The sequence below is a fragment of the Microtus pennsylvanicus genome, chromosome 6 (genome assembly GCF_037038515.1).
Source record: "Microtus pennsylvanicus isolate mMicPen1 chromosome 6, mMicPen1.hap1, whole genome shotgun sequence".
NCBI lineage: Eukaryota > Metazoa > Chordata > Mammalia > Rodentia > Cricetidae > Microtus > Microtus pennsylvanicus.
This window is the reverse complement of record NC_134584.1, coordinates 66,838,388-67,875,731: the sequence shown is the minus strand read 5'-3', so window position 1 is coordinate 67,875,731 and position 1,037,344 is coordinate 66,838,388. Positions and strand designations below refer to the sequence as shown.

Below are 1,037,344 nucleotides of genomic sequence, written 5' to 3'. Positions count from 1 at the left end.
GCAAAGGGCATTGTCTTTTACTATTGAGATCAATAAAATCAAAAATATTAAATCAAAGCCTAACATTAATAATTATCAGAAGAAACACTCATCCTGATATTTGTGTATTTTAGATATATTCATTGAAATATGTATTTGTTCTAATCTACATGGGAAGTAGAAAAAGACAAGATCTCCTGAGTAAATTGGGAGCATAGGGATCATGGGAGAAGGTAGAAGGGGAGGGAGAGAAAAGGAGAGGAGCAGAGAAAAATATATAGCTCAATAAAAAAGAAGAAAACACTTAAAAAAAAGAAATTAAGGCAAAGAATGATAGAGGAAGACAACAGAAATCTCCTCTAGCCTCTGCTAAATGTGAGTCCCTGCACACGTGTGAACAAATGCACAAATGTATGAAGTATCAAGCAGCACCAATTTAAAAAAATATGTATTTATATGCAAGATGTACAGCCCCTTAAGTTCAGGAATTCCAATTATTAATCATTTTAACGCTTGCATATTTCAGATAACGACTTCAGAAGGGTAAATAAATGTAGTTGTAAAGATGTCTACTTTTTAAACAGTTTTATTGAGATATAGTTCACGTACCATACAGCTCACTCATTTACAGTATACAAGGCTTTTAGCTTATTCACAGATGTTTGTAACTATCACCCATAGTCAACTTCAAGATATTTTTGCCATTCTGAAGAGAAATGGTGTAGAATTTATCTATCATTTCCCTATCCCTGCTATTTCTTTTCAATATGATTTTGACAAACAAAAAATTAGAAATGGTTCATGTGCCTATTTTCTAATACTTCTTATATGACTTTAAAGACTCAGAAAAACGAGTGTAGTTTTTACTAAGAATACACAGTAAGTGGGGTGAATTTTTATATTCTAGGATGAGTCTGGGAGAGAGTGGGCGTTTCTTGTCCCTTAAAGGGACAGAGCAGACCATTAAGAAGTTTGTGCCTTCGTTAGTTTGCTGACTGACTTGAGAAATACCATTAGCCAAGTAGTTTAAACAATAGAAATGTGTTCTTGCAATTCTTTGTGCCAGAAGTCTAAGGTCAAGATGTATCGTGATTTGGATCTGAAATGTCTTCAACGGCTCATTCATTTGAACTTTTGATTTCCATCTGGTGTGGCTGGAAGGTTATGGAGCCTCGGAGGAGGAAGTGCATCACTGGTGGTGTATCTCCAAGTTTTAGAGCCTGTCCTCACTTCCTGTCCTCTCTATCTCCTAAGTGCAGACCCAATCTCCAGATGTTCCTATAGCCACTCCTTCCTTCCCAAGGTGAACTGTGTGTTTCTCAGCTGAACCAAAATAACTTCTTCCTTTCTTGAGTTGCTTCCTGTCAGGTGTTTGATCACAACAACAACAACAAGAATTAGTACGAGATGTTAGTATGGCTGATTCCTTTTGAGAATGCTGTTATTCATTATCAGCAGCTATCTCCTCCCTGCCTTCTCATGGACTTCCTTCCTCTGTCCCAGTTTCTTACGTTAAGGACCCGACTCAAGCTGGATTTCACTCACCTGATTACCCTGAAAGACATGCCTTTCACTACCGTCACATTCTCTGGGAATGGAGGCCGCAGGTATATGATCTTGGAAGAAAGGAAAAGGCGTCAGCCCGTTGTCTACACTGCTTAGTCTTTAAGGCTTTACCTCTGTACTTGAGACTCCCCTGATAGGGTTTCTGAATAATGGTTTTTTTAACTTTATTGACTCCTTATGGATTTCACATCATATAATCCAATCCCACTTATCTTCTTGTCCCCTGGAATCCACCTTCTGTCCTTGCAACTACACCCCCCACCCCCAAACAAAACCAAAGCCAAATAAAACAAAGAAACAAACAAGCAAACAAAAGAAGAACCTTGCCTTGGAAGCTGTAGTGCAGTCTGCATAGTCACACAGTCAGTCCATCTGCATAGTCACACAGTCAGTCAGTTTGTCTTCTGCATAGTCACACAGTCAGTCCATCTGCATAGTCACACAGTCTGTCTGTTCATCTTCTGCATTGTCACACAGTCAGTCCATCTGCATAGTCACACAGTCTGTCTGTTCATCTTCTGCATTGTCACACAGTCAGTCCATCTGCATAGTCACACAGTCAGTCCATCCGCATAGTCACACAGTCAGTCCATCTGCATAGTCACACAGTCTGTCTGTTCATCTTCTGCATTGTCACACAGTCAGTCCATCTGCATAGTCACACAGTCAGTCCATCCGCATAGTCACACAGTCAGTCCATCTGCATAGTCACACAGTCAGTCCATCTGCATAGTCACACAGTCAGTCCATCTGCATAGTCACACAGTCAGTCCGTCTGCATAGTCACACAGTCAGTCCATCTGCATAGTCACACAGTCAGTCCATCTGCATAGTCACACAGTCAGTCCGTCTGCATAGTCACACAGTCAGTCCGTCTGCATAGTCACACAGTCAGTCCGTCTGCATAGTCACACAGTCTGTCTGTTCATCTTCTGCATTGTCACACAGTCAGTCCATCTGCATAGTCACACAGTCAGTCCATCCGCATAGTCACACAGTCAGTCCATCTGCATAGTCACACAGTCAGTCCATCTGCATAGTCACACAGTCAGTCCATCTGCATAGTCACACAGTCAGTCCGTCTGCATAGTCACACAGTCAGTCCATCTGCATAGTCACACAGTCAGTCCGTCTGCATAGTCACACAGTCAGTCCGTCTGCATAGTCACACAGTCAGTCCGTCTGCATAGTCACACAGTCAGTCCGTCTGCATAGTCACACAGTCAGTCCATCTGCATAGTCACACAGTCAGTCCATCTGCATAGTCACACAGTCAGTCCATCTGCATAGTCACACAGTCAGTCCGTCTGCATAGTCACACAGTCAGTCTGTATAGTCACACAGTCAGTCTGTATAGTCACACAGTCAGTCCGTCTGCATAGTCACACAGTCAGTCCGTCTGCATAGTCACACAGTCAGTCCATCTGCATAGTCACACAGTCAGTCCGTCTGCATAGTCACACAGTCAGTCTGTCTGCATAGTCACACAGTCAGTCCATCTGCATAGTCACACAGTCAGTCCATCTGCATAGTCACACAGTCAGTCCGTTCGTCTTCTGCATAGTCACACAGTCAGTCCGTTCATCTTCTGCATAGTCACACAGTCAGTCTGTTCGTCTTCAGTTGCACACGTCCATTCCCACAAGTCACTGGTCCGCCTCAAGGCCTCTGGTTTCTGCTACACCACCAATGGGCTCTCACTGGGGCTCCTCTTGGATAACCTGTTGTCCTGTGCTGTGGAGGTCCTGCTGTTTTGGATCTGTAGGTTTGTCCCTTCACAAGCTCCAACAGTTCATAGAAGTGGTAGATGCTGGGGTGGGCCAGGTCAGAGTCCTGCTTCTGGGCCTGGGTGGTAGCTGGGTTGGTCAGCCTGCCAACTCTCCCTCATCATCACAACCCAGCAAAGCTGCCCAGCATGGCCTCAGCTAGTTCACTGAGTGCAGCCTGCAGCAAGGAGTGGGGCCAGCGCCTCTGCTCTGGTTTCCTCAGATCCAGACCATCCACACTCACACCGCCAGGGGCAACTCTACTGTGCTTCTCAGGGGAGATGCAGGGCTGGTTCTCTCTCTCTCTCTCCCTCCTTCTACCCTTCCTCACCCTCTCAGTTGCTGTAGGAGACATGGGGCTGGGAGGTCAGCTCTCCTGCTCTCAGGCCCCCAAGGGATGGCTCACTGGTGCCAACCCCTCCACCCTGACAACAGGGTCAGCTCTAGTGTGCTGCCCAGGTGAAATGCATGCCTGTGGCGAGGAGCGGGGCCTTCTTCCTCAAATGCCAAGGAGGAGAGCAAGTTCTCCCCTGAGGGACAGGGCCAGCTCAGCATAGCGTGGCTCCAATGAGCCCTTATGCTGACATGGCATCATCACAGACCCCCGCTGTAGCAGGACCACAAACCCAGACATAGTTCTTGGCAGCACTTTGGACCCAGACATCATCATGGCCTGGTAATAGCACAGACCGCCCAGATCAGCATGGTCCCTGGGCACCGACCTGGTTCCAGGTGGCTGACCAGACCCTGGTCATCCCCACGGCCCTCAGTGGTAACAGGAGCCATAGACATCAACCTCGGGCCTGTCTTCTGTAGGATTACAGACCCAGCTATGGCTCTTGACAACAGCCCTGGGCCAGATGACACTATGGCCCCAGGTGATAGTGAAAGTTACTCAGATCAGCATGTCCCTGGTGGCTGGATGGCCCTGAGACCACAAGTTATGGTCCAGACCCTGGGCATCTCTGTGGTCTTTGGCGGCAACATGGGCCATGGCCATCGATACAGATCCTGGCCAGAGCAGGACCATGGACACAGACATGGCCCTTGGCAGCAGCCTAGACCAGAATGTCTCCATAGCCCCAGATGGCTCTGCAGGCCACCCAGATAGGCATGGGCCCAGTGGCAGCATGACCCTCAGATACCTACAAGGCTCCCAGGAAGTGACACAAATCACAGGCCCCTGCACAGCCCCCAGCGATAGGTGCCACAAACATCTACAGATGTCCTCTCGGCTGCTCCAGGGTTCCACACCAAGACCTGGCCCTTCGTCATAGCCCAGGCCCAGATATGAAACCGTTCATGACACACCGTTCCTCACACCATCACCTCTCCAGATCGGCCCAATAACCATTCTGTCTCTTCCTTCTTTTCAACTTCACAACCCTGGTCTCTCTTACCACAATAGTGCCTGTCTCCCAGGTGCCAGGGCTCTTGGTTGGGTCACAGGTGGCATTTGATTGAGTCCTGCCCACCCAAGCTGCAAGGTATGGCATGGAGCTGCTGCCTTTCCTCTCTCCTGTGCTTGGGCCTAGAAACCTCAGGCAACACTTGGTATAAGGGTGCTCTTGGTTAATTGTTGCCCCCCCCCCCGCCCTGATACCAAAATGTCTAGGGGAGCCATCTACGTCCAATGCTGATTCCCCCATAATCTGCATGTCTTTATAAAAAGCCAGTTTTTTATTTGCTTTCTCTGTAAATACTTCTGCTCTTCCAATAGTATTCTTGAAAGGGGTTTGTTTGCTTTTTGTGTTTCACACATTTTAGCTCACCACTTGGTATATATGCTTACTTAATGCATTTAACTCTAGAGATCTGCCTGTGTTTAGCTCACCACTTGGTATATATGCTTACTTAATGCACTGAACTCTAGAGATCTGCCTGTGTTTCCTGAACATTGGTCTATTCCTGAAGATCATCATTGTTTGCATGTGTAAAGATGGTTTCTTCTGGGACTTCAAAATCCTTTCAGATGGCTAAATTTCAAAATATTATCCCAGGGTACCAACCCAGTTAGGACCATCAGTGCTAGAAGCTATAATACAAAGGTTCCTGTGCAGAGTTTTGAATTTCTACCTGACATTTTGGTCTGCTTCAGATCTACTTCCGCCATCTTGCAGATGGACAGTTGTTTGGGTGGGAAGTCCTTCTGTATATGTGTTGCTTTTATGGGTTAATGAATAAAGCTGCTTTTAGCCAATGGCTTAACAGAGTAAAGCCAGGCAAGAAATCCAAACAGAGATGTAGAGAGAGAGTAGGCAGAGTCGGGGAGAAGCCATGTAGCCACACAGGAGACATATGCCCTACTGGAGCTCACTGGAACTTTGCCAGCAGGCCACAACCTCATGGTAATGCACAGACTAATGGAAATGGGTTAGTTTAGGATATAACAGCTAGTTAGAAATATGCATAGCTATTAGCCAATAAGTATTGCAAATAATATAGTTTCTGTGTGATTATTTCAGGTTAGGGCAGCCAGGAACGAACAGCTTCTGTCAACAAATTGATGCCCAATGTTTGCTAATGTACATCCATATAAAGACTAGAGAAGTTTTAAAAAAAGAAAGAAAAAGAGGACTTTTAGACTCACAAAAACAGGAGCCAAGTGCAGCATCTTGGTAGCTGCATTGTTTTTTTCTGGATGGGCTTTGTTTGCTGGTGGTGAGGCACCATGGCTCCTTTAAGAAAAGTCTTCCTGATTCAGCATTAGAAAAAACAAACAAACAAACAAAAACTTGCAGTCTCCAAATGGTGACTTCCTGGTTGGTGCTGCCAGCACAAACACTGGCTCTTTCAGGAGGCTGAGCATTTAAAAGGGTTTGTGAGCAGAATGCTACAACTTACTTAATGGCAACATAGACCCACTGTGTGCCTAAAAATGAGGGGGTGTGCCTGGCTCTCAGAGGCATTGAACATGTGTCTGCCATATTGGACTAGGTGGAGTCAACAGGCAGGGCTGCAAAGTTGGTCCTAACTACACCCGCTTAGTATTTGGGGATGGGGGGGAAGGCGCTCCTGGTCAAAATAATTACAGATATGCATGCAATAAAGACAAATTCAGATGGAAAAGACATCTACATTGGTCACAGTGTTGGATAAATGTACATAGGCTTGGGAGAGAGAAGAAAAAGAATACAGGGAGTTATAAAAAGAAGTAAAGCATTTTTTTAAAAAATAAAACAAAGTCTCTAAAGAGACAGAGTACAGATAGTCATAGAAAAAAGGAGTAAAGAAAAATAAGCCACATAAAGATGGAATATACACAGAGAGTCTGGATTATACATATTATTGTGTTTTCTTTGAATAATTATTTGACTGTGAAGGAACTAAGTACACAGAGAGATTTTATTGTATGGGCTGCTAAGCTAAACCAACAGATATACTTTAAAAGTATCTTGACTTCAAAATTTGGGTCTAAGGATATGTTGCTTTGGAAAAGAGGTTCTGCTTTTGTTTCCACAGAGGATGAGAACCTAGATTTCCTCTAGACTAATGTGGTCTGATAGACCAAGATCTCCCCAAAGGTCTCCATGAACTCCCTCCCCACCAAAACAAAAACAAAATAAAAAAATAAAAAACAAAAAAAAACTTTGCTCAAGAAAAAGTAGGGAAGCATTTTGGAAAGAACTACACCTAAATTCTCAAATATTGTTTATGAATGTTTGTTTACATTTAAAGGGAGATATGATATAGAGATGAATACTTTGCATTGGTATAGATTTTGGTTTACTGATATAAATTTAAGGTCAGTTTGGTTGTAGGTATATTTCTGCTCATAATGAAGCTATTATGTTTGTGCAGCTCATTTAAAAATGTAATGTATAATTAAGAAACACAAGTGAATAGATATCCATCTATAATAGTCAAGATTGTAGTCATGGTAGTTAGGTTTTCTAGATGTACAGAGATATATTTCAGATGGATAGTTATTCTTCAAATCTTTCAAAAACTTCCAAAATATGGCATTTAAAATCTTTTAAGAACTTGGGGGGGGGGAGAACTTAGGGCTTTTCTCAACAGTAAGACACATCTGCTCCTGGCAGGACCAATCTACTTTAAGGGGATGATGAGCATTGAAGAGGCTCCTTATGGAGTTTGCTAGCCATTTGGGCAAGAAACTGCTCTTACCTGGACTGCTTGATAGTAAGTTGTATGAACTGGACATGCAGGACCCACAGAAAAGTGACTGCTGAAGCTGCCTAAAGAAGGTGAGACAGTCCTTCAGAGTTTTTGCTTCCTGAAAGAGTCTGCCAGACATTCTACAGGACACAGAATAAAGCCACTGATGGACTTTGCCCTTACAAGGCAGAACAGATCTTCAAATTTCCTGCTTCATGGAAAAGTCTGCTGGGTACTTTGGGCTTGTAGGCTAATGATTGGATGCCTCAATGTTACAGGAGAACTGTCCATGAAGCAAGATGTCACTGTCAATTCTAGAGTTTTGGAAGTTGCTTACAGTACACTTTCTGTTAACTTAGGTAATATTATATAATATTAATATTATATAGGTATATTATAATGGAATCTTTGATGGAGTTGAAGAATAGAAAGTCATAGTTTTCCCTAGTTATGATAAAATATCATATAGATATCAATATTATAACTGTAATTCTTGCTTGATGCCTGTTTTGTTATATGAATTACTATGATGAAGTTAAAAGATGCCTTTTTCTTTAAAAAGAAAAGGGGAAATGGTGTGGGAAGTCTTTCTGTATATGTGTTGCTTTCATTGGTTAATGAATAAAACCAATTTTGGCCAATGGCTTAACAAAGTAAAGCCAGGCAGGAAAACTGAACAGAGATATAGAGAGAGAGTAGGCAGAGTTGGGGAGAAGCCTTGACACCCCTGCAGGAGTCTGCAGGAACTTTGCTGGTAGGCCATGATCTCATGGTGATGCACAGATTAATGGAGATGGATTATTTTAGGATATAAGAACTGGCTAGAAATATGCTTAAGCTATTGACCAAACAGTATTGCAAATAATACAGTTTCTGTGATTATGTTGGGTTTGGGCAGCCAGGAACAAACAAACAGCCTCTGTGAAGTTTTTCCTCTGTTAACAATGGGTAAAATGTTAACTCTGACTGTTGACTATGCAAGATATCTGGATGGAAAAGAAGGTGGAAGCAGCAGGAAAGACAGTTAATGTGTCCATCCTTCCAGAGTGTGCTTCTCTGTTACTGCTGCCTATGGACCTCAAGCTGGTGACTTCAGCTTTCACACACAAGCTGAAGTACTTCACCTCCCCAGGGAGCTAGACTTTGGCATCAGACTGGGTTGCATCGTTCATCTCCTCATCTCTGAGACTTCCAGCTTCTCACATTAAACGGTTGCTGCATTCTCTGGCTCTCCAGTGTATGGAGAGATGTTTTTGAATTTTTGTTCAGCCCCAAGTCATATAAGCCAGTCTGAGAACGAACTGCTTTTATTATATACCTATGCTGTTAGCTCTGTCCCTCGAAAGAACCCTGACTAGTGTCCTGGCTGGTTGTGGAGAACTAGCAATGCCTCTTCTCTAATCTAAGCCTTTGAAACTGTTTGAGGCTTTCATGCACACATATAATGTTGGGGGAGGGAGGTCAATTTTCTTCAGGAATAAGGCCCCACATCTTCTTTGAAACAAACACAAAGCTAGTATTTGAAATACCTTAGCAACTTTTCTGCTATAGCTTTAAAACGAGCAGCATTCTGAAAGCATTTCATCTCGTGGCTTCCCACAGCTGAAGGAATGGAAAGCAGAAGAGACAGGGCATGATTCCAGTTCTGGGTTCTGGACTGTGGAGATGGCAGCTGGGTCTGCCTTTCAGGTCTCCTTCAGGTTTGGTGGAGACTCACTAGGATGGAAAATGCTGAAGAGACTCCTACTCTTGAAGGAACAATGGGGCTTCCCAGCCATCCCAGAACTATGAGCAGCTGGTCACTGGATCTGGCCTGCAGCTTTGATAATGTCTCTCTTTGAAGCCAAAATGATTCTTTGGTTTAGTCTGGGAGGTTCTGGAAGTGAGTATCATTCATTAACAGGGCAGAGGAAGGTCATTTTCCTTCAGTGATGTGGAATGAAAAATCAAGACTAGATAGATTTGAGATTCCAGGAGATCTTTTTCAGGTATTTTACAGCACAGAAGATAAAATAGACATCACCAAGTGCTGTGCTGTGGGAAAGGCATCCAAGAAGTAGTCTAGGATATAAACAAATCCCGTGCCTCACTGCAGCCTTACCAAAGGCTATCCCCCCAAGTATTGTTGTGGAATAAAAAGACAGTGTCATGGCTCACTTGTAATGCTGCCTGGTTAGGAAATTTAACTAGTTTAGAGTTAACTGATTTTGTTTCAGTTTGTCTTGGCCTCGTTCTGTTACACAGCCCAGCGCAGGAAGAGCTGGCACACTACACGGTCCCTCTCCAGGCAGGAATAACACTTCACCCACAGCAGGTTGCATTTTTCTAGCTCGGAGTGATCTGATAAATAGCGGCAGACGGAGCTGGAGTCTCCTCAGAGAAATGGCCTGTCCCACAACCTGTAGGATTGATCCCTCTGCATTTTGCATTGGCTTCTTTTAGCGACAGTAACTGAATCTGGCAGGGAAACCGGCAGGAGAAGCGAGCTGTCAGCGCTTCTAAGCTGCTCCTTTGTGCGTGTGGTTCGGGAGCTGAGTCTTCGTAGTGATTGCTTTCCTGTGGAAGCTCAGCCCTGTGGTTCCCTGTGGGAATTAGACCTCTGCAAAGTGTTTAGGCTCTTGGACTTATATGTGTTACCCGTGGTCCCCACCCTGTAGAAAAGTCTCTTTTCAAGTATTTCTTTTAAGTAGAGTCTCATCATATAGCCCTGCATAGCCCGGAATTCAAAACATTAGATCAGGCTGGCCCAAACCCAGAAACAGCATGTCTCTGCCTCTGCCTCCCAAGTGCTGGGATTCAAGGCACAGCCCTACAAGAAACTCTTGAAAGTTAGTTTTTACTGTTCTTAACATGAAATGTAGTGTCTTTCACATGGCTCTCTGTCCCCAGTGTGTCGTGGCCCTGCCGTCCTCTGCCTGTGTGGGCTCATCTCCTTCTCTGGGCTCTCTGCCAGTGGGCCTCTCCCTCTGAGCCTTCCCTTCTTGCCTGTCTTGAATAGTGTCCGTTTCCCTTAGGGCCAGCTAGCATGTCACCTCTCAATGACATCTGCGAAACACCTTGTTAACATACTTAGTTCCCCTGACGCACTCTCTGCTGCTACTTAGCTTGGCTTTCGTCACAGTGGCGGTTACAGAGTTCTCTCCCACTGTGTCAAATTGCCTCTGTCATTATCTGCTTAAAATCTTCTAAGTTCCACAAATTCTGAAGTCACAGTTTATATTTTCAACTGCTGCATTTTTAAGAGCTAAATCCCAGGTGTGCCACAATCATTTAATAAGTATTTATTATCATATTAAAATAAATGGACCTATATCCCATAACACCTTCAAATCACGGGTGGCTTTTACCTCAGGTCCCTTGAACAGCTTAAAATAAAACTCCTTAACAAGCTACCAGAAAGTGAAGTATACCAAGCAGCCGGGCAAAACTCACTCGTATTCCACATGTGCTTGTCATAAACTGTTCATTTGTAAAACATACCTTGAAAACCCCTATTCTTGGCAGACTAACAGTTTGTTAATGGAAGGGCTGGGGTTTTGCTATCGAAGTAAAACGCTGCTACATAGAGAGGTGTGAAGGGCTCCCCCACACGTGTTAGCGAATAATCCAATCGTCTGCCAGGATACTTCGTCGTATTTAGCACACGTTTAGCGGCCCCAAACACTATTTTATTCTAACAATAGTTATGTTACTACTAACAAGCCGAAACGCCCTCATCTCTAAATCCAGGTGTTTGGAATCGAAATGTAAATGATGGAGCAACCAGTTACAACAGGATCCAGTTTGGAAACCAGCCCTCAGGTTTTTAGTTCAAACCAACCACATCAAATTGAAGGCCAACGGAAGAGGAGCAGCTCAGTCTAGATCATGGGCTCCATGTTGAGCAGGCCAGGATGACATCTTAGTCTAGTCAGGAGCCCTGGGTTCCATGGCCGAGCTGGTCAGAACAGCACCTCAGTCTATGTCAGAAGCCATGGATTCCGTGGACAGGCTGCTGTTTTGCTGTGGAGCCCAGACTGGTTTTCTTTTTTTCTGTTTTTGAGATAGGTTTCCAAATATCCCAAGCTAGCCTCAATCACACACACACACACACACACACACACACACACACACACACACACACGGCTAAGAATGACCTTGAACCTTGAACTTTGGATCTTCCCGCCTCCACCTCCAGAGCACTGGGATTACAGGAGCAGGCTCTACTCTTGCTTTATCTGGATGGAATGCAGGGCTTTGTGCAGCCAGGTAAGTACTCGGCCAACTAAACAACAGACCCAACTCAGGCTTTACATCTTACACTGGTTATTAAAGCCACCAATAAAAAGGGGACGTGTAAACATTATATGAAATTTCTTCCCACTGTGAGCAGCACCCTCTTACCACAGCAAAATGAAAAAGCTGCAAGAGACTTCAAAAGAATTTTTGCTGTAATCCTCATAAATGACAGGTTTCCATATGTTTTATTTATTTATTTATTTAGATAGCATCTCGCTGTGTAGCACTGGCTGGCCTGGAGCTCACTATGCAGAACAGGTTGAAATTCAGAGAAACTCACCTGCCTCTACCTTCTGAGTGCTGGCATCAAAGGCTCATACTCAGGAAGCTGAAAGATTTTAGAAAACTATTATTATTGCATTAAGTTTTCCTGTGTTCAAATTCAATTTCTTTGAAGATGAATTTGAATTCATTTCAATTCAAAATTCAAAATGAATTTTATTTAATTTTATTAAAGAAAACTTTAGTAGATATCATTTCTGATTTTGAACACTAGTGGTTATTACTCACTTTGAAAAGCATTAATCTGACTTATTTTCTGGGTCCTGATGGCCTAGCATTGTTTTCAGGAAGTTCAGGAAAAAAAAATATTAGAATGTACTACCATCCAGTTTAAAAAGCAATCACCACCACCACAACAAAAAAACCCCAGGATCTGATATATATACCATCAAAGAAACAAATAAGTTTCATGTGTGGTTTTGCGATGAGGTATCCGGAGTTGAAAAGGAGAGCCCTCTGCTCCCACAGCAATGCTGAGCGGTGTGCAGAGCATGTACTCGCATCCCCAAGACAGATGGACACACTGCCCTTCAGCAAAACTCCCAGGTTCAAGCGTGGGAAGCCCCATCGAAAGGAAGTAAAGGTTTGACTAACGGTGTCAGCATGAGGTGTTCCTCTCAGTGGGGAAAGAAAAATGCCTTGCCTCTGGCTGGCGGGGATTGGTCTTGGATCAGCAAGTACACAGCATGAGCTGGCTGGGATACAAGGGTTCCGAGGAAACACTTTCCTTGGTGGTGTGGTGACATCTACCTGAGAGAGAGGGCGGGGCCAGGGGCCTCCGGGACTAAGTGGGTCAGAAGGAATTTCTAGCAGCAGGCCAGTGTGACTCAGGAAGTGCCGAGCCACCACAGACCTTGAGCTGGTGGAGAGCTCAAGCTTTTCCTTGCCTGCTGCGCCAGTGGGACCTGTCACAGGGCTTTCTGCGTTCTCTACTTTCCCATGTGGTTTAGAACCAGGCGGACTTCTAGGAACCAGGGGACAGGATCTGCTGGTGTGTGCTCAGGAACATCCATGTTCTGGAAAGCAAAGCACTTTGGAGCCTTGGTCCCGGTAATTCATGAGCTTTCTCTAGTTGCTGAGTCCAGGGCTTCGCAGGGACACAGTGAGTCATAGAGAGGCTGGGAGGGGCGCATCTCCAGCAACCTAAAACAGCTCCTTGGCAACCTGAACCTTGGACAGAAAAGTTTCCCTCTGTACTTTCCTCAGCCTCGTCCACAGCTTAAATTCCATGTCCTCACAGCATTCACTTCCAAGCTGGTTTACTGTCTGACCCGAGTGACTGGCTCTTTGGTGATGTTAACTCTTCGGGGGCTGGTAAGAGACCTTATCACCTAATTTAGAATTTTAGTTTGTTTTGGGGGTGAAGGGCAGGGATGCGAAAATAGAGGCACTGGACTGAGAACTGAGCGCTGATAGAAATCTAGCAGGTAGCCGCAGATCTAGGCAAGACTCACTGTCTTCCTCTTAGCCCCTTCTCAAACAAGCAAAGGCCAGGAAAGCAATCCAAACAATTTAACTCGAAACGCCTGTGCCTGGAACTGACTGGTGAAGTCTCCTCACCGCTTTTGGATTCGGCTAGTTGTTCAGCCCCTCTGGGGTGAGAGCTCAGGCTAGGGCGGGGTCCTGAGTCTGGTACCCAGGATGGGATCCCCTCTGGAAAAACTCTTAAGATGCATTCTCAGGGTCCACCCTAGGAATCAGATGCTCATGTGATCCTGAATCATTCTAGACTTGAAACTGGTCTTGAAGCCCTGTGAGCCACCTCATAAAACAGCTGGGTCCTCTCTGGCACTGCCTCTGGGAGAGAGAAAGCTGAGTCCATGAAGGCGGACACTTAGCCTGAGCATAAAGATTTCCCTTGGACAGCCACCATAGCACTTACCCATAGGAGTTTAGAAACTGTATGAAGTGCAGAAGCCTCGTTAATCCTACGTTTTCCTAGTGGGATGGCCACCTGCTGTTGAAGGTGACACACTCTGGTGGCTATGAATCCCTCAGAATGAGAAGAGCACACTGCTCCACTTACACAGTTGAATTATAACTTCTGCTCAATAAACGAGATAAATTAATGCCTGTCTAGAAAGAATTCAAGTTCTTTCAAGCACAGTGAAATTCGCCTTTTAAAATGGTTAAAAAAAAAAAGAGCCCTCCATTTCCAGACCAGCCACTTAAAAGCTAGCTAAAAAGTCAACATTTATCCTAAAGCAAAGAAGCATGCAAGGCCTGAGACTCACTAGCTAATAAGCCTCGTAAGAGCATCTGACAGAAGGACAGACCCACAGATCTAGGACAGACCTAGTTCTGACAGAGGTCAAGCTCAGTGCACGTAGAAATATAGTAAGGATAAAGTCCGTGTTTTAAGGATTACTCGAAAAACAAAAGTTGCCTCCCATCAATTACAGGAATCAAAAGCAAGTATGTTTGCATCAGGAAAAGGCATTTATTTATTTTTGAACATGTGTGTGTGTGCTTGTATGTATTTATGTGACTATAGTTTATATACATCTGATTATGGCATTACATAATGGATGTGTAGGTGTATGTACCTGTGTGCCTTTCTCTGTCCTCTACTTTATTCCCTTGAGACAGGGCGTCTCATTGAGCTTGGAGATGGCCGGAAGCAGCGAGTCACACTATTTCTCCTATCGCCATGCCTCACAGTATTGGAGTTAGAGGGGTGCACAAGTCTTCACCAATTTTTTTTTTTTAAAATAGGTGTTGAGACTCAAATTCAGGTGCTCATGTTTGCAAGGGAAATTTAAGCGCTGAGTCATCTCTTTGGCTCCAATTAAACAAAGAAGTTCATCAGTCAGTTCATGTACTACCAGTGTATGGTTAGCCTGCAGAAGGCCCTATTGTCAATCCTCAGCATCAGAAAACAAATAAAACCCCAAGAATATACATGTAAAAGTAAAAGTACAGAACAAAATTACAGGTAGATACTGAGTACACAGCAGAACCTACCTTCTTTAACTGAAAAGCAAGGAAGGACAGGGTAGAGGCTGCTCTTAAATTTGATGTCACCTCCCTCCCCAGTCACTTCGTCATCTGCAGCGCCCTTGTTTATTTTCTCACGTCTGCACGCCCTGAGCTCTCTCTGCCCACGAAGAATTCAGAATCACTGTGGGAGAAGAGAACTCTGACCCACAAGGAAATGCAACGATTTGGTTATTTACAAACTGTGTCATCTTGAAGAAGATATTAAAAAATATCAAGAGCCTGCTTTTCATTTCTGCAGAAGAAGTTTTCTTGTTAACAGCATTCATGGAAATTATGAAGATAGGGAACAAAGCAGAGAAGCACAGACACATTCATTTCTACATCTTGTTTTGCTTTTTAGACAACGTCAATATGTTAATTTCAGATGCCCTTTAAATTCAACATGTTCAAAAACAAGCAAGCGATCAACTTCTTCATAAAGTCTTCCCCCTAAAAACCATGCTTGTAAGCCATACTAGTTCTACTGAAGCTAACGTGCATAACTTCCCTACAACGGGGCAAATCCGGGGACATCACAATCATATTGCCTTTGCTTCTGTTCCTGTGTCTGGATGTCCACAAAAGCCAGCAAATTATTGTTTTCCTGCCTCTGGTATCACTTTACAATCAGTCTGCTGTTGATAGGTCTTAGACACTTCTAGAACTATACTGCATGGCTTGGCTCCTAGCCCCAACCTTAAATTTCATGGGTCTTAGAAGTTGTTTTAACATAAGTTAGCATAAGTTGTTTTACATGTCCTTTTCCAGAAAGTGAAGATGATGAAAGTGTCTGTTTCATGAATGAATCATTTAAAGATTCAATGATAAGGTCGATCTAAAATACATCAGTAAGGGCAAATAGTGATAGCTGATACTTTTTTCTATTGACTAGTTAATCTCATCATAGCATATTTTGTTATTTTGTGGTCCATTCAAACATTTAAAGTCATCAGCTGACAATTTCCTTAGAAGACCACCTAAATTCCCTTGTGTAATTGGTCTTTCGTTTGGGCTACCAGCTCCTCCCAAAAACAACATGGAGACATTATTTATGAAAGCTTGACCTATAGCTTAGGCTTGTACCTAGGCTCTTATAACAACCCATTTCTACTCATATTACTTCCTCTGCATCCAACTGGTGTTCCTGCCTTCCCAGAGCTTTTTCTATCCAGAAGTCACTGGTATAACTCATACCTAGCTATTGGCCATTTAACTTTTTGTTAAACTAATCACAGGGACACATCTCCAGACAATGTAAAGGATTATTCACAATACCCTTGTCATTGTACGTGTCTACTGAGCACATGTGGAGTTTAGATGACGATTTGTGGAAGTCAATTCTATCACTCCATCACATGGGTTCCAGGAACAAAACCCAGGCCATTAGCCATGGTGGCAAGAGCTTTTGCTTGCTAAGCCATCTCGCTGGATTCCAGGTATTTTAAAGTTTTCTTCTTTCTTTTTCTGGAAGATTCAGACAATTAGATAGGTGGAAATGTATATCATAGTATACCCAAAATAAGCTATATGATGATCTAGTTCAGTGGTGTGTAACAGCGTAAATGAATTCAGACAGATTGTAATAATATATACAGCTTTAATGGGAAAATAGACTTACAGAACCACCGGTTCCTGCTGAGAACAGGGAAGCAGAGAGGGCTGCGAGCTCATGCTCGCTAGATTTATAAGTAAACATTAGCCCGAGGCGAACACGCCCCCTAATGGGCTGGGCTTATCCCTACAGTGGTGCACACCCATAATCCCAGATATGAGAGACTGAGGCCCAGAAACCTAATGACTGCCTGAGCAACACGACAAGAACCAAGAGCTTAAAAGGTGATAAAATAAAATACAGTATGCATGTCTAAACAGCAAAAGAGAGAGAACAGCATCTTTGCTACACTCTGATGGATACACACTTATGAGACACAGTGAGGAACTTTTCAGATATTCCCTAGTGGGTAGGCTGGTCACACATCGTATTGCACACTGAATGTTTACATGTATTGTCTAGCTGCATTGCTTGCTGTGTCCCCCTTTCATTTTTTTCTAATTGAAAATAATTTGTTTCCATGCTGTATATTCGGATCATGATTTCTGCTCCTGACTCTTTCCAGATCATCCTATCTCCCCAAACAAACAATGCCAGCTCTTTATTTCTCTCTGTTTTTCAAAAAACTAATGGGCAGACAAACAAACAAACCCCACAAGAGAAGTTAGCTCTATTCCACTTCCTGGTGCTCCTTTTCTCCTCAAATTGTACATTTTGAGGTCTGAAGCGACAAACTTCACAAGAGCAGGACTGAGCCTTGGCTGGAGCAGGCCTGGGATGGTGAGGCCTGGGTGGACCAGTAGCGAATCCAGACCAGGGAAATTCGCAGAAACAGGACTGGGCCAGTGATATAGGCCCGAACAGGCCTGAGGCAGCGACCTCGGCTGGAGCATGCCTGAAGAGGCAAGCTCCACAGAAGCGGGAGCAGATTCAGACCAGGGATATTTGCAGAGGCAGGACTCAGCCAGCGACTTGGGACAGGGCAGACCTGAGACAGCAAACTGCACAGGAGCAGGTATAGGGAGCAACTGTTGAGCAAGTGGGCCAGGGCCAGAGACGGCTGCAGGTCCGGGTGTAAACCCCAGGATCTTCAAAGGAGTAGGCCTGAGCCAGGACCCCTGTGGGGCTGGGCTTGAGTCTGGGACTTCCTAGGGAGTAGGCAGGAACCAGAAACCTCTGTGGGTCCAGGCATGAGTCTGGGACCTCTGAGGGAGTAAGCCTGAGCCAGGCCTCTGCAGGTTCTGGAGCACCTGAGTCTGGGACCTCTGATGGAGAAGATCAGAGCCAGAGACCTTTGCAGGACCAATCCCAACCCAGGGAACTCTGTTGGGGCAGATCCAGAAACAGGTCTGAGCTGTCAACCTAGACCAGAGCAGGTCTGAGACAGCAAACTCCATGGGAGCAGAACAAACCCCGGGAGCACTGAGTGACCTCTGATAATATGAGGTGACCAACGGGGTAACTAGAACTGTGGCACTGACTGTACCACAAGGAACAACCATCTGCCTTTATTCCACTGGCACCTAGAAGATTAATCACGAGAGTCACAGATAGCTCCAACCACACCAATTAGAGGAAAAGATGAGTAGACAAGGTAAGAACACATGCAACACCACAAAGAGCAACACAACACCAGTAAAACCTAAAGACCCTGCAATGGCAAGACCCGAACAACCAAATTTAAATGAAGCAGAAGAAAATGACCTAAAAAATGACTCAAGAGAATGTTTGAGACTCTTAAAGAGGAAATGAGAAATTCCCTCAAAAAAATGGAGGAAAAGACAAAAAATTGGAAGACATCAGCAAATCTCTTAAAGAAAACCAAGAAAAAGCAATCAAGCCGATGAAAGAAATGATTGAAGACTTGAAATCTGAAATAGAGACAATAAAGAAAACACAGGACAAGGGAATTACAGAAACAGAAATCATGAGAAAACGATCAGGAACTACAATTGCAAACATAAGCAGCAAAATACAAGAGATGGAAGAGAAAATCTCAAGCACTGAAGATAAATAGAGGAAAGAGACTCATCAATCAAAGAAAACATTAAATCTAACAAAAGCTTAACCCAAAAAATCCAGGAAATATGGGACACCTTGAAAAGATCAAACATAAAAATAATAGATATAGAAGAAGGAGAAGTTCAATTCAAAAGCACAGAAAATATATCTAACAAAATCAAGGAAGAAAATTTTCCCAACCTTAAGAAAGATATACCTATGAAATTACAAGACGCATACAGAAGACCAAATAGACTGTATAAAAAGAATACCCTCACCACATAATAATCAAAACACTAAACATACAGAATAAAGAAAGAATATTAATAGCTGAAAAAGGAAAAAGGCCAAGTAACATATAAAAGCAGACCTATTAGAATTACACCTGACTTCTCATTGAAGAAAATTAAAGCCAGAAGGTCATGATCAAGAGTTATGCAGGCATTAAGAGACCATAGATACCAGCCCAGACTACTATACCAGCAAAACTTTCAATCACCACGGAAGGACAAAACAAAGACATTCCATGAAAAAAACCAGATTTAACCAATACCTAGCCACAAACCCAGCCCTACACTACATTCTAGAAGGAAAACTCCAACCCAAGGAAGTTGGCTACATATACATAAACACAGACAATTGATGGTCTCATAGCAGCAAATCCCAAAGAAGGGAAAAATGCACAAAGTAACATCACCAACAATGAAAACTAAATTAACAGGAGATAGCAATCACTGGTCATTAATATCCTTTAATGTAAATGGACTCAACTCACCTATAAAAAAGATACAGGCTAAGAGATTGGATATGAAAACAGAATCCATCCTTCTGCTGCATACAAGAAACACACATCAATCTCAAAGACTGACATCACCTCAGAGTAAAAGGTTGGGAAAAAGTTTTCCAAATAAATGGACCTAAGAAACAAGCTGGTGTAGCTATCCTAATATCTAACAAAATAGACTTCAAACTAAAATCAATCAAAAGAGACAAAGAAGGACATTTCATAATAGTCACAGGAAAAATCCATCAAGAGGAAATCTCAATACTGAACACCTATGTCCCAAATACAAGGGCACTCTCATATGTAAAAGAAATACGTCTAAAGCTTAAATCATACATTAACCCCTACATACTAATAGTGGGAGACTTCAACATCACACTCTCACCACTGGACAGGTGAGTCAGATAAAAACTTGATAGAGAAATAAGGGAACTAACACATGTTATGACTCAAATAGACTTTACAGACATCTATAGAATATTCAATCCAAACTTAAAGAAATATACCTTCTTCTCAGCACGTTGTGGAACCTTCTCAAATATTGAACACATACTCAGTAACAAAAAAAAAAAACCTCAACAGATACAAACAAAATTAGAATAACCCCATGTATCTTGTCAGATCACCATGGCTTAAAACTAGAATCCAACAGCAATACTTGATGTGGGAGTGTCATATATCAATCTGTTGATTTCATTCGTTAAGCAATAAAGAAACTGCTAGGCCCATTTGATAGGCCCACCCTTAGGTGGGTAGAGTAAACAGAACAGAATGCCGGGAGGAAGAGGAAGTGAGGTCAGACTCGACAGCTCTCCTCTCCAGAGCAGACGCTAGAGAGAGACGCCATGCTACCTGCTCCAGGGAAGACGCACGCTATGAAGCTCAGACCCAGGATGGACTTAGGCTAGAATCTTCCCGGTAAGACCGGTGCTCACAGATTGTTAGAGATGGGTTGATTGGGATATCAGAATTAGCCAGTAAGGGCTAGAGCTAAGGGCCAAGCAGTTTATAAAAGAATACATTGTCCGTGTAATTATTTCGGGGCATAAGCTAGCGGGGCCGAGCCAGGCGGCTTGGGGTGTTGGGGATGCAGCCCCGCCGCCGCCCCTTATTACTACAAATACTAAGTCCAGAAATCCCACAAACACATAGAAATTAAACAATGCTCACCTGAATCACCAATGGTCAAGGAAGAAATAAAGGAAGAAATTAAAGACTTCCTAAAATTCAATGGTAATGACCACACAACATACATAAATTTATGGGACATAATGAAAGCAGTGTTAAGAGGAAAGTTCATAGCACTAAATGCCTACATAAAGAACCTGGAAAAATCCCAGACTAGTGAATTAACAGAACATTTGAAAACTTTAGAACAAAAAGAAGCAAACTTACTCAAGAGAACTAGACATCAGGAAATAATCAAATTGAGAGCTGAAATCACAAAATAGAAACAAAGAAAACAATACAAAAAAAATTAATGAGACAAAGAGATGGTTCTTTGAGAAAATCAACAAAATAGGCAAACCTTTATCCAAACTAACCAAAAGGTAAAGACAAAATATCCAAATTTAGAAAATCAGAAATGAAATGGAGGACATAACAACAGACATGGAGGAAATCCAGAGAATCATCAGGTCATATTTTAGAAACCTATATTCCACAAAATTGGAAAACTTAAAGCAAATAAACAGCTTTCTGAATATTAACAAAATTATATCAGGACCAGTTAAGCAAATTAAAAAGAACTATAACTGCTGAAGAAATAGAAACAGTAATCAAAAGTCTCCCAAGCCAAAAAAAAAAAAAAAAAAAAAAAAACCCAGGACCTGATGGTTTCAGTTCAGAATTCTACAAGATTTTCAAAGATGAACTAATACCAATACTCTTTAAATTATTCCACACAATAGAAACAGAAGGAACATTGCCAAACTCTTTTTATGAGGCTACAATTACCCTGATACCCAAACCACATAATAACATTACCAAGAAAAAGACTTACAGACAGATCTCAGTCATGAACATTTATGCAAAAATACTCAATAAATACTGGCAAATCGAATCCAAGAACACATCAGAACCATCACTTACCATGATCAAGTCAGCTTCATTCCAGACATGCAGGGATGGTTCAACATATGAAAATCTGTCAATGTAATCCACCATATAAACAAACTGAAAAAAAAAAACACATGATAATGTCATTAGATGCTGAAAGTTCTTTGACAAAATACAACATCCCTTCAGGATAAAGCTCTTAGAGAGATTAGGAATACAAAGAACATACTTAAATATAATAAAGGCAATAAACAACAAGCCAACAGCCAACATCAAACTCAATGAAAAGAAACTCAAAGCTATCCCACTGAAATCAGGAACAAGACAAGGTTGACCACTCTCTCCATATCTATTCAATATAGTACTTGAGATTCTAGCTAGACAATAAGACAGCAAAAGGAGATCAAGGGGATACAAATTCGAAAAGAAGAAGTCAAGCTCTCACTACTTGTTGATGATAATATAATTTACATAAGTGACCCCAAAAAGGAACTTCTACAACTCATAAACACTTTCAGTAATGTATCAGAATACAATATTAACTCAAAAAAAAAATCAGTAGCCCTCCTGTACACAGATGATAAATGGTCCGAGAAAGAAATCAGACAAACAACACCCTTCGCAATAGACACAAATAGAATAAAATATCTTGGAGTAACTCTAATCAACAAGTAAAAGACTTGTATGACAAGAACTTTAAATATTTGAAGAAAGAAATTGAAGAAGACACTAGAAAGTGTTCTTGGGTAGGTAGAATTAACATAGTAAAAATGACAGTCTTAGCAAAAGCAATCTACAGATTCAATGCAAGGCCCATCAAAATCCCAACAAAATTCTTTACAGTCCTGGAAAGAACAGTATTCAACTTCATATGGAAAAGCAAAAAGCCCAAGATAGCCAAAACAATCCTGAAAAATAAACAAATTTCTGGAGGCATCACAATCCCTGACTTCAAACTCTACTACAGAGCTACAGTACTGAAAACAGCCTGGTATTGGCATAAAAATAGACAGGATGACCATTGGAACTGAATCGAAGACCTGGATATTAATCCACTCACCTTTGAACCTCCTATTTTTGACAAAGAAGCAAAAAATATCAAATGGAAAAAAGAAAGCATAGTTAACAAATGGTGCCGGCATAACTGGATATCAATATATAGAAGAATGAAAATAAATCCATATTCATCACCATGCACAAAACTCAAGTCCAAGTGGATCAAATACCTCAATATGAAGCCAGCCACACTGAACCTGATAGAAGAGAAAGTGGGAATTACACTTAAACACATTGGCACAGGAGACCACTTCCTAAATACAACCCCAGCAACATAAACACTGAGAAAAACAATTAATAAATGGGACCTTCTGAAACTAAAATGATTCTGTAAACCAAAGGACATGATCAACAATACAAAATGACAGCCTAAAAAATGGAAAAAGATCTTCACCAACTCCACATCAGACAGAGGTCTGATCTCCAAAATACACAAAGAACTCAAGAAATTAATCATTAAAAGAACAAATAATCCAATAAAAAATGGAGTACAGACCTAAACAGAGAACTCTCAACAGATGAATCTAAAATGGCTGAAAGACACTTAAGGAAATGCTCAACATCCTTAGTCATCAGAAAAAATGCAAATCAAAACAACTCTGAGATTCCATCTTACATCTGTAAGAATGGCTAAGATCAAAAACACTGAGGACAAGTTATGCTGGAGAGGTTGTGGGGTAAAGGGAACACTTCTGCATTGCTGGTGGGAGTGCAAGCTGGTACAGCCCCTTCGGATATCATTGTGGCAATTTCTCAGAAAATTAGGAAACAATGTTCCTCAAAACCCAGTAATACCACTTTTGAGTATTTATCCAAAGGATGCTCTACCATGCCACAAGGACTTGTGCTCAGCTATGTGCATAGCAGCATTGTTTGTAATAGCTAGAACTTGGAAACAACCTAAATGCCCCGTGACTGAAGAATGGATAAGGAAAATGTGGTACATTTACACAATGGAGTACTACACAGCAGAAAAAAATAACGACATCTTGAAATTTGCAGGCAAGTAGATGGAGCTAAAAAACATCATATTGAGTAGAGAAACCCAGATTCAGAAAAACAATTATCACATGTACTCACTCATAAGTGATTTTTAAACATAAAGCAAAGAAATCCAGCCTATAAATCACAATTCCTGAGAACCTAGACAACAATGATGACTCTAAGAGAGACATACATGGATCTAATCTACATGGGAAGTAGAAAAAGAGAAGATCTCCTGAGTAAATTAAAAGCATGGGGACCTTGGGAGAGGGTTGAAAGGGAGGGAAGAGGCAGAGAGGGGAGCAGAAAAAAAATGTAGAGCTCAATAAAAACTAATTTAAAAAAGCCAAAAGATAGGGAGAAAACTTGGCTCAGCCCTCTCTATGTGCGGTTTGAACATGGGTTTTCCTTTCCTGAATTTGTCAAACAAAATTCATCAAGTTATGCTATTAACCTCCAAAATGAAGATTTGTACAACAAATAAATGGGTCCAGAAAAATCTAAGATGATAACCATAATCCCACAAAAAAAACCTCTTCACTATACAAATACAAAATGAGAAGCCATAATATATGCAAGCAAAAGGCCAGTAAGAAAAAAATGTTCAAACAAAGCAATATGAAACAAAAAGTCTACAAATATACCACTGAGTTTGCTTTCTCTTGGCCATCTGGCTGTCCATGGGGCCACTGTGGAGTGCGGTTAAGGAACACAGTGAGACTTCATTGGAGAACTAACCTTTCCTTTGCAAGAGGGTGTCAGTTGTAGGTGGCTTCAGGGTTAGGGACGGGTGATAGAGTCCACTTCCCCTTTTCAGTGTTGGAGCCCCATCTGGCTCTAACCTGTCCTGTTACAGTCTTGTCTCTACAGTTTCCTAAGGGATCAATCCTGTTGTGACTGGACATTGTTTCCTTGAGTCCTCCAATCTCTCCTCTTTGGCAGAGCTCCCTGACCCCTGAGGGCAGGGGTTTGTTGAAGACTTCCTCTTTAGGATGAGTGTTTCAAAGTCTCTCATTCTCTGCACATTGTCTTACTGAGCTTCTCTGTGTTAGCTTCCATCTACTGCTGGAGGAAGATTTTGTGATGAGGGCTGAGTGAGACACTGATTTCTGGGTACAGCAGAATGTCATTTTATTACTATGCCCCTTCCACAGGACAGACATCTTAGTTAAAGCCATACATTTATCTTACGTCTTAGTGTGGTTTTCTGTTGTGTTAAAAAAGAAACAGACAGACAGAAAATCAATCAATCAAACAAACAAACCCAGCAAAGGTAACTTAGTAGAGAAAGGGCTCATTTAGCTCACAGTTGCAGGTGTCTGTCCATCACTGAGGAAAAGACAAGCTGGCAGGGACTTGAGGCCACTTTGGTCACCGGGTACACACAGACAAGAGCAGGGTACACACAAACATAAACTAAGAATGTTTGCAGGCTCTTCTCCTTTTCATCCAGTCCTAGGTATGGCGCAGGGCTGTCTCCCACCTCAATCAGTCCCACCAAGAAATTCCCTCAAGAGGTCTTCAAAATTCCTCACTGAGACTCCCAGGTGATCTAGCCTATTTGATTTTATTTTAATTATTGAGGCTGAAGAATTGGTTCTGTGGTGGAAAGCTCTGGTTACTCATCCAGATCACCTGCGTTCAGTTGCCAGCACCCACATGGCAGCTCACAACTGTCTGTACCCCCAGCCCAGTGCCCTCTTCTAATCTCCTCAGACAGCAGGCATGCATGCAGTAAACAGACATACATGCAGGCAAAACATTCACACACAGGAAATTATAGAAAATTATTTTTAAAAAATTCATAAAAGTTTTGAAATTTGTTTATTATCAATGTGTGCATATGTGTAGTGTGTGTGTATGTGTGGTGTGTATGTGGTGTATGTGTGTGTGGTGTGTGCTGTGTGTGTCTGTGTGCACATGTGTGATGTGTGTCTAATATGTATGTGTACTTACCCATGTGTGCAGGTGGAGGTCAGACAAAAACTCTCTGGAGTCTGGAGGTTTGCTCTTACCTTCACCTCTCTAAGACGTGGTTGTGTGGCTTCTGCTGTACAAACATCCTCCAGGGTAACTGGTCTTCCAGCTTCAGGGCTTTCTTCTCTCTCTGCCCATTTTCTTTCTGTAGGAGTGCTGGGATTACAGTATGCACTATTACATCCCCACTGCAGAGTGTGCTACCGCATCCCCACTGCAGTGTGCACTACCTCATCCCCTCTGCAGTGTGCACTACCACATCCCCACTGCAGAGTGCACTACCGCATCCCCACTGCAGTGTGCACTACCACATCCCCACTGCAGTGTGCACTACCGCATCCCCACTGCAGTGTGCACTACCTCATCCCCTCTGCAGTGTGCACTACCGCATCCCCACTGCAGTGTGCGCTACCGCATCCCCACTGCAGAGTGCGCTACCGCATCCCCACTGCAGTGTGCACTACCGCATCCCCACTGCAGTGTGCACTACCGCATCCCCACTGCAGTGTGCACTACCGCATCCCCACTGCAGTGTGCACTACCGCATCCCCTGCTGCAGTGTGCACTACCACATCCCCACTGCAGTGTGCACTACCGCATCCCCACTGCGGTGTGCACTACCGCATCCCCACTGCGGTGTGCACTACCTCATCCCCACTGCGGTGTGCACTACCTCATCCCCACTGCGGTGTGCACTACCTCATCCCCACTGCGGTGTGCACTACCTCATCCCCACTGCGGTGTGCACTACCTCATCCCCACTGCGGTGTGCACTACCTCATCCCCACTGCGGTGTGCACTACCGCATCCCCACTGCAGTGTGCACTACCGCATCCCCACTGCAGAGTGCACTACCACATCCCCACTGCAGTGTGCACTACCTCATCCCCACTGCAGAGTGCACTACCGCATCCCCACTGCAGAGTGCACTACTGCATCCCTCTCTGCAGTGTGTGCTACTGCATCCCCACTGCAGAGTGTGCTACTGCATCCCCTGCTGCAGTGTGCACTACTGCATCCTCCACTGCAAGGGTTCCAGGATGCAGGCTTCTGTGGCAAGTGCTTTTAGCCACCGAGTTGTTGTGATGTCTCTCATTCTGTTTTTTTGATAGGGTGTCATGGATTTCAGGCTGGCTTCAAATTTACTAAGTAGCCAAGAATGGCCTTGAATCCTGATTCTTTTGCCTCTACTTCCCGAATGATGACATTACAGGCATAAGCCCCACACCAGGTTCATGCAAGTTCCTAAGTAGCCCAACATAGCCACAGTGGAAGGATAGATTCTAAAGGGCCCAATATAGTCACAGTGGAGATGAACTAAGCCATATTTCTGTTCATTTCTCTGATAATCTGTAACAAGAAAAGTCTTCTCAAACTTTATGATTTGACGGCTCTTCCTTAGGCATAAGCTTCTTAGAAAAGAAGGGGAGACTTATGAGGTGCCCCAGGAGGGGGAGTATGGCAGGGAGCTGGGCCTCAGATGGACATTGTTAGCTTGCATATATAGGAGGGAAACTTTCAATGACTCTAGACAGATGTCACCAGAACTAGCTTTAGTTTGTACTAATTCTTTGTCATTATTGTTTCCATGAAACAGAATTACTACTAAAATAGACAGTGGTCGTGGATTTTTATCTGTTTACCTATTTACTTTCAAGACAGGGTTTCTCTGTGTATCCCTGGCTGTCCCACAACTCCCTCTGTAGGCTAGGCTGGCTTTGAACTCACAGAGATCCGACTGGCTCTGCCTCACAAGTGCTGGGACTAAAGGCGTGCACTACCATTGCCTAATGACTTTATTTTTAAATTAAGACACTCAAACTAATGGGACTCCATTCCCTATTTGGACATCATAGAGTCCAATAGAGGAGATGTTCTAACACATATATGTGATGTCCGTGAGAATGACTTCTGTGAAGGGCTATACAGAAGGTTTTGTGTGTGGAATACAAAAGAATCCACAGGTCCGACTTCTCCAGATTCTTTGCAGTGCTTGTCCCCTAGGCAGTAGGGTGTTGAGAACTGATATGCAGTAAGACTAGTGGACTCAGAAAGGGGAGGCTCATCACCCTCAGCATAGACTAAGTAAGGAAGAGATGGGGCGAGTGTGTCATAGCTGCAGTAACCATCCCACCTCCTTTAACTTGATTTTGCAATCAAGTAAGGCAGCCAGCTCTGGGGGAATAGTGAAAAGGTAGAAGGGTTGAGCTAAAAGGAAATCCTTGATTTGAACACCTTGCTTTTGAGCAGCAAGTTAAAGCCAATACAAGTTCTACTTGCCTTTTATTTTTATTTTATTTTAAGATTTAGTGGTGTGTGTGTGTGTGTGTGTGTGTGTGCGCGCGCGCGCACACACAGGTTCTCCTGTCCTGCACTGTTGGTGCACGTGCACTGTGGAGGCTGGAGGTGGATGTTTGGGGTCTTTCCCTAAGGCTTTCCTTTTATGTATTTGAGACAAGGTCTTTCCTGAGCATGGAATCAGCAGTTTGGCTAGATGGGTGGGCCACTGTGCCCATCATCCTATCTCTGCCTCCCTGTGCTGTGAGTTCACAGCCTTTGTGTGGGTGCTATGTGTCAGAGTCAGCAAGCACTTTGCCCACTGTCCCAGTCTCCTGGTCTTTTGTCTAGTTCTCTCTTTTATGTTACTAAAACTGGACTTCTTGTTCTTGCAAATAGGTAAACAGGCAGGGAAGAAAAACTAAGGTGAACAACAAGACAGAAGAAAGGAACACAGCGCAGTTTAGGAAAGGAGAGGGTGGTGTGCGCTCAGGAACGATTAGCATCTTTGGTTTGCTCTGGCTCAGTTTCCTAATCAAGAAAACACAGGAAGAATCACAGTAAAAAGCCTTTAGGGAAACTAGTGCCATTCTTCTTGTCAAGTACATAAAGTACAGAAAACAGAGGTGACCAATAATTGCATTGTTAATGTTGTTATTAGACTTGGAGGTCACAACTTGTGCCCCCAGTCAAATTCATCTACCAGTTTTCAATAACCCAATTAAAAGAGCCAATTTAAAAGTGTGAAGCAAAAGAGAAAAAAGGGGGAAAAAAGGAAAGAGATTTTAATGTGGCCACACTGGAAAGAAGGACAAAGAGAGCCAGTGAAGCCCTAACATCCACCTCCAGTGTCCTAAGATCAAAGTTTAAACAGAGAGCCAAAGATGAACACATTTAAGCAGTCCTGGGCAGGGGCCAGGTGAGCACCCCCAACAGGGTCTGTTTTATGATTTTTTTTCTTGGCGGGTCCCGAGCAGCATGCAGTGTGTTTTGTCTGCAGGTCCTGGTGCCTGGTCCAGAGCAGTGGGGACCGGGCAGGAGGTCCTGAGAGCTGCCAGCCCCAGGCAGGGCCCAGCCATGTGGTGCTGGGCTGGTCCCATCTCCCAGCGGGCCCCTGAAGATGCAGGTTCCCAGCTGTAGGCGGGTGGGCATGCAAGCAGATGGGAGACATGTGAGCAGACACATTGTATAGATCAAAATTTGATATTTATTACTTAGAGGGGGGGAAGGAAAAGAAGAGGAGAGAGAGAGAGAGAGAGAGAGAGAGAGAGAGAGAGAGAGAGAGAGAGAGAAGGAAGGAGCAGAGAAGTGGGAAGAAGAGGCAGAAGCGAAGCTGCCTCTCCAAGAGGAAGATGGAAGAGAGAGAGAGCTCAGGCCAGAAGCTGAAGATCATCCTGGTTCATCGGATGGGGGAGGGAGTAGGCATGGCTTGTCTCTTAAAGAGACAAAACCCATAACATTCCCAGCTTTATTTTTATAATAAAAAGCAGGAGACTAGACACCACAGTTTGACAGAATTGGGGCAGCGGGTTCTCAAGACTGCTTCCTGCTTATTTGTGGGTGTTGTCTTTGGGGGGAACCTGAGAAGGCTAGGTGTTGGCTACATCCTAACATAGCTGGTCTCTTTGCTCCCGACCAATGTCTGTGGCATGGAAATGTCTGGTATCTCTTATCCTGTTTAAGGTATTGGCAGAACAAAGAACAAAGTTAAATTAAGGAAAAAAAATGTTAGGACCAGGGGACTGAGTGGGGTATATCTGACCTATTTAAAGTAGATCCTTTAATTAGGCTCCCCAATTGTTAAAAATGCTGCAAGATCCCCGGTGGGCTCGCAGAGCAGCTAGTTCCACGCAGAGACAGCCAGGGCAGGCTGGTGCATGGTGGGCGGGCTGGTCCCAGTGAGGGGGACAGGTGTGAGCAGGTGGCAGGTAGAAGGCACATGGACAGACACATCATAGAGAATAGAATTGGATATTTATTACTTAGAGGAGAGAGGAAGAAAGAGAAGAGGAGAAAGACAGAGAAGGGGGAGAGAGAGAGAGAGAACACGCCAAGAGGGGACAGTGAGAATCTAAGAAGGTGAGAGGAGAGCAGGGGTTGCTGGGGGTAGACGTGGCTTGTCTCTTAAAGAGACAAAAACCATAACAGTCTGTGTCTGCGCTTCAGTCCTATAGGGAAGGTTGGGACAGGTGTTAAGACTGAACTCTCTCTCCAGGGACAAGTTCCTCCTCTATGGTCAGTCTTTTATTTCTCTCAGCCTGAGATTCTGGGGGAATTCCCTTGTGTTTGGGATCTTTTGTTTTAACAGTCTGATTGAGAGGCATGAGGGAGGGTCTTTTTGGAACATATTCTTTTCTGCCAAACTGATCAATTAATATGCATTAACAGAAGACAAAAGCAGAGAAATATAAAGATTCATTCTTGAAATCATTTTTGTATCAATATTCCTTTGATCAAAGATAAATCCAATTTAATTATTTAAAAAATGAGAGACAAACAAGGTGTTGGTGGCACATGCCTTTAATTCCATCACTCAGGGCAGGGTGGGGGTGGGGCAGAGGCAGGCAGATCTCTGTGAGTTCAAGGTCAGTCTGGCCTACCAAGGACAGTCAAGGCTACACAGTGAAATCCTGTCTTAAAAAATAACAACAACAAAAGAGGGAGGAATGAAGGAAAGGGGGAGAGAGAGAGAGAGAAAGAGAGAGAGAGAGAGAGAGAGAGAGAGAGAGAGAGAGAGAGAGAGAGAGAGAGAGAGATCATAATCCCAGGACTGTTAAAGCATATTACAGGGATATTTTGATTCTTGCCCCCTGATGACTATATTTTGTGTATAGAGATTTGGGCTATTGGACTTCAATAATGAGTCTGGAGTCTCCCCCCTCCCCTTGTGCATGCAAGACTGTGTCTGTGTGATGTTATTATTATCTTTGGCTTGTTTTTCAATAAAAATGGCATGAGTCATCAAATAACACAGGACCTTTTGCAATGGAGATAATTAGAAAGGAGGCAGAGATGGGTCTCCTGAGTTGACATGCCCTCCTGAAGAGACACACCCTCAATCCCAGGGGTTATTTGATGCCAGTCTGGAGCAGCTGCCATTCCAGTTCTGGATGCAGCTGCTTTGTTTTGGGGTGGTGTAAAAGTGCAATGACCAGAAAAGGAGAAACCTTTTCAATTATAGGTGCCCTGACTTAAAAATTATACTATTTCCCACTGAGCTTAACCCTACCGAGCGTGAAGACAAGTCTGCAGCCAGTCAACGAGAAGTGACTTTGGTCTACCCAGGAAGAAGAATGAAGTCGGTGCAGCCATCTCTCCCCTTCACACAGTTTTCCAGGGAGCAACCATTTATTCTGAAGGCCTGTGAACAAGGGTCAAACACTAAGCAAAAGAGACCTTCATCTTTGTGAGTCCTGAGGAGATCATCCTGACGACTTTACTCCAGCAGCTGGTCATATAGTTTTCAGATACCATGTTCTACCTAAATTTAATTGTGTAGGATCACGATTGCACACACCATGTGCCATGGGATCAAGAATCCCAAGTTAGTCTTTCCCAGATTGTCTCCCAAACCTCTTTGGGTTCAGTAGAGTTCTATCATTATACAGGTACCATGAACAGATTTCTTCAGTGTCAGACAATTGTTACAGAAGATAAGTCATGAAAAAGAAACTCAAAATATTTAGTTCAGTTTATATGTTCCTTATTACATATCATATTCTGAAGAATGGTGTAAACACCAGCACCGAGCCCTACTACATCAGAGACTAGCTTCATTGTCCTGGGTTAAGTAGGCATTTAAATAACTCCTACAGGGCAATTCTATGATACGATGACAGAGACTGTGCCCACTTACTTACGTTCTTGACCATTTAACAATGTCTAACATGAAGTAAAGGTCATACAATAGTTTGTATTCTAGGAAAGAATGAATACAATAATTGATCAGTAATACATTTTTTCCTAGAAAACAAAGCAAAAGCAAAAGGTTAAGATATGAATGTGATTTGAGTTCATCTTTGACTTTGGCAATTTTTTTTACAGCTTTGTACACATCAAGCTAAAATATTGACTACTACACTAGCTAAAAGATAGATATGACGATAGAATAGACAAGGTGGAGGCTCTAAAGATGAATTCCCAGGCTCTTTGATGTTCTACCCTTCAAAGAAGGTGGAGGCTAGTTTCCCTTCCCTTGACTGTGACCTGGGTTTGATGACTGACTAACCAATAGAATATTGTAGAAATTTAGTCTATGACTTTGAAGTCATGGGAGACATTGCAACAGATCCACTGGGAAAACAGTAGCTCAACCCTGAGGGATTAAGGAGGTGCTGTGGAGAAGCCTGCCCTGCCATGAACTGATGTTTCTTGGTAACAGAAATCTGACTTGAGCCATCTTGGATGAGGCTCCTGAGTCGTGATAGCATGGCTGCCCCTCTCTCCAAGCTAAACTGCTCCCAGATTACCAAGCCTTGGGGATTTGTAAGATAATGAGTGTTTGTGGCTATAAATTGCTAAATTTTGGTGGATTTGTTATGCAATGATGAAGAACTACTACAGTTATCCAAGATCCCTGACATGCACAGACATTTTTTCTAATTGAACCCAGGACATAATATAGACTATATAATCTCCAGTGCCCCTCACTCCATTTGCATTTTTTTTTATCATTGAAACAAAGTCTCGTTAAATTGCTTAAGTTGAATTCATACTTCCTATGTAGCCCAGACTGGCTTTGAACCTGAAATCCTTGCGCCTCAGCTTCTGAAGTCACTGTGATTAGAGGGTATGGCCCTATCCCCAACTTTGGCTTCCATTAATCCACAGTGTAGTTAGAAAGTTAACTTCCATGTGCACAAACACCAATCTAATTGAGAAAGGTTCTGAGTGGACTAACAGATCCACAGGACCACACTGTGCAGTGAGATTCCAAAGGGTGACACACCCATATCCCAGCACATGAAAAGTCCTCAGTGAAGAACCTTGGAGTCCGGCAATTCACATATTTGCAATACACAAAATACTTTCCCCCTCAAGGTAGCCTGTGAGCTTGGCAGTGAGTACTAACTGAGTCATAGTTACCAGTGCTTAAAGAACTGGTAGAATCTGACAGGCAGAGTGAGAAGATCTAACGCCAACTGATGCTCAGGCATCTTCCTCTCACTTGTGGTGTTACTGTGGAAGCCAACTCTGTAGCTCACACACAGCCTGGACCTTCGAGTGGAGCCTTGATACTGTATGTGACATGCCACTGAAGCACAATCCTGAACATCAGAGCAATCACCCAGAGCTCTCTATTCTTGACTTTCCTGTGAATCTATTTCCTGATTTTTTTTATTGCTGTATATTTTGTTTTCCTTCACTCATACCAGAAGTGTGCCTCTGATTTTCATATGTTTGAAGTGACCCAGTTGTGAAAAAAAAATTTGGATTAGAGGCAAAAAGCCCAATTCAAATTAAAAAATCTGTAGCAATCTTAGACTCATTTTTTTCTTTAAAAAAATGGAATTGAGACTTCATTGGGGCTATAGTTTGGCCCTTGAATGCCCCAGAAAGGCTGTGTGTTTAAAGGTGATGGCCCTATGGTAGATCCATTAGGAAAAGGCCCTAGTAGGTCACCTTTGGCCCTTAACATGGCACCCTCAAAAGAGCTGATCCTCTCTTGCTTTTTGTGGCCATTTGCTGTAGCACTTGCTTCACAAACCCACTATTTGGCCATTTCAGCAGGGATCTAAAAGGGGTACATCCATCCACCCTTATACTGTAGCCACTAGACTGTGAGCCAAAGTGAATTTTGATTGGTGAATGATAATTACCTCAGAAATTTTGTTATATGAGAGAAAGCTGGCAGTGGTTTGGTGTAGGAGGTTCTTCTGTCTATGTGTTGATTCCATTGGTTAATGAATAAAGAAACTGCCTTAGCCTTTTGATAGGGCAGAACTTAGGTAGCTGTGGAAAAGAGAAATGAATGCTGGGAGGAAGAAGGCAGAGTGAGGGAGCTGCCATGGAGCCGCCAGAGTCAGACATGCTGAATCTTTCCCGGTAAGCCACTGGCACACGGTGATACACAGATTAATAGAAATGGGTTAAATTAAGATGTAATAGTTAGCCAATAATAAACTAGAGCTAATGGGCTAAACAGTGTTTTAATGAATACAATTTCTGTGTGATTATTTTGGGTGTAAGCTAGCTGGACAGCTGGGACAAATAAAGGGGCCTACTCCCCCCAACAGTGGTTAAAAGTGAATCTTTACTATAATCTAACATATGGCATTATTATATCACTTATTTTGAATTTACTAACTTTAGCAATGATCTGAAATTTACCTATTGGATACAGTAATGAAATCCCAATGGCAAAACATGGCTTTTTTTTTTAAACTTAAGTGATTGTCTTTTTCCTAAATTGAACAATTTTCCAGAGAAATGGCACAAGTGAAATAGATTATATGCAACATCTGTCTAGCTCATGTTATTACTTCTTTGTGAGAAATTTTGTCTTATTACTCACAGAAGATTTTTTTTAACCTTTGGAAAAGAATAATCAACAATTTCCTGTAAGTAAAAAAGCCAGGGGAAATTTTTACTCTGATCTAAATGATTTCTTCACTTTTAGTTATAACAACTACTATTCCTCATCCAATAGGAAAATCTGACCCAGTAGAAAGCTTTAAATTAATTGTTATTTTAAAATGTAGCACATTCCTATCCAACCAATTAAAATGGGAAGGGTTTCAATGGCAGCATTTGTGTAATTTAAACTGAAGGGACTCTCTATTCCCATAAACATACAGAGGATTCTGGTAGGGTGACTCAGTGGTAGAGCACCCCACTAGCACATACAAGATGGGGTCCACCCAGCACTGCCGAAAGGAGTTAAACAGAGCACAATGGTGCAAGCCTGTGGCTGCAGCTGTGTGGTGTCAGCGAGAGGGAAAAATCACATTCAGCATCAGCCTTGGTCACTGCAAAGCCCTGTCTGAAATTAAAGAATTTCACAAAAACACCAGAGGTAGGTGTGGTGGTGGAGAGAGAACTTGATGGATAAGTGCTCACTGTGCCAGCAAGGCAACCTAAGTACAGATCCCAGCAGCAACACAAAATCTTCTGGAGTCACATGATCCAGTGATTCCAGCGCAAAGGGATGGCAGGGGAGGCAAAGGGACAGAACGATCACTGAGGTTGACCAGCCAGCAAGCCTGGTGGCACAGAAGTAAAGATAAAAGGAAGAAAGCTAGATTCAATGAGAGGCCTCACTGTAACAGAATAGAGAGTCATAGAAAAAAAAAAACAGTTGCTGTCATCTTCTGGCTTCTTCACACACGTGCACAATTGCGTGCATATTTATATGTGCACAGGTGTGTGCACACTCTCACACACGTCTCCTCTTCAGGATTCTGCGCACACATGCATAGATGTGCGCACACTCTCACACATAGGCATCCTCCTCTGGCTTCTGCACACATGTGCACAAGTGTGTGCACACTCTTACACACAGGCATTCTCTTCTAGCTTCTGCACACAATGCACAGGTGTGTGCTCCCTGATCATAGTGTGTCCTATTCTAATTAATTCAAGTAAGAACAATTTGCTCTTCTGTATATGACTACATATACTTCTGTATATGCTGCTAAGTAGTTGAGAAAACCCAGCAACCCCATTGTCCTCTATGGCCACTGTGGACAATCTGAGTTCCAGAAGAAGCAGAGACACCTCTCATGGTGACTCTATTCTCTTCTTTTAGAGCCAGTGCTATTTAGCATTTTCATAGGACCTTTCTGATTTTTAATTCTTTATTTAATTTTTGAAAATTTCATGCATATAGAAAAATGTGTTATAATTATATTCATCTTTAACCCTCCCTCCCTGATGTGGAATTCCCCTCTGTATGCTATGAATATGTTCTATTGCCATTGGTTAATAAAGAAAGCTAATGGCTTAACAGAATATTGACAGGCTGCAAAAGATATATAGACAGAGTCAGTGAGAGGCCATGTAGCTGCCACAGGAGAAAGATGCACCAGAACCTTGCCAGTAAGCCACAGCCACATGGCGATACACAAATTAATAGAAATGGGTTAATTTAAGATATACAAGCTATTTAGAAAGATGCTTAAACTATTGGCCAAACTATATTGCAAATAATATAGTTTCTGTGAGGTTATTTCGAGTCTGAGCATCCGGGAATGAGCGAGAGGCCTTTGACAACACCTCTCTATAGTTTTGAACCCCCTCTTTGAAACTAGTTTCCCTCTTCCTTCATTTCTTGTCCTCCTTTGGGCCCACTGAGTTTGATTAGCACTTCCTGGACCATGAACACAGGTTGGAGGCTAGTTCTTGGAGCGTGGGCAAATCACCATTGTCTACAGCACTGAAGAGAATCGCATCTCCTCCTCACCAATGGTTAGTTGCCAGTACCTCCTCAGGAAGGTTGGGCCCTCCTGGGTACCTCTCCATTTGTGGTGGATTATTGAAAGTGTTAGGTTTGTATGGCCATTGTGCAGGTATCCACAGCTGCTGTTTGTTCAAGACTACCTTTTATGCCCTTCCTTCAGGTGTGCGGGTTGTAGGAAAGGTTTGGCACCCCTCTTTCCCAGCTCCAAAACCTGCACTTAGGCTGCGTGTCAGTGCAGAGGAGTAGGGAGTGCTAAACTTTCGTCTCAGGAAACTGGTAAGAATTTTAAATCTATGGCTCTCCAAAAAATTATTGGATTCATTTTTATTTTAAGAAAAATGAGTTTTAGGATAAATTTTCTCTAGAAGTTTCTTGACTGTAGCAATTGTTGTGTCTTTAACACTGATGAGTGAGCAGCTTCATTTGCTTGTTTTCTATAGCAGTGGGTGGGTTTGGTTTTGTTTGTTTCTGTTTAGTTCTGTCTCCCCAGTGCAAAGATTTGAAGTATGCACCATCACACTTGGCCTGGGAGTAGTTTTTCATGACAGACAGGCATCATTTTGTTTTCTTTGCTTACAGAGCCCAGAGAGATCAACACCCAAGGACTCTAACGTTTATATTAGTCGCTTCTGTGCTGCTGTGACCACAGCATCTTAGAGAAAGAACTTACATGAGGGAAGATTTGTTTTGATTCATGGGTTCAGAAAACTCTAACACTTCATGGTGGGAAAACAGCAAAGTTCATGATGGTGGGAGTTCACGGAAGAGGCTGCTCACAGCCTAGCAGAGGAGAGAGTGGAGAACAAGGCTGGGCAATATTCAAAGGACAGTCTCCATAGTAACCTACATTTATCCTCCAGGCCCCATCTCCTGAAGGTTCTACAGACATCTAAAACAGCATCCAAGCTCAGGGACGAGACATGATCTTTTGGGAGACATTTTGAAGTCTCCCAACTTTGGAAGTTGTGATGGTTTATCTTAGTTGTCAACCAAAAGTGGTTTCGAAGAGGGAACCACAGCTGAGAAGCTGCCTCTGTGAGATTAGCCTGTGGACATGTCTGCAATGTTTTCTTGATTTCTAATTAAAGCAGGAAGGTCTAGCTCAGTGTGGGCTATGCTGAATTGAACATGGCCTGTGAGCAAGCCAGCAAGACATGCACCTCCACTGTCTCTGTTTTAGTTCCTGCACTGAGTTTCTGACTTGGTTTCCCTTGATGATAGACTGTCATCTGTACGTTGGCTAGGGCTCCCTCTCCCCTAACTTGACACAAGCTAGAGTCATCTGAAAGGAGAGAAAAATCAACGGAGAGAGCAAGAGCGCCTCAGCAAAATCAGGCTGCAGGCAAGCATGGAGGGCTTTTCCATACGAATGATTGATGCGGGAGGGCCCAGCCCATTCTGTATCACGCCACCCCTATCGTAGGTGATATCAAAACGTAGGCTGAACAAGTTATGAGGAGCCGGCCAGTAACCAATATTCCTCCATGGTTTCTGCTTCCATCCTGGTCTTCATATTTTTGCCCTAAATTCCCTCAGTGATGGACTGAACACAAACCTTTCCTCTATAGCTGGTTGTTGGTCACAGTGTTTATCACAGCAGCAAAGAAGTCAGCTAGGACAGAAATAGTTGATGTCCACATGAAACTCAAGACAGAGTGGTAAGAGTGAGCAGGCAATGACATACAAGGCTAGTGAGAATAGCGGGGGCTCGAAAGAAATGCCAAAGAGACAAGTCTGAGAGCACAGAATGGCTGGGATGCTAAAAGGGGTGAGAGTGCATTAAAACCACGCCCTGGATTCAGTTGCTCACCCAGAGCAGTGCAATTGTAGGAGAAAGGTGGGAGGGGGTCTCTTATGACAGACTGTAGGGGTTCATCTACAGGACACACAGCTCCCTGCATTTCCTAGTTCCTCTAGCACATAGCCCGTGCCCTTGACTGAGTAGTCAGTCAATGGACTACTCCATCCAAGGGTGTTGCACGAAAGCTTCCGATCACTCACTCTTTCTAGTCTACTGGCTAGTAATGAAGGATGCTAAGAGCCTCGAGGATGGTGTTGCCCAGGATGGGAGGAGACAGTGCTCAAATAGGAAGGTAAAGCAAGAAATTATGTGGGTGGGACTGTGTGAAATCACTGCAAGTTGAACTTTGGTTATTAGAGCTAGTTGTCCCTTTTGGCACGCTATTGTCTTGGACAGTATTATAACAATTAAATAGACAAATGCAAAAATGGAAAATGTTACTCAACAAGAGGGTAGCGGTGGGCAGACATGACAAAACAGATGGCACTGGGCACAGAGGCCCTGTGAGTCGGGAAACATGCTGTAGATGTGCTGAGCTAATTTTAGCAGCGAGAGAGATGACTCTAAATGTGCCGTGATCGGCATAAAAGTAGGTTGACTTATTTTTGACAACTGTAATTAAAGCTTGTCATTATCTATTTCACACAAATAACTAAGGTACAGTAATTTATTAGGAAAGATGAAAAGAAAAGACAGCCACTAAGTTCTAATATATATTGACAAATATACAGCTGTCGAAAGACTTTCCAAATGCTAAAGTACACTACGCATACACACCATGGGGAGACCCAGGAGAGGCCTGGCACGCTGGGCTTGCTGAGTGGAGGAACACTAAAATGATGGGATGTGGAGAATTCTTGGACTGTGTGTAACTCAACGTGGGGCATGCTGGCCTGCAGCTCCGAGGAATGGCAGTGGGAAACTGCCTTGGCCTTTTGGAACTTAAACATAGCCATCAGGTGTCACTTTCTACTAGCCAAGAGAGAAATGTAGTGCAGGTTTGTACAGTTCTCTGAACTTACAGAATCATTGAAGGGATATTTTATAGCCACAGTTTGCTTTGAAATATAGCATAGTTTTTCTCTCTGAAATGTGCAATGAATCCCCAAGTCTGAGTAACACCCTAAATGTCACTCTTCTGCAACTGACTGCCTTTACCGATCACACGCAACATTCTTTTCAACACCAACATCCTGACACCAATCAGAGAAAAGGCGCCCCTTTGCTTCTCATGGTTAATAGTAGGCATTCCCTGTGGATGCAGGTTCCTCTTTCTTTCTTTCTTCTGTTGTTTTTATTGAGCTATATATTTTTCTCTGTTCCCCTCCCTCCTCCACCCCTCCCTTTCTACCCTTTCCCATGATACCACGCTTCCAATTTACTCAGGAGATCTTCTCTTTTTCCACTTCCCATGTAGATTAGATCCATGTGTGTCTCTCTTAAGGTCCTCATTGTTGTCTGGGTTCTCTGGGATCGTGAATTGTAGGCTATTATTTCTTTTTTGCTGTATGTCTAAAATCCACTTATGAGTGAGTACATATTATAATTGCCTTTCTTGGTCTGTGTTTCCTCACTCAATTCTAGGTCTGGGTTCCCTCACTCAATATGATGTTTTCCAGATCTATCCATTTGCCTGAAAATTTCAAGATGTAGTTATTTATTTCTGCTGTGTAGTACTCCATTGTGTAAATGTAACACATCTTCTTTATCCATTCTTCAGTCGAGGGGCATTTAGGTTGTTTCCAGGTTCTGGCTACGACAAACAATGCAGCTGTGAACATAGTTGAGCATATGTCCTTTTGGTATAATTGAGCATCTTTTATGTATATAAGAAAGTGGTATTGCTGGGTCTTGAGAAATGTTGGGAAAGTTTTCTTCTATGATTTTGTTAAATATATTTTCTGTGCTTTTGAGTTTGACTCCTTTTCCTTCCATTATCTCTTTTATTCTTAGGTTTGATCTTTACATGGTGTCCCATATTTCCTGGATATTTTGTGTTAAACTTTTGTTAGATTTAACGTTTTCTTTGACTGATGAGTCTATTTCCTCACCATATATTCAACACTTGAGATTCTCTCTCCCATCTCTTGTATTCTGCAGTTTAGTCTTGCACTTGTGGTTCCTGATCGTTTTCCCATATTTTCCATTTCCAGAGTTCTTTTGGTTTGTGTTTTCTTTATTGTCCCTATTTCAGTTTTCAAGTCTTAAATCTTTTCTTTCACCTGTTTGGTTGCTTTTTCTTAGTTTGCTTTGAGGGATTAGTTGATTTCTTTTAAATTTTGTTTATCTTTTCTTCCATTTCTTTGATAGAATTTTTCATTTCCTCTTTAAGGGCCTCAAACATTCTTCTAAAGTTATTTTTTTTAATGTCATTTTCTTCTGCTTCATCTGTATTGGGGTGCTCAAGTCTTGATTTTTTAGAGTCACTAGTTTTTGTTGGTATTGTGTTATTCTTTGTAGTGTTGAGTGTTTCTTTCCTTATCTACTATCTTTTCCTCTAATTGGTGTAGTTGTGTCTGTGTCTCTGGTAATCACTCTTCTGGATGCCCGTGGATCAAGGTTGCTTCTTGTGGTAGAATCAGGGCCACAGTACCAGTAACCCAAGAGGTCATGTGACATTCCCAGAGTTTGCTCCGTAATCCCAGAGGGCTTTTGATCTTGCTCACATGGAAATCACTTGCTTAGGCCTGTTCTTGTGGGTGTTGCTGACTCAGGCCTGCTCCTGTGGAGGTCGTTGACACAGGCCTGGTCCCATGGAGGTGGTTGGCTCAGACCTGTTCCCATGGAGGTCACTAGCTTGGGCCTGCTCTGGAGGAGGTCACTGGTTCGTGCCTGCTTCTGTGGAGGTGGGCTGGCTTGTGCCTGCTCTGGAGAAGGTCAGTGGTCTGGGTCTGGGACTACTCTAGCAGAGGCCACTGGCTTGGTTCTGGTCCTGCACAGGTCACTGACTTGGGCCCCATCCCACAGAAGTCACTGGCTAAGACCTGCTCCCTCAGAGGTGGCTCCCTCGTACCTGCTCAGTTTCAGAGGTTCAGTCAATTATCATCATGGTAAGGAGCATGGTGGCATATAAGCAGACATGGTGCTAGAGAAATATCTTACAGGCAACAGGAATTCGACTGAGTTTCCTCTTTCTGCCTTCTTTTCTACAACCATCACAGATGTTGAGAAGCTGTTTGAAGTTCATAGGTAGAGGGTCCATAGTCTGCAAGTCCACAGCTGGTTGAAGTTCTTTAGTTGAGGGCCCAAAGTGTGTAGCACCTCAGTATGGGTGGTCCTGAGACCCACAGTATACAAATTCCGCTCACCTCGTCAGCACGGACAGATTACACTAGGATGTCCCTGGTACTAAATGTGGGGACTCCACAGTTCTCAAACTAGGAATGCTGCCAGCACCAGCTGTATGGCTAATTGACTGAGCTAAAGAGTAGGTGCCTTAAACACCGCTTGTTTTCAACCCAGAGCTCAAAAAAGTCTCCATGAGCCTTGTCAAGTGACACAAATGATTTGCAGAAATCATGCAAAACACAGAAAAACCAAAGAAGAATTAGAAAATCCCAATTACACTTAATCACTTGTTCTATCTATACACGGTTTTGAGAGTGTAAAGATGTGTAAAATCTATTGTTTCATTCATTATACACATACAACAATAAAGAAAAACTTTACTATATATTTACACTATCAATATGTAAATTATGTCAAATATTTTCAATTTTTATGTTTACTGTGTGGAAGCATTTATATTCATTTAGTTCCATTATATTTGTGTTTGGTAGCTTTAAACCTTGAGTTGTATTATTCTAATTGGAAATATTTATATTTTTAGTTAGAAATTTTTATTATATGTATGTGTTTTGGGTCGGTATGCTTGTGAATGCAGGTGCCTATGGAGATCAGAGGCATTGGGTCTTCTGGAGATGGAGTTACAGACTGTTATGAGCTACCCAATGTGGGTGCTGGGAATTGAACTTAGGTCTTCTGTAAAATTAGTATGTGTCTATATGTGCTCTTAACTGCTGAGCTGTGGTAGTTTGGATGTAATTGGTCCACATAATTTCATAAACCTAAAAGTCATAGGGAGTGGCACTATTAGGAGGTGTGGCTCTGTTGGAGTAGGTATGACCTTGTTGGAAGAAGTGTGTCACTGTGGGGGTGGGTTTTGAGGTTTCATATACTCGGGGTACAGCCCAGTCTGTGAGTGACTTCCTGTTGCCTCTGAGTCAAGATGTAGGACTCTCATCTCCAGTACCACATCTGCGTGCATGCCACATTGCACCCTGCCATGAGGGTCTGAACCTCCGAACTATAAGCGTGTTACCACAATTAAATGTTTCCTTTATAAGAGTTGCTGTGGTCATGGTGTCTCTTCCCAGCAGTAAAAGCCTAATTAAGACAGAAATCCTCCTAATTGGCACTATTTTTAAGAACTAAAAATATTCTCTTCCAGATGTCTTCATAAGAATTCTTTTCCTAAATTGATTTCACTTTCCTAAAGTGTTTATGGTGGAAGAATGTATGTGTGTGGAATCTGTTTACCTTACCACTATAGCTTCTGTTTACCTGTCTCCTGCCCTGCAAATGGAGCTTTAGAGTTATGAGGGAGCACTTTGCACTGCATCTCATCAGCATTGTGGAAGGATGATATTAACCTTATGCTCCGTATGCTCTATGTTTTTTGCATGGAACCAGAGCCCATAGTAGAAGTCTACCTGGTTTAGTAATGAATTTAATAATTAGACACTGTGATTCTTTAACGTCTTTCATGAGTCAGTTATTGCCTGAGGTTAAGCACTGGTTTCTCTGCTTTTCCTGTAATAAAAATGATAAATAATAAGAATCTTTAATGTGCTGGGTGATGGTGGTGCATGCCTTTAATCCCAGCACTCATCACTGAGTTTAAGGCCAGCCTGGTCCAGAACTGCCAGGGGAATACACAGAAAATCTGTCTCAAAAAACCAAAACCAAAACAACAACAACAACAAAAACAAACAAAAACAAACAGACAGACACAAAAGAATCATTAGTGGTTTCCTATTGCATGGGAAACTTTGGCACTCTCCAAATGTGTGGGTTTGGAATATCACATAAATCACTGGTAAATATGCGATGACGTGCTGAGCTGAATTTTCTCTTCGCCTTGAAGAAGGCAGCAGAGAGCAATCCTTGCCTCCATTTCATGTTACAAGGTTTAGGTCTAAGAGGGAAAATAACTATTGTTCATTCCAAATTTTACTAAGCCTTGGACTCTACATGTTTTACTGTGGCACCACGAGCCAAGTTGACGAAGTCCATGGAATATATTCTATTGCAATAGGCATTAGTCTACTTTGAAGGTGTGATATTCAGCAAGCATGCTTAAGAGGAACATGGAGTCTAAGCACAAAACACTAATGAAAAATGACTTGACATCCTTGACATCTTCAGAGATTTCTGAATTGTGCTTGAGATTTGACTGACTACCATCAAAATCCCGTGCCAGTCGTTCTCTAAGCAGATGAAAACTGATAAAAACAGTATAATGTCTGCAAAATGACAGACTCTTGACATAGTAGACGGATGGCCTTGTATTTTAGAGATAGTTTTTAAACAATGTACAAAACTCACTAGACTTTGGATAGGGCTACGTGGTCACAGCATGGTGCCCAGAAACCAAGAAAACATACAGCATGTGGTATGCATTATGTTAGCAGGAAATTTGAATTTGCACATGTATATTCAAGGCATGCTAAGTTTAGTGGGATTTGGAAAATCAGTGGGTGACGCTAAAGGGCAATCAGTGTCTAGGTAGATGACAGTCTACAGTTGTATCACGAATATTTCAGTCTCTCAGTAACTCTCTCCTCTTCTAATCATGTCACCTATTTTCATTTTTTTATGCATCTTGTCTTCTTGACCTAAATATTCAGAGTCCTGAAGAAGTAGCATGTTTATCTTTGTTTTTGAGGCTTGTTCAAATCATTTCATATTCCTCTCTAGCTCCCTCTTCCCTAACTCTCCCTCCTCCCTCTCCTTCTTCCCTTAACCCATCCTTCTTAAGACGTTCACCCTGTAGTACTGGCTGGCCTTGAACTTGCCAGCCACAGTCTTCTGGCACCAATAACTTATGTGGGAGCCACCATGTCTGATTCTAGCTCTCACTTTTTAATCCTTGCATATGTATATGTCATTTCAAAATAAAATGTCCACTGCACAGACTTAGCCTTCTGTGAATATTAGATGCTTAAATGTCTATTGTATGAACTACATTTTTTCTGTAGTTGTAGAGTTTATGAGTGGTTGTATTTATTTGTATAAGCTCCTTTGTTTTATATTCAGGGAAGTAATTTCCTTTATAGGACTTCCTAGTTTTCAGCAGGCATTGCCTACTGGTCTGAATTTCAAAGAAAACTGAATGGTTGTTTGATTGTTAATCCCTAACAACTTTTTTTTTTTAAGAAAGTATTTTATGCACCCCAGGCCGGTCTCCACCTCCCTATGGAGGCAAGGATGAACTTGAATTTTTTATTCTCCTGCCTCCACCTCCTGAGTGCTGGAGTTACATGTGTGTTATTGTGACTGCTTTTACAGTCCTGGGAATCAAACCCAGGCTTTAGGCATGTTAAGCAAGTATTCTGCTAACTGAGCTACACCCCCAGTCTACTGCTTGCTAGTTTTGAGAAAGAAAAGAGAGGGAGGTGGAAAAAGAGGAGGAAACAAGAGGGGCAGAAAGAAGAGGGGGAAAGGAGAAAGTGGTTGGGAGAGAAAGAGATAAGAATGGGTGAATATCTGAATTCCACTAAGTGACACAAAGAAGGATCATCCCATCATTTCTATTGCCTGTCTTACACCCAAATCATTCACCTAAGTCCATAGAAACATGCTTCTTTCTGCCTTTGCCATTGATGCACATTGGCTAAGAGGGAGTCTTTCTACCAGATCTTTGCACATATTTGTTGTAAAGAAACTGCTTGTTGGTTCTCAGCCAGGCTGCTCAGCCCCGAAATAATCACATAGAAGCAATATTATTTAAAACACTGCTTGGCCCATTAGCTCTACCTTCTTATTGGCTACCTCTTACATCTTAATTTAACCCATCTCCATTAATCTGTGCATTACCATGAGGTGATGGCTTACTAGCAAAGTTTCAGTGTGTCTGTTTCTGGTGGAGGCTCCTTGGCTTTTCCTTTACTCTGCTCTTCTTTCTCCCAGGATTAATTTTGGGGGGGTTTTCATGGTGATCTTTCAGAGGGTTGTGGTCCATAAAATCATATTAGTCTGGAAGCAATCCATAGGCTCTCACTCTCTGTGGAAACAAAAGAAGAGCCTCTTTTCCAAAGCAACATATCCTTAGACCCAAATTTTGAAGACAAGATACCTTTGAAGTATATATGTTGGTTACTTAGCTCATTCACAGTCCAAAAATTAAAAGAAAACACAATAATATACATAATCCAGACTATCTGTGAATTTTCCTTTTTTCCATGGCCTATTTTTTTATTCCTTTTAATCAATGACTGTTTGTACTCTGTTTCTTTAAAGACTTTGCTTTATTTTTGTATAAACCATTTACTTCCTTTTATAACTGTCCATATTCTTTTTCTTCTCTCTCCCAAGTCTATGTACATATTTCAAACACACTATGTCTCATTTATTTTCATTTTCATCTGAATTGTCTTTATTGTGTATCTGTAATTATTTTCTGACCAAAAGTGCTTCTTAAAATGCTAAGCCCTTCTTATGAACTTAAGTGGCACCATTGCTAGGTGAAATATGGCACTGTCTGCTCACCTCACCCAGCTCAGCATAGCAGAGCTGTGTGCTGCCTCTGAGCAGCACACACCACCCCAGTTCCAAGTATGCAGCAAGTCTATGCCAAGCCATTAAACAGTTTGTAACACACTTCTTACAAACCCCATTTAAATGCTCAGCCTCCTGAAAGAGCCAGAGGTCACGCTGGCAGTATGGCCCAGAAAGTAGGCATTTCAAAGCTGCAGAATCAGGAAAACCTCTCTTAAAGGAGCTACAGCATGCCACCAGTAAACAAAGCCCATTTGGGAAAATAAATGCAGCTAAACTTTTTTTTTTTTTTAGTCTCTAGAATTCCTTTCCAAGCTCTCTAAAGTTTTAAGTGGATCTTAGCCTTGTGCGCCCCAATGTGTTGTAGGGGGAACTGCTTGTTGGTTTCTGGCTCTTCAGCCCCGAAATAATCACACAGAAACTACGTTATTTAAATCACTACTTGGCCTATTAGCTCTAGCTCCGTATTGGCTGACTCTTACATATTAATTTAACCCATTTCCATTAATCTGTGTATCACCATGTGGCTGTGGTTTACCGGCTAAAGTTTCAGCACATTTGTCTTCAGCAGGGCTACATGGCTTCTCTCTGACTCTGCCTCCTTTCTCCCAGCATTTAGTTTAGTTTTTCCCACCTAGCTAAGTTCTTCCCTGCTATAGGTCCAAAGCAGTTTCTTTATTCATTAATGGTAATCACAGCATATGGGGGAAACCTCACATCACATATTTACACAAGTCCTAGGGGACCAAACATACTGTTCTACACTCTCTTCAAGCAAGTATCAAATGGTATTTTAAGATTCTGCTGATTAATATATAATCTGTATTTCACTACTCAATGGTCAGAACCTGAGAGAGGGTAGTATGAGGAAAATTTATCAAGTATTTCCTGGTCAAAAGTAGTAGAGACGTGCACCAAAGCTCCCAGATGAATATGCAGCACTCTGTTCCTCTCAAAAAAATTAGCTTTAAGGCGGCCGGAACACCGGGCGCGGCGGAAGGCGGCCGGAACACCGGGCGCGGCGGAAGGCGGCCGGAACACCGGGCGCGGCGGAAGGCGTCCGGAACACCGGGCGCGGCGGAAGGCGGCCTGAACACCGGGCGCGGTGGAAGGCGGCCAGAACACCGGGCGCCGGAAGGCGGCCGGAGGACGCCCAGCGCAGCCGGCGGGGACCCACTGGGACCAGAGCGGCAGCAGAGGACACAGGCTGCTGGCGGCGGGAACCGTCCCAGCAGCAGAAGCAGGCTGCAGGGACCACACGCAACACCAAGAACAGATCGCCCCACTACAATTAAACCAAAGAGGTAGGCCTTCGGTTGGGGAGGTCCCTGGCAAAGGAGGAGCCGGGTCCTATTCCTGAAGACCTTTCTGAGGGGAGAGAGGGATCTTGGCCCCCCCCCCCCCTCCCCCCCCCCCCCCCCCCGGCAGGAACCAGGAAACAGAGCAAGGGCATTTTGTAAGAGGAGCCTCTGGCCAACAGGGAAACCTGAACCAGTTTTAAAAGACCCCTTAGATAGCATCGATAGGAGGAGATGGGCAGGCGCCAAGGAAAGAATTCACCCAATAATCTGAAAAACAACATGAAAACACCAGAACCCAATGATCTTACAACAGAAGGTCTCCAACACCCTAACACAGAAGAAGTGGAAAAAATTGACTTTATGAACGCAATAGAGTCCCTTAAACAACATGTGAAAAATGCCCTTATAGAAATGGATGAGAAGTATAACCAAAAATTTGAAGAAATGAGTAAATACATACATAATACCCTGGGAAACCAAGAAAGAACGATCAAACAGGTAATGGAAACAGTTCAAGAATTGAAAACTGAAATGGAAGCAAGGAAGAAAACACAAACTGAGGACCAGCTGGATATGGAAAATCTAGGTCAACGAGCAAAGCCTACAGAAACAAGCATAATCAATAGAATACAAGAAATAGAAGAAAGAATCTCAGATTCTGAGGACACCATAGAGAAAATAAACGCTCTGATCAAAGAAAACTGCAAAGCCAACAAATTCTCATCACAAAACATCCAGGAATTATGGGACACAATAAAAAGACCAAATCTAAGAATAATAGGAATAGAAGAAGGAGAAGAGTCACAGCTCAAAGGCCCAGAAAATATTTTTAACAAAATTATGGAAGAAAACTTTCCCAACATAAAGAAAGATATTCCTTTGAATATTCAAGAAGCATACAGAACACCAAACAGACTGGATCAAAGGAAAACATCCCCTCGCCATATAATAATCAAAACACAAAATATACAGGTTAAAGAAAGAATACTAAGAGCTGCAAAGGAAAAAGGCCAAGTAACTTATAAAGGTAAACCGATCAGACTTACACCTGATTTCTCTATGGAAACCATGAAAGCCAGAAGGTCCTGGATAGATGTACTGCAGAAGCTAAGAGACCATGGATGCAAGCCCAGACTACTATACCCAGCCAAGCTTTCGTTCACTATAAATGGAGAAATCAAGACATTCCAGGATAAAAACAAATTTAAACAATACGTAGCCACGAATCCAGCCCTACAGAAAGTAATAGAAGGAAAACTGCAACCCAAGGAATCCAACATAGCCAACACTGCCTACAATAATTCAGGCATCTAGCGACCCTTCACTGGCACAACTCAAAGAAGGGAGACACACAAATTCTACTTCCAAAAATAATAAGAATATCCGGCGTAAACAACCACTGGTCATTAGTATCACTTAATATTAATGGTCTCAATTCACCTATAAAAAGGCACAGGCTAAGAGATTGGATAAGAAAACAGGATCCAACATTCTGCTGTTTGCAAGAAACACATCTCAACCACAAAGATAGGCATCTGCTCAGAGTAAAGGGCTGGGAAAAGGTCTTTCAAGCAAATGGTCCTAAGAAAAAAGCAGGTGTGGCCATATTAATTTCTAACAAAACTGACTTCAAACTAAAATCAATCCGAAGAGATCGAGATGGACACTTTATACTCATAACAGGAACAATTTGTCAGGATGACGTCTCAATCCTGAATATTTACGCCCCTAATATAAAAGCACCCACGTATGTAAAAGAAATATTACTAAAACTCAAGGCAGACATCAAACCACACACACTAGTAGTAGGAGACTTCAATACACCTCTCTCAGCAATGGACAGGTCAATCAGACAGAAACCTAATAGAGAAGTAAGAGAACTACTGGAGGTAATGAAGCAAATGGACTTAACAGACATCTATAGAACACTCCACTCAAATAGGAAAGAATATACCTTCTTCTCTGCAGCCCATGGAACCTTCTCCAAAATTGACCACATACTCGGAAACAAAGGAAACCTCCACAGATACAAAAAAATATCAGTGTCCACCTGTGTCTTATCAGATCACCACGGATTAAAGTTAGAATTCAACAACAATCCTACCTCCAGAAAGCCGACAAACTCATGGAAACTGAACAGTCAACTACTGAACCACACCTGGGTCAAGGAAGAAATCAAGAAAGAAATTAAAGTCTTCCTTGAATTTAATGAAAATAAAGGGACAACATACTCAAACCTATGGGACACAATGAAAGCAGTGCTAAGAGGAAAGTTCATAGCACTAAGTGCCCACTTAAAGAAAACAGAGAAAGCATACATCGGAGACTTAACAGCACACCTGAAAGCTTTAGAAAAAAAAGAAGCAGATGCACCCAGGAGGAGTAGAAGACTGGAAATAATCAAACTGAGGGCGGAAATCAACAAAATAGAAACGCAGAAAACAGTCCAAAGAATCAATGAAACAAAAAGCTGGTTCTTGGAGAAAATCAACAAGATCAACAAACCCCTATCCAAACTAATTAAACGACAGAGAGAGAACACGCAAATAAATAAGATCAGAAATGAAAAGGGGGACATAACCACAGACACAGAGGAAATTCAGAGAATCATTAGATCTTACTACGAAAGCCTGTATGCCACAAAACTAGAAAATGCAAAAGAAATGGACATTTTTTTAGATAAGTACCACATACCAAAGCTAAACCAAGACCAGGTGAACGATTTAAATAGACCTGTTAGTCGCGAAGAGCTAGAAACCGTTATCAAAAATCTACCTTCCAAAAAAAGCCCAGGACCAGATGGTTTCAATGCAGAATTCTACCAGAACTTCCAAGAAGAGCTAATACCTATACTCCTTAATGTATTTCACAATATAGAAACAGAAGAGTCATTGCCAAATTCCTTTTATGAAGCTACAGTTACTCTGATACCAAAACCACACAAAGACCCAAACAAGAAAGAAAATTACAGGCCTATCTCACTCATGAATATCGACGCAAAAATTCTCAATAAAATACTGGCAAACCGAATCCAAGAACACATTAGAAAAATTATCCATTATGATCAAGTAGGCTTCATCCCAGAGATGCAGGGCTGGTTCAACATACGCAAATCTATCAATGTAATCCACCATATAAATAAACTGAAAGAAAAAAACCATATGATCATTTCATTAGATGCTGAAAAAGCATTTGACAAAATTCAACACCCCTTTATGATAAAAGTCTTGGAGAGATTAGGGATACAAGGGTCATACCTAAATATAATAAAAACTATTTACAGCAAGCCGTCAGCTAACATTAAATTAAATGGAGAAAAACTCAAAGCCATCCCACTAAAATCAGGAACACGACAAGGCTGTCCACTCTCTCCATACCTCTTCAATATAGTGCTTGAAGTTCTAGCAATAGCAATAAGACAACATAAAGGGATCAAGGGGATTCGTATCGGAAAAGAAGAAGTTAAGCTCTCGTTATTTGCAGATGATATGATAGTATACATAAGCGACCCCAAAAACTCTACCAAAGAACTCCTACAGCTGATAAACACCTTTAGTAATGTGGCAGGATACAAGATCAACTCCAAAAAATCAGTGGCCTTCCTATACACTAAGGATAAGGAAACAGAGAGGGAAATTAGAGAAGCATCACCTTTCACGATAGCCACAAATAGCATAAAATATCTTGGGGTAACTCTGACCAAGGATGTGAAAGATCTATTTGACAAGAACTTTAAGTCTTTGAAGAAAGAAATTGAAGAGGACACCAGAAAATGGAAAGATCTTCCTTGCTCCTGGATTGGGAGGATCAACATAGTAAAAATGGCAATTCTACCAAAAGCAATCTATAGATTCAATGCAATCCCCATCAAAATCCCATCAAAATTCTTCACAGATCTGGAGAAGACAATAATCAACTTTATATGGAAAAACAAAAAACCCAGGATAGCCAAAACAATCTTATACAACAAAGGAGCGTCTGGAGGCATTACCATCCCTGTCTTCAAACTCTACTACAGAGCTACAGTATTGAAAACAGCTTGGTATTGGCATAAAAACAGAGAAGTCGACCAATGGAATCGAATAGAAGACCCTGACATTAACCCAAAAACCTATGAACACCTGATTTTCGATAAAGGAGCTAAAAGTATACAATGGAAAAAAGAGAGCATCTTCAACAAATTGTGCTGGCAAAGCTGGTTGTCAACCTGTAGAAGAATGAAAATAGATCCATATCTATCACCATGCACAAAACTCAAGTCCAAATGGATTAAAGACCTCAATATCAGTCTGAACACAGTGAACCTGATAGAAGAGAAAGTGGGAAGTACTCTACAACACATGGGCACGGGAGATCGCTTCCTATGTATAACCCCAGCAGCACAGACACTAAGGGCAACATTGAATAAATGGGACCTCCTGAGACTGAGAAGCTTCTGTAAAGCAAAGGACACTGTCGCTAAGACACAAAGGCAACCCACTAACTGGGAGAAGATCTTCACCAACCCCGCAACTGACAAAGGTCTGATCTCCAAAATATATAAAGAACTCAAGAAACTAGACCGTAAAAGGCTAATCAACCCAATTATAAAATGGGGCATTGAGCTGAACAGAGAATTCTCAACAGAAGAACTTCAAATGGCCAAAAGACACTTAAGGTCATGCTCAACTTCCCTAGCGATCAGGGAAATGCAAATCAAGACAACTTTAAGATACCATCTTACACCTGTCAGAATGGCTAAAATCAAAAACACCAATGATAGCCTTTGTTGGAGAGGTTGTGGAGAAAGGGGTACACTCATCCATTGCTGGTGGGAATGCAAACTTGTGCAACCACTTTGGAAGGCAGTATGGCGGTTTCTCAGGAAATTCGGGATCAACCTACCCCTGGACCCAGCAATACCACTCTTGGGAATATACCCAAGAGAGGCCTTATCATACAACAAAAGTATATGCTCTACAATGTTCATAGCAGCATTGTTTGTGATAGCCAGAACCTGGAAACAACCTAGATGCCCTTCAATGGAAGAATGGATGAAGAAAGTATGGAATTTATACATATTAGAGTACTACTCAGCAATAAAAAACAAGGACTTCTTGAATTTTGCATACAAATGGATGGAAATAGAAAACACTATCCTGAGTGAGGTAAGCCAGACCCAAAAAGAGAGACATGGGATGTACTCACTCATATTTGGTTTCTAGCCATAAACCAAGGACATTGAGCTTATAATTAGTGATCCTAGAGAAGCTAAATTCGGAGAACCCAAAGAAAAACATATAGGCGTCCTCCTGAATATTAATCTTCAGCAAGCGATGAAAGGAGACAGAGACAGAGACCCAAATTGGAGCACAGGACTGAAATCTCAAGGTCCAAATCAGGAGCAGAAGGAGAGAGAGCACGAGCATGGAACTCAGGACTGTGAGGGGTGCACCCACACACTGAGACAATGGGGATGTTCTATTGGGAACTCACCAAGGCCAGCTGGCCTGGGTCTGGAAGTTCCTGGGATAAAACCGGACTCTCTGAACATAGCGGACAATGAGGACTACTGAGAACTCAAGAACAATGGCAATGGGTTTCTGATCCTACTGCACTCACTGGCTTTGTGGGAGCCTAGGCAGTTTGGATGCTCAACTTACTAGACCTGGATGGAGGTAGGGGTTCCTTGGACTTCCCACAGGACAGGGAACCCTGATTGCTTCTCTCGGGCTGGGGGGGGACTTAATTGGGGGAGGGGGAGGGAAATGGGAGGCGGTGGCGGGGAAGAGACAGAAATCTTTAATAAATAAATAAATTTAAAAAAAAATAAAAAAATAAAAAAAAATAAAAATATTTTTTTAAAAAAAAAAGTAAAAAAAAAATTAGCTTTATTTCATCTCCTTAAAAATTGTGTGTGTGTGTGTGTGTGTGTGTGTTATATGAATGTGTCTGTGCGTGTGATGAGGTCTACACCACCAGAGACTAGAGTTCAGTGTTTGATGCTGTCTTTGTTAGGGTTTCTATTGCTTCAATGAAAGACAATGCCCAAAAAGCAAGGTGGAGAGGTAATGGTCTATTAGGTTTATACTGCAGTATCGTTGTTCATCAGTTAAAGAAGTCAGGACAGGAATCCAGAGGCAGGGCAGGATCAGATGTAGAGGCCATGGAGGGGAGTTGTTTACTGGCTTGTTCCTCGTGGCTTGTTCAGTCTGCCTTCTTATAGAACTCAGGACCACCAGCTCAGTAATGGCACCACCCACATGGGCTGGGCCCTCCCCATTGATCACTAAATGAGAAAATGCCTTACAGCTGGATCTCATGGAGGCATTTCCTCAGCTGTACTCTAGCCTGTGTCAAGCTGAACACAAACCAGACAGTACAGACGTCTTCCTCAATTTCTCACCACTGTGTATTTTGAAACTGGGTCTCTCAGCAAAGATGGATCTTCTTGATTGGCTAGGTGGGCTTTCCAGCAAGCGCTCATCCCTACCTGCCCCCCATTTCTGTCTCTGTCTGTACCCCCACAACTCCCTCCCACACACAATACTTGGATTAGAGACTTGTCTGTTTTATGTGGGTTCTTAGTCTCCAAACTCAGGTCCTCATGCAGTATAGTAAAACCTTCCCCACAAAGCCAGCTTCTTTGCCCCTAATTTTGGTTTTACTAGTGTTCTGACCAGCACATGCAGCTGTCCCTTTACTCTAACTGATGATTAGGAGGTGTGACCTTGTAAGAGATATGTAACTTGGGGTGGACTTTGAGGTTTACAAAGCCTATGCTAAGCCCAGTCTCCCTCTGTTTCTCTGTCTTTCTCTTTCTCTCTCTTCCTGATGCCTGAGGATTAGGAGGTAAAGCTCTCAGCTCCTGCTCTACTGTCTTGCCTGTCTGCTTCCCTCCATGATGAACAAGGACTATTCCTCAAAAGCTGGAAGGAAGCCCCCAAAACACTTTCATTCTAAGTCTTGGCCATGGTTTCTCGTCAAGCAGTAGAACAGTAATTAAGACATTAGCCATGGTGTGTGCATGAGAGACAGGAATCCATCAGTGGTGTAGGCTTTGGTGCAAATGGCATAGCAGCAGTCATCATAATTTTCTTGCTCTTACCTTCTAATAAGCAGGCAGCTGCACTTCACCTTACTATAATCAAGCTTTTCTTATAACCCATATTTATAACGCTTCTGAGAATAGCATTCTTACTACAATAGGGCTTTGCTTTGGACTAAACCCTTCACCCTGAGACTGACAAGACCAACCCCAAATAGAATGAACCAGATCATTCTGAAGTAGGTCAGTTTTCCCAAAGTACTGGAGATTCACAGTAGCCAATTACAAAGGGCCGTGCAATCTTTCCTGGCACCATACGGACCTATCTTCTGCTTTGATTTTTCAAGGACAGAAACCTGAGGTAACTCATGCTCAGGAATTGTGTTTGCAAATTTTGCTATTTCCTTCTTCCTGCTCAAGCCACCTTACAAAGACAAAGTATTGCCATGCCTAAAACATCCCTCTCTGTTCTGTAGACAGAAAGGTGCTTCACACAGGATCACTAAGAAAAGATAATTTGATCTTCATATCTGTTGAAAATCTAAACAAATATCTGAATTTTCCCCACAGTATGAAGGGTATGCATAAAACTATGATTTGAGGGCTGGAGAGATGGCTGGCTGCTCTTCCAAAGAACCAGAGTTTGGTGCCTAACCCCCATGTTGAGCTGCTTAGCACTGCCTGTAACTCCAGCTTTAAGGGATTTCACACCCCTTCTGGTCTTCACCACTACCTGTACTACCCAGGCAGAACACACACACACACACACACACACACACACACACACACACATGGGGGGGAGAGAAAGGGAGAGGCACACACAGAGAAATGCACACATTAACATATATTAAAAAGTCTTAAAACTATATGATTTTTCAAAAATCTTTCTTAATAAATAAAAAAGAGAAAATGAGGAAAGAGTGAATTGAAGAAGCAAAGACCCCAAGGTTTTCCCTTTTGGTTTTTACTCTGTGAACAGTCTTTCAAGGGAACTTTCACAGGATTAAACAAACATTTCCTTTCCTTGATAAAAGTTTACAGCAAAAACAATGGAAGAGACAAATTAGAAAGAGGAGCAAGGGCCTGGGGAGATGGCTCAGCATTTGTTCTTGTTGAGGACCTGAGTTTGCTTTACAGCATCAAAATGGTGGCTGAAAGCCATCTGTAAGTCCAACTCAAGGACCCAGTGCCTGCTTCTGGCCCCATGAGCACTGTATGCACAGGGCACACAAACACAAATACAGGCAAAATACCCAGGGACATAAAATTCAACAAATAAGCCAATCTTTTTTTTTTTAAGAAAAGGGAACAAGAAGGATGAATAGAATTTATTTAAATTAGCCTTTAGTTCAAGCAGCTGATGAGCAACAGACTCTGCACCAGTCAACTGGGATTGTTAGAATTTTATTTATTTTTTTTACTCTGAATTTAAAATAACTTTTAAAAAATTAGGTGCTTTTCCAAATAGTTGTCCTTTGCCAAAAGGAAGGTCTACTTCTCTGTTATTCTTTATCTTAGTGACTGGCAAGAAGTTGTGACTTCTGGATGATAATATTTTCTATTGTTTTGAGGAATCAAATACAGCTGGACATGGGAAGGTGTTGACAAGAACCATCAGTTTGCTCCTAACCACCGTGCACCAGAGCATTGCTTGATTATGAATGTGAGAACACTGTGCACCAGAGCATTGCTTTATCACGAACATGAGAACACCGTGCACCAGAGCATTGCTTTATCATGAACATGAGAACATTGTGCAACACAGTCTTGCTTGATCATGAACGCGAAGACACCATGCAACAGAGCATGAACATAAACATGAGAATTATTCTCCCCCATGAACCGTATGTTGCCTGTACTCACTGATTAAAAAAATTGCATGTTACCTAGTATAGAGTGTAATGTTTTGGGCACAGGCAGCTTAGATCAACAACAGACTACAAATGCACACATCTAGAGCCTCTCACTGTGGGGCATGATGGGCAGGAAGGTTGTAGATTTGTGTGCATTAAGTATTCCCTACTGGTGACCAACAGGCTATGAACAGTGGTGACATGAAGGGCAAATGACGTCTGCTGTACTTTTGTCCTTGGTTTGATAGTCTCTGTCCACATAATTAGGAAACAATTTTATGCCAATACCAAGCTGTTTTCAATACTGTAGCTCTGTAATAGAGTTTGAAGTCAGGGATGGTAATGCCTCCAGAAATTCCTTTATAAGATTGTTTTGGCTATCCTGGGTTTTTTGGTTTTCCATATAAAGTTGATTATTGTCTTCTCGAGATCTGTGAAGAATTTTGATGGGGATTTCATTGAATCTATAGATTGCTTTTGGTAGAATTGACATTTTTACTATGTTGATCCTCCCAATCCAAGAGCAAGGGAGATCCTTTCATTTTCTGGTGTTTTCCTCAATTTCTTTCTTTAAAGACTTAAAGTTCTTGTCAAATAGATCTTTCACTTCCTTGGTCAGAGTTACCCCAAGATATTTTATGCTATTTGTGGCTATCGTGAAAGGTGATGCTTCTCTGATTTCCCTCTCTGTTTCCTTATCCTTAGTGTATAGGAAGGCAACTGATTTTTTGGAGTCGATCTTGTATCCTGCCACATTACTAAAGGTGTTTATCAGCTGTAAAAGTTCTTTGGTGGAGTTTTGGGGGTCGCTTATGTATACTATCATATCATCTGCAAATAACGAAAGCTTAACTTCTTCTTTTCCGATACGAATCCCCTTGATCCCCTTATGTTGTCTTATTGCTATTGCTAGAACTTCAAGCACTATATTGAAAAGGTATGGAGAGAGTGGACATCCTTGTCTTGTTCCTGATTTTAGTGGGATGGCTTTGAGTTTTTCTTTGTTTAATTTAATGTTAGCTGTCGGGTTGTTGTAAATAGGTTCAGTAGTTGACTGTTCAGTTTCCATGAGTTTGTCGGCTTTCTGGAGGTAGCATTGTTGTTGCCTTCTAACTTTAATCCGTGGTGATCTGATAAGACACAGGTGGACACTGATTTTTTTTTTGTATCTGTGGAGGTTTCCTTTGTTTCTGAGTATGTGGTCAATTTTTGAGAAGGTTCCATGAGCTGCAGAGAAAAAGGTATATTCTTTCCTATTTGAGTGGAGTGTTCTATAGATGTCTGTTAAGTCCATTTGCTTCAATACCTACAATAATTCTCTTAATTCTCTATTAGGTTTCTGTCTGATTGACCTGTCCATGGAGAGAGAGGTGTGTTGAAGTCTCCTACTACTAGTGTGTGTGGTTTGATGTCTGCCTTGAGTTCTAGTAATATTTCTTTTACATAAGTGGGTGTTTTTATATTAGGGGCGTAGATATTCAGGATTGAGACGTCATCCTGATGAATTGTTCCTGTTATGAGTATAAAGTGTCCTTCTCGATCTCTTCTGATCGATTTTAGTTTGAAGTCAGTTTTGTTAGAAATTAGTATGGCCACACCTGCTTTTTTCTTATGACCATTTGCTTGAAAGACCATTTCCCAACCTTTTACTCTGAGTAGATGCCTGTCTTTGTGGTTGAGATGTGTTTCTTGAAAAGAGCAGAATGTTGGATTCTGTTTTCATATCCAATCTCTTAGCCTGTGTCTTTTTATAGGTGAATTGAGACCATTAATATTAAGTGATATTAATGACCAGTAGTTGTTTACTCCAGTTATTCTTATTGTTTTTGGTAGTAGAGTTTGTGTGTCTCCCTTCTTTGAGTTGTGCTGGTGAAGGGTCGCTAGATGCCTGAGTTATTGTAGGCAGTGTTGGCAATGTTGGATTCCTTGGGTTGTGGTTTTCCTTCTATTACTTTCTGTAGGGCTGGATTTGTGGCTACGTATTGTTTAAATTTGTTCTTATCCTGGAATGTCTTGTTTTCTCCATTGATAGTGAACAATAGCTTGGCTGGGTATAGTAGTTTGGGTTTGCATCTATGGTCTCTTAGTTTCTGAAGTACCTCTATCCAGGACCTTCTCGTTTTCATGGTTTCCATAGAGAAGTCAGGTGTAAGTCTGATCGGTTTACCTTTATAAGTTACTTGGCCTTTTTCCTTTGCAACTCTTAATATTCTTTCTTTAACCTGTATATTTTGTGTTTTGATTATTATATGGCAAGGGGATGTTTTTCTCTGATCCAGTCTGTTTGGTGTTCTGTGTGCTTCTTGAATATTCAAAGGAATATCTTTCTTTATGTTGGGAAAGTTTTCTTCCATAATTTTGTTAAAAATATTTTCTGGGCCTTTGAGCTGTGACTCTTCTCCTTCTTCTATTCCTATTATTCTTAGGTTTGGTCTTTTTATTGTGTCCCATATTTCCTGAATGTTTTGTGATCAGAATTTGTTGGCTTTGCTGTTTTCTTTGATCAGTGCTTTTATTTTCTCTATGGTGTCCTCATAATCTGAGATTCTTTCTTCTATCTCTTGTATTCTATTGATTATGCTTGTTTCTGTAGGCTTTGCTCATTGACCTAGAGTTTGCATATCCAGCTGGTCCTCAGTTTGTGTTTTCTTCCTTGCTTCCATTTCAGTTTTCAAGTCTTGAACTGTTTCCATTACCTGTTTGATCGTTTTTTCTTGGTTTTCCAGGGAATCATGTACGTATTTCCTCATTTCTTCAAACTTTTTGTTATACTTCTCATCCATTTCTATAAGGGCATTTTTTACATGTTGTTTAAGGGACTCTATTGCTTTCATAAAGTCATTTTTTCCCACTTCTTCTGTGTTAGGGTGTTCAAGTCCTTCTGTTGTAAGATCATTGGATTCTGGTGTTTTCATGTTGTTTTTCAGATTATTGGGTGAATTTTTGCCTTGGAGCCTGCCCATCTCCTCCTATCGATGCTATCTAATTGGTCTTTTAAACCGGATCAGGTTTCTCTGCTGGCCAGAGGCTCCTCTTACAAAATGCTCTCACTCTGTTTCCTGGCTCCTGCCGGGGGCCAAGATCCCTCTCAGCCCTCAGAAGGGTCTTCAGGAACAGGAACAGGCTCCCCGTTTACCAGGGTCCTTGCCAACCAAAGGCCTACCTCTTTGATTTAATTGTAGTGGGGTGATCTGCTCTCAGTCTTGCACGCCGGTCCCTGCAGCCTGCGTCTGTGCTAGTCCCCGCTGGTCCCGGCCGCCTGCGGCCTGTGTCTGCTGCCAAGCCAGACCCCGCCGCCTGTGGCCTGCATCATCTGCTGCCCTGCTGGTCCCGGCCACCTGCGGCCTGCTCCATCTGCCACCACCTGCATTGTCTGCCACCACCTGCATCCTCTGCATATTTTCCACTTTTAAGAAGCCTTCAATGGGCGCCATTCTGTAACATGAGGGCCAGGCTTGTTTGGGGCTTCTGTCCTCCCACCAGGTCCCACAGCTGGCAGGCCCCCAAAAAATCACACAGAGGACTATACTAATAATAAACTCATTGGCCCATTAGCTCAGGCTTCTTATTAGCTCTTATAGCTCATATTAACCCATTATTCTGATCTATGTTAGCCACATGGCTCAGTACCTTTTTCAGTGGGGCAGGTCACATCTTGCTTCCTAGGTGGTTGAAACAGGACTCCCAAGGGAGCTTCCTGCTTCCCAGAATTCTCCTAGTCTCATTGCCCCACCTCTACTTTTGCTCTGGTTGACTTGCCTATACTTCCTGCCTGGCCAATCATTTTTTCTCAGTAGGAGTTTCTGTAGATGTCAGTTGGCATTCTGAGAGAGACAGTCTGAGTTCCATAAGAGATTAGAAATTAAAACAAGATTTAGATTCTCCTGAATAATGCTCAGATGACCTATCAGCTTTAAAATGTATTTTACTGTGGTAGATAACTTGTTAATAAATTTTGGGCATAAAATATATTATTGATTTATATTAACAAAGTTGAAAGTTGTGATATTGCACTTATGCCCACTGATTCACAACGTCTCATCTCCCCCTCAGCCTCTGCACCAGCACCCCAGTCTTATACTGATTGACTATTTTAGATGACTCACATACAGGAAATCATGCTGTATTCATTCATTTGTTCATGTTATTCCACTTAATAATGAATTCAAAAAGTCAACAGAGAATGGAAGAAATACTTGCAGATCATGTATCCAATAAGGTTAATGCTTAGGTCTCTACAACTCAAGAGAAATAAATAGATATACAAGCTAGGCTGTGGTGGCATATACCTTTAATCCCAGTACTTGGGAGGCAGAGGCAAGTGGATTTCTTTGAGTTCAAGGCCACCCTGGTTTACAGAGTGAGTTTCAGGACAGCCAAGGCTGTTACACAGTGGAATCCTGTCTTGAAAAACCAAAAAAGAAAAAAAGAAATAGATATACAAATCTTAATAACAAACCTAAAAAGGGACCTTGAACTTAAATAGATATTTCTCTAAAGAATGTATACAAGTGGCCAACATGGACATGAAAATGTTTAATGTCAGTATCTACCAGTGACAGGCAAACTAAGATGTAACCTGAGGGCTGTCAGAAGAAGGTAACTGACAGAAGGGTAAGAGATGGCAATGGGGTATGAATACAACCAAAATACCTTATACAGATGCATGAAAATGTCATAATGAAATCCATTATGTACAAGTAACAGATACTAACAAGTAAAAAATGAAAAATGAGAAAAAATTTTTTGGTCTATTAGTCAAACTGAGATTTTTGTACACCATTGGTAGGAACGCAAAATGGTGTGTGCATCTTCTACTTAAAAAGAGCCTAAGTGATCCAGTAGCCTGATCTCTGGATATATATATATATATATATATATATATATATATATATATATATATATATATATATAAAAGAATTCAAATCAGGATCTGAAGTGACAACTCCACTCTCATGTGCATCACAGCATGAATCCTGCTGTGAAGATATGGAAACACCTAGAAGCCCACAATGTAAAGATAAACTTCATGTTCACACATAAGGTGATTCTACTTTGCAAATGGAGAGATAGAGTGCAATAAATTCCCAATTAAGGTAGTTGCCTAGCTTTTCAAGGCTACTTGAGTAAGTCAGAACACAGATTCCTGGAGGATGGAATACATGCATTTAGTGGTGTGTATGGGCTAGGTAGTGTGTGTGACAGCTGATAGCATCTGGGATTTTCAGAAAAGTAAGATTTATTTTCTTTTAGGAAAGCTATTGTATGGGATTTTATGGGATAAGATTTAGACAAGTGAGAGATACTGAGTGTGAATAAGGTGATTGTATAGCTAAGTTTATCAATAAAGAGATCACTTATTGAACTGTCCTTATTACATTGGCTGTTGAAGAGCTAGAAAATTCAAAATATGGAAGTATCCTAGTCTTCATCAGCTAAGAACTTCTTTCAGCATGGCTCTTGGGCAATGAGGTTCTTCAACTGCTTTGCAAATATATATTTTCTGGGGAAGCCCCAAAATTAAAATAGAAGAGATGGAGGGCCCTTGGGTGTTCTTTGTTCCAGGTTAGGCTATCTAGGTGACACCTACTCTAGGTAACAAACACTTCTTTATCTGACTGGGGCCTACCCTCACACAGAAGTACCTAGAGTCCTTAGGGATAAAGACAAGGAGCTTCTCAAGTGTAAACACAAGGAGAAATGCTTTGAGAGAGACATTCCTGAAGTTGTATCCCCAGTGTATTTAAGAAGCTATGGTCAGAATTGAGAGATACGAAAAATGCTATCAAGTTTGAAATCACCTTGAGAACACACTCAGAGGGAGAGTGTCTGCGCTGTTGAAGGGAGGTTTCCATCACTGTCATCACTGTGTATGGACCCTACCTGGTTCATCACTATCTCACACTACATTTCATCTGCCTCTTCACTTGCATCCAAATAGGAAAAGACTTCTCAGTTTTAATATTCTAAAACATGAAATTTAAAAAGATATGGGTGCTGGTGGTTAAATCTCAAACCCTGGTGTTGTGGAATAGTTGTATGCTGTATGAATATGTATTGCTGTCATTGGTGTAATAAAAAAGCTGAATGGCCAATAGCTAAGCAGGATAGGCAGGATTTCTGGAGAGAGGAAGAGGAGGGAGGAATCTAGGTGCCCAACTTCACCAGTAGATTCAGAGTAAGTTGGATGCATCATACTAAGAAGGAGTAACTAAGCTACATGGCAGAATGCAGATAAAAAAAAATAAGAGTTAAGTTCTAAGAGCTGGTTGGGAAAAAGCCTAAAGTAAATTCAAGCTTTAATAATTAATGATGTCTCTGGGTCATTTCTTGAGGGATGGTGGTTTAAAGACAGTTCAACAAGAAAGCCTGCTACACCCTAGCAGCAGGGGAGCTGCTACAGAAACTCCACCTGTCTTTCAGAAGAAGAAAGAAACTGAGCGAGATGGGAAGCATACCTGCTTTAAAGCGATGCAGATATTTTGGAAAGAGAACATGTTAAAATTACATTGTGAATGTCATCGGTGTTACTGACTTCTCCACCTTGCAATGTTCACTCTCACCTTTGGTTAGATTTGCTCCTTCTAAACAGGTGATCAGCTCACAGTCTCATCTCACACTGTGCTGGGACATTAGTGAATGGCTGCTGCTGTTGACATATGAGGCTTATGTGTCCTGGAACCTGGTTTCTGAGAGCCTTGTTTCTGTTCTTCTAGTATATTAAAGACTCATGCTCAACTATGGGCAATGATCTAAAAGAATCAGGGGTACCACAATGGAGCTATTCTCTCTCTCTCCTCTCTCTCTCTCTCTCTCTCTCTCTCTCTCTCTCTCTCTCTCTCTCTTTCTCTCTCTCTCTCTCTCTCCCTCCCTCCTCTCTCTCTTTCCCTCCCTACTCCCTCTTTCTCCCTTTCCCTACTCTGTAATGTCAAATTGCCACATAATCCATTAAAGCAAAATTTAGCAGTACTGGTGACATAGTATAATTTGCAATGTTGTTCAACCATCACTTTATATCATATACATATACTCACATACATATTACATGTATGTTTTTTCTAAATTCTGAAAACATGTAGAAATGAAAATAGCTATTGATCATAGCCTTTGGAGAAGTTTTGAGTTCTAGGAACCTGATAGAAAGTGATGCTATTGAGTATGGGTGGTGGATTAGAGATGTTGAATCCTCATCACCTAATGCCAAATTCAATAAAGTTCAATAACATTGAAATGGCCATTAATTTAAAGCATTTCTCCTTGTGGTTTATGTATTTAAACCATATCTTAGTTGCTTCAATCCTATCATGACACAGATGGCTGGACAGCGCTCCAGGCTGAAGGATCATAAACTTGTCACTTCAGGTGAATTTAGTTTAATTACCATATTTTCTAAAGTTCCTACAAGGTAATGTAAGTTAACCAAAGCCATTGCCTCTGCTTTGTATACTCCTTGATTTTGTTGTGGAGTTTTGTCTTCTATTTCTGAGAACAACTGCTTATCACAGCCCAATGTAAGAAGGATGCAGGGGCTTTGAGAAGAAATGAAAACCAAGGTCAATCAAGATAAATAGTGCAACCCATGTTTCAAGTCACATACACCATACTTGACACCCAGAAGGAACACAGTGGGGTTGTAAATGGAGCTCCAAGGAAATCATTACCATAACAAAGTTTCTTAAAATTTTAAAATAATGTTACATTTTTCTTTGGGATGATGCTTAGTTTTCTTAAAAAAATATGTAAGAATTCCAAAATCAAAGGTCACAAAGCATTCCACGAGCAACTTTGTTCTGTTTCCAGCACGTCTTCTGGAAACACAGTAAATGAAAGCATCTTGTCTACAACAGTGTTCTGGGAGAGATTTCCTGATTTCTCATTGCAAGACAAAGAAAGACTAAAAATCACAAACCAAGAGAATTTTCTCCAAGACAAACTGTACTGTTTGAATGAACCTCCTCTCAGTTTCATGAACGACTGTGGTGGAGTTATTTTTAACTGGGGACAGAACATTCATTCTGGAACATGTTCAGAACCTTAAGTTTGTTGAAAGCAGAATCTGCCTTGCTGATGAAAAAGACATTGCAACCTCAGTGTCTCATCCACACTCAGGTGCAAAATCCTTCACAGATCACACAGTACTTTTCAGGACTCAAAATCATCTACATGGGGAGAAGTGTGGACTTTGGATTCCTTTCAATCACTGCTAAAAGAAACATGTGCGAGACACCATCAAGAATACACACTTTGTGTTTCTGCCCATGCACATTTATTTATAATAACGAGCCTTGATGATACCAACTGGATTCTATTGCTTTTATTGATTAGTACTTTCATTAAACAATGTTAGCTGAGTTAGGATGATTAAGAAACAACTAATATTTTTGAACTATATGCATCATTCTAATTTATAGGAATGATCTGATTTTTTATGATAGCAGTCAATTCTTAAATCGTACAAATACTAAGCAATGTATATTCCAGGCAATGATCACGTCTCTGTAAGTCACTCAGTGTGACTAACACACCATTGCTACAGTGCTGTAAGCGCTTACAGAGTTAAGACAAAAGTCAAGGCAAATAGGAAAATTATCCTCTTTCTAATGGTTAGTGCTAGCGAGGCTCTCAGAGGTGTGTGTCAGCAATGGGTATCCTCCTGAGTTCCACAATCTGGGAGTCAGTCAAGGTACCTCCCTCCTGGCTGCCTTGTCCAGATTCATTGTCGCTGACACTGAGACCAGCACCTGGAATGAAGAAGAATGAACACTTAAGTACAAGCTATTAGTACAGAAATTCTTAGTGGTCAAGTCACATTAAACCAAAACATTTTATTTCTATATTATTAAAAGTCCAGGCTATTTATTTGGAATAAACAGCAAATACTTTAAAATTACAGAATCATACTTTAAATTGAAGCTACTTTTGCAGCTTTGAGAAGTTCATATTGATTTCTAAAGGTATAATGTTGGGCCTCTCATGTTTTCATTTTGTTTTAAGACAGATTCTCACTATGTTGCCCAGGCTGGCCTTAAATTTACAGCAACCCTCCTTCTTCAGCCTGAGAGTTGATGTTACAGGAGTGAGCCAGTACACTTGGCTTTCTCTATTTTTCTTGTTGCCATGTAATAGACAGGTATAATTTGTAATAGAAAACAGGGGTTCTCAATGAAGGGTTTATCAATGTAGCAAATCAGGCAAGTTAACAGACTTTTCATTAGTGGGGTAGAAAACATAACGACCAACCCCTGGAACTTCACTGAGTCCAGTAGCCCGATGTGGGATGCTCAGTGTTTCTTAGTCTGAGAAGACAGACAGACGTACAGGAGGGAGTCTCCACGGTGTCCTATCAGTGCCCCAAGGAAACTGGCCCTGAAGATTGAGCTTAAGGACACGTGAATAAGACAGTGCAAACATTCTCATTAGAAACCCAGGAAACTAGCTGTTCTTAACAGCATGCAACACCTCAAGCTTCTGTTTTGAAGATTTTTCTACTAGGTACTACTTTCCCCTTCACAGTGCACATTTTAAATAATTATAATATATAATTATTTAAATATATAATAAATTATTTAAATATATAATTTAAAACTATACTAGGTTCTTTTCTTCTCTAATATGGGGACTGTATTTACTCTTGTGTTCTGTCTTTACATATACACAGGCATGCACACGTGCACACAGTGAGGGAGACAGAGAATACAGTGGCCACAGAGTAGGCTGCTACCAATGGCCAGGTAACAGATCTTGGTGCATCCGCCACTGCTGACTATTCAACTTGTCAGAAAAAAAGTCAAATAAGAAGCCACTAAGTCCCTGCCAATTCTTCTGCTGGTAGCTATGGGAAGGAGGTTGCTTAGCTTCAGAATAGCTTATGTGGGGAAAGAACCAGGAGTCCATGTCTACTCCTAGTCAAAGCCCACCTTTCCTGGTCCCATCCTTCACACCATCTGCCTTATTCCTTCCTATGTTTCTGGGTCACATAAATTGCTCACCCCCTGCTCAGATCCCCTAGCTCTTTCCAGATATTTTCTGTTTTTGCTCATGTCTGTTTCTCTTACTATTTAGGTACTGGCGAACTCAACAGGAGATCTATATATACTATTAAAGCACAGCCCTGCTTGCTCAGTGTTCTTCCCTTCCTGTTCTCCACCCCTTTTATCTGGCTGCCTGTGCTGTGCTATGAACATCAGTCCAAGCACTGCCCCAATGCCTGTAGAAGCACCATGATTCGCTTTCCAAATGTCGGCCTTTCCTATGGATTGCATCCTTCCCATTGCTCTGGTTCACACTCATAGAAAGTACTTAGTTCATTACAGGTGTTTGGTATATATCTTTGGTGTGTACTCAGAAACCACGTTATGAGCCCACCTCCATCACTTTGTGGCTGGGCAGCCCCATAAGCAAAAATTGAAACCAGCCAAACATCTAGGTCACATCATAGGCATGGTGCAATCAGCAACCAAGTGTTAGCAGAATATCTTGTGAACATATGACTTAATTTATTGTATATATACACTCCTGTGTGGGAGTGTATATACACACATGTGTGCATGTTGTAGCTAGAGGCCAATGTTCGGTGTCTTCCCTTAGAGTGCTCTACCTCCTTTTTCAAGACAAAGTTTCTCACTGAACTGAAGCTTACTGATTTGACTTGATTGGCTGCCCAGCAATTTCCAGCATCCTCTTGTCTTTGCCCTAGAGTTACATCCATTTTTCTGCTGTGCTAAGCTTTTATGTGGGGCTGAGGACAGAACGCAGCTTCTAGTTTGTCCAGCAGCCACCTTACTGACTGAGCTGTCTCCCAGCCCTTAAAATAGCTTTTAAGTCAAACAATAAAGTACGCCCCAAACTGGTGTTTACATCGCCGACCTCAGGGAACCTAAGCTCTGCCACACCCTGATTAGTGTTTCCCATAGACAATTCTTAATGCCACAACACTTGTATGACTTGATACAGGAGGAAATGGAGAGGCTCAGTTCCTTGCCGAAGACTGAAAGCAAGGAAACCACAGAACTAAGGTTTTGATGTGGGGTTTTCTGATTTTGTGACCCACTCGTAATTTATGTGGCTTTCCCCCAGTTAGACAATGATACAAAGCACATCCCCTTTTCAGGAAAAAGACATAGAACATATTCATAAACTCATATTTTATCTTTTAATTATCAACTAGCTAAAGTTCAACAGGATAAGGAAATCCTTAAATAAGCTAAATAATAAACAATAGCTTTGTTTATTTGTGTTCTGAGAAAGGGTCTTAAAGTGCACTTTAGGCTTGTCTGGAATGATGTCTCCTTTCTGGCTTCCTGAATGTGGGATTGCAAACATGGATGATGATGGCCATCTTAGTCCTTGGGTTTGTTAGTTCTCAAAAAGAAACTAAAAACTTCTTATAGGAGTCTGCTTTCTAGACCTGAGCCATGCTGACTGGGTGAGACCATATCAGCAGTTCTGATTGACATTTCTGGGATGGCTGAGGGTTTCAAATGCTTTTTCAAGTATTTCTTGACCATTTGTGTTTCTTCTCTAGAGAAATGTTTAATCAGTTAATTAGACTATTTGCTGGCTGGATGACAATTGTGTATTTAATTTTTAGAGCTCTTTATAAATGCTGGATATTAATCTCCTTCTTGATGCCTAGTTGGCATCCCCCCCCCCCCCATTCTATAGCCGTCTCTTCACATTGATGACATTTTCCTTTGTTGGGCAGAAGCTTTTATTTCATGTCATCCATTTGTCATTTGTTGAGTCCATATTAGATGACTCTTGTCTACGCCTGAGTTGGAGGGCTTCTATCTTGAATGTCTTTTCCTCTAGTAGTTTCAGGACTTACATTTATGAAGGCGTAAGTCACAAACAATGCCACACCAGTTTGGAATTATGATTAATAGGGTGGTATTTATTTAAAGGGGAAAAAACTTACAGATCACTGTCAGCCCTCTGCATAACCAGGAAGGAAGTCAAGTCACCGGCGGAGCAGGAAGTGAAGAGAGAGAGGAGAGGGAAGTGGCCGCTTTTTTAAAGGGAGAGAGACCACGCCCCAAGGGGCTGGTATCTCAGCGGCGATAGGCTGGAGGAGTGGGAGGACCTCCCGTAACACCTCCCCCTTTTGTTTAAATAAGAGAGTTCTAAACCTACTATGAAATTATATACAATAAGTACAAATATCCTATTCTAACTAGCTTAGGTCTTGTATAATAAATAACTTGGCCAAGTCATGAGAGAAAAGTAACTACATCTATATAGTCTTCAACCCCATCGAAGATCTGAGAAGGGAAATAATGTTACCTGGTTAATTAGGAAGTTCAGTAAAACAACTTCCAAAACATGCAACAAATCACAGAGACAACTAGCTACCTAGGCAATCACCCAAAGTCACATTAGCAGTGTTGAAGCAACCAACTTTGGCTAAGGCCTAACATAACTGACACACCATTTTCAAAGGCAAGCAACTTTTCAAAACTATCTTACCCTGTCTTGGCAGGATAAGACAGCCCTGTTTTATCCATTGATGCATGCTCTGTATCTTTGTCAGTGGTTGAGGTATGGGCATTTCTTTGCCCCAAGGCCAGTTCTGCCAAAAGGAAAGGCTCCAGGTGGAATGTCTTTGGTGCTCAACATTCTCTCGGGAATAGAGTGGTGTTGCCAGGAGCAATTGTGTCTCACTACCACAAAACTCTGAGTTAGATTAAAGGCCATTTTCTACAGCTCTTTGAAGAAGTTGAAGACTATCTATCTATACTGAGTATAATCTCTATATATCTAAAGAACCTGATTAGTCTAATTATAAATGACAAACTTAGATGACTATTAGTCTATATAATTCTCAATATCTATCTAACTTAAAGATTAAGACAATAAACAACTGTGAAACAAATGAGGACAATGACCTCCAAATATAAACAATGTACAAATATACATTGCAGTAGGTAAATATATATCAATACACAAACATTATATAAGTATCTTAATCAGAGGTAGAAATGTACACTGCAATATGATAAATATATACAATATATATATGTCAATACATAAAAAATGTTTTAAACAGAGGTAGAAACATGAATGCATACAATAGTCAATACAATTTAACTTTGTATCAATATACAAGAATCTATACCAATATATTTGTCTAAAAACAGTAACTCACAATTACAAATCTATTATCCCATCATCCCTCTTTTTTTTTTTTCAAAATGATCCCTGAGCTTATAAAATTCCTCCCCCAACCCTCAATCGTATACTAATTATAATCAACCCCTAAATGATGTCCCTAAACCCAAGGGCAAACTTTACTGGGAGAGGGGACGTCGTCCTCTAGAATTACTTCCAGCTGTCATGGGGGCGACGTTCTTTCTGGGGGATCCTGTGAAAGTAAAATGATGGTTAAATTTCAAGATCAAGTCTTTTAATATTGCCAATAGTCTCTGAGTATTTTGTGCAGGTCTGGCCAAAATGTTGTATAAGATGTGCACCATTTCAGCTAACCAAGTTGGAACTGTCTTGTGCAGCTGGTACCCAAAGCAGGTCTTGTTGTAGCGCTATCAGTATCATGACGTCATATCAACCAGGTGGAGTTGTTGTTATGGGGCCCCATCTTCTTCCTGGAAACTTCAAATGTCACTTCAGGAAAAACTCATTGTTCATTATGAAAAACTTAAGCATTAATCATATAGACATATATATATATTCAATGAAAGACATGATAGATATATTCAATGAAAAGTATGATAGATATGAAGAAAAGCAAAGATGTTTTCTAAACTCATATTTCTTTCTGTCCCACATCATGGCTCTTGACATGAGACAGAAACTCCAGAAACTCTGGGTTTTTCTCTTACTAACAGGCTTGGAATTGGAGAGGGACTGAGCCAGAGTCCAACTTCAAAACCAGCTTTATAAATTTAGAAATATGGTTTAATATTACTTACACAACCCATTCAGTTTTCTTGATATTTCCTATCGGGCAGGTATTTTTCCATCTGTCAGTATCCAAACATCCAGGGTCCCTTGAATTTCTCAAAGATGAGTGTTTTCCTGTGGAGATAAGAACAGAACCCTGCCCCCATTCTATATGTTTTTCTTACCACCTGTATGAATATAATCATTGTGGATGAGTTGTCATTTCTCCTTTCCAAGAGGTTTCTCTTCTTCAAATCGAAACTTTATTAATTTTGATGGTATCCACAATTTTTCTTCTCCTGTGGAAACAAGAGCAAAACCCCTTCCCCAACGTAGCACATCTCCTGGCTTCCACTGAGAGGTCAGCACATCTTTGAAATAAATCGGTTGATTTAGTTCAGCAGACTTTTCCATTATCCAATGTCTCTCTGCTGCTGTCGTTCCTTTCTCATTAGCGTTAAGAAAATTCAAGGTTAATAAAGCATTATGTAATCTATTTCTGGGGGTATTTTCGGTCCCTTTCTGTTTGTTCAGCATATCCTTTATAGTACGATTTGATCTTTCTATAACTGCCTGACCTGTAGGATTATTTGGTATACCTGTAATGTGTTTTATTTTATAATAATCAAAAAAGCGTTTCATTTTCTTAGATACATATGCTGGACCATTATCTGTCTTTATTTGCGCAGGTATACCCATGATGGCCATAACTTCCAATAAATGTGTGATTACTGAATCAGCCTTTTCTGAGCTCAGGGCAGTAGCCCATTGAAAACCTGAATACGTGTCTATGGTGTGGTGTACATATTTTAATTTACCAAATTCTATAAAGTGGAACACATCCATCTGCCAGATTTCATTTCTCTTAGTGCCCTTTGGGTTACTCCCTGCAGGCAACGGTGTTTGATTATAGAAAGAACAAGTAGGACATCTCTTTATAATGTCCTTAGCTTGTTGCCAAGTAATGGAAAATTCTTTCTTTAGGCCTTTACTATTGACATGATGCTTCTTATGAAATTCTGAGGCCTGCAACACACTTCCAATCAATAATTGATCAATCTCAGCGTTGCCTTGGGCTAGAGGACCAGGCAGACCTGTATGGGACCGGATGTGTGTTATGTACATCGGACAAAGCCTGTTCCTGATTATGTCTTGTACCTGGATAAACAATGAAGTCAACTCCGTGTCATCTGGTATAAATTCAGCGGTTTCAATATGCAAGATAACTCTTTCTGCATATTGTGAATCTGTAACTATATTAAGAGGTTCTTTAAAATCCCTTAGCACCATAAGAATGGCATATAATTCTGCCTTCTGGACAGAATTATAAGGGCTTTGTTCCACCTTACTCAATTCATCTGACTTGTAACCTGCTTTCCCTGATTTATTTGCATCAGTATAGAACGTACGGGCTCCAGTTATTGGAGCATCACGTACAATTCTAGGAAGAATCCAAGAAGTTCTTTTTATGAGGTTAAGTCTACCACTTTTGGGATAGTTGCTATTAATTTCTCCCAAAAAATTAGCACAAGCTCTTTGCCACGGTTCATTGTCTTCCCATAACTTTTTTATTTCTTCAGTAGTAAAAGGCACTATAATTTCTGCTGGGTCTATACCTGCTAGTTGACGAAGTCTCAGCTTACCTTTTATAATTAATTCAGAGACTTTTTCCACATAAGTTTTTAATTTTTTACTTGGTTTATTAGGTATAAATATCCACTCTAAAATAATATCTTCCCTCTGCATTAGAATCCCTGTAGGAGAAATTCTGGAAGGCAATATGACTAGGATGCAGCTAAGATTTGGGTTCACCCTATCCACATGTGCCTCCTGTAATTTTTCCTCAATCATTGTCAGTTCCTTTTCTGCTTCAGCTGTCAGTTCTCTTGGACTATTCAAATCTTTATCACCATCTAAGGTTTTGTTTAAATGAACTATTAGATCAGGTGTTATCCCAACAGCTGGTCGTAGACTGGAAATGTCTCCTAACAATCTTTGGAAGTCATTAAGAGTCTTTAACCGGTCTCTCCTAATTTGTGCCTTTTGCGTTTTAATTTTCTCTAACCCTATTCTGTAACCTAGGTAATTAATAGAATTTCCTCTTTGAATCTTTTCAGGGGCAATTTGTAATCCCCACCTAGGCAAGACTTTCTTTACTTCTTCAAACATCCTTTCTAAAGTATCTTTATTTGAATCAGATAACAAGATGTCATCCATGTAATGATAAATAATGGACTTGGGGAATTGTTTACGAATTATTTCCAATGGCTTACTTACAAAATATTGGCACAGTGTAGGACTATTGAGCATACCCTGTGGGAGGACAGTCCATTGATATCTCCTATTGGGCTGAGAATTATTATAAGTAGGCACTGTGAAGGCAAATTTTTCTCTATCCTTTTCTTGTAACGGTATAGTGAAAAAACAATCTTTCAAATCAATAACTATAAGAGGCCATCCTTTTGGTAACAGAGAAGGCAAAGGAATTCCAGATTGTAGTGAGCCCATAGGTTGAATTACTTTGTTGACAGCTCTTAGATCTGTCACCATTCTCCATTTACCAGATTTCTTTTTTACAACAAACACAGGAGAATTCCAAGGGCTGGTTGATTCTTCAATGTGGTGAGCATTTAGTTGCTCCTGCACCAGCTGTTCCAATGCCTGTAGTTTATCTTCAGCTAGAGGCCACTGTTTGATCCATATTGGCTTCTCAGTTAGCCATTTTAAAGGTAGGGCTGTTGGTACCTCTAAAGGTTTGGTATTTGCTGTATGTTCTTGTACAGCCTGAATGGCTAGTGACCTTTTTCCATAATACCTCATCATATCTTTCCCAGAATTATGAGTTCCTGGAACTACAGGAATGTTAATCTGGGTATTCCATTACTGTAGCAGGTCACGGCCCCATAAATTTATGGCAATATTGGCTATATATGGCCTTAGTCTTCCTATTTGCCCTTCGGGCCCTATGCATTCAACCCATCTTGTGCTTTGTTTTACACGAGATAGGGTTCCAATTCCCAGGAACTGAACATCTACCTCTTGAAGAGGCCAATTCGGATGCCAAGATTCTGGGGTAATGATACTTACATCCGCACCTGTGTCTAATAAGCCTTCAATAAAAGTGCCATTTATACAGACTCTTAGCTTTGGTCTTTGATCATTAATAGAAGTCTGCCAAAATATACGTTTACTCTGTCCAACTGGGTTTTTTGACTCATCCTCCACATGGATTTCATCATTTAGACCAGTATTACTTTTTACAGCAGAAATTGGAGCTTTTAATTTTCTTGGTGAGGCACGTTCTCCACTGTGACTGGGAATGACTGGGCCACTGTTGGCTTGGGGGCCTGCGAGAGGCCCCTCAAGGAGTTTCCCGACGGTATCGGGTTGCCTTGTTTGTCTGTTGTTGACCTGCATTCATTGGACCAATGTCGGCCTTTACCGCATCTCCTACATATACCTGAAGGCCTAGGTCTCCTATCTTTGTCATTCCCAGAGGAGATAATATTCCTAGAAATTCTGTGCCTGCAATCCCTTTTCAGATGTCCTAATTTACCACAATTAAAACACCTGGCAGTTTGATGTCTCCTCATTGCTGTGGAAATCGCTTCTCCTACCCAAGATTCATCGTTATAGCTAAACGTCTCAACATTCATCGTATGCTGAATCCATTCATCCATAGGTGCTGATCTAGACTTTAAAGGCCCAATTATCTTTTTGCATTCTATGTTTGCATTCTCAAAAGCTAGAGATTCAAGAAGTATTCGTCTAGCTTCTGGGTCTGTTACCCCTATGTCCAGAGCCTTAATTAATCTTTGCAAAAAGTCAATAAAGGGTTCTCTCTGTCCCTGCCTAATTCTGGTATATGATTCAACCCTTTTTGCTGGATCTTGTATCCTATTCCAAGCATTTAAAGCTGCTTGGTGACATAGACACAGTACTTCATCATCATAAAGAGCTTGGACCTGTGGATCAGCATATTCTCCTGCACCAAGAATTTGATCTTGGGAAACCTCAATACCTTTTGCTCTTCCTTGCTGTTCCATATGTTTGGATTCTTCTCTGAAATAAATTCCAAACATCAAGGAAGGTCCATTATCTAAAACTGCAGACACTAACTGATGGAAATCATGGGGGGTAGCTCTAGCATTAGAAGCCCAAGTCCTTATCATTTCCTTTACGTATGCAGAGTGCAAGCCAAAATTAACAATAGCTTGCTTAATTTCTTTTAGATCATTCATTGCTATTGGCGTCCATCTAGCTTCTCTGACTCCCTTTGAGCCTTTAGAAGTTGACGCTTTGTCAGAATTAAGTATAGGGTATGCTGCTAAAACCTTTGGTAAGCCAGTTCTAATAGCTGGTGTTGGCATTGTATCCTGTCCTTGTGCCTTATTACTCTGTTCACCAGCTCCAATCATTTCTTCAATCATTTCAAGTCTTTTTATTATTGTCTCTTTTGAATCCTTAATCTCCTGACCTGCATGAGTTTCTAGTAAAGATTGTATGGTTCTTAGGAGTGCCATGATCTTCCTAAATGATAGAATATGCAAAAGAATACTAAAACCTAGTAACCAGTAAATTAAGTTATCCCCATAGTCATATAAACCTTGCATGATATAACCCATTGTATTGGTAACCAGAACAGTAAAATTCGCGTTAGAAACGGGAACTGCCATATTACCTATTATCCAGCAGGTGGCGCTGTTGCCAAGTCTCGACGAAAACACGGTCCTGTTTCAGAGTCCGCCTAGTATTTGTTAAAAACTGGAAAATGTAAGTTGCTCAACAAAGTAAATGTAATTAAATCAATTCCAGAGATGGAACCAGAAACCAGAATCCAGGGGTAGGGAAGAGCAACCTGGAAGCCGCTTATGCCTCCACGTGACAGAGTCACCCTGAGGGGTTGCAGCTTTCAGCAACCACGTGCTCTGGTTCGCGCCACTTAAGAGCTGTGCTTGCAAGGGAGATTTGAAAACGACTCAGAAAAGAGCAAATCACGCGGGCAGAGACTTCGCGGGCCTGTGGAGTTTAAATCCACAGGCAGCGGCTGAGGAAGCAACTGCTCCCGCCAAGCTGAACAAGCGCCCGCCAAGCCGAACTTGCGGCCGCCAAGCCGAACTTGCGGCCGCCAAGCCGAACTCGCGGCTGCGAGCCGGGAGAGGTTCTAAAACCAAACGTTGGGCGCCAAATGAAGGCGTAAGTCACAAACAATGCCACACCAGTTTGGAATTATGATTAATAGGGTGGTATTTATTTAAAGGGGAAAAAACTTACAGATCACTGTCAGCCCTCTGCATAACCAGGAAGGAAGTCAAGTCACCGGCGGAGCAGGAAGTGAAGAGAGAGAGGAGAGGGAAGTGGCCGCTTTTTTAAAGGGAGAGAGACCACGCCCCAAGGGGCTGGTATCTCAGCGGCGATAGGCTGGAGGAGTGGGAGGACCTCCCGTAACACATTTAGGTCTCGGATCTATTCTGAATTCATTTTGGTACAGGATAAAGATATGGATCTAGTTTCCTTTGCATACAGACATCTAGTTTTTCAAGCATCATTCATTAATAAGGTTATTGTTTGGTCAATGTATGATCTGGATACATGTCAATACCATGGCTGTAGCCGTATTCTATCTATTGTATTCCATTGTATATGTCTGTTGTGGAAGTTTTGTGCTGCTCTTGTTATTATGGCTCTACAGTATAAGTTGAGATTAGCTATTGTGAAGTCATCAGAATTTCTATTTTGTTGAAAAATGCTTTGACTCGTGTATTTTGTGATTCGTTATGAATTTTAGAATTTAAAATATTTGTTTATTTATTCTTGAGAACTTCATATACATCCACAACCTATTTAGATCTAATTCATCTTTCTATTCCCTTCCTTCCAACTCCTACCAATTCCCCACCCAAATTCATGTACTCTTTTTTAACCCACTGAGTCTAATTAGTAATGCCAGTAATGTGCATGGATATAGGACAATAGCATTTTTGAAAAATAGTTTGTGTATAATGACATTAGAATTTTGGTGAGGATTGTCTTGAATTTGTAGATCTAATCTGGTAACATATTAGTTCTTTCAGTCAATGAACACAGGGGTGTCTTTCCCTCTTCTAGTATCTTCTTCAATTTCTTTTTTTTGATGTTTGAAGTTTTAATTGTAGGTATCTTTATCTCTGGTTAGTTTCACATACTTGTTCATTAGTTTATTTACTTCGAAGCCACTATAAAGTGATTAAATTGATTTTTTTTCCTCAGCAAGTATATTACTGGAACATAGCAAGGCTCCCTGCTTCTATTTGCTGTTGTTATAATCTGCCACTTTTTTGGAAGTGTGTAGTCTACCCAGGAATTTTCTAACATACAATTCAGTTATGGGTTCACCATGTCTCTATTTGTGCATCTATGGTTAATGATGCACTATTCACAATAGCAAAGTATGGAATCAGCCTTGATGTCCATCTAGAAATGAGTGGATACAAGCGATGGAATTTTTACTCAGTCATACAGGAGAATGGATAGAACTCAAGATCCTTACCTAAAGTGACCTAAAGGTCAGAACAATAAAGACAAACACAGCATGTTTCTCTTTCATGTGGACTCTAAATATACATGTTCTTATACATATATGATGTGGAAACAGACAAGGTAAGAGAGAAGGAAGAGGTATACAGAAAGAAGGGAAACAGACAGCATGAGGGTAGAGGAGAAGGGGAGGAACTCTTTGTGAGGGAAGAGTTTCAGCCAGAGGGAAGAAGTGATGGGGCAGATAAGAATAAAGTATAATGACACTGTATATGAAAATATAACAAACCCATTTTTTCGTATGCTAACATCCCAATTATTTTAAAGTCCACGCTGTCAAACTTTTTTCTAGACATATATACTGTATCTCTACATTTTTGATATTGGCTCAAAAACTGTTAAAATGCTGTGTAAATCAAGCAAAAACACCTTGTTAGGCCAAATCCGGACTACAGGCCAATGTTGAATTCTACTGTAGAGAGAAAGCATGAGGGTGGCTCTTTTATTTGACCATATCCTATGATGGAATGTGTCCAGGGACTGATGCTTGGTTATTATAGCATCTTTTCCATAATATAGAGAAGCAATGTTAGAGATTGCTATTTTGATCTCTTAAAATATTTTTTCCCAATGAGTTTAGGGAACTCTAAGGAATGCTAAGCTAAATCTCTAAGCAAGTCATTCCATGCATTCCTGAACCAAATACACCCAGTACTTGTTATATATAGCCCACAGATCTAATTTAATTATGTTCCAAGAATTTATCTTATTTCAGTGTTTGAACATAAAGATCTAATGGTACTGCCTACAGAACACATTAGGGAACCTAATCATAATTTGTAAACCCTCTTTCAGTCCCAATTCTACTCAATGTTTTATGTAACCAGTCATTTCATTCTCACAAAAACTCATTTCTGTATTTAGTTGCCTTTCTTATTTGCTAGAATTTCTTGGTGTGACCCTTTTCCCTTCTGACACAGAGGCAAGCATCATCTAGGGTGTTCTTGTTTTCCATCCCTTCTCTTTTCTTCCCTTTCTCTCTAACGTCTCTCTTCATTTCTGTTCCTCTCTTCTCTCTTCTTCCCCTTTCTTAATTCAGAGTTAATAATTCCCAAAACTACCAATAAAATCTCTACTCTGATGTATTTCAAATACTACCATCTCCAGTGGTACTTTGAACCTTATGAATACTCAGGAGGAATGTTTATCGTCAAGGTACTCCAGTTTCCCTCAGCAAACCACACTAACGAAGCTCTGTACCACTCATTCAGGTGAGAAACAAATCTCTATCAGTCCCTGTTCTTCTTCAGGGCCTGCCCTCTTCTGTTCTCATTGGCCTTTTCTATGTGGGGTCTTATTTTCATGACCCTGGCCCACTCTGAGGTCTTTGCAGCCTTTCTGATACTGCTTATAATTTACTCTTTATACTTTTTTAAAAGTTATTTTTTCTCAAAAAACCCTCCATGGTTCACTATAAATGCCCAACTACTTAGAACTACCAAACAGCATTTTAACATTATGCTAAACAACACCAAGGGTTCTGTACTCCCCAAAGGAAATTTCCACTAACTGTATTCCAGAAGTGCAAGGTTAAATTCAATAAAGTAGGTCTTTCTACAGCACTTTTAGTGAGGTGGGAGTCCCTTCCATGTGCTGTGATTACCATTAATGAATAAAGAAACTGCTTTGGACCTATAGCAAGGCAGAACTTAGGTAGGCAGGGAAAGCTGGAATAAATGCTGGGAGGAAGAAGGGCAGAGTCATGGGCTGCCGCCAGGGATAAACGTGCTGAAACTTTGCTGGTAGGCCATGACCTTGTGGTGATATACAGATTAATAGAAATTGGTTAAATTAATATGTAAGAGTTAGCCAATAAGAAGTTAGAGCTAATGGGTCAAGCAGTGTTTTAATTAATACAGTTTCTGTGTGATTATTTTTGGCTAAGCTAGTCGGGCAGATGGACAAACAAGTAGCTCCCTCTTACTACACTTTAGAACTGTCAAAGTGCTAATTTGGGCTGTGAATCTATAGTCTCCCTGAAGCACCCTGGCAGGGGTTGCTCCCTGAGGACCAACTACAAGCAGCCAGAGGGGTGTGCTCGCTTCCACTTCTCATTGCTTTGGTTGCAGACAGTGTGAGCAACGCCCCTGTGAGACTGTCTCAGCCTACTCGGGCCACTGTTCCTTCTCCTCCTATATGATGTTCTCCACAAACAAGCTTCACACTAAGGCTGAAATTTTTCTTTAGACTCCTTGAGTGTGTAATGCCCTTCCTCCATTCCTTTCCTGTTTAAACACTACACATTCTTCAACTGAGAGAGCTTTGTCCCTTGATTACAAAACTCTACAATTTTCTTGATTATTTTAATTCTTCTTTAACTCTCATGTCTATTCCTCCACAACAGTCCCAGGTTTCGTGTTTTTCATCCATTTGATCATTCATGTTTTGAAAGGTCCCTCTGCTGTCATTTGAGTATCAGTACCTATTGAGTATGAATGGGTGAGTTTGTTCTCATTTCAGTTGGATTTGTTATTTCTCAAAAGAGTACGAGGGCAGTGTGGCATTCTCGGTGTGGGCATAGGGAGGGGCCGGGGGACAGTGATGTGCTTTGTGGTCTTACTGTTCTTAATAATGAGACCATAATATGGAATACAAATTGAGATATAGTCCCTGGGTTGCTCCAATCATTCTCAAGATGTAAGAGATTAACTTTGTGACGACAAAAATACTTTACCAAAGGAATATCTGGTCATAGAAAAATCAAGCTACTTTACATGGAAACATTTTTAAGTAAGCATTTAAGAAGCTTCTTCTTTGCAACTGTATCTTCTTGCTTTTTAAAAACGTCATTACTACTTTTACAATAGGAATACTTCAAATTTTTTTTGAAAAAGAAAATGTTTAAAAACTGCTTATAGGACTTGAAAAACTCTAAAATGATTAATATTCACAATAGAGTTATGGCACATTATGTATCTAAGCTAAACTACTGTGACGGTTAATATTCATTGCCAACTTGATCAGACTGAGAAGTAACCTAGGCCCCTAGCAAAGCACTCCTTTCAGGGTTTCTGTAAGGTCATTTTAAAATCAGGGGACTCACTCTGGCCTAGTCAGTAGTGTCATTCATTGATATTTTTAAAAACTGAATGAATATCCAGAAGGTGGAACCCAAAAACATGATGTTGGTAGCATGCCTTTGAAGAGGACGTCTTGACCCTGGCCCCTTCCATCTACTCTTTTTATACTTGGGTTGCCAGACAGTGACGATATCTCCTCATGCCTTTCCCTGATATTTCTACTTTGTCCTGGGCCTGAAAGCAAGGGAGCCAGCTGACCATGGACTGAAACCTCTGAAATCATCAGCCAAAAAAAACCACCCTTTCATGTTTTGGTCATGGGTCTGTCACAGGGGTGTGAAGACCACACTGTCACCAATGTGAACATTTACACATGAAAAAGAATGGCATTCATTAATGTTTTTCCACTAGCATGTGACCTTCAGTCAGATTTCTCACTTTCTCCATTTTTAGGTAATGTGTTGGGGTCTTTAGGATCTTATTGCTCTCTATACAGGAATTATCCACTAGGGTTATAGATTGAGTGGAACTGAACACACACACACACACACACACACACACACACACACACACACACAGAGTCAATAAAATACGACATGTGATTGTACACCTTGAAAACTGCAGACATATACATGTTTGTTGCATGACTTCTGAATGTATATGAAATACGTCTTCATGAATAACATTCTTTTTCTTTTTTCATTTTTTTACATATCAGAGGCAAACTCCTTCAGCGAGCTTCCTTATATTGAATCCGACTTACTAAGTTCTTGGTGTTCTAGCCAGATTTTAGGACACAGATATTTACATTTAGTTAGGATATGTTGTTTTCTTTGTTAAAAGCAAATCGTAAATTATTTTTGGCTGTGTTATATTTGATGCTAGGAACAGAATATCCTAGGGCTTGACTGGGATCAGACACGGGTCATGAGAATCAGGACATGCCGTGGCTGACAGTGTGTTTGCACTCTCAGGGAAGGGGAGAGAAAGGAACAGGCTTGCAGGCTGCCAGTTTCTAATGCCAGTTGTGGGTTCGTTTATACATACCAGTTTTTAATGCAAATATCAAGTCATCAAACTCTTGGGACTCTTCATCGGCTACCAGGGAGCCCTGCCCATATCCTCCAGAAGAAGGGAATGAGGCTCCATTCTGGGGACTTGTCTTCAAAGCAGGACTTGCTTGGCTGGTCTGCTGGAAGGATGCTCTCTCCCAGTCAGATGGCACCTTTTGGATTGGGGCAAGAGCAGAGGAACGTGACAATTGTTAACATGAATGTACGCAGTAATTTTGAAGCCCATTTTTGCAACAATTTTTTTGCATTTCATTAAAAACTATGGATGGCCTATTGAATTGTTTTTATGAGCTTGCATTTTGTGTTTGTGCTTCAGAAAAGCATGCCTCTCCTCAAGCTAGTATAACCTCATGATTTGACAGTTTCTCAAAATCACATGTAGATTGCTATGATACCATGTATGGGGAGATAAAACTATTTCTCTGTTTATTTATTGTAAAATGTATATTAAGGAAATTCAGAAGAACCCTCCAAATTATTAATCTGAAATATATTTTAATTGGGGCCAGTATACAAAGAACACATTGAACTAAAGGGAATTTATCAAAATCCTTCTTTGCTTTTGACTATACGCTCAAAGGAGTTCTGTTCTGAGACGATTAAATGTATTCCTGCCTTTCTAGGTTACTGGCAAACCAGGTTAGTGGCAAATGAACCCTTAATCCTTCTTTTCCCCGCCCTTCCCTGTTTTTGCTGGCTTTTTAGACTGTCTCCCGCAGTCTCTCATTGACAGCTGGATCACAGCCAATTTTGAGCCTCTGAGGAATGCAGACAGACTTTAAGCTATGCAGTTGTGCAACACCCCAGAGGAACACTCAAGCAATGGCTCCAGCCCAGGAACCGGAGGGTCACAACAGCTGTGAGGGTCTGCTGAGACTTCAGGGACACTTCATACTGAGAAGAGGAAACCAAGAACCTCAGAGATGAACTTGAGAGAAGGTGAAACCTCAGATGATCGTCACCACGAGTCCAGGCATCGAGGACAGCATTGTTCTACAGAACTGTTTTCAGTGACAAGAATAGTTCATATTTAAGTTCTCCGATACTGCAGCTTCTGGGTACATTTGTCCCTAGGACATTTACAGTGTCACTGAGTAAATGACAAACTAGATCTGTAATGCTAGTTACTTTCATTCAGCCACACATAGTTAAAAGATATTTCACAAGACAGGTCAGAGCTGGACAAATGCTAAATTGGTAATGATTCAACAAGACCGATGGATCTTAAAAACACTCCTGCTGGCCTTTTGGTCACTAGTTATGATAAAATAACTCAGTTTCAAAAATATATGGCATATAAAATGGTACCAGATTTCAATATCAAAGTACTAAAGACATATCTCAATGTTTTTCTTTCTTAAAAAAATTGAAGATTTGTTTATTTTTATGTTATGTGTATGAGTGCTTTGCCTGCATGTGTGCTTTGCACCATGTGAATGCCTGGTCCCTACAGAGACTAGAAGAGAACATTGGAACTGGAACTAAAGTTATAGACAGTTGTAAGCCACGGGTAAGAGCTGGGAATTAAACCTGGGTCCTCTGTAAGAGCAGCAAGTGTTCTTAACTGCTAAGCCATCTCTCTAGCTCTGGCATATCTCAATTTTTAAACATCCTTCTTCAACTTATTCATCTGATAGACAAAATACATTCTTTTTAATCTGCATTTTTATTTATCTCCTACCTATGATCCCTGCCAACCATTTTTATCCAATGTATGCTTATCCATTCTGAATTGATAATTCTTTATAGTATTTTTTTATTCAAATAAAAAGGCTATACACAGTAATGACATTGTAATCATTTGCTTCAATTTTAAATGGACAGGAATGAGAGTACATCCCACATAAGGTATCTCTGGGCAGGTAGATTACCTATCATCTATTTATCTATCTATCCATCCATCTATCTATCTATCTATCTATCTATCTATCTATCTATCTATCTATCTATCTATCATCTGTCTTTCTGTCTTTGTCTATCATATCTCTAGCAACTGTCTAACAATTACCTATCATCATCTATTTGTCTATCCATCTATCATCCTATCAATATTTCTTATTCAATAAAATGTTTCTTAATTTCATGCATTTGTATGAAAGTAAGAAACACACCTGCTTCTATCATTCACACGGCATGTAGCCAAGCACATCACGAAGCTGCACAGTGGTGAGGGCTGTGCCTTACAGCCTTTTCTAGGATAGATGTATTCAGGTGTGCTTAACAGTCCAGACTAACACTTTGCCAAAAGGCGGGGGTGGAGGGTATGTGAGTCAGACTCAGGAAATCAAACGTATATGGACAGAATAATGTAGCCAGCAGTGGGAGGCAGATTTTGTGGAGGAAATCCCGCCTAGATTTTTCAGGAGTGCCACAAAACAGCCTTTGAGCTCTGCTTTAGACTGACTGGTGGATTTAAACAGAAAGGAGTGCCTGCCTGTTTGCTTCTCTTCGTCGGGATTAAAGAACTGTGCGGGGAGAAGCAGATGAGGATGTCTTTGAGTGTGATTTTAGGGAGAATGGTATTTTAAAAGTGTTTCTTAGACATTTTCAATTCCTGTCATATCAGATTAGAAGGTTTGGAAGGAAATGACGCATTTTGCTTTAATTTCTCAATAAAAATGGCTGGTCCATGTGGCTCACAGGACAGAAAAATAACTAATTAAGATCCTTCAAATGCCACCGCACAGAGGGATGGGCTCAAAAGTTGGTTAGCATCTTTTGTCTTCACTTTTTGTCAGCAGGTGAGAGGGTGTCAGGGTGGGGCCGGGGACACACCTCTTCCATGGCATTGATGAGGTTCTGTGTAGACTTGTGCATCTCTCCAGCTGCAGGCATTCCGCTCCCGGGAGTGAAGAAGGCAGTGCTAGGTCCTGGGTGACCGTTCATTTCCACCGTGTAGCTGGCCTTCATGGGGCAACATGTTTGGTTGTGTAAAATGAAATAAACCACAAAAACATAAAGTCCCTATAAAAAGAAAAAAGCATTGGTATGTCAAAGGCAGTCTGGCCAGCAGAGCTGAAGCCTAAACACAGCAGTAAGCTAGCTAGTCATCTTCAGGAGGCTCCAATCTTACTCAAATCTAGGAGCAACGGGGTGTGCCAGCAGTCAGACTAGAGGCCACGCTGTAAATTCCAAGTCACAAAATGATCATCAATGCTGCTTAGGAAGACTGGGCGCTCATCAATCATTTTCCTCTGAATATATTTAGTAACTCTGGATGTAGCCTACTAACGCATGAAACAAATTACAGAAATTTATTATTGAGCTATATTCATCTTGTTTTAGAAGGCAAACCTCCTGTCCTTTATTCATCTCCCACCGAATGCCTATTTAGTAATTGAGGTATTCCACTTACTTTCTGTGTATCCGGAGAGAGCCAAGTAAGTGCCACTTGACACCCTGTGTGCACCTCACCTACTTATGTTACTTGGAGCCAAGTCACTGCATAGGGAGCATGGATTGTTTAAGATTTAGCAATCCATGCTTCTCCATAAATGTTTCCCAAGAGCGACAGCACTATCTCGTGCATTCTTCAAAAGCCGTTAGCCCTTCAAATCCCTCAACAACGTGCTCAACCTCTTGATAATTGCTCTGCTTCCGTCACAAGAAGGGACTGGTTTTTGTTTGTGTTCTGCTCGTTACACTCCTTTTCGTCATGATTTCCACACGTGCTCTACTGTATGACTGCTCTCCAAAGCAGTGTGTGCCTCGCCCCACTCTGACATTTTATTTAGACAATAAAATACCTTAAATGTGTCCTCGGTGGTTTTGGTATTAAAATTTTTAATGCAAGGAAGAATATCTGTTACTAAAATTGTTAATCAAGAAAGGTAAAAATAAACTCAGCTAATTAAAGAAGAAATGGAATAACATATAAAAATTTTCCAGAAACATAAGTAAGTGTCCATGCTGTATAGAGTTTGTACTCTCCATGGTTCTAAGGTACTGAAGCTCTAGCAACTGTACACACCCAAAATATCTACCTACTGGTATAAATAGCAAAATGTTTCTTAGGAAACACCGTGGCCCAGCAGTCACAAGCAACGATTTACCTACGTGAACCGAGGGGACAGAGTCATGCTACACAGGTCAGCATTTGGTCTCTTTAGGTCTTGGGAGGACCGTGAGGGTCAGGACTGTTCTCCTACTGGGGAGACAGCTTCTCAACTGTCTCCACAACTAAGCACGTTTACAAAGCAGTGCTGTACATGGTAAACATATTTTTTAAACTAATTGCTGTAATCATCTCACAAGAGCAAGCAGAAGCATACATTTCCTTTTGAATTCGGTTCAACGGTTCTTTCGGAGAGACATTCATATTCCAAATTACGTAGGCTCCGTGATTTAGTTTCAAGTACACATTAATAGAAACAACATCTTCCTGAAAACACCCGTGCTCATCCAACATTTTTCTCACACAACTAGCTTCTCACATGACTATGACCTAATTACATTGGCCACAGCGATAGACAAAACAGGAAAAAAATTAAAGTGTCAGCCTTAAAAACTGTGCAAATGTTACTGATTTATTTTTCAGGGTCACTGTAAGTGTTGAGAAGTGACAGGTTAAAAGCTGGATAAGGAAACCAAACCCGTGCTTGAAAACCCATCTCTAAGGACCCATCTGTTAAAGCCCAACAGTCTTTCTCCTGTTTGTTTTCAAACGCAGCCTTTCGTGTGCCAGGAAACGCTCTGCCTGCTGAACAGAACAACATTCGCAAACCACATTTCTTTTTCTTAAAAGCATGGAAGTATACAGTAAATATTTTGAGACTTTTAGACGTGCCCTGGGAAACACAAACATGGCTAAAATAAAAAGGAAAGGATGCAGATTATCTTTAAATGACTCTTTCTTGGTCTGGGCCAAGCTGTACAAATAGAGAAGAGGGGCCTCCATTATCCGCTGTCCTCAGTGGTGGAAGTTTCTGACCTCAGGGTAAAAACAAGTTCCCCTTCCAACCACTGAATGCTGAGTGCAGGCTCCTGCTGCAGGGCTGTGTGAAGCCACTTCAGGAGTCGCCTAGACTGTCAGGCTGTAGAACGGTGCACATTCACTGTGTGTATTGCCAGGCACTGAGGTGCGAGGATGAGGCATGCGTGGTTCTGACGCTCAAACTGCTCACAAATGACAAGATATCCCGCCCCCACCACGGAGCAAGTTCCTGTGCTCCAGATCCCATCCACCTGCACCTCCTGGCATTCACAGGGAAGCCAATTCTGTCTGTGTGTTGCTGTTTTATTTCATTGCCCTCCTATAGTCATGAAAATGCTTTAAAAATCTTTATACCTGGATTGACTATAACATCAAGCCCCATTCTATATTTCTTTTGATCTAGGAATTTCAGCTTATTAGTGAATATTCAGTGAGCCACAAGTGAAATCATATAGTCTAAAGGATTATATATTCTCATAACTCTATTTTTAAAGATTTATTTATTATTTGTATGTGCCTTCATGGATTTATTTGCATCCCATGCATGTGGAAACCCACAGAGGGGAAAAGAGGGTGCTGGCTTCCCTGGAACTGGAGTCACAGGCATTCCTGAGTCGCTACGTGGGTGGTATGGAGCACAGCCAGGTCCTCTGCAAGAGCAGGGGGTGTGTGCTTAACCACAGAGGAGTCTTTAGGAAGACCAGGGAAGGCAAGGATCTCAGCTGTCCTCGCCACCAGTTCTGTGAGTTCTTCGTGTCCCAGGTCACAAGTTTAACAAGAAGTGCTGGAAATAAATTAAAAAACAAAAAAAAACTGGCTAGAACAGGAAGGTGGGAGGTGGCTTGGCTCCTCTCTTGGACACTCTCCTCTCAGGCCTTTCTCCAACTTCTTCAAAGCATAAAGATTCCCGGCTGAGGGGTGCCGCAGGCTTCTCTGTGAAGTAGTGCCTCTCCCCTTTCAGAGATGGGGTGGACAAGGCAGCACCAGCAGAATTAGGCTTTCTTAAACCCACACATTTGGAATATCCAAGAAATCTATTAAACTGCAAGTTCTGAGACAATAAGAGGCAAGGTTCATCTCTCTGTTGTGTTTGAAAGAGTGGTTCTCAGTCTTTTTAATGCTGGGACCTCATGTTGTGCTGACCCTCAACCATACAATGATTTCATTGATACTTCATAAATATAATTTCGTTACTATTATGAATCATGATGTAAATATATGTTAGGCAGGATATCTGATATGCGACCCTTGTGAAATAAGGGGATTCACAAGGGGATCACGACCCACAGGTTGAGAACTGATGGTTTATAATATAGTCTCTGACTTAAAGGAGGGACTTAAGAAATAATTGATAAACCAAAGACCAAGATTTTGAACTGTCGTCAGCAGGAGAGAGTGGGAAGGCGCGAAGACCGAGGTGGGCCTGAGGTACCAGCTAGGTTCCGCGCTCTGATTCTTTTGTAACTATAGCTGGACCATTTGGTAGTGGTTTGGCCAGTGTCTTCTACCGTTCAGTCTTTCCATTCTACATGCCCTGTGCAGAGGTCATCTTCCTGGGAGAAGGAGCAAACAGTCGGGGCAGGGTGGGGCGTGGCTCTTCCGGTGGGCGTCTCTTGGGAGCCGGTTGCTTTGCTATACTGCCTGGCTGTGTCCCTTCTGCGGAGACTAGCCGCGCAGTTTCCTATGGTTCCTTCCTGTGGCTAGTTTCCCCTCAAGGCCTCTGCTCTCCCTCTCACTTAGGCAGACACAGAAAGCCACTGTGATCCCTTCTTTCTGGACTTCTTCTAGGACTGTTCTAGGACTCTGACCAGCTATATTCTGAATCACCAGTAACATGGCAGCAAAGAAGATAGAATTTAGCAAATAGCAAAGCTAGAGACAAATACAGGGTTTCTGCATTTACATATATTATTTTTTTACCAATGAAAGAAGTAGGAATCTCATCCTTAATTTCTTCATTTTGAAGCTTTTACTTTTTACACTAAAAATTGATTTTGTTAGTGTTTATACTTGTAATTAGATCTGTAGTTCAATCTGTACATCAAATAAACAGAGAAAGGAAACAATGAGTTCATTCTGAGGACTGTTGATTAGCCAGGGTAATTGATACTTAGTCATGTAGGGAGCAAACACTTATCGCGACACTACCCAGTATGGGGGGGGTGTGTCGGGAGGGGGTCCATCAAGTTCTGCTCTAAGCGGTCTAGTGTAAGGAACTTTCAGTTCAGAACTAGTACACTGAAAAAAAAGTGAGCTGGCTTCAGGCATGTCTGCAGCTCTGGTTGACTGCAGGTCTTCCCTTTTCAGGTCTGTTCTAAACCCAACAATTCTTAGGAACAACAGTCTGAAAAGTTTTTAATCATAAATACTTAGGAGGCAGATAATATGTCCTTCCTTTTATCCCTGCCTGTAATTTCAGGGTACATTCCTCTGCGTGTCATGGATGAAGAAATATTTGGTCAGTATTCTCACTGTGATAAATATTCATGAATCAAAACATAATTATTAGGCCATGGCTCAGTAACCTCTTCTTGAGGTGAGCAACCTGCACTCTGCAGTCTTTCTTCTCAAGTCCTTTGTGGCTGAGCCTCTCTCCTTTCCATGATATTGCTATCAGGTCTCAAAGTTCAGAGCACAAACCAATCATGAATCTACTTACCAGGAGGCAGACATGAGAGAGAAACTATAAATTAAATTTGCTCCAAGTTACAAGAACACAAACTGCTGATACCACAAACCCCAGGAGTCCTCAGGTTGGAATAGTTTCCAAACTACAAAGTAAGCTGTGTGGAAGGACCGAGGGGCAGATACCAGGGGAAGTGGCCAATCGGGGCCTCGATGGAGCTCACAGACACAGAACAAGGGTGAAATCTGAGAACAAAATGACAAGCTGTAATCATAAAAGGGAGGAAAGAACTGAAGTGAGCTGTAAATGAGCGGAGTATTTTGTTTTCTCCAGGGATGAGTGCATTAATAGGTTATCCATCCCAAGTGGTCATCTCTAAACACATACACACAAGAGCACCACTAAAGGGACCCAGCAGGCTCTCTTTTCTAAATGCCATTATTTCTAGATAAGTAAAAATAATTAGGAAAAATAATGAATTGGAGTGGGCTTGGGAAGGACACTGGATGAGTGGGAGTAGAAAGGAGGAGAAATGATCTAATATATAGTACTGGGGCATAAAATTCTCAAGCCGTTGACTTTTAGCAGCCTGTTCTTTACTAATGAGAGACAGAAAGGGAGTGGACCTGGAGGGAGGGGATAAGGACAGGGACTGGGAGGAAGGGGAAACTATAGTCAAGATAGATTGATTATATAGAGAAAAGAATCTATTTTTAATAAGTGAAAACATTCAAAACTATAAAATTCCAAATTGTACTGTAACTGTCCGAATGTTAGTATGAGGACTTTAAAATTAACACTTATTAATTAGACACACTCCTGGGTTTCACTGCGACATGCCACACTTGCATGTGCTTTGTTTGCCCCTGTCCCCTTTCTTTCTATGCTCTCTGGCCTGCTCCCCCAACCTCCCCTCACTCTCTTCTTTCCTCTCCTGGATAGCCATAGAAATAATTTTTAAACAATTTTAAATGTCTTTTTTAAAATTTATCTTGTGTGTACGGGGTGCCTTTTGCCTGCAAATATACTTGTATACCATCAGCGACCAGAGGAGAGCGTTCAGTCCCTTGGGCTACAGATGGTTGTGAGCTACCATGAACTCAGGTCTTCTGGAAGAACAACTAGTGTTCTTAATTATTAAATCATCTTTCCAGCTCACTTATAAATAGGTTTTGATTTTTTTTCCTGAGGCAATATGGTGGTTTGACTGAGAATGACCCCCAAAGGCTCGTATATTTTAATGTCTGTTTCCCTAGTTGGTGAACTGTTTAGGAAGGATAAGGAGGTGTGGCCTTTTTGGAGGAGGTGTGCCACTGGGTGAGCTTTCAGGTTTCAAAAGCCCAGGCAAGGCCCAGGTGCACGTGTGCTTCTGCACACACACACACACACACACACACACACACACACACACACACACTTCACTATCTCTGTCTCCATCTGTCTGTCTGTCTCTCTCTGTCTCTCTGTCTCTCTCTCTCTCTGCTTGCTGCCTATTGGTCAGGATGTGAGCTCTCAGCTCCTGCTCCAGCACCACGCCTGCCTGCCACTGCACTCACCTCATAATGGTTAGGCCTAACCCTCTGAAGCTGTAAGCAAGCCCCAATTAAATGCTTTCATTGATAAGCTGCCTTGGTCATGGTGTCTCTTCAGAGCAATGTAACAGTAATTAAGGCAGACAGAGTCTTACTAAGAAGTCTAGGCTAGGCTGAAAATTGCTATGTAGCCCAGGCTGGCCTCAAACTTGATTCCTCCTGTGTCAGCCTCAGAAGTGTTGTAGTTACTGTCAGGAACTTAGCCTAAACCTTTCCAACAGTCTCCACCACCATCCTTCAAGTTGCCTCAACCGTTAGTGTGTAGAGTCCTACGTAGTCATTCTGTGGAGTAAACTTAGACAGTGGTGGTGACCTAAGAAGACTGTCACTATGAAGACGAGTCAGGAACATTGAATAGCCTGGTGAAAGTGGAGAAGAGAGAGAGGAGATCAGTTGCCTGTGGCAGCAAACTAAATTTCTTACAAGTTTGAAGTGAACATGTCTGACATATTTGAAGTGCCAGACTGGAAGAGAGGAGAGCAAGCAAGGCCAGAGGCCTAAGTGTAGAGGACAGCTGTGGGGTAGGGATACCTGAGCCATATGAGTACATGATGTTCATGACGAGTCCTTTGTTGTTTTGCTTCTGGAAAATACTCTGCAGAGAAAGCTGAGAACACAGGACTAAAGAGCTAGAGGACACAACAGAAAGAATTACCAGGGACACAAACAAGAAACACCTAACTGGTCGATCAGGTCAGGACAGAAGACAGCCACAACTGTACAGATGCAAAAAGAAGGTCTTGTTCTACAGGCATGACATGCTCTGTGTTGTCATAAACAGATATCAAGGAGGAAGTGAACGAGGCATGTGTTCAGGTGCAACTGATACAGCCAGCCAGAGCACAGCGACCACAGCGAGGCTGATGGTGGGAGGCTAAAATACGGAATATGCTCAGTGCTGATAAGAAGGTATCTTTCCGTTAGGAGGGTAACCTGAATCAAGATTGCATATCCTTCAGTGTGATACCTAAGTGGGCACTTGTGGTTGGTTTTACTCCTCTAGACACTACCAACTTCGGTCATTCTTGTTCTTATTCACAGTGAAAGACTGTATAGCCCAGAGTTGAAGTTCTTGAAAGAGCTGACTGAACCAGGTTCTCCATCTGGCAGGAGATGCGGAGGGATGTTGTGCATCACCAGTCATCTGATTTGCTAGAGCACTGGAGGTGTCTTCCCAGAAGCGTCAGCCCTTCTCTGATGGACATGAACCCACGGAAATGCTCAGTATTGGTGTTCGTGATTGATATCTGCCACGTAGCTGCTAAAGACACATATCCTGGGCTTCTAGATTTTATATTGTTTTGTAAAGGAAAAGAATCATATAAATCAGCTTTAAAGAAATGATTTGTTTCATGATAGTGGGGTTAATTAAATATCAAACCCAACTTAAGGCTTTTGTTTTTCAGCATTTCTGCATGAATCAGTTGGAACACAGTGACAGACTCCAGGAAGCTCCTAACATGGGGCAGCTGCCACAGCAGCCCAAGGAGACAGCTGACAAGTTTCACTAGCAGATAAATATTCCTTAAGCTAGAACCCTGGAGACTCCACACTTGCAGATGTGATACCATACAAAAGAGACATAAACAATAACTTTCAATTAATAACTAGGATATTATATTATGAGATACTATTTGTTAATATCTTAATGACAAAAAGAAAAAAGGAAGAAAATACAGAGATTAAAAGTTTTTTTTTTTTTTTTTGGTTTTTCGAGACAGGGTTTCTCTGTGGCTTTGGAGCCTGTCCTGGAACTAGCTCTTGTAGACCAGGCTGGTCTCGAACTCACAGAGATCCGCCTGCCTCTGCCTCCCAAGTGCTGGGATTAAAGGCGTGAGCCACCACCGCCCGGCAAGATTTTTTTTTTAATAGTAAATCTTACCACTCGGAAGTACACTTTCAAACTTGGATATTAAATTCCTGAAAACTAGATTCCGTAGATTTTTCCCAAAACCTGTTAACTATGTGAAGACATATTTTTCCTTTGTAATCATAAAAGAAAAACAAACAAATAAAACAAAACAAAAAAACCAGATAGAAGGTTGAATTTATGGCTTAGCAATCACTAGAGTGACCTTGTATTCTACTTTGCTTGTGGCTATCCTGACTTGCTTCTGGTTCCTCAGCGAGTGTGCTGAGTCAGCATCTTTCTTCCCATCACCACCCAAACATACACACACACACACACACACACACACACACACACACACACACACACTTGTTATGATGGTGATCTACATGGAAAACTAGCAACTGCTCCCCAAAGGCCTGGCTTATCCATACTATCTTAGTTTATGCAGGACAGCTGTCAGTTACCCCAACTTTAAACAAAATCTACATTTTAGCCAGCTTCCTTCTACATAGGAATGATCTACAACTGAAAATTCTCTACTGCCAGTCTTGATTCGGTCACCGAGTTAACCTGAGATAGATGACCGTCCAACCTATAGGCTGGGAAGCAGTAGGTGTGCTAGCCAACTTTATGTTAGCTTGACACAAGCTTTGAAAAATGAGGGCAATTGTAGGAGTTCCCTGGTAGAGTTTCTGGGGTTACTTACGTACACTGTCATACCATTTGCGAATACAAATGCTTTAACTTCTTCCTTTCCAATTTGTATCCCCTTGATCTCCTTTAGTTATAGCTCTAACTAGAATTTCAAGTTTTATATTGAATCAGTATGGAGAGAGTAGACATTTTGTTCATGATTTTAGTGGTATCACTTTGAGTTTTTTTTCATTTAATTTGATGTTGGCTATATGCTTGCTGTATATTGCTTTTATTATATTTAAGTATATTCCTTGTATCCCTGATCTCCTCAAGACTTTTATCATAAAGTGGTGTTAGATTTTGTCAAAGGCTTTTCAGCATCTAACAAGATGATCATGGGTTTTCCTTTTTCTTTCAGTTTGTTTATACGGTGAATTACATTGACAGATTTTCATATGTTAAACCATTCTGCATCTCTGGGATGAAGCCAGCTTGGTCATGTTGTATGATCTTTTTGATGTGTTCTTAGATTCAGTTTGCTAGTATTTTATTGAGTGTTGTGATTCAGCTGCCCTCACTCCCCCTGACCAACAGGGGGATTTCCTTATGGTCTGTAAGTGACAAGGATGTTTGTGTTCCTTCTGGCTGGTGGGTCTCCACAGAAGCAGTAGAGGTATTAAGAGGTTGCTGGGCAAAATAAAGCTTGCTGTTCCTCCACCTGAAAAGAAGCCTCCGTGTCTCAACCCGGCACCCCCCCCCCCCCCGCCTTGCCAGTCTTGGCATCCAGGCCATGTAGGCGGGGTAATGTGGAGATCTGGAAAGTGGGGAATCCATGAAATGGGTTGCTCTGTCTGCCAGCTAAAACGAGGAGCGTATTGGGAAAGGTAGTGTTTTTATTTTTCATCCCCAGAGATACTCTGAGGGACATCCTCCAAAAGACTAGCTAGTATAAAGAAGAGGCAGGAGGGTGAATTGAAAGGCCTTAAAAAGTAACTGAAACTCTTAAAGCAACAGGGCAAAGAAGTAACAAGGAAGACAGCCAAAGATTTTGTACAGGAGGGGGTTTAAATATTCCAGACTAGGAACAAGCCAAGTCAGAATAAAAGGATATGTTTCTTCATCCCTAGAGATGCTCTGAGGGATGCCCTCCAGAAGACTGGCCAGTAGGGAAGTAAGAAAGAGGAGGCAGGAGGGTGGATTGAAGGCCTCAAAAAGATAGAATGTGTACAGATGTATGTTACTGTGTTGATTGTGTTGTCTTTTGTGTTCTGGGCTGGAGAAAGACATTTGATTCTGGGAACTGCTAAGAAAAGTATTTTGACTTTAAAATATGGGCCTAAGGATTTGATGCTTTGGAAAAGAGGTTCTGCTTTTGTCTCCATAGAGAATGAGAACCTGTGGATTCATTGCAAATTTATGTGGTTTGAATCACCGACGCCCCCTGGAATGTTGATGTAAAATACCCCCAAGAATGCAGCACCCCCATCAGCAGGAAGTAGTCAGACAGGTTGATGACGCCCAAATTCCCTAAAAGATTGTTAAAATGGGGCCCCCTCAATGGTTCTGGAGCAGGAGCAGTGAGCCTGCTTCCCTAAGTTCTGCTCCACTCCATGCAGCAGTTTGGACCCAGACAGAGTGTGGGACCCAGAGCAGAGCTTTGCTAGGCATGTTGCCCCGGCCCAGTCAGTGCCCAGCCTCACCACGGTAGTGTCAGGAGTGTCAGCAAATATGGCAGCAAGTGCTATACTATAGAAGATCTGCAGAAGAGAGACCTTGGAATCACCACAGCTGTGATAGCCGTTATTGCTATCTCTGCCATCACAGATACTGATGCCTGAGTTACTCTTTCCCAGAGTGCACAGACGGTTGAGATTGTCAACCAGATGACTGAAAGAGTCAGCAATGCTTTGGACATTCAAAATGATCTTAATGGACACGTTCCATTGAGCATATTGACCTTGAACAACAAGTGGCTCTGGTTCAGGAGCAAGTGGACTATCTTTGGACTTTTCAATGGCTAACATGTTCTAGCTTTTATCATGTTATGTGCATTATCCTGGCACTGTATTGCATGCTTCTGCTACCGTTATGGAACTTAACCATCATAAGAGAGGGGTTTGGAATACTGCTTTTGTTAATTTTACCACCTGGTTAGTGCATGCTAGATGGTTGCAGCACTGATTTGGCTCGTTGGCACTGTCAGTCCTAAGGATACTTGGTTTAGGGCTATGTGTCTGGATAGCCATGGACGGGTAATACTTTGGGGGCAGGATGCCACCTAAGACAGGGAATATTAGAGGGCTATTCCCCATGACAGGCAAGGTATTCCACCCAAAGTAACAAGACAGGTACAGTTTAAAATAAAACAGAGGGGAGTTGCTGTGATCCAGCTGCCCTCACTCCTCCTGACTGGCAGGGGAACTTCCTTGTGGTCCGTAATTGACAAGGATGTTTGTGTTTTTTTTCTGGCCAGTGGGTCTCCACAGAAACAGTAGAGGTATAAAAGTTTCCTGGGCAAAATAAAGCTTGTTGTTCTTCCACCTGAAAAGAAGTCTCCGTGTCTCAATCCCGCCCCTCCCCACTCCCACCAGCCTTGGCTATCCAAACTGTGCTGGCTACAGCAGTTGAGTATTTTTTTTTTATCAATGTTCATGAGTGAACTGAGTCTGTAATTATCTTTCTTGCTTGAGTCTTTCTTTGGTTTGGGTATCAGGGTGATCAGGGTGACTGTGGCCTCATAGGAACAATTTGTCAGTGTTCCTTCTATTTCCATTGTGTGAAATTATTTGAAGTGTATTGGTCTTAGCTCTTCTTTGAACGTCTGGTAGAATTCTACACTAAAACTGTCTGGCCTTGGCTTTTTTTTTTTTGGTTGGAAGATTTTGGTGACTGTTTCTATTTCCTTAGGGATTATTTGTCTATTTATATTGAGTTAACTTTGGTAAGTGGTATCTATCAAGAAATTTGTCCATTTCTTTTAGATTTTCCAATTTTGTGGAGTACAAGTTTTTGAAGTATGGCTTAATGATTAAGCGACTCCAAAAACTCTACCAGGAAATTCCTACTGATGCTAAACTCCTTTAGTTAAGTATTAGGATACAAGACTAACTAAAAAAATCAATAGCTCTCCTATATATAAATGATAAACAGTTTGAGAAAGAAATCAGAGAATCCATACCTTTTACTATAGCATCAAATACACTAAAATCTTGGTGTAACAAATATCTTGGTGTAACTCTAACCAAGCAAGCAAAAGACATGTATGAGAAGAACTTCAAGTCTTTGAAAAAAGAAATTTAAGAAGATATCAGAAAATGAAAAGCTCTCCCACACTCATGGATAGGTATACTAAAACTAGCCATCTTACCAAATGCAATCTACAGATTCAATGTAATCCCCATTAAAATCTCAACACAATTCTTTACCAACCTTTAAAGAATAAAACTCAACTTCATATAAAAAAAACCCAAAAAATCCAGGATAGCTAAAGCAATCCTGTATAATAAAGACCTTTTGGAGGTATCACCACCCATGATTTCAAGTTCTAGTAAAGAATTATAGTCATAAAAACTGCATGGTATACACATAGGTGGATCAATGGAATTGAATCCAAGAATAAGACATATATTACACACCTTTGGACACCTGATTTTTTACAAGAAAGGTAAAATTTTCATTATATAATGGAAAAAAAACCATCTTTAACAAATGGTGCTGGCATAACTGAATGTCAGCATGTAGAAGAATGCAAATTGATCCATATCTATCACCATGCAAAAAACTCAGGTCCAAGTGCATCAAAGACCATAATATAAATCCAGATACACTGAACCTAAATAAAAGAAATTGGGAAATAATCTTGACTACTTTGGCACAGGAGACAACTTCCTGAATAGAACACACTTAGCACAGGCACTAAGATCGACAATTAATGGGACTCATGAAATTGAAAAGTTTCTGTAAGGAAAGGACACCATCAATAGAACAAAATAGCAGCCTAGAGAATGGGAAAAGATATTCAGCAACCCCACATCTGACAGAGGAATGATTTCCAAAATATATAAAGAACTCAAGAAACTAGATATCAGCAAACCAAATCTAAGAAGAGAGTTCCGAACAGAAGAATCTCAAATGGCTGAGAAACTTAAGGAGATGTTCAAAATTCTTACCTATCAGGGAAATGCAAATTAAAACATTCCAAGATTTCATCCTACACTTCTCAGGATGCTAAGATAAAACCACAGGCAACATCTCATGTGAGAGAGGATATGAAGTAAGGGGAACACCTCTCCATTGCAAATCTGTACAGCCACTCTGGAAGTCAGTGTGGTCGGTCCTCAGAAAACTGGGAATCAATCTTCTACAAGACCCAGCTGTCAAGGACCCTTGCTGCACTATATTTGTAACAGCATTATTTGTAATAAACCTGGAAACAACCTAGATGCCCCTCAACTGAGAAATGGATAAAGAAAATGTGGTACATTTACACAATGGAGTATTACTCAGAGGTAAAAACAAAGGCTCCAGGAAATTTGAAGGCAAATGGAAGAGGCTAGAAAAAAACATGCTGACTGAGGTAATCCAGACTGAGACAAACATGTTAAGTGGATATTAGCTGTAAAAATAAAGGATAACCATGCAACAACCCACAGCCCCAGAGAGGTTAGGAAACAAAGAGGGTTCATGGTGGAAACACTCAGATCTTCATATGGTGTAGGAGGTCCTTTTGTTTATGTATTGCTTTCATTGGTTAATGAATAAAGAAACTGCCTTGGCTTTTTTATAGGGCAGAACTTAGATAGGCGGGGAAAACAGAACTGAATGCTGGGAGGAAGAAAGCAGAGTGGGAGAGGGCTGCCATGGAGCCTCCAGAGTCAGACATGCTGAATCTTTCCCAGTAAGCCACTGCCACATGGTGATATACAGATTAATAAAAATGAGTTAAATCAAGATGTGAGAATTAACCAATAAGAGGCTAGAGCAAATGGGCCAAACAGTGTTTATTTAATACAATTTCTGTGTTGTTATTTCTGGGCTCAGCTAGCCAGGCAGCCAGGACAAACAAGCAGCCCTTCCTTTACAACAATTGATGCCCAATGTGGGGCTCAAACCCATGACCCTGAGATTAAGAGTCTCATGCTCTACCGACTGAGCTAGCTGGGCTGGTTCTGTGGGAACACATTATGTTCCTTCAGCCTTCCTAGGAAGGGAAATAGAAGAAATTTTGTGAGTGGACTAAGTGTAAGGATGGAAACATGAGCAAACAGGTTTTGGGGGCAGAAGGATTCAGAAGTACAGAATCCTGCAGAAGAGGGGGAGAAATGATTGTAGGAGCCAGAGGAGTCAAAAATAACACGAGAAGACCCACCTAACCTGGGCTCATAGGGACTCACAGAGACTGAACCAACAACCAGGGAGTCTACATGAGACTGACCTAGGCCCTCTGCATATATGTTACAGTTGTGTAGCTTCATCCTCTTGTGTGGCTCCTAAAGTGGAAACAAGGGCTGTGCTGATTCTTTTACAGGCTTTGGGACAACTTCTCATATTGGGTTGCCTTGCCCAGCCTTAACACATGGGAAGGTGCTTAATTTTACTGCAATTTAATATGCCATGCTTTGTTAGATCCATGGTAGACCCACCCTTTCCTAAACAGAAATGGAGGAAGAGTGGATTGGGGAGTGGAAACAGAGGGAAGAAGTAGAGGAGAGGAGAGAGGGGAAACTATGGCTGGGATGTAAAATTAATAAATGAATGAATTTATCTTAAAAAATTAGAGCAAGTTTTTAGGTTGGGAGCCTAGGCCCCAGTCCCTTGCATCTATCCCAGCCCCCAGCCCCAGCAGGCCAGGTCTGAGCCTCCCCAGTGGTCAGGACCACTCCCCAGGGTAATTAAGTGATCCCCCAAAAGAAAAACACGTGGTCCCGCTTTCTTCCACTTGGGGGTTGCTTTTCTGCAGCTTCCCGTTTCCCCCTCAGGGGCCACCCAAGAGAGCAGATCTCCCATTAAACCTGGATATTTCTTAATTTGGCTTGTTTTGATTTGGCTTGATTGGGAATATTTGCATCATCAGAGAGCTCGCTTAGGAAATATTCCTAACACAAGTGATAACTGATTTGTTCTATACAGGCTCGGTGACTGCCCAAATGTGCATATACCTGAAGCCATTTCATTAACACATTTTTCTCCCAGAAATCTGGCAATTCTTTAACTGGGGTTCTCTCTTTGGTGTCTGTTTCTATGACAAATTCTGAGTAAATAAGGTATAAAGGTTTGTAACCACAGTTGTAATAAACCGTTAACTTGGAACAAAGTCATTTATAGTGACTGCCATTTATATTCTGTGTCAAAGAAAGAGCATGCAGTCTTGTAAGACATCAGAAGCACAATGAAGCATGCCTGCTTCTGATTCTACTGAAGAATTACAGAAACTTAGGATTTTAGTGTACCCACTGTTTCTCTTCCCTATGGATTTAGGCATATGTGTTAAATCAACAGGATGAGATAGGAGTTTTTTCAATAAAATGATACTGAAGCTCTGGCATATAAAGCTGAAGACAGTAACAGACTGAACAGTTCCCTTTCTCCTTAGTGGTAGCTACGGCACCACAGGATTATTACCTAACTGATAACAGGCCATTTTAGCCTGCCATGTGAATACAAATCCTTTGCTGAAATTTCAGTCCTGAGCTAGCAATTCTCACTCACAGTAGATGACCAAAGCCAGCAGGATCTTTAGAAGTGTGAAGATAAGCACATTTGGATAAAGGTAACCTCTCTTGCGGGATCTCTGGATGGGCTGACTGCCATCTCAAAGATTCTACTTACTCTTGTTTAAATCTTCTAACAGTCTACAAAATATTTTCATCCTTCATGCTATGAGCCTTCAGTGAGGCTCAGCAACCTCTTCTCTTTGGTGTGTAATTCTCCTGAACAGGTTTGTACATCTGAATGGAGTGTTCGCCTTGCACATCACTGTATGTGAGCACTATCACAGCTCAGGTGGATGGATGTGCAGTCCTGGGAGACCAGGGATGTGTGCAGCAAAATTAGTGTTCATTAGAGTTCATGATCTTCATCACCTGTAGAGACTGAAGTCATCAGCATGACCCAGGACATCTGAAGGGAGCCCTTCTCCCTCTTTTCCCAGCCCCAGCATGACCAAGGACATCTGGGACCCCTTCCCCTTCATCTATCAGTTCCAGTATTGATGGAGGAAGGTCATTGGTTAATAAAGAAACTGCTTGGCCTGATAGGTTAGAACATAGGTGGGTGGAGTTAACAGAACAGAATGCTGGGAGGAAGAGGAAGTGAGGCAGACGCCATGCCCCTCCTTTCCAGGGCAGAGGCGATGAAGCAAGCCGCCAGGTCAGACATGCTGAATCTTTCCCAGTAAGACTGGTGCTACACAGATTACTAAATATGGGTTAGGCAAGATGTGAGAATTAGCCATTAAGAGGCTAGAATTAATGGTCCAAGCAGTGTTTAAATGAATACAGTTTGCGTGTTGTTATTTCAGGGCATAATATAGCCAGGCAGCAGGGAGCCGGGTGGCAGGAATGCCAGCCCGCAGCTCCCACTACACAGTATGACCCAGTACATCTGAGGGGCTCCTTCTCCCTCCTTTCCCAGTCCCAAATCTAACCCTTCAACAAACTGAGTCAATTTCATCCCCAAATATCTCTCAAACCTTCAACTTTCTTCAAATCCAATGCTAAGAGGCTAACAGAAAATCACTCTGATCACATCCTACCCGGAATCTATCTGTCTCTTTCTTTCCTGGAGTTATAAAGAGCTAAATTTACGACAGGCAAGCCTCTGCATGACCTGAACCCTACTTGCTTTGTGACAACATCATTGTTATTATACTTTCACTGCCCAAACTTAGCTACTCTAACTCTAAATTCAAGTAGGCATCCACATGAAGGTTTCGGCACATCTTTTTTTTTCAACCAGCTCACAAGTATTTTTCACACACTGGCCACTGTGCCCTTGCTCTGGAATTCTCTGCTGGTTTGAGAGATGCTTGGGTTGAGTAATAAGTAGCCCCCTCACAATGCCTTACACATGAGCTTCCAGTCTATGCTTTCAGGGCCCTTTGTATGGCTCTCATAACAATCACAGTTTCTTGGCCTCTTGGTCTGAGGTTCCTCTTTTTCCCACCCCCCTCTTTCTCTCTCACCCTCCAATATGACCCAGGTCAGTCTGGACTTTTCCAGATGTCTCTGGCTGTACTTTCCTTCATATTCACAATAAAACCTCTCAATCATTCCTAGGAGTGGTTATGTCCTCATTTTCATTCACAGGTGTATTTACTTTCCTTTTATTCTTGAGGGAAAGACAGTTCAGTATGGTTGGAACTGGGCAGAAGTTAAGTATAGAAAAGATAGATGAAGGAGAGTAGATAAAGCAGGAGGCAGGACGGACTCAGATGAAGTGGCAGAGTTTGGCAAAGGTGGGTTTCAGGAGCAAGGCTATGAAGCTGACCTGGATTAGGGAAAATCTGCTGTTGGAAGTAGGATATTTAAGGAGACATTCATGGGTATTGAGAACAAAACTCACAAGACAGGAGATTAAAGGATATAGACAAGTCCTATTTTGTCCCTCTTGGGTCTGAGCTGTCTTCATTGTAATATTCAACAAGGGTATAGTACTATGCACAAAGATCTGAACCAGGGATCCAGATTTTAGGGATCAGATCATGAATTCGTTGGTGTTTTCTGAGGTGGAGTATTGTAAGAAGTAACGTAAATCCAGCAGTGATGGAAAATATGGTATCTAGAGTTCTTAGACATTTCTAAGTGAGGAGTCAAAAGTCGGGTATAAAGTAATATAATTTCTGATTTTGAAAATTAGCATTGCACCATATACAGAAGAGTAGTATGTTGCATGTTATACAGTGAGTCTCCTGAAATATGCTCTATTTAGCATTGTTATCGTCTGACCAACATCTCTCCATATGTCCTCTCCCTAAGGACCTTAGTCCTGATGACCCTTCTGTACTTTCTACATGATCAACTTTGTAGATTCTACATTATTGAGATCATGTTACTTATTTTCTGTGTCATTTAATTTAATGACCTTCAGCTCCTTCAATGTTGCTGCAAATGACAAGGTTTCATTCTTTTCTATGGCTAAATAATAGGCTGCTATATATATTCACCACATGTCTCATTTCACGTTTAAAGCTGTTTTATTAGCAAGTATTACTTATATATTATAATGGATTTGATTGTCACATTTATATAAATTACACAATGTATTTAAATCATATCCATTCCCCTTACCATCTAATATCCCCATCCACACCCACTGACTCCATGTCCCCTTCCCAATACCCTCCCTCCACTGTCATGCCTATTTTGTGTGTTATCAAATGAGTTTCATTAGAGTTGCTTGAACTTGGGTGAGAGTTTGTTTGCAGGAGTGTGGGCACCTTAACAGGACCTACAGCATTAAAGAAAATCTCTCTCCCTCTATCATTCATCGCATATAAATCCTGGGGGGGAGGTGAGCCCCTCCCCCTTCCTTGATAAGCTGATGATTTGCCCAGTTTTCATCATATTTCCTCTATCATTCATTAATCAGCTCACAGACACTTGCCTTGCTCCCATTACTAGGCTGTTCTGAACCGTGCTGAACTTGGCACGGGAATGCAGATGCTCTTCTATATCATTTTATCTGTAGTTTGGGGACCACATGGTAGTTCTCGATTTCCGAGGCAGCCCTGTAAGCACGCTCTGCAATGGTTCTACTAATCTGACTCACGTCAAGACGCTGCAAGGTGCTCCCATTCACCATGCCCTTATGAGCATGTATTTCAGGCAGTATCAATAAAAAACATTTCTTGCTGGGGGAGGCTTTCATTTACATTTCTTAAATCATGGGGGATGTTGAACATTTGTGCATCTTATGAGAAATGTCTATTTAGGTCTCCTGCCTGTTTTCAACTAGGTTGTTATTATTACTGTTACTCTTGGTATCTTGATATTGTGGTGCTTAAGTTCGTATATGTTTTAGATAACAATGTATTTTTCAAATATACACTTGGCAAATATTTTCTCTTATGTCTCTTTACTCTCTTGAATGTTTCCTTTGCTTAGAGAGGTTTTACAAAATTCTGTGTGGGTGTCTCCCCCACTCTCTGTGTGTGCAGGATCATGCAAACCATAGCACCTATGTGGAGATTAGAGGACAACCTGGGTACCAGTCCTCACCTACCTGAGACAGGGGCTCTTGTTCACTGACACATACACCAAGCTACACATACACTGGTCTGCTCCGGGTTTAACAAAAGACCTTATCTAAAAGGAATAAGGTAAAGAGTAATATAGTTGAAGATCTGATGTACCCTGGCTCCATGGATACACACACACACACACACACATCTACATCACATACACTACACACATACATACATCCTAAAATCACACAAAACCAAAGCACCCACATAGCAAGGTTCGGTAAGGGTGTTTAACTGTTCTAGAAGACATGGTTAATTTTCCGGTTTAGGATTGAAAACATTAAGAATGATCCCTATCTGTGCCGTTTAGAGTGTCAATGCACATTCCTGCTAGCTGTTAATAATGGAATGGCATTTGCTGTGAAGAGTCGCACAGGCAACTGCATTCCAAGGTCAGCCAAGAGTTGGCTGCTCTTGTTTGCAGAGCTGCTCAGGATTGGAAATGCATGCCAACACACCACCACGATGCCAACAGGAGCCTACAGTTGCAGTGCCCAAGACTTTCACCGTCTCCCTTGTCTTCTGCCTCTGTTATGGGCTTATCACAGAGCCTTCCAGTGGTGGTCATGCTGTGGCTCAACAAAGCTTGTCTCTGCTGTTTTATAGAGGGGTTAGCACAGAGTCTGAATGTTATCGCTACTTTTGGGTGCAAGCAGAGAGACTGTCTTAGAGTTCTTGGGATTTTGACTTCGGCATTTTGCCTCATGTGGATCAACTTGGCTGCCTGGTTTGGGGTCTGACTTTAAAAAGGTAAATGAAATGCCATGCTCACATTTCTTTGGCTGGCTGCATTTCTCCAGTGGCAATGAAAAAGAATCTTTTTCATTGGCAGATTCTTGGCTGTATTATGATCCTCACTCAAGTGTTCAGACAAGGCAGGACTGGAAGTAGACAGCAGCGCTGCTGTGACGCCTTCCCCTCTGCCTGGCCTTACTGACCCTTTGACTCCCGAGCACCTACTCAGTCTCAGGGCAGCAAGCAGCATGAGGGTGAGTGAGCAAGAGCATGAGCCAAGTCTCGCTGAATGGCTATGACCACAGTGTCCACCCTGGTGCTGCCCGAGAGGCCTGGCCTGCTCACCCCACGTGCTGTGCACTGTGAAATTCCATTGGGCCTGTAGGGTTGTGGGAGGCCCAGCATGGAGCTTAAGGTCAGCAACTCACCTTCTCTAAGGATGCCAGCTCTTGACTCTTCCAGACAGGCCCAGTGTCAAACAGACTCCCTGACTTTTATCAAGTCAGAAATCGAAGTCCGAGGTTGCTAATGTGCTTATGTTTATGGACAACATTTACACAGTGTGCAGGCCAATTAGAGCTTACCGGCAGGTAGCGCTCAAAGTGGCCAGCTGTAGCGCTACCAGACAAGGAGAAGGGAACGACACTCTTTTGACTCTGCCTTCTACAAATTTCCTACACTGAATTTTTTTTTAAGTCAGAGTTGTTTTAAAATTCCTTGGACCCCACTTTTTTTTGAGTCTGAAACCAGCCCAAGATCCCGGGGTGGCCTCAAATGGTCCACCCTCTAGTCTTGTGGCTGACCTGAGTGGGGAGGAGGGAGAGGCTGGACTCTTGGGTCTGTTCTGGACTAGAACAGAATGCAGAGCTTCAGATCCCTCAGGAACACAAGCCCCAGAGCAGGCACAAGTCCACTTATTCTTTACAGAGAGGGAGAAGTCACACACCACGGGAAGTCGGCTGTGCTCGGTGCAGTAGTGTGTCCATACAGAAAAGGACACGAACTGTGGAACATAAGAGACAAGGCTTTGGAGGGCAACGTGATGCCCACTCCTCAACGCCCAGCAAGAAAAACCATGGAAATCAAGAGTGCGAGTAGTGGCTGCATAGCTGCAAGGAAGCTCAGAATGCTTGCCTGACCTTGGCCATCCCGACACCAGGCCACTGGGCATCCCCACCCAGCCGTGAGGAAGCTCAGAATGCTTGCCTGACCTTGGCCATCCCGACACCAGGCCACTGGGCATCCCCACCCAGCCGTGAGGAAGCTCAGAATGCTTGCCTGACCTTGGCCATCCCGACACCAGGCCACTGGGCATCCCCACCCAGCCGTGAGGAAGCTCAGAATGCTTGCCTGACCTTGGCCATCCCGACACCAGGCCACTGGGCATCCCCACCCAGCCGTGAGGAAGCTCAGAATGCTTGCCTGACCGCGGTCATCTCCACACCAGGCCACAGGAATCCCCACCCAAGTGCCCGACATGGAGACAACAGGCTATTTTCGCTGCAAGAAAAAGCCAAATTATCAGATAAAACATAGTACAAGTTAAATGAACCCATCATCAACCCCACCCCAGCTCATGGGTGTGTTTCTTCTTTATTGTGTGAGAGTTGAGCCAGAAGTCTGAAGAACCAAGCCAGGACCTGCACTTTTGGCTTGATCTGAGCTCTAGTTCAGAAATGTGCACAGTGCTTAGTATAAAAGCAATCCTCCCTTTCTGGGGGTGGTTGTGTCCTCCCTTCCTCTGTCTTTCAGTCTGTCCCACCTCCCCATTTTCTCTCCCTCCTTTCTTTCCCACCTCTTTCTCCTCCTTTTCTCTCTTTCCCTCCCCCCTCTCTCCTCCCTCTTTTATCCCTCTTTCCCCCACATCTTTCTTGTGTTTCTTCTTTCTTTAGCAGATTTTTTTTCCCCAGAGAGGAAAAGATGACCCCAGGCTCTGAGCTACATGTGATTAAAGTTGTTCATTTACTTGTGATTTGAAAAGAAAGATGAAGCATGATTTAAAGACATTTGTGTCTGGAAAGAGTTGAGCAAGCTGAAGCTGCAGGACACAGCAACCGGTTAAAAATTGCCAAATTGTCTCTTTATTTTCTACAAAATGTCAAACATTACTCCTTTGCTTCTCTAAAGGTCAGTATGGTTTAAAGTGAAAAACCCCAATAACTTGAACCATTGACTTGTTATTGAACTTCCTTAATGTTTTATCCACCAGAAAGCAAACCTATGAATGTTTCTTGCAGCTCTGAAGTCAGAAAGATGAGATCGCAATGCACCTGATAACTTTCTGTTCCTTTTCTTGTCTCTCAGAGACTTCCCTAAGCAGAAGATTCCATTTCACGGCAGCCTGTTTCTGATTACTTTGTGTGGTGTTCGGACGGGGTGTCACAATTTCCCTCTTATGCTCTTACTGCCCTTCCATATTTTCGGACAGATTTATAACTACACAAATAAAGTTCTTAATGAATACATCTCTTAGTGGTATTTCCCAAATGGTATCCATGACGTCTCTCTTCCAGGAGAGAAGTCGGTTCCTTTTTAAATCTCGTGAGGGGTGACGAAGCACGCATCAGCACATGTAGACCCAGCAGAAGAAAAGGTACAGCTTGTTCAAGCCATTGTTGGTCAGTAGCACTGTTTGCTCTGCCCAAGCATATTGAGACCTCACTCTCCAGAAAAAGAAAGTGGGAATACCGATCATGAGCAGGACACTGAGTTCATCTTTCCAATAGAGGGAAGCGAACACATAAGTAAATAAATATGTCTACAACAAGCAAGCATGATGTATCAGTATGAAACAATACATGTCTACTGAATGCATCTTCTAGTCTGCTAGCAAATTCTGCGACTACAGGCCAGGGCCTGACTGTCAACTGTGACATGGCGGTGACCTTTTATGCAGAAGCTCATCTTCTGTGGCTTCTCACTGTCGCTCCAGTCTTTCTGCTTCTCCCTCCCTTCTCCAAACCCTCCAGCTTGCATCCTCACTGGCACTGAACGCCCACTGAGGGTTTCACAGAACAGATTTCAGAAATGACTTTTGACAGGATACAGACACAGAGAGAGAGAGAGACAGACAGACAGAGAGGGGGGGAGAGGGAGAGAGGGGGGCTTTTGTGCTCCTAGAGAGGCAATGAGCACATGAAGCTTGTGAGCCACATGCCTTGGGAACAGGAACAAGTCCTCCAAGGCTCTGGTCCAAATCCCAGCTCTATAACTCACTAATCATGTCATATGGGACCAGTCGCAAGCATTCGCATGCCTCCTCCTCCACGGTAAGGTGAGGTCAATGGCAGGTGTTCCAAGAGATTGTAGTGAAGACTAAATGAAGCAAGATGCAAAAACCTCTTTAAAGTGTGGCCATACACAGTAGCTATTCAAGTAGGTATTCATTGTGGTATTATTGATATTATTCATGCCTTAGACTTTTCAGTCCTAGAATTACCTAAACAGCAGACTTGTCACTCACAGTTCTGAGGCTATCAGAGTCCAAGTGGCAATAGTCCACCTTTCTGCTGAGGTGGTGTCTGATGTAGACAGGCAGGGGCTGAAGACTCCTCCAGCCTTTAGGGCACACTAACTGCACTCAAGACAGTGGACGCTTACACCGAACCACCTCCTACAGGCTTCATTACCCAGTCACAATGGAAATCAGGCTTCAACTTGTATTTTTGGAGAACACAAACCTATATTTTAAAAATCTTTTTTTTTTCTACTTAACTTTTAAGTATTCTTCTTTTACCTGAATTATGCATTTACTACTGTCAGAATTAGAAGCTCCTTCATCTGTCTGTCTGTCTGTCTGTCTGTCTGTCTGTCTGTCTGTCTGTCTGTCTGTCTGTCTATCTATCTATCTATCTATCTATCTATCTATCTATTTCTCTATCTCTCTATCTATCTTCTTCTACCTATCATCTATCTATCCATCCATCCATTCTACTCAGCCCCTGGTTAATTTCTCTGCATAAACAACCAAACTGACAAAAATGCCTGCTTCTGAGAAGTTGAGATTGTAGCAGAATGTGGGATGTAGGTGAAGTGGGAAGAACAGATGGTAACACAAATAAATACGAGAACATTCTACAGCCTGTTAACTATGAATGTGAAGTTTGGGGAAGTGAGAACCCTGCTGAGTCAACAGGTAGTCAAAGCTGCCCACTGAGAAGCCCAGTGTGAAGGGTCTCTTAACTGCTAATTTGACAGGATCTAGAACTCAAGCCTCTGGGCATAGCTGTGAGGGAGTTTCTAGGTTGGGGAGCTAGGCTAATTGAGGTGAGAAGACTCACTCTAAGGGCAGGTCTTGCCTTTGTTGATTTATTCAGAGTAGAGAATTGCAGCTATAAACATCCCCGTCAACTGTAGGGGAATCTTTTAAACTCTGAGGCTAGCTGTGTGAGAATACTTGCCTTTATAAAGGATGAATGGGCTGGAGCGATGACTCAGTGGTTAAGAGCACTGATTGTTCTTCCAGAGGATCACAATTTGGTTCCTAGCATCCATGTTAGGCTTCTTTAAAATACCTGTAGCTGGAATTTCACATTATCTGACACTCTCTTCTGGCTTCCACTAGCACCCACATATACATGGTGGACGTGTGTGCACATGTGTGCGTACAGGCAAGCAAATACATAACTAAACCTTTAAAATCAACACGTATGATTTCCTTTGTGGACGATGTTAGTTATGTTTCTACTGCTGTGCCAAAATCACTTGAGACACTTGGCTCGTAAGAAAGTTTTATTTTGCTGTGTGTGGTGGCACACACCTTTATTTCTTGCACTCCAGAGGCAGACAGATCTCTGTGAGTTCGAGGCCAGCCTGGTCTATAAGGCAAGTTCCAGGACAGCTAGGGCTGTTATACAGAGAAATCCTGTCTCCAAACAAACAAACAACAACAAAACCCAACCAAAAAAAAAAGAAAGAAAGAAAGAAAAAAGAAACTAAAGTTTTATTTTGTTCACAGTTTCAGACCTTTTTGGGTTCCTTGACGGCTCTTGCGTCTGTGGGAGGAAGCACACCATGGCAGAAGTACACTGCAAAAGACACTTGCTCACTCATAACAGCTAGGAAATGCAGAGGGGCATCAGGGACAGAGTCCTACAGCACCTTTCTAGGGCATGCCCGGAGTGTCCTGACTGTCTTCCTTCTGGGCCCTAGCTCCAAAGTTTCCAGCACTTGCTGTAGGGCCACCAGCTGGGAGCAAGCCTTGAATGCGTACTTCTGAGAGATATTTAAGACATTAGCCAGAAGAGGGGGTCATACAGGACAACACTACTTACACCAACAATAGCCATGAACATACAGTCATCCCTCTGTGTGCGGAAGATTGCTCCAGGATCCCACTGAGCACACCACAGTCTGCCCATGCGCAAATCCTTCTTGAGAGTGTTTGCATATAGCTGACGCACAGCCTCCCATATTCCCACATCACCGCTAGATTACTCACAATAGCCAACCCAAGGTGTAACCTGTGCAAATAGTCTGGATATTACATTGTCTAGTGGAAAATGTCAAGAAGATAAGTATGTCTGTGTTCAGTACAAATATGATTTGGGAAGAGTATTTCCTGCCTGTATTGGGTGAGTCCCGGCATAAAAACCCGTAGAAGGATTGAAACTCCGTGTCCTCGTAGATGTAGTAAAGCCTACAGTTAGTGCCACCGCAACAGAGAGTTACTGGGGGTAAATGACCTGATCACAAAGAATGCCCAGGGAGAATCCACAGAAGATTACAGCAGAGACTTATGTACTTAGGTCAGAGGCCTCATTTCACTTCCAGGTACAGTGATATCCCAGCTCCTAGTAAATGAAATCATGCTGGAAGTGCTTAGCCCCATGCTTGGCACACAGTAAGCACACAGTTTAAAAAAGTAGCTGTATTATGTAGGAGGAGGAACAGGACAGGTGAGGGAAGAGCATGAAGAAGAGGAGGAAGAAGAAGGGGAGAAGAGAGGAGAGCCTGATGCTCTTAAATAATTCTCTAGATTTATTTTCATTAAAGTCACTTTCTGTTAAGACTTTCAGTGTAGACAAGACCAACAAACCATAAAACATGCATTTCGAGGCACACTGGCTGGATGACCAAACACTGTGCTCATGCTCACGTGTGGAACAGGATGGATGATCCTATTCCCACCCCCCTTCAACCATGCTAGTATGCCCTTACATAATACTTCCCAAACCTCTCTTTGGTTGGTCAGGTTTAACCATTCACTTCCTCGATAACTCTGGGTACACACTAATTTACAGCAACCTCTTCTGGTTCTAGCCCCGTAGCCTGTCTGCCCACCCCCTTCGCCCCCTTGGCACCTTGTTCTCCACTGCCTGGAGCTGTTCCCTAAACAGTTCCCTGAAGATCCACTCTCCTTGTTCCTCTGTTCTGCCAGTAAAGCCCATAAATCTTAATTACAGGGCCAGCACACGATCCTCAGGAAATTCTTGTTAAATTCCATCTCGCATTTGAAATGTCCAATGCCCCCACTCCCCTACGAGTCCTCCTGATCTGCAGAAATCTCTCATGGAAATGACTAACAAATTCTATCATCCTCAAGATGGCATTTTCAAATTATTGACACACTTCATCATTTTCCAGTGTGTACTACCAAAACAACGTTTATATTAAAAACACATTTAATTAGCCAACATTTTCTCTAAGAACTGTGCTGATAGCCAGCGGCGCTGTCCCGCTTGGAGGAGCTGAACTAGCTAAAGTTCATGCTTGACTCAGATGACAGACTGAGTGTGGGGTTAGGAGAAATGAGGTCAACCCCAAGGCAGTCTGGTGGCCTTGAACAGAAAGTGAAGTTGGTGCCTCAGTCAGTACACTTGGTCTACTGGAAGGATATATTTTTTCTTGCGCCAAATGCAGCCAATCATGGGCCGCATGTTTACTTTGCTTTGAAAAGTTGTTTTGCTTCTTGTGTGTTTTTTTTTCCTTGTGGAAGAAGTCCAATACATGACATAAACTCTGTTTGCAACACTGAGCTGGAGGCAGGATTGTTCTGTGACTTGGCTCTGCCATTTCTGTGCCAGTGCTGTAGAAAAGGGTGAGGGACTGAAAAAACAAACAGAACCAGGCCTGGGAACAACGAGGGAAAGGCCATTGCTCCCAGCAGCCAGCATCAGACAAAAGTAGGGTAAACTTGGATTCTCTAACTTCAGAAGGAAGGCATTCAGCGTTCCAGAGCATCCACAGGTGCCTGCTTTGTAGATCAGTTTCCTGCTTTCCAAATTCCAGTAATGAGATAGTGACTACCTCCAGCCAAAGATGATGTCACTACCAGCATGGAAGTCCTGTTGTTACCCACCCACCATGAGCTGTTTGTCACTGTTGGGATTTACTCTGCAGGTAGTGATCAAGTTGCTCAAGAGGATCAATCTTGTTAGGGATGTGAGTTATTATAAAAAGAGGCCATGCACGAAGTTGATTGATGACTAAGAAAAGTAGTTCCCTGGCTGGATAACTTGTCAGTGGAGTGACTTGCAGATGAATCAATAGCAAATTGGATTGGCAGTTTGAACTCACGACACGAAATCAGGAAGCTGGCTTTACAGCAAGTACCAGGGTTTGTCCCAAATCATTTAATCTTATTTGTTTTCATAATAAAAATTTGGGATGCTTTCAAAATCAACAGACTGCCACATTGTTGATTCAGAGCCTAAACAATCCACCTCTTTCCTAAAGTCAAGCTGACTCTAGAACTTGCTAGAAGGAAACCAACTTCGCAGTTCTGCAGAGGTTTTTGTGCACCCTGAAAGAATCGCTCATAGCACTGTATAAAATCTAATCATGCTGCTTTGTATTATAGCTTTGAATGATCAGCAGGGTTCATTTGGGCCTTCTGCTGTTGTCACTGGGAACCGTGTCGCTTGTTTAAGTCAATACTTTTGATTCCCTCCTGCTTGATATCGTTTAGTATTGTGCTGCAGGAAGATTTCAGTAACTCTGGCAGCAGAAGCTTCTCCACTCCTCACAGTTGATTTCTGACAACATGATCCTAAGGAAGGCACCATTTTCTGCTATGTGTGTGGGTTAGGAGAGACAGAAAACTATAGGTGGAGACAGTCTGTCAACAAAATGGCACAAGGTGAGGCAACTATGTTCACATAGTCCACATATGTCCTGAGAGAGCTGAAAAAGGTATTCTAGACACAAAAGAACGGAGTTTAGCGCAGTTTCCTGGTGGTGAGGAGGGGCACTACGGGTCCTTTAAGAGAGGACTTCCTGACAGCACTGGAAGCTCTTTAGGGGAGGGCTTCCTGGTTTGTGCTAGTTGCACAAACAGTTTCGACTCCTTCAGGACGCCGAGCACTTGAATGGGGTCTGTTAGCAGCTTGTTACAAATTGCTTAATGGTGACATAGACCCACTGTGACTCTGGAGCTGGGGCAGTGTGCCCGGCTCTCAAAGGCAGCAAACATGCCCCTGCCATGTTGGACTGGACAGAGCCAACAGTCAGGGGCAGCGGAGTTGGTCCTAGCCACATCTTCCTAGCATTACAAAAAAAAGGCACTCCTGGTCAGATATGCATGCAATAAAGACAGATTCAGATGAAAAAGACCTCTAAATGGGTTACAGTGTTGGATACGTGTACATAGGCTTGGGAGAGAGAAGAACTTTTTCTTCTGTATAGACAGTTATAATATAAAAGAGTACAGACAATCATAGATTAAAGGAGTAAAGATAATAAAATAACCATTAAACATAAAAACATAAGAGTAAGAAAAATAAGCCACGTAAAAGTGGAATATACACAGAGAATCTGGATTATGTATATTATTATGCTTTCTGTAAATTTTTTGATTGTGAAGAAGCTAAGTACAGAGAGACATTTTATTGTACAGGCTGCTAAGCTAAACCATACTTTAAAGGTATCTTGACTTCAAACTTTGGGTCTAAGGATATGTTGCTTTGAAAAAGAGATTCTGCTTTTGTTTCGACAGAGGATGAGAACCTGCGGATTCCTTCCAGACTAATGTGGTCTGATGGACCAAAACCCCTGAAAGGTCTCCATGAACCCCCCCCACAATACTTCATCCAACAAAAAGCAGGGAATCATTTTAGAGAGAACTACACCCAAATTCCCAAATATTGTTTATAAATGTTTGTTTACATTTAAAGGGGGATATTATATAGAGATGAATACTTTGCATTAGTATGGATCTTGGTCTATTGATATAAATGATATAAATTTAAGAATAATTTTGTTATATGTGTATTTCTGCTCTTGATTAAGGTACTGTGTTTGTGTAGCTCATTTAAAAATGTAATGTATAATTAAAAATACAGGTTAAAGGGCTGGAGAGATGATCAGTGGTTAAGAGCATTGTCTGCTCTTCAAAAGGTCCTGAGTTCAATTCCTGGCAACCACATGGTGGCCCATAACCATCTGTAATGAGGCCTGGGACCCTCTTCTGGCCTGCAGGCATACACATAGACAGAATATTGCATATATAACAAATAAATAAATAGATGTTTAGTAAAAAAAATACAGGTTAATAGTCATCTATAATAGTCAAGCCTATAGTCTTGTTAGTGAGGTTTTCTAAATTTACAAAGAATATTTCAGATGTATTGGTATTCTTCAAGTCTTTCAAAGATGTACAGAATACGGTATTTAAAATGTTTTAAGAACTTAGACTTTTCTCAGTAATGAGGCACAACTGCTCCTGGCAGCACCAATTTACTTCAAGAGGATGATGAGCATCAAAGAAACTCCTTTTAGTGTTTGTTAGCCATTTGGGCAAGAAACTGCTATTGCATGGACTGCTTGATGGTAAGCTGTATGAACTGGACATGTAGGACCCACAGGAAAATGACTGCTGAAGTTACCTAAAGAAGGCGAGACAGTTCTTCATGGTTCCTGCTTCATGAAAGAGTCTGCCAGGCATTCTTCAGGACACAGAAGAAAGTGACTGACAAACTGCCAATATATGTGGAACTATCTTTAAAATTTACTGCTTTATGGAAAAGTCTGCCAAATATTATGGACTTGTAGACTGAAGATGGATGCCCCAATGTTACAAAAGAACTTTAGGTCACTGTTCAGGAAGGGAGATATCTCTGTCAATTCTAGAGTTTTGGAATTTTCTTACAATGCACTTCCTGTTTATTTAGGTAATATTATATCCTTCTGGAGTCTTTGATGGAGTTGATGAATAGATATTTATAATTATAGTTTTCCTTAATTATGATAAAAGGTAAAATAGATATAAGAGTTGTAACTGTAATTCTTCCTTGGTACCTGTTTTGTTATATGTAATTTTACTATGTCAAAGTTAAAATCTTCCTTTTTATTTAGACAGAAAAGGGGAGGTGATGTGGGATTCCTATCTGTATGCTGTGAATATATTTTATTACCATTTGTTAATAAAGAAGTTGAATCAGCCTATGGCAGGTCAGAATATAGTCTGCCAGGAAGAGATAAAGAGAGAAAGTAAGTGGAGTCAAAGAGATGCCATGTAGCCATCGAAGGATATAGATGTCCTGAGATTGTGGTAAATCACAAGCCTTGTGGTAAAATAGAAAATAATAAGAATGGGTCAATTCAAGATGTAAGAGTTACTTAATAAGAAGCCTAAGTTATTGGTTAAGCAGTGTTGTAATTAACAACATTTCTGTGTAATTATTTTGGGTCTGGAAGACAGGAATGAACAAGCAGCCTCTGAATACAAGAAATACTGCAGTACATTTTCATTTGAACTGTCAGCCCTCCTACTGTAAATAGGAAAATAAATCTTAGCGCTCATAGTATTGCAGGGGATCATTTGATGTTACCCCCATGTAGGGTTGCTAATCAGCTAAAGACTTTTACTCCTGTTGGGATGGCAATAATTATTGTGGTCGATGTAAAGTAAGCTCATGTGTCTACGTCAAGTCCTACTGTGAATATATGGTGGGCTCAGACGATAAATCCTAGGAACCCAATAGATATTATAGCTCAGACCATACCCATGTATCCGAATGGTTCTTTTTTACCTGAGTAGTAGGTTACGATATGGGAGAGGATACCAAAGCCAGGGAGAATAAGAATATATACTCTGGGTGCCCAAAGAATCAGAATAGGTGTTGGTAGAGGATGGGGTCGCCCCCTCCGGCTGGGTCAAAGAAAGTGGTATTCAGATTACGGTCTGTAAGAAGTATTGTAATTCCTGCGGCTAGAACAGGGAGGGAGAGGAGTAGAAGGACAGCAGTGATTAGGACTGATCAGACAAATAGGGGGGGGGTTAATATTGTGTTATAGCTGGTGGTTTTATATTGATGATTGTAGTAATGAAGTTAATTGCCCCAAGGATTGAGGACACACCTGCTAAGTGTAATGAAAAAATAGTTAGGTCAACTGATGCTCCAGCATGTGCTAAATTGCCGGCTAATGGAGGGTAAACAGTTCAGCCTGTTCCTGCTCCGGCTTCTACTATTGATGATGCCAGTAAGAGGAGAAATGATGGGGGTGAAAGTCAGAAACTTATATTATTTATTCAGGGAAATGCTGTATCTGGTGCTCCGATTATAAGTGGGACAAGTCAGTTGCCGAAGCCACCAATTATCATTGGCATAACTATGAAGAAGATTATTACGAACGCATGGACTGTGACAATTACGTTATAGATTTGGTCATCGCCTAATGGGGTGCCTGGTTGACCAAGTTCTGCTAGAATTAGGATGCTAAGGGCTGTCCCTACTATCCCTGCTCAGGCCCCAAATAATAGGTATAGGGTCCCGATGTCTTTATGATTGGTAGAGAATAATCAGCGGTTAATGAACATAGGTAAAATGGCTGAGTAAAGCATTAGACTGTAAATCTAAGCACAGAGGATAAAGCCTCTTTTTACCAAGCCTTAAGGTGATGATCACATCGAATTGCAAATTCGAAGGTGTAGAGAACTGAATCTACTAAGGCTTCTCCATCCCCCTTTCTGATAGGCGGGAGAAGTAGATTGAAGCCAGATTAGGGTGTTTAGCTGTTAATTAAAAGTTTATAGGTTTAAGTCCTATCAATCTAGTAGAGGATTTAGCTTAATTAAAGCAATTGATTTGCACTCATTAGATGTAAGATGTAGTCTTGCTCAGTGCCATGATGTTATTTAGGCTTTTGTTGTCATTATTTATTCCTCCTGTTGTATTTTGTGGTATATTTTCTATGAACAGAGTAAGAGTGTATTTGTATATTAAACTATCAGATAGCCTTGTCATTACAATGTAAGGGAAAAAATGGAAGCTCTATATAAAACTGGCCTTGACTGCCACTTTGGTTCTGTGGACTTGAGCAAGTAATTGAGTTTTCTGAGCCTCTGTTTTCAGACCTTGGAGATGGCTTCCGTAATAGTTCATTCATTCAAGATCCATTTTCATTGTGGAATGTTTTACATTCTTTAGTGATTATTGACCCAGTCTGATACATAAAACACTGGACAGAGGATAGAAGCGGTAGTAAATGGAGCCACTCCTTGGGTTATCTCTTCATGTTTGTAATAGTGATACACAGTTTCTTTGAAATAAAAATGAGAAACAGAAAGCATCTGAAGAAAAAATAAAAAATAATAGAGCAGTGTATTGATGTAGGAGGTCCTTCTGTATTTGTGTTGCTTTCATTGGTTAAATAAAGATACTGCCTTAGCCTTTTGATGGGGAAGAGCTTAGGTAGGCGTGGAAAAGAGAACTGAATTCTGGGAGGAAGAAGGCAGTGTGGGAGACGCCATGATTCTCCTGCCCGAGACGAATGCTGGTTAGACTCATGCCGGTAAGCCACAGTCAAGTGGTGATACAGATTATTAGAAATGGGTTAAATCAAGATGGGAGAGTTAGTCAATAAGAGGCTAGAGATAATGGGCCAAGCAGTAATTTAATTAATACAATTTCTGTGTGGTTATTTTGGGGCTAAGCTAGCTGGGCGGATGGGACACATCCCACTCCTCATACTACAGTGTATGAATGCTGTCATCATAAAGCTGCTAAACATGCATCACACAGACATGTACACACACAACATAATGAGTAAAATATTTAAAAAATGAGAATGATTGGACACAGCAGAAAATAGATGTTTTAAGGAAAAGAAAATGATGGACTCCAGTTGGAGAAATTCAGTCAGAGATGGAAACAGGAAAAGACAACTGCCCATGGTCCCAGACAAAGACAAGCTCCATCCAGCTCACAGAAGCTCTTCTGCTACCATTTTCTGGACGACATTATCACTTATGAGATGCCCATTGGTGCTATGTGCTGAAACGCAAATTCCCCTGCACATCTGCACAGTCTTCACTCTGTGTGAGGTGGCATGATGGTGGCATGCATGAGGAAGTTGTTGAGTTATGGCCCCCTCTGAAGAAAAGCACACCCCAGACTATATTTTGTTATAAGAACTTATGTGCTATTCATGGATAGAAAGTTCTATGTGCTCTTTTCAGAGTCATGTTAGCGGAAAGGGCAAGAGCATCCATGATTACAATTTGTATTTTAGCTGGATATTTTGATACTGTCTCTCAACTTACAAGAAGCCAGCAATCATTATTACAATGGTCAAGAATTTTACAGGAATTACAAAGAATTTTTACAAAGTTCTCTAAACTGTTCTAATAGATCACATAATAATGTGACACCAATAATTACTCCTGTTACCCTTCTTGTGGTGATATCTTGTTTGTACAAATAAAGCTTGTCTGAAGATTGGAAGGTGGAGCTAGCTACTAGCTAACCATAGAGATCTGGAGGTCTGTGCAGACAGACAGGAAGTGATATGGCTGGACCTGTAGTGACATTTTTCTCAGAGGACTGGTTTAGGAGAAAAAAACCCTCCCTGAATATTGGTCACTCATTCTCATGGGTTGGGGGCCGTAAAAGAATAAAGGAGAGAAAAAAGAAAGCCAGCTAATGGGTCCATCTTGCCTGTGCTTCCTGGCTGCTGTGAAGTGAGCTGCCTGGAACTGTTCTCTGCCTGCCAGGAAGGCATGAGGCCTTTGAATACACAAACCCAAAGAAACCTTTCTGCCTCCAGATTGGTTTTCTTATTTTGCCACAGCAATGAAAGTCTGACTAACACTACCATACAGGGTTTAATTTTCCCACTGTAATATATACAGTAAGGAGATACCCACAGTGTGTGGCAGTGACAGTGAAGCTAAGACCTCATAAGCCATGTGATTACAAAAGTAATAACCCATCCATGGTTTGTTGCATCTAACAAATCACATAGGATAACCAGCACCTCATTATAAAACATGTACTATGTTGTATGGCTTTGTCAAGTGCAAGTAAACAGTGTTCCTAGAGCAATAAAGGTAAGGCAGGTCATGCCAAGGTGTTTGCTGCTTTAGGTGCATTTAATGCATAGTTGTGACCCCACCATGAGTCAGTATATGGATTATTTATATTACTTAGCCTTCTCACTGACAGCATTTTTCTCCTTATTTTTCACAGAAAGAAAAAGGAATGCAGAAAGTTTGCCTCCTTCCAAATGACAACCAGTGACTGAGAATCATTGTCTGTTTGATCAAATAAGCATCTAATTATTAATCTATTCATTATTGACTTGCTGTATTATTGTATAATTATCAAAGTATTATAAACATAGCTTTTGAGTTATCAATTTCAGTAAAAAATAAAGATTGAATATCAAATGTGTTTTGTTAGTTTCAATAAATCTAAGACAGAGTAAGGTCTCAGGGAACACCTGCTTAGGGAACATCTACACAGGGAACACTATCATAGGGAGTACCTGCATAGGGAGCATTTGCATAGGGAACACCTACACAAGGAGCACTTCCATAGGGAGTGCCTGCTTAGGGAACATCTGCATAGGGAGCATCTACACAGGGAGCATTTCCATAGGGAGTACCTGGATAGGGAGCACCAACATAGAGAGCATCTGCATAGGAATCACTTGCATAAGAAGCATTCACAAATGAAGAATTATGAGCCAGAAGCCTTTGGGGACCATTAGCTTCTAGAAAGCCAAGGTTTACTTCCCAGCCCCAGTACTTGCTCTTGATGGCCTGCTAGTCTAGAGATGCCTGAGACTCCCTCAGGTCTCAGTCTTTCAACCTGAAACAAGAATTCTAGAGAAATTTTGAAAAACTTACCAAAAAAAGTCAGTGTTCATAAAATCTTTCTGGGTACAAGTCATTGTTCACTCTTTTTTTCTTTTCTGAAGTTTTATAATTGATGCATAAAGTTCCAGGTGAGTGAGCTTGACTCTGCTCACTTCCAGATGGAGAAAGCAAACCTTGTGTCACACAAGTCACACAACACAACAGGCCAGATCTGTGCTTCCTGGTTTTTAGTGGAAGGCTCTGCCGCTCTGGTCACAGGTTCTGAAGATCCAGAATTCCTAGCAGGTTCCATTCTTGCTCATCTTTGAACTACATGGTAATAAACTTGTCAGTGTTTATAGCAACCTTTAATCAAAGACTTTCTTGGCCTCAAATGAAAAGGACTATAAACAAAACAAAAACTGAGAAGTGACTTAGAAGGTCAGACTCTCTGACTAAGGTCTGTAAAATGATTTCAACAACCCAGGATCACAAAGTCAGAGAGAATCTAGTTCTATGATGAAAATGTTCTTGGTGCTTCTGTGGGAAGCAAGAATAGCCCATGTTTTTACAGAAAAAAAAACCAAAAGGACAATAGCATATCCTAGAAGATAAAAATGAAGAGAAGCAAGAAACATGTTTGGACATGGACAAGAGGATGCCTGATGATCAAGAGGAAGGGGACTTGCTCAGGGTCTCAGGATTCTGGATGCAGTGTCTGGTAAGTAATACGTCTACAGATGAAGATGGAATGTAGAAAAGAATAGGGGATGAGAGAGTTCCACAGCTGTGTACTTGGTGGTGGCACCAAGGAAGTAACAGACACTTAGGATATTTAGTGGTAGACTGGGGGACAAGCACCACTGTACAGTAACAAGAAAGAATCAGCCTGGGGACTCTTGGAAGCAATGGAAGATGATACAAGAGCAGTCTTAGATTGGGCATTCATGAGATCTTGCTAACTTACGCTGATTCATGAACTACTCTTGGTGTTTTAAACAAAGTCACATTTCAATCAGACTTTATATTTGTATTCTACTTACTTTGGCAGTAAAAATGTGCACACCAAACTTGGGAGAGAAAAGCACACGGTGAGATGAAATGCCAAGGACTAACAAAATGTGGCTTTGTTTTAGTAGAGATGACCTTCTTTTTCCTTGCACTCCATTTTTTCTCCTAAAATATTTGATTCATATAAAATTTAGAGGCATTTAAACAAAAACAAAAAGGAAAAGGAAAGAAAAATATGCCACAGACTCTGTCCAAGGAAGAAAACACTTAATTTCAGTGCAGGAGGGAGATCAAATAGTTGCAAAACTCCGAGGCTCTCGTCACTTATATGTAAACAACAACACACTAAGCAGAGGAGAGGAGAATGAGGATTTTTTTTAAAGACAGGGTTTCTCTGTGTAATCCTGGCTGTCCTGGAACTAGCTCTGTAGACCAGGCTGACCTCAAACTCACGGAGACCCTCCTGCCTCTGGATTAAAGGAATATAGTATCACTACCCAGCTATAATGAGGAATTTTTATGAGCACGTCTTATTCATCCTAGAGAAATACTTAGATGATAAATATAGCAACACAGAAACCACACTGGTTCAGAGACACATTCTAAGATTTCTTGCATCTGAAAATCATGTCACATCATGCTACATCATGTTACATCATGCTACGTCACGTCACATCATGGTAATGACACTCTTCTCATCACTTGACTCTGAAGTGGATTCAGACCTAAGACTACACGGAAGAGTGGTCTAGTTCCACCTGACAGGATCCTGCCAGTCTTCGCTGAATTGGGACATTATTTTGCTTTACTGAAAACTTTACATCGTTTAAATCATGCTGGCTTAGAGGAGAGACATTCAAACACTGTCTCAGACTCATACTCAATGGAAAGGAACTTACTTTCCTAAATGTTTCTTCAAAAATTAAAATTTCTTCCTTAATAAATAAATAAATTAAAAAAAATTAAAAAAAATAAATTAACCCATTTCTATTAAAAAAAAAAAAGAGGTACTGGGCAGGTTGGCATGACTAAAAATGAATGAGTGAGATAAATATCCCTAAAAACACAGTTAAGTGGTGTGGTCTGCTGAGGTAGATAAGGCTGTCCCCCTACTCTGACAATAGGGAAACTAGAAGGAGAGGTAGGCCCCCAGAATTCCCTCAGTACCAAGTATGTGCCTCCGATGTCTAAGAGAATGGAGATGGGCTGTCCTGATACTGTGGTGTTTACCCATGGCTACCTGTTACAGATGACGGTTGGGTCAAAGGAGCCCAGAAAGCCTCACTCATCCATGGACAGACCTAGAAGGTCAACTTGGGAATTTTCTGGGTTTGAGGTTTCCATGCCACTATGTACTGAGAACAATCGACTGCCCAATATCCTTCCCTACGGCATCTTGGACAAGGTCTTGTGGGACCAAGATGAGGATTAGGGCATGCTCTGACCCAGTGACCAGTTCTACCACATTTGAAACACAGGCCTGGTGGTTCTTGAGCCCCAGGGAACAAGGGAGCAGCACAGACAGCATGGATTGGCTGTCTGTTGCCTTGGCCAGTCGGAGGGCCCTGGCTAGCACGCGACAGTGATGATTGTGGGCTTTGTCATTCCTCGCATTGTACACCTTAAAAGCCAACTCTAAGACATCTGCCTGCGGGGTCAAGGGGCCTTTCTCCAAACATCTAAATTTAGCCTTAATGTCAGGGTAGCACTGAGAAAAAAAAAATGAGTCATGAGGAACTGTCAAAAAAAATTAAAATTTCTTTGGTAATAACAAATTTTCAAATGGAAAAAGTTAAGAAAATATAAAAATATTTTATATTTTCCTGTAAAGGCAACTTAGTTGGCTTCTTAGGGGAAAAGGTAGATCTTTAAATGATGAATAAATAGGGTGGTTTTCTTAAACATGTCTTAAGCATCATAATAGAATTTAAGAAAGAGAAGTACATTATTAATAATGGGAAGATTACTGGGAATGAGTTATTCCTAATACAGATCCAGATTGCCCCAAACAGATCATGTAGCCTTTGTGCTTTGTGTTTTGATGGTTTGCTCTCACTTCCAGGACTGTACTCTGCGAGACATTCAAGCACTCGTTATAATGGCTTCATAGGAAGTGGTTTTGTCGAACTGCATGCTAAGGTCACACAGTTGAAAAATTCAGGGCCAACTCTGGTGAAAAACATCTTCAGCTTGGGATGTCGCCCACTTCTGTGGTGTATCTGGGGTGTAACTACATTATCAGTTAGGGAGCGTCTATGTTTTTATAGAACAATGAAGACTGTAGAGACAAAGACACTTGAGAAGCCTTCACATTGGGATGAGCAGTCAAGGGAACATATCCATGAATTGTCTTTTTTAACATTTTTATTTTTAAAAACTATCTTTTCTCATTTTAAACACCAAATCCATTTCCCACTCCTTCCCCTCCTCCTGCTCCTTCCACCTTCCCCGCCTCCCACCCTATTTTACCCCCATCCACTCCTCAGAGAGGGTAGGGCTTCCCATGGAGAGTCAACAAAGTCTAGCACATTGCTTTGAGACAGGACCAAGGCCCTCCCCACTACATCTAGGCTGAGTAAGGTATCCCTCCAGAGAGAACGGGTTCCAAAAAACCAGAAGAAGCAGTAGGGATAAATCCTGGTCTCACTGCCAGTGTCCCCCAGTCTGCTCCAGCCATACAACCGTCACCCACATTCTGTCTTGTTATTTCATAGCAATTCTTCACAAAAGGTGATAACTTAAAAGTAGGCATAGGGAATTAGGTAATAGCAAGAAATATGTATAAAATCCATATCCATGCAGGAAGATGAAAACATACATTCACAGATAGGACCACCCCATGTACAGGTACAGAGGAAAAATCTTGGGCAGTTTATTGTGCCTGCCTATCAACTGTCTTCACAGCTCATCACATAGATTCCTTTAAGAAAGACCTCCTTTCATTAGACAATCAACAATCACAAAATGAGGCTATGCAACTCTAGCTCCTGCTGGTCTCTAGTCTTCAGTCCTCGCTAGGACCAGAGGCATGATCAACCCTAAGCCTGTAGCACAGGATGCGGTCACAGCATCAACAGTGGGATGCCTATGCACACAGGAGTGAGAAGGCAGACAAACAGAAGGAGACAAGAACAATGACTGCTCAGAGCCTAAATCCTCACTTCATTTTAGGAGACCAGCTACATCTGGAGCAAGTCCTCCCTGTGATGTGCACCAGAGTGATTCTGTCACTTCACAGACTGTTCAGTCCTTGGCTATTGTGAGTACACTATGCCTTTGCTTTCTCACTGCAATGACCAATTAAATAGACAGAAATAAAACTAGGATTCTAGCATTTTCCAAAAATATTAGCCCTCCTCTTCATTTGCTATAATGATAATATCAATAGACATTCATAGAACATATCACATCTCAAAGATCTCAGCAAATAGTGGAGTTGGGCTCAGGAGTCACTGAGTATCTGAAAGCATCCCCAGTCTCTGTGTTTACCTCAGTGTATGCTGCCTTCGGGTATTTTCAGCCAGGCTCCTCTTGGACACGAATAACGTGTGTCAGAGGTGCCAGTGCTTGGCTTTCTTATAGGACTGTGTGAGTCTCCAAACGCTTCATTGTCCTCCATCAGGTGAGTTTTGTCTTTTTTGATTTTATATTACTGGGGCTAACCCTATGGACTCACGTGCTCTAGACACTCACTAGCTGTAGCAGCAGCACACATTCTATTCTCCATTATGAAGGTGGAATTAGTTGGGTAATAAGCAATTACAGTTAAAAGCACAGGCTCTATAGGATGGGAAAGGCAATGAGGGGTGGGAAAGAATAAGACGGGCGTTGCCATGGAGCCAAGGACATGCATTAACTTCATCTCCTTCCTTTTGGGGAGTTCATCGTGTATATGAAAGTCATATTCATTTTGCTATTCTTTTTAATATTGATTTTTGTTACTTTTAGTCACGTGTGTGCATGTGGGTATATGCACATGAGTGCAGGTACACACGGAGGTCAGAGGCGCGGAATTCCCTGAAGTCGGTTACCAACAGTCATGAGTTTCATTTATCATGTGGGTCCTGAGACCTGAATTCTGGTGCCCTGGCAGAGCAGCAGGTGCTCTTGGTCATGGCGCCACCTCTCCGCCCTGTTTCTCCTTTCTTAATAAATGCTCTCCAATGTCCTGAGTAGGGAACAGGAACTTTACTCACTAATTTGATTTGTTGTGGAAGGTTACTTTTGTTAAGACTAGCAAAGTTACAGAATTAAGGAAACAAATGGCATACAGCAATTTTGCAGGGACATTTCTCTGTGAATAATAACTGTAATGTGAGGCTGTGATAAAAACAACAAATCCTTAATGATCTAGTAGTGTTGTTACTGTTGTTATGACATACATCAAAGCATGCGATGCCCGGATATGCTGGGAACCAAACTTAGGTCTTCTAAAAGAGCAATGAGTGTTTTTTTTTAACTGCTGAGCCATCTTTCCATGTATTCTTTTTAGCAATCTTTAGCAGTTCATTTTGTTTCTAGGAGACATAATACTATGTTGGGTCTCCCTGTGAGTGCTTGATTCAAGCAATCAAAATGGAAGTAATACAAACATTCTGGAGATAAGAGAGGGAATTGGGGGTTAAAATGATCAAAATACATATTAACATTATTTAAATGTCACAATGGAACCCATTATAGTCTATAATTAATGTCTATTACTAAAAATATATTCTTTAAAAAGACCTAAAAAATCTTTAACAAGGGAATGAACTGATCACGATGTCCACATCTTTCTATCAAGTATTACATTTCAAATCAACTATCATTCACTGCCTTTGCAATGATTGATTGTACAGATGCTTCTAGACTTATGACTAATTATAACCCTACAAACCCAGGCTAAACAGGAGACAGTATAAGACAGAATGTATTCATTACAGATTAGCACAGCAGCTCAGCAGCATGGTGCCCTGTGGAGCGTCCATCACTTGCCCTAGAGACAACGTGGATGATCTGAGTAGCCATGGAGCCACAGCTCCTAGACACTGCTCGGCACTGAGCTGAATGGTTAATAGCTAGGCAGGAGGTATAAGTGGGACTTCCGGACAGAGAGGAAGGAGGAAATGAATTTTTATTTATTTATTTATTAAAGATTTCTGTCTCCTCCCCGCCACCGCCTCCCATTTCCCTCCCCCTCCCCCAATCAACTCCCTCTCTCTCATCAGCCCGAAGAGCAATCAGGGTCCCCTGCCCTGTGGGAAGTCCAAGGACCACCCACCTCCATCCAGGTCTAGTAAGGTGAACATCCAAACAGCCTAGGCCCCCCCCACAAAGCCAGTACGTGCAGTAGGATCAAAACCCAGTGCCATTGTTCTTGACTTCTCAGCAGTCCTCATTGTCTGCTATGTTCAACGAGTCCGGTTTTATCCCATGCTTTTTCAGACCCAGGCCAGCTGGCCTTGGTGAGTTCCCGATAGAACATCCCCATTGTCTCAGTGTGTGGGTGCACCCCTCGCGGTCCTGAGTTCCTTGCTCATGCTCCGTCTCCTTCTGCTCCTGATTTGGACCTTGAAATTTCTGTCCGGTGCTCCAATGTGGAACTCTGTCTCTGTCTCCTTTCATCGCCTGATGAAGGTTAATATCCAGGAGGATGACTATATGTTTTTCTTTGGGTTCACTTTCTTATTTAGCTTCTCTAGGATCACGAATTATAGGCTCAATGGAGGAAATGAATCTTGACAAGGGAGAGAGGCCAGTAAGACTCAGAACACATTTATGTCTGACACACAGAATGGAAGAGGGGTAAAATCCACATGGTAGAACATAGATTAACAAAAATGTGGGCTAATTTTAGTTATAACAGTTAGTTAAAACCAAGCCTAAGTTAAAGGTCATGCTTTCATAATTAATAAGTCTCCACATTATTATTTGGGAACTGGCTGGTGGGCCAGAAAAAGAATGACCACAGGATAAAATATACCTGCTGTTTTTGTGCTGATATCACATTTATATGACGCCTATGCCTTGTCATCTTGTCGATGGGATTATTGCGCTGGTCAGCTGTTGAGTATGTGACACACAGTACCTCACAACAGCTGAATAATTAGCAATTAGAGACACACTGTTAATTGATCTTAGTGGCATGCTGTGAAGTGCTGAGGCGATGATGATTTGTTTGTGTGAAATAACCTTAAATTAAAATACCTGTGCATGCCTAGTGTCACCTAAGGGACAGAAAAGAGGCGAGTATGTTGTTACACACCTACCAAGGTGCTGGAGAGATTAATGCATTTGTTTCAGTTTGTTTTAACAGACATTTTGTAAAGCAAATAGGGCTATCCTCATCTCCAAGAAATCAAATGCTCACAAAAGCAAAAAAAAAAAAATACTAGGGCAGGATTTACAGCTAGTGCAGCGTTGTTTAACAGGCTATTTCATGCACTCTCAAAGCAAAGGGGCAAGTTTAGAAGGAAAACTCTCACTTGCGTAGGAAAACAGTGACATAGAACTGGTTCAGTCTGAAGCATTGAAGACAAACCTTCCTTGATCCAAGTGTCTAATGAAGTCTAAAAAAGAATCAGTTTAATTTTGATTCATGCCTTTTAATCTTTTTTCTCAGTAGAACTGTCCCTGGGCTGAGAAAGCAGACCTGTTGACAGGTGCAGGGACCTTTTGAACTAAGTGCCCTGATCTGCGCTTCCATGGTGATACTCTATCTTTTCTATTGCTTTAAAATATTCATTCATTCATTCATTTATTCATTCATTCATTTAGTCTTATTTGATTTTTGTATACTTTTAGTTTTATTTGGTCTTTATAATTTAGAAACAAAATCCTTTACAAGTTTTAATGTTTTTAACTGAAATAGAAATCATCACCAACCCTATCCCTTTCCTCCCTTGAGCCCCTTTCATGCCCAAGTTTATAACCTCTTTTTCTTTGGTTATTATTCTTACATACATGAATATATATTCACACACATGTACACGTACACACAGCACACAGAAATAAACTTGTTGAGTGTTTCTATTGTTTATGTATATATGGTTTTGGGTCTGACCACTCTGCATTGGACATAAGGGGCTCATCTCTGGGGGAGATAATTCTCCATCTCCCAGTAATAATTAGCTACTTACAGGTATTCTTCTAGGGGTAAGATACTGGAAAATTCTCCCTTCCATGTCAACATCTCCATCAATACCGCTATTGTTCTGGTCTTATTTATGAAGCTGCTTTTAGGGCAGGCTGTTGTGGGATGTGTGTACACTGTGAAGATGTGTTGCTATGATCAGTGTAATAAAAATACTAAATGACCAATAGCTAGGCTGGAGGTATAGGCAGGATTTCTGGGGAAAGAAAGGAAGAAGAAGAAGAATCTAGGCACTCAGGAGAATCCAGGAGACATAGAGAGTACAAGATGAAAGAGAGGTAATTCCACATGATAGAACACAGACAAATAAAAACGGGTTAATTTAAGTTATAAGAGCTAGTTAGGAACAAGCCTAAGCTATGGACTGAGCTTTTCTTATTAATAAGACTGCCCATGCCATTGTTTGCATGCTGGAGGGTCAAAGATAGTTTGACAAGAAAGCCTGCCACTACAGACTGCTGACAGAAGATTTCCAAGTCTTCTGGCCCTTCCAGTCTTCCTGCCTTCTCTTCCGTGATGCTCCCTGGACTACAGATGCAGGACCTATGACGCACATGTGTCCACTGGGGCTGGGCTTTCCACTCTCCATCTCTATATTGCGTCCGATCGTGGTTTCTTGTGAAGGTCTCTCCCTCTGAGAGTTTTAATGAGGGGTGAGAGCTACACTTATTCAGGAGAGCCACGTATTTATTCTCCTGGTATGTGTATATATGACGTGTGTATGACAGTGTGGGTATGCATGTGCCGTGGGCATGCATGTGCAGCTCAGAGTACAATTTTGGGAGTAGATTTTTCCCTTCCACTGTGGGCTCCAGGGACTGAATCCAGATTCTCGGATTTGTGTGGCCCTTGCCACACAAACATCTTGATGACTCTTTCTAATATTTTCTTCCAATTTTTGAAATAGGTATGTGGTGTCTAAACATTAATCTGTGAATGACAGATTATATTCTAAAGCCCTCTCCGGAAGTTTATTTAATCTTGATGCTACACCAAGCATTAAGTGTGTCTCATCTGCTGACTGTGCAATGCTTCGTGCACAAACATCCCTGAATTACAGTTCCATCAGTGCATGTGTCCCAACAGTTGTCACTAAATTCCTGATGAACTGCAGTGCTTTTAGTAGCTCCGTTTATTAATATGAATTTTGTTTCATTTAAAAATTTATGAGATATTTGTTGAAATAAATCCATTTAGATTTGCTGGCTCTGGCAGACTAGATAATATCAGACTAACATCACTGCACAGAACTGTGTAAGGTGGAGAAGGGGTTCTAGACACATATATACTATAACAAAATGGCAGAAAGCATTATAGAGACATCAGAATAGCTAGTCCAACATCCTAGAGAGAAGGAAGCTCATTAAATAGGGCACCCTGTGTTTACCGCTGTTTGTTTTTGTTTTTGTTGTCTCTCTAAAGAATGTTCCAATTCTGAGTCAGAGGACTGGTTGATGTACAGAAAGCAGAATATGCACCAGATGTCTCCCAACAAACAATGTTCAAACGGACCAACAAAATAAGAGTAGACATAAGGAAGGAAAATTCCAGATAAAATGAGACCTACAGGACCTTTCACCATGGCTAAAGCTGCTTGCTGAGAGCGGAGGGCTGGGAAACTGAGCAGAAAGCAGCTGCCTGGAAGTTAAAGAATTCATGAAGCTCACAAGGCTGAGAAGTGAGGAGATGAAGACCAGGGAGTGCCAGGCAGGAGAAAGACTTTCACCTGAGTTTGTCCCCAGGAGAAGAGACAAACTAGGTGACCGTCACAAAGCCTGAAGACAGGTTCTACGGATCAAGCCATAGGCCCAAGCCTTCCAAAGGAAGTTCTATTGTGACAAATCGAAACATTTCTTTCCAGAGGTTTACAGAAACTGCCTGCTGTGGGATTTACACTGCTAAAGTTGTATTTACTTCTACCTTTGCCTTTCAGTGCTGTAGGGCGGAGGCTGAGCCAGGTCCTGCCCCGTCTATCTGCACACCCAACACAAAACCATTTCAGCTTTATAAATCATTGCTCGAATCATAAGGCGCTGGTTACATATTTAAGCAAGACAGTACAAAGTACACAAAAGCTTTGTGTTACAACTAAGATTGATGGACCAATAGCATCTCTATGAAGGGAATGCACTGAACTTATTCGGAGGAGTGCCAGTGGTCCAATGGGAGACTCGAAGAAGACCGAGATAGTGAGCTCATCCCTTTGGCCTCAGTTTTGATTATGCGGCTCACGGGACAAACCTTTCTGTTCACTGATTAGTTTACAGAGTTTTACATTTATAAAATATGGTATAGTTTACAAATTTATATGATATATGCATGCATACATATTTTATACAACACTTTTACAAGGACACAATTTAGGCCTAGAATCATCACTTGTTTAGAAAATAGACAACTATTTCTCAGATACATCAAGTAGGAGAGCAGATTAAGGTTAGAGGACTGGGGTGTGTAGCTGAACAGGAGAATTTGCCACGGACACCAGAAGCCCTTGGTTCAACCCTGATCACCCAGTGATGGGGTAGAACTGAGTTTGCTTAGCAGTTGTATGCTCATTCTAGGGGACATGGCAGTCAAACATTAAAGTTATTGTAAAATGTGCAGAAAAATATTATAAAAGACAACCCTCCCCCACACTAGAATTTGAACAATATAAAAAGGTAATAAAGTTTTAGACCCTGGGAAACATATTAACAATAAGAGGACGAATCTGACTGACTACATAAAAGCGCTCTCATCCATCACTGCTTGCTCGGCTTTCCAGAACTTTTGACGGACAACATTTATTTGCATCTTGGTTACTGCAAAGCTGCTAAGCTTGCAATTTTGGGTATTACAGTGTGCTGTACTGTTACAGTGAACTGAAAAAATGTGGGTATAGAGGACCCAGAAAACACAAAAAAGGAAAACAATGACAAAAACAGCAACGAAACCATGAGGAAAAAGGCTAAAGGATAGAATGGCTGCGCTGAGGCAGGGGAAACTGAGGCACCCGTTTTAGAAAGACAGAGTCAGCTTTGGGAAGTTCTGTGTGGCTACGTGTGACCACGTGATAAATATTCCCCTACTCCACTCAGGGTTGCTCACTGGCAACCCAGCTTCGGGAGCACATACCTGGAAAACAGAGCTCCTGCCAAAGTGGAAAGCCTGCAGCTTTTTGAGAGTCACACATTGTCAGAAGGAGTGAGCAGCTTACATAAACAGACATTTTATCAGACCAGATGGTACCAAACTCTGGAGAGCTTGGGGAGAAGTGACAGGGGATGTTAAAATACACCTGCTCCCCTCGGCTTCTGTGTATTTATTTGAACAGTTATGGGGATGTTCGGGGTGCTCTGAAGAGTGTGGAAGGTATTCATTAGACCCTCTGAATCTTACTCTACAAGACAAATGGACTCTGTCGGTCCTCTCCCCGCCCCCCTCCAAGTGAACTTGACACACACAGCTCTGGGATAAATCAACAAAGAGATGAAAGATGAAGAGCCCCAGCCTCCCTGTCTTCTCCATGTTTATTCCAGGATTTTCTGGGAAGAGGGAGGACTGCTTCGCACTCTTCATGAATAGTTCATGTGCTAGTCTCTAATGGAAACGAAGTGACATTTCTTATTACTGTTGGCTTTTTGGCTATTGGAAGGCAATAGTGAAGGGAGTGTCTTGAAACAATTAGTTCTCTGTAACTGATTATTTTAACAATGCACATTTCCCAAGAGCTGTTTATCCTCCAAAGAAAGCAGTAAGACTAAATGTGTACCGTATCTAAGCAGACACCTGCAGTGAGCTGCACAGGATGCTAAGTGAAAATTCCAAACAAAGGGTGGGGGAGGGAGGCTTGATTTTGTATCCCATTAGTCTATTTCTCTCACCATCCAGTAAAATTTTGACAGTAAGAAACACAGAAGCAAACCTAAACTAAGTGACGTATGCCAGACTGACTCTAACTGGTTCTTATTAAACACAGAACCACATTGTAGATCCCAGTCACTGCTATGATTTGCTGCATTTAATGATAACTCTGGCCTGGGCATTCTCCAATCCAAGTGGTACAGTGTTGTGTGCAGGAGAAGAGCCATGACTTTGCAGACACTTTCTGTGGCTAAAATCTGGGGCTGTTTATGAGATCTGTAGAAGTATGGAACAGATTCAGTAGTATTTTAATGATGGATGGGGTCCTACTTATGCCTTCCAGCCAAGTATCAGCCTGGTAATTATTCCCCTTCATTGTTAAACAAATTTGGATATACTCTGGCTCAAATATTTCAAGAAACCAGATCTATAAATAGTAGTGTGAATCGACTAAGAAATGACAAACTCATGCTGGAGAGATGACTCATAGGTTAAGAACACATACTGCTCTTGTAGAGTATCTGTGTTCAGTTCCCAGCATCCATATCAGGTGGTTCACAACTGCCTGTAACTCCAGTTCAGGCGATCCAACTCTCTGGCCTTCTCAGCCATCTGTACTTACATGTACAGACCTCCCCTGACATCACAGAATTTAAAAAACCTTCTTAAAAAGAATGTCAAAGTCAATTCATTTTACTTTTAAAATAGAAGTTATTGCAATGATATAACAGGGGATTAAAGAAATGCTGTCTATTATGAATTTGGCGCTGATAACAGACACCGAAGCTCCTAGTAGTTTGACAACAGCTGTCCTTGGCTTCCTCAAAACTTGAATTAATGAACAAGGAGATTTAGAAAGTATGTACAGTGGACATCTGTTATTTTGGCCTGATCTCTCCTATTGGGAAGAAAATCCTTTCTCCTGATACACCACTGTTTTAGGATCAATTTGACCCTTTCCACCATTGGACTCAGTACATGGAACCAGTTCGGGCCTGGCTTGAGCCCGGGCCACCATGTGACTGGTTCCTGTCTGGGATGTGAGTGGGGTGGAGCAGCATGGTCCTTCCTGAGATTGCTAAGGAACAAGTTGTTTTCTCACTAGAGCTGGGAAGTTGTTGGGAGGTAAATCAGGTGGTAGGTACCATGCTCAGTGAACTGAGAAAGTCCAGCCAGAAACACGGAGGGAAGCGTCCTGAGATCTACGCATGATGGACAAGTAAGGGAATATTGCTTTCTATTTAGCAGCCTTGGAGTCCTGACTCTGACACAAAACAAAGCTCAGTGGACAATTGGGTCTACCCACAGAGGATCATGGGACGGTAGCAAGACTAGATATGACATGCTTGCATCTTTTCTATTAGTTACTGAAATAAGGAAAAGATTCCTGGGGTCCAAGGCATTTTTTATTTTTATTCTCTATAGTTTGCTCATAATACACAGTGGATTAAGAAAAAACCCACACATAAAAAAGTCCAAGAAATATAACTAATGGTTATAAACCAAAAAGAATTTGAACATGAGTTCAGTTCTTAGAGAAATTTCTAGGGTTTTTTTGTGTTTTGTTGGTTTTTTTTATAGTTCATGGGGAACTGAGTTTTAGACATAATAACTGATATAGTTAGAATGATGATTTTATTCTAATCTTACATTTGCATTTTCTTATTATGATTTAAAATATATAAATTTACATGTATATATTTCCAAATGCTCAAATATATTAGTAGTGTGACAGTCCAACTTGGATCTTTCAGTCATTAATGTATTTCCAACAGGATTTCAAGTGAAAAAGGTTCCTTACTTAAAATGTATCAAACAATACATAAAAGAAATACACCTTTTATTCATTGCTCTCACAGGACCCATGACATCTTAATAATCCAGATTTTAAAACATAAGGCAGGAATCCCTGAGCAAAATATACAAGGCATGGTAGGCATGCCTGGCAGTGGTGGCACAGGCCTTTACTCCCGGCACTCAGGAGGCAGAAGTGGGTGGATCTCTGAATTCGAGGCCAGCCTGGTCTATAGAGCAAGTTCCGGGACAGCCAGCACTACACAGAGAGACCCTATCTCAAAAATCTAACCAACCTACAAAACAAAGCAAAACAAACCAAGGAAAGCACAAATACACAGTATAATTTTGTGGTCACAAAAACCCAACAAACTATAATTTGGGGTCACAGAAACTCAACAAAAACTAAAGACAAATCATTGAGTCCTCATGGAATGTACCTGAAAGATCCTATTATTCTATAGGCATACAGCGTGGAAGTGCTTAAGTTGAAGACTCAGGGGAGTTTATAAATTAAATTGACTCATGAAATCCAGAGAAACGACCATTTCAAATGCCCTCTACAAGCATGACTTTGAAGACTGATTTTACTGAGTCTCTGATATCAAGACTGCATGTTCCAGGTGCTCAGAACCACACAGTACTGTCACACAGGGTCTTTGCTCCAGGAATGTCACAGAGAGGAAATTAGCTCATTAAACAAGAGTTTGCAATAGTTTTAGATTTTACTTAGCTTGCAATAAGGACCTTGAAAAGAGATAATAATTTTTCTATCTTCTGATGAAATCCACCATTGTACTTAGCACAGCTGTTTCAGTATGTATGTATGTATGCAAGTATGTAGTTCAGTAGACAACATGGGCTACCACCACAGTCTTACAGTTTGTATTATCTGATGAAGTGCTTCTCAGCTTTCCTGGTGCTGTGACCCTTTAATACGGTTCCTCAAGTTGTGGTGACCCCCAACCATAAAATTATTTTCGTTGTTATTTCCTAACTGTAATTTTGCTATTGTTACTAATTGTAATGTAAATATTTCTGGAGGTAGAGGTTTGCCAAAGGGGTCATGATCTCCAGGTTGGGAAGGCAGCTAGCTGATTTAGTGACTTCTGATTGGCTCCATTACAAATGCAAATCCCACAGAATCCTACTGATTTCAGCTCTTGAGCATCTTCGAATACAGCTTGAGTTACTTTCTACATACAAGTTGCTCCCCGCTTTTCATGTTGTGCCCCCTCAGGCTTTTAACTCACTTTTCTACACACGTGACCCTGCAGCTCGGCCTAAGATTGGAGGCTGCTAGATAAAATGCAGAAGTCTGCCATGTCTACCACTGACGGGAGCAGATTTTTCTAGCTGGCAGGCGATGCCTCTTCAGCTCCTGCTCCTCTTGCCTCAGCCTGACCTTGCGTAGAGCCAGTTTTATGGTTGTCACTTTCTCCCTCATTTTTTTTCACAAGGATCAGAAATCTCCTCTGTGAACCATCCGTTCTTCCTAAACTATAAGTCTCCTCCATTTTTCCCTGCCTTCTCCACTCAAACTATGGCCCCTAAATCCCTGATTCGGCTTCACTCAGAAACTTGTCAGAACTGAACATTTTTGGAGCCCACCCAGATGTTGTAAGAACAGCTCCAGGAGTGAGGTCCAGTGGTTTGCTTATTGGTAGCCCCCTTCATGTAGCTCACGGACCTTGAATACATAGAAAGTTCTGAAGCTACCCCATGAAGTCAAGTTGCTCAGGTGTGTGTTCTCTTCCTATTGGCTTCTTCACTGCCATGGAGTAGCTACTGCATCTTGTTGAAGCTCTCTTTCCTACAGCGATAACAAACTCGTAGCCTCCTCCTCCTCTGTGCTCTCTGATCACTCCTTAGCAATCGCTTTCACCAGCATCTCCACATACCCAGTCACGGAAAGGTTGCTGTAATTAACAGTGTCACTAAAAGCTCTCCCAGCTCTGCTGCGTATTTCCCAGAACCATGGTCTTCATGTGAGGAACGATCTTCACATCTACTTACCATCTAAGTCAGGAATTTCTCAGTGATGTTCTTCTGCACTCTTCATTCTCATATGTAACCACTAAGCAAATCTCAACAGCCCTGAAACCTGTCACTACCCCAACACCTGAAGAACAATGTCAGAATACCGTAGTTCAGATGACAACAGCCTGCCTGCTCACATTGGCTCTTCTCAGTATTCCATTCTAAACATTTCTAGACAGTCTTTGAAAGGGCAAACGTGAGTGTATGAACATGTCATCCCCATTCAAAGGGAGAAAAAGTTGACAATAAAATCCATGAAGTCAAAATAATCCAAACTCCCAAGTCTGAAGCCTTCATTTTGGATAAGGCAGCTGGTGACCGTCCTGAAAGAGTGCAGGAGCTAATGGTATTCAAGACAACCTGCCCTTTCTGTCTCCTCTTTCATTTTTCTTCCCCGTTCAACCCTTTTCTTAATCTAGACAGTGTTAATCACTTTCTTCTTTTACAACTTTGGGTAACACTGTTTTCTCAGCCTGAAAGAGCCCATAGATAGCCACACATTCTTCATTTGTCCTAAAAGCATGGGGGTGTTCTGGATTCAGGTAGGGGCAATAAAGCACAGCACATACAATGTGACGTCACATATTCTGTCTACACAGTGTCTTAAAAACCACCACCATGCATGCACCGCTCTGCAACAAGTCAGGAATTCAGGTTTTCAATGTTTCCCAATTTTAAAGGCCTGCAGCAAATATTTAAAACTCTGAATCACCCCTGGATCATTGGGCAGCCACCAAATCAAATGCAAGTGCAGATGTTGTGACAGCCTTCTCTGAGGTCACAGCACCGCAGTGCAGATGTCGTGACAGCCTTCTCTGAGGTCACAGCACCGCAGTGCAGATGTCGTGACAGCCTTCTCTGAGGTCACAGCACCGCAGTGCAGATGTCGTGACAGCCTTCTCTGAGGTCACAGCACCGCAGTGCAGATGTCGTGACAGCCTTCTCTGAGGTCACAGCACCGCAGTGCAGATGTCGTGACAGCCTTCTCTGAGGTCACAGCACTGCAGTGCAGATGTCGTGACAGCCTTCTCTGAGGTCACAGCACTGCAGTGCAGATGTCGTGACAGCCTTCTCTGAGGTCACAGCACTGCAGTGCAGATGTCGTGACAGCCTTCTCTGAGGTCACAGCACTGCAGTGCAGATGTTGTGACAGCCTTCTCTGAGGTCACAGCACTGCAGTGCAGATGTTGTGACAGCCTTCTCTGAGGTCACAGCACTGCAGTGCAGATGTTGTGTCAGCCTTCTCTGAGGTCACAACTTTCCACTCAGCAGGGACCTCCTTAAACAGGTAACTAAACCCCTAAAACAGCTTCAAGAAGTCCCTGGAACTGACCAGATTCACTAGGCCCTTATCTGACACAGTAAACAGAGCACAGCTGCAAAAAAGACTCCAGAAACCAAGCTGATCTGCAAAAGACTGTGTGACCAGACTCCACTGCCTGGGAGAAGCAGAAACCAGCTGCACTGCCTGAAAGAGGCTTAGACCAACTGAGGCAGCTGGAAAGGACACTCTTCATCCTGTTGAGCCGTCTGCGGCCCAAGCAGTGTGCTCCAGGTTCTCAGCTTTGGGAGCTGTCACCCAGACTGGGGTGATGCAGCTGTCTTTGAGTAATTTCTGCTCTTATAAGTAACCCCTCACCCATATTCCTTAAGTAACCCCAACAAAAGTCATTGGTTCACTAAGTCTGAGTTTGGTGGCATTCACAGTTTGGTCTGTTTTGGGCTGCCTGCCTATCTGGGGTGAGTAGATGACTGTGTTTTGTCTCCCCAGGAAAATATTTGTTACACAACAGCAGGCTGTTAATGTGGACTCTGATCTTATTTCTGCTAGAACCTAGGTGTCCAAGGCAGGGCCTCTGACCTAATGGCTCACCATTGCATGCCATGTTGATTGCATGCTGGTACAGGCATGGAAATGACTGTTTTCTCAGCTCCCATAACACCCTGCTCATACCTGACACTGCATAACTTGGAGCTAACTATTTACTTATTTCAATTGTCAGTCCTACAAGGGTATGGCTGTCTTCTCTAGGTATTGATAGTACCGGCGACCTTTTGGGCAGTGTATGTGCTCCAATGTCCTATACAGAGATGCCTATGTTCCACCATTTCTAAACTTTAAGGTTGATGGAGGAAGGTCATTGGATAAATAAAAAGAAACTGCGTGGCCCTCATTGGTTAGAAGATAGGTGGGAGGAGTAAACAGAACAGAATGCTGGGAGGAAGAGGAAGTGAGCTCGGACTCCACAGCTCTCCTCTCGGGGGCAGACGCCTCAGAGAGACACCATGCTCGCTGCTCCTGGGAAGATGCACGCGATGAAGCTCCGACCCAAGATGGACATAGGCTAGAATCTTCCCGGTAAGTGCACCTAGGGGCGCTACACAGATGATTAGAAATGGGCTAAATTAATATGTGAGAATTAGCCTAGAAGAGGCTAGATAGAAATGGGCCAAGCAGTGATTAAAAGAATACAGTGTCCGTGTAATTATTTCGGGGCATAAGCTAGCCGAGCAGGCGGCCAGGGTGCTGGGAACGCAGCCCCGCCGCTCTTATTACTACATAAGGTCACTTTATGGTTTTCCCTTCCTAACCAGATAATGTACTTTGATTCAATGCCATCATGTAGGCTATACTCATATTAAAGAATTTGTCTCCCCTTCCTCTTTCTTTCTTCCTCTTTGAGACTAGGTATTAACCCGAAGGTCTTGTGTGTGACTCTAATTTTATGTATATATGCATATATACATTTTTTACAACATGGCGCACAAAATAGTAACTATGTAAAAGTATTCTTGGTAATTTCATGACTTTTTTTTTTAGTCTAAGGGCTCTTTTTTACTTTGGAAAATAAGAAAAATGTATTCATTTGTTCCATTTGATAATTTCAGAAGAAAAGTTTTCCCATTTAACAAAAGCACTAAAAATCACTAATAACTTTTAGTCATACTACCCAAATATATTTGTAAAATTAACTTAAAATTGCCACCATTAGACTCAAGAAAGGATGAAATCATTTTTTAGTCGCTGAAATATTCTTGTATCTAAACATTAGGGTTTAAGCGGAAATTGCTTAAACATCCATTTAACTACTCAATTGACCTAATGTCTAGACACAGCTATGGCCCATTTATGTGCATCGGTCCTACATGGTTGCTATCTGATCATAACTAACCATAAAGAACATATTTTGGCAGTTACTTAATATTGCTGAAAATAAACAAGTAAATATTTTCCTTTTCAAGCGTACATGATGGGTAAGTTGGAATTCCAGACATATTTCAAATGTTAGCTATTTGGCCCCCACCACATTTTTCTAAGACTTTGTACGTCACTGTGCACGCAAACTCATCTGCAAGTAGACTCTTACTTCTTGAATGTTGACACTTGAGTTTTGCATTCATTAGACGTGTGTGGCCTTGGAAGGCTTGCCTTACCTGCAGGCTATTGAAAATGACAAAGAGAACCAACATCCAGACGTGTCTGTAGGCCATATGCAGTCCTCCCCAAAGCCACGTCACAGAAATCAGGGCAAAGAGATATAAGATCAGAGGAATTTCTGGAAAATATGAAGAAGACAAAAACTTGAGGTTCAGAAGACCACATGAACACACATGAACAGAGAACTATTTTGGCCTCCTTCTGCTGGATGGTTTCAGTCCTAATATCCATCCAGAGAACAACCCAGGAAATCCTTCTCCTGTGTGGTGCAGAGAAGGCACAGAGTTCAACCACATTGCTCCTGGTTTTCAAATGGGTCTGCTTGTCACTTGGGGAAGGGGAAGGAAGGACTTTGTCCCTGTGTAGGCTACCACCTGCTGGACCGAGTGAGAAGTGGCATAGACAAGTACAAGATTTCCTGAAGAGTGAGGGGTAACCCTGAGCTCCCCATGAACACTCTCCAAGGCAGCATTTGAATCATAAGCTTTAAAGTTGTTTTCTGCGAGTCCCTGAGATGTAAGCAGATGTCCCAGGAAAAAGATGAAGGCATTAACTGGTAAGTACCAGCAGGGAGCGTTGGCTCTGTCCACCATGCTCCCCTGCAGTTGTTCCACAGGTTTCCATATTAAGCACCCTGCACAGTGTGTTCATTTTGCCACTGGAGCACCGCAATGTCTTTTTATTGTTTTTGTTGTTGCTGCTGTTGTTATTTCTGCATGTGTGCATGAATGTTTTGCCTGCATGTATGTCTATGCAACACTGCAAGCAGTGCCTGTTGAGGCCAGAAGAGGGTGTCAGGTCCTGTGGAACTGGGGTGACAGACAGGGGTAAGCCACCATGTGGGTGCTGGGAATTGAACTGTGTCCTCTGGGAAGGCAGGGATGCTCTAAAGCACAGACCATCTCTCCAGAGTTTCTAATGCTTCTTCAAGATGGACTGATTCTGCGTCAAGGATGCTATTGCCACTTCCACGTCTCTTCTTTGATTTTGGGAGAGGGGAGATGATCTGAATTCTCAAATGTCTTCACAGAAGAGATCTTAATAGTGATATACCAATCCATGTACAATTTGGAAATTGAATGAGATCTTAAAGCAGCCATAAGTAAGTATATTTTCAAGCCATTGAAAGGCATTATAATGGACTACACCACAGGAATTCTCAGGACAGTCCTGATAATCCACCAGCAGAACATAAAGTCCTCACACGCTGTGAGGTTTGAATAGTTAAACATGATTTGAGCAGTTTGAAATTTTCATTTTGTTCTGAAACAACCTCAAGCTAACAGAAAGTTGCAATGACAGCAGGGTGTTGTGGGCCTAACAAGTTGCCTGGACGTTGTCAACCTCATCGTCTTCACTCTTTAAAACTAGGAGTTGTATCTTCTTTGAAGGCATTTTTGTATATAGACACAGTTTCAAAAATCAGGAAAGCTGCACCAAAACATTACTAGCACATTCAAGTTCCATTTGGTTATTATTTTTAAATTTTAATTTATTATTTGCGTGTGAACATATGTATTTTTGAGTATTTGTAGATGTAGATATGAACATAGGTGTGTGTGTGTATATGGTGTGTGTGCCTGAGTAAGGCCACTTGCATGTCACAGGTTGTGTGGAAGCCAGAGGACAACTTTTAGGTTGGCTTTTCTCCTTTACAGTGGGTACTGGGGCTTGAACTCAGGTCATCAGACTTGTATGGCGAGCAGTTTGCACACCGAGCATCTCACCATTCAGTTGTTCTAACAATTCCCTTTGTGCATCAGAGCCAATGCTGCATAGCTGACATCTCTGTACTGTCTTAACCAAAACGGGTAAGAAGATCTTTGAAGCTGACATATTTATTGGTTGCAGGTAGGTAGCTTTTCTTGTAGAGAATTGTGATGGTTAGCTTTATATTTCAACTTGACTCAATTTAGCATCTCCTGGGAAGAGATTCTCAGTGAGAGATTATTCATATTGGGTTGGCCTGTGTTCATGTCTATGGAGATTTGTCTTGATTACTAATGTTAGTTGATGTGCGGAAGAACCAGGCCACTCTTGGGGGTGTCATTGCCAAGGCAAGGGGCCTGGCCTGTATCAGTGGTTCTCAACCTTCTTAATTCTGCAATCCTTTAATACAGTTCCTCATGCTGTGGTAAAAGTCCTGGTTTCTTTTACAATAAAATAGTATTTGGATTCTGTGATCTGTATGATCTACAGCTAGAAATAGTCACTTGTCTTTGGTACAGCTAAGGTGTCTCAGTAGCTAACAACTCTCTCTCTCTCTCTCTCTCTCTCTCTCTCTCTCTCTCTCTCTAAATCCTATATGCATTTACTCCCTCTCACACCTAAAGTAGTTTCCTGTTATATAACATATTTATTGATAATAAAGGTTTCTTTCCCTTTGTGGAGGCTAACTCCAGTGGATAATCCCAGAATTCACTGATACTGCTTCTGATGGTTTCCAGAGGATACACTCCAGATGCATGTCTGAAAATGTGCATAGTTTGTCATGTTACATGCTTATGGTACTATTGATGACCTCTGCAGTATCACTTAGAGAAAACACTGACTGATGTCTTTTTGACACATTAACATTGCCAGCATCACTATTCTCGCACTTTTGCGCCACCATTAAGTGCTACTTGAACCCAAGAAATGCAATACTTGGGCAGTCGCCCTGAGAGCCAGCTGAGAGCTTTTAAATGGCTAACGAACAGGTAGTGCACACAGTGTGGATTCCCTGGACAAAGGAATAATTGCGTCTCAGCCTGTGCAGAACATTATGGCATGACATCTGTTGTGCTAGTACATATGACGCGCAATTTAAAACTTGTGAATTGTTCATTTCTAGATTGACTTTGGTATAGGGAAATGAAACTGTGGAAAGTGAGATACTACTAGGGCTGTCAACTTTAAGTGTTTATATCTAAGTAATGAAATTTCTCAGTTCATGTCAATACTTTTACTGCCAACATCGCAAACATTAGTCCTGATTTTCTCCCTTTCCACATCTTGTGACTGGGTTTTCTGTCGCTAAGTAGTCCGTTCCCCTGTTGTTTCCAATAATCTTAACTATTCTATGCACTTTCCTGTATGGATTCTCGCTCCTGATGCAGCCATCCTCACCTATGCAGAGACCTTCCAAACTCACTCCGAATTCTGTGCCATACCCTACTGCTCACCAGATGACGCCAGCAGTGACTGGGTTCTCGTGGTCAGTGTTTGAGTACCTGGAGGTATATGCATGACCTTTCTCTGAACCAAGTAGTGGGTTTTAGGATGGAATTGTTGAGAAACAGAAAGGAAAAGAAAAAAAGATAGGAACAGATGCAGAGACCCACAGACAAACATTAGGTGGAGAGAGCAGGTTGAAGGTCTCCACCAGGTTCCTCCCTTCAGAGCTTTAGGGGACCTCTACAGAAGAAGGGCAGGAGGAACCGTGGGAGCCAGAGGGATCGAAGACACTAGGACGGCATGACCCTGGCTCATTAGAGCTCACAGATTGAACTGGCAACTTCTGAACCAGCATGGCCTGATCTAGGTGCCCTGCATATATGGTATGTTTGTTGGCTTGGTGTTTTCTGTCAAGGAGGGGTTGGGGGGGACTCCTAACAGTGGTAGGTGCTTGATCTTTCCTCCTACTGGGTTGCCTTGCTCAGATTTGCTGTGAGGGTTTGTGCCTAGCCTTCTGGTATCTTGTGCCATGTTCATTTCCTGGCAGGCCTGCTCTTTTCTGGGTAGAAACAGGGGGCATGGATCTGGGGGAGAGGAAGGTGGGGGAATTGGGAGGATTAGAGGGAGAAGAAGCTGTCATCTGAATGTATTGTATGAGAAAAGAATAAATAAAAAAAATTAAATGTTATCTGTTTAAATACTAGGCAGTTTAGAAAGAACTCACTAGAGAAATGAAAGTTTTGCAACCATGTTTAACAAGTTCAATTAATTGGTTCCTAAACAATCACCAACTTCTTTGTGAATAACATTTTATAGCATTAAAATCAATTCTATTTTTTTAAAAAGAAAACAAGAAAAAGAGAAAGAGAAGTGGCAAGAGGTAGAAAAATCAGATGTTATTTATTTGTTTATTTTTAAAAGAAGAGGCCTTAGCGGGGGCTTTGCTGATATTTTGCTCAGGTACATTCATAAATCCTCAGAGTTATTAATAACTTCTAGGGAAAATAAGATAATATAAAATAGATTAATGTTGATGAGTAATTTTTTCACTAATGTCTTGTAGTTAAACAACAGAGAATATGTTCTGATTTAAATTTTAATCAAAGTTCTCTTATCTTCCCAATGAAATCCTACTTAAGAGTCTGAAGCTCCGATGAGTACAGGGAGCCGCTCATCTTTCAAAGATTCATCTTCAACCCTACAAGTGGCATTTTAGTTTCCGCGGTGTAAACAGGAGTTCTTATCTATGGCTCTGTGTGGCGCACAAAAGGCCATGCACAATTTTCAGGGCACAACTAGGATCCATGTTTCCATGATTTGGTTAACGTGTTCTTCTAAGTACCCAGAGCTAAGCAAGCACTGTGTGCCAACAGAACTTAGTGCAAAAGCCAACAAAGCACACTGGGGCTGTCTCCTAGAGATACCCGCAGCCCATTTCCTTCTGTAAGCAGTGTGGTAGCTTGGCGCTCCAGAGCAGAGGCTCTGCAAGGAAAAAAGCCTGTCATAAATAACTTTGCACTTAGCAGCATACCCCACGCTGGCTTTCCAGCAGAGCAGCAGTAATTAAACAAGGGTTTTAGATGGAAGAAATATCCAGAGGCACATCTGGATTTTGTGGGCTTTAAGCCTATAAAACTGGAGGAGGGGGTACTTCTTTAAAAAACACAATTGCAAGTCTGTAATTGGGTTATACCATCTTAGATGGTGCCCATCCACATGAGAGGCTCTGAAACCCAAGCTTCAACAGCTTTATTGTTAATTTGCCTCTGAGGAGCCACCTTTTAAATTCTCTGGAGGCTCAGTGAAAGAAGAATACAGGATGGAGATGGAGGCTGAGAAGCATGTTGTTAAATGGCTACTATTCTACCACAAATTTAATTTGACAAGGTGGACATTACTGTTCCCTTTAATGGAAATAACTTTAATTTCACAATTACTAAGCTGGGTTTTTGCATATAATAAATTACTGGTAACTTATCTCTTGCCTATAGTCAATGTTTATCAGAGAAGACACTTATCACCGGTAACTTTAGAGACAACTGGTATTTAGAGATGGCTCTGTTAACATAAAGCAGAATAATTTCAATAGAAAGAACCCTTAAAAACAGAGTATTCTACACAAGGAATGAGGAGATCTATATAATCAACAGTGCCATGCACAGTGCACGAAGAACATTCACAGCCCAAGAGCAGCAGCAAAACTTCCAAATGCTCTGATTCCAATAGGGCGAAGGGCTGAGAAATAACTAGATAACTATCTAAACAACTATCTAAAGAGCCAATAAACATGTGAAAGATACTCAGCATAACTAGCCATGGAGAAAAAAACCAAAACTACAAAAAACTCTAATTCATACTCATTATGATAGCTGCCACAAAAAATGGGAAAAGCGTATGTGGGAAGATGGGACAAAAAAATGGGATAAGCAAGTTGATAGAGACAGAAAGTACATGGGAGCTACCAGGAGTCAGGAGCAATAAGCAAAGAGTTACTATTTGGCAAACACAGGGTTTCTGTTTGGGATGATGAAAAGCTTCAGGATATTTTGATAGTGCTGATGGTTGCATAGCACGGTGAGAATTGGTGATAATTAACTGTATAGTTAATGATGCTTAATGATAATTAAGTGGATACTGAGAACATTTAAGTGCTAAAATTTTAAAACTTCCCTCATGATTCTTTGTGGATTTCACATCATGCATCCTGATTCCACTCATCCCCCACTTGCTCTGCCCTCTGCCTTTGCAACCTCCCACCCAAAACAAAATTTAAAAGTAAAACCAAAATAATAACAACAAAAAAAGCCCACAAAAATAATTCAAAACAAACAAACAGAAAAGGCTCAGCTTGGAAGCTCTAGTCTGGCACAGTATACTCTTTAGTGCATACATCTTTATTAAATACTAAATATATATATATACATATATATAATTATAATTACAAAGAGGGCAAAGGCTGTTAAGTCAGGTATGTGTAAAAATAAAGTTCCACCCTTGTGGAATGAAGATACAAAGGGGAGTGAGTGATGGGGGAAGGTTTAAGTGAGGAGAGGGTGAGAGAGTAGGAGAGATGGTGGAGAAGAGATAACCAACACTGAGGTTAAGGCCATTAAATATGCATTTGTTTATCTGTGTAATATATATATATATATGCACAGACAAACAGACAGAGACAGAGAGAGACAGAGAGAGAGAGAGTATAAAGGCAAGATGGAAGTCAGGACTACTGGGTAGTAGTGCCTTCAGAACACGAGAAAGCCTTTGCACTCTGAATTTGTAGCACCTGTGATTGCCTACACAAAGTCAGTCAGCACTCCAGCATGGGCAGGTGAGGGACACAGAAAGCCCCACCCCTAGCAGAAGAATTACTGGCAACTGACAGGAACGAGAGGAGAAGGGAACCAATTCTCTTCATCTGTGTGGCCCACAATGTTTTTTCACGTTCCAATGAATGGCCCTATGCCCATGTATGTATGGGTAACACAAATCGGACTCAGTGGGTTGTAGAAAAAGAGAAGAGGAAGACATAAAGTTGGGTGAAGGATTTGAGGTTGTGCGGGTCCAGGAGAAGTTGGATGAGGGATAGTTACGACCCCAAAACAGTATTCATGTATAATATTTCCAAAGATTAAAAGACATTTTATTAGGAAAAAAATCAAATTATTAAAATGCTGAAATACTTAAATTAGCAAGATGTTACTAATGTGAAAAGAAAGCATTGTAAACTTTCTTGGGAGTTACTTGTTGAGTGGGGGAAACACAGAAAGTTCTGTGTTAGAACTGCTGCCACTATGAAACGGGCTCCTCACCTGAGTGCAGAGGGGCTGCATCCCATCTCTCCATTTGGTTTTGGGTTGTGGTGGTGGGGTGTGCGATCTCATCGCATTTAATTGGGGTTTGAAGAGAAAGTCCATTGCTTTCCTTGATATTACCCCGTGAAGCTGTGTGTGCACTGACAACAGGCATGGCTTTATTTGTAGAAACAGCACCTTGCATGTGTGAGGCTGGTGTTTGTAATGCGTTTGCAAACTTCTTTACCTCACTGACATCCAGATTTTTGCTTTGGGATGTGCTGCTAAAACAGACTCATCAACAGAAAACGATGAGCATGGCAGTGAAATGATGGGAATTTAAGATATCTGTGGTGTTTTCCACCAGAGCACTCATCTAAATCAGAAAACCAGGTACACTGAAAATAAGAGGTATCAAAAGATCTTTTTTTCTAAAGCATGGTTGCTATTCTGAAATTAACAGTATTTGGATCCAGGGATGCTTCTGTGGTCTGATGCACTTTTTGGTGAGACTATGTTGTGCCCGGAGCCTCCTGACTCTATTAGCACTGATTCCACGGCACACAAGCGCTCACCAGTGCTCTCAAACATGCCTAGAAGCATCCAGGCCTACACAAAAGTGCAGTGCAGTCATGTCTCAGAACTGTCAATCAGCATCAGGCCACTACGTGGAGTAGGTTAAAAATAACATTTATGGGTAAGCTTTGGAAATTGTTTACAGAGACAACCTCCAGCACATTTGGTCAGTTTATACCCTTAATCTTTAACCACAAGTCCTAAACATGGTTACAACTTTATAATTTCCTTCTCCTTTCAGTTCTTCTGCAGCAAAACCCTAAATGCTTTGGAGAAGCTCCATCACGTTCAAACTGCACCTGAAAATATTCTGTTCAACCCACTGAAAAATAGACCTCTTACAGCAGGATAATGCCCATGGGTACAATAGTGGCATGAATATTATGAAGGAGACCAACTATTTAAGGCCAGTACCACAGAAGGAAACTCATTCCTGGCACTGTAAATCTCGCCCACAACCTGTGGTTTGAGAGCTCAGAGGTCAAGGGATAAACCTAACTACGATTTTTCTGTTAAATGGGCAGAGTATCAAACTGATCTCTAAATTTCTATCTCTATACACATAGATTAGTGCAGTTAGACCTTATTGGTGAAGTTTCTCTGTGTAGTGAGTGATGGTTAATGAAGAAACTCAGACTGATCAAACTGTAAAGAATATGTATCTGTGGAATACTCAGCTACAAATGGGACATATATGCCATCTAATCCCAAGGTTCAGGGTTCATAATGGAAAAAGGAAGCATAGATACTGTAAGAGTCTGACCGCAAGGGGTGCACCCACCCACTGTGACAGTGGGGATGATCTATTGGGAGCTCACCAAGGCCAGCGGGACTGGGACTGAATAAGCATGGGATGAAACTGGACTCTCTGAACATGGCAGACAATGAAGGCTGATGAGAAGCCAAGGACAATGGCACTAGATTTCGATCCTACTTCATGAACTGGCTTTGTGGAAGCCTAGCCTGTTTGGATGCTCACCTTCCTGGACCTGGATAGAGGGGGGGGGGTACCTCGGACTTCCCACAGGGCAGGAAATGGATTGAGAGGAGGGGGAGAGGAGTGGGAGGAGGGGGAGGGAAATGGGAGGCAGGAAGGAGGCAGAATTTTTTTTCAACAAAAAATAAATAAATCAAAGAGTCTGAGGTTAGGTAGAATGGGGCAACAGTGTCCACTGGACATGACAGGACCACTGCACTCATTTACTCTTAGCAGCTGTGGATGCCTGCACTAGATGTATACAGTATTGAGGTAGTCAACACTGAGAGAGAGAGAGAGAGAGAGAGAGAGAGAGAGAGAGAGAGAGAGAGAGAGGTGTTGGGGCAGCTCTTGAGATTTTACTGATAAATGAAGAAATTTAGAGAATTTATGGCTCTTGGGGAGGGAGGGTCAGTTTCTTGAAGGGTATAGTCACTGGTAGGTTGACCACAGTCCAGTGGATGGTCCTACATTTGGGATATATCAGTAGCATAAGTTGTACTTGATGAGTTGCTTAAAAAATTAAATAAGGAAGACACAAAGTTGGGGCAGGGTAGGTAAATAGGGGTAGATCTGAGATGAGTGATGAGGGGTGGGTGATTATGGTCAATAATTCATTGTATGTTATCCTTAAAGAATTAAAATATTATTATTTCTTTAAAAATACTCTTTCTGTAGCTTCTCTTCTCTACCGTCGACCTTCTGACTTTATTTTTAAAACTCCATAGCATTTATAAGCACCAAATTATTCTATAAGTTATGTGATCATTGATTTTATATGTTAACTTGACTGGGAAAAGAGAGACCTCAGTAGGTGCTTAAACTTTCTGGGGTTGTCTTTGAAGATGTTTGAGAGAAAGGTGAGCATTTAAATTGTGGATAAGGCAGATAGACTTCCCCATTGAGAGAAGGTATCACCCAACCCACTGAGGGTCTGTGCAAAGCACAAAGGTAGAAGAAGGCATAAGCTTATAGCTTCCCTCTGCCTGACTGCATGATATAGAGCATGCTCTTCCTCTGTCCTCACTACTCCTGGCTTCCAGATCTTCAGACATGGACCAGAATTCTAAACTCTTATTCTTATGCCCTTGACCTATACCACAGCAATCCTGGGTCTTCCATTGCAGGTGTCAGATTTTAACACTTCTCAGTTCTCATAATAAAAGGAGCCACTTTGCATTGTATCTCTTTCCCTGAAGATGTCTGTCTGTCTGTCTACATACCTTTCATGCAACTATGTCCTGCCATAATGATAATGGACTAACCATCTGAAACTGTTAGCTAGCCTCAACTAAATGTTTCCCTTTAAAGGAGTTGCTGTGACCATGATGTCTCTTCATAGCAATAGAAATTTCTAAGATAGAAGTTGGTACCAGGGACTGGAATATTGTATTGTTTGATAGGCTGACCATGCTTTTTTTGATGGACCTTGGGACTGTGGATTAGAAAAACAGTTGACTGCCTTAAGTGCTGCTTAATGGGCCATCCTAGTAGGAGCATGGAAGACAGTGGAGCTGAGTGTGAGTTGAATTGAAGTGGATCAAGACACTTCAGAGAAAAATGTTAGCATGTGGCCTAGAGACCCATATTGTGATATTTTGGTAAAGAATGTGGCTGCTTTTTGCCTTTGTCCAAAGGTTAAACTTTGGACAAAGTTTTGGATTAATTCATTGGCAGAGGAAATCTCAAAACCATCTAATATAAACTGGTATGTGGTTATTAGTATTAACTGTAATGGAGATTTATAATGAAAAAGAGCAAGCTGAGCAAAGAAAAATAGAAAATGTATAATTTGAGGAGAAAAAGATCACCAGGAAGTGGAATGGATCTAAGTCCTGTGTTAAAGGAAATAAACAGATTAAGAAATGGAAAAAGCATAGTGGTGAGCTCAGGGCAAGATCCCACCCAGCTAAGTTTACAGCCTATAGAAAGGAATTGAGAAAAGCTTAAAGGCACATGTGCTTTTATCCCAGCACTATGAAGATAGAGCCTGACAGATCTCTGAGTTTGAGGCCAGCCTGGTCTACAGAACAAGTTTTAGAACATCCAAGGACAGACAGTGAAGGAGGCTGTGGAAAATAGAAAGCTAATGAAGATGTAGTTCAACAATGGAGTCATGTTCCAACCCCAGCAAATAGCAGAACTTAGCAGTTTCAGCCACGTCGTTCTGGCTTTAGAGTCAAGGATATATATATATATATATGTAAAGGTGTTAGGGAACCTTCCTTCACAACTAAGAAAAACTTCTGAGGCCAGGCATGTGACAGGGGAGTCCTTGCAAGAAGGCCTAGAAAGATCGTTGTGTGAAGCTGTGAAGGTGAAGCCTGGATTACCTTGGAGACCTCAAGATGTTGGAGATGCCAGGACCATGGAAAACCAGATGAGAAAAGCTAGAACAAGGAGTGGAACCAGCTCAAGAGAAAGAAGTGTGTTGCAGTCAACAAAGCTGAAAGGAGTTGGAGATCTGAAGAGCATTTTGTCCTCAGACATGAAGATGCAGAGTTTGGAATTTGCCCAGCCAGTTTTTGGTCTTGCTTTGGTCCAGTATTTCTTCATTATAATCCTTTCCCTATGTTTTGGAAAGGTAATGTATATCCTGTGCCATTATAAGTTGGAAATATATGATCTGTTTTGTTTTTGGCCTTGTTGGAGGAAGTCACTCTGAAGATGGGCTTTGAAGTCTCATATATGCTCAAGCCACCCCCAGGTCTCAGACCATTTCAAGATGTACCCAGGACTATGGCTGCCTGTATACCACCATGTCCCACCATGATGATAATGTGATGGAGGAAGGTCATTGATTAATTAAAGAAACTGCTTGCCCTGATAGGTTAGAACATAGGTGGGTGGAGTAAACAGAAGAGAATGCTGGGAGGGAGAGAAAGTGAGCTCAGAGACGCCATGCTCCCCTCTCCCGGGCAGATGCAATAGCTCTGCTCTCTGAGGCAGACGGCGATGCAGCCAGCCACCAGATCAGAAATGCTGAATCTTTCCTGCTAAGCGCACCTCGTGGTGCTACATAGATTATTAGAAATGGGTTAAGAGGATGAAACTAATGGGCCAGGCAGTGTTTAAAAGAATACAGTTTGTGTGTTGTTATTTCGGGGCATAAGCTAGCCAGGCGGCCAGGGTGCCGGGGACGCAGCCCCGCTGCTCAAATTACTACAATAATGGACTAAATTTCTGAAACTGTATGCCAGCCCCAATTAAATATTTTCCTTTATAACAATTGCTGTGGTCATGATGTTTCTTCACAGCAATAGAAACCCCAACTAAGATATCTATCTATCTATCTATCTATCTATCTATCTATCTATCTATCTATCTATCTATCTATCTATCTATCTACCTAGCTTTCGCTCATCTATCTTGGATATATACTGCCTGTTGGTTCTTTTTCTCTGGATAAGTTAAATACATTTGTACCTTGTGAAACCCTCTACTGCACAAGGCTATGAAAACACTCGCAAGTGCTTAGTTCTGCACCTTGCTTACAAAGGTGGGGGCTCAAACATAGTTAAATTAGTAATCAAAAGCCAAATTCTAGTTCAAGTCTTTGTAGGACTAGTTATGGTACAGTTAAAATAGGTAAATTCACCTGGCTAGTACTTATTTATCTCGCTTTCTACTAAAATGAAAAGGAACAGACACAAACACGGAGGGGGGGAGGGAGGAAAGTGGAGAGGAAGAGGGAGAGGGATGGGGGAAGAGGGATGAGAGGCTTTAAGATGGAGAGAAAACATGCCAGAAAAGATTGTGGTTGTGGTTTGTAGGCAAAGCCACTTATTAATGATATCCTCCCAATGACAGATTCCTGTAATTACTTTTTATTTAAATTATACTTTTTATTTATTTTGAGAGTAGGTAAATCCATGCTCTTGTGCCCATGTGAAGATCAGAGGACACAGTAGACAGTCTGGAGACAGTCTCCAGGCTCACCATCAAGAACCTTTACCTTGTAATCTATCTTTCCAGTACAATTACTTATATTTTAATGGAAGAGGGGAAGACAGAAAAGGGGTGACAAACATTGACCACTTCTCCAAATCAGCCCATTTCATTTAAGATTTCTATAATCATATGCCAATTCCAAGACCACTGAAGGAATCAGATCTGCCATAGATACCTGACCTTGAAACCCTACCAACCACAAATCACAGAAAGCAATATGTTTGTGAACTAGACATTTTTTTTTGAGACAGAGTTTCTCTGTGTAGTTCTGTCTGTCCTGGAACTCACTTTGTAGACCAGACTAGCCTTGAACTCACAGAGGTCTGCCTTCCTTCATAAATTTTAACATGTTTTCTTCCATTCTGTTCACTCTATGCTGTGTCAAGCCATCACCCCTTTCTATCACATCCAATCCTCCTTGAAATGCATTGATAATGATACTCACCAGTGGCTGATGGTACACAGTCCATTAAGTTTGAAATGGGAATCGAGAGGAGGTCATACTCTAACTTGGGCGAAGGAAGCCTGAGTGCTCGAGTCTGTAGCACAAGCCTACACCTAGCATCTTCAGGCATAGATAGCTTATATTATGGATGTGGGAATGATGGCGTGGACAGAGCTATGCAGGTGACATGCTGGACCACAGGACAGAAGTAATTCTAGCTTCTTTACTAGTGGACTTTGCAGGGTTGAAGAAATGGGAGTCTATTCCCAGGGTCTCAAGTTCTGCTGAGAACCTAACCATCATGGCCTTGCTAACTATAGAATCCGGTCTTGCTAGGATGTTAAAGGAAAGCCCAGTGTCACTCCTGTTTGAATGTGATTTATATGGACTGAAAAATGGTGAAAGCCTAGAATTATGGTCTTGCCTTGCAAAAGTTATGTATAATTTTCAATTTGCAGGCTGTAATTTTGAATCTAAGGAGAATAACCAAGTTATACGAGACATACCCACACCGACCTTGCAAAAACTGTTATTAGAGTAATTCTATTTGAACCATGTAGTTCAGCGTTGCTGGATAATACTGTGCTGTGTGCGATGGAGCTGTTGGTTATGTCTGTGATTGTCAAGGAAAGGCAAAACATTCTCTTTTCTTCCTCTTGGAAGGACGGGAAGGGAAATTATCATCTGGGCTTACAACTGAAATAGTAATTTTCTATGAATGTTTTGCCAAATGAAAGTGACAAAAGTTTTTAGACATCAGAGTTCTAAAGCAAACGGAAGCAGCCGAGTAAACACTGAAGGTTGACTGATCCTATTTCTGTTCATCACCATTTACTCCGTGTTGGAGCTTGAGATGCTCTTTTATAAAGACGCCCTGGTACCAGGAAGCAATTCCTTACGCTCAGCTGTTGGAACACCAGAAATGTACAACATATTTTTTTTTATTTTTATTCTTTCTAGATGGCCTCACAATATTTATAGAATTAATTTACAAACTAAGCATCCATTAGTAATGAGTTAAAGTTATATATAGTACACCACAAAGCAATCATTAGGATAGCAGGCTCAAAATCAATGTCAAAGTCTTGAGTTAAATAACAAAACATCTCATAAAAATTAACACTAATGATAATTTTGTGCATTCAAGAAATTTTTTTTGTGGGTTGTCAAATATGTCAGTTCCCCAAAATTATTTTCTGATGGAGCCTCAGTCTGGATAAATGCCAATTTACCTCATTACTTGTTGCTTTAACTTTGTACCTTAACCATCCTACTAGAAAACACAATTTTAATTTTTTTAAATTTCTACTGCTTTGTCACAGGGATCTGCCTGCCTCTACCCAAGTGTTGGAATCAAAGGGGAGCCAGCACACTCTCACCTGTTCCTTCTTATGGTGACTGACTATATTTCCTCTCCCATTCGCTATTAGAGTACAGAGAAATTGCCTCTCCTTAGAAATAATGCTGGATTGCTCAGAAAGTTTGAGTGCATTACTTTCTGTTGCTAAATAACTATGCCTATAAGTGCAGAAAATGCACACCACACCCACACAGAGAACTGTCCTCAGGAATGTACAGCTAACCACAGAGCAATCTGTGTTACATAAAGCCTTGCCGTTGTCCAATGGCACAACACACAGAGGTAGGGCAGGGATTTTTATGTACAAGGAGTAAACTAATATCTCATTGCTCATTCTTACTTGAAATCTCAGAGAATAAAAAGACAAAATAGTTGTGTTGAGAAAAAAGTCCAAAATTGAACCCCCTGTATATGATTTAATGGAAAGGATGCCATTAGAGCAAAACAAAGCCATGAATCACTAGGCATGGTGGTATGCCTTTATTCCCAGCACTGGGGAGGCAGAGGCAGGCAGATCTCTTACATTCTCAGTCAACAGGTCTACATAGTGTGTTCCAGGACAGCATAGAGAATGAGAGACTACTTCAAAAACACAAAACAAAATTTGGAGCGGGAGAGATGGCTCAGTGATTAAGAGCACTGGGGGCTCCAGAGAATCCAGGCTTGATTCCCAGCTCCCATGGTAGCTAACAAACGTCTGTAACTCTGTTTGAGAGCATCTAGTGAGCTCATTTGGCTTTCATGGGCACCAGGCCTGCATATGAAGCACAGATATACATGCAGTCAAAATACTTATACATAAAAAAATTAAAACTAATCAATTTACACAAACAGAAGCAAAACTCAACAAAAACCCTAACAAACACTTGTTTTGACAACGCTATGTATTAGTGAGTAGATACTTTCAATATGACCTGCATTCAAGGATAGCTCATTAAACTTCTCTTTCTCTGTATGTCCCTGTCACATGGAACCTTTTGTTGTTGTTGTTTCAGATATTAATTCTAGCATTCTTTTCTCCCATCTTCTTGAATTTATCAAGAAATTCAAATCATGGTTAGGCTGGTCCATATGTAAGATAGATGTTATTGTCTGATTTGTGTGTGTATCCATGTACACGCAGGTACTTGGCTCTAGTGGACTCAGGAAAGCATTGTGGAGAAAGAAGTTTATCTTCAGTCTTGGCCTTGAAGGCAGACAAACGTGTAAATATTGAGGTTAAAGAAATAAGAACAGCATAAAGAAAGGGGGAAAGGCAAGTTTATAAATCCCGGTAGAATGTTCTTTGGCTACAGGTAAAAGTTCACAGGAGTGAGTAATGAGAAGAATCTCACAGCAGTGGTCCAGCAACGTGGAATGATTTTTCATTACATATAGAGCCATTTAACACTTGTAATAAAAAGAGGTATCCCATGAAAGAGTGCTTAATCCCATAGGAAAGCCAACAGGCTTATGGCGAGCAAGCAGGAGCAGGGTCAGTTCATTAGTAACCATGACAGCAGTCTGCGTGGGTGACCACAAAGGCCCGAGGCAAGGAAGAAGAGCATCTCCTCCACTGTAAGCAGTGGCAGGGGCAAAGAGACAGAACTGCAGGAGTACCCCCATCAGGGAATGAAGGTGGATGGTGGGAACTCAGCACCAAAGACGCAGAGTCAGTAAGTCCTCAAACTCATGAGACCAGAATTCCTGAAGCCACAGAAGTGCCGATGCTTCCATCGTGATAACCATCCACCCAAGTGAGTGACTGTGACCAGAGAGGGAAGGAAATTATGCAGGTGTTCTGGATATGTAAACAAAAAGACAGAAAAGAACAAGAAACATAAACAACATTGAGCTCAGAGGAACTGAGCAAGGCAGACAAAGACAGGTGAAACCTTTTATACTTCCCGAGGATAACCTATCAGAGAGAAATTGGGGTGGATATATCTTAACAGCATATGAAAATGTGTGTGTGTGTGTGTGTGTGTGTGTGTGTGTGTGTGTGTGTGTGTGTGTGTAAACAGAGCAGGGATAGAGTTAGCAGATTTTAAAATGACTAGTCACCATGATATGGAAAGCAGACACGATGATCCCGGAAGAAAAACCCACTTTAGATTTCCTTCACAAGGAAGAACCATTAGCAGAGGGTGGGTAGGTAGAGGAAAACATCACCAATACAAGGGAGATGGGTTTTCTGAAGAGGGGTGGCTGGAGGGGTGGCTCTCAGTACTGCCTTGAGCAGGAGAGATTAAGGATAAACAGATGAGAGCGGAGCAGCTGGGTTTGGTGTGCAAGGATCTGGGTGATGAACGAGTCAGGCTATGGTGCAGAGTGTAAGGGCCTGGGTGATGGATGAGTCAGGCTATGGTGCAGTGTGCAAGGGCCTGGGTGATGGATGAGTCAGGCTATGGTGCAGAGTGTAAGGGCCTGGTGATGGATGAGTCAGGCTATGGCGCAGTGTGCAAGGGCCTGGGTGATGGATGAGTCAGGCTATGGTGCAGAGTGTAAGGGCCTGGTGATGGATGAGTCAGGCTATGGCGCAGTGTGCAAGGGCCTGGGTGATGGATGAGTCAGGCTATGGTGCAGAGTGTAAGGGCCTGGTGATGGATGAGTCAGGCTATGGCGCAGTGTGCAAGGGCCTGGGTGATGGATGAGTCAGGCTATGGTGCAGAGTGTAAGGGCCTGGTGATGGATGAGTCAGGCTATGGTGCAGTGTGCAAGGGCCTGGGTGATGGATGAGTCAGCCTATGGTGCAGAGTGCAAGGGCCTGATGATGGATGAGTCAGCCTATGGTGCAGTGTGCAAGGGCCTGGTGATGGATGAGTCACACCGCGGTGTAGCTGTGAATAGCAGGTGTGATGGATGAGTCACACTGTGGTGTAGCTGTGAATAGCAGGTGAATAGTACACACCACTGGGGGAACTTGATGGTGAAGGAAGAGGGAGAGGCAGGGCAGGAACTTGATAAGACAGCCACATTATGAACAAGCTCCGGGTAGTGTAGAGCGATGCACATCTTTGGATTGTGGCTAAGGTGTAGAAGACAGAGATTGAAGCTGGAAAACATCAGTGGAAAATTCAGCATAAAACTAGTTTCAAGAGAAGGAAAACCAGATGGAAGACGCGGAAGCGAGGGTGGTTTTCCTGAAAACATCAGTGGAAAGTTCAGCATAAAACCAGTTTCAAGAGAAGGAAAACCAGATGGAAGACGCGGAAGCGAGGCTGGGTTTCCTGAAAAGCAGCTACTTAGGTAAGAAAGGAGAGCAGTGGTGAACAACAAAGGATGGTGGCCAGATGAAATAAGGGAAACTGAGGGTGATGGCGCCATATTGTTCTTAATTTCTTGTAGAGGTGGAAGGCATTAAATGCAACGCTTAATTGCAGCTGGCTCTGATTCAAAGACTACTTAGGAACCAATTAAAGAAAATCCAAAGATTTTGGGGAAGCTGATATGGTCCAGTTAAGGTTGCTTAGAATAAATTAGTATCCATTACAGAGCACCTCTGATTGGCTGACAGATACCTTCTGTAGTACTTTCTTTTTAATAGTTTCATTTCATTACTTTGCTGGTACTCTGTATTACTTTCAGTTATTAAGTAACTATATCTGTAAATGCAGAAAATGAACATCACACCCACATGCAGAGCTGGTCTCAAGAATATAAAACTGACCACAGAGCAGTGTGGTACATGTACTGTATGAAGGCTTGCCCCTGCCCATCGCCCACTGATCATAGGGCAAGGGGCACCTGCCTTCCATCACAGTAATCACAGAAACTGGGAGGCAGAGGCTGGTGGGTCTTTATGAGTTCCTGGGCAGAATAAAGACTGATAAAGAGTACTGGGGTACTGGGTGGCCTAGACCAGACCAGCAGTGGACAAACTACTTAAAAAAGAAGGCAAATTGGTGAGGGAATCAAAGGATTAAGGCAAATATCTCTGAAATCTCCAATTTCAATGGACTCTCAGAGGACAGAGAAAGGTCCAGAGAAAAGAGAGTCACCTGGAAGACCAAGGGCAAATGGGAACAGGCAGAAGGAAGGATGGAGAGGAGGATGGAGGGTGATCATGAGAGCAGGCACCTGCCACAATGGGAGGGCAGAGGGTGGCAGCAAACGGAGGGGTCTGAAAACTGGACACGTGGAGGCAGAACCACAGTGTCCCAGGATGTTAGCAGAAAAGTTATTTTCAGCTTTCTGTTGAGTGGAACCGTGGTCCTGTGCAGCCATCTGACAGAAGGCGCCCCTGCTCCTATTTCCTTCCTAATAAGCATTCCAAAAGAATGTCTGCCTTTGGGCTCACACTTCTCCATTGGTTCAGTGTGCTTTTCTTCAGAAACAACACGTGGCAAAAATGCCATGTTCCTGTTTGATTCTCTGAGTATTATAACGTGTAAACTAGTAAGAAAGACATTTAGAGCACAGGCATTGTGCCCCCAATAGGACCCAACTGCTCATTCCCAGATAATTCATCCCCAGTTTGTACCTTCTTTAGTAATAACAATCCTGTTTTCCTTTATTCCTAGATTTGTCTTTAATATTTTATTATTCAGCCAATTTCAAGTCTATTCACACAAGCCATCATTTCAAGGCCGATTTCTATAAAGAGCAATGTAAACACTGAAATCATGAGTAGAAAAAATTTGAAATAATAATGGCAATAAAAGGTGCATGGAAAAAGTTACAATGGAATCTGCGACTAAGGACCTGGCAGAGCTGGGCATTAACAGACCCATTGGAGAAGCTTCCAGACATGTTCACTACCGTCTCAGAATACAAACTCTCCAAGATAAAACAGGCTCAAAACCCTGATATTTCTTCTGAGTTTTATACGTACTCATTGGCAGTAGTGTAAATTCTAATTCTGGATAAACATATTTTAAATATAAGGAACTGTCATTTTCTTAGCTAGAAATTAAATGGAAGAGTGTTATCATCCATTAAAAACTGCTTCCAGATAAAAGCAATAAAAAGGAATAACAGTTTTATAGTGTTTTCAAAGATTAGAAAATGATGACTCACTGATAATTTAAAAAGATAAGTGTAAAAGGATAAATGAAGAAGAGTAAATCCTCCTAAAAAGTGGTGGATGCCACCAGGAAAACTTAAATTTAAATTTTTTTTTATTAAATTAGACATGAGCAAGAAGGAAATACATTGAAAGCCAGTAGGTACATTATGGAAAATGTGGAACGTTTCATTGGTTCTCTGGTCAAGTGTGATCTAACAAGGTACACAATGTGGCAGCGCATTAGGAATCTTCTTCAGTCATGAAACTACTGGATAGCCACAGATGCTGCTGTCATTGTGTACCACATAGACTATATCGTCATTAACCTGCCAAGCCCCGAAAGGTGGACAGCAAGGTATAAATCAGTTACAGGACTGGTGAGATGCTTCAGGAAGTCCAGGTGCTATGCACACACTTGACAATATGTTTGATGCCCGGATCTCATAAGATGACAAGAGAGAACCAATTCCCAAGAGTCATTCTCTGGCCTCCGCGTGCACACACCATGGCCTAGATCCTTGCATAAGTACAGTATGCTGTCCCACTTAAAAAAATGAGATAGTGTTCCCCACTCTGCCCTCTTCTGAAACCACCATGAGTGAACTTAGAAGGCAAGAGTGAGCAGAGCTGTATTAATCCACACGTACTAGGAATTATACCGCTTCGAGGCAGCAGCAAGGGTAAGAATGACTCTAGTGTGTGAAGTTCACTGCAAAAGTCGCAGGACTGCCACCATTAGATTATTTCAGTGGCAGGCTCAGCTGGCGTATTAGAATGCTTCAACACAGAATAGAGATAAACAAGAACCAAGGAGCACCAGTCTCAGGACAATGGCAAGAGTCTTAACTGTGAGATGATGGGAGATAGGATCCAGGTGTCATGGACGGAATGTGTCTTCTAGCCCTCGAGTTCACATGCAGTGTGTGGTACCCTAGAGCTGGGTCTCCAGGAGGTAACTATGATGGGGTCAGTGGAGCTCCCACACTGGAGCTATTGCCTTAGAGGGGGAGACACAGGAGGAATCTCTTTATCTCTTTTGTGAGTGCACAGAGGGCCATGGCAAGAGAATGGTCCTCCACATCCAAACCAGCTGGCCCCTTCAGAGTGGACTTGTGTAACTGCGAGGAATAAATGCCTCTTCTCAGGATCTACAGCCCGTGACATCCTCATGGCAGCCAGAGCTGCCCAATCCTCCAGGCATAATCACAGGGAAAGGAAGGGAAGGGAATATATGAGAGACTCTTAGAAAGTATGGTAAAGAAAGGATCTCGTGGTATTATACCAATTACATACTGAACAGTATTAAACTAATAAAAAATAGAACAAATTTCAAGCTCTTAGTATAGTCTAGAGATTATGAAAAACTTACAGATGTTGGCATTTTATCAATCAAACAGTTCCATAAATCAGAACAGTAGCATAGCAGCTTCATCAATTAGAAGAATATGGAGGAAAACTGGGTGTTGCAGTAATAGAACAGAGGGAAAGGTTTTTGTTAAAAATAAAAAAATGAAGCAGTAGATATGAGATACCTTTGAGGTCTTTTAGGGAAAGAGAATGTAGTGGTTATTTTTATGGACATCTTCTAAAACAAAGGTTTACAGATTGGGATTATCAGTGAGAGTTTTGATAGCAAAATGCTAAGGGGTCAGTATAGGTGCTGGCAGCATGGTGGCTCTGCAGATGAGCTTTCTACATCACTGTGGTGACTCTGCAGACGAGCTTTCTACATCACTGCGGTGACTCTGCAGACGAGCTTTCTACATCACTGCGGTGACTCTGCAGACGAGCTTTCTACATCACTGCGGTGACTCTGCAGACGAGCTTTCTACATCACTGTGGTGACTCTGCAGACCTTGTACATCACTGCGGTGACTCTGCAGAGTGTGTACATCACTGCGGTGACTCTGCAGAGTGTGTACATCACTGTGGTGACTCTGCAGACCTTGTACATCACTGTGGTGACTCTGCAGACCTTGTACATCACTGTGGTGACTCTGCAGACCTTGTACATCACTGTGGTGACTCTGCAGACCTTGTACATCACTGCGGTGACTCTGCAGAGTGTGTACATCACTGTGGTGACTCTGCAGACCTTGTACATCACTGTGGTGACTCTGCAGACCTTGTACATCACTGCGGTGACTCTGCAGACCTTGTACATCACTGTGGTGACTCTGCAGACCTTGTACATCACTGTGGTGACTCTGCAGAGTGTATACATCACTGCGGTGACTCTGCAGACCTTGTACATCACTGTGGTGACTCTGCAGAGTGTGTACATCACTGTGGTGACTCTGCAGAGTGTGTACATCACTGCGGTGACTCTGCAGACCTTGTACATCACTGTGGTGACTCTGCAGACCTTGTACATCACTGCGGTGACTCTGCAGACCTTGTACATCACTGCGGTGACTCTGCAGAGTGTATACATCACTGCGGTGACTCTGCAGACCTTGTACATCACTGCGGTGACTCTGCAGACGAGCTTTCTACATCACTGTGGTGACTCTGCAGACGAGCTTTCTACATCACTGTGGTGACTCTGCAGACCTTGTACATCACTGCGGTGACTCTGCAGAGTGTGTACATCACTGTGGTGACTCTGCAGACCTTGTACATCACTGTGGTGACTCTGCAGACCTTGTACATCACTGCGGTGACTCTGCAGACCTTGTACATCACTGTGGTGACTCTGCAGACCTTGTACATCACTGTGGTGACTCTGCAGAGTGTGTACATCACTGTGGTGACTCTGCAGAGTGTGTACATCACTGTGGTGACTCTGCTGAGTGTGTACATCACTGTGGTGACTCTGCAGAGTGTGTACATCACTGTGGTGACTCTGCAGAGTGTATACATCACTGCGGTGACTCTGCAGACCTTGTACATCACTGTGGTGACTCGGCAGAGCTTGCTCACCTGTGCTTCTCATCCCAACTTCATGCAGAACTTTCCCCAGTCTTGCATTGCCTGGATTTTCTTGTCTAACTATAGGGATAATAATAGTTCTCTCATTCATGTAAACTTTGGGATGAAAGCTTTCTCTGTGCATAAATTCTCAGCACAGTGCCTGGTGGGTGATCAATCCTAATGGTAGTGGAGATAATGATAATGATGACCACGAAGTAGAACTTCATGAACTCAGAACTCACACCTGTCGCTTAGAGGCAGGCCCAGTCCATTCACTACTCTTGCATGCTTTATGAAGTCCGTGCAACCAGAATATATATCCATTTGGTTATCTGATGGTGAGCTACCTTTGTTAGTCACCAATGAGTAAGTGAGAGTGGGGAAGAGATGGATAAATAAAGATACCCTGAGGTAAAGATATTCAGGCAAAAGCACAGTGGGGAGGGAGTGAGGAGTGCATCTGGGAAGAGTTGGAGGAGGACTAAACCCTTCCTGGGAATCTCTCAAAACACTAACAAAAATTGTTTAGTTGACTAATAAAAAGATATTCAGGAACTTGAGTTCTAGAAAGGCCTAGTCCCCTAGTCCCTCTTTCTTGGTTACAAGTATAAATTGGGGATTTGGGCAGAATTTTAAATGTCAACCCTTTTATTTTGTAAGTATAGGGGATCGCTGAGACTATCATTCTAGGAAGCTTTGCTTGCTTGTTTATGGTGCTGTGAATTCAACCTAGGGCCTGTGATAGCAAGCAAGCTACAGTGGAGGTATACCTAACCCTGTTCTAGCAGTTTTTAGTGATTAATGTCAAATTCCAAGAGCAAAAATGGAAAAGGAAGCATTAACTGCACATCAGATTTTGTGTTCAAAGATTTCTGATTTGAATCTCTGAGGACTGAGGTCATGGAGGAGGAGCATCCATAATGTTTCCTGGAACATTGGGGATTTTCCTCACCGCTACTATCAAAATGTGGGAAGGCTGAGCTGCACTCACAAAGACTCAAGTGAACAGACGTCCATTGTACGATGAAGAGCTCTGGGGTTTTCCATAGCTCTCCAGGCATTGTTTTAATCTTGTTTTAGCAGTAAAACTGGGAGGAGACTGCAAACAAGCATTTCCATGCCAAGGCCAGGGAAAACCTGTTGAGTTGGTTGCTCTGGATCCCAGGCAAGCATCCAGGTACTGTTCAAGACAAGATGACTCTCTTTGCCTTAGTGTAAGCCTCACTGCTGGAGTGATAAAAATAAAAAAATCAGAAGGTATTTTTGAAATTTTTCTTATAAACCATGAATGCTTCTGCAAGTAAAACTTAAAATGGCAGTAATACATATAATTTGAATTAAAAAACATGAGGGTTTTTTTAATCTAATTTTTGCAACTATTTGTAATAAAGCAGCATAAACTTGTTATTTAAAATTAAGTCATTTGTCACACTACTGCAACTGCCCTTGGCAAGGTTTTCTGTTCTGTGTGGCTGGACCCTACAAGATAGCTTCTTCACACTCATCCAGAACCAGGGCTCAGATACACTTTCAGAATCCTGCAAAATGGCTAAACATGTCTCTCCACATGCTGGCTTCCCATTGGCTAGCTTGGTCTTTCTATCCATGTGGTCGTCTCAGGATAACTGAACATACATGTACATGGCGGCTGATATCCAAGGTAAAGGCAGTTAAAGCTGTTAGTCTTCTGACAAGCTGGACCCATTGTGTGGCAGCATCACTTCCATGAGATTAGTGTAAGCAAGACCACAGCCAACCCAGATTTATGGAAGGGAAGGAGAGTCTACCCCTTGCTGATAAAGGAGCTCCCCTGTCTGAGAAGAGGGGAACAAGGAGTCCGCTATCTAGAAGATGGCAATATGGAGTGTTCTGTTTATCAGGAGCTATTTCTTTACTCTTACTCTTTTGGATTTCAGCATGGTTTTTGGAATGCTGATTTTTTTTTAATATTAGTAATAAAAAAGTCATTTAACTTTATTTTTAGTTTTTTGTCATTTAACTTTAAAATGTGATAAAATATTTTACATTCATCACAAGTTTTCAATGATTTCCATCACAGTACTGCAACTTTATCTTAACTATTATTGTTCACTTTCAGGATAATGAGACTGAGCTGTAGGAGGGCTGCTAGCATTCTGCCATAATGATGCTCCCACTCAAGAGAACTAGCCATGGCCATCCAGGGACTTCTAAAACACTTCAGAGTTTCAGTGTGAGTGGCCAAGGGGCTCCAGCCACCATTCCCATCCAAGTGCTAACCACGAGCATGCTTAACCTCTGAGATCAGACCATAGCAGGTGTGTGCAGGCTGGTGTGACCTTAGACCCAAGACACTTGCCCAACTTTGCATCTGTATTAAAGGCTCTGTGGAGAGTTTATGGCAAAAGGACTTGTAATCACCTACTTCCTCTTTTCATTCCAATTAATTTTTCTCTCTGCCCCATGAATCTTTCATCACCTAGGAACTGGCTGATGAGTCAGAAAGCAGTCAGCGACTTCTAAGTATGTCTGAAAGGAAAGACCCATTTAAAACTGCCCGAGAGCAAAACCAAACCTGAAAATTAGAGGCTTTGCTTGAAAAGCTGCTTGAGACACTGGCATTCAGTTTAGTGTACATTTCTGACTCATTCTTGCAGCACATCTCGTCCACTGAGGGAGGAGGAAGCTCAGAGTCCCACAGAGAACCACTGACCTTCGAGAGTTAGGTTCACACAGGTCAACTACAGGGCCCCTAAGGCCACGCTGCTAGGCTGTTCCTGGCCAGCTCAGGAGGAAAGGGATAGAAGATGATTATCTGCTGTTCCCAGGGCATTTCACTTCCTGAGAGCTCTCCCCCACCTTCCCTTTAGATTTCACTGAGTTTACTTGAAAGCAGCTTGAAATTAAGAGATGTCAGAAACAAAAGAAGTCACCCAAAGTGTCAGATGTGAGGAACTGATTCGCAAATACAAGTTGTTGGGGAAGCCTTTCCTTTTTTCGGGTTAGCTATTCCATGAAGGAAGTGATTGGGCAGTGCTAAGACTGTAGAAGACTACAGGCCAAACGAAATGATCTGACCCTTCAGTTATGCAAATATACCTGACGCTGGTATTAACTATATGATGCAGGGGAAATACAGTTAAACTCTTAGCTGTCTGAGTTACCTTAGGAGGTAGTACTGCCTTTGCATGTTAAAATTGTAGTGGGCTGTGCTGGGCCTCCTGGAGCGTGACTACATACACTCATCTCCGGCAGGCAGTGTCCAGGACGGTGCGAAAAGCACCAGCTGCTTGGAGAAAGAGATGAGGGTGCCAGGTTTTGTGTTGTCTTTGAAACTTAGGTTTTCAGGAAATTGCATATTTGCTCACACCATAGACTTGCAAGTCCTGAGTGGGACTTGTCTATTTACAGTAAGAGTACAGAATATCAGAAGCAAGGAAAAGATGTTCACAATCCGGATTTCCAAACTACAGACACATACATGTTCAAATGATCTTAGTATTTTGAGAATACAATGATTTTCAGTAAGCCTCTTAGCTCTTTTAAATAGATTTATTTCATGTGTATTTATACCTATTCCATAAGATTCTGAAGCTTTATCTCTTCAGATTGTGCCATTTGTGGTTCCTCTATTCCTATCTTCCATTGGTGGGCCTATCCTTATGTATCCTCAGCCTGTTTTGTATTTTCTCTTCATTTGTTTTTTCTTTGTGACACTGGAGCTTTCCTTTAGGATCTATGCATGAGCTCTGACCTCTCTGCTGTGTTCAGAGTTATCTCAATACTCATATAGTTACCATATAGGTAATGTACTATTCCTTATTTCTGAAATGTCACATTTGCATTCCCTATTGATTGATTGATTGATTGTGTTTAAGTACTCCCATGACTATCATCTTTCACATCAGAAGATCTAGGTACTAAATAAGTTCTTCTCTGCAGGGTGCCTAGTCTTAGGACTCAACCCTGCCTAATAAAAACAGACAATAAGTAAACAAATGGATGTGGGTTGATTATTAAAAAATATAAATCCCATATTTGAAGAAAGGTCAAGTAGGCTGCTGTGATCCCCGCACATAGGAGGTGGAGACAGAAGGATCATTTGAGTTTGAGACCAGCCTGAGCCACATAGAGGGAAACCCATCTCAAACAAATAAAGAATAACCAACAGACAGATCACCACAGCCATAATGGAAAACATTTTTTTTTCCCGCAGGTCAGTTAATACAGTCACCTTATGCCAAGCAAGTCTTCTCCTACACTACGCCCCAGAAGAACTAGATGAAGACACTCATCAATGCCACAACCTACACATGCTGTGGGACAAAACTCTTGTCCACTATAAGGATTTGTCACTTGCATTAGTGTAATAAAATGCTCTTTGGCAAGTAGCCAGGCAGGAAGTATAGGTGGGCTGACCAGATTAGGAGAATTCTGGGAAGAGGAAAGGTGGAGACGCAGTTGCTAGCCAGACACCGATGTAGCAAGATGAGAATGCCTTACTGAGAAGAGGTACCAATTAGTGTGGCTAAACATAGATAAGAATTATGGATTAATTTAAGTTGTAAGAGATAGTTAGTAATAAGCCTGAGCATAGGTCAAAGAGTTTATAATTAATATTAAGCCTCTGAGTGGTTATTTTAAAAGTCGTTATGTGACCAGGCGGAAACCTCCAGTTACATACACATACATGTGTGTTCATACTAGTACTATTTATATTTGCCTCGAAGAGAAATCAGCCCAAATGTCCCTCAACCGATAGGAAAACTTACTAGAAAGTCCTTATGATAGACCATTGTTTGGCAGTAAAAAGGTACTAGATACTGTTACGTCTGGAGCATAGCCCCAGCCCCTGGCATCCATCCCAGATCCTGGCCTGGGAGTTGCATTAGTATGGACTCCAAATCCCAGCATGGTCCTGACCCCTCCCCAGAGGTCAGGACCACTCCCACAGTGTATTTAAGTGGGCTCCCAGGGGAGAAACATGTGGGTCCGGGTTTGCATGTGCTCTCCACTTTCCTGTCTCCCTGCCATGTGCTTGGCCACCTGAGAGTGCCATACTTAATAAGACAATGGTCATTTTAATTTGGTTTGATTTGACCTAATGGGATTTCTTTGCACCGGCGGAGCCGCCCCTCCCTTCTTAATTTTTTCTTAACAGGCATAATAAAAATGCTTGTGTGATGATATGGATGAACTTGGAGTACATTATGCTAAGCTAAGAAGTATTACATGCAGGGCCATGTGTTCTAGAACCCTACTGTATGAAATGTACAGACGACATCAAGACTGATGGGGAGCAGGCTGCTGAGTGGGTACTTGCTGCGCAGGAAGGTGGGAGGACAGGCGTATCTAGTGTCGAGGGTGAGGCTTCTCACAGGGCCACGAAGACGTTCTAAAGTTAAACTGCGGTGCAGTCCCACAATGGTATAAGCATGCTAACCCTCATAAAACTGGACAACTTGAACAGAGGAACTTGCGGCAAATGAACCGTGCTCAGTAACACTTTCCAGAATAAACAGGTAAACTGGAAAGGGGATTTGCTGAGTGGTTGCAGGGTCCTAATGTGCTTTTCACTGCTTCCAGTCTCTCAGGGTCCTCAATGCACCCATTTGAAACTCTTCTAGGCCTCTCCATTGGAGCAGATTCATGAGTTAAATTCCCCATTTGTTAACTTTTAAGGTCTATGCGTGTTAGTTTTCCTTCTGCTTTTGAATAGAAAACATTTGCTCCTTTACTCTATTTTCTTCAACCTTTTCCACAGAAATGGTTCTGCTGCTGACTCCCCTAAACAGTCCTGTGGCTTTCAGAGCCCTCAGAGAGTATTTCCATGCCCTGGTCCTTCATTTTCCACGGGGACATTATGGCTACTTGGATATTGTCTCTGACTCCGAAGAGCTTGGCCCTGGTATGTAATGAAACGTGATTGTCTTCTTGGGTTGACATATTGCTGCTTTCCCACGCATCTTTCATGAAAGATCCATCGTCTGTAACTTCCCCTTGTGGGTTAGAATCTCCCAGGGTCCACTTTACCACCTGAGCAGATGAGAGTTTGCATCCACATCTTTTGGTCTCAGGAAATACTAAGGTTTGGGCTCAGATGACCATTTTATGCTTCTGTTCTGTTTCTGAGTCACAAAGATACATTTATCTCATTTTTAATATTCTTTGATTAATATGTTATCTTTAGCTACTATCTATATTGAGTAGAGTAATAAGGTAAAACACTAATTTACAGTGCCACTTTAATTGGATATTTTAAAGGTCAGCACGATCCAATTTTAACAAGAAGATTGAAGCGAAGTACTAAATGCTCCAGATTAGAGTAGGAAAAAATTGCTTTTTTTAAAGATTTGCAATATATGGAGCACATTACATTAAGTGGAATGACAGTGGGTTTCAAATGCACGATTAAAGAGTAAAGAGCAAATTCGAACACAGTTCTGAGACTCACAGAAGACAAGGGCATGGAACAATGAGTGCTAATTATACACTATTTTTAATGAAGTATGGACAGACAAATCAACAAGACAAATCATTTCGATTCCACCTTTGTTGATGCAGCAGCACCTATTCTTGTGATGTATTACATGGGGTACCCACTACTAGAGTTAGAGGGTTTATACTACCTTAATAATTTTCATTTCTTCAATTATTTAAGGATACCAACCATGTTCTTGCTATCCAAGTAAAGAACCCAGGGATGTATAAATGAACCTTGAGTATTCCTTGTTCTCAAGGAATATTTGTATAAAGTTAACCATACAAAGCTGAACAAGGCATAGACCCATGCTTTGACAAGGGCTGTGGTAACTACACAAATGAGGACAGTCAAGGAACAGGGAAGGACTTATTTCCATTCACAATGATGCTGCTAAGAGGTGATCCCAGAGTGTCACAGAGGAAGTGAGGTGCTGAAGGGTCTCGGGTTTCTATCAGGGAATGGAACAACAGAGAAAAAGAGGTGCCGAAGGGTCTCGGGTTTCTATAAGAAATGAAGCAAGACTGAGAGAAACTAACTTGAGTTTACACCATCCTAATTTGGATTTGGGGTTACTTTCAGACTTAGTGAAGATTCTGGGGGTGTGATTAACCACATCTATCTCTCATCTCATTCATCCAGAAGCACTCATCTCATTGAGCAGGATTCCTGACAGCCCAAAATACAGCTGCATCTGCTAATTTACGGAAAAGAAAGGAGACTGGCGTGGTCTGGATGGAGGGTGAGTAGCACTCATTTACGGGTGAGCAGTGAGTTACGGGGACTCTTGTAGACTACACAGACTGAACTTTTGTTTTGGGCACTGAGGAAACTCAACCTCAAAAAACTGGAGAGTGAAATATTTGTTGCGTAGTTTTGAAGTACGGGCATCTGAGTCGCTGAAATGGAAAAAAAATATGAGACTAGATAAAAATAAATTGATCAGAAAGATGTAAGGAGCCCAGACATGAAACAATAACTTTTCAGATTAGATTGTCATTAGAAATAGGGGAATCAAGAGCCTGGAGGTGGTTGTACACACCTAGAATCTCAGCACTAAGGAGGCAGAGGCAGGTGGATCTCTGTGAATTTGAGGGCAGCCTCATCTACAAAGCAAGTTCCAGGACAGCCAGAGCTATTACACAGAGAAACCCTGTCTTCAAAAACAAACCAACAAAAAATATGAGGGAATCAGAAACGCCATAAATGTTTTGCTTTAGAACGGCTGCATAAAGCCACGCTTCTGTTAGTGTTTCCTTGTAGAGTGGGCCTCTAGTCGATACAACTGAGACAGGACATCTGCCATCATATTCAGTGCACGGGGATCTGGGGTCTAATCAGCAGAGCACAAGTCTAAGGTGTACTGGGGAGACAGGTCTTCAGAGGATTAGCTGGCTCCGTTAGGTCTTCATATGATGTTAGATTTGCAGAATCACAAATGTTAAAAACACAGTGTTTAAGTAACTGCTTCTGTCTGTAGGTGTGTGCTTATTGTTCCTATTTAAGGAAGTTCCTAGGAAAGCCTATTCTAAGGACAACAAAAAGAAAATCCGACCATAAAAACCTGTGCAGAGCATGATTCAAAGGGAAAAAGTGAGCTACAGGAAAAGCCAGTTTGAGCTGGAAAGATTTGCACTCTAACCAGACATGTGTAGCCACTTACGAGGCTGTCTGGTCACGCGTGTTTGAAAGCGTTGTCGGAGTGATCAGAAAGCCTCAGGCAAAGTCCAGAGCTCTAGAGCACCCGGAGGTTCGCTTGATTGACTCTCAAGTCTCCGAATTGGCAGGAAGTGAAATGACTTCACAGGTTGAATGCAGGTTGTTATTGCCTAAGTTGGGGAAAGCCTGGGAAGCGATTCCCGAAGCCAGTGACTCACCGGCCTGAATGCTGACACATTAAGGGAAACTGGAAGCAGCAATAAAACTCCCAGGCCCCTAGGATGAGTACTGCCAGGAAGAACCAAGCAGTAGACACCAAGGCTTAGCTTAAATCAAGGCTTCAGCGCTGAAAGCTGAACCTAATTACACCCTTCTCTTTCATTTAAAATCAAATCAAAACAAAACAACAACAACAAACCCAGAAGACAGAACTCTCCATGGCTTTTCCTCCCCCGCCCCCCCCCCCCCCCCCCCCCGCTTGAGGAGTTCACATTTCTAAAATGCAAAAATAGTTCTTTCCTAACCTGCTGCATTTGTCCGTCCTCTGAAGACATCATCATAACCTTTCCACTGTGGCTTTAGCTGGTAGGCATGGATGAACACCACAAATACCACCACGAGGCACATGAGAGGAACAAGAGCAGCCGTGAAGAGAGCAGCATAGATATTTGGAATGAAGCACCTGGAAGAGAGCGGGCAAGCATTAGCTCAGATAAACACAAGGTAAAGATATACATCCATACTTCCTCTTCTCATCGCTTCGCCCCAGCTCTGTGACTGGAGATGCTGGCGAAAGTCAGTGTCGCCTTAACAAATTAAAGCTGTCATAGAGAAGAGGAGACACAGGTCTCCCTATGCGTCACTGAAGAGGCTCTGAGAAAATGAGACAGTTCCAAATAAGTTTGCCAAACGAATCTGCCATTGGCATCCTCTAAACTTCAGATCCAGAGAGCGTGCCTGTCACTGTACAGGCTGTGTGGGGAGGCATAGAGCCAGTGTATCTCGCCTTCAGACTAACAGTGGTATTCAGGTCTACATTTTGACCAACAGATTTAGGAATATTTAGCCTTTTCACGACTTCATTTATCTTTAAAATAAAATTTGCAACAGTATCCACAATAGAAGTCAGCTATGAAAATTAACTGAATTAGTTTGCTACGCAGCTAGAAAATTTTTAAGAAACAACATTTATCTTCTTTTTACTAGCTCCATCTTCCTAGACAACTCCTGAGAAGCATGCTGGGGATATGGGGGGTGGGGAGATGGTTCAGGTGGAACACTGTTTTCTATCTTTGATCCTGAGAATGCACAGAAAGGCTAGATATGGTGGAATGTGCTTGCAGTCCCAACCCTGCAGAGAAGGAGACAGGCAGACCCCCTAGGGCTTGTTGGCTAGCCAGCCTATCCTAATTGGCAAGATGTAAGCCAAGCCAGCCTATCCTAATCAGCAAGATGCAAGTCAAGTTAGCCTAGCCTATGGCACGTTGCTAGCCAAGCCAGCCTATCCTAATTGGCATGCTGTAAGCCAAGCCAGCCTAGCCTATGGCACACTGAAAGCCAAATCAGCCTAGCCTATGGCATGATGGTAACCAAGCCAACCTATCCTAATCATCACGCTGCTAGCCAAGCCAGCCTAGCCTAAGGCACACATAGCAAGCCAAGCCAGCCTAGCCTATGGCATGCTCCTAACCAAGCCAGCCTAGCCTATGGCATGCTGCTAGCCAAGCCAGCCTAGCCTATGGCATGCTGCTAGCCAAGCCAGCCTAGCCTATGGCATGCTGCTAACCAAGCCAGCCTAGCCTATGGCATGCTGCTAGCCAACAGGAGAGGCTTTCTCAGAGAAGATGGTCTTGAAGAAGAGCACTCAAGGAGGCCACTGGTTTCCGCATGTGCACACTCCTCACATACTGCTTGCTACAAGTTTGAGGATTTTTCCACCTTGGCATGACACTGTTTGGTTTTTGAACGTTTCTTTTGTTATTTCTCAGCTGCACTTCTATAGAGTAGCAGTTTCCTGTGAGATGAAACCTTTCATCTTGGAGGAACATTTCTTAAGACGTTAAAAATGTGTCTCTTTTATTTTACCCAGTTTCCTTTTTTTTTGATGTACAATATTTTTAAAACTATGTTATATTATAGCCATAGTAAACTTTGAAGAAAAGTCGAGGAAAAATACATTTAAAAGGAAATCTGAAAATACAAAATCTAGATAGTTAGATTTTGTAAATGCTCATTCTTGCAGCTGGAGAAAACCATCTCTACCAAAAGTTTAAAGGAAAAGGCTTGGGAGATGGTTCAGTAATTGGAAAAATATACTTTGCTTCAGAAAACAGAGGACCCATATTTGGTTCCCAGCATCCTTGCTGGGCTGCTCACAATCACCTCTAATACAAGCTCCAGGGGATAAATGTCCTCTTCTGACACAAACTAAAGTTATCTGAGAAGAGGGACCTCAAATGAGAAAATGCCTCCATCCTATTGTTTGTAGGAAGTATGTAGGGCATTTTCTCGACTAATTACTTATGTGGGTTGTGCCACACCTCACCAGGTGGTCCTGGGTTAAGGAAGAAAGCTGTTGAGCAAGCATTGGGAGCAAGTCAGTGAGCTCATTTTCCATGGTCTCTGCTCCAGTTCCTGCATCTAGGTTTCTGCCTGGAGTTTCCTTCCTGACTTCTGCTCATGAAGGGATATAACCTGCAAGATGAAATTGATGTAGGTGGGTCTTCTATCTATATGTTACTTTCATTGGTCAAATAAAGAGACTGCCTTGGCCTTTGATAGGACAGCAGCTTAGATAGGTAGAGTAGACAGAACAGAATGCTGGGAGGAAGGCAACGAGTCAGACACCATGATTCTCCGACATGATATGGATGCAGGTTAGGATCCTTCCCGGTAAGCCACCATCTTTTGGTGCTACACAGATTACTAGATATGGGTTAAAGCAAGATGTGAGAATTAGCCAATAAAAGGCTGGAACAAATGGGCCAGGCAGTGTTTAAAGGAATACAGTTTCTGTGTAATAATTTCGGATAAAGATAGCTGGGAGCCGCTCCTATCACTACATGAAATAAACGCTTTCCTCTCCAGGTTTCTTTGGCTCATGGCAGCAACAGAAATCAAGCTAAAAAATCCCCCACACAATCATATACATAATTAAAAATAAAAATAAATCTAAAAAATAAATAATCATAGAGTTTAAACTAATCAACATTGTTAAGAGCCTTACTCAAGTGAGGTAAGTGCTTGCCTTTGGTGAAGGGAGGTGGATAGTGTCACACTGGATAAACATGTGCAAAGGGAATGGTCTTGAAATCTTGTAGCCCTCAGGTATAGTGGGCAGCAGAAAGAGCTGCCAGTCAGATGTCAGAGGACCACAGCACTCCTCCTTAAAAGTTGAGGCCCATGTTGACTGTGTGGGTGATGAACACGGGCCACTATCAGGAGCCTGCCATCATGACAGGTCATGTGGGAGCAGATTCTGAGGAGACAGAAAGGAAAAACTTTAGGACTGTGCCCTTTTTGATCCTGTAGCTGAATGGACCCAAAGTCACAAGAGGAAGAAGACAGCAAAGGGGAGTCTTGGAGCAGTGACACTTGGGGAAGTCTTTGTGCTACGGACACACCCAGTGACCTCTGGCCCTCTGGAGGTCCACTTTGCCTGTGGACCAATGAAACAAGGTGTTTGTTGTTTTCTGGGCATCTGTTTTTAAGAATTAAGAAATTCTTATGAAATTTTGCAGATAAAGAACTAAGTATACCCGTTGGCTGCTACAGTAGAATGTGGGTGTCAGAGTGTATTCCCCACCTGCCAATGCCATGGCATTCTGTATGGAATATGCCTAGGTAACATCACAGTAGATTTAATAATTATACCCAAATTCAACTGTGATAACATTTTTTCAAGTAAAAAGAAAGGTAGTGCAACCCTTGTAGGTGGTGTCCTTCATCAGTATCGGAATCCTCCAGTGTCATCTGTCACTCACGGGAAAGGCAGTTCCTAGCTGTTGGACATCCATGTTATAAAAATCAGAAGATAACAAAACCGCTGCTTTCAGTACAGAAATGTGTTCAATATCAAACCTGTAATGTTTGCTTGTTTGATTTACTCATCAGTCTTTGACCCAGATGAAATTGGGCTGACTGTATAAAGCTAGGTTCAGAAGGATTCTGGCTTTGTGTTATCCAAATGAAATTCTTAAAGAAGGAAATTCATTATTCTGACATTCTTCCACAAACGCAGCGGTTTTTGAAACATACCCTAAAATTTGTCTTGTTTACTTCCATTTAGTGGTTAATGTTAATTTGAGTAAGGCCCTTAACTATGTCAGCTTAGTTTAAACTCTATTATTATTTATTTTAAAGATTTATTTTTATTTTTACTTATGTATGTGTATGGATTAGGAAGTCCAGAGATACTTCTGACACATAAACATTTGCAAATGAAGCAGGGTATAAGATAAATACCAATGGAAATGACAGACAGGACCTGCCACTCACGACACAGCCTATGGAAGAGACTGGGGAAGGCTAATCCCAAATTATAACATAGTCCTGATTTCTTGTTTTAAGGTTTCATTTAACTTTTTTTTTAAAGCATTATTGTTAGGCCAAAATTATCTCAGAGCCTGTGCCTCGAGGCCTGTAGGACAGAGAAAAGCCTGGCTCGAGTTTGAAGGATAGTTTCAAAGCTACTGAGGCGGGATGAGACAGCAAAATCTAGACAGACGCCCCTCCAGCCAGAGGGAGGGCTTGGCTGTCTCTCACTGGCTGGAGGTAACCCCATGTCACACGATGTCACTTAACTTATATAAGCTGATGCTCACAGTAATAAACTGAGGTCCTGCTTTGACTTGACTCTGTATCATGTCTGATTGTCCTGCTTCATGGGGCTGCAGAAGGGACAGATAGCATACTCACCTTTCCCTGGGAAATAAGGCTAAGGCCTGGTACATTTTTCAAATTTTCTGTGCAAAATTATATGAATGGAGTTTTTAAGAAAAATTTTTGTAAGAAAAATTATAACATATATTTTTAAAGGGCCAAAGATAAATGAACTATATTCTGTTCTTTAAAAAAACAGTCTGCTGACCAGAATTGCGCCCATGCTAAAGAAATAATAACTAAATCTGGTAGCTCTGAGTATTTGCTAACAAGAAAGCAGTAGGACACGTGTGGATGTGGTGGCAGAATACTGTCTGAACTAAGCTAGGAACAGCTTCTGGAGAGAGTGGGAGGGAGGCTAAGGAGACTGAGAGCCATGCATATATCAGGGCAGCTGATTAACATGCTGGCAACTACTACATTAATAGATCTGGCAGAACCTGGGAAAACAGATGAAGGCCATGTGGGCTTCAGTCCTTAAAAAGGGCTGGCAAAGTGTGCTTTTAGAATCCCCAGCTCCCCAGCTCCCAAAGACTCTGGTGGCTGTCTTTCTTGGGGCTCTGGGCATGCTTCTAGGTTTGAGGTCTTTTAGTCACTTTACTATTTTGCTTTTCCCATTTAAACTTTCCATGTTCTTCCCCCTTTATTCTTAGACAGGGCCGGTGCTTCCTGTCAGGAGACCACACAAAACAAGTCCTTGCATGCCATTAGTTTCAGATCCTCCTCTTCCAAGTGCCCCCTCATCATTCACAAGGCCTGAGATCATTTTCCCGTTTAGTGAGGTTGTCAACTCCACCAATCAGCAGCTCTTTATGTTTCTGAAATGTTTTTACCTGTGCCACCTAACTCAATTTTTACAAAATGTATGTATGTGTCATGGGTCTTTGTTGTTTCCTTCTGTATGATGTCAGCTGAGGCAGGGGCTCAGTAGCATCTAGAAGAAAACATACTCTGCTTAGTGGCATTGACCTCACTGGGATGGCCAGAGGGAACTCACTGTTCTTAAGACTGTGGTTTGAGTTCACTGAAATTATATTTTATCGAACAAGCTGACCCCGGCCACCTGGGGAACATGAAGACATCCAGCTGGCTGACATCTGGGTCACAGCTGGGCTACATAGGTAATGAAACAGGATGTAGGAGATGTAAGAGTAATAAGTGTTTGTCTCCAAAGTACTTCTGAGTACTTCACGGCATGTCAGTGATTTGCGCAGGTTCCTGTGCTGACTCCTTGGGTATCAATCAGGACGCCTTGAGACGGTGTCCATCGCAAAGGCCAACCTGCTGTCTCCACCATCTTTCCTTCCTGAACTCACATCAAAGCCTCACTGTTCTGGGAAGTAATGGAGATGCCCTGTCTCTTTCATCCTATAAATCTACAGAAGGTATAATAAACCCAGAAGAAGGATAGTCAGTATTCAATATGGATAAATAGTTACCTCTACTGAAAACTTTCCTACTTTGTATAGAAAATTTCTGCTCTCTTGCTTTGTCAGGTGAAGAACAAAGACGTTCTCCACCATGTAGCTGCATATCAATTATAAAAAAAAATCCAAGTCAATACTTAAGTTCTCCATATTTCTCTACTTTTGTGGCCAGCTTACTTTCTTTCCAAAGATGATGCTTTTATCTTGCACACCTGTGGATTTATGCATATATTAATGTGGATGAATCATTTCCCAGACCATCAGAAATGACAAAGAATGGTAAATGATAAAAACACTATAAAGATGTTACTTTTTTATTCTATCCCATATTTAACCCTTGAAAAAGGAATACATTTATGAAGGCCCAAAGTTAGGAGAAATAATAGTTTGGATTTAAGTAGCTGTCAGGAAGGAAAATATATTACTCTGGCTTTCTGTTGCAAAGCACACAGCAATTTTCATAATCAACTTAATTCTAAGATATACTTTACTTAATGTTTAAGCCTTATTTATTTTGGGTGTTATTTTGTTTTTCTTTCTGTTTTGTTTTTTGAGATAGGATATCCCTATTAATCTTTGACTGATTGGCACTCAATAAGCAGACCAGCCTGGCCTCAAACTCCCAAAGATCTATCTGCCTTTGCTCCTGAGTGATGAGATTAAAGTCATGCATCACCACAGGTGGCCATTGGGGTTTTTCTGGGACAGAGTTTGACTCTGTGGACCACACTGGTTGTAATTCACTGTGCCGTAAGTATATGATCCTCCTTTTTAACCCTCCTCAGTGCTGCAATTACATGTGTCTATCCCCATAGCTTGCACAAAGTTTAACTTCTCAACCAAAATAATCTTAGGATTATATTTCAGATAAGCCTTACATAGTGAAATTGGCCACTGGTATAATGTATGGACTTCAGAGGGTAGAGGAGAATGAAGTACTTAAACTGAAATAGAGATTGTTTCAAATGTTAGCTAGCCAGTGCCATTGATAGTAGTCACTGCTATCTGCAAGACTGGATACTGTAGGATATTGTATCCATACATGAATTAGACACAAAACAGCATCATAACCTTACTAGCTGTATTGCATATATGAGGGAAATGCCACCCACGTTATACAGGTCAAATGGTCTGTAGCAATAATAGGCTCACTATTTCTTGTGAAGTTTGAAAATTAGTTACAAGTTGCAATAAAGATAGTGATAAATATACCACTTCTCATTTAAGGACAGGAACCATTTTTGTTTTCTTGTTCTGCAGAAAGCTTTGTACAGTTCGGCCCTTGTTTGTGTCTTAGCACTCTTTGAAAGCCATTCACTTAAAACCATGTGGGGAGAAGTCTGTATTTCCTGTCTGCTCAGCTCATTAAAGCCTACCCAGCTATCACCCAGGCCCAGAGCCAGGGCTATGAGTCGGCCTACCCAACATCCACCATATCTATGAACTGATGGAGCTTGTGAAGGGAATGGACCTATGAATCCAAAGCTGCAGGATCTCCACAGCACAGGACACCAACAGGATATTCAAGGAGCCCCAGTGAGACATTATCATCACTGTTGAGCCAGACCAATGACTGTGTCAATGAACACTTGCAAGGAAAGATGAAAGGGTAGACTAGGAGTCTCAACGGGCCACACTACAGCTTCCATTATAAGATTTCTTTTTCTGTTTTTGTTTTGTTCTGCTTGGCTTTTGATTTTTTTTAAAGTTTGTTTTGTTCATGGGGTGAGGTTGCAGGGGCAGAATAAAGACTCAAGGGGATGGGGAGATAAGTGAGATCAGGATGCATGATGTGAAATCCACAAAGAATCAATAAAAGGGAAGAAAAAAGTTCAACTAATATGTCAGTATCAACCACATACTAGGAATATTGCTGGCAATGGGAGGGCCCATAAAGCTGGCTAAGTTATGATCCATCAAGGGGCAATAACCACAACAGAAGCACAGCGCTTCTGAACGTAGTCTCATCCACCAACAGGATCAGCACCAACTGGAAATTTGTGAAACATGCCAACACTCGACCCACACAGAGCTCCTGAGTCAACTCGTTTTCACAAGGTCCCCAGGTGTGTCTTCTCTCCTCTCTCTTTCCATATATAGAGAGATAGGTGTGGACATAGATAGAAAAAAAGTTTGAGAAGTATTTTTCTAGTACACCCTCCTGGTGTAGGTGGTCCTTCTGTTTGTGTGTTGCTTTCATTGGTTAATGAATAAAGAAACTGCCTTGGCCTAGTTGATAAGGCAGAACTTCGGTAGGCGGGAAAGATGGAACTAAATCCTGGGAGGAAGAAAGGCAGAGTAAAAGAGACACCATGGAGCTGCCAGAGACAGACGTGCCAAATCTTTCCTGGTAGGCCACTGTCACATGGTGGTACACAGATTAAACTGGGTTAAACTGAGATGTAAGAGTTAGCCAATAAGAAGCTAGAGCTAATGGGCCAAGCAGTGTTTTAATTAATACAGTTTCTGTGAGGTTATTTCGGGTGAAAGCTAGCCGGGCGGGTGGGATGAACAAGCAGGCCCTCATCCTCCAACACCCCTGAGACTTAAATTAGTCAATCGTAGTCAACAAGTTAATCATTACCTCTTTTTGACATAGTGGTCAAGGGACCGTGTAATCCCAGGGGTCCCAGAGCTTGTGATGCTTCTAGCAACTCAAGAACCAATAGGAAAGCATCAGGAGAAAGAGAAACTGAGACCAAAGAGTCTGAAAATGCAGGGTGAACATTCTGACTGAAGACAGAGTAAAGCTCACATTAAACCGGTGAGCATACAGAGACTTGGAGTGGTGGGCTGGGGGAAGTGGTGCTGGGACCTGGTGCACATACAGGAAGGCGGCATTCATATTTCCCACACCTTTCCAGCTTCTCAAGGGCCTTTCTCTGTGTCAGTGCAACTGATATACTCACTCTGCCCTACACAGCTCACACCTCCATGTGTGAGTACCACAGACACACTCACCTGCCCTACACAGCTCACACCTCCATATGTGAGTGCCACAGACACACTCACCTGCCCTACACAGCTCACACCTCCATGTGTGAGTACCACAGACACACTCACCTGCCCTACACAGCTCACACCTCCATATATGAGTACCACAGACACACTCACCTGCCCTACACAGGTCACACCTCCATATATGAGTACCACAGACACACTCACCTGCCCTACACAGGTCACACCTCCATGTGTGAGTACACAGACACACTCACCTGCCCTACACAGGTCACACCTCCATATATGAGTACCACAGACACACTCACCTGCCCTACACAGCTCACACCTCCATGTGTGAGTACACAGACACACTCACCTGCCCTACACAGGTCACACCTCCATATATGAGTACCACAGACACACTCACCTGCCCTACACAGGTCACACCTCCATGTGTGAGTACCACAGACACACTCACCTGCCCTACACAGGTCACACCTCCATGTGTGAGTACACAGACACACTCACCTGCCCTACACAGCTCACACCTCCATGTGTGAGTACCATAGACACACTCACCTGCCCTACACAGCTCACACCTCCATGTGTGAGTACACAGACACACTCACCTGCCCTACACAGGTCACACCTCCATATATGAGTACCACAGACACACTCACCTGCCCTACACAGCTCACACCTCTATGTGTGAGTACCACAGACACACTCACCTGCCCTACACAGCTCACACCTCCATATATGAGTAGCACAGACACACTCACCTGCCCTACACAGCTCACACCTCCATGTGTGAGTACACAGACACACTCACCTGCCCTACACAGGTCACACCTCCATATATGAGTACCACAGACACACTCACCTGCCCTACACAGGTCACACCTCCATATGTGAGTACCACAGACACACTCACCTGCCCTACACAGCTCACACCTCCATATATGAGTACCACAGACACACTCACCTGCCCTACACAGGTCACACCTCCATATATGAGTACCACAGACACACTCACCTGCCCTACACAGGTCACACCTCCATGTGTGAGTACACAGACACACTCCCCTGCCCTACACAGGTCACACCTCCATGTGTGAGTACACAGACACACTCACCTGCCCTACACAGCTCACACCTCCATGTGTGAGTACCACAGACACACTCACCTGCCCTACACAGCTCACACCTCCATATATGAGTACCACAGACACACTCACCTGCCCTACACAGCTCACACCTCCATATATGAGTACCACAGACACACTCACCTGCCCTACACAGGTCACACCTCCATATGTGAGTACCACAGACACACTCACCTGCCCTACACAGCTCACACCTCCATGTGTGAGTACACAGACACACTCACCTGCCCTACACAGGCCACACCTCCATGTGTGAGTACCATAGACACACTCACCTGCCCTACACAGCTCACACCTCCATGTGTGAGTACCACAGACACACTCACCTGCCCTACACAGGTCAGTTTCTCTGACCCATGCCTCTGTCTTCACATGCCTATGCACTGATGACCCAAAAACAGCCATTCATCCAGCTCACCTTGGACACATCACTGGACTCTGCTATGAAAATAGACTGAGCCAGCCAGACTTTGGCTCTTGGAAAAACCATGCATGATTGATAAACAGGAAAGCTAGTGTACAGTAATGGGAATGACAATATTGGATTAAATGTACAATTAATGTATAGAAAAATCTTGGAAAAAAGAAAGTTGGGAAAGAGAATTTGAGTGGAGGGAGTACAGATATTTGTAACAACCCGGAGTTGAGAAACATATTTGAGAGACGGAAGGAAACACTGACTCCAGGGGTAAATTCCTGCCTGTTAGATCTTTTCCTTTTTCAGAATAGCATATGAATGCCTAGGTTACAATTCTCTAACTACTCCCTCCATCCACAATTTAACTCACTTTGGTGGGACTTTACATGTAATACAATGACCACACTTAAAATATAGAGAGAAAGGGAGAGAAATCATAATTTTATTGTTGGTGGATTTTGAGAGAGGGTCTCATTCTGTAGCTTAGGCCTCCCTTGAACAACCCCCTGATTCAACCTCTATACGAGGATTTAGACAGGAGCCTCCATACCAAGTTCATCCAATGTTTCTTTAAAAGACAATGTTTTTGCTAGAAAGAGACTGGAAATATGTTTCTTTAATTCCAGCACTTGGAAGTCTTAGGAAGGAGGCTTGTGAGTGTGAGGTTTGCTCAGACTATAGTGAAACTCTTCCTCAAAATAACATTAAATATAAATAAGTAAATGGAATACGACAACAGAGAAGGCATGGCGCTTGAAGATGCAGAGGCACACCTGCCCTTGCCTGCCTTTGCTCTGTGGTATTGTTGGTAACTGCCTTGACAAGCATCCCAGAAAGAAGCCAGAAGACCAAAGGGCAAGACTCAAGCATAGGGATGCATGTAACAGAATTGCCCACACCAGTCTCAATATAAAAGTAAAACATTTAAGTACAGATAGTTACACAGATGATGGTGGACCCGAAGCATTAACAGGTTAAATGTAGCTGATAAAAAGCAGTCTGAAAACCACATGCTCAAAAAGGTTTTTCCACTTGAGTAAACTGTTCCCTAGAGTGACGACACTTTGCTAAGCAACTGGACAGAGCTTGCCAACTTTGCCCCAGGTAGGTTCCAGTGAACCAGTCCCTCAAGAATTTCATCAGGAAAGGGGTCAAGCTGACTTCTTATTTTTTGTATTTACTAATTCTCTCTGTTCTCTCATAAAACCAAACCATTTGGCACTTGAATATGTCACTGTCCTAGAGCATTCAACGGTGCCCTGCTGTTAACCCTTAACAACCTTTCTTAACAAGCTCCTGAATAATCACGGTAATTTCTTGTATTTGATGATGGTAGAATGATAGGTATTTATAACTTTGTGAACAAGATTTACAGAGGTGGCATTAATGTTATAAATATTTACTTATCTCTATTATCTACCTTCCTTCTTTTTCCCTTCCTTCCTTCCTTCCTTCCTTCCTTCCTTCCTTCCTTCCTTCCTTCCTTCCTTCCGTCCTTCCTGTCTGTCTGTCTATCTATCTATCTATCTATCTATCTATCTATCTATCTTCTATCCATCTATCTATGTATCTACCATATGTCTGTCCATCCATCCACCCATTCATCCCATGCACCTTTCTACCTCATCTGATTTCATAGGCTGTCTGGATTTTGAGCCTCTAAACATGACAGTCACATAGCTTTGCCTGAGGTAAGTACACACTGCATGGGCATGGTATAGTAGTTTTGCGCTCAGGCTAATGTTACAAAAGCAATGACTTTTGGAATTTAAAAATTTTATATCCATTTTCTACAGGTCCAGTTTTTGTTCTTTGACTTTAAACCTGGGATTTTATGAAGTTATTAAAGATGGCTGCCCTCCCCTCTTTGGCGGCATAGCACCTCCCAGCTCAGCCTGCTCGGGTGCTGGGACCGAACCCGAATTGGGAGGGCAAAAGGGAGAGCTGTAGTTCCTTTGTCTCCATAGCCTGCTTGCAGCAAGCAGGGTGGGCCCTTTGTTTGTGAGCTACCCAAGCAGCACGGAGTTTCGATCTGGGCACCGGGAGAGCCATCATTGGGGTGAGTGAGTGCGGCGGCAGTGGGGAACAGGGAACTCAGACGTTCCTCATCCCTCCTCCACTTCCTGGTCATCCTGCAGGGGCTATACTGCCCGATACCTCCTCTCTCTTCCTATCCCACCCAGCTTACATCCAGAACCCCCTACCCCCTGTCTCCCTCCCTCCCTCCCCTCTTTGGCGGCATAGCACCTCCCAGCTCAGCCTGCTCGGGCACTGGGACTGAACCGAATTGGGAGGGCAAAAGGGAGGGCGGTAGTTCCTTTGTTTCCATAGCCTGCCTGCAGCAAGCAGGGTGGGCCCTTTGGTTGTGAGCTACCCAAGCAGCACGGAGATCCGATCTGGACACCAAGAAAACCATCACTGAGGAGTGACATCACTGGGAAGGTACATCAGTGGGCAAGAAGACCTGATCCTGTAAAAGAAGATCCATAGGGGAGTATTCGGAGGAAGAGATGGGCAGGCGCCAATGCAAGAATTCACCCAACAATCTGAAAAACAACATGAAACCACCAGAACCCTGCGACCTCACAACAGGAGGACATGAACACATTAATCAAGAAGAAGTAGAAAAAACTGACTTTATGAAAGTGATAGAGGCCCTTAAACAGCATATAAAAATGCCCTTATAGAAATGGATGATTAGTATAAGAGAAAGTTTGAGGAATTGAGTAAATCAGTGAATGATACCCTAGGAAACCAAGGAAAAACAATCAAGCAGATAATGGAAACAGTTCAAGACTTGAAAACTGAAATGGAGGCAAAGAAGAAAACACAAACAGAGGGCCGGCTGGACATGGAAAATCTAGGTAATTGAATAGAGACTACAGAAACAAGCATAACCAGCAGAATACAAGAGATAGAAGAAAGAATCTCAGATTCTGAAGATAACATAGAGAAAATAAACACACTGATCAAAGAAAACAGCAAGTCCAACAAACTCTCATCACAAAACATTCAGGAAAAATGGGACACAATAAAAAGACCAAATCTAAGAATAATTGGAGTAGAAGAAGGAGAAGAAGTGCAGCTCAACAGACCAGAAAATATACTTAATAAAATTATAGAAGAAAACTTTCCCAACCTGAAGAAAGAAGTACCTATGAAGGTTCAAGAAGCATACAGAACACCGAATAGGCTGGATCAAAAAAAAAATCCCCTCGCCATATAATAATCAAAACACAAAGCATACAGAATAAAGAAAGAATATTAAGAGCCGCAAAGGAAAAAGGCCAACTTACTTATAAAGGTAAACCTATCAGACTTACACCTGACTTCTCTATGCCCTCCTATACACAAAGGATATGGAAGCAGAGAGGGAAATCAGAGAAGCATCACCTTTCACGATAGCCACAAACAGCATAAAATATCTTGGGGTAACTCTAACCAAGGAAGTGAAAGATCTATTTGACAAGAACTTTAAGGCATTGAAGAAAGAAACTGAAGTGGGATACCAGAAAATGGAAAGATCTCCCTTGCGCTTGGATTGGGAGGATCAACATAGTAAAAATGGCAATTCTACCAAAGGCAATTTATAGATTCAATGCAATCCCCATCAAGATCCCATCAAAATTCTTCACAGATCTGGAGAGGACAATAATCAACTTTATATGGAAAAACAAAAAACCCAGGATAGCCAAAACAATCCTATACAATAAAGGATCTTATGGAGGCATTACCATCCCTGACTTCAAACTCTATTACAGAGCTACAGTAATGAAAATAGTGTGATACTGGCATAAAAACAGAGAAGTTGACCAATGGAATCATATAGAAGACCCGGATTTTAACCCACAAACCTATAAACACCTCATTTTCGATAAAGGAGCTAAAAGTATATAATGGAAGAAAGAAAGCATCTTCAACAAATGGTGCTGGCACAACTGGATGTCAACCTGTAGAAGAATGAAAATAGACCCATATCTATCACCATGCACAAAACTCAAGTCCAAATGGATTAAAGACCTCAATATCAGTCTGAACACACTGAACCTGATAGAAGAGAAAGTGGGAAGTACCCTACAACAGATGGGCACAGGAGATTGCTTCCTATGTATAACCCCAGCAGCACAGACATTAAGGGCAACATTGAATAAACGGGATCAACTAAAACTGAGAAGCTTCTGTAAAGCAAAGGACACTGTCACTAAGACACAAAGGCAACCTACTGACTGGGAGAAGATCTTCACCAACCCTGCAACAGACAAAGGTCTGATCTCCAAATTATATAGAGAACTCAAGAAACTGGACTTTAAAATGCTAATTAACCAAATTAAAAAATGGGGCACTGAACTGAAGAGATAATTCTCAGCAGAGGAAGTTCAAATGGCCAAAAGACACTTAAGGTCATGCTCAACCTCCTTAGCAATCAGGGAAATGCAAATCAAAACAACTTTGAGATAACATCTTACACCTGTCAGAATGGCTAAAGTCAAAAACACCAAGGATAGCCTTTGCTGGAGAGGCTGTGGAGGATGGGGTACCCTCATCCATTGCTGGTGGGAAGGCAATCTTGTGCAACCACTGTGGAAATCAGTGTTTCGGTTTCTCAGGAAATTCGGGATCAACCTACCCCTGGACCCAGCAATTCCACTCCTGGGAATATACCCCAGAGATGCCCTATCATATGACAAAAGCATTTGTTCAACTATGTTCAAAGCAGTATTATTTGTAATAGTCAGAACCTGGAAACAACCTAGATGCCCTTCAATGGAAGAATGGATGAAGAAAGTGTGGAATATATACACATTAGAGTACTACACTGTGGTAAAAAACAATGACTTCTTGAATTTTGCATGCAAATGGATGGAAATAGAAAACACTATCTTGAGTGAGGTATCCCAGACCCAAAAAGATGAACATGGGATGTACTCACTCATAATTGGTTTCTAGCCATAAATAAGGGTCACAGAGTCTACAATTGGTGAACCTAAAGAAGCTAAATAAGAAGGTGAACCCAAGGAAAAACATATAGTTATCCTCTTGGCTATGGAAAGTAGACAAAATTGCCGGGGAGAAAATTGGGATCTTGGGGGTGGGGTGGGATGGGGGTAAGGGGAGATGGGGAGAGAAAAGTGAGAAGGGAAGGAGGGGGGAACTTGGGGAAACAGAAGGATTGGGATAAAGGAAGGTTGGACAGGGGAGCACGGAAGCACAATTCTTAGTTAAGGGATCCACCTTAGGGTTGGCAAGAGACTTGACCCTAGAGTGGCTCCCAAGAGCCCATGGTGATGTCCCCAGTTAGTCTCTTGGGCAGCCGAGGATAGGGAACCTGAAATGACCCTATCCTATAGCAATACTTACGAATATCTTGCATATCACCATAGAACCTTCATCTGGTGATGGATGGAGATAGAGACAGAGACCCACACTGGAGCACTGGACTGAGCTCCCAAGGTCCCAATGAGGAGCGGAAGGAGGGAGAAGATGAGCAAGGAAGTCAGGACCACGAGGGGTGCACCCACCCACTGAGACAATGGGGCTGATCTATTGGGAGCTCACCAAGGCCAGCTGGACTCTGACTGAAAAAGCATGGGATAAAACCAGACTCTCTGAACATGGCGAACAATGAGGACTGATGAGAAGCCAAGGACAATGGTTTTGACCCTACTTCATGTTCTGGCTTTGTGGGAGTCTAGCCAGTTTGGATGTTCACCTTCCTAGACATGGACGGAGGGGGGCGGACCTTGGACTTTCCACAGGGTAGGGAACCCTGACTGCTCTTTGGACTGGAGAGGGAGGGGGAGAGGAGTTTGGGGGAGGGTGAGAAGGGTGGGAGGAATGGGAGGGAAATGGGAGGCTGGGAGGAGGCGGATACTTTTTTTCCTTTTCTCAATAAAAAAAAAAGATGGCTTAGAAGGAGCGAATTGATGTGACATGTTAGCAAAAATGTTACTTCCTTTTTCTAAAAAAAAAGTTTATAGGCATTGAAGTGATCTCTATCAAATATGCCTGTAAGATTCTTGTGTATACTTTATTTCTCACCCCTGAAAAGCTGAGAAAGAAGGGTATGTGATCTGTACTTCCTCTTGGAAGTACATGTGTGCCACCCAGTATGTATGTGTTTGAGGAGGAAACAATCCAAAGTGAAGTGTTGACTTCTCAGAGGGAGGAATCTTTTTGTAGAAGGATAACTCAGGTATTAATTAATCGGTATATTTCATAGAATAGTAAGCACATTAGAGTATTTGGAAGACTGGTCCTCTAAACTCCTCTGCTTACTTCCACTGCATTCCACACAGGATTGTTATAATATATAGAGCACTTACTCACCCATTTTAAGGGTGGCAATGAGGTAGTTAAGTCAGCCCTGCTGAAATTGACTTCAAACTCTGTACTATGAATTTTAAAAGGCCTCTGGTATTAGTGGTACAAATACGTATTTCAGCATGCATATGCACTGCACAAGGATCGAGTGAGAGTCATTTCGGTAGCCATTACATTACATTACATTACATTGCTGTCCCTCTGTATGGCTTGAATGTCTCCCAGAGCTTAGATATGATCGGAGCCTTGGTTTTCAGGGTTGTGGTTACAAGAGGTGTGGGGAGTCCTACATGTCACTGGGGATATGAGCTGGTTAATATGTGGCCTTTTGAGCTCTGGACTGAGGATAAGAGGAGCAAGTCCACCGGGTTCTCTTTTTCTCCTGCCTGTCTTCCCCCTGTGGCTCTCTGCCATGGTCTGTACCTCAGAGCCCTCACTATGCTGTGAGGACACGGAACCTCCAGAAGAAGTTGTCAAGTAAATTCTCCTTCTTATGTAGCCTCCTCAGGTATTTGTTAAGCATAACAAGAAGCTACTTACTGTTTACACTTATCGTTTCTTCATGGGAGGCACTCAAAATCCTCTTCCGGCTATTTTGAAATCTCTACCACACGGAGGCTCTGTATTTGTCAAACCGCACCACAGAACCCCGGAAGCTGCCCCTTTCCTGAGCTTGGATGTTCACATCTACTGACAAGTCACATTTCTGATTCTATGAGGTCTTCACTCATAGGAGATAGTCACTAGGATTCTATTCTTCTAAAACCTCCACTGCTTTAGATTTCCCACGTGAAGCTGTTATAGGCTGTTTCTTCCCATATTCTTTGCTTACATTTCTTATAGTGTCTATGTCCTACCACACTGTTGAAATGATGGGATTTCATCCCTTTAAATAAATGCATAATGTTCTGTATTCCTTATCTACTCATGTACTGTTGAACATTTAGATTGATTCTGAAATTTCGCTACTGTGAATAGTGCCACAATAAGTATAGGGGTGAAGCTGTCTCTTCCATATACTAATTTCCTTTTCTTGGAATACGTAGTGAGTAGTGAGGTGGCCAGGTCATATGGCATTCTAGATTTAGGTTTGGAGAAACCTCCATATTAATTTCTACAATGTCTGTGCTATTGGCTTCACTGCCAGTAGTGCATAGGGTTTTCTTCCTGTCCAAGTGTTGCCAGCATTTATTGTTTCTTGTCCTTTCTGTGATGGAGGAAGGTCATTGGTTAATTAATAAAGAAACTGCTTGGCTTCATAGGTTAAAACATAGGTGGGTGGAGTAAACAGAACAGAATGCTGGGAGGAAGAGGAAGTGAGCTCAGACTCGATAGCTCCCCTCACCTGGGCAGACACGATGAAGCTCCGACCCAGGATGGACGTAGGCTAGAATCTTCCCGGTAAGCGCACCTTGGGGTGCTACACACATTATTAGAAATGGGCTAGTCCAGGTGCGAGAGTTAGCCGAGAAGAGGCCAGATATAATGGGCCAAGCAGTGTTTAAAAGAATACAATTTGTGTGTTGTTATTTCGGGGCATAAGCTAGCCAAGCAGCTGGGAGCCAGGCTATGGGAAGAGGCCCGCAGCTCCTACTACATTTCTCTAACAATTGCTAATGGAGCTAGATCATATGTCAATATGGTTCTGGTTTTCTCGTGGTCATTGCTGATGACGGATAGCTTTTCAAACACACACTGGCCCTTTGCACATCTGTTTTCTTATGTCTTCTTTTAGAAATGCCTAGTTAAGTTTTTAAAAATATAATTTTAAAACCAGATGACGATTTTTGGCTTTTGCATAAGCCATCACATATTCTGGCTATTAATCTTTGTCAGATGAATAACTCTGAATGGTTTCCTTCCACTTAGTAGGGTGTCTTTTCACTATGCTCTATGGGGGCTCTTCAGCTTTTCTTGAAGCAGTTTCGTGGTTTTGGGTTTTTATTGAAGACTTATTGCAGTTTTAGTTGATTTTCCTCACTCATATGAGATCAGGGATCGGGTTCACTCTTCACTATGTGGATACACAACTTTCCCACAACCACCACCTAGATCATTTGATCTGGGATCAAAAACTATATCTTAGCAGTAAGAAAGTACGATGAAATGCTAAGATACTCTTCCAGTATTTGAGGAATAGCTAAGAAATGTCAAATAGGTTAAAGTATAGCTCAGAACACCTAGGGGAAATCTGAGTAGATGTCATGGATTCATTTCAGAAAGCAAAAGCGAAAGTGAAACAAAAGACTGATGTTTGTCCACATTCTGGGGAACAGCCTGGTGTTCTCTAAAGCCTGGGTACCAAAGAGACTGAATCACAAAGAAAAGAAGCAACATGTAAAAGTCCCAAGGTGCACAGCTTCAATCAGACGCTGTATAGACAGGTGCCAAGCAATCTCCCTTCTCTTTATCTATAGAAAAAACGATCTTGCTGCAGAGGGTGCAACCTGGAGCTGACAGAAGCATCTACTCAGTGCTGGTATGAGTCTGAGGTGCCCCCACCTGCCACTGTGTTGGAATACTAATCCCAGCTGGTAGTGCTTTCTGGGGGTTATTAGGACGGTTAAAACAGGCCACCAGGGCCAGTCAGTGGTTTCTGGGGCTTCTGGGTTGGGTCACTGTTCTCGGCTGGGTTTGTGCGTAGAAGAGGGGTGTCCACCGTAGTGTCCTGCTTCAAAATTTCTGGCACCGTGCACCAAGTCATTCTGCATGGCCTTATTAGCAGTTGTGGGCTGGTACTCACAGGGACCAGTCATGGTGCCAAACAAAACTTTTCTTCAGGAAAATCATTTTGGTAGGTGTTTAGTTAGAGCAACACAAAGGAAACCAGCCCACTGGCTGACTGGGAAATTTCTGCTTACAGGAAAATAATGATTGATATGAAGGCTTTGGAAGCCAGCTCTTTGGAATAGTCTTGGACCACCTATCAGCTCCATGATGGGCTGGTAGTCTTCCATACCTCAGTTTCCTAAAATATAAAATGAAGATAGGCATGTAGTGATTCAGACTGACTGAATCAACACCGGAGGCCCTCTGTAAAATCTGAACATGGTCTTTATTAGCACCCCTGACGGAAATGCAATGTCCTTATTCACAGACTAGAATTAACATTGTTGAAAAGATGGATAACCTTGTTGAAGGGAATGTGACTATCTCTTGCATTTGCTTGTGTATCAGGGAAAGTGGAAATCTATGAATTTGCCAGGAAAATGGTGTTTGAGCTGATCAAGGAAGACTTCGTGAAACAGAGCCTGAAGCCCTTCACAGCTTCACAATTCCACTCTTGGATTCCTCAGATCCAGCCACCATCAGATTCTGCTGCACAGGGCTGACTCATACGAAGTGAACCATCTGTCTGGAGCCGGAACACCTCTGCGGCGGGGAGGGGGGAGGTTGCCCTCTGCTGCTTTCCGTATGACTCACATGTTTCTGCAAAGGCCACTTTGAGTCCTGCTTCTAATTTGAAGACCGAGGGCAGTTATGGAAACTGAAAGGAGCAAGGCCAACACCCCATGTCACACCAACACACTGACTATGCTCCCTGGCCATCAGCAGCAGAGGGTTCAGTTCATGGAACATTGAAAGGAACAAGGCCAACATGACATGATCACACCACACACTGACCATGCTGCTGGCCCAGGACCATCAGCAGCAGTGGGTTCAGCTCTCAGTCACCGGCTTTTCTAGCTGACACCCCCAGCCCCTTCCCGCCCTGCAACCCTCTAGCCCAAAGCCTCCAAACAGGACAAAGAGTATCTTTTGAGGGGCTTACTGTTGGGTATTTCATGATATTGTCAGCAGGCCAGCACTGGAGGCTCTGGTCACCCTGAGTTCCCCACTCCAAACAATACAGCATGCCCTTCTTTTAGGAAAAAACTAATAACAGACTCTTAGAACAGGCTTTACTTTGGCTTCAAGAGTAACAAATACACCCATAGATGACTTTAGTCTTCACCCCTCATCAAGGACACTTCCCTTTGTAATGCAGAAAACCACAACCAATCAAAACAGTGTGGAGCCCAACCCTAATGGACATATCTACAAAATACTCCCAATGCCCAAGGCTCAGCAAACATTTTGGAAGAGTGCGCAGAAAGATTATAAGAGCTCATAGTTTGTATCTCCTTCTAACATCAGAAGCTATGCCTGCAGAATCTACCAACATTTTCACCCAAACCTGAGTTGAGCAAGGATTACACTGGGAAAGAATCCTGAGGCCTCAACCCTATACAAAGCACCTCACACAACTTAATAAGCCTAGGAAAGGGAGAGGTGTCCATCCCTGAGAGGGTCACACCGGCTAGGTGTCTAGTGTCAACCAGTCAGCTCTGAAAACACGCACACAAGCACCATGACACTGACTGGCCAGGGTGGCATACACAAATCCATATATGTGTGCAACGGCAGCTAACGAGAATAGACTCCATCAATTCGAAGGAGAGCATGGAGGTATATGAAAGTTTAGAAGAGGGGAAGGTAAGGGACAAATGTTGTAATTAAATAACAATTCCAGAAACAAACAAAAGACATAAGGTTCCGGAGATCCTGCCCCAGTACCTGACTTCTAAACTCCAGGGCCAGAGGTGTATTGGAGTTCTGGAGAACAAGTCAGAAAGCGTGAAAGAGAGACATCCCCACTGCTAATCTAAACCCCTTTAAAGACAGTGCTGTGCAGGCTTTATTTTACTCTGCATGTGAATCTCCAAGGCTACCAGCTGTAATAAATCACACAATTAAACACTCAACAAAGTGCCTCCAAGGTCAATCCTCAGTACTAATGACCTCACTGAGGTCATGCTGGCTTCTCCCATGAAACTGACACATTATAGATTTGCAAACTATAAACCTCACGTAAAGCCATGCATTTTATTTGGTGAGAGATGTGACGAAGGCACACAGAAGGAACAGTGACTCCAAACAGACATTCTGCCACCCAGAAACCTGTCCCCCTGAGGCTGCCACCACCCCCAAATTGACCTTGGGCAAACAATATTTTATCATACAAAATTTGTTTTGTCAACAGGATATTCCTGTTATTTCCATGCCCTGCAGTTTCAACAATAGGATCTTGGGGCAGTGAAATGAAATGGGAACATCAGGGTAACACCGACTGCTAAGCGGCCTCATGGACATGGACAAAAGCACACTTGGTTGAAAGTTGACTTTAAATCAGAGGCTGCTTCTTCGTGGACTTTCTTAATTTCTTCTCTTTAAAAAATGTATCATGATCCAATATTAATTAAATAGTATTTGCTGAAGTTCTCACTCGAGGCCAACTCCTTAATCTCACACCTCTGCCATTTGGGAGGACACCATGCACTTTCTGATTATTAGATCTCCCCAGTGTCAGGGTGGCCCTTCCTGACTCATTGCCTGGCTGTGCAAGCCAAGGGGCCTGGAAAACTGACTTCCTCTGAGTCTAACCATTGTTGTTTGAGGATTCTAATGCCTTCTCTCCCGAACACAGCCTAACCTACCTGCTTTTGCATATGATTAGAGATACACCCCAGCTCACACTGTTTTAGGCATTCTGAATTAAAGACAGAAGAACACGATTTACAAAACAATAGTTAGAAAGAAAGCAGCCTTAGAACGCGAGCTGTGCTGTAGACAGGCCTGCCTTCAGACCCAGCCTACTGTTCATCAGCCCTGGAGTCAGAGTGAGTGAAGCTATCTTTCTGAGCTTCTGAGCTTTGCTTTACTTTTTCTGTAAATTTATTGGGAGGATCAAGTGAAACACTCAGAGAGGAAGGAATGTTAGAGCCAGAGGCAGTAGGTGACCACAAGGAAGCAGTGTCTTCCGGACTCACATAGGGTGACATGACGTCACTAGACCTGTGTAAGTCCTAGCCAGACCAAACCCAAGCATGAAGAGGGAAGCTGGGCATGAAGTTCCGCACCTATTCACAGAGCTGTTGGCAACTGTTGGCTGCTGGGAGGAGAGGGGTCAGTGTTCTCTAAGAGTGTATCCCCTGGAAAATCAACCACACCCCTGTGGAAGGCTGCACGTCCAAGAATATTTGAACAGCACAAGTTGGCCTTGATGGGGCAGGAAAAAAGACACAAAGTTGGGTGGGAGGGTAAGGAGGGGGATCAAAACACGTTACATGAACATCTCAAAGACCTGAAGGGTCACGGTCACCTGAAGCTACAGCACGCTGGGACATGTTTAACGAAGGACCACCGAGTAAACATGAAATAAACACACACAGAATGAAGTGCTTATCACAGTGCCTACCACATAGAAAGGACAAGACAGACATTAACTAACAACAATACAGACACGTGAGACTTAACTACCTTGCCATATCTGCTCACATCCAGAAACCAGAACACAACTGCACTCACATTCCATTGTACATGGCACCCAAATGTTTAGTTAATATTGTGTTTTTAACCAGCAAGTTTGCTAGATGTTCCCAGTCATCACCACCTCTGACCTGGCACCTGGCGTCCAATACCATTTCTAAGGACAGGCCACATGTGTCTTCGAGCTTTAGCAATGTCTCAAATATGAGCTCTATGTGGTATTTGAAAATAAAAATTTTAAATGTAATTTAAATTTTAAATCTCTGCTTGATTCTACCACTGACCTCCAAAACTGCCTAGATTAATTCCTAAGGTAAGATGTTGATTAATTTTTATTATTTCTTTTGTTTGGGGGATTGTAATTATACCATTTCCTCTTCCCTTTCCTCCCTCCAAACCCTGTTTTAGTTAGGTTTCCATTGCTATGGAATACACCATGACCACTGCAACTCTTACAAAGAAAAATAGTTAATTTGGGCTAGTTTATAGTTTTAGAGGTTTAGTCTGTTATTATCACAGCAGAACATGGCAATGTGCAGGAAGACGTGGTGTTGGAGAAAGAGCTGAGAGTCCTACACCTTGATCTGCAGACAACAGGAAGTAAACTGTAACACTGGGCATGGTTTGAACATAGATGAGTACTCAAAACACACAGTAACATACTTCCTCCAACAAGACCACACCTCCTAATAGTGCCACTTCCTATGGGCCAAGCATTCAAACACATGAGTCTATGGGGGCCATTCCTATTCAGCCACCACGCCCTCCAATATACTTCTCTCAACTTTCTTTCAAACTTATAATCCCTTTTTATTTTTCATTGATTGATGTTCAGTATTTAGCTACCAATCAGTTTATAGGTCAAGTGGGTTCATTGCAGTTTTTACAATTTGTTTTGAGGCAGTGTTTCTCTGTGTACCCTGTGCTGTCTTGGAAACCACTTTGTAGACCAGGATGGCTTTGAACTCAGAAGTCTGCCTGACTCTGTCTCTTGAATGCTGGGATTAAAAGCATGCACCACTATTGCCCAGGTCAGGTGTGTTTATGCTGGCCACTATGAAGCTCAATTAATAAAAACTCAGAGAAAACGGGATTCAACCTGAAGGTCAGAGAAGCAAAACAGCCAGCTACTGTCTCTTACCTCGACCTCAGTCTAAAGTGGTAATCTTGCCTCCAGAAATCTCAGAACGAGACTGAGAATGAGAGCTGTCTCCTCCCATTTTATAATCATCTCTAGGGCTGGGATTAAAGACTTGTATCGCTCAGTTTCTATGACAACTAGTGTGACTACCTAATATGGATTAAAGGTGTGTAACGTGGGATGTCCTTCTGTATATGTGTTCCTTTTATTGGTTGATGAATAAAGCTGTTTTGGCCAGTGGCTGAGAAGAGTAAAGCTGGGTGGGAATCTGAACAGAGATAGAGATAGAAGAGAGAGAGAGAGAGAGAGAGAGAGAGAGAGAGAGAGAGAGAGAGAGAGAGAGAGAGAGAGAGAGAAGGCAGAGTCAGAAAAATAGCTGCTGAAGGGGAAGGATGCAGGAACCTTAGCAATAGGCCACAACTTCATGGTAATGCACAGATTAATAGAAATGGGTTTGTTTAAGATGTAAGAGCTATTTAGAAATATGCCTGAATCATTGGCCAAGCAGTATTGGAACTAATATAGTTTCTGTGTGATTATTCAGATCTGGGTGGCCAGGAAACGAATGCCCAGTCTCCATTTACAGGTGTGTGCTACCACTGCCTGGTAAGGCTGGTCATTGGAGCTTTTTACTCTCTGATCTTTAGGCAAGCTTTATTTATTAAAATACAGATGAAATGCCACTGCGCCACTAGCTGAAACTATGGCAGCACATGAAATCTCAGTGGCCTTCCAACAATGCCAAGGTACTTGAAAATAGGACCTTTCTAAGTCATGAATGAATAATGTGTTCCTATAAAAGCAACTCTAGAGAATTTCTTTGCTATTTTTACCATGTTACAGTAATAAAACAGCTGTCTAGAGCAGTGGGTCTCAACCCTTTCATTTACAGGGTCACATGAGATCATTGGAAAACACAGGAAATTACATAACGATTCATAACAGTAGCAAAATTACAGTTACGAAGGAGCAATGAAAATAACTGTATGGTTGGGGTCTTCACTACATGAAGAACTGTATTTAAGAGTCACAGCATCAGGAAGGCTGAGACCACTGCTATAGAAACTAGAAAGGGTGCCTATTCCAGACAGTTAACCTGCAGATGCTCTGAATTTGGAATTCCTAACCTCTAAAAGTATGAGAAATAAATGCTTGTTGCTTAAGCACTCCTATCTATATTTTTTGCCTTAGTAGCTCAACTAGACAAAGATTATTTCCTTTCATGTTATTTCAGTATCTGAGCAACAGCAACTACATCTGTGTGATATTTTTTTTCTTCTTCAGCAAAGAGGTACTAAGTCTTCCTTAGGTTTCTTTATTATTTATATTAACTTGTAAGGCTTCTCAAGATGTTTACCAAGATATACACCCAATATATAAAGTACGTTTAAAATGAGAAAAATGAAGCAAAGAAAAAGAAACTAATATGGAGCCAGAAGTGGGGTGCCGAAAATGCCAAATGCATCTCACATTCATCTCTGGTTGCTCACCTGAGCCGTCCCTTCTCCCAACTGTGACATGCAGGTCTTTTCTTTTTAAAATGCTATTACTAGTTAAATATATATATATATATATATATATATATATATATATTAAATTTTTCATTATCTTTTTATTTATTCTTCTCTCATACCTTACATACTGATCACAGTTTCTCCTGCCTCCACTCTTCCCAGCCCTCCAGCCTCAAATTTGGGGAGAGCCCCACATCCACTCCTCCTCAATTGGGAACAATGTGAGAGAATAGTCGTTCCTGTGAGATGTAGTGGGCAATGTTCTTAATCTCCTACTGTGTAAGATGGAGTTCTGACACATGGCTACTGTTTAGATGTTTGTTAACTTAGTAAACAACATTCATAAGCATTCTAATAGCCACTTTTCCATATGAATAGAGCCGGGTAAGATAGGTTTCATGGCCTAGAAAGGATCAGCATTGGTGTGCAGTGTGTTAGGCTTGGTAACAAAGCTACCTGAAGAACTGTGGTAACAACGAAAAGAATGAGGAGCCAGCCCGGCAGTGGTGGCACACTCCTTTAATTCCAGCACTCGGGAGGCAGAGGCAGGCAGATCTCTGTGAGTTCGAGGATAGCCTGGTCTACAAGAGCTAGTTCCAGGACAGGCACCAAAGCTACAGAGAAACCCTGTTTCAAAAACAAACAAATAAACAAGCAAACAATAACTAAAAAGAATTAGGAGACTACTGTGTACAGAGAGGTAGATGGTGATATCGAATTTGTTAAATAAAGAATAAAGTAGAATTGAGAACACCTGTTCCTTTAACAGCCCATATGAAAATGGGTGAGACAGTCTTGGGAGCCCTATTCCATTCCCGGACAATGACAAAGAAAGCATAACAGTAAAAAAAAAAAAAAACAGCTTTATTTCCCCTTGGTTCAGGAATCATCTGTGGTGCACACTTTAAAAGGGAAGCAGGGCTGAAGATTTTCAGGAAGATAATATAATTATGATTAATTTTTTGTTCCTCTGGGACCATAAAACTTTCAAGGCCAATGATTTGTGTATGTGTATACCGAGATTGGAGGCAGAGGCCAAAACTAATAAACACACAGAATTAAAATTTATTCAAGATTTGTCAAAAGATACAAGGACTGTAATCTCCTAATTTTAGAAAGAGGACCTAGAGCGAAAGGCGCATCGCTCTGTAACATTCCGAATGCAGTCTGTATAAAGAAAGATAATCATGGAGGAAAGCCCGACAGCTGTCATACGAGGATTTCAAAGGCGCCCAGACAACGTTGTGATCACAGCTATATCAGGAAGGAAGCGGTTACTGAGCCAACTTTCTTCCAGGACCCTTCAACCAGTGATGACAAGACAAGATACAAAATTTAGATCAAAACTGAGTGAAGAGCTCAGGATGCAGAGCCGGAAGCAGGCTCACTGCCCCTCACCTCTACTGTCTTTATTAGCCACTGATGAATCAGACTGACCAGCCTAAGAAAGCACTGGAAAAAACCAGTGACACACCAGTTCAGGGGGGCGCATTCCAGACTTAGATCTTTATCTCTTCTTAAAACTAGAGATTCCTCTTAAACAACAACTAGAGTTTGGCATAAGTTTTTTTAAAACAGACACAGACAATAAAAACCTTATATCTTAATGCTAGATGTTGTAAAGAAACGTGACACTTATTTTTCAATACTATCTGTCTTAGTTAGGGTTTCTATTGCTGTGAGTCACCCCGGCACTGGAGAGGAGAAGCTGTCAGAGGAGCAGGTGTGATTGGCATCTGGTGTCAGTAACGTTTTATGATGGCCTTTAAAATCTTACTATATGTTATATTGTTGTTCTGATGTCCAGTTTGTCCATTTCCCTTAAAAATCTTTCCCTTCAGCAGAGCAGTTGTGGTGCACACCTTTAAACCCAACACTCGGGAGGCAGAGTCAGGCCAAGTCTGCAAAGCAAGTTTCAGGACAGCCAGGGCTTACCCAACCTGTCCCAAAAAACAAATCAAAACAAAAATTCCCGTAAAAATAATTAAGAAACAGCAGGGATCTGAGCTTTATATCTGCCTGAGGTTGACATCTTTCCAATCTGATTCCATTTGATTTCATTATAACTATCTTCAAATCTCAGAATTTGCCAAAGCAGAAGCTATTCATAGCCACCCTGAATGATAATGATAATATGTGTGAACATTCATATAGGACCATTAAATGTAACATGCATGCATTTAATTCACTGGTTGATTAACTTACCTCAAACGGGCTACCTTACTCTAAGTAGTCCACTTGTGGAAAGTTTGAAAATAGGACATATTTTTAATGCTGGACTAATTTGATGGGGTGCTAAGCAAGAAAAGTCCACTCAGCATAGACTTTTACGACATCTCCATTAGTAATGATAAGCAGAGGTGTGAATTCGGAGGGACCCTCGGGACAGACTGTGCCATGCATGAGCTGGAAGCAAACCGAAAGGCCCACACATCAACGCTCTAACAGCAGAGGAGTCCCAACCAGCCTCACCGTCATCTCAGAAAGACAGTTTAGGACTTTTGATGTCCTCTAAATGCCTCTAGGCTCTATTGTTAGTATTCCATCTCAATTATTTTACAAGGACTCAGAAAACAAACAACTTTTACAGAACCTTTTAAAGGTCAGCTATGACTTCCTCCAAACTAATATACTTCCTACAGTCTCAACCAAAAATGCCCCACAGTGCTGGTAAAGGAGAAGACCCCATTATCAAGAACAACTAAGTGGGCGAAAAATTGAGGATAATTTAGTTATGCTTACTACTAAGGTTCATAAGGATAAACTAGTGCTGTCTCATGTATACATTTTGTTAAGGGAAAAAAAAACTTGCTATTTTCCCAAGAATTTTTTAAAAGACTTTTTTTTTTTTTTTTACTATTTATTTATTTTCCCTGAGGCAGGGTTTCTCTGGTGCTTTGGCGCCAATCCTGGAACTAGCTCTTGTAGACCAGGCCAGGCTGGCTTCAAACTCACAGAGATTTGCCTGCCTCTGCCTCCCGAGTGCTGGGATTAAAGGCGTGTGAAACTACTGCTCATCTTGAATTTTTCTGAAGTCTTTAAAGCATAGCTCTCTCCAGAATACATTTTCCCTGACCTCAGGGTATAGCTCAGAAGACAGCCTCCAACTGCACACACAGAGCCTTGGCCTTGATTCTCAGCACACTGGCAAATATCAGTTGAGCCAGCTCAGTAATTTTTCCTGGTTTAGTATTAGTTTTTGTTTGCTTGTTTTTATTTCTGTTTCTATTATAGAAATGCAAAATGTACCACAAATGTTTGTTGTAATGTGAAAGTCACACAAATAAACCTGGATATTTTAATTTCCTTATAAATTAGTTAATATCATTCCTCTCTAATGGTTTAACTGAATTGCCCTCAGATAAAATAATCCTGTGTTGGAGTTAGAAAACTAGAAGAATCTAAAAGAGCTACAACTTTTAGACATTTTTGCTGATTTATACTATTCTACACAGAAGTGTGTTGTTGTTTGTTGCTGATGAGCCCAAGGCATGAATATCAAGGATTTGATTCAGAGACACTAACATATTCATAAAGCTGAGAAATTACATGTTTTTAAAGAGAATGGATGCACAGGACAGTCAGAGAGAGGGAGAACCAAAGACTAGAGAGGGGAGAGTTTTAGTAATTTATCTCATTTTCCTATAGGGAGAGGCAAGGGAGAGTAGAGAGAGGGGAGAAAGGAGAGGGGAAAGGTAGGGACAGGAGGAAGAGGAAGAGGGAAGGGGAGAGAGAGTACTGAGTGAGAGGGGAAGAGAGAGGGAAAATAGAGAGAGTAGGGATTGGGAGAGGAGAAAAAGGAAGAGGGAAAAGGGGAGGGGAAGAGGAAGGAGGGGGAGGAGACAGAGGGAGGGGTAAGGAATAAGAGGGGAGAAAGAGAGGAGGGGAGGGGTAGAAGGAGGGAGAAGAGAAGGGGGAAGGGAAGGTGCTAGAGACACTCTGTCAACCCCTGGAGTCAGGGACAAAATGAAGTCTGATGCTGACTCTTCCTAGCGACATTCACCCTGACAGTTTGGCAGGCTGCTCTTGCAGCAAGCAGGAGAAGGTCGCTGGGTTGAGTAAACCTACACTTTAAAAGTTTACTGGAACAAAGTCTCACAAACATGTTTGTGGTGCATTGTGCAAGAGAGAGCTGGCATGAAATGATTCTAGCTGTTCCCAAAAGAACCTTCTAGAAGGTCGGAGGGTTGTAGCAGAGAAAGCCTAGATATTACTGACTTGCTGGAGACTACAAATATAAAGGAACTCTCTAGAAGATAGTTCCACCTCATGACTGTACCAATGAAATAAATATGCCAGCGTTTTCCTGCCTGCTTTTCCTATTCTTCCTCCTTGTGTTCTAACCCTGGAGAGCCAGAAATAAGGATTAGTTAACAGAGCTAAAGAGAGAGTACAGAAAATGACGCAAATCCACAAGCTCATACCTGCTAAGTACTAGGCATGGGAGAAACAGTCATTGCAGTGAAATAGAAACAGCTCTGACAATTCTGTTGGACAAGTCACTGAGATGGGCTAAGGTAGCAACTGCTAAGAATATTTAGCAGTGTGAAGAGGCTTTTCTGTATTTTATTTAGAAGCAAAGACTTCTATTGGACCTATTATAGAGAAAGAGATTTGGCAGAAGGTCAGTACGATCACCTTGTATACAATTTTCAAAGAGTTAATAAAAATACTGTAACTTAAGAGAATGAAGTTGGAATAATACAGTAGTATTGTTTTATGATCAGACTTCACCAGTCAGACATACTATTGAGATTTAAAAATAGAAAGACCTGGATCATTACTCCTGTTATTCAGCATTGACTGCCCTGGCTACCAGCTGAATGCATGTCAAAGGCATTGACCATCAGCTTCATGTAAGAAGCCAGTGGGGACTCCCTGTCTCAAAGGGCACTCAAACAGTTTCTCCAGGTCTACCAAGCACCTTCACATATATTTTCTACCTTTCTAGATAGCTGAAGGAAAGTTAATTTTTTAAGGACAAAGGTACCATTGGCTGTGGAAATTTGTTTATACTATTTCTAGTATGGAAACCCAAGTCCCAATCCTGATCGCTGACCTCTCATGTCAGGATGATTTTACTGTACCATGGTCAACAAATGTTGACCGATGAAGTCTAAGATAGGCTTTTTATTCCCCACTGACTTTCATGAAAGAATTTGGTCTCAGATGCATCTGTGCTGCAGCTACTTTTCTGAGGGTTCCAGGAGATCCTTGCTGCTTCCTTAAGGGACACCATAGAGTATGAAGGAGAGGAAGAGAGAGAATTTCTTTAATTTTTGGTCAAAAGATTACTCACTAAATATGAGCACATACATATTGCATTTTCTTTAAGATATATTTTTTTAACTTATTCTTCTCTCACAGGTTACATCCTGACCTCAGTTTCCCCTCCCTCCTATTCTCCCTCCACATCCCCTCTCTCCCCGATCCACTCCTCCTTTTTCCTGCAGAGAATGGCAGGCCTCCCAGGGATACCAACCAAACATGGCCTATCATGTTGCAAAACACTGTATTCTTTTAAGATAAATATCTGGCAACCGGCTAATATGCATGTCCACTATTTATGGAAAGCCTGAAAACACAGCTGTAAGAAGAAGTTCTTATATTTGTAAGATGGCAAGAGGCAGGCAAAATACACCCTGGCCGTTGGACAATCCTTGTTGAAAGCTTTCGATGGAGCTGCTTTGCCCACACTGGCCTTGGGCTGCACTCCTTGGCTGGACTGTCCCATTTTCCCCAGCTATCTAGTATGCTGTCTTTGTTCCTAAGTGCTTGCCCACAACGTCCCAGTCTCTTCTCCTCTGACTCCCTGGCTGCAGCCACTCACTCTGACCTCCCTTGCATTGGGATTTCTGTAGAAGCTGAAGAACTAAGTGTGTGCTTTGATCTCTCATCACTTTTGTAGTTTTTTTTCCTCATAAAGTTTTTTGAAAATAAGATTCCAGCTTTAGTGTTTTTCTGTTCTGCTCCCTGCAAAGCCTATTGGTGAATGATAATGACTCAAGACGTATTTGTTCTTTTATCTTGAAAGAAGTGACAAGCTGTATTTTAATGAAATTTTAAAAGGCAAAGTCAATTTAGGTTTTATTTACAAAAAATATACAGAAATAACAATATCAAAGCCCTTGTAATTCTGGTGTGGATTAGAGTACCTTCATGTTTTTGATGTTTTGACATCACTGTGTAGATTAAAGAGCCTCTGTCTACTTCTACCCTCAGGTATGTTCCAATAGTTCTCACAATTCGCTGTTGAATGATGCAAAACTGAAACTGAGACAGTCTTTTCTTATGTGAAATATGCCCCTTTAGGCACCTACCAAGTGACTGCAACTTTAAAATGCTGTTCTTTACCAGAAAATAGAGGCCATTGTCTTGTTTTTGTTGGAAGAAATTTAAAAACTATACCATTTTATCTTTCTGTTTTAAGTATGTGTTTAGCTTTATTTGTATTGGAAACACAGCTGTCATGGACAACTGTCAGGCAAGGTTTGCTACGCATCGCTCTCCGGTGTTCTTATGAGCGTTAGTGTCTTTAATGTCCCTCAATCATTAGCGACAGACCCTAAAAGTAGCATCTAGTATGGAGTGGGGAAATTGTGATTATTTTGTGCTCTGAGGAGTTTTCACAGAAATATTCAGGTAGCCGTGGAAATACATGACTGTACACACACACACACATCTGTAACAGTTTCTTCAGTGCCTTCCATTTAGATCCCTGGCACTTCTGTGAGTCTAGAGACACAACCCTATGTAAAAGAGCTCTCTGAGTGTACATCCGGAGAGGAGAGGTAGAGCACAGAATGGAGTTAACATGTGATATTGAGTAGCAGCTAAAGCACCATCTTAAAAAACAGCAAAGGGGCTCTACAGTGAAATTGATGAGCAGGGAAGAACTGTAGGAGGAGCAACATTTGCAGGGACTTTGTCCTGAGAATACGACAGCTACTGAGCTAGGGAGGTCCATAACTGATATTCACTTGTATAGGAAAACTTAGTTTTCTCCAGTAGAGTCTCGTGGGGGTGTGGAAGACACACTTCAAGGTAGGCCTTAGGTCCAGGAGTAGATGCTGACACAAAGCGTACTCAGTGGTGTTTTGTAGATGTTTGGTCTCATCTTGCTTTGTTCAGGCATTTTTGTTTTGTTTTGTTTTTATATTTGGTTTCTGTTTTGTGAGAAGTTTTTGATGTGAGTTTCTTCTTTTGTTTGTTTTTTAAATAGAGAGAAAGAGAGATTCAGAGTTGAGAGAAGGGAGAGGCAGAGAGGGTCTGGCAGGACTTGGTAGAGTAGAAGAGAATGACAAGAAAATACTGTATAAAAGAAGTTTTCAAGAAGAAAAAAGAAGGGAAGAACATTCCAGAGAGAAGGAACAGCAAGTACAGAGGCTTTGAGATAGGAAACTTTACAGAAATATCCAAGCATCCTAAGCACTCCAGAGCTACCTGGAATGTTAAATCCAGAATAATCTGGAGAGGGAAATATGAACATTAGCATCTCTGCTTCTCAAGTGGAGGAAACCAGGACACAGAGGTGAAAGAGCTGCTCAAAGCCTGAATGGTGGGTGTGACTCAGTCCCTCCTCTCACTGCCACAGGCACTGCATCTCCACATAGGAAAGGACACCATTTTCCCACCCAATCCTGCTGATCCATGAGAAAGGACAGCTCTCTATCTTCTTCAGTTTCTGTCTCCAGAGTCTTAAAGCTTTTCATTGTACATGTCTTTCACTTCCTTGATTGGATTTATTTCAAAATACATTTTGGAATCCTAAATAGGACTGTTTCCTTGATTTCTCTCTCAGTGTGTTTGTCATTTATATGTATGAAAGCTATTGATTTTGTGCAGTACTTTTATCCCCTGCCAATTTCCTGAATGTGTTGATCAGATATAGGGGTTTTCTGGTGGGTGCTTTACATCTTTTCTGAATAGAATCACACCATCTGTAGATATATACTTTGACTTCTTCGTTTTCTAGTCCTATCTTCCTCATTTGTCTCTTCGCTGTAGCTAAAACTTCAAGCATTCCGTTGAGCAGGAGCAGTGACAATGGACACAGTGGGGCAGCTGCACATATTAACTTGACATTGCAACAGCATGTACAAAGTCTGTGTGAGCCCAACAGACCAAACTCCAGTGTGGATGGGGCACAAGATCTCACCTTTAGCCATGAAGTTACTTGAAAGGAAAGAGACGGTTTACTCTAATACCTAGAATTACAATCATCCCAAACTCAGAAACCTAGAAGCCAGCATTAAAACACAATTATAGCAGTCAGAACAAAATGTCTCCACTGAAGTTGAGCCCTTACGACAGCAGGCCCCGAGAAATGCAAAATAGCTGAAGTACAAGACAAGGACTTCAAAATAGCTTTTATGAATATGCCTGAAGGTCAGAGGAAATGAATAAATCCCTTAAATCTATGAAAACACAAGCAAACTGTGGAATAAAATGAAGAAAACAGTTCAAGACTTGCAAGTGGAAACAGAATCAATAAAGAAAGCCCAAACTGAAAGAAAACTGGAAATGAAAATTGTAGGAACTCGAACAGGAAACACAGGGGCAAGCTTCACCGAAGGAATACAGAGATGGAAGAGAGTGTCCCAGGCACTGAAGACACCGCAGAAGCAATGGAAGCCTCACAGGAACTACATACGCCTTTCCCAGATGGTGACCAGGAAGCTGCACATACACACTCTACTGTGAAGAAAGCGACTATACAAGGCTCAGACTGCTGCGGAGCAAACACTGAGAAAAAATGCTTGAGATTTCCATGTACTCAAACTATAGTTTGTTTGTTCTCTTTAAAAAAGAAAAAAAAGTCTAGAAATCAAATTTTAGGGACCTCAATAAAGAATTGGAGCACAACAGTGAGCCCTTTCTTCTTCCCTGAGTCACATGACGACCGTCATGGACGCTACATTCTGGGGTGCCTCCCAATTACGGTCCACAAGGGCAAGTTTGTTAAAGCCCTGACATACATCATTTTATGACTGTATAAAGGAAACAAGACCAAGATTGTTTGCTAATGTGTAGAGTATTATTTTTTAAAGGCTGCTGTATTTTAAAATGCTGAAATTTTATTCAGATTACATTACTCTGTTTTAATATTTAAAGACAGCTTTCTGAAACTGGATTTGCTGAAGCCCCAAATGTCTACTGCTTAAGCAACGTAAGATTTGTTTAGAAATACAAGGTGATCGGCTGCCTCCTCCTGTGTATCCAGCAGACAGCTCTGGCAGGGCAGCAAGTGACAAAAAGTATTTTGGATGCTGGTGGAAAGGTGTTAAATTTTATGTCTCAAGTATAGTGTAATATTATTAAAATTCATTAATACAGTGAAACTTATCAACTTTTAAATTTACTATTGAAAATAAAAGATTTTATGAAACAAGGTCATCTATTAATAGTCAACTGATTTCAAATGGACACATGCAGGGTCCAGTGAGAGCTCTGAGCTGAGTAAATGCATCTTCCTGGGCCTAGAGGTGCCTGAAACTTAATGCTTAGACTACAAGCAAATCAGGGAAACCCATCAAGAGTATCAAGCTTAAAAACTGTGTGCGGCCTTGACATAGCACCTAAATTTCTTCATCCTTAAAATCACTTCCCAATCAAGAGCTAACCTGAGTCTTACTTTTCTAATTTACATGAAGATTAGGGAAAATAAATGCTAAGCAATTAAGCATGGTTTTAATGCCACATATTTTATTTGTTTCTAAAGTGTTATGATAAAAATGTCTAATCAATCTCCCACCCATTAGGTTTCTCCATGTAGCCCTGGGTAGACAACAAATTTCAATCTGTCTCCTTCAGAGTTCGGGGATTACAGGTATGTGTCACTATGCCCATTTAATAACATCTCTTGATGTCATTCACCAAGTGAAGTTAATAATTTTAATATGGCCTCTGAAAATTTCTTAGATTCAGAATAGTTTTCACTTTTAAGTAGGTTTTAGGTAGCTCAGTTTCTGCAATAAAGAACATATTTTGCAGTGAACACTAAGTGAGCTTCAGTTTATTTACCATGTAAGTTATATCAGGAATGGAGAAGAGAAAGCTGGGTAGGGGAGGAGTCTTGCATTTCTTTTCTTAACCCAAATTCAATGTCCAAGTAACGGGTTTCATGCGTACATTTAAAATATATCTGACATTTTAACCTGTTTTTATTGAGCTTCCTCGTGCTCTGTCCTTCCCCATTGGATTCAGTATTGAATCTGTTCCTAAAGGTGCAGTGTCTGTGTGCTTTCTCTTCAGTATAGCAAGGCTGTTATAAACCTTGTATTTCACAATTACTGCTAAAATGAACTCTTAGTTGATGCTGACGGTTGAAGGTAGTGAATCAAAGGACTAAAGAACTACAGATAACTGGAAATCACAGCCACAAATTACACTGTCCTTGTCTTTTACTTGAATGAATAGCACATCTAGATTCTATTCACTGAGAACACGATGACTAGGAAGTTGGCAGCCAAGGAGTCTGCTATGGAGGAAGACAATGCCAGGATAAGTAAAATATCTGGTATTTCCCAAACAGATTCCATTCACAGATAATGCACAATTGCATATATACAGAAGTGGTCATCAACACAATTCGCTCAGCAAATGTTTCAGAATATATTATGTATTGTCTTCTGATATGTGGATATGTATAGAATGCAGCTTCTCTCCAGGAAGCCTGAGTCTTCTAAATGATCACTCTTTTCTGAGCAGTACAGCACACACACCTTCCCCACACACAACAATAACAAGACGACAGATCTCACAGCAAGACTGAAATTCACTCAATTATTTTAACACTTTCACCTAAGAAAGAATATATCTCTAATACAAATATTTCACATGCCAACTTGAATTTCTTTTATATTCTTTTTTCTTGAGTACAGATGCAATTTTTTTTACTGAAATTAGAACAATGCATACTCAATGCTAAATTTATTTTCCACTCAATTTTATAACATTACCTTTTCAACACGCCTTACAGAATATCATGTACATTCTTACTCTGTTCACATTTCTATTTTCCACCCATTAGTTACCTTTGTAGAGCTGTTTGGAATCTTTTCCAGTTGCTTTCAGTCTTTCTCATTGGCTGAGCACTTTCAGCTCAGATATAAGGTTTGAATTGAAGGGTAGTAAACTATTGACATCAAATCATTGTTCTAGACTGTGTACTGTTTCCATATTCATCTGGAAATTTTCTTGTTTAGAAAACATTGTCACCAGATGAACAAGCATCAGATGATGTTCATTCTCTCTACTGTGTGGATTATTATTGCATTGTTGCCTTTCTTTACCATATATTTCTATGTCCTGATGAGTCTTCCAGGCCTGCAATTCTATACTGCCCTCAGATTGGACTCATTCTATGTTGTTGCACTTTCTGAACTGATTTACTCTTTGTTGGTTAGGCTCTGAGTCATCTCCTTTTCATGTTGCAGAAAATGAGTTAGACAGGTAGCATAGGTGAGCACAGGTGAGTTCAACAGTCAGCCTTTCAGCTGTGGGCACCATGCTTGGCTGAGTCGGGATTCAAGTAGTCTTCCCTGTTCTTGCAGCACAGCAACATTACTTTTGGCTGGCAAATCTGAGGGGTCATGCCAGCTTGAAACTACCAGCAGTTTCTTTTACTGGTTCAGGAAGAAAGTCTATCTAACAATGAAAGTGAGGAGGACTCCGGGAATCAGGCCTGAGTGAGGCTGAACCCTGAGGAACTCTTCTGTATCCTGGCTCTCCTAGAACTTCCCCTACTACTCTGAGGGTTTTACCACACAGTATATATTTCTTAGGCTAGCAGGAATTACATTTTTGTCAACTTCTATTTGAATTTTCAGGAAAGATGATTCTCATGGCTTCTTTCTTAATCCTCTGAATTTAACGTGCTTGAATATTAACTATGCAGTCAGAATACCTACGGGTAATAAGAAAATACAACTACAAAAAGAGACATAAAGCTCATCAGAATTCACAAAAGGGCTTCATCAATAATGACACTATGTCCAAATTTAAATTACATGTGACTAAAAATGATCACGCAGGTCAGGACATTTAAGAAAGGTCTCAACTCCCTAGTGTTGTCATGAAGACTAAATCCAAAGAAAGACTCTGTCCAGCTCCTGCTGTTCTGAGCATTCCAGGAGCTTCTAGCCTTGTAATCTGTCCAGTAACATAGCGGCCCCTCATTTGAGAGGGTCTGTCTTCACCCAAGACACTGGTTTTCCTATGTAGCTTAATCCCTACGTGCTGTTAGGCCTTGTTTCAAAATGCCATTTCCTCCTGGACACTTTCTTTGATTTACTGAGAAATACTGGGAGCAGAAGGGCTCAAGCAGATGGCGAAAGGGCAAGATGAAGAAATGAGACCAGGGGAAAGTTGAACCAAACGGAAATACGCATGAAGAAGCTTCTGGGAAGCCCATGGTCCTACAGTCCAAGTTCCAAAACCAAAATATGGATACAGAACATTCGTAATAGAAAGGAACAGGACAGGATAATGGGAGTGAGAGAATTGAGCGGGGCTGGATATGGCGGGAGTGGAGGAAAGGAGAGGTGTGGGGAGCGACCAACCTAAACTAGGGGTACAGAAGGAAAACTTATGAAGCTAATTAAAAACGTAACAGACACTACAAGGGGAATTTGAATAGAGGTACCCCACATGACCAGTGCTTCTTCCAGCGGACTTAGCTTACTATATAAAAGTTTCAGTGCTGTGCACAGACTGCTTCCTTGAGTCAAGGAGGCCCCAAAGGCAACACAACCACACCGGATATAGCTGGCCCTCTTGGTTATCACCACAACTAGATAAGGCCTGTTGCTAAAGACACTATGCACTTGGCTACAGGACAAAAATGAGCCCGCTCTCTTATTTCATCATGCAAGGTAGTGCTACGCAGACTGCTTAAGGAGAAAAGAAAGCAATGGTCTTACCTAGTGCCATAATTCTGACCTAAAAGACAAGATGTATCTATCGGCACAACAGAGGCAAATGCTTATGGTGGTAATAAGTCACTCTCTTAATTGCCCCGGAGACCTACCTGTTCCATGGGAGGAAATTCATACCTGGTAAGCATGGTCAAAACCCATGCCTAGGGAAACCATAGTGTTTTGTTATATGGATGTATCGAACTGCCTTCCAGATATTCACATTTCCACCCATACACTGTGTTGCTTTCAGTCTTGTTCCAAGAGGTTTCATTTGCAGTGGTTGCTAGTCAGGTGCTAGCAGGAGGTCACTATGAGTGTTCCTTCATAGGCCTTACAGAGTAAAAGGAAAGAAGAGGCGGAGAGAGGGCTCAGAGGTTAAAAGAACTGACTGCTGTTCCAGAGGTCCTGAGCTCAATTCCCACCAACCACATGATGACACACACCCATCTATAATGAGATCTGGTGCCCAGAACACTATATACATAATAAATAAATTTAAAAAAAAAGAAAGAAGAGGCAAAACTAAAGGTACATACCTTTAATCCCAGCACTCGGGAGGGAAAGGCAGGTGAATCCCTATGAGTTTGAGGCCAGCTTGGTCTACAGAGCTAGTTCCAGGACAGGCTCTAAAGCTACAGAGAAACCCTACCTCAAAAAAACAAAACAAAACAAACAAAAACAAAAAAAGAAACCAAATAAAAATTATTATTATTATAATTTTTAAAAGAGAAATGAATGTTGGCCCATAGCTCCCACTCCTTTCCTCCACTCCCCCCTCCTCACCCCTGTTTCATCCTTTAATTCCCATATTCTGTCCTGTTCTTTTACATTACAAATGACCTGTATCCCTTGTTTTGTCTTTTGAACTTGGATTACAAGATCATGGGTTCCCAAGAAGCTTCTTCATGCAGTATGAGCTGCTGAGGACATGGGGTGGGCAGAGAGAAGGACGTGGGAGGGGGTGAGGGGATAATTGAGAAAGGACAGACTGGGTGATGGAAGGTCAGAGTGGAAGAGAACTATTGACCAAGAGTGTCAGCATGATGCAGAATCTGTTGCAAGCCCTGTCTCTTGACCTTTAAAAGTTTCAAGGTCAAACAAAACACATATTACATTGTTTCATCAGCCCCCCACTCTGTGCCAGGAGACCTTGGCAGGACACAAAAATATAAAAGGGGTGTGCGCTTCTTTTCGAGTGTGTGAGGGATGGAGGCAAGTATCGTCAGGAAGCTGGAGGGTAAATGGAGTAGGGGAGATGAGAATAAACATGGAGAGAACACGCTTCCTCACAGACACTGGTGCGGGCCCTCTTCCTGTCCTTCCTGGGGGGAGCCCTCTTCTTGTCCTTCACGGTGGGGCCCTCTTCCTGTCCTTCCTCGGGGGAACCCTCTTCCTGTTCTTCCTGTCACTGGGAGTCACACCAAGCTGGCAGAACCTTAAGGCATGAAGGACTTGATAAACAAAAGCTTAAGAAGCCAATTGTCCTAGAGACACATTAACTGGTGTTAATAACCTACCAGGACACACCTCCCACTTGAAATGCCTCTCTTTTTCAGTATGCAGAAAACCTTGCCTTGTGATGCCCTTAAAGATGATTCCCATGAGTCGGTGTTATGCAGATTCTAAATGAAATATGGCTGTAAGACAGACCTGTTGAACAGAAATTTGATGTTTCTACCTAGACTTATCTTGCTTGGTTTTCATAAGCTTCGACAAGTCTTAGGTAACCTCTTGGTTTTCCTGAGATTTGGTAATCAGCTAACATTTTGGAAGATTTATGGAATATAAGCAACTGTCGTTTGATATTCTTAGCATCCAACCAAACATGAAATATAAAGTAAAAAAGAGAGTATCTAACAAACCTATAGTCAGTAGGGAGTATTGATGTGACAAACTTTATTCTCTTGTATAAAACTATGGAAATATTTGGTGGCAAGAAATAAAAATAAAGTAGATTTTAAGTGAACTATATGTAAGGTGGCATCATGAATATGAAACAACATGAGGGCCAGGCGGTGGTGGCGCACACCTGTAATCCCAGCACTAGGTAGGCAGAGATGGACAGATCTCTGTGAGTTTGAAGCCAGCTGGTGTATAAGAGTTAGTTCCAGGACAGACTCCAAAGCTACAGAGAAACCCTGTCTCGAAAAACCAAACAAACAAACAAACAAAAAAAAAAACCCAAAAAAAGCAAAAAAGAAAAACAGAAAAAGGAAAGAAAAGAAAACAAAAGTAAAAAAAAAAACCCAACATAAATAATTTTTGAATGGTGGTAAAAATGTGAAGACTAAGGTAACACCTACAAATGTGAAACTCGGGGTATTTTCTATTGCTCAGAAATTGATTGATCAAGTTAATGAAACAAAAAATTTGTAAGGAAATAAGTAACTACAGAATTAAGAGATGCAGCTAAATATATTTAAGTATAATAGAGCTGAAATAAGAACTTACTGATTATTCAACTAACAGTAGCAGAACAAGACAATAATAAAGATATAAACCAGTATTGATGAAATAAAAGCAGCAGACCCAGATGACCCCCATTTCAACTCTGCATTGCCATGGCTACTACCTCACTGCGAGCGACCATCCTCTCCTGCACTGTTGTTTCAGGGGCCTAAGTTTTCCACATCAATGGCATTCACACTGCGAGCTCTGAGTCACGTGGCCTCTCCGGACAGGCTCAGAACTGTATAGTTCTGAGCTCCTCCCTTCCTCTCACGGTACACAGACTGCACTGGCCTCTCCGGTCCTCAGACATGCTCAATGTGCTTATACCTCGGGCTTTCACAAGGCCTGTTCATCTGCAGGATGATTACTTCCCAGATACCTAACACAGCTAATGGTCCCACTTCCTTTAAATCTGTTCAAATCTCATTTCTCAGTGATGACTCTTGTGTGTGTCCTGAAGCAGGCTCTCACCTCCATCCACTTTTTTTCCTTACCTTTGTCACCTATGATTGATGCATTTTCATATCTGTGTTTTCTTTCTCAGTGCCTGGTAAATTCTGTGAGACCAGGGACTGGATCTGCTATCTTCTTCCTTCCTCCCTCACTCCTTTCTTTCTCTCCTTACAACCACTTGAAACACAATCTGTCATACAGCTTACTCAAGCTTTTGATTATACAAAAGAAATGTAATTGTTTATAGAGCTGTTTTTTTGCTAGAAAAGTCATTGAGGGTCTTTGGTATTATTGACTGTCAAAAAGAAAACAAGCTGCAAAATGTAGCATTAAGAATTGTAGGGGGACCCAGCCAATCAACTTGCTTGTAGGGTGGGGTCCCCCGAGGATATTTTTTACTTATAAAGATTGCGGGCATGCTCCCCGCCTTCCCTTCTGCTTCCCTGTTCTTCGCTGGAACTTCTGGTTCTGTAAGTCTATTTCCCAATTAAAGCTGTATATATTATAACAATTTCTGTCTGAGTTCATTTAAGCCACTACAAAGAATAAAAAGGGAGTAGTACTTTAGCCATAAAATAATATGAATTATGTCATGCCAATGCCAATGAATTCGAATACTTAGTGAAATAAAATATTTCTATAAAAACTTCTAGTGACTCAGTAAGAAGAAAGTAAAAAAGACTAGATTAAAAAAAAAAGTATGTCATTAAAAAAAAAATTATAGCAAGGCCGGGAGGTGGTGCCTTTAATCCCAGCACTCGGAAGGCAGAGGCAGGTGGATCTCTATGAATTTGAGACCAGCTTGGTCTATAAGAGCTAGTTCCAGGACAGGCTCCAAAAACTAGAGAGAAACTCTGTCTCAAAAAACAAAAGCAAAACAAAACACAAAAGAAATTATAGCAAAACACTGCTCTGTATCCAAGGAGTCAGTAAGGTCCTACCTTTCAAAAATTATGTAAGTTACCTTTTGTAACTAACAAAACTTCTTTAAGATTCTTTTACAAGTTTTCAACATCTCACTTTTTGTTGCTATCACAATTGTATACCAAAAATACCAAAACTACATGAGCTAGATTCATAAAAAAAATCATTCTTATGGTTTATATCCCAATATTAGTAATCAGAATCTAAGAGTGCACTCAAGTAATTAGCATTTATTGAAAGGTTTCAAAGATCATTTATTATTAGGTTAGGTTTCAATAATATAATAATATAATGCCACTATTAACATATTAACGTTAGTCACATAGTACAACAGTTTAAAAAACAGGCTGGTGCAGAAAGAATCCAGTCCAATAAAAGGAAGACCCTGTTCACACATGGACTGGAATGTGAGCAGCCGAGAAGAACTGGGGAGAGTACTTGACAAGTGCTGGTGAAGAAATCTCCTGGAAAGATTCCTGTTTAACAACGATTCACAAACTATATTTCAAATGGTAACTTGTCTAAGAAAGAAAAGTAAAGCTTCAAACATTTTTGAAAGGCATATAAACATTTACAATAGTGGAATGGATGATTTCTTAATCAAGTTTTAAGAATGATATTGGTTAATATGACTGTAAAACTTAACACATCTAATAATTTTAAAGTACTCAAAGGACCAGAGAGACTAGAACAGACACTTGCAACATATAGTTGACAAAGGATTACACTCCTTAGAGTATGACTCAATTAAAAAAATATTAAAGAAGCAGTAGCTGTGGGAAGCAACAGCGGTCACATGCTAGTGAAGCTGTGGGGACAGGATATGGATGGTGGGTTCAAGTCACTGCAACCACCATCAAGAGCAGCTTGACAGTCTCTACCCATGTACGGTGTCTCTATGTGAGATTCAGCAATTTCACTGGTCCTGATATGATCTGGAAAACTGCATACAGGGTTTTGCTATGCATTTTCTCAATCACTGTCTCTAACTACAAAATTTTCAGAAAAAACTTCAGGTATCTACTTATGGCTAATAAACGAGAGTAGCATATGTCTTGCATTCAGATTTGACAGAGAGAAAAGTAGGCATGAATTAATGGTAAACATATCACTTGGAATTTCTCAAATATTTTTCGACTAATTGATCACAAAAAGATAAGTAAACACACACAAATTTATACTCAACATAGCCTACGAAGAGGATTAAAATGGGCAATAAAGATAAAGAGATATCTCTGCACCATGTAGGACAATAATGGAGGCTCGAAACGTCTGTTTTTACTCTTGGTCTTCCGCTCAGGTGGTGTTCAGAGAGGCCAGATGTCAGTGTTAGAGCTACTTAATCTGAAGTTGGTAAATATCGCCGAGTTAGGCTTGGTCTGCATGTTAGACAGGTACAGTCATGTAAGACGAGCGTCCTTACAGGAAGTTCAGAGGTAGGGTGAGATAGCTCAAACAGACCGGTAAAATGGAAGAATACCAAATCCGACCTGAGGGTCTCTAATGTAGCTTGAAATGCTTTGGAAATGCAGCCCCAACCACAAACAAAACAGAAGCTTGTGTTGAGTTTCTGTGGATGTCTGGACAAGAAGGAGAAGAGACCAATGGAGCTACTCTAGAGGTGGAATTGGGTCCTTTCTTAAACCACAGGGCCTTAAAGGAGAGAGAAAAGCGGCCATTCTCCAGCTCTCTTCCTTACACTGAAATCTATCTTGTCTTCTTTTTTAAGTATGAAACAAAATCAGAGTAAAGCTGAAATTCAGCCATGCATGGGGTTAAAGTATCCCAGCTAAACCAAACCAAGTCTGAAGCAGAGTAGTAAACGGTTGCCTTGTGTTCCCTAGCCTACAAAGTCTGCCAGTCCTGATCCAGAAAATATTCTATTAGCAACAAAGGAAAGTCTGCAGGCTTGGAAAAGTTTAGAAGCCGGCAGGCTCTACAAAAGTTCATTGTAAGATTCAGTATTTACACCAGCAGCGCTACTGTCAACTGATTAAAGTTACTATTGTACAACACAGGAAAAGCAATGCTCCCTGTTTATCTTTTGTGACTGTTCACTCTTAGTGCTGCTGTGGGAAAAGAAACTCAAACAATGATAAGCTTCTTCCTGGTGAAATCCCAACCAAACATTCTGGACCTGTGTATAAAGCTCCACAAGTACAGGGACAGCAAAATCAAACTGTCTCCTCCGCCACGCAAGTGAACCTTCTCAGTCAAGTCCTTTCCAATTTGTGTTAAGCAACACACAGTCATCTCTCTAGCATCCACCTCATTTCCACATAACACACAGGCAGACTACACATATAACCCTTTCTCTTGCTATCCTCCTCGATTTCCATCCTCTGCAAGGTACTGGTCATCCTCCCCAAGCAGAAGATAAACCCACTGTCTCAATGGTTTAGTATTATAACAGACTGTGTAACACTGGCTCTTTAGGGATTTGAGCTATAGGTTTTATGATGAGCTTCTGGAATCTGAGGACTCAGTTGTATTTATGAGTGCCTGATGCCCAAGAGAGAGTTCTGAGCTTCTGTTAGGTTGTCAAAGAGGTTAGCAACTATTATTTAACACACTGATTGCTTTACAGGTTGGAAAGTCAGACCTTAGAGACTGTTCTTTTCCTCAAGTTAGAAGCAGGCAGAATGGGGTTGATTTCTAGGCCAGTCGGGTTCTCATCCTTTCTTCACCAAAGTGTAAAAGAAGAGATGAGATTGTCTTTATGAGAACATCTGTTCTTATTTATAGCTTAATCATTTTATCAAGACTTCCAAGGCTCCACATCTGTTATATGCCACACCTTTTGGTACTTTCCAATATCCACTCGGCACACAGGACCGTCAGCTCTCAGCTGAGGAATGAGTATGCTCAACATATGCCAGTCAAACTCCTTAAGTCATCCCCTATCAAGCACTTTCTCCTCTGTGACTGAAATCCAAGGAGGTGCCAATCTGAAGCCACACCAAGCAAAGGCAAGGTGGTGGATGCTCACCTCCGGTTCCAGTGTAAAACCTGGAAAGTTTTCATTTTCAGATCCTCTATGTCAATATAGGGAAAGAGAACAGAACCAAAACAGAAAACCATATCATACAATTAAATGGCAAAGTTAAAAAATAATGGCTCATGGGCTCAGTGGTTACATCTGCTTGTTTCCCTTGCTAAGGATGAACTGAGAGCCCCACAACCATGTCAGGTGGCTTGGAACCACCTGGAACTCGAGCTTCAGTGGATCTCAGGCATCTGCACTCACATCCATGAGCACATAATTTTAAAAAATGGATTAATTAATAGTTACAAAATCCCAAAGCAGTTAAAAGACTTTTGCCTTGTTTTTTTAAAAAAGCATTATTTTGTGCTCTGCAGAAAGGGTTGTGTATTTCATCTGCTGGCATGCCATTCAAATTTAAAGTATTTGCAAATATTTAATGTTGCTTGTAAGGCATACACATTTCAAGTGGGATTTTCTGACGGAGCCATAGCGTGAGTTACAGCCCTGGCCTGAGAGCTGGAATAAGGCCAGGCACAACGTTCCAGCTGTAGGACTTCCTATGCATCTTCTGTAACTGCTCTGTGGGTCAGATGTTTCCCTTCTGAAATCTCTCATCATCATACCTGGTCACAAGGGCGTCTCCCTCAGGGTGACACCTGATAGTACACACTGCAGTAAGCACTGTTGGATAACATTTACCTGGTTATCACCTTCCAAGGTATCTTGCTGGAAATGGAAGTGCCTTTGTAGGCTGAAGTGAGTCTACCACACTCCCTCACCACACCAGAGCCTTATTCTAACAAGGTACCCTTACATTCAGGACTTAGTTTTTCTGTGGAGAAACAAGTTTGACTCAACGTCCTGTGAAGATGTGAGCATTTTGCCGTCCCATCTCACCACTAATTGTTGCTAATGCCTCTTGTCCCAGGCTATGTCCCTGTACTCAGAGTGGAGGTGTGGGGACCGAGGATACTTCTGGCTGAGTCTGCAGATTTTCCAGCAATTAGCTAAAACAATCCATTCTCATAACTTGCTCTTCCTTGCTGTCTCTTGCAGCAGATCAAAGATACTATATTTTCAAAGAGATTATATTTCTTGATCCAATTATATGTTCACAAAGGCAACTGCTTGCTTTTGTTTTCTTTATGTCAAATTGTGTGTTCTTTTTGGCTACGTATGCATCCATTTTGCTAATTTTTGTGAACAAGCTTAACTCTCTGGCTCAGTTAAGTCATGACTTCAAAATCTTCCTTCTGCCTTAGGTAACATTATTGTTTCTTCGGTTGCCTGCTCCTGAATATCCCTACCTGCATGATTTTTATGTAAATTATTTCCCACAGTGGAGAAAGTTGGGAGCTGTGTTTCAGAGCAGCACAGTGAAGTCGGGAATGTTGAAGAGGAGGAGAGCTATTAGAGTAAGAATGAAGTGGTAACTCACGCATGGGAGAGCTTTTCATTTATTTTTAATTACATTTTTTATAGATTATATTTTGATCATTTCACCCTCCCCCAACTCCTTGTAGATGCTCCCCACCTCTCTATACATCTAGTTCTGTGAGCATTCCCTCTCTCTCTCTGTCTGTCTCTGTCTCTCTTCCCTTTCCTCCCCCCCCCCCCTTCTCCCTTTCTTGTTTTAAGGTTTGGGTCAGAGATACTTGCTGTAGGAAACCAATCTCCTTGTCCTAAAAAGGAGCTCAACAGCTCCAGCTCCAGCAAACCTTTTGGCTGCTGATGGAAAACCCTAGTCTTTAACTCTGGCTCAGTTCCAAGCGAAGTCAGTGGGGAGCCCCAAGGACTGCAGGCAATTTGATGCTTTTCATTTGGTAAAAGTTTGCTGCCAAAGCTATTGCATCAAATTACTGAAATCTTAGTGGATGTAAATTGCCTCAACTGTCATTTATCCTGGTGAGAAACGTAAAGGGCATGCTTCTCACTGAAAGGAAAGATTTAGCCTATTATGTAGTAAGTAAAATTCTAAAGCCCAGGAAAAACTCTCTTGGTATGGTTTGGGACAAGTGAATTATACATAAATGTGCATCTTTACCAAGTGGAAAGTTTCAGTGGAAAAGTACCTCTCATAATTAAACACATTCAGGGACATTAGAAATTTTACTTTATGTGTTTTAATCACTGCATGTATTATATTCTTTCAATGTGTGTTCAATCGAGAACTGATTTTAGCTAAATCAGGAAGGAAACAAAGCAATGCTGGTTTACAGAAGATGTGCAGAGCAGTTTAACACACTCAATCCTTTTATGTCAATAGGGAAAGGAGAGTAGTTAACATAAAAATTCCTTGGGGGAAGAAATGTGCCTTACCCTCTCTGAAGAGTGGTTGGAGGCTGGGGGGGGGGGGCTAGAAGCAATGGGAGGAGTGGAGGGAGTGGAAACTGGGATTGGTTTGTAAAAATAAAAAGAAAGATAATTTATTTTCTTTTTGAAATAAAATAAAATAAATTCATTGGGGGTTGTTAATCAAGTTGCTTCCATTTCTACACGAAAGTATTACTAACCCTCGCTCTTTTGCTCTGGAGGCTGAAAATGGACAGTTCTTCAACCTTGGTTCTCTTCTCCATCTTGGAACCACTGACCCCTTGGTGAGGCTGGAAGCACCCTGGAGGCCATGACTAAAGTTATCAAGGAACTCAACCAGCTCAGACTAGGAGCCACTTTAGGCCTGTGTGTTTGGAGAGTTGGAACCCAGTACTCATTGGGAAGTGATGGGGCCATTCTCATGCCTGAGCCTTAAACAGCAGTCTCACAGATTTCCTTAGAAATCACCTATGGAGCCGGGCAGTGGTGGGGCATACCTTTAGTCCCAGCACTCCAGAGGCAGAGGCACACAGATCTTTGTGCGTTCAAGGCCAGCCTGATAAGAGCTAGTTCCAGGACAGGATCCAAAGCCACAGAGAAACCCTGTCTTGCAAAACCAAAAAGGAAAAGAGAAGAAAAGGAAGGAAGGAAGGAAGGAAGGAAGGAAGGAAGGAAGGAAGGAAGGAAGGAAGAAATCACCTATGCGTCAGCATCAGTATTTAAACTTTCCATGTGATCTGAGTGTTAAAGGTTGAGAAGGACTGGCTGGCTCTACAGATGAAAATCAAAAAAAGGGTTAACTTTATTTTGCAAAGTTTGATCATGAAAAAGTACTATGTATTATTATGTTTAGGACCTGAAATATTTTCCAAACATCTTCGAAATTTTGTTAGTTTTGTTACTACGCATCTCCCAAAAGTACGGAATACAACTAGCTCTGACAGCCTTTCTCATACTTGGGAGAAAGCACGTTTAGAATTCTGGGCCCCTGGCTCACCAACACAGCTTGCAGGGGCCCAAGATTCTTTGCTATTGTGAGACAAAAGCTACGCAAAGAAATGTGACTTATATTTCCACACTGGATACGATAGAACACTTCCAAAAATGCCTTTCACTCGGTATTCTGGCAACTAGACCCCAAGCTGTTCAGGCCAGTGAACCTGAATCAAAACCCAAACAAAAGGTGGAGATAGAACATGTAGGTATTCAGTTGGAGAAGGTAGCCACCTTGCCCCATAGATGTTCAGTTGGAGAAGGTAGCCACCTTGCCCCATAGATGTTCAGATGGAGAAGGTAGCCACCTTGCCCCATAGGTGTTCAGTGGAGAAGGTAGCCACCTTGCCCCATAGGTGTTCAGTGGAGAAGGTAGCCAGCCACCTTGCCCCATACATGTTCAGATGGAAGACGCAGCCACGTTGCCCTGCTGTCCGATCTCTGCTCCCCTTCCCTCGCCAGGGCATACCCTTCTGTGCCTTTCTACCTCTTCTTCTCACTTGTCTATCACTTTGCTGTCACAAGCTCTCATCTTTAATTTGCGGGGAATGCCTCTAAGCAATCTTCATGTTCAGACTGTACAAAGCTTCTAATAAACTTATCTCTTTCCACATGTATGTCAGTGTTTTTAATTATTAGAGTATGTTAATATTTAAAACATTAAAATAAAATTCATTATTTGCAAAATTTCACGTATATCTTGTTTATAAGGATGGATTCTATAGGAGCATCAATTCTCCTTTAAATCATTTACTCTTAAGTTACCTTGCAGAATTTTTAGTCAGATGCAAACCAGTCATTTCTATTTTAAGTGATATAAAAGGAAGCAAGACTGGAAATAATGGACAACTTAAAAATTATAAAAAAATATCAATAGGCCTACAAATTTGCTTTCAAAGGTCCTAAGATTTCACAATGGAATTTAATTATTATTTATCTCTTTGTCTTCTTTAAATGTGGTATCTTAAATAGAATTATGAGGAGCTTCAGGCTAAACTGTTAACTGTGAACCTGTTGGAGCAAATGCATCTCTCACATCTAGGGAAACTAAATTATTATATTCATCTGGAAAAAAAAGTGTTCCCCATGAGTAAGCAGTCTTACTTGTGGACCAATTTTTGTTGCTCCCAAGTGGGGGTTGTGTTTGCCAAGTTCCCACTCTCCAAGGGTAGAGACAAAAGCAGGGTTTGTGAGCCCGGAGCAGGTGTTTGTCTGTTCAAGTAAGTACAGGCCAAGCAAACACTTAGGTGTTTGTGTTTAGCTTTGATTACAGGGATTACACAAATAAGAATGTAAATATTTTCAACATCAAGAAATAGTTGAGGCACCCCCCTCAAACCTTAACGTCCACAGAAGGACCTGATTTGATGTCCCCAAATCAAATCTGAAGCAGACTTGAATGTCATTGATTCAGATGCAGGTCTGACCATGCCTGTTATCTCCATGCTAGTCTTAAAATAAACTACCTATTCACCCGGGTATATTGTGAAAAGCCAGGGCAAGGCTCACCATGGTCTGCAGCCCTTAGGAAGCAATGGTTTATGGGGGTAGTCCCATAACTTATATTTGCTGGCTTCTTTTAAAATAGGTGGAGGATTCATCCTTATGGCAAGTTCCTTGGTAACATGGAAGGTGATGAACTAGAATAGGAGCATTCCATGATGTGTGTAATATGTGGTCTCCATTCTGTGTGACTTTAATCATGTCTCTCATTCATTTATGGGCATAAAAATTATTAGTCTCATATTTGATTTCTCCACCAAATATAAATAAAGCAGAACTCATTAAATCATTTGATCTGTTTCCAGGCACCCAAGTTGGATTTTTCTATGTTTAAGTTTGTAAATACAGCACCATAAGATCAAGAAAGAGAGTGGGCTTCAGTTAGAATTCAAGTCATATTGTGCTTGTTGGTAAGTGTGGCTCAGCACCTTGTGACTTTATATCTCAGAGTTCCAAAAACACCAGCTATGATGGTGGTGATTGGCATCTTCAAATCTGGCTGAACTGCAATTGGATAAAACACTTTCCTTCATGCTCATGTCCCGATAGTATATTTAGAGAGTTAAAATAACGACTTTAAGTTTAACCCTGGATTTAGATTTGTTTCTGATATGGGAAGAAAACTGCACTAAATTTGCTTTGAAACTTGAAAGTTTGTAAAATGTTCTCAAAAACAAACAAACAAGCAAACAAACAAAAGCAAATTTCATCATTTGCTGGGGATAATTAAGCTTAAAGTATTCAAAGTTTGACATACATCTAACCAAGTGACATCTACAAAAATATTTTTTTGATATGACTTAATACAAGTAGAGCATGAGCTAAATGCGCTAGAAGTCAGTACATCTTAAATAATATTTCCAAGGTTCAGGTATCAAGGTCGTGGTGTTTAATAGCCTTTCACACCCCTCCTTCTGGTTCCCTTCTCTTCCAAGGGTCTGCCCAGCGTCTCAACATCCACCCAGCTCCTAGACCATCACACCTAGGTGCCTGCGCATGCTCTGATTTAAGGCCTTCATGACAAATGCGAACAAGAGCAGTGGGTCTTCGCACATGCTTAGCTCTATCTCACAGTCTACAGATGCCCGGATGGATTTCAGGAAATGGTGTGAGGGAAAAACAGCTCAGTCCAAAACACAGACATGACTATGTCATTTCTAAGTTACATAATCCAGCCCAAGTCACTAACAGTCTGTAACCTCTACTTTTATTGGCAAATGCAGAATAGCAAGAGTTCCTTCACTGGGGGCCAGTGTGCACAAAAGTACTTTCTAAACTGGAAAGTCGAATGCATATGTGAGTTTTCACTTTTCTAGTGACCTGCTGACCACATGGATGAAAGTCAGTGAGTGTATCAGTATTGCGAAAGTCACGTGGTCTAGAGGATGAGGAAAACGGAACTGGACTCTGTGGGCTCAAAGTTAGCATATGAAAGCACAGTAAGAAAGCTTTCAACTGAGGTTTGTCTACAAAACACGCAGACAGACAGCGGGGTCATTATGACCATGAGGGAGACACTGTGATCTCCCTGCTGTGCTCACAAGGCACATAAATTTATATTATAACAATATTTACTTTACAGTGTTTTAAAGACATGATAGATACTTTCATTGACAAGGTATTGATGGCCAGGTACTTGGTGAGGAATTTTAATATTCTGTCTGCTCAAATTATAATTATACATGGAGAAAGAGGTCTGAGGGGTTAGAAAGGGGACAGACGAAAGGGAATATCCAGACAAATGAATGAGGAAATATTCTGTGACATGAGGGTAGATCCCTCTCTACATATCTAAACAGTCACAATAAAAGTCAACATCTTACATCTAATGAGTGCAAATCAATTGCTTTAATTAAGCTAAATCCTCTACTAGATTGATAGGCATCCTTTACTGGGAATCCCAATTACAGTCCATCATAAAGTCACCAGAGTCCTATGAAAACGGGATCACTGACATCCAATCTCTTTACTTAGAAATTAGGAACCTAGGTGCTACCACTAAATATGTTTTCACCCCTGAAGGTTCACATGCTGGAAAGTGTAACGAGGTGAGATCTACGGGAAGATAATTAGGTGCCTCATGAGAGGTTAATGGTGGCCTGAAAGCGGGGGGGGGGGGGGGGGGGGATATCCTGTGACTGGGCCAGTTCTTCAAAGAACGGGCTGTTACAACGCCGCCTGCTTAGGCCCTCTGCACATGTCTACACATGCTTCCATTTCTGCTCCTCCATGTTGTGACACAGCCAGAGGCTCTTGTCATGGTAAAGGTGCTATGTTGTAAGAATTGTAGACCAACTAAACCTTTAACATTGGAAATTATCCAGACTCAGGGCTTTTGTTTTAGCAATGGAAAATGCAACACTGGAGAAATTAATGGCATAAATATTCAAGATATGGTTACCTATTACAATGTAGCCAATAGCACAAAAGTATTGTCATGGCTGGATATTGACTCAAAACACAACTTCTACTGAGGACTTTTGTTGGAAACTCTGGAAATGAGAAAAACCTATCTGTAAGGATCAGAAGCCGCAACAATCAACACCTTGAAGTGGCCAGCTATCACGTTGCCATCCTGAGGAAAGCATCTTATGGAAATAAGTGGATAAATTCATGACGTTGGCCACACTTAGATAAGTCACAATGCAGTGACATCTTGAGCTTCCAGGTTCAGCAATGACTGAAACCAGCCATGTACAACAACACTATTGATGATTAGAGCTTAAGCAATGCCGGCTTAGGTTAGATTTCTGGCATTCACACAAACTCTGTGCAACTGAATTTTGCTTCACTAATATGAAGACACTGTCAGAACTGCCATAAATGTGCTATGGAAGATGGGTTTGTAAGGGAATCTCTGCGATTCTCCTGTGAGATACTTAGGATTAACTTCCTAATGCATTTATATGAATGAATGGCTGCATTTTCCCCTTCAGTTGATTTAGAACAAATGTAGTAGGAAAGACATAAATTTATCTTCTTCAGAGGAACAAAAGCTGCCTTTCACACTAAAGAACCCAAATCAAACACACTGAGTAAGCCACGATGAGCTAGCCAGTAAGCCGCTCCCTCCATGGCCTCTGCGTCAGCCCCTGCCTCCAGGTTCCTGACCTGCTTGAGTTTCTGTCCTGACTTTTCCTCAGCGATGGACTACACTGTGGAAGTGTAAGCCAGAAAAAAATCTTTCCTTCTTAACTTATTTTTGATCATGGTGTTTCATCATAGCAAAGTAACCCTAACTAAGACAGATATTACACGACTTGACACACAAAAATATTCACATGGTACATAGGAGAGAAAAGTACATGGATGACGACACAGGGGAATGGAAACAGCCACAACATTAATTAAGTAGAAAGCAATGTACAGGAGAGAATCAATTGTAATAAAAATGAAGGAGGGGGGCTAGAACTCATGGGATTTAGTCTCAAAGCATGTACAAGATTTCTTAAATATATTTGAGAAGAGATTAATTATAATTTGTTAAAACAAATAATATATAAACGAGTACAGAAAGGAAAGTGAAAGCCATTCGAGGAAATACTAACATACATTTCAACTCAGCTAGAACAGACAGAATATCTACCAGTTACAGGATTAACCGAGAGGTTCTCTCTGTGCACAGAGGGAAATGAGACTTCACTGGGCAATCAGCGGGAACTTAGTCACCCCAAGAATGGCTGGAAGCCTAGGATCCTGGTCTGATAAAGGAAAAATTAAAGGGCGTCAATCTTTCAGTATTCCAAATCATACAAGTGTGTGGTAAAAGAAAAAACAGGAGAAACAGGTCCCTCGTGAGGAACACCATGTAGAAGAATGGTTGAAAACAACGTGGTAGCCCTGCAGCATGGAGGGCGGGGAATGGAATCATGTGGGTGCAGACCCCTAGGAGAATTCTCAGCATTTGAAGATAATTGTGGCTCATTTCCCAGAAAAGAAAACCTTTTAGTCTAAATGAATAAATCAGTTAATTGCTAGTACAACCAACAGAATGCAATTCCAAGCTAATAAAACAGGTTTATCAAATGTGAAGCTGTTTCTGTGAGTCCAGCTCCTCCCCTCCCCTCCACTTTACCAAGGGAAAAGGGAAAGGGAAGCTAAGTCACTGAGAGATACGCTGGTAATGAGGCCAGTGAGGGACCAGAGAAAGCTCAGGGTCATTGTGCTCTTTTACCAGTGAGGATTGTTGGACAAGCACTCAGCATGCTAAACGCCAACTGACCAAAGGCTTCACAAAGGTAAATACCTTGAATGTTATAGTATTCCAAAAAGATAAGGAAAACCATTGAGTGAAACTTCCTCATAAACATAAATGCACTGAATACTCAGAATATTAGGGGGACCACAACTAAAGGAAAATAAAAGAAGATGAGCACAGAACTCTGAAGAGAATTTGGAACTAAGAAAAAATATACAAGAACTATAAAAGAATTCTTCCTGTCAGAATATGACAATAGATAGTTTAATTACTTTTTCTTATGGTTGTGACAAAGCTCCTATAAATCAGCTTGAAGGAAGAAAGACTTCCAGTCTCCCGTGGTTTTAGAAGGTCCCGACTCTCGTGGCCAGAGCACACAGAAGAGCCCATTTCAAGTCAGAGCCCAGAATGAGGCTGGCAGAGGCACTCCCCTGCCTTCCTCCTCCTGCTTGTGCTGCCTGCGTGGTCCCTGGAACGATATTTAATGTAAGGAACAGATTCCTAATAATACCAATTCTTAAAATCAAATTCTGTTTCTTAGTATATAGCATGGCAATCTCAGAAGCAGGATTTTGCTTGAGAACTAGTAAATCAACTTTAAAAGGCAAGAACACGTTCAGGATTTCCAGTTGATAGAGTCCAGCAGAATAAAAAAGGAGCCGAGGAGCCTGGCAAAAGCTTGAGTGAGCTACAGATTGTAGACTTCTGTAGAAGCTTCCCAATGCGAGTGAGGCAGCGAGTTAGCATTCTCAGAGAGATCAGAAAGGGTCTTGTATTACAGAATAAACATTTAAAGTATCAATTTTGAGTATTTTTCTCATATCTAACAATGTATTTGGTCTAAAATATTTTATTTTAGTCTTGGCCCACTAAAATATATTTGAACAAATGTAACTCGATAACCCTATTTCCACATATTTCTGGACTCAGAGGAAACAGAGGCCTCTTCTGAGATTTCTAAATACGTATGCACCAGTCACACAAGTCAATGAAATTATGTCTCGAAGTGATCTGATCTCCGAGAAGAAAATGTGTGTTCTAACCCAGCCTTTGTGTGCGATCAGAGCTTCCTCTTCCTTGGAGGATGTGTGCTCAGATTTAGGTGACTCTTTTGATCCACCCAGCTCTGCTTAAGGAACCTCCGCCTCCTCTCAGGAACAGTGAATGAATCATTATTAGCCCCTCAGGAAGCCTAGGATGCATTCAGATTTCTGTGTGCCTGTTTGCTCTGCCACTGACATCTACTTCCCACACCAACAAGCCTTTTCAGTTTGATTCTGTGGGGTGGGGACATGCACAGATGGAGATCAGAAAGCAAGACTTTTAGGAACTCATATTTAAAACAATTTTATATGTGACCCACCATGGGCCAATTTATGAATGAGATGGTAAGATGTTGACAGTCTTATTAGGGTGATCCTGATCTTTTCAAGATACTTTTGCTTCTGTGATGCCTTAGTAGACCTCAGAAATCCAAACCAGTTGTAGTTTTAAATACTCATGAAGGCTGGAGAGATGGTTTGGCCATTAAAGGCTAAGGCTTACAACTAGAAAGAACAGAATCAAGTAAGATGTGAATTTGCAATTCCTGTAGCCATCACCAACCTATCAAAACATATGTAAGTCCTTGATTTTCTGATTCTTTTTTTGAGATTCAGTCTCTATATCTTGTCTTGGCTGTTCTGGACATCACCATGTTGACCAGGTAGACCTCAGATTCACAGAGATCCACCTGCCTCTGCTTCCCCAGTGCTAGAATTAAAGGTCTGTGCCACTACACAAAATTCTAATGATTTTAGTCTGTTTCCTTGACTCCATATCCCTCAAGGGACACACACACACACACACACACACACACACACACACACACACACACACTTATCCACCTGATTTAATATGTTAAGATTTGAGCACAGCTTTATGGGCATGCATTATCTAACTCTGGTGCAGGCATGGCTAATCAATATCTCATTTTCTATTGCAAAATAGAGTAAAAAAGATAAAAACAAAACCTTAGAGTTAATTTTTAGAAAACATGTTCACAAGTTACAGCCTTAACAGAAGACAATTTACAAACATTTTCCAGCGTTTGATGTCAATCAGTATCTATCATATGGCAGAGCAAATGTTAGCTTGTGTGCACATTTAGAATAAAACATAAACTTCACCTTGAACTCTCCCAGGAAAATCTTATTTCTTGTTAAGGGTTCTCTGGGTGAGTGAGTCCTGCAACGCTTCAGCACTCTGTGACTTGCCTTTCCTGATTCTAGTTCTTTCCAATAGGGCCACTAAGTGTGGCCCATGCCCGTGGGTCAGTTATAATGCTGGGATTTTTGCAACGTTATCTGAGGAAATATTGACAGTTATGACTCCAGACCTCCGCTCCTCATTATTTCACAGAAGAGCAATCGCTTTGTTCATGCTAAGAGTGGGACGTCATAGCTGCTCCTTGACATGAAGGAACGAGTCATGCCTAAGCGACCTTGAGGAATAGACAGAATTCTGTGTGTTGCTTCTATGGAGAATACAGCTATAGTTCTGTGTGACCTGAAGAGACAAGAGACAGGCAGCTGTGTAAAAATGGCAATAATTCACCTGAAGATAATACTAGTGCTGACAGAATTTGTGACTTGATTTATCACAAATGCGACACTCCCACCCTCTGAATATAACTGCTGTGATTTAGCTACACCCATTTCTAAGGAGCTACAAACGGTGCCCGTATGGCATTGGCTGTGACCAGCTTTCAGGAAAGCCAGGCAGTCAGTTTCCCAGTTGCTGTTAAACTTGAAAATGTACAGAGCTCTATTTGTCTAATCATATTGAGACATAAGGTGAATGAATTGCATCACTCACCACCTCCCAATGGTTTTGTTTGGTTTTATTACTTCTCACTTGTATACTCTATTTTGTATAAACCCTAGAACACATTCCATTATGTACACTTTTCTTTCCAATGTGGTATTCAGGGGTCTGCATTTGCCAATCATGGTGGTACTACAACACAGAAATTATTGTATCTTACGAATCAATAGTTCTTTGCACCACCAGTCAGACATTAAATAATAGCATACTAATGGTGGTGGTTGTGGGTCAGGCCTAGAATTACATACAAAAGTAAAGTCCCAAATGTCAGTTTTGTTGTAGCTTTTCAAAGAAAACTACAAGAACAGGCAATGCTTGGACTAGATATTGAGAGCTGAGTGATAAACCACAGGGAGCAGGCAGCACTCACCACAGTGAGCATAAGGGAGAGTCCCAGAGCCATGTGCTGCAGATGTTCTACTCTGAAATATATATGGGCAAGAACTAATGGTCAGCTCTGTTGCCGTGGAGCTGTAGTTAAGACTGCATTTGCCGATCATGGTGGTATTACAACATAGAAATTAATGTATCTTATGAATCCTGACATTTGTCTAATGAGTTAGTTTGTATTTCCCACTACCCATGTTATTCCCTCTGGCTCAGACAGGGTTCTGTCCCTTTCCACTTTCCCCATTTCAGCCCCTCGACTACAGCAGTGACCCTCAACCTTACCCAGAAAACACTGTGCTTTTCACATCTGCTCTGCTCTAAGGATGTGAGGCTCGGCAGACAAATCCCAGATGGGGAGAGGTACAAGCATCTTTGCCATGAGCAGCTGCGACAGGAGCAGTATGGGGCAGGGAGAGGTGATATAAAAGTGAGAATAAATTAAATGAAAATCTGAAATCCAAAACAGGGCACTCATTTTGGGGGGGTCAGATTTTGTATTTTAGATTGGGGAATACTAAATTGATGAAGTCAATAAAATATTTCAAAATCTGAAAACTCAGAATCTGAAACACTTCCCCTATCACACATTTCAGATCGGGGACATCCACTGTGTAGATAAGAAAGACCAAGAAGGACAGGTTCTCAGAATAGTGCTAAGTACTGAAGGCTACATGACTGGAACTAGTGATCAAGTACCAGGAGACCAGTCTTCCTCACCAAATGCATGAGCAGAGGTGGATGCCCCATAAAGCTACAGAAGGGACTCTCACCAGCAGAACCCCTTCACAGGCTCAGGCAGAGCCCCTAGCAACAAGCTCAAGTGGCCATAGGTTTTTGATCAATTTAGAAAACTAAGACATTTTATTGCAATCCATAATGACCAGTCTCTTTTCACTCCCAAATTACCTTTGTCACCTTTCCTGAAGCAGGTGGTAGAGTAATTAGTGACTGAAGAGAGGATCAGGTTCAAATAAATTTGGCTAGAGCATGTAAGACACATTCACATGAGATGCTGACACTTTCATTTATAGACACAGAGAATCACTACTCTCTGGACCACGTCTCAAAGCAACAGTGATGAGGACGAATGGGGACAGAAGTCATAAAGCAATATGAAAATGCCCAATGAAGTATATTGTAGAGGCCACGGAAGAGAAACAGGATTCAAATGCATAGAGCCAGAAGAGGACCCAGGAAAAGAGCTTCTGCTTGTTGGACCCTCTTCTGTCAGAGAAATACTGGGAATACAGTAGTAAATGTTTAGTGTATTCATTTTAATGTAGAATCACATCAGAGCAAAATTGGTAAAAATTCTGTATTTGATAAACAAGGATTGTAACAGTACTTCAAACATCTGTGATAATAAATTTCACTTCATTATGCTTTAAGAAATAATGTTCTATTGCTCAAGTTTCTCTATGTAATGTGTTACAAACAAAAACCATATTAAGAGATAATAAGAAAGAAAAGAAAGGCTTAAATGATCTGAAAAATAGTATATAGTACACAGATATGAAGGGGACGAGGTATAACAGGAAAGGCAGTTTAAGATAAGAAAAGAATGGGAGGATAGAGTGGAAGAGGAGTCGGGATGGGGGTGGAGATGGCTCATAGTAAGGATGTTTGAAAGAGCTTTGTGAAAACTCACTATTTTATAAGCTTTGTGTGTGTGTGTGTGTGTGTGTGTGTGTGTGTGTGTGCTTGTGTTCATATGAAAGAGTTTAATTGGAATTACCCTGCACAGGGGATAATGCTCAAAAGTCAAAGGTTCCAAATTAATAGGTCAGCGCCAGATGTGAGATGTGTCCTGTTGGTCAGGTCGCATTGGAAATTTACAACACAATATAAGCAGTTGCCATTGTTCTTGCCCACCAGAACTTGACAGTGGGACCCTATCGCTGAATGCACCACATTCTTTGGTCACAAGGCAAGGAGAGATCAAAGTGGTACTGACCATGGAGCTCTAGATTTCATGGTAACAGAAAGAGTCCTACCCAGCTGGGAAACAACCAGTGTGGCAAGATATACCCATGGATTAAATTGGGGCAGAGATGTTATAGAGTAACCAACTGCCTTCTGGTTGGATTTAAGGACCATTCACAGGAGTTGAATATGCTTGATGTTGAAAATCGAGCCAAGAACTCATGTGGGAAGCTCACAGGCCAAGGAATAAATCCATGTTATTATGTTGCTGTCTTAGTTAGGGTTACTATTGCTGTGATGAAACACCATGATCAATGCAACTTAGGGAGGGAAAGGTTTATCAGGCCCATACTTTCATATCACTGTTCATTCTAAAACAGGACAGGAACTCAAGCAAACAGGAACCTAGAAGAGAAGCTGTTGTAGAAGCCACGAGGAGTGATGCTTGCTGGCTTGCTCATTGTAGCTTGCTCAGCTTGCTTTCTTATAGAATCCAAGACCGTCAACCCAGGGTGGCATCACCTACAATGGGCTGCCCCTCCTCCACCATTAACGACTCATCAAGACAATGCCCTACAATCAGATATTATGGAGGCATTTTCTCAACTGAGGCTCCTTCCATTCAGACAACTCTAACTTGTTTCAGGTTAACATAAAACTAGCCATCACAGTTGCTAACTGGATGTAGTATCAAATTCCCTCTGAATATATTCATAGTGCAGCTCTAAGGCCTCATCAGAGAAGCTCCTTTGTGCAGTAGATAATGATTAACACAGAAACACACAACCCGTCAAAGTGCAGTAAATAAGTATCTGTGGAATATGATAGATTGGGACATCTATATTGCACTCCTTCTCAGGGCTCAGGAACCATTCTGGAAGAAGGGAGAGGATTTTCAAAAGCAAAATGTTGTAGAGGACCAGAGCAAAGCAGTATTTTATGGAGATGGCAAAATTGCTGCAGTCATGAACCGAAGCAGCTGTGGTTGCTCAGGGCCTACACACAGATCAACCCAATCAGTATTCGAACACAGAAGGGGGGTGGCTCATGAGTCCCCACCGCTAGCTGAAGAGTGACTGACAGTTGGTGGCTTGTGGTAGGAGTGTCATATAAGGTGGTGGGACATGGGGGTAGATCTAGAAAGAGGCAAGGGGAGTAAATATGATCAAAATATATTATATATGTATGAAATTTTCAAAAGAATTAATAAAAATACTTTAATAGGAAGAAATCATAGAGACAAAAACCATGGAGAAAAACTTAGATGTGTGCCTAACAGATAATACTAAGACAATCAAGTCATTTCTGAATTTTGTATGTTTGTAGAGTTAGTTGGATTGTTAAATGTAAAATTGGTTTTGATTTTTTTCTTTTCACAAAAGTATTTATTTTTGTATCTACTTTCAAATTTATGGCTCTGTAAGCTTTTTATTATGGCTGGTTCTTCAAGACATAGACGTCTCTGTCCCTCTGCAGCTTTGATCTGTCTTTCTCTATTTTCTCCCACACAAATATCACAGGGATGATACTATGTGCCCAGTATAAACTACTGTAAGCATATTTACCAGCTGGATTACTTTTAAAGATCTAAGAAATTTAAATAAAATAACAATTCCAAGAAAATGAAGCATGTTTATCCTGTAACACTATTATTCTGGACACGCTTAAGGTGTTCCAGCTTGAAGAGCATGCAAGTTCAGGGTTTAAGCAGCTATTAAGGCCTAGAAAAACACTGGTTGGGAGCAATAAATGCGTTGGCTGTGGTGTATAAGGGCTGAAACTTTTTCAAGGAACTTTAAGTCTCTGGGGAGTATTAAGTGGGTTTTTGTTTTAACTGAACTGTTTTAAGCTGAGTGTCTGGGCACATTTGTGATCCTAGCAGGCAATACTTAGGAGTACTGAGGAGGAAGCAGGAGGACTAGAAGTCCAAGATTGCCCTGGGCTATGTGGAAAGTTTCAGGCCGGCCTGGGCTACCCGAGACTCTTAACCATTAAACAAGCTTTAATGATGCATAGAAAAGAATTATGAGAGGCAAATAATAAAATAGATGAGAGAATCTGTCTCTAAAGATTCAGTTGTCTGTGGGATGGGAAGTGAAAGGCGAGAACAGGCTCAGTGTTGTCTCAGAATCAACAGCCCAGGGCCCAACAGGACATAAAGAAAGCAGGCAAAGGAGCTGCTGGAGAATTGTGGGTGATCTAGGCTGGAGAACTGTGAACTGTGGGTGATCTAGGCTGGAGAACTGTGAACTGTGGGTGATCTAGGCTGGTGAAGTATGAACTGTGGGTGATCTAGGCTGGTGAACTGTGGGTGATCTAGGCTGGAGAACTGTGAACTGTGGGTGATCTAGGCTGGTGAACTGTGGGTGATCTAGGCTGGAGAACTGTGGGTGATCTAGGCTGGTGAACTGTGGGTGGCCTAGGCTGGTGAACTGTGGGTGGCCTAGGCTGGAGAACTGTGGGGGATCTTGGCTAGAGAACTGGGAACTGTGGGTGATCTAGGCTGGAGAACTGTGGGTGAGCTAGGCTTAGAGAACTGTGGGGGATCTTGGCTAGAGAACTGGGAACTGTGGGTGATCTAGGCTGGAGAACTGTGGGTGAGCTAGGCTTAGAGAACTGTGGGGGATCTTGGCTAGAGAACTGGGAACTGTGGGTGATCTAGGCTGGTGAACTGTGGGTGGCCTAGGCTGGAGAACCGGGGGGGATCTTGGCTACAGAACTGTGAACTGTGGGTGATCTAGGCTGGGCACTAGAGGAATATGGCTGCTGATGAGGAGTAAAAGCAAAACACAAGCAGATTTTTGACAACAGTAGATAGTAATTGCTACCAAACTGGAATGACAATGTGTTGATATAATTTTAAAATACATTTTAAAATATCTATTAAATCTTTAAAAGTGTTTCGTGCTTTATATTTCTGTTAGTAAAAGGCAATTTTGTATTATCCATGAAGTTTTATTTGATATTTTAGCAACAACTAGAGATTTCTTTGTCACTTTCTTTTCTCCCTCCTCTTCGCCCTTTACAATTTGCTTACTTTCTCTCTGATTCAGGGACAGTGGGCAAGGACTCTCCCACCAAACCACACACCTATAGAGTAAATGGGATTAAAAAAAATAGGTCAACTGAACAGCTTGTTGAGCATTACTCTAACACCAGCCTTGATAACTCTGTATTATAAGTAAATAAGGGACATACAATATAGGTAAGTTGAAACAGTCACCTCATGTCTCCCTAGCCAGTTTGACAATTCTCCCCTGGGACTACACTCTTTTTTAGTACTCATCTTTAGCCTTAGAATAGAGAGCAGAGCTATTGAATCAATATGGTATATATTTATTTAACCAAACACAAATTAACTCAGCCATAACTATTTCACTATTTTGTCCTTAAGAAACTCACGAGAGAGGATGACAGAAGTCGTGGTGTCCACATACTCGCTCATGTAAGTACAACACGTATGTGCGGAACTGTACAGCTCTTACTTTATCCTTACTTTTTTTCTCAGTACCCTCAAGGAACTTGGTAACTGAGCTGTTTTAGGATTTTTTTTAAGGACAGGAGGACTCAATTAAGTGTATGAAACTGGGAATGGTTTTTGCTTTGTTTTTAGTTTGTTTGGTGTTGTCAGACTGACCCACCTTTGACATTACTTAATGTTACTTCAGCTAGTTTCTTGTATTTCAATATTTACTCAAGCGTGAAAGAAATGTAAAGATATTTAGACCACTACATACTTTCTTAATCAGTTGGCTTCTCTAAGAGTTCAAATCTTTTGCAGGTAGCCTTTACTACCCCTCCAACAAAAGATTCTTTCTGTTTGAGAGCAAAGCACAGGGCAGAGCAGGATGTCAGCATTGTTCTAGTCCAACACTGCCAGAACTTTCTAAGAAGGACTACAACAGCCCAGGATAAAACCAAGAATGGACAAATAGGATTATATAATATCCAAAAGTTTTCACATAAAAAAGATGTAGATTCAAAAGTCATCCCACAGAATTGAAGAAAATCTAGGTTAGTATGCATCAGACTGAAGATTAATATCTAGACTATATAAAGAATACAGAAACTAAATGTCAAGAAAGGTAACAATCTACTCTAGTAAAATGACAAGGAAAAGACATATTTATCAAAAGATAAGGTAAAAGTGTACCTTTAAATGTAAATTAAAGGAACACTGAGTCCATCTCTCTCTAGTCAGAATGTCCATCTTTAAGAAAACATGTAGCAGAAAATATTTCTGAGAATATATGGAAAGGGAACCCTTACACACTGTTTGTGGGACATAAGTTAGTTCAAACACTATGAAAATCAGTAGAGAGGTCCCTCATAGAACCAATACTACCATATGACCCAGCTGCAATCTGTGTACAAACTGAAAGATTCTAAACCAACACGCCATGCAGTTCAATATCTGTGCTTACTGCAGCACTATGCAGCCATGGGATAGAATCAGTTTATGTACTTGTCAGTGAGTGAATACAGATCCAGACTATCATTTGTGAATCTTAGCCTTGATATAGGGATGTAAAAAAAAAATCACAAAATTGCTGCTGCGTTGGGGGATATGAAGGAAACTGGTGGCAGGGATGGAAAAGCAACAGTAAAGGGGTGAACATGGCCAAGCGCAGGACACCTGTACTAAACGTGCGCAGTGAATTTAAGCCAGGAGGAAATATAGAAAATAAAGATAAAATGGTAATGGGCTCCTTGCCACATTTTCACCCCTACGTATCTACTGACTACTCCCCATTACAGGCTTTCCTTGGGCTCGCCTTTGGTACCCTGAGGAGTCCATTTCAATTAGATTTTTAGAGGTACTGCCTCTAAATTTTAAGAGGTACTGCCTCCAGTCCCCAGTTCATCATTTTCAATTCTAAGTTTTTCTTCTTCTGACACTGGTCACTGTTCTCATACTACTGAGACTTTTCTTATGTTAGGGTTGTCCATGCTGAGTCCATCAGCAAGGTACATACTGATGTTGATGACAATTTCCCTTTCTCCTTCTTAAAATAATTCCCAGTAATTCCATTTGAATTTAATTTTTGCAACTTTCATCTGCTTCTTATTGCCCATGTTTGTAAAATATTGTTTTAGTCTGTTTCAGTATTGATATTCTTCAATTTTAGGGTACACATGAATTATGAATGTAATTACCATGTATATAAGAGATTCCATAAAACAACTGCATTTTCTGCTGGGAGTTCTGCAACTCTCTTTTGAGAACTAAACAAAATTATGTGAGTTAATTTGCTTCATTTCTTTCTCTAATTTTAAAGAAATCTTCAAATGTTCAAACAAAATATCACCAGTACTCCATTTCAAATAGAACAGAATTTGTACTTGAAATTTGGATTTGAAAGTAGCTATGGATCTATGGATTAGCCAAACACACAGGATTTAATTCCAGGTGTGCTAATGTTGGTCACAACTTGTCAAAGTGTTAGGAATAAGTGATTGTTGGTTGCTTAGTCCTAAACAAGACATTTGTAACAGGCATCACCTCCTTTAAGGCTGAGGGAGCATTGTGGGCTTGGGAACAGGAAGAAAGTAAGAGTCAGAAGGTGTGGCAGAATGCTGTCAACGCTGTCCCCTCGACCTGATATAGCCTGTGTTCCCATGGTTCCAACACAACAGTGCTTACCACATGGGACTGTGGACCCATCAACAGTCCCTCTTGGATAGAGGAGGGTTTGTGAGACCTCAACACCCCCAGAAAAGCTTATATGCAGTTCATGGTTTCTGTGGGGAGACGAGATAAAGTTCTCAGTGGTGTAGCCATTGGTAAGTTGACCTTGTTCAAGAAAAGAACTTTCCATCCATGCTCATGCAAGCAAACCTAATTAAATGCAACGAGGCTCAGAAATACATAAAATCAGAAAAGAACTTACTGACAAGAATATCAGAAAAGGGGGGAGAAAGAATAAAGGATATAATACATATATACATATACACATTTATGAATAAATAAACTAAGAAAAATAAGAAATAATGGAAATAAGCAAAATTCTCTCCAGATAAAGTTGTGTGATGGCTTCAATTAAAGAGAAAAAGGAAAAAGAGAGACACAATTAACAACAGATATTGTGTTGGAAGAGTGGGGGAACAGCAATGAAAAGCCCAGTGACTGACACGGCAGGCAAGCTGGAGAAGCTGGGACACGCATGGAGAAAAGCAGAGCGAAAGTTACCCACACATAGACACACACAGACACAGATACACACAATCTTGATTATTACTGATGTGGAAGCTAAAGTGTGATGATAAATACATTCCTTTGTTTTACTTAAATTATATTCAACTAGGTAAAACTGAAAAAGTTTACTGGCCATAATCCACCTTATTTGTAGACTGACAGGCTCACCGAGAATGTTTAGCAACACACACATTATCAAAGCAAGTTTACACATTATAAAAGGAAAATGTGAAAATATGTAAGCAAGCAAAAAGGTAAAGATGAAATGCAGTTTAATGGAAAACTAAGATTAATTTCTGTAACATAAAATGCCTGAATTTTTATGCAAAAGAGAATAGCCAGAATAAATAATAAGTTATTTAATATCATAAGGAATAAAACAAATGAAGCTTACAATTAAATTAGGAACAAGTAACAAATATTGGGGAAGAAGGAAAAAATACCTACAACAGAAATTAAAGTGAAGAGAATGCAAAGTTGGGGAAAGCAGGAGGTCAAAGATGCCAGTGGCTGCTGAGGAAATACAGAATCCTCTAACATATAAAGAAATGAAATGATGTTTTAGAAAAGTTAAAGTTTCTGGATCATACATATAAAGAAAATATAGCAAAGATGGATAAACTTTATTATAATTAAAAAATTTAAGTCATGCTGGGGTAATTGTTTTCATCAAGGACTGCATAAGTGGTAAGGAGATCCTAACAAATCAATAACAAAAGCATAAAATGAGTGAAGAATATGAAAAACTGTTAAGAAAATGAAACATAGACAATACAGATGCAAAAGTAGCCTAGCACTCCTTGATCTTCTAAAACTCTTTACAAAACTGGGCTACATATGCAGTTACTTTGTTTAGTTGTTGGGAGATGTAGAACGAAGCGTTCACTGCAAAGCTGCACGAATATGAAAAATAGAAACAAAAGAAAACCTAACTTGACAAATGTTTGCTTGGTTGCTACTCTGGGTGTGTCTGCAAGAGGTGTATACTTGAAATTAATATTTAAATTATCAAAATGAGTAAAGCAGGCTTTCAGTTCAAGCACAAGTGAAACTCACTCAGTTAAAGGCTGTTTTGTTTTGTTTGCTTTTTGCTTTTTTTTAAAAGGATCCCTGTGTAATAGAAAACTCTTCTTATTTGTCATCTTTGACTTGAAATACTATTTTGTCCTTTTTTGAACTTAACTTCAACATGTGCTCTTAGGTTCCCAGCTGTTGACCCACCTGCTGGATTTTCAGAACTGATGCTTCCCACAGTTGCATAAGTCAAGTCCCCGTAACAGATTTCTTTCTGTTCACACAGGCACACTCTGTAGGCCTTTCCCATGGAAACCCTGACAAACACGCCACGTTTGCCTGTGAAAGCTACAGCACTAATGAGAATTATAGCCAGGCCTGGCTGGATGCTGGGTGTTGCTGACAAGCAATGTTTCCAGAACCGAAGACACTTAATGAGATGCTAACATGGTAAATTCAGTATTTCCAAAGATGCTACTCTTCAATCTATGACTTCAGTTCAAGCAATTGGATGTAGAAATGTAACAGCAAGTGTACTGTGGGCTCCGTGAATAGCAAAAGAGGTGGGAGCGGAAAGAGTATGCATGGACGGAGAAATGTACACTACACCTGACAGTTCCTGCCATGGGACTGAGACAGACCTCACTAGACTTGCTGATGTCATTCTCCTGATAATTAGGATGCCAAAGCAAAATAAAAATGATATGAAACTCCTTTATCCACATTCTGTTTCACAAAGCAAAAACATAAAATCAGACAAATACAGTTCAATGACGAGAAGTGCTTTAGGCTTGAATGATAAAGACACATCTAATTCTTATTTTAAAATTATATCCTCTCCTCTTTCAACAATTTCTAAAGCAAATATTGATTACTCTTGCAAGCAAGGGCATGGCCTAACTTTTCAGAAGGAACAGCTGGCCCACACTGACTCCTGCACAGCCCCAAGACCACAGTCAGGGAACCCTGTGACTCAGCAGTGGTTTACTTGAATTGTATCATATCCTGCTTGGCAAACTGTTTGTATTTGTGTGCGTTTCCTTTCACATTACAGACGTGTATAATAGAATTTCCTGTATACACAACCCCTTGCTTCTCAAATGACATGCAATTAAACATTTGTGGTTGCATGGACATTTTCAGTTTGCCAAATGAGGGTCTTTGAACATAAAACACTGTCTACTGGGCACTGTCCTGAAAACAAAAGATGGCTAAACTTTTCATTTTATTCATAAAATGTTTCAGGAAAATCAGATGATACAGGACCTCACAAACATCACTTTCCTTGTGTCTGCCTCCTGTAGCTTACAATCACCTATTTTGTAATCATCTGTTCTACTTGTATTTCCAGTGCATATGAAATTAGCACTTTGAAGTAAGAATAATCAAGAAGATATACTTAGTGTGGTCTCTGGTACATCATCAGTGAAGCCATTGAAGCATAGCTATTAATTTAAGACATGAATATTTATGGAAATACGAATATAGTTTATAGCAAATATATTGCATGGGTAAATATTTAAAAATATGGCAGAGTTCACAATAATGTAAAGAAAGAGGCCCTGTCACAATTAATGGTTTGAGTGTAAGAGGTTCATTCTTTTGAAAAACATTTTGGTAATTTTCTGTTCAACAGTAAAACAAATATATAATATCTAGCACAATACATTTCATGTCTACAATTGCTATAATTTAGTAACAGTTTGGGTATGTCTCTCACCAAAGAGTATGGGTGTGGGTGACTTGGTCCCTAGGGTGGCAGTGATGGAAGGCAGTAGGTAAAATCCTAGCTGAGAGTCTTTAGGTCAGCTGGGCACATGTCCAAAGAAAGGACTGGGAACTTCTGATTCTCTACTGTTTTTTGTTAGTTTTGATTTTGTTTTTTTAGGTGGCATTTTGTTTTGTGGCTCAGATTGCTCTTGAACCGCGTGGCCCAATGTGATCTTCCTGCCTCCATCTCTCAAGAATCTGGAACCACAGACTGGAAACTGCACCCAGTTTCTGACTTCTGTGTATGCATTAACATCACGATATGATACAGCCTAAAAGACTCTTGCTGGAGGTGAGCAAGTTTCACCCTCTAGTCTGAAAACGGGGATAAATAAGAATCTTTTGTTTATGAAATTAGATACTTGAGAATTTCTAGTAGTAATTAAAAGTGGGATAAAACATAAAAATAGTTATTCACACGCTATAAAGAGAAATTGGAAATATCAAAATTTATAAAGGAATTGATCTTAAAAACACAACAGAACACTGTAAGAAAAATACATTTTAATATGGAAAATTGTCCAATAAATAAAAAGCAAATTGCAAAATAGTACAGTGATGTTCCATGGAAAAACACTGTTTATAGACACTCATTCTATGGCATTCCATTGCACCATTCTGAACTAAGACAGCACAATTAAACAGTGCAATTTTAGAAGCATTTTCCCCCTTCTCTTTTATGATGAAAATAAAATGAATTCCAATTAGGATGACAGAGGTTGCTTAGTTTCAGAAACATCAGAACATGTTTATAATTCAAATGACAAAGATCCTTGCAAAAGAAAAGATCAAACATGACAATAAAGTTTCAGAATAATGGGAGGAATTAAAACAGCAAGCAATTCCTAGGAACCCATATGGCCAGTGTGTAACTTGTGTCTGCTGAGTTACACACAGCTACTGCTTATGACAAATGCCCATCACAGACCTTGAGGTCAACCTGTAACTGTTATTCTGTCTTCTGTGCCAGTCACCAAACACCCATTTTCCCAACATTCACCACCTCACTTAGGCTATTCCACAGTCTCATGACAAGTATATGATTCTTCTATCTAATGAATCTATTACATTCATGACACACTAGAAAGTGGAGAGAATTTCAGGCTTACCTCTGGCCATGGGACCCTATTTATTTATTTATCTATTGTATTTTTTATTGATTTTATTGAATTCTACATTTTTCTCTATTCCCATCCCTGCCTCTCCCCTGTACTTCAACCTTTTCCCAAGGTGCCCATGCTCCCAATTTACTCAGGACATCTTGTCTTTTTCTACCTCTGATGTAGATTAGATCTATGTATGTCTCTTTTAAGGTCCTCATTGCTGTCTAGGTTCTCTGGGATTGTGATTTTTGAGCTGTTTTTCTTTGCTTTATGTTTAAAAAACACTTATGAGTACGTGTGATAATTGTCTTTCTGGGTCTAGATTACCTCACTCAAAATGATGTTTTGGTGTAGGAGGTCCTTCTGTCTATGTGTTGCTTTGATTAGTTAAGAATAAACACCTGGCTTGATCTATAGCATGGGAGAAGAAGGGCTGAGTCAGAGAGATGCCATGGAGCCATGGCCAGAGTCAGACATTGCCGAAACCTTGCCAGTAAGTCACTGCCATGTGGTGATACACAGATTAATGGAGATGAATTAAATTAACGTAAAGAGTTAGACAATAAGAATTAGAACTAACAAGCCAAGCCATGACTTAATTAATACAGTTTTGTGTGATTATTTTGGGGCTAAGCTAGCCAGGTGGTCGGGATGAACAAGCAGACCCTCCTCATACAAACTGGTGCCCAATGTGGGGCCAACTAAATCCACATAAAACCTGAGAGGGCTTAAAAATAATTCTAGAGAACAAAATTGTAAAGTTTAACAAAGCTTCTTGCTGTTTGCTGGCAGTGTGCTGCAGCTCCTTTAAGAGAGGTTTTCCTGACTCAGCAGCAGCAGCATAAGGAAAGTCACACTGTTTTGAATACAGGCTTTCTGGGATGTGTTGCCAGCATGACCATTGGCTCTTTCAGTAGATCAGGTACTTGGATGGGGTTTGTGAGTAGAGTGCTACAGCTCTCTTGAAATGGGGTGGTGTGTGCGGCTCAGAGGCACAAGTGGCTCTGCCATGCTGGACTGGGCGGAGCAAGCATGCAGTACCATATTTGGTCTAGCAATGCCGCAGCTTAATTTTTAAGAAGGGCTTAGCATTTTAAGAAGCACTTCTGGTCAGAAAACAATTACAGATATGCAATAAAGACAAATCCAGATAAAAAAAGACCTATAAATAACTCATAGTGTTCGATAAATGTATGTAGGCTTGGGAGAGAGGAGAAAAAGAGTATAGAGAGTTGGAAAAGAAGTAAATGGTTTTAAAAAAGTCTTTAAAGAGACAGAGTACAGATAGTCATAGATTAAAAGAAGTGAAGAAAAATATCAGCAAATAGTGAGAGTTTGACTTTTTCTTTTCTAATTTTTATCCCCTTGATCTCCTTAAGGTGCCTTATTGCTCTAGTTAGGACCTCAAGAACTATATTGAATATGGAGAGAATGGACAACCTTGTCTTGTTCCTGATTTCAGTGGGATTGCTGGGAGTTTCTCTCTATTTAGTTTGATGTTGGCTGTTCGCTTACTGTATATTACCTTCATTATGTTTAGGTATGTTCCTTGTATCCCTGCTCTCTCCAAGACCTTTATCATGAAGGGATGTTGTATTTTGTTGAAAGCTTTTTCGGCATCTAATGAGATGATCGTGTGGTTTTTATTTTTCAGTTTGTTTATATGGTGGATTACATTGACAGATTTTCATATATTGAACCATCCCTGCATCTCTGGGATGAAGCCAACTTGATCATGGTGGATGATGGTTCTGATATGCTCTTGGTTTCGATTTGCCAGTATTTTATTTACTTTTTTTTTGCATCAATGTTCATGAGTGAGATTGGTCTATAATTCTCTTTTTAGTATTGTCTTTCTGTGGTTTGGGTATCAGGGTAATTGTAGCCTTGTAAAAAGAGTTTGGCAATGTTCCTTCTGTTTCTATTGTATGAACAATTTGAGGAGTGTTGGTATTAGTTCTTCTTTGAACATCTTGTAGAATTCTGAGTTGAAACCATCTGGTCCTGGACTTTTTTAGTTGGGAGACTTTTGATGACTGTTTTTATTTCTTCAGCAGTTATAGGTCTGTTTAATTTGCTTATAATTTTGGTAAGTCATATTTATGCAAAAGTTATACATTTCCTTTAAGTTTTCCAATTTTCTGGAGTGCAGGTTTTTGAAATATTATTCTCTGTATATCCACTATGTCTATTGTCATGTCCCCCTTTTCATTACTGATTTTGTTAATTTGCATATTCTCTCTCTGCCTTTGGTTAGTTTGGATAGGTTTGTCTATTTTGTTGATTTTCTTGAAGAACCAACTCTTTGTTTCATTGATTCTTTGTATTATTTTCTTTGTTTCTATTTTGTTAATTTCAGCTCTTAATGTGATTGGTTATTTCCTGCCATCTAGTTCTTTTAGGTGAATTTGCTTCTTTCTGTTCTAAAGTTTTCAAATGTTCTGTGAGTTCATTAGTGTGGGATTTTTCCAGCTACTTTATGTAGGCATTTAGTGCTATGAACTTTCCTCTTAACACTGTTTTCATTGTGTCCTATAAATTTGGGTATGTTATGTGGTCATTTTCATTGAATTTTAGGAAGTCTTTTATTTATCTCTTTATTTCTTCCTTGACCCATTGATGATTCAGGTGAGCACTATTTAATTTCCATGTGTTTGTGAGCTTTCTGAAATTAGTATTGCTGTTGAATTCTAGTTTTAAGCCATGGTGATCTAATAAGATACACGGGATTATTCCAATTCATTTGTATTTATTGAGGTTTGTTTTGTTACTGAGTATGTGGTGGTCAATTTTTGAGAAGGGGGAACCTAAATATAAATGTTATGAAGTCATAGAGATTAAGTATTTCTTTTCACTAATGATACTACTAATGATGCTGTCTTCTGTGTAGAGAAGGATTTGATGTGGAATGATAGAATGATTGCTGAATGTATTACCAAAATACAGGATATGTGGAATCAGTGGGCCTGTCATCCTGTAGAAAGGGTGTTCTGTGAAGCTAGTAGTGGCTAATGCTTGACTCACAACACTCAGGAGGTCTACTCAGGAGGTTCTGTGAGTTCAAGACTATTTTCAGCTAAATAGTAGGTTTCTGGGCAACTTTGGTTACTTGAGACTGTGTGTTTTTTAAAAAAAAAAGTGTTCAAGTAGGAAGTGTTTAATGCAAAGAAAGTGAAGGAGAAGTTTTTTAGTAACTATGCTGTTAGTTGCCTGATGTGTGTGTGTGTGTGTGTATGTGTATATGTGTGTGTATGTGTATATGTGTGTGTATGTGTATATGTGTGTGTATGTGTGTGAATATATGTGTATGTTTGTGTGTGTATGCATGTGTGTGTATGCATGTGTGTGTAATTTAGAATGTTAAATCATTCACAAATTACTCTCACATTTGTCTTCTCATGGCAACTTTGATTAACTGCAGTATCTTGCTAACAGAGTAGTTCTCAACCTTCCTAATACTGCAACCTTTTAATACAGTTTTTCATGTTTTGGTATATTTTTTGTTGCTCTTCATAACTATAATTTTGCTACTGTTGTGAGTTGTAATGTACTTATCTGATGTGCAGGATATCTGTTTTGTGACCTCTGTAAAAAGGTCTTGACCCACAGGTTGAGAACCATGTGCTAGGGGCTGTAACACTACACTACTGCTGGGGCACTGGTAGCCTATGAAAACCCTTGGAATTACACAAACTTGATTGCGAAGAATATACTCTAGATGAATTTTGAGCTGTCAAAAGTTGTTCCTTCATTATTTATGGTTCCAGCTACCAGCAGTTAACAAGGAACTCGTCATACTATTCTGACATTAGCTAAGTCAGGTCACTTGTGGAAAATTCCATTCTGTGATCCTCTCATAAAGAAGTGGTAGGCATTCTCAGTTCTCAGCTCAAAAGAGGACATCTACATGAAATGGACTTGTTTCTGGGTAAAGACAGATGAACAAAATTGCTTTTACTTGATTTGGAAAGTTTAAAGGGGGTGGACTGTACAGAAGAGCTAGGACGTTTTAGGGGAACTCCACAGGGCAACTCCCAAGAGGAATGCTAGCCATCCTCTACACAAAAGAAGAAAACCTCAACTACTTTAATAAAGTAATCAAAACACTGTTATATGAAGCAAAACAAACAAACAAACAAACAAAAAGGCAGCTTCACAAAAGAGAGCTACCGACCAAAAGGACTACAGAATAGACGTGTGGAAGTACTAAGGGAAGTGATAAAGTAAAATAATCCTACCACACTAAAGGAGATAGTACACAACACCCAAGAAGCACAGCACCCACATTTTAATTCTTGTTAGCCTAAAAGTCTACAAACTAAAAGAAAGTAACTAACAGATCTAAGGAAAAAGAAACTTTCTTAATTCCTCCATCTTCAGTACTGTCTTGTGAATGCATGTTGAGTTTTATAAAAAGCATTTTATAAGGAAGAATTTTGGCATTTTGGAATTTTAGGTGGTTTCATTCAATATTATCACAGACCACATTGATATAAAGGAGACTAATCAAACAACTGACTTCAAGGTTTGCAAAAACGCTTTCATAAAGTTCAATATCCATTAGCCATAAAACACCAAAAAATAAAGAAGACATTTCTCCACTTTATTTACTTGCTTTATTTTACTGAGATCTAGACTAACTCATAGATTCATGTAACAAAGCATCAAGTATTAGAATTGTATTTCAGTTCTGCTATGTGAACTTAGATAAGACACAACACACTTTTACTATATATCCTAATTCCCTTGAAGAAATATTCATTAAATGAACAATCTATGCATATATTATAAAATTATATTATTTAAGGTGGAAAATGTTAGTCATGGTTTACCAAATGCAGAATGGGGCAGGGAGGCTGCTATGCCAATGAAATCATGTAAGAGAAATCAACTCAGAACAGGTGTGGGGAAATTTTATGCATATTTCAAGATGATAGTGTTATAATATTAGAAATCCCCAGGAGCTCAAGCACACTAAATAAAATAAGTTCAGAAAGGATAACAACAGGCTCAGCCATTAAAGACTAGGCTTCCAACCAGAAATGTACAGGGTGAACGATTTGCATACAGAATCAACGACCTTCATATTACACAAACCATCATAAAGAACTTCAATCAAAATGGGGGAACGCTTGTGTGGATTGAATGCGGGAACACTCGTGTGGAGTGAATGAGGGAACACTTGTGTGGAGTGAATGAGGGAACGCTTGTGTGGTGAATGAGGGAACACTTGTGTGGAGTGAGTGAGGGGACGCTTGTGTGAGGTGAATGAGTGAATGCTTGTGTGAGGCTCTCACAGACCTGAAATTGGGTGTGTCACTTTATAAAGTTCCCGTGGTCCACTTGTAAAGAGCAGGATCCAGGTTATATACATTCAGATTGCAGCTGGGATGTTTCTTGGGGAGACAGATGAACAGCCTGAAGAGCCCAGGGTGTTGCTGAGACTGCGGGGCTGAGACTGTGGGACTGGGTGTGGAAACAGTTGAGCACTAGCAGAAGGAAATGAGCCACTGTTGCACAAAGTCCAACACTGAGCATGTTTACAAGTAAGTAGTTTAGGACGCTACAGGTGTTTGACATGATCTGAAACATGATGTGCTTGAAGTATGTGCCTGATCTTTAGGGAAACAAGTGAGATGCTCCCATCTCTACAGTTCTGTAGGGGACCAGCTATCAATGTGTACCAGGAGGTATCTGAAATCACCCTCCATTAACTAATTTATACTCAGTGCACTTGGAAGTCACAGTTTCCTTTGGATTGTTTTACTGACTGCTTCATAAAACAAGCTGAAAAGCATGATGGGAGGCACAATTCCTCTTTATTTTAGGATGAATGGGTGGGAAATGCTAGCTAAGCTTCCTGTTTGTGTGTGCTTGTGCTTGTGCATGTGGGTGATGGTACACCTCCCAGCCCAGCAATCCAGGAAGAGGTGGTGACAGCATTCAGTTTCTTAGATGATACCTGCTCTTTCAATCCTCAGAAATCAGGTAAAAAAGCTCCCTGCATTTATAAGCATTTTTTAATGATTCACTTTTAATCAATTTATTGAAAATACTCTCATAAGGTATCATATGTCCTACAGAGCACAATTACTTCTACTTAGTTCTAATTTAGATCATGAAGATGTATACTCTTATTAGTATCATTTTTCCTAATACAGCTAGAAAAATTAGATTGTTTCTGAGGACTGAACAATTTATAAGACAGATAATTCAGTTTAAGAGCAGGAAAATTAGGTAGGCTAAAAATTAATATTTGTTAAGAGAATCTAAAGTAGATCATAAAACTTGGTTTCTAGGAACTTCGAGCATAACCATAACTCAATAAATATTTATCGAATGCCAATTGGCACCAAAGAGAAGAAACCAGCACTTTGAAAGTACAAAACAACTTATCACCATTACTACATCATTTTTACTGTTATTGATATTTATTAACATGTTGGGCTCTGGCTGATAAGAGGAAGAAATACTAAAATACTAAAAATACTAAAAATACTAAAACCTGTGGCTGTACTGGTTACAGGCTGCAGGTGAGAACCTATTTTTATTATAATGTTGAATGGACACAGTGCTAAAACAGCTCAATAAAAATGAATGCTTACACTGTATTCTTCTTTGTTTCAGTTCAGAACCCCAGTCCGTAGAATGGTGCCTCCTACATGCCTGGTAAGTCCTTCTTCCTCTGTTAATGGAATATAGACAACCCCTTACAGGCACAGTGAAAGTTTGCCTCCGAGGTGATTGTAGATCCTGTCTGTTAACAGTCATTATTAATCAATCACAAAACCATAGTCTTCTTGTGACTTTGACTCAGTCCTGTATTTTGTATGTTTTTTTTTTTTTACCTGCAGAAGCAAAGGGCCAGCCCAAGAAAAATATTTGATGACTTTGAAAGACATCCAGCATCAACTATTCAATAGGGATGCCCTCCAGATGCTATTGGTAGTCAATGGCCATCACTCAGGGGCAGATTTGCTTGCACCCACTGTTATTTGAGCTAAGTATTAATTCATCAGAAGACACAGGGCCTTCTTTTACTAACTTTCAACAGGGAAATTCCCCAGAAATTACAGACTCATCTGTCTCAATGACAAAGAATCAAGTGTAGGTATAGTTTAGATATTCGACATTCTGAAAGCACATTTCCACTTCGTGACTCTAGGCCTATCTTTAAGTGAGGTTGTGTGAAGTAAATGAGCTCCACAAATTCATTCGTCATGCCAAATTAGACTTTGATCTTTTGTGTGCAAAAGACTAATTTCTTACAAGATTTTGTGACTCCTGTAGCATTTAAAATGTTTAGATATTTAGCATTGTTTTATGAGCTCCAGATATATCACATATATTTTGACTAATCATTATTGGATCAGGCATGGAACATAACGAAGGAGAGCAAGAGAGGGAGTACAGAGAAGATGAGGGAGAAGGTGATGAAGGCGGAGAAAAATTAATTACATACAGAAAAGAGGAATATATTATACATACATACACATGTATACATACATACATTATATATATCATGAAAGCTTTTCCTGAAATTTTGTATTTTCACTTGTATAAATTTATATACTAGGCTGTTAAATAGTTTCCTTTTCTTAGTTAATCTATTCCACTCAAGGATAAGTTAAATGCTATATCATTCATAAGTTTATTAAATCGTTATATATCTGTGATTAGTTAGTGATGCCCAGGCTGAATGTCAAGTTACAAAACTGACACAAATAAGCATTTTTTTTGTATAGTATCATTAACACAGCCGAAAGATTCATGAAACACCATCAGAGGTATGTGTCACTCTGAAAATAGCTACTCACTTAATACATAAGTTGTTACTCTGGAGAAAAATAATGACGTACTAAGTGAAGGAAAATATAACAATATAAACAATGTAAACATTAGATACTGTAACACACGTGAAGAAGTTCATACACAAAGGGCAATGAAGGGGGTGGCTTGGAGGACTAATCTGGGAAACAGGTCAGCAGCAGTGCCGAGCAGTGGGACCTGCTGAACCATGATCTGGAAGTTATGATGAGCAACTAGAACTAAAACACCAACAATTTGGCAGAATATCACAGCGTGAAGCCATTACGAGTCGGGAAGTGCGTCAGACAACCCACCACCCCAATGATAAGAGAGGCCAAAGAACAGCAGTGATCAGGCAACCCCCCACTCCAAATATAAGAGAGGTCACAGAACAGCAGTGGTGGTAAAATAGGAGATGACTAAGATCAGACATGCGCTGGACTGGGAATGGTTCACCACTGTAGGATGTGGGCAAGAAGAGACATGGCTTCAGATTAAAGGCTGGGTGCTTGTGGGATAGAGGACCTTCATCAGAACACCGCTCAAGGATGTTCCAAGCCTCGTGAGGGTGACGTCTTACTGGTATATCTATTAGTTGTACAGAGTAATGGGTTTCATTATGCCCTTTCTGCGGATAGATATGGCATATTTCCATCATATTTCACCCAACTCTCTCATGTACCTGCCACCCCTTCTCTTCAACCCTTTCTGCTTTCCCAGTGGTTTGCACTCTACTTTATGATCCCCTCACCACTAGTCTCTACTATGAGAGCAAACACATGACTACTGCCTGTCTGCATCAGGCTTTCAGTGAAGATGACAATCTCTAGTCCTACACATTTTTCTGGAAATGATATGACTCATTCTTTTGAGATGAGTAATGTTCTATTTTTTTCTGTATAGCACATTTGCTTCATCTCTTCACCTGCTGAGAGGAACTTGGGGGTGATTCTATGATGTGGCTGTTGTAAACACAGCAGAAATACTACAGGCATGCCATTGTATGACGTGGCTGCTGCAAATGCTGCGGCAGTACTACAGGCATGCATTCTATGACGTGGCTGTTGCGAACGCTGCAGCTGTACTACAGGCATGCCATTGTATGACGTGGCTGCTGCAAACGCTGCAGCTGTACTACAGGCATGCCATTCTATGACGTGGCTGCTGCAAACGCTGCGGCTGTACTACAGGCATGCCATTCTATGACGTGGCTGTTGCGAACGCTGCGGCTGTACTACAGGCATGCCATTCTATGACGTGGCTGCTGCAAACGCTGCGGCTGTACTACAGGCATGCCATTCTATGACGTGGCTGCTGCAAACGCTGCAGCTGTACTACAGGCATGCCATTCTATGACGTGGCTGCTGCGAACGCTGCGGCAGTACTACAGGCATGCCATTCGTTGCCTCTTCTTCATCTGACATGAACTTCTTCTGGGAGAGTCACAGGACTGGGATAACTGGATAACACAGAACTTCTGCTCTTAGGTTTTGAGGCAGCTCCAAGCTAACATTCATGGTTACTGAACTAATTCATATTTCTACTGGCAATACAATAGTGTTCCTTTTTATTCTCTTACAGCCTCAGCCACATTTGCTCTTATTGCTTTCTTGTTGATATGAGTTGAAAAAAAATTCCACATAGATTTATATATCTTTTTGTTTGTTTGTTTTATGGGTGTGTGTTTCTAAGGATTTATTATTTTTTAATTCTAGATATTGTATAGCTTTACATCATTCTGAAAGATACATTTATAATATGCCTGATTATATGATATACAGGCATTAGTTTTAGGCTAAAACAAAAAAGCCAACCACAGGAGGTTATTATAGAAAAAGATAGTAATCACAATAGCAGTTAATAATGCTTCTGAAGATACACAGACAAACATAGTTAGAGAACATTATATTTTCAGTTATTCACTGATTAAATCCTTCATTAAAACATTACTTCTGAATCATATAAATTATTTATTAAAAAATTTGGTTTGCGCTATCCTTAATCAATGTGTGCTATTAACCAATACATTACTACACAGATATATACACTACCTATCAATATCAAAAATGGAAAGGATGGATTGCTGGGAGCTTATAAGCATTAGCTAAATGAGATGGAAAATTCATAGAAACATGATAATTTATAGAATTCTAAAAAACATTAGAAATAGAAAATATAAATAGTGAGATATTTTAAAGAAAATGTAACTTTAATTAAAAGCCTTCCTGCTAAGAAAGTTGTGGATGGTTCCATGAGCACTGTCTTCCAACATTCTGAGGAAGACGTGACCTCAGACCTCCCATTTTATGAAATCAATATCACCTTCATTTCAACAAAATCTTAGAAAATCAGCAGCTTTCACATACAAAAGCATTAAAGATTTAATTACAAAAATCTCCTTGCAAGCAAGAAAGACATGTATAACTGCCAAGCCGTCATCAGTCAGTGGGTAACTGTCTTGCATATCACACAACCAGTTTCCACCATGGGATCTCAAGCAGGCATGTTGTGACGCGGCTATGCAGGTTTCCAGGGCTTTACTGCTAATAAGAACTATTTTCTGCCCTTATGTTGAGACTGAAGTTCTACTGAAAAGCAGAGTTCCTTGGATAACAAGGAAGAAAGTTGTATGTGAATTAGGGAGAAAAGGAATTATAAGATTAGTCACTTTGGATCTACTAATCTATGGCATTAAAGCCAGATATAAGTTAGTGTACTGTTCACTTACTACAGCTTAGCTACTCTAAGATATCACTCTTCTTTAAGTTTGAGAAGGTAAGCATTTTGAGAGTATGTTCATTTGGATGTTCTTGTGTAGCTCTTATCTCTGTGACAATCCTCTAAAAAGCAGTAAGAGAGCTTCTCGTGGGCTCCCATTCATCAAGGCAGGGAAGATACGTAATGCATTATTAAAACCACCCCTAAAGAAGGCCTGTCTTGCCAAAGAGTTCACATAAGAAAGGAGTTGCCATCAGCCACCAGCTCTTTACTCATGATTGATTTGTGTTCAACAAAGGATGATGCAGAAACTTGAAAAATTAACTAGCATTTCAAAATTTAATAGCAAGATATGTATATTCTTCTTTTGAAATGACATTGATTGCCATCTTCTAGAGTTTACATAAACAAAACACAATGCCCTAAAGTAATCAGTATGAGAGGTTCTTCTTGACCCAATAAGAAGACAAAATGATCAGGAATATAATAGCAAGCCAGTGTGTGCCTGTGCATTTGAACACATGTCATATGATTTGCCACTGGCCAAGTATGTCACCACATTGTGTCATGGCTGTGCATGTGTAGAACACATGTGTGTACATCAATAACAAGTACTTATTACCTATTTAACTGTTTAGAAGCAACAATGACCTTGCAATGACTTCTATATATATAGTGTTCCATTTTTCAAACATTTTCATAGGTACAAAGTAACTGATAATTTCACAGAAACTTGTGTGACAAATGGGCGATATCTTTCTCACAAACTTGCAAATAGGTTATTTCTTTTAGAATTTTACTTTTTTCTCATTTTCATTAGAGTATGGAAGCTGGTTAAGCTTTATAATCATAAAAGCTTTTGTTTTATGGTTTGCTAATAATGGAGATGAGTCATCTTCAAAGAAGTAATATACAAGGTTCAGAAACAAGTCATGCATGTGTGTATATTTGTATGTCTTTACACATGCTTGCATACACGCATGTGTCTGTGTGTGCAAGTCTCTCTCTGTCTGTTTGTGTGTGTGTAGAAGTATTTGACTTTCAGATTACAAAGTGTTAACAAGAATGTCTAGTAAAGATCTCCTTGGGGCCATGTTCTTTATAAATCCTCTCCTTGTTCTGACAATGTCTCTGGTATTTAGGCATCTATGGGCTGATGGTCCCCACTACTCTCTCTCTCTCTCTTGAAAATATGCAACAGCATAATTTTTCATTGTTTTTTTTTTAACAACTCCAATGGACTTGAAAACCATGCATGAGTACACCATTTTATTGTGCTGAGAAAGTGTGATTGTGTTATTGCTTTAGGATTCCTTGAATAGTAAGTCTGTGTTATAAATGAGAATCTCTTCTTTCTGTTAAGGCAAAGTCCATCCATCCATCCTTCCATGGTCTCAGCTCTGCAATCAATACATGCTTGGGAGATTAGTACTGGAAAGAGTCAACAAGCTGTTTCGAGAGAAGTCTGCAAGATTTAAGAAAGCAAGAGAAGCTAGCAACCAGAAGGCTGGTTCCAACACAAACAGTGAAGTCGGTTTTAAAAGCCTTCTCCCCAGTTCACAAGAGTGGAGTCAGAATTGCAAGCAGACTTTTAAGGTTGTCCTTACTATCTCTTCTGCTCTGTCAGTGTCTACCACTCCTGTTGAAGATGTCCCACAGGAAGACAACAGATTGGGACAGTCACATAACTGCCATTCTCCTCTATTCCCCAAGCTATACTTTTGTTCTTATTCAAGGTCTTTAATGCGAAGGGCAGAGAGAGTTGGGGTTGGGTGTAGGGCTTGGCACTAACCATGAACGAGTAACTGTTCCCTGGATGTACACTCACCCCAGCTATCTCACCTCCCAACCTCTCCATGTTTCCTGATTTTGTTGGAGCCTATAATGCACCACACCATTCTTTATTTAATATATGCTCATGTGCTGATTGGTGTTTTCTTGTTTTAAAGAAATACAGACAACTCTGTACATAACATTACTCCACACACAAAGGCAGCAGACTTCCCCAAATGTACCAAAGAAGCTAGAAAGACTATGAATCCTAGATCAAGACTCAAACCAGAAATAAAACTCAGAACACTTTTAATCTTTTTTTTCCCCACAGAGAAAACTTTGATTTGTCCTTATAAAGCACCATTGAATTTCACCCTTATTCCTTTCAAATTTGTCTAATCAACAATAAACATCAGACCACTGAAAAAGTTAGAAAAACAATAAAGGAACAGAAAATATTTCCAAATAATATAAAATATAAACTTTAAATGCAGCATTTCTACAGTTTATTGTGGCAACTTACAAACCCTTTGTGAACTCATGGCAGCTTTATTTTTGTTTTAAGCAAACAGATTTATTTTTGTTTTCAGTAAATCCAGATAAGATTTTTAGCTTGAAGATTAAGATCTTTGCATAGTTTTTTCTGAGTCTGGTAGATACTTGATTCAAGAAATTACAATTGCAAATTTCTTATTATAAAGTCTAAACGTGCATTGTGTTCTCTGCAGGTGAAAGCTCAAACCTGTTACCTGAAGATGGAGACACCAAGATGGGATGGTAAACACTTCGAGAAAAAGGGGAAAACTCTATTCGAGAAGAAACTAAATGGGCTTTATCCTTGACATGTGAGGTTAATACCGGAATTTTCCATTGATTCATTATCAAAATGTTCACGGTGATTTGATTTGTCATCTCTTACTATTTGTCTGGTCTGGGTCAACTGTTATGATAAGATATAATCTACTGTTGGCTACTAAATACCTCTCACCAGAGAAAACTGCTAATCCAGAGGCAACTATTTCATTTTTAAAGGAATGAATGACTAGACAAAGGACAGCTTCAGAAAGTGGGCAGGAAAGCACAGGTGTGAAATGCCTGCACTTACACCCTCTTCCAGCCGCATCCCTCTCTACCAGTACAGTTACCAGTGAAAGTACCAAAAGCCCAAGACAGCAGCATGCTGCTCGGGTATACTCACAAGTCACCGTGGATGAGTCCATAGATCTGCGGCATGTCCCGATGATAGACTCCTCTCAGAATAACTATGAGAAGAATCACCACAAAAGACGGAAGACCCCAGCTCAGAAGGCAAAAGAGCAGGTATCGTCTCTCGGTGTGTTCGTCACTCATCACCAGCACGTACCAGAAGTTCACGGACTAGGGAAGGAAGTGATATGAGCAGGCTGGGGTTAGTGGCACAGGACGCAGCTCTGCTGGTGTAGACACGCAGGGTCACTAGCAATGAAGGGGAAGACCAGCTTCATAAAAACAGTTTAAGTTGGACTATTTTTAAGTTACAATATTCCTTTATTTCAGATATTCAAGAAATCTGCGGCATTTTTAGAAACTCTGGGAACATGAAAAATATTTAATCTAACGGCCCTTTTCTTTTCCCTACTATGTTCTACCTTAAACTTTGTCATGATCTTCTGAGTGTCTGTAAACATGCCTCTGAAAAAACAAACATTGTCTGTCACCCAAACCACTTCCCATAGGAACAAATTCATGATGAGGATGAAGAAATAATGCCTCTGAACTTTCAGAGATTTTGACAGCTTTTATACATGAGCGCCTAATACAGGGGAGAGCCAGGCTCCATCTCAACAGTGTGTGCACGCAGGACTACTGAATCCAAAACTCAGTGTGACTATGAATGGAGAAAAATCGAAAAGATCGCAGTCTGTTTGCACTTTCTTGTTCACTTACTTGACTAATATTTTCCAAGAACATAGTGAATTTCAGAGGTCAGACTAGCCACTGAGGATGCATCGCCGAAAGGATGGGATGTGATTTACTATTCTGAATCATAGATTCTAACAAGAGGGCACCAAATGAGTAAGAGAAACATTTATTTTATATTAAAACCACATCACATATCTTCTAGTTCTTAGGATAAAAGTACACAAGGGGCATGTGCCTTGAGTTAGGAGGACATAGGGACAGATTAGACCGATGGAATGTGGAAAATAAAGCACATAAATGTTGTCATTGTCCCCAAGCACCATAACAAGCTGTGTCAAGGCCAGATCTAGAAGTTACCTATTCTGTCTTCTATCATTTTCTTTCCTCGATTGCCTTACTTAGCTATTACTAAGTACAGCAATGACAATGGCTGTCACAGCACCCCATTATATCTCCTTCCTACAAAAGTCACCCTCTTCAAGTCAATGTGTGAAGTGTGGGTATACATGACTTCACACACATGTTCCTGAGGAGGACCAGCTCTGGAAGGGACAGCATCTGTACGCTCTGCTTCTCTATCATGCATGGTTATTAGAAAGATGCAGTGAGGGCTGGTGTTGCAAACTGCTGGCACACACGTGGTTCCCACCGGAAAATGTCACCAGTTCCTCAAGTCTCCTGGAAGGATAAGGACGAGCATAAATAACTCATTCCCCAAACTCAGAATGCCACAGTGTAAGCCCTTTGGAGTGGAAAACAAGTGTGTTCATGCTGCGGGAGGCTTTTAGATGCTGTTTACTGAGGCTTCTGAGCAAGATCCTATCTGCACCATTTCTGTCTTGAGGAATTATACTAGGCTAAACTTGGGAAGAATAAAAATATTTGGTTCCTTGGAGATTTTTGTCTTTGAGTTTATTTCCTTATCTTTATGCACATCTGCATATAAATGCAATTATAAAGCATGTTTTGAATTGTTGTTTATGCAAATTTGTTCTAACTTCTCTTTAAAAGTGATTAAGGCCAAAGCTTGTTGTGTTACCCCCACCCTCTGTGCACACTTCCCTCTACACTAGCATAGGGTGTAGACTCAAACCAGCGACTGCTGTGTACAGGATGCTGATGACAAAAAGTCACCCAAGTTAAAGGTCACTCCAGACGCAACAGTTGTGCAATATACACTCTAATACAGGATGTGTCTATGTGCATTTGCACAGTAGGTCAACCTGCATGCACTGCAGAAGGGGCAGGTGTCCAGATGGAGGGATGTAGTGAGTGATGTCTCCATTCATTCAGCTTGGTAAGGCTTGGGGTTTTCTCTGATGTCTGCTTTCACACAGACGGTAATTTCTCACGGAGTATAGCTGAGCTTTCCAGGAACATCTCAGCCACAGTCTTAGATAAGCGGAGGTAAGAAGTTGAGAGAATTGTTTTCTAGGCTCATCGGTGCAGGATTTCATAGTGTCACTGGATTCTCAATGACTTGATTCAGGAAAGCTAGCTCCGTGTCATAAACTTCTGTCAGTCTGAAAAAATGTAAATACCTTCCTAACAAGATCCAATCACTGAAATATACTATGAAGAAAGCATTACATTGTATATCATTTTTCACCATATACATTGGAAACAGTATTTTAAAATATTTTAATTATTCTTGACAACCATGTGGTCCATGTGTAAGATTTTCTCTGACTCATTCAGTTTTCCTGAATTTTTGTCCTTTCTTTCTTTCTTTCTTTCTTTCTTTCTTTCTTTCTTTCTTTCTTTCTTTTTTCTTTCTTTCTTTCTTTCTTTCCTCCTTTCTTTCTTTTTCTTTCTTTCTTTTATTCTTCTTTCTTTCCTCCTACCTCTCTTTCTTTATATACAACCAAAAATAGTCATGGATTCCTCATCCTCCTGCCTCCACCTCCCAAGTACTAATATTAAAAGCATGACATTAGAGTCACACTTGACCTTAAGTTTTATTTTAATATATTCAGGTAGGCATATTTGGAGATGCATGCCTAGGTCATGAACTTCCTTTCCTAAGCCCTGTCTCTCATCTCCCCCAGCCATACACAGTACTGGCCCAGAAGCTCCATGTGCCATGTGACCCTGTTCAGCTGGTCACAGCTAGTTTGGATAGAAACCTGGATTCATCTGGACCAATCTCCTCATTGAATCACCTTGGAATCCCATGATCACCTAAGCTGTCCATGAAAACTGACCTGCAGCAGCTGTGCTACAGCAACGTCTGGAGAGAAAGTGTTCGTAGGGAAGGCTGGACAGACAAACTGCACTCACAGTTTCAGCTGAGTGAATGCTCTTATCCACTCACCACTCTCATGATTCGGTACTGTTTCAATCAGTTTACCTTAGTTTACTATGTCTTCTAAAGTAACTGTGTGTGTGTGTGTGTGTGTGTGTGTGTGTGTGTGTGTGTGTGTGTGTGCACGCCATTCTTTAAGCTTAAAGATAGACTGAGAATTTAACCATCTTCCTGTCCTTAAACTCACAGCTCCTCTTCTGTAATATGATGTAGATTGTTGAAGTCACATGTGGTGGGTGGCTCCTCCTTTGTAATATGTAGAGTGTTGAAGTCACATGTGGTGGCTCCTCCTTTGTAATATGTAGAGTGTTGAAGTCACATGTGCTGGCTCCTCCTTTGTAATATGTAGAGTGTTGAAGTCACATGTGGTGGCTCCTTCTTTGTAATATGTAGAGTGTTGAAGTCACATGTGCTGGCTCCTCCTTTGTAATATGTAGAGTGTTGAAGTCACATGTGGTGGCTCCTTCTTTGTAATATGTAGAGTGTTGAAGTCACATGTGCTGGCTCCTCCTTTGTAATATGTAGAGTGTTGAAGTCACATGTGCTGGCTCCTCCTTTGTAATATGTAGAGTGTTGAAGTCACATGTGGTGGCTCCTCCTTTGTAATATGTAGAGTGTTGAAGTCACATGTGGTGGCTCCTCCTTTGTAATATGTAGAGTGTTGAAGTCACATGTGGTGGCTCCTCCTTTGTAATATGTAGAGTGTTGAAGTCACATGTGGTGGCTCCTCCTTTGTAACATGATGTAGAGTATTGAAGTCACATGAAGTGGCACATGCTTCTAACCTCAGTACTCAGTACTACTCTGGGAGCAGAAGAATCAGGAATTCAAGGATACCCTCAGCTGTATAGCCTGTTTTCGGGTAGCCTGAGGTATATGGGATCTTGCATTAAATAAACAAATAACCCAAGACTAATTATATTTAAGATTTATTTACTTAGAAGTTCATATAAACATTGATATTAGCATCTTGTGCATAAGACCCTTATTTTTTCTTTTTCTTTCTTGTTTTCTTTTCTTTTTTGATTTTTTCAAGAAAGCGTTTCTTTGTAGCTTTGGAGGCAGTCCTAGAACTAGTTCTTGTGGACCAGGCTAGCCTCAAATTCTGAGATCTGCCTGCCTCTGCCTCCTGAGTGCTGGAATTAAAGGCATGGGCCACCACCACCCAGCTAAGACCTTATATTCTTATCTTTCCATAGCCAACAAACACATGTGAGTAGAGATCCATGCTCCAAGAAAAAGAAAATATAGATATGTTTGTTCTCTGTCCATATTTTTATGGTAATATTTAGTAAAGAATGAGAGGGGTTATTCATACATAAATTGATGAAGCCTAACTAGGAGCTGTGGCAGATTAATTTTTGTTTATCTTGTATACAAAACCAGATTTTATAATATCTGGTTAAATGTATTGCTTGTAATCTTTGAGAAAATCAAATAAGTGAAAATGAACATATTTTTGCACCATTTTAATTGAGTTTAATAACCATTTTATGAACTAAAATTTCCTCCCACATGTTAATATGTGTGTGCATATGTGTGTGTGCGTGCATGTGTGCATACATGCATGTGTATGTATGTGCACACTTTAAAACCTTTGTTTGGAAGAAATTTTAGAAGACTTGATTTTACTTCATCAAACCTCCTATTAAGAGGAACACAAGTTAACTAGTGAAAACTTTAAAATATTAAATGCAAAACATGAGTTTAACCAATATTTATAGAAAAATAAATATAGACCTCATGAGTTAACAATATACATCAATCTAATTTAATTCAAGTAATTTTGTGCTGTATTATTTTAGTACTCTCTGTCTCTCCTCCCTTTGTCTCTCTCTGTCTTCACCTTCTCACATAAGAACTACATTCCCAGAATGAGTAACTGGGACTGCGAAACTTTTAATCAATTCCATTTAAAGTACAAAAAAACTAACTAAAATACCCAAATAAGATTTTTTAGATTGAATATACATAAGAATAAATTAAAGACTGTATCTATAAGCATATTGGTTACATTACTATACAGAGAAGTATCTACACAAAAAAATCAAAAACATTGCTTTAGGTATCATAGGTCAGAATTATGGTTTTATATATTCTATAAACACAAATTCATTAGTTCATTACTATATCTTCATATAACCATTAGTATGTTAGAAAAGTATAAAGGAGACATGTCATTTATTTTAGGCTAAATAGGCTATTTAAACTCTATGAATTTCATATGAACAAAGATTTTATCCAGGCTGTGTATAATACTTGGTTATTAATTATTTCACTAGAATCACTAAACTGATGTATAGCATTACATGTAATCTGCAATCACACAAGCTACTAATTCTACCCACCACCATGTGTTCTTAATCATTCATTTTAGATGCAAATCTAAAAAATGTTCCCACATGTCCTTCTTCCCTTTTTTTAAATTATTTATTGCATTAAAAGAATTGCAAGGCTGTTGGAGGCTTGATAATTCAGTATTTCCTGGGTATGTCATTTTTATCTTGGTAATTATCAGTCTGTTGTCTTCAATACTTTTGAAGTTCTGTCAAATTAAATCAATGACAAAGGAAAAGCATGGCTAATTTTAGCATTCCTCTTCCTGTTGCCATGCTCCAGCCCTTGCTACTAAGGAATTAAGATCCTGTATGTTTGTTTCTCCATTGTCAGGCTACATGGAGAAATTAAGGCAGAAGATATAAATGTTCAAGCATAGTGATTTCTAGCCTATTCTACCAATTTAAGAATGCATTCATCAAGGACGTTTTACTTTCAAATTAAAACATTATGTTTGAATAAGCTGTGAACTTAGGAATGAGAGAATGAGATTGTAGAGACAATGCAAGACTCTCCTGTCCTCTGTGAAGGAAGCAGGTTGCTCTACAGTGATTTAACATGGTGAAATGATGGTCATAAAACTGAGCCAAATGAATACAAAAGCAAAGTTACATTTACCTCTACAGTATGTGGATATTGCAAACAATCACAGTTTATATTATAGTTCTTCAGTTAACCCATGATCTGGTAATCCAATTGGAAGCATGTCTTATATGACCATACATAATAAAAACATAATATTTAGGAATTCTATGGATACTCTCTAAGTAAACAACTATTGTTTATAATACAAAGAACTAACTACCATTAACCAGAATTAATTAGAGACTACAAAATAAATTACAAAATAGCTATATTATAGCATAGAAGAGAGTAGAGTTAAACACTGTAAAAGTAAAGATTCCCAAACATAAATATATATACATTCACATAAAAAGTATATACAATCACAAAGATACACATGTGTGCTTGTTTACAGATTTATAAATATTTGTCTACTCATGGGGTATTTGTGGAGGCATACACAGGAAACCATTAGCACTGTTTACCTTTGAGCATGGCATTGGGGATAAAGCAAAAATGTCAAACATACAAAATAGCAAGGAAGATGTACAATTGATTTGACATCACTGTGACTTGTTTTTATTTTGTAATATTAGTATATGTTATCTCCAAAATGAAAGAAAATCCAAACAACTAGTCAGCAGCATAGAGGAAAGGCATTCCAACATTTGAAATTCTCGCTGTCGATCTAACTTAGAGTAAACATGACCCTGGCATCTTAAGAAAGTGGGAAATGATTTCAATGTTCACACTGAGTGATCTTACATGAAGAACAAACAGAAGGGCAGGACAGTCATCCTTGGCCCAATACGGAATTGGTGAGTTGTTTGTTTCAAAACCAAATAAGCAAACTTTGCTATTGTTATATTCCCACCATGTTGTGTGACTCCCCAGCAAGAGAGAGCCAAGCCTGAAGAAGGGAGTAAGGTTGTTGGTGGGAGAGGCAGGGCTGAATAGGCATTTGTGTGCTAACCTAGAGATCAGAGATTAGCCTTGCTAAGGCTTTGTGGCTGGTGTGTGCCTCTCCTAAAATCAGCCTATTCCCACGAAGCAACCATATCCCCTATTCAACGAAAGATATTAATTACACTGCAATAGTAGAATATTCAACATCTCTGCTATTTTAATCACACGTGAGCCTCTGCAGCCCTAGAAGTGAATGTGCACAGCGTACACCCTGAGCCGGGCACAGGGCCACCTTTCTGTATGGATTAGTTTCGTATTTCACAGTTTTCAAAGGTGGTGAAACTGTAACCTGATTTGCAAGATAGGCTGAGAGATGTGATATAATTGTTTATCAATGAGAGGTTCCTCCTGGCAGTGTAAATGTAATCTAACTTTACCATCGGGTGTTACAAACACGTGACAGAAAAGTAAAGTGCGACCATTTACAAATGCGTATCCTGACATTGAAAATGTGGCCCAAACAAAATACCCACCAGTCTGCTAGTTTAAAATGTTTGTTTTAAGGGCATTTTTTATTATCTCTATTTATGCGCATCCTAATGAGTGTATTGTGAGCGTATACATGTGTTGAGGTCAGAGAAGCACTTATTAGAAGCGATTTCTTCCTTTTAACATGTGGGTTCAGTGCTTGAACTCAGGCTCAGTCTTGACAGCAAGCATTTTGCCCATTGAGCCAACTCTCGAACTCAATCTGATAAATCTGGTGCTTTTAATTTTGTGACTAAAGATTAATAATGAACTCATTATCATCACGTGACCCATATATAGCATTTGATTCCCTCCTGTGGTGGTAAAAAAAAAAAAGAACAGGAAGAAAAATTGTCAGAGTGCTAACATTCTTTCAAGACTTTTTAAATTTTTCATTTTTTCATTTTATATGTGTCAGTGTTTTGCCTGCATGCATGTCTGCACACCATGTATGTGCTCGTGTTCAAGTTTTTAATGAAATTTGCCTCACAGGATTGGACGAATACTAGCCCATCTTACTGCATAGTGATTTTTAAGACTGACTTAGACCTTTAAAATGAGTTTCAGGACACAGCATTTTATAAATGGAAAGTACAGATTGGCAAAATGACATCTGACCATAAAACAAGTTATTAAAAGTAACCTGCCTACAGTTCAGAAGTTAATGGATTTTCCCTGTGGTCACACCACAAACCATGCAGGATGCGTAGTGCACCATCTGAAATGCATTATACTCACTGCCACTCGCAACCGCTTCTCTAAACCGTGAGCCACACAGAAACACAGTTAATCTACTAAATATGCATCAGCCACAACCACATTTCCTTGCTGACCAGAAATTCAGGCAAGGAAAAAACAGATTTCCATTAACTTTGGTTAAATCTTATATAGCCTCGGGTTTAATTCCCCGGAAACAGGGATTCTACGTGAAATACATGCGAAAGTCATTTCTCTGTTTGAATATGACTCACTATTTGATTCACTGTGCTTCCAAAATAGTCTCTTCAGCTCCGAGAGTATTACTGGCTGTGCATGCTCTTAACCTGAATGACATTTTCATTTTTAATAGTTTTTGCTCTGGTTCTGCCAAATGCAGAACCCTGGTCCAGGTTTTATCTCCTGCGGGATCTCTCCTGGGATTTCTTTCAGAAGCATCTTCCCAAACCCTTTCCAAGAAAGAACCTTCTGATTCCTCACAAGCTATAACGTGAACTGTGAACATGGTCTGTGTCCCTAGGATGACTACACTGCAGTCACGGTTGCTTTCATACTGTTACTCATGTAACCTAGGTCTGTGTGGTACTCTGGTCACATGCCACATTGTCATTGAGTTTATGTTAGAGTGAAATCTCCAGCATTTATATTATATTTCAACAGTGACACTGTCCTTTTATTATGCAATGTATAAGTACTGGTTCTCATATTTGTTCTACAGGGAGACTTACACCAAAGGCTTCCTGCTGTGACTATCCTGTTATCTCTGAATATATTCAAACCTGATAAGAAGTTTCCTGTGTTTTCATCTCCATCGTTAATCAGAAACTCAGAATATGTCAGGGACAGAGACAAAGGCCTTCAGAAAAACCACTGAAGACTCAGTCCAGGCCAATAGATAACCCACCTGCACAGTCATTTACCAAAACCTCCAGCTTAAATCAAATCCTAAAGTAACCTTGCAATCAGGAGATCTAATAAATTTATTCTAATAAGGAGCTATTTCAGCTTTGTTTATGGCTTAGATTTATTTTTAAATCAGTTGACAGAGATGTTAGAGATAATGACATTTTCCAGATTTGGGGTTCTGAAAGATCTATAAAGCAGTAATTCTATGAGTAAGAAATTATCATCCCCATCTGCAGATTAAGAAGCATACCTTGGAGAGAGGAAATAATTGGATTGAGATGTGCAAAGAGGGGCAAGGCCAGAGGCCTATTCAAGAATCTTCCTCCTCTCTCTCTCTCTCTCTCTCTCTCTTTCTCCTTGCTTCCCTCTCTGCTCTTCCCCTTCTCCCCCTTTCCTTTCATAACCCACTTAATAAATATCCAACCTTGATGGAGGAAGGTCATTGGTTAATTAATAAAGAAACTGCTTGGCCTGATAGGTTAGAACATAGGTGGGTGGAGTAAACAGAACAGAATGCTGGGAGAAAGAGGAATTGAGCTCAGATGCCAAGCCTCTCCTCTTCAGGGCAGATGCAATAGAGTAAGCCGCCAGGTCAGACATGCTGAATCTTTCCCGGTAATACTGGTGCTACACAGATTATTAGAAATGGGTTAGTCAAAATATGAGAATTAGGCAGGTAGAGGCTAGAGCTAGTGGGCCAAGCAGTGTTTAAATGAATACAATGGTGTTGTTATTTCGGGTATAATACTAGCTGTGCGGGGAGCTGGGCAGGATGAAAAGCAGGCCTGCCCGCAGCTCCTTCAACACAACCTCACTCTGCATAGTGTGCCTATCTGTCCCTCTCTGCATCGCTGTCATATCTACTGCTGTTGATCACTGGAAACTTTTGCCTCCTCACTGCTCTTCCTCAGCACAGTAGCCATTCTTCATCAGACACTCACACCAGATATGGAGAATTCAGGGACTGTCAGCTCCTGCATTCCCAACAACAAATCTATCCCCAAATTCTGCATTAATGAAAAGAAATACCCAGAGCTGTTCACTTTGTTTCTCCTGACACTTCTCTATTTGGTAGGAATGTCCCATCATCTTATGGTACAGTTAACACTAGTAACTGGTATTCCCAGTCACTCTTTCCTACCTCCAGTTAACCACAAGCAGGAGTATCTTCCTAAAACCAAAATCTAATGACACCATTCCCTTTCTTCAACAACTTCATTCCAGAGAATGCAGTTCAAAGGGCTTATTCTATAGGGCCCATATTCCAAGTTTCTTCTTCTACACCCTTTTGCTTTCAGTCATGCTAGATTTGCCTCGTTTTTCCTAACTGTGCTCTCTGGTGCAGCAAAGTTACTACACATTCTTGCATTTACACCCTGGGAAAGGTGTGATGGCTATATTGGGATTATTTCTCCTTCAGTATGGAGAACACCCGGCACTGAGGCCACCTCGGGATCCAGAGTCATTGGAGGCAGCGGTGGGGAGTGAATGAGCAACCAACCTGAATGAGCATCCAGCTGAACTGGCATAGATACAGGTAATGTGTCACAGCAGCCACGGCAGCGCAGCTCTCATCGCCGAGCTGGGGACTTGCGTATGCAGAAGCCAGGAACACAACCTGAAAGAAAGAGGTAGTTCTATTTTAAGTTGTGCTAAGATTGATGAAGACTGTCCAGAAAACAAGCCACTTTCTCATCTGAATCTGTAACTGAGAGAAAGGCATGGCTGGCCTGTTGCCTGACTCACATAAGAGCCAACCTCAAGGGCAGCGTGTGAACTTCCGTACATCTAAGAACCCATAAAGGATATAACATTGTGTGCTATGTTGCTGCAAGGCTCTCAATAGCAAATTCTCAAGAAACCACATTCTTGTCACTGCTGGACCAAAACCGGAGCTTTGAAAGCCATTTATTCCAGCGAGGCAGGGAAGAAGCAGTGTGGAAATGCCATTCCCAGCGAATGAGACAGGGACATCAAGCAGAATCTTTGACTTTCTTCCCATCTTCCACCTCCTGTCAGCTAGCAACATGCAGAACAAATAAGCTTCAAGTATGCTTAAAATTTTCTCAAAATTACCTAAATGGTGGGGATTTAGTATCACCTTCAAGCCTGTGTTCAATGTCACCCTTACATAGAAAATGACTGCTTCCACATTATTTAAATTGTATCTCTTTTCTCTCTTTCCCCACACATTTGAATCTTAACTCTTTTTATAAAATGAATCCTCATGTCCTTCTACCATACTGTAGATCATCATCATCTTCTTCATTATTTCACTGACTAGAATATAAGGACAGAAATTTTTACTCTTTGATTTTGCTGATGAATTTCAAACACCAGACCTTTGGCACCTGGTAGAATTCAATATACACCTGTTGAATAAATGGTCAAAGCAAGTGGAAGACCATTTTGCATTATTCCATTATAGACTACAATATCAAATTTTATAATGGGATATACAGTTAGAAAAAGAAAGATTGGTGCAACAATATAATACTATAACTTCTGAACAAATGAACTTTGTACTTAATTTCTTCAACAGTAATAGCAAAGTTGGCAAAAATTAACGTGTAGCCCTTTTATATCCTAGAGTTTCAGAATTATTTGTAAAAATGGAGCTTCCTAACTCAATTTTTTGTTTATTAGTCCCAGGCTTGGCATCTTCACTCTACAATGTTACAGCCAGCAAGTGCCAGCATTTAAAGTATAAACTATAAACTCACTTGTAGATGGAATGGCGGGCTGCGTTTCTGCCCAGCTCCTGCACGGCTAGATTTATACCCAAAATAACAACACACAAATTATATTCATTTAAACACTGCTCGGCCCATTATTTCTAGCCTCTTATTGGCTAACTCTCATATCTTGATTAACCCATTTCTATTAATCTGTGTTGTGGTGGCTTACCGAGAAGCTTTTAACCTGCATCCATCTCAGAGAGGAAAGCTATAGCGTCTGCCTCACTTCCCTTCTTCCCAGCATTCTGTTCTGTTTACTCCACCTACCTAATTTTCTCTCCTATCAAAGAGCCAAGGCAGTTTCTTTATTAACCAATGAAAGTAACACATAGACAAATGACCCTCCTCCTTCACTCACTGTACATTGTTTCTTAATAATCTAGAAGATAGGAGTTCCCCCCCCCCAAATTAGCAACAAACTCACGCTGCCAGAACACAGTACACAGCAGTTTCTGAATCATGACGGCTTGTTCTTAGAGCATGTTTAGATTTTCCTAGACTTCAGCTTCTGTGTGTAACTTCCAAATAATGAAAAACATATTTCATAAATTTAACCTTGTAAATTCCACAGAACCTCACTGAACACCTTCTAGGTCCTGAAAACTGGGTAAGACTTGGCCGTTAAAAAAATCCTCAGAAGTAAAAGTCTGTATAACTCCACCTCCATTCCCAGAATCCCTGTGACAATTTGCTTTTGTTTTTAAGCACACTGGCCTCTTTCTCACCGACTCTATAAATGTACCTGCAACAACACCAATCCTCTCAATCTTGGACTCTGAAGGGTAGAACTTTGCAGAAATCTGATGTTTTCTTTACACTCAACCTGAACAGTTTGTTATAAAAAATAACCACACAAATTTTAACTGAGAATGTATATTTAGTTTGCAGATTCTGTGAAACTGTAAATGGAATGCTGATTAAGTGTATTTTCCTAACATTTTTCTTAGATGCAATCAAATCACTGAAGGTTATTGTTTAAAACTGCCCCTGCTTCCAGAACATAGTTTTAACACTACAAATTCCACTCATAGGGTGTGCTATCTTCAAGTTTTTTTAGATTTTGGATCCATCTTCCTAAGTTATAAGAACACCAGTACAATTTTGTGACCCATCAAAGCTCTTTCAATTTGCTCTCTGAGTATTGAAAATTACTTCTCACTGTGTGAAAGAAAATTAATAAGATAAAAATGAGCTGCCTCCACCTTTAGCAAAGAGGATCTCAAAATACTTCAAAAGCTTACATGTCGTGTCAATAGACCTGCCCCAGATAGTTTATTTAAATACTGAAATGAAATTAAGCAAAATAAAACATAATCTTCATGCATTAGCAGTTCACAGAACCTTAAGACTATATAATCTAAGAACAGATGGGCTCTGAGCTCTGTGTTTTCTACAACACAATAAGAGATACCAGAATAAAGATTATTTTCTTTTTTTTTTTTTTTATTCCTCAAATTCTTTTTTTTTTTTCTCGTTGGAGATTCTTTTTTTATTTTATTTTTATTTTTTTTTAATTTATTTATTTATTAAAGATTTCTGTCTCTTCCCCGCCACTGCCTCCCATTTCCCTCCCCCTCCCCCAATTAAGTCTCCCCCCCCAGCCCGAAAACAACAAAAATGTTCATAGCAGCATTGTTTGTAATAGCCAGAACCTGGAAACAACCTAGATGCCCTTCAATGGAAGAATGGATGAAGAAAGTATGGAATTTATACATATTAGAGTACTACTCAGCAATAAAAAACAAGGACTTCATGAATTTTGCATACAAATGGATGGAAATAGAAAACACTATCCTGAGTGAGGTAAGCCAGACCCAAAAAGAGGAACATGGGATGTACTCACTCATATTTGGTTTCTAGCCATAAACCAAGGACATCGAGCTTATAATTAGTGATCCTAGAGAAGCTAAATAAGGAGAACCCAAAGAAAAACATATAGGCATCCTCCTGAATATTAACCTTCAGCAAGCGATGAAAGGAGACAGAGACAGAGACCTAAATTGGAGCACAGGACTGAAATCTCAAGGTCCAAATCAGGAGCAGAAAGAGAGAGAGCACGAGCATGGAACTCAGGACCGCGAGGGGTGCACCCACACATTGAGACAATGGGGATGTTCTATTGGGAACTCACCAAGGCCAGCTGGCCTGGGTCTGGAAAAGCCTGGGATAAAACCGGACTCTCTGAACATAGCGGACAATGAGGACTACTGAGAACTCAAGAACAATGGCAATGGGTTTCTGATCCTACTGCACGCACTGGCTTTGTGGGAGCCTAGGCAGTTTCGATGCTCAACTTACTAGACCTGGATGGAGGTGGGGGTTCCTTGGACTTCCCACAGGACAGGGAACCCTGATTGCTTTTCGGGCTGGTGGGGAGACTTAAAGATTATTTTCATAGCTGCCCTTTGAGAACAATTCAGTTGAACACTGCAAAGTCAAAGAAGCAATTATTCAAAGGTACTTAGTTTCCCATGTGTTGACTCTTTCTGTACTTAAACACTTGTTCCCTTTAGAGCACCTTGTTGGGCAAGATGAGCACACAGAATACCAAAGGTGACTTTGTACTATGTGCCTTACCTTGTGCATAAACATAAAACTTATCTATGAATAATGTCACATTATATGATTTTATCTCAATTTAATAAATAATAATAAAATAGGGGCCTGTAGGATAATTAACATGTTTGTAGATCATTACACATGGTTTAGAGTCAAAGGGGAATTCAGAATCTGGTGTGCCTATTTTAAGACCAACAGTTTTAAGTCTTCCTAATATGACTTGATGTTGTCTGCATGGTGGAACCAGATACAAGCCTCATCTCAAACTGCTGAAATTTTATTGATTCTCAATTTTTCTAAATTCATGGCTTATGGTAACTGAAAATAATGTCAAGTGTCATATTGACCATTGCTATTCCTATCTCTATATTGTTATAACATATGTACATCATAACAAAGGGCAGAAAATATAACCACCTACAAGGATGAATTGTTGTAGAATATTACTTTAACCATGTGAAGATGTGTTACCTTTTTGTTGCAGAATATTACTTTAACTACATACATTTATTTATGCTGCATTTGCTTAACTATGTAAAGTTGTATTGCATTTGTTTTTCCTTGCCTGCCTAAGGCACCTGATTGGTTTAATAAAAAGCTGAATGGCCAATAGCTAGGCAGTAAAGAGATAGGCAGAGTTGGCAGGCAGAGGGAAGTAGGAAAAGGAATATAGGCTTGAGAGACAAGAGAGAACAAGAGAGAAAGAGGGGGAGACACCCAGGGCCAGCCAGACAGACATGGAATAAACAAGGAAGCAGGACACACAGAAAGAAAGAAAGAAAGAAAGAAAGAAAGAAAGAAAGAAAGAAAGAAAGAAAGAAAGAAAGAAAGAAAGAAAGAAAAGAAACCAGAGGCAAGATGTGGATGAAGAGAAACAGCTTAATTTAAATTAAACAAAACTAGCCAGAAAGAAGCCTAAACTTAGGCTAAGCATTCAGAACTAATAATTCTCTGTGTTGGGGGCTGGCAGTCTGAGAAAGTCTGCTACAGTGCTCAATATTTCGTTCATTTAAAATAAAGTAAAACTCTGTTCTGCTGGTGGATGACAGCTCTACCGTGCCAATGGGGAGAATAGAAATAAAGGTGTCCCTGATTGCTGCTAAATAAAATCTAATAATAAATATTGAGTTTTCTGTTTGTCTCAATTCTTATTATTCCTTGAGATGCATTTTCCCCCTTTCCCATTTAAGAGTGGAAACTTACTTTTCTCCGAATCCATTCTTTAACATCTCTACTCTCTTGCCTGTCCCAAGCCTACTTAGTTTTGATAGGGCCAGTTAATTCCACCTGCCTACACTAATCATTGTGTTTTCTAGATTCTCCCATTTTAAACGGGAGGACATTGGTACTAACCAGCCAGCTGTAGTTCTTTCTTGTAGTAGGCGGTCTATAATGGAAAGCAGCTATATGCATAATGTAATAAAATGTGACAAGTGTTTCTAACAGAAGAGAGTGAGTCTGAGGGGAACACAGAGGATGGTTAGCTCTGTGAGTAGGACTCAAGGGCCTCTGCAGAGGGAATCCTAAATCCTGCCTGCTTCCTACTCATTTTCTTTAAACTCACTGCCTGGTGCAACTCTCTAATCTATGTGCACCTTCTGTTCTCCAAATACGCTCCCGTTGTTTTTCCTTATTTACACTAGACTTTCTTTTCCATCTTTCCTAGGCACCATTTGTCAACCTTGACATTAGCTCATGGCTGTTTACTTCAACCAAACATTGTGGATGCCAGACAAGGGCTCAGCCACTTAGCTAGAAACTCTTGGTCTCCATGTTTCTTAAATATAAAAGAATTAGATGCCCAACAAATTTTAGTTCTTAGGTGAAGAGAACATCAATGTCTCAGAACATTGTCTTTCTAAGAAGAAGGGGAAATCCTGGTCATGGCACACACACTTAGGGAAAAGGCCATTTGATGATATGGGAAGATGGTGACTAGCCAAAACCAAGAAGGGAGGTCTCAGACATGTTCAAATATGCAGACACCAGGAACTAACCCAACACATTTCCCTCTGTAAAGAACCAAGATCATTTCCTTCTGTCCTTGCTGTACTGGGAATGTGTTCTGGTAATAGTGATTGAAATTTGTCAAATTCTATTTCTATGTCAAGATTATCATTATTTTCTACTTTTGTTTGCTAATGTAGTAAGTTACATTGATGTTTGAATACTAAGTCAACTCTACAGCTGGACAGCTGTCTCTTTGTTGAGATGCACCAGGCTCTTATTGACTAAACTGCTGAGGGTCACACTAGTTCTGGTGATGAGCACTGGCTGATAGGACACGACTTCCCAGGCAGCACAGTCTAGTTAATAGTTTTCCTTCTGACTGCTGTCATTATTAGCAGACACCTTATATTTACAGACCACACAAGTCTCACATTTCATTGCTATAACCCTTGCTTGGACACAGTTATCTTTAAAACATACATAGATAATAAAATTTCCTCCGCATTTGCCTTCTGATTAGTTTTTCTGGTGCTGCTTGTGTACACGTTAACATTCCCATCTGGTAGCATCCCTTCTGCCTGAAAGATTTCAGTCTTCCCACTGCTGGCAATACATCCCTTCGCTTATGTGCTTGAAATATCTTTATTTCACCTTCATGAGAAAGCAATACCTTTAAACTATTATGTTGACCATAATAACGGTCGTAATAGTGACCATCATAATGGCCAACATTGTTCTCCTTCAGTTCTTAAACATGAAACTATACTGTCTCTGTGTTAGTATTATTTCTAAAAGGAAATCACCATTGATTCTTATATAAAATCTTTGTTTCTGTATTTGTGGCTGTTAAGTTTTTCTCCTTGTAACAAACTTTGAAGAATTTTATCATGACAGTCTTATTTAGTGCCTTTATATTTCAGGTTGGAGATTACTGGTTGGATTGTGGTTTTACAGCAAGCTTGGAAATTTTTTTCCCAATATTTTTCCATTCACACTCTTTTACAGATGTTGCTGAACCTCAATTACACACACATACCAACCCTTTTCGTTTTCCCTACAACTCTCTAATATTCTCTCAGTCTCTATGACTTTCAGTCTTTCAGGTTTCAGTTTTAGAAAATTATATGACTATGCTTTCAATTTGACTGATTTTTTTCTTTCATTATTTCTAGTCTGTTAATTTTACTTGGTATATGTTTAAACTTTTAGATCACATGTCATAACTCATGTGTGGGTTTGATTCATTTTAAATATTGTTAAAATATAGAATTCCACTGTCATTCTTCTAAATTTCTTCTTGTCTACCAATTACAACATCAGCTAACACTCAGTATCAGTTAATTTATCAGCGTGTCATATTATGGGGTATGTTTTTCTGCCTCATATCTTTTGGTCATTTTACTTGGATTCCTATGAAATAATCCCCTTGGGCCCTTCTCAGTACCCCCTGTTACAATCTGTTGTGACGCCCGCTGTGCTAAGCCAAAGGAAATTATTCCCTGTGGCTGACACAGGACCATTCTCTGTGCACTGGGAAGCCATGGGTCTGCTGATGAGTATTCTGCCTAACCACCAGGGCTTGCCCCGACTCTCACCTAGTCTCCAGTTCTGGATCTGCCAGCATCTACACTCATACTTCTTTATGCCATAGCCTGAAAAATCTTATGATGAAGGTCTCCAGGGAAATTAAGCCCACTTTATTTAGCATACATCAGAGACCACTTGCCTTCATTGACAGATGTCAAATGCTTATTAGCTAGATTCAAAGCAGAAATCTACTTGGTATTTATTATTTTGAATTTTGTTTAAATATTTTGTATTTTAACTAAAATCTCAAAAATTTCCATGATGTTCAGATTTGAAAAAAATACTTAAATAATTATTTCCATGCTCATTACTGGTGAATTTTGGCAACTCACATTGCCTAAACTATGTAGCTTCTATTAATCATAAAAAGTTTTATATTTTTCAATGTTAGCTAATAAATAAGTGGGTCAAAATATTAATTTCCAGGATAAAACTAAATTTTTAAGTTAGAAAATTACATATTTTGACCTTTAAACTATCCTGTTTCTGTTTTTGTTTTTTCAAGACAGGATTTCTCTGTGTAATAGTCCTGGCTGTCCTAGAACTAGCTCTGTAGACCAGGCTGGCCTTGAACTCACAGAGATCCACCTGCCTCTGCTTCCTGAGTGCTGGGATTAAAGACGTGCTCACTCTTAAACAGCAGAGATCCATCTGAATAGGATTTGAAGGTGGTTATTTGTCCATAGTTGCCATGGTAAAAATACAATGCTAATCAACACGGCAACAGGTTTCCAAGGCACATCCTGCTTGTTCCTGTCCCTGAATCCTCATCCCTGAACATATGAATGCACACAGGAACCTAGAGAGGGCACTGGCCTCTGACTAGTGCTTTCACTGTGAGGATACTAGGTTGTTTCTTGTCTTCTTACTATAAACAGCAATGGAAATGTACAAATGTATATAATAATAAATAAATACAATAAATAAATTCCTGGCTATAACTGAGCATCAGAGGCACATAGATATTGGGGTGCTCCCTTAGTACAAAGTCAGATAAACATGCTTGTTTTAGTAATGTGGCTTAAAGAAAGTCAGTCAATCACATTTGCATTAAAAAAGCAGTTAGCTCATAATCTTGTGGCATCCCTTTGGTAGCATGATAGCAGTAGCTTCCACTCACAAATTCAGCCGTATTCAAAGGTGATTTGACAAAGTATAACCAACTGACTATACGAGAATAAACCAAAGGTCTTTTCCAATATGTTTAGGAGGTATTTTCCTTAAGTTTTATTTCTTCTTTTATCTTTAGGAAACAATTTTATCTCTGGAAAAACAGGATTTTTATGAGTCATTCATTAACTTCAAAAAGACGTAGACTAGATTTCTCTATCTGGGACACAGCCAGAGATGCGCTAACTTAGTCTCCTGCGCTCCATGCCCTGCAGCCATTACTCCATTCTGTCCTTTAATACCTATGCAAATAAGTGGACCCTGCTTCCAGTTCAGGTAAAGAAAACTAAGACTAAGCAAAGAAAACTTTTCAAGGTTACAGACCTAAGATATGACAAACTTTAGTCAAGTGTGTTGACTCCAAAGCCTGTGCTCCTAATCATGTCTAAAACTTAAAATGATGCTAGACTCTACCCCAAACATCACTGAGACCACATACTTCCTGTTTGTATAGGAGGTTCTCAAGAAATAGATTAAATCCTTTCACTTGAAGAAAGAACACATATAGAGGTGGGGCGAAACAATAAACAAGATGGTTTTAATGTCACAAAGTTACAAATGAAATTTAAATGTAGTCTTGGATTTTCAAAGTTCTAATGATTGTGAATGACTGACTTTAAAAGTTCTGTAGAAACAATAATCTTCTATACCTGTAGATCACAGAGAGAAAGCCTTCATAAAGACATGGGCTGCTGAGCCTTATGCTTCAGTACTGTGGTGGCTTAAATGACAATGGTCCCCATAGGCTCATATGGCTGAACACTTGCTCTGCAGTTAGTGGAACTGTGTGCGAAGGATTGAGGGGTGTGGCAGTTTTGGAGAAGGTGTGCCACTGGGAGGGTAACTTGATGCTTCGAAAGCCCAGGCCATTCCTAGCTAGCTTTCTATTTTTCTCCCCCAAGCTTGGATCAGAATATGAGACCTTAGCTACTACTCCAGTGCCATGGCTGCCTGCCTGCTGCCATGCTCTCCGTCATAATGGTCAAAGACTCTAACCCTTTGGACCCTGAGTCCTCAAATTCAATTCTTTCTTTCATAAGTTCTCTTAGTCATGGTGTGATATCACTGCAACAGAAAAATAACTAAGAAAATTACTTTCCATATGAATCTGAAAACTTACATTATATAGGATTTTGTTGCTGTTGAATCACTACTGAAATAAAGCTGTGTTCATTTTCAATTTATTTTTTGTTATCAATATATGTAAATATGTATATGCCTCTAAATATCTTAGATAAATAACTCAACCAAGAATGTAGAAGTCATTTAAAATTATATGAAAATTTACTTGGAATATAAAATATATTTAAATATATTACATTTTTAAAAAATAAAATGTATTTTTTTCTATACCTTAACTTCAAGGGTATGATCTCATTTCCCTTCTCATTCTAGTCATGTTTTAAACTAAGGACCCAGAATTCCCGACTGCCATGTCCAATAGAGTTGACAAAGAAGGCAACACGCATCAACGATTAATTTTATTGCTTTATTATTTGTGGGAGAATAAATTTTCAAGCACAAATATATTATTGTTCTCTATGAAGGGGCTCAAATGAGATGAATTATATGAATATATAAATATATATAATTTGAATATAAGAGCAACCTTCCTTAGAATCTTCTTTCTCATTCTTTTCCATTAACACACACACACACAATTATTTATTTGTGTGTCTCTGTATGCATGCTTGTGCGAGTACTGTGGAGTTCAGAGATATGTACTGTGACACACACACACACACACACAAACACAACATAAACAAATGTAATTATAAGCAAACACATTTAAACATTTTAGAAGAAGAGGGTAGGTCTGAAACTTTGAGCCACTCTGTCACAGTAAGCATGGCTCCTTTGGAGTCCTTATTTACATGAAAATGGTGAGCTAGCAGCAGAAAATTATCCTTGTTCTCAACTGGGAAATTATTTGTGGATTGATAGAATTGCATTTTAAAGAATTATATGTTATCAAATGAAGTCATGGATTCCTGTGACTTTCTTTATAGGCATGAATTGCATTTCAACTTCGTGTCAATTGTTGGATAGGAAACATCAGGATACTTACAATGACCTAAGTTATTAAAGGTTTGCAAACAGTGTGTTATATTCTATAGAAGATTTGTGAACTCCAAAACTGTCATAAACTGAGAAATATTGTGTGTGCACTTGGCAGTGTTTTGCACATTTGGCCATGTTTGGACACCAATACATGAGGACGGAAGTAACCATCACTTAGAGGGTTTCTATGGTGTGGCAGTAGACATTCTGTCAACTGAGAACAAAGCTGGCGTCCCTTATTCTCATAGTCTTTCAAGGACTTTTCTCCTTTGCCGTAGAGAAGAACAAACTCATAGGTAATGGGTGACAAAATCCGGGCAAAATTAAGATAAATAATTATCAAAAATTTAAAAATACATACAAGTAAATATAAGCAAGTTGAAATCTCCATGACCAGTTAGGGTGCACATCCCTTGGGGAGACTGATTCACCCTCCAAACAGGCATTAATTGCCTATAGTTCTTTATCTAGGGGTGGGGTATTGTGGGATTTCCCCCTTCTACCTTGGTGTGTCAACTGGTGTTTCCATTGTTTAGGTCTTGGGTAGGTTACCGGACTGTTGAGAATTCCTGAGTGCAGCTTTCCTGTCCTAAATAGAAAATGCGACCTCAGTGCAAGCATTCTGGTCCTCTGGTTTTACAGTTTTTCTGTCCCTTTTCCTTTGTTCTTCGCTAAGGTTTGGTTTGAATTTCAAATCTGTTCATTTTATTACTAGTACCATTAAAAGTTGTTTGCTTAAAGCATAGTAACAACAGAGCAACCGTTCGGAGTTCTGTTCTCTAAGGAAGTGTAAGTTGGATTAACTTCATGCAAATGCTAATTGTTAATGGTAAATAGAGACAAGGGGGAGAGAAGATTCCAGCCTATAGGCTCTGTTCATGACAAGTAATCAACTTCGAATTGAAGCCTGTCTTTTCATTCCACGGAGTATGTAATTCACAGTGCATCTATCCAGTTACCACTGCTGGCTTTGTTTCTTGGCTACTGTGAATAATGCAGCAGTTAGTACGGATACGGAAGAGGCCAGCAGAAGGGAAGAACAGCATTGGAGTGGACCAAGAACAGCAAAGACTAAGAGACACATGATGATGAAACTCGTTACTTTATATGCTAATCTAAAAAAGAAAGATTTTCAGATTATGCTAGTATGGATCTTAACTATCTACACACAGCTAATATATTAAACATTTATTTGCCAGGCTGGTGCTAGTGGGAGCTGGTGGCATCTTTAAGTAGTAAGGACTCTAAAGGGATCAAGACATTGCCCCTTCCTCCTCCTCTTCCTTTACTAGCCATGAGGTGAACATGCTGCCCAGCGCATTCTCCTGCCATGATCTGCTGCCACATGCTCCAAGGCATGCAGTCGAGAGAGTAGAGGCCAACACAGGCAACCCTGAGCCAAGACAAAGCGCCTCTCTTTGTAACTTACTTATTTGTCACAGTCACAGAGAGCTTGATGATGAGCATTCACCACTAGAAGGCCAGAGTTTCCAACATTTAGGGGCAGACAATAATTACAAATCTTCTTCATTTTTCGTCAATAAAATAAGACACAGGAGTCTTCAAACTTGATTTTACTTTTAAAATTATCTGTAATACCTGTCCTAATACAAAACAGAATAAACTCTAATCCTCATACCTTCTATACCATGTAAGCAAACCTGCTCTTTCCCCAGATCCAAATGACTATTATGGAGTCTGTAAAAGGCATGATTCCTACTCAGAAAGAGACAACAGCACACGTGTAGGGAGGCGCAGGCACAGGTGCAGGCATAGGTGCAAGCACAGGCTCAGAAGGCGCAGAAGGCGCAGAAGGCACAGAAGGCGCAGAAAGAAGGCGCAGACCTCCTCCCCTTTTCCCCACTGCTTCTGCTTTTACCATAAATGTTATGATTATTTCTTGTTATGAAGATGTAAAACCAATATAAAATAAGGGTAAGACTTCTCACTTTAAATAATAGTAAAATATTCAGTATTTTTCAATGAATTGCATTATCCATAGGAGAAAATCTACATAAATAAGAGGATATTTCTTGTGAATTAATAATTTATGATTATGGGAACTTGTAATGGATACATCCTGAAGCACTGCCACTCTCTCCAAATCTTTAGATGAATTTCTTCAGTCTCCATCTAATATTCTCCCACTGCCCTATCATTTTATAGAAAAATCAGTGATACCACTTACTGAACAAGTTACCTCCCTTTTCTTTTATCTTGGGCAATTAGTTCTCAAATTCTGTCTGACGGACTTTGAAAGACCGCTTGACTAAGCCAGTCCCTCCACACCTTTCTATTCTTACCCTTCCCTGGACTCCCTTCTGTCTACAATGAATAACCATCATAACTAATTAGTGTTAAGTAGTCTGCCAATGTTCATGTATACTAGTATGTTTATCTATGGCATGTGAGTGTGTTCATTCTTGTGCACATGTGTGTGGGAGCTTCTATGTGGACCTGTGGGAGACAGAGGTTGGTGATGAGGTCCTCTTCAGTTGCTATCCATCTTGTCTTTTTAGACACAGTCTCTTCACCGAACTTGGAGCTCTGCATCTCAGCTCTATGGGCCAGGAGTTCTGTAGCTATACCTGTCTCTAGCCACCTCCACTGCGGTTACAGAGCCTTGCAAAGCCATGTTTAAACCCGGGGTTAGGGATCTAAACTCAAGTCTTCGTGGTTTTGTGAAAACCACAGTATTTGTTGAGATTTCTCCTCAGACATACTTTAAAGGAGAGAGAGAGAGAGAGAGAGAGAGAGAGAGAGAGAGAGAGAGAGAGAATGAAACACTTATTTCCTTTTCTGTTTTCTTTTCTTCTAAATTCCCTACTAGCCAGATGTTGGACTCCCTGGCCCGATTCTCTTTTTAAAAATATCCTCAGACTTTACAGCATCTTTCTCTTTGCCTACTATGTCAAGCTCATGAAGAGAACCGCTCATTTAAAATGTTTTAAATTGTAGTACAACACATACACACTACACTTGTGCTACAGAGAACATTTCTAATGTCCGGTAAGGTTACCTCTGTCACTTGTAGCCTTGACCATGAACCTAACATGATCACCACACAGGCAAGCACTGCTACCAGTGAGTTCTGCCTCTTTTGAACTTCAAATAAATGGAAACCAACAACATGTACAGTTTTGTGCATGGTAGATTTCCCTTGTCATATATTTGTGAGATTTGTTCATGTTGAATTCCAGTGATAAATTTTAAAAATGTATTATTTATGATATATATATATATATCACAGATATATCAGTGGTTTACAATACATGGTTACCATTAAGAAAGCTGCATTAAGTATTTCATGTATCTTTATTTTATGAATTACTTCCTTTCCAAATTCAAATGTAGAGGAAATGTGCTTATGTGTTTAAAAGTTTATATGTAGCAGTTAATTAATATTTAATAGCACTTAATAGTGTATGCTATCTGTTTTCATTTCAGTCACTCCAGTTGAACAGTTGTTTATCATAGTGGTTCATATGTGTGTGCGTATATATATATATATATATATATATATATATATACACACACACACACACACACACACAGTTCATATATGTATATTTATAAATAGATATACATACACACATATGGTAAACATACATCATTTTCAACATTATCACTCAAACCCAGGGCCTTCGGCATGCTAACCAAATGTTCTATCATGCTAGACAAGTGTCTTATCACTCATTTACATCTCTAGCCTTGGTTTCATGAAGCAGAATTTTGGTATGTAGCTCAGTCTTTGAACTGGTTTTTAGCTTAGACTGGACAGGAATTCCTTCCTAAGTTTTCTAGGTGTGAAGATTACAGGTGTGCATCACTAGGCCGAACTCTCACCCCGCCTCCAGAGATAAATACCATTGGGACATTTTAGTACTCAATCCATATGTAATTTTGGATATTTTATATTCTTATTCACATCTTTCTTCATATTAGGTTGTATGTAGGGAGTGAGGAAATTGATGAAGTCCTGAGTGAATGTGTCCTGTTGATATGGGCACCGACATGTCAAAGGCACTAATATTTTCAGACTCAGGGAACTGACAGTATCTTCTGGGTGAGGCTCCAAGGAATGGCTAAGCCTTGCTCTGGTTCAGGAACACATGGTTGTGAATGATTGACAAGTATGTGCAAAAACTAGCAACTGCAGTCTCTTCCTCTGTGATGACTGCAACCCGAGACTGCTTCCCTACAGAGGCCTCCTACCAAGGCTAGCTAACTCCACCTTCTTCTTCCTCAGTCAAAGTGAACACGGCCCTTCTGATCTCAGCATTTCCGTACACGTGCCTTCTGTCTGTCCTTGATTTCTAGGACCAAGCTGTGCAGGACATGGCAGTTGTACTTAGCTCATTTGCTTCTATAATATTAAGATTTCAGGCTTTAGCACCAAAGAGCCCAAGTTTCAAATTTTAACACCACCAGTCGTTAAAATAATAGTATTATAGAAACTAATTAAGTTTCAAACTCTAGTATCTATATAATTAAATTGAAGTTAATAATAACTACCTAATAGGGTAACTATTTAATATAAGTTCTAACATATTTAGTATATGCCAAACTTTTCTATTTAAGGTAGTGGGTCTCAACCTTCCTAATGTTATGGCCCTCTAACTAACTATAATTTTTCTACTGTTATGAATTATAATGTAAATGTCTGATATGCAGGATATCTGATATGTGGCCCCTGTGTATGGGACCTATGACCCAGGAAGGTCATAACCTGCAGGTTGAGAACCGCTGATTTAAGGAGATATTTGGTATAATAAGAACATGACTATTGCATCTCAGGAAGTCTTGAGTTTTATCCTTGGTAAAAATATGTTATATGGATGCATCAGAAAAGTTCTTTAAAAATGTATATAATTTTATTTTACTCAGTGGCACCAAGTTTATTTAAATCAAAGTAGATATTAACTTTATCATGCCATAAAGTCACATCAGTGCTAGTGATGCCCCTGCAGGAAGACAGGGCATGTGTACGCTTTTACCCTGTAACATCACCTCTGTGGACCATATGCATACCTTCGTTGACAAAACATGAACTTTCAGGCAGAGTGCCTTGCTCATCATCTTCCTTATCCCCTGTGGGACAGCTTTCTTTCTCTACTCCTCCTCTGATGTTCTATTGCTCTGAGTTTCTTCCGGAGTGTCTCTCATAAACCCATTTCCATCTCCTATAAAACTCCATGCAACATAAATCTGTATTTTAGATTCATTCTCTCTCTTGAAATCCACACTGATATCTTTAATAACCATGCAGCAAATAATAACCATAAATAATAAAAATGATTATAGCCAAACCTCAAATCATTATTTTTCCTCCCACAAAAGCTCTACCTTTCCCTTTCCTCTGCTGGAGAAATGTCTATACTGTGGTAAGCCCTCCTGGCTGTGGTCCCTAGACCATCTCTGCTGTGTCATCTGCTGTGTGACCTCAGCATCTACCACGTTCTGCCTGTGGATCCTCACTCTGCAGATCCTTCTGCAAATCAGGAAGCACTCTGTGTGTTCTTTGTACATATTCCCCTCTTTTCAGAACATCCTTCTTCTGGGATGTTCCTGCATCATCTTATATACATCAGTTCAAATGTCATCTCCTTGGACACAGTCCCCTAACCACATTGTTTTTCTGTCTTATCAGCTTACATATTTCTCTCATGGCTTTCATCACAATTTCAAAGGATTATCATAAGTAGCCTTAGCATTTAGCATACTGTCTGACTCAGAGTAGATGCTACCAAAATACAAGGGAGTGATGCATTGCCCACCACTTCTCATTAGCACTGTCCCTAGTTGGATTAGCTTCGCTTTTTTTGAGGGGGGGGGCTACAAGTTTCATGCGGGAGAATTGTCTGTATTCTGCCAATCATGTTTTAAATAAATGCTGATTGGCCATGCAGGAAGTATAGGCAGGTCAGCCAGACAGGAAGTAGAGGTGGGACAATGAGAACAGGAGAATTCTGGGAAGAAGGAAGCCCATTCTTCCCAGTCCTGCCCAGACCACCGAAGAAGTAGGATGTGATCTGCTCTGCTGAAAAAGGTACTGAGCCATGTGGCTAACATAGATAAGAAAAATGGGTTAATATAAATTACAAGAGCTAGTACAAAGCCTGAGCTAATGGGCCAATCAGTTTATATCTAATGTAGATTCTCTGTGTAATTTCTTTGGGGCTTACCGGCAGTGGGAACTGGGCAGGACAGAAACCCTCATGTTACACAAGTTCAATGCGCACTGCATTAAAGTACACTACGTATTGGACAAAGTTCTCCTAATGAAATTTCTTACCCATGCCTCAGAATTGACCAAATACTTGAATCTAACATCCATAGCGATCCTGGGTCCTGCTAGCTTAGAATCCCTGTCTTGAATCACAGTCATGTTGAATGAGAAGACAAAGCATACGTGAGTAAGGCAGACAGTAGGCTGCAGCTCTTTCTTCCCAGTGGCTAGAAATCAGTTTCCTCTCTTCCTACTGTAATGATTGGGCTAAAAGACTAAATAGAAAAAAAAAGGAAAAAGGAAAGGAAGGGAGGAGGGAAGGAAGGGATGGAGGAAAGGAGGAAGGAAGGAAGGAAGGAAGGAAGGAAGGAAGGGAGGGAGGGAGGGAGGGAGGGAGGGAGGGAGGGAGGGAGGGAGGGAGGGAAGAAAGGAGAAAGAAGTCTTCGCAGTAAGAAGATGCTCCGTTGTGTAACTGAGATGTACCCAGGCACCCAAAGTCTCTTCACTCACAGCAGTAGGATTTCTAGTACATTATGACACATGCAGCATTTTAAATATAGGTTCGTTTGGGGATTTAATTCAGAAATCAATCTTGGGTCCTTATGCTTGCAAAACAGCACTTTACTCAACAGAGATATTTAAAAAATCAGAGATGTCTGAACTTCACGCATCACTATGGTGTATATGATATTCCCAACAACGTAAAAGGATTAACAAGCTTTTTTGTTTTGCTTTTTTTTCTTATTGTTGTTTACAGGGTCACCTGCAGCCCAGGATGGCCTCAAGCCTGCTAAGTGGGTAACAATGACCTTGAACACATGATCCTTCACCTTTCCATCCTGAGTGCTGGAATTACTGGCAGGAGCCATTACACTAGCTGTTTCACTGCATGTGAGGGAAGCAGTCTGCCAGAAGAGCCATGCCCCCAGCTATACCCACATTACCAAGTTTTTATGCTCACCAACATTAATGTTCCCCAAATATTAATATACTCAGCTACTTTCTATTTTAATCATACAGTAATTTTTTACTTATAAATATTAAGGAATTTTGGAGTTTCTTTGTTATAGAAGGTTCTTCTATTTGTTGCTTTCATTGGTTGAATAAAGAAACTGCCTTAGCCTTTTGATAGGGCAGGACTTAGGTAGGTGGAGTAGACAGAACTGAATGCTGGGAAGAAGGGCAGACAGAGAGCTGCCACGGAGACGCCAGGTCAGACATGCTGAATCTTTCCCGGTAAGCCATGGCCTCGTGGTGACACACAGATTATTAGAAATGGGTTAAATCAAGACGTGAGAGTTAGCCAATAAGAGGCTAAAGATAATGGGCCAGGTAGTGTTTAAATGAATACAGTTTCTGTGTGGTTATTTTGGGTGTAAGCTAGCTGGGTGGATAGGACCAAAAGCAGGCCCTCTCTCCTTCAACATTTCTTTTCTCAATTTTATGCGAATAAAGTCATGTTTTAATCTGGAGTGCTCATTTTCCTACGGGCAGAACTGCATGGTTTCTTGGCAGCATTTAATGTCTCCAAGAGGATGCTTCAGCGGTTCTGTACTGTTACAAAGTGTCAAAGCTGCTAACAAACTGCTGGCAGTTTGTCATGGAAGTAATTCAGATAGCTAAGTTAACTTCCATAGGAAGTAACTGTTGTGCCTTTATACCCCTGTGGGCAAATGCTGTCTATCTGAAGTGGAAGTTCTATTTCAATATTAGTTACTTTAAACATAAAAGTGAAAACTGCACTTAGAAGTTCTAGGTTTTTTTTTTTTTTGTTTGTTTTGGTTTTTCGAGACAGGGTTTCTCTGTAGCTTTGGTACCTGTCCTGGAACTAGCTCTTATAGACCAGGCTGGCCTCAAACTCACAGAGATCCGCCTGCCTCTGCCTCCCGAGTGCTGGGATTATAGGCATATGTTTAGTCACACAGCATAATATACAATGAGTACTTACTGCCTGTAGAATAACCAGAATATCTGAATTTGCTTATTTCTTTCCTAAATCTCTTATTAACATCGGGGAAATAATTGGTATTTGAAAGCAATACATATTTCTCTTCCTTTTTTTTTCAGATATTATCTAAATAAAGATGAGGTACAGGCTTCTGGGTTAGGTTAGTAGGCTAAAAGCTGCCTCTGTGTGACTCAGAATAATCATGCCAAGAAAAGCCAGACTCTATTCCAGGAAGAGAAAGGGAGGAAGAGCTTCATCACCTCACTGACAGGGACAGTGAATCCGACAGTGCAAAGTGAAAGACCTGTGAGAACCAGTAGGCCAAGCCACACTCAAACAAAGAGCAGCCTCACCCAGTGACTTAGGGGCAGGGTCCATGCAAGAGTCAAGGGCTCATGGAGCCTTATTCCAAGGCTGCAGAGGGCCTTTGCAGTTAAGCAGTATATGACAGGATCTGAGTCCCTCCAAAGAGACCCTGAGAGGCCATGCTGTACAGTGGTGAAAGCAGAGCCTAAGTTGCAAGGAGACCCCGGGATGTTGAAGATGTTAAAACTGTAGAACATCAGCCAAAAAAGCTGCCTGAACTAAGTGGAGCCAATCTAGGAGAGAGGCTATGTATGCAGGAATTGACAGAGACAGTGGGGGTAGGCTATCTTTTGCACCCCAAATGAGTTTGTAATAAATGCCTGACATGGAGCTGTATGATTTGGCATTTGCTCTACCTGTTTGAAGTCTTGCCTTGGTCCAGTCATTCCTCGCTGTGCTCCGACTCCTCTACCCTTTGGGATGAACGTGTTTACTCTTTGTCATTATGTGTTTGGGGTGTGTGATTTTTTTTTTGATTATACAAGGTTTACAGTGAAGAGTTAGCCTAAGTATCAGAAGATTGTGCACATATTTGTTTCAACAGTGTTGGAACTGCTAAAGACCATAGGGGCTTTAAAGGTTAGATAAATGCATTTGCTTATTAAAAGGCCATGAGCCTACAGGGACAGAAGTTGAAAGGTTATGGCTTAATATTGACATGTTTGCATGTCAAATTGGAAAGGGGCATATTTTTGATGGTTAATATTGTTTGTTAGTTGGAAAAGATCAAGAATCACTTAGACAAACTTCTAGGCACCTTAGTTTATAGAAATATACTTTCAAACTAGTGCCTTCATTACTATACTCTTGCTATGAAGAGAAACCATGATCAAGGCAACTCATAAAATATAGTGTTTCCCATAAAGCAAAGAAAACCAGCCTATAAACCACAATCCCAGAGAACTTAGACAACAATGAAGACCCTAAAAGAGACCTACATAGATCTAATCTACATGGGATGTAGAAAAACACAAGATCTCCTGAGTAAATTGGGAGCATGGGGACCTTTGAGGAGGATTGAAGAAGGAGGGGAGACGCAGGGAGGGGAGCAGAGAAAAATGCAGAGCTCCGTAAAAATCAAAAATATATAGTGTTTCCTTGGGAACTTGCTGACAGTTTTAGAGGATTAGCCCATCACCATCATGGTGGGAAGCGGACAGGCATTGTGCTGGAACAGTAGCTGAGTACTTTACATATTGGTTCTCTAGCAAGAGGTACCACTGGGTTTGGCTGGACTTTTGAAACCTTAAAGCCCATCCCCAGTGACACACTCCCTCTAGCAAGGCCACACCTCTTAATTCTTCCCAAACAGTTCCATTAACTGGAACCTATCTGGGACACTCTTATTCAGACCACCACAATTAACTTCTAGTTCTCAAAACTGACATATAGACTATGTAGAAATGAATAGAATAGACTCGAAGCTTCTGACTCCCAGGAGTTCCATGATGGAAAGGTAAATCAACAATTCAATACACAACTACAAAAGTGTAGTGCAATCGAGGGGAGGATTATACTACCTCCTCTGGAGCACATGCACTGCGCTGAAGAGTGTCACTCTAAATTCCATGGGCACTGAAAACCTCAGGAGGAGATTATACTTAGAAATAATCTTCCCAGATGTCATTGGGTAAGATGAGGGCATCCTAAATATAGGGGTCTCTAAACTCAGTAACTTCTGGCTGTGTGAAAACGTGCAGGGGTGGAAGAGCTGTAGCTGTAATCCAAGTAAGACTGAGGATTTGGGCCACCACCAGGAGCCAGCACTTTGGTGATGAAGGAAGGAATCTCACTCAGAGATCTTGGGGCTAGGTTGACTCTGATGATGCCTCGATTGGGTATCCAGCTGTCTAGAGCACAGCAATTTGTCTCAGCAGCATCACTTTGCTACAGAGCCTGAGGACACTTGCAGGTGAGAGAGCCTTAGGAGCCTTAGGTTATGGAAGGGTTTACTGAGGAAATGGCATGGTAACTGGAGCTTCTTTTTTTCAAGACAGGGTTTCTCTATAGCTTTGGAGCCTGTCCTAGAACTAGTTCTTGTAGACCAGGCTGGCCTCAAACTCACAGAGATCTGCCTGCCTCTGCCTCCCAAGTACTGGGATTAAAGGCATGCACCTTGCTGTAACTTTTAAGGAAAAGAAAGTGATAATAAATGTGCCAAAGTCCCAAGTTTGTAGTAGGAGGAGCTGGCCTCCTACCGCCACCTGGCTAGCTTAATCCCCGAAATAACCACAAAGAAATTATATTAATTTAATTACTGCCTGGCCCATTTTATCTAGCCTTTTCTCGGCCAACTCTCACATCCTGATCTAACCCATTTCCGTTAATCTGTGTATCACCACGAGGTTGTGGCTTACCGGGAAAGATTCAGCATCTCTGACCTGGTAACTTCATGGCAGCTCTCCTTGTTTGCTTTCTTCCTCCCAGCCTTCAGTTCTGTCTACTCTGCCTAATTGCTGCCCTATCAAAAGGCCAAGGCAGTTTCTTTCTTCAACCAATGAAAGCAACACAAAGACAGAAGGACCTCCTACACCACAAGTTGAAGTATTTATCAGTTCAAGAAGCCATATTAGGTTCTAAGGTCAGAAGTAACAGAATTTGGACTGCTTCTCAGTCTCTGGATTCCAAGACTAGAGGCTAGAACTTCTCCATTATTTCCCAGTTATGAGAAAATCCTTAGAAATGAATCAAACACACACATAGAGTTCAATTTCCTAGGCAATTAAAAGTACAGGGTGTGGAAGCCGGGCAGTGGTGGCGCGCGCCTTTAATCCCAGCACTCGGGAGGCAGAGGCAGGCGGATCTCTGTGAGTTCGAGACCAGCCTGGTCTACAAGAGCTAGTTCCAGGACAGGCTCCAAAACCACAGAGAAACCCTGTCTCGAAAAACCAAAAAAAAAAAAAAAAAAAAAGTACAGGGTGTGGGGCAAGTGTCATTAGAGTGACAGGGGTCTCTTTAGCTGAAGCACCTAAAGAAAGATGGGACCAGTTTAATTAAACAGCAAACTAATTGCATATTTACCAATCTCTTCAGCTCACAGTTGAGAAAAGGGAGGAAGAGGCTTTCCTGTTCAAACTTACCCACAGTCATAGAATGCTTCTTGTATCTCTATCCTGAATAAAATGCTGAATGCTTCCCCTTCCTAACCTAATTTGTCTGCAATGCCATGAGATGAAATCAACCTCTACGTCTTGATTCTTGTGGGCAGTTGAGCATTTGAACACTCATCAACAAGGATTAACTTTGCAGTCTTCACCTTGACCTTACTCTGTGTAGTTGTTTCAAAATCAGCACCCACTACCAGCCTTAAGGAACACGGCAATCTTCTATTCATATAATAACTGGTTCCCTCTCATTTTGTTTTCAATTCTATCCCTCTTCCAGAGAATGACTCAAATTATAATCTTTTACTTAGATATACATGTACTATTTTTCTAGAACCAATCTTTTTTCCTGGGTTTGCTACTCAGAAATTTAATTGAGTACTGCATGGCATTGTCAGTTACCTGCCAAGTATACATGTTCGGCCAAACATTAAGATTCTCATAAATGTCTTTGCTATCATCTTAGCACTAGGAACTACAACACACATGGTCAGCTTTCATAACATGTTTGGACAATGCTGATGCCAATCACTCATCAGGGAGAAACCTTGGCAGGTCAGAGATCCTATTCACTTAACATTAGACTAGTTTTTGTTTTGTTTTGTTTTTGCTTTAACCCCTTATTTTTAAACAATCCATGACTCAGTGACTGCTTATCAAAGAACTGAGAAAACAGAGCATAGCTTTCTTGTGAATTTCTGTTTGTTCTGAGAAATTTTAAGGAAATACTTTAGTTCCTAAAATTAAAGTGTGACTAGCCTCATAGCTGTGTTTACCCATGAAGTTACAACAGTATATCATGTCAAACACTTATTCAATGAAAAATAGAGAAAAAGAACATGTTCTAACATTACATCTAGGAAAGCAGAATAAACAGTAACTACAATAACTTCCTACAATTAATGCTATCTATCATCATATATTTACAAACTGGCAATTAGATTTACTCAGTTTGCCGTCGAAGCAGAGTAGGGAAGAAACACACAGTGTTAATAAAAATCCCACTGCAAAGTCTCCCGCTCAACTGCATCAGCTTCTGGGTAAGAAAGTACACCAAAATGAGTATTTAAAGGCAATGTGTTTTTACAAAGATGTTCATCACCTTGTTATGCTCTTACTGAATCCAAGAATTATTTAGGTCTGACACTGTCTTTCATTATTCTCAACAGACTATGACACCGGCTGAGTGCCAAAGAATGGATAAAGAAAATGTGGTACATTTACACAATTATTACTTGGTTGTTATAAACAATGACATCAGGACAATTTCAGGCAAATAGATGGAACTAGAAAAAAAACTCATCCTGAGTGAGGTAGCCCAGACTCAGAAAGACAGCATGGTGTGTGCTCACACAAAAGTGGATACTCGATGTAAAGCAAAGGATAGCCAGACTGCAATCCACAGCTACAGAGAAGCTGGATAGCAAGATCCTAAGAGGGACCAATGGATCACCCTGGAAAGGAGAAATATATGAGCTCTCCTGGGTAAACTGGGGGCAGGGAGGGCAGTAGATGGGAGGAGATTGGGGATGGGAACATGAAGGGACAAAGGGCATGGTCTAGTTGAGGGAGGGACAGAGTGGGAGAACAATGAAAGAGAAATCTTGATGGAGGGATCATTATGAGGTTTAGGGAGAAACCAGGTGCTGGAAAATTTCCCAGGATTCCACAAGGATGACCCCAGCTAAGACTCCAAGCAATAGTGGAGAGGGTCCCTGAACTGACCTTCCCCTGTAATCAGATTGGTGAATATCCTAACTGTCATCATAGAGCCTTCATCCAGTAACTGATGGAAGCAGATGTAGAGATTCACAACCAACACCAGGTCAAGCTCCAAAGATAGGGAGGAGGAATTATATGGTGGTGCGGGGGAGCGTGGTCAAGATTACGACAGGGAAATCTAGAGAAACAGCTGAACCAACCTTGTGGTAACTCATGAACTCTAGACCCACAGCCGGGGAGCTGCATGGGACCAAACTAGGACCTCTGCCTGTGGGAGACAGTCGAGTGGCTTGGTCTATTTGAGGGGCCCCTGGCAGTGGGACCAGGATCTATCCCTGGTACATGAGCTGGCATTTTAGAGCCCATTCTCTATGGTGGGATGCTTTGCTCAGCGTTGATGCTGGGAGGAGGGGCTTGGTGCTGCCTCAACTTAATGTTCCAGGCTTTGTTGACTCCCCATGGGAGGCCTTACCTTCTCTGAGGAGTGGACAGGGTAGGCTTGGGGGAGGGGTGCTAGCAGCAGGAAGGGTTGGAGGGACAACTGTGGTTGGAAGGCAAAATAAAAAAAAATAAAATAAAATGAAAAGGATTGCTAAAGAGAGAAAAAGTAACTGGTGTTGGCTCAACAACAATCTCATCTGGTGAATTCTTTACTATAAGGCATCATGAGAAGAGGGACAGAAGGCAATGTTTATAACTAGTAAGGATCCTCAGGCTTTCCATGAACATAATTACCATGGAAAATTGAAGATGCATCATTACATTCTTTTTAAAAATATACTCAAGCTAATCCTACATGGCTTCCATGACACAGAATGTGAAAAATGACATATAATTTATTTCTCATGCATCACCTGAACTTAGATTATCACAGAGGGTCTTCCCTAGCATTGCTGAATCTTCCAGTTCCTGTGGATGTCTGTCTGGCCAAGTGCTTGGGCTACACATTTTTCTTACTAGTCTCCACTTTCTGTATTTTCAGCTAGGGCACTGAGCTGGCTGCAGCTCTTAGAGCAAAAACCACCTAGAAGTTTTAAATGGTATTAGATTGCTCCCTAGTAGTAGTAAAATCAAAATCAATGAGACAGAACTGATTTAAGAATGATGAATTTGGAACATTCTAGAAGCAGGGTAGCTACCCTCATGCTCACCCACTATAACTCACTCATGCCTAAAGACTATTATCATCTTTTAAAAGTGGTTATTTCATTGTAAATCTTCACAAGACTGATTATACAATGTGAATCAGCTCACTTCTTTCAGACAATGTTAAGCCAAACTTTTGAGGTTAATTTTCACAGACAGTTGAACGCAATGTCCATTCTTTCAAGCAAGCAAAGGCCCTTTGTGCACACTGTGGTTTGCAATTAGACATTAATCTGAGTGAGGTTAGGATGTTGAGAAAGATTATTGCTCCTCTGCACCATCTTAGTGGAAATTCTTCTGGGGCATTTTGCTCTTCATTTTTCTTTAGGAAAATATGGGAACAAAATGACAACTAAAAAACAAAACGGAGGATTTTTTTTTTTTTTTGCACCAGTATTCACATTTATATCCTGGAGGGGAGGGAGTTGTGAGGAAATGTGGGAAGCTCAGCTACAGCAGATAGTTATTTCTGTGTCTCTGTCATAGGAAAACAAGAAGTTTGTGAGAGCATTAAGCCCAGACCCACACACCCAGATGAGTCTCTAATTGGCCATTACAATTTTGAAAGGAGGTTCTCTTCTGTGGAAGGCACTCCCTCTTTTGGGAGTTCCTCCTTTCCATTGGTCCCACCTCTTCTCACCCCACCACTGCTCACTAGTACTGGCTCAAACCAGCTGGCTTCAGCCTGAAGCATATTCGCTGTCCTTATTTCTTTTCTTGCAGCAGCGGCAGCTCCTCTGTTCTTGTTCTGCTAAGAATGCGGCACGGCTTTTTGCCTTGACAGCGTGTGCAGTCAACCCACAATCTGAAATGCATTACAGCATATCATTTAATACCTATTAATATCTCAGTTATTTCTAAGATTTATCTGAAGTGAAGAGAAGCACGTGCTCTCTATCTGTTTCCATGTCTGCCTCTGTGCCTTTTGTCCAGCTGCAGTAACTCAGTAGCTTCAGCCCTTGGTTAACTGTTGTCCTGTAGAGCTGTTCTTACTGTCTGTCAAGTCCTACCAAAATATCAATGTAAACAGTCTAACAAGAATCTAAGAGAAGTTCATCCAGTTATCTTAAGCTTTTTCTGCTTTCCACTGGGCAGTCGGGAAGTTTAAATAGGACGGACCGGAGTTAAAAGCACAAAGGGAAACCTGGAAAATGTCACTCATGCGGTGGCACAGTTTCAGCAGATGCTGAATTTACAATTATGTTTTGCTCTGAATTGGGTGCCCTTGTCACCCAATTGTCCAAACTAAAGGGAAATTCAAGGCATAAAAATCCCATATTCTAATGAAATGAAAATGAACAGTATACAGTCACCACACAGCTAGCACTCTAGACTTCCCGTAGTGTGGCTTTCAGTGTTAAAGACCGGACAATCTGTTATGAGTGAGGTGGTAGCCTCTGACTATTATATTACTAAGTATGAATGTGTGGGTATTTATGTATGTGCACGCATGACTATCTGTGTTATGGAAACTAGAGTAGGAACAGCAAAAGAATAAAAGCAATGTCAATGGCTAAGTGAGTCATTTTTGGTCAATACTTCACCAACTTGTGCTTAACAATCTAATAGAATCTACCAAGCTAAGAGGCAGAGAGAACACACTTGGCTTTAACAGCATGCATAACATCAGAGAAAATCAGCTCTAAGTATGCCCTGTTTGGCTAGTCAATGGCTAGAGGGCTGGGCTTGTGTTCATGTCTTCACTGCCAACACTTCCTATCGCCTTTCATTGGTCTTCAGGTGTACATTTATGGTGTTAGCAGCCTCTAGGGGCCTCTGACATGGTGAGCTTTCCCTTCTGAGACATTAGACACCTTTCCTAGCTACACCTGAAGCCTGCTTCTCAGCTCTGCCCACAGTTTAGTTTTAGATTTAATTTTAGTTTTAGAGACTCCTTTTTAAAAGTAATTTACTGTGACCCAGTCATAACAAAGTATGCAGAAGAGCAGCCTATCCAGGCCCAGTGTAGATATTTAGAGTTAAAAGAGCATTGCCCTGAAACAGCTAGCTCATCTATGCCCTTTGGCAGTTCCAGACAAGCCCAAAGAAGAAATATTACAATCACAGCTGATCCGCAAACTCAGAATAACTGCTCAGGAGCTAGCTGGGATTTCCAGAGAAAATAGAATCACCTAGAGGATATTTGCTCTTTGTGCAATATTGTAAACTTCAAGTCTGCTCTGATGTGGAAATAAAAGTCATTTCCGTTTGGGGTAAGACAGAATCAGGTTTGCATCCAAGTACTTAAAAGACAGATACTGGGACCTTAAACCCTTTAAATTCTTACCTTAATTAATTGCAGGTCCTTTGGTGGTCTGCTGGTTTCAGTAAATGCTCAGAACTGTTTGCAGGGATAGGTCATAAAGTGAAAAAAAACTCAACAAGGACATCTTCAGAGGTCTGAGGAAAATGTGGATACCATGCTGTAAGCACGGGATGTAAGTAACCTCTCAACTACACAAAGAAGTGAGGTGGGCACCAGAGTCTCCTACTTATATGGATGTTCCACTGGCCCTTAGCTTTGCAAAACTGGATAAACGTATCTAACAGCTCTTAACCCTAGGGGAAGAATCTTTCATGGGATAAAGTTTGCATGAAATTGGGCACAAATACTTTGAGAACATTATTCAAGTGCCAGATGTCATTATTATTCAGTGAGCTGAGAAACAACAGAAAGTCTGCATCTGGACCATACTGACATTTCCACTGTAAAAGTTTCCCATGGATTTTTAATATTACTTCTAGGTGAATGGAAGAGATTTTTTAAACTTATCATATTTTTCCATATTTGCTTTTATAGAACTTTATATCCTTGTCATTGAGAATGGTTTAACCACACCAGCATCAATCTGCAGTGTCTCCACAAAGAAGAGGGACATTCACAGTGAACAGACAATAATCAGAGAGCCCGGGATGGAGCGCCCATTCCTCACCTTCAGTTTAGTGTTGCATCTGTTAGGTTCTGGGATCTGAATAATGAATTCAAATTAGCTTAATCACTATTGCTCAAAACTTCATTTATCCCAGCAGCAGATCAGGAAAAAAAAGTCAGCATGTTAATTTAAAAAAAATCCCAAATGTTATTGAGGCATCATTCCTTACAGAGCTACCTAGTTAGTGAGAGGAACACCAGTCCACATCCTATTCTTACTGAAAAGTGAGCATGGCCTTTGGCTACTGGTTTTTAAAATGTGATGCTTAGTTTGCAATGGAGAATCTGCTCCACTGTAACTACATTAGTTTAACTTGCTTCTAAGGTAAAAGATTTGAATGCATTTTCTGAAACTGGTACCTTTTATTATAGGCAAGCAAAATATATTAAAACTTCAGAGTAATTTGTGACATAAAACAGAATGGGATAGGCAAGCACACACATGCACACGTGCATGCACATACACACACAGTGTTTCTAGCCTTGGATATGGCTATTAGGTGGAAAGGCAATTAAAGTGGTTAGTAGAAGCACCACCGTACATTTCTTACCTTTACTGTGCACAACAAATAATGCCAGGATTCTATCTTTAGCAACTGTTTCTATGACTAACACAAATTTTAGCCTGCAATAAGCTGCAACGGAGATTCTGAAGATTAGAATATAGGTTTTGTGATTTGTCTGCAGCATATAGCCAGTGAACAAAACACTGTCTGACATGCCACGATTGCCTAAAAAATTACATGTGTGTATGAGTGGTGTGTGCGTGTGTAAGTACGGTGTATGCATGTGCATACGCACATACGTACAGCTGCTCAAGCCTGTATATGCAGTGGCCAGAGGAGGCCTTTGGCATCTTCCTCTTTCACTCCCCACCACAAGCTTGCTGTTTAAACTAGGCTGGCTGGCCTACAGAGTTCCTGGGCTCCACCTGCCTCTGTCCATCAGGGCCTGGCTTTTACATGGGTGTCGAGGACTCAAACACAGGACCTTATCTTTGTGTGCCAGATTCTGTTCCAGCTGGAATTTCCCCTCAATTTCTGAATTAAAGGTAGTGAAGAATGAGCAGAAGGTCTGAATGAGCAAGAGACCGAGAGCTAGAATAGACCCAGAAATCCCTTCTGCATCTGCCCAACAGGGACGTTTGCAACAGTCTGATGCTTTTTGGACACTGAATACTACTAGCTTCACTGGAACCTTTGCTTCTCTAAAGTATACCGTTCACTGCATTTGGTGGGGTCACACCAGGAAAAGAAGAAAGGACAGAAGCAAATACTTATGGAGTGCATCTGTATTTGAATTGTTCATATTTTTGCTAATTAATTTTTATTTTTAGTGTCCTAGTGTATTAATTTTTATTCCATTTCCATAAGCACACTTGATTGTACTTGGCCCTAGGCACCATTATGCCTCATTGCACTCCACCATCAGTGTGTGTTTCAGTGGGGTTTCCTCTTGGAGCTACTGTGACCTGGAACTGAAGTCCTCGGCAGTGTGACTGAGCAACAGCCAGGCGCAAAGCCAGCCACAGGGGCTTTCCCTTGATATTTTCTGTTAATTATGGCAAAATCAGTTTTTCTGTCCCTTGTAGTTTTGGCACTTAGTGCTTTGAAAACGTTCACTTTGGTTAACTAGAGTGTTTCTTGTTCCAGAGACTCAGTTGCTTCTGTCCTTTCTTCTTTTCTGCCTGGCCCACTTTCTTGTGAGGTCTCACAGGTTCCTTAGGCTAGGCTCGAGTTCATTATAGGCATGTTCCACCACGCCTTGTTGAAGCCCCTCTCATAAAATAATCTGGCACAAAATTTAAGATCTGCTGCTGATGGCCTGAGATTAGTGAAAACAGAATGATCAAAAAAAAAAAAGATCCAGGGTCTTTACCATATACACAGTGCAGAAAGGAAATTATAATATTCAAATCATGAAAAATAATAAACAGAACAGCTATGGGAGAAAAACTAAATTAATGAAAGGGATGTGATCACTAAGAGAGCCACCGAGAGTGCATCTAAAACTATGATAAAATACTAATGATACAGGGGATCATCCCAACCAATCATCAGACAGAGGGAATGGGAAAAGGTCATGAAGAATTATTGCTAAGAATTTTATAGAATTAAAAATAGTCACACAGCCTGAGTACTAAGTAGAACAGAAGGTCAGCCACAGAAGAACAAACCTTGACCTAGGCAAACTGTAATGAAACTGAACTACCTTTAAAATGACCAGAGGGGAGCCTCAACTTGCACAGCCTTTGTCAAGACCTTCTGGCTTCTGCAGTTTTCCAGACATGACACAGCATACCCCTATGACCCAACTACTATGGCCTGGAGGAATATGATCTAGAAACAAAGACTGAACATGAGCAAGACTTGGCAACAATAATAGCAACCGCAACAGGAGGTGGTTACCGTGATGTAGTTCTAGGCTTCATAGACAACCTGAGTTATGGCAGTGACCTGAGCTAAGAGGGGCATATGAATCCAGAAAAGGTAGGGAACCACACAGGTAATATGAGCAGACACCAGGAGACCAGGGAGCTGTCGCCACAGTTTATGTTTCAGCAATTGCACAGACTGGAATGTGTTTCCCAAGTTCAGTACCGTGACCAGGTTACAAGAAGAGTGTGAGAGATGCAGGTGTGTGGTTGAGGACAGAGTAGGTTTGATGTGAGACCTGGAGAGATGAATGCAGAATGGATCTGAGAGAGTCGGTCCTCCGTATCATCGCACATGTTTCTGGAGACCACAATAACCTCGTAAGCCTGGAGAAGGCTGAGAAAGTGAGCCTTCCCCAGGAGACTCAAGCCTGAGACACCCATACTTCTCATAGCACCTTCGCTTCGGCAGAAATTAGAGTTGGGCAGAATAAATGAATTTTAAAAAATAAGAAAACAAAACCAAAACAGAACAGAGAAAAAACGCTTCCCTTTCAAAAACAGATCGGGAAGAAAGACAGGATATTTACCAGTTATGTGGAGACTTAACTATCAACTTAGATTTTTCATACCAAGCCAAACTGCTATGAAAGATTAGAACCAAAACAGACTTTTGTCTGGACAGCCATTAAGATATAGGCACCATCCTTCCAAAGGACCTGGGCAATGAGTTGTCTAGGAAGGAAACTTTACTCAGCAGGGAGGCATCAGCAGAAATTGCAACACAGCAACTGTGCGCAGCAGACAGCCACAGTAACTTCTTGCAACAAAAGGAAGTTCTATGAACACCATGATCATGGCTACTGAAAACTGAATAGGTAGGAGAAGAAGGGAGAGAATTGCTAGCTGCAATGCTCCCAGATTTATAGCAATTAATATATATATGTTAAGTTTTATCAGTGAACATTAATAAGATCTACAGTTGCAAAATGATCATAGGAAAGATACTAAAGAAAAAAATTAAGTCAACAAAACAAATAGAAGTAAAAAGTGAAAAAAGAAAATATAAAAATCATAAAATGTGGATGCTTAGCTAATATCAGTTAGCACAATGAGTGCCAAAAGATTAAACTAACACAGACACTACTTGATTTAATGATAGAAAAGTAAAACCTAATAACAGCTTTACCCATAGATTATTGCATCTCAGCCCTCATCAGAGAAGCTTCCTTTTGCAGTAGGTGGTGATTAACAGAGAGACCCACAACTGGTCAACGTGCAGAGAATGCAAGTGCTCATACCAAAAAGGGATGTCTATATCACACCCCTTCTTCACAGAGTTCAAAGACCACAGTGCAAGAGGGTGTAGAAAGACTGTGAGAGGCAGACATGGTGGATGATCACAGCGAGAAGGCATCCTCCACATGCAACAGGGTAGTTCTACTTGTGTGTCTGGCAGCGATACCAAGCATCCTCAGTGGGCTTACGGGGCAGGAGGGGAAGAACATGTGACATTGGGAAGGAATCATGGTGGTACTGAGAGTGAAGAAACTGGACAGGAGAGAACAGGGAGCTAGTTCACTTTTATCAAAATACATTATATGCATTATGTAATTCTCAATCAATATTAAAGAAGCTATAACCTCTTTGTAAATCATTTGTATTTAAACATATACTGATTGAAAATAAAGTACAAAAGAGATGTACCATATAACTATATATATCTTAGTAATAAGAATATCACACAATATATACATCTTAAAAAGCGCTGAGAAAATACAAGACATTAATAGACCAGGAGTTGGGGGCATGGATCAGTTGGAAAACCTGATTGCCAGGCAAGCGTGAGGACGTGGGTTTGATCTCCAGTACCCACTTTAAAAAGCTGGGTGCAGCAGTGCTTGCCTGTAATCAAAGCTGAGAAGGCAGAGACAAAGGGATCCCGGGTGTTGCTGGCCAGCCAGCTCAGTGAGTGAACCTGCTGCAAAAACTAAGCTCCTGGGTCAGTTGAGATGGCTCAATGGATTTTGGCTGCTTGGACTCAACGGTTGGAAAGAGGAAACTGATTCCTGAAAATTGTCTTTGATATCCACATGTACAACATAGTATGTAGCCCACACAGATACACACAGACATAAAGAACAACCCTTAGTGGGAATAGAAAGATGGAAAACAACAGAGGAAGATACCACATGTGGACCTCAGGTGCACAATTTGCACATGTACATGCACACATACCTACACACACACACACATGAATACCTAAACATTACACGTGAACTGTTATCAATGTACTCTGCAAATATATTTCACTACCCTTTGTGATATTGGGAGGAGAGAATAACGAGGATTTCAACTGTCTCCCTGAGATAGTCATGGGTAGAGGAGATAAAACACAAGTACTCTGCTCTGAAGACAGAATAATTTGAGAAACTAGTGGAAAATACTTACAAAAATTAAATACTATAGTCCACCTAAAATTTTAAAAGAAAATTTAAAAAGAAATCAGATACACTTTATTTTAATATAATACTATTAGAAATCAACAGCAAAATTAGTAAAAAAACTGGTAAATTTTTAAATTTTTGAATGCATTTCTAAATTAATTCAAAATAATAAGCATGAAATAAAGTATGTAGAATTAAATGACAATGGAAGCATTAAATACCAAAAATTCAAGGCAGACATAGTAATGAATAAAGATGGATTTATAGACTAAATTGTACTAACAAAACTAAAAATAAGAAATAAAAATGCAATCAGCTAAGTAAATAGAAGATAAAAATATAATATAGACAAATAAATATGAAGAAAAGATAGTGTTTACTAGAAAACGCAGTTAATAGAACCATCAGTTTATTCATTAAATATCAACAAAATGAGTAAAACCTTAAGTAATCATTCTGCAGGGAAAGATGAACAACTTAGCTCTAAACGGGACATCTACATCACAGCTCTTCTCACCAGGATCAGGGACTGTAAAAGCCAGAGGCACTGAGACAGTGTCTCCAGATACAAGAGGGCGGGTACACACCTGAACTCACAGCATTTGTGACAACACCCACAAGACACAGGGAAGCTCAGACCAGATAGAACCCCAGCATGGAGGAGGAGGTTGACAAGAAGTCCCAGCCCTAGCTGAGGAGCTACTAGTAACTGGAGCTACTGGAAATTCCAGAACGCTTCAGGGGTTGGCTCCTCACCTAGAGGTATTTGGCTCACTCAAATTGGACTCCATGGATTTAAAAAAAAAGAAAGAAGATAAAAATTGTGTGGGTAGGAAGGTAAGTGAATCTTGAAGGACTTGAGGAAGGGGGAGATGAATCTGATTAAATATATGAAATTCTCAAAAATATTTTTAAACAAATAAAGATTTCTGAGGTTCAACTGATGGCATTCAGAATATCATAAAGAATAAATAATTTTGGACATATAAACTTGAAAGTAACAGATACATAGATTTATGTTTAGACTTGAGTGTGTGTATGTGTGACAGAGAGAGAGAAAGAATACCTAATTTTAGCAAAATTAGATAGAAGATAAAAATCAAAACCATTCAGCAATAATTAGTACTATGATGAACCAGAATCCAATTGCTCTCGATCTAGAAGAGCTTGGAACAACACGTTGCTGCCGCTCCTCAGCACAGAAACAGTGACTCATCTGCTCAGTACAGTTCCTTCTGAAATCATTATAAATGCAGATTGCTTTGCTTCATCCAGGGAGAGGACCATCAGAAAGCTCTGAAAAACTTCACACTCAGCAAGCATTAGAGGTAATCCCGGTTGACACTAACATTCATCTTCTGAGAAGGCTGGCCTTCCAGTCCTGACACTGAGACACTCATCTGCAGACACTCAGTACCTCCCTAATCACGGGGAGCACTGAAGTCACAACAAAACTTGCCATGGGCACAGACATAATTAAAGAGCAACAACAAACCTATGATCAGGGGCCCATCTTTAATTTCTTTCCTACTGCCTTTCTCCTGCCCTGGTAATTTCTTGTCCTATGGGACTAAACTGCACCACTCTGGAGCCACTTGCCTGCTTCTCTCTCTCTCTCTCTCTCTCTCTCTCTCTCTCTCTCTCTCTCTCTCTCTCTCTCTCTCTCTTTCTCTCTCTCTCCTTTCCCTCCTTCTCCTCTTCCTCCTGCTCCTCCTCCTTTTCCTCTTCCTCTTCCTCCTCCTCCTTCTTCTTGAGGTAGAGTACCAAGTATCCCAGACTGGGTTCAAAACCTATGGATCTAAGGATGGCCTTGATTTTTTTCTTTTAATGTAACCAAAATATTTTTTAATACAGTATATTTTGATCATGGTTTTCTCTTCCTCTAGTTTCTCTCAGACCACCCCCAACCCCGACAACTTTATGTTCTTATTCTTTCCCTTTCAAAGAAGAGGGGAGAAAATATAAAAAACAAAAGAATCAAAAGAACCAAAAGAACAAGAAAAACAAGAAGTATAATCCCCCCCAAAACAAACCCTGAAAATCAAAATTAACAAAAGACTAATAAGACAAAAACAATGCCAAAATAAAGCAAATGAAACAGAAAGTCCACAAACATGCCACTGAGTTGCAGGCCCTCTTCAAAGCTTGTTCCTGACATTGTAGGTACATATGAATAGGAGGAATTTCTTTAAGTTCTAAAAGTAAAACCAAGCGTCTCCCCTGTCTTAGAGAGCAAAGGTCACACAGGTAGCTTCCAGCTACTTCCCTTAGCTGTCTGCTATTAGCTAGGGGTGTCAAGGGGCCAAAGGATGAAGAGACTGCGGGGGGGGGGGGGGAGGCAGGGAAATGCGAAACCCCAGAAGTATTTGTCCTTCTCTTTGAACAACTTCACTATTGATAAACAATACTATTTTCTGGAAGCTGAAGAGATGATTCAGCAAATAAGAGTGCATGTTCCTGTAGACGGCCAAGCTCCATTCCTAGGACCCACATCCGGCTCTTCACAACAACCTGTAACTCCAGCTCCACGGGATCCAGTGCCTCTGGCCTTGACATGTATGCACTCACAAGCTCATACCCGCCCCCTTGCGCAAACAATTAAAAACAATAGAAGTATTTTAAAATAAAATAATATTTTCTTCATACAGAAAAGACTGAAGCAGAAATGACAGGGTATGTGAATTACTGATTCTGACTTGATAACAACTGAAATGCCTGCTGTTGTGGCTCCGATGCCTTGGGGATTTTTGATAAAGACTGGGAAAGTTTTCTTGCCCCAGTGGATACACTTAGTAGTTCAATGTTCACTGCGATAGAAGATAATTAGAACCACTACGCATGCTAAAGATTAAAGTAAAAGAAAAGAAAAGGAAAGCTATGGATCGAAGGCTTGTCTTGTAATGTTGACATTGTGCAGTTTTAACACCAAGGTGCATTATCGTGACATAGTGACTCTGGGCGGGAGTCCAGTGAGGGAAACCGTCTCAAATCTGTTCTCCTGTGACCTTATCGCTACACTGAGACATACAGAATGCTTTTTAAAAATTCTTTATTTTGTTATGTGTATGTGTGCCTGAGCAAATGTATGTGCACCATGTGTGTGCATAGCTCTCAGACATCAGAGAAGACAGTGGCTCATCTGGGACTGGAGTCACTAAGGGCTGTGGGTGCTGTGAACTTAAGACAGGTGCTCACGAAAGCAATAAGTGCTCTGAACTACTGTGCCACCTCTCCAGTGCCCAAGGACTCTTATAACAGTAAAGCACCCAAGAAAGGTCAGGAGAGTGAGGCACTCATGCTGGAACTGCTGACCACAGCAGGGGGCTTGCTCGACTCTTCGTGTGTGTGTGTGTGTGTGTGTGTGTGTGTGTGTGTGTGTGTGTGTGTGTGTGAAAAGCACAGAGGTATGCTGGCTGCTACAAGACAGGAAAAGAAGCCTCAAACAAAATCTATCCTTCTAGTGTGCTGATCTTAGATTCCCCAGACTGCATGTTGGTGAGACATGCCTTCCAGATCATAAAACCCCAGCTGTCCGTATTTTATTATGTTTAGGCTTGGTAGTCAGACCAAAGAAAACAATTGACACACAATAGCAATGCCACCATCACATAGAAAGCAGGGGAAACAGAGAGAGATGGGAAGTGTGTTCCTGTACTCTCAATGTCCCTCTACCTGAGAGCTGGAGCAACTCTTGAGGAAGTGATCTAATACCAGGTGATGAATCAGAACACAGGACACATACAAAGTGCTTGGGAGTGTAGGGAGAGTACTTATCTCCTATGATGTAAGGGATCAAGAGATGCCAGCAGTTTACAAAACTGATAAGCAAGACGGGCTTGAAAAGACATGTACAATTTGTCAGACTTGAGAGGCTATGTGACATTACAAGGTTCTGAAATAAACAAGGGGTTTTCCCCTCTCAATTTCCTTTCCATCTCTACCCACCTGACTCTCTGAGTGAAATTAACTAACTGCCCAGGAAGGTATCAGTCAGAAGGCAGAATGAAGAGAACCAAGACATCAAAGCTCCAGACTAACATCCAGTAGGAGCAAACACACCCATCTTAAAGTAGGACTTCAAGGCAGAAGAAGAAAAGAGAGGAAAGAAAGAAGAGAGACTTCCAGCTAGCTCCCCAGAGCACAGGCAGATTCGGAGAGCCTGGGGCCAGGTGGGTGGGACCCATGGCTGCATTTCCTAGGACATTTTCTGGAGTAGCAAAGCAGCAGCAGTTTTGTGGTTATTCGTGAGAGCTGCTCCAACCTCTCGCAGTGCGGAGTTCTGCATCCTACACACCACAGCTCAGCTATGGCAGAAGCTGAGACTATCTCCATCCCCCAGCAGAACTGGCCTCATTCTGTGAGGTATGGTTCAATATTTACATCAGTCACAGATGGCTGCTTTGCTTGCAATTCCCACCTCAACCAGTGAAGAGGCACTCCAGGTAGAGGGCCCCAAACAAAACACAAGAGCATTTCACCGGAGGGCATTTTCAGGAAGCAACCAGCAAGTGAACCAGCGAGGGCTTTGAATGCCGAATCCACAGATCCAATTAAAGACAAGATTGCAGAGAACCTCCAGATACTTGTGACTTGAGCTTAGGTGTACAGGCAAAAGGGAAAAAATACATATATGGAACCGCGTAATGATGTAACGTGGCTGACACTGGACAACAGAGACTGGGAGAACAGTGCGCTAACTCACGGAATAACCAGAGCTACAGAATTGCTGGGGTGGAACAGACGTTGTGACTCATGTGAGCAACTGGATGAATCAGCTTCAGAAAGCGTTGGCCGACAGAGCCATCATGTTCTGTCATCAGGACCTCAACACAAGTTGACACGCATTTCGCATTATCCCCTACGCTGCCATCAGCGAGGAGCCTTAACAGAGCGAAACCTCCTCAATTCAGGCAGAAACATTATTTCTTGTCTAGATAATTACAGAGCAACTTATATTAGTTTCCCCTTAACCCATGCACTACCCAGCCTACGCTTCATTCGGAGTTCTCCTAATGGGTCAATTCCTCTGCAGAGAATGTGCTGGCATTCTGTGTTGCTGGGGGAGAACTCTGAGGTCCCCTCCCACCTCACTGACTTTACGGCCATTGCTCTGTCTTACACTCTATACCATGGTCTTTTAACGTCCCAGGAATAAACCTCTAGGCTGTACTTGCTTTTCTGTCTGAAGTCTCTTCCAGGGCTCACCTGTGGCTTTCTTCTCATTTCCTTCAGACCTCGAGTGATACTTTCTCAGACTTCCTTTGGCATCCCTGTAAAAAGTGTCTCCACTTCTTCGTTCCTGTCCAGCAGCAGCATTACCTTTGCACAACACTTAGCCCTGCCGGTGTACATCCCTGCCTCGCTACACCCCAGCGGGATGAGTGCCACCACTAAAGGGTCTCTGTGCACACTGCCATTGGCAGAAGGGAAGTAACAAATGGGTTTCAAAGGATAGAAACTACTCAGGTTTGGACAGCAGGAACAAACTTCAAACCAACGGAACAATTTTGATCATTTCTGGCATGAGTAATGAATGCAGATTCATTTTGCTTGTGGATCACGTACATGTGTGGCCAGCGATGATGCACTGATTTTCACGGACGACTAAAAGTAATGCCCTCTTAGTCACTTGCCTTTGCTGTCTGTTTGGGTATGAGGGTTGGAACTGACTAAGCGCCTCATAGGCTTGGGTATTTGAAGACATCATCTCCAGATGGGGAGTTTGTGGAACCTTCAAGAGGTGTAGCCTTCCTGGAGGACGCACATCTTCAGATGTGGGCTTTGAGTGTTTACAGCCTCTCACCACTCCCGGTTTGCATTCTTCACTTTATGTGTCTGACTGCAGATGCGATCACTCGGCATCCTGCTCCAGCTGCCTGCTGCCATGTGTGCTAACCACTAAAAGTTCTCCCTCTGGAACCATAAGCTAAAATAAACTCTTCCCTAAGATCCTTCTGGTAGTGGTGCTTGAGAACAGCAACAATGCAATGCATATCTGTGCACATCCCCCCACCTCACACACGCACATGCATACACATTCACACACATACACGCATACATATGCACACACATACACGCATACATATGCACACACATACACACACATAAACACACAAACACACGCACATACACATGCACATGCACACACACACACATGCACAGATCACCACACAGAATGGCACACACTAACACCTCTCTGAGAACTTTTAATCTGAAAGCTTTCCCTAACAAAGATCATTGTCTACTTTCTGTAGCACTACATTTAATTGTGACTTAATATGGTCAATCATTCACAACTGACATACTCAAGATTTACATGTTTTTACATATGAGAAGAATAAAGAGACTAGCTGAACTTCAGCTGACATTTGAGATGAAATGCTTTTTCTAACAAGTAAAGCATCTCTGCCCAAAATTACCTGGAGAAATGGGTATCAATGAAAACACTTCAAAGTTGTTTGGATTGTTTGCCTATAAACAACATAAATCGACTATATCAGCAAAAAAAAAAAAATAAAGGCTAGATGGAAAACTTTTAGAAAACCAGGTGAGTACTTGCCTGCAAGGTTACTGGGAAAAGTCCTGTTGCTGTGGGAAAGAGCCTTTGGGAAGAGTACCGTCTAGTGGCCAAACTTATATAGACATGAGGAAATGGAAAATTACCTTTTACGTGAAGATGAAATGGGATACTTGGGAAATCATGCCATTAATGAAAAAAAGTCACAGCCTTGCAAACTCATTTCCTAGCCAGTCACCACTTCCTTGAATTCTCTCACCTGCTAAAATAATTACACATGGATTTATCCACAAGGAAAATAAGCTGAACACCACTGCACTGCCTGCAAAGTCCCTTCTAGCCAGTGGAAAATTTACAGCTCTATGAGGAAGGAAAATGAAACAATAAAGTAAAACAAAGAATAAAGAAAAACATGAAGCTGGCAGTCTTCACAGCTCTGTGATGCCGGCTTTGCACTTTGACCCTACGGGGCAATTTTAGTCACCAAGTATTCAAATTGGTTTTGAGATTTCAGGTGTCTAAATTTGTATGAATCCAATTTCTCTTTCTCTCAGTCTCAATACACAGAAAAGGATTTTCAAGCATACACCCAGCTGAGCTTCTATTTCTCTCAGTTAATTATCTAGGAAATATGTTAAATTATAAACTAGAAGTGAAGCAGGAAAATCATGGAAACAAAGAGCCTGGAAGGCGGACACACCTGCATGTCTGTTTTCATCTGCTCTTTCTGCTTCAGTTGTATCAGTACAGTAACGAAAAGGTTCTTCCTTACACTGGGTAAGTGATTTGAGAATTTTGAAGCACTCATTAATTTGAAGAAAGCAAATATCTAACCTAGAGAAGTTCATCGACTGGAAGGTTAAATGGAGACATGAACTAAGAAAAGAAAGTTGAAAAGAAAATTGACAGAATACATGTCTCCATTACATGAAATAGATCCATTCTCAGATTCTGACATTTTAGACAGATGATCCATCCCATCCCTGCCACCTCTCTCTAGGACTTTACCATGCTCCCGATAATGTACTTTTATCACACCAGCCTCATCCCACACTCTTCAAAGTTTGCTTCACATTTCAGCATCTTATGCTGATGTTCAATTTTATTTTCCAGTATACATGAAAAGCTCTGCCTGAGCAGCCTTCTTTTACCAATGCTCTTTGTTCTCAAATATTCTTCACCTACCAACAGTGTCATCTGCTAGTGCCCAGCTCAGGGTCATCCACTCTGGGATGAAGGGAGAGGCCCCTTCTCTGACCTTTCACTGTGTAAATTCACACACTATGGATGAAAACTGACATCTTCACTAAGAACTCTGTTTACTGTGTTCTCAAAGTTGAATACAGTCCTCCTCGGATCCAGCATAGTGCAAGACCATGGGGGAGTGTGCCACAAGTGTTTATAGAATTGAATATACTCATGAATTTACTCCTATTTTGAGAGAAGTTGCATTAAAATCCAGGTTAAATTCTGGACTTGAAACTGCAATGTCTCCCATTTCCATTAGATGTGGTCAGTTAGGTCAGAACAATGCTAAATTGATTAAGGCAATAAAATGTAATGATGCAATAAAAATAGCATCTATCTCCCTTTTAAAAGATTAAGAGAAGTTAAAACACAGCCATATGAACATGCCAACTTGCTGAGAACAATACATTGGGGACTGAGTTATGAAAATGCATTTGCAGAGGCTCCCTACACTGAAGGATGTGCCCATATGCACTTTAGAGGACTGGGGAATAGGAGCCTGGTCATTGAGTCTATGAAGGGAATGGCGCTGGCCCTCCCATTCACTGCATTCAGACTTCTCAGAAAGGACCCCGTCACATGATTCTGACAATGTGTTCATTTTGTTACACCAGCAATCAAAGCAAATGTTGGCACCAGTGTTTCCAAAAGGAAAACTGAACACTTGATCAAGAAGTTGCTTTAGCAAAAGTCTCATCTCTGCCCTCAAAATGGTACTGTAACACACATGTTCCTCCACTCTAGCTTTTCCAGATGAGACAACTTAAAGAAGGAAGAAACAATCAACAAAGGGTCTTAACAGGGCGGGGCACTCAGATGGAAAACCAACATCTAAGGCTGAAACTAATGCATATTTTAAGTTTAGATCAGTTTCTTTAAATTCATCTATTAAAAGCAGAATGTGGATGAACAAACAGCCTAAAGATTGTTTCCCTAAAAACTACGTCTCATCAGTCTTATATATAATAAACCTATTCTTCTGAGGAAGTCTCTCTGCTGTTTGGAATTACTGTAAAAAGCATAACTTTGGCTAGTCATCCCTCTGTGTCCTGAGCTGCCTTCCCTAGCACCTTGGGCTTCCTTACCCTTTCTCGAAAGCTTTGGTCCCCTCCCTGACACTACATGGTTGATCTCCAGTCTGCTTCAACTCAAGTGACACAGTTTCCATTTGTTCCTTCTCTCCTTTACTTTCCTATTCTAGGCAGCTGCTGACATTTGCAGCTTTCCTGCCCTCAGGTTTTCCTTTAAGCTCTAACATCACTGCCCTGTAGCTTAAGAAAAATTCTCAGGCTTTCTGCATTGCCCAATCATCAGAATATTTTTTAACACTGCACAAGAAGAAACACAGAGTTATCGATATGTTGCTAGCAACTTAAATAGATAGAATTTAGCATAATCTATATTGACCCAACTGATGATTGAAAGTTATTTAGAAAAATATGCATCATCATATATAACAAAATGAAAATGACAATTTATGCATTATATTAAAACTTTAGATTTACACTTTACGAATATTACATCACATCCTTTTATATTTATTTTATTTTGTACATATGAGTATTTTACCTGAATGTTTTTGTGTGCACCACATCACACCCATAGCAGTCTGAAGAAGGCATCAGATCCTCCAGAACTGAACAACAGATGGTTGTGAGCCACCATGATGGTGCTGGGAACTGAACCCTGGTCGGCTGAGAGGACAGCCAGTGTTCTTAACTACTAAGCCTTCTCTCCACCCCCACCCTTATATTTATACTGAACTATATATTTGAATCTATTTTTACTTTTTTAAATAAATTCTTTTAAAATAGATTTCATGGGCAGTTTCTAACTTCTGGTATAATTTTACAATGTATATTAAAATCTAGAGTTAACTTCTGTCATTAAACTGGTTTATCCTCGCTTATAAACAGATCTCACTTATAGAATTTGCTTATGAAAATGGTCTTTCATATAATGGATCCTTTATAGGTGTGCCAAAAACTGTGATCATAAACTACAAATAATCCATTGCCTTATGTGAAATATGCATTGTAACACTTCTATGTTTAAAAGGCCCTGATCTTAGATAGCAGGAAGACCGTTTCTCGAGGAAACAAGCCAATTTATTTAGGGCTGAAAGCACTTAGATTCTAAATATGATTTTGTTGATCGCATATGCCCAAAAAATGAATGACAAAATACAAATTAGATCACTCAGTACACACATAAAGAAAGAGCCCATGGCACAGGCTTTTTGGACGGTCTTGAGCACTCCAAGATACTGTTCCCACATTGGAAACTTTAGAGGCTATAGAAGGTTACATCAAGCATGTGTGTGTGTGTGTGTGTGTGTGAGAGAGAGAGAGAGAGAGAGAGAGAGAGAGAGAGAGAGAGAGAGAGAGAGAGAGGGAGGGAGGGAGGGAGGGAGGGAGGGAGGGAGAGAGGGGGGGGGAGGGAGGGCAGTGTGATAAAAGCTGAGTCTAATGCCCGAGCCATCAGCAATGCTAGAGACCTTGGGAATTCATTCCATGTGTAGATGCTGACTTAGTAAGTGAGGTTGGGGCCAGTATTCTGTATTTCTGACAGGTTTCTGAGGAAAGAGAGCTGCTGGTCTGCCGACCACATAACAAAGAATAAAGGTTCGATGAGAGTATGTTAGGAAAGCTATTAGCAGGTACAAAAATTTCACGGGACAGGGAGAAAAAGAGCTCCTGAGAATGGCAAAACACTTGGGTGGACGCGGCAGGAGGATGGTTCCTAGGGAGCTGCAGGCTAGTCTGAGCTACATAGTGAATTCCAGGCTAGCATGAGCTATAGGGACCTTGTCTCAAAACAACAAGAGAAAAGAAAAGAAAGAGACACGGTGGGAGGAGAGAGAGAGGAAAGAGTTTTACAGAAATGGAAAGATTTGAAGTTTAAAAACAAAAAAGGAAATAACAACAGCACACTGTGTACCAAAGCGACAGTGAGATAGTGCACATTCAAAGAGAAGGATTTCTGGCCTAGTGTTAAAGGTGTGGCCAGAACTGTAACCTCATCACGTTATGGCTGTGTGCATGTATGTCATGTATCATGGAGAATACCCTTAGAGGAAGTTCAGCAAGCCCAGCAATATTTTCATTTTCCTGAAATTAAATAAAAGAGCAACAATATTGTAAAAAGGTAATTCAAATATTAGAAAGGGGTACACTGGAAGAAATAAGTGAAAAAGGTGATGGGGTTTGAAGTCGTTTAAGGAAAGGCTGGTGAAGCCCATGGCAGTTCAATGCAGTAAAGCAGTAAGTCCTGAAACTTATTCAATGAAGCCACATATGGGACAGACATAGGAAACAGCACTTAAGTTCATTCTCTCAGGCTTCTGGGGTGTAGAGCTGTGACATAGGGGGACTTCCCATTTACAGCTCGTGGCTCTTGGAACCCTTGCATCCAGCACAATGTGACTACAAATGAAGACAACCATTTGGCTCTTGCTTGAGAATCTTCTTTTGATCCTGAAGAGGCACTGCGCTTTGGACACTAGCTATAAGGGCAACCACGCAGTGTGCTTTTGAAGATGAAGGACACAGAGTGCTCTAAATCACTGAAGTGTTTATCAGAGCAGAGTGGTCCAGTGAGCTGAAGCCCACACCTCAGACTTCTGCAGGAGAAAACACCCGAAGCAAGCCAACCAAGCCAAGCTAGAACTTTGTGGGTTTCTTATAGTCATCACATATATGTATTATTTTTCATGCTCCAACAGTTCTGCTTTGACTTTTAGCTTCTGGAAAATTTGGACATGGAAGCAGTTATAAAAGATTAAAACTACCAGGAAGCCTAAATTTAACAGCAGACCAGAAGTTGCATGTTAGGGGAGATGAGAATAAACCCATATTTTTAAGAATAATGTTTATGGTTTGTGAGGATATCCTGCTGCAGGTATTTAGTAGGTTTTGAGACAAACAAGTGTAGACTGAAAAGGCCACATGAGTCAGGGAATGCCTAGGGAAGGGTGTGAGTAATAGAAGAAGGACCAGGGTGAGGAGGCTCCAGGAAACCAAACCACAAAGGGGAGAGGATCCTCATGAAACCATGTCAGACAAAGAAGCAAAATAGGCACAGACCAGAAACACACAGTGATATCATTTATGCAAACATACAAAAATGATATGACATATTCCCAGGAGTGCACACACACATTACAGATGCCCAACGCTGGATAGGGGAATCCTCTGTCTGGGCAGGAAGGACCATACACATTCTTCTGAGAGTGTGCTTTATTCACAAGACAAGAAGGGTGCTTATGAATGCTCACTTTTAAAATAATTGACCTGGTAAAACATATCTATCTATAGATATATAGACAGTTCAAGGTAGGATATGCTAAACGGCATCAAAATAGGTAAGAAATGGAAACTCATTGTGCCATTTACCAAGAAGCATCTCACTAACAATATCCACAAGAAGAAACTTGGAAAGTGTATGAAAACATGGGTTACTTTTCAGCAAATGCATCTATGTTCTAACATTTCCACTGTTATTTGTTTTTCAGAAAACAATGTAACTGCTTATAACGAGGAAAACAGCAGGGTTTTAACTGATCTAGTTCACCTGATAAAATACCTATTCCTTGATGCACTTGGCCCATTTCAAAAATGCTTTAAAAATGTTAAAACTTACTGGAGACACACTGCTCATGAATGGCATTAGACAAAGGTAAAAAAAGAGACCCCTTAGCTACAGTCAGTGAAGACATGGTAGAGAAAACACTGATGAAGCACAAAGATGCCTTCACCAGACTGGCACCACCACCTTGATGTAGAACTTTTCCAACATTTGGAAATGTGAGAAATAGATAGCGTTTGAACTCCCAAGAAGATCTACTGACAACTGACGGTTTCTGGGAATGCACAACAGTTTAAGAGTGTGGTCCCTAATGGGTCAACCTGCTCAAGCTGCTGGCCCCACAGGACAGGGACAGCACAGATTGGACTCGTTGTTCTTAAAAAAAAAAAAAAAAGGACACTAAGGGGGTGGAGACAGATACAGGAGGAGCTGGGCAGGGGTGAACATGATCAAAATATGCTATCTGAAATTCTCAAAAAATTAAAAATTTATAAATTTTAAAACCATATTCTTTAAAAGATGCGAAAACCACATAAAATACATGGTATTTTGTCACAGCAACAATACAGACTAAGAAAATCTCATGAAATATTCTATTTTTAAACCATTTTCCTACTTAGTGATGCAAATGCTTGGATCTTGAACTGTTATTGGTATTCAATTATTGAATACACTCAGGCAAATGAAACTCACCTCAGTCTCATAACTATGGCGAATTTAGCAAGAAAGCAGACTGTTTGGAAGAGAGATTTTAATTTTGAGGTTCCTGTTGTTTTTTTTCTCTTAATTCAAAGACCATGAGTGTCAGACATCTTTGCAATCCCAGCATTCAGGGGACTGAAACAGGAGGATCACATGTCCGAGGCCAGTCAGAACACACGGTGAGCTTCTGCCCATGAAGCAAGTAAATCCTGAGAGATAATTTGGATCTGTAGAAACAGACTCCATAACAGACCAAAGGTAGCTGCAGGTATACTCGACTATTTCATCCGGAAGTCTCAGATCCCACTCTAACAGAAGACAGCCTGTTTCACCCACGGCGTATGAGGGTGGAGATGCCACTGAGACGCAAGCACAAAACAAAATAGGAATAGGTTCAGACTCAGGACAAATAGGAATGGCTCACCAGTCAGTTCTGCGGTTGTTATCACGCCCCAGTTCTTAACATGAGGTTGAGAAGGGTGCTGTTAGTAGCTGAACATGTTAAATACCAGAAAACAAAGTTTGGACCTGATATCTAGGGTAGACAGCTTGCGATACTTTCTAAAGTCAGAAAACAAAGGATGAGCAAAGGTTTAGTGATACTTTATTTGTATTTTAATAAACAAAGCTTGCCTGAAGACCAAAGTGCAAAGCCGAGTGGAGACGTCTGTGAAACCCATAACCACAGATCCAAACACACAAACAAGGGCTGGGCGCTGGAAGATAGTGTAAAACTTTAAGGGCCTGCTTCAAAGTCATATTTTTTAGATAGTAGCTCACTCTGTAGCCCATGCTGGCTTTGAACTGGTAACGATCCTCCAACCTTAATCTGAAGTGCTGGGGTTATAGATGCCACAACCTCCTAAAATAAGTTATTAAAATAAAATATTACAAACTTTCTAAAAAGCTTAAAGTGTGGTATAAAGATACGCTAGAAGAGAAAGTGGTCTGTAGGAGCAAATAGGACATAAGAATAAGAGACAGTAATTATCTCGGGAAGCACGCCTGTTTCATTATGATGAGACAGGGCAGGAATGGTAAGTGCTGTCTACGGACATCTGACGTTCTTTCCCAGAAGGCTGAGAAAAGGAGTACCATCATGTTAGACCCTAGGCTCATGAACACTTAGTGTGATTTCCTGAAATGAGCAGAGGCAAAATAAGGAACCTTTGTAAAATATGTTAACTGAATACAAGGTTAGACATATGAAAGGCTGGCTGAGAAAACCATGGGGTGGGGGAAGGGAAAGAGGCAGCCCTGAGTGTGTGAAGTCCCAAGTAGGGGGAGGGAAAGAGAGTGGGGGAGGGAAAAAAAGTGGGGGAGGGAAAGAGGCATCCCTGAGTGTGGGAAGTCCCAAGTGAGTGTCTGCTCTCAACACGTGCATTACCATGTCAACTATGCTCATCCCAGTCACGTGGCAATGGCAAAGATTTCCTGTCGTCTGAGTCTGACGCTGACTGTGTGCACAGAAGGTCCACCGTAGCTTCCCCCACTGCATGTCTAGGGCCTGAAGACCGCTCCTAACTAGATTAGCTAAACCTGTCTCCTTGATTCAGCTGTACACCATAGACCATGCCCATCGTGAGCAGTGACTCTACCTCTCTGTTCAAATGTATATAATAAGTACACTGAGCTTTCAGGCTCCAAAAGTTTCCCCAGCAGAGGGCCCAGAGCACCTGATCCCAACTTTCTGTCCATTTGTCCATATGTCTGTCATTGCTTCATTCCTTCAGTGCTCCAGCTGACTCTACCCTTGGATCAGTGCTAGGTATGGTATTATGATGTAGTAAAACTATCATATATAGTATACACTTACATTCACTGATCTTATTTATTACAAAACAACCATGCAAGCTTATTATATACATTCTAAAGAAAGGAAAACTGAGGCACAAGGATACTAAGTGTCTTTGGGCACAAAATTAGAAAAATAGTAACTGGCAGATCTATATATCCAACAGTTTTATCTCCATTCAAAGTCTGTAATGTTTCCATTCATCTTTGCTACAAACTTCCCATATTGAGCTTAGTGACTTGTAGCTATAGAGGAAGCAAGGGGAAATGACAGAAGAACACGAAGACTCGCCTGATGAAATAATTACCAGGACAATAAGAGCAGTTCTAAGTTCTGAGAAATAGATAGTTACACCGCTTCTCTCTGGATAAGGCTTTTGTTTAGTTGAATAGACACAGCCAGCCGTAAAAACACTGCAGGCTTCCTGAAACTGAAGAAAAGTTTCCTGTCTGATCGTAAGTACTAGAAGTGTCCCAACTCTGGACGACTTCCACCCAGAAGTAGCACCTGCCGTGCGACTGGACTGACCCAACTCTGACTGGAACTGCATCAGCAGAACAGACATAGCCAGCCTTCTCAAGGGTTCTGGTACAGAGCTAGAGCTCAGAACTGGGAATCCGAGACGCCTCCTCAAATCCAGTGTCGTGTTTCCTAATAAGTGGCACTTCCCCTCCAGTCTGTTTCCACTTCTGAAAAATGGAACAGTAAAATATCCCTCCCTAAGAGCTATGATGAAGATTAAATGATACAAAGCAGACAGAGTACTCCTTGGAGGAAGGACTTCACAAATGCTCAATTGCAATGATATTAACAGCAACACTGACGCTGATACAAGCAAGACAAGAATCAGGGGGCAGAAGGGAGACTACTGAACATCTAGATATTTTGGTACTTGTGAGCCAAAGACTGGTTTTGGCTTGGTAAGGGTTTCTACAGCGAATGGTGAATACTCAAAAAAGCTGGTTCTCTCAAACCAAGGAAACATAGACTTTAGGAAAGTGTAGTTGGTTACAGCTGTTTATTGCCAACTGTTGTTTGGATTCACTGCAGTATTTATTATTTTATTATTATTTATGCAGCCATTTTTATTTTAAGTATTTTGGTAACGTGGCTGTCATAGCATGGTAGTTAATTTTTGTCCTTTATATCTCGAGATTAATTCACATTTTTAAAACGTTAGCACTGATTCAGAGTGATCACCTGTCTGTATAATTACAAAGGTGGTGCTCTGAGCGCCACTGTGACCGTCCCCAAGGAATTGCCTTCGTTCTATGAAAAACAGAGCAATTTGCTTAATTCTGTCACCCTCATTTTTAAGAGCCTGGAAAATAATGAAGGTTTAAAATGTGTTTAGCAAATAATAATTCTTGCTCCAGGAATATTGTGATTGAGAAACCTGATTTTTAATACGGCAGCACTTGCTACATTCATTCTGAACACAAGGGGCAGTTAGGAACAGCAGGCTTGTTCACTCTTCATGGTTTGTTCTGGAAATGACCCAGCAAGCTCAGGTCTACAGCACCACTATTTTCAACCAACTTACAATTAAATATTCAATGCTGTAGGAAAGTTTTAACAAATGATGATGCTCAAATAGCAAGTCATACTTAGGGAATATGTAACTAGAAAGAAGTATGCAAGACATTTGTTATGAAGTTAAATCAATTAGAATGAGAATTGAAGATGGTATACTATTTACAGTGTGCTTGGAACTTTATAGAACATATTTCTTCAGCACGTGCACATGGAATCGCCAGCAGAGAGCCTGGAAATTCAGTACTAGGGATTCGCCACACAAGATCTGCCAATCGCTTGACATAGGTTGTCAAGTGTCTCAAGTTTTGGAAGGATTATAGAAAAGTTAAGCTTCTTTTAAATTTCAATTAGTATTATAATGCTAAAAATTTTAAAGTATCTTTACGTTTTAAATAGTAATAAGTCATATAATTATCCAAGTGTCATTTTAAATGAAATTAAAATTTGCCACATTTAATCCGTGTTTTAAAATATCAACACTGCCCTGTTAAATATAATGCCTACTAGCAATTAACATACTGGGATGGAATCAGGAGGGAATCCCATGGATATAACAAAGAGAGAGGACAGTGACAAGGACTATTCAATGAGAGCCAAAGGCATTCTATCCAAACAAGCCACCAAAACATCTCACCCTCTTCCATTTCCCCATGTCCTGCTCCTGGGCCACACCTAAAGAAACCCACACATACCAACACAGGCATTTACAAAATTATCATTGTGAAACAAGTCATTTCAGCCCAACCTTGCTACTCCAAATGGATTTTTTTGTTGTTGTTTCAAGGACCAGAATGTATGAATAAATAATTTTGGTAAACACAGCCCAAGTCTTAACATCAGTGCCTCCATGTTTACACAAATTAAGTATGAATTCATGAACCAAAGTCACCAATCTGTTGTTCGTAAGATACTTATCTCAGTACTTTATCTGAGGATGAGGCATGCCCATGTATTCCACTACCCAAGGGAAAATCCAGGGACCCAAAGCTGGGCTCTACCTCCCTAGAGAATTCCTCTGGGGGTGGGGAGCTTCCAAATACCAGTCAGTTCCCAGCAGCCCCCACTTGCAGCACACAGGTCAGGGGATTAGAACCCATCCGGTTTCCTACCAACCCCACAGCCAATGTTAATTTTTGAAAGGATGTTTTGAGTTTCCCGAAGAGATTAGTCTCAGACACAAAGGAAAAGCAAACAAGGTCACTAACCCTGTCACGCTCAGTTCAGGTGGCTCACCCCCAGACTTCTGACCAAAGGGCGCAGAGATTAATAAGTAATTAATTAGTACTTAGTAAGTCAGACATAGGTTAGATGGCTACTGAGTTCATAAGCCAAAATCCACAAGTGCTCCAGTAAACAAACAAGTTCCTCTAAACCAGATCGCTGGTTATTTTTAACTTTAATTACTGTTCACCAATGATAATGCCATATAAACTATAATTTAAAATAAGTTTCATAAACTGCATTTAAGTAAGCATTTTCTATATAACCACTGCCACATACTACTAATAATAATTACTATAAAAAGTCTGCTTTTGCAGAAAATTGGGAAACTAGAAGGCAGTGAGAAAAACGGCATATTCTGGTCATATCTGTTTCATTCATTTCTAAAAGCTAAAAGTGGAAACCACAGGGAAACTGTCACAAACATCACACGTCTTCCAGATTTGGGGGACACCTGTGCAGAGATGTAAAACCTCTTCACTCATAAACCTTAGCGTTATCAAAGAATGCTGGGCTCCTAGGAGATCCTGAAGGTAATTAAAATATATTCCAGCATGGTGCTGTGGGAAGGTTAGCAGAGATTCCTGCTGTCAGGTTGTTGCTGTCTCAATAAATTCAGACAGTAGACCTAACGGTCTTATCAGTGGTCACGTGACATACGAGTGTAGCCAACAGGACGTGGCAGCTGCTAGCAACTAAAAATAAGTGAAAAACATCATCACTATTGATCAAGGTCCACTATTAAACATCGCTATAGATCAAGGTCCACTATTAAACATCGCTATTGATCAAGGTCCACTATTAAACATCGCTATTGATCAAGGTCCACTATTAAACATCGCTATTGATCAAGGTCCACTATTAAACATCGCTATTAATCAAGGTCCACTATTAAGCAAAAGAATGTTGGTAAAACTTTAGATTACTTTTTCTTAACAATGTATTTTTATACAACTTGTTTGTTTATGACAGAGGGGTAAAGTAGGCCAGGCTGGCCTCCAGCCAAGGATGGCCTTGATCCTCCTACCTCGTCCTCCTGAGACTGCTATGTTACAGCAATATGTCACCACACGTGGGTTTATAGTTAGCTACATCTCACTCTGCACAAAATCCAAAACTCTTACTCTGGAGTTAGGCCTGAGTAGTGTATTCCCACTTAATACATACATAATCTTGGACACGTAACAACAAGAACACCCTTTCAGATTTAATAAAAATCAGTCTAATCATCTTTAAAAACAGGCCCAGTCATCCAGAGGTATGTTTAAGGTTTAACTGGAAGTGCTTCCATGAACGATTTGGAAAGCTGTTGGCACAAAGCATAGCTTCCCTTAAGAACAGTTCTGGGGCCGTTAATACAGCGCGGGGGTGAAAGGAGCTTGCCACCAAACTGGAGGGCCTGAGTTTGATTCCTGGGACCTATACTGTGGAAAGAGAGAACCCACTCCAAGCTGTCTTCTGACCTTCATATATTGCAGAATAAACATAAAAATAAATAAATAGATCTTTTAAACTTAAATTTAAAAATTGTGTTTATTCAGCTAACCTTAGAAATGTGGACAGTCCTTACACTGCCCAAGCAGTCAATCAGTTTGATTTTCAGGGTCAAGTCAAGCACGGTAAGAAGTTTTTACTAAATTCCTAAAATTCCTACCTTGGTGAAAAATATTCTGCAAAGATTCACATTGCAAAGGCAAGGCAAAAGTAGCACATTACAGTAAGAAATCAAATGTGTTTTCCATAAAGTAAATATGTGTATGTACCTTGAAAGCCACTTTTTATGGCCTTGTTTTTCCCTGAGGACCCTCTTAAAGCTCATTTCAGAATGAAGTTTCAGGGAAAGGAAGCTTGTCCTTTGTGATTATATTTAGAAAGCCACACAGCCATGGGAAAAGACGTGGGAGTTGTGATAACCTCACTCCTAACTCTCAGGAGAGCACACCTAGGTTTCCACACCAAATCCAAATTCACTGCAATAAAGTAAAAATAGAACACAGAGGTATCTCTTTGCACTTTGCTATTCAGCTTAATTATTATCAGATTCCTAGCAGAGTTGTCATTGGCATCCTGCAACTCCACGTGTTTATCAATCATTAAGTTAAAACATTTCGTACTTTGATTATTATATGGCGAGGGGATATTTTTCTTTGATCCAGTCTATTTGGTGTTCTGTATGCTTCTTGAATATTCAAAGGAATATCTTTCTTTATGTTGGGAAAGTTTTCTTCCATAATTTTGTTAAAAATATTTTCTGGGCCTTTGAGCTGTGACTCTTCTCCTTCTTCTATTCCTATTATTCTTAGGTTTGGTCTTTTTATTGTGTCCCATATTTCCTGAATGTTTTGTTGGACTTCCCACAGGGCAGGGAACCCTGATTGCTCTTTGGGCTGACGAGGGAGGGGGACTTGATTGGGGGAGAGGGGGAATGGGAGGCGGTGGCGGGGAAGAGACAGAAATCTTTAATAAATAAATAAATAAAAACATTTCATACTATATCACTTTTAAAAGTCAAACTTTTAGTAAGACTACCTGGCTGCATATTCGTTACAAGTCAAAGAAAGTATTCCTCCAAAAGAGAATAGTTTCAGATGCTAATACAAGAGAAGCTCAATAAAGCCCAGAAAACACAGCTTACACTTTGGACTATTGGTATCAGTTGGTTCTGTGCTGAGTAACTACAGATAGTGTAAAAGCTAGGCTTCCATTTCAAAGCCAGGGCAGGTTCTGAGTGTTGTTCCCACCCGCCCCAGCACCTGACCATTGGGAAGGCACTGACTAGATTAGCCCTATCTTCTTCAGCTAGAACGTGTTTACCTGGGGGTCATGTTACCCATGGCTCAGTGAGGCACAGCATTTACACAAATGGTCAGCACCCCTGGTGAGTTTTATCAACGCTGAACAGGGTTGAGAGATCGGCAGAGACAAACATCCAGGCATGTGCACTGAGGCAGAACCACCTACCAAGTGGTTAAGAGGCTTTTAGAAATATAAAAAAAAAAAGTAAAATATAAAAACAAATCAATGTTTTATAGACCCTGGGAAAAGAATTTTCAGTAAAATACAAAAGTTTAAAGCATTCCTTCATTTAATTTTGTAATTCTTTACCATGGAATAGCTCGGGATGTCAGTTCTGTTTTAAGTAGCAGAACTGATAACTAAGCAAGGCAACATAATTTGGATTATAAAATTTTTGCTTTAATAAAAATTCCCTAAACAGTGGAAAAAAGAGGCTTTTAGCTTTTAGAAAGGCAACTTCTGCCTCAGCGTCTTCACGTGAAAAGCAACACTAGCACCCGCTAACTCCTAGTGCAGTTGTGGTAATTAAATAAGTTTATGTTTACATCAGTGCCTGGTGGACAAGCAATTAACGCCATCGCTGATGACTTATTATTATTAGGAAACACTCAAGTTCCAGGATAGGAAAAGTTCTCTTTATTCTAGGTTGTTTCACAACAATTGTTCTCATTGGCTTCAATCTAGACAAGCGTTTTCAAGGTCTACATTTGTCTAGCTTTGTTTTCCATGTGCTGCAGACATGAAGGGTAAATGTTTATTTCAAGTCCCACCACTGGAGAACCAAATCTCCACTGTAGAGAAGGAAATGCGGACAACGTAGAGTAGAGAAGTGGACTTCATCAAGTTTGAGAAAAGGAAAAGTGGAGATAGAGACCCTTGACTGGCGCCACTCAACAGCTATCTGCTGCGCATCTTCCTTAAGCCGCCTCCTGCCTCTTCCGCCATTGGCGATGCACCCGTTCGACTGTGTTCTGCTCCCAGTGCTGGCCATTCGCCATCGTCTCAAACAACCCATTCCCACGGTTGTGCACTGCAGAGGCAGAACGCCATGCCCTGCAGCTTCCCTTAGGAAGCATCTCTACACACACGTTTAATGTTTCAGTGTGTGTTTCGGGCTCCTGAAATCAGTTGCCTACAGCAAAGATTGTACTCTGACTGTTGTGTTCCTGGCAGGCAGCAGATGCTGCAGCTATTCCTGCATGTCCTATGTACAATCTGTCCTCCCTTTGAGCTACGGGAAGACACTGTGTGGGACCAGGACTATTTTAATCAACTTCCTGGGAGGACAAGAGGGAAAGTCTATGACATTGTTTCTGATTTCAAAAGCTCATAAACATTCAGAGAAGTAGGAAGGTAAGATAGTGGAAGCCAAAATAAATACAGGAAAAGGACATGTTTGTAAAAATTATATTAAAATTTAAAGTTTAAAAGTCCTTGTTTTAAATAAACTCAAATGAATGTTTCAAAGTCTAATTTTGTGTGGCTCATTTTGTAGAGTTTATACTTATGAAAATTACCATCAGAAGAAAACAAACTTCATTTTCTTTCCATGCAAACCAGCCACACAAGGTCTTAGTTTCCAGGGACCTACAAAGGAAAGGAACCCAGATTGCACCTTTAATGAACGCTGTGTAAGTCAATATAAACGATCACGGGCTCAGCATGTGAGGTCTGAATGGGTCAGACCAGGAGCTACAGAGCTACATCCTAATGTTTGCAGAATACGAAAGGGTCCAAAAGCTACATGCCTGGTTGTCTGTTCACAAGGGTCAGCATTTGTCAATGCAGTAAAGAACGGAGCTAAGGTGAAAGTAGAATTCTTGTTCTTCTGCCCACCCCTCCTTGCTAAAGAACTTCACTTAAAAGAGCTCCACGGATTTGCAGCTCTCACACGCTTCTGGGTGAAGCACCCCCTGTGTTGAGATTCTGAGTTCTCTGGTAACACTTCCTTATTAGGTTTATTTGTAGAATGGGCAGAAAAAATATTAATTAAACACTATGTTTAAAACAAATGAATTATGATCATTCAGACAAGCCAATGTTCTTCTTCTCTCTCGTTGTAATTACCAAGTTCAAATACATAAATCAAGCTGTCCTGGAAGTAGATGGAAACGCCGATAAGGAACTATTGTCCCTGTAAAGAGAGACTGTTACAGTGCAGCGCTGGTGAGAAGTTAAATTTCTAAGTTGGTAGAATGCGGGCAAATCTTATTCTTGTTATTAGGGACAAAGGCATGAGATGTGTGCCTTGTGAGTGTGAGACAAGCGTGCGCGAGAGTGCTGTGAGCGTCTGTGTCTCCTTTAGCAATGACAACTAACTTCATCCACCTCCACTCACGCTCAGTATGTTGAGGAAATAGCCACTGGACCTCTTTACACTAGAAAGCTTGGTAGGTCGTTCCTTCAAGCAAGAATCTAATCATGAATAAATACAATTCTTTCATTAGCTTCCTCAGGTTATACTTCAGAAAACTCTAAACACATCTTGTCATTCACATATGGAAACTACCCAGTGCAAAAATTATCTGTGCTCTAACAATTTTCAACTACATAACTATAGAAATATCTTGGCCACTAAAATATTTTTGAGCATTTCATCAAATGTGGATATTGTTTGCATAGATAATGTAATATTTACATAGGTATCTCAGTATGGTAAAAGTGAACTTGAAAGGGTAAATGTGAAATTAGCACAACCTGTGCATATCAATGGTAATCATGATACACCTGGTGCTTATATGTAGGATATGCACTAATGGCGAGATTCTTTGTCCAAGGCATTTGGATTTACTGATATTTCTGACAGTCTCTTTGGGAATTACTGGTTTTGTTTGTACCTCATTAAAATACCATCACCCTTTTGCTCAAGCTGCATTGCAGAACTGTTCTTGGGTCTAGAAGCACAAGCTCTACCTCATGATGGCATTCTGAGTGGCAGCTTCAATTCTAGCTTCTGGGTAGAGATTTTCTTAATGTAAAAAATAAGTCTGTTATTTGAGTGTTGTTTTAGATAAAGCTAGAAATGTTACTTGCAAAACTGAGCACACACAAACTGTAACTGCACAAATGCTGGAAATGAACAACAGCATCCTTACGGTTGACCCTACCAGGCCATGAATTAGCTCCTTACCAAAGTCTATGACCAACTCAGCATGTGGCCTTCTGGCATGAAGAGTAAGCCAGGTCAGTTCATAATTTAAATACTGGTATTTTAATACATTTCACTTCCTTTGCATCTTAAGTGAAATATTTTTCTGAAATTTGAACACATTGACTCATCATTATAACTTTCCATTTTCTTGTGAATCACCTTATTTAGTTTTGAACCTAAATTATTCATTTTGATGATCACTAATATAAAGAATAAAATGCAAACTTCAACCTTTTCTGGATGCTTTCCAGTCCAGTCCAGTTTTAGCTAATTTCTTTTTGGTATTCTTACAGATATTTTTAGTACCCACAGTGAATGTTTTAGATCAAGCAAAGCAGTTGATAGCACAAAACAAGAAGCTGAGCAGATACTGAGATTGTAATGGCTTGGTTTGTAATGCTATCAGTGCAGTAGGTCAGCAGTAGAAGCAGAGTAACCCACACAGTAGGTCAGCACTAGGTACACAATAATCCACACAGTAAGTCAGCACTAGATACAGAGTAATGCACACAGTAGGTCAGCACTAAGTACACAGTAATCCACAGTGTAGGTCAGCAGTAGGTACACAGTAATCCACACAGTAGGTCGGCAGTAGAAGCAGAGTAATCCACACAGTAGGCCAGCACAAGTTACCCACAGAGTAGGCCAGAATTAGGTACAGAGTAATCCACACAGTAGGTCAGCACTAGGTACACAGTAGCCCACACACTAGGTCAGCACTAGGTACAGAGTAATCCACACAGTAGGTCAGCACTAGATACAAAGTAATCCACACGGTAGGTCAGCACTAGGTACAGAGTAATCCACACAGTGGGTCAGCACTAGGTACACAGTAGCCCACACAGTAGGCCAGCACTAGGTACACAGTAATTCACATAGTAGGTCAGCACTAGATATAGAGTAATCACACAGTAAACCAGCACAAAGAACAGAGTGTTGTCCAGAGGTCTCTGTCCTGCCTGGTACCCGCAGTCATTAAGTCCCAAAGAAATCACACAGAGGTTTACATTAACTATAAACTGATTGGCCCATTAGCTCAGGCTTCTTATTAACTTTTATAATTTATATTAGCCCATTATTCTTGTCTATGTTAGCCTTGTGGCTTGGTACCTTTTTTGACAAGGCAGTCACGTCTTGCTTCTTTTGCAGCTGGGTCACACTGCAGATTGTGTCCTCTTCCCAGAATTCTCCTGCTCTCATTCTCCCGCCTCTACTTCCTGCCTGGTCACCCCGCCTATACTTCCTGCCTGGCTAGTGGCCAATCAGCATTTATTTAAAATATAACTGACAGGATACAAACCATTGTCCCACACCAACAGAGTAACCCACACAGTAGGTCAGCAAAAAGGAGTAATCCACGCAGTAGGTCAGCAGTAGATGAAGAGTAACCCACACAGTAGGCCAGCACTAGGTACAGAGTAATTCACACAGTAGGTCAGCACTAAATACAGAATAATCCACACACAGTAGGAGAGCAGTAGTTGCAGAGTAATCCACACAGTACTAGGTGCAGAGTAATCCACACAGTAGGTCAGCAGTAGATGCAGAGTAATCCACACAGAACTAGGTACACAGTAATCCACACAGTGGGTCAACACTAGGTACACAGTAATCCACACAGTAGGTCAGCATTAGATATAGAGTAATCCACACAGTAGGCCAGCAGTAGATGAAGAGTAATCCAACTACAAATCAACCCAGGTAACAGGAGTAAGACGAGGAAGCTTGGACCCTCAGCTGGAAGAAATGAGAACATAGAGATCCCAGGCATTCGGAGATCAAAAGCAGAGAAATCGTGCAGGCCAGGGGTGAGCACAGTGGCAAGGCTTTCAGAATGGTCAAAAGGCCAAGGAGCCAGGAATCGGAGATGCACTTTAGCACCGGTTGGTGAAGGGACAAGGAAACAGATGTGAGACCCAAGTAACAAAGCAATTTCACACTGCAGCAAACTGCTGTCACAGCCAGGAAGTTTCTCACAGGTTTCCTACTGGACGCTTTCCCAGGACAGTCTTTGTGACCCCGTGCAAAGCAGCAGGCAAACAGCAGTGACTAGAGAACGGGTAGAGTGACATGTGGAGACCTGAGAAATATTCCCTACTCTGGAGAGTACGGCTCTTTAACCTGTACACTGCCGAGATGCACCGTCTTACTGGGGCATCCTGTCCCTGTCGTCACTAAAACCCCACTAGAGTCCTGCCTCTTTCCCTAGTCCCTTTTTAATAATCTCAGTGTATCATTCCCTAAATTTCTAAATTAATTATTATATCCTCTAAGCTTTTTATTGCAACTGCATACAGCTTGCTTGCTTTCTCTTTTTCTTTTCTTTCTTTTCTTTCTTTCTTTCTTTCTTTTTCTCTCTCTCTTCATTCCTTTGTTTCTTTTCCTATCTATCTGTCTGTCTGCCTGCCTGTCTTTCTGTCCGTCTGTCTGTCCATCCATCTATCGGTTTTTCAAGGCAGAGTTTCTCTGTGTAGCCTGGCTGTCTTAGAACTTGCTCTGTAGACCTGGCTGGCCGTGAACTCAGCAATCCACCTGTCTGAGGATTAAAGACATGTGCCACCACCACCCAGACAGTTTTTTTGTGTTTCTAACATTATCATGTATCACTTTCCTCAGGCTTCCACTGCCCAGAGATAAGAATTCATGTTATACATGTTAACAATAAATGCTTCTTAAACATTCCCAACTGTCCTCAGGATAACAATAACTCTTTACTTAGGCAAATGCACAAGATAATATATCTGCAAATAGCATATAGTTATATGATATATAATTTACCTTAGATTTTTATAATCAAACTCCACTCAAACTGAGTTCAAAATAATAGTGATGAAAAAGGCTTCTGATCAAAATACAACAGATATAGATCTCCTCACTTATGTGAGATGTGAAGGATCAGAATAAGAAATATTGGACACTGGTCATTATTACACTGACTATCTGTAGGTGGATTACCATGGCATTCATTTATTAATTTATTAGTAGATCCATAAACATGTAGAATATTTCTATTGCTGCATACCTAGCAGACCCTGTGAAAGATTGCCAGAGGAAGTGACAAATACAGACATAAGTAGAGCATCATCTCTGTCTTAAAAAATCCCCAAAGAATAGAAAGCATTTCAGCCATCCCTCATGAGGTCCAGAGACATCCAGCCACTTTAGGCTGGGAATTGTCTCAGTCTGTTTCTGTGGTAATAAAGGTACCTTAGGGTGGGATGTCCCTAAGAAGAGAGGTTTGTTTAACCCACAGCGCGGGTGGCCCACTGGCATGGCATCAGGAACTGCGTTTCTGAGAACAAGAACACATGCCCAATAGGGGTCAGGCATGTGCAGACGAGAGATTCAGAGGAGGAAGCAGTGTGTTTTTTGGGGAACTGATCCAGTTCCTGGAGACCTGACCCACATCTACAAGAAAACATTCATCCTTTTTATTGTTGCAGCAGTGGGAATTGAACTCTGGTCCCTTTGCATTCTCAGAGCCCTAGCTCTGAGGTACAGTCTGAGTCCAAGAAAAACCTCATGATGGGGGAGGGCTATGAGCAAACGTGTTCCATGAGATCTAATTTCCTGAAGATTTGATCCCAAAACATTGCCAAACTTCTAGAGGAAGTGGAGGACCAAACACTCTCTCAAGCTATGGTTTGCACAAGGGGAAGCCAATACAGACAGGGAGAAGATGCAGCTTCTCCCTGGAACACTCCACAGAGGTGAGTGCCAGGAAACACCTGGAGCTTGAGGCTGGAAAGAAGAGGTGGGAGGAGGGACCAGAAAGTAGCTTCAAGATAAAGCATATATTGTATTAAGAAGTTTAAAAATCATCTGGAAAATGCTGATGGGCCATGATAAATTTTTAAAGAGCAAATCAGTAGACTCAAACAATGTTCCTTGGAAAAAATATTTATTAACTTAAGTAATTGTTTAAATTCAGACTGTTACTAGGAAACTACGGGGATCCAATATCAGAGTTTATTCTTCTGCTTTCAAAGTTAGCTATTATTTTTAGCATCATTTAATTTGCGAACTCTTTGGGAACACGATAAAGAACATCTACTGCTAAGGTCAAGATGGCAGTGACCAAAATACTAATGACATGCCATAGGGTGAAGTGACACTGTCTCCTAGTCAGATTTCTCAGATGTGTTTTAACTTTTAACAGGTTGTTTATTCAGCTCATCTCCACTGTTTTCCAAGACCACAGCCCACAGACAGAATTCACCTGTAGCATCTTACCTGGTCTAGATAAACAACAGGGCACTGGAGAACATAAATCACATATGATGTTATCATCTATTATTATTATTATTATTATTATATTCAAATTATTTATGTCTCCTTGGATCCTCAATCTTTGAACCTGCCTTTTTGACACCCAAACTGTGGAAACTCACTCTGATCGGCTTGCCCACTGGTTGAAGGTACATTCTAACTTCTCCATAAAGCAAAGAATATATTACAAATGACCAAAAGTTCAGAGCATGATCCAAACAAAATAGCATGATTCCAAAATAATAATTAATGTTTCTCGAGTAACGGGGAAGACAACTGTGACTTAAACTTCTGGAGGAATAGTATAATTACTCTTTGAAGAAGTAAACATGCTTGTATTAGCATCTTGAGTGTGCAGGATAAAACAAACATTAAGGCTTTGTCTTCATCTAAAAATCAATGAGTAATGTACTATAATATTACAGTAATGGAAATATCTGGAGTAAGATCTTCTCAAGGAATACAAGAAGAATGAACATTATTTTTTAAAAAAGAACAAAGGTTAGAAAATACACTTTAGCACATAATCCCACATTGGGGAAAGGATCGGTCTCTTATGATCTAATAGGATTTTTCCATTCTTAACTTGGTTAATCTTAGACACAAGGCAAATAAATCATTGATGCTTTACAAAATTCCATGGTGATACTCAAATGAAATTAATTCCCATTGCTAAACATGGCTTATAAAAACAATATTAAAGTCAACTAAATGAGAGTTCTAGATCTGTTGCTCCAGCAGAATGCCAATTATTTCTGAAAATAAAGGGTTTCTGTCCTTTCCCACACAGGCTCTAAAACAAACGTGGCTCTCTAGCATCGAGGGAATATGGTGTGGGTGGTGGAATGACAAGGTAGGATGTCAGTATAGTGGAGACTATGGAGTGGTAAAGAGGCCAGCACGCACCACGGAAGGCAGATTGCTCTGCTGTGAAATGGCCAGGTGTTTAGAATAATACTCTGTTGTTCCTTTAAAAATGAAATAAAAAGAACCCACTTACTGGTAAAAGGTGATGAAAATTCATATTGAACACAGTGACTACATTGGAATAAAAAAAGTTAGTGTCATTTAAAATATTTATTTTAAATATATATCATTAATTGGCCTCCAGGAACTAAATACCAAAGACAGACACTACTCATGCAGATGGAAAATGGGGTTGAGACTTGTAGAAGAACATATTACTACCATGGAGGCCATAGTCTTTTTGTAACAAAGATTTAGCACAGGGTACTGAGGAGGCGGTGGGTCTGCCTGCACTGGGCCAGCAAGCTCTCGGCACTTCCCTCCACCTGATTAAACTATGTGGCAAGAGTCTGGTCTTTGCTCAATCAGAGAAGTTTGGTGAAAGAACAAGGATGACAACATCTGGTAGAAAGTTCACGAAAGAGGTATAATCTGCAACCGTCCATGGAGAGATGATGAGAGAGAAAGAGAAAAAATAATGGGAAACAACATAATTATAGGGGAATTAAACAAAGAGGAATTCTTAAAATAGAAATAACTCTATAATTTGTATATTGGGGGTAAATCAAAGGTGAAGTGACTCAAAATTCAAGCTAGGACTTGTCAGACTTGTCTTTGTTTACCATGTATATCAGACCCAGTGACACATGCTGTCTGTGTTATCTCTGAATATGCTTCAAACCCGAACCTCCTGTCCCACTGCAAACACCCTGGTTCAAACTACCATCACCTTTTACATGAACCTGTGCAAGGTCTCTTACCTTTCCTCCTAATTCCTCCTATACAGATACCTGCATACTTGCAGTTAGTCTCCTGCCCACAAGCTAACCCTGTATCAATGATGTATATCACATGCTGAATAGGACAGAAACTACCATCAGCTATTAAACCTTCTAGGGTCCGGTTCTGCTTCTCTACATTCAGCCCCGTAGATTCTCTGACCTTGATCCATGACTAGTTGCCCTGGGTTTCCTGATGATTCTCAGACAAAATCCCAGATAACAGTTATTTCATACAGGACAGACCTGGTCATGTACTTTTAAATCACATGTCCTCTATCAGGCGAATTTTCTGCTCAAATTCTACTTAAATTGAATTATATAAAATTGTATAATTTTATATATGGGAATAATAGTTGCTTATCTGATTACAGAACAAAAATAACAACATAACAAACTTATGTTATAATTCATCATGAAGACACTAAGAACATGTGTTCATTGCTCTGTGAACATTCAGAATCACAGAAGCAGCTGATGTTCGCAGGTGTGCACATTCTCTAAGAGGAAATGGATAGCAGAAGCTTGCTCATCTTTCCTATCACACAGAAAACAGTATGCATTTCAACAAACAGACAAAATAAGCAACAACCCATTGTATGTGAGAGTTCACAGGATTCCAGAATAGGCCCCAGAGCCATATTTCACCTATGAGATTGTCAGAATAATGGGTATTTTAATAGACATCAATTGAATACCAATGACACGGCAAAGCGTTGAGCTCTGTTTTATCTCATTGAAAAGATACTTTATTTTACTTCATTTTGTATATATTATTTCTTCATGTTAATATGAGCAATGCAAGTATGTTTCTTTGCCCTTGGAGGCCAGAAAAACCATGAGATCCCCTAGAGCTGAGACTCAGAAGTTTATGAGCCTCCTAGTGTGCACGCTAGGAAACAAAGTCTGGTCCTCTGTAAGGGTCATGCATGCTCTTAACCACTGGTCATCTCTCCAGCCCATTTGCCTCACTGAAATAAAAAGTTTGTGTTTGGGCGGGGGGGGGGGGGGGGTCATAGTAATAGCACAGACAATGTGAAGGGGCCTAAGTATTAATTTTAAAAAGCTCACACTCTAAACACAAGGAGTGCTCAACTGCTACAATTCATAGCAGTCACCAACTGAAACTGTTAAATATGCAAATAAACTAAACAAAAGTCAAATCGACTCACTCATTCCTAAGGAAAAGGTTCTTGGGTGCCAAAAAAAAAATAGAGACAACTGAGATAATATGGGGCTGGGAATATGAAACCACAAAATGTCTGGTGAATTCAGCACATTTGACTGATATTAATTCTCATATATCACTAATTGAATTTGACATTAGACACTTTCTTAACCAAGCATTAAAGCAAAGCTACTGCCCTGATGTATCCCACATCTATGGCTATTTATAGGAAGGACAGGAAGTGGGATAGACTTCGAGCTAGTTTGTGCTACTCACATCACCATGGGACCAAGTGATGGCAATGCTTTTGCCTTACGCAGATGGCCATGGACAGGTAGGGATGACTATAGAGCTCAGTTTGAAGAGCTATATCAAGAGTGAATGACTGAAACTATAACAAAATATCAAAATGATGGGAAGACTTACTGAGGGAAAATGGTCTCTTCTGTAAAGACACAAAATTCTGCAGGATGAAAAAATAGTATTTGGGAAACTAAACTAAATGATTTAATATGAAAGATATCTATGTCTTCATAAATTTGAACATGTTTTAATTCCTTATGGGGAAAATAGGGAGACTAAGTAGAAATCCCTGCACTTACCTCATTAATTCCAGCTATCCTTCTTTTGCAAGAAAGACTTCATACTCAGATGCCAGCACTGCTCTGGCAGTCAGCCGGTGCATGTAAGCATAGACGAGCACACGTCCAGGCCAAACGTTGTCTGTTCTTAGCATGAAGGAACAGCTGTTATAGGGAACTCAGTTAATAAAGCTGTCTGGAGACCTTTATGACATCAGAAAGCTGGACTTCTGTTAGAGGTTTTTGATTTTTAAAACACAGCAAATGATACATTAAAACAAAAACATAAGAATAGCCCCAAATCTATGGTGTCAAACAAAATATAAGGAATTTTGATACTGTGTTCAATTTAGTTAGCACTGTTTGTGTTGGGGGATGGCTTACTTTGAGTAACATGCTCCACTACAGTTAAGTTGTGAGCCCATCTATTAATATTTTATCCACTACAGTTAAGTTGTGAGAACATCTATTAATATTTTAAGTCTGTATTAGAGTTTTGCACTAAGCTACAGTTGAGCTTTTCTAAGATTGTATCAAAAGATGTTGAATGTGTAAGTGGATTTAATTTTACACCAAATCCTCCTGTTTACATCGCTTCATATTAATTGTAAAGTAATACTAACTTTTCAAATATGTTTATACCTAGAATATTAGAAATATGTTGAAGAGTGTGAACATCATAATAACAATCTTCAAATGTACAATACTATGCTACTCTAAGGTCTGGAAAAATAAATATTAATTTCATGTTTGTTACTCATCCTTGTGAGTCATCATTTCTCTTTGATTATTTAAAACATAGTCTTACTACATTGTAGCCTAGGCTAGCCTTAATGTCAATATTCTCCTGCCTCAGGCTCCCAAATTTGCAATTACAGGTGTTTTCTGCCACAGTTGGTTTCTTGTGAGTAGATCTCATGAGTAAACAACAAAGTCAAGTTCTTTGCAAACAGAACAAATAACCAATAAAGATTATTCTCTGTTTATATGAAAATCTTATAAGTAATTCAATGTACCTCAAAAATTAAGTTTACATTAAACAAAATTTTTTTCAAAAATTATCCAATTCATTCAAAGAAAATACAAGGTTATTTTCAACTGCTATTGAGAAGCGTTCGAAATGTACTTTGAAGAGCTATTATTTAATTTTTTGTAACACTACTATGTAATCATCTCACAGTTACGTAGATCCTTCTAGGATGGATTTTATGGGCTACGAAACATGCTAAGTAGTTTTACCATATAACCAAACATACCTTCATAGCCATTCTTTAAGATGGCCCAATGATTCCTGATTACTGGTAAACTCGCATCATATTTCCTAAGAGGAGAACAAGCTGTTGTACACCACAAGAATATGGAAGGGATGATATGTGACTTTGAGGGCAATGAACTTTGTTTTCATGCCCATGTTCACTCTGCCTCAACATTCTCTGACATTGGACAGGACAGAATACTGTCTTTCAAAAGGGCAGAGAGGAAGACCCTGAGACCTTCTGACCACAGAGCAAGCAAGAAACTCAAACCATTGGTGAATTATCCCCTAAGTAAGCCATTGTGGAGTTTATAGCATGGGCAAGCATCCATTCAATCCCAGCCCTCACTGGAAGAACACATATCCCAGCCTAGACCAAAACTGCCCACTAGCTTATCCTGGCGTCTCCACCTCTCCCATTATGTGATGCAATATATATTCACCATTTAAGACGTGACATTTTGGTGCCATTTACTGTGCAGCTATAGATGATTAATACAAACATATTCTTGCAATGCTTTTCTCTAACACCTTACCGGCCCTAACATCAACTTTTAAGCTTTGATTAAAGGCTACAGTCAAACATAAACTGTGTTTTAGACATTTCTTAAAGATGTGAGTGAATACATACATATCATTGGGAAATTTATATCACTTTAAGAAACTCGGTTTGAAGTTGTCCTTGCTATATCAATATACTTAAGCAAAAGGAGTGTGCGTATGTGCATGTGTAAGTATGTGTGTGTGTATGTATGTGCGCACACATGCATGCGTGTGCAAAAATTCATACATAGAGTTCCAGCAACAACAGTCACCTTTCTCACAGAAAGCAGAAGATTTGCTGACTAGATGTGGGTGAGGAACTAGAGAGGATCAGAGTCGCCTCATGATGGCAGAGAGAATGCAATCACAAAGGCAGATGCTTATGTCAAAACATATTTTAAATGTGCATACTTTGCTTTTGCATGGAACACACATGAGACTATTTTAAAAGCCTAACTGATTATTATACAATTTTCCTAATTTTCAAATTTCTAGGTCTAAATGGTGATGAATTTTTACTCTGGTATATCAGAAATTAAGAGGCCAATTGTCTTGATTATGTTCTACTCCAATATCATTAGAAAGTAGATAATTTTTACCATTTTGGAAAATTTAAACCTAAGAATATCTGAAAAGTCAGATTTCTTCCCAAAATAAATATAATTTGTTCTATAAAAATAATAAAAAATAAATTGTGATTTTTTTACATTTCTATGGAGTCTTATAATACTGAGAGACAAACACTTCAAAGCAAAAGGGATGGCTAAAACTGTGACTAAGAACTTAAGTCCAGGTTAGACCTGGGACTAACAACCTAAGTCCAAGTTAGACCTGGGACTAACAACCTAAGTCCAGGTTAGACCTGGGACTAACAACCTAAGTCCAGGTTAGACCTGGGACTAACAACCTAAGTCCAGGATAGACCTGGGACTAACAACTTAAGTCCAGGATAGACCTGGGACTAACAACTTAAGTCCAGGATAGACCTGGGACTAACAACCTAAGTCCAGGATAGACCTGGGACTAACAACTTAAGTCCAGGATAGACCTGGGACTAACAACCTAAGTCCAGGATAGACCTGGGACTAACAACCTAAGTCCAGGATAGACCTGGGACTAACAACCTAAGTCCAGGATAGACCTGGGACTAACAACCTAAGTCCAGGATAGACCTCTAACTAACAACTTAAGTCCAGGATAGACCTGGGACTAACAACCTAAGTCCAGGATAGACCTCTAACTAACAACTTAAGTCCAGGATAGACCTGGGACTAACAACCTAAGTCCCGGATAGACCTGGGACTAACAACTTAAGTCCATGAAAAAGTCAATACCACTCCCTGAAAGTAGCAAAAAAAACCTGGCTTTAGAAAAATTCCCAGGAATCCACAAGGATGACTCCAGCTAAGACCCTAAGCAATAGAGAAGGTGCCTGAACTGACCTTACCCTGCAGTCAGACTGATGATTATCTTACATATCACCATGGAAACTTCGTCCAACAACAGATGGAAACAGAGGCAGAGAACCACATTGGAGCACTGGACTGAGCTCCCATAGTCCAGCTGAAGAGTAGAAGGAATGAGAATGAGAATATGAGCAAAGAGGTCAAGACCATGAAGGGTTCATCCACTGAAACAGTTCACCTGAGCTCATGGGAGCTCACCAACTCCAGCTGGACTGGGAAGGAACAAGCATGGAACCAAAATAGTCCCTCTGAATGTGGGTGACAGTTGTGTGGCTGGGGCAGGCTGAGGGGCCACTGGCAGTGGCACTGGGATTCATCTCTACTGCATGTACTGGCTTTATAGGATCCTATTCTCTTTGGATGGATACCTTGCTCAGCCTAGATGTAGTAGGGAGGGCCTTGGACCTTCCACAAAGCAAAGTGCCTTACCCTCCCTTAGGATCAGAGGGGGATGGAGAAAGAGGGTATGTGGAGGGAATGGGAGGAGGGGTGGGAGTGGGAATTTGGATAGGTATTTTTAAAAAAAAAATCTAATGCATTTTTAAAAAGAATCCTGGTATATAAATATAACTTGCAATTCTAATTTTCAAGTTTTTTTAATATAGACTAAGGATAAGTTACATAGCTCAGGTCATCACATATATAATCTGGCCATGCTATAATCAAGATTTCTATATTAATTATAATAATTCTATATTAACTATTTTTACATGTATACCAATGTCTAACCAAATCAAAAACTGCATAGACACATGGAACTGGCTTCATGATCAATAGTGGTTGGGGTTGATGATATCTGTCTCCTAGTATTGACAAAAATCGCTTCATTCATTAAGTGATACTATCTTAAACATCATTCTAAAAATTGAGAAGCAAGGTACTTTTCCATTACACCAAAGGAAAGTGTTATTGATACACAGATACTTCTTAAGATGCTTGTCCTGATCAGTTTGCAGCAGGTGGAATACAACTTAAAAATGTGTCTTATTCATCCAGCCTCGTGAGCATGAGGGCTTAGTTCATTCACTCCCTTAAACATGCTCAGAGCAGCTTTCGGGAGCTCCACATGGGACAAATCATCTGACACAGAGCCCATTTCACTATGAAGCTCTCGCTCTCCCAGGTGATTTGTTGCTGAATGTAACGCAAGAGCACAGCCAGCGCAGTTACTGAGGAGGGCTGGCTATTCGCTATTGTGACTATTTCCTGGTGGAGGCTGGAGCTCACCGCCACGGAACAGCATCTCCACGAGCTGTGACGCCCAAGAAAGAACATGATTCAGAATCTGAAGTGAGGCTTTCACTGTAACAGCACTGCTTTTACTCAGTGAGTCATGGAAAAGCAATCCCCCCTGCCTGTCTACATCTGTCCAAATAAACTGGATAGGATTGTTATCTTAATTTCACTACTTTAACAACTAAATTCTTGCAATAAACAATTTGTGACCATAAAGTAACATACATATACTGGCTTTCTTGGATGTAGTTTACTAACAAGCAGAGAGTTGCTCTCCCCATGACAGGTGGTAACTGCTCAATGACATGTATCCATTGCTGGTTTCTCTGAATGCATTTCGAAAACAGTGAAAAAGAGGCAAGTCAGCCACAGGGATATGCCTAATCAAAAAGAAGGCTGGATCTGGGATTCATGATAAAATTTAAATTTATATTTACTTAAAAATTTATAAAATCTTAAATTTTGAAAAGGAAAAAGTAATATTCAAGTAGCTACTTGCATATTTCAATTTAAAAACTACATTTTTTCTTCTGAAGGTGCCTAAAACAACAAAATTTTTTAATTATTTCTTTTATTTTTTTAAATTATAATTATATCATTTTTCTCTTCCTTTTTTCCCTTCAAATCTTCCTCTATATCCCTTTTTCTCACTTTCAAAACCATGGCCTCATTTTTCGCTAACTATTGTTACATACTTAAAAGTACACACACACACACACATATTCTTAAATGCATAAATATATTCATCTCAGTTTATATAGTATTACTTGAATGCATGTTTTAAATTGGGGGCGTTTAAAGAAATATAAAATTACAGAAGCTAAACCTCTGTCTTTCATTGTATCCTTGTCCTTCCTGCTGGAGGATAAAATTGAGTTTCTTTACATTTTAATTTCATCTCCAGGAGTACTCATTTGTTTGTAAGAAAGTCTGTTATTTGTCCATCTCCAGAAAGCCATTTTAAAAAAGCTTTTTCAGCTTTACTCTTTATCAGAGAATGAAAATTAAAATAGCAGGGAGATATCACACAGTGAAAGTAATTAACAGCCTACAGATACAGAGTGCTGGCAAAGGTGAAGGAAAGGGGGAATTCATCTGACACTAACACCTTACAGAGTAGCTTCAGGCAATATCTGCAGAGGATAATTTTCAGTAAAACTGAAGATCCGCCTGCTCTATGCTTTAGAAACTATTGTTCCAGGAATCTGACCATGAACGAGTGTCAGTAGAGGGCTGTAAAAGCGTCATACTAACAAATACAATAGTTAACAGTTGTGAAGAAGCTCTTGCATTATCCTAAGTCTTTCATATTTTCATTCTATTGTCCTTCCCTTTGAAATGCCCCTTTCCCTACTTAACATATGAGCAAATCGAGGCACAGAGTTTGTGCCTTGCCAAAGATGCTGAACTGGTAGCTGGTGAGCCACAAACACAAGCAATAAGTTCAAAGGTAAAAGTCCATCCACACAGGAAGGACACACTGTTGTAGCATGGTCCCGTAGCACAGAGAGGAACAGAGACAGGAGACAGAACGTGAAAGACATACACATACTTGACTGTATGTATTTCAACAACTTGGCATGGAACGAAATGTTTAAAAAATAGAAAAAAAGATAAAACACTTAAAGTTATCTTGATTGGCTGATTGGTTTCCTGCAGTTAAAATAGTTAATTCCATCTTAGACTATGTAAAAAACAGATACATAATCAAGATCAATAAAAGAGATCTCTTGGGAGCAGGGATTGATAACAACTACTATAAAGTGTCAATATTGTGAGCTCACACTAATCAGCAGGACTAGAATCTGTAGTGAGCACTGGGGTAGGGAAGGTTTGACAGCTGTAGTGAGCATGCATGATCTCAACTAAAGGAGCGACCTTGCTTGAGTGTACAAGGGGAGACAGTGCACACCTTGGCTCTCCACAGGCTTCCTGTCTAATATGTAGCCTTACCTTTTTGACTCAAGACAACTACTGTCATATTAAACAAATAGTATCACATGGGGATGAAGAGATGACTTAACAGTTAAGAGGCTTAGCTGCGTTTATAGAGAACACGAATCTAGTTGCCAGCAACTGTATGGTGCAAGTCAAAACAGCCTATACTCCATGTCTGGGAAACTCAACACCTCTTCTGGCCTATATAGGCATACACACACACACACACACACACACACACACACACAATAAAATAAATATCTGTTATATATAATATGAATGTATAACTCAAAGACTATATGGCTCCACTTAGCTTTATTATACTATATAGGCTCTCAAGCACATGGGTAGTTACTAACACCAAATGCAAATCATAAATTCTCACTGAAGAATATATAAAAATCTGAAAATCTGATTATCTTTACCAAAGGGTGAGTAAATGATAAAAAGTAAAAGTTGAGCACTATTGTCCTCCCTTATAAGTCCAATAGCAAACATGTCTTTAGTGCTGAAGCGAAACAGCAACAGGAAAGGCACACCACTAAAGAATGCACATCCTAGCAATGGTTTTGAAAAGGAATATCCAGCTTAGGGATATCCTAACATAAAACTAGGTCATATAAAGCAATGGCGTTGAGTTCGTCTTCATGCTCCAAATAGGTCTTTCCTGTGTGATGATTAAGGGGGCGCAATGCTGACGCTGTTCACTGAGATCATAACCTTTACAGAATATCGTTGCTTCCTATAAAAAGCAGTTAATATGCTTTCTTTAATTCTCTGGTGAGAAAGGACAGATCCAACGAAGAGTAATGTCTGAAAGACCAAGGTTAACATAGGCACGAACACACAGGCTCAATGCTAGTTTTCATGGAAACTTAAAGAACAAACAAGCAATGCTTATATTAAATGTTAATTACTCTTAATCTTAACTGTTGAAAAAATGCTTTAGGTTTAGGTGTGGCAACCCCATTTGAAAACTTGTTGGCACTCTGGTGTAGACCTTGCTGTGATTTCTTTCCAACATTGGACACACCTTGCTCAACAGGCAAATGACTCATGAGGCCATGATCCAAGATGTGATATTCAGCATTTAAGTTGCTAATGATATCCAAGGTGTAGCCACGGCATCTGCTATGGGAAAAGCAGTGGCCAGACGTTGGAAAGGAGGATGGTTTTGTGAGAGGATGACAGAAGGACTGAGAGAGGAGTGTCAAGTGGGGTAACGAGGAGAAAGGCCACAGGGGACTGTGGAACATGTGCCAACATCAATAACTATTTCTCAATGTTTGTACCATTTAACCAAAATAAGCCAATCGTAGAAGGTGAAAAGAGCAGATGAGGAAAGAAGGGAACCAAGTCACGGATGTACAAACTAAGCAAACCTGTCCTAAACTGTTACAGCTGACAGCTGAAGCACAATACCCACCATCAAGCAACCTGCACTTTTGCAGAAAATGAGAATTATTGGTTTTTCCAAGGTCCAGAAGTGTATTTATGCAAATCAGTCCAGTTTGTGTGAAGAATATGCATGTTACATACTTTGACCTATCACAGGATATTGATATATTTGTTGGAGGTAGTCATTTTAGTGCAAGCTTATCCCAACCTGTATTTCTATGCCTCGTTGATACAAACTTAAAAAGCATTTTGCTCTGTAAGAGTTCATATGCACTAATGAGCAAGAACACAGGTGGTTTGAGTGATGAAATAATGTTGTTATAGAGTGGTATGGCGACCAGCTTCCACTCCAAGTTCATCTTTCCTTTCACCATTTAAGATGGCTTGATGCAATTCAATTTTCCTGCCTAATATAAACAAGACCACGTGTTCATTGAGCTTTGATATTGTAATGACTATCACACATTTATGATCACACAGAACCTCAGAGAGAGAACACACAACACGATAAAAATCTTGTGCACGAATTTCAAAACTTGAAGAACAGCAATTAGCTTTATTTGTTTTGACACTCTTCCTCAGGTGAGAACATGCCTAGTTTATCTCTGTATCCAAGGTCAACTTTGTGTGGTCTTCTGGATTTTTTTTAACATAAAGAAATGGAGTTGGGGAGATGTCTCGGAAGATATGAGCACTTGCTCAAAAGGGGAAGGACCTGAATTCAAATCTCTAACACCCATGTAAAAGCAAAGGAAGAATATACTGGCCTGTAACCTCAGTGTTGGTGGAGTGGAGACAGAGGTCCTGTGATATATCTGGCAATCCAACCAAGCCAAACAGCAGGCTGTGGATTTAGTAAAAGACCCTGTCTCAGAATACAAGATAGAAAGGGATGCAGGAGGATACCTGATTCCTACTTTGACCACTAAATGAATGAGTATTTCTAAATGGTTCTACATACATACGTGTGTGTGTATGTATGTATGTATGTATGTGTATATATATATACATATATATATGACACAGATATATGATATATACACAGAAGAGAAAAATTGTATTAGGAACAATGAAGCATTTTTTAAACTATTATACCTCTAATTATGCAACTAAAGGAAGGGCACTGGGGTGGTTAATGTTAAAGATTTATTCTAATCTTTACATGAGCACGAGAGAAAAGGGATAGCAAGAAATTGGACTGAATATATCTGGCTTCAGTCCTTAAAGCTTCAGTAACAAATTATTCTGTGAAATCTCAATCAAATTCTATTTCTCAAATAACACTTACTAATCTTACATTAAAAATTAACAGTATAATTCTTTCATAAATATCTATCTAGTGCTTATCATCACCAGACATTATGGCAGGAGTGATTTAGAGCAGTGAGGAAAACTCTACAGACCTTGCCCTCATAGTGTCTATAAAGAAATAGTTACAGCATGCTGAATGCTGTAGAAGATAGGAAAAAGGACCCAAGAAAATCCATGTGTTGAGGAAGTGGGAGCATTTAGTAGACTACAGAAGGGAGATTCTATACAAGCAAGCATTGACTAATCCCTTAGAGGATTGGAAATAAATAGATTACAAAGAGCCAATGCTTAGGCAAAAGTACTTCAGTCACACAGATATGGAAACTTCAGGAAACAAAGGTAAGAACAGTATGACGATGCCCTTGCCCTGGAGGAAGTGGATGCAAAGTAGCCAGGACAAGGGTAGCTTGCCATGCTCAATCTTACCAGACACTAGCATGCTCAACTGAATTTAAAACATGATGAGACACTATGTAGTATACACACAATGGAACATTATCCAGCTATTAAGAAAAACAAAGTTATGAAGTTCACAGGTAAATGGATGGAGTAGGAAACAATAATTCTGAGTGAATAACTCAGATCCAGAAAGACAAAAATCACATATTTTTCTCTCATTTGTGGATGTTAACTTTAGATTTTCAAATATGTATGTTTCATTTAGAATATTTACACAAGTCAGGAAATTACTAAGTGGCCATGTCAGGGGTTAGGGAATCTTTCCAGAGAGGGGAGATAGATCACAGTGCCATAAAGAACAAAAGAGAAATAAAAAATAGGAAAATTTAATTTGGTTGGAGCAAGGAGGGCAGAGTAGAAGAAGGAACACAGGAAGGGATAAATAACATAAAAGATCTTGCACAAAACATATAGAAACCTACTACTGTAGAAACTTTTAAACACACACACAGAGATAGAGAGAGACAGAGACAGAGAAAGAGACAGAGAGAGACAGAGAGAATTAAAACGGAGTTACCATAAATGAGGTGACAATGACGCTAATAGAAACTACATGCTAATGAACAAAAACTCCAGTGCCAGGAATGAATTACTTCTTTAGAAGTGTTGCCCATGAGGTCCCACACACTTCCAAACATTACAGGCTATTGAACATTCGCTTGGTTACCTTCCAGAACTTCATGGTAAGACCCTATTGCTGAAGACAACACATATTGGAATCACAGAACATGGGGGAAATCAAGCTGGTACTCAACTGCATCACTCCTGGCTAGCTTTCACAGTGCTGAAAGGTACTATGTACACCATCAGAGAAATCTTACCATCTGTGAACTCTCTGAGCTTCAATAATGAATAATGTAGAAACACATGCCCACTAGTGCAACAGTGGCACAAACATCATGGAAGTAACCAACCATTTTTAAATGTATTTAAGTCACACTCCACAGAATAAAACTCAAACCTAATACCATTATGGGGCCAAGAACCTATATCTAGACAAATCATATGCCCAAATGGGGAACCTACTGCTATGTCTTATCATTATAACCATATGTTATATATCTATCTTTTGACTCTTACCAGAGAAGCTTCTGATTGCAGTAGATGACAATCAAAACAGAGATCCAAAACTAGTTGAGGTACAGAGAGCAGGAGGGTGCAGAATGTTCAGCCCTAAATAAAATATCTACATTGCAACCCATCTTCCCAATACTAAAGGATCATCAAGATTTGTAAGAGTGAGAGGGGGTAGATGATTCCAGGGAAACAGTATCATATGAACACAGCAGGGTGGCTGTACATATGAACTCACAGACATTGTGACAGCATATACAAGACCTGTGCAAGCTCAAGCCAAACCAAATGCCAGAATTCTGAGAGTTAGACAAGAATTCTCTCCCCCTGATGAGGAGCTATTGGCAAATGATAGTTGCTGGGATAGAGAGAGATAAATTTTTCTAAGAGTGTGGCTCCTGCTAAGTCAACCATATTACAGTGAAAGATTACACATCCAGGTATATTTGATCAGCACAAATTGGTCTTGATTTTTAAAAACACATGTATACCCCCACAAAAGACACAAAGTTGAGTGGATAGAAAAGAGAGGGGTAGATATTGGAGGAGGAAGTGAAAATGATCTAAACACATTCTGTAAAATTTTCAAAATTACATACTGAAAGCAAAATAACAAAATATTTAAATGGAGGATGTGCATGACATTTTTGAAGATGACAATAGTTTATAAATACATATTAAATCAATAGGGAGAAAGAAAACAAATAAGGTTGACCAGAAGCCTGCTTCAGTAGTTTTCTATGGTATGTTGCCATGTAGACAGAAGGGGGGCAGAGTTAGAAAGAAGAGAATGGAATCACAGCATAATCCAGAGGTGGAACCAAGACTTTCAAAAATCAGATATGTATTGTTAGTAGGTTGGGCATGCACAGAAGAAAGAATCAATAAAGCCTAAGACACTCTGTGAATGATGGTCCCAATTACAAACAGATGAGATAGAGACTTTGCAGGAGATGGGTTTCAAGGGAATATCAAGTGCACAGTTAGGACATGTTGAGATGGAGTCACCTGTCATACATCCAAGAGGAGCTACCAGAAAGCAAGAACATATACAGGGCCAGAGCTTCAAAGAGGGAACAACAGTAAATCTAAAAATTTGCAAGTCATGAAGCATAGAAAAACAGTTAAAGCTTAAAGCTATGGCTAATGATGAGATCACCTATGGAGACAATGTGGCGTAATGTCCCTATAATTTCTGTTTGTAGAAACATTTCCTGATTCAATACGTTTTTCGTGGTGACTAGTAAATGCATTTTTTATTAAACTCTCAAGATGAGACTTAACCCATTGGTTAAATCCTGATATGGTCAGGAACAAAAGTAAGCCCAGGCAAGATCAGAAAATTGTAGCAGTTAGTAGCTGACCAGCAAAAACTGGGAATTGCAGCCGATACCAACCTGGTGAGAATAATCTATGCATTTTCTGTGGCAGGTTCAAAGATGAAAAGACAAGACATCTGACAATTAGGCATTGCTTGTAAAAGTCTGCTTTGATTCCCTTGAAGCAAGTTCTTATAAACCAGTGCCAAAGAGCATGACTGTAGATTGTTGAAATGCATTTGTTTATGGCCGTTCAGTTTTGTGCCTTATTACTATGAGCAAAAAGTGGACAGCTTTAGCTGCAGCATCGTTTGTACCTCCTAAGCACAGTTTCTTATGCTGCTGCACAAACCCTAAAGAGGGTGCTGAGATGGGCATCCCATGTGCTGCATTTGATGGGATCCCGATAACGCCACTTCAAGGCTGCTGTGGGCATGGAAGAAGGAACCCCGCTCCCTTTCTCCTTCATGCTGAATGCAGAAAGCCGCAGGACCCCACGACTTAGGAGTGTCTTAAACCATGAGACTAAGACAAGAAAAGAAAATACATATGAGGCAGATGTACCTCAGTCTTCTTTCAACCTTAACTTCCGTCACCGAATCCTTCCCAGCAGGTCTCCAAACCATTGTAACCATTTAAGGTGACACCATCCAGTGTCATTTTGTGTCAAAACTCCAGCTTCAGTCTCCTCTCGAACCCCCTACTCTTCGCCCAGGCTTGTGTCAGAGCCAGCTGACACATCAAACCATTACACAAATATGGCTTACCGTTTCCCACAGATGCAAAATTTCAACAAAAGCTTCTGCGGTGAGAAACTTTTAATTTGAAGGAGGTTGTCTATCATTAAATTACCCTTCTGTCTCCATGGAGATCTATTAAGGATGAGGAAGATAATATTTGTAATCCTGAAACAACACCATGCAGATTGCTATCTGTTTCAGTTGTGAAGTCCCAAGAGCAGCTTAAGAAGTCTGCCTTAATCACCCAGGAGCAGGCAAACTTTGTAAGAGCCTGCCAAGAGATTGTAAACTGTACAGAAAGCTGATTGCATATTACATAATAGCTGAAAGAAATCTTGAGCAAGTACATCCACGAGTTTCCCTTGTGAAAAGTCTGTACAGAGCCAAATACTTTCTTCATTAAACAGAGCTAGAAGTAGTCCTTGCATATGGGGCTACAAATAAAAAACAGGTAGGTATAAAGCAAATAACAATAAATAACATAAATGAACATAAATGTAGAGGAGCCAAACATAAAGGAACACTGGAGGTCCATTGCAAGCACTCATCTTCATTTCTTTGAGAAATACTATGAGGTTATACATCCACCTCTATGGGTCAAACGCAACACACAGGGCTGGAATAAATTGCTTAAAGCACTGGACAACAGATTACCACAGGCTAAGCAGCATTGATTACTGTGAAAATAGAGGAAATAGTAATTAGGATCTTCAGTGGTCCCAAGTATCCCCAAAGTAAGTGGTTGCCCAGGATTTAACTACAGGATCTAGGTCTGTCCTTTTAAGCAGGACAGACCCTGGCAGATGGGGACAACTGGTCACCTTAAACAAGATGATAATTTGCTATGTGTTTGGAGCTCAGGAACAAAATACAATGACTTCACAGGGTAAAGTTTTAACCAAAAGTTGAAATTTGATGTTTAGTTTGAAACAAACAAACAAACAACACGAGACAGCATGCGAAGAAAACACAGTTATCATCAGAACACCTCCAAAGAGCAGCTGGAGTGAGGGCAAGGCAGTTGATTGCCACATGGTGGACATCACCAGCACATCTTTTCAACATTTCACATTGTTGTCTGGGTTTCTGCCCTCCCACCAGGTCCCACAGCCGATTAGCCCCAAAGAAGTCACACAGAAGTCTATATTAATGATAAATTGATTGGCCCATTAGCTCAGGCTTCTTATTAACCCTTATAACTCATATTAGCCCATTATTCTAGTGTATGTTAGCCACATGACTCAGTACCTTTTTCAGAGGGGCAAGTCACATCTTCCTTCTTCTGAGTCTGGAGAGGACTGAAGAAGGAGCTTCCTCTTCCCAGAATTCTCCTGTCCTCATTGACCTGCCTCTACTTCCTGTCTTGTTGTCCTGCCTATACTATCGGCCTGGCTACTGGCCAATCAGTGTTTATTTAAAACATGATTGACAGAATATAGACAATTGTCCTGCACTATCACATGATACTGAGAATGTGTATTAAACATGCGAGGGGTTAAAGAGAGGGATCCTACATCATTTAATGGCCCAGCTGAGAGTAACATCTTAAAAAACAAGAATGTTCATGTTAAAAATGATTTATTAGTTTTATATTTCATTTCTTGATGTTGTTTCTCATCTTCCACATCCTTTGGAAAAACAGCAGGCATTCATTTTCCAGATATGACATGCAGACACCAGAAACCTCCATCTGGGCACGGATGCAGCTTCACCAACTGGAACAATAGCCTTCTCCAAATGTCAAAGTGGGACCTATCACAGAGTCCCCAGTGAAAAGTGTAAAGGCATGTGCACAGTGCAAAAGTCAACTTAGCAGTGATCTGAATGACACTTATATTTAAATTTATATTTAAATCAGAAATTGGGCAAGTTACTCATGTCCATCTCTGTGAAACTCTTATAAAACTACAATCCCTATTTCTTTAAACAGCATAGTCCATAACATTTATTTCCTCTCTCATTCAAAGAGAATGAGAAAGATACAAAACATAGATGAAGAAGATTTGCGGGTCCATAAACTTCAAGGTGCATAAAAAGCGGCCTGATGGTCAGAGAGCACATTAATGTAAACGGTGTCCGCTACACCTACAAGGAGCTTTCCTGAACACAGGAACTCCATGTTTTTCTTGCCTTATTCCTTAGTGTAAAAGTTGGCATACCTTCGAATGTTAAAAAAGAAAAGCTGGCCCTGCTCATGCTAGTGTATGCTTCTTGCCTCTTCTTTCATATCCGTAATCACTCTGCAGATTTGTTTTTCAACATCTACATCCATACATTGAAATAAATTCTAAATCCTATAAATTTCTTATTCACTCTCCACCTTTCTCTGCATTCGCATGGCCTGAGTCCACCTCTTATGAAGTAGTGGAAAAACACAACATTTAAAAAAAAAAAAACTCTAAACAAAAAAAAAACTTTCCTAAGACTTTTAACAAAAGTTTTTGATCAGGCAAGCCTATTAAAAGGTAACACATTTAATGAGCACTTAACTAATATTATTAACAGCTGGATAATTAAAACCTTTAATAAAAAATGTCAAACTAGCAGGGTCATAATTTCCAGTAACACTAGACAAGTTGACGTTGCTGTTCTTTTTGATTCTTCCCTTTTAATTTGATTAAACCAGAAATAACAAGCAAATGTAAGTCCTTCCTGGAACTCATCATTTAATTTATTTTCCAGAATTGTACAGGTAGGATCCAGCAGCTTCGGACACAAGGTAGGATGTAAGAAATGCAGACTGCTCCACCAATTATCAAGAGAAGATGCCACACAATGATCCTGCTCAAATGTTTTTTATAGTGTAGTTGAAAGAGTCTAGTTGTGAAAATAAAGTTGGATCATTGAGAGGATGGAGTATTTCCTCAAAAGGCAGAGGCCATGAGAAGCCCCCAACACAGTGCATCCCCTGGTCAGAGATGGACTGAACAGGAAAGGTCATTTCTAAGGTCAGTCTATTGTGCGTTGCTGGCTGACTTACAAAGGAATAGGCTAATCAGACAGGAGCAACTGGAGATGACTCTATTTTCTTGGCACATTACTGGCATTATGAGGAACAGTGACACGTTGAGGTGGTAGCTATCATTAGGAAACTGTTCCGAGTGAGCAGCTCTTGAATGATCACAGAAGCAAGGCTGAGATGTGATTACACAGTGAACCTTGTGGTCAGGTCACTTCCCTGGCCAAAACTTTCAATGCTCAGAAAGGAAGATCTCAGCTTGCAAGTCAAGCTTTCCCAGCCTTCCTGGGCCAATCTAAACCTGCTCTTCCAAGTTTCCCCCCAATGATCTCAGTAAAGAGGATGGCATCAGCCACAGTGTTCCACTCTGGGGTGTACTGAATAGTCTCTAAACTTTATAAATCCCAAATGATGATGTTTGGGGACTCAAGGGGCTTAAACATCTTAAAATAATTCACTCTAATTAAATTAAAATTTAAAATTGAATAGATGCTATTGGTCCTTTGGGAAAATGAAAGATAAAATAAAAACAATTAAGAGAACAGCATAATGAAGAAAACTGAAAATATAAAACTCAGATGGAAATGGGGAGAAGCTGCTTATCTTGTGATGAGAGGAATACAGTCCCATAATGAATAGATTTAACTTGCACATTTAAAGTAAAAAAAAACTAAACCTAAACTAATAAAATAACTTATATTTTGTTCCTATAGTAAATACCATCTGTTTTATGTTTTTAATAATTTCTTGAGATAATAATTACATAAGTGGCCTTCTTTCCTTCCTTCTCTCCAGTCTCTTCCATGTACCCCTTGCTCTCATTGATATTCATATCCTCTTTTTTTAATAGTTGTTAATATATGTGTGCATTCGTAAACACATAAATACAACTTCCTCAATCTGCATAGTGTTACTTGTGTGTATGTGTTCAGGGCTGGCCACTAGGTACTGGGTAACCAATTAGCGTGCTCCTCCCTGGGCCACCATTTTCAGGGCTGGCCACTAGGTACTGGGTAACCTATCAGCGGGCTCCTCCCTGGGCCACCATTTTCCCACTCTAACGATTCCTTAGTTGCCTTCAGTTCTGTATCTAAAGCTGAGGTCCTGTGAGCTTTGCACTTTTCTTTGGCAGCTTAAAAACTTGGAATGCTCTTTGTTTACTGAGTCTTTCTTTGTCTTCAAAGTACACAGATGATTGCTTCTAGAGTGTAAATGACGGGTGGGTTTATGTGTGATGCTGGAGGCCTTCCTGTCCTGTGTTTCTCAAACTACTTCGGAACAATGGGGTTAAGTGGGTGTCTGGGAATCCACTCTTGTTGTAGAGAGAGCTGTGGAAATGGGGCTGAGCCTTCAACCAGCTGTGCTGGTGGGCGTTCCCATGACTCCCTTCTGCATGCAAAAGAGAAGAAGCCAACAAAAGCCCCATTCCATACACTGCTTGGCCTGTGACCTTATTTCCCCAGCACCTTTCCCCGGCCAGTCTCCACTTAGCAGCTGAAGTAGGCTCACCCCAGGGAAAGAGTCGCTCACAGCTGCTCAATGCTTTCCCCTCTCATTTGTTCCAGTCTGTCAACAGGAAGAGACTTAACAAACAACTATGGAGAGTCTTTAACTGGGAAAATGAGTAAGTACCCAGTAACAAAGACTGCAAGGCCACTGCAGGACTCTCCGCAGCTTTTTCCATACACCCTCTGTTTACCTCTGCCTCATGCAATCTCCTTCCTACTCCTGAGATCACGGTGCTGTTGAGGACGCCATCATGACTGGGCTGGAACCAGTCTGTTAGTCTACTCTCACATGGAACTGATAAAAATGACCATGAGCACTGAGGTAATTTTTGGTTAGTCTGTTTGTTTGTTTAATCTCACATGGGGCTTACAAATGACGGTGAAGATGGAAGTCATTTTAAAAGCACGCCTCTGCCTTCTAGTGACCTCCAAAGAAGTCATTAAAAAAATGCTGCTTAGAATGGCATTCTAATTAACGTTTGGAATTGTGTACTTGCTGTCTCTCTGGGGGAGTCATGAATTTCTTTTCTTCTGAAAAAAAAAACAAACAATAACAATAACAAAAACCAGCTTTCCAATGTTGCCCTGAGCTGCTTATTTTAGTCTTTGAATTCCAAGTTAAACGAAGTAGTAAACAATCTTTTCTAAGTTGCTTCCTCTCTCATGGTCACCACTGACGCACACACCAGCCTGGGGGGAGGCCTCCAAGGATTACGCAGCAGGCATTAGACGCAACTTGGCAGCCACTTGTAAACTCCAAAAAGAGTAAATCAAATATCAGCAGTGATTGCGAGGCCGAATTGCTTCCTCTTTCCCAGTTTCTCACAAAACTATCTGACTCCAGCTTCCCCTCTCCAAAACAGCAGCCGGCTCCGACGGAAGTCTGTTCCCTCAAACTTGCTTCTATTTAGGAGCAACTGCTTATATTATTTTTCTCAAGCCTATTAATAACTTAGAGAAAAGAAGGGCACATGGTAAAGCTTAAACAACAGCACAAATATCTTCCTGTGTTATTTTACTATATTTTTGTGTGCTGTGAATGGTGTCTTTACTGCAAGAATATGAATTAATGGTGAGCTGACAGCGCAATCCCACTGAAAATATACACATATCCAGGAGGGGTTTTTTTGGTTTTTTTTTTACAATTTCATTGTATTTCTGCCTGAAATTATTTCACTAGGGCTTATATAATAAAGGACATATAAAAGTAATTTTTAATTATTATTTTATGGGCTTTTAAATATTACAAAAAGTAAAAGTTGTACAGATTAAGCATTTGTGGGTCTTTTTTATTTATTTTTTGTATTAAATACATATTTAAAAAATAATTTCTTTTACTTTTCCTTCCTTCCAATATCTTTCATATTATACTCCTTATTCTCTTTCAAATTCATGGCCTCTTTTTTCATTAATTGTTTCTACAAAAATACATGTATTATGTTTCTGTGAGTCCTTGGTACACGGTCTTGGTAGAATAAATTTGAAGTAGCATTTAAAAATATTTAGTTTATACCTGATTGCTTCCTGTTTCTTCACTGGAAATAGTAACAAAGAATTTTTTAAGATTGTGTAAGACATTACTATTTAAATATAAATCTACCTCAATGTATAGTAAATGCTTAATTTCTAATAGATGTTAACTCAGTACAACAATAAAGGACCAAAAATTAAAACAAAAAACAAAAAACCCTGTCATCTTACTCATACCTAATAGAAAAGCTTCCAGAAGTAGTAAAAGATGGGCACTTTGGGCTTTTTAGGTCAGTTAATATGTTTCTAAGAGAAGTGCTTTTTAGACACACATACATATCAGTGGGGCTCAAACTCTCACCAGTAATACTTGGAAGGCCTTCCTACTTTTTGTTACTTTCCTTAAGGCAGTTGTGCTTGGGTGTGGAAGTGTTCAGCACCACTTCCAAGTCTGCACGGGAAGTAGATCCCTCCCGCAGCAACTCTTTTTTTTTTTTTTGAGTATTCTGATTTTATTTTTTTTTAAATTTATTTATTTATTAAAGATTTCTGTCTCTTCCCCGCCACCGCCTCCCATTTCCCTCCCCCTCCCCCAATTAAGTCCCCCCCCCAGCCCGAGAAGCAATCAGGGTTCCCTGTCCTGTGGGAAGTCCAAGGAACCCCTACCTCCATCCAGGTCTAGTAAGTTGAGCATCCAAACTGCCTAGGCTCCCACAAAGCCAGTGCGTGCAGTAGGATCAGAAACCCATTGCCATTGTTCTTGAGTTCTCAGTATTCCTCATTGTCCGCTATGTTCAGAGAGTCTGGTTTTATCCCAAAATAGAAACGCAGAAAACAGTCCAAAGAATCAATGAAACAAAAAGCTGGTTCTTGGAGAAAATCAACAAGATCGACAAACCCCTATCCAAACTAATTAAACGACAGAGAGAGAACACGCAAATAAATAAGATCAGAAATGAAAAGGGGGACATAACCACAGACACAGAGGAAATTCAGAGAATCATTAGATCTTACTACCCAAGAGAGGCCGCAGCAACTCTTAACCAGTTGAACCAGCAAGCCCTTGCAGACCAAAGATAATCCAGGTAAAACAATTCCTCTGCATCACTGATCCTACCCAGATACACCGTGTACCTCTGCCTTTACTAATGGCTGCATTTTAGTTATGAGTCTACCAAATGAAGGCAGCTCATCTTTCATTATAGCTTAAGTATTCTCATCTTTATCAAAATTATCCTAAGCCCCACTCCTTACCTAAGGAAAAAGAACATTTCTATTGGAGTCTTATGAGTATCTGGGGGTGTGGTTGATGATTGCAAAACCCAGATCAAAACTCGCCCAGTTGGCTAGTCTGACTTCCTGAGATCAATCACCACAGCACTGACCCTCTACAGAGTGAGGCTTCTGTGCCATTAGCACCTATACAACTAAACTTAGGTAATAGCTAATATTTTGCTGCCCTTCCAAAATGAATATTTATTCATCATTTCCCTTGGCAAATTCATAGTGGCAAAAAGACTCAACACTTCCAGTTTTTGTGAACTTCCAAGAGATAAAATTTTACTTCTTAAATTTTTAAATATTTTTGGATGGGTAGTAGAAAGTTATGATTGTTATATCATTAAGACAGCTTTTTAAAGAAAGCTTTCAGATACTCATGGGCTAAAAGACTTTAGAAAGTGACATTAGACACAATAAATCAAGAAATTCACAAAGATAAAATGACAAAAATATAACAGGATTGCTCATGATATATGTTGGAATATTTAAACTCAGCCAAAATTCTAACCTACCACTAATTCCTTACTTCCTTACTTTAATGGCCTACGTTAATTACTTTGGCATGACATACATTTGTTAGTTATTTATCAGAATCACCTATTATACATAGGTAATTAACATTCATCATGAATGTCTATTCTTCACACACAATTTTCATTGCTATGGAATATAGGAAAATGTCTTCTATATGCTGCCAAGGTTGTTCTCTCATCTCAAACCTTGGCCATAGATAAGGAATTGTTAAAGATGCGTTAAGAACAAAGTTTCTATGCACAGTCTATGTCACTGCACTTCAGAAATATCAACAGGCACTACTTGAGCCACCTGTAGCAGCATCTGCCTGAACCCAAGAAGCTGGTTTCAGGGTGAGCAGCATTCCCACCAGCTCACCTTTCACCACCCCACCGTGGGCCTGTGCCTCTGCTACCTGCTCCTATGGGCTTCGGAATGAGGCAGAGCCCTACGAGAGAGTCTGGGAGAACAGCAGTGATGTTCTGGATTTAGATGTTCAGAATTTCGATTGTGTTTTAACATGAAAAGAAGTTACAAAGTACAATTAAGATCTTCAATAGTCAGACAGATTAGAGATACATGGGCCTTGGCTTGACATATGAACATTTTTTTTTCTGGTAAAACTAATTTTGGATTAAATACATTTAACTTAAAGATATGTAATACAACTTGTTCATTAAATGTAGATTACAGAACTGCATTTAAGAGTAGGAATAATTTCTATTTTAAGGCTGTTGTTCTAATTTGCCCTTTTAAAGAATTGGGAGCAGAGGAAGTATGGGTATTTTTGAGACAATGGTGATAGGAGAGGTTAGATTGTTGAAGGCTATTCTGATGGACAAGTCTGTAACATGCTTTAACTTCACTGATTGTTGAAGGCTATTCTGATGGAGAAGTCTGAAATATGCTTTAACTTCACTGTTTTTCTCATTTATTTCACCAGCCAATCTGAAAGTTTATTATGTGCCAGAAAGTTTTTTGTGGACATTAGAAACAGCAGCGAAAAAAGGCAAGCAACTTTTGATCTAGTTGAGTTGATAATGTGGGGTGGAAACTGGAAAGGAAGGAACACGAAATTCAACACAGGAATAGGACAAACCAGACCTTAATAATGATATGACTGAAGTTAACAACAAGGTGACTTTGTGGGCCAGGGACAACTCAGAAACTGGCACTCATCCCTTTCTGGGACAAGGGCAAGATGGAACTGGGTAAAAGCGTGATTCCAGAAAAGGCACAAACTGCCCCTGATGGGGCCTGAAGCCAGAGAGAGGTTCCTCTGTCATGTGCAATAGGAGGCCACAGGAGAGTTTTGAGGGGACAATGATTGCAGCTGATTTTGTCTTTAAAGAGATTTCCTCCAGATGTTGAGAAGGAAAAGGTCTACAAAGATGGAATCCAGACGAGCTAAAAGGAATCAGTCAGGAGTGTGCTTGCACATACCCATGAGGTGTGTGAACCTCAGAAACCACCTTTAAGCTCTGTGAGGCAGAGACAGGATTCCAGGAGCTTTCTAGGCAAGTAGCCTGGCGGAATTGGTGTGCTTCAGGTTCAGTGAGAGTCCCTGTTTCAAAAATAAGACAGGGAGTGATAATAGTCTTTATAGGCTTACACACACACACACACACACACACACGAGCAGGAAGAAAAGGAGAGGGAGGAAAGACAGAAGAAGAGAGATCAGAATGTAACCACCGAGAACAGTTTGGAGGTTATTCTAGAAGGAGACAAGCTAGATGAATCTGAAATGGTGGGAATTGAGAGAAACAGATGTGACTGGACTATACTCTTTAAGGACAAAGAAAGTTCACTCAGTTCTCCGATATGCTTAAACTCTTCAGGAACGTGCTTTTAAAAGAAATTCATATTCTGAAAGCATTAGGCATAGGTAACAACTGAGAAACCCACCCTCCAATGTTCCCTTCCACTCAGCTCTTTCGAGGGGGGCATGACAACGAACGGAAGACAGCACAGCCATCACATTTCTTCCTTTGCAAGCTGAAACCCCAACATCATTTGCATATGCTCTCGTCTGCAGAGGAAGTTTGGCTCAAACCCCTCTTGATTGTTGACATGTAACCTACAAATGTTTCAGTTTGGCAACCATATCCACTCTTAAAACCAAAACATGGTGCGTGAAACCAAGATCCTCCCTCCTGGCAGAACACAGAGTGTATGTTCCTGGTAGATGGCATGCTTGGACTCAGCCAGAGTGGCAGGCCTATAGGAAAAGCTGTTTTGTTTTTATGACTTGTTATTTTGGTTTTTACCTTTTGGCATAGTACGTAATATACAAAGGAGTAGTCTCTTCCCTCAGGAGCTTAAAGTCCCACTAGATAATAGCCAACTAAACACAGGACTCTCTCTTGGTAGAGCAAGTAAGTCAGGATTCTCCCCCTTCCTGGGGCTTGCAAAATGGAATTCTAGAGTCCAATAGTGTAAGGGCTACTGATTGAAAAGCCACAAAAGAGAGCCAGGTCCTATAACAGTTTGGTTACAGGCACAGTGCAGCAAATAATTAATTAGAAAAACCTGTAACTCTTCTGTGGGAGTGGATAAAACAAATCCCCACCTGGACTGTGTCTCACAGAGTACAATAAATACTACATGGAATTACATATATTAAGTGTTTTCCATAGTTTTCAACAACATCAAATGCTTAAATGTATGCCTCTAGATTTTAACAATATATGTTTATTTCAACTTTCAAATGTGTAGATACATACACAAACCCACTCCACATATCAGTACATATACATGCATCGTTTAATAGAAAGGACTAATAAAAAATCTAACCCATTTGAAATGTTCAAGAATTCAACACCAGCGATAAGGACACAAACACATGAAAGGTATTCTGATTTGAAGGAAATAGCTTATTTGAAAAAGATAACAAAATCTGTAGTAATGTCTAATTATACGCAATGGAGATCAAGAAGAAGGCCTCGTGGCCAGTATGACAAGAGGGCTGGGAACAAGCCTGCTAGAACGAAGTATTAAGGGAGGAAAGAAGGGACACGCCTACGAAGCTGTCACAACTGCTGCATCTGATTAAAGAAAGCATCAAGTAGAGAGGCACAGGCTCTAGCTCCCCAGGGGGACACACAGAGCCTCTGGGTGCCAGGATGCAGGGGCTTCCCAAAGGCCACTGCGTGTCGGTGCACAGCAGTCAATCCCTGCCCATCTACTGCCATTCAGCCATTCTGAGATCTCATTTTATGGTTACTGAACAAGAGTAACTGTCTGTCTCCCTAATGGCTCCGCAAGATGGGCTTTCTCACTATTTTGCCAATGATTGTTTTTCAATTTAGGGATGTTACTCATGTGTCCTCCTAATGCCAGAACCCAGATGCTTGCATATTTGTTATTTAAAGTCCTTTAAAGCTATCATTAAAACTTCACAAAACATTTTTTTTCGAGTCTTGTTAGAGACATCAAAAGAAGTCTTTTAAAAGTCAAGGATAGTTTATGTTTCTGAGGCTGTAATAGAAGATTCCAAACTGGTATTTTCTGGTAAAGTCTGGATTTGCCTCACGAATTTTCCTAGTAACAAAAGCCATGTTTCAAACATGATAAAGTCACCATAGCCTCATTTGGATTATTACTCATGCTTTCTGTTGCTTTGCTCTCTCGGCACTTGGGAAAGTTTGGATTTCCCAATAGTGTGGCCATGGGACTATTTTTATACCTTCGGTGTCCACTTGTTTTCAATTTAGTGAGAACAGTCTCTGTGAGCTGAGTTTTCAAAGCTTGTTGAAAAAAGTGAACTGGATTTTGTTATTGAAACATTCTGAGAAAGACTTGATGTGGAAAAGAAACACTCAAGATAAATACGGTGTGTATGTATTTCCTTCTTGAAAATGGTACTTTTATCAATATTCAAAATGATGTCATTTTTTACTTGAAGGATCCTAAGTTCTCAAAACACACTATACAGTGTTTTTGTTATAAAAGCTGTATAATATATTAACGAATAATATTAGCAAAAATGTTGGAGTTTTATAAAAATGTGTTCTTGTTTTTGTCTTTTCAAGTCAGGGTGTCAATACGCAGCTCAGGCTACTCTCAACTAGAGATCCCCCTGCCTCTGCACCATGAGTAATAAAATCGCAGACGTGCGCCATGACATCCACCACAATCACAGAAATTTAGATTGGAGAACCAGGGCAAGTACTACAGCTTTCATTCCGCCCGAGCTACGATGGAATTATAGGCTTGGCACACACGTAGGGAGTAATTTATTATCACTTTTTTTGTTAAAAATTAAAGTGATAAAATTGTATGAGTAAAACACTGGAGCGAAGAGAAAGTTACTAATTTCTATAACTCTTTCACAGAGCTGCTACAGGTCATGTCTTGTCTAGAAATTATTATCAAGGAAGCATGGAGCTGTCTCCTGGTGGCAGATGGAGGGGCCAGTTTTCCTCAAAGAGCTTCTTAGAGCAAAGCTTCTAGGGGAGAAGGAGGAGGACGAGGAGGATGAGGAGGAGGAGGAGGACAAGGAAGACAAGGAGGAGGACGAGGAGGAGGAGGACGAGGAGGAGGAGGAAGACGAGGAGGAGAAGGAGGATGAGGAGGAGGACGAGGAGGCAGATGAGGAGGAGCAGTTGCTTGTCTCTCCTCCGGAGCAGCCCCCACCCGCAGACAGATTTCTCCCGTGTTTGGAGTGATGGTCTCTTCAGTCTTTAATCTTTCCTACTTCCCACCATGTTTTCCACAGGTTCCCAGGGACTTGGTTCTTGTTGAACTTGAGAAATAATCTCCCACGGAAGATCAATCATTTCCTTTCTTGATTTCAAAGTGGTCTTTATATTCTAATTATCTGTAAGCAGCTTTCATTACTCCACACAACATGGCATATAAAATCTGGGTTTCCTAACTACCTGGACTTCCATCGAAATCCCCTTTTCTTTAACATTCTTACGATCTTCTAGGCAGGCAATGAAATCTTTCTAAGCCTTGCTTTCCAATATGTAATGTAGGGATAATTAACACCTTGAGGTCCTAGGAGGCAATAACCACGAAAGGCATTCTGTATCCCAAAGACTCCTCATAGGATTTGCTTTACAGCATCAAGACATCAATCCAGCCAATAGCATAGCTTCTTTATCAGCTTGAATGTAACTATAGAAACATTAAAACCCCCAAACTCCAAACTGTGCTCATTCCCACATAAGGACCTTTCAGCAAAGCCAAAGAAAATGGCCGCTCCATACCCACCTCAAGGAAATGGCCACTCCTTGCCCACCTCAAGGAAACAGCTGCTCCATGTATACCTTAGGAGCCTCCTCCTTCAGTGATACATTAGATGAACTTCTCTTGTGAGGCAGCATTGCAGAATGGTCACAGCATCAACTGGAGGCTGTGCCAGTTCTGTAGTAAACTCTGTATAACGCCGTTTTTCCATCTGATAGATAGCAATATACTTACTTATCGCATATCCTTACCTTATATAATATTTAGTGATTATTATATTAATGTTTACTAAATAAGATAAAGTCTGCAGTCTATTCTTGTTAGTTGTTTAAAAGAGAAACAAAATCAAGACTTCCGCAATGCAAAACAATGTCATTTCTATCAGTTTTTATCCTTGAATTCTGATTTCCATCATTATTGTCTAAGTTTCCAACCAATTACAGCAGATAACAGCAAGTTTCCCCCTTGGGGCCTTTTAAAGCTAGTCTGCCCAGCTCTAGCCTTTTATCTGTCTTAATCAGCTTTCATTCAAACCCTCACTACAGCGTTGCTCCACAAAACAGGACTTTTTCACGGTGACACCAGTGGAGACCCCAGCTCCACACAGACCTACACAGCATGGAACTCGCCCACCTTCCGACTTCCCTACTTCTCAGCAGGCATCTGTGATCCTACCCAAGGGATGTTCACCAGGCTCACTACACTGCCATACCTTTATGGTTACTCTCTTCCTGCCTTCACTCTGCCTCCAAATCAAATGCACACATCAGCATCCAGGCTGGGCTCCACTCCACTGCAGACACTGTACGCAGTGAGGCTGTGTCTTCTTACCCTATGCAGCCTTGGACAGAGCACCTCGGAGGAAGTCATTGGCCTCCCAATTGCTCTTGTTTTAATTTCACTACTGGATTGTTACATGTGCGTGTGATGATCTTTCTGCCAAGCAGATGAGTTGCATATAGCTAGGTTAAGGGATAATGACCATGATAAACCCAACTTAAACATGCTTCCCTATCTAGTCATGTCTATTAAGCCAACCCTTATATGAAGAAAAAAAATACAGTTAAATATCTCTGAAAATGTCTGTATAAAAAGGTGGATGCAGTCCAGCTGTTCAAAATGAAGGAAGAATCTGGAAAAAGTAACTGGCTTCAACTTTCTAATACTGTTTGTTGCATACAGCAGAGACTTACATTATGGCCCAACCTAATAATAAAAGCAATGAACTCAACCTTGCAGGAATCCTCCTGACTCAGCTCTTAGAATGCTGAGGTTACATGTGTAAGCCATCATACTTAGCTTAGTCATTTATTATAGCAAAGAACTAGTAAATTCCTCTAAGTGTGAAATTTTACAAGAAAGGATCAAATCAAAACTTCATGTGTGTCTCATATAAGCTTGCATAGAAAAGTCTGTCTTAGTCTTGGAAGGAAAAGAAACCAAAAGAAAACAGGGGGGAAAAAACTAAAAAAGAAAACAGAACAAAAGCAGAAAGCAGAAGCATGGTCACAAGAGACTGAGAGGGTAGAAAAGGAAAACTAAAAAGAGGCTAGATAACAGGTGCCAAGATGCAGGAAGTTACCAAGGTGCAGGAAGGTGCCAAGGTGCAGGAAGGTGCCAAGGTGCAGGAAGGTGCCAAGGTGCAGGAAGGTGCCAAGGTGCAGGAAGGTGCCAAGGTGCAGGAAGGTACCAAGGTGCAGGAAGGTACCAAGGTGCAGGAAGGTACCGAGGTGCAGGAAAACGGGAGGAGTCAGCTCTGTTGATGCACAGCATCATAGAGTAACGACAGCCTACGACACTCTGCTACACATTTCAGACTAATAAAGACAAGTCTGAGGAGCCCCACACAGAAATGATATGCAGAGGGACTTACACCCATCTCCTAATTATTACACACTATGGGCATGCACTGACTCACACCATCCCCACAAATATGAACAAAAGTTATGGATCAATTAAAAGACAAAAAAGTAACATGAGTAGCTGGAGGGGTGGCTCAGCAGTTAAAACACTGGTCATGCAAGCAGAACCCATGTAAATGTTATCTGGTCATGAGGGTCACCTATAATTCCAGTCTTGGAAGGAGGAGACAGAGATACCCAGAGGAAGACAGTTGGCTAACAAGACTAGCCCTATTGGAGAGCTCTGGGTTTGATTAAGAGACCCTGTCTCAATAAATAATGTAAAACAGGGATCAAAAAAATTGCTGAGCCAGGCAGTGGTGGCACACTCACACTCAGGAGGCAGAGGCAGGCGATCTTTGTGAGTTCGAGGCTAGCTTGGTCTACAGAGCAAGTTCCAGGACAGGCTCCAAAGCTACACAGAGAAACCCTGTCTAGGAAAACAAAAAAACAAAAGCAAGCAAACAAACAAAAGCAACAATCAAAAAAAAAAAGATTGCAGAAATCAACCTGAGTCCTCCACATGTCCATACAAGTACACATGAAAACACACGTGTGTACACATGCATTCTGTAAGCGCATATGCAGAAAAAGCAAGTTAACATAAGAGACCTTCCTCCAAAGATAAGGTAATGATAAATAGCTAAAAGTAGTTTTAAAGACATTTTACTTCTTTTTTTATTCTTAAATAAAATGAAAAGTTGGTGGGCTTTCTTAAGATAATTGTCTAGTGCAGAATGAATGCTGCCATCTTAGGTTCAGTAATAATGATGACGACAGAAGCAGCAGCAACAAGCAGAGGCCTGGGGAGGTCACTCCTGGCTGCTGCTGGCTGTTGATGAACGGGATGAGGCAGCCCCGACTACTGGCTCAGCATCTGAACTTGATAGGCTGCTTATGCTACAGTTTAGGAAATGCTTGGTCCATTTATATCTGCACAACATGCAAGTCACAATGTTCTGAATGACAATCTTTGGTACAGTTTAACTTCCCAGTTGAGCGGTGGTGGCACATGCCTTTAATCGCAGAACTCAGGGAGGCAGAGGCAGGTGGATCTCTGTGAGTGCAAAGTCAGCCTGGTCCACAGAGTGAGCTCCAGGATAGCCAGAGATACACAAAGAAACCCTGTATCGTCTCGAAAAACCAAAAAGGTTCCCAGTCTTCAAAGCAAGAACTAGTTTTTATTCTAGTATCTCTTAATATTTTCTTTTCTTTTTAGTAGCAAAAGTAAAGACAGCAAAAGTCAGATTATAATAAGTGAGTAGCAAAAAGTTCTAACTAAGGAAAAACCAGCTCTTCTTACAACTGACAGACAGATAGCAAACAGCCCGACAGCCAAATGATGATTATCATGCTAGAGATGATAGATAGATAGATAGATAGATAGATAGATAGATAGATAGATAGATAGATAGATGATAGATAGATTATATACATACATAAATACATACATACATACAAGCATACATATAATTGGGAGACAGAGTTTCTTTTTAGATATAGCATTTAGGGCCCTAATTGCATGATCTTTTTTTTTCAGTAACAGTTTCAACACAACAGGTCAAGTTGCTTGGAAAAATTAGGCCCCGTCCTACCAAAAGAAACCACTGGTCTTGGATCACATGGCTTTGGCGTTAGAGATGCAGTGACCCTCAGAAACTTGAAAAGACATTAGGTACTCAGAGTTAAAACACCAGAAAGCTCAGATTCAAAGGGAAAGCCTTTCAGCAATATGCGCAATCTGGATCCTTCCTGGGAAGGAGACATTGTCCAGTGACCTTCCTAAGAGTTGCAAAATGAGAAGCAGATCAACTGTTGCGGATCTCTATATAACAGTGCTCAGAATTAACAAGAATCTTCTTCTACCTTCATGGGAGAAGAGAGGCAAATCTAGTATCCATGCACAATCAACGGCTGGCAAAAAAATAAAACAAAAACCACTGAAGTATTTCATCTTCTAAGCTCTTCCCATTGGCCAGTGTCAATCCGTACAGAGGCTCAATGGGACTTGGAACAGCATCCACTCACATAAAGGTTCTACAGACAAATTTGTTATTCCGCTTCAGAAGACAAGGTGAAAAAAAAAATGTTTCCCCGTTGGCAGGTTTTATTAATCTGAGTAAACACAGTGTTATCTTTCTGTTCTTTTTTTAGATTTGGGGAGTTGCTTTTCCCGATAGAACCCCTGGAACTGAAAGCCCTGAGCAGCAAAGGTGCCCTTTGTCCCTGCCGCTCACAAGCCTGCTCACAGCACACACAGGGCAATGTGATTGTAAGATAAATGTTCCAAAGATAGAACTTGATGTTTCTTCCCAGGAATATCTGCCAAAGCCATGAAAGTCTGTTGGCTCTGTTTCCCATCACCCTGGAAATGGGTGCTCCCACACCTTCTTGCCATTTTATCATTTTCTTGAAGATAAATGAGAAAATACAACTTGACACTGGAGAAAAATACATCCCTTTTGATAAATTACTAAAAATATAAACCGCATCTCAGAAGTTCTATGATATCCCAAGAAACACAAATTTCTGTATCAGTAGTGGGCACTTTACTATTAGCATAAATGTAATGCTGGAAAATAATTCTGCGACCCTGCATTTTAAAGGACTGCGGGAGCAGCAAGGCATTTCCAAGAACAGGTAGATAGAAGCTGTCTGCTACTAACCTACACACGCATACAAATGCATTCACTCTGATTTTAAATACAAGGGACAAAAGGACAAAGCCAGGCACCCACAAACGTGTGTTTGTTATGTGGCAAATTCTCTGAGCCCAACCAAAGAAATATTTTTTTTATGTTATTTTTTTTAATTTATTTATTTATTAAAGATTTCTGCCTCCTCTCCTCCACCGCCTCCCATTTCCCTCCCCCTCCCCCGATCAAGTCCCCCTCCCTCATCAGCTAGAAGAGCAATCAGGGTTCCCTGACCTGTGGGAAGTCCAAGGACCGCCCACCTCCATCCAGGTCTAGTAAGGTGAGCATCCAAACTGTCTAGGCTCCCCCAAAGCCAGTACGTGCAGTAGGATCAAAAACCCATTGCCATTGTTCTTGAGTTCTCAGTAGTCCTCATTGTCCACTATGTTCAGCGAGTCCGGTTTTATCCCAGGCTTTTTCAGACCCAGGCCAGCTGGCCTTGGTGAGTTCCCGATAGAACATCCCCATTGTCTCAGTGTGTGGGTGCACCCTGCGGTCCTGAGTTCCTTGCTCGTGCTCTCTCTCCTTCTGTTCCTGATTTGGACCTTAGATTTCAGTCCAGTGCTCCAATGTGGAATATATACATATTAGAGTACTACTCAGCAGTAAAAAACAAGGACTTCTTAAATTTTGCATACAAATAGATGGAAATAGAAAACACTACCCTGAGTGAGGTAAGCCAGACCCAAAAAGAGGAACATGAGATGTACTCACTCATATTTGGTTTCTAGCCATAAACAAAGGACATTGAGCCTATAATTCGCGATCCTAGAGAAGCTAAATAAGAAGGTGAATCCAAAGACAAACATATAGGCATCCTCCTGAATATTAACCTTCATCAGGTTATGAAAGAAGACAGAGACAGAGACCCAAAGAAATCTTTGAAAGCATTCTTCAGTTCTTACCTAACCCCAACTCCGCAGTACTTATTTGGGTTTTTTTTGGGGAAAAAAATCTTCTACTGCCACCTGCTGGCGTATTATGGTCAATTAAACTCAAAGAGAATGACCCACTTGGATTGAATCATTAACATTTGACTTTTTTAATTAATTTTTCTCCAAAATGTATATTGATCATATTTCTATATCTCTTTCTCCCCACCTCTTTACCCTTCAAACTTTAATCCAAGAACAATCTATTGATTCTGCGCATCTTCCTCCATTTCTGGATATAATAAATAGGTAGCGAATTGATGATACAATATTCTATATATTTCCAAAATTAGAAAACAACCAAACTTGAGCACACTTTTCAGACCACCTGATTCACAAATACATGACTCTGTATTACTTCAAAAAGGTCAAGAGGGATGAGACCTAGGTCTCAGAGGGTCGTGTTTGACTAACATGCCCAAGACCTTGGGTTCAAGTTCCAACAAAGCATAAATAAGTATGGAAACGCAAGTCCTTAACATCAGCATGCTACAAGTGGATGCAGAAAGAACAGAAGTTCAAGGTCATCCTCAGCTACATAACAGGTTCAAGGTAGCCATGCTACATGAGATCCTGCTCCCTCTTACACACACACACACACACACACACACACACACACACACACACACACACCACAATCAACTAAGTCCTGAAGAAGAAAGGTCATGGAATGCCTGTATACCCAGTATTCACAAGTAAAACTCCTGGAAAAACTAACTAGAGACGTTTTATTCCTTTAGCAAGGACCATTGCTCTTTTTCTCCAGTTAATTTAAGCTCTAATGATGTCTATTTTGTAAGGATGGAGGGTCCAAAGTAAGAGCACCATGGCTGGACTTGTAATGACCCCAATAATACAAATCTACAACTTTACTACAAATGCTTCAGGATTTGGAATGTGTAGAAGCCGTTATTTCTGGAGACATCTCCATTTCTCATTTTGGAGCTGGAAAGACTCTGCTGGAACCCTTGTTCATGAGCACATCTCCCCCACATACACACATAGTATTCAGAATAAAATAAGTATTTTACTCCCAGACCACAGTTTCCCCTCCGTCTACTCCTCCCATCTCTCTCCCCCTCACCTCCCATCTCCCTCAGATCCACTCCCTGTCCCCATCCCTTTCCCTTCAGAAAAGAGCAGGCCTCTAAGAGACAACAACCAAACATGACCAAACAAGACACAACTAGACAAAATGAAAGCCCTCTTGTGGAGGCTAGACAGGGCAACCCAACAGAAAAACAAGAGTCTCAAGAGCAGGCAAGAGTCAGAGCATGCCTGCTCCCACAAAAAGCACTAAGCTAGCAGCCACAACACATATGCAGAGGCCCTGGTGCAGACCCATGCAGGCCCCATGCTTGCCACTTCAGTCTTTGGGAGCTAAAAATAAAATAAATATTTAAAAAGTTCTTGCCTGGATAACTGAGAAAAACATTCACTTTAAGTTAGACAGTATATCTAAAATTCCAAGTAGCTGGTTAATATGTTGAGAAAACAGTACTTCTATGAAAACTACACCAGTTCTATACTGCATGACTTCCAACATGAAATAACTGAAACATTACCTTGGGTAAAATAAGCTATTGAAACATATTTTTTAGTTATTTTGTGCCACAAGTCATTCCTTACATGATTTTTATGCCATATTGTTTTATCCATTCTAAAATTATGCTGGAAGTGTATACACTTGACTAATCTTTTTCTTCAAAATTGGTATAAAACCCAATTTGACTCTGTAGGCAATGTTCTAACACATAGATTCTGGTCTTCCCTTCTCATCCCCAGACACGAGCAAATTTGTCTGCTAGCATGCTTAAGAATTGTCTATAATAATATGGTGCTATAATTAAATCTTATATAAATGCTGCTGCCAAAATACCACCAAAATGGGTGGTGACTACAGCCAAGGAAACTCTAATTACAGTAGGCAAGTTCTTTACTGTGTTAGATACAAGAAGCCTAGGCAAGATCAGACAGTTAGGACCGGCTCCTGGGTAATGTAAATTAACTGTCAGGTTGATGCAGCCTCCTTCTGGAAACAGGCTAATTTCTATAGTCTGTACATTCTTTAAAAATAGAACCTGGCTGGGCAGTGGTGGCGCATACCTTTACTCCCAGCATTTGGGAGGCAGAGGCAGGCGGATCTCTATGAGTTCGAGACCAGCCTGGTCTACAAGAGCTAGTTCCAGGGCAGGAACCAAAGCTACAGAGAAACCCTGTCTCAAAAAACCAAATAAAATAAATAAATAAATATAAAAATAGAACCTGGAATACAACTCTTAATTTTTCTCCGAAAACAATGTTATGAAATTTAAAGAACAGTGTCACTCCTGGAGCAACAACTATAACTACAGAAATGTAACAGAATGCCAGTGTTCCAGATAGTTTTCCATTTTAGCCCTCTGGCATTTCAATAAAGCACAAGAGTTTGCTAAGTACCAGTGTGCAATGAAAGATTTATACAAGTTGAGTTCATTCATATAACCAGCCGCCAGTCCAGAAATCAGTCATTCTGAATGGCACACTGCCCAGGTAGCCAAGAACCTGGGACTAGATAGGCCATCGACCTAGGGGGAAACCAAATACTACTGTTCTTCTAAAAGAGTGGTTCTCAACTTGTGGGTCATGACCCTTTGGGATTGAATGACACTTTATCAGATATCATACATATCAGATATTTACATTAAAATTCATAACAGTAGCAAAATTCTCTCTATATAGAGTTATATATATATTTACATATATAGATAGGTTTTAAAAAAGAGGCCATGAATTTGACAGTGAGCAAAGGAGTATGTAACTAAGTTTGGGCAGAAAAAAAGGCAATGAAGAAATAAGGTCATTGTAACTTCAAAAATAAACAAATAGTTTTTAAATACACATTCTGAGCCTGATGTTATCATTTTTGAATGCTTCCCTTCTTCTCCACATTTCTCCAATACAAAAGCAAAGAGCTAAGTCGAGAAAAGTTACTCATGGACATTGAGTTGAAAGACCATAGAAGAGGAGACAAGGGCATCTTATGACGAGCCAGAGTGGCCGTCTGCCTCCTACCTGCGTTCCTAAGCTGGCTGCCATCATGTGCGTCAGCAGTTTGGCTGCCAACATGGAGTATCTGGCACAGAACATGTGTGAAACAACAGCCAAGCCGAGACCTGTGAAAACAAAAGATCCCTCGTGAGCTTTCCTGAGCCATGAAGAGATGATGTGTCCAGAAAGAAAAATCTCTGCGACAGTTCAGGACAAAAGCTCCAGCCTATATACAGCAGAGCATAGTACCTTTGGGAACAACTGTGCTGAAATCGCAACATATCCCGTTTTGCGTGATAGATATATACCATCTTCTCATTTATCAATTAACCCAAAGGACAACTTTAATTCTCCAATTATTTATGATTTGTCTGCTATGTAAAGAGGAAGGTAAAAATAATTAACATTATAGTTTTAATAAGCATTTTATTTTCTAAGTTGCTATTAGTCCATTTTACTGTTTAAAATGTGCTATTGCAACCTAAGTTTAAATCTGGTTTATTTTATTTTATTTTAGACTAATTGGCTTGGGTAAGCAAAAATATTTAGAAAGGTGACTAGAACATTTGGGATTGTGAATGATCCCCCCCCAAAACTGATGTTCATAATTACCCATTTTCAGCTAACAGAAGCATTCTCATGACCACAGCAGCAGTAACGATGAACTTTAGATAACCCTCAGTTGCTGCATGTCAAAACCAGGAGAAGTTTTGTTCATTCTTCCACAATGAAATTAAGAATAAAAATTTCCATTTCTAGCTGGCCTTTGGCCTTAAAATTGCAATTCCTCTGCCTCAGCCTCCTGAGTACTAGAATTATAGCCACGCACCATTGTACTAGAACTTGAAGGCAGACTACTTTAAGAACATTTTCTGCCTTAAAGTTTTCAGATAGGAATTGAATAAACAGTGATCACTCGTTTGTTCATTTGGACTTTTTACCACATGTTTTTGTGGAGCAGATGATTTTGTGTAAGAACCATTGAAGCATTACAAACGCTGGCATGCATAGACCACCAACCATGCGGAATCCATATAGTACCTCATTTACTATCAGTGCCCCCTTGCCAGATACGAGACTTGACACTGTTTTAACATTTTGTTGTCCCTTATATTCTCTGGAGCTTTGCAGTGAGTTTCCAGGGCAAACCACAGGAAGAACAAAAGAGTTAACTGTCTATAAAACGCCTACCCGGGGTCTTCCAACTGGTTTCTGTTCAGAAATGCTACTCAGAATTCTTTTTAGAAAAATAGTTCAATTATATTTTATATTTCAGTAGAGTACAGGAACTCCCTGTAATGAGGAACAGGGCTTTTCGTCTAGAAGCTCCTCCAGGAAGTCTGGAGCAATCCACTCTTAGCACAAGTGCCATAGCATCCCGAATCAGGTGTGCAGGTGCTGGGGCTGCCTCCAGAGCAACCCACACAGGTGATAATGTTTCCACAGATAGAGGTTAGGCAGGTTTTATGCCTTCCCTTTCTTCTTTACCGCCGCTGCTGCTCACAACCCATCACTGTCTCCTTTGAGCCTCTAGGATATTTGTAAGTTGCTCAAATTCACGCTTATGTGTGTGTGTATAACACAATAACTTCAAAGAAAGCCCTAACCACATTTTTCTCCTCAGTATAAACGACACAATCACAAATATGTATTTACTGCAAGTTCCCTGGGTTGGGCAGTAACAATGCAAGGCAAAGGGCTGAGTCCTGGCCAAGGGAGGGATACATACATTTCCTGCTCACTCTACTTCGGAAGAAGTATTTATTCAGTGATATTTTTCCCTCCTCATTTGGTCATCAATTCAGCATTGCATTCCTGGTCCACCATAGGAGCTTAGCACAATTAAATGGGATCAGCTTATAAATATATGATTGAGTATAAAAAAGCTTCGTTAAAATGCTACTATAGTCCCTGATTGTAGTTCAGGAATCAAATCCTAGGACAAAAGTGGATTTTATTATGGGCAGGAAAAAGTGGAAGGTGTGCAGAATTTACTAACGTTTCAACATAATGTGTCACAGTTATCTGGCCATGCTGGCTAGTTCCATGTCAACATGGCACAGGCCAGAGTCATCTGGGAGGAGGAACCCTCCACTGAGAAAAGTCCCTTCATCGGATTGGACTGGAAGAAAGATTGTGGGGCATTTTCTTGACTAAGATTGATGTGTGAGGGCCATCTCACTATGAGGAGTACCACCAAGAGCAGGTGGTCCTGCGTCATACAAACAGGCAAGTTGAGTGAGCAAGGGAAACCAGGCCAGTATCTTCCATGGCCTCTGCTTCAGATCCTGCCTCCAGGTCCTGCCTTGAGCTCCTTCCCTGTCTTTCATTCATGGACTCCAGCTCTGAGCCAGAATCATCACTCTCCTCCCCAAGATGCTTTCGATGGGCATTCTAGCACAGCAATCAGAAGCTGACTAGAGCACCACACCGGTTCATTCCTCACTGAGAGAATTCGCATGAGAATCTTAAACAAGCTGTGCTCTAAACTAGGCAAAGCCATCTGGCTTTGGACAGGATATAGAATACTTAAGCTTTAAAGAAATAAATATTTTAGTTATGGAGTTTCTAAATCACTATATACAAATTTAAGTATCACTAATATCCAAATTTAGGAAACACCCTTTCCTCAGTCTGGAAAGTGATATGTTCAGCATCCATGCTTAACATTTACAAGGAAATATTTTTAATTGCAGTTCTTTGCTCACATTCCTTACTTAAATATTCAAATCACAAAACATAGAATGTGTAATGATAGAATTTCTAAAATAAAGTATAATAAACTATAACAACTCCATATATTACCTAAATATGCACTCCAGAGTCTTTAAGGTTTTATTTCTTGGCAATTATACAGAGAAATAATCTGTTGCCTTTTTTTTTCTAGCCCTGTATGGAGCACATATTGAGCTGGAGGAGAAAGAACCTTCACTGCATCCGCTGACACTAATGATCATCTACACATCGAAAAGGAGGAAGAGGCGCTGTTCTTCACAAACAGCAACATCGACGACACGTGACAGAGGCCAGCTCTGCAGCAAAGATATCCTTTGCAACTGTCAGACTTGACCACAGATCTTAAGTATACACACAGTTTTGGAGTATTTATGTAAATATAAGCACATGTGATGTCTGTATTGAGTAGGCAGAGCCAGGAGACATTGTTGCTCTTCATCAAATTTTACAGGTAAAAATACTCCCCTGTCTCTGCAATTTAGCCCCACACAAGACAAATGTTAGTAAATTTTCTACAAATTTTTCTTTAAAATATTTACGAATTTTGCATTTTAAAGGGGCAGTCTATCACCCTATTTATACCTACTTCCTCTTTAGATAAATCCAAATGAGATCAGCTTACTATTACCTCACTATTAAGTCACGTATTAGCTCTTTCACTTAGGTTTTTTCTTATCTTTCTACCTCATGCTACTTGTGATTATAGGGTTTTTCTACTGTATTGTTACAAATCGCAGCTGAGTTGATACTTCTTTAGGTTTCCCCTCTGTGTAATGTGCTGGGGTTAGTGCTACTAATAAGCTAAGGATAGTAAGGAAAAGCAGCCAAGCCTGAAAAGATCTTCTTCAGTAGGGACAACTCTCAGCATGAAGTACCTTGGAACACACAACTGTATGTGTTAGGGGATGGGGGATGTTGCCAGAGACACAAGAGCCTTGATAATTAAGAAACTGAAAACAATAGCTACTCGCCGTTGGAAGTTTTTAAATTTAAATTTTCATAAGTCAAATTAAATAGAACTTAAATTTCAGTCATATTTCAAGGATGCATGACCCCATATGGCCAATATCTCACATATTAGACAGTATAAAATATTTCCACTATCACAGAAAATCGTAATGTAAAGAACTGTTAATTCTTCCTGAGTGATGAAAGAATACACTGTATTTCAGAATTTGTATCCAAGTTGACTGAGATAATATGGTTTGAAAGTACGAAGCTGGTGCATTGCAAAAAACCACATCTGTTCTGAAACACGCTGTGTGTTACTTATTTCTTCAACAAGAAATAGAACTGACCTGGCTACATGATGTGTTGGGGTAACGGTAGTGCAGAAATTTTGCGAATGGCCACCAATGACAGTCTAACCTGAGACCATGCCATGAGAAGAAGCCAGCCCCTGATACTACCTGGAGCACTAGGACTCAGAGGCTGGATACCCAGAGACCTGGGATAGAACAAAACACGACTGGAAACAAAATGAAGGTTCATGTAATAATGCCCAGTGATATTCTGCTGTGCTCATAGATTGGTGCCTAACCCAACTGTTATCAGAGAGGTTTCATTCAGCAGCTGAGGGAAACAGACACACAGACCCATAGCTAAGCATTATCTGGAGCTAGGAGAATTCTGCTGAAGGGGATGGGGAAGGATTGTTAAGAACCACAAGAAAATCCACAGAATCAACTCACCTGGGCTTACAAGGACACACAGAGACTGAACCAACAATCATGGGTCTGACCTAAGTCATCGGCAGATGTGTTATGGTCTAAGCTTTAGTATGGAGTCTGCCTTGGCATACCTGAACACTGCCAGTCTGATGCTCAAGGTCTTTATGCAACTGAGAATAAGTCTATAGCTATTTGTTGTTGTACCTAAACAGCTTGACAGACATTCATAAAATCCAACTTCCTATAACTAAAATAAAAAAAGAAGGCTAAATATGTTGAATAGAAGATAATTTTTAGCATAGGGTTTGATATGCACCAAAGTTGTGGACTGCTGCATAGCTGATTCCATAAAATATTTATTTTAAAGAAAACACAATTTTTATATGTATTGGTTTATATCATCCCAATATTTTAACTGTATAACCTAAGTTCTAAAGCACAATACAACATAAATGGCTCCCTTCCTGTTATCTAATCTCTGTCTCATGCTGTATCCCAGCTTTTCATGAAAGCATGGCTTGTTCTGCAAAGTTCAGAGTCGACCCTCCATAAATACTTGCTGTATGTATTAATGATTAAGTTGATGGGAAAATGATGAATCATAGCACACTCACATCTTACACAAAGGAAATGTGGGAAAGTTTCATTTTCACATGTATTTAAAATTCATAACTTGAAAACCCTGCCACTGACCTGAGACGCAAATAAACCCAGAAGAGAAAAAAGCTTCATTGTATGAGGACGAGCGGTCAGTCTTGGCGTAGATGGCATACACAGACATGTGTGAACAGGCACATTCCACGTAGTCCAAAGTATCTTCAACTACTTTGCAAAATTGGCTGTCAGACAACCAGCTAGAACAAAACACAATAGTCACTGTTTTTTTAGTAATATTTCAGAGATGTTCAGAGTGTTTTTAGAGGAAAAATAACTAGCTGAAATCAAGTGTTCTTTACTCGGGACTTAAGCAGACTACACTTTCCAGAAGGAACACCGGAGGGAATATCTTGTCCAGGACATGACCTGATAGCTTCCATCAAGACACCTAAGAGTCGGTGTAAAGACCAACCACACCTGCCAGAGCATTTGCTGTACCAAAGAAGCTGGTCTGCTCAGCAATGGTGTAGCTTCCTCGACCATCCTAAAGCAAATTTGTTTTTTTCTGTCATTCAAAAATTCCCACGGATCAACATAGCTACGGTATGTGTGAATACCAACAGATCAGCACAGCAATGGTTTTTATGGATCCCAACAGACCATCATGGTCATGGCTTGTATGCATTCCCACAGATCAGCACCGCTGTCTTACGCAGGGCTTCTATTGCTATGATGAAACGCCATGACCAAAACACAAGCTGAAGAAATGAGGGTTCATTCAGCTTACTCTTCCATATTGCTGTTCAATTACCAAAGGAAGTCAGCACAGGAACTCAAATGGGGCAGGAGTCTGGAGGCAGGAGCTGATACAGAGGCCATCAAAGGGAGCTGTTTACTGGCTCACTCCCTGCTTTCTTACAGAACCCAGGACCAAGAGCCCAGGGATACAACCGTCCACAATGGGCTGGGACTTTCCCCATTGATCACTAGTTAAGAAAATGCCTTACAACTGTGTCTTACCGAGGCGTTTCCTCAATGGAAGCTCCTTCCTCTCTGATGACTCTAGCTTGTGTCAAACTGACATAAAACCAGCCAGTACAGCAGCCACTGTGGGGGGGGGGAGGGGGGGAGACTAACCTCTCCTCCTGCTTTCAATAGTTTTGCATTTTGCACCACACCACATGAATTATGAATTACTTGTATGTTGTAGTGGTTTGAAGGAGAGTGGTCCCCCACAGGCTCATATATTTGAATGTTTGGTGTCGGAAGGACTCTTTGAGAAGTATTAGGGGTATGCCCTTGTTCAAAGAGGTGTGGCTGGTGGGATGAGGGGTGTTACCATGAGTGTTTTGAAGTTTCAAAAGACCATGCCAGCCCCCACCCCTGCCTACATCTTACAGATAAGATGTAAGCTCCCAACTTCTGCTCCAGCACCATGCCTGCCTGCCTCCTACCACGCTCCCTGGCAGGACAGCCAGCGACTCTGACCCTCTGAAACTGTAAGCAGGACCCAGATTAAACGCTTTCTTTATAAGTTGCCTTGGTCGTGGTGTTTCACCTAACTCACCAGCACCAACATGGCACACTTGGCTGTTCCCCCTCACGAGCACACTGCTGCTACCATGGCTCAGTCATTGCTCAGCGTCATATCACAGACTGCCAATGTGGGAAAGGTCAGAGTTCAAGGTTCTAGTAGTTTCAGGAAAGTGTTACTTCTGCGTACACTTCAAGCATAAAACTATAAGTTGAACCATCACATATAGAGAACATTATGTATCAGGTTTAAGATCCAGCATCACACATTAGGAATTTCTGTTCAAAATATTTTATTGAGGAGAAAGAAAGACTAACCCAAATAGATGAGTTGGTTTCCCTCAGGCTGAAATTCAGTAATAAACAGAATTTCATGGCTGACATAGACAACAGACCCCCTCTTCCAACAAGAGCAGACCCTACAGCATTGACTAGGATTTTAGTGACAGTTACTTTCTCGGGAACCTAAGTCCAGAGGCCAAAGAGACTCTAAGAAACATTTAACCTTTCATTGCTGTGCTGTCTGGGTTTATTCCCTAAAGGAGTCTGAGTTAGCTATGAGCAAGAATTCTTAAACCCTGCTGATCCCTCTAAACACAAGCCACAGCTCCTGAATCGCAGGGGCAGGGTTGCAGGAAGAGCTTCCTTTTATGTGTAACAAATTAACTGAGAACTTCAGCAAAGTTAATCTAACCAGAGAGTAACTCAAGATACAGCGTGTGAGAATATCTATAATGAAGAAGGAATAACAAACATCCTGCACACATAGTTCAGCTACCAGCAGGTCCCCAGTGGAATGATGCTGGACTATTTCTGTTACTGATTTACCTTACTTACAGGGGAGATTGCTCCTCAGCCTGAAGTCTCACCTGAGGCTACCACCTATGCTCAACACACACAGGTGTGCTGTTTTCAGGTGTTTCCGGATGGTAAGCACCAAACACTGTTCTTATTTTTGTTGTTTTTGTTTTTCTGTTTTGTTTTTTTTAATTAAGATTTTTTTTTATAATACAAACTGTTCTTAACATCTGTCAGTCCACACCTGGCTGCAGCCGGATTCCAGAGGAGACAGAGAGATGTCTGAGGAACGATTCTAGGCTCAGCTGCATAAATCCTGTAGAGAACCTCGTTGTTGCTAGACAGGGCTTGGGCACTCCGACCTTTCACATTCAGGGACAACACCTGTAAGGTCAGAAGAAACAGAACATTTAATGGTGATTTTCCAATAGTGATATGACTTGAGTCTCCCTGTCAAAACTGAACTTCGTTTTGCTAATGCCTAGCACTATAGTGTTTCTTCAGTACCTTTAGCCAGCTCTCTTACTGAATGCAACTCTGACTGGCTTCCCACTATCACAGTCCAACTCTATGGCACTCGCTGTCTGTCTTTAGCTGACCACACCCCCTGTAAGTATCACTGGCCGTCCTCCTGAGAAGGTAGGTATATGCCAAGACATTGTCCTTATACATACATACGTACTCCACAAAACATCCTGAAGTCAAAAATACTACAAATGGCTTACAGAGAGAATAATGTTCATGCTACTCCTGTGTTGCACCCCAAAAAACCAGCTAAGCTAAAGTGTTCTAAGTGTTTCTGGTAAAGGAGAAATAAGATAAAATATCACATCGTTTTCAATGAGAGGTTACCTTGTCTTTTAGGGCAGGAAGATTGTTTCCTGCTATGAACCACTGCTGGCTGCTGTATTCCACAAACTGGACTAATGCGCATGCCTCTTTCCCGGCTGCCATTTCTGCATCAGGAACATCCAATAACCTCTCTGGAATTTGAATATAATCGCCTTCCTTTCCTTCAAACCTGTGTCCATTGATTTGCTGAGGGTACCAGCGAAGAGCCAATATTGACAAATATGGGCAACTATCAAGGATGGTTTGGCTTCTACAAGAGAAAACAAGCCTGCATTGAGGTGGCAGGTATTTGTATCTGCATACCCAGCTGTATTTGTATCAGCATACCCAACTGTAGTTGCTCAAATGTTTAAATTGAGGATTTTTCTCTTCGTGTACAGCAATGACTTTACTAATCCCAACACTAAATCGCCATCTGCTTTTGGTTTCCTAGCGATGCTTACATCTTTCTACATCCCTTTGCTTGATCTTTCTTGTAACCTAAAACAGGAGTAACTGGAAACTGTTACACGGTTATCACAGTACAAGCTGTGGCTTAGAATGTACTGTTTTGTGTTAGTCACAGGCTATGGTAGAGCAGGCTGAGGAAAGGATATTTCCACTAGAGTGACACCTTTTTATTTAAAATCATAAGGCACATGTATCTAATCTATAGTTACACTTTTCAGGTGATCCATACCTTTCCAGGACATCAGAACCTTCTAATATAATCATCCAGCTAGTAAGAAAACAGATCTGACCTAGCTAGACGCAGACTAAGACTCCTAGCAATACTGGAGAGGGCTCCTGAACTGGCCTCCCCTATAATCAGATTAGTGACTGCCCTAATTGTCATCATAGAACCTACATCCAGTCACTGATGGAAACAGATGCAGTGATCCACAGCCACGCACCAAACCTAGCTCCCAGAGTCCAGTCAAAGAGAGGGAGGAGGGATCCCATGAGGAAGGCAGTTACGATCATGATGGGAAAACTACAGAGACAGCTGACCCAAGCTAATGGGAGCTCACTGACTGCAGACTAACAGCCGAGGAACCTGTGTGGAACCAAACGAGACCCTCTGATTGTGGTGACAGTTATATGGTTTGATCTGTTGGGAAAGGCCCTGGAAATGGGACCAGACCTTATCCTGGGTTCATAAACTGACTTTTTAGAGCCCATTCCCTATGATGGGATACCTTGCTCAGCTTTGATACAGGTGGGAGGGGCTTGGTCCTGTGTCAACTTGGTATGCCAGACTTTGTTGACTACCCAAGGGAGGCCTTACCTCATCTCAGGAGCGGATGGGAGGTGGAATGGAGGAGAGTTGGGGAGGGTGAAAGAAGGGTAAGGAGGAGGAACTAGGGTTGGTATGTAAAATGAAAAAAAATTTAAAAAGAAAGAAAACAGATCTGAATAACGGTCTTGATGGTTCCGACATTTCTATTTTTTTTTCACACCTTTTAGGAATAATAAGATCCTATGCTCAGTTAAATTGCTTTCAAATCTCAATGTGAGTTGAACTCCTGTGGACCTAGTTTAAAGTACAGGTGCCATGCCAGCCTCACTAAGGCACAATCCTTACACAGGGAGCATACAAATGGTTCAGTGAATGGGAGTCTGTAACTGTTTTCTTTAAATTTGTAATGAGTTGTTCCTAGCATAATCAGCTTTGCAATAGCGAGCAGATACCAAGATAATGTAAACATGAAACCTGCTTTCAACAATGTGGACATGTAGGACACTGGGAGATGTATCTGTTCAATGGTAAAGGTTCTATCGGTCACAATGTACACAAAGTATGTAGAGAGTGGATCAAAATGATACCTTGCTACCACCTGCAATGTGAGCAAAGGGTCAGACAGGGCCAAATGAAAGATGTAGGAAATGGCAGAGTAAAGGGAACCTTCTTCCCCAGCTGCTTGTCCTTTTGATAACAAGTCTCTTCCAAGGCTTGACCGATAGCATTTAAAGTGTTCAGTATCAGTTGTATTAACTACACGCCAGGGCAGTCCTCAGGCTCAGCCATAGCTGACCAACAATAAACAGATGCCATGATCCTTATGTAGTTGTTTTTGTCTTTTATGATTTTGTTTTGGCTTGACTGGAGATGTGGGTCTTTTTGAAAAAGAAAAAGAACATGAAGTTGGATAGGTAGGGGGTGGGGATGATCTAGAAGGATTTGGCGGAGGGGAAAGAATATGATCAAAATATAGAATATGAAAAAATTTTAAAGTAACTTTATAATGTAATGAAAATGAATAAATAAGTAAATAAATGCAGTGGTCAGTGGCTTTGATATTCTATTCTATCTTATCCAGGATGCTAGGTCTCTGGTCAAGCCTATGTAAACACCTTAATATTTATGGGCCCCACATACCTCAACAATACCTTGTCAGTCTCGCCCCTCTGCCCCCACCCCCATATCAAACACAGTTATAGCTCAGCCAGAGAGCCCCTCCCTGGGCACAAAGCCACAGAAACCAGAGAACTTCAGCCACCCAGCTGAACAACACTCTATTAACCAGCTCCCAAGACACTCAGACTAGTCAGAGTCTTCATGGTTCCTGCCACTTTGTAAGAGAACAACACACACAGTATCTTACTCCCACAAGTACCCCAGATTCTCACCCCTTTTTAACTGCTGAAAAGAAACTGCTGCTAACACCTTAACCTCTTCTTTGTCCTCTAAATGTACTCTTTTTGCTAAGACCACCATCTGTTTCATACCGACTGAAGTGGGGAGGGGCGCATGTTGGCTGGCAACCCTTTACAGGGGTACAGTAATCATCCTCAGGGCTAATTGCATTGTTGTGCTTGATTTCCAAGTGGTTCCTCTAGATTCCATTGTCAATATTCCAAATATATCCTGTGGTCTCAATGCAAGCAACTAATCTATGTCAGAGGTATCTGTAGCCAGGATTGGAGACATGTAGACGGCACTAAGATAGATTAGCACAGCATTTATTGCAGGTGGACATGGAGGAACCATGTAAGGACAAGAAAGAGGATGTCCCAAAGAGACTCCTGTGAGATGTTGCTGATTTTTTGCTGATTCCCCCATTCAGAAGATGCATTAGCACTTGTAGCCGAGTAAGCAGATGTTTCGCAACTCCACCATACCCGGGAGTGGATCTCTAACAATAATTTGGGCTGGAAGGTTGGGAGGGGCTATGGAATTAAGCAGGTCTATGACTGAGCATGAGACTCTCCATAAACTACTCATGTAAACTTTGTCAAGGTAAGCAGGACCCTGAACCTCAGTTTCTGAATCTCTAAACAGAAATAATCAAGTCCTAACTCCACCTTCCAATAGTTCACCCAAAGGGATGATTTGTAAACTATACATACAATACACACCATTTTTTATGAAGGGGTATGTTGAACCTTATAAAATTTTCAGTATCACACTGTTTCTATCTATAAAATGCCCATCCATATTATTCAGTTTAATGCAGTCTGGATATAGCAAGGATATAATTAATATCATCAACGATCTCCGTATTTTAAAACTTGTATTTTATAAGTAATTTACTATTTTTGAACTTCATGTGTCTGCAACCAAAGAACTAATATTCAAAGTTTTATTTGATCAATTGATTTCTTTGTTAGTTTACAGAATTCATTATTAAAATGATTCATGGATCATGACTTACTAAACATGGATGATGATTTTAATTGAAATAAATGATAAAACTGATAAAGTTTATATAAATATCATTAACCAAGTGCCCAATAAATGCAATAAAATGATACTTATTGTTTTGAGGTAGAATATATGAACAACATGAAAATCAAGATGGATTTTAATTTCTGCCCATGTTCTAATGCCCATAAATTTTGGCTGTCAAATACAAAGAAAACATTCTTTGGACTACAATAACACAGTTTAGATTGTGAAATTAATTTCTCGCATTACTGTGCACAAAATACTAACCTACGGCTACATAACTGATTCTGCATCTGATAATGACCATGGCTACATGCTATTTGCTCCCCTCTTGCTAGCTTCCTGCAGTGGAACTCCAGCCACAGAAAACCCGAAAGTGTGAGAGTTGCCTCCTTGTGAAGAAATATCTTAGCTTTGGGGCAGCAGGAACCCCAACACAAGGCTGGGAACCGACATCCTTCCTCAGAATGTGCTTTCCCCTGACTGAACGACAGCAAGAGAAGACAAGACAATGTTTTGTTTTAATCTTGAAGATATTTTGCAACAACAGCACCAAGTGCTGGTGGTACACACTCATTTCTCTGGCAGGAGATGCTGCCTTCCTCCGGTAAGCTGTTCCATTGACCAACAGAAGCAAAGCACCAATCACATCTCAGTGATCGACTGGCATCATTCACTGCCTCGGAAGCCATAAGGATATGCAGTTTTGGGAACTAACAATTTTACGAAGTACTTACTTTTCGCCAGGAGACCCACAGGTCACATCAGTCAGCAGAGAAAAGGCAAAATGCTCAGTCACCTCTGCGAAGTGGCTGAATCCCCTGGTGTCCTTGCGCCTTGGGTTAATCAGCTCACAAAGCAGTTCATATAATAGAGTTCGGCTTTTGATACTGAAAGCTTGACTTTTCCCTTTCACAGTTATCTGGAAGAAAAATCTAAGCATTAAAACATGTATTAAACAGATGACTTCTTGGATTACATATAATATATATACTACATATCTTTTTCATTAATAATCATTAAGAATGATAAAGATGGAAATATGAAGAACTGAGGAAAAATGCTAGCAAAGTTATATTTTAAATATACCCATTTCCATCTAAAAGGCATGGGTAATCATTGACAAATAAACAAAATAATCATTAAAATACTTTCTATATAATGATTCCTTAAAGTCCCAAATAGTGGTGTGTATCATTTAAGTTAGCAACAATAGTTAACATCATGAATTAAAGTAACTCACATTTTTACATCTACCCCAAGAATTCTTTATGTCTTTGATGAACAAATAAAGCAATAAATATATCAAAATATGATTGTAACAGAAATAAGATTTCTTTTAATTATCTGCACTTCAATGAACAAGTAGTGACCACCATATAACATTAAAGATCAAAAGCACACCAAGTTAGATGATTCTATTCAATCAAGAACACTCAAGACATCCTGGCACACTGCCTTTTAAAATGTGACTTTCTACCTTAAAGGACTGAGCTGCTATTTGAAGAACAAGGACAATATTATATTTTGTTCTTTTATATTCTAATATATCTGGAAAATGCCAGACTCCAAAGTCATCAGTTTAAAATCGTCCATTGTGCCTGCTGCCAATACACACACTACCAGTCCCTCTGATTTATTGTATATGTTTAGTAATAAACTCATGGCATCATTGAGATGATTGCCTTTTTTCCCTAGCAGGTAAGCTTAATAATGAAATAACTCATGTTATCCCTATTTTTTTTTTGCAGCTTTGTAATCTAGCAGTTTCAAACTCACACCCAAACTCAAGTTCTGAATTTATAAGACTATCCATCTCAATAGAACAGTCCACAGGGAATGCACAATAAAAATAACACTATTTGGTAGTACGGTTACAAACGAAGAGAACGTACCATTGGGTGCGGAGGCAAAGAGACCAAAGCAGACAAATGAAACACAAGCTCCTGAGCATCTCTTAGGCCTCAGAGAGGGAACTGACATAGAAGACAATCTCTTAGGCCTCAGAGAGAGAGCTGACATGGAAGACAACCTCTTAGGCCTCAGAGAGGGAGCTGACATAGAAAACAACCTCTTAGGCCTCAGAGAGAGAGCTGACATAGAAAACAATCTTGAGTCAAACCCCTAGGACATAGCAACTCACAGCAAGTGAGGAGAACATAACAGGTCTTAATGAGCACCACAAGTATGTGTGTTTACAGATGCAGAAATGGTTTTATATTTGAGGAAATAAAAAAAGATGTAATAGATAATATTACTCCCAGAGCTATAAAATTACAATGGAGACAGATGAGAAGACACCAGAAATGGAGGAATGAAAGTTCAGCTTGACATTAAACATTTCTGAAAGAAAATGACAGAGGAGAAATATGTGTAGAATTTTAAGGAAATAAGGTTTATACTCAACAATTTGACAGCTACTCAAACTCTGATTTATGCTCAAGGGAAACAAAAAGTTTAATTACACAGAAAACAATAACAATACATCCCTCTACTGCAAGCTTAGAGAGGTCACTGCTACTCTTAGCAGTTTACAAAACTTCTCTGATCTCAAAAGTCATGTGCCGAGATCTTATCATCATTTTAGTTCTAGATAAAGAAACTGAGAAAGAACAAAAACAACCAACTTGACCCAGGGCACAAACTTAGTGACTGACTGAGCTCAAGACATGATGCCAGCCGCCTGCACCAGCTTGCAGCATCCCCTACTTGTCAGAACATAACAGCACAACTAGAGTTAGTTCACCGGAAAGTCTGTAAAATTGAGTGCACTGCAAATCAATGTGAGTAAGTTCACAAACTAAATCATATGTAGAAATAACTACAGGCAAAAACATACATTATTAAGAAGTATATGATAAAACAAAAGGTCATTTGTAAAAATAACAGAAAAACCCAAATTATCAAAATTCATTCACAAAGAAATGAAGACCTGAACTTCACATGGGAAAAACACTAAAAAGTTATCAGGTCTGCAACTAAGATGGAGAACCATTTTGGGTGTGTGTAAGTGGGTAGTTCTATCAGACTCCAGAGAACATGTTTTCTCATGCTTTTATGGGTGTTCCAGAATACAACATCAGAACTCCTGACTCAAGTTCTACCAAGTTCTAATGACCAGAGAAATAAACTTAATGAAATAAAAAAATATAGTACCAAATCCCAGAGGGGCTTGAAGTCTGTATTGTTATTAAGGCAACTGATAGCACCAGAAATAATTTGTTTTGTTCCATACCTAGAAAAGTCAGGGGCCAGAATATTGTTATACTGAAGACTGTCTGAGCCCACACATGGGCTTATTGAGAAAATCTTCATAGTAAATCTCTTAAAGATGTTATTCTTTTTAAGCACAACATTGTCTTATCCAAACAAAATCTGGTCCAATGTGCAGAATTTCCATCTATGATTCATCAAAAGGACCATCTTGTCGGACAGATACATCGTCAAAGAACTTAGAACCAGAGAGAAAACAAAACTTCCAAATGCCAAATATATTCACTTAAAACACAAGGTCACATAGCATTTTACCCAGCATGTGGAAGAGCTAGTCCGTACTGAAGCTGAAATGGAGCTGCTCTGATGTTTTTAACTTCCTGTGGAGGTTACAGCATAAAGTACAGTTGGTTCTGTTTGAATTTCAGACAACAAACAGTAACTCTTAGCTCTTAGTGATTCTCAAATGAAGTGTTAATCATATAATTACACTTAGAATTTGTTGCTCACCTGAAGGTCATAACTAACTAATCATCCTTTATTTTTTGTTTGCTAAAGTCACGACCTTATTTATATGTGATCATCTTCATGTCGGTTAATAACTCATTAACTGAGTGTATCAGAAAGGAAACACTCTGATTCTGTCATCAAGAAGACAGCACACAGTGTGCTTCCACTAACCTCCATGGCCAGCCTCTGCATACGCAGGCTGTGTAACACTGACTGTCCCTCCCGCTGCCCATCTTCAGGGAATGCTGCTGTACTAAACATTGCAGGTCGCTGTATATACGGCATTTACATATCCACACGTGGAAAACAGAGAGCAAAATGGCAGTCAATGGCATCTTTAGAGTTTCTTTTTAATGTTGTGAAAATAATATTGTACACAACTCATTGCTGACTGAGCCACTAGCTCCACCTTAATAGCTGTTATTTTTTCCAATTTCTGTTATAATAAGAGTTCTGAAACAAAGCTTTATATCACACACATACTTACACAAATGTTCCCATTTGCTATTCTAAAATGCAATGCTCACTAGGTGCTCGTCATGAGAGAACCATTGGAAGCTGTGATGTAAGCTTCTAGAGCTACTCAAACTTTTATCCAGCAAAGGTAATTCCTTATTTAATAAAGTATATAAATATTCAAAATAAATAATGCCCTTATGCCATTGAGCTATTTGAAAACTTTATTGAAATAAGTATTGATTACAAGCATGGACCACCAACACATAAGTATTGACTTTTTTTTTTTTTTTTTTTTTTTTTTTTTGGTTTTTCGAGACAGGGTTTCTCTGTGGCTTTGGAGCCTGTCCTGGAACTAGCTCTGTAGACCAGGCTGGTCTCGAACTCACAGAGATCCGCCTGCCTCTGCCAGTATTGACTTTTTTAAGACAAAGTCTCACTAAACAACTCAGATTAGCCTAAAACTATTGCTCACCAGCCTCTGTCTCCTGCCTCCACCTCTTGTCTCTACCTCTAGAATATTGGAATATTAGCATGTACTCCCTCATCTATCTATCTGTCTGTCTACCTATCTATCTACTTACTCATTTAGTTTTCTGTATAGCAGTGCTTTGTCTACATATATGTCTGTGTACCATGAGTGTGCCTAGTGCCTTGGGGCCAGAAGAGAGCACAGATGCCTGTACTAAAGCTATGGCCAGTTGTGAGTCACCATGTGGATGCTGGGTTTGAACCCTGGTCATCTGGAAGGGCAGTCAATGCTCTCAACTGTTGAGTATCTTTCTAGCCCTACACCATATCTCATTTTAAGTGTTGCCTTTTTACTGGTAATACATGGCTTTAATATATAACTTACTGATGAAAAAAGAGTAGCAGAATTCCATTCTGTCATTTTTTTTCTCTAAAATATCTGAAATTTTCTTCTTTCCACTCTAAAATGTGGTCATTACTCACGGTTTCTCTCTTTTCGGTCAGGAACAGGTTACTATTGGACCATCTGTCTCATTTTTAGAAGGTTAGGTATCACTCTTGGCATGAAAGCTATCTAGAGTGTTCTCTGCATAAAACAGCAGCTCTTCTCTGTACTTTACAAAGGTTTGCTGTAGCCTCTTCTTACCCGATATGCTTTACAATTTTCTCCTCTACCCTTCATGCACTGTGCTTTGAGAAACATGTAGAGTAGGAATGATATCTTAGGAACACACTGTAAACATTTTCCATAATTAAAGGTCTCTATGTAGAAAATAAAGCACCTGTGGGTTTTTATGCATGTACTCAGAACTTTATGCATGGATGTAAATACATTAAATATTATCTTGAAAAGATACAAAATAAGGCTTAAAAATAAAAACAAGCTATAAAACATTTTCCCTCAATAATAATGTTTTTTAGGTATTTTTCCATTTATGATCTTGAACTTTTATATCTAGGTGTGCTTACATACCTAGTAGAAGGGTATAAATAAATAAATCACCTTGTGTAACAGCTGACTATGGAAAGTCCATGAAAGTTGATGTCCAAAATTATTTGGCCATTCATTATTCTCCCTTCTCAACAAACATTTGCTATTTCCCAAGAAGAGCAGAGCAGAGGAGTGACTGCTCATGCTTCGTGCACGAAAGGACTAATACAGCTTAGAGTCCTGCCCGAGCCTTCTTCTGAACCCAAACCCTAACGCGCAAATGGCAAAAAGAACCCAGTCAGTCTCTGGAGAGTCAGGAAGGACCTGTCAGCTCCAGCATCTGCTGCCGTCTCTGGAGAGTCAGGAAGGACCTCAATCTCTGGAGAGTCAGGAAGGACCTGTCAGCTCCAGCATCTGCTGCTGTCTCTGGAGAGTCAGGAAGGACCTGCCTGCTCCAGCATCTGCTTCTCTGGAGAGTCAGGAGGGACCTGTCCTCTCCAGCTTCTACTGCCTTTCAAACTCTGGTTGGATTCTGGCTGCGGCAGCTTACTCATGGTTCTCCAGCTTAAGAGCCAGGATGCCAAAGAGGCCTCACTCAGTGAAAGCACAGTGGCAGGTGGGTCGGATCCACTTTTATGTTTATATTTTATTCTGATTTCATAGTAATGGGCATTATAAGAGGATATGGTATCTGCTGTCTTGTAGGCTTTATGGCCCTCTTACTGAGCCATGCCTCACATCTGCAAGGATGCCCTACCTTCTCCATTAAGTGCATCACAGCACTGAGCTGCTCATCCGTGCTCTCTGTGGTTACTCTCAAGTTGAGATTGTGCAGGACTCTGTTGAGAACATCTTCATGTAGAGGCTGATGCAGCTGATCCGCAAGCCCCCAGATAGCTTGGGAATCCACATCTGAGACAAGAGTGATGTTGGCAGTCCCATACACTCGGTCGATTCTGGCACCACCTTTTGGGTCAAAGAGCACAATCTGGAAGCGTTTGGGAAACACATTGAAAGATGCGCTCTCTGGTGTTAAGACAACATCCAGCGTAGCACTTCTCTGGCCAGGTTCAAAGACCAGTGTGCCTTCTGTTCTCACAAAATCCTTCCCAGAAACAGCCGGAGAGATGAGGACACGACCGATTGTTTCAGCGCTCCTCAGCTCCTGAAGAGTAAACCCAGACAGGAAAATGAGACTATTATGCCTCTAAGGTTATCCTAAACCATTCTTATTTCTCGAACAAATCCTTCTTTTCAGTCAAATAACTGGCAGCAGCTACCCTGCCACTAAACATGGCCTTTCTACTTTTAGTAACTGCCCTCAATACGCCGCAGGGATGGCGAGGTTTGGGAACAGGGGCTCTGCTCTGAAACTAATCAAGGAAAAGTACTAGAAATGAAACAAACACTGCAGTCTAGAAAAGGATCCTCAGGTATGAACACAGAAAATGCTGGAGAACTAAGCTTGGGGGTAGAGAAGAAACATTTACATTTTAATCTCTCTTAGAAAGTTAGGGGCAGGGAGATCTGATGGCAAAAGTTGAGGTGGGAGAGAAGGAATTGTCTCTTTCTTACCCTTCATTATGGAGATGAGCTATTGGATTGGTTTCCTAAGTAATATACATCTAACTTTTCAAATCATACTGTTGCAGAGGTTTTAGAAAGTTCAGAATGAATACTCTAGCCAGGGAAAAGCCAAAATACTGTGTCTTTATTTAATACTATCTAAGGATTAAAGCCCTAGTTTACTTCAGCACATATATTGGGATTAGAATTGATAGGCATAAGACCTACACTCCTAGAACCCATGATTCTGGCAGAGGATACACAGTAGAAAACTATGTAATTAACGGTATGCTGCTCATGGATTTCTATGAAGGGAAGTAAGACAAAGTAGAGACAGAGACACAGGATGAGGTCATGGGTCCAACTGTAAATCAGGCTGGACATATGGAACCTCAACAGAGGCCTCATTAAAGGACTGCCTACATGTTAACCCCAGGTGACAGATCTACATCTAAGGAGAAAAATCTCAGGCAATGAGAATAGCAGTTTAAAAGGCCCTGTGGTGAGAATAGTCTATTATAGGAAGAACTGGAAGGCCAGTATGAACGGAAGAGGGGAGTATTAGACACGGGCGTGAGGAATGGATGGTCACAGCATGTGTGCCATTAATTGAAATGTAGCCAGACACCACAGAATTCAAACAGGAGAGTGGCCCACTTTTTAAGAATTCCAAGAATGCTCAGAGGAATATGTATGCTTATGTATAGTAAGGTTAAGCTCCGAGGTAGGAAGAAGAAACACAAGTCTCTGAGACAGCTCACTCAAGGAATAGATTAGTAGAAAGAGCAGAAACAGCCAGATTGGAACAGAGTATGAATGCAGTTAAATAGGATCTTCTGACATATTCAGCACAGGGTGGGAAGACCATGAGAACTGAGGATGACATCGTATTGCTGGCCTGGATGGAAAAGTTACTCTATAGATGGCAGGAAAATGCATGCAAGATATTTATGACATACACGAAGTTTGAGTGTCCCCTAGACATTTCACTGAAGATGCAAGTTAGGAAAATCCGAAACACAAAGGAATGCCCCCCCCCCACACACATGTATTTATAAAATCAGAATCATTAACACTATTATGATAATAGTCACAATACTATTTTCTTTTCCTAAGAATCTTTCATAATCCCTCAGTCCCTGCCTGCCAGTCCCTCGTTGCTCTCAGTCACTAAATTCTACATTTCTATGATGTTGCGATTTTCATATGTGAATGGAATTGGAACTCTATAATTTGGGTGATTTTTTTTCTTTCACATGATTAGGAGATTACACTGGCTGACATGTGTCTTGATGGCTTGTTCCTTAACACACCAAGTAGAGGCCCACGGTTTATCTAACCTCTTGCAAACTGATGGACAGTTTTATTCCTAATAATCTACCAGTAACATCATGCAGTCTGATGCTCATCTCTCTCCAGTCCTCTGACACAGTGCGCAGAGACTGGGGCCCCTAGAAAGGATATGAATCTACACATACACACACACACACACACACATTGTGGACAACATTGAAGTAAAGTTTTTCTGGCATGTTTGGCTGGAGAATACAAAGATTTTTTTTAACTAAAAGCTTTCTGTCTTGCTCAACTGTCCCTTTGCTGAACCTTGCTCTAGAGAAAGCATATCTGCATGGTTCTATCTTGGCTCCTTGCACTACAGACTGCATCCCTACAGGGGATTTTCATTCCTTGCACTACAGACCGCATCTCTATAGAGGTTTTTTCTTCTTTGCACTTCAGATAGCATATTCTTGGAGGGGGGCGGTTCCTGCTCTTTCATTATAGACATTATATCTGTATGGGGAATTTTGTTCTTTGCACTACAGACAGCATATCTAAATATTATTTGATTTTTTTCTTTTTCCATTAGTGAATCCATACAACAAGCTCTTCACTTCGAACGTTTGAGTACAAGGCAAAAGAGGAAACTGTGGAACTTACTTCTCTATGGACCACTTGGGGCCCAAATCCCTACTCATCTGATTGCTCCCCTGTAGTTTCAGACTCACCTACTATTGTTTCTACACAATTCCCAGGGCCTGTAGTGCTGAGCAGGGAAGGGCATATCTGTTCCACATTAGAGAAACCAAATCTGCATTTATAGGAAAAGCTTCAGATTCCAGTTTTCACTTGCATGTTAAAACTGTAACACAACATTGGTATCACAGCACCAAGTCTGTGACCTCAGGGCAGTGTGGACAGTAACTGGACTAGCAGGTGTGTCTGCGTGCAAACATATATCCATCTATCGACCCTGCAAGTCTCTCATTTGGGCATGTGAACTTGCTCATAAAAGCGCCTCAAATATCTTCATTATATGCTCACATGTCTAGTTTCCCTTCTTCTGCTCATGACCTAATGAAGAAACACTTCATGGGAGAGGTACAAGCACAGAACACACATTTTCTAATTTTCCTTTCCCTCAGAATCATGCTAAACAAAATACTAAAATCTCAACATGAATGAAATTGCTTCTCTCTCTGTTTGCAGTACTATAAAATTGTGAAAAATGGAGTTTATTCTTAGGGTCTCATTTAGCATGAATAATAAAAACCCAGAGACAGATATTGGGGTTCAACCTGAAGATCAGAAAAGTAAAGCAGCCAGCCAGTTGGCTCTTACCTCTACCTCAGTCTGAAATGGCGATCCTGCCTCCAGGAATCTCAGAATGAGACTGTGTGTGAGAGCCGTCTCCCCCCGTCTTATATTCTGCTTTGGGGCTGGGATTAAGGGTGTGCACCACTACTGCTTCAGCTTCTATGGCAACTGGTGTAGCTACTGGGATTAAAGGTGTGTGTCTCCACTGCCTGGTCTGTAAGGCTGACTAGTGAGGCTGTTTTAGTCCCTGACCTTTAGGCAAGCTTTGTTTATTAAAATATGGTCTCACACAGCAGAGAAAGGTCTTCTGGTATCTGATGTCTCCTAGCAGGTTTCCAGGGCAGCTTCCCACCCCTGACTCTAAATCTATCTTACTCTATCACACAAGCCACACGTCATCACATGAGCCACACTACAATGAATATTGAATAAGACTTTGAGGACTAGATGGCCAGACATGGAGGCTTAAAATGAGGTGTATAACAATCAATGCTATGCACAGTTCTAGTTTCCTATCTATTTAATTCCTGGCGCTAAAGAAGTAAAGGAGGAAACACAGAGGGCCAAAATAGGCAAGCTATAATCTCCAAAACCATGCTTCAAGAAAAATAAATAACATTTTTTTTAATGTATTAGAATTTTGCTGGTGAAACAAGTAGAAAAAAAAGAGCACGTAGGCCTTGATCTCTTCTTGTTCTCAGTGTTCCTCTCCTGGGCCCCCATAAACCAGCTAGTCTTGCACTGCACACCACATGGAAGGACGGAAGGGCCGTGAGCACCAGAGCCAGTGCTCTACAACACATAAGATCAGTTAGTATTTAAAGATCACAAGGGGCCGGGCGGTGGTGATGCACGCCTTTAATCCCAGCACTTGGGAGGCAGAGGCAGGCGGATCTCTGTGAGTTCGAGGACGGCCTGGTCTACAAGAGCTATTTCCAGGACAGGAACCAAAAGCTACAGAGAAACCCTGTCTCGAAAAATCCAAAAAAAAAAAAAAGATTGAAAGGGGAAAAAAATCAGAACTAGTTTGAATATAAGTTGCAGGCAACCTCTGTTTTTTTTTTTGTCTAAGTTTCGTAGAGGAAGCACTTGCTGAGAACCCAGAGATGTGATGGAGCAGATTTGCATGTGATGTCTGGCATCAGACACAGCTCTGCCGAACAGAGCAATCCAAACAGAAAGCCTAGAATTTTAAAACATGATTTCTTAGTTATGAGATAAAAGTGTGCTAAATAAACAGCAAGGTACCATGGTATCGTGAGAAAATATTGTTTAAATCATTGTTTCATTGTACTCGTTATGAATGAGAAGAATCTGAACACACGTGACTTTACTTTTCATGCCCACCTGGGTACTAAAGTTAACAGACATCATCATTCCTGTCCCAGAATCTCTGGCCACCTGCAAACTGATCAAAGTAGCCTTCTTCTGAGCCACTGCCAGCCGAGATCCCACAGCAAAGGAAATGAGACCCTGAGGTCCCTCCGGCCTGGACACTTTAATCCGAGCGAATCTGGCGCTGTTGTTTATAGCTGCCCCAGCTGTGACGTCATACAGCTCCACAAAAAAGTGTGTTTCAACGTGAGGCACCTAAGAGTGAGGAAAAGAAAGACGTAGCTATTACAGAGTTCAATTTCTACAAATTTCTGTCACTAGGACATGCTGTAGCTCATCTGCAGCATTATAGAAATGAATATATTCATGTATTCACATACTCATATATATGTGTATGTAACAATAACTGTCAAAGAAAACAGAGTTTATCTGCTTGTGAGTTTAGGGGAACATGAGAGGGGTTGGAGGGAGAAAAAAGTGATATAATTCTATTTCAATTTAAGGTATTAAAAAGAAATACATACTTAATAACACATTTTATATAATTATAGAACTAAATTCTATTAAATCACTGTGGCAACTATTTTATTAACATAAATTTTTATTGATGCTGGGGATTTCCTCTCGTGCACTCCAATCACAGTCATTTCCCAGTTCTTCCATGTCCCACCTGCCATCCTCGTGCCTGCCCCTCACAAAAGAAAATTAAGAAAAGAAAAAGAAAAAGAAGAAAGAAAAGAAGAAACCCACTTTACTCCTCCGCTTCCCCGCCTCTGTATCACGTATTCCTTTGCGGCCGTGGCTCTGGGAGGTGCAGTGTGTATACAGACAGCACTCTCTTTGCGCAAACAGCTCTCCTTGCAAACGTTCATTGCAATGACATGTTGTGAGTTCAAGGCCTCTAGCTTCTGCTGCACCATCAATACTGGGCCCTCCCGGAAACTTCCCTTGGATACCCTGCTATTGCCCCAGTAATGGAGATCCTGCGGCTATGGCTCTTCACTCCACACGCTCCAGCAGTCACAGATGGAGCAGATGCTAGGGTGGGCCAACCCAGGGGCCTGGGCACGAGTGTGCAGCTGAGTTAGTAGGCCCAGCCTCCACCAGGACCACCCCCCTCAGGTAAGGGTCGGGGCCAGCGCTCCCATAGGGATGGTAAGGGGTGGGATCAGCTCTTCCAGACATGGTCCTCACCTGCTACTTGGCCTAGATGTCACTGTGTCCTCTGGTGACAGAGCAGATCACTCATATTAGTATGAACTGGTGGCAACATGGCCCTCAGATATCAACATGGCCCAGATGACAGCCCAGACCTCAGGCATCTATATGGCCTTCGATGGTAATATGAGCCATGGACACCAACACAGACCCCAGTCACAGTGGGGCCATAGACCCAGACATGGCCTTCGACAGTAGCACAGCCCAGACATCACATGGGCCCAGGTGGCCACATGGGCCGTCCATATCAGCCCATTCCTCACTGCCATCTTCAGCTGGGATTCTCTCCGTGGCACACAAACCGTTCCATTTCCCCTCTCCCCCATTTCTCTACCACACATCTGTTTGTAGCGGCACTTACCTGTCTGGGCTGCTCGGGACCTGGCTATTCTTTTTTTACTGCTTTCTTTAAAACTACATTTTCTGAAAGTGAGCTTCTCTCTGTAAGATAAACAACTGTGGTGGTTGGCATAAGAATGGCCTCTGTGGGCTCATGTTTTTGAATGCTTAGTTATCAGGGAGTGGCTTGAAAGGACCAGACGGATTGGGAGGTGTCACCTCATTGGAGGAACTGTATCGCTAGAGATGGGTTTTGAGGTTTCAAAAGCCCATGCTAGACCTCGGCGTTCTCTTTCTGTCTATAGATGAGAATGCTGCATTCAGCTACTGCTCCAGTATCTGCCTACCTGCCATAATGATAATGGACTAAACCTCAGAAACTGCAAGTCAGCCACCCAGTTAAATGCTTTATTTCATAAGAGTTGCCTTGATCATGCTTTCTCTTCACAGAAATAGAACCTTGCCTAAGCCAAGATCCAAAGACAATGTACTTAAACTTAATAAGCAAATGTTGACTAGATAAAACATATTCAGACAGCCAGCTAGTTAAAAAAACAGTGAAAGCAAAAACTATTCAAATATTTTTCAAAATAGGTGGATCTCAAAATATGGCAATAAAAGATAATATCAGGTTTCATAAAGATTGCATAATTATATACACATATATATGATATTTTAAGTATAAAAATAACAATGTTATAGTGTTTACTCCATGTGGTTAAAAGATATTTACATAAATAGTCAAAACTCAGCACATCACACATGATAGCAGCCACGTCAACAGTGATGTCAGGAGAAAACCAGGGCAGAGCATGGAGTTGAATAACAGCACAGATTGCAAGAAACGAATGGGAGAAGAATTCAGCTTCATAAGATCTACTTATTTGCACTTACTATTGAGACAGGGTCTCATGCAGCACAGGCTACTCTTGGACTCAGAGTGTATCCAAGGATAACCTTGAGTTCCTGCCCCTCTTTCTGCTCCACTGCTGAAGTGTTAGGATTACAGGTGTGCACCACCGCTTCCAGCTATGTGATGTAGGGGACCAAACCCAGGGCTTTGCTTGTGCGAGGCGAGCGCTCTGCCATCTGAGCTACAGCTTCAGTCCAAGAGTTTTTAAGTTTTTAAAACTTTAAACAAATATGAGGATATATTGGTAACAAATTCTGTAATTTCATATAATTTTCAAATTCTCAAAATACATTGTATCAAATCAAAATTAACTCTGCTCATGCTACAGCCTTGTTTTTCCCCTGAAATCACTCATTTTCTGAAGCCTGAATTGTTCTTCATAACACATTGTCAATCGTCTGTTATTACAAATGATTTATTCTTACAAAATAAAATCTGAGACATTTAGCAGTGTTTGTTAGCATCTTGGCATAGCCTGCTAAAAGTGACTTGATGTGTTTTCAAGTGCACGTGTCGCTGTCTAATAATACATTAAGCATATTTTTATGTGCCAGCAGAGCCTAATCCATCCTTTATTCATGATCATTTAAATGATAATCATTATGTCATGAAACAAACATCAAATCCTTCAGTATTATCCAAAAACGTTCTATCTTGTTCTATCTTTCATAAGGAAATGCTCTTTTTTTAAGGAAATGTTCTTAATTCCATTTTCAATGTCAAGAATATGTTTAGCTGGGCTGGAGAGATGGCTCAGCAGTTAAGAGCATTGCCTGCTCTTCCAAAGGTCCTGAGTTCAATTCCCAACAACCACATTGTGGCTCACAACCATCTACAGTGAGGTCTGGTGCCCTCTTCTGGCCTGTAGGCATATAAGCAATTAGGATACTGTATACATAATAAATAATAAATATTTTTTAAAAAAGAATAAGTTTAGCTCTCCAACAGCACACAACATTCTTTACTTTGTTGATATGCTGTCAGTATATGATAGAATGTGGAAATAAGTATATTCTTTCCACGTAAAGAAACGATAGTTGGCAAGTGCAAGAAGCTGAAGCGGTAGAGAAAGTAAGGGCGACTTACTCAGGAGCTAATATCCTTAATGGCCGTGGGAACAATAGTCTCTTTGAACTAAGGGTTCGGCATATCAAATTCCAATAGACACTCTTGTCTTTATTTTCCAGTAAAATATTCCTTTTTCATTGTGATGATGATTAGAACATTACTTATAGCCACTTACCACCAAAAGAATGTGCTGGAATCTAAGTAAAGAACTATCTAAAAATTGAATAGTGTACAGATGGGTGCCTACATATAATTAGACTACAGACAAAGGAATCTTCCAGTCAGACAAAGAAATGCTCTATTCAAACAATTCTATTGAGAAATAAGACTGAAAGATCATATCTGAACCTCTGCAGACTTCAACATGATGGGAGACCTCTCCTGAACCCATTGCACACTAACTGCGGGAGGCCCCTGTACTGGGGAGCCGGTTGCACTTCAGGGTGGCCTTTCCCCCTAACTAGGATAAAATTCCTCTCTCTGGGCTCAGAATTGCTCAGAAACAGAGAAGTAAAAACAATATCTTACCTAAATATTTTTCTAAAGGAAATTTGCATCAATGTCAAAACGTTTCATTTAGTTGAAGTAGATTTAGCGGTTTAAGAGCGTGCCTGCTGTCTTGTTTTTTACTGTTGTTACAATAAATTAAGTTGACAAAAGCAAGTTGAGAAGGAAAGGGGCTTCTGGCTCACAATTCCAGTTACAATCCATCGCGGGGATGGTGTCAAGGAGGTAAGAAGGTGGAGCAGCGAGGGACATTGCATCCACAGTCGGTGTAGAGAGCATGAGTTAGTGCGTGCACTCTAGCGCTTAGGGCCGTCTCTCATCTTCATTTGGCCTACACAGAGGGACTGCTCACCTCCCAGGTGGCTCTTCCTACCTCAGTTAATAGAATTAAGAAAAGCCTTCAGAGGGGCCCCTACATGCCAATCTAATCTAGACCCTTCCTCGTTGAGACCTCTTTCTAAGATCAAAACTATCCTACTTCTTAAGCTAAATCTTGTTTTATATATTTTGTTAATGTAGAACCATAAAGTAAATCATCCGGGAAAGGGTGAATTGACTGAAATTCAAAAGACAGGTTCTAACCTGTCTAAGAAATTGATTAGGCAAGTCAGTTAAATTCTTCATAACTTGAAAATGAATGAACTGAATAAATGAGCAGTTGACTACAGGAAAAAAGTTAAGAAGTTGAGGATGAAGAAACTGGACCGAGGGAGATGGCACTTTAATCTTACGTCGCTGTATGGACAGATGTGTTTTCTGAAAACCTTCATGAGTGTTGCTGCAGCTACTCTAGAAGTCTAGACTCCCTCAGGCTCCCGGCCAGCCCTTCTTAGTAATAGCACCATCAATCATCTTTCGGGGTCAACTCCTTGCCAAGAACTGCACTACTAACCTTCACTCGTTATCATAGCATTTGCTCTTCCTAATGGCCCTTTATTAACCCCTGTTAGCCTCAGGAAGCTGAGCAAGGCTAAACAACCCATCCAGCATTACCTAATTCATTAGTGGACGAACTAAGATTTGAACCAGGGACTTCTGTCATCAGAGCTTAGAATCTGAACCACCGTACAGACTGCTAAACAAGCTCCTTGTGACTGAAACCACTTCTCTGGAAAGCACTGCAGACGAGTCTGAGGCCAGAAGGCTAGGACTAATTGTATCTGCCCACAGGCACATCTGCATAGGCTCCCAACCTCACTGCAAAAAAAACCATGGCTGCTGTTTCCTGGCACACACTGCTAGCTCTCAGTTTACAAGAAATAGAATCCAAACTTGAAGAGCCAAATCCATTTTAAGTAATAAAGCATAATTTGTGAAAATGCATAGCAGGTTATAGTGTTTTATTGTTTTCTTCTTCTTAAGAACACAGTCATAGCCCCCTCCTTTACTCCTGAGATGGGGTCTATCGGCCCAGCCTGGCCTCAGACTGTGTTCTTCATGTCTCAGGCACTGGAGAACTTGGATTAAAGATCTGTGTCTCCACTTTCAGCTCGTTCTTGGTTTAAATTTCCTTTGACTGATATAAGAGTATGCCAACCTTGCCATTTAATCACTGGAAAGACAAAGAAGACAAAATATTTGAAAATTTTATCTTTCTTACCTATCCAAAACAACTTAAATATGGTCTTAGGGCCTTGCTCTAGTTAAGACGATGGTTCTCAACCTTACTAATGATATCACCCTTTAACACATTTCCTATGTTATGGTGACCCCACATAAAATCATGTTTTTGTTACTTAATAACTGCAATTTTTGTAAATATCTGTGTTTTCAGATGGTCTGAGGTGACCCCTGTGACCCAGAGGGATCACAACCCACAGGTTGAGAACCATGGAGTTAGGAGCCAGTCTAATGCAGTTAGAATCCTCTGCATCATCTCCCACACGGTGACACTCATGCAAAGAGGACAAGCACAGAGCAGCCAGTCTCTGCTTAACTTACCTTTCAGTCTGCGGGCATCGCCACGAAAAGTTAGAAAGATGAATGTGACTGAAGTGTCAAGAGCTAACACCCTGAACAGTGAAGCAGCGGCTGCTCATTGCCATGCGGCACAGCGCTGTGCTAACAGCTGACGGAAACCCCACTGAAGCAAGGTGAAACACAATTACAGCATGAAAAATACTAAAATAGGACTCTAGATCTGTCCAAATACTAGATTTTTTTAGCTATGATCAGCCAAAGTATTTGGACATTTGCTCAAAATCACTTCCTTGTAATTAGTTCATAAACATCAATCTCTAAAATGCTTTATGATCAAACAATTTTTTGAACCTCGGGCAAGAGTTGATTAAATATCTCAGATTACGAAAAATTGGGATGACTCTGAAATCATAACACCACCATAAGGCAAATACGCTTCCAAAAATTTAAAAGTAATACAAAGATAAAAGCTAATGATATGCTTAGTAGCCACAAGAGAATTATTTAACTTAAAAAAACCTACAGCTTAGTAAGGACCTAAAATCAGTTAAAAGTGAAACTACAGTAGTATCAAAATATAAAGTCTAAAAAAGTGTTGGTGAATACTGGTGAAATGGCTCAGCAGGTCAAGACAATAGCCATCCACAGAAGCCGAGCAGCCAGAGTGCCGTGAGAGGAATCCAATCAAAAGGTCAAAACTGAGAGACTCTACTGGACAGTTAATTTCTGGCTTCCATGTTAGTGATGCATGTGCCACCCCTAATCACTCAGACATGCAGCAATAATAAATACAAAATTTCAAAGTTGTGAGACACTAATGAATACTGTTTTATTAATGTTAATATGTAGGAGAATGTAAATATAGAGATATTAGGGACTTCTGTTAAACATGTGTTCATTTATTAAGGAACCGTCATCAAAAATATGCTATGTATTCACTTATATGTGGATATTAGCTACTAAATCAATGACAAAAAAAAGGTACAATCTGCGGAACCACAGAGGTTACATACAGAATAAGGTACTAGGGGGACAGGTGGAGCTCCCTAGGAATTAGAAATAGAATTTTTATGGACACACTGGAACAGGGGTGACTTGAATGGGAGAATCAGGTGAGAAGGGGAAGAGGGAGGTGAGGGAGAGAATATGGGGAGGGACAGTTTAAATTAAGAGCTATTTGAGGAATAGTATGGCAACCTAGTACAGTAGAAGTTTCCATATACATACGTGTGCACACGCATGCACACACAGAGACACAGAGACACAAAAAAAATCTGAATGATATCACCAAATAATGGGGGAGACAGAGCCCAACTGGACATCTCTTGCCACCAAATGACACTTCCAGTTCTAGGATATGTGTTACATCTAACTGAGCTGCTGGCCAAAGGAGTCTGTCCCATGGAATCCCCCAAACAAGCAAGGTGGTTGCCAAGACTCATAAACTGATGGCAAGGCCCCAGTGTTGAAGACAATACCTATACAGTTCATCGAACATGGAGAAATCTAGCTGGTGCCTTACGTTCTAGCATCTTTGGTACAGGAAATTACTCTTCACATACCAAAGGATAAATGGAAATACCAACCCACTGGTGTCCTACCTGCACAATATGTTAGTGCAATGGTGGCACAAACCTTGTGCAAGTGACCAGCCTGTATCTGATTTGACTTGAGGTCAAGTCCACAAGATGAAACCCATACCCAACCAACACTGCTTGGGTGACCAAGAACCTCAAACTGGAAAGCCACAGCCAGACAAGTGAAAGACTTCAGAACTCACAGCCCTAAATGAGATGTTTCTGTTAAATCCCTCCCCTTAAGGATCAGGGGAAAGGATCCTGCAAAAGAGGAGGAGGCAGAAAGAGTGTATGAGTCAGAGGGGATGGAGGACACTCGGCAAACAAGACCTTCAATTCAACAGAAGCAGCACACAAGAGCTGCAGAGGCTGAGGCAGAAAGCACAGTGCCTCCCAGGTCTGCATCAGATGAACTCACAGGTCTGCTTCAGATGCACTCACAGGTCTGCATCAGATGCACTCACAGGTCTGCATCAGATGCACTCACAGGTCTGCATCAGATGCACTGGTCTGCTTCAGATGCACTCCCGGGTCTGCATCAGATGCACTGGTCTGCTTCAGATGCACTCCCAGGTCTGCATCAGATGCACTGGTCTGCTTCAGATACACTGGTCTGCTTCAGATGCACTCCTAGGTCTGCTGCAGATGCAGTCCCACAGGAAGGAGAAGTGGACACATCCCCCATCCCTGACTCAGAAGGAATCCACAATTGATGACCACCTGCAAATGAAAGTTTACTTCTCTCCCAGGGAGTCTCACTTAGGGAAAAACTACTCTTAATGGCAGGCAGTAGTAGATTTTTGTTCTTTTTTTTAATATATATATAGCGCAGGTCTTTTGTACACACACACAAACACACACACATATTACAGCTTTCGGTTTTATGTTTTTATGGGATTCTTGAGTGTGCAAATGGGTGAGTATTTGTGTCTATATCTGTTTATCGGGCCTATTCTTGGGCTCTTTTTCTCCTGTTTGTTTTGTACTATTCTGATGTATTAGTTTCTGTTCTATCTTTTATTTTATTGTATTATATCATACTATGATATTGTTTTCCCTTAGAAGCCTGTTTGTTTTCTAATTAGACAGAAAGGGATGGGAATGCACAGGAGAGGAGGTGAAGGAGCTGGAGGGGTAGCGGGAGAGGAAAGTGCAATCAGGAAATATTTTATGAGAAAAAAATCTATTTTCAATAAAAAAATAAAAAAGAAACTCATCATTGCTCTTTCTTCATTTATGTAGATAAGAAGATTGCATATAAAGATTTATTTCTAGGAGAAGCAAAACTGATCACCACCTGTGAAGCAAAAACAAGTGAAGCAGAAATAAGGGCGGCAGTTGTCTCTTCCAACACAGCAGAACACGTGGGGCTAAAGAAGAGCAAGCTGCTCTTCCATCTCCGGCAGGCTGCCCTCCTGGATACAGAGAGACAGAGAGAAGCAACCTCACCCTGGCAGAAATTCTAACGGGACTTTTATACAGTTCGCACTGTGGAGTTTAAAGAATAGATTAATCTGGGGACAAACAGCATACTGAGAAAATTATCCTTGAGGGCATGAATTAATAAAGAAAAAGTTAGTGTTCCAAGTGGATTACTTGATCGGCATTTCCCATGTGAAAGAACTAGAGGCAGGAACTAGGTCTCACAGCCCAACCAGAGCAAAGTGGCAGTTACCAAGGGCAGCTTCGGCCATCAGTGACAAGTGGTCCTTCTCAGTTCCTGAACAAACATTCCACAAAATATAAAAACACGTACGGAGACAGACTTAGACGAGATTAGTATAAATAACTATTATGGCAACTCTCAAACAGTGAAAAAAGGAGAAATAAAAAAACTAGAAGTTACGATGGCGTTATCTTAAATCAGGCTGAAGTGTCGAGAACAGCTTCGAGGCAAGTATGTCCATGTGTGCTTTCTCTGCTATATGAAGTTTGGGTTAAGGCAGGAAAGCCATTATGCTTTTGAACATTCATATCACAATCTGGCGGGCAATTTTTTATTAGCTATTTTAATTTAATAAATATGCATCAAAGAATGAATAGTACTGAGTGTACCTTAGACATTCAAGCATTCGAATCTCACAGAGAGTGGATAGAAAAGCTTATTAGATTACCAAGACGGCATTGGGTCATTGTGCCAATGGCCGTTTGGATGGTGCGGACTGTCTTGGCAGTGGGGTCAGTGTCTGCCTCCCAGAGCCACTTACAGCTGAACCAGTACTCATTTATCCAAGGATGTACCAAGTAGGCTTTCTGTGCCTCTTTTTATAAATCAAAACTCTGCTACCCAAGATATGTGAAAAGAGAATAAAGATCCTTCACGTACAAACAGAAGAAGAAATGTTTGTGAATAGAATAAAATCAAAGCTGTAACTAGCTGTAGTAGAGATACTAATCCGTCTGACACACGGCGAGTGGCTGGGTCAAAGGTACCCTAGAAAGGGCAAGAAGCAGAAACACAGAACGCTCTATCAGTGAAAACTGACAATGGCATCCATTTTACATCTGATGTCTTTGGTCTAATAAGTATGTTATGGCTAAATATAATCACCACATGATGCGTAAGTTTCAATAACTCTGCTCTGATATGGAGAATTCTAAAGTAAAGGCTAGCAGTTCATCACACTTGCCTTCTCTGGATTGAGCTCGAGGTGGATGAAGCATCTTGTCTGACCCACTGTGCAAGTCGTGACCCCCGCCACAAAGCGCAGTTCATCAATTAGGTTCAGTCCCTCTTTCTGGAGAGTGGGAGCCGTTTGGTTAAGTGTGACTCGCCAAAAGACCTGCACATCTTCAAAGGCTCTGTATACAAAACAAACCCATGCAAGCAGTGAGAGAGTGACACACAGTCCCTGGCAGCTGTGCTAACTGTCCGTCCTCCTCCACAGACTTCTAGAAGATAAATAGAAAACTACAGCTAGCTGTCTCCATAGAGTTCTCTGATGCACACTGGTCGGTAATGAATCAGTGAGGAAAGTTAAGTAAAATTCTTTCTGTCCAACATAACAAAAATATGCAGACAAAAGGTAGGGATAATCTCTAACTGCAAGCAAATGGATATTATTTGTCTTTTCTCAATAATCTATTTAGAGGACAATACTACTCCTAAATACAGCTATAATCATAACATTTAAAGCAAAACGATGTCCTATATTTTGACAGAATAGGCCCCAGGTGAAGACATTAATCCATACAAGTAAGTGTGTATGCGCTGAGACCCAAAGTCTCACTACAGAATCCGGCTGCACGGAAGGCTCCGGTGCTGCCAGTGTCTCTGGAGCTCAGTGGTTAGAATCAGTCATCTCAGAGTGCTTATCCTGACAAAGTGACAGCCTAAATCATCTGCCAGTGATTTAGACGGTGTGCAAAGTGTTCGAGGCACTTCTATGTTATGGTCAAAACCCCAATGTGTCCAGTAATGGACAATGACAGCATCTCCAGGCTAGTGGGGGGCTTCGGCCAGTAAAAGCATTAGTCATCCTAGCCTGTGGACTTGAATTTCATCCCATGGGAGAACAGTGACAACTGAAAGTTGTCCTCTGACCGACCCATACCATCAGAGGGGCACACCCCACACCACAAGTAATAAAAATGTTTTCAATTATAAAAATGTATATTAAAATTGACTAACTAGCTTGCAGAAAACCTTCTATCAACACTCACTCTGCCCTCATGATTCTGTATACAAAGTTACATCTACACACTGACATACGTGCGCATATGCACATATCCAACCACACACACACACACACACTTACCTGTTTGGCTGCCTTGTGACAGCTAGGTGCTGTCTGCTCTCACCAGCTCCTTCCCTCAGTTCCAGGCCTCTTTGGGATTCCTCACTGAAGCCTATGATGCCATTGTGGAGGTCACTCCCTGGAAAGGAAAATGAGGGCTCTAATGCACCTAGGAACTGATGACACCCTCCCCCCCAGTTCCACAATAGTCTTCATAGCCCAGAGGAATAAATGAGAAGTTCACAGTGGGAGGGGAGAAGTATAATATCTAAGTATAATACCTTTTTCTAAAACTATTCCCAAACAAGACAAAACAAAATAGAGGAAGATGAGGCAAAAGTCCTCAAATCGAGGCTGGACAGGATTTTCTAAGGAGATTGCACAGCACATTTAACAGCCATTTGCAGTATACATGCCACAGAAAACAAACTCCATCAGAGCAACGACTGTCTTGACAGCTGTGCTCCCGGGACAAAAGCACCAGCTCCTGGCAAGCGGTTAATAAGTATTTGTCAAGGGAATGAACTATGTAAGTAATTCACCTTTTTTAAAGTGGGTTGACTTGACAGTTATTTCACACACTTCCTTCTCTGCTCCAGACAGAGAGAGAGAGAGAGAGAGAGAGAGAGAGAAAGAGAGAGAGAGAGAGAGAGAGAGAGAGAATGGTTATGCAATTCCTGAGAATCGGGAGTGTTAGAAGCTCAGATTATAGGAGATGATAGGAACCATTACACACACACACACACACACACACACACACACTGTCTCTCTCTCACACACACACATTGTCTATCTCTCTCTCACACATTCACACTCTTACACACATACACTTTCTCACACACACACACAAACTCTGTCTCTCACACACACTCACACATTCACACTCTCACACATACACTCTCTCTCACACACCCACACACCATGTGTGCACACTCACACACACACACACACACACACACAGCACCCTGACACAGTGACTGCGTGTCCTGCCAGCACAAGAGTGAACGTGGATTAAGCCAGTATCCTAACTACTGTACGTGCTGTCTTGTTCCGAGTATCCCAGTTTTTCAAAATGATCCTAGAAGGAAAAATCCTAAAGCAATCAGCCTCAAACACAACTCGAGCTCGTTCTCTCTGCTCTGAAGAGTAAGAAAACGTGGATACACGCATCATGGACATTCGTTCCCCTGTGCTTTTCATCAGCTAGATTTCCAACCCTCATTTTCATCAGTTAATCATTATAATCATTTCTTAGCTGAACATCACAATATGATGTTTTCTCTTTGGTATTAATTCTTACCCACACACCTTTGGTTCTCTTCTTTCCTGGGCGTTTACACTTCCCTGTTTTCTTTGTAGGGCAATAGCCACTGATAGGTGCTGTAGGAACTCCTTCAGCCAATAGCCTTGAAAATGCCAGCCCACTTTGGGCGTGGTCTCATATACTATATATGCAGATGTAAAGCGTCTGCCAGGCCCTTGGCTGCTGGAGTTGGTTCCAGTTCCCCACACATGTAGAGGACTGTGGATCTCTACTAAATTCTGTGAATTTAATCCCTAATAAATACGCCTTTATTATATTCCATTCTGGGCAAGTGTGGATTTCTTTCGCACAGCAACAGATCTTTCACACAGCAACAGAGAATGTTTAATTAACATTCTATTGTCACAGCTACGATAAATTTGAGCTACATTTTTAGTGAGGTGGTTTTAGATGTGACAGATTTATCACTTGGCTTATTTTAAAGTTTTAACATTTAAATGGGAAAAGATTATGAAAACTGGTTGAGGGTAAGAAGAATCAATAAAGTTAATGATCTAATTAAAACAGAAATATTATTAAGAGAAAAGGCCAGGTTATGACAGACTAGATGGAAAGATAAAAAAAATAAAAGACCTTAAAATAATGCAGTCATGTGGACATTACAGGTGACAGTATCAGGTGTGTTATATCTCTTGAAACTAAAGGACAGGAGTCTATTGCATCCCATGCAGATGACAGAGAATCCCACACTGCTCAGACAATTGAACATCCCATGCAGGTGACAGAGAATCTCACAATGCTCACACGTTTGAGGGGCACAGAATTGGTATCTGGGCAGACTTGGTGTGTCACATTGCCTGATAAATGCAGAAGCAGATTCATTCCAAATGCCATCCTGACCATGAAAGAGCCTTCTGCCAACCAGCTACCCAGGGCTAGAGTCCTTTCTATTACACAGAAACTAATGGAGCACTGTTTGGAACAGCAAGGAATCTCAAAGGAACCGTTTTTATTTTCACTGGACTGAGTAGACCACACTAATTAATAGATATTTTGGCTGTCAGCGGTGGTCATATCTGAATGGCTATAATAAAGCAAAATATTTAAACCATAGAATGTGAGTGTGGTGCTTAATTCCAAATTAATTTTAGTAGAAATATACAAATCAATTAAGCCAATATAAAACGCTTTCAGAAATGAGTTAAACTTTACAATGCTCCCAATAAACTGTTGGAATAGGAATGGTATTAATTATAATTAGTGAAAAGTTGTAGTATAATATTAATAGGAGAAACACTATAAAGGAAGTTACTATGACATCATAGCATAAATACGAGACAGCATTGTGCTCTCCTGGTGAGTCCTGAGAGTGCGCACAGCATATAGGTAGTTAATAGCATGGTATTGTATACTTTGAGATCGCTAAGAATAAACCTCAGATGTTCTCACCATGGAAGCAGTAAGTAATTGAGATGCTATATATGTATGTTAACTTGATTTAATTATTTGAAAATTTATTCAAACATTTCATTCCATGTATACACAGAATGCGAAGGTAATACATAGTCAAAATAAAACAAAATCATGAAGTGGCCTCGTTACTACTTTAGTTAGTAGTTGACAAGCTGATCTACTTTTTCTTTTTTTTTTTTTTTTTTTTTGGTTTTTCGAGACAGGGTTTCTCTGTGGCTTTGGAGCCTGTCCTGGAACTAGCTCTGTAGACCAGGCTGGTCTCGAACTCACAGAGATTTGCCTGCCTCTGCCTCCCGAGTGCTGGGATTAAAGGCGTGCGCCACCATCGCCCGGCTTGATCTACTTTTTCTAATGAAATATATAACGTTATTTCAAAGACTAAACTATAAGTTACCACCAAATCACGATGTGTGAGGAACTCCTAAAATAACTAAAAATGTAAGCTGCTGTTTTATGTATGTGTATATGTGCATATATGATATATACACTTATATGTGAGAGGGGAGGAAATAAAGGCTGCAAGGCATTAACTGTTCATTTGCTTTAGATCAAAAACCATACACAATTTTAAACTATATAACATAAATGGATAGGACTCTGTATGTGTGTATGCACATGTACATTTGTGTGTGTGTGTGCGTGCACATGTGTGTGAGTGTATCCAACTAGTAAAATGATTATATAAATAGTGTTGGGTCAAAAATGAATAAAAGACACTAATTTTAATCTAATTCATAACAAATACAAAGAATTTCTTGACAATGGCTTCTTTGTTTTAGGACTGATTACTGAAAATGGCTCAAAAATTTAAAATAAGGTTCTAAAACAAGATAAGCAATTGTATGTTTGGACATCAAACCCAGCATTTTTCTAGAAAAATAGTGTGGATTTAAAGACTTTTCTCTATGTTGTGAAACTACAGACTTGCAGACCATGTGCCTGACTCTTTCTATGTAACACACAGAATATATTAGATTATAAAACATGAATTTATGCTATAGTTCATCACTTTAGGAAGACAACTAGCTGTTGTTGCTATTGTTATTTAGACAGGATTTACTTTGTTTCCCTGGCTGACCTGGAACTCACTATGTAGACCAGGCTGGTTTTGAACTTAGAGAGCTCTGCCTGACTCTGCCACCTGAGTGCTGGGATTAAAGGAGTGTGCTACCATGTCTATTCTAAAGGAAGACACTTTTAATGAGTTACACGGGAGTCAAATGTCTTAGGTTGGAGTTCAGACAGACTGCTCTTCTTACAAACACTGCATTATATGTTCTCCGTCCTATGCCGCCATTACCTGTGATAATGATGACAGCAACGTCTGAGAACCCAGAGCTGTCCTTTCCTCTCACAATCTGCGCTCCCCCTCGAGGGTCTGTGAGGAACACATAGAAGAATTCCTGCCCCTCAGGTTCCTCATCATCGAGAATCTGAACCGATATTTTATGTTCTCTTTCCCCGTCTAGAAATGTAAGGGTGAGCGCCTGTTCTTCAAAGTCTTCTTCTTCAACGGCCCACGTTAGGTTGGCAACTCCATAGACATCCTGGAAGGGCCACACATTGGGTTCCTTCTGAACACATCTTCCACCAAAGGTCTTCGCTGTTACGCTGACATTGCCTGTGAAGCCACCAGTCCTCTGGATGAGGATTTCTGCAGTGCTTAATGTGCTATTCTTCCTTTCCTCTGCCACATAAATGACGGGAGGCCCAAGACTGAGTATCCCATAGACGGCATCAGGAACAGTTCCTGGAGCCAAGTCCGGCTTCTCGGACAAGGCAGCAGGAGTGGCGACAAGCTTCTCGGGGGTGGCAGGCACACCTGCTGTCTCTGTACCAGTGGGAGACATCTCAGTGGTGTGTGGGATGGCAGTCACCCTGCTTGTGCTCGGGTGTGTGGTGGGACTTGCTTCAGCGGCAGGAAGAGTGCTGTCAAGCGCCACCATCACGGCTGTCGTCGGGACAGAAACACCCACTCCAGCTGGGTCATCATTGTCCAGTATGGTGACCACTGCCACACTGTGATCTAGATTTAGACGAGGACTCCAATTCGCATCACCCTTTCTCAGTCCCCTATTTTCTACTGAAGTAAGATTAATGTAAAAAGTTTCTTCTATCTCGGGAAGCTGATCATCAGTAATGGTTATTTCAAAATCAGCCTCAGCTTGGAACCTTTGAAAAAAAACTCGGCCATTCTGAACGGGCTCAAAGTCTTCCAGCGGCTTGGCACTGCCTGCAGTCGTTGAGTAGGAGACCGTGATCAGATCACTATGAAACCCAAACAGTCTTTGCACGTGTATTCGGATCCTCTGTGCATCCTCCGACACTGTGAGATTTCTTGAACTAGGGGAAAACTGGAAGACTCCCATGGGTTCGATTTCAGCAGTAGCAAAGCCTGATCTGGAAAAAAATGAAATCATGAGAGCTGGTATGATGCAGAAAGGCCACTACAGAGTTCTTCAGCGCTTGGCATGCTGCCCACCCCTCTAAACACTCTAGAGAACCTGTGCACCTTCAAATCCGGGGGCCATACTTCCACACTGGTAAGGAAAAGCACAAGGGAGGCGCGAGCAGAGGCTGCAGAGGCGGGGACAGGACCTAACAGATTAGGGAGGTGCACGTCTGAGCGCCGATGCCGTTACACAGGAGCAGTGCTCTGAGGGTAAAGGAAGGGGTTCTGTGGCCAGGCCAAAGGGACACAAACCTCTAGGATGCAATGAAAGCTGGCTTTCTCTCACAGGTACCAAGCAGAGCTATTTTCCTATACTGTAAGCAAAATTCTTGTGTTTTCCAGCTCTTGATAAGGAAACTATTCTCTCACAAAATATAACAAAAACTTGGATGCAAGTTGGAAGAAATATCATTGGTTGAACAATTTATCCTTAACTCTTTTCTATGCATTTTTATTGGTGATAATTACACCAGAAGTTATATTTCGTAGAATACTAGCCTGCTCCTGACCACAAACATATTTTCTTTGGATAGCATTTATGAAAATTACATATAAATATGCTTATATTTATATATTGATAGGTCAGATTATCAATTACATGCATTTGGGTGATTTTTTAGTTGCATACCTCATGTCCTTCCGTCTCCACTGAGAAGCTTATAAACTACAGTGAGGAGGTCAGACAGTGCTCCGAGAACCTGAGTCACATACTAATTTGGTATGTAAGATATAGAGCTCATTACATAATCTATCTTGTCCTGGTCAGTGTTTTGTCGACTTGATGGAAGCTAGAGTTCTTGGTGAAAAGGAACCTCAAGTGAGAAAATGCCTCCATCAGCAGGCCTGTGGTCAGGTCTTGGGGCATCTTCCTGATTGATGATGAATTGGGGAGGCCCCAGAGCACTGGGAGCAGTGCTACCCCTTCCCTGTGGCCTGGGGCTGTACAAGTGTGCTGAATACGCCATGACGAGCAAGCCAGTAATCAGCATTCATCCATGGTTCTCACTTCACATCCCTTCCCTGACTTCCCTCAGTGGCGGCATGTGACCTGAGATCAAGTGACATAAACCTCTTCCTCCACATTTCTTTTGGGCATGCATTCTATGATATCAATAAAAAACCAACTAGAATACCACCTCTCTGTTCCTTTCCTCAGTTATAAAATGGGACACATAATGCCGAGAATGCAGTGGAGGTAGCAGAGCAGGGCGGCTTACAGACATCCCTGGATTTAGGGTAAGCACCAGAAATCTATTTGTCATTTATATTGGTGCTAAAGATCTTTAAATTTGTTACCTGAAGTATTTTCTTTGGACTAATAGTATCTTAAATGGGATTATGTATAATCGAACCATTCCTGTCTCTACAGATAACTATTCTCGATCTGCAGACATGTATGTAACCATTCTTGTACTTACGTGAGTCCATTGCTGTGTCTCTCAGGCCTGTCCGGAATTCTGGCAAAGGCCATGCCAAAAAAGAGCAAAGTCAACTGTGTTTAGGTAGAACACAGTTTTCTGAAAGTATACTGGGTTCTATGTAAACAGCCATTACAGATAAATAGCACCACTAAATAGAATTAAACAGAAACGAGCCACTGATTTCAGCAAGTTAACTAACTGTGATCCTTTACGAATATTTTTAATGGTGTGGGGAAATACGAGTTTGCAGCTCTTCCACAGAGGACAGCTGCTTTTCGAAACAGGAAGCTGCATCATTAGTGAATCTGAGAGTCCCAGCATCAGTTCTGAGGCTGGAGGTCAAGGCGAGCTCACTGCAAGGCAGAGAAGGTGGGGTCGCTAGGGAAAGTGCTCTCCTCCATCTCTGGCTGCAAGCCATGAGTTGCTCCACACCAGAACTTCATTTGCCTCTGCATCAAGGCAGAGCACCTCATGGTCTCTTGTTCAGGTCTGACGGAAACACTGCAACATAATTTCCTCAGATGGTGAAATTACCCTGGCCGTACCGAAGCTGCGCTCCACCCGCAGTGTTGCTCCTCAGGCCTGACAGGTGAAGGACAAAGGCCTCTGGCCGGCCAGGGCTGGGAAATGCCCACAGCACCATTCCCTTCCTCCGTTCTCCATGCAGAAAGGAAAGACTCCCTGGAAGAAGAACGATGGAGAAAGGTCTTACCACTGCTCACATCTGTCTTTTAAATTCTATTCTATGTGCATGGGTATTCTGCCAGCATGCATGTCTGTGTACTGTGTGTGTGCAGTGCTGTGGAGGCCAGAAGAGGACATACATGAGTCACAGGCAGTTCTGAGCAGTCCAGTGGGTGTTAGAAATGGAACCTAGGTCCTCTGGAAAAGCAGCCAGTACTCTTAACCACTGAGCCACCTCTCTGGGCCACTTGAGCTTCTAAAACTGAAATTTGACACTAAAACACATTCTAAAATGTCTTCTTTTCCAACATTTGATTTGGTTCCAAAAAGATAAAATGTTTAATAAATGGAATGAGAGATAAGTACATTTATAGATATTTCCTGAGGCTGCATAGCCCTGTTTCTCAGTCTCTGCTTCCTTCTTTTTCCCTTCCTCTCCCTCCTCCCCTCTGTCTTTCCCTCTCCCCTCCTCCTTCCCCTTTTCTTTCTTCTTTTTCCTTCTCCTCCCTCTTTCTCTCCAATTACCAAATCAAGCACTGTAAAGAGAATGGCCAGAATTGTGTTAGGCAAGTTTTCCTGTAAGTTTGGTGTTAAGATGTGGTTTAAATTCTAGACATTGCTATCACAAGAATTTGGGTAAAACATTACAATATGTGTATTTTACTTTAGATTACTTTATAAGAAAATATCATGAGTAAGACAGATTACAACTCTTAAGAACAGCCAATCGATTTAGGAATTATATTTATTATTCATTAATACTCAAATGTTATTATAAAATCTCAAAAGAGTAATCTAATTGATTTAAAAATATATACCCACTATTTGTGATTTCCTTTTTTGTTTAACCAAATTATTATAAATTCACTAAAACATTTTAAAAATTTACATTCAAACAAAGTCACACACAACAGGCACATAAAGAAGATTCCTACATAGAGACTGCAAGTGCCTCATTATACATGGGTGGACAAGCAATGCAAATGATAGAAAGGACAGAAGAGTAACAATGAGTAATGTGGAAAAGAGTGGCTGGAATGCAGGTAAGAAAGATAATAAACTCTCTTTAATTTATGGGATGAGCCAAAAAGAAAGTAGGAAGCATCTGGCATCAACTTAAACTCAAGTATATGGAGTGACGCCTGCCCATTTGTCATAAATGCTGGAGAACACGTGATAGGTGCAAGCTGTGTCTCTTTATTACTGTGTCTGACAAACAGGTTACTGAAAGTGACTTTTAACAAATTCCTAAAGCATTGACAGAGCCGTGTGCTTGCTCTTCCTCAACTGGACCTGGCATTCGAGCATTTCAATTTGATTGGAAAGTTCCTCCCTTCCTCGCCAAGGAGTAGATATCACCATAGATATGCAACGGAGCACTACCTCACCTGGGAGCACTGAATTAGGACTCACACAGCTATGTCCAGAGGAGGAATGACCCTGGACAGCCATCACTTTTACAGCACCCTGCAGCTGGGCTAGAAGAGCCACAACTCACCCAGTGTTGGCGTCATGTTGCCGATGACAACAGGCTCAGGGATGTCTGACCCAGGGGCGTATCCTATGGTCCAGGCCACAGACAGCCTGCCGTATGTGCCCCTCCTAGAAACCGTGACTTGGCTTGTGCCGGCTGTGATGTCCAAGAGTTGGAAAGCACTGGATTCAAATCCAACCTGAAGAAAGATAGGCTTTGAGGACTCAACTCCTGTCTAAATGCTCCTGGGCTCTGAAACATGGGTGAAATAGTAACTCCGCTTTGGATAATACAATTTATTCCCACATATGATAAAATATTCAGAAAAGAAGTACTTAAAAAAATCTGATTTGAAATTTCATTCTGCCCATCCTTCAGATTATAGTTTCTAGCTTTCTTTTTAAATATGTAATGGTTTGAATTATAAAATATCCAAAAAATGAATGTAATAATAATTAAATGAAATCAAAGCAAAAGAGTGCAAATTACATTGCTTTAAAAGTTTGTGGTGGCTATGTGTCTCTCGTTTATTCATCCTTTGAAGAGGCTAACTCACTAGATTGCGGAGGGTCACACTGAACTCCCAATCTCCCTGCCTCAGTTTCCAGAGTGCTTGGATAACAAACATGACCCACATGGCCAGTTCTTAGAGAACATTTTAGTGTGGCTTCTTAACTGGAGTCTTCCAGTCTCTCTAGAACTGAGAGTCGCCTCTCACAATTTTAACATTCCCGTCCTTCCTCCTCAAAGGAAGAGTGCATATTAAGGTTTCTGGTTTATTTTGTGAGGCACATTTGATATTGATATTTCTGTGAGACATATAGCACACTTGCTGTCTGTCTATTTGTTCCACTGGAATGATTATGCTCCACACAATCATCAAGGAAGAATCCATGTTGAGGGGAACTCTTCCCGGGTATATGATTTAGAGCTGAAGTTCATTCTAATCTGTGGTTTATAGGACATCAGCCTGATTTCCAGTCTCGTCCTCTCTGAACGAATAGCTCAAGTTACATCCCCTCGCCTCATTCATTACAATGGAAATCTAGTTATCACTAAACCAACATTGTAGATGAAGACATACCTTCCCTTTTAAAGTTCTGATGGGGCACATCTGCAAGTGTGGATGTCCTGAGAGACACTTCTGGAGCTCCGTAGCAACACTTTGGAAGCCAGAGAGCAACAGAACTTTAAGAGTCCTCTTTTCTATCTGGAACCAGGGCCCTGGTTACTGTGGCCCTGGACCTGGATCATACTGTGTAGAATTAGCTGGTCACACAGCGATCACCTGACTCTGCCTCCTGGGATTACAGGTGTGTGCCACCATGTACGGTCTGTTTTGGTTGTTTGTAATGTTCGTGGACTCCATTAGAGGCAGAATAAATTCATTCACAGTGGAGAAGTCCAGGAGGCAGCAGCTGAAGGACATCCACCAGTGACCTCAGACCATCCACATCCCCCCATGCAGTCCTCTGCCCCATACCACACCCCTGCAAGGCCAGGCTTGCCCTTGTCGCTGGGCCCCTTCTGAAGCAGTGGGGCAGGGCTACGTCTCAGAGCAGCTTGGGAAAACTCACGTCGCAGCCCAACAGCACCTTTTTTTTTTTTTTTTGGAAGGAACCTAAAGGGAAGGTTTTAGTTTTGTTTCTGGCGGGCCTTTGAAGTGACCCAGAATCATCTTTTTCCACAGAGATGGTAAACGACTCGCAGACTCGGGTTAGAACACTCCCCCACACTGGCGTGCATCAGCACAGACTTTCTGTCAGGCAAAGTCCAGATATTAAACGTGAACACTGTCAGCAGATGAAAGGTTCTACACTGCTTCATTCTGATTTTTAATTATTAGCATAAAATGCCTCAATATTAAAGGTTTAACATCAACACTTAGAAATTTTGGCTTTAGGTGACTGGTCCTTTTAAAAGGACCTTATATTCTAGACCATCTGTACAAGATAAAAATCTTTCAACACTGCTGAAAAGGCACATAAATCTTCTAACATTGAAAATTGACAAATTGTTTTTATATAATGGATCTTTTGATATTCACAGGTCTATTTTAAACTTGAGAAAGTTTAGAACTTTAAAATCCTAAAAACAAAAGCAAACAAACCCCCAAAATACCTTTCATAGTCTTCTCCTGGTAGCTCAACCATGCTTCCATGGACAGGCCCACCCCAAACACATGCGCAGCACAAACTGAGTTTGGTAAATTTTAAAAAGGGGGACAGGAAACTGAGTGAGTGGAGAGGTGAGTCATATAGCTTGTGGCATTATGGGGAAGGAGAAGAGAGCGAACATGACCAAACTTCACTGCATTCAGCTCACAAAGAAAAAGAACAAAAAAGCATATAAAAATTAATTAATTAATTCTTGAAGACCTTAGTCTTCCTGTTCGTGCTGCCCTCTTGTGGTTGGATGAGAGAACTACATCCAGAGCCAATTACCTGGGAATTGGCAGCTTCCTCGGGAACGGGAAGGATGGCAGATTTTGCTTCCTGGAGAATTGTTGGCAATCCATAGAGAGGTTCACTCAGAAGCACCACAGACACCAGCTGCACAGTGAAATTAGAGCCCAGGGGTAGAAAGACCTGGAAACAAAGGTTAGACAATCTTCAGAGTGAAACAGAGGCATGAGGCCTGGGTCACAGCACACGGCCTAAGTTCCGTGAGTAGAAGGCAGTTCCGTGGGTGCGGGCCTTCCAGGTATTTTTAGAGGGTGGTGTGCAGCTGTGGTGGTAGAGAATAAACACACAAACTTACAACATGTGCGAAGAATGGGACAGGAAGCACATAGTGAAGTGAAGGCAGCTAGCCCAGGGAGACCCACTTCCTCCCTCTCCATTAAGCAGTAACAAATGATTCTAAAGATAGCCACCCGGAATGGACGGTGACATGGATTGTCATTTCAATACTTTGTGCAAATAAAAATCATAAGCACTGGTGCTAGATGATGCATGTCAAAGTTTAGCATCTAGCAAGCTGGGCCATCCTGGGCTCACAAGGCCATCCTGGGCTCACAAGCTGTTGACAGACTAGGGCTGTCTGGAACCTGCGGTGTATCTTCTCATCCAAACACGGCTATGATGACGGCTCAGCCCAACTCAGTACCAAACCAGGAACATTCCTAAAAACATTGCATCTTGCCTGTGGAGCATCACAGCCTTTTCCCACCGTGAACTTCAACATAATCCTGCCCTTAGACCCACAAAACAGCATTGCTTCAAAACATGCAACATAAGAAAGTACAGATTTCATTCTCTCAAGATGACATTCTCTAAACGAAACGTTTGGGTCAATGCTAAGCAAGCAAACCACAACATTGTAAGTCCCAACAAAGACATTCACCTTTCCCAGAGGTCCCGTTCGCATCTACATCAACCAATGGCTGGGCAGCTAATGGGGCTTTATTCCAATTTCATGACGGATAAAGGATCAGGTGGTATTGTAAAGTACCAAGTCATTTATGTGACCCTTCCTGCCTAGGCCTGTTCAGTACACACAAGACCTGGGGCAAATGACATTATAGTTGAAAATGAATCATGTTTGGATTATATATGTTAGAATATATTTATATGTACATATAGATATACATACACACAGACATATATATCATGTTTGATAAACGTTGCATACAATTAAAAACCACTTAAGAGCATGCTATAGAGATGGTACCATGCATCCTGCCACGACAATGGACTAAACCTCTAGGATTCTAAGCTAGCCTCAATTAATCTTTCTTTTTCTAACAGTTGCTGTGGTAACAGTGTCTCTTCACAGCAATAGAAACCCTAACTAAGACACATGCTAAGTACAAATTCTTGTAATAGGTGTGCTGTTTGTCACATAAAGGAGCCTAACTGTCATGGGTCATAAGTTTGTATGAAACGTGGATGACATGAATGGAAAACTACTACACTTCCTCTTGAGTGTCTCATGGTTTCTTTCTGCCCCCTTTCAGATCCTGGGAGCTTTGATCAGATGTGCATATTCAAAGTGTAGCACTATCTTCAATTAAAGCTTGCCTATTTACAATACTTCTAGGCAGACCCATGGCATAGATTGGCAATGGAAGACATGTCATGCTGTCTATGAGTCTTCAGTTCTTCGCCAGTCTCCCGAATGTTGGACATGTCCGTCCACCTTCCAACCGCTTCTGCAGGAAAGAATCTTTAAGCAAGCAGCAAGTCTGGCCTGTCTCTTCTAGTCCTCCCTTAGCTGACGGAGCAGACCAGCATGACCGACATCACTCCAGGGCTCAGTACATCACCGAACTGTGCTGGGTGCTCCCCACAGGCTTCAGAATTCACTCTTCCCCCTTTCTCCACCGAGACAATACACTACACTCCCCATGACCTGGAGATTCCCTTCTAGTTTCATGATGCAAGCTTCTGATTTTTCTCAAGGCTCTAATCTAGGTATTTTCTGAGCAGATTTCTCAACCATAAACTACAAACACCATCAAGTAGCAGGTGAATGAATTAAACTAGTGTCTCTCATCTAACAGAATGACATGCATACTGTCCTTGCGATGATTTATAGAGCTGCTCATTCACTTCCTATGCGTTTAGACAGGGAAGACTGCCAGGATCTTCTAGCAGACTTCGATCAGGGCATGGTGTGTGTGTGTGTGTGTGTGTGTGTGTGTGTGTGTGTGTGTGTGTACACATGTGGCAGGTGTATCTGTGTGGGGGCATCTTATGTTTTTTAAACTGTTACTTTATTTTGAGCCATGGCCTTTCTGTATGTCCCTGGCTCGTCTGGGACTCACTATGTAGATCTCACTGGCCTCAAACTAGCTGAGATCTACCTGCCTCTGCCCTCCAGGACTCTGTTGTTTCTTTACTTTCATGGGGATGGAAAACACATGTATATCACTGCTCCCATGTGAAGGCTAATTCTCCCCTTCCACCATGCGTGTCACTGGGATTAAATTTAGGACATCTTAATGACAATGCCTTATTCCCCGAGCCATCTTACCCACCCCAGTCCATGCCCCCTGTGACAGATAAGTCTGTTAGACTCTTCCTCAATAACACCTAGACAGCCACGGTCAGTTTCACTGCTACAAATCTCTAGTTACAGAAGCAACGCCATCAGGCTTCAGTTCCCAGTACCCTGACCATTGCACTTCGTACTTACTAAACAAACGCCTTCCAAATCTGGATGGAAATCTAGCTGCTGATTCTGAATGGAAATCTGGTTCTCCATTCAGACCCTGCAATGCATTATGCAATAATTACTATGCATTTTCTAAGGCAGTTTTACGACTACCTTTAAATATTAAAATAAGCCTTTCAAATGATTAGGGGTTACAAAGGGCTCTCCCAATGGAGTACTGCTAGAATTTTCAGGAATTTGAAATAGTGCTACATACCTGATTCTTCAAGGGCACCAAGTCTACTTTATATGGGGTGCCATCTTTGATCACCAGCCGTCTCTCTTCATCTCCAGTAGCCACAGGGTCTTCTTCATTATCAGACAGTATTTGAAATCTAACGGCCACATCACCAAACATCCCGGCAAGGCGGGTAATGTTAATCTGGAGGGACCTGCTGAGGTTCTGCCCAACTAGTACTGACTGCCGATCTGAATACAAGGCAAACACGCCATGTGGGTCATCATTGGCAGACACGGAGAACCACGTGGTGCACTTTTCCAGGTCCAATTCTGCACCGCCCTCCACAGAAACCAGCTGCACGGCATATTCTTCCTGTATCTCAGGGATATCATCTGGCAGCAGTAGGACATCAAAGCTTGCTTCACTCTCTCCATCAGCGATGGGGAAAAAGCCACTGGTAGAAAGAAAGTCTCCAGTGACATCGAACTCGCTGCTCAGCTCCCAGTGCACCTGGGATGAAGAGAGGACAATCAGAGGTTACACAACTCAGCGTGTGGAGCAGGAAACCTCCCAGGTACATTTCCTCTGTGTCATGCAAAAAAGGCATGCAAATTACATGTTGTTACATTTAGACAAACTGGGAACTATATACTAATTCGGAAAGTACATTAGGTCCTTTCAAAGAGAATCTGAAGGACAGAGTGTTTGTTAATCTTATTATTAAGATTATTATTATATAATCTTCTAAAAAAAAGACCAAGATTTGGAAAGATAAAGAGAATCAAGTAAACTCTAAGTGCCAGTTCCACACAGACATCATTTTGTGAACGATGGACAATATTTCAAAGCCAAAAATCAGTATATGATGTATCCTAAATCATCCCTGGACATACACCCGGAGACCTGCGTACCATACTGGAGAGATTCTTCTATATCCGTGTTTATTACTGCCTCATTCGCTACAAGGAATTGGACCATTAACAGATGAATGGAAAATAAAATTCTGTGTGTGTGTGTGTGTGTGTGTGTGTGTGTGTGTGTGTGTGTGTGTGTATATATACTATTAAGCTTTAGAGAAAAAAGTTGAACTTCTGCATGAGAACTGGTGAACTTAGAATGTATAATATCAAGCAAATCTTTATATACAGAAGCTCAGGAATTAAAAACACACGCTTTCTCTCATGCGTGGAACCTAGCCAATAATACATGCATATATGTAAACAAATGCACACATGGCTATAGTAGAACATGAAGGAAAACAAGAAATGCTAGTTATTGGGGTGAGGAAGGGCTGAATACAGGTCGTGGTTGCTAATTATGAAAGAAGGCAAAAAGTGGATTGTTCTCCCAGTTCTAATTCTGACGTGGACTTTTGTTCTTGTTTGTTTTGGTGCTGGGTAAGCACACAAAACATCATTGATACTGAAACTATAACATTGAGCGGGATGCTCCACGGCTTCCATTCTGAACGCCCACTTTAACTGTAGTTATACAGACTTTGGGTCAGGTTAGTTTTGGCATGGGATGTTTTTATTTGGATTGCAAGTTTAACAGTAAAGTTTCTAAAAGCTTTCGAAGTAAGTATATAACTCATTATTGTTGTTGCTTTTTAAATAAATATTTTTAAAATAATAATAATTAATCATTACTTCACAAGGGCTGTGACCAGATCACAACTTTTAAACGAAAACAAACGAACAAACGTAGCTCATCTTCAGCTCAGAGGAGAGATGATCTGTTTATGGGAATTTCACAAACTGCGAAACGTGGCATTAGAACAAACAGATCCCCTTATCTATTATAGCCAAGCCATCAGAGCTCCCACAGCCACGCCATCAGCGCTCCCACAGACACGCCATCAGCGCTCCCACAGGCAAGCCATCAGCGCTCCCACAGACACGCCACCAGCGCTCCCACAGACACGCCACCAGCGCTCCCACAGACACGCCATCAGCGCTCCCACAGACACGCCATCGGAGCTCCCACAGACACGCCATCAGCGCTCCCACAGGCAAGCCATCAGCGCTCCCACAGACACGCCACCAGCGCTCCCACAGGCACGCCACCAGCGCTCCCACAGGCACGCCATCGGAGCTCCCACACCATCGGAGCTCCCACGCCATCGGAGCTCCCACAGCCACGCCATTAGAGCTCCCACAGACACGCCATTGGAGCTCCCACAGACACGCCATCAGCGTTCCAGAGCCACACCATCGGAGCTCCCACAGACACGCCATCGGAGCCTCCCACAGACACGCCATCAGAGCTCCCAGGCGCACAGATGCAGGCTTCACAAACAAACATGGAATGCAGTTCTTTAGAAAATGTTTGCTTACATAGAAATGTTCTCAGAGAAACAAAGCATCGACAAAGATGACAAGCAATTTACAAAAATCACTGTGGGACTTAAGAAAGGGAGCTTCTTGTTAGAGTAAGTGAGAAAATACAAAACACCTCAGCCCTTCATAATAATGAAGCTGATGGCTCTGTTCACTGTACCTAATTTAATTTAGAGAGCACATTCGGGGCTGGTTCTCGCTGCAGACTGCAAAGGCACTTCAACCTCTTAGTTCCTCTGAAAACTCTAGTAATTTCAAGTCAGCAAAGTCTTTAATTAACTAGAACATAAAGTTTCTCTGTTCCCCTAACCACATATGTGAGGCAAGCTGAAACTCACTCAAGAAAATCAAATAAAAAGCAATACCATGATCTCTCCAGAGACACCTTTGGCTCTTGTGACAAGGAAGGAAATGGATGTGGGTCCATCCAACGGCTGCGGCTCTGAATACATTTTCTTAGATAAAGACTCAGGAGCGAAATGAATGACTCCATTGGGATCGCCAAACTTTTGTACCTACCAAACATTAACAGGACGTCAATAGAATATAGGATAATGACAGAATCTAACAGATTAACCCTGGGATAACCAGAAGGAATTCTACACGTACTACTTGAATAAAATCTACCAATCCATTTGAGGTGAAAAAAAAAAGTCTTCCTCACTGTACTGACTATTGTCTAGATACAATCCGTTCCTACTCTCCAAAGAAAGAAGCGATCAGAAAGGGTATCTCAAGGAAGTCCAAAGGGTAATTTCAGGCCGGCGTTTTAGCCACCATATGCTTCCAACATTTAGCCAGGTGGTGTCGTTCAGATGCCTTCTATGACATAGAGCAGACAAAAGGCCCCGTGGCGGTCCTTGTTACTTTTGATGCTGAGAATCAAGCCCGGGAATTGCGCATGCTCACCAAGTGTTTTACCACTGAGTAATACTCCCCAGCCCCCATGCTGTTTCATTTTATGCACCAAATGGGCAAGGATATGATGTTAACTTGTCTAAAACACCGTTCTAGATATTGCTGAGAAAGTCTTGTAGATACAATTAACTTTCAAATCGCTTGTTTCTAAATAAAACGTATTATCCTCAATAATGTGGGTAGATCTCATCCAATCAACTGAAAGACGGAATGATAAAGACCGAAGATTGGAACCTAGAAGCCATGCTTGAGTTTCCTGTCCCTGCCATGTGGAATAAATACCAAGCCCACTGCATCTCTTCCATGTTTCCTGCCTACTGACCAAAATCATACATTCCTCCCTCCCTCTCTCTTTCCCTCCTTCCCTTCTTCTCTCCCTTCCCTGTCTGCTCCCTCTCTATCTCTCACCATACATGGTATACATGTGCATGTGTGCCTGTGTGTATGTGCATGCATGTATGCATGTTTGCAATGAGCACGTGTGTGCAGGCATGTGTGTGTTTCCCTTTGGCTCTCTTTCTCAGGAAACCACTAACAGATTCAGACACCAAACAGTGTTTTCAGAAACAAATCTATCATTTCTCTTTACCGGTTTTCAAAGCCAGCCATTATTGTCCCCAGAGCTCCCCCCGCTGAACTGTATAACTCATATGGAAGATGTCAGAGTCAGGCCAGAGCCAACACCACATCACTGTGCCAAGTGAGCAGGAACCTCTAGTCCGACTCATTAAACATTAAGAATTTTTTTTACAAGTCTGATGACAAGATACTCTATTTACCACAACACAATAAATAACGCATCTCTATATATGTCAAATATTCTCCCACACCAAATTTTCTCTAATATTATAAAATAAGCAATTTAGCATTCTATTAAAATCTCAACAAAAATTATCAATAATGAAGCTATCGTGTAATTAACTAGTATAAAAATGAGAATATTTGACTCATGAAAATTACTAAAATTTTATGTTATTGTTTATTTTGAGACAGGGTCAGTTGTATACCAGGCTGGCTCCAAACTCACTATGTAGCAGAGGCTAACCCTGAATTTCTGATCCTCCTGCCTCCCCTCCTCAGTCCTGGGAATCTATTATAGGTGTAATCCACCACAGCTGGGCTTTGGAAAGCTAGGCTCAAAGCCTGGGTTTCACACATGCTAGGCACGCAGCATACCAGCTGAGCCACGTCCCCAGCCAGCCCTTCCGAGGGTTCTTGCATTTCTGTTCAGCATTGGCGTGTCTCAAGCCATAGGAACAGCTTATGGTAAAACCATTAGATCCAAACGTTTGTGGCAAAGACACTCAGACTTACTGTTATCGTGACAGCTTTCGCTCTGGGATCTAACCTAGCATTTTTCAAAGGCGTAAGCTGCACTATGAATGTTTCTTCAGCTTCAGTCTCCTCGTGAGGACAAACGGTGACAACGATGGTTCTCACACTGCCGTCTCCCTCCCTGAAAGAGACTGTGCCACTCACAGGATCCTCAATGTCTCCATTCTGCGGCGGTAAGGCTTCTTGAGAATTGGGCCCCATTATCTCCCAGCTCACCTGCAAGGCATGATCAGTGTTAAGCAGGGGATTTGTGCACTATGTGCGCTATTAGAAAAAGCACGCAAAGATGAAACTATTCTAGGACACGCTGGGCTAACTTCTGACTTACCTGAGATGAAAATAATATTTTCAAATAAACACTTGAAAATAGTATCTAGTAATTTGTAATCATTTCAGAAAAACAAAATTGTATTTTAAGTATTTATATTACAAATATACGACATTGGTAAAGTTTAAGAGTCCAACATTGTCCAGCATGTGCTTGGATTCTGCCGATCAGAGCATGGTAGCATAGACACCAAAACTGAAATTTCTGACCTGTAAAGTTTTTTTCTGAAGATGCTTAAATTCTCATTATAAAATGAGTGCAAGTGTTCATCGGTTTGATCAGAAACTATTATTCGGATATAAAATACATGCTTTAGGTTTCTATCCTTCTCATTTGTTTTGTTTTCTTATCCTCTGGAGGAAAAGGACCATGCAGTTCCTTTGGCTTATCACGTTCTGCTCTGCAGCATTGGCCACTCCCTCCCGCTGGAAACCACGCCCCTTCTTTCTTGCTTCCCGCGATGCTTACAGGACTCTGCCCTCCTGGTTTCCCTCCTTACTCCCCAGCCTTCCTGTCTCCGATCCCAGCTCTGCAGTCTTCACAGCTCTAGCTCTATCACAGGCTCGGGCTTCAGTGGCTCCCTACACATAAACCCCTGCCATACCTGGTCATCCCTGGCCACCTAACAACAAGCAGACTCAGTCTCCGTCACCCCTCCATGGCCTTGCCCAGCAGGATCTCAAATCAACATATACAAAGCAGAATTCTTAAATATTCGCCGCAGCCATGAAACTTTATAAGGCTGGCACCACATTCCAGCTGCTTCTGGGAGTCACCCATGATTTCTCTCTTCTTCCTCCTCCATCTTTGACCCAACAACCTGTCCACATCTTGTCATCTCTGTCCCCGTCACTCCTGACTACAGGACAGAAGCCCTAACCACCCTTCCTGCTTGCACACGGCTCCACGGACTTCTTGTCAGCCATAGCTGAGCCACGCAAGTGCAAACAGGGTAGCGCATTCTCTGGTGAAGCCTCCTTAATGCCGTGCTGGCCACACGCGTGATGTCTCAGCCGGGTCCTGCACCAGTCCTAAGTCCTGCGTCATCAGTGACCTGTACACTGTCTGACCCTTTCGTTTAATGCCCAACGACGTGGACTTCTTCCAACAAGTCAGGTTTGCTCCTCTGCAGGATCCTTCATTCCTTTCTCCCAAATCATTACAGACTGGGTAACACAGGTCATTCAGACGGTGTATCCCAACATTACAAGCAGAATTCAACACAATTGTAATTTTAAAAAAAGAGAGGAAAAGAAAAACATCTAGTTTGTGACTATTCAGGTTTATGAGCACTGTGAAAGCAGGGATGACGTCATTTCCAAACACATTCTCTTCCTGTTAGACTGACTGATGATTATCACAGTCGTTTATGTGCTTCCTCATTTGCTGCTAAGAGTCCCTGAGAACAGATTACTGCTTCTACACTTCTACAGACTTCATCAGGCTCAGGAGCCACTCAACACTTTACCGTAATTAGCAAATACTACAAATAAATAAACAAACAAACATCTGGGGAATAAGAAGATCCAACGTCATAGATTAAACATCAGAATTACTTTAACATCAGAGAAAGAATGCCCCTACCTGACTCTCCCCCAAGAGTCCTCCAGTCCGCTGCAGTACCAAGTGTAAAAACATCGTGGAGTTGGGGTTAGGAATCAAAATTTTGCTTTGGTTGAGAAATCTTATGACACCGAACGGGGAATCACTCTTGGTAATTGTGATTTTGCTCACTAGGTGGCGCCCGAGGATTGCTCCATCAGAAGCTCCAGTGAGCAGAATTTCAAACTGTTCCTCAAATTCGCTACATGGCAAGAAGGAGCAATCTGTGAGTCTAAACATATTAAAACGCCTGAAAAATCCAAATAGCTAGACATTTCCCAAATTGGCCATCCATATTCAAGGCACAACAGGCACACACCAGGAGAAGGGTGCTTAGAAAAAAGCAGACTCAACATGAAGCTCTCAGGACCCAGACATCAGACTTTTAAACTGTGGAAGGATACAGAAACTGGACCCAAAAATGCTGCCACATCCTTATCAGGCTGTGTAAGGAGCAGAAGTTAGGGTTTTTTATCTGAGAAAGACACGAGGTATACAACCACAGTGCCGTCTTCTTTCCTGGTACCCCCTACACTCTCTCTCTCTCTCTCTCTCTCTCTCTCTCTCTCTCTGTCTCTCTCTCTCTGTCTCTCTCTCTCTCTGTCTCTCTCTCTCTGTCTCTCTCTCTCTCTGTCTCTCTCTCTCTCTCTGTCTCTCTCTCTCTCTCTCTCTCTCTCTCTCTCTCTCTCTCTCTCTCTCAAGTGTTGTCAGCAGGAATGCTCGTCATCAGGCCCAGGTACCCACTGCTTCCTCTATGACCAACCTTGCGCTGCCGTTGACGATGGAGACATTTATAAAGCTTAGGTTCTGCCCATGCTGAAAGGTGACTGTGCTGCCGTGCAGTACGTAACCTCCTGGGACAGCAGAGAAGCCCCGGGACATGAAGTCAGCTGACACGTGGCCATACGTTCCACGGAGCCTCAGCACGGGGATCGTGATCACGCGGGCATCTTCCTCCACTGTAACGGAATGTGCAATTAGCCGGGTTACTAGAGAAAGCAAAGGACGCTCGCACGACAGAGCCAGACTGTAGTAGGCAACTCAAAATAATAGTCCAGTGCTCACGCGCATGGTTTTCACAGTTCATAAGTGAAATTAGTGAAACTTTTAAAAATTAGTGAAAGCTTTGTCCCTTTTATCTTTTCATGAAGAATATAGTTTGCCAGATGTTAAGATTTAAAATGACTAATTTTTAAAAATGTAAGCAACCTATGAGCACTCTTTCTCTTCATGCTGTGCACAAAGAAGAAACTCTTGCTTGAGACGGTGGGAGATAAACACAGGGTGTCCATAGAGGGGAGGTAATCTGGATCGCCTCTGCACATTCAGCTGAAATATAAACAGTGCATGTAAGGCAGCCTTACGCTATTTCTATTGTGGGGTATCTTTCACATTTATATTGTGTGTGTGTACATATACATATGTGTGCGTGCGCTAATGTGCACGTGTGTGTGTATATGTGTGTGTGCGTGCGCTAATGTGCATATGTGCATGTGTATATACAGATACATACTTATATTTGCATACATGGCACATGTGTGGTACTCAGAGGCCAGATCCCTTCTTCCTCCAGCTGGGTTTCCAGGTTTGATTTCAGCTTTCAGGCTTGGCAGCAAATGCATTTACCCACTGGGCTATCTTGATATCCCTTGTATGAATATTTTTAAATCTACATATATAAACTATTGTAATGTTGACCAGAGAAAATTGGAAAATACCAATATTCATGTTTGATTTCAATTCCAAAATTCAGATTCAAATTTTAAAAAGTATTTCCTAGCAAAAATTCCTCCCCGAAGCAGTAAATTATTGAGAAATGGGCAAATAGAAAAAAATCGTATTTATTTCTTAATGCAAACAAGCAACATCACTTTATCAGTAATGGGTTGAAACTCACAAAATAGTTTAAGTAATAAGCCACGGCTTATCCAAAAAGTCCAGAGAAAGCATGCAGGAGGGGGTTCTGTTCAGGGTTTAAGACAGCTAGACAAGGAGTCTGAGGAGAGGCGATGGAGCCCATGAACGATTTGCAAAAACGAGGTAATACGTTTATTTTTAAATTATGTATATTTTTTAATTTTTGTTTAGACAGGGTTCGCTGTGTAGCTCTGGCTGTCCTAGAATTTGCTCTGTAGACCAGGCTGGTCTTGGACTCACAGAGATCCGCCTGCCTCTGCCTCCTGAGTGCCAGATTAAAGGCGTGCGCCACCACCCACCTTACTTCTAAATGATATTTACATTTTGCCATTGAACAGAAGCGTATTCTAGAAAGGTAGTCCTCTCTTTCTGCCCAGAAAGGAATGTAACCAAGCATTTTATGTCCTGATAGCACATAAGGGAACTGCGGCCCTGGGCAAGCCTGAGAGAGGGGCTGAAGCCTTGACCAGGCCTAGGTCTGATCTGCAGCTACAGCACAGGAGAATGCTCATTTCGATGGTGATATTCACCAGAGAGTAAGTAGACACTAAGCTATGATCATACCAAATTAATTTACATAAACATGAAAGTTTTTCTTTTTTAAAAACTAGATTTATTTAATTTTTATTCATGTAAATGTGTCTTTGAATATGCAAGGCCAGAAGAGGGCATCAGATCCCCTAGAGCTGGAGTTCCTGGCAGTTTTGAGCAGCCAGATGTGGATGTGGGAAACCAAACTCCAGTGTTTTGCGAGAGTGGCGTGTAGTTTGGTTTTTGGGAAGAGAGAATATTAATTGAAAAGATAGCTCCATAAGACTGGCCTGTAGGCAAACCTGTGGGGTGCTATCTTAATTAATGATACATATGTGAGACCCAAGCATGAGTGAGGTCACCCCTGGGCAAGGGAGTCCCAGATGGGATAAGAAAGCAAACTGAGCAAGCCAGGAGGATGGTCAGCAGGCAGTGTCCCCCACGGCTTCGGGATCAGCTCCCCATTCCAGGTTCCTGCCTTGAGTTCCCTCCCAGACTCCTGGATGATGGACTGCAGCCAGAAGATGCCGTAAACCCTTTCCTCCTCAAGCTGCTCTGGCCAGGGGGCTTTATCTTGGCAATAGAAATCCAGCTAAGACAGGCATCAAGCAGCCTTAACCACTGAGTCATCTTTCCAGCCCCTTAACGATGCTATAAACAGACATATTTGAATCATCCTTGAAGTTTAAACACCAATTATTCTCCTAGCAAAATACAGAGATGCAAGACTCCCTAAAAGTAACTGAAAATAATTTTTAATGTAGGGATATTTTGTGATCATACAAAAGAGTACATATAAAAACTCAGAGAGAATGCTGTGATCATTAGGACCAGCCGAGTAAGCTTACCTGAGATGGCCGTGTACTTCGGGTCAAATTCAATGACGCCCTCCACATTATCATTTTCCATGATTATGATCTGAACAATGGAGACGTTTCCAATTACAGGAGGCTGATCTAGCTGAAGTCCAGTCTCTTGGATGGTAAAATCATAGCCTCTTCCAGAGTCATAGGAAACAAAATGAAAACATAACAAGATAACAAGCATGCGCATGTGTACCATGAATATAGCGGTCTTTCTAGCTCCTATACCTAGTGCAGTACTGCACAGTGAAATCACGGCCTTACGCATGCTAGGCAAATGCTCTACCCCAGAGCTGGAACGAACTTAAGCTGTCTGGTGTGAAGCAAGGTTTTTATGTGGCTCCCAAGTATCGGCGCTTACATAAAATAAAGGCTAGTATAAAATTACAAGTTTGGGCAAAATAAAAATAATAAGGCTACAAGGCAATGCAATTAATTATAATCAATATCTTCCAATCCAGTCCTCAGCTTATTTGAATAACAACAACCTATTTGTGCAAAAGACTCAGACTGATGTCACTCCCATCAACGAGCTTGGACTTCCAGGTCCTTATGGCATTTCAATTCCTGAAGTGAAAGAATTTTTTAAAAAATACATGACAGTTCCAATCCTTCCTTCAATTCCCAAATTTTTAGGTGGTGCTCATAGGTTCATCTTATACTGAAATATTGAGATCTGCTAAATACGATCGCCGGCGAAGCGAACTTAGAGCAGCACACGCTGAAACACTAAATGGGAGGAGTAACTGCGCTCCTCGGCACCAGATCTGCCGTGGACTGCCTGGACAACAGAAGTCCCACCAAAGCACCAGTTGTCTACCGAGAGGCAGTACAGGAAGTGCACCGTATTCTACTGCCCCCTTCGTGTCAAAGGAAGCCTAGTAATTATCGGCAAGCAAAGACTGTTTCCCACAATTCACATGGAAATTTATCTCTGAAAGAGTAGTCAAGATAGCAAAATCTCTAAGTCCTAGCTCATCAAAGTCGCAAACACGCTGGCCCAGGTGGGGAGCTGCTCTTTCCACACTGCCTTCAGGGAAGCAAGACTGAGCAAGGGAAGGGACTGAATTCCCACTGCCAGGCACTGAATCATTTCTTGAAGATGGAAGACTTAGCTCTCTAAGGCTAAGAATGCACACTCTGCATATGCTTCTGAGTGAAATACTGAGTTGTGAAAATTTATATGTGCACTGGCTGGTTTGTGTGTCAACCTGACCCAAGCTAGAGTCATCAGAGAAGAAGGAGCCTCAGCTGAGGAAATGCCTCCATGAGATCCAGCTATAAAGTATTTTCTCACTTAGTGATCAATGGGGAGGGCCCAGGCCATGTGAGTGGTGCCATGCCTGGGCTGGTGGTCCTGAATTCTGTAAGAAGGAAGACTGAGCAAGTCATGAGGAGCAAGCCCTCCATGGCCACCGCTTCAGCTCCTGCCTTTTGGTTCCAGACCTGTTTAGCACCTGTCCTGACTTCCTTCAATGATAAACAGTAATATGGTCATATAAGATAAATAAACCCTCTTCTCCCCAACTTGCCTTTTTGGTCATGGTATTTCGTTGCAGTTATAGGAACTTGAAGACAGTATGTAACTAATGGATATATATTCTAATCCATAAGAAAACTTCCAGTCTTCTCTGAATTCATGCATTGTTCTAGGAAAAGGTCCCCTCCTGGGCCCTTTGTAGACTGAACAGGGATGACTGAGTCAACCAGAGCAGTTCACTGTGTTAGTCATGTCTCCTACTTTGTCAATTAAGCCAGCTTCGGAGAAGACACAAGCCTCAATATGATGAATTTTGATTCTTTATTGAAAACATGCTGCACAAGTTTTGTCAACTACCATTCGATTTTTTTCCCCAGTTTAAACTGCTATTGGGCAAGGATCGATCTCATTGACCCACCGGGAAGGCAGCAGAGACTTTGGTATACCAAAGACATCTGCTTCCCACTCCACTCGTTCAGGGGTCCAGAAGGGCCACCCCAGATGAGCGCTGCCCTGGAAAACAGCTGGGCTAATGCCACAGGAGCTGAGATGCCCCAGCAATTCCCTGGCTTTGCCGGACAAAGGCACAGAACAGGAACATGCTCTCTCAGCATGGAGGTAGGGGAGTAAAGTCCAGAAAATTAGGAAAGTTGCAGTCTGTCTTAATTTCTCTGTTCAGTCCTGGCCCAATGTCTTTCCCCCCTTGCTTTCTCCTCACGCCCCCATTTCCTTTCCTTTACCTTCCCTGGAGGTCCACTTTTGTAAGGGAGAGAGCAAACTCCTCCGGGCCTTCAGCAAGGTCGTCGTCAAGGATTTCAACATGCAGACTTTTCGCCGTCTCTCTGGCTTCGAAGAGGAGCTCCCCTGATGCGGGAACGAAGTCCCAGCCTGCCTTGGCCGTGTGGCTATCAGTCTCATGCCAGACTCGCACGCGTCCGAAAGAGCCACCGGAGCGGACAACTGTGACATTAACCTGGAAGAAAATCGCTTACCTGTTTAATTTGAGTGTTTAATCCACTGAACAAATCATCTCTAATTAAAGATTCTTTTTACTGGGATTATGCTGGAATTAAATTTAACTCTATACATTTATAGAAATTACATGTTATAATAATGATATCAGAAAGAAATTAATCCATTGGGGGAAAGCTTTAGAAAAGAAACATCAAAAGCATTTTGATGTCTGCTCAGCACACTACAAACAAAAGGAGCAGTAAGAGCTGAAGCTGCCAGCGCCATACCCTCTGCGCTGCTTCTGAGACTCGAAGCTGCTCATGTGAAAATGAGAACCGGCCATAAGGGTCATCACTGGCCACCATGGTGACACTGGCGGTGACGCTGGATTCATTCAGTGCCCCACCCTCACTGACTCCAGTCAGCTGAAACTCATAGGAACACTTCTCCTCAGGGATGTCGTCATTCAGAGCCTGGGGAAGTTACAAAAACAAAAAAAAGGCATAATGTAAGGAAGTGTCCTATCCACAGAAACAGCCACGGACTCTGTAACCTCCCTCCGATTCTACACATACACACACACAAACACACACACACACTCATGCACACACACAAACACACACACACACTCATGCACACACACAAACACACACACACATACACACACACACACGCACACACACACACACGCACGCGGGCTAACAGATGGCAGTCACACTGGTACCTGAATGACTACGGTAGCCTCAGACTGTCCGTCCTGCATTGTTAGCTGTCCTGACGTTTCAGCAAACTCCCCCAAGGAAGGAGGAACTAGCCTCCAGTACACCGTGATCTCCCCTGAGACCCCTGGGCCACGAACAAGGCTACAATACATGGATATACATTTAGTACATTTTTAACTCATGGTATTCCCTAAATATTTTCTGTGCCTTTCAACCAATTTTCACTCATCTCAAGAATACCATGCTTTTAAATAACCTTGCCGATCAATTGTAAACCAGGCAAAAGTCTTAGAATTCCAAGGGAGAAATGTTATAATCCCTAAACTAGCATATGTCTACATCGACAAAAATGAACACTAAACCTGAAGGTTTAAAGAAACAAAAATCAGCATTTATGAATTTTGTTTCACATCCACATCGACTAGGAGAAGAAGCCTAACAGGTCCTCTGAAGAACAGAAACACCTGAGCAGCCGCATGGAAAGGAGGAAGTCCAGACCAGGTATGGACTTCAGACAGCAGCATAAGAAAATCTCCGGCCCAGCCCAGCTACTGCACTGGTAACTGCTGCTTCGTTTCTCGGAAGAAAATGTGGAGTCGAGCCTGCCCCAGTGACACTGACTCAGTTGTGAGGTGGACTTAGAAGCAGGCGCTCTTAAGCCTTTTGCTGGAAGTGACTTTCTGTTAATTTATTAGCTGGAAATGCAACCAAATCTTTTACGTAGACCTGTTGGCTAATCATCTTTTTCAATGTGGAAAATTTTAGTAACTCCCCTCATTTTTGTGTGAGCATAAAATTGTTGTGAAATTAGTGAACTATTTTTTAATACTGTTTTCATTTATTTTACACGCCAACCCCAATTTCCTTTCCCCCACCTCCCATCTACCAACCCCCCACTACTCCTCCTTGGCCTCCTTTCTGAAAGGGCAGGCCTCCCACGGGTTGACCAGGAGTCTTAATGAATTAGCAGCTTAATGATGCTATGTGCTGAATTTCTAGGTTTTCCATCCACAAAACTTTTCCACTTACAATCGTTAACTTTTTAATGTTTAATATCTGTATACAACATATGTTATATCTTGGTACTGTCAAACTAATTCATACCCTTAGAACTTGCTAGCAGGAGAAGACTGCACCTTGGTGCTCTTCCTGACTAAAAAAGAAGGGTTTTAAAACTTGTAGCTATGCTATGCTATATTGAAAACTTAAGTTTACATTTTTTTTTGCTTAAGTCAGTTTTTGCTGCTAAATTCATCAAATGTTTTTCTCTGTAACAATTACTTAAATTAGCTTATCTTCTTTTCACCTCAAGAATACATGAAGCAAACCTTTTGATCAATAAATATATATGTTTACTCCTGAAATAAATGCAATTTTGCTTTGATTTACCATACTTTTCTACATTTGGGAATTTTTGGATGCAGGATCTCACACTATGCAGCCCTATGTGCCCTGGACTTTGCTATGTAGACCAGGCTGGCCTCAGATCACAGACAGCTGCCGAGAATTGGGATAAAAGCTCTATACTGTGTAGTGCATACGGAGGGAGTGACTCAGCGTGGATGCAGTGCCCGATGAGGCTGCCGATTTTATCCCCGTGGGTGCTCCTGGCTGTGGGCTGTGCAGTTCATCCCTAAAAGAACAAGACTACTTGTGTTCTAGCTACAAGACAGCTTGGGTAGAGATTTTAATTTTGGCTTGAGGGTTGTTCTATTCTCCACACAATTCTTACCAGGACATAATGTGGTAATGAGTATTATGCATGCTTGAGAATGGTGATCAAGGCAGTGTTCTTAATCTTCCTAATGATGTGACCTTTAACACAGTTCTTCATATGTGGTGAATTCCCAACAGTAAAATAATTTTGTTGCTACTTCATAACTGTAATTTTGCTACTGTTTTGATTGTAATGTAAATATCTGTTATGTGGGCTGAGATCCCTTGCTCTAGGCTAATTAAATTAAATAAAGAAAAAGTTCCTAAAATCCTCACCTGATGAAGGCAGTGCCATTATATGTTGCTGAGGGTTCCCCAATCATGACGTGTCTAGATGATGAAGCAATCCCCACTTCTGATGCGGCGTTATCTCCTCGAATGATTATCGATGCACTGCCTAAGTTAGATCATATAGTCCATTTTGATGCAAACATGTAAATGCACACACACACACACACACACACCAATTAAACTAAGATGGCAATACCAGCAGGTTTGCTCTGATAGCCACCTTTCACTAGGAGGGTTGAAAGGCACACGGAGGCACTGGAGCATCTGAAGAGTTTCCCATGATCACACTTGCAGAAACAGCCAGCAGACACTTGGCAAAAGCCCCACTCTCTGGATAAGCAAGCTCTCCTCTACCGCATGCCTGAACTGCTCCTACAGTGTTCACCCTACTGCTTTGGCTGTGTGGCCTTGTCAGTGGGATTCTTGAGGGCCCTTTCTTAACTTTTAATTTCCTGACTACTAGTCAAGAAGCTGATCACTTACAATTATTGAAATGTCAATTAAATCATCTAATAATTTGAGAATATATATAACAACTTAACCGTACTTTGATGGGGATTATTTCCAGGAGCACACACTGGAATTTCATAGGAAACAAAACCAAAAACATGAACAGATTATTGCGCATTTGCATTCCTTGCAATGGCTTAATGAAACCAAGGGTGCTTTGTCATCTGTAAGTACGCTGCAATGGGACAGACACACATAGGCTTTGTTATGCTGATTTCGGGTGTACCCTGCTGCAGTGGGACAGACACACATAGGCTTTGTTATGCTGATTCCGGGTGTACCCTGCTGCAATGGGACAGACACACATAGGCTTTGTTATGCTGATTCCGGGTGTACCCTGCTGCAGTGGGACAGACACACATAGGCTTTGTTATGCTGATTCCGGGTGTACCCTGCTGCAGTGGGACAGACACACATAAGCTTTGTTATGCTGATTCCGGGTGTACTCTGCTGCAATGGAACAGACACACATAGGCTTTGTTATGCTGATTCCGGTGTACCCTGCTGCAATGGGACAGACACACATAGGCTTTGTTATGCTGATTCCGGGTGTACCCTGCTGCAATGGGACAGACACACATAGGCTTTGTTATGCTGATTCCGGGTGTACCCTGCCCCATGGATATATTCCTACTTTGTGCAGAGTCATCCTGTGCAACACCAGCCCTGTCACTCTCATGAGATGTCACTGACCTAGTTTAAAACTTATGCAGGATATGGTGTCTCGATAGGACTATTTCACAGGTTGCCCAATACCATGGACTAAAATGCAGGAAGAGTAACCAACTACCTTAGTGTTATATACACTTCTGAGAACGACCCTGGGCACAGCACCCACTGGCAGTCTCAGAGACTTGTTTAGCATGAGTCTCAATGTTATAAAAGGACCGTAGAACAATCATTTCTATTTTAGAACTTCTCATCCTTTCTGTTGTTATATTATTCATAGCAAAATGAAATAATTAAAGACTTGTCTTTCCTATAAAGATCTAAGAACATGGATACCTGTTTACGAAAATTTTAAATGGTCAAGTGATTAATTTTAGATAGAAATAGATATATAAGCTATAATAATCACACTTCATGTGGTTTTTAAATTATGCACTATATGATTACTATAAAGACATAAAATAATAATTCTTGGGGCTAGGCACATGGCTCAGCATTTAAGAGAGTATGTAGCGTTTTTACTGAAGACCTGAGTTCAGCTCACAACTCTTGTAGGGCAGCTCATAACTCAAAGTAACAGAAGCCCTGGTGAGATCAGTTCTTCTGCCCTGCATACACACTTCACTCCCATGCACATACCCACATGAACACACACACAATTTTCAACTTAAAAATTAATTATTCTTTATTTTGATGTAATGAAAAGATTTTTGCTGGTGTAGGTGGTCCTTCTGTCTATGTGTTGCTTTCATTGGTTGCATAAAGAAATTGCCTTGGCCTTTTGATAGGCCAAGACACTACTCATTCAATACTAACTATTCAACGGCTCACTACTGTTTAATCATTTAGTGCTCATATTTCATTATATTAACAATACTATAATGAACAGCTTTACATTAAAACAAACATAAAATCCCTAAGTATATGATGTTTGATCATATACTGTATAAATTGAAAGTATTCTATTACAATTTTAATTTAATTTTATTTATTTATTTTGATTTTTTTTTGGTTTTTTGAGACAGGGTTTCTCTGTGGCTTTTGGAGCCTGTCCTGGAACTAGCTCTGTAGATCAGGCTGGTCTCCAACTCACAGATATCCGCCTGCCTCTGCCTCCCGAGTGCTGGGATTAAAGGCATGCACCACCATCGCACGCCTTTTTAATTTTAAGAACTTTGCCTATAAGACAGATAAATATATACTTACATTAAAGTACGCTTTTAAAAATTACAAAACCCAGCACTGCCTATCTTTGTAACTACTGGTTTTTGGATACATTTAATTTAGAAAATTATGTGAATTTTTCCTACCTTTGATTGGAGATATTTCTATCTCATCAGTTCCTGTCAGCTCAATGGTGAAGCGCCTATCCTCCTTCAGTGTGCTGTCTTGAAGGGTACGCAACGCAATGACCTTTTGGTATTCATTCTATAGCATTTAAATTAGAGGAAACAGTTTCAAAAAATAGTAACGAAATCAAATTTTGAATGTTCTCATTAGAAAAATAATATTTACGCACATAAACTGTGTAAGAGCCCATTTTGTCACCTATAATTCGGAATTCTATGCAGGAAGAACTGCAATGTAAAAATTATCTTAACTACAAATTTTATTTTAGTTTCTTGAAAAGAAAAGTGAGAAAAAATTAACTCTTAAGTTTATTGAAAAATTTCCATCATTGAAAACCCAAACTTGTAGAGCTAACTGTTCCCATCCCAAAGAGACCAAGGCCACAGGGCTGATACACACAAGACACCGTGCCCTGCACTCAAGGGAGAGATCATTCCCTTGCACAGTTCTTGGGATGTCTGCTGCCCACAGCCCTGGCTTCCCCAGTGGTCGTTTTGGTGGTGCCTTCCTGGTTGGCAATCCTGCATGAAAGTCACAGCAGGAGACTCTGGAGTCTCTCTGGAAGCCCAGTGCTTCCTTACAGGTCATCATTTATCTGTTTCCACGTACCTCTTGTTTCTTACTGAACATATTCCCGGATATTTTACATTTTCCTGATAGGAATTTTTATCTTTAACGTTGTCACAAATATACTAACTTTATGTATCAATGATATCCCTACTGGAGAGCACATAGCTCTTCTTTTTTATATTCTGCTTGTCTCTCTTTAACTCTCCTTTGAGGCCTGCCTTCCACTTTGTTAGATGACTCTCCACCTCTTAAGTTGCCCTGTGGTACCTCATGCTGCTGTAGCCATCTGTGTTTCCCCCTGTGTTTCCCTCTGTGGAGCCCATTTATCCTTGGATTATTACGGAGGCTCCACTGTTTGCATGGGCGCATTCATGTTCATCTAACTGCTAGCTTACTTACTACTTTAATAAATACCACCACAGGTATTCTTGCACACCCTTATCTGTGCATTCAGATGTTTCTCTGAGGTGCCCCAGACACTGTCCATCCTTAGACAGTAAGTTTGTCTGTTCTCCAAAACTCATTTGCAGTCTCAAATCGACTTTGGGGTACTTTTTGGTTGTTACTAGATATATGACTGTTATTTGAAACCTAGAGTTGCTTTAACATGTTTTTGTGTTAAATAAGAACCACAGCTCACACCTGAGTGCAGTTAATGTCGCACACATATGGCATTTGCTGTTCATGTTGTGTAACTGCCTTCCTGATGCTCAAAACAAAAGATCACAGCGCTACAATGGGACTCACTTTAAACAGAGAAATTATGAATCCACAGATGAGGAAAATGACTTTAAACATATTCTATGAAGAGGACATTTGTTTGCGTCATGAGGTGGAAATGACTCCATTCTGTCTTCCCTCAGCAAGAGTGCACAGGATATAAAACTGAATTTTCTATCACTCTGCCTGTGTCAGCAAATGACTGTGAAAACATCAGGCTTGCTGACCAAGGAATACGAATCCGCAAATGCAGAAGTACTAACAACGCTTTCGTGAATCATAAGAATCTACGATATTCTGTGTACTCACACTGCCTTCTAGGAAACCTGGAAGGCAACTTTTCATGTCACAGAGTCTCCAGTTCTCAATAGAATTAAAAGCCAGTAAGAGGAGAGACAGGCGGACACTCCAGCAGTTACACATTGTTATAACTGATAACAACGGCTCTGGCACGAAAAGCCAATGGGGAAGATGAGGTCAGAAAACCTCTACTAGGGATTCAAAATTTACTTAAGTACAAAGTTTCTTAAAAAAACAAAACAAAACAAATCTCACCTAACCCCTCAAAAAATTCTCCTTAATTCAATCAAGAATTTTCAAAGATGTTTGATATTTGATTTTATATCCTTTCAGGGCAAAGATTCCCATGAATTTTTATTATTTATATTCTACACAAAAGCTCTATGGGAGCAGCAGCTTGGGGATGACCACTGTAGGTGATTTCAGAGAGGCAGAAATACAAACTATTACTGGCTTTGCAACTTCAAAGTTATTAAATCTTAAGCACACAATGGAGGGAAAATGGGTCTCGCTACATTGAGAGGAAACGGCCATTTTCATTAACTCTTTGTAAATATCATCTATTTTATTAAGTACTTCGAAGTCTCAGGATATCAGCCTGCTCACAAAGAATATTTCCCATAGTCCTTAGGACTTGCCTGGTCAAACATTGCTGCTCTCATTTTGTACTTTGAGAACCAAATGTGATCAACATTAACAAATTTACTTAGCTCCACACAGTGCTCAATAGTAGGAAGAAGATTGCAGTTAGTCTCACTAGATGTAAAATTTGCCTGTGGTTCCTTCCTATATTACAAGAGAAGCATAGCTAAAAGGAAATCTGTCATAGCACAAAAGCAGGCAGGAAAGAACTTCAGAGAATACAGCACACAGCAAGTGGTGAGAACGGAAGGACAGATATTAATCTCTGAACTCCCAAAGCCATGACGGTACAAAGAGGTTGTAGAAGTGGGGAGGGTTAGCAGTAAATGCTGAACAACACGATGCATTCACCCAAGATTTTGTTGCTGTTTTTGTTTTGTTCTGTTTTTTTGAGATAGGGTTTGTCTGTGTAGCCTTGGCTGTCCTAGAACTCATGCTGTAGACCAGATCACACTCAAATTCACAGAGATCTGCCTGCATCAGCCTCCCAAGTACTGGGATTAAAGGTGTTTGCAACCACCACCCAGCTTTAATCAAGGTTTAAATGCAATTTGGTTAGCATGGAAAGTAAATGTTTAATTTAAATTGTAATATACAGCAACAACTTACAGAACAGATGCTGAGCATAAATTTCGTGTGTGGAAGAAGGTACATATGCTTTGAAAGAAACTATCAATAGCGGTCGTCACAAGAGGAGTGGAGGGATTTTGCTTCTTTTCCATCCCTCTGAACTTCTGCAGTTCATACCAAGAGCACGTAGCCATTTGTTTGTTTTACTTAATAAAAACATAAACATGGAAGAGACTCTGAGCTGGACTGACAGTGGGCTGATTGGGTAAGATGTTCCTTCTTCAAGTGTGTAGACACCACAGGGGCACAAATGAACAAGAGACTAAGATGACGGTAGTGAGGGGGCACCACTGCACCCCAGGACTTCGAGGCTTCCCACGAGAACACAGTGGGAGAGGGCACCACTGCACCCCAGGACTTCGAGGCTTCCCACGAGAACACAGTGGGAGGGGGCACCACTGCACCCCAGGACTTAGGGGCTTCCCATGAGATACAGGCAAGACTTCATATTTTTCTAGAAGCTCTCACATAATTAAAAAAAATACATTCTCTGTAAACTTGGATTCATCATAATAGCTCTATATACTACACATGACTATAGGTGATTGACAATCTTAAAGATGAGACTGCAAAACCAATTCTCATCCACATGAAGCTGCACACTGTGAAGTGGAGGCAGAGAACTGATGGGAAAGGGAAGGAGCTGTCGAGAGCAGCACATCCAAAGGTTGACACTGCAAGAGAGAACCTGGGTGCTCTTTTCAGAGGCACAGGGGTGCGAGGGTAGCAGGAGCGGGCAGAAGGCAAAGATGACTAATGAGAAGAAGGACAGCCGTGCCAAGAGCAGAGACAGTCCTCCTGAGTGTGTCCTACCTCACATCTCTGCGGTGGATGCCTGAGGCGGTATCTCAATCGTGTTATCAAAGTGTCAACGGCTTTCAAAATGTAAGTCTGTAAGTTTGAGATTCTCTTTCACATTATGTGACTATGGCGTGCATTTAACACGTTGGCTAGATGTTTGTAGATTTGACATTGTCTTAAAGATTTGCACTATCAATGTTTTGACTCATTGTGAAAGTTCTTCACACTTAGGATGGTAAAAATGCAAATTCAAAAGTAAACAGAAAATCCGACTCAGTGATAAAATGTATGTAATGGCCGCAGAAAGGTTGGCATTAGGAATGACGCACTGATGTTTGGGTGGTCTGGGTGACTCGAGCTGTTCAGGCAGTAGGGGAATGTGAAAGATGCTTGGGACTGTGTTACAGAGACGGGGTCTGAATCTGCAATCAGATACCCTCCTTCCTCCCCTCTCCCTCTTTCCTTTTCTCCTCCCACTTCCTCTCTGTGCACATGAATTAAAGAAAACAGAAATAATATTGAACACTAGCATGTGAATTCCTAAACTACACTAGTCTGTGAAAAAGAAGAAAAAGTTACAGGAAATGGAGCCTGACTGTACCTCATCAAAGAGAAGTGTCCCGTTCCAAGGACTGAGAGCATTTTTGGCCTTCTCTTCTAGAGCCCAGTGAATGGAGACAGCTCCTTTCCCTCCTGGGGACCGGATGACTGTCAGTGTCACATATGAATCCGGGTCATCGGACAAAAGGGATTCATCAACCGTTACCTGAAAAAAATAAAATCCAGTAAGGTGAACACATAAAAAAATGGAAGAGATAATCCATTGTTTGTGATCAATGTAGTTTTGAATTTAAAATTCTATTCATGATGTACCAACAGGTGGCAGGGAAAAGGCTTCTTCCAGACCCACTTCTCTACTTTCCTAGACATTAGGCGACTTGATATTTCAAATTTCTCTTGCAATTAGGTGCAGCAAAGCGACTGCATTGTCAATAGGATATTGGTAGAAGAGATTGTAGCTGCTAGTCCACTCAAACTGCCCCACAATCCTCCACATCTGCTCTTTTCCCATGTGTAGGAAAACAGAGAAGATGCCCCGAGCCTTTAAAAAGCTAGTAAGCAGAGATGGGAGGAACCCTATGCCTGGGGTGCCACTTGGAGCAAAGGGGTCCACAGCTATCAGAAAAATAGGCACACTACTGTGAAACTCTTGCATAAAGAGGCAAACACTTATAATAAATAAGCTGAGATTTGGGGACTCTTTGTTATAGCATATAGGTTTCCCAAATAATGCAGTTATAGACTATCTTCTGAATGGTCAGTCTTTTACCATCTTTGGTCATTGAAATTTTTATTTAGTTGGTTGGCTCTATCGGAAGAGAAGGTATTTTAAAAGCAATTTTGATTGGAGGGATGGAGAGAGAGTCCAAATTAATAAAATAGTTTTGAACATATAGTCTCTCCCTCTTTCTCCCTCTCCCCCCCTCTCTCATTCTTTAGATTTTTTGAGTGTTCACTGTGCACGAGTGTGTGCATTCCTGTGTGTGAAAGCAGGTGTACGTGTCCCACTGTGCAGCACAGCAGTCAGAGTACACCCTGGGCACTGGTCCTGGCCTTCCACCTTGCTTGGGACAGGCTCTCTCTGTTGCTCTGCCACTGCATACACCAGGCTGGCTAACCAACAGACTTCCAGGACTTTTCTGCACACACCTCCACCTCTCCATGTGTTGTGATTTGAATGAGAATGGACCCTATAGGCTCATATATTTAAATATCTGGTCCCTAGTTAGTGGAACTGTTTGAGGAAGGATGAGGAGGTGTGGTCTTTTCAGAGAAGATATGTCACTGGGAGGTTGGCTTTGAGGTTTCAAAACCTCATGCCAGGACCGGTCTCTATTTCTCTACCTCCAGCTTGTGAATTAGATATAAGCTCTCAGAAGCACCATGCCTGTCTGCCTGCTACCTCATTACCACCGTGATGGGCAGGGACTCATCCTTGGGAATTACAAGCAAGTCTCCAACTTTTCTAAGTTTTGTTTTGTTTTTTTGCTTTTTCTTCTTTTCCTATTTTTGGTTTTGTTTTTTGTTTGTTTGTTTTGGTCATGGTGTCTCTTATCAGCTACAGAAAAATTAATAAGACACCATGACAGTACTGGGATTATAAATGTTTCTACTACAGATTTGACTTTTATGTACTCTTGGCATTTGAATTCGGAGCCCTCCTTGACTCTTCTCCTGAGCCACCTTCCCCCTTATTATAGAAAACTCACTATATGAATTTCCTAGCAGTAGAATTTCTTATTCTTAAGTTCTTATTAAAAGATCTGGTATGAGTGAATTATGTATGTTCACTTTAGGCAGCAAAGGCCAAGGGAAATCCATACTACTCAGTTATACAGGTTTGAAATGTAACACAATGCTTTCCATTTTGAACACAGAAACTTACCAAACAAACAGAACAAACAGAGTCTTGTTTTTGTGTTTGTTTGCCTGTTTTTTTTTCACTAGGCTCCATGTTATAATCAAGAAGAGAGATTTGGAAATAACTGGTATTTATTACAGTTTTATTGTGCTATTTTTTGCACAGTTCATTTTATTTAAGCCCCAGAGAAATCATAGAAATTCCAAGATCAGACACATACACATATTTGGATAAAAAGAGTTTCAAATCTAACTCAAGTGTTTTGCCTCCACACCAAGTACTGTTCATGTCACTCCATAGGCACCAGAAATATTTTATAACAATGAAGAAAGGGATGAATTATAAACAACTTGCATGAATATTTTCTGCTTAGCTTTGAATATGCATGTAATATCCCATGTCTATGTTCTTACACATTGCCCTTGTGAGCACTTTAATCTTGTCTGGTTTATATTAATAATCTTTTCTCAATGTTTTCGGTTTTCTTTCTAATCTGTCACCAATTAATACCGCTCACTGTGCACAATATTATGTTTCACGTTCATACTGCAGAGTAAAATGCTTTGTGGTAAGAAAGACAGGATATGAGGAAAGCAAAGGCCAAGGACTGCGTGACAATCGGTACTAATTCTACCAAGAATAAAAATATCAGCTGCACTTCTGAATGCAAATCCTACATGTGCGTATGCTACACACAGCAACTCATTCGAATTTTGCGAAAAATTACAATAAGACATGGTTGTCTAATGTTACTTTTGGAGTAAGACAAATAGTAACTAGAGGCTCGTAGATAAATTCTCCAATCATGCTTAAGTGAGGTTTAGCATAATAATGTTAATAACAGCAGCTAAGATAAACTGCATGCCCAAGCTGAAAAAGTCTTTACTAACAGAAGAACTGAACAACAAACCATGAAATAATTCTTATCCATAAAATGAGGGGTGGCTTAAATACAGATTTCAGTGTACAAGTTCAAGTGCAATGATGTCATAAGCCAATGTGTTTTGTAAGCTTTCACCAGTTGAAGACTTAAGCAGCTAGCCCTGTTCAAGTTTTAAAAATTAAATTACAATTAAAATTAAATTAAATTAAAAATAATCATGTATACTAGAAGACACCAATTAGTATATTACATATATGCCAATATTCCTAGAAATCTTATGTGATTGGAATTACCACAAAATAATAACAATGTTTACCTCAGAATACAGGATTATAGAAACACCATTCTCAAACAGTTCCTGTCCTCTAGGTGTTAGCTTATTACAAGTCACTCAATGATTTCTGCTTGATTCTTTCTCCAGGCAGAAAATGTTTTATATTTAACTTACAGTCTTCTCTTCGAATGCAAATATTCCAAGTGGAGAATCATTTGGTGGTATGGCAACAGTCACTACAGCATCATCCCCTAGTCGGCCACCACCAGTCACACTTGTTAAGCCGATGCTGAATGTCTCCACGAGTTCAAATTCACTATCATCAATTATAGTTATTTCTATCAGAGCAGTGACCTAGGAAACACAGGAGAGGGGAGGGAGAGTTAGAGAAGGGGGTAGATGCAATATAGTAACAATGTTTCCTCTAATATATTTTAATTATTTTAGTTGAATGAAACAAAACACAGTAGAAAAGAAAATAACAGATTCTTCCACATTGTATCCATAATACACTTAAAATAATGTATATGTAGTACTTCAATGTTAGAAATTTAAGAGCTATTATTTTCAAGATAAATTACATATTTAATAAAATATAGGTTGTTCTATTAGTGATGTAAAGGTAATGAATTATTGAACAAATTTTCTAAATGGCATGCAGTTTCTAACAATCATCACACTAATATAAAACCCAGTATGCATGATATTAATTTTGCATGATAGGAAATGGGATCATAAAAGCAATTACTGTGTGTAGCAGAGACAGTTCAGTGATGGTCAGAACATATTGCTCTTTGAGAGAATCCAAGTTGGCTTCCAGCACCCAAGCCAGGTGATTTATAATCACCTGTAACTGCAAGGGATCTGATGCCCTAACTTGGTTTCCTCAGGAACCTCACACACGTGTACAAACCAGTAACACGGTCATACAAACATGCATGACATTCACATCATTAACCACAAGGAAATATAAAACTATTTTGAGGTTTCATCTTAGTACAATCAGAATACCTATAATAAAGGAAAGCAAATAATGATAAATACTGGTGAGGATACAGGAAAAGAAGAATCATATATACTATCTGTAGGTATGTAAGCTGGTTTACACACTATATAAATCAGTATGGAGATGCTTCAAAGAGCTAGAAAGAGACAAACATATGACCCAGCTATACTCATGAGAATACACCTCAAAAACTCTATCTATATTATACTAAGGAGATACTCATGCATTCATATTCATTGTTAATCTAGTCACGAGAGCCAGGACATAGACCCTGTCTAGATAGCTATCAATGGATGGATAATGGAGATGTACAACACCAACGTGATGGAATTTTATTCATTGACAGAACTGGAATTATAAAACTTGTATGGAAATGGAACTAAAAATACACTGGGTGAAACTGCCCAGGCGTAGAGAGATGAGCTGTACAGTCTCTCTAACATGTGGGCTTGGTTCAGATTCTGAGTAGTGTGTTTAACCTGTAGTGCCTATAATAGAAGGCCGAGAGATAGAAAAGGACTGCTAAACAGTGGGGGGAGGGACCTGAAGGGAACAAGAAGAGAACACATAAAATCGTCAGGATGCAGAGACTGGACGGGGGGAGGGGAATTTAAGAGCGGAAAGGTGTGGGGTGCAAAGAAGAAGGCATAGGAGAGAGGAGTAACCAATGCCAGAGCACATGAAAAACACTGAAACCCTGCTGGTTTGTAAGCTTATTAGATGGTATAACATTTTAAAAGGAATTGGAATTGAGATATCCAGTATAGGTGTCACCTCGAAGTCACCACAGGGTATTAAACGTTCCATACCAGGTGGAGACTACCTTCCTTCAAATTGTTGGCTAGGGAGGTCTCTAAAACAATACAACCTGTGGTCACCGTTATTGGTTGTCCACCAGGACTTGATGGTATGAACTTATCGCTGAAGATGCCAGCCACACATTATAGATACAGAACACAGAAATCCAGCCACACACTGAAGACACAGAACATGGAAATCCAGCCACACACTGAAGACACAGAACACGGAAATCCAGCCACACACTGTAGACACAGAACACAGAAATCCAGCCACACACTGTAGACAACACAGAACATAGAAATCCTGCCACACACTGAAGACACAGAATACAGAAATCCAGCCACACACTGAGGACACAGAACACACAAAGCAAGCTTCCTCTAAGTAGGAAATCCCTGTCCCTCTGGCTAGCTTTCACAGTACCAGAGGTGCAAGGCAGAGGCCTTGGAAAGAAGAGCTGTCCTCAGTTCTGCCTTGAGGAAACCATGCTAACTGCAGAACTGACCCACAGTACTGTTCTGACTTGGTGAGACAGGGCTGATTAGGACAGAACCAATCAACTGCCTCCTTATTAGATTTTGAGGCACATTCCCAGGGAGAAAGCCATGCCTGGTGGTGTCCACCTGTCCAAGAGCCTGCAGCTGTGGCCTGTGAGTAGAACATACTACTATTCGCTAAAGAGACATTTAAACTGCTCCTAAAAACCCAGATGTACAACCATGACTTAGTTCTGTTCTCATCCAACAGCAAGAAGCTTCTTAAAACAACAGGCAGCTGCCAGTCAAAGACTCAGAACTGGTCAGAACAACAAAAACAGATGCTAATATAAGGTGCAGGCCTCTGTACATATGTACCTCCCCTTCCATGCTCAGGGAGCATCATGGATGAGCGGGAAGAAAGATCTTAAGAGCCAGAGGATCAAAAGGCATGCCACGGAATGATGCTGGGTATAGCATGGCTATTGTGCTCACAAACTCCCTAAAATGGGATCACTCACACAAGACCTGCACAAGATTAGGCCATGAACATTTCATCACAGGTGGGAGAGGGACCAAAGTCCCAGCCCTCCCTGAGGCACTATTGGTAATTAATGGCTCCAGGGGAAGAGGCTGTCACTTTCTTCAGTGGTGTTGCCAATGAAAAGTAACCCATGCTGAAGGAAATAACCTCCCACCCACACTCATGCAAGCAACTTGAGCAAACTCGCTGTGTCACACACAGGACAGGATACAAAGTAACAGCAGGACTTAGTAAGGAAGAAAAGTTTCAGTGCACCGAGACTGAGAGAGAGTAAGGCGTATTATTTAATTATGTAACTAATTCTCTATATAAATTTGTAACTACTCAGTTTATAAATTAAAAATTAATAAATATAAAACAATATTAATTTATGAATACTAAAAAATAAAATAAATAGAGGACCTACATCTGGGAAGAGACTAGTATATCAGGCATTTAAAAAAAAAATGGTTAAGAACCTGTAGTCAATAATAAATGAGTTCTATTATTATCTACTACCTAATGTCTATTTCAATGGAAGAGAAGTTCAAAAGGAGCTAGGGTTCTTGTCTTTTAGAATTCTCTCTCTGTAGGAGGCAGAAAGAGTGTAAGAGCCAGAGATGATGCTGACTTCAAGGAAACAATGGCTTCCAGGCACAGCAGGACCAATGCACGTTTGAACTCACAGAGATGGTGGCAAAATGCACAAGACATACATAGGTTTAAGCCAGACAGAGGCCCAGAGCTGAAAGGGAGAAGTGGACACAGGTCCCTACCCCATCCAGGAAGCTATCTACAACTGAAACCTGCAGATAAAGAAAAAGTTAGTTTCCTCCAATGGAATCTTACAGGGTAGATTTCCATGCTTCAAGTTAGGACCCCTGCAGATGAGAAGTTGGCCAACACAAAACAAACTCAGTACGCTTTGTCTCATTATGCGTTGGGCCATTTTCCTCATATTAATCTTTTGCTTGTTTACTTTGGCTTCCATTTTTGTGCTTTTGTATGTGTTTCTTGATTTTTGTTTTTGGTTGTTTTTTAAAGAGAGGAAATCATGTGGAATTGAGTGAGGTAGGGAGTACCTGGGAGGCACTGGAGAAGGGAAAAATGGGATTAAAATATATTGCATGCATTTTTTTCATTAAAAACTAAAAAAGAATTCTCTTCCTGTGATTATTAATAGACTATATAGTAATTAATAATGATTAAGTTTCACTTGATAAAGAAACAGACTAGAACGCATTTATCATTCACTAATGCATGTTTACTTGGTGGATGCTCACAAATGCTTGAAGCAAAGCCAAAACTATCAATAAATCTGTTCATAACGAACATACTTGTCCATCCGCAAACTGAAGAATCCCCTGAGAGGGCTGAAAGTCTTCTGGGCCAGCACTGTCTGGTGCTGCTTTCCAGTGAACGTTCACGGTCTCAAAGCTTCCGGCCAGCCGGGTGACAGGAACTTGAAGAATATTCAAGGGTGGGGGCAGTTCATGAGCAGTAACTACTCCACCAACACCCTTCAAAAAGAGCAGACATTGAAAAGCAGGCCAAGTTCAAAACTCTCCTAGGCAATAACTTGTTCAATATATTATTCTCACGTGTGTAAGAAGTACTTAGAACTTACAGCAATATGCAATGTAAAACTTGTGTAATAAAATATGTAATTCTGTGCTCGGCTCAGAGAACTAAAAATGATTCATAATACAAATTGAATACTTATCTTTGTATACATGTCTACAAACAAATCCAATTACTTTGCAAAAAATTGTAAAAGCACTGACCAAATCATCAAGGATCAGCCTAACTTATAGTACTATAAATACGAGAAGCTGCATCTCACTCTGGCAACGTGAAACGTGAAGATCCCTCTGGGATCATCATTTTCTGCAATCATTATCTCTGCTATTTCCATCCTTGGCCTCCGCACACGCGGTTGCTCCGCAGGGAAGTCGGGGTTCACCAAGTTTACTGCAGTGATGGTAACGATGAGGCCTTCCTCCAGTTCAGCAGCCTCATCCTGGGAAGTGGAAAGAGAAGATGTTTATGTGGTTGTTTGGCTCCTGAGATGATGCCAACTAGGCTGGTCTCAAGTCTGTGGGCCTGGGTGGCCCCACCACAGTCTCTGTAGCAGCTGGAGCTGCAGGTATCTTCCTCTAGCTCCAACTGATATTTTTAAACAATATTCCATCTCCATTGTAAACCTGATACTTTTCAGCAAGCAACTAACTTGCTATACAGGACTGGCGCTTCTGTCACATGAACATGATTTCTTGCCATATTTTAATACATCCAATACATTCTCAGGGTGCCCTCAGCATCTTTGATATCTTCAAGACTGATGATGACCTCTCAAAGGTACCACCACTGCCTTAGCAAATGTTTGCAGTCCTGTCCCACAATTTTGACCTTACTCTATTGAAGACATCACACATATACAACATTCTGAAAGAAATTTAGGAAAATTTGATAAATTTACAGGTATTTTAAAAGTGAAAATTAGGGCTGGAGAGATGGCTCAGAGGTTAAGAGCACTGACTGCTCTTCCAGTAATCCTGAGTTCAATTCCCAGCAACCACATGGTAGCTCACAGCCATCTGTAATGAGATCTGGTGCCCTCTTCTTGCCAGCAAGCATACAGACAGACAGAACACCGTATACATAATAAATAAATAAATAAATCTTTTTTTTTTTAAAGAAAAGTGAAAATTCTAGATATAAATCTAGGTGTAAGCAAATATCAGTTAACTTTGAAAAAATACTTTATTTGTGTGAAAGTAATAGAAACTATCAAAATGTAGAAGCAACATACAGAAATATAAAAGGACAGCTGATCCCTACCCTCTCCCCCGCTATGGGCTTTTCCTCTGGTCCTCTCGACAGGAAAGGTAACTGATAGCCACCAAAATTTCTAACAGGAATACAAATATTACTGCATCTACTTAACGACACATGATATGTTTACAGTGTCTGATATATACTGTCATTAACCGCACATGTTGTTATTTACAAACGTACTACTTAAGCATTTTTTGGCACTGCATATCAAACCCAGGGCCTTATCATGCTAGGCAAGCTCTTTAGCTCTGAACTGCAGCCCAGTCCTGATATCACATGTTACTATGGCGTTCTGAGCACCAAGATGGTACTAGCACCTCTGATTTTTGTCTCCTTTTTCATGTGTGTCTCCCTATTTGGTCCCTCTGTGTTTCTGCATCTCTAGCTCCCTCTCCTCCTTACACAGAGAATGGGAAAGGGAATGAGATGTAGCCAGCAAAAGTTGGACCTAAACCATCTAAATGTTCTTCTTATTGAAGTCATTGCAGTATCCAACAAAACAATAAAAATACCTAGACTTGTTTGGTGATTTAAATCATTCCATTATTAAAGCAGTTACCCAATTATCTTTGTAGTGTGCCCAACCAATCAGACACATAAGGAATCCAAATTCAGTACTTCAAATGCATCCGAATCATTCCTACTCTAAAACAAACACAATAAATACACTGCCTGTCATATTTTCATCTAATAATAAAATGTTTATTTTTATTTTTAACTATTAGGGAATTACAGTTTTATAATTTTAAACATCCTAGCTAATCTCATATATTTATTATAGTCTATACTTACTGGCAAAATGGCAACCTCAGCATGAGTTTCTTTTACGTCTTCTTTCATTATTATCATTGAGTCTTGCAACACATAATCTTCATTCTCAGTAGCTTGATTATTGATGGGCAGTAAGAAGTTGGGTTTTGCTATCAAATGAATGGAAATGTCCCCAAATAGTCCTTTGTCTCGAATGACACGTAACTGAAGAACAGTGGTGTTCTCTAGGAGATAAACGTGCCTCAAGTTAGGAAGCTGTTCTGTGCTCTGCTAATGTTGTTCCAAGCACCTCGGTTGAACACATGGTGTCTAGACAGTAAGGAAGCAGACATAACACAAGGACACCATCCTATGGAGAGTCCTGTTTTGTCTCCATTGCCCCAAAAGCTGTGTTCAAAATCGCCATCCACTCCCGCCTTAATCTGCTTCAGCCTCTGTCCCCACTGCAGCCTCCAGTGTTTTACAGGTCACACACTGGAAGAAAGCCTGAGGGAGCCATATAGAAGTGAACTATGGGGGTACAACACAGGCGATAATTGCACAATCCTCAGAAATTTCTTGAAAATGAGTACCTAAAAACACATAATTAATCATTGGACGAGTGATTTTAATTTCTGTAGTGAGGTGTCAGTCACAAGGTTCAAAGTGTCTCCCAGAACCTATTATTTTTCATTTCTTAGTTTAAAATAATTTGTTATATAAAACATTAAAAATATTTATTAGTATTCCCACCAGTTTAAGCTTCTAAAAATTGCGCTTATTATCAAAACAATAATGAAATTCCTACAAATTACTATGTTTATTGACTGAAACTGAACACATTATTTTATTAAAGTTTATATTTTTGGGTCTTGCACATTCAGATAGACAAGGGCCCAGAAATATAACTACATATCACATTTCCCATCAGCTCTGTGATAGAAAGGAATATGAAATCTGTACATTTTTATCTGAAATTTTTCAAGCCATTCTATAAATTTATCTTAAATATATCTTATATATAACCTTTTATTTCGATAGGTTCATTGACCATAACCTATTGGAATGTTTATTCAGCAAAGGATGTGAGAAGTTAGTTAGGTGAACATTTCAGCTCTCTAAGGAGGTAAGGATTGGCCACAGCACACAGCACAGGGTGAAATCACTGCAGTTACTGTTCAAGGTAACATAATTAAAACCACAGCACCGGGTCCATCCACACTGTAGCTGACTGTTCCCTACACCAACCAAAAATACAGGGGAAATCTAGGTGTGGCAAGGGGAGAAGTAAAGAAACAATGAAAAGGGAGGTAAAAGCCAAAGCCTGCTGCGAAAGCAGCATAGGAGTGACATCAAAGCATGCTCCTGGAAATAAGATGTGCGTTAGTAACCATCACTGCAAAGTGACTCCATAATTATACAATTTAAAATATATTAAAAGAAATATGGCCTATCAAACTGAAGACACATGAAAAAAAGAAATTTCTATTCCTTTCAAATATTATAATCAAAATGTCCAAGAAACTTTTTATTAGAACTTAAGAAATCTTTACCAGGAATTACCTGTGGGCTCTGGTACTCTAGTGAAGAGAGAATCAGTATGCCAGCCAACCACGCCATAGGGCGAGTCACTGGGCAGGATGGTTAGCATGGACTTGCTTCTGTTCTCATCCACAGTAGCACCTTTTGATGGATCTTCAATACCCTCTGTGACAATCCGAGTGAGTGCCACAATCACAACCTCAGATAGCTCTGGCAGATCGTCCGCAAGAACAGTCAGAGTAATTGTAGACAGTGCCTGGTCCTCTGTGAATGAAATCTAAAAAGAAAAGAAAATATATATGTATATGTATATATATATATATATATATATATAGAGAGAGAGAGAGAGAGAGAGAGAGAGAGCTTTGCTCATATTGGGATGAACATCATGCCATAAAAATGTCAATTACTTATTTTCTTTTAACATGACCACAATTTATAAACCAAAGATGATTCTGCAACGTAATATGATTTTACAAACAAATCAAATGTCTTTTATATTAAAACTAGAAGATTGTTTGAAAAAAGTAAAGCATTTCAAAAACTAGAGTTAATACTTGTAGCCAAATTGTCTTATCTTGGTGCCTGCTTTTCGTTATAATATAAAGGACAAGGTCTCTCAGGAATATAGATAAATAGATAGATAGATAGATAGATAGATAGATAGATAGATAGATAGATAGAATATGTAGATCTCTGGAAAATAAAAAACAAGTTTATAAATTTAAATGTTTTTATCCTCAAAATTTTTGCCATAGTTGATCTTGCAGATGGATGCATCATGTAGCAATGACTGCTGATTCAAGGGAGAAGAGGAAGACGGCACAGATGGAAGTTACAACCTCCTCCTTTCTCTGCTCCCATTGTCTGGTGTCAGATTCAAATGTGCTGAAAGCATCTGATGTCCTTGCTGACCGGGATCTGTCCACTTCTCGATGCTATTCCTACACCATTCATCCTAATATCCATTTCCAAATCAATTACTCAAACTGTCATTGCAGGCTGAGGCCTCCAGCTCTCCTATGAGCCAAGTCTGTTTTATACAAATGAAATGTTATTGGGATGCAGTCAAACAGACTTGATTGAGCAGTCACTACCTGTAATAACTTCTCTATATTACCTGGTACAACTGTGCCACAAAAGCAAAGTAGGAAGAAAGAGAAGAAGGAGAAGACGAAGACGAAGAAGAAGAAGCATAAAATCTGAAGCATTTATTATGTGACCCTTTACAAAACCAATCTGCTGACTCCTACACTACATAAAAATAACTCTTTCAAAAAGAATGTGAAGGAAACAGAGAATTATAAATTTCAAATCTTAATCATATTCACATAATAAACTAGAGAGATATAACTCAATGCACACAGAAACAGAGATACAGCTAGTAGTTTTTGTAATTTGCATAGAATTGAGTGTTAAATACAAAAGACTGCTAAGACATCCTTAACACACTGAAGTGCCCATCACCTTTGAAATGGTAAGAAACTAGAAATGTTGAACTGTTACACACTCTTTTTCCAGGAGATAATTTCATAAAAAGCTCCTTTAAATAATTCTTCAAAGAAATATTGGGATAAAACACATGAGGTCGCCCTTCCCACAAATAGTTAACAATAGGCTCTTTGTGAATCAACTGTCCTGTTGGTCATTCTGATACATATTTGAGGCAGAGTATCAACCAATGTTACACTAATCTGCGAGATGGATAATGTGAGTCTCAGCCCAGACACCTTGATGATCTCATCCTTCAACCAGTGGGAGCAGCACATTCTGTGTTTCCGTCTGGAGACAGTCCTCAGCTTCAGCAAATGGTGCCAGTCAAGGTCGACCCCACCCAGAGGCACCCTGGGACCAATAACTCCGGAAAACCAATGGATCAGGCCTGAAACTGGAATGGCAGCCAAGGACCAGCTTAGACACTGACCTCTCGCCCAGAATCCACGGAACTCAATCGTCTTTGGATCTGTTGGGCACTGAACACTAACGTGCTTGAGCCCACAGACCTCCAGAGAACCTGAGAATGCTAAGCACACAAGATTGTCTTTCCAATGGGAAAGAGGAAAAACCTGTTCTTCCGCCCAGAAAGCTGAGAATCGGGGAAAAGATGAACTGCCTGGTGATGTGTGTTATCTGTTGGGTCATCAAGCTCTTCCGACCAAGACCTGAGGTGGCTGTGATAGCCAGGAGCTCCACAAGTTCCCCCAACCAGGACCAGAGGTGGCTAATAGTCCAAATGCTCTTATGCTATCTGTATGGCGGAAACCGGGCCAGACCCGTAGGCCTCTAAGTTGGCACAGTTAGTACATCTCTAGAATCTGTCTTCTTGGAGGAAATGACACCTAGTTGAGTTTCAGTGTAATTATGCTTCCCTGTGCAATGGAAATTGTATCACATCAGGAAACAGGTTTTTTTCCAAATAACACTGGGCTTAAACATATTGGAAATAAACTACCTGTTATGGGACACCTGGAAGTCTGATCCAGGCTGATGATCTCCTCACGTGCTCCGCTTCCCTGTATGACACAGAAGGGACCCCTCATGGCCCATACTTCCTCCACATGAGCCTGCCTTCCTCACCTGCAGATGACTAATTCATGTAAGCTTCCTGCCCAGGGCTCTCACCTCAAGGTCTGCTCTCAGCAAACATAAACTGCGTGTGCCCACAGCTTTCATGGGCCGTTTCTTCTGCCTACTTCCCATAGACTTCCCACAGACTTGTCCATTAAGTACTGTTTCTGCTTTTTCCTATGTCTTCACACATTTCCTTCTCAGTTTGCCTCACTTGTCTTTCAGATACTGCAATGTAATTTGTTTAACTCATATACTGAACCTCAAAAGGGTTCATTTTATGTACAGATAGCTTTTCTTTTAAAGGAAAAAAACTAGCCTTAAATTGTATTCCACTCTATGGTGATAAGTGAGAATCCAATGTTTATATGGTCAAACTCTAAAGTTCTTCCAACAGGCAAGAAATGGTGGCAAGCATCAGTGAATGATAACCATGATTTATCAGTGTCTTCTATAGTTCTATAAATTACGTACCACTCCGGAGGTAGGAAACACATCACTGATGCTTCCAGCTGCTTCCCATGCTACAGCGACGCGACCATGTGTTCCTTTTAAACGTTCAACATTCAGGGTTACCAGGCTGTCTCGCTCCATTTCCTCCACTTGCTTATGCAAGGAATTCTGAAAGACACATGGAAAGGCACAAGGGTTCCTTGAAACAGAGAAGCAATTTCTTCCTTGTTTTGCATTGCCACATATTTGCCAAGTTCAACATGAAATGTAGGGGAACAACAGTAGTGGACAGGTGTAATGTGTCCTGCTCAGGCCTGTAATGCCCAGGAGGCAGGAAGACCCCAACTACAGTGCCGGGGTCCCCACAGTAAGTACACAAATAACCTGAAGTCACAAGACACCAGGCATCTTACTGCGGTGTTTTTATGTTTGTCTTCCTGACACATTGTGCTCAATGGGCAGATATTACTCTTATACCCAGCATATGTTTCTTTTTAAAGTGACACACATAACACTGAAAGGTTTGTAAAAAAAAAAAAAAAAAAAAAAAAACTGGAATGGCAGGAAAACCTTCTGCCTCTGGGGAGAGGCCCCCTGGGTCTCCCTCTCCGATTAGCATATTAAGACTTAGGCCTAGAAGTCTCCAGTACACCACCCAAAGTCAACAACACGCAGAGAACTGAGACACTCTTCTCTGATCACTTGTTAATGTGTCTCACACTTAAATCACGTCCTGTGAATTATTCAGTTAGCTGACCTGTGTCTTCTGGTGCCTCTCCTTTCCTTAGCAGTGGTCTATGCAACTGTCTTTCCTACCTAAAAAAAAAAATCCCTCTGTGTGCTGTCTTGATTCCTTTCTTTCCACCTGTCCTTCCTAGCTTTGGTTCTTTGCTTGGATCCTAATGTTTGCCACTCCGTGACTATCACTCTGCCAAACACTTGCAGCACCTCACGCTAGCTTTTTTTTTTCGTTTTTAAATTTTTTTTCCGTTTATTTATTTATTAAAGATTTCTGTCTCTTCCCCGCCACCACCTCCCATTTCCACCCCCCTCCCCCAATCAAGTTCCCCTCCCTTGTCAGCCCATAGAGCTATCAGGGTTCCTTGCCCTGTGGGAAGTCCAAGGACCACCCACCCCCATCCAGGTCTAGTAAGGTGAGCATCCAAACTGCCTAGGCTCCCACAAAGCCAGTACGTGCAGTAGGATCAAAAACCCACTGCCACTGTTCTTGACTTCTCAGTAGTCCTCATTGTCTGCTATGTTCAGAGTCCGGTTTTATCCCAGGTTTTTTCAGACCCAGACCAGCTGGCCTTTGTGAGTTCCCGATAGAACATCCCCATTGCTTTTTACAGAACTTTTTCTCAGAAAGAATACTTTCACACATGTCCAGCTACTACGCGCCATAACATGACCTTATCACCCACACAGTCCAGGCTTAAGAATTGTACAACTGTGTTGGCTAAAAATCTCCCATAATGTTTTCAGTAAGTTGTGGTTTTGCATTCAGCCATGTTCATAGCTAGTGACATGGAGCTGGACACAAATCCCTCCCCAAAGCATCCTTGATTTCTCAATAAGACAATCATGTTGAGAATAAAGATGCTTTTTAAAAATCTTTCCTGGGGCTGGAGAGATGGCTCAGTGGTTAAGAGCATTGCCTGCTCTTCCAAAGGTCCTGAGTTCAATTCCCAGCAACCACATGGTGGCTCACAACCATCTGTAAAGAGGTCTGGTGCCCTCTTCTGGCCTTCAGGCATACAGACAGAATATTGTATACATAATAAATAAATAAATAAATAAATAAATAAATAAATATTAAAAATCTTTCCTGTAGGAGTTCCCATGTATTTTTAACAATGGCCATCTAAAGAGACCCCTCCAAAATGCTTATAGAAATGTTAATTTGAAAAGAGCCAACCCAAGGAAATTTCATACAGCTGTTCAGTGTTATGTTTCACGTTTCAAAGTAACAAAATTGTGTTCAAGGCGATAAATAATTCACAAAACATCAGATTTTAAAATATGCACATAATTTGTTCAGAGAAGATAAGCCTTTCCCTGGCTTCATGCTCTTCATTACCGATGGCTAGTAAGAGGAGGCCTCCATACAGCCAGAAGATGTGCCAGAAATTCTACTCTGCCACATCCAAACGGCGGCTGTCCAGACACAGGCCAACTGCACTGAGTGGCTCTGCTGAGAAATTCTACTGAAGGGCTTGCAGGAACTCCCAATCCTGCCCATAGGCAAGGATGAAACCACAGGGGTTTCCTGTATCTAGACCAGCTACCTGAAGAGAGGCTGTGGAGGGAGGTTGGGAAGAGGCTGTGGAGGGAGGGTGGGAAGAGGCTGTGGAGGGAGAGTGGGAAGAGGCTGTGGAGGGAGGGTCGGAGGGTGGGAAGAGCCTATGGAGTCTGTCCCAGCTCAGGTTCTCAGCTCATTAACCCCAGCCTTGCCCTTCACATATTTCAGAAGCACCAGGAAGGCCTGTGAGTGCACAGGAGCAGGCTCCACCTCCTTGTCCGGCTGTAGACAGAGCAGACGCTGGCTCATGCACTTTTCAACTTTAATGAAAAGAAACAGATAAATGATCCAGCTCTAAGTGTTCTTAAAAAAAAATGCAGGACATGAAGGTTCAGATAGTGGGCACCAGTGGTCAACCACACAAGCCCTTTCTGCTACCGTGTCATTTGGGGAGGGACCTGAAGAAGTTAGGGGAAATGTGAGCATCTTGGACAGAGGGACCTCCCCAAACACACGGTTCAAATCTTAAAAGTTGACCCCCTGTCCACATGTGACCACTGAATGCTCGTGATTAGATGGTCTCGAAATGTAAAATGTATACTGCAGTTGAAACACAAAGCAGCTCAGAAAATGTTAGGTATTCAGCAATGGTCTTTTATGCGTGTTGAAATTACAGCATTCCGGCTCTACGGGGTTAAATAAGGCATACTACTTAAGCTGGCTTTCCTTTTTTTCTCTCTCTTAATAAATGTGTTTACTAGGAAACAAAACTAAAACTTTTCCTATACTTGTGGCACATTCTATTCAGCCGTTGTCTGCTTTTCCCTTTATTCCAATGGATATTTTGGGCAACAGTATGATCTGCCCCCTACAGGCAGATGAGGACAATTCATGCACAACCCTCATCCCCTCAACCAGCTTTTCCTACAGTTGTCCCTAAGGAAGTGAAGGGTAAACTCACGCTTTCCACAGATTCATCATGTGATAACTACTGAATTGTCACAGTGGCTTCAGAACAATGTCACTTTCCATTTAGAGTATGTTCATTATACCATAGCTAGCATGATCCTTTTCAACAGCACATCACGGACAGGAATGTCATGCCACTTTCTCAACACCTCCTCGTGTTCCATCCCCCAAAGGCTAAATTCACTGTCACTGAGAGGCTAGTGCCGGTGCTAACACAGCAGGTCTGGCGGGTAGCCTGAAAGAGCAAAGCTCACAAGGCTGACCATCAGCTGCTATCTAAGAATTTGGTTTCCAAGAGGTCCTTTCCATTCCCTGACCTGATAAGTAGTTCCTCTGTACGAAGTTTATATAAATAATACAGTCTATGGTTTATGCTGGCATTTGTGTTCCCTCTGCAATCTGTTTAGGCAAGTGTGAGGCAGAGAATGACCACATGACCAGCTTGCAATGAGAAGCCTGACTTTGAACCTGTACTAAGATTCTCTTAATGGTCAAATTCTGTAAGTGTTACAACAATACAACTCATTGCTAGGGAAATTTGGCTCGATGCATTCTTTGTAACTCCATAGCTAAACAGCTCTTGGAATCTTACCCCTGGTTTCTTCTGGGATTTACTTATAAGTATTTCCTGTGTGTGTTTTTGTGTTTATACATACATATGTGTGTATACATAAATATTTGTTTATGTATCATATATGTGCATATAGTACACACATAATATATCACATATAGCATATATGTGTAATATATGATGGAATCGATGTAATTATATATAGCATATGTATATACTATATAATATATATATAATACATAATATGTGTGTGTGCGCACACACAGAGGCACAAGACTGGACACGCAGTACTGTGGACATCCCTAGTGAGTCACTGAAGCTATAGATGGTCATAGGGCCTTGAAAGCGTCTCTCTGTCACGGACTGGACTTGACTAGGAAACAGCACTGTAACAATCACAGGAGGCTTTGCAATGACACATGCAGAGGTGCACTGGCCCAGTCTGAGCCATGGTGACACAGAGGCAACCAACCCATCAGCTCCAAGTCCACCTTTGTTGTTGCTGTGTTCCTAGTGCTTAAAGCCATCTGAATTAGACCTTCCTCTTACATGGGAGGTTTTGGAGAAAATACGGCAGCTCTGCTAGTATGACAACTCAATACATCTGAATGTATGCTGAAGACAGTAATAAGTAACACAATATGAATGTCTTTCTTCTCATTGGTAAAGAAATATAAAGCCCATGTAAATGGAGAACATGATTTTTAAAGTTCCTTCCTTGAGAAAACGAGGCAAAGGCATCTACATGTGCACAATGTCTGTACAGTTATAAGCCCCCCACTAACCCCATCTGATGTCACATTCATATGTAACATGCATGATAGACACACGATGGAGTGTATCTAGATCTGTTTCACCATTACCCTCTGATTCAAAAGTTTCTTTTTCTATACAATGGTACCTGAGCAAAATACTGGGAAAAGACCAAATAGTAATGTATTATATTCAAGACAACTAAATAAGCAAGAACAGCGGGGACGTGGTATTCCAGAATCCGGCATCTAAGTCTAGAAACTGCAACGTCAGAATTCACCTTAGAAGACAGGATAAGAAGTGCGACTGAGGCAAGGGAGGGAAAAGACTGAAAACAGGCCAAGCGCCACTCACGCCCTGACAGCTGATTGACACCAATTTGTCAGTCCGACAACTCTGACTTCAAAGTGTCGTCTTCAGTCACTCTACCTGGGCGAATGCTATAACCCCGTAGGCATCATCATTCGAGAGGACAGTGACTCTCACGTAACCACTGGCGCCAATCTCTGCTCCTCCTTTTGGATTCTTAAGTTGGACTCTGAAGGATTCTTCTTCTTCCGGAACTGTGTCGTCAAGGATGTTTACTGCTATGATTGCCTCTCTGTCACCAGGTTCAAACATCAGTTCACCTAAACTAGCATAAGAAGGCCATATAAAAAGAAGTCAGTGATGACCAATGAATGATATAACTCTTATCACACTGAGTAATGCTGTCTTACAAGCATCAAAACATTTCAGAAGCAAAGTTTTCATACAAAATATTTATATAATACTGATTAACTTGGTAGACTAGATACTAAAAGTATGGATAACGAGCAGATTTCCAGCTTGTTAATAGCTCTTAGATTTTATGTAAAGCAGTAACTCAATCAATGAGATGGAGAAATCCGGTGCCATACCAAGCTGTGGTTAGATTAAAGGCATTGAACTTACCTAGGAATAAAGTCAGACTGGCTGGAGATGTAAGTCAGCTCGTAGAAGTGCGAGTGAGAAGCTCCCACTAAAGCAATTAAAGTTTTGCTTGAATTAAGCGACTTCACTGTAACAAAAGCTGCATCATGAGCAGCAGGTGCTTCCAGAACAAAGGAGAACTCATTCCGCTCCGAATTCCAGCAGTAAAGAGAAGACTGATTTTGGCCAATGAGAAGTATGTGGACTGGAAGAAGGAAAGAAAAGGAACAGGACTGAAGCCTTCACTGCCCACGCAGGCTCTCTTCGTGGCTCCAAAGCTAAACCTTTCCAACTCTCGAAGCTCCAGACTCATTTCTAGACTAAAGCAAATATGTTTTTTGTTTTTGAAACAACAAGATATAAGAAATTGCTGAGTGTTGTGCACTGACCAGTTCAGCTTGACAAAATGCACACATCTGTTCAAGAAAATAAAAGTTATTGGTGGATAAAAATGAAAATGGATTTGGATTCATTTGTGTTCATATCTAAACCTATATGAAAGTAACTTTTCAAAACACAAAACCCTCCTTATGCCAGCCCCGAATATTTCACTTTCCTCTTTTCTTGTCTAGTCGCCACCACACACATTTATAATCACAGCGGGAGCAAATATGAACAAGAGCTTGAACTCGTCTTGTTCCATAGTCGAAGCGTGGCACATGGCACATGGTCAATGAGCTGCCGCACAGTATTCACGTTCGCTGTTGTTTAAATTTTCCCCTATTTACTTTGTCTATACCACAGTGGGTGGCATGTGCATGCCAGGGGCGTGTGGAGCTCAGAGCACAGCTCTCAGGAGCTGGCTCCTTTCCACCACGTGGGTTCTCGGATAAAACTCAGACTGCTGGCCCTGGTGGCAACAGCTTTATTCACTAAGCATCTCACCAACACAAGTTTCTAATTCCAATATTGGAGTTCTAATCTGTATATCCGTTCTTAACTATTAATAATTCCTGTAGATTGAGGTTTTCTTATTGTTTAACATTTGAAGTTTTCAATATTAAGTAGAAGCAAAATACATATTTTCCACTTGGCAAATTATTCAAGATACTTAATCAATCCAAAGAATATGAACGAACTTCTGACACTGCGAACACACTCTGCTGGGGCACTTTTGATGCTACCAGTACTCATACTTTAGTTAATTCACAGCGATGGTGCTTTTACAGCTACACAGGCTAGGAAAGAGGTGGTTTCAAATGCTACCTATAATAATAACCACTCTTCAGACATAGATGGAGTGGGGCTGGGGAACCATAGAAAAATATGCAAATTCTAGTGCTGACTGAAGCATTCCAGAGCAGAAGGCTGGGAAACAAGAGTCAGCACTAAAATAACATGAATTCGGAAAGGCTGACAACCTTCTCATATGTTAGCCAATGATTACAGTGGGAAACCTAACAGCCTGGCTCTTACACATCAAAACTCCTGGTCATTACTATTTCATTACTGTTAAATCTTTAATTAGATTAACTTATTTAGGTACTGTTGCATGTTACTAACAGTTGCATAAAGGCAAAGATTGGGAAAATGTTAACTTATTAGAATATTTAAACGGCAAATACTTTGCACAAAGTTTTGTAAAATTATAGATGTTCCAAAAATAACAAACTCTACCATGACATTTAAAAACCTTCCCTTTTAAAGTAGTGAACAAAGAGAACTGAGTTATCTCTATGTCTCTCTGTTTCTCTGACACCCTTTATTCTTCTCTCCTTCCCTCCATACCTTCCCACAAAAGACGCTCTAAGTCTTAGGATAAAGATTGCAATCCTTCAATTGCTCCATTTAATTGACTTAATTAATATTTCTTTGTTCATGCTTCTTGCCACTGTTCCCTCACTGCTCGTGTTTGGATTACATTGGGCTCTTTCCAGTTTTTTCCAGAAGTGCATGCTCACTCCACTACCTGGCCTCTTTGTAGGCTTTGAAGGCTTTGCCTGGAGTCCATCTTCAGCTCAACTCTTTGCCTCCTATTTAACTGATAATTCCTAATCCCGTGATTATTGAAGAGAGCTTTGTAGATAGGTCATAAACCAGCTCAAGTCTTTGCCAATATTTTATTAAGTTATTTCCTGGAAATTATCTGTTATAGTTCCAATCCTATTTGTTACACACGCGTGCACACAGACACATATCTCTTTATCCTACTACACACTACATTTTGCAAGACGTGATTTGAGCTGGCCTTGTTCCCACAGGCCCTGCCACTGGGATTACCACCTTTAAATCTATTTACTAATGAAGAAGCCCCCCCGCCCCGCTCAAAAACAGGAAGGAAGCAGCAAGCTTGTATATTCTTGAAATATTCGTCCTGTTCATTTTCCCTCTTCCATTTTCAGAAATCAGTCGTCGAACTAACCACAGAGCAAATATGTGAACCTATGCCCCTGGCTCCAATTTAACAATTTTAATAAAACATTTGACATATACAAAATAAGAAATCCTTTAAACATTCTTTAATGCATACTTTCAGCTTTCAGGGATTTATAATAGCTATTCTCAGTAATTTCCTACAGTCTTTTCATGCGCCTACCACTTCAAGTCACAGAAACAAAAGAAACAGAGACCTCACAATGGGCTCTTCATAAAACCTCTGGCAGAATTTTCCCTGAGTTCTTTTGGAAAGTGTGCCTATTATATTTTTTTAAGAAAATCTTTAAAAGGAATTCTATAACTTCAATTAACAGCCCATGTAGTACACTTCTTCCTTAAAAACACTCATTAGGCAACCATTGTGAATACCAATAACGGACTTAAGTAGACAGTCCATCCATTTGAAAACCTGAGGTACAAGAAAAGCAGACATTCAAGGCCCCAAATTAAAGGATAGCTAGAAAAAAAATGGAACAAACATAACGAAAGATACATATTCAGTAAATCAATTGTTGAGTGAATAAGAAAGCTAGTGTTCTCGTACACCACAGGATAGCATGACAATGCATGTCCACATCTGTGTGAGCAGAGCAAGGATGGTTCAGGTCTGAGGGTACAGTGAGACAAGTGTGGAGGCTTACACTTACATAGGCATACAATAGACCAAGTGAAAATTAGGGGGTATATCAGGAATGCAGAGTCCAGGAGGAAGAAACATGGAAACAAAGGAAATTATGGTTTTTTCTCTCTTATTAAGAGATCTTGGCTAAATAACTAAACAAACAAACAAAACCAGGGAAAACCTCTCATTCAAGTTCAATGGTAGAGGAGCTTGCTGTGACCTTGCCTAAAGATACAGAGCCTGACAGAGAAAGAAAGAACTAAATGTCCATTACGAAAAGAAGCAGAAGCAGACTCATGAAGTTTGTGCTAATCCTCCCAGCCTCCTATCATTTCCTCTGGATGTCTTAACTGCATAATTTCACCTGTCTTCCAAGCATAAGAGTCTCTGAAATCTACATGTCTGATCCCCCAATTCCCCTCCACACCTCTAATCACCTCAAAGTGTTACCATTGCCATAAACCACAGCCACCTAAAACCCGCTGGTGCTTGCTTCCAATAAATGAATTCTTCCTACAGTCTTTCTTATTTTCAATACTAATAGCCTCATAATTGCCAAAGTGTGGGAGTTTTGCTGCCCACATTTGAGTAGTCAGAAATCCTCATGAATGCTCATTGTTAGATCTCCTGTCCATAAAACTGTCAGGCATCTATAGTCCCTCCCAGCTCAGGACCTTCTTTCAGTTGGACTAGGGAGTTGTAACACATTTCATTCATAATTCTCACACAAAAGCTACATGACACCATCAGAGAAGGGCTTTGATCAGCGTGTGCCTCTGAAACGCCTTTGAAGACTTCTCTGCCTCATCCATGCTCAGAGTACGAGCCAGGAACTAAGAGTTCTGAGACACTTAGATAGCCTGTGAGGTCCAAACTGTTGCTACAGGAAACCAGAGAGGTTGTTTGACTGCTTTCCTTCACTCCTGTTTCCTGGGTCTATGTGGCTGGTATACTATGACAGAATGAATGCAGATGCAGATATGGGAATCCAGATGCAGAAAGACAGATGACACTAATTTCCCTCCTACAGGCTAGGACCCTTTATATGAAATATGAAGGACAAGAATGTCTCAGATTTCAAAAACTACATGGTCAAAACGTACCGAGAATTAATCCCAATTACACACATAAATATACAAGCATTGTGGTACACACCTTTAATCCCAGCACTTAGGCAAAGGCAGGACTCTGTGAGTTCACGGCCAGCCTTGTCTCCAAAGTGAGCTCAGAGGCAAGCAGAGTTATGTAGAGAGACCTTTTCTCAATAAAGCGAAACACCCCAAAACCATAAAATTCACATTCCATCTTATAATATTGGTGAGGGTAACCTTACACAATATTTTTATTAATTTTTATGCCTAAAACAAGGTATTGTGTGCATAATTTTTCACTGTCACATAATTTCCGATTTTCATAATAACAGCACTCGACCTGCATGAAAGTCTTAAAAGGTTGAACTCCTCGAAAAAGAGCTTACAATGGGGCTAAGGGGATGGACCAGAAGGTAAAATCACAGCATTTGCATCATAAGCCTGCCAGCCTGAGTTCAAGCCCCAGATCCCATGTCGGGTGGCTTGTTTCTGTAGACTCAGCGCTTTCCAGTATGCTGGAAATATAACTGTCTTTACATCTCTACATGCAACTGTGTCACAGGCTCACCACCAGTGAACACACATGTGTGCACATACACTAATAAGGAAATAAATCTTTAAATAAATATGTAAGTGCAATGGTGGTTGCCAGGGTCTTCCATTGCAGAAAATGGAAGGAGGTTGATCACAAACTAGATCTTCAGCTGTTGATAATTTCTGGAGAGCTCGCTGTACAGGGTGGTAACGATACTACTAATAATGACTTGCAAACTCAGAAGATGCTAGAAGACTAAATCTTGAGTTTTCATCACATATACACAAACAGAAATGGTGAAGTGATAGGCCCTAAAGCTTACTGAAACGATGATGTCACATATGCTTCAAAGCATCCCATGGTACACAGTACACGGTAAGTATAGACCATGCTTCTATTTCACTCATACTTAAATACAGAGAGAAAAAAACAAGTAAACAAATTAAAAGTTACCTAGATATTACCTAATAAGCCAGACAGAAGTGCTTTTGTGAGAATTGTTTTCTTACAAGGGGTTAAATAAATAACTCGGGCCAGGAACACTTGCTGCCCAAGTGAGGTCCTGGGTTCTGATCTTAGCATCCACATAAAGCCAGGCATGATTGCACACCACCTGCACTCCCACAAGCCGAGCTCTGTGGAAAGTGGAGACAGTTATATCTCTGCGGCTTGTTGACTGCCCACCAAGCTTCAGGCTCAGTGAGAAGCTCATTCTCAAGGGGAGTAAGAGAACAGGACAACATACATCCTCATTCAGTTTGTACACACATGTGTGCACACACACAAGTATACACACCTGCACATACATGCCACATATACATTCACACAGCAACAGAGACCCAAAGACAGAATGCAATGCCCTTTTCTGACCTTCATAGGCAACAAGCACACACACACAAGCAGGTAAAACATATAAAACACACACACAACATAAAATTAATAAATCAGAAAACATCAGTCTTTTTGAAACTCTGGACTTCTGGATAGATTGTTATAAAGATCTGATATTATATTCCTAGTAAATTAGCCTCTGAGGGGGCTGGAGAGATGGCTCAGTGGTTAAGAGCATTGTCCGCTCTTCCAAAGGTTCTGAGTTCAAGTCCCAGCAACCACATGGTGGCTCACTACCATTTGTAATGACGTCTGGTGCCCTCTTCTGGCCTGCAGACATACACACAGACAGAATATTGTATACATAATAAATAAATAAATAAATAAATATTTAAAAAATAAAATAAAGTAGCCTCTGAGAACATGCCATTCTATCTAAAGTCAATTAGAATGGAGTCAATCCAGGTTTCCACACTGTGTTTAAGCTGGACAAGTAATTGGAAAGTTCTTACCTATTCCCGAAGCTGGTGTGAAGGAATGGATCCTGTTAACAGTAGCAAAGTCCAAGGACTGGAAATATCTGAAAGATGACTGCCCCATCTCCCAGGTGAAAATGTCAACTGAATTCTGATTCCCTATGATTAAGAAATAAAAAGCAAAAAATAAATAAATAAATAAAAAAAAAGAAATAAAAAGCAACAAGCTGTACAAAGAAAATGCCAAAATTACACAATAGAACTATATAATAAAGCATTAAATTCTGTTGTAAAAGGAGCAGCCGGCTACTTCCCACCACCTGGCTCCCGGCTAGCTTTTCCCGAAATAATTACACAGAAACTGTATTCATTTAACACTGCCTGGCCGATTAGTTCTAACCTCGTATTGGCTAACTCTTACATATTTTAACCCATTTCTAATAATCTGTATCGCCACTTGACTGTGGTTTACCAGTATGAGTATAACCAGCATCCATCTTGGGTCGGAGAGCCATGGCGTCTGTCTGACTCTGCTTTCTTTCTCCCAGCATTCTGTTCTGTCTACTACACCTATCTAAGCTGCTGTCCTATCAAAAGGCCAAGGCAGTCTCTTTATTTAACCAATGAAAGCAATACATAGAAAGAAGACCCTCCTACACCAAAACTCAATTAAAGAAAATTTACCATAGAATATATCTATTTTAAGAATTCAATTTGGCAGGGAACACTGCAAGCACTTTCTGTTTTTATCATGTTAAGCATATATAAACTAAGACACACCAGGAAGCATATTCTGTCACTGAAGCACACATACACACTAAGACACACCAGGAGACATATTCTGCCACATGCAGCATACATACACACACACACCAGGAAGCATATTCTGTCACATGAAGCACATACATACACACACACATACACTAAGACACGCCAGGATACATATTATGTCACATGAAGCATGTACACACACACACATACACACATAAACACTCAATCACACCAGCAGACATATTCTGACACATGAAGCATGCACACATACACACACACACACATAAACACTCAGACACGCCAGGAGACATATTCTGTCACAGGAATCATACATTCACATATTAAGGCACATCAGGACACTTATTCTGCCACATGAAGAATACACACACACACACACACACACACACACACACACTAAAGCACACCAAGAGACATGTCTGTCACATGAAGCACACATACACTTGTTGCACAGTTTTTAAAAACCCAGAGACAGAAACTGGGGTTCAACCTGAAGGTCAGAAAAGAAAACAGCCAGCCACAGGCTCTTACCTCTACCTCAGTCTGAAATAGTGGTCTTGCCTCCAGGAATCACAGAATGAGACTGTGTCTCAGAGTTGTCTCCCCCATCTTGAATTCCTCTCTACTGCTGGGATTAAAGGCATGGACCACTACTGTCTGGTTTCCATGGCAAACTAGTGTGACTACTGGGATTAAAATTGTGTCACCACTGCCTGGTGTGTAAGACTGACCAGGGCAGCTATTTTACTCTCTGAACTTCAGACAAGCTTTTTTTATTAAAATACAAATAAAATATCAGTACGTACACACTGAGACACACAGAGAGACATATTCTGTCACATGAAGCACGTATGCACCAAGACACACCAGGAGACATGCTCTGTCACATGAAGCACACACACACTAAGGCACACCAAGAGACATGTCTGTCACATGAAGCATACACACACATTAAGACACAGCAGGAGATGTGTTCTGTCACATGAAGCACACACACTAAGACACACCAGGAGCCATGTTCTGTCATATGAAGCACACACACTGAGACACATCACAAGAAAGAAAGGGATGAAATGTGTACTCTTATGCAGATTGTATTCTGAATCAGTTTTATAAAAGTCACTAGACACTATCTGTTCTATATATTTCCCATGACACTCCAAGCACAGTCATATAAAATTATAACTTTTGGAAGACTGACTATAAAATCTTTATACACTTTTTTGCATTACCCATCTACTCCTCATCTTATAGGAATTTAAGTTTAAAATGGTGGCTCAGAACAGCACACGATCACAGGTACAAAGTCTAGGTGGTTCAGAACAGCACACTATCACAAATTCAAAGAGTACAGTGGTTCAGAACAGCACACAATCACAGGTATGAAGTCTAGGTGGTTCAGAACAGCACATGGTCACAGGTATAAAGTCTAGGTGGTTCAGCACAGCGCATGGTCACAGGTATAAAGTCTTTTTTGGTAAAATGTATTTCTAACTGACTTTACTGCTTTCAATCAAGAAAGTCTACTACTCATCAAAAGATAACATCTTACATAAAACAGACAGCATAAGCTATATGGTTTCAGTTGTAACTGTAGATACATTACAAGCACCATATTTCCTCACCTAAAAAGGTATTTTTGGCAAAAACTAAGTAAACATCATCGCCTGAAGCCAAAGCCTCCACTTGTGTAATCCCGCTGACCGGCACGTCTTCAAAGTTAGTAAACCGACTGCCAGACCACGTGAATAAAAGGGCATTTCGTTGGACGTTGGCCTGGGAAACGGCTAAGAAGAGAGAGCCTCCTCTGCTGAACAAGGCCATGCCTAGGACACCTTGGACAGGCAACCTCTGATGTAAGACAAAGATGCTTCCATTCCATCGGAAGACCTGCAGGAAAAGTTCAAACACAAAGCTCTTACGACCCAGAATTCAGCACCTGAGGCAATTTAAGAGGGTCATAGGCCCACACTCCTGACCTTCTGTTTAGTTAGGAGTTTAGTGATAATAAAAACGCAATAAAACCGAGCCCCCCCCCATTTCTTTCTCCATCCCTCTTTTCTGTGTTGTATATGTGTGTGTGTGCATGCGCGTGCACGCGCAATGAATAAAAGAGAAGTTATTTGAGAAGAGATCAGTATAAAATATAGAGAGGTTTTGGCAGTAGAAAAAAAATTAAAAAAGTGAACTAAGTTTAAAATACAAAATCCTTGATGCCTTGATTTCTTCACCAGATTTCAAACAACAGAATACAGAGACATCCAATTAGAGAATTAGAAAAAAGATGTTTCAAGTCTGAGGTATGTGGACTGCCAAGTGCAGTCACCTCAAGGACACACACAATCCCAAAAGACCCACAGCTCAGTCACCATCGGTGTGCATGAGAGGCCATATTAACTAGTTATCTTCTTGTTATGATAAAGCACTAGAGAGAAGCACCTTCAGGGCAAGAGGAGTTGATCACAGCTCAAAGTTCTAGGGTAGAGCCCCCCACAGTGGGGAACGCGCGGCAGTGGGAACTGGAGCCGCGGGTCACACTGCATCCACAGCCAGCAGATGGAAACGATGCTCATGGCACCTTTTCCTTTTCTGTTTCATCCAGAATTGCAGCCTGTGGAACGGTGCTGCTGGACGGAAGGTGACCTAATCTAGATAATTCCTCACAGTCTCACCCAAAGGCTAACCTTATCTTGATTCTGTCAAGTTGACAGTGGAACTCAGGCCAAGGAAGGGGAGATTTCTTCACATCACAGAGAGAGAAAGAAAGTATTAGGGAGGAGAGTTTTCTCTTTAAACTGGGCAGGATTTGAATATGATGCTCACTGTAATAATCCCTATGAGAGGGAAGGGGCAGCATGGGAAATGATGAGAGCCCATGAAGGCAAGAAGGGCATTGGTGTGAGAGGCCAGGCTTCCACAGTCATGCCCCACGGTGATGGGAAGGAGAATGAGGCTGGATTTCGAGTGCTGTGGGAAGTAGTAAGCTTCCTTCTAGTCGACTGCATTGCAGGAGAGCCCCTGGCTGGAAACAAAAAGCTAACAAGCATGTACGGAAGCCTGAGTGACAAAGAAATACCAGGCAAGCACTGAGATGACAAGATGTCGGTGCCAGAGCAGTGTGAGATGGGTGGCGGGACCCGAATGCCCACTCGCAATGTGAGTCAGGAGCTTCAGTGACACCTGTTGAGTGGCGATTCCAATCCATAGTGATTCCCAACTCAATTAGACTCTGGTCAAATGCTCGTACTATTATTAGATTTGCTCTATTTCCTCAAGAAAATCTATTTTAACCCTAGTCTTCAAACACTAACTATGTATGTTCAAAAACCACTCAGTATGATTTCACACTACCACTACCAAATCATGCCTTTTGTTACACAAATCCTACAGACCATAAAGGAACTGATTTTATTAGCATGCTTTAGAAGAGAGAAACTTCACATCAAGAGAATCGCACCTGAGTTAACTCAGAATCATTTCTTTGACTTGCAATGATGAAATAATCTTGACTGCCTGAGGTGAAATGTCGTACTTGACAGCTTCCAGAAATGATGATTGTCTGGACCTGCAGATGAGTGGGAATAAACATTAAAGGTCTTAGTAATGGAGCAACGGGACGCAATAGCAGCAGGCATTAGTACCACCCTATGATCTGAGAATGTGTTTAATTTATAGGTTATGCATTCCTAAGTCTAAACGGAAGCCAAAAAATGCCTTGAATTAAGACATTTGCTACAATGTGGATCAATTGCAAAATAGTTCATTTTTACTTTAAAGTAGAACATATTTCACCTTCCATTTTCATTAATCTTATGAATTTGAATTGCACTTAAGTAAAGAATCTACAGAAAAATTAAAAATGTTTTACCAGGAATAATTTGAGTCCAGAAGTGAGTGTGTACACACTATTAATTGAAGGCTTTTCTCCATTTCTCTCCCCGTGAGTAATGACAAGGTAGGGAGAAACACCAATATTAAAGGCCTCACAAGTTTTAGGACTTTGTATATTGAAATCCTAGGAAGTACAAATGATATTAACAATTAATGCTATATCAAAATTTTTGCATCCATTTTATTTTGTGTACCATAAAGCAAAAAGTGATGTTTACCTCAACTGGAATGAAAGTCCCTTGCCATCGGTAAACAGCTAAGGATGATTTTCTTAACATTACACCATACACTGAATCTTCGACAGTAAAGAAACACCAGCCAGATGCAGTCTGGTCAAACAAGCTTTGAAACACAGAAAAGACAATGTCCACTCCCCCTAAAACAATAAGATAAATCATTACTTATGAGTATATAATCACACTTGAACCTTATCTCATTTGACATATTATGTAAAGAAACTAGTGAGCATATCAGAAAGAAAATGATGGTGATTGTGTGTGCCTGTGTGCATGTGTGCATGTGTGCCTGTGTGTATGTGTGCCTGTGTGCAACTGTGTGTGTTCATGTGTGTGCATCTGTGTGCGTCTGTGTCTTTATGTATGTGTGCATATGTGCATCTGTGTCCATCTGTGTGCATGTGTGCCTATGTGCTTGTATGTGTATTCATGTGTGTGCATGTGTGTATGTGTGCCTGTGTTTGTGTGCCTGTGTCTGTGTGCATGTGTGCTGTGTGTGTTCATGTGTGTGCATATGTGCCTTTGTTTATGTGTGCCTGTGTGCATGTGTTCCTATGTATGTGTGCATGTGTACCTGTGCGCATGTGTGCTGGTGTATGTGTGTGTATGTGTGCCGGTGTGCTGGTGTGTGTATGTGTGTGCATGTGTACCTGTGTGCCTGTGAGCCTATGTGCCTGTGTGCATGTGTGTCTGTGTGCTCTGTGCCTATATGCCTGTGTGAGTGTGTGCGTGTGTGTGTGTGTGTGTGTGTGAGTGTGTGTGTGTGTGTGTGTGCGCACGCGCACACATGCACGCACACACGCTGCATGTTCAAGTGAATAGACACTCGGAAGCTTGAAAATAGTATCTAAAAATAACTTTTTAAAGTAGTGATATTTGATCTATATCCTACAATCTTTTCCAAGTGCATTCAAAACTAAATGCTAAGTAAATATTTTAAAGAGAAACATGCTAAAATAACTTCTCTCAAAAACTGTCAAAGGACAGCTGAAATTTGAAAATGATAAATATGTCTTACATAAATATGCTAATGGTACTACCAAACTTAATCTCACATTTCTAAATGTCTGCTCATCCAATGGTTTCTTGGGTTCTACTTTAGAAAAAGACTTCAGAATATCTTTGCAGACTCGCTTACGTCAAATCACTTCATGGTTTTATCAAATTGCTATAATTTTGTATTTTAAAACCCCTAATTAATGAGGAATCATTATTTAAGCTATTGATCAAAGAGTACTGCAAATAACATAGTTTACGCGTGATTATTTTGGGGTCTGGGCAGCCAGGAAATGAACAAGTGGCCTCCTACTACACTCCCCGGTCATAGTCTGCATCCTTTCTTCCCTTCTATACAAACAATTCCCTCCATGACATTAAGACAATATCTATAAACTATAAATATGGTCATACCACACCATTTTTGTTCATATCTTTTCAGTAAGCCTAGGATGAACATTAGCATCTAAGAACTATTTTTCAAGTTCTTTAATGACCTAGCCTCACCTAACTAATGAAGAGCAATATTCTCTCTTACCTCTCTGTTCACTGTCATCCAATGCCTTCTCTTAGATGTCTTAGCAGCCTGTCACTACTGTCTCCAAATTCTTCCTGTCTAGTTCTTTGTATCCAATCTCCATTCATCAGTCAGTCTTCATTCAAACATTGGTTCTCTTTGAAAGTACTCAGCTAGTATTTTTATTTTATGTGCATATGTGTGTTTGTTTGAATATATGCCATGTATGGGTGCCCATAGATGTCAGAAGAGAGTGTCAAATCCCCTGAATCTGGAGTTTCAGGCAGTTGTGAGCTTCCTAACATGGGTGCTAGGAACAAAACCCAGATCCTTTAGAAGAGAATTAAATACTCTTAACTATGGATCCATCTCTTCAGCCCTCACATTTACTACTTCCAATTTTCCCTTTAAAGCATTATTATCATTTGCAATGCAAATTTATTTTTATTTCCTATATTTATTTCTAGAGATGTCTAAATTCTAAGCTTTGCAAGATGAAATGCACAATAAATATTGTGGATCCAATAATAGAATCAAGTCCTGTTCTGTTGGCAATAGACCAGTAATATACAGTTCATGGAAATAAAGCTAAACGTACTCATGCCAAAAGCTGTTTCAGACACTGTCTCCCACTGCACACTCACAGGCAAGTCAAGGCCATTCGTACGTGAGACATTGAGGTATATACTCCTGTTGTATTCTTCAACATCTATAGAGGTAGCACTAAAAGAGAAACAAATGGATTTTGGAGAGCAGAAAAAGTATAAATATTTAAATATTCAACATACATATACACTGCCAGATTATTACTCAGTAAAGTTTGTACACCCTTAATGAGACCCACAAATTTATGCACTGTAGAGACTAACTCTAGTATTCCAAAATATTCACTGATGGGTATTTTTAAATAAAAAATACAAATGTAACACTCCAATGGTCTTATCATAACAATGATTAAAAGTCTATCACATTGCAATATATAGTCAAATAATGTTGCCATTCTGAAATCTCTTCTCACATAACTCAGTTATCTGATGAGAAATACATGAAGTAAGTAATGTTTAGCTTATTAATAAAGTTACATCCCTTAATTAGTTTATGAAATGAAAATATTTGTCCACTCCCAGACATTTAAAAACTACCCAGAAATTAGTTTTCTTCTACATCTCCTATTTTGCTTCAAAATGGCAATGTGTTGTACAGCCCATACCTATTCTCAATGGCAGCAATACTAAATAGCCCCAAAGGGGCCTGGTTTTGCAGAATTGTTATCAGGGTTTGAACATGGGTCCCTAGTCTAGCGCCTCCAGTTGGGTTAAACAAGGTGCAAACAAAATGCTCATCCATTTCTGGTTCTGTGTCTAATATGGCAGAGATGTGCAGGGCCTGGAAACAAAATGAAAAAATAAAGTTACTACAATATCATTCTTCTCGAAACAAACATGTGGAAAATTTACTAAACATTTTGACAACATGTGTTTTAAAACATGACTTCTATTTACATTCGATTCTTTTGATGACTCCAATTGCTTTAAGTTACTTCCTTGGGGATTTTCAACCCTGTGATCTGCTGCCCTAAAGTGTCTGAAAAGCAAGAGTTGATGGCAATGACAGTGATTGGGGATGGAGAGATGGTGCCAGAGTTCCTGCTGTGTATTTCAGGGTACCCAAACTTAATCCCAGCACCCACATCAGGGAGTCCACAGCTGCCCATAACCCTAGACCCAGAAACTTTGATGCCCTCGTCTGGCCCACAGACACATACAGAGCAATACGTATGCATAATTTTAAAATAAAAATAAATCTTTCTTAAATTTTCAAAACAAATCAAAAACTGACTACAATGTTAGTTTGCATGAGCTGATTTCTGTGACCTTTTGTCCTATCCAGGCTACATAATTTCATTAACCTCATCCCAATCTGTAAATGGCTGTCAAGAAGCAAGGACAAGCAGAGTGGGTACCAATTAGGACTAATCAAATGTTCTGTAATCTCAGCAGTGGAACCAGCACAGTAATGGGAAAGAACCAGCTACGGATAGGGAGCAATCATGTGCTCCCACAGTGCCCTGTGGAAGACATCAACATAACTACAGCACGATCCCATCTACACGGAGCAAATGACCAGGCAAAGGGACTCTTAACTTGAAAAGTTAGAAAGCTGCATTCTTTGGAAAGGCCTAAGGACAGAAACAGAGGCTTCTGGGTGGCCGTTATTTAACTTCTATGAGTGGTGGTTATATGTGCACACATGTATCTTTAAAGTCATTTACCCCTTGCTTAGTGACTGGATACCATACAGTTTACATTTTAAAATTAAAACATGGGAAATTGTTAAGTTTGTTCAAAATTTGTTTAATTTGTTCTACCAGTTAGTATTTCTACTGAACATATCAAAGTAACTTAAAGTTATAAAAAGAGATATAAGGAAAGGTAAAAATAAGATATCATTTGAAATATGAAAGAATGCTTTCTAAAAGTAGAAAATGTGGAAAAAAAGTCACAGCATATTCACAGAGCTCTTAGGCTTTAAACTTTTACAGCATTTTAAAATTGGGGTGATCTCTAAACAATCAATCAAGGATTTTAGATTTTCAAGAACATAAAAATACTGAACTTGGAGAACAATGCTGAAGTTGACAGGAACACAAAAGGACTGAGGATGTAGCTGAGTTAGCCAGCAGTCAAAAGACCCTGAGTCCAACCTACATCACAGAAGACAGAGACCCCTTCAGTTAGCAGGTGAACTCTAATGTGAAATCACTGTTGGTATACTCATGTAGTGCTGTGTTTGGCTCTCAGATGTGCAATTTAATGTAATCAAGTATTTTTAACTGTACCTAAAAATTCAAAGTTGAGGGGGTAGAGAGATGGCACAGTGGGTAAGAGCATTGGCTGCTCTTCCAGAGGACGTGGGTTCAATTCTCAGCAACCACATGGCAGCTCACAACCATCTGTAATTTTATTTCCAAAAGACCAAATGCCTCCCTTCAGATCTCCAAAGGCACCAGGCATACATGTGGTATACACACACATATATATATAGACGAACACCCAGAAACATAAAAATAAAATAAATCTAAAGAAGATGTTTTTAATAAAATTGAGTACCCCAAACCATAAAATGTTAGTATTTACAGAAAAGGAAGGTTGGAAGGTATATGAGTTTTGTTTTGTTTTTGAGTATAGATTGCATTCATAACTAATTTCAAATCCAGCATTGTTCTCAACTGCTCTGATTTCTGTATTTGTATCTGTAGTCCAGAGCAAGCAGTTATGCCTGTTCACTAAAAGCGGCAGACAAGGATGGAAGTTTCCTTTAGCTTATGTTCTTACAGACAGTAAAAAGGAAGAATACCATTTATGGGTATAATTTCTAAAATGTGAACCGCACATTTTTTTTCGGGGGGGGGCATTCAAGACAGGGTTTCTTCGTAGCTTTGGTGCTGGTCCCGGAACTAGCTCTTGTAGAACAGGCTGGCCTTGAACTCACAGATATCCGCCTGCCTCTGCCTCCCGAGTGCTGGGATTAAAGGCATGCGCCACCACCGCCCCGCTGTGAACCACACATTTTATTCTCCCACACTCCCCTACCATATCAACAGTAAATGTCCGTCATCCCCCCCCACCTCTGTGTACACTTTACAACACTGTAATGAGAGCCCCGCACTCTAGTGCCTTTGCACTAGAGAGAGTTTTTGTTTGGTTGCACTTTGCTTTGTTTCTTGAGAACTTGTAGCACATTTCTAAGAAAATTATTTTAAAATACTAAATATAATCTTCAGTTTTCATTAACGATATTAAAGATTCATACTCTACCTTGGCCCGAACACCTTCCTCTAGAACAATAAAGCCTTTGGAAGGAATCAGATCCTTAGATTCTGTTGAAGAGTTGACTTCTGTCACAACATACTGAACTGCCACCGTTCCAAACAGACCTTGTGCAGGCTCCCGAATGATGAGTAACACAGCAACACTCTCTTGAACGTAGAGAGACGTTGGTTCTCTGAGGAAAATGTGCCCAGTGTTGTTAAAGGACAGAACCCCGGGACCATCATCATTTGCAAGGACAGTAATCCAAGCTGTTGAAACAAAAATATTCAGGCAGTAACTGAAGAACAGATGTGTTACAAATCCTAAAGACAGTGCGTTCACAACGGATTGTTTAATCATCAATCACTCAGTTCTCACCATAGCCATTTTACTATCCCCACGTTACAGAAACTCTAACAGAATATGCACAGGTGCTCCATAGAAGTTCAGAACCTAGAAGGGAGCAGAACTGTGGCACAAGCCAGGAAGACAGTTGCAACTAGTCTTATGCTTATTTTTATATTCATTTGTTAGGTGGGGAGAGCACACGTCATGGTGTGTGAATATGTAGACTGCAAACTAAAATTAATCAAAAGAGATGGAGAGGGACATTTCATGTTCATCACAAAAAAAAAAATCCAGGGCTGGAGAGATGGCTCAGTGGTAAAGAGCACTGGCTGCTCTTCCAAAGGTCCTGAGTTCAATTCCCAGCAACCACATGGTGGCTCACAACCATCTATAATGAGATCTGGCACCCTCCTCTAGTGTGTGGGCTTACATGGAGGCATGTTGTATACATAATAAATAAATAAATAAATAAATCTTTTAAAAAAAATCCATCAAGAAGAAGTCTCAATTCTGAACATTGGTGCCCCAAATACAAGGGCAGCTACATATGTAAAAAAAAATCACTAAAACTTAAATCACACATCAAACCCCACACACTAACAGTGGGAGACTTCAACACCTCACTCTCACCAATGGACAGGTCTGCCAGATAGAAAATTAACAGAGAAATAATGAAATTAACAGATGCTACGGCTTAGAGGGCTTGGCAGATATCTATAGAACATGACACCCAAACACAAAAGAATATAACTTCTCAGCACTTCATGAAATCTTCTCTAAAATTGACCACATAATCAGTAACAAAGCAAATCTCACCAAACACAAAAAGATTGGAATAAATCTATCTTATTGGATCACCATTCCTTAAAGTTAGAATTCAACACTACCACAAATCGCAGAAAGCATACTGTGGTGATGTTTTGTTTATGAGTTAACAAATAAAGCTTGCCTGAAGACCAGAACTCAGAGCCAGTCACAGTAGTCAATCATACTGGCCAGGCAGTGGTGGCACACACCTTTAAACCCAGCACTCCAGAGACAGAAGCAGACAGACCTCTGTTTGTTCAAGTTACCCTGGGTGACACAAAATTGACCCAGTCTAAAAGAGAAACAGAGCTCACACAAAGGTGATCCTAGCACTTGGGATCACATGCCTTTAATCCCAGGACTAGCGAGGTGGAGAGGGGAGTGATGTGGCTGGGTGGAGAGAGGAATGCAGGTGGGAGGACACAGGAGCACAGCACAGTCTGAGGTTTTGGAAAGACAGATGCAGACTGAGGACGCAGTCATTCTGAGGATGTAGTTTGAGGGCAAAATTGTTCCTTTGATTTGGACATTGGTAGAGGTAAGAACACTCTAGCAGCTGGATGTGTTGCTTCTCTGATCCTTCAGCTTTCATCCCCTGTTAGTTGAGTATGAGTTTTTATTATTAAGACCAATTAGAATTCATGATTTACAGCCTACAAACTCATGGAAACTGAATAATGCTCAACTGAATCATCACTAGGTCAAGTAAGAAATAAGAAAGAAATTAAAGATTTCCTAGAAGTCAATGGAAATGAATGTACAACATGCCCAGACTTATGGAACATAATGAATGCAGTGCTAAGAGAAAAGTTCATAGCACTAACAGCTTGCATAAACAATTTGTAGAAATCTTATACTAATGACTTAACAAAATGAACGCCTGAAAGCGTCAGACAAAAAAGCAAACACATCTAAGAGGAGTGGATGGCAGGAAAGAATCAAACTGAGGACTGAAATTAATATAAAATAGAAACAAAGAGAATACAAAGAATCAATGAAACAAGGAGTTGATTCTTTGAGAAAATCAACAAGATAACCAAACTAACTAAAAGGCAGAGAGAGAATATCCAAATTAACAAAATCCAAACTGAAAAAAATGGACACTGAGGAAATCAAGAGAATCATCCCTGCACTCCCTAAAGTTGGAAAATCTAAAAAAGTTGGACAAATTTCTTAATAGATACCACTTATCAAAAATTAAATCAAGATCAGATAAACAATTTAAACAGGCCTATAACTCCTAAGAAAATAGAAATAGTCATCAACAGTCTCCCAACCAAATAAAACCCATGGGTTGGATAGTTTCAGTGCAGAATTCTACTAGAACATTAAATAAGAGTTAATAACATCACTCCTCAAGTTATTCTACAAAACCGAAACAAAAAGAACATCGCCAAATTCTTTTTATGAGGCTACAGTTACCATGGATGCCCAAACCACACAAATACTCAACAAAGAAAGAAAATTACAGACCAATTTCCCTTATGAACATTGATGAAAAAATACTCAATAAAATACTGGCAAACTGAATCCAAGAACACACATCATCCACCATAATCAAGTGGACTTTATCCTGGTGATGCAAAGACAGTACAAAATACAAAAATATCTCGATGTAATCCACCATATAAACAAAATGAAAGATGAAAAACATGATCATCTCATTTGATGCTGAAAAAGTCTTTGACAAACTCTGACACCCCTTCATGATAAAAGTCTTGGAGATATTAGAAACACAATAAAAGCAATATACAGCAAGCCAACAGTCAACATCAAATTAAATGCAGAGAAACACAAAGCAATACCACAAAAATCAGGAACAATACACGGCTGTTCACTCTCTCCATATCTATTCAATAGAGTACTTTAAGTTCTAGCGAGAACAATAAGACCACTAAATGAGAAGAGGGATAAAAATTGGAAAAGAAAAAAATCAAAGCACTACTGCTTGCAGATGAATCAAGTATACATAATTGTGTATAGTGATAGTGTACATAAGTGACCCCAAATTTGACCAGGGAACTCCTGCACCTGAGAAACACCTTTAGTAATGTGGCAGGATACAAGATTAACACAAAACAATCAGTAGCCCTCTTATATACAAATGATAAAAGCAGACAGACCTCTGTTTGGTCAAGTCTACCCTGGGTGACACAAAATTGACCCAGTCTAAATAAGAAACACCCCTCACAATAGCCACAAATAACATCAAATATCTTGGGGTATCTCTAACCAAGCAAGTGAAAGACCTGTATGGAAAGAACTTCAAGTTTTTGAAGAAAGAAACTGGAGAATCTATTAAAAGATGGAAAGACCTCCCATGCTCATGGATTGGAAGGATTAACATAATAAAAATGGCCATCTTACCAAAATCAATCTACAGATTCAATGCAATCCCCATCCAAATTCCAATACAATTGTTATGGATCTTGAAAGAACAATACTTAACTTCATATGGAAAAGCAAAAAACCCAGGAAAGCTAAAACATCCTGTACAATAAAAAAAAAAACTGCCAGAGGTATCACCATCCCTAATGTCAAGCTCTACTACATTACTATAGTAATAAAAAAAATAGCATGGTATTGATGTAAAAACAGACAATTAGATCAATGGAATCTAATCAAAGACCCAGACATAAATCAACATACCTATGGACACCCTGATTTTTGACAAAGAAGCCTTAGTATAATTTTTTTAAATGGAAAACGTAAATAATCTTCAACAAATGGTGCTGACATAACTGGATGGTAGCATATAGAAGAATGCAAATAGATCCACATCTGTCCTCATACACAAAACTCAGGTAGACCAAAGACCCAGTTATACTCTGAACCTGGTAGAAAACAGTCTTGAACACATTGGCACAAAAGGCAACTTCCTGAACAGAAAACTAGTACCATAGACACTAAGCTCAACAATTAATAAATTAGACCTCATGCAACTGAAAGGCTTCTCTAAGACAAAGAATACCATCAAAAGAACAAAACAGCAGCATAGAGAATGGGGAAAGTTCTTCACCAACCCTATATCCAACAGAGGTCTGATCTCCAAAATATATAAAGAACTCAAGAAACTAGACATCAAAAACCTAAATAATCCAATTTAAAAATGGAGTACAGGGGGCTGGAGAGATGGCTCAGAGGTTAAGAGCAGTGCCTGCTCTTCCAAAGGTCCTGAGTTCAATTCCCAGCAACCACATGGTGGCTCACAACCATCTGTAAAGGGGTCTGGTGCCCTCTTCTGGCCTGCAGGCTTACATGCAGACAGAATATTGTATACAAAATAAATAAATAAATAAATATTTTTAAAAAATGGAGTACAAATCTAAAAAAAAAAAAAGAATTCTCAACAGAAAAATCTCAAATAGCAGAGAAAAGCCTAAATAAATGTTCAATATCCTTAGTCATCAAGAAAATGCAAATCAAAGAATTCTGAGATTCCATCTTACACCTGTCAGAATGGTAAAGATCAAAAACACAAATGACAGTTCATGCTGGACAGGATGTAGAGTAAGGGGAACACTCCTCCACTGCTGATGGGAGTTCAAACTTGTACAGCCATTTTGGAAATCAATATGGTAGTTTGTCAGAAAATTGAGAATCAGTCTACCTCAAGACCCAGTCATTCCACCCTTAGGCATATACCCAAACGATGGTCAGTCATACCACAAAGATACTTTCTCAACTAAGTTAACAGAAGTTTTACATGTAATAGCCAGAACCTAGAAACAATCTAGAAGCCCCTCAACTGAAGAATGGCTAAAGAAAATGTGGCACAATTACACAGTGAAGTATTATTCATCTATTTAAAAACAATGAAATCAGGATATTTGCAGGCAAATAGATGGAACTAGAAAAAAATCATGCTGAGTGAAGTAACCCTGATGGAGAAAGACAAACATGGTATATTCTCACTCATAAGTGGACATCAGCTGATAAGTAAATAATAATCATGCTGCAATCCACATAGAGAAATTAGGTAACAACGAGGGTCAAAGAGGAATGCGGACCATAGATATCCCTAGGAAGTGAAAATAGAAGATATCTCTAGATATATATGTTAGATTAATAGAAGAGAATTATTATTAGAATAATTACTAATGTTTACAGAGAGAGCAGGTGTAGATGGGAACATCAAAAACTGCATTGGGATGATGGATGGAAGGGAGTACTGAAAAAGATGACTGGAAGTGGGGAGCATTTCAGGGTCAGGTAGAAACCTGATGCAAGGAAAACTCCCAGGAACCTGCAAGGATGACCCCAGCTAAGACTCCTAACAATAGTGGATAGGTAGCCTGAGCTGACCACCTCCTGTGATCAGATTGGTGATTACCCATTCATCAGAGAGCCATATCCAGTAAATGATGGAAACAGACACAGAGACCCACAGGCAAACATTAGCCCACACTCAGGGAATCCTGCTCAGGAGAGGGAGGAAGGATTGTAGGAGCCAGAGGGGTCAGGGATATCACAACAAAACCCTTAGAAACAATTAACCTGGGCTCATAGAAACTCACAGAGTCTGAACCAACAACCAAGAAGTTTGCATGGTACCAACATAGGCTCTCTACATATATGCGACAACTGTGTAGCTTGGTCTACTTGTGGGACACCTAACAATGGGAAGCAAGGGCTATCCCTAATGCTTTGGCAGGTTCTTGGGAACTTATTCTTCATACTGGGTTGCCTTGCCAAGCATTAAAAAAGAGGAGGTGTTTGCTCTTACTGCAACTTGATATACCATACTTTGTTGATAACTGTGGGAGGACTGCCCCTTTCTGAACAGAAACAGAGGAGGAGTAGATAGAGGGAGGGGGATAGAGGTGATGTGGAGACAGGAATGGTAGGAGAGAAGGAAGGAAAAATGCAGTTGGGATGTAAAATAAACACAGAAAATTAAAAAAAAAGCCAATGAAATGCTGTCTTTACAAATTAGGGTAGTAGCTTATAAATTTCAGAAGAAAAGTAAATTTATATAAGTATCTCACATATTATAATTAAGTAATCATATAAAATCAAAATTGTGCAAATTTCATAAGAATATAGTAAAATAATATACATTGTCTGGGTTAATTTAAGTTATAAGAGCTAGCTAGGAATATGCCTGAGCTACTGGTCAAACAGTGTTGTAATTAACATAGTTTCTGTGTGATTATTTGGGTCTGGGTGTCTGGGAAATGAAAGCACAGTCTCCTTCTACAAATGGCAACAACATGGTGCAACTACATCCACATAAAACCTGAGAGAGCTTAGGAAGCAATTCTAGACAAAAAAGAACAGAGTTAAGCATGGCTTTTTGGTAGCAGCATTGTCTCTCATGGGTTCTGTTTGCTGGCAGCGAGCAGAGGTGCAGCTCCTTTAAGAGAGACTTCCTCACTCAGTATTAGCAGCAAAAACCTCACAGCTCTTTTAAGAGGCTCTGCCAACAAACACTTAAATGGTGTTCATCAGCAGCCAGCATCAGGCTTCTTGGTGGTGGTATGGATCTAGAAAATTTACAGAGTTGTGGTTTAAAAACACACACACACACACACACATGACTCCCACCAGTAGCTCAACCATGAAGCTAGACTCTCACGAAGCCAAGGAGTGGGGTGGATCTAGCCGCCAAAGCTGCAGCTTTAATCCTAGGTATATCAATTAGCAAATTAAAGACTCATGTGATCAGAAAAAGAGAGATATACATTAAAAACAGATTCAAGCAAAAAAGCCTATAAATGGCTTACAGAGTGTTTAAAATATACGTAGGCTTGGGAGAGAAAAGAAAAAGGATAGAGAGTCCTTAAAAATTATAATCAGGTATGGTGGCACATGCCTTTAATCCTAGCACTTGGGGGCACAGAGGTAGGTGGATTTCTTTGTGTTTCAGGCAAACATGGTCTACAGAGTGAGACCCTGGACAGCCAAAGAACACATAGAAACCCTGTCTCAAAAAAAAGAAACCCAAAATTTAAAAATAAAAATAAAAAAATAGAGTTTTTAAAAAGCCACAGAAAGATGGAAAATACACAGACATTATTAATATTTTCTAATTAATATAGTTTGTGATGATATGAACATGAGGAATATGAAAGTTTATTCAAGATGTCACCAATGCCTCCTGTACCACAAAGTGCTCAGAACTGTACTTCTATTCCTTTCCATTACAACTTCAGCACCATGAAGGGAGGGGCCCATGACCACAATCCATGCCATGCCATTACTGCTACCCAAAAATCTGTGGATGGCATCTCAGGAAAACTGTAGTATCACGGTTGTAGAGCTGTCCAGATACCATCTCACAAACCCTGCTGGGATGTAGGTAAGGACATCCCAGAGCTGAATGGGACATTCACTGGAATGGCTTTCTGTGTTCCTGTCCTCAGTGTGTCTGTTGTGAATGTGACCAGCTGCCTAGAAATAGCTGCCAGACTCAGTGACATCAATAAAGGGAAATAAAAGGTGCCACGGGGTCCCCAGTAGTCATCTTGGGCTATCCTGGGGATCAGGTTATATCCTGAGACCTAACAGTGACACTTAGTCTTCTAATTTTCATTGTGGTAGATTTGTCCTCAATGAACACTCTGACAATCTCCATTTACTGCTGAGACAATGAATTTGGATCCACTAATATGGTGGTAAACTTTATGGTCAGTAAAACTTCCAAGGACTATGGATCTCTGGACCAGTCACCCCATCAAGAGCAGGAAAGGAAGATAGAGGCATTAAGCTACTGGGAAGTCTGTCTCAACCCACTGAGCATCTCCCCTCACAGTATCCATCCCAGATGCCCAACTCTCCCTTCTCCTAAACCCCCCCACACAAATGCCCCAACAGACCATAATACCCTCATGAATGTGATGTAATATCAGTCTTAATACTGAATTCTAATCTGTTCTATCTCTGCTTTTGAAAGACCCTTCCTTGCTACTTTGCTATTCTATTTAATTCTTGAATAAGAGGTCAGGACCCTGGAAAAATCCAATGCAAACCCTGACCACAGGTATCAGTCCTCTTAAATGCTATGTATGTTCCTCCACAGAGCTTCTGCCCCACCCACTTACTCTAGCTGTTTTTCAAATCAAACTCTCATGAAGCTCAGGCTGGCCTTGTGTTTCATACATAAGCTAAGGATGTCCTTGAATTCATAATCTTCCTGCATCTACCCTCTGAGTATTAGGATTACAGGAGGAAGAAGACATGATGACAACAAGGAAGAGAAATAAAAAGAAGGTGATAATGGGAAGTTAGGAGAGGGACACTGGTATGGGATGTTATTTTGTATATTTGTTGCTTTAATTAGGTAATGAATAAAACTGTGTTGACCTACAGCAGGGAAGAAGAGAGATAGGTAGGAAAACTAAACTGAATGCTGGGAGAAAGAAAGAGGGGTCAGAGAGACATCATGTAGTGGCTGAAGGAGACAGACACCAGAGAACCTTACTGGTAAACCATGAGCCGTGTGGTGATACATAGATTAATAGAAATGAACTAACTTAAGATGTAAGGGTTAGTTACAAATATGCATGAGCTAACTAACCAAGCAGTGTTGTAATTAATAAAATTTCTGGGCATCCAGGAAACAAACAAGCACCCTCTCTGGGTCTACATGGTGCCCAATGAATGTTTGGGGCTGATGCCCACACCACATACTTCAGGTCTGGGTGCTTGTGTGCCCATTCAAGGATGAGAGAAACATAGCTGAGACCATGCCTGGAGTTCAGCATCCCCCCAACCTGGGCAGGCAACAGGATTGGGTCTGCTAGGAGTACAAAGGCAGGAGAGCATGGCAGATTCCCGCCACCATATATAGAGATATTTCTAGGCTACACACTGTGCTGCATAGCGGATTTAGCTTTTACTCAGATGAAAAGGGTTTATATGCTATATACAGTGCTACCCAGAGTTGAGGTAGAGAGGACAGCCCTACCAGCAGTCCCAGAGCCAGCAGTGAACTATCTCTGGCATATTAAAAGTCTAAGAGATGCAGATCCAGCATCCAAGGCCACTGAAACAAAGCTGCTCACCATTTTAAAAGCACTCCTGGTCAGAAAATTATTACAGATACACAACAAAGACAAATTCAGTTGGAAAAGTACTATAAATGGGTCACGGTGTTGGATAAATGTATGTAGGCTTGAGAGAGAGAGGAAAAATAAAAGAAAGTAAATGGTTTTAACAATAAAACAAAGTCTTTAAGGAGACAGAGTATAAACAGTCATAGATTAGAGGAATAAAGAAAAATAAGTTATGTAAATATGGAATACATAGAAATTATAGATTATATGTATTATTGTATTTTCTTTGAATTTTTTGGCTGTGAATGAGCTAAGTACAGCAAGACATTTCATTGTCTGGGCTGCTAAGCTAAACCAACATATATACTTTAAAGGTATCTTGACTTCAAAATTTTGGTCTAAAAATAAGTTGCTTTGGAAAAGAGGTTCTGTTTTTGTTTCCACAAAAGATTAGAACCTGTAAATTCCTTCCAAGTTAATATTGTTTGATGGACTAAGATCCCCGAAAGGTCTCTGCAATCCCCAAAATTACTTCATCTAACAAAAATCAGGAAGAAATTTGGAGAGAACAATGCCCAAATTCCAAAATATCGTTTATAAGTGTTTGTTTATATTTAAAGGGGAATATGATATAGAGATGAATACTTTGATTTGGTATGGATCTTGGTGTATTGATACAAATTTAAGGTCAGCTTTGTTGTAGGTATATTTCTGTTCTTTATTAAGGTATTGTATCTGTAGCTCATTTGAAAATGTAATGTATAATTAAAAAATACAGGTAAATAGTCATCTATAATAGTCAAGCTTGTAATCATGTTAGTTAAGTTTTCTAGATATACAGAAATATATTTTAGATGGATAGGTATTCTTCAAATCTTTCAAAGACTAACAGAATATGACATTTAAAATGTTTTAAGTACTTAGGACTTATCATGAAAATGAGACACATCTGTTCCTGGCAGCACCAATCTACTTTAAGAAAATGATGGGCATCAAAGAGGCTCCTTCTGTAGATTTTTAGTCATTTGGGCAAGAAACTGCTATTTCCTGGACTGCGTGATGGTATGCTGTATGAACTGGACATACAGGACTGACAGAAATATGACTGCTGAACTTGCCTAGAGGTAATAGAGTCACTTACGGTTCCTGATTCATGAAAGAGTCTGCCAGACATTCTGCAGAACACAGGAGAAAGTGACTAACAAATTGCCAATAGAGGCAAAACAATCTTTCAAATTTTCTGCTTCATGGAAAAATCTGCAATATACTATAGTCCTGAAGGCTGAAGATGGATGTTGCAATGATACAGAATAACTTTGGGTGACTTTCCAGGAAGTGAGAAATCTCTGTCAATTGTAGAGTTTTGGAAGTTGCTTACAATGCACTTCCTATTTACTTAAATATATTTATTTATTATATCCTTCTGGGGTCTTTGATAGAGTTAAAGAATAGATCATTGTAATTATAGTTTTCCTTAGTTATAATAAAAGATAAAGTAGATACAAATGTTGTAAATGTAATTCTTGTTTGATACCTATTTTGTATATGAAATTTTACTATGTTAAAGTTAAAACCTTCCCTTTTATTTGGACAAAAAAGGGAAAATGGTGTGGGAAATCCTTCTTTATATGTGTTGTTTTTATTGGTTAATGAAAAAAGGTGCTTGGCCTACAGTAGGGCAGAATAGAGCTAGGCAGGAAAACTAAACTAAATGTTGAGAAAATTAAAGCAGGTCAGGGAGACACCATGTAGCTGCTGAAAGAGACAGATGCTGAAGAACCTTACTGGTAAACCATGAATCTCATGGTAATACATAGATTAATAAAAATGGGTTAAGTCAAGATGTAAGAGTTAGTTAGAAATATGCATGAACTAATTGGCAAGCAGTGTTGTAATTAATACAGTTTCTGTGTGATTATTTTGGGTCTGGGTAGCCAGGAAACGAACAAGTAGCCTCCATCAACAGGACATGCTGGAGGAGAGGGATCCAAGGGGAAGTGGGAGGGGGGAATGTGGGTGGATACAAGCATATCTCATTGTAAACGTATATAAAATTGTCAAAGAATAAAAAATTATAAGTACACAAATAAGTTTTCTTGTACAAAACTCCTTAGATCCATGAGATGTTCTCTGTCACTATTGTTTTGCCCTTGTTGAGCAGTTATCACAGTATCTAACCCACAGTGAAAATATCAAACCATTCCAACTCAAGAATCAAAGCTCTCATGACATGTCGGAGACTTCAGTACCTCCTTTTCTGTGTATAAGTCCTGCAGCACTGAAGCAACACTGGAAGAACTGTCATCATTGTTCCTTTCATTGCTAAACAAAACCAGAGCAGAACTCCAATCCCGAGAAAAAAACTACACATTAAGTAAAACTACAGTAATTAGAAAATCATTTAATATGACTCCTAGTATCAACCTACTCTGACTTTGTTTTCATATACACAAATGCACAGGATCAACTCGTTATCACTGACAGGACACCTAAATGTAGGACTTGGGAGGCTTTATTTATGAGGTTCATAAAGAGCCTAGGAAGAGGCTCATCCCTCTTGCCTCCACACTGCAGAAGCCAAGACAGGAAAAAGGGGACTGTGGGAAGGAAATGACTAATTACCGATTGTATTTTTCCCCAGCTCTAATCCAGGGGAAGGGTTTGTTAATATCAACTGAAATCTTTCATCTCCTTCTGGAATGTCATCATCCAGGATCACAACCTCCACAGGTTTATTCCTTTCTCCATCAGCAAAATGAAGAATCTAGTAAAAAAGATAGAAGAAAAGACCATGTACTTAAATAGACTCTGAGTTTTCATAAAATGTTTAGAAAGCAATACCATATAACTCTTGATGTGGAGAATAAGCTATTATAAGGGCTGTGGAGATGGCTTAGCAGTTAAATGAATTTGCTCTTCTTTCAGAGGACCCAGGTTGGGTCCTTAGAACCTTTACCATGCAGCTTGTAAATTCCTGAAAGTATAGCTCCAGTGATCTGACACCTTCTTCTGGAATCCTCCTGGCACACATGTGTGTGCAGACACATACGGTTTTACAAATCTTTTTTTGTTTAAATCGAAAATATTGCAAGTTAAATTTACAGAGTAGAAGAAAGCAAACATTTGGTTAAGGAATGAAGGAGATAAACAGAAAAAGATTTTTAAACCTATTTTAAGGGCTTGAAGTGTCTTAGTAAATCAAAACAAAGAGAGAGCAGAGTGAAAGTTTTCCAGCAGCATAAGATACACTCTGGGAGAGTCTAACGATTAACATTGTTAATGCATGGCCTAGTAGTCTTCAGAATTCAATACTGCGAAAAGTAGTGAATTCGGAGTGACATTTAGAATAACATTGAAGCTTAATTCAAAGGCTTATTACAGCAGAGAGAACCATACAGTATAGAAATCTTCTCTCCGCTCTCAGTATGGAGTAGCGTACACAGTGGTTGTTAAATTAATTTATTCATGAAGATGCACATCACTACAATTCTCATAGTACAGTGCTGAGAAATGACATCATAGATTATGCAGAGCCTTACCTGCGGACTGCACATGTAATCCAGCCCCATCTGGGCCTCTAGATTCTGGGCATACATGAACAGTGAAACCTCGCCAAGGGCCTCTCTGGTCCTCTGGGCTACCAGGGTTACAGTGCCATGGGTTTCATTCACTTCAAATCTGGGATCAAGAGAACAGATTCATTTTTCTCTCATAACTTGTGTTTGGTAATTGGGAAGAATCCAGAATTAAGAAAGGAGCTTACACAGCCTTGGTTTACCTGCTACGCTGCCATTCAATTACACCTTGGGCACCATCATTGGCATCAATGACAATCTGCGCAGTCAAGCCTTCTGAGTCTGATAAAACAGAGATGTATTAAATGACTATAAGTTAATATAATGTCATTTAAACTATAGTTAAAGACACTGTCTGGCATAGAACTTAAGAATGAGGCTATGTAAATTTTCATATGTAGGTATATAGGTAGTGAAAGGATGTTTAAGAAAATAGAAAAGCAATGCTGGTGGCATTAGAAAAGGAATACTATCAAGAGTTTCTGATGTATAACTATGTCACTAGAACAACACGACATTTCAAGCCAGAGTTGTTCATTTTGAATAAATGAAACAGTATTTACGTCTCTATTGTATTTTAGGAGGGGAGAAAGTGGTACTAGTGGGAAGAGTAGGAAAGAGAAGAAAAAATAAAGACAAACTTAAAAGTGAGGTCACAGAAAATACGTGTGTGAATGAGCGACACAGAGAGAAACACGAATACAGGCTACTACAGAAAGGCTTTGATAGAGTGAAAATTAATGCAGTTCTCTTATCTGTGTTGCATTTCTGTCCACAGTTCAGTGGACTACACATAGCTGCTCTTCTATACTGAAACATTAGTTCTCCCCCTGGGGCGTGTGTGTGTGTGTGTGTGTGTGTGTGTGTATACTCTATCTTTTACTTAAGTACAATTATCATAGCTGCTGAGGTGTACAAAGAAGAAGACCAATTGTCTTTAGACTGAAGAGAATAATAATGTTCAGAAGACAGTATGAAATCAGGATTTATACCCTATGGACATTCTATTATTATTATTATTATTATTATTATTATTATTACAGTCAGACATTCTAAAATCACAACAAATGGTTACAATATGTGTGTGTATGGACTCAACATATTTTATTTGTGAATATATATGTATATACAAATTCATATTTATTAATGTCATAACAATAAATTTAAAAAAGAAGCCATGAATTTGAGGGAGATCAGTCAAAAGGCTTTAAGAGGGTCCGGAAGGAGGATAAAGAAGGGAAAAATGTTGAAATAAAATTACAATTCCAAAAATAAACAAAAAAATTTGAAAGGAGAGTTAAATCACAGATTATTAAAATTAAACTTTTAGTTTATAAGAAAAAAGCAGCTCTTTCATGTTCTGGTTGTAATTCGAAGTATGTTACTAGTTTCTTGTAGTTCCCATTGGCTCATGGTTAAAATGGGGATGTGAGAAATGATAGCACTACCACATAACAATCAGAATCAGGACCAGACAAGGAAGAGCTCTATTCAGACTGCACTAATAGGAGCTATGAAAGATGAAGTACTGTGTTGTTCTCTTAGCATGAACGATAGCAATCTTATATTAACACTTGTCATAAAGAGCTTAGTCATCAGAATAATCTAAAACTAACCAATGACATGTAGAAAACTCGTTACTATTTTCAAAGTTGTTACATTAGGCCTTAGAAAAGAGTCCTCAGGCCGCAACACCTGTCCAAGCTTTCTGCTGTTCCTCCTTATCCGGGCTCACTTTGTCCCATAGACCTATGTCCATGGCTGGAGCAGCGGCACGGGCTGACCTTGAGGCTACTCACTGCCACCTCGCACACATCACACTTGCCAGCAGGACTTGGGTGTATCTTATGAAGGGTCTATGTAAGTTTACACCAAGATTCAGGTTTTACCTTTTAGTCTGTAATAAATTATGTTTTCCAAAAGCATGAAAAGAAAAAAGATCAAAGGTCAGAAATGCAAGAAGCAGAACACACAAAAACACGTGTTTAACTTAAAAGAAAATAAAGTGGACAGCTTAGGAAAATAGCTAATTGTATTTTAAGAGAAAATGAAAGAAAAATACATTTGAAAGAAGTACTAATACTTTGCGGACTGCAGATCTGGCTCTAATATAGTTGTAAAATTCAAAAAGCATCACAATAATTAGTCTTTCTACTGCTTTACACAATTATAATGATGTCTCTAATTGTAACAAGTCTAAAATATGCATCTCATTTTCACACATAGCTAACAATAGCAAACCTAACAGGGAATATTTCTGATTTTAAAATGCCGTCACTTCATTTTACTTGAAGTTAGCAAAGAGTCACAAGAGAGAGTCACCCTACCTAGTCTGGGAGGAAATGAAGTTAGAGGAGCCATAATGAGATCAACATGAGTTAAATTCACCAAGAAATATTCTTTTAGCTCTGGTATATCATCCTGCAAAAATTACAATCATTAAGAAAAAGCTTTAATTATTTCAAAGGAATTATTACTCATAAGATGTTTTAAGTTATATTACAAATGCATATGCATAAACAGCAAATACATAATAGAAAACAAAGGAAAAATATTAAAATTAGAAAATGTAACTATAACAGTGTTAAACTTATATATGGCAGTTATTAGGTTGAACACTATGAAACCACCTCAAAATTATAACACTTTAAACACGGTTTACAACCAAATCAGCTACCTAACTATATGAACCTAATCACTTTAAATACAATGTAAGCAAGAGGTATCCAGTTCCCTAATACCTGCTGTTCAGAAGGAGGAACGGGTGCTGTGGAAGCAATGTAAGCTTTGCAGCAGGAAGCTGAGGGCAACTTCTGGAAATCTGAGGCGAGCTGTTTACGTTCCAAGGCCTCAAATCTACCGTGTATTCATGGAGAAGTAATAACCACACTGGTATTGTTTGTGGGTAATCATTAAAAATAGTGGATGCAGGATATCCTGCTTCGAGGATCCTTCGAAGTAATAGTGATTATTATTAATCGATAGTCCCGCATGAAAGTGATAGTGATTATTATTAATCGATAGTCCCACATGAAAGTGAGAGATTATTATTGATAGTCCCACATGAAAGTGATAGCGATAATTATTAGTTGATAGTCCCACAGTCAACAATGAAAACAAAGAAGCTGCACGAAGCACAGAAGTAAAGCCCATCTCGGAAGTGACTTTTAATCTGTTACACACTGACATGACAGTGCCTTTCGTTGGATTTAGTTGTCTCGTGTTTCATTGGGCCACAGAACAACTATCCTCACAGGGTATATAGCTTATATCACTAATAATATTGTAAAACTATAAAAAAAACCTGACAGAATAAAAGGTTTTAAATCAAACTTGAAAATGCAAAATAACAGAAATGTATCTTCAAGTATATAGTCATTCTCACTTCCATACCATCTTTACCCTTTCTGTTTAGAGTATTCTTTCCATAACCTCATAGAAGTGCATTTAGATAGCTGAACCCAAATCCCCAAACAACACAAGATTTCACCATGTGAAATTCACTTAAAGTGCAATTTCAATCACCACCGATTACTTTACATTTGACCATAACCTTTTTTTCTGCCATCAGCCTCTAGAGAGTTTGCCATTCTCTCTGATTTAACTAATCTCACCCACAAAGATTATGATCTACGTGAATCTGTGGGTTCAGGGAATCCTTTGGCATTATCAAAATGCTCCCTTGGATCCTCTTAGGCCAGAGTCACTTTATAGGAAAGGGTCCTAAGGAAATTATCTGTCACCCAATAGTTCTATAATAAAAGACATAGCAGCAGGCTACCCAATCTAAACACAAATGAAAACTCTGGGGGATCTGAAAGAAAAAAAGTCAGGGAAAGCAAGAAACCAATTTAAAGTCGCCAGCAGGGGAGACCAACCAAATGAATTCTCAAGATCTCGAAACACTGCAGCGTTTTCAAATTTTCCAAAAAAAAAATGCAATTATTAAAAACAATAACATTCAATATAGAGACAAGTAAAGGTGTTATGTAATCTTAATCATCATGAAAATTGCTACCTCTAAACACAAATTTATTAGAAGCCTCTAATCACATTTGCTGTAGATAGACTATTCCATCCATTTCTACTTTTCCTGCGATTATTGAGACCTAATATGAGATCACGGAAATAACATACGTGTTTACCTCAAGAACAGTGACGTTGATGGCCGCCGTTGTTTCCCCTTCTTCTAACACCAGAAAGCCCATCACAGGGACAAAGTCAGCCTCTGGCTCCGCTGGATTTCCGTATGTCTCGTTTTTCAAACTCAGTATTCCAGAAACAGTGGCATATGTGACATTGATAGCTCCTAAGGGAATTGGTTGTGAAAAGATTTTATGATTTCCCACAGCTTTGTGAACTCTCTCCTTTTACCGTGAGTCCCGTGAGTGGCCCCAATCCCTCAGTCTTTCGCATGCGTACACCTGTCCCCTGTGTTGCAGCACAGGGATGGTGGACTGCTGCCAAGATGCAGGCCCCTGCCTCTGGACTTGCATTTTGCTAACTGGAACTTGTTCTGGTCAATAGTACAGGTGAAAGTGGTAATGTGGGGATTTTAAGACTATACCCCAGGGGCCTGTATACTTTTGTTTGCGTTATTCTATCTTGACTTATCCCAAAGGGATGATGAAAACATGAAGAACAGCCACATAGAATGAGCCCAGCCTAGGAGGCAGACCCCGAGCAGCCCACTATCTGCCCTGGGACTTAGAGGGATGTTTGATACACAGCATTTCTATGAAAACAGATAAATCCTTTGATAAAAGTAGAGACGTTACAAAATACTATCCTGAACATCATTTTCCTTAATGGATTTAAAACAGAATTTGAAAAATAAATCTTTTTTTAAAGGCCCTTCCCTTGACATTCCGTTTACCACTCATTCCCACAAACCTAGAGATCCAAATTCTCTGTTGATGAATAGTTGAAGCGTTGTGTTAGCCTCCTGTAACAAAACAAATCTTGAGGAGAGAGCAAAGTTTAGAACGCCATGTGGTTCATCGCTGGCCTCTACTGTCAGGACAGCTGCGTATCCCTGGGCATCAAGCAGAGCGACTCCCGCAGGCAAGACTCCTAAATATATCAAGGAGCCCATCAGGAAATCGAACACACCTTTTCAAAAACTTCAAAATCCTTAAAATGCTACATAATTGCTGGGCCCGCTGAGCCTAGCCAGTCCTCAGGCCCCTCCGAGAAATCAGCAGGCTGAAAAACTAACAAGCATCCCATTTCCTTCCACACAACAAATTATGAACTCTTCTGTGTGGACGGTATTGTCATTACAAACTATACTGGTTGTCTAAATTATAGAAAGTAATAGACAGGAAACAACCCACCCAAGCAATTTGCTCAAAAATGGCCAAATTTAAATTATCCATAAACAGCAATTGGTACAAAATCTAAATTGGTTTCCTAACAGAGAAACAAATTCAGAAATTTTTATCTTTAGAAATATATTTTGTTCAATAAATATACAACATGTCAACAAACCCTGCTTAGGCTGAGGTAGGAAGATAACTCAAAGAACATGAAGTTGTGGCCAGCCTGGTCTACACAGCAGGACACAGTCTCAGAAAACTAACCACTGCATAGCCGCTCAGCATCTGACATGATTGCTAAGCTTGTTTGTGGATGAGTGCGGGTGGGTTCCTGTGTGTGTGTGTGTGTGCGTGCGTGCGTGCCATGACAGTGCACATGTGGACATCAGTGCGTTTTTTTTTCCTACATACTTGGGACAAGGTCTTTTTTTTTTTTTGGTTTGTTGAGATAGGGTTTCTCTGTAGCTTTGGAGCCTGTCCTGGAACTAGCTCTTGTAGACCAGGCTGGCCTCGAACTCACAGAGATCCACCTGTCTCTGCCTCCCAAGTGCTGGGATTAAAGGTGTGCGCCACCAAGGCCCAGCTGGGACAAGGTCTTTTGTTATTTGCCATTGTATGTGCCAGACTAGCTAGCATGTAAGCTCCCAAGGATTCTCCTGTCTCCATCTCGCACCCTGCTGTAGGCGTGTTTGGGATTACAGGTATGTAGAACCGTGTCCAGCTTTGGTTCTGGGTGTCTGCGCTCGGGTCCTCGTGGTTACACAGCAAATACTTCGCCCACTGAGCCACCTTCCCAGCCCTATATAGAAAAATTTTAGGATAGTTTTCTCCAGTACAGAGAGAGAAGTGTTTCCATGTCATCCTAGAGGTTTTCTCAACAAAATATTTCTGTGGGACAGATAATATTTAAAGTAGCTTTTTCTAAAAGATAGTATCTCGCTTTATAGTTTCGGCTTGCCTGCAGTTACGGTGTGAACTGAACCTCGCAATTCTCCTGCCTCATCCTTCTAAGCACTGAGATCACAGATGTACAGCACCATGCTGGCTCCAACCTAACTTTCTTTAGATTGGCATAAACATACTTGTTAAACACAGTGGCAGAAGTTACCTTGTTTCTTTCCGGTCTGAAATGAAAACACCAAAGAAAAGCTCAAAACTGAATTCTAAATTACCTTGTGTCTTGACATCGTACAGAACAACATGGTAAACTTCTTTCTCCTCAGGAATATTGTCATCCAACAAATGTACAAATATTGTTTTATTCAGTGTCCCCTACGGCAAACAGAGAGAAATAACCTCGGTTTTGTGGTTGCTGCATGGAAACTAGCTCCTGCTTTCATTGTCCTTCTACTGATGCTGTGCAGTCAAACACAGCTCCATCTGAACCAAATGTTGCCTTAGAAATTCACTAAACAGAAACCACTGACTCGTGGGGTAGCGGGCTTACAGCATAGAGACACTAACCGGAAATTGAAATTTAAATCTTTATCAATGACTTTATCAATCAACAGGAGAAAGGATTAACATGAAGAGATCTTTGCAGGAGTAATGATAGAAAAAAATGAGAAAACAAAACTTTTGCAGGGTTCCAGTCATTAGATGCTCAACCCAGTGCACAAGGTGATAGCAACTGGGCTTTGTCTCCACGTCATAGCAGTGGAAACAAAGACAAGCTAAATGTCTCAATGGAAAATACAAACAAGGTAGGCATAGAGCGGGCAAAGCGATGATAAATACAGCTTAGTGGTGTTCATTTTTTACTCTGCTTTCCTCAAAATATAGCATTTTCTTCTAAAAATGTATGGCAAAACTTTCCTTCGTGGTGCTACCTCAGAAAAGAAGAGTTGTCCTGTGAAGTTAGCAAAACTGACTTCAAGATTTTGTCCAACAATTTTCCACTCAACAGTGACATTTCCTCGACCAGGGGGTGTTCTGATCACATGGAACTGCAGGATTTCTCCTGCAAGTAAAAGACACAGGTTAACAAGCGCTTACTGGAAATGAACGTAATGTTCGAACTCAACAGAACCCAAACTCGGCACACAAATATTCTGGGTCCTTTTCCAAGAATGTAAGAGAGCGATTTGCTCTGTTGTGATTTTTCTGGGTGCTTTACCCATGCTTGTTATTCATTAGCACAGAGATTCTACTTTCTGTGGGTAGAACTTCAGGAAATACAAGGTGTATCACAAAAGTTGAGAAAGCAGCTGGTGAAATGGGAGAGAAACGTGTAAGCATCCCAAACCATGCACCAGAACATTACATCCGCACGGTCAGAGCTAGTAAGGACACGAGAATTCCTTCCTGCGTTTGTTTCCCCAAGGACATAAATTCCTCACACCAGGAGGCAATGTGATTTTACACAATGCATGCATGAAAATGCTTGCAGATACCTGAAAATCACATTTGTTTAGGTTGCAAGTTGCATATACCACCAAGGTTTTTTTTTTTTTTAAAAAAAGGAAACACAAAGAAAGGTGTTGACTGAATCTGTCCCTTTGTCATTTCATCACGGTTACGTTATAATTCCCTAGTAACTACACAGCTGCATGCCTTTCTTGCCTTTTTTTCAAATGCAACATTTTATAAAACAGAAGAAAATTCTCAGGGTCATTTCTTTAAAATTGGCAAAGGGGCATTAGGAGGCTAGTTGGAGTTATGCTGATGGCTACATGGCTTGCTAAGATTATGCTCAAGTTGCTAATTCTGAATAATGATAAATACAAGTTGCAGTACACTATGAACAAAATCATGGAAGTTAAGATGAAATAAAAATCAGTGTCTTATTTTAAAAGGTTTTAAGAACACATGCTTATTTGCAATTTGTAGCACAAAAGTGAAGTTGAAATCCCGAAATATTCATCTAACATGCGATTTCACAGCTTTTGTGTGTATTGGGCATCTTCCGACCCTTTCCAAAATAGAGAAGAAATAAAATATGAACACCATGTTATAATTTTTCCAAACTACCACATTTTAAACTTCCAAATATAGTCAATGAAAACACACATTTCTTTCTCTTTAGTTTCATTTCAGGCATTTCTGGAGAACCCCACTTAGGGTCCTCATATATGCTATGCCAGAACACACTGAGCTACAGCTTAGACCTCAAAACATTATTTTAATATAAACCTCTTAAATTAAAATATCATGGCTCAATTCATGTAAACAATTACAATTATGAATAAAACAAATTAAAATTGTAATACTAAGTCTAAACACAAAATTTTATTAAAATGAATTATCTGTGGGCAAAGCAGAAAGATTTTTAAATACTTCTGAAGCATTTTAATACAAACGTACTTAGTCTTCATGACTTGAGTAGACTATGTATCTGATTGTGTTCTTGTTTTACACATAGGAATTGAAGATCATGAAGAGAATACTTCAAAGACTTAAGAATATCTGAAAACATGCAATCGGCCACAGTTGCCTGAACATCACTGAAGGTTTCCATGTGTATAGTCCACATGGAAAAACACAAGCACGAACTTCTAGAGCCCCCTTGTTTGCAGCACTGAGAGCTGCTTTCAGAACATGTCTGTATTGCAGGCAGAGAGCGCTGCAGTTATCAACATGCTTCATGGGCAGCGTCAGGGATAGGGTTTCTAGAGTCATGATGTGCAAAGTTCTCAAAACCACAAAACCTAATACTACCTCAAAAATGGTGGTCATTTCATGAAGTGTGAAAAATGCAAAAGGAATACAAACGGCAAGAGAATGGATAGGCCAATGATATCAGTGTTGAAGGGGATCCTGCACTCTTAGTACAAGACTGGGGTTGTTTGCCTGTAGACAAAGATACGGGAATAAAGGCACCATTCTGTGATGAAGACAAAAATAAAATGCAGAGAGGAGAAAAACAGTAAAACCATCCCTTCAACCCTGCCTTGTGTAAAATACTTAGCGTCTAACACTGCACCATAAGCATCTAAAGTCATCTCTTAGCAGAAACACAGTCTAAAGCTTGACATTCAGCACCCAACAGGAGTAAGAGGTATTTCTTCTCCATATAATCTCAAAGATCTCAGAGCTTTAACCACACTAGGGGCAAGGCTAGCATGAAAATTTTTCTAAGCTATAGCAACAATGAAGGACATGGTTCTGCCTTTTACAGGAACATTCCCAAGACCCAAGGCCATTGAAATTGCCTTCTTGGAAAAGTAACTTCATATGTGTTGGAGGTGACCTTCACAAGGTGGCACTCAAAAAAAAGTCACAGGAAAAGGAAAAACAGACCTAGGAAGGTTTTGACTTCTAAATCTGGCAATGAACCGAAGGGAAGCCTGAGGAGGGCATGCGCTGACTTCCAAATACAAACATTTCACGGGATCCTGAACCACCTCCCATAACTTGCTGAGGCATGATCTCCCGTGCGAGGGTCTACACAACACTGGAAAAATCATCTGATAGGAAGTCCACACAGCCAGCAAAGGCTGTGTGTGTGTGTGTATGTATTGAATGTTTATTTTGAAGGCCATTTTAAAAATAAAGATATTCTGAGGAGGAATGCAGATTCTTCTCATTAAGTAATTTGGTTAGTGAATGAAAACATAGGAACTCCGCTCTCTCCACTGCAACTCCAGCAAAAAATTTTAGTCCCTGAAGGGTCTTACAGTCCTAAAACAGAGGAGAACCACGGCAATTAATGCATCTCACACAAATCTACAGTCACAATCCATGTTTGCTTTTCTCCCCGAGAAATCTGTTTTCATCTTTAGACTGTGCCTTGAATTTTTGTCCTTTTTTTTTGTTGTTGTTGTTGTTCTCAAGATAAGATCATAGAAATTCAAGGGCATTTGCTGGTTTTCCTTGGCAACCATAGCAATTCCCTGGGCTCACACAGGCTCACTCAACTGTGTGATCTGAGAAAGCAAAGGCTGGAAAAGATTGCAGGTCCTCTGTAGGTATGGATGACTTTTCCACATTTGCCACATTTTCTGTCCTTCTAGCACCGTCTTTGAGATGGAACACACAGCAAGTGAGCTCTGCCCGTGTGTTTGTCCCTCCAGCATCTGCTCTGACTTGGTGGCTGGCCATGCAACAGATCGCCAAGCATCAGTTTCCACCAATGCAGTCATCTCCCACCTAGGAGGCCTTGAATCAAGGAGACCATACTCAGAGTGGGGAATTTCTGACTGCACTTGATTACTGATTAAGTTAGTTTAATTACTATGTCCTCATCATTGTATTTGTTGAAGACACGCGGCTGTCAGAACCAAAACAACTACAATACAGTTTTCAAGTAAAAGTTATCCAATCCCCAAAGATATAGGTTCTGGGGTCTGCAGATTCTCTAAGATGCTATGGTAGCCACCAACAAGGGGCTTCTCTGATGAGATGCACTCATCTATGGGCATAACAATTCACTGAAGTAAATTAGCACTATGACCCTGTAGCATAGTAATATTAGTAGTCTCTCCCCTAGGAGCAATGACGATTTGGGTCACTATTGAAGTCTTTTCTTCCTGGGTGTCTTTTGAACCTTCTCCTGTCACAATGACTTCCTTTCCAGTACCTTAACCTGTTGTTCCAATGCTGGTAATGTGCTTTTTCTCTCAGTCCATGATGCCTATGAAAATCCAGCTTCCAGTTCTAATTACAGATAGGGCAAGATTCTCTTCCAGATTTCCTTCTTTCAAATAGACACCACTACTCAGAGTGTAGGATATTGTAAGTGCTATCGCTGTACTTCAGGGTGTGCAATATCCTACACTCAGCACCATAGGACTGCGGCTAAAATGAAGAACTAATGGGCGTGAATCTGGCACAGATAACACTCCTTAAACTTGTCACCATTATTGAGGATTCTGGCAGTGGCATTTTAACTTACACTACAAAGAACTTTTGATAGCAATTTGTCTTTGCAGTAGATTTATGACAATTTATCAGTTACTTTTATTCATTCTTTGAGTGACAAGATGCAATTCTAAGCCATTAATAAATGTAAAGAGAGTCATAAAATGGCTCACAGGTTTAGATTAGTTCAGCAGACTCGCCAGCTGGAAGTCTACAGTGCAGAGACAGACAATAGTTGAGGCTAACATATCCACAAATTATGAATATTTTCACATAAGTTCAATGTTTCACTGTTTAATACTAATAAATACCAAAATATACACACTATGCTTGCCAAAAGCTAAGCCCTTCCCAGTTTATAGGTCACTTGCTCCTCCCACAGAACTCTCTAAAGTATGGACTGTTTTGTGGTTTAGCAGATGAGAAGGCCAGGCATGTCAGCCTTGAGGCTCCCAGCGCTCCCAGCAGTGGGGCGTGGTGAGCTAGGTCGCAGTATGTGTGAGGCCCCGACACCTAGCAACGCTAGGTGCTCTTCTTCTAAGTGCTGCACAAACTAAACACATGGTTCAACAAAAGAAGAAAGAAACACAAGGCAAAAACGACATCTGTGGAAATCAGAATGTGTTCAACAAGAAAAGGGACGCACCTTCAAGGCCTATGACAGATCTCGAGGCTGTCTGAAAGCTGACAATCCCCGCCACATTGTCATTGGCCAGGATGTTCACTGTCACAGTGTCAGCGCTCGGCAGGATTCTGCTTCCGCCTTCAGTGTGCACCAGACGAACGAGGATGCTTTCGTCATCTTCTGGCTCGGGGTCATCCAAAATCGTCAAAGTGGCCGTTTTTGTGGTTTCACCTAAGTTAAAAAGTTCAATCAGTAAAATACCAACCAGAAAGGCCAAAACTAACCTTTAATTTTAGGAGGTAAGTAAGAATGTTTTGATTAAAACACCCCAGTACTGTGAGCGGCATTGCCACCACCGTAGTAGACAGTGTATATGCTGCGTTACTTGATTTCTTACATATAAGGCACTGTAAAAGCCTCAACATAGACAGAGCCTGGAGGACACACAGCTGTAGAAAAGTCAATGGGGAGAACTATTTCAAAGAACCACAGTTAACTCCCAGGTCATTATCAAAAACAAGGATCTACCTGGGGAAAGGTGCTAGTCATGATTAGGAGGGACTCCATTAAGGAAATGGTAGCCCCGTTCCTATTGTGCCATTACTGTGAACAGTTTTACTCAGCTTAATGTCTCCCTCAAAGGCCACCAGCAGATATGGGATGGCATCATAATGGGACCCAGAGGAACAAGAAGCTCTGAGCAAAGTCACTAGCAAGAGTGGGATGTGTTTGGGGTGGAGTTGCGGTGGCAGCATCATGTTAGTTCTGAGGACAAAGGAGAGACATAATGAAAACGGGGAGTCCAGGAAGGATGAAAGGTTGGAGACAGGCTTCCACTAGTAGAGAAATGTCCAGAAGACATGCCCTGATTCTGCTGCTCATGGGTGAGATCCTGCTTAGTTCCTTCCCATGGTCAGGAAAGAAGATGAAAACTGAGAAATCCCAGGGCATTTTCCTCAGTACTTCAGGGCCACGATGCCTCAAGAGGGCACATTATCTCTGTTTTTTTGTTTTTTCCTTATGGTTCTGGGCATTTAACCAAGGATCTTTGTTCGAGACTAAATATTACCTAACAATCTAAGTTAACTACAAAATAAAGTCCATTTTGTACAAAGCTAAAGTTATAATTCAATATAATAATAATTTATATAATGGTGCTGCTTTATATGATATGGTCCTTTATATTTACGCCATGGGAAAATTTAACAATAACTTGTTACCTGTACCCCTATCTTATTATATTTTTGTTATTCACTTTCAAACAGGAGAAAAGGTCACCAATTACCAACTTACCTCCTTCCACCATTCAAGATTCAGCTACCTTTCTACCCCAAATGATTAATAAGAAATTACCAATATAGAAACATTTGCTAGCATTTAATTTTTATTTTATTTTATTTTTTGAGATAATCTGTCTAAGGGAGCCCAGCAATACCTGAAACTCGGTATATTTGCAGATGGTGGTAAACCCTGGCCCTCTGGCCTCAGTGGAGTGCTGGGAATGCAGATGTATACTGCCAGTCTAGGTTTATGGAGTGCTGGGGATTACAGCCAGGGCTTCGTGGACGCCAGGCAAACAGTCTCCTGGCTGAGCGCATTTCCAACCAGGTTTAGGACATTTTACAATTATATTTTCTATTTTTTTATTTTTTTTTTATTTTTTTGGTTTTTCGAGACAGGGTTTCTCTGTGGCTTTGGAGCCTGTCCTGGAACTAGCTCTGTAGACCAGGCTGGTCTCGAACTCACAGAGATCCGCCTGCCTCTGCCTCCCGAGTGCTACAATTATATTTTCAAACACAATGTTATTAGATATTTTAAGTCTAATACAGATAGAAGGCTTCTAGTTTCAAAAATGTGTGTGCATTAAAATATAGCTAGATATGATGAATTGCTCTGAGACATAGAATTACTAAAACTTTAAACTTTTATCCAGTGTATAGTCTGAGGTTCTTATGAATATGTGCAACTTTTTCAGTCAAGAAAGGAAAAGAAAAAACACTTAAGAACCATCGTTTTTCTTATTGTTCAACTCAGGATTAAAAAAAAAAGGTACCCAGAATAAAATTACCTCTACTATACCTAAGTTTAACTAGGAACTTCCCAGATTTTAAATATCATAAATCAACTATTGGTAAGATTGAAGATGATCTACATCCAAGTCTGCTGGCTACATCTCATACATCGCTTACGAAAACCCCACGGCACTCTTGGGCAAGTTTCAGAATACTGTAGCAGATCAATCTGTGACAAGGACCACTTTAAAATAAGGACAACTGGTCAACCAGGCTATTTTTACTTAATTTTTTTCACTAATGTTCTATCCTTCTATATCTAGTGCTTTGAAAATGTTTTATTCTCAGGTAGTCTTGCTTCTTCAACACCTTTGATTATAGGAAAACAGCTCATTCCTGTAACTTTCCTCATGAAATCAGAACCTGACTTGATTGCTTCTGACAAAAGAAAGCACTGTCATCATGTGTAAAGGGCTAACATCCACATATTCCCTAAACTTCTCCTTTAAACAGTTAAAAACATACATATATAGGGCCATGCTGGTCTATGTCTGATAGGCTAATCATTTGTAAGCTGTTGCTTCCAAAACCACATTACATCTCTATATGAATAGAAATATGTAGGTAAATAAAATATTTATGAACATTAGCATATCCATACATATGACTCACCTTCTGCAAAAGTCAGAATGTCTCCAGCCCCTATAAAATCTAAACCTTCAGTAGCTGTTCCACCAACAACACGCCATTCAACCATCACTTGCCCCAAGCTGCCTCCTGTCCTCTGGATCACCAGCTCCACAGAGGTTTGTGGCTGCTCCTGCACGTCCACACATGAGCCATCTTCAGAGGTGTTGGGATGAACACTGTAGATCATGAACACTCCGAAGGCATCACCATTCAGTGCTATGACCACGGCAGAAGTATTCAGCTGCCCTATGCTTGGCTGATTTTTAAAACTGTCTGTGATGTTCACGAGGTGAACTTCCAGGAGAGAAATCAGGAAGCTTTCATCCATCTCTGGAATGTCGTCAGGAAGGAGGGAAATAGTGAGATTTGCAAACTCATGGCCTTCGAGCATAAGGGCCCCCTGCCTTATTGCAGGCTCGTAGTCACTCCCAGCAACTGCCTGGCCACTAAAAAGAGAGGCCACCCTCGTCAGGTTCTTTTTGTAGGTCTGGAAGTCTGAGCTGTTCACAGTTGAGCTGACCCATGATGTCATCCAAAAGCACTGAGGACCGTCAGTGGTCCTGACAACTGAAAACGCGGAGCAAGCGTGTTCTTGGAGGCACAGAGCAGCACAGGTGCCCTGAGCCTCCTCCACTGAAGACACGTTCACCCAAGTCCTCCAGAGTGGGGCAGGCATCTCGGGAGTTGGCGATTCATAGTAGGACAACACATCTTCACCTTCTTCAACTGCCAGAGCTACTACATCAATATCAGAAGTACTGTAGAACAACAACAGGTTCCCGAAGTGGCCTCCGCTGACATGTGGGGACAATGGAAAGACAGGTCAAGCACTCACTATAGACCGAGCTACCCAGAGGGAAGAACAACGTGGATTATGGTTCTGAGAAGCTTCTTCGGTAATATTTTAAACACTAGTACTAAAACAACCACATTCTAATTTCTAAATTATGTTTGTCTTTCAAATTTTTATTTTCTAGTGTCAGCTAGGCTTTCTAGTTTTCAACCAATAATGTTTACTTTTAGACATGCCATGAAAACATTTGGCAAGGCAGGCAAGTTGTAGCCATTTCAGAGTTTCCAAAAATAATTATAAAACTTTAACTATTAGATTTCACTAAAAAAATAAATAAATAACAATGAGGGCTGGAGAGATGGCTCAGAGATTAAGAGCACTGACCACTCTTCCAGAGGTCCTGAGTTTAATTTCCAGCAACCACATGGTGGCTCACAACCATCAGTAATAAGATCTGGTGCCCTCTTCTGGCCTGAAGGCATACATGCAGGAAGAACTGTGTGTACATACATAACTAATAAGTTTAAAAATAACAATGACAAAAAATAAAAAAAATTAACAATGACAACAAAATTAATATATTTAGAGAATTGCAACAATGTGCAACAGGTCCTTCAACCCTCTGTGTTCTATTTTGAAGAAGGTCAGTGGACATTTGCTCCCTAAAAAAGAAATAAAAGAAAAACAGAACCTAGAAACCCACCCTTCATGTACCATCTGAGTTTAAAAACGAGCTGTATTCAAGTTCTAATTAGAACGTCCTACATAGTAAAACAATAGATTTTGGTAGCTAGAAAGCACAATGATATAAGTCATCTTTATTTTACTTACCATACTTCTAATAAATGTGATTAAGGCTATCAGTATACACAATCCAACTAACATAATAATGTATGGAATGTTACAAGGTAAAAAATATGAATCTAAATTGTTTTGTTACTCCAGGCAACTTCCCCAGCCCACACTCCTACAGACCCAGCAACCATCACACACACCTTCTCCTGACGGTTATGTTAACAGAGGAACTTCTCTCCAGAGGCTCTTGGACACGATAAACTGACTGCACAAAGGCTACTGAACCGTAAGGGTTATCGTTGGCAGAGATAACAATATTTGCCACTCGGTCTAAGCCAACTGTTCCTCCACCAGAGGCATTAGTAAGTTGTACTTGGATAACCTAAAAACGGAGTGAAAACTTCCTTAACAGTTCTGAAGTAAAACTATGAATGAAGCAAGAAAAAAATCAAATACATCCATAAGAACAAAATACAATGAAATACAAATGATTCCAAAGACACTGCCTCAGATACACTCAGAAGCCCACACATAACAAAATAATACACAATCAACTTTTAATAGCAGAACACAATAATACATTAGGAATACAGGCTGTTGAAATCGCCTAGTCTTTACTTAGACAGTCATGGGAATCAGTTTTTAAATTCTGCTTATCATTGAAATAATATGATTTTTATAAGCTATGTTTTTCTTATTTAGAAAAAATATTGTGAATCCATTTCGGTGGTTAAGTAAATCTGTTCTTGGTTTCCCCTACCACATAGTAATTATCAATAAAACTTTTAAAAAATCATGATGCCATATAAGTTTCAAAAGAAGAAAAGAAAATATATTAATGTATTAATGCATGATTAATATTTTTAAGGTGAATAATGGTACAATTAGCCATAAAATAAACATTATAGATTTCATATGCTGTTAAATGGAACTATTATTAAAAGGAATATGAGGGGGCTGGAGAGATGGGTCAGTGGTTAAGAGCATTGCCTGCTCTTCCAAAGGTCCTGAGTTCAATTCCCAGCAACCACATGGTGGCTCACAACTATCTGCAATAAGGCCTGGTGCCCTCTTCTGGCCTGCAGGCATATACACAGATAGAATACTGTATACATAATTAAATAAATATTTTAAAAAAGGAATATGAGATCTAGATTTTAACAATATTTGAATTTCTTAAAATAAGATTATCTATGATAATGTTATTGATCAATAAACTTATTCTTATCTGTCAAATTGCATGTTCATCATGAGAAATACCAGGGAAATGTTTGCTGTACTAGTGGGAGAACGGGAGGAGTGAGTGTGTGGGAAATCAGAATCTCCACTTGGTGTAACTGGCTGCCACTCAGACAGGAGCAGAGATACAAGTCAGAATTACACGAAACAAATATCACATGATTATGATAGGTATACATACATAATCGTTTAAGGAAAGTTTCTAAAACGCACCGTAACTGCACACACAATAACAATCTGAAATTGGCAAGCTGGCCTGTGCACCATGGACCCCTGAACTTGGTAAGAAGCACCGTTAGACTAGTGCTCTCTGAACTCCCATTCTCACAGCAGTTAGCTGTGTGGTCACTATATATGACAAGGCACAATTTATAACGTAGTTCTACACTGCTCTGTCCCCAACAACAGTTATCTCTTCTAGCCACCATGTAAGACAAGCCACAATTTATAACATCGTTCTATACTAGTTAGTCCTCTCACCTCTTCAATCTCCGGAACGTCGTCAGCCAGGACCTCTAACAACAAGGTTTGAATGGTTTCCCCAGGGGCAAAGGTCACATTACCTGAGACAACTCGCAGGTCGCCAGTAGCAAGTTGTCCATTAATGGTGGCAACCCATTGAACAGTAACATTGCCGAGTGTCCCAGAATTTCGAATTACTGGCAGGCTTACCCTCACTGAGTTAAACTCAGGTTCCTCTACAATAAATTTAGTATTCTGAAAACCTGAAGGGCAGACAGAACAGTTGTTTTTAGGTACAAAGTGAAACCATGACAATCAAAGACCAAGCTGGGACCACTGAAAGTAGGAATTCTCCCTCCCCTTGGCCCCTAAGCAACTCCGGCAGTGTGCCGTGATGCAAGGTGAGCAAGACCACCAAGATTTCCCAGCGACTTTTTATTGTGGTAAAAGTAGGTCATATATGTCTACAATGGCCATTTTTTGGACCAGCATGAGTTAAATAAACCCAGTGAGCCCAGCAGCTACTGCAGGGCCAGCCTGAGCTACAAAGGTAGTGGCTATTTTGCTTCCTGGCTGACATTATGAGGAGAAAGGGCTCAATTTCACCATTTTTCCTACATATACAAAAAGTAAAGCAACTCAAATATAAGTGTGAATTTTGTTAATTATTTAAAAGCATTAAATAAAAGTAAAAGCTGGACATGGTAGTCCAGGCTTGTCATCCCAGCATTCAGGAGGCTAAAAGAGAGTTTCAAGTTCCAAGACAGGTAACAAGACATTGTATCCCAAAGCTCAGAAAGAGGATTTACAGGACACATCTAGGAGCCAGAATGACACAAATCAAACAGTTTACAACTGTCTCTGTGCCAAAAAATGTTTAATTACTTTTCATTTCCTAGGTAACCACTAACCTATGCCAGGAATCTTATGTATAAGTAATAATATCACACACATACACACACACACAAACAATAAAAAAAAGCCTCACTCAAATCAATCTTAAAGAAAATAAATAAAGTCATTATCAGTGACTTACAGAGTAAGAGAGTTAAAGGAATTAATGTGGTTACCAAACAATCCCCAGGGGTCATCGGAAGCCTCCACAGTAATGACTGCTTCTGTTACAGCCCCCAGTCGGGCGCCTCCTGTGGTCTCGTTGAGCAGCTGCACGAGAAACGACTCCTCCAGCTCAGGGTAGATGTCGTTGATGATGTATATTGGCACAGCTTTGCTGGTTTCTCCTTCCAGCAAGACAACATCTGAAGAAGCTATACTGTAATCTTCCCCTGCAGGGACAGGAAGAGAGAGGTGAGAGCTCGCTTCAGGAGAAGCATGCTACAGACCTTCATCTCTGACCTCAAATGCCGATGTTTATGTTACAATAAGCACGCCACGTGCTTGGAAAGTGCAGTGTCGAACTTTGTGGACACACATGAAAGACATTTTTGGAGGAGGTTAGCTACATTCACTTGAAAGGTTTAACTTTTCAAACTAGGAAAATGTGTGTTTCATAATAGTCATCTTCCTGGACTTTCAGGTCATTTCTTTCACCTTCATGATTACATGTGTCCACACACACCTACGTATAATAACATTTTTCTCAGAAATTTGTATTGTATGTATAAGAGCATACAAAAAGCAAGACAATTTTTTAAAAGATGTGTACAGTGCTGTCAGAACAAGCAGAACTAGCATCGTGATGTGGAAGTATCATATATCAATCTGTTGATTTCATTGGTTAAGCAATAAAGAAACTGCTTGGCCCTCATAGGTTAAAACATAGGTGGGAGGAGTAAACAGAACAGAAGGCTGGGAGAAAGAAGCCGAGTCAGGCAGAGTCGCCATGATTCTCCCACTCCGGGCAGACGCAGGTTAAGATCATTACTGGTAAGCCAGCTCGTGGGCTACACAGATTATAAGAAATGGGCTAGTCCAGGTGCGACAGTTAGCCTAGAAGAGGCTAGATAGAAATGGGCCAAGTGGTGTTTAAAAGAATACAGTTTCCGTGTAATTATTTCGGGTAAAGCTAGCTGTGCGGGCGGCCGGGTGCTGGGGACGCAGCCCGCAGCTCCAACTACAACAGCATTGTGATCTCAGTGGGAAGACAAGCTGCAGGTGTCCAGGCTACAGGTGAGCATCCTTACTGACCAGATAGAGAGGTGTCCACACAAAGCAGGCTCAATCAGCTGCTGAGGGCCGATTTGGGAAGGGTGCACCCTGTAGCGCTCCATCACTTCTCACTCATCACCCAGCACTCATCATTGCTCCCTGTCACTAGGGGCAGCCACACATACCAAAGGGATGCTCACCACAAAATCTGAGTGCATGCACGCATGTGCACACACACACATTCACACTCCTCCTACTGTGAGTGGGTGCTAGAAAGGATCTAACAGGTGTTCTCGGGAAAATCACCCTCTACAAGCTAGGATGGCATTGTAGAAAGGCAGTGGCCTGACTTCTATCCAGCCGTGAAATCATTTTTCTCTATATATAAAATCACCAACTCTAAACACTGTCTTGTCCATGCTCCTCAAAAATAAATTAACACATAAGACTATGGCTCCAGAGATCCATCAACTGAAGAGCCCAAAAGCCATTTTCTCACTTCTTCCTGTGTGTCTCAGCAATTATCTGCATATGGCTGCCTTTCAGAAACATGAAGTCACAAGGTCTGAGTCCTCCTTAGCTGACGCATCTCTTGCTCACCAGAGCTTCGCAATTTATATATACTTGTACTATCAGTTCTCACAAATACAAAAATTCAGTGTCACAGATTTGAAAATTATTTATCTTTTGTGTCTAAGAAAGCATAAGTATTGGGAGCTGAGGGTGTAGCTCAGCTGGAGATTGCTTGCCTAAGCACAAGGATTTGATATCCAGCAGCGCATATACCCACTTTGGTGCATACCTATTATGTGAACATTGTAGATGAGAATCAGCAGTTCAAGGCCATCTTTAGCTACATAGGAAGTTTGAAGATAGCTTTGGTTAAAAGAAGCTCAATCTTAAAAAAAAATGTGTATCAAATAACATAAAATATCTTGGAGTAACTCTAAGCAAACAAGTGAAAGACCTGTTTGACAAAATCTTAAAACTTTGAAGAAGGAAATTGAAGAAGACACAAGAAAATGGGACGATCTCTCATGCTCTTGAGTAGGTAGAATTAACATAATGAAAATGGTAATCTTACCAAAAACAATCTATACATTCAATGCAATGTCTATCAAAATCCCAGCAAAATTCTTCACAGAGCTGAAAAGAACAATACTCAACTTCATATGGAAAAACAAAAAACCCAGGCTAGCCAAAGCAATTCTGTACAATAAAGGAACCTCTGAAAGCATCCCATCTGTAACTTCAAACTCTACTATAGAGCTACAGTAATGAAAATCGCCTGGTATTGTCATAAAAACAGACAGGAGCACCAATGGAATTGAATCAAAGACCCAGATGTTAATCCACACACTTACGAACACCTGGTTTTTGACAAAGAGCCTAAAAATATAAAATGGAAAAAAGAAATCATATTCAACAAATGATGCTGGCCTTGAAGGGTCCAAGAATAAGAATATAAAAATGTAGATTCCAGAAACAGGAATGTAAAAATAAAGAAATATAAAGGTGTAAGTCTAGGAGAATGAGAACAGACTGTCAGCAGCTTTCTCAGCAGCTGGAAGATTAACTAGTAACAGTGCGTTACTCCACTTTACAACCCATAGCTCTATTACAAGGCCTAAGCATCTCTCTGCAAACTGAGAGCCTAACCCCCCGGCCATCCTTGATTAACACGGATATGAGCTGAGTTTTAGGAGATAGATATATGACCTCTGGGTTACACACTGTCCCTGCTATGTGAAACTGGCAGCATCAAAGAGCAGAGCACAGGGCTTCAGTAAACACCACCTGGAAGTACCAAGGAAGACAACAGATTAAGTACAAACACTGGTTTAACTGAAAATCTCTGTTAATGAAGATTGTAAAATAAGGCAACTGTATTTGAGTTTTACCTCAAAACTGTAAAAACTCCTATGTTCAGACCTAATGCCTGGTGCCCCTACTATAAAAAGGTGGGTTCAGAAACCGCCCTTTGCCACAGCCTGACAAAATCCATCTTTGGCTGTGGTCTCAGCTAGGTGCCCCATGCAGATTTTTTGTTTTATGTTTTTATTTTTTTTCCTGGAATCTGATTCCTGGAATAAAGTTTGCTTCTTGACTTTGGTGGTCTGTCCCCATCTTGGTGCGACCCCCTGGACCGAACAGCATAGCATAACTGAATATCAATATGTAGAAGGATGCAAATAGATCCATATCTATCACCAAGCACAAAACTCAAGTCCAAACAGATCAAAGACCTCAACATAAAACCAACCACATTGAACCTCACAGAAGAGAAAGTCGGAGGTACACTTGAATGCATGGGCACAGGAGAACACTTCAGAAAAAAATCATATTGAGTGACCAAGACCCAGACCCAGAAAGACAATATAAAGAGAATAATATGTACTTACTCATAGGTGGCTTTTAAAGCAAAGAAAAACCAGGCTACAATCCACAACCCCAAAGAACCTAGACAACAAAGAAGACCCTAAGAGAGACATACATGGGTCTAAATAGGAAGGAGAAAAAGACAAGCTCTCCTGAGTAAATTGGAAGCATGGGGGTCATGGGAGATTGTAGATGGGAAGTGGGGAGGAAGGGATCAAAGCAGAGAAAAATGTTTAATGCAATAAAAACAATTAAAATTGTGTGTGTGTGTGTGTGTGTGTGTGTGTGTGTGTGTGTAATCTCTCTCTTTTGTCTGTCTCCCCACCCCCATCTCCACCGCCTTTGGTTTTTTGAGTTTCTCTGTACTTTGAAGCCTTTCCTGGAATTCGAACTATAGTCAGGTTGACCTTGAACTCACAAAGTGCTGGGCCTCGCCGGTGCTGGGATGAAATGCATGTGCAAGCACCGCATCTTTGAGAAACTGTTGCTCACAGACACAGGTCACTCTGAGATACACCACTGTCCCTCCCCCATCTTCTCTTACCAGCAACTGCAGTGATGGGCGCAGCTTTAAACTTAACAGAGACATCTGCAAATGCCCCTCCCGATCGAGTCACATTGATAATGGGTCCAACGTGATTTTCTGTTACACGAACAATTGGTGCTGACAGCTGCACCGTTCCAAATGCGTCGTCGTTGGCGACAATAATGAGATGGGCCACAGTTTCTACCTTGGGCCCAAGGCGTGGGGAATGTGGAACTGAAAGACATAAGAGGCAACAGCACAAATCTGAAGACCTGACTGACAGCCACGAGGAATCGGACAGAATTCTTATTCTCGCCCCTATTTACAGTTTTGAAAGTCTAAATATGTATACCTGTCAGCCTTAATCTGTGCACTGGAAATACAAATCAAAGCTGAAAGTAACTTTCTGCTCTCTTTTAACACATACTCTACGAATTAAAAGCATTATCAAAGGAACAGTTAGACTGTACGAATATTTTAATGAGCATTTGACACTGATGATCCAAGTGTAATTCTTAAAGCAACTAATAATATCTTTATGCAAATAATAATAATGTATGCTGATATATCTGAATTGTATACATGCCTTAGGCAGGGTTACCATGGTTAAGATGAAACAGGCCGACCAGAAGCGACTTGCTGAGGGTTATCTGGCTTACATACCTTAAGTCACAGTCCACTGAGAGAAGCTAACGCAGGAACTCAGGTAGGAACCTGGAGGTAGGAGCTGATGTGAAGCCGTGGAGGAATTCTGCTTCTAGACCTGCTTCTTGTGGCTCGCTCAGTCTGATTTCTTATAGAACCCAGAACCACCAGCCCAGGGATAGCACCACCCACAACAGGCTGGCCCCTCCCCATCAATTACTAATTAAGAAAATGCCCTACAGCTAAATCTTCCAGAGGTATTTTCTCAATTGAGGTTCTCTCCTCTCAGATGACTATGGCTTGTGTCAAATTGACAGAAAGCAAGCCAGCATAATATATTTGATATATTTGTATATATAATTGATATATTTGGATTGCATATATACATGCGTTTACACAGGCACATGCACACATTTATACAGATAATGAATTAATGCCACAAAGGAGTTAGTGAAATTACCTAAGATCTTATATTACTGCCTGTCAGACATAACCAAGAAACATACTATATTCCTTTCCTCCTCCAGAGGTAAAATCTCGAAGGCCGTGTGTAATGCCAGCAGTTTTCCACAAGTGGGAACCCTACTTTGAATACTCTTAGATGCTCACATTTATAAACAATGACTACATTCAATGAAAACTTGCCAGACCTCATACTATTTTTTGTCTATTAAAATCGGAGCTTGTCTCTCCCTCCCCCTCTCAATTTTGCACTTGTCTATCTTTTGCCTACATAATAGCTGGACTGTATTACTCCATAAAAAGGTGTGCTGACTCCTTCCCCCATCCCAACAGTGCAAGGGTTCTCAGTGGCCGTTCTGCTAACAAGCACGATCACTGAAAGCTTACAATATAGCAGACACTGTGTTAGTCTTTACGTATATCACCACATGCAATCCCCATATGTATTATAAATAATCTACACTCCTATTATTTCTGAATTATATAAGGAAATGGAGCTTTCGAAGATTATGCCCAACAATTTATTATTGTACATTGGAACAAAGTTATCTGATCTCAACACAGCTCCATGCCACTATACACGGAGCCATCCCTTTTGGTTTTATTACAATCTCAATAAACTACAAATTGCTTGAAAAACAATATGCACTTTATAATTCTTACTTAATAAGACTAATTATTTAGTTCTATTTCAACTTCTTTGCTATTATAACTGATCCTATTAATTTATCCTAGAAGAAAAGCAGAGACATTTCGTGACAAAGTTTGAGCCTGAAATCTGTACACTTCCTCCTGCAGCGCTCACCTACGGTTAGGAAGACTTCTGTCCACCTTATATGACACTGACCCAGGCAAGGTGAGCACACTGACCGTTGGGAGTTCTTAGTTCATATGGCAGTGTATTATAACACGCAGATCTTGATCTTAAATCCTACCCGTGGAGCTCCACAAGTTCTCAGTTCTTACAGTTGAACAGCCCTTTCTCCTCACCTTACACATTTGCTGATAAGGAAGTCTGACAGAAGTGAACCATTGTGAAAGGAGCTCACAGTGTGGCCACAAGAACTACTTATGGGCTCTTCAGACTCATTGCAGAGGAGTTTGAAGCAACAAAACAATGCTAGGTCTGTTACATAACACAGAAGTTCTGAGACATACTTTGGAGACATAGCTACATTTTTAAAGTATGATTTCTGAGGAAAAATATGCCCCATTTCCAGTTGTCTTAACGAAAACCTTTCACTAGTGAGACTTTCAAAGATAGCACTTGGAGCTGAAGAGAGAGCTCAGTAGCTAAGAGACTTGACTTTGGTTCCAAGCACCCCATATCTCACAACCACCTGTAACTCAGGTTCCAGTGATGTGCTGCCCTCCTCTGAACACAGGTGGTACACATGCGCATACTCGGGCACACACACACAAACACATGACATAAATAAAGAGAACTGTTTAAAGGTAGCATTACTTACCTTTGATCTTACCTTTCTTGTAGAATTTTTGTTATACAAAATTTAAGTTTTTCATTTTCATAGTCTTACCTCTAAGAATAACACACTAACAGATACTTACTTGGGCGATTCTGTACTCTCTCTACTAAAGTAGAATTGACTAGTTCAACAAACACAGATTCTGACTGTTCCGGTTCGTCATCATCCAGGATTGAAACAGTAATTGTTGCCTCAGTCTGATTAGCTCTGAAAAGAGTCAATCCAGAAGCTGATATATAGTCTGCTCCTTGACTTGCTCTAGCTAAGTTAGGTGGGAAATAAGGTGGTTTTTCCATATCATCTATAGTTGCATATGAGATCATAACTTCTCCCATGAGGCCTTTCAACCTTATTATCGATAATGTGACATTGTGGGTTGCTTCTTCAACACTAACAGGTCTAGTTTTGTTAGAAAAAATGAAGACCCCGTAAGGATCATCACTAGCCAAAATTGTCAATGTGGCATTAGTAAGGACTCCCAGCGAGCCACTTGAGACGCTGCGGATAGACATGGTGAGTGCCTTGTCTAGCTCTGGCTCTTCATCTGGCAATATTTCCACAGTGATGCTCGCCGTCCTCTGCCCAATCTCAAACGTGATGTTGCCAGAGGTGACAGCAAGATCCCCATGCAGGTCAGAGTCTACGCTCCAATGCAAAGTCACATGCGACAGGGCTCCCTGAGTCCGTGTGACCTAGGAAATATTTAAGCATTAAAAGAGAAGCTGGAAGACTAACAATTGTGATTAAGTTCATAATAGTGACACGAAGAATTTTAAGTTTTTTTTTTTAACTTTCATTTCATTTCCAGTTCTCGAGACTTAAGATCCTTGAAGGTAAAGACATGTACTACTGATCCTTGTACTCCTCAAGGAACCTTACATATGGAGGGTGTATAAAAAGAGACTATGACGCCGGGCAGTGGTGGCACACACCTTTAATCCCAGCATTTGGGAGGCAGAGGCAGGTGGATCTCTGTGAGTTCGAGACCAGCCTGGTCTACAAGAGCTAGTTCCAGGACAGTCTCCAAAGCTACAGAGAAACCCTGTCTTGAAAAACCAGAGAGGCTTCCTTCCTTCTTTCCTTCCTTCCTTCCTTCCTTCCTTCCTTCCTTCCTTCCTTCCTTCCTTCCTTCCTTCCTTTCTTTCTTCTCCTCCTCTTTCTTCTACTTTTGTCATACAACGTGAAAATTTTAATGAGAATGGCCTCCATAGGCACATATGTTTAAATATTTGGTCTTCAGTTGGTAGAATTATTTGGCCAGATTAGGTGTAGTCTTGTTTGAGGAGGTATGTCACTGGGGGCAGGCTCTAAGGTTTCAAACCCCTCTAATTTCCATGTCTCATTATCTTTCTCATGCTTTCAGCCATTACTTTGAAGCTGTATCTGCTTTTCTTCTACTATGTTCCCTGCCATAATGGTCACAGACTCCAACTCTCTAAAACTAAAAGTCCCAAATAAATGGATCCTTATTAAATTTCTTTGATCATTGTGCCTTATCACAGCAATAAAAATATAAACAATATACCATTCCTCTACCAGGAAAAAAATAGAAAAACCAGAGAGAGAGAGAGAGAGAGAGAGAGAGAGAGAGAGAGGCAGAAACCACACATGACATAAAATGTTCAACTCCCAAGTACATCACAGCTGGTGCCTTTTGAGAATTTATAACACATATAAACAATGAACCAAATGTTGCTGACAATGTGTTCTATTTGTGTGCACACACGAGATACTCTTTACACCTACTGAAAAAGGTGGAGGAGCCTCTCTTGTAAAGAGTAGATCAGTAACATTTTCAGAAAAGTTATTGAGAAGAAATGCTTCAATATTTTAAGAATGAAAAGCTTAAAATTGTTCCAAAGAAATCCTAACTTATTAGTCCTAATAATAATTTTAATTGTATTTAAAATATTTTTTTCAACTCAAAATAAAATGAGGCAATAATTTTATTGAGGTATGCTACTTTTTCTTATTTTTAGTCCTAAGTTCTTTCTAAAGTTGTTCAATTAATTTGATTTATTCAATTATTTCACACAGAAAAAAAAACTGTGTTTAGGAGTACAGAAGGATGTGTTTGCATACCTTTCTGCATCGCTACATGAGAAGTGAGGAAGCTGAGTGAGCCCTGAGCTCTGTTGAGTCAGTTAGCAATGTAATCCTTCTCAATGCCTGCTACAACTCAGAAGAACAGCCACAGAGCCAAGTATTAGTGGTAATTTTACTATTCACAAATCTTTGGCATTTCCTTTTCTTCTATATGAGGTGGCATAGAACCACTTGGTGATGCAGTTCACTTACAGAAATAACATAAGTTGCTTCCTTCTCAACACTCACAACCATGCTTTGATAGAGATAAGTTACCTTTGACTCCTAAAGTGATTGATGGATCAGAGTCCTTTTGTCAATCCTGGTTGGATGTATACCAGGAAAAAACAAAAATTCTCCTAAAAGTAGCTTCCCCGTTTATTTGACTGTTTGCTGGTTTGGGGGTGCCTTAGTGAGAGTTCAGGGGACAGAGAATGTCTTTCAGGAGTCGGCTCTTTCCCACCTCCATGGAAGTTTAAAGTTTGAACTCAGGTTGTCAGACCTGATGGTAAATGCCTTTGCCTGCTAAGTCATCTATCTCAATAGGCCCCAGAAGCAATGTGTTTCTTGTGCTAAGACACTGAGATTTTGAAACGCTTGCTGCCACAGTCTATGTGAACTAATGCAGAAACCATGAGACAGAATTAGAGCAAATGTCCACCAGGAAGGGTAACGATTCAAACACTTCAAGTGGACTGAGAAGCTCTGAGCACACCAAACACAGCATTGTCTGCCGCTCCACACTACAGGAGAGCAGACTTGAAGATGGACTCTTCATCCCCAAGGTCCCCCGCTCTCTTCCGATGAAACCCCAAGAGTTCTATGCCACATGCTCATGGTCTCATTTCCACACCCCCAAGACCCTTCTGTTGTTCTGATTAAAGAACAATTCTGCTTCCTTCCTGAGATGCCTGTCTGCTTTATTTGATTTCCACGTTGCCTCCATCAATCCAAAAATAATACAGTATATTCTCTAAAAGGTAAGGAACCCTCAAAATCACAAAATGAATTTGCATGGAAACACAACCACACAGTAACGCTAAATCATTGATTAGTTATCTGCACTCTTGCTACCCGTAGGCTCGCTCACCCTTAACCACTTATACATTAAAAAGGGGGGAAAGAAATCTTACTAGTACACTACATCATTTTAAGATTAGGAGCGTCTCAGGAAGTACTCACGTTTAATACTACAGTACTGTACCCATCCTCTGGTTCAGTTCCACTGACAAAGAGTGACTCGGGGCTGAATTCAAACACCCCATGAGCGTGGTCAGAAGCAGCGATTGTTACCAGAATCTGGGAAGCCACTCCTAGACTAGCTGCATGAACAAATCCCACAAATAGAAAAAAATGTTAATCAGTATTTTACAAACCACCATAAAAGCCAATGAACAACTATTTGAAAAAACGAAAAGACTTTCCATTCATGAAGCACATGCTAATTGGTTTTAGAAAGAAAGGTGGACACAGATGGTCGCCACGCATCCTTGTGCTTTTCCGACCCTTCTCTGCTCTGGTAGCAACGGCTGCTTAAGCACTTGGAGATGAACAGGGAGAATTTGTTTTCCTTTTTCTTTCTCTTTGAAAGCACATTCTTCCACACAAAGCCCTGTGAGGAGGGTCTCCCACGACCATGTTGACCTCTGAAGAACAGGAGCCAAAGTGACTCTTCCCTCACTGGCCCAGCAGCCTCCCTGGGGCTTTAATGCATGTAAATGTAGTGTCCTCCTATGTGCATTAATGCTAAGCCTCCTCATATTACTATAGATGAGTTTCCTTAGATCCCAAGTAATCCATGCCTATCGTGGCTAAGACTCTAAAGCCTAAACATGCATTCAATGTGCTCCTAATTAGCATGTTTATTGTTATTATTACTATTACTAGTAATGCCTGAAGGCAAGAAAATGGACAGTCGTAAAAGCAACAGTCACAGATACATCCTGATACATTGATGGGTGTTAGCAGGAGTGGCATGCATCCCAGGGCCAACATGTAAAGCATGACATTAGGAAAGGGGGTACTTGAGGGACAGAAGTGTGATCTTCACAAGGCAGCTGTCCTAAAACTTCTCTGCACATATGAGAAAACAACTACGGGAAAAAGCTGAGGACCATTTGTATATGAATCTGGGTATATGAATTGTATATGAATTCAAGAGGAACCTCTGTTTAGCAGCAATTAACTGGGAGCTTATTTTCCCTTTATTTCTGATTTTCCCCATCTGTTCTGATCAAATAATCCATATGAAGACTCACGTTCCTAACTACACAGAAAATAAGTGGAATGGTTTAACTTGAAAATGCAAACATTCCATCGATCACTTTACAGGCATGTAAAGTGTTCTCAACAATAATTCGTTTATAATGGCATACAAGCAGAGTTTCTCTTCGTTCAGAATCAGCAAACCCTGTCGGGCCCATGTGCTGAGGGGTGCCTGAGCATCAGAAGCAGACAAGAAGGGGTTTTTGCCTCTATCACTGAGAGAAAAATCTCCATAAAGCTGCTGCACCGGTTTGTGAGTTAAAACACACAAAGGATTATCTAGTTTCCGAAGATGACAGTGCGTGGTTAGTATTGCTGCCTTTGAAATGAGAAGCTAAAATAAGAACACTAGTAAGGGACTTTGGGACAGCTGCTTACCATGCGTGTGAATAGGCGAGAAGAAGAAATCCATGTCCCCTTCTCCACTACCACTGCCATCAATCCTAAAGAGTTCAGACACTTCACGAGAGACACACAGACACAGCCCACACAACACACAGCAACACAAGGAGAAAATGAAGAGCACTTAAAATGTATCAAGTAAAGAAGAAAAATGCAGTAATATCCGGAGAGCATGTACATTCTTCTGCAGACAATAGGTCACTCTGAATGATGATATGTAACATGTATAAAATTACTAAATCTTTCTAGTTTTGGGAAATGCTACAAATAATTAATTAGTAACTAATATTTTTCATGTTCAATCATCTAAATAATTTTATTTGGAAATTTTTACCCTTCACTGCAATTTTAATCCATAGCATTTTTAAATTTTTGATAATATTTGTGTATATAATCATATATTTAGACTTACTAGCCAGCGAAGGTCACTTTGCCAATCACAACCAATTCAAACGAGGGAGATGCATCAAAATTTCCTCATCCACACATCCAAACCCCACATTTACCATCCTCGAATGTAATGGCCCATTAGACACTGAATTTATGGGAAGAGTCCTAGATCATCAGTTGGAAGTTTCTCTTTTAACCCTGTCCATAAGGGATACCAGTAATAAACAGTCAGCAAAACACTTCACTTCCTCGGTGTCTCAACTTTCTCACCTGAAAAAGGTGCTGGGTTTTACAGAGATCTTGCAAAGTTTAAAAAACACATTTAAAACAATACGCTAAAATATATAATGCCGGAGAATATAGGAGAAGTGTAATAAGTATAAAATAGTTACACATTCATGTCTAATATATCTTATACCCCAATAAGAGGCTGGAACTAATGGGCCAGGCAATGTTTAAAAGAATACAGTTTGTGTGTTGTTATTTCGGGTATAAAGCTAGCCATGCGGGCAGCCAGGTGCCAGGAATGCAGCCCGTCACTCTTATTACAGAGTGGCACCCAACGTGGGGTTTCTGTCCCGCCCGGTACCCCACAACTGTCTAGCCCCAAAGAAAATCACACATAGGGCTCCATAAATTATAAGCTGATTGGCCCATTAGCTCTAGCCTCTTATTGGCTAACTCTCACATCTTGATTAATCCATTTCTATTAATGTGTGTAGCACCATGAGGTGGTAGCTTACTGGGAAGGATCTTAACCTGTGTCCATCTTGGAGAGGAGAGCTATAGTGTCTCCTTGACTCAGCTTTCTTTCTCCCAGAATTCTGTTCTGCCTACTCCACCTAAGTTCTGCCCTATCAGGCCAAGCAGTTTTCTTTATTAATTAACCAATGAAAGCAACAGATAGATAGAAGACCCACCTACATCAAACTGCATATTCTAAATATTTGAGGAATGTTTCTACAAAAACTCTCAAGTATCACTGTAGTGTAACTATCCCAGGTACATTTGATGATTAAGGAATGGAATGCAGGTCAGAGGTCAATCACTTCCCTGGTATGCACAGAGCCTTGGGACTGATCCTAGAGCTGCAAAATTTTGATATTTTTTTGAGAGTCTCTACATGCCCTGGGGCCCAAAACAGCAATCTATCTGTCTATGTCTCCAAAGTGCTCAGATTAAGGGTATGCGACATCACAACTAGCCCTTGTGATTTGCTATTACTAAAACTACTAACATTTACTGACATTTTCTCTTTCTATTGCCTAAATATTCTTAAATGATACAGTCAGCACCTTTAAATAGTGCATGTTAATCTTTTCATTAATGAAACTGCTGGCTTAAAAAGCTGATGTGGCAAAGTGAATTTGTCTCTAGACAAAAGAGGTACTTTTACATGAACCTTTCCAGTGTATTTTCCCCTGTTTTAGACATTCACCAGTACGTGGCACTGTTTATTGAGTATGTCCTCTGTTCCCAAGCACTGTCTTGGTGCCCTTTTTCTTCATTTAGGTTAAGGAACACAAGAAAGGGAAAATTTGCTTACTTACCCCCAATCTTATTCATACAAAAAGACAATTCTGATGTATTTGTCCTACCTAGACTTTTGGCTCGAAAGCTTCCTATAATATGATTTTCTTCATTAAATGATGCAGATGTTAATAATGATGAGATAAAGCCAGGCTTGGTAGTGGAAGGAAATGCCCACAAAAAAAATTCTTAAATGTACCAAAGGTACATACTACGTGTCTTGCATCACGGCCTAACCAGACCAAAGGTAGTGTAATACAAACTATGTGTCTTGCATCACGGCCTAACCAGACCAAAGGTAGTGTAATACAAACTATGCGTCTTCCATCATGGCCTAACTAGTACCTGATAAACACTAATGTGTTTATCTTCTTTATATTTCTGAAAATAAACATAAACATAGCTCACCTAAGTGGAATAACTACCATGAACAGCTTCATTTTACAACACAAAATGTTGCCAATGCACCGAGTTTAAACTGCTGAGACCTTTGGTTTTGTGTTCATTAGAATGAAGAGTAAGACATTCCAGGCCTGTTCTCCCTATAATCATCTTCTGGACTGTGCTGATATATGCCTACATTCTATCTGGAGATGGCTCTACTGTACCCATTAAGAAAAATCAAACGGAAGGTCAATAGCCTGGTAGTTTGGGGTTAGTCAATGTGAACCCCAGCAGGAATTTGGCATTGAGTAAACCCGTACTGTGAGTGACACAAAGGAACCCTTGAACTGGATTGTCTGGTAGCATCATGGTTGGCAGACAAGCAAATGCCGGTCTTACCTCCTCCGTCCAAGTTTAACAACTCAACTTTAAAAGATTTTTCCAGTTCAGGAATGGAATTATCAGTGATGTTGATGAAAATATATTTATATCTTTCTCCTGATTGAAATTCTATTGTGCCAGCAACACTCTGAAACACAAATGAAATTGATACATCATGTTACAATTGTTCTTTGTGTAAAACTGAAAAAGCAAAATGTCTACAATATATCAAATTGTCATAAATTTTGAGATGGAAAAACTGAAACTCATATAAGTGATATGAAAATTCCTAATACAAACCCTAAACACATGTGCTTGATTATTATTTGTGACGCTGGAGACTGACCCCAAGACTGTGCACATGATAATTAAATGCTCCACCAAAGAGATGATTTTCAAGCCCTAACGAATACTTATTTCTAACTAAATAAGTAGATGGGTTACTGTCTTATTCACTTTTTATTCATAAAGAAATAGTGAAAGAAAATGAGAAATCCAGCCAACACCTCAAATTCTTACAGAACTGCTTCAGGTTGACATAAGAAAACTCTTCAATTATTTGACATAAACAGTTTCTTCTTGAGTTTACGGCCATAAATTTGAAAGCCAATTACACTGTTGTGTTAGTTTGTGTGAGCGCTTGCACTTCACCTCCTACAGCTGTTAGTAATCTGAGCTCTCAGCGAGAGGCTGAGGCGCCGATTCACGCGCTCACTCAGTTATTCAACATGGAGAGCATGCAGGGCACCAACTCTGCTTGAGATTCTGAAACAGCCAAGACCAGTAAGACTCCTTGGGAAGTGTTCTAAAAGGAGCGTAGGGACTCAACAGTAAGGAGCACTAGCAGGTCTTCCAAAGGACCCAGCACCCACGTGGCAGCTCACAACCACTTAACTCAGCTCAAGGGGATCCAGTGCCGCCTTCTGACCTCTGTGGGCACCAGGGATGCAAATGGTGAACAGACATACATGCAACCAAAACACCAATACATATCAAAATTTAATTAAAATTTACAGAAATGAAAGAGTGTTACATGCAATTAAAATCACCCAAATGGAGTGAGTGCAGATGGAGCTAGTGGGCTACCCTTTGGCATTGGGTGGAGTAGTTCACAGTATAATGACAGACTGACATCTGACAGACTGACATCTGACTGTCTTTGGAAACTGCCTGGAACCACGCCATGTCTTACACCCTGAACACTTCTGACCTTGCTCTTCTGTGCTGCTTCCTAACATCACACTCTCTTTTCCTTTCTAATTTCCAAACTGCTCCCTGTCAGTGTTGAGCATTTTCCAGATAGACTTTTAACAGCTGTTGTTATCAAACTCTTCAGATAGTCCAACTAGACAAGATAAGCACAGCCCAGGCTTTTAATACTATAGATGAACGCAGCTCCCAGAGTCTTGTCTCTGATATCCAGACTTATCAACTGAGCTTGTTGTATAACTTCTGTCAGAGGTTCACATTTATTATCTTTGTTCTAAACTATGCTTTATCCAATCCTCTGCATAGCACTAAATCCTGGGGCAGTCAGTCACTCTTGTCAGGAAACATTCTTGACACCCTTCTTTGCTCTGGGAGACACACTGGTCCTCAGCTCCTGCCATTTTTGTCTCTGAAGCACTGCTTGAGCCCATCTGCTTCTCTCCAGGGTCAGTGGCACTAGCTGCATTCAGTAACGGGCCTCTTCCTTGTCTTTCTCGCCCTGACTTGGCTGCACTAACGGGCCTCTTCCTTGTCTTTCTCGCCCTGTCCTGGCTGCACTAACGGGCCTCTTCCTTGTCTTTTTTGCCCTGTCTTGGCTGCACTAACGAGCCTCTTCCTTGTCTTTCTCTCCTTGTCCTGGCTCCACTAACCTGCCTCTTCCTTGTTTTTCTCTTCCTGTCTTGACTGAACTAACGGGCCTCTTCCTTGTCTTTCTCTCACCCCATTCTCCACAATTTAGCCTTGTCTTTACCCAATGCATAACACGTTTGCAATCCTTCATCTTTTTAAAAAAATCTTAAAATGATAAAATTATGGTATGAGCTCTAAGGATTTGAGTGAGCTTGTCTGAGTGAACCATGTTTTCTCTCACCACACCTGGCCCTCCGTGTCACAGGGAAAATGGCCTTCCTGAAGTCCCTTTGACAGGTTGGCCCTTCCAAACACTTGGGCCCTTCTCAACTCTTACCATATTACCAGTTGGCCCCTGCTTCATCAATCAGCAGGAAGCTGGAATTCCCAACCTATTTCACAGCCACCCTCACAGATCACAGCCTAGACATTTTCTAAAGATATAATTTCACAGATAACTAGTCATGGCCCTTGTTAGCAACTGAGAGAAGCCCGGAGAGGGAGAACCACTTTCCTTGGCTACGGCCTTGATAAGTTGTCGTGGTTTCAGAGGAGGTCCCTACACCTCTGCACATGCTTACAGCAGGAATGGACGCAATGGCTTTGAAAAAAATTATATGAAGTTGGGAGAGAAAAATGTGGAGGTGATTTGGGTTTGCAAGGAAGAGAGCAAGGGTGTATTTGACCAAACACATTACACTCATGTATGAAATTCTCGAACAAATGAAAAAACAATGAAAACACAGAACTACAAACAGCTGGATGAAAGACTTAGGAGGCAGGCTCACTTGTCACTTGGGTATTAGAATAAAGTTAAGAACAACAATATTTGAAATTCAGTTGTTTCTTCTCCTATATGTGATCCCTCCTGGAACCTTTCCTCGTATATATATTTTAAATTAATCTATGATATTAAAGACCAGAGATAGATGATGTATCATATAAATTAATGAAGGCAAACCTTATCAAGTTATCAGAGCTAAATAAAAATAATTAGTTAAAAGTGGTGTTGTCCCAACCAGGACTTCAGTGCCTTCTGGAAATACTGAGAACTGTCTCCAAGGACACATACTTCCTATCTGTCACAAAGGACTGCATAGGCTTTCTGTTTTTTTTTTTAATTTATTATAGAAAGTGATAATAAAGTTGGAAGCTGTGGTTATTTCAGCTACTCAGAAATTAAAGATTATTAATACGAGTCCCCAAATGTTGTTTTAAAAAATGCAGAGAACACGTTAAACCAAGAAGACACACCTTGTGGAATGAGCTATACACAGCCTCATTAAAATCACAATACATGCTAAAGGAAAAAAATAATCATTTCCTAAGAAGAGTTAGGGGAAGAAGAATTCTCTGAATCCATAGCCAACTGGATTAGAAGTGAAAAGAATGGAGTTCAGCCAGCCAGGGCTTCCATGGCTCAGGAGGAAGAGCAGAGACAAAGTCGACTCTTGAAGAAGGTGAGGAGCAAGAACTAATACTGAAAGGTTACCTGCAAATCAATAAATAGTGAAGTATGTAATGTCTTTCTTGAGACAGATTCTCAAGAAGAAATTCTAACCATTTTCTTACAAAGTACTTTATCAACCTTCTGAGCAGGTAGTGCTGACTGAACGTTACTATACATGTGCCATGTGCAGTGAACAACACAGCAGTGTTGCCATTCATCTCCACGGTGATCCTGCTCAATGAAGACACCACAATTTCATAGATAAAGAAACTAAGAGTAGGAAACATGAGTTTCCACCATCACGAATATAGAAGTCAAGCCAAACCCTGGTTCTATCCATTTCTAGATCCTTAGTACCATACTAAAGTGCCATATTGCTTCTCCTTTAGAAAAAAAATTGATAGAATTGAAAAAACATGGACGCATAATATCTTTGAAATTTTGATTTTGTCAAATGGACCTTCATAGAGAGTTTGAAATAGTTAAGAATCTTATTTTTACATGTATCCAACCAAAATTATGCCATTGTAACAAACTACACATGGAAAACTAGAATGAGTGTGACGTACAATGTGGTAAATATCTGTGTCATATTCCGTTGCAATAACCTGTCAACATACACAAATTTAAAAGGTCATAAAATAACCAGTGCTTTTTTTCTTTTCTGATAGGGTCCTTATGTGATGCGAGACACTTCCAAACCTCCGTGAGGACTGTGTTCAAATTCAGTGGTACAAATACAGCTTCAAAAGACGTGCTGACAGGCTGAAGAAAGTCTCAGCAGTTAAGAGCACTTGTTCATCCTGAGGACCCACATGTTGGCAGCTATCTGTAACTCTGGTTTCAGGGGATCAAGGCTCTTTTCTGGCCTTGATGGGTATAGCATAAACATAGTGCACAGATACACATGCAGGCAAAACAGACATGCATATAAAATAAAAATAAAAATTCAAAGTCTTAGTGATATACCTGGTAGTCCTCTGGACTAAATGCTGTCAAGGACACTGTTCTAAACTCCACCGTGACCCTGCCAAGCAGCCCTTGTGCACGGACGACCAGTAAACAGATCTCTCCGTCCTCTTCCTGCACGAGGAGGTGTGGCACGCTGCTGCCGGGCAGACTCATTGCATCCTCAGGCTGAGGCGGCAGCCCTGTAGAGAACTGCAGCAAGCCTGGGAGAGACAGAGACACGGGTTTCTTAGTCATCTGTGGAGCACTTCTTACGCAGCTGAAGCAATCTCGTACAGTCATTTCTATAATCAGGCTGAGAACCTGAGGGCTTCACATAAAAGTTTACTAAAGAGTTAATTAACATACTTTTGATGCGGGATAGTTTTCTTACAACTTTTTAATGATTCCTTTTATTTTTATGGTATAATTGCATTTTTCCCTTCCTCCCTCCAAGCCCTCCCATATATCCCTTCTTGTTGTTTTTCAAGTTCATAGCCTCTTTTTTCATTAATTATTGCTATGTACATATATGTATGTATGTATGTATAGAAATAGATATTATTGAATTCACAAATATAATCTGTCAGCCTGTATAATGTTAATGGTACAGTAAGCTTTCATAGCTGACTATTTGGTATTCAGTAACCAATGGGTGCGCTCTTTCCTAAGGAAGACTATTTCTCCCACTCTCAGCATCCCTTGGTTGGCATAGTTCTGTGTGTAGAGTTGAGGCCTCATGAGATTTTCATGTTACGTTAGCATGTCTACTGATACCATCCTTGTTCCACTCATGTTTAGGCAGCCATGCTGGTGAGTAAAATGTAAGTTTGTGTCTTCTAGAAACGTCAGAAGCTGCACCCATAATTGTTTTGGAGCCTCTCTAATGGTGACTATTGAGGATGTATGAGGGAAACCAACCAATAGCCCTACCCAGCTTGGACATCTACGACCACTAAAACCCACTGTGGCATGGTGATCCTAAGAGTGCAGCATGCATACCCTGGCAATACCTACAGCTCTGCGATTCGACTCAAGACCCTCTAAGCAAGAAGGAAATCAGGCCTGGTATTGTGAACCCAGCCAGTAACCAGGGCTAGTGAAGTCATGGATCTTATAGGAAAACCTATAGCCCCACTTTAGTAAAATCCCTAACTGTGTTCTAATCTTTCTTTGTCCATACCCACAGGTAAATAAAGTCCTCAGCAGTCAGCAAGGAAACTTCCCTATGCAACAAATGGAGACCTTTACAGAAACTTCAACTGATCAGCAATGTAGAATTGTCCCAACTAATGGCATCTGTAGCACAAATCCTGCACCAAAGGCTTGGAATCATTGCAGAAGAGGGGACAGAAGCATGTGAGAGTCAGAGGAACAGGGTGTTTCCTCTGAGACTGTCTTCCAGAAATGTCAGAATGACTTTAGGCCTTCATAATGTCAAACATTAAAGTGTTATTTTTCCTTGTCTTTACCAAAGACAAGTGTTTAATCCCACTGAACAATCAGTAAGAGAAACATTAGGGGAATTTAAAAATACGTATTTCCAAATAGTGACTCATATTTGACAAGTTTCTGGATTCTGAATTGATATAGAGTCATACTGATGATGCTCTAAAAAATCTGCAACACTTTCTTTAATTTTTTTTCTTTTAGTTATTATATTTTTAAAATATACCAATCCAAGTTCCCACTTCCTCCCCTCCTCCCATTCCCTCCACACACCATACCACCCCACCTCCATCTAATCCTCAGAGAGGGTTAGGCACATTGCCTTGTGGAAGGTCCAAGGCCTTCCCTTAACTCTAAAAGCATAACAAGAGATTCTCTAATTCCCTACCCAGACACTCAAAGATGTCCTCCCTTTGTTCACACACAAAATACATTTTAATAAAAAATGTCAACATTCATTATAGTTCCCAATTAAAATCATCACTTGTTAGTATAAGAGTCAAACTACTATAGTAAGAACTCCACTTCTTGAAACCCAATAAGCCATATTTTACAGTCTTTAATTACTTTAATATTAACACATCACCATAAACATTCTAACCATAGAAATTTTGATAAATATATAAAAGTACCTTTCACTTTAAATAACCCTGCAAGGTTTCTGAATGTATTGTTTAAGGGCAACAGCTGATTTTATATTTTCTTTCATAAACTTCGTATTCATTTGTAAGAAGTTCTTAACAAAACCAAGTACAGCAAGAGAAGCAGCAATCATTGCAAGAGAGCGCGGTTTACCATAAGGGTGATCGCTAGCTTTGATGGTGATGTCAGTGGTTTCCTTCTCAGGATCTATGCTGGCACCACTGAGAGGAGTTGAACCAAGTTTTCCATCCCCTGGAACTGCAGAAACCAATGTCACCCGGAAATACTCATTAAGCTCAGGAATGTCCTCATCGAGAACGTATAGATTCAGGACCTGTGCAATGCCAAAGCACAGTAGTAATTACTACTTGGGGAAAATAGCCAACTAAATCATGTATGATTGAAATTTTCAGTAATAATGAAACACACACACACACACACACACACACACGTAGGTGCATATAAAAATAAGAAGAGACCTGAGAATATTAACTCCTTAATAATGTTACTTTAATAAACTAGAGGTGTTACCCCCAAAATTTGCAAGTTAACATTTTTTTCCCAGGGTGCTGGTATTAGGAGTGGGGACTTTAGAAGAGAACTGGGTATTCAAGGAGACTTAATGAAGGGACGCAGGATCAATGCCCTTATGAAAGAGTTCATGGGGGCTCATTTACTCCTTCTACCAGATGACACAGTGATTCCACACCACAGGTAAAAAGCAGAACAGGAGCCTCCCAAGACTGAATTTTCAGGCGTCCTGCTCTTGGGCATCCCATGACTTCAAACTGTGAACAGCAAAATACTGGTGTTTACAAACTCCCCGAGGTAAAGTATTTTGTGATAACAATCTAAACACACAGCAATGGTAGTACACGCCTGTAAGATCTGCACTCAGGAGGCTGAGGCAGGAGGATGACAGGTCCAAGGCCCACCTTGGCCATATGTTTCAAAATAGGTAAGTAACAAAATATGTAATAATACAAATCTGGAATGACATATCCTCAAGCTATATTAGTTTTATTGTATTAGCAATAAAGAATTTATGAAACTAACATTCAAAATTAATTTTTCTCACAGAAAAGCTAAATTATTTTTTGTTTTAAAGAATAATAGACACACCTAATTTCCCACATAGTTTAAAATGCATAAACACCAAGGAATTGCTAATCAATGAATAAATAAAGAGATGAAACACTTTCCCAGAAGCCTCAGAAGAAACCCGGGCGTGGAGTTTACCTCAGACCTCTGCCAAGGGAGGAAAGTGATAGTCCCACTGGCATTGGCAAAATCATCAACGAGGTAATCGATGCCTTCCGATCCGATCTGTGAGATGGTGTAGAAAACACGAACATAATCCAAAGCTCCCCTTGTTCGCTCTATCACACAGGAAACAGTGGACCCCTCCTCTGTGATCTGTAAATGAACAGAAATGAATTTTAAATGCAGGGGCAGTGATAAAATCAGTGCTTTCCTGTGGGTCCTTCTGCTCTGTATGCCTTAGTTCTATGACTTCCCATGTGTCTAAACAGGCTTGGACATCTCTACATTTACAAAGTGTATTGAGAGCACTGTTTCTACCCATGCGTATTGGGTAGAGAGTAAAGCAACTGTAATCGCTTTACTGTCTAAGGAGTTCTTTCACTGGTAGCTCCTGCATGCTAGACCCAGTGCCATGGGTGATGGCTGCAAAAGATCTTTTCTGCAAAACAATTCACAACCCTCCACTGAATAAAGGAAGACCAAAGAAGGCAACAGTCTCACAATATAACAAACGACGAAGAGCCTACAGACCAGGTCAGGGTAGTGAATGGCAGAAGGCCAGACACAACATCAAGAAAATTCTAGAAATGGGTTAAAAAGTATCAATATTAGGTGGAATCGTTGGGGAATGATAAAAAGCACAAAGGGAAAATATTTTAGGATTGTCTAGCTAGACATGTGGCTCTTCATTCCAGCACATGAGAAACGAAGAAAGAAGATTAGGACTTCTGTAAGCTCCAGGCCAGCTCCAGCTACATAGCAAGGCCCTCAACTAGTAAAGCCATCAACAAAATCCTGTTATGCTTCTGACACCCTACACTAGTCTGTTCAAATCCATGCTGTATGTGAGGTTCATATGGATCCTCGTGTGTGTGTGTGTGTGTGTGTGTGTGTGTGTGTGAGAGAGAGAGAGAGAGAGAGAGAGAGAGAGAGAGAGAGAGAGAGAGAGAGAGACGGCTTTGCACTGTATTCAGCAAAGTATATTTTAAAAACTTTCAGTGAAAGATTCCATAGGAACAAACCACTTAAGAATGGCAGACTAAAAAAATATACCATTAATGTTCACAAATATTATAAAAGAAATGGCATCCCCTGATATTTTGTTGTTTTCAGTGCTTAGTTCAAAAAGATTAAGCAGCACTGAGAAAAGGTTAATTCCTGAAGCTGGGCAATGAGCATGTTGTATCCACTATTCCACTGCTCTGTTTGATGGACATCATCTACAGAGACTTAAATACAGGTTTATTCGTTTTCCCTCCCACAACCAGACATCTAAACCCGGAATAGTATCCTGAGTCAGGATGCCTAGTAACACAAACTTGACATTTCTGACTCATTTGGAAAATCCCTGAACTACAAAGTATATGAAGTGTAGAAAAAGATAGAAAACATATCTAAAGGATTTTCCTAGCATTATCATATTTATCTAATTTCCAGTCTTGACTCAAGCATCTAGGCCAGTGAGTGGATCCCTGAAATCCTCAGAGCCACCTTGATCCAGTTTCACTCAGAAATGGCCAGCAGTCCTCAACACTGTGCTCTCTTTTGCTTTGAAATTTAATTCTTTTTAATGATGCGTATGTGTAAGTGTGGAGGTGTGGGTACACGAGTGCAGGTGCCTTCCAGGAGCTGAAAGCTGCCCAGTATGGATGCTGGGAACAAGCTCAGGTCCTCTGCAGCATCAGTACGTGCTCTGAATCACCAAGCCATCTCTACAGTACCCTGTGCGTAGCCAGCATTTTGTCAAATGTTCATATCAAAGGAAGATCAGAAGTAGGGGTAATCAATAAGGTGAGTTTTCAAGTTCATTTATTCAGAAACAGGGCTTCTTAGTTGAAATAGAAAATGACACTAAAGAATTAGAAATCCACTTTGAGGTTTTTTCCTGTGTCATGTTTGGGCAAGGCTTTGTGAGGGGCTGTACTGTACTAGAATGTATTCATCCCATGTAAGAGGCACTGAGAACACAGTTAGTGAAAGGAGTGTCTCATTCCACAGTGGTCTTCCCGAGCCATTTCTAAATCGATTCTTAAGCCATGTGTATCAAAATATAAGATAAAGGATTAATTCCAATAAAATGTGAGTCTTACAAGTTCTATGAATTATTGTGAAAAAGTAATTTCATCAATTAATTATATGGAGTACAGGGTTTTATAAAGTGAGTTAGAGAAGAAATAACAGAAATGACACAGAATAACAAAGCATGGTGACATGGGTACCAGCTGGGTCTAAAATAATCAGCCCTCTATTTAATACAGATCCCATCTCTACAGTACGCTGTGCGTAGACAGCATTTTGTCAAATGTTCATATCAAAGGAAGATCAGATATGCCTTATCAGAGCTCCAATCTGCTCAGAGGTTTATTTGACTCTTCCTATTATAGCCACTCAGCACCTGCTATTTTCTGGGACATGGTGCATGCACCTGGGCAAAGAAGAAACATCAAAGTAATTATGATCACTTTCAACACTACTGAAAGCGAACCAAGTAGCTATTAAATTCAGTCTTAAGAGGCACAGAGTAAACAAGACGTCTCAAATCTTTTCCTTTGTGGAATCCGCATATTTATAAACTCACTGAGAAGTGCCCACAGCTTTTATTTTAGTGAAGCCCATTGTCATCCACTGCACTCAAAGTCCAAAAATCAAAGGAGTCATGACTGACCACTAATCACAACACAACAGCAAGTCTCTGCCAGCACAAGCAGCATGCATCCTGAATAATGATGATAAAAATAGGAGTTCCAGGTTTCTCTTATCATTTCAAAAATAAGAATTGGGTAATGTTTCTAAAAATCAATTGTCAATGTTTAATCTTTTAGACTCAATTACTTTCCTCTCTTAATCACCAAACATTTATCTTTCAAATATCAATAGATTCATTTTATCTCATATAGGATTGAAAAGACCAGCTAACTTCAGTGCAGTTTGGGTTGTGTGGTCTATGCATACAAATCCTCTCATCCACAGTAAAGAACCTGGTGGAATCTGTTGAGACAAAGCTGCATAACTACATAGTAAACGGTCGCTAAGTAGATCATCAATAAGATCCGAGAAACAAGCCAGCACTAGAAGTCTGACTACAGTGGCTGAGACCAGCAAACACTAATTTTAAGTATTTTCAAAGTGTTGGCTTTTGCTTTCCCAGTTTGGTTGCTTATGTACATAACTAAAACTAAACACTATCTGAATTGCTGTGTGCTTTTTCACATTTTGATATGAAATGTATTCAAAAGGTCCCCAGGTTTTCTGAACACCTACAATGCTCCTTTCTTGGTGCTACTGATACAATAATGAATAACCAGACCTTTCTGAGGCCCAGAGCTGTTTCTCTGGGTGGTGGATATAGATGTAGGCAATATTTAAGTAGATTTATGAAGGCCAGAAGGAAACTGATAATGTGATCAGTGCTCCAAAACATTAAACGAGTGGAGGAAGAGCAGTTGTTGAGAAGGTCATCAGTCACTTTCAATAAGAGACAGTGTCTTTGAGCAACTACTGCTAAAGAGCCGGTGGAAAATGATAGGAAAGACAGAGGCTGGTGAATGCTCTGTCTTGACACTGGGGTTGTGCCAAGGCAGGTCAGTCTGAGCCAAAAGATGGGAATGAGACAGATAAGGCCAGCATCATAGGCAGAGGCCAGACGTGGATGGTGACTTAAGGATGGTAACATCGCATGGCACCACCGTGATTCTCACAGCCCCGCTAAAGCTATCCAACCTTTTAAATGAGGCGTGATGACATTTAAAGACACATGGAGAAGGATAACAGATTAAGAACCACAGGAAATGGGTTCAGACTCTAGTTCTTTTATAATCTCTTAGAGGAAAAGAAAGAAGTTGATATTCGTTAAGATCTAATAAATACAAAGCTCTAAACAGGCATTTGACTTGATCCTGCCTGATTTAATTCAACTAAGGATAGTTATTTCTCAGACCTGTAACTCTGTCTTGGAATCTATGAGAGCAATGACATGTTGTATGTCTTAGACTGTCAGAAAAGTGCAAACATCTGAATATGTAAACATTGATGCCTGGATACCCCTTTACCATCTGAATATGTAAATGTTAATGTCGGGGTACCCCCCTCTACCATATGAATATGTAAATACTGATGTCTAGGTACCCCCTTTACCATATGAATATGTAAACATTGATGCCTGGGTACCCCCCTTTACTATATGAATATGTAAACATTGATGTCGGGGTACCCCCTTTACCATCTGAATATGTAAACATTGATGTCTGAGTACCCCTTTAAAGGCATTATCAGCACAGATGAGATGACTCAGAGCAAAGACATTTGCTATCAAGCTTGATGTCCTGTTTGATGGTAAGATCCACATGGGGGGAGAGGGGAGGACTGGCTCCTACCAGTTATCATCTGACCTTCAGAGGCACAGCAGGCACACATATACCCATACCCATACAAAGATAACAAATAATAAATAGACAGACAGATAAATAGACAAATGTGAAAGAGCAGTTTAAAGTCATTATAAGCATATAGGGTATTTCTGAAGATTAACAAAAATAACTGAAGATCTCGTCTTGTGGTTGCCACGGTAACTAAGAGGCAACACGAAATTCCAGAGATCTGGGCATTCCAATTTAAGTTACAATGAGTCCTGTGACATATAACTTTTTCCAGTTCTACTCATCCTATCTTTCTTAACCATCCAATCACATATGCATTCACCTAACTCTACAGGTGTCAAGTTGCAGGGCGAACAGCTCTTCTGTTTCTAGGCAGGGTTTTGTGAACAGTGTTTGCTATCACAAGCGACACCTGGGAGGCAGCCTCAGGCGCTCTCGTGTTACTAATCAGGACACTGAGACGATAGATCACGTAGCTTTGAAAACTCGGCAAGAACTGATAAGAACACTAAAGCAGTCCCATGAATTAAGTCAGCCAAGAACACTGGTAAGAAACAATTACAACCAACTCGAAAGTATCCTATAACTACTTTAAAATGTTCCCTGTAAGACAAAAATGCAAACTGAAATAAAGTCTCAATTTATTTCAATTATCCACACAGATTTTCAGTATGAATTATTTCATTTACATATATGGTATCCAAAATATTAGCATAATTATATATGGTACGTAATTACTCAGTCTTTAAAGTGATTAACTTTACAGCTAATTGCTAGGATTTATTTGCTCTTTTGTTTTTGCTTCACCTCATTAAGGCTACTTCAGCTGAAAACCACCAGGAAGAGAGACTGAGATGTATATGTGCAAACGCAGCTACCACGGCTTCTGGAAGCTAGCTCAACCCCAGACAAACCTGCCTGCAGTGAACGGTTCACTAGGAACCTCTCCGAGCTCCCACCTTACCTCCGGTATACAAGCTCCTGTGAAACCAAACAGGCCATTGGCATTGTCGCTTTTCTGTATTCTTAGCCTAGCTGTAGCGTTTGCCTCAGAAATCTGAGCCCCTCCATAGACAGACACCAGTTTAAGAAGAAAGAATTCCTCTCCTTCCTCGTCACTGTCGTCTCTCGCAGAAACGATGAATGACTTGGCACTTTCTCCTTGTCTGAACTCCAGATACCCAGAAACGGGGTGCAGATCATTCCTGGCAGGCATAGCATGGAGTTCATAAATCTCTTGTGTCGTCAGTTTCCGCTCATAGGTCCTCACATCCTGCAGCCAACCTGTGAATCTGTCACTGCCATTCATGCCTGCCCCAATTCTCAGGATTCCAGGACCTGAAATTACACATGCCTTTAGAGGCTGCAACAGACGCCGGCTCCGGCCACAAGTTAGGAGTGTGATTCAGAAAGCAAGACAATTTTACTGAAATATGTACTTGGTAAGTAAAACATCTGGCATAACTAAAAAGTCATCAAATAAACCTTACCTTTCATCATGACAAAAGGGAACCTGCACAGTAATGTCTGGGATTTGTGATTTTGCACTGCAGTATCTAGCTTTGAAATTAAATGATGCTCTTAAAAGTAAGTCATATCAATCTGTCAAAATCATTTATGGACAGAAAGATAATTGCATACATTTATATATGTGTATCTATGTATTACACATGTAGCCATGTATATTTGGGTGTTGTATATTTATTTGAGTAGACATGTGTCCTATGACACTTTAAAATTATTTATTTATTTATTATGTATACAATATTCTGTCTGTGTGTATGCCTGCAGGCCAGAAGAGGGCGCCAGACCCCATTATAGATGGTTGTGAGCCACCATGTGGTTGCTCAGAATTGAACTCAGTACCTTTGGAAGAGCAGGCAATGCTCTTAACCTCTGAGCTATCTCTCCAGCCCCCACTTTAAAATTATTTACTGATATAAAATGCAATGGGCTAGTTCAAGCCCAATTTTAAAACTTCCGATTAAACTCCTAGAGAACTTGAAAGTTCTATGGACTAAAAATTCTTCTCCAGCTAAATAAAGTGGTGGATCTAGAACATGATGGTTTCTACAGGCCAACTTGTTGGGAAATATTATTTTTAGGTGTGTGACTTTTGTTTACACTGCATTAGTTTAAATTTGTGAAGCTGTGTTACTGTGCCTGTCTAAAGCGCCTAGTGGTCCTAGTAAAGAGATGAACGGCCAATAGTGAGGCAGGAAAAAGATTAGGTGGGGCTAGCAGGCAGGAGTATAAGTAGAAGAACAGAGACTGAAGAAAAAGAAGGAGCAAGAGAGCAAGGAGAGGAAGTAAGCCACCAGGGGCCAGCCACACAGCTACACAGTAAGCATGGAGAAAGAAGTAAAGAAAGGTATGCAGAAAGAGAGAAAAATAAAAGCCTAGAGGCAAAAGGTATTCGGAATAATTTAGGTTAAAAAAAAAAAGCTGGAAAGAAACAAGCCAAGCTAAGGCCAGGTTTCATAGCTAAGAATAAGCCTCTGTGTGTAATTTATTTGGGAGCTGGGTGATGGGCCCCCCAAAAGTCAAAAAAGTAAAACATCACGCAACACCAACTATATAATTTTATCTAAAACCTAACTCAGTGTGGAAACAGAAGCAGGTCTTAGCAGGAAGAGCTCTAAAAATAGGGACAACGTACAGGCCAGTGATATATCCCTACATGTTCACGGTCCTTTTCAGGAATTCATCAAGTTTTAGTTTAGTTGGCTTTTTTTTTATTTTGAGTTTTGAAGTTTGGTGACAAGATCTCATTATTGCTTCTGGCTAGTAATTTGCTATGTAGCCCAGGTTAGCCTGTCCCTCATGATTCTCTGGCCTCGGCTTCCCAAGAACATACAGTCTGCAGTGAGTTACTCCGAGAGAGAGCATGTGATTTGGCTGAAAGTTAACAAATATTATCTCTTCAAAGTAAGCCACAGAACTCATCCACTCACCTACTAATAATACAAAGCATGTAATCATTTCTGGTGAATATTTTCGCCTTACTCCTCTTGTTCTAATGTCCATTGCCCTTCACTTCTGATCATCCTGAAGGAAAAACAGTTCCCCAGACACAGAGGGCTGTTTCAGAATTCCAGACCTTTGATGATCACTATGCTGAACAGTTCCCATTCTGACCACCCACTTGAGAGACAAGTGATGCTCCTAGCTTTTCTTCTCTTCCTACAAAGTTTTCTAGTCATCTACTTGCGCAGCTCTTGCCTAGAGCCTGTTTCTCATTCCCCTAGAAATATTCAACGTGACTTTATCTTGATCTTCGTAAGCACACAGCTTTTTAAAAGAAAAATAGAGTCACATCTCAAAACAGTTCCTAGCTGTGTTTTAAACATCAAATTTTAATTGAAAATTGAGAATCTCTTGAATTCAGTGGGCTAGTTATGAAGTTGACACTCACCATCAGTAATGGCTTCTCCTTTCAGACTCCTGATTCCTCTGGGCACTGCATTTCCATCCAAATAGAATTCAATTATGCCATCATCCAGGATAATTAAAACATGAAGCCAAACTCCTTCTTCTAAATATTTCATGACTGTGGTCTTGGCAATATATGTGACATTTGATCCAAACGTTTTGTAATGAAGGGAAAGGGTTACATGGGATTCGTTTGTTTGAATTTTTACTCCGTAATAGATGCTTCCGTTGCCATCATCCTTTGCTATGAGAAATCCATTTGTATTGGCATTAGGCATTACCCAAGCTGAGAATGTAAAGTTGGCAATTGTGTTGTTCCTAGAAGGGTGGTACTTTGGGTCAACAGTCCCAAATGCACCTTCTAGTCCGCTGAAGTACAGGACATCTGTTCCACTGTGGTGACGTCGCATGTGTGGCTGTAAACGCACAGTACTCGGAAAATTTCCCACCAGCAAAAAGTCGAGCATTGGTGGCAAACCAGCAGGGAACTCTCCAGACAGTATTTCCCAGCCAACGCGTACATCACCAAAGATGCCCTGTTGTCTCAAAATGGTAAAGTTGGTAATATAAGACATATCGTCTTCAGACAGGACATCTTCTGCCACTTCTCTCTCTAGACATTCTGGATCTAAGACGAAAATTCCAAAGGGATCATCATTGAATGGAATCATGACTGTCACCTGAAGGTTGGTTTCTGCTAGCTGACCTCCAGAACCTGTAGGAAGAAAATTTAGAATAACTAGAAAGCCAGAAGTTAGATACCTTTTAGTCTGAGAAAAAAAAGTGGTATGCTTTACAGAAAATGTTCTAGTTAAATAATTTACTCATTTTCAGTAAATAATGGGAAGATTGCATTGTTTTCACCACAATTTGAAGTGCAATTTCATGAATAATATCAATTAGCATATTCATATTGGTAATCATTCAAGTCCCACCCCCCAATATTTTTACACTTAAAACCAAAAATTGTGAGATAGAGCAATCTTCCATTCATAAAACTGAAACTCTTAACAATTTGAGGCTAAGGGCAAAGTTTAATAGTAAAGCAGATAATTAGCATAGAGCCTCAGATGCTATGGCTAACACCAATGAATAAGTAAGAAAAACTAAGACAGACACATTGTCATGTGCTTATAACCCCAGCACTCTGGAGATACAGGCAGTAGGATCCAGTGTTTAAGGCCATGCTGTGCTGACGGTGAGATCTCATGGCAAACCCAGCCAACCAGTACATCACCAAAGATACCCTGTTGTCTCAAAATGGTAAACAAAAAAGAGAAAGAACTGTAGATCAATGAATGGTAGGGCACTCCTAACATAAATAGGCTTATGGTTTGACTCCGGTACTGTAAAAACGAGACAAAACAATTTCTACCAAAAAAGGACTTTGACATTAAAATCAGACAATCATAAAACATTTCACCATCAACTGGATTTTATATACAACTCTAATGAAGCATATATTATAAAATTTTGGTGATAAATAAGAGGTGAAAAAAGCCCTCACCTGAAATATTTACAAGCTTTAGGATATAAAATTCATTGAATTCAGGGATTCTGTCTGGGAAAGCATGGAGAACTATTGGTTTTGATCCTTCTCCATCGGTGAAGTTAACAGTCCCTGATGTTTCATAGAACTCCTGTCCAGACTGCAGAGAAACATTCTGAAACAGTTGCCACATCACAGAAACATTGCCAAAGTGTCCTCGGTGCCTCAAAATCCTATGTGAAAATGGAACAAATTATTTTTATGGATTTTATGAAACATGTATATAGTGAATATAACTATAACAAAAGCATTCTGTCTTCTCTTAAAAGCATACATTTTCTACCTATCCCTGAACTAGCCAGCAGGTCTCACTGAGCAACCAAGGAAAGGTAGGAAAAGGTAGCAAAAACTTAAATCCATTAAAGAAATCCAGGAAAACAAAAATAAACAATGGTAGGAAGTTAATAAATCCCTTTAAAAAGCAAAAAAAAGGGGGGGCTGAGGGAAAAAAATCAGGTGAAGGAAATAAATAAAACTGTTCAAGATCTGAGAGTGGAAATGGAAGCACTTAAAGAAAACACAAACTGAGGGAATCCTGGAGATGGAAAATGTAGGCAAGTGAACAGGAACTAAAGACACAAGCTTCACAAACGGAATACAAGAAGATGGAAGAGAGACTTTCAAGCGCTGAAGATACAGTAGAAGAAAACGATACATCAGTCAAAGAAAATGTTAAATCTAAAAAATTCCTGACAGAAAATATCCAGAAAATCTGGGACATCATGAAAAGATCAAACCTAAGAATAATAGGAATAGAAGGAGATTTCCAACTCAAAGACCCAGAAAATATTTTAACAAAATCATAGAAGAAAATTTTCCTAACCTGAAAAAGATATGCCCATAAAGAAGCTTACAGAACACCAAAGAGACTGGACCAGAAAAGAAAGTCCCCTCGCCACATAATAATCAAAACACACCACATGCAGAACAAAGAAAGAATATTGAAAGCTGCAAGGAGAAAGGGCCAAGAAACATATAATGACATACCAACTAGAATGACACCTGACTTCTCAATGGAGACTGTAAAAGCCAGAAGGTCCTGGACAGATGTCTTGTAAACTCCAAGAGACAACAAATGCCAGCCTACACTACTATATATCCAGCAAAACTTTCAATCACCATAGATGGAAAAATATCATGTTATTCCATGACAAAGTCAAATTTAAATAATATCTAGCCACAAATCCAGTGCTATAGAAAGTAGAAGAAGGAAAATTCCAACCCAAGTAAGCTAACTGCACTCATGCAAACTCAGGAAATAAATAATCTCAAGCCAGCAAAATCACATGACCATCTCATTGGATGCTGACAAAGTCCTTGACAAAAATCCAACAGCCCATTTTAAGAGTCTTGGAGATATCAGAGATACAAGGAACATACCTAAACACAATACAGGCATTTTACAGCAAGCCAAATAGCCAACATCAAATTAAATGAAGAGAAACTCAAGGCAAGTCCATGTAAATCAGAAACAAGACCAGATTGTCTACTCTCTCCATATTTATTCAATATAATTCTCAATGCTCTAGTTAGAGCAACAAGGCAACTAATGGAAATCGAGGGTATACAAACTAGAAAGGAAGAAATCAAAGTACCATTATTCAGAGATTATTTGACAGTATACATAAGAAAATCCAAAAATTCTATTGGGAAACTCCTACAGCTCATAAATACCTTTAGTGAAGTAGCTGTATACAAGATTAACTCAAAAAAAAATCAGTAGACCTCCTATATGCAGAGGACAAACTGGCTGAGAAAGATTATCAGAGGAACAGCAGCCTTCACAGTAGTCACAAATAATAGAAGTATCTTGGAGTAACTCTAAACAAACAAGTGAAAGACCTGTATAACAAGAACTTCGAGTCTTTAACAAAAAAAAATTGAAGAAGACATCAGAATATGGAAAGATCTCCCATGCTCATGGATCAGTACGATTAACATAGTAAAAATGGCCATCTTACCAAAAGTAATCTACAGATTCAATGAAATCTCCTTTAAAATTCCAACACAATTCTTTAAAGACCCTAGCTAGAAGTATTTTCTGTCCCACAACACAATTTTTTACAGACCTTGGAAGAACAATACTCAACCTCATATGAAAAACAAAAGGCAGATAGCAAAAACAATCCTGAATGTAAAAGGAGTCATCATCCTTGACTTCACACCGTACTACAAAGCTGTAGTGATATGAAACATACAGTACTGGCAGAAAAACGCACAGGGAGATGGGTGGAACAAAATGAAAGACCCAGACATAAATCCACACACCTATGAACACCTGATTTTTTATAAAGAACCAGAAATATACAATGGGGAAAAAAAAGCCTCTTCTCCAAATGATGCTGGTCAAGCTGGATGATGGCATGTAGAAGAATACAAATAGATCCATATCTATCACTCTACACAAAACTCAAGTCCAAGTGAATCAATGACTTCAACATAAATCTGAACTTGATAGAGGAGAAAGTGGGAAAAGGACTTGAACACACTGGCATGGGAGACAACTTCCTGTACAGAAAATAAATAGCAGGTACTAAGAGCATGAAACTGAAAGTTTCTGTAAGGCAAAGGACACTGTCAACAGGATAAAACAACAGCCTACAGAATGGGAAAGGATGTTCACCAACTACACAACTGACAAAGGGCTAATACCCAAAATATATATAAATAAAAACTCAAGAAACTAGATATCAAAAAATCAAATAATCTGATTAAAAATGAGGTACAGCTCTAAACAGAGAATTCTCAACAGAGGAATCACAAAGGGCAGAGAAACAACAAAATGTTCATCCTTAGTCATTAGGGAAACGCAAACCAAAATGTGTCTGAGATTCCATCTTACACCTGTCAGAAATGCTAATTAGATCAAGTGCACAAGTGACAGCTCACACTGGCAAGGATGCAGGGCAAAGAGAACACTCTCCATTGCTGGTGGGAGTGCAAATTAGTATCATTGCTTGGGAATCAATACGACAGTTCCTCAGAAAATTGGGACTCTCTATTTTAAGATGCATTCTTGAGCATACACCCAAAGAATGCTCAATCATACCACAAAGACACTTGTGCAACTTTATTTATAATAGTCAGAAACTGGAAAAAAAGAGGAATATGAACCTTCATTTGGCGATGGATGGAGATAGAGACAGAGACCCCACAATGGAGCACTGGTTGAGCTTCCAAGGCCAGATGAAGAGCAGAAGAAGGGAGAACATGAGCAAGGAAGTCAGGACCACGAGGGGGGTGCGTCCACCCACAGAGACGGTGGGATTGACCTAATGGGAGCTCACCAAGGACAGCTGGACTGGGACTGATGGAGCATGTGATCAGACCGAACTCTCAGAAAGTGGCTGACAATGAGGGCAGACTGAAAAGCCAATGATAATGACAAAGGATTTTGATTCTACTGCATGTACTGGCTTTTTGGGAGCCTAGTCTGTTTGGATGCACACCTTCCTAGACCTGGATGGAGGGGGGAGAGCCTTGGACTTCCCACAGGGCAGGCAGGGCACCCCGACTTCTCTTAGGACTGGAGAGCGAGGAGGAGTGGGGAGGGGAGGGAAATGGGAGGATGAGAGGAGGTGGAAATTTTTTAAAAATAAATAAATAAAATTTAAAAAGTCAAAAAAAAAAAACCCTAGATGTCCGTCAACCTAAGAATGGATAAAGAAAATGTGGTACATTTATACAATGGAGTATTACTCCATTGTAAAAAAAAAAAAAAAAGCATCATGAACTTTGCAGGTAAGTAAATGGAAGTAGAAATATCTTGCTGAGTAACTCAGACACAGAAAGACAAACATAGTAAGTGCTCACTTATAAATGGATATTAGCTGCAATGTAAAGGATAGTCATGCTACAATGCACAGAGCCAGAGAGGCTAAGAAACAGAGAAGGCTCAAGGGAGGATGCATGAATTTCCCTGAGTAAATAGAATAGATTTTGAGGGGCATGGGGGCATGTGGGGATGAGAACAAGAGGGATCAGGTGTGAGGGTTATGGAGATAGAGACAACTGGAATGGGGTGGGGCACACATTTAAAAAGCAATGAGCAAACCCAGTGCTGTGGAAACTCCCTGGATCTATGAGGGTGACCCTAGCGAAGACTCATAATGATGGGGAATACGGAACCTGAGCTGGCCACTTTTTGTAACCAGGCAAGGCTTCCAGTGGAGTGATTTGGGACACCAGCCCAGCCGCAAAACCTTTTACCTACAGTTTGTCCTGCCTGCACAATGTGCTGAGGTACAGGTGGCATAGAACTTGTGGGAGTGGCCAACAAATGACTGGCCCAGCTTGAGACCCATGCCATGAGAGGGAGCCCACCCTTGACACTTCCTGGCGCACCAGGAACCAGAGGTTGGATGGCCCAGAGACAAAGGATAGAAACAAACATGACCCTTAATAAAAAAGTCAGTGAAATGATCCCTAACGATACTGCCATACTTGTAGAGAGGAGCCTACCTGAGAGACTCCCAGCAAATGATGGCAGCGGATGCAGGGACCCACACCCACACACTGAGTGGAGCTCAAGAAATCCTTCTCAAGAGGGAAAAGAAGTATTGCAGAAGCCTGAGGGGTCAAGAAAACCCACAGAATCAGCTTATCTGGGCTCATGGTGGCTCAAGAGACTTAACTGACATCCAGGGAGCCTGCATAGGTCTCACCTAGGTCCTCTGAATATGTTATGGTTGTGCAGCTTGGTGTTCTTGTAGGACTCCTAGCAGCTTGCTGTTTCCATGGGACTCCTAACAGTGGGATAAGGGCTTTCTCTGGTTCTTTTGCCTTTGGGACCCTATTCCTCATACTGGGTTGCCTCACCCTGTCTAAATAGGAGGAGATGTGTCTACTTCTATTAGAACATGATATGGCATGTTTGCGTGATATCCCTGGGAAGCCTGCCCTTTTCTGAAGGGAAATAGAGGAGTGAATCTGGGGGAGAAGGGAGGTTGAGGTGATTTCAAGGAGAGGAGGGAAGGGAAACTGCAGTCAGTGTGCAATATGTGAAAGAAGAATTTTTTTTACAAAAAAAAAACGTAATACATCAAAATTCACATTTGAAGAAGAAGAAGAAAGGAAAACACTAAGTGTAAGGACTCAGAAGCTGAAGACTGAATAACTGTGGTCCTCCAGTCTTGAGAAGATAGAACATGGAGGGAGAAGGGCAGAAAGATTAAGTTCTGTTTAGCAGATAAATGGTTCTCATGGTTAGTTCTCTTAATGAAAAATGTTATAGTGGAGCATAAAGAAAGTTATAATTTATTTGTATAATTTATATTTTTGTTGGCATTAACAGTGTTTCAATTTTCACACACTTAAAGATCTTATTTTGTTGTATCCGATTTTAACTTTCCTTCTCCAAATATACTTACCAAAATGCATTCGTCTTTCCTTCTTCCACTGCTTTGTCGATGGGCTCCAGGGAAAACACCCCATTTGGGTCATCATTGGCTTCAATTATGACTGTGGCTATTCCATACTGGTAAACTACCGTGTCACCTAAATTAAACACAAAAAGGTCAAAGTAATTTAAAAAGAAGCTGCCTTTAATTTAACAAAAAAAATTTAACATGTATTCATTTTATTCAGTTAAATTTTAAGAAATGTGAAACTAAAGATACAAAAAACTAAGGAGGTGGCTCAATGGGTAAAGCATTTGCTGCGTGTGTCTGTTTTTGCCTTCAGAGCCAAGCATCTGTATAAAAGGCAGGAGCTTCTACAACCCCAGCTATGAGTAGACCAGAGGCTGCAAGATCCATAGGGCCTGTTGGTCAACCAACATGGTTGAAAGGGCAAGAATGACATTCAGTGAGAAACTGGCTCACAAGCGTGGACAGAATGCTAGAGGAACAATCCTCCATGTGTATACATGTGTGAGCACAGACACAAAGTATTCATGTGTGTGCATATATGTCCAGACCATACACATTAAAAGGCACTAGAAATAACAAGACATCAGTAGTAATAACCACACCCAGTGGTCAGATCCTATTTACTAAAAAAATTCTCAAACGCAGGGCTTCCAAAAGAATTGGCTGATTTCAGAATTGTTGCGGGAAGGTAACACATGAGCTTGAACAGCTTGGTGTGACAAGAAGTAGAGAAATGCTTGAAGAATAAATAAGGACATGTCAAACGGCAAAAAGGCCATGCTGAATAGATTACTGTGTGTTACTTTCATTGGTTAATAAAGAAACTGCCTTGGCCCTTTGATAGGACAGAAAATTAGGTAGGCAGAGTAGACAGAACAGAATGCTGGGAAGAAGGCAATGAGGCAGACGCCATAGCTCTCCTCTCCGAGATAAATGCAGGTTAAGATCTTTCCTGGTAAACCACTACCTTGTGGTGCTACACAGATTACTAAATGTGAGTTAAAGCAAGATGTGAGAATTAGCCAATAAGAAACTGGAACTAATGGGCCAGGCAGTGTTTAAAAGAATACAGTTTCCATGTCATTATTTCAGGTAAAGCTAGCCAGGTGGCAGAACGCAGCCCGCAGCTCCTCATCACAACAATTAGCCAAATTTAAGTAGAGGTAACCACAAAAGTAAATGATTGTAACAATTAACCATATCACTAAATATAATAGGATTCTATTCCAATAAACATCAGTAAAAACTTGAAAGATTTTTTGAGTACTAAAGCAACCATATAATTTCAAGTTAACTAGCCACAAACAATTACAATAAAAAATAAACTTGGAGGTCATCACCTTAATTGTACCAAAACAAATAATGAAGGGACAAAGCAAAATCCTGACAAGAAAGGTCAGCCTGGCACAATATTTATCAGAACAGCATGTATTTACCTGTCGAATTGAAAAGGATTACATAAAAAGGTTCATCTGTTTCAGGGATTTCATCATCATTGACATATACAGATACACTCTGCTCCCTGCTCCCAGCCTCAAATACAAGAGTTTCTCCTAGCTCAACAGGAACAAAGTCTCCCTCTCTTCCTGAAGCCTCTCCATCCATGGTAGCATACTGGACAGTGCAAGTTATATCAACAGATCCATTTCTGAGCACTGTGAAGTTGGCAGTGTCACCCTCCTGGATCCTCAGGACATAGGGCTCTGAAACATACATAGAAAAGAAATCCGTGAACCTCTTCCATCCCGTGAGCCTCTTCCATCCCATGAGCACATTTTCAGAGCACGCTTCTTTCTCCCTGCCATCAACAAGGAAAGTCTGTACTCTAGTCTACTCTGCTCCTCCCTGATTGTTTCAAGAGTCCGCGTCCTTTCTTGCATACTGCCCACAGTACCAGTGTCTCTGGCAACCAATTGGTCATTAAAGCTCATGAGATTTCTAAATTTTTGACGTCTGTTTAACATGCCTCATACTAAAAATAAGTTCCTTGAATATAGACCTCTTGTTTCATTTTGCCATGACAGTTGGGGAAGAAAGATCAAGACTAACTCATTAACTATGTTACCTGAAGGCTAAGAATGGCAAAAGTAAAATTCGAGAGATTCGGGGTGTTACTCTATCAGCAGTTTCATCTATATACATCTTATAAAAGAAATTTCAGAGAATTAAAAATCTGATTCTCATTCACAAAACTGAAAGACACCTCAGGGGCAAAAGTTAGTTGTACAGAAAACAGCAAAATGACAAAAATGGAGAATCCCTCATTAATATGTCCATTGCTCATCTGCTACTGTAACAAGTGACCACCCTTAGGAAGAACACAAGCCCTGAACCCATCCGACGCTCTTAGGAAGTGACTGGGGAAGCACACTCTTGTCTATCCAAAGCAAAGGCAATACCATGGGATTACAAAGAAGAAACAAAGCTATCCAGGACTTTCTTTTGTTTTCATTGTGTTTCCGAAGGTCTTAAAAATAAAAATGTTTAAACTCAAACAATGAAAATCTATCATCAAGTGAACTGTGAAATTATATTTCAACAACACTATAAAAATGTTCAGTTAATAATTCTTAAACATATGTATTGGGGCTGGAGAGATAGCTCAGTAGTTCAGAGTACTTATTGCTCTTACAGAAGACCCAGGTTTGACTTCCAAGACCCACAAGATGACTTCCAACCATACTAACTCGAGTTGTAGGGACCCATTTTCCTCATTTGACTCCATAGGCACTAGCCATGCACAGGGTATACATACATATATGCAGGTCAAACATACATACATATAAAATTAAATAAAAATGTCTTAAAACATATATAGTATTTAAGAAGTATACAAAGTCATTCAAACAAGATAGCGATACTACCTGCAAAATAAATGGGGTCATCATTCCTTAAAATCCTCAGGAAGGCAGTTGTTCTATTTCCTGTTTGAGCACCACTGGTGGCATTAAATAGAATGATGGTGAATTCCTCCATCTCCTCCGGAATCTTTGGGGAAATGGTACATATTCTAAGTCAAGTGAATCATACATGTCATTCTGCATGCCTATTCATTTTTTGAAAGCACAGTTATAACTGCTAATATTCATTTTCATCTCTAAGGCAGAAGCTTCTTAAACTGGTCCCATAAAACTCAGATTCCCCTAAAATCATTTCAATATTCTCCCAAGCAACCATTTTATTTTGTTGTAGCTATAGCGTGCAATGGAAATACATATGTTTTGACTTAAGTTAGGAAAACATGGCTATGCCAGAGCTAATTTATTTCTATAAGAAAACAGGAAAGAAATTAACTGTAAGAGGAAAAAATGGAACAGAAAAACAATGTAAACTTTGGAACAGAGTGCTAAGACTTCCTAGGCTGTTAGCGCTCACTTGTGTCTTTCAAGCTTCAGAAAGGTTCCAGAGGAGGTCCAAAGGCATCCTTACTGTGCTCTTTAAATGAGATTTCCATCCTCTGATTCTTCTACCCCCCCCCCATGGGTCCCATTCATATCGTTTGTGTGATCTAGTTTTCTCCCCACACCAAAGCAGAAAAAACGTGAAATTTTGTCTATTGGGGGACAGTTTTGGGGGGAAGGGGACATGTATCAAAGCTTTGCCCTGAGAAAGGTCTACTCCCCACCTTAGTGCAGTTCCTTATCTTTCCTTTGGGGCTCAGAACACCTGTGCTATTTCCTGATGCTGAAGTGTACAATGAAATACCCATAGGAGGGCTCTTCTTCAAGTGCCTAAGACAAACCAGTTGCTAAACAGCCCCCCAAAGCCTGAATCCCTGGTATTTGCTATATGATGGGGTTACTGATCACCACCAATTGTAAAGATTTTAAAGTACAAATGCCTTTAAGGACACCCAAATAGCATTGCTTTCTTGCTGTCTATCCAGTCTGTCATAATGGAGCTCTTTATTACAGTTTCATCATAAAATGAATCACCAAATATTTAATTACTTAATTAAGAAAAGAATGAATGAGCTGTAAATTTAGAATGTTCACATGGCATATAGAGAGTTTGACCCACAGCACCACAAAAGATAAACCAACAGAATAACGCAGAGAGGTGTGTGTGATCCAACAACTACAATGAGCAGACGAGGATCTATATGAGAATAACACATAGAGAGGAGTGTATAAACCAACAACTCCAATGAGCAGATGAGGATCTATATGAACAGGTGATGGAGGAAGGTCATTGGTAATAAACAAACTGCCTTAGCCCATTTTGATAGGCCATCCCTTAGATGGGTGGAGTAGGCAGAACAGAATGCTGGGAGGAAGAGAAAGTGAGCTCAGAGGTCATGCTCCCCTCTCCCGGGCAGATGCAAGCGATGAAGCAAGCCGCCAGGTCAGACATGCTGAATCTTTCCCGGTAAGACCGGTGCTACACAGTTTATTAGAGATGGGTTGATCGGGATATCAGAATTAGCCAGTAAGGGCTAGAGCTAAAGGGCCAAGCAGTGTTTTAAAGAATACAGTGTCTGTGTTGTTATTTCGGGGCATAAGCCAGCCATGCGGGCGGCCGGGTGCTGGGGACGCAGCCCCGCCGCTCTTATTACTACAAGCAGGACTTACTTCATCCACAAGGGAGTAAACAGTGAGAGTTTTCGAAAATTCCTGGTCTCCGAAATATATAGTTCCTTGCACAGGAAACACATCTTGCGTGAAGTCTGGACTAACCATCCATGATACACTAACTTCACCGAAGTTGCCTCGAGTTCGTATTACACCATAGACAGCTAGGAAATACACACATGAACATGGGCTGATCTTTAAAACAAGCAAAACAACCTCTGAAATAAACAGGAAAAAAAAAAAAAACCTCTTCCTCAACACTTGTTGGGAGGCTTGCTGGCTGGTTGGAGGTTGCAGTCTGTCTGGCCTGGCAGCTTTTTTCCAAAGTTCAAGGACATGGAGACTCCTCCCTCCCCACCCCACCCCCAGTGTGACTTCCTGCTCTCTACCTGCTTTTCTGGGGAAAGTCCCTAGACCTGGAGGACTGACTGTTTCTAAACACTGTCTCTAATACGGATACCTGATGTACCTCTAGGGTGACCCTTGGCACAGTTTCCTGCTAGAAGCCTCCCCTACTATACATATGGTAACTAGGACTTAAAACAGGAGCTCTGCTACAGGACCCTGCGGCCAGGTCCACAGCCTTCTGAAAGGGGTGTGCCACTTAATGCAAATTAGGATTTGTCCCCAGGCGCCCCAATCCTACGCATTTCCTATCCTCTGGAATAAGGTTGAGCTGATTCACTGGAGCTTCTCCTGGAGGGCTGTCTCCCTTGTTCTCATGCCCTGCAAGGATCTCTGTTGTGGCTTCTGCTTCTTTGTGCTCATGGACTGATGGCCAACTGACCACGAAGACAAAGGGGAACCCACACAAACATGTGCTTAGCAAAATTGCAAGGTTAACATAAGTGTGTGTGTGTGTGTGTGTGTGTGTGTGTGTGTGTGTGTGTATTGAGCCTCTTCAATATTAAAAGTCATGTGGCATGGAAATGGGATTGTAATCAATTATGTACAACTATTATAAACTCTACCAAAGTAGTTCCACCAAAGGCACTATGGAAGCTTGACTTGTACTTGACAGGATTGCCCAGACATCGCTTTTCAAATAAAGGAATTCTCATCCCCACGGCAACAGTTCCTCCACAGTCACTCTAAGCTGCAGTGTCCACGCCACTTGACGTGACTTGATTCCTCTCCCCGTGTCTGAGTTATAATGTTATAATGTATTAGCTAAAATCAAATGACAACTTCAATATCCTCACAATGCTATGTAAGAAATGAAAACGGCAACCCTGCATATGAGATTTCAAAGGTAAGTCTCTAAGCTGCATGTAATTTCCAAGGCAGAGTGGAAAACTGACAACAGTTACTAAAGAAATGAACTAAGAAGTGAGAGGGGTCAGCAGTTCAGAGCGCTTACTGTTCTTCCAGAGGACCCAGGTTCAGTCCTGGCACCCAAGCAGATGGCTGACCACCACTAATGTCTCAACTCCACGGGCATCTGCACGCACACGGTGCGCATAAATTCACACAAGTATGCACAAACACACATACAAATAGAAATATTATTAAATTAAGGCGAAAGGAGATTAATGTCCGCTTCGGTGAAGAGAAATAAAATACAGTAAACATAATAGCTTACCACTATAGATATCCTCTCCTTTGCTTTCCTTTATTGACAAAGTCAAACCATCAGAAACAAAGTCTATCATCCCATGAGGCTCATCATTTTTTAGAATGGTTATGTTGACAACCGCAGCACTTCCCAGCCTGCTCTCCCTTTCGCCATGGCTGCTGAGGATCACCCAGTAGTGCTCATCCAGCTGCGGAAAGCACGGCAAGTTAGATAGGAGGTAAAGTTGATGCTCTCACAGCAAATACGATGTATAGATTACCTACAATATTAATATGTTCAACTTTTCAGGAACATACATCACGCTAAAACGATAGAAGAGCTGGTGTTATTCCTAATTTTTAAAAATATTGGCCTACTAACTGAAAGACAGGAGACATAATATGCATTATAAAAAAGAAAAAGAAACAATGATACTATTCTAATCTGGTAAAAATTCAAGAACTTCTCATTCATGATCTAGTATTCATTTAAATGAGCAAGAGTAAAAAAATAAAATTAATTTGGAAGCTGCATGTGTATTGCGATATAAACATAAATAAAGTACATCTGATTCTTTTCATATAAAACATATTTCTTTCTTTCCAGACAATTTTATAGCAAAACTTTACTTCAAAACCACACCAGTAAGAGTTGTTGATATAAAGAACATAAAACAAACTTATATTAATGGACAAAACTGATCATACGAGCAAAATCTCATATTTTTTTTTATTTCTTGTTTGGAGGACAAGAATACAATCTCGTAAGCGGAATGAATTTTATTCTTTTAAAGCTTCTTTCTAAGTATTTCCAAACATGAATACTTATTCTTTCTTCTATCTTGCTGTCAATGTTCAAAATACTTCAAATCCTCAATATACTGATGCTATCAGCCTGCTCCATGAGCATAAGAGAAATTCAAAACTGGTACCTCTGGCATGCCATCCAACCTTGAAAGCAAGGTGATCACTACTTCTCGTTCCCCAGGTGTGAATTCCAGCACCCCTGTGTTTCCATAAAACTCATTGCTCTCTCTGGGTTCTATGTGATAGCGCAGGAACTGTTTCACTAGACACCCCCTGGACCGAGTGATGCGGAGCTCCACAGCGTCTCCTTCCTTGAAAAAAATCCACAGAATTTCAAACTCTTCTAGAGCATTTTCCTGAAGCTATGAATAGAAAGTGAAGGTTCAAACTTACTCTTATGACGTAGGGTCCTCTAGAATTCTGAGAAAACTCAAAAACGCCTCCGGGGTCATCATTTTCCAAAATAATTAAGTCCCGGCTAGTGTATCCTGATTTCAGGACTTCGCTGTCCACACTCACCCTGGAGAGGGAGAGAAGAAAAAGCGCTGTTACTCTGAACTGTTCACGCTTTGAAAGAGCCAGCAGTGTTTACATGTCTCCCAGATAATTCAGAAGGCAACCAAGAGTTAAAGCTTTCAGCAAATTTACAAGTATTAAAATCACTCCACACCAAACCTGTTTCCACTGATAACACTTACTGCAAGACTATCACATTTTTGTATCTTTCTTTTATTTGACTGGACTAAACACTGCGTAGATAAACAAAGAATATAAAAACCATTCATATAAAGTATCAAATCCTGTAAGATTTTACTGTAGTTTTAGAAAATTATATTTTATAATTGGTTGGAAAATATAGTTAAATAACCTGATACCTGTTGCATTCTGCTTCTCTTATATGTGTTCTACATTTTAAATTTTACTTACATGTGAATTTCTTTTAAGTCTCCTTAAAAATGATTATGTTAATTGTGTAATAATATGTATTAACTGGGTAACTACACACTACAAATGATGAAAACTAAATAAATAAACACAATTTTGATCAAACTTTTATGAATACTTTTTGTCTTTGAAGTGTTTCCTATGTCTCAGTTTTAACCACAAACTTTTTTTAAAAAAAAAAATGTAAAATATATTAGAATAAAAGGAATGAAGTGGATCTGAGATGCTGACATGCAATAACAACTAGTGTGTGTGAGAGAGAGTGTGTGTGTGTGTGCGAGTGTGTGTGTGAGAGTGTGTGTGTGCGTGTGTGCGCGAGTGTGTGTGCGAGAGAGTGTGTGTGCGTGTGTGTGCGAGTGTGTGTGTGCGAGTGTGTGTGCGCGAGTGTGTGTGTGCGAGTGTGTGTGTGAGAGAGAGTGTGTGTGTGCGTGTGTGTGCGAGTATGTGTGTGCGAGTGTATGTGTGTGAGTGTGTGCGAGTGTGTGAGTGCGTGTGTGTGCGAGTGTGTGTGTGTGTGTTTATGTAGATAAATTGGTGTATAGATAAGCTTTCTTAAATTTCTGGTGTTTGTGTTAGAATATAATTGGGATGATCAAAGAGAGAGCAGGTTCTGAGATCTGGAGTTAGCTCTCAGGAAGTCGTAGCCACATGAGTTGAACTGAGCCTCTCCACATGTCACTTCCTACTGAGCAAAAGTGTAGTCATGATCTGACCTCCAGATCACAATGAAACCACAAACAGTCCATAGAAATGTGCACAGACTGGTGGTTTCAAAGAGGGAAAAAATTATTAATATGTTTCTGCTTATACAAATCACGCAAGCAATGCCCAACATGCTAGTGACCACAGAGGAAGTAATCTGAACACCAGACAGCTATTTGCTGTGTTGATAATGCCTCTATTTCATTTCTATAAATATCTTCATCAATTAAAATCCCCTGTGTCCAAATAAGTTAGGAGACAAGAAAACTGGATGAGAAGCAGAGGATGCAAATCAGTATGCACAGTAAATAGTTACTTTTAGACTTCTCTAAAATATGCTACTGTAATGTATGATGTAAGCTCAAAAATATTCTCTATAAAACACAGGCATGAAAGCAAGAAACTGCAAAGATATACCCAGAAAGACCACTGGTTTCATATTCTCTATTAAGCGAAATATGGTCATAAAGGATTTCAAAGTTAAACTACAGTTACTCTGGTATAAACTATTTGGAAAGTTAAAATTTAAAACCCTTCAAAATGCGATAACACTCAATTCTTCAGTGCTTTCTTAAATATTTTAAGTGCATTCAGAACACAAAACTGAGGACTACTCATACAAAACCCACTGTCACTGGAGAATAAAACTGCACACCAACATGCAGAGCCAGGTGGACAGGCAGCATTGCTCAAGACTGGTCATGCAGAATGGCAGCTTCATTATAAAACAGTCACTCACAGGAAAAAAAGTAGTAAATCTTCCAAACAAGACCTGCACACTTACCCAAAATACACGACAAATCTTTCCGTTTCTACCCTGTCAACACAGAAAGAACTGTGGGAAGGGGGAAGGGGAGGAGACAATACCATTTGCTAAAACCTCAGGACGAGAAGCTCAGTGTAATGGTGAAATAAAGTTAAAGGAAGCACCCTTACTACTCACCCCAACCCCACCTCCTAGAGCTAGCAGTTTGCAGTTTATGGGAACTGAGCACATTGTGTTCTCTGCTGTTGACAAATGCTAGCAATCCCACTCAGGGAAGATGACCCCATGACCAGAAAGCATGTCAAGCAAGCATGTCAAGGCATTCCTTTCCTGGCACCCCACAAAGCACAGAAGCCTGAAAGTGTGCACTTCCAGAAGCCACAGCAGCTGAGCAAATTTCATTCAGTCCTACTTATAATTACTTACTTACTTTAATTAGGTTTGAAAGAAAAAAAAAACCCTTTCATCCTCAGATCTAAAGCCAGTTGCTATTTGCATTAAAATCATCAAAACCCTGTAGCGGAGAAATCTGTACCTTTCGATATTGGCAGAGAATATATTCAACAAGTCACAAGACATCGTCACTTTAACTACAGTTTAGTGTCAGGAAATCTAGTTTTCCACATCCCTAGTGTATTTCATCGTCCAATAGCCTTAAAAGGTACACATCAAAACAAAGACCTCTTGAGCTCAGAATTTAAAGTAGAACATATCAGCCGGGCGATGGTGGCGCACGCCTTTAATCCTAGCACTCGGGAGGCAGAGGCAGGCTGATTTCTGTGAGTTCGAGACCAGCCTGGTCTACAGAGCTAGTTCCAGGACAGGCTCCAAAGCCACAGAGAAACCCTGTCTCAAAAAACCAAATAAATAAATAAATAAATAAATAAATAAATAAATAAATAAATAAATATGATTTATAAATAAAGATTTATGTACCATATAATTGTTTTATGAAATAAAATAACAAAAATGCTTCTAATTGCAAAATATTAAACAATAGAATACTTTTAGTAGATATTATATTGAAGTTACTTTTAACTGTTTAGTATCAAGTCAACTTCTGCTTATGTTTAGTCTAACATTACAGCACTCGAGTTGGCCTTGGGAGAAAACTGTGACGCCTACCCTAATAAAGCGTTCCTTCTTCTGCTGTGATATGATCACACTAGCATTTGGTCATTCGTTATTTCTTAAGTTTGCTTAAGACTTTGCAAAACTAAAGAAAGATTTTGACAAAATCACTTCCAAATGGTAAATTTCATTGTCATTTATTTATCTAAACATTTCTTTGGATGCAAGAGTATTATTAGGCTATTCTTTGTTTGAACACCAGTTACCAACTGAATTGACATTTTAGTGTAGATTTTGACTGATTGGTTCTATTTTAAAAGAACCACAATATTTAAAAAAACAAAGAACTCTATGATTTGCTCTTCCCTGTGGTGTATGATATACTCTTCCACATAGGGAGAAGGAGAGGAAAGAAAAAGCTTTCAAAAAAAGAGTTAATTCATTTCAAATCTTCATGTTACATTTAAAGATTACACAGAAGTGCTACTGGACTTGCAGAGGTACATATACTTCAAATTATTCTTTAAACATCCAGTTGAGATCAGCCAGGCTAACAAGGTTTCTATCAAGTTCCACGGGCTTATACTTATTATCCAATTTGCTTTAGTTGTGCTCAGACCTAAGCTATTGAAAGGCTCCATGGAAAAAATTAATTTGCAATTCATATGTCAATGAATTTCACTAACTTTTATCAAATGAAGCAGTTTTCCACAAGGCAGTCTGTATGGTGACATTTATTTAGACTGTGGATTTTGGCTGCTGGGATTTATTATTGTTTTAATTTTGTGAAAGAAAAAAATAAGTGTATGGTTCTGATGATAACAAAATGACTAGTGGCCTGTGAAAAGACCCTCTCTCTGTAGTCTACATGTTGTTCATTCACTTTATAGACTACACCAGACAAGGGGGTGTACGCCTTTAATCCCAGCGCTTTCCTCTCCAGAGGCAGGTGGATCTGTGAGGCTGAGGCCAGCCTAGTCTACAGAAAGAGTTCCAGACCAGACCAAAAAACGGGTGGGGAGGCCTAGGAAGTGACAATCAGATACAAAAGATGACACGATCAAGCTTTTCCTGCCTCACTCATGAAGAACATGCTATAAAATGGTCAAGTTCGGAGTTTCTAACTGTACATCTGCAGAGAACCCTACCCACAGCACCATAGCTGTGTTTCTAACTGTACATCTGCAGAGAACCCTACCCACAGCGCCGCAGCTGTGTTTCTAACTGTACATCCACAGTGCCATAGGTGTGTTTGCTTTCAAAAACCATTGTCACCAATTAATCAGACTCCATTTCCTCTTTAGAAAGCATTTTCTGAATTTTCTTAAAAAATAAATAAAATATAACAAAGCCCTTAGAGATTGTGGTGCCTCCTAGAAATATTGCATAATTTCCTATTATGATGGCTCAAATGTTAACGCATGAATTTGTGTGATTTTATTCTATAAAATAATTACTTACTATTTAAATCCCATGTAAAGAGAATAAAGGTTAATCTTGTCTTTTTTAATCACTTATAAAAGTCTAATCTTTCCTCTCTTGAAAGTGAAGATGAGTGTGTGACCTAACATTTTCGATGGCCTGCTGCCACCCTCATAAGCAGAGCAATATGACTGACTATGCTTCGGACTTCTCAGCTACTCCCCATAACGGTCAGCTACTCCCCATAACTGTCAGCTACTCCCTATAACTGTCAGCTACTCCCCATAACAGTCAGCTACTCCTCATAACTGTCAGATACTCCCCATAACTGTCAATTACTCCCCATAACTGTCAGCTACTCCCCATAATAGTCAGTTACTCCTCATAACTGTCAGCTACTCCCCATAACTGATGATTACTCCCCATAAGTGTCAGCTATTCCCCCATAACTCTCTACATAATGCTCCCTCAGAGCAAAACAGGATAGCGAAGGGTCACAAAAACAATAATCTTCCTAGTCAAAGAAAATCCCACCAATACACAACAGACACATCTGAAAGCCATGATAACCCTTCTCCAAAGTTTTCACCACATATGGAGAAATTAACAAAAACAAAATCAAAATCATTAATCAAACAAACAGTTACCGTTTCTGCCGTGATCCATTATTACCTGTCTAAGGAAAGGGTAACGGTTTCATTCAGCTCCGGTATGTCATCACCTTTGACGGTAATGTTGATTGTTGTGTCGCTTTGCCCAGATAAAAACACAACAGAGCCATTGAAAGGACCTGTATCATCCATGGTCACTGCTTGTGAATTAAAGCCAGAGGGCTTCAAACTCCAGTAGACAGTAGCCTGGCCATCAGTTCCATCTCGATGTAGGGGGATATATACCTTATTTTAAAAAGAAAAAGAAGAAAAACTTGCCTAAACATCTATGCTCATGAGTAACATGAACTTTCCATGCACATGCAAGTATAACTGGCTGACCGTGTGTACTTCATATAAAGAAGTAAACAGCCAGATGGTATTAGAAACACAGTCGAAGAAGCAGGAAAATAATTTTGATACTTTTTAAAATGTTTTTTGCTGATCAAATTTACCTGCAATATATACCACGCCAAAAATATTACCTTGGAATTACCTTAATAAAAAGGCAAATATATTAGAAAGCTAAAGAACAGTGAAAAATATAAAACTGTCCATTTAGCTATTCTGGCTACCAACTGAGCCTAAGACAACTAAGCAAAGAAAAATTCTTAGGAAGGAAAAAAAAAACCTACAAAGAGGTGACCCTCAGTCACTTGAGGGAGCTGGGTGAGACCTGGAACAGTAGAAATAGCAAATTCACAGCTTCGCACAGTAAACAAAGGAACACATCCCCAGGGAACAAAGTAGATGCTTTTTAGGCATTGCAAGGAAAAGAGTAAACTTTTGAAAATATATGAAGTCAAAACCATTTTGAAAAGTGAACCTTCACCGTCCCTTTGTAGAATCTCACAATAAATGAATGAAACAGTGGTCAAGATACATGAGACTTTGATAACAAAACCAACTCCCCTCATTTCTGACCTAAACATTAACCAATTTAAAGCAAACCTAAGTGGGAGGTACTTGTCTTTGACAGATTGTGATACAGCAATACAGAGGTATTCCTAAATAGAAGGACACTTAGTCACGATTCAAGTACGACAATGATGCTTAGGAAAGGAAAGAGGGAGGAGTATGCTTTTGTGCTTGTAAGTGTGCATGCGTGTGTGCCTGTGTGTCCGTGTATGTGTGCATGCATGTGTGTGTGTGTGTTGCTAAGGCTCAGCATTTCACAAATCCACATCACTATAACTAGTATCAACCATCAAACTCCAAGCTACCTCTGAGTCTTCAGTTATACCTGAGGCAGCACAAACGACAGTCAGAGAACAAAACCCAAAACTACTTTGTGTTTCTACAATATGACCACTAAAAGCGAGATTCATAACTGGCTATCAAATGTTATACACTGTGTAAAACCAATCACTTTTTAACAATCTAACTAACGTGGGCTGTCCTGTACATGTGTTGCTTTTATTGGTTAATGAATAAAGCTGCTTTGGCCTATGGCAGGGCAGAATATAGCCAGGCTGTAAGGGATAGAGAGAGAAGATGGAGTCACGGAGACACTATGTAGCTGCCAAAGGAGGCAGACACCATGTAGCTTCCCAAGAAGCAAGAGGTAACAAGCCACAAGCCTCATGGTAAAATACAAAATGATAATTTAAGATAAAAGAGCTAGCTAAAAATATGCCTGAGTTGTTGGCCAAACAATGCTGTAATTAATATAGTTTCTGTGTGTGATTATTTGTGTCTGAGCAGTCAGGAAACGAAAGAACAGTCTCTGCTTACAGATGGTGCCAATGTGGGCCAAGTACATCCACATGAAACCTGAGAGAGCTTGGCAAGGAATTTTAGACACAAAAGAATGGAGTTAAGCATGGCTTCTTGGTAACAACATTTTCTCAGGTGGGCTCTGTTTGCTAGAGGCAATCAGAGGTACAATTCTATTAAGAGAAATATTCCTGGCTTAGCATTAGCAGCAAAAACTGGGCAACCGCTTTAAGAAAGGTCTTCCTGGTTTGTGCTGGCAGCACAAATTCTGGTTCTGCACTTAAATGGTTTTGTGAGCAGCATGCTACTAGTTGCTTAATAGTGACATAGACCCCCTACATCCCTGGAGCTTGGGCAATAAGCATGGCTTGAAGAGGCGGCGAACATACCTCTGCCATGTTGGATGGGGCAGAGCAAACAGGCAGAGCCATTGAGTTGGTTTTAGCCACCTGTTTAGTATTTTTAAAAAGAAAAGGTGCTCCTGGTCAGAAAATGATTACAGATATTCAATAAAGACAGATTCAGACAAAAATAAATCTCCAAAGGGGTCACAATGTATTTAAAATGTATATATACACATATATATGTGTATATATATAAGCTTGAGAGAAAGAAAAAAGAATACAGACAGTTATAAAAAGTAGTTTAAAAAATAAAACAAAGTCTTTAAAGAGACAGTAAAATAAATATAAAAGAATACAGACATAGATAAATGGAGTAAAGAAAAAAAGCCACATAAAGAGGAAAAATACACAGAGAGTCTAGATTATATTTATTATTGTGTTTTCTTGGAATTTTGACTACAGAGAGACATTTGATTCTGGGGGCTGCTAAGCTAAACCAACATATATATTTTAAAGGTATCTTGACTTCAAAATTTGAGTCTAAGTATATGTTACTTTGGAAAAGAGGTTCTGCTTTTGTTTCCACAGAAGATAAGAACCTGTGGATTATTTCCAGGCTAATTGGTTTGATGGAACAAGACCCCCCCCCAGAAAGGTCTCTGTGGACCCTAAAAATACTTCACCCAAAAAAACAGCAGGAAGTAGTTTATAGAAAACAACACCCAAATTCCCAAAGTGATTTTTTATAAATGCTTATTTTCATTTAAAGGGGGATATGATATAGAAATTAATACTTTGCATTGGCATAGATCTTGGTCTATTGATACAATTTTAAGGTTGATTTGTTACACTGGGTACATAGTGTATATGTATTTCTGCTCTTGTTCAAGGTATTGTATTTGTGCAGCTCATTTTAAAATGTAATATAATTAAGAAATACAGATTAATAGATAGTCTTTTATAATTATCAAACTTTTAGTCATGTTACTTGATTTTTTAGATATACAGAGATAAAATTCATATGGATAGGTATTCTTCAAACCTTTCAAAGACTTACAGAATATGGCATTTAAAATGTTTTAAGGACTTAGACTTTTATGAATAGTGAGGCATGTCTGGTTCTGACAGCTCTAATTCCTTCAGAGAAGTTGACAGGCATCAAAGAAACTTGTTATCAAATTGCCTTCAATGTGACAAGGATAGTCATTTTGGCAAGAAACTGCTTTTTCCTGAATTGTTTGATGGTATGCTGTATGAACCAGACTTGCAGGACCCACAGAAAAGTGACTGCTGAACTTTCCCAGTGAAGGGATGATCCTATAAGGTTCCTGCTTTATGAAAGAGTCTGCCAGACGTTCTGCAGGACACACAAGAAAGTAACTGACAAACTGTCAATATAGGCAAAGAAGTCTTTCAAATTTTCTGCTTCATTGAAAAGTCTGTCAGATACTATGTAGGCTGAAGATGGAAGCCCCAATTTTACAGAAGAACTTTGGATGACTGTCTAGGCAGTGAGATACCTCTGTCAATCCTAGAGTTTTGGAAGCTGCTTACAATGCACTTCCTGTTAACTTAGGCAATATTATATCCTTCTGGAGTCTTTGATGAAGTTGAAGAATAGATAGTTATAATTATAGTTTTCCCTAGTTATAATCAATGATAAATTAGATATGAGACTTTAGAGTCACAAAGATAGATACATGTTAGACTATTTACCTTAATTTACCAAATATAAATGGACTAAATATTGTAACTATAATTCTTCTTGATAACTGTTTTGTTTATTAATTTTATTATGTCAAAGTTAAAACCTTCCTTTTTAATTAGATAGAAAGGAGGAAGATGTTGTGGGATGGACTTCTGTATATGTGTTGCTTTTATTGGTTAATGAATAATGCTACTTTGGCCTATGGCAAGGCAGAATACAGTCAGGCTAAAAGGGATATATAGTGAGAGTAGGCAGAGTTAAGAGAGATGCCATGTAGCTGCTGAAGGAAGTAGATTCCCTGTAGCTGCCCAGGAAGCAAGAAGTAATAAAGTGAGAGTCTTATAGTAAAATAAAAAATAATAATTTAAGATATAAAAGCTAGCTAGAAGTACGCCTGAGTTGTTGGCCAAACAATGTTGTAATTTATATAGTTTCTGTGTGATTATTCATGTCTGATCAGTCAGGAAATGAAAGAGCAGCCTCCATTTACAATCTACTCTCACCATGAGCAATTAATTCTACTTTTTTTAAAAAAAATTTAATTGAAATAGTATTGCATCATTTCCCTTCTTCCACTCCCAGTTACTTCCTAGAAACCCTACCAAGCCACATTCACTCTCAATAAAGTTAATGACATCAATATCTATGACTAGATTTGTTACATATATATTTATGTGGCTATGCTAAGTGTCCTGGAGTTGCTGCTTGACAAAGATCACAGTGCTCGGACGACTTGAACTGACCCTTCGCTGTCCTTGCTAAAAGTGCTACACCACTCTTTCCTGTGTCTTTGACGCATTTAATGTTTGACTCCTTGCTGTTAAGGGCCCCTCACTGGAGGCCAGAACTGGGAAAATGGAATAACTCTTGTGAAAGCTGATGTTAAGAATAAAACTTAAAAAAAAAAAGAATAAAACTTAATTGGCATTCTTTTTAAGGGATTAAATGTGTTCATTCCTCTTACCTGCATATTTTCTTCAAAGAAATAGCTGTGTTGATGTCTTTGGTCTCCCATTGAGTATACACTACTGAATAAATGTAGGAGTTTTATGTTTATTGTATGAGTCTTGAAACACTATAGATATTTTAATTATCAGTCATGACGGCAATTTCTGTATAAAAGAGCCTTAAATGGAACATTGTTTTGAGATCAAATTCCCTATTCTCACAAAAGTGGCCACATTGCAATAAAAGCTGTGGCATATTGCAAAAAAATAAAAAAATAAAAAAAATAAAACTGAAGATGATTCCCTGGGAGAACTTGCTGTATAAGAATTTGAATCTTCTATAGAAATTATTACTTAAGTGGTAATAAGCATGAGATATAGGATCTGGAACAAATCATTTAAAAAGAAAAACTTAGGGAAATTTTAGAAGCTGACAAACTATGACTGAATCATTAGATTTTCATGTTTTGCCTCAGAAACATGGAACTAGTATGCACAAGAAAAATCCTTGATTATAACGTTAACGGCAGGCCTTGGTGCCCTCCAAGGCAGAATAAACAGTTTTAGGAATCTTGATGTTCTTTTACCTTTTTTTGTAAACTTAAAAAGGGTTCCTGTAAGCTTTAGGGAACTGACTTGATTCCACCTCTCACAGGTATTGGACCCAGGTAAATACTTAAATGAACAGCCTGTTTCCCTACCTCCATGGCCTACGAAACAATTCTGAACTAAACATGCAGTCTGTGCCTCAACAAGTTCAGCTCAATTGCAGTCTGCCTTGGTTTCCGAGGTTATAAAAAGGTATTTACAATTTTGTCTCAGAACAGACCTTATGTTCACAAACAAAAGAAGGGGAGACGGCACAGCCATATCTGATGGAATGGCAGAAGTCACAAAACCAGCACAGCTGCTTGGCAAAGGTCCAGCAAAGCTGAGCCACAAGATGGCCGCCATACCACCTTTGCTTTTCCTACTTGGGAGACTTCTAATATTTGTACAATCTGGGAATATTTGACTGATGGAAATTTTCTTATGAATCTTTTATGCCTTGTTCCAGGAATGCTATTTCTAAGTTTCCCCAGGAAAGTCCTGAGCATCCTATTCAATCAATGATGTCAAAAGTTGAGGAAAATGATTGGAAATGATAACTGATTTGTCATAGTTTATTAATGATGAGCAAAAAGATGAATGAAAGGAAGTGAAACACATGTCCCAAAACAAAAATGATATAATCTATGTTTTGGAACAACATGAATGTATCCCTGCTTACTAAATTCTGTATAAATAAAGAAATACTCTGGCTATAAGATTCTCCCGATCACCATGGCCTGGCTCACTTCCTTCCCTTGCTGGAACCTGTCCACCAATGGGGATGGCTCCTGCCATTTATGTGTATATATGTGCAAATATATATAAGCATAACCTCTTAAGAATAGTAAATATTGTAGGAAAATCAGATGTTCATCAGTTGTTTATTCTAAAAAGCACATATTCTATTAACTCTACACGCTGGCCCCATATCAAAAAGGATTTACATCCCTCAGACACATTAGGACATATCAGGAAGTAAATGCGTACTCACCACCTCGGTGTCAGAACCTTTGGGTTCATGCAAAATGATTGGAAGGTTGCTAAGAAAGCCAATCTCTCCATTCGCAATGGCTGGGGTAACCAATAAAGAAATATTTCTGATTTTCCCAAATCTGGGACTTACTGGTGGGATTGGGGGAAATATGCTCACCAATATCACAGCTTCCAACTAAAAAGCACAAACAAAAACAAGAGATATTATAATTGTTAATTTATTAATTAAATTCAGAAAAAAAATCCCAGCATGAAATGTCTAAGTTGATGCAGTCACAGGTCACCAGTGACCCTGAAAGTCGGTACCTGGCCCTGCACCTCCTAAAGGGACTGTCAGAGCCCCGTTTCTTCTGATTCTCAGGATTGATTACTGAGTCGAGCTCTCCCTGGTTCTTTACCTTGTAACATCATCCTATCCCTTTAATAATATCTGAATATCTCCCTCAAACTCCAAGTCATTATAACCATCACTAGTGAGCATCTCACAAATGTCATGCAGACATTGTACAGATACACTGTCCAAACAGAAATCACTATCCCTGTTCCAGGTCCTACCCACCATTAGCTTATCGTGTGTCACCACCTGTTTGTCCACTCTGACACCTATATTCAACTACACCGACATTTTAAAAGTCTAATGTTAAAAAAAAAACTCTCACATTTTCTGCCAGGTTCCATTGACCCATACATCCAATCAGACACCTAGTCTCCTTCTCTGCCAGACCTAAGTCAGTACAAGCAGACCGTTCAAAACTCCAACTACAGCCAGAGCAACCGAGTGCTTACAGAAATACAGTACACATCTAACACACGATCAGTCTCCCAGTAGTTGATGAAGACGGTAGTCTCCTGGCCGAGAACGGCCCCTCCCTTCATCATCTCACAATCTCAAGTACACCCTAAAAACCAGCTAAATGTCCTCTCTTCTGTGTGACGATTTCTTGGGATTCTCCAGTTATCTTTGGCCACCCCCTTTGGAAGCTCTACTACTCTGATTAAGCTTATGATGTAACTACAACTTCATATGCCATTAGTTCATTATTTTCTAGCTCAGATTTTTGCTGGTTAGTATCTTAAGGCATGTGTGTCCGTGTTGCATGTTCCCATCTGCAGCACAAACCTGGAATGCACCGGCTATGCAACAAGCATTTATAGTTGGCCCCTACAGGACAAACAGTTCTACAGGGTCACTGATACAGCGCAACTTTCAGCGTCTTATGTACAGAACTTTATGAGTCCACACTGGTCAAATGAAGGAGTTAGTCATCTTGGACTATAAAAGACAAGAGCTTTGAGTTTCCCATGAGACTTTCAGCTTCACCAAGCTCTTCAAATCTCCTCCTCCACAAAGCTTTGAAAGGTTCACATGATGCCACATGTCAACCACAGTAGAGATTTGTGTTTGTGTGGTGTTTTTCAGAAATGGACAAGACTGGACTGTTCTCCCATGACCAGAATGTAAATGACCAGAATCTAAAGCACTGGTTCTCAACCTGTGTCCCACAGTCCCATTAGCAAATCTCTAACTCTAAAAATATCAAGATCATGATGGGGAAACCCACAGAGACAGCTGACCTGAGCTCGTGGGAGCTCACTGCCTCTGGACTAACAGCTAGGGAACCTGCATAGGGCCGAACTAGGCCCTCCATTGATGACAGTCCTGTGGCTTGGGCAGCCTGTGGGGACACTGGCAGTGGGACCAGGATTTATCCCCAGTGCATGAACTGCCTTTTTGGAGCTCATTCCCTATGGAGGATAGATACAGCCTAGATACAGGTGGGAGGAACTTGGTCTTACCTCAACTTCATATGCCAGACTTTATAGACATCCCATGGGAGACCTTACCCTTTCTGAGAAATGGATGGGGATTTGGATAGGGAAGAAAGTAGGGGGAGGAGTGGGGTAGAGAGGAAACTGTGGTTGGTATGTAAAATGGAAAAAAATTAAATAAAAAAATTTTTAAAGATATTACAATTCAGAACAGTGACAAAGTTACAGAGTTGAAGTAGCAATGAAGTAATTTTATGGTTGGGGTCACCACAACATGAGGAACTGTATCAAAGGGTCACAGCATCAGGAAGAGTGAGAACCACGGGTCCAAAGCATCAAAGGAAGAGAATCAATATATTTTTCACTCAAAACTTTCTGCAAAGGAAGAGTAGTAAGTCATTTTAGCTACTTTTATCAGAACGTCACACAGTTAATTCTAGTGCTTTTTACCTTTGAAAACTACAAAGGAATGATATAAAAGATGATGAAAAAATCATTCAATAAACTGATCAAATAAATGCTAATTTTAGTGTCTTACTTTTGCTGCTCTGGTTTTTTAAACAGTCTCAAAATTAAGGTGTTCCCCACATTCATAAGGGGCCATTCTCTGCCTTCGCATCTCTGCTATTGACAGTGAATGCTTTCCTAATGTTGTGCCCAGCAGTGTGCTGGCTGAAGGGCTCAAAGCCTGAGGAGAGCAGGTTTCTGGTCCCCTCCCTGTAATTCCGCTCAGCTTTCCGTGCAAGGCCATGTTGAGCACTTGTCTCAGGGTGTCTGCTGCTGTGGAGACACCATAACCATGGCAACTTTTTTTTTTTACATACCAATCACAGTTCCCACTCCCTTTCCTCCTCCCCCACCTTCCCCCTACCCCAAGCCCCATCTACTCTTCAGAGAGAGTAAGGCTTCCTTCCCATGGGGAGTCAACAAAGTCTGTCTGGCACATCACTTTGAGGATGGACCAAGACCCTCCCTCCCATATCAAGGCTGAGCAAGGTATCTCTCCAAAGATAAAGGGCTTCAAGCAGTTAATTCAAGCACTAGGAATAAGTACTAGTTCCACTGTCACTGGCTCCACAGACTACCCCAGCCACACAACTGTCCCCCATATTCAGAGGGTCTAGTTTGGTCCTATGCAGGTTCCTCCACTGTCAGTTCAGAGTCAGGGAGCTCCCACTAGCTCAGGTCATCTGTTTCTGTGGGTACCCCCATCATGGTCTTGACCGTGTCCTTAAATAATTGCTCCCCCCCCCTCTTCAGCTGGACTCTGGGAGCTGGGCCCAATGCTTAGCTGTGGATCTTTCTATCTGCTTCCATCAGTTGCTGGATACAGGTTCTATGATGACAATTAAATTAGTCATCAGTCTGGTTACAGGGCAAGGCCAGTTCAGGCACCCTCTCCACTACTGCTTATGGTCATAGCTGGAGTCACCCTTTTGGGTTCCTGGGAATTTCCCTTGTGCCAGGTTTCTCTCTAGCCCTGTCATGGGGTCCTCAATCAAGAAATCTCTTTCCTTGTTCTCCCTCTCTGTCATCCCCCATCTTGACCATCCTGTTTCCTCTTGTTCTCCTCTCCTTCCCCTTCTCCCCTCTCCCTCCCTTTACCCCATCTTCCTCCCTCACACACACACTCCCAATTTTTTCAGGAGATCTTATCTATTTCCCTTTTCTAGGGAGATCCATGTATGCCTTTCTTAGGGTTCTCTGGGGTCACGAACTATTTGCTGGTTATCCTTTGTTTTGTGTTTAACATCCACTTAGGAGTGAGTACATACCATGTTTGTCTTCCTGGGTCTGGGTTTCCTCACTCAGGGTAGTTTTTTCTAGTACCATTTTGCCTGCATGTTTCAAGATGTCATTGTTTTTACCTCTGAGTAGTACTCCATTGTGTTATGTACCACATTTTCTTTACCTATTCTGCAGTTGGGAGCATCTAGGTTGCTTCCAGGTCGTGGTTATTAAGAATAGTGCTGCTGTGCACATATTCTTTTGGTATGAGTGTGCATCCTTTGGGTGTGTGCCCAAGAGCGGTATTGCTGAGTCTTGAGGTAGATTGATTCCAAATTTTCTGAGAAACTGTCATACTGATTTCCAAAATGGCTGTACAAGTTTACATTCCCTCCAGCAATGGAGAAATGTTCCCATTACTCCTTTTCCTCTCCAGCATAAGCTGTCATCAGTGTTTTTGATCTTAGCCATTCTGATAGGTGTAACATGCTATCTTAGAGTTGTTTGATTTGCATTTCTAGGATGAGTATGGATGTTGAGCATTTTCCTTAAATGTCTTTAAGCCTTTTGAGATTCTTCTGTTGAGAATTCTCTGTTTAAATATGTACCCCATTTTTTAATTGGATTATTTGGTATTTTGATGTCTAGTTTCTTGAGTTCTTCATATATTCTGGAGAACAGTCCTCTGTCCCATGTGGGGTTGGGGAAGATTTTTTCCCATTCTGTAGGCTGCCGTTTTGTCTTACTAACTGTGTCCTTTGTCTTACAGAAGCTTCTCAATTTCGGGAGGTCCTATTTCTATTGCTGCTCTCAGTGTCTGTGCTACGAGGGTTATATTTAGGAAGTGGTTCCCTGTGCCAATTCATTCAAGGCTACTTCCCACTTTCTCATCTATGAGATCGGTGTGGCTGGATTTAGGTTGATGTCTTTGGTCCATTTGGACGAGTTGTGTCCATGGGGATAGATATGGATCTTCTGTATTCTTCTACATGTTGACATCCAGTTATGCCAGAACCATTGGCTAAAGATGTTTTCTTTTTGCCACAAGTTATGGCATATTTTTAACTTTTTAACAATTTCTAACTGTATGCCCACCTGCGCTCTGATGGCAGCATTCTTGTGTTCAGTCCTTGTCACAGAGAGCTCTGGTCTTAAGCGTTTGCTGTACCCAACCTCCACACTCTGCCATGTGGCCAGCCATCTCACAGGGCATGCCATAAACCAAGGAAGAGTGAGGGCAGCGTGAGGAGCTGGGGCCTGTATGCCTCTAGGAATCTTTAGAATGGCAAACATCACAGCAAAATTTCTCCATATGAAGGACACATAACAAAATCATGATAATACAGATGAAGGTCAGTATTTCCGTCACCAGTAATGTTAGGAACATGACAAACACTTCCTACTAGACAAGCACTCACCAAAAAGTGTTCATCAAGTACTGGAAAACCATGTATTTCCCATAACAAGCCACCCACCAGGCCACATGGTGAGCAGTCCCTCTGGAATGCAAACCATAAGGCATGCATACCGCTCAGCTAAAGAAGAAAGAGCCACCCTCCCTGCATAGCAAGGCTGGATACAGGGCCATTGCATTTCAGGAGTCAAGAATACTACATGCTTTTGGAGACTAACAAAATTACCTAAAAAGTCAATCATTGCCTTTCATTTAAATTTCTCATCCACAACCTGGAAGCTAAAAGACTGCCTTTTGTGTGATAATTAAGAAACCATTTAATCTACAACCAATTTCCCAAACAAACTAACGGTCAGATTTCACATTTCCACCCCTGCAAAGCCTCAAGAAGTGTATGTTACATACACACTTTCTGCATCTGTATTTTAGGAGGAATCTATTTTAGCAAAGTAAAACATAATCTGAAGGGGGAAAACGGGAGCTAAGAAAATCCAGGAGTTTATTAAAAACTTCCCTCCCAGGAGGTGACAGAAACAAAACAGATAATACAGCTTTCAGCACTGTTGAGACTGATGGGAAACCTAACCGGTGAGGAAGGAGAATGGGCAGAATCTCCAGAGAGAGCCATCATAAGCCATGAAATGAAGCTTAGGTCCAAACGCAGAACTCAATCCAGCAGTACAACACATGGAGAGCAATAGAAAATGTTATTTCGTTTGGCATACACTGCAGATGGCACCGTGGATGGTGAGACAAGACTTCCTTTTTTGGTTTTGTTCTGTTTTGTTTTGTAGCCCAAACTAAGACCTCCCTGCTTCTGTTTCCCAAGTGCCAGGATTAAGGGCATGCACCACCAATGCTCAGCATAAGATATGATCTTAATTGTACGAATCTATATCCATTATCTTTCTGTATTAAATTTATTTATATCATAAAAATCTGACAAACAACCTTCACTGTTATCTAATTGAAGAATCTGTCAATGTCAGATACATAGAATGCAGAGATGCTATCCACTTGAAATGAGTGCAGCCACTTAAAACTTTAATATAAAAAAATAATGTGTTCGGCAGATAAAAGATGAAAACTAAGAATGACGAGATGGAGGTATGATGGACCTGGGAGGTCCAGAGAGCCAACCAACACTGAATGAAGAAACGGATTTTTGAATGTACTAGTTAAGAGGAAAAAACTTTTCAGATTGCTTTTAGTTGAAATGCTTCTCTTATATATAATAGATACTCTGAGAAATATTTACTCCATAAATTCAATTCTCATGTCATATTTTTCAAACCAAGTCAAAGCTATGGTGAATCTGTCTCCTGTGCACTGCTCACCAGCCTGTGAAGTTACCATGTGTACGACAGTGGTCTCCTTTGCATGTCTTAACTGGCGGATCTTTAATACCATGTATTTCTGCTGAACCCTTCCCTTGTTCAGATCTATATGGCATAGAAGGTTCTATCGATTGAGGGATAGTCTACCAAAATTTTTTGTTGTCTTTTTTTTCTTGTTTGTTTGATTTCCACCAGTTTCAGGATACAGACAAGGTTGGACTCCCACAGTTTCGGGATGTAGACAAGGCTGGACTCCCACAGTTTTGGGAGGTAGACAAGACTGGACTCCCACAGATTTGGGATGTAGACAAGGCTGGACTCCCACAGTTTGGGGATGTAGACAAGACTGGACTCCCACAGTTTGGGGATGTAGACAAGGCTGGACTCCCACAGTTTGGGGATGTAGACAAGGCTGGACTCCCACAGTTTGGGGATGTAGACAAGACTGGACTCCCACAGTTTGGGGATGTAGACAAGGCTGGACTCGCACAGTTTTGGGATGTAGACAAGGCTGGACTCCCACAGTTTGGGGATGTAGACTCCCTCTCATCTCCTGTCACCTTAGTCTCCTAAGTTCTGGGATTATAGGTGCATACCACTCTGCCAGCCCTATGTAGTTTCAAATAACAAACAGAATCTAAATTATAGATTAAAACAAAATAACGTTAGCTATTTTGCATAGACAAGTATGGCTGTAAAATTAAGATTATTTTAATCACTAAAGTACCTGTACTAGGAAATGGGCCTCATTCTGGAGGAAAGCATCATTTCTTATTGGTAGTTTTGCAGTGACTTGATTGCTATGTTCTGGAAAAAGGAGGCTTCCACTCCTCGATGTATTTAAGACGCCATCTTTTGCTCGCAAGGGATCCACAGCTCCAGCGGGAATATAGAGAGCAGAATAAGTCACTTTCACGTCTCCTTTAGCTCCCCCTAGTCTCGCAAGACTCAGAGACAGGCATCGTTCAGTCGGACTGCTTTCAATCTTCTGGCCTTCCACAGAAAAAAAGGCTATTTCTCCATAAACATCATCACTGTCCTGGATGTAGAGCAGAAGCTACAAATGAAAGAGAATAGTTCAGTTCAGGAGTTTCACAGGTGGGGCGACTCAGACTGTTCTGACCTTTATTACGTATTTAGGGAGCATCTCTTACATGATCACTTTGTGTACGAGGAGAGGAGAAGAATCAAAAACAGTTTTGAAACTTTTCAGAAACTAGAAGTTTTGAAACTTATTAAGTGGTAAAATATTAAGTCTGGGCTTAAACATGGTGCTAGAAGCTTTGGCTGGTTGAGAAGCATCCAAGGCCCTGGGTCCTACACCGACACCAAAAAGCAATGTTTTGGGGGTGCTTATTTGTTTGGGGGTTTTGTTTTGTTGTTTTGATTTGTTTCTTATTTTCAGAAGAAATTCAGATGATGAAAAAAAGTCACCGCCACTTTTGCAAAACCAGCCTTTTTCCTGCCGCACAGAGCTAAACTGAGATTGGACCTGGATGCTTAAAGGCTGTAGAGCTCGTCCGTCACACAAGTGACAGGAATGCAGGAGTGAAGCCCTGCAGGCTCTACCTGTGCTGGCTCGCTGACTTCAGCACCTCCCTGTGCTGTGAGAGGCAGGATTGTGAGGAGGAACACTTCGGCCTCCTCCGGAAGGTCATCGTCAACGACGGTAAGAAGGATTGATGCCAACATCTGCCCTTGTGCGAACCGGAGAGTCCCAGAGCTGGGGCTGATATCTGCTGTCACTGGTGAGGGATCAGTGCTGTTCCGTGTCAGCAACCAATCCACAGAGACATCTCCGTGGGTGCCACCATTTCTAACCACTGTGATTTCTTCAAACCTAGAACTGCTCAGAACACATGAGGTCATATCAATCTCATAAATCAGATAACAACATAAAAACTGATTCATTTTAATATGAAAAACACATATATTTGGATATGCCTAAGAACCTATCATTACATGAATTCAATTTAAGAATTAAATCACATTCAAAAAGATATCAACAAGGGCTAAAGAGATGGCTCAGTGGTTAAGAGCACTGACTGTTCTACCAGAGGTCCTGAGTTCAATTCCCAGCAACCACATGGTGGCTCACAACCATCTCTAATAAGATCTGTTGCCAACTTTTGGCCTGCAGGGACACGTGCAGGCAGAACATTGTATACATAATAAATAAATAAATATTTTTTAAAAAGGATATCAACAAGGCAGTTTTAGAGGAAATGGCACATGTTCTAACAGCTCAGCATTGGATCAACATCATAAAAATTAAAACAAAAAAATATAATAAAGTAATTATGTTTGTAAATTTAAAGAAAATATACCTGGATGCTTTATCTTCATCGATTATAACTGGCCTTTCAAACAAAATACTGTTGAATGAAAGTACTCCATAAGGTTTATCATTGGGCTTAATGGTGACCTGCACAGAAGAAGGACCCATTAGCACGGCATCGCCCTGCAGGGTGTTCTTTAGTAACACGACGTGAAATGATTCAGCTATCTCTGGTATGCTGTCATCAATTATTTGAAATTTCAAGTGGGATTCATGAACAAAAGGGGGAAAGGTAAGAGTGGTGTTTGGCTGAAGATCGATGAAGTCTACATTCGGCTGGGCATGTGCTGTTGAGTCCCCAGCCATGACTTTATAACTGACGGAAACTTCAGACTCATCAGATCCAATCATATTTCCGTCAACATCCTTTCCTCGAACCACTGGGATGGTGAGGATGTGGTCATCCTCGGGAATCAAGTAGACACTCTGGACGAATTTCACAGGACTATCATTTTTCTTCACAACGATTTCAACCGAACTCCTAGAGGCGTTAATCTCTGCTCCTCCTTCTACAGTTTTCAGTTGAATCACAAATACTTCATCATTTTCTGGCACCTGTTTACCGGATACAAACAAAACTTCATTAGCCAATATACCTGCAATCAGGCCAAAAAAAAGCATGCTTCATAGAAATACTAAAGTTTAAATGCAGAGAAAATGGCAAGGGGCTCATTTAGACTCCACAAACTAAAATATCTTCCAAATATTAATTTACTTCCAGGTAGTAGAAAAATAAAGAATAAAGCAATGACATTAAGAATTAGTAATGTATATTTTTCTCTGAATCTTGATCAGAGTCAAGAAAACTATAAAGTACACGTAGTACAAATGCGAATAAATCCGTGTCAATTTTAGATTATTGGTATGGTCATAAAGAGAATTCAAAGTCTAACAGTATTCTAGAATCTGGAAAGTACACTAGATATCAAACAACTGCTTAATTTCAGCATATGAATTTCTCTTGCATCTCTGTGTGATTTCTAATGCAGGAATCAATTCTGTGATATTAAGAGAACACCGTGGCTCTCTGGAAATGGTCCAGAAGTCATTTCTTGATGAAATACTGACATTATTCAAGAGCATAGCTTTCTATCGCTTACAGAGACCCCAGAGTTGCTCTCCAGTGCGCCTCGCTGTTCGAGCCTTGCCTTTACTGTAAATTCTATGTTATGAATAATGGTGAAAACTCACCCCATTTTACCTCTGTCAGTGGCGATTTAAAGACACTCCTCCTAAAACACACTATTAAATCTTTTAAATTTACAAGGTCAGTAATTAATTCATTATAAATGAATCATAACCTTCCATTGCCCTGGGATCGCAGAGGAGAAGACTTTTGTTGATCTCCTGAACTAGAAAAACAAAGGTCATCAATGCTACCAAATGTTTCAGGTCTTTCCAGAGAAATTTACCTTTCTAAAGTGTCTACCACATTTTCTTCTATTAAGCACTGTTTTTGCTTTGGCTATAGAATTTCTGTAGAAAGTTATATATTTCTGTCTATTTTTCCTGTCTTCGCTTCTTTAGCAATATCTGGATTCCTTTGCATGCTTGGGGGGGTGTGTTTTGTTTTGATTTTACTGTCTCATGAAGAACATCCTTATACACTACTGTTCAGATTTGGGGTTGCCTCTGCAATTGTGTTATAGCATATATCTAAGTCCTCAGTGGACTACATGTAAAATCTAACCATAAAATCTTCATGACAGCAAAACTAAAAACATCTAAAGAAAGAAGCCATCAAGATGGTTCATCCGTTAAAAATGCCATGCAGACTGGTAACTTGGGATTGATTCCCAAATCTACGTGTGCAATGCACACACATGTCCACACACACACTAGTAAACAAACAAGATAACCTAAAAAAAAGTATCAATTGCAGTAGAATTTTTCTTAAACCTGTACTAAAACACAGTTGCTAGATAAGCACCCATATCTCTGTTCAAATAGTAAATAAATGATTAATAAAAAAATTAAACAGTCATTATAAAAATTCTTCAATCTTTACCTTATATTTAATTGTTAATCAGTATTTACATTCATTAGACGCTGGGGATGGAAGCCAGGGACTTCCATGTAGTAGGCAAATGCCTCCCCACATCCCAGCCCTGTAAGCACAATTTAATATGGAATAAATCAGGGATTTGTGAGCTGTATCCCCAAATAACAGCTTGTTACTCATGGTTGAAGCATGAATGGATATAAGACATTAATTTCCAAAAGACTGCATTCCTGAATACTTTCAAATAATAAATACAATCTAATATTCGACAAACAGCCCTCCACAAGTCTCTGTCACAGAGCCTGTGTCTTCTGCATACTTAGCACTGGCTGACCTCATCGTCCAGTACTATCCATTTGTGGATTACAGAGGCCCTGCCAGGGGGGAAGGTGATATTTCCTCTAATGGGAGTCAAGTCTTCTTCAGGGGGATTTGGGCCACCTGACACCTGCGAAGACATGAACAGTACCACCAGTTAAACACAGCATCCAAAAAACATGTCATTACTGTCATGTGAGTCTGGCAAACTTCTTAAGCTTAAAGATAGTTTACAAAAGACAAATGAGGGGCTGGAGAGCTGGTTCGGTGCCTAAGAGCTCTGCCTGGCTGGGTGGTGGTGGCGCACGCCTCTAATCCCAGCACTTGGGAGGCAGAGGCAGACAGAGCTCTGTGAGTTCGAAGCCAGCTTGGTCTACAAGAGCTAGTTCCAGGGCAGGCTCCAAAGTTACATAGAGAAACCCTGTCTGGAAAAACCAAAAACAGAGAGAGAGAGAGAGAGAGAGAGAGAGAGAGAGAGAGAGAGAGAGAGAGAGAGAGAGAGAGAGAGAAAGAGAACTCAGAGGTCCTGAGTTCAATTCCCAGCAACCACATGGTGGGGTCACAAACATCTGTAATGAAATCTGGTGCCCTCTTCTGGCCTACAGGCACACATACAGACAGAACACTGTATACATTATAAATAAATAAACCTTTTTTAAAAAAAAAGACAAGTAAGCTCACATGAGAGACCGCCTTCCTAATTATGTCAAGGTCTGCAATGCCGTTATTCACCTTGACTATGATTAGAGTACTCTGTGTTTTCTAAGGTTTGGGTTTTTTGATTTTGTTTTTGTTTTGTTTTGTTTTTTAACTGTTGTAGTAAACCTAAGGGGAAAGTGTAGAAACCCATCTTCTTGAGAAGAATGATATCGAAGACCAGGAAATTCCCTGGAGAAATCGGATCCAGTTCCAGCTCCGTCACTGGCTATGTGACCTTGCGCAAGATGCCCAACAACTCTGTGCTGCATTCTCCTCATCTTTAAAGTGGGAAAGAGAGCGTCTACTATGCAGGGGGCGTGAGAAGGTGCAACCTCATTCATTGAAGCACGTGAGCAGCACGTGCCTCATCTGCCAGGCCGTGAATACAAAAGCTGTAACACAAACTCCTCCCATATGGCACTTCTAGTTAGCAGACAACAATAAATGACATGGAAGTTAATAGTCGTGTGCAGCATGGGGACATAAGTTTTATAGAGGAAAAATGAAGGAGATCAAGAGAGAGGCTGAGTGCTCGGGGGACAGGGTAGCCTGAATCACAGCAATTATCAGTGGAAGCACAGGGCATGGGGCAATACAAAAAGGTCCACAAGTTGTGCTTATAACCATTTAAACAAAAAAATACATATTGTAGCAACAGTTAAAGAAATAGAAGCCACAAATTTGAAAGAGAACCAGGGGGTGGCTAAGAAGAGCTGGAGGGATAGGAAGGGGGAGGGGAAAGTCTTGTGGAAACTCAATACATGAAAGCAGCAAGGAAAACACTTTTCTATTCATCATGAAGTGTATAAAAGCAAACGTATTTGTCTTTAGTTAATTTTAAGTGTGATATTTATTGTACAGAAGACTTTAGTGTTTTTAAATAGCAATCGTCTGATATGAACGCTTAACTTGTTATCATCTAAAATTATTTCAAAGTAAACTTACATCAAAAGTTACAGTGACCATTCCATAGGTCCCCTTCTCCCTGATGAGAGTTAGAGGCACAGATTCATTTCTGCTCCTTGGCTCAATCACTGAGATTGATGAAGGCTATCGGAAAGAACAAAGACAATCATTGATCAGACATTGATCAGTCAGAGAAAGGCAGGAGGTGGTAAAACTGTCGCCTTAGAAATGCTAAATGCTAAAGTAATGCTAAATTCCACCACAAATCAATTCAGACTGTATCTTACACTGTGTATTCCTCGCATCAATAAACTGTAGATGACAAAAAAAATTGATGAAATTAGAAGAGCAGTGTAAAAAGAAAACAAAGCATTCAGTGACAGGCTTCCTGGCCCTGCTAGTGCTTGCTCTGAGGAATCTTAGAGGCTTCTCAACTAAAGGATAATAGATTAAAATGCTCACAGAGCTCAGAAGGCCACAAGAATAAGTTACACGCTATGACCAAGCTAGTGACTCACTGGGGCTACCTGTTCTCAAGCCCCCCTGCTTCATAATTAGTCAGCTGTCACTGAAAACAGACAGCTATGACTGACTTTCAGAACCAGAAAGAAAATCAGTTCAGAGGAAAACCAGGGAGGACTTCAAGTGTTGGAACACGCTGTCTCGGGATGGCTGAGACAGGACAGATGGGGAAAAGGAGCCCCCATGTCCCAGGGCAGCAGTGGGCATCTCTAGAAGCGACTGAGTCACAGCCATCAGTTACTGGGGCTAGGAACACCTGCCTCACAGGTGTGGGATAGACTCGATGAGATAATTTACATCCAGAGTTTTTCCTACTTCCTGACATATGCTGAGTATCCAATAACCGTTGACTGCTATCAATGTATCAATGCCATGTTCATTATCAATAAAATTGTTAAAAGGCTAGAGATGGAAGCAGTCTTGAGTACCTACTGTGACGTGGAGCACATAAGGAGTCTGTTTGAGGAGGCCTAGTAGCGCTGCAACCAAACCCAGTAACTAGTACTCATTCCCACAACTGGTGGCTCATAACGTCAGACGAAAGAGAGAGGAAAGAAAAAGAGGGGAAGACAAAGAAAAGAGAAGCAACTTTTAGACACATGAGTATGAGGCTCAGAGGTAAGTATGAATGTATGAATAAATCAGACAGAAGAACTTGGTGCGTTATGGTCCCTTCACTCGAGAATTGCTAATTAATGTAATTAACATTTATAATGACAATACATTTGTAGGCTCCCAAATATCTACTAAACTTAAGTTAGGAAAACCCCCTTTTAAGAAAGACAAGCATAAAGAGCATATTTATCTACAGCTTGCCTTGTTTCAAAGATGACTTTACAGAGCTGTGACACAAGGCACACAAGCGCAGGTGCTGGAAGTGGAAATAAATAAAACGCTAGAGACTGTGGCAGCAGAATTTTCAATGTTGCTTAGCAACGGAATTCAAAAAGACTATCAGGAAGATTATTATAGCCTCTAACTTGGTATCCAAAACCAGTTGTGTTGAAGACAACCTTTAATTTTAGCTCAGGAGCTAGAAACACTTTCTCTCTAGGAGAGACTTGTGTTTTTGTTTCTGAAAATGGGATGGGCTAGAAGAACGAGAATTTGATGGAGAAGGAGAAATACACTGAACAGAATCTCAGAGTTTTAACTTCCATGAAATATGAATTAATAAGGGAACTGAATATGAGGAGAGACAATTTAAAAGAATATGAATTGATATGAGAACTAAAACTGAGACTATTCTATATAAGAGAATATGAATTGATATGAGAATTGAATTGAAAGAGCTGTCATATTTGCAGGTTAATCTTAAGTTCACTGTTTGTCTCATATCACACTTACTCAAAGAGTCTGGAAAAACAGACCGGACTTCCTGAACACAGTGTCTTTGACCGGTAGGCCATCCTGATGGCAGGTCAGACTTCATTAAATGGCATTTAATGAAATAATACATAATAAAAACCCAAAAGCACATCCACATGAAAAGCCAGGCAACGACCAAGTCAATGGTCAGAAAGTGTGGGTCCTGAGCACAAATACCTCAATGTGCAACAGTGTAAATACACAGAATGGAGAGTTGCTATGGAGCTGGTGTCAGGTTTAATCAAAATTCACAACAGAGTAGTGCTAGTCAACATCAAAAAAAAAATCAGTTAAAAAAAACTGAACGTAGTAGTATCTTGCAACCATTCCAATCTGCACACTGTAAGCATACCGCACTGAAGGAAATAATTCCAAACGCATTGTCATTTGATAATATTGTCACAGTTGCCGTCCTTGGCCATCCAAGTTTCACATTTGCTGAGGGTTTCTAAAGTGAAAATAAACAAATTAATAAATTAAATATTAGAAAAAGTCTTTCAGCAGAATTTATGTCTTTAATTATTAAGAGCACGAATAAACCACCCCTTTCTAACATCTACGGGCAGGGAGCAGCTTTGCGGAGGAAGAGATCTTCAGTGGTGTGTCTACCGGCAAGGAGCACAGGCTCCTGTAAACAAACCCTCATCCACGCTGCTATACACCTGTCAAGGAGATCTATGAAAACCACCATGATACATATCCCTTGACTTATTACTAATTACATAGATTTTCAAGCGTTAGAAGACATTCTGTGAATTCAAGGTGAAAGGGAAACAGCTTACCTGTAACGTCAAGAGGAAGGTGAAAACTTCATCAGGCTCCGGAAGATCGTCATCACACACGGCTATGTACACGGTCCGGTTTGTTCCTCCAGAAGGGATAAACGCCGCAGCATATGTGTCGAAAAAGTCACCAGTGTCTTCTCCGTTCAGCTACCAAGAGCAAAGGAGAACATCCTCACTTAACGAGGAGCTGGGGAAGCAAAACTGACGCTCCATACAGCAGTCGAAACGAAAGGAATAAATCAAATGGCATCGACATGTATAATAGGATATCCAAAGACAAATGTTGAGCAAAATGTATGATTTATCTTCTGAAAAATTATTAGAGAGCCAGCAAGATGGTTCAAATGTACTTGCAGTCAAGACTGATGACCTGGGGTCCATTCTGGACTCACGTGGTGGAAGGAAAGATTAACTTCAGCAAATTGTCCTCAGAACTCTACCTGTGTGTCCATAGACACACATAAATAAATAAATAAATAAATAAATAAATAAATAAATAAATACGATAAGATTTAAAAAATACAAATCACAGAAATACATAATTACATATAAAATAGTTCTTAATATAGTGGAATCAAAGTTGATTGCACACACACAAAAAAAAAAACCATTAATTTAATAGAAAAGCAATGTTATTTTTTTCCTCTGTCTCTTAACTGATTTGGTGTAGTCTACAGCCTGGCAAGACATGTAATGGTTAAAGCTTACAATGGAGGGCTCAGAAGCAGCTTGTAAAATTGAGGTGGTGCTATTGTTTTCCCAAAGGGTTAAAAAAATTATGTCCAAAACTTTCACCCTCTAATTGTACTTAGAATATCCACAACAATTGAAGTAGAGACCCCAAGTTTTAATCAGTATAAAACTTCCTAAGATTTTAATCTGTGGAGGCAACACTGCTAAGACGACTCTCAACACCGTGATAATTCCAATATTATAAAGAAGCACATAGTCAAATGACAGCTTTTTCACCAGAGCTCAAAATTAATACTTTAACCACTAGGGAAAATTATTTAGTGCAAATGAGCAATCAGAACATATTTTTGAAAGTTTAGTCACTGTCTAGTTCTAATTTGTAAAAAAAAAAAAAAAAAAAGAAAAAAGAAAGAAAGAAAGAAAGAAAAAGTTTTAAACAGTTGAGAAATCAAAATAAGTTGGAAAGCGTTGAGAGGGTGTTGGAAAACTAATTCTTACAACCTGCTATGGAAAATTGCAATTTTTCAGAAAGTATTATCAAGAGGCACTGAGCATACACAGAAATACTTTAATCTACTCTATGAGAATGGACACACAATCCAGGAAAACAGTCATCTAGTCATGTATAGAAACAACTCTTCCGGATGACATTCAATATTAATCTACTCTATGAGAATGGACACACAATCCAGGAAAACAGTCATCTAGTCATGTATAGAAACAACTCTTCCGGATGACATTCAATATAGATAGCAAAACCTGAAGGCAACATAAATGAAAAACAATGGAGAAATGTTTAGAATGCAATAATCTACCAAGAAAAGCAAAATACTGCAACCTGAAAAGGGTAAAGTAACTGTCACATACAGGGTGCATACACTAGAACAAGAAACAAAGTCAGTGAATGTATACATACATGTCAAATTAAACAGAAACTAAAGCGAATAAAATTATAACCTTGGGTTTATTCTATCACTAGTTTTTCTTCTCTTTTTCTTTTTCCAATAGTTTACAACATAATTTAGCATATTGTTAAAGAATCACTTTGGAAGAGCTGAGAGATGGGGCGGCTGATAAACTGCCTGCCCTGAAGGCATGCAGATTTCAGTGCAGCACCAGGTAAAAAGCCCAGGGTAGAAATCCTTTAGTTTGTCTACAGCCATACCACCCTGAATGTGCCCGATCCCGTCTCATCTTGGAAGCTAAGCGGGGATCAGGCCTGGTTAGTACTTGGATGGAAGACCGCCTGGGAATACCGGGTGCTGTAGGCTTTAAAAAAAAAAGAAAGAAAGAAAAGAAATCCTTTAGTTTATCACCTTAGTGCTGGGGATGGTGGATACCACAGATCCTGATGATAACTAACCACTCACTCTTGTCAGTCTGTGAGTGTGACTGGAGAGTGGGAGGCTCATTAAGAGACTCTCTTTAAAAATAAGGCAAGAGTGGTATTGCTGGGTCCAGGGGTAGGTTGATCCCGAATTTCCTGAGAAACCGAAACACTGATTTCCAAAGTGGTTGCACAAGATTGCATTCCCACCAGCAATGGATGAGGGTACCCCTTCCTCCACAGCCTCTCCAGCAAAGGCTATCATTGGAGTTTTGATTTTAGCCATTCTGACAGGTGTAAGATGATATCTCAAAGTTGTTTTGATTTGCATTTCCCTGATCGCTAAGGAGGTTGTGCATGACCTTAAGTGTCTTTTGGCCATTTGAACTTCTTCTGTTGAGAATTCTCTGTTCAATTCAGTGCCCCATTTTTTAATTGGGTTAATTAGCATTTTAAAGTCTAGTTTCCTGAGTTCTCTATATATTTTGGAGATCAGACCTTTGTCTGTTGCAGGGTTGGTGAAGATCTTCTCCCAGTCAGTAGGTTGCCTTTTTGTCTTAGTGACAGTGTCCTTTGCTTTACAGAAGCTTCTCAGTTTTAGTAGGTCCCATTTATTCAATGTTGCCCTTAATGTCTGTGCTGCTGGGGTTATACATAGGAAGCGATCTCCTGTGCCCACCCAAGAGATGCCCTATCATATGACAAGAGCATTTGTTCAACTATGTTCATAGCAGTATTATTTGTAATAGCCAGATCCTGGAAACAACCTAGATGTCCTTCAATGGAAGAATGGATGAAGAAAGTGTGGAATATATACACATTAGAGTACTACACTGCGGTAAAAAACAATGACTTCTCGAATTTTGCATGCAAATGGATGGAAATAGAAAACACTATACTGAGTGAGGTAACCCAGACCCAAAGAGATGAACATGGGATGTACTCACTCATAATTGGTTTCTAGCCATAAATAAGGGTCATGGAGTCTACAATTGGTGAACCTAAAGAAGCTAAGTAAGAAGGTGAACCCAAGGAAAAACATATAGTTATCCTCTTGGCTATGGGAAGTAGACAAAATTGCCGGGGAGAAATTTGGGATCTTGGGGGTGGGGTGGGATGGGGGTAAAGGGAGATGGGGAGAGAAAAGGGAGAAGGGGAGGATGGGGGGAACTTGGGGAAAAAGGAGGATTGGGATAAAGGAAGGTTGGATAGGAGAGCACGGAAGCACAATTCTTAGTTAAGGGAGCCACCTTAGGGTTGGCAAGAGACTTGAACCTAGAGTGGCTCCCAGGAGCCCAAGGCGATGTCCCCAGTTAGTTCCTTGGGCAGCTGAGGATAGGGAACCTGAAAGACCCTATCCTATAGCAATACTGACGAATATCTTGCATATCACCATAGAACCTTCATCTGGCGATGGATGGAGATAGAGACAGAGACCCACACTGGAGCACTGGACTGAGCTCCCAAGGTCCCAATGAGGAGCAGAAGGAGGGAGAACATGAGCAAGGAAGTCGGGACCACGAGGGGTGCACCCACCTACTGAGAAAGTGGGGCTGATCTATTGGGAGCTCACCAAGGCTAGCTGGACTGGGAATGAAAAAGCATGGGATAAAACCGGACTCTCTGAACATGGCGAACAATGAGGGCTGATGAGAAGCCAGGGACAATGGCATGGGGTTTTGATCCTACTTAATGTGCTGGCTTTGTGGGAGCCTAGCCAGTTTGGATGTTCACCTTCCTAGATATGAACGGAGGGGGGAGGACCTTGGACTTTCCACAGGGCAGGGAACCCTGACTGCTCTTTGGACTGAAGAGGGAGGGGGAAAGGAGTGGGGGGAGGGGGAGAAGGGTGAGAGGAGGGGGAGGGAAATGGGAGGCTGGGAGGAGGCGGAAACTTGTTTTTTTCCTTTTCTCAATAAAAAAAAAAGAAAAAAAATAAGGCAAGAGTGATACGGAAGAAGTCACACGACATTGATCTGGCCTATGCACACAGAAGAGTGTGTGTGTACTCGTATGCACACAGAAGAGTGTGTATGTACTCGTATGTACACAGAAGAGTGTGTATGTACTCGTATGCACACAGAAGAGTGTGTGTACTCGTAGCACTATGTACATGTGCACACAAACATAAACACTATTTTTGCCCCAAAGTTTTAAAGTACATTGAGCCCCTAATATAGCAACATCCTTATTGGTCATATGGCATTGCTTTCTGGGCAAAATAGATCCAAACACATAACATTAAACATCTAATCCGAACAAATTTTATATACTAAAGAATTTACATAATCTACTTAGCTTTTTGTGAAGTTAATATACTTCATTTCTCCAACAACAATGACTCTCTAACAACTGAATGTAGGATTTCTCTTTTTTTTCTGTTATTTGTGTCTTTTAAATATTGCATATATTTTTATCTAAGTCACCTGATGATGAATGACTAAAGAAAGATGCTATAGTTCAAATAACCCAAAATAAAATAAAATAGTTTTGTTTAAAAAAACACACACACATAAATAAATGACTTAAGATAATTAGCCTTTATCTTTGCAAACGCCTGTCAGATGTCCATAGCAACACTGGGCCGGTCTCTGAAACCCTCCCCCATCAGATTTAGATACAGTAACTCATTCTCCAGTCATTTGTCACAATGAAACTCACACTCAGCACCTCAAACAGTTCAAGACTTTGTTTCTATTCGTGCTAAAAATTGTCCTACACATTCATTTTTAACAATTAGGGCTGCGGTACTTTCTTACCGATACGATCGCAGTAACATTTGCTGGCTCTCCTAGCCTCTCAATGACAAGGCGAATGACTGTAGTACTTGTTTCATTAACGAAAAATTCGGTTTGTCCAGAAAATCTTATTTCTGCTTCTCCAGATACAAAAGAGATCAGCAAAGCTGGCAGGCTTACTAATAAAAATGAAGAGATCATCCCTAGAACAAACAAGAAACAAAGTCATAAGGCTAAATGATAAGATTTTGTTCTCAGTGTTACAAAGAATTAAAAAATAAGCAATTAAGACAGACATAAATATAACAGCTATTAAGACATCCAAGTAGAATGTGTGATGATAGGAGATTTGCTATGTTTTTCCTTTTACTATTTAAAACTATCTTTTTGCATGTATCTTCTACATCAAGATAGTTATAAACTATATTAAATTTGCTTTTTTAATGATCCCAAATGACTTATTAACCCATGTCAGTATATCTCTCGGCCGGCCTCCATCAGAGAAAGCTTCCTCTTGCAGTAGCCGACAACTGGTCACCCTGTAGACACCGTGGAGTACTTAGCCCTAGGAGCACTTTATATCACACCCTCCCCACAAGGCTCGCAGACCACTGGAAAGAAAAGGTTTTTTTAGGAGCCAACAGTCAGAGTGGTGGATAAGTTCAAGCAAATGGTGCTTTTCCCGACACAGACATATGAACTCTAGATGTTCCTAAGACCTGCTCAAATCCAGCCAGACAAAAATCTCTGAGGCACAGGGGCCAGCATGAAATCCCCGGTTAGCTGGGGAGCCAGTGCCATTTGATTGGATAGCTGCTGAGTAGCAGAAAGTCTGTTTTCTTTAATGATGACCTTTGCTAGGTCAACCACACTCCAGGGCAAGCCCCACCCCTAAGAGCAGTAGGTAATACACAGCGAAAAACAATAAGAAAGAAAACTCGAAATTGGTGGGTGAGCAGATGAGGATAAAGAAGGCGGAAGGAGTTGAGGAGTATGGATAATCAGACACATTGTATGAAATTATCAGACAATTAATAATAGTATTATTTCAATTTAAAAGCTAGAATTTTGGATGCTTTCACCAAAAGAAAGATAAATCAGTAACTTGACTTAAACATTGTATAATGTATAGCAAAATTCTACATCCTAACACAGTTATACAAATTATTTTATTAAAATATGGAGCAATAGTTGTTTTTAACTTACTGAAACTTACCACTTCATCTCTTAAAAAGCCTAAGAATACCATGCAAAAAAAAATTTAAAACCATCTTTTCCAAATAAAACTTGTTAAGTGACAGCCAAAACTAAATAATTAAAGATAAATTTTAAAACTTTGATTTTTTTGGTTGATGTCTATATTTTCCTTGACTCTTCCTGAGTTTTAAAAACAATTATTTGAAAGTATCAATCCTTCAAAGATGTAACTTTCTTTCACTAATTTTATTAGCTAAACTACCAGCACTTCTTAGAACAATGTCAATGTGGCTTTAGAATAAGCAAATTCAGCCAAATGCACTCCTTTTCCGTAACTTCTATTTTCTTCTTTGTACTACAGTTCCTGTGTTTATGAGACAGAAATGTTGTTTCTACTCTGTGCTGTGTGCCTGCTACTCAAGAGCATTGAAAAGCACAACCCTGCAGTGGCCTCCTGGAAGCCTACTGTTTTGTAATGTAGATGTACCTCTAGAAATGAGAGCAATTTATCTCCTGGATCGTTAAGATTCCAATGGATCTATGTGACCAGTCACACGAACATAACACATTTGTGTCTTCTAAAGGGCACTGTTCTAAAGCAGGGTCGCTGTACCTACTCCAGGAGCCAAACGGTTCCCTTTAATCTTTCCTTACTCAAAACACAATGAAATTCCACATGTGGTATTTCTCCACGGCTTCACATGACTTCATACGTGAGGAGCATCAATGCATGAATCCTTGAAATATTTTAGAATGATTGGAATATTCCCTGTCCAGGGTATTCTGACAAGCACTTCCAGGTTGCTTGGTGATGTCTTACATGCCTGGTAATTGGAAAGTCACACAAATGGAGGCACAGAGTTCAAATGGAGTCCAGAGAACAGACATAGACCAGGGGTCAGAGATGAAGGGACTTGGAGCTTTTTGTTTGTTTGTACAAGTTTTTTGTTTGTTTTTTTAAATCTGTTCCTTAAGCTACTGCAAAGTAAAGATCTTTGGAATCTAATGCCAGAGAGACTTCCCAGAGTAAGTATGACAAGCCATGAGAAAGAAGTGACCTAGACGGAATGACAATAAGGATTGGGAGTGTGAGGAGGACAACTCACAGCACAGGTGTTAGGGAAAGAACAGCTTTATGATGTTAAAGGAGACAAACATCAGAGCACAAGATATCAGAGAATCTGAGCTGCAGAACTAAAATGGTCATCTGAGAGCCAGGGTGGGCAGCACTGAGAGTGAGAAGACAGCCTGAGGAGAGGGCGCCCCATGCTGAGCAGCTCTCAAAGCTGTAGACCCTGCACTTCATGCGAAGCCAGTTCCCACCCGGAACTCCTGATCTGAAACATCGGGGCTGGGTCCCGGAACCTATAATTTATCACAGTCCTTATCTGCTCTAATGCAAGTGCAGAGTACACTTGGTACACTTATAACCACACTGCTCAAACTACCAGGTCTTAGCGGGGCCATGAAAAGCGCACGTCTGTAACTGGAAGGTAACTGCTGTTTCAGAGCCACGGGTGGGAACATATCACTTCCTTTCTCCCTGTACTTTTCTGCCTCCTCTGGTGTTGTACTTTAAGATTCCCTTCATCTTTAAAAAAGTGTAATGACCTAATGGTCCCAACAGCAACTATTTTATCTATACAACGTTATTTGAGTATTTTTCATGTGTGAATGCATTCAGTTCCCACAATATCACTAAAAGGTTCAAGAACCATAAGCCTCATCTACAGCTGTAGAAACTAAGACATGGACAGGTTAGTGGAAGTACACTGTCAGTGTGTGTCAATGGACAGGCAGGACTTTACTCTCTACCCAGAAACCATCCAGTCAGCCTCTTAATTTATTTCTAAAAGTTTCTTGTTCCCTCCTTAGTAACAGACTGACCATTCTACGTGTTTCCAAGCATTTAAATACTTTAAAGTCGTGTAACACACCCAAACTGCCATGACCTTCCAAAAGCTTCCCCTTGTTATTCTAATGCGCGTTAGAGGTATTCATGACACTGCAGGCCCCTCCAGCACTTTAAATATTTAACAGCACTTTTTCATATCAAGACCAGTGAACTCAAATACTGGATTCTTACAACCTCCCAAGCAATTAGAGCACACAGATCTCATGTTTATCTCAGGAAATTCATTTTAAATTGGCCCACAGCAATGAGTTTTGAAATTATGCCAAAGGAACCAACAGGCGTGATTGGAAATGCCTCAGACTGCATGACATCATTGCTAATTGCATCTCTCTGCTTACATCTTTCACACAATAAGAAAGGTTGTCGGGCAAAGCTGGCACATGAATAGATAAAAGATGAAACAAAGCAAATGAAAATGAAGTTTCCTTTAGAAGGCAGTCATAACTGCACCAAAGCACGAAAGTATGTGTTTTAGAGTTGCTAAGAACATTTTCTGCTATCATACTAAAAACTGATTATATGAAAATGTCTTTTGATTAAACTCAGAAGACCAAATATTAGTAAATGGCATTATTATAAATATGACTAATGTTTCAGATCACTTTTTTCTCTTAGATTTGATAAAAATATTTAAAATGCCCTTTTGTTTTTTATTTTAAATGCACTTATAAAATAAATTTTTGACAGCCTATGTTTAAAGACTTCATATTCTGCCACATCATAAGAGAACAATTTTAGCTTTGTTGACATCCTCATTTCTCTCCAGAAAGACACAGAACTACAGCATTCAAATCATCTCCAACCACCGTGTCTCCTCATGCCTCCCTCTCTTGCTTGGTATTACTCAGAGGATATCATAACTGTTGCTGCCAATAGATTGCTCGTCCTTCCACAGAACTCCTGCCATGGGCAGAGACTAGAGAATTAACATACATTCTTGCTTATTTCCCAGATGGAACTATGATGTTTGGCTTGTCATAATAACACAGTGGTACAAAGATATAGGTGGTTAAATTCTTGCAGTCATATTCATTCTATCCAAGTCACCTAATTCTGCAAGAAAAAAAGAGAATTAAAATTTGAAATATATTTAAGTAGCTCTTAAAATATAAACTGAATGCTTTGAGACATACCATACAGCTTGCTATAGGATTTGTGTTTTTGAGAGACTATTCTGCATTGGATAATCCCTCTGCTAATCACTGAGGACCCAAGTTTTTAAGGCATGATCCTAGACTCCAATATACCCTCAGGAATAGGCACATGAGCTGGGTGTAGAGAATCAAAATCAAGACAGAGCTTGCGAACTTTTGCTCAAGCCCTGAAATGTCAATTCTCCGTGTCTGGACTGTGATGGTTAGAGCAACTGCCCCTCACAGTGACAGGAAGCCAGCTCAGATGAAGAGATAGGGAGAAGCAATGACTCAGTAGTCGAGATGAAGCTTCTGGATTCAGCCTTACCCAGGATTTTCAACGGTTATGACAATAAATCACTTTTATGGGCCAGTGAGATGGCGCCCTGGGTAAAGATTCTTTACTATAAACGTGACAATCAGCGTTTGATCCCTGAAATCCACAAGGCAGGAGAGAATAGATTACTGCAAGCAATTCTCTAACCACAGGCATGCTGTGACAAGTACACATCCACCCACCCACATGCACAAATCAGTAAACACCTATTTGTTTTTTGTTTTCTATGTTGGATTCAACTTTGTCACTTTCGACATCAATATTTAGCTACTAACATCCACGTAGTGGTGCTGCGAGCCCATGTGGCAATAGCCCAATGGAGGCTCCTCCCAATCGCCAACACCAAGCAGCTCAGGTCTCCCTCACCACATGGAGGTCACCGCATGGGCTAGTTTTCCTTTTCTCATACAGTTGTTTTTACCATCTTTACTCAGTCCACATACATGAGGAGCCAGGACACCTGGAAAAACCAAACACAGCAGGGTTGGCGCCTGCCAGTGACTTTTAGGTCCTGAAGGGAATACAGCAACTATTTACTTAAATGAGGATGGCATTAGTTCTTTCTACTCATGTTTTCCAGGTCCTTTTTAGTTTTCAGTGGCTTATCGATTTGCCTATTTAATGCAAGCAAAACTCACATAACAGAAAAAAAAATCTGCACTGGAATAGTTCTACAAACTGATATTGGCACAAACAAACCCAAAAATGTTATCCATGAAGGCACACAACACCCAAACACGCATAAGAGAGAGAAGGGGGAAAGATTGACTGGAACAATCCTCTGGCAGCAGCGGCAGCAGGGTTGAGCCTCACTGTGTTCCTGTCCATTTCCCTGTCTTACACAGATGCTAGGAGTGACTGACCATGAGCAACAGATCCTCAAGAATTCCTCAAGCTGTTCTTTCTCTTCCAGTTTCAGGAGCTTCAGGAGCCACAGGTCACCATGCAGACATGGACAATGCCAGGAGCCACACCACACACAGCCAGTCCCCCAAATGGCACAGAAACCACATCAAGAAACTCAGTCCCAAGAATACAAATCCTGAGGAACATGCTCTTTGCCAAGAAGCACAAGAAAGACCCAAAAAAAGATACAGGCAAACAATGCGAAGGCAATGGATGCAGATGCTGAGACCACTGAGGCCCTTGTAAAGGCTAAGGCACTGAAGGGCCCAACCCCAGACTCAGCTGTCTTGCTTTTGTCATGCACCCCAAGCTTGGGAAGCGAATTCAAAGCTACATGGCTGTCCTAGGGCTTCTATTGCTGTGAAGAAACACCATGACCATAAAGCAAGTTGGAGAAGAAGGCTCATACTTTCACACCACTGTTCACCACTGAAGGAAGTCAGGACAGAAACTCAAATAGGGCAGGATCCTGGAGGCAGGAGCTGATGCAGAGGCTGTGGAGGGGTGTTGCTTACTGGCTTGCTGTCCCTAGTTGGCTCAGCCACCTTCTTATAGAACCCAGGGCCACCAGCAGAGGGATGGCACCACCCCCAAATGTTCTGGGCCCTTCCTCACTGATCACAAAATGAGAACATGCCCTACAGTTGGATCTCATGGAGGCATTTCCTCAACTGAGACTCTTCCTCTCTGATATCTCTACCTTGTGTCAAGTTGACACACAAAACCAGCCAGTATAATGATATAGTGTCATAGGTTCTATGCTGTGGGACAATAGTGTTGTACCCTGTAAAGTTTTGTCACTTGTATTCATTTAATAAAATGCTGATTGCCCAGTAGCCAGGCAGGAAGTATAGGTAGGGTGACCAAAACAGGAGAATTCTGGGAAGAGGAAAGGTTCAGTCTGTAATCATCACCAGACACAGAGGAAGCAAGATGAGTTTGCCTCACTGATAAAAGGTACCAAGCCACATGGCTAACACAGACAAGAATTATGGGTTAATTTAAAATGTAAGAGTTAGTTAATAAGAATCCTGAGTTAATAGGCCAACCAGTTTATAATTAACATAGGCCTCTGTGTGCTTCTTTGGGACTGAACGGCTGTAGGACTGGGTGGGACAGAAACCTCTGTCAACAGTTCTACCAACCCAGGCCCCAAGGTTCAAGCCAAGGCAAACTCCCCAAGGTGCCCAGGTCTCTGAAAAGGACCCATTAAAAAGGTGAAGAGAACTGGACTGCTATGACACCCCATGCACTATTTGCAGATGATCAAATCTATAAACAGTGCCATATGCTATTTATACAAATAAATTTGAGGCAAGATCTGTTTAAAAAAAAACCAAAAACAAAAACAAGAATTTCTCAAGTTGCTTGGTCCTTCTTATCCAACAGGATACAACATTGGGCCACAAAGACAGGGCCAAGAGAATGCTCTCCATGTGCCAAGAGTTCCCAGGGTCCGCTGTGAACTCAGCAGGGCCTGCATCATCCCTTTTCCCTCTGTGGAGAGAAGGACTGTGTCTTTCTGCTCTGCTCAGCATGGGCAGCAGATTGGACCCCACGTGGTGGAACTCACAGCCTCTCAGCTACAATGGCTTCCAGGTCTTTCTTGATCATGGTGGTGTCCAGTTTTACTTCTCACTTAGATGACTCAGCACGTAACACTAAATGTCATATTTTTTACTGCTGTTGAGTGTTTGATCTTGTCTATCTAGGCTGGTGCTGCTCTCTATAGAGCTCATATTGAAGAACACCTTAGGAAATGTGAAAGGCAAAGTGTAGTTGATTTTCTTTCGTCTATAAAACTATGAAAACTGTTTCCAGGGTGGAACATGGAAGTTGGGATGACCTAAATCTGTGTTTCTGGGTCATGGTTGCTCAAAATGGTTCCAGAAGAAATTAATCCTTATTATCTTTAAAAAAGAAATAGGGTAAAAATAAATATGCAGAATAAAGACTCAAAACAGCAGTGTAAAATAAAATACAAGATTCAATCAATTTTATAATAACCAATTTCCATTTATAAAAAAAAAAGTGTGCTGAGGCCGTGGCTTGGCGTTAGAGTGCCTGATTCACACAACCAAAGTCCTGGGTTTGATCCTGGGTTGCACTAGCAAACAAAATAAAGTTTTCTTTCATCAAATTGAAAGCTAACTCTGTCTATAACCATTTCATAATAAAGTAATTGTACAAAATTTACAAGTGATAGGTGTATCCTGAAAAAATCCACATCGCTAGTGCAGACCAAGGGGGCACAGCACTTTCAGCGGCAGCCTCTGGCGTCAGTGGCTCAGCAAGCATCTTCACTCAGTGTGACCACCAGGTAATTAACACCGAAAATATGATCCTGACGGAGCAGGGTTTTCAAGTTTAGAATTACTTGCATTCTATTACATTTCCTGAGGGGTTCTCTAGAACAATAGAGTTACTCCCGTGGAACGAGAGAAGTTTCATCATTCATATCATCAATTATTTAGATTTTAAGAATTCTTAATCTGAGATGTTTGTATTTGGCGAGTATGAAAACCCTGTTTGTTTTTTCTTGTTTTCATACTACAGTTAAACTCAACCTTGCAGTCTCCAAAAAGAAGTGGCATGCTAGCTGCTTCCACCATCACAGAGAGCACAGGTGCACCAGGGTCTGGAGAAACAGGCTCTGTTTAATTAAGCTTTGCTCGCTACTGGTAAAAAGAGCGCAGACGCTTCACAGAAATTTGAAAAAACTTCTAAGGTAAAGACATAAATAAGTTTTGCCTAACGTAGCAGATGCTCGGCAGGCTGCATATACGGGGTGTCTGGTATGACGCTAACCAGTGTGTGTCTAACCCAGAAAGCTTCACGTCAAGTTCACTGCTGCTCCCACATACTCTAGAAATAGCGTCACAGAGAGTGACCTCATTCAGCAAAGAACGGAAAGGGCCTTGGAAATGCCTTCATTTCATGAGTCAGCTTTGTAAACGTTTGCTCGCTGTATTTGTAAGATGTTTTTCCCCTAAAGAAGCCAAGACTGATGAATTCCTTCAAGACACAAAGAACACTTCTAGCCACCGCCTGAATGAATGGTTCTATCGAGAATGAGGGTGGTGTTCTACCTAAGGAAATGCATGGTTTCTTTCAAATCAGAGGTCTGTCCTGTGGTTTCTAAGTTCATTGCACAATAATTAAGATTAACATTTTGCATTATACCATTCATGCCCATCTGCATGAGTTCCCAAGAAGCAGAAGACAAAGTCGTTCACACTGCTCATAAGGGCATCATAACAAAAGACAAAACCATTTACACTGCTCATAAGGGCATCATAACAAAAGACAAAGCCATTCACACTGTTCATAAGGGCATCATAACAAAAGACAAAGCCATTCACACTGCTCATAAGGGCATCATAACAACAGACAAAGCCATTCACACTGCTCATAAGGGCATCATAACAAAAGACAAAGCCATTCACACTGCTCATAAGGGCATCATAACAAAAGACAAAGCCATTCACACTGCTCATAACGGCATCATAACAAAAGACAAAGCCATTCACACTGCTCATAAGGGCATCACACCAAGGAGAAAGGATGCAGCTTCTTCAGATGCTTCAATACTAGAGCTCCATGCGACTCTAGAAAACCAAGAATTTCAACTGCTCTTTCTCTATTTCACTTCTGCGAGGTGGAAAATGAAAGTCTCACTACTCTAAAGACTTTGAGGCACCCTTAGAAGCAATTCGGTAAATCCAGGTTTATCCATAGAGTGATAAATCAATTGAGTGACAGCATCTGTCAAGGCACAGCTAAGATATACTTGACTTTTTAAAAAATTATTAATTCTTTAGTAATTTGACACATGCATATAATACAATTGAGGACATCCACTCCTCATTCCTCCCCCTAACTTCTCCAGATCACGTCCTGCCTCCCATCCCCACAAAGTCTACTTTGTCTGTGCATATCCTCATAGTTGTGAGGCTGGAGTGTGATTGATCTATCAGAGAACACACTGCAAAGAAGACTGCTTTCCCTGGAGGCAGCGTCATCAACAGCTTCCCCACTAGGGTGGGAGCAACGCTATAGACTTTTTAATTCTTTTGAAAAATAAGGATCAAGTGCTTAAGATTTCTTGTATCACCATTAGATGGCACCACTCCATCTTCGAAAAGATTTTAAAAAATAATTTCTGGCGCTGTGAAAAGAGGCCTCAAGAATCTAAAGATTTTTCACCCATAACTTTTCCTAAACGGTCATCCTACAATTTTACACACATTTCGATTTTTCTGGAAATGATGTCATTCGGCACAGTTCTAGTCAGTTCCAGTGAAAGAAAACGTGTGCTTCTCCCCTGAGATTCAGCGTTACCCACAGGGAAAGAATGGCTTCCTCCAGGTGCTCCCAGAGCCTCTTCTGCATCAGAATTGGAAATACCCAGTTCTGCTGAAAAATAAGCCCCTGTGCTTCTTAGAGGAGTTGCCTGTGCTTACAGCAGGCAAAGAAAAGAAAAACAGGGAAGTTGGAGGCTCCAACCCAGAGGCCAGAGGAATACATTTTAGTTCAAATTGTATATATATATATATATATATATATATATATATATATATATATATATATATATATATGGAAGGTTACTTGGGGCAAGATTTAAGAGATGACACATCAGACCCTGAACACTTAGTAGTTAAGAGTGTTGCTTGCTGATTCCCCCAAAGGATGCAAATTGAGTTCCCAGCACCCAAGTCACACAGCTTACAGCTCCAAGGGACTTTTTTCTGGCCTCTGCCTACACACACACACACACACACACACACACACAGAGAGAGAGAGAGAGAGAGAGAGAGAGAGAGAGAGAGAGAGAGAGAGAGAGAGAGATGCAAAAAACAATAAATCTTTTTTGAGAAATATGAATAATCACCTCTTCAAAGCTAGACTTCCAGATCATTTTCTAAAATCAAGGCTATAGCAGTCAAGGCCCACATTTCTTCATGGTGTCAAAGAAACACTTATTTTGACAGAGAATTTGCTCTCGCTGTAGACTCCCAGTGGTATTCTCAGACTGGGGTCACACAGAAAGGTACAATTGTTTTTCAGATCTTATCATTCAAACATTGGAAAGCAGAGACAAGGCATCCATGTACATACAGAGACACAGACACACGGACACACACATACACAGGCTCCTTGTGAGCCATGCCTTTTCTGCGTCATCCCAGATATTTGATCTTACAGAACATGGACAGTGTTGCTGGCAGGGCCTCGGAAGACATCCTACCACAGACACCATGAAGCGTCTATCTGGAGACACTGAAAGCTCCCAGAGTGTTGAGCCCTCAGGAACCTCCTAAGCAAGAGGCAGTGATGGGACCCAGAGCAGCCTTCACTTCAAATGTAGCTCTTGCATCTTTCCAGCTTCATAACACTGAACACATGCTGGGCCTTAAGTTTCATCAACTGTCAAAACAAACCACAAGGAGCAGCTGTGGCCCCAGGGTAGCCACAAGATGAGAGGTGAGTCCATCCTGTAACGTCAGGGATGTCTACGCTCAGGTTCTAGGCTCCAGACCTTCAGTTTCCAGTCAGGAAACTAAATTAAAGGATCACTGGCATCCTAAACCATCCCACTGGAGGGTACCCATCATAGCAACATCAGAATGCTTGAAAGGTCAATAAGAAGCATGAGGAACCCACTAAATCTGAACAAGGTCAGAAGGGGGATGAACGCAATCCTGTATTTGAAAAAAACATTGTAATAGATATTGTGACAGGTTGCATGGCCACCCTTAAGTCAAATCAGTGTACAACATATATCTGCACCCTAACAGGCACAAACCCAGAGGAAGAGTACTCTGGGGACACTGGAGATGCTCGTGTCCCTGTTACATTCATCTCTGTTGTCCTCATTTGCTCTGGGTTGCTGTGATAAAACACTGGCCAAAATTAACCAGCAGAGAAAAGAGTTTATTTTAGCTTACAGTTTATAATCCACCTTCAAGGGAAACCAAGACCGGAAATCAAAGCAGGTATCTAGAAAGGGAACTGAAGCAGATGATGGGAGAATCCTGTTTACTGATTTGCTTCCAGTCTTACAACCAGCTACAGTGCTTAAGATAGTCCAGGATCACCTGTCTAGGGATATTGCTGCCACTGATATGCTGGGCCCTCCCATGGCAATAGCAATCAAGAAAACACTCTACAGACATTCTTGATGGAGGCATTTCCTCAATTGAGGTTCCCTCTCCCCAGGTATATCAAGAAGACAGTCAAGCTCAATGGCAAAGAAGAAAGGCAAAATTTGTCAGTGTTAGGAACTGCAGTTGTATCTGTGTGTGCCTTTTCCAGAGCTCCAGTGAAATGCAGGCGTTGAAAACAAAGTAGTTTGAGATACAAACCACTGGCCAAAGCAACTCCTTGCCCAAGCTGAATCCCCTAGCTTACAAAGAACTGACTTTTTAACCGTAATTTTTTATATTTTTATTTTTTTATTACTTTATAAATCAATCAAAATCCCCACTTCCTTTCCTCCTCCCACAATAAAATCCTGATAAAACACAAGTCTCGGTACAAAATAAAAGCAACTAAACACATTCAATTCTCTCACCAATTTCTACAACCTCGACAAGTTTAAAATTGATGAGACCCCTGCCTAGACCAAAAACATTTCCACCACAGGATGTAGAAGTCTGAGGCAATGGCAGTAATGTATCCACTTAGTCCTCCATCCATCTCACGCACACTGAAGAGGTGAGAAATGGCTACCGTGCCATCTCAGCCTGCGCAACACTCTTCCCATGTACTTGTACCTCTAAAGAAAAGCTCCCTGGGATTACGCGCCTCAGCCTTCCCAACTCCACAGTAGCTGACATTTAAAAGTACGATACCGAAGTACGATACCAGGGCTGGAGTGTAGGCTCAGTGCTTATGAGCACTTGTTACTCTTCCAGAGGACCCGAGCTCAGTTCCCATCACCCACAACAGGTGACTCACAACAGCCTGTAGCTCCAGATGATGCCCCCTTCTGGCCTGCACATGTGTGCACACACACACATACACACACACATGCATGCATGCACACACAAGCACACATGCACGCACGCTCACAAACACACACACGCATGCACTCACACACGCACAGTATTCTTATGTGTGATGACTAAGACCCATTTTTGATTAGTTTCTATAATGTTTAATAAAACTTCAGTTGCTAAAATGAATCCACTAAAGATTGCTAAGCACACTTATGGAATCACACTAGTTCCACGGTGAACTCTTCATTTACAACTTCTTTTGCATCAAAATGTTCACAATAAACAACTTTGCCAAACTATGAAAACTTTGCAGCCTAGGAAATCCTCGAAGCTTTTATCAGTAGTGATCAGTAAGCTCGGTCAAGACATAAACACTGTTTCATAAAATCTGATTTTTAATTTTAAATCAGTCATTTGTTAGGTTTTATTGAATGTTTTCTTTACAGAAGGGCAAGTGCCTAATAATATATTGAGTTTAACTCTTTTGGACTTTCATAAACATTCTCTTAAACACGTTAACAGATAAACATGCTTTTAGATATGTTAACAGATAAACATGCTTTTAAACACATTAACAGATAAACATGCTTTTAAACATATTAAGATATAAACATGCATTTAAACATGTTAACAGATTTCATAAATATGCTTTTAAACACGTTAACAGATAAACATGCTTTTAGACACATTAACAGATAAACATGCTTTTAGACAGTTAACAGATAAACATGCAAACAACAGATAAACATGCTTTTAAACATGTTAACATATAAACACGCATTTAAACATGTTAACAGATTTCATAAACATACTTTAAACATGTTAACAGATAAACATGCTTTTAAACATGTTAACAGATAAACATGCTTTTAGACATGTTAACAGAGAAACATGCTTTTAGACACGTTAACAGATAAACATGCTTTTAAATACATTAACAGATGTTTTCTTACTTTAAATTCCTATGAGCACATTAATAATCTACAGCCTACACATACTCAAAAATTCATTGTTTCTCGTTCTACTCTGAAAAGACATGACATCTTTGTTTTCTGTTAAGTGCTGACTTAAAAAACAACCCAAACTCTTCTTGATTAGACAGTTAGGTTTCGGATGATAGAAACGTCTATTACAAGAACATTGAAAATGGATGAACTAAGAGATGCCCAGTGGTTAAAAGGATTCACCTCAAAACATGATCATCTAACTTTGAACCCCAAAAATCCCACCCAGCACCTTATGAGCAATGTGAAGCAGAGAGAGGAGAATGGCGCTGGAGCTCAAGAGCCAGCCTGCCTAAAGTGGAACAAACACACGAGGGCGCGTGCACGTGTACACACACACACACACACACATTTTAAACTAAATTCCCTTTCAGTTTCTTAAAGCAGTTTCAACCTAAAGTCTTACTTCCAGAAACATCTTTGGGGACGTTACGTTTCCAGGAATTTAAGGGGATGAATTAATAAGCATGCACACTGTAAATTAAGCCCTGCGTTAACGGTTGCGTGTAGTATTTCTTCTAATCCTACCTTTTTCTTTCTACAGAGATTTTGTTCATTTTTTTATTATTTGAGAATTCCATACATGCAAATAGTGTGTTTTGATCCAATCCAGCATCCATTCCCTTCTTTCCAATTCCTCCCCCGTGAATCATGAAGTTCCAATCCCTCGCTAAGAAGCTATTGTCAGTTGATGGCTGTTGAGGGAAAGAAGTCAGTATTCTTCCAGAATTTCTGCTCCAGCAGAAGATGCTCCTACATCCATGCATGTACAAGCTATAATATGATTATAAAAAACCTGATGATTCGTTATGCATTCATTCTTAGACCTCCTTGGCCTGTAACAAGTAAGAACAAGTCCACACCGCCGATGGTGCCCATTTAGCAACAGCTTCATTATTTTTCAATGAAATTAAATTCTCCAGATGCCATGCACCATGCTGGTAAGAAATCCCTGCTTATATACTGCAGAATTCCAGAGATTTATGCATTCCTAAAGGAGGTTCCAAGCTGACCTCCTCCCTCCGCCCAGGCCTGCTGCTGCAGCCTGTTGCTCACCTTACCGCACCCAGCTGCTGGTACAGTTAGGAATGAGCCTTGAGAGAATGGCCTAGGCCACTTCTTTAGTGCCACCTTCAAGCCACAGGTCCATAAACAACCTCTTTACCAAATGATTTTTATTTCATGTACACCAGTTTCAGGGAGCTTAAAGAAAAGCCATGCAGGAGATGTAGATAGCATTGCTGTGCTCAAGCTCTGCCTAACTTTCACTGATTATTAACAACATTCAAAACATACACTCTGTGATATGCCTGGGAGCACTGTCCCAAGCCCAGGAGCACTGCAGTAAAATGATTAGATTCAAGACCTGTCAATAGAATTTCTTTTTTAATGGGTTTTGTATCATTTCCCTTAACACACACAAGGGAATTCCACACGCTTCTTTGGAAGCATTTGTCTCTGAACTTAGCTGTGGAAATATCCACCAGGGTAAAGGTGGCCTGCATGGATTTGTTGTGTGTCCACAGTGATGTCTATCAACTCTGAGCTTTGCCTTAGCTGCTCTGGTCATAAACTGAAACATGAGGAGTCTTGTTAAGAAAGCAATGCGTCCCTCAGACGTCCCCCATGTCACTTTGCCTTTGCTCAATCGGTCCCTATGTAGAACCCAGTGAAGTTACATCCACCTCTCCACCCTCCTCACGGTTTGCCAGAGAAGAACTGAGCTCTGGGAGAGAAGCGCACAAGAGTCTGCAGTGCAGCTACCCAGGATTAGAGGAGGTCACTTCAGGAAAACACAAGAGGAACGTAGAAGAATTCCCATAATTCCTGAAGGAAAAGATGTAAGCATCAATAATATCTTCCATGCATGTGGGTGCTCCCACACCATGGGAATGTGGAAAATCACTGACTCCGTCTTGAAAACTACACGACAGCACACAAACACAGACTGCACACATTCTCGTGGGAGGCCTGTGAAGGCCCAAATCTCTGACTTTGCCTGGCTCTGGGAAGACTCGGGTAGAACTCTAGAGTGCCTAAGAGTGCATAGTGGAGCTTGCTCATGGCGCTCCTGAAAAACTGGAGGCCTTCTGCTTTGGGGGACTTCAGGAAATCTCTGTCTGGTTATTCATTGGCAAAAAACAACCAAGCCAAGATATAGTGATCATACATAAAAAATAACATACACTTTAAAAATTACTGCAAAAAGTCACAGAAGCATGAATTCTAGTTGACCTTAATAATAAAAACCAGGAGTAAAATATAGGGGCTAAGGCTGAAAGATCAGAGAAGCAGAGCAGCCAGCCACTAGTTCGTACCTCTACTGAACCCTCAGACCAAACGGGTGATCCTGTCCCTGCAAATCCTCAGACTGAATGCTCTCGATTCATGACTCCTGCCTTATATTCCTCTCTCTGCAGAGCCATGTCCCTTCCTGTCTCCTCTTTCCTAGTGCTGCAATTGAAGGAGTGTAACACCCATGCCCTGTGATTAAAGGTGTGAGCCACCATTGCTTGGCTCTGTTTTTCTTTTAGACTGGATTTGGTTGGTTGGTTGGTTGGTTGGTTGGTTGGTTGGTTGGTTGGTTTTTCAAGACTAGGTTTCTCTGCAGCTTTGGAGCCTGTCTTGCAGACCAGGCTGGCCCCAAATTCAGAGATCCATCTGCCTCTGCCTCCTGAGTGCTGGGAGATAAAGGTGTGTACCACCACCACCCTGATAAACCTTGCACTGCCCAGGGTGGCCTTGAACTCAAATGAACTCAACAGAGGCTTAGCAAAAGTACTCTGATCTTCAGGCAAGCTTTATTTGTTAGATCACAAACAAAGTATCACCACAAGTCCCTAAATAGGTCACCAACAAATCCACAACACTCAACACATTCTGATTCCTAAAGTCAAAGATCATATTACTTAAAATGGTCAATTTTCAACCACTAGACATGAAAATAAAAACTGCAGCCAACACTCAAGGGCAATAAGGAATCAATAGAACCTAAACTTAAGGAACAACCTAAATGTTGGACTGACTATACCAAAACTACATCAGCTCTAAATTCTTCCCAAAGACTTAGGAGGCCAGGTCTATATAACTAAGTGAGAGTAAGGGAATTATTTATTAATGTACTAGTTTGCTTTCTGTTGGTGCGATACAACACTGGCCAAAACAAACCTTAGGAAGAAAGGGACTTATTTCATTGAACATATCACAGTCCATGGTTGAGGAAATACAAGACAGGAAGTCAAGGCAGGAACCAAAACAGAAACTGAGAAGAAAGCTGCTCACAGGCTTGCTCCCTCTGGCTTGCTCAGCCACATTCCCTAAGCATCTACCCAGCAGTGGCACCACCCACAGTGTGCACTCTTCCTGCACAGATGTGCACATAGGTCGTCCGAGCAGGCCATTCTCCAGTTGGCATTCCCTCTCTCCAGGCTCTTCAAGTGGACAACCAAAGTTAGCCATCACATCCACCCAACAGAGAATAGCAAAAAGTTTAAAACTACTTCTAATGAGAAAGAAAGAGAGAAAGAGATGGGAAGGGAGGGAGGGAGAGAGAGAAATTCAGAAATTAATCCTGGAATTAAAAAAATAAACAATAACTCCATTAAATAGTTCAAACCTCCAGGCAACTCAAAGGCTTGTCTACAAACATAAAAGCAGAAGAGCAAATTAATGACCTTGAAGATGAGCGAAGTTATCTAGTCTTGAGAATAGAAAATAAAAGGAGAAAACTAAATGACTTCAGTTGTATTGTACAATATTCAAATACATTAAAAACACATCACAGAGGGCTATGAAAAGGAAGAGACATGGTGAGGGAATGTTTCAAGGAATAGTGTCACAATTCCATAACAACCATGGCTCTACATGCCTTAACAGCGCAACAAATTCCAACTAAGGCAAGCTCAAAGAGACCCAGGTACTGCTTGAAAACTAATAATAAGCTTGCAAAAGAGAGGCTCTGGAAATCAGGAAGAAGCCTGTAGTCACTTACATCTGTCTTCTCACGAAAAACCAATGTTGATGAATTCAAAGTGCTGTAAGAAACAGACCATCAAGAACTTATAAGGAAATCGAGGAGAAATAGCATTCAAAATTGAAGATGAAATTAAGACATCGACAGATGAACAAAAACTATAAGTATACGCTTCTTATAACCTTTCTTTCAAGAAAGGAGGTTTTTCAGAGTAAACTTTAGGGGAACTAGAAAGTAGTTTCAATCTATATGAAAAATTAAGACATACTAGTGAAGTTCCCAAGACAGAAATATATAAAATCCACACCACCATATATATAGCATAGAAAAAAAACATGGGTTTGGAGGTGGTGGGTTTGTGTTGGTTTCTTCATTTGGGGTCAGAGGTTTCTTTGCTTTGTTTGTGGTTTTGTCCTTTTCAGTGCTTAGGGTTGAATGTAGGGTTCTGGACACACTTAGCTTAATAACTGAATTTGAGGGGCTGGAGAGATGGCTCAGCGGTTAAGAGCATTGCCTGCTCTAATAAAGGTCCTGAGTTCAATTCCCAGCAACCACATGGTGGCTCACAACCATCTGTAATGAGATCTGGTGCCCTCTTCTGGCCTTCAGGCATACATGCAGACAGAATATTGTATACATAATAAATAAATAAATTAAAAAAAATAACTGAATTTGATTGTTAAAAGGTTATGCCCAGGGCAACCAACAAAATAAATGAAAACAACGTATCAAAGGGAGAAACCAGGAGACTAAGACACTTCTGGAAAAATACCTTTGTAAAATTAGAGGCAGTAGAAGGGGAACAGGCAAGGAAAGGTGAGGGCACTAACCCTGTCATATCAATAATCACATTAAACATGAGTAGGTTACCCAGTACAATGTCACAGCTAAGTTTCTTAAATACTTTTTTTAGGATGACAAAATCATAATCTTGTCAACAAATTGTGTGTAGACACTGCACACCCAGATGGAAATGAAGGTAGTTAGACCCCAAATTCATACCACATAAAAAATATCTAACAAGAAACTGTAATAAGACGTTAGAGATAAAACTATAAAACTGAAGTGGAAGCCCTTGTAATAAATCTTTGTGGCCTTGGATAAGGGAACGGTTTATAAAAGCGATAACAAGGCACAAGAAACTAAGATGTATATAAATGAGCCCATCAATGCTTTAATTCCCTCCCCAGCTCCCAAAGGACAAGGATACTAACAAGGAAATTAAAAAAATCACAATCCCAGAGGACCTAGACAACAATGAGGACCCTAAGAGAGACATACATAGATCTAATCTACATGGGAAGTAGAAAAAGACAAGATCTCCTGAGTAAATTGGGAGCATGGGGACCTTGGGTGACGGTTGAAGGGGAGGGGAAAGACAGGGAGGGGAGCAGAGAAAAAGGTAGAGCTCAATAAATATCAATTAAAAAAATCTGTACAGTGACAGAAATATTCACAAGTACCATGTCTGGTATAAAATTCTTCCCAGAATTCTCTAACAGTTTCTACAATTCAACAAAAATAACCAATTTGTAAATAGCAAAAGACTCAATAAAAATAGTTCCCCCAAAGAACATATGAACCACATGAAAAAAAAATCACTCTTAATCTGGGAAACTATCAAAACAGCAAAGAAATCATTCTTTACACCTAGGAGGATGGCTAAAATAAAAAGAAAACCTTTTAGTATGGATTGAGGAAATAAATATTAATACATTCATACACTGCTGAAAAGAATAAATGCAAAGTGTCATGCACACACCTTGAAAACTGCCAACAGTTCTTCAAAGAGTAAGACAATGCAGAGAACTTGCCCTAATGGCCTGCGAGGATTCTATCTAAAACAGTTCTCTCATGTCTTCTTTCAGCTGGTCAATATCTGAGGATTACGTACATTGTTTTATTTTCAAATAATCTGCATAAGGCAAACATGCGAAAGCAGTGGCTCATGAAAAGATGAGCAACACCAAACTGCTGTCCCGTGACTCGAATTTAAGGCTACTATCAGCTCAATCATCCTTGCAAAAGGATTACGATAAATGGTGCGGGAGAATTGTCTGTATTCTGTCAATAATGTTTTAAATAAATGCTGATTGGCCAGGCAGGAAGTATCTGCAGGTCAACCAGACAGGAAGTAGAGGTAGGGTGATGAGAACAGGAGAATTCTGGGAAGGAGGAAGCCCATTCCTTCCATTCCTGCCCAGATCACTGAGAAGCAAGATGTAATCTACTAGGCTGAGAAAGTACCGAGCCATGTGGCTAACATAGTTAAGGATAATGGGGTAATATACAGTATAAGAACTAATACAAAGTCTGAGCTAATGGGCCAATCAGTTTATAACCTAATGTAGACTCTCCGTGTGATTTTCTTTGGAACTTGCTGGCTGTGGGACCTGGTGGGAGGACAGAAACCCCACAAGCAGGCCCTTCATGTTACAAATAAATGCAGTGTTTCCTGCAGAGGGGTGTGTGGATATAGGTGAAGCATAATAGTACACAATTATCAAAATTCATTACTAAAGAAGCTAAAAAAAATTCTATTTTCAGTTAGCATGAAGACATAGAACCTTACAATTTCCCAAAATCATCCTCAGAGCACTCCCTCGCTCATTAGAACATTTAAGAATCTTTTCCCCTTTAACTCATCTCCCTTTGTGGAATATCACTCTTTCATAAAGAAGTAAAGTTAGTATTAAAAAATGCTTCTTCATTGTTAACTTTGTGTCATCTTAGCTCATTAAAAGCAGTCATATCCCCTTTATTTGTGGTGGGCATTGCATGCAGAAATAAACTACTAATAATGACACACAAGTGCCTTTTTACAGTTACACTTTATATAAAGTTATTTTATATCTTTCAACCTATGCCACATGTAAAGATGGCTATTTATAATTATTCCCTCATTAGCTTGACATTTAATTTGCCTTGCCCTATGGCATCCAACAGTTGAAGATAAGGAAAACTCTGGGCTGGTTAGTGATTTAGAAGCAGCAACAAAAATTATGCTGGAGAGGCGGCTACTCGGAGAGGATTATATAAGAGCTAGCACTCAGAGGCCTCAAACAGAGAGCAGCAAATTGCAAACCAACTACTTCAGTGCCTGTAACCAAATGGGCTAGTTGAAATGCTAATTGCCTTTCAGAGGAACTAAAGACAGACAGGGGACCTTGTGCTTCAGAGAATGAAATGCATTTTTACTCCACGTCTGTCCCCTTGGCTTGCTGAGAATTATTTGAAACCTATTCATAAAGATAGCTTTTTCCATAACCCTTAAGATGTGGGAAATTTGCTGAGCCTCTCCCAGCACCTCGAATAACGTCCATGTGCCAAGATGTGAAGAGTCCATTGGCTCAAAGCCATGGGAAGCCCTAACAGAAAACATGAAAGGACTCTATGCTCAAGTAGATGGCATAAACCAAAAAAAATCACCTAGGGAAAAGTTTTGAGAAACAAATTCATGAGATTCATACAATGAGTATCTTTAGAAACCGTTTTCAGTGTAATTACACTCGCATGTAGAGGGAGCGTGCTCTCACTGACTCTCTTCAAGACAATTCAGCTTTCTTTTATAAGCTAATAATTTTGTATTATTTCAAAGTTCATGTATGGACAGTTACTCCAATGGTCAATATTTCCCTACTGTTTAAATGGTTCACTCTAGGCATTCAGAGTCATTAAGAGTGAGTGAGAAACGTCCTGTAAGCATCCTGCCCTCCCTTTGAGGTACAGCCAGACTTCTGCCTGAGTGCACAAGAAAAGGCCTCTGACCACCTGCCCAGCAGCTGGGGGAGTGACTTGCTCCAGCACATTCTAAAATGGATAGTGTGTCACAGTGGACACCGAAAACAGCCTTTGTGCTCCCACCCGTCCCTGCTACACCACCATCAGGCCACGAGCTGCAGTGCTGGGGCTTCCCTCCTGTGTGGCCTGACAACCCAGTTTGGGGGGAGCTCTCCTTATATACAGTGATGTCGCCTGTGCTTGCAGATTGAGAAATCGATTTCCTCTATTGCTTCATTCTCCACTGTTTGATGGTAATACGCTTATCTTCATTTTTCAACCAATACTTTTATTTATATATCTGAACTTCATGGGAATAACAGAATACTAAGACTGAATTTAACTTTAGACCATGAATGGTTTCAATAAATTATCGAGCTCTCACTGAGTCAACCGAGTTGGGGAAGGCTGTCTCTCTAGGTAGCTTTCTCCAGTGCTCAGATGAGGGAGGCTATGGGGACTTTTATTCATTACACTGTCTGAACTTCCCACGTGATTTTACATGGTCTTGACCATTTCAAAACCTAACGAAGGGCTGGAGAGATGGCTCAGTGGTTGGGAGCACCGGCTGCTCTTCCAGAGGTCATGAGTTCAATTCCCAGCAACCACATGGTGGCTCACAACCATCTGTAATGAGATCTGGCGCCCTCCTCTGGCATGCGGGCATACATGGAGGCAGAATGTTGTATACACAATAAATAAATAAATCTTTAAAAAAAAAACAAACCTAACGAAGTTATGTACAGAGCTCAGTCCACCTGCAGCATCTGAGTCCTCGAGCCACCCTTCAGGAAGTAAGAACTGTGACTCTACCCTGGGTGTTTCCTACTCCCAACAGAAACACAAACAGACAGCAGGGCATCGTCTCAGCTGATGAACAATTTCCACCCCTAAACTAGAGAAGGGACAACAGGTGCTGTGCTTAAAAGTTTTCTTTCTAATTGGCACAACCTTGGCGTTTTTGATAAAAGGGCATCAATATTAAAAGGGCATGCATGGATTGCCATCTGTGAGTGACAATAAATTAATGACAAATTCACGCACTGAGGCATCAGTTTACAGAAGAAGGGACCACTCTGTTGGCCAAAGTGAAGAGAACGTTTGGCCTTAACTGGTTCTCAACTCTCCTAAGTCCCACTTTCATCACATAAATGAAAATAAGTTCATCCAGTTTGGCTCTACAGCTTTTCTTGGTACTTCAGAAGTTCATCTGTGTCTCCCCAGAGATAAGACAAGAAAGTACTTTAGAAGGTGGGGAACTTCTCCCATGACGTAGACGTTTCTGCCTTAGTTACTTCCATGGAAGTCAGAATCATAATTTGTGGCTAATTATGAAGTGAATCTATGTAAAGAGCATAGTAGTATTCCTGGCCTATCGAGTACACAGGGCAAACGTGACACAAGATCGCCGTTCATCATGGGAATGTAAACAAAGCCTTTGGTCCCAACTAGCTGCTGACTCCCCTTCTCCCAGGACACAGCATCCCCCATTGTCTTGGGTGTGGCACCTCCAAGGGGAAAGGCAGCTGACACTCTCTGGTGTAACATGACCCTCTAGTCTGTCACATCACTTCTAACAAGTCTTTTTTATTTCTGTAAGAACAGTTGTACCCCAAATAACATCTTATATTATTATTCTATGACATTAAATACAATAGAAATCCAATAGCATAAAACTAAATTATTTTCTTAACTGGCGTGGATGCTAACTAACTCATTACTCCTACATCTGACGGCGTCAAGATGAGATGTGCTCACATGGATAGCCTTTGTCCCGCGTGGACATACAGGACAGTCAGATTTCTCCAGTCTATAGGCATTAAGCTTCTGTTCCTAATCTTCAGCATAATGCAGATGTGAAAACTACTCAAGAAAGACCATTGATTAGCTCTTAGTAACTGGCCATTTGAAGCAGGAATCTTGAAATTTCCCAGCCTCAGTGGCATTGTTTAGGAAATAGGATAATATTTTCCAGTTTATGATAGTGATATGTCCAGTAAGGTCTTTATAAAGTACTTCACTGAGCCCATTACTTAAGGTCTCTATGGAATTTTAATGTCAATAAGGACATATAGATATATATCCATCATGAAAATATGATCATTCAATCATATTTTGCGTGGCTGTTTTTTTTTTAAGATACACTCTGGAGCGATGTAATGTTTAGCTGGACTAAATCCTTGCAATCACCTAATGCAATAGCTTTACTGTAAGTGACGAAAGCAAGCTCCAGAAAGCTTTCATGGTTTCTATGTCTACAGTGATCGTGAATTGTGGCAGCATCAGGATGTGGTGGCTAATCACACGTGCGCATTTTAACAGCTCAGAACGAGTCTGTAGAAGGGTAAGAGTTCACTACTTAGCCTAGGAAACCACCCAGAATTAAACTCTGGGAGCGCTATCCTGGTAAAGATCTACTTTCTGCTTTTCTTCTTGATGTCTTTTTCTCTATTTCTTTGATGTCGTTCTTTTGATAAATGACACAAAGGGAGAGAGGTTCACTTCAGAAACAGAAGGTGGTCAGAGCTCTTGCAGGACGTTTTTAAGCAGTGCTAAACCAGCTAAGATATATGTTGAGCTTTTCCTATCCAAAATAAAATCTTAAGAGCAGTTTCTAAGAATGTGCAGTTTACTTATAAGCACATCGTGTACACTTTAAAAAGAAGACCACAGATTTTGTACAATGCTAGCATACACAAGTTCATACAAGTTAATGTTGCACTTTAAAGTCATTTTCCCAATAAAAATTTTTAAATAGTTCAGGCAATTTAAAATGTAAAGATATGTGTATATACCTCTACTCATGTGTTATTTTTACACTCTAACCTAATTTCTGACTCCTTAACAATAATGTATTTCTCTGAAATTTCCTAACGCCTCCTTAAATTTACCTCAGCCTTCCCATGAATAAGTTTTATCGACCCCCTGCAGTTCTGAGCCAATTATTTTACCAGGCCAACTTTAAAACTAGAGTTTAGGTTTCAAGTGAGCAAAAGGGAAAGATGGAAACTTTACCCTGCTCATCCCAGGATCCCTTTCTCTGAGATGGCAGTTTGGGAGATGGTTATGCAAAGCCTCCGCCTTATGTGGACGACAGGCACTGGGCAATTGTCCCGTTACCCGCGGCCGGCCACCAGCTCTCCCGCCCTCCGTGCCGCCCGCTCTCCCACCTCCAGCAACAGGTGCAGCAGGCGCTGCCCGGGAACCGCCTATGGGATGCTGTCGCGCTCTCCGACCCACTGGATTCTCGCAGCACCAACGCCAAGTCATATTCTACCTGGCTCTGGGGTCACCGACATCTGCGCGCCCTCCGGTCCCCGCCTGCGCCGGGGCTCCCTTCACAGCCAGTGCTACCCCTCTGCAAGGTCCCGTCCTCCGCCACTAATCCTCTCCCGCCCTGTCCCTCTGGTTCAGGGCTTCACCGCCCTGACCCCCCCACCCCCCATTCCTCTGCTCCAATCGGACTTCGTCCCGCGGCTGGGCTCACCTGATCGTTCGAGCGGGGGTGGCTGTGCGCCCTCCTCTGCGCAGCGGGCAGCCAGGTCGCACTCTGGCTTCGGGAACTCCCCGCCTTGGCCATCGTTAATGGACTCTTCCAGCAGTGGGCGCAGACGCTGACCTGCCTTAGCGCAGGAGCGCTATGCTCGCCCCATACATCCTAGGGCCGTTAACTTTATAGTTGTTCCTAGGGCACAAGGACCCGTCACTGAGCAGCCGCAACCGGTGCTGCCAAGCCTCTGTAAGCTACCCCCAGACTGCTTTCCAGGGAGAATAGTGCTTGCCCAGTCTTGTGCCCTTCCTAAAAGGATGTTTCTTTTACCATCGATTGAAGCCTTCTTCAAATGTTCACTCTGGGCATTCAGTGGTGAATTATTAGCAATGAAGGCTGTATCTCTGCGTCCATTACAAGGGCCGCATCTCATAAAAACTGCTGTATTCGCCCTTACCTCATTGCTTCAAGGAGTAAAGGAACCAGGTGGTGTCTAAACTGCATCTCTACAGCACTAGGGGCACATAGTTTTTAAAATTCGTTATTTTCTCCCCCCAACCCCCCAACACACACACACACACACACACACACACACACACACACACACACACACACAAGCCCTAGTGTCCGAATAGCCACAGGCGTTGTTAGAACAAATTCAGCTCCATGCATAGAAAGGCTCAAACCAGTGAGGCTGAGTCCAACCCTCTGCCTCCACTTTTTAATGAGAGAAGCAAACTTAAATTAAGAACAATTTGAGTGGCTAAGTAAAATATAAAGAAAGGCAAGTCAAAGATCCTCAGTGCCCTTCCCAATTAATCTAAACAGAATAAACTTTAAGTAACTAACTGTGATCCTGGAATACTAATGTATTATGAGCTGCTTCTGGAGGCAGTAAATGCCGTAGACACTTATAGGAATGCTTACTCAAGTTCTGCAGCATAGAATTTCAGAAAACACAGGTTTAAAACAGTGACTGCTATCCAGAAAATCATAACGCAAAACCTAATAGTAAAATTAGAAAAGTGTTTTTGGCCTGGTTTGCGTTGCTAGTTATTTAAAATGTCTCAGACTTGGTCCCTGTAGGTCAAATATTCTTAGTCCTTGTGTCACCAAGTCTTATGTCGTTAAACACAACTTGCATATTTTTTCTGGGAGTGACATTTTTCTAGCAGTGAAGTGAAAATGTGTTCTCCTAACCCCTTTACTTGAGGAAAGTGAGTGAGTCGCTAACGTTAATGATTGAGAATTTTAGATACAGAAGAAATTGGAAGGCACTTGGGGAAAAGAGCATTCAGGGATACAGTGCTGAATTTATTGGGTTTTGCATTCTTGAAATGCAAAGGTGAAAATTCAGTCACTTCAAAATCAGAATGTGATAACAAAAGCAAAACCAACCTTAGCAGCCCACAAAGTTAGAGTCACTGTGTCAGACAGCTCTCCATCACTGCAAGAAAACAACTGAGCTGGACAACTGACAAAGAAAAGTTTTCTTTTGGCTCAATTTTTTCGAGGTTCCCAACAGTGATCTGTTGACCACATGGTTTTGGATCTAAGTTGAGGCAGCACACAACAAAAAGAAAAAAGAAAAGTCTACAGCAGACCCAGAGAACAAAGGAGAAGGAGAATAGTTCAGTGAGCTTACCCTTCGGATACATTTCCAGTGACCCAAGGAGACCCTATAGTCCCTTGCAAAGATTCTCCCACCTCCTGAAAACACCACTCTCAGGACCAAGCCGTTGCCACAGGGGTCTTAGGGGACATCTAAAATCCAAACCATAGCCCATGTTCTAGATGAGAAGAAGTGTATTGTTTTTTCTAGAAGCTCATTATCTGCCTGGAAGGAACAAGCCACGCATGGGACTGCTGTGACATTCCGCACCAGACCACTGTACTTCCGTTCGCACCCTTGACATGAACCCAAGGCCCTGCACGCTTCTGTGCCCTGAACTCCAGTTGTTTCACAGCGTGCACAGCACACAGCCTAATCACTCTTCCTCCGAGCCTTTGCGCAGGGTTGCCCTCTGTTTGACACTGGAGATCTTCACATGGGCGGATCCCACCACTGGAACGTTTTTCTAGGCCTGAACCACTATTTACAACCTTCACAGACTTTGTTGTTTGTGTCCTACATTAACAAGGAAAGAGGACAGGAGTGAGGGTGGGAGGGAGGCAGGAGGGTGGAAGGGAGGGAAAGAGGACCAGTAGGGTTGTTGAAGGAGTGTGAGGAAGGAGGATGTTGGGAGGATGTTGATGTTCTGAAGACAAAGCCTGATTCCCAGTTCCGCTTGAATGCAGTGCTGGTGGAGAAGCCTGTAAGACAGTCTAATAAATGATATCTCCATGTGGGTGTGCACATCTACTCATTATATCAGTCCTGTCCTTTAGAGACTCCTGACATAGAGCTTACCAGTATAAATTTAACATAGGATGTATAACATACATATAGAAAAACCTGCAGACAGGAATACCAATGGATGTTCAAACCACACTGAATTAAAACCACTCAAGCAAAGGATTTGCCTCAATATTTCAAAAAAATATTATTATAGATTCAGTCCCCCAAAGTGCAAAGGAAAGATCACATATGTGGCATCATTAAGTGCAATGAAATATTAAGGGACCTGAGCATTATAGAAAATAGGCCAGTTTAAAATTGTTTATCAAGCTGGGTGGTGGTGCACTTAGGAGGCAGAGGCAGGCGGATCTCTGAGTTCGAGGCCAGCCTAGTCTACAGAATGACTTCTAGGACATCTTGAATTTTGCAGGAAAATGGATGGAACTAGAAAATATCATTTTGAGTGAGGTAGTCCAGACACAGAAAAACAATTATCACATATGCTCACACATAAGTGGTTTTTAAATATAAAGCAAAGAAAACCAGCCTACAAATCACAATCCCAGAGAATTTAGACAACATCGAGGACACGAAGAGAGACTTACATAGATCTAATCTACATAGGAAGTAGAAAAAGACAAGATCTCCTGAGTAAATTGGGATCATGGGGACCTTGGGAGAGGGTTGAAGGGGAGGGGAGAGGCAGGGAGGGGAGCAGAGAAAAATGTAGAGCTCAATAAAAATCAATAAAAAAACCCCAGAGAAACCCTGCCTCAAAAAACAAACAAAAATGTTGATAAATTCATTTGATCACAGAAACTTCTTTCTAGCTTGTTCCTATTACACAAAATAAACTTTGAGAAATGCCGTTTATAAAGATATTAAATTCTATCATTTGGGGCTGGACACCACATGGCCATCTGTTCTCTGCATTTTGATCTCTCTTGGGACGTTTCTTTCATGATGATTGAGAATGATACTTGCCTGTGGTATAAAGATAAATATTTAAAATGTAGTTGGAAATCATGCTCAAGCAACAGCCACGTGTACATGCCTAAAAATGTCCTCAAGTCTACCTCGTACACCTACAGTAGTGACCAATTGCAAATTTCCTTTTATTTTACTACTTGCAGCCTGTGAGATTTTACTATCCTAGTCACCAAAGGAGTAGATGAATAGTTTACATCCTATGAAATATAGTTCACGTTTTTAAAACACACATTTGTCCGCAAGCAGCCATTTTAGAAAACATTTTCAGAAAATGCTGTTGGAGACTCTTAAAGAAACGTTTTTATTTCTTAACTAGAAGCAAATTTCTGAGGTTTTCTCATGTTTAAAACTGAATTTCCCACGAATCAGGCAGAAATGTATATGGAATGTTTAATCCCCCAAGAAGAGCTGGCTAAATGGTTCCTCCAGCTTGCCTCTGCTTCAGGCTTGCTGGGTGGCACATACCACGGCATGTCTCTGCTTCAATGGCAGGGGTAGGAAACCATCAAGGCTCACTAAGCACACTGCATATCAAAACATCACCATGGTAGCATTTGTCCACTTGTCACGGTCCCTCTGCAGTGACTCAGCCATTCATTCTCTTGAATCAATATTGAAGGTCTTGAAATCCGTTACTGAGGTTGGGGGATGAGACTAAGAAATCCTTCGCTCCTGACGTCGAGTTCCAGTTGGATCAAGGTTATGATTTCTGCCTGTGCTTTCTCTTTGAGGACAGATAGCAGGCTTCTACTTTGCATAATTACCTTGAAACAAGTTTGTGTTTGCATTCTTCGTGATACAGTAAAAGACAACTACGCTTTCCAGAAACCTTCCGTGTGCTGCAAAAAGCGCATCAAGCATGGAATCTAAATAGTACAGCTCCTTTGCAACAGCTTACATAGGGATGTGGAGGGGGGAGGGAAACATTTTGATAAACAATAAAATGTCTAAATCTTTGATATAGGATTCTTTCAATTCCATTTTTATATATCCCATCCTGAAACAAAATTAACAAGTAGCAGAATTAGCAAGTTACATAGTAAAAATTTCCACCAGTCATTACCGATAAACAATACACTCTCCACTCAACAAATATAAAATTATAAAATGAACCTTCCTGTTTTAAAATGCAATTTTTTAATAATCATTTGTTTCTGATACAGCGGGTCACAAAAAGTCTAGTTTTCAATTTACTGATTATCACAGGCTTAAGTTCAGAGTGGAGCTCATCTATACTGTGTGAGGTTGACTTACACTTAACTCAGTTAAGTATAAACGCAACTCTGCCTGAGGAGACAATACAGGCTCTTAAGTCTTGTTTTGATAAGGGAGAGCAGGCTATGTGTAGTAAGAGAGGACAAGCTTCTCTTCCGTCCTTCTCCTTTGCATCTACCTCCAGAAGTGAACCAGTTTACCTCTTCAAGACCCAGGGCAAACCTATCCGATCTGCACGGGGCGCTGCAATTAAACTGTCCACAGCAGGCCACACCAGAGAATCTGATAACGTCATCAGAGCCGAGTACAAACGGCTCTCCCGGGACCCCTGCACTCTACCAAGGATTTCTCTGATCTGAGGTAATGTTTGCTTTACCAGTGACTGAAAGCAAACAAAACCCCTAGAAACAAAGATTCCACTGTCTGCTCGTGCACGGGTGGGAAAACCAAGCCCTAAAGGAAGAAAGGGTGACTGGTGGTATGTACGCAATTATGCAGAGTCCTGTGAAGTTCACGCCTTACATGTAGGCACCTGGTTCATGGAACATGGAACTGATCTCGGGGTGTTCCTGTTGAAACTCCTTGAAAGAGAGCCCTGCGGGGTTCCGTTGTGCTGTCTGCCGGTGTTACACGACAGATCCTGTCAGGAAACATACACTAGACGGGCCTTAATTTTTCAAAAAGAGAAGTTCATTAATTGTCCCTCCTTGTAAAGTCCCGAGAAAGAAAAAAGATGATTATGGCTGTGTTTGGAAGAAGGCCATACAGGCAAACTCAGCCCAGACTTGCTCGCTGCAATCCGAGGGCATAATCCCGAACAAACCAGAGCTCCCTAAAGACTCTGGTTTTTCTTTTCCCTTCCCTTTTGTGCTTTTCTTCCAAAAGTGAGAGAGTAGATTGTGACTAATTCCTACAAGAAATGCTGAGCTAGCTAAATTCTGACAATTATAAAATCACGGGTGGCCACTAGTTCAGAAGAAAATCTTACCCAAATAAAACCAATTATGAGTAGACTTAAACTGTGTGCCTTTATCCACTGCCAAATGCAGTATCAATAGGATATAATGTGAAAGCTGCCGCTTTGAGGGATTTGAAAGGTACAGAAAGTATTCATCTTTTTGTGCTGCTTCTGCCACCATATAGAGTAAAAGAAAAGAGAAAGGAACTATGCAACATCAAGTTGAATTGCTCAAGCGGAGAGCAGGAGAAGGAAATTATAACCAGATGCGTGTGTGGATGTTTTATATTTTCCCGTGAGCTCACAAGGCAATCATCGCCCTCTACTGGCAGTGTGCAGTAACTGAAAACCATGGGAAAGAAAAAATTAAAATTGAAAAGGAAATATCATAATAAAAACTTTAAAACAACATTAAGACAAGTCTTGAAACTTATTTTCCTATAATCACAAAATGTCAAAACTGGTAGATAATGACAATTCCATGTGGGTCAAACCAACGCCTTATTTTCCCAATAATTTAAAATGATGGTCTATTCATTGCCGTCATCACTCAGGAGAAAAAAAATATGCTTAATTTTTAAAATTATTTTATTTACCTTATTTTATTTAAATGATTCTGTAACACATGAATCAGTTAATGTCTCAGCATCCAACTAGTTATGGGAAAACGTTTATAGTTGCCTGTACTCAAATGCCAGCTCTTGCGTGGGACTAAACTTAGCAGTAAGCATGATAATCTTTACAGGAATCCTTTCTTTATTTAAAATAATAGTAAAAGAATAGTCCTGCTCATGGGAAGACGAAGACCAACTGTACTTCTCAAATTGGTGAGGCCAATGAGGTGCCCCGCTCCCTGTTTCTAGTACTTTGGAGCCCCAAGGCAGGTTTTGTGGCCATAGTGGGGGGGAGGATCAGAGGTAGGTGACTGGGGACAAGTGGAGCAGAAGTGAGTGAGACAAGGTGGCTCCGGGGCACATCTGATCTCTGCCAGCTCTTTCAGACTCTAATCAGAGACATCTTGTCCCTTCTGGGGTCCAAGGACAAAGGCCAGTGTTGTAAATAAAAAAAAAATCAACCAATTAGAAGTTAGCTAATCACACAAACAGTGTGGAAGAGAGAGAGGGAAGTTGGAATGGGAAGACAGGCTGAATGGGCTGAACTAAGACAGAAAACTAATCTTCCCACGGTTTCCTGTACAACCAAGTTGAAAGATAGTGTTGCAAATGGGGTAAAAGATGAACAAGCATTATCCCTATTCTAGAACTCAGCAGCCCCAAGCAGTGCTGATACTCAGACAACTGGCCTGCTCACACAGAGAGATAACTGCAGTTGCCTCCTGTTGCACTGAGAAAATCTAGGCAGCAATACTGATGAATGCCAGGCTGTAAGTGATAATCTATTCCACCCAATAACTAGAACTATTCGGGGCAACACACACACACACACACACACACACACACACACACACACACAGAGTCACATAGCACTTAGTTCTGGACAATCTCTCGGGAATAGAATGATCTCTAAATCTTTCTAAATTGGAGACAAGGGTCAGAGACATCCTTGGTGTTTCAGAGGAAGTTTCTTGTTCATATTGAGTTGAAGACTAACCTAAGGAAGTGCCACTCAATACCTAAGTAGTTAGTCTATTTCATTAACTCGATAGCTTTGTTCTTTCTTACCAACCAGCTCATTTAATCACTGTCCTTCATGATAGCATAGATCTTGGGGAGATCCCATGCACCATATTCATTTCCTTTTTAAAAAAATCTAAATGTACTTATGTGTATGAATTGTTTTGTCTGCATGTATTATTGCTCCAAGGCACAGGGCCCACGGAGGTTGGAAGAGGGCATTAGATCGCTTGGGACACGAGGTACAGATGTTCGGGAGCCATCATGTGAGCACTGGGAACTGAACCCAGGTCCTTGGCATGAGCAACAATACTTTCAACCGCTAAGCTCTGGCTCCAGTTCCTCACATTCATTTTCATTTTGCTGTTGCTGTTGTGGTTTGGTTGGTTGCTTGGTTTTGTTTTTGTTTTTGTTTATTTTGGAGACAAGGTCTCTTTATGTAGTCCTGACTATCCCAAAATTCACTATGTGGACCAGGTTGGTATAGAACTCAAAGAGATCCACTTGCCTCTGCCTCCTAAGTACTGCGCTTAAAGGCATGCATCACCACTGCTCAGCTTCCCACATTCATTTTCAATCATGAACATGCTATGCCATGTCTCAGACAGTACAAGGCAAAGCTTTGCCTCCTATTTAAGCTCCAAGAATTACTTCCTTGCCTACTTGGATGTCTTCCAGATCAGGAGCCTCCCAGAGGGACAGCAATAAAGCTACTCTTTCTCTCACTCCTCTCCTCCCTCCATCTCTTATATTCTCCTCCTCCCTCTTCTACCACATGCCCTGAGTTTTGGAGGGGGTGAAGCAGACGTCTCCCGCCATGGCTGAGCATTCAACAGTCACTCGGACCCTGACCAGTTGTGAGTCTCTGCAGCCGTCACTGCACACCAGCAGGGATCACAGGACAGGTCAAAGAGATGGGAAGGAGCTATGAAGGGCGCGGGGAGGGTAATCAGAATGCACTCTATTATGAAAGTGTCAAATAACAAAATCAATCCATTTTAAAAATTAGCAAAAAATGCTATTGCGATTTTAACAAGGATTATATCGAATCTGTACCTTTTAAAAGTAATACTTTTAAATCTTAGTGATCTTAAATCTGTCAACCTACTGTCTTCCCATTTATTTAGAAATCATCTCATTTCCATCAGCACTATTTTACAGTGCTTCACTGTACAAGTCCTAAGCTGATCGTGTTCCTAAGCACTTGATTATTTTGATGCTATGGACAATAGGGTCGCTTTCTTAATGCCTCTTACAAATCCCTCATTTTCAGTGGAAAGAAATTTCTGTGTTAGTCAGTCATTTATATGCTTTATGGATTAGTATGTCATTAGATTTGCTTTGATACAATGTCAAAACTCAATGGATGGTAATTTCATAAAGATCAGTTACACTGTGGCACCCAAAACCGTATCAGCAAGGTTGATTTACTCAGTCCCATCTGCCTTAGTTCCCTTTCTATTGCTGTGACAAATCACCACGACCCAAAACAACCTGAAAAAGAAAACCTTTAATTTGACTTCTTGTTCCAGAGGGTTAGAGTCCATGAAGGCGGAGTAAATGAATGGCAGCAGGAAGAGCTGAGCTCTCCCCTCTGGATCTGACAGCAAGAGGCAGAGAGCACACTATAGATGACAGCCTTTGAGACCCCAAAGCCCACGCCCAATGATGTACCCCCTTCAGCTGGTTCACACCTCCTGCGCCTTCCTAAACAGTCCAGCCAACAGGGACCATTCCCATCCAGACCACTACACTATTGCCATATCTTAACCTTGCAGCTGGATTGGATCTTTTATCTGTGGATAATTTTGTAGTATTAATGCATTCATTATTTATTTGGATTTTATTGTCTAACTGGGTTGCACAGATCCCCCATATGCTGAAAATTTTCATATTTCTTTTCAAATATCTCACTGCTGTTATCAATGTCAATTTCCTCACAAAATTATTTTAGTTTTAAGAACCTATTAACTTCATAGACAATAAAATATTCTAAAATATGCCGGGCATGGTATTAATCCCTTTAGTTCCTCCTGGGGGGGGGGGGCAGAGGCAGATGGATCTCTATGAGTTCAAGGCCAGTCTGGTCTACAAAGAGAGTTCTAGGATAGACAGAGTTGTACACAGAGTATTCCTGTCTTAATCTTTTTTTCTTTTCTAAAATACATGTTTTGCTTGAGAATTTGAACTCTATTAATGTTAGCAAGTATTGTCATATTTCTCTTAAGTAAATGGCTTATTATGTAAATATTTTTAAAAATCCACCTCACCTCTGAGTTTGAGGGCAGCTTGATCTACAAAGCGAGCCCCAGGACACCTAGGGATGGATGTACAGAGAAAGCCTGTTTCGAAAAACAGACAGACAGACAAACAAGCATTTCCAAAAGAATGGGAAACAAACAAACAAACATTCCCAAAAGAATGGGAAAAGATCTTCACCAACCCCACATCAGACAGAGGTCTGATCTCCAAAATATACAAAGAATTCAAGAAACTGGACACCAAAAGAACACATAATCCAATAAAAAAAATAGAGTTACAGACCTAAACAGAGAACTCTCCACAGAGGAATCTAAAATGGCCCAATGACACTTAAGGAAATGTTCAACATCCTTAGTCATCAGAGAAATGCAAATTAAAATAACTCTGAGATTCCATCTTAAACCTATAAGAATGGCCAAGATAAAAAAACACTGATGACAACTTATGCTGGAGAGGTTGTGGGGAAAAAGGAACACTTATGCATTGCTGGTGGGAATGACTGGTACAACCCCTTTGGATGTCAGTGTGGCGATTTCTCAGCAAATTAGGAAACAACCTTCCTCAAGACTGCAGGTCTCACTAGGCTAATGTCCTACATCCAGAACTTGCCTACAAAGGTGAGTATCTTACTTGTGAACTTAAGATGGCTGTAAACAAAATGCAGATCTCAAAATACAGATCTTTGCTTCTGGAAGTTCAGACCACGAGTGAGCCCACATTTGAATTCTCCAGAGCTCTCCCTGTGCATGTCTGGAGTCTGTGGCTACTAGCATATCGGTGTCTGCCATAGTCTCTGATATGTCCTGACGGTCGCCTGTCCCTAACAAAGGACTTTGCTCTCTGTTTATGGAACATAACATAAAGCATGGTATAGGAAAGGAATGAGGGGTAAGTTTCCACAGATCTTTAACAGCATTTCACAAGGAAGGAAGTGACATTACTGACCCAGAACAGCACGCAAGACTGCACACAGACATCATCAACAAATATCCACATGTTGCTTCCAACATTTATAAGACATTTGTTTTTTAAGGTTGCTTTCAACCTGTTAACTGCTTTCAGCATGTGGTTACGACAACATGCATACATTATTCTGAGTCAAAGGCATGGAAGTGTACATAGTTTAATTTTAAACTTGTGCCTTTATTTTAGGTTATAAAAGCTGACTGCATGGGAAATTCGAGGCACAGTAAGGGTGGCTATACAATTGTCTTAAAAACAGGTCAAAGTTGAACAGCTAAGCACACAGCAGACAGCAGGCTACATGCATAGTTTTAAATGATCTCAGGTCATATTATTTACTCGACTAGCCAAAGTTTAGTCACATCAATGATAAGTTATTTTCAGAGAAAGACAAAGGAGGGTCCAAGGAAGGAGTCTTGGGGATTGGCAGGAATGTAGAGATCACACTTGGACAACAGTTGGTACGTCTATCAAAGTTATTTGCCACAGACTGCTTTACCTTGGAATACTAGAAAAGGTCGATGTTGTCATTGGTTTTAGTATTTGTTTGGTTGGTTTCAAGACAGGGTTTCTCTGTGTTGTTCTGGCTGTCCTGGAACTTACTCTATAGACTAGACTGGCCGTAACTCACAGAGATCCACCTGCCTCTGCTTCCTGAGTGCTGGGACTAAAGGTGTACATCGCCCCCGGCGATATTGCCCTTTTTATCATAATTTCCTTTGTTAACATTTTCTCTCAACCGTGCATCTGTGTGTTCTTATTGCTCACATACAATATGCAAAAATCCGAGTTTTTGTTTTTATGACACCATAACTTTAATTTTAATTAAGGCGGATAGTGAGAGGAAGCTGAATGTGGCTCAAGGAATATGTAACAAAATAGCTGGGGGGAAGCAAACCTTCTGTGTGAATGCTCACCGTATTCACCTCCAAACAGTGTTCCATTCTGCTAACAGAAGAAGGAAAGAAACTGCTAGTTTATTTATTTTACTGAAACAGATTGTGCATTGATTTTTATGGCTTTGCCTGTCAAACAATAATATTTTCTCACAAAGAATCATTCTTTATTATGATAATCCATTCTCGCATTCCAACAAAGCCAAGAATAATACCAGAGGGTTCTTTTCTAGAGAACGGGTGTGGTAAAAGCTTATCTTTCAAAGACATTATTTAAAGATAGGATTTATTAATCTTTGTAAACCAAATGCTCATCTGTGTTATGCTAAACCAAATCTGCCCATATGGTCTTAAGGACAAAGTAATAACAAGAACATGAATCAAATTTCAATCAATACAAATCTATTCTCCCCTTAAAAAACAGATTTCCAAATAAAAAACACTCTAAAGGGAACTAAGTCCTTTTCAAAATAACAACAGCAAATGAGTTTCTGTGCTTCCTCTCTACCGCATTGCCTACACACCTCTGCCTGGAAAGGAGGGGACTTAGCTACTCTTGTCGCACCGCCCTCAAGTAAATCTAGCTGAGAAATGCTCTTTGAAGTCCTTACGCATTTGCTTCAAATAATTCTGAGGGGAGTTAGATGCCAGATAGGATTAAAGCTTGGGAAGCCAGGAGAATTTCAGCTGAAGTTTAAATGTAAATAATAGAAAGCATGGTGGGAAGAAGAAGGGGAAGATGGCTTACAACCAGCACTAGCTGCAGTGATAACCTGTCGTATTTAGAATTGTTAGAAAGAAAACCTAAGTGCAGAGTCACTATCAATGTTTGCAAGAAAGAACTTCTGAAAGATACATTAAACACCAAGTTTAAATGCCCTCATGAAACAGGAGGCTTTGAAAAAGTTTTTTTTAAGTCAAGTATTTTTAATCCAAATCAATGTGATATTTGGTGTTTCTCTGTGTCACTGCAGTGGTCTCCTTAAGGATTTCTCTGTTTCTACCTCAGTCCTAACAGCCCCCTCTCAGCATAATCCTTCCACTTTCTCCCCTTGACCAGAGCAAAAGCCCAGTCTCTTGCAAGGGCTTAAAAATGCCATTGAACCTGGCTCATCTGATTTTCTCCAGGCAAACCAGTGGAACTGGCATTCTTGTTTTGGATTTTCAGTTAGTGTTCATAAGGACTTTCAACAGAAATGATGTCAATCTGCACAGGCTTAGACTAGAATAAACTTGCTTCCTGGTTTGTTTTGTTTTATTGCTTATTTTTAGCACTATTATTATTATTTTGGTTTTTTAAATTAGACTTTCTCTGTGTAGCCCTGGCTGTCTTAGAACATGTTTTGTAGACCAGACTGGTCTCAAACTCAGAGATCTGCCTGTCTCTGCCTCCTGAATATAGGGTAAAAACCATGGAACCCTGGTTAGACGTCTCCCTCTGTATTCTCTCTTGACTAGCTCTCTACTTCTGAGTGATTGCCCTATGCTTTCCCTTCTGTCCCCAGCCAGCTCCACAGTAAAGGCCACAGCTCATATTTTCTTTTCTTTCAGTGAGAAAGGTATAACTGATCTTTTTGTTTTGCTTTTTTGAGACAAGTTTTATCTGTATAGCCCCATTTTCCAGGAACTCACCCTGTACGTAGCTCAGGCTGGCCTTGAACTCACAGAGATCCAGAGATCCGCCTGCCTCTGCGGGATTAAAGGCGTGGGCCAACACACTGGGTGACTTAACTGAATTCCATCTGACCACTTGAGAAAAATTTTCGGAAGGGTTAGGCACACACTCAAGTACGTTGTAGGTTCTAGGAGCATTCATATATAATAATTTTCCTATGTGACCACGGATCCTGTAAAGACCATTAGAAACAAAGATTTTACTAGGTAGTCTGCTTAATTACAGGCATATAACTATTCCTGTCTGCCTGGACTGTCTACCTAAGAATTTAAGAATAATATTTGGGAGACTAGCTTTTATCTAATAAAATCTGGATAGATGGGGACATTGAAGTGGTTATTTTGAGTCATATTTAATCTTCCATTTATAACTTATAAGCATTTATAAGCACCTCTATATTCCCATGCTGTATTTGACTCTTCTTTCATGTCCATGTAGCAAAACTGTGATTATAATAATCACCATGCTGTAGACAACAACAGGTGAGCGGTGAGTGAGGAGTCTATTCTCCGTCAGCACAGCAGATCTGAACAGGCACTGGTTTATTTTCTACCTGTTGTACACAGAAGAGAAGCACCCATGTTTTCTACACAGAAATTATTTGAAGATTAGATATGAGGGCTTTTTAAAACTCACTGAATAGCCGGGCGGTGGTGGCGCACGCCTTTAATCCCAGCACTCGGGAGGCTGAGGCAGGCGGATCTCTGTGAGTTCGAGACCAGCCTGGTCTACAGAACTAGTTTCAGGACAGGCTCCAAAGCCACAGAGAAACCCTGTCTCGAAAAACCAAAAAAAAAAAAAAAACCCTCACTGAATAACCCAATTTGAAATTCCTTTCAGCGTTTCTTGAATATGTAACAATGCTTTCCTGTTTTACTTCTGAAAAGGTGTAGAAAGTAGCAGAAAGTGGCACTCCAGGGTTGAAAGAACCAGCCCTGGGGATCAGGAAGAACTGCAAAAAGAAGGAAAGCTTTGGCTTTCATTTCTAAAGAAACTGATTTGATTCACTTGGATACAAAGTTTCAAACAATTTAATGGTTCAGACATGCACAGTTGGCTCTGGGAGAACTTATTAAAAAATAAATGTGTCTACTCTCAATATTTTACTGATAATAAAGTGGGGGAGGTACATTTAAATTGTGTCCCCAAAGAAAACCCACTGTATCTCCTACATGACTATCTACTTTTTTAACTTTAAAATATATTTTGGAGATCTTTCTACATGCTTATAGTCATACATGCTTCATAAGATGATGTCATTTAAATGGAGGGAACCTCAATTAAGAAAATGCCTTCCTGAGGTCAGGTGGTAGGCAAGGCTGTAAGACATTTTCTTAGTTAGTGATGGGTGGGGGTGGGCCCAGTCCATTGTGGGTGGTTCCAGTCCTGGGCTGGTGGTTCTTGGTTCTGTAAGAAAGCAGGCTGAGCAAGCCCTTGAGAGCAAACCTGTAAGCAGTACCTCTCCATGGCCTCTGCATCAGCTCCTGTCTCCAGGTGCCTGCCAGGTCTGAGGTCCTGTTCTGACTTCCTTCTATTAAGAACAGTGATGTGGAAGTGTAAACCAAATAAACCCTGTCCTCCTCAGCTTGCTCTTTGGTCATGATGTTCTGTCACAGAAGTAGAAACCCTGCCTGATAGGTGTCCTTTTAGCTGAGGCTCTTCAATCCTTCCAAGTTGCTTAGACCCGAAATAAGTACACAGAAACTATATTATTTAAAGCACTGGAAATATCTTAAGTGTGTAGAACTTTAAGACAATTCTGAGGTCATTTCTGAGCCCTTTTCAGTCTTAGTGCCTTAGTGCTCCTCTCCCCCCGGAATCTAACAACGATACATGTACTTACTGAAATATTGGAAACTTCCCATCTCCCTATGTCCTTGTGGATGTTCTCCAAATAGAGCTCCGTTCCTAGAATTGGTACAAGATAACCCACAGATGTCCACCAATGTTTTGACTTGGTCCCTGGAAAGGAGTCAGAATGATCTCCAGATGTCCCCTGTTGCCTTGCCTGATCTGGCAACTGCTCTCCAGCCCTTGCTCAGACCACTTGTTATTAGAAGCCCCCCTGAATAAGCCAATCTTAATAAATGGAAAACTGCCTCCAGTCCCCCCCCCGCCTTGTTTCTATGGCATTTCGATTTAAAAATGGCTTGTAACAGGCATTCAGGGTCCTTGGCATTGAATGCTATTGAATGCTAAGTGACCCTCCAGAGGCAGAATTAAAATCCTTTTGCTTTTACATCAATTGAGGTGTGAGAGTGGGTGACTTGGGGTGACTCCTAATTGGTAGTTGGACTCTAGGGTTCAAAAAGTATATTGCTAGCTAGCTCTTCCATCTTAAATTAATCCATTTCTATTATTTTGTATTTTACCATGAGGCTCGCTGTTTACCGGTGGTAAAGTTCCCAGGAATCTGCTTCCTTTGGCAGCAGCCACATGGCTTCACATTTTTTCCACCTACTTTCTTTCAGCATTCAGTTTAGTTTTCCCACCTAGCTCTATTCTGCCATGTCACAGGGCAAAGCAGCTTCTTTAGTCATTAACCAATAAAAGCAACACATATACAGAAGGACCTCCCACACCAGTGTCCTATCCAGTCATTCTCCCTATTCCTTTCAGACAGGGGTTTCCTCACTGGGAGCAAGACTGGTAGTCAGCATGCGCCAGGGATCCTCCTGCTTCTTCTCCCCACCTGCACCCCACACTGGGGTTACAGGCACACACACACACACCTGGATTTTTCTTTGGGTGTTGGGCTCCAAAGAAATGTCCTCAAGTTGGGTATTTTGTCTTTTGAAAAAAGGAACTGGATCTGTAATGACTGAAATATATTTCTTTTGTGTGTGTGTGTGTGTGTGTGTGTGTTTGTTTTTGTTTTGTTTTGTTTTTTTGGTTTTTTCAAGACAAGGTTTCTCTGTAGCTATGGAGCCTGTCCTGGAACTAGCTCTTGTAGACCAGGCTAGCCTTGAACTCACAGAGATCGCCTGCCTCTGCCTTCCTTGCTAGGATTAAAGGCGTGTACTACCACCACCCAGTTGTGGAATACATTTCTTGTACATACTCCTTAACCTAAAGTTTATAGAAAAATTAATGAATAAATCTGTAAATAAATACTAACTTAAATCTTATTTATTTATTTTTCTAACTTAAATCTTTTGATCAAATATTACATTGTTTTAATGAACCCAAAGTATCCAGTTAGTAATGATGAACAACACTTTGATTTTTTTTTTTCTTTTGGCCATTACTGTAGTCAACATTCCTGAACTTACCTGTTAAATCTTATTCAACCATATCTGTAAGTGAATTTAAGGTAAGTATCTAGTAAAGTTGCAGCCCAGGAAATTGCATTTTTAATTTTAATGCATATTAACAAATGGCCCTTCTCACAGGTTATATCAATTTACACTCTCTATTCCACACAACATTTACTCTAGCTCAACCTAAATGCTAGGGACAAAGGAATGCAAATTCATAGAAACACATGGCCTTTCAACTACAGCAGTTTAATGGGAAATATCAGATGAGAGCTGAAAAAAACGAAGCCTCCCTCCGGCCTTGTGGATTGCTGAGAACATCCTTTCTCCAAAGACAAATTCTTGTTCCTATTGGTCAGCTTTTTGGAACTTAGCCAAAATTCATGGCCAACTGCTTCTTTTGTATAGTCTCATAATGAAATATACATATATCGTGGCCTTTTATTCAATTTTTGTTAGATAGAAATAATTGCCCAAAAGCTTCGCGGATATCATATAGAATGTTTTTCAAAGTGAACAGGTAGCAATGCATGGAATTTATTCCGTCGCTCAGCCTCTCCCAAGGATTCCGTGGCCTATTGACACTGAGTAAGAAAAGTAACCTGCGTGCAAAAAGGTTTCATTCCATTAGCATGCATGAGAGCGGAACAGCTGAAGCCCTACACGCCAAGGACGAATATATCCTTTGTCTCTTGATGAGAAAACGTCTCCGTGATAAATGGTTACAGACAGCGGTGTCACAGGGGCAACAGCACACAGAACAGCTCCCGCAAACTTTTTTTTCCCCTCGGTTTTCTTTGCCTAGAGGTCTTTGTAACATTGTTCAGCACCGTGCACTGTGCCTAACCTTTCCAATAAAAGGCGCTTACTGCAATAGAAGTAAAATTCCCAACCCTTGTAGAGATAACTTCCCAGAAAACCGAACAAGCAAACAAAACAATCAACCAAAACAAAACAAAACAACAACAACAAAAAAAACCTTTGGAAAAGGTATGGAACGGCGTCCTAAAGGCTTCAAAAGGAATGAATATTCAGACTGTAAAGAGAAGTGCGGTACGTCCGTACATCCGGCATTCAAGTAACGTGGGCCTAAATGGGTAGTCAGTCAAATGCAGTGCCCGTAGTCAACACAAAATACCAGACACACCATTAAAATGTCATACAGTCATTTGCATAAATACAAACAAAATCCAATAAATTTGTTATAAAAATTAAGTCGCAAAGCATGGGGTTTTTATTTCTTTGACATCGGATGCTGCAACACTGACTACCAGTGACGTCCTGTTAATTTCCAAATCCGAGGTTAGTGACAAGTTGTTGACAACTTTGTTCCTTTCAGGGTGTAGCTCCAGGGCAACCCTTCCGACTTTGCTTTAGAGGGCTCATTCAGCTCACCTAGGGTCCCAAGACTGCTCCCAACCCAGCACCCTGCCTGTCTTGCTGCCTTGGGGGCTCATCATTCGATTTTCTAAAACAGGAACGTTAACACCGTGCTTGTGCTTTCCTCTGCCCCACCGGGAAGGAAAGTCCGGCTACGGAGCGAGAAAAAAAAGCGCTGTGGCTCTCCGTTGACCTCCTCATCCCGCCCTCTCCACGCCCTTTCTTTGCTCTGGGGTGGGGGGCTTGGGTTGGGCTTGCCGGATCCTCCCACAGCGGGGAATCCAACTCTGCTAGGACCGCCCATAGGGGCGGGGCTGGAGGCGGACGTGAATCCAGGCCCCGCCCCCTGCGTCGGTGCGCCTGCGTGCTAGCGTGGGCCTGCGGTTGGCCGCCCAGGTTCTGGGCTTCCCGCCCCCGCCCGCGCCCTCGCACCTCCGCCTACTCTACGCGATGACGCACCGCAGGTTTGCGGACGTGGCGGCGGCTGTCGGTCCGGAAGGCGGCGACGGCGGCGACGGCGGCAGAAGAGCGCCCGGAACGGCCGAGCACCTGGAGTCGGTCATGAGCTTCCCGGAGCCGCGGTGGCGGACGTAACCGTGTCCCCGCGTCCCTGCTAGAGGCCAGGTGATGGTGGCTGCGGGGCAGAGCGGGCGGGCGCGACGTCGGCCGGAGTCCCCGCGGGGCGCTGCCCCCCTGCTCGGCCAGGACGCCGACCTCTCGGTTCCGGGCACCCTTTCCGCGCCAGGCTGTCCCCAGAGCATCTGCTCCTTAGCGTTCCAGTCTGATGCTGAGACTTATAAATCAGAGATGATCACATCTTGAAGGGGGACTATAGGAGGAAAAAGAGGGAAAAGTAAAAATAAACGAATGGCATTGACAGAGAGGGAGGAGTTTTGTAGTTGTTGCTTTGGTTTAAAATTGGCCCTGGTGGATAGGACCGGGGTGATTCAGTCTCGAGCGCTGAACTGCCCTGCCTAAGGTCAAGACCAAACACCCAGTAGCAGTTACTGTATAGTACCTAGGGTTTGGGAGGTCGCTTTCGGTTATAGGCTGAGCGGATGAAAACATACTCACTGTATCCGTTGATGGGCACTTTCAGGCCCTTTGTCCGCGGTGCACCATGCAAGTTGTTCTAGTTTTACGAAGCCAGATTTCATAGAGAATTTAGAGAGGTGAAGAGAATTGAGTCGGATGACACGGATACTGTGTACTTTCTAATCTCTAGTAGTTTGATCATATCATTGTCTGCCTGGGCCAAAGTGTAGCTTGGCACTTGGATTACAGACGAGCCCAGCCAAATCTTAGTCACTCAGACATGAGTGTTCAGGTTGTTTATCCAGCTTCCTTTTCCTTTTAGAGGAAGAGAGGGTCTGGTACGTGAAGATGTGAGCCTTTCAGTTCCTATCGTGAGGAAAAAGATTGATATAAGTAAATTTTGTCTAAAATGGCTCTTACACATTACTCAGTAAATTCCAGATAGTTGTACTAAAAAAGACTTGGATAAATGGAAGAAAAACTTGTCCTTGGAGAAACAGGTGTGGTGCTGACTTTAAACTGCTCCTGGGATGTGAACTGTGGGCTCTCTTTAGCTTGAGGCTGTCAAATTTGGAGTGTTAGTTTTTGGCAACAAATAATGTAGCGCCTGTGGCAACAGCTGAATCAAACTACTAATGTATAGCTATTAGTTAATAAGTTATCTACATAGAAACTTTGAATTTCTAAAGCAATACAATGTTGCTGTAAAGCAAGGTCAGAAACTGGATTTTAAAGGCTGCTTTTAATTAAATGACATTGGTTTGAAATTTAGGTATAGAAATCGAGGCATTTTAGAGACTATAATCTTCTGTCATCTGTGACTTGGAGTTAGTTGTTTTTATTGTTTCCTGCTACCCCCCCCCACCGGTTGCATATTTTGTTTTTACTTGTTTCTCATCCATAGAATCCAAAATCGGAATACATCGTTCTAGACTTCATTTTGCATTCTAGGATTCAATGGCATAACATTTTAATGGTTTCTTCCTCCCTGGGCACTCCTTTCCCATGTTTGCTGGAAGATTTTATCTTCACTGAGATAACACTGTGTAGTTAACATTAGGTTTTGCTGTCTTAGAGGAATAGGTTATAATTGATCTGGTTTGGTTTTTATTACTGTGATCATGACCATCAAGTAACTTGAGGAGGACAGGGTTTCTTTGGTTTACACATCCCCATCACAGTCCATCATTGAGGGAAGCCAAGGCAGGCACTCAGAGACCATGGAAGAATGATATTTCTGGGCTGCTCTCCATAGCTTCCTCAGCGCACCACCTGCCCAGGGCTGGACTGGGCCCTCTCATATCTGTCAGTAGTTAAGAAAATGCTTCACAGATTTACCTACTGGCCAGTCTGATGAGGCATTTTCTCAACTGAAGTTTCTGTAAAATTGACAAAGAAACTCGCCGGCAAAATAGTCACACCCGATCCCTGTGCCTGGCTCTTCCTAGTCTTCCGTATTTTAAGGGAAGGGTCCTATATTCAGGAATGGATACTTCACCTTCTTGTTTTGTGTCTGAAATATATTGACGTTTGAAAGTTTTTTTTTTCTTTTTCAATCTTCAAAAGCCTTTCTCATTATGTCTGTCCTCACTTACAGGGATAATTAAAGTGAAACCAAAACAGGATGTGAAATTTGTTCTTTAGGATTTTGTGCTTGTTTCTTTTTAAAGAGAATTTGATCAAATTGATGAAGGCATGCTGATAGTGACTTTGGAAGTAAATAAGATGTATTCATTGATATTTCTTAGCTCAGTTCTCAGTTGATGTATTTTTTTAAGTATAAGTGAATATAAATGCCTAAAATCCACTCAATTTTTATGGGGTATAAATTGAATTTGATGAGAACTTTAAATCAAAAGCTTTCAAAGAAACATCCCTGTTCAGGAGCCAACTTGTGACATATAACTGAGATATACTATATTATATATTATATACTATAATAAATATAAATTCTGAATTTAACATGACCCAGAGTATATACTGTACTGTAATAAATATAAATTCTGAATTTAACATGACCCAGAGTATATATACTGTGCTGTAATAAATATAAATTCTGAATTTAACATGATCCAGTGAGTCAGAAGTGCAGAGATATTTAATCCCATGTGAAGTCAAATGTAGAGCAAGAAAGGATTGACTTCCTAGAAGAATTGTGTGTGTATGTGTAGAACACATACTTTGATTCCTTCAGAACTACTAGTTGTAAACAGTCAGAACTTTTTAGGTTTCTTTATAGTAATAAAATGAGAACTTAATATTTTGATATATAAAGTACAGTAATTTTTCTAGTTCTGAATATAGTTATCCCATGTTTTTGTGACATGTGGTTAATTAAATCATGGCTTTTTTTTCCTTTTTTTTTTTTTTTCCTTTCTCTGACTTCCCATTGCTGGGTTGAATGGTTTGTGTCGCCATACCCAGACAGTCACAGCTTTTTAAACCAGGGTCTCCTCAACCACATCTGGGGTCACATACCCGAATGTGAGGTTATGAACAATCAGACGACAGTAAACGGGTTCTGAGAGCGGAATAACCCCAATCAGTTGAGAGCCAGCAAATCCGCTGTGTGAGGCATCTCTGGCAGTGCTCACCACATCACTGCAGCCCTGGTTCTGGACGTGTGCACTTTGTGTGCCATCAGATTCCACGGCAACAGCTCTAGGAAACGCCCCACTTCAAGAAATGTAATGTTTCCGTTACAGAACAAAGATGTTTAACATTTTTCTACTGATATGTCTCAGCATGTAAGCATCTAATTAATTTTGGATAGTATTTTATTATGATGCTAGGTTGAAAAATTGCTTTTAGAGGACTGGCAAAATGACTCAGTGTTTAAGGGTACCTGCTGCCAGCCCTGGAGAACTGAGATCAGTCTCCAGAGCCCACATGGTGGAAGGAGAGAACCAACTACCCCGAGTTGTCTCTGACATCATGGCAGCACACACATTCAATAAATGGATTAGTTAAAAAAATGACTTCTCTTAGAGTTGCTGACTTGGGTTTTATGAGAAATTGTTAAATGAATTTGACTTGATATTTTGAACAATTTCTGAAATTGCCATACCATATGACATTTTGTGCTAATATTTAAGTGAAGCAACATAATCAGTCCTGGCAATGCTAAATCATTTCATTGATCAACTCTGAAAAATGTTGAAAATTCTATATGTTGTACAGTACCAGAAATTCAGACAAGATTGATGTTTGAAATATATATATATATATATATATATATATATATATATATATAAATAAACATATCATGGGTTTGGAGGTCAAAGGACAATTTGTGGACTTTTCTTTCCTTGTACTGCATGGTTCCCAGAGGTGAACTTAGTAGCGAGGCCAGACAGTAAGCACCATTAACCACAGAGCCGACTTGGTAGCACAAGACAGATTGAGTTCATGATGCAGAAAGGAACAAGCACAAGAACATCTCAGCATTCAGATTTACTTTTGTCTTTAACAAATGGTAAAATTATATGTGTACCAAATAATGGTTTTGAAATGAAATCTTGATTCTTGTGTAAAGTGTCGTGAGCAAACAAGAGTCTCGAGTAGATCGTGTAAGGCTCGCATTAGCTGTCCTTTTGCCACACTGTTGTCACCACTGTCAGGCTGTGGGACGCAGGTCCACAGGTACAGAAGGTGGACCTCAGTTCCTGTGTAACTAAGAGGACTATTAGAAATAGTATCTAGAGCGTATGGCTTATGTCAATCAGTGACACGGGTCAGTGCCATGCTAAGGTTTTGTCTTTTCTTTTTCCAGATTGTAAGATCATGGCGGGGAGGAATCAGAATCGATCTGTTGCCTTCCCAGGAATTCAGGCCAGTGGCCAGCTGCATACCTTTGGAAATTGTACAGACACTGATGTGTTGGAAGAAGATGCCGAAGTGTATGAACTTCGATCCAGAGGAAAGGAGAAGGTTCGTAGAAGCACATCACGAGACAGACTTGATGACATTGTTATATTAACAAGAGATATACAGGAAGGGGACACTCTAAATGCAGTAGCCCTTCAGTATTGCTGTACGGTAAGTCTTCATTTAATTTATCTTTGCATAATAGAGTCCAGAATAGTTGTTTATTAGTCCAGCCAAAACTGAAATAATTCTGTGTCCTTTGCCTTCTTCCTTTTTTTCCTTTTTGCTCAGTTGTCTTCTTTGCACAGAGATCTCTCTTGCCTGTGGACATGATCCTTTTAACATTTTAAGTGAATGCTTGAATTTCTGCTACTTCAGTCTTTCACTTTGGTGCTTTTTTCTACCTTCTTTTTGTGCTTATTATTATCTATATAGATAAGTATTTAGGGATAAAGGATTGATGTATATTAGCTTACAAATGGACTTCCCATTGCTTATACCATCAGTAGTTATTGCTATATTGAAAATTTGCTTGTTACAAAACAGTGATGAGGGAATGAGACATCCAGGACTGTCATCCTAAATGTGTCCAAGTTGTTAACTGTAACCCAGACCAACCTAAACAATGACAAACATCTATAACCCATTGAACAACCAAAAACCACCCACCCTACCTCTTGGGAATGTGGGGGTCATATTCTTAAATTTACTTTCTTCTATCTGGGGGGGCAACAGTATTTTTATGGGGTTCTGAAAAGAAAAAATTGGGCTAATTTTCAAGTCCTGGAAGAGGTAGCTATATCATTTGTTGTTTATTTTCTATGTAATAGGTAAGTGCAGGACTTGTCTCAAGTCCTGGCTCAAGTAGTCTCTGAGGCTGGATCATCTCAGCTAGCCACCTTGAAATTGTTCTGAGCTGTTTGTAGTTCAAGAGCTGATCTTTAGGTGGTGTTTTTCAGCTCAGTGGTGTTATAGTCCTGGAGGAATAGACATTGTGAGGCCCCATCCTCCTTATTGAGACTTCAAAGGTTGTTGTTAGGTATGCTCATGGTTCACTGCAGAAAACTGATAGAGACTCTATGAAATCTTCAGACTGAAAGAGAGCGAGTTTCCGTCTCATCCTGCCTTACATTCCTCTCTAGTGCTGGTATTAAAGGCATGCACCACCACCACCCAGCCTCTGTCACTAACTGGTGTAGCTGCTGTGATTAAAGGTGTGTGCCACCATTGCTTGGTCTAGTGTGACTAGCCTTGAAGTGAAGAAGCGAGCAGGCCTGCTTTTCGTCCCGCCTTGCTCCTGCACAGCTAGCCTAGCCCCAGAAATAATAACATAGAAAACTGTATTCATTTAAACACTGCCTGGCCCATTAGTTCTAGCCTCTTATTGGCTAACTCTCACATTTTGATTAACCCATTTCTATTAATCTGTGTTTACCACAATGTCGTGGCTTACCGGGAAGATTCTAACCTATCAAGTCGGAGAGCCATGGTGTCTGCTTGACTCTGTTTCTTTCTCCCAGCATTCTGTTCAGTCTACTCCGCTTATCTAAGCTGCTGTCCTATCAAAAGGCCAAGGCAGTTTCTTTATTAACAAATGAAAGTAACACATTGACAGATGACTAGAGAGAACTAGAATCATGGGGCACAATAGTGTTGATGGCATTTTAGTTTTGCTAAAATGTGCTCCTTATATCTGTGTAAGTTCATGTGCTTTCCTGCAATTGCAAGGTTGGAGCACAAACATTAGTACCAGCAATTCTTATTTACAAATTGCATGCCAACATACATTTCCTGTGGTAAATTGTATGACGTGCAAAGAACGACAAAATATCTGTGTATAACTAACGATACTGCTGTCTAGGTGACAATACAAAATCGCTGGTGATTTCCTAACACTATATAAATTTAGTGTTTAGACTTCTCATATATAAGTAAATATAAAATCTGGGTGTGGGACCGGTATTAACAGTAAGAATGAAATTCAGTGATTTTTTTTCCCCTTTAAAGTAAATGAATGAAGGAAGGTTTTAGGTCTAGTTTTAGAATTCAGTTGAATGTTGTGTTTTTCTTTTTTGCAGGTAGCAGATATCAAAAGAGTTAACAATCTCATCAGTGATCAAGACTTTTTTGCCCTTAGGTCTATCAAAATTCCAGTGAAAAAGTTTAGTTCTTTGACTGAAAGTCTTCATCCTCTGAAAGGAAGACAAGGCTCTCAACCCCCACCCATTGCATTTGCTCAAGAACAGGATACTGTGCCTGCGGAGGACTCTCTGTCCTCCAGCGGGTCAGCTGGCAGTTTCCTGAAAGAGGTGGATCGAGACATAGAAGAACTGGTAAAGTGCACAGACACCAAGAAGGAGAACCTGAACGAGGTAGTGTCTGCCTTAGCAGCACAACAGATCCGCTTTGAGCCGGATAGCAGAAGCACTCACAGAAAGGACCCATACTATGGAGCCGACTGGGGAATTGGCTGGTGGACAGCAGTAGTGATAATGTTGATAGTGGGTATAATAACACCAGTATTTTATTTGCTTTATTATGAAATTTTAGCTAAAGTGGATGTTAGTCACCACTCAACAGTGGGCTCTTCACATTTGCATCCAGGACTCACACCTCCATCGCAGCACAGAGAAACGGGAAATGGACTTGTTCCAACAAAAGGAATACATGCTGGTCAACAAGATGACCACAAACTGTACAGGCAACATTCTCAGTCCCCTGCTATTCAGCACAAAACATAGCAGTGAGCCTGATCTGTGTGATGATCATGTGTGCATATGGAATACGTTGGTTCAGAGATACCCAACAACAGCTTCTAAGACAGAATCTAGGAACATGGAAGATGCTTTGACCTTCCTAGGATTCCCTGAACCTTTTACAGATGGACTGTCTGTAACACACATGACTGCTTCTTTATGGTGAGAGAGATCAGAATACATCTGCTGTGTCAATTCTTAAAGCAGAAATTAATTTAAATGTATTTCTAGGAATTAGAACTTAGAAGATGCTGTCATTTTTTTCTTTTTCAAGATTAGTTATGTTTAAATTTATTTTTTAAAAGATTTTTTAAATTTAAGGTTGTTCATGTTGAGTGTTTCAAATGCTTACAACTGAAGAAAATTCACTACCATGCCACCAAAAAACTTGTAAAAGTTTGATTTTAAAATTATATATAACATATACTTAATACTCAATTTTGAAATTTAAAAACATGTTTTAACACATGCTATGAAAGCAGATGTAGAAACAGATATGGAAACATAATTTATAATTCCTGTAATACAGGCTAACCAATTTTAAATATATTAAGACCCCAAAATAATGTCTTAGGGTTGGAAACGTAACCATTTGATTTGATCACAAGGGCACTGAAATAGTCAAGACCTAGTCCATGGAAAGGGAATGCTCTGTGAGCATCCCTCCAACCTCACTTCCACTTATAAAAACAAAACCAGAAGAACTACATGTGTCTGATACTTAGAAGCACTGTGTAGACAGAAAAGCATACTCAGCACGTTGCTTTTTATATACTGTGACTAATCACTGCTGGTACAAATAGTAACAAGCCTTAATGACACGTAGTGCCTTACAGTGTCACTTGACAGTCAAAGTGGAAACACTGTCAGATTGCATTCCATAGGCCTCTGTAAGTTTGCCTGTCTTCATCAATTAAGCATAAGTTAATGGAGTCAAACAAATTGCTACTATCTGCCTCTGAAGTCATGCAGAAAAACATGACTGATTAAGCAAAAATGAGTAAACAGGACTTTTACATTATCAGGAGGTAGATTACTTTATGTGGTAGTCCCTTGACCTCTGCTTTTCAAAAAGAAAATGTCCAGTTTAGATTATCCCCACTTAATATGCACCATCAAAATGAGAAACACAGGCCAGAGTTGTGTGGATTAATCAAAAGGGCTTAATAGTGGCCTTTTCTAAGTCAACTGTGATACAACCAATTTGATCAGAAAGCATCTGTATACTGATTTCAGTGTTTAATTTTAAATATGTGTTTTTAAAATATAGGTACAGGTGGTAGAATCTGGATTGCATGTTTTCTGTATAATAAACTGCCCATCTTAAAATATGTTTTATCATCTGACTTTCTGGACATTATTTCCTAAATGTTTCAGCTTTTAAACATTTTGTATATCAAATTCCAATTCTGATACAGGGAATTATTAATACATATTTATTATACGGGGGGGTTATATACTTTGAGAAGAAAAAGCACTACAAAAAGACACAGAAGTCAGTCATTTTTAAACCCTTACATATATGAGAGAAGTTTAGAAAATTACCTTTAAGTATTTAATAATAGGAAAGTTGTAGTAAATTGATTCACTTTGTATATCTTAGTTGAAATAATTTTTGTTTTAACATGCCATGTGCATTTTGAAATGAGCACAATCTTTATGCTCAGTGTTATTTACATAATATTTATTAAGCCTACTGAAAAATCAAATTTTAGGGTAGAAAATGAAGACTTTAGGGCAGCACAGGCTACATAACCTCCGAAAAACTTTGTTTACATCAAACATAAAATTACAGAGTTGGTGATTCTGTCTTGCTGATTTTACTTTGGAGTTGTGATCCGGGGTTTGTGAACTGTTTAACGGAGGAGATGTTGGTTACAATCATGTCTGCCTTGAGCATCCATTTCGAAGAAACTACAACATACATCCTTAGGAAACAACCAACCAATTTCCTTTTCCTATATATTTTAAATTATTAGTTGAATATAATTCTATATGTAGAATTATGCTTTTATCTTTAAAAGAAAAAATTTAAACATTTAATAGAATTTTTGAAACTATTAAATACACATTTGCAAATGTATGCAAATTTTTGGCAACTGCAAACTCATTGTACTCTAGACAACATAAGCACAAATGTCATTGATGCTGTGGATCATGTTCAAGCCCTTACTTGAATTTGCTTTGAGGCTTTAACATGTGTGTGTGTATACAGTTATCATATAAGTGAGTCATAGTCATTAATATCAGTTTGCTTAAAACTTTGGAATTGCAAGTAAAGAAAAACCTGATATTGTTAGGACAAATTCTTGACTCATTAAACACTAGTTAGAGTTTGTTTTGAACCAATGGATAGCTACTTAAATATCTTCACTGTCCTTTCTGAAAACAAAACTATGGTCTGCTGGCCATGCTATAGATTAGGAAGGAGCGTGCAATCTCAAGTTTTCTTTTCCAGTGGAGTTTAAGTGTTAAAAACTTTTCTGGACTGTGCTTTTTGGTGGTGTGAAAATTCATTAAATGAACCACTCTTTAGTAACTGATTTATATCTCACTGGAAATGTGAAGGCTGTGGTTAGAAAAGGAAGCAGAGATCCAGTCTCAGAGTGCTAGAACAGGATTGAGTTATTTAAACACTGCATTATCATGGGACTCTGATTTTGAATTACAACATTATTGCTCAGGAAATCAGTATTTCTAAGTATGTGCATATTGCACTGTTAGCTCATAGAAATATATGAATGCTTTATTTAATTCATTTTATGTATGCAAAGCTATAAATCCTTTGTATAATGTGTTTTATATAATTGCAAATGTATTAAACCATTGTAGCATGTATATCTGTAAAACTGGTTTTTAAACTTTTTGCCTTTTCATATTTTAAGGATATGCAAAATATTAATAAAGTTTCTATTTTATTAATCAGTTTGAAAGTGGAACTTGTTGACTTTAATTGAATAAAGCAAATATTTTTCTTCTTTCAAGCTACTTGAAATACATTTTTAAAATGTTTTTAATGTTTGTTTGAACTCACATGTATGGGCTTTTGTCTGCATATCTCATGTGCGCCTTCCAGAAGAGGGTGTCAAGTCTCTAGCACTGGAGTTACAGATGGCTGTGAACAATTATATGGGTGCTGGGAACTGAACTTGGGTCCTCTGCAAGAACAGCAAGTGCTTTTAACCCCTGAGCCATTTCTCCAGTCCCTTGGAATACATTTTTTCACATTAGTTCTTTAAGAGTTTCAAGTTATGTGTTTGTTCGTATTCACACATACCTCCAGCTCTTCCCAGATCTACTTCTTATACACTTACCTTTGTGTCCTTTAACTCACATACACACAGTAAGGCCAATTTGCTGCCCCAAATATTCTTAGATGTGTGCTTTCCACTGAGCATGGTGGTTGACTGACCTTGAGATGCACTGACAGAAAACTGCCTCTAAGCTGCTGTCATTTCCCATGTGCTCCGTGGCTGGGAGTGAGATTGTGTACCCAGCTTTCCTTGTCACGCTAGGATTTGATCTGTCTGGAGCTTGCACGTCTTGTACATGCTGTCCCAACAGTTCATAGGTGCAGCTACACTGTTCTTTCCAGATGTTTCCAAGTGGTCATCTACTATCTCTGGCTGTTGGAATTTTTCCACTTTCTCTTCAGTGATTCCTTAGCCTTGGAAGGAAGGTATGTGCAATTAGTCTCTGTCCATTGGCCAGTCTATCACCATTTACTGCATGTTAGCTTTTTCAGATGAGTTTTGAATCATTAGGAGTCTAATATTTTACTTACAAGCCTAATAGTAGGTTTTCCCCTTAGGGTCTATGATGTGTCTAACAGGAGGTTTTCCGTAGGATCTATGATGTGTCTAACAGGAGGTTTTCCTTAGGATCTATGATGTGTCTAACAGGAGGTTTTCCTCAGGATCTATGATGTGTCTAACAGGAGGTTTTCCTCAGGATCTATGATGTGTCTAACAGGAGGTTTTCCTTAGGATCTATGATGTGTCTAACAGGAGGTTTTCCTTAGGATCTATGATGTGTCTAACAGGAGGTTTTTAGCTCAATAATGGTGCCAAGTGTGAGTTTCATCTAGCGGAACAGGGCCGAAATCTAACTAGCAAGTAACTGGTTACTTCTATAATGCTTGTGCCACTATTTCACTAATGGCTATGTCCTGCCAGGGCAGTCTTTGTTGTACTCAGTGGAGTTCACAGCTGGGTATAAGATCGAGTTGTCACACATTTATGAATTCAGACTTCCCACTGGGTTATCTGTGGAACATAAAACAAGTGTGAGATAAATGGCGATGGGGATTGTGTTCCTGGTAAAAAGACTTGGTAAGTCCAGGCCATGCTCATAGAGCTAAGTCAGTCTCAGGAGGTGCTCTTTATGTAGATTGTAATGTGTTATATACAAAAATGCCTTTCAGGAATATAAATCTTAGGGACTCAGGAGAATGCTCAGTCAGTAAAGTGCTTGCTGTGCACGATGGGAGTTCAGCTCCCCAGCACTCATGTAAAAAGGCACTCCTGTGATCCTAGTGCAGGGGAGGCAGGGACGGGAAGATCCCTTGGGCTCGCTGGCCAGACAATTCAGTGGGATTGGTGATCCCTCAAAATGAACAGGAAGACTACCTAGCCTTTGGCCCGCAAACAGACTTGCATATGAACACTTAGATGCACACCACATACACAAGGCATACATACATACAGATGTATGTATATACTTGAGAGCCATAAAGAATTGAGGAAATTCTTCTGGTGAAACCTGTCTTTCCTGTGTTCCTATTTTACAGCAATGTGACCTTAAAAGTTGTTTTACAATCCCTCTGACACTTGTCACCTGAAGGTTGGATGGACAGAGGGACTGCAATCCTTTGGTGCTGACAGTGAACACACACGCCCTGCCAAATCAGAGGCAAGGGTTTGGTTATATGTGGTGAGGTTTATTCAACAACCATCCCTGCTCAATAAATGAAGTTACTTTAGCAGAAAAAAAAAACCATAATTAACTAGTTTTCTCTACCAAATAACTGTTCACAGTAAACCATCTTAGTATTAAGGTCTATATTTTATTTTTTAAACTTTATATGTATAAACAAATACAGAAAAATCAGCATTGTAGCAAATAGTTTTATTTGTTAAGATATTTCACCAACCAGTCCCAGTAAGTACTTTAATCATTAAGAATTTATCTCTAAAGTCTCGAAGCTTAAGCCAAGAAAACAAGATTTATGTTAGTCAAGCAAACTAAAAAACATCTTTTCTCAAAATTAGTATATTTAAAGTTGTAAACTGAACTTTCAAAGGGTGACAACAACACTAAAGATGCCAGATGCCCCAGAATAAGTCCTGTCCGAAAGGGGCTTCCCACAGAAGAAACAGCAGTGAAGACAAACCGGAAGCTAGGGAAGAAGTTCTTGCCAATGCATCTCCCCAATCTGAACAGTTATTTGCAGATGTTTAATAAAGGAAGGAGCATCTATGAAATACATGTTTGGCTCTGGTACCAAATGTAAGAGAATAAAGTACCTGTCATTCCCAAATAACAACATTTGCCATCACTATTAAAAGTTTTTTCCCAACACACTGGATCATTAAAGACTTTTCATGTTTCCACTCAGAATCTTAAAATATTTTTTACAAGTTCCTGAGAACTGGATGTAGGTCACACATGGTCAGTACAGCACTATACAGACAAGATATGGGCCATCACACCCATCTGGAAGAAATATTTGAAGAAGTATTGCCATTTAAAGTATTCTTTTCCTGAGAAAAGAACGTTGGAATCTGCCAGACTGTACAAATCTAACATGGGTAAAAGATCAGAAAATTGAATTATAATGAAGCAGAAAAATGGTCTCACAACTATGTTGCTTTCCACAGTACAGTTGTTTACAGGGCAAAAATCAAATTTAGGGCATGACTGTTTCTGTAAGGTAAAGGGTGGAATATTTAGTAAACTACTTAGTGTTTAAACAATTTTTATAGGAAACTGCTTACAAGTGGAGAAACTAAGGCACATGAACTTAAGCTCAATTTCAAGGTTATCTTGATCCTGAGAGAAAAAGCAGGGCTCCAGTTTCCAGGTCAGAAGGTAAAAATGACAAGTCTCCCCAAAGCAGAGAGCAGGGTTTCCTCCTTTAGGTAGATAATTTTAAGATATTAGTTTTGAAATGTATAATATACATTTCCCTAGAAATCTTTGGCATGTTCAAAGTCATTAGAGGCGAAGGGTTCTGGATATCTCCTGCAAAATATAAAACTACAGGGGAGTGACCCTGTAAGTTAAAACAAGAAGAATCAGTGGTAATTTCAAAATGACCTGAGTTCATTTTCCACTATTCTCTCCTTGGCTTGCAGGCTCTGAATCTTGTGAATCGAAGCCAAGGGCATTGCCCATCTGTTACGGAGTTTATTCAGCCAGGACTTCTTCCCACTTACACACATAAAGCAGAGAAATAAACCATATGTCTCAGTTATTTTTTTCTATAAACCCCCAAAATTGAAGATGTCAAACTTAACACAGTGCAATGATTAATTCACATGGAATTACCTCCAAAGCCAAATGTTCTGTATCCTTTTGCCCACGTGGAAAGCCTCTGTTTGGGCTGAGATGGAAACAATGCTATTTCACCTAGTTCACTGTATTTTGCCGTGGGCATGTTTCCCACCACCAGATCTCTCATCTCCTGAGTCTGCATGTGTTAAGAATTCAGGTGAGTCTATGCAGCCACCATGTGATAAAACAGAACATACCAGGTAAGAGAAATCATTTTCCAGTTTGTGTTTAAAGTGCTCCTTGTGCAGTGTCAATAGCAATCCACTCTGACTAGTAACAGCTTCACCAGAGGTCAGCAGGTAAGTGAGACTGATCTTTTTCAAGTATGAACACGATGCTAAAGCTCTTCAGGCACATTCAAATCCAAATAAAACAAAGAACCCCGAACTTGAGTACAGAATCAGAGGAGCGGTGGAGGTGCTGGGGTAAGGTCGTGGTGTAAACGCACAGTGCTTCTGAAGAGCTTGATAGGAATTTATTAAACCCAACACTGAACAACAGAAAATATGGACTCGATCCGTATCAGAAATAAAATAAGTCAGTACAAATGCTCAGAGCAAAAAAAAGAGAGAGCAATTCCATGGCTAGTAGGTTGCTTCATCCATGTTGTCATCGCTGTCTACAACAAAATCATCTCCGTCTTCGAAGTAGGAGTTAATGTAGTCATTTTCCTAAGTGAAGGGATATATACCTTAGTCAATAAAGTGACTCAGCAACATTTATGAATATTATACAAAAAATGCACTCCTTTAATTTATAAATATCAAATTAAAGGGAAATAGAGAAGAGCTCAAGTTTTAGAAAGCCTTCGCTTCCGACTGCTCTCCTCTTAGGAAGCGGTTCCACAGTTTCTACTTGTACCGCTTTCTCTCAGTACCACTCCTTACAATGCTCCGCTAATCAGCTACACGATCAGAAAGGCCGTGCTTCCATCCCAGCAGGAATGTCCATGGCAGCTCCTCGGTGGGGCGATTTGGGGTTTTAGGAGCCGAAACACTGGTCATTGATTTCACCAATGCATTGACCGACCAAGAAATAAGTGTTTCCATCAACAGTCTTTACATTGCATCAGAACCCAGGGATGAAGTCACAGAGTATAACAGCAACCCAGCATCATTTCCTATCACAGTCCAATCTCCTCCCACCTTAACCTACGGGAAACCACGTTCATCCCTGTACGTTCCTCCCAGCTTCTGGCTGTGTCTCAGTTCTAGCCGAGTAAGGCTTTCATGCCTCAAAATGAGACAGAAGATATGTGTGCCTTCTATTAAAACCTCAAAAATCCATTTGAATACAGATTGAGACTTCTCAGCCAGGTGCAGGGTGTGGATTTTATATGGACTGTAATAAAGATTTTTTTATCAAGCAAATTTCAAAGTGGTAAGATTCTGGATGACATTAAGTGCAATGATAGCTTGTGTCCACACTGAGCTACTTAGGGATAATCTGAAACAGTGCAATGCTGGGGCTTGTTTTTTACTATGATTCCGGGTAGACTGGGGCATTGAAGGACAAGGAGGAACAGGCAGGGAGCTGCTGCCATCTGAAGAAAAACATCATTGGAAAACTAGCTATGCAGTGAAGAAGTGTGGTGGTTCACACCTGCAATTCAGGCACTGAGAAAACTGGGGGAAGAAATGCCGACTTCAAGGCCAGCCTGGACTACACACACACACACACACACACACACACACACACACACACACACACACACACACAGAGCAAGACCCTGCCTCACCCCTGACCCCATTCCCCCAAATCTCTACATCTCTGCTATTTACAGTGGACACACACACACACACACACACACACACACACACACACACAGAGCAAGACCCTGCCTCACCCCTGACCCCATTCCCCCAAATCTCTACATCTCTGCTATTTACAGTGGAAACAGATGACAATTCTCAAAAGAAAGCTTTCTGAATACCAGCTTTATCTTACAGGTTTTCTTTGCAAACATCTGGAATGTCTACGCGTCTTTTTATAATACTTTGTCTTCCCTAAATCCTGCATGTTTACGCTTCCAACACAAACCCTCAGTGGCATCCTAAAGTTGGCCTAGCTTCTCGAATGCCAAGAATTCCACGAACGTCCAGAAACCAAGCTGACGCCTGGGGCCTACACACTAGGGAGGGTGATAGGCAGAGCATTCCAATGAAGCTAACTAGTAAACAGGGCCTTGGTTCTGTGTGTAGGGAAATATAAGCAACAAACTCATTCACACAGCAAGGAGGAGAAACCCTGGCATTCCCAATCAAGCAAGTAGCACTTGTCTTTTAGATGTGAGTACTTTTCCCAAGTATGTCTGGTGAGTCAAATGCTCACACTGTCAGCAATCTTGATGCAGGCATATTTGGGGAGCCTGCTGAGACCAATGGCCTGATTGGCTCTTGGCTTTCCCCTGAGCGCCAGGTTTATTCATAAACTAAATATTCAAAATATCAGAAGAGAAAGAAGCATCTTCTTTAACATGTGTTACCAGATTATGCACTACATTTTACTCGCCAAAATAATATTTATCAAGTCTCAATTCAATGAGTAAATTAATTACCATGAAATTCCAATTAATGAATTGATTAAAAAGAACAAAGAGAAGTTTAAAGACAAGACCTCTAAGGTCTTTCTAGCCCTCACTCAGCCTCATTTCTCTATAGTTTTGCTTTTTTTATGAAGTACAGATATATAAACTTTGTTTACTACAGTATCGCCCCAGGCTGGCCTTGAACTGACAGCGCCAGAATTAAAGGTTCTCTCTACCACCCAAGCCGATGAATTTGTAATTGTTACAACTAAAACTGAATTATAACGCACGTGGTCTAGACTCAATGGAAGTTGATTTTATCAAAATCGCATTTCTGAGCTGGGCATAGTGGCTCTGACTTATATTCCAATACCTGAGAGGCTGCAATGCAGGAGAACCGAAGCCACCCTGTGCTGTAAAGTGAGTTCCAAACAAGCTGCCAATAGATTAGGTCTTCTCTCAACACACACACACGCACACACACACACACACACACACACACACATACACACTAAAAGAGCATTATAAAGTCAGCTTTGTCTAGAATACTGGCATCTGCCATCCAAACTTAATACCTCTCCAATATCCCTGTTGTGACATCAAGAAATGGCTCTGTATATTACCGTGTATTTTCACACTAACAGTTATTTATTTATTGTGGGGAAAGGGGTGTGTACGTGGAGGTCAAAGGGCAACTTCCGAGTCCATTCTCTCCCCCACGTGAGCTCTGGGGACTAAGCTCAGCAGGCTTTCTGGCAAGCCCCTTTACTCACTGAGCCATCTTTAAGGGGTAAACTTACCAGTGGCTTTGAACTACTAGCTGGCAAGAAATTTTCAAATATGATCCAATGTAAGCAAGTGAGTTTTCTAAAATGCAATATAGTTAACATCGCACATTAAGACTCCTTCAGTGGCTTACCATAACATGGAAAGAGAAAGTCAGATTTCTCAGCCTGACATTCAGGACCCTAGTGAAGCCTACTGTGGTCCTTTCTAACCCCTCGAGTCCGGCTGACTTACCTGGTCAGTGGCAGAAACACCACTCTCAGCACCTACCTGCAGGCTTAGAGCTCACTGACTCTCCAGGTCTTACAGGTTGTCTTGTTTTACCGTCTGACGAGGTCAGGCTGGCTGAAGATAACCTTGAACTCCTGATCATCCTGACTCCTGACTCCACCTCCCACTAACTGAATTAGGAGCCGTGCCTGGTTTGTGCCCTTATAGCATCCTTCTACACCACAGAATCATTCCCTGTGTTGTAACTGTAGTGATTTCTGCCACATAAGGCTGATAGTTCCGGGTCCTCGGGGGCGTGCACATGCGGACAATCCCTCAGGCAGAAGTGCCTAATGGCGCCCTGGGATGTGAAAGGGCCCTGCATGAGCCGTGGATGACATCATGACTCAGCTAAACCCTTGCACGCATGTATGGATCATATCATACACGTATGACTCAGCTAAGCCCTTGCGGGCATGTGTGAGCCCCGTCACCTGTATGACATGGCCAAGTCTACTCCCTGTAGGCAGCCTTTACAAGCTGGACGCGCCATCTTCCTCTCTCTAATAAACTCCTAAGCCGGTCTGTTGCATGTTCCTTGTTTCCTTCTCACTCAGACCAGGTAGTTTCAGTAACAATTGCCTTTTTGTTTGTTTCCTCTGCAGAATAATTTCCATGAAAGAACAGTCATCTCTTCTCCTCATAGTCTCATGACCAAGGAAAAACCAAGCATACTTCTCAGAGTAAAATCCATTATATGCAGCTTGGCCATGGTTGGTGCATGTGTTTAATCCCATCACTAGGGAGGCAGAGGCTGGTGGATCTTCCTGAGTTCGAGGCCAGCCTGGTACACAGAGCGAGTTCTAGGACAGGCTCTAGAGCTATAGAGAAAACCTTTCTAGAAAAAAAAAATGAATTTTTGGATCTATAAACTTGGGTTTTTGTTTTGTGACAAAGCCTTACCATGTAGGCCTAGCTCCTCACACCCCTCCCGCCTCATTCAGGAGTTTGCTAGGCTTACAGGTGCGATTTTGCTTGCCGACTGATGTATTATGCCATATGAAGCAGTTAGCAGCCATCTTTTCAGCAGATTTTACCTCCTCTTGTTCCTCTTCATCGTACTCCTCCTGCTCTGAGTCTTCGCCATCTTCGTCGTCACCATCTTTCTTTTTGCTCGCTTCTTTGTCTTCATTTTCCTCATCCGATTTTTCGCCATCGCCTCTCTTTTCTAGTTCCTGATAAAGTGAGATTCATTAATTCCCATGGAGACAATTATTCTTTGATCTACACACCCAGCCCAAAGAGAAGACTATGGATCATTTTAGGTTCCTCCTAATTTAACATGCCTGCCAGTCTCCCACCTCAGAAACGGAGTCACTGCACTGCCCATTCTTCAGTTCTGTTAATTAAGCTGGGGTTAGAATTCTTACCCACAAAGCCTTTTTTCATGATTCCTATTCCTCTTCCTCTGAAAATGTGGGACAGAATTTAGTTTATCCCCCTTCCTATCTCCTTTGTCTTTCATTACTTCCCATTCCCCAAAATTTCTGTTTCATGATACATCTGGAAGGCTGGGAAAAAGAGATTAAAACACACATCACTAACCACACCAGCTGTTACGCACAATTCTAGAAATAAGGAAGAGACAGAGTTGGGAAGCCATGACTGCTGGATGGTTCTTGTTTTCTACCACCATGCCACCAGCTCACCATCTTAATTTTACAAATGGTCATTATTACCAATTATTTTTTTAATCGACAAAGGTGACCCATTTTTATGACTGTCACTGTCAGTTCCCTAAGCTGGATGACTCTCACTTTACACAAGGGACAGAACTTCACAGGTTTTCTGTGAGGCGGGCACAATAATCATTTTGCATATTCATAATTGAGGCTTCACATGAGTTAATTTCAGGTTTGTCTTAACACAGTAATTAGAAGAGGAATTAGTAAAATAATCAACTTTGCTGACTGATTATTCATGAACAGAATACATATTTTATATCCAGAGGATCTACAACTTAGCTCTTCTTTAACTCCCTGAATATTAAAAAATTCTTTTAATTCCAACTTTAAAGGAAGAAGTTCAAAGGCAAAGAAAGAAAAGACAACTTTAAACAGACCCAGTTTAAATGTATTAATTTTGAATGACTCTGTGTGTGTGTGTGGATGCATGCATGTGTGTGGACTTGCTTGTGGGGACTGGAAATTGACACTGGATATCTTCCTCACTCTCCATTTAATTTATTAAAACAGTTCTGGCTAGTTTTGCCAGCCTACTGCTTGCCTTAGGGATCCCTTCTCTTGGTCTGGTAACTGCAGGCCCCCTGGCTTTATGAGCATGCTGGGGCTCGGAGCTCCAGTCCATTGTGTGTAGCTTTAACTACTGGGCCATCTCTCAAGCTCCTAATATTCCATCTCTAAATACATTTCAAGCTACAATACACCTCACGCAGGCAGAACAAACTAAAACCAAGACCGGCACACTCACAGGGCGATTTACCCTGATAACAAACCTTGTGTGGCCTTGGCAGTTACTACAACAATGTTATGAAATCCCAAGCAAACAAAATTTTCAAACTTCTGAAACATCTGAGACACACACACGATGCTACATTAATATTTGTTAATAAACGGTATTGTGTCTTTTCTGTTTTAACCAGATCATAAGTAAGAAGGCCTACCACTAAATTCAATTATACTGGAGGGGAAACGCTATATTTATTTTACTCTGTAAAAAGTATATTCTGTTATCTGAAAAAAAGTCACTAATAATTAGAAACAAAACTATTTTACAAAATGAACCACAAGCCTATTTTTTTGAAAGTAGAGCATTCATTCAATGCGCTGTGAGGACCAGAGATCTGTTATTTCTATGGCTGCCAAATCCAACAGGTCAAGCAAACAGTCTCATCTTTATCTTTACCACACACACCCAAGGCAGGCAACTGCCACAGGAAAGGTGGCAAATGACTTTTACAATGGCCCCAAGGACAAAGACTCTGAATCATTACTTCATTCTTTTCAAAGAGCTAACTGCTCGGCTCTTCCCCTCTCGGAAACAGTTAAGATGCAGCCCCAGAACAGGTCTAGCTTAGACACTATCTACACAGGGAGACTCCCTTGTGTGCCGCAGACAGTGTCCTCCGGAGAAAGTACAGCCAAAGCCTGCTTCGTGTGCACTTTATGTGCATCTTCTAGAACTCAAAACTTTACCAACAGGCGGGATTCGTGGTCCATAAATCCTACCAATTATTCCACCTAGTTAAACCTGACAGTTATTACTATTCCTTCATTGATCTTCCAGATTTTACATTTTAGACATATTGTCATCTTAGCTCAAGTACTTTACAAAAACAAATTAGTAAAACTAGGAGCACAAGTGTATGTGCCAAAGAGGTCAACAAAAACACACTTTGAACCATCGACTTTCCTCTGTAAGTAAGGAATAAAACAACCTACCTGTCTGCTCTTAAGGACAAACTACACATAAAGCGCTCATCAAATGGCTAGGCATGTACACGTTCTCAGTCAGTCTTGCAGTAATTATCAACATCAATGAACACAAGCACAGGGTTCATGGTGGAACCCTCAGGGAGATCAATGTGGCAATCACCAACTCTTTTATAAGAGACATAAAATGATTGCCCAACAGTTCTACTTCCTAAAACTACTCTACTCATGTGTGTAATGGTCTGTCCTGTTCCTTTAAGAGACAAGCCCTGCCCACTCCCTCCTCTGTGCTCAGAGAGCTGAGACAAGTGGATCTTCCTTCCACTTCCAGCTTGAGCTCCTTCCTTTCTGTCTCTCTCTGTTTCTCTCTCTCTCTCTGCCTATCTCTCCCTCTCTCTTCATCCCCCCTTCTCCCTCCCTCCCCTTCCCCCTTCCCTTCCATAACCCGCAGAGGCTGGAGGCTCCTTGTGGGACCGGCTGACCCACCGAGGTCTCTCACGGCTGCAGGCTCCCTGCCTGGGACTCACTGCCCTTGTGGTCCGCTGCCTGCTGCCCGTTGCCACCCTTCGGGGAACGATGCCATTTTATTTTTACCATTATAATGTGAAATGCCATACTTATATAAAGCCACAGTATTCGTCAGTGAGGACTAGTTAAGTTATTAAACAACTGTGGTTCGCGCTAACATTGCTGCGACCAATGAGAATGAGGGAGCTCTGTACAATTGGATATGAAACCATATTTATGGCATTTTATTAAGAAATAAAATAAAAATGCAGAAATGTGACGTACTATCTTTGTTATTAGAAGGGGGAATTCAGGCTGGGTACTTAGCTCAGCCCTGTTGCTCTTGCAGCGGCCCCAGGGGATCTGAACCCTGCTTCTGACCTCTACGGACGCCAGGCACTCATGTGATACACATATATACATGCAGGCAAAACACTCATACACATAAAATAATAAAATAAGTTTTAAAGATTAAAAAACTTTCCGGGGGGAAAGTTCTGTATTTTTTATGAGTAAAATATTTCTGAAAGGGTATGTAAAAATGCATAGTTTTCGAGTTCACAACAAAGAAAATAAACATATGGCCAGGGATGAGAGAACACATTTTTAAGGAACTTACCTAAACTTTATTTTGTTTAATGCTAGAAAAATAAGTTCTATAGAGTACCAGCTTTCTCTCAATAAACTCTTCTATATATACTGCAAAACCCTTGGGAGAGGGGGCAGAGAACATGTACATCGACCAAAGGAAAGCCAGATCTATCTAAAGAATTACATCTAATCATGCCAGCGGGTCAATGCTTTTCTGTGCTCCCCCAGACCACAGTCTAATATAAGGGGGGCGTTAAGGACACAGTAAAAAGAAAGCCTGGCATTGGGAGTGGTGCTTAACAAGGAAGAAGAAAAGACAAATTAGGAGAGACGCTCAGGCAAGGGTCCATGTTTGCTCAACCCCAGGAGAGCTCTTTCCTCCACACCTAACTTAGCACCAAGCGCTCTTCTGCCAGCTCCACATTAATAAAAGGATAAGACTGACAGGTAAAGAAAGTATGGCCTTTCATGTTTTTTCCAGTTCATGTTTGTAACTATAACCTTACCTCAATTTTTTTCAACACATCTGCAGAGAGTGAAGCACCGCTGTCTGCAGCTTTGGCCATTCTGGATTTTAGATCTGCTGGAAGGAAACAGCCAGCAGTTAACAGATCTTCCACAGGAACGGGGTCCCCAAGCTCTCCTCACACCAAGTAGCCATATCATTTCCGGTGTAAATTCAGCTCCTCCCACAGGATCACCACACCTCACCGAGCTCAAAACAAATAACAATCACTTCGAATGATATTTTTAACAACTACAACCAGGTATGTTTTATCTAAGTACTGAAACGTTAGTCTTAGAATTATTATCACTAGAGACAGAATCTGCTGTAGGGTGACCTCAGACTGATGCCCCAGAATAACAAGTAGAGGCCCTGCAAGCGTTTCCTGTCATTCATCAGCCGAGTGCATCTCAACAGGCATGAAGCAAACAGAAGTGCAGGGTACGGCTGCACAGGCGAACGGTGCAGGGATAGGAAAGAGCTTGCGCTCAAACGCCACGAGAAGTGTCTTCACAGGGAAGACTAAAATGCTTTGCTTGTCACTTCATATACACGAAATGGCATGTTTCAGCAGCCTTACGAACCATAACTTGTTTTACTCTAAGCAAATATTCCACTTTTGGATTATTCTAAAACACTAAGGAAGAGAAGCTTATTTCATATGAATATTCTGCCAATTACCAAGGAATTTTCATAAGTTATAAATTTCTTCATGATGGGGAGGAATGATTACAGTTCTTTGCCAAAATCAAACTAAATACTACAACAACAACAAACATCCCGGGTAGCAGAAATAGGGCTCAGAAAGGCTTCATTCTGTTAGAGACGAACATTTAACACAGAGAAGGACTTTTAGACTGCCTGGATGGCTCAACTGGTGGACGTAAAGTCTATCACGTTAAACCAAATGAGGAGCCACTGACCTTAGTTCTTGAATTAATGCAGTTTGTTTTTTTTTTTAAAAAAAAGAGACTTCCTATGAAGAACGAAGAGAGAAGTGGGCCAGGCAGCGATACTGATAACAGGGGGAAGAGAGGACCTTCCTCTTGCCCATTTTAATAGTTAGAAAGGTTGTACAATGAAGAGCACGTATTTGAAGTGTGCGTTAAGTGTGCACTTATGTATTTAAAGTGGAAGTGTTTCTATTTTATTTAAAGTGCATGTCTATTTAACTTGAAGGGAAAATATTTTTACATGGTACTATATCTTTTACACTCTGGTTTTTCATTAGCTAAACACATTGTTCTTGTGATAAAACGTAAGTGCATAAATGATACCGATCATGTCCCAATGGACCGCCATCTGTAGCAGACAGAGATCTGAGAACACACCTATTTTGCAAATCATTAGAGCTTTATACAGAACTCTAGTGGCAGCTTCTGTTGGCAAGGATTTCCATTGGTGGAAAGGAAATCGAGAATTAACTTTCCCCCACCAGGTTGTGCTATTTTCAGTTGTATGTAGTGTGGCTGTGCTTTATCCCCCCCTTTTGTGATGGCCTCCATCCATCTACATGAATGCAGACAGTGACAGAGAGCTGGAGGGTGGCAGAGGCTTGGTGAAGACCCAACCGGCTTCTAACAGATACTGTAAGAATCAAGTATGTGCACATGTAAAAAAATAAAATGTTAACTATGGAAAATTTTCATGTCAACAGGGATTAAAAATAGTCTTTCTGTGATATAGCTGACTTGGCACTTCTCCCCTGAATGTGAGTGTGTATTTATGAAGTAAGTATTAAAACCAAAATAAGGAAAGAAGAGTGGTATAGAATCTGAGACTCTTCTTGATAGTAAGGAAATTAGGAACTACGGGCCTGAGAAAAACTCCGTGATTAAGAGCACTTCCTGCTCGATCAATCTCTCCACCATTCCTTTAAGATCTGTAATTCCTTCATCTTCAGACTGTGCCCTGCTCTCTCTCGATGCTCTTCTTTCCCCTTTGGCTACTTTATTGGCTCTCTCATCCTTCCTGTGCTGATGAGCAGTCTTGCTTCACAGTCCACTCCACCCCACCAGCACAATCAACACTCTAGGTGGATCTCAAAGCAACAACAAATAACAACACATCTGAACCAAACTTGTGATTCCACCTCCATAAGCCTGTCTTCCTACAAATCCCCGCCACTCCACACCCCAGTAAGCACCCAACCATCTTTCGGGGCCACTCCAGATGCACATCCTCAAAACCTTCCCAAAAGGACATGTGGTTGTGTTTCATGTGCTGTTTGTGTGTGAGTGTGCATGCCCATGGGAGATCACTCGGAGGCCAACAGTCACTGGGTGTCTTCTTCAACAGTGTGCCATCTTATTTTGTAGACAGTGTCTCACTGATCCTAGAGCTCATGGGGGCTTTACAGGGGCCAGCAGCAGTGCTGAACTTTTGGTGTGTGATGGAGAACTGAACTCAGATATCATGCATAAGCAGCAAGCACTTTATTACTGACTGAGACGTTTGTCCTTTCATGTTTTACCTCCACTGAACTGCAAGCACCAAGAGGCAAAAGCAGGCCCACCTACATCATGGGCTCTGTTCGCCATGGCACACTGTCTGGCAATAGCAAACATTCTATTATTTATTGACTGAAATTACTAAAGAACAGATATAAAATATACACTTTGGTATCTTTTTTTTGGCTTGTCGAGACAGGGTTTCTCTGTATAACAATCCTGGCTGTCCTGAATTTTACTTTGTAGATCAGGCTGGCCTAGAACTCACTGAGATACACCTGTCTATCTCCCAAGTGCTGGGATTAAAGACGTGAACCACCACCACCCAGTCACTTTGGTGCCTCTTTAACATAAAATTCTCTTTGATCACCTCTTCAATTTTTCCTAGTTCAGTTATGCCTTTATTTTTACTGATAAATAGTTCACTAACCCTTTGGGAATTTCATACATGTATAGAGAGTATTTTTGTTCCTATTCATCCTCCTCTCCTACTAACTCTTCCCAAATCCACTTGCATTCTCCTTCCTGACTTCATATCTTCTTTTTCTTCAATAATCCACTGATTCATCTGTCGCCTACCAGTGGCCACATCCTTAAAGAAAACTGATGCTCCTCCCTGCAACAGCCAACAACTGTTGAGATTAATTCAAGAAACAGAAGGTCCAAAACATCAACAGCAACCAGGCTCCGCTGAAACCATGCAATGCCAGGCATACTTCAGGAAAAGATCATACAGTGCTGAGTGTAAGCAATAACCCTTTCCACCCTGGACTACAGTTAGTCGGTGTACCTTTTCTGCCTTTTTTCCTTGGCATCATCTCTCGGGGAAGTCTTCTCCAGTCTATGCGTACAAAAGAAAGAATAGAAAAATCTGAGTTTCCTTGGTGTTGGACTTAATTATTAAAAAGAACATGATGGCAGCTGCTCAAGCCAAGACAGGAAAATGCCTTAGTGTCTGGTCGTACAGAGTGAGTCTGGAACATAACAAAACAAATACAAACAGAAGGGACAGCAACAGTTTCTCCTGTAAAGGAAAGGAGTGCATCAAACAGCTAGGAAATGTTGATATAAAGTGTGCTGGAAAGAAATCTCATGGAAATTCCTTGTGAATGTTAATACCAAGGTCACAACGGTCTTTGTTAAACATTATCTGACTACTTTGTATTTTGTAAGTTATCTGTTTATATATTTTTCAAAAGTTAAGGGATGCAGTCAACTCAATACATACAAAGTAAATTTTAACAATATTTGAAAATTTTCAGCTAAAAAATACTAGTAATTGTGAACATGTAAATTTATTCTCCAATAAATGACTTTCAGCTGCACTAACTAAATAATTCCTTTAATTATCAACTTTCTTGTAATTTTGTGGATGGTGCTAGAAACTGAACTTGAGGCTTCACAGGACCTCATATGTGCTAGGCAAGTATTTTACAATCCTTAACCCCGTTTTAAATTTTTTTTTTTTTAAAATGTGTAGCCCAGGCTGGCCTCGAACTTGTGATCCTCCTGCCCCTGTCTCCTTCAGCAAAGTCTACCAGTGTGCGCCACCACAACTGGCTTGTTTTTCATTTTTAATAATAGTAGTAAATATAAAACTAAAGCTATATGAATACAGATGTATAGGTGCTAGAGAGATGGTTCAGTGGTAAGAGCACTTCCTGTTTTCCCAGAGAACCTGAGTTGAGTTTCCAGCACCCACGCTGGGTTGCTCACAGACATCTGTAACTCTGATGCCCTCTACAGCCTCCAATGTCACCTAGACACACGTGGTGTAAACACACACACACACAACACAAATACACAAATTAATTAAAACATTTGAAACATTCAAAAGAGATGTAAAGAAACTGTCTGCTAATAAAGAAATGTCAGTGTATCTGTACAAACTTTCATCATCCTACCTGCAGTGATAAATTCTGTTTTGAATATATTTTAATTTGAAACCACCCAGACCACAAGAAAGCATGCAAAAAGAATGATTTGGGAGAAGGTTTCCACCCTCGTCCCACATCTTAAGCTCAACCAGTAAAGCGTGCACTCTGCTAGGGAAATCAGTGATGCAGCGGAGGACATGGGTACACCTCCTGAGCGCAGTTTCCATAAACACTACTCTAGGAGATACCGAAGGACGAAGGCCTGAGAGACCGAGGTCTGTGTAAGAGGCCATGGCACGTTATTCCAATTCTATGGCAACTGTTTTCTGTTTACAAAATCGTCTGATTGAATGACGTTTCTTCTAAAGCCCTCTCCATCCTGTTGATTGTAATACTTCAGAGAGCTAAGACAAGCCATCAGGCATGTTTCTATTGAAACAGGATGTTAGCAGCTAAAACATCCCCTTAAATAACAGAAAGACTCGTGAGTTTGGGTTAAAATACCCTTCAGGTTGGGTGTTTACTTTCTCCTTAAAAAGTCTCAAAGCCGGAACACGTTAGGAACCTCATTTGGTGAGGGTACTCACAGACCATGGAGGAACATTTAAATCAGCACCCAGCACCACACTAAACTGCCTGAGATAAACCAGGCCAGGGGCAGACACAGAAGGTCAAAGGTCGCCTGGGATACACAAAACCCTGTCAACAAAACAGGGCAAAAAACCAAAAATCCAAAAGGCTGGCCTGGTGTGGTAAAGCACTGTAGGGAGCTGAGGCAGGAGGATCGGGAGTTCTAGGCTGCCAGGGACTACATAGGGTAAATGATGTCTCAACAAACAAGAACACTCTAAAACTCAACCAGGAACTAAGAACCAAGTACTTCCTGGTATTACAAATAAAAATTGTGATTGTGGCTAATGAAAATCTAGCTGGTAAGTTCTATTTTTTATATATGAATATATATGTGTGTGTATATATGCAGGTATATATGCATGCATAGTATATATTTTATGTGTATACTATATATACATAGCATATATTTTCTATGTATATTATGCACACATATATACACACTACAAAATACATTTCAGGACATTCTTGTTACAGTATCAGGGTCTTAGTTTCCCAATGATTTTCATTACTAATTAATTACAGAAGGGGAAAAAGACTCTACTTTCCTTCAGTTAAAAACAAAGAAAACACTTAAAACTTAATATATTTTTTGTGGTCTTTAAGAAGTACTTTAAGGGGCTGGAGAGATGGCTCAGTAGTTAAGAGCACTTGCTTCCCATCCAAAGTTCGGTTTCAAGCCACACTAGGGGGCTCACAAGCACCCAGAAGTCCTGTGACACCAGCTCCAGGACATGACTCCTTCCGGCCCCTGCGGGCACCCTCCCAAACATGGCACACACACAGATACATACATAAATAAAAGTATTTTAACATGGTCTGTTTTACAGTACCTGGGATCCATTCCTCTTTGTATATCTTCATATATCTTTTACTGTACCTTTCAATATCATCTAGGGTGACAAAAGAAAAAGCAATTATTAGAAACATAAAAACATACACCATTCTTCAAAATAACTTAAATCACCAGTCTTTTATTTTCTATATTTCTTACATTTGTAAATTACATATGTAACAGAACCAACATTGACAAGTTCAATTGGAATAACATGGTTACAAATATGGCAAGAGCCACGGCGGGCTAAGGAGAGATGCCAATCTTGAACCTGGCTCTCGAAACGAGACAACCTGCCTAGCTTCGAATTAGGAGGCCATTCCCGGACACTCAGCATCTTCTATGTGCCTGTGCTACTGGCCTCCCGCCCCCGTATTTAAACTCGGTCTAACTATCGGCAGGGCTAATGGCTCACCTCCAGCATTTCATATATGCAGAATCAGGTTGCGAGGTTCCTGAATGGGCAACTTTTCACAAGGGGAAAAAGGGTAGAGAAAGGAAAGCTGGGCACGGTGCGAGGCTACCTGTTCGGGGAATGAAGTGTAGCGACTCTGAGCCTTCCACAAAGCACTAAAAGAAGCCCTACAGATACCATCGGAACTTGCCAGCGTCAGCGGAGCCATGGCTGTGTCCTGCTTCTAATTTGTCAGCTTTGCCACACAATGCTTTTAATAGCCCCAGCCTGCCCACAAGCAACACAAGTTGGTAAAGAGAGCCATAACACAGACGTTTGAAAGCATGGCTCACCATAATAAGGAGCTCAGACTGCAGGAAACTGACTGTAATGACATACTGCTATACCCACAGATCAGAGCCTCACTCAACCCACACCAGAAAAGGCTCTTCTTGAACTATATAAGAAACAGCACAAAGACCCATAATTGGATAATGTGCAAGCCAGAGACAGACAGGGATGCGTGCACAGACACACAGACACACACAGACACACATACACATGCACACACACACATACACATGCACACACACACACACACACACACACACACACACACACAGAAACACACACTTTGGAGCCTCAGTCCTGACTGGGATGTCTTCAGCATCTGCCCTCAGCTCAGATAAAGATAAGGAAAAGAACAGAAAGATTGGAAGAACCAGAGGTGGTGGATGACTCCGAGCAAACAATGTCTTCCAGACAGAGCAAGACTGGTGCATGTATGAACTCACAGACTGTGGCAGCACACACAGAGCCTAGACAGGTTCAAAACACATGGAGTTCCAGGCTGAAGAGTGGGAAGTGGACATAGGATCCGAACCTGAACCAAGAAAATATTCGCAATTGCTACCTCCTAGCAAAGGGAAAAATCAATTTTCTCCTGTGGAGTCTCACTAGGTATATCAACCCTACTCCAAGGCAGGCCCCATACCCAGGAGTGGCTGGCAAAACAAAATGTTCTCATTGGTACTTCTGTGTACTGTTTTGTTTTAACATTTTTGGTCTTACTGATCTTTCACCTGTTTATTATAATTATTCTTTTGTGTCTTTGTGGAAGTTTTTCTGTTTCTTGCCTTGTTTGGCTTTAGTTTGGTTTGGTTTCTTGGTTGTTGGGGGTTTTGTGAGAGGGAGAAAGAAAGAACATAACGTTGAGAAGACAGAGAAGTGGTGAGGGGCTGGGAGGAGTTGGGGAAGAGAAAAAACAAAATGTATAAAAACTTAATCCAAATAATCCAGTTAAAAATGAAGTACAGATCTAAACAGAATTCTCAAGAAAAGACTATCAAATGACAGAGTAATACTTAAGGAGATGTTCAACACTCTTAGCTATCAGAGAAACGCAAATCAAAATGACTCTGAGGTTCCATTTTACACCTGTCAGAATGGCTAAGATCAAAAACACTGATGACAGCTTACGCTGGAGAGGATGTGGAGTAAGGGGAGTACTCCTCCATGGCTGGTGGGAGGGCACACTTGTACAGCTACTTTGGAAATCAAAATGGTGGTTTCTCTGAAAATTGGGAATCAACCTATCTCAAAACCCAGCAATACCACTCTTGGGCATATACCCAAAGGATGCACACTTATACCACAAGGTCACTTACTCAACTATGTTCACAGCATGTTATTCATAATAGCCAGAACCTGGAAATCCCTCAACTGAAGAACGGATAAATAAACGTGGTACAACTGTACAAGGGAGGATTACTCAGCTGTTGAAAACAATGGCACGAAGAGATCTGAAGACAAATGAATAGCACGAAAAGAAAAATCATCCTGAGTGAGGTAACCCAAGCCCAGAAAGACAAGCATGGTATGTACTCACTCATAAATGGATATTAGCTGTAAAGGATAACCAGGCTACAATCCACAGACCCAGAGAGGAGAGCCCAAAGCAGGGGGTGAGGGGGAGTGGGGACTCAAGGATTTCCCTAGGAAGGGGTAATAGAAGAGATCTCCTGGGGGCAGGTGGGGATAGGAAGAGGAGGGATATGGTCTGGGAGTGGATAAAGGAGAGGATACTAAAAGAGGTTATGGGGGGATTTGTGGGTCAGGCAGAAACCTAGTACAAAAGAAACTCCCAGAAATCTACAAGGACAACCACAGCTCAGACTCCTAGCAATAGTGGACAGGCAGCCTGAACTGGTCATCTCCTGTAATCAAATTGGTGACAACTCTAATTGTCATCAGAGAGCCTCCATCCAGTAACTAATGCACCCATAGCCAAGCACTGGGCTGAGCTCCAGGATTCTGCTGAAAAGAGGAAAGATCAGATCGTTCAAACCAAAGGGGTCAAGGTCATCACTAGGGGACAACAGAAACAGCTAACCTGAACTCAGGAGCACGCAGACTCTGGACCATTAGCTAGGGAGCCTAATGGGGCTGACCTAGGCCTTCTATATATGGATAGTTTGGTCTTCTTGTGAAACTCCTAGAGATCTCTGAGTTTGAGACCAGTTTGGTTTACAAAGTGAGTTCCAGAACAGCCGGACTGTTGCACAAAGAAACCCTGTCTCAAAAGACCAAATAACAGCAACAACAGCAACAAATAAACAAACAAAAAATCTCAAAGGACTTTGATGGCTCACACTTTTAATAAATGAGGAATGATGTATATTGTCTTCTTCTTCTTCTTCTTCTTCTTCTTCTTCTTCTTCTTCTTCTTCTTCTTCTTCTTCTTCTCCTTTTTTTTTTTTTTTTTACTTAAAATGACAACCACGAGTGACCAATACTTTTAAAAATTCCATATAATCTACTTCGGTTAGCTCAATGTCTCTGTCTTTGGTTTTGACTTCAGCATTTCTCCATTTACAAATCAGAGGATAAATTTTGGTGCATAAACATCAAAAAGAAAAAATAAGGTCACATGCATTTAAATGAACAAGATAATCAACTTACTATAAATTCTCTGATGATATGTATCCTTCTTAAAGATTTACTTCATAAGGAAGGCATATTTTTGATGGAGGAAGGTCATTGGTTAAATAAAAAGAAACTGCTTGGCCCTCATTGGTTAGAAGATAGGTGGGAGGAGTAAACAGAACAGAACGCTGGGAGGAAGAGTAAGTGAGCTCAGACTCCACAGCTCTCCTCGCGGGAGCAGACTCCTCAGAGAGACACCATGCTCCCAGCTCCCAGGCAGATGCAAGCAATGAAGCTCCGACCCAGGATGGACATAGGCTAGAAACTTCCTGGTAAGCGCACCTAGGGGCGCTACACAGATGATTAGAAATGGGCTAAATTAATATGTGAGAATTAGCCTAGAAGAGGCTAGATAGAAATGGGCCAAGCAGTGATTAAATGAATACAGTTTGTGTGTTGTTATTTCGGGGCATAAGCTAGCCGAGCAGGCAGCCGGGGTGCTGGGGACGCAGCCCCGCCGCCCATATTACTACATATTTTCTTTTTAATTCCTAAAGAATTAAACTGTTATATTCAATGATTTTTATATCTGAGATAATCCACCTGAGGTCTTGTCACCTGAAGACTCAGTCTGTGATTCTGCTCAGACACTTTGCCTACCATCAAGTGCAAGGGGCTTCCGCCCATCTGAGCACTCATTTCTGACTCATCTAATATTGTAAGACATCTTCCTATGTAACTTTTATTCTTCTCAGCTTTACTAAGAGAAAGCAAAATTTTGAAATATCAATTTTATTCAATGGGTGTTAAAATAAAAAGATGAAAGTTTCTGCAAAAGATGAAAATATGAAATTTCTTTCATATTTTCTTTAAAACTGATGATATGGTAGTGCATGTCTTTAGCTGCAGCACTTGGGAGAAAGATGGTAGAGTTCTGTGAGTCTGAGGCCATCTTGGTCGATATAGCAAGTCAGAGATACATAATGAGATTGTATTTCAAAAACACGAAACAAAACAAAAAAAAAAAACCAATGAAACACACAAAAATAATCCCTGGTGTAATACTTTGATTGACATAAAAGTAAAACTAAGAGATGCATACTGTAGAATAATCATTCTGAACATTGTGTAAATTACGCTGTGATTGGTTTAATAAAGAAGTTGACTAGCCAATAGCTGGGCAGGATAAAGTTAGGTGGAAAAAACAGACTAAGGACACTGGGAAGGAGCGGGGAGTAAGAGGAGACATAGAGAGAAAACAGGGGTGCAAGATGATAGAGAGGCAAAACCACATGGCAGAATGCAGATTACTAGAAATGGAAAGATACATAGTATGTTCTTTGACTCATGCCTTTCTCCAGCATCCTATGTCAGACGCTCAGTTATCAAGGGCAGAACCACAGTGCTGGCACACAGCGTTAGGTGCTAGCTGTGGTTTCAGGCATCCTCTGGGGTCTTGGAACATGAACAGAGAGAGAGGAGATTGATGTGCTGTGTGTGCTCCTACATACACACACGAATGCATCTTATTTAAAACTGCACTTGAACTGCAGTGCTTTTAAAAGCGTACCATATCAGGAAAGAGAAGTGGATAGGACGATATAGAAAGCTTTATTTCTATCAATTTGGAAAAATCCTATATAGAATTTTCTTATGGGATTAAGCAAGTAAGTATGAATCTTTTTATGTTTTATTACATAGTTACCAAGAATAAAGTACCCCCTTGGTCCTGATTCAAACCATTCACTCCCACAGACTAATAACCTGTTCTTAATGACTGTGGTGGTTTGGATGTGAATGGCCCAACAGGCCCACAGGTTTGAAGGCTTGGTCTCCAGGTGATGGAACTCTGGAAAGGATTAGGAGGTGTGACCTTGTTGAAGAAAGTGAGCTCTAAGCTACTGCTCCAGCACTGTACCTGATTGGCTGCCACCACACTGATCATGGCCAAACTCTCTGAAACTATAGGCAAGCCCATAATAAAATGCTTTCTTGTAAGTGACCTTGCTTCTGGTGTCTTCTCACAGCGACAGAACAGTAACTAAGACAATGACCCTCTCCTAAAAGACTCATAAAACTAACTGTTTGAATGAGCTGATATGCTTTTCAGTTAGGCATGCATTTTAATAAACACACATTCCATTAGCTAAACATGTCTCTTATCTAAAGAAAAGTCAAATTTTAATAGGATTGAAGTATATCATGCATTGCTAATTTTCAAAACAAAATAGGTATTAGTTATTTTTAAAATAAATAAAATCTAATTTTATTTTTAAAGCCAGACAAAAGAATACAACCGAATCAAGAAGGTAAGAAAAAAATCTCTATTATTGAGGTAACATTTATCAAACTATTATATACACTCAAGCAGATAAGTCACCAAAATAAAACTTGTCCAATGTGCTTCTTATAAAGATATGTAATAACAAATGGTGATATTTTACTTGTGATCCAACAAATAAAGCTTGCCTGAAGATCAGAGTACAGAGCTAGGCCACTAGTTAGCCATAGAAGCCAGGCAGTGGTGGGCACTCCTTTAATACAGCACTCAGGAGGCAGAGGCAGCCCGACAGCTCTGTGAGTTCAAGGCCATCCTTGGCTACGTGAGATTGATCTAGTCTAAAAGAGAAACAGAGCCAGGTAGTGGTGGCTCACACGTTTAATCCCAGTACTTGGGAATCACATGCCTTTAATCTCAGCAGTAGGAAAACAGAGACATGGCTGGGGGGAGAGAGGAATATGAGGTGGGAGGAGACATGAGCTCAGGCATTCAGTGTAAGGACTTGTAGAGACAGGACCTCCCATTCAGTGTGAGGACTTTGTAGAGGTAAGAACTAGTGGCTGACTGCTCTGTTTCTCTGATCTTTCAGCTTTCACTCCCTAATACCGACACTGGGTTTTTATTATTAGGACCAATTAGAATTGGTGCTACAATAACATCATCTATACATTTCCTTTTTGACTCAACTAATATAAATTTCTAGGAAAGAAAGAGAGAGAGAGAGCAGCTTTAACACTAATGGCATAAGCTGATACTATACGAATTTCTCATGACTTAATGATGTTGTTTTAAGAACCCAAAGACGATATTGATCTCTCCAGCAATCAATACACTTTTATTGTGCTTAGGAAGTGCTCATAAGCAAGCTCATTTCCTCCAAAACCACTTCCCATTTCTAGTCTGAGACGGCTGTGCCTTCTCACAGTGCAATTCCTCCTCTGTGCCCTCGGCATCAAGAATAAACACACATTTGATATTTTATGTCATCAGGATATAAGAAATAAAGCAAACATCAGGTATTTTTTAGCCTAAACTGTCAATAATCAGAGACACCCATTAAAAAGTTATGTACAGTGGCAACAATCATAGCATTGAACTGCTAGGCAAAAACAAACACATACATAAATAAATAAGGAAGAAACACTTCATTCTGACAGCAGGAAGTAGTAATAATTAGTGTTTTATCCACATAATGGAATAACATAACCATTAGGCCATATTGTCTAAGACTGCTACCGTTGTAAAAGGCTGAAATTGCATTATAAAGAGAAGACAGAGTATTATGAACAAGTTTGCAAAGAGAAACTCTTGGAAGAGGAAAATACAGTAAGATATAAATGTCTGTCCTTTCTGAGATCTCTGTTAAGTCAATTTTTAATTAGGTGTCATCTATTAGCAGCAAACAGCCTCACGAAGAGCCCGATACGTACCTTGCTTTTCTTCAGGTGCTTCAATAAAATAAGGCATTCGTTTCACTGTTTCTCGCAACTCCTGCTTCAAGGCCAGCATGTAATCTTCATCCTCTCCTGTTTTCAGGGGCACTGGCTTGTAATCTGTATCCTATTTAAATTAGGAGACAAAGCCTATTTAAATAAACTAAGAATTTTAGTATTTCTTTCATCCACATTCTAGATAATGTTGCTCTTATTGAAAGACTACGCTCCATGAGAGCTAAACTTTACCATCAACTAAAAAAAACTACTGAGTGTCTGTCTAGCCAGGTGGAGTTGGTCACTCTGGTAATCTTGGCACTTGGGAGGCTAGGGCAGAATACTGCTTCCAACTCAAGGCCAACCTGGGCTACAGAATGAGTCCCAGGACAGCACAGGAAACAATGTAAACTGTCTCATTTTAAAGAAAACAAAATAATAAAGACGTTGAACTTCTATGATCTAACTCTTTAGCCCATTTCCTACTTCACTTTTACTTCAGAGGTAGGAAAAAGATTCTGTAATACAATGTTTACATGCATGTGCTGGTGTGAAAATATGGTCAAATGTATACATTTATTATGAAGTGCCCCCCAGCATACATGGTAAAGATGCACACGGTTTGAGAAGATAAAGATACAGTATGTCTCCAAAGATGGATTCTGAATCTATTCAGGCTTTCAAAACTATTTCTTGGGCAACTACTGTATACGAGACAACAGAACTTATGTCCTGAGGAAGGAAGACACAATTAAATACACAAGAGGTACAATAAGTTTCAGACCATAAAAACAAATACAAAAAGAGCAGAGGACATGACACGGGGCCAGTGGTGGCTAATCTGCACAGGGTAAGCAGGCACAGCTTCTTGGGAAAGTCATAGTTGGACAGAGATATGGACAAAATCGATCAGCTACTCATGCAAAGAAAATAGATTGTTACAGATAGGGATTCCAGAGGGGAAGGGGTCTAGCCCAGTTGGGACTTGAGAAAGACAGTGATGAGGAAAGGCTGGGACATGAGGAAGGCAAGAAGAAAATGATGCCATATGCTAACCTTCCCAGTGCTTAGAGCTAATCTCACACCCAGTAGCCTTATTTTGAAGTTAGTCACTGTACTGAGATATTAGGCCTACACCTAAGATACTTTTCTCTGTTTTCAAGCCATGATGAATATTAAAAAAAAAATATGAAGAGCAAAAAGCATAACAGGACACAGGTGCTATAAAGAGGGAAGGTGTTCCTTCACCTAGGGAGAGAAGAGAGGGTGCTATAGAGGGAGAGGGGAAGGGAGAGATAAATGACACTAAGGATGCTGGGAAAAGCCACGAGGAACCATTATAATTATGCATGTGTGTGCTGGAGTTACAGTATGCAGGACAAAAATATTCCCCACAAGAGCCATGGACTAAAAAGACCCAGTGTTAGGTGTGGGCTAGCCTCTTTGAGTCACTGGTCGGGGTGTCCAAGACACTCTCAAAACAACATAGGCTACTGTGCCACTGCCTTCATTGCCTCCCAGAACTTTAAGGTGCTGAGACACCACCTGGAAGCCCCTGCCCGAGGATTTGCTCCTGCGGTACTGGAGGGTGCCATGAGAACTGGCAAAGGAGAACGGCAATCAGCAGTCCTACCCAGATGAACAACAATGACTGGCCCGGCAGAAGGATATCCTCAATGCTGTAGGAGTAGCACTGTTAACTTGGGGCTGACCAACAGTTGTCCAACCGGACGTAAGGCCCATTCAGCAGAAGGAAATTCATCCCTGACACTGCAAACCTAGCCAACTACTCAAGGCTGAAGAGGTCCCTGACCCTAGAGAAAACCTACTACAGTCAGTTCCCTTGACTAATATAATTTGTAACTGTATTCTAAATACAAAAATCCTGACACCCACAAGTGAATGTAGCTCTTCCCACAGAAGCTCCTCTCTGCAGCACACAGAGGTGCTTACAACGATCCACCACTGGTCAAAATGCAGTGTGAGAGACCACAGGTGCCCATCTGGTACACCAAAAACACAAACTCTACGTCTAGCCTCAGAGGACATCACACCGAGTGAGGGGACCGATGCAAGAGCCATTTAGATCATGGGATGCAAGACAGTGTCTTCCAGAGAGGGCAGAAGTCGAATCCCTGAAATCTCAGCAGTATGGTGGGTCAAGACAGCTCCACACAATGTCAGCAGCAGCTGACATGCCAAGCTGGGTGGGGGAATTCCAAAGCTGGCCATCCCCAGCTCTAGATAAAGAGCTATCGTCTCCAATCGCTGCAGAGAGAGGGAAAACCAGTTTTCTCCAAGAACAAGGCTTCTACTAGGTTATCTAATATCTAGTAGTCAGTCCTAACACATGTACATACAAGCAATACTAAATGGATTCAGGAGGCTGTGTATGTAAACATGTTATATATTATTGTGCACAGAAAGTGTATATGTGTAACAACAATATTTATAGCAGAGTAATGAATTTGAGAGGGAATTAGGAGAAATATGGGAGGAGCTGGAGGAGTGAAAATGATTTAAGTACAGTATTCACACATACAATTCTCAAAAATCTAAAATATTTAATATTATTTTTAAAAAGTATCTGTTTCTGTGAGTGTCTAGAACAAGGATCCACCTATCCAGGGTTCTCTACACCATAAGTCCTTCAAGAAAGGACTTCTCCATCTAAAACAGGAAAGGTTAATGCAGGGAATTACTAAGAGCATCTCTGGTCGGTCTGCTTTGAGCAGCAGCATACACACATCTGAAAATGTAAGCCACTGCTTTCAATCAGACATCAGCCATTATGTTGTTTGTTTGTTTTGTTTTTGTTTCTGAGACAGGGTTTCTCTGTAGCTTTAGAGGCTGTCCTGGAACTAGCTCTTATAGACCAGGCTGGCCTCGAACTCACAGAGATCCACCTGCCTCTGCATCCCGAGTGCTGGGATTAAAGGCGTGCACCACCACTGCCGCCCAGTTTATGTTGTTAAATTTAGAAGCAATCCCTAAAGTAGCAGAAATGTTTCTGTTCCGAGAAAGTCGCAAAATCCAAAGAGACTGCAATAAAGCAAAGATATAACAGCAATAAACTTGAATGGGACAAAAGTGGTATAATAATAAGGGGCAAAATTGTTTTCTACAAATACAAAATATGAAGAAAATCAATGTATACATCATAAAAGTACTTAAAATATTATTTTAGCAACTAGAATATATTAATAACACAGTAGAATAATTCTTAGTTCACACTGTACTCATTGTGTTTATGGAAAGGTATATATAGTTTTGCTTTCTGTATTTTAAAAAAATCAGTCTGAAAACTCGGACAGGTTCTAAGCATAACCAGTTGTTTGAGTACAAGATAGATGCAACATAGTCTTTTATCCTTAGACATGAGGATATCGTGATAGTAGTATGTATTCAAGCCCTAAACCCCTAAAATATGCAAAAATACATTGTGAAAAGCAAGCTGTCGTTACACTTACAGGAAACAGTGGTGGTGGCTTCAACACGACATCAGGCAACTTATCCCCTCTGCTGAAGCCAACAGCCTCAATATTAAAGGTATAGGCAGCTCGTCCTCTTCCTTTATTACCAGCCATCAGAACCGATAACAGCAGACGTGTGGGCAAACAAAAGGGTGGACAAACCCTGAAAGACAGGGTTAAACGGTAAGATTTACTGAATCACACATCAAAGAAAAGAAGCACTTCAAAGCAGACAGGATTTCTCTGTAGCTTTTGGAGCCTTTCCTGAAACCAGCTCTTGTAGACCAGGCTGGCCTCGAACTCACAGAGATCCCCCTGCCTCTGCCTCCCAAGTGCTGGGACCAAAGGTGTGCGCCACCACTGCCAGCCTCAAAGTACTTTTTAACTGGGTTGCAAGAGTCTATGCAGAAGAGGAGGCAGCGAAACGAAGAGAAAATTAGAAATTAGAAGAGGCCACGGGCCAGCCTGGTCTACAAGAGCTAGTTCCAGGACAGGCACCAAAAACTACAGAGAAACCCTGTCTCGAAAATCCAAAAAAAAAAAAAAAAAGGAGAAGAGGCCACGGGGATGGATGACACCAAAGAAAAACTGTCTTTCACTTGCAATAGGACTCATGGAAATATGAACTCAGACTGTAGCGTGCACACAGGGCTTATACAGGCTCAGACTAGATCGGGTTCCATCAGGAGAGAGGGACATAGACACAAGACAACAAAGAAATCAAGAAGATACAGCCCCACCCCTAACCAAGAAGCCACCGACAAAATACATTTGATACATGCTTGCAAAGGAAAAATTAGTTTTCTCCAGTGGAGTCTCACTGGATACATTAACCACCTTTCTGGGTAGGCCCCATGCCCAGGAGTAGCTAGACAACACAAAATGAGCTCAAACCTTTAAGTTTTTTTCTTTTTAGAATTTTTGTTTCATATTGATTTGTGATTGGTCTTCTGCTTGTATATTTGGTGTCTGTTTTTGTGAAGCGTTTTATGTGTTTCTTGTTTTTTGCTTTTATTTTATTTTTTTTTTAAAGAAAGAGAGCAAGCAGGAGAGAACCAGAGTGGTGGTGGCGCAGCCTTTAATCCCACCACTTGGGAGACAGAGTCTGGCAGATAGACCTCTGTGAGTTCTAGACCTCTACAGAGTTCCAAGACAGCTGGCGCTACGTCGTGAAACCCTGTCCTGAAATAGAGATAAAGAAAGGGCATGGAGTTGGTGCGTGGAGAGGATCTAGTAGGAGCTGGAGGAAGGGAAAAGTGTCATTACAATATATTGTACGAGAAAGAATTTTATTAAAAAGAAAAGTGGATAGGAGCAAGTGAGTAAGATGGGGGAACTGTTCACATGTTCATCACTGTGTAGAGAGGAAGACTAAACTTCACTCAAGTCCACAGGACACGGCTGGCCCTGGGTCTTCTTTGGGATGGTGGAAATACTCAGTTAACTGTAAGGTTCCCTCCATCTATCTATAGTTTGATAACAGGACAGACAAAGAGACAGAAGAGAAGAAGGAGGAGATGGAGGGGAAGTATGTGTGTGTAAACATGTGTGGGAGGGGTTCATTCTCCCACGCAGACATGTGCGCAGGGGGAGGCTGACATCACCATCACGCTGGACATCTGACTTAGTTGCTTCTCTACCTTATCTGAGACAAGATTTCTCACAGAACCTGCAGCTTGAGACTGGCTGGTCTGTAAGCCCCATTCCCAGGCACTGAAGTTACGACATGTACCACTAGTATGCAAAAACCTGATTCCTAAACTGTGGTTTGTGGCCCTTTATTGGGTTGTGGAACTGTGTGTGTCTAAAAAACTTGGCAATAATAAAAGTTTCGGAATGATCAACAACCAAAAATTTACTAAAAAAAAATATACTCTGTAATGAGCCCTCACCTGGTGTCACTTCAGCCTTGGCACTGAAGGAAACACACACACATGTGGCATGCAGGCCCTCCCATCACATAAGGCAGGCAGTCACTGCCTGAGACACCACAGCTCAGACTTGGAGCTACTGTGTGCTGTTTATAGAAACATAATAGAAGCAAAGACCTTCAATATTTTACAAAGACTTCCACTGTTTTCTAGTCATTCTTCAGCATGTATCAAAACCCACAAAATTTGACTTTAAAAATGGTGATTTGAATTGCTGACTCGGGCGTCATAAAAACTTGCTTACTGGTTCTAGGCTTGGGACTAGGACAGACTTCCCAATAATTCCAGAAAAGGCTCCCAGACATTTCTGCCAGTTTGTTTTCCTTGTGTGAAACCACTTTTCCAGCACTAATGATCATAAAATTGAGTGACAGAGAAACTCTGAAAATCTCAGGAGATGCTTTATGTCCCACAATATCAAACTCTCAGCAGGATTTAGTTCTTCTCACAGCCACATCCAGCTGAGTAGTAGTCATATTTGCTTTCGGATTGAATGGTAAAAATATGAGCATGCCAAGTAAGTGTCACTTCTGCCTGTCACCTTTCTCACAATCACGTGGCCGACAGTGTTTCGCACAGATGCTCTTCCAAACCAGGTCTGACTACAAATGCTAGTCCTGGCTTTGTGACATTAATGGGATAAGGGAAGGCCTCCAAAAATAAACAAGGTGCTAGCTACTTCTTCGTATTGTCTGAGTATAATATAATAGCCTGGCTGAAACGCCTGGAAATCTAAACTTCTTTTATCGTGGGGCCATCATAAAAAGAATTCAACCCCGGCAGTCACTGTCTAATGACCCGGGATTAATTAATGCCGAGACACCTGGAGCAGTAATTTCTCAATAGTGCAGGTGACAGTAGCCTCATTCAGGTAAGCGCTGAAAATGCAAACTGTAGGTCCTACTGCAAAGAAAGAGCGAGGAGGAAGGAGAGAGGAGAGGAATGAGAGGGAGTGGTCACAGCTCTAGGGGCTGGCTTCAGTGTGTGGCTTAAATTTGTATCTTTAGACGGCCTCAAGGTAGTTCTGATGCGTGTCAAAGGTTGTGAATCACAGAAACCCTCGATCAAGATTACTTGGTGTGAAGATTAGGCAAGAGTGGTCTGAAAATCTAACCGGATGACTACAACACAGAGGATATGTTGAGGACACTGGGAGGATGCTCCAGGGGATACCTGCTCAGCAGTTCAGTTAAAACACAGCTGCGCCTGTCCAGAAGCCCCACCTCTGAGGTCTGAAGTTATATTAATTACACTCAGTGACTTTAGTTCTCAAGCAGCAATAATGTAATAACTGTGACCTGCCACACATCTGGATCACAGGATGCCACGGACCAACCTGTTAATTCATTTACAGGAAATAAGCAGAATCAAATAACTGCAGCTTCTTAAAGGCTCTGCGGCTGTCAGAGTTAATGATTTCATATGTCTATGGCTGTAGTTACATGCAGAAAAATCAAATCAGCGGGGAAATACTGTTTCCTCTCTTTTGTGAATTGCTCAAGAAGTCTTGGACTTACTATAATGGCTGAAGCCGAGAACATTTTTAGAAACAATTTTACATTGCATGTTTTCGAAATTCATCATTATACATATGTTCTTTACTACTTGATATTTGCCTACGTCAGTGCCTGAACATTAAGAAATGATTATATAAGCCTGCTTCCATCGTTGCAGAGTTCAATTACCTTCCACAAGTCTATGCACATATACACAGGTAAGACAGGCAGCTTCGTTGACTCCCGTGGACCTACCGATCATTCCGTCTCAGGAGCTACCAATATGTGACTAATCACTTCTCCATGCTCTCCCAGTCCTGTGACGTGGGTTATTTAAAAACTCTTCCTTATGCATATTCTCTGAGAGTTACATGAGAAAAAAATACGATACAACCATTGTGGAAATCAGTGTGGAGGTTTCTCGATAGAACTAAAAAGAACTGTAGTACGCACCAATCATAGCCTCCTAGGCATACACCCAAAGGACGACCACAAAGATACCTGTACATCCATGCCTATTCCCAGTAGCAAGAACACAGAACAAGACCAAATGTCCATCAACAGTCTAGCTGTCCATCCACAATGAACGTAATAAAGATGCAGTCCATATGCACAACCATAAAGAAAAATAAAATTATAAAATTTGAGGGAAATGTATATTACTGGAATGTATATTATTTATATTACTTGAGGTAGCCCAGGATGGAAAAGACCAAAACTGTTTGTAGTCTCATGTGCAGATCCTGTCTTCTGACTTTCTGTTAATGTGTATTTGTGAGGCAGTAAGTAGTCAGAGGTCAGGAAACTACAAAGGGGCCCACGAGGAAGAAGAAAGGAAGCCTTGAGGGAGAGGTTGGGACAGAAGAATACACGTGGAACAGTGGAAGGGGGAGAAGAGGCAGTGGAGAGTCTGGGGATGGGGAGCAGAAGATGAAGGACCAACCAAAACTCAGTATGTATGAAAATACTATCAGGAAATGAGCTAATTTATAATTTATGAGCTAATTAAAAATTTTAAACCCACATACACGCAGAACTGTCACGGTTCCTTACATGTAATCAGCATCCAAACCTCCTCACCCACTACCCGAGTGGCTTTACAATTCTGTTCACATGGCATTGGAACGATGTGTCTCTTACATCTCCTTCCAGTTGTAAAGCTTTCCGTGTTCTGTTTTCCTTGCTACTTACTTCTGGAGAAGACTAGGTTGCTGTCCTGTAAAGCACTTGTCACCAGAACATGAAGGTACAAGCAAATGTTTGCGTTCTGATGCAGCTGGTCTTGAGCGGGGCCTAAGGACTTTCTACCACACATTCCCAGAGACACCACTGCAGCTGAGCACAACTCAAAATTAGCAACAGCTTCCCATATTCTGGGTGTGAAAGATCCCATACCTAAGTAGTTTAATGCATCACTCTGAGCACTGTTTCCAATGAGCAGGTAAATTAGAGGCTCACTCAGATTTTGGACTGACTTTTGTTGCCAGCACATTTAAGAAATACTGTTTTTCTCATTATATCATAGCAATAAACATTTAATCGCTCTCCTGGTGGCAGTCAGGAGAGTTAGTTACTATTGGTCTGTCTTGCTTAGTAGAGGACGCTTATCACTTTCACAGAATTGTCTAGATCTACTATTCCATTATAGATTACAAAATGCTGATATGCAATTTCTTAGAGGGCTGTCGACTTGAATGATACATGTTTTTTTTTATCATTTTTGCTGATTGAAATTCTACTAGGAATTAATTTTTCTCATATACCAGTTACCTTAAAAACAAAATCCGTTCATGAAATTCATCTTTACACTGAAGTTCATTCCATCTGTCTGCTGTAGAAGAGGGGTAATCCATCCAAACGGCCCCACTGCAGTTGCTGAGTCACTCAAACACGCTGAGTCTACAAAAAGCTGGTATTTCAAGTAAGGCAACCGCTGAGTAAGAGCTTCACAGTTTTACTCTATGGAACAGCTGGAGGGGCCCAACAGGCATGGCCAGTCGAGAATCTGTTGCCAATTAAAGATTAAGAACAAGTCTAGGCAATGTTCCCCAAGCCCGCCTGATCACAGGAATTAACTGGGAGACATAAAACAGGCTACTGGGAACAACTGGTTCTCAACCTAATAAACCAGTATTTTTTGAGTTGGGCTCTGGAAACAGTTTGGAATATTCTCTCCAAGAGAGTATCTCAGCTAACACAGTTTAATGAAATATCTCCCCCCCCCCCAAATACGCTTTGTAGACTCGACCTTCCTATCTTTATCATGCCGTCATTATGCAATTATCAGAACACTAAATGTAACCTGTGGAAATTCAATCCTTGCTCTTGAGACACCTTCGTTACTAGACATACTGGCCACTATGCACCGTTCTCTTCTGTTTGGCGATCAGCACATGGTACAGGTCCCACATACTTCCTCTGGAGCCAGGGGAAGCTCATAAGTGAGGTCTAGGCATCAGTCACTGAAATCCTTTACTTGGTTTATCCAATACATTGATCTTATTTTTTTTTCCACCTGTCAGACATTTTCAGGGGAAAGTATGTTGTTCTGATGCCAGGAACTGAACTCAGGCTTCTGACACACAGCAATCATCCACTAAACTTCAGCCCTGGCCTTTTAATTTTTGTTAATTTACAGACATAATTTTTGAGGCAGACTGGACTTGAGCACTTTCTACATCCTGGCAGGTCTTGATTTTCTAATATTCCTGCTTCAGCCTCCAAACTTCTTGAATGAAGAGTTTTTGTTTTCTCTATTTCCCCGTTATCCAAATCTGTTTAGAATAGCCCAATTTAACTCAGTAAATTCCTCAACTGGCACTGAACATTCTGGAAAGGTACTGAGCAGAGAGCACTAAAGCTTCAGTCACCAAGTTCTTCCTTCAAAACATCCCTTCATTTAAAATATTCTGGCATCTATATTTACTATAAGTGATCTCTCTCTATCTATCTATCTATCTATCTATCTATCTATCTATCTATCTATCTATCTCTCCAGGGTCTCACTCACTATGCAGCCCTGGCTAAACTAAGAATCACAGTAGATTAAATCTCCCATTTTATAGAAGAGTTCAAAGGTTATTTGATAGTCTCAATCAATTCATACCAAAGCAGGAGTAGTTCTCAGGAAATCCTTTCAATGTCCAATCTATATTTTATTTCTGGAAGCATGTGTCTAAACTAATTGATAATCATTTTAATCCCAGAGATGGAGAATCAATGAGGGAAATTAGTAACTGCCAAAAGTTCTGAATTTTCAGATTTCATTTTATATGTGTGTATGTGTACATGATTGTAGGTGCCTGTAGAGGTCAGATCGAAAGTCTACCCTAATTAACTCTAAATACAATCTTCTGAAAGAGTGTAAACTAATCTCTGCAGTTTGTCCTAGTGTACCGAGCTGCGTGGAGCCACATCTGATAATCAGCTCCTAATATTGGCTAAGACCTGACTCCTGTTATGGCTAAGGCCTGATCACGCAATGATTGTCAGCTGCTTGCATATGCGTGAACCTATGGGCAGTGCCCACCTGGCAATCCGGGGTTGGCAGCCTGTGCCTTTTTAAGGGCTGGGAGAGGTTTGCCCGGGGAGAGAGGGGAAGAGAAAGAGGAGAGAGAGATACAATTGTTAAAAAAAAAAGGTCCTGAGGGCTGGAGAGATGGCTCAGTGGTTAAGAGCATTGCCTGCTCTTCCAAAGGTCCTGAGTTCAATTCCCGACAACCACATGGTGGCTCACAACCATCTGGAATGAGGTCTGGTGCCCTCTTCTGGCCTGCAGACATACACACAGAGAGAATATTGTATACATAATAAATAAATAAATATTTTAAAAAAAGGGGGGGTGGGGCAAAAAAATAAAATAAAATAAAAGGTCCTGAATAAACTGCTAGCAGGAAGAGCTCCGGGTGTTGCGTCATCCTTGCGGGAAGAGGCTGAACGTGACATCTTAGGTCCAAACTGTCACGAGTTATGATTGTGACTTAAACATACTGTCCTCAGGCTGGAGAGATGGCTCAGTGGTTAAGAGCACTGGCTGCTCTTCTAGAGGTCCTGAGTTTAATTCCCAGCAACTACATGATGGCTCACACTTATCTGTAATGAAGTCTGGTGCCCTCTTCTGGCCTGCAGGCATACACGCAGGCAGAACACTACTCATAATGAATAAATAGTTTAAAAAAAAAAAGTACTGTCCTCATGTTGTACACGGCCTTACACATTTAGCTAGATGAATAAATGTCCTAGGGCAGGCAAGAGAAACCAGGCCACAGTAACTTTGAAGGACTCGCAACTTGCTCTAGTCAAGAGCCTGACTCATTCCGCCCTGGCTGTTCCTCTGCTCCCCTAGCAGAAGACTCCTAGCTCTGCGTTCCCTGTTCTTGTCCTTTAACTTCTGCATTAGCTTGGGCCTTCAGCATCTCCCACATATCTCCAACATAGACTGCTCAAGTTCAGGTTCTGATTTTCAGTCCGCTTCCTAGTCATTTTAGGAGAAGGCAGATCTTTACAATCCTGATGTACCACCCTTTTCATTCAACAGAGCTTAGGACACTTCTGCCTCTCACCAAGTAACTGTTGGTTCTTGTGTGTCTCCCCAGGGAGGGTCTTCCATCAGCTACTGGAGTCTTCATTGAGAGCCCTCTGTGACAAGTCCATTCTCTGTGTTGGAAATACAGAGGGAATAAATAACACCCCTGCTCTAATGGCGTTCAGTCAACAGGCAAGATATAGCTTAGCCAGACCTTCAAGAGACTGGCAGGTGGTACGGAATAAAAGCGAGAAACAGGCCAGAAAGGCCAGTTGAAGAAGTCCTGCCTCATTCGGTAATACCCGTGTGTAAATCTAACAAAGATGAGAAGCAAAGTCATACTGAAAATTAGAAAAAGAGAACCGCTGGGAACTGCAGCCTGGCATAAGCCAAATAATTATGGGTGAATTATTGCTGAGCTCATGGCCAAGTAATGATATTGTACTATTTTACCTAGTGGCTTCCGTCTGCAGGGAAGCATCAAGTACAGGAGGCACTGTGCCTCTCTGCTGACACCGTCTTCTTTAAGGCTGCTGCAGTCATTCAACAGTCCCTCCTTGTAGCATCCGATTTCTGCGTCCACGTTGCCTTACATTACAAGTATTTGTATACCAATATTAGCTTCCTCTTTTCGGGACAGGATTTCTCAGTAGCCACGGAGCCAGTCCTGGAATTCACTCTGTAGACCAGGCTGGCCTTGAACTCACAGAGATCTGCCTGCCTCACCTGAGTGCTGGGATTAAAGGCGAGCACCACCACCGCCCAGCACTTCCTCAGATTCTTAAGAACTCAAATCAGACTTTATGAAATATAGCTTTCCGTTCATCACGCATCATTTAGTGCTAAGAATGGTTCCAATTGCATAACTGAATAACTTCTACTTAGATGAGATTAGCAAAATACTGAAAGGGGCAGCAACCTGCTTGCATTCCCACCCTGCTACATTCCCAGGAGTATAGGAAGAACACACCCTCCCTCCAGGAAAGTGTATTAGGAGATGCCACAGTAAGCATTTTCCTAATTATCCTTTATAATGCTGTCCCGTGAGTCTGTACTTTTTGAAGGTTCGTCAACTTCTCAAGAGAATTTCTTAACCCTAAATAAATGCAGCTAGCAGGGCTTGCGCGGGGGGGGGGGGGGGGGGGCAGGCACAAGGACTTCATGTTAAAAGTGGGGGCGATTTCAGTGGCCGGCAAGGCCACACCCAGTCATTATCCACTTTTCCTGTCGCCTCAAAGTACTCCACCCTTCATTAGCTATGTTTTGCTATCTCTGCTCTTTTCAAAGAGCAAAGAACCGCGCAAAACCTGACGGGGATTTAGAGCTGTTTAAAGAAGAATCCCTTCAACAACCCCTTGGCCCATTATCAAGGGTGCCAAACAGTTAAGAAAACAGAAGCGGAGTGGTATGCCCTTAGCAGCAATCTGCAGACAAACCAGTGCCAAACCGGAGGATCACTTGATTTGCTAAATTCTTCTGTAGTATCCTCAAGAGCATAAACTCTTCTACTTCACTGAGAACACCCCCAAGAGGAGACTAGAGATCTGGCTACCAAGACGTTAAAGGGTTTGGAAGGCAGCAGTATGCTTTGGAGAGGTAAGGTTCCTCTCCCAAGTCACTCCAGAGGTTTGCTGAATTTGGGCTCGGGATGCCGGTCCACCACGTTCTCCACGTGCCCTCATCAACTCCTTTCTATCTCTTCACCTCCAGCCCAATCCCGGACAGCTTTCTATTACCTGCTCACTTAGTCTCGAGGCTTGGGCACGCTGTGCAGCCGAGGTGGCGGGGATGCGGGTGGTCGGGCCAGTCAAGAACCACGGATTCCACTTCTCCAGCCGGGCGCACGGTGCTGCACACGCGGCCCCAGTGCTCTGCGAGCCCACTAGGAACCCCGCCCACTCCCGGTGAGGCCACACCCCCGGCACGGAGCTTTTTAGCCCTTGGCAGGCGCCGTAGTCAGCCTCCAACTGGCTCAGCCTCACTCTGAGCCCGGGCGGCGAGTGAGCTGCGCCCACTGCCTGTGTGGGGGCGGTCCTGGCGCTTCCCACGCAACACCCCCAGCCTCTGCAGTAGAACCCCCGAGCAGGCCCGGGTTGCCCCGTGTCTCCGCCCCGCTGCAGCGGCCTGCGTTACTGCCTTGGTGCTGCGGCTGCAGAAGCTGCGGCAGCCTGAGCTGCAGCCTTTGCGCCCTGCGCACCGGACGATCGGGGGACAGCGTCGCCGCGTCCTATCCGCGCTCCCTTCCGCATCCCCGCCCTTCGCTCGCGCCTCCTCCGGGGCTGAGAGTGGTACGCGGCTCACTGCGGCAGCGCCGGGTCCGGGACTGCCCGTGGGAGGCACACCCACCTCTCCCGGCCGCACCCCTGCGCAGCAGCATGTCCGCGCTCGAGTGGTACGCCCACAAGTCTCTGGGCGATGGCATCTTCTGGATTCAAGAACGCTTCTACGAGTCAGGCAACCGCGCCAACATCTGGCTAGTGCGCGGCTCGGAGCAGGACGTGGTGATTGACACGGGCCTGGGGCTGCGCAGCCTCCCGGAGTACCTCTACTCCTCCGGCCTCTTGCAGGACTGCGGGGCTAAGGAGGATGCTGGGCGCCGACCGCTGCTGGCCGTGGCCACCCACGTGCACTTCGATCACTCCGGCGGTCTCTACCAGTTCGACCAGGTGGCTGTGCACCGCGCCGAAGCCGAGGCCCTCGCTCGCGGGGACAACTTTGAGACCGTGACCTGGCTCTCTGACAGCGAGGTGGTGCGGGCCCCCAGCCCTGGCTGGAGGGCCAGGCAGTTCCGAGTGCAAGCAGTGCAACCCACCCTCATTCTGCAGGATGGTAATGGGCCCCCGAGGGCGCGCGCTGTCGCCGAGGGAGGGATTTGGGGAGCGTGTGCAGCATGTTGCAGACCTCCGTGGGCACCTTGGCACTGTTGGGGTATAGTGCGGGAACAGTGTCACCCTTTGCTGCGTGAAAGCGCTCTGCAACGCAACTGTGTAGCAGTCTCTCTAAAAGCTGGCGTCATACCCAGTCAATTCCCTATGTCCGCTACAGTAGTAACACCGCAGAGACTTGTGACTGGGGATTTTCCTTTCCAAAAACACGGGTTGAACCTTTCCAGCTTTTGTAGCTGGTAGGCTTTTAAGGAATGGCACCTTGTGAAGGGTGTTACGCTCTGTGCATTGGCGTGCTCATCAAGGACTGACTGCGGTCCCACCTGTAGGCTTAAAAAGCTAGAGAGCTGTGGTTATTTCCTCCATCCTTACCCTTCAGGTGGGGTTGTTTCCGAATTATTGCCCCCCAGGAAGAAAGAAAGGCTTGACAGTGAGCATGAACGTAGAAAAGTAGAATTATGACAAATATCTGGTCTGCGTGAGAGCAAAGCCTAGGGAAGATCAATAAGGGAGTTGTTTGCGGTGGATCAAGCGTGTGTGCTAATGCAGGCTTCATTCTCTAGTGCTGTGAAATTGATAGGCCAGAGCAAAACAGAGTGGGCCCGGACCCCTTCTCTGCGCGTAGGAACTGCGTAATTGGACTAATTAGTGACAACAGCAGTACGGGCTATATTAATTTCTTATTTTCTTTTTAGAATTTATTTTTATCCACATAACACGTGTCAAGTGACCCCAGAGACCCCCCTGATTAAATGTCTCACCTAGCATCCACTGAGCAGAATCATGATCAAAGCTGGGTCCTGAACCAAGACATAACACAGAAAAGCAAACAATACACATAAATCCAATGCATGAGATACATTATGATAATCGTGAGTAGATGATGGACGTCACTCTGTCGGTGCTAATCATTTTACTCGCCGACACACTCCTCTGGAATAAAAACAAACCCAGTTGCATTCTAATGGTGCTTACTAAGAACTAAACATGTAAATAATAAAATATTTTACAGAAATGCATTTATCCCGCGGGATATAATATCTAATACTAAAAAGCATGAAATTCTATTCCCTTACACCCAACTAACAGGTCCCTTCATTAAAATTTTAAGTCTAAAGATTTCTTTTTTAAAAACTACATTGGAGGGAAGTCTACTTAGTTTGAGATTTCAAATATACATCTACTTTAGATAATTTTTTTTTTTTTGGTTTTTCGAGACAGGGCTTCTCTGTAGCTTTGGAGCCTGTCCTGAAACTAGCTCTTGTAGACCAGGCTGGCCTCGAACTCACAGAGATCTGCCTGCCTCTGCCTCCCAAGTGCTGGGATTAAAGGCATGCATCACCACCGCCCGGTTTAGATAATTTTTATTACCATATTTCTTCTTAAAAATCGATGGTTTCTTTGGTACAATTTCCAAGTACTTGATGGGTAGTCAAAGTGAATTCCGGCACCCAGCCTAAAAAATATTTCCTTTAGCCAAGTGTGGCAGTGCATTACCCCAGCACTTGAGAAACAAGGCAGAACAGCCTGTTCTACATAGTGAATTCAAAAAGAACGGTCAGTGGCGCTAGCCTGTAATCTCAGCACTGAGGAGGCTGGGACAGGCGGTCAGGGGTTCAAATCCACCAAAAATTAAAAAATACCCTCTTTTTACACAGAGAAACTGTGTCTTGAAAAACCAAAAAGAAAAAAATCCACTAATATTAAAATATATTAAATTATTTAAAAGAAAAATGTTTTGTTTACTTTTTATTATTGTGCACAGTAGGAAATTGAGGGTAAAAGAGAGGTGGGGAACCAGTGAGATGGCTTGGTGGGTAAAGACCCTTTCTGCCAGGCTGCCGCCCTGAGTTTGATCCCTGGATCCCACATGGAAGAAGGAGAGAACCTGCTCCAGCAGCTGACGACCACATACACAGCTTGACACATAAGCCCCCCTCACACACACAGGTGCACGTACGTGCATGCGCACAGACACACACACACACACACACACACACGTTTGCAGTTTTCTCTCTAAGACTATTGAGGAGCGACTGGCTGAACATCCTGCCTGCGACAAACTAGACTGGTCTCACCCTGGGACTGTAACTGTGGTGGTCTCCCAAATCCTAGTTGATCGTAAATGCTGACGTTTTTGGAGCTGGAAAAGCACTGTAAACTACTGGTGTGTGGTGCTTTGAAGCCTTGTTTCAGGGCGACAGGACAGCGTCGTGTTTGTGGAAAGTTGCTTCTCGTTAGACATGGATGCCTTGCCCTCTCAAGTAGCATCTGATCTCTCATCTCAGGAATATCAATTTCCTGTCTTCTGAAGGATGTGGGCTGCTGACCGGGTATTAACACAGTCCAGATGTCTGGAAGGAGATGTAAGATAATTATATTAAAAATTCATATATATTTGCACATACACACATATGCAGCTGTACCAGATCAGCTCTGGTTAGAACACAAGTGCACAAAATCACTTATATTTCATTAAGTGAATTGATGATTTGCTGCCATGGAGAAGCATAAATCTGCTGTGTTTCTAACCTGAAAGCTGCCGTCTAAGTGAAGGTCAGAGAGGAGAGCCATCTCATCCTGTGCATTAGCCTTGACAGAAAGCAATTCCGTGTACTAGCAGAAGAGGAGAGTAGTAGATCTGAGATATAGCCCAGGCCTTTTAAACTAGAACATATCACAGTCTACTTTTCACAATATTCTGGTGATTCAGTTTCAGGTGATTTTTCCCTTTGTCCCCCTTATCCCTATCTAAACAGTTTGCTTAAAGATAAATTACCTCAGAGTAGTGATTTCAGGTAGACTTACGTCATTTATATAAATTAAAAACAAAAGCAGCATCTACCAGAAACAGGGTGAACATACCTGTAATTTGTTTCCCTCTGGGGACCTCCTGGAACTGTGGGTGTCTCTGTGACCACCAAAGCCATCAGAATCTCCATCTGGGAGAGATAAGACAGTTAGTTCTGTTTAACGTAACTCAGTAACTGACATTGATTCAAACTTCAGAGGTCTGAAGTAGTTTATTTTAGGCATATTTAAGCACAACATAGTTTGGTAAGCTTCCAGGTGATAATTCAGTTCCATGTGCACAACAAAGCTTAAGAAATGACCACATCAAAACTCTTGTAAAGTAAAGTGACATTTTCCTTTAAGGTAGGCTCTATGGGTTAACTGAGTAAACAGGTTCCAGAGAAACAAGCTCATGATAAGGGTCTGGGGAGGAGAATGTTGTAGATTGACTGAAACTAGCAAGATAAAGATGGGGGTTGGGGGAGGATCCAGTGTAGCCTGACCACACAGGTAACACAAAGGTCACCAGATTATTAACCGCAGCCATTCCGGCCTTCTGGGTGGCAAACAGGTTATACGTCCCTCTCAATGAAGGGACAACTGTTTAACGTTCCTGTGAGGACCTCCATGCCTCCTCCATGGAACTAGCAGTACCATCAAGAGACTGTGACTTGAAGTAAGAGCTACATTGGCCAAGGGTGGGAATTAGGTGTGACTGAGGGAACAGTTGTGTCTCAAGAGCCAGTTTAGTTCACATCAGTCCTGGGACCTTCGTAGGGATGACGGGAACACTAACACGGGTGAAATAGGTTATGAGCCTTTAAGAGGTTCTTAAAACATAGAGCCGTTCTAAAAGGAATGCCTTCCTCCATTTGGTTAGTTTATTCTTCAGGGATAGGAAATAAATTGGTTTCTTAAACGGGGAGTACCCAGTACAGTTGAGCTCAGGGATTCAACATGGAGACAGGGAACAAGCGGGTGAGAGTACTCAGTGTACGTTTTTCCTCAGTCAGAGGCGTGAGAGCTAAGCCTCCTATTCCCCCATTAAAGAACCAGAATCTGGAACATCTGGCTCCTTCAAAGACGGAAGGTGCCAGTTTGGAGACTATCTGCCATCCCTGGCCTGATCGCTCTACTGTCAAGCCTGCTTCCTGAGGCCCTAGCTAAGATTTTTGCTGGAGATCAGCTATGCTGATTAGAAACTGGATTTTGACCCTGTTTTACTAATCCCAGTTGATGGTAAATCCTGCTGGTATTGGTGTGTGGTACTTTAAGCCCTTGAAAGTGTGAAAAGAAAGCTAGACCAAATACTGTGAGGGTGATAGGAAAGAAGCTTCTCACTAAGAGATGAGTGCCTCAAGCAGAAGAAGTAGAGCACAGAAGCAATCCAGAGACATGCCGAAGAACCCGTAGTCTAAACTGTACATTCAGACAGAGAAACCCCACAGGGTTCCCAGGTCAGGGATAAAACATCCAAGGCAAGCACATAGTAAAAACATCAGAACATGGACATCAAAGAAGGCCCAACAGGTTTCTAGAAGTGTACACAAGGGCCAAATAATGGAATCAGCCAGTTTACAGCAGATATTTTGCTCTTGAGTAGTAATCATTCCTGTCTTAGAACTTTGCATCCATCCCACTATCAGTGAAGTGCTCACAAAAGCATTTCCTACATCCTGTTACTTAGGAAACACACAGGGATATGCCCCTTACAAGGAAGAGATGAAGCCAACAGAGAGGAAGGCGCTGAAAACAATAGCATAAATCTAATGGAAAGGAAGTCAAAGCCTCAGGATACTGGCGTGGATGAAGAGTGGATGCACTGATGATCACTTACGGGCACAGACGGTCCACAGTTCTTTTGGATGGCTGTGTGCTGAGAAGATGAGAAATGCGTGTGTGTCACAGTAGAGAATAAAAAGCTGAAGATGTAGAAATCAATCGGTAGTATAAATTTTAAATCAATAGAAATATATGCATGAAATTACTGGAATATATCAAATTGGTAATTTGAAAAAGGCAGTACAGTTATTAGTTGAGACAACTATATTTTGTAGCACTAACTTAGAAGAAGGAGCTGAAATTCCGTCAAGTGGTCACCTTGGGGAGCTACACTGGCAGTGGAGAATACGGCAGGGAAATGGCTCTTACATTTTAAAGTCCTAAACCTCTTATTTAACATATAGGTATATATATATTTTTTGTATTAAAACCTGCAATTAGGAAAGAGTTGGGGATGCTAAAATGGGAAAGGACATTGAGACATCAAAAGATGGGGAAAGAGGGTGGAAGGAGAGCAGAGAGGGGTTTCCCAGGTGACTGGTTCTCATAAGAGGTTTCCATGAAACACCGTACCTGAGACTTTCGGCATGTGGGAAGCCTTCCTAAACCACGAGGCAGAGCAGATGATGCTCGGCACCAAGGCCTTAGCCATGGTTGGTGTCTGCTCTGCCCAGTGGTTGTCTTCCTCTTGTTAAGATGTTTTGGAGATGGCCTAGATATTACTAGAGTAGACTCCATTCTTTCAGTGGTTCTTCTGAGCATAAGACTTCCCTCCCATTGCTCCCTTCTGTACATTTGTTAAGTGATTTACATTTCAATTCAACTTGCATTGGCTAGTTTTATGTCACTGTAGTAATAAGGGCGGCGACGGGGCTGCATCCCCAACACCCCAGCCGCCTGCTCGGCTAGCTTTTGCCCCGAAATAACAACACACAAACTGTATTCATTTAAACACTGCTTGGCTCATTTCTACCTAGCCTCTTCTAGGCTAACTCTCGCACCTGGACTAGCCCATTTCTTATCATCTGTATAGCACCGGTCTTACCGGGAAGATTCTAGCCTAAGTCCATCCTGGGTCGGAGCTTCATAGCGTGCATCTTCCCTGGAGCAGGGAGCATGGCGTCTCTCTGAGGCGTCTGCTCCGGAGAGGAGAGCTGTCGAGTCTGACCTCACTTCCTCTTCCTCCCAGCGTTTTGTTCTGTTTACTCCTCCCACCTATCTCCTAACCAATGAGAGCCAAGTAGTTTCTTTTTATTTAACCAATGACCTTCCTCCATCATTTCCCCTTTTTCGGTTTAAACAAAAAAAAAAAAAGGCTTTAACTTTAACATAGCAAAATTATATATAACGAAACAGTTATCAAGTAAAAGTTACAATAATCTTTATCATAACTAAGGAAAACTATAACTATAACTAACTATTCTTAACTCCATCAAAGACTCCAGAAAGATACAATACTACCTAAGCAAACAAGAAAAAAGCAACTTTTAAACTCTAGAAATGACAGAGACATCTCGCTGCCTAGACAGTCACTCAAAGTTCCTCTGTACCGTTGGGGCATCCATCTTCAGCCTTCAGGCCCATGGTATCCAGCAGACATTTCCATAAAGCAGGAAAATTCAAAGTCAGTTCAGTCACTATCTGTTGTGTCCTGCAGAATGTCTCGCAATGACCTTCCTCCATCATGTCACCTTGACACAAGCTAGAGTCATCATAGGTGGGGGGACCTCAAGTGAGAAGGCTCCAAGGCCTTCTTCTGATGTGCAGGCATACATGCAGGCAGAATACTATATAGGTAATAAATAAATCTTTTAAAAAATATTCTGTAAGGCAACAACTGTTATTATTCCTAGTTTGGAAGTGTACAAACTGGTTAGAAAACCGGTCAAATTGGAGCTAGGGAGACAGTTATAAGGGATCTAATGTCTTTGCCCTAATTCTTCCCATTTCTTTTTAATTTCTGTAAATTAATTTTATGATTAAAATACACAGAAATTGGTTTCATTGCGGCACTGAGGACTTTGCTCTTATTTGACGCCCATCACCCACAAACACACAGCGCCCACAATCACACACATACAAACTCTGCCCTTCCCGTCTCCACAAATCATGTTGAAATTGTCATTGAGATTGTGGTGAATCTGCATTAAACATATAGCAGTCACGAACCACATGTGACTGTCATAATACAAACTGAAACAAAAGAACAGATTAAAATTTTGGTTTTAATTGCACCTCATTTCAAGTAGTTCTGGGATTCAGGTCCTCCCCCCCACACACACACCCTTGGCTGTTTTCTCCACTGTAGAATGTGTTAATGTAACAGTGGGTGTTCGGTTTACCTGGGTTTCTTTCTTATGCCCCTCCCCCACAAGCTGGTCTCATGCATGCTGGGCAAATTCTCCTACCACTGAGCTACATCCCAGCTCCCTCTTGTTTGTGCCTTTTTTGTTTGTTTTCATTTTTGTATTTTGAGACAAGATCTCACTAACTTTTGCTGGCTGGCCTTAAACTAGGAAACTAGGCCAGCTTGGCAGTTGTGACATTCCTACCTCAGCCCTCTCCCTGGAGGCTGCGGTCAAGCCCTACCACTGGGCCTGCCCGTGAGCATCTTTCTCTTCCCTGATGTTCTTTTGAATTTTTTAAAACAAGTTTTTGATAATTCTTTTTTTTTTTCTTTCGAGACAGGGTTTCTCTGTGTTGCTTTGGAGCCTGTCCTGGAACTAGCTCTTGTAGACCAGGCTGGTCTCGAACTTACAGAGATCCGCCTGCCTCTGCCTCCCGAGTACTGGGATTAAAGGCATGCGCCACTACTACCTGGCTGATCATTCTTTATAGGATATAAAAATACAGTCTCTTTTTTCTTTCTTTCTTTTGTTTTGGTGTGTATATGTGTGGGGGGGTCACCTGATACCTTATAGCAGTATTTCTTGACTCCTTTGGGGTTTGAACGACCCTCTCACAGGGGTCGCATATCAGGTATTTACATTACAGTTCATAACAGTACCAAAATTACAACTATGAAGTAGCAATGAAATGATTTTTATGGTTAGGGTCAGCACAAGATGAGGAGCTGTATTGAAGGGTCGCAGCACTGGGAAGCCTGAGTGAGAACCCCTGCCTTCTATTATCCCTCGCCTTCTCTTTCTCACAGTTCCCTGGCTTTTCCTTCAGGCACAGTGTAGGAGGCAGGAGGTCCTTGTGCTCACAGATAGCATCAGGGGAACCAGTGCTGCTAAACACACAGGGATGCCGCTTCAAAGAAAGGTGCAGAACCTGCTTTCTGCCCAGCGGGGAAGGGATGTTGCCTGGTGACCTTTACACTATCTCTGTCACAGAGACCCCAGCAGTCCTCCTCAGACCTTTATCTGGAGCTTTTTTGTCTCTGTCGGTGGCCCTGTCCTCAGACCCTTGTCTTGATCCTGTTTCTTTAGTTAATCTATACAACCTGTCTTTGTGGAAAATGTCACTTGTACTTTACAGAGTTTTGACGTAGTCATGTCTTAAGCTTTATTGTGTACATGGGGATTGAGTTCATTAAAACCAGAAAAAAAAATTCCAAATTGTGCTATGCTTAAATATGCCCAAAAGCCTAAACTAAACTACTTGGACTCTCAAAGTTTGAACCAGAACTGTCTACTGAGTTGTACTGAACCCACCTACCTTCTTGTTTTGTTTTGTCTTTCGTTTTTCAAGACAGTGTGTCACACTGGGTAGTTTTGGAGCCTGTCCTGGAACTCGCTTTGTAGACCAGGCATGCCTCTAATTCATAGGCCTACCTCTGCCTCCCGAGTGCTGGAATTGAGGCATGTGCCACCACTGCCTGGCTCCACCTACCTTCTTATCTCTGGCCGCTGTTTCTCTGCTGGCTGTGCTGGTCACAGAAACCCCACAGCATACGATTTCTCTGTATTAGATCATACCACCTGTTAACAAAGATGGAATCTCTTCTCTGGTAATACTTGTGACTTTACTTCTACTTTCTTAATTAGTGCCCTGGCAGGGTCTTGGGTGTCAAGCTCCTGCCTTAGAAGGAAAGCTTTTAGTCATTATTATTGAGAGAAATACTGCCTATAGGTGTTCCAAGTTACCTATTATCAAGCTAGATGCCTCCCCTCCTGTGTCTGCTTTGCTGGAAGTTTGCTGAGAGTTTCATAAACTTTTTTGATGTGTTTTGAGATAATTTCATGCTTCCTCCTCCACCTCCTCCATACCACCATTACCTCCTTTTCCTTGTTTTTAGGGACAATCTCAACGTAGCCCAAACTAGCTTAAATTTCTGTTGAGTGTCTCCTTCGTTATTGGTTCTCACTGCTAATCCTGTGCCACGTGCCCTGTCAAGACTTGCTCCCACAGTTTGCTGTCTCTTCCACTTTGCTAACTGTTCCCTCTGTTGTGCAAATGCTATTGAGTTTCATGTAGTTTTATTTGTCAATTTGTACAGTTATTTCCTGAGCTAATCGAAGCCGTTTGAGAAGGTTCTTGCCTCTCTCTGCCGCTCTGTGTGTTTTGCCTCTGCAGTTTTACAGTTTCAGGTCTCCTATCAGTGACCCATCCTTGACTTTGAATGATTTTTGTACAGAGTAAAAGACAGGACTCCATTTCTCACTGTTGGGAGTGCTGTGTTGGGGAATGGCCATTCTCTCCAAGTGTAGTGTGACCGTTAGCTGCCATGGAGCAGAGATTGCTGTGCCCCTCCCTGGACTCTTACTCATGTCTCTGCAGGGAAATAAGCGAACCAATACAATCATAGCTAGTTCTGTGGTGACCATGAGGGGAGCACTCGTCTCTCTGCAAGCAGGAAGAGAGTCACTAGACCCCTAACCTAGGATTCTACCATCACACAGCCTTCCACTCCCGCGTTCACACAGATGGCTGCACGTAGTCTTGCGGAACGGGACGTACGGATGCAGTACTTGTGAGAGCAACACCCAGGTTGGGTCAGACTTTACAGTGATGCAATGTCTTGAGTTACCCATGTTCCTATAAGTAAGTCCAGAAGCTGATTGATTCATCAGGTTGAGTTTGGATGGAAGTTTCTTTGGCCCATTGTCTCTGCTGTCTGAGGAATAACAAATGTTTGGTTATGTTTCTCCAGCCTTCAATTTGATTATTTCCCTCTGGCTATTCCTTCTGGGTGAGTTTGCTTCTTTTTGTTCTAGATCTTTCAGCTTTTCTGTTAATTTGCTAGTGTGAGATTTTCCAGCTTCTGTATGAAGGCATTTAGTGCTGTGAACTATCCTCTTACCACTGTTTTCATTATGTCCCATAAATTTGGGTATGTTGTATGGTCATTTTCATTGAATTTTAGAAGTCTTTAATTCCTTCCTTCCTTCCTTCCTTCCTTCCTTCCTTCCTTCCTTCCTTCCTTCCTTCCTTCCTTCCTTCCTTTCTTTCCCCAAGGGTGATATGGTTGAGCATTGTTCAATTTCCATGTGTTTGTGGGCTTTCTGAGGTTAGTGTTGCTGTTGAATTCTAATTTTAAGCTGTGGTGCATCAGATAAGATACATGGCACTATTTTAATTTTTTTGTATCTGTTGAAGTTTGCTTTGTTACTGATTATGGGGTCAATATTTGAGAAGGTTCCATGTGGTGCTGAGAAGAAGGTATATTCTTTTGTGTTTGGGTGATATGTTCTATAGATGTCTGTTAAGTCCATTTGAATCATAACATCTGTTAATTCCTTTATATCTCTGTTAAGTTTCTGTTTGGTTGACCTGTCCAGTGGTGAGAGTGCGATGCTGAAGTCTCCCACTATTCGTGTGGGGATTTAATGTGTGACTTAAGCTTTAGTAATTTTTTTTTTACAAATGTGAGTGTCCTTGTATTCAGGGAATAGATGTTCAAAATTGAGATTTCATCTTTATGGATTTTTCCTGTGATGCTTATGAAATGTCTTTCTTTCTTTTGATTAATTTTAGTGTTAAGCCCATTTTGTTAAATATTAGGATATAACTACAGCAGCTTGTTTCTTAGGTCCATTTGATTGGAAATTTTTCCCCCCAGCTCTTTACCATGAGGCCATGTCTGATGGAGGAAGGTCATTGGTTAAATTAAAAGAAGCTGCTTGGCTCTCATTGGTTAGGAGATAGGTGGGAGGAGTAAACAGAACAAAACGCTGGGAGGAAGAGGAAGTGAGGTCAGACTCGACAGCTCTCCTCTCCGGAGCAGACGCAGGAGAGACGCCATGCTACCTGCTCCAGGGAAGACGCACGCTATGAAGCTCCGACCCAGGATGGACTTAGGCTAGAATCTTCCCGGTAAGACCGGTGCTATATAGATGATAAGAAATGGGCTAGTCCAGGTGCGAGAGTTAGCCTAGAAGAGGCTGGGTAGAAATGAGCCAAGCGGTGTTTAAATGAATACAGTGTCTGTGTAATTATTTTGGGGCAAAAGCTAGCCGGGCAGGCGGCTGGGGTGTTGGGGACGCAGCCCCGCCGCCGCGCCCATATTACTTCACATGTCTGTCTTTGAGGGTGAGGTGTGTTTCTTGAATACAACAGAAGGATGGATTCTGTTTTCATATCCAGTCTGTTAGCCTGTGTCTTTTTATATGTGAATTGAGTTCATTTATATTAAGGGATGTTAATGACCAGTGATTACTAGTTCCTGTTATTTTTGTTTTTGTTGGTGGTGGTGGCATTGTGTGTGTATGTGTTTCCCTTTTTTGGGATTTGCTGCTGTGAGATCATCTGTTGCCTGTGTTTTTGTGGGTATAGCTAACTTCCTTGGTGTAACACCCAATTCTGTGTTACCCCCTCGGTACAGTTTGCACACCACTGTACCATACGCAAGTCGGGCAAGGACCTGGAGATTGAAAGAACACACAAAGAGAAAGGAGTTCAGCCAGATGCCGTTTATTCAACCTTGGGGAAATCCTTACTACTTAGTTGCTGCAAGCAGGTGGGAAATTACCATACCAAAGATGAAGTCAACAATGCCCTACAGCTAATCACCAGGCGGGGCAGAGGGGAAGCACAGGAACAAACAGAATGCTTTAGTTAGCTGACCAGAAACTGTCCTCAAGATGCACGCCAGGAACAAGGGTAGACCTGGGCCCTACACCTTGGGTTGGAGTTTTCCATCTAATACTTTCTACAGCTCCTACAGGACTGGATTTGTGGATAGATATTGTTTAAATCTGGTTTTGTCACAGAATATCTTGTTTTCTCCATCTATGGTGATTGAAAGTTTTGCTGAGTCTGGGATAGGATCTGTGGTCTCTTAGTGTCTGCATAACACCTGTCTAGGACCTTCTGGCTTTCATGGTTTCAATTGAGAAGTCAGGTGTAATTCTGATAAGTCTACCTTTATAAGTTACTTGGCCTTTTTCCTTTGCAACGCTTAATATTCTTTCTTTACTCTCTATGTTTAGTGTTTTGATTATTACGTGGTGTGGGGACTTTTCTTTTTAGGCTCAGTCTGTTTGGTGTTCTGTAAGTTTGTTGTGCTTCCATAGGCATGTCTTTCTTTAGGTTGGGAAACTGACTTTCCATGATTTTGTTGAATATATTTTCTGTGCCTTTGAGTTGGAGTTCTCCTATCCCTTTTATTCTTAGCTTTGGTCTTTTCATGGGATCCTAGATTTCCTGAATATTTTGTGTTAAGCTTTTGTTGGATTTAACATTTTCCTTGATGGAGAAATCTATTTCCTCTATGGTGTCTTCAACACCTGAGATTCTTCCATGTCTTACATTCTGTTGATTATGCTTGCACCTGTTTGTTTACCCAGATTTTCCATTTCCAGACTTCCCTCAGTTTGTGTTTTCTTTATTGCCTCTGTTTCAATTTTCAAGTCTTGAACTGTTTCCTTCATGTGTTTGATTGTGGTTTTCTTGACTCTCTTTAAGAGATTTGTTGATTTTTTTTCCTTTTTTGTCTTTTTTTTCTTCCACTTCTTTAAGGGAATTTTTCATTTCCTCTCTAAGGGCCTTGATCATCTTCATAAAGTCATTTGTTTTTAAGGTCATTTTCTTCTTTATCTGTGTTGGAATGTTCAAGTCTTGCTGTTGTAGAGCCACTAGTTTCTGGTGGTGCTGTATTGCTCTTTTGTTGTTGAGTGTATTCTTACCCTGTTGTCTACTCATCTCTTCCTCTAGTGAGTACAGGCAAAGCCTGTGTTTCAGGGATCTTTCTTCTATTGGTGCAGTTGGTGGCTGTGGCTCCATTGATCACTCCTTCAGGAGCTGTCAGTACAGGTGGTGCAAGGTTCAGGTGGTCACGTCTTCTGGTGCAGGTGGGGCCAGGGCTCTGGTGATTGCTGATGTGGTGGGGTATCTCATACAGAGGATGGCACTGGATGGTGGCTGGGACACAGGTGCTCTTTCCCAGAGAAACTTCTTTTTTTTAATATTAATTTTTTAAATGAATGAATCCCAAGGGCACATGTTTTTATTTATTTATTTATGATACATAGTGTTATGTCTGCATGTGTGCTTACTCAGCAGAAGAGGGGACAAGACCTCATTAGATGATTTTTTGAGTCATTATGTGATTGCTGGGAATTGAACTCAGGACCTCTGGAAGAGCAGCCAGAAGCCAGTGCTCTTAACCTCTGAGCCATTTTTCCAGCCCCCAGAGAAACTTCTTAATATTGTTTCTGGAAGCCGCTGCTGTTGGTGCTTCTGGGCTTCTTACTCCTTCTCTCTCTGGCCCTTCTGGCCTTACTAGGGTCAGCGCCATGCTACCTCTCTCTCTGAGGCTTCCTAATATTCCCCCTTTCATCTGTAATTTTAAGGATTTAGGTCTTGTCTTTCTCAGTACTAACTTGGAAAGTAGTTAATTGATCTTGTTTATTTTGTTTTCAAAGAGCCAGTCCTTTTTTCTTTTTTAATGGATTCTTTCTATTCTTTCGGTTTCTGTTTCATTAAATTTCTGCTCCAATCCTTTCTTTCCTTGTCATTACTGCTCTTGGGCTTGGCTTGCTCTTGTTCTTTAAGACCTGGATGTGCACTGTTAAATGCTTGAGATCGCGCCTCTTCAGTGTAATCACTCCCATGTATTTGCTCTTTCCTCCTAGAACTTCCTTTGCTGTTATGCTTTAATTTTTGTTTGATTTTAAGATTTAACTTTTTATTTTTTTATTTTATGTGTATGGGTGTCTTATCCACATATGTGTCTGTGTAACCATATAGGGCCAGGAAAGGTCTTAGATATGCCCGGGGACTGGAGTTACATATGGTTATGAGCTTCCATGTGTGTGCTGGGAGTAGAACATGGGTCTTTGGGAAGAGCAGCTAGTGCTCTTAACTGCTGAGCCATTTCTCTGCCTCAATTTAGAATTAACCCCACTGGTCATTCAAAAGCATGCTGTCCAGTCCACCCTCTGTTGGCATAGTCTCTGTCATTTCTCTTCTTACTGGTTTCTAGCTTTATTCAATTATAATTTGATAAGATGCACAAATTACTTCTTTTTTTATAATTTGTAGACACACACATTATGCCTAAAATATGATTTATGCCAGAGAGGGTTTTATGGGCTGCTCAGAAGAATGTATGCAGAAAATAAAATAAAATTCTATAGTTGTTCATTTGACATTTAGTGTAGATCCTGACGTTCCTTTAGTGTGGGTAACCTCTCTAAAGATAAGTGCTATATGAAGCTAACCCTTCCCTTTATTAGGACCCACTGTCCTTTTATGTCTGTTAGTGTTTGTTGTATAAATTCAGAGCCCCAATATATGATGCATATTTAGCCAAAACAATTCCATCTTCTTGATTAATTGTTCCCGTCATTGATATGTACTGAACTGCTTTATCTCTTTGGATTAATTTTGGCTTGAGGGCTGTCTTACCCAAGAGTGGCTAGGCCAGCTTCTTTGCTGGGCACTTGCTACTCATCCTTTTCCTCTCGTCTGTGTCTTTGCCAGTGAGGTGTGTTTCTTTTAGACAATGTATAGTTCAATCGTGCTATTTAAATACAAACAGCTAGTCTAGTCCTTTAAATTCTAGAGCTAAAACATTTAGGGTTACTATATAGAGTTTTCTAATTTCTGTCTAGGGTTACTATATAGAGTTTACTAATTCCTGTCATTTCATTGGTTGTTTTCTGGTTGATTTTGTTGTTGTTTGTTATTTTTTTCCTCCCCATATCAGTTAAGGTTTGAGGGCTGAGTATTTTGGTTACGATTGATCCATTGCCTGTTTTGTTTTCCTGCATCTGTTACTGTCATTAATGTATTATTTCCTGTGTTGTGGTAATTACAAATTATCCAAATTTGAATTTGGATATATTCTGTATTGCTGACTGGGTGGTAATGAATGTCTTTACCTTGTAAAGGTCTTGAAACATCTTTATCTGTTGATCTTAAAAGATAGCCTGGAATATAGCTTGCTTAGACATTATTTACCTTCAGACTTGAAATATATCATTCACATTTTCATGACTTCATTCTTTTGAGAGGTCTGATGTTATTCTGTGTTTGCTTTTGAATGTCAGTTGGTATCTTCTCTTATAGCGCTAATATTGTTTCTTGTTCTGTGGTTTTCACATCTTGACCATAATAGGCTGCAGAGGGTTCTTCTTCAGTCATGGCTGCTTAGGATGCTAAATGTCCACTGTGCTTGGATATTCATGTATTTGAGGATTTTATGCTCTAAATCTCTGAGCAGATTTTCTATGCCTTTAATGTATATCTTAGTTCCTCCTTCTCCCTAACTGAGTCTTAGGTTTGGTGTCTTGATCATAGCCCATGAAATTACAAAGTTTTAGAAGCCAAATAGCAAGACCACAGTACCAGCAAAGCAGAAAACAATGTATAGGATCTGCAGTGTGATGAGTTTTGAGAATTGGCGCCAGCCAGGTACAAGGAGAAGTGAACTGGGTCCACTGCCCTGTCACTCCTTTTGTTATTTTGATGCACTTCCTCCTTCTCTGGGAGGAAGAGAGTGGGTTTTCCTCCTGAGTGTTCACCTTTGTCTGGTTGTGTGACCTTAGCTTCTAACAAGCTGTCTTAACTGGTAATTTCAGCTCCCCTCTTCCTGCCTTTAGACCTTCCCTTCCCTTCCCTTCTTTCACCCTTCATTTTGGCAATGTGTCTTTTTTTTTTCAATTTTTGTTTTGATTTCCCTAGATAAGGTTATATTAATTTGTTGCATTTTTCAAAAATCAGTTTGTCCCTGATTTTTCTGTAATGATGTTTGTTTGCTATTTTATTTTTTATAAAAGCAAGATTTATTTTTTGCATTTTATGTGTATGAATGTTTCCTGCATTTCTACATGTGTACTACATGCCTAGTGCTGAAGAGGCCTGTCAGCGCCCTTGGAACCAAAGTTACAGCCGCCACTGGGAACTCTCCCAGGTCCTCTGCAAGAGCAGCATTTCTCTTAATTGGTCTGCATTGAGTATATTCTTCAGTCTGCCTCCAGACCTTCGTCTTTTGAGACAGAATCTTTTCCTGAACTGGATGCTCACAAATTGGCTAGATTGGCTGGCTGGAAAACTTCAGGAACCTTCCTGCCTCCACTCATCCTGTGCTCTCACCAATGCCTGTAACCATACCCAGCTATCACATGGGTGCTGAGGACCCAACCTCCGCTCCTCATAATTTTGTGGCAGGCATTGTGACTAATTCAACTCCCCCGCCAGCTATTGCTTCTTTCTTAGTACACATTTGCATTTGATTTGTCTTTATCTTCTTATGATAGCATCTTTAGAACTGAGCTCAATACTTAATAATTTATAAAGTAGGCATTTAAAGCAATTTAAAAAGCTACTCTACCAGTTTCCACAAATTTGGGTATGTTCTGATTCCATCCAACTTACTTCAACCCAGGATACTTAATTCTTTCTGGTTTCATAAGCTGTGTAGAAGTGTGGTGGTTACATCTGTGGATATTTCCCATATTCATTTTTGCTATCTTTTTAATTTATTACTATCTTTGATTATTTAAGATGCACTATAAATTTTCATTATTTCTAGTTAGGTTATTTCTTCTGTACTCTGATCAATTAGTTAAGTCTTAACTCTCTCTTGCTTTTGAATTATTCGGAGAGTGACTTTTAATTCTGTTGAAGTTAAAGATAAAGTTACTTGTTGATCTAAGTTGGTCTTTTTAAGATAGGTTTTCACTTTGTAGCTCAGGATGGCTTGGAAATCATTGTTTGCCAAGCTAACCTTGAGTTACGGCAGAACTCCTGCCTCATTTTCTCAAGTGCTGAGATTTTAGGTTGGACACATCACTCATGGCTGAATTTTTAGTTTTCCTATCATGCACTTTTAGTATTGGTTTTAGGTCAATATACATATATAATTTTTTCTTTTAGTGTATTGACCTAATATAGCCTCAAAATCTATTTCTTCACTTTGGTTATATTTCCTAGACAAAAATTTATTTTTGTCTTGCATTAAGATAGCCATGTTAGCTGGGCAGTGTATACCTTTAATTCCAGGATTTGGGAGGCAGATGCAAGTGGATCTGTAAGTTCAAGTCCAGCCTGGTCTACAAAGCAAGTTCCAATACTGGATTTGTAGTTACTGAGAGACCCTATCTTGGGAAAGAAAAAAAAGACATTCTAATTCTGATATTATTAATGTTTATGTGGCATATATTTTTTTTATGATCTATTGACTTTATAAGATCCTTTCTTGGTAACTTTGTACATCTTACTTTTAATCCACCTCTGATCACAGTTAGAGGGTTTTCCATTCATACGTAATGATACAGTTGGCTTTATGTTTGTTCTTTTCATGGTTGTATGTTATTTATTTTTAGTCTTTCATTTATTTATTGTTTTTCTTAATTTTTATACCATTTAATTCCTTTGTTAACGTTTTAGTTCATTGTCTTCTGATGTTTTATTTGCACTAGAGATCACAGTAAGAATCTTTATAAGTAGATAATGATTTACTTTGGGTTAGTGCTTGATTTAATCCAAGTTAAACTACAGTTTTCCTTCCCCTGTATGCCTCCATTTCCCCGTCTGTCAGTCATTGTGAGGAATCCAAGAGTATACCCAATTTGGATGGTAGCAGGGAAGCCTGAAGAAGTTTAACTGGAGTGACAGAAGGTTAGGGGGGTTCCTGGGTGACAAACGAGGATGAACTTTCATTGTTCACAGAAATAGCATTACGCAGAGCATCTCCACGTGCACTTTTCCCTCAAGCCCCAGACCCCACAGGACAACATGAGAGGCAAAGTATGGTACATTTCACTCAAATCCCATCCCCAGACTGTGCCTCCAGGGTAGTGCTGCCACACCCGTGCTGGAGTAGAAGGTTCATGCTCCAGTGAGTTTAGAAAACTCTACAGCTGTGTTTACCAGTATCTGCAATGTTGTTGACATGCTAATAGGTCTTTGAAGCTTACACAAAAGAAATGTGATTAATTTTCTTTAAAGCAAGAAACCTTAAAAATATTTGACCACAGGATAATCATTTTTAAAATTTTGTTTTAACAACTCGTAGAGGTAGCATCGATATTAGTTACTTGGGCAATAGCTAATCTGTCAAATACTGGTCTATAAAACAACAGAAGTGAAATAAAGACCATTTATATAAGAGTTTGTTTTATCTTTTTAAATTATGTGTAGGTGTCTACATGTGGGTATGTTCATGCGAGTGCAGGTGCTCATGGGGATCTCATTGTAGCTGGAACTGACTGGCATGGTTGCTGATGCTCATGGAGGTCGGAGGTGGGGATCTCATTGTAGCTAGAACTGACTGGTATGGTTACTGAGAACTGAACCTGAGTCACCCGGAAGAAAGAGCAGCAAGTATTCTTAACCTCTGAGCTGTTGCTCCAGTCCCAAGGCTACCTATTTTAAATTAGCGTTAAGAAGCACAGTATCAGGGCCGGAGAGTGGCCCACTCAGTAAAGGGCTTGCCATGCAAGCATGGAGACCTGTGTTTGATTCCTAACACCTGTGGAATAAATCTGACGTAATGTAAGAGGCAGAAACAACGGGATCTCTGGAGTGCACTGCCTGCTAGTCTTGTCCAATTAATGAGCTCCAGATTCAGTCTCAAAAATAAGAGTGAAATAAATATACAATAAAGATATATCTACCTCTGGCCTCCACACACATTTGCAGGCATGAACACAAACACATCCATATACCACCACACATGTGCGCACACCACACACACACACACACACGCACGCACACACACAAGCTGTGTGTGTGTGTGCATGCAGAAACAGTCTTTGTGGAAGGAAAGTAAGGCTAATGTCATCAATTTCCTTGAAACCTATTTAATATTCTTCTTTTTTTTCAATGATTCAAGTCAACTATCGTGTGATATGTTTATTGGTAACTTCTATTTCTCGTTGTAGGGGATGTAATCAACCTTGGTGACAGACAGCTCACGGTTATGCACATGCCAGGCCACTCCAGAGGCAGTATTTGCTTACACGACAAAGACCGGAAGGTTCTCTTCAGTGGCGACGTGGTGTATGACGGATCTCTGATTGACTGGCTCCCGTACAGCAGGATAAGTGACTATGTTGGAACTTGTGAACGTCTCATAGAGTTAGTGGACTCAGGTCTGGTGGAGAAGGTGCTTCCTGGGCACTTCAACACCTTTGGTGCTGAAAGGCTTTTCCGTTTAGCTTCTAACTATATTTCAAAAGCTGGGATATGCCACAAAGTGTCTACTTTTGCCATGAGGTCGCTTGCAAGTTTAGCCCTCCGTGTAACAAATTCTAGGACCTCACCTTAGTATCTGTACTGATTTATTTTGTTGGCGCTAACTGTGTAAATTAACCCAGTTCCCTTGTGTTGTTTAAAATGGTTACTAGTGAGCATTTCAAGAAGTGCTTTTATATGACCATGTTGTATATTAGAGAAAAAGAGGATTAAAAATGAGGAAACAAAAATAAAGAAAAGCAGTCTTCGTTTTGTATCCTTTTCTTTTTTCCAAGGAAAAAGCTGCTTACGTGAGGCTTGTGATTGGCCAGTGCTGCTGTTTCAGAGTGTTTGCTCTGGGAATGCTGGGGAGTGATGTGGGCCGCAAGGTTGTACTCCCTCACAGCAGCACCAGCCTTGCCCTTGCTCCTCCTCAGTGCACTTCCCAGGTGCCTAGAGGAATCAAATGCAGTTCTATGCTTGCACTTCATGTTTGGTTTTATTTCTGTATTTTATTTAAAGATAAAGTTTCTTGAGTTCAAAAATAAAGTAGAACTCAATATAAATTAGCATTTAGAATGACAGCTAAAAAATCCCATGTTCGTGATCCTGAATTTTATGCCTCCTTGTTTAATTTTTCCTTTTCTTTGTATAAGACATAATATGCTCTATAATTTAACTTATGAACAATACAGTGAATTTTTGTTGTAATGCAAAGCTTTAAATATGAATTGCAGAGTGCTTCAGTAAAACACTACTGTTCGTTGTTATTGTGTAAGTAATATTTCCCGTCATGAAAGTGGAATTCAGTGTATGTAACCTAACTTCAGATTGTCAGGTTTCTGAAAGGACACTGTCAGGCAAATTTGAAAATATACACATTGAGAATAATTTTTTATTATATCCTATTTTAGTATTAATATCTATTATAAACAAAATTTTTCTGGCTAAATAGCAGCTTCAGTATTGTGTCATGTTTTACAGTACCAAAATAATTTCTGATATCTATGACATCTTAATGTAAACCATTCTTTTGATTGATGTAACATGTTTACGTACCACAGAAGAATTCTTAAATTAGTTGCAGTGTATGTATTCTGTATTGACAAGAGCAAATGGCCTTCTTATCCTGATTCACAACACCTGTTCCTGCTCAGTATTCTTTGTCATGAATGAAAACAAGTCTATGTTCATATGTCATAGAAAACATGAAGCCACTATTCAGCAACACTACGTAAAATGTTTGGGTTTGGTGCTTTTAATAATAACCTATCAAAAAGCCTTTTGGAGTATTTCATAAAAGTTTTTAAAACAGTTTCCCACTACTTTTTTTATTATTAACATTTTATTGTTGATATTCTGGACCAAATGGATCGACTTTTGGAAATCAGATCATTTAATATTAGGAAAAAACAGCAGTTCTTGTTTCTGCCAGGTTATTCAACTTTTTTATCCTGCACACACCCAGGTTTTTTAGTTGTTTTATTCTTTCAGTAGGCACACATACACAAGTGTGAGTACACACACGCACAGAGACATAGTTACACACACATGCAGACATACAGACAGATACAATCACACACATACATATACAGCACTGTGCGGGCAAATACACAGTCACACACATACATATACAGCACTGTGTGGGCAAACACACAGTCACACACATACATATACAGCACTGTGTGGGCAAACACACAGTCACACACATACATATACAGCACTGTGTGGGCAAACACACAGTCACACACATACATACAGACAGATACAATCACACGCATACATATACAGCACTGTGCGGGCAAACACACAGTCACACACATACACATACATATACAGCACTGTGCGGACGAGCACACAGTCACACACATACATACAGACAGATACAATCACACGCATACATATACAGCACTGTGCGGGCAAACACACAGTCACACACATACACATACATATACAGCACTGTGCGGACGAGCACACAGTCACACACAGACATACAGACAGATACAATCACACGCATATATATACAGCACTGTGCGGACGAACACACAAGTCACATACAGACATACAGTCACACACAGACATACAGCCATACACGGTCACACACATACATATACAGCACTGTGCGGGCAAACACACAGTCACACACATACATATACAGCACTGTGCGGACGAACACACAGTCACACACAGACAGACACACAGTCACACACAGACACACAGACACACAGTCACACAGAGACACACACAGTCACACACAGACATACAGTCATACACGGTCACACACATACACACACAGCACTGTCCTAAACAATGCTAGGAGGTTTGAAAGTGAAAAAACCACACGCACATTATAGCTGGATGTTAAGGGCCACAAAACCCAAAAACTAATATAGGCATGTTGAAGTTAATATAAATTATGTTTCAGTATAAAGGATATAGGGAAGGATGTGAAGTAGAGTAAGGGGAGACCCTTGAAAAGGGGATATTTGAAACAGAGTTGGAGGGAGGCTGGGAAAGATTTGAACCTTGGGTTTCAAGAATTGCTGGGTGGACTAGCCTAGTCCTTGTGAGCATATAAATTTAATTTTCTGAAATCTCATTCCTTATAAGTACCGTATATTTATCATAAAAAGGATGGATTTGTGATTGTATATGTGATTGCATATGCATATATTCCTAAAGGCAGATGAACTGAGCTGTCACATGCCACCATGAAAACCTTGGATTAGAGTCAGAAAGGAGGCCATGATTGGCTCAGCTATGGAGTATCATGAGTACTCTTCCTGGTCCTTCAAGATAGTGGGTCTGTTTCAACTGATGACACAGTACTGAGAGTAGAGGTTGGTTCAGGGCAGCTACAATCACTTAATAAGCCTTAAATAGAGCCATTATTTTTGTATCAGCAGCACAAAATAAAGCCAAAAGTCCTTAATCATTGACTGTTTCATCATAATTTAGTTATTTATTTAAAATCAGGATAGAGTAGGCATTAAGTTTTATTAGGAAAAAATTTATTCCTGATGTTTCCTATTTGTTAAGTACAATTCTCAGTATAAGCTGACATTTTTGTTGATTTCCCCAATCTTTCAGTTTTCCAGTTATATTGCAGTGTAAGATGGTGATATTTCAGTATTGCTTACCATGTAAAACTTATGGAAGTAAATTCATACTCATTTAGTATTCATGATGCATTTTAAATTTGTATCCTAGTTCCAGCATCGAGACATAATTGACCATGTCATACAACATGGACTAGGGATGAAGCTAGTAACTTAACACAGGTTTGTCTGCTACCAAACTGTACCCTCTCTTAAACATGCACAATCCATAGAATTGGCCACATATATTTTTACTTTCCAACACGTCACATATATGAAGAATAAATCAAGTAATATCAAATTCTAATAGCATTTTTAGAAAATAAAAAATATATTTTCACCCTGACAGTGACCCTTGATTTATGATTTTTGGAAATAGAATATTGTAAATGTAACCCAAAGTTGTCAAAATGTTAGACATTTCAAAATAATTTTTCTTATTTATATTGCTAATAATGAACTCGTGGACTTTTACTTTTTTATTTAATTACTGTCTCCTTTGAACTGAAATGTTAAAACAAACTGAAACCTTGTGTGCTATGCCGATGTAGTTGAATAAATGCTTATGTGTTTGTTCTTATATGGATAGTAATATGAATGTGACATGCACAAACTATCCTATAATTTTCCAATAAGTGTATGTGAACCTTGGTGTGGTAACTATTAAAGTAGCCATTTATTTCAGTGTACAAGTGGTGCTTTTTATATACCATTAACAAATTTCTTCTTAATATCTTAGAAAAAAGATGCTATGTGAAATTTTTGGTGAACCTTACACATTTTATATAAGGTAATGTATCTTCAAATGGATTATCTTTCTTCATATTTTGATGCCTTTTAGTTCATCTTATTGCATAAATTGCTCTGGTTAAATCTACTAGTCCCTTCTCTCCAATTTTTGGGGAAAAGTTTTGAATTTGGGCTCTTTTTCAAGTTTTTGGTTAAAATCTCCAGTAAAACTTTTTGGTTGCAATTCCATAGTCAAGATGCCAACAAATTTGGGGAGGGCTCATTTCATAGTTCCTACACTGCTGCCATCTTGCTGTGACTCTAAGGAGCAGAAGGCATAAGAGAAGAGGGCTCTCTTGTCCCTTTAATGAAGGAATCATTCATAGAATCAGCTATAAAGGCTGTATGTACTTGCGGGTGTCCCCATATTGTGTGGTATGTTTCAACATGAACTGAGGAACACACAAACATTTTGTCTGCAGCACAACTCTCTTGGCTTTCCCATTTCTCTCACAGGTATGCAGAGTCAAACACAGAAGATATTCTGATTTTCCTTTAAAAATGCTAACATATTCATGCTGTGACTCAATCTTCTGACTTCATATTTCTAACTTCAATCTGTTTCACCTGGTTCTTCATATCAACTACTAAAATTTTTTTTCTCTCTCTCTCTCAACACATTAATTGTGGTATTTTGGATGACAGTGTCCCTCAAAGGCTCATGTATTTGAATGCTTGGCTCCTAGTTGGTGGAACTGTTTGGGAAGGATTAGGAGGTGTGGCCATGTTGAAGGAGGTGTGTCACTGAAGGAAGGCTTTGAGATTTCAAAAGCCCCTTGCATCCCCATTTAGCTTCCTCTGCCTTCTGTTTGTGGATGAAGATATAAACTTTCGGCTTCTGCCTCAGCACTATGCCTGCCTGCTTGCTTGTTGCCATGCTCCCCACCTTATGGTACTATAATCCTTGGAATCATGAGCCCCAAATTAAATGCTTTCTTTTATAAGTTGCCTTGGCCATGATGTTTTGTTACAGTGATAGAAAAGCATCTAAGACAGAAGTTAGTACCAGGAGGGGGCTACTGCTCTCATAGGCCTGATCATATGGTGTTTTATTTTGTTTTTACAGGAATATGGAAGATGTTGGAACTTTAGACAAAGAAAATAGTTGAACACTGTAAATGAACTTCCAAGTAGGAAGACAATAATACCGAGAGCAATGTGGACTGTGGGAGCCCAGCTCAAGAGATTTCCCTTGTTAGCAGCTGAGCTAGAGACCATTCTTGTGGTATTTTGGCAAAGAATATGTTTGCTTTCTGCCCTTGTCCTAAGAATCTGTCTGTGACTAAGTGGAGGAGTTTCCAACAGGTAGCCTGATACTGACTCTGTTGTATGCTTATTAGTGATACTCGTAGGCCATTCTACAATGAAAAAGAGCAAGCAAGGCAAAAAGAAATGCAAAATATGCCATTTGAGAAGAAAAATATCATCATGGAATTCAATGTTGGAGCTAAAGCTTGTGCTGAAAGCTCTAAGGAGAGGCCAGATACAAAATGGAATAAAGGGTTGTGCCTTCAGGCCAACCCCACTCAGCTATCCCTGAAATGTATGAAGGTAAAGGGCCCAAGGAATGTGTTTGTAAGAAGCAATGGATTGAAGTTTATGAAAATGTAATTCAAGGAGGGGGCCAGGCTCCATCCCAACTGGTAACATTGGCCAAATAGTTCTGGCTTTAGAGTTATACAGGGTGTACAAGTAAGGCATTGTGGAATCTTTCTCTGCAGTTGAGGAGAGCCACTGAGGCCAGGCAAGTTGGAAGGAAGTCCCTCAGAGTCCATTTTATGAAGTTGTGAAATTCTGGGTTGTGTTGGAGACCCCAGGGTGTTGGAGGTACCAGAGCTATGGGATATCTGCCAAAGCAGGCAGCAGACAACATGAAACCAGAGAAAAAGTGTTGCTGTCTGTAAAGCTGAAAAAGTAGAGCCATCTAAGATGTTTGATATCATATATTGAACTGCACAATCTGGAGTTTGCCTGTGTGGTTTCAGGCTTGCTTTGATCCAGCATTTCCTCAGTATGCCCTTTTTTCTCCCTCTTGGAAAAGGAATGTGTATTCTTTGTCATTATATGCTGGAAGTATGTCATTTGCTTTTTTAGTTTAGAGGGGATTAGAATAAAGAGATGGCCTTGAGTCTCAGGAGAGACTTTTTGTACTTTTAAATAGTGTGGAGACTGTGAAAGATTTGGGGAACTTTTGAAGTTGAACTAAATGCTTTTTTGTATTATGATATAGGCACACATCTACAGGGTATGAGGAAATGGAATACGGTGGTTTGATTGAGAATGACACCATAGGCTAATATGTTTGAATACTTGGTCCCCAGTTGTCAGAACTGTTTGAGAAGATTAGAAGATATGGTCTTGCTAGAGATGTGTCACTCGGGGAGGATTTTGAGGTTTCAAAAGTCCACATCATTTCCCACTTAGCTCTCTCTGCCTTGTACTTGCGGATGGAGGTGTAAGCTCTCAGCTCCTGCTCCAGCACCATGCCGACCTGTCTGTTGCCCTGATTTCTCTCATGATGATGTAGGACTTACCTTCTAGAACTGCAAGTCCCAAATTAATTACTCTTTCTTAAGTTGCTTGAACCATGGAGTTTTGTCACACAAATAGAAAAGTAACTGTGGCAGTAGTTTTAATATGCAGCTCAGTATCTTTCAGTGCTTGTATATACACAGTAAAGATAGATACACGGTAAAGACGGATACACAGTAAGGACAGATTCATGGTAAATACTTCTACATAATAAAGACTGATGCACAGTAAAGACTTATACATAGTAAAGATGGACACATAGTAAAGACTTACTCCTAACAAAAATTTACACATAGTAAAGACTGATACATAGTATACATATAAATCATTACTATGTATCAGTCATTACTATGTATTATACATAGAAATGGAAATGTGTTGTAGAAGCCCCCTTGTTGGTTCATGGCTGCCCAGACTTGAAATAACCACACAGAAACTATATTAATTAAATCACTGCTTGACCTATTAGCTCTAACTTCTTATTGACTAGTTCTTACATCTTAATTTAACCTGTTTTTATTAATCTATGTATTGCCATGTGACTGTAGGTTCCAGCTTGTCTGTTCCCAGCAGTGGCTACATGGCATCTCTCTGACTTCACCTTCTTCCTCCCAGCATTCAGTTTAGTTTTCCCCGCCTGCCTCTATTTTGCCCTGCCAGGCCCAAGACATATTCTTTATTAACCAATGCTATTCACAGCATACAGAGGGGAGTTCCATATCAGAAATGAAATTATAGAAGATAAAACTCACAAGCTACCCATTACTGAATGAAACAATAAAGTCACAATTATAGCATTTTTATAAAGAATAGTTGAAAATGTACTCTGTATTTATAAATTATAGTGAGAACCTAGAAAGCTATGTGGGAAAATGAGACACAGAGGAAAAAAAGGCAAGTGAATCATTGATCAAAGATTTAAGAAGATATTACAAGTTGTACATGTGTATGATTACTAGTCCACTGCAGCCACCTCCTTTTTTGGCTTCTGGCCCTGCCTGTGGGAGCATGCATCGCAGAATAGGTAGGTCTTTGGTGAATCAGCAGCTGTGGATCCACTACTACTCTTTGTGGTGAAGGAAAATCCAGGGGAGAACGGGAGACCGAGATCAGAAGTACTACATATTTGAAAGTCTTAGGGTGGGATGTTTCTGGGAGCAGTTTAAGAGGCAGATCCTACTTAGTAAACTAGTGAAAATCTATTATGATAGAGTTTGTCAGTGAAGCAGGGTTTGTTGAATCAATTCTGATTTGAAGGCCACCAGTCTATAAAACAGATACCCTGCACTGCTGGAAATGAAGACTGAAGATACAGATCTGGCCCAGAGGCAGATATAAGTATTTTCTAATAAGAGAGTCTGTCAATTTACTCTAGAATATTGGGATAGATCCAGAATACATGCTCAACTATAAAGATGCTCTTTCTGTAAAAGCCCCTTCTCCAAACACACTTCCAATTTTTGGGAACTTTGCCTCTTGGTGCAGACTCAGGGTCCTCCTCTTTCCTGCTGCGCGTCTGAGCCTTCCTACTACTAACTTATCTCCATTCTTTGTGTTATTGACCTGCAGAAACACTATCTACCTGGGACCCCACAGCCACCACCCCGACTTTGGATCCAGAGTGAACAACAGCAACAAAAGAATAGAACACCCATGCAACAAAGACAAGGGAAGATATGTACAAAAAGAAACAATACAAACATAATGACTCCAGATGCCTAGATCCCATGCAAAAAGAAAACATGAATAGCTAAAACATTATGTTTACTCCAGAAGCCACCAACTATTACATTGGGCACAGAGAAAAACTATTAGGCTGAAGCACAAGAGAAGGATTTCAGAATAACAATTATGAATATGTTCAAGGATCTTGTGGTAGTTTGGATGTAATTGGTCCCCATAAGTTCATAGGGAATAGCACTATTAGGAGGTATGGCTTTGTTGGAGGAAGTATGGCTTTGTTGGAGTTAATGTGTAACTGTGTAGGTGGACTTTGAAGTCTAATATATGCTCAAGCTACTCCCAGTAGACAGACCACTTCCTGTTACTTGCAGAATCAAGATATAGTAGCTCCTCTAGCACCATATCTCCCTGCATGTGCCATGTTCTCTGCCATGATGATAATTTACTAAACCTCTGGAACTGTAAGTTGCCACCTCAACTTTTCTATTTTAAGAGTTGCTATGGCTATAGTGTATTTTTCACAGCAATAGAAACCCTCAGACAGACCTTAAAGCAGATATGAATAAATGCTTTAATGAAGACTGTGAAAACACAAACAATTTAGTAAAATAACAATGCCAGGGGCTCAAACAATGGCCCAGTGATTAAGGACACTGGCTGGTTAGAAGACAAGTGTTCAATCCCCCTCACCCATATGGCACCCACATGTAACTTCAGTTCAAAATAATCCATATCACCAGGCATGCATGTGCTGCACATATCTCTACATGTAGGCAAAATACTCATACAATAAAATAAATTCATCTTGGAAAAATAATGAAAACATTACAGGACATGGAAATAGAATTTAAAAATAAAGAAAACCACTAAAGAAAAACAGGAAAAAAAGTGGAAATAAAAAAACTTAGAATGAAAGCAAAAACATCAGAGATGAGCCTCACTCGAAGATCCAAAGACATGGAAGAGAGAATTTCAGGCCTTGAAGACAAAGTAAAAAATATATATATTTTGGGCGAAGAAAATGTTAAATCTAAAAACAAACAAACAAACAAACTCCAGGCACAAAATATCTAAAAAATCTGGGACACTATGAAAAGATCAAAATTATGAATAATAGGTATAAAAATACAGAAAAATAGTTTTAACAAAAATCATTGAATAAAACATTTCCATTTCAAAAAAATATACTTATGAGAGTACAAGAAGTCTATAGAAAGCAAATAGACAGGATCAGAAAAGAAATTCCCCACAATAATAATCAAAACACTGAGTATATAGAACAAAGGAAGGAAACAAAAAAGCTACATGGGAAAAAGACCGGGTGACACACAAAGACAGGCCATGAGAATAAACCAAGTCACACACAAAGATAAATTAGGTGTAAATATTGTAACTGTAATTCTTGCTTTATAACAGTTTTGTTATATGTAATTTTGCTATGTTAATGTGAAAGCCTTTCCTTTTTGTTTAAACAGAAAAAGGGGAAATGATGGAGGAAGGTCATTGGCTAATAAAGAAACTGCTTTGGCCCATTTGATAGGTCAGCCTTTAGGTGGGTGGAGTAGACAGAATAGAATGCTGGGAAGAAGGGAAGTGATCTCAGAGACACCATGCCGCTGCTCCTCTCCAGGGCAGATGCTATGAAGCTCTTACCCAGGATGGACATAGGCTAGAATCTTCCCGGTAAGCGCACCTTGGGGTGCTACACACATTAATAGAAATGGGCCAAGCAGTGTTTATATGAATACAGTTTGTGTGTTGTTATTTTGGGTAAAGCTAGCCAGTGGCTGGGAGCCGGGGGGGGGGGGCGGAATGCAGCCCGCAGCTCCTACAACAGTGTTGTTTCTATGATTTCTTTCTCAGTCTATTTATTTGTCATTTGCATATAGGAGGCCTGCTGATTTCTTTGAGGTAGTCTGGTGTCCAGCAACTTTGCTGAAAGTGTTTATCAGCTGTGGAAGTTCCCTGATAGAGCTTTGGAGTTACTTATGTATACTATCTCACCATTTGCAAATAAAGATAATTTGACTTCTTCCTTTCCAATTTGTATACCCTCAATCCCCTTCAGTTGTCTTAATGCTCTAGCTAAAACTTCAAGTAGTAAATTGAATAGATATGGAGAGAGTGGTACAACCCTGTCTTGTTCTTGACTTTAGTAGAATTACTTTGAGTTTCTGTCCATTTAATTTGATGTTATTTATCGGCTTGCTGTAAGTTGCCTATATTATGTTTAGGTATGTCCATTGTATCCCTAAACTCTCTAGGACTTTTATCATGAAGGGGTATTGGGTTTTGTCAAAGGCTTTTCCCCCTGCATCTAATTAGGTGATTCTTGACTTAGTTTTTCTGTTTTGCCCGGTTCCCACAATCATTAAATCCCAAAGAAGTCACAGAGAGTCTAAATTAGTTATAAATTGATTGGCCCAGTAGCTCTTATAATTAATAATAAGTTATTAACTCTTCTAACTTATATTAGCCCATTATTCTTGTTTATGTTAGCCACGTGGCTTGGTACCTTATTCGGTGAGGCAGTAACATCTTCTTTTGTGGTTTGGTCATGACTGCAGATTAAGCTTTCCTCTTCCCAGAATTCTCCTGTTCTCGTTGCCTGCCTCTACTTCCTGCCTGGTTGTACCACCTATACTTCCTGCCTGGCTACTGGCCAATCAGCATTTATTTAAACTATAATTGACAGAATACAGACCATTGTCCCCGGCACTTCCCCGCACATCTTTTTTTAAAAGAACAAGAACTCTGAATCTAATATCCTTTGTTTAGCTTTTCTCCTGACCATTATCCATAACAACCAACATTCTAAACAAAGGAAAATATCCATAGTCCACTTTTGGGGAATGTGCTGGTTGAGGGTGCTGATAATCTTATGGGGAGCTAAAGGAAATTTAGAATTATAATCAAGTCATGACTGGAGTATTCTGTGAGGCTTGATCATCTCAGGCAGCAGTCTTGAACCTGTTCTGGATGTAGAACTCAGATATTTGGGCCATCTGCTCCTACCAGAGATTTCTCAGGTGGTCTTCCTTGATCAAACCTGATTTTTCTTAACTCAGAATAAATCCATAGCCTCTCATTTTCTGTGGAAAAAAAAGCAAAACCTCTTCTCCAAGGTAACATATCTTTTGACTTCAATTTTGAAGTCAAGGTATTTTCAAAATATTTCTGTTTTATTAGTCCAGCAGCATTTATATTTAAATGTCTTTTAGCAGCTGTTACTCCATCCTCAGCTGTTAAGTAATTCAAAGACAACATAATAATATATAGTATCCAAACTCTCTGTGTATTTTCCATCTTTATGTGGCTTTACTTGAAATTCTATTTCTCTTATTTTTACTTTTAATTTTTGGCTTTTTGAGGCAGGGTTTCTCTGTGTATGTTTGGTTATCCTGGAATTCACTCTGTAGACCAAGTTGTCCTTGAACTCACAGATATCTGCACGCCTTTGTTTCTCAAGTGCAGGGATTAAAGGGATGTGCCACCATGCCTTGAACTCACAGAGGTCCGACTGCTTCTGTCTTCCAAGTGTTGGGATTAAAGGTATGTGCCACCACACGAAACTACTCTCTTTCTTTTTTATTTTAAGGACTTTAACCTTTTTCTTTTCTCTCCAAAGTCTGTATATATTTTTAACACACTAGAAACCATTTAGAGGATTTCTTTGTCTTTTAATCTCTCTTTAGTGTATATCTCTCTTTTTATGACCATGTGAGTCTTTAATTGCTAGGAAATATGGAGAGGATTAAATCCATGGCTTTGATGGCTGGATCCATCCCATTCCTTAGCTTTCTGAGATTCTAGCCTCATGGTGAAGATACCAGCTGTAGCCATGTTTATTGCCACAACTCTATGGCATTTTGAGGTCCCTGCCAGCAAGCAAGCTACAGCAGTGTGCTCACAAACCACATTTAAATGCTCTGTAGCTGGACCTCCGGCCTGGAAGAGTCAGAATTTGCATTGGCAAGATGGCCCAGAAAGCCAGCATTTTAAAACAGCATAGCTTTTTTCCTGCTGTGGGTGAAAACCAAAAAGCATGTGGTCAGCCTTTCATCAACACCCTTTAAGTGTTTCGTGGCAGGGTTTCTTAAAAGAGCTGCATGGTTTTTACAGCTAAAGCTGAGTCAGGAAGCCTCTCTTAAATGAGATACATTTGCCTCTAGCAAACAGAGCTTGAGAAAATGCTGCTATGGATAAGCTGTGCTTAATTCTATTCTGTTTTGTCTAGAATTAATTCCCAAGCTCTCCCAGGCTTTGTGTGGATGCAGTTGTCCATGTGGGCGCCATTTATTGTCAGAATCTTAATGCTATAGCTAAAACTTCAAGTAGTAAATTGAATAGATATGGAGAGAGTAGTACAACTCTGTCTTGTTTTTGACTTTAGTAGAATTACTTTGAGTTTCTGTCCATTTAATTTGATGTTATTTATTGGCTTGCTGTAAGTTGCCTATATCATGTTTAGGTATGTCCATTGTATCCCTAAACTCTCTAGGACTTTTATCATGAAGGGGTATTGGGTTTTGTCATAGGCATCCCCCCCCCCCGCATCTAATTAGGTGATCATGTGATTTTTTTTAGTTTATTTCTATGGTGGGTTACATTGACAGACTTTCCTATGTTGAACCATCCCTGCATTTTGGGGATGAAGCCTACTTTTCATGGTGAATGATCTTTTTGATATGTTCTTGTATTCAGTTTTTTGAGTATTTTATTGAGTATTTTTGCATCAATGCTCATGAGTGGAATTGCTCTGTAACTTTCTTTGTTGAGTCTTTGTGTGGTTTGGGTACCAGGGTGACTATGGTCTCATAGAAAGCATTTGGCAGAGTTCCTTCTATTTCTATTGTGGAATAATTTGAAGAGTGTTAGTATTAACTCTTCTTTGAAAGTCTGGTAGAATTCTGTATTGGAACTGTCTAGCCTTGTTTTTTTGGGGGGAGTGCTTCTATTTCATTAGGGGTTATAAGTTTATTTAAATTTCTTATCTGATCTTTTTTTAATTTTCGCAAGTGGTATCTATCTAGAAATTTCTTGATTCCCCCGGGCGACCATCCCCACAGCATCAGAGGCCCACAGCATCCATCTGTACCAACTGAAGGAAGAGATGAACAACTGGTCCCCTAGCTGGACTGCCAGGTCTCTAGGCTCTAAGCTCTGGATCACATCCTGTGCCCCTCCTCCATCTATCACAGCCCTGGCAGCCAGTCAGCAGGTAAGAATCCTGTGGGCAGATGGTTCCACCACCACTGCCTCCCATTGGACCCTGTAACCTACAAGTCCACTCAATCTCTCAAACACATGGAACCTATCATCCTCCCCCTGAAACATCCCCACCTCATCAGAGGCCAATGGAGGCAAGACACCACCTGCACTGACAGAAGAGGTAAGTGACTGGTCTTCTGGCTGGACAACCCCATCACTGGGCCCTAGCTGTGCCCCTCTCCCACCCATTGCAGCCCCAGCAATTGGTCAGCAAGCAAGACTCCTGCAGCCAGGCTGCTCCACTTCCCCTGCCTCCCATTGGACCCTGTAACCTCCAAGTCCCACTCTGCCCCCAAACCCATGGAACACCCCTCCTCCAGCCAACCATCCCCCATGTCTTCAGCAGCTCTTGTAGGCTCAGGCACTATCTGCCGTCATCACCAGTACCTATAATTACCCCAAACCTAGAAGGTAGATGGGACGGCAATGGGTCCCATTGCAAAGGACAATGTCCTATCCACTCATTGAGAGCAAACAATATAAAGAGCACTACAGCACCACCAGAACCTAGAGATTCTACAACAGCAAGACCTGAACATTCCAACACAGATAAAACAGAAGAAAATGACCTTAAAAATAACTTTATTCAATTACATGGCCTAAAAATGGGGATAAAACCCAGAGTCTTACATACTGTCTTAGGGGTGCTTTTGCCATGACCACAGCAACTCTTACAAAGGAAACATTTACTTGTGGTGGCTCGCTTACAGTTCAGAGGTTCAGTGAATCATGGCAGGGAACATGGCAGCGTGCAGGCAGGTATGGTGCCCAGGAAATAGTCAAGTATCCTACAGGAAGTCAATTGACACACTGGGTGGTATCCTGAGTATATGAAACCTCAAAGCCCACTTCTGCAGTGACACACTTCTTCCAACAAGGCCATACCCACTCCAACAAAGCCACATCTCCATATTATGACACTCCGCTTGAGATCATAGGATTATGGAGGGCCAATTACATTCAAAATACCACATTCTACTCCCTGACCCCATAATCTTATAACAATATCATAATGCAAAAATGCACCTAGTTCAACTTCAAAAGTCCCTATAGTCTATCACTGTCTCAACAATGTTTAAAAATCCAAGATCTCATCTGAGACACATGACAATCCCTTAACTGTAATTACCTTTAAAAATCAAAATCAAAAACCAGATCATATACTTCCAACATATAATGGCACAGGATATACATTGCCATTCCAAAATGCAGGTGGGGGAGCAGAGTGAGGAAATACTGGACAAAAGTAAGATGGAAAACCAGCTGGGCAAACTCCAAACTCTGCATCTTCATGTCTGATGTCACACATCTCCACATCTCCAATTCCATTCATCTTTGTTAACTGCAACAAACTTCTTCCTCTTGGGCTGGTTCTACTTGTCAGCAGCTCTCCTCGGCAGGTATCCCACGACTCTGGCATCTCTAACATCTTGGGCAATTACAGAATTCCAACCATCCAATACCTGGGATCCATTAATGATCTTCTGGACTCCTCTAAAGGGCTTGGGTCACTTCTCTGACTCTTCCCACTGCTGTACACACAGCTCATCTTCTGAGCTCTGGCTAGCTTCACTCCACTACTATTGCTGTTCTTGGTGGTGATTCCATAGTATGGTACCCGTGTTGTGGGACCTCCAAACAAGACCACCACAGAGCAGGTATCTGATGCAAACACACATGGATTTATTGATTACAAGCTCGAGCCTGTACTGTCATCCAACACTCCAATGCAGCGGATGGAGAACAGCCCCGAGCTTCTGGAGTAGAGGGATTTTAAACAGAAAGACCACAGGCAGGGCGGTACAAGCCTTGGTGTTTCAGGATTGGGTATACATTAGGTAAGGGTAGCGACCTTTGAATTCATTGGCCGGGTCTAGGGAAATCTCCAAACAGCAGTTAACAAATACACAAAGGACTTCTGAAGCAAGCAGATATTGTTTATTAAAGTTTATCACTGATTGGCCACTTGGGTGGGGTCACTTTATTCCGGGCAGGCACAGATTGTGATTTTTCTTAAAAACGTTTACAGCTTTAGCTGGAGCTGAGTCAGCCCTTGATCAAGTACAGTTTAAAATGGAGTTCTTTCTCAAAATGGATTGTGTCCTACTCCTGCAGTCTTGGCATCTCCAAACACTGAGTCTTCTGCTGCGACTGGGCTGCACTTTCACCAAAAGCCTCTCATAGGCTCTCTTCCGGTGCCAACCCTCAGCTTCAGTCCTGGGCCTTCAACTGCCCCTCAGGCTACACCTTCACCAATGGCCTTTCCTGGCCTCTCACAGTTGTCACACCTCAGCTGTTCTCCATGACCCCTTCACAACCAGGACCACGTGGGTGACAGTACACAGAACAAGTCGCTACCAGCACAAGGTACAACCTTGGCTGCCTCTGAAACACAGCTTCTCTGTGCTCTCAGAAAACACTTCCCAGAAGATTTCACTTCAGCGATGCTGGTCTCTTCTTAATCACCACTAATTTCTTAGCTTCAGCTAACCAGCATCAAGTACCCCCACAAAGCAAAATTTTGCCTTAGTAGTTCTGGTATTTTGTTAATCACAGCTGATTCTTCAGTCCCATCTAACTGGAACCACAGGATCTTAACTCCTTTCTACTATCCTTAACTCTAAAGACAGAACCACATGGCTAAAATGCTGAGGTCTGCTGTTTGCTGAGGCTGGAAATGACCCCCTTGTTCAATTACATCTTTATCAGTTTTCTTTCACTGCTTAAGTTTGACTGTCCTGAAACTTGCTCTGTAGACCAGGCTAGCCTTGAACTCACAGAGATCTCTCTGCCTCTGCCTCTGCCTGAGTGCTAGGTTTAAAGGCATGTATCACTGTTGCCTGAGGTCCCCACTCCCTTTATTCCATTTCTTAACCCATTTATTTCCTTGAAAACAGAGGACTTAGCTCCATTCCACTTTATGGTGCCCTTTTTCTCTTCCAATGTTTTTCCTTGCTCAGTTTTCTCCTTTCATTGTAAATTGTCACTAGAGTTACCACTAATACCCACAGACGCTGGATGCCGATGGAACCCTACCAGTGGGCCACAACCATGTGATGATACACAGATTAACAGAATGGATTAATTTAAGATATAAAAGCTAGTCAATAAGAAATGTGAGCTAATAGGCCAAGCAGTGTAGCAATTAATATAGTTCCAGTGTGATTATTTTGGGCCTGGGTGGCCAGGAAGCAAGCAAGTTGGCTCTGACTGCGTGACAGAATCTAGTCTAGGTTGTCTTGCTTTCTTCTGTCAACGGTATTAATTCAAACCTCTTCAGTTTAGCCTCACACAGACTCATTGGACAAGGACAAAATGCAGCCACTTCTGTTGCGGGAGCTCCTTCCACTCCTTCAGCCAATAGCTGAGATACCAGCCCATTGGGGTGTGGTCTCTCTCCCTTTAAAAAAAGTGGCCACTTCCCTCTCCTCTCTCTCTGGCTTCCGGCTCCTCTTCCGGTGACTAGACTCCTTTCCTGATTGTGCAGAGGGCTGTTGTCTGGGACGGTGATCTGTAAGTTTTCCCCTTTAAATAAATAACCATTCTATTAATCATAATTCCAAACTGGTGTGGGATTGTTTGTGACTTACGCCTTCACACTTCCTTCACCAAAATATAAGAATGATCTCTAGGCAACATACAATTCAAATAACTCTTAGCACCACTGTCTTCCATGCTTCTACTAGTATGGTCCAATAAATAGTGTTTCAATCATTCCACTACTTTCATAACCCAAAGTACCAAAGTTCAAATTCCTCTAAACAAAAATGTGTTTGGGCCAATCACAGCAATACCCCAGTCCCTGGCACCAACTTCTCTCTGAGTTAGGCTTATTGTTGCTGTAAAGAGAAACCGTGAGCACATTTACTTGTGGTGGCTCACTTCCAGTGCAGAGGTTCAGTCCATCAGGGCAGGGAGCATGGCAGCGTGCAGGCAGGTATGGTGCTGGAGAAATAGCCAAGCATCCTACAGGAAGTCAACTGACACAGTGGGTGGTATCCTGAGTATATGAAACCTCAAAGCCCACCCCCACAGTGACACATTTCCTCCAAGAAGACCATACCTACTCCAACAAAGCCACACTTCCTAATAGTGCCACTCCCTATGAGATTATGGGGACTGGTTATATTCAAACTGCCACCCATATTCTAGGCAGATGTTACAGCATTGAACACCTCCCCCCCCCACAACACTCTTCCCACCCAGTGTGAGACTATTAAGTGACATCACATTGCACTTAAATTGCAAGCCAAGTCGGAATGAGCCATTTTTAATTTTCTTTGAATTTCTTTGCGTATTTTCTATGACAGTTACTGCCAAAGTTAAGGTAATCTACTGTTTATAAGCTTTGTGATCAAACTTTATGACAACATCCTCAATTTAATGACAGAGCCTACTCACCCATACGTAGAAAATCTATTGCAAATAGTGCCTCCCTGTGGTTTCCTGGCACTGCAGCCAACAGAACCAAGCTCTTTCCAGAGATGCTATTCCTCACAGCAATGTGGCTATTATTTTTTGAAAAACAGCATTGTGAGGAACCTTGTCTGATATTTGGAAATTGGAAAGAGAGAGGCTATCGAGTTTAGCAGACTTTCTGGAGATCGCCGGGCTGAACAGATTATTGCTTAGTTCTGACCTCATGGACTTGAAGGGGTAGGATGCTATTTTGCTTTTCAGTATGGGTAGAATTTAATTTACGTAACATTTATACATAGTGTTTCAAATCAGTTAATTTTATCTGGTAGAGATACACTTGAGAAAAGATTACCATGTATTACATTTACATTGCTTTGCAGAATAGTAAACAGCTTGGCATCTATCAGGAAGTTTGTTTCAACATCTTTGCTTATGTTGATAAGTATATAAGTTTTTTAACGTCCCCCCCATGGCTCCCCAAAAAAGAAATAAAAAAAATAAATAAAGCAAGTTCAATTTGGAGCATTGTCAAAGTCTCAGTGGCCTGTCCCTTAAATAGTATTGGATCCTTCCCTCCCACACACTTGCCAGAGGCCATGAACTGTGGAAAGCTACATTTCAGCACCCTTATCACAATTTTTAGGAGCTCTCTTTTATGGCTTTCTGTTTTGGCTATTACCTTTGGAGCGGGGCTTAGGGGCTGTCAGAGAAGCTTTCCATTTCCCTCCTTCTTAGGTAAGCATCTAAGTCATCGATATCACAGCAAAAGTAGCTTTCCTTGCTCAGTGGGAGCATGGATAGTGGTTCCTGGTGAGGAAGAACAGATCACAAACCCACTGGTGGCCTCCAGCAGCAGCACAGATCACAAGCCTCAGCATGGCCAAGGCTGAAAAACCAAAGGACATCACCACGGAATCAGATAGCTGCTCAGAACACATATGTCCACACTGGCTCTGTGGCTTCACCTGAGGCCTCTAGTGGCATCAAGGGCCATGTTGGTCCTTTGAGGAGGTCCAGTCAGAAAAGTGAAACATTCCTCATCTAGTGTCTCGGTCACTGCCCAGGCACGCGCAGTGTGTTGGCCGGCGAGGGGGGCTAGGGGGTGGGGGGGTGGATAGGGGACTGGGGGAGTGGGGAGGGTGTCTGTGCCTGCATAAGCCCCAGGCTGCTGCACACCACCCCTCCGATCCCAATGGGCAACAACACATTCTACCATCGGCTCAGTCTCTCACCCCATTACCGCCATCTTGTCTCCAGTTCTGCCTCTCTCTGCGGCGCATTCACTCCTCTGCCATTTCTTCCCCTGCTCCTTCATTCATTTGTAGATTTGTAGTAGCTCAGCCACCTGCCCTGTGCAAGGCGGGTGGGTCTCTTTAAGCAGATTCTAATTAATGAATGAGGTGAATAAAAACTTTCATTTATGTTCTTTTTATATTTGCATGAGAATAAAGGTTACATTCTGTTTTCACTTTACTGCCATATAGGGCTAGAGAGACTAGCACCTCTTGCAGAGAGCTTGGGTTCCATCCCCAGTACATACAACAGCTCACAATTGTTTCGAACTCTAGTCCAAAGGGATCCAATGCCCTTTTCTGGCCTCTGAGGGCAATAGGTACGAACATGGTGCACAGACTTACATGCACATATACATTAAAAAAATGTAATTTAACAACATAATGTTTGATACTTTTATTTTTATGTTTAAATATTTTTCATTTAAAAAACAAACCAGGTAGACTGTCAAGTCTTAGAGTTTAAATTGGACAACAATGAGTGATGTGGTCTGGGAGAGAAAAAGCGCTTTAACTTTTGTGTGCAATGTGTGAAATGCTGAACGTGTGCATTCTTCTATGGTAAGAGCATCTCTATCATGGTGTATTAGCCTCTCTTCTGTGAGCTGGGACTTCCTAAGCAACTCAGTCTGGCTTTGAACTCAGCTTCTGAACACTGAAATCACAGGTGTTTACTACCATGTCAAATCCTGGTTAAGGTTTTCAAGACGGTGAGATTAGGAAGTAAAGACATGGCAGATCTGAGAGCAACAGCCATCCGTGTCTTCTTGGGCGAGGTCTCCTTGTAGGCCTTGGATATTAGACTGTTCATGTCTTCTGGGGAGAATATTTTCTCCTCACGGTGACCCAGTGGCTTCTCTGTCAATCAGAAAGAATGCTAATGTTGCACAGCCTGAACACAATACAATTCCCCTCTTAGTGTTTGGAATCTCTCCATTGTAGCTTTCCTTCTTCGATAGAACCAAATCATTTGACAGCCTTTGAAATGCAATTGTTTCCATAGGAGCCTGTTAGCTAGTGGATTTAGAAAGAAACGAGGATATCGCCATCTAGTGGTTTAATTGAAGAAATTCAGTCAAGCATTTTTTTTTTCCATCCTCAAATTCGGCTTATTTTCCTCAAGGTGGACCTGAATCTGACAGCATTTTTGTTTGTAGAAGCAAATAGCAACACACCTCTTGAATCATTACTTCAAACCTGACCACTTTCATTTCATTTTAAGGTCATATTCTCTATGAAATTCAGTAGGATATGATCTTTTCTTCAGAAAATACTAACAAAGTATAATATTTAACTGAAGAAATTCTAAGACAGATTTAAACAAAATTAAATCAGTCTATTAATAGTTACAAAAATTTAAAATTATTACATAAAATAGATAGGCATATATATTTAAATAATTATATGTAACTATAGTCAGGTTATTAAAGACCTTCCTTAGGGATGGTAATATAGCTCGGAGAGTAAGGTACCTGTTGCAAAACTTGATGGCCCAAGTTCAATCCCCAAAATACTAATATGTAAGTCCAGATAAATCACTGCTAATATTATTTACTTTCATATGGATATAACTTTCCCTCTGTAAAGGAGAATCATTGCATTCTACTGTAGATCTGGTTCATTTCTAATGGAGAGTGGGGATAATGACGGAATGGCTGACAGATAGAGCCACAGGGCCACCATACACGAAGGACATTTCTCAGACTGCCCTTGAGAGCCAAAAATTATCAATAACTCAGTAGAAGATCTTTCCCCAACTTTCTGAGCATTCTGACTCCACTGTACTTTCTGTTTTTCAAAACAGTTTGAGGATTTATTTCACATGTATAATTGTTTTAGATGCATGTGGGTTTGTGACACATGTGCATGTCTGTGCCTGAGAAGATGAGAAGACAGGATGATATTGCTAGGATGTGGTGTTATACGTGGTTGGGAATAATCATATGGGCACTAGGAACTGCACCAAGGGAATCAGCGAGAGTAGCCAAAACTCTAAACAACTGAGAATCTTTTGGAACACATGACTTTATATTTGAGGCAAATTTGAGACTTTGAGAAGCATACTAGCTTACTTAGGATTACTCAAAATACAGTTCTGTTTTTCGTAGACAGTAATAGATTACTGTCACAGTCAGAGAGTACTGTCACAGTCAGAGAATACTGTCACAGTCACAGAGTACTGTCATAGTCAGAGAATACTGTCATAGTCACAGAGTACTGTCACAGTCACAGAGTACTGTCATAGTCACAGAGTACTGTCACAGTCACAGAGTACTGTCATAGTCAGAGAGTACTGTCACAGTCAGAGAGTACTGTCACAGTCACAGAGTACTGTCATAGTCAGAGAGTACTGTCACAGTCACAGAGTACTGTCATAGTCAGAGAATACTGTCACAGTCACAGAGTACTGTCACAGTCACAGAGTACTGTCATAGTCAGAGAGTACTGTCACAGTCACAGAGTACTGTCACAGTCACAGAGTACTGTCACAGTCACAGAGTACTGTCACAGACACAGAGTACTGTCACAGTCACAGAGTACTGTCACAGTCACAGAGTACTGTCATAGTCAGAGAGTACTGTCACAGTCACAGAGTACTGTCATAGTCAGAGAGTACTGTCACAGTCACAGAGTACTGTCATAGTCACAGGGAACTGTCACAGTCAGAGAGTACTGTCATAGTCACAGAGTACTGTCACAGTCACAGAGTACTGTCACAGTCACAGAGTACTGTCATAGTCAGAGAATACTATAATAGTCACAGAGTACTGTCATAGTCAGAGAGTACTGTCACAGTCAGAGAGTACTGTCACAGTCACAGAGTACTGTCATAGTCACAGAGTACTGTCACAGTCACAGAGTACTGTCACAGTCACAGAGTACTGTCATAGTCACAGATGACTGTCACAGTCAGAGAGTACTGTCACAGTCACAGAGTACTGTCATAGTCAGAGAATACTGTCATAGTCACAGAGTACTGTCACAGTCACAGAGTACTGTCATAGTCAGAGAGTACTGTCATAGTCAGAGAGTACTGTCACAGTCACAGAGTACTGTCGTAGTCAGAGAATACTGTCATAGTCAGAGAATACTGTCATAGTCAGAGAATACTGTCACAGTCACAGAGTACTGTCACAGTCACAGAGTACTGTCATAGTCAGAGAGTACTGTCACAGTCACAGAGTACTGTCATAGTCAGAGAGTACTGTCACAGTCAGAGAGTACTGTCACAGTCAGAGAGTACTGTCACAGTCAGAGAGTACTGTCACAGTCACAGAGTACTGTCACAGTCACAGAGTACTGTCACAGTCACAGAGTACTGTCACAGACACAGAGTACTGTCACAGTCACAGAGTACTGTCACAGTCACAGAGTACTGTCATAGTCAGAGAGTACTGTCACAGTCACAGAGTACTGTCATAGTCAGAGAGTACTGTCACAGTCAAAGAGTACTGTCATAGTCACAGGGAACTGTCACAGTCAGAGAGTACTGTCATAGTCACAGAGTACTGTCACAGTCACAGAGTACTGTCACAGTCACAGAGTACTGTCATAGTCAGAGAATACTATAATAGTCACAGAGTACTGTCATAGTCAGAGAGTACTGTCACAGTCAGAGAGTACTGTCACAGTCAGAGAGTACTGTCACAGTCAGAGAGTACTGTCACAGTCACAGAGTACTGTCATAGTCACAGAGTACTGTCACAGTCACAGAGTACTGTCACAGTCACAGAGTACTGTCATAGTCAGAGAATACTGTCATAGTCACAGAGTACTGTCACAGTCAGAGAGTACTGTCACAGTCACAGAGTACTGTCATAGTCAGAGAGTACTGTCACAGTCACAGAGTACTGTCATAGTCAGAGAATACTGTCATAGTCAGAGAATACTGTCATAGTCAGAGAATACTGTCACAGTCACAGAGTACTGTCACAGTCACAGAGTACTGTCATAGTCAGAGAGTACTGTCACAGTCACAGAGTACTGTCATAGTCAGAGAGTACTGTCACAGTCAGAGAGTACTGTCACAGTCAGAGAGTACTGTCACAGTCAGAGAGTACTGTCACAGTCAGAGAGTACTGTCACAGTCAGAGAGTACTGTCACAGTCACAGAGTACTGTCATAGTCAGAGAGTAGTGTCACAGTCACAGAGTACTGTCACAGTCAGAGAATACTGTCACAGTCACAGAGTACTGTCACAGTCACAGAGTACTGTCATAGTCAGAGAGTACTGTCACAGTCAGAGAGTACTGTCACAGTCAGAGAGTACTGTCACAGTCAGAGAGTACTGTCACAGTCAGAGAGTACTGTCATAGTCAGAGAATACTGTCATAGTCACAAAGTACTGTCACAGTCACAGAGTACTGTCATAGTCAGAGAGTACTGTCATAGTCAGAGAGTACTGTCACAGTCACAGAGTACTGTCACAGTCAGAGAATACTGTCATAGTCACAGAGTACTGTCATAGTCAGAGAATACTGTCACAGTCACAGAGTACTGTCACAGTCACAGAGTACTGTCATAGTCAGAGAGTACTGTCACAGTCACAGAGTACTGTCACAGTCACAGAGTACTGTCACAGTCACAGAGTACTGTCATAGTCAGAGAGTACTGTCATAATCACAGAGTACTGTCATAGTCAGAGAGTACTGTCATAATCACAGAGTACTGTCACAGTCAGAGAGTACTGTCACAGTCACAGAGTACTGTCACAGTCACAGAGTACTGTCATAGTCAGAGAGTACTGTCACAGTCACAGAGTACTGTCATAGTCAGAGAGTACTGTCATGGTCACAGAGTACTGTCATAGTCAGAGAGTACTGTCATAATCACAGTACTGTCACAGTCACAGAGTACTGTCATAGTCACAGAGTACTGTCACAGTCACAGAGTGCTGTAATAGTCAGAGAGTACTGTCACAGTCACAGAGTACTGTCACAGTCAGAGAGTACTGTCACAGTCACAGAGTACTGTCACAGTCAGAGAGTACTGTCATAGTCACAGAGTACTGTCACAGTCACAGAGTACTGTCACAGTCACAGAGTACTGTCATAGTCAGAGAGTACTGTCACAGTCAGAGAGTACTGTCACAGTCACAGAGTACTTTCACAGTCACAGAGTACTGTCACAGTCACAGAGTACTGTCACAGTCACAGAGTACTGTCATAGTCTGAGAGTACTGTCAAAGTCAGAGAGTACTGTCATAGTCAGAGAGTACTGTCACAGTCACAGAGTACTGTCATAGTCTGAGAGTACTGTCAAAGTCAGAGAGTACTGTCATAGTCAGAGAGTACTGTCACAGTCACAGAGTACTGTCACAGTCACAGAGTACTGTCACAGTCACAGAGTACTGTCATAGTCTGAGAGTACTGTCACAGTCAGAGAGTACTGTCATAGTCAGAGAGTACTGTCATAGTCTGAGAGTACTGTCAAAGTCAGAGAGTACTGTCATAGTCAGAGAGTACTGTCACAGTCACAGAGTACTGTCACAGTCACAGAGTACTGTCACAGTCAGAGAGTACTGTCACAGTCACAGAGTACTGTCACAGTCAGAGAGTACTGTCACAGTCAGAGAGTACTGTCATAGTCAGAGAGTACTGTCACAGTCACAGAGTACTGTCACAGTCACAGAGTACTGTCACAGTCACAGAGTACTGTCACAGTCACAGAGTACTGTCACAGTCACAGAGTACTGTCATAGTCACAGAGTACTGTCACAGTCAGAGAGTACTGTCATAGTCAGAGAGTACTGTCATAGTCATAGTGTGCTTTCATAGTCACACAATTTCTCTGGTTGCCATTCTGACTGGGACAGACAAGATCCTGGCTTTTCAATGACATTTATAGGACATATTTAAGAATCTAGTGCGGAGAGAAAGAACTAAAGTGATTAAGAGAGCCCAGTTGACAAACCCGCTAAGGAATAACTATACCTTCTGTCCTGCAAACAGTTCAGGGCAGAAGTTCCGACCCTCCTGCATGGAGCAGAAAGGTGTGTGTAGTCTTTATCCTGCAGACTTCTTAGTCACAGATTCTGCTAAGACTGTGAGTCAGAATGTAGGTCACACAGGTACACATGCACTCTAGTGGCTGTCTGGTCCTATATGTAATTTAATTTCCTGTCAACAAAGCAGTTGAAGAAGAGAAAGAAGAAGAAGAGGATGATGATAATTAGACAACTGATTTTATTTAAATGTACTAAACTCCTAGAAATTAATAAAGCTAAAATATGCCTAAACTTAAAGAATTGTTTCTGAAATGTACTGATAACTTCTTCAAACGGGTCACGTTCTTGTCAAGAAGAAATGCATTAAAGGGTGACATCCATTTGGAGAAGGTTTTTCTCTAGGCTATTTATATGTTATGTAGATATTTGTCATGAGGCACAAATTTTTTTCTTGAAGATCTTATCTAAAATACTAAACATTAGTCTTGGGATGAGTCTCAGTGTGACAAGCTTACAACGCTCGTGCAAGGTGCCCAATTCTGAACACAGAACCACAAAAGGAAAGAAGCAAAACAAAAGCAAACACCACCAGCTTGGACCCTCTTCAACAGTTAGGATTAGCGCTGTGCCATCTTTTTCTTAAAAAGCTCCCTGAGCTGTTCTAACAGCTGATTTTGAGAAGTAGTCTTCTAGTAAATAAACTAGTCAACGTAATGACAATTTTGGAAGAAGTTTAAAGGCAGTCAAAGGTGCAAAAATAGAACAACTGGTCAAATTTAATGGCCACTTAGTTACAGAACTGGCAGATGACCAACAAGATTTAACATCTACCATCCCATCTCCTCTATGGAAAATGAACTTTTAATGTGTTTTATTGCCACAGGTGGCAACTTGGTAAAAATCACTGTAAAACAGCTCAAATACTCTAAGCACATTTTTATTGATGAACTAAAACATTACCCATAGAGCACCAAGTGCATGTTAGGATTGGTGACTGGCACCAGAATTCCACAAAAGGGATTCTCTGATCTAGGGGACATGTTGCATCATCAAATATGACTGTTAGGTGTCAGCATAGCTACAAATCACCTGTGAACTTCTCAAGAATGCAAATGTTCAACATATGATTATAAAGAACAATGATGTAATTAGCAAGACAATATAAATGCATATTTATAATACAAGTGGTAAGGTTGATGCTGCTGCTGCTGTTGCAAACAGTGTTGCACAACATAGCCCAAGCTGGCCTAGAAAGCACAGTGATTTTCTGCATCCAAATGCTGCCATCACAGACACCTGATGCCATGCTTGAAGTAAAAGGTAAATCTTAAGACATCTACTGAGATGCTATTCTACCTCGGGTTTAGACCCCAAGAAAAGAAAGGCAACTGGGATCCCTTTTCATAGATGCTGACAGCACTTTGAATTTCTGAATAAAAATTATTATTTGAGGAAATATTGGAAGAAAGTTGGATGATGGCCCTGAATGATGAGAACATGTAGAACATACAAGCCCTCTCTAGGTTGGATTTTAGGAGTCAAGGGGAAGATAGGAGGGAGACAAGGTTAAAGAAAGGGCAGGGAGAGATGTAAAGGTATGGGAAGGCTGTGGAAAAAAACGGAGCTTAGGAGGGAAAGGAGGATGACAGATGGAAGCCTGGCTGCCAGATCTGATGCCTCTCATCTCAGTAATAGCATTTCCATTTGTGAGAGAATGCCCCTTCTCCCCTTCTGCCATCTTCATGAGTAGTACTTTGTACTTAAAGAGCTGCATCCTTTGCTGGGTGCTGCAGTTTCTAGGCACTGCTACAATAAGTACATCCTCTCACTACAACAGAGACCACCACCATCCCACCAGATTCCTTCCAGAATTGTTGGCAGCCTTAAGAGGCACTTCTCATGGAAACTCAAAGATTTTGGCCTTAAGCCCTGGGTTTTTGTGTAGGAGGGTTTCTCTGCACTCTAACATGTGCTAAGCCTATGGTTAGGGCATGGCAGGGTGAGGTAGCAAAAGTGCCCAGGTGTTGAGGGCTCACAGAACTATGTTCAACCAATGAGTGCATTTGGAGCTATTGGCCCTTCACTGATTCCTAGCCCTTTGAATGAAGCAGTGATAATACAGTCATTATTTGTTATTGGCTTTTTGTAATTGTTATTATTAGTGGAACTTCCCTGCCTCACTTCAACATTGTCTTGCTGGTGTGGGACAATTCTGTATTCTGTCAATTATGTTTTAAATAAATGCTGATTGACCAGTAGCTAGGCAGGACGTATAAGTGGGACAACCAGACAGGAAGTAGAGGTGGGTCTATGAGAACAGGAGAGTTCTGGGAAGGAGGAAGCCCATTCCTCCCGAGTCCTGCCCCAACCACAGAAGAAGGAAAATGTGATTGCCCCGCTGAAAAAGGTACCAAGCAATGCGGCTAACATAGATAAGAATAATGGGTTAATATAAGTTGTAAGAGTTAATAAGAAGCCTGAGCTAATGGCCCGATCAGTTTGTCATTAATATAGACCTCTGTGCGATTTCTTTGGGGCTAAATGGCTGTGGGACCTGGTGGGAGGACAGAAACCAGGCAGGACAGAAACCCAGTCAACAAATGGCACCCAACGTGGGGCAACTGCATCGACATAAAACCTGAGAGAGCTTGGGAAGTAATTCTAGACAGAAAAGAAGAGAGTAAACATGGCTTCTTAGTATCAGCCATTTCTCAGATCTGCTCTGCTTGCTAGAGGCAAGCACTCTCATTTAAGAGAGGCTTCCTGACTCAGCTTTAGCTGCAAAACCCTGCAGCTCTTTGAGAGGTCCTGCCACAAAACACTTAAATGATGTTGATAAAAGCTGCTTTTTAGTTTTCAATGATAGCAGGGAAAAAAGCTGTGCTGTTTTAAAATGCCAGCTTTTTGGGCCATCTTGCCAGTGCAAACTCTGACTCTTTCAGGCAGGAGGTCCAGCTACATACAGAGCAGTTGAGTGTGGTTTGTGGGCAGACTGCTGTAGCTTGCTTGTTGGCAAGCACCTTAAAATGCCATAGAGTTGTGGCAATAAACATAGGTACCGCTGGTACCTCCGCCATAAATCTGGAATCTCAGAAAGCTAAGAAATGGGCTGAATCCTGCTGTCATAGCCATGGCTTTAATCCTACCCATATTGTTTAGCAAATTAAAGACTCATGTAATTAGAAAAAGAGAGAGATACCGTAAAAAGAGATTCAAAGACAAAGAAAACATCTAAATGGTTTACAGTGTGTTAAAAATATATGCAAGCTTGGGAAAGTAAAGAAAGAGGTTAAATCCTTAAAATAATGAAGAGAGCAGTTGGGAGTTCGGTCTGGTGGTACTTGCCTTTAATCCCAACACTAGGGAGGCAAAGGTAGACATACCTCTGCGAGTTCAAGGTGTGGTAGCACACACCTTTAATCCCAATGCTTAGAAGGCAAAGGTTAACAGACCTCTGTGAATTCAAGGTGTGCTATACACCTTTAATCTCTGCACTTGGGAGGCAGAGGCAGTGAATCTCTGTGAGTTCAAGGACAGCCTGGTCTACAGAGGGAGTTCCAGGACAGCCAAAGATACACAGAAAGCCTGTCTCAAAAGGCCAAAAAATAAAAGTAAAAATAAAAGAAATAGAGGTTAAAATAAAGCCATGTAAAGATGAAAAATACACAGAGAATCTGGACACTGTGTTATTATGCTCTCTTTGAATTGTTTGGATGCTGAGGAAAGAGCAACAGCTGCTAAAAGATATTTTCCTATAAATGCTGCTGTATTAATCCAAGATAGGTATTTTAAAAATACCTTGATTTCAGAATTGAAGTCAAAAGGTATGTTGGTGTAGGAGGTCTTTCTGTATTTGATTCTCAGAGTTAAAGTGCTGAGTGCGGCTCCTACCTAGCAGCCCCAGAGCTAGCAGAAATGGTATGTCCACCATTTTGAAATTGTAAAGAGGCAGAGTCAACATCCAGAGTAGCTGCAATCAAGCTGCTTACCATTTTAAAAGCTCTTCAAAGCCAGGCGGTGGTGGCGCATGCCTTTAATCCCAGCACTCGGGAGGCAGAGGCAGGAGGATCTCTGTGAGTTAGAGACCAGCCTGTTCTACAAGAGCTAGTTCCAGGACAGGCTCCAAAACCACAGAGAAACCCTGTCTGGAAAAAAAAACCAAAAATAAATAAATAAATAAAAAAGCTCTTCAAGACAGTAGAGAATTACAGACAATGCAATAGGACAGATTCAGACACAAAAGACCTCTAAATGGGTCACAATATTGAATAAATCTACAGAGCTTTGAAAGATAAAAGATAAAGAGTATAGAGACTCATAAAATAAAGTTAATTCTTTAAAAAAAGGGTAAAGTCTTTAAAGAGACAGAGTACAGATAGTCATAGATTTTAAAAAAAAAACCAAGCCATGTAAAAATGGAAAATTCACAGAGAGTCTGGATTATGTATATTGTGTTTTCTTTAAATTTTTTGACTGTAAAGGAGCTAAATTCAGAGAGACATTTCATTATAGGGCTGCAAAGCTAAACTAGCATGTATATTATAAAAATATCTTGACTTCAAAGTTTGGATCTAAGGATATGATGCTTTGGAAAAGAGGCTCTTCTTTTGTTTTCACAGAAGATGAGAACCTCTGGATTGCCTCCAGGCCAATATGGAATGATAGACCATGTCCTCCTGAAAGGTTGCTGTGAGCAACCTCAAAACCTTTCTTTGCTCAACTGGCGACTGAGATGAACCTAACATACAGGATACACCATGAAAGACCTGATTAACAGTGCCCCCATGCAGCAGGAAGGAGTTTGGAGAGAAATAACTGTGTCCATATTCCCAAATATTGTTTATAAAGGTTCTTTTACATTTAAAGGGAGATATGATATAGATATGAATAATTTGCATTGGTATGAATCTTGATTTACTCATACTAATTTAAGATCAGTTTTATTATATGCATATTTCCGGCCTTGATTAAAGTATTGTGATTGTGTAGTTAATTTAAAAATGTAATGTATAATTAGGAAATACAGGTTGTACTAGGTAATCATTGATAATAGTCAAGCTTGTAGTCATGTTAGTTAAATTTTCTAGATATATAGAGACATATTTCAGTTAGATAAGCATTCTTCATATCTTTCAAAGACTATAGAATATGGCATTTAAAATGGTTTAATACCTTAGGGCTTTTCATGACAATGAGGCATGTCTGCTCCTGGCAGCACCAGCTACTTCAAGAGGAAGATGGGCATTGAAGAGGCTCCTTATGGAGTTTGATAGCCATTTGGGCAAGAAACTGCTCTTTGGACTGTTGCATAAACTGGACATGAAGAACCCGCAGAGAGAGGACTGCTGAAATTGCCTAAAGGTGAAATGGTCCTTCAGGGTTCCTGATTCATGAAAGAGCCTGTGAGACATTCTTGAAATTTCCTGCTTCATGAAAAAGTCTGTTGGCTAGTATGGGCCTGAAGGCTGAAGATGGATGCCCCAATGGTACAGAAAAACTTTGGGTGACTGTCCAGGCAGTGAGATGTCTCTCTGATGTCTAGAGTTTTGGAAGTTCCTTACAATGTACTTCCTGTTTATTTAGGCAATATTATATCCTTCTGGAGTCTTTGATGAAGTTGAAGAATTTATAGTTACAGTTATAGTTTTTCTTTGTTGTGATAAAAGATAAAGTAGATATAAATATTGTAACTGTAATTCTTGCTTGATACCTGTTATATGTAATTTTACTATGTTAAAGCCTTCCTTTTTGTTTAAACAGAAAAGGGGAAATGGTGTAGGAGGTCCTTCTGTATTTGTGTTGCTTTCATTGGTTATTAAAGAAAGTGCCTTGGCCTAGTTGATAGGGCAGAACTCAGGTAAGTGGGGAAGACAGAACAGAATGCTGGGAAGAAGAACAGAGTCAGACAGACACGTGATGAATTTCCTGCCTGGGATGGACACTGGTTAGAATCTTGCCAGTAAGCCACAGTCATGTGGCAATGCACACATTAATGGAGATGGTTTAAGCTAATATATGAGAGTTAGCCAATAAGGGACTGGAAATAATGGGCCAGGCAGTATTTGAATGAATACAGTTTCTGTGTGGTTATTTTGGGGATTAAGCTAGCCGGGCAGCAGGACATGGCCTGCTCCTCCTACTATAGTATGTTACTTTGGAGAAGAGATTTTTGCCTTTGTTTCCACAGGAAATGAGAGGCTGTGGATTCATTCTGAGTTAAGAAAAATCAGGTTTAATCAAGGAAGACCACCTGAGAAATCTCCAGTAGGAACAGATGGCCCAGATGTCAGAGTTCTACATCCAGAACAGGTTCAAAACTGCTGCCTGAGATGATCAAGACTCACAAGATACTCCAGTAAGGACTTGATCATAATTCAAAATTTTCTTATGTCCCCATAAGATTATCAGCACCCTCAACCAGCAGGAAGTAGCCTAGAATACTACACCCAAATTCCCAAAGATGGATTATGGATATTTTCCTTTGTTTAAAAAAAAAAGAGGGGAAGTGGTATGGGGCAATTCTGTATTCTGTCAATTATGTTTTAAATAAATGCTGATTGACCAGTAGCTAGGCAGGAAGTATAAGTGGGACATCCAGACAGGAAGTAGAGGTGGGTCAATGAGAACAGAAGAATTCTGGAAAGGAGGAAGCCCATTCCTTCCCAGTCCTGTCCCAACCACAGAAGAAGGAAGATGTGATTGCCCCGCTGGAAAAGGTATCAAGCCATATGGCTAACATAGATAAGAATAACGGGTTAATAGAAGTTGTAAGAGTTAATAAGAAGCCTGAGCTAATGGGCCAATCAGTTTGTCATTATTATAGACCCCTGTGTGATTTCTTTGGGGCTATAAATGGTTGTGGGACCTGGTGGGAGGACAGAGACCAGGCAGGACAGAAACCCAGTCAACACCTTGCCATTTCCTGGGGTCATATGTCAAACAACCTCCCTGTACTCAAAAGTTGTCTTGGAATCTGCTTTGGGGCAAACTCAAATAAAGGTAGTAAATCTATTAACAACTCAAACAGTAAAAAAAAAAAAAAGAAAAATCCACGAGCAAGGAACTCAGGACCGCGTGGGATGCACCCACACACTGAGACAATGGGGATGTTCTATGGGGAACTCACCAAGGCCAGCTGGACTGGGTCTGAAAAAGCATGGGATAAAACCGGACTCGCTGAACATAGCGGACAATGAGGACTGCTGAGAACTCAAGAACAATGGCATTGGGTTTTGATCCTACTGCACGTACTGGCTTTGGGGGAGCCTAGGCTGTTTGGATGTTCACCTTACTAGACCTGGAAGGAGGTGGGAGGTCCTTGGAACCCTGACTGCTTTTAGGGCTGTCGAGGGAGGGGGAGTTGATTGGGGAAGGGGGAGGGAAATGGGAGGCCGTGGCGGGGAGGAGACAGAAATCTTTAATAAATAAATAAATAAATAATAATAATAATAATGAACAGAGAAAAAAAGAAAAATCAACCTGTCATTTTATACATGTGCAGATGGATACTTGGAAAGATTAATTCAGGTGTCTGGATCACTTAGCTGATAAATGGTAAAGTCTAGATTCAAAGCCAAATCAAGTGTTCTTAACATGGAGCTGCAAAGCCAGGCCCAAACAAGTTTCAAGAGGCAAAGTAGGCCTTTGCGGATGTCTGTCAGTTTGTTTAAAGGCAGCACAAAACTGGCTATTGTTTTCGAATCTGATCCTAATTGTTGTAAATGCTGCACCAGAGGCATACCTGCTAGCTCCTGGGGCCTGAACTCCTGTCCACGTTAGAAGGCTGGAAATTCAGAGTGTAGTTTCTTCCTTTGCTGAGAATGCCAGTAATAGAGAATTGAGAAGTTGAGCGGCTCACTTTGCAGGCAGTCAACGGCAATTGCGCTCGGAAAGCGGTTTGGCCCCAAGTGTTCTGTAGCAGTTCCTATTCTGCTTCATTTCCCATAGCACTTTCTTGGGTGGTTTGTTTGTTCGCTTACTTTGTTTTTCGGAGTAAGAATATAAAGTGAAAGTGAGTGGAGAAAAGAAATTGAAAAGAAGAATTACACCTAAAACTTGCTGGCAGCCCCGAGTTCCCTCTCCTTATCTATGTTGGAACTGACTCCCATGCCTCCGTGTGTGTAGGAAAACCCTGGACGGCAGATCGGATCTCAGCTGATTCACCAAATGGCTGTGTGAAATTCAGCAAATTAGCTCACTCCTTAGGGTCTTTGTTGCCTTCTGGGAGAAAAAAAGAGTTTCAAATGCGGTTTGTTTCCCGTTCCAGTATTTCTGTGGGTCTCTCACTCCTGAGATAGCCAGGATCGTGGTTGGAGGAGAACCAGTGTGGCCTCTAGTATCTTACTCTGCACTCTGCAGGAACGGCATGCTCCCTGAGTTCACACGTCTGCTTTCGCCTTCCCTGCTGTTCAGAATGCTTCCCTTCTCTTACAAAAGTTCAAACCGGTTTTAAAATTCTTAATGACTACAGAAACAATTGGACCCTCCTCTGAATCCCTAAGTATTTATTATCGCTCCACTCATGCATATGGCATTAGCATTTACAGCATGAGAGAAGCCTGCGAGAGACTTTTCTGTAGGCACAGACTATGGTATTAATAGCTGGAGAAATGTTTTAGAGTGTAGTTCTCAACATGTGGTGGAAAAGTCACATTGAGAAGCACTAACCTAAGACTGTGCTCCTTTCTTCCTGACCAGACCCATGTTAGCACGCCCTACATTGCAGACTGAGGATAATTAGCATATAAATGAATTAAAATACCCATCTACTCTGGAATGCACAAAATGAAACAGTACCTTTGCAGTGGGAGAAGGGACTGTAGAAAAGGAAATCATAATTGCCACCTGCAGGGGGCAGCAGCGCCTCGACTGTGAGGGTGCAGTGTCTGTGCGCCTGATCTTAATTCTTTAACAAAAGCCAAAAAACTGAAAGTCTTTGTTCTTTGTTCCTGATTTTATAACGTTAGCAACAAAGCCAAGTATTTTAAAATACCCGTGTAAGGTCTTCTTTGGCGGGAGATGGTCTCTTCGGCTGTGACCATCTTTTCTTCAGCCCAATGTGGAGTGACTTTTCCAAAAGTCTAATTCTCCCCAAAAGTGCCCTACACCAGTTTTATGACCAAGAAAAGGAATTGGACAGGGTCACATATCAATCAGAATCTCATGTTCTCTCTCTTTCTCTTTCTTTTTCCCTACCTTCTTCCTGTTCCCTTTCCCTTATGATAGAAATCTCACAAGATAAATAATATATATGTGTGTGTATGCAACACATGAGGGGAAAAACAACTACGAAATCAAAAGGCTTCGCTATATTCCCTGGAGGTCCCCGCAGGCAGCAGCCTGATTTCCTGAGCCCTTGTGACACACTTACTTTTGTGTGCCCTCTCTGCTTATGCTTAGGGCTTCCCACTCAGCCCTCAGGCTTGGCCACCTTTGGAAATAGGCCTTCTCAAGTTGTAAGTTTGTCCTAGTAAACACCAGCCTCCCCTTTCTGCTACATGTTTAAAGGTGGCCCTTCTAGAAACTTCCGGCCACCTGTAGGTAGTATTCTCAACCCTTGTGTGCTCAGCCATCCTCAACAAGGACAAACTAGTTGCATGTGACTGAAAAGATGAGAATATTTTCTTCCCAGGCTTTTCAGTACTAGACGTTCTGTGTGCGACATACTGAGCAGTTTCAATAAAACATTAGACAAAGGGGGAGCTTAATTTCTCTTCTTTTTGTGGGTGTATGCAGGGAATTGAATCCAAGACCTCTCGTATTCTAGCCCTGTGCTACACAATGGAGCCACACCCCTGGCCCAGCAACTTTATATTAAGAAAAGAGAAACCAGAAAACAGGACGGGATAGAACTATAATAGACTTTATGATAGAGGAAATTATTTCTCACATTTCCAGATAAATCTATGGTTTAAAATGTGTACTAGCCTATGGTTCTCATTATTAGAAAAGCATTTCAGACTGCATTTTGCATAAGTCTCAGTTAGTAGTAGAAATTTTGTGACAACTTCCAATCACTCAAGTCCAGCTTCCAGCACTGGGGCTCCACGAAGGAGAGCATTTTTGCATTTTGTTTTGTCTGTTACTCTCAGTTATTCTCTCTATAGAACACGAGCATGATGTCACTTATTAGAATTTGTGCTTTTGTAAACACATGCACAGACATGCACACATGTGCACGCACACACACAAATACACACCCCTTGGCACTTCCACGTTCTGAGGGATGGACTAAATACAACTTGGGCATCTACTCATCTATAACACAAGCCTGAGCAAAGGCAGCAGAAACTCTAAGGGCTCATGGATTCAAAGACTTGCTGTTGAGTTCCTCGAGTATCTTGTTTGTCCCACAGATTCTGGAATGTGTGATAGAGGAGCTGGTCACCAGCAGGCACAGCTCAACAGTCACAACAAAACCCAATATAATAGGAACAGAAATACTTTTTTTTTTTTTAAAGCCAGCTTCCTTGAACCAAGGGCTGAGAGAGCAATCTAACAAGATAAAACATCAGGAAATGTCTAGCTGGTGGTTACAAAGCAGTCATGGCCTCGTCCTCACCCATGCCACAGGGACCAAATGAAGATATTTGAATTCCCAGTTGAAGCTTTATCTACTTTGTCTTCCTTTAGATAAAATTTGATACATAGCCAATCATATGATTGTACCCATTCTCCCATCACCCTTAGAAATTTCCTTAGAAATTCCGTGGTCACGTACTACTACAGATAACCACTGCATAATTACTCTGTGGTATGCTTTCCCCTTGTCCTACAAACACAAACAAAATACATCCCCAACATCTTCATCTGTAAGTAATTCTGGTGGACTTTGGCTAAGGAATATTGACAATATGAACTGGCACCAACTTTTATTACTATTAATTTTTTCTCAATTAATTAGTATATTCTATCTACTTGTTTTACTTTCTCTTATTTACTTAATGATCTTCTTAAAAACAGAATTCTTCATTGATTCTTTTGGAACTTCACACCATATACCGCAACTGCACACCTCCCAGTCTCTCTATATCTACCGTCACCCCGAAGCATGCCTTGTTCCAAATTAATTAGAAACAAAACAAAACAGGCAAACAAAAACCACCTTCTCCTCCATCTTCCCAACAGCTCTCCATCCATCCCAGCAGCATCAGAGCTGTGGTGTGTTACTCAGTCTACCCTTTTGTCCAGTCAGCTCCATCTGAAAAATGTTCTTTGCAGTGACTCATTGGTCTGGTTTAAGGCCTCTGGCATGCCATTATCACTGGTTTCTCACCAAAACTCTTCTTGGCTATCTTGTTGTTGCCCTAGTCATGAGGATCCTGCAGTTATCATTCCACAGGACCAGTCTCTTCATGTGCTCCAGCAGGTCATAGATAGAGTAGATGTTAGGTAGACCAACTCAAAGTCCGGGATGTAGGTTTGAGGGTAAGTGAGCTGGTTGGTCTGGGTCACTGGGACTGCCCACCTCAGACAAGGGGCAGAGCCAGCTCTCCTAGGCCCATGGTGAGGGGGTGGGGCCAGCTCTCCTATTGCAGTGTTCAGAGAGGAGCAGGGTCAGCTATCCTAAGGCCAGTGAGGGCCGGGGCCAACTCAGCGCAGCCTTCAGATTTGAACATGCATGTTTCCTATGATGCCCAGCCCTTGTGATAGTCCGGTCATGGACATCATCACAGACTCCAGCTACAGCAGGAATATGGGTCCAGACATGCCCACGGCAGCGGACTGGGCCAGACTATCACCATGGCCTCAGTAGCAGTCTGGGACACCCAGATGAGTATGACCTTGGTGGTAATAAGGCCCTAGAACACCAACATTGTCTCAGGTGGCTGTCCAGACCCTGGACATCTGCTCAGCTGTCAAGGACCGGCCTCTGCAAAAATACTTCTTACCAAGGTAAGAATTGAAGAAATGTAAAGAATATGAAGACCATAAAAATAATAAGACAGAAAATATAGAAAGTATTGGGAGAGCCTTTCAGTGATTGAAACCCTGAAATCCTCCGGTGCATTTAGGCATTTAGCTTTCCATAGCTTCTATACCCACCATAAACTGCGGGAGAAGTCTTGTTAGAGACTTCATTAACATGATACAAAGATGAATTCACACAGTCAACTCTGAGACATCTAATCATTAGCATTCGCAGAGGGGCCCCAATGCCTCAAGTCACATACTCTAGGTATGTGACCGCCCTTCCCTAGGTGACCTCATAGTCACAAAAGAAAGGAGCAGAAGCACACCTGTATATCCTGACTACCTGCCGTCAGGATGGCACCAAGCTATCTTAGCTTCAAAAGAACCAGGCAATCACCTCCGGAGTTAGAAGGTGCAATTGAGCCTGTTAGTTCTCAAACTCTCTGGTCATCAGACAAGGTGGAAATGGGCCTGCATTTTTCAGCCTCCACACTCACCCCCAGTGGCAACCTGACTACTGCCTGGCCTCAGACTCAGATAAGGCCCATAGTAGTAGTCCAGGCCCAGACAACACCATGGCCCTATATGGCAGCACAGGCCACCCAGATAGGCATGGCCCTGGTGGCAGTATGACCCTCAAACACCAACATGGCCACAAGTTGTGGCCCAGACCCCGGGCATCCTTGTGGCCTTTGGTGGCACCATGGACAATGGATATCAACGCAAATCATGGTAGGACCATCAACTCAGGCATGGTCCTCGGTAGCAGCCTGGGCTTGGATGTCACCATGGACATCCAAGGTGGCAGTACAGGCCACTCAGATTGGCACGGCCTCATGACAGCATCATCATCGGACATCAACAGACCCCTGGCATCCACATTGCCTTGGATGGTGTCAGGAGTCACAGACATCGGCACAGACTCTGGCTACAGGAGGGCCAAGGACCGGACATGGCCCTTGGCAGCAGCTCTGGCTCAGATGACACCATGGTTCCAGCTGACAGCACAGCCACTCAGATCAGTGTGACCCTGGTAGTGGTATGGCCCTCAGGCACCAACATGGCCATAGGTTGTGGCCTGGATCCTGGACATCTTTGTGGCTTTTGGTGGCACCATGGGCCATTGACATTACCACAGGCCCTGTCTGTGGTAGGACCACGGACCTAGATGTCGTCCTCATCAGCGGCCCAGGCTTGGATGCTATCTTGGCCTCAGGTGGCAGAGCAGTTCACTCAGAGGGACATGGCTCCAGAGGCAGCATGGCCTTTGGACACCAACATGGCCCCAGGTGGCAGCTTACACTCCTGGCGTCGGCATGGCATTCGATGGTTATCAGGAGCCACAGACATCAACACAGACCTTGGCTACAGTTGGGCCGTGGACCCAGACATGCACGACCCGCAGCTGCAGCCCAGGCCCAGACATCACCATGGCACCGTGCGGCCGTGCAGGCCACTCAGATCTGTATGGCCGTGGTGGCAGCATGACCCTCAGATCCCCATCTTCCTTACAGCCTTTAGGATATCAGGAGTCGTGGATATCAACTCAGACGCTGGCTGCTGCAGGGCCACAGGCCCAGACATGCTCCTCAGCAGCAGCCCAGGGCCGGCCGTCACCCTGGTCCCGGGTGGCAATCAGGCTGCCAACATCAGCCCATTCCTCAGTCCTTGCTTCTTCAGAATGTCTCTTACCACAGCTTGTGAACTATCCCGCCTCTCTTCCTCTCCCCTTTCTCTACCATATACTTGTTCATCATAATGGCACCCTCCTGCCCAGTGCTGCAAGGCACCCGAAGGGCCTGTGGATGCTTCTGGCAGGCCAGAACGTGAGGATCCAGGCTTCCCCATGGGTGTCTTCCCCACACCTGAGCTGCATAACGTGTAATATGTCTCAAAATGATCACATAATGATGTTACACACTAGTTCATATAGAACTTCTTATTCACGTTCTTTTTAATAGTTACATATCCATTCCATGATACTCGTGAGGCTCATGATCCTTCTCAAGCTGTATGGATAGCCTCTTGTGTACTTCTTGCACGAATGCAGGCATGTGTAAAGGGTAGTTTCTGAGAAGCAGGAAACTGTGGCAGGGACTGGAGAGATGGCACAGAGGTTAAGAGTGCTTATTGTTTTTCTAGATGTTTCATTCCCAACACCCATGCCTGGCTCACAGTTGCCTGCAAATTCAGTTCCAGGGATCTGACGTACTCCTCTCACCTCCATGGCCACTTCCATATAGGCTGCGCACGCGCGCGCGCGCGCACACACACACACACACACACACACACACTTTCAAATTTAAAAAAAAATTAATCCTGGTTCAAAAGATTTGTGCACTCAGTTTTGATGTTTACAGTCTACATGGCTTCCCTGAGAAATTTCTCTTAGTTCTCTGTCAACTGTGTTCAAGTAAGCCTTACTCTACGGCCCCTACTGCAGTTCATTTTAATTAACGAAGTTCTATCTTTGCAAACCTAGCAGTTGAAAACTGGCATCTTGTACTTTTATTTTGAGCATTTATCTTATTTTTGGGATTCAGTGAGTCATATGCAAAGCTAGTAACAGATCTTTAAGTGGTCTGTAGTCTTAGCCTAGTTTCCATTATATGTAAACTGGTATTACAACAATACATGATATGTGTACATTATATAGGGTGGGAAATATCCTCTTTATATCCTCTTATCTCACAAAATAATGTACTTTGTATTTTATTGAATCTTTTCTATAGAGTTTATCACATGACTTTCCAAATGCCTTTGTGTTTTTTTTTTCATCATAAGCCATGAAAGTTCATTCTATGATTCTTGGCTTCATTTTTGTACATTTACTTTATGTTTGATATTCAAATATTGATAATTTAAACCCTTAAAGATTTTTTTCAGATTTTTGGAGAGTCTTTCCTCTCTTTCATAGTTTTCATACTTTATAGGAAAAAAGTTTAAGTTTGATATTCAGTTGAGTAGCTGAAGTCTCTTTTCTATACTGCGATTTTCTCTTCCTCCTTTTTTTTTTTCTCCACCTCACACTTTGGATTCATCTAAGATGCTGCCACAGCAATCACTTTGTATAATTAGATGCCCCAATTTGGGGAGGAAAGAGGAGAATTTTTCAGGAACATTATGGTTTTATTAAACTAAAAGAACCATTATTTTGTGCCTGCTCTAGATGTTGTCTTGATGTTGTATGTAGGTGGCAGCTAAAAATAACCCTATTAATATTCTCCTCTGTGTTGTATTCACTAGATGTTTAGTGCCTCATTACTAATGAGAATTCATCAAAAAATAATGTACAATTCTTTGTTTCTGATGGTTGTAATAAGAGCACAATTTGAGTTCAAAGGCGTCTTGTGAATCTACAAATATGAATATCTAAATACAACTTGCTTGATTATGAGAAATATAAAGGGGACAAAGACAATTTATTTTTATTTATCCAAGTCTCCCAAATGCTAGTTTCAGGCCTATGCTAGCTACAGAATGGTCTTATTTGAAGAATAGAGCTGAGATTAATACATTTTCTGTTTTATGCAATACATCTCACTTAGTAGGGGCATTAAGAATATTCTCTATATTTCAAAAGATGAAGGGAAATATTTTGAAATTTTTCACTATAAAGAAAACAAATATTCAAAGAGACAAACACAGACACATTTAACCTGATTAAGCAGAACACATTATATATACATACATAATATATACACATACATAATACTCATACACACACAGAAAGTGAAAGACCCCCCATGTGGGGAGACTCTCGCTCGAGTCTTGGGATAACCCCCCTCCCCCCCAGTAACTCATGAGAGACTGTCCTTGCTGCAATCACATGAGGTTTATTTGATAGGACAGGAACCAGTGCACTGGGGCCCATACTCAGAACCCACGCAGGGGAGGAGTTCAACCCCGAGTAACTGGGAGAAGGGGTTTTTAAGGGAAGAAACCATAACCTAGTAATCCAAAGGGGGTAGGTAGATGCCCATCACAGAAAATTCCGAAAATACCAGTGATGATCATAAGGGGGCAACTCCCTGTTTCTCAAGATTATTCTCAAGATTATAATCTATCTTTATCTTCAGCTAGTTCCTGAAACAGAGTCACTGAACCCAGATTTTTGGCTCTAATTTTCCTGCTAGAGGGGTCTGGAGTTATCCAGGTCTTTCAAAAGCAAATAAGTAAATTAAATGCTTCTTTAAACATTAAAAAATAGCCCCTTGATAAGATTAGAGATTCTAATTCATGCTATATTTTATAGCATATTCTCGTCCTGATGTGTATGGTTTTTTTAGTCTAAGTGTTAGTAGAGTCTACTTGAGGTTACTGTTGGAAGCCATAAGTGTTGACAGTCAGAAACCTAAATGTGACTAGCTAAATTATTCTCAGTTCTGATCTCAAGTGACCCTCGGTTCAGGACTGCTTTGCCTCTGAGTTTCCCACAAGAGGGAGGGCACCCGAAGCCTGAATTCACCCCTCCTACCTTTGAACTCTTGAACCTCTGTCCATATGGCTGAGTCACCTTTCAGACTTCTACATGGCAAGGACCATGCCATAAGGGTGTGCACTCCATTGACCTGAGTGAGGTGAAGCTTGGGTTTGTAAAATGAAGAGTCAAACTCTTGTACTGGAGGCTCCTTGCAGCATGGTGGAGAGGCAAGAGGAGGAGAAGAATAATGTTGACCAGGTTCTTTTCACGTCACCTGCGTTCAGGGTTGTTGTAGTTTCTTTTCCTCTTGAAAATTCCAACAAGAGCAACTTAATGAAGAAATGCTTTGCTATTATGTAAATATCTTATGTGCAGGATATCTGATAAGTGGTCCCTTTGAAAGGATCACTCAACCTCTAAAGGGGCCTCAACCCATGGGTAAAACACCACTGGGCTCCTCCTTCCCTGTCCTTATTTAAGCAGTAAGGCTAAGTGTGGAGGTCTGAAAATGTGAACCTGTTTCCACGTTGACCAAAGGTCAGAGAGTTGGGACTTACCTCCGAGTTCCTTCAAGGTTATTGTGCTTCTACCTCAAACAAAGGACCCAGGTAGCTGTAGGTCAGAGAGTTCTGCTCTCTCAAGGTTATTGTCAGCAGTTGTAGTTAATAACCAGACTTTGTGCTCTAGAAATAGAGAACTAGTTTGTTCCTACTTAAAACAAGAGTCTAAGGATCCAACTAAGTTCCAGTTCCCTTTATGGAAATAACTTGGGATTCCACCCAGGGAGTGGTGTGCTTACAGAATTTTTTGGTCTAAGGTGTAAGTGTGACTTGTTTTGTTTTAGAAACAGAATGTTTAATTACAAATATAGCCCATGATTTTCAATGGGTATATTTCTTTCCTTGAATCATGTTAATGTAGTCTTTTGTCTCACTCCCACCTTTTGGAGTCAGGGGTATTTTAAGCAGTTGAAAATTAAACACAGGCGAATTTTCAGTACTTACTGGAATTCCCTCCCAATACTATCCTATATATTTCTCCATTTTATTATTTTTATTTGCATCTTCATATTCTTTATTATATTTCTAAATTCCCATGCCTCTGCTCTGGAGAAAGGTATTTTTGTCGAGACCGGTCTCTATAGTCATCAACCATGCTGAGGGGGGCTTTGGTGATACAGCTGTCTTTGAATCATTTCTACTTCTTTAAGTAACTTCTCACCCGTACTTCTGTGAGTAACTGCAATAAAACTCATTGGTTCATAAAGTTGAACTTGGATGGTCTCTTTGACCTGACCAGGGGTCCCCATCTGGTTGAACAGCTGCTTATTCTTTCCTCCATGGAAGTAGTGTCACCCAGCACACACGTGATTAGGAAACAGAAGGATGAGGAAATCTTGGAAGTAGTCAACTCATTTTTATGTTTTATACAGTTCTGGGTCCTAGCCCTAGGAATGGTGCCACCCACAATGCCTCAGTAAAATCAAGATAACCCTCTACAGGTATGCATGGAGGAACTTCTCCCAAGTGATCCTAGATTGTGTCAAGTTGGCAATTAACATTAAAGATCACAAGCACCTCATGCCTTCATTTTTTCTTATTGAATTATATTGGTGAATTTGTAGTGAAGTAGCTAGTTTTTTTTGATACATCTATTAGATGGATATGGTTTTGTTTCCTTTCTCTTATATCATACTCTCTTAACTATCATCATGTTTCTGAACTCAAGTCATTTTTTTGTGGATTATATGAACTTGCCAACACTCACATACCTTGTGGAGAACATCATGGGCATTGCAATGGGCAGACTCCTCAGTGTAAATATTGACATGGAAACAACACAGGTCAAATGCATTGAAGATAACCTCAGAGGCACCAAAACACATTGATGCTACATTAAAAAAGAAAGGAAGAAAGAGGGAAGGAAGGAAGAACGGAAGGAAGGAAAAAAAAGAAAGAAAAAATCTCAGCACTTCCCCTTGGGTGAATTTGAACAAGAGCAAGTTCAAATTTGAATTCTCTCCTTTCTTCCTGTATTTCCATCTTTCTGCAGTTTTTGGCAACAGGTTTTGTCTGTAGTCTGTCTCTAAATGTGGTCTGTCCCTGTCACCTGTATGCTTCACCAGGGGCTTTGCTCTGTATTTATTGAGAAGCACAGAAAGCTTGGCATAGGGAAGAAATGTGGGATATTTTACAGAAATATTTAACAGAGTCTTACAAAAGATTAAGTTATTGAATCTATTGTTTTGAGGCAGAGGCATGCAAGTGTACATATTTAAAATCAAAGGTATGCATATTGTGAGACTTTAAGACAATCCCGAAGCCATTTTTGACAATTCTGAATCCTCTCAGCCTCTGTGCCATAGCGCTTCCCCTCCTCCCCTGGGAACCAAGGACCTAACAGCTACACTTGCACGTACTCAGTTCCTGAACAATTACCCATATATGTATGTTTTGGTTCGGTCCCCTGGGAAACGGGGTCAAAATGACCTCTTACCTCATCTGATCTGGCAACAGCTCTCCAGTCAATTATTGGTAATAGCCCTTTCAAATAAGCCAATCAGAATAGTCAAAAAACAACCTCCCTTGCTTCTGTGGCCCCTTTAAAAGTGCACTGTACCAGCTATTTGAAGTCTTTCAGCTTCTCGAATGCTGGGGGACCTTGTCAAGACAGAATTAGTAAAATTCTCATGCTTTTGCATCGGCTGTGGTGTGTGAGATGGTCGCTGAGGGCGACTCCTCCTCGGTGTTTGGATGCTAGAGCCCAACAATAGCTTAAGTTATAAAAGATTATTACATGAAAACTCCAAAGCAGCCAAGGTGGGCTATTACATTGTTCACTTTTGTTTTATTTCATTTTTATTTTAGTTTTTTAAGACAGAGTTTCTCTGTGTAGCCCTGGCTGTCAGGAAACTCACTCTGTAGCCCAGGTTGGCCTCCATCTCAGAGATCTGCCTTCCTCTGGTTCCCCTAGTTCTGGGATTAGAGGAATGAGCCACCATTCTCTTAAAGGAGGGTTAAAGAAACAGAATGAGTACACAAGAGGATATCAGGCCAAGTCTTAAATGATCTCAAAGTATATTACTAAGTTACTGTGAGGTCCAGCAAAAAATACATTCTTTTTGAATGTACAAAATATTTTCTTTTTTTTTTTTTACTTTTTATAAAGGACTTTACTAACATTTGGAAAGCATAATATTTTATATTAACTCTGTTTTCAGGGATGGAACTCAGGGTATTTTTTTCCCCAGTGAGTTGACATATTCCAGTTGGAGGGAACATGAGATATGATTGTTAAATATATAATCTCAGTTTCTGAACAAGTTGAGAGCATATAATAATTACTTACCAAAATGCCCATCACAAGAATATTTAACAGTGATAAAGTCAACTTTAATCCTGTTTTTAGTAAATACCTCTGTCAACATCTTGAGAGTTTTCTTTCAAAACCTAGGTATAATCCAGTCTTATAGTTAACATTTTTAATAATTTAATCCATTCACATGTGATTAATAACTTTTTATATTAGAAATCTTATGTACAGGTTCTATAAATGAAGGCAAGGAAGAAAATACAAAATATTTTCATAAAATCATTCTCACTCAAGAAGTGAGGAAGAAAACTAATTTAAAACTTGAAAATAGGGGCAAATGATAAAAAAAGCCTAACATATGTACCCAGTTATTATTAACTCTATAGGAAATAAAGCATTATTTGATTTGTCAGCACAGCTTGGTTTGTTATTTGCTGTTTGTTAGGTAAGCTGTTGAAATGGTAGCTTATAAATGTTTTTTAAGACAGGGTTTCTCTGTGTAGCCCTGGATGTCCTGGAGTGAGCTCTGTAGACCAGGAGTTGCAAATGATTTTTGTCTAGTAAAAAAAAAAACCTTGTGACTCTAAATATTCGTTCATTTTGACTACACAGTGTTAAGATACAGGACATTAAAGCTAAACCTATTTTAGTCCTTCAGTGACCAGGTGTGGCTACTCTACCTTTTCCATGAATCAGCTACTCTGTCTTTCTGGTTTCCCTCTAGGATAGTTAAATAGATCTTGAAAACACTCATTCTATATTTATATGATTGGCATATCTTTAAATTTTGAAAATTGTATTTTGACAATTACAAGAACTTAACCTCATTCTAAGGGGTTACATGAACTGGGTGACTGGTGTTGCTGTTATTCATGACAGAGGAAAAAAGAAGAGAGAATAAATTATGAGGAATTTTAGGAAATGACAGGCTTTGTTTTGGTATATTCAGTTCTATTGAGGTACAAATATATGATCCACAGTAGAAATCTAAGCTTCAAGTGAAAATTTCTGGTGTGAGTGAGAAGAAAACATAGAACACACAACAGACCCTCTTAGGAGTTTATTAGAGCAGCCGTGTGTTATTCTTTGGTCTCTGGTCCCTTTAAGGGACAAGCCACGCCCAATCCCAGCGACCTCTGACCCCCTGCCCCGCCATCTTTGAATCTCTCTCTCACTGTCTCCTCTTGGCATGCATGCATGTGTCTCTCTGTCTCTCTGTCTCTGTCTCTCTGTCTCTATCTCTCTGTTTCTCTCTCTCTCTCTCTCTCTCTCTCTCTCTCTCTCTCTCTCTCTCTCTCTCTCTCTCTCTCTCTCTCTCTCTCTCTCTCTCTCCTCTGCGTAATAAAGGTTCAGTTCTTATTCATACTATGCGTTTGTCACATGTCCCTACCCGGGCCGCTGCTTGGGTGGTGTACTTACCTGCCACGAGCTGCTCTGGGACCGGGCACCTGCCCTGCTGCTCTGCAAGCCTGCCGGGGATCTTGGGCAGGCCGCTTAGGAACTGCCTGGGGATTTTGGAACATTAGCCTGCACAGGCCTGGGGAAGTCAGTGTACAGAGAGAGAGAGGAAGATGGTGCGTCCAGCTTTTAAAGCTGCCTAGCACATGCAAACAGGGGGTTGATGTGGCTATGTCACACTCAGATGACGGGGCTCATGCATGTGTGCAAGGGTTTAGCTGAGTCATCCGTGCATGATGTAATCCACGTGGCACATGGTTTGCGTGGGGCCCTTTAATATCCCCAGGGGCCATTAGGCACTTCTGCCTGAGGGCTTGTCTGCCCATGCATGGCACCTAGAAACCAGAGGTATCAGCCTTATTGTGGCTGAAATTATTACATTCCACCCTTTTGTTTATTATAAAAATTTGGGGTGTTTGTGGTCTTTAATGGGTGGAAATGAAGCATTGTAATTTCTCTTGTGACTGCTTTCTGCTAATTTTGTGGGTGTCAGAGAGTTGAGATGCTTGACCACATCCTGGGGTAGCTGATTGCTTTTGTGTTTTTTTTTTAAAATTTATTTATTTATTAAAGATTTCTGTCTCTTCCCCGCCACCGCCTTCCATTTCCCTCCCCCTCCCCCAATTAAGTCCCCCGTGTGTTTTTTCCAGGCTCTGTGGAACTGGCTGGCTGGCAGCTTGGACCTTGCAAGATGCTGGAAAGGCAGAGAATTATGTCTGGAAAATATTGAGATCCCAGTGATGAAGGGAGGAAAGTACCAAGATAGAAGATAGAGGAATTTTTTGGCGGGGGCGGAGTAGAGGAGGGAATTTCCCAGGGGTTCCTGAGACCAAGAATGATAAGGGAAGAATTAAATGATACTTATTCTGGGCAAGTCTGATCTGTTTAGATAGGTACAATTGGCTCCCTGGATCTTATAAAAAAATGTTTGAAAAGAAATAAATTTTAGACATATTAAAAGCTTATAATTACAATGATATAGTGTTGGAATGGAAGATGGTGGGGAGGAGGGAGGAAAAGAAGGAGAAATTATCAGAAAGGGAAATTATTAGACCCCTCAATGTTTTATCTGAAGCAAATCTTAAGGCACTTGTTCTCTTTAGCATCATGGTGTTATCTTAACGTCCAAAAGACACTGCTGCAGTCAGTGATGAACCTGTTACGTTAAAGTCTGTTTTCTAAGTTTTGGGAGTTTGGGGCTGTGAATGTCCCCAAACTTGTTATTGTTTCTTGGCAATCCTTGTACCTCCAGCTCTATGTTTAATGATGGTCCTTGTAATAACAGCTGAGTGGTTAACTAGAAATTTAAGCATGACATTGGAGATATAGAGAAGTTGGTAATGCAGATAGGAGATAGAGGAAGAGGGAGAGTACATGGCACAGGAGTGTTGAGTATGGTGATGAAACTTTTATTTTTCTGGAACTGGAGAAAGAGTGACTGATCTTGGTGCCCTCTGGAACTGAAGGGAGCAGATCCTTGTTTGAGTTACTGTATAGGAGGGATTATCTTGAGCTGGAAGAGTAAAAGGTTTAAGATGGGACAGTGAATCCAATGAGGAAGTCCATTGAGCTTGGCAGCTGCGGGAGTTATAAAAATTATTTTAAAGGGGCCCTACCATTTAGGGGAAAGGAGTGAGGGGCATTGGTCTGGGGGAGAGAATAGTACCTGATCCTCTATTTAAATTGGCGGTGGGCATGGTTGAGGTAATGAGTAGTCGGTAAAATCCCGTAATAGGGAGCAAAGATGGGATAAGAGTGAAGTAAGCAGGTGATCAGGAAGGGGAGAGGTTTTAGTTGAGAGACTGGGGGTTAAAACCAGCCTCCCATACATGAGTTCAAAGGGCGAGATGGAAAGGGAGCTTTTGGGGAGAGCACTAAGCCTAAGAAGGGCCAGAGGCAAAAGTTTTACCCAGTCAATGTGAAGCTCTTGTGACATCTTTTTTTGGTTTTTCGAGGCAGGGTTTCTATGTGGTTTTGGAGCCTGTCCTGGAACTAGCTCTTGTAGACCAGGCTGGTCTCTAACTCACAGAGATCCGCCTACCTCTGCCTCCCAAGTGCTGGGATTAAAGGCGTCTTGTGACATCTTAACAAGAATATTTTTAAAGGAATGGTTAGTTCCTTCTACCTTCCCTAAAGAATGAGGGTGATATGGGATATGAAAATGCCAGGGAATGTTAAGAGCCTTAGACAAAGTTTGAGAAATCTGGAAAGTAAACTCTGGGCCATTATCTGATTGAGGAGAGGTTGGGATTCCAATATGGGGGATGATTTCTTGGAGAACACCGGAAACTATCTGGGTCCTCTTGTTAGTGGTGGAAAATGCTTCAATCTACCCAGATATGGTGTCCACCAAAACCAGGGGATATTTAACTCATCTGACTGTGGGCAATTTGAGTAAAATAAAGTTGCCAGTCAGTTCCTGGAGGGTGGGAAAAGGGAAGCCACGATATTTGGTCTTGGGATCTGACTTTTGACAGATTTTACAAGAGGCAGTGATAACTTTTAAGAACTCTAAGTCCTCAGGGGTGGGTTGGAGGTGAGCCTTGACAAAATGAAACAGAGCTTTGCTATTAGGATGGAAGAGCTGATGTAGGTAGGACAAAATTTGCTGGGTGTCAGGGGGTATCTGTGAGAGTGTGGGCTGTACTGTATGAATCCCCTGAGGTGACTGAGGTAGGTTTGGGCTCTGGAATGCTGCTCTTCCAGCTGCTTGGTCAGCCTGTTATTTCCCTTGGCAATAATGGAACTGTTGGTCTGTTGAGACTGGCAGTGAATAGTTCCTATAGCTTTGGGGAGATGGGAGGCTTTTGACATGTCCATAATGTAACCCGAGTTAGTTATGGATCCTTCTTTTGTCATAAGATGATGGAGGAAGGTCATTGGTTAAAAAATAAAGAAACTGCCTTGGCCCTGATAGGTTAAAATTTAGATAGGTGGAGTAAACAGAACAGAATGCTGGGAGGAAGAGGAAGTGAGCTCAGATGTCACGCAGCTCCTCTCAGAGACAGATGCCATGAAGCAAGCTGCCAGGTCAGACATGCTGACTCTTTCCCGGTAAGACTGATGCTACACAGATTACTAAAAATGGGTTAGGCAAAATACGAGAATTAGCCCGTAAGAGGCTAGAGCTAGTGGGCCAAGCAGTGTTTAAATGAATACAGTTTGTATGTTGTTATTTTGGGTAAAGCTAGCTGGTGACGGGAGCTGGGTGGCGGAATGCAGCCCCGCCGCTCCCACAACAATAAGAAGCCCACACTCTTTCCAGATAGCTGTGTGGGACAGAAGAATATGAAAGGCATATTTGGAGTCTGTGTAAACATTTAAAGATTGCCACTTTGCTAACTGGAGGGCACAAGTCAGGGCTATTAACTCAGCCTGCTGATTAGTGGTATGGGCAGGGATTGTCTGTGCCTCCATTACCCCAGTATCTGACACTATGGTATAGCCTGATTTATGGATCCCTTCACACAAAAAGAGCTGACATCTGTGTACCAGGTATAATTGTCCTGGGACGGTTTGCCCTCCTGTATATGTGAGGGGTGGGGCAATAGATCCTCTAAGATCTCTATAGAGGAATGATATGGGGAATAATTAGTAAGGTCTTGTAATTGAATATGATGGGGGTATGGTGTTCAGCAAGAGGGGTTTTGGGTGTTCAAGACTTGGGGGTTCATCTGAGAGGCTGGTAGAGGAAAAGACATTGGAGTTGGGAGGTTGGGAGGCTAGAATGGGGAGGAGGGGAGCTGCTGGCAAGTCTGTGGTAAGGTGAATAGAAGGAGCAAACAAAATGGAAGCTTCTACTTTTGCTAAAGAAATCTCTTCCCATAAGAGGTACCGGGCAGGTTGTTATGAATAAAACTGAATGAGTGATATAAAACAGAGTTAAGTGGTGGGGTCTGCTGAGGTAGATAAGGATGTCCCCCTAGCTCAACAATAAAGAAACTAGAAGGAGAGGTAGGCCCCTAGAATTTCCTCAGTGCTGAGTATGTGACTCCGGTGTTCAGGAGAAAGGAGATGGGTTGTCTTGATACTGTGATGTTTACCTGTGACTCCTTGTTACAGATGACAGTTGTAATCAGGTCAAAGGAGTTTGGGCAGCCTCATTTGTCCATGGCCAGACCAAGAAAGTCAATTTGGGAATTTTCTGGGTTTGATGTCTCCATGACACTATGAACAGGAACAATTGACTGCCTAATGTCCTTCCCTATGGCATCTTGGACAAGGTCTCACAGAACCAAGATTAGGGCATGCTTTAGACCACATTTGAATCATGGGCCTGGTGGGTCTTGAGCCCTGGGGGGCAAGGGAGCAGCATAGACAGCACAGATTGGTCTGCTACCTCAGTCAGTCAGAGGGCCATGGCTAGCACATGACAATGATGATTGCGGGCTTTGTCCTTTCTTGCATGGTATACCTTAAAAGTCAACTCTAAGATTTCTGCCTGTGGGGTCAAGGGACCTTTCTCCAAATGTCCAAGTTTAGCCTTAATGTCGGGGTAGCACTGAGAAAAAAATGAGTCATGAGTAACTGTCTGCCATCTGTGGTTTCTGGATCTAAGTATATTGTAACAGAGCTTTAGGGAGGCGTTCCAAATAGGAAGAAGAATTTTCCTTCATATCTTGAATGACCTCTGAGAGCTTATTATAGTTTACTAGCTTGAGGCAGCTTTATGGAGACCTGCCAGAAGGCAAGTCAAAATCCAGTCTCTAGCTAAAATCCCACCCTGGAGTGTTATAGTCCCAGTGATGTTCCTGCTTGAGGACCGCCTCTGACCCAAAGGGTATGTTGCATGTGTTTGGTGAATATGGTTTGCATGTGTCTGGCCTGCTCCCAAACTCTTCAGGAAGTAGGTTATTAGATAGGATCATATAGATATCATGAAAGGTGAGATTATAAGACTGGGTAATATATTGGAATTGCTTTATGAAAGTGGTAGAATTGAGACCAGGATTTACAGAAACAGGGCAAAGCCAGCAACCAAGGCCAAAGTTGGCCAGAGACAGCAAACTATAAGTGACCAGAGGAAGGCACAGGAGCTCTGAGCTATCTCCAAGAACAGTGAGTTACCAATGGGGTAACTAAAATTGTGACACTGACTATACCACAAGGAACAACCATCTGAGCTTTGGATTCACTGGCATCTAGAAGATTATTCAACAGAATCTCAGACAGCCCCAACCATTTCTATTAGAGGAAAATATGAATAGAAAAGGTAAGATCCCATGCTACATCACAAAGAGCAACACAATACCAGTAAAACCTAAAGACCCTACAACAGCAAGACCTGAACAACCAAATATGAATGAACTAGAAGAAAATGAACTAAAAGACAACTTCAAGAGAATGTTAGAAATTTTTAAAAATGAAATGAGAAATTCTCTTAAAGAAATTGAGGAAAAGACAACCAAAAAATTGGAAGATATCAGTAAATCACTTAAAGAAAACCAAGAAAAAGAAATCAATCAAATAAAAGAAACTATTTAGGACTTGAAAACTGAAATAGAAACAATAAAGAAAACACAAGTCAAAGGAATTATAGAAACAGAAATCATGAGAAAAAGATCAGGAACCACAAATGCAAGTATGAACAGCAGAATGCAAGAGATGGAGGAGAAAATCTCAAGCACTGAAGATACAACAGAGGAAATAGACTCATCAGTTAAAGAAAACATTAAATCTAACAAAAGTTTAACCCAAAATATCTGGAAATATGGGACACCATAAAAAGGTCAATCTTAGAATAATAAGTATAGAAGAAGGAGAAAAAGTTCAACTCAAAGGCACAGAAAATTTATTTAATAAAATTATAGAAAAAAACTTTCTGTACCTAAAGAAAGATATGGCTATGAAGATACAAGAAGCTTACAGAACACCAAATAGACTGAATCCAAAAAAGTCCTCTTGCCACATAATAATAAAAGCACTAAACATACAGAGTGAAGAAAGACTATTAAGAACTGCAAAGGAAAAAGGCCAACTAACATATATTTGTAGCCCTATCAGAATTACACCTGACTTCTCATTGGAGACGATGAAAGCCAGAAGGTCGTGGTCAAGTATTATGCAGACATTAAGAGACCACAGATGCCAGCCCAGACTACTATACCCAGCAAAACTGTCAATCACAATAGGAGGACAAAACAAGAAATTCCATGACAAATCTAGATTTCACTAATATCTACCCACAAACCCAGCCCTACACAAAATACTAGAATGAAAACTCCAACCCAAGGATGATGGCTACACCAACAAAAACACAGAAAATTGATGATCTCATAACAGCAAATCCCAAAGAAGAAAAAAACAAATTAATATCAACAACAATGAAAACTATATTAACAAGAGATAGCAATCGCTGGTCATTAATATCCCTTAATGTAAATGGACTCAATTCACCTATAAAAAGGCACAGGCTAACAGATTGGATATGAAAACAGAATCCATTCTTTTTCTGCATACATGAAATACATTTCAACCTCAAAGACAGACATTACTTCAGAGTAAAGGGTTAGGAAAAAAATATACCAATCAAATGGACCTAAGAAACAAGCAAGTGAAGTTATCCTACTATTTAACAAAATAGACTTCAAGCTAAAATCTGTCAAAAGAGACAAAGAAGGTCATTTTATATTAGTCACAGGAAAAATCCATCAAGAGGAAATTTCAATACTGAACATCTATGCTCCAAATACAAGGGCACCTTCATATGTGAAAGAAACACTTCTAAAGCTTAAATCATACATTAAACCCCACACACTAATAGTGGGAGACTTCAGTACTCCCCTCTCACCACTGGACAGGTCAATCAGACAAAAAATGAACAGAGAAATAAAAGGACAGATGTTATGACTCAAATGGATTTAACAGACATCTATAGAATATTCCATCCAAACAGAAAATAATATACCTTCTTCTCAGCACCTCATGGAACCATCTCAAAAATTGACCGCATACTTTAGAACAAAAAGAAGCAAACTCACCTAATAGAACTAGACAGTAGGAAACAATCAAAGTGAGAGCTGAAATCAACAAAGTAGAAATAAAGAAAACAATACAAAGGATCAATGAGACAAAGAGCTGGTTCTTCAAGAAAATCCACAAAATAGCCAAATCTTTATCCAAACTAACCAAAACCCGGAGAGAGAATATCCGAATTAACAAAATCAGAAATGAAAAAGGGGACATAACAACAGACATGGAGGAAATACAGAGAATCATCAGGTCATATTTTGAAAACCTGTACTCCACAAAATTGAAAAACTTAAAGGAAATGGTCAACTTTCTGAATAAATATCACTTACCAAAATTAAATCATGTTCAGATAAGCAAATTAAACAGACCTGTAATTGCTGAAGAAATAGAAACAGCCATCAAAAGTCTCCCAACCAAAAAAAGCCCAGGACCAGATGGTTTCAGCTCAGAATTCTACAAGACTTTCAAAGAAGAACAATACCAATACTCCTCAAATTATTCCACACATTAGAAACAGAAGAAACATTGCCAAACTCTTTTTATGAGGCTACAGTTACCCTGATACCCAAACCACAGAAAGACATTGCTAGGAAAGAGAATTACAGCCAATCTCACTCATGAACATTGATGCAAAAATACTAAATAAAATATTGGCAAATCAAATCCAAGAAGACATCAGAACCATCATCAATCATGATCAAGTTGATGTCATCTCACAGATGCAGGATGGTTCAATATATGAAAATCCATCAAAGTAATCCACCATATAAACAAGATGAAAAATAAAAACTACATGATCATTTCATTAGATGCCAAATAAGCTTTTGACAAAATACAACATCCCTTCATGATAAAAGTCTTGGAGAGAGCAGGGATACAAGGAACATACCTAAACATAATTAAGGCAATATACAGCAAGCCAACAGCCAACATCAAACTAAATGGAGAGAAACTCCCAGCGATTCCACTGAAATCAGGAACAAGACAATGTTGTCCACTCTCTCCAAATCTATTCAATATAGTTCTTGAGGTCCTAGCTAGAGCAATAAGACCAAAGCGAGGCAAACTGAAACAGAGCAGTTGAACTTAGCAACTAAAAAATATGCAATTCACATACTCAAATAGCTGTGTGTCCCCCCAAACCACCACAGAGTCCAAACTTGTATGAAAAAGCAAAGAGCTTTTCTTCAAGCTCAAGCTTGGACCCTCCATGTGTCCAATGCAGTCAAACGATGGGAGAGCACCAAGTCCAGGCAGGGTAGGGATTGTTTTTTTTTTTTTATCATAGTAGAGGTCAGAGTGAAGGATTTTTTAGGTTCTGACCCCTGATTAGCTAATCCCTGATTGTCTAAGGTTTCTTGTTGAAAGGGGATGGGTATGTGCTGTGCTAAGAGACTTCTGATGATCCTATCTACAATGTTGGAATATTAGGTATTTTCTTTGAAATGCTAGGTATTTTCCCCTTTGATGCTAATTGGTCTATTCCTGGGTGGTGCCTTGGTGGTCTCAGTTTGTGGTCTTTCCTGGAACCAGGTTTGCCTTAGGGTAAACTGAAATTTAGGCCTACTCTTTGACTGGCTACTACTGAGCCTGCCATGACAGTAATATAGCCGAGCTGCACTGAACCCACAGCAATTACCTAGCAAACCTTTCTAGGTGAAAAGTAAGACTTGATTTGTCATGGGTTGGGAGGAAATAAAAGTGATGGAGATACAGATGGCTGTTTAAGGAAATTTATGTCTAAAACCTACATTTAAAGGGTAGTAATAGGTAGAAATCAGTTAAAGTCCTTTGGTTATACTTTGAATAAAGTTCCCTCCATCATCATGGTCTATTATTGTTATGGTTTTGGTCCCTGGTCCCTTTAAGAGACAAGCCACGCCCACTCCCTCCCCATCCGCTGAGGCAGGCTGATCTTCCGGCCTGATCTCCCTCTCTTTTCCATCTTCCTCTTCTCGGAGAGGCAGCTTCACTTCTGCCTCTTTCCCCACTTCTCTGCTTCCCCCCTTCTCTGTCTCTTTTTTCTCTTCTCTCTCTCTCTCTCTCTCTCTCTCTCTCTCTCTCTCTCTCTCTCTCTGTCCACTCCTTTCTCCCCATAACCACCTGAATAAATATTCAACCTCACTCTGCAAGTCATGTCTATCCATGTCTCTGTCTTCTGCCCACCCGCCATGTATCTCCCTGCTTGGACCAGCCACTGCTTGGGGATCGGCAGCCATCTCTGCCTGGGACTGGCTTCTCCCTGAGCCCGCTGCTTGCAGCCACATGGCCCTCCACCACCACTCTGGGACCGGCAGCTGTCTCTGCCTGGGACTGGCTGCTCCCAGGGCCCGCTGTCTGCCTCCACATGGCCCGCTACCACCATTTGGGACCTACAGCATTTCTGCTGCCTACTGCCGCTGGGGATCTTGCAGCATTTTTAAAAAAATTATAAAAATTATGATCTAGATGAACAGAACTGTGCCCATCAGTTTGATTTCTTATGTTATTTACTATGTTCATCAAGTTTTACATTTTTCTTTCTTTTTCTTCTTTTCCTATCTCAGGGCTTTATCTTTGTCTTCCAGATGTTAATGGGAACACAATGAAGACATTTTGCTCACATCTTTCTTTGAGAGAACCTACTGTGAGGAGCAGAAATGCCTTGTGGCATCCATAGGGTCACAAACACCCTGTGTTCAACCCTGGACTGGCAGAGACACATGAGTCATTGGTTAAGGCCTGTTGCAGGAATATTTGTTTGCACTGACACTCCAAGACTGACAATAAAGTTTAACCTTGAATCAGGGGCGGAGTTAGCAACTAGCTGACCAGATTTAGCCATAGAGGTTATGGAGGACCCAGGATGCATATAGAGAGACATAGGAAATAGTAGGGAGAGGGCTTAAAAACATTTGTGGTCCTTTTGGATTGGGAAAGGAGAAGGGAGGGAAGGAGGGAGGGAGGGAGGGAGGGAGAGAGAGAGAGAGAGAGAGAGAGAGAGAGAGAGAGAGTCATTGGTCACTTCTCTGCCACTTCTCTGATCAATCAGGTTTTTATCCTGATATCTGACTCCCATGTTTTATTTAATAATAGAACAATATAAATAAATGCTTCAGTGGTCATCTGGGATGTCAAAACACAATGGGTCCTGTGTATGTCTCCTCCAAGGGGTAACTTTTCTTTGGGGGTACCTTCTGAACTTAGACTTCTTTCTTCTGTTTTAAAACTTTATGATACTCTTTATTCTATAATGATATTAGGCTAACTGTCATTAATTTATAACAGTATAGTATTATTAATTGAAGTCAAACAATTAGAATATTAGAATAATACCAAAACATATGCTATAAAACTTTACAATTTTGCCTATTATATGTTTTTTTTTTTATTCTTTTCTCATACAGTACCTCCTGACTGAAGTTCCCCTTCCCTCCTCCCAGTCCTCCCTTTTCTCACCCAGACCTACTCCTCCTCCATTTCCCTTCAGAAAAGAACAGGCCTCCCAGGGACATCAACCAAACACGGCACAACAAGAAGCAATGATACCAGACACATACCCTCATATCAGGGTTGGGCGAGGCAAACCAATAGGAGGAAAGAGGTACCTAGAGCAGACTAAGGAGTCAGAGAGCCCCCTCCACTGTAGAAGCCCGAGAAAAGCAGCCAGCTAGCAGCCATAACATATGCAGAGGTCCTAGCACAGACCCATACAGGGCCATGACTGCCACTTCAGCCTCTGTTAGCACCTACGAGCCCTGCCTAGTCGATTCTGTGGACCATGACCTCCTGGTGTCCTTTATTCTGCTGGCTCCTACACTTTTTTCCTCCCACTCTCCCATGGGGTTCCATGGGCTTTGAGGGAGGGACCTGGCGGAGACTTCTAATTTGGATTCATTCTCCACCTAATGTTTGGCTGTGGACTGAGACTTTCTATTTTCTTTATTTCCGGTACTCATCAAAGTTCCAATCCGATATCCCTTCCTGATTTCCTTTTCCATATGTCTCAGAATAGCCTTGTGTCTGGTCCATGTAGCCTTTCGTTTGCTCTATTTTACCCTCTCAGAGGTAGCTCTTGGCTTCTTTTATAGCCCTTGGGGGCAGAGGCTGAATGTGACACGCGTGGCAATAATTTAATCTTTCAGCTCAGGTACCACTCTGCCAGATACCTTTACAGATTCATAGCACCCAGGCCCCACGTATCTCCATTTCTTCTCTCATTTTGTTTTCTTATATTGTTGTTGTACCTTTTAATTCTTAAACTCTTTGTTGTGTGCTATTTTGAAGTGAACCACAGACATCCTGAACATTTTTACCTTGAAAAACCTCAGTTTGCATCTCTAAAAAAGAACATTTTCATAAGTGGGCAAAAATATTATTAGGATGCTTGACAGAATTAATAATTTCTTTGTATAATTGAATTCCCCATTCATATACAAATTTCCTCAATTATCTCCATAATGCCTTTTACTGCTGCTTTGTCAAAACTCGCGTCTAAGCCAGGACAAGGCATTTTATAGAGTTGTAAGAGTCCCTAACCCTTCTAAAATCTGAGTCAATCCCTTTGTCCTGCTCTGATTTGACGAGAGGAAAAGACAGCTGTCCTAAAGGACACTTTCAGTTTTTGATTTGATTGACCGTTTCCTCATAATGCCTTAAAACTAGTGTCTCTACGTCTTCGTTAAGGTTTCTATTGGTGTGGAGAGACACTAAGACCACAGCAGCACTTAAAGAGGAAACCGTTTCATTGGCTGACAATTGCAACTAAGGTGGTTTACAATTCAGAGGCTTAGTTTGTTCTCATAGTAGTGGGAAGCATGGTGGCATGTGGGCAGACATGGTGCTGGAGAAGGAGCTGAGAGTTGCAGGTGGCAGGAAGAGACAATAAACCCCTGGCCTGTTTGAGCATCTGAGACTTCGAGCCCTGCCTTCAGTTACACACTTCCTCCAACAAAGCCACACCGACTCCAGCAAGGCCATACCTCCTAATAGTGGCACTCCCTGGGAGCCTTTTTCCAAATGCATAGGGGCATTTTTTCCAAACCATCACATTCTATCATTAATTTTAAACTGAAAATCTATACCTGTAAAAACTAACTCCTCCTGTCTGCTGTCTCTATGAGTCACTTCTAGGTGTTTCCTATAAGCAGAATATTATAAAATGTATTTTTTGTGTACCTGGTTTATTTCACATAACACAAATATTTTAAGAATCAATCATGTTCTAGACATATTGTATTTCATTTCTTAAAGCTAAATGATATTTGATTATACATATATGCCATAATTTATTTTCTTATTTTCTATGAACGGAAGAATCATTCAGTAATTAAGACCAGTCTCATTTCACAAGGTGACTAATCAGAGCCAAAAGCTTTATTGGAGTTTTAAACCAAGGTGCAGGACATACTGGAATTATTGCCTTGTGAATAAAGTGGCTGTTTTTTGCTGTAGATTTTTTTTTGTGTGACTGACCACCCTTCTGTTACGAATTTGGGGATTAATTCTCACAGTTCAGCACTGTTTCGTCATCCATTGAGTACTATCTTCCCTATGCTTTTGGAGTTTACTGAGTGCATTCCCCTAGCTGCTTGTGAAAACAGTGTCCATTGTCAGGCTTTTGCTCCTCTCTCCTATGTAGACATAGAGATCTGCCTTCCTGCAATTATCTTTGTTGACAGGCATTTGGCCAATGTTTAGGGTCCAGGAAAAAGAATTCCATTTAAGACATTCCCAGATATCCAAAGACATAGAATTACTACATGCCCAAAGCTATTAATTCATAGCTGCTCACATAGCTAGAAAAAATAAGCATGCCTTGGTTTTACCTCACTTACAGGTGAGAAAAGTGATGACCTAAAACTAACCTTGCATTAAAAGATTCCTGACTCCTCACCTCACCTTCACCCCAGTTTACTTACTCTCAGGAAAAATAATTAACCATTTGTCCACAGCCTGGAGGAAGACAAACCTCCACTGGCACCTCTAATAGACACCAAGGCTCCCCCCCCCCCCCCCGGCCCCGCCATCCTCCCTGGATCTGATCTTAGAGCAAAGATGGAAACTTCAGATCCAAAAGGCCTTTAGAGCTTAGGAACATTTGGCAAAAGTGCTAATGGACAAGGATCATAAACTTCCCTTGTCTGTTTACATAGGTTGCCTGGCTACATATGCCTGCAAGGTTTTGTGGGTCTTTATAGCTGGATAAGAACAAAGAGAGTCAACAGAATCAGGAACAGAAATCACAGTGTTCCAGAAATTAGATAGGAAAATGAAAAAAGAAAAAGAATATAGCAGAGGATTGAGACAGAGAGTTAGAACTCAGAAATTATAGACAGTTAGGACAGAAGAATTGGAAGAGAAAACAATAAAGAGACATGGATAGAAAGAGCATGTTATGAGCAGACTTCTTAACCCTCAGGTTTAAGTTCCTTTGCTTATTGTGGTGTCTTTCCTTTGAACCCTGAGAGGAATCCTTAGAGGCTGGACCTTTAGGGTTCCCAATACGTATTCATATGTCCACATTTTGACTAACGTGAATAATACTACTATGAGTGTGGGTGTACAGTTAGTTCAAATTTCTGATTTCAATTCTTTTGGGCATAAGCCTTGAGGCATGTCATAAAGATTTATCTATTTCTTAAGAATCACTACGGTTTCCCACAGTAATATTTTATATTCTCATCTGCAATTCTACGAGAGGGTGCTGGTGCCTATCTAGAGGGATCATTCCATTTGTTCCCTGGAATGGACAAATAACTGACCATCTGGGAAAAACAGAAGACTACCTATGAGAAAGAGAAGATAAGAGCTTTATCCCTTCAGGTTGGTATGAGTCCAAAGCTGGGAGTCTAATAAAATGGTGCTGCTTTTGGTGTTTTACAGGCCCTTGGGCTCTCCTTTTCCCCCCATTGGGCCTGTTCAAACAGCTGCTCTTGTGCCTTCCTAATGTTTCTCCTCATAATGTCTTCTGTGACCAAAGAGCCAGCATCTCAGGGAGTAGGGGCCTCTTTGGCTTTCCTTGTCTACCTATATCCTTTAACTTTCCTGCGATCTCACATTGATATCAACAGTTGTTATTTTATTTGTTTCATACTGTTATTTATTGACTAATTATACTGTTTTAATTGATATGATTATTTTACAAATGAAAAGGGTACAATTTGATGTTTTGTTCATATGTACAGTATTTTGACCAACTTCATCATCCCAAATACTTATTTCCTTTTGTATTGTACTGAAGTCCCCCCTTTCTATCTATTTTGGTGCAATAATTACCGGAAATCACTTTTCCCCTGTAATTGTGACTTTGTGACTATTGACCAGTCTCTCTGTTCCACCCAGCAATCTTCAGAGTCTCTGGTAGCACTATTGTATTCTATTCTCTGTCTCTATACAGTAAACTTATTATAGAATTTGCTAGACTTAAATATTTAAACTCTTTGAAGTTTCATTTCATTTTTTAGTGGTATCTCACAGCAGTTTTGAGCAGAAGGAGCTCAACCACTAAGCCATCTTCCTAGCCCTGTAATACATTTTCTTTGAAGTATGTTAGTCCCATTTCTTGTCATTGGAACAAAATGCCAGAGCAAAGTGTCTTAGGGAAGTATGGTGGCTTTCAAAAGCGTTACCTTGGTCATGGTGTCTCTTCCCAGCATTAGAACAGTGACTAGGACTGGGAGGGATGGTTTATCTTGGCTCATAGTTTGAGGGGACAGTCTACCATGCAGGGAAGGTGCGACAAAGACAGCTGGTGACATTGCATCTGCAGTGAGGGCGCAAGGAAGATGAGGAACGATGCTCAACTCCTGGTTTTCTTTCTTGTTCAGTCTATGACTTGAATCCAAGGAATGCTGCCATTTACATTTATGGTTGCTGTCTTTTGCTTTTTATTGCTGTGAAGAGACACTTTGGTCACAGTAACTCTCATAAAGAAAACATTTAATTGAGGGTGGCTTGTTTATAGTTTCAGAGGTTTAGTCCATTATCATCATGAAAGGGAGCATGCCGGCAGATTTGGTGTTGGAGGTGAGAGTCCTTTTGCAGGAAACAGCAAGTCAACTGATTTTCACATTGAAAGACATCTGAGTAAAAGAGACCTCAAAGCTCGCCTCCACATTGGCACACTTCCTCCAACAAGGCTCCTAACAGTTCCTCTCCCTTTGGGGGTCATTTTCTTTCAAACCACCACAGCCGCTCTTCCCACCTCAGTTAACCCCATCTAGAAACTTTCCCCCAGACATACACAGAGGTTTGTTTCCATGGTGACTTTAAATCCCATCAAATTGACAATTAAAATTAAGCATCACAGTAAGTTAACCATTTCACTTTTAAATATAAATTACGAAGCTTGAACTACTTTGCTGTACTTGAACAATGTATTTCTTGTATTCCTTTTTATAAATATTCTGTCAGATTTCTGTAGCTTAGATAGATTGTCTAGCAATGACAGTATGAAAGTGATTTATGCAAATGAGGTTGACTACAAGGCTTCTTAGACACAAGTTCGGTAAGGAACTGCCAGAGTAGATTGGGCAGGAGAAGTTGAACTATGAAGTAATTAAGACAGAAGCCTCGGAGGATTGTATAGTGAACCAGAAAGTTGGAGAAGTCACTTGGTTTCTTTACATGAGAAAAAATTGTAGCCCTCCTTCCCTTCATATTAAAAAAATCTTTGGATGCATCTTGACTGCATGGAAGATGTATGTTCTTTCTTAATGCAGCTACTTTGTAAAAAAGAATTTCCCAGAGGAATTTAACTGTGGGTTTTCAGTAGCTGGGACTCTTGGAATCTGTAGGATTAAGTTTTTTGATTCTGAAAAGGGAAAATAGATGGTACTCCATTGCATTTAGTATAGACTGATGTGGCATTGTTTTTGATTATGTCTTTTTAAAGAAATGGCATATTTATTAAATTGTATTTTATAGGACTTTCTAATTATCTTTAGTTTCTTTTATAGCAGAGAAATAAATGTTGTCTTCACCATGCCACTGAATTCATCTGCTTTTTTTCCCCCTCTATTTCTACTGCTTGGAATCCACTCAGTTCTTCTAGAAAGTTTTCTTCCCAGTAAACACCAATCTGTGTTAGGGCAACAGCTTTTTAGGCTTCTGGTATTCTCATTTTCTCTGTGTTGATTTGTGAAGTGTTTTCACTTAATATTGCTTCCAGAACAAATTTCTAAAAGTCTTGTGGCTAAAAACAATCTTACAGGAGATGCCAAATTTCTATGGATTAGCTATCTAACTAGGTATATTTGGGTTAAGTAAGTTGCTTGCTTAGGATCTTGCATTTTCTACATAAGCATGTGCAAAGTTAGACTTCTTTCTGGAGGCTTTTGAGGATAAATTTTCTTGTTCAGAGTGTTAATGTGAATCAGTTTTTTGCCTTTGTAGGACTGAGGTTTCTCCCCTTTTCTTTTTGAAGGCCATTTTGTGAGTTAGAAAAACAGCTTGGTAGGCAAGTTGTAAGTCTTGTTAGCTTCCCAGAGAAGATGGGAGAAGCAGCTAAAAAAAAAAAAAAAACAAAAAACAAAAAAACAAAAAACAAAACCACTACGCTGCTTGTAAATATCAGGTTTTTGCTAGCCACCTTGACTACAAAATAAAAATTATATAATTACCAACATTGAGTTTAAAGCAGGAATTAGATCAAGAATAAAGAAAAATCTTGCAGGAAAAAAGCATGTGGATTAAATAATTTTTAGTTGTTGACATAGAAATTTATTCTTCAGTTTTATCTATATTGACCAAATTCAGTTTTCCAACTTTTAGTTGCTGCTGTTTTCCTTGAAGTGATTTCATTTTGGTTATATATATTAGAAGCATCAAGTTTATAATTGGTGTGTGTGTGTGTGTGTGTATGATTGTGTGTGTGCAGATGTCTATGTGAGTGTGTGCCACAGCCATTGGCACCTGTCTAATGGTCAGAAGACAATTTTGGGGGGTTGGTTCTCTCTCTCATTCCACTATGGGTTTCTAGTGAGGTTGCAGAGGGTGGAAAGCCAACTGAGGTCATCGGGCTTGCATGGGCAATACTTTTAACCAATGCACTATCTTACTGGCCTATTTAAACCTCCCTTTTAAAGTACTAATTTTAAATAATAATAGTTCCTTTCTTATTTTACTTCCTAGAATTCTGTGAAATTTATGTGATGAAAGAACAAGCTGTTGTGTGATATTTTGTTTGTGTCCTGACAAATAAAACTTGCCTGGAAATCAGAGGGCAGAGCTAGTTACTAGTTAACTATAGAAGCTGGGCTGGGGGGGGTTGGGGGTTGGGGAGTTGGGGAGGGGTAGCTCACACCTTTGATTCCAGCACTTGGAAGGCAGAGAGAGGAAGTGATAAGGCAGGGCAGAGACAGGCTCTCAGCTTTTTGAATTGAGGACAAAGACAGGAAGGAAGCAACTGGTGGCTGCTCCCAGTTCTCTGATCTTCCAGGTTTTACCTGGATATCTAACTTCTGGTTTTTATTGATTAAGATTAGATTCATGCTTCATCTTCTAGTATCCAATGTGGCATCATCTTTATCTTCACCATCATTGTCAGCAGATCTGGGGAGACAATTGGGGCATTAGTTTTTTAAAAAAGTTTTTTCCACCTTAAAAAATGGGAAATACTATGACAATGGAGGGAGTTAGGTCTCTGTATGATTACACAATGGATGTTTCAAAAAAAAGAACAATTAAATGATGGGATAATTAACTTAGATGGGACTTATATAATGTCATTATAAACATTATTGGTTTCATTATTCTTGTTTTATCCCTAAAAAAGTTGATTGATATAAGTGCTGAGTTTGTACAAGCCTTTCAAAAAGTTAGTAAAGAAAATAAAGCCATTTGACTGATGAGTTACAAGCCTTAAGAGATATTCAGATAAAGACAGAGGAATTTAAAGGAGAACTAACCTCAGCATTATATTATAAGGTTAGAGAGGAACAGTCTAATATTTTCAAACAACTGACCTTAATTTATCTAGCCACCAACAGGAACTGCCAAATGACAGGCATCTCCAAGGCTGTGTAAGAGCTGACTGGGTTCTTGTGGAAATGATAGATTTGAGGAGATTTAAGGAAGTAATAGTCTCATATGGTATGCATTTACCTTTTGGGAAGCAGATATAAATTTTGGTCAACTAGTAATGGAATTGTCACACAAGACTGGAAATACTTGGTTACAGCAGTATTGGTGACTAGTAGTCAACTGCAGTGGAGAAGCTGGTGGAAATATGAGGCTAAGATCATTGAACAATGAACTTCTTGGGGAAGGTGATTATGCTGATGTACAAAAACAGTCTCATATGATGATCACTCCTTGGCTCTATGTTGTGCAGCAGCTTTGAATGTTTGGGATAGAATTGAAGAAGTTGGAAAGAGAATTGAGTCATTTACTAAAGTTATACAGGGACCAAAAGAATCTCCACTGTTTTCTTTTTTCTTTTCTTTTCTTCTTTCCTTCCTTCCTTCCTTCCTTCCTTCCTTCCTTCCTTCCTTCCTTCCTTCCTTCCTTTCACAAAGATTGACTTCAGCTTTAAGTAGAATAATATCAAATTCAGAAGATAGACAAATAATAATGGAATCTTTGGCTTTTGAAAGTGCTAAATGGTAATTAGGCCTTTAAAGGCAAGAACAGCATCCATAGAGGAAAGGATCTGAGATATAGTCAATATTAAATCTCATAACTATGATGATGCTTGGATAAGAGAAGTAATTTACAGAGGCTTAAAGATAAATAAAAACACCAGAGTTTTAATTGTGGCAAACAAGGTCACCTAAAAAGGAATTGTAGGCAGGGTGTTTGTAGAAACAATGTTTTTGCTATGAATAATCCAAACAGAAGGCTCCTCATTTCTGGAGTATGCAGAAGGTGTGGCAGTGGCAGACAATGGACCAATGAATGCAGATCAAGAGGAACAGACAAGGTAACCTTTGCCATCTGGAAACACCTTGGGAGGCCTCTTGTGGAACACTAGTCAAATTTGATTCAGTCATTCACTGTTGGGGGGAACTCCTCCTGAAGCAATTAAAGGACATAATGCATATTATAAAAAAAACATACTGCTCTGGATGATAGAACAGCTTTAGAAGATAAAACAAAAAGTTCAGGAGAAACCATAAAGCAAATACTATAAAGATTAGATTTGAACAAGAGAGATCTCTTCATTAGAAGAGGCAATAGTTCATCAAATAATATGGCCATTCACTCTAAACTAATTTATAAGACCAACAAATGATTTTCATTAGATCAGGTATGACTTGCCAAAAAGGGACCTCCCCAAAGTAAGGCTTGTGGCAGGGTTTTGCTTTGTCTTTTCAGGAGAATGAAGGCATCCAGGTAATATGGAAAGCACTAGACAAATGAGACATCTGAAGAAAAAGGACAAATAATTCAGAGAAAATGTCCAAAGAAAAAGAATAAATTGGCCTATTTGTATATCACATATCCAACAGGATAAAATAAATCTTCCCAAATGTTTATTTTTGCTGTTCTTTATAGACTTATAATGTGAATGGTCTTTTTATAGTCCCAATTCAATTACAAATTAAAGCTGAAGTTGAAGTGGGAGTGTGGCTCTCTCTTTCTCTAAACTCAAGCATGCTTGTTAAAGGAAAATCAAAAATCTCTGTCTCATGTCAGAAGAGTCACCTGATATGGGACAGAAGAAAAATCAGGACTATTCTATTGCCACTAATCTCATAATACTTTGGTTTTATTTTGAGTAAAATTTTTCTTGTTCAAATAGTTATGGATATTTGTCATAATTTAGGGTTGTTGGTTACAAGCTGTTATTGGTAGTGGTCAGGAAAAAAGCTGAACAAAGGAGATTAGATTCAGGGATCTTTTTCTGAAAAGAAAAATTAGAGGATATAGAGAAGATAGGATAAAAGGGTAGATAATTTTTAGATTTACATTTAAATCTAAAAAGCAAGTACTAGTCTAAATACTTTATATTGGTATGGATTTTTGTATATTGATACAAATTTGAGGTTATTTTTATTAGAACCTACGTTTCTACTCTTGTTTAAGGTATTGTGCCTATACAACTTATTTAAAAACATAATGTAAATTTCAAGTATTTGAAAGTTATTATTACAACTAGGATAATAAAGAAATGAAGGTTAGTAGTTAGTCACCTATTATAATCAAACTTGTAGTCATACTTGGTATGTTTTCAAGGTCAAGCAGCAAGCAATGTATTTTAGGCAGATAGGTGGTCTTCAAACACTTCATAGAGCCATAGAATATGTCATTTAAGATGTTTTAATAACATAATTTTTTTAATGACAATGAGTCACGTCTGCTCCTGGCAGTACCAATCTACTTTAGAAAAGAAGATGGGCATCAATGAAACTCCATATTAAGTTTATTTTCTTTTTGACAAAAGTTAGCCACTGGACAAGAAAGTGCCCTTGCCTCGACTACTGACAGCATGCTGTCCAAATTGGACAAGCAGAATACAAAAGAAAATCACTGCTGAACTTCACCAAGACAAGGTAGGACAGTCCTTCAGAATATCCTGCTTCACAGAAACCTCTTTCAGACATCTAGGTCTGCAGGCCGAAGATGAATACCCCAAAGTTGTAGAGGAACCTTGGGTGACTGTCCAGGCAGCTAGCTGATTCTGTCATTTCTCACATTTTTTGGAAGTTGCTTGGTTGCACTTCTTTATTACTCAGTTAACATTATTTCCTTCTCGGATCTCTGATGGAGTTGAAGACTAGATAGTTATAGTTTTCCTTGTTAACAAATTCAGAAAAAAACTCACAAAAGAGGTATAAATTTTATAAGGTTGAGAGACATAAAAGGATAGTTTTGGGTTGGTGATACAAGTGAGGATATGAAGTAAATTAGATACAATGCTTTGGACTCACTAAGATAGGATAATGGAATGTTTTCTCTGAATTTGTCAAATTACGGTAATGGACTAGACAGTATAATTATTGCCTGTATATAATTACATATATTGTACTTACTTTATATATAGTTTTTCTATGTTAGTTAAAACTTTCTTTTTAGTAAAAAAAGGAGGGAATGTTGTGTGATATTTTGTTTGTGCTCTGACACATACAACTTGCCTGGAGGTCAGAGGAGCGCAACTCACTTGTTAACCGTGGAAGCTGAGAGGTTGTGGCTCATGTCTTTAATCTCAGCACTTGGGAGGCGGAGGCAGTTATCTCCGTGAGTTTGAGGCTAGCCTGGTCTACACAGTGAGTTCTTAGAATCACTTGCAAAAGTTGTAAGGGGGAAAACGCTAAGCAGCTTGGTAGTTTCTGAAATAAGAACGGAGAACAAAGTCTTCGGGTTTACGGCTTAACTTTCTGAGATGCACGGGCCACCGCCGACCTGGATCCCCAACCATTGCTGCCTGTTTTGGAGCAGGCTCTTGTGCTGTCCCTCGAGACTATCCGCGTGCTCGGCTCTAGCACACCGTGTCAGGCGTGGAGCCTGGCCTTGACCACGTGACCCAGCGTGGCGACTGACGTGGGCAAGGGGCTCCAACAGGATCCGGCCAATCCAAGAGGCCAGAGAGGTGGCGGGCCGAAAGGGTCCTTGATTGACACTTGAAATGACCAATGAAAACAGAGGACAGAGAGGCTTCCGCCCTAATGGGCCGACTATTGGCAATTTCCAGCCAATCGCGGCCAGAAGCTTCTGTTTGGTGGGTGGTCCGCGCGGCCGTGGAGGTTGGCGGCTGTTGAGCGGGTCTCCTGGAAAAGGTCCTGGGCGGAACATCTCGGTCGGAAGAGAAAATGAGTTTAGCTCTGAGGTCGGTACCGAGGAGGCCGTGCCTGCACTCCGCGCACGGCCATGGGGCGTGGAAGGGAGGCCGGGCCGAGCGGCACCGGAGCGCCGAGCACCCCGCGGTCCCCGCCTCCCGGCCGCCGCCGCCCTCTCCGGGCGGCCCTTTGCACCGCCGCGCCGGGAGCGAAGTCTCGCGAGGTTTCCGTCCTTCGTGAGCGGGGCCCGGGCCTGGCTGCCGCCTTCCTGGGGCAGTCGAGGCCTGGCCCGGTTCCTCCCGGTCCGAGCGCTGCGCTCGCCCACCCGGGTGGGTCTGGTGTCCTCGCTCCCTCCGGTCACGTCCGGACACTATCTTCCCCATTGGCTCCTCACCCTGTCCATCTACACTCGCGGGCTGGTCGCTGCGGTGCAGGGCGACGCTGGTGGCCCGGGCGGGGTGTGGCGGGTACCCAGGGCCGCCGCCTTCATCCCTGCGGTCCCTTAGATGTTAGCTGCGCACATACACTCTGCTAGGTTTCTGGCTATAAAGCTTCCATCTTTTAAAAACGTGCGGATACACGTGTAGTGCCCTCATTTAAACATTTGGCTTGCTTTTGCATTGGCAGCCTTTAAGGCAGACGCTTTCGGCTCGAAATACCCCTTTTAGATTATCTTTTATGCTTCTGCAGAGTTTTTAAATGAAGACGTTTAACCTATCGTTTTATCTGTTAAGTGAGAGTTACAACTGTTTTAAACATCACATAGATTAAGGCACGAACATTAGCTGCTTTTCGTATGCCCGTCTAGTATTTGTATGTTCATGTGCTTTTATATTTTGGCTGGTTAATATTAATGGAATAAAAACACAAAGCACTGTTAGAAACGTATAATCTAAAAGCATTTTGAACTTACATCACTAAAGTGCCTTACCAAGTAATTGTGAGAATTGAATTAGAAGCTGTCCAAGGTAAACCAAATGCAGCACAGCTGTCATTTATGAAGTTTACTTTCCTATGGGCTGTTCTGTTTTCATGGTCTTGGTAGGTGACATGAATAATAACTATAGTGTTTTGGATGCTGGTTTATACATGTACACTTCAGGACGCTGATTTAGGGACAGTTTCTTTATTCTCCAGACTATTCTACTCTATTTTGTTGAAATTTAGAAAACCATTTTTTGTCCTAAGTGAGGTGAGATGAAGTGAACTAAACACATTTTTCTGTGTCATAGAAGTGATCTTGTAGTAGACAAAACAAAGAGGAAAAAGCGAAGAGAGCTCTCTGAAGAACAGAAGCAAGAAATTAAAGATGCCTTTGAGCTCTTTGATACCGACAAAGACCACACGATAGATTATCACGAATTAAAGGTAACAGTGTACTTGATAACACATGTCTTTTGTTTAAACGAATCTCTTTGCTGGCTGTTGCTTTAAAGTCTATTTTAAAAGCTTGTTTTAGAGCTGTGAGGCTGTTTTCAGCACCCACCTACAGGTGCTGCACTAAAACTGAATAAGAACCCTAATGTGGCTTTTAGAAGCTTGTATTTAAGTGTGAAGGTACATCCTGGTGGAAAGGATGGCTTTTCATTCACCCAGGTGCGGTGTGGGAAAAGAAGGAACAGTTCTTAGCATACTCTTCCCGTTTTTGTTTCCTTTGGAGGACGATAGCGCTCAGATTGAAAACCATGTAGGTGTCCTGTGCAGGCATGCACACCACATTGTGTTGTGTGTGGTGGGCAGACCTGTGCTTTGTGTATCTTTCATCACTGTTCATCTTCCTGCCTGGAGACAGGGAACCTCACTGAACTGGAAGCTCATCACTTCGCCTAGGTTGACTAGAGTGAACTCTGGCGACCGGACCTGTATCCACTCCTCAATGCACTTGCAGCCCTGCCTGTCCTTTATGTGGGTGGTGGGGATTCCATCTCTGCCTCTCATGGTTGTAGGGCCAAGCCCCCTTAACCATTGAGCTATCTCTTTGGCGCAGCATAGACAATTTTGAGATTAAGAGAATGTCGCCTCTAATCTCTAAAATATATAAGAATGCAAGAAACTAGACAAAAAAAATACCAAGTAATTCAATTAAAAAGTGGGGTGGAGAGCTAAACTGAATTTTCAACAGAAGAACCGCAAATGGCTGAAAGACATTTAAGGAATTGTTCAACATCCTTAATCATCAGGTAAATGCAAATCAAAGTGACTCTGCGATACCATTTCATACCTGTCAGAATGGCTAAGATCAAAAATACTGATGACAGCTTGTGTTGGAGAGTATATGGAGTTAGGGAAACACTCCTCTGTTGCTGGTGGGAGTGCAAGCCTGTACAGCCACTTTGGAAATCAGTATGGTGGTTTCTCACAAAATTGGGAATCGATCTACCCCAAGACTCATATACCCAAAGCATGCTCAATCATAGGACACTTACTCAACAATATTCATAGCAGCATTATTCATAATAGCCAGAATCTGGAAACAACCTAGATGCCCCTCAACTGATGAATGAATAAAGAAAATGTGGTCCACTCAGGCAATGACATCATGAAATTTGCAGGCAAATGGATGGAATTAGAAAAAACTATCCTGAGTGAGGTAACCCTGACTCAGAAAGACAAACACAAGTTTTTATCTTGGAGGGATACTGGATTTTGTTGAAGGCTGTTTCTTCATCAGTTGAGATGGCTCTACACTTTCCATTCTGAAGCCTATTCATGTGTCGGATTATATCTGTTGACTTGTGTGTGCTGAGTCAACCTTCCATCCCTGGAGGTGACACCAGCTTGGTCATGGTAAATGATAATAATGCGTTTTTAATTAAATGGAAAACAAAGGTTATTCACATTTGAATCTATGCTCGGGCTATGTGTGTGTGCAGAATATTGCCTTTGCTCAGATATTTATGAGATTGAAAATTTAACTCTTACATCTTAAATTAACCCATTTCTATTAATCTGTATATCGTCATGAGGCTGTGTCCTTCCAGTAAGGTTCCAGGTGTCCTATTCCTTCAGTAGCTACATGGCGTCTCTTTTACTTTTCCTACTCTCTCTATATCTCTGTTTAGATTTCCCTTCTGGTTTTACTCTGCTAAGCTATTGGCCAAAACAGCTTTATTCATCAACCAATAAAAACAACACATATACATAAAGACATCTCACATCAGAAAATGTTGTCTTTCCAGCTTTTATTTTTTTTTGATGCAGGTTTTATTTTTGTAATAGCCTTGGCTGTCCTGGAACTTACTTTGTAGTCCAGGCTGACCTTGAACTCACAGAGATTTGCTTGCCTCTGCCTCCCAAGTGCTGGAATTAAAGGTGTGTGTCACCTCCATCCAGCTCTGTCTTTTAATTTTTAAAAAAATTAAATTAAATTTAAAAATTAAAAAAAAAATAAAAATTAAGCACACTCTTATTAGTGTGCTTTTCTTTGCTACAAAGGATGTAAATTGTCTAGTGCCTAATGTTGAGGGCCATGTCAAATTTAAGGCTTAAAATTACTAGTATAGATAGAAGGGGAAATTGGTGAGGTTCTTACATTTCTTACATTCAACTTAGTAAGAAAGAGAACATTTTGAAATTGTTAAGTAGCCTTAAATGTTTATTTAGGAGTTTTAATGGCAACATTTTTAAAACAATCCAAATAGGAGTAGGTAAGCAGCCCTGTCTTGTCCCTCCTTCCTAGTTTTGGCTCAGCATCTATTGTAGTCCCACATCCTTTCCACCAACTCTGCCCTGTTCATTAAGGAGTGATTTGACTCTCTTAAGACTTCACTATCTAGTGACACATCTCTTCTTTCCTGGTACTAACAACAAAATGGCTTCAGTTTAAATTACTCTGAAATGAATCTGGTGGCTAATCATGGTCGCTCCAATGGAAATGCTGTTTGTTGGGTTTTGAGAAAGGATTTTCTGTAACCTGAGGGGGCCTTCTTGTTGGGGTTTCTGTCCTGTCTGGTTCCCCACAGCCAGCAAGCCCCAAAGAAAATCACACAGAAGACTCCATAAGATTATAATCTGATTGGCCCATTAGCTCAGGCTTCTTGCTAACTCTTATAAATTATATTAACCCATTATTCTTATCTATGTTAGCCACATGGCTCAGTACCTTTCTCAGCTGGGTAGGTTACATCTTGACTTTCGGTGGTCTGGGCAGGAATGGGAGGAATGGGCTTCCTCCTTCCTAGAATTCTCCTGTTCTCATCGCCCCACCTCTACTTCCTGTCTGGTTGACCCGCCTATACTTCCTGCCTGGCCAATCAGCATTTATTCAAAATATGATTGACAGAATACAGACAAGTCTCCCACACCAATTTTCTTTTTGTATTCCATACTAGTTTTAACTTACAACACTCTTTCTTTCATAGTCTCCTGAGTGGTAAGGTTATGAAGTTCATGCAATTTTATGTGTCTTACTGCTTTTATTTATTTATTTATTTATTGGGACAGGGTTGCTCTGTGTAGCAGCTCTGGATGTCCTGGAACTCGCTTTATAGAACAGACTAGCCTCCAGCTCACAGAGATCCCTCTACCTTTGCCTCCCATGAACTCGATTAAAGACATGTGCCACCAAGACAGGCTGCTTTTATTCTCTTGGTTACCCTTTTAATATTTAAGATACGTCTTTTAATCCTTCAGTGACATAAGAATTGTTATCTCTGTATTTAGTGCACTATTTTATATATTTTGTGTAAACTTTTTAAAAATTAGTTGGGTATATAAAAATGAAAATGTCAATAAAAACTATTTAATTTCAAAATGAAAAACTAGTATAGTATAATTTTATTTTAGTTATAAAAAATGCAAAATCATTGTGCTTTAGTACTATATTGTATTATATTGTCATCTTTTAAGATGTAAAACTTTCTTAGAAATCAGTGATTGATTGTTTTTCAAGGAGTGCTTTATAATTTGTTTTCCCTTCTAATCCAAAAGGTGGCAATGAGAGCCTTGGGTTTTGATGTGAAAAAAGCTGATGTGCTGAAGATTCTTAAAGATTATGACAGAGAAGCCACAGGCAAAATCACCTTCCAAGATTTTAATGAAGTTGGTGTGTACTAAAGTAGTCTTCATAACTGGTTGTTGTTGGGAAATTATGAAATTTTTGTTGGTTTTCAAAGAAAAAATACTTTGACTTATACTGTGAGAATTAGTTTTAACTTTTGATGATTTTTAACAAGGAATTATTGTGTTACTTTTCTGGTTTATTAATATTATGTCACTAAAGGGTGACCAAAAATGACTTCTTGTCTGTAAAAGAAAAAGTAGTGTGCTGATCCTGAGGAAATCTTTCTGAAGATTGCTGCCCTGCACAGTTTCTGTTGGCAAAGTGGGAGACCAGAAGTAGTAGGACTCGGTGTCTTGGTGGGAGAGGGTGACTACATCTCCTTACGTGGACAGTTTATGAGGCTCTGCATTCTTAACAACCTTAGTGATATCAGCCTGTCATCTGTTGCTAAGCTGAGGTCATGGACAGGGTGTTGTGAGGCTTCAATTTTGGCTATTTGATTTTAATGAGTCACTCATGATATATACAGATAAGGCTTTTTTTTTAGTAGAGGATTCTGACCAAAACAAAAACAAACACCCCCCCCCCCTTACTTCAGTAGAGGATTCTGGAAGGCAGGAAATTGGCTATTGTAGCTTAAATTTATTACCTACAATGTTATAAATAGATTGAATAAATATTTAGGTTCAGTTTTATTAAGCTGCTGTTCTAAACCAAAGATAAAATTTAAAGATCATGAGCTAAGCATGCCATGCAGTCATTTGTATATATTTAAAAATTTAAAACTGATGCAATTATTTAAGTTTTAAAAGAGAAATAATAGGGGAAAGAAAAAGAAATGGTAATGAGAAGACAGAGAACATAGATTTATCTCGCTCTCATTAAAAAGCTCATACTGAAAGCACAGGAGGCAAAAGTAAAATGACAAATATAAGAGGAAACAGCATTCTTCCTAACACAGAAGATCCTCAACTTAGGAGGCAGCGTTGACTGTTTAGAGAGGCAGATTGTCGGTTTTAGAAGCAGATTTATTCCCCTCTTGAGCGGAGAGCAAGAACCACCTTTCCCCTAACAATATAGGTGGTCTGCTAAGGTGGATCGCAGGACCCAGGAGTCAGGACATGGTTGGGATGATGCGGCTGTGACAAAGCTTAAGGCACATGCGGAGCATAGGCTGCTTGGGAGCCCGATTCCCTTCCTGCATTCCCCATCTTGGTTCTGACTACCAAGTGTCAGTGAACTTGATTAGTTTACTTGTCTGTGTGTCATATTCTTCTATAAAATGAGGATAATGTAATAATATATCAGGGTTAAGTAGTTTATTAACATGGGAAATATTAAACACTACCGTATATAGGAAGAGCTATCAAATGCTGTTACTATGATTAAGAATAAAACCAGCACTTAGGAGGCAGAGGTAGCCCATGCTCTGAGTTTGCCCATGCTCTGAGTTTGTGGTTAGCCTGGTCTGCATATGGAGTCCCAGGCCAGCCAGGGCTACATAATGAGACCCTGTCTTCAAGAAAAAGAAAGGGTCAGGGAATGAGTCTTTTGTTTCTGAATTCAGAAGTTGGAAATATATTTGTATTGTTGGGACATATTCTGTTCTGTATTCTTGATGTCTTATATCTGTTTTGTATTGTTGAAGGCTATTTAAAACATTATTATTCATAGCTTTGTAAAAACATCTTTTGCATAAATATAATTTTAAGAATTGTAATTTTTATATTTTAGTATTTAAGAACAGAGTTCCATATTACCTAGATCTTATCTTTGTGGACCATTTGTTGTAGCCTAAGGACACTGTCCCACAGAATTCCAGATGAGCTTGGCACTTCCTGAGCTTTCCCCATTATAATAAAAAAAGTCCATTCAGTGCAAGGGTAGTTAGTATCATTTGGGTAATGAGTAGCAGGTGTTTCAGGAATTGCTGCCTTTAAGGTAAGATTAGAAGTGAGATGTTTTTATACTTCATCTGTTCCTGGCTTGTACTACTTACATTTTAAATTCTATCTAAAATACAATATTATATTGTTTTCATTTTGATTATTTATCCAACATAGAAATTTTTGCATTTGGTGGAAAAAATGGGAATTAGTTAAAATTACCAAGAAATTGTTTTTAGTACCTTAGGATTTGTGTGTGGACTTTGATTCTATGTGATAGAGGGAGATGGTAGCAAGGACCAAAGTTGTCAGACTGTAGTCCTGGACTGAATTTGACTGCATACTCTGCTCTACCACCCATTTGTTTAGGCTGCTTTTCTGCTGCCATGCTTGAGTGAGTAGTTTAGACTGTGGGCTTAAGTTCCCCGAAAACCTAAAATGTTTTTATCTGGCCCTTTACTGGAAATATCTCTCAAGGATTTAACTAGAGAAGTTAAATCTTTTCAAAGGGGATTTTTAATTTAAATCTTCAGGAATCTTAGATTCCAGGAAGATTGTAGGAGTAGAGGAACTGCAGTCTGGGCACAGAAAGCAACAAGGGAATGGTACTAGATGGTGAGCATGTTTGAGACGTTTGATCTCATGGAGTCTCATCTGCTAGAGAAGGTCAGAGCGCTGGGAAGGCAGACTCAGGTCATACTCATGTCTTAGGTAATGTACTAAAGTTTACTTTAGTCAGCAGAACTTAAGGACTGGGATACCATGTTTTCCAAAAGTAGCTGATGAGAAGATTGGCGATGAGCCAACAAGAGTCTGGCGAAGACAGAAGGTTGGCTTTATGGTCAGGATTGCTAGGATGAAAAGAAAGAGGGCTCTGTTGGGAGAGTGAAACAAGATGGTGTCCTTAGAACTGTAGTATAAGTGACCCTCAATGGGATCGAAAGCATTACCATTATTTTAGAATGAGTAAATGATGTAGTTACCCTTCAGTCAGTGGAGGTCTGGGGCAACAAAGCCGATAGGTGGCTGGCGAAGAACTTGAAGGTCTGATATTTGTGAGTTTGAAATAAATATTGTATGTTTGGATAGGAACTTTCTAACAGTATTTTTCATGGTTTTTGATTTAATGTAGTCCTTCAGAATTAGCTGTTTCCTTACCTGATTTTTATAAGGTCTAATAACAACAGTGTAATTAAATCATGTATCTTTGTAGTTGGTTTTAGTGTGCTTTATGTCGATAAAGTCCAGTACTACAATATAAAAATCAAAAAAAAGTGGTTGAATGGACAGAATTTGGAGTTTTGTTAAATAGGTGATACCTTCACTGTGTAGGTGTTAATTATTTTAAATCCTCCTACTGGATTGTAGGTGTGAGCCACCGTGCTTGATTTGTTTCCATTGAAAAAGATTTCTTGCAAAGAAATAGTACTTGTAGAACAGAAGTAGAAGGTGAAGGTGTGGAGGAATGTCACTGTAAAACACTTTATGTCGGGTAATGCTTTAGTTACTGAGAATTAGGGCAGTTACAAGTCCGAAGAAATGTGCATTCTCTGGTAGAGTATTGGCAGGTGGGTATGTAGACACATCTCTGAAGAAATGTGCATTCTCTGGTAGAGTATTGGCAGGTGGGTATATAGACACATCTCTGAAGTACCAGTAGAGTGTCAGTGGGATAGGGACTGCACATCTTGGCTTCCCATCTGTTGTTCTTGAAGTGCATTAGGATTTCAGCAGTCTGCCTTTCTGGTTTACCTGTCATGTATGTTACTTAATCGATGAAGAAATTTCATAACACTTTTTTCTTGTCCTGCTTTCTTGTTGGGACTGAATTCAAAATAAGTTGAGTGTGTGCCATAGAGTTAAGTGTGGTATTTTATTTTGGTGTTATGGCTGTAGGTATGCCAATTCTTTTAATGAATATTTATGAGCTTTGATTTGCATACTTATAGTAATATACTTCAATTAGTTTCTTGGAAACCTTTTTTTGGATAAAATTAATGGCTAAAAGATAATTTTGGATTTATGTGTAGTTGATATACCATTAGCTTGACTAGGTGCTTACTCAGCCAAATACAGATGAAATAGCAATAGACAACAACTTGTAGAAGACTTAAATTGTATTTTTCACTTTGGGCTCATTAAATATTCCGGTACTTTCTGGCTACAGGCATTGGAAATTTTCAAATGAATCTATAGATTCCAATAGGACCAAATTACTTTTGATGGTGTAATGAAAATAATAAATGCCTTTCCTTGTAGCAGAACAGCTTTGTTAAAAAAAGTTTCTTTTAATTCTAGTGACAGACTGGATATTGGAAAGAGATCCACATGAAGAGATACTGAAAGCATTTAAACTATTTGATGATGACGATTCAGGTAAAATAAGCCTGAGGAATTTGCGACGTGTTGCCAGAGAACTGGGCGAAAATATGAGTGATGAAGAACTTCGGGCTATGATAGAAGAATTTGATAAAGACGGTGATGGGGAAAGTAAGTTCTGACCTCCTTCTTTTCTAAAATCTGTTGATTTTTCAAGACTCCAAGCAAATTTTCTCTCCCTCCACCTTTTCTTTTGCTTTTATTTTTGAAGATGAGCCGCGTGTTTCCTTGAGCTTATTTCAGGTTTGGTCTTGGACTTATGATCCTTTTGCCTCAGCCACCAGAATAGATGGAGTCCAGTTGGGTGCCAAACTCTGTGAACTTCTATTTATACTGAAGCAGATCTTTAAAATAACTATGTAATTTATAATATGAAATATACGTACTTCTCTGAAGACAAAATAGCCCCAAAATTTAGCTACTTACCAAAATTTTAGATTTTAATGCTTTCTCTCTATACCAGCTTGCACTTCTGAGCTATTACTAAATTAGTTGATTTTCTTTCAACCACTTTTACTTATTTATGTTTTTATTGTCCTCTGCTGCTCTGATTCAGGCCCTGCTTTCTATTTAAAATATTACAGTATTCTTTCCCTGACTGCCTGTGAGATGCCATGTCTCTTAAAGCCTTCCAATTGCCACTCTTCATTGTATTGATAATATTTCTTTTCTAAACTGTAGGCTACAATGTTGTCATTTCCTTGTTCGGACCCTGGAGAGTCTTTACTACCTGCAGAGTAAAGTACAAATCCCCCTACGCCAGTTCTACACTTAGTACCTGATTTGTTCTGTTGCATTCTTCTTTCCTGCGTCAACTTTATAGAACACTGTGTCCTGAAGACAGCTTGTGTTTGCATTTGCTCATGCTTCTTCATCTTAGGTCTGATTGCCTGTCTGTTGAAGTGTTACACATTTTCCCAACCAAGGCCATTTGAACGCCATCTTTCTCTCAGAAGTCTCTGAAAGGGTACCTGTGGTTGGTGAGGGTTCCAGTGAGGCTCATAGCGTCCAGAGGAGCAAACTGGTTTGATACTTTATTTAATATGGATCCTCTTGGCTATAAACCAACTTTTATATTTTTTCATTTTAAACTGCTGAAGATAAAAATACTTTGCTGCCTTTTTGTGACCTTTACTAACTCATTTGGTCTTATAAATGTTTAATGCTATCCAGTTTTTAAGAATAACAATTTTTCTTAACTTTATGGAGTTTAAGTAATAAAGACAGTGAATGTGGATATAAAGATAAATAATGTATAGTACAAACTAGACATAGGCATGTAGGCATATCTGATAATATAGAAGGAATAGTACCCCAGTCTGTCAATATAAGTATAAATAATATAAAACAAAATGCAGTATGTACTTTAATAAAGATGAATGCAACATTTAAGAAGCCATAGTAGACTCCTTTTTAAATAATGATGATAATGATGGTTGGTGTCTTAGGGTTACTGTGGCTGTGATGAAACACCATGGCCAAAAGCAACTTGAGGAGGAAGGGTTTATTTGAACTACATATCTTGAATCATAGTCCATTGAGGGAAGCCACGGCAGGAACTCAAAGTAGAAAGGAACCTGGAGGCAGGAGCTGATACAGAGGGCATGGAGGATTGCTTTCCAAAGGGAAGAACCAGGAACAGTCACATTCTGAAAAGGAAAACCAAACTCCCAGCTCTGGAAATAACCCAGTATCTAATGTTGGGATCCGTCCACTTAGAGTCATCTGGGTTCCTCCAAAGGCCTGGTCTATGTCTCTGGGTCACATCTGCAGCCCACGGATTATCTCCTGAACTCAAGCCAGCGCCACTCAAGGCTGCTGCTGCTCTTTGTTTTCATGTCCTGATACTTGCGTCTTCAGACTTTTGGGGTCTTTTGCTGCAGTTGAGCTGCACTTCACCAATGGCCTCTGTCTTCAGGGCTCCAGCCCTGCCACACAGTGCCAATTGTCAGCTGCTCTTTGTGTCCTTTCATGCCTTCAAATTCTGTGCCACTTGGGGGATCTTACATCAGGTCAAGTTGGCCTGCCAGCACAAGGTACAACCTTTGCACCTCTGAACCATAGCTTCTGTGTGTTAACTGAGGAAACACTTTGTAGAAGACCTCACTCCAGGATGCTGCTCGCTTCTTAATCTCTACCAAGCTGGCCAGCGTCCATTGTCCCAGAAGAGCGAAGGTTTTGCTAAAGCGGTTTTAGTGGTTTCACCTTAGTGGTTTTGGTATTTTGTTAATCACAGCTCATTCTTGAGCCCCATCTAACCAGAACCACATATGTTTAACTCAGAATATTCAATAACCTCAGTAGAGTCTTTGATTCTCAAACTTCCTTCTGGACATTCACAAGCCAGACCTCCATCACCTGCTTATCTTCCACTCTCCCTCAGAACAGCTCACTAAGCTTTGAACACTCATTGGCTTTTCTAACCCAGAGTTTCAAAGTTCCACAGTCCTCGCCAAAACAGTGCAGTCGGGTCTCTCACAGTAAAACCCATTCTCCTGTTACCAGTTTTTCTCTTAGGGTCACTCTCGCTGTGATCAAGAGCAGCGTGGGGAGGAATGTAACTCACATAACTTTAGTCACAGATCCTGTGTGTGTGTATGAATATATGTGTATATATACATGTTTATACACACATTTATCTATACATCCACCACATATTCACACACACGCACACACACACACACACACACACACACACACACACACACACACACTTATCTGTGTATGTGTGTTTGGGAGTCATTTCTCAAACTGTCTTGTCTCTGTTCCTGGGCTGCGTGCTCCAGCTAGCTGACCTGTGAGGAGTCTCCCATTTCTGTAGGAGTGCTGAGACTTTCATTCCATTCCATTCAGCTTTTTCCCTGGTTCTGAATCATCAGGCAGAGCTGTCTTCTTGACCAGTCAGGTTTTTTTATTTTTGAGCTAATGTCACATTTGATTACCAGAAAGATTGTGCTACAAGACATGACTTACCATCTGAAGCCTCTCTGGTAGTCAGGTATCTAAGATTGGTTCCCTTAGTTACTTTCTGTTTTTTACTTTTTTGCACCTATGTTTTTAGACATTAAGTCATAAAATAGATTTAAATATTTTCAAAATGCTTTTATACTTTAAAGTATATGTAAATAATATAAAAACAACTATTTGTGATTTTGGAACTTCTATTTGAAGCTTAATTTGAAATTTGATTATTGAAATTTTATATTTTAAGAAAAGTGAAAATCGAGTAAAGCAATTCTTAGAAATTGGGTATTTTAATCATAATTCTGTTAATATGATTTATAATCAGATCATTTTGGGGCTACTTTTATTAAGTTTTCTCGAGAAGATAACACTTGTGTTGGTCTGGCAGCCTCGGTGTGTGTAGATGGCTTCAATTAAGAGTTTTAGATAAGACCCCTGGTTTAGGGTTCTTGCCTATTTGAATTCTTAGTTGGGGGAGAACGGGTCTTCTCACAAGCCCTTCAGATATGTTCTTTAGCCACAGAAGTCACTACTCCAGTTTCTCAGATCCCAGAATGCCTTGTAAGTGTTTAGGACTGAACAGGAGTTCATGGATGTCTGCTTCTTCCGAACATCTCATTCATCTTTTAATTCGTAGTTTATTTTTGTAGGTATTTGCTCCCTTCCTGTGCTTGTAATGGGATTTCCCTACCTTGGCTTTTTCCTATTTCCTTCTAAATGCTATATTTTTAATGTACTGTCTGATTTGTGATTTGCTTATATCTAAAATTTTCTCATTAATGATTTCTTCCACAATGGTATTTTCCAGTACGGTCTGATCCATATTTTATAATAAGTTATTTTATGTTTCAAGCATTTGTTCTCTGTTTCAGACCTAACATAATTATTGAACTATCTCTGGAATTAATGTACTAATTTCTGATATATATGCTTTAACTCAACATTTTCTAGGTCACTTTCTTTATCCACATATGAAGAACATTACTATTTGAACAATGACTAAGAATAAAATCTTTCAAATTTATGATACCATTGTGTCTTTGAATTAGCAAGGATTTTATAGTGGCATCTATTCACTTCTTCTGTTCTATTCAGGATATTGTAGGGTAGGAACCCTGTATAGGTTTTGGTGTATTACACAGTACTGTGTGTGGTGTTGCATTTATTAGATACCTGAAAATGTTTGATTGAGTATATCACTGTCTAGGATTTAAAGAGAAACAGTCTAAAAACATCCTCTTCAAGTTTACTTTTTAGACAAAGGAGATGACATACAGAACTGTTTTGTACAGGTTGCTGTCATAAATATACTTTAAACATTTAAGTTTCTTACTAAATTTTATTTATAATTTTAGTAAAGTACCAAATAATCATCATAAGTGACTATTTCCTGTATTCTTGTTTTATAGTTGCTATATAATAATCTGTATTTTATCAAGTTATTTCTGTTAACGCTTTTAAGGTTACATGACTTGGTTTCAGTCATTTCTTTCTTCAAAATAAGCTTTAAAATCAACAATTTGCCATTTTTTTCTAGTTTGAAAATATTTTCTTTCTTTAGAATTCTTTTAGTTCACATGTGTGGTATAGGCAGACTGACTTATGAAGGAAGCTTTCATAAATGTATTAGTAAAAATTATAAAGGTGATTGTTAAACTACTTACATTAGAACTCTCACTTTTTAAACTGTTTCTGCACAAATGATATCTACGTGACTGACTTTTATGGTAACATATATCATCTGTTGTCCCTACTTAATGTGATAAGATGCTCACTTATTTAGAAGTTATGTTTGGACTTGTAAGATTTTTGTATGTTGGAAAGTTTAATACATTATGAAGTAATGGTTCCTTGGGGAAAGAAAGTTTCTGTGTCTCTGACCATTATATTGTCTTTTTTGCCACAGTAAATCAAGAGGAATTCATTGCTATTATGACCGGTGACATATAAAGGATTGCAAGAATCAACACCAAAATGTTGCAGTTGTCATCTGTATTCCCTTTATGTGACTAAAGTCCTGTTTTAAAAAAAAAAAAATCCAATTTAGTCCTTTCTCCACAAGGACCAAAGCTAAGCACCCTTTGTATTTATTTCACTGCGGTTGAGTTTCTCTGTATGATCAATGTTGTTAGCATCGACAGTTTTAACTTCAAATTTATAATGCAGCTCTATATAAAGCTTAAAAATATCAATGTGGTGTATATTATTTGGAGGCTTCTAAATTTAGCATTAGCTATTTTTATTTTGATGCACATGTTTTTTAGACATTTATTAATAAAATCCTTATTTTATTAGTATGTTAAGTTTGGTAAACTTTCTATTTTAGATTTCTGGTATCTGTTAACACTTAGAATATATTTTTAAATCTTTAGTCTTTACACTTTCACTTGTATTTGAAAATAAATCAGAAAATACACATGATAATAGAATAGAACATTTGTCCATGCCCTGAGGTTTCATCAAGCTTGACATTTCTCACTTCAGTACAGGATTATATATATATATATATATATATATATATATATATATATATATATATATATATATATATATATATATATATATATATGTCGGATTTCTTCCTAAGTGTGCTGTCCTTCAGTTCGGAGGACTATGGATTGTGTATCTAGGCCCATCTTTTCTTTCTACGATATTTTAGAAATCTGATTTTGTAATGACAAGTTGATCTTGAATAGAGTTGTAACCATTTAACTTCTTGGCAAAGTGAGAAATGTAAATTTTGGATTTTATTGTGGTAAATCAATAAGGAAAAGAGAAAACACTAGCCCTAGAAAACACTGCGGGTTTTGTTTTTCCATGATGTATCGAGAAATCGTGGAGAGAGACTCTCCAGGTATTAATGGGGCATTCTGCCTTCTTGAAGGTAGGGGCAAACAAAGGATTATGGGAAATGGTACCCCAGCACATCTCCAGCAATCCAGTTCTGATTATATGAGCTTTCCTAAGAAGAACGTTGAGTTTTTAGTTTCAGTGGCTTTCTTTAAATTTAACAAAGAAGAAAGTCAATACAATTTGTGATAGTTGAGATACTTTCAGCCTGCTAGCATAGTTCAAATAAGTAAAGCCTGGGCTTTATTTTATCTGAGGTATGTGTGAAAGTTGCCCCAGTGAGAAACACTCAAAGTATAAAGTGTAATTAGTTATTATGTAATTGTAAAATCTAAGTTACCTTTTTATTAGAACTTAAGAAATTATAAATTTTATAGTGAGACTACGTAAACAGTTCTCACTGTGCAGTGAATTTTAGGAGGATGACATTTTACAGAATTGAAGATCAGCAGGTTACCTTCATTTTATAAAACAATATTTTAGAATATATTTTCCTTATTCCATAATAATAGGAATCAGGGATACTTAATAGAATCCCTGGAGGTCGACATTTCTGGTTTTAATATGCTTGTAACATTTGTCCAACACACCACTGTGTTCTCTAAAAAAAGCGGCCATTTTCTCTGTATGGCATTACCATGACTGCCTGTCCCCAGGGTCTTCCAAAAGGTCTGTACACACCTGACAGCAAGGAAAGGTTCTCGTGATACTGATGAAAGCCTACTTCTGATAGATGGCACTTTAGAATAAAAACCACACAGTGTACATCAACTAAATGCTGAGTGATAAAAATATTTCCAAAGCACGTTTTCTACTGTGGAAAGCCTCTGCAAATTTAACAGCAGGGTAAAGGTTTGGGGCTGGCCTACTGAGAAGTAATCTTTCATTATAAAATGTGCATTTTGATTATTCTCAAAGTTCATGCATTTACAGTCTTTGCCAAGAGGTAGATACAACCATAGTTTAAGCACGATCTACATTTCCATTGCCTATTCCTTTTCTATGAAGATTAAGTGTTCAATTAAATCTGAGTAACTGGCCCAGACTACACTTTATGGGAGATTTCTTCTGTAACAATCTTGCTGGGTGATAATTGTTCGGAACCTAAATCCCAAGGGATAGTGGAATAATTTTCAACAATATAAAAACAAAGTAACTTCTTTAAGATTAGTTGGGGGGAAGACTTAAGATTTGTATTTTAAGATTTCAAATTTAATTGACTTCACGACTGTGCAAAAGGTTAATAAAAAGGAGGGGGATTTTTTTTTAACTAGAAAAATAATTAGATCTCATTTGGAGAAAATTAAAATTGTATTCTCAAAAATAATTTGTGAATTTAAAAGAAAAATGAAAATATAAGCTGTTAAAATTAGACTTACTATGTAGTTTAAATTATTGACCCATGAGCCCAATTGTATACAATTCTGTGATTATTTATATTTCTGTAATTATCTTAGAAAGTCTGGGATCTTCAGGGCCTCTCAGAACCTTTTAAGTACACAGACCTAGAATAGCTAGGGTATTGTTTAGAGGTAAATTATTATTATTATTATTTAATCCTAGGGATCAGACCCAGCACCTGGTGCACACTAGGCAGGCCCTCTACCACTGAGATGTCGGTGGGGTTGGTAGAGTGGGGACTGGTGAAAGTCACAGGGGAATAGGAAGCCTGGTGGGACTCTGATGGCAGAGAAAGGACTGCCAAGTCATTACTGGCCTGTGGGCTCAATTGGTTTGCGTCTGAACTTGGATGTCTGAGGTCCCTGATGCACTGGAGGTAAGAATTTTAAGTTTCGATTAATTTGAGTATTTATACAAGCCCTCCATTCATTTGGAGGAATTATAATCTGAGGGTTTCTATGACTCATACACTGCTAACAGCTGGTTGAAATAAGCGTAAAAATGATGATCTGTATATTTAGCTACTTGGGTAGTTAGTAAGGTCCAGAGGTTTTGTTTATTTTTCAGTTGTCAAGATCCCTTTGCTTCCTACCATCTAGTAAGGTCTCCACATTTAAACGGCTAATTGAGATTAAAAATAAAAGACAAAAATTCTTAACTTACTTTCCATTTTATAATGTATACTTTCATTTTTTTCAAAAATAGGCTAGTGGCAAATTTCACAGATGTATTAGGATTATTAAAAATAAAATGCCAACTAGAGTGAGAAAAACAAATACAGACAACTTTCGTTATTTGAGATCGGTTAAAGGAATCTTCAGACAACCACAGTTAGACAGTAGAGACCGCCAGATTTCAGGTCTCCAGAATCAAACTGTTGGCCTTCAGAGGGTTCCTCTCCTCCGCCTTCTGCCGCTGCAAAGTGTTCCCATCAGCTTGTTCCAGTGCTCCAAATTTAGGGAAAAGATGAGAGCCTCGAGGTAATAGAGCTTTGAGTAGAACGTGACCTACAGTATGTTTGTAGAGTGCCAGTCACATACTCATGGCTCAGTGACATACTTCATACACCACAGAAGCATGAGCCAGACATGGTGGTTCTTGCTGGTGATACCAGTACTCAGGCCAATGCAGGATTGCTATGAGTTTGAGATTGATTGTGCCTCGTAGTGAAATTTCAGGCCAACCTGAGCTACAGAGTTGGCTGTAGTTCAGTCCCATCCTCTCCAAATATGCTAAGATTTTATATTATTTGACCTACTCTCTTTCAATATGACTCAGGGATTCTGGTGGGTTAAGCTCCAGATTAACTTTATGATTAACTCCCCAGGGCTGACTCTCTGACTAAGGGAAGCCAGATTCGGGCTGATGTAGTAGAAGGCACCTACAGATAGTGAGCAACAATAGGACCATGGCCCAGAGAGGACTGCCAAGTATTGACTGCTCTGAGTTCAAGGGATTTGCATTTATTTCCACAGATAAGGGCTGTTGGGGTTCTCCAGGACCTTTTAGGATACAAGAAGCAGTTTATTCTTCTGAGAATTTCTGTTGTTGCTCTGAGCTGGCAACACATGTTGATTTGCAAAAGGGTACAGAGTGAAGCCTGAGTTTCACAATGCTTTGAAGCGGTTGAACTTCTGGGTGGGCGTCCCATAACTGATGAAATGAATGGGAACATGTGTTTCTGATTTCACTTCCAGAACTTCTGTTTCCCTCATCCATAGGAGTTGGCACACGTAGCTCTGATATTTAGGATAGAATATTGCCCAGTGTAACCTAACAATGCACACAATCTCTTGGTGATTATCGTGGGAGTTTTCAGTGAACAATGACACTTCTGTCTCGCTTCAGAATCATTTGTCTTATGTGGACAAGAATATAGACCAAGTACAACAAGTCTTGGCTAGATATCCGTAAATCTAGCTTTAAAAGACATGCGCATTGTAGATTGTATTAACTCTTCATTGCAGGTTCATGTTTGGGGGAATTCTTAGGGTAAAGGTAGTTTGATTTCTGCAATTCTGAGTATTAAGTACAAATTTACATGTAGAGATGATACACCAACCTTTATCCTGCCCTCTGTCTTCATCAGGCATCGTTTCTCTTACAACTTTGACTACACAGTTGTTCCAAGAAGAACACCTTATCAGTGCTCACACTGGAACTGTTATTTGGAACCACAGAAAAATGGGACACATATATTCTCAGTCTCCACCAGGGGGACCTATTGCTGCAACTAAAAAAAAAATCTGAGGGAGAACTTGGCATTTTGTGAGACAGTTATATGCTATTATAGTTTTTATTTTGTTTGTGTTTTATGTTGTTGGGGATTGAAATAAGAGCCTTGTGTATGCTAGGGAAGTGCTCACACACTGAGTTATACCCAACACTACAGATGTTATTTTTTAAAAAATGTATACACCTGTTTGAAAAAAAAACTTTTATATTTCACATAATGGTATTTCATGTTCTTTTACCCTACAGAATATGTAATTAGATACACAAATAATCTGAAGCTTTTATTTGTTAGTGCCAATCTTTTTAAGTAGGATAATTATGAGATCAAGGTATAGTAAGTCTTTGAGAATAATTTGTATTTAAAATATTACATAATTACATGTAGAAAACAAGAAAAATATTTTAAAAATAGTTTCTAACTTTTCCTAATTCACTATATTTTATTCTGTTTGTCTGACATGTAAAAATGGTTTTTCTGAAACATTTCATACTATTTATACTGACAAAATGGGAAAGATCTATAACCACAAAATGAGTAAATCCACATCCCCCATACTTTTAGTTATGAGGACATTTTATTTTGTGATTTTAGATTTTGTATATTTCTCAATATCAAGTACTCTGTTAGTTTATACTTCTTTTTTAAATATTCTCTATTTTTATGGTTGAAATATTGTTCGTGAGAAGCCTCTAATTTTTATATTGTGTGTGTTCTTACCTGACTCATCTGACCAGCTCCATCCTGAGTCTATTGATTAGAAACACTTTATGTTGTGGTCTCAGTAGTGAACAGTTTGTGAGCATAGTGAAGTGTCCTTTCCCTCCTTTTCAGATGAGGAAATAGGGCAGAGAATGATCACAGTCTTTGGCTAATGTGACATTTTCTGCCTAGTGATTTTAAGGCCAACATTCTTCTAAAGTATACAGTTGATTAATAACATAACCCAGAAACAGGCTAACTGTTGATTCAAACATGCTTCCTGAACCAGCTAGACTAGTGAGCGTGTAATGAGAGTGTGAGTGTGTGTATGTGCTGTGTGTGGGAAATGCCTTGCCCTGGGCATTGCTTTCTGATTATTTTCATTGTCCTTACTAAGTATAAATATGTAGTTTACATGGAGAGGGGATATTTTTATGTACTGTAGTTCTATATTTGGCTCAGCAGTGTTGGGATGATACATTTAAACTAATGCTTACACTCATACACAGCATTCATAACATACACCTTAATGATCAACTATAAGCACACAATGCAACTGAAGCTCAACAAAATGAAATATATCTTTTTAGTTCGTTTGATTTTTGAGACAGGGTTTCTCTGTATAATAACCCTAGTTGTCCTCTTGCAAACCAGGAACTCACAGAGATCTGCCTGCCTCTGTCTCCTGAGTACTGGGATTAAAGGCATGCACCACCATTGCCCGGCTGAAATATATCTTAAGACATAAGACATTTCATAAGGGAATGTGAAAATGTTTTGGAAACCCGTTTTTCCTATTTATTTTTGTGAGGTAACTCTGTTCGATGCTAGGAATGAGTTAAATAAACAAAAACCAAACCCAGATACAGTTTTACTGTTGTGGTTAAGAATTAGTGTAACCCTCATGTAGAGTGATTGGCAACATACCACTTGACAGGACATGTTTATTGAAGCAGCCTTTGTCTATATGTCAAATTAGTTTTGTTCAAGATTGTTTACTAAAGGTATATTAGAGCAAAGATTAGAGATAAATCAAGTACCCTGTCATAGAAAATTGCCTAAACAATACACCACATAAAACTTACAAAGAATAAGCATGAGTTTTATGGTGAGGTGTAACGAGTGTCAGACAGTGTGAGATGAAAACTGTAAAGTGTACAAGGGTCCTACAGTAAGCTACCCTCCACACAAGGATATGTATGTAATTTCTCCAAGAAACTCTTCAAGGAGAAAGAGTTAATAAATAGTGGCCCTGTCTGAGATTAGGGATAACAGAGGCAACTGAGAGACAATTATTTTCTTTAGACCAGTGAGAGCATTCTACTTATTTAAAAATGGGAATATGAGAGCTGAGGGGGAGAATACACAAATCATTGTTTTGCTAATTCTAAAGTAGAAGATTGTATGTTTGCTTCCTAAAATAATATTAGATTTTTCAAAAAAAGCATACACCCACAGGACTAAAGGAATGGAAAAGAAGCAAAATTTGGAAGCTAGAAAGCAGTTGAATGAATGATACTGACCTCAGCAGGCCTAGGAAGCAAAATTCTTTGCTGACAGTGGGAAAATCTGAGATGCCCTCACACTGCAAAATAAGCAAGAGGTTCAGGAATTGGCATTTCCAGGTATGTGTGGAAATGGGTTTGGAGATAGAACTAAAAATAGGATAACTGACGAAAATCAGCTATGAAATATTTAAATAAATACCCAGTGGCATAGACACAGCTTCCTTCTTCAACCTGATAGGATATCAGAGGTTTAATTTCCAGAGCAGATAAAATTTTAAAAATGCAGAAACTCTGAATTGAGAAGCACACATGCATGCCCCCCCTCCCCCCAAGCATGCACACGTGTGCGGTGGCAGGGAAGAAGGGCAGTTACTTGAAATTGAATTGAAAACCATGTATTTCATTGTGTATTTGTGTACCGAGCGTCCAGACCTGCTTGACAACTAGAGTGGTGGTGAGCCAATCCAGGCAGAAGATGCTTCCTTGTGGAATCTGGCTTAGCCAGAGAAAAGGAATCTGAGAGGATGCCAGGAGAAAACTACAGGAAATGGGAAAGGGAAGATTTCTGTTGTAGAGACGGTTCTGGTCAGGTAGCAGGGAAAGCGAACAATCCACTCACTGGGAGGAAGAGAGGAAGAAAAGCAGAGTCAGAAATGAGTTTCTCATTCTCTGGCTTTAAGCCTGAGGAGAGTGTTGAGGATCAGACAGGGTGAGAGGAACACTGAATTCCTAGAAGGGACTGCTCAGCAATCAGTATGGGAACTGGACTGAGCCAAACACATCTGGCTTGATCATGGAAGAGATAGGATCTGAGGGATCCTATAGATCCCTGGAGTCTGGAGTAACTGCAATTCCTGTAGAACACAGACTGTGGAGACCCGCAGATTCCCCAGAACATGCGGAACCCCAATGACCACATGGGGCCTTTTACTTGCACTATTGCAAACAAAAAATCCTCTACTCCATTCTCTCAGGAAAGGAAGATGCGGGAGGGCAATGAAAAGCAAAGGCTTTGAACTTAGACGTGATTGAATACATAGAGTTTTAAACACAAGCAAGTTGAGTTACATTTAGCCAATGAGTACGTCCTACTGGAATGGGGTTCTAGAGTCAGAGGTCACTAACATACCGAATTTACTATTTCTTTCCTTCAAACTATTTGAATCATCCATATTTTATGCATTTTACTGATTTTTTAACCCATTGGGGGAGGGGATAACTAGACAAGTGGAGAAAATAAAATTTGAAGATGGAGGGGTGTGGAACCTTCAAGAAAACTATATGTACATGCTCTCAGCATCAGGAGTATGTAAAAGTAAAATAAGATTATTGAGCTAGTCAATTTTCTCCTGACAAGTTTAATGTTTAGTGATTTTTTTTAGTATGAACTCATTTAGCTGAGTGTTTATGATGCATGCATTACAATGCATTTTCATTATGTAAAATTTATTATATAACCATGATTCACACAGAAACATTCTACTGAGCCACTGTTTTTATTTTGTTCACATTATGTTTTTTCCTTACTATATATATATTTAACCAGGTTGAAACAACAGAAAATTTCTACCATTTAAAACAAATATAATCTGCTCAGTGATCAGATTTATTTTCTAATTTCATCACTATAAATCAAGGATATTTATGGTCCCGTGTAGTACTCAGTTAAAACTGAATACATGTATAACAATATTAAGAAATGTTGGCCAAAATGTTGTAATAGCTACTAAAATACATGAATAAATTTTAATATACAGATTGAAAAACCAGACAGACAGTATGTTTCTGAGGCACTGGTATCATTTGAACAGACTCCAGAGTTATGTAGCTGAAGATTAGAGTGTGATTCAGAGACACCCCACTCCACATGCAGCAGCTTCGCCTCCACTAACATTAGTGGAGTTTACATGCACCCGGTCAGAGGCGAGAACTGAAATTTGTTGAAAGGCAAAGGGAGATGATTTTTAGCTTTGCCTAGAGTTCCAGGAGCGTGGACCATATTATTAAAAGCTCTGTGAAAGGCCTTTATTTAGGAACTGGGACGTAGAAGCTTTATATCAAACTGCTACATGTATACTGCGTTTGGGCTGTCAGAGAAAAGGGAGCTAGAAAAACCAAAGGCTTTGTGAAAGGCCATTGTGGGATTCATAGAAATGGGAAATAGTGTGAGTTTTGGATGAGAATCTGAGACAAAACGTGACACGTCACTGTGGCTGGCGAGGTCCTCGTGCATATGTGCACACGTGTATGTGTCGCTCGCATGTGTCCAAGCCAGGATTTGAGAAAACAGAATCGTGTTGACTGTTGAGGGGATTTCTTCTCCTTGCTTCAAGATCATCAAATCATTGAATCCAAATGTCCCAGAATAAAGCTTCTGGGGAATCGGAATGAAAAGCCAGTCTGTGTCTCTCCATACATTGCTTCCCAGGAACGGGCTTCTATTAAGCTTATCTAGTTTTTTAGTATTGCCAAAAAAATAAGTCAGATAAGTATTGAACCACATAGACATGGCAATATGCAATAGATTTAGGTTCCTACAGACATAATTGCATTTGAAAACACTTTTGTTTTGAGAAGTGCTTGGGCTATGGACCCATTCATTCATTCAATACATTCCCAGCAAAGTCATACTGGGTGCAGCCACGATTTTGATGCACAGACAGAAGTTTCTGACCTAGTATATTTTTACAAGTGAGCAACTTGTGTTAAAGAATGTGGAAGATGGAGATTAGAGAGGTGGCCTGGTGGTTAAAATTGTGTACTGCTCTTGCAGAAGACCTGGGTGTGGTTGCCATCACCAGTTCAGGCAGCTTCAATCCCAGGGGATCTAATGCCATTCTAGCCTCTGCAGGCACATGCTCATAGATGCATACACTCCACACTTATACCCATAGCTTAAAATAAATTTAAAAAAAATCAAAGAATATAAAGAAATGCTAAAATGTTAGTAAATTTTGAGGTAGTTACTAAGTTTTCTAAAAACTAAATTGCTATTATAAATTCTTAAATATTTGCACAAAATTGATATGCATACTTTCATCGCATCATTTTTTTCAATAAGAAGATTTTTATGTGTATGGTATGTGGCCTGAATGTGTGGATGTATGTGTATATGTACACCACATATATTCCTGGGGCTCACAGAAGTCAGGGCAGTGTGTGTCAGTTCCCCTGGAGCTGGAGTTATGGATTGTTGTGAGCTGTCATGTGGATGCTGGGAACCAAACCCAAGCCATCATTCCAGCCTCTGCACAATTATTTGTAATGCTTCTAAATCATGACCTCCTTAAATGGGCATCAGTTGAAAGTATCACGTGCTAAACATTTTTTGTGTAAGTGATGGAGATTTATCCCAAGTTTTGCACTTATGAGGCAGATGATCTGTAGCTGAACTTCATCTCCACCCCTTCACCTCCAGCCCCTGGCATGTACCTTGACTTTTCTATAGATAAGCTCCTCTCACTAGAAAAGTCTGGGATACTTTTAGTTTTCTTGAAACTTCCAGTCCCCTTCTGAAATTCCTGAGCACACATGCCCTTTTGACTTAAACATGAAAACTGGTGGGATATGGAGGGATCTGGTGAAAAGCAAGACTGCCTCTTCCCTCACACCCTCACCTCCTGACTTCGAAAGAACGCCTTTGTGCCTCAACACCTTAGGGATTGTTTGGTGTCTCTGACTTGAATTAACTGAGATGTGGGGTAGATGGTATTGTATGTTTGAGTCACATCTGAGCTACAACTGGGAAGGAAGAAATCTTTCCTATTTCTTATCAACAAATCTGAGGCTAGGTATCATGGATCATGCCTTTATTATTTATTTATTTTTAATTTTTAAATTGATTTTATATACCAACCACAGTTCTCCCTCCCACCCTTCCTCCCATCTTCCTCCCACCCTCCAACCCACTCCCCATCCACTCTTCCAAAAGGGTAAAGCCTCCCATGAGGAGTCAACAAAGCCTGGCACATTAAATTGAAGCAGGACATAGCCCCTCTCCCCCCACATCAAGGTTGAGCAAGGCATCCCACCATAGGGAATGGACTCCCAAAAGTCAGTTCACGTACCAGGGATAGATCCTGGTCCCACTGCCAGGGGCCCCTCACAGACCAAGCTACTCCACTGTCTTCCATATGCAGAGAGCCTACTTCAGTCCCATGCAAGCTCCACAGCTGTAGAGTTTGTAGGTGTAGAGTTTGAGCTCCCATGAGCGTGGTTCGGCTGTCTCTCCTTTAATCCCAGGACTTTGAGGCAAGACTGGGAGAATGTTTCTGAGTTCAAGGTCAGCCTGGTCTACATAGAGAGTTAGTTCCTGGTCAGTCAGGGTTGCATAGTAAGACCTTGTGTTAAGAAAAAGATTAGGTGCTTCAATGTGAGCTATATCATAGTGTATGGACAAGTCATCTGCTCTCTACTCCCTGGATTAAGTGGACTGCAGCATATGTCCTAGCTAATGTAAACCGAGAGAACAGCATATCTGCCAGGGGAGGGATGGTCAAGAGTGTCGCTTCTCAAGCTTCATTTTGTGAAGACACATCTTACACATATAAACCTGGATATTTTAGTAATTTTAAGATTGAAATCCCAGACCATTTATGGTGACACGTGCCTGTAATCCCAACACTTAGATCCAGAGACTTTTGGATCACATGTTACAGGTTAGATTGGGTTATGAGCAAGTTCTAGGTTAGACTAGCCTATAGAAAGTAAGACATTGTCTCTAGGGAAAAACAATGAAACCTTAGGGTTTCACAATTAATTTGTGTATTAATTATCATAGCAGTAATTAAATATGTTGCAATTTAAATTTTTCTATTATTTTTTTTTACATAGTATAGTCTATAATCATATTCTTTGCCTTCGGCCCACCCTTCCTTCCCAAATCCTCCCAACTTCCTATCCACCTAATTTCATGTTTTTCTCTCTTTCAAAGAAAAACCATCCCTCTATTTCCTATTGTTGTTTATTTGCCTTTATCCAGGGTCTCACTGTGCAGTCCTGACTGGCCTGGAGCTCACCATGTAGATCAGACTGGTCTTGCACTTTCAGCCATCCTCCTGCCTCTGCCTCCTGAGGGCTGGCTGGACAGATGTGCACCCAGCTCTATGCTGCTGTATTTTGCAAGTAGCTTATTATCATTTACTCCAATGCAAAAATTAAGGCTAAAATTCTGATTCTTAATAATTATAATTATAAAAGCAGGGCTAGAGAAATGGCTCAGAGGTTAAGAGCACCTTCTGCTTTTTAGAGGTCCTGAGTTCAATTCCCAGCACCCACATGATGGCTCACAACCATCTATAATGAGATCTGGTACCCTCTTTAGGGGTGAAGACATAGGCAGAACACTATACATAACAAATAAATAAATCTTAAAAATAATTATAAAAGCACACATTTTTATTCACTAATCATTACTAAAAAATATTTTTCAAGTAGGCTTAATAATAATTAATAAAAAGTACCTAACTGGTTATTATATGAGTCTGACATAGTTATTGGTCTTTAAAATCTCTAAATCAGTTTATCCTTTCAGTAAAAACATTGCTTTTGGAGTAGGTATGTGATGTGTGTGATTCTGTGTTGACTCCCATGGGAGGCCTGCCTCATTCTGAACGTGGGGCAGTGGATGGAGGGATAGATGGTGAGGGAGGGAGGGAACAGGAAGAGAGGAGGGAAGGGAAACCAGTTGGTATGGAAAATAAATGAAAAAAAAAAACAAAAGAAGTAGGTATGTGAAGATTCTTCCAAACCTTGACCAAGGAGAATGGAGACTTCTTAGTGTCTTTGTTTACATAGATAATAAATGTCAGGCTTCTTATTTACTAATTCTTATAACTGATATTAGCCCATAATTCTTGTCTGAGTTAGCCATGTGGCTCAGTACCTTTTTTGGTGAGGCAGTCACATCTTGCTTCCTCTGCTGCTGGGTCACCTCTGCAGACTGCAGAATCTTCTTCCCAGAATTCTCCTGTTCTCATTGCCCCACCTCTACTTCCTGCCTGGCTACCTGCCAATCAGTATTTTATTAAACAAGTATAAGAAACAAATGATTACAGGGTAAAACCATTGTCCCACAGCAATTTTCTAGAGTACCATTAAAGTTTTATTGCTTTCTTTGGTTTCATTCTTTTTTGTTTTGATGGAAAGAATTATCCCAAAGATCTAGAATTTTTATGGTCCTTTTTGTTCTGATTTTGTTATGATTACAGTCTTATTGAAATAAAGAGATAGGAGTGAGAGTCGGCTAAGAGTAAATGCATGGGAGGTACTGCTTCACAGTAGGAGCCTCCATGTGGGAAGTTTCTTTATGTTCATCGCATGGAGTCATGGTACAACCACTAAACTTCGCACAGTGATGTATAATGACATATGCAGAAAATTGCCTATCAAGGAAGATCACCCAAACTTTTGAGTTCAAGTATTTAGTAGGATTGTATCATATAGGAAAGTGTGATTGAGTCAATGACTGAATTGAATTCAGACTCTAGGCCTGTTCCATCAAGGTAATATCACATGTCTCAAAACCCCAACTCTTTAGTTACAGGATTAATTTTTGAGGAGTAGCCAGGCCCCTGTCCTGTATCATTTTATATAGATTATCAATCACTTAGTGTCTAGTTAGAGTTTCTGTTGCAATAAGAGACAGCATGACCATAGTAACTCTTACAAAGGAAAACCCTTAATTGGAGCTGGCTAACAATTTCAGAAGTTTAGTTCATTATTAACATGGCAGGAAACATGGTGGTGAAGGGAGCAGGCAAAAGCACCTTGGCCTGAGTACTTCCATTTTGACTTCAAGATGAAATAAAGTTCAGGTTCCCAAGACCTAGAGGAGCTGAGACCTTTTAAATGATTGACCAACCTCCTCCTTAAACCATAGAAATTGTTATTACACATCTTTAGTTCTCTAGAAACATATGGTTGTTCCTAACAACAGAAGGACCAAATGCGTCTGGTTGGTTGGACTGAAAGGCTTACATTGTTTGTCAGTTGACAATGATGGAATACTCAAGGAAGCCCTGATCTCTAAATCCTGATTGGTGAAAACTTGAACCGGAACTTGGCAACAAATGTTTGTGAGTTTTGTGTTTATAAACCCCTCTTCTGCTCCTGCTTGGGCTGTCAGGAGAAACACGGCTCCCAAGTCCTTGTCCTGCAGCCCTGATCCATCATTGACGGCTTATGTGATGAATTATTAAAATCTTTGGGACCATAAGTGTTGTCTCCCGCCCTCCTCATGGTGCCTAATGGGTTAGGTGTAAGAGCAGATGTGGCAGACATGGTGCTGGAGAAGGAACTGAGAGTTCTGCACCTGGATCTTCAGAGTGACACAATGGCTTGAGCATCTGGGATGGCATGACACACTTCCTTCAACAAGGCCACACCTCCTTATAATGCCACTCCTTATGGACCTATGGGGGCAACTTTTATTGAAATGACCACACCTGGTTAGTATAAGCCATGAGACTCGTGGGCGATTGCAAAGTTATTCTTGCCACTTAGGAGATTTTCAGGACCACCCTCTAGGAACTGAAGACAAAGGTCAGAAAATTTTCATAGTTACAGCTTAGATCTTGACTAATAATTGCAAAACACTTCCATGAATTCCATTCTCTGACCATCATTTGCCATCCTTTTTCTTTATAACAGCAATAGTCCTTTAACATCACTAAGACATCGGCTCTCCCACCAGGTCAAACCATTTTGGCAGCCATTCTTCTTCCTTTAGTTAATTTACTTAGATTCGTCATAATCTGTTGTTGGTTGTTTTTATAGTCTCATACTCTTTGGGGGGCCTGCCACCTGGTTCCCAAATAAATACACATGGAGGCTTATTCTTTCTTATGAATGCCTGACCTTAGATTGGCTTATTTCTAGCCAGCTTTCCAGATTTTCTTAAATTATTCCATCTATCTTTAGCCTCTGGACTTTTCCCCTTTTCCTTTTTTTTATTTTTACTTGTATCTGAGTATGACTGTGTGACTGTGTGACTGTGTGGCTGTGTGGCTGTGTAGCTGGTGGCTGGCCTATTCTTATCTCACTCCTTGATCTTTCTTGTTTCCCAACCCTTTTTTTTCTCCTTCATTTATTCTCTCTCTGCCTGCCAGCCCTGCCTATCCTTTCTCCTGCCTGCTATTGGCTGTTCAGCTCTTTGTTAGACCAATCCTGTGTTTTAGACAGGCAAAGTAATACAGTTTTACAGAGTTAAACAAATGCAACATAAAAGACTACAGCACACCTTTGCAACATTAAAACAAATGTTCCACAGCATAACAAATGTAATGCATCTTAAAATAATATTCCAGAATAATCCTTCCTAGAAAATTCCTTCATAGGTTTCCTTTTTCTCTTTGATTCATTGCCCTTACTGAGTCAAAACTATATTCCTTCCAGTTGTTTATTTTGGGCCTATAACTGTGAAGCTGAATGTGGTTAGTGAACGATACACAACCTAGCTGATTAGTTTTCTTTGGAACCCAAGACCACAAACCTCTTGTAGGACCTGATGATACACATGATAGCTGTATCTATCTAATCTAGAAGGTGAGAGAGTAAACTGATGATTATTTTTTGTACTTTCCCTTTCATATAATACTTTAAATTCTTTGCATTCGTTTTCTCCCCTAATAATCTGTACAGCTAGTTTATAAAAAATTTAAAGGGAAATTCCATAAAATCTCACTGTCATATCTACCAGCATTTTTTCCAATAACCTCTGTTTTCACCAACATTACAAATAAATTAAAATTACTTAATCTTAAATATACATTCCTGGAAAGAGAATCTTATTGGAAAACCATTCATCTACCATCTATCCATTACTTGATTAACTCTAGGATATGGTGTCAGATCACTGTACATCACTCTCCCTCCTTGATCCTTCTTTCAGTGGATGGAATGGTTTTTCTCAAAGAAGAATGCCCATACTCCATGGCATATATGCTGAGGTAACATAAAGCATGGTAGTATGAGTTCTTTTACTCCTGTTTTTCTGGATTGTTTTAGGATATTTTGAAACAGAGTAGCCTTGGAGGTATACGCTTGGGCATACTTACTAAATTGGCATGGAATAACTTGAGATAGAGTTCAAGAATCTACAATGTAGCAAGTTCCCTAAAGTGATGTTTGTATACAATAAAGTTATCTGTGCTTCTTAAAGTAAAATTGAGAAAGATTTTCAGAGGCAAATTTAGCCAAAAGAATTGACTCATTCATGATTAGGAATGAGGGAGTGCAACACACTCTAAAACTCACGTTTCCTATTTCAGTGCTGATAGCAGTGTTGGTTTTGCCTTTACCTATTACGTTTTTTTTTTTTTTTTTTTTGGTCTTTATGTTCTGCTTTTAGTTCTAATATAATTAAAACTTCATATAACTTTGATTTTTGTACATTTTTTTTTGTTTTTTTGAGACAGGGTTTCTCTGTGGCTTTGGAGCCTGTCCTGGAACTAGCTCTGTAGACCAAGCTGGTCTCAAACTTACAGAGATTCTCCTGCTTCTGCCTCCCGAGTGTTGGGATTAAAGGTGTGCGCCACCATCGCCCAGCTTGATTTTTGTACTTTGAGATTTTATTAGGGGTCTTTTTTGTGGCAATAAAAAAGCATTGGCTTTGAAATCAACTTGCATTCCGTTTCTGTCACAATAGGTGTATGATGACAGCAAATTCAGTAAACTGTGTGATAATTCTCAAGCTCCTCAGCTGTTAAATGCAGATAATGAGGTTTTTGTTAAGATGCCACACATAAAGGCTTACAGTCCTTTTTCCACTTTTTCTTTTATAATTTGTAGCTAATTTTTGTTTGAGATGAATTGAACTTGATTACAGACATTTGTCATATTCAAATTCCCATTTGTGTTTACATTTTTCTAATAGGTAGTTTGACAAAGAGTCAAGGTGTTTTTCTGCTTAATTCATTGTTCTTTCTATTCATAGTACACAGTATTAATCTCTCTCTCTAGGTAAGGACACATACATCAAAGTAGCAAGCTAAGAAATACTCTTGCTCAAATCATTGTACTCTTGATGTCTTCAAACAAATGTTTCAGTCTCGTCCCAGGTTAGAGCAGACATGGTCTTAACCCTCAGGCATCTTAGATTACTCAATGGGAAGACATTGTCGAGTGGAAAGGTAAATAAAAACAGAAGATTTATTAGCATTCAAAGCAACTGTGGAAGAGTTGCTGCAGGTATACCTTGAGATTGCCAGGCCAGGAATATGTGTTGATTCAACTCCCTGGAGAATAGCCAGTTTTTATTGAAACAAATCAGGGTCAGAGCCAGATAGCACAACGTGCTCCTGTGTCCAAGGCAATAGGTGAAAGAATGCTGTTTTTCCCTACTTCAAAGTCATAGGCTGTCAAGTAGACAGTGATGATCAGTCTTGTCAACTCCATTGTACTGAGACAGTCCCAGAAGATTAATAAGGCATAGCAGGGTGTTTCTTGAATATATCAGAGACAGTGATATCATGAGAGCTCTGACCAAGTCAATGGATTAATCATTTAAGGCATTAATAATATGGTGACATTATTGAAAGGTTGGGGAGTAGGACTTGGGCATTGGAGTCAGTCACTGGGGGTGGGAATACCCTTGGACCATATTTTGCTTTGAACTCTTCCTCTTGTATGTTCTAATTTCTGCTTCCTATTGACCAAGAACTGAAGAAAGTACTCCAGCCCATGCACCCACCATATGGTTTCTTCCCAAAGGCAAGGAGTTATGAGATCAAGCTTTCTCATGAAGTTGTTCTCCTGGTTTTCATAGCAATAGTGGAGAAAGTAACATGGACACTTTCCTTTCTGGTATGGAAAATTATTCCTGTGAATTGGAGGATACCATACTCAGTGTTAATTTGTAATCATTATAATAGGCAAACAGAAGGTTGGTTAAAATTATGAAATTGGACTGGAGGGATTTCTCAGTGGTTGTAAGCACTTTCTGCTTTTGCAAAGGACTTGAATTTGGTTTCCAGCATCCACATTGTGACACATATTCATTTGTAACTTGAGTTCTAGGGGATCCAACACTTTGTTCTGGACTCTGTGGGCACTCATATACATATAGGCAAACACTCATATACATAAAGTCAATGTTTAAAAATTATGAAACTGATGACTTTCTTCTTTTCTTTTTAATTGAAAATAGATTCTCCACTCCCTCTAAACCTCCTAGCGCCCTCCCCCCACTTCCTTTATCCCTATGATCTACATCCCCATCTGTTTCTTCTTCAGAAAAGAACAGGCCTCCAAGAGACAATAGTCATACAGGGAAAAACAAGATATAATAAAGAAGGTGAAAGCCCTCATGCGGAGGCTGGTCAAGGCAATCCAATAGGATGTAAAGAGTCTCATGAGCAGGCAAAGGAGTCAGGGATTTACTTGCTCCCACTGTTAGGAGTCTCACAAAACACCAAGGTACTAGCTATAACAGATGCAGCGGACCAGGTGCACACCCATGCAGGCCCCACACTTGCTACTTGAGTCTCTGTGGTGCCAGTGTAAGCCCTGCTCTCTTTATTTGGTGGGCCATATTCTGGTCTCCTCCATCCCCTCGGATTCATACAGTCTTTCCCTCTTCTGCAGGGTTCCTCTATCTCCGAGGGGACAGACCTGATGGAGACCTCCAATTTCAACTCTCTCTTAGCACACTGCCTTCTGCTGATGGAGGAAGCCTCTCTGCCGACAACTTGACAATGCGCTGATCTATAAGTATAGCAGAATACCATTAGGAATCATGTTTCCTCTTTTTGTTTTCTTTCGGTTTTTCGAGACAGGGTTTCTCTGTGGTTTTGGAGCCTGTCCTGGAACTAGCTCTTGTAGTCTCGAACTCACAGAGATCCGCCTGCCTCTGCCTCCCAAGTGCTAGGATTAAAGGCGTGCGCCACCACCGCCCAGCTTCATGTTTCCTCTTTACCACATGGTATTAGATCACATCTTACAAAGTAACTATTTCTGCATTTGTTCTAATTTGTCATTCAGAGATTGTTGGATGGGTTTTATCAGGAACAGTAAAATAAAATTCCAAAGAAAATTGGTGGTGTGAGTTATTTGATAATATAGTGATTTTAAAAAATTCAAGAATAAGTTAACTTTCAGCCTTAAAATGCATGAAGATAATATTGATCAATGACAGGCTACATACATGACAATGGTCTCATAAGATTATAACTGAGCTGAAAAGTTTTTTCATTACCATGACGACACAACACAGCGCATCCTCACAGGTGGTGACTGGTGTGAAAACAAAGTCTGCTGCCCACTGTCCTAAAAAGTACACTGCACACAGTTATGCAGACCAGCAAATACTTTGTAATCAGACTTTCTTTGGACTGCCAGCTGCCGAATAATGACCCAGAGACTTCTTATTAAGTATGAAAGCTTGGCTTTAGTTGGCTTGTTCCCAACTAGCTCTTAAAACTTAAATTAACCCATTTCTATTAATCTACCTTCTGCAACATGGCTTACTACCTCTCCTAAGTACTGTATGTCCAACTTCTTCTGCATATCCTGGTGAGATTAGATTACTTCCCAGAGTTCCTGTCTCTGCCCTGAAGTCCTGCCTATCCTCTCCTGTCTGTCTAGCTGTTGGCCACGTAGATTTTTACTAAACCAGCCAATCAGAAGGTGCCTTAGGGTAAATCAAGATGTGAGAGTTAGCCAATAAGAGGCTAGAGCTAATGGGCCAAGCAGTGATTTAATAATACAGCTTCTAGGGGGGCTGGAGAGATGGCTCAGCTGTTAAGAGCATTGCCTGCTCTTCCAAAGGTCCTGAGTTCAATTCCCGGCAACCACATGGTGGCTCACAACCATCTGTAATGAGGTCTGGTGCCCTTTTCTGGCCTGCAGGCATACACGTAGAAAGAATATTGTATACATAATAAATAAATAAATAAACAAATAAATAAAAAAATGAAGGTGCCTTAGGCAGGCAAGGAAGGACAGAGGCACATGTTCACACAGTGTGACCAAATATCCCACAATACTTGGTAAGCTACTTTGTTTCCTAATGTATTTTTATCATTTTTCCAAAGTGTGCTCTACTTGCTAACCTTTTGGTGTGTGTGGATAAGCTGTAACACACATGTAACAGCTCCATACATCAGTGCTTTCTTTGTTTCCTGAATGCATGGGTTTTTCCTGTACTTGACTTAAGTTGATGTTCTCTTCATTGTTGTCATAGGAACAAGAGGCTATGGCATGAATACCCAAGTCAGTCTGCTGTGCTGATTGTTGGTTTGTTGCAGCAGCGAGGGCTGCATGGGTACACTCTGGGCTGTCCACACAGCGGGAGACCTCACCTAACACTGCGTTCCTTAGAACATCATTTGGTCATGAGCAAAGGGTGACCTACTTACATTGGTTTGAATTTGCCAGTTTTTTTTCTTTCTGCTTTTTCTTGCCACAAGCACACTTAAAATTTTGCAAGTTTTCTACCTTCTTTAGTTTATTTGCGTTTTTATGTGATTTGTAGGCTGTGTTGTAGGAACTCTCTAACAGAGAAACATGAAGGGTTAAGTTATAAGCATTTATTACCACAAGGGGGTGTGATTTATAAGGGAATGATAGGAAAGAGACATGGTTTCTTGTTTTAAAGATGGGGTCTTATTATGTAACCCTGGTGTCTCTGTGAACTCCCTTTGTAGACCAGGCTGGCCTGTAACATTCAGAGAGATCAGTCTGGCTCTCAGTGCAGGGAGTAAAGGAGTGTGTCTCCATTCTTGTGAGTGTGTGTGTGTGTACCTCTTGTTAAATGCATGCTTTAGTCAATTGTATTTAGGAAAATAAAAGTAAAAACAAAAGGAGACATAAGACAGAAACAATTTCAGTAAAGGAACAGGAGATTTTTCAAAGGAGTCATTTTTCCTAGAGTCCCCTTGGCCCTTTAGGTGTTGTTCAAAGTTTGGGAGGGGACATTGGAAGCATCCTTGAAGATTATCACAAGAATGTCTCATTTACATGGCATTGGTACACTCACCCATCCAGCCTTCTTATTTTACCTCAAATCATGAGCTACTGCTTAGAGCAAACACATCTTCTTGTTAATTATTTAAATATGTACAAAAGAGGGTTTTTTCCAATATAGTAAGGTGCATCATAGAGTAAGTGACTCTTTAGCTTCTAAACTTCCTAATCGATGGAAAAAGAAAGACATGTCCAAATAGACACTACACTGCTTTGCAAGCTCAAGCCTGATATGCAGGGAGAGGAAGCCAAGGATCTAGAATCGAGGAGCTTGTGGCCGATTGATGTGGAGCTTCCATCTGTTCATCCTGCAGAGTGGAATTTGGAAATACTGTTCAAGAAGGACATTTGGAAGTTTAAACTTCAACCAGAAGTCCAAAGAGGCATTCCTAAGTTTTAAGCAGAGTGGTGTTCTGATCCCATTTTGTTGTAAAAATGACACTGGAATGTTTCCAAATAACTTGAGGTTTTCCCTAAAAGTGTTAGACCATGTTGTACATATAAAGATTTGCTACATAAAGTAAAAAGAGGAACAACCGCCAGGCTAAGAACTGACTGTGATCTCCAGGTAGGCAGCCAAATCAACAAGCTGGAAAGGAGGGCAGGGCCACACAGGGCAGGGCCACAGAGGGCAGTCCGCAGATTGTAACCAGAGAAGAATCCTTTTGTGCGGCTCCTGATGCCCTCGCTTTTCCAGATTTGGAGAGTCCTAGTAGACCTGTGCTGCAGCCCGTAGCCATTCCGTCCACACACTCCATGGCTGCATGAGCAGTCATTTAGCTGCTTCACTAAGGACACTTCATCATCCCACCTGTTCTTCAGCTTCATTTTATTAATACAGAAAATTATGGCCCAGGAGGTTAGAAGTTGTCAGTAATATTTTTGTTCATTTCAGAAAGTTTGTGAAAGTCAGATTGCATAAATATTAGACAACACTGTATGTTTTCAACTGTGAAGTCCAGGCTGGATTTGAAGTCATGATCCTCCTGCCTCTACCTCCAGGGTTCTGAAATTACAGGTTACACTGCCCTGCCTGGGGCCAAAGTATTGTAACAGGAGGAGTGGGCTGCTTGTCATCCTGTCTAGCTATAAGTGCGGGCCCTTTGTTCATCCCACCTGGCTAGCTTACACCCGAAATAATCACACAGAAATTGTATTAATTAAATCACTGCCTGGCCCATTATCTCTAGTCTCTTATTGGCTAACTCTCACATCTTGATTTAAGCCATTTCTGATAATCTGTATATTACCACATGGTTTTGGCCTACCAGGAAAGATTCGGCATGTCTGTCTCTGGCAGCTCCATGGTGTCTCTCTGTCTGACCTTCTTCTCAGCATTCGGTTCTGTCTACTCTGCCTACCTAAGTGCTGCCCTATCAAAAGGCCAAGGCCATTTCTTTATTCAACCAATGAAAACAACACATAGACAAAAGAACGTCCTACACCAGAGTATGGCAATTAAGGTAACACCAAATAACTGTTTATTTTTCAAAAATTGGTTTGAAATCCTTTCCTATAATCCCCACTCAATATACAGCCCCCGTCAGATTCCCAGTTCCATAAGTACCTGGTGTTTTCTTTTCTTTTCTGAGACAGAACCTCTAGGTAGGTTGGTGACCACCCCTGCTTCGGCAAGCAGCTAATTTGGGTTTACTTAATCAAGAAGTTGTTTTTGTGGAAGTAAAATACCTATGCAGTCAATTCTCACTGAATTCTGTAGTGCATTTTTCATAGTGACCCATAGTTTGAAACCACAGGTCTAACTTCATAGTCCAAGAATCTCTTTCTGTACACTTTGTGATTTCTTTCAGTGTGACAGATGGCATTAAAGCCAGAGAGGGCTTTCAGAGTACCATCTATGGATCAGTCAGAATCATTGCTTTTCCAATTAGTGAGATGTATTATGACTACAGGAAGAAGAAAGTGCACTACGCTTCCCAGCCGACAAGCCTACGCCCACCAAAAAGACTTTTGCAAAAAGCTATATAGATTTTATGTAAATTTGGTATTTATGAGTACCAAACTTTTAGCACTGACATCTGCCTGAGAAGAAACTTCATTTACAGCAGCAGCAGAGATGAAGTTCACTGTGAACTAGTTTTGAAGACCATATGCTTTAGGAAGCCGAGGAGAGGAGAGAGGCTCTTAAAAAAACCCAGCTTTTTCTTGGTCTCCCTGTGGATGATGCCGCATGACAACATTGTGACATCATAACTTAGGAGCTTTTGCTTGCTGTTGCACCAACGGAGTCTCAGGGAGTGTAACAGCACCTTGGAAGTCTACCGTGCTTCCCCTCGGTGGAACTGAAGGCACTTCACAGGCCTTTTCTTTCTAAACCTCACAACATCTCTCTAAGGTATTGCCAAACTGGAGACAAATTTCACAGTTTAATCATGTGGAACACATTGGTAAATATAGATGTGCCTTTTAGAAAGTTGCTTCGAAGTGTATTTTGCAGCTCTCAAGACGTTTCTCAGGGTGTAAACCAGTGGTGTAATGTAAAGCTTTTGGCCCTCCCCCATGTGAGCAGGGAGGGTAGATGTGCTTGGCATAGCACTCACGGTGGCGGTGGCGCAGGAGGGAAGGAGGGGCGTGCAGAGAGGCAAGCTATTTTATTCTCTGTCCTCCTTCCTTCTCTTCCTGTCTCCCAGACTACACAGGGGTGCTGCCTGCACCTCCCTATCCTTTCCTTTTCATCTGCAGAGAAGGCTGAGAGGCAAATTTCATTTCTAATGAAGAATCTGTTTATATTTTCAGGGCTAAACAAAAAGCTGATTTATCTCACAGGGCTGTTGACTAATTCTGGCAATTAACGTGGTATTTATAACAGAGTTAGTAGAAGATGTGTCTTTTTCATGACCTGGGAGGGTAGTGATGATAAGGACAGGGTAGAAAACAGTTAACTTAGGACAGGGACCTCAAGAGCTTCAGTTTTAGAAATATCCTTGAGCAAGGCCAGGCTTGGCAGGGGAGGATTCTTTCTGGTTCCTGGTTCCTTGTTTGCCTGTCTCCTGTAGCAGCATCTCTGGGTGGAAGCTATACCCATGAATATGACAGAGACACCAGTCTAGGCATTAATCCCTGCTAGTGAATAGCTTTGGTGCTGGACCTCTGTGCTTTGATGGTGTAAATCAGCCACAATTACCCCCAAATTTCAGCCGTTCTACATTATTTCAGGATCTCCACTCTTGACAGGGAATGTGGCAGGATCTTTAGAGGCCATGGAAGATGGGCCCCTCCCTAATTGAATCCCTCTGGCCCTAGGTGGAGACATGACTTTCTTATATGCTCTAAAGATTGGAACATTACATATCATTGTCTCCTTTCTTCAGAGTTAATCTAGCTGGGCCTATCAATCGCTTGCCCAAGAGATAACCTCTCATGCAGGCTGATTCACCTAAAGCTACACAAAACCATAGGAGGAATAATTCTCCCTTAATGGGATAATGCACTCTCCTTTTTGGGTTTACAGAGATTTCATGAGTTTTCTTTTATTCTGCCTGCCTATCTGAACCCTAACTCAAAAAACATAACTTTTCTGTTTCTATTTTTTTCTTCAGATGCTGGCCAAAATCTAACCATGTTGTCTTTGGCACTTTGGGCTTTCTCACTTCTCTGAAGCTACTCCCTTTCTGCCGTGTAGCAGCTTGTTGCCATGTGGTGGTTTGCTGACCTCCATTACTGAGCATGCCAGTCTAAGCCGGAAGACATGACTGTCTTTCTCATTGCCGTATACCTTCGTGTAGCAACTCCAGACTTGTAGGCTGCTTTCCCAGTAGTTTTCTCTCAAACACTGATAAAAATGTTTTGGACCTTCCCACTGAGCCCATTTATATTAAAGAAACGAAAAACCCAAGGGGAAAATCCATAATTTCCCTGGTAGCATATGACATCCAATGTGGAACTCCCCAACGTTTCTGGCAACAGTGTTTGATACATGTCCGTTTCTTGTTACAGTTTCTCAGTATCTTCAGTGGAACGGAAAGGTTTCTTAGAATGTTTCTTGGCAGGTTCATATCTGTAGTTCTAGCACCCTGATTCTGAGACAGAGGGTCCATTGTTTAAGGATGGTGTGAGCATCATAGCGAGACCCTCTCTCAAAACAAAGCGAAACCCCAAACAATCAGACCATTCTTCTTCTCTAACCCTTTTCTTTTCCTTTCAAGACCTCCATTTCCCCCAATTTTCCTTACGAAGGTGATATGGAACAGTAGTTTAGATGGAGTTCTAATGTATTTGGCAGTAGCTGTAGGAGGCCCACGTGAGTCTCCCTGACTCACTGTATTTCCTCATTTCTAATTTAGAGTTCTGAGTTTAGAGACAGAGTTATTTAGAAGAATAAATAAAATAATGCATGTAATAAAATCTAAAGTGCCAAAGAAAACACATTATTTTTCTCTGCTGAAGAGCTCTCTAGCAGACAAGAATAAGGCTAGTCAGAATCAAGTCCACTGTCCAGTTTCCTGGAGCTTTAACGACCTGATTCTACTTTAGAGTAGCATCCAAACCAGGATACTTTTGATGGCTACAAAGGAGTAATTGATGATTACTAGAGGACAGAACTAGAACTTTTCTAGCGAATCAAACATGTTCAGCACACACAAAGACATCTCACAAGTGAGCGGCAGCCGTACCTGTTGGTGATAAAGACAAAGGACTAACTGGAACAGGCGGCAGATAACATGACTGGTGGAGCTTGGGTCCTGGACACTCAACAGCCACCAAAGCCACCCTGGGCCTTTGCTTTCGGGCTCCTTTGGCTTATGAATTTCAGAAGTGAAGTTCATGGACAGTGGAACGGTGAGCTTTGGGAAAGGGACTTGACTGTAAGAAAGGACAAAGACATTAACAGAGTTGCCATCTAGCAGAAGTGGGTCCCGAGTGGGTAACCAGTGAGGGACTTGTTCTAATGGGTGACTGGACTGACCGACCCAGTGCCCACAGTGAGAGGCTCCTGAGGATCTGGGCACTAAGTAGTCCTCACACGGAATTGTTTTAGTCTCTGGAAACCGAATTTCTTGCTGATACCTGGTCTAGCCCCTTCCGTGCTAAGGGCTAAGGGAAGCAGAGCAACATTCTAGTGTCTCCCTCTCCTTCACTGGTCTGGAGACCACATTGCCCTCCCAGATCCTCACCTTCTTTTGTTTAGACCCTGGTCTTTTTCTTTTGTTTGTAATCTTTTCGATGGAAAGCAGAGCTCTTCCTATTGTTTTTGTTTGTTTGCTGAAAATGGAGATGATTTAGACAGTATGGCAAGATATCAGTCATTAACAATTGCTTCCTTTCCTAAAACACACCAAAACGTTTGAGAGATGCCCACTAATGTGTGGTAGAGCTCCGGCTCCGTAAAGGTTTACAAGTATTTCTGGGGGATTTTATGTGTATTTTCAGATTTTTTTTTTCCTTGTGGAACTTTGAAAAATGGAGAGAATTAAGTTGTTTCTAAAAAGCCAAACCAGCCTGCCATCTCTTTTTCTTTTCTGGGCTACGGTCCAATTTGCACAGCAGTTGCAAAGAAAAAGCAAACGCATCACTAGATTCAGCGAGAAATATTGTAACAGTATGTAATCTCTGTCAAGATAAAATTGCTTTGTGATTTACATTACAATAAATCCTGACCTTTAAGCGCTGCAGACTAAGCTAATCTGTGAAGTACTTTATTCCAACACTGAATCAGCGAGCGCAGCTCAACCAAAGTGACTGTATAAGTCCCACTGTGGTGTGGTTAAAGAGCCTATATATATCGAAGCAGATTACAGAGTGTTGTTCTCTGTGTACTATAATAAGTAGAATAATTGAAATATTCAGTCTGTTTCATCATTGTGAAATAATAGAATTATTTTAACCTCTCTTTTGTTTGCCTATTATGGGAATTACAAGTAGCTACATTTAAATATCATTAAGGCCTGATTTAGATTGATTAAAACAAGAAAATTCAGAATAGGTTAAAATACCGCATGACATTTCAGCCTTAATTCACTTCTGTGAGTTAAACATTGTTATTTCTGTTCTTTTCCTTTCTCTTTTTTTGGGTAAAATATTCAGATGTCATGTGAATTTTCCAGCGCTGCCTTTGAGCTTCGGCTTTTAGTCTGCCCGCAAGGATTAGGTTCACCAAGGACAAGGCTGAAATGTTTTTGGAGATACTTCAAACAAACAAGCAAGCAAACCAACAAACAACAACAAGAGCAAATATTCAGATTTGGAGATTTTTCAAGCCCTCATTTCTTCAGTATTTTTTCTCTTCCCATGGATTTTAGGTCCATACCCGCTGTTTGGACAATTTGAGGGTCTCAGAGTTACTACGAGCTTTCCCAGCCGTTTCCCTTCCATCTTTTACGTGTTTGGTCACCATCACACATTTCCCTTCAAAAAGTTTTGTATGTGGTATATACTCTGCTTGTAGGCCCATCCCGTAGATTTTAGGAGCTTTTTTTTTTTTTTTTTTTTTTGGCAGAGCCAAGTTCAATTCTGAAAACACTGGCCAGTTTCTCTCTTCCTCACACTCACCTGACTAATTCATTTACTTCTGTTCTCTGCATCCTTCTGTGCCTACAGCTGAAGATTGGATACTTGATATTGTAGTTGTGTTTGGGTTCTAGATTTTCTCTGAGTAATGTCACCTCTTGTTGCTGGGCAGAGACGCAGGCAGACAAGCGCTGAGGCTCCTGCCTGGAGACATCTTAGTTCCCATATTACCGTATCGTTTCCCTTGGCTGCTGGTGATGCACCCCAACTGCAGCCTGCTAGGAGCTGTGGGATGGTGGAGGGGGCTGCTGCTTTCTTTTTCATCCGGCCAGGTAGTAAGCTAGGCGAATGTTGGAGGTCATACTTCTTCCTAAGGATCATGCTTTCATGCTGTGGAATATATGAAAACAATCCTTCTTAGTCTGTTCTCATGTTCTTTCATTATTAATGTGAAAGCCAGAAGCAAAGTCTCAAAGAAATGAAATTTAAAAGGTGGTTTGAGATTCTCTGTGACTAGAGTGAAGTGTACCCTAATAACAGGCCTCTACCTGAAACATCCGTCCTTGCACGGTTCCATCGCTCTGCTAACATCTTGATGTATAATTCAGAGATGTATACAAGAAAGTTCTTTGCAGCATGCTAGCGTCCACCTTTTCCATATTTTAAAAATAATTTGTGCATGCATGCTGTGTTTGCACACGTGTGTGTGCATGTGAGTGTGTGCGTGCATGTGTGTCCATGTACGTGGACAGCTCCATGCATCTGGAGTTCAGAGGACAACTGACTTCCAGCATGTGGTTTCAGGAATGAAACTCCTGTTTGTCAGGCTTGGTGGCAAGGGCCCTCACCAGGTGAGCAATCTCATTGTTTCTTCTGGAGACCGTTGCTCTGCTCTATATAAAAGTTACATTGAGTGAGGAGAATAGATTTGAGTTTAGTAAGACAAACTTTTTTTGTCATGTTGTTATTTATTTTAGATTTTTATAATTAATTTATAGGGTACCTTGAGGGCAGTGTAATTTGCATTGTAGGGAGGCACCCGAGGAACTCACCGGGGACAGAGCACTCTGTTCTGCCTTGAGCACAACTGCCTGCAACCAGAATTGTGCATGAGATGTTTTACATTATAAATAGAGACATCCTCAGGGCACCATATCAGTGTACACTAGAGGGTCTTCTAATGCATTTTGAGGGGGGAAAGCAGCAGTTTTGATATTCCCAAGATGAGAGAATATTCCTGATGTCTCAAGGGCACTTGAGAATTGAGCTGAGTGCTTGCATTGAGAGGCCAGCTGTCAATTTTAAAGTTACAATATAGTGGTTTTCTTGACTCACTGTGTTTTGTGACAAAAGGTGTGAAAGCAATTGCTTAACGAAAGATCGGATGATTGATGTAGACAAGGTTACATATACGCAATCATATTCCTTTATTGTTATAACTAAATTTTAAAATACCGCCAATTTAATGGAGTGTTGGAACTTTCGACCTACTTCTAGCTGGTGCTCTTGTGACCCAGTCTTCCTAGGCACAGCTCACCCATCTTTTGTGCTGTGAAGAACGCCTACAAAAATCGTCAAAGCAGCACTTTGTTTTCATTGGGAAGCCTTGTTCTAGCCTGTAACCCTTTCCTCAGGTATAACAGACAACTTCTACCCTTTTATATACGTGCAGCATTGGAGCTGAGGAAACTTTGTCCCCGTTTGTTTAAGCTGAGCCTTCAGTGGATTAACTCCTCACCATGTCTGTGGGGCTGGCTGTTCTCTGTAACTTTCTTCACTGTTGTTATGTTGGATGTTGGCAGTGGGGATAGGGATGGAGGTTCCCATCTCATGTCTGTTATTACTGTCTCCCCAACATCTCCCTATCTTCACTTAACACTTTCATGTTCTTATCCATTAAAGACAATTGAATCATCTCCAACTGCTGTTTCTAAGATCAGGGACTATCTAAGGTGACTCTAATTTGGGTCCAATTATACCCCATATGGAGAGGAAGGAGCACACAGGATGTCGTGTCTCCATCATGACCTGGCAGTTTGCACGTCTATGTTTAAGTTGCTCTTTGTGTGATAATCTATTGTCCGCTGATCAAATAAGCATTTTTATAGATCCATCTGTCTAGTTGGCCACTTCCCCCACCCCATCACATCATGCACCCTAGCAGTGAACTATTAAGTTTTCTGTGTTTCTAAGTGTGCTTATCAGAATTGGTGTGCATTTGACACTATAAATTGCCTATGAATAGATGCTTTTAGATATGTAATCCCCTAAGCAGACTGGACTGTGGCTCTGAGGAGAGATATGAACACTATAGTTGTTTTGTTTCTTTTGGAGAAACTTTCCCAGCTTCTTGACAGAGGCTTACTTGTCTGTGATCACAACCTGGATCACAATGTTTGAAGTTTCTGGAACATTGAAAAGCTAAGGGACTCCAACAGTTGTTGTCGGGGTGTGATGCCCCAAGACAAACTATTTTTTCCTCTCTGGACCAGCATGGAGATGCGGGAATAATTGAGACACAGTTTGCTATGGTTTTCATCTCTTTAAGAGACAAGCCACACCCACTCCCAGCAACCCCTGCCCTCCTCTTGCCATATTGATTCTCATGGTTCCTTTTGGCGTGGGCGCTCCCTCTCTCCTGCTCCCTTCTCTGTCTCTCTCCTTTCTCTTCTCCTTCTTCCCCTACTCTCTCTCCCCTCTAAGTAATAAATATCCAATTCTATTCTGTACGATGTGTCTGTCCACGTGCCTTTCACACGCCACCTGCTCACACCCCCGGGTTCGCTGGGACCAGCCCGCCTGGGATTAGCCATGGCTCAGGAACCAGCAGCCATCTCTGTCTGGGACTAGCTGCTCCCAGAGCCTGCTGCCTGCCTACTGCCACCAGGGGACTTTGCAATATTTTTTAAAAAATCATAAAACAGTTCACACAGCAATATCAGAAGGGAGTTTCAGGCTTCATTCATTTCTGAAGATCACCAGCATTTATTATCCAAACATCTTTTATCCCCCAAGGTAAATTAAGGTAGAAGTTCATTAACATTTTGTTGGGGGGGGGTAGCAGGATACAGTCACATCCACAGCACAGTCACTAGCTTGGAATCCACACCTCTTCTCAGGTGATCTACATAATTTCAAAAGAGAAGGAGCAGTATATCCTGAGCTTTTGTTAGGGTAGAGGCAGCTTGTCTGGCAGGATATGTGACTGCTCTGGATACCCAGCATGGCCCGAGAACTTGACTGTCACACCATGTAGAAATATGGGCCTGCAAATTGTCTAGGAGCTAGAATGTTTATGAGCCTGGAATAAATGGGAAAAAATAAAAGAGCACAGTTTCAGCCAAGCTTTGTTCCTCCTGAATGATCCCAGACCACCATGACCTTTGTTCCTCCTGAATGGCCCTAGTCCACCATGAACTTTGTTGCTTCTGAATGGCCCTAGTCCACCATGACCTTTGTTCCTCCTGAATGGCCCTAGTCCACCATGACCTTTGTTCCTCCTGAATGACCCTAGTCCACCATGACCTTTGTTCCTCCTGAATGACCTTAGTCCACCATGACCTTTGTTCCTCCTGAATGGTCCTAGCCCACCATGACCTTTGTTCTTCCTGAATGACCCCAGACCACCATGAGCTTCATTCCTTCTTAATGACCCTAGTCCACCATTAGTGTGGGAAGTCCTTCAGTATATGTGTTGCTTTTATTGGTTAATGAATAAAGAAATTGCCTTGGCCTGTGATAGGGTAGAATAGGGCTAAATGGGGAAAACTGAACTGAATGCTGGGAGAAAGAAGACAGAGTCAGAGAGATGCCACGGAGCTGCCAGAGGAGAAAGATGCAAGCCACCAGCTAGAACCTTGCTGGCCGGCCACGAGCCTCATGGTAAAATATAAAATAATGGAAATGGGTTAATCTAAGAGATAAGAGTGAGCTAGAAATATGCATAAACTAATATGCCAAGCAGTATTGTAAATAATGCAGTTTCTGTGTGATTATTTTGGTTCTGGGCAGCCAGGTATAAACAAGCACCCTTCATACAAATTGGCACTCCAGTGCATGCTAGCTAACTCCACATTAAACCTGAGAGGGCTTGGAAAGGAATTCTAGACACTAAAATACAAAGTTTAGCCACATCTTTTTTTGGGGGGGGGATGGGCTCTGCTTACTGGTGGCATGCAACAGCTCCTTTAAGAAAGGTTTTTCTGATTCAGCAGTAGCAAAAACCAAAAAACGAATACAAAACCCTGCATCATTTCAAAACAGCAGCACAAACTGCTCTGGCACTTTTAGGAGGCTGAGCAACTGAATAGTGTTGTGGGCTCAGGTGCTTGTATGCCCACTGAGGGATCAGGAGGAAAGTAGCTGAGACCATGCCCATGGCTCAGTGCTCCCCACCTGGACAGGCAGCAGAATCAGGTCTACTAGGTAAGCACAAACAGGAGAACATGGCAGATTCCTGCCTCCATACACAGGGATATTTCCAGGCCACACAGTGCACTGCATGGCAGATTTAGCTGTTACTCAAATAAAAAGGGTTTATGTGCTTCTTCTCAGAGTTAAAGTGGTGAGCACGGCTTCTACCTGGCAGTCCCAGAGCTGGTAGTAATGGTACCTCCACCATTTTCAAAAATGGAGAGATGTGGAGCCAGCACTTAAAGCTACTGCAATCAAGCTGCTTACCATTTTAAAAGCTATCTAGGACAGAAAAGGGTTACAGATACACAATAGGACAGATTTAGACATAAAAAAACTAAGTGAGTCACAGTGTGTTTAAAAAAATGTACATAGGCATGGGAGAGAGAAGAAAAAGAAGAGACAGTAAATGTGATATAAAAGAGTACAGAGAGTCATAGATTAAAGAACTAAAGATAATAAAGTAAATAATTAAACTTGTAGAAAAAGTAATAGAATAAGAAAAGTAGGCCACGTAAAGGTGTAATATACACCTAGTGTCTGGATTATGTATATTATTGTGCTTTCTTTGAATTTTTTGACTGTTGAAGGGCTATATAATGAGAGTCATTTCTATTTCATTGTGCAGGTTGCTAAACTAAACCAACATATATATCTGAAAGGTGTCTTGATTTCAAAATATGGGTCTAAGGATATGTTGCTTTGGAAAAGAGGTAAACCTGTGGATTCATTCCAGACTTATGTGGTTTGATTCATCAAGAAACCCCAAAAGGTCATCATGAATACCTCAAAAAATTCTTTGCCCCACAAAAAGCAGAAGCAGTTTGGAAAGAATTATGCCCATATCTCCAAATATTGTCTATAAATATTTGTTTACATTTAAAGGGGGGATATGCTATAGAGATTTGCATTGTTATTGGTCTTGGTTTATTGATACAAATTTAAGGTCAATTTTGTTATACTGTGTATATGTATTTCTGATCTTGATTAAGGTATTGTTCTTGTCCAGCTCATTTAAAAATGTAATGTATAATTAAGAAATATAGGTTAATATTTTAATATATTATTAAATATTATTATATAACAATAATATTATAATAATCATCTATAATAGTCAAGCTTGTAGTCATGTTAGTTAGATTTTCTAGATGTACAGAGATGCATAGGCATTCTTCAAACCTTTCAAAGACTATAGAATATGGCATTTAAAATGTTTAAGAACTTAGGATTTTTCATGACAGTGAGACACATCTGCCTCTGGTAGCATCAAGCTACTTCAAAAGGATGATGGGCGCTGAAGAGGCTCCTTATGGTGTTGGTTAGCCATTTGGGCAAGAAACTGCTCTTCCCTGGACTGCTTGATGGTATGCTGTATGAACTGGACATGCAGAACTCACAGAGAAATGACTGCTGAACTTATCTAAAGGTGAGATGATCCTTTGGGGTTCCTGCTTCATGAAAGAATCTGCCAGACATTCTGTAGGATACAGAAGAAAGCAACTGATGGACTTTCCCGTTACATGACAGAACAGATCAAATTTCCTGCTTTGGAAAAGTCTGCTGGATACTATGGGTGTGTCAGCTAAAGATGGGTCCCTGCAATATAACAGAAGGACTTTGAGTGATTGTACAGGCAGTGAGATGTCTCTGTCAATTCTAGAGTTTTGGAAGTTGCTTATAATACACTTCCTGTTAACTTAGGTAATATTATATTTTTCTGTAGTCTTTGATGGAGTTGAAGAATAGGTAGTTATAATTATAGTTTTCCTTAATTATAATAAAAGATAAAGTAGATATAAATGTTGTAACTGTAATTCTTGCTTGTTACCTGTCTTGTTATATGTAATTTTACTATGTTAAAGTTAAAACCTTCCTTTTTATTTAAACAGAAAAGGGGAAATAGTGTAGGAAGTCCTTCTGTATATGTGTTGCTTTTATTGGTTCATGAATAAAGAAACTGCTTTGGCCTGTGATAGGGTAGAGTTGCGCTAGAAGGGGGAAAACTGAACTGAATGCTGGGAGAATGAAGGTAGAGTCAGAGAGATGTCATGGAACTGCCAGAGGAGAAAGATGCAAGCCGCCAACTGGAACCTTGCTGGTAGGCCATGAGCCTCATGGTAAAATATAAAATAATGGAAATGGGTTAATCTAAGAGATAAAAGTGAGCCAGAAATATGCATAAACTAATAGACCAAGCAGTGTTGTAAATAGTATAGTTTGCGTGTGATTATTTCAATTTTGGGTAGCTGGGAACAAAAAAGCCACCTTCATATAATACACCATGACCTTCCTTCCTCCTGAATGGCCCTAGTCTACCATGACCTTTGTTCCTCCTGAATGGCCCTAGTCCACCATGACCTTTGTTCCTCCTGAATGGCCCTAGTCCACCATGACCTTTGTTCCTCCTGAATGGCCCTAGTCCACCATGACCTTTGTTCCTCCTGAATGGCCCTAGTCCACCATGACCTTTGTTCCTCCTGAATGGCCCTAGTCCACCATGGTGCTCATTTCCCTTCCACCACATACTCTGAGATCCCAGTCTCTCCATTAAACATGGCATGTGCTCGTCACTGCTAAGGATTATTTTCGCAATTAAAATTTAGCATGAATTTTTCTTATTAAAGCCTTCCTTGCATATGTAATAAGTCACATGCACAGCTTCCATACTCATTAGACAGTAGCCAGATCCGCTTGATTTCTTGTCTACCTCCTCTCCGGAGACATCTACTCTATTTTCAACTATTTACTCTAATACTTGTTTTATCTAAGTAACAACTTCTAGTACTATTTCTTGACTTGTCAGTTCTAAATATTATTCATTCCTACTTCTTAATGGAAAAAAAATCATAGCAAAATTCTCTGCTTTCCTTATTTCTTTAATAAAGGAATGTTATCCTTGCTCATCTTTCTAGTGAAATTTATATAATCATTTAAAATCAATGTTTGTTTACATTTTAAAAACATATACCCATTTAGCATAGGTAAATGAACCACAAATTATCGTATGTTTCATTAACTTTATAATATAAATGTTTTCCTTGAAATTAAAAATTCCTTCAGAGAATAAGCCCTAGAGTTCTATTCTCAACAATGAAAAAACATCCTATTTTTTGTTGGTTTTTACGTTTCTACACGTACATTATTCAGTCATCACAATCCTCTGAGAGTCGCTGCTCTGACATCCAAGACCTGTGATAATGTCCGCCAAGGTTGTGAGGCCTGTCCTCTTTCCCTCCTGCCATAGGGCTTCTCCTGGGCACAGTCACTCACCTGCCACGTCTCTCCCACACCTCCATACTGTGTCGCTTTGTACTTGTGCTTTTTCTGCTTTTATCTTCCAAGTGTACTTTTTTTGTGTGTGTTTTATTAGAAGGTACTTATGGGCACCACCTTTGTGAAGTGTCTGTTGAGGGCGGAAGAAAATTTCAGATTCTCTGGAACTGGAGTTACAACTTGTTGTGAGCCTCCATGTAGGTGCTGGGAACCGAACCCAGGTACTTTGGCAGAGTAGCAAGTGCTCATCACTGCTGATCCATCTCTCCAACCTTGTGTTTCAGTTTTGATTATTTTCTTTAATGAGTCATTTTCCTGTTCATTAATCCTTTCCTACACTTATCTGTTCTATTATTACACTCATTTACTGATTTCTTAGACTCACTTATTTGATCAACTCTAGAATATCCATTTGATGTGTTTGAAAATGCAGATGCCGGCTTAGATGAAACTCTTCATCTTGCCATCCTTTTTCTTGAATATGTAATTATAGATATTTAAAAAACTATTTTGACAATACTAATATGAATGTGTTTCTATTTTCTGTGTGCATTTCTCTGCTTTTGGTAAGTCCATTTCTTGGCTTATCTGAAAATATTTTATTGAATGCAAAAATAATTGAAGTTCTGGATGATTTATGTTTATTTTTTTTTCCAGAGAGATTCTTCTCCATACTGCAGTAGGCATATAGAAATAGATTCCCTATCTATTTGGTAGTGGTCTACTTCCATGCTTTTCTTACCCTTAGGTGACTCTCAGCTGAAAATACAGGGCTGCTTTTCAACCCTATTTTGACTTTTCTGAACCAGAAAGTTTAGCACAATCTGTGGACCTACCCTTTAGAGAGCTTTGATGCCCCACAGTACAAATTGGCAGAGGTTCTGGAAGTACAAGGTTTGGTGGAGGTATAGCTTGTTTGCAAGCATTTCCCTTTGTGCTGTGACGGGGCAAACCCAGGCTGCCTTGACTGTGTCCAGTGATGCGAAACAGCTGTTATCACCCAGCTTTCAGCTGTTCCAGGCGGAATGCTTGAGACAGAAAGATGTGTTCATAGCAGTGGACAATAATAGTTTCTTTATATGTGATTTTCTTTTCCTTTGAAGCTAGTTGTATCTTCTTGTCTTGATGGTTGGGTATGCTAAGTTTTCATGGTGGCAAACTTTATAGTTTCTCCTTCATGACATAATTCAGAAGCTCCTAATTTTCATGGTTCAGGAAGTTTCCCTGGATTGTTTTTCTTTTTTGCAACTCTCAATATTTTGATATTGGGACCTTCTGAATGGATCCCTTGATTTTTACCATTGTCCTTTCTCATTTCCATGCCTGTGTCTTTCCCCTGGGCCAGCTGGTTCATTTTATTCAGAGAAGAATCTTCCACTCTTCGGTCCTGAGGCCACAGTGTAGCTTCTGATTTTCTTACAGTCAAATGAGGAAAGGTGTGTGTGTGTGTGTGTGTTTTTATGTGTTTGTGTGTGTGTTTCAGCGTGGGAGAGGGGGTCTGTTCAGACTGTAGTTTCTTTGCAATGTTCATGTCCTCACCTTGGTGCCGTGTCCACGCTGTAGCCTTTCCTTGTGCTCTAACTACAGAACTTCATGAATTCTCCATCTCCAGAAAGCACGGTGGTTGGAGGAATAAGACATCCTGATGTTGCTCCACTACAGACCATCATTCACAAGGCTTGGTCCTGTGTGTTTGGGATGTTTCCATTCAAGCCTTTGGAGCAGCTGGATGTAGATCTATCTTTTATCTTTCTTTGAGATGTCGAGACAATCCATATACTGCTCCTCATGGCTCTGAATCACGTCTTCAGCGCTTGTCTCTTACAGTTTTTCTTTCCCATTTTTTCTGTCTTTGTGGATTTACTTACTTTTGATCTTAAAGTAAACCTAGAAGTGTTCCCTTTACCCCACATCCTCTTAGCACAAGTTGTCGGGAAAGAAATATAAAGTAGGTGTGTGCAGCTTGCCATAGCACACTGGAATCTTCAGGAGCTTTGTGTGCATCAAGAGAACCATCCACAGCAGGTGTTAATATAGATGAGGGGAATGTGGAAGTAACAGGAAACGACAGAGTTAGAATTAAAATTCATCCTATCTGGCACAAGGCCCTCATTTTGGAAAACATATTTTTATTTTTTTTAAATTAAAATATCAAAGTTTTGTTTCCACTTTTTTCAAAGCCAAGTAATTCATGAAATTAAAAAATTCACAATATACATTCATTCACTCTCTCTGTTTAGCAATTAATTCTTTTGTGCTTGTCCTACAAAAGTACATTATAGTTTTTAAAAGCCCATTTTAATTTTACTACTTTTTTATTATACCTTTCTGTTTTGTATTTAAAATTATGAAACTTGTCCTGGAAAATTTTTGTTCTAATTGAAACTTTTCTCTAAGTTAGGATACACTCCCAAGACATTGCAGTCCGTTTTTTTCTTTCGTTTTTCTTTTTTTTTTTTTGAAGAGAATCAAGTTTCTTATTTAAGTTATGAGTTATTTGATGATAGAATCTGAAGATGTACAGAAAGTTTCTTATTGTGTTTCTCTCTGGGTTCTCCAGAATTACTTTCTGCTTCCTGTTGGCAGATCATCAGCCCAGTGTCTGGACACCCTTGATCCCGCACAGTGATTCAGTCTTTAGCACGGGGTCAAGCAAGGGCCTGTGAAGAAGTGAGAGCTGTTGCAAAAGACAACTTACATGTTCGCCGCAAATAGGATGTCTAATGCCTGGGGGAGTTTATGCCTCAAACACGTAGCTTCTTGTGCATTAAATGAAGGGGAAGGTCCCACCTAGAAGACATTCGCGCAGGGAAGGGGAGTCAGGATTTTTCAGACATTCCAAACATTTCATCCCAGGAGATTCCAAAGGAGCGTGTGATCTTTTGAGCTATCGTCTAATTTCAGGCAGGAGCTTCTCTGTTTGTTCCTACTTTCAAGAGGCAGGATAGTTTATATCTGCTAGACCTTACTGATGAACCAGTATGCCTCCATCTTAGACTTAAAAGCCATATTATAGCAAAGAAAAATTAGTTTCATTCCTGTTTATGATTAAACCTCTCTTTCTCAAAAATTGACCTATGTTTTACCTGTAATCTTAACTACTTTGGTTCTGTACTGCATGCTCCAAGAAATGGCAACCACTTCTTTGTTTTTAAACCCTCTTGTAACATGACCTTTGTTTCAGAGGGTTGTTATGACTACCTTGCAATTGTGTCTTTGTTTCAGGAGGTGGGTATGACTAATTTGTTATGCTGATATTCTGCCCCAGTAACCCTGCCTATTTTGCTTGCCAAATCCCTCATTTGGAACCCCTACCCATAAGCTATAAAAACTTCATCTTCCTCATGTCCAACGTTGATCTCTTAAACTCCACTTTTATGGAGAGACAGCCAGCTTATTTATACAAATAAAAAAGCTTCCTTTAATTAATTTGACTGTGATGATTAGAGTCAGTGGTCTTTCTCCTTGAATCTTTGGGATTAACATTACAAGAAAAATTCACAGATAATCAGAGACCAATGTAGAAATGGATAGTATATAATGTTTAAATTGAGAATCAAGTGAACCCTAGTCCACTTGTTTAATTTGGTATCTCATTTCTCTTAAAACTCTGCATTATTACTTGCTTAAAGAGCTAAATTAATTTTATTTTGCTAGCAGTATACTAGAGTTTTGTTATACGTACTTACTTTCCAAATGTCTTGCCCCAGGAATTTCCTTTCACCCTATCAAATCAGAAGCATTCATTCACTCTATTTCCTCTCAATATTTTGTATATTCATTTTGCTTGCTTTGCTTCATTTTCTTACATACTTATACTCTGTTCTCTCTCTCTCTCTCTCTCTCTCTCTCTCTCTCTCTCTCTCTTCCTCTCTGTGGTGATATAGAATATCTCTGAATAGCTCCTTCTTGCTCCCTTTCTTCCAGCTTGGTTGCAGACTTATAGTTAGGGAAGGAACACAATGCTGACCTTATGTAAAAATAGACCAAATGTTATTTTCCTGAAAATAGAATATATATATTAATATTTTAATTTTACAATATATATTCAGATACTGAAACAGCAGTTGGTTCTGTTGTGGTATCTCAAAGCAGGAATACTTGAGATATCCTATTGTTGTGTGAACATTAGAAAACAAAAGGTCTTAAAAAGGCTACTGATTCAAAGGAAAAATAGAGAAATACCAGCCGAGTGAGTAATTAGCAGGGAGAACAGACTGAGGACATTTCTAAAAACAAGTAAGTAAAAAGAAATCTTTAAATTACGAAAGAATGCACATGCAGATATATTATAAATCACAGTGACCTCTTCTCTAGCAAGGGCAATTTCCAACCACCAGTGCTGGCTAAGAATTTAGAAATTGCTGTTCAAAAACAAAAGGAAGTAAATAAAAACATAAGAAAAAGTAGCTTCAAAATGACTTTGTGTTCAAGGCTTTTAATGTTAAAAAGTAGTGGTAAAGAAGAATAAATTATGTCTGTCCCCAAAGAAGGGTCCAGTAAGGATTAAAACTATAAATCCTAGAAAAAGAACTGGAAGCTACTGATACGATTTCCCTATGAAATGTGGGAAAGAAAGGAAATCCAGTCACTTTAAAGTGCCACTGTACGTGATATATACATTACTTTCCCCTTTTTAAGAACAAGTTCTGTTGAAACACAAGTTCAAACTTGGGTCTTCTCTCTCTTGCCTCACAGGTGTCTTCCTCAGGCCTCTGCATTTCGTCTAACAGAAAACAGTTTGTGTGACTGTCTTAGGGTTTTTCTTGCTGTGAAGAGACACCATGACCACAGCAACTCTTATAAAGGAAAACATTGAATTGAAGTGGTGGCTTACAGTGTCAGAGGTTCAGTCCATCATCTTTATGGTGGAGAGCATGGCAGTGTGTAGGCAGATGTTTGCTGGAGATGAGAGTCCTACATCCTGCAGGCAACAGGAAATAGACTAAAAGTCACACCAAGGGAAGCTTGAACAAAAAAGACCTCAAAGTCTGCTCCCACAGTGATACACTTTCTCCAACAGACCACACCTAATGATGGTGCCCCTTCCTTTGGGGGCCATTTTATTTTAACCACCACTTTCAACTGGACACCATAGACTTATAGCTATATCATAATGGAAAACATGTATTCAGTTCAACTTCAAAAGTCCCAACACTATAACAATCTTAAGCTTGTTTCAAATTCTAAAGTCCAAAGTCTCTTCTGAGACACATGACAATCTCTTAAGTGGAATCGCCTGTAAAAATCAAAATCAAAAAGCAGATCATATACTTCCAACATAAAATGGGACAGGATATACATTACCATTCCAAAATGCAGGGAAGGGAGCATAGCAAGGAAATACTGGACCAAAGCAAGACTGAAAACTACCTGGGCAAACTCCAAGCCCTGCATCTCCATTTCTGATGCCAAAATGCTCGTCGTGTCTCCACCTCCATTCAGCTTTGTTGATTGCAACACACTTCTTTATCTTAGACTAGTTCCACTCCCTGTTAGCAGATTTCCTCGGCAGGTATCCCATAACTCTGGCATCTCTAACACCTTCGGCTCTTCAAGGCATCCAAGCTTCAACTTCACAGTTGAGTGTCCTTTCTACTCAGTCTTTATTCCAAGACACCCCGGACACATGCCGGGCCTCAGTGGCTTTATTCCATGCTCCTTTCTTGTGTCTTTAACTCTAAGACCAGAACCATGTGGGTGAGCACTTAGTCCTGCTGCTTGCTGTTATTGCAACATGGCCTCCGCATTCAATTACATCTTCAACAGCTTTCAGTCCTCCACTGCCTAAGTTGACTGTCCTGAAACTTGATCTGTAGACCAGGTTGGCCTCAAACTCAGAGATCCACCTGCCTCTGCCTTCCCAGTACTGAGATTAAAGGTGTGCTCCACTACACCTGGCTCTAAGTTTTCTTTAGCTTCTTTCACAAGTTGGAAACTAAACTATGATCTTGCCCTGAGGTCAACACTCCCTTTATACCATTTCTTAATCTATTTATCTCCTTGAACACAAGATTTAGAACCACATTCTGGTACTCCTTTTCTCCTCAAAATTTTCATTTTGTGATTTATCCAGATCAACTTGATCCTTTTCATTATAAATCTTCATGAGAGTTATTGCTAAAAACCACATGACAGAGTCTCTACTGGACTGTTTTGAAATTTCCTCTGTCAACAGAATTAATCCAAATTTTTTTCCCTTTAGTCTCAGGCAAGAATCTCCATACAAGGGGAAAAGCAGCCATTTTTTTTTGTCACCAAAATATCATAAGAACAATTTCTAGGGAACATACTAAAATTCTCCTCCTCTGAAATCTTTTGGGTGAAACTCCATAAGTTAAAATAACATTTAGCACCTCTTTCATGCTCCTACTAGTATGATCCATTAAGTAGTGTGTAAAGCATTCTACTGCTTTCATAACCCAAAGTACCAAAGTCCAAATTACTCCAAACGAATACATGGTCAGATGCACCGCATCTCTACCCAACTTCTGGTACCAACTTCTGTATTAATTAGGGCTTTCTATTGCTGAGAAAAGACATCATGACCATGGCAACTCTTATAAAGGTAAACAGCTTACAGTTCAGGGGCTTAGTCCATTGTCAGCATTCCAGGTAGCATAGCAGCATGCAGGCAGACGTGGTGCTGGAACTAAGTACTACAGTTTTCAGGCAACAGGAAGTCAACTGACTGTAACACAAAAGGAAGCTTGAACAAAAGAGACCTCAAAGCCCACCCACACAGTGACACAGTTCCTCCAGCAAGCCACATCTCCTAATAGTGCCACTCCCTTTGGGGACCATTTTCCTTCAAACCACCACAGTGACCCTCTGCTGAAAAGCTTGTGAAGATTTCTTATAGCTGAACTTCCACTGGGGAAGCTGTCAAACACTACAGGAAACAGAAACATTGAGGAAACAGCAAGAAACGTGTAGCTCAGATGACTAGAATAAGACATGGAAAGATACAGTGTGTAAGCAGATGGCTGGGAGTACCTCCCACATAGCAGGGTCCAATAAATACTCCATGGAAGAAAGGCAAAATACAATTATGAGTACTGGAAGAAATTGTTCCAGAGTTATAAAAATATCCAGCCTCTATCAAACCTTTATCACCAGTCCAATTCATAAAACACCTTTAGAAACTAGATAGTTCCCTCAGTTTACCTATTAGGAAATCCAAGGCACAGAGCTATTAAATGTCTCCTTCAAGATATTTAAAAATATATTAATATTTATGGCCATTCACATAATGGTTATATATATGTATATGTACGTGTATGTTTATGTTTGACCAATATCTTTAAGTAACCAGTGAGCAAATCTGAAATTCAGGTCTGTCTTTAGACCTCTCTTGTTGGGTAGCAAGCTGCTCCTCTTTCCCTGAACAACACGATAAGGTCAGGATGTCCATCTACCCACTTGTATATAGCGGGTACTAGGTTCCTGTAGGAAGGGTTCACAGTTGATATCCCTGTTTTGTCTGCTTCATAGACACGTTTATCTGCACATTTCACAGCCCATGCATGGTCCAAGACAAGAAAGAGTGGACCCCAGGTCATCTGCTTCTGTGTTCATCAGTTCTTTCTGCTCCTCCTCTGCCCTTCACAATAGTTAATGGCACTATGGTCTCTGGAACCTGCAATTCTCTCTCAGTCTCCATTTTTAACTGAATCATTGGGTCCTGGGTGTTCAGATTTACTCTGTCAACTTTGTCTTGCTATGGCTGGAGATGTCTCTGTCTGACCCTCATTTTTCTTTCTGGTACTCTCAGTTTGTCTCCATCTTCCCTCACTGGCATCTCTCCCCAACTCAAGCTCAGCAGCGCAGCTGGAATCATCACCCTTGGCTGAAAAACTGCTGCCCTAGGGGAAAAGAAATAGCGTTGTTCCCACAAACCCATTCACCACTTCAATCGTGATAAATTGCAAATTTCAGTCTGCAGCTGGATTCATAGTTTCCAAGCTGTTTGCAGCTCAGTAAATGCCACCAGTAGCTCTACAGTGTCTCTGTCTCCTCACTTTTCTCCATCCTTCCTAGACAGTTCTCACTTCTGTTTATTACTTTCATTCTAACAGGTACTAACCTGGCTGTCTCATACTTTTCAATAGATTGAAACACCAAGGGCAGTCTTAAGGGTTGCCCTCTAACTAGCCACTCTGTGCCCCTCTGTTTTCTACTTCTAATAGGTTATCTTTCTCTATATCTCCACTTTTCAAGATTTTATACCTTTTCTTGTATTTTAATATCTCTGAAATCAGAATATATTTTCTATAGTAGTTCTCTTCCCCCCCTTTATAGCCATCACCACTGAGGATTGCACCGAGGGACTCATACATGCTGGCAAAACATACTACCAAATAAGCTATAGCTCAGTCCTTTAAAAAATTAAAAGTCTCTCTCTCTCTCTGTCTGTCTCTCTCTAGTGTGTGTATGTGTGTTAGTGTGGGCATGTTGTACCAAGATGTATATGTAGAGGTCAGAAAACAACCTCAGTATTGGTCTTTGCTTGCTACCATATTTGAGACAGGATCTTCTGCTGTTCTTCACTGAATAGGACAGACTAACTGGCCCTCAGAGGCCTGGGATGGACTGGTAAACGTGGTCTCTCTTGGTACGCTGGGATTACCTAGTGTGGTACCACACTGGACCCGGGTTGTGGACCCGAACTCAGATCTGTATGCTTACACAAGTCCTTTATCCTCTGTGTCAACCCTTAAAACTTTACAATCCATTTTCAAATACAGTTTGAACGATAATTTGTTTTTAATGTTGCACGTGGCAGTGCACTTTGTAGTAAAAAAGATAGATATGAAATATGATAACAGGAAAATCATTTCTGGATGGATGTGCTGATGCCAAGCATTAAAACCTTAACAATGTCCTATTGTTCTAAGAACAAAATGGAACCACTGAACATGCCCATAGCTTATTGTATCTTCTGCTCTTTGCTTACTGCTAAAGAAATATTTTGTGCTTCTTGCCCAGCAAGCTGCCTTTGATGTTCATTTACCTAGTGACTAATTCCAGGGTACCCACTGTGTGCCAGGTTCAAGGATGCCCCAAATCAGGGTAGATTCTGTGCTCATTGTACTCACCGCTAGAAAGAAACCCCACCCCGACAACACACATACTGAATTTGACATTCTACTTCTCAGCTTTAGACTCTGGAATATGCCAGTGTTCCTCTTGGGAAGGTTCTTTCCCTAATTGAACCCCACTTACTACTGCTTTTTCAGGATTAATTTTCCAAAGCACCCTTTCCATCTATCCTGTTATATGAGCTTACGTGCCCAGCATTTCTGCTCATGAGTACATTGTTTTCCGCATCATCAGGATGGGAAGCTTAGGATTATCTGCCTAGCTCACCAGTGTGCACTCCAGTCCTTATTCTGATACCTGGACCACATTAGGTCTGGTCAAAAATTTATAGAATAAATAAGAAATTATTCACCCAGAGGTACTCTGAATTTTCTTCTATTTGAATGTATTATTAAAACTAAACATCATGCAGAGGTGAGCTCTTAGCCTACAGGATTACATGAAAGTTTTAGGTTGAGAAGTAATAACACAATCAGTTTCAAGTTATGATGCATCAATGTTGATATTAAATAGCATTGTATTTTCTTTCTTAAAACAATTGTAATACTCTATTATATAGATAATACTCTATAATTATCTCTATAGTCAATAAATACACTGATCCAAGCTGTCCAGTAGATTTGTTCTTTGGCGGGCTAGATCACTTTTCTTTTCTGCTCTCTTTCTAGAGCTTTGCCTCTTGCCTTGAAAATGTGTTAATGTGCTACCTTTGTAGAGCATGGATCTGTAAGTGGGTGGATGTTGACACAATAGTTGTAGATTCATCCACTCGTGTGAGTTCACCCAGTCCTCAGACATAGCTACTGTTCTCCAACTCTAAGTCTAGTTATATACTGAGAAAGCAATTAAGAAAGAAGCACACTTTTGTCACATATAAAATACGATGGGTTTTTGCTAGAATTCAAAGCAATCTTACTGTCCTTTGTTCTAGATATGCATTTTTCTTATTATATATACTCTACTTCATTATGTAATTGTATGCTTCAAGTAATTGTTATTATATTCATATTATCATAATTCTCTATGTCACCAAAGACAATATTGAGAAAGAAAAGTAACAACAAAAAGTTCTTATCCTTAATATGCTTCAAAATAAGTAAAGAAAGACTCACAGCTTTTTGATTTTGAGTTGTTGAATTTCATCTCTCCTGTTTTTAGTAACATACCCCCAAGTCCCTGGATGAAAGGGCCATAGAATCTGTAAGGTTATTTCATCACCCTATAGCAATATACTACCTCAACACAGGTGTAATCAAAAGGAAAATTCTTGTAACTACATTCATGTTCAAAGATCTTGTGATATAAGCCAACCCCTGTGGGGGTATTATTTCCAAACATAACAGGCTGACATTATGTAATTATACTCTGCTGGATATTGAAATATCAAAAGCGGAGTGCTTACAGCGGTGCTCACGGTGTACTGTTATGAGTATTCACATTCATCCACACTTTTCTACGGAATTATTTCTACTTATGGATTACAGACTTTAGCAAAGATTTTGTGACTTATTTAATATCAATATTAGGTTTTGACATGAATGTATTAGCAAGCATAGCGAGGCTTGGCTCTCAGTCTCACCTCTACTCACTGACAAGGCCCAGAGGTAAAGCTCTTCTTCCACACTTCGTTTTCTACAAAACACTCCAGCAGATGCACAGCTGTGCATTGGATGCCCACCCTACATAGACTCAGTTCTATAATTTATGCTTTCAGTATCCTAACTTTTGTCTGCATTGTTCTTTTCATGCTTCATGATGGCATTGCTTATCTTTAAATCAGCTCTTCTACTTTGGCTCCATGTTAGCGCCTGCTTGCACATTATCCATCTTTCGCAGCAGTGATGAGGGCTCACAGCACTTAACCTCAGCTTCTTTTCCCACTCATTTCAGTGGCACCCCTACATTTAACCTCTGGATTGTAACCAGAATTTGTCTTTCTCCTTTTTAAAGGTCAGATTTCTAATATTTCTATTCTTTCTCCTTTGCATGACCTTTTTGGTTTATGTGGTGCACATGAAATTAGTCTCCTAGACATTTAGGCCCCAGATACGATTCTCAGATTGGTCAGTTGGGTGATTTTGAAGCCCCTTCTTATTCTGCTATACAGGAATAACCTGGTGACTACTTTTACATTTCTCTTCTATCCATTCATCTTCTAAAATGCATTGGGAAACTATAACTCTGAGGCATATTTATGCGTTATTCTATTTTATTTTGAGATGGAGTCTCTCTCCATGTAGCTCTCCCCATCCAGTCCAGAGATTTGCTCTGTATGCCAGGCTCAGAGATCCTGCCTCTCTCTCCTAAGTGCCATAATATTTATTTTAGGAGTATTAGAGCACCAAGCTGGCTGTATTCACAATGGATAGGCAATAGGTAAGCTACTGATTTCACCATCAGACAATTCAAGGAGTCAATCCATAGATATATGTATCCAATGATAGCATAGGCTACCCCAGTTAAGGAAGATTTCAGTGCATGCATGCTTAATACTGGGAATGTGGTTATAGCCAAATACTTTTCTCTGTCTTGCTCAGTCCTTCTAGATTGGGTTCTCTCCCACAGGCTGGTCCCCAAGCCACTTATAAAATAATTTAAAGGCTTAATATTAATTATAATTGTTTGGCCAGTGGTTCAGGCTTATTACTGGCTAGCTCTTACTTTTAAATTAACCCATTTCTATTAATTTGAGTCACCATGTGACTGTGACTCACTGGTAATGCTCTGGCATCTTACTCCTCTGGCTGCTGCTGATGTCTGTCTTGACACCACCCTTCTTCACCTGAATCTCTGCTTGGATGTCCCACTTAGCTATTTTCTTCCCTGCCATAGGCCAAAGCAGCTTTATTTATCAACCAATAAAAACAACACATATTCCCAGCTGTGACTCATTGGCTAATTGCTGTTCTTCTACTGGAACTGGATTTGGCTCCAAGCCCTCACAATGGATGGGTTACAGTCTTTGTAATTTCAGCTTCATTAGGTATCTAATGCCTTCTTCTCTGTAGGCAGCTCAGTGCCATGTAACATATGCATAAACAGCAACAACAACAACAAGTCTGGAGAGATGGCTCGGTGGAAAAGAGAAGTACTGCTCTTGGAAAGGACTCAAGTTTGGTTCAAGCACCTGGGCTGTGTGGCTCACGGGCAACTCCAACTCCAACTGCAAGAGATCCAATACCTGCTTATGAACCTCAGGCACCTGTACTCAGATCACCTCCTATCATTAAAATCAATAGAAATAAATCTTTTAAAATGTGACTCACAACTGTTTCCAGTAATTATGAGACCATCCACATAATCCTGGCTTATACAAAGTCAGCTTTAGCTACTAACGTTGTATCTCCCCATCTTAGAACTTTTTGAACTTTCTTTTTATTGGTACCCCAGATGCTAGGATACAAGATGAGAGCCAAATTATTGCTTCTTTGGTCTTCTTCAGGGGCAGAGTGATGACTTCAACAGGCTCTGAATAAGCTGGAATAGTAGTGTGTAGAAGAAGCTAAGTCCACCTGCCTTGTTCGCTTGCCTGCTATTTTAATAAATTCCACTTGGAGAGTCTTTATTTTGGGACACCTTGCGTGGCCTTTAAAACTTCTCTAAGTGTTATGTTGCAATTTGTGACAGCAATAATTATCTCTCAGCAGAAGCAAAATGGGAAAATCTTGTTATCACTAGAAAACTAGATAGACATGAGTGAAAATAAGCATCAAGTAACAAACGACACAGGAATATGTTGGAGATGTGGTACAAGTGTTTTGCCTTATCTCACCAAGTCTGCTCTTCACACCCTTTATTGCCTCTTTTGGGTGTTGGTATTCATGAATAAAAATATTACTTTAAAAGCAAAACAAAAACTTCTTTGCTTTAATTAGGCAAAATGAAATCCTTCTGTTACAATTTATATTATTAAAATTTTGACATTTCCTAATGGCATACAAGAAATTTTATTTTTAAAAAGTCTTATATTAGAGCAGCATTTTAAAAGGTGATTGAATTTGGGGGATTATTATTGATGCAAAAATCATGGTGTAATGGTATTATTTTGGTAATCTCTTGTCCTGTTTTAAATAATCAACCTCTGGTATAGTCTGTAATCCAGGACAATATAACTTCAAAAAGGTAATTATTATTATTATTAAAAGTTTCATGTATAATGAAAATTGGTATTTCTGTGAGATGAAGTCTTGACCATGAAACAGTAAATAAATTTACCCATATCCAAAATACTCAAGAGAATTCTTTACTCTGAGGCTCTATGAATATTACAGAACTATAGAAGATGATTGAATTCAATTGACAACCAACTGTCAGGTCTTGAAGAAATTGCACTATTTTATCAATATCTCCTTTTTCTATGTACATCTCATTCTCATGCCCTAATAACATCAACCTGTTCTCTATTTCATTGATTTGACTTTTGAAGGTTCCACACATAGGTGAGATAATGTGGGTTCCTTTTTCATATTCATCGGGAGAGAGTGGGAATCTCTGTGACAACATAGAACCAGTTCATCCCCTCAGCTTGATCTGTATAACTTAGGATATGGTTTGCTGTACCCAGGACAAAGGTAAGACCTACATAATGTTTCTTGCTAAGTGAAAAAGTCGTGTCACAGAAGTGATGAGCTGGGAAAGGCAGCATAGGTGCCTACTTGTCCAGATGGAGAGGAGCGAATACTAAACAGGCAGACGGCGTGCCTCAACACCGTCCTGCTTCTTCATGCTCGTTCATTCCAAGTGACCTAGAGAAGGGATGTTTCATCATCTGGGGCGTAGAGGGCATGGTCTTAGTGGATTCTAACCCATCAAACTGTGTGTGGATTGGTAATTAGGGGGAAATGAAGGCAATGCTGAGCTGTGGAAACCATTGCTTCATAATTTCCTCTCTTTCCTTCCTGAACTGTAGTTACAAATTTCTGCATTGGTTTCTGTGGCTTACATTTACCATAGAGTAGAAAGGAATTGGAGGCATTTATTTTGCTGTAAAAAGTATTTTTAGATGTTTTGTGGGCTGTGTATCAATTACTATATAACATAGAATTAGGATGGAATGTGCAAAAATATATTTAGCAATGGTTGATAATATTTTAAGAACATTTGATTCTGACACATGGTATATAATTTATAGAGATGCAGGTTACATCACCAAAAGGTTGTATATTGGGAAAGCTACAGAAAAAAATCTTTAACAAAAATACCTTCTTGAAACACAGACTGAGGTATGTTCCCTCACAGAAAAAAAGAAAGAAAGAAAAAAAAAAAGCAAAAACTGCAATGATTGCTCTGGTTTTTCTTCTCTTGAGTGTTTATTTTTCTTTGTACTTCCTACCAAGTATAGTTGGAGCCTTATGATAGATGACTGGACCAGGAGGGATGGATGTCAACTGGATGCTTGACCCTTATTTTTTATTCAGAACTAGTCTTTCCCTCTGGCCACATGAGGCGGAGTGATGTTTCGCCAGAGGCTGGTGAATATATTTACCTATGGAAACGGCAGTGTTGCAACTGTATAAACAAATGCAAAACACTGGGCTCCAAGTCTGTTCAAGGCAACTTTCATGGACACAGGGGGAATAACAACAATAGCAAAAATAGAAAATACTAATATTCACTCAGTGTTTGCACGGTATTGTAATTTTCAGAGTATTTTGTGTACATTATCTCCTGTTGGAGTAAGTCTGCTATGAAGGAAGACTAGAAATAGAACTTTTTTACTGATTAGGAAATCAAGACAGAATAAAGCTAAATGAAAACCAGGTTCGGAAACTCAAACTTTTTTTTTAATTTCCCTATGCGGTTTCCAGTAAAATATAAAACATTTGTCTCCTCTTCCCTTCTTTCAAAGAGGAAAAAAAAGCAGAAAAAGAAAAAGAAAGGAAAGCACAGAATTTAAGAACCAGGAAACTCTGCTTGCCACACTGAACACAGATTCTCAGTTTCTGAAAAACACACATTCACCGGGTCAGAAGGTCCGGCTAGGGGCAGCTGGGTGTGAGTAGGGCAGGGCAAACATTTTTCAAGGACCCTGGAAATAATCTGTTTCTATTTTTCATCTTTTGCTTCCTCATCAGGTGGTAACTCACCGCATTTTAGTCTGTCCCTGAGTTTAAGTCTCTTTGTTTTTGGTTTCACGCTGAGTTTCCTCCTTAACCTCACATCTAGCTCCATCAGGGAGCAGCATTGTGTTTCCGCTGCTTAGTGGGTCCTTTCCCATCGTTTGGGGGGATTCATTTAAGAAAATACAACTGGGGAAAGGGGAATTGGTGAGATCCTTTGAAATTCTGTGAGTCGTCCTCGGGTTACCCACTTCTAGAATACCCTCAGACAGAATGTGAAAAATTGACGATGGTGTAGTTGCCTGTTTACATGCACACAAACAGCATAAGAAACGCCCGAAGTTGCTGTTGGAGCGACTGTGTTATATGTTTCTATGTTTTCTGAAAGCAAAATAGAAATCTGAGTATAATATACTTTTTGACAGCTGCTGATAACATCTGAGAGAGAGTTTAATTTGTCTGCAACTAAAGCAGAAAAAAAAAACAGTCAGGGGGAGTCTCGGCTCTGTTTGGTGGACTTCAGCCAAAGAGGATGAGTCCTCTGAGAGAGCGACCCTAGTCAACAAGGGCGGAGCGAAGAGGCTGCACTTCAAGGTTATGTTTGTTGAAAATAAGACATACACACAATAGGTTTCATGGAGAACCTCATACAATACCCACGCACATCTTTTACTTGGATATCTGAGATAACTTTAAGAGTTTCTTCCCCGCAAACTACAGTGAAACCCTGTCTGGAAAACCCGAGAGAGAGAGAGAGAGAGAGAGAGAGAGAGAGAGAGAGAGAGAGAGAGAGAGAGAGAGAGAAGGAAGAAGAAGAAGAAGAAGAAGAAGAAGAAGAAGAAGAAGAAGAAGAAGAAGAAGAAGAAGAAGAAAAGAAGAAGAAGAAGAAGAAGAGAGGGGAGGGGAGGGGAGGGGAGGGGAGGGGAGGGGAGGGGAGGGGAGGGGAGAAGAGAAGAGAAGAGAGGAGAAAAAGTTTCCTCATGACACCTTTCTTGCCTTTGCAGGTGACAAGGAGCATCAGTTTCATGTAAATTTCAAAGACAATGGAGAGCAGAACAATTCCACAAGTGCCTATTGTCTTGAACTCAGACCCAGAGGCTGTCTCTCAGTGGCAATGCACTGTCTCCTTGCCCCAAACAATCTTTTTCTAGCTCTGTATAAATTACCTACCTGGCAAAACTGAAGAGTAAAGCTGCGAGTAAAAATACACTTCTGTGGGTGTAATTGTATTCGTGGCCAAATAGAGTTTGGACTTCTTCCATTAGCAGGAGTGCCTGGTGGTAGTACTAACTTTAAACCCAGAGCTGTCAACAAACAGAAGGCGCCTGGCTGAGCAGGATCAGGGAAAAAGCAGAGAGATGAGAAAAATCAGCAGGCGCTTCATAGGAGTCAACCATGAACCCCCTAAAGGGAAATGACCGGGAAAGGAAACTTCTCAGGGTGAGGCTCATTTCTTTGTCTCTTTTTCACCAAACACTCTACTCTCGTTCTGTTTTCCTCCCTGGTTTATCTGGAGGCCCGGAATATCAGATTTTAGTAAAAAAAAAAAAAAAAAAAAAAAGGCTGGAATCCCTGCTGATATTCCTTCCTCCCCTTGAGATCATTGAGCTCGTCCCGAAATCGTCCGCACCCACCTGCTTTCTTCGTTGGTGACATTCTTTCCTTCTTTCTCCTCTTTCTCACGCAGGGCTGGTCATACTGGTGCTTGATACAGTGAGCTGAAGCTTTTCTCAAGAAAAAAAAAATGCTAGGACCTGAACTGAAGATCCTAGAAGGCAAATTAGAACTTGACAATTATGGCAAGTTGGAATGTTGCAGATTAAGTGCCAAACTCACCTTGGATCCTGTCTCCTCCCTCCTGTAGTTGTTTATTACCCACCTCTGTATCCGACACAACATCCTCTCAACTCCCAGTGCATCCTTTTTGAATGTATTCATTTAGCAGATCACAAACTTTCATCATCCCCAAGGCTACCCTGCTGTAACCCAGCTGACTGCTGTCCTTGCCAGAGCATTTGCTAAACACACTGACTTATGACTTTCTTTTGTCCTGTGATAGTAAGAAGTTTATGTGGCTTCTACACCAGAGCATGCCGTTCAGGATAACGTGTGGCTGTGGTCGGTAATATTTAGCCCAGGAATTAAGGCCAACAACTGACAAGGGGACCTTATAAGAGTAAAAAGCTGCTGAACAGCAAAAGGAAGCAATCAGGTGAAGAGGAAACCCACAGACTGGGCGACAACTGGTAGAGGATTAATATTCAAATATATGAAGAACTCAAAAACTGGAGTAAAAAAATGGCCCTATTAAAAAGTGGACAATTGATGTGAACAGAGAGTTCTCAAAAGAAGAAACATAAATATCTAACCAATTATCACAAAAGTGTTCACTATCCTTAGGTATGATGGAAATGCAAATTAAAATTACTTTGAAATTTCATCTTATCACATCAGAATAACTAAGGACAAGAAACCAATGGGCAATAAATGCTAGTGAAGATGAATAAAAAAGGCCTTCATTCAGTGTTGATAGGACTGTAAGCTGGTGCAGTTACTCCGCCTCAAAGAGCTGAAAAATAAAATTCTACCCCATGACCCAACTAGATCCCTCCCTGTCATCTTCCCAAGTATATCAACATCCTGCTCCACAGATACTTCTCTGCCATGCTCATTGCTACTCTACTTGTAATTGCTAGAAAATGGAAACAGCGTAAATGTACTTCAACTGATGAACGGATAAAGAAAATATGGGATATATACAGCACAGGGTACTATTTAGATCTAAATAAAATAAATTTTCATGTATATGAACGCACCAAGGAAGTTTATATTGAATGTGGTAACTCAGACTCATGGAGACACATGCCCCATCTTCTCTCTTATTTGTGGATCTACACCTTTAAGTTCTATCCTGGAGTGACCTCAGATTCCAGCATATTAAAAGAGAATTATGAGGGGACTGAGAAGGGAAGAACTCTAGAAAGATGGATAGTAGGACAGAGGTACTACAAAAAAGGAAATGGAAAAGCGTGAGTGCTTTAACTAAGAAGGAAGGTAGGGGGTGCTATAGAGGGATAGGGTGGGAGGAGGGATACACAACACAAGGATGTTTGAAAAAGTCATAGGAAGTCATGTTACTTTATGTTTGCTTAAAGAACATATAATGTATGAGTAGACTTGCATATTTATACCTGAATGAATGAATGAACTCTATGCCCTAGAAATGCTGAAGCATGCATGGGCAGCCTGTATATGGTGGTTCTGTTGAACTTGTTTATATTGGGTTTCATGGTCTAAACTGATAAGGACCTCTGTTCAGGTCTCTTTCTCATATCTATATCTATCTATAGTTACATAGTATAGATGAAGTTACTCCTCTTAGAGTGACAATGCTTCCCTCAAAAAAGCCATAGAATATCTCACAAAACCCTAATGGTTTTAGGCAATAGCCTTACTCTGGTGTATATGAGTCACAACAATTATGAGAATGGCAAGACACCTTGAAAGGTACCATAGTAGCTCATACATCCCGGGGACACCCAACAGCCATATAATTTGATTTAAGGTCCATTAAATAAGAGGTAATTCATGCCCTGTACTGGAAACCTAGTTCACTATTTCTAACTGTTAAAGTCATGGACCCTAGAGAGGAACCCATTACTGAAAATTTCCTAAACCAGTATAATTTATCACTGAATTCTAGATATTTTCCTTATACCCATAGGTAAGTATGGCTTTCAACCATCATCATAAACTTCCCTTTTACAGTAGGTAGAGATCATCACAGGTAGATCCAAGTGGGCAAAATACAGAAAGCTACTCACTGTGGGTTTCTGGCCCCAATTAATACATCTACAATATAAGCCCCTAAAGTTAAGTCTCAGGGAATATTTAGGAAGAGGAGATGGAAGGATTATATGAGCTAGAGGACGGGGAAGTCTGATGCATGATAGGGAAGCTGCACTTATGAAATCTCAATATGATGGCTGCCTTAAAAAGGCCTTAAAATGACAGTACCAGTTGACTCACCAAAGAAGATAAAAGAAATCTCCTAAGATCCTACCCCCAAATGGAGAGCTACTGGAAAGTGATGACTGCTAACAGGAGAATCAGTATTCTCTAGGGATAAACCTTTCGATAGATTAACCAAAACAAGTTAGACCCAAACACAAATACATACAAGCGACACGAAAGGAACTAAGCAAGTTGAGTCCATAAATTTATTTGTATATTTGTAATGACGATAATTAAATACTAAGAGGCCATGAATCTAAGAGAGAGTGGAAATAATGTAAATATAGTAGTCACATATGAAATTCTCAGAAATAAAACATCTTAGGAAAAACAAAATATGAAATATTAATAAAGTCTTGTTTTAATATAATTCTCAAAAAATGCATTGTTTTCTAATAAGTAATGACGTTCTTGGTCAGTTTACATAATGTTTCTGTTCAGATTTAAAGATCATAGTTATCTAGTCCACTTTCAAGTTAGGTTTTTGTAAACATAGACTACTAATAATAGGGAACACTTTAGATATCATCTTGGTAGACCATTTGTGTGGGTTTAGGTCAACTAATTTTAATCTACTATGGTATATTTGTAAACGAAAATGCAATTAGTTTTAGTCCTTACATAACTGTCTCTTTTGCTAATGTAAAAACTTAAGTCTATGTATCTAATTAACAAACCGCACTTTTTTCTCTTAATAGTCAGCTACTGATCGTATGAATAAATGGACGACTTCAGGACTGCAGAAGAAAATACAGAAGACCTGTAGCAATATAGTCACTCTATTGAAGAAATCATAAACTAAGGCTGTATACTTGGCCTGTATTGTTGGGTGTTGGACTTCATCAATCCTGAACTGTCTTAGATAGTCAGGCAGCATTGCCTCCCTGTATGCAAGCCTTTCAGCTCTCTCTCTAATGCCAGTGTTGGCTTAGGGGACAAAACATTCAAGCTGAGGTCAGAACCCTTAGTCCTCTTTCCTTGCACCAAGTTTAATTTCCACATGGCTCTCAACAGTCATGTAAAACCCCAGGACCTGCAAGCCCTTTCTGTGAATGTGGATGATGAAGGCCCACTCACCTGCCAGACTATGGAAAATAGGAGTGGATTTCACTGGGTTCTGTGCTGGGGTTCTCCAGAGAAACAGACCAATATATTAGGGAGCTATTTTTCTGTGTCATTTCTGGGGTGTTAACCAAACACTTGTGTAGATACAGCTGACTGGCTGTGTAGGTTCTTTCCTTCTTGTTAATAAACATCAACCATCCATTTCCAAACTAGATTCTATCTTGAAAACTCAGTGGCTAGCTATAAAGATGCCACATAAGGATGCTTGAGAGATTCTGTGGACCTCCCTTGTATGACCCGAGCCTACCTCTGTCATTTACCAGATGTTAGTATTGGACAAACTATTTGATCCTTTGTAGCTTGGTTGCTGTGATGCCTAACACAGCTGGTATCAGGTTTTTTAACAGCTCTGATCTGGTGAAGTCTCAGTGATCGTTGGCCATTATTGGGCCACTTCACTTGACCCCTCACTCTAGAGGGTGAGCTGTGCCCTTTCTTTATGCCAAATGTCTGTCACCCTTTTTTGTAGGATATACCAAGGAACACTGTGCTTCACTTCTATGAATTTCTGGATATTTAATGCTAATTAAGTAACAACTCTCTCCCAAGCTCCCTTTTGTTAATCTTCATTGAGGCTTGTTTCTTAAGCTGTAAAAGTCACAGATGTTATGTTTAGTTAGATGAGAACTGTCAACTTTGTTCATGTAAATAAGTACAGTCTCCAGCAAGATACAGAGCATGCCCACACCTCCGCAACTTCCCTTCTTCTCCTTCCTGGCCATTCCTCAAGAGTTTCCTAATTAATGCACCTGTTTTGTTCTTACCCATCTGGCTTTAATAGAAGATGCTCTCTTTTCTCTGTCCTCAAATTCTGAAGTGACCTACCTGCCCCAGGCAGTCCAGGGTCCCTCTATCCTTTCTAGGGGATCCACACATGGTCACAGAGGAGCTCCGAGATCTCCAAGCATTCTATAGGATCCATGGATGATTGCAAAGGAGCCCTGAGACCTCTAAGCCTTCTATAGGATCCATGGGTGGTCACAACTCTGAGCTGTCCATACTTTCTGTAGGATCCATGAATGATTGTAGAGGAACTCTGAACCCTTCATGCTTTCTATAGGATCCTTGGATGCTCGCAGAGGAGCCCTGGGACATCCACATCTTCTATGGGATCCATGGGTAGTCGCAGAGGCATCTTTAACTTTTCATCCTGGGTCGGAGCTGAATCGCGTCTGCCCGGGAGAGAGCTGCATGGCATCTCTTCTGAGGCGTCTGCTCCCGAGAGGAGAGCTGTCAAGTCTGAGCTCACTTCCTCTTCCTCCCAGCATTCTGTTCTGTTTTCTCCACCCACCTGTGTTCTAACCTATGAGGGCCAGCCAAGCAGTTTCTTTATTTTTTTAACCAACGACTTTCTTCCATCATTTCCCCTTTTTCTGTTTAAACAAAAACAAAGGAAGGCTTTAACTTTAACATGGCATAATTACATATAACAAAACAGTTATCAAGTAAAAATTACAATAATCTTTATCATAACTAAGGAAAACTATAATTATAACTAACTATTCTTAACTCCATCAAAGACTCCAGAAAGATACAATATTACCTAAGCAAACAAGAAAAAAACAACTTTCAAACTCTAGAAATGACAGAGACATCTCGCTGCCTGGACAGTCATCCAAAGTTTCTCTGTACTGTTGGGGCATCCATCTTCAGCCTACAGGCCCATGGTATCCAGAGACATTTTCATGAAGCAGAACATTTCAAAGTCAGTTCAGTCACTATCTGTTGTGTCCTGCAGAATGTCTCGCAGACTCTTTCATGAATCAGGAACCCCGAAAGATCATCTCACCTTTAGGCAAGTTCAGTAGTCCTCTCTCTGTGGGTTCTCTGTGTCCAGTTTATGCAATAGTCCAGGCAAGAACAGTTTCTTGCCCAAATGGCTATCAAACTCCATAAGGATCCTCTTCGATGCCCATCTTCTTCTTGAAGTAGATTGGTGCTGCCAGGAGTAGAGTGTCTCATTGTCATGAAAAGTCCTAAGTTATTAAAACATTAAATGCCATATTCTGCAGTCTTTGAAAGATATGAAGAATGTCTATCTAACTAAAATGTATCTCTATATATCTATAAAATCTAACTAACATGACTACAAGCTTGACTATTACTGATGATTATCCATTAACCTATATTTCTTAATTATACATTACATTTTTTAATGAACTACACAATCACAATATCTTAATCAATAGCAGAAATATGCATATACATATAACAAAATTGACCTTAAATCTCTATCAATAAAGCAAAATCTATACTAATACAGATTATTCATATCTATATCATATCCCCCTTTAAATGTTAAAAAACGTTTATAAACCATATTTGGGAACATGGGCGCAGTTTTTTCTCTCCAAACTGCTTCCTGCTGATAGGGGCGTCATTAATTAGGTCTTTCATGGTATAACCTGTGTGCTAGTTTCATCTCAGTTGGCAGTTGAGCAAAGCAATTTTCTGAAGATGTTCACAGCAACCCTTCAGGAGAACGTGGTCCATCATACCATATCGGAATAGAAGAAATGAACAGGGTCTCATCCTCTGTGAAAACAAAATAAGAAACTCCTTTCCAAAGTATCATGTCCTTAGATCCAAATTTCAAATTCAAGGCATTTTTAAAATATCTATGTTGGATAGATAACTGCCAGAGATCTATTTGTCCTATTAAACTATACTGAAAGCTCATGGACAATACAAACCAGGAACAGCGAAGGTAATAACTTGAAATTAGTACTAACAGAATTCTGGACTCCAATAGAAACATCCAAAGCAACTAGAAAAATCACAATGTTCTATAGTTGTCAATAAAGAGGAGATTGATCATAATTCACACACACTATGAAATCCGAGCTGGGGAGGGATGGCAGAGGGTGTCACTGTTGCCAGGTGGCAGGCACGGAAATGAAGTAAGGGTGAGGTTTGCTAGGTTTACACAAGGATTAGCCAGTAAACAGTTAACCTTGCAGAGGAAGCAGCCTGAGCCATGAGAGAAGTTTTGTGGGTGTGTCCATAAACACTCACAACGAGGAGCGTCACTCCTTAGTGGTATTAGAGATTAATAGAAATAAAACCAGTCACAGTATGGGGTCATAAAAATTCATATTTGTATTTCTCCTGATTGCTGTCATGTTTTTTTCTGAAAGTATTTTGATTCTCTTGATTAGTAAGACTGTCGTTTGTAGCCGATGAGATTATAGGTAGCCAGCAGAATGACTAAAACATAATTAGTGGTTTGGAACTTTTAGCTCCAGCCACTAATCCATCTGTGGGGAGGGGACAGGAGCTGGAGTGTGAGCCAATCACTAGTGAATGAGAATTAGGCTGCTCGCAGCTTCCTGACGAGACTATTATATCGTTTTGTAGATAGCACCATAGAGCTTCTGCTGGCGAATACTTTAAAGTGCTGTGTGGGTGGGCTGCACAGAAGGGGCACAGAAGGGCAGTGTGATCCTCAATCCTCGTCCCTGGCTCCACGCATGCTTTCCGTTCCGCTCTTTGGAAGTCATATTATTTATGATGAAGCAGTAAGTGTGAACAAAAGGATTTTTCTGAATTTTGTGAGCAATTCTAGCAAATGAATAAAGCTGAGATGAGGTTCTGGGAATGTAGGATTTTTACAATGTGGGCAGTTTTGATGGCACTGGGCTCCTTCACCTTTGAGATTTATACAAAAATTGGTGGTTTGTGTCAGAGAGGAGTTAAATTGTGGGTCATCCACCCCTTGGTGCCCTGAGAGTTGATTTCAGTAGTGTAAGGAAAAGCTCCATGTATTTGGGTCAGAAGTGTAAGTAAAAAGTAGACCAGACACAGTCTCAACAGAAGGTAAACTCCTTGAACTAAGACATTTGGAAGGAAAAGGCTGCATTGGAGTGTCTCAGGCCCTAATGGAACAGTTAGAGTGTGGTTTGTGGGAGCCAATTGAGTCAATTCTCAAAAATGAGATGAAGTTTCCTCACAAAAATGTTTGCAATGGGGAATCTGCCTCTGCCCTCTGATTTTGTCCACTATAGGGTGCGTTGATCTTTCCTTCTGGTGTCCAAGGCAATATCTTGGGGAGCAGTCTTGCCTGAAGAGCCAAGCTCACCAGCATCTTAGTCTTGGATCCAGTCTGCAGAGCTATGAGAACACATTTCGTCTATAATGTCAGCCTCTGGTACCCTGTTACTGCAGCACAGGTAGACTAAGGACTGATCCATCTTCTCTCCCATTTAGCAGACTGTCTTTATAGGGAGTGAGTCATGTGGAAGAAAAAGCCCATTTCATTATAGACAAGTGGCGATGCCTAGTCAAGCAAAGAAAGTAAAGGAAAAGAGTTAAAGAATGGAAGAAAATGCCCTGCAAAATGTGTTTTCACAATAAGGAAACCAAAACCAGATCAGCAACTAGATGAGCAAAATCAAACAGACACAAAATAAGCAGAGATGTTTCTACAGAAACTCTTTCTCCATCTACTTGTCTCTCTGGAATTCAAAAATCAAAATCACACAGACACAAAATAAGCAGAGATGTTTCTACAGAAACTCTTTCTCCATCTACTTGTCTCTCCGGAATTCAAAAATCAAAATCAAACAGACACAAAATAAGCAGAGATGTTTCTACAGAAACTCTTTCTCCATCTACTTGTCTCTCCGGAATTCAGGAAGAAGAAAAAAATTAGATTCTCTCAGCAATCAGATTTTGTTTTAGCCTTTTAAGACAGAGACTAATGTAGCTCAGGCTGACCTCAGACTGACTATGTGGCCAAGGATGTCCTTGGGCCCCTTATCCTTTTGCCTTTACTTCTGCAGTGTAGGTACCATAGGTATCCTCACATCCTGTTCAGAAATGCCAATTAAATTTATAAAAATAATAACAAGAAGACATACAAGGTGCTATAAAAATCTAGTAAGAAGGGAATAGACTGTGATACACTTTAGAAAACTAATCCAGAACTTTCTTTTGAGCATAAGGAAAGTGGGCAGGGGAAGACACCCATGCCTGCTCACTGCCATTTGGCCTGGGTGGTGGAAGAGCACCAGCGTCCTTCCCTGTGCCTTGTGGCACCGAGTGCTCGGATGCTGTTATGAGGAACAAATAAATGGTGGGGAAATTGGAGAGAGATAAGTAGTGTGGTTCACGTACTGGAGAAGAGGTGAAGGCAGTGAGGAGCACACAGATGTTGGTGGCCAGGGCGTCCAGGAGGGCTGTTGCCAAGGGCCATATCTGGGTCTGTGGCCCTACCTGTTGATATATGAGGCTTCTGTTACCACCCAGGGTCTGTTGTTGTCTGAGGGCTATGCTGCTGCTGGGGCCTTTCCGATTTCAATGGTCTGCACTGCCACTTGGGGCCGTGGTGACATCTGAGCCCAAGTGCTACCGAGGGCCATGTCTGGGTCTGTGGTTCTGCTGCAGCTAAGGTTTTTTAGGGACCATGTAAAACAAGCGTGATGAAGTCCGAGGGTGTGTTGAGCAAGCCTCACCCCTCACTGGCCGTGGGAGAGCTGCCCCGCCCCCAATCAGAGAGCTGGCCCCTAGATGTGGGAAAACTGGCCCCACCCTTGGCCTGAGGGCGGTGGTCCCAGTGACCTGAAAGCAGCTCAGTCATCACCCAGGCCCACGTCCAGAGCTTTGAGTTGGCTCACCGAGCCATCTGCCCCAACTATGACCTGCAGAGGCCTGTGAAGGGAGTGGTCTTGCGGAACTGTAGCTGCAGGATCTCCATGACTTAAGGCAACAGCAGGGTATTCAAGAGGTGCTTTGGTGAAGGTCCAGCACTGATGATGAGCCGTGTGCCAGAGGCCTTGAGCCAGACCAACAACTCACTACAATGAACTATTGCAAGTAAAGCCGATGGGACAACAGGATACACTGAGTGACACCCTGCAGCTCCCAGTGCCACTAAGACAAATAAAGAGGGGATGAAGAGGCAAGAAAGACGAAGGTGTGGTTTTGTTTTTATTTTTTATTATTGCTTGTTTTTTGTTTTGTTGTTGTGTTTTTAATCACTATTTTTTATTTGCATCGTTTTATTTATTTATTATTTCTTTTTAAATTTTATTTGTATGGTGGGTGGATGCTACAAGGGTGAAGGATGAACACAGAGAAACGGAAAAATAATTGGGATTGGGGTATATGATGTGAAATTCCCAAAGAATCAATAAAAATTATGTTTAAAAATGTAAGGAAAGAAACTAATAAAATAAACTTCTAAGAATAAAGTGAGATCATCTGGTTAAATTGGAAAAACCAAAACAAACAAAACACCCAAGCAAACTAAAGGAAAAACATGAAACCAAAGGGAAAAAATGAGAAATCTTAATATATTTTAAAAATAGCAACAGTCAATGCCTACAGGGTTTCATGTAGCTTGTTGCTCTTAAGAGTAGAATCAAGAAGCCATCCTCCCTTGCACGGGCAGACATTTCAGACAAGAAACAGAAAATCCCCAAAATTGAAGATTCACTTCTAATGGAAAATGGCGAGAGAAGTGGCGGTAAATGAACTGAGAATAAGCAGATTAAATAGAGAACCAAGGAAACGGTGAAGGAGGAGAAGAATGGAGAGGGTCTAAGGGATGTGTGATTTGTGAACATTTGTTATCGAACACCTGAGAACAGTTGGGCTGGAAGGAGAGGGAAGACGGCAGAAAGTAAGATGAACTTGATAGTTGTGTGTTAAGTAGTCCTAATGTAAAACAGTAACATTTATGGTGACGAATTAGTGGAAAAAGAAGCCTACATATGATTCTAAATATAAGCACCATAAAATAATGAATGATTAAAATTGGATGGTGGAGAAAATGAAGGAAGCAAGAAAAGTGAGAAGAAATAGAAAAATTTTCTCAAAATGAGATATTCCGTAAATTGTCAGAAGGCCCTGGTTTTAAAACTACCCATTTGTATAGACTCTAGTTGGCACTGTTTAAGCTATTATACTTCAGCAACAAAAACAGAAGACTATGTCCAAATTTATTTTATGAAGTGGGTACTACATCAATACCAAACAATGAAAGCTGAAAAACTGCAAACCAATTTCACTTCTAAATATTGATACATTTATATTATATGAAATACAAGCAAAGAATATTTAGTGGTCTAGTGTTGTGGGTATCTGTCAGAGAAGACAGTTTGGACAGGGATTTAAGCTAACAGAGCGTCTTTCTTAGCTGGCCAGAGGCTACACTGGGTGTTCAGGGTTCCAACGCAACACCAAACCTTTCTCAGAGTAAGGTTTTGAGCACAAAAACCATGTTCTGGGTTGATATTCTTTAGATAAGAAGAACAGCTAGCCAGAAACGGAACAGCAGAAGTGCAAAAGCAAGGTTAGTCAGTACATCTAAAGACTTTCCCAGAATTATGGACTTTCAAGGAATTAGGTCTTTGTTTTCCATTTTTGGCTGATGGTGCTCTGCCTATGTGTTGAGTTTTATGACCAGAGTGGTTCTTCCATCATGGAGTCAGAAGTGCTAAGGTCTGGGGACCTACTAAGGTTTTGGGCCCTGTTACATAGTAACAGAGTAACTTCATAACCAAACATGTTTTATTACCCAAAGACGTTCTGATATTCATATTATAAATTTAAGGAAAAAATTATATCATGTCTATAGATACTGAAAAACCTCCGTTTTTAAGAGATCAGAAAAAGGGGAATTGATGCACTGACTGTATGTTGCATTTGTGGGTAGAAACGCATATGTAAAGACACTTGTTTCTGTATCCAGAGATATGTATATGTTCGTGCGTCACAATCACTCAAATAAAATTTTACAAAATAAGTAAATTTTCTCACTAAAGCCAGGAATAAAATTATAAAGATACTCACTTTCCTCACTAGCATTTAACATTAGCTAGGACTAAACAATTTAAAATGGTAAGATGAGGAACAGAAGAGACAAGCTATGATTGAATATCCAGAAGGATCTTGGCTAGGGAGATGGCTCAGTAAGTAAAATACTTGCCCTTCTAACATAAGGACCTGAGTTAGATTTCCTTAACTCATTTTAAAAAGCCAGGCAAGGTTGCAGGCAAGTGGGGGCGGGGACTAATGAAGCAGAAGACTGGAGGAAGCATGGGGTTTGCTGGCCAACTAGCTTAGCTTATTTGGTGAGTTTCATTCCAGGCTGGTGCCCCCAACCTCCCTGCCTCCCTCTCTACCCCCCCAAAAAGGAATAAGGAAGGAAGGAAGGAAGGAAGGAAAGAAGAAAGGAAGAAAGGAAAGAAGGAAGGAAAGAAGGAAGAAAGGTCCTGAGAAATGACCCCCAAGGTTGTTTGCTGGTCTCCACATGTATGCACACAAACATCTACACACACTCACAGAAACTGGAAAATTCCAAAAGAATCTACTGAAAAATAATCAGAAATGGTATAGGAGGTCCTTCTGTTCATGTGTTGCTTTCATTGGTTGAATAAAGAAACTGCCTTGGCCTTTTGATAGGGCAGAACCTTAGGTAGGTGGGGAAGACAGAACTGGATGCGGGGAAGAAGAGTAACAGAGAGAGTCACCATGGAGCTGCCAGGTCAGACATGCTGAATCTTTCCCAGTAAGCGACAACCTCGTGGTGTTACAGACATTGGTAGAAATGGATTAAATCATAATGTGAGAATTGGCCAAGAAGAGGCTAGATATAATGGGCCAGGAAGTCTTTAAATGAATACAGTTTCTGTGTAATTATTTCAGGTGTAAGCTAGCCAGGCGGCCCAGATCAAAAGCAAGCCCTCTCTCGCTACAGATTGGTGCACCAACGTAGTAAACTGAGTCCATGTAAAATCTGAGGGGGAAATGGTGTGGGACAATTCTATATTCTGTCAATTATATTTTAAATAAATGCTGATTGGCCAGTAGCCAGGCAGGAAGTATAGGCAGGAAAACCAGACAGAAAGTAGAGGTGGGGCAATGAGAATAGGAGTATTCTGGGAAGAAGGAAGCTCTTCACGCAGTCCTGCCCAGACCACGGGAGAAGCAAGATGTGACCTACCACGCTGAAAAAGGTACCAAGCCATGTGGCTAACATAGATAAGAATAATGGGCTAATATAAGTTAATAAGAAGCCTGATGAGCTAATGGGCCAATAGGTTTATCATTAATATAGTCCTCTGTGTGATTTTCTTTGTGACCTAACAACTATGGCTACTTGGCAGGACAGAAACCCCAACAAGTCGGCCCTCATGTTAAACAGAAAGGTATTAGATTATGAAATTAATATGCACAAATAAATTACCTATGTCAACTAAATAGAAGATGGATATGAAGACTAGATCCTTTTTACAACAGTGGTAGAAAGATAAATGTTTACAAACCATTAGAATGCATTTTTGTACTTAGAGGGGAGTTCAGTGATTTAGGAAACTCAGATTCGTGATATGGCACAAAGGTGATTAAATTTTGTGGCTATGGTACACCTTTCCTTGCTTTCAAGTTGTTCTTTTTCAAGCTCCCACATGTCTAAACATGCACACACACACACACACACACACACACACACACACACACACACACCCCTATCTGGAAACAGCAGCAACAATTGTCTCAGCTATTCCCCTCCGTCGGTGCTGGGGACACAAGAAGGCAGTTGGCTTACGGTGAGCAGCTAATGGAGAAAGCATGAAGCTAAAGAGATGCTGGATGTGCCCTTTCTGTGCTACTTGCCTGTACCAGAGGCAAAGATGCTTGGAGATACGCAGTCTTATATGGGGTGATCATTGCACTGCAGTTCAGAACCAGAGTCATCAAACTGTAACATGCACACACACACACACACACACACACACACACACACACGCACGCACACACACACACACACACACATGCATGCACATGCCCGAGGGAAGCTTGACAATTCAGTGCACATGACATGACATGTAACCCATTTGCTGAGAGGAGTTAAAGCTCAGAGCCCTGCCATCTCTGCATGGCCCAGCCCATCCTGTATGCACAATAGCCTGGTTCCCAGTGTGTTGACATACTTCAGCCTCCCCTACAGTCAGAATCTCCTTCTGGGTAGATCTTGATGCCCAAGGCCCTGTAGTCTGAACTCTAAGACCCAACCAAAGTGAGCAGAGATGGTTGCTCCATTTCAGGACATGGGTGCTCCCTCATCCGGCTTTTTCTATCCCCATATCATCCTCTTTTTATTCATTTTTAAGGAATGAAAGTCTTAGAATATTCTTGGAGGTTTTACTACAGATGATCATATCAGAACATGTAGATTATGTTTAAAGCAGTATTTACTGTTAAATACTGTTAGATGATATCATAAGGGAGTTAATTGTAACACTGTAGTAAAAGACTTTCCAAATCTGGCCATATTCAGAAGTGTGCACAGGACTTTCTAAAAATACTTTTGTTTTTCGCAGGCTGCATCCCCAGACATAAGTCCAGTTCATGTTCACGTATTTGAAGCTGGTACAGTAGCAGTATTTTTGGTAGTTCTATCTTCTGGCTCTTCTTTGAGCAATAATTAGACTTAGCACACACCCTCATCCACATGGAACGCAGGTATGCTGCAGTAAAAACGGAGAGCTGAAAAGGGAACCTTCCTTTAAGAGCACAAAGTCTGAAGATGCCGCACTCTGTCACCTTATTTCACGGGACATTCTAGATCTTTGGAGAGATGATGTGCTAATCCTCTTTGTAGACCATTGGTTAATAAAAAAGCTTCTTTTGGCCTATGGTGGGGCAGAAGAGAGTAAGGCAGGAATTCCAAGCAGGGATAGAGGAGAAAGTAGGTGGAGTCAGTGAGAAGCCATGGAACTGCTGGAGGAGACAGACGCCTGGGGAGCTTTATCTGTAAACCATGAGCCTTGTGGTAAAATATAAAATAATAGAAATGGGTTAATGGAAGATGTAAGAACTAGCTAGAAATACGCCTAAGTGATTGAAAAAGCATTTTTTAAATTAATATAGTCTCTGTTATTACTTTTGGTCTGGGAAGCTGGGAGTGAACGAGCACGGGTCTGGGCAGCCGAGAAACGAACGAGCAGTTTTCGCCAACAGAGAGGAAGCTTCTTAAGTATCACTCCTTAATGCTTCCATAACAAATATGCTCCTTTGATAGTTTTCCTAAGGACAAATGTAGAAGAGGTGTATGCCTTTGATATTGTGGGGCGTCATACAGCCGCTTAAGGTACTGAAGTAGAACCCTCAAAGATCCAAAAAATTCGGAGCCACTGAACTCCGATGCCCAAACACCTCTCATCCTGACCCTTGTGGACTACGAATGTCACATTTATTCACAGAACAGGAGAGTTCGGACAACAAATGACTCCTCTCTGTTGAATGTCCTGTATGTTTTTTCAAAATGTGACTCAAAACAGGAACAGCAATGCAGCTCGGTGATGCTCCCGATATTTAGTAAGAGGAGGCAGGACTGGAAAAACTGCCACTCAAGGTGACAGTGGGGAAAAAAAAAGTCCAGTGATCTTCTAAAAATCGGGAAGGGGGAGCAAAAAAAGAAAAAAAAAAGAACATACAAATGAGAAAGATCATTGAAAAAACTCCTTTGGAAGATACTCTCTGGAATTCCACCACTATTCCAGGTTTCTGTGAGCTCATGGCCACCCTTTGTAACTTTAACAAGGTTCAGCATTTTAGAAACTTCGTATTTTAGAACAGTTGGATTCCAGATTCCAAGTTCACATGTGTGGAGAAGGAAGTTATTTTTCTTTCATCAAAGGCGAAAGTGGTCCATGGCACGACATAGCAAGACAGAATGTAGATTCCAGGTAGTGACATGTCTTTAACAGTAGAAGGCCCTTACTAACGAAAAATGTTTCTGTTTCCTTCATGGATTACTACATGGAGGGCAGGGGGAATAATTGTTCAGTGGAGAGCGAGTGATGGTTAAAACCCTCCATGTATTTTAAAAAACATGATAAATTGAGACTGGTGGCTCACTCCTGTAAACCCCAGTATTCAGAAGGCTGAGCCATGAAGATTACCGTGAGTTTTAGGCCAGACTGAGTTATATAGTGAGTTTCAGGCCAGCTTGGTACTACTGAATTAGACTGTGTCTCAAAAAGCGAACAAATAAAAGGATAAAATATGAAATTGGTGATAAACAATTGTAATTATATCTGACTGAGAAGCTTAAAACAGAGAATTATTGGTTGATTAATGTACAATGTCAATTTTCAGAATATTAGTGAATGTTTCTAGTACTCCATTTACTAGGTAATACATAATTTTTATTACTGTGGAAGCAGGACCTCACATCAGAAACATAATGTACTATATCTTTAAGATTTTCTAATTCTACTAAAAAAGAATAAATGCTAATTGAAAAAAGACTAAAAACAATCAAGTAAAATTTTCAGGTGTTAATGTAAAAAGTCCCATGAGAGTTAAGTAATAATAAAAACAAAAAGAAATGCATCATTACAAATTAAACATGGGGAAAAGTCACGTGACTGCAATGTATATAAATTCAGACTTTTAATGGAAGCGGGGCATTATCCACACTGGTATTGAGGTCTTAATGTCTCAACCTAACTGGGACACAGAGTTGAAAAACACTTGAGAGGGTGCGGAGTCTGTCAAGTACATTGTAAGAAAATCCTCCCAAGTTGTGTGGTGGATGATTGATTCGGAACCCCTAAGTCCTGGCCTGTGGCAGCAGAGTTTTGGATATTTTGAAGGCTGTCATATTGGGAAATTTGGTCCCCCAGCCCCTTGGAACATTTGTTAGTGGCTTGGGGCTTACTGTGAAAAGCAGGAACTCATTGCAAATAGTAAAAATAATAGTAATTAGGACTACTCAACAAAGAGGGCTTGTTAGCATCCCTACACTGACAGAGATTTCCTGTTTCAGATTGCACCTAATTTGGCAAGTGCTGAAGGAGAAATCCCTTCCAGAATTATAGGTCTGGATTTTGTGTTGTCCTAACAAACTATTAAGATGTATGATTGTTTTTTGGCTTTTTTATTTGGATTTTTTTTGTCACTTACAGTATAACCAAAATTATTACAAAAATGTCTTTGGTGATTAAAAATTATTTTTATTTTTATCATTTTATGTCTATGGGTGTTTTGCTTGCATGTACATTGGTAGGCCATATGTGTGCAGTGCCCAAGGAGGCCAGAAGACGGTGTTGGATCCCCCTGGGAGTACAGTTATGATAGATGGCTGTGAGCTGCCATGTCGGTGCTGGGAATTGAACTGGAGTCCTCTAAAAGAGCAGCCAGGGCTTTTAACTGCCGAGCCATCTCTCCAGACCAAGGTGGTTTAGTTTTTAATTTTTGTAATCTGTAACTAGTGATGGGCACTTTGATATGAAACACAATGATGTCACAATGAACTGTCCTCATCTGTACTGAGCCTGGATGACATAAAAGATGACCAACTGAAGAGAAGCCTAAAAGTTTTGCATAGAAAATAAGATATTTTACAATGCTTTGTTAAAGCACATTTTTTGCTTGTTTTTACTATGGAGTTTTCTACTTCACAGACACTGAGCTGAAGTGACACATAGATTATTATCACCTGTTTATGTTTCTTTGAGTTATTTGGAGAGACTCCAGCCTTCCTGGTAGTATTTTTGCCTAATTTTTAAAAGTGGGCTATTTCTGACTGAAAGGGCTTTATGTGGGCTACAACATGGAATTACTCATTGTTCTCCAATGCAGTGCCTATATTACACTGATTTACATTCATGACTAACATCTACAAATTAAGTAGCCAGCAGGATCATGCCAGTGTGTTTATCATTTGTCTATTACTTTTCTTGCACAATATTGGATTTTTTTAAAAATTGTTATTAAAAGGCAGTGTCCGTTCCTTACTTTATTAAAAGAATAGGATAAAGAGGAAACAAGAAAGTTTGTGAGGATTACATTACTGAGGAAGAGAACTGGCTTTGTCTTCATACATCATAGCTTCTCCAGCATACTGCAGGCATGTACTTTCAGAGTGATTGAGAAGAAGTAACAGAAAGCAGGACAACAAATGGTTTTAGGGATTGGGTTAAGCTTCCCCTGGAGGCCTGTAGTATTTGTTCATAGACTGGATCATAATTCCCAACAGTTTTATTATTTAACCAATGGCAGTTGGCATATTTTCCCTTCTTCCTACTCTTTTATCTTCTATGGAAATGGGCTGCTGGGTGAAGCATCCATACGTTGTGTGCATATGATGGTTCCTGACACAAATGGAGTGTAGCATGTAAGCCAGCCTTCACTGTGGACGGCTTATAATGTTTGTCATTTGACTAGACTTCTTGTTTTAGCCTCTGTGGGCACAATCGGAGACACATATTTTCTCCGTTTAGTTTGACTGTATTGTTCTAAATTGTAGTCATTCCCTGTGGACTCAGCTCTAGTCCTGAGGTTATAGCTTTCGTTTTACGTTAGAAACTCACCATTTCAAATATTTATATATTCAGGCTATTGGCTGTCTAAGGAAGTGTAGTGTATCGCACATGAACATTTTAAACTTGCTTTATTTAATTAGTTTATTTAGGGACAATCAGCCTAGACAATACTACCAGAGTTGGAAGAGGGCATTAAAAAGTCACTCTGAAGGTGACATTTGACCTGTTTAATAATCCTCAAGTTTTAATATATGCTTAAAAGGGACTTACTTAAAGACACTTTAGCAGTAAATAATAATTCAAATGAAAAACTCTGAGTAACTGCATCCGAAGATCAGACCCCAGTTCTCACCCTGCATGGGAAGCTACTGAAGAGATTTCAAATGCGCAAATCGGTTTCTATTTCTTTGCTCTGAAACCAGTATCCCACTACACTCAGCATTTTGTAAGCTTAGCAACACCCTCTCTGGCTTGCCCTGGGCTTATGAAGGTACCTCCCCCTCCTTTGCCACTGCAGGCTACTCTTCTCTTGGTCCCCTTTTGGGGACCACTTGAATTGTTCCCAGTCCTTCTCTATAAGCCTGGACAGCTTGTTTTATTTGTTGCATCTTTCTTTACGTCTGAATGACAAGAACTAAAGGATAAATGCCAAGTGAGATTTTACAAACCTTGACTTTCTTTTAATGAAGCAGACTATAACTCTTTCTTAAAGACTGCAGGAGACAGCACCGACACCTCGGCCCACTTTTAAACTTAGGCATATGGAACCAGAACATTTTTTGTTCCTTTTATCCATGCCTGGCCCAACTGCACACATTTCCCACTGAACGTGCATCAGGGCTGCTTCCAATTGAGCCCCTCCATCCTGAAACCATCTTTCTTGTCCAGAAAAGTAGTTTTCCAAACTGGCTCCCTGCTACTACATGTCTCCTTGAATTATCATTTCATTGTTTAAGAACAGGTCCTTTCTAAGCATGAGAGGGGGAGTTCTTTATTCTTTTGCTAAATTGGTCAGCCAAAGAACAGCTTTTGGTGAATAAAAGATATTCTCATTTTAGCAAATGAAGGGGAAGTTCTATTCCCTCCAGTCCAATGCAAAATGTTGTTATTCCTTAAAAATGTTCTAAGTGCTGGAAACCGTTCAGAACACACCACAGAACCCCGTTCCTCCCCACATTCGAATTGTTTACATTCTAAAAATGACAAGAGAGGCAAGGTTGGGAAGGTAGCTAGATCCGGAACAGATGGGCACATATGCCCTCTCTCCTTACCACATGCAGCCCTATGGATGGCTCAACAGTTAATGTAGATTTCTCTCCACTAAGTTTTATAAGGAACTCTGCCGAGCACAGCCAAGTGACTTGAAATGTGAAGATGTAATTCCTCTTTGCTGTGCCCTGCTGTTCAAACGTTCTCAGCGTTGACAATTTATCCTGCTGGAAAATGTCTTCAGAATGTCAGTCACGTCAGCTTCCACGCTTGCCATGTGCATGTCACACACCTGCTGCTATCGCTGGTTGTGCTCTATTGTCATTTTTCGGTGGGGGCGGGAAAGGGAAAATATTACATTTGCAGACTTGGCGTTTAGCTTTTACCATTAAGAAAAGTTTGTGTGAGTCCAGTTGTTCTTATCAATATCAGTGTCACCTTCAAATAAGTGCTGACGGCGTCTCTGGTGCAACAGAGGTGAAAGAAAAAGAAAATGCCTTGTCCCAAAAGGATTATGTCCCACATGAAGGTACCTATAGATACATCATCACATAAACTCACTAAGCAGTCCTCCCAAATAATACCATCTAAGACGGAGCTGTTCAAGAAACCCTTCAACCCAAACAATTAAAAATCTATGTTAATATCATTAGCCTATGAGAAGAGAAGGGAGAGGTAGACACAAAAGAAAAGCGTAAGCTGGGCCCTCTATTCCTCTCCATTGTTTGTTTTTCAGCAAACATACGATGTTTTGTTGCAATGGGCATATGATTGCTTGTTTAATTAATAAATAATTTAAGGGCAATAAAATAATTTTATGTAACTCAGTATCAGTAGTAACTGCCTGTGATAGAATGTCTATGTTAAAATTAGAGGAAGTGATAAAGCATTTGCTATTAGACATGATGAAATCCCAAGCAGAGTTTTCCACACTTGTGAATGCAGTGCCTCGCTGGATAATTCCCTTGTGCTTTCCTACTCTCTGCTCTACCCTAAGACGCCATTGCTCACACTTTCAGCAATGGCTGTGAGGTGAAATGGGAAGAGAAAACATTATTTCTCATCTCAGGTGTTCTTTATGTCTTTAAAATCTTCCCATTTTAGAAAAGTTTGAGCATGTCCCTACCACCTAGCTTCAACGAGTATTTTACCAACCTGTTTTATTTATTCTTTCACTATAATTTTATTTTGCAGAAGGATCTTAAAGCAGGCATCATATTTTTAATATTTATAGGATTTTATAATTTACTGTTTTATCATCCAGGGAAAGCTATAATACTATTGTCACATGTTAACTACAGCTTCTTAGACTTACTTGTGAAGTAATATGTGATCAGTTTTCCTTAACTAGCTAAAGGAGAGTGTATCAGTCTATGGTGGTTTGAATGAGAATGATTGTCATAGGCTCATACGTTCGAATGCTTGGTCTCTGGTTTAGTGGGTCTGTTTGGGAAGGATTAGGAGGTGTGACCTTGATGGAGTAGATGCCTCACTGGGTTTGGGCTTCTGTGAGGTTCTAATGCCCATGCCGGGCCCAGTCTCTCTGTCTCCTGCTGTGAATCGGATGTAAGCTCTCAGCTATGGATCCAGTGCCATAGCTGCCAGCCTACTGCCTGCCAAGATGACCATGGACTTAACCTCTGAAACGACAAGCAAGCTCCCTCTTAAATGCTTTCTTTTACAAGTTCCTTTAGTCAGGGTGTCTCTTCACAGCAATAGAACAATAACTAAGACACAGTTAGTGCAATATTTCTGCTTGCTACATTTGTTGAAACAGTTTTTAATCTATGACAATCTCTTCTCATTTATATTGTTAAAGCTAATTTTTTAAAAAAATGAATTCAAGAGTTCTTTGTATTGAAGGAGCAGGGACATCTTTAGCAAGTAGACAATCAAAATGTATGACTCTCCACCACCATGTCACTGTTATTTCATTAATTTGTGATCACTAATTAGTTATTTCACATAAACTTTAAGTTTTAGTTGATTCCCATAAACTTTAAGCGTCTCTGGCACTCTGACCACTTTGTAGTTTCTTTAAGTCTATATTTTTACATCTTGTATAAGTCCATTATAACTTGTATATGACCTCAACATGCTACTGGCATCTTTTGCTTCACTGGCCTTTCATGACACTGTCCCCAGGACCCATCTGAATGTTGGGAAGAGCTCTGGACACCAAAGTCATCTTTTCTATAATAAATTTCTTTGTGGTAATATGATGTAAGCATAGAAGAATACATAAAAGTAAATTTAGCATAGATAAATCATTTTTCCAGAATAAGGAATTAAAAAAAAAATCCCAAGTTAGTTATATACAGCTTCAAAGGGTGAGTGAGTTTGGTCCCAACTTCATACGATATTATTGCTTTGATGTTCTGTCTGCCACAATGTAAGAGTTATGTCTTGAGAGCCTAGGGCCAGATTCTTCATTGGTTTGTTCACATATTTGCGCTTATAAAAGATCAACTGAGTGACTGTGGAGCAAGTATGTGAGGAAGAGAAAAACTGGATGCGAAGAAAAGGAGTGTGTTATATGGGAGAAGAAAACAAAACATACAAATTTTGGGGAAAGACAAAATCCAAGTCCTGAGGAACTTATATTCATATATGCACATAATACACACATGCATATTTACACATGTGGTAAGGATCAAGACTAATACCGGTATACATATCATAGTTGTATACCAGGGAAGCTGAGAAAATATCTAGCTCAGGTTTACTACTGTGTGTATATATTAGCTTATTTAACCTTATAAATCTGAGAGATAAAATTATTATTCCCATCATTTCTTCATATAAGTGAATTTCAATATTCAAATGGAAAAATGACATATTTAGAGTCATCAAAGTAGTAATCAAATGGCAGAGGCAAAATCGTAGTCTGAAGTTAAGTCACTATTTTAGCTGCATTCACAAACTGTGGGCTAGTGATGGGCAAACCTGAAAGTTCGGGAAACCAAGTCCCTTACCATTGTCAAGTGGTTTGATAAAACTTGTGCTCATGGAGGCATGGAAGCATCGCAAAAGTTACTTTGCCCTGACAAGCGCCATCAACTTGAAGTGTAGGTTTTCTGCAGTAGTTTTAGGCCTACAGGGTACATGTTCTACATACATGACTGGGAGAGGCTTGGCGACTGATAAATGGATGTGGTACGGTAGTGATATGACCAGTGCTTTTCTACAGAAGCTTGTGAGCTGCCTTTCAGCACTGAGAATAATTCTTCCCATAAATAGTCAATAGTGCCATAAACTGATGGTTAGTAGTCACACCATGCTTTAGCTGAACAAAATTTCTGAGAATCTTCTCTGAAGCAACCTTATGAGCATGTTCTCTTGTGGAACGCACAAAGACAAAACATAAGTGTGAAGAATATAGGTGTCTCTCTGATTATTTTTACTCATCAAAATCTCCTTGTGATCACCTGAGCATAAGACACAGATGTACGCTCTGACATGCTTTCTTGCTTCTGCCTCCAGCTTTTGGAGGGCACCCTCACCTCATCCTTTCTTCCTGCTGGAACAGGCCACAGGCTCCAATAGAAGATCACAGCTTTCAAATCTAGGGCATCGTTCACATTGGTTTAGTTATAGATCGACCAGGTATCCAGCCTCTTGAGCTGAAGAGCATGGAGTATCATGGAACCCCTAGCTAAACTAGGCTAGTCAGGTTGTCTGAACTTCCAATCATAAAGGGGAATGAAGTATTTACTATGATTGCGGGCCCTATAAGGATGCCAATTTGTTCATGAGATCTTGAAGTTGCCTTACTGCTTTTTCTAAGACCCATTTGTTCAGATTTTTTTTTAAAAAAAACTTTATAATAATCTTTAGGTGAATTACTTCTTTTTGTGAGTTTTTATGACTGGGATCTTCTCTGCACCAAGCCACCGAGTGCTGTGGTCTCAACACTGTGTTGGGGACTAGAACTCTGCTCCATGTGCTCGTGCAGCAAGCACTTAAACGCTGAGCATCTCTCCAGTTCCAGGAAGCTGTCTCTTCTGTTTGAGGTTGCTGGGGCCGTCTTACATGATCTCAGCTGCAGAGGTCTAATTGCATAGCCACACATTCATTCGCTTTTATGGTTCTTTTTTTTTTGGAAATTTCCAGACTCTTTGAACTTGGCTTTCCAATGGTGCCAAAAAGAAGCCCCAAAGTTCAAAACAAAAAAAAGGTAAAAAGACATCTATAATATTCTAAGGTAAACAGAAATATACTATGAGTCATACATGCAATACACATTACACCTAAATATAAACAAATATGTGTATTTCCCATGTTTACTATGAGAACAGAAGGGTACATGAAAATGATACTTAGAGGTAGAACTCTGTAGTAAAGTAATAGCAATACTGAAGAAATAACCCTATAAAGGGACAGGGTGGCATGCTATATGGAGAAAAAGGAAATGTGGGGATTTCAGGATCTCCATGGCTCACATGGCCTTTCTCTGTTAATATGCTAGTTTTGTCTGTGATGTAGCTATTTTTCTCTAAAAGTGGTTAAAAATTGCATATGGGGCTGGAGATATGGGTTCAGAGCTAAAGTACTTGCTGCATAAGTGGCAAGTATTGGGGACAAAGATTGGATTCCTTGCACCCAAGTAAATGTCTGGTAGGTGTGGCACCTAGAAAGTGTGTGTGGGTAGGGGACATCTGGAGCAAAAAGGCTAGCTAGTTAGCCAGTCTTATCAATGAGCTCAAGATGTAATCAAAAGAGCCTGCTTTAATAAATAATGTAGGGAGTGATTAAGACTCCTTACAGCAGCCTCAGGTCTCCATATGTATGTACACAGGTCCCTTGTATTACACATACATGTGCCTACACACATACGAGCACTCAACCACTGAGCAATCTCTGCAGCTGCTTATTTTTGGGTTAATCACCATACATTACTGTGTGCTCCCATGGCATTTCCTTACAGATTAAAAAAAACCCATACTGCTCAAAGGCCCCAGGTTCCTGTGTCTGAAGTGCACCATGCCTTGAGCAATAGTGACTGACCTCCCATGTCTTGCCGGGGCAACCAAGGGCTATAGACTGCAATGTTTTTGGAGTCTCTTGGAAAACTGTGGCCATCAACTCAAAATAAGATTTCTCAGGCATGGTGTCCGGGTTTTTGTTAGATGGTCAAATTTTTTTTCCCATGAGAACCAAAGACCTTTTATGGTTAAAACACAGAGTAAAAAGTCTTGAGAACACAGCTCCGCTGGAAGAAGTAGCCATAGCCTTCTGTGAACAAGAGATCTTCCTTGCCTCCGTAACAGTGGCCAGACTGAACCTCTAGACGATATATCAAGCAGGAAAGTCACGTTCTCTAAATCAGGACCAAACAAGGCTGGAGGCTCCCTTACTCAGCTCACGAGTCCCAAGTAATCGTCCATCAGAGAGCCAATAGCAAAAATGTCATTCTTGTCCACACGTGTCCCCACAATCTTGAGGCGGATCTCATCATCCTGTTGAATCACAATGTCCTCATCCATTGTCTTGTAACAAGGTGGGTTGGAGTCGAACTCCATCTCCGATGGGATGGAATGTCTAGAGATGAAGCAAGACATAGGCCCAATTTCTGTGAAAAGTCCAACCTTGTTGACCTGAGTGACCACAACGTCCACCATCTCACCTTTAAAAGGCCGGAAAACAATAGCCTTGTACTTAACTGGATAAAGAACAAAACCTCGTCCTGGTTGGATCACACTAGCACCAATATTGTCGATGGTGGTGACAGCAATGACAAAACCATACTTCCCAGTGCAGGTCCCCTCCACCTCGGTGAAGAGCTTCTGCTTCACCGTGTTAAGTAAGTTGGGACCGAAGTAGCATGGGTGCAGCAGAATCTCGTGCTCTAGGGAAATGTGATAAAACATTTTCTGCAGAAGTTTGGAGCTCAGAGCCGCGAACTCGGCAGGCAGCAGCCTCACCGGAAACACTTGCAGATGTCCAAAACATATATATGCATGATATGATCTATCTTCCTTTCTATTATTGTGATAAACATACTATGACCAAAGGAAATGGGGAAGATTTTTTACAGATTTCAGGTCCTGGTCTATCTTTGAGGGAATTCAGGAGAGGGAGCCAAGACAGGATGATGAAAGCAGGAACTGAAGCAGAGGCTGTGGGAGAAAGCTACTTCCTGCATTGCTTTTCCTGCCTGCCTTGCACAGTTTGCTTTGTTATGCAACCCAAGGCCACCTGCCCAGGGCTGGCACTGTCTACAGTAGGTGGTTCTTCTACATCAACCATCAATCAAGAATATGCTCTGCAGATTTGCTAAGGCTAATCTGATGGGGACAACATTTTCTCAACTGAGTTTCCTTCTCAGATGATCAATCCAGCTTGTGTCAAATTGACAGTAGCATCAGCAACAGCAGCAGCAGCAGCAGCAACAACAACAAGAACAACCAACTTCTCAGCACAGTGGAACATTGTTCTATACTGACTTGTTCTCCATGGCTTATTCACATTGCTTTTTAAAACAGCCCAGGATAACCTGCCCAGGGATATCATTGTCCACAATGGACTTGGTCCTTCCTCATTAATTATTTGGGAACATGCCTCCAAGATTTGACTACACAGGTTAATCTGATACAGGCACGTTTTCATTTGAAGTTGCCCTTTCCCAGATGACTCTAGCTTGTGTCAAGTTGACACAAACTAAAGAGAGAAAGAGAGAGAGAGACAGAGAAACAGAGAGAGAGAGAGAGAGAGAGAGAGAGAGAGAGAGAGAGAGAGAGAGAGAGAGAGAGAGAGAGGGAGAGAGAGAGAGAGAGAGAAATGTTTAGGATTCAAAAGCAAAATCATATTATTTGCAGGGAAATGATTGCAGATCAGTGTGTTAGGCAAATAAGCAAGGCCCAGAAAAACAAATACTATGTGTTTTCTCTCATGAGGAAAATCTAGGAAATAAAAAAGAAAGTAGAAGATGGTTATTTGAAAAGAGATAGGAGGGATAAAAGAAGATAATGATGGTTTGAATATGATCAGAGTATGTGAAATGCATGCAGGAAGATGTCAAAGTGAAGCCCATTATTTTGTTACAACTAATGTATGCTAATAAAATATTCTGAGCTGCCTCTTTTATATAATCAGACTGCTATGGGAAAGAACAGGTCCAGGCATAATGAGGTATAGATAATGAGGTATATAATCAGCATATGTTACCATCCCAGCTATTAAAATAAGGTGTTGAGATGGTTTTTCTCTGTATGTGAAGAAGAGGGAGTTTAAGGCCACGAAAGGGACATTGCAGTGACAGAAACCATGAGGATCCAAGTGTGAGAGGTAGGACTTTTGAATCGAGTTGCTAACACTGTGGTTTATGACAAGACCCTAGACACTGTGGGAGGCTGTAGGTGTCCTCATTTGAAAGGATCTCAAAACATAGCTCTCTTTGTGACAAGTTATGAAATCAAGTTTTGTTTGGAAACTCATTGCCTTATGTCTTTTGAAAATTCAGTGGATCTCAGGTATTCATTTCCTACACGACATCCTCATCGGCCATTGCTAATAAATTCTTTAACCCCGAGAACAACTTCTCTAACTGCTGGCATGGGCATGAAGTGCTCCTGGAGCGAAGACATTTCAAAGACATTTTAATACAGTGGCGCCATGCAGAGTGCATTAATCTTTCCTGTGATTTCCTCTTATTGTAACAGAGGAAAAGCCTCTAATGTGCAAACCTCGTTAAATCAATCATCTTGGGGATTCAGACACTCAGTGTGATAAAAGCAACAACTTTCTCCACCTTTAGGCAATTTCCCATATATTTTGGAAGTTAGAATTTGGGGAAATAAGTTCTCTGATGGCTTTATGATTTAGCTTCAAATGTAATATTTGAATTTCATTTTATTAGCCAGAAGAAATGAAAAGCCCTAAATAGCCAATAAAATGCTTCACTTTTAGATTGAATGCTTATTGTTTTCATGGCTGCTTGGACTAAACCGATGGAACAGAACACAAAGTGTGTTAATTTGGAGGAAGGATTTGTTTCTATTGGTGCTTATTTATTTACACTCATCTGCAATTTTTATTTAAAAATTTTACTGCTTGACAAAGCAGTTTTATCAAGAATAAAATATATGGAAACTGTTTAAGACAAAACATTCTGAGAGATACAGATTTTGCCTCAATTTCACTTCTGACTGGAGTGCTTTGGAAGCATGGGCTTCTAGAATATATTGAATTAAAAATTAATCAGACCCAAGCTCTGCTCAGAAAACTCAAGGGAGCAACACACATCACAGGGGCAGCATTGAGGGGCATTGCTCACCTCACAGGGGCAGCATTGAGGGGGCATTGCTCACCTCACAGGAGCAGTATTGAGGGGCATTGCTCACCTCACAGGAGCAGCATTGAGGGGGCATTGCTCACCTCACAGGAGCAGTATTGAGGGGCATTGCTCACCTCACAGAGGCAGCATTGAGGGGGCGTTGCCTTGGTGATAGGAAGAGACTGGCCAGAGCAAATGCAAACTGAGGCTTGCTTTTGAAAATCAGTCACTGCTGCTGTATTAGTGAAAGGTGTTGACAGGCAGCATTAAATTTGACTTGCTTTTATTTCAGGCATCTGGCTTCCTGACTGTTGGAGCAGGTCCAGCTGCTTTATTATGGTGCTGGAGATGTGAGGTGGTCTACAGACACCCATGAGTTCAGTCTTGCCATCGGTGGCGGACCTACATGGAATGCACCCTTCTGTATTAAGGTTAAAAGGTGTGATGTTAGATCTCCGGTGAACTTTTCTTAAACTATGTATATCTGTTCCAGGAAGATGGAGATTGGTTCTATAGACCAAGAGGGGAACTCTCACTCTGAACTCAACAATCCCAGAAGTCAATATTGTATTGAAGCCTTTTCTATGCTGCTTTCCCATGGTATCTGCCTTGATATTTCTGGAGCATGTTAGCACTTTCAAAGATACTGATGTCATAGCCTCATGTTAACTATTCTTGGAGTGTACCATTTTTCCTTAATTAGAACTATTCCAGTTTTAATTGGACTTATCATGTGGTAGTAAGGTAGTATCTTAGTTACTCTCCTACTATGCAAAAAAAAAAAAACCGTGTCAAAAGAAACTTATAAAAAGAAATACTTAATTGTGGGCTTGCTTACATTTTCAGAGTATTAGTCTATGAACATTAAGATGGAGAGCTTGGCGGCAGGCAAGCTTGGTGATGGAGCAGCTGCTGGCAGCTCATGTCAGATCTGTAAGTTGCAGGCAGAGAGACAGGGCCTGATGTTGGCTTTTAAACCTCAAATCTCACCACCAGTGACATACCTCATCCAATAATATCACACTTCCTCCAACAAGGCCATACGTCCTAATTCTTTCCAAATAGTTTTACTAATTAGAGACCAAGAATTTAAACATATAAGCTAATGGGGCCATTCTCATTCAAACCCCCACAGGTTTTAAAGACAGAAACAAAAGATTAATTAAGGCAAAAGAACTGTCCTATTGATATACAATTCATGTCTACTATTATTAAATTCAAAATGCCAAGCAATATTATTTCTGAAGACAGACCATATATTTTCTTTTATATGTCTACAATACACATTTATATACATATGAGACATTTTAGAGGGTAGATTATATTCTAAAGGGTATAGGGTTATTAATCAAGTCACAGTTATACTATATTATATGTGAAAAGATGAATAGTTGTGCAGTGTTTGAACAGTCATCAGATACTTTCCTGTGTTAGATATCTATTGCTTGAATAAACCCCAGAGCCTTGAAAAGTAGAACACAGTGTGTGTCCATGACTCAAAGCTTCCATGGCATCTGGTAAGTTCATGGTATTAGTTTCACATCTTAGATCTTTATAGCTCAGTTGAAAATGAAGACTATCTGCTTCATCCCAGAGATTCAAGGATGGTTCAACATATGAAAATCTGTCAACGCAATCCACCATATAAACAAACTGAAAAATAAAATCCACATGATTATCTCATTAGATGCTGAAAAAGCTTTCAACAAAATACAACATCCATTCATGATAAAGGTCTTGGAGAGAGCAGGGATACAAGGAACATACCTAAACATAATAAAGGCAATATACAGCAAGCCAACAGCCAACATCAAAGAATGAATAAGGAAGATGTGGTACATTTACACAATGGAGTACTACACAGCAGAAAAATATGACATCTTGAAATTTGCAGGCAAATGGATGGAGCTAGAAAACATCATATTGAGTGAGGTAACCCAGACACAGAAAGACAATTATCACATGTACTCACTCATAGGTGTTTTAAAACATAAAGCAAAGAAAACCAGCCTACAAATCACAATCCCAGAGAACCTAGACAACAATGAGGACCCTAAGAGAGACTTACATAGATCTTATCTACATGGGAAGTAGAAAAAGACAAGATCTCCTCAGTAAATTGGGAGCATTGGGACTGTGGGAGAGGGTTGAAGGGGAGGGGAGAAGCAGGGAGGGGAGCAGAGAAAATGTAGAGCTCAATAAAATAAAATAAAAAAAGAAAAAGAAAATGAAGACAATGCGAATGAAGAAGTTACTTAGCAAGTACCTGACTCAGAATCCTTCTTTTAAACATTTTAAATTGTAGAAACCACTTATATGTGTTTCCAAACTAAAATACCATTTGGTTTTCCATTTCCTCCCCCCCCCTTTTATGCCAACATCCCTGTTGTAATTGTGTTACTTCCACATGGTTTTAGCCTGAAGACAATTCCAGTAGGCTGTGCTTTGGCCTTTCCTGGTCATCTTAGCGTCATGTGCACATTGAAGTCCTGTGCTGCTGACATGGCAGCCTGCCTTCCTTTAGTGGCTCTGAGGAAGCTGAATGAGAGGATTAAGATTCCATAGTCTCTGTTTATGTGGTTGCTTTGTAATTGTTAAGATTGGGAAATTTTAAAGAATACAGGATTGCCAAAGGCAGAGGGACAAGGATTCTTAAAGAAAGTAGGTTAGGTATAATTTAGCTAGACACAAGGAGGAAAGCAAGCAATGTACAACCTTAGTCGCTAATTAGGACTTAAGAGAATGCAAGTGATTTACTGATCAGCTCAGGAAATGTATTTTATAATATTGACTGTCACATTAGGTTACAATGTGTTTTTCAGTTTTCATTATTGTGCTATGTAATAGTAAAACACTGTATACCACAACTGTTGTCATTATACAATTAAACACTATTTTCTCAAAAAGCATTATGATGAAATGGTGGTTATAATAGCAGTTTATTTTTGTACAACTACTCATACCTGTCCCACATGTTACCAAATGTACCTACTGTCGAGGAACTTTCTTAGATAACATAAATATATATTCCTACATGCATGCACCACCAAATTAAAATAGAGCAAGAACCGTGTAAAAGTGTGCATGTGACAATGGGATTCTAGAATTATTTTTGAAAGAGAGACACCCTGTTAACAATGTGGCTGTATTTCCTTTCTTCTTTTGAGAGCAAAGGCCTCAGCTCTGGCTTCCTGGCTCAGTCAGTGCCATCCATTCTACCCCTGTCATCACAGGCTTTGTGCTGCCCCATATAAGGAGAGGAATGCCTTCATTCCCACCCTCTGTTTGCTTTGTCACCCTCCTCGGTATCTGGGCTCTGCTCACTGTTGCTTGTCAGCCCTGATCTTTCCAAGTGACTGATTGTGGCTTTCACACCTTGATTGGTATTTGAAAAGTTTTACGGAATTCGTATGAGCTCAACTTGGGGTCCTGCATCTCACTTCCCTGATGTCTTTGATCTTTTGTAGGCTTTCCTTCATTAGGTGTTTTTAAACCACCAGATGAATGGCTGAGGTTGTGAGCCAATCTTGTACCTGTCATAATTCCAAAGACCCTGTGATGGTTTCAAGCGCCATGTTTGTTCACGGGTACAGCACGGTGCTTGTACCTACCCAACTGCAGAGATGTATGACGTATGAAGAAGGTGAAAGACTTACTATTGGGAAATGACTTCAGACCGACTGATAAATTAGATCATCTACTGCAAACGAGAGGTGAGAGAGTGTTTGGAAGATGTCCAGAGAATGATTTATTTGGGAGAGAATATAGATGGACCTTAGTAAAATTCTAACAGGAATTGGTAGAAGTTTTCACATGAGTTTCGAAGCCTTATACTGAATCGTGTTTAAAATTTGAAGACAGGCACAAAAAAGGTACACCTGATTAGTCAACAGCTTACCAGTTGGTGAAAAAATACAAAACACCTTTGAGTGATTACAGTTGAGTTCATTGAGTGAGCACCAAAAGTGACTGAGACTTGGCCTTACACTGTAAAACATGAATTTCATCCAAGATACAAAACACAGATAGCAATTTAGCACACACCTCAAGTCCAGGGGCCCAGGAAAAGAGGGATCCGCACAGCGAGCCATGGTCACTAACCAACAAAAAATTATGATGCAGAAAGAGGAGAGGAACAGTTCTAAAGGGACGAGGCAGGAAGACTCCAGAGCTGAGAAGTGGACGGCTGTTGGTGTTGACTACAGTCTTGGAGTTAAAAGCAATTGGGGGATAGACATATGGTAGAGATTTGTAGCGGCAAATCCACGTGGCTATCTGACTTAAGTTCAGAAATCTTTAACAATCCCAGGGCAGGAGAAACAGGAGAATAACAAACAATTAGCAGGTTTAGATTTAAGGACTGGCTTGGCAGATAATTGGAGTGACTGAGTTGGAGCGATTAAGGGAATTAGTGAACTAGAAAGAGACTGGCTGAAGAAATGAGGTTCTGATTTAGCAGAAGAGACTAATTGCTAGGGAATAATTGTCACTAGGGAGATAAATGATGTAAGTTATTATAGTATAGGGTTTTTGCTTTTTCTTTTAACTTGTATATGCTTGTGTATGTGTATCATCACATGTGTTCACGTATGTGCAGATGCCCTCCAGAGGTGAGGCAATGGCCGGATATCTTCCTCAGTTGTTCTCTGTCTTACATTTGAAACCCACTGAAGATAGAGCTAGTCATCCCAGCTGCACAGCCTGGCTGAAGAGTTTGGTCTGTGCAGGAGCCGCTGTCTCTGCCTACCCATTATTGGGACCACCATCTTGCCAGGCCCTTTCACTTGGGTCTGGGAACTGAGTGTATGTTCAATCAGAAAGTGACCATTTTCTGTTGTTCAATCCACAAGCCAAATAACAGATTCTTAAGTAAGTACTGATGCAGCATTGCCTTCTTTTTGCTTAAAATCCACTCTTCAAAAATGATATTTAAGATAATTTGACCCTTCTCTCCACTTACATTACTTTCATTTTTTAAACTCATAAAGGCACTGGGTAACATTAACATTTAATTTACCTTCTTAATGTACTATAGTTCTGTGAGAGATTTAAAGATGGCATGTGCGGAAAATGTTCTTTCTGCAATATTCATGAAATAATCATGGGATTGGAGAATTTTTATATATTCTTGACACAGAGCTCTGTTTGACTATAGCAAAAATGACTGGTCAGTATAATCTGATGCTAGCTGGGTTACGTCCTTAAAGGATGTATGAGTGAGACTCTGAACCTTTAGGGTGAAGACTATCGGGACATTAAGAAGAGGCCTATCAAATCATATTTTATGGTTTCATGTTCAATTTAACTATAGCATGCAGACATGTAGTATTTCAAATATAAACAAAGAATACATATGAGAAATTTCTAGTCTGTGAACTCATTGTACTAGTCAAGTTACATAATTCAGAAATAATATTTGGGGATGGTCTTGTTAAAAGTTGGTTTGTGTCCACTGAATCATTTCTTAATCATGTCTCTAATTATTGCACACATTTTAAAGTCATCGTTCTATTCAGTAGACATCATATTTTAAGGAAAAAAATAATCCTCTTTGTTATAAACTTTTGCCAGAAATTTTTGGGTTATAAAAATGTCTTTCTGATTTCAAAAGAAACACGAGTTGTAGATAAATGGGAAAAATGCAAGTTTAAATGTATTTTTATGAACAATTTTAAAATTTACAATTTCTAGCTTATGATGGACAAGCAATGCTATTTATGGAAATCATGATCCTACTAAATAGCTTTTGGTCTCTGACTGGGAGAAAGTGGCCAAGAGGTAAACAGCCAGGCATAGTGTTCCATGCTGGTGCTTAGCAGCCCTGGGAAAGAAACAGAAGGATTTCCATGAATTTGATGCCAGCCTGGGCTACATAGTAAGTATAAGCCTACCTACAGAAGGATTGCCATGAATTTGGTGCTAGCCTGGGTTATATAGTGAGTATTAGCCAAGCTATAGAAAGATTGCCATGAACGTGATGCCAGCCTAGGCTACATAGTAAACATAAGCTTAGCTCGGGCTACAGAGTGAGAATCGGTCTCAAAGAAACAGAAAAACAAACATAAGAGGTGAACCACTTAGGGTAGTCTTAAGTGGCAAAGGACAAATTTGGACAGTTCTTGAATCCATTACATTCTTGAGGTTTTATCTGTCACATACAGAGGTATTTAATTTTTGTCAACTTACAGAGAACGGCTCCTCATGAATAAGCAGCTAAATTCCTCTGCCTACAGGACTACATTTTCTGCTTGATGCGGCTATCTAGTAACTCCTTCCAGGTGCCTGCTCTGTGTTCTGCAGGCTTATCATCGCAGTGGCCACCTGGTTTATACTCCTTTGTTTGAGTCTAGCTCCCATCTCTCTCCATTCTGAATAGTTCTGCAGAGATCAGCATATTCTATTTCTTGCTGAATGCTTCTCTTTCTCTGAGTTACATTTGTTGTTTTTGTATTCTCATTTAATCTTTTTTCTTGCCTCTCTTCTAATTAACTCCATCGTTGCCTTCTTCATTATGCTTGTAATGAGGTCACCGAGGTGTTCCAAAATTTCTGCTTTTCCCATCTGCTTCAGGGTTCCAATTAGTTTTCTTTGGAAATTTAAAGTTTTTTTTCTTAGTAGAAGCTTCCAATAAGGCTCCCTCTAGGATGGCCTCTTTTCCTTCATCAGTTCAAACGAAAACTTTCAAGATTACACAGCTCTCAGTGGTGTAAAAGGCATCATTTTCTCTAGCAGAGAAATGGAGTTAGAGACAACAACAGTTGAGCTACACAGAAAATTTAAATATCTTTTGAAAGAGTGTGAAGTCTGTTCTTCCAGATTGCAAGTAGATGCAGGTGAGAAATTTCAGAAAGACACTTATATCCACACTTGGACGTGAAGGGTATGTAGCTAACACAACAAAATGAATTTTAAAGGAAATTTGCAAATAATGTATTTTAAGGAAAAAAGTTTTTTAACTTTATAATTTTGCTTTTGGAGCATTATTTTTGTACAGGATTTTGCAATAGATCACCATTTATCTGCCACTATCGACTGGATTGCATCCTGGACTCCCTAGATTTGTATACTGGAGCCCTAACCCAAATGTGACTTTCATTTGGTCACAATGTCAGTAAGTCGGTAATGAATATTATATGCACCTAAGAAGGTGGGATGCTAATTAGCAGAGATTGGAGACTTTATGAGATCAGGAGAGACCAGAGCTTTCCCTCTCTTGGAGCATGGTCACAAAAAGGCATTTAAGGGCAGAGCACACATCTGCAAGCCAGAAAGTCTGCTGGAACCTCGATTCCAGAGCCTCTGGCTTTCAGAGCTTCGAGAGAGCCCAGTTCTTCTGTTGAAGCCATGCACTAGGCAGTGTTTGGCTGCTGCAGCTTGAACAGACCAAGACAGCCATGAGATGAGTCTGCTAAGGAGAAAAGCATTTGTATAGTTTACAGAGCAAGACAAAAAAATAAAACTATGTTTAATGAATATTTAATTTAAAAGGTAGCAAAGAAACCAAAACTTTCAAACATTGCTGATATAAATATGAATAACACAATAATTGCTTAGCTATTTGGCCTATGCTCAAATTCTTAAGCATTGAGTTGACAAACGACCTAGCATTTCCACTCTTTGAATTTACTCAAGAAATATAGAAATATATACTCGTTTGTACATGAATTTTCCTAGGAGCATTATTTCTTTTGTTCTCTTTTCTTTCTTTCTTTTTTCTATTTGAGACAAGTTTTTTCTATGTAGCCCTTACTATTTTGGAACTCACTCTGTAGGCAAGGCTGGCTTTGAAGTCACAGAGATCCTTCTGCCTCTGCCTCCCAAATTCGTGGCAGTTGCAGCGTTTTTTTCATAGAATGTAGTAAGTTCGTAGATGGGCTGTAGTGGATGGGGAGGACTTACTCATCAAGTGGGATGCTGTGGAGAGTCCTTCTGCGAGGCTGAAAATGTTCTGAAGCAGAGTGCATGGATGGCTGAGTCACTTTGTGGGCACACTACTAGACATGTATTACACACATTGAGTGGATAAATTTTATGGTACACAAGTTCTATCTTTGTGGGGACACTACTAGACATGTATTACACACATTGAGTGAATAAATTTTATGGTACACAAGTTCTATCTTTGTGGGGACACTACTAGACATGTATTATACACATTGAGTGAATAAATTTTATGGTACACAAGTTCTATCTTTGTGGGCACACTACTAGACATGTATTACACACATTGAGTGGATAAATTTTATGGTACACAAGTTCTATCTTTGTGGGCACACTACTAGACATGTATTACACACATTGAGTGGATAAATTTTATGGTACACAAGTTCTATCTTTTAAAATTTTTATTGATTTTTATTGAGCTCTACATTTTTCTCTGTTCCCCTCCTTCCTCTCCCCTTCGCTTCAATCCTTTCCCAAGGTCCCCATGCTCCCAATTTACTCAGGAGATATTGTCCTTTTTTCTACTTCCCATGTAGATTAGATCTATGTAAATCTCTCTTAGTGTCCTCATTGTTGTCCAAGTTCTCCAGGATTATGGTTTGTAGGCTTGTTTTCTTTGCTTTATGTTTAAAAACCACCTATGAGTGAGTACATGTGATAATTGTCTTTCTGTGTCTGGGTTACCTCACTCAAAATAATGTTTTCTAGCTCCATCCATTTTCCTGCAAAATTCAAGATGTCGTTTTTTTTCTGCTGTATAGTACTCCATTGTGTAAATGTACTACATTTTCCTTATCCATTATTCAGCCTAGGGGCATTCTTAAGTCCAGAAAGTATGTGCATCTTTACATGTACACATGCACAGTAACTTACTATAAAATATGTGTTAAAGCATTAATAAAAGTGTTATGTTTACAGATGATCTGCTACTCACATGGTTTTTTTGATCTTTCAACCAGAAGCTTTCTCTATAGCCCAGGTTGACCTCATCCTCACTGTGTAGCCCAGGCTGTCCTCATCCTCACTGTGTAGCCCAGGCTGTCCTCATCCTCACTGTGTAGCCCAGGCTGTCCTCATCCTCACTGTGTACCCCAGGCTGACCTCATCCTCACTGTGTACCCCAGGCTGTCCTCATCCTCACTGTGTAGCCCAGGCTGACTTCATCCTCACTGTGTAGCCCAGGCTGTCCTCATCCTCACTGTGTAGCCCAGGCTGTCCTCATCCTCACTGTGTAGCCCAGGCTGTCCTCATCCTCACTGTGTAGCCCAGGCTGTCCTCATCCTCACTGTGTAGCCCAGGCTGACCTCATCCTCACTGTGTAGCCCAAGATGTCCTCATCCTCACTGTGTAGCCCAGGCTGTCCTCATCCTCACTGTGTAGCCCAGGCTGACCTCATCCTCACTGTGTAGCCCAGGTTGACCTCATCCTCACTGTGTAGCCCAGGCTGACCTCATCCTCACTGTGTAGCCCAGGCTGTCCTCATCCTCACTGTGTAGCCCAGGCTGTCCTCATCCTCACTGTGTAGCCCAGGCTGTCCTCATCCTCACTGTGTAGCCCAGGCTGACCTCATCCTCACTGTGTAGCCCAGGCTGTCCTCATCCTCACTGTGTAGCCCAGGCTGTCCTCATCCTCACTGTGTAGCCCAGGCTGTCCTCATCCTCACTGTGTAGCCCAGGCTGACCTCATCCTCACTGTGTAGCCCAGGCTGTCCTCATCCTCACTGTGTAGCCCAGGCTGTCCTCATCCTCACTGTGTAGCCCAGGCTGTCCTCATCCTCACTGTGTAGCCCAGGCTGTCCTCATCCTCACTGTGTAGCCCAGGCTGTCCTCATCCTCACTGTGTAGCCCAGGCTGTCCTCATCCTCACTGTGTAGCCCAGGCTGTCCTCATCCTCACTGTGTAGCCCAGGCTGTCCTCATCCTCACTGTGTAGCCCAGGCTGTCCTCATCCTCACTGTGTAGCCCAAGATGTCCTCAAAACACAGCAATCTTCCCAGGCTAGTTTTTTTGAGTGATAAGATTATATATATATATAGTAAATACACTTGACTCAATACCATCTCATTATTTTTAATATTTTTTCTATTCTGAGTATTCCTTTCACTGATCAGACAAATAAATAAATGAATAAATATTATGATTAAAATAAGTTTTTAACTGGCATTTTTTGGGTACAGCTGTAAATAGTGGTTTTTCAGTCAACGAAAGGAAAAATAATAGCTACTAACTTAAATTCCTCCTCATGTGTAGGAGGAGGCTGCTTGTTCATTCATGGCTGCCCAGAATAGAAATAATCACACAGAAACTGGATTAATTAAAACACTGCTTGGCCCATTAGCTCTAGCTTCTTATTGGCTAACTCTTACATTTTAATTTAACCCATCTCCATTAATCTGTGTATTGCCACATGGTAGTGGCTTACCTGCAAATTTTTGGCATGTCTTACTCTGGTGGCAGATCCATGGCATCTCTCTCTCCTTCCTTCTCCCAGCATTCAGTCCATTTTTTCCCTCCTACCTAAGTTCTGCCCTACCAACAGGCAAGGCAGTTTCTTTATTCATTAATGGTAATCACAGCACACAGAGGGGACTACCACATCACTCATGCATTGACAGACCTAAGTTCTGTAAGCTTCATGAGGAGAGGGACTTTACTTCTCATTAGCATAAAGAAGAACTTTAGTGTGGTGAATGTATCAAAAAGAAACTTGTAAAAACTTTCCTCTTTGTCTTTTCTTTCAGAAAGATCATAATCTAGTTTGGAGGGAAAAAACTAAGCAGACAGTGGCTCAATGTGACAATCACAGAGGTCAGGTAGGGACACAGAACCCAGGCTATAGCATTTAGGATAAAGGATTTTAGGAAGGTAATTTATAAATTGAGTTTGCAATGAGGAGAAAAGAAACTCTATAGGAAATGGCACTGCATGGAAGGAAACTCTATGGGAAAGGACATTGTATGGAAGGAAACTCTACGGGAAAGGACATTGTATGGAAGGAAACTACGGGAAGGGCACTGCATGGAAGGAAATTCAACGGGAAAGGGCACTGCATGGGAGAAAATGCTACAGGAAAGGACACTGCATGGAAGGATACTCTACGGGAAAAGGCACTGTATGGAAGGAAACCCTACGGGCAAGGGCACTGCATGGAAGGAAACTCTACGGAAAAGAGCACTGCATGGAAGGAAAGTCTATGGGAAAGGAAATTGCAGGGAAGGCTCAAAGACAAGCTGAGCACTCATGAAATTTCACTGACTGTGGTTAAAATTTGTTTGGAGTGCTGATTGAATAAAAGTTTCACAGGATGGTGGTGGTGCACCCTTTAATCCCAGCACTTGGGAGGCAGAGACAGGTGGATCTCTGTAAGTTCGAGGCCAGCCTGGTTTATAGAGAAAGTTTCAGGACAGGCTTCAAAGCTACATGGAGAAACCTGTCTAGAAAAAAATCAAAAAAAGTAAAAGTTTCAATGATCGATGAGGTTGCAGGATTTAGGGAAGGTCTGCACCACGGAGATCCCATGCAAAATGCTGAATGGTTTGTGTTTTGTACGGAGGCAGTGAGCAATGAGGAGGAATGTAGAGCCAGGTGGTGACCCCACCATATATGCTCTTCTTATGACTTGGGAGACTTCTCCCTCTTGAGTCCCTTTTTTTCTGTAGAATATCCAAGAGAAAGTTGAGAACCAAATAAGGAAGACACTTAAGAGTTATTAAGCAGAATTTCTTTTTATTGTCTGCTTGTATTTTCTCCTCATCTCTCATCCTGTTGAAGAAGAGGTTGAGGTCTTGGACCTGGGAAGAAGAGATTCTTCTGGTTTGGAGTTCCAAACCCAGAGGAAAGGGAGAGCCTTGACTTTTGTGCAACTTCACTTTAGCCAATGGCCCATGGCTCCGGCTGGCATCTCCATGGTCTTAAGCGCGGCAGGTGAGGTCTTGTTTTCTCCTATCAGTGTAGTTCTTGGTGTATGGTGGACTTACCATTTGGTGTGTGTCTTCGTTAACATAATTAGATAATTACTTTGGATAATACTTAATTCTATATTAAATTTTAAACTCTTCCTTGCATTTTGATTTGTATACTCCATCTTTACCACTCTCTTCTTATGATTGAATGATTTTGTGTCTGAGCATTTTCATCCCATGAGTGGCTGGTGGCTTATGGATGTCAGAGGAAGGCGAAGACATCAGATCCTTTAGCCCTGGAGTTACAAATGATTGTGAACCACCATATATGTGAGTGCTGGGAATCAAAACTAGGGTCTCTGTAAGAGCAATGCATGCTTTTAACAGCTCAGTCATCTCTCGAGTCACCCTACGACCATCTTAATGGCATATTTCCTACATGTTTGATGGATAAGATTAATATCTGGCCTTTAATATTAAAACATGATAAAGCATATCGAAAATCACAGCACACAACCAACCAGTGGTGACGTCACTGCATGCTTTCATGTGAGAAAAAAATGATTGAGTGTGCAGAGCAGATTTGAAGGAAGCAACTGCCGTGCTGCATGTAACTACGTTCAGTTCAGTCCTAGGACAGAGGAAGAGCTGCTCTAAGTGGAGATGATGCAGTGAGGGACGATGAAGCAGTACTTGCAAATGGGTTTATTCTGTGCCAGGCGCTGTCTCGCTTGCTTTACCAGAGTTTGCTGATCTATTTCCTTTAATCCCGAGGGTTAAAAATCATTCCCTGATCCGAATATACACATCCCAAGCAGCATCTTATGAGTGATTTTGTTCAACAGCGTATGGGTTTTATACAATTTCTTCCAATAGACTTTGTCACTTCTGACTCAGGCTTTGAATGTCCCGTTCTCTGTCTCTAATATTTGCTATACCCAATTTCTTCAACTCCTGCCTCACGCGTGACTGTCTAATTTAAGTTTGCTTTTCCCTCTCAGTTCAAATGCTCCTCTTAGAAATATTTAAAAGCTGAGACAGTGTCTGAGGTAGCCTAGACTGGCCTACACCTCTTGGTCTTCCTGCTTCCATGTCCAAGGGCTGTGATTGCAGGTGTGAGTTAATGTGTCCAATTTCAATGACTTCTCTCTCAGACCTCTGATTTATAAATTCAGACGAAGTCTAGATATTTTATAATTTTATGCTACTTTGGTCTTTCTCCCTGATGAAAATTTTGGTTATGAATTTACATGTATATGTGTACTTATTTAATTTGTTACTATTTTCTATCATAAATTTAGTGGAGACTGAGTCATACCCAGGCCTCCATTTGCATATTTATTTTAGGTCACTGCTATAACCCCAGTATCTAGCAACATGTTGTGTGTTGTACAGTAAGCAATCAATTTTCGGTGTTTGTATGGATTGTAAACTTGTAGGTTTATAATCGTTTACTCTTTGCAATCTGTTTATAATGCATCTCTTCCTTCATCTATATTGTCACTGCAAGCACTGAGCCCTTTATATTATCCAACGTTCTTGAAGGAAAGAGAACTTATTGAATAGATATTACAAAGGAGAATTATTAGATTTTTTACACAATAAGACCTGAGTATGCAAAAAAAAATGGCGATCTACATGCTAGTGAGGTTGAGAGCCTTATGGTTGCTCACTTCACAAGGCTGGATAATGCAACAGTTCCAATCTAGTGCCAAAGGCCAGGAGGATTCCTGGAGAGCTGCTGGGAAGATCACTGAAGGCTGAACAAGCTAGGTTCCAGTGTCACTGAAGGACGGCAACAGCAGAAGCAGCAACAGAGTAGATGCATTCACTAGCAGGGAGTTAGGGTGGCAAAAAGAAGACATCAGTGCTTCTTCCTCAAACCTTTTCCTGTTTGGATCACTGCCCTTTCTTGAAGAGGGTTTGCTTCTCCTCACTCAGCTGACCCTCTGGGAAACGCTGTCATGGAAGCACACCTAGAAGCCTGTCTCTCAGCTGATCCCGGATCCAGCCAGGGTAATAACTGAGAGTTCATCAGTACATGCAGCTCAACAGCTGTCACATTACTGAGTGCTCCAGCTTCCATTTTTCTCCAGGGTTCCCTGCTACAAGCAATTTCTGCCCAAAGGATAGTAACGAATTTTGGTTCTGTAGACGCCGTATCAATCATGGATATGTGAGCCTTTGAGATGATCACTATTCTAATAGTTGGTTCATACATTTTAAAAGTTTGACTTCCTAGTCTCGCAGTGGGAGATGAACTGCTCCTGTGAGGGCTGCAGTAAAATTTGGTAATATAACCCAAGTTTCAAAAACAAGGGGGCCCAGAAATGTGATCACTTCTCTGCTTGTGGAAAATTAAAAAGGGAAACAGAAAACAAGACACAAGACTTTTCTCAGGCAGATTCTCAAAGGAGGCAAGAAATTACAAAATTCAATCTCCTTTGGGATTTTATAATACAAAACTAATTTATAAATATAAAAGAAAAATGATAAGACATAGTAGACTTTTGTTGTTGTTTTGCGATAACACAATTACAATGAGTTTTTCTTTATTTTGCTTGGATTTACAATTGTATTGTCATAGGTAATATAAAACTTGCCTTTTAGAGAATGTCAAATAGTCTATGAAGCTATAAGATATGATTTCCAATGCATGTTTACAATGGATAAAATTCCTTTTTTGTCACCCAATTCAACAACCGTTTTGAGAGGAAGATAACAATTATTGAACCACCTTCTCATCCCTGTGACCAAGTGCCCAAAAGGAAAAAGAAAGAGAGGTTCATTTTGTTTTTTGTCTCAGGAAGACCATTGATCAAGGTGGGAAAGACATGACAGGAGCTTGTGACATGCTTACTTGCATTTTCATGGACCAGGAAACAAACACCTCCTACTAGAATCAGGGACAGATTCATCTCACTTTGAACAGAGTCTTCCAGATAAGCTTCACCTTCTGAAACAGTGCCACCAGCTGGGACCAAGTGGGGGACACTTCATATTTAAACATTAAGAGCCACTTAATAAAAAAGATAGAAATTTGATTTATAAGTTGGATAACACACACAAACACACACAGACCGAGAGACAAAGTCAGAGACACATGGAGAGAATGTGTGTATGTGCATGTGTGTGTGTGGAGAGAGAGAGAGAGAGAGAGAGAGAGAGAGAGAGAGAGAGAGAGAGAGAGAGAGCGAGCGCAGAGGCAGGGAGTAAAAAAGGAGAAAGGAAGGGAGGGGAGAGGTGGAGGAAAGAAGGGAGGAATGGATATTTTGGTCATTTGAGAGAGGCAGTGCTGGGATTTGAAGGCTGCTGAGTCTGATTTCAAGTATATATATGACCTGTTGTTTTATTCTGCTCCTTTCAGAGTAACTTGACACAGTCCCTTCAAGGAAGATTTTCTAAATATCATGACACCACTGAAAGGTATTTCTTCTGCAGCTGCTACACTTAACTAGCCATGCCCATAAATGTGTAGCATCTCACTGAGTAACATAATGTGAGGTCCCAGGGGTAGACACCAACATGACCTGTTCTAGTGATAGAACAAGAAGACCCGTGCCACTAACTGTAAAGTCGAAGAACAAAGACAAGTGGAGGTATTTGTATGTAGATAAGGAATTAGTTAAGTTTAATGGATGTGGGAAGCCACTGGGGTAGTTGAAATAAAATAAATATCTCCACTTCAGTATGGAAATGGGATATAGGGAGCAAGGGAGAACCAGGCAGATGGGTCAAGTGTTATGCTAGTCCAGGTGAGGAAAAAAATTGAGTGGTGCAGTTGGTCTTAGACTGAAATGTTTAGGCTATTTCAAGGACCTGTTAGGATACGGACAGGTGCCCCTCAACTGCTCTCTTCTAGTGGGTTCCTGATATCTAGACCAAGGGCAAGTCGGGAGGTCATGCTGATGCTGACTCCACAAAGGTCATAATGAAGAAAAAAGGGAAATATTTGCATGTATTTTGAAGTTGAAGTGATAGGGTCCTGTCAATAACGGATTCAATTTTGGGGACTGAAAAAGAAAGAGGTTCATACACAGAGTTTGGGGTAAGGAACAGGGATAGTTTTACCAAAGGCGAGGGAGGCCTTAGGAATAGGTTTTGGTAGGAGACAATAACCAAGAATTAGTATTGAATTAAATCCATGGAAAAATATGAAACCATTACATGCTAATGTTACACTACATATAATTTAGGTGATGGATTATGGCAATCCAATCCATTCACTGAGCTGGCAAGTATGGTGTAAAGGACACGGCTGTTTTCTTTTTTTCTTTTTCTTTTTCTTCAGATCCCAGCTAAATGACAGGGTAAGAATAAAGGCTGAAGTCAGAGGGAGAACTTTGGGTTTTGGGAAGCAGAGAAATAACGGAACTGACACGCTGGCAGGAAGCAGTGTAGAATGGCATTGGATAATGTTTATGTTTGGGACATACAGAATGTGAAGTGATGACTCAGAGATGCCTGCAGACCAGAGGAAGGGGCAGTGGAAACCTGGTTATTACTATTCACCCATGATAGTGGTAACCACAGCTTTCACTGAAGCCGAGTGCATTCCATGGACTGTCTAGTTCAATTCTTATGATATTCCAGGAGAAAAGCTTCATTACTCCATTTTTCTAGACATGGGAAAACGGTGAGAGGATAATGTGGTTGATGTCACATATCTGGAGCTTCTAAATCTGGCAGTTAGACTTGATACTGGTGAAATCCAACCTGCTTTAGAAGCCTTTAATCTGTAAAAATATGAAACAGATTGTGGTGTATGCGTGTGTGTGTGCGTGTGTGTGTGTGTGTGTGTGTGTGTGTGTGTGAAGGGGGATTAGACGGTTCTACTTCGACTCCAAAATGCTTACTGTCAGCCTTCAGAGAAGACACTGCACACCTCCATCATGGTCATTTCATAAAAAATCTAAGTTCAATTATATCATTTGAATTGATATCTAGTTTTTCAAGAATTTAATTCATTATAAACTTGGGAACTGTTCATGGCTTGTGTATCTTCCACACAGAATTATTTCCAAGTGCCAACAAAAAAATACACCTCCACAAAAACAAACAAATGAAAAAAGATAAAGGAAAGCCCAAACCAACACTTTCGAATGTCAGAACACCAGATTCATTTTTAAACATTACTGCTTGTTATGGAAGCATAAACACAAGATGTATTTTGTTTGGGTGTTCATTTGAGCTGCATGGGAAGGAGGGGAATCCTGAGCTGGTCAAGAGAAGAGAAATAGGCTGTAATCAGGATGGGGGAGTGCTTGAAAGACACTCTTGTTTCTCATAGGCCAGATAGGATTCCATCAGCTATGAGGTGTAGCTAATTTAAATGTAATCTGTTGGGGATAGAATCCAGTTGACAATTAATGAGAATCTCTCAAATATGTTTTTATGTACCTGGAAGTAAGAGTGAGTCATAACCTGGTTCAATGGAGGTTAGAGTGGAAATAGTAACAGTATTCTCATGGAAGTGATCTGAATGGATGAGAAGAAAACACACACACACACACATACACACACACACACACACATACACACACACACACACACACACACACACACACACACACACACACACACACACAAAAGGCCCTAGCTGGGTATCATAGCTCACATTCTGAGGAAGATTCTCTTGTTTAAAAGGCAGAGACTGGTAGGAATTTCGATTGTACTGTAGGATTAGTTCCTCCTCCTGCCTCCCCTGCCCTGAGCAGATAATGTATCTTATCTTAGCCCGGGCTGTTGAAAAAGAGCAATGAATCTGAAACAATGGCAGCTGTACCATGGTGATGCCATGACCCATGGTACCACCAAACACAGTAATGTTGACCAGTGGGACCTATTTGACACCCTTCCCAGTAATTTAAATTTGATAGTAGAACGCGATAGGAAGCTATGGCGAAAGGATGGCCCAAGGGTGCGCTGGATGAAAACCAAAGCTGGACAGCTCCTACATTTTCAATAAGTTCAAGAGGGCAGTGATTGAGACCACCTACTTCGGGGAGGCTGGCAGAGGGAGCTCATCTCTGGGCGGTGGGTAATCTCATAGCAAACTCTTCTTCTTGTCTTACCACAGCCTGTGTAAACCTCGACCGCAGCAAAAGGCATCCCGCTCAAACACTGACTGTTAGTTTTTGCTTAGGATTACTTGATGGTCAAATATGGACCCTTGCCATCATTCTACTTCTAAATACATAGAGATTCATGGCAGGAGGAAGAAGGCAGATGGAAGAAGCAAGCAGCACATTCCTACTTAAAAGGAATGTGTTAATTTGGTATACGGTTGGTGGCAATCTCCTTTGAAACCTCTCAGGTCATTTCAGCCTTCTTAGCTCAGTTTTCTTTCATCCGTTCTTTATAAGGACGAGACTGCGACTGCACACAGGCAGAAACAAAAGGATGAGTGCTTTTTACCCAGAACAAAGTTCTTGCACACAGGAGGCAGCTATGAAATTCTCATTGCAATCCATAGATGTGAGTGAAATTTTCACTTTGATTTGCTTCACAAATTAACTACTGTTACAATGTCACAGTTCACCTAAGTAAACTGAAGATAATGTCTGGATTGAATTGTGTTAAGTGTATATTGGATAGCAAAGCCTACTTTCCCCCATTGCCTAGTATGTTACCTATTTCTGACATTTTGTTTCTTATAAGTGACTAGCTCTACCTTGGGATTGGGGAGAGTCAAGAGCCAAGCTGACAGTGAGGCTGGGGACAGGGTTTATGGGGACTGAACAGAGAGCACATAGGTGGGTTGCAGATAACAGGCCAGGGAGTGGGATTACAGTCTGAGTGGACAAGATGCCCGGGAGACAGATGAGGAAGGGAGAGTGACAATATTCACCTTAAAGAGGGGCGGTGCCACTTCTGGTTCATATGGGGACATTTATGAGGGTGACGCAGAAACTGGGGACAACATGAGGTGGGTGGATGTAAACTGGAAGTCTGCGGGAAACTGGAAGTCTGTTACCTTAAAAGGAAGCCATTCTGTATTTGCTTTGAACATTGACCAAACAGCTAAAAGGCAGAATGTTCTGAATTTGGATTGAATATTCTAAAATCCTTCCCCTTATTTAATAAAAGTCTACATAACAGGGTGTTTATGTCTAAGACCATGATGGATGGATGAACTTTAAAGCAGTGGACTTTGGCACTGCAATCCCTCTGCAGGGGCTATAGCAGGTCTGGAAGGATACCTCTTAGGGTATGCAAGACATCTCCAATGGTACTCTTCAGCCAGTCTTTCTGGGCCAAATTATGTTTTGAGTTAGAATGAGTCTCTCTCTCTCTCTCTCTCTCTCTCTCTCTCTCTCTCTCTCTCTCTCTCTCTCTCTTTCTATCTTTTGTCTTGTTGAGGCAAAATCCTCACCACTTTAATAATATTCAGTGGCTTTTAGTGACTTCTTCAACACTGAGAACCCATCAGCCCCAGTGCAGTTGTTACAAGACATCTTCATCACCTTAAAGCAGTGGGAAACAATCAGCTGGATCTCATGCTACTTAGCTACTGACGATGACTAGGTTGCTTTTGTGTGTATTTCCCTAATCCGTGTACTAACCGATACATATGCCATGTGACTAGGCATGCACGCCTTGTCCTCAGCATCCTGTTTTCAGGGCGCATCACACTGCACTCTGCTTCATGGGTGAATAACTTGCCACCATGTCTTCCCTGACCACGTGTTGCCGATGAACAAACAACTTCTAGTTATTTCCCATGCCTTGACACTTTTGAGTATGTTGGTTATGAAAGTTTTGTATGTCAGTTCTTTGATTACATTTTTAGCTTTGGGAGCTCTATACCTAGGAGAAAGACTGTTTATCCAAGGGGTGGGGAGAAGGCTCAGTTGCTCTTGCAGAAGACTCACGTTTGATTTCCAACACCCACATGGTAGTTCACAGGGGTCCATCCCCCAGTCCCAGGGGCTTTGTTGCCCTCTTCTTACCTCTAAATGCACCAGGCACATATATGCTACACAGACATACACACCAACAAAGCATTCATACTCATAAAACTGATAAGATGACTCCTAACGACATACTGACACACAGAGAGAACAGCGCTCACCCCAGCTTCGTTGGAGAAACTTTTTCCAGTTGATGGGAACCAACAGAGAGAATGATGACTGCATAATGCTCAGAGAGAGAGACACTTTGGAGCACTCAGTCCTAAAGGAGATACTTTTGTCACACCTTACTCCGCAAGGTCCAGAGATCTATGTGGAAGAGTAAACGGAAATAAGATTTTCAGAGACAGAATTGGCGAATGGCTCCCAGAAAACAGTATCTTCCAGACACAAGAAGACGGATGCACGTATGAACTCAGAGACTGTGAAAGCACACAGAAACCGCACAATAGCGTTAATGATATTCTCAGGCAGGTCATGAAGGCTGTCTACATAAAGAACCATTTCCTCAAGCAGCTGCCACTCTAGCAGGAGAGCAGGCGAGATTTGCCTGTTTCTAAGTGAAGCACAGCCCTTAGAAGACAGGCTGACATCCAGTCCTTACTGCACCAATGAACTTGCTGACTTAAATAGTGTCAATAATAAAGAAAATGAGGTCACTAATTTGAGAGCTGGGAGGAAGTAGTAGGGGTTGGAAAGAAGAAAGGAAATGGGGAAATGATAATTTTGTTTTAATTAATTTATATTAGATAAAATGTGACTTTGGTGCAATTCCTTCTCGCCTTAGAAACACTATTCTTATTTTTATGAAATTATTTTTATTTTTCCAATGAAATAGTTTATATACTAGAAACAAGCCCTTCTAACCTAGAGACAGAAGAGCCACATATCTGGAAAGAGAAGAGATGAAATTCTGGCTATTTTATTAATCAATATTACTTCAGAAACTTAAAAGAGAGCTGAGTAGTATCCAAATTTAAAGTGGGAATTCAGTAATTTGTTTAGGTTCTTTTCAGCGAGGGTCCAATAAACAGGTGGATTTTCTTGCTTGTCACCTAATGGGCGAACATGGACTACTTACAGGAGCTGTCCCAGCAACTGTTAGCCATACTTAGTCGTTTAAAATTGTTTTCATCTTTACAAAGGTCTCCGTATCCTTCAAAATATACACTCACATTCTACAGATCTTGAATGCCTTTGACATCAGCTGTGAGCCTCTCTTTGCTTATCTTAAAGCAATTTTGGGGAGGAGTTAGTGGTGCTGGATATATAAAAATATTGGAATATATAAGAAGTGCAACCTGTGATCATGAATATATTAAGTTTTGTTTATTATATTGCTACATACCTTCATTATGGGACATCAGAAGAAAACTTACTGTCTTTTACAATTTTGGGTATTTCCAATAGTTTCCCATTATTGTGGCATTTGTTTTGTAAGGATATTTATTTCCCATTTAGGTTCACAAGTGACACACCTTTGCTATTCAAGGCAATTGTAATTTTCCTTCATTAATTTCCAAAGCTTTCTGTGTTGTGAAACCATCAGACTGTACCTAGTACTAAAGTCAATATTTTAATTAATAAAGTAATTAGAGATGATGATGAAGAAAGAAAGAATGAGTGATCTGGACGGATGCAGGTCAGGCTCCTCTAAATTACTGTCTACAATATACAAAAATACTTGCAAAGAGGTTACAGCTCAAATTTTCAGGCCAGTCCTTGTATTTTATTGTTCTAGAGATCAGTCTGACTTAAATTAGAATGTGTGAGTGCATTTATATCAACTTTTCTTTTTAAAATAACAGACTCAACATTGGAATGCAGATCAGTTGTAATTTGTTCAGTTTCCCCCTCTGTTCTGTGCAAACACTATCATTGCAAACCTCAAGGTCTGAATGTAATACTTTGGTGTCCATTGTGGGAAGGAGAATGGTCAGCAAGGGAAACATAACCCTGCCGGTCCCTTTTGACTAGAGAAGAAATAAAAATAACCAGAAAGAGAGACGGCAGTGGAGGTCCAGCATGTCTTGCTTTTTAGGGACCACGTGTCACAGACTCTCATTAAAACCCAACCCGTCCAAGCTGGACTGTTTTAAGCCAGTTAGATTAGGATCAAAGAAGGTGACTGGGAGCGGGGGAGGTGGAAGTGCTGCCATGATGAGCATTTTACGTTCTACTACACTGGATTGTATCTACTACAGAAACTGAAAACTCGCAGGCACACTGATGCATTTTTGAACATCTGAGCTACTATACACTGAAAACACCATGAAATAAAAATAATCTCTTCACACTTCCCAACTGGCTGTTTATCAACTTTTTCCTTTCCCACATTTGAGCATGAAGTGTCCCTTCCCAGCCAGAAATCCTGTGGTGTTTTTGGCTCGGATTTGGACAGTAACTTGCTTATTTTCAAAGTTAACAGCAGAAAGCAAAGAAAAATGTCGTCTATTAGTGTGTTACATTATGTAAAGAAAACAAGATTGCTACACACAGCCATTCACTCTCCTTTCCAACATTCCGCTAAAGCTTTTCATTTCAAATCTAACCATCACACTGAGTGCTCCCTAAATATTTGAAGTTGAACAAAGGTCAAGACTGAGGCAGTCTTCAAGAGACGGACCATTTGTTTGAGGTTTCCATGGACCACACCTCCATCAAGGACCTCCAAAGGGACTCATATTCAGAGCTACAACACAAAGTCACCTAAAAAGTGCGCAAATAGCAAATGTCCATTGATGGCATCTCTCTTCTTAGCAAGCCCTAGGGGGACCGTACAGGATTTAATCCTTTTAAGGCTCATGTGTACTCAACTTGAGGTTCGTCAGCTACACACCTATAATGAGTCTGAGTGTAAATAATGTGAATTTTTGTTTCAGACAAGCCTGAAGATCGCTGTGTTCTGTCAGTTGTTTCAAAGGCAAAACTCAATGCTAGGGTTAAGGCTAATAATTTCCAAACAATGTTTTATTCTGCTCAGAATAGGGAAATTATGCCCTCCTAGAACTAAACGTTATATTTTATGTGTTCATGGAAAGCAAACAAATCACAATTACCCACTATTCTGGTATTCTGATGCACCGATTGTATATATGCACCCCTTGTATCTTTGTAGACACAGGAGGACTGGTTTAGAAAAATGAGCTCGTCCCTGGCAACAGGGCTTGTCTGCTCAGAGCAGATTTGGGTTTGGACTGGGGTGATGATCAACTGAGAGGAGTTATTTTTAATGTTTGCCATTTAATGTGAATGCATAAATGTGGCATGTGAGAAATTGGAAATTAGAATAACTTGCAAAAGAAGTTACCTTTATTGGCCCCCTGCCCTTAAACAGAACGTTGAAGCTATTCTGGACGCCCTGTTATTTTTCCTCTCATTGATTTTGTTGATGGAGAACTTATTCCTAATCACTCTAGTATCCCCCCCCCCCAGGCTGCATCTTCCTCTTTATCTCTAAGCTAAATAAAGGAAACACAAATATCTCTAAGACTTTTCCTGCTTCCTTTGTGAGATATGAATATAAATGTAAAACGTTGGGCAGGGTTGAGAAACAGAAGGACATTCCTGAAGATGTCCAACATGCAAGAGCAGCGTCCAGGGTTGTTCAACTGTCAGCATCCCTCATAACATGGATTCATTTATGTAATAAAGTATCAGGTTATCAGTATGAACAATTCTACCTTTCTTCTGTATAAGGTAAATGCCACAATCTAACTGATGAAGTCTGCAGTCAGAGACATAAAATGGACTGAGTCATACATAGGGGCTTCGGGATTTGCCTGCATGTGTAGCCGTCACCTCTCTTTGTGTATTTTTAAAACAGAAACACCAGCAAGACAATCCTGTATTTATGTAGCTGGGATAACCAGCTTTTTGGCTCTGCCTGTAAGGGCTGTCACGAGCTTCTTCTCTATTGGGTACATTAGACTCACTCACGATTCCAGGAAGCTGCTTGGTGAGAAGTACAGTGTTGCATACCAGACAGTCGAGCAGTTTCTTAGATGGCCCAGGAACTGTAGGGATTGTGCAGCCTACCAGGGAAGCTCTGCTCCAGCCCTCCAGGCAAGATTTCATGCATCAGTTTCGGCCCTTGCTACTACTGCTAGCTTGCTTTCCATTTGATGGGTTCCTTTGCTGTTGGGCTGTGGCTTCATCTGCCAGTCCAGACAGCAGTGGCCTTGCTTATTCAAATAGTGCTGTAAAGGAAAGACTATTAGAGCCAGGCTGTTAGAGGTAGGGCTGGCTCCTGGTATTCCACAGTGCCAGGTCTTTTAAATGGCTGCCACAGTTCTCTTTGAAGCCTCCTTGGTGGATCCCACAGTTGTTTCAGTGTCTTCCTTTCCAACAGTGCTACTCCATTACAAACAGGACTGCTCCACTACAGACAGGGCTGCTCCACTACAGACAGTGCTGCTCCACTACAGACAGTGCTGCTCCACTACAGACAGTGCTGCTCCACTACAGACAGAGATGCTCCAGTGCTGCTCCACTACAGACAGTGCTGCTCCACTACAGACAGTGCTGCTCCACTACAGAGAGTGCTGCTCCACTACAGACAGTGCTGCTCCACTACAGACAGTGCTGCTCCACTACAGACAGTGCTGCTCCACTACAGACAGTGCTGCTCCACTACAGACAGTGCTGCTCCACTACAGACAGTGCTGCTCCACTACAGACAGTGCTGCTCCACTACAGACAGTGCTGCTCCACTACAGACAGTGCTGCTCCACTACAGACAGTGCTGCTCCACTACAGACAGGGATGCTCTACTACAGAGAGTGCTGCTCCACTACAGACAGGGATGCTATACTACAGAGAGTGCTGCTCCACTACAGACAGTGCTGCTCCACTACAGACAGGAATGCTCCACTACAGACAGGGATGCTCCACTACAGACAGTGCTGCTCCACTACAGACAGGGATGCTCCACTACAGACAGGGATGCTCCACTACAGACAGTGCTGCTCCACTACAGACAGTGCTGCTCCACTACAGACAGTGCTGCTCCACTACAGACAGTGCTGCTCCACTACAGACAGTGCTGCTCCACTACAGACAGGGATGCTCCACTACAGACGGGGATGCTCCACTACAGACAGTGCTGCTCCACTACAGACAGTGCTGCTCCACTACAGACAGGGATGCTCCACTACAGACAGGGATGCTCCACTACAGACGGGGCTGCTCCACTACAGACGGGGCTGCTCACTACAGACAGGGCTGCTCCGCTACAGACAGTGCTGCTCCACTACAGACAGGGATGCTCCACTACAGACGGGGCTGCTCCACTACAGACGGGGCTGCTCCACTACAGACAGTGCTGCTCCACTACAGACAGGGATGCTCCACTACAGACGGGGCTGCTCCACTACAGACAGGGCTGATCCACTACAGACAGTGCTGCTCCACTACAGACAGGGATGCTCCACTACAGACAGTGCTGCTCCACTACAGACAGGGATGCTCCACTACAGACAGTGCTGCTCCGCTACAGACGGGACTGCTCCACTACAGACGGGGCTGCTCCACTACAGATAGTGCTGCTCCACTACAGATAGTGCTGCTCCACTACAGACAGTGCTGCTCCACTACAGACAGGGCTGCGCCACTACAGACGGGGCTGCTCCACTACAGAGAGGGATGCTCCACTACACAGGGCTGCTCCACTACAGACAGGGCTGCTCCACTACAGACAGGGATGCTCCACTACAGACAGTGCTGCTCCACTACAGACAGTGCTGCTCCACTACAGACAGTGCTGCTCCACTACAGACAGGGATGCTCCACTACAGACAGTGCTGCTCCACTACAGACAGGGCTGCTCCACTACAGACAGGGATGCTCCACTACAGACAGAGATGCTCCACTACAGACAGGGATGCTCCACTACAGACAGGGCTGCGCCACTACAGACGGGGCTGCTCCACTACAGACAGGGCTGCTCCACTACAGACAGGGCTGCTCCGCTACAGACAGTGCTGCTCCACTACACAGGGCTGCTCCACTACACAGGGCTGCTCCACTACACAGGGCTGTTCCACTATACAGGGCTGCTCCACTACAGAAGGTGCTGCTCCACTACAGACAGTGCTGCTCCACTACAGACAGTGCTGCTCCACTACAGACAGTGCTGCTCCACTACAGACGGGGCTGCTCCACTACAGACAGTGCTGCTCCACTACACAGGGCTGCTCCACTACAGACAGGACTGCTCCACTACAGACAGTGCTGCTCCACTACAGACAGTGCTGCTCCACTACAGACAGTGGTGCTCCACTACAGACAGTGCTGCTCCACTACAGACGGGGCTGCTCCACTACAGACAGTGCTGCTCCACTACAGACAGGGATGCTCCACTACAGACAGTGCTGCTCCACTACAGACAGTGCTGCTCCACTACAGACAGGGATGCTCCACTACAGACAGGGATGCTCCACTACAGACAGTGCTGCTCCACTACAGACAGTGCTGCTCCACTACAGACAGGGATGCTCCACTACAGACAGTGCTGCTCCACTACAGACAGTGCTGCTCCACTACAGACAGTGCTGCTCCACTACAGACAGTGCTGCTCCACTACAGACAGTGCTGCTCCACTACAGACAGGGATGCTCCACTACAGACGGGGCTGCTGCACTACAGACAGTGCTGCTCCACTACAGACAGTGCTGCTCCACTACAGACGGGGCTGCTCCACTACAGACAGTGCTGCTCCACTACAGACGGGGCTGCTCCACTACAGACAGTGCTGCTCCACTACAGACAGTGCTGCTCCACTACAGACAGTGCTGCTCCGCTACAGACGGGGCTGCTCCACTACAGACAGTGCTGCTCCACTACAGACAGTGCTGCTCCACTACAGACAGGGATGCTCCAGTGCAGACAGTGCTGCTCCACTACAGACAGTGCTGCTCCACTACAGACAGTGCTGCTCCACTACAGACAGTGCTGCTCCACTACAGACAGTGCTGCTCCACTACAGACAGTGCTGCTCCACTACAGACAGTGCTGCTCCACTACAGACAGTGCTGCTCCACTACAGACAGTGCTGCTCCACTACAGACAGTGCTGCTCCGCTACAGACAGGAATGCTCCACTACAGACAGGGATGCTCCACTACAGACAGTGCTGCTCCACTACAGACAGGGATGCTCCACTACAGACAGGGATGCTCCACTACAGACAGTGCTGCTCCACTACAGACAGTGCTGCTCCACTACAGACAGTGCTGCTCCACTACAGACAGTGCTGCTCCACTACAGACAGTGCTGCTCCACTACAGACAGGGATGCTCCACTACAGACGGGGATGCTCCACTACAGACAGTGCTGCTCCACTACAGACAGTGCTGCTCCACTACAGACAGGGATGCTCCACTACAGACAGGGATGCTCCACTACAGACGGGGCAGCTCCACTACAGACGGGGCTGCTCACTACAGACAGGGCTGCTCCGCTACAGACAGTGCTGCTCCACTACAGACAGGGATGCTCCACTACAGACGGGGCTGCTCCACTACAGACGGGGCTGCTCCACTACAGACAGTGCTGCTCCACTACAGACAGGGATGCTCCACTACAGACGGGGCTGCTCCACTACAGACAGGGCTGATCCACTACAGACAGTGCTGCTCCACTACAGACAGGGATGCTCCACTACAGACAGTGCTGCTCCACTACAGACAGGGATGCTCCACTACAGACAGTGCTGCTCCGCTACAGACGGGACTGCTCCACTACAGACGGGGCTGCTCCACTACAGATAGTGCTGCTCCACTACAGATAGTGCTGCTCCACTACAGACAGTGCTGCTCCACTACAGACAGGGCTGCGCCACTACAGACGGGGCTGCTCCACTACAGACAGGGATGCTCCACTACACAGGGCTGCTCCACTACAGACAGGGCTGCTCCACTACAGACAGGGATGCTCCACTACAGACAGTGCTGCTCCACTACAGACAGTGCTGCTCCACTACAGACAGTGCTGCTCCACTACAGACAGGGATGCTCCACTACAGACAGTGCTGCTCCACTACAGACAGGGCTGCTCCACTACAGACAGGGATGCTCCACTACAGACAGAGATGCTCCACTACAGACAGGGATGCTCCACTACAGACAGGGCTGCGCCACTACAGACGGGGCTGCTCCACTCCAGACAGGGCTGCTCCACTACAGACAGGGCTGCTCCGCTACAGACAGTGCTGCTCCACTACAGACAGTGCTGCTCCACTACAGACAGGGCTGCTCCACTACACAGGGCTGTTCCACTATACAGGGCTGCTCCACTACAGAAGGTGCTGCTCCACTACAGACAGTGCTGCTCCACTACAGACAGTGCTGCTCCACTACAGACAGTGCTGCTCCACTACAGACGGGGCTGCTCCACTACAGACAGTGCTGCTCCACTACACAGGGCTGCTCCACTACAGACAGGACTGCTCCACTACAGACAGTGCTGCTCCACTACAGACAGTGCTGCTCCACTACAGACAGTGCTGCTCCACTACAGACAGTGCTGCTCCACTACAGACGGGGCTGCTCCACTACAGACAGTGCTGCTCCACTACAGACAGGGATGCTCCACTACAGACAGTGCTGCTCCACTACAGACAGTGCTGCTCCACTACAGACAGGGATGCTCCACTACAGACAGGGATGCTCCACTACAGACAGTGCTGCTCCACTACAGACAGTGCTGCTCCACTACAGACAGGGATGCTCCACTACAGACAGTGCTGCTCCACTACAGACAGTGCTGCTCCACTACAGACAGTGCTGCTCCACTACAGACAGTGCTGCTCCACTACAGACAGGGATGCTCCACTACAGACGGGGCTGCTGCACTACAGACAGTGCTGCTCCACTACAGACAGTGCTGCTCCACTACAGACGGGGCTGCTCCACTACAGACAGTGCTGCTCCACTACAGACGGGGCTGCTCCACTACAGACAGTGCTGCTCCACTACAGACAGTGCTGCTCCACTACAGACAGTGCTGCTCCGCTACAGACGGGGCTGCTCCACTACAGACAGTGCTGCTCCACTACAGACAGTGCTGCTCCACTACAGACAGGGATGCTCCAGTGCAGACAGTGCTGCTCCACTACAGACAGTGCTGCTCCACTACAGACAGTGCTGCTCCACTACAGACAGTGCTGCTCCACTACAGACAGTGCTGCTCCACTACAGACAGTGCTGCTCCACTACAGACAGTGCTGCTCCACTACAGACAGTGCTGCTCCACTACAGACAGTGCTGCTCCACTACAGACAGTGCTGCTCCACTACAGACAGTGCTGCTCCACTACAGAGAGTGCTGCTCCACTACAGACAGTGCTGCTCCACTACAGACAGTGCTGCTCCACTACAGACAGTGCTGCTCCACTACAGAGAGTGCTGCTCCACTACAGACAGTGCTGCTCCACTACAGACAGTGCTGCTCCACTACAGACAGGGATGCTCTACTACAGACAGTGCTGCTCCACTACAGACAGTGCTGCTCCACTACAGACAGTGCTGCTCCACTACAGACAGTGCTGCTCCACTACAGACAGTGCTGCTCCACTACAGACAGTGCTGCTCCACTACAGACAGTGCTGCTCCACTACAGACGGGGCTGCTCCACTACAGACGGGGCTGCTCCACTACAGACAGTGCTGCTCCACTACAGACAGGGCTGCTCCACTACAGACAGTGCTGCTCCACTACAGACAGGAATGCTCCACTACAGACAGGGCTGCTCCACTACAGACAGTGCTGCTTCACTACAGACAGTGCTGCTCCACTACAGACAGTGCTGCTCCACTACAGACAGTGCTGTTCCACTACAGACAGGAATGCTCCACTACACAGGGATGCTCCACTACAGACAGTGCTGCTCCACTACAGACGGGGATGGTCACTACAGACAGTGCTGCTCCACTACAGACAGTGCTGCTCCACTACAGACAGTGCTGCTCCACTACAGACAGGGATGCTCCACTACACAGGGATGCTCCACTACAGACAGTGCTGCTCCACTACAGACGGGGCTGCTCCACTACAGACAGTGCTGCTCCACTACAGACAGTGCTGCTCCACTACAGACGGGGCTGCTCCACTACACAGGGCTGCTCCACTACAGACAGTGCTGCTCCGCTACAGACAGTGCTGCTCCACTACAGACGGGGCTGCTCCACTACACAGGGCTGCTCCACTACAGACAGTGCTGCTCCACTACACAGGGCTGCTCCACTACAGACGGGGCTGCTCCACTTTAGCCAGGGCTTCTCCCTTCAAGTCAACAACACGCATAGTCCCTATTTTTTTTGTCCAGACTTTCTGCTACAGCCACCATTTGTCTGACATGATGCAGGAAAATCTAGTCTTTCTTTTGTAGGAGCAGGAAAATCTAGTCTTTCTTTTGTAGAAGCAAACTTTCTGAATTTCTAGCAATTGATCACTTCAACAATTGTGTCCTAGGGGAAAAACAATAACGAAGAAGATTGATTACATATTAAAGTTTATTTTACTGAAAAGGGTTTACATGTACCATCACAATCAAAGCTTGCCATCTGTTCTAGTTTACATATTGAATCATATCGGTAAAACCCTACTTTATCCAAAGCTAATTTCACCTGCTTTATCAAAAGCTAGTATGACTGTGTAGGATCAGTATGGTCATATCCGGTATAAGAAGACCACTTCTGTCCTCTTTAGAAAAAGTGTGACTGCAATTCAAAATAGAAATTTTGAGGTGCTATAGTTTAATGACAATAAATAACTTAAATATTTGTAAAAGCATGTTGAAAACCTATAGACCATATTGCTAGTTTATACTTTCTCTCACCCCGGTCTTTCAAGACAGGATTTCTCTGTAGTTTTGGAACCTGTGCTGGTACTCACTCTGAAGATCAGGCTGGCCTTAAACTCACAGAGATCCACCTGTCTCTTGCTCCCAAGCGCTGAGATTAAAAGCTTGCACCACTACCTCCTGGCATACTCTAAAAATTTAACACTAACATATTTGTATAACTTTAGACACTTTAAATGTTAACCTCACAATAGTTAAATGTGTTAAGGGCAATAACTTCCTCCAAGATGTACCAACAGAGTTGCATCAAGAGGATGTCAGCATCATCCAAGACTTGATAATACAGTGACCCCTTTGCCTGTAGCTTTGCTTAGCTGGTGCTCAGTTTGGAGAGCCAAGAGACTTTGGCACCATTCCTCTTAGCTGTATTGTTTGGTTGTTGTGTTGCCCATTGATATTAATGCTCTTTAGGGATGAACCTTAATTGACTCTTCCCTTCCTGCAGCACAAGGCCATCTGAGCTTGAATATATACACACATGTTGTGTATATTTGTGCCCCAATACTCTACAACTCCAAACTCTCCTGGAAAAGCTACCAAATGCATGAAATGAGAAATGGCAATTATTAGTTGGCAATGACTTGGATTTTCTTTACAGAACTTTGAATTCTGCTTTTTTTTTATTGAAAGAAAAAAAAAAAAGAAATTCCCTCCTTCTCTCAGCCTCCCATTTCCCTCCCCCTCCTCCCACTCCTCTCCCCCTCCCCCGACTCCTCTCCCCTTCCCTCTCCAGTCCAAAGAGCAGTCAGGGTTCCCTGCCCTGTGGAAAGTCCAAGGTCCTCCCCGCTCCATCCAGGTCCAGGAAGGTGAACATCCATACTGGCTAGGCTCCCACAAAGCCAGAACATGAAGTAGGATCAAAACCCAGTGCCATTGTCTTTGGCTTCTCATCAGCCCTCATTGTCCGCCATGTTCAGTGAGTCTGGTTTTATCCCATGCTTTTTCAGTCACAGTCCAGCTGGCCTTGGTGAGCTCCCAATAGATCAGCCACACTGTCTCAGTGGGTGGGTGCTCCCCTCGTGGTCCTGACTTCCTTGCTCATGTTCTCCCTCCTTCTGCTCCTCATTGGGACCTTGGGAGCTCAGTCCAGTGCTCCAGTGTGGGTCTCTGTCTCTTATCTCCATTCATCGCCAGATGAAGGTTCTATGGTGATATGCAAGATATTCATCAGTATGGCTATAGGATAGGGTCATCTCAGGTTCCCTATCCTCAGCGGCCCAAGGAGCTAACTGGGGACATCGCCCTGGGCACCTGGGAGCTCCTCTAGCTTCAAGTCTCTTGCCAACCCTAAGATGGCTCCCTTAATTAAGTTATGTGATTCCCTGCTCCTCTATCCAACCTTCCTTTGTCATGCAGGCCACCGAGTCCTGCACAGCTGTACTTTGACCATGGGTTCTTCTGTCACTTCTTTTCTTTTTCATTTTTTTCTTTTCTTCCTTTCTTTCTTTTTTAATGAAATGAAGCTCAATCCTGACATTTAAGAGTTCGTGGCTTTGAAGAACTTGTGTGGACTTTCTGCAAGCATTTTATTTTGCTAATGAACTAAAATTGATCTCTGTAATTGAAAGATAATGATACTGTTTGAGTGTAATGACTAAATACCAAGTGAAATGCTTTGCCACTGAAGCTCCCCATCACCCCGTCTATGAGGCTTGATCTTAATTATAAAATCACATTGTATAGTGCATGTCAATTGCTTAATTATGAAAGAAAAAAATAGAATGAGCAGTGTGAGGGGACATCGCAGACTTGGTTTAAAGTTGTACTTGTTGCAGAACCCTTGGCCAAATTATCTCAGTGTTGGTGCTCTGCTGTGCAGCTACAGACGTGGTGCAGTAAGGTTATTGTCAGGTCATCTCAGTGTCTGGACTCTGCTGTGCACCTACAGACGTGGTGCAGTAGGGTTATTTAAGGCCTCTTCCAGTGCTTCCAGCTTTGAATCTGAATCCTACCAAATTGATTTTTCATAGTCAGGAAAAAAAAAACTGAACAAAGCTGAACTGTGAAATATTTGACAAGCATTAACAGGATTGAACATGTTTTAGACATTCAGTGTTCTGGAGGAGAAAAGAACAGCTAGGAACTATCCCCACCCCCAGCACACCCCATCCCTGTATACCTTGTATTTATTTAAATTGGAAACACCGAGCAATTGTACTAAGCTGCTTTGTGCTTCTTGTGGCACAAATGGATAGATAATTTTACAGGCTGCATTGCACTTCACCAACTCACTCCTGGAGATCTGGGTTCATTTAGGTGGCCAGATTACATGGGATCCCTCCTTGAGTTAACATCACAGATTTTTCTAAAATTGTCCACCTCTAGGGGGATGGGGCAAAAAGGCAGCTAAAAATCAGAACTGCCTGCAATAGCAAAGTGCTTGCTTCAGGGACTACTTCATCTCAGAGGTTTGTTATTAAGCCTGGGAATCTAAGATCACACTTTCAATGGCAACTTGAAACTTAAAAACCTCTTCACGTATAATATGAACATTTTACTATTTCTTCTTAGAATCAAATTTACCAATTGACTCAGATGCAAAACACAATTGTCTGTACAATTTTATAAGTGGAGACAGAATATAAAATTACACAGAGAACATTCATGTTAATTAATAATGATTCTTCAAGACAAAAATACTTCTTTTTATTGCCTTCATTTAAGATAACTGTCTTAAAAATATCAGAGAGAAGATTTTAGAAACAGGTGAAATACACTTGCTTAATAAACCACAAAACACCTCACTTTATTTTACCCAGGGATAAAAATAGCACATAGGCATATATTTTCAAATGAAAAGGTATAAATAAGAATCTAGTTGTAGCATAGATAACTTGGATTAGCAGGCTTCTGTTTTTCTATTCACAGAACAGCCTATGCATTGACACCAATGTTTATTTTGTCAAATGACCTGCTATGATATTTGATAATGCTTAATCACGTTTTTAAAGGACAAAGTATTCTGTCGCCTATAAAGAAGGCTCACTCTCATAGACTTTCAATCTAAATTAGACATTTGTATGTTTGCCACGCATGGTTCTTTTTATAGCGATGCCTGCAGCCGTAAACACAGCTCCATGTAGACAGAGAAAACCAAGACTTTCACTACAATGTAGAAGTGTCAAGCAGTAAGATTTATTTTACCAGGATTGAAGGAGAAATGAAAGAGCAAGTACTCAAAGCGAGGAAAGATGTTTGGATCAGGAGCTAATACGTGGGAAAAGCAACGGTGGATGTTGACGTATTTAGGTGAGTATCTTTGTCATAAGCACAGGAGCACCCATATGTACCCTCAGCAATGACAAAGCCTGTGTGAGTCCTTCCTGTGGCTTGACTGGTTTCTCTACAAGTTAGGACATCAGTCCAAAATTAAATAAAAGGACAAACTCGGAACTGCTGGCAATCCAGTGTTATTTGAGCATGGTTTTCAGTAAAAAAAGCTGTCTTTGTAGAACCGATGAACGTAACAAATCACATTTTTTAATGTACCAACTTACTAAAGAACTCCCCAAATAAGGATTTTATTTTGTGGTGATATCTTCTTAATGTTCAGCAGAATGCCATTTTATTCATTGTATGAATTTAGATCAGACCCATTCTGGGATATCAAATCTGTGGGGGAAACTGATATAAGAGAATTTATGAAAATAATTATGTCTCTGTGGGAAAAAGTACAAGAACACCAGGGTTGACATATGTAATTAAATTCATTTCAATGTCAGTCAACTATTTTTTATACTGCTGGAATCATATACATGATACCAATATACACACACATATAACATATAGTTATATATATTATATGTACAGAACTGTATATATGTTAATATCTTCTTCAGTCTTTTCCAAACCAGAAGAAGAAATGAAGGAGGAAATGAGATTTCTAACACGTGACTGAAGTGCTGAAAAAGCTTGCTAAACTCTGGTTCGTAGGTTTAAGCTGGCGTGTGCCCTGATGAAGTCCATCTTGACTGTCCTCCCAGGGGAGTTCAGGTTCATCCACACGAACATTCGTTCTCTTCTATTCTTAAGATGTATTTGCTAAGATGACATAAGAAATGATGACTTGTACTTGGGGTTCTTAGGTCTAGAAATGCTGGTTTATTTCAGAGACTGGCAAGGGACTCAAACTGCTATACCGATCTCAGAATTGCTAGCTTGCAGGAAAGGCTGTGAAGGATAAGGCTGGTTTCCTTGTACTTGATGCTTAACTGTGTGGCGTTATTCTTTAGAAACACTGATGTTCAGGGATGACCATGACTCCTAAAGACCTCCACATAAGTGCCTTGCCTCTTTTCTTTTTATTTGTTGCTTCGCACTTTTCGAGTCTTTCATACCGCAGAAGTTACCCCAGCCCTCTTGGAGGGTTAATGAGAAGACACCAGAATGATGTGGTGACTATTGTGATTGCTTTGTTTATATATAAAAAACAAGTTATCAGAAAAACTCTTACATCTCATCAGTCCTGGTATCATCAAGAGCAGCATCATCTGGAGACTATTGCCTGAAACTTGCTGGGAAGTCTGCCCTGTCTCAGATGTAAAGAACCAGGAGGTCTGGAGACAGACCCAGGCATCCTCCTACAGTCCTTTGGCTGATTTTATTGTGGGTTCAAGGTCCAGAAGGAATTCCAGAGGGAAGAGTTCTTGCCTCATCCCTGCTACCAGTCATTATGTTCTGGAAAATTTGCTTAACATCTCTGAGTTTCAGGCTCCTACATCCATAAAATGAGGGATGCTCAACAACGGGCCTTGTGACTCTGACATTCCCAGGGTCTAGGGTTTTAATCGCGCTGCAAAGGAGAATTCATTAGAAAGAAGCAATGCCTAGACATCTGGCTGCAGTGATAATCTAATATTGCTCAGCCACACGCCACATCCACGAGTTCAATGCACAGTGATCCTTCTCAATCCGCATTAGCCTCAGCTCTTCCTGGTAGCAGCTCCCGTAAATAAAAGGAGCTTGCTAAATAACTCAAGAGCAATTTAGTTGCAAGTGAGTAGAATCAATGACCAGAATCTTACTTTTAATTGTTGAAAATAATGCACAACTTTAATAATATTATAAAATGGACTTAAAAACATGCAGCTTTCTTTGGAAGGTTTTCTTTCCACATTTATCTTTAATTAAATGTCGAGAAAGTACACTATTAGGCCTGTAAGCACTAATAGTTTACCACAACTCCCTCCTCACTTTATGTAACTTATTTAAAGCTTATAAAATGATAAAAGTGTTTTTCCTAATTGTCTGTTAGTGCAGAATTCTTATATACTATTTGAGATTAGCTAACCTAAATGACTAAGTGGTATGATTCTTATATCTGGAATTTTTAATTATTTTAAAAGTAATGTTCAAGTAGTAATATAATTTTCAATTTGTTTAGAAGTGTGTTACTTGGTTTGGCAAGTCAGAGCTTCCACTGAGAAATGCTATATGTGTGTATTTATTACTATTAGACATCAACATGAGTGTTTATACTCCTGGGATATGACTCTTCTGTAACAAGAACCCTGAGCCCTGGAAAATACAGTTGTTGCTATTGTACATTTTGTTATGCTAACCATGAACACAAAATTAACTGTCTTCATCTCGTTATTTTACTAATTGGAGTAGTTTCTATCTGTGTGGGATGTGCTAGGATTTGAGACATGCTGCTTTGAGTAATGAAGGAAGCGGGCAGACGGTTCCTTCTGTTAAGCAGAAAATGCCCACCATCCACATGTGGCCCAGGTGTGGTCCAGCCTTTCTTCTCTTGTCTGCTCACGGTCTCATTAACGGAGAGGCGTATAATACATACTTGGTTGCTTTGTTGAAATGACTCTGTCGCTATGTCTCCACACACCCCAACATAACAAACTCCCAGTAATTGCAAACTTTCTCACGATTTTGTGGAACAAAAAGAATCTAGTGACCAATAGTATTTTGTTGCTTATTTTCTTATCATATGTAAACTAGGAAATTATTTTTAAATAGGATCTTGTGTGTGAGATCTTAGAGAAAGAAGCGCCACACAAAATAACTGGAGACCAGTTTCAAACACTGGTCATGCTTTTCCATTTCATAGAAAGTTGACAACAAGTTGTTTCCTTTGGGTTTGAGGTGGGTACTGAAATTCTTCGTATCAAAACCTGTTAAAAACATGAAAAGAAAAACAATAAATGTCTGCTCTTCTTTTTCAAGCGTCATTGCCATTTGTCCAGAAGGGGGCGCTCTCAGTCCGTATGCAGCAAAATTCAGCGCTGTCTGAGCTAGGAAATTGTCTAACAGGAAAATATCAACACAAACCATGCGTTTTGCCGCTGGAGCACGCTGGACCTCATCTGCTTAAAAAGATGCACGGATATAGTCATCACAGTTCATAATTTAATAAACTGCTAAAAAAACCCACACATTTTCATTTTAGCGACTTTGGTCTCACAACTAAATTCGCATTGCTACAAAGACATTTGAATTTTGCACTAATATGTCATGAGCACTGCACTCACTGCAAATTAATGAGTCTCTGAATAGCACTGTGCATTTGTCATTTGAATTTATGCTAATGCAATGAGGTCTCCTGGTGATGCTGATAGTCCATAGCAGCCGCTCGAACCGGGAATACGCCCGCACTCCCCTTCCACTTCATACTGCAACCTTCTTTGGCTTTTCTGCCCTGTCACTTAGGCAGCAACCCTGTCCCTGGTTATTGATAGGGCTGCTAATTATCTTTGACTTTACACTATTGGCCTGACCCCCAACACCGAGCAGAAGTAATGGATCAGTGTTGAGAGAATTATGTACATCACACAGTGATGGCCTCTGACCAGAAGGTCACAGTGAGTTCACCGAGACCCAATGGTATTTGCGAAGGACGTCGGTATAGAAATTGTCGACAATTGCCAGAGATACTGTGTAATTTATATCAATAAGACAGTCCAAGAAAATGCCTGTACTTTCTGCAGACATGATGAACATTTGTTTGTTTGCTCAAAAAAAAAAAAAAAAAAAAAAAAGAAGAAGAAGAAGAAGAAGCCTCCTCCTTGGCTTTCCCCATTTCTGTCCTGTTTGTATTGTGACAGAAGACAATGGCCGTAGTGCTTCTGGGTTATTGGGGCATCTCAGTATCTCAGTCTTCATTGTGGTTGTACAAATTTCTTGTTGGGAGTGGGTAAGAGGTGGCGCATTTGAAACTAATGGTAGGGTTGCTGGCACCTTGGGGGTGCACAATAACAAGTCTTATGGAATATTAGCGACAAAATGCTGCCAGTATTTTTATCCTTTGCCCCAAGACTTGACTGTGAAGTTAATTTTTTTCTTGGCTTAGTACTTGCCCTTGTCTTGCTTCTAGATACTGCAAATGAAGAATGTGCAGTTTATTCCAGTGTATTCAGAAGAGGCAGATTTCGTACTTAGAAATAACATCAAAAAGTGGATAAAAAAGCCGAAAGCCCCAAACAAAAGTATCAGTCGATTTTACACATTTTAAAAATTGTTCTTGTAGGATGTGTGGTTTCTCCCCAACAGGGACAAGTACGCAAACTTTTTTATTATAACAATTAAAGCACACACATAAATTTTGCTTAAAATACTGCATTGTTATCATCTATTTCTGGGACATAAACAAATCAGAGACAAGAGTCAGTTCCTGGACTATGTCAAGCAGAAAAGGCATCCTAAGGTTGGTAGGGACAATAGCTCCTTAAGAGACTTGAGAAGCCTGGGGGAGAAATGAAGTGACCTGATGCTCTCACTGAGCCCTCAGAATTTAAAGCCTCCTCTCTGAACCTCTGAACAATGCATTTCAAGAAGAAGAGGAACGTAAATTCGAACACTTCAGCCTTGCGTGCTGCCCAGGGCGTGGATCCCAGGAGAGGCAAGTATGACCTCTCTCTCTCTCTCTCTCTCTCTCTCTCTCTCTCTCTCTCTCTCTCTCTCTCTCGCTCTCGCTCTCTCTCTCTCTCTCCCTCCCTCCCTCCCTGTCTCCCTCTCTGTCTCTGTTTCTCTCTGTCTCTGTCTCTCTCGCTCTCTCTCCCTCTCCTCCTTTCTCCCTCTCTCTCCCCCTGCTCCACGCTCGGGTTAAAGGGCCGCTCTGGAGAAGGAGCCTGAGCAAGAAGGCAGCTAATAGATTCCTCACTGTAGCTCCTCCGTTTTCCATCAAGGAGGGGAGACGTTTTCACTCTTCTTGGAAAAACTTTGAAATGTAAACTGTTCCGATTGATGGCTCCTTCTGGCCCTGGCAACTCTTTTTGGTAGCTGGTGCTCTTTCTGTAATACTTGTTAAAAACGTCTCTGTAGCAAAGATGTTGTTTTTTTATGTGATTTTTTTTTTAAGTCGGCGCATGTGTGAGTACAGACAGGCTCTCATCTTGCACAGCGGAGACTGGCAGGTGAGCACCTCCCCCTGTTGTCCTTATTCATTTGCAGTACTTTATAAGATTAGTCTCTTGGAAAGCTGTTTGCAGTCGAAACTGTCAATCCACTTCCAATGTGGTCCCTCTCACTGGGAATGGCTTCTCACAACCTGTGAGGGTGGTGTGGCCAGGAGTCCCTTTCCTCGCCTGGGTATTTAATACGCCAGATAACCCGCTCTAACCCCTCCTTGGAAAGACTGTGGAGACAGCTTTAAGGAAGAAGATAGAGATGTTTATTTTAAAGATCATGTTTAGTGTTTAAACCACATACACTACCTCCAATTCCCTACTCAATTTCAATCTTTTATTTTTTTTCATAAAATTCCATTTTATTCAGTCATCTATAAAATGACTATGTGTATGTGATTTTTTTATACATCCGAGAAGAATTCAGGAAGTAAAATTAATCATCCTGCTTTAAGGAACTGGTTCAAATAGTGAAATTTGGAAACCTCACAAAACAGGATGAAAAATACCCATGCCAGTCTAAGTTTTAACTCCTTGTGCGGATCTGACAGCCTTCTTGCAATGACGAGTCCTTCTCCATCCTGTATTCTCCACGAGCTGTATTGTGAGTTACGTATTGTTATTTGCTGGCACCTATTTTTCTTTGTCGGATCATGCCAGGTGAGTTACAGTACTAATTGCTTTCCCTAAAGACTGAATTTCCGGTGTGTTCCAACCCTGGTGATGACTTTGTTTCTAAGATGGCCCACCTTCTCCTGCAGGGACCGTTATCCTGTCCACGATGAGTTCTCTCACTTGCCAACCACTGTGCCAACCAAGAGTGCATTCTGTAGCCACGAGGCAACAGATCAATGGAACTGTGTCCTGTCAACTGTTAGGTCAGGGACTGATTAGCTATTTGACATTCTGAAAAGAAACTCGGGTCCGCTGTAGTCACCGTTAGTCACCTGTCTGCTGAGGGGGTTAGAAACACTTCTCTCCCTTTGTTCCTCCAGACAGACAGATGACAGATGTACAAACACAACAGGTGCACATAGGCATTCATTCTCTAGTTTTATGTGCCCCCTCATATATATGCATCTGTATATAAGGGAATGTATATTTATGAATATGTATGTATATATGTGCATATGTTTACATATGTAGATATGTGAATAACTATGTATGTACACACACAAAATTAGGCTGGAATTATCATACTGTTATTTTTAGTCTTTGAAGTTATAGATTAACAAGAAAGAGTGGTATGATGTTATCAGAAGAATTTCAACAGATTTTCAAATTATTTCCTCAAATGTCCTAAAAATATGACATATCTAATTCTCTCCTTCTGGATAGGTTCTGTTGCTAACTGCCGCTGCTACGAGCTCCTACATCCTCGGTGCATTGTGATTGCTATAGGGTGTGTATGAGCATTGTGTCCAGGCCTCTGCCTTCAACACTCCTGTAACTGAGTAGAAAAGTTAAATGAGGGCACCATGCACAACAGAGTGTCATTAGAAATAAATAGAAAATGGCAAACAATGGAACTATTCTCTTGCAACAAAGAGAACAATACCAGGTGATATTTGCCATTCATTAAGTATAATCCTTAAGAACTGTTTTGTAGAACATAGAAAAATTCAAAGAAGTGTCTAAATGACAGAACCTTAGGCACGTGTGGTGTCTAGCTTCTCTTTCCCAGGCTCACTTTTCTCTCTCTCGGCCTGTAGGAGTCCTAGGAGCTATGCGGAAATCTCCTTTTTGTAGTCATGGCCAGTGCTAAGGCCAAGCAGAAGGGACTCAGCTGGAAATCCCGGGAATGCTGGCCCTTTCAGGGAGGATTTAGCTGTCAGTGAGCCCCTCCCAGTGCAGAGCTTTCCTCTTTCTTTACTATAGGCTTAAACTTCTGAACAGAATGAGGATAATTAATTAATTAATCTGAGACAAAGTCTTACTATGCAGTACTGGAACTCTGTATTTACACCAGACTGCCTTTGAGCTCAAAGAAATCTACCTTCCTCTGCTTCCTTAGTGTTGGGATGAAACCCGTGTTCCAACATGCCCCACTTGGTGATTTAGTTGCAAGGAAACAAAAACATATCTGCAAAATGAAGATAAATCTATAAACAAGATATTATTTAAGATCCTGTCTAAAGTAGAAATTTTTATTTTTATTTTTCCAAATGGTAGAAAAAAGGAGTTTTAGTTTTTTTCAATAAATGTTTCTATGAATTTTTCGCTTCATATAATTTACTTTGATAGTATTCACCCTAACTCCTTTTCTTAACTCTTTCCAGATACAATCTGCCTCCCTACTTTTCTTAAGTGCTTTAGTTTCTTTTATTTTTATTACTTTATAAATAATACCAATCAAAATTTCTCCTTCCTCCCCTCATTCCACTTCCCTCCAGTTCCTCCCCTCACTGTTTCCCCCCTCCCCCTCCAGTCCAAAGAAAGGGCAGGGTACCCTGCCCTTTGGAAAGTCCAAGGCCCTCCCCCCTCCATCTAGGCTTAGGAAGGTATGCATCCAAATAGACTAGGATCCCAAACAGCCAGTACATGCAGTAGAGACAAATCCCAGTACCATTATCATTGGCTTTTCAGTGTGCCCCAATTGTGAGCCACATTCAGAGGGTCCAGTTTGATTCCATGCTGGTTCAGTCCCAGTTCAGCTGGAGTTGGTGAGCTCCCATTCGTTCAGGCACACTATCTCAGTGGATGGACCAACTCCTCCTGGTCCTGACTTCCTTGTGCATCTTCTCTCTCCTTCTGCTCTTCACCTGGACCTTGGGAGCTCAGTCCAGTGCTCTGATGTGGGTCTCTATCTCCATCTGCTGTCTGACGATGGTTCTATGGTGATATTCAAGATAGTCATCAGTCTGACTACAGTCCAAGGCCAGTTTAGGCACCCTCTCCTCCACTGCCTAGGGTCCTAGCTGGGATTATCCTTATAGATTCCTTGGAACCCCTCCAAGCCAAAATGGCTCCCTCAATTAAAACATCTCCTTTCCTGCTCTCATATCTGTCCTTCCTTCATCTCAACCATTCCACTCCCCAAAGCTCTCCCCAACCCTCCCCTTCTCCCTTCTCTCTTCCCTTTTTCCCTTCCCCCTACCCCACCCCCATGCTCCCAACTTTTGCCTGGCTATCTTATCTGCTTCCAGTTTCCAGGAGGATCTATATATATTTTTCTCTGGGATCACCTTATTACTTAGCTTCTCTAGAATCGCGAACTATAGGCTCAATGTCCTTTGTTTATGGCTAGAATTCACTAATGAGTGAGGACATACCATATTCATATTTTTGGGTCTGGGTTACCTCACTAGGGATAGTGTTTTCTATTTCCATCCATTTGTATGCAAAGTTCAAGATGTCATTGTTTTTTTACAGCTGAGTAGTATCTAATGTGTAGATGTGCCACACTTTCTTTATCCATTCTCCCATTGAGGGGCATCTAGGTTGTTTCCAGGTTCTGGCTATTACAAATAATACTGCTATGAACATATTTGAACAAATGCTTTTGTAGTATGATTGGGCATATCTTGGGTATATTCCCAAGAGTGGTATTGCTAGATCCTGAGGTAGGTTGACTCCCAATTTTCTGAGAAACCACCACACTGATTTCCAAAGTGGTTGCACAAGTTTGCATTCCCACCAGCAATGGATGAGTGTTCCCCTTACTTCACATCCTCTCCAGCATAGGCTATCATTGATGTTTTTGATTTTAGCCATTCTGACAGGTGTAAGATGGTATCTCAAAGTTGTTTTAATTTGCATTTCCCTCATAGCTAAGGAAGTTGAACGTGTCCTTAAGTATCTTTTGGCCATCTGAAATTCTTCTGTTGAGAATTCTCTGTTTAGTTCAGTACCCCATTTTTTAATTGGGTTATTTAGAATTTCCATGTCTAGTTTCTTGAGTTCTTTATATATTTTGGATATCAGACCTTTGTCTGGTGTGGGGTTGGTGAAGATCTTCTCCCATTCAGTAGGTTTCCTTTTTTTTTTTTTTTTGCCTTAATGGCAGTATTCTTTGCATGACAGAAGCTTCTCAGTTTCAGGAGGTCCCATTTAGTCATTGTTGCTCTTATTGACTGTGCTACAGCGGTTCTACGTAGGAAGTGGTCTCCTGTGCCCACGTGTTGTAGAGTACTTCCCACTTTCTCTTCTATCAGGTTCAGTGTGTTTAGATTGATATTGAGATCTTTATCCATTTAGACTTGAGTTTTGTGCATGGTGATAGATATGCATCTATTTTCACTCTTCTACAGGTTGACATCCAGTTGTGCCAGCACCATTTATTGAAGATGCTTCTTTTATGTCCTCTTTTTTTTTTTTAAAAGTGGAGCAGCCTATCAACTCTGCATTTTGCTCTTCATATATTTCTGGGTGTGGTCCAATGGAGCACGGTTGATCTACCAGGAATCACACTCTCCAAGAAAACTGACTCCCCCTCCCACAAAAGCCACTAGCCATCCATGGCTCCTCAGTTATGAGTAGGAGCTCATGATACTCCTTCTACTCCATGATAACAAGTTGGATTGATCTTGCTCCGACAGCCACAGATGTTGTGAGTTCATGGGTCTTGTCATGTCCGGAAGACACTGTTTCAATTTGGTCCTTTCTTGCCTTCTGGCTCTTAAAATCTTCCTGCTCTATTTTCTGTGATGGTCCCTGAGCTTTGGTCATGTGTGACTGTATATTACATAATCACTTATTCTCTGTACTTTGATTAGATGTGAGTTTCTGCATTAACTTCCATCTGTTACACACAAAGAAACCTTTTTGGTGAGAAATGCATTGATCTATAGAATAGAGATAAGAATGTAGAGTCCATTTTGATAATATGTCCCTTTAGCAACAAAATGAAAACAACAATCTTTCCAACCAAAAATAGATGAACATCAAAGAAAATCCCCCAATTTGGTGGTTGACTAAATAATAGGCCCCACAGGAGGATCTAATGCTGTTATTTTTGCCAGATGGGCATAATTATAAACTGGCCTCTAAGTTCCCATCTTTATATGAGAGATTAGCACATCTCTCAAACCTGATCAGAGAAGCTGGTTTTGTTTTGTTTTGTTTTGCGTTTTTGGGTTTTTTGTACATAGTTATTAAGTTGTAAGTCTCTTTAGAGACTGGTAAACATTCAGAAAATGAGAGACCTTGTCATGCTCAGTTCTAAATGGACATCTATGCAACACCCTCACACTAACACCCAAGAATTGCTGCAGGAAGAAGAGCAGAAAGATTGCAAAAGCCAGAAGAGCAGATGTCTGCAGGAAAACAGTATTTGATGGACATAATAGCTGCATTGCAGACATGAATTCACTGTGGCTGTGATTACACAAATCTTATACAAGATCAAACCAGCTAAAACACCAGCATGGATGTTGGAGGTACTCATGAAGTCCCACCTTTAGCTGAAGAGTTATTGGTAATTAATGGCCTCTGGGGAAGGGAGAATCAGTTTTCTTTAGGAATGCAGTCCCAGAGAGGCTTCTGTGCTCCAGCACATGGTCCTGTACCCATTTACATATAGGAAACACTAAGGTGACTCTGTGGGTTTTAAAATAAAAAGCAAGTGAAGTTGGAAGGAAAGTGGTCATGGAGAGATAGGGCATATATTGGAAGAAAGGATGGGTGGGTTAGAACAGAACACATTGTGTACAAGTATGAAAATTTCAAACAAATAAGTAGTGAGAAGTAAAATGGTTTTTATTTTAGGACTTGAAAAAATAGGGAAGGGTAGGATATACATCTATCATCTATCTATCTATCTATCTATCTATCTATCTATCTATCTATCTATCTATCATCTATCTATCATCTATCTATCTATCTATCTATCATCTATCTATCTATCTATCTATCTATCTATCTATCTATCTATCATCTGTCTATTATCTATCTATCTATCTATCTATCTATCTATCTATCTATCTATCTATCTATCTATCTATCTTTCTGTCTGTCTGTCTGTCTATCTGTCTATTATCTATCTATTATCTGTCTATCATCTATCTATCTATCTATCTATCTATCTATCTATCTATCTATCTATCATCTGTTTGTCTATTTATCTGTCTGTCTACCTATCTGCTTGCCTGCCTACCTATCTACCTCTACCTATGTACCTACCTGCCTATCTACCATCTGAACATGGAGAGATGCTTAGGGAGTACAGGAAAAGGAAGCAGGAAGCAAGTCTGCTGGTACTTCATTTGAGAGTCAGTGAAGTGAGCTTCTACTATTATTTCCCACATTCTTAGCTAGTTCTTTGATATCAAATAACTTGCCTCTCTGATGTAGACATGAGAATGTAAAATCGAAAATTCTCTTAACCCCTAAGGTATAGAATGAACATACTGTATAATTGTGTATACTACCTAAACAATATTTTAAAGTCTGCACTTCTAAGAGTGTTCAAAATAAAAAAATAGTGAAAGTGAGAAGTTTTTAAATAAAAAATTTAATTAAATTTTAACATTCTGAGTTAACAAGAAAACTTTGTACATTCATGACATAAGCATTATATATATGTATTTATTCTGAAACTGTTATTCTAGTTAAAATCCCTCATATAATGATCGTGTCTGTGGTAACAGAGTTTAACATCCACAATGAATTTATCACTGGAACTCACTCATAAGTGTAGTCGCCTTGTCACACACTAGGTTTCCAGAATTTATTCCTCTAATTTGGGATACAGATGCGATCTTTGATCTAAATCTTTTCAACCACCTTCCCCACTATCAACCCACCCCTGTTCTTGCTCTGCTTCTGTTAGATCAAGGCTTCCAGACTCCTCATATGAACAAAATCTTCTGACATTTTTCTTTTTGTGCCTGTGTTTTTTTTTTTTTTTGGTTTTTCGAGACAGGGTTTCTCTGCCTGTGTTATTTTACCCAATGTCCTCCATATTCATCTATATTGCAAATGTTACAGAATTTCGTGTGTTTAAGGTGAAATAGTGTTTCATTATTCACATAGGACTTGAGGTTCTGCATTCTGGCTGTTGTAAACACTGATGCATGGGTCATGGGAATGAAAGACCATTTTCCCAAACTTATTTTGGCTACATTCTTAGGGTTCTTGCTAGATCATATGATAGTTGTTAAAGTTTTTTTGAAGATCCTCTACATGGCTTCCATAGTATCTGTAGTAGCATACATTTTCACCAACACCATTTTTGTCTTTTTGCTTGTTTTATTTTTTCTTCAGTGCTGGGAATGGAACACAGCCTCTCTCATGCTAGGCAAACACTCCACTGTTGTATTACACTGCTAATTTGTAGGAAGGAGAGAGCCACTGTTGATTCCCGTCTCCGCTTGTTCTTCCTGGCCACCCAGAACTGAAATAATCACACAGAAACTGTATTAATTAAGTCACTTCTTGGCCCATTAGCTCTAGCTTCTTATTGTCTAACTCTTACATGTTAATTTAACCCTTTTCTATTAATTTGTGTATTGCCATGTGGCTGTTGCTTACTGGCTAAAGTTCTGACCTCTGTCTTCAGTGGTGCTACATGGCTTCTTCCTTGACTCCTCCTTCTTTCTCCCAGCATTCCGTTTAGTTTTCCCCACCTACCTAACTTCTGGTCTGATATAGGTCCCAAGCAGTTTCTTTATTCATTAATGGTAATCACAGCATACAGAGGAAAATCCTACATTACTCTACTATTTAGCTACACCCCCAACCTTTATGCATTTTTCTTTTTCGACTCTAAAAGTATTAAATGAAGTGTGGTAATTGTTCATTGTGGTTTTGCTTTGTATCTTCCTATATGAGATTTTGAACATAAAAAAAGCTCTTGCTAGCTGTTTCTGTCTTGCTTTGAGAAATGCCTCATCTGGAATATCTAAGCCATTTCTACCTTGTTCCTTCTGTTCTTGTCATTGAACAGAGGTAAGCACGTCCTTTGGGCATTAACCCCTTATTAGACGAATAGTTCATAAAGCCCTTATCCCATGTTGTAGGTTATTACTCTGGAAATTGTTAAGTTTGCTTTACAATAGCTTTTTAGTTTGATGTCTTCTGATTTTTTTTGCCTATACCTTAATAGTCATGTCCAAAAAAAGTGTTGGTCAGACAAACATGATGGAGGTCTTAGCTTATATTGTATTTCTAGTATTTTTTGCATAGCTTTGCATTTTACATTTAAGACCTTAATTTGCTTTATGCTTCTTCTGTCTATGATGAGGTTTATGGGTCATCTTTCCCTTCCTTCCTCATTTTTTTAGACAGCATCTCAGCCTGTACTCAGACTGCTCAGAACTCCTAGAGATCCTTCTTTTTCATCCTTCTTAGTTTTGGTACTACAGTTTGGAGCCACCACACCCAGGTCTATTTTCAGTACATAGTTTTGTGTATAGATGATGTCTAATGTTCTCAACATTATTAAATAGACTCTTCTTTCTCACTCAACATTTTTAATCCTTTTTTAAAAATCAAAATCCAATTGATTATCAATATCTAGTTTTTTTCTTGCATGACTGTTTTTATGAAGCACAGTGTAGTTTTGATTCTTTAAGCTCTGTAGTGCATTTTGAAGTCAGAGTGTGAGATGCCTCCATCTTTTCTTTTCCTTATTTACTTTAATATAGACTATAATGAGTTGGACTAACATTTCATTGAAGTTATAGGGCAATTTCAGTAATACACACATTTAAACATTAAAAACTACAAATAATGGATTTATTTCATCTGTATCTTATTCAATTTCTTTATTTAATGTTTTAGAGTTTGCCCTCTTTGGTTACATTTATTTGTAAGTATTTAAATTTTTGTAGCTATCACAAATAGATTTTCTTGCTTGTTAGTTGTTTCTGTGAGTTCCTTTTTGATGACCTTGAGCCCCCTGACTCATACAATCCTTCCTCCCCTTCTTCAACACTTGAGCAGGATTTCCTGAGCTCGGCCCAGTGCTTAGCTGTGGATCTCTGCTTCTGTTTCCATCAGTTACTGGATGAACTGATGAAGTCTCTGATGACAATTAGTGTAGTCATCAATCTGATTACAGTAGATGGTCAGTTCAGGCTATCCACTATTGCTGAGGAGTCTTAGCTAGGCTCATTTTTCTGGATTCCTGAGAGTTTTATTGGCACCAGGTTTCTCCCTAACCCCAAAATGCAACTCCCTGCCCTGCGTAGCAGCTCATAGACTCTGGACCGATAAGTTAGGGAGCCTGAATGGAACCGACATAGGCCCTCGACATATGTGTGAAGGTTGTGCAGCTTTATCTACGTGTGGGACTTCTGGGGGAGGGAGCAGTGCCTGTCCCTAACTAATGCTCTGGTGGACTTCCTAGAATCTATTACACATACTGGGTTGCCTTGCTCAACCTCTACACAAGGGAGGAGCTGAGTCTCCTCTCAATTTGATAGCCCATGCTTTGTTGACATCCATGGCAGGCCTGCTCTTTCTGAACAGAATCAGAGGAGGAGTAGATTGGTGAGTGGTGTGGAGGGAGTGTGGAAAAGAACAAAGGAGAGGAAGGAGGGGAAGCAGCTGTAGAGATGTAAAATAAATGAATAAACTTAATATAAAAAATATTTTTTTACTTGACTTCTTCCCAACTTTACCATTAATAGATATAAATACTTCACATTTGGGTTGATTTGTACTTTCAAGTTTCACAGAAATTATGTATTAGCTAGTTTAAACAGTTGTTTGATGTATTCTTTCCAGGTTTTTAAGTATAAGGTGCATCTGCAGAAAAAGACTATCAGATTTATTCATTTTTAAATTTTTATGCCTTTATTTTTACTCTTGCTAAATGTCTCTGTCTAGAACTTCTAGTGTGTGTTGACAAACATGATTGAAGAGCCCACTCCTGTCTTGTTCTAGGTCTTAGAGAGAAATCTTTAAATATTGTAGTTTGGTGTGATAGTAGATGTGAGTTTGTTACATATTATTGTAAACTTAATTTGCCACTTTGATGAGAGGTTTAATTTTTTCATTTTTCTTGCCTCTCCTGAAATGAGCACCTGACATTTTTACATTGATATGAAGGGCTGTTTCCATTTATTTGCATATATTGGCGCATCCTTCCATACTTGACAAGGATCTCAGTCAAGGGGAATGAGCTTTATAATATAATACTGAATTTAGTTTGGTAATACGTTTGGTTTCTATTCATCAGGAGTGTTTATAGCCTCTTTCAGCAATGTCCTTGCTTGGTTATGATCTCCACAAATGGACAAGCTAAGAAACAAACAGAACAAAATTGCAAAAGATTAATGAAGCAGTTAAGTTTTTTTTTAAAGATAAACAAAATTGCCAACCCTTTAGGCAGCTTAAATATGAAGTCGTAGTGGAGAAAAGAAAATGTTAAGAATATTATCTGAACAATGTCTGCATCAATTAGTAATTCTCTGTTGGGACCTCATCCAATTCATGTGGGGAAAGTTGAGCAAATTTTGACAATTTGAAACAAATCTAGGAACAAAGTACTGCATGTGAAATAAAAGCTTATTAAGGGATTGGAGTATTCTGAAAGTGTGGCTTATCTTCTGGGTCCATGGCTGAGAAATTGCCACTCACAGTTCTGTGAGTAACATGCCACATTCCCATTCGTAGCCCCTGTAGGACCCAGTTTAAGGCACAGTGCCACTATAAATGACAGGTAGTGTTTATCACATGATTTATTTTGCCAAAAATGCCATAATCAGCTTAGTGGTACTTGATGAATTAAAAATTATAAAAAACATTGAAAATATATCTATATTTAGGGGACTGAAAAAGAAATCCAAGTCTTCAGAAGCCTTATCTGGCACGATTAACATTGTCTCTCCAGAAGATTCCTCCCCTTCCTCCTCCTCAATTTAAATCAACTAATTAAGAAAGATTGTAACTAGGAAGGAATGATTAACTCATTAACTTAATCGTTGTCATACTTGTGAATATGGACTCATACCAGAGTTAAGAGGTTAATGAATTCAAATATATCGTCAAAGCTGGCTGTGGTTTTAGGAGGAGGATGTTATGTTCTACACAGTTTCTGTGCTGGAGAAGCAGAGTTCACCTGTGATCAAGTTTGAATTTGTAATAATTTATTTAATTGAATGGTGGACAGTGATTAGGAAATAAATACGAATTCCTCTTTATCACTATTGTCAATGCCATTCCTACCTTCAAAGTCTTTGTCACCGATATCATTATAGTTACATGATCAAAAATTTCTTGCTAGGTGAAGGCTCCGGATCCGGGTGCGAGATGAGCCTGGGGCCATGAGAGGTGACCTGGTGATAGTTATCAACTGCACAGCTGATGAAGTAGCGGAGGAGATTAGAACTCAGTTCCTGGCCTCCCAAGATTGTTAAGAATGAGTCTGCGGAAGCAAACCCCTAGTGACTTCTTAAAGCAGATCATAGGACGGCCAGTTGTGGTGAAGCTCAATTCTGGGGTGGATTATTGAGGGGTCCTGGCCTGCCTGGATGGCTACATGAATATAGCACTGGAGCGGACGGAAGAGTATGTAAGTGGGCAGCTGAAGAAGAAGTATGGGGATGCCTTCATCCGCGGAAACAATGTGCTGTGTATAAGTACACAGAAGCGAAGGATGTGAAGACACCAGGAGCAGCCCTCTTCACACTTGGATGTACTTGATTATGAAGAGCTTGTTTTTTTGTTCTTTTACGACCCTAGTTGCCGCCTGTTTTCATAGTGGTTGGTGTGTTTTGTTTTTTTAATTGACAGTTAAATAAGATGGAAGTGTTCCATTACAAATCAAGTCTTGAACGTTTCATGTTCACATTTACTCCTGTCTGTACAGAATATTAAAATTAAAAAAAAGGAAAAATAAAAACAAAAAAAAAATTTCTTGCTAGTGGGGCATTGGCTTCCTTGGGCACAGGCTGCTTCCATGTAAAGATTTTTCTTTCTGGAATTGTTTCTGGATAATTTCTTTTCTACAAATGCTTCACAGCCATTGATCTGTTAACCATATGGTAAAAAATTTCTAAACAACTGTCTCTGGCATTGTTCCCTCTGAACTTACTACCTGCCTTTTAAGCAAGCTTATGTAACAGGTGTCATGCTAATTGCAGAGGTTCCATTTGTCAGGAAAAAAAGCACAACCCCTGTATCAGCAGTATTAAAATCTGGGGGGGGGGTAAAGTCCACAAAGAGTGAAGCTAAACACCTAAAGCAACAGCACATTTAACTGTATTGACACAGGAAAGAGCTTGTCCCTGGTGTGTGTGTGTGTGTGTGTGTGTGTGTGTGTGTGTGAGAGAGAGAGAGAGAGAGAGAGAGAGAGAGAGAGAGAGAGAGAGAGAGAGAGGGAGGAGAGTTAGATAGACAGACAGACAGACAGACAGGTAGACAGATAGACAGGCAGCTGAAACTTTGACTGGAGAGTAACAGAGAAGCTTATACAGAGGTTTTACAGGCTGTGAGAATCAGAATTTCATTTCAAGAAAATAAAAAGCAAAGCAATAAAAGACCACTGAAGCCGGGCGGTGGTGGCGCATGCCTTTAATCCCAGCACTTGGGAGGCAGAGGCAGGCAGATCTCTGTGAGTTCGAGACCAGCCTGGTCTACAGAGCTAGTTCCAGGACAGGCTCCAAAACCACAGAGAAACCCTGTCTTGAAAAACCGAAAAAAAAAAAAAAAGACCACTGAAGGCTTTTAGGAATAATGAATGAACTAACCAAGATTTTTGTTTGAATAATGTTATTGTTATTTGTGGAAGAAGTGCTGGTATAGAGAATATAATGGAGACACAACCACACTGGACTGGTAGATAGTGTGTGGTGCTTACAATAGAAGGTGAACACGGAGAAGACAGGGATTCAGGGCATAATTTGGAGATAGGCTTGAGAGACAGATGCCTATTAAACAGTGAGCAGTTGGTATGGATTTGAAAAAAGTCTTATTTGCCAGTAAATTCCACTGTACTAACCCTCCACAAGATTATATGGGGTAGAATATTTTGAGGAGAGATAGCTCCACATGCCGTGACTCCAGGGGGACGGTTATAACTTTTCCTGTGTATGGTGTACCCTGGAGTCATGTAATCATGCCCCTGTGGATGTAGAATATTAAATGTGTGTTGTTGCTTAGAATTATCCAATGGGATGCTGTGTTGAGCACTGCCATGCATAGTTTGTTTACGTGAGAAGCTATGGACTAGAAAGTGTACTGGGATATGCAATTACATCAGTCCCTAGGAAGGAGATAGCGTTTGTTAGTTGCTGTCCTCCAAGCAGGACACTTAAGAGGTTACTCTTCCCTGTGGCACACTTTTTGTCAGTGCTTTGCTGCTATCCATTTCTATGCCAGTGCTGGGGATCTTCTAATTGCATTTTGGCAGTAGTTCTCTTTAGAGAGACATGCAGCAGGAGAATGGGTTGACAGAATGCCAGGGCACATTCAGGGCAGTATAGACAGGGTAGAGTGAGAGAGTTCAGGATAGATTGGATCTCTGGACATCATATGTAATTGTCAGTAGGAAGAACAGTGCTCAAAGATGTGCACTAATGAGGGAAGGAGAGAAGCTGACACGAGACACGTGATCAGAGGAGCATATGACATGTGATCGGAGTACAGGACACGTGATCGGATTACAGGACACGTGATCGGAGTACAGGACACGTGATCGCAGTGCAGGCCTGTTGCTGATGAAGGGTTGTGTTGTTCAAAGGCAACAGGGCGCTTTTATGCTTGTTATCTTTGCTTTGTCCCTTTTTCTTTAAAATAAGGTCTCACTCTTCAGCCCCGTCTGCATGAACACTCAGTTCTCTTACCTCTACCTCCTGAATTCTGGGATGAAAGGCAAAAGCCCCTAACACCTGGATAAAAGGACAGTTGTGTTGTTCTGTAGGAGAATTGATTGAACCCCGAGTGGAAAAGATTGGACTTGTTTAGTTACACAAAGTACCCCATATGAGGGGTTCTGCCCTTAAGTTAGAGGAAAAAGATCAATTATTAGTGAGAAATTTACTCTATGGGTGTGACATATGGACGGTAGTAAGAAGCCTTGTGGACCGCATGCATTAACCCGGGCTCTAACCTCACAATCTTTAATATACGTATCTTAATACATCATGTGTCATACACACACAAAGAAAATTATCCCCAAAGAAACGGTCAACCGCATTGTTTAAAAGTGCCAGCATGTAAAAGAGCTCATAGGAGTCGCATGGGCTTTTGTGGATACCATTTTATCAGTGTGTAAACTAATTATCTCAGAACCAAAGTTTTCGCCTCCCTATGTATAGTTTCAATGTTACCTCTACTTTATCTAAGTGAACTCCGCATATAACATAAACTTAAACATATTGCATGTTAAAAGAAAAAGAAATTTCCATATGTTAGTGTTCTGGCAAACAGTAGAGAAATACATAATAAAGAAAGATGTGTGTTCCCGTTTGAGGATGATCTTGTGGATTTGATTGCTCAAATGCTAACCAACAATGGTGCCTTACACCCAATCCCAGTCACCGTGTGGGATGCTGCTGTCTGTGCTATGGGAATTTTCAGTGGAGAGCAATGGCCGGTTACCTCCTGCTGCTTTCCACAATGTTCACCCAGCTTGGTCGTAAGTAGTTACAATTTTTGTTTTCATGGAAACATAAAAGTAAAGCTGACTCTGGTATCTGTGCAGGTTGATCAGATATTACCATCAGCTGCCAGTACCTCACCACAGGCTCTGGTATCTGTGCAGGTTGATCAGATATTACCATAGGCTGTCAGTACCTCACCACAGGCTCTGGTATCTGTGCAGGTTGATCAGATATTACCATCGGCTGTCAGTACCTCACCACAGGCTCTGGTATCTGTGCAGGTTGATCAGATATTACCATAGGCTGTCAGTACCTCACCACAGGCTCTGGTATGCGTGCAGGTTGATCAGATATTACCATAGGCTGTCAGTACCTCACCACAGGCTCTGGTATCCGTGCAGGTTGATCAGATATTACCATCAGCTGTCAGTACCTCACCACAGGCTCTGCTATCTGTGCAGGTTGATCAGATATTACCATAGGCTGTCAGTACCTCACCACAGGCTCTGGTATCCGTGCAGGTTGATCAGATATTACCATCAGCTGCCTGTACCTCACCACAGGCTCTGGTATCTGTGCAGGTTGATCAGATATTACCATAGGCTGTCAGTACCTCACCACAGGCTCTGGTATCTGGGCAGGTTGATCAGATATTACCATCAGCTGTCAGTACCTCACCACAGGCTCTGGTATCCGTGCAGGTTGATCAGATATTACCATCAGCTGCCTGTACCTCACCACAGGCTCTGGTATCTGTGCAGGTTGATCAGATATTACCATAGGCTGTCAGTACCTCACCACAGGCTCTGGTATGCGTGCAGTTGATCAGATATTACCATAGGCTGTCAGTACCTCACCACAGGCTCTGGTATCCGTGCAGGTTGATCAGATATTACCATAGGCTGCCAGTACCTCACCACAGGCTCTGGTATGCATGCAGGTTGATCAGATATTACCATAGGCTGTCAGTACCTCACCACAGGCTCTGGTATCTGTGCAGGTTGGATAAGATGATGCTGTCAGCTGACCAGAACCTCAGTGCAGCCAAGTGAAAGGTGCAAAACAAGTCTAGGAGAACGCGTGAGCACTTTCGACAGCGAGCTCTTGTCACCCCCCTTTGTTTGCTCTGTTGTCTGGGAAATTTTTTTTCAGAGGCAGTCAGACTTTCCTACATTCCCCCACCCACTCCATTTTCAAACTTTCTACCTATTTCCTTTTTGAATCAGTGTGTGTGTCAGTTTTCAAGGAGCGCTTTCCTGGCTGCACAGTAGGCTGAACCTCGTCTGTAGACAGCTTCCCAATGCACACCTTTAACTGTGCAAGGGATAGTTTCACTGCCGTGGATTTCGTTAGGATAATTCTTACATCTTGTTCAAAATTATGCTCTGCCACCTCATTAATACCTCAAAAATACCTTGCATTAAAGAGATTACTGGAAATTGAAATAAGTTGCCCAAAACACTGACCTAATAATTAAAAACTGAGACATAATAGTACTAGAAAACATTGGAATATTATTTTAAATGATATATCAGTTAAAGAAAATCTTATGCTTGGAGATTAAACAAAATAAAAAACTTGGCTGAGGGACATTTACCCTCATGATCCCATTCACTTCCCTGAGCTTTGATGTTGCAACTGCCTTTGAGGATGTAGCCCTACCCTGAGGCTCTAGTCACATTCTGCCCTATGTGGCTTGAATACACACTTGAGATCTTCAACTTAGAGATTTCAGCTACATATATTAAATAAGATTCATATATATGCTCCTCAGAGGCACTGCCCCTGTCGATCCCTTAAATGGTTTTCATTGCCCCTCCCCTTTCTTGATCAACCACAGTCCCCCTGATTGGCACAGAGGTAAGTTACAACCCTAAACTAAGCATTGAAGCCTCTGTTTGTTCTGAGCCTGAGGAAAACTGGACGCTAGACTCCTTCAGGTCATGAATCCTGTGAATCTATAGCACGACTCCCCATGCTTTAGCCTTAGTGAAGACCATCCAGGCAATGCTTGGTGGCCACTTTAGTTACCTGAATAGCAATGACTTAGAGTAGTCTGTTGCTAATAAATACAAAGTGGGTTTCCTCTTAGTTTTTTAGGGTTTGGATCAGAGCAGCTCTTTGTTGTAGGGTAGCTGTTTGGGCTAAAAGAATAGGGATCCATCTGGAAAGCAGGAACTGGAATAAGAGCTCTTGTCAGTGTGCTATCAGCGATTCTGAAAGTCCTTCATAGCTGCCTCTTTTTAGACACTCCATGGATAGTAGCTGAATGGCTGCCTTGTCTTCATCTCTACTTGAATCAATACCAATTCTTCTGTAGTTTGGATCCTGGGAGGGTGAGGTGAGATGCAAGGAGGTAATTTTTTATTTCTATGCCCACATTATGCATATGCTTAATCAGCCTTGTAGTTTGAATAAGTAGTAGAAGCAATGCTATATATTTGAGCTATTTTGAGATACTGAAAACATTCAGTCTCTTTCAAAATTGGCCACATCTTTTTTTGATACTTTTCCCACTCTGAACATAAAACAGGTGCACTAGCAATCATTGGCACAAAGTGGAAACTTTTTGCATTGAAGACTGATCATTTTTTGTAGTTCACTTCATCTTAGTCATCAATGTTGATTCAGAGATATTAAGTATGGTAATAACTTGAAGCCAAATTAGTCAAGATTTGGCCAGCATTAACCAGGGTTTGCTTTAGCTGTGGGAGGAACTTGCAAAAGGCAATATTGATTATGTCTGGGATATGCCAATTATAATTTGACATTCTGATTTCTGTTTTTTGTTTAACTTAGAAGCAGATTCTGCTTTGCTCTATTTGTGAAAGACAACTGGATGAGTGAAGATTACTATGCAACGGGACTAGGAATTCATCTGAAATTAGAGGCAGAGAGAAACATGGTACATCATTTATGCTACTTTTGCTTGGGCAAAGGTGAGGGATTTTACCAAATGGTGTCATTTAGGTGAAAATGAAAGATGGGCAGAATAAGAACGCCAGGAGGAATGCCTGAGATATATGTAAAACAAAGCATAATTAAAGACTTTATACTTGAAAGACTTTATATGTGATTGTAGCGGTGATGGCAGTAAGGAAACTCTGTTGCCATGAGAGAAAGTGATTGGAAACTGAAGGCATGCAGAATGAGTTCTCCTGTGGGAAACTGGTATTTTAGAGAAGTTACACATTTTGATCAACTCGATCTATATGCATGACACAGCTGGTCCCAGCCAGAGGCAATTACATTCCTAGCAAACAGGATTCCCTCTCAGTTTTGGATGAGAAGTGAAGATGGTTGGAGCTTAATTCAATAATAGACTATGAGGCTGATCTCTTATTCAAGGACCGAAAAGACAGCTTAGAAAGTTTTCCTGAGGATGAAAAAGTTGGGAGAGGGCAGAATTTGAGAAGAACTTTTAGACAGAGCCCAGACTCTGGAGGAGGCTGGCCATCATTACGGCTAATGCAGGAGCATCTTGAAGAGGAATCTTCCTACAACAAAGGTTTAGAAATTCAGAAGCTCAGAGAGTTCAGATGTTCCCCTTGGAGTCAGAGAAGAGTGTCTAACCCCACCTTGAATGCTTCTACATGTGACTCTGGCTAGGGTCAAAGGTTCATTAGCTAAAGTCATGAGGAAAATGCAGCAGAAATCTTGGTCTGGAGTCATTTAATGAGGGACTCTGTAAGTAAGGATGCTGCATCTTACTTTGGCACCCTGGAATAAGTGGCTACAGGTTAAACCCCTGAGGTCAGAAGCAGAGGAAAGAATATGACAAGACAGTCACAGGTGAAGTACCGTGTAACACGAGGGCCTGCTTGTTGGGGTTTCTGTCCTGCCCGGTCCCCCAGCCCGTAATCCCAAAGAAAATCACACAGAGGGCAACATACATTATAAACTTATTGGCCCATTAGCTTAGGCTTCATATTAGCTCTTATAACTTAAATTAGCCTATTATTCTTATCTATGTTAACCACATGGCTTAGTACTTTTTTCTGTGGGACAGGTCACATCTTCCTTCTTCAGTGTCTGGACAGGACTGGGGAGGAATGGGCTTCCTCCTTCCCGGAATTATCCTGTTCTCATTGACCTGCCTCTACTTCCTGTCTGGTTGTCCTGCCCATATTTCCTGCCTGGCTACTGTCCAATCAGCATTTATTTAAAACACAATTGACAGAATATAGAATTGTCCCACACCACTACTGCCTCTGTCAATGCAAATGTAGCTGGACATTCCCAGAATGAATGTTTCCACAAAATCTCCAAAAATACCAGGAGCAGATGGTTCTGTTTGTTTCTAAAGCTTGAAGAATACAAGGCCTTTACATGACAGTGAGATTAGGCAAGAACTGCCCTGTATCTTCTGCCCTTCCTTTAGTACATCATACATTTGATAAGTGTCTGTTGAGTGTGGGAGAGGCAAAGCAAAGTAAAAGATTTCAGGAGAAGGCAGGAGGCGTGTGTGCTACTAGACTTAGCCAGAAAACAGTGGGAAGACTTGCTCATGGATGATACCTAAAATGTTAATTAATCATATTACAATTTCTGAATGAAAGACTAACATGGTCCTTTAGAAATAAGGAATCTATGTTATTGACAAGCGACTAAAAGTCACAGGGCCTGTCCAACTTTTAATGCAGTGACATGATAAATGTTCTCCCTATGGTCAGTCTTAAAAGACAGAGGAAGATAGAAATCATAAAATATGATGAATATTATTCCAAAGTACAGGCTTCACTGGAGAAGGCAGAAAAATCGTTAAAGGTTTGTTTTTCTTTAATGATAGGTTGATATAATAAGCGAGGCCACTATGTACAGACAGGAGAGGATAGTTCTCCTGCTTTTTAAAAATCTAAATTACGTTTACTCCTCCAAGCCCTCATTTCTGTTTGCACTTGTGCCCATGCGTCTACCACACCCATGCTGCCTTTCCCTCGTCCCAACATTTCAACTATGTCCATGTTGAGTTGATTTTTCTTGGGGAGACACCAACAAAACTCTATTCTCCCCAGATACAGCATTACAACAGATCAAAAAAAAAAAAACCTATTCCACCCAAGCCTAGCTTGGATAACAACCGAGTTTATTTGTCTACAGGAGCATGGGAAATTTGCTGGCAGCTACACCCACATTGAAAGTTTCTCCTTTCATCAATCACTACTGCTTACATATCTTAAGGGAGTGGCAGAGCCTTACACATCTTGCGAATCTCCTGGATCTCCTTTGGACTGCCTCCTGAGCCCCATGAGCACCACCCTCCCTTCCGACTAGGGAATGCTAGTAGGTCAGTCTCGTGTTGCCCTGTGTGAGTAATCACAGCTGCTCTGATTTCAAGGGAGCAATGAGCCTGCTGTGCTTCAAGGATGGTGTTCCACAACAGTCCCTACCTCCCCTTTCAAATGACCTGAGTGTTTCCTGATACTAAACCATCATATCGGCAGCCACGAACCTTTTGATGACCTCCATCTTTAATAAGCGTCCAAACTGTGGGTCTGCTTGGCATCAGTGACTTCATTAGACTCACTGGGGGATCCAGCAGACCTTAACGGTTCAGCAGAGGACTCTGAAGATGGCCTGTTAGCTGGAACAAACACCAGGCTCCAGCTGGGGCTGGGAAAGAAGATATGCTCTTTCTGAAAAGGATTTGCCTTGGAGCTAAAATAGTATGTACTTCACAGTTGTCTTAAAATATTGGATCTGCCTCTCTTTTTCTTTTTAAAGTTAGCCCCTAGAACAACTCAACCTCATTGAACATAATCTGTAAAATGGAGTGAACAATATACAAGCTTAATGTTTGTGAGGATCCAACCAGTTCTTATGCTAAAAGTATGATTTTTCTCACACTTTCATATCGTTTTGTAGATAAAAATCTCAACTAAGAATATTTCATGCAATGTGTGCAGTAAGTAATGTGAAATGCAGAGAGACAAAGATACACACAACAATATTAAGACTCCCACAGGCCTTAAATATTGTTTGTGGTTGTATAATGCTCCCTGGAAGGAAATGCTGCATTCCTCAAGTACAAGGATAGCCAAAATCATGATAACACATGAGAACTTTCAGAGTTACAAAGAAGTACTGCCAGCCTGTGCACATAGCTGTATAAGGTGATTATGGTCAACTGAATGTATTAGGATTAATTAGGACCTGACTTTGTGGATTAGAGCATAGCACCTATGTATAGGCAATAGACTCTACAAATAATTGGACATGCTAAAATAGTTTGAGCGAATGTAGAAGGAAGCAAAAGATAAATATCAAGCAATGAATTGGAATTCATGAGAAAGTAGGGATGTTTGGTAGGTATGGGCATCGGTTGAAGGAAAGAAGTCAGCCAGTGGCTAAACCTTAAGTGAAGTTCTTTGGTATGAATCTATTGTCAAGAGAAGACCCTCAAAGCTGTGTGAGGAAAATCAACCAGCTTAGGTTGTAGATGGATTCAGGGAGAGGCCAGAATGTGTAAAAGTGTTTGCATATTGCTAACATTCCCAGGTTGCAGGATCCTGAGCTAGAGAAGTAACCATAGGGAGAATGGAAACAAGTGAGGACGTCAGGAAGAAGGCAGCTATGGCATTTGCATTAAATAGAACAAAGATGGTCACACTGAGAGACAAACAAGACCCAGGAAGACACATCCCATGTGGCAGCCTGACACAGGGTGACCAGGAGTTTGAACCAGTCTGTTACACAGTGACTTTGAAACTAGAGGGGGCTACATAGGAAAGAATCTCTTTCCCTGCCAAACCCAAACCAAACCACACAGAAAGCAACAACAACCAGAAGACAAATATACCATGCATTCTCTTACATGCAGGATCTAGTTGTTTTTTTTTTTTTTTTTTTTTTTTTTTTTTTTTTTTTTTTAGGTATGGAAGTGGAAGGGGCACTTCTGAGGGGAGCCAGTGGGTATTGTGAGGAGGACAAGAGAAGGCACGGGGGTGCAGGGACGGCAGCGTATTGTACACGTGCAAAAAGAGCAGCGGAAAGCCTATTACTTTGCAAAATAATAATACAAATAAAGATAAAAATAAAGAATTGAGCACACTGAGGAAAAACACTTAAACATTCAAACTGCATTGAGGTATCTGTAAACCTGTTCCGCTTCTGGAACTTTCTGTGATGGACACGCTCTTTTCACTGTCCAGTAGTGTAGATACTTGTTAACGGACAGCAGTGTGACCAGTGAGACCAAGAACTGACTTAAAATTTTAGCGGCAGTTAATTGTTTCAAAGTTTAATTTAGAGAGCCCCACATGGCTAGTGTTTATTGTACTACCGTGCCCACCTATCCCACAACGATTGCCATCTCCGCACTTGGCTGGTAACTGGCTATGCTGGAGGTTGTGTGGCAGAGCTGCCTCGTTAGCACCTCTGTCTTCCTCGGTGATGCTACATCCAGTGTTCCACTACGTTTTTCTGCCTGATAAAAATAGAAAAGATGAGAGTGGCATTATTAACCTTAATAAATGTGGGCCTCATAAAGTTGGTGTAATTAATGCAATGATGGAAATCATTCAGCGTCACTAAAGTGATAAGACAACATGTGATATAATTATGAAGAAAATACATAAAGACTGCATATAAATTATAGGATATAATACAAGATTTACATAGTTTTATAACCATCATTATTATTTAGTACTGATTTTTGACATGGAAGGTTATAATTTAGTAATCATATTCCATTTCTGCTTACAGTTTTAGCAATAAATTATATATGAATACAAAGAGGTTCTTATATAGTGCCTCTGGGATATTGAGAAGTATTTGCATTCTTAGAATTAAGAAAATAGATCTATTTTTCCATAGCCACAAAATATTGTACTTTAAACATATATAGAACTGATCCTTAAATTTTCATGTTTAGAAGTAGATTAAAAATGGCACATAAAGTTTTTTAACTACCACATGCAATAGTCTGTGAATAATTTTGATATGTAATTCAGGCATATTCTCTCACTATTAAAATTAGACTTGATCATTTATGTTTGAGTCATTAGCTGTTTGATGATTAGTTATAAACTATAATGAGTTATTGGCAATTTTGTAAGTAACATTTAGTATTTACTAAGGAAATAAAAACTTAATCTATTAAGCCAACAGCAAGAAAAATATATTTTCTTCTAAAATATAAAGGGAAAAACATGATTTTCAAAAATTTTACTTAAATATAACAAAGGCTGTTCTTGATTTCTTTTCTTCCTAACTAAATGTTATTTTTCAAGTTGAGGGGAAAAATACAAAATAGGTATTCTTTGGTCCTAGTTCTAAATCATACACAAATGACCATAAAGTATGTTATAAACACTTTGCAACCAATTAACAGTAACCATGTCCTAGCAACCGTGTTTCTGAAAGTCAGCCAATCATTAAACTCTGCACTGAACGTCACTACAGATTCTTCTATTTCTTAAAATCACCCAATCCCTGAGCTCCATAGATTTCTCCAAACAAATTCAATGGCAAGTATTTGCTTTGTCATAAGTCTCAGGCGCAGGTGAGTTATTTTGTCACTCAGTAGTCTTTGCTCTTTCATTGGATGAGTGAGGTTTTCCTTCCTCGACTCCATGATCTTAAATGTTTGCTAAGAGAAAAGTGATAGAGAAGTTATGTAAACAAACACCCCGTCTCCTTGACACTTGGTTCTCATCATTCTCCTTGGAGAGATAGATGCAGAATTTGTGAAAACAATACATCCATGAATGCTTGAGTTGCCTTTCTTACCATTTGTTGTTTCTCCAATATCCATTAAAGACAGGGCAATTGATCATAAAATCTACAAGACTCCTTGATTTCAAAATGAATTTGTTAAAATATGATTTCTTTATTAAAATTTATTAATTTACATAACAAACAATTGGTTGTAATTTAATAGCAATTTTATAGGGTCATTGTTCTAGTTTCCCGTTTGTTTCTATGATAAAATATTCTGACCAAAAGGTACTTAGGGAGGAAAGGGTTTATTTGGCTTGCAATTCCAACCCATAGTCTCAAGAAAAGCCAATGTGGTCACCCAAGGGAGCAACCTGAATGCAGAGCTGCTTGGTTTTCCACATAGCTTTACTTCCTAATAAGGAGCTCAATGAGCAGCCAAAGAAGTGTGTCAGTAGGCATGGAGAACGCTGTTTGATAACTAGCTCATAGGTTTGTGCTCAACTAACTTTCTTATACAGTTCAAGATCACCTGCTCCAGGAATAGTACTGCCCAGAGTGGCCTGTGTTCTCCTACCTCAATGAACAATCAAGAAAATCCTCTCCATACAAGTTCTCAGGCCGGGTAGTCTCAGCAATGCCTCAATTTGAGATGTTTTTTTCTCAAATTTGTATAGACTGCATGGTGCTGATAGGTAAAGCTAACCAGCACAGCTGTATAACAAAATGTTACCATAATACTGATTATAAAATCTCTATTGCAATATATATAGTAGAATATCTTTATGATGTTTATAATAATTAATGAGAGATTCCGGAATATTGCTCCAACTTCGTTAACTTTCTGGATAGTGGTACTTTCTGAGGAGGTAACTAACTTCTGGTTTTCTGCCATCATATGTTCACACGACTCTCTTAGCTTCTTTGTGTGTGTGTGTTATATATTTGATCAGATGATACACACTGCATCAGTGGCTGTATGGTTCTGGATATCAGCTTTGTAAGATGGAAACTTGATAGGCAGTTGTGTGTTTGTCTTGTTCCCCTTAATATAAGAAAGGGCCTGTTGAGACATCGGCACATCTGGGGCAAAGCATACTTTAATATTCAAGTTGTTATTGTTTACTTTGAATAAAAAGCTACCAAGTTCCACCTGTGTCTCTAAAAAATAGAAATGAATCCTTGTGTATAATTATGTGTCTGGTTTTGTGAAGAAAGAAAACTAGGAAGAGAGCCTCAAGCAACTTGCCCTGCTGTCATTCTGTCAGAGGAAAGGACCTTAGAGGGTATCAGAACTAGACTCTTATCTATTGACCTCAGGACAGACACAGCTCCTGTTAAACATGGTTGTTTTGCTATTGCTCTTGTTCTCTTGAGCCATGTGTAGTTTCTTTCTTTCTTTTCTATTTTTTAAAGCCCCCAGGACATGAGGCAAAATGGATACCATGCCCTGGTGACTGGTATAGACCAAACTAGAATCAAATTCACATGAGAAAAGTGCTTGACAAAAATATTTCATCTAAGAGATTTTCCAGCTGAGTTGCTTTTGCATTCTGTTCCCAGCACATTCTCTGAACTGCGGCATAGTGGAAAAGCTGAGACATTTAGCTTATGCTCTGAGAAGTACTGGAAACTCAGGTACAGAAACCTGGGCACTTTTTCTTTCTTTTCTTTTTTGACTATGTTTCTGCAAGAAATTGATTCTTATTTTAAAATTGTTTATGTGAAGAAAAGACAAATTTAGGGAAAATTACTTTTGTTTGCATTGTCAGCTTCTAAGTTACAAACTCTCATGCTACCAAATTACATCTTGTTGTAGGAAAAACCTACAGGAGAAGTGAGAATAGCCTTCTCAGCTTTGGTTTGGATTTATGCAGGTAGCCAGAATAAAAACCCAGTAAGCCCCATGTTGTTGGTAAAAATATTTGTTGATTACACACATAAACATACACACACACACACACACACACACACACAGAGAGAGAGAGAGAGAGAGAGAGAGAGAGAGAGAGAGAGAGAGAGAGATTGAGAATACACGTCCAAATTTTGTGTGGTATCAATTCTGATTATTTATTCCAAGTGAATAGTGTATGCAGATCTCTAAAGGAAGAGTAAGGTTCCTTCATTAAATGATTTCCATAGAAATTTCATTTAATTCAGTAGTATAGCCATGCTGACATGGAAATGTGCCAAATTTCTGTGTGTTCATAATGTGCCTTCTTTTCTAACCTGTATTTGACAGAAATCATGCTTAAATTTTCGGTTCTTATGGATCAGTTGACAAAGTACATTAACTTACTGAGGAATTAGAAAAGTTGAAGAGCTTGCTTAAGAGGGAAACGGCCAACACAGTAGGGTGATATCTATTTACTAAATGTTTGGCACTCCCAATTACAAGTAACATACGTGCTAGACCCCAATGCAGGGACACATTCAAGGAAATCAGAGTCTAATATAAGAATGATGAATACAAATATTCACAAGACAAGTGAGGTCACGAGCACTGTCTAGTTCTGTTCCTTGCTCTGTCTGCAGGCAGCTGGTGTGGGGAGTGTGCATATCTGTAAAATGAGACCATGGACTTTTTCCGCTTCTAAGACTCTTCCTACTCTCTAAGCAAATGTTATTTATAAAGACGACGTGGTTAGGTGATGTAGATATTAGTGCATAGAAATCAAAGTTATCCTTTAGTAAGAAATTATTCTTGAAAAGCTAATAAGAAATGAGCACATCTAGAGGATCTAATGGAGTGATGCAGGAACGACTGGTGAGCAGCAGGACTTCAACCCTGTGGCGCCTTCCCTCATCCTCTTGGTGGGATCGTCCCCAGATCTGCTCTGGCATTCTCCATATGCCCCCATCTTTGCACGTGGCTCGCCGTTTGAGGAAGTCCTTTCCTGGCCCACATTCTCATCAAAGTCTGTGTCTTCCCAGCTCTGATTTTTATGGACTGCTGAAGTGCACGTGGCTTTATGGAACTGATTATCAGCCTCTTCACTGAGTACACCAGCTCTGTAACAGGAGAGATTTATTTAGGCGGCTCATTGGTGCTTCAACAACTCTTAGACCAGTTTCTGACTCACTGAAATCTTTATAAATATTTGTTGACAACATGAATTTCTCTTTACTGGCTTTGTGTTCTGAACAACAGCCCCTCTTTTTTTTTCTAAACCTATAAGTACCATCAGCAGTACTTAGCTACCTAGTTCAGTAATTTGTTCTAGCCTTCAGATACCACAGTTTTCGTTTGTCTCCACCCTCTTTCCTTTGTTTCATTTTTCTTTCATTTGAAATGTGGAAAGGATTTTGAGTTAATCAATTAAGAATGCAAAAGCTCTATGTTTCTAAAACTATCGCACTATAAACCTTATGACACTAGATATCTTATAGAGTTTTACATTCCCTAGGTTTATCCAAGCAGGTGGAAGAAACAATTTTTGTGTATTGTAATCCATCTTGTTTGCTAGTGTTAAGATGAATGCACGTGGAGACTGAATGCATATGGAATACACATTAAATTAGATATTTGGATTTTGTAAATTAGTTGTATTTGTTTAGGGCAGGACAACAGATTTCACTTTTATTTTTGATTAATTCAAAATAAGATATGTGTACAGTAAAGACTGAACTATATCTAAATTTGGCTCAAAACGTGAGTCATTAGAATAAGTTGACAGTCACATTGTCATCCTTACAAGGTTGACAAGAGTAGTTTTATAGAGTAAGTCAATTTTTAAGGTGATTTCCCCTTGGAATATTGCAAGTAAAAGAATATTTTTTCCTGTTATTTTGAGAAAAAAATTAAATTATTTACATCAATGCTTTCATTCCTTCAAAATAAAGACAAAAGAAGTTCAAACTAAGGCATACAGATTACTCATGTGAATCTAAATTATGAACTTGTAGCAGAAACACATGATTTAAGTGAAGTTAAATAAGAAGCAATTATGGCCATTTTATGATGTCTGTGCATTTAGAATAATATAAACACTATTGATGTACCGTTTTTCTATTATATATAAGTATACTTCTACATCCTTTTCAATAAGTTATCTATAGTATCACACATTTATTACTAAATAAACAGGCATAGCATTTTGAGTTTTGTGTTTTGAGTTCATGTGTTACTATAAATACACAAACAATATTTTAAGTAGATTGGCATATCAATTTTCAGTTTTGCATCTAAGGCTGATGCAGATGTGCTATCCTACAAATGCATCCCTAATTTCTGCTCAAGAAAGCACTCCTGGACAAATGCACTTTGTGTAATGTTTCCTTCTACTTGACCTCGTTTGTTTTAATATGGCTGCTGGTAGCAGGGTGCTTTCATGGGCTGTGTTCATAGAATCACTGTCTGCTATTAACACCATAGAAAATTAAGGACCCTGGTTCAAATAACAGGCTTCTTAATTTTCCCAAGCGCAAGAGTCAATCCCAGCAAAGCACTTGTTTTTGCTGGTATTAAGCTTCGATATCATTCTTTCCAATGCTGAGCAAATAGGACATGAATCTAAAGGGTTAGGCTGATACAGCCAAAGCAATCATATTTGTGCCAGACAGAGATCCTATTTGTAGCTTTTTTTTTATTCCAAAGTCAGCTCACAGTTCAATCAGTGGGACATTGGCCTAGAATTCACAAAAGGAAAATCTTGGACTAGTGCCTTTTGGTTGCAGCAAAGACATTTTTTTTATTAGAATATTAAGTGGAACTTTTGATTGTACTTGGTTATTCTTCTGAGAGTTTTACTTATATGCTGAGGCCTGACTTGAGTTTACTGTATACAAGCAGAGCTAGGCAGTTATCTGGTCTGCTAGAGACCTAGAGACTTCTCTGTAGAGGTCTGGCCTAGAATATGTCATATCATATCTCAGAACATACTGGTAACTTACAGAGTTCTCAAGCATCACACACACATATTCTAAAGCATCATGTATATATATATATATATATATATATATATATATATATATATATATATATATATATTTGAAAGGAAAACACTTAGGAAGAATTAAATATAAATCTAAACTAGGCAAACTCATGTTTTGTTTTGAGAGACCCAGGCCTCAGAGGAACTGCAGCCATAGCACAAAGACCTGAGCTAGATGCAGCCTCATGATTGCCTCTGACCTTAGCCCTAGTTACAATAAGAACTGTAAACACCTCCCTCCCCCAACACACACCCAGGGAAAAGCCAATCACAAGCGCACAAAACAACTCCAGGTGCTCTCCTGCTGAGAATAAAACCTTACAATTCCCTAGGCCCGAAGTAGCCAATCAGCTCAGTCCAGATACCCCTAACAAGGGTTTGAACCAATCCCAAGTCTGTAACTATGCAATTTTGGGATACACCAAGCCCCTCCTCCCCTTGCCTAACCACTATAAAAACCCACTCCCTGGCCTTATTTCAGGAGTCTTCTGCTCTGTTGCTGTGTCAGATGGACGGAGAGGCGCGCCCATTTTAACTCACATTAAATACGCATTAAAGACTCTTGTTTTGCATTGGATTTCGTCTCTTGGTGGTCATTTGGGTGTCTGGACTTTGAACACAACAGTATCTAAAAAAAATCTCTGCACTTTATCGTGGAATTTCAATCAATGGGATTATTAGCTTTTAAGAAATTTGCCTTCAAGCATATTGTTGAGACTTTTTCTGTCTGGGTCGTGGTGTCCTAAGACAATCCTATCAACTTCTATAACTTACTGGGTTAATTTGGCCCACTTCAGTGTGAGGTTTAAATACTTGAGATGTCCTGAGATGTTGTTTTACCATCTTTCTACAGCGATTGAAGGGTAGTGAGGAAGAAAGCGCGGTGTGTCCTCACTTTAGCACTGAGGAAGGATCTCACACTGAGAGCCTGTGTCAACAAGATGCTTATTTAGCTTCTTAGACTAGGTCTGTCACACCTGACTTACAGAAGCTGAGAGGAAAGTTGATCTGCCTCTCAGTTAGTGCTCACTGCTGAGATGGCTTACATTTGGAGGGCTCAGCTCAGATCTCCCTGAACATTGGCTTATCTGAGAGTACCAAGGAACTCAGCCCCAGCAGAGAGTGTTGCCTCACTTACTCTTTCCTACTTATAGGCCCTTCAGCTTGGATTATAGACTTAACACCTCCATCTGGGTCCTCCTCGGTGCTCCCTTGACTCTCAGAGCAGGTCTGCTTCTTTCTTACATGGGCACAGAGGTGACTGAACAGGAGCCACCAGTCCAGTGAGGATACATGGCCTGGCCCCCTTTTCTCACTGCTTTGAAGCTCATGTGTGATTCTCTTGGGTTTTTCATCTGTCTGGTGAAAGGGATGTTTCCTTTTCGCTTCCCAAAAGGGAGCTGGGACAGAATTTCTCACCACCCACTCTTTCTCACAGTGCTACTGGTCTGAACAGCTCTTTTCTCCTTCCCACTAGCCACAGATAAGGAGCAGGCCCAGCCAGTGATGGGAGGCTGGAGCAGCCTTCGTAGTTTTGGTAGGGTCTTCTTGACTTCCAGTGCAACGGGACTTGTCCGTCTACTTGGATGAAAAGTTCCACTGAAATTTGAGGCAACTGAGCTGACCCTTTTCTTAGCTTTGAACTCTTCTTGTTCATCTGAGGGCGGCAGGGAAATGAACATTTACTCAAATATCAGTGAAGTCTCATTTCGTGTTCAAAATAGAAAGTAATGATTCCTTTTGAATTAAAAATAAATATTCTGCCAACATGTCATTAATGTGAACTGCTGGGTCAGGTAGGCCAAGCAATTATTTCTTTGTTGCTACATGGACATGACATTTTAAATAACGAGAGCATTGCTCCCATCCTTTGTCATTTGTGAACTGCATGAGTGTTGAATTAGGCAAAGTTTTCATTCATATTCCATATAAAATATGACCCGTGTATAGTTCTTAAGCATCATAAATATAAAGGACAATAGAAACAATATATTGCAGATGTTTGAATCGTCTACAACATTTTATATAACTAGGTTCCATGAAATGACTATTTTAAGTGGAATAGTTTGCAATTTGCTTCCAAAAATTCTTTGATCATGGCTTCAAAATTAATACTGTTATAACATGAAAGCTAAATACTATCCGCATATTTATTCAAATCACAAATTAAGAGAGGATATATTACCTATATATTATTCTATTTTGCATTTGCCCATGTCATTTTAGTGCCTTGAAGAAAAGCACAAGAAATTTGAGAAAGTTGAGTATACTTTTAATGAATCTTATGAAGGCAGAATTGCCTGGGGATTATCTTGGTAGACTATTTAAGGAAATGGGCAAATTATTGATGTCTAAAGAGGCTAAGACACTGGCGTAGGAAGGAGAAAGTCAAATCAGAGATACATTGCATAGCTAGTGTCAGAAGAGAGTCGGGGATGAGACAGAATACACAAAACAATGAAATATCTGCAACCTGGTCATGGGTGTTCAAGGGAAGAAATAGGACTTGGGTCAAACTGCTTAATTCTTATGAGAGCTCGGTGTGTAGTAGTCCTATTAATGCCAACACTCTGGAGGAAGAGGCAGGTAAACCTCTATGTTCAAGGCCTGATCTCTAGATAGTATTTCCAGGCCAGCAAGAACCAGTTTCAAACAACAACAACAACAACAGCAACAACAACAGGTGATGTGTTGTTGAGAGGTGGCGAACATGAGAATAAAATGAAGAATCTGAAAAATTGTAATGAACATTGCTACAATCAGGCATGTGTGCTCTATCTGCAGATATATACATGCTGTACTCTTTCCCCAGACTTACTAATGTAGCACTTCAAGTCTTAGCTAGAGCAATAAAACAACTAAAGGAGATCAAGGGGACACAATTTTGAAAGGAAGAAGTCAAAGTATCATTACTTGTAGATTATATGATAATACACATAGTGACTCTAAAAATTTCACCATGGAACTCCTACAGCTGATGAACCTTTCAGCAAAGTACAGTTAAAGATGCTGAATGTATCAGCATCCCTGCTCTCTGATCTACGCCAGAGCTAGAGCATTAAAAAACACATGGTACTAGGATAAAAACAGACAGGTGGATAAATGGAATTGAATCTAAGATCCAGACATAAATCCACACACCTATGAACACCTGATTTTGACAAAGAAACCAAAATTATACAATGGGAAAAAGAAAGCTTCTTCAACAAAGTGTGCTGGCATAATTGGATATCAGCACATAGAAGAACACAAGTAGATCTCTATATTACCCTCAAAACTCAATTCCAAGTGAATCAAAGAAAGAGTCAATTTAGAGAGTGTAGTATGTTCATGTTATGCTTGCACATGTGTATGTATGCATTCATTCAGCTCACAAAGTTTTAAAGTTTGCATATGAGTTTTCTAGCAAATCATACAATGGTTACAAGAAGTAAATTGTCACACACAGAACCTAATAAAGACCAGAGATTTATTTCTTTAACTTTTGGACCTCAGACTCTAAGAAAAAAGTAAGGAGAATATTTTCCAGTGACTTGTTTTCCCCAATAAGAATAATTTACTTTTGCTTCAAAAATCAAATAATTTAAAAGAGGTGTAAGTCTGTATTTATTTTTTACTTAACATCTATATTTTGATCATGAAATGTTTTAATTTGGGACATAGGAAGGGGAAGATTCACAATTGAAAGTGTACAGAATTAAAACTAATAACAAAAATTTATGACCAAAGCACAGTATTTGTATTGTTTGTTTGTAAATAGCTCCCAATGTCATGGAACTCTGTTTCCCATGTGAAACTAAAGACAAAAGCTTTTCTGCTAATCAGGATTGTCTTTGGCTCTGTATTTCTCAAAAATCCTTTTAGGATTTTTTGGTTTTTCCAAAGAAGAGATGGGATTATCTATTTGGATCAGTGGTAATGGGAAGGAGAAATTAGTTAACTCTCAATGGTGGGTAAAATGGGAGGTTGCCGTTAGGACAAAAGCGAGGAGTGGCATGCCAGGCTGCTTGCAGAGATCTCAGATGCTTGGGTTCAGTGTTTGGCCTCAGGCCAAAGGCTGCAACTAACAGAAAAGTGTCAGCATCTCAATATAATTGCATGTCCTGGAGCCTATTACTGCACTAATAAAAATGCTTTTCAATAAATCTGCAAAAGGAAGAGGGAGGAAAAAAAGCACCAGGAAGAAAGGAATTGCCCCAAATATTTTATTATATTTAATAAAATTCTCATTAATGGAAAGCAGAGCTTTCTACTAAATAAATGTACTTTAATTTTATTTTCTGATTAATTTGATTTGGAGGGAAATGCAAGTAATACTTTGTTTTTTTTTTCAGTGTGCTTTCCTAAAATACCAGTTAAAGGCAAGTAGGCATCGTGGTGAGATAGTGCTTTCTCAGGGAGAGCAGGAGCAGGGCCAGGTCTCCAGACACCCATGGGGCTGCCTGATTATGTCGTGGCATTGAGTGGCCCTCAGGAAATAGTCTGACCTTCAGTACACTACATGTTACTGTTTCATGCTTACAAAAACTTTGTAATAATAAGAATGTCAAAGACACTTGACACGCACATTATCAAGGACAACACAAGGCTTATCTGCCTACTAACAGCTGTAATGATCACCACACATCAGTGCATCTCTGGGAAATATTTTCTTAAATCAATAATGAGAAACAGAAACTTCCTATGAGACAAGTCATCTCTGTATCGTCATCGGAGCAAGCCTTAATAATGTTAGGGTATGAATGCAATCGATAATGAATTTTTCTTTTGTGCTTTCAATGACATCAAGAAACACTCAGGAGAGGGATTAGGATAGCTAAATTTTCTACTCATTTATTATGAAAACTTTCATCATCATAAAAAGAGAAGAAAAAAGTGCTTTAAAGCTGCATCTACCATGAGTCACAATCCTGTGAGAGAGAGATGGGGTGGGGGGGGGGGAGAAGGGAAGGGGAAGGGGCAAGGATGGAATTCAGTGGTAGAGAGGGAAAGAGTTCTCACTATGTAGCCTTGGCAGGTTTACTATGTAGAGCAGGTGTTACTGTCCTCAAACTGACAAAGATTCTCCCACCTCTTCCTCTGGAGTCCTGCCATTGATTCATAGCCTCATATATGTTATCATTTTTTAGTGTTTAGAGAAAATTCTGACACATAGTAGGGCTTAGCAAATTATTTGATGAACAAATGTACTTGTGTTTTTTCTTTCTTTCCTTCCTCCTTTCTTTCATTCTTTCTTTTTTGTTCTGAGTATCATCTTTGAAAACAAACCCAATTTACATTTTACAGAAGAGTTTGAAGGAGCTCCAGTGGCGCAATCGGTTAGCGCGCGGTACTTATATAGAAGAGTTTGAACAAATTTTATTTTTTAAAATCAATACTGCACAATTAGTAAATGTAAGAACCAAATCTAGAGGGCTGATTGTCTTATTCTAGAATGAATGCTCATAACAAAGGGACTTGGAAGTGTTTTGATTAATATAGATTATCATTGCAGATTCCATAGTTTTCAATTGTCATGGTCACTTCAATGAGTAAAAAAGAAGAGGATGTAGTGCGTCCATCTACGTTGGGTCCAAGAGCTGCTTAGTGCTTTTGTGCACAATGACAACTTCTCAATGAACATATGAGATGAAGAACATGATAAATTGTACAATTGTGTTTCCTGGTGGAAAAGCCAGTTGGCAGGCATGACTTTTGTAAGTCCTCAAGGTCATGGAGGAAACACAAGAACTTTTTCTTTAAAAAATATTAACTCTCTGGTTGTAAGTATGTGTATGTTTGTGTCTGTATATGTGTTCATGTGGGTTCACATACTTGTATATATACACATATGAAGAACAAAGATTGATGTTGGGTGTCTTAATTGTTCCTAATCCATGTGTGTGAAAGACTGCATCTCACTGACACTCAATGGTTAGCCAGCCAGTCCCAGGAAGACTTCTTTCTTACTCTCCCAGAACTGGGTTTACAGACGCTCATCCCATCGTGACTTTCACAGGAGACACAAGCAAATTCAAGTTCTCAGGCTTGCACATCAAGCTATTTAATAACCACGTCATTGTTTAAGTCCCACAAAAGTCTGAGGAGCTGATGCATAGACCGTGAAGTCATGAGAGCCAGGAAAGCTCAGACTGCAGATGAGGTGGTGGGTGGTGTTTGAGCTGGAAAACCTTGGGCAAACAGAGGAAAGAATAGCAGATGGAAAACATGGTTTGGATAACTCCTTGAGTAAGATTGCTCCCAGTATGGCTGAGATTTTTCTTTTAAACCATTACTTGTCTTGATAAAGAGGCATGTGGGAATAAAACCATTCTTAATCTACTCTCTACTCTGCTTTGTACTACTGCAGCGTGGACCAAGAGACTTTCCTTGTTAACTGGATGACAAGAGGCTAATCTTCATCAGTAGGAAGTGCTAAGATGATATGGCAGGATAGAGGAGTTTCTTTGGGCATCTCTTGCGTATTTGTTCCTATCTGATCCCGCAGTGTGTGGAGCTAGCACATGCAATGTCCACTCCAGTGCTGGCTCTGCCAGCGCCCAGCTGATGGTAGGTACGTTCCAGCATACTCTGTAATATTCCAGAGCAGCTTTCTGCCGAGCTTTGCCCACAGTGGTGGAGTCCCAGAAATTCCCACCAGTTTCTAAGGAAGGACTTTGGTTACCTGAGCAGTACCCCAACAAGCAATTTCTAGGAAGTCTGGCTAGAACCCCACCACCTTGGGGCTTTCGCAAATATTCTGTCAGTTCTTCTATAGGAGAAACTGATAGTGAGTTTTGGTGCATTCCAACAGGCAGTTTACAGATGACAGCTGAAATAACACAACTTTCAGCCATGGATGAAGACAGATTCCAAAGTCCTTCCACTTTGATACTTTGTCTCAGCCCTGAAGTAGAAGCTGCATCTTTATCTGTGTTCTGCACAGCCTTTAAACTTCTCTTGTCAGGTGAACTTTATCTTCTTCCCTTACAAGTTAATAATCCTTATATTACTTTTTTTTATGCTCAAATTACTTGTGTGGTTTCTGTTTCCTCACCAGACCCTGCTCAATATTCCAGATTGCCTTAAAAAGCAGAGCCCAAGGCTAAAAGCCTTCCTGGGAGTTGTCTGTGTGGGAATGTAATCTTAGAGTGCAGAACTCGAAGACCAGGAAACCGCATGCTGAAAGAAGGACCAATGCAGGGCTGAGTCCCAGAGCTGCTCACACCAATGGGCAGGACATTTTCAGTCCTGAGACATTCTCTGGAGCTATATGAAACATGTTAAAACCATCACAGAGAGAGGAATGAAATGTGGGTTCCTCTAAACTTTGAGAGAAGTTCAGAGCCAGGGCATGTCTGATTCCCTTAGTTTGGACATGGCTGAAATATCCACAGAACCAGCCACTGTAGCAGTAGCTGGGATAAAAGGTGAAGCAACGTAAATTCAAAATAAGTAAATTAAAAAATAAATAAAATTAACAGGTGCATAATTATTAAAATATGTTCTAAATATATTCTATAAAATTCCCAAAAGAATTAATATAATATTGATGAAGAAAAATTGATGTTAAAAATATTTTCTTGTAATATGTAAAAGTTGAACTGAACTATCACAGTCATAGAACGTAAATAGCACTTTACTAATTCATGAACTATAAGTTGGTTTTCTCAGTTGAGATATGTATTTTGAGAGCTGGCAAGAGTGGACAGGAGTTTAGTTTTTTTTTTCCTACTTAATGATACATTTTTTTAAAAAATTTATTTATTTCCTGTCTCGAAAAAACAAAAAAAAAACAAACAAAAAAATTTATTTATTTATTAAGGATTTCTGCCTCCTCCCCGCCACCGCCTCCCATTTCCCTCCCCCTCCCCCGATCAAGTCCCCCTCCCTCATCAGCTTGAAGAGCAATCAGGGTTCCCTGACCTGTGGGAAGTCCAAGGACTGCCCACCTCCATCCAGGTCTTGTAAGGTGAGCATCCAAACTGCCTAGGCTCCCACAAAGCCAGTACGTGCAGTAGGATCAAAAACCCATTGCCATTGTTCTTGAGTTCCCAGTAGTCCTCATCGTCCCCTATGTTCAGCAAGTCCGGTTTTATCCCATGCTTTTTCAGACTCAGGCCAGCTGGCCTTGGTGAGTTCCCGATAGAACAACCCCATTGAATCAGTGTGTGGGTGCACCCCTCGCCGTCCTGAGTTCTTTGCTCGTGCTCCCTCTCCTTCTGCTCCTGATTTGGACCTTGAGATTTCTGTCCAGTGCTCCAATGTGGGTCTCTGTCTCCTTTCATCGCCTGATGAAGGTTAATATTCAGGAGGATGCCTATATGTTTTGTCTTATGTAAAATAGACATCAAGTAAGATAGTATTACACACTATCTTACATGCTGCTTTTGAAATTTATTAGAAGACCGTAGTTCATCTTTTTGGACTGAGAAACTGACTAGCTCAACGAATGGCATCGTCTCTACTAAAGGCAAGAGATCATGGGTAACAGGCAAGAAAGAGTACGGTTGAGTTAGAAATCAAGGCTACTCAAGAGGTAAACGTCATTAAAATTGTTCACAGTCAGGGTGCAAGTGAAAGCAAATGTCCTAAGATGATGTATGCCTGGAGCTGTGAATATGATTCCACAGAAGGGAAACAGTGTAGGTGGATCCTGATATTGAACTGGGTAGCTGCAGGGAACAAGGTACCCTCCATCAACTGCCCTGCCTTCAACTCCTTCCTGTCTCCTCATGCCCTCTTCTTAAAGAATTCCTTCTCAACTCATTCAGAGAGGGCTGAAATCACTGTGTGCTTCCTACTTCCTTCATCTGCTTCCTGGTATTATCCCTGTAAGTTCTACCACCTTCTTCTGCTTCCTGTTATCCCTGTAAGTCTACCACTGTCCTCATCTAAAATCGAAGGCATGCATTTTTTTGAGTGATTTTAATTTATCATCTTTTTATTCTTTTCTAGGAACAAAAACTAAAATGGATAGGTATGTATTTAAAAATATATTTTCCATTTAGAATTCCTCAAGCTATTTGTTTTTTTTTCCAGTTTTGGACGCATTATCAACATTACATGTTTTCAATGCTAGAAATTATCAGAATTGTGAGAATCATGGGGAAGACATTCTTCTGCAGGAAGGTTGACTCTTTGAAGTAATGCAAACATCAAAGGAAGGAGATTGAAAAGATTTAGAGACGCCCAGAAGAAGCAACACTGAGAGGTTTATGCTTTACGCTCATGACATTTTGTTTATCTCCATAGAAGCCCCATCAGGAGGACATGGAATAAGTGCAGAGTTGCATGGATAACATCCATGAGGGCTTTGGCTCCTGTGGTCACACCATTTCTTCCTTCTCTGGAATCCTGTTACACATTTCCATGGAGCATGCTCTTGGCCTTTTTGACATTCAGATCTATACTGTCAAAATATTTTAGGGCTCAGCCTCCTCAGTTAAAGACAGGAACATTTCCTTAATATTGTGAGTGTTAGCGATGCTGAAGGATGGTGAGCTGTGAGTGGTGCAGGGAGAAGGGGAGAGAGGCAGGGATTGATGCCAATTCTGTCACTTACCAGCTGGTGACTTTAGGAAACTCACTTAAACTTCCTATGTCTTAGCTTCCTTAATTTGTAAAATGAGCATAATACAGCCTCTCTGACAGCATTCTTAGGGTGATTAAACTAGATTCTGCAGCTTAACAATTCCCAAAGTGTGTGATTTGGAATACCAACCCCAAAAGATGATCCCTGGTAAGAAAAGTCCTTGCTTACACTGTTTTGTGAAATTCAGTATTCTGCAGAATCCTCTCAATGAACCTATGCACAATTGTTTCTCCTGCGTAGCCGAACAAGTGTTCTTTTCCTTAATATGTGTGGATATAAGTTGAAGCTGCAGTGAAAGACATGGTTGGATGTAATCACTTGTGCCTTTGTTTAGGTATGTGGAATTTAGGATGTGATCACTGCAATGAGAAGTTAGTATGGTTACTATAATCAGGCAGAGATATATAGATAAATGCTGAGAAAATGTCAAAGTATAATTCTCCCATTTATTATGCACATACACACACACACACACATCTCTTCTCCCCCCACACCCTCGATTGTATTGAAAATTTGGGCAGCAAGTTATTGGTAATAGTGTTCTCTATGATGCAGTATGTCTGCAGTAGAGAAGAAGCATGTTTAGATGCTTTTATATTTTTGTACCATAAAGGTTATATTCTGAATAAATACTACTTAGGGAAATCTAGTTGAATATAATAAAGAATATGTACCTAAAATTGCACACTATTTGATGAACTTCAACAAAATAAAACTTAAATCCTTTTGTAGTGTTATATCATACTTCTTTATAAGATATTTTATAACTAAATGCTATTTAAATTTTCTTGTGTAAACATATCAGTTTGATAATTCATAAGAGTTTTGTATTCTGTCGTGTGTCAACTTCAAGGCAGTCCATTACAGATCCCCTAAACTTCAGAATTCAGTACTAGAGTCTTATAATACTGATCTGTAGAATGAAGTCCACAGTTCATCCTTGGACTGAGGAATCAATTTAATATATGTTGTCATTAAGATCCTTAAAATAAGTTGCAAAAATGTTGGTGTCTGTTTCAGCTTTAGGTGAAATTCATTACAAACTGAAGCTCTGTGTTAATGTCACATGATGAAATGACATGCTTGTCACTGTTCCTGCCGTGGTTGGTATTGCATTGGTTGTGGCTCAGCCTGCGGTCATTTTTGTTTTTATGTTTAATAGCTTTTCTGAACTTAAATCACTGTACAGTTAGCTGCATGCAATTGCAAATGTTAAAAAAAAGCTGACAGCACATTTAGACCACTAAACTCATCAGAACGTTCCCATTGTATAACATCTTAGTCTCAAACCAGAAAGGTACAAGTGTAATAAAGTACATGCCATAATCAGTTCCTTACAGTGCAGAAGAGGTAGGTTTGAATATGCAGTGATCGATACAAGATATAAACAAGGAAGGAAGAAAAGGCTTCACTTCCTATTCACAACTTAAGAAAGGTAATTTGCAGTGTATTTCCAGTAGGTGAGGTACTTAACTCACTTTTGGCAACACTCAGCAGTAAGCAGAGAAGCCATTGCTGCCTTTCTGTGCCTTTACACGCCCTCATTCGTCCGGTTTTGAGGCTTTAGAATAGATTTGTGGCTATATGTGTTCTGCAGCCTTGCTGGTCTTTTGATTTGAAATTGTGATTTAATTAATGTATGCGTGGTTTTTAGAAGATGTGGCGCTATGTACACGCAAAAGCTACTGGTTTCATCTTTCAAAGGGAGAATAGTTACAAGATGGCTCCTCCACAGTCCGTTTGTCCATCCATCCTTCTTTAGCTCAGTCCACTATTAATTTCCCTGTAATCTTTTTTCCATTTTTGTTCTGAATATTTTCTTTTTTCATTTTTATTGATTTTATTGAGGTATATATTTTTCTATGCTCCCCTCCCACCATCTCCCTTCTTTCTACCTTCTCCCCCATGTTCCCAATTTATTCAGGAGATTTTGTCTTTTTCTACTTACCATATAGATTAGATCCATGTATGTTTCTCTTAGTGTTTTCATTATTGTTTAGGTTCTCTGTGATTGTGAATTTTAGGTTGGTTTTTCTTTGCTTTATGTCTAAAAGCCACATATGAGTGAGTACATGTGATAATTGGTTTTCTGGGTCTGGGTTACCTCACTCAATATGATGTTTTCTAGCTCCATCGATTTGCCCACAAATTTCAAGATGTCATTATTTTCTTTCCTCTGTGTAGTATTCTATTGTGTAAATGTACCACATTTTCCTTATCCATTCTTCAGTCAAGGGGCATTTAGGTTGTTTACAGGTTCTGGCTATGACAGACAATGCTGCTATGAATATAATTGAGCATGTCCTTGTGGTACGATTGAATATCTTTTGGGTATGTATTGTTGGATCTTGAGGAAGGTTGTTTCCTAATTTTCTGAGGAATCACCATACTGATTTCCAAAGTGGCTGGACCAGTTTGCACTCTTACCTGTTGTATGAGGCCACTTGTTTGTTCCAAGCTGCCCAGACCATAAAGTAATTACTCAGAAACTATATTATTTAAATCACTCCTTGGCCAATAGCTTAAGCATATTGCTAGCTAGCTCATATCTTTGGTTAACCCATTTCTAGTATTTTATATTTTACCATGAAGCTTGTGGCCTACTGGTAAAGTTCCAGGTGGTAGCTCATGTCTTTCCCCTCTGATGACTCTATGGCATCTCCCTGACTATGCCTCCCTTCTCCCAGCATTCAATTTAGTTTTCCCCACCTAGCTCTGTTCCACTATAGCTCTGCTATAGGCCCAATGCAGTCCCTTTATTAACCAATGATATTCACAGCATACAAAGGGGAATCCCACATCACCCCCCTTTTTTGTCTAAATAAAAAAGGTTTTAACTTTAACATAATAAAATTACACATAAAACAGGTACCAATCAATAATTACAGTTACAATATTTATATCTATTTTATCTTTTATCACAACTAAGGAAAACAATAATTATAACTATTCTTCAACTCCATCAAAGACTCCAGAAGCATATACTATTACCTAAGTTAACAGGAAGTGCATTGCAAGCAACATCCAAAACTCTAGAATTGACAGAGACATATTGATACCTGGGCAGTCACCCAAAGTTCTTCTGTACTGTTGGAGCATTCATCTTCAGCCTATAGGCCCATAGTATCCAGCAGACTTTTCCACGGAGCAGAAAATTTCAGACAGTTTCACCTATATTGGCAGTTTGCCAGTCACTTTTTTTTCTGTGTCCTGCAGAATGTCTTGCAGACTCTTTCATGAAGCAGGAACTTCAAAGGACTGTCTCACCTTCTTTAGGCAACTTTAGCAGTCATTTCTCTGTGGGTCCTGCATGTGCAGTTGTACAGCATAATATCAAGCAGTCCAGGCAAGAGCAGCTTCTTGCCTAAATGGCTAACAAATTCTGCAAGGAGCCTCTTCAATGCCTATCATCCTCTTGAAGTAACGTGCTGTCAGGAGAAGATGTGTCTTATGTTGTGAAAAGTCTTAAGTTGTTTAAACATTTTAAATGCCATATTCTATAGTCTTTGAAGGATCTGAAGACTATTTATGCTTTTGAAATACGTCTCTGTACATCTAGAAAACCTAACTAATATGACTACAAGCTTGGCTATTATAAATGACTGTCTTTTAACCTATATTTCCTAATTATATATTACATTTCTAAATGAGCTTCACAAACAGAATACCTCAATCATGATATATATGTTAGAGGGAGGTCACTTGTTGTTTCCTGGTTGCCTGGCTAGTTTAGACCTGAAGTAATCACATAGAAAATGTATTAATTAAATAACTTCTTGATCTATTAGCTCCAGCTTCTTATTTGCTAACTCTTACATATTAATTTAACCCATTTCCATTAATCTGTGTATTGCCAGGAGGCTGTGGCTTACTGGGTAAAATTTCCAGCATCTGTCTATGGTGGTCCATGGCATCTCTTTCTGACTATTCCTTCTTCCTCCCAGACTTCCATTTAGTTTTCCCCACCTATCTCTCGTCCCCTATAGCTCTACTATAGGCGCAAAGCAGTTCCTTTATTCATTAATCAATAAAAGCAACACATAGACAAAAGAACCTCCCATACCATATATCTAACAAAATTGACTTTAAATTTTCATCAATAAATCAAGATCCATACCAATGCAAATCTCTATAGCATATCCCCCTTTAAATGTAAATACACATTTTATAAACAATATTTGGGAATTTGGGTGTAATTATTCAAACTGCTTTCTGCCTTTGGTTGGGCAAAGTAATTTTTGGGGGGGGGGTGTTCACAGCAACCTTTCAGGGGGTCTTGGTTCATCAAACCACATTAGTCTGGAAGGATTCCACAGATTCTCATCTTCTGTAGAAAAAAAAGAAAGTCTTTTCTCCAAAGCAACATATTTTTAGACTCAATTTTTTTTTTTTGATTTTTTGAGACAGGGTTTCTCCGTAGCTTTTTTGGGTCCTGTTCTGGAACTAGCTCTTCTAGACCAGGCTGGCCTCTAACTCATAGAGATCTGCCTGGCTCTGCCTCCCGAGTGCTGGGATTAAAGGCGTGCGCCACCACCGCCTGGCTAGACTCAAATTTTGAAGTCAACACACCTTTATGTTGAATTAATTTAGCAGTCCATACAATGAAATGTCTCTCATTATGTAGCTCTTTAATAGTCAAAAATTCAAAGAAAACACAATAATATACATAATCCAGACTCTCTGTGTATATTCCATCTTTGTGTGACTTAATTTTCTTTACTCCTTTTAAACTATGACTGTCTTTACTCTGTCTCTTTAAAGACTTTACCTTTTAAAAAAAACATTTACTTCTTTTTTTATATAACTTTTTATATTTTTTTTCTTCTCTCTCCCAAGCCTACGTGCTTTTTAAAAACACACTGTAACCCATTTACAGATATTTTTCATCTGAATTTGTCTTTATTGTGGATCTGTAATCCTTTTTTTTTACCAGGACTGCTTCTTAAAATGTTAAACAGCTTGGCTAGTACTAAGGCTGCTTTGCTTTTTGGCTCCGCCCAGTCTGACATGACCCAAGTCTGTTCACTACCTTTGAGACTGCCAGGTGGGAGTAGTCCTCACCACTTCAACTCTGGTAACCAGTTGGCCCATACTGCCACCAATTAACTTATAGCATGCTGCCCACAAACCCCATTCAAGTGCTTGGCCTCCTGAAAGAGCCAGAGTTCGTCAGCACAGCCCAGGAAGCTGCTGTAATCAGGAAGACGTCTCTTAAAGAATCATGCCTCTGCTTGCTTCTAGCAATCAGAGTCCACCCAAGAAAGAGTTTTTTAGTGTCTAGAATTCTTTTCCAAGCCCTTTCAGGTTTTATGTGGATTTATCTAGCACACGTTGGTGCACCAATCTGTTGGGGGAGGCTGCTTGTTTGTTCCAGACTACAAAATAATCACTCAGAAACTATATTATTCAAATAACTCCTTGACCAATAGCTTAAGAGTATTGCTAGCTAGCTCATATCTTTGGTTAACCCATTTCTAGTCTTTTATATTTTAACATGAACCTTGTGGCCTACTGGCAAGGTTCCAGCTGGCAGCTTGCGTCTTTCCCCTCTGGTGGCTCCATGGCATCTTCCTGACTTTCCCTTCTTTCTCCTAGCCTCTGTTTAGTTTTCCCTGCCTATCTCTGTTTCCCTATAGCTCTGCTATAGGCCCAAAGCAGTTTCTTTATTAATCAATGGTAATCACAGCATACAGAGAGGAATCCCTCCTCCCCTACCAGCAATGGAGGAGTGTTTCCTTTACCCCACATCTTCTCTAGTATAAGTCGTCATCATGTTTTTGATCTTGGCCATTCTTACAGGTATAAGATGGAATCTCAGAGTTGTTTTGTTTTCCATTTCTTTGATGGCTAAGGATGTTGAGCATTTCCTTAAGTGTCTTCATCGTAATCTTAAACTAAAAAGGTTCACCATTTCTTAGTGGACTGGAATTTCCTGTTTGATACCCATCTAAAAACAAAGCCAGCAGGAAAGAAAAGGGAAATTTAAAAAGGTCCAAAGGAATGTGCCCAGGGATATTTCTTGTTCTCAGAAATGGTTGATTAGCACTTAAACCAGCAAAGGAAAAACAGAATAATGATTTCTTTGTGTACTTTTCAGTCTCTCTTTTTGTTCCTTTCCCAATAGTCACACTTTGAGGACTGGTCATCAACCCCAAATTCTTATTAACCAAGAATAATGTGTGCAAAGTATTGAGCAAAGGAATCACAGAGCATTTTATGAAGTTGTATAGATGAGAACAATCTGGTTTTCCCCCTCTATGTTGTACACACTTGGAAAACAATTTTACATATTTAACTTACATGTATATAAATCTTGATTGACATTTGAACATTTTAGAAAATTTAAAGGAGAGATACAAACATAATAATCTTGATTAATTTATTTTAAGCCATGTATCAGATGCCATTAGAAACACTTCACATCTCATTGTCATGTTAACAGAATATATTACATGCTGCTAATATTATCAACTCACGATGGAAAATGATACATATAGGTTGATTGCCCAGACCACAGTCTCACAGCATGGGTCCTGGGCAGGACTGGGTCTTAGGCAGGACTGGGTCCTAGGTAGCCAAGTGCTATTGTTAATACCTACTAGACAGTGCAATGCAACCTTCTGGTGTAAGGAATTTGGGTAAGAAAATGCAATCTTAAACAATGCTAGCATGATTGGCATGTGATTTTATTTATTGTGTCATATAACCTTAGAGAGAGAAGAATTTAGTAAGGGAACAGTAATAAACACTTTTATTTAGTGCCTAGGAAGTGCTAGGACAACATGGCTAAGGCTGTGCAGTGGATTGTTTATTGTCTTCATCTGTTTGTGTGTTTGAACACCCTAGGTCAGGAAAGGAGCTAGATAGTAAATACTTTAGTCTTTATGGGCCTTACACGTTTCTTGTTCCCCACACCCTTCTTGCATTCCTCCTCCTTTTTCTTCTGTAGCCTTCTGCTCCTCTTCCTCCTTTATCTCCACTGTTGTGTCCTTTAAATTGTGTTAAGTATCACATTACATAACAAAACTCATCTTTTCCCCATTTTATTTATGAGCATGGATGTATGTATTTATGAGAATGTATGTGCACCAAATACATTTAGTGCCCGAAAGGCCAGGAGAGTTTGCAGACTGTTGTGAGCTACCATGTGAGTGCTGGGAATTGAACCCAGATCTTTTGGAAGAAAGGACAGTGTTCTTAGCTGATAAGTCATCTTTTCATGCCCCAGAATTGACCATCTTATAAATATATTCAAAATAGGTAACTAATTCTGGCCCTGGTGGCTTGTTCATGTAATCACAGTATATGCAAGGTAAAGACAGCGACATTACAAAGACCAGCCTGGGCTATATAATGTCTTCAGGCCAGCCTGAGCTACATAGAAAGACTGTCTCTCCTCTTCAGCAAAAATAAAATGTGAAATTGTCACCACCATGCTCATGACTATTCATTTTCCCAAAGTGAAACTTTATACCCATTAAATAACATTTTCCATTCCTCAAATACCTTTAGCCCCTGGAAAATGTCATCCTGCCTTCTGTCTCGATGATTTCTGCTATTTTCAGCACTTCACATAAGTAGTTCTATACAGCATTTTATTTCATTTGTGACTGACTTCCCTTAGTAGAATGTTCTCAACTTACAGATTTTGTCAGACCTCCCATTGCTTTTAAGGCCAAGTAATATTCCATTGAATGTGTATATCAAAGTTTACATACCTGCTCATCTGTCTGTGAATACCAGTTGATTCTAGGACTCCAGTGCTGTGAAGTTGCTGCTATGTATATGTGTGCACAAATATAACAAAGAAGTAGAAACAAAAGCAAAGGAGAGTCTTCTGTATAATAAAAAGCTCAAGTGCAGACAATTCACAGCAATGCAATGCAAATCTACAACCAATACTTCTTATGTTAAAGAAATAAACAAAGCAATAAGAAACAGAAGGAACTTCTGAACTCCTACCAAGCCAGCGTTACTCATATCAAAACCAAGGTCCTGTTTTAAAGTTTCATTATACATTCAAAAGCAGAATTGCTAGATGTTGGGGTAACTATATTTCTTAATTTCTTTGTTTTTGAGAAACTGCCTTTCTTTGTTTTTATAGTGTGCATACTATTTAGAGTTTTCTTTAAGTCAATTTAAGGGTTCCATTTCTGCCACATCCATGTGACCACTGATGATCACTCCTTTTCCTCCCTTTATAATCTTTGCTAAAGCAGGTGTGTTGTCTGAGTTTTCTGTCCTGCCCAGATCCCAGAGTCGTTAAGTCCCAAAGAAATCACACACAGGTCTACATTAACCATAAACTGAATGGCCCATTATCTCAGGCTGCTTACTGACTCTTATAACTTATATTAGTCCATTATTCTTGTCTATGTTAGCCACGTGGCTTAGTACCTTTTTCAGTGAGGCAGTCACATCTTGCTTGAACTGTGCTGGATCAGGACTGCAGAATCTGCTTCCTTCTTCCCAGAATTCTCCTGTTCTCATTGACCTGCCTCTACTTCCTGTAGAACCTATACTACCTGCCTGGCTACTTACCAATCAGTGTTTATTTAAAATATAATTGACAGAATACAGATCATTGTCCCACACGACAGGTGTGTAAATGGTCATGAACTGGTTGATTGGCTTCATCTTGTTATTGTTTTGTGCATTCCCTATGTATTTCAGAATATTAATACTTCAGTATATTTATAATATTGTCTCCTGTTCAGTGGATAATTTTTTAGTCTTTACTGTTATTTGATACACAAATTAAAAAATATGGAGTCCCATTTGTCCATTTCTTGTGCCTTTGATGCCAGAGAACAATATTACTGTGAAATTTACTGTTATGACATTCTCCACCCTATTCACATATTTTCTTCTAAGAACTCTGTAGTTCTACAATTCACATTTATTTCTCAGATCATTTGTATATAATTTGCTTAATTAACGAGAAGATAAAATGCCATTCATAATAAGCATATAACTTCTTTCCTTTGCATTTAGATATGTGTATTTTGTAACATCATTTTTTTTGAAAGAGTTGCCTTGCCCTTTGAATGGTCTTAGCACCTTTGTGAAGAAACATTTGACCATAGCTATGAATTTCTATTCCTGTGGTATCTATTCCATTTTGTTGGTTCATAAAACTGTCTTCATATTACAGTGTTCTGCTTGAAATAGTTGTCTTTCTTTCTTTCTTTCTTTCTTTCTTTCTTTCTTTCTTTCTTTCTTTCTTTCTTCTTTTTTTTTTTTGATTTTCGAGACAGGGTTTCTCTGTAGCTTTTGGTTCCTGTCCTGGAACTAGCTTTTGTAGTCCAGGCTGGCCTCGAACTCACAGAGATCCGCCTGCCTCTGCCTCCCGAGTGCTGGGATTAAAGGCGTGTGCCACCACCGCCTGGCGGAATAGTTATATTTCTAACTGCTTACATCATTCTCTGTCTGCCTTTTTTTTTTTTACTTGTCTTTGATTATAACTTGTCTTGCTCTTGGACTCATTGAGTTCTTGTTACTTGGAATTCATTGAACTTGTTGAATTATAGCATTCATATTCAAGTCTTTCCTTGTATTTGTGTGACTGTTAGTAACTTTCCAATATCCCCTGTTTGTTATCTGTCCTGAGATTCTGCAATATATTTATTGACCAATATATTATCATACAGGTCTATTAGCTCTGTTCATTTTTTTTTCAGTCTTCTTTCTTTTTTGCAGACTTCATGGTTAACACTTGATTTGCTTTGTGTTCACTGATTCTTCTTCTAATGGATCAAGTCTGTGCTTGAATATTCTAGTAAATTTTCATCTCAGTTTTTATGCTTTTCAGCTCAAATTTACTTCTGATTTCTTTTTTAACCTTCCTACATCCACTTTTTTTCATAGATTTTTTGAACTTCTCTCCTTCTGTGGTTCTTTCAGCATCCTCCAGGTGTGTTTTTCTCTTCGCCATGGAAATCTACATCAAGCTCCCAAGGGCAGTAGCCAGTGATTTAGTTTACTTCTTTCAATGATATAAACTTTATTTATAATCATTACAACATTTTTGCTTATAATTAGGCATTTAAAGCTAATAATAGGTTAACTATGTAAATCAGGTTCTTTTTGCCCAGAACTTACTGTTTTCAACCTGATTTTTACTACTCTTTTCACCACTGATCATTTAGTAATAAATAGCTAATTTGTTTGGCCCTTACTGTGAAGACTATTTCTCCTGTTCTAAGCATTTTTTAGTTGCCTATAGTTCTTTGTCTAGGGTTGAGGCCTCCTGAACTTTCTCCCTTTCACATTCATGTGCCTATTGGTGTGATTCTTATTCATATTGTATTTAGGAGCCTTGCTGGTAAGACTTCATGTCTGAAAAACTCCATAAAAACAAATGAAAACAACTAAAAAAAAATACCTGAAACTTTCTGATTGCTAGAGGTCCCTTCTATACCAAGAATAACTTTAAGGCATTCTCAGCTCTCTTCTGAGTCTGCTCCTTTCCATGGGTGCACATGGCCACTTTCTGTTTTTCCCTCTAAATGTACTTATATTAATGTTACAGCTATGGATGCTATGTTAAGAGCTCAAATTGGCTGCAATTAAATAAGTTTACCTTCCAAGGCTTCTCCTGGAAATTTTAAGCCCCTAATATATTTGAGTACTCTACAGTCATGACACCGAATGAACTAAACAGTGTAAGTACTGTCCAGAGAGAGAGAGAGAGAGAGAGAGAGAGAGAGAGAGAGAGAGAGAGAGAACGCCTTTGTATTTTTCACCCAAGTTTCTTCTGAGAATTCTTTCTTGTCTCCCTTTACTTTTAAAAATGTATAAATCTTTTCTTGACTCAGAGTGAGAAGAGACAGATTTGAGACAGCTTTGTTTATTTGGCCATACTTTCCCATCTGCATCAAACAATATATTTCACTAGCTTTCTGAAAGACAAAGATGGTCATTTGGAAGTGGGGGATTACAGGGTCTGGCTTCATGCTTCTGAGATCCACTGAGGCCCCATGATACTGTTGAACACTCACAGTTGAAAATCTGACCTCTAGAATGTTGTAAAATCTAACTTTTTGGAGTACTGTTGGATTGAAAATCAAGCCAAGCCAAGCCAAAGCAAAGCAAACCAAAGCAAACCAGATCAGGGCCCAGCTGTGCAGGTGAGTGGTGTTCAGCAAGGTAAATCTAGACAAACAGTCCTAATCTGAAGACATCTCAGACCTGAAACACTGTTTCCCAGAATCCAGATAAGTGATGATCAACATTAGGTTTATCCTTTGGCTTAATCTTTCACCATTCTAAGATGGCGTCAGGGGCAGGCTTCTTTGACTCCCTGTACCTATTTGATGTATGCTGTGAGGGATGTCTGTAAGCAGAAATCAGAAATCCCAAGCATCACTGGTCAAATAATTTTATTATTTTGCACATCTGAAACTGATTTTTTTCCTTTAGCTGTTCTGAAACTCACTTTGTAGACCAGGCTGGCCTAGAATTCACAGAGATCTGCTTGCCTCTGCCTCCTGAGTGCTGGGATTAAAGGCATGCATCACCATGTTGGCTCTGAAACTGATTTTCGAGACTAAGAAAATCTTGAAGTTTATGCCACAAGAGACATGGGTTGCCTGTGGTTCTGCCTCAACTGGAACAGGCCCTGGATTGTTTTCTGTTCTTTTTTTTCTTTCTTAGTGAGTTTCTTTGAATCACACTTGAATAAGAAGGCTTATCAAAATCTAAACAGCATGACTACATGAAAGATGGATGGAATAAATGTTGGGTAGGTAATCAAAACTGCTAGGAGATTTTAGAATTGTGTTTCCTGTGGCTGTTGGAAATCACACGCAGGCAATCTGTAGATGAGAAAGTGAGCTTCCTACTATCAAGATATGAGTAATAGCTATTGCCAGTGTTTTACATTAAAATAGATTGTTCTTCCTAATAGAGGAATAAAGACTGAGAGTTTCCAAAGCAGCCCTGCAGACAGACATAGGAAGACAGAGAAGTATAAGACAGAAAAGAGAATGACATATGCAAACCACATTTGTGACCCTGCATTTAATTATGAGGTCATGAGAATGGACATAAGGGCCCCGACTTTTACACAGAGACAGGTGATACCGGAAGAAGACAGAGCCCCAAAGGTCACACCAGTGTGTGTCACTGAAGGAGTACTGAGTTCCTGGATGAGGTGAATAAACCTGGACATAATAAAGAGACTACTTGTGTTTCCAAAGGAGGAGATGACTATGGGTTTGACCTGTAACTGTTACACATAAGATCAACCCACAGTTGAGTACATGAGTCATTTAAAATCATCATCATCATTGTCATCATCTGAGCACAAGCGAACAGGAAACTTCAAAAGAGAAAATGACAGGTTGATCCCGTGAGAATTTCAAACTGAGATGACGTATCTGGGAGGACGTTGTGCAGAAAGGACTTCAGTTTTGCATGCATTTGTACAGGGCACACACCATTTATGTTGTAGCTCTGTGTCCATTTACGATGTTTGGAAGCTACAAAGCCTCTCCAGTCCATCCTTCCATGGCGATCCACTGTGAGACCCGAATATATAACGGAAGCAGAATTGGACTTATTTCTTGCTTTCTCTGAATCTTTTCTAAAGAACCTTAAGTGAAAACAGTTACATAAATGAGAAAACAGATCAGAGATTTGAAGTGAATTCCAAGGTAACACAGCAAGTTAACAGCTGCTAGTGGAAAGTTTGTGAAAAACAAATGCTTAGAGACCAATTTCTTTTTTTTTTTGTTTTTGTTTTTGTTTTTCGAGACAGGGTTTCTCTGTGGCTTTGGAGCCTGTCCTGGAACTAGCTCTGTAGACCAGGCTGGTCTCGAACTCACAGAGATCCGCCTACCTCTGCCTCCCGAGTGCTGGGATTAAAGGCGTGCGCCACCATTGCCCGGCTTTTTTTTGTTTTTTTTTTTTGTTTTTGTTTTTAGAGACCAATTTCTTAAATTTGTGTTTAAAGTACATATAAAATCTTAAGTCACTGCCTGAAGTTAACAGCGCTCACTTTGGTCTGGGGAACACTTGGGGTGGCAGCTTCTCTTTTTTTAGAAATGCTAAGATATGGGGCACACAGCACAGTTGATTTCTTTTCTTAGTGATTTTTTCTTGGATTTTTTAAAAAATACCAATCCAAGTTCCCCCTTCCCCTCCTCCCATTCCTTCCATGCACCCTTTCACCCCAACTCCATCCACTTTTCAGAGAGGGTAAGGCACATTGCTTTGTGGAAGGTCCAAGGCCCTCCCTGTTATATCTAGGCTGAGCAAGAAGTCCATCCAAAGAGAATAGGTTCCAGGAAGCTAGTACAAGCAGTAGGGATAAATCCTGGTGTCCCTCAGTCTGCCCCAGCCATGCAACTGTCACCCACATTCAGAGGGACTAGTTTGGTCCTATGCTTGTTCCTTCCCAGTCTGGCTGAAGTTGGTGAGCTCCCATTAGCTCAGGTAAACTGTTTCAGTGGTTGTCCCCATCATGGTCTTGACCTCTCCCAAAGTCCAGTGGAAGGAATGGGACTAGGAGCAAAGAGGTCAGCACAGCTGATTTCACTTGACTATCACAGTTAACTGCTCAGTTTTACTTTAAAATGTTTTTGTTTCTTGCATTATTATCGCTTTGAAGGCTTTGTTAAGTTTCATCAGAAAATTATTATATTTTTTAAAAATATTTTATTTTTATGTGAGTTACCACATTCCTAATTATAGATACTACTATGTACAGCAGCCAATTTTTTTGCCATCAGAAAATATATATGAATTTGGAGTAAAATCAATGGCGAGTTAAAAGAGGTGGATTGTACATAGAGTTTCTTGTAATGCCATGTGTTGTGGTATTTGATATTATAACCAATTACACTGATGCTTATTGCATCTTGAGCCTTGTTATAAAAGTATCTTTTATAAATATTGAAGAATAAATTTGTCTGAATTCAGTATTGACTGTGTCTTCTGTTAGGCTCTCAGCCAAAATATGACTCAAATGCGTGAATACAGTAGCTGTAACAATATAACAGCCTCACCCTTGGAAGTCCTCTGGCATGGAATGGTTACTCAGGGCAAGGGGGCATATCGTGACAACAGTGCCATTCACTGGTGCAGACGGTCAACTAAAGGGCAGCCTACAGTGTTTCAGGCTAGGTCTATAGTTTTAATGATCCAGCTATTTGGCAGGAAGCATCGTATACATAAAAAGTCATGAAAGGAAAATTAAAATAAAAAGTTCATGCTACCCCAAATCTTGGCTCTTGAGATAGAACTTCGAGACATAGCTGCTTTTGCAGAGGGAATGCAGGGTGCATTTGAGCTGACAAGAGTGTTCTATTTGGCTTTCTATTGCCAACTGTGTTAATACCATGACCCAAATCAACTTGTGGAGGAAAGGATTTATTTTACCTTAACAGCCGATAGTCCATCATGGAAGGATGCCAGAACAGGAAGTTAAGGTAGGAATCTGGGGGCGGGAACTGAAACAGAAACCATGGAGAAACACTGCTTACTGGCTTGTTTTCTATGGTTTGTTCAGCCTGATTTCTGACACCAACCAAGGGTGGCACTGTTACAAAGGGCTGTGCCTTCCCACACCAACCCGGAATCAAGAAAGTGACCCAGAGACCTAACTGAAAGCAGCGTTTTCTTGATTGAGATTTCCTTTTCTCAGTCACTCTAGCTTGTGTGAAAGTCACCAGCACAAGGTTATGGGGACCGGTGGGGCCACACTAACCAAGTCTTCAAATTTATAAAATAGCCATGCTTGTGCTTTATATGCTATTGCTTTTATTAAAAGAGCAAATGTTAATTCTCAACTATTCCACTGACCCCACAATACTTTTTAACAGTTCAGGCAAAATTTAAAAATGATATTTGTTCTGTTAACTAATATTGAGGAAATTCGCTTGTGTCTAAGCATTTGTGCTTCCTGGGCCTCGGAGCAACTGCTGATTACTGACCTCAGACTTTTCATTGCTTTGGACTTCTGCAATGTCTCATCTCCTGTCCAGTGTGGCTTGCTCCCTTCTAGTCTGGTTCCTCTCCCTTCCATTCCTGCAGCCATCACAGGAAGAGGCACAGGACTCGTTTACTGGAATGAAGTAGACAATCTCCTCCAGTAATGGCTCTGAAATACATTGTTTCTTTTTCCAGTACTATATAAAGATTGTCTAGACTTTTTACCAGGAAAAGTCTATGAGTTGATTTCCTCGATCCACAAGTATATTAAAAACTATAATGAGGATATGTGCTCTTGTCCATAATATAGTATTTACAAACATCTTTCTTACCTTCATTTTATGTGAATGAGAGCTTTGCTTGCACTTATATCTGTGTATCATGTGCATGCAGTTTCTGCAGATGCCAGGAGAAGGTACCAGATCCCTTAGAACTGGATTTATAGGTGAAGGTGAGCCTCTAAATCGGTGCTAAGAATTGAGCCTAGGTCCTGTGGAAGAGCAGCTAGTGCTCTTAATGACTTAGTCACCATTCTAGCTCCCAGAGTATAAACATCTTTAATTTGAAAGCCTGTGACATCCCTTTGTCTAATTTTATATAGGATGTGATATGAGAAGATAAACACAATAAGTCAGCTAGATTCATATGCTATTCGTAAACCAAATAATTTAAGGCTGTGTTCTTTTTAATCACTTAATTTGTAGTTTCAAATCTTTGAATATTTTTGTATCAGCTTACATTAAGTAGAACAAAGAGCTATGGCTTCAAAATGACATTTTTTCTTGATATTAAGGCTGTTTGAGTTCATAGTCCTTCAGTTTCTAATATGTATGACTTTCCCCATCATTTAATTCTTAATATGCAAAACTCTAACTCTATCTTCTCTTGTGCAGGAATGCTTATTACTTATTTGTGCCGGATATCTTTAGGAGAGCAACCTGGTCAATATTAGAATTTGAGTTACGGTATGAAGGTGACTGACAGATGGCAAATAGTTCATTATTTTAAAATTAGTGCTATGTCAGGCAACTTGGAGATCCAATACAGGAAATAAATTATTTTGCTATATTAAGTTCCTCTTCCCCTGTGCCTCCAGGGTATTATGCCATCTCCTTTTGTTAGTTTTATTGTTTTACTGGTGTTGGGGACTGACTCCAGGGCTTTCTGAGTGATGAGCACACACCTTTACCACTGAGTTATAGTTATAATGTGCTTCTTTATAGGATTATAAGACTGCTTTTTGAAGAGAAACTGAGTCCACAGTGAATCTAATGCAAGGAATGAACGTGTGAATTAGTCACCTAGAGATCTGCTTGGGCTCTGCTTGATTCATTGATTATCAAGGTGATTGAGATGTGGATACAAATGAAGAAACACTGTACTCATGAGCGGTATGATACTGTTGCTATTTTAGGTAGTTGTAGTTCAGGGATGAATCAACACCAGGGCATCTATTTAGAAAGGCAAGAGTCAAAGAGAGTGCGGGGCAGGAGGACCAAGAAGTTGGAGCACAGAGACAGCTAACAGAGGAGCAGGAGACTTGCTTGTAGAATGACGTAGAGATCTGCTGGCTTCGACTTACAGTTAGTCCAGTACCCGGTGAGCAGTGAGAAGAGCCTCTCCTCATCATGTTGAGTTGGATGTCGAGCACATTCCTCCTATCACGATCATTTAGCATTTCAGTTCAGCTCCTACGTCTTTCAAAACACGACTATTAATCTGTTTTATAATTCCATTTATAAATCCATTCAGATGGACTTACTGCTCACAGTTTTATTGCAAACACCCAGGAAGCTGGGATAGGAAGATCAATACATATAGAGCAGGTACCACAATATTTGAGTATTTAAAAGCTACTCATTTAAAAAACACTTGCAGACATGTAGACATTTTTTTTTCACTGACTTTTTAAACCCATTAGTGTGGGACAGTAATGCCATGAAGTTCCATGCTGCAAATCTATATTTTTGGATGTTACTCTTATAGTGAAATCTAAAGGAGGTTACTAGAATCATGCTAGTTCATTGGAGGACCCAGTGAGATCCTGTTTTCCTAATTATCTTTTTCACCCCTTTCAGATCATTATTTCCAAATGGAGGTTTCGGGGTAACTAGATACAAAGTTTCAAAGGTGGAGGACCTTGGCTTCTACTGAGCTGATAGATCTCTATTCGAAGGGAATAACCCATTCTGGTCGTATGCTCAACAACTATGGGTCCAGACATACTTGATAATCATCACCTAAGGTTTAAGTTTCCATGCCTTTAGAGCTGTATTTTATTTTCATTTATTTCAGTAGCTGGACACATTGGAAATTAGGTTCTTACTCAGTTGCACATTCCTGCCCAATCTGCTTCAGCAAGGTTTTTTTTTTTTTTGATTTCATTCTGATGGGTAAAATGATTTGCCACTCTCCCTAGAAACCAATCAGCATGCTGAATAAAGACAAAGGCATTGCTTTCCTCCCAAGCTCACACCACAAGCTTGCTGACCAACCAGTCATCTACTGGACTGCTTGCTCTTCCAGAAGAACAGCTCACTCTGGATCCCAAACACATTAGCATCATGGAACAGCACTGCCAACAAGTTGCCCTTGGAAAGCTTGTTTCTCTTTAGTTTTTATCCCAGAGAGAACAAAACAGCAGCAACCTTTGGCCAAATGTAACAATTGGACACTTCTGTATTTAAAATAAAATAACGTAAATTCTACTTTATGCTTACTGCGATGAAGGTCTAAATACTGTTTATTAGTATTGTTCTGCAATTATAAATGTGCTTATTCTCAGGCCTAAGAAAACAAACAAGCAAAAAAACTGCTTTAAACTAGAGAATAAAAGGATGTCTTGACTTTTCCTCATTCTTCTAAAAATAAAGATTATCTTAAAAACCTTCTAACAGCTTTTCTTTTATTAGTAGTTGAACAAAATCTGAAGAAAGAGGTGGATACTTTCAAAATAAAAGGAGTAGTGCCAAAGGTGCTTATCTTCTTCAAACCTCCATTGTTCACTCGCAGCTAATGTCAGACATTAAAGGTTTGTGTGTTCATCACCATATTTTATTGAAGTTGGTAATAATTTACTTATTATCTGCAATGGGTTTCTGAAAAATATTTCTCTTTCCATTAAAGATTTCATTTCAGCATTTACTTGTCAGTTAAATCTTCACATCATTAATGTAACTTCTCATCACTGGCAGAATTGAATATTCATGCCCTACTCAAATCACTGTTATTTTGGCCTCTTGCTTTTTTTTATCCCTGAAAGTGTAGATTATTAACCCATCACATTACAGTCAAGATTTTCTGGAGGCTTTACTAACTTAGAGAAGGAATTTGAAGTTTGCATGGGGTCATTTTTTTATTATTGGTATTAATTTCTTCATTTAACTGTCTAGATCTCAGAAGGCCCCTTAACTTTCTGTTTAGTCGGCTATGTGCCTAACCCTTTGGTAGTGTTTCAGTTTCTAGAGCTATTCCAGCTCAGCTTTCCATGCAGTGCACAGTGAGTAGCACTCTGGTGAGGGTCACTCAAGTGTTTCCTACACCCAAGAAAGACACAGAGTATTTTCATTGGTCAATTTAGGTTGATTGACTGATCAAACCTATTTAGCTGTAAAGATTCTAAGATTATTTAGATACAATTTATCTTCCTTTTGAACTATCTGAAGTTCAAATAAAGTTAATAAAGGTAGTCTTCAATTTTTTTTTGAGGCCAGAAGTTAAATGTTCCTTAACCAATATGTAGCATTGTGTAGTTCCTTCTGAGTCCATTCTCCTGGTTGAATCATTGCTTATACATGGGCCAGCTTCAGACTGAAGTACAGAACAGTTGGAGGCCATTGATAACGCAGCACAAAAGGAAGGAAGAAACAAAGAGTCTTTATCACAGCTCATAGAATGCCTCTTGGGTTTTAAAAGTCTCATTTTTGCATCCATTTGACTCCAAGTGACGAACATTGCAAGCAACTTTCTGCCATCTTTTCAAGAAGAACACACGACAGACACAGAGACAGACGCGTGTGTGTGCACACACAGACACAGACACACACATAGAGTTGTGGGGGAGAGGGAGAGAGACAACTAGAACTTTGAAAGAGCTGAGTTAGAGGAAGAAGGCCCAGGAAGTACAGGAGTTGCAGCGCTGGTGAGAAGGAAGAGGATTGCTGGGAAATGCCATAGGAAGCAGGAGAGTGCATACCTGCATCGCCACCAAGAAGGAGTTCTAAGTAAGAGAGGAATGGTACATACAGAAGCATCCATTAGTGGACATATGTCTATAGCATCAAGTGGACACTGTGGATTAGAGTGTGGGACCTGAGTCTCTATATGTCTGGGGGACTTATGCAGGAACTATTTGGATAATAATACAATATCATTTTGCCAGTGAATCACACAGTTTTATATTTCTATAAAGGAATATGGAGGGCTACCTTGATATTCTACAATCAGTAACAATTTAAGAGGTACTTATTTTAAAAATGTTTCATTGAGTGATGGATGCTAGAATTGAGGATGGAAGATCTCAGAAAGTAAGTAGCAAGAAAAACCAGACCCTGATGGAATTCGGTTAATCCGGCTCCTTTGTATCACTTGGTGGTGGTGCACTTAGCCTTGCAGGCCACACTTAGTCATTTAATGGTTGATTTAACATCAGAGAGTTACATGGGGAAGCCACAGGGCAAGGGGATCTAATTAGTATTAAACACTGACAGTAATTTGGGCCTGTTTTCATAAGTTGCTTGGTAAAGGAATACACCAGCTCTGTGTTATCAGTATGAATTAATGGTAGCTTCTTGTGCTCCTGGCCAAGTCATTATAAACTACTTAGCATACAAATTATTATGGGAAATATTTTTGAGATAGCAGAACTCTACTTATTCATCTCACAAATCTGCAGATCCAATAATTTTCAAGCTAACATCGGCAGTCTTTTCTCATTCTCAGTAAAATTTATTAATAGGGAACTATCATAAAATCTCATATTGCCAAGACTTCATTACTGCCGCCAAAGATACTAGAGTGGAATTCGTAGTCTATTTACTACAGAATAGCTAAATAAAAGATTAAAGCACAAATCTATTTATTAGGTGGGGAAATATTTTTGTATGACATAGTTACAGTCTGCCCTGTACACATGCATAGAAAATCCTTACTCTGTCAAATTTTATTTTCTTTTAAAAAGTTCTTCATTAGTGTAATAGAGCATCAGAGGAACATTTAAAAGGAAAAGTCAAGACAGCAAATATAGGAAGAGCAGTTTGCTTAGAGTGTGGAAAACATATACTTTTGACTTATGTGTCTAAGTTCTGTGTCCATGCCTTCCATGACCACTTAGTGCAATTTCTTACCACGTTTTCAGTTCCTATTAAAGCACAGACAGAAGAGGAGTCTCTAAGTGAGAAACCTGTAAGAAAGTTTTCATATAAACGATGGATTAACTATCTAATGTGGGTGGGGTAGAAAGCACCAGGCCAGAATAACAGTGATTTGAGTAGGACATGAATATTCAATTCTGCTTGTGATGAAAAATCACATTAATGATCTGAAAAGTATACTGACAAGCAAATGCTGAACAAGAAATCTTTACTGGAAAAAGAAATATTAAGTAAATTATTGCCAATTTCAGTAACACGTGATTACTGTGTGTTAGTCAATTCATTGTATGCCACTAGAACCTCAGCTCAACAAAGGTACTTTCATCTAATTCCGTTTCACAACTCATGGTTTGAATGCCTACTCTGTGTCCTGTGCCTGGATAGCTCAGGGTAGATCAGAAAGAAAGAAAACTTCCCAGAGTCTCTAATTCTGTTTAACCAGCTGAAGGAAATGCTGTCAGTGATAAAATGATACTATTTTCATTCAGCTGAATTGTGACCATGTAAGAAGAAATTAACTGGAAATTTCAGTTTATATACCATATGATTAAGAGTGCTTTCAACAGAGCTATGGAGAACTAGCTTTGTGACCTGTGTACTCTTTACTTACTTTGAGAATATAAAAAGGTTCAGGTTGAGCCAGGCGGTGGTGGCTCATGCCTTTAATCCCAGCACTCGGGAGGCAGAGGCAGGCGGATCTCTGTGAGTTTGAGGCCAGCCTGGTCTACAAGAGCTAGTTCCAGGACAGGAACCAAAAGCTACGGAGAAACCCTGTCTCGAAAATAAAAAAAAAAAAAAGGTTCAGGTTGAAAATTAGAGGGGATTTGAAGAGTGGAAGGAAGTTCTTTGAATAAACTGAGTCCTGATCTCTTTCTTCTCTTTCATCTCTTGAGGATGGGTAAGTGCTTTATAATTCTTTCTGAAGCTGAGAAAGACACATTAGGCTAGGTCTTCCTTATATCTGAAAAAGTACAAATGGCTAAAAAAGTATTTTGACTGTTCACTAGCCATTAGGGAAGTAAAATTAAGACAATCTTAAGATTTCATCTTATCCTACTCAGTGGATCCTCATCAAGAAAAGGTGACAATAAAGGCTGGCAGGGATGAAAGGAGAGGGGAAGACTTGTTGACTTTTAGTGGGAGTGCAACCTTGTGCAGTTACTATAGAAGTCAGTGTGGAGGTTTCTTATAAAACTAATAATAGAGCTATAGCACAACCTGGTGTGGGAAGTCCTTCTGTGTATGTATTGTTTTTACTGGTTAATGAATGAAGAAGTAGGTTTTGGCCAATGGCTTAACAGTATATAGCCAGACTGGAAGAGATATATATAGAGCGAGTAGGTTGAGTCAAAGAGATGGCATGTAGCCACCAGACAGGAAAGACATGAGCTGCCAGCTGGAAGCTTGCTGGTAGGCCAAGAGCCTCATGGTAAAATTTAAAATAATGGAAATGGATTAATTCTAAATGTAAGAGCTAGCTAGCAATATGCTCAAGCTATTGGCCAAACAGTATTGCAAATAATATAGTTTCTGGGTGATTATTCTGAGTCTGAGAGGCCAGGAACAAATGAGCGGACTCTACTAACAAATTGGTGCTTCAATGTGTGCTAGTTAAATCTACATCAAACCTGAGAGGGCTTAGAAAGGAATTCTCGACACTAAAAAAAAACCAAAGTTTAGCCACATTTTTTTGGGAGGGATGGGCTCTGATCGTTGGAGGCATGCTTCAGTTCCTTTAAGAGAGGTCTTCCTGATTCAGTGATTGCAGAAACAAAACAAAACAAAACAAAACAAACAAACAAAAAAAAAAAACCACACAGTTTCAAAATGGTGGCTTCCTGGGCCATGCTGCCAGCATGAACTCTGGCTCTTTCTGGAGGCTGAGCACTTTTAAGGGGTATGTGGGCAGCGTGCTGCAAGTTACTTGGTGGCAGCATGGGCCAACTGGAGAGAGAGAGAGAGAGAGAGAGAGAGAGAGAGAGAGAGAGAGCAGATTCAAGGAGGTGTCATGTAGCTGCTAGAGGGGAAAGATGTGAGTTGCCAGCTGGAACCTTGCTGGTAGGCCACAAACCTCATGGTAAAATATAAAATAATGGAAATGGGTTAAGTCTAGATGTAAGAGCTAGCTAGCAATATACTCAAGCTATTGGCCAAACAGTGTTACAAATAATATAATTTCTGAGTGGCTATTTTGAGTCTGAGAGGCTAGGAACGAATAAGAGGCTTTTTACCAACAACAACTCAGCTATTTCATTTGTAGATAGATAAATTTTCAAGGGATTCCAGAGCCCAAGGAAGAGATCCTGCACAGCCATGCTCACTGGGACTAGTTATTCACAAATAATGAGGAAATAAAATCAGCTTAGATGTCCAGCAAGATGATGAATGATGAAAATGTGATATATGTGTATATATATATATATATATACACACATACACACACGCAATGGAATTTTATTCATCGCTAAAAGAAAATGAAATTATGAAATTTTCAGTAAAATGGATGAAATCAGAAAATATTATACTCAACAATGTAAGCCAGGCCAAGAAGACAAATGTCACATGCTCTCTCTCTCTCTCTCTCTCTTTATTTATTTATTTGTTTTTTTCTTCTTTTTTAAAATTCATTTATTAAAGATTTCTGCCTCCTCCCATTTCCCTCCCCCTCCCCCGATCAAGTCCCTCTCCCTTGTCAGCCCCAAGAGCAATCAGGGTTCCCTGCCCTGTGGGAAGTCCAAGGATCACCCACCTCCATCCAGGTCTAGTAAGGTGACATGCTCTCTCTTATACATAGATTGTGGCTTCAGAATTTTTTATTTCTATGTTTAAGGTGGAGTAACGAGCCATATTGATGGGGAAATGGAGAAATCTTAAGGTGAGGCCAGTAAAGCGCGCGCGATGTGAGACACAGGTGGGAGTAATAGGTGTGGAAAGGTTTATTTAAATGGGAATGGAGCAGAGGCTAGGCAAGTGGCAGGAGTAGGGTCAGCAAAACACAACTCAAAAAGTATAAACAAGTCACATTTCATAAGTTAACTACAATATATAATTTATTAAAATATGAAGGAGTGACAGGGTCTGGAGAGATGGCTCAGTGGTTAAGGGTACTGATTGTTGTTCCAGAGGATCCAAGTTCAATATCAGCACCGATATGTTGTCTCACAACTGCCACTAACTTCAGTCCCAGGACATCCATTGTCTTCTTCTGGCATCCAGAGGCACAGCATGCATGACCCATAGACATACATAGAGGCAAATACTCATACATATAAATGTTGCTTTCAGACTTTAACATGTCTATTGATGTCTTCCTTATCCAGGTCATGTCTAGGTAGCCAATTAGTGGGGCTTCATGGGTATGCATAGGAGATATAATCTTACAACAAACTCTTTGTTCCCCTGATTCTTCCAGTCTTTCTGCTACCTTTACACCATGGTATCTTCTTCAAGTGCAGGAATTGTGTTGTAGATGTATCCACTGGGACTGAGTACTGCAAATCTGAATTTTGATTAATTGTCATTTTCTATAATGGTCGTTGTCTGCTACAAAGAGAAGTTTACTTGATGAGTAGTGACCACCACATTAATCTATGGTTATAAAGACAAATACTTAGAATGTAGTTAGGAATTATGCATGTTGAGCTAAGTGATGGTTGTAGGTTCTTTGCCAAGATCTGTGACTTCACTAGCCTTGTGCACATGGTTTCCAATACCAGGCATGATTTCCTTCTTGTTGACTGAGTATTAATCCAGCTCTGTTAGTGAGCTGCTGGTTACTGCTAAGATATATATGACACTATTGCACCTTTGGTGTTGTGGTGTCATGGTGGTCATTGTGGTTCATAGGCATTAGAACTGGCAGGATATTTGGTTTCTTCCCTCTTTGGAAACTTGCACAATGCCTTCTGGTACCCTGAAAGATGATTCTTATGGAGGAGGCTTTCAGGTCAGATCCAGCTCAGGGCCTCTGTGTCTGAAGTGTACCTTCAGCAACAGAGACTTACCTTTACTTCTGGCTGACAACTAAGAACAATGGAGTAGCCTATATTTGAAGAATTTCCTGGGAAACCCTGACTAACAATTCAAAAGAAGACTTTATACCTGATTTTTTTTCTAGATAGTCTATGGTTCTTAGAGGGAATACTCTCAACCCAGATAAGAAAATTTCATTTAAACTATTTATACACACTTTTATACAGGCTCACGTGCATTATACATATTTTAAGTAGACAGTTAATAGTATGATTCTTTATGATGGTTTCAGACATCGTTACTGCTCTTATAATCCCAATATATTAAATCATAGGGGAGCTGAGATTGTAATTTTCAGCTGGAATAAAAGTGGAGTGAAAACACAGGGGAAAAATGAGAGACAGGAGAAAGAAGAGGGGAAGAGAGTGACAAGGATGGATGGGCAGAGGGTGAAGAAGTGAGAGAGAAAGAAAAGGAAAGAAAAGATAAACTGAGAAATTTAAAACATAAAAGTATTTGTATCTTAAAGGACCTCTGCTCTCTGGAAGATGGAGTGTACATATTACTCTTTCTCTAGGACTAACACACTTTCACCAGGTCACTGGGTGTAAAAAAATAGGCATGTTAGGCTATGGCTATGATTCCATCATTCTAGAAGGCGAGAAAGAAAAATTGCTTTGAATTTGAGGCTGCTCTGAGGTAGATAGTGACTTCAAGGCTAGTTTGTGATACAATATAAAACTATCCCACAAAATATGAACCAGTTTGGGAAGGTGGAATGGTTCCATGAGTTAAAACTCTTTCAGTGCAAGTTTAAAGCCTGCATTTCAGCTTTAGAACCCAGGGAAAAACCAAATGTGGTGGTCTCATCAGTAACCCAGGTAGAAGTCAGTTGTCCCAGATGTGGTGACCTTATCACTAATCCCAGCATTACTTTGGGAGGTGGGTACAGGAGAAGTACCTAAAAGCTTGTAAACCAGTCACCAGGGGTATATACACAGCAGATACAATTAGAGGGCCCCACTGTAACAAGGTGGAAGGAGAGAACTGACTTCCAAAAGTTGTCATCCATGATACCTCCGTTCTCCCACTCACACACACACACATGCACACCATATACACCAAATGAAGCCTCTAGTGCCGGGATAGGGTTACATAGAATCAAACAATTAACTGAATTGGCCTCATGGGAATCCCCAAAATATCAATTTAGCCATTGCTAAAGCTATTTGTTGCTTGCCACAGACTGATGGCAAGGGCTTACTGCTGAAGACAACAACACCACCACTCATTGTACAAGGAGAAGTTGAGTCGATGCTTGCTTATAGCGTTCACTTCTACTGGCTAGAGTTCATGGTCCTAGAAGGTACTCTTCACACTAAGGGTAATACCAACCTAGCTAAAGAACCTCCAATTTACAATGGTGCCCAGCATTCAAGATCTGCTAGTCAATAGGTACAAAAAGATTATGAATCATATCTGAATGGATTTAAATTTCACTCCATTAGATAGAACTCCAACAAAGCTGTGGTGGCCAAGAACCTGAGAATAGACTTCCCATGGACCTACGGGTAAACCAAATATTACTGTTATTGCTAAAGGAACATAGCAGTAAAGTGGTTCTTAACAACATTTTTCTATACTCATAGAGCAGTTTCCTGCTCAGCCACCATTAGAGACGCTTCCTCCTGTAATAGATGGGAACAGATATGGAGCCCCACAGCTGAGCACTGTGCAGAGAGTGAAAGAAGCTGGAATATTCACTCCAAACAGAATGTCTCAGTCAAATTCCTTCCTTCAGGGCTTGGGAAACACTGCACAAGAGGAAGCAGAAAAACTGTAAGAGCCAGAAGGGATATAGAACACAATGGACAAAAGGCTTTCTAATCACAGCAGGACCAATGTATATATGAACTCACAGAGACAGAGGCAGCATGCTGACTTTCGACAGGTGTGGACCTGATGAGGTCCCAATGCTGAGAGATGAAGGAGACACGAGTATCTATCCCTAACACAGAAGCTGTAACCAATTGATAATTGCTCACAAATGAAAAATTAGTTTTCTCCAAAGCAGACTCACTGGGTATACAAACAATTCCTAGAGAAGGCTCCATGCCCAACTGTAGAGGGTTAGCACAAAATAAGATCTAGGAGGTTCTTTGCCTCTTAGTGCCTCATCAGTGATTTTTTTTCCTTATAGGTCCTTTGCATATATATTATAGTTTCTAGTTTTGTTTTTTTATGGGATTTCTGTGTATATAAATTTGTATGTCTCTGCACCTATATGTGTTTCTTGAACTTTTTCTTTGGTTCTGTTTCTTCTGGTTTTTGTTTGTTTGCTTGCTTGTTTTGTTCTATTCTGGTATGTTTTTAGTTCATCTAATTTTATTTTGCTATTACTGTTATTTTATAGAAACCCATTTGTACCCTAAAAAGAGAGGAAGAAAGGGTATACATTTTTGTGAGTGGGTAAGTAGACAGTGTCTGGGAGGAATTGGGGTAAGGGAAAACTATAATAAGTATATGCTATATTTTACAAATCTATTCCCAATAAAGAAATCTTAACATTTCCACATCTACTAATCAGATAAAAGAATAAAAATGCAAATATGAAACAGCTAATGATAAAATATACAAATAACACAAATAGAGTCAATTGGGGAGGATAGATTTTAAATGGTACACACAAAATATTCAACACTACTAGCCATTAGTGAAATACAAAGTGAAATTGCAATAAACTATCACTGCATGCTCACCAGAAAAGTGGAAAAGAACAGTGACCACACCAGGTGTTGTGTGCCTGCTGCATCTCTTGCATATAGTTTACAGTAGTATAAAAATGGTTCAGACATTTTGAAAGAGGGTTTAGAAATTTCTTTTAAAGATGGGACTTCATAAAACCTAAAATGATCAAGCAAAACAAAACCAAAAAATCTTCTGTGCTGCAAAGAACATCATCATACTTCATCATTCAAGTAAAGAGGCAGCCTACTGAATGGGGGAAAAACCACCAAAACTTTACTAGCTGTAACTCTGTCAGTGAGGTAATTTTTAGAATATACAAAGAATTCAAAAAACTGAATTTCAAAGAAACTAACAACCCAATTAAAATTGAGGCATGGGTCTAAAATTCTCAAACGATGAAACATAAATGGCTGAGAAACATTTAAAAAATGTTCTGCTTCTTTAGCCAGCAGGCAAATGCAAATTAAAACTACATGGAGATCTTATCTCATCCTAGTCAGAATGGCTAAGATTAAAAAAAAAATGATGACAAATGCTGGCAAAGGTGTAGGGAAACAAAAGAAACTTTTCATTTCACAAACTGATTCAGCCACTGTGGAAATTAATGTGGAGGTTCCTCAAGAGTCCAGAAATAGATCTACCATAGGATTATATCTTTCTTGGGAATGTATCAAAAGTACTCTCCCTTTAGAGATACTTTCTCATCCATTTTAATTGCTGCTCTTTTCACCATGACCAAAAAATGAAAAGAGTTTAGATATCTGTCAACTGAGAAATGGATAATATACACATGTTATATCTGTCAACTGAGAAATGAATAATAAACACATGTTATATTTACACAATGGACAATTACTTAGCTTTTAATTTAAACAAAATTATGAAAATTTTAGATAAATGGATGGAGTTGGAAATACACATTCTAAGGAAAGTAATCATGATACAGAAAGATAAAGTCACATGTTTTATCTTTTGTGGATGTTATCTTTAAATCTTCAGATACATGTGTTTTATTTGGAATATCCATAGAGGTAAGGTTTTCAAGAGTGTAGAACACACACACACACACACACACACACACACACACATCATGTCGCACAGTCACACATATAAAATATTACACACACAAAAAGTGTTTATGTGTCTGTACCCCACAACTAGATGATAAAGTTCCTATTAGACCCCAAATACGAAGTTCAGGGTTAGGAATCAGTTACCTCTTGTGGATTTGTTGGTTACTGAGGTTGTATAGACTTCCCTCCAACAATTACAAGCTATTGCCATCACTATTGATTATACTCCCTCCTCCAGAACTTGATGGTAAGACCCTATTGCTCAAGACACCACACACATAAGTCACTGAGCATGCAGAAATAATTTTGTTACTCATTTAAAAGCTCCATCCCTCCTAGCTATCGTTCATGGGAATGGAAGATGCAGTGCCCAATGCCAGAGGAGAAATGTAACCATTAATCCTAGCCACCTGTAAACTCTGAGAGCTACAGCAATGAAAAAGACATGTCCATTGGTACAATAATGGCATGAATGTTATGGATGTAACCTACTATTTCCTGAGTGGATTTAAGGCTTGTTTTACAATATGGAATGTACACCTGACACTATTACCAGAGCCGAGAACCTGAGGCTAGACAAGTCATAGGCCTAAGAGAAAACATAGTATCATATTCTGCTAATTGGCCACAGTGTTAAACTGATTCATAATGACTTATCCTTAGAGTACATCTGCTATCCCTCATAAACCTTATTCTTTAGTAGATGGTAATTAATACAGAGACCCACAACTGGTAAAATTGCAGATAATAAGAGACTGTGGAAAGCTCAATCCTAAATGGAACATCTGTATCATATCCTCTTTTTCAAAGTCCCAGAGATCTTTGCATAAGAAAGACTGGAAAGACGCTTGAGTTAGAGGTGTAGATTAGGATAAGGACAGTTATTGAGTACTACAAGGCACACATGAACTCACAATGATTGTGACGAATACACAAGATCTGTATAACCACAAGCCAGATGAAATGCCAGCATGGATGGGGTCTGTGGTTAGGTAGTCACACCCCCCTGTTGAGGACTTATTGTTAATTGATAGCTTTCTTTAAAGATGTCCCTGTTGTGTTGGCCATGTTCCGGTGGATGGCATATACCTAACGGGGTATATAGGTAGCAATTTTGACACAATGCTGTGTTGGTATAGAGTTGAGGTGGAGTGTATCTGTGAGTAACTGAAGGAGAAAGATAAAAATGATCAAATATAATATATAAAATACTCAAAATATTAATAAAAATTTAAACAAGAAATAAAAACAGAACACCAATTTACTAACATTTATTATAAGATCCGGCAGCCCTATAGAAACTTATGTCTGCACAAATATTCAAATATAACTGTTCATATAAGTTTCATTTGTCACAGCTGAAAACAGAAGAAATCAAAATTGCTCATTGATGAGTAATGATTAAACAAACTCTGAAATATCCATATTATATAATATTTCTTAGCAATAAGAGAGAACAAATTACAGGTGCAAACCCTCTTCCATACAAAATCTTCCCACAAAATCTTTAGTGCCTTCTTTATTTCCACATTCATTTTATGGGATCAGTAGCCACCAGCTATTCACTTATCATAAGCCTCTGACTCATATGTATCAATTTTTCCCCACATCTACTGCTGCCATTGCCTTTGCATATATCATATATTTAGTCATAATACCCTATTGATATTATTTCTTAGAATTTTCTCTACTACCACTTCCTTTGTATTACTTTAATTTTCTTCTCATGTGAATTAATGTTTTAAACATCCCATACCCTCTTAGTTATCTTGAGGCTGGCTCTCCATCCTCCAACATTGAGCTAATGTGCTAGCTAGATGTATGTCAACTTGACACTAAGAGTCAGTTTGTAAAGGGGAATCTCAAATGAAAAACCTCTCACCAGAATGGTCCATTGGCAAACATTACAGTTTTTTTTTGATTGAAGATTGATGTCGGAAGTGTCATTCCTGGGCTAATGATTCTGTAGCTATAAGAAACAACCTAGATGCCCTTCAATGGAAGAATGGATGAAGAAAGTATGGAATATATACATATTAGAGTACTACTCAGCAGTAAAATACAAGGACTTCTTGAATTTTGCATACAAATGGATGGAAATAGAAAACGCTATCCTGAGTGAGGTAAGCCAGACCCAAAAAGATGAACATGGGATGTACTCACTCATATTTGGTTTTTAGTCGTAAATAAAGGACATTGAGCCTATAATTAGTGATCCTAGAGAAACTAAATAAGAAGGAGAACCCAAAGAAAAACATATAGGCATCCTCCTGAATATTAACCTTCATCAGGCAATGAAAGGAGACAGAGACAGAGACCCACATTGGAGCACTGGACAGAAATCTCAAGGTCCAAATCAGGAACAGAAGGAGAGAGAGCATGAGCAAGGAACTCAGGACTGCAAGGGGTGCACCCACACACTGAGACAATAGGGATGTTCTATTGGGAACTCACCAAGGCCAGCTGGCCTGGGTCTGAAAAAGCATGGGATAAAACCGGACTTGCTGAACATAGGGGACAATGAGGACTACTGAGAACTCAAGAACAATGGCAATGGGTTTTTGATCCTACTGCACGTACTGGCTTTGTGGGAGCCTAGGCAGTTTGGATACTCACTTTACTAGACCTGGATGGAGGTGGGTGGTCCTTGGACTTCCCACAGGGCAGGGAACCCTGATTGCTCTTTGGGCTGACGAGGGAGGGGGACTTGATTGGGGGAGGGGGAGGGAAATGGGAGGCGGTGGCGGGGAAGAGACAAAAACCTTAAATAAATAAATAAATAAATAAATACAAAGAAAGTAGGTTGAGCAAGCCATGAGGAGGAAGCCAGTGAGCAGCACTGCTCTATAGCCTCTGCATCAGTTCCTGCCTTCAGGTTCCTACCTTGAGTTCCTGTTTTGACTTCTCTTCATGATGGACTGTGATAGGGACATGTAAACTGGAATAAACCTTCTTTCCAAGTTGCTTTTGGATGTGGTGTTTCATCACAGTAATAAAAACTCTAAAATAGAGTGACTTATCTAAAATGTATTTGGCCTTTTCATCTCTAAACTAAGGCCATTAATTCATTTAGAGGACAAACTGGACTTTTCTGATGTTTTGACTAAGGAAGATTCTTGATGTTCTGGGCTGTGCCATCCTCTTCCATCTAACCTGTCTCCGTGGCCTGTTTCATAGATGGTACAGATTCCTAGTTCCAAGACATCATTCATACTCTGTCCTTCAATTTGAGCATGATCTTCGCTTGGAGTCCTCATACACAGACATCCACACTATTTTACAACTTTGAAGACTCAATTCAAGATTTGATAGTTCCAGTAAACTTTCTCAGATCCTCTTAGATTAGGCCCATTTCTCCTTTATGGTGTTTTATTTTATAACTTTGGTTTTATTGTTTCCTAACTCCATAAGTACAGAGCTAGATAGAATTATCTCAAAGTCCCTTAATATTTATTTTCAATGAACCTAGAAGATATGCTATCCAACATCACTTATTTTTCACCTACTCAAGTTAAACACTAGTTAGTTGCTTCCACATAGCATGATGTTAGAGATAGGTGATATATGTGTATAGCATGATATTAGTGATGCTCTTGAGTCTTAGGTTGATCATCTACTGCTGGACATGGGGCCTACCATTAACAGTGATTTGTTTCCCCAGTGGGACTTCCTTGAAGAAAATCTCATTTTTCATTTGCAAGAGGTTATCAAATAGCTGCTAGTTTATTGAACTAGTGTATCACTTCCTCTGAGCTCTTGGATCCCATCTGGTGCAGACCCATGAAGGTCCTGTACATGCTGCCTCATTCTCTGTGAGGTCATATGTGCTCTGGTTCTGCTGTGTTTAGGAGACCTTGTTCCTACGGTGTTCTCCACACCCTTTGGCTCTTACACTTTTTTCTGCAGAGTTCTGAGTTCTAATGGGAGGGATTTGATGGAGATATCCCACTTAGGGCTAAGTGTGAAGTAACTAGTTTCTTAAGTGAAGATAGGAGGAAGATGGACTGTAATGTCCTCTACTATTGTGCATTCTATGGAGGGACTCCCATGTGCTGCTACAGAGATATTCTATGGTAAACAAACCTATTACAGTTACAGCTTTGAGAACATATAGACCGTAGACTTTCAGAGTAAGTGTGTGAGAGTTAATTCATTTTATACATCAGTAGTAACATCAGATACATGGTGATGGGTTTGCAATTCTGGTCTTTCTCTGTGATGCTATGCACTGTAGCATGGGAGAAAATTCTGAAATCTGAAAATGCTTAAGCATATCTGGGAGAGGCCAGAACTTACAATGTTTTTCTGTTATCACAGAGTCTTATTGGTTCTAAACATCATTTCGTTTTATTGTTATTTTGGCTGTAAAGGATTAGGGGCTGTTATAGTAAAATTTTGTAGGGCTGTATATGACTCAAAGCTCTTGGTATGGTGCCCAATCCTTTGTAATATTAAACACTCAGTGTAGAGAAACAAAAAGGGATGTCTGTGCAATTTTGTTTGATATCAAAGGACCCTTTGGAAGACAAATTGGAGAAGCAATGCTGCCTCTTTTTTGTAATGTGACAAAAAGCTAATTCAGCATGTTTAATAGAAACTTGCACAAGCACAACCCATTCAAACAGCCTTTATATTCAATGTAAAGACAAATGTGTCTTCAAATCCTATGAGTTCAGCTTCCACTGGTTTCAATGGGAACCGTGTATTCAGAGCCAAGGGCTAATTCTGGCCTATGTGTTTCCCCAATATGTTCTCTTGGGTGATGATTTTAGCTTCAGCAAAGCATCTCCTCTAGCTATTAGAGCTAGCATTTGAAAGCTTAAAGGAATGCGAATAGGCCAAAATTGAAATCAATATTCTGCACTACAAATAAAGACAAAAGAGATTTAGGCTATAGATGCCCAGCACATGCCCCAGTTCCCTGGTAGGCAGGTCAGGGCAGTTTCACAGGAATTCAAAAATGCGAGGACCTTAGAAAGAGAAACACAGATGTTAACAAAACTGTTCTCTACTCCTCAGGAAGAAACGACTGGGTCGGGTTCCTATCAAGACACTGGGATCAGGAAGGGAGATGCAGTCGGTTGAGTGAGCACTGAAGGGCAGACAGACTTAAGATCAATAGCCAGGGAGCTTATTTGTCTTCCGCAGCACCAAGTATCTAAACAGGGCTTGTATTGACTTTGTTCAGCTCTTCGATCTATTGCTTTTGCTGTGGCGGTAGTCTATGTGGTAACTAAGGGCGGTGAGCACTGTCACTGCACATGAGCCCTGCCTATGGAGACTCAGGTCTCAGCACTCCCAGCATCCCCCATTGTTCTTGCCCTTTTGTTGTCTCTGAGGATTTTAGTTTTAGACTGATGAATGGAAGGAAATAGCAAGTTAAAAGAACATATGTCCAGCCTGTTTGTAATGTTTTATTTCACTAAACAACAATTTGAGATGTCATGGTGGAAAAACTGAGGTGATTGGTATATTTTAGTACACTTATTTATTATGGATGTGGAGGGCACTTGTGTATGTGGAGAGGTCAGAGGACAGCTTGAGGGGGTTTTTCCTTTCCTTCTATCATGAGGGACCTAGGGATCAAACTTAGGCCAGCAGGATTGGTGGGTGGTTTCACCAACACAACTATCTGTGTTTTAAAAGGAGGGTTCATGATGAGAACTTAATCACTAAACCACCAAAAGTATTTTATTATGAAAAAAATCACTCCTTCAGACAAGCCCAAAACAACTGCAGCACTAATGAAAGCAAAGACTGACTAGAGAATTATGTGCTAAAGTCTGTTTCCCACGTTATTTCCAGAACTTCTAATGCAGTTATAAAAAGGCTTCATAGTTTTATCCTCAGTGTGATCCTAATATTAAGTACCAAAGTCCAAACAAAAATTATTTAAAAACTTGTAAAAAGAATATTCATTGAGGAAAAACTAAGAAGTCTAAATTACAGATTAATCAGTCAAAAGCACGCAGCAGCTCTTATATTATATAGCACATACAAACTTCTAAGAATAGCAAGAACTCATAGAAATTCCACCTTAAGCTAGATATGCCATTTCAGTCTCAGAAGATGCATCCTTCTTGAGAATTATGAGTTATTGCAGGATGTCACAGGTTCCCCCATATTTGCTTTCTGTTTTCTTTTTGTCCTTTCTTTTCTGTGGGAACTATACATTTCCCGAATATCATGGCTTTATGTTGAGATTTTTAGTAACTTTATCAAGCACGGAAATGCATATAAACGTTTTTAGCAATGTGAGCTGTTTTTCATTCTAACTGATATGTGCCATGATTTTAGCTTAATTATAGCCATTGTAAAGGCCAAGCAAATATACAAAATTATGTTAGACATGTTTGCTGCTATGTTTGGGAGAAAATATGTGAATAGAAGAAAATCAAATTGCAAGATAGTTTATGGCCAAACTAGTAAAAATTTTGTAATGAATTCAGGATGATGGAAGATTTCTGACAGAGGAGAAAACAGAGGAGATGCCCATGCATGGCGGGTGAGCTGGTAGGGGTGACAGTGACAGCAATGAAGGGGTTAGACAGCATTATTAAGGCATAGTAGCCATACAAACAAATGTGCCCTTCACAAGCATAGGGGAATTCGCTTGACCGATTAGTTTGGCAGGCAAGGCAACATATGATCAGGATCTAGCAACTAGTGAGAAACATGACTGAGATGTTTGAGACAGGGGTTTCTCCCTGGGAAACAGAACATTTAACTTCAGAGCCTGACATTCCTTGGCAAAGGCACTAAAATTTCTGAAAGCTTTGTTTGAAACAAATCTAATGTGTAGGTAGGTATGTGCAGAAAAGGAAGAAAGCTTAGGGTCAGAAAGGGCCACTGAGGAGGACTTTGGGTATTCAGGCTATGGGAGGTAAACACTTATATGCAAAAATCTATGTAGTTCTTTATCAGTAATGGCAAAATTTCCAGGCAACCACAAAAATCCATTAGTTTCAGTGGCTTTTAACTAAATGAGACCCTAATATTTCAGTTGTTGGGAATGCATGTGTATCCCCATTGATAATAGAGAAATGAAACAACCCCAGAGACAAACTTAACTGAAATGGAGAATCACAGAGTAGCAGATACTCAACAGGATCCTTTCAAATCCCAAGGTAAAAACAATGACCTAAAAAGACAACAGGTCTCCACCATTGTGGAGACTAACCAGGCTTTCTTGGTTGGGATTTCTGTGTCTTCCTGCAGGCCTTGACTTACCTTGCATGGGACAGAGCTCCCAAATCCTGCAGAGACAGTTTGCCATGACTGGTGATTTTGTGACGATTTCCTTGAGGGGTGTTCAGTTATGTGTCCAGCTAGCACCTTGACTGACTTGCTGCATGCCACTCCTTATTCACTTTCAAAGGGCTAGTTCCTAGTTCCAACTCCCTAAGGAATTATGGTAGAACATAGGCGCTTTACCAAGCAGGAACTGTTTTCTAAAACCCAGTGAACTTCAGGATTTGTAGTGATCTGAGAGTCCTTATCTTGGAATCTCTAATAAGCTTTGCGACTCACTTCCCCCCACTTTTAAATGCTGCTCACTCTTCCTGAATGTTTCTTTAACTCAAGATGTTTAGACAATGGTGGAGCTGGCAGACTATGACATTATATGCTGTATTATTCATTGTTTGACGACTAGACTTAATATCTGTGGTAAAAATAAACATGATGCCTCTCAGCTTATTTCAATTCGTTGAGTACTTTCCGGAATTGTTTCCTATAATAGGGTGTGTGAGTGCTTCATTCATAAACTATTATGACATAATTTTTAGAAGCAGGCTGAATGGAAATTTCAATTTACAATGAAGTATAAAAGTTGTCCTAGGTACATTCTGAACATAAAGAGCTACTTTTCTTCTACATATATAATTTTCTTTCCAATTCTTTAGTTTCGAGACAGTCATTTTTATGCTGTTAAACCTCAAGATGCTCTTTCCCTCACTAAGATGGAGGAATCAATTTCTGGCCATATTGGCCCTAACTTTACTTCATAAGTTATGCAGAATGTGTCAAATGGGGGAGACACAAGTCAAATAATTCCAAACTTACTCCAGATAGAGTATTCTAAGGTTTTTCTTTAGTAAAAAGGGAACTCATGGATCACAGCAAGGGAATAGGAATGGTGTCTGATATCCAGGTGTGACTTGTGGGAAGAAGAGATCGATCAGGTCAGTACCACAGCTTTTTGGTACCCAAAGTCACACCCCAACCTGGTCCAGCCTTTTAAAGTCCATTGGCTGAAGGAGGTTTCCCATCACCTCCCCCTTTTGTCTAAATAGGAGACAAACCCAATACAAAACTATATACACTAAGAACAGATATCAAGTATAAAATTAGAATTACAACCAGCACAAACAATATTAAACAAGGAGTATATCCTAAATGTTTTAATAATCGTTTATCCTAAGTAGTCTAAGTCTTATATTAGAAATGGCTTGGCTAGATCATAAGAGGAAGGTAACTACGACTATCTAATCTTCAACCCCATGGAAGGCCTGAGAAGGTAGATAATATTACTTGAGTAAGCAGGAAGTGCAGTCAAGCAGCTTCCAAAATGTGTAGTAGATGACAGAGACAACTGGCTACCTGGGCAGTCACCCAAAGTCTATTTGCAATGTTGAAGCAACCAACTTTGGCTAAGGCCTAGAGTAACTGACAGACCATTTTCAGAGTGAGAAAAAAATTTTCAAAACCATCTTATCCTATCTTGACAAAGTTTGGTAGTTTTTTTTCCTGGTTGTCCAGTCTGGACACTGTGAATGTTGTCAGTGGTAAAGGCATGGGCAGTTACTTGCCCAAAGGCCAGTTGTGCCAAGAACTCCAGGTAGAGTGTCTTCAGTGCTCAACATTCTCTCTGGAAAAAATTGGTGCTCCCAGGAGCAATCATGTCTCACGTAAACAGAATCCTAAGTTACTTAAATGCCATATTGTATAGATCTTCAAAATGGTTGAATGTTACCTATCTATGCAGAATTCAATCTCTATGTATTCAAAGAACCTAATTAGTCAACTATAAGTATGACAAACATGAATAACTATTGACCTATAATACTTAATACCTATATAACTCAAAGACTAAGATTTCATAACAGAATATTAAATAATCTTTAAACAACTGTGCAGTAAATAAGGACAATGACCTCAAAATGTAAACAATGTATAAGTATCTTGGTCAGAGGTAGAAATATATAATGCAATATAATAAATATACCCTAAAATTGTATCAATATTTAAAATGTCTTCAACAGATATAAAACATACTTGCATACAATTTGACAAAATAACTGCATAGGTGTACAAATATTGCAAACAGAAACAGAAGCATATTCAATATAACAAATATAATCTGAACTTGTATCAATATACAATAATCTATATCAATGTAAATTGTCCATAAATAATAGCTCACTAGAATTCACTCTATTATTCACTATTATTATTATTAGTGTGAGTAAGCTCACACTAATCTATCTATTGTCCCATTCAATTACCCCCCTTTGTTTTTCAAGGAAATCTCTGGGCGTACATAATTTCCACCCCATCCCCCAACCCTATACCAATTATTATCAACCTCTAAATGATGTTCCTAACCCTGAGGACAAACTTTGTTGGGAGAGGAGATATTGTCTTTTAGAATTGTTTCTAACTCTCTTGGGGGTGATGGGATCCTGTAAAAGTAAAATGATGGTTAAGTTTCAAGATTACTGTCTGGTATAATTGAAAATGGTCTCTGAGTAGTCAATAGGTCTTTTTTTTCTGAAGCTGTTATTTGGAGTTCTGGCCAGAAAATTTTAAGAAGGTGCACCATTTCAGTTAACCAAGTTGGAACCATCTTGAGCAGCTGGTAACCAAAACCAATTAGTTCTATCAGCATCATGATGTCATATCAAATAGATGGAATTGTTGTGAGGCCCCATCTTCTTCCTGGAAACTTCAAAGGTCACTGCAGGAAAGTCTACTGTTCATTGTGGAAAACATAAACATTATTCATATAGACATATATTCAATAAAAGGCACAATATAGATAAAATAGATATGGAGAAAAGTAAAAGTTTTCCTAAATTCTTTCTTCTATCTGTCCCATACCAGATGGCTCCTGACATGAGACAGAAACTCTTTGAGTTTTTCTTATAACAACATGCTTGGATTTAGATAGCCATTGTCCAACTTCAAAGCCAGTTTTGATTTTTAAGTGATTTTATAACTCTATAGGAAGAATTTTTACCCTTAGATGACCTGCCATCATAAGTCATATTGCTCTTTACTTGGTAATTCTTTCTAGATAGTTATTTTTTTCTTTTTAGACATCCAAATGTCCAGAATCTCTTGACTTTTCGAAGATGAGTATTTTCCTGTAAAGACAAGAACAGAACCCTGCCCCAATTCTTTTTTTTTTTTGAGACAGGGTTTCTCCATTGCTTTTTTGGTTCCTGTCCTGGAACTAGCTCTTGTAGACCAGGCTGGCCTCCAACTCACAGAGATCCGCCTGCCTCTGCCTCCCGAGTGCTGGGATTAAAGGCGTGTGCCATCACCACCCGGCTTCCTGCCCCAATTCTTTTGAGGTTTTCTTACCACCTGTATGGTTGTTACTTCTGTGGATGAGCTGTCATTTTCCTTTTTAAAACCAAATCTTCATTAATTTTGTTGATATCCATAGTTTTTCTTTACCTGTGGAAACAAGAGCAAAACCCCTTCCCCAATGTAGCACATCTCCCGGTTTCCATTGTGAGGTCAATACATCCTTGAAATAGACTAGTTGATTTAATTCAGAACTTTTTTTGATTATCCAATGTCTCTCTGCTGCCATTGTTCCTTTCTCATTAGCGTTAAGAAAATTAGAGGTTAATAAAGCATTATACAATCTATTTTGGGGGATATTTTCCATCCCTTTCTGTTTGTTTAGTATATCTTTTATAATTTGATTTGGTCTTTCTCTAACTGCCTGACCTGTAGGCTTGTTTGGTATACTTGTATCATGCTTCATATTATAATATGCAAAAAAAACTGCTTCATTTTCTTAGACATATATGCTGGACGTATATGTCTGCCTTTATTTGTGCAGGTATACCCTTGATGGTCATAACTTTTAATAAATGTGTGATTACTGAATCAGCCTTTTCTGAACTTAAAGTAGTTGACCATTGAAAACCTGAGTAATTGTCAACGGTGTGGTGTACATACTTTAATTTTCCAAATCCTGTAAAGTAGAACACATCCATCTGCCAGATTTCATTTCTTGGAGTACCCTTTGGGTTAATCTCTGCAGGTAATGGTACTTGGTTATAGAAAGAGCAAGTAGGACATCTCTTTGTAATCTCCTTAGCTTGTTGTTCTGTATGCAAATAAATCAGGAAACTCTTTTTTTAAAAAAATTTGCTATTGACATGACATGTTTTTAAATGAAATTCTGAGGCCTTCAGCACACTTCCAACCAATAATCAATCAATTTCTACATTACCTTGTGCTAGAGAACCTGGCAGACCCATATGTGATCGTATGTGTGTTACGTATATAGGACAAAGCCTATTTCTGATTATGTCTTGAACCTGAATGAACAATGAAGTCAATTTTCTATCATCTGGTATAAATTCAGTGGTTTCAGTATGCAAGACAACTCTTTCTATATATTGCAAATCAATAACTATATTGCGAGGTTCTTTAAAATCCCTTAGTTCCATGAGAATGGCATATAACTCTGCCTTTTGGACAGAATTTTAAGGGCTTAGTGATTTGTAGCCTGCCTTTCCTGATTTATTTGCATCAGTAGAAAATGTATGGTGTGACACACACAATTTGGGGAAGGATCCAAGTAGTTAATTTTATCGCTTTTGGGATAATTGCTATTAATTTTTCTCAAAAAATTAGCACAAACTCTTTGCCATGGTTCATTGTCTTCCCATAATTTTTTAATTTCATCAGTAGTAAAGGACACTATAATCTCTACTGGGTCTATACTTGCTAGTTGACAAAGTCTCAATTTTCCTATTATAATTAATTCAGAGACTTTTTCCAAATAAGTTTTTGATTTTTTTTTTACTTGGCTTATGTGGTAAAAATATCCATTCTAAGATACTATCTTCCCTCTGCATTAAAATTCCTGTAGGGGAAATTCTGGAAGGCAATATGACTAGAATGCAATTAAAATTTGGATTTACCCTATCCACCTGTGTCTCCTGTAATTTTTCTTCAACAACAGTTAATAATTCTTTCTCAGCTTCAGCTGTTTATTCCCTGGGACTATAAGTCTTTCTCACCAGCTAAGGTTTTGCTTAAATGAATTATTAGGTCAGGTGTTATCCCAACAGCCAGTTGTAGACTGGAAATATTTCCTAACAATCTTTGAAAATTATTGAGTCCGCAATTGGTCTCTCCTAATTTGTGCCTTTTATGTTCTATTTTTTTGTAAACCTATTTTTATAATCTATGTAATTCACAGAATCTCCCCTTTTTATTTTCTCAGTAGAAATTTATAATCCCCATTTAGGCAAAACTTTCTTTACTTCTTCCATTCTTTTTAAACATTCTTTCTAAAGTATCTATGTTTGAATCAGATAGCAGAATATCATCCATGTAATGGCAATTTATAGCTTTAAGAAATTGTTTTTATGTTATTTTCTATGGCTGATTTACAAAGTATTGGCACAGAGTGAAAGTATTGATCATTCCCTGTGAGAGGATTGTCCACTCATATATCTTAGTAGGCTGAGAATTATTATAAATAGGCGCTGTGAAGGCAAATTTTTCTCTCTCCTTTATCAGCAAATCTCTCTGCTATGAGTCTCCAGAGGAAGCGAGGAGTTATAGGAAACTTCCTTTTCAGCTTTTAGAAGTTAAGAAATTCACAGCCTGGATGAGGAAAGCAGAGAAGTGGAATTACCAAGGTTGACTTGAGTAACTGTTGGGAAAGCACAAAGCATTAAGTATACTTACATTTGGCCCAATAATTCTTTCACGAAGCCCAGAACATATAGAGAGTATTGAATACAAACGAGAACAGGATATAAACAATGCAGCTTCTGTATATAGCCATTCTTAATAATTATGTTATTTGTAGTAATAAGAACAGAAAACATGTAGGGGTATGCTCATTAATTTTATATAGTGGATACTTCTGAGAAAGGGGAAAATAGTGGGACCAAGACCGAGTCTTCCTTGTGAAATAGTCATCCTATACAGCCCAGGCTGACCCTTCTTCCTCTTCTCTTAACTGCAGGAATGCCATCCCAGGGGGCTGGAGAGATGGCTCAGTGGTTAAGAGCATTGCCTGTTCTTCCAAAGGTCATGAGTTCAATTCCCACAACCACATGGTGGCTCACAACCATCTGTAATGAGATTTAGTGCCCTCTTCTGGCCTGCAGACACACACAGACAGAATATTGCATACATAATAAATAAATATTTAAAAAAAAAGAATGCCATCCCAGCAAGATTAAGTCTTTATGAAAAGAAAAAAAAATATAGTGAAGAAACAATCTTTTAAATCAATAACTATCAGAGGCATTCTTTTGGAAATAGAAAAGGCAGAGGAATTTCAGATTGTAGAGAGCCTATAGGTTGAATTACCTTGTTGACAGCTCTTAGATCTGTCACAATTCTCCATTTTCCAAATTTCTTTTTAACAACAAATACAGGAAAATTCCAAAAGCTGGTTGATTATTCAATATGGTGATCATCTAGTTGCTCCTGTACCAGCTGTTCTAAATTCAGCAGTTTGTCTTATGTTAAAGGCCATTGTTTACCCCATATTGGTTTCTTAGTTAACCATTTTAAAGGCATTTTAAAGGGCTGTTAGTACCTCTGAAGGTTTGCTAGTTGCTTTGTATTCTTGTACAGCCTGAACGGCTGGTGACCTTTGTTTATGATAGTTTATAATGTCCTTACTTTTTGTTCTTCTGGCACTGTGAATTCAACCCATCTCATGTTTTGTCTCACTTGAGATAGGGTTCTTATTTCTAGGAATTGAATATCAGTCTCTTGAAGAGGCTAATTTGGATTTCAAAATTCTGGAGTAATGATACTCATGTATACACCTGTGTCTAGTAATCCCTCAATTATAATGCCATTTATATGCAGTCTTAGCTTTAATATTTGATCATTTATAGAAGTCTGTCAAAATATAAGTTTCTTATTTCCTATTGGAGTTTTTGATTCATCCTCCATATCTAGTCCATCATCCGGAACAGTCTGGTTTTTTACAGAAGGTATTGGATTTTTTTTAATTGTCCTCCACAGTGACTTGAAATAACTACCACGTTTGACATGGGGGGGGGGTGCTGTGAGAGTTTCATAATGGTATTGGGTGGCCTTGTCTGTTTTTTGTCAATCTACATTCATTGGTCCAATGTCAGCCTTTGCCACACCTCTCCATAAGCCTGAGACCACCTATTCTTGCCATTCCCAGAGAAGAGATTATTCCTAGGAATTCCTTTTCTACAATTCCTTTTCAGTTGTCCTCTTCTATCACAATTAAAGCATTTGGCATTTTGGTGTCTTCTCATACCACTGGAAATTGCTTCTCCTACTCAAGACTCAACTCAGTACTATAGTCAAATGTCTCAACATTCATTGTATGCAAGATCCATTCATTTATTGGTGCTGATCTGATCTTTAAAGGCCAAAGGATTTTTCTTTTGCATTCTAAGTTGGCATTTTCAAAATTCAGAGATTCAATAAGTATGCGTCTAGCTTCTGGGTCTGTTAGTCCTACTTGTACAACCTTAGTTAATCTTAGTAAAAGTTACTAAAGGATTCTATATGGCACTTTTAAACCCTAATATATGATTCAAAACTATTTTCTAGTTCCTGAATCCTGTCCCAAGCATTTAAAGCTGCTGTGCTACATAGGAACAAGGTGTTTTTGTCATAAAGAGACTGGTCCTGAGGATTGGAGTACTGGTGGCCCTCACCAAGAATTTGATCTTGGGAAGCCTCAAATTCTTTTGCTTTTCCCAGTTGTTCTAAAACTTTGGCCTTTTTTCCACCAATAGCATTTCCATAGCAGCTGGGGCCCAATTTCTACGACAGCTGAGATTAATTGAAGCTAATCTTGTGGAATAGCTGTATTGCTTGAAGCAAAGTTATCACCATTTCCCTAACAAATGGAGAATGCAGGTCATAAGATACTATTGCTTGCTTAATTTCTTTTAAATTGATCATACCTATAGGTTGCCATGTATATTTTTGAGTACCTTAGGGTATTTTGTGCCAGATGGTTTCTCAGAGGGAATCACTGGATAGGCAGTTAACACTCTGGGTAAGTCACCCTGGACTGTGTGGCTCATGCTGTCAAAATGAAATCCTGTCCTTGTACCTTCTGTCCCTGCTCATCAGTTTCAATAATTTCCTCAATCTTTTCAAATGTTTTTACCAAAGCCATTTGTAAATTCTGAATCTCTTGTCTAGCATTCAGTTCTAATGCCCCAATTGATGATTCCAAGGTATGAAATTTGTCCAGTAAAGATAACGTCTCATCCTTGGATGTAATTTTCATGGCATGCATATTAACTTGCTGGAGAGATCCCTTATCTGTTAATCTATCATAACTTTTCAACAAATTCTGATTATTAGATTCAGCAGCACGAATTCTTTCAGATAATGTCTCAGTACCCTTTGACACTGACTGGATTTTTCCTGTCAAATTAATGCTATCCTTTTCAAATATAGTATTAATTTTTTCAACTAGCTGTTCATTATTAGTCTATAAAGACTATGTTATTTCTAAAAGTGCCTCATTCTTGGCTCTGTTATCAAACCATTTTCTTAATAACATAAAATAAAAAAAGCTAATTCCCAAAATCAAATAAATGGATATATAAGGAAAATCACATAAGCCTTGCAGAATACCATTCATAGTGTAAGCAAAATGGTTATTAAATTCATGAATGGTAATATTATAAGCCATCATGTAATATTTCAAATCTGTAATAAGACAATTACAAAGAATTGGAGTAGGTGTAATAATCTTTATTGGCCAGCAGGTGTTGCAGTGGCAGCTGTGTGGTAGAGAGACTCAGTAGTAGCTGGCATTCACCGGGATCATTCGCTCTGGTTCCATGTGCCATCGCCTACTTAGATAGTGATAAATATGACTTGTTTAACAAATTAATAGCAGTTATTTAGGAGAATCAAAGTGACTCGGAGAGTTGGTTGTCAGAATAAGTTGGAAGCCCAAAGCTTTCTATCAGTCATTAGCCGCCAACAATGTGCACCACACTGGCAGAAGAAATGCTGTAGAGATCATTACTGGAGAAGCAGACAGCGAGGAACATCATGTTCCTTAGCAGCATCAGATGGGCCACAAAATGTGCCTGGGCTGGGGAACTGGGAGGTTCCCGGTAAGTATGGACTAGACTTGTTCCCTCATGGGGTGCCAGATGATGCAGAACATGTCAAATGGGGGGAACGTGAGTCAAATAATCCCAATCTAACTCAGAATAGAGTATTCTCATGGTTTTCTTTATTAAAAGGGAACTCCTGGATCACAGTGAGGAAATAGGAATGGGTTCCAATATCCAGGTGTGGCCCATGGGGAGAAGAGACTGAGCCGGGCAGGACCAAGACTTTTTGGTACGCCCCAATATGGCCCAGCCTCTTAAAGGCTGTTGGCTAAAGGAGGTTCCCCATCAAATAAGTATACCCATAGGTGTTGCTATGTTAGCACCAAAGTTGACTCTACACAAACCTAGCTGGTTGCTTTGTGGTGAGTAGGTCCCTCAACAGCCTTAACATGTATGTATGTACTCCATCCTTAGATCAACGCTGCCATAGAGTACGCTAGGCCTGGAGAGATTGCTTGCTGGTAAAAAGAGGATCTCCTCCTTGCTGCGTCAGTTTGCATGACAGGAAAGATGAGGAATGCATGCCAAGCTGAACAAACACAAATTCTTTTTTCTATTTTTTTTCCTATGATGACCCCTGTGTCCTCTAAACTCACATTTAAAAAAGGTGAAGATCCCACTGTCTGGTATAAGTTTCCAGGTACCAATAAAATTTAAGACATTTTTATGTCAGACAAACAAAGAACACTCACATAGGACCCATGTTCAATGGTTCACACACTCCTTGTCCTCGCAAGTGTGTTTACACTGAAATGTTATCATGATCTCAGATGTAGGTAGCAACAAGTGATATCCTTGTATTAAGCCTGTCTTGCTGACACCTCTATTGCTTATCAAGCAGAGGCAGTAAGCACCACTATTTTTATTTTTACTTATAATTCCTAAGAAAACTCACCAAGGCTTAAAACAGTGAAATACATGTTATTTCCATTTTTAAAGTTAGAGTACTAAGAGTATCACCACAAATTAATCACAGGTCATAACCCAGACGTTTGGTGTGTGCTCTGGTGAGGTGAACACAGCTTGTGGACTTTAGGCTACTTTCATATTTTAAGTTTCATTAGTTGAGCAAACGTGTAAAATTGAACTGTGAAAATGCAAACTATCAAAGCATATTTAATTCTTTTTAATCCCTAAACACAGAACAAATATGGACACTTGAGGATGAAAACTTTGGCCTGAGCATGTGGTGTCCACAATGGGGAAATTCATTCTGGTTCCCAGTGCAGAGAAAAGCACTGGGCAAGGGAAAGAAGAGGCAGACAGCTTTCAAAGGAAACAAGAAACAACGCCAGGAAAACACAACGAACAAATGGCAACAGGAAGCTGTTATGGGTTTGTTTTCACAGTTGCAGTTGGTAATAGGAAACAACAATTATTTATTGAACATTTAACAGGTATGGATGGATTGCATGAACCAGAAAGCATGCATTTTCTATAAGTTACTCAGTGGACATTTTAAAATAATCTTTAATAAAACAATGAAGTACTTCTGTTGTAGAAATCTTTTAGCACTTTTTAAATAGCCGTGAAGGGTAGAGTTTGGAGCAAAGTAAATAAATCTGTATTATCTTATATTGGAGTCTTTTTATTCACTTTATAGTCACATGATTTGTGATCTTCCCTCCATCTCCTGTCCTTCACACCCACTTCCTTTTTCCTTCTCTTCGGGCTTCCTCTGCTCTGTATTTCTCAGTGGTGACATTTGGGGGCAATGTCAGTTTATGCTGGATAGAGAAAGGAGGATTCAGCAGGTGAAGGAAAAGCATCAAAAACTCTTCCTACAGAACTCTATTACTGAGATGGTCTGAAGTCATGGATGGTGGGTATGAAAATGGGAAGCTGTAGATTGGTTAGTATTCAGCTCAATGTTTGTAGTAACCGGAGAAGAACCATCTACTTATTCTCAGAAGCACCCCATAGAAGCTCACTTTAATTCAACTAAATGGGGCTTGATAAGAATTTTATTCCCCTTCAATTTGGTTTCTCCCCTCTGGCAAACTCTTAATCAAAATTTCCTACTGTTTAGTAACTAAATTAAAAAAATCTGTTAATTGTAGGCAACTTCATGTAATGTGACGATATATCCATAAGTGTAGAGATTACACAGAACATTCTATGTAATGATATTCTAGTATAGTAATAAAAAGTTAGAGTTTTTAATGAAATGTTTTTAGATATACCAACAAAGCATAAAGAAGCATGTTGTTTCCGAAGAAAAGATTTAAAGGTGCCCCCCCCCCCGAAAGAGTTGATTTAAAAGGAGTTAGGTACAAAATACTCACTGGACAATAAATAATTGAACTTATAAATGTGATGCTTGATCTGCACCAGGTGCTTTTTGAGCCTTTCACATCCCTTATTTCACTTGGGCTTTACAGCAGTGTAACAAGGTAGGCTTGCTGTTACTCACTTCCTGTATACCTGAGAACGAGAGTCTGCTGGATGAAATAACTCCCCAGCGTCACCCACTGGTCTGTGCTGCAGCGGAGCTACAGGTCCTGCCCCACTCCAGGGCTCTCCACACTGCTGGGGATTGTATAGTTATAAGTATGTAATAGGTATTTATTAATAAAAATTCAGATTTTTTATTAATTTTGATTTATGTGTGCTGGGTTCATCTGAAACTATGATCAAGCTAAGGAAATGACACAGTTTAAGTCAGTTGCTTGCCCTGGAGGCATTTATAATGCAACACTCAGCGTCAACACACAAGAATGTAAAATCATGTAAAACGAAGACTGAAGGGTAAATAGGAACAATGAGAAACATTTCATGAAGGAGAGACTAAATTATATTCTGCACTAATAAAAGTGTTAAAGTCACTAAGACAGGAAAGTAGAAGAGTGTGGAAATATTATTAGAAAAACTAAATCCCTATCACAAAGAGCCAGGAAACTACACCAGCTGAAGAGTCTTCAGCAGCAGGTGACCACTGTGCTCTCTGGAGTGTCTTCCCACGTTCAGATGCCTAGAACTCATTGGACTAGTTGCATGTCATCTCTGCTGCAGGAACTTGGGTGATGGCAATCTTTAAAATTCTTCAGGGAATTTAGTGTAACACAGGCATGAGGCGCGACAGACAGAAGTTGTGTTGGCATGCCGTAGTTGGGGTCCAATAAGACATGAAATTACGTGGAGACTATGCAGACGTAAAAGATGGCAAGATTCTGATGTAAGGTTTGATATAGGAACATAAGCATAATAGTCCTGTGTAGAAGTTAATTCAATTCTGCCAGTAAGGATTATGATCATTTACCACATGACATAAAAATTGAGCAAAATCTAGCCTCTACTCTTTTGAGTTTCATTAATATAGTAAAGGTATACTGAGAACTGTATAAAGCCTCATCTTTTCCAATGAGCCTAAAGTACAGTCAAAATGCTGATATTATGTAGAAATAGATTGCTTTAAATTGAGAATGACTAATTATCTCAAGTGGAGATGAGATTTTGACCAGAAGTAAAATGAAAATATTGATGAAGAAATAAATGCCATTGGATGGATCAGAATTCAAAGTGAGAGGCTAATGGGAAATATAGAGGGCGGAGCAAGTGCAGTGAAGGCTGAGGCTAGAGCCTGCTGATGCCCATGTGTAGGGCAAGTTATGGTCCTTTCTTAACTTCTCTCCAAGACATTTTGGGGAAAACAATGCCACTATGATAATAGTTAATTTAAAATGTGGGTTCCAGCATATATTAATTTTATTGGCATCTACACATGGCTAGTTTGCCTTTAAATTGTAAGTTCCTTGAGGAAATACCCACTTAAATAATAGTTAATACAATGCACGATTTTCTTTTTAACAGTACAAACCATAAAGCTTGAAAGTATTACATTGAGGCCTGTATATGCAAAATTCACTTCTCTAGTTCACCCTTCCTACAAACCCTCAAGACAAACATTATTTCTACATTACAGAGAAGGAATCAAGGCTTAGATTGACTGCATCACTTGGTGAAAGCCACACAGTCAGTTGCTCGACTCTAAGGTCTCATTTGTAACTGGCACCTGGCAGGCCAGCAGTCAAGTTGACAAACCAGAATAGTCACTAGAGAGACCTTGAAGTACTCAGTCTTAAATGGAATGTATGTCTATCAAATCCTTTCCCTCAGACTTAGGAAACTTTGAGGATGAAGTGGGAAGAATGTAAGAGCCAGTGAGAATGGAGGACACCAAGGAAGCAATGTCTTCTAGACACAGCAGGACCGATGCACACGTGAACTCACAGAGCTTGTGGCAGCATGCACAGTCTCCACAGGTCCACACCAGATGGGGTCCTGTCACCGACGGGAGGATGAGGACATGAGCTCCCATCCCCAACCAAGGACCTATCTCCACTTAACAACCATTCACAAAGGAAACATGAGTTCTCTTCAATGGAGTCTCACGGGGTCTGTAAACTATGCTTCAGGGAGGGCCCCTGCCCAGCAGTGACGGCCAAGACAAAATGAACTCAATGGTGATTTTGTGTATTTTCTTGTCTCATACTACTTTGTTTGGGAATTTTCATCTTACGGGTATTTTGTTTGTATATTATGATTTCCTGTTTTGTGATTTTATGTGGGTTTGAAGTCAGGAATTGTGATGTCTCCAGAACTTCCTTTATTGTACAAGATTATTTTGGCTATCCTGAGTTTTTTTGTTTTTCCATATGAAGTTGAGTACCATTATTTCAAGGTCTGTGAAAAATTTTGCTAGGATTTTGATGGTAATTGCATTGAATCTGTAGAATACTTTTGTTAAGATTGCCATTTTTACTATGTTAATTCTACCTACCCAAGAGCATGGGAGATCTTCCCATTTTCTGGTGTTTTCTTTCATTTCTTTCTTCAAAGATTTAAAGTTCTTGTCATTCAGGTCCTTTACTTGTTTGGTTAGATTTCCTCCAAGACCTCCAAGATATTTTATGGTTTGTTTTTTTTTTTGTGGCCATTGTGAAGGGTGATGTTTATCTGATTTCTTTCTCAGTCCATTTATTGTCTGAATAAAGGAGGGCTACCATTTTTTTTTATTTGTAGCCTGCTACATTACTGAAGGTGTTTATGAGTTGTAGAAGTTCCTTGTTAGAATTCTTGGGGTCACTTATATAAACTATCTTATCATCAGCAAATAGTGAGAGTATGACTTCTTTTTTTCTGATTTGTATCCCCTCGATCTCCTTTTATTATCTTACGGCTCTAGCTAGAACCTCAGCACTATATTGATTAGATATGGAGAGTGGGCAACGTTGTCTAGCTCCTGATTTCAGTGGGATTGCTTTGAGTATCTCTCCATTTAGTTTGATGTTGACTGTTGGCTTGCTGTATATTGCCTTTGTTATGTTTAGATATGTTCCTTATATCCCTGCTCTCTCCAAGACCTTTATCATGAAGGGACATTGTGTTTTGTTCAAGGCTTTTCCAGCATCTAATGAGATTATCATCTGTTTTTATTTTTCAGTTTGTGTGTATGATGGGTTACATTAACAGATTTTCATATGTTGAACCATCCTTGGATCACTGGGATGAAGTCTACTTGGTCATGGTGGATTTTCTGATACGTTCTTGGATTCAGTTTTTCAGTATTTTATTGAGTATTTTTACATCTGTGTTCATTAGTGAGATTGGTCTTTAATTCTCCTTCTTAGTAATGTCTTTCTGTGGTTTGGGTATCAGGGTAACTGCAGTCTTATAAAAAGAGTTTGACAGTATTCCTTCTGTTTCTATTGTGTGGAACAACTTGAGGAGTATTGGTATTAATTCTTCTTTGAAAATTTTGTAGAATTCTGTGCTGAAACCTGGCTGTCCTGGGCTTTTTTTTGGTTAGGAAAATTTTGATGACTGTTTCTATTTCTTAAGTAGTTATAGTTCTATTTAATTTGCTTATTTGTTCTTGGTTTAATTTTGGTAAGTAATATTTATCCATAAAATTGTCCATTTCCTTTAAGTTTTCCAATTTTGTAGAATACAGGTTTTTGATGTATGGCCTGATGACTTTCTGGATTTCTTCCATGTCTGTAGTTATGTCCCCCTTTTTATTTCTGATTTTTTTTTAACTTCCAGAGTCTCTCTCTCTGCCTTTTGGTTAGTTTGGAGGCAGCTTACTTGGGCCAGGTCCATTGGTGGTCACTCACTTGGATCTGCTTCCACCGAGGTCACTAGCTAGGGCCTGGTCCTACAGAAGTCTCTGGCTCAGACCTGCTCCCTCAGAGACCACTCCCTCATACCTGCTCTGACAGAGGTCACTGGTTCAGGCTTGGTCTCGCAGAGATTGCTTGCTCAGGCCTAGCTCTCCTGGAGGTCGTTGGCTTGGGTCTTCTGTGGGTGTCCTTGTGTCAGCATGTTCCCACAGTGGTTGCTGACCTGCGCCTGCTCCTGCACAGTTCTCTGGCTCAGGCTTGCTTCCACATGTGTCCGTGTCTCGGTGCTGCTCCCACAGAGGTCGCTGGCCTGCACCTGGTTCCAGAGAGGTCCTGATCCTGGGTGTTCTATAGCTGGAGTAGGTCATCCTACAACACATGAGATGTCAGTCTACAGCTAGAGTAGGTCACCCTCTCCTTCGTTAACTGCATTCTTTGGTATCTCTACTGTAGTTCTTGTCTTCTCAGCTGTCACATCTGTCCTTGATTAAGATTTTCATAATCTCATCTGCAGATGTATTCTCCAGATTCGATGGTGGTACTCTTTTGTTTCAATTGTTATTGCATGCATATATACACATATTTCTAAATATAACCTGCTCAGTCTGTATAATGCTGCTCATATGCATGTTTTCAAGGCTGGCCATTTGGTATTGGATAGCCATTTGGTGTGATCTTCCTTAGGGAAGGCTATTCCTCCCCCTTTCAGAATCCCTTAATTGCCTATAGTTCTTGTGTGGAGTTGAGGCCTCATGGCCATCCCTGTCCACTCTGGAATGTCTATGGTTGTCCCTGTTCAGCTCATATTTAGGGAGTCATGTTGGTGGACTATGGATGTAGCTTCTAGGCCTAATGATAGTATGACATGGGCCATCATGCACCCGAGTCATGCTTTGCTGAGGATCTGAGTAAAACTTCAGAAGGTCCAGTAGGAGGAAATTACACAATGGAGAGTTACTTCTGGTGAAGGTGGTTTCAGAGAGAAACAGCCTTCTAGGGCAGACATTTCTGATGCCTTCCCATGAGTCACCTGGAGGTGTGTATTGTTCTGTGCAGAGCAGTGCATTAGCATAATTCCTAACTGGCCACTAAACCTGACCTCGCAGTAGTCTGAGACACTCAGAAGATAGTCTTTCCTTTTATGTCTCCACACCAGAGAACCCGGAATGATGAAGCAAATCAGACGTCTGTGAGAACTGAAGCATAAGAAGACAAATGTAACATAACATTTTAAAACATGTAAGCATGAATAAGAAATAGTCCAGGAACTAAAATAATAGAACAATAGACAGTTGGTTTAACATTAACCATAGGCAAGAAGAGGAGAGGAAATTTACAGCATCCCATTTTAGAGTAACAGAAATGGCGGTATTCGGGAATACTCCGCTGACTTTGGTCCAGGGTAACAGTGCACAAGGGTTACACTAATGAAATCTGTCTGATATAACAAGTGTGGGAAGTAGAGGGCTTGAAGACAAAGGGAACTTTGTTGTTGGCATTTTTTTGTGTGTGTGAGGAAGTATTATATAGCCTAGACTATATTCCCAGGGATGACCTTGAACTTCTGATCCTTCTGCCTCTATCTCTCAAATGTTAGCATCACAGGTGAGCACAACCACACATGATTCATGTGAACCCAGGGCCTCATTCATGCTAGGCCAGCAATCTACAAACTGAACTGTGTCCCAAGCCTTCCCCCTAAGTGTTGTCAGAATTGATGTACTGGTATATTATGTTATGTTATTGTTACATCCTTGCCTACCCACCTTTCCCTGCATAAAAAGAAAATCCTCCGAGAGATGGTAAATGACTGTTTTCTTTCATTGTTGAACTTGGAGGAATTAAATAAGCCATGGAAATATAATAACATTATTATATATTTGATTAGGACTTCTAATTTTATCATTGTCCTGGAATATTAATTAACACCACAAAAAGATAAGAACATTTGTGTATAGGCTTGGGAATAGGTGAGGTGAACATTCTAGGTGGGTTATGAGAATGAAAGTACACACAAGGAAAATGAATTTATTAAATTCTGGACATGTTAGGATTTGGTAGGCAGTGCCTCGATAAGGAACAAATGTGGCTGTGAAGCTGAAGACAGTGTGAAAGTTCATGTACAAAGATGGATGAGTATCAGCCGATCAAAGATGGTCTCTGAAGCTGAGAGATCTAATGCTATTTCAAAAGGAGAAAACACACTGGGAGAACACCTGCTACTGAACGTCAGAGGAAACCTTTATCAGCGAGCACGGAGAGACAACATCAACCTAGTAAATGAACAGAATAATCAGAGCAGTGGGATGGGAAGCATAATGATGTGTTTCCATGGAAATCAAGAGAAAGTCAGGGAGATTCCTTAAAACAGCCTAATACCACCGAGCTGTGGGGAATCTTCAAGTGTTATGCTTTGTATCCTAATCTGTGTATTTCATGATGTATGGGAGAGGGGCAATAACTGTTGAATGTCTAAATAAGTCATGCCGGAATACAAATATTAAGGAAGTGAAGCAGTTATCATGCATTGCTTAATAGTAGAGATAGATATTAAGATGTGTTCAGCTGGGTATTTTATCATTGTGGAAGAAGTACAGAGGACCCCTGTGATGGTATAGCCTTGCACTATCTAGCTTACATGGCATAGCCACTCTTGAATATGCAGTTCATTGTCGGTTCACCGTGTTGTGATGCCTTTGTGACTATATACAAGATCAAGCGCACTCTGAGCAGATTTAACTTCTAGATGTCCCATTTGCGTCTATTAGCTAAGGTACAGGTTAACGTACTATACCAAAGTGAGAGGGTGATCTCCATTATGTTAAGAATGATACTTTATTTTGCCCATGAAAGAGCACAAATGCATATAAGTCATCTAGGGTTGTCAAGGATAAGGCTTATTACTTCAATAATCAGTGTAGAGTCCTCGACAGGCAGACGGGAACACAGGTAGGCCATCTCCAGAAAAGTGTCTTGGAAATTCTTTATTCTTATAGCTTGCAGACTCACCCTCAGTCCTATGACTATGCCGAGATACAAAGGTAGCTGAGAAATATGTGCTACTGTTGGGTCTCTATTTCTGCTCTTGAGTTCTTTTTTTTTCCTTTGTGACTTTGGATAAACATCACTGTTAGGTGTTCAGATGGGAGCACAGAGACACCAAAACAGACAAGCAAAATGAATCCTTAATGAAACATCACAACATATTGAATAAATATGAGAGAGATTAAATACAAATTTACAGCGGCATCTATTTAAATTGACAATGCTATTTGGGTGTCTGTTTGAGCTCTCACCACGCAGCATTTTCAGCCACTGTGTATCTGTTGTCTCTGGGCAATTAAAATTATTCAGCATCAAAATCCTAGCTCTGGGACCAGAAAAGGGAATCTAAGAAGCATTCACTAACAGTGCGATTCAGAACAACTGCTTTTCCCTTTGGTCTATTCATGCATATTTCAATTGGCATTAATGTAAAGTACCATGCAGGCTCTCTTCTACATGAAATCCTTGTTCACAACTTGGCAGTAATCCTGGCATTCCATTCTAAATGGTCATTCTGGGATGGCAAATCAGCAATCCTCAGCCGATGGGCCTAACAATGAAGAGATTGCTAGAGGCAGGTGTTGTTGGGAGGCCTAATTTTGTTGGCATTAAGTGACAATTCATATTTGCTGCAGGGGCAGTAAATTGCACTGTTTTAAAACAGGAAATCTGAGTTAAAAGCTGTGTAAAACCATTATACTGCAGCCAGCACTCCAGGCTCTTCTAATTAGGTCATTTGGAAAAAGATGACCTTTTCGTTTCTGTGCCTCTTTGCTAGGGACACATGTTTCTAATTATCATTTGTATTTTACTTTGCCGAAGTTGTTGACAAGCTGAACATTTGTGTGTGTGTGTGTGTGTGTGTGTGTGTGTGTGTGTGTGTGTGCATGTGTGTGTTTTCATGCACACAGTGTGTGAGATTCAGGACATTTTTGTGTTCTACTATTTTTCATAAAGAAGATGAAAACAATGTGTACAGTAATTTCACTATCAGAGCAAGCAAAAGCCTCATGGACCAGAGTGAAGAGCACTCTGAGGGGGCACTCTCATGTCCCTGGTGTTTTAAGAAAACTTCATATTAACTTTGTTTGAAGTTAGTCTGCTTATTAGATTTGATCTGGTAAGCATACATGCAAGATGTGTGTGAGAAATGAACTTCATTCTGTTATTTCTAGAAAAATAGCTGCTGGTCATGTTTGAAATTCTGACTAGTATCCAAACCAAACTTCTCACGATGGTCATTTGAGGCTCAGCTGCCCTTCTGCACACTGCCTTTGCAACGCATGCAAATGCAAACAAATACTGTCTTCCAATGATCACTTCTTGCAAAATAAATAAAAAAAAGGTCCAATACTACCATCTCGGGTTTCAAAAATCTTTTCTGTATTTTAGAGGACTGTTGCCCAGGTAGGAACGCCACCCTAAGGCTGGCTTGCCTGCTGACTCCCTGTGGGGAAGTTTCTGAATGCTATCAGGTCTTCATCTGAGACCAGAAAGCCATAAACTCTCAGAGCTGGCAAGCCCCGAGAAGTCTTCCAGCTTCATCTGCCTGGAGGCCTTTCACAGTTTAAACTCTCCTGGAATATAATGGTCTACTTTTAAGAATCTTGCACTGGGAAGAGCTGACAAGGAAGGATAGTACTATCTAAATGTTTAATATATAAATTACTCTGACAAGTTTGAAGAAAATATATGGAAGATGACTTGAAGTTTATTATGAAATTGCTAATAATTTATTCAACTCAATTTTCCCTTAGACGTTCTTTGGTGGGTAATGATGGGTCTCTAACAAAGTAGTTCCAAGTCTGGAAAAAGACTGACAGTCATTACATGACAGGGTTGGCGACACGCCAAAGTATCCTGAGGCAGGTTCTTAGCAGTGGAGCTTGAGACATTGCCAGGGGAAGCTATGATCAGGGTGAAGGGTTTCTTGATTTGGTCAGTGTCTGAACCTGCCTGTTTTCTCCTCCTGGTGTGTTCACCTTTTCCTTTGTTCTCAGTTGGCAGCTGTTTCTTTGAGATGTTAACAAGTCACTAGGGGATCAAGAGCAACTGAGAAAAAAAGAAGAGGAGGTAGGGATGAGCTTGAGTCTAGCAAATATGTCCTCTTGTCACTTAAATAACCTCCACAGGAGCACCTAGTGAGGGGCTAAAAGATCATAGGAGGCAGACCTTTAAACACAAAAAGGGACTGTATTGAACAAAGCATGAGTTACTGAAATCTGTCCTTCTACTTCCTCTAGGGCCCAGCTGGAGTCAAGATACCAAAGAAGACTCCTTCCTGGAAGTGGCAAACTCATTCTTTGACAAGATGGACTTAAAGACTTCCTCACTGTCTTGTAGAACCATCCTCACTATGATGTGTTCCAACACCCAGTCTCCTTTCCCTTAGATTAGATCAGTGTGTCCCTCACAGACTTCTTGCCCCTCTCCCTGAATCCCTTGGTGTTCTCACTTTCATCTTCATGGTCTCTAGTGAAATTTCAGTGTAGAGAATCTACAGCTTCCTAAAAACAGCAAACATGAAGCTTGACTTTTTAACTTTGGAGGCTTGAAAGTATTATAAGAGAATGAGAATAACTTGAAGAAGGAGAATTCCAACCTGATCCAGTCCCACCAACCTTGACACCATCTGTGATGCTTCTTGTAGAAAACCTAATTTTATCTCTTGCTACTTAGCTCATTGCCCACTGAGTTATTGCTGGGGATCATCTTGTCTCCTTCAGAAGAGAATTTCTTCAAACCATTCCTTGGAAATCTAGGCCACTGCTTGTCTCTTTCATTTAATTTCTTTCCTTTTATTCTTTTCCTTCCTTTATTTTACTTTACTTTATATCATTTCTAGACAGAGTCTCACTGCATAGCTTTGGCTGCCCTGGAACTCACTAGGTAGATTAAGCTGGCCTTGCACTCACAGAGATCTGCCTGCCTCTGCCCCCCAGGTGCTGGAGTTAATGGCATGTGCTACTATATATGATTTCTTTCTTAAATTTTTTGTCCCAACAAATGAATTTAAAAGAGAGTTAACATTATACTTGTCACCATAGAGATGCTGTTATATACAACTTGACAGTAGTTCTTGAGTCTGGAATTATCTATTTAAGAGAAAGGTTTTGGCTTTCAGCAATAAGCTCCCCCACCACAAATCATTAAAGTTATTTTCATCAAACAAGAAGCAACCCTAAAATTATATATCACATTTTTTCTTAGACCTGAAGTTTTCAAGCTTGGCACAATTGCCATTTTGAAACAGAAAGTTTTTCTCTGATGACTAAAGATGTTGAACATTTCCTTCAGTGTCCTTCAGCCATTTTAGATTCATCTGTTGAGACTTCTCTGTTTAGATCTGTACTCCATTGTTTTTATTGGATTATTTGTTCTTTTGATGACCAATTTCTTGAGTTCTTTGAATATTTTGGAGATTATACCTCTGTCTTATGTGGGGTTAGTGAAGATCTTTTCTCATTCTGTAGTCATAGCCAGAATCTAGGAACAACCTAAATGCCCCTAGACTGAAGAATGGATAAGGAAAATGTGATACATTTACACAATGTAGTACTGCACAGCAGAAAAAAAATGACATCTTGAATTTTGCAGGCAAATGGATGGAGCTAGAAAACATCATTTTAAGTGAGGTAACCCAGACACATAAAGACAAGTATCAAATGTACTCACTCATAAGTGGTTTTTAAACATAAAGTAAATAAAACCACCCCACAAATCACAATCTTGGAGAATTTAGACAACAATAAGGACACTAAGAGAGACATATATAGATTTAATCTACATGGAAAGTAGAAAAAGTCAAGATCTCCTGAGTAAATTGGGAGCATGGGGACCTTGGCCGAGGGCTGAAAGAGAGGGGAGGGGTAGAGAGGGGAGCAGAGAAAAATGTAGAGCTCAATAAAAATAAAAGAGAAACAGTAAGTTTTTATTGTGTCCTATTGTTCTACTTATCATTTAACAATACTCCAGTAACGAACTCACTCCAACCATGGCAATCTAAATGTCTCCACATTTTTCCAAAAGCCCTTGGACTATAGAATCCTCCTTACTGTATAGTTGGTGACCAAAAACAAGAGGCACAAACTGGAGACAATTTCCGAGGTAGTATTTTGCTTCCATGATTATGAACATCTGTTGTAGATATTAACTGCAATGTTATCACCCAATATAGAATTCATGGAAGACTATGTGGGTTTAGTGTATTTGTTTGTGTGTATCCATGTATGTATATATGTGTGCATCACCCTTCCTGGAAATGCTAGAAAAAGTAAAATGATTTCTTATCTCAACAATATTGTTATTTAATACAGAAAAACATACCAAATGCCACCAAATAATTTAGATGTGGACAGAACTATCTCATTTTTTTTTAAAAAATGATTCCCACTCGGTTCTTTTATTTATATTGAGTATTTTTATTATGATATATGTGTTCCATCTCAAGATCCCAGTCCCAGTATGTATTAAGGATGCTTTGGCTGTTTGGTCCTTATTGTGTTACAGTTTATTGAGTGGAAATAGCAGTCAATGTCAGAAGGTAGGCATGAGACAAAACAGCAGAGAGCGATGTTGGGTCACACCACTCTTGCAGCTGCATGTGCTGACCATGTTCCCTTTAAGGAGAAAATAACCTGACACTCAATGACCGAGTGAATGTTAGGAACTGAGTTTTAACTTCCTTTTTATAGGAACCTTAAAGGCAAACAGCTTTTGGGGTGTTTGTTATAGAGGACAGGACTGAACAAAGCACTCTGTATACAAAATTGAGTGTTTTATTCTTTGTATTGTATGCATTTTCTCCTCTTGTGAACTTTTGACCAAACTAAAGATCCAAGACCTATGGCATACCTACTGAAATAATTACATGATGTTACAAAGCACTCAAACCACATGTTGGAATGAAAGCCACTCTAACAATTGCTGTTAGAATTCTGGGAAGGGTGTTAATATTGAGAATAAACTGAATATGGAAAGTTCTCTGGGAGGCTTTGGGTCTCAGTGTAGGCTGTGAAGACAGGACAGTGTTGAAATGGACTGAGAAGCATTTGTGCATTTAGGAACAGGCATGTTATAATCATCTGAGCAATAGTTTGGAGACAGAATTAACTCAGGATGCTGCTAAGGAGGTGGCTTTGACTCTGGTGAGAAGTGGTTGAGGACAGACTGGACAGGTAAGGATTGGGACTAACCTGGAGTTTCTGCCTGGGAGTATTCCATTTATAGCAGAAATAACGGAATTTCCCAAATCTGAGTTTTGGTGGATCACTGTCCTAAAACAAATTTCTCTCAAAGAACATTCCAGGAAAACATTATTTTCTGTTAGGATAACAAGAAAACCAAAGCGTAGTTCTCAGAACTTTGTCCTCACCTCAGATGAGCAGGCGTAGAGCAAAAGAAAGCTTGCTTTCTGCGAGTGATGTGCTTAGAAAATGAGCTAACAAGAGGCTGAATTACTGCTCTCGGGCATTGCATGATGACACAGAATTCACAGAGTTCTGACATCTCCCAGGGCTGTGCATACAGCAACTACATCAGATACTGGCCACACTTAGATATTTTAGAAGTTTCATACTGACATTTATACATTATTGATCTGAAATTATCATAAGCTGTTTTTATAGATACAAAGAATGTTGGCGAGTGTGCTTCTAGAATTTCAGATTATGCTATCTTAAATTCATATAATCAGCTCTGGAAGACTGAGTGAGAGTGGGTTATGATTTGTATGTTCTTGACTTAAAAAAAAAAAACCTGGTTGCTTTTCATCTGCTTTGAATTCTCCAGCTTGAAAAAGTGGGTTCCTACAATTCCAAAGAAGCATGAAGAGACAAAGCCACAGTTTTAAGAAGAAAACAGAATTGTTTCTTTTAATCTTTGCTTAGGTAATTGTGTGGAGGAATTGCTTGGCACAAACCTCACTATACAAGTCATTGTTCAGATCCCGACTAGTTCCACATAGTGTTTGAAGTTACTTCAACACCCAGAGAGACTCTGCTGAGGTGTGTGTGTGTGTGTGTGTGTGTGTGTGTGTGTGTGTGTGTTAAGAGTTCTCAGGAGTTTTTATTTAATAACTTCAACATGGAAACAACTGAGCAGGCTGAATATCAAAATACAGAAAATGATGGAAGAATGCAGAGGGGAAGGTACATAGTGGTCTTCACTGCATTTTCTCACTTACCTGAGTTAAAGAGTTGGGAAAGAAAAGAAGGAACATATTTGCTAGATATCCATCTTTTTGGAGAGTTAATAGTTTGATAGTCAAGTCAGTTTCCTGGTTGCTAACCATTTAAGGAATCAGCTGCAGATGCATAGTGAGTCAGGATGACTGGGTTTTGCTAGGCCAGTTGTCTTCCTTCATGACTGTGAGCAGTGGGATGATGTGGGAGGGTCTTTTGTCTATGTGTTACTTTCACAGGTTAATAAAGAAACTGCCTTGGCTTTTTGATAGGGCAGAATTTAGATAGGTGGAGTAGACAGAACAGAATGCTGGGAGAAAGAAAGCAGAGTCAAGCAGACGCCATGAAACTCCAGCCCAAGATGGATGTAGGGTAGAATCTTGCTGGTAAGCCACGACCTTGTGGTGACATACAAATTATTAGAAATGGGTTAATTAAGATGTGAGAGTTGAACAAGAAGAGGCTAGATATAATGGCAGTGTTTAAATGAATAAAATTTGTGTGTTGTTATTTTGGGTGTAAAGCTAGCCGTGGGGGAGCTCGGCATTGAGAAGTGGCCCGCTGCTCCTTCTACAGTGGGAGAATCAGGAACGGACACCAGGACCAGCCATATGTACAGTCTAGGTGTGGCTAGGAGTGCCAGATTGTCAGTAACCATCCTGGGCTGCATCAACTAGCTGGATACATCTTTGCTTTCTTCTTTCTTCAAAGCTCTTCTCATAGGTCAGTTTTCTACTTGAAACATTTTAAAGTATATCTATTTTTATTCTGTGTGTATGAATGGTGCCTGTTTAGATGTGCACCTCCTGTGTCCTGGTACCCACAGAATGCAGAAGGCATCAGCATAAATGCACCCCCTATGTGCCTGAGGCCGTGGAATCTGAGCTGCAGGTAGTCACGAGCTGCCATGTTGGTCCTAGGAACCAAGGCTGGGTCCTGTACAAGAGCAGAGGGTGCTCTTCATTGCTCAGCATCATTCCAGCCCCTTGACAAATACGTTTTATTCTCCTCACTTGTGCTTCCGAAACCCTTTGAAATCCCCAATTTTATTGTAAAACTTTATAATTTGATAATATGCGCTTCTCATGTCCTGTGGCTTCCATAATCCTCTGAGATAGAAAAACCTATCTCCAAAGGAACTTTCAGTGGATGAGGAACAGATTAAACATCATGAGTTAATTATAGGTCTTATCAACCAGAATAAAATAGGTTTCATGGTGGTAAGAAATGTTCTAAGATTTCAGTGACCTAAAAGAACAATGACAGAGGAAGGGGCAGGGTGGATCATTTCTTCTCCATGGCAAACAGCCCTCAGCGTTCATTCGCAGAGCTTAGTTCTCACTCTGGGTTGAGGTGGAGGAAGGCCTCATCTCTGGGCTTTCACCACCTGGGATTGGAAAGCAAGTGGACAGGGAAGTTGTATGGACTCCTACATGAATCACAATCATTGACCAAAAACAAGGTGCAAGTTTCTGCCCCACTTCAAAGGCTAGGGGAATGCTATTTAGTCCACATGTTCCAGAAGGAAGATGGTCCCACATTTTCAGTGAAGAGAACCAATTAATTCCACATGACCAAAGCCAAGAACAAGACAAAAAATGGATTCTCCTTGTACTAGGGCCAAATACCATGGCAATTTTGTGTTTCTTTCATGTGCAGGATGTCAGTCAATCGCTGAGGAGGATTTTCTGAGCATACACAACACAGCACAGTACTAGGGACCATGGAAACTTTCGGGTAAACCTAGACATATATTTTTAAGGCTTTTAAGACAATTTTAGTAAAATAGTGACAAAACAGAGTCAAGGTAATTGATAATTTTAAAGTCATTTAAAATGAGTTGACTTAGCAGACAGAAGTCCCTAGCCACCAAGTGTAATGAGCTGAGTTCAATGCCTGGAATCTGCATTGTGGGAAAAGGGGACCAACTTTCTCACGACATCTTATCATCACACTGTGTGCTATTATATGTACTTGTTAGTACGTACACACACACACACACACACAGAGGCATGCACATGCATGCAAATGTATACTCATGCACATATGCGTGCACACACACCAAATAAGTGCAAAAATACAGGTATTGAACAAAGTTATTTCTTTAATACTTCTGCAAGTATGTTTATAGAAGTATAGATGTAACCTTATTTGATTATATCATCAAAAACCCTTATAAAGAACCCTCTAAGTTTGAGATCTGTTTTGAATATAAATGCATGCACCAAATGGTCCCCGAATGGATCCACTTTCCTTACTGTGTCTGTGATGGGCCCCAGAAGTAAATAGAAAATATCCTCTCTGCCCTTGAGAAACTCAAAATCAATTTGTGGAATCAGAATTAACAGTACAATCCCGAGACTAAAACAAGTAGATATATACTAGAGTGCTGTCTTGCAGAAGATATGACATGTATTTTTAAGCGATCAGAAAGTAGAGAGACCACTGAGACTAGAGTATTTGAGAGTGGCTTCCCAGGGAGGATGGCAAGGCTGATCTAGTATAAAAAAAATTGCAGGCACCAAGATAACAAAAGATATGGACATTCAGGCACGTTTCTTCTGCCCGTGCCCTCACAGGTGCTTGTCCATACCGTGCTGCTCTGAAATCTTAGGCTATGGATACCAACAGCCACCAGTGATGCAGACTTGAGAGCCAGCGTAGAACTCTGCCCCCCACTTCCCTTTGAGGCCAGGAGGGAGCTAATAGCTTTCCTCACAGGGCATGACAATCCTGGCAGGGGATGAACAGTGTGGATGGCTGAGTTGATGCAGACAAGCCTTCTGGGGGGCTTCTGAAACGCTTACGCCTTTGAAGTGAGGAAGAAAACCTCAGGCGGAGCTCTCCTGAGAGTCCATGCTCCCATGCACCCGGTCCCCCTAGCTGTCGCCGGACTGAGAACAGCCCTTATGGTTTCTCCTAGGACAGCTGAAGCCTGGAAGCCAGCTTATGGAGTCATCTAGTCTGTAAGAGCAGTTACCACCCATTGAATCCTCCTCCCTACCGCTGTTTCAACTGAGGGGGTCTGATCACACTGAAGGCTCCTCTCTTCTAAGAGGATGTGTTCCTCCCTGCTTGAAACCAAAGTTAGAATATTTGTTTGAAAAGGAATTCCGAGACTCTGGCTTTAGTTAGAATTTCCATAGGGAACAATAGAACTATAGTACACTTCTAATTTAAAGCCTTGCATTGTTGATGAAATTTTGAGAATAACAAGACTAGGCAACCCAAACATCTGTTACTTTAATTCTTTCCTCCCTCAATTCTCACCAAACTTGTGGCACTAGTCTTGGAATGTGGGCCTTGTCTCTGATCAGTATTTTGGAGAATTTTGGAACATACAAGAAAATAGAGATAAGATTCCTGTGCTTAGTTTATAATGCCTTGCAGATTGCGTTGTGGCTTTCTGAAACAACGAAATGTCATGGTGGGTTTTAATGCAGCTCAGAGGCACAGCACAGCTCTTTGATGCGGGGTATTTAAATTAACGTTAGTCACAACAGAAAGCTCAAGTTCAAAATTTGAGCCCCACCCCCTGTTACCACACATCAGACTACTTGAGATGGCATTTCTCTTGGGAAAATGTAATGCTATTTTGATGATCAAACACACTGAGAACAAAGGTCCTTGTTCTGCAATGTTGGGTGTGGTGTAGGGAAGTTTGAGTTGTCTGGGGATGAATGAGTAGGTGGTGGTTGGGTAGGGTGGCCACTGTTGTGAGCGGCCCCTGGTGGAGAAGCTGGGGACTGCGCCTGCTGGAGGAGAGACAAGAACTGAACTCGGTGAACACCGAGAAAGGACAGGTTGCTTCTACAGCCAGGAAAGCTACAGTGTCACCATGAAGACAGTAAAGAAGAAATTATTCTGTTATGGTCATCATCATCACCATGATCATTACCACCATTTCATGGGAAAGACTTTGAAACAACTGTGTGCGAATGCACAGTATTTAACCAAAATATTATAACAATACCTATCGAGAAATTAACAACCTATCGGAAGATAAAAGGCTGCTATTTTCCTCTTCTAAAATTTCTGCTGACCCAACCTATCTTGAGCCTGGTGGATTTGAAGCTGACCAGGTTTCACTTTCCGGCCTCTGAGCCTTGGGGAGAGCTATGGGTACAAAGCAGTTGAATCCTTGGTTTCTTTGGCTTATAGTTGCTGTTTTTTCCTAGTGGGCCATACCTAGTGTTAAAGCCTAGTGCTCATCTCTCTGAAAGCAGCAGTAGAAAGAATGTGGGTTCTAGTTTTTATCTTGTATATTACTATTTTCAATCTTGTGTTTTGCCATTCTTTCTACTTAAAAGGTGAGTTTCTTTAAAAAAACAATCCTGCCATACCCCAGGGCCACTCTTCCTTCAGCTACATGTTCACTTGAACTCACACAGTGGCCTCTGCAGAGGGCTGCCGTTCCTGAGGGCCATGCTTTCTGCCATACCGGGGAACTGGTCCCTTCCTGGAAACATGGCAATTCTACTGTACCATATGGTGCCTAAAAGACAGTTGAAATACAGATTTACCAGCAATTGAGGGTAAAAGGTAATGGTGAGGCCCCTAATTTCTTCTACTTTAGAACTAAAAATAACAGCACCAACCACTGTTAATTAGAGCTGAAACAGCCACAAATTTAAGCAGCCTTCCAGGCAACGTCAGAAATACTTTAAAATAATCATTTACTTTAAAACGATAAACTGAAGTATGCAGAGAATTCTGAATTTCAGTAATTGCTTTCAATTAGTCATCCAACCTAGCTTATCTACTCCGTCTCTCTCTCCTGAGTGTTCTCATGGGCAGGCAGGCTATCCTCTACCAATGGCGTTTGTCTGTGTTAGAGGCAAGTACCATTGACTTATCTGGTCTCACCTCCGATTTCCTTTCTAATCTTTTACAGCGACACTCACTTGTGTGCTTGTAACCTGCTCTAGAGGACAGTTTCTGCTGATGTGTAGTTGGCTCTTTCCTGACATGAAAATGTCACTTTTTTTTTTAGGCTTTCTTAAATCTTCTGTCATAGACATATTCTCATGCGGTAGTCAGGATGTCTACATACATATAATGGTACACAAAAATCACAGTCCAACTAATTTTTGTACTAATTGTACTCAATAAAACTTTATTAGATCAATTAACAAGCACATACACTGTGAGGAAATTGTGTGTAGATGTGTGTGTGTGTGTGTGTGTGCTCTATAGACTGTGGAATAGAGAAGCTGTCTTCTCTCTACACTTCTTACTGTGAAACTTCAGAGACATTCCTTTTTGGATAATTCATTTTTAGAAAGTTTGAAGAAAATTTACACAGCAAATTTGAATTACCTGTAGGTGGAAATAGAATAATTTTTTATTCTTTATGGCAATTTGGATTTTTCACATGTGGATAATTTTATGAGCTTTCAAAGAAAATGCTTCAAAAGTCCCTATTGTTTAGACGGAAATGACTGAGAGTAATGCTATATTGTTGGCATTTTGCATTCTATAGCTATTATAATATATGCACATTTACATATTCATACAAACATTTCACCACCATTTTGTAGTGTTTAATTAATTATTAGTTTATTTAATCTGTTAATATATTTAAAATCTATATATCTTAGTAACAAAGGAAGTATTCTCTTCATTTTTAAATCTTTGGCAAACTATTTCCTTTTAGCACTGCAAAACTAGTATTTTTGTTTAAGAAAGCATTCATTTTAAATTTAAAACCAAATATAACTAGTTACCAAGTGTGAGCTGGTGATGCACATTGGGTTTCTGCATCCTGTATTCAAGTCACTTAACCTCAAATGGCTAGAATTTAGGCAATGCCTCTTAGCATACCCAAATCAGCAATACTGTAAAGTTCTCTACTTATGGAGTTAATGTTTCTAAAATCTAGTACATTTTTACTTGGATCATTGTCTCATCATGAACAGAACAGAAAGTGTGAGACATGTTAGAAACCCAGCTCACATTTCTGCTGTATGAATTTCTATCCACGTACAATAAATTCCTTCAAGTGAGGAAATGCAATCAGTGGTTATTTAACCTGACACTAAGTTGTATTGGTTGTAAATTTAGGGAAGGCTCATTTGGAAGGTTTTCTAACAAAATTCTATTTGTTCATAGCCTGATGGTAGCCAGACTGAGGCCACCTGAGGACCAGAGTGTGAGGGGACATTAGAGATGGCTGGCAGCCAATGTTGGCTGTCAGATGGTCTGACGATTAGTCTTGTCAACTTGACACAATCTAGAATAATCTTGGAAGAAAGTATCAGGAAGTTTTGATTAGGTCAAGGAGGCCCATGGGCATGTGTATAAGAGGAAACTGTCTTGATTACATAAGTTGATATGAGAAGAACCAACCTAAAAGTGGTTGGTACCATTCCTGGGTTTGGAGACAGCCAGCTAAGCACAGGAGTGTGCATATCTCAAGGCCTTGCTGCTGTGACTTCCCTGCTCTGATAGACCCTAACCTGAAACCCTGAGCTTTTCTCAGCTGCTTTGGTCAGGGTGCTTTATCAAGTCAACAGGAAGCAAAGCTAGGACAGATGGAAACTTAGGATTCACTGTGTAGTCCCAGAATAACTAGACTTCTGTTGTCCTTGTCTTAGATCAGAGTAAGCATCTCAGAGAATAAGAGGAAAGTTACGTCACCTATTGTGACCTGAGAAGTCAGTGATCTGACAGTCACAAGTTTTCCCACATTCAAAAGAAGTAGAGTGTGAACTCTGGCTTCCAACAGGAGTGTCCCAAGCACTTGTGGCCACATTTTAGAGCTACCACATCTAGCTTTGGTGATTTACTTTCATATAAAATTAATGGAACCTGAAATTTCAGTATTAGATCATTGTATGACCTATTGTATTTATTAAACAATGCTATCATAATTAGGATCTTCTCAGACCTCAAATAAAACTGGAAGAACAAATTAGATTGATTTCTAAGAAAATATATTACTTATAGGATTTGTAAAGATATGCTGCAATATCTTTGTCTTTATAAAGCTACATGCTATCCTTCGTGATGGAGTTGCATTCATTCAGACTAAATGAGCACAGATCAGATATGAGTTAGTGAAAACATTGAATTTTAGGGTGCTTAATAAGGTAATTATTTTTTAAATAACCGAGATAGGCTATGAAAGACATCACTAAGTAGAAAAATCACCCATTTAACATATACCTGCCTAGAATTACCTATACCAGGCACTATTATCCATGTGGAGGATACAGCATTAAAAAAAGGACAGAAAAACCCTTAGTATGGATTAACAGATATTACCTGTTGATTGTGGAAGGAAGCAGATATTAAACGGGTGATCTATATTCAGTGATATTCCGACAAGTGCGATTAAGAACAATCAGGTAGGTAAAGATGTGGCTGTGAGATTCAGGATAGATGGTTGTTCAAACAACTTGATTGAAGAAGGCGATATTTGAATGGAGATTGGGAAGACAAGTCAAGTGATCAGGAAGCAAGGTCGGCTTTGAATGGCCTCTTTGAGGAAGTAGAGTCCCTGGAACAATCAGTCACGGTAAGAAACTCTTCATGAAATCAGTGGTGGTAGCAGGGCATGGGAATACATATGTGGACCTTACACATACATGAATAGTTGTTCATATGTTTGAGTAACGTTAGACGTCATTAGAGGGGTGACATATGCTTACTGCGTTTTAAACAAAACCATTATGCATTCTGTGTAGATAACAATCTGAATTTGCAGGTGAAATAGACGAAGCTGAGGCAGAGGAACAAACCAGCAAGTGGAATTCCCATTGCTTCTTGTCACTTCCCAGCAGGAGGCTCCTGGGCCGCATTAGAGCACGGGTGGTAAAGGGTAAGAAGACGTCCCAACTCAACAGATGACTAAACCCAGGTCAGCGGTTTGATCCGCTAGTCTAGAACGCATCTGAAAGTGCAATAATTTCACATCTCAGCGTACCATGTGGACTTAAAATTAATAGTGTCAAAAATCAATGAGGTTTTATTGTAATTTTAAAAGACTAAGCTAGACTAAAAGTGGTTGACGATCTTGATTTTTAGGGCTTTTCTGTGATTGCAAGTCTTCATTGTCCCCATGGACAAAATATTTAAAATCTAGTAAAATTTTTCCAATTTGAATTCCATTCTTATTTTGTTGTATAATTTCTGTGGAGACAGAGTCCATAGATGCTAGCATTCTATTTCTTCTAAAAGCCTGAGTCCTGATGTCTTCCTGAGAATGCTTGCAACTGTCATTTTGGGGAACTGGTTCATTATCAGTGATGATACACTGAAGACAGTATTTCAACTTCGCTAAAGACAAAAGAGAGTTCTGGCGTTCATGCTGGGAGCAATTTGGAGAGCAAAGCTTCACCACAGGGAGGGTGTTTCTATAACTGTCCCTGGACCCCACACAGCTCAAAGCCCCTCTTCTTCTCACCCAGTTCCTTTGGGAAAGGAATGGCAGGGCGACTCCATAGTTTAAAAAATACTTATTGATGGGTAATATGACTTTACTTTTTCTAATCATCATCTTCACGGATTTCTTTTGTATTTTCACTCCCCTTCTCTGCCAATGCTTGAATCTCTGACAGGGCTGTTTACTTGTGACTTCAAAGCCTCTCTGCTCCTTGCTTTATAAGTTGCATTGTGATTCTTTTTCCCTTCCATATGATTGAGTTCTTCAAAGTAAGCATCTTTCAAAGTAGTGACAAGCAAAATACAGCTGGAGGATCAGTAACTCCCTGGTAAGCAGCTTTGCCTGCTGTCATTGTTGACTGCCAGGGGGTGGTGATCCATGTCAGTCACTAAAATGACACCTTGGCAAGACTGTGGTCTGCTCCTGGGGTTTGCCTGTGTGAGAACACCTTCAAGGTAACCAGAATCTCATAGAGCCCTGGCACCTCACATAGTGCCTGGAACACAGTAGGTACTCAATAAGTATTTATTAATATTAATTATATAACCATCCTTTGAAAGCCATGCACATGGTAGATATTTGTCAAAACACAAGGTAGGTATTTGTCACAGACTGCAGCAAGCCATGGATCCCTTACAAATCTGGGTAAAGTTTATTAGTCGGAGAATAAATAACCTTTCAAGCAGGCAGAGACTTTCAGTGAGACTCAGTGAATTGATATAAACTTATATTTTAAAGCCATCAAAGTAAGAAGAGATTAAGAGTAACGTTTACTTATTAAGATAATTTCCTAATCATTCTTATAAGAACTTAATGAGTGACAAACTGACGCTGGATATAAATTTATGATTTCCCAAAATAACATTTGATTGGTTTGAGTGATGTCTTACATCAAGTAATCATAGTTAATTTTTGCTTCTGGAGAGATTTGACTTTACCAGTCTATCATGTCATCAGATGTATTTCAGGAATGATTTCTTTGTCTGTTGACAGAGTTAAAGAATTCCTAGGGAGATTTTCAAATATGTAACTTGTATCTTATAAGGGTGGGACATGCCTGTGATCATGGCAGGAGGCTACCACTCCAATTGAGAAATACTGTAAACATCTAAAGAATTATTTTATGTTTAACAATATTCTTACTCATGTAAATCAATAATAAAGTTCTATTTTTCCTGTTTGTTAGAGTTGATAATGGAGCAAGAACCTGTAGATCGTTTTCAAATTTTCAAATATAGTTTAATAAATGTTCCAATATTGATGCTATTATAATTATTCACAGTTAGAATAAAAATGGAATTATGATTATACTGCTAAAATTGAGGTGAAACAAGTATTTACTTTTTATATACATTTCCAAAGGATTCTATACACATAAAGAAGGCTAATGTCTAATTTCAGTTTACAAAATAATACATGTCTAAAAGAAAATTTCAGAGAGAAAAAAAATCTAAATATAGAATGGAAAGAATGAAGCTCTTAGACTTCACTTTCTTGGATTCTTTAACTGAAAATGAGCTTTGACTACACTGCTCTTTTTTGGGGTGGTGGTGGTAATAAACCAATCACCTCAACAAGCAAAATCTCAGCAGTGAACCCAATGCAGGCATGAGGAAAATGGAGCCTGAGGAAAAAACAGGGCTGGAGAGCTTCGCGGGGTAAGGAATGTTTCCATCATTTCCCACTTGCTGCCAGCCTGGACATGAAGAATCTGGGCTGGCTATCTATTAATTCTACTTTCTATCATCCTTCGACTTTCCCTAACCCAAGACTAGGCACAGCTTAGCCCTTCTTGGGAGCAGCAATGGCCTCTCCCGCTTTGTGAGCTGCTCTAAGTTCCAGCTTGCTCTTGACTCTGGGAGTTGGTTCTCAGACTCTGGCTGTACTTTGGAAGCACCAGTAGTCTGCTGTGACCTGTAACACTGCAACTTTGGAACTCCTGTAACCTGTTGTATTCTCCACAGAGTGGATCTGAATTAGTCTTGGGTGGGGCTCCATTTCTTCACTTGTGGAAAGCTAATAATTTGTGTCTAAGTTGCGATAGCATTGAGATCTGTGATTTTAGGAAGAGGACATTCGGCCTTAGCATCCATCTTTGGCTTATTTTCCTACAAATTTCTTGAGGAATTTTGGATAGGCCAGGAAACCATTGATTGCCATGAATAACAGTTTTAGCTTTTTCTTGAAAGCTCTTTCTTAATTGCTTGCTTGTAAGTGATTTTTAGGCAGGAAAGGAGGCAACAGAAAGACACGGACTCCTGATACTACTTGGTGTTGTCTTGTGAGGGATGAATTGTGCTTGGTGAGTGTGCTTGGAAAACTGGTGAGTCTAAATGTGTAAACGTATAGCACAAGTACTTATCAACACTGATATCAACACTACCAGAGCAAATGAGCTTTAGTATGGGAATGGGTGTCCTTTGACTGCAATTCTGGCTACTAACTTCTAGCTACATGGATTTTTGTATTTCATGATTTATTTATTCTTTCTGACATACAATCTTCTTATCCATGACGTAGAAATGATATCCTCCATACCTTATGCTGTATATTATGATTAGGTTATATTACAACAGTTAAACATCATTTTATAGTACATGTGATATACAAATATTACCACAACTGTGGGCTGAACTTCAATATATTTATATGATTATATTTTATGTTCACCTATTTCAATAAGGCAACAATTTTGGGGGAAACAATGACTTTAAAACTGTAATTACATCAGTGTGCAAAACTTTGTTGATAGCAGCATTGTTTGTCATAGCCAGAACCTGGAAACAATCTAAATACCTCTCGATCGAAGAATGGACAATGGAGTACAACACAGCTGAAAAAATTAATGGCATCTTGAAATCTTCAGGAAAATGGATGGATCTATAAAACATCATATTGAGTGAGGTAACCCAAACCCAGAAAGACAAATATCATATGTACTCACTCATAAGTGGCTTTTAGACATAAAGTAAAGAAAACCAGCCTACAATTCACAATCCCAGAGAACCTAGACAATAATGAGGACCCTAAGAGAGACGTGCATGGATCTAATCTACATGGGAAGCAGAAAAAGACAAGATCTCTTGTTGTAATAGGAGCGGCGGGGCTGCGTCCCCGGCACCTGGCCACCCATATGGCTAGCTTATGCCCCCAAATAATTGCATGGAAACTGTATTCTTTTAAACACTGCTTGGCCCATTAGTTCCAGCCTCTTATTGGCTAGCTCTTACATATTGATCTAACCCATTTCTAATAATCTGTGTAGCTCCACGAGCTGGCTCATCAGGAAAGATCTTAACCTGTGTCTGTCTGGAGTGGGAGAATCACGGCGACTCCTTGACTCAGCTTTTTTCTCCCAGCATTCTGTTCTGTTTACTCCGCCTACCTAAGGGTTGGCCTATTAAAGGGCCAAGGCAGTTTCTTTATTTAACCAATGAAACAACAGATAGAAATATGACCCTCCTCCATCAATCTCTTGAGTAAATTGGGAGCACTGGGACCATGGGGAGGGGAGAAGAAGGGAGGAGAGCAGAGAAGAGAAAAATGTAAAGCTCAATAAAATCATAAAAAATCTTTTATTAAATAAAAATCAGTATGTAATAGTTATTATCTAATGTGATTGTGTGTTAAGATTATATAAAATGGAGAATGTGTCTTTTATAAATCTAATGTTTTCATTTTATTAAACATACATTGCTTACTGATTTTGGAGAGCACATTTTATATAGTTTTCTCTTATATTCACTTAATCTTATGTTTAAAGCTTTTATTCTAACATTGTGCCCACACTAGCCATTAAGTAAAGACAGCTCAATGAATAGAAACATTTATGAAATGTGGCAGAAATCACAGTTTTGTCTCAAGCTGTGGTGTTTAGTGAGATTGGACAACTACAGTCTGTTGTCATGGATGGAATGGCTTGGTTTTGAATTGTTTCCTACAGTTTGGGGGAATGAAAGTCCAAGAACAGGAGGGCAGCATTTCCAATTTTGGTGAGGAATTGTTCATATGCTATCATGTGACAACTTTACTTCTGCCACTGGAAGCTGGCTTTTCCTGCCTAAAGAACAGTCGGTCCTGTGTATCTTTCAGAAATAGTGATGTTGGTTCAGTGCACAGAGTCATGGTGGAGCTATGTGGACAGAGGGGCTGGGGATCCTACCTGGTAACATTGGCTTCACTAGCTAGGACAAATTGTGGGTCAAGGGGTATGTAACTGGGTTGGTTTCCCAGTTCCTTTACTGAAAGTCTTGCCTTGTTAAGTTCACGGATGGAGCCTGAACCAAATAGGACTGGCAAAAACCAAAACAAACCAAACAAAAAAGCAATGAAATGATTTCTAATGATATTCTATTGTATTCATAGATTGGTGCCTACTCCAATTGTCATCAGAGAGGCTTCACTAAGCACTTGATTAAAACAGATGCAAAGACCCATAGTCAAACATTGGGCAGAGCCCGGGGAATCCTGTGGGAGAGTGGGAGGAAGTGTTGTGGGAGCTGGTGGTGTTAAGGGCACCAGAAGAAAAACCACAGAACCAACTAACCTGGCCTCACAGGGACTCACAGTGACGGAACCAGCAGCTAGGGATCCTGCATGACCTGATCTGGGCCCTCTGCATATATGTTATAGTTAGGTAATTTGTTCTTCACATGAGATTCCTAACAGTGAGAACAAGAACTGTGTTTGACCCTATTGCCTGTTTCTGGGGCTCTTTCCTCCCAGCAGAGACCCTCATCTATTTTTAATAGAAGAGGAGGTGTCCAGTCTCATTGCAACTTGATAGAGCATGTCTGACTGATATGCACGGGAGGCCTGCCCATATCTGAAGGAAATCAGAGGAGAAGGAGTATACGGGGTAGTGAAGGAAGGGGAAACTTTGATTGAGAAGTAAGAAACAGAAAAATAAATAAACAAAACCAAAAACAAATAACAAGCAATTTCCACCTATTTATACAGGAGTCAACTGCTGAGCTACCTGGACTCATTTGTAAGTTCTGTGCATGACAGTACTGAAAAGAGATCCGAACGCTAAGGTATAGTGCGACCCTGCATACCACACTGTACTAGATGGCCCTGAGATATATGATGAGCCTTCCTGAGTTTCAGTTTCAGGAACCATCTTCCGACATCAGAGTCCAGCTGATTCCAGAAGCATGTTTTGCCCAAAGGTAGGATGCATCATCAGTGCGTCTATGCAAGTCAGTTTATCTCACAATCAACATCTGGTTAGCACCTAAACATTTGCTTTTTTTCTTATGTCCTGGTGCAGCTCTTGCAGGTTTTGTCCTTGAATGATGATATATATATATATTTTTTTTCTCTTGTGACAGAGTCTGCCTTGGTAATCTGCATGTAACTACAGACCATTTTCTTGTAAATCTTGAAATGGTTAAAAAAAACTTCAGTGTAAAAATGTAGATCTTAGATGTGTTTACCTCCCAAAGACTCATTATTCAAGGATTAGCTTCCGTGTATGGAACTGTAGTGTGTGTGTGTGTGTGTGTGTGTGTGTGTGTGAGAGAGAGAGAGAGAGACAGAGACAGAGACAGAGAGACACAGAGAGAGACACAGAGAGAGACACAGAGAGAGACACAGAGAGAGAGAGAGACAGAGAGGAGAGATATGGGGGAGGGGACCTACAGGAGGTGGGGCCTAGTGGAAGGATGTCAGCTTATCCAGAATAAGCCCTTGGAATGGATATTAGGACTCTGGTCTCTTCTTGCATCTTTCTTTGCTTCCTGGATCCCACGAGGGGGAATGGCTTTCTCTGCTTTGTGCTTCCACCATGATGTTCTACCTCACCACGTGCCCAAAACAATCGGCTAAGCACCCAACAATAAACCATCTCATCCTCTGAGTCCAAACACATCTTGATCTTTCTTTGTAGGCTGATGACTTTATATATTTTCTTCTAATAATGGATGGCTGACTAACGTATCCAGTTTGGTGACTAGGAACTCACTCAAGGTCTTCTGTCTCTATCTTTATGTGACCCTTGATCATTTGCTTCTGGATATTGTTATTCACACACATAAACAGACTGTCTGCCATTTCTGAGGTTCACCACCATCAGTTTTCATAAAAATCACCTGATATAGTTTATGATGCAGGCTTTAGGCTTCACTCTGGGAGTCAGGGTGGGCTGGGGATTAGTAATCCATGCACTTAATATCCCCCAAGGTGGGACTCCAGGATGGACAGAGGAGCAAATAGAGTAGGGGCCGCTGCCTCACTGTTTATTATTATACAGTGCTCAGCTGATGCTGGTCTTCCTGTCCTCGCAGAGGGATAGTGTAGTTGTTGAAAATGAATGGAACTCCTATAGGATCATATATTTGAATGTTTAGTCACCAGGGAGTGGAACTGTTTGAAAGGTTTAGAAAGATTAGGAGGTGTGGGCTTGTTGAAATAGATGTGGTCTTATTGAAAGAAGTGTGCCACATGGGCTGGGTTTTGAGATTTCAAAGACCCATGGGAGGTCCAGTTCCAGTCTTCCTCTCTCTCTTGGCCTGAAGATCAGGATGTAGCTCTCAGCTACTGTTCCTGGGCCATGAGGGCTGCCATGCCCCCACTATGGGCCCCTGCTATGATGGTAACCCTTTGATGCTGTAAACAAGCCTCAATTAAATGTTTCCTCTATAAGCGTGGCATTGTACATGGTGTTTCTTCACTGCAGTAGAACAGTGACTAAGACAGAGTCCTTCCATACAGAGTAATCTTCTGTCCTGTGCCAGTGGCCATCCAAGTTCCTCTCAGATGCCACTTCCGCATGATGCTTTCTTTCTCCAGTTGCTCAAGACTATCTGATGCTCCTTTATTCTACTGTACCAATCCTGCCTTCTATCTATCACTTAGCTTCCTGAACACTTCTCTATTCCCTTCTTTCTGTGCCTTTTAGACTATGAGTTATGAAGGGAGGATTATGTTTTGATCACCTCTGTATCTTCTCTGCTTAATACTGCACCAGGCATGAGGAGAGGCCAACGAATACTTACTGAATAATCAAGTCTAAATGTTTCCAGGTGGTGGTGGGATCCTCGTCAACCTTGCTCGGCTGAGCAATTAGGATTGCTTTAGGAATGCTTGTCTAGACATGTCTCTGGGATGCTAAAGAGCTGAGTTAGTTAAGGACACAATCTGGCCCAATCTGGCCTGCTGATTACTAGTCTGTGGTAGGACTTGTAGCCTTGGTTCTCAAGTAAGCATCTGCCCCAGAGAAAGACAAGCAGCCAAGCTCATGCTACTTCTTAGAATTCTAAGCACTCTGATTTTTACTGTGAGCTAACACATTCTGGACATAAGGCACTTCATGTTAGGAAAAAAAATGAAAAACTAAGAAGTCTTCATTCTGATGTTGGGGTAGCGCCAGTTTTTTTTTTGAGATGGTTTATGATAAATTTCAGAAATCAGCAGTTTCCTTATTTATAAATGTGTCCCGCTTGTCGCAGGTCTCTGATGACATAGTATAGAAAAAAGCCTTACGTTTTAAAGTCGCTGTGCGCAAGTTCTTGAGAGGAAGTGTGAGACTATTTTACAGGTGAGGAATGTTGCATCAATATTCAGTGTCTACAGTGTGTGAAAAAATGAAACCTAAGGAAGAAAACAAAAATGGCTCCTAGAGTGGAGGCTGACACTTGCTTATGTCACTGCCTAGTTCTGCATGTCTGTCACATCCATGTCATGACGAGCCCAGAAGGGCCTGTGCCCAGGGAGAATCTCAAGCATAGTTTTACCTTGACTCCATATTATTCTGCTCCTTTTGGCTTTCATGGCTTCTTTCTATCATGCATTTATTTCTCAATGCCTTACATTATTTTAATAGAGTTAGGCTATTTAGTGTGTATATTTGAGAGCTAATTATCTTATTACTTATTTAAGATGCACATCTGGAATTGGCAATAAGGGAATGTTTAAGTGGTGCTTAAGGAGGAAACGGAGGACATTTGAGAATGTCCTTACTTAGGCAGTTTAGATGACTTTGGGCTTACATTTATAAGCATAGATTTTATGTTTTTGTCCAAGTCCTAAAATATAATTAAGCTATTGCCAATGGACAATGGTTTTCTCTAATGGAAGAAAGCTGAAGTTTGGGAAATATAACATGGAGAATAGCTCCATAATTTATTAATATTTGATATTTGAATTAGTTTTTATCAAAATGTTTCTGAGTTTCTGCTTTGTATCAGGTGTTGTATAACCATTGGAAACATTTGTATTCATGTAAAAATAATCATGGAAACCAAAATAAAATTTACCTTAAAGAGAATGTCTGAAAATAATTTTAGATCAAACATAGTGATGGGGTTGTTATCATATGTTTTGTGCCTCCTATGTGTGTGCTGTTAGTGAGACTTTGTTGCTTTTCTCCTGATTGCTATTTTCTTGGTTAAGTCAAGATCTCTCTTTCTTTGTCCCCCCCTCCCAGACACAGAGACACACAACTATAGACACAACTATCCACACAGACACACCCAGAGACACACCCAGAGACACACCCAGACACACAGTCACCTACAGACATATCCACAAGCAGTCACCCCCCCCCCCCTTACACACGCACACAGAGTTCCTGGAGGAACCCTCATGGATTAGCTGGTTCCTTCACCTAAAGATAGTATAGAGGAATTTGGGAGGTCAGATGACCTGTGGTCATGTATATTAAATGCTAGTTGCTGATGCAATTTCTAATGTACAACCTAAATAAGTAATTAGATATAATGAGGGTCTTTAATACTTAGGAAGTCTTCTCTGTCTGGATAAGCCATTTTATCTGGTCAGGAGGTTAAAACTGCGGTCCATCAAGAAAAAAAATCTCAAAAATAATGACAAATATGTAATGGTGCTCGATTTGTGCACGCCTGGTGCAAGAATGAAGCCACAGGACCAGTGAAATGGTTCTGTGGCTTGAGGCACTTGTATATAAGCCTAAGAACTTGATAGAATTCCACAAAGTAGTGGGAGAAAACTCCTGATAATTGTACTCTGACCATCATGTGTATAGTGGCCTATCTATCACACACACACACACACACACACACACACACACACACACACAGAGAGAGAGAGAGAGAGAGAGAGAATTTAAGGCAGTCACAGACAAAACAGCAAATGGTATTGGATGATTTTCTTTTGATTCCCAGATTTAGCATTTCTAAATTGTTTCTGTAAAGATACAGCAGATACAGGTTTGTGTTGTTTTGAGACAGGGTTTCTCTGTGTAGTCCTGGTCATCCTGGAATTCCCTATATAGACCAACCTTGTCTTGAACGTAGAGATGCACCTGCATCTGCCTCCTGAATGCTGGGATTAAAAATATGCACGACTGCACTAGGCCTGACAAAGCATTTCTGATACCCTTAGTCTTTCCAGGGTTCATGTGAATTGGCTGCTAATTGACAGTGACAGTCGAGCATACCAAATATAATGTAAAAATTCATATATAATATAAAATGTAAAGAGAAAGGATACACACATATACACTCACACACGTCAGGTCTAACACCTAGGAAGCAGTCACATTAAGTTAATGTATACAATGTCCTTTTGCTTAGTTTGTTTTAGATAATAGAGGAGAATGGGGGTTAATAAATTCTGTTTCCTTGCTATCTGCCTGGGGCACCTTTTCTGCTAGACAGACTCACAGTGGAAGATAAACTTATGGTGTCATCATATTATTTGGGAGACATTCCCCAAATCCTCCTGCTTACGATATTCTTGTTCTTCCTGTTCTTGTTCTTCTTGTTGTTCTTGTTCTTCTTGTTCTTGTTCTTCTTCCTCTTGTTCTTGTTGTTCTTCTTGCTCTTCTTGTTCTTCTTGTTCTTGTTCTTGTTCTTGTTCTTCTTGTTCTCTTCTTCTTCTTCTTCTTCTTCTTCTTCTTCTTCTTCTTCTTCTTCTTCTTCTTCTTCTTCTTCTTCTTCTTCTTCTCTTCTTTTGGTTTTTTGAGACAGGGTTTCTCTGTAGCTTTGGAGCCTGTCCTGGAACTCACTCTTGTAGACCTGGCTGGTCTCAAACTCACAGAGATCCGCCTGCCTTTGCCTCCAGAGTGCTGGGATTAAAGTCGTGCACCACCACTGCCCGGTGATACTATTCTTACTATTATATTATATATATACTAAGATATCCTCTTCAAAGGGTTTCTGAAAAACATTAATACCAGGGTGAAAGTTCAAGTCTACTGAATTATCTAAAATAGACCTCTCCCCACAACCTGATGCTATTCAGCATGTAAGTGAAGACTTGGGATTTAGAAAAACAAACAAGTTTTACTTGTAGGGATGATAATGTTAAAGAAAGCTCCTCACAGGGAGGCAGTCCCAGAGAATTTAAGAGCGTGTAACAGGAGCAGGTACAAGTATGGATAGAAAGACTTGGGTAACAGGGATAAAAAGTCTACCCCTCTAGATGGTGTCCTTTCTAAAGGGAGCCAGGACGCAATCAAAGACCTGGGATCATTCATGGCATACTGGCGCTACACTTTCTCCTACTCATATTAAGTGGAACATTTAAAATTGCAGAGCCAATAGTTCTATTGCCATATATGGACATTTTGAAGATTAATAAGGTAATGGTTAAAAAGCACTGGAGCGTTCACTAAAAATGTCTGTGTACTCTGCCAAGAAGATCTCCCTTCCAGAGCTGCCTTTTTAAAATAAATGTGTAAACACCTAATGTTCTTGATGTCTTCATCTTTTATTAGGAATCTACCATAGCGGCAACTTGATAAAACATTGGTTTTTGTCCATTTTTAATGTCCTCTCATCATTTCCATAGGACTTCTCCATAGGGACAAATCAGTTCATGAAGAAATAAACTCAGAACACAGTAGCTACAGGCAAGGCTAAGTTAGGCATCATTGCTTGGAACTCCAATACTTAAAACTTCAACAAAGCAAAAACACATATATCCATAACACATGTGGATAAAAAAGAAGTTTAACTCTTGCATGAATATGAATATAAAATAGTCATTCCTGGTGGGATATAACATACATGACACACAGAGATCCCAAGTCCTTGGGTTTCAGAATGAGGGATTTTTTTCAGAAAGTGAAAATAGAAGGAAGAAGTAGACATGGTAAATCATCTCTAAAACTGGGGTCCTTTCGAGGTGGGCTACAGTCTGTAAGTCCTCCGAGAAACTCAGAGGCCAGCACTACATTCATGTTGTTCTTGTCGGTCTGCAGAAACCTCTTTTCATAATCCCAGAGAGAAGCACAGGAAAGTCAGCCCTGCAAACAGTGACACACAGACCTTCAGAAGCCCCTTCATCTATTTCATGTGAGTTTGAGAAAAGTGGTGGACTGCCCAGGAAAGGGTCCACACTGCTGTGGCCACGCCCCACAGAAACAGCATGTGTGAGAATACATATCCTCTCTTTTCAAAGTCCTGTGCTCGTGAGACAGGAGACTGGGGCTTGACACAGATTCTCTACTTCTCAGAGGTTTTCCAGCAGGTAGTCACACCATCTTAGCGTCTCATGGCTCCTAAGAGGAGATGCTGATAGCGGTGCTTTCTGTATCATTTGCCTTTCACTTTGCCGTGAGCCAATCGTAACTCATACACCCTTCCTAAGGAAGCCAAGGATTCTCAAATGGGAAAATAACTAGAAACACTTGTATTCTTCTAAAGCCGTTGGATGTTTTAAGAGCTTTAGGAGTGAGCATGCAGCAGTGCTATCTACGCCACTGTTCACTGAAAATTAAGGAACTTTGAATCCTTAATGAGATTTTTCTTACGTGAAGTTCTTTTAGTCTCTGGACGAGCAGTTTTTCTTTGACTGGATATTGGTAGAATTGGTAGCAAGGTCACCTACTGGATATCGAATAAAATAACTCAGGGGGAAAAGTCCCTACATTCCAAACCCACATGTAAACACACCGGACCACATTTTTCTCCCTTCTTGGTTTTCCCTTCTGGAAGGATCCAGACTATATCTGTCATAAGTCTTTCAGTTTATCAGAAAAATAGATTTTCATCTTAAACGATCAGATAAATCTTCGACAGTGATTTTAAATAAAGGACATATTTTGAACACAAGTAGTATGGGAATAAAAGCTATTGATTTTGTCCAGTAAGCATCACACACAAGGCTCAGTAAGTGCACAATTGTTCAGTGATAAGTAAAGACTCAGTGAAGATATCACCCTTACATTTTACAAATTTTCACAGGACACAGTACCATATTTTTCAGACCAATTGTATGAATCAGTTCAGGATGTTAGAGAAACACTATAGCTTGATCACCTTAAACAACATAAATATATTATCTACAGTCCCAGAGGAAAGGTAACATCTCATTTGTTTCCTAGTTAGGGTTTTTTCTTTGCTTGCCAATAACTACTTTCATCCTGGGCCCTCATGTGATTGAAGAAGGATTTCAAGAGTATCCTCCTCCTCTTTGGTTACACCAATTCTATTGTCACAGGACCATCGCCTTATAAAGTAATCTAATTCTAAATGACACCACAGCAAGTCTGTCTTTACTGTGCTGGAGCACTTGCTTTGACATAGGCATTGAAACTCAGTCCATACAGTGCACAGCACATGTCATAGAGAGCATGGGACCTTTGATCTGACAATCACAGAACTTTTTGACCTACTGATTGGCACTTCCCCAAGAAACAGATTGTTCAAGGGCCACATAGAAGGAACAAAGCAATGTAGTCTTGATATTTGTTTGAGGGGGAATTGACATAGTATATAACACAACATCCACTAGAATGCTGATCCATTCTAAACTAATAATTGGGCATGTAAAATAACTGCTATTTCAACAATGTAATTGAACTCCATGTAAGTTTGGTACATATAGGATAAAGAGAGAGACTGAGAGACAGACACAGACAAAGACAGAGAGACATACAAACAGAGGAACAGAGACAGAGAGAAAGTCACACACACACACAGAGGGGGGGGGAGAGAGAGAGGAAAACATTGAAAAAGGAGAAATGAGCAGACAAAGTAGTCTCAGGAAGAGTGAGACTTGATGTGGACTGAAGGATTTAATTGGTAGTCTGAATGAGAAATGTACCCCATTGTTTCAGGCATTAGAATACTTGGTGATCAGTTAGTTGTACTGTTTTGGGGAGGTTTATTTGGTGCAGTCTTGTAGAAGGAGGTCTGCCATACAGGGTGGGCTTTGAGATGAAAATACCCTCATTGTCCATTATTTTCTCTCTTTCTATTTCATGCTGTGGTTAAAGATGTGACCTCTCTGCTGTGTAATACTCCATTGTGTAAATATACCACATATTCCTTATCCATTCTTCGTCAAGGGCATTTAGGTTCCAGGTTCTGGCTATGCCAAACAAAGCTGCTATGAACATAGTTGAGCACATGTCATTGTGGCACAATTGAGCATCCTTTGGATATATACCCAAAAGTGGTATTACTGGGTCATGAGGAAAGTTGTTTCCTAATTTTCTGAGAAACCACCACACTGACATTTAAAGGGGTTATGCCAGCTTGCATTCCTACTAGCAATGCAGAAGTGTTCCCTTTACCTCACAACCTCTCCAGCATAAGTTGTCATCAGTGTTTTTGATCTTGGCCATTCTTATAGGTGTGAGATGGAATCTCAGTGTTGTTTTGATTTGCAATCCTCTGATGACTAAGGATGTTGAACATTTCCTTAAGTGTCTTTTGGCCATTTTAGATTCCTTGATGAGAGTTTTCTGTTTAGGTCTGTACTCCATTTTCATTTTTTTGGATTATTTGTTCTTTTGATGACCAATTTCTTGAGTTCTTTGTATATTTTGGAGATCAGAGCTCTGTGTGATGTGGGGTTAGTGAAGATCTTTTCCCATTCTGTGGCTATCTTTCTGTCTTGTTGACCATGTCCTTTGTTTTACAGAAGCTTTTCAGTTTCAGGAGGTTCCATTTATTAATTGTTTCTCTCAGTGTCTGTGCTGCTAAAGTTATATTTAGGAAGTGGTCTCCTGTGCCAATGCGTTCAAGTGTAGTTCCCACTTTCTCTTCTATAACTTTCAGTGTGGCTGGCTTTATGTTGAGGTCTTTGATCCATTTGAACTTGAGTTTTGTGCATGGTGATAGATATGGGTCTATTTCATTCTTCTACATGTTGATATCCAGTTATGCCAGCATCATTTTTAAATATGCTTTCTTTTTTTTCTTTTTCTTTTTATTGGTTTTTAGAGACAGGGTTTCTCTGTGGTTTTGGAGCCTGTCCTGGAACTAGCTCTTGTGGACCAGGCTGGTCTCGAACTCACAGAGATCCACCTTCCTCTGCCTCCCAAGTGCTGGGATTAAAGGCGTGCGCCACCACCGCCCAGCTATGCTTTCTTTTTGACATCTTGAATTTTGCAGAAAAATGGATGGAGCTAGGAAACATTATTTTGAGTGAGGTAACCCAGACCCTAAAAGACAATTATCACATGTACTCACTCATAAGTGGTTTTTAAACATAAAGCAAAGAAAACCACCCCACAAATCACAATCTCAGAGAACTTAGACAACAAAGAGGACCCTAAGAGAGACATACATAAGTCTAATCTACATGGAAATTAAAAAAGACAAGATCTCCTGAGTAAATTGGGAGCATGGGGACCTTGGGGGAGGGTTGACGGGAAGGGGAGAGGCAGTGAGGGGAGCAGAGAAAAACATAGAGCTCAATAAAAATCAATAAAATAAAATAAAATTGGGAAAAAGATCTGATCTCTCAGCTTTCTGTCCATGGTTTTTGTCTCCTTGCTACGTCTTCCCATTGTGAAGGTGATAGACCCCAAACCTCTACAACTATGAGTGTTCTGCAAGGTGCCTCGGTAGTGATGTTCGCCATAGCACCCAGAAGGTAACTAATACAACTGATAAATGTGGATTGATGCTGGAATTCACACAGGAGGCTAACCTAGGAGTTGAGAGGGGTTCTGGCGTATAATACGAGAGTTCAAAACCACTTTTAGTCTTACAAGCTATCCATCATGTAGCTTTAGAAGATCATTCTATATTTTGTGCCTAAAGTTTTAGTTATAACTAAAAGAATTATAATTATTTTCTCAAAATACTATAAAAAGAATAAATGATGTAATCTTCAATGACGCTGTGTGACAAACCTTTGCCTGGGGAGAAGCAGCACGCACATCTATTCACCCCAGATAGGGATCCCATAACAGACCAAAGTACAGACACCACCAAAGGCCAACTTGGTGAACCAATGAATTCTCTTGGGTTTATGTACAGAAATATGGGCGAGGGGTTACTTACAGGAGCAGAAATGACTCAAAAGACAGCTTCATCCCCAATGCCCATCCTAGCCTATGTGACAGCTCGCCAATGCTGGGACCGTGGCGCAAGCACACTGCAGTCTGCAGACATTTCAGCAGGTTTAGAGAGTGTCCTTTCCAGGAGCCTCAGGTCTACACCTCTTCCAGGCAGCTCACTGGCTTCTGTTTCTTCCACGCAGCTCATCTGTTCTGATAATATTTTTGCAGCTTAACTTTGCTGGGTATGAAGGGGACGCTCAGCTATTATTACTTAGTCTGGCAGGGAGGGGCCTAGTGAATCTGGTAAGTTTCAAGGAGTTCTTGAAGCTATTTTGAATTGTTTTCCTTCCTGCATCAGGAGCCTTTATGTAGGATGATGGAATGTTCTAGTCTCTGAGGAAACTGTTACACAACAAATGGCTGATGGAAAGAGCCTAGTACCTGCCCTGTAGTGGATAGTTCTTCACATGGCTCTTGTGTTCCTAGTATTCTTCCTCCCTGCAGGACTGTGTCTGTGTTGTTGAATGAGGTCTTATGATTTAAAGTAGAACATCAGGATTATAGCTATATGGCATGATCCTCACTGCATGTAGCTTGTTATAGTTCAGGTTCAATAAAGATGCTGATTTCTGTGGACTGGGGTGGTAGCTCAGTGGGAGAGTCCTTGCCTTGTAAACACGGGGCTCTAGGTTCAATCCCCAGTCTTTCCCCATCCTAAAATACACGGATACATCTGTTCTAAAGAAAGTGAATCTGATTGTTTGATGTGAAATACTTTGAATCAATTTGTGGTAAATGTGACTTGGTAAATTAAACATTTTCTTGAGCTCATTTTCCCCTTTATTAAAAAGAGCTTCAAGCTGTTTGTGAAATCTGATTCTCTAGAGAATAGAAGTTCTGTTTTTGTTTATTTTCCTTTTGGGCCTTTGTATCCCAGGCTCTTATGTGCTGGGCAGATGCAGCTTAAGGAGGAATTTCATCATTTCACCAGAGCAAGAAGTATCAGAAGTCTTATGAAATGACCAGCTTTTGAGAAATTTACAGTTTGAACAGACGCTGCCGCCAGGAAAAGGGTCAGCAAAGGCAGGATTGAGAGACGGCTGTCACTGTGCCTGGTGTCCTTGAGCCTGCAAGTCTGGCGTGTAGCCCTGGTAGTAGTGTAAGCCGGCGTTTCTGAAAGGTGTACAGACAACAGCCGCACAATACCTAGTCCCGTTTCTTTTATTCCTCCTTGTTCTTGTTTCTTTCCACTCTGTGTTCTCATTCTTATTTTCTTGTGTTTCTTTTTTCTCTTGGCCTTATGTCTGTCACCTACTGCCACATTTCAAAGAACGTGCCCTGCTTGGATTGCAACATTAGTCTGAAAAGAGACTTGTAGCAGGCACCACAAAGAAGGTGTGCAGGCGAGCACAGCTATAAGAAGTCTATGTGAGTACACTTGAAAGTAGAACCACCTTGCGGGGGACTGTCTGCTTCCATTGAGACTTCTGAGAGCACATATTTTACAGTTTTATTTCACATAGCACTGCTCCTGCTTTTTTCTCGTTGATTTTTAAATTTTTCTCCTCCTTTCTGTTATTGGCCAAACTTGGGATTGCATATTTATTCACTATTACCATGTCTGCATGAATAAATAGACCTCTGTTTTCTTCAGTCCAACTCTCTTCAAACTGAACCACTTCAGCTTTAAACCTGATTTTTTGCTACATTCTACTACACTTCACATGAATATTACCAAAGGTGAATGATAGTAAGAAGGGGGCTTTTGAGGATGCATTTTGCAAACGTTATGGGGGGCAAGGCAGGAAAACTGGATCTCAGAGTACTGTTTATCTTCTTGGAAACTCTCCGTCCTCATTACGACTGTTTACGCTTGCTGCAGCGCCCACACTTTTCCTTTCTCTCTTTTCCAGCCGCACTGCTGATCAGACCAGGGCAGCTGTGGATTTCTGGGGTGCCGCTCTGCCACTGCCTCTTATCTGGAGAGCCTCCACAAGCTGATGATGGCTCTTCACGCACATGCTCACATGTCGTGTTTTCTTAGGCCCAGGTAGTGTCTACAGCCTTGCTCCGGAGCGACAGCAGAATGCTGCTTTTTGTCTGGTGACCCTACAGGGACTTTTCCATCAGGGTTTGAATCTCCGGTGTACAACTTTCTGCATCTCATTCTTTGCTCATTTGCATCTTAAGCGAAGCATCCTACTTTCCAGTCATCCATATTTATGATCCATCAGAATACATGGTGACTCCTTTCAGTGTAATTTTCCAATGCTATTAGTCACTGTATTCCAAATTAGGGTTACTATTATAAATAGACAAATAGTGTATCAGACTTCAGATAGACCCTGTATAAACTGGGGTAAATAAGAATAAAAGAACATGTATGGTTAAGCCACCTTGGCGGGAAAAGGTATGCATTTTGTTTTACATATCACTTTAAATATGATATAGCAATAAAACGTGCCTTTATTTATACAAACAGTTTCACAAGGATTTTTGAAGTGTTCACCTTTAAAGAAATGTGTGGACTTTGTGGAAGAGAATATCAGAGAGATAAAAAATGGTTTATCACACAGTTCCATAGCAAAACTGCCGCCCCCATTGCCTATATCTTGGCCTATATATATTGCATTGTCTTGTTTGGTGGAGTAATTTTAAATGTTTTAGGCCATTTAAACTTAGACCATTTAACTTAATTCAGCAATAAAAGTGGAAGTCCCACATTACTGTGTTATGTACAGAAACTCAAAGGCCCGTGGAGCTGAGTTCCATTTCTCCTGTGTATTAGGTTTTGCCACCCAAAACAGCACACGTGCTAAGTGATTGTCCTTGCTTATGTGCTCTGGGCACATGATCCACCCTTTCTCTACCAGCATTCCAGGAGGAAAACAGATCCTAACCTGGAGGGACAACTTGTGTTCTCTGCTAAGCTGCAGTATGGTGCTATTTCTGGGAAGGTGTAGACAAATGTCTGCCTATGCTGGATAGGGAACCAGTGACAGACCAAAGTAGGGATGCCCCCAATGTCAGTCAGACTTTGTGAATGAATGCATTCTATTGTGGTTAGTTACTCAAAGATAGCTTCATCACCAAAGTCCCCACTATGGGTTACTATCCACAAAGCTGAAAATTCTGAAGAATACTTCACAGACTGCAGGCAGCCCAGTGGGTTGGAGAGCATCTTTTCCAGATAGCTCAGTTGGTACGCGTCTCCTCCAGGTAGTTCAGCAGATCTCTGCTTCTTCCAGGCATCTGGGCTTCTCTCAGTCTTCTTCACAGCTTGCCTGGTCTGAGAGCAATTCTCAGCAGTCTTTTTACATATATACACTTGGAGGATCGGGCCTAGTGAGACTTGCCTGTTTTAGGGACTTACTAAAGAATGGTTGCCTCATAGACTACGCTTTGTGTTCTTAGATTACTCAGGAGAGCTCGTTTCTGTGTCCATGAGAGGAATCCCAAAATCTCAAAAGGAGATTAGACAGTAAGTATTGTATGAATAGGGTCTATTGGGTTATTGGAATAACTGTTAATCTTTGCCTCAATTGTATGACAAAAAATAGTACTAGAAAGTATGGTTCTAGAAGGGCAGTGAGTTTGATGTGTGTGTGATATGATACTAGGAGTTCTTTATATCATAGGATTTTAAAAATACATTTTAAAATTTAGTGTGTGTTTGTGTATATGTGCCCTGGTTTGCATAAAGGTAAGAGGGCAAAGTGAAGGAACTGGCCCTTTTTCAGTCAGGTGGTTTATGGACATAGAACTCACGTTATCAGGCTAGGGAACAAGTGCTCTTCCTCTCTGAGAGCTCTTGCCAGGCCCATACCACAAGCTTCTCAGTCACCTCGCATTGGTAGGCTCACTCCTATCAGGAAAAACAGTTGCTATCTTGGCAGGAAATACTGAATCTCTCTCCTGTGCTGTTTTCAGGTTTGGCCTATGAGTCTAAAGTGTTTTTCAAGTTTTTAAATCTTTCTTGTTAGAAAAAAGAAAAACATAGGGTCTACCCCTTGTTTTTCGCTTCCAATGTCGGTGGTTCAAATATCCTGTGCTCAACACAATATGAACACATTTTTCTGTTCTCACTGTCCACCTCCAGAAGATAACAGACAGAAACAATGAGACTCACTTTCTTAAAACTATTTCCTCTTGATTCACAAATTCTCTATTCCATATAAATTTTTCCACCTCACCATCCATTGCTCCTGTGGGTCCCGAAATGTAGATAACAATAGATTTGATTTTTTTCTGTATTCTCTCATTGGACAATTGTATTTTTCTCCACTGGTTCCCTAATCATCTATATGATAATGAACCACAGATTAGTAAAGGTTGCTAAACCACCTTAGAGGCACAACTGGCAACTTCATCTAAAACACATTTAGCAGTTGTCCTTCTTAACTCTGTATTTACAGACTACAAACCCGAAGGAGCCACATGCTTGCGTCTGCCTTCATATGCTTTGGCACCGGTCAACAGGGGAGAGTTGAGAATAAAAAAGTTGTTCGTACCGAGTTTATATAGATATTTTCTTGTCATAATTCCATCAGTGATATCACAACTATTAACATTGTACTCACACTGTGTGAAGTATTATCTGTAATTTAGAGTGGACTTAATATATTCCAATACTATGCTATTTTATGTGTAGAACTTTAGAAGCCTTTCCAGGATAAAGAAGAATGGCTGTATTTAAATGTCCTTCAATCCAGGGAATATATTTCCCTAGTAGAAATATTTTCCAGGGTGTACTTGATTTGATAAAAAAAAAAAGTACCCAAGGTCCAATGTTAAAGAGAAAAACAGCAAAGTGAATTTCCAGCATTCTATTTCCTGGCTTAACATTTTTTGCTCCTATATTCAATATCTTAATGCAGTCACTAGCCAGCTCAAATTTGTATTGAGTCAATCTCAACTTTTCTCATCCTATCAATGCAGTTATCTAGTTACAAAGTGTTTGTCAACCTCCACCTCATCTTGCCCAGATCTACAGTCCTAGGCTAGTTCTCATTACTTTCCTGTAGAAAGTAGACTGTCTGTAAGTCACGTTAGTTTTCATTCATCTTGTCAGTTAGAGTGATAACATTCTCATCAAAGTATCTTGCTTCCTGCGTTAGTTAACACAGTTAGTTAGGAAGGTTTTGCAGAACAGAGACTTAATAAATGTTTGTTAATTGATGTTTTTAGCTTAGCTATTTTTCTTTTAAGTTGAGAAGGGCCAAGAGGTAAAAAACTTTTTCTTGCTAGCCAGAATTCAGGTTGAATTGTTCTTGTCTTTTGCTCTAGGGAAACTTCTAGTTTTTTTTTTCTTTTTATTAAATTCTATTTTCATATCCTGAAGTTTTATTTTATTATTTCATTCAACTTCTTAATTCTTGAATTTTTCATAACCATTTTGAGTTCTTTGAACATGTTTATAATAATTCATAATTTGAATTATTGTTTTATGTATCAATTAAGTTTCTTTTCTCAGGGAAAGTCACAATGGGCTGGTTTTTTTTTTGTTTTTGTGTGTGTGTGTGTGTGTGTGTGTGTGTGTGTGTGTGTGTGTATGCTGTCAACTTGACAGAAGCTAGAGTTCTCTGGGAAGAGGAACTTCAACTGAGAAAATGTCTCCATCAGATTGTCTGTGGGCAAGTCCATAGGGCATGTTCTTGATTAGTGATGATGATATGGGAGGACCAGTGCACTAAAATAGGTGCCACCCTTGGACAGGCAGTCCTGTAGTGTACAGAAAAGCAAGCAAAGCAATCCACAAGGAGCAAGGCAATCAGCAACATTTCTTCCTCCATGGGGCTTACTTCAGTTCCTGTCTCCAGGTTCCTGCCTTGAGTTCCTGCCTTGTCTCTCTTCAGTAGACTGTGTCTCAAGATATATGATCCAGTCTGACCTGGACAGTCTGTCAATTGAGATTCCTTCTGGTGATTCTGGGCTATGTCCAGGTGACAGCTGTAATCTCAGCGCTTGTGAGGCTGAGGCTGAGCATTGGCATTTCAGAAGCACACATGATGTTTCAAGTGAGCTGTCTCTCTTTCTGCCTACTTAAAAAAAAAAAAAACTGATCTAACAAATAAAGCTTGCCTGAAGATCAGAGTGCAAAGCAAGCCATGCCAGTCAGCCATATGGGCTAGGCAGTGGTGGCACACACCTTTAATCCCAGCAGCTGCACTAGTTAGCCATAGAGACCTGGCAGTGGTTGTGCATGCCTTTAATACCAGCACTAGAGAGGACTATAAGGCAAGATGAGACAGGAACTTGCTGTCTTTCAGTCCGAAGATTTCGTAGAGTTAAGAGCTCTCTAGTGGTTGACTGCTTTGCTTCTCTGATCTTTCAGCTTGACTCCCAGTATCTTTCTCTGGGTTTTTATTATTTGTGCTATATCTATCACTCAATGTGGGACAAGAGCCCATGATCTTGGGATTAAGAGTCCCAAGCTTGTGGGCTGAATGTAAGCACTCAGCCTGTCTGCCTGCTACCGTGCTCAGCCACGGTGGTCATGGACACACCCTTTGAAACTTAAGCTAGTCCCACAACTAAATGCTTCCTTTTGATGGAGGAGGGTCATCTGTCTATGTGTTATTTTCATTGTTTAATAAAGAAACTGCCTTGGCCCTTTGATAGGACAGAAAATTAGGTAGGCAGAGTAAACAGAACAGAATGCTGGGAGGAAGAAGGGAGTGAGCCGAGGCCATGGAGCCAGCCACCAGGTCAGACATGCTGAATCTTTTCCGACAAGACCTCAGAGCCCAGGTTGTCTATGAACCTGATCCTTCAGCCTCAAACTTCTAGTTTAGGATGCTACTCAGACTGCACCTACTCTGGCCTTTTTAGTGTGGTCAGAGAAGGCTTCTTCAGTGCGCATCACCAATAGATTGTTAGCGTTAACTTTTTGGAATGTACTTTGGTATTAGGCAAATATCAAGTTGCATTATAGATATGTTCTGCTTATGGGAAATCTGCCTCAAGATTTAAATATCCATATTACAGAGATTTACATATTAAAATAAAGTTGTGTTATGAATATGTGATGCATTATGGGTATGTGATGCTTCCATGAGAGATGTAAATATTCAAACATAATCTACTTGGTACTGAGGAAAAGTATTTCTTGGCATCTGAAAAAATCTACAAAATCTGTGTAATAATAGAATAATGTAGGAACAGTCAGCTTGGATGGAGCAGGAACTTCTTTTCTATGTGGATCAGTTTCTTAAATGAACAAATAGATCATAAATAACATACATACAACCTAAAACAGCCCTGAAATTGCCTGGGAAAGGTGCTGCATGGAAGATGGACATAACAGAGTTTGGTTGAGTCCAGTAAAACAGTATTTGCACCTACAAGTAAAATTTGCTCTTTACTTAGAAACATTGCCAGCATTTTCTTACGGAATTTGCCATAACAAAAATGCACACCCGGAAACATCAGGACAATGCCTAGCTTGCTGAGAAGTTCATATTGTGGGGGAAAACATACCAACTGTGATGGCAGAGGAGCCAGAGTCCCTATTGTTCCTATCTGCATCCCTGGTCCTTTGTGTGGGTACACTTAGTCAAACAGTGGAGAAGATAATCTGCCCTAGCTGTTTTTTCACATTCTTAGTAATAGTCATAAGTCAAACAAACTTGAGATACCACTGAATGGAGCTTCTAGTTATTCCTGCATGGGACTATGTTCTGGCCATCTTGGTAATTTGTTGTTGTTGTTAAATAATTTAATGCTTTATCTGTGTTCATAAGTGTTCCAAAATTTCAAAAAAATATCACTTTAACTTCTTACCTTTATCAATAAATATTAAATATTAAACATGATTTGTATACTTCAAAAATTAGTGATCATGTGGTCATTATCTTAGTTATTAAAATAAAAGATGGATTATTACATACCTGAAAGCACTTGGGTTGCGAATATACAGGATGGTTATTGTGCTCTCTAAAGCTATTTTAGTTTCATTGGTTTTGGAAAGGTGAAACTATTGACTTTGTCTTAATTGTACACTCTAGGATTCATTTTTAGTACTGTAATTTATGCTTATATACATATATATATATTCTCAAAGTGAAGAAATGTGATTATTTAAGTTTGCGGTTGTCCTACATCCACAATGTTTGCTACTAAGAAATTGTTAATACAATGTGCATTTTAATAATCTAAGCATCTTTTTAAGACGGTCAAATTTTCATAACATCTGTGGGTGTGAGGTTCTACAGGATCAAAGGTAATTAATGTTTTCCAGCAGTAAGTGTGATAAATACTTGCTTGTTAAGTCAATTACATCCAGACAGAACTTGAATGTGAAGTAAGGTTGTACTGTAAGTAACTTGCAGATAGCATTCATATAACAGACCCACTAATTTGCCACTTGCTATTCCAGCAAGATTTGAAAAATTAGATAGCGGAGTGGCTGCAAGAACACAATCTGCTGCACAGATGCCCGGGAGAGAACTCCAGGCTTCAGCTTTGCTCGTTGGTTTTTGCCAACTAGTCACCAGGGGTCTGTGTTGGAAGAGTCAATAATTCATGGAAAAGCAGTAATTGTATAGAAAAACTAGAAACAATTAAGAACTTTGCTTAAGATCCTCAAGAATTTGTAGCAGATTATAGGCGGCATTGGTATAAAATACAAGAATAATGGGAAAATTGGAGGGAAAATGATGGAATTCCCCGTTGAAGTGAATTTAATGAGGATGGTGGAGCGATGTAATGGTGTGCTCTACCTGACTCCACTTTTAATTTGTCTAGAATTTGAAATATGTGTTGCAAAGTTTCAGTTCTTAAGAAAGTAAGTTATGACTCTTCTTTCTCCATTTACTCTCAGCTAATGTAATTCTTGAACCAAAAAATTACTTTATTACATATTATTTACCCATCACTCCCATAATGAGGATACTTAATTAAGATGCAGAATTAAACTTATTTAAAAGTTGCTCATGGTTTATTCCTATAACTATAAAATAAATATTTACATTATTATTGCATCAGTTGTAGGGCATTGCTGTAGTACAATATATTCTTTTCAAATTAAAAAAGTTAGTAATAAGAATTATTGTGTGCCTGCATGTGCAGGTCAGAGCATGACTCTGTGGGGTCTGTTCTGTCCACACCTCTTTCCTGCGGATTTTATGGAGTGAATTCCCAGTGCTAGCCTTGGGCTTTCGCCTGCTCAGGCAGGTCTCCAACAGAACTCTACAGTGTCATGCATTTTTGCTTAGTTTCTGCTGCTCAGGTCTTTCTTTTAGCTCATGAGTATTTTCAACTTTTGATATTTATTGATGAAGAGGTTGAAAACGTGTGGGAGTAGAAAATGTATGCTATGATTTATCAATAATTAAGTTTTAAGTTTTGCTTTGTATTGCTAATGTGTAAGTTGTTAATAATACATATGTATGTGTGTTTTATTATCTTGTTAATTTACTCACTTGCTTACTCACTTTTGGTAAATTTGCTTAATGTTTCAAGGTGAACCAAAGCTCTCTGTTCACCTAGAATCTGCTCAGATATGTTATGTGAAATACGGTTTGGATGCTCAATAAGAATAGGAAGGGTTTCAACACTACATCTTTGTTTTGTGGCCATTTCCTTAAAAGCTCATTAAGATGTCCATTAAAAACTAAAACATTATAAATTAGGAAATTATAAAGTAAGATTCATTAAGAAAGTAAACAACCCAGGAGACTTAGGAAGTCCCTGAAACTGGCCAGATGCACAAGGCTTTTCCCTTCCCAAAGTTACATAAGCAGTAAGGTTTTAAAGTTATTTTAGATTTATTTATTTTATTTTATATTACTTGAATTTTTGCCTGTGTGTAAGTACTCCACATGTGTGGTGCCGAGAGAGGCCAGAAGATGGTGTCAGATGTCCTGCAACTGGAGTTACAGACATTGTGAGCCTCCATATAGGCGGGGAACCAAACCCCAGTCCTCGAGACTGGGCACTGGAGTACCAAGTGCCCTTAACTACTGAGCCATCTCCCCAGGGCTAGAAGTAAGGACTTTCATCTGAACTGACTAGAAGAGATGAGGCAGAGATGTCCGGAAGGGCTCCAGAGCAGCTTAGCTGCCCAAAGGGACAGACTCGGATCTGCTGAGCGACCTGAAGTCTGGGAGTACCCAGTTATCATGAGTCATTTCCATGCTCAAGTAGGCTTTCAGTGCTGAAGCTGCCATTGAGTAAGTCTCCATCCTTAAATAACCCTTTGTCCACACTCCTGGAAGTATCCCCAATAAACTCACTCATCCAACAAATTGTACTTGGGTGGGTAACCTTCGCTCTGTCGCTGATTCTTTATCTCGGGTATGTACACGAACACCCTTTTCTGTCTCCCCAGTAAAACCGCCACAGTAACTTCTCAGAAAACCCCTCTAGACTGGTGTATAGTTTCAAAAAGTAAAGGACAAAGGTGTCAGAGGGAATTGATCTTCCTGTAAAAGATGAATGCCTTAGTCTCTTCAAATTGAAAGTTAAAAATATTCTCTCACTGGCATGTGCACGCCTCAGTTTTCTCTGATTCTCTGGCACCTTCTGTGAAGCCAGTGTTACATAGTGGGTGATGCTAGTCTCCTATCAGGCCAGCTTGGCTTCAGAGCTCTACGGCTACCTCCACTACGGAAGTGGAGCCAACATGATGAGTAATGAGATTATCACAATAATCATCTAATAAAGGCAAAATCACACTTCTAGATTAGGGTGCCTGCTTGTGGTTTCTTTAATTGCTCAGGTTTCATCTGTATCCAAAAAGAATCACTTTCATGTCTGCCATTTTCATAAGGAAGGCAGGAAAAGTACGCCCTCCAGGCTAGTGAAAAAATATTTATGACAGTTCAATAAAGGTACCTTATTTTACATGTAAACCTTGCGGCAGTGCATTAGAGGTAGATAACCCTGCTGACCATTAATTAACCGAACTGAAACCCTTCGTTACTGTGCTGTTCTGCCCTCAGAGTGAGGACAATAGGAACGTATAGGGCACCTGCTGTATCTTGTCAACTTCCCATTTCACACCATTCAGAAATTTAGCAATTTCAAAAACATTTTTCTCTCTGCATACCTTTCAAGTTTCCTCGATTGTTTTCCATGGTCAGGATAATCCCATACTCTTTTTTTGCCAAGCCAGACTGCTTTCATTCTCGCCTGTACGGATGGGATAATGCTGGCCTTAGACAGTCTTTGGACTAGAGGAAGTTTACCTTGGCCCTTAGCTCTCATTACCTATCATTTCCTGTGGAAATGCCTGCATCCTTATTGGTTTTTAACTCATCCACTGTATGAAAACAAACGTCTAGCTGCCACTTTGGTTACCATTGTAACTTCTGGGGTCAACATGAATTAAGACGCAGGTTACATTTTTATGTTCTGGTGTCTCCCTGAAGAGAAGTGTCTGCAATAGATGCTCAGCGAACAGTTTTGGTGCTTTCACGAACGGAAGAAGCATGCACATGGAAAGAAGCCGCCTTAATGATTCAAACCTGTGTGGGCCATCTGCGTTTTGTCTGTATACAGCTCTGCATACTAAGTGTTAATTTTTAGATTTCATCTTACTCTGGAGGCACAGTACAGATGATTAGGTTGAGAATCACAACCCTGATAATTAGCTTAGAGATTCAGAATCAGGATGTGTGCTACAAAAGTGAGTTTTTAGAGCATTTGGCCCTGAGGGGCTAGATTACCAGCTGTCTCCGGTTTCACACCTGCCAACATCTGGTTCGGTCAAGAGGTACCAGGAAATGTAACAGAGCACTAGGGAGTTCCTTGCCTAGCTCTGCCTTGACCTCTGGAGGGTAGGACAAGGCCCCGGTTCTCTTTGGGGAACAGCTGAAAGAATACAGACTTATTTATATTGTATTATATATTCGCAAAGTGATTTGAAAGCACTTTTTATTTTATCGTTTATATTTTTTAACTTTCTGCTTTATTTATTCTTTGTGTCCCTAGATCACAGTTATCCATCTCATTTATTTCCCCATACCTTTGTATCTGCCCTCTGCCCTTGCAGCCTCCACCTCCCAAGTAAAATAAAATAATGATTCAAAGAAGAAAAAAGAAAAATCAGTCTCCTCACGGAAGCTGTAGTACGAGACAGCAAGTCATGCACAAATCCTTTTATCCATATTTTTTTGCTTGCAAGTGGTCATTGCAATGGTCTGGTTTGAGGCCTCTGGTTTCTGCTGTACTGTGGATGCTGTACTCTCTCTGGGACTCCTCTTGGTTATTCTGCTATTGCTCTGTCTTATGGAAATCCTGCAACTCTGAATCTGCAGGACTGGTTTCTTCACAGATATTCTGGAATCTAGTAGATCATAGCAGGGGTGGATGTTGACATGGGCCAACCCATAACCCTGTTCTGGGTCTGGAGAGTTGCAGGACTGGTCAGTCTGCCAGCTCTCCATTGTCCTCACCACCAGGCTGACCTAGCCTGTGTTTTCCTGGTTAGTTCTCCCTGCAGAGATGAGCAAGAGGCAGGGCCAGTTCTCCCACTTTCATGTCCTCAGGGTTGGTTCTCCCACACCCACACCTTCAGGGCTGTCTTTTGGGCATGGTGTAAGTTTCACTCACTCTCCAGAGTGTTGCAGTTGATGAGGGCCAAGAAAAGCTCCTCCCCACTTCTGACTCCAGGGCAAGCTCCCCATCAGTCTCAGGCATATACATTGTATAGGCTTATTTTCAACTAATAAAACTGTTTTGAAACATGGCAGTTCTCTAAGAGGTGTTAATTCTCAATAGTGTTCACTGAAATTAACCTTTTAATCTGGTTATTGATTTAAAACTCATATCTAATGTATTAAATCTTTGCTACTCATTTTTTAGGTGTACAAATACACACACAAACACACACACACACACACACACAGAGAGAGAGAGAGAGAGAGAGAGAGAGAGAGAGAGAGAGAGAGAGAGAGAGAGAGAAAGAGAATATAGACCATTTCATGCAAAGCCAAGAAGATTTTTTGACAGGAAAGAGAGAAAAATCAATAAAAATGGCTATATTCTATTAAATTTTAACCAAATTATATACAAGTTTATTATTATGCATTTTATAAAGGTAAGATAGTTTAAAGTGATGAATATCAGTCTCTGGACTTCTTACACAAATCCTTTCCGATTTATAACAATTTGCTGTTACACTGTACAGTACTGGCTTCAATATTAAGTGACCCAAGAACCTCTTCTATACCCACCTTTAAAAGGGCACTATTTCTTGTGGGAAAGAGGCTTAGTTTTGGAAGTATCATATAAGAAAGGAGGGGAACATGAAATTCAGCTAAAATGATTTACTGGTTGCAAAGTCAACGCTTCTCTTTGCAACTGTATCCACAAGAAGATGGTGTCCGTTGCATAGGACTGATCTGGAGGGCTGCTCTAGAACTGGCTGCATCCCCAACTGGCAGAAGAATTCTAAGGTTTATTAAGATTAATAGTAAAAATAAATATTTATACTGTCAGAAATAAGGGAGATGTTGAAATCCAGTATGTCTTAATATTTAGTTTAAGGGACTCTTTTTCGTCAGGGTAAGTAACACCTATTTCCTATTAGGGAGTGAAGATTGCAGCAGCCTCATGGGCTGAACTGGGAAGAGCGCAGTTTCGTGCATAAGTACAGCTACCTTCAGGGCATTGGACACATTTTACAATCCTCTCTCCTCCATCCTTCCTGCTTTTCCTTCTCCCTGTCTTTCTCTCCATGTCAACTGCTTTACTTCTGATGTTTTCTAACCTAGTTGTAGTTGGATTTCTCATTTTGTTCTTCTTAATCTTGGTCCATGTATGAACCTCTGTAAAGTACTTAGAAAGCGTCAGCCTACTTTATCTGAGATATTCCCTTGATAAAGATTTTCTCCCCCTGACTCCTTTGAAACTGCTTCTCCATTTTCTTTGGGCATACTTTTTTTTCTGTATACATTTCATAATGAAAACAGGAAGTGTGGGCCTGGTGAGGTGTTCTGACGATTAAGAACACTTACTACTCTATTGAAGGAGTTCAGTCCAGACCCTAGCTTCTACATTGATTAGATACAACAGTAAATGCAGCTCCAGGGGATATAATGTCCTATTCTGGCTTTTGTGGATGCACACACACACACCCAGTTGTTTTTTTTTTTTTACCCTTAATAAATATACAGCGTTCCTTAGTGCACATTGGTTTCTAGGAAACAGATATTTCAAAGTATAGTGTTTAAGAAACAAAGAGGAAATTTCACTTTTTCCAAGAATAAACTAGTTTTAAACAGACCCAAACAGTTGGACAGCTACAGACTAAGTCTTGAGTTCTCAGAGGGCATCTCTCTGACACAAAAATAGCAGTGATCGAGCCAGGCAACAGATTTGCTGAGAGCTCATAGAAACACATTATCATGGAAATACATAAACAAGACTAAACTAAACTGAAGAAAACAAAGGAAAGCTAAATCATTGCCTAAATGTTGGGGGATGAAGGGAAACCAATAGCTCCAATATTGGTTGCCCGAAACTGAACACAACAATTTCTTTATTGTATGTATGTATGTATGTATGTATGTATGTATGTATTTACCTGACAGATTTTCCACACTGAGCCATCCCTCCAGCCCGGACATTACTTTTTCATACCATACAATTTGTTGCTTAATGATTAGAAATTTAACTGGAGATGCTACGATAGATAACCTGACCAGTCTGTAGTCGACCTGGCTACATCTGGATTTAACTAAATCCCAAGCAACTGGGCACAGCTGTGAGGAATTTTTCTTGCTTGGATTTTTTGAGTTATGACGGTAAAACCTTAATCCAGATCATTTGCGGTCAGGAGAGCCACTGTAAATCTGGGCCATACCTTTTGTTGTCAGCCGACATAGAGAAACATGGAAGAAGGAAGAGTTTTGTATGCTGTTTGCCTGCTTGCCCTCATCCCTAATGGAAACTTCACCTATCCTAATATTGAGGCATTCCTTCACCAGTCTTAGAGCCTACTGTTTCTACTAGCCTTGTGAACTAAACACCACAGGATTCTTGGACTTTCCATCAAGAGCTAGTTATTGTTGGACTAGCCAGACTACAGTCTATAAGCCACTCTAATAAATTCATTTTAACATACATACATACATACAAATAAGTATACATGCACATACACACACATTATATATATATATATATATATATATATATATATATATATATATATATATACATTTTATCAGTTCTGTTCCTCTAGAGAACCCTGACCAATACAGGTGTTTTTCAAGCTTTCTTTTCCAATGTGATTATTAGATTTGTTAAATGTCAGCAACATGTGTCTTGTAAACTGAGGTTTTTGATTGGGTTTGTTTGCAGCATTAGGGACTGAGACAGCAGCTTCTGCATGTTTGGGAAGTACTTTACCACTGTGCAATTATATCCCAAACCCTGAAACAGAATCTTGACACAGTCTGTGAAAGTATACTTGGAACTAGAAATCTAGCAGCAAAATTCCTTCTGCAAACAATTTCTTTGAAAACTCAGTTCCATTATATAAGGGCAGATACTCAAAGTAACTTATAATGTCAAGACTGCATAATTTTTATAGTCATTTGGTAATTTAGAGTGTTGGGAGAATGTGGAACTCAGACATTCCGTGAACTGAGAATGATAGCCACATTTACAGCAGAGGAAGTTCTTGTCTTTTGTGTTAGTACAGACACGAAAATGACCTGTGGAAGGTGAGCCTTATACTTCTTTGGAGTTGCTTTTCTTCCCCAATTATGCAGATGCTTTTCTAGGAAGGGACAAAATTTACTCCATTAGATTTGTTACTCACACTTTGAACCATATCAGAGGTATTGAGCCCTTGCTCTTCTGGAGAATGAAGACGATTAGATCTTGCTTTCCTAGCTACTGGACACATCGGTGACAGAAACAGCATCAATATGGGTTAAAATAGCAACGATGATATTGATATTGCTTTGTGTTGTAAACTATTGATTAAGGAGGGGTCAAGGAAATGTATTTAATATGTGTGGGTACTGAAAGAATTTATAAAATAGCTTTATACAAGAAGCCAGTCTGAGGGGGTCAGAAATTGCTGTAAGGATGTAGCAGGCAGATGAAATGAGATCCATTGGTAACTTAAACTCTTGTTGCTGCTGAGCAACTGTAGTCGGTTGAACATCAACAAAGACCATGACAGCAAGAAATTAGTATATTAGCTTTTATTGCTAATATAAAATAGTTTATGGGATTTTCTTTCCCAGCTATAATTTATTCTTGGATCTAGAGGTGAGTGTTGGGATAGGACTTATTGTTATTGCTTTGTTAGTGGTATGAACCATCCACAAGTTAGTTATATTTATCTAGGTCAAATCTGTGTGCTAGGGGTAGTACGTAGAAGAAGGTTTAAGCAAGTCATTGGAAACCTCAGAAAATCACCTAATATACCAAATGATTTGTTCTGTTAGCACAGGTCTTCTGTGGTTGGCTCAGTTACTGAGTATCACACCGTTTTCTTCTTGAAAAAATAGTGTTATAAAGCAGAGGTTACTTCTTACTTTTACTAATTGATATTTTGTGTGGACAAGAAAGAATAGACACTTTATGTTTTTGTTCCCATTTTAAAAAATCAAACAAACTACAGGCCATACAGATGTTTCTATTTCTTTTGCTGATTTCTTGTCAAATATGGTTTTGGTAATGCTTATTCGTGCTGAGAAAATACCTTTATTTTCTTTTCTTAAAATTTATCATTATTTTAGTGAGCATGGATGCTTTGCCTGCATGTATATCAGTGCACGTGGTGCTGACAGGTGCCAGAAAGGATAATAAGATTGTCTGCAACTGGAGTAATGGATATTTGTGAGGCACTATGTGGGCGCTGGGAACTGAACTTGGGTCTGATGGTAGAAAAAAAAACAGTTTTCTTACTGTGTCTTGATTATTTTGAGTAATCTGCTATGTGCCTGACATTGTCTTGGTGGTGAAGATGCATTATTAAAGGGAAGGAGCCATAGCCTGCTCTAACATTTCTAGTTTTTGCAGAAGAAGGTGGCAAAAAACAGTGAGTTTATTGGTGTATGGGGAAGTGAGACTGTAACTTTGAGTTCAGGTCTGGCCTTACCATAAAACTAACGTGAAATAAGACTGTTCCAGAAACAGAACAACCTGTGAGAATGTGCATTCGAAGAGTCTAGGGAGTCCTTGACTCACTCATCCACTGTGCCTCAAGTCTGTAGAGCCAGGACTCTCTCCTTCCTTCCATGCGGCGGCAGTAAATACATCCTCAAACTTTACAAGAAGGTAAAGATGTTTCCTGGCCTCTTACAGTTTATTAGGGATAGTCAACACTAAACACAAAATCTAAAAAACAGTAAAAGCTTTCCAAAAGCAAGTCCCTGGGGGAGAATTTTTCAGGAGAATGTCATCTAACAGGCACCAGCCCTGATCTTTTTGAGGAAACAGTTTTGGTTAGATATGAATAATGAGGAGGGGTAACCAGGCCATGAAATGCTGCTTTCTGGATAGAGGAACAATCACACAGGAAGGACTGGTGCTGTGTATATGGCCAGGAAGTTTAGGGAATTAGAAAACTCCAGTATTTACTCGGGTATGGACGATTGATCTCAGTGAGGCTGGGGCTAGATAATGCAGCACTTAAACCACATGGGAGAGATTGGATAATAGTCACAATGAATTGTGAAGTGAAGCCATAAATGAATTAAGCAGAGGTCCTGGCAATACAGGAAGAACTAGAAGTCAACATAGCTGGGTCCTAATGTTGGCTCTGATTTTAACTTTCTGGATGACTTGTTTAAGCAAATAAAAGCTCTAAGCCTCAATTATTTAATATGCCTTTGTCTATATTTATGTCTGGATCTATACATTCATGTGTTTAGTCCCTAGATTGGTTTGTCTCAACATACCTCAATAGAATTCCGTTTCTTTATAAGGTATGGTGATTTTCCTGCCTCCAGAAGCTCACACTTCTTGTTACCTAGTTTCAAATTAGAGGTACTGCAACGTCATTGGCAAAGTTAAGATTAGGTCATGCAGGGACTGGAGAAAGAGGCAGTTCAGTGGTTAAGATTGCTTGCTGCTCTTTCAGGGGATGGAGTCAGGTTTGTAGATATACACTGCGTAGCTCACAACTGTTTGTAACTCCAGCAGCAGGGAATGTGGCACTCTTTTTTAGTCGTTGTGGACATTCATTGAGTGTGTGCACAAACATAAAAATGAAAAAATAAATCTCTGTTTTTTATGACTGTTTGAGAATTTCATACATATGTATAACGCATTTTGATCAGCCCACTCTTCACCCTCTTCTTCAATTCCTTTCCTGTTTCCACTACCACTAGTAGCTCTAAATTTCATGTGTTTTCTTTTTCCTCTGTTAATTCTAGGACAATATTCTTGAAATATCTTGACTGTCCCTCTCTCAGGAGCCATCAGGTAGGGGTAGGAGTCCCTGACATCCTCCCCTTTGGTCTGGCATATTGTCTGTTTGCTGTTATTTCATACGTGTAACACTCCCTGTTGTACCCGGAAACAGATTTTGCTGTGTCATCTATTGCCCCTGCTCTTACAACCTTTCTGCTCCCTTTCTCCGATGATCTGAAGAAGGTGTGTGTTACAGATACACATCTAGTACTGAGCCCTCTGAAATCCCTATTCTTTCCATGATGACCAGTTGTGGGGGTTGGTCTCTGTTAATTGCCATCTACTCCAGGAGGAAACTTCTTTGATTTATGGATCTTAGTAATAGATCATTGGAATTTGGTTTACTACCATGTCCATTTTGCAGAATAGCAGCAGTAGGTACTCCCCTAGGGCTTGTGACCTTCCTGGATTTGGGTTATGGGCTCCATTTATAGCGCCAGGCATAAGTGTTGTTTTGTGGAGTAGGCCCTAAATCCAGCAAGAAAGTGATTTGTTACTTTCATACACTGGTGTTTATATCTTACAATTGCTGTGATCTTACCAGGTCAGCCGTTACCGTAGTCTGCAGGAACTATAGCTAGGTAAGACGCCTTACCTAGAGCATGCATGGCAACTCCCAGCACCAGGAGACTAGCAGTAGATATGAAGATTTTCTATCAGTGCCTGCTTGGTTTTTCTATGTCCTACAACTTAAGGATGTATTGTCTTCAGCAATAGGCTCTGTTCATCAAGTTCTAGAATGTAAGCAAGAGTATTGACGATGGCAGCTAATGTTCACGTCTCTGGGACTTCCCTGGTTAATGACTCCAACAGTGGTGCCCAATTCCTGGCACTGTGTTTTTCATTTGATAGTCTATGGTGTTAGTTCCCTCTGTTATTGGATAGCTTGTTGTGAAGTCTTTTTATATATGTGCATGTATGTGTATGTGTACGTGTATATATTTTAGGAAACATCTACAGTCTTTCAGTTTTCCCTCCCTGAACTCCTCTATCCTTCCCTTTTTCCTTCTCTCCCACTTAGCCAGTCTTGCTCCATTATTCCCATTTTTTCTTATACTATTTGCATTTTACCTCTCCTTTCATTAAACCTCCTTTCTACCATGCCCTCTGCTGGTTTCCTGACTGCTATGGGTATTCAAGTGTAGGCACACGTAATCAATAATGATTCAAAGCTTGCATCCACTTATGACAGAGAACATGGAATATTTGGCTTTCTGGGTCTAGGTTACCTCACCCAGAATGTTTGTTTCTGCCTCAATTCATTTACTTATTAATTTCATTTTTAAACAGCTAAGTAACATTCCATCATGTAAAAGTATTATGTGTTCATTATTCATTCATCAGTTGGTGATTGTGAAAAGAGTGGCAATGAGCATAGATGAACAAGTGTCTCTGTAACAGGATATTGAGTCCTTTACATATGTGCTCAAGAATGGTGTGACTGGATCATACAACAGTTCTTTTTCTAGCTTTGCAAGAAATCTTCACCCGGATTTCCATAGTGGCTTCACCAGTTTGACTTTAAATCACAATGACTATATATTTCCTTTTTACCACATTCATAAAAGAATTTATTATTATTTTTAATCTTAACCATTATGATTGGACTAGAACGAACTCTTAATTCTCAAAGAAGTTTTAATTTGGATTTCCATGATGGCTCAAAATGTTGAATAAACACAAAACAACCTCTATCATTTTTCTTCCTTTCTTTCCTGTTTTTCTTTTTTTGTTTGTTTCTACTTTTTTTTTCTTTCTGAACTATCAGTTTAGTTCCATGCCCCCATTTTAAAACCACGTTGTTTATATTCTTAGTGACTAGTGTTTTGAGTTCTTTGTATGTTCTCGACATTCACCATCTTTCTGATGCTGGTAAAGAAAAACTCATTTGAAGTTTTCCTAGATCCATACTTTGGTATATGCTATGACATTCATTATGACATTTTCATGCATGTACTACGTTGATATTTTTATTTTAGACTGGTACTTTCCTGTGACCAGTTAGTGTGTAATAAATATCTTTAAATGAATAGCAGGCACAATTTGAAGATGCTTCATTTGGAAATAAGAATAATTTTGATTTTTTTTTAAAAAAAATGTTCAGCTTGTTTCTTCAAGTTGGGGAAGAAAGAGTTGGTCCAGAGTTGCAAGCACTTGATTGCAGAGAATCTGGGTTTGGATCACAGCACCATGAAGTCTGTGATCTCATAACTACCTCCAGAAGATTCAATGTCCTCTCCTGGCGTCTGTGGGCACCTGCACTCATGTGTGCTCACTCATACACTTGCGTACCACTATCTCATAGCTAACACAACAGCCACAAAACCTTCCACTAATCTACTATCTGGAAGGCCAGCCAGGCAGCACTGGATATGAAAACCATCGCACATCGCAACCCTTCACAGAGCAACAGATGAGGGAGGGCTCTGAACTGCCATGCTGCGATTGTCTGCATTCCTATATGCTTTGTACTTTGTAACTTTTGTTTGAAAATTTCTAAATGGACCAAAAGGCAACTGCTCACCTCTTCCCGTTGGTATCTTTGAAGGAAATCCACTTCTTTCACTTATTGGTAACTGGCTCATCAGCACCTCCTGCCTCCAATGGGAAGGAGGCTTTAGTGACCTCAGACTCCTTCTGATGGTGGAGGGCAGAAGGGGCGGCAGCTCAGTGAGAAGACCTGCTTGACAGGGCAGGCCACTAAAGCTTTCCCTGTACCGAGGAGACTGCTGTGAACTGGGATTGAATACTTAGCACATTATGTTGTTTCTTGATGGCTTTTCTCTTTTCTTCTTTCCCTCATTGGGCCCCTCCTCCAGGGTTCAGTAACACTAGAGAGACACTTTTTGACAGACAAGAGAGAATCTTACACTTGACTTCCAATATCAAGGCATTTCAACTGGCACACTTTATATTGAATAATTCATGGGTATTCAAGCTTTCCTTCACTCCACAAAGAAAGTGCTTTCTCTTAGCAGCCACTGTAGATATGAGCAGCTAATTCATTATTTAAAGAGATTAAGTATTAGCAACTGGTACTGGCTCTTTAGAGCTCTCTATTCCCTTCACTCATGTTATCCCCAGCCTCTGAGCTGCCTTGAACAGTCTTGAGATTGATTTTTTTAAACCATATTTAAATCTTTTTAAAAAACAGATCTACCCCCATTTTTCACTACTTTCAGAATAGCTTTGTCCTATGTTAGAGCCAGGCCACTGCAGGTTCATGGGAATACACAAAGTTGTGACACTTTTGCTTTCACTAAGAAAATGTGGCAGTTGGGAGGGATGTAAGAGATCTGAAATTGCTCAGATTTATAAACCACTTGCTATAATAGACCATGGAAAGTTTGGGCATTTTCAGCTTGTGGTAAAAGTGAAGGACTCCTCAACTTTCAAGTATTGTTAGTTAGAAAAGTCCCCATGAAGAACTGTCCTCTGCATTTTCAGAGAAAAAAAAGTGTGTGTGGGAGAGGCCGTGTTTGAAATGGCATTCCTTTTGTAGACATTTCCTCAGGTTGGCTCTCATTCAGCACACATTTTCTATCTTTCATTTCTGGTTTAGAACAGAGGAGAAAGTTTTTCAGAGGTTATGAGGTTTCACTTTCCAAAGACCTTAGCAGGAACATTACAAGGTACTCTGTTAGGAATGGGGAACCGGGGAGAGTGATATAGAGAGAGGAATAACACATATGCACACATACACACACATGCATGCGCACACATGCACACACATGAAAACAACACATGCGTGCACACACATGCACACACATGAAAACAACACATATGTGCACACACATGAAAACACGTGCGCGCACACACATGCTTGCACACATGCACACAAGCACACACTGTGGTCCTGTAATAGCTGTGTGAGACTGGATGAGTGGCTTAATCACCATGTTGCCTTTACTCTTTTGTAAAGTGAGTCAGGGGACATGAATGGAATCTTCCTCATGGATGTGAAAGTTTCACGAGATAATGTATGAAAATTGCTTAGCATAGTGAGAAACTCCTAAGAAATATTCAATAAACCTCTTTTCTGAAGAGTCTTTTTAGAAAATTAACCTGGCACTGACACGGAAATTTAATTTGCAGTCGAGAATTTAGAAGTTTAGTAAATGCAGCTTTGTACAAAATTGGTAATTTTATGAAATGCCAGTGTATTTTGCCATAATTTAAACAGTCATTCCAGATCAGCAATGCCAGGAAGGGAAATAAGTTTCATATTTCTCTTGGACGTAACTATCAAGGGATATTAAAAAGTGATGCCTGTTCAGTGGGGACCTTGTAGCTGCTGTCTCTGTCAGGGTGCTTTCAGATACCTTAATTAGTTTAAATGCATTTTAATAGAAAACTGATGCATTCCTTTTCAGTTTGCAAAGTTTTGCAAACATTTTAATGTTTACTGAAAGTTCAGCATTGGCTATTTTAGACACTTGACTGAGATAGTGAATAGATTTTTTCCTTGAAAAGGGGAAGGGATTTCTCTAATTAGAAATAAAATTTCTTCTTCCAAGTCATAATTTAAATTATGAATCCCAGAATCTACAGTTTTCCTCTCATGCCTTTCATAATATGGAATCAGTGACTTCTACTGGATGTCGTTAAGAGGCATTTTAGACCATGCTGTCTTTTATAGACAGGCATAGGCACAGACAGACATGCATACACACACATGTGTGCGTGCCCACACACAAACACACACACCCTTTCCAAGCTTTTGCAGGTAAGCCTACTTTCTCTGCATTGCTGAAATCTCAATAAAGATGAGACAAAATACAGACGACTAAAATATCACATACATATAAAAAATTTATAAATCCTTCCAAAATTTCATGAAAGTAAGCTATTCTCTTTTCCTTCCCAGGCATGCTTACTTTACTGCAGACTAGAAGTGCTGACAGACAGTCTGGGGGACCGAATTAGGCCTGGCAGATTTTATTTGCAATTAGCTAAGGGAGAGCATTCCTCAATGGTAGGCCATCTAATGGACGTGGAGGAGTTGAGTCCTAGCCACAGTTTGTGGATGCTGGCAATATGTCCTCCTTGTACACTGAGCTGGGGAAGTGAACAAGAATAATATTAGACACGAAAGGATAGTGTTCTTAGCTGAGGCCGATGCTGACCGCTCTTAGAGGTGTTGCAAGAGCTGGCATTGCTTTTTCATCACTCTGGGTGGACTCCAGCTGATTTCTGAGATATACTCACCTGTATTCATATATAGGTTGGTATGTTTTTGAGGGAGATCAGGGAAATTATAGGAAAAGCTTGAGATGCATGTACTCAGAAACCACTCACTGGGGCATCCATCACTGCCATGGGTTACTTGGTGTGTGCATACGAGTGTTTTGTAGGACTTTTCGATGCTGATATATCTATGGACTTTAAACATTTTCCTACAAATAAATTCAAGAACAAGAAAGTTAGAATATATAAAACTGGGGCTCTGGAATTTTACATATGTGTTTTAATGAGAAGAAATTATGTTTTTTTATATAAGAATGTGGTACAGACCTGTACATTATATAAATAGTCCTGAGAAAAACTGTATTTATGTAGTACTATTATTACTGATCCTGGGTTCATTACTATTTGATAAGTGGGACTTTAGAGATTTCCAAATTCATATTTAAGGAATGAAGTTTAGTATTAAAGAAAATATTTGTCATATTTAATATTTTCTTTTCTTTTAAATTCTTCTCTCATACATTACATCCTGACAACAATTTCCCCTCCCTCCACTGCTCCCAGTCCCTTCCCATCTCTCTCCTCCCCCAAAATTATCTTGAAATTTTTTTAAAGTTATATTTTAATTTTCATGTTTTAAGAATACTCTTTAAGCATAGGGCTTTAGTTCAATATTACAGTGATTACCTAGTACATGTGAGGTCTGTGCCAGGTACAATAACTAATTTTGCAAAACAAGTAAATTATTAGCAAACAAGTAAATAATACTTTTTTTAGGTTTGAAAATGTGACTCCATGGTAGTGTGTTAGCTGCATTCCCTAAAACCTGGGTTTGAACTTCAGCACTATAAGAAAAAAACATATATGTAAGTACATGTAGGAATGCAACAATGATTAATGAAAAAGAGGCCATGTGTCTGAAAGTGATCGAGGTGGCATATGGGAAGGTTTGGAGCTAGGAAAGGGAAGTAGGAAATTATGTAATTATAATTTCAAAAAATAAGGGAAATAATTTTTTAAAAAGGCAAAACCCCTCAAGCCAAAACGCCCCTGAAATCACATAATGAAGCGCAAAGTTTGTTGTAGATGCTGTGCTGAGAAATAGAACATAAAGAGCACCGTTGTTTAACTTCTCTAAGAATGTGTAGTTGTGATTTGAACATCTTTTGAACAATGCCTGATACTCCTTCATCTCAGTGTGCTCAGCTTGTCTCAGATCTTGCATCAAAATCTGTCAAACTGCATACTTCATGATCCACATACTTCTTGGTTTCCCATTGATCTGAGGTCAATAATATCCATCTCTCTGAGCTGCTCGTGTTGGTGCTGAGGCGCTCTGTCAGGGCATTGGCCTGTCCTCTAGAGTGGGCAACAAGGCAACTTCCTTTGCAAATGTTCCTCTGGAAGAACAAGAACTTTTTGAGAATAAGGATTTGAGTTATTGGCCTTCTTTCTGTAAACTGCTTTATTGCATCAATTTCACATTTCTAAGAAACAGAATTAACATAAAGATAGTGACTCAGGAATGGTGAGATGTTTCAAAATGTGTATGATGAACAGGTGTATTTTGAAATTGTGTGAATCGAACAGGGCTGAGGAAACACAATGTATCTAGAACAAGAGAGATCTGTAAGAAAATGAAGATGTACTGCGAGCCAAATTTGGTACCAAGATTGTGATGTGAGTTTTAGAAGTTAAGTGCCAAGCTAGATACAATGAAACATTAAAAATTATGTTGTTCAAAGAAGAAAAGTAAAAATAAAATGAATAACTTAATTTTTTTTGGTAATTTTTAGTAGACTACCTCAATTTCAACAGATCATATTAGCACATTGAACAAATAACAGTGAACCATTCACGGGTATCTAATGGTATTGGAGCAACCTCATTTTCAGTTACTGGTATCTGAAAATTGGCCTTTTAATGTTGAAATAGTTAGACTTGGAAATTATCTTGTTAAACTATATTTTAGATTATAATATAATTACATCATTTATGCTCTTTCCAAGTCCTCCCATATACCTCTCTTTGCTTGCTCTTAAATTCATGATTTCCCTTTTTATCGATTGTTATGACATTCACATGTGTATAGAATTTTTATATACATAAATACTCCTAAAGATAACATTTTAATAACATCAAAAAATTTTTACTTCCTTAACTAGACAATGTTTGAGGTATATGGTGTCTATTATTGTTTATTATCCCAACAGTGTCATTTTAAAAATATTTGTTCAGACAATGGATTCCTAGCATCTAGATCCAAATAGGATAGCATGTAATATTCTTAACGTTGTCTCCAAAGATTGCTGTTTTACTAATGATTTCAATTGTGTAGATAAGGTTCGGCATTTTACCATTGATAGGCATTATCAAACACCTTGAAAAAGTGTGGTAAAGCTTAATGGAAATCACTACAGTGTTTCATCATAATCTTGATGGATGCCTTTACATTTGTCAACTGTAGTTTTTAAAAGTTTGATTAACTTATCTGTATTTTCAGAAAGAAAGGAGACAATTCAAAATGTGTAAACACTATGTAGTTATTTTATTCAGATGGACTTCTATTTTTATCTATGTGTATATCTAACCGCCATCTATCTAGCTTTCACCTTCATTTCTCTCTATTATCTGTCTGTCTATCTATCTATCTATCTATCTATCTATCTATCTATCTATCTATCTATCTATCTATCTATCTTCTATCTATCTATCATCTATCATCTATTTATCGATTTGTCATCTATCTAGCAATCATCCATATCTAGCTATCATCTATTTTTAAATATACACTATTTCATACAACTACACATATGAGTTTTTTATTCAGTTGAAGTCTAAGGTTATAAAATATTGTGAATCCTGACTTCCTGAAGAGCTTAAAGGCTAAAGAGGTATTCTGTTCCCATTCTGAATTCATAGCCTCTGGGACATTGACGTGTCTGGATTCATGCTTTCTTTTGTTTCAGCCATGTTCTCCTTGATCATTGCTGTCCAGGCTCTGTTTTTTGGATGATTTTATTATTTATCTTCTCTATTTTCTCTACCCCATTTGCATATTTTATATCACCTCTCCAAGACTGGAAGTCTTGGTTTAATAGAATTGTCTCTGAATATTAGTTTAAGTAGACTCCTAGGAAACTCCTGGGGAGTGATTTTATGGCTATAGTTTAGGGAATTGTGCTGAGGGAATTGTTGATTCAAGCTGCTTTATTTTTCCCATTTACTCCTTGTTTATGTTCTATGGGAGAGGGAGTTTGATATTCCAGTTGATTCAAGCACAGGACATTTGTTGAGCTGCAGTTTTAAGAGAGTGTTCCTATGTTCCCAAGGCCAAGACCCAACCATTTCTACACTGGATCTCTAGATCGTTTGACCTTTTGGAAGAGATTGAATAGTTACACTTTTAGAATAGACCTTACTCACAGGTGTCTACTCCTACAGTCTCTCCTGTGTTAGCTTTTCTGAACCCATGAGTGGACAGATCAATCATGTTAGGTGGATTCCAAGACCCACAAATCTTACCTTTCTGACAAAAAGGATGAAATCTCATGTTGAAGCTTTGCTTCAAAAATTTTACATATTTAATTAATTAATTTTATTGCTGGACCACAGTTTCCTCTCTTCTCTTCTCCCATTCTCTTCTTCACCTACTCTCCAATCATTTCCCCACAATCCACTCTTCTGTTTCTGTTCAAAAAGGGGCAGGCCTCCCATGGGTATCAACACAGTATGATATATCTAGTTTCAGTTAAGATTAAGCACCTCCCCTTTTATTATCATTTTATTTTATTTATTCCTTTTCTGAACAAGGAAATCTAGTATAAGGAATGGGCTCTGAAAAGTTGGCTAAAATGTTAGGGACAGACCCTGCTCTCACTGTTAAGAGTTCCACAAGTAGAGCAATATATATGCAGAGGCCTACGTTGGTCCAATGCAGGCTCCCTGGATATTGGTTCAGACTCTTTACATTCCTATGAGCCAGGCCAGGTTAATTGTTTTCTGTGGGCTTTCTTATGATGTCCTTGAACAACCTGACTCCTTCAATTCTTCCTCTTTCTTCTCTGCAGGATTCCCCCAGCTTGGCTTAATGCTTGGCTGTGGTTCTCTGCATCTGTTTCTGTCAGTTACTGGATGAAAGCTCTCTGATGATAATTGGAGTAGTTATCCATATGATTAAAGGGATATGACTAGTTCAGGCTGCCTATCCACTATTGCTAGGAATTTTAACTGAGGTCATCCTTGTAGATCTATGGGAGTTTCCCTTGCATTGAGTTGCTACCTGACTCTGAAATGTCCTCCCTTTCCAGTCATCTCTTTTAGTGCTCTCCCCCTCAATCTATTCCCAATCCAGGAGATCTCTTCTTTTCCCCCTACCTGGGGAGATCAGTGTATGTCCCTCCCCTCTTGTTACCTAGCCTCTCTGGGTTTGCAGATTGCCAATTATCCTTTATTTAACAGCTAATAATCACTTAGGAGCGAGATTTTGTCTTTCTGAATGGTTACATCATTCAGGTTGACTGTTTTCTAGTTATATCCATTTGCGTTCAAATTTCCTGATGTTATTGTATTACCAAAACTTGATGTTAATAAGGGGATTTATACCGGAGATGCCTAAGGTGTTAAGGACAGACCACATTTTTTCCAAGTTGAGAAAATAGTATCTTCTCAGGAAATGTCCCTTGCTTGGATTATCTGTTCCTTAGCTAAAACAAAACAAAATAAGACTAAATAAAAGCCTCCCTGAATCCAAAATAACAAACAGACAACAACAAAACGGCCATCTGTGAACGTTTGCAAACCCCTTCTTTGTGATACTCTAGATGTATGCTTTGTTTATAGATTTTTTATGAGATCTGTTTAGGCTCTTCAGAAACTTTTGGTTTCTTTTTTATATTCTAGGTTTCTCTTATAGTTCAGTTCTGGATATGTGAAGGATTTCTCTAATTATTTTAAAAGCTCACATGATCATTTAATAAGTAGAAATTGGAGCCTTTTTTAATATGGAAAGTCTTGTGGATGGAATGAATGTTAAGTACGATTAGCTGTATTACAGGCCTTTACCTGTTCAAGTAAAATTTTCAGTTATGGAATCAGTTGCAGGTTTCCAGGAAGGCTTATACCAAATAATTTTCATTGAAATTTCAGTCAATTAACTATTAGTTCTTATGCTTCCTATAAAGAGGAAAAATACCTAAGGTCAAAACTGAAGCCCAATTAAGATCACTTCTATTAAGCTCCATTTTAAGAGGTTCATAATTTTTTCATTAAAGGAAAAATCTATTTTTTCCATTCCATTCTACAAAATATTCTTCTTGTTATGGAGACTTTGCTCTAATTTATATAGTTGGAGCCAAGTTGAACTGGCATTTTTGAGCCTAATTTGTGATTGAGTGAATTGGACCATTAGTACTGGAAAGAGCAAAGAGCATTTTGCTAAAGCCCTTGAGGTGTTGAAGACATAATGTCTACAGGCAGGGGAAAAAGCAAAAATCTTTTTAATGTGTAATTTATGACACTTATCTTGGAAACTGTTTTGATCACAAGCCAAAGGAACAAACACATGTGTGATTAGAGCCCTTCTGTGGAGGCAGTAGTTCATACTCTGTTAGCGCTGGGAAGATACTCTGCAGGTCTGGTAGGTAGGGCATGGTTTGAATGACTAAAACTGTGGGTCTCTTTACACAGCCTTGCATGCCATCCTGAGAAACAGAGACTGATTTTCTGAATTACCGAGCTATTATTTCTGAATTTCATGTAGCCAGATACCCCAGGCTTTCCATTTAGCATTTACAAACCACTTAGAGGATTTCCTTCTAGAGCTAGCTGAACTCAGCTTTGGCAGAGACCTGATAAAGTTCTAGCCGGGGATGAGAGTAGGAAATAAAATCTCATTGCAATCCTGGAATCCAGGGAGGATAGATAAACAAGCTTCATTAAATATGTATGTCTACTGTATTGGTTTCTGTAGGAGGTCTCACATCTTATCATCATTGAGAAGTTTAGGCACCTGATGTGAGCTATTGAAGAATTACACTATACTAAAAATAGACATTAAAAAACTCAAATTAATATTCTGTAAATTTGATTCATTTCAATCCTGCAAATATCTATAGATTCTTTGTGGACAACTAGGTTGTATTATTTTCAATAGATAAATTAGAAGGCAAACCCATGGATATGTGCAGTTATCACCATAATATATCTTTTGACTTGAAGTTATCAATCTGGCTGGGTACTGCAAACAAGTGTTTAGAAACTTCAAGGGGGGTTGAAGAGATGGCTCATTGGTTAAGAGCACTGACTGCTCTTCCAGAGGACCCAGGTTCAATTTCCAGCACCCACATGGCAGCCCACAAAGGTCTGTAACTCCAGTTCCAGTACATCTGTCATCTTCATACAGACATTCATGCAAGCAAAACACCAACACATATAAATAAAAAGTAATTTAAGAAAAAGAAAATTCAAGGGTAAAAACATTGGGGCATTTGTCTTGTTTTACTCTAACAAATATAATTATTTACAATAGAAGTATTTAATTAGAATTAATCTCCTACATAAGGCGTGTTTGTTATATATTTCGTCTTTTGCATGTGTCTATGTGTGTGTGTGTGTGTGTGTGTTTGTGTGTGTTGTTGGTAATGACAAAAGGCCTCATGCTAGGCTTACACTCTGGGATTGTATTACATCTCCAGTCCCCAAATTAATTTTGAATATGTGGAATAGAATGACAGAATTTCAGATTTGCAAAGATTTTTGAAGTTTAATCACTAAAGACTTTTCTATGCTTAAAAGCAAACAGCAAAACCAATGAACAATCAACATTTCAAAGCTTGGTATTGCACTGCTAAAGAGCCAGGGACAGGTGGATCCCTTGGCCTGCTGAGCGCCCTGCTTATTCTACTCACTGAGTGCCATGCCAGTGAAAGTCCCTGAATCAAAACACTAGCCACACAAAGCCTGGGAAATACTAGAGACTGTCTTCTGGCCTCCACACACACACATGTGCACATACTTGCATGCATCCCCGCACAATGTGTACATGCATAGAAACATGCAAATATGTGCAACAAACAAACAAGAAATGAAATTTTAATAATTTATAAAACTGGCAATATTTTCATAAAATTTTTCCGAGAAGCATACATTTCATCACCAACCAACACACGGAATTGTCCCAGAACCTTTGTAATATTTGTTGCCATCTCATTTCTGAAATTGCAGCCTGGGGTTTGGGAGGAGATCTCGGGCATGTGTCTGAGAGGAGTGAACTTGGTCTTGCTTTTAGCTTATTTAGTTTAGAGCAGTAGTTTCTCTTCTACCATATGATAAAACTTTAGAGAAAATAAATTTTCTTTTTTCTGAGAAAATATTTTAAAACTTGGGAGGCTCCTGCTTTGTGGCAGCTGTTGGGCAACTCCATCCCCCATGGCCGTTTGTCACGTTCACTACTTACTCTACTCCAGCTTGGCCTTCCTTCTTGGAAGCAAGGGAAAGCTGCCCACGATCACTGATAGTATCGCTCTCCCCATTCTTGATGGCTTTTTGCTCAGCACTGATCTTCTGTGACAGAGGCAGTGTGTGACTCATCAGGGCTGCTCATGAGTCAGGGAGTGATAAGACTACTGGTTCTACCTAGGAAAGATTCCTCCAGTTTGACACTGACACTCACTGGCTTAAGAATGTAAAAATGAAGACCAGTGGATGACCGCAGGAGGGGTGTTTACTCCATCTGTATCTCCTGTGTGCCTGTTTCACTTATCTGCTCAAACCTCCTGCTACAAAAAGGTGACTTCTAAACCTTGCACCTTGACTTACACTGGGAACCAGCAGCGCCCATGATAGTGGTGCGAAGGGTGCCCATTTCCTTTATGCATGGCCAGCCATCAGAGACTGAAGTTCCTGGAAAAGGGGCCGAGATTAGTGAAACAGGTTTGGAGACAGACAGCCTTGGCCTTGAATCTCTGCCTTTCCATTTAATGTCTGGTGGTTAAGTAGAAAGGGAAACTTTAGAGGAACCAGAGGGCTAAGGGCTAAGTGGGAGACAGGCTGCACGCCAGGCAGAATATTTGGCATATGCTTTTCTGTGTAGGAGTATGTGGATAACATAGACAATCATTGGAAAGGTGAGGTGAGAGAGAGACTACTATTAAATGTACTAAACACTTCCAGGATCATCATCGTTGTGGGCATCACAAAGGAAAAAAGAAGGATAGTTAAATCTCTAGCATTAAATGTAGTTATTGGATCTTATTTATGCATGTGCGTGTACGTGTGTACTTGATACACAGTAGGTTCATAGATTTTATCATCTATCAATCTACATACTTAACTAGCTAATCTATTTACCAGATAATATGTTAGCCATTGGAAATACAAAGATAAAGAAGCCATATTTTAGTGTCTAAAGTTTGCAGATACTTTTTGTAATGTTCAAAGGTATTTTTGCATTGATTACCTTATGCTCTATCCTTAGCAATCTTTAGAGATTTTTTTCTTTTCAGTCGTTTTTTAGGGCCACCAGAGTCTGCAGGGGGGATCCTGTAAAAATGCTTTTCTGTGTTTTAATCTGTCACTTTTCTCCATTTTTTCAGAGCAACTAGAACTACTGTAGAGGAAATTTGTAAGGTACTGGGGCTATACTTGACACAACTTGGTAGAAGTAAAGAAACTCTCTTCCTCTATTATTTTCCTGAAATGTCCTAATCCATTGAGATGGGTTATGATATGTATGAGTCCTTGGGCAGACTCACTTGACTCCGTGTGGCCGCAGTTTGGGATGTACAGAAAACTTTTGAAATTATGAATGGACTTGTCTCTTTCCAGGAGGCCGGATCAGAATCTATTAAAGCACATCTGTGAACTAATCACAGGATAGGACTTCCAGGATGAACAGTATGTTCAATCTTAAAACAAGCTATGTAGACAGACACTCAGGAAGGCATTTTTCCAAATGAAGGAGAAATGGAGAAACAAAGTCTGAAAAATATGTTGTCAGAGGTATTATCCATTATCATTAAATATAGATACACACTATAGAAGGCAATTAATGTTATTTTTGATTCTTGGCAGAAGTTGAGATGGTGGTTTGTCTGACTGCTACAACATCAGTGATGGGGTCTGGCCTCATTAGGGAGGTGGAAGGAAGAAAAAAATTGCCGACACAACAACGGGGCACCTTGGTGCAGACAGTTAATGCACCTTCTCATTACAACA

The 1,037,344-nt window shown here is 40.6% G+C and overlaps 5 protein-coding genes and 3 pseudogenes across 9 annotated transcripts; 5 read left to right on the top strand and 3 right to left on the bottom strand.

Annotated features, from left to right (window-relative positions):
• Nucleotides 1–64,069: 64,069 nt before the first annotated feature.
• Adgrv1 (adhesion G protein-coupled receptor V1) lies at nt 64,070–596,840 on the bottom strand. The gene is made up of 90 exons (XM_075976408.1): nt 596,772–596,840; nt 572,270–572,451; nt 567,488–567,637; nt 567,058–567,153; nt 564,855–564,959; nt 563,227–563,340; nt 560,880–561,445; nt 560,122–560,398; nt 559,280–559,609; nt 552,302–552,478; nt 546,027–546,250; nt 540,842–540,968; nt 540,574–540,759; nt 539,670–539,850; nt 538,088–538,251; nt 536,381–536,504; nt 534,953–535,219; nt 533,517–533,643; nt 528,106–528,320; nt 526,582–527,313; nt 524,131–524,504; nt 518,767–518,943; nt 517,681–517,861; nt 515,458–515,660; nt 511,218–511,347; nt 508,491–508,571; nt 507,030–507,169; nt 503,845–504,454; nt 501,187–501,402; nt 497,225–497,440; nt 496,173–496,417; nt 494,654–494,835; nt 492,848–493,659; nt 490,185–490,394; nt 485,569–485,699; nt 484,912–485,011; nt 483,315–483,494; nt 482,567–482,730; nt 480,749–480,842; nt 478,625–478,703; nt 478,386–478,524; nt 477,469–477,610; nt 465,701–465,963; nt 463,093–463,268; nt 462,481–462,605; nt 460,352–460,509; nt 460,111–460,257; nt 459,700–459,807; nt 457,868–458,132; nt 455,490–455,612; nt 449,505–449,727; nt 449,001–449,205; nt 444,058–444,204; nt 441,037–441,292; nt 439,516–439,718; nt 437,729–437,905; nt 437,223–437,405; nt 433,254–433,433; nt 430,102–430,266; nt 425,798–425,915; nt 423,294–423,414; nt 421,304–421,442; nt 420,867–421,052; nt 420,366–420,598; nt 418,131–418,279; nt 415,598–415,793; nt 414,817–415,036; nt 412,884–413,120; nt 411,017–411,166; nt 408,349–408,822; nt 405,419–405,562; nt 402,999–403,173; nt 401,362–401,497; nt 398,244–399,343; nt 394,228–394,345; nt 393,100–393,271; nt 382,940–383,182; nt 378,186–378,593; nt 372,585–372,769; nt 368,199–368,448; nt 367,591–367,730; nt 365,112–365,272; nt 360,037–360,137; nt 261,640–261,756; nt 251,172–251,350; nt 168,079–168,236; nt 137,277–137,398; nt 83,158–83,346; nt 80,357–80,534; nt 64,070–64,558 (listed from the first exon to the last, which is right to left on the bottom strand). Exons 1-90 carry the CDS (start codon nt 596,791–596,793, stop codon nt 64,440–64,442), a joined length of 18,894 nt encoding a protein of 6,297 aa, XP_075832523.1. The 5' UTR covers nt 596,794–596,840; the 3' UTR covers nt 64,070–64,439.
• On the top strand, nt 569,335–569,454 carry LOC142853161 (5S ribosomal RNA; annotated as a pseudogene).
• Nucleotides 596,841–614,921: 18,081 nt separating the features above from the next.
• On the top strand, nt 614,922–625,135 carry Lysmd3 (LysM domain containing 3). The gene is made up of 3 exons (XM_075976407.1): nt 614,922–615,176; nt 619,360–619,625; nt 621,533–625,135. Exons 2-3 carry the CDS (start codon nt 619,371–619,373, stop codon nt 622,193–622,195), a joined length of 918 nt encoding a protein of 305 aa, XP_075832522.1. The 5' UTR covers nt 614,922–615,176; nt 619,360–619,370; the 3' UTR covers nt 622,196–625,135.
• A 2,123-nt stretch (nt 625,136–627,258) lies between these two features.
• Nucleotides 627,259–663,573, bottom strand: Polr3g (RNA polymerase III subunit G). 3 transcript variants are annotated; one of them, XM_075976406.1, is made up of 8 exons: nt 663,327–663,573; nt 653,636–653,801; nt 650,166–650,295; nt 643,134–643,193; nt 640,584–640,634; nt 637,345–637,418; nt 633,386–633,523; nt 627,259–629,436 (listed from the first exon to the last, which is right to left on the bottom strand). In XM_075976406.1, the coding sequence occupies exons 2-8, from the start codon at nt 653,750–653,752 to the stop codon at nt 629,350–629,352; spliced, it is 657 nt and encodes a 218-aa protein (XP_075832521.1). In that variant the 5' UTR covers nt 653,753–653,801; nt 663,327–663,573; the 3' UTR covers nt 627,259–629,349. The 3 variants fall into 3 exon arrangements, with proteins under 3 accessions (XP_075832521.1, XP_075832520.1, XP_075832519.1); XM_075976405.1 differs by having other exon boundaries at nt 627,274–629,436; nt 637,345–637,421; XM_075976404.1 differs by lacking the exon at nt 663,327–663,573 and adding an exon at nt 658,836–658,959 and having other exon boundaries at nt 627,274–629,436; nt 637,345–637,421.
• Nucleotides 663,574–663,855: 282 nt separating this feature from the next.
• Mblac2 (metallo-beta-lactamase domain containing 2) lies at nt 663,856–687,408 on the top strand. Of its 3 annotated transcripts, none has more exons than XR_012910910.1 (3): nt 663,856–664,419; nt 683,327–685,217; nt 685,669–687,408. XR_012910910.1 is itself a non-coding variant. In XM_075976403.1 (2 exons), the coding sequence occupies exons 1-2, from the start codon at nt 663,966–663,968 to the stop codon at nt 683,710–683,712; spliced, it is 840 nt and encodes a 279-aa protein (XP_075832518.1). In that variant the 5' UTR covers nt 663,856–663,965; the 3' UTR covers nt 683,713–687,408. The 3 variants fall into 3 exon arrangements, 1 of the variants encoding a protein (XP_075832518.1); XR_012910909.1 differs by having other exon boundaries at nt 685,646–687,408; XM_075976403.1 differs by having other exon boundaries at nt 683,327–687,408.
• A 63,942-nt stretch (nt 687,409–751,350) lies between these two features.
• On the top strand, nt 751,351–765,952 carry Cetn3 (centrin 3). Its single transcript, XM_075976402.1, has 5 exons — nt 751,351–751,476; nt 752,659–752,794; nt 756,356–756,470; nt 760,613–760,804; nt 765,564–765,952. The coding sequence occupies exons 1-5, from the start codon at nt 751,460–751,462 to the stop codon at nt 765,605–765,607; spliced, it is 504 nt and encodes a 167-aa protein (XP_075832517.1). The 5' UTR covers nt 751,351–751,459; the 3' UTR covers nt 765,608–765,952.
• Nucleotides 765,953–841,402: 75,450 nt separating this feature from the next.
• Nucleotides 841,403–842,182, bottom strand: LOC142852861 (DNA-directed RNA polymerase II subunit RPB7 pseudogene; annotated as a pseudogene).
• Nucleotides 842,183–885,041: 42,859 nt separating this feature from the next.
• LOC142852860 (U6 snRNA-associated Sm-like protein LSm6 pseudogene) lies at nt 885,042–895,292 on the top strand (annotated as a pseudogene).
• The last annotated feature ends 142,052 nt before the right edge of the window (nt 895,293–1,037,344 follow it).

What these genes read in the sequence shown, in the direction of transcription:
- Adgrv1 (XM_075976408.1), bottom strand. Translation starts at nt 596,793, where the DNA reads ATGTCGGTGACCCCAGAGCCAG. An exon ending in AAGTCAGCGAGCCAGCACAG is followed by an intron (nt 559,610 to 560,121) that starts GTAGAGCCTGCA and finishes TTTCATTTGTAG; the next exon opens with CTTCTGCTCTACATCCAGGA. An exon ending in ACGTTCCGGAGATTGAAGAG is followed by an intron (nt 494,836 to 496,172) that starts GTGAGAGGACTA and finishes CTCCGTTTTTAG; the next exon opens with GTTATCCAAGTACAACTTAC.
- Polr3g (XM_075976404.1), bottom strand. Translation starts at nt 658,918, where the DNA reads ATGGATTACCCCTCTTCTACAGCAGACAGATGGAATGAACTTCAGTGT. An exon ending in AGCACCTGAAGAAAAGCAAG is followed by an intron (nt 643,194 to 650,165) that starts GTACGTATCGGG and finishes TTGTCACCCTAG; the next exon opens with ATGATATTGAAAGGTACAGT. An exon ending in AAGGAAAAAAGGCAGAAAAG is followed by an intron (nt 637,422 to 640,583) that starts GTACACCGACTA and finishes GTTTCCTTCCAG; the next exon opens with CAGATCTAAAATCCAGAATG.
- Mblac2 (XM_075976403.1), top strand. Translation starts at nt 663,966, where the DNA reads ATGTCCGCGCTCGAGTGGTACGCCCACAAGTCTCTGGGCGATGGCATC. An exon ending in CACCCTCATTCTGCAGGATG is followed by an intron (nt 664,420 to 683,326) that starts GTAATGGGCCCC and finishes TTCTCGTTGTAG; the next exon opens with GGGATGTAATCAACCTTGGT.
- Cetn3 (XM_075976402.1), top strand. An exon ending in CCAAGATTTTAATGAAGTTG is followed by an intron (nt 756,471 to 760,612) that starts GTGTGTACTAAA and finishes TTTTAATTCTAG; the next exon opens with TGACAGACTGGATATTGGAA. An exon ending in TAAAGACGGTGATGGGGAAA is followed by an intron (nt 760,805 to 765,563) that starts GTAAGTTCTGAC and finishes TTTTTGCCACAG; the next exon opens with TAAATCAAGAGGAATTCATT.
- Lysmd3 (XM_075976407.1), top strand. Translation starts at nt 619,371, where the DNA reads ATGGCGGGGAGGAATCAGAATCGATCTGTTGCCTTCCCAGGAATTCAG. An exon ending in CCCTTCAGTATTGCTGTACG is followed by an intron (nt 619,626 to 621,532) that starts GTAAGTCTTCAT and finishes TCTTTTTTGCAG; the next exon opens with GTAGCAGATATCAAAAGAGT.